Source organism: Penicillium bovifimosum (genome assembly GCF_028826915.1).
Source record: "Penicillium bovifimosum strain IBT 22155 chromosome Unknown utg000005l_segment0_segment0, whole genome shotgun sequence".
Lineage (NCBI taxonomy): Eukaryota > Fungi > Ascomycota > Eurotiomycetes > Eurotiales > Aspergillaceae > Penicillium > Penicillium bovifimosum.
The window spans coordinates 3,061,721-4,127,382 of NW_026622714.1; the positions used below are offsets into that span (position 1 = coordinate 3,061,721).

Consider the following 1,065,662-nt stretch of genomic DNA (forward strand, 5'->3'; position numbering starts at 1 on the left):
AAAGTAGGGAAAAGTGGAAAAGTAAGCAAATGGCGCCCCCTCGGACTGTGGGGGAACTGTCTTGGCATCTGAATCCCACCTCTTCTCATAAACTACGAGATTCCGTTCAATTCGCTCGAGACAGCGGACTGACGGAGTATCCTGGGAATCCGACAATTGTCTTTTTCAAGGTTAAACGGGTTTAATACCGTGATCGGCGGTGCCATTTCTTGACTTGAAGGTTCGTCTCTCCACCTAAAGTAGGAATCTCTGACCGTTTCGTGCAAGGCTAACACATCACCCCTCTTCCGCAGCTCTCCCAAATAGCGGTGTCCAGTGACCTTGTTGGTTGGCGATCAGCATGTCCGAAATTCAGAGATGGACGGTCAACGAGGTGAGTCCATCGTATTGTGCGCATGCAATTGGCCGTCATTTTGTGATTCGCTTGCTTTCTTATTATTTTTGTTTTGTTTTCTTTTCCTTCCCTCGGCGATCTGATTCTCGTGTCGGTCAGACATGAAGAATCTCCTCCCGATCCTCTCACAAAAAAAGAAAAGAAAAATATACACCGCCAATCACAAATTCGCACATGCAAGTAAACAACTAACTCGTCCAATCAGCCGTACCTGGATATCCCGGGTACATTGCTCGAGGGGCCGTATCACGATGTGGCTAACAATGAATTCCGCTTCGTGGATATCTGGGATCACAAACTATACCGTGTTGATCTCGCCAAGGGAGCTGAGTCTCTGAGTGTGGTCGATACCGAAGAAGCTGTTGGGTGGGTTTTTAACCGTTCCCATGGGAGACTTAGCCCATTTCCGTTCTTTCTGCTGACGGGAATTCCACGTGGTTCTTAGCGTGACCGCCAATGTTCAGGGATCTGAGAGTCAGCTGATTGTTGGGGCCAAACAAGGATTCGCTCGGCTGGACCGAACCACCGGAAAACTATCCTACATTCGAAAGGTCTGGGAGGATGAAGGACAAGTGGAGAGGTAAGCATAATCCCAGACCTCAATGTTTGAAATGAATGAAGAAACACAATCAATTGGGGGGAAGTATTTAAAAAATTTAAAAAATAAGATGCTAATGACCAATGAAGAATGCGTTTCAACGACGGCGCCGTCGACAGCCACGGCCGGTTCTGGGCCGGAGCAATGAATGATCCAAAAGTCAAGAAGATCGAAGCAGAAGGCGTCCTCTTCAGACTGGACCCAGACCAAAGCGTGCATCGCATGCTGGCGCCAGTGACAATCCCCAACGGGATAGGATGGAATCTTACCAACGACGTGATGTACTTTACTGACTCGACAACGGGCAAGATCTTTGCCTTTGATTTCGATGCCTCTACCGGTGCAATCAGCAACCAGCGTGTGCACTTTGATATCGGCGATGGGACGGATCCCGATGGCTTCGCTATTGATGTTGAGGGGTGCATCTGGAGTGCTGTCTACGGTGGCGCGAAGGTGGTGCGTATCTCCCCTGCCGGAGAGGTTATCGGTCAGATTGACCTGCCGACGCGGAACGTGACCTGTCCAACTTTTGTTGGTACGGAGTTGTTCATCACCACTGCCAAGGATGATCGTAATGATGAACGGTTGCCGCAGTCGGTGAGGTATGGGGGCCGGGTTTACAGGGTTGACGTTGGGATCCGAGGCATGCCTAAGCATGAGTTTCGGTTTCAGGACTAGGATGTGAGGCTTTGTCTCTTTTGAATGTGCACTATAACTTATAGACAGTCCGGGCATGGATAGATAGTACGGACACCTCTAGAACCGATCTACTCTCGGTACATACTTCTTCGGACATGCTTTGTCCAATTCTAGATCTACTCTTCTGAGCATTTAGACGCATACGTTCATGCAAACAATAGACCGGCACTACAGCGCTAATCAGGATTCCTCAGAAAGATCGACGACGCATCACTATGTTGTACAATCAATGTCCAACAAGCTAGCGTTCTTCCGAAAAGCATCCCAAAAAGCGGTCATCTAATCGCCCCATCCGCGCTCAAAAAAAAGTACCCCGAGGCGCAGACCACAGGTCCGGATATGCAGCCTGTACCTCCGCACTCTCTCCAGCGCTTCATGTGGATCCGATCAGCAAACGGGCGAGCACGACGGCCGACGGTCCGCGCTGTCACAGTCCGGCAACCTGGGTTATGGTGGTCGTCACACTGCAGCCCGCGCAAGGGACGGGTTTAAAAAAGCAAAAGGCGAGGTTATAGATCGAATCAGCACTTGCATATCGATCTCACATTATGTAGACCATACTACGTTCTTCTTGCTTTTTTGCTTTTTTTGTCTGCATCTTTCTTGGTCCGATTGCCAATTCGGCCGTATCTCGGTCCAGGCTAGGCAACGCGTGGGCAGGATCAGCGCTGCTGCCCTTTTTTTTCTTTTGGCTGGCGGATCTGCCCGGCAGGGCGATGCAGGCACGAAGTAAAGTGATACATAGATGTGCGCGGGGGAGTTCGGTGTACTTTTTGTGCTGGTTTTGGCGCTAGAGGTACTATATCGGTGTGCGATGATGTTGTGGGTGTTGTAGTGACGACATGGGGGCAATTGGAGATATGGGATGTGCAATGAGCGATCTATTGACAACTGGTGGAGGCTCTCGGCAGGGAGATCCTTTGCTCCTGATCTTAACAAGGCCATTCTTTTGCCTTTGAAAGGTAAGTGCGGCTGCAGCGGACACGAGATGTTGATCCTTGCGGTGAAGAGCAGTAGATCATGGAAAAGGGGGCAATGTCTCCACTACGGAGAAGACGGAAGCTTGAAGCTGTCAACATGTCCACCTAAGAGAGTAAACGGTATTAAGTGTCAAGTGGAGACTTGTATACGGAGGATTAACATTGAACTCTACTAACATTTGAAAGAGGCCCCCATTCTGCAGCTCCCGAATAGTATGGTGACACGAGAATTCGTGAAAATACTTGGGACCTGCCTAGAATAGAAGCTTGATATTTAATTTTAATTTTATTAATAAAAAGAATTCCGATAGTCTGGGAAAATGGTTTGAGGTTGCACGCCACAAGTGGACCGGTAAGATGACCTGGAGAGGAATCTCTCCCCAGACAACGAAACAATGGTACAATGCACAGTAACATTGGCCTTTAGCCCTTTACTTTGGACCAGTGAAAGCCCCTGGATCTATCAGACCGCAATTGTGTTTCTAGCAAGGGCAATGATTCGTCAATGATGATAAAAAGAACCACATAATAGCGGGTACATTGCATCAAAGGACTGACAGCTCCCTCTCCAAACTCTGTCGGACGCAGCTCTCGGGACTTCATGCAGATTGAAAAACCCAGCGATCTATCGCAAACCCACATAAAAAGTCTCTTAATGGCGAAATTGGCATTGGGATCGCCGATCAATGTCAATAAACACTAGCCTATTGACTGCGTTCCACGATTATTATCTTGGATTTTCCCAATTTTCCCGCGTCACATCCACTTTGACGCAGTGGACACCACTAAATCGATCTCCGCTGCTTATTTGACGATTGCCACGCGGAGTACTACTTGTATCCCGTGATCACAGCAGACTGCCAGACAGCCCGGAAAAGATGCTAGAGTGCTCCACCCTCGTTCATGCATCTCACATCGTGAGGCTAGGGGGATCCCTTTTCCACCGGATCCCTTTCCGCTTGTCCTGATCGTGGAGCATCTACCAGATTGTGATAAGAGTGTCGACTGTCGACTGTCACCTGTTCGATTTCTACGGAGTACTCCGCTGTCTTCTGTTTGTTTACTTTTTCTTTGAGCGGACCTGAATGACATCATGAATCCTGTTACCCTTTCAGTCGTTCCACCACAGCTCGATGTCGTACGAGTGAAGACTTGGGGGTGAACAAAGACCTTTTAACTCGGTCTTGGATACTGCAGCGTCGGGTGTGTTCTCAGTTTCGGTTTGCGTAACCTCGTTCAATGACGTAGGGAGTCATTGACAACCTCTACGTAGATCCTTATAGTACATACTCCTTCGTAACCCAGTTGTAGGTCATCCATAGTTATCATAAAGAAACGACATCATAAGGTCAAAGCCTCGCGACAAGTGTCATCCAAGTTCCAACTCGGGACCTGCTCAAAGCCCCCACTAACTAGTAACTCCTCTGGACCTCGGAAGCCCAATAGCGTTCCGAGGTCCTAGCCCCTAACGGTCAACGGCAACGGCCCCTTTTACCGGGACACGGGGAACTGTGCTGATGCACAACATCCAGGTGGAATTAACTTTGCACCTTGCCAGAGTGGGTTTGACTTGGTCTACTTTTTGAGTTTTTCTCTTTGATTTCGAGTTTCAAATCCTACACACCTTTTCAGGGCTTCTAGTTGCCTTCCGGATTTCAAGGCCTTCCAAGTTCCAAGATTAATGACATACTTCGAGTTTAATCTCTCCAAGCACCAAACTCTCGGAAATTGACATGACAAGGCTAAGCAACTTTCGGAGGATTGCCTCACTTACCCCAAGAAGGTAACTATGGATCGGTTGGGGATTTAAGTTGTTTGGCGTTTCGCTTTGCCAAAACGCATCATCGGCCCTGAAAATCTTGAAAGCGAAGAATGGAAAAGGAGGTTTCAACTGTCATACTATTGCGAGCCATGGAACCTTCTAAGGTTCTCAAGGCCACCAAACCATCCGAGCTTAACGAGCCATTGTCATGGGGAAATAAACCAAAAATAAAATAAATAAATACATGGAAGCAAAGAAATTGAGTCCAATGACAGAACGGGACAGAGAAAAAGGGAAGGTCTCCACCTGTCCCTGTCCATGTCCATGGTGACGGCGCCGCGCACTTGCAGCTCCCGATGATTCGTGCTGTGCATGACGATCGCTTTCCCCGGTTACTCAGGTGGTGATGGGTTCGAAAGTGGTCTCATGAACGATGTATACGATGTGCTGTAGGATTGGCTGCACATGATAGGGGGTTTGATATCAGCATGTCATATATGTTGGACATCTGTCTGCTTCACTTTCGCCCTGAATTATTTTCTTTTTAGTATGTCATGAGAATATTATGACTTATTATCTATCAGGCACAGGGGAAAAAATGGAAAAAGAAAAAAAGAAACCCAAAACGACAATAAACCAAAAATAAAATAAAAAGTCAAAAAAACGAAGCCCAACTGGCACTCCGGGGGTTAGACTAGGGTGTGTGTCTCCATAGGAGATCCTGCCCAACGCTATGTATTCCACCAGACTGGGTCGGACAGAGAGACAACTTACTTGTCTTGGAGCCATCCAGACCAGGTGATGGATCATTCTCTCACCGCTGCTGTTTCGTCGCTTCTTCTTAAGCTTGACCCCGTTTTCCCCGTTTCACTTAACTTTGCCGATTTCCTCTCCTCTTAGCTTCTTTAGCGGCCTCGGATCTTCTTCCATTTATTGCTTATATATCTTTCGATTACCTCAATTGAGAGGTGGTCGTGCTTTTGTTCTAGTTATACCCTACGTTATCTATTCATCGTGGCTGCCTTAGGAATCAGCGTGTTAACCGCGCCGTATTCTGATTTACATTCATCCAACGTTTCACTCTATACAGATCGTTATCCATCTCCTTCACCTTCCCTCTCTCATACTCTTCGAGAACCCAGCGACGAGGAGAGAGGGGGGTCTCGGCCATGCCCTAACACCCATCCCGTCGTGGGAGATTCGGTCTCTATGTCACAGGAGTCTGGACATCCAGGTTCATTGCCCAGAAATGCGCCTCAGCAAGATGACCGTGCACTCGACAATGACCGGAGGCTGACAGGAAGCCGACATCTTACTCGCCGGCCGCCTCAGCGGCCCCGACCTCAGTCATGGCATCCATATGGACCCGTGGAGCCACCACTAGAACGGATGTCATCCCGACCTATTGGTGTCCATGCCATCCTGAACCATCCATCACAGACAACAGCCGACCTGGCCGCACTCAGCGGACGTGAGCCATTGGGTCAACCAGTGTCCTCGTCCTCGCCTCGACCCCAAGTCTCTTCACCCACAACGCGCCCCGGTTACCCATTGCCACAGGCGTTATCTCCGAGATCTCATTCACGCCCTCTGATGAACCCAGCATCGCCTTCGGTCCGGTTTGCTGGTGGGGGCGGCAGGGCTTCTGGTCATTCAAGTGTCGCACAATCACCGCTACTTCCCCATGAATCTCTGGTGGGCCCACGTCTGCCTGCCACGAGTTCGCCTCTGCCACTAGAGACGGGCTTACGTCCAATCGCATCCCTCACAAGCACGCAGCATCCTGCGCTAACGCCACTACATTCACTACATTCTGCACCCAGTGTACACTCTCGACGGACCAGTTCCAACCCAGGGCCTCTGACCAATCCAAGCTCCCAAGAAACGAGCCCCAGCACGCCTCGTCCAACCTTCAGCCCATTCGGTGTATCACCAGCAGTTGCCGATGTCTCCCTCCCGCAAAGTGTGGCGTCGTACCCTACTGCACCTCCATACATGACAATGGACCCTTTGTCCCGTACCATCCCCGCAACGAAAGATCCCCAAGCCCAACCCGAAACAGCCGCTTCACGAGCCGGAACACCCCAGTCCACCCAAACCCCACCAGGAATGATTCCCTGCGTCCTAGACATGCGTTCCGGCTCCTCCAGCCAAGCAGAAAAGCGCAAAGCCAACAGCGACGCCTCACGCCGTTTCCGCAACCGCAAGCGCAACGAAATGCAACTCGAGCAGCGGCTTAGTGCCCAGCAGGAAGAAATCCAACGTAGCATGGAAACAGTCCGTCGCCAAAGCGAAGAGCTCCGAGCCCTTCTCCAACAACGAGACCACTATCGCTCCGAGCGAGACTTCTACCGCAATCAACTCGGCCGCACCATGTCCTTAAGCGCCCTTGGCCCAAGACCTCCTTCCCCACGCCTCACCCAACCAACTCCCCTCCCAGCATCCGATCCAGGCCCCTCGGCGACGTGGTCGGGCGCCGATGCTGCCCGACCTACTTCAGGCACACAACCCCCCGCGACCAGTCCTGCTCCACATAGGACGCACGAACCGGCCCAGTCCCAGCCTGGTTGGCCGGCGAGTCCCCCATATTCCTCAAATCCCGTCGCACCCGTCGGACGTGCGGTTGCTGGGCCCCCTACCGGGTCGCCGGCGCTATCTGGGAACCCGTTGCCGCCAATGCAGGGAGCTTGGTCACGGCCGTGAGACCTGTTGTGGTGGCTTTGAGATAGACAGCAGAGCTGTTTCATTCTGTTCTCTCTTGTTTTCCTACTCTTTTTCCTACACCTTTCCCTATACCCTTAATCTCTCTTGCTCTTGTCTCCACCTCTGCTAGGGGAAAAAAGGTCACTGGCATGGCCTTCCTGCAGGTGGTATTTCTTTAGGAATGCGGTGCACTCAACCTGCCCTTCTCCTTTAGACTGGGCAGGTATAACCATCGATCTGCATGCCTCCCTATTCTCAAAGATCCCGCAAAAGTGAATTCGTCATGTTCTACCCTACTTTCATCCGGGTTATATGGAGATTTACCCTTTTCCTCGACCCCGTCCCTCTCTGTGTTTTTTCTCCCTTTGCCTGTACAAATTGCACAGCGGTGATACCTCCATTGGCGATGTGTTTCAGTTATTTATGTTTGCTTTCGGCGGAAGGATATAAATCATATAATCTGGAAATTTGGTAAAATAATCCAACCCCAAATGCGATTGTCTTCGACCCTCCTAAAGTACTTGAAGTTGAAAGACTACTACCATCCTGAATAGTTACCATGTACCATCCTGCAGCTGTACATACTGCCGAGGTTGTCTAGACCCGTACGGCTAAAACACATGCTTGGACCCGACGTCTCTCAAAAAGCTTAGCATGCGATGTAACTTCCGAGACCAGTCACATTTCTTGCCGGTGATTGGCTGCCTGGTGGAAAGCCGGGGGTTCGAACATGTAGTGTCACTGCGTGATTCGGATGACATCATAGCCAGTAGGCTAAAAGCTAAAGGCTAAGGCTAAACGGGCTATCGTAGCAATAGGCTAATATGTACGTACATCTTGTCTCTGTAGAGATATATCTACATGTAGACTATGCCACAAAGCCACTCTTCTGGATAGACGTATGCTCATGGAATGTACGTGTGGCTCTGGTCAGGGGTGGTAATTATCCAGGCGTGGAAGGGCGGGGGGTTATCAACTCGGTGAGTGGTATGGATTTGTTGTACGGCATTCATAGGAAATACCTACATTAGATCGTCTTCGATGTGAAATTGAAGTCTGCTAAGACATGTCTTCCACAGGTGTCTTGTTCTTCGCGGAGCCACTCCAAGAAAACTAAAGGACTGGGACTACTGAGCTGACTCTCAATGTCTGCTTTGATACCTTCCCAGAAAACGAGGGTCTTGATAAATCAGAATGCCCGGTGTCACACATATTCACCACACATCAGAGCACGGACTAACCTTGGATGGTCTCAGGGGAAATTTAACCACAACCTTGGTACCCAATCCGGGAGTGTACCGGTGGTTACTGTTATGTGGATACACCTTTCTGGGTTTCATCATTGTTTATGTCCGAACATGCATTGATGCTTCCAGCCTTCCTCTTCTTTTTTTCTGAACTATTATGCTCAATTACTGCTGCACAATAGTGACACAATTCGGTATCACTTGGTCCTTCTCGGGATCTTGGCAGAGCACTGGTCGGTGATGGCCGGCTTAACCCCGTGATCCGCACTGATACGCAGTTCTATCCCCGAGATCTAATGTCACGGCGATAGAGGCTTATCTCCGATCTATATCAAATCTCTATGGGGACTGCGTAACGGCGATGGTGAGTAACGTTCAGAGTGAAAAGAAAATACTATATATAGGACTGCAATGTGCCAGGTTGAAGTGATGTCGGCCTTGTTCTCATCCACTCGACTCTATCCCAATTTTTCAACCTCATACTGCCTGGAAGAAGCCAACTGTTTGTAACTGAAAGCAACTACAACGCCATGTCGGAGCAGACAATCATCCTGATCACCGGTAAGTCACCAGCCCAAGCGTAGTCTACAACCGCAGACCTAACTCGTCCCAGGTGCCAATTCCGGCATCGGCTACGCAACAACCCAAATCCTCACCGAGCACCCGAACTACCATGTTATCATGGGCTGCCGTGACCAAGAAAAGGGCGAAAAGGCCCTCTCACAACTGCAATCCACCAATCCCAAGGGCACCATCTCCCTCATCCAACTAGATGTGGAAGACGACACCTCCATCGCGAAAGCAGTCGACACCGTCACGCAGAAGTTCAACCGCCTCGACGTCTTAATCAGCAACGCCGGCACAGGCGCAGTGCACCTCAGTGGCCGCGCAAAGCTGCAACAGATCTTCTCGACCAATGTCATCGGCGCCATGCTCGTCACAGAGGCGTTCATCCCGCTTCTCCTCAAGTCGGAAAAGCCGTACATGATCCAGGTCTCCAGTGGTCTGGGCTCACTGGCTCTGGCAAATGACCCGAGCAATATCTCTTATGCGGTGTCCTATGATGAGTACCGTATGAGCAAGGCGGCTCTCGACATGATGACTATTCAAATGCACAAACGGCTGCAGGGTCAAGTGCGGGTTTTCGCGTTCTGTCCGGGATTGGTGAGGAGCAACCTGAGGGGTACGGATGAGGCGTCCGTTACTGTTAATGGAACTGCTGGGGATCCGTTGGACTCTGGTAGGGGCATTCTGAGGATTGTAGTTGGGGAGAGGGATGAGGAGGCTGGTGGGTTTGTTCGTCATGTCGGCGGTAGCTATCCGTGGTAGATGGTGGCAAAGGGGAGCCGGTATTTAGCGATCACCTCGGGAAGGATTTCCATAGATGTGATATTCGCCACAGAGATAAAACGTTAACTGATGATTTTGAGTACATCGTAAGTTCTGGTAGCTTCAGATCCTTCAAGACAAATTCCGGGGTAGACTCGTAGGGGGAATTTGATTGGTTGGTTAAGTTCCGGTGGAGGTTTCCCCTTCGTCCGGTGGAAGTTAATTGCTCCTTCGCTGCCAATCGAGCTGCCACCCCTCTGCGCCTCTGGGTCTCGATCTCCAGGAAGGAGCTGGAAGGACATCGCAAGCGACCAATTGTCGCCAGATGATCTTCTACTGTACAGTTGTACTGTATGAGATGCGCAGAGATGCGGGGTGTGTGGGGCCCCAAGATTCCCATGATGACTGATGGCTTGGGCTATTCTCGTACCCCCCTGGTTCATATGGCGGGCAATTCCTCTATTTACAAGCGGGCTACCAGCAGACTTGCGCGGAGTTCATTGTGTCATTAGCACGAAAAGAGTGACACAGACAGCATCGCAAGCACCGATCTCAGCTGGGGTGTGAAAGCGGCACAATAACACGTGTTCGTCGCAAGCGTGAATTGACATTCTTAGAAAAGCTGTCCCCCAAAATAGTGAAGGTAAATGCTCCCATGCGGCATTGATGGAACAATTGCCGAAAAGACGCTAAGCAGACGCTAATCCCGGTAGCAGAACGAGGCAGTAAGCAGATTCCGTGCAGATGGACTTCGCATCATCTGTCAGTGGTCTCCTCGAGGCGTTTTCCAATTCCGAGGATATAGATCGGTTGGAAAGGGGTCGAGATGGTCTAGGTATGATTCAAGATCAGTTGCATGCTAAGCAGAACTCCTGGATTTGCATAGTTACTGACATCCCTAGAATGTTTTGCGCATTTTATCACATCGGGCAGCAAGCCGATATCCGATCAACCGCACATGACTTTAACACATAACGTACCCCAAACATATCCCCTAGACAGCTGGCTTACAACAATCAATGAGCTGCTCTCACCGCAGTCCCCTGAACACATCCTAGGGGAGCAGAATCAACTTCTCGATCTGCAAAGGTCTTTCACGACTCGACTCCCCATCTCCGAAGAAACCAAAGAATATCTGAAGTTGAAAGGCACTCTCAAAATTGTTCCGATCAACCTCCGGAATGAGTTGCTTGGGGCATATATCAAATACGTTCACCCTCTCCTGCCGATTATCGATCTACAATGGTTTTTATCAAATGTCATGGTAGGGGACGAATCCCAGTTCGCGAGTCCTCTTCTTCATCAGGCCGTCATGCTAGCTGGAAGTGCGTTCATTGAACAAGAAACAGCTGTCAAAGCTGGGTTCTCATCGCGCAAAGCGTTGCGAAGAACGCTATTCGGGCGAGCCAAGGTGAGACCCTCCGAGCCTAGTGACTGGTAAACACATATCTAATCCCGACGTTGATTTTTAGCTTCTATATGAATTCGAGACCGAACCCGACGCATACATTCAGATCCAAGCACTATTGCTCATGATGCAGTGGCACGGAAGTGGAGTTGGTCACAAAGTCCCGACATACTGGTTCGATCTCGCCTACTCGACAGCAGAGCGCATTGGTCTGCTCGAAAGTCTTGAAACGGGTAGTTTCTCTCACAAACATCGGTTGTGGTGGTGTCTCTATGTGCGCGATCGCATTCTCTCCCTCGGCTTCCGTCGACCCCCCCGAATCCCCCACAGCGATGTCAGGATGTCCCTACTAGAATCCACAAAATACTACTCCTCGGAACCCTACCACGATCTCGTGCTAGCAATGCTCGGAGAAGCATCGGCCATGCTGAACTGGGAAAACCAAGAACGAATGATGCTTCTATTCATCCAAGAGATTAAACTCGCCCATTGCGTGGGAGTCATTCTGGCGCATCTTTACCAAGACGCCTGGTCACCATCGCCATCAGGAGACTGGCAATACTCTTTCGTTCCCAAGTCCGATGTCTCACAAGTTACTATTACTGGATGCGAACAGCTTCTGAAGACTTGGATAAAGGATCTTCCTGCGCCAGCGCATTACTTCTCCCCGTCACTTTTGCATGGCTTCCACAAAGAAGCCCCAGAGACTGTCCTTCTCGTTCATCAAGCGTTCCTGTATCTCCTACATCTCACTGCGATGTCCATCCTCTACCAAGCCGCGTCCAATGGTGGAGATAGTCTTCGCACGACCATTATGCCGGAAATGAGACGCTTGACTTCTCAAGTCAATGAGATTCTCAATGAATTGCACGACTGCAGAATGCTTCATTATCTGCCGGGGACCAGCATTACTATCCTGGCCATTATTCTTGAAGCGAGTCTTCCGGATCTCAAGGTTGCGGATGACATTGTGAGGATGCAGGCCATGTCGAATTTGTACACGTGTGAGGAAGCGGCTGGACACTTATTGCAGACATATCCTGCGGCCGAAATTGTTCTTTCGCAGGCGCAGAATGCCCGTGGGCATCTACTGGGGTTGACGGCTATTTGAGCGGAATTGTAAAATGATCTAGATTTGGCATATACAGAATGGACATGAGACACGATATGAGACCAAGTGATCATTCGGAGTAAAAGAGAAGAGGTAACAGTTACCTACCAAAATGTCTTAAGCTCAAATTTAAGATTGGCGTGGCCGAAGGATTCTGGGGCTCGGGACCGCGGGACTCGGCTATCCTCCCGTCTCCCGAACCACTTTGCGGGGACCCCAGCTTTAGACGGAGACCGAGCAACACCCGTGGGCGATCTCAAACAGGCTGACCCGACTGAGAACCAAGCTTAGGATCGATGGAAGAGTCCTCTGGCCCATCTCGGAAGCAATCTCGCACATCACGAGCATGTGACAGATGCCGTCGCCAAAAGCTCAAGGTTGGGAGATCCCCTGATGACGCTTTTCGAACCAGACAATAAGACAATAGCCCTGATACAACGGATATAGTGTGACAGCTCTCGACCGTGTGTACTCTGTATTCGCGCAGGACACAAATGCGAGACAACTCACCGCGCAGCGACGCGGACTCGCACTCGAAGAACAGACTCCAGAGACCACAAGTATTCTGGTGTTCACAAAGCCATCGCACCGGCCAAACACACAAATACCAGCAACCGTCATGACGAACCGACATCATCCGATGCAACACCGAGCTCAGCATTCTACCCAGAGCGCTCACCAAAAGAACCCCAGTTCGGAGCAAACGCTTCAGCAATAGACTTTGCCAGACGAGTCTTCAACGAAGAAGCCGCCGGCCGGACGCTAACAGGCGCCTCAATCCCCGGTGATACCGGCGCACCAACGCTGGACAATTCACTATGGCAGTTGACAGAAGTCGAACTACCACCCGAAGCCGTGATGCTGGCGCTGATCGACGTCTACTTTGACCGAATGCAATGGTTCATCATAATATTCCACGAACCGTCATTCCGACGAACAGCGCGCCGGATCATTTCCCAGCGGTCGTGGCGCCGGCAAGATCTCAGTCCGATCATGGCTGTTTTGGCGGTTGCGATGATCGGTCTGCATTCTGCGCTACCCGATGAGCGATGGTGTGGCCATGAACTGCTGCGCGAGCACGGTATTGACGGGAAGAAGTTGATGCAAGGGTTGATCAATGAGATCCGACGGAATTTGCTAGATATCTCGATTGATTGTCGGATTGAGGCTGTGCAGGTTTGTTTCTTGGTCTCCTCGTACTATCTCTATCACAGTTCGCCCAGTCTTGCGTGGACGGTTTCCGGTATGGCTGTGAGGTCGGCGTATGCACTGGATCTCCATACGAAGTCTGCGCAATACGAGTCTCCGATTGTGGATGAAATTCGGTCTCGATGTTGGAATCACGCTATCGTTGGCGATACTTTTACTTCTATCATCTACGGCCGTCCTTCCTCCATCGACACCGGACTCGTGGCGCTACATTCGCTCCGCGACATGGACGATCTAGCCATCGATCCGCTCCTACTAAAAAATGAATGGATATCCGGCGACGGAAACCCAACGACAACAGCCGGTTTCTTCACCATGAAATACGACATTTACAATATAATCCGCCACATCCTCTCCCGCTTCCGCCGTCTGCAACTCCGCAGAGAATCCCTAGAATCCGACCTCGTGGCAATCGCCGAAGCAGCCCAAGACTCAGAAGACCAATTGCGATCCTGGCGAAGCCGAGTCCCCCGTCTTTTCGACTTCGAATTCTGGACCACCGAGAACCGTCTCGATCGCTTCCACAACTACCTACAAGAACAAGACCTCCCCCAACGCACAAAAGACCAAGCGGAAACAATCATCCTCCAAGCAGCCACCCTCCAATTAACCTACGACGGAGCCCTCATCCAGGCCCGTCGACCCCTCCTCGAACAAAAAATCACATCCTCCTGTTCCCGTCTAGTCGTCGACGCTATCCGCCTCTCCCTGCGTGTCGCAACGGCAGCCGCACTACGCATATCGCGCATCCCGGTCCTGCGATTTAAGCATCATTTTGCTGAATCCTTTGCATCACTCCACCAATTCACCGCGGGAGTAATCCTCTGCATCACGCCGACGAGTCAACCGTTTACAGCCGCGGCGCACGAGGCTAAAGCGGGGATCATGCGAATTATACATTCCAGCACGGCATTCGGCCCTCATAATCGCATCGCCGCGCAGACGGCGCAGCTGTTGACTGAGTTACTGAAAGTGACGGTTGAGCGGGAGATGTCTGGTGCGTTGCGAGGGGGGCCGGAGATGGGAATTTCCAGGGGTGATGGTGTAGATCCGGCTTTACACAGGAGAGAGACGTTTGCTCGAGATGACCTTGAGAATACAGAGACTGCATATCCATCGCTGCATTTGAGACAGATGGATATACCGCAGACTATGCCTGGACACCCACGGTCGAATGATGGGATGCAGGTGCCGATTCAGACGGAGTATCCGTCTGCGCATATATTTGAACAGCTTGATGATACGTTTGGGGCGTTTGGTGAGCGTAAGTGGGATCGTGTTCTTATTTTGCAATTTGGGAGTTGAAATGACTGTTGAACTGACGGGAATTCCAGTGATGTTCAATTTGATACCCGATGACCAGAGTAGTGCTTGGAACTGGGGGAGGACGGTTCCTTAGATTTAGATTTGGATGAAGGGGCGGAATCGGGTTGAGAGTCCGTGTGTTATGTCCGGGGTGATGAAGAGCAGGAGGCCTAGGATTGGGATGAGGAAGTGGTTTATGAATGCTAGGAAGAGGAGGAGGGTGAGAGCGAGGAAGAGGAGGGAATGGATGGTTTCTTGGTGCATTGGGTGTTGTGGGTTGTTTTGTATGAGTGAGGCCCCGGGGAGGAAACAGCTGGAGATGATACTATAGTAGACTATAGTAGATGTTGGGAAAGTGGTCATTTTGGCAGGGTGTTGCTGTATTATATGAAGCTATTGGTCAAACAGTATGTCGAGTGACGTGTTTGGGCAGCAACTCTGGCTGCTGTGTAAAATGCTTGCATCTGTGAGAACAGATACAATGAAGAGTGTGCATGGTATGAAAACTAACAAAGCATAGGTAACAAGTGAATTGACTCTGCATGTCAGCCCAAAAGTATCGTATATTCCACATGCAGTGTGACCCAATTCTGTACTTCTGAAGGAGTGGGCTCAATTGAAGAGCAAGAGTCTAGACCTGTCTCTATTCATTGGTGGAAGCCGAGTATCTTCGTTGCATAAACTCCCAACCTCTGCTGGAATTGCTAAGAGCTGCTATCAGCTCAAACAAATAGGAATATCTTGACTTATTAGGTCCATACCTACTATACGCCGCCAAAGGTGATCATCGAGGATAGAGAAACCGCAGGCAACCACCATAACCAGACCCTTGCGATTCCAGACAAGAGACCTCTCATCATGTACACTGACGGGAGCGGAATTGATGGAAAGATTGGAGCGGCGGCGGTCGTGGATCTCGAAAACCGACATGCCCACAGCCAAATGGGGGATGATGATACGTCTACCGTATATGCCGCGGAACTCCGAGCCATTGAGATGGCACTCACAATGGCCCAGGAAAGCACAGAACCATGGGCTGAGCAGGCGAAGAATGGAATTGTCATCTTCGCGGACAGTCAGGCAGCGCTGAGGGCGCTGCAACGACCACGCATGCCATCAGGACAGGTTTATCTGTCAGGATGTCTCGACCTGATCCAGCAGTTCGCAGACAAAGGGGTCTGGACAGAACTGAGATGGATCCCTGCGCACGAAGGGGTCATTGGCAATGAGATCGCGGATCAACATGCCAAAGACGCAGCGCAGGGCCCGGAAGGACCACAAAACTCTCTCAACAGAGGGATACGCCTTGCCGCCGCGGCGAAAAGGCGAATACACAGTAAAGCGAAGTTGGAGTGGGAGACGTTGTGGGCAAAGGAAACCACCAGTCGACCGACGAAGCGCCTGATCGAGATACCGACAAAGAAAACGCTCGAGTACTGGCCAGGGCTACGCAAAGCCACGTCGTCGATTCTGATACAACTCAGAACTGGTCGAATTGGCCTAGGCGCCTACCTACACCGCATCAACCGACGCGAATCTGCGCGGTGCGATTGCGATCTTGGCAATCAAACGATTGCACACGTCCTGCTGGAATGTCCCCTGCACCAGGACGAGCGCGACTGGATGAGACGCGCTCTCTCCGACAAAGGAATAACTCTCCATCGGGATGAGCTCCTGACAAGGCCGGAGGCCCGCACGACTGTGGCCGAATTTATGGTCAAGACCGGTCTACTGGGCCAGTTCGAGACGGTCGATCCCGCGGCGCTGGGCGAGGAAATAGGGGATGACGGGAGAGGAAAAACTAGAACACCTTAGTGCAGTGCGATTGGAGAAGAAGAAGAAGGATGACGCCATTTAGGAGTGCAGTGCCAGGTCCACTGTATTCCCTTGATCCAAGCGGGCACACGAGCGGCAGCCGACAAGGATGAGCGGCTGGAACGAAGGGGATACGGGGATGTTACGTGGTGAGATGTGATTCTGGTCCCTAGGCCAGGAGTGCGACACTCATTTTTCTGTTTTTGTTCTTTCCTTTGTCATGGTCTATATTTTTCTATTCTGAGGGCGACTGGTCGGAAATGCGCAAAGCGAGTTTCCAACAGTCGTCCAGTGGGCTGGCGCCCACACTTTCCAGCTGTCGGCAGGCCTGATAGCAACCCCGCATAGCAGCTTATACTTAGACGTCTTAGAGCGAGCTACATCGGGCAAATGAATTTCTCTCTCTCTCTCTCTCTCTCCATACCTACTATTCCGTAGGGTACGCGAAAACACGCGAAGTCACGCGTTGTCACTTGTCAGTTGTCAGGGGTATTGAGTGGGGCGACGTGGGGCAGCCAATCATACGCGTTCAATTTCTTGGCACTTCCATAGACTTCAATGAGACTGACAGTGCACAACTATGTATGTTACAACTTACACCATACACCTACCTGATGCAAGTATTTTCGATTCCACCATGTCTATTCGTTTAGGAGGCTCTCTGCGCTTCCCCTTGGAGATCTGGGATATGATCATCGAGCAGCTAAAACATGAAGAGTCTGCCCAGCACCTAGGCCGACTCGCGCAAACATGCCATGTGCTTCACCAGAGAACTGTACCTCGTCTCTACAGTCTAGTACGCCTTTCCAACTCGGAAAGCGGTGCTCATCTTGCTGTTGCGATAGAACAACGCCCAGAGTTGGCAGAACTCATCCATGAAATTCGACACAAGGAAGACAGTGGCTTAGAAGTGTTCTCTGGTCGTCATCTGAAATTTTACAAAATGGCCGCGGGTTTGCCGAATGTGGAGACGCTGATTTTGAGGGGAAAACTCAGACCTCATAAGGCTACTCAGTACACCTCCTATCAGGCACGAACGCCGTATGGGGCATATCCGGTGGTCAAATTAGCCCGGACTGTCAAAGAATACCGCGACTTAGGGGTTGGACCTCCAGGACAGTCACAGTTCAGTCCTCCAGATACCCCCACGATTCCCTGGGAATTCGATCGTGGCAACGAAACCCTATTCGGGCATGCACTTCTCCAAAACCCGCCAGGAATGCCCGCACTGCGTGTCTGTGAGAGTTTTCTATCTTGAGTACTTCCCAACGTACTGGGGGCTAATGAAATGCAGGTCACATTGGAAGCGACAGGAACCTTTGTGGACCAAGTAACGCCAGGGACTGTCCTTGCATACCGCGATTCAACGAGGCCATTTTCCGTCATCCAGGTCTACGGGTGCTCTGTATCAGAGGGGCTATATTCCAACCGGTTGAGAGTGCATCTTACCCTTTGAGACGCACCGACACGCCGCTTGAAGATTTGACTCTTTTGAAGTGCACCATTCAGGCCTCAGATCTGGAGATATTGCTCGAACATCCGCAAGCCTTGAAGCGGTTTACTTGGAGAGGGGCTTACCCCCTGCCCGCGGAGGATGATCCAGAGATTGAGTATGTTGTGAATGACTATGTTGCAGCGCTGGTCAAGCATCGGGATTCACTGGAGTACATAGATTACGATCTCGAGTGGGGCAGCGAAGATGCCGCAAACTTCTCTATATTCACCAATGTTAAGCATCTCACCGTCGCGCTCAAATCACTGGCAGGCGAAGAATGCACTGAGTTGGACCCTGAGTATGATCTTTTGCCAGAGAATCTTGAGAGTCTCACAATACATTATGACGAGCTGAAATACTGGGTGCCTCAATACATCTTCGGACTTGTGGAGGACAAGCAGCTCCCGAACCTGCGTCTCTTCGCCTGCACGGTAAGGAGTACGAGTCCGGACGCCTGGCAAGAAAAGTACGACAACTTCAGTGTGGAGCCGACCAAGCCCCCGCGTTCCACGCACCTCTGCCGGGATATCGACACCTGGCAACCCCGGTTCGAGGCGTTCAATGTGGAGCTGCGCACGGAAATCTTGCCGTTCGAAGAGTACCCGACCTGGGCACCCAAATACAAGTTGTGTCCCTGCGACCAGCTGTGGCTCTTCCACAGAATTCCCTTGCCTCCCATTGATCTCTAAAGCGAATATGAAGACATTGATCTCGGAAGAGATTACGGACATGGTGATGAACGTCACGAGCAACCCTGGTCGGATGAATATGATTGGGAAGCGGACGACTTCATGAGGCAGGTGCTCGCGGAATATGCAGGTGAAGTCGAGGACTACGAAATATGACGATCAGTCAGCTCAGAGTAGGTCGAGAGCATGGACTAGGCATGTGGCTGTTGTCTTGAAGTCCTGTGACAACAAGTAGGATGAATAGTTAGCTTCTTCGCCGATTCCCTTCTTGTTCTTCTCTCGTCTTCCTCCATAGTTGTTCTCGTTGAATGCGCTCTTTTTCCCAAAAGACCTGGCTCGTAACACGAATGAGATGCCGTTCCATAACTAGTGGCTGTGGATTTGCTGCAACTGCCATACTTCGATAACGACAAATGACAAAATTTTTCATGGCAATGGCTATATCAAATTCCAGCGTGCAAAGCTTTAGGAGTCCGTCCTGTTCTGGGCTTCCTCAGCTAAGTCACTTTTCAGTTGAACCAGACCTACGCAGTAAGAGGATCGCCACCAGCTGATGTCTCATTGGCGGATACAGATGAAGCCTGGACGGTAGGCAGGTACTCGTATGCTCCAGGGCAATTTCTTGAATTGAACTGTTGTTTTGTAAAGATCCATTCCCCAAGACTCGTATTCTAAACAGTGAGATGTACAGCGAGCATGTTATCGTGAAGTCTCAACTATGCCCAGTATCTACAAGTAGACTACGAAGCAGATGGCATAAAGACATGAATCTCACATTACCCAAGCATAGCTGAGAGAAGCAGAAAAGGCAAATGGCATAAAGAAAAACACATGGTATAAGGTGCAGAACTCATTCGACAGAATCAAAATAGTCCCTATCAAAATTTCAGATCAAAAGATTAAGCCACATGAAAAGAACCAAACATTATTTCACGGGTTTAACCAGAAAGAAAGGAAGAAAAAAAAGCCATGAGCACAATTCCATCCGGAAAAGCGCTTAGAGGGCGAAAGCAGCAAGGACACCGACCATGACAGCGCCGAGGCTGATGACGTTGCGGCCAGCAGCACCGGTGTAGGCAGGGGAGGAAGTCGAAGGAGCAGCGGTAGCAACGCCGGTAGCGGCGCTGGTGGTGAGACGGATAGAGCTCCAGGGGCGGCTGGTAGGACCAACGGGGGAGATAGGGGAGACGGGAGTGTGAGGGCCGGGAGTGGGCTTGACGGACTGGGTCTCGGACTCGGGGCAGATGGTGGTGGTGATCTCAGTGCTCTTGGTGATGGTGGTCTGAGGAACGGGAACGGGAGCAAGGGGAGTAGAGGTCACGGCGGGAGCGGTGGTGGACTCAGACTCCGGGCAGTAGGTGGTGCTCTCGGTGACCTCGATGGTGGTGGTGGCGGCAGCGGGGGCGGTAGGAGCGGCGGTGGTCTCGGTCTCCGGGCAGATGGTGGTGGTCTCGGTGGTCTCGATGGTGTGGCTGCCGGCAGGGGCGGAGATACCGAACTGGGTGGAGTACTGGTACTGGCCGGTACCCTCGACAACGAGAAGGAGACCGTAGTGGGTGGTGTCGGCCTCGAGATCGGTGCCGGGGGTCCACTTGAAGGAACCGCTGTTGGGGATGGACTCGGCGAGGGTCTTGAGGGGCTTCACGTTGGTGGAAGGACCGCGGAGGAGGATCAAGGAGACGGGGCCCTGGGTGGTGGGCTCCCACTTGATGGTGTAGGTCTTGCCCTCGGGAACGATCTCGTTCAGACCGGGGGAGACGATGGCATTACCGCTGGGGTCCTTGGTGTAGTCAGGGGTGGTGTAGGCAGTCGCCAAGGCGGCGAGGCCGGTGAAGACAGTGGCGATGGAGAAACGCATGTTGATGGATATGTCTGGATTGACAAAGAGTGACTGAGGGTGGGATATGAGGGGGAAATGAGTGACTATCGTTAAAGAACGAAAAAATTGAAGAAAGATTGACAAAGAGTGAAATGGAGAGGAAGAAGAAGAAAAGGAAGAAGGAGGGGAGATGAACTACATTTTAGGCCCATTGTCCATGGTGGGTCGAGTCTGACCATCCAAGCTCAAAGACCGACCACGTAGGCCAACCACAATCCATTCTCACCTCATTTCCTCGGATACTTTCCACCTCCAAGCGAGATGTGGCTGCAACTTCCCTGTCTAGTGAATACGAATCTAAGTAACTCGGTACATCGGAGCGTTTCCAACCCATCACATACTAGGGCTGTACAGAGGCGACACGAGTCGATGCGACAGTCTCATGCCCTGTTCCGACTGACTTCTCCTCGTGGGGCATGCGGCCCGGCTGTGGCTCAGAGCGTAATTTAACAGGCGATGCAATACAAGTGGTCAAATAGAAAAACATAATCTCAGGCACCGGGTTCTAATTGGTTGACCCCAGAAGTTAATTTTAATTCCTAACGGCAGACCCTCATGGAGAATGTCCCGGTCAAACTTGTAAGAATGGAACTGCCAAGTTTGTTCCAAGGGAGAGACATTAGAAGGAGTCGAAGGAATGTAGACACACATTAATTTTTGATCATGACCCTGTTCAAGTGATGCCACGGTGCATTTCTATGTTTGTTTACTTTTTGTGCTTTCCCCTCAATAAAGTGGAGCTGTGGAGCGCTTGGCCAACAAAGATAGTCCGACATTTACCCATGGTAGCCTCGAGCCTCTTGGAACATCTCGGCTAATAACCCAATTCCTCTATGTCTTATGTTGCACATATTTATAGGACTCCATAGATGACACATAATGAAGGTATCCTTTGAATTTAAATGAACGCCACCAAGGTTCTAGAAAAGAATGAAAGGAAAATACACAGTAGAAAGAAAAAAAAAGCCAAATTGTGAAGGGTTACCATAAAAGTGGCGCAAATTGCGAGGTTGCGCCCTCGAGCCTCCGGGACTTCAACCTGTGACGGAGTGTCTTACAGGTACGGTAAGGAACGAGGCACCATGTGTTCTCCATCCACGGGGGAACCGAACAGTTTTTCCCAACTTCCACCTGCACAGTAGATTCTGATAATCACTGATGTTCAATGATATTCATGAATAGACCAGAACCACCGGGCTCCACACCGGCAGGGCCGTGGGGATGGCCGTATCAGATGCGATCATGTCGCCGATCTCACCGGTTCATCGGGAGGGTTCGATGTCCGTGGGAAAGATCAACGGCTTGATAGTCAGGGGTGGAAGTTTACCAACTTACACGATGTCATCGTACTTACAACTGTTGTGTTGTAGTAATTTATTATTGATCTCCTGGTAACAAACGGGAATGCGACTCTGTCTCACTCGGGCGCTGAGCGGTGATTTGTTGGCGTTATTAATTAACACGTCGGGCTCCGTTCCTGTTCCTGAATTTAGGGTGGGACGAGGCTTCTCTCACTGCGCGACAATCGGAGTTGGTTTAATCCCGACTGTGGGTTGAAAGTTATGCTATTACATAGACTACCGAGTATTTGTACTATATTTATTCCTTCAAGCTCGTTGCCTTGGAAGTATTTTTAGCCTGGTTTAATGATACAGAGTGGACATGTTTCTGGGCAAAATGACAGGCACATGATATTCAGCCTCATGGCGAATACTGAGACGGAGGAGGCTCCGAGAAAAAGAAACAAAGAAAATAAGACAAACACCAAATGATCTAATACCCGGAACTACGCGATCCATGCCAAAATCGAGATGCAACATATCACACACATCGCATAAAATGGTATCCTCGCAGGCTATTCGCTCCGTCCACTCTCATGAAAGCCCGGTATTCAGACCGCATCCGTTTGGAGCACTTCTAGGCGACGGAGAAAATCTCCGTCATTGGCTGCATCAGCTGCAGTGGCTTCGGAGCTTGTAGGAAAGCCCACATAGCGCCGAGTAAGTCCAGAACAAGCCCTTCCAAGCCGACCCATAAAAACAGACGCCGGTGGCGGCCCAATCCGGGGCGCCTAACGGGACCAGACCAAGAAGGCATGTATGCATATACTCGTAGTAAAGACTGTACCTGAGTTTAGCCACGTCTACTCCTGCCAGGTCACAGTCTTAGTCTGGACGAATTCGTCATATCCCGAAATGCCTCCGAAGCGACCGAAGCCGCTGCTCTTCCAGCCGCCGTGGGGGAGAATAGCCTCGTCATGCACGGTCATGGAGTTAATGTGGACGGCACTGGAAACGGAGAATGTTAGAATTGTTCAAATCTCCACACGATGATGTGAGCGTGTTCGGAAAAAAGACTCACCCAGATTCAATTTGCTTGGCCACCCGCAAGCCGCGGAAGAGGTTGCTTGTGTACACAGCCGCAGTGAGGCCGTATTCCGTGTCATTAGCCTGGGCGATCGCATCCTCTTCGGTGTCGACCACGATGAGAGACACAGTCGGGCCGAATGACTCGGTCGCATACATGTCCATCTCCTTGGTAACACCGTCGACGATGATCGGCCGCATACTGGTGTTGATGGACTCATTGGTCTCGGCGTCACCGAAGAGGACCTTGGCTCCGCGGGAGACGGCATCCGCCACGAGCTTCTTGTTCTTTGAGGCAGCTGCAGCGTTGACCAAAACCAGCGCGGGTGCATCCTTGCCGAAAAGCTTCTCGGTGGTAGCGACGAGCTTTTGACGGAACTTGTCTGCGATCGAGCGCTGCACGACAAGTCGCTCGGTCGACATGCAGATTTGACCGGACTGTTTATTGAGAAATCAGTTTAGAACATCGTATCAATCGGGTCGATGTTACATACGTGCATGAAGGATCCAAGAGCACAGTTCATGGCAGCCTTGTCCAAGTCCGCATCATCCAAAATGACTGCGGCAGCTTTTCCGCCTAGCTCGAGCAACACGGGCTTGATGTGCTTTCCAGCAGTAGAGGCAATGATCGAGCCGACCATTGTGCTACCGGTGAAGTTGATCTTGCGCACAGCCTTGTGGGCGATCAGCGCATTGGTGATGACCGGAGCGTCGGAGGGCCGGTGGAAGATGACGTTCAAACATCCTGCCGGAAGACCAGCTTGCCGGAAGACATCACCCAAAGCCCAGAAGCACTTGGGTGAGAGCTCAGAGCCCTTGAGAACGACAGTGTTACCGGCCGCCAGAGGAAGCGCAACGGCGCGTGTGCCTAGGATATAAGGGGCGTTCCTGCAAACGATCAGAACCATTTCCAAGAATGCCAATGCCTTGCATAATATGCCACAAACCGCGATACTCACCAAGGCGCAATTGACAGAATCACTCCATACGGCTCCTTGTATACCATGGCACCCTCACCCTCCCGGTTGATGTTGGGCACGACACCCTCGATTGTAGGAATCCGAGCCGCGAAGTCCTTGATGAATGCAACACCCAGATTGAAGGTGAACTCCGAGAAAGGTCGTCCTGCACCTGTTTCCTCCCGCTGGTACTGGATCAACTCCTCTTTGCGCTCGGCCATGATATCGGCGGCCCGCATCAGGAGGTCGCGGCGGTCGTATGCTGAGGTCTTGCTCCATCCGCGGAAGGCAGCCTGTGCCGAGTCGACTGCCCGGTTGGCCTCGTCGACCGACACACCAGCACAGTAGCCACTCAGCTCACCGGTGGCGGGGGCGTGAACCTCGAATTTGATATCGGTCTCAATTGATTCATTGTCGATAATGAGCGGTGTGACCGGCTTGTTCGATTGCGTCATTGTGGGCGAGTGTGGGAGGTTCGAGGAGGAGAGTATGAGGGATCTGTCCTTAAAGGTCCAAAATTGTCGAATGGCGGGGCTGGGTAACTATTTAATAGATTTTCTGTATCTTAACCCGATACAGTAGAAAAGGGCCGGGGTGGTTGTGGGGTAGACTTCGATAGCCCACACGTCTATTGAAGCACCGTCTGGAGACCGGGACTTAAGTCCGGAGTATTTTATGGCAATACACAAATCAACCAAATAACTCCGGTTTATATTCGGATGTATGACCCAAAGCCAGACCCAACTCCCTTGACCGCGAGCCGAGTGGGGGAGAAAATCCCGGAGGAAACACGCCGGTGGTCCGGATAAACATTGACTAAGCCGGAAATACTCCCGGTCCCGTCCGCCAGCCCGTGATATGACAGGTGGGATTTCTCTAGTTGATGAAACGTCTGGTCTTTCAATTGTAAACACCATCTAACTACGTATACTGAGGTATCAACGACTGCCAAAATCCACTTCAAACGAAACCCCCATCGCTCCAAGCGCCCGAATGATGCAAAATATGACCCGCACAAAATCCAGCGAGGCCCTCAGTTGGCCCAAATCTTTGTCTCCGTCGAGTTGCTCTTCCCCATCTCCGCAAAAGGACAAACCGATCTCATAGACGATGCACCAATGGTAGACTGCGCCGCACTATCCACAGAAGGCGCGGTACTGTTTATAGAAGGCGCGATGCTTTCCGCGTCATCGTCCCTCGTGCTACCCCCAAGAACTCGCTTGTCGCCAAGATACCCCTCTTGACCCACGTTGTAGTCGAAGTCGGACATTTGATCCGTGAACTCCTCGCCATCGCTTGAGTGGTATCGGGCAAAGAGATCATTTTGAATCCAAAGGACTTTATTGACAGCGCGCACGAGGGCGATCTTGCGCCGCAGCGACAGGTGCGGGTGCGACATCATCGCTTCGATCCAGATATCTTGAATATATCCCAAGCAGGCACCGATATGAATATACTCGACATTCAGCGGTGACATGCGTACTTGTCCGCTGTGCATCATGCTGTGTAAGGAACCCCCAAATTAGCACCTTGCTCGAAAGTGTGCCCCGGGAATTTGGAACCAAAAGGATGGGGGTGGCAAAGACTTACCCGACCTTATTCAAGTACCGCCAGAAGTCCATTGTTGTCGGATCCTGGCACAGACGCGTCAGGTACCATCGCAGGAACATCTTGCGCCGCGTGATCTTCGGCGACTCTTCGTTGAGGTAGTCTTCTTCGGGCTCGGTTTCGTCGACTGTTGTCCGTGTGTGGAAGGCGCGTGATGTGATGTCGAATTGGAGAATCTTTTTATATACCAAGTTGACTACAGCAGGGATCAATTGCTTGATATATTTAGTGCCGGTCATCAGTGCTTCGATGTCGCCTGCAGTGACATTAGTGGCTATGGCAAACCCGCGAGAGAGGGTGGTGAGGGCTTACTGGAGTTGAAGTCGAGGAACTGATGGAGGTACTTGATCCGCTCCTCTAGGCTCGTATAGAGCAGTTTTCGGTCGACATGCTTTGGCTCAAAGTCTGCCCCCTTAGTGTACTCCATGGTTGTGAAGTGTCCTAGCGACTTTTGATATGATTTATAGGGCTTTGCAATGAACGAGACGAACGTCTGGGGTTTTCTTCTTGATGAGTATTGAGGAGAAGTATTCAATTCAGAGATATCAGAAATGGAACGTGAAGAAAAGAAGAAATAAAACCGGGGTACCTCGTGGCAGCCCACTGATCCAGTATTTATATGGCTCGATCCAAAGATTCTCCAATACATCGCTTGGGGTCTGGCGCCACCGAACCGTAAACAGACCCCCTATCGGGAATCGGCTCTAGACTGCCTCGGTACCTTTGGACCCAGAGTGCCAGCGTCATGATCCAGAAAGCGGTCTTGCCTAATATCAGGTAGAGACAACGATAGGGCCAAGCCAAGAGGGACCCAAGAGGGGCCCCCAATGGGGCGTCATTCCGATCAATAAGGAGACTGCAAATGGTCAGATCTGAGCATGGGCAGGTGTTCCCAGGTGGTCGGGATGGATTCGTCAAGTTTAACAGGCATATATTAACGACCCCTGTAATCTCCACCAAGCAGAGAATTGATCCCTCGTCTGTACTACGTAGAACTGCCATATTCGGCAATTTGAAACGCCAGCCTAACGTACTGTGTAGAAACTTGGGGTTCTCTCAGCCCGTACGGAGACAATGAGCACTTGGCATTCTAGCAACAAAGCAAAATCATACACGTCAAATCTGTCAACCCTCACCAGTCCATGTCCAGAACAAATTCACTTCGATCTAACTGGGTACAGCTCACTGGTCATACTCCCGCAAGACTCCACCACAAACTCAACGGTTTCATCTAGAACCCACGACGAGCTTCGAAGTGGATTCCCTTCCGTCCGGCCACGTTTGTGGGCCTGATGATCTGATCCTTAGACCATTTTACATGTTGGGAGAAACAAACAATCTATGTGCTTCACCTTGCTAGTAACCTCTAGTGCTTCTTTGGAAGACTGCAGATTCCAATGAATAATCTCAACCAGAGAGCACTACATTGTCCTCGAGAAAGCACTCCCAACACCCCTTAATAAGTTATACTTCTCAAAAACGCCCAGAGGAAGGTTTGAGCCGACAACGTGGTTGACGAAAGTACCACTACCACTAGTGGGAGCCAAGACGCGATAGTGTGGGAATCAGGATACACTTGCATATCAGCAGACCATCGTGGGGCTGATATGGGCTGATGGTCTGACTCGGGTGGATTGTGGATTGTGGATTGTGGATATGGCATGACAGGTGAATGGGTCTGAACCGTCTGATGAATGAATGAACGGAAAGACGCGGAAAACTTCTATTTTTCTCTGAAGCAAACAAATGCGTTCTAACATCAAAAGAAGGGTAGGCAGTCTGCAGACTAAATCACTTGCCCTCGATCCCTGAGTTGCTTTGAATTGACGTGATACCAAGAGAAGTGTTGAATGTGCAGTTTCCTTGCTTTTCTGCGGTTCCGCTAATAGACTAAACAGCCCGCGTCTTTGCACCGCATCTGTCGGATATTTGCCGCCTTAGGTATTTTTCCAAGACTTCGAATTCCTACAGATTTTGTTCTAGAACAGGGCCGCCACACTGCCATTTGCTGGTTCCGAGCTCGTGAGGAGGCCCCCGCGTTCTACAGATTAAGGGGCGGGTACCATGGATACGCCGTAAAAAGTCCCAGCTCATTTGTGTTCGACATCTGCCGAGGCGATGGCTGAATTCTAAATGCTCATTGTGGAACGCGAATGCCATAACTTGAAGTCAAAAGTCGATAGCCCACATTCAATGCGTTGCGGGGTTAGATTGAGCAACGCGGGGTGAGATTGAGCAGGCGCTATCATGGCCATTGGTTTGTTCTGGGAAATGAGATTATATACTCATTCGCACTCATCCAACACTATTGGATGGCGCGGGATATACACTTTGCACTAAATACATTATGAGCGCGCAGCCGCAGCCTCATACAGAGCCTTGATATCCTCCTTCCACTGCTTGACGTCGACTCTCTCCAAGCGCCGGTCGTAGGTCATCAACCCATTGACCTCACCTTCGACATCGGTGGTCTGGGTCCAGACACCACCGCTGCAAGCATACAACCGGATCTGGTCCTCGAGCTCATCGAGCAGACGGTGACTGCGATAATTCCATGCGTCGATGGTCTCATCAATCTCATAGGTTTGGTCGATCGTGTCGATGGCTGCCTGGTTGTTCCAGAGGTGCTCGATGGAAACATTGGTGCCAATGCCGCCGAATTCACCTTGGAACCCGATCCGGCTGGGGTCGTAGGGGCTCGACTGTGTGGAGTAGAAGGGCGTGCCGCATTGTGGGTTAGCGTAGTGGTGGTTGTCCTGTGAGATTTTAGCTATGTGTTCTCCTGTGGCTGTGGGTTTTCACGAGAGGCGTACGCTAAAGTCTCCTGCGCCGTGGTCGAACCAGCCGGTTGTTGAGTCCACGAGGCGAGTGGGGTCCAGCTGTCTCACTCGCTCGGTTAAGGCGAACTCGGGGAAGTAGTCGGTGATTTGGCCCCAGCCTTCGTTGTAAACGACCTGTGATTGGCGATTATTAGATGGGATTCTGCTTCAGGAAACGCTTAAACTTACCCAAGACACGATACTGGGGTAGCTCTTGAACTGGTTAACCAAGAGGTCCATCTGCCGTCCGAACTCGACCTGCTGCTCCTCATTCGGTAGAACATTCTGGAGCGGGCGCAGGGAGGGCATGTCCTGGATCACGAGTAGGCCAATCTCATCGCATGCTCGGTAGAAGAGGTCGGTCTCGACTTTGATCTATAGGTCATCGTGTAAATAGGGGGGAAATATGAGGTGGGATTTCATGCGGCGATACTCACGTGCTTGCGGACCATGTTGAAACCCAATTTCTTGAGGAACTTCAGATCGTACACCATCGCCTCCAGATTCGGGGGTGTGTAGAGTCCGTCGGGCCAATAACCTTGGTCCAGGGTACCGAACATGAAAATGAATTCTCCATTAAGCAAAGGTCGCTCGATTCCGTCAACCTTGCCGCGGGAGATTGTACGGAAGCCGGTATAACTCTCCACCTTGTCGTTGCCTAGTTTGACGGTCACATCGTACAATTCAGGAGAGTCTGGGGACCAAAGCTTAGGTGAGGACACCTTGAACTGGAACGGCTTGTTGGTGGGGCCTTTGTGAGTTGCAACGGTCTTTCCATCCTTGTGGACGGTGACCTCAGCCTGGGCAGATGTATCCTTGGCGGAGCTGTGCACAGTGATGTTGACTATTTGCTGTCAGACAACGTTTCCGCATATTCGAAATTCCACCGCAGACTCACCTTGACCATGCATGTTTGCGTCGATATCCAGGTTGGTAATGTGGTTGGAGGGAGCAGCCTCGAGCCAGACACTTTGCCAGATTCCACTACAAGGAGTATAGAAGATGTGACTTGGCCTCAGGGTCTGCTTTCCAATGGGGATGACATAGTCATCAGAATCTGTGGGGTCATGCGCGAAGACCAGCCTATGCTTATGGTCAGAAAATAGGTCCACTGCTTCCCGAATTAAGGGGACTCACAGCTCATTCTTCTCGCCGAACTTTAGGTGCTCTGTCACATCCAAGGAGAAACGGAAGTATCCACCACGGTGGAAGCCTGCCTCCTTTCCATTGACAAAGACTGTGGCTTCGTAGTCTACAGCTCCGAAGTTCAGCACAACCTGCTCACCCTTCCATGCAGGAGAGACATCGAATGAGGTTGAAAACCAGGAATATAAAGCCGAATCGGCTTGGATCCCTGCACAAATCTGTTAATACTGTCACAAATATGCAGCGAGCAAGGCAACCTACCGGACAATGCACTCTCAAGACAAGATGGAATCAACACCTCCTGTTCAAGCTCTTGCCCAAAAGGCGGGCTCTGAACAGCATCGAGATTTGCTGCACTCTGGTACTTCCAGATTCCATTGAGGTTCTTCCACTGCTTTCGCTGCAGCAACGGCCGGGGATATTCGGGCCAGGGGTTCGTTCCCACCTTGTCGGTCCACGGTGTCGTCAAGGGAGGCACTTTAGGTGCGTACTTCACACTGCGTGCCTCCTTGGTAATATCACTACTAGGCAAAGCAAGACCCGTCGCCACCAGACAGGAGACCACAAAGCTCCGAGCCAAATGCATGTTGATCGAAGATCTTCAGAATGGGATTTCACATTCTGAGCATGATTGGGTCAGTCCCTGGATTTAAATACATCGGGCCCTGCGCACGCGGGACAGACAGATTCATGGCACGGAGCTTCCCTGCATAGGAACAAGAAAGAAAAACACAAGGAGGCCCGACCCTCAGGCCCCCCTTTGACTCGCCAAGCAACATCTTCAAGAGCATTGCCCACTTGGCGGGGACGTCTCCACAAGGGCTTTTACAGTAGACCCCGCAGCAAGAACGCAGGTAGCCCCGAAATGCCGATGTAAGTGCCTGCGAGCGTGTCGGTCGCTGGCTGGTGGCCCGATCACACGGAGTATGAGCCAATGCTTGGCACTATGTGCCATGCAGGAGCCGAGAGCTGGTGAACAGCTATGTCGATGTGCACAGAGTGAATAAAAGAACACATTACGAAACTGAGTTGCGATCAGGGCAGGCTGTGGATACACGAGATAATCCGGAATTATCACAATATCAAGCTAGTAACTCGATACCTGTTGTACCTGTTTTCACGGCCTAACGCCATGTTCGGGCCTGGTCTAGGAAGCGGCAAATCATAGCGCTGCTGGGTGGAGCATTTCTCACCAAGCATAACACAGTCTCTAGCTTCAATGGGATTTACTTTCTCACGCGACGGAATGTTCGGTTCAATGGATGCCGACTGCTCTGCTGCTCTGTCTACTGGTCGTATTCGATATTGCGGAGATCCCAGCGCCGATCGACGATCGCTAACACAGTAAACAGCCGAGCTGTCTTTACCCCGTACTTACAGGACTCGTGCAAGGAAATCCGCGCTGCTGTCTCATCTGCATGTCCGAGCCGAGTCCAGGAATGAAATCATGTTTGCTGAGAATGCACCTACTTGCATTGTTAGTCCGCCTAGCCAGGATCGCGCTCACTGCAATAATCCCTTGCGTCCGATTTGCATGGCACTCCGATCACCGGTGTCCCCGCCCTGAGCGGAATATTTCAGAAGAGGGTCATCATTTGGTCACAAATTGTTCTTTCTTATTCATCCTTCAAATTCTCCAATGACCAGGGTCTCGCCACTGCGCTGTCTGCGCCGATGTGGTAGATCGAGGTTGCATCAGCATCAATATTAAGAGTACACCGCGTATAAAATCCCGCTCTTCCCCCCTCAGGGGCAGGCTTGGCGCGACGATCCCCCCGGCTTTATTGGTGGGTATTCAGGCGATGGGGTGTCTCCGCCCAAGCTTGGGCTTGAGCTGCTTTTTGGGCTTGGCCACCCCCATATACATGGACCTGTACGGACTACGGACTACGGAGTACATACACCAAGTAGCCGTGCGTTTCCCCGCGTGTTATACGCGGGGTGATGATCATCTCTGGAGCTTTGACTTGAGGACCCAATAAGATGTGCTAAGCTTGAACTGAAAACTTGAAAGGGACTAGTGATCAGACAAAGCTTTCGTGCTTGTCTAACTTAGTAAGTGTTCGCGTGCTCCAGCTTCATTCGGCAACACTCCGGCGGATTGAACCGAGTGATGTGTCTACGATGTCCAGGGTTTTACGGAGTACTATTTAGCCGTACCCCGGATTATGATCTTCCCTTTCTGGTTAACGTTTTACCGACCAGTTATGACTTACTTCGGGGGATACCGAATGGAGATCGCCGTTCAGAGATCAAAACCGGGTCAAGCGCAGTGGATAGAGCATCGTTTTAGAGGTCTACTTTCATGGTTTCTGACTGGTGAGGACTACACGGTCATCAGGCTCACAAAAATAAGAAGATTGAGCGCGCTGACTCGATAAGAATGCGGCCGATCACGAATAACCTATTTCACTACCAAGCCGCCCCCCCCCCCCCCAAAACACATAGCTACACAGTAGTCAAAGAAATAAATTACAACACACTATTTCAACAACGGTTAACTGTCTGTATAAGCTTTAGCCTACAGCCTAATGCTTTCTAGTCATAATATTTAGCCTCTCTGGGAAGTTAGAGGAAAACCCACTGCGTATTCGCTTCCGGTTTTAGTTGACACAAGCCACTGGACTTGTGATATTGCTCATACCTCGCCAGTGAAACGTGAGGATGTACACTCCTACTATCCCCTGAGTCCCTGACCTCGGGACCTATTAAAATTCCCGAGTCTTGTGTTCGTAATTCGTATACAACTCTAAGATCGCAAATCTGCAGGGGCCATGTACAACCATGTGCCGCCCCATATTCTACCCGACTCGTCGTCGGTCGACGGGCCGCGAACAACCCATGGAATGGACTTCGGGAGCAATTAACACCTGGGACGGATGTGAGAGTGTAACCTTGGAACAATGGCCGTCGCCGGTCATGCATTGTCTGTTTATCTCCGACACAATGGGCTTATCGCCGGGAACAGGAGTCAAAGTGGATACCCGTCGTCGGTCGAGGCCCGTTTACCTTGTTCATGCATACATACTCACTCGGGCTGTACTGAACAGGTAGCTCTTGGAATCATGCCGGTTTTCTCGAATGGGCTTCCCGAGAATGGAGGTCGTCCTCGTGGCGGCTTCCGTACACGTGAAGCTGTTTGCTTTTCAACGTCCACCGCTAATCCTGCCAAGACACAACAACATACTGCCAACAAGCATAAAACAAGCATAGTTTAATATTATTTAGGCTAAAATAACAAGTTGTGGCACCAGCACTGCACGAGTCTTTAGTTCGAATACAAGTTCGATCGAACTCTAGATGCTACGAAGCTACCAACTTTGGAAGTCCTCACATTCTGGAAGTTCTGGAATGCTGGCCACGTGCCGTGATCACCATCACATCACGGAATGCCAGATGGCAGATTTTTCTGCAAACAGATTTACTTCTTCCCCTTTGAAATTACTTCTCAATAATAAATCATACTGTGTGGAAGTTATCGGGGCAAGCTTAGTAAAAAGAAGAAACTATTCAACTATTCAGTCTATGGAAATGAGTCCTGGTACAGAGTAAGTTGGATGTAGGGCAAAATGTTGATATGTAGTGTAGTTTCCCCGGATTTTCGTCAGGTCGCAGCTTCCCCTGTCGAACAAATAGTGACGACGCTTAAGCCGCTTTCATGTCTTGTCCGTCTCCATGCCTCAACTATCTCCCCCTACTACATTATCGGTCCAGGCAGAGTCTAGACAATATCCATATTCTTTGTGACCTTCAGCCCCGTCGAAGAGGCGTCAGCTTGAGCTCCACTACCCGGAGTCAGCTAGATAGCGTTACTTTCCTTGAGGGAAGAAGGCCTTTGTCTATTTATCAACCCCATACCCCAGAACGCCTCGACCCACCACAACTGTTTTCGGCCACCCCATCTTCCTCTGCGATCAACAACTTGTCTCGGGCTGCTGCGCGAATCTTTGAAAGAACTCACACACAAGTATGTCGCTTCTGATTTGGCTTTTTGAAATCCCCGCAGCTAGCTCTGTGGAGATCCCTGCTCGCGCTCAGGTTACGAGTCGCTTTGCCTGCATGCGGGCATCCAATCAAGCACCCATCGACATCCCTCTTACTTATAGCAGCTGATCTCCATGCCAATTATCACAACTTTCATCATTCCTCATTCCTCATTCCCAGCCTCCTGACTTTTCTTTGAGTCTGACCAAGTCAGGATCCGTCAGTATGCCGTCCATGTCCAAGTTCGCACAGAAGTCGGTCTTCGCGCTGTCTTTGCTGGCAGCCCTAGTCCAGGCCGCACCTTCAGCGTAAGTGATGTCTTATATCGATAGTACTCGACTATAGGCAACATATACTAACACTTCGGTAAATAGAAGCCTCAAATTTGACTACAGTGCCAAGAAGGTTCGGGGCGTCAACCTCGGTGGCTGGCTTGTCACGGAACCCTGGATTACTCCATCAATTTTTGAAGCAGCTGGCGATGCTGCTGTTGATGAGTGGACTCTGTGCGAAACTTTGGGCTCAGACGAATGCCGATTTGTACTTGACCAGCACTGGGGCACTTTCATCACTGCCGATGACTTTAGTCAGATCGCCAGTACGGGTATGAACCATGTCAGAATTCCCATTGGATACTGGGCCGTGAAGCACCTAGATGGTGACCCATATATCGACGGTCAGCTCAAATACCTTGATCAGGCAATCGCCTGGGCTCGTGCTGCCGGTCTTAAGGTCATTGTCGACCTACATGGCGGTAAGTATTCGCAATTCTGATTCTCGCATAAAATGTTTCTGACAAAAGATGCAGCTCCTGGCTCCCAGAACGGCTTCGACAACAGCGGAAGGCGTGGTCCTATCGCATGGCAACAGGGCAACACTGTTGAGAACACCAAGGATGCACTGGACGCTTTGGCTGCGCGCTACAAAGACGATGGAGACGTTGTGACTGCGATCGAGGCCCTGAACGAGCCCAGCATTCCCGGCGGAGTCAACCAGGACGGTCTGAAGCAATACTACTATGACTCATGGGGCCTCCTCCGCAAGTACAGCCAGGACACCACGCTTGTGCTGCACGACGGGTTCGTGGCACCTGAATCATGGAACGGTTTCATGAACCAGAACTCTGGTGTCTGGTATGTGATGATGGATACCCACCACTACGAGGTGTTCGACAGCAGTATTCTTACCCTCGACACCACCGCACACGTCAACAACGTTTGCAGCTTTGCCAATGACCACGTTAAGACAACCGATAAGTGGACTGTCGTTGGCGAGTGGACTGGTGCCATGACCGACTGCGCCAAGTACCTGAACGGCAAGGGCGTTGGGGCCCGCTACGATGGAACTTTCCCCAACAGCCAGGCCATCGGTAGCTGCGCAGGCAAGTCTAGTGGAACGGTGGAGGCTCTGTCGGAGACTGACCGTGCCAACACTCGTCGCTTCATTGAAGGCCAGCTTGACGCTTATGAGAAGGGTAACGGCTGGCTGTACTGGACCTGGAAGACCGAGGGTGCTCCCGAGTGGGATATGCAAGAGCAACTCGCCGCCGGGGTCTTCCCTAACCCTGTGACTGATCGTCAATTCCCCGGACAGTGCTAGGCAATACCGTTCATGTACGCGGTTCTCCTTTTGGGTTTCCTTTCGCTTCATTTTTGGCTTTGTTTCTTGCACAAAACTAGCACATGAATGCTAGTGGTCTATACTTGTTACTCATTATCTTTATAGCCTGTTGCAGTATTTGCTGGGCTTGCATGTGAACAGGTCGGATCCTCGGGGTGTTAAGGCGTCATGGTCTGCTTTCAGTCCTCGGGCTTGCTGGAAGTGCAATTCATTATAATTGCTTCCTTGAACTTTTCCCCTCGTTTTTATATAGCTACTCTTGGTCTCAAGACCGAGCAGACTGAATCGAGCAAGCTTTCGGGTTTTTATATTTCTCGCCGGCATTGTCAAAGCCTGAGCTTGTCAGGTTAGTACTTCATTCTTCGATGCTTCGTAACTTATAGGTCTGTGAATATTGGAGGGACATAGAGAATGAAGATTTGCCTGAGCGTAGGTGAATATTCGCCAATTCGCCAAACTCTTCAAAGTTCAAGAACCGTCGCAAGTGATAGTAATCAGTCCTTATACTTATAAAGCCACTATGACCGAGTACTTTCATCAAATGGGCTTGTGGTTTAGTGGTATAATACTCCCTTAGCATGGGAGTGGTCCGGGGTTCGATTCCCCGCGAGTCCATCTTTTTTTGTTTTTACAGCTTCAGTCGTGACTGCAAAAGCTTGGCTCCAGATGGTAGACAGGTTTTGTTTGATAGTACGATCGCTTCTATTTTGAAATCCCCGTCTTACACCGACATCACTTTTGCGAGCAGCTCCTGCTCACTCCGCACGACTATGTAACCTCATCGGAGCGGGGGCTGCTGCATAACTGTGGAGGCAACAATGCTTATCAGCGACCCCAAGAGACGGGGATAAGCAAACAAGCCAGACCAATTGCGAGCTGTTCTCCCCTCTTTTGTGCATGGAGCTCAATGTCCAAAATCGAGCGATAATCGTCGATCCCGCCGGAATCCGTCGCTCGTCCGGACCGGAGATTTCTGTGCATTGAGGGCCTACATAAACATTGCAGCAACAACCTGCCAATCGTTGATGGATTTTTCCATCTTACAGGTGCAGTTGGAATGAATGTTAGAACTGCAGATTGAGAATGCTTCAGAAGGAGTGGCTTGGCAGGCCATCGTCCGTTTCCGGGGCAAGTGGCCGAAGCCGATGTCAGTGTTTACTGTTTACAGGGTAGGTCCGGAGGCCCGCGCGCTATCAACAGGGGCGGTGGCGCAGAAGAAGCATCGGCTAAGCCTTTTCGCCAATCAATTAGTGGTAATCTCTTTTGGTGAAGAGGGGTCCATTAGACTCGGCCTTTGATTAGGGGTTATTGGTTAGCCAATTCGCTGTCGTACGGGTATATAGGTTTAATATCCCCCGACGGGAGAGAAAGACTCACATCCAGTTCTTCTAGCTTTGGACGATCCAGGATGTTGCTCAAATCAGTCCTCACGTCCGCTCTCCTGGCCCTTTCGCTTGGGTCGGATGTGGTGACAGCTTCCAAGCATGGACGCTTCGCCCAGAAAGCTCGTGCGCCACAGGAGAAGGCGAAACGAGCCATTGAGGCTCGCAACCATAACCATGTAAAGTCGAATAAGGATTACCGCTTCTTGAATAAGAAGACCAAGCGTGAGTGTGGGTGTATGTCATTTAACAGGAGCGAGACTGATGGACCTATAGCTTACCTGGTGGACTCCCTGCCCGATGTCCCATTTGATATCGGCGAGATGTATTCCGGTTTGGTGCCAATCGATGAACACAACAGCTCCAGATCGTTGTTTTTCATCTTTCAGCCTACCATCAATGAGCCTGTCGACGAAGTGACTATCTGGCTTAATGGTGGTCCTGGATGTAGCTCGATGGAGAGTTTCTTGCAGGAAACTGGTCGGTTCATATGGCAACCTGGTACCTTTGCACCGGTGGAGAACCCTTATTCTTGGGTGAATCTGACCAATATGCTGTGGTGGGTATCATAATTACGAGAGAAGTGGACAATGGTTAACATCTCTTAGGGTTGATCAACCGATTGGAACGGGTTATTCTGTCGGCACACCAACTGCTGATTCTGAGGAGGAAACTGCTCAGGATTTTGTCAAGTTCTTCAAGAACTTCCAGAAGACCTTCGGGATTAAGAACTTCAAGATCTATGTCACCGGTGAGAGTTATGCCGGGCGTTATGTGCCCTATATCTCGGCTGCGATGCTAGATGAGGAAGACAAGGAGTACTTTGATTTAGATGGTAAGCCGTGGCACACTTTCAGGACTGATATGTACATATCTGACTGTCGCCAGGTGCGCTGGTATACGATCCATGCATTGGACAATTCGACTACATCCAGGAAGAAGTGCCCGTTGTGCCCTTCGTCCAGCAAAACGCGAACCTCTTCAACTTCAACGAATCCTTCATGGCCGAGCTTGAAAGCAAGCACAAGTCCTGCGGATACGAGGAGTTCATCGACAAGTATCTCACCTTCCCACCACCGGAAGTCCAACCACCCATGATCTTCAATTACACCACCATGGCTGATTGCGATCTATTCGACCTCGTTTACGATGAAGTCTTCCACATCAACCCCTGCTTCGACCTCTACGAGATCAACCTAATGTGCCCACTCCTCTGGGACGTCCTCGCCTTCCCCACCTCCCTCGACTACCAAGCCCCCGGCTCAACCGTCTACTTCGACCGTTCAGACGTCAAGCGCGCCCTCCACGCACCCCACGACACCTGGCACGGATGCTCCGTCGAGCCCGTATTCACCGGCCGCAACGCCGGCCCAGAACAGGAAGGCGATATCTCCGCGAATCCGATCGAGCATGTCTTGCCGCAGGTTATCGAGGCGACCAACCGCGTGCTCATCGGCAACGGCGACTTTGACATGGTCATTATCACCAACGGCACGCTCCTGGCTATTCAGAACATGACCTGGAATGGGCAGCTCGGATTCCAGGAAAAGCCTTCCACGCCTATCGATATCACAATGAAGGATTTGATGTACGCGGATGTCTTTGCCGAGAACCGTGCTTCGGACCTCGATGGGCCTCAGGGTATTATGGGTGTTCAGCACTATGAGCGTGGTCTCATGTGGGCTCAGACTTATCAGTCTGGTCATATGCAGCCGCAGTACCAGCCTCGTGTGGCGTATCGTCACCTTGAGTGGCTGCTTAGACGCACTGAGGAGATTTAGTTCTGTAGTATATATCTTGGATCTCCGGGCTGTGACTGGATATGTCGATTGAATCAACGCATATAATGCATAGAAGAGTCCTTATTCACATTGCATGACTTCAAACTCGGCGATAACCTACTCAGGATCATCTTCGCGCGCACAATATCCATGGATCTAACGTTAGCATATTCATAAAGCGAGACACATCCTGACTCCTGAGGGAGTATTCAGGGATGAACACTACAGTGTAGGTCTATCCACTGGAGTTATGGACCGTCCAATTCCAAATCGAGCTTAGCGAGGTAATTTTACCTGTCTGTACGAAAATACTCGAGGGCACTAAAAGCAAAGCCTGTGATTGGCGCACCGGAAAAGCGCATTCCAACGATCGGTCTGAATGCGGAATAGATATGCGCCCGCCAAGACAGAAGGCCCCTCGACCCGAACGTGGAGTGATTGAAGGTGTCGCAATTCTTTTCTGTTTCCTTGAGTTCTAGAGTTCTTTGAAGGGCTAATATTATCCCCGTGCTGATGCATTTAGTGACATGTTCAAGTGCCTGGGAGAAGGACAAGATACGTGTCGATAAGGCTACTGTGAAAGATGAAATGCCAACTGGAGCACATCGCATGCGGGTATACTCGGTCTCCATTACTCCATATTATGCCCCAAAACAAGATATCGGTTCGGATGGTAAAGTGGTCTTCCGGCGAAAATTTTTTGGTGGAGTGTGGGTCCAATGGGGTAGGGTGTCAGGGTACGTCAGGGAGCGAAATCGCCTTTTCGGCCCTTTCCGACTGTTTTGTTTGTACGGAGTAACATGTGTATTGTATATTGACAATTGCAGATAGTTCTTTGGCAGCTGTGTTGATGTCTGTTCAGGTACGTAAAAAGAATCATGGAGTATGGAATACTAGAATAAAGTGATGCTGTGGCGTCGTGGCGTCCCGAGTCCTCACGGCAAGGGTTCGGGATATTTTCGACCTATTCCCGAACCCGAACATCATTTGCACTATCCATATGCAGCATAACTACCTCACAGCTTAGATATCGAGAACTGTATCAAATGTTTCAAACTATAGACCCATAGGGTCGAGTTGTGACGTTGTCTGCAGCTCGGGACTTTCTGTTTGGATGGTAGGAATGGTATGAATAATGCAAATAGAGATCGTATGATGTATCGCCTGGCGGGCTTCAGGTAATATGTAGTTTTCTGGCGCTGACCCGGCTCATTCCAGCTATTCGATCCTGCAGAAAAGAACGATGAGGGCATACAGAGCGGATATACAAAAGCCTCCACTAGGATTCCCCGACTGAGATCTGTGGACAACTGTAGGCCGAGTGAACCAGAACCGGCATAGCCTGCTGCCTGACAGCTGCATCTCCTCGCCTTGAGAATGATCATACTAATGATGGATGAGAATTGGTATGAAATCAACGAGTCAGAGAATCCTAGTTTCTCCCTTCAGCGACGAGGAAGTCACGATCAAGTTGGACAACCCGAGTCACTGGCAGAGGTAGGTAGTTCACATGTTGATGTAGTCCAGGTGGTGGCGGGTAATTACAATACGCTGGGGCTAACCCCAAACGGGAAGGGTCTAACCTGAAACGGAAGTTCCAAATGTATATCCTGTTGCTTTTGCAGTCCCGCTTTAGGGCTTCAGCCAATTGTATCTCAATCGAATCTCGTTGTACTAGAATTCAACGTAATGAGGAAAAAAAAAGATGAAAAGAAAAGCCGAGAAAACAAAGAGTACCAGACAGACGCCGTGGCGATGTGCCGATGTAGTACTGTATAAAGCGACTTGGCCATCCCATCTCATTTCCTTCCCTTCTCCTTCCTCTTGCGTCAATCCCAAACACTTCCTCTCCTCTCCCTCTCAACCACCCCGAGACGAGGTATAGCTATCTCTAGCTTGCCTCAACTCTTCCTAAATTCTTGCTAGAACTTCATTTCCTAGCGTTTGATCCCATCTCAGAGCCATTTGTGCATACCCGCGCATCGTTTCTATTCACCACTTGAAAAGCAATTTGTTTCGTCGCACGAAAATCACTGCAGCTCCGCCATATACAGTAGCAAGCGATCTTGCATTTTACCAGACCGACATCTACCAACAGCGATTGCGACAAATCCAGCACTTCCTGATAAGCCCAATCGCAAGCCTCGACAGCAGTATACATATACGGCCCCAGCGCATTGCCCGAGATTTTACGACACCCCATTGCAACACCATCCCGACATCTGTAGATTCAACGGACGAAATTCCTTGCGATCAATCCCCTGCGAAAAGCGACAATTGAACAGAAAGCAGCAAATTCCTAGGCGATTGAAATCCACCCGAAAACTTTCCAAAGCGCCAATATAAGCCGTCATTATGGGATTTGCACTATTTAACCCCTTCAAGAAGGACCATCATGATTTCCCCAGTGTTGTCATTCCGCTTGCCGAGGAACCTGCTCACAACCACGACCTTTCCGAGAAGACAGGAACGGAGGACAACAATAGCTTGGATCGCGCGCCTTCCTCGGAGAATGGCGCGGCCGGCATACACAAGCACTCCACTCAGCTGACTCTGAAAGCCCTTCGTGCAGAAATCGAGGCTGATATCGCCACGGCTACTGATGACTCGGCCTATGATCGTATGTTTCCGATTATTTCCTGGGTGGAAGTTTCGTGAGATTGAAAGTTTCCATCTAATTTGATACACAGGCAAGGCAAAGGTGATCAACAGGGCACTGCACGATATTGGAATGGGCAAGTACCAGTGGCAACTGTTCTTCCTTTGTGGATTTGGATGGACCGCAGACAAGTGAGTCTTTCTTTTCTGGTTCCTTACGATCAATTGACTAACAATTCTCAGCCTCTGGCTTCAGGTGAGAAAGACAAAATTTGAGCGGGCTATATCTGCATTGAAACTGATCATGTGTAGGGTGTTGCTCTAACTTTGACCCCCATCTCTTACGAGTTCGGACTCTCCGATACGTGGGTGCGTTTCACCACTTGCTCGTTGTTTGTTGGTCTCTGCGTCGGTGCCTCTTTCTGGGGTGTTGCTTCTGATATCGTTGGTCGTCGTCTCGCATTTAACATGACTCTGTTTTTGGCTGGTGTCTTTGGCCTGGCCGCTGGTGGTGGCCCCACCTGGATTGGGTAAGTCCTTCCAATTGACCTGTGCTCTGCATGGTCACTAACAAATAACCACAGAACATGTGCTCTGTATGCTTGCTTGGGTCTTGGTGTGGGTGGTAACCTGCCTGTTGATGGTGCGCTCTTCCTGGAGTTCCTCCCTGTTGTCTCCGGAAACCTCTTGACCATGTTGAGTATCTGGTGGCCCTTTGGCCAGCTGATCGGAAGTCTGCTCGCCTGGGCCTACATCCCGAACTTCAGCTGCGACGGGTATGAAGGCTGCACCAAGGAGAAGAACATGGGCTGGCGCTACCTGGTGCTCACTCTGGGCGCCATCACATTCGTCATGTTCATTCTGCGTTTCTTCTTCTTCCACCTGTACGAGTCGCCCAAGTACCTGCTCTCCCGCGGTCGCCAGGAAGAAGCCGTCGCCTCCGTCCACGGCATCGCCCACAAGAACGGCACCAAGACCTGGCTGACAAGCGAGATCCTCAACGAAATCGGCGGCTACGCCGAGGCAGCCAATGAGAAGACCGGCCTCACATACACCCAAATCGTGGGCCGCTTCTTCTCTAAATTCTCGCTCGAACGCATCGCGCCCCTGTTCGCAAACAAGCGCATGGGCCTGAACACCGCTCTCCTCTGGTTCTGCTGGGCCACAATCGGCATGGGCTACCCTCTCTTCAACGCTTTCCTCCCCCAATATCTCTCCCAGTCCGGCGGCGTGACAAACTCCAACTACATCACCTACCGCAACTACGCCATCACCTCCATCGTCGGTCTCCCCGGCTCCATCCTGGCCTGCTACACAGTCGAGATCAAGTACATCGGCCGCAAGGGCACAATGGCAATCTCCACTGTCATCACGGGTGTGTTGCTCTTCTGCTTCACCGCCTCCACCAACTCAGACATCCAGCTCCTGTGTAGTTGTCTCGAGGCCTTCTTCCAGAACATCATGTACGGTGTCCTGTACGCCTACACGCCTGAGACCTTCCCTGCACCAAACCGCGGCACTGGTACCGGTATCTCCAGCTGCTTGAATCGCATTACGGGTCTGTGTGCGCCTCTCGTTGCTATTTATGCTGGCAGTGCGAACCCCAATTCGCCCATTTATGCCTCTGGCGCCTTGATCCTCGCTTCGTTTGTCGCAATGTGTCTTCTGCCCATTGAGACTCGCGGCAGACAAACTCTGTGAGGACCGAAAGTTCACCTTGCACATTTCTTGTGTAGCTCTTTGCTGAGCTGTACAGTGTAAGAGGGAGGTACTACCACTCTCCCGCTCCAAAAAGACAGCGTTTTCACATGTCATGCCCCCTTCTCCGTTGCGATTTGAATATACCAAGGTCAACCATTTAGGTTGACAGAGCTTCCGGCTTTTTTATCGGGCAAAGTATAGATCGGACAGACTGCTGTGGCTTATGTACCATAATGATTCTCTTCAACTTCCTGGTTGGAGCGTGAAGAGCGTATATACTTGTATAAAAATCCAAGATACCATTCTGTTTTTAGACGGTACATTCCTGATCAGGTTCTGATTTTGTACAACCGTGGGACTGGGTCTCGCGATAATGACAGAAAATGAAACTACAGAGTACGAGATATTATCAAAGAAAGGTCTATTGAGGTAGAAGATGCTGGATATCCTGGAACACGTATGTAATCCCTGTAATAACCACGAAAAGGGTAAAAAAGAGCAAGGTCCCAGAAGATAAAACTCCATTCCAGTCCAAGCAAGCTGCGTGACAGCTCAACCCACTTCCCCAATTTTCCAAATTTTCCAATCGTGACCATGTAGCATGCATATTCCCCGCCGGGACCGATCAGTAAACAAAAAGCTCGAAAAACAGAAAAGCCAAAAGATAAAAGAGCCATGACCAGAAAGAAAGGTAAAGAACAGAAAGAAGATCCATGGAAAATATCGCTCATCAGCAAGTGCAAAGAAGGTATGAAGACATCATATCATGGCCCTGATGAAAATACATCTCGTCTATGCCACCGGTTGGTTACGGCGGCCGCGCTTCTCGAGCAGAGTCGCACCGTTCAAAGTGAGCTCGAATGGTTGCTGTGGCTTGCGGATAGAGCTCTTGGCAGCACTAGCCACGGTGGCATCGTGCATTCCATATCCTTGTTTGGGCTTCTGGTGCGCTTGCCTTGCCTGTGCGGCACTGCTCTGGGCGCCGAGGTTGGTGTGTCGGAGCTTGGCTTCCATACCGGCCATGTCGCCTGGATTCTTGCCTGCCTTAGTAGGTTGTTGACTACCAAGATCTTGGCTGTATTCCTGCTCCTCGTCGTATCCTTCGTTGAGAGCACCGAGTGCGGACTGGAACCCTGCGGTGCCGCCGCGGTTGGCTTGGCGCACGTTAGCACGGCGCTTTCCTTCCTCTTCTTGTCTGTGCACCGCGTAGCCGACATCGAAGACTTCGCGGAGATTGAATGCGCCTGGAGATCGGAAGTCCATGCGACGCTCAGATGCAACAGACGGCTGGTCGAGGAAGCGAGCACTGGCTGGCTGGTAGGGGCCATGCTCGGCGGAGGCGGAGGCGAGTCCCTGACCCTTCTCAGGGTCTCTGGTCAAAGGTGTTGCCAGAGGAGGTGCGTCAGCAGCGGCGGTAGTCTCTTCATCGGTACCCTTAATCCAGGGATGTGCGAGGAACTCCTGGATGGTGTATCGCTTCTCGGGGTCCACGGTGAGGAGATGCGAGATTAGGTCCTGAGCTGACTTGGAGATATCGTCCCACCAGGGTGACAAGAAGGTGTACTGGCCCCGTGCCACCTTCTCGGTGAGAACCTGAATGCTCTCGTCGTAGAAGGGAGGGAAGCCACAAAGGAGTGTGTAAAGCACGCAGCCCATGGCCCACATGTCCACGCTCTTGGAATAACGCTCATCCTTGACAATTTCTGGGGCTGTGTATCCAACAGTACCACAAGGGGTCATCGTCTGGCTATCCCAGATCACTTTAGATAGACCGAAATCGGCAAGCTTGATCTTTCCAATACCACCAGAGCCCACCCCAGGAATGAATTCGCCCTCGTCTTCCTTGTCTTCGTCGCCTGCTTGTCGAGGTTTGGGAGTCTTGCTGGGAACATGCTCAATTGGATAAAATAGGAGATTTTCTGGTTTAATATCACTTTTCCTGATGTTAGTTTTTGGTTGCAATTTCCGATACTCTTTTGGTGTGACCACTTACCGATGGACGACGCCTGATGTCTCGTGAAGATATTCAATAGAATCCGCAACCTGCCGAATGACATGACGGCTGAGGTCTTCGCTGAAGTATGTCAATCGCACAATTTGGTGGAACAATTCACCTCCGGGGCATAGTTCGAGGACGATGTAGTAGTATTGTCGGGACTCGGAGAAATCGATCAATTTAACGATGTTGGGGTGATCAAGGTTGCGCATAATTTGCACTTCTTTGAGGATATTTGCTCGCTGTAGAACGGAACTGTTAGCAACCACAACATAGAACACGCAGCGCCGCATAAAGGCAGTCGCAAGGGTAGTGTGTAGTTTCCGCCGCATGACGCGTAATAAACATTGCCACGATCGAGCGTCAGGAAAAAATTGTGATGCGCACCTCCGCCGCCTTTGGGACTTTTTTGACCGTTGGATATTGAGGATCGTTCTACGGAAAGGTATTGGCACGGTTTGACAAGTCGCAAAAGCAGGTAACGATAAAAAAACGACGACAGAAAGCGACGCAGGGAGGAAACAAGAAGGGAAACCTTGGGGTTTAACCTACCTGATTGCTGTTCATTTCGAATTTGCGGACAACTTTGATAGCCACCTCACCATACTCCGTTGTAGTATCCTTGGCGCGATAGACGTTGCTGAAGGCGCCGTCGCCCATCTTCTCCACCAAGATCCAGCGCTCTAGCCCGGGATATTTGGGCATTTTTGACCTATTCATGTTCTCTTCCGCGACTAGACGTTCGATTTCGACGGATCGATCGTGTCTCACTTGAGAGTCAGGCTTGTGAATGGCATTGGCTCGGCCTTCGGGCCCAAATGCCTCGAGACCGGGTGTATATTGGCCTGGCGGTTGACGTTGGGGCTCTGCATTGATCGTGGAAACGTCGGTGGTAGGCTCAGAATGAGGGGTGACCAGACGGGCCTGCTTGCCATGACGAATGAAATTCTTGATATTCTGTATCGTACTCATGATGTCGGATATGAATCGTTATTCGTGTCAAAGAGGATGAATTTCAAAGGGGAGAGAAGGAAAGTCGAAGGATGAATGAAGAGAAGGAGAATGTTGCAATCGAATCAGGGATTTTCTCCAAGAAAGCGGGTGTTTCAGGGCAGTAATTGTATAACGAAATTACCCCACAGAAAATCTTGAGAGTGAGAAAAAGGAGAAAGAGAATATTTGGAGAAAAGCAAGACCGAAAAGCCAACAGATCAAGAAAAGGGAAAAGGGGAGAGAAGAGAAAGGAGATGATGGCGGGGGAGAGCTATGACGAAATGTGACAGTCTTCCCTGCGATGTCATCTGCCAAGACTCCCGACTTCACCTATCCTGGTTCAATATCGCAGGACGTCATGGTACGCCACTGATCCACTTGTGCTAATGAGCTCAATTCACTTAGCTTGCTGCTGCTTGTACTGTCTACAATTGTACTGATCTCAGACGTGTATAACTACCTCTGTGTTAGAGTTACTAGCGCGGGTTTTCTTCTCTCCAGGCTTGGACCTCGGAGATCCCTTCAGTCCACATTGAAGAACTGCCCAGGTTAGGTTCTGGGGACTCACCCAAATATTAAATTATCACCGTGCACAACAATCAAGGTACCTGGTAAGCTGTCCTCCCAGCATATGCTGGTTTCCGCACCCTGCTCGCGGGGTGGGGGGTGGATATCGTCATCGCCCGTCGCCACATGCTTGGAATCGTACTGGGAATTCCGGATTGACCATTACCATTCTCCTATCAATTGCGATGACCGTGTCGCATTGCAATCTGAGACCAAGTTTCGAGTCTCCCATTCCTGCGGAGAGCCTCGAGATTGAGGACATGGGCCTCGACCCTTCTCCCAAACTGGGATTGTTGGATTCGAAAAAGGCCTGCATCAAAGGCAAATATTCCAAGGGAGGAGTCATCGCTATATGAGAGCCGTGGAGCTCCAGGGGCGATCTCAACTATCCGAACCCTTTTGCAGATTAAATTTGGCTGCTGGACTCCACATGGCTCGGCTTGGTCTCACGATGTAGATCAGGTTGAACGGAGAGCTTCAAATGAACGCTCGGCCTAGACTATCCCTGGTAAAAATCTAGTCTATTGGAAGACGCCTTGGCTCTAATCACCACTTTCTCTGGCGAATTGACGTTACCGCGATTGACTTGACTTGTCGCATGGGGAGTTTTAGGTCGGACTCCTATGCAGGCTATCCGCATCAAGGGACACTTATACACAGTACATTTTCTTCGCACCTACAATGACGGATACATTCCGTCAATGCACTTCTCCACATAAAGATGTGAAGCTATATGCACCCCAGAAACTTGTTTTGACCTAGAAAATGATAACCAGTAGTTAGATGCTCTATTTGTATCACTATCCTGGATTGAGCTAACTATGTTGTTGATCTCTATCGATGTACGCTGCTCTAGGAGTCAGTCTGGAGTCTAGAACACATCATGAATACAGGGCAAATCCATAAGGTTCTGCTTTTTGGCACCCAGTGCAGCCGTATATACCCCTTTCGGAGGGTCACATGATTCCTGAATGTACCTTCTTTTTTACTGTGGGAGCGCCTCAGTCATTGAGGCGTACTAAACCTGACTTCGGGCGCATTGAATTCGTACCCGGGCAGGCTCGGAGCTTCGCTTCGAAACTGCGAAGTGCAAAGCACTAGGTAACTAACGTTAGTTAACCAGTCACTGTGTATTTCCGGTAGCTGGTGATTGAGTCAACGGCATTGACCCAGTATGCCTCGTCAAGCTCGATGCTAGTATAGTGGAGTGAGGAAATAGAAATCTGTTAGACTGAGCAAGAGAGACTTGCGTACAGGTATCCCCTTCTTGAACCTGGAGGAGCATAAACGTTTGAAGAAAAGAATCACAGGCCCCAGGCCCTGGAAAACAAAATACGCGGCGACTACTTACTGAATATCACTGGCCGCAGTTGCGGTTACTGTTGTCCATAGCGTTCGCTGGGACGCTGCAAGACCGGTGGCTATTGAAGTCGCTGCTGTTGTTGTGTTGGCGCATGAGTCGGATGCACTCATGGTATGATTCAGATAGCCATCAGGGGGCTGTTGATAGCAATATCAGTCTCTGCCCAAGCTCTGCCATGATTCAGCTTCAGGGTGAAGGAAGAATATCAGAGTTACTGCCCTCAAGCAGGCCTCATATCCAATAAAGAAAGGAGCATTCGACAGAGAGAGAGTTGATGTTGGAGTCCCAAGAGAAGAACTGCGGAAGAGTCAGATTTTCAAGGGCACCGACGACACTATCGCAAGTGTCATCAGCCTCTCATGTATGTATACGTGGTACACTGCGAGAGAGACACAGAGTATCTGGTTCACTTTCGCCGCAAAAGTCTTGACAGTAGAGACCCAACTTAACTATTAGCTTGTAGTAAGTAATAGTAGAAACACTCAATGCAGTCGTCTGTCTCTTGTGTCTTGTAATAGCTTTCACAGCTGGACGTCGCGGTGCTAGAGGCTGTCGTACTAGACGAGATGCAGTATTGGAATGTACTCCGTATGTATGTGTAAGACCCGCATCAAGGGCCAAACATGCCAAGTAAGGGTGGTGAGAGAAGAAATGAGATTCTAAGCCATTGTACCAGGCATGTTCGAGCCTTTTGACGTGTCAAAGCTGGAAGCTCCACATAGCCCCAATTTATCTGATAATTTGGCTGCAATGGTGTCAGTAGGTTGTGGGTCGAGTAACTACAGTCACCAGTTGGCAGTGTACATTGCAGAACACACCCACTGCCAGGGCCGGTTTGCTGTCAATAACATAATATATTCGTTGGTATGGACTGATGCGCATAGAATCCCCATACTTCAATGGTGGAAGGACGGGAGTTTAAGAAGGGAAGTAGAACCAAATGTAACTAACTCGGCTGCATGATGAAGTATGAAATCAGGCGACAAGGCATCAACATTTAAGAAGAAACAAAGCGCTAACGTTAGTTAGAACGGGCGCAGTGGCACGAAATATTCCGATCTTCTTTGTTCCTTCTCTCACTCTCATGTTCATTACTGGTTATTCTGTTATTCTGTTAATCTGTTTCTTCTTGTCTCTGCTTTTTGTTTAATTACCTTATTACCTCATGATTTATGATTGACTGCGAGGACAAGACGACTCGAGACTAACTCCCCAGCCACTTGTGGATATTGTCTATCTCCCCACCCTTACGGCTCACATCGCACAGAGACAGAACGAGCCAGCAAGAACCTCTGCTTGACCGTGAAAGTCAAAACCCATATCGAGATTGCTGCATACCCGTTGGAGTTGACTTGGATCCCTCGGACGATCGGCCCCCCTGCATAATCCAGAACCAAAGGCTTTGCGCTTTGAGATCCGCCAACTCGACGATTGGTCGCTTGGTCGCATTTTGGTCGCATTTTGGTCGCAAAGTGGTGCGCGCGATGACACCCTTGCGACCCTTGAACGAGACATTCTAATCAGTGCCATGATACCGAAAGATATCTAAACACTCATCAAATCCCCGAAAGCGACCGTGGGTGCTTATGATAGTTCTCTCTATCTGTCTCCGAGATGCCGAGCTTGGAAGTGATGGGGCCGTCGGAGGATTCGCAAGGACTCGAACGACCACGCCTGAGGTCTCGCAAGACACTCCCACGGCGGGGTGTAATCGTTCCTACCATCGAAGTCATCCAACCGGTCTCTCCGGATCAGAATGCGAAACCTACAGCAACACCCGCGCCTCCCTTGACACCCCCGGGTGCGGGCCCAGATCAAGTCGCGGGTAACGAACGCACGCTCCAAAAGATGGATTCCTCCGTCTCAGATCTTCCAACATCTGGGATGCTGACTCCTCGCCAGCCCTCCAAGCCTCCGACGCCCGACGTGACACCCCCGCGAACGAACTCGAATAAGCGACCTATGTTGAACCAGTTCGGTCATTTGTCCTCGTCGTCTCGGGCAGATTCATTCCAAACGGCTTTGGAGAGTATTTCGTCGGAAGAAGATATGGATACCCCGGTGCGCATGTCTGAGACCGCGACCCAGTCGGCAAGACAAAGAAGGCAACCTCCAAAGCCACATTCTGCAAATATAAAAGGAACTCCACAGGCTAATTCCCAAAAACATACTGACGTCAAAGAGGACACTCCAGTCGCGTCTCTTGATGGGGATTGGGCCGCAACACCGGTCGATGGGTCGCCAACACCGTTAGCTAGAAAGCGAAAGTCTACGCAGAACAACAGTCAATCAGTCCGTCAACTCGAAGGGGATGCGCTAAATATAAAGCGTTTAGATGCATCATTGATGCGGGAGAAGAGTCTGCGAGACCGGATTGATGTTTCGGCGCACGAACTCAAAGCAAGTCCTTCCATGGAGCAGTTTCGTGAGGACATTGGGTGGCCATCATCAGAGGGCCCGGGGAGACACAATGGCCCCGAAGCCCGCCCTTTGTCGGCCGTCTCCTCAACTTCAACTGTCGAGGCCATGATCATTGATTCTCCCAAGCGAGCTCAGCGAATGCTCCGGCACACCGAAAAAAGGAGCTCCCTGCGATCTGCCAGTTCCCCAATAACAAGATCTGAGCGTACATCTTATGGGTCTCTCCCAGGATCACAGCATCGCCTGATTCATAAAGCTGCTCGCATTTCTGATCAGTCATTAAAGGTGTCGCCTTCAGCCAGGACCAGCAACAGTGCAATAATAAATCCCGATATTGAAACCATCAACGTGGTAGTCATACCGGAAAGGAGGTCATCTCTCAACTCGCGCCCGAACAGTTATTCCTCTTCAAAGCCGGAATCTCAACGGTCAGTTCGTCGCCCTCCGACAATATCGACTGTTCACACAGAGGTCTCACGACAAACGAAACGTACCATGTCAGACTCGTTGTCGATCCAATCCCGTGAGACCGACTCTAGGAGTCGTTCAATGAGAAGACCCGCCATTCCACCCCGGAGTTCGTCACTATCTGCACCCACGAGTAGGGACAATTCTCGAGCGCCTTCTCTCACTTCCAATGTCGTGCAATCTCGCCCCATAGAGCGTCCTGTCGTGCCACGTCGAAGCTCTTCGCTTTCGGCACCGACAAATCGGAATACGTCTCGCACGACATCTCTTACCACCGACAGTTTGCGAAGCCACGACTTGGCTATAGATCTTGAGATGCAAAAGCGGCGCGATAATCAGCCGGTATCCCCGCCTCGCCACAATGTTTTAGCTTCGCCTGACCGGCATGGTCTACTCGAGGTTCCCACTATGCACAACGTCTTTGGTGGTTCCGACGATGATTTGGCGACCCTGCATCCTCCATCTTTGCCCTTCACCCAAAGCTCGATTCCCTCATCTTCTCCCGGGCCCATCGAGATACAGGAGGCTACTGCCATCAGTCTGTTCGCGCACAACAATCGATCTCTGCTGCTTGTCGATCCTCGGGGACAGCCTTCCTCGCAACGTCCTCTCCAAGCGCGTAGGATATCTCCGGATCAGGTCCACCCTCGCACACCCGACCGCAAACCATCTCCAATGGGGATAATCAGCGTCTACTCTCCCTTAAAGAATCCTCGCACCCCGCCTAAGCCCCCAATCACTAAGCCTCTCCCTCCTATCCCTTCGCAAGTCGCCCAAAATGAGAACCAAGGTCTCAGCCGACGATGGAGCTCCGTCCGTCGTCCCTGGCGCCCTCGATCAGATTCGTTCAACTCCATCGCGCGGTCATTCTCCATGCACTCAGCCAAGAACCGAACCACAGGAAAAGACCTGGACAGTCGTCTTCACCCATTCTGGCGCCCCCGCGGATTCTGGGAAGATGTCCCCAGCTCCCCGGAGAAGGAACCCTCGCGGCAGCCTGCTCCGGGGCCCGACGAATCCATGGTCATCAGCAACTCGCTCGGCCTACCCCAGCGACGCATCATCTTCGATGGCCCGCCCTCCCTCGCACGCCGCAGTCCGGAACTAAAACGTCTCTTCGACGGGATGACCAGCCACGGAAGCTTGGTTGACCAAGGCATGTTCCGAAGTGGAACTCCACTCCACCCGAGACGATTCCGAGCTCTCTCACGCTGGGGAGTGCGACTGCAGTCGGTTTCATGGCGCAATATGCGCAATCGTCTGCGGCGTGTACGCCAGCGCAGGGATGAGAGGAAACGGGCTGTTCGGAGGGAAACCCTTAAACAGAGTATCGGCGGCCCTGTTTATATAGCCTCCAGTGCGAGTGCTACGACTGGGGTGGCTGCTGGATGATCAAATGATGACCCTTTTGCCTCTTTGGCCTTGTCATGTTCATATTTATGATTGGGTATGTTTCACCCATTTCAAGCACTTGCCCGACGATTTTACGATGCATCTGAAGTCATTTATTTGCTTTTGTTTTTTGTTTTTTCTTTTGGCTTTTTTGACACTTTCACAATGCCCCTGCTATGATCTTTTGATATGACCTCAGATTTTATGATGATTACGATACACGAACCCCATGATGATGATTCTGATGTTTTTGTTCTGTTTGTTCTCTGCTCTTGTTGGCTTCTCAGATGTACCATTAGCTCAGCCTGGTTTGTTTACTTCCAGTATTTGGAACTTTGCCAGCTTGTTTACAGTCCAAACCTGAATCCGAGTTACCCCCTTGCTGTGTTCGCATTGTGCGACGTAAGATGGTCTATGAGGCAATCATCTCTCGGTTGGATGCAGACGAGTTCGTCATTAGCACCCGGGCAGTAAGTAGGGTCCCCGGTAACTTTGGTGAGATCCATGGTCCACTCCACGGATCTATCCGAGCTATGCGTGTTAGCCAATCAGATGGCAGAAGTTGCATCTTCCTTGGCTGCGTCCCAATGTTTGGCCTGTTTTAGATTCCAACTTACTAGTTAAGGTTTTTGTTGAAGGCCCTTAGATACTACCGAAATCTACGAGGATAATAAGGGTATAGATATGAGATTCTGTATTCCCGAACACCTTGTGAAGGAGTTGAGAAAAGCGAGGGAGAAACGTAAGGTCCTAAGAGAAACGGGCTAGAGGAACCCAGAGAAGCTGGCGGTGATCGAAGACAAGGTGAGCCTCGGCGAAGCAAACCTGATGTGATGGTGATAAAACCGAAGAAGGAAGCGTGTTATGCCAGCTTGATCACCCTCGAGAAGGTGTCTGCTGGCGCTTTTTATCCAAAGCATAGAATCCATCGCCGGAATCTCGGCCAGTGGAAGGGTCGCGGCTCTTCCTTTTACTAGCACTTGGGGGCGAGGAAGGCGTGGGTTTTTTCTTGACATGTTCCTCCTGGACCCGGGTGGGAATGGCCGCACCGCGCTTGGGCATAGTAGGAACGGGCTTGTTCAGCTCTTCTCTTTCGTTCCGTAACTCCCCCAGATGCTGCACAATTGCTCCCTCCGTGAATTCTGGACCCAACTCTTCCGCCACTTTTTTCCAGGGAATCTTGGTACCTTTCTCGTTGCAGGCGCAGTGGATTGCAAGCATTAGTTGAATATCAATGTCTGTATCCCAACGGACGAGTTTTCGATTGCTGCGGCTGCTTCTCTGAGCCTTGGGGCGCTGCTCTTGTTGCGTCTTGGTCTCTGCAGCGTTCAGCTGTGCCATTGCGGCTTGCAGTGCTTCGTTCTTCCGCGCAAGCTCCTCTCGGAGGGCCTCCAGTTCATTGCGGGTATCCTCCTCGGCTTTGCGGCTGGTCTGCTCGTCCTTTTTTGTTTTCTTGTCCGAAGGCATGATGTAGCAAGGATTGCTCAGCAACGGAATAAAATGATACTGGTCTTTGACTCGGGGGATTCAGTGGTGGCGATGATAATGATAGAGTAAGAGGGCCACGGTTCAGGCCGAGATAGCGAGGATCGAGGGACGTCAATGAAGATGTAATTGATAGATGGAAGAAATCAAAGTGAGATGCCCATCGAGGCGTTGACGAGATCAGTAAAGATTGTGCATGACATGAGATAAAAAGATGCTAACTAGCTAGTGGTCATACTATATGGAACAGTACTCTCCTCTTTCGGTAGGAACATCAAAAGAACAACTGCAAGAAGCAACAATCTTAATTCGTCGTTGTCGTCAAGGCAGGATGGAAGAGAGATAAATCTAGACACATGGAAGCATTACGATCGTCAATTCTTCACCAAGAAATGAAGACTCGCCCACAAAAACTGTAGGGAATAGAAAAGGGGTGCCAATTCTCAGTTGGGCAGGATTTGTAATTTCTTTCTCGATCACGTCGCAGTTCGGGTTTCCTACCACTTCCCAAGTAGAAGAGGCCTCCATGCAAAGCACGACAAGTGGAGAGAAAAACCCATAAGGGCGAGCATGGACTTCTCTGGGCCGGCCTTGGAATTTTGGTATCCTATGGAGGGTGAGGCGCGGATTTGTATACTCCGCGGGCCATGATCCCAATAGGTGCTGGCTATTGATGCGAGGCGATACCAATAATCCCCGGATCCCGGCTCTTTTCCAGCGCCTCATCACTTCGCTTTTCTGGAGCTGGAGGATGTTGGCATTCTCGACAATCCAAACCAGGCAAACCAGCGCGTATTTCTTCCAGGAAATACTACAGGAACCAACCGATGAAAGCCGTGGTGGACTGATGGTGACCGAGGATCGTGTTGAGCATATCGAAGAGCGAGGAATAGACTTGTGTCCGAGATTCAAAGAATGAATGGATAGGAGAAAACAAGGGGTTCATACACCGGTTCTGAGGCTGATGTGGCTCGGGCTGGGGGGAATCAGCATATTAAGCACAGCCACAGTATGGAAGAAGTCTGAAGGGAGCTGCACAAGAAGCCTTGGCCATGACTATCAATGAAGAGGTGGTGGGAAACAATGCCTTATGCAGTACTCCGTACACACTAAATTGAATGTCACCGCCTCCCTCCCCAATATACATTCCCCGTTCCCCCCTGGGCACCCCTCCCCCTCCTCCCACGGCCACTCACACTCGACCGCCCCCGAATTGCCATAGATCCATACTCCAATTCTTGCTCCAACCGCTGTCTCCGCCTCTCTGCCGATTCGCCGACCCCAGCAGCCGGTATCTCATTCAATGGCCGCTGTGCTAGTCTCTCTCGCGCACGGTTGAGACTAGCTTCCCAGATCGGTGGATCGAGGAAAGGCTGTGGTGGCATCGAGAAGGAGATCTCGAAGCGGGAAGGTTCATAATCTTTTTCCGCTTCGTGTTCGGTTGAACTGGTTTTTCTTCTGTTTTCGGCGATCTCGTCGTGGGACGGTTTGATGCGCGTTTCTGGCGGGCTGGCGCTGGGATTGAGGACTTTGGATACTTTGGGGGATGTTGGTTTGTGCGGTGGTATTAGATGGCGCCTCTTTGATGTTATAGGTCGTAATGTTTCGGATGGGGTTGACGTGGCCATGATGTTGAATTGAATTAAGGTGTCAATGTGAAGAGGAAGAGATGACGTTGAGATGAAGAGAGGAAAGTTGGATAAAGATCTTATCTAACTGATATCTTATCGTGGGGAATTGATACAGACACCACACCATTTTACTAGCGGCACCACACCTTACGTAATTCCGGATCACATAATCAATTTTACGCACAATTGTTACCATACATTACCAGAGCAACTGCATGACTTACTACAGTAGCAACTACATTCTATCTACTACTACATAAACTTCTCTTCCTGCTTGTTGTTTGATTCTTCATCAGGTCATTCTTCATCTGATTCTTCATCCAATTTTTTTTTGATTCTTCGCTGATTCCATCTGATCATGGACGATAGAGCCACCAATGGAACTTCATTATGGAAGAGGACAAGAGGTCTTTGAGACTAGAGACCAGTGGCTTGCTTCTATCCAGGAGCATACTCTATCTCGAAGTGCAACCATCTTAGCTCCCGTATCTCTCGCTAAACGCCGATCTGGCGGAATGAACGGGGGGATCTGGACTAAGACTTGACAACTGTCATGAGTGTCAACTACCACCCACTGGTATCTAACAACCTCTTCTTTAACCCTCGCCATGCTAGTCTGCTTGGCAGTTGATAAGGTAGACGCGGGGATCGCAGTGCACGTCGCCCAAGACACCGACTTGTAAGCTGATAGCAGTCCAGGAAGGATATCTCTCTTGGCTGTGATGGAAGGGGCGTTCAAACTTCAAACTTCACCATGATCAATGATCATATTAATGCCCGGACTGGGCGAAACGCGGGGGGCCTAGCACGAGGTCTCATAAATTGCCCCTTTTGCCATATGCAAAGAAGCTTAACTATTGATTCTGATCAATGGGAACTCTAGGTAAGAAACACTAATCATCACCATGTTGCTACAGTAGTAAGTCATGGAGTGGTGTGGTAATGTATGGTAACAATTTTGGGTAAAATTGATTATGTGATCCGGTGTGGTGCCGCTAGTAAAAACGTGTGGTGTCTGTATCAATTCCCCTTATCGTGTCACAAGCCGTTTACCCTCGCTTCGCTCGGGCGGCTTGAAGGCGAAGTCCGTAGTCAGTAAGCTAATCGCAGGAAGTGGATAAGATATCCTCATTTTCGATATTATTGGTTATAACCATGCATCTAATAACTAATTAACTTGTACAGCTAGCTGACTCCCTTGTATGGAAGCGCTGTACGACCTCTGGAAATACCACATTTTCTGTTGCATCCGAGCCCTCTACGTGTAGGACCGTGGCCCTCGGTCATCTCCAATGGCACATGCGGGATCGTGTGCTCCGCGCCTTTATAGTCGCCTGCGATGATACGGGCGGTGATAGTCCAATCATACAGACCCGTGATGATGAGACGGGTGCCGTTGCAGAGCCGTCCTCTTGACGTAGGTTAGGTTTAGGGTTGCTCTTCATTGGCTCGCAGAGCGCGAAACTAACTCATCCCAGAGCAAGCCTCTTTTTACTCGCTGCTGCAAAAAGGGGGGTGCTCTGGGATGAGTTAGTGTACCGCTCTGCGAGCCAATCAAGAGCCTTGCAGAACCGGTAGGCGTGCTCCATACGCCCAAGATCATGTCTCTGCACGGTGCCAGGGCGGTACTGGGAGCGAAATGGAACGGGCGTGGCCCCTGCAGCAGTATTGACAGGATTGGCATGCACAGGGGCGTCGCTCTGAACATGTCGAGACTGGAGACAACGGCATTCATGGCAGCTTTTGAGCTCGACAGAAATGTCGTTGAGGAATGCACTCAGCGGTCGAATGTTAGGGCACCGGACAGCGCTTGGTCGGCGGACGGGTGTTTGAATCGGCGGCGGAACGCTAACGCAGGAGAGCGACGCCCCTGTGCACACTGCTGAAAATCTCGCCGCGGATGTAAATGCATCGCCGCCGACCAAGCGCTGTAGCCGGTGCCATAACATTCGACCGCTGACTGCGTTCCTCAACGACAGAAATGTCGAGCTCAAAAGCTGCCACGGATGCCGTCATCCCCAATCTAGACAGGTCGAGAGCGACGCCCCTGTGTGTACAGTGACTTTCTAACTAAAGTATCATCATTTGACGGGAAAGGGCATATCAGGCTCCAGCCCCTAAATCAATTGATAATTAGTTATTTCCCGATTCAAAAATATTCCGTCTGACTGGTTAGCTCTCGCTCATGGTGCTGATAATGTCATATCACACGCTCGGATCGAAGCTCAACCTTCACGCGCGGAAACCAGTCAGACGGTTCTTCTCGTGGTATATGTGGCGGTGGAAGTAGGTCCAATATGGTTTGAGCCTGTGTAGAGCCTAGGATGTTTGTTTCTTCATCCATTGACCATTGTGCATAGGTAGATGTAGGGGATTATTGACAAGGGAAAAAAATAGTTAGAAGAAACCAATTTATCATTACCTCAGTGTCTCAGACTATAATGATCACATGATCCAAAAGTTCTGCCGGGTTTTTGGCGCGCTAAACCTAATCGGATTGCTTAGCGCTGAAAGTAGCAGGCGGTGGATAGCCATGTCCACCGCCTTTTGAAAGGGGGACGGCTGAGAAACTACTGAGGTAAATTTATCAGGAAACCAAGCGGTTATCATGGGTTACGTCGGGTCTAATATTTTACCGAGCACCCGGAGGTGGGTCATCTCCACCTGCACGCGAAGTTCAACCCCATGAAGTCGAACTGCGTGCTGGATCCTGGTGGGTGCCGAGTGCCAGAACGGGTATTAGCGAGCTTCCCGTCAACTGGCAAGCCTCCAGTCAACTGGCAAGCCTCCCGTCAACTGGCAAACCTTCCGTCAACTGGCAGACCTTCCGTCAACTGGCAAACCTTCCGCCAACTGGCAAACCTTCCGCCAACTGGCAAACCTTCCGCCAACTGGCAAACCTTCCGCCAACTGGCAAACCTATCTTCCTACCCACGAATTGCCCTATAAAACCACAGCGACAGCATGTAAAGCGAGCTAAATCGGATTAATGAGAAAATCATAATCATCACCCACGGTGACACGTGCAGCATCTGATTTGTTGTTTAATTATGCCTTATAAAATGGCTCAGTTCAAAGATGACAGTCAATGACCAATTGGCCATAGTCCTCCGCGTGATATTGCGAGACTATCGATCACCCAGCCATGGATGTATTGTCGCAGATTTTGAGCTAATAGGAGTTGGATATATTGAATTCGGTACCCTCAGGGCCGGAAAGGAAATGCTGAGAGCCGCCGAACATTCCACTCTTAGAATCGAAGTATATGGACACAGTAGGTAATAACGTTGTTGGATATTGAAACAACATGAATGTCGCTCTTAGGTCGACGGCTCCGACCTTAACCCGAAAATATCGGAGAGTCAAGATGCACGCATACATTGTAGGAAGGAAAACAATGACTTGGGATAATATGAATCTCACTAGCTCAAAATGATCACTATGGCCTTTGTGACGTTCAACAGCCCGCCGACCCTCATTCGCGATGGCGCAAAGTAATCTTCAGCCCGAAGTTAGGTACATAGAATTCCTCGAATGAAAGCGAGCCCGTCAAGGGCCCAGTGGACGAATTGGGCAGCAGTATATCGTAACTACTTAGGATATGAGCGAAGGACAGTTTCATGAGCGCACTGGCCATCCATCGTCCAGGGCTATAAAAACACGAGCGAATGTCAGCCGATGATATGCAGGCCGGCTGGATTTAAAACCGAAGGCCGGGAATTCTAAACTGCGAAATCAATACGCAGGTAAGAAGACTTACCAGGCATGTGCGCCCATCCCGAAGACCAGATAGTCAGGGCTCAGGTCGACCAATCGAGAATCTTTGGCCCCGGCTGCTGCACGCTTTACGAACCTGAACCCGTCGAAAGATTCTGGGTTCACGTAGTGCTCGCTTGATTGTTGGATGATTCCACTTGGAACTGCCACGTGGGATCCCCGCTTCAGTGTGATACCTGTTCGTTACATGTTCTCGGTCAGCTGGATTTTGGCTACCCCTTGGTTTATTGTATGAGAACAAACCATTGGAAAGTGCGAGGTCGCTAATGCAGACCCGGTGGGCAGACACTATATTTGCATTTGGTTCGTTAACCATGCGAACTTCCCAAGGGATCAGAGTGGACATACGTGCTGATGGGGGATGCAGTCGCTGGCACTCCTTCAAGAAGCTATCCATCATAACCATACCATCACAGGCTGCAACGGTGGGTCCCTCTTTGGAGAATACCGTATTGATCTCCTCGCGCAGGGGTTGAATGTACTCAGGCCGTCGGGCAAGCTCAGCTAATGCACCGTAAAGTCCCTAACGATAGTTTGGATTAGCAAATATCCAAGCCTGGCCTCGTGCGTACTCACATAGGAAGTGGTGTAGATGAAGGCAAATTGCAGAAGCAACATTTCACCTATCACCTCTGTATATTTCCATTTTCCTCGAAGCACGCAGCCCTCATACAGCCAGCGGAATATCTCTTCCTATGAAAACCTCAGTAATGGATTTGGGAACTGAACGAATACACACATACCGGGGCTTCCGTTTCCTCCAATTTGCTTTCTCGAGCGGGGTCGTCCTTACTGAATATCTCGGCATGGTATTCTTCTGCGCGTGCATTAAAGTGCTTCAGCAGAATCTTACGCGAGGCATGCATATCCCAACCAGTCCCCAATGTGGCGAGGCGGCCGGTGATTCCTCCAATGTATCTAGGGCTTCAATTAGCCCAAATTATACACAATGAATGCGGCATCAACCCACTGCTTCAACCAATCTGGAAGAAGGAACTGTACACGAGTGGTCACAATCATTCCAAGGATATGATTTTTGATAGCCTCAAGGTACTCGTCGTCCTGGGAAAGTCGCGAGCCAACCATAGAAAAGCTGCCGCTGCGTGCCACAATCGAGTATGCGAGATCGAAGCAGCCGACGTTGCATTCTGAAAGACATTAATACTCTTTCCCGATTAGAAGGCCGCCCAAACATACCTCCATTCTTGAAGTCTAGTGTTTTCAGTTGCGCAAGAATTGCCTGGTTCATAGAAGGCATATACCGATGCAGCTTCTTGTGGACGGTGTTTCGAATCACGCCCGGTGTGGTTTTGGCTATTTTTGGCCATCCCATTTCAGGGGGAAGTATCCAGGCATAACATGCGAGATTTGAAGGAGCTATAGCAATGTTTTCAGATTACCAGTCAGTCGAAATGCGAAGGCCACCACAACTAAGACGAAAAAGAACCATACCTGATCAATCCACGGCTCAGGTGAGACCAGAGTACTTCGTTTATTCTTCAGTTCCTCAATCAAGTCTTGCTGGCATAGAATGACCTGTCCGAAGCGGAACGTTCGTGGGATTTCGAACAAACCGTTGGTAAACTGCTCATAACCCTTCTTGATTATACCCGGCCCATCAACGACGAATTTGTACTGCTGATACAATATCGAGAAATAATCCTTGCGCCCAGGGAAAGGGACGTGATACTGCCGGAAGCCATCTAATCAGCATTTAGGTCTTGTAAACTGGCCACATATCACAGGAGTAGAGAGGAACGGAGTGATGACCAACATTCGCTATACGAGAAGAAGTAAGGACCAAACCGGCCGCAGCCACGAAGCAGAACGTCGTGAGCACTAGGGAGAGTGCAATGACTAGGTCACGAGGGCTCAATTCCCCGGTCCAAGTCATCGGGTATACCAGAGACATCTTGTTTTGACGGTGACAAAAATAGTAGGCACGAAACGGACGAGAGCACCGATGAGCCAATATATAGGGGTCTCATGGAGTAAATAGATGAGGTGTGAGAGAAGCAATAACTGTGATTGAAATGAATGAAATTGCTTCTACGGATTCTACGGAACGAATCTGGACTCGCAAAAAGCCGCTAGCGACAAAGGACTCGGTGTCGGTGTGATAGTACATTGCACAAGGTACCGGACTTTATAATTGCAGGAGACTACTAAACAAGTATATTGGGCCGAATATAGTGAAATGAATAATAACCAAAAGCATCGTACACCATGAGTATAAACAGACACGAATAAAATATCGATTGGAGGTATCAGCGGTCGAATGGGTGGTATAATGATACAAGCACGCAGTCACGCCCGCAAAAAAAAGACCCAGCAATAACTCCACTTAAATAATAGACAAGCTGAAATCTATACGATGGTCTGGGGCTCTATTTCACCCACTGTTGAGTATGAATATGGCAAGTCTACCAGGCCGTCGAGTAACCAGTTCAACGGATCGAATACTTCATAGTTAGGCTCCATGAAGCCGCTTGGAAGACCGTTGGGCTGGTCTGCAGGTGCTTGGATCCCAAGGCTAGCCTGTGACAGTAGCGGTGCTGGTGCAAGGCTTGGATCATTCCCAGAGATTCCGGGAGTGGTTGTAGATGGGTGCACAGGCCCGACAGACGGGGTGGCCGAAGAATCAGCTGCCGAGTCAGGATTTGTCGGGTTTTGCAGATAGGCTATAAGTTCAAAAGTTAGAAGACGGGTTTACTAAATTCGAAATGGGATACTGACCTTCAATATTTCGGCCTTTAGTGCGCGCATCCTCCCGCCAGCGCCACACGGAGTCGAACAGTAGAGACATACTCATCCGGCAGCGCACTTTGAGTCGGAGAGAATCGTCGAGATCGGTACTATTGTTGGATCTTTGAGTGGCGCCTCCTAGTCTCCACATCTGGGCTAACACCTCGGCAAGTCGTTCGGGTAGATCGTTGCTGGACGCAGAAACTCCCCGGATGGCCCAGATTGTGCGGTTGAAAAGGTTCCTGGTATATTCCATGTCGATGTGAGAGGCGAAGAAGCTCTTGCAAAGCTTCAAAAGAGTGCAACCAGCAGCAACCATCATCTGGTAGATATAGTACGGTGTATAGGAGATGGCTGGGCCAACCTCCGTCTCGAGTTTCAAGACAAATTCAAGGAACGATGTCGTCGCAACATACAGAGATAAGACTCGTTCGCGATAATTTTTGGCTGTTGGCTCGTCGAAGAATGCCGAAAGGTGCAGGTGAAGGTTCGCAGCACGCAGAAACAAGTCAGTGATACCTGCTGTCATTAGTACGGTGTCCCGCAAGCTACAAGTCCAGAAAGGCTTACAGTCATTCTGTGATTTCAGCTGTTCCTCTAACTCCTCAAAGTCTCGCGACAAAAAGGAGATCATTGTGGATCGCTCGTGATCACTGGTTAAACCAACGGGATCGCGTCGATTTGTATAAAGCGCTCGGGTAATCCGGTCGCAAAACATTTCGATCTCCAATCTTCGCCTGATATCGGGGGAAGCTTGAAGTTAGGGTCTAGCGAATCGCTTGAAGACAATGTCCAGTCGTAAAGAGTGGATGATGGCTGTCCATAGCCGGTGGAAACCCTGTGACGAGAAAAGATAAGTCTCAGGCTAGTAGCAGGTAAAGATCTTGCTTACCTCTGAGCAACAATATTACAGATGGCCCAAGTTCGAACCTTGTCTCTGAGCTCGTCTTCAATGAGTTCCACTCTGAACTTGCTAAAGTCCTGGGTATGAGAAGGCCGGTGGAGCCCTAGTTGCATAGCAACTTGTATCATCATTCCACACAGCATAAAAGTTGGATCGGTCGAAGTACTGCTTGTGGGGAAAGGCCATGAGCATAGTAAAGCGAGAGCCTTCACGACATGGTAGCTTTGGGGAATATCTGCCAGAGTGCTCCAGACTAGCCGGGTGACGGGACCCGCGAGAGCAGTCAACAAATTCGAATCACCTTGGTAGCGTCGGGCACCGACACTGATAATCGTCCAGAAAAGCAATGAGGAAGCATTGTAGTATTCATCAGGAGACTGCGTCCGATCTAAGAATGGGAGGAACGGGTGGTAATATGTGAAGAATCTGCCGAGCAACACGTTAGATGCAATCTCATAAACACAGAAGACCAGGACTCACAAATTGAACAATTCCGACACCTTCTCAGGAACGACCATGACATCCTCGATGCGTTTGATTTGTACCCCGTTCCTCATAAAGTTGGAACCATCGAAGCCCGAGCGTAGGTCCAGCAGAGATGCAACGGCTTCTTGAGATCCCATATACTGATCTGCGGACATGGCTGACGGGGTTTGATAAACCGCAGGACTGACTTGATTGGACTCTTGTTTCGGAGTCAATTGGTCGGCCAACGCTTGTTGCTTCTGAGACATCCTGGGCACGTTTTGGCCACTAGCAATCTGCTTCCTGAGTTCCATGATTTCCCTCTCCATCTCCGCATTGCGGCTGCGCTTTCCGACACGTTTGAAGTTCGACTCGATTTTACAACTAAGCCTTAATCGACGGCATCGCGAACAATCTGTCCATGGATCTTGAATGACATCGCATCGGAGCTGTCGCAATTCAATCGTTAGCCAAAAGGCGAACCATAAAAACTTTCAGCATTCTCCTTGGCATACCTTTTGCTGCCGACATTCGTTGCATGCGCGCTTCACCGGCTGACGTCTCTTTTCCTCGCGCGACTCATTGTCTTCCATATCATCAATACTCCCCGGGGAACTGTCCATCCCCGCAATGGTCGTATTGCGTTTGCGACCATGCATGCCATCGGCGCCAGCTGAGACAGACATCTGATTTACACCCGCCATTACGGGACTGGTGCCAGCAGAAGCATTATCAATAGCCGCAACTGGTTCAAGAGTTCGGGCCTGGCCCTCTCCAATCCCGTTTGATCGTCCAACAGAAGCCAGGCTGAATGACGTTTTCGCTGCTCAGGATCGTGGTTCCGGAAGGCGAAAAACTTTTAATCGAGCTTGCAGACACCCTTTGTAGAGGTGTACTCGGGCAGTGCGGTTTTGTCCGGCTCGCTTTGTCTCGTATGGTCTCTCGCTCTCACTCTCCAACAAAACCGTTACCACTTTCTCGTTCTATTCGGTGAGGGCACTTCTTTCCGGAATACGATGAGTCAGCGCAGCGGGGCTTGTCACCTGACTGGGGGGCATGTTACATTGAAATTTGATTGGAAGTTTTTACTTGTCACGTGTCTAGCGGTTTGCCATGTGCCACGTGATCCTAATATGGGCGCCAGGGCGACAACGTTGAATGATGTACGATGATGTACCTCAGATGAATATACGCAGTACTGCCTACATCTGGAGACCTTGGATTGACTGTTTCAATAGCCAGAGTTTTGCCAAGTACAGCCATGTGGAAATGCACTATAGACTTACCAAAGCTCCTTCTACAATAGCACTTACCCCTAAATGCACGAGATCATGATCATCAAGCAGTCGGGAGCCATACTACTGCAGGGTTGTATCCCCGCCCTACTGTTGCTGAGGCAGTGCTTCCAATTTCCAATGTCGAGCAGACTGGTACGAAGGGTTCACCGTTCCTGGCCATCGTCTAGCTTGAATCACTAAGGTGTTACTATGCCATTCAACACGAACACGGATGTGTCCACCGGTAACCTACAGATCCCAGGATGTGTCCAAGCAATCCTGTGAACGACCACCTTTTTACTATGCACGATCACCTCTTTATGTTGCCCAGCAAGTCGAGCAGCCATCTCTGGAACTGCAACCACTAGGTTTGAATGCTCTTTCCAACGCGACTCATCCAGGCCGCTGGGGAGGACTTAATAAAGTTCATTCATGGTCGAGTGGAATGGTGTCAAGACATCACTCTACTGAAGGAGAAGCTTGAGGACAAGCTATGAGACAGATAACATTTGTGTAGAGAACATGGACCAAATCAACTGGCTGCATTCGACCAACAACGTTTATATACCCCGTGACTTGTGACCAGAAATGGAAGGCGCGAAATATCCCCCAGGACTCCATCGCTCTTTCTATTTTCAGTATGGCACCACGTGCCCTATTTCAAAGTCCACCGTCGACTGGAGGCTGATCAAAACCTTCCATCAGTTCAGACTCACTGGTCATCTTTCTTTGCGCACCGCTCAGACCAAAGCCTCGACCGGTCGACCCCTCGGGGATCATCATCTTAATCTTATTGCATCAACATCTCTGATCCGGAAATCACTTCCTTCATTCAACTAAAAGCCTCTCTACTACCACCATGCCCCCTCGCGCCGTGTCTTACAGGGTCACAGATACCGATGATGACCCCCATGACCCACCCGAGACGTTTATCTTCATTGCACGGGCTTCAGAATACGCTTCAGATGCTACAAGTACCTACATCCATCTCCAGAGGTGCACATACAGTGCACTCGGGCGGTACGCGATGCAATATGGTATCACGGCCGGCAGCTTGATTAGAGATCTCCACATTGTCCAAGACCCCAGGATGCAGCTCAACGAGCACAATCTCAATGATATGAGAGGGTACATACGCGAATCATCCAGAACAAATGGGAGGATCTGCTTGGTTGTCGTTGGTTGGAGCGGGTTCACCACCCACGCGAGATCTTTTGAGACACTGTTCAACATGGTCTTCTCGCCACGCGAGTGTGTTCGCTTACTGGTGTTCGCTGATGGCCAGTTTTATCCTATTTACGTCGAGACCGTCCTGGATTACCTGTGTGGATTGTCGATGCCGCTGTCTCAGGGTGACCCGACTACCAGGTTCACAGCGCAGTTTTTGGGATCTACGGAAAATGCCTCGAATTGCAGGCCCAGCTCGTCGAGATGATACGACCGACAGTCGTATCAAATAGGGTCCCCGAGTAGGGTGCCAGCAGAGTGCCGTGCTTGCTGTCTCTGTCTCCATCAATCGTCCCCAACTTGCTGAACCAACCGTCATTGAGACGGCTCCCACATTCTTACTTTGCTATCATGGAGACAGAGACACAATTGACAAACTGGAGCTAGCATATATCTTAACTGGGCATAGTTTTACAAGTGGTACTGCATCTCTGCCGGTCTCGATCTTCAAGCATTGTTATTACTACTTACACATACCTATCAGTATCAATACCTTCTTCTTCATGTCTTTACTTTCTGTGCAGTCCGCCGATTTGATACGTCTGATAAACCATCTTTTAGAAATCTACAGGGACCAAAAGACAATACAACACCCACAGCATGGAATCCCATCCATTCACCCTATTGGACAACTCGTATGACGAAACATACTCCGCAAAAATATGAAACCTTTACCCCATAGTGGGTCTTTTCCCCGCTTGTGATGCACACGGATAGCCATGGCCTGTCGATCGATTGATCAGGACGGGTGTATCCGTTCCGAGGTAGGATGATGTGGGTTGTGATGTAGTATCGCTCTATTAGTATGGGTTATTCTATGTGAAGTGCTGACGGTAAGATCGAGCACATTCAGGAGACAATAGATCTACATACGATTCCAAGGACCAGTCGTAGTTTCATGAGTTATATTCATTGTATGCCCCGTCCGAGGGTCAATTGAGTCCACAAGAGGGATCGTAGGCGGAGAGAGAGAGAGAAGAAAGCCGACAAGGAGAGAATAAAGGAACGGACGATATACACATGTGTGAAAAGTAGCGCAGCGGATGGTAGAATTTGTAGGTTTGGTATATATGTGCGATGCGAGCGAAAAGAGTCCAGAAACAGTCCAAAACAGAAGACCAAAAAAGACCAGACAAACGAGACGGCATAGAGGACATGGGGGTGGTATGTCACGTCCCTATGGGATATGAGGAATGACGGGGGGGTGATGAATATGCGCCCGCCATACAGCGTTAGGGCATTTATATAGGTTTCCTGGAAAGTTAAGCAGTGAGGAAGAAAGCAGAGAAACGAAACAACAAAAAGAGCACAAAGCGGGCCAAGGAGACATGATTGATACATGGGATCTCAGACAGTAGGAGAAAAGGTCCCGAGAATTGTGCCACTCCGGTGAGAAAAGAACTTTAATTGTTCAATTTCGGCTCCGAGCTCCACCTGGAGTGGTTATAAACGTGTAAACAAGAAAGTTTCAAAAATTCGCTCAGGCTCGTACATGAGATCGTGAAGGGGGTCGTAGCTCGGCGTGGATAGACCGATTTGACCCAAGAACTGCCTCGGAGGCGCGGGGACGTACTGGCTGCTGGAAGAATTATTCCTCCATGTGACCAAACACACCGTCATCGTCGTCGTCAGCGGGCACTGAGCGGTTGCTGAAGTCCACGTCGGCGTTGCGGCGTTGTCGGGACTTTTGGGCCTCATCGCCACCGCCCGTCCGATCTTCACGCTCATCGGAAACCTTGTAGGACAGCGAGGGGTTGAGCGACCTCGACAGGAAGATGCTGGCCTGGGAGTCTCGGCGAGCGGCCTCGTCGGCAGGGCGTTGCCGAGGGGAGAGCATTCCCCGGTTACTCGGTTGGCTGCTTGAATCCAAGTAGCGCGCCGGCAGCGGAGGCACGGGTGGTACGTCGGGGGTCATGGAGACAGGCCCTGTACGGGGAGTCCCGAAATTGCAGAGACCAATGGCTGCCGCAAGATCCGCCTCATCATCCTCGTGTAGCCGGGTATCCGCGGTCGACGGACGGGTGTCGATGCTCGAGTTGCGGAAGTGGGAGAAGGTAGGCGAGTGCAGCGGCGCGCTGTCATTGTACGAGCTGGAAGGAATGGACTGGTAGGAGTGAGAGAAACCGGAGACGTTGCTAACGCTTGGGCGCTTGGCCCACTGTGCCGGCACACCCGACATCTCAAAGTCATCGTCTTCCTCGGAATCCATCGGGGGTGGAGTGGTCTCGGTAGAGCTGATGCCATCCCGCATTTCTGACAGTGCGTCCGGCGATCCAGACGACAACTCCGACTCCAATTCCAACTCAGCGGACTCATCGGGGGGATCGTCATGGTTCATGGTGACCAAAACAGAGGCAGCCTCCAGCAGTTGAACCTGCTGGTGCTTGGAAATGAGAAGCTTCGATGTAACGGCCCATGCTGGGTCGTGTTCCCACCTAAGACACCAGAAAAAAATACGTCAATCAAATGCTGATGAAAGGGATGGAAGAAAGGGGGTAGTGAAGAGCGGGTGGGAAATGAATGACCACGAGGGCGACCTGCACAGAGCCGGCATGGTGCATATTCCCGATGGAGCTAAAGGAAGACGGCCGAGCGGTAGGGGGGATACACACATATGCTTAGACAAGCAGCTGCCATGCTTATACCCTTTTCCGCAGCGATCGCACCGTATGGCTGCCGCAGCACGCTTCCCTTCGGTCTTCAGTTGAGCACCCTCGCTGGCTCGACGATTTCGGTTCTTGAGCTTGCCATCGGAGTGGTCCGATCCCGGAGAATCCTTTCGGGCGGCCGGCGATTCCTGACTGGCGTCGTTGATGGTGCGCGAAAGGTAGGAACTAAAACCAGACACGTTTCCGATGGAGCCTGATTCTTGTCCCTTGCGTCCTGCTAGGCTGCGGCGGTGCGCGCCCATGGGGAGGGAGGTGGATTCGCCGCCCTCCATAGAGGCGGCAACGGCTGCGGCGGCGGCATTGGCAGCAGCTGTGGTCACACTCTTTCGGCGAGTTACACGGTGGTTAGAGTTGAGGGCACCGAGCGAGATCGAGTGTGTGTGGTGCCGCTGGCTGGGGTTGGGGAGAGGACGCGACATGGACAATTCCTGTAAATGGCCCCAGGGGCCGATACATTAGTATGGGGAATCCAAAAAAAAAAAGGATTCAAACGTGTCAGGAGATATATTTACTTTGAAAGAAGCCATGGTGGTAAGATCTGTGAGGAAGCTTCCAACTGAATTGACAGCCCTCTGGGACACAAGCTGGCCTCAATTCGAAGTATCCGATAGAATAGGGCGGAGTCACGGAACGGGTATGTGTTAATTGAGTGGGAGCAACGAATGCAAGAAGCAGAGGGAATGAAGAGAGAGAGAAAATGAAGGAAGTTAAAAAAAAAGAGTTCAGGGAATCCAGAAAAAAAAAAGAAAGGTGGAAGGGGGAAAAAAGAGGAGAAAGAAGGAGAAAGAGTCAGGGTCGGTATGAGCCAAAATCGCTCAGCTTTGCGGGGGCCCTTTCCCTTTGAGCATGCGGGGGGGGACCGATCACCGGTCACACATACGAAGTTAATATTTCATTTATATCGATATTTGCTTCTACCTTTTGATTATGTATCTATGTATAATAGTCTATGTTAATTCACTGTTCAATTGCACATTCCCTTTGAATTGCCTCTAAATGTGCACAGCTCTCAGGGCTGACCTGAGTGATTACCTAACTCCATCTAGGCCCCCGCCGCCTGGCGGCACCTTCTCGGCTTGGACATGTCTTGGACTTTGCCTTGGTCTTAAGTTGTAGTGAGAGTCAGCCACGATCTCTGTTGCCACAAAACGGTTGCAGGCTACTACTTCGTATGATACTCATCCACGGGAATAATATCCACCGAATGATTCCGTATCAAGGCATCAGGTGATTATATTGACTAAGCCGTGTAAGTGACATCATTCGCTCCACTCGTCCACTCGGGCCACTCCATTCCAAGTGCTAGAACGGTCGATACGATGCAGGTGATCTGGCCGATACGTGGAAACTGGTACTTTCCAAGTCTCACTACGGAGTAGTTCAGGTTCTTTGCCCTCTATCGTCATGGCCGCGGCTATCAATCGAGTGACTTGATTGGTACTTGCTTCTTGGTACAGAGTCCACCTATCCTATCTTGTGACCCTGGCTGATCGTCAGGCAACGGATATTTTTATCCTTTATTATTCTTCTTCTTGTCATTTATCAACATTCTTTGAAGGTAAGTCCTATTATGCAGTACAGTATTTCACAGTATTTCACAGTAATGTGTTATAATTACTATTAATAAATCCAATCCGATAACTAGTTACTGTGAAATTCATGTCTACGGGGTGAGATTTCCTTTATCTAAGCCTGGGCCCTGGACCATGGCACTGCCCTTTCAAACCAGGGCGCATACCCTACTGCCCGTGCGGAACGCGATCCAGACACGGCCATCAAAGGGCATGAAAGGATTATGCCCTAGTGATTCTTGAACATTCGAGCCTGGTATTTCGCCATTCAAAGGGGTGAACAGACATCTGTCTCTCGGATAAGTGTGGAGCCACTGGTATCGCATCACAAGAAGGCTACTTACTGCGCACACACTCCTCCGGATGTCGATACTTTCCCATTTCCATTTTAGTGCTCCTCTCTTGCCGCTTTTTGACTACCGAGTAAAACCGAGCATGCCCTGGCCAACCTTATCACCAAATAGTTAGTCAACGTGATATGCCTAGTTACTGTATTCCACTGGGAATTGCGTGATTCACCTACGAAATATTTGCGATAAGGCAGCCCTAGTATGATTTAGCTTAACCAACTACTGTAACTAGTTGGTTAATCATCGTATTCGTGGGTGGACCAAAGTCCCTGGGCCCTACTCCGTACGCTTGTGCGGCATAAAGATCGGGGCAAGTACATTGTATCAAAGAGCATACATGGAGAGTGTTTCATCAATTGGGCTGTAGGCATTCAAGGCGGTCACTATGGTGCAGTAGTTACCCTGTCTTACTGTCCTTTCTAAGCCTCATACTCAGTCAAATTTGTGTGGAATAAAAAAAATTTGTAAAAAGAAAGGTCCCGCCCGGGATCGAACCGGGATTACTGGTATCAGAAACCAGGGTGATGACCATTACACTACGGAACCTGATTTGTTGAATCACCAAAGCATAATTGACAATATAAATCTATAGATGCTTGACCTTACCAAAACCTCTGCAACTCCAAGGTTACTACTCCCTACTAGGTTAGGGCAGGTCTGACTACTGTACTTATCTAGGTAGTACGTACAGGGGATATGCTTATCTATAGACTATCATACTATGGGCGACACGAGGAGCACAGAGCTAGGAGATCGATGCTAGGAAGGTTGTCTTCTTGAGAGGATACCACTGTGCATTGATACTGCCCTGGTTTGATCTATCACTGCTGTCTACCTTGGCTACGAATCAACCCTTTGACTTCGGTTACAATAAATTCCCAGCAACTACGATTGTTCTACTGTAACAAGTTAGATGGGTACCACTCGATGTGATGCCTACCTTACCTCTTTATGTGCCGCCTTTGTCCGGTTCCTTGTTCGGATATATACCAACACAACACACCAAAGGCCCACATCGTCAATTGCTCTTTGTTCCGGCGACCAAGACATTACAAAAGCAACTAGCTGACTTGGGATGAAAGGAAAGCTAACAGTTCGAGTACCTAGGTCCTACCCATCATGGATGTTCCAAAGAAGGCTCTACCTATTGCTAGGTTGTATTGCACGGCATGATCAATACTCCCCCAAATCTCCTGATGGACCAATCTGCTCATACACAATATCCTAAATGGATACTTTAGTATCGACAAATTCATCAAGTTGGGTTCCGTAGTGTAATGGTCATCACCCTGGTTTCTGATACCAGTAATCCCGGTTCGATCCCGGGCGGGACCTTTTCTTTTTTATATTTTGGTCCGGTTCGATGTGCCCTAACATAATCTTCCATACAGAGGGTAGACTAGACGAAGGCTGCAAGCCAATTAACCGTCTTGCGTGGACCGAAGCAAAAAGCAGAGGAAGAATCAAGAAAGGAGGAGAGAGACAGAACGGATTGCAAACATTGGGGAGTTGATTATTTTTTGCCCGAGGCCACGCCTCAACATCAGATTTCTATGCATGATCGCTGAAAGTCAGTCAGTCCATGGATCGCAGGCTTATAGAACCAACTTTTGCCTCATGGTCCCACAGATTGGGTTCCGTAGTGTAATGGCTATCACCCTGGTTTCTGATACCAGTAATCCCGGTTCGATCCCGGGCGGGACCTATCATTTGCTGTTTCATTTTTAAATTTTTTTGGATACTGTTGGAACTGGTGCAACAAGCAAGCACGGGAGGAGTCATGTGATCTAGCATTCGTTCACGCGTCTAAGGGATATCCCACGACGCTGGCATTCTTAGGAAAAACAACAACGAATACTACACAAGATTACACCGAGCAGGAGCCTCCACGAGAGTAGGCCATCTGCCCAGTAATCGCCGTAGTCTTCGACGTTTCGCACACTAGCAATATTGCAGTGTAAAACCAACACTGATCAGTGCTTGAACCTACTCAACCTACAGATCAACAAGGCTCATCGCGAAACTTTCGTGGACATGGCTTACGCTATTTCCTCCACCTTGAAGATGGTCACTGACCATCTCAACCTACCGCTTATTCCCACTGTTGTCTGTACAGACTCATACTCCCTTTACGAGTGCCTTGTGAAGTTGGGTACTACGAAACAGAAAAGGCTGATGATAGACATCATGGCCTTACGCCAATCATACGAGCGCCGGGAGTTACAGGAGGTTCGCTGGATCCACGGAGACGATAACCTGGCAGACGCCTTCTCCAAGGGCAACCCGAACAAGGCTCTGGAAGGTTTTGTTGACACGAACCAGGCAACCGTGCGTGTAGAGGGCTGGGTCGCCCTTGGTGAAGGCGTCTGCCAGGTTATCGTCTCCGTGGATCCAGCGAACCTCCTGTAACTCCCGGCGCTCGTATGATTGGCGTAAGGCCATGATGTCTATCATCAGCCTTTTCTGTTTCGTAGTACCCAACTTCACAAGGCACTCGTAAAGGGAGTATGAGTCTGTACAGACAACAGTGGGAATAAGCGGTAGGTTGAGATGGTCAGTGACCATCTTCAAGGTGGAGGAAATAGCGTAAGCCATGTCCACGCCGGCCACCATGCCGTAGACTTCCGAGGCGAGTACACTGCGAGTAACCCGCTTGCTCTTGGTGCTACTGAAGTGGATCAGGTTACTTCGGATCTTGAAGGTGCCCTCATCGCTTCGCATCTCCTCATTGGCGAGGATAATGGCAAAGCCGAGCTGCGAGGTGAGGTCTCGGTTGTTGGCGAAGGAGCCGTCCACAAAGACGAAGATACGGGCCGCGGAGAGGTCCAAAGGAAGGAAGTGTAGGCCTCGTTCCTGGTTCTCCATTTGCCACCTTATGCGCTTGTTGAGCGCCTTCGTATCTCCCTCGGTGGGGTCCTGGTGCTGGGCAGCGCTTGACAAGTCGAAGCAGGCTTCGTTCGGGCTGGCAGATTGAGGCGATGTAGGCGCCTCGGGCGCGTTGGTCCACGTACTGTTGCTTCGTGGCAGCAACCTCTAGGCGCTTACCCTGACCCTTTTGCCGGAGGGTCAGGATTTCTCCTTCCAGGGAGACAATGCCGCCGTTGAAAATGAGCGGCTTCCCTTCCTCTAGGGCCTCCTTGGGCTTGGCCTTGAAGGCGGCTTCTGCCAGCTTCTCGTCCTCGCGTTGGGAGAAAGCGAGGGTCGTCAAACCGATCGTGTCATCCGTTTGCATGCCCACCATGGCGAATTCAGCGTTCTCCGAAGACGAGATCAGCAGGCAGGGGCCGTACGAAGAAGTAACCATCTGGAGCTTCTTTATGTGGTGGGAGTGGTACGTCGCCCACCAGTGGGTTCCTACCTCGGCGATCCCATACAGAGGCTTGATCACACGCATGACGGTGCCGGCCGGGTACTGGTCGCGAATCTGGGTGGGTAGGTGCTAGTCTTCGACGTTTCGCATACAAGCAATATTGCAGTGTAAAACCAACAGATACTCATAAAAAAAAGGTTAAAAACATTCAACGAACAAACAGAATTAAGAAAAAGAAAAAGAAGAGGTCCCGCCCGGGATCGAACCGGGATTACTGGTATCAGAAACCAGGGTGATAGCCATTACACTACGGAACCCAGCTTGTTGATGTAGAGAGCAGTAATGTGCATTATAAAACAGGATCATTGGTAGAACGCCGGCAGGAGGGCAGAGAGTGTGGGAAGCTCAAAGGCACAGATAGCGAGCCAGCAGTCATTCCCCCAGTAACAAACCGGTCTATTAACTGAGTAACAGCAAACCCCTATTACATCGTTATGGATCAATCATTTCTTGCTCGTATTCTTGTTAAGCCAAAAATGGGCCGACCTCGAAAATACGCCTCTGTTGAAGAAAGAAAAGCGGCGAGGTCAGCCCGAGCGTGGAAGAAGCGCCAGGCTGCACGCGCTGCAGAACCCCTGAGATTCGTCGAATACCGTCCCCCGGCGGCGCATCGGTCCACTGGCATTACAGAACAACCACCGAGCTACTTTCCTCCGGGAGAAGTCTCTACCACTGAGGTTGAGCAACTTCCACCTCTCAACCCTGGCCTTGAGCCATGGGCACCGTCTACTCTGGAAGTCCTGCCCGTGGAAGTCCTGCCCGTGGATGATATTGATGAGCCTCAGCTAAAATCCACGCCTGATGTGAGCAATGAGCCTGTTACACACAGAGAGACCAGGCAACCTCGGAAGAAGGGAATGATGACTGGTGAGTCACTGCTGTGAGTGACTAGGCTTGATGAAAGGTGATGAAGATGGAACGAACTTGTAACAACAAATGACTCACCGTCGCTGATGGTGGGGAGGGCGGTAACTGTGTCTCATGCTGTTGTGGTCTTAATGGGTAAGGGTATTGAGATGTCCAAGACCCCCTCTAGGTGAGTCGCCATCGCTGGGAACTTGCCGGCCTTATGGCGAGGGCGAGGAAGATGGTGAAGGTGGCATGTGATGAGCTGACCGATATCAGGCTAAACGTCGGCCCGATTGATTCTCACACAGTAACGGAAGGCTGGAAGCTTGTGTAGCAAAGTGCATTATGCGGGCGCACCAAGAGGATCGATAACAGGTCTAAGTTGCTACTGTGTAGAAGCTCCTAGTACTGTAGGAATGGATGCGGAGACTAGCCCCAGTATGTCTCAAGTGGGGACCCATAAATCTGCATGAGGTCGAGACAAGCTTTGTTGATGTTCTCCCAGCAAGTCTCGTTGCGAACCGATTGCTGCCATTCAGAATAGTGTTCGTCCACACCTCTAGCAGGCCGTCAAACCATGATTTCTTCAGACACAGACGTCTCGGTGCAGTCCTGAAATCTCGCAAAGAACTCCCTCCTCACGGCTTCATCTCCGCAGACTACGGCTAACCGGCATTGGGCTTAGTCCCAGCAAATGTGCAAGGTGCGTCAGTTTGGAAACTTCTGGCTTAAGCGAGGCGCACCAGAGTCATGAGGCCAAAGTCAACCCCCTTTTACGCTATTTCCCATTCCCAGAGTGGATTTTCTGTTCCCAACTTCCCACCCTTGGCGAAACCTGCTTCCTGAGGTCAATCGTCCTCCTAAGAATTTTATCACCGTGTTTGAGTCGCCATAGGAACCATGCCCAGCATTTCCATAACCGAAGGATATACCTTCACAAATTGGGGTCCGTTGACAACGACTTTCACGGCACCCGCCAGTTGCGCCACCGCGACGGGAAACTATCAGATTGGACTTAACACGACATTCCCTGTGTTTGACTATGAAGTCCAGTGCTCTACGGCAGGTTATGGCGACTGTATTCCAAGTGGGACAATATCCCCTACAACCACTGCAAATGACGACCCGACGATTATTTACAGTCAGGCGTATCTCTCACCTGGCCTGTACTGCCCTTCTGGATGGGCTACAAAGGGGATTGCAGTACGCGATGCCGACAAGAGTCTTAGCTCATCGGGTATCCTAAGTCCTAGCACCACAGCCACGATGCCTACCTTCGTGCCCCAGTGGCAGAACCCAGCTACGTTGTTGATGGATCTTTTGGACCCGAGCGAGACTCTCGTGATGTGCTGTCCAGAGTAAGTCAAACTTTCCAATACTGGCATATGAGTTCGTCTCCTAATTCATCGTTCTAGCTCGATGACCGCGGATCTCGCGTACGGATGCTACTCTACCGTCTCTGGTTACAAAATCACGGAGGGACACGTGCGTGTGCTCCCTGCGACGGACATAGGCATCTCAACCAAAACCATCATTGTTGGGGGGAGTACTTCCACGCAGCTCAACAATATTATCACCGATGTGCAGCCAATCAGTGTCACGTCGCGGACTTTCAGTCCGTCGGAAGCCTCTCGGCTCGTCGCAGTTTCGATATTGCCTATGTTATCACTTGTGCATCATCAGTCCGACCTACCAACTGCTACATCCAGCAAGACTGCATCACCTACTAGCTCCGCCTCAAGAGTTGCTCCAAATGCAAATGCATGGTTAGGTGGTTTCCTCGCTATGTACTTGGTGGCTCTCAGTGCGAGTGTTATTTTCCAGTATTAGAGTGTGGGCAAGCAGCTAGAATCGCTACAACTCTGTATATGTGCATCTCGGCCTTATAACTGCAAAACTCCCGGGTGGGCAAGCTGAAAGACACAGATATGGAGTACATACTTCGGGAGTAATTCCGATGGTTCGGCTTGGTTCCTGATCCGCACCTCATAAACCTTATCCGCTAATCACTTGGAAGACAGGAACAGCCAATTTGCTATTCTGGCTCAAGAAGACAAAAGTGGATCCATTTTTCAACAAGTTGGGTTCCGTAGTGTAATGGTCATCACCCTGGTTTCTGATACCAGTAATCCCGGTTCGATCCCGGGCGGGACCTTTTCTTTTTTGTGTTTATTTTTTTTTTCGATTCTACAGTAGTTAACGTTAGTACGTAGTACTCCGTAGTTACTTGCTCCATTGTTCACAGTTCACGAGGGATCACCCATTTTCTTCCCGTGCTGACATTTACTCAGGGATCTTCAGCGCTAGGTAAGCTCGAGCGCCAGGGCTCATAAAGCAGCGGCAGTCTAGGCATGAAAAGGCCCGAGTCTAAGCCTCCAATAGTGCCCAAGGTCCCAGGGACTTGGCGATATTAGTTGGTAATTGCTCAGTGTCAGTCTGTGTCACCACATTGCTATGATCAGGTCGCGCCATCTTGCACGCTAATTCTTGCAGGAGAGGATCATTACTCTGAAGATCACTCCCTGGGACCCTGAGTCCCTTCTGCGCACGAGCATCTGTGCGGAATTACTGCGTATTTTTAGCGCCCTCAAGGCCAACAAAGGTCATGGCTCCCTGATCATTTCTCCGAGATTCCTGGCCCGCCTTTGTTGCCCTGCGGCTGAGAAACTGGGGCATTGTTTGTTGTCAGTGTTTATTGGGCGAGAAGTTGGATTGTGTCGATCCAATCCTTACAATAGAGCTATCTGCCGGTGTTGGAGAGTTGGTAATCCAGGTGTTTTTGATGTCTTCGCTTCCATTATTGCCTTCTTTCAGACGAAGCCAATGCAAGTCAACTAACTTTTTTACCCCATTTTCGTGCTCCCCAGGTCCCATCCATGACGTGGTCAGACCTTCAGTGCTGAAAAGCGGAGTAAATATTGCCAAGCCCGCCTGGCGAACACCCAGGGAACAAACAAAGCAAACATGATCCGTGATAAGAAAAATATCCAAAACAGAAGATCCAAGATAGAAGATCAGATCCCAACAGCCACAAACCCTAGGTGAATCGGCGTGTGGATCATACGAATGTCATAAACCAGACCGACCAATCTCACCATACATCCATTTATTCGCCCCCGAAGCTCCCACAACGACGCAACCATGCTCCAATCCCGCCTGCGGCCCCTCCCCCGCCGCCACTATTCCACCAACACACCCAGCGCGCCAGCACCAGACCTGCAAAACGAAGACGCCAACGAGATCGAAGACGAATCCTCCGAAGACCTCTTCGGTGCATTCCTCCCCCACCTATTCCCAGACGACGCACCCTCCTTCCACGGCGACCCAGGCCAACACCTCCTCTACAGCTCCCCCCGCTATGGCGACCTAAACATCATGGTCCCTAGCTACCCAAGCTCAAGCGAGAAGCGCTCGGAGGAGATAGCTGCCGGCCAAGCCAATCCAGATGGCTCCGTGAACCAGGTCGACGAGGGCCGCAAGCTGTTCGCGCACTTCCTGTGGAGCGCGGCGATGGTCGTCGCTGAGGGTGTTGAGGAGGCGGATACACCGACGCCAGAAGGTCAGATTGAGACGGAGGATAAGAAGGAGGCAAGAGAGTTGTGGAGTGTTGCAGGCGAGACTGTGCTTGAGTTAGGCGCTGGTAAGTGCGTTGGTGGGGGTTGTTTGCAGTTCGCTCCTTCCTGGCTTTTGTTTTGATCTGCGCAAAATTTTTAAGGTCCAAAATAAGAAAGGAAAGAGCTATTCTTACTAACATATCTACTACCGCAGGCGCCGCCCTTCCATCCGTCGTCTGCGCCCTAGCGAACGCTTCAACCGTCGTTGCAACAGACCACCCCTCCTCCCCCGCCCTCACCGGCGCAATAACCTTCAACATTGAGTACAACTTGAAAAAGCGCACGCCTTCAGTCACAGGGAATGTCTCAATGCAGCCGCACGAATGGGGCGTACTGAGCGACGACTTCTCGGTCGCGAATAAGGGCGCTTTCTCGCGCATCGTTGCGGCGGATTGTTTCTGGATGCCCTCGCAGCATGAGAACCTTGCGCGCACGATGCAGTGGTTCCTTGCGCCAGGTGGGAAAGTCTGGGTTGTTGCGGGATTCCATACTGGAAGAGCGATTGTTGCTGGGTTTTTCGAGACGGTGCTTGAGAATGGGTTTGTTGTTGAGAGGATTTTTGAGAGGGATTTGGTTTCCAGGAGGGAGGATGGTGGTGAGGTTAGGAGGGAGTGGGCGGCTGTTAGGGAGGGGGAGGGGAGGGAGAATCAGAAGAGGTGGTGTGTTATTGCTGTTTTGAGGAGGGTTGGGGAGTAGAAGGTAGTTGATGGTGGTTAGTGGGTTGCATTTTGAGCGATATCGCATTTGCTTTGCATGACTAGTTGATAAAGTTGATGCATTATGAATGACGTGAGATGAAGATAAGTATCTTCGATTATCTACATACGGCCCTCAATCGCTAGCCTCCTAAGCATTATCCCCAAGCCTCTGGAAACAAACAGTACAGACACCCTGTCCCTCATGTCCCCCAAACCGGAACCGGGGATACTCAACACGACCCCAAACCCCCAACCTATCCCCATCGTTCCGACCCCCAGTAAACCAATGCACAAGCTCCTCTTCCGTCCAGTTGCACGTAGTAACAATCAAGAACCCGCCACGACGCACCAACCGCCTCGCAATATCCGGATACCGCTCGCAGACCCGACTAGTCTTCGCATCATCCGCCAGCGAGACCGCGTCGAACGTGCCCTTATCAAGCACGATATCGAACCCACCCTGCTGATACGGAAACCAGGGGATAGTCTCATCAGTCTCGGAGGGGTGTATCTCAACCCCCGTCTCTGAAAGCAGCGCCTTGGACCCGAGGATATCCCACTCTTCAAACTGGATGGGATTTTCCTTGACATCAGAACCAGCACCTATCCCCGCCTTGTCTTCCCCATCCTCTCCCTCTTCTTCTTCTTCTTCTTCTTCGTCCTCATCCTCAGAATCACTCCGATAAGCAGAATGCCCCCTAACACGCTGCAACTCCCGCGCAAGCTCAACACTCTGCCGCGAGTAATCAACGCCAACAAGTCGTCCGCTGTACCCGCCCTTCTTCCTCAGCAATGCGAGCATACTCCCATTGCCGGTCCCGAGATCGAGGACGCTGGGCTGCGGCTGCTTGCGCGTGTTGCGCGGCGACAGGGGGAAGGACTTGCGCGTTAGGAAATGGAGGACTTTTTGCGGGGCGTTGTGTTCTGAGAACCACGATGTACCCGGGTCGTCTTCGTCGTTTAGGTCGGACGTTGTCGAGGCATCGTCTTTGTCTTGGTCTTGCGCATTGGAGGTGGGTGTGTCGTGAGAGATGTGGGCTAGTGTGCGTGCGTAGTAGGACTCCCAGCTGGGGGGAGAGTTAGTACATTGGGTAACTGGTGGTGTAATTGGGCTGCGAGCGTTTCTATAGATGTATACAATGGTGGTGGAGGGGTAGAAATGTGGGGTGGGGGGAGGATAGATTTGGTTCTTGCGGGGAGAATGTGGTAAAAATGGGGAAGTGTGGTTGACAGGGGACATACTAGTCTTTTGTGCCCAGCTCGCTGGGCGACAGGTATGCTGGATGAGAGTCTTCAGCCATTGTTGCGCGTGTGGAGGAGTTGACAGCGCAAGGGAAAATTTGGGGAGGAGAGATTGCGGGCTTATCGCTATCTCCGTCCTGATCAACCGCCATTATCAACATTGCATTTACTACAACTACACTTGATGACTTTACGAATTGACAAAACAATTGAAGCTTGAGGTCGATCTCTATTAGAGACTGCGCAAAGGGGGTATTTACCATGCCTTCTTCCTCCCGTAAATCAAATATGCCGGAAGGTCCAACCAACCCGCTTTATCAAAGTGCTGAATGCACAGAAAGCCAGGGCAAGAGCCTTGTCTGCACGACAAGACGAAAAGCCAGAAGAGATGTGAAAGAGACAAGCGAGAGGTTGATAGACGAAAGCCAAAAGTGGAAGGGAACCCAGAAAACATGGGGGGGGGGGTTCTCAATAATATTACAGGTACCAGGGCATGTGAATGGAGCCAAAATCGCTCCTGTATTCATGGTCCGGTGATGGTATCAAAATCTCGTCCTTTTGGGACACCCGAGACGCCAATGGTGTAAAGAGGTAGAAAAAGTTGTGTAAAGCGATGGTGACCAGTGGTGCTGGCAGGACCCGTGGGTTCAAAAGACGAAAATATGCAATGAGTATGCAATGAGAAAGAAGAAATTGGCGATGAGTGACAGCCAAAGCCCGCTTTGGTCGTAAGGTTCATCAAGCCAGCCATCTGATACGGATGAGTGGAAGAAATTAGATAGGTCGATACAGAAGCTGCATCGACTCCCCAGGCAAAAGCCGGGCTGAGCAGATGGTCTTCGAATCAGAAGAGATATGGTCGTGGAATCATTTCATGCCTAGTGTCAATGGACGCAAGGCGGAGATCACAAAAATTCATCAATGGATCTCATAATAAGGGGCTCCCCGCCAGAGGGGGGCGAACGAGGATCAACCGGCTCGGCAGCGAACGGGCTGCCTTGAGGGATTGGGGGTGGGGATAAGGCAGCAGAGCGATCTATTCGGTGGAATGACAGTGGTGCTAAAGGAGTTGGCGCGAGGAACTCGCTGGTCCTCGGCGAGAATAGACCATCAAGAGAGTCCCGCGTATCACGCCCGAACGCATTGGCCTGAACAAGCGGTTCGCAACTGCTAACGCTGCGCAACATCCCCCGTGATCGACCCGATGCAGGGCCGAGAGACTGGAACTTCTGTCGGAAGGGAAGAGGTCGGGGGGATAAACTCCGCTTGGGCGAGTTAGACTTGAATTTGGAATAGCATTCGGTGCCACTGGTGGTAGGACGAGTCGAAGTCGTTTCTGGGATAGAAAGGCAGCTCGTCGAAGGTGCCTGGGATAATCCACGGAACGCTGGTCGAGTTGAGTCGTTAGGGGCAGGGCGCTCAGCTCGTGCAACCTGAGGCTCTGAGCTTCGTCTGCCATTTTGCACGAACCACTCCTGTGGCGGGGGCTTCGAGGTGGATCCCCGCATCAGTTTGGACCGGAAGTCTGTGAGCTGATAGATGAGACTCATGTTCGGGCCCACCCATTGACTGCGACTTTTAACCGCTTCGTACATGGAGTTGAAATCCAGGTGTCGGCTTTTGTACAGTCCGTAGGCGATCACTAGCGATGCCGAGCGGCTGGCACCCAGTTGGCAATGCACAAGGACTTTCTTCCCTTGAGCAATCCGGTCGTCAATAAGCTCGCAGAGCGGGAGCAGATCTTCAAGGATTTCAGAATTGTGATCCCAACCGACATGGATGTACTCCGGCGTAGGGGTTACAGGACTCGAGATAGTAGGTGTTGCCGACTCGGAATCCGAGGGCTGGAATTCCCAGGCGGATTTGAAGGACATTTCTGAGACCGCAGTCTGGGGCTCACTGCGAGAAAGGCGTTTCGAGGCCATGGAGGTGTTCCGCCATGTGCTCATCACCGTGTCGTTCCGCTCCTCCTTGTTGGCGCTAAATGGGTTCGCTACTTCTTTGGCAACGTTGATCACCACATCGAATTTCGACGCTTCGTCCGCTGTTGGCTCCAAATACAGATAAACTCCGGAGTCATGAATTCGAATCGGACCATCTGGGTAGCCACGATCCTTCTTGCGAGTTGATTCGCGTGAATCGAGGTGGTCATCTTCTTCTTCCAAGCCGGGGAGTATACGTCGAGACAAAGCAGGCTCATCACTCGGCATCAAGGGCAGCGCAGTGTTGTCGGGGAATCCACCGGATGAATGGCCCACACCATGTTGTGTCATTGGTCGGGGTAACTGCATACCTCCTTGTGGGGCAAACGAGGGCGATGTAATCAGGGCAAGCGAAGGTGAGGATTCTGCATGACGGAGCGATGGAGTCGGGGGCACTCCATCTTGAGCGGTAGTAGAGAAGGATTTGTTGAAATTGTTGAAAGTGGGGGTCTGGATAGTGAGGTTGGCGGGGCGCCGCCGCGTGCTCTTCGAAGGAATGGGGATGGGAGGTGAGGGGCTATCGAAGTGGTGCCTTGACGTGGTCTCAACCACGGATGCAGTAGCGATAGGTGGACGTGCATTGGATGGCGGCGGCATCCGCAATGATAAGTTCTTCAAGTTACGCGCACGGCGGTTCGGGGACTCTGGACGCGTATTATGAGGAGCGGGTTGTGACAGGCGCGGAGCAAGCTCCACGGGCCGTGTAGAGGGTATGAACTTCGGGTAGGAAACGGTCATCGCCGAGGGAGATTCCGGGGATGAGCTCGGAGAGATGTCACCTCCGCCAGGCGAATCAAAGGGCGAGATGGTCGTGGTCGGGGAGGATTCGGTCGAGGCCGTGGTCATGGATGAGACACTTTCACGGTGGGCAGAAGGTGATTGGCGTGTATTGACAGGGACATGGGTTGGGTATTGCAGCGGGTGAATGATAGTTTCTTCTTCTTTGTATCGTGGAAGGGGTCCACCGAATACCGACATGAAGGATGGAAATGAGTCCGGAAAGGACGGCGGGCTGGTTTGCACTGGCATGATTCGGAGTCGATACTACACGATGATCCTTTCACACCGGCTCTCTCCAGACTCGCGTGATCCAGAGAGGCTAGAATGGCATTCGAATTGAATATGCACTTGCTGCCGGCGCAAATGGTCTGGGCGAGGGCATTAGCTTGAATCCAGGGCAATGCAAGGGCTGAGACTAATGATCCGGGCGATCATGCACATCACAAGGGGAAAAGCATCCACACGATCTACGATGTCATGAAGGAGAACCAGTGGGAAGGAGACATCGTAGAGGTCGGTTCGAGAGGGCCACATACCGGATCACACAAGGTGGGGGGGGTATGTTCTTTCTCCCACTGTGAGACAATATGAAAGGAATGACAGGAACGACCAAATATTCCAAATCCAAAGTCCAAAGGAAGTCCAAAGACCAAGATTCAAGATCAAGGTAGAAGAAAGAATAAACAAAACAACAAGTGTATGGATCCAATTGGGGGCGGGGGGATCTCAGCCGCGCATAGAAATCCAAGTTCCTCCGGGGAACTTGGAATGTGGGAAGGAGAGTGAGAGAAGAGTATAAAGAGAAAGGAAGTAGAGGGAAGTGCGAAAGATACGATCTGAGAGTGTGTAGAAGGGAAAGATGAAAGAATAAAAAATCAAAATAAAAGAGATCAGTATATACGGCCAGCCTAATGTTCTTTAGAGATCTCCTCAGTTTCAAAGAATTGAATACAAATTACAATACACGTAATGGACGATCTAACAAGTTTGAGAAACATGAAACCAATCATGCCGTCTGCTCTAATTTTAGCCGCTGGGGAATGTCCCGTCGGCGTCAAACGCACGTAAATGAGAGGCTCGAGTGTGTGCCTCTCCCACCTTAGTTGTATCTTATGGAAACTGTTGGTTACAGGTAGTCAGGTACTTTGCTTGGAAGACTCGCCTGGAATCATGAAAATAACAGATCAAACATCGTCTCATCTTCCCCCCCCGGGCCGAATATCTCCTTCGCACAGCCCAGGTCCCACCGAGTCTCCACTTCAGCTGAGCCTTGTTGATTGTACTGTACACAGTATTAGGAAATGATAAATATCTAACATATAAATGTACACTTATTAGAGAAGGACCCAAGTTCAGAACATTGAAGGACATCGACCACAGTCGCACAATACACAAACGACTCAAACCCGAGATGACAAGGGGGAGACGTTGAGACGGGATGTGGTGGAGATGTGCTGTGCGTAGTAACCCGAAAGGGAGATATTCGATTCGGTCCATTCCAAATCCACTTTCCCGTGTCTCCCATCTTAGAGGAACTCCTTCATCAACGTAAAAATAGACGATACATCGCTACGAGTAGATCGACAGTCAGTCTATAACTGCGTCTTATACAGTCGATATACTTCTAAACAACACCTTAATTGAGATTTCCATGATTCCATCACTTCGGCCGGGTGAACGGTGGGCTGAACCATGGATCAGATATCCATTGGACCATCCAGCATTTTAAGGGGGCAAGCGCTGATTGGACGAGATCAGGAACAGACACAATCCTGAAACCCCATGGATCTGGGTTTGATGCAGGGTGAAACACGCCAAATTCGCACTAGTCGCCCACTAGTCCCTCTCTTACATCTTGATGTCTTTGACATCGTAGATCGTCTGTAATATTCGGTGAATTTAACATGTCAATGAATGTTTCGATAATGATATCACAGAGGAAGATCCATTTCATCACTCTGAGTTGTGTCTTTGGAGGAATTCCTGAAGAAGAGAGCTTACGGTGCGTTATTGAAGCTTGAGCCCCACTCTGGTTTCGATGACCCCGAATGGATGAATGATCGGCTCTTCCCACGTGGGATTCGTAACGATCCTGAAACTGGATCCTCAGTTGGTCATGTTACCGAGTCTGGAGGCGATATTCATGCGGTGCCTACCATATGGCGTACCTAACGTCGGGGTACAGGACATCTCCACTACATGCACCCTGTGTATGATGTACTGTTGTGCTTCGGGGCTGCTACAATGTATGTATCACATTGTCGTGTTGGTGATCTAACCAAGTAATCGATCGACACTTCCAGGAATCAATATTAAATAACCGCAACGTGTACGAATGCCCTCTGATACACACGATACCATCTACAGTATGTACGGTACCTTCTCTACCGTCGGCCAATAAACACCGAATCCTGGGTTGTTCCAGAAAAGTTCCAGATAGATCGGCTCATTCCCCTGGCATTCTTAAACACTCCTAGGGGACATTTAGACGTTTCACTACGAGCTCGCTTCTAAAATTAAATTTTCCAAATTGCAATGTGAAGAGCTTACGTTTGGCCTAACTACTTAGTTGAGTTTCGGACTTCGTGACCTCGTTCCATTGGTCTGTGGGACAATATATACGGAGAATCCCGTATTGCACACGGCTTGTTCTATCGAGGCGGACATGGGGCGACTCGCTACCTGGTCCTGTCTCGAGTTAATATACTTGGGTATATTCTCTGACCGAGCCGACCATGACAGAAGTACAACATCACAATGTTTATTTCCCCCGTACTCCGTACACGTACGGCTGTAGCTACGGGGCCGAGATGGTTCGATATTGCACTGATTACCTGCCATGTGATTGGTATCAGAATATGTGATCGTCATATGGAATATATCCTAGGACTAGGAACATGGCATCGCTCTAGAATGCATGGTTCCCGCTCTATTGTACCTACACAGTACAATTGTTATTTGCAATCAGAAACATATGTTGGAATCTGGAATAATGCTGCTTCTCAATGTCTTCAGGCCGATATAGGTATAGTGCCGACCATCCGATTGAAAGATTGGAGTTTGGTTCATTCCAATATAGCCATGGTTCACCATAAGCCAAACCATGGTTCAGAGCTTTATTTGTTTTTCTTCGGAAATGGCCTCAAAGTTCCATCAACACCAAATTCTTCCTTCCCCCCACTTAGGGCATGGAACAATGTTTCTTTTCTTTCTACACAGTAGAGACGAGAATACCAGTAGCACGGTGCCAATCGGTATCGGATCTAGGAGGATACCTACAGATGCAGCCATAACCCTGAATCACTGGTCATAATACTGCTATCTCGTGCCTTCTACTTCAAGCAGAATCATGCGATGAAGAGAAGTTGCGATAGCCGAAACAGCCGGAAACAAATTGGAAAGAACAGACAGCAATAGGCAATACTCAGTCAATAGATAGAACATGGGGCTCGTCTAGATTGAAATTCTCTTCAGTATATACCCGTAAAATCCATATTTATTTGCTTCTCTTTTGACAGGTCAACTTCAGACATCCTGCAGTTATGACCCTGTTGCATAATCCCAGGGGACTACATGCTCAACTCACTAGATTTTCCCCAGAAACGTCAACCTAATCTAATCCGAGGCGATCCCAAAGATCCTTAAGATCAGCGGAACTATGGCTGCAAGTTCCCGTGATCATTCGGAGCCCAACCAGCTCAGTCAGGAACCTTTCCAACCTTTCCAACATTTTCCTCACTCGCGTTCTTTGTCGCTACACACTCGCTTCGATGGCCCCACTGGTGATGAAACGCCTCTAACAACCAAACGCTCCTTATTGCACCGCGCCCGGCGATCCGTCCTAAGCTTCAGCTCACCCAGCCCCCAAGCTTTTGACCTTCCGGCTTCCAATGCCCCAAAGAGGCCCATTCAGGACGACTCTCATCGCCCTGATGTGAAAAGAACAATGCCATCAAGTCTGGCTTATTCTGGAGCCTCTGCGACCAGAACATTAAATGAAAATGCGCGTTCGCACAACGGCTCTCTGAGTGGCAGTCGAGTAGGATTCGAGGACTTGTCCTCGATGGACGAGGGCCGCCCGAAGAATGAGGATGTATTCCTAAACATCGCGAGAACTGATTATGGTCGTCGCGATTCAATCGGTCGCTCGGATTTTAGACGGGTGAGTGAGAAGAGAACAATCCTGGAAGTCGAAGGCCGATCGCATTCCTGATCGCCCAGCCATGCACCACGGTCGCATTCGCTTCAACTTTGTGAATTGCTGATAGCTAATGTGACGACATGAATTCAGTCACGGCTTGGATATTCTAGTCAAAGTCTCCGGTCACCAACGACAGATCAGACCCCCTCACCCGATCAGCGATACAGCAATGCCGACAACCCCTTGCTTTCTCAAAATGATTCTCCGACTGCCCCCTACAGCTCCATTCACACTCCGGCATCATCCGCCCATCCTCTAGATGATCCAAGTCGCTTCCGCTACAGCAGCCTGGGATCTGGATCGCGATCGGTTTTCGGTGTTCCTCGAAGTCGCTTCAGTCGGACGAGCCCAGAGACTTCGCCGCGCACACCCTCCGTTGCAGAAGATCGCCGATCTTCTTTGCACGATTCACGCAACAATCGCTCATCGCTTTCTACAATCCACAGCAGTCGGCAGCCATCTGCCTCTGAAGCAATCGGGCGACCGCGAGCCGACACCGCACGATCGCGCGCGGGCGCGGATGGAACTGAGTCGACATTGTCTACCACGGCGCCATCAACTGTCTGGGATGAACTAGATGACCTCAAAGATCGGATCAAAAAACTTGAACTGACAGGCAGGCTGCCTCCGTCCTCTTCTGCGGCAATGTACTCCCCTACCAATGAGAGACCTCGAACAGCAAACACCGCCATTACCACCTTGTCCTCCTCACCGAAGAACTACCGCAAAGCTAGCCTGTCACCTGCGGACACCGAAAAAAGTCCGGTGCATCCTATTCTGCAGTCGGCACTGGCCAAAGCAAAAGGCGTTCTAAGTGGTGACGTGTACAGCTCCCTCGAAGCAACGATCACCGATGCTTTGAACCTTTCCACCGCGTTGGGCGTCAATGCCGCCCCGTCGGGCAGCGTCTCCGTTGTGAATGGGGGATACAGCTCACCAGAGCGACATGCTCGCCGCAAAGCGGACAGTGTGTGTCGCAGCCTGACTGAGCTTTGCCTGGCCTTGACTGATGAGCAATTGAGGAACCACCGGCCATCGTCGAGCCGCGGGGCGGGCATGCAGCCTCAATTGGCGAATGGTTCAGATCTTGACTCTCGGATGTCCATGCCAACGTATCAGCGGAATGAGATTCAGGATTCCGAAGGAATCGAGCGGCGCCATAGTACTACTCGCATCTCCAGTCGGCTGGAAGCACGTCGAGCATCCCTCATCAACGCCAGCCCTGGAAATACGATGGATACGAAGCAGAGCCCAACCCAATCTCCCGGAATACCTACCCCGACCAGTCGCCTGAACCGCATGTCGACTTCTCTCCGCACCCGTAGACAGACCATTGGCGAAGACAGCGGAGAGACTGAAAGCCCGCATAGTCGCTCAGTCTCCAGAGCCAACACCGAAATTGGCACACCCATTGCTTCTCAGAGCATCCCCCCTCCCCGGCAACGGTTCTCCCAGGGCCATACCGTGTCCCGCTCAGTCTCCGGCATGCAGCAGGACCACGGATTATCCCCGCGCTCTCCGCAATACCAACAATCCCAAGTCCCGCAGCCGCAGGCGCAGCCGCTACCTCGGTCCCCGACTCTCTCATCCAACCTCTCATTCCGCCGCAGCTACCTGAGTCCTGCTTCATACACACCCGCAACGTCCCGCGCAAACATTCAAGCTGGATCTCGCCGTTACGGCCTAACGTCCAGCTTCTCTACCAACAACGTCCAAAGCTCCGCAGTCGAAGACAGTCCCCGAACGCCCCTCCAAATGGAGCATTCCCAGACCCGAATCTCGACGCCATCAAGCAAAATGGCCACCAGTTACACACCCCTCCAATCCCCACGACTGCGCACGAACAGCCTAGGCGCACGAAGATTCGGTCTTCGAAACCGCGCCCCGGCAACCCCAAACAACAATGTAAACCTCGATGACAGCATCGACTAACGTCTCCCCGCCATAATGCATGCCAACCGCCGACTCGGTTACGCCATTTGTTTTAACGCAGCGACATCCCCGCATCTGATCCTGTTCCTTCGGGATATTGGCGTTCTGTTCTTCACAAAGACCTTGTTATATGCATATTGGGCGGTCTGCAAGTCCACCTCTTGCCGGCTGCGTAAACATCGCACCGCGCATTCTAACGAATCTTTTCTGTGCATTTTCTTCCAGCTTTCATTACGCACATTACACGGGTTTATTCTATCTACATTCTTCTCGAGGGTCATCGTCTATGTAGATGTGTCCTGATATCGGACATCCATCTCATGGACTGTGATCCCGTTTTGCCACAGTGGTGCCTCTCTCATGTACAAAACCTACCATCGGCGGCGTCTCTGTGAATATCACTTTTACTGGGTGGTTTTGTGTCATTGTGCATCTTCACCTGGCCTAGGGGTTTCATTGTCTTTTTTTTTGATCTCGGTTTTCTTTGCTCTTTTGGTTCTCTTCTTGCTGTCACTATTGCTATTGCATTCCTGAGATTCTTAGGGCTTGCGTCTTGCATCTACGTCTGTTGCCCGAGGCTGGGTTATTTTTCTTTGTCTCTTTTGTCTGTTCACACATGGGCATATACATAACGATGGAATGGATTAAATGAGATCTTGCAGTGTTGTCTTCGTACTTTGTAATGATGTACATAACTAGTCATAGTTCTCCGATCCCCTAATACGTCGGTTCGTATGCCAGTAGGTACATCGCCAGAGATGGGTAGACTACGAGCATGAAGATCAAAAGATATTACAGGTCTACTTTGTACACCCGAAAGTTCATTGAAATAGGGGATATAATTCAGGGCCAAAGGGCACGAGGCTTCAAATCCACACAAGATGTCAAGAAAAAAAAAGGCGCCTCGCCTCCTGTCACCAGTAGTGTGTTGTGACGGGCAGGCTTTGAGGGCAGGGGGTCAAGGGCTAGATACAAAGGAAGGGGAGAGCAAAGGGAAGAAAGAGTACCGTTGTGAAGCCACAGTAAGGGACTCGGTACTCTTTCCACCCCAGAAGACATTATTTTTTCCGGCTTTTCTCACTTTTTCTGCTTTTTTTGTGACCTCTGTGAATCAGCTCTCTGGTCTGATGACAGGTTGGCATCGCGAAGATGAACGAGGCACATTAAAAACGGTTTTGGGGGAATTTGTGTGATGGGGTAAGGGTGAGGTGTGCTGCTAAAGATCGTGAAGGGGTGAGGTTGGGGGATGGGATATCAAAGGCGCAGCGCCAACTGACGCGCAGTAATGCAAGAAATGGTGTCAAAGGGGGTTTGTTGTCCCTTGACAGAGAGAAGAGAAGTTATGATGAGGTGATGGGGACAGCAAAATGTATTCTTGAGAAACAAATAAATCAACATGGTTCGCGCTCGCAATGCTAGATGGTTGAATCAAGTGCAACTGGTGACCCAAAACTAAATGGGTATGGGAAGCAAATGGGTATGCAATTTTTGGAACAGGAAGTGAAGGGCTGGTCACAACTCCGGCTCTGTAGAACCGGAGTGGAATGCAAAGCGTAAAAGACGAGAGTAGATGCGGTCGAGTTCGAGGGATATGGCACAGTTAGACAGCTGGTCGGAAGCATTGAGGATCAGCAGACCACATCGAAGTGAATCAACGCTGATGCTGATTTGCTAGATGTCCATGAGGGTGAGAGGCTGAAGTGATCTGATGGAAATATGTGCAAGTATCCAAATGCAAATGGCACTTGGGGTTGCTGTACGTTCCGTCGGGCCTCTTTACATCCCACCCTGATAGGTCTGAGTCATTCCCATGTGGGTGGGTGCCGAAGGGAACTGCTGGGGCACTGCTTGTTGAGCCATGTACATAGCCTCCTGCTGTTGCTGATATGCTTCACTGTTCATGTATCGCATCTCAGCGGATGGGCCCGGGGAAGGGGAGCAACCAAGGTGGCCAACCGACATCTTGTTAGACAGATCGTGGTTCGCCATAGGGACATCGGAATGATGCACATGCAAGAGTCCCAAATTGTCCGGAGTGATGGGAGGCGTTAGGTACCCGTGATGGACCGCTGTCAACTGCTGAGACTTCTGAGGGGTCGCAAGACCGATTTCCCCATTGTACGGCTTGGATTCCATAGGAATGTCCACCGGCGGGGTGCAACGGGCATATGACGCCATCGAAGCCTGGCGGCTGAGGAAGTGTTCCATGATCTTGGAGACACGGGAGTAGTGAGCTGAGGCGTATTTGCGGGAGACAACGGTCGACGGTTGGTGCAACTGTTGGGACAAGGCGACAAGAGTCATCGAGTCATACTGCGACGCCCAATGCGTGTGACGAGGCTGCGGTCGGTTAAGAACGCAGCGAGCCAACGCGAGGGCGGCGCGAGCAAGCTCGGATGACAGCTTGGCCACGAAGTCCCGGTGGAACAAGGCAATCTCAAGGATGTAGAGAGCCATGTGTTCCACCTCAGGATCGTAAGGATCGTCCAAAACAGCGTGCTGCAAAAAGGCATCCACAGTGGGATGGCCGATGGACCAACCAAGAGTCTGAAGAACGTGCCACTCCATCTGAGTGAACATGTCATCATCGTAGAGCGAACAACACATCGACTTCAATTCCTTGATTGTGGGAACGCGATCCTTCTTGTCGTTGTACTTGGCCGCAATGAGCAGAGCCGCACAGCCAACCAGCTGGTAGTGACGCTTGTAGACAACACGCTTGGAGCAGTATCGGTCCAAAAGGTTGATCGCCAGGAACAGAGTGGAGGGCAGCAGCTGGAACGCAGTGTGAGCCTCAATCAAGAAGTCAAGAAGGTACGGTCGCATGAACCACTGAATCTCAGTCTGGATGTCAATCGACTCAACATCAGGCACGGTTTGGCTCTAGACGGCAAACAAGATTAGCACGACATAACATGTATAAACCCTCGAAATGAGCAACGAAGATAAGGCAAAACTTACATCCATCTCCAACATGTGACTGAGGACATCGTCCCGGAGCTGCTCACTAGTGAGAGTCGACAGCTCATCTGCCATAACAAACTGACGCTCACGCGCCAACTGTTTGTCATGGGCCTGCTTCGCCTGCCGCTCTTGTCTCAACCGACTCTCCATGCCATAGTCTTCTTCAACGAAAAAGGTAGGACAGGGACGGTAGTTGCGGTGGTAATCCATGATTGCTCACGTCTTCGGGTCGAAAGATGAAACACAAGTTGATTGTATGAGCTTGATTTTGCTGAAGTTCAATGAAAGGAAGCCTGAACGAGGGTATCAGGCAACGACGGAATTAAGAGAGTGACAGTCGTGAAATTAATATATTGGAATGAATGACGGAAAGGTCGCAACGAATTAATGAATGGACCAGCGTAGGACAGGAGTCAATGCTGGGAAAGTGGCCGGTAGATTCGAGGAAGAAGTCTCAAAGGGCAAAGGCTGAAGCGATATTAAGATTAGTGGATGCCGGCATAAAGCATTAAAAGATAGTAATGATCAAGTGAGCTTCGAGTGACCGGGAAGAGGAAAAGAGTGTGTGGATGAAGCGAGGAAGACAAGGGAAAGCACAACGAGGTAGGGTGTGGAGGAGAGAGACTTGTTAACCATCAAGAAGATGGAAAGGGTAAACACTCCTCGAGAGATACTAACCCAGAAAGAGCCTTCGGCAGAGGGCACAATGCAACCCTTACCGTGACGGCAAGACTGGCATCTAGGCAGGAATGATCCGATGAATTAGGATTCTGTTGGATACCAACAAAGAGATGAAGTACGAGTCAACGTCTTCACCCCTAGGCTGGTGCTGCGGAATGTGGAGTGCAAGAGAACAACCCTATGAAGGGGGCCACGATCATCAGGGGGAAATGTCTTGGTAACGGAACAGTCATCACTCACGGTTCACGAATTAATGAATTGAACGAACAAGCCTCGGTCAAGAGATTGAAAGCGTTTGTTGGAAGAGAACGTGTCTTCAAGATTATGAAAGAGATGAAGCCCACGTCGAATGTGACAAGTGGTATATCATAAAAAAACCAGAGGAGCAAGTCCTATAACAGGGGATGAAGTCAGTCACTGATCTGCAGTCCTTTCACAAGTGTCAACTGTTCAACGACAATGCCAGTCAAAGATTGACGAGAGCCCATGATCGAGTGCTATGAGGTATGTGGTGCCGCGGCCTAAGATCGTCGTCCCGATGTCCGGTATGTTGAACAAGAGCGTATGGTTTTCATTGGCCCAAATTTCCCACACCGGGCGATATAGAAGCAGTTTAAGAGCTGGTTGGACCTTGGCACGACATGGGATGTCAAAGCTAGGATGCATTGTGCAGTTGTGTCTGAAAACATAATTTCCCGTCTGCCTGAACGTCCAACCTTCATCGCTCAAAATCCGGTTTCCCCTATATCTGGCCGTCGGTGTGTATCGTCTGGAAGGGGGAACGAAGCAATATTGGAGGTATATGAGGTTGGGGCCGATGAATGTTTCGATCTAGCCCTGGGGCCACACAATTGAGACACCTCGTGGGCTCATTTTCGATGCACTTATAAACAGATTTCTCTTTTCGTGTGGATATTCATTCAATCTCTTGCAGAATGTCGAGGAGTATAGATCATCGGTAGCTCGTTTATTCGTCGGGACGCTCCGACCTTGACACCATACACACACTGAAAACACCAGAGAAGAAAAAGCCTTTCACTTACCCAACTTATAAAGCTCAATGTCAATCTGATACAGAAAGCTAATTCGTATCGACAAAAAAGCTGAATTGGTTTCCTTCGCTGTCGCTCGTCTAACCGGCAGGAGCTAGAGCAGGAGGGTCCAAGTCGTCAAGGTCCGAGGATCAGGGAGGCACCGGGCGGACAGGAACGGGGGTGGATCGCCGTTTGAGTTAACAAACGTCGAATTGGAAGGGAGGTCAAGATCGAAAATGAATCGACTCGACTTGAGTGCTAGTGCAGCGGGCTGAACGGTATTTACGTCGACTGGAATGTCGATGAACCGTAATTCAGCCAGTAGACCAGACTCTGGGGACTCCGCAGATTGTCAGGGGGAGGAGAGAGAGAAAAGGGGAGAAGAGAAAAGGGTATGAAGAAGAGAAGGAGAGAGGTACAAGGAGGAGGGTTTTGATTTCTCTCTCCAGGCGGGTGTGGGAGAGAAAAGGAAAAGGACGAGGTTAAGAAGCTGAGACAAAAGACACGGAGATACACAGCACGGAGAGCTGTGGTATGGTAATCCCCAAGACGAAAAGAGTGGAGGCTGAAGGTAAAGGTGGAAATTTACAATTGGCGGTATTGTACTGGAGGTATGATTTCCCTTATTCGCGAATGTACCGTCGGTAATTTTTGATAGGTAAACCAGGGCTTCTCTGCAAGGACATAAGACAGGAGTTGAAACCTGCAAAGCTGCTTGAAATCTATTCTACCTAAATTCAATGTTTAAGCACTTGTTCGGAGTGTTTCAAAGACATGTGGGAACAGGCACAGGAACAGAAACAGAAACAGGCACCGGTCGAATACAGGACTCCACAAAATTGCAGGTTGGAGATTGAATCTGAATTTGAATCTGAATATCGAATATTGAGTATTTACCTTGATGCTTCGGCATAGAACATGTCATCTACTCACTTCTAGTGTTATTCATTATCAATTCTATCATATTTCATGAATAACTCTGGAAAAGGGTGATATTTTGGACCTGATACAAGGCTTCAAATATAGGGATTTCTACGTACACTTCACCATTTAACATAGTTACCACTCTGATGTCCTTTCAGCCACTTTGACTAGAAATCCGATGTGTCTACATCGCATAATCTAGGTTGCATATTGACTTTCGAAACTCGAATTGCGTTTTCAACCGTATGCCGCGACCCAGTCATTTTTGTTCCTTGAACTAGTAATTTGAAAGAGGATTCGCGATGGTGGAGAGATCTCCGTCGCTACCGAGACAGATTTCAGTACCTTTCAATAGCCCATCTTTTCCCCTTGATTTAGGTACTTTTCGTCTTCCAGGTTCCTCTTGACTTCTTTTTTTACTCCTTCTTGATTCAATGTATCCTATGCAGTCATCTAGAAACTCTATAGATCATTGACACTCTGATGCATATTATTCCCGATAACCACATGTAGCAGCATACACTGTAAAGACCATACATGGGGCCACGGACACGCGAGTTCCGGCCCCAGAAAGGCTCCTGATCGACCAGTAATCAAGACCAATCCTCCGCCATTGTTGGCTCGTCATCCAACACCTTGGCTACTAGTGCTGCACCGGGCTGGGCTCTCTTACTCTAAAAAGCCTCCGATACGGTCGCGTCCCTGGGTCTCCTGCAGTCGGTGGGCGCTGACTGGTCCAGAAGCCTGGGATGGTCCTGGCGTTGACTTCATCTCGCGTGTTTCTAGGCCCATTCGCGTCCTCAGCTGGGGTGGATGCGCTTGGCTGAGAGCTTCCCTAGATTGCTTCCGCCGATAACCCCGAGCCTCCTTTGTCTTGCAGGGATCTCACCTTGCCAGTCAATGTGGGGGGAATGATTATTTCGCGAAAGCAGGTTCTCCCCCCCAGTAAATTGGGCACATTTCCTGATCCTTTCCATTCTCCTCGGGACTTTGGATGGTTTGGAGTACCTTTAATTCACTTTGATTAATTCCCCTATTTCTACATACAAAAACACTAAACTGCAAAATTTCCAATTGCAATTCAGTGTACCACTTTTACAGTTCGACATCCGTGAGACTCTGGAGATGCACTTGATTTGTCCCCCAGCTTCTCGACCCGAGACAAGGTTTGGAGACGTCTCGTCTCATTGACTGGATTAGCAGTGAGCCGACTTTCTCCAGATCACTTTCTGCAAATCAAGACATTGTAATTGACACATTTGCGTCCCGGAGCTTTTAGCACTGTTTCTCCTTGCTTGTCCCCTTACAAGTTAAATGGTCGTAGGGTCCCTCTCCCCAGTGATTTACTTCAGCCACTCGATTGATCGCCCTCTCCATCATACAGACCTAAAGAATATCGATCATCATGCGACTCGACCGTTTCTCAATGGCATGCACAGGATGTCTCAAGACGTTTCGAAGGAGATAAGTATAATTCATCAGTCACGAACATTGCAGTTCGATATGCCAGGGTGCATAAAGCCCCCTAAAGAGTGGTTCCATTCGGTTCAATTGTTTAACTTCAAGGAATGCACTTCAATCGAGGGTGTCTCCAGGGCTCTTCGTTTGAGTTGCCTAAGCAATGATCGCCCTATCGTCAACGGAGGTTTCCCGCCTCGTGCGAGACCAAGACAGGAAAGGGGAAGAGATAAGCGATGGCGATTGAAGGGTGTTCTCGGGACTGTACAACGTCGTGAAAGCAAGGGACACCCAAATGAGGAAAATGAATGTTAGACACAGCTTATTTGCAGAAGCAGATCACAAACCCACTTGGCCGACAGCTGGAGCGTCTTGTGGGAAATCATAGCTCATAGCATGCCAGGGACACTGGTTGCACCATACCGATGATCGACTTTCATTACTCTTCGCGATCTGGATAACTAAATGTACTTCTTCATTCTTTCGAATCCATCGGCTGCATACAATGTACATCAAGAGGCACACGGCTATCCCTCAAGCCGGAGAGAAGTTCGAATGGCACCTTGCATTACGTCGATCTAGGCTCGATACCCCTATTCAAACACTCTCCTTTAGGCTGAATGCTGGATACCCAAGAGTTCTCTCGATATTACCAGGTTATGAATATCATTGCATAGACCTTAGTTAATACGCTGTTTCCTAGCTATCCAATTATCCCACTCCCAAATGGCGGGGGAACGAGCTGTACAACCCAGCAAAACGGTAATATCAAATACATCCATAGGAACATGTCCCACCACCTGGAATAAACCTGATACAGAGCGCACACCCTCGAAAGTCATCGGAAAGCCATATAAACGCCATTCACCGAACTGTAAGAAACAATTGGTTTGGATGTCATCTTTGCAAAGCGGCCCAGGAAAAAGGGGCTCCGTGGACGGACCAAGCCATGCAGCAAGTACGTGGTCATGACGGGGCACACGCACAGTATCAGTATCAAATTAGCAACTCCTTAATGCGATGTACGATGTACATAAAAGGGACTCCGACAGGGTGTCTACACGAGCTCGCCCAGATGGCTTGGAAACTAGTACCTGACTAGAGTGGTCCCGATGCGTCCAACCGGCGCATACTGGGTACTGTGGGCGCAAAAAGGGGGAAGGGGAAGCCCTGCGAATCTACAGATCAGTCTCTCCATGTTGTATCCTAGATCTTGTCTCGCTCTGAGGTTCCAACTACCGTCAGCCTATATTTAACGTATGTACTGAGTAATTAACTAGAGGATGAGGGCGATTTAGAGCGCGCATAGAGCAATGGGTTTAATTTGGGTCTGGACTGGTCTGTGACATCTATTGGGCCCGGACTCTTTAGCTTCCTTTCCGCGGCGGATACTCAAGTCGCAATTTAATCTATTTTGGGGTGTGCATCTAAACGCCTCGTTTACTTTTACATAGTAGTAACTAGGCATCTGGTTCAACATGCTTCCTGGACAAGGAATGGCCTTGCCTGTAGCGCTTAAGAGTATCCATGGGGGCTTGATCCTTGTTTGTTGAGTGTTTGGTGAGGATGGGGGAGCCGCACACACCCGGCATTGCAAGTGAATCCTTCAAGGATGTAGCCACTTGTCTACCAATGAACCAGCAAACTTAAATGCATCTCCTGTTATCTGTTGTGTCTCCCGGTTGGTGTAAGATCTGGCTTGCTCCGATGGGGCGTCGTTAGATGTGGTTCTCCTTGCTCATGATTCTGCAAATCAGGATACAGTAATCTGCCCCTTCAGGTTTCCCCCACATTGCTTATTTTACTTTTTGTAGGGTGTGTTGTGTACTTAATGAGCAGTAGTATGTATACAGGGAGCTTGGTAGTCTCAGTAGGAGATGTCGAGCCATCCCCTCGGGGTTCTGCTTCCAATGTAGATCAATACTCCCACATCAGAAGATCCTCGACGGCATTACTCGTTTGCCATTCCCCTCGAGATTATTCCAACTGCATGCTCTGCATCGAATATGGAGGCTGGTGGCATATGATGTGCATAGTAGTATGTATTAGGGCAGTCAACTCGAAGTGGATACTGCCTAGGTGGATGCATACACACACAACACAAACACCAACCAACAAATTCACACCTGATAGATATCGATACACTCCATACTGTACAGTCCCCGAGACTTGCAGTAGTCTATACCAAACACATTACTTCGATACAGCCCACAGAAATCAAACCAACCTGACAGAAACGTAAATCTGTGGCCTGTGGGATCCGATCGTTTTGTCGCGTCACATGGATCCGTTCCATGGAAAATATCTCAAAACCTCCGAAGACACCGTAGTCCGTACGAAACGCAAACTCCACCTTCAACAACGGTTATCCCAGGGCCGTGCCGGGCTTTTACCATGGTACTGCGGTGAAAAAAGATCGAATCCCGACTGCTTTCCATCTCTTCGGGACCTGAGAAATGGGCACTTACATGTAGTCAGGCGCCTGCAACGGTCCTAGGATGTATGTACATTGTAAACATATCCCGTACAAACCCTTCTCTTCCGCCTCGCTGTTTGGCAATTTTCAGATCCACCGCCTGGACGTGAGAAATGCATATGGCGGAGCTGTGGCGGATAGCGGATAGCGCGGATACCGTACGCACAAAGACGTCGCAAATTTGATACGAGGTTGAGCTTGTGGCTCTAAATTCCTATTTGATGGAGTGGCGCAGAATACTCAGTGGCTCAAAATGCCTCACATCTACTACTACTCCGTATATAAATTCACTTAAAAGCCCGAGTAGCCATTCACAAAGTCAACTTGTAGATACTATATCGAATGACATATATGAAATGTGAGACTACATACATCGAACCCGTGACTACAGGTGAGCCCTCACCGGATCGAATTCGGAGCCGAGATAGTCACTTTTATCATACAATCAGGTTATCTCGTGTGTATGAGACGAAAAAGCTGTGTCTTTGCCCGGTGAAAAATCGACGTTTCGCGGCCCCTCTGCGGGGAGGTATAAGGAATGACAGGAAGGTTTTTTTGCACTTTCGTAAAAACAGATCCACTGCGCAGGTTTTTTTTTCTTTCTTCCTGATGCTTAAGCTGGAGAAGTTTCAAGGGTAGTGGTCGAGGTGCATGAACTTCATATGGTGTCGCAAACACGGCGACCCGTATATACGGAGTAAAGCTTGCCTCGTGCATATCTCACGTTGTTTAATCGCGTATTTTGTATCAATTATGTCTTGTCCGAAGCTTGAGCTGCCCTCTTTCGAGCCTGACGAAGTAAACGTAGCCAATATCAATCACCTGATTGAAAATATGCCACAGAATCTTCGTGAAGCCCCCACTGCGAATAAGGCCGACTTCAATTCACCACGCGGTTCGGGGTTGAAGGCAGTATGACTGACCCCTTTGGGTATGGTCCGACATACACAGTTTAACTGGGGCCGTGGAGGCTCAAAACCATGGTTGGCTGTTTTTTTCACTCCCCTATTCCCCGCCCCTTTTCTTTAGCTTTCATTCAATTCAAGTTGACACCGCCGCGGCCTATCACTATGCGATCTTCTCATCAGGGGTAACAGTAGTATATATCATTGGAACATTGCGTCAAATAGACCAATTGGTCTTCTCTATCACATAAAATCTGGCAAGACGTCTCCAATTCAGACATCGTAATCGGAGCTGTAAGCCTGTAAGGCTGTTCAGTACATCGCTAAGCCTGTTGGGGTTTAGGGCTTAAAACCGAGTGGGGAATACCCGTAGTGTAAGGAAAGAAAGGTCCACCTGGGTCCTGGAAGCTTCCAAGGTTTACAATGTGCAATTTTAAAAAGCTGTATCGGTAAATGTACACAGTACGATCGTTATGTCCGAAAGAGGATAAATTGGTTTGTATGTACATGATCTGTTGCCCTGAACTGTGCCTGCAAACTCGACACCACAATTTGAAATCAATCTGAAAGAAATTCAGAACAGCCGCAGGCGCAGGAGTAAGCACTTACGCCCCGTGTCTCAGTAAAGCTGAGATTAATGATACCGATCGCCTCGGCATGACTACTAATTAAGACTATGCGGTCATTTCCAGGTCGCGTCCCAAACTTCACGCTCTCCGTATTGCGCGTTCAACCTAAAGTGCAAACTAACACATCAAGCTTTGCAAAACAAAGGCGTACAAGACATCGCTAGCCTGGAAAAACCAAGGTCCTTAGTCAATTGCAATTTCCTGTTAACATACACGGGCTAACTAGTTATCAGAATAAGATTATAAGTTACATTTGATATTCCTTCTCCTGGACCTGGCACATGCAGTCGGCCGCTCGGTTACTCCGCTAAACGGCACAATCTTGCTTTCCATCTTGGCGTAGAACCAGCAAACTCTCGTTCGTGTGAGATTGGCATTGCGTTTATATTGCCGATCCGATATCCTTCCCTGTCTGGCAAACCCCAAAATTGGTATAGATACGCTGGTCTAACTCAGTCGCGCTCGATGACGGACTAAAAGCCAATTGGAGTCTATCGCGAACTATATTCACCAAGTCCTCTCTGAGTCCCTTCAAGGTCGCCATCGCCAGAGTGACAGCACGCGATCCCACGGGCGCGATCAGGGGCCGCCGAATCGACAAATAACATCATTCATGGAAGTTTCTCACAACAAGGAACGAGGGACTATCGGATCTGCGGACGAGTTCCACTGTGGACGGGATGACCTCAAAGATCGCGGTTCGTCTTAGCTGGATACATACGAACATGAATGTGGATCTAGTTGGCTTCAGCCTGTTTGTGAGATTAGAGACGACTGACAAGCACACGAGAAACAATCTATATAATTGACTTCGATGAGCCCGGTTCGCGGCAACTGGTTCCAAGGAACCTCAACTCCAAGCGACAAAGAGATCATCCAAAGCCTATCTTGAACCAACAATCGACTTGAACGTGATTCAGGATTCTCCAGATAAACGAACGCCCGGAGTACTTACTCCGTGTGCTTCCTACTACTAGTACATATCAGGAAGCCCAGGTGAACTATCGGTGCCATGCGCCCGGGATTGGGTCCGAGCCCACCCTGACCGGGGGGATCTGGCATAGTTACCCCCGCAGCTGCTGCCTGTAACCCAGTGAAATCCCGCTGTGCAATTCCCGCGATTGAAGCTATTGTTTCTCAGAATTGGACAGGTCGTGATGACAGGAAAGGTACGCCTGAATTTGCACAAGACTCACGGATGACATGCATTGCTCTGTTAGGCCCACCGCCCGCAATTGACTTCGGGTTGGCCGAGGTCATCTTACCCCCTCATCTCCCACACACTGGATTTAGGCCGTCCAATGACGAATTGCGGATACATCTCAGCCTCCCTTTTCATTTTTTAGCTCGTTCGTGCTCGTCCACTGATACGTTGTGTATGCGATTGAACGTGGACTGTCCGTTGAGATCCATGTACCATCACAGCCTATCACAGAGCTTATCTGCGAGGATCTCTGACATCGGGTACATAGGCAAGTTACTTCCGAATCAGCCACAACGGACCATGGCAAGGTAAACACCTTCTGACGTGGCAGCACATCGATGGACAGTCTGCCTTGTGTCGGGAAGGATCTGGATGGGGCTTTTGCACCCTCTTGCAATTGCATGCCGCCATTGGATGGAAGTTGTGTTGATTGCGGCACACTCCGTCTATTTGCGCCGACTTCTTCAGCTAAGCCTGCTTTTTGGGGAAGTTTCCTTGATAACTCCCTTATATCTGGTATGCCGATTTTCCGCACAATGGCCCTGAGAAGCGCAATGCAGTGTATGCCACGCCACCAGGATCGAACACTGTCAGCCTGAATCTTTAGATTGCCGCGACAAAACTTGCACGGATATCCAATGGTGCCGCCGAATACCCCTGATGCAGACTGCATGGAATGAGCTCAAGTCAGGTTTCTGAATTCTGATTGGGAATCGCACGTTTCTCTATATATGGATGAATGGGTCTCTGGCGGCTCCTTACCGGTTGGTTGGTTTGAGACCTGCTCATCTCTTTCTGTGACTGGGTTTGTAAGAAAGCCTTGGAGGTAACTCTTCGCGCCCTTGAATCAGTTGATGTTGCACGTCCTCGAATTGATCTAGGGCAGTGCTGTAATCTGGACACCTTGTGCATTGGACTTCAAAGTGGCCGCTTGAATGTATTCCGGTCAACCTGCCAACGTTGGCTTTATACAAGCCTGTACTTCGATTATGTCATAGTATTCTGGCACAATCAATTTGTCCTAGATATGACAGCCCAGTAGCTCAATTACCCCATACCTCTGAACCAGAAATATCGGTCACAGTTATTGTTGTCTCCTTTCTTGAACATTGATGTTGTTCGAAATTGTTGATGCCTTGTTTGTCAGGCATTACGATACCTGAGGCTCTACACGTGACTTCGGGAAAACATACCCAAGTAGCTAGGATATTCCGGCCGCTAAAAATTATCTACAGAAAAAAAAGTGGTAGCGCAACAGTCGCAAAGGAAAGCTTCGACACCACGTTATAATCGCCCCTTTTGTGTTGAAGAAATGAATGTCTAAAGGCTGATACCACAGCCCTAGCTGAAGTAATTCTGAATTGATTTCAGCGTCCCCTCATTTCCGATTTGCACACCGTTCAAAACCATCCGAAACGAACTCTCAAGGCTTCAAAGCCCACCTTCTCAATCATGGATATCCACCGCTGCCGTTTCGTTTCCTACAACCCACAGGCGATCAATGCGCTTGCATTTTCACACCCGCCATCAGCAGATCTAGCTGGACGTGGCGTACCCACCCTTCGACTAGCGATCGGTCGTGCGAACGGCGATATCGAAATATGGAACCCGATGCGCGGCGCCTGGTTCCAGGAGACCGTGATGCGTGGAGGCAAGGACCGCAGCATTGAAGGACTTGCATGGACACTCGACCCGCAAGAGGACGGGCCCGATGGCACCAAGTTGCCTGGAAAGCTGCGTCTGTTCAGCATTGGATACTCCACTGCCGTCACTGAATGGGACCTCGAGAATGGCCGCCCGCTCCGCCACTCCAGTGGAAACTACGGGGAGATCTGGTGCCTTGCCGCGCAGCCGCGCTGGCAGGCTACCAAGGGCAAGGATGGAAAGTTGGCTGCTGCCGCCGAGGGCGAGTTTACGGGCCAGCACCTTGCAGCGGGCTGTGCTGATGGGTCAATTGTCATCCTGTCCACTGCCGATAATGAGCTCAAGTTCCTGCGTCTCATGCGTCCTTCGACGAAACGAGCCCGTGTCCTGAGCGTTACCTTCCAGAACCGCCATACCATTGTTGCGGGCTACGCTGATAGTTCTATTCGTCTCTTTGATATTCGCACGGGTCAGATGCTGCGCACAATTTCCCTGGGAAAGGGCCCTACTGGTGGTCCGAAGGAGCTGTTGGTCTGGTCGGTGAAATGCTTGCCGGATGGCACGATAGTCTCCGGTGACTCGGCTGGTGAGATTCGATTCTGGGATGCGAAGAACTACTCTCTCGTTCAACGGATACAAGGCCATCTCGCCGATACACTTGATGTCGCAGTGAGTGCCAATGGAGACACTGTTATCAGTGGAGGTGCCGATCAGAGGACTGTCGTATACCGCAGAAAGGAGGGCGAGAAGGGCGACAAGAAGAGTCGCTGGGCTGAGATTATGCACCGTCGTTACCACACCCATGATGTCAAGACATTCGCTGTCTATGAGACAAAGGACATCAGTATCGCTGTCTCCGGAGGTATGTTAACCACGATCTGCTCCGCATCTGAGAGTTTCCAACCAATGCTAACTTATTTCGTTCAAAGGTCCTGATGCAACTCCGGTCGTTCTCCCTCTTCGTGAATTTGGAAAGGAACACCACCGAAAGCTTTCCAGCCTTCCGCAAATCCCTCAACTTACGTCCTCGCCGGCATCTCGTTTGGTCATGAGTTTCTGGGACAGAGAAGTGAGCCTGTGGCGGGTATCACGGGGCCCTGCGTCTCTGAATGAGAACATTGATGGCCAGCGGCACAGACTCGTCGGTAAGGTCCTGATCAAGGGCGAGGAAAACATTTCGTCAGCGATGCTGTCAGCGGATGGCAAGATCCTTGCTGTTGCAACCATTGCTGAAGTCAAGCTATTCTCCCTCCGTCGCCAAAAGGGCGATGAGAAGGGTGTCCTCGCCATCCAGAAGATTGATGTGCCCAAGACGCTTTCTGGAGAAGGTGCCCGCCTTGTGACTGTTTCCCCCGATGGCAGATGGCTGTCAATTGTGCGCCCCAACAGCGACATCTACATGGCACGCATTCAGCCCGCCTCTCTATCTACCAAGAAACCTCAGGTTCTGCCACAGTTTGCAAAGCTCAAGAGAGCCGCGCGGCATGTACGACACGAAAAGGCATCCCACGGAACATTGGGCGACTATGAAAGGACGATACGATCTGTGGTGTTCTCCGATGACAGCAAAGTTCTGGCGAGTGGTGATATCTCTGGTTGTGTCGATACCTGGATGCTAGACACAGCGACCGCTGCTACGAACGGTGTAGCCAGTCGTGAGTCTGACGATGAATCATCCGATGATGAGGATGAAGACGTTGTGATTGAGGGCGAGCGCTGGACTATCGCTGCCGCAGAATCACCAATTCCCCGCATGAAGGCTGGCATCACTTTGCTGTCCTTCCGCCCCAAAACCGCCCCAACACAGAAACTTCTAGCCAATGGCACTAATCAGTCAAGCGAAAACCGACTGATGGTTCTCACAAGCGAGCACCAGCTCATTGAGTTTGACGCCCGGGATGGCAAATTGTCCGAGTGGTCAAGACGTAACCCCAAGGCATATCTTCCTGCAGAATTCCGAGGTGTGAAAGACCGCGCTATGGGTTGCATGTGGGATCTCTTCGAGGGTCGCGAGCGACTTTGGCTCTACGGAGCCTCTTGGTTGTGGATGTTCGATCTGCTCCAAGACTTCCCCTCCCCGGAAGAGGCAGGCGCTGAAGAGGGCAAGACCGCGGGTCAGCTTGCCAAGGCATCGAAGCGCAAGCGCGAGGCACTCGATGACGACGAAGAAGAGCGCAGAAAGCACAACACCGGTGCCGGCGATCGAATTCCACAGTCACAGATGGACATCCACTTTGGTACCAAGGTCCGCAAGATTGTCGGAAGCGACGAATCGCAGGGAGAGTGGATCACGCTGGATAAGGAACGCCCCCGTGTCGCGGGTGAGGATGATGAGGCCTACGAGTACGACGAGTCTTTCGCTGCCACTAATGAGACAACCCTCGCCCGTCTACGACGCGGAGATGGAGCGAAGACTCAAACACCACAGAAGGAATCACGGAAGCCTCAATTGCCTTCTGGTGCCAACGGCGACACAAACCAACTGGTGGAAGCCAACGGTTCCTCGGCTCAGCCTGCACGTCGCTGGTGGCACACTTATAAATACCGTGATATCCTCGGTATCGTACCTCTCAACACCCTCGATGACGATTCCGACGACCAGAACCCAAGTGGGAATCTGGAAGTTGCGGTGGTGGAGCGACCTATGTGGGATGTTGAGCTGCCTGGTCGTTATGTGAAGGATTACGAATGAAGCAGGGTTGTGAAAGGGCTTCTGTAAAAAAATATATTAGAATGCAGCTGATTCAGACATATTGGTCATTTGAGCATGGAGCGGATGTTATCGGGCGTCTTATGTACAGGGATTCTGAATTGATTACCCTTCTCAAGGTAGCTTACTTATGACGCGTGGACCTCGTACAGTAAATACGTCTCTTATTCACCCGTGAATACCTACATCAAGGCCGAGAGGAAATAGTACGTATAGTTAACTACTACGTAGGACCGTTGACCAGAGGCTCGGGAGAGTGCGGGGGCCTTAGGCAGAGTACTTAAACCTCCGAGCTCAGCTCACTTGACTTCCGCAACGTCTGTTACGTCTGTTACGTCTGTACACCCTGGACTTTCACTCTCCTTTGAGTCCTTTAAATTCGGCAACCCTCAGCTCTAGTCTCTACTTGTCTACGTGAATCCCATTCTCCTTTCAATCCGCTTATCGGCTTATCGTCCAAACGTCAGTTGGCATCCCAACGACACATCTTCTTCTCTCCATAGATCCTTTGCAAGGACCTTGAAATATTGTTGCCATAAACCGAGCATACATATCTTTGGCAGATAAATCTCAGAAATCCACAAGGGGGCCAACAGCAGGACTGGGCCGGGTCCTGTCAGATCGAACCCGCCCAAACAACCCCAGATCGAAGAAACAGCAGACAAACATCCTGCGCGCTTCTAAATAAACGGCTCGCATATTCCCTCTCAAGTGACAGCCCTCTGCCGCTTCGGACTCACCTCCCAGGACCATCGAATACCATCTCAAATCCCCTCCCCCAGAAACACACTCTACGCCCATCCGGCAATAACCGCAGTAACTCCAACCACCATGGGTCTCTCCTACAACGTCTACTTGTCTGCCAACAAGATCTTCGGGTGCAAGAAATGCAAAACCCACCTGGCAGACTTCAACGAAATCATCAGTCGGGTATCTCTAGTCCTTATCTCCCACATGAACAAGCAGCTGCTAACCGACGACTCTTTTTGATTCCAGAACTTCCGAGGCCAGCACGGAAAAGCATACCTCTTCAACACCGTTGTCAACGTCACACCAAGCGAAGCTGTAGAGCGCAGCATGACGACTGGTCGACATATCGTGCGCGATATCTCCTGCAGACAGTGCAAGGAAACGGTAGGATGGACGTACGATAAGGCATACGAGAGCACCGAGAAATACAAGGAGGGCAAGTTTATCCTTGAGGAGGAGCTTATGTGTGTTGTTTGTTAGTGTGAGGGGGACCTCCACTAGTTTAGTCGCGATGGTGCCTTGGGTCGATACCTATCGATCTTCGATCCGGTCACTTGACGACCATCTGAGAAACGATCTGGGTTTCTCTCTCGATACGAGCGGGCTGCATCCTCTGAGGATTCTTATGGTCTTTTTTTCCATTTCGTGCTCTACCAAGACTGATTCTCGTGGCTTGATGATTATTTGCTTTTCTCTTTCTCAGCCCTGGAGTTTGCGATAGGCGTTGCAAGGAGCATTTGACTATTCGATTCGCTTTGAGACTTGGCCTTACATTATAGGTTACTCATGTATCATTGAAATATCAATCTGATGCATGTTCTACTTTGGGTATCCCGCGCTCACTCTCAGTGGGGACAAATGCCTGAGGGCGTTGGTCCAGCCCCACAAGATAACTCGCACAGAAGCCCGAGAAATTAGTCGATATCTTTCCTTTGGCTTCTTTCGGAGTTTGTGATTTGATCGTTTTATATTGAAGGATTGGGCTTTTGAATGTTAACTAAGCGCAACGTACACTCAAGACTTCTTCCTCCTTACCCAAAAAGTAAGTCTTAGCGGGCACTTCCAGATGAAAAAACGGATAGAATTGGCAATGGACTTATCGCCTTCAACAGAATGGCTCCCGCTCCCTCTGGTTCTGGCATGATGCAAGCAGTCGTGTTCCATGAGCCCTACAAGGTTACCGTTGAACAGAGGCCTATTCCCAAGGTGCAGAACCCGGAGGATGTCGTGGTCAAAGTGGGATATACTGCGCTTTGTGGAAGGTGAGATTTCATATATCCATTTCCCGCAAAGGGCTATATAAGTGCTGTGTTTCATAATGCGTTATAGTGAGCTACATGTGTTCCGCGGCATAGAGCCCGCCGGATCGGGTTTTATCATGGGCCATGAGTTTGTGGGTGAGATCGTTGAGCTGGGCAGTGCCGTTAGGAATCTTCAGAAGGGTGACCGTGTGGTCACTGCTTTTACTACTTCATGGTCAGTTGTCTACTCACTGAATGCTCGATCGAAGTGTGATCGAAGTTGTGCTGATATCATGGTTAGCGGTGAATGCTTCTACTGCAAGCAAGGGTGGTCTTCTCGCTGCGATAAGAACGGTCTTTTCGGCTGTGACAGCTTGGACGGTGGACAGGCTGAATATGTGAGTTTGTTGATACTGCTCGCACTTTCCCTTGTATTGATATAAAAGATAGGCCCGCATTCCGAATGCCGAAGGTTCTGTCATGAAGGCCCCCGAGGGCGTTGACGAGAAGTATCTGGTGCTCATGGGAGATATCTTCCCTACTGGCTGGTTTGCAGCCAACAATGCATTCAAAAACTCGACCCCCGAGCAGATTGCTGGGCAGACTGTCGTTCTGATTGGATGTGGACCTGTCGGTCTCTGTGCGCTCATCAATGCGCTCGAGTACAAGCCCAAGCATATCCTGGCGGTTGACTCGGTCCCGTCGCGACTGGAGCTTGCTAAGTCGCTTGGTGCTGAGCCGTGGAACTTCCAGCTCGATCGAGCTGGTCTGGACAAGCGTGTCCTGGAGTTGACGGATGGACGTGGCGCAGATGCTGTCATTGAGGTCGTTGGATTGAGTCCTGCCTTGCGCACTGGCTTTGAGCTGCTGCGACCCTTTGGAACTCTCAGCAGTGTCGGTGTTCATAATGGGGAGGTAAGTATCTCTAGGACTGATGTACATTCTGTGCATTCTGTGCATTCTGTGCATTCGGTGGCTAATGAGGATCATAGATTCCTTGGGATGGCAATGATGCGTATTCGAAGAATCTCACTGTCCAGATGGGTCGATGCCCTGTTCGGTCTGTTGCTCCTCAGGCTCTAGAGGTTCTCAAGAGAAACCAGGATAAGCTTGGGTGAGTGCCCTATCTACCTTTTAGGGTGTAAGTGAGTTGCTAACTGTGGGAATAGCTTCATGGCAGATAAGATCATGCCGCTGTCGCAGGCGGTGGAGGGGTATGAGCTATTCAACGCGATGAAAGTGCAGAAGGTGATTTTCCAAGCAGATCAGTAGAGAATAAATAGATAGTTATGAAGAGGATAAATAGCATAAATGTCAGTGATCATGTCAGTGATCATGTCAGTGATCTCAGAGATAACTTAAATTTCACGGGTGGCCTTGTCTCCGCTTAAGGCAAAAACACGACTGGACTTCCTCAACTTCACCTCTTTCACTTCCATCGCCCTCACCTTTCTTTCTTCCTCCTCCCTCCTATCCTCCATTCCCCTTCTCCCATCTTCCCCTCCTCTTCCCCTCCTCTTCCGCTTCTTCGGTTCCTTTCTTCTTTCCCCCCCTCTTCTCTGACTGATCCGACATTCTGCCGTTTTCCCCTCTCATCGACTTCTCCACTTCTATCTTCTTCTGTGAGTCCTCAACCTCGCGTTTGAATCCTTTCCCAGTGGATTATCTACCGGTTGAGCGTTTGCGCTTTACTGCCTGTCATGCGCAGTTTGACTTGATCCCTCATTTCACGAAACTGACTATCCTCCCCCTCACAGTGAAGTCTCTACCGTCCGCATCCCGCGACCGTATAATCTCAATAACTCCTTCCCCGCTCTCGCATTTCGCTTGACTCTTCTAAACCGAATCTCCTACACCTCTCCTACTTCCACCCTTTTTCAATAAAAAATGGAATCCACCGAGATCCACCAAACCGCTGTTGTGGACGAGTCCATGGCCGACTTCAACGACAACCCTGCCGAGCAGGGTGAGCTGGAGACCCCTCTCAAGTCCGATGAGGAGTACGCCGTCTCTGAGCTTACTCTCCGTGCCATCGTTTCCTCTAAGGAGGCCGGTGTTATCATTGGCAAGGCGGGCAAGAACGTTGCCGACTTGCGCGACGAGACCGCTGTCAAGGCCGGTGTGAGCAAGGTAGTTCCTGGCGTCCATGACCGTGTCCTGACCATCACTGGTCAATTGCGCTCGCTTGCTCGAGCCTATGCGATCGTGGCCAAGGGTCTCCTGGAGGGTGCCCCGCAGATGGGCATGGGCGGCGTTGTCTCTAACAATGGAACCCACCGTAAGTGCTATCTTTTTACTTGTCTTCAATTCCGAGGGTTGGGCTCTCTCTGCATGGGGGTTACAGATATTCTTTCCAGCGATCCCAGACCCCTCGTTCTGTTCTGACATCATGCTAACGTTCTACCAGCTATCCGCCTTCTTATCTCCCACAATCAGATGGGCACCATCATCGGACGACAGGGTCTGAAGATTAAGCACATCCAGGACGCGTCAGGTGTCCGTATGGTCGCACAGAAGGAAATGCTTCCTCAATCTACCGAGCGCATTGTGGAGGTCCAGGGTACACCCGATGGCATCGAGAAGGCTGTTTGGGAAATTGGCAAGTGTCTGCTTGACGACTGGCAACGTGGCACCGGCACCGTCCTTTACAACCCCGCTGTGCGAGCTTCCCTCACTGGCTCGCAGCCCCTCAGCAACAACGCCCCGGCTGGAAATGGTTACCCGAACAACAACAGCAGCCGTCAGTACAACCGCACCGGCAACGGTGCCGACTTCAGCGATGGTAGCTACAACCGCCGATCGAACTCCGATGCTGGCAACCGCGGCTACCCCTTGGTCACGGAAGACGGCGAGGAGATCCAGACCCAGAATATCAGCATTCCTGCGGATATGGTTGGATGCATCATTGGCCGGGGTGGCACTAAGATCACAGAGATCCGCCGCAGCTCCGGAGCTCGGATTTCGATCGCCAAGGCCCCTCATGATGAGACTGGCGAGCGTATGTTCACCATCATGGGAAGTGCTCAGGCCAATGAAAAGGCTCTGTACCTCCTCTACGAGAACCTCGAGGCTGAGAAGACTCGCCGCAGCCAGCTTCCTCAGGAGTGAGTCTTTGATGCTCCCTGGTGAGTTATGGATGAGATGGTCCTAGCGGGATTCCTTTGGGTTCTCTGGCCTTACGACTTCCTTGGAGACTGTCGGTCACGATCAGCGGCGGTCATATGCTAGCGCTTCTTTTTTTTCTCTTTCTATTTTCTTATTTGATTCCAAGTGCTTGCAGTTATCTTTCCTTTCCTCCTTTCTCTCGGCTCTCTAATGGGTATCTGGCCTCATACGTCTGATCTTCAAAAAAAGGCAAAAGTTCACTGCGATGGACGGTTACACATGCGTGTCAATACCAAGTCTCTGTTGACCATTGTGCTTTGGATTGCATCGCTGGGTGCCCTCTCGATCGTCTACTACAACTCCGCCACATTAATCACGACATACCTACACATCCATTGCCCTCTCTCGCTTTCTACGTCTTGACACTCGCGGCAATGTCCCTAATCCGCCTGTACTCTGACCTTCCATCCCAGTCTCTACCCTCTCCTTGTCCGCCGCCATATTTCCTCTACTTTTCTCTCCTCGACTCATGTACCTTCTCTTTCTTGCGATGCTCCATCCCTTGCTCACCCTTTTACCCTGTTCGTTGCCGTGTATCTTGACCTTTACCTAAACGCCGAAACAACAAAAAAACACTTCTCCCTAAATCTCTTACTCCACCGCCGCTTTTATCTGCTTGCTGCGTGCCGTCTTCACTATTCTCTGAACTATGGATATTTAGTATCAAGTTTCTATGGAACATTGCCATAATATGAAGGGATCAATACCTTAGAGAATAAACGGTTCCTTTCTTATTTATCTTCGCATCGGGTGTAGCAATACAGTAGCATCAGAAAATTATGACTTCTGGCATATGTATCGCCTTCATAGTTCGCCTATGCCCCTACGTACTCGATGTCGTGCCACTTCTTACCGGGAGCAACTTTCATGTAGCGAGTAGTAATCGCGAGCGCAACTTCAGGCAACTGTTACATGCCGGGCAGTACTTTGAAGAAAATAGTGCATTCAAACTAGAGCAACAAATCTGAAGAAAAAATAAGAAGAGAAGCAAAAAGGAATTAAACATGAAGCTTTCAACTCTCCTCTCCTCATAGGGCTCAACTACAGTCAGTCATCAACTCCCCAACCACAATGACTAGTTCAACCCCGGCGCTCAACCCTCTTCATACACGTCTGATCGTCACAGGAACAAGCAATCCCAGTGGTGAATCGATCCCGGCCGATAATAGCATTCGACTGAGTCCGAAGTCGCGACAATATCGTCATCATAAGCGCCGCACCATCTTCCAGAAATCCACATAAGATGGCATCCAGCTCACGTTGGGAATGGGCGACGCAGCCGCAGTGGCCCGATCAGTGCGATACGAAAACCCTCGTGTCTGTTACAAGCCAGAAGGGAACCCCGGAACAGAACAGAAGAGATGAACTGTCGCTTAGGGTCATAGCCTTGCAAATGACCAGGGATTGATACGCGCAGAAGATAGGCGAGATATGGTCGCCATTGATCTCCCACTATCGTGGTTGAGAGTCTTCCTAGACGCGTCCCATCTGCGACTCCGTGACAATCTAGCTGGATGCTGGCGCAGCTTCAGGGCATCACGCTTTCGTCCGGCGATACGGCGTGGGAGTTCAGGAAACATTTCTCCTTTGGCCTAGGCAGCTCTCCTTCGACTATATCTGCTGCCGATACTTCTTCCCCAGCTCCCATTGCACCTTCCCGCGAACGAGTGCGGACTCCTTGCTATCTGTTCGCACAGCATCGTCCCATAACTTGATTTTCATTGCACCCCAAACCTAAGAAAAGGTGCATATCCACTCACGAACCGTGAGTTGGCGCATGGGGAACCTCTGAGTGTCGTCGCAGACCGCGAACCCGAAAGTCATTCCTTCATCTCAGGGCTGGAACGGGCCTCACATATCACAGTCTGCCGCTGGTCCAGTCGACAATGCTACCTTTCCGGTACGCGCTGACAACGCCGTGGGAGCAGAGGAGGCCATCCGGGAATTTGAACTGCAAAGGCAGCAGTAATCCTTCCATCCCTCCTATATTCCAAGCACATGACCCGCTTCCCTCCCTTCGCAACTCTCCATCTTCAATTCCCTTTGAGTCCATCATCATCCCGCGCTCAACTTGCGCGTATCATCATCATTCGCAGCACTACCGTCATCATTTATCGTTCGAGGTCGCTGCTTTCCACCAACGACTGCATCTACGACCCCGCTTTAGAGCAGCCAGACCCAGCTGTAGCTTACATACACGCGTCAACAAGCACCACCGAATAGGACGTATCTGGTGATGAGATGCGCCATGCTCGCCCCCAACAGGAACTCAACCAGTAACCAGCATGCGTGGGCTTTGGTCTGCTGCAGCGGCTGCTTCCTCTGGCAAAGCGTCGGCTTCATGCCATGTCCCTTAGACCCCTTCGAGACAAAGACCGATATCTCGCGGAATCGGTCTTGCAAGCCACGCTCATCCCCGACATGCACTCGACCATGTTCGATGATGTGATCGTCGCCGGCGCATATTGGCCGCTGTGTGTTTTCTCGCCCAATTCTGTTCGAATATGCTCCTCGCCCAATTCAGCTTCCTCGGTCCTTGTCGGAGGAATGGCAAGAGACGCGAATAGTGCCAGTCCACAGCATTGCAAATGTATATATCGTACTTGTCACCTGCGTATATGTGGGAACTTGATTGTGTTGGTATGGGTGGTATGGTGAAGTAAGATGTGGTCAGAGATCCAAGCTATACGTATATGTTGGTACAGATAATTTCCGTAAGCCATCTCGGGGAATGGGACCTGACAAGGTTGATAGGCGTGCTTCAGTCCTTGTATTTGGATCCGACCTCATTATGTGATGAGGAAATTTCCAATGAAGGGTATGTGCCCCCCGGTATGGAGGGACCGAAGCCGAAGCTTGGCTTTCTCCGTCCTTGTAGGTGGAATGGTGCGAGACGGACACGGATAGCGCCAGTCCACGGCATTGTAGAAGCACATGTAGTGCTTGTCACCAGCATAGCGTGGGAGCATGGTGGTAGTGTCTTTTGGTTGGTCTTGGTATACCCTTGGGTGGTGTGCGTGTGAAGCGCGGAGTTGACAGAGATCCAAGCTATATGTATATGTTGATGTAGATGGTGTCCGCAGTCATCTTGGGGATCTGACAAGGTTGAGGCGTGCTTCAGTCCTTGTATTTGGATTCATATATATGGAAGTTCCATTATGTGATGGGAAACTTCGAATGAAGGATGTGGATGTATGTGGTGAGGGAGGGAAGAGAGAGAGAAGAAATTGGAAGGTGGAAGAAGTGGAAGGAGATATTTATGCTCTGCACATGACTAGAAGTGGAAGGTGCGCGATGTTTGTCACCACTCATTCAGGAAGGAGCGATCAACCTGAGGCAACTACACAGTAAAAGTGGAAGGCTCGATCTAGAAGTATCCATACCACGCAGTCTTTACCTACAAGTGTACATTTCTATGTGTTATATCATGTGATGCGTGCAAACCTTGTCTGTGCAAAGGTTGAAACCTGGTTCTTGGGGCATGCTGTGTGAACACATACTGCCCGTGATCCATGGATGTTGACCAGCACCAACATATTACTGGACATTGAATGGAAGTTGCAACGACTTCCCAAGGTTAATCATTCGACTATATCCATGTATGTTAGTAGATCTACTTGTATCTAACTAACTAGGTACCTACATAGTAACTAGTTGCCCACATCCATATAACCCTGATACACCAGTAAATTGGAATAGATTGATGAAATGATAATAAAACAATGTATCTTCTCCGAGAATACAATTTCGCTCATTCGCAATAAAACCCCAGCAGATCCAATAATAACCCACGCTATGCATCGCAAACAAATAAAAAGAGATAGGGCGTGTGGCCATATTAGCTCTCAACGCATGGGCTGCAGCTAGCTGCGAAGCAACGATGCCGAGAGGTGCACACGTAATAGTTTCAACAGTAACCAGTAGAGTTGGAAAGGTAGAAGGTAAAAAAATGGGACAAGGGAAAAGGAGTGAGAGAGGAAGAAAGGGAGGAAGGGGTGGAGCACGTAATAGTACTCTGTATAGCCAGGGGATCAGGAGTAGTGAAGCCTAACCAAGAGTGTAACAAGAGAGAGGAGAGTCCGAGAGTGGACAAGTATGCCCAGGGGTGTGTAACCAAAGTAAACAGCAAAAATGCCTCCGGAACTCCAGAATAATGATACAAGGGGAAGTAAGGGCAGTGAAGAGTGGAGACACGAAAATCCGGGGAGACGCAGGGATTCAGGGTTGGCGAGGCAATGGGATCGACAAGTCGAGAAAGCAAAAGGGAAGAACGGCACAGACAAGAATCCAAAGCATCCTCTAGACCAGAAGAAGTCAAGCCTGTCCTGATTTGGTTCAGGGGGTTTGACGCAAAGAGAAAAAGAGAGAGAGAGAGACATGGAAAGCGGTGACAAGAGGCATCCCCTTCGCAAAAAGGGGGCTTATCCCCCAATGGGCCAATGGATTCCACCAAACGCAATTTGGTCGATCACCGCCTCACTTTCTTTTCCTTTCTGGTCTTTTGGTTCTTTTTTTGCCGGTCTGGACCTTCGGCTCCGATTTTGGTGACGCGCGGTAAAGATTGGGTATCCGCGTCTTTTTTGCTTTCCCTTGGCGCAGACCCCAAGCCACCTACGCATTGCTGCACTTGCAGCTGTGTGTTTGCAATGCATATGGCGTAGGTGAATACTTCAAGGTTCAACTATTTCCAGCGTTGTTTGTCCCAGTCCGATGGACGCGTTTCATCGTATATTTGGCCGCCCTTGTTGTGTATGACCACTGGAGGTTTGCGGGCTGGATTGGCTGCTGCACTAGCTGCATTAGCTCAAGCTGAATCTGGAGATCTGGGACAGGGGTGCGGGTGGCCTTGACATACTCAGATTCCGGACTTTGGGGGCTCCGACTTGGTCGGTGCTGCTGCCTCTGCTGGCTAGCGTGGAGTTTGAGTCGTTGACTTTGTGAGGCATTGTGAATGGTAGGTGGTGTGAGGAGTCGTAAGATGAAGGCGAAGAAGAGAGGTATTAAAGGCAGAGAGACAAAGATGTCAGAAGAAGATAGAAAGCGTCAAGCTTGAGGAGGCACACAGTGTTGAACTGTGAGCAGATTATATGAAGACAATAAAGAGGATATATAAACAAGACAAGGGCAAGAAAGGAATATAAAGACGATGATGATATAGTTGGTTGACTGTGTTGTAGATTGGATGATAGTTGATTCAGCATCGAGGGCGACGAGCTTCTTTTTGTATAGCCATTCCGCATTAGAGCTTCACCCGATCTACACTCCGGGGAACATCACGGGAGAGTAAGTTGAGCTCTAACTAGTTCGGAATGGATCACCCCCTGACGTATTTGGTGCCTGGTAATTCTCGATGAGTAGATATCCTGGGGCCACGCTTGAGGCATTGATTGGGCTAGAGAGCAGGTCGAAAGTAGGGCAGCCAGTCAGTGACGAGGAACTCAACGAACGTCAAATACCAGGACAAGTATGCAGCTCAATTACCGTATTATTACCTGTTCAATACCAATAATGATGAGTCAGCCATTCCGGACTTCCAGGCACCTCCCCAGGCCAAGAATAGTATCAGGGGCTATTCTTTGCAGAAATGAGACTGGTCCTAACTACACAGTAAGCCAATTGACACTAATCCAAAAATGACCCTGCTGAATGCGTTGGGATACCTCGCTTCCCCTTCACCGCTAGGATTTATGCGCCAATGGCGGAAGAACTGAACTGTTGTATCTCACACCCAGGGGGGATTTTCACCGCCAGTAGAACTCCACTGTGGTCCAGAATCTGAGGGTCTTGCAGGTCCCTAAGGTCTCCAGGGTCTCAATTATTACGGGGTATTCCCACTTCATCCCATTGATCCTCAATTTTGTGCCAATAGTTAGTCGAGAGGTCTGCCTAATCCTCTTAGGTTCCATCTGAAGATCAGCCCTCCCGATTCATACATACATACTCCGTACATACATGGTCATGCCATAGGCCAAGATTAGAATAATGATTATGGGGAAAATCGTCAGGTACACATCACTGAATGTATGACCGTGTTCTCATAGAACAACACAGAAACCAAGTCACGGTAGGGCATGGAAGTGCGTCATTCCCTACCCCAGACCGAGATTCTGGCCCGGGACACCTCCCTTCCTAGGTCAACCACTTTCCAAGCTAAGTTTGACCCAGGGCGGGCTTCCCCAGCAACGCGTGAATCAGCAATCAGATTGCGAAGCGTGTGGGTTTCTGCCTGTCCCTTCTGACCTGGTCCCGTGAACATAGATTCCGCTCCCGTCAGAAAAGTTTCGACCAGCCTCCCCCGAAATACTTTCAACTGTTCTGTCCACCCTCTCGCTTCATTCTGTCCTGCCACCCATTCATGCTCCGCCGAATTCCCAACGTCCGTCGCGGTGCCTGTTGGATCATAGACATCGTGGTCGTGTGGAACGTCGAGGCTGACTGGAACCCACTGGTGGAACTATTGGGCTTCGACTCATCTGCCCCGGCTGTCTTATCTGCGGAGGGACTGTTGCTGTTCTGTTCCTGCGTCACCGACATCTTGGCGGGTTTCAAGGCTGTGGGGTCTGACGGGGCGGCCATCCACGTGTAGCCGTCGGGGTTTGTGGGCTCCAGTGTTGGCCGAGTTGGGATAAGTGGTCGTGGTTGCACACGGTGTGAGGAGAGAGGAAGGGGGACGGCGCTTCTTGGTCCTGGACGTTGGTTCTGCGATGATAACGCTTCGTATTTGCGGGATGGTGGTGGCTGCTGTCGATTAGGCAGAACTGGTCCCCTTTTCTGGGAAGCCCCTGGGCCTGCAAAGAAATTGGAGATGCTCGCCTGTGCGAGCCCGTCTTTGCTGCCTGGTTTGCTGGGCGATTTCAATTTGTTCGCTCCAGCTGCATCTGCAACTACATCTGCAGGAAGCTTTGAGGCTGACCGTGCGGAAGGTTCAGGGTTGGCTGTAATGTAATCCCGGGCAGATGTAAAGCCTGAGGAGGCTGTCGTAGGGAGCGTAAAACCTGTCGGGTTATTCATGGTATAGCCCGTCATGGACATATAGGTGGTTGATGTTGGCCCCTGGTTCATGTCTGACCGCCGCCGCTTTGGTATCGGTTCGCCAGAGGTATCACGAAAGATCAATATACCCAAAGGTCTGCTGCGATCTTCCTCACCATCTTCCTCACCATCTTCCTCACCCTCGGGTGTCCATCGGTCATCCAGCGTCGATGGCAGGGATTCGAGCCCCTTGTACATGTCTTCCAAAGACGGCCGAGGGCGGTGTAGTATATCCGCAATCGCGTATACTACTTTCTCATCAAGAGACGGTCCCGTTGGTCGAAAGCGTGATTTGGTCAATTTAGGAGGAAGGAATGGTGACAAGGTCGTCGCACCGTCTTCACCCTCTCCTAGCCTGGGCTGACGAATAGGAACGCTGAGGTATAACAGGGCTTGTGCTCTTGTCATCGCGACATACAGCAGCCGCCTCTCTTCTTCTATCACCTCCGCACGCGAGTGAGGAATGCTGCCGTCGTATACTGCGGGAACAAACACGACTGGCCATTCCAGGCCCTTGGCAGCATGGATGGTGGATATTGTGACTTTCTCAGTAGGCTGATCCCCCTCTTGTTCTTCCTCTTTGGTGGTGATCTCTGTAGCCAAAGCCACGTTTGCGAGAAATCGAGTGAGAGCCTCCTCACCGGGATGTGCCTGCTGCTGCTCTACACCTTCGATTTCAGGTAGATCCGTCTCTTTGTCCACTTCCGCCTCTTCGAATGCTGCGACATCAGTGGCCTGGTGCATCAACTCTTTGACATTCGCCCAGCGACTGTCTTCATCAAGAGGATATGTCCTGATCAGATACTCCTGGAATGAAAGACGCTCGGCGATGAACTCAATGAGAACACGTGGAGCCGACGCATCCTCACACTCCTCTAACTTCTGTCGAGCTGCTTCGATCAAATTCACCAATACGCAAAGTCCCTGCTCTGCGGGCTTTTGCAGTTTCTTCTCAGTCGAGCGGCGCCCTTGGATGACATCCTTGATGAAGTTCCACAGTGGAACTTTGGCCTTTTCCGCACCGCCAGTCAATTGCTTGATTGTCTCATCGCCAATCCTGCGTGGCGGGACGTTGACGATATTCACCAATGCGTCCGAATGTCCCGTGTGGCTGACAACTCTCATATAATTGAGCAGAATCTTGACTTCAGTTCGGTCGAAGAATTTTCGTCCTCCGACCATCCTATATGGTATTCCCGCTCTCCCAAACGCCTTCTCAATTTGTGTAGACAGCGAAGCAGACCGAAGCAGAATGGCAAAATCGGACATGCGTAGCAAACCTCCGGTCATTGCCGCACATCGCTTGATCTCAAGCACTATCCAATGCGCTTCTGCGCTGGGATTGGGAAGCCTTCGCAATACCGGCATGGTGCCGAAAGTGTGGGTGGCCTGAAGTGCTTTTGCAGGACGACTCTCATCCTGTTCAATCACGTCCTGGGCGGCTTTCAGAATAGAACCTGCAGAGCGATAATTGTCTTCCAAGAGCACAACCGTCGTGTTCGAATACCGCTGCTGCATTCGATTGAGATTCTGGATCTCCGCAGACCGAAAGCCGTAAATACTCTGATCCGGATCTCCAACGATAGTGATTCGTCGGTGCCGTGCCGCAAAGAGGTTCATGAGCTCATATTGTATAATATTGGTGTCCTGAAACTCATCCACCAAGACTGCTTGCACGTTGGAGACACATTGGGGGTGCTGCCGGAGCAAATCAGCACATCGCAGAAGAAGGTCATCATAATCTAGGAGATTAGACGCCGCGAGTGCCGATTCATATTCACGATAGATATCCAGAAGCTCTTGCTCCGCAGCTTTAGCTTTCTCCGCCAGGGCTTTAGCTCTCTCCGCCAGGGCATCGGGACTGAGTCCATGTGCCTTATGCCGTGAGATCCGGCCCTGGGCCGCCTTGACCTCAATGCCAGATTTCAGTCGTTTGATAGTCCTCTGCGATCAATATTAGAGAAAGAAAGCCAGGTAAAATAATAAAGCATACTCTGATAATCGCGCGAGAGTCATCCGAGTCCGCAATGCCAAACCCCTTCCGCAGACCAATCAGATACCCGTACTTGACCAGGTAGCGGCGACAGATGGAATGGAAGGTGCCGAGAATCAAGCGTGACTCGAGTTTTTCGCCAATGGATTTTGCCAGCCGCTCACGCATCTCGCGGCTGGCCTTGATGGTGAATGTACAGCAGATGACATCTTGTGGTTGGTATCCGTGATGGGTGAGCAGGTATGCGACGCGTGCTGTCAATGTCTTTGTCTTGCCGGATCCTGGTGGTGCGAGGACTTGGATCACTGAGCCAGACGAGGTCACCGCCTGGCACTGGGCGTGATTCAAGCCATCTAAGATCGGATCCATGACATGTGGGGGGTATTTGGATCAATGGGCGCGTGTTTGGGAGGGGGAGACGCGAGAAAACGCGATGTCATGTGACAATTCTGTCATATAGTGGGGAGTCGGTTATCTGGATGATTGAGGGTTTGGAGGTTATTTAACTTTATTTACGTTAGGAAATTGGTCTTCATCCGTGCCTAAACTGCCTATGGTTGCAGAGAGAGGCTTTTTGTGCAATGTGAATTCGGGGAGCTTCAAGCCTTCAATGCTCCCATCCGCAGAGGTGGATGCTTGCCGTACAACGCTTTAGGCAGACTCTGTTAGATATGCCAAGAGATCCGTGACTATTGAGCTCAAGGTCTTTGGTCCATTGGACACTTGAAATGGTCAATCTGATTTATGGTTATGTTTAAAAAAAAAATGCAAAGGGCGACATAATAGTGTTTTGTTTTTCGGGATCACATGGATCCCGCATGTCTAGACTCTAGATAGTGCTCAAGTATGGGTAGTTAGACGGCGGTTCTACTGTGGTATATAGACGGGCACGAGTCTCTCTTCGGTAGAACGCTACAGCAAACCTCCTCCGCGTTCTAATATGTACAAATGGATTGATTATTCGAGAAGCAAATGCCTCCTTGGAACATCAAAGGTAGAGAAAGCGCCGCAGGTAGGTATGAGTCATGACAGTCACCTTAGGGCTAGTTACACACCGGTGACCGTCCAAACTCACTGGCACACCGATATCCATGAAAAGCCATCCCGTTCCCGAGGTCCCAGCAGGACGAACACGATCAATATCCTTTCAGAGACAGCCGCATAGTCAGACCAATGCCTTTTCTCGTGTAAGACTGACCGCCCCCTCTTCCCCCAACCCACCATGTCATTACCGAGAACGGCAGGTGACGGCTCAACTTCGATCGCAATGCAGATAGACAGACGAATAGGAAAAGACTATAACTAACGGATGAAAAGCCACATCATCAAAGGCCCATTAAGGCAGGTCCACAACATCTAGATCAACAAACGTCATCTCAAGCAATGAAAAGGTCCACATAGGTCTTCCTACCCGTCGACGGATGGAACTGTATCCCATAATTATGCCGATTCGTGACGAGGAATTCAAACCGAGAGAATCCTTGGCCAAAGCCTTTTCGAAGAGGAAGCGGCCTAGTTATCCTTTTCTCCATAAATCGATGATACACACGGCACACATATCACTACACAATGTACACGTCGGTGAGCCCAAGTACGAAGCGGAAGTACGTTTTACCAGGGATAACACGGGACAGAACCGTTTAAATCATGCAAGACTACACATCACAATATACACACGGGATGATAGGTGGATTATTTGACCGTGATGTCAGCCACACCAATTTGACTACTGCAATTCCGAGCCCTACTTATGTCGAAATAGTTATGTAGTTAGTCATTATTCAATGGCCTAGAATATGTATGCTATTCGGACTCCGGCTTGACTTTTTTTTGTTGAAATGTTGAAAAGATTAACCTCGGATTTAGAGATCGATCTCCGGAGCCCCGCCGTTATGACTAGCTGGCAAGACCCTTTCCCCGTCTTTCCAATGGTTCTTAGAACCTTCTTTTTCATCGGCAATAGACCCCATAATGTTCTTTTATCGAGTCTGACCTGCCTATCTGACACAAGCGTCGAAAGAAAATGGGCAAGTGGGACAGCGTCGAAGATTAGGAGGCAGGACGCACGGCCGATTTTGGTGTGGCGAAGTTCACTGCCGTGGGGATTGGGACTAGTGGTTGATGAGGGTCTTGGAGTCCCTGGGGTCTTGGGGTCTTCGAGAGTCTTACTATGGGCCAGATGCTGCTTCTGGGGAGATACTGCACTATTCAAGAATATAGCCATTAGACCGAATGGAAAACGGCCCCGTCAACACTTTATCCTCTCTTCATTGGTTGTGAGCCAATATGTCCTCGGCACTTGTCCATTTGATAGGACTTGGCTACGAGTTGGTCCAAGGCAGAACCTAGGCGTCTCTGAGTTAAGAATGAGAGTCAAGAATGAGCTGGTATCGAATTATGTAAAGAATATAATGCTCGCTTGAAAACGCTTCTTCTGCATGCAAATCAATCCCACCAGTATATGTCCAATCGAAATGAAATAATAATCAATATTCTCAGAAGGGTATCCATCACGCCAGCATATGTCCCTTGCAAGAGACATTTTCAAAATGAAGGAAATGACTAAAACATCAAGAGAAAATGCCCAATGGCAGAGTCATCGCCACTTCAAAGTTGGGCACGTTGACCACTTCCGCAATCTGCAAATCACCAGCGACACTGGCAATAATGTAGGCCTCACTGCGAGTGAGACCCTTCGTCTGCACCAGCCACTGAATAAGGTTCCGAGTGGCGCTTCTGGTAGCCTCGTATAGATCAGACGAGATACCCATAGCACCGTAAGTTCCAAGATCAGGAAGAGGGTTCGGTATTTGTGCGCGAGGCGGCGTCTGGAATTGTGGGGCGGTAATCCAGGGCTGGTTCTTGACGAGCTCGAAGCGAAGCGTAGCGCGGATCGGGGTTTCGATAGCGGTACCACAGACCTCGCCATGGCCCTGGGCAGCATGACCATCACCGCAGCTGAAGAGGGCACCGGCAGTCTGGACGGGGAGGTAGACGGTAGAACCAACGCTGAGCTCACGGCAGTCCATGTTGCCACCGGCGTTGGTGGGCGGAACGGTCGATAATTCTTCGTCGCTGGCTGGGGCGAGACCCATGCATCCGAGGAAGGGACGTAGGGGGATGCGCATGTCTTTGAACTGGGCGAAGCCGGCTTCGCGGTTCAGTTTCCAGATATTGATCTGGGGCTCTGTGAATTCGTCTGCCAGCAGACCAAAGCCCGGGATGATAGCGGACCAGCCCCAATCGGCGACCTCCAGGTCGAGCACTTCGACTTTCAGGACGTCGCCCGGTTGGGCGTCGTTCATATAGATCGGGCCGAAGACGGGATTCACTGAGCCGAAGTCCAATGTCTTGATGTCCGAAGCCGTGGATGAAGAGTTGAGTTGGCCATTGCTGCTATCGATAGCATCGAAAGTGACCGTCTCGCCGGAAGAGACGGTTAGTTTTGGGGTATTGCGTCGAGCCCATGTGTGATGACCACATTCTCTTCCCACATGGAAGTTACTCCATTCCTTTGGTGCCATGTCTGATGATTGAGTCGGAAGTGCCCGGGTTTCGACCAAACTCATTGGAGAAGTACGATATTGATATATAGAGAAAAAGGACTCGTAACAAAAGTGGAAGCAAAAAAAATCCCGTAAGTTGGATGATGGGCGATTTTGTATCCAACGACCTCGGGCAGATTGCTCTCTTCAGGACTGACCGTTCTGGAAGGTGACTACACTCGGATCTTATGCTTCTTTTTTTGATCTTCTCCGAGCTCCACTCGGAGAACCAGACGCCTGCCTAAAGTGGTTGACAGAATTCCAGCAGATTGGTCCATCAAGAGACCCCTATTCCTCCCCGGTCGGAGCCTCTAGTCTCCAACAGCAGACCCCGATGGTTGGACCGTTGGTTGAAGAATCTGGTTGGATGGAAAGCGGCAGAGCGGCAGAGTAAGCGACGGTTCTTGCCCGTTTATCCGCGTCTTCAAGATAAACTTGCAGGGGGTATTCCGTAGTATACAACACCATTTTTAGAATACTTCGATCTTCTAGAATACTACTACTTCCATAGCCCTACTGTTTAGTACAACCAGACCAAGCCGGATAATGTGCAAGATTACTAGATTTTCTTCGTATAACTAGAGCGCCACCTTTCGAATGTTTGGATTTACGGGTCTTTTTCAATTTTCCATAAATTTCATTCCTTCCCTGTTTTTTCATCAGGTACATGTGTCAATCGAGACTGAAAAAAAAGAAAACCGTCAAAAAGATTAAAAATACCAATTTGAATGGAAATCGGAAACACCACCTTCTTAATCGGGTAAAGAGCGAACCGTTCCTGGACTAGGAGTGGCCCAACTGCATAACATTTTCTCTTGTGGAACTACTCCGAAACTAAATCTTAAGACTGGAGACTACGGAGTACATCCACACTGTATATATTTTCTACGTCACATTGAAGTATAGACATGTATACACGGGTCTATTGTATATCGACTATCTCAAGATCCTCGTCCGTCCAACATCGCTACTATGCACGATGCATTGTCACCGCGAGGCCTGCTGGCCGTATCCGTGGCGATTACTTGTGCAATTTCACCTGCTGGTTTTCCCCGCATCGACATTTTCATCACGTGCTGCATAAGGTTTGTGTCGTCCACTCGATCGGTAACTCCGTCGGACGCCACCACTAACAGATAACGGCGGTCTGTCTGCAATGTCCGCCGTGTGGTATAAGGATCATTGGATATGAAGTCACCGCGAGATTCTGTTCGGCTTGCTGCAGACTGAGACCCTGCGCGGTCTAAAACGGGGTTGTCCGTATACGTGTTAACCGGGTTCTTGTACTGCAGATCGCCTAATGCTCGAGACATGTTCAAGGACCCTATTGATATGATCAGTCATTTTTTTACTACCTTCGATATTGGATCGTTTCCAACCCACCAAGCCGATGTGTGCCGCGGCGGTTGATAACCATTCCGCCTGCTTCCTCAATTCGGGCCTTTTCGCTGGGGATTTCGGGCTTGTGAGCCTCGGTGAGACGTCGCTAGTGTGTCTTGCTGTTAGCATGATACTCAAATCAGCTCAATTGGGAGGCCATGCGCACAACGTGATACGGGTGTTCTGTTTTCGGGTCCCGCTCCGCCAAGATTACATGCGAGTCGCCCAGATTAGAGACGACCAGCTCGCCATGCGTGAGATTAATGCAACACATGGCGACTGTGGACCCGGAAACGGCGGGTTCGAAAGATTCGTTCTTGAATCTTTCCAGCAGAATGCGGTCCTCCTCAGCGAGTGCTGCCTTGATCGCCGTGGCCCAATCATCTTTTTCAAACTCCGGACGCTGTGCAAGCAGGTTGTGCAGACTGTCCTTCAAGTGATCTGAGACGAGCCCGGAACCACTGGAGATATGGTCAGTTGGAAGGCGGCAAACGACGCATTTCACGGCTTTCCTTACTGTCCATCATATACCGCAAAGAATGCAATGTTGTCCTTCGTATTCATATTCGAAGGAAACTGATTCGGAAAAATGAGTGCGCACCGATCTTCTTGGTATTTCCTACTTCCCTGGGACTATCTTTCTCATCAGCATGGCAAGTATTTGTGCGAAGGCTGTTCCCTTGCTACTTACTTGACCAGACCCAGCATCAAAGAGCGTGATTGCGTCTGAGGTAGACACTGTTTTACGGAACATATTGTCCCTCAGAGCGCGGTGAGCCACGACCATGTTAGGCCAGTCGATGTACGATATCCTTCCACTGTATCACTAGTGGAAAGGCATGTTCGCAGAATATGGGGTGATATCTCTGGACTATGATGAGGCACTGACATCATGAACGCCTTCTCCCTTCACTGATACTGTATTTAGCTAACTAGTCTCATTGGCGGCTAAATCGCCTTCCCCAGAGCCTAGCCCTCACCTAGACTTGCCACTGCTGTGAGCATTGACTTGTCGGCACGTGAACGAACTGATCGTCGGCAGTTGTTTAGAGGATATATGCGTAGTAGATTTCCTTTGACTATCTCACGCTTTTACCACCACGATCTTGACTAGTTTCAAGTTACCCAACCTTTAGTTCAATAAAAGAAATGGTTGGTTGACTTCCATCGAGTAGACTCCCAACTTGTCCAAAGTGCCGCTGCATAGCAGTGATAGTGCACGGACCAACCTGAACGGCGAGTCTGCAAGATCGAGATTCTAGATCAGATCATCAGACACACTCTCGAGTCACTCTTTTAACTCCTCGTGCATTGCTTTCCAGTCATCCAGTCGGCATGGGTTGGGTCGGCGTGGGTGTACTTATCGCAACTACAGGCTACTTTCTCTACCGATACCCTCCTCGCAGCTGGACGGAGCCTCGTTCTTTTGCCCCTTCGGAACCCACCCCCGACGCGCCGCCCGCTGATAAAGCCACAAACGACTCCGTGCAGGAGAAACATGGCTTAGAGCCCTCAACGCCATCAATAGAGACCGAGGAGGAGGATTTACAGGCCACGCCCAAGGCCTCGGCTTCGAGCGCACCGATTTCCGCCCGTGCGGTCCCCACCTTCAACCTCGACAGCGGCGAGAGCGAGCCATCGCAACCCGCCAAGATGCCATTCCTCTCACAAACGACAAAAGGGACAGCAGCGCAGTCACCAGCGACAGACCGCAACGATGAGGCATCAAAGTCTCAGCCATCCCCGCAGCCATCCCTCGCGCCACCTCCAAAGCCACAACAATTGTCTACAGCCCCTACGACAACCACCACCGGCTCCTCCTTAATGCCTCCACCTGCAGTACCTCGTCCTCGACCAACAACCCAAGCCAACCGCCTCTCCCCAACAAGCACACTCCAACCCCCCAGACTCAGCGGCAACTCTCTCGGCCCGCCACCGTCAGCAGCAGCCTCTCAACGCGGCCTGGCCGCGCCGAGCAGCAGCAGCCGTCTCACCAGCAGCACGCTATCCCCGACCCAAGTATCTCTCAAGAAATCCTCGGCTCGGGTGATTCTTGCACCCGGATTTTCCCCCTCGACTGGGCACAGCTAGCAGCAAACCCGAAGAACAACCTCCGCGGCGAAGGTCTGCCCCCAGGCCTGCTGCGAGTCACACCGTCAATGCTGAAAGAGCAACATGGGCGCAAGGGACGGGATGCATGGACCTCGTATCATGGGAAGGTATACAATATATCACCGTATGCCCCTTACCATCCAGGCGGGAAGGGCGAGCTCCTCCGCGGCGCAGGGAAGGATTCTGCACAGCTGTTCCAGGAGATTCACCCGTGGGTTAATTGGGAGGGTATTCTCGGCGAGTGTTTAGTCGGGATTCTAGTTTCGGAACATGATGTTCAGACTGAGAATGCCCTGGACGCGATGGACTGATACTGGTGTTTTGCTTTGTACTTTATCTCGGCTTTGCAAAGCCATGTATATCTTACCACACATAGATGAGATACCCTTGTTACCATAATACAAAAAGACTCTCCAACTCGCATGCGAAACCGGTATATAGTTATTCCTTGACCAAGTATGAAACCGAGTCATCAAAACTTCCCTCCAAGAGAAGCTAAAAGCATCAAATACGACACACTCAGAGCTCATCCTTCACACCATCAATACCAACAAGCTCAGTCTCAAAAATCAACGTCGACCCAGCAGGGATAGGCCCCATACTACGACTGCCGTAACCGAACTCAGGCGGGATAGTCAGCGTGCGCTTCTCGCCAATGCACATATCCAGCAATCCCTGGTCCCATCTGTAACAATTGAGTGAAATTAGCTTCATGTGCGACTCATCAAGTTGCATTTCCATCTGGGAGATAGCCTCTACTCACCCCTTGATGACACGACCAGTACCCAAGGCGAAAGTCAAGGGGGAATTGCGCTTGTAGCTGGAGTCGAATTCGGATCCGTCGGCTTGTAGGGTGCCGCGGTAGTGCATGGAGACTTTGTCGCCGTTGACGGTCTTGCGCTCGCAGTCGACCGGGTGGGTGACCTCGATGCCGAGGTCGGCGGCGGCGGCTAGGGAGCCGAGAGTTGCGACGAGGATGGTGATGAGACGCATTGTGGTGGTGTTTGGTTGGAAGAAAGGGGAGGGGGAGGGGAATTGGAGAGATGGGGTTGTAGGTAAGGTTGGGGATGTGGACAGATGGGCGGGGAATGGGCCGAGGGTTAGCGTCGGTCTGTGCTTTTTGGCTTATGGTACCTTGTGGGTTCCAAGGTTTAACTTAGTTACTTTGTTTATTTCTATGAAGGTCAAGTATGTGCTTGTACGCAGTATTCATTTGCATAGGGCTCCTCGTGTACTAACTACGAGGCCAATTGATGGAGGGATATGGCTTGTAAGTGTCCTCAAATCAGCCAGGTTGTCTTTCATAGAATATCTCAACTTATCACTTTGGACTTGGTGATATTAGACACTATACCTTAGGGTAACACTAACACAGGAAGTTATAACATTAACATCCTCTTCCAGACCCATCGCCACCCACAGCCAAATGTACCTTGCATGAGTACGACTGTACGGACTCAAGCCTTAACCGATTGACTCACAGTCTTATCCTCAAGGCCCGGCGCACTCGCCTGATCAGCCGCAGCCTGCAAGTCACTCTCACCCATCTCACCCACCCAACCATTCTCAACCAGATACGCCCTGAAATTCTCATCCCTTACCCTCAAATTCTCATCCGACAAATCAGGCACGAAAAAGTAAGTAACGAGAATCCCAACAACACCACAGATAGCAGCAACAATAAAAGTCCACTTATTACCCAGCTTCTCCTGAATCGGCAAGAACGCCTGCGTACCCACGGCAGCACCCGCCTTCCCAACAGCCGCAGAAAGACCATAACAGGTGCCGCGCACACCTGTAGCATACGACTCAGACGAGATCAACCCGAGCATATTTCCCGGACCGAAATTGCCGGAGCTCTGCATCAGCCCGTAGAAGACGACGAAGAGAGGAACGATCTTGACGATGCGCTCGTAGGCGCAGCCGATTATCAGGCCGAATATGAGGTATCCGCTGAAACCGATCATCATAATGGGCTTGCGGCCGAGGCGGTCGCAGAGGATGGCGCCTAGGAATACGCCTGGGAGGGCGAGGGCGCCGAGGAGAAGTTGCCATTCGCCGGTTTGGAGTAGTGTGCCGTCTCCTACGACGGAAGATATGATTGTGGCGGAGAAGACGCCGTTGGGGAAGGTGACGAAGTCTTGTGTGGATGTGTTAGATGTGTATGGATGTTATGGATATTGGAGTATTCGCTTACCGTAGAGAAACCAAGCACCACAAGTTCCAATTAGGGCCTTCCAATAGTATCGCAGTACGAGTATGTAGGGTACGTGCTTCTTGATTGCTCCACGTCGATACAGCACTGAGTTCAGCATGCGGATGCGGAAGTAGAACACCGATAGGGGCCAGATACAGCCGATTCCGAAGCACACGCGCCACACGGTGCTGTAGTGGGACTGCTGGCAGGCTGAGAGAACAATCAAGAATATTGATACTGCGAATGGTCCACCGAATGACAATGGGAAATTAGTTACCATGATAAAGGCAGGACCCCGGTGCTTTGGGGTTAGATCATTTGCTGCTTCTGAGGCGGAGGCTGAAGAGGCCGGGTATTCGCCCCCGGCGCCTGGTGATGGCATATGGGTCAGTCTTGCGGATATGCAAGCCATGCGACTGTATACCAGCCGGTGGGATTCACGTACCAAACCCGACGACACCACGGGCGATCGTCATCATCCAGAACATGCCGTCGATTGTGATGCCATGCGAGGCTGTGGCGAGAATGCCACCGATGACAATCATGAGAGTGGTGAAGACGATGGCGGTCTTACGGCCCAGATAGTCGCACGTCAAGCTGGTATTGAATGACTCGTTAGTCGTCGTAACACTGATCGGTCCTAGGATATGTCCATTTCATACCCAATTACAACTTGTCCAATAACCTCGCCGACAAGGAGAGCATTGGAGACACGCGTGCTGACGGTAGTTGTGTACTCCTTCGGATATTCCTTTTTGAGGAGGACATTGGTCATGGTCCTATAGCAATTAGACCTTGTCCAATATACACGGGGACAGCGACCCACATTAGGTTATTTTGATATCCATCGCTGATCAGAGCGAAGCCACTTGCGAACTATCGCGATGGGGAAGTGTCAGATGTATTCGCGAGTATAGTTCGGTAGATAAAGTGATCACTCACAATGGTGAAGAGGTCCGATAGACTCTGTCGCTTCGACGCCACGACTGGGATGTCCGCAGGGTCAACTGGATTGATAGTGTCCCGAGTCACAGCCTTGGACTTATGATCCTCGAGGGGCATGGTCAATTCAGGTTCCGAAGCCATATCCACAGGGCTGAAGACGCTTTCCGCCGAGACTTGAACTGTGGCCCTTGTCCTAGACCAGACGGAAGATGCTGGAGAAAGGAGAGTCCTGGATCCATAGCGGGAAACATGCAGCTACATGTACTTATATAGCTCGGCCTCCTGTTCAAATACGAGCGGGGAGTCCGGGGAAGTTCCGCCCCCCAGGAAGATCAGCAACAAAGACCAATCACCAAATTGGCCAAGCGCAAACTAAAAAAGAAGCTAAGGCTTATCTCCGCATGGCGTCGGGGTAGCTCTTGAAAATGGCTTCCAATAGATATCAGGCACGTGGGGAATACGAACGGGAGATACTGATAATTTGTGCACGTTTTAACGTTGATTAATATTGGTTGGTTGGTTTTGCTGGAACAGATATCTCGTGAAATAAACTCGAGAAACAACTCGCTAAAGTAACGCCGATACATGAATGGCTGAAACTAGCCAAAATGCCATGGGTATCACATACGCAGCATCAATATGTGACTATAAAAAAGAATTGAAAGCAAAAAGCAAAGACATGAAACGTAAGTGGGAAGATGCAAGTTCCCTGATTTTGATCGGCAGAAGCGATGCCTCTAGGCCCATTTGCCCAGCACGGCCATGAGCGCAGCTCCGGCACAGAGGAGGAAAAAGGCAATTAGCACGTGGGAGATTGGGGCCTTGCGCATGGAGTGGCTGAACATGAACTCGTGCGCCATCAGCTCGACAAGGGCCGTGTAAATGAGAATGCCGGCGGAGATGGAGTCGAAAACACCGTTGACGATGAGGGTGGTTCGGCCGGTGGGCGGGTAGCTGTTTCGGACACCCAGTCCAATAGCAATGGCAATGGGGGTGGAGACTCCGAAGGCGAGGCCCAGGAAGTAGGGAGTGTTGCGTTTTGATTTGGGCCAAGGAATCGTGGCCAGGCGGGAACCGAGACCGAGACCCTCAAAGGTTTGATGGAAGACAAGCACAATGTAGAGAGTAATGAACTCCTCGCCCGAGACTGCGAGAGTAAGACCGATGAAGATTGAGTGGAAGATGATACCGAATTCCAGAATGAAGATCGAAGTAAGCTGGGCGGCATAGTCCTCGACCGCATGGATATAATTTGGGGATTCGTCATCGCTGTTGTCGTGGTGCTCACGGGTATGGCCAAGGTGATCCTCCCCTAGAATGTGGTTCTTTGGTTCAGTGGAATCGTTGGAAACGGTGGATTCATCAGGAAGATGAGTGTGGGCGTGACCTTCTTCGTCGTGCACATGGCCTTGGCCAAAGCGTGAGAAGCGCATGACCATCAGTTCGACAAAGAACAGGACAACGATTGTCATGAGGACGATGCCCTCAACCCAGCTGTATTCAGTAATTGGACCAGTCAGACATTCGTTTGTCAGGGCCTCTTCGGCCGGGGCCAAAAGGTGGATGAAAGCAGTGGCAATGATCACACCAGATCCAAAGTACTTGGCGACGAAGAAAGCCCACTGAGGGAATCCACCGCTCTGGCTCCAGCGCCGGGCGAAGACGGGGAACAGAGCACCGAAGAGGGAGCCAACCATGATCACAAAGATGGAGGAGATCCTAAGGCCCAGCCGGCCGTCGAACTCATTGCCGGATTCACAGGCATCCTCCCGCTTGAGAAGAGTAGCGTAGGAGTCCATTGTGGCACGTCGCACAGAATGAGTATGGAAGAACGAGGATATGAAAGATTGTTCGACAATTATCTTGGCGATAAGACTGTCCACAAGCATAAATGATGTGTGCAGGATAAAAGGAAGGTGCCACGAGAGTTTCTCAGTTGAGATAGAAAGAATAGGTCTGACGAGCGACGTGTAGTGGGGGTTTTGTGCAGGAGACTAGTTGACCGCAATCCCCAAGGTCCTTGATAGTAGGCGAGATGCGTGCGTCGTTGGCCCACTATGCATGAAATTACTGGGAGATCCTGACAATGTCGAACTCTGCGAAGGGCCGATATGATTCGACGACGCTTCTTTCCCTGAGACAACAATATCTCAGTTGCACTGTTGAGTCGCACTATGCAGATTGTGGGATGTTGGAGGTTTTCTGAGGTCCTCAATGACGGAATGAGTACCCTGGGAGCAAGGAAAATTCAGCGGAGCGGATTGGAGGAAGCACAATTGTACCAAATCAGAATTCGCAAGATCTTTGGTCGTCATCAATCTCGGTGGGGTAGTCCTGGCCCTCCTGGGGACCTTGGGGACCTTGAGAGCTTTTCAGAGGTCAAGGCAGTTTGCTCATCTTGATAAATTGGTACCAGGTACCTGGTGAACCATAGTGTCATTGCGGGAGACGGAAGTATTCGGTACTCAGCCCTCTAGCGGGTGAGTACCTTGGGGACGGTTCAGTTTCCGTTCACGGTAGCGGAGAGTCACGTGGAACGATATAAATCCATACAATGAATAGACAAAACACTGTATCTAAAACATACTACTGTGTTTGAGTCATATCTGCTAGTACAGATATCTGACATAGTAGAAGTATGAAGGGCATGAAAAAACGTGGTTGGCAGGTCACCCCTGTGGCAGCCCTTTGAGGCGTCTCTGTCGCCAATCAGAAAGTCGGCGGCAAAAGGGCTTGGCACCGCGGGGTCATTGGAATCTGACCACGCCCTTGCAAACCACATTGAACATGGCTCCCATCCGACGATACCTTCGCATCAGCAAATACTCAGTCTTGGAATGTCGCATTTACCTAGAAACCCCATCTGATTCACGATGGCTACTCAACTCTCGCGATCCGGTCCTCCCGCGCATCATCGCTGCTATTCAACCGCTGGTCCTGCCAAAGCTGCGAGAAGAGAACGAGCGGCTATTCCAGCGCAAGAAGGGAAAACCAGTGAAGGATGTCATTTCAGAAGGTTTGAAACATCTGGTCACTATCGTCTGGAGACCTAAGCACGCTAACAGAAGGTTCTCTAGATGACTTCGAGGTGGCCATCTTCCTTCGCGAATCCCGTACCCGTCATTCTCTCCTCACGCGAAACAAGACATTCCACGGAAAAGGAAACCAAAACCAAGACTTGAATTCGGAGCTGAAGCAAGAAGCTGACTCAGGTGACACAATTACCAACCCGGTTAGCTCAGCAAACGGCGGAATTATGATCGAGAGCGACAGTGAGCCTGATCTGGACTTGCATGATATCCCTGAATCTGGCGATGAAGACGCAGTGCAGGATGCGCAACAGTCAGACAGACGGGGTCGGACAGCCAAGACAGGCCGGGTACAGCCGGAGGATGAGACTGGTGAAGACGAAAAGAAGCTTGGTTTCAGTACCCATTATGAGAGCTTCAATATCTGCGGATGGGTGTTGTGTTTGTTGATCACCCGCAAGGGGGCTAGAAGCAAACAACCAAGTGCTGTGAACTCCGAGTCATCTCGACAACCGCTCATGGAAGAATGGATTTCAACTCAAGCTCAGGCATCTGTTGACGAGGATTGAGACGCCGTTTGCTTGAGCTAAGCCACCAGTGATGGTGGAGCTGGGGATACTCAGTAGTGCGATTGACAAGGATCTTATTCTTGCTTACATCCAAGCCTTTCGACCTCGTATTACACTCAGTCATGGAGAGGGAATTGACCACATGGGCCCTGTGACTTACCGTCACTGCTAATACGCATTATCTCATACCCCTGCGAACGCTGCAAGCATGTGCCTCGCGTTTGTCTCATGTCTCTTAGTCCGCCGACGTGGGGATTCATCTCACGCGGTACTTCAATTCCATGATCCAGTGGGCTAAGTGTTACTATCGGGAGCACAGCACCTCCCACCCAACGAGCCGCGACAAAACTGGCACCGTGGAAATGCGTCATCGGCATTTGGTGTTTTCAACCCTCAGGCAGGTTACACAAGTCATGGACCGTCATACCCCGGCTTCTTCAGTCACAGGTTCAGGTTGACGGAACCGCGTGAGACGGAAATGTCAGCCACGGAGCCCGGGCGTCTTCACTACCACCAGTGATATCTTAATGATCTGCACGCCAGAGACATGGCGGAATATTGGCTTTCTACGATGTCCACTTACGGCTACATCGGCTTTCTGTTTGCATGTCTCGGCTGTGTTGATGACGCTTTACGATGATACATACAATATTCTATGGATCATTCAATTCCACTTCCTCAATTACATTTCGATTCCACCCAGTTCAGGAACTAAGGATCCCCATGTGGAATTGATTACCAACCTCGGCCCGCAACTTCCAGAAGACAAGCTAGAAGATTTTCGAGTGGAGCTCGGAATGAAACAGTCCGTCTCTATCGTCCCGTAATACTTGACCTTCTTAGAGACGAACCTGTGCCGGTTTGCTGGTCCGGAGAATCCCCTATTCCCATACCAGTCTGAAACAAATGACATATGAATAGAATCATTGACAGTATTCTTATCCGACGTTGCGTATCTATCTCCGTATCCGATCAAGCATCAGAACTACTAATGTGTATCCTGTAGCCTATCTTGGCCTCCAATCCAACAGCCAATGACCAAGCTTTGCGAATAGTTCAAACCGATCGTGCTACGGACCAGGGGTAAATTCCCGATCTAGCAAGCTGAACTTTCTCAAGTTCAAAAATCTCCGACTCCCAACCGCTCAACCGCCATCGCCTCTTCCAACAGTGCGGAACGGTGGGATGGAGCCCATCTAAGTGGGCCCTCTTTGCCTAACGGGGACGATTTATTGAAGTTTGCGGTCCGCTAGTTTGAAAGTTGAGTTTTCTTCCCATGTGGGTTTTTACTTTTTTTGCCACTCTTTCCCACTTTTCCCTTTCCCCTTTCTTGGTTCCCCCGGCCTTAGTTCAGGAACACCCGTGGAGACGCATGAGGTTCCATATTTTGCCACTCACTGCCACCCCCACTCCGCACACCTCTTTCTTCTGCCGGTAAGTCGGGAAGTCAAAGTTTAAGCGAATCTGGATATCATCTTCGAATTATTGAGGAAGCATTTGTCATTCACCTTACACTCCTATCTAAGTAATATCTGGAGCCTGATTTGCAAATCCCGAGTGGTACCGTTGTACAGTGTGACTGACATCCGGGCTAACAGAAGCATTGACTTGGTATTACTGCATAGGGCAGAGTGCAGTTGTGTGGGGATGCCACATAAAGTACTCTACACAGTATGCAGTAAGTAATGCGCTGACCAGCTAATCTCTCTGCCTTGATGTGTTAAGGGCAGCCAAGAAATTAAATCAAAAAATAGTTAGGGAGCACAGCGGTATGTAACGGGGAGACCCAATGCATTGCTCAGGGGCCACCGGGTAATTTCCGGGGCACTGTAAACGTCCCGAAGCTGGGGATAACCTTTGACTGAGTAATACACTGTAGCTACGAGGTAGTAGTACGTAGAGTCTGTTGCTGTTGACAATTGAGCAGTTTGATACATGCAAGGCTCACACCACACAGACACCACAGAAGTCAGTAACCGTGATCCACGGTGAGCACGCCATCAACGCCACACCAGGGGTGAAGGAGATCACCCATCATGAAACTTGAGGTCCAGTGATGTACACGGCCCAGCCACTGGGGATAGAGACACAAAACAAGAGTTAGGTCACTCTTGAGTCTTAGGTGGACAAACCGTTCATTACCAGCCAATGATCATGCAATGAAGACTGGCATCCTGCAGAGATTATTGCATACAGGGATCCGTCTTTCTCCAGATGTGCTACGACGTTGTTCTGCATGACTTCAAATAATGATGTGCAATGCATAGTGCTCTGCAGTGAGACGATCGTGGCCAGGGACCATCAGCCACAGTTACTATACTTCGCAAGCGGAGGCTAACCGACTCTGTACTCCGTCGGCTGGTAAGTGGAGTGATGCTACGAGCCACATGACCCAAAAATGGGGCTTATTATTCCATGTCATTATGAGAGGGCCTAAGCAGGAGGGAAATCGATAGTTGTAGTTAAAATGTAAGAGATGAGGATCATGTATGATGTTCGGATGTACGCACTAGGGGTGTAGTTATGTACCGGACACATAGTATCCGTGGGATAACTTATCAGTAGAGTAGAGGCACACTCCGTACAAGATACTATACATCAAACGGCCGTTAGAGGTCACCTGAGAACGTTTTGTACCCCAAAGATTTTCTATTCTTCCATGTCTCAACCATACCATTGGTTTGGTAGCACGGGTACGAACCACGGTTCAGGATGGGTCCTCGATGTGAGACTTCCAACCCTTTTTCTCTTTCTTTTTCCTTTTTCTGTTTTCTTTATTATTTTTTTAATCTTTTTGCTTTTTGCTTTGCTTGTCTTGATCGTTTCTTTTGAACAAAAGAAAAAATTGCCCCTGAAACGGTTGTATGCACCACCCTCGTTTCCCTTGATTAGCCTTGATTAGGTCGCATATATTATATGCATACGTGCATATGTACCTAAGTGAAAGTGGGATATGTGCATGATCTGTGTGTGTAGCTTGTAGCCGTAGGATGAACAGGCTTATCCTAATCCTGTCAATCCCGATATTCTGGGAGGTCGGCTGTCACACCCCTTTAGGGTGGGCAATCAATACGAATCGGCCATTTTGTTCTACTTTAATCGATGGAAGGAAAAAGGAACGGGAAATGCCCCATGATCCATTTTATTTTTATTTTTAATTTGTTTGCTTTTTCTTACCCGCTAACACCGCTCTCGGCGATCTGCAAACCTGCACGTGTTGTGACTTGACGTCTTCCAATGGTGATCTGTTATTGAGTTATGGGATGGAGGTGCTTGGGCCTATCAATGTACCTGGGTATCATGTTTCAATAACATCCAACTTAGGCAGGTTGTATGACGGGCAAATGGAAGAATATTATCTTGTTTTCCTCTTTGAAAAGGAAGAAAGTGTCCTCTCACCGCATCCAACAATCTGATGGAGCCTTGGTGGGCCCACGGGAGATTGTCCTTTACCAGTTGTCATCTCGCGTGGTTTCATGATTTACCGTACATATACGGAGTACGTAGACGGGGTTGTGAGACTGGAAGCAGGATTGTCACAGCTGCGTAGTCCATAAACATACACTTTTTAGATCCTGGTCTTCATCTTATAAACTAAACGAGGTTGCACGACAGGCTTTGTTTGATTGCTATGTCTCATTTTCATCCACATTTTTCCTCCAGTGGGTTCACAAGAAACACCAGCCGCAGAAGTAGTGGAGAGCTTCTAGAAAAAATTGAGAAAATTCCATTGGATTACCGCTTGGGGCATTACCATCGAGGTCAATAAAATGAATATTTTGAATTTCTAAAGTCTCCTACGTCAGATCAGGTGGATACTCAGCCTCCTGTTCATGGCAGGGATGTTCGATTGATTTTAGGATTTAATCTGTAATTCTGAGTTTCTGACGGTTGACCGGAAATGTTGGGGAGTTCCATCTCTATAAGAATCCCGTTCCCATAACCTTTTCCTTTCCCCTTCTTTCCTCTATCAACCTTGAACTACCTACATATACTCTACATATTATTACAACCTACAGCCTTTATCTGTATTGTCTATTGACAACCTGAAGAACCTCCGCTCGAATACCAACCTACCAATCTACCAACCCTCACAACCACACCACAATGCCTTCCGTCGGCTCTTCTCAGTTCCCTCCATGCCCGGGCCCTCCTCCCAAGGGCCCTCTGCCGCCGCTGCCGAAATAAAACAGTCCAGTTTCTTCTCTTCAACGAACATGATGACCCTGGCGCATTCTGGTCATACCCAGATCCGCTCACGACCTGGACTCTCGGCATGGATATCACGACTTCTCACTTCGACTTCGATCCGGTTTCGACTCTCAACTGCGATCCTTTGTGTTGGACTCGAACTTTGAATACACTTAATTTTACATCCGTCTGAATGAAACCCTTGTGAACTTGGTCTCGAGACGGGCAAGACAAAGGGCGCTAGCCTTTGCACTGTCAATGCCCGGCTCTTGGCACCCCATTTCAACGACGCGCCGTTAGCCACAGCTCAATGCGCGCGAGGGTGGAAAACTTGTTTCCGATGGGTCTCGAGCGGTTATTTCTCTTCACATTTCCGACTTTTCTTCACTTGGGGTTTTGGATTTTCCCCCCTTTCTTCTCAACAACCTTGCTCGCTATGGGACCCAGCGCCGGCGCTACCGTTCCTTTCGACCGTGCTTTAATAGTCCTTTCTATTTCTCGCTACTTGTCTCACTTCAACTCTCGACCGATGGATCGTACCCCAGTCTTGAGCGGGGCTGTCCTTTCAACGATTCGATCTTTGAATCATCTGTGACGCACAGATGCGGAGTTTTATGCATGTTCTCCGCTGCACATCAATTGGACAATGTGGATTCGTCGACCACCCCCCTGTCTTGGGATCTGTGATCAACTGGCTTGCGATCGTCCCGTTGTCTTTGTGTCATCGATCGGGTACACTGAGTCTTTTATCTTTCTTTTTCTAATCCTGTCGATCGTTATGACATGTCTTTTTAATTCTCTTGGTTGTTTTCTTTTGTTTTCTTATCTGCATCTGGCCGAACCTGAAACAGCATGTACCATAGACTTAATATACCCAACAGAGCAATTTGTCTTTTCTTCTACAATTTGACCAATCCCGGTAGTCTTCGGATGTCGTGCATAATCTAAACCTGGAATGTGGGTGAAACATCCACCCGCCTCGTTTCAGTAATCAGCCGGGTAGCCAAGTTTCCCGGATAACATCACTAGCAACCAAGCTAGCAGGAATTCCGATATGGCGGGTGTCGCGGTAATTGAATTGACGCTCTATCTCTCACTTCCCTCGTAACGCATACCAGGTACGATTCCTCATGGAGGCCGCTCTGTATCTACGCACTAGGGAGTACTCCGTACAGCCGTATTATTTCTATCTCTGTAAGATCCGCAGTGGCACCGATCTAACGCGATCCTTATCTAGCTTCCCGTTATGATTAACGGCGCCTTGGCCGCCATTAGTACGCTGCAGATGCGTGTATTGTTGCAACTGGAAATGATTGGGTATCGCGTCTTTTTAAGATTGCAGATACGCATCTGACTCACTAGTCCACTCCGTACTCTTCGCACGAGCTAACATGATATGCTTCATCCCACAATGATCGGCAATCGCCGAGGCAACATAGTAAGATGTCATAAGCACACAGGCTAAACGCCAAATTTCAACAAGATATGAGCTTTTCGCCCCATCCGAGCGTCTCGGCATTTGCGATTTAGAATTGCCCCTATTGTTGTGATCATTGTGTAGAATATTCAAACCTGTGCCTGGTTCATGGTCGGTCTTAGAATACTTCCTGGTCGGATTTCGCATTCTCCAATTATTCTATTCGCTGCAAGTCAATATATCATCGTCATTGAAGAAAATCATCATCCAATCAATGCCGCCGAATCCCCGCTTTCTACCCCTCGGAGTCGGGCCTCTCATGGATTGTAATCAGATTTTCCCCGGGTAATTCCATGAGATCAAGTGACCAAATTAAGCTTTGGGCTCTCGGATATTTTTCCTGCCAAATCTCATCTAATCGATGATTCATTCGAGGTCTCAGCCTCTCAGGCCCCATGTCCGTGCTCGAGCTGAAAATAATCTGGATGGCCAAGGGCCCAAGAGGCTTGGAAACCCCTGGTACAGCCACGTGTTGTCATGTTGCGCAAGATGAGGTCATTTCTTGTCTTGCCGTGTTAGGATATATTTTTTGCTCGTACTTTGACAGGAAGACAGGAACAGGTTCGTGTCTCAGGCAGAGACAACCCCCTGCTTGGCGGACATCTGAGTATGTTATACTCCGTATAACTATACAATGTACTACTGTGCATAAATGCCGGCCAACTACTGCATATCCGGGCTATGCTTGAGGCAGTTGTGACTTGTGAAGAATGAGGCTCTCCTGAGGCGTTCGAGGCTTTAATTGATCTCGTATGACTGGGCCTCAGACTTTGGTATCTCGATACATCTTACCTGGGCTGAGTGAGATCTCGGCCTGGACGAATTTGTCAGGTCGAGCACGGAGTACGCCGTACTAAGGCTACTTCGATCAAAGTAGGAAATGACCCTTTGTGGAAGATACATCCGATTCGCTAGGCTTCTGTGAGATAGCTATTTCTTTGCATTTGGCTATTTGCTCAGGATGAGATATCGTGAGCCAATTATTCTGGAATGTGATGTCCGAAAGAAACGGCGATGCCTAGCTCGTAACTCAAGCCACATGGCTTACTGCTTACTTCCAGGAAGCTTGAGATCCATCGTCGTATTTTTTTAGTTATTTTATTTTATTTTTTCGTGATTGAATTCCCTTTCTAAAGGGCATACTGTGTATGTGCTTATCTGGAAGTTCGGCTGGACGAGAACAAACTGAGATAGTGACGATAAATTTCATTGTCTTGTAACAGTCTTTCGTTTGGAAGAGACCATGATCTCGATACTCTAGTCACTAACAAGATATTGTACATTGCCCAGATGTAGTCGACGTTACCTCCCAGTAAAAGCCGAATATCAGATCGCGGGTAAACACACGTGATTCGCCCGTCCAAATCAACCAATGCCGTACACACCCGTCTTTCTCCTCCTAGCGCAAAGCAATCATGGTACTGCAATTGCATGTATGGGGCCCGGCCTTTTCTCTGCCTTCAATCGATGCACAATGCCTCGCTGCAATTGCATACTGTTCCGAGGTCCTTCCTAAAGACTCCTGGGAGCTGATCGCGAGCAGCGATCCCTCTGTGTCTCCAACAGGTCAGTGACGTGATGCCGACGAACGAAGAAATCAGCAGCAAGTGACTAACACCTTCATGGACAGGCGAGCTCCCAGCTCTTCAAAATGACTCGGTGTGGGTGAGCAGGTTCCGCAACATCGTTGACTACCTTCGCCAATACTCGGAGGGAGACTGGGACCTGGATCAGAACCTCGACGAGGTGCAAAAAGCCGATAGTGTTGCGTACGAAAACCCGGCCCCTACCTTGCTGCCAGAATCAAGCTAACCAATCCCAACCAGCTTCTCCTCCTTCGTCGAATCCCGCGGCCAACCCCTCCTCGACCTGTCCCTCTACGTAACCAGCCAAAACTACTACACCAACACCTCCCCAGCCTACGGCGCCCTCCTCCAATGGCCAAACCAATGGATCCTCCCTCCAAAGCTCCACGCAGCCGCCAAAACCCGCACCGAACACCTCGGCCTCTCCTCCCTAGACCTACAAGCAATGGAAGACCAACGCCAACGCGAGCACAACGCCGCCGTCGCCTCCGGCCAAATCCCCAAGAACCTCCTTCCCTCCCAACCCAGCACAGTCTCCAAACTTCTCGGCCGAACAGCCCAAACAAATCAATTCCGCCTGGTCGCCCTAACAGCCGATTTCTTCGAGCCCCTCGAAGCAATGCTCGCCCGCACAAAGACCTACCTCCTCCCCGCAGACAAGGACAACGAAACCCCCTCTTCACTAGACTGTCTCGCGCTAGCATACCTGTCTCTCGCGCTAGTCCCGGATCTCGCCTTTCCCTGGCTGCGCGATGCTATGCGCTCCAAGGCCCCGCTGCTGGCTGCGTATACGGAGCGCATGCGCGATCGCTGTCTAGGTGAGGATTCTACCCCTGCGCAAGCATTCAAGCCTGAGGAGCCGTCGAAGCTCCCGTGGCGCGCGCCGGAGCGGATCTCTGTGTCGACTGTTGGGAAGACACTGCTCGGTACGTTGGCCGATAACACGCCGTTTCTGAGTGAGGTGCGGCAGAATAGACGGTTGAAGAGGGCTGTGGAGGAGGATGAGAGTTTTAGCTCGGTTGAGAAGCAGGCTCTGTCTTCGTATGCGGATGCCAGTACCAAGGATATGTTCGTTTCTATTGCGGCTGTTGTTGCGGGGACGGCGGCTTTAGTTGGGTACATGGTGCAAGTGGGGTTGCTTTCTTTCGAACGTCGTGGTGCCGACGAGGAGGAATTTGAAGAAGATGTGGGTATGTCTCATTTTGAGCCTGAGTCTGTCAATGACATACTGGGAATTTGAGGCAGGCATGAATCTGCCCATATCGTGGGTTCAACATCTTTTTCGGTCTCGTGAATGTCATGGGACCGGTATTTTAAGTCACTGTTCTTACCGGTGTGAAGGCTGTACGATAGCATTGCGCTCTGTTCTTTGTTCTTGATCTCGTGGTGAGGATGTTCCCACGGTTCCTCTCTACATCAAAATTGCAGGGTCTTTGATCTGCCCTATGTACCGCAGTACTTGGAGCCATCTCCTTTGTTCCAACATTGAACTTGAACTTCTAGCAATTCAAAGAAAGTCAAAGTATACCTATGTTTGCTGGTGTCTTTGATGGAAACCTTGAATTGACAGCATTCCTGCATTCCTCTGAAGCCCTAACTGTGGACTTCATCTTAGATGTTTTAGCTCGGCCTCATGCAAGACATCACGGTCAAGGATCATATGCATGGTTGACTCCACCTATGTAGGGTATGCTAGGTAGTATCCCCTCGCAGGATCATTAGTGTCAATACCTGTTTGCCAGGTACAAAGTCAGAGTCAGCCACAAAGTGAGATGAACTGCAATCCTGTAAACTTCGCCAAGTCTCACTAGCAGGGGATACCGGCAGGGGGCTTAGGGATACTAAGGGAGATGAGATGCATACCCACTCAAGGGTTGACCTAGCTCAATGTCCATGGTAATCGTTCCTAGATGACTGTTACCTATTCTTAAGTATAAGGGAACATAAAGTGACTATGTATAGCTTAGATGGAAGGAAAAAGAAAATGATATCAACACTCAAATCAAATGGTATATGTACAGAGAATCAGACAAAATTGACGCAAATCATGACCACAGAGATATGTATGGACTCCTCGACAGAAAAAAAAAGTATCTGTCGAAGAGCAGCTCGAAGATGCAAAGATACAAAATCATCTCCAGCATTTAAACCATGTGCGCAAGAAAGACGAAGTCTCGGTAGATAGGAAAATGTTGCGTGAAATGGGCAGATATTCGAAGAAAAAAAAAAAGGTGGCGTGGCCATTTAAGCGTTCCAGCCCAGGTTGACGACCAGGCGGACAGGACCAGGGCCCTGGGCGACGGCAAGGTCGGGCTTGCCCTGGTCGGCAGCGGTGTAGGCCTTGACGACCTTGCTGGCACCCTTGCTAATGGAAGAGCACTTCTCACCAGCGTGGTCGCAAATCTGCATACCATCGATCTCCATTTTGGCAAGCTCAGCGATGATGCAGGAGACGTCCCATCCAGAGAAGCCACCGTTCTGCTCGTTGCTCATGTCGAACTCACCCCAGGTGGAGGCGTACTCGCCGACGTAGTTAGTGGGGAGACCCTCGCCCTCGGCGGCACCCCAACCACCCTGAGAGTTGTCGTCGATGGCGACGTAAGTGCTGTGGCCGGGCTCGACGGTGAAGCTGAGAGCCTTGTTGGGGGACCAGAAACCGTTCAGACCACCGCTGGGGCCGTACGAGTTCCACATGACGACGGTCCAGGCCTTGTCGTTATCATTCTCGAAGCGCAGGACGTGTTTGTACTGGCTGGCGGTGTCTTCCTCGACACGGATCATGTTGCTACCCCAGGGGCTGCCGACGTTGCCGATGTAGTCCCAGTCGAGGGAGCCGACGCGCTTGCTGGAGGTGGAGGCACCGAAGCCATCGCGGGAGAACTTGCCGTCGGAGGGGAAGTCGGCCCAGTTGCTGGAGCCGGAGGAACCGGAGGACACGGGGGTTGGGCTGACGCTGGAGACGGCCTCAGTAGCGCTGGGGGCGGTGGTGGTGGCGGCAGCGGCGGTAGTGGTGGTGGCGGGGGCAGCAGTAGGCTCGGCAGCGGCCTCGGAGGTCGAGGTCTGCTCGCCGAACCAGTTGTTGATCCAGGAGACGAGCTTGCCGTCGATGGTAGCGAAGACCTGCTCACCACGCTTCTCGACGTCGTCGACCTGGCCGGCAACGGCAACATTGGGCTCGATATCGAGGTCGACAAGATCACGTTGGGCGTGAGTGTGGCGGCGTTCGTGGCCGTGAAGACGAGCGACAGCCGACCCAGCGGTCAGCGCCGTCATCAACAGCATGGACTTAGAGAAATGCATTTTGGGGGAATTGAATGGACTTGTAAAGGAGTGACTTGAGCGAAAACACGCTCTAGAAGAAGAGAATTCAATTCAAATGAGTGTGTGGGAGAGGAAGTGAGAAAAGGAATTGAGAAAGCAAGTGGACTAGGGGGAAGTAGTATTAGTACAATACCGAGTTACACACCAACGGGGCTCAGGTCTGGGTCTGAACCCAAAAGTGAACCAAGGCTCCAAAATCAGGGGTGCTTGATTGTTATTGGCTGGTTCCTGGCGGTTTTTAGCCGTGCGCGCTTGCCTTTTGTTTGATTGGTTGTCCATCGGGGGTCCAGACTTCGGTCTTTGGGTACCAAGGATGTACTATGTACTTGGCCATATTATGGCTTTTCTCGCGGCTGTGCAAGTACTGGTTACCTGGGATAAGGGGTGTCTCCTGCCATGGTAATTTCGCGTTCTATTCTTCATTGTCTGTCTATTCTTACTCTCTAGTATTCTTGTGATCAATTTTGATAGGGTTGACATTGTCCATTCTTCTATCTAACCGCCCAATGTCAAACACGTGTACGATCGGAATGCTGGATACCTAAGAACTGCCAACACTCCATCAGAGCCTAACATTGACATGAGCATTCATGAGCATTCATGAGCATTGTAAGAGAAGTAAAGATAGCCAAGATTAAGAAATTTCAAACTTACACACATGCAGTTCAAGGCACTCCATCTCCCCGTCATCCGAACATCCCCACATAGGCCAATCGGTGAACCGCGCAGCAAGGATCGTAACCTGTCTTACGACTCAAGCCAATCTTAACAATACAGAAGCCAACTCATCACCTACGTGGACAAATTTCCCTCGACGTGTATAAAGGTCAATGAACTATTCGATATACCAAGTCATTTGCGCCCAACCCATTCTCTATCACAATATACTGTTTGATACAATTAATTAAGATATTCCAACTCACCCTGTCAATCGTATCCACGGATGTGCACGTAACAAGGCCTGGCCGCAGATCAACGGCACATATTCGCCCCTACGATACTAAGTACATAAGTCGTAAATCGTCGGTGGATCCATCTAACGCCCTCGATGATTTCTTCGGTCTCCAGTACGGAGTACAGAGTAAGGCACACACTTTTGCCCCCCTGTCCACAGATAGCGTCTCAGCCATTCCCCACTCGTATGACGAGTCTCCCTTAAGCATCGTGTCTCCATCGGATGAATGGCCCCTCTTCAATCCAGACCTTCCATTAGGCACACCGAAAGAATAGCCCAGAATGTTTCATGTGTCCAGCCTCACTGAAACCTTCACGGCGCCTGGCTGGCTGAATAACTCCGTGTCTTGGATACGGTGTGTGTATGTGCGTACAACATTGTATTGTGCGTATTGTTGTTGCCGCCGGTTTTTGAAACTTTAGGGTTAGAAGTGCAGGTACCCGCCTTGTCCCTGGCAGATTCTTACACTTGTTATGCAGACACGCGCCCTTGGATACACGGCGGCTCCAACCTCGTTAAATTCACATGAAACTGATACTCCGTATTTATTTAACTGTTTACTGTGTGGGTAAATAAACAGAACCAAGGTCTGCACGGGAGTGGTCCTCGGTCCGGTCGATCGGTGATGGATATTACTGGCTGTAAGAAATTTAGGAAATTAGACAATTTTCAACGCCATGGAAATTGTCACATGGCATTTTGGACCACCCATCCCGGTAGTTTGATGTTATCTAATGAGACCGAATTATTTCCAGCAGAGGCTACAGCGCATTTTTTTGGAATGTTGAGAGAACAGTTCAAGTGACTGATCTCCTGTCTGGTGTCTATCAAGGTAATCAGGGGAGAAGGTAATATTTACAGACTGAGTTTCCCCCTCTTCCTCCCGAAGGGAAGTTTCCAGGGCCAACAATTCAGCCAACATTTCAGATGAAGCATTTGTCCCATTAGGTATCTGGTGTATACGATGTACTCCCTATCTCGTCCACGGGATACCCGGAGAGCGCTCACGATGTCTGTACGCGAAACGACATAGCAATCCTCGAAACGTTCACTTCTGTCCTAGATCCACGCCACCCTCGAACGCGCTGCCACCAGCAGCAGCATCCACTTTGAGACTCTCATCCAGCCCGCAGACTCTAAACAACATCTGAGGCGTGACCTCCTTGTCCAAACCAGGCAACCCATCACGCTTCAACTTCTCCAGACCCTCCCGCATAGCCAAAAGCGCCGGTCCCAAAGTGGCAAAAGGGTAAATGATAATGCGGAACCCAATCTCTTTGGCCTCCTGCGCCGAAATCGAAGGCGTAGACCCATGCTCAACCATATTCAACAACAAAGGCCACGGCGCAAGATCTTTCACAGCCTGTCTCGCCATCTCCCGCGACGAGATCCCCTCCAAGAACCCCACGTCCGCACCCGCATCCCTTGCCGCACGCAACCGCGCCAAACCCTCCTCATAGCCATGCTGCTGCAGCGAGTCCGTCCGCGCAATAACCACAATGTCGCTGCCAATCCGTTCGCGCGCCTGCACGGCCGCCCGGATGCGGCTGACGAAGGTCGCTGTGTCGACCAGCTGCTTGCCGAAGAGGTGTCCGCACCGCTTGGTCTGCACTTGGTCCTCGATGTGGAAGCCGGCTACGCCGGAACGTGCGTATTGTTCTGTCGTGCGGGCGACCATGATCGGCCCACCGTAGCCGGTGTCGGCATCGGCGATTAGTGGGGTGCTTGGGGAGAGGTTCGCTAGCATCTCGGCGTTTGCGCGCATGTCGTTCAGAGTGCAAATTGCTAGGTCGGCTTGGCCGTGTACTGAGGCTGCTGTTCCGGCACCTGTCTGGACTTTTGTGTTAGCTCGGTTGGCTTTTTTCTTTGCGTCGGCTTCACCTGTCGCTCACCATGTATAGCGCTTCGAAGCCTGCGGCCAGCGCGAGTCGTGCTGACATTCCATCGTAGACACCCGGGGCTGTGATGAATGTATTGGGGTCTTCCAGCGATCGTCGCAGAGTGGTTGCTGCCGATTTAAGGGCCATGATTGCTGTGTGCTAATCGGGATAGTAGGGACTGGGAACGATGTCGAGTGAAGCCCTGTGGTCGAGGAAGAATCAAGAGCTACCTTTTTTTCGCGGGTAGGACATCGGACAATATTTCGAGGCATTGTCAGCCATTTGTAGGACAAGCTTTTTCCACATCGCTTCCCCACTTATCAGTCGTTCAGGCAATCTCATCGTATGCTCGAATGAAATGTTCTCTCCACTTGCTCAACGCCGATACCGGTGCCCCCCGCTGACGTCATGACTCCTTTCACTACTAGCAACAGAGCTAACAATGATTCATGGTGATGGTCCGAAACCGTCCGATGGATTCGGCATTTACTCGGAGATCAGACAGGCGAGTTACGATGTCCTGTGTAAACATGGATGTAGATGTGGTTGTACGATGGGTGTTCACGGCAAATTCGATATGCAGACCTCGGGATTGCTGAGCTTCCGCGGCAACCAAGCGGGGAATTCTTACATTTAGGTAGTTCTAGTGCTTCATGTACAATGATTCTGAGAGATGCTCAACTTCTGGACAGTGACTAAAGAAAAAAAAAACAATTGAAATGGCATCTACCATATAGTTACTGTGTACGGAGTACGGAAGAACCTTTCAGTTTGATACCCGGCCCTGTGAGGGCGGTGAAGCGGCAGATCTGCTTAGTCAACAAGTGGGACCCTTCGGTCCATCTTCAACATCTTCAATTCCATTCATCGCATCTGATGTACATTAAGAAATGATCATTACACTCCTATTTCTTTGACCACCGTTTGTTTCCCAAAAATAGCCTCCATGGCACGCTCCTCCGTGGTTCAGGAGTACGCACCACCCTCCGCGCCAACCATCTCCGTCGACCAAAAGACCACATCCGAACTCCAGAACGTACAGATACCTCGACCAAAAGGCTACCGAGTATCATGGCACGCCAATCCCGCCGTTGAGCCCCATCACTTTGGCGTCTCACATCCCATGAAGCCATGGCGCCTCACACTCACCAAACAACTCGTCATGGCGTACGGCATGCACCACGCGATGGACCTGTATCTGGCGCGCGCCGCGACATATGAGGAAATGGCCGAATTCCACGACTCAGACTACCTCGACTTCCTACAGCAAATCATGCCCAGCAACATCAACAAGCCCGAGAACGCAGACAACGTAGCCCGATTCAACTTCGGCGACGACTGCCCCGTCTTCGACGGGCTGTATAGCTACTGCTCGCTGTACGCCGGCGGCAGCGTCGACGCCGCGCGCAAGCTCTGCAACAACCAATCCGAAATCGCCATCAACTGGTCCGGTGGCCTCCACCACGCCAAAAAAGCAGAAGCCAGCGGCTTCTGCTACGTCAACGACATCGTCCTCGGCACCCTCCAGCTCCTCCGCCACCACCCGCGCGTCATGTACATCGACATCGACGTGCACCACGGCGACGGCGTCGAGCAAGCCTTCTGGTCAACCGACCGTGTCCTCACCGTCTCCTTCCACAAATACGACAAAGAAGGCTTCTTCCCGGGCACCGGCTCACGCGATGAGACCGGCCCCGCACACCCGCTCAACCCAGGCGCACACCATGCCGTCAACGTCCCACTCAACGACGGCATCGACGACGAATCCTACATCGCCCTCTACAAGGAGATCATCGGCGCCTGCGTCAAGACCTACCAACCCGGCGCAATCGTGCTCCAATGCGGCGCCGACAGTCTGGGCTGTGATCGACTTGGCTGCTTCAATTTGAACGTGCGCGCCCACGGCGCCTGCGTCGCTTTCACAAAGACCTTCAACCTCCCCATGCTCGTCGTCGGCGGCGGCGGATATACCCCACGCAATGTCTCTCGCGCCTGGGCGCACGAGACCTCCATCCTGGTCGAGGCAGACAACATCCTCAATCCCACTATCCCGGACACGGTCGCCTTCCGCAATCACTTCGGCCCCGATTATTCGCTCTTCCCGCCGCTGTCCGAGATGCGCAAACTAGAGAATAAGAATTCCCGCGCCTACCTCGAGGGCCTCGTCGAGGCCGTCCATGAACAGCTACGCTACATCAAGGGCGCGCCCAGTGTGCAGATGAGTTTCATCCCACCGGATATACTGGGTTTGCGCGAGGATATGGAAAAGGAAATCGAGGAGCAGATGGTTCACCGTGAGGAGGCGAGAGAGGAATATCACGGTGCCGGGTCAATGGCTGCTGCGGCTGCCGCCGCCGCTGGGTCTGGTCTGGCCCATACTGGCTCTGCTGGTGCTATTCCGCGGTCGAATCGCCGGCGGGATGCAGAACGGGGGGCTGGTTCGAGGGGGGAGTTGTATTCATGAAGTGTGGACTGGGTTTGTTTCCATGGCGCAAAACGATGGTTGAGGCGTTTCTTTCGTATTTTTGCATGCGGATACGGGAAAGGAGTTTCGGTTTACCTTTTATCTTTGTGGCATCGGTGGATTGCCATGTGTCGTTGTGATATCCCTCCTTTTAGGAGATGTACAGTAATGGAGAATCGAACTTAGACAACATTCAAATGATCCCATCGTCGGTAAACTGGTTGTTCTTTCGATGTAGTCAGAGATTTGAATATTGTGGAATAGAATGTATTAGAAGACTCCAACCCAAACATCGCACCAGAGAACTAATTACAGAGTAATGCCCCAACCCTCCCCATCTCAAGTTACACCGTTATGTATGAACCATTGCTACAGCTATCCCCATCTCCGCATCCACAGTTGAATTGCTCGAGAAAATATGAGAGAATATCCTTTTTGAGTTTTGCGAAAGTTTTTAGAGATATCAAGGGTATCCAGCAATGGGAGCGGCATGATGACCAGGGGTGAAAACGCTGTGTTGAAACATCAGAGGGGTAGAGATGGGGGAGGGGAACTATCACAATGGCCGTGGTCACGGCTGCCTCTTGTGGTTGTGCCGGGGGTTTCTGCGCAGGTTGACTACGTCGTGGCAGAATGAGAGGAGAGGGAGGAGGATACTCCGGACCATTAAGACATGGAGGTGAGAGTCGAGAGTTGGCTCTTGAGAGACCGACATTGTTTGGGTCGGTGAGAGCATACAGGGGGATGTCGGAGGTGGACGCAATGGGTGCTTTTCGCTTTTCATGGACTATGAAGTCTCGGGGGCATCTACGAACTCGTCCACGTCTGATGTTTCGGTGTCTTTGCGTTCCACGACGGGTTGGGTGACGTCGCTTTTTAGATCCGAGGCTGCGTGGGGGGAGGAGGTATTAGCTGGTTATTGCTGGGAGGTGGTTGGGTCTTGGCTCGCGGGTGCGGTAGGATGAGGGTGATGCGGCGGGATTTGAAACTGGGAGGAATCCTTCTGACCTGGGAGAATGGGTGCGATGGAGAGGATTTGCTTGGTGGCTGTGTTGGGATCGGCCATATCGCTAGGACTGTCAGTTAGCATGTCTTGGGCGTAGAGATAACTGTAATGGTTCTTACACTGGAGCATTGATGATCCAGTCGAGATCTTCCTCGCCTTCGTCTGGGCCACCAGGGCCACCTTGGATGGCCCGGAAGAGACGAGGATGCCACTCGACTCCGTCCTCGACGCGCTTCGCAGCCTCCTCCCGTTGGCGGTCTTCGATCTTGGTCTTCTCGTCCGTTGCAGCTTCATGATTCCGGGCCACAATTGCATCAACCGTAGGTTTCCATAAACGCTGTGATTCCCGCTCTCCTTGCTCCTCAATGGGGCGGGCGATCGGAGGCGTATGCTTTGCGTGCGTCGCATCGAACAGGAGGTCCTTTTTGTGGGTCTGGTCGCACGTCAGTATTGAATGGGGTCATCCTGCGGGTGGAGCATACGTGAACATCCTTGAGGTGCATCTCCCCGTTCCATAATCCGGACAATTCGTACAGCACCTCTCCGGTCTCTTCGTTCTTGATCGTTCCCCCAATTGCGTTATAAGTACCGGAGAAATAACCCTTTGTCTTGAACTCGATATCGGCCACGAGGTTGTTCTCGGGACAGCGCACGTAGCTGTGGTCACCGAGCTCATACTTCATCTTTCCGAAGAGGATGCCGCGCGCATACATGTTGGGTTGGGTCACGATACTGGCTATTGTCAGCAAGAAGATCCACCACAAGATCGGCGCCACATACTATCGTTCGCCCTTTTCCTTATCCCGGCCGTGGTTCATCAAGCGCAAAATGGCGATGCCTTCCATCATGCTGGCTGCGGAGTTGCCCAAAAACTTGCTACGCGGCTTGAGTGTTCCATCGATGCGAATATGATGCTCCGGCGCAGCAAAGAAATAGCTCGACTTCGGCGGGTGGTGGGAGGTTTGTTCGGAGATGTAGTAGCCACGGGTGCCGTCGGGATAATCCCAGTGGCAGGTGAAGGTTTCACCGAGAACGGGATTAAGCGGCTTCTTCACTCCTCTATGCAAGCCGTCAGAATTTGTTCGCAAACATCCACGCAGACAACATACGGTGGTTTGATATGCCATCCACTCAGATAGAATTTGACCACAGATACAAAGCGCTCGACCGGGTCTTCGATCGTCGACATGGGAAGGAGAGTTTCAGGGTGGGCCATGAAGCTGTAGGCAAAACATTTGGGTTAGCTGCTATACCCATAGACTGGCAGACAGCTCCAAGCTGCCGGGGTTGTGGCGTACTTGGTGATCCGCTCCAGCATAGAGCGAGGCTCCAGAATGAAGGTCGGCAGGACTACCCGACTCAAGTCGGCGCCTGGCCGCAGCTGAGAAATAATATGCGAGAGGACTACAGTCGCATCATGTCAGTGTGTGTGCGCCCCGCGCCAGCTGCAAATATGCACGCACCATTTCCCTGGTCGGGCTCAACAACCTCATCCTCCCCACTTGGCGGGGAATCCTCCATGGATGATCTACCTGGATCTGCGTTAGTGGCCATGGTTCAGGTTGTCGCAACAGAGAGGTGGTGGGATCGAAGGTAAGAGGGGCGGGGACAAACTCACTGGCCTGGGAAGCCCGACGGAGGTGCGGAACCGGCATGTTTTCGGAAATATGTAAATGCCAAACAGGAGGGAGGATTTGGTCTAATACCTAGGCATGTATAGGACGAGGAATATAATGCAGGGTCGAGGGAGGTGAAAATAATAAATAGGTGTAGATGTCTGAAAACGAAACAGCTGACTTATGTGGCGGAGAATCCGGAAATGGGGCTTGTAATAGAAAGAGACCGAGGGAGAGGGAACAACAGAGGGAGAAAATATAAGAAATGAAAAATGATCAGACTCTTGACTTAGAAAAATGCTTAGCTGCTGAGAGCGGGCTAGTGACGTCTGTTGGTACTTTCTTGTTCTTCTCTCTCATCTCTTCATCTGAGAGCTATCACCTCGTGACCTCCCCTCCGTCTTCCTCTTACCACCTACCACCTACCTCCTACCTCCTACCTCCTCGGTATTCCACAACCTCACCTCCGTGATCCAATGGACCAACAAACCTTGCCCAAAGCCTAAAGATCGTCGATGAGGGGCATGGCTTGGCGGGGATCTCATACTGTGTCCAGCTGTACCGTCTGTACCGTACAGCTGCATACATCATGCACCCCGGTTGAACCACCCTCGAGGGTATGACACACTCGCCTCGTGCATACTACTACATACCTACGAAGTACGACAGAGCCAAAAACACACCGATTTACAGCTATACTGTTCCTTCTATACTACTCCACCACGTCACAATCGTTCGATCAGCGGTACATCTCCCCGCGTGATCTCCCCGACAAATTCCATATCGGGCCGATGGAGCATGACGTGGAAATGTTCAACCCCAGGCACTGATTTCAGCGACTTCCAGTTCTTAAACCAGACAACCTGTACGGTCAGCTTCGTTTATCTCATGTTCAAAGACATCTTACCTGCTCTGGTGGCACCCGAGTGCAAAATGTGTCCTGCACATAGCTCTCGATAGCTGCTTGCGCACCCGTCGTTAGGTAACCTGTGGCCGGGTCGTCTTCCAACTCGAACTTGGTCCAAACGACCAGATGGATGATATCCTTGTCGACTCCATATGGCCAGTCGTTATAAATGATCTTGATATCGTCTATGCAGTACTGATCAGTGTCCACCTTCCAACGTGTCCGAACCCCGATAACTACCAGAACGTGCCATACCTTCGAATTCAAAAGGACCACCTCGAGGCTTGACGGCTTTCCCATTGCCATCGTCCCAGCCCAGCCTTTCCTTGACCATGAATCTCAAAACGGATCCATACTCTGCTTTAATGTGTGCCATATATTCCAGATATTTGCGCAGCTCACTCGGGACACGCTGGAACCGATCGATCCGGTTGGTTCCTATCGTTCATAGGTGCTGTCAGCGGTCTGATGGAATACATCGATATACAAAGCCGCTGCACTCACTGACGATCTCCTTCACCAGCTCCCAGTCCTGTCGGGTATAATGATGATCGGGGGTCGAAAGACCTCGAACATTTTTCGGGGATTGGTCGCGTAGGAAGCTAGGACATTCGGCAGTCCATTGCGACCGCGGTATATTGACCAGCCAGTACGGGAGGGATTCGGTAGTTCGGCTGTGCTCGCGGAAAATGGGTACCGAATCGGCATCGACCTCAGTCAATGTGTTGAATGTGGCGATCGTGGGTCGTGATGGACTGCCATGGTGAAGCATTGTGACTAGATCGACTTCCGAGCTGGTCTGCTCCGTATTGAGATGTGATCTCTAGGCTCGAGTTCCCCCTTGGGACGACGTCACTTTGCAGCAGTGCCGAAAGGGGTGTGAAGGGTGAGGCGTTTCCGGCCGTTGCTTGTCGATCGCGGATCCACTCGGTGGCGATTTGTTATTACCAAGGACCAACGTACTGGAGTAGCATGCTGCACAGTGTGTGTAGTTTTATGTTGTATAAATAGTCCATTGACAGTAGAACCGACCGATTGCTTCAAGTCATTGTACATAAGTTAGTTGGTCAAAACCTAGCTTGCATGGCTTCATTCTTTCTGATACCGAAACTACCGAAATCGGCAACTCCGCCACGTGCTCAACACAATACTAATCCTACTTTCCAAGTCCCTCGATCAAAGGGTCACCCATGCTAATGACAGACACCCCAGAATCCTTCAGTTCCCTCTTAATATCCTCCCAGTTAGCCGGCACAACACACTTCGTCCCCTCCTCAACAACCCAGCTCTTGAACCCAACCCTAGCAGCATCAATCGCCGTAGCCTTGACACAATAATCTCCAGCAAGCCCCACAACAACCACATCAGTAACACCCTGAGCCCTAAGAGCCGCAGCAACATCCAAGCTAACCGAATGTGTATGTGCCCCGGGATCACAGTTTCCAAAAGCATCCGCGAAGACAGAGTACATCTCGACTTCGGGACGCATGCCCTTTCGAACCACTAAATCGACATTAGAGGAATCGATCTCCGGAATGATTTCCGCGCCCGCAGTATCCGCCACACAGTGGACTGGCCATAGCTGCTGTAATTTCGATTCTGATTCTTTGCCCGGCGCCGGGTTGTTCATAGTGACGTATGAAGAGAAGGGCTGGTTTTCTGGACCTGGGTGGTTACTGGCGAAGGAGATATGGTCTTTTGGGTGGTAGTCTTTTGTTAGGATGCGCATGGTGAATCCTGGCTTGGAGAGTAGGGTGTTGATTATTGGGGCGATGGTGCGGCCTTCTGGTACGGCGAGGGACCCATTCTAGTCTTAGGGTTAGTGTGGCTGGGCTTTTACGGTGTGCGTCGGACTCACTGGGGGGCAGAAGTCCTCTTGCATGTCCACCACTATCAAGGCTGACTTGAAAGGTCTATTTGCTGCCATTCTCGATGTAGAGAGGTGCCAAGGAAGTTGTTGGCAGAGATTGTTGTTTGGACGGTGTGGGGATCTGAATCGGTGTAGTGTTTACTTATTGCTATATCTTGGGTGAGAGGATTAGCATGGAGGTTTATATCGTGTACACCAGTAAGATAGAGGAGAATGAAGAGGAAAGAGAGCGACAAATGGTACTTCCGTATTTGTCAGGCAGAATACAAGCTTCATCTGCAGGTCCTCCTTATATAGAAGGCGGAGAATGAACCGGTGAGAACTGGCCATGACTAAGCCAGGCACTAAAAACGAACCTTCCGGCGAAACTTGCTTCTTCTCTTCTTCAAGGCTACGGCCTTCTTTAACTTCTCGATGGTTTGAAGATAATGAGAGATAATTGCAAGGTATGTCTACAGTCTCACCTTCCTCCCTTTTCCAACATGATGAATATATTATTGGAGCTATCTGAGCTTTTGCTATGCGGATAAACTCATATTACGCTTTTGTCTGAATCTGTCGTTCTTCACACCCATCTTTGACCTCAATGTCACCAAATCAGTCGCTAATACTCTGATAGTCAACAGGATATTGTAAACTCAAGAAACCCCCATGATCTGCTTGACGCCAACTACCTAGAACCTCTTAGTCTCCCTCTATTACCCTCCATAGTCTCAAAAAAATGGCATATGATCCCCGCCGAACAAATTCGGGAACTTCAACTCCCCAACCTCCACCTCCCCCTCCACCACCAGAGCAATCCACAGCCATGGCAACGACACAGGTCCTAGAATCCGCCAGCCAACCGCCAGACTCGTACAAGCTGAAGTTTTGCACCGTCTGCGCCTCCAACAACAACCGCTCAATGGAAGCCCACCTCCAACTCTCCGGAGCACCAGCCGCCTTCCCCGTCATCTCCTTCGGCACAGGCTCCCTCGTCCGCCTCCCCGGCCCATCAATCACCCAGCCAAACGTCTACAGCTTCAACACAACCTCCTACAACCAGATGTACGAAGAGCTACACAGCAAAGACGAGCGTCTATACCGCAGCAACGGCATCCTGAACATGCTCGACCGCAACCGCCAGCTGAAATGGGGCCCAGAGCGCTTCCAGGACTGGGTGCCCGGTGTGCCGCGCGTCGAGCATCTCTCAAAGGGCGACAAGGGCGCAACCGGCACGGAAGGCGGTGTCGTCGATGTCATCATTACTTGCGAAGAGCGCTGCTGGGATGCGGTCGTCGATGACTTGATGAATAAGGGCTCGACTCTCAATTATCCCGTTCATGTCTTCAATGTCGATATCAAGGATAATCATGAGGAGGCGTTGACGGGTGGAAAGGCGATTCTGGATCTGGCCAATCGCTTGAATGAAGCTGCCGTTGCTGAACATCGCATTCATGGTTCGCAGGGCTGGGAGAATGGGACTGGTCCCGCGCGTCAGAGCTTCGATGAGAAGGTCCCTGAGATTTTGGCTGGGTGGCAGGAGAAATACCCTAATTTGCCGGCCTTGTGGACTTTGGCTTGGCTTTAGTTGTTTGGGATGTGGGTCATGCAGTCTATCTGCCTACGGTCGTCGTCCCTAGAGGATATAATTCCAATGATACCGGTTTTATGGACGCCAGAATATTGTTTTAGCCAGTGTTGGGAATCATGAATTAGCAAATGATATCCTGTTGGGTTCCCTTCCCTGACCTTCCGCATCGTCATTACCATTGTTCGACAATTTTACGCAACTTACAGACTAGTCAGGACCGTGGAATAGCTCAAGATACGCAAAGTGTGATCCGGGAGGCTTCCGTTCGTTGTCTTCCTCAACTTTGTGTGTATGGTACCACCGTACCTGAAGGCAGCGCCTATTTCAAAGCCCAACGGGTTTGTCTTGATAGGGACCGATATTGAGGATTTGTCTTTCGCCATTCACGAGTCATTATATCCTCCAAGCTCATCCGAGGTTGCGTCAAACTCTGTGTTTATCGGTGGAATTTGGGAAAGATGAGTCTATCCTTCGTTCCTCCTGCATTACTTTCTCTACCAAACGGGCATACCTATGCATATCTCATGTGACGAAAACCTTGATCCAGCTTGAACCATTGGAATAATTGCCCTTATACAGCTAGCCCCGGGAGGTTCCTTCCTCCCCTCCTACTCATGTTTAACATACACCTTAATGTCCTCCTTGATATCCTCCTTGCTATCCTCCTTAATGTCCTTCTTAATATCCATCTCCTCCTTAGGCACTTCATCCTTAACCACACCAACAGAGAGCACCTTCTCCCTCCTCTCCCGGTACCACCTCTCAAGATAAGCCCTCCTTTGCGCCTGCGTCATACCCTCAACAACGAGCGCAAACTCCGTAGCATTAGGAAACCCAAACCAACGCGCCATACTACAGAACTGCCTCCGCATAACATCCTCCGGCGGATGATACCTAAACTGCACCTGTGACTCGGCCGTCTGAGAGACAGGCTGCGACGACATGAAAACCTGCCTGTCACCCGCCGTATCATTGGGAGCCAGTTCCGCGCGCCGACTGAGATCCTCCTCGACACGCGAGGACCCAATAACCTCATTGTTGAGATGAGTGTATTCCACGCCGGCGCCGGCGAGAATCGCCTGCACGGGATCGTGTTTGTGTGGCGTGGGGAGGGTAGCTGCAGGTTTGTGGTTGTCGTCGTCGCCGCAGATCATGGCGGCGAGTTGGCTTATGGCCTCGTCTTCGGATTTCATGGGTCGGTCTGTGTAGTCGTGGGTTTCGTCTTCTGGGTTGAGGTCTATGTCGGCGACTTGGACGCCTGCGCGGCTTTCGGCGACGTTGGTTCTGTTGACGATGTCGCGGAGGACGGTGTTGGTGTTTTGGTAGCCGAAGAAATTCTTCAGACCGAAGATCTCGCCCTTTTGGTCTTTCTTTTCTTGGACGCCTTTGAAGTAGCGGCGTTCGGAGCTGGCGTTGTAGCCGATGTTGGCTTGTTGTTGTTTGTAGATTTGGCGGGCGTAGACGATTTCTTCGATTGTGCCGGCGGAGATTAGTCGGAAGACTTCCACGTCGCGGTGTTGGCCGATGCGGTAGGCTCGGTCTTGGGCTTGGAGGTCGTAGGATGGGTTCCAGTTGGGGTCTACTACTACCACCTTGTTTGCTGAGGTGATGTTCAGCCCGACACCGCCCGCCTTGGTCGATATGAGGAAGACGAACTGTCGTGGATCGGCGTTGAACTCGTCGACGGCTTTGGCGCGGTCTTCGTAACTCATGGATCCGTCTAGGTAGCTGACGTTGTAGCTGGTGTGATGGAACAACATTTGCAGCATCTTCAGAAGCCGCACGCTGTGCGAGAAGACAAGTACTTTGTCTCCATTCGAGTGCCACCACTTGAGTAGCTTGCGCAGTACTTTCCACTTACCACAGAACTCAGGATTCGCGTAGTTGACGATCGAGTCACGCGAGCGGTATAGATCTTCCCACTTGTCAGGTAGCGCAAGCTCCAGCCAATCCTTGTTTTTCTCCTGCTTCTCTTTGGGGTCTACCCCCTGTGGAATCAAGATTGCGAGGTGATTACTGAGCTTCTGGAGCACAGTGATAGCAGGGAACACATAGGCTTGCCAATTTGCAGGGTCTCGACCGGGGATGAGACGACGACAACACCATCCGGCTTTCTTCCCCGATCCACAGTCACAGAGATCCGTGGAACCCTTGATGTATTCAACGATATCACTATCGAGAAAGTTCTCGTAGGCCTCGGCCTGTGTCTCGGTCAGAGGGCAGAAGACAACACGGTCGCTCTTTTTGGGCAGTTGATCTGCGATCAGAGACTTCATCCTCCTGATGAAGAATTGTGGAAGGAGGTTCTCGACCAGCTTCTTGGCTGTTCTGCGTGCTCTGCTCAGCTCGCTCAGCGTAGCATCGTGGGATTGTCCAATCTTCAAAGGCTCCGATATTTGCGCCTTCCAGGTGGTTACCGGGCCCAGGACACCCGGGTTTGTCCAGTTAAGAAGAGTCCATAGCTCTTCATATTTGTTCTGGATGGCTGTGCCAGTAAGCCCGATTCGACATAATGCATTAATCTCGTTCATGGACTGGGTGGTTCCCGATTTGCGTTCCTTGATTTTGTGGCACTCATCGGCTATCACGCAGTCCCATTCAATCATATTGACGGCGTCTTTGTTGTTCATGTATGTGGTATAGGTCGTGATCAAGATCTCCACCCTCCCTGACTTTGCCGCATCGAGAGCGAGATCCTTGTTGTCGCCGTGGTAGCTATCGACATGCCACCATCCCCAGCGCGCAAACTCGGCCTTCCAGTTTGCGATAAGGGTACCTGGACACACGATGAGCGTGCGTGGGTACCAAGCATTCTCATCCGATCTGCGCATCTTTCGCATGCGCTTTGCGTCCCGTTCGTCGCCTGTCTTTCCATAGGCGGCAGTCAAAAATGCAATCACCTGAATGGTCTTGCCGAGACCCATGTCATCTCCAAGGACACCGCCCTTTTGATATACAAACAGCTCGTGCAGGAACGCGACTCCCTCCACTTGATACTGCCGTAGCCACTGGGCGATCGGCGCAGGAATGATGCCCAAAGAATATGGAAGCTGGATGTCCTTGTACTCCTGCTGTCGGGGAGCATCCGGAAAGACAGGCCGTTCTTGAAGCTTTTCCAATCGTTCGTCATCGGAAACGTCCACATCCTCGTAAGTCGGTGGGAGTTTCAGCCCATGTTCTTTCAGCTGCTCATGCTTCCGATCAAACTGTGTCCGACGAGTCTTGAGATATGCGGGGAGAGTGTGTTCCATCAACTCATCCTCCGAAGAAAGTTCACCCCATTGTTTCAACGGTCGTTTGGGGTGAGGCGTTGGCCGCTCTAGCTTAATTCGACCAACGATCGCATCTCCCCTGGGCATTTTTACCTTGCGAGTAGCCGCTGCAGTCTGTTTGCGCTTGAGCGTTTTGCGTTCTTTGAACTTCTTATACGCTAGCTCGCCAGCATTGACGTCGTCCTCATCGCTGTCCACTGGTTGGACTTTTACAGCGCTAGATGAACCGGAAAGCAAAGTACGCGTCGGTTCAGATTTGACCGGCGTAGCATTTTCATGTTTGATGCTGGAAAGCCTGTCTAGAGAGAATGTGAGTAGTCTATCAAACGCGTCGGAGAGGGTGTCATACTTCTCGCGACTGGCGTTGAATAGTGCGTCACCTCCAAGTCATCATTATCTGAATCGATGGTGATAACCTCGTCCGTGTTATCATTATCGGCCATATTCTCTGCATGATCCAGACCAGCTCCAACGGCTGAGAGAGGCAACTTGAAGTGGGAGCACCAGACTGCCGCGACAAAACGCCATTAACGGTAGTCAATAACGGCCACTAAGGGAAGTCAAAATGCCAGCTCAATATACTAGCTTCAAAGATATTTATTGAATACTTCTGCTTCACATGCGGGTAAGTTGAAGGGTGACATGCCCCTTTTATTTGAGGCCTGGGTCTCAACGTGTATTCATATACAAACTGTCGAAGTTGTCTTTGCCGCCTGATAGAAGTCAGATTGTTAGAACCATGGTAGATCACGTGACATTAAAGGCCGGAAAAAAGATGTTGAACGGTTTGGCATACAATTCTTTACACAAGCAATAAAGCCAACGTAAGTTGAGGACATGTCTCTACCTTCCTATACGCAATAAAGATACACAGAGCTAACCTCGACCAACACAGACCAACAAGACAAAACCACAATTACCGAGTTAAACCCAATTATTCCGCTCAAGACATCTCCCAATAACCAGAAGCTCAATTCGCAAAGATGCCGCTAGATACATCTACCACATATCCTCTTACAAAGCTGCGCCTGGACGGCCGTCGGTGGAATGAGCTCCGTTTACTCCAAGCCCAGATCTCGACCAACCCTGCCAGCTCCGGCTCTTCATACCTATCCATGGGCAACACGTCAATCATGTGTTCCGTCCACGGACCCGCCGAGGGCCGTCGCGGAGACGGCGGTAGTGCAGGAAGCGGCCATGCCGTTGTTGAAGTCGACGTCAACGTCGCCGGTTTCGCTGGTGTGGAGCGCAAGCGCAGAGCTGGTGGAAGTGACAGGTACATTCAACCCTCCCTCTTCCCTACGTTCCCCAATTGCATTTTTACCGTCACGCGGGAGAGAGAATAGAGAGATAGAGAGAGAGAGAGAGAGAGAGAGAGAGTCTTGCTGGAATATACCATATAGTAAATTCAGAGCCAATGCTAATCTCCGGACTACAGACAATCAACGCGGATTGCCACAACTCTCCGCTCGACCTTCCAGTCCCACCTGCACACATACCTCTACCCCCACAGCACAATCAGCATTCACATCTCCGTTCTGTCCGCGGATGGCTCTCTACTCGCCGCCGCGATCAACGCTTGCACTCTAGCCCTCGTCGATGCGGGTATCCCAATGCCGGGTCTGTTGTGCGGTTGTACGGCCGGTATGAGTGGTAGCGCGTCGACGCCGCGTGACCCACGGCACGACGAGCTTGATCCTCTTTTGGACTTGTCGCTTCCAGAAGAACAGGAACTGCCTTCGCTTACGGTTGCAACGACGACCGTTGTGCCGGTTGGCGAGAACAATATGGATGAGGACGAGGAGACGATGAAGGTTTCTGTGCTCTCTATGGAGTCTAAGGTTCACGCTACGTATCTTGAGACAATGTTGGCTGTGGGTATTGATGGGTGCAGTCAGATCCGCGAATTGTTAGCGGATGTTATCAAAGGGTCTCGGAGATGAAAAATAGGTGACAGAACCAGCAAAAGCAAAAGAATTAGAGACATGTTGATACCCTCCAGTCATGATCAATGAAATTATCCGGTACCAGGTACCCGTCCGGAGTTAAGTTCGAGAATCTGCTCAAACTGCCTCAGTCGTATCAGAGTTCGGAGATTTAGCTCTCCGCACGTCTATAGGCTCGCAAAATCTGCTCAAGGCAGGAGCAATGGATCATACGATTACCACTTCTTTGGACTCGACCGCCTTTTTTCGCTCATTTTTAATCGCTATGCTAGCACCTCATGTTCTCTCTTGATCAACGCCGCGGTGAACCACCTTCATCTCCATCGTCGAAGTCGTTTATCATACCCAGCGACGTTGACGACGACCACGATAACTCCAACCCGCAGCAATCATGGACATGGACATGGGCAACGGGCATGGGACCGCTGGTCCCAGCTGCAAGATTTCAGTCCGTTATCCCAGACACCCCTAAACCACAGTACAAACCCAACTAACATACAATGAAACAGATGCTTTGGAACTGGAACACAATCGATGCATGTACGTTACCGCACAGCCTCATCTCCCCACATGTATCATCAAGTACAAGACCCTAACCAATCGCAGGCTTCCTAGCCAGGTCCTGGCACATCACCAGTCGTAGCATGTTCGCTGGCTCTTGCATCGGCGTTATCTTGCTAGTCGTTATGCTGGAGTTCCTTCGTCGCGTCGCCAGAGAGTACGATGCCTTCATCGTACGCAACGCTCGTCTCAGAGCCAAGTATCTCCGTGACTCCGTCAATATTCTCACGTCTGCCAACGGAGCAAAGGACGATACTACGACTGCGCAGTCTGGAGGCGAGAACGAATGTGAGAGTCAGAAATGCGACGCTGCCCTCCCGCCGTACCGCCCTTCGCTGAAGGAACACATCGTCCGCTCATTGCTGCACTTGTTCCAGTTTGCAGTCGCCTATTTCGTCATGTTGCTGGCGATGTACTTCAACGGGTACATCATTATCTGCATCTTCATTGGTGCCTTCCTAGGCGCACTCATCTTCTCATGGGAGCCGATGAACTTGGGCAAAGAGTGAGTTTTTCATCCTGTTGTGTTCATTGGGGATACTTCAATGTAACTGCGCTAACATTCAATGTTCTTGTTAGATCGAATGATGCGTTGTCGGTGACAAAGTGCTGCGGTTAGTCGCTCGGTATCCGAAATCTCGGACTATCAGCTTGGTGGTTCTATTCCTGCATCTAGCGAACTCGGCATTGATATCCATACTCCCGACTAATTTCAATACTTGCTCTGAGTCCCAAGGTCTTTTGTAAGGTCAAACAATCGGGATGATGTGCACTGCGCTAAGATCTGGCTTTCCACTTTTCGTGATGTGCCTTGTTTTCTGTGTGTGTACCCCGTATATTTGACCGGCGTACCTGGACGATGATATGAATTTATTTTTAATCAATTCCACTCTGATAATAGTGTTAAGACTTAAGAGCGTAGATGTAGAGTCATAGTCAAATAGATACTTGTTGTAGCAAATAACCCTGGTGATAGGTAAATGATGTAGCCAAGTTCACCTTTGTGGAAACCTTTTCCACCTCAAAAGAATTCAACGCGGGGTAGTCCGGGATGGAAATCCTCGAGTCGCCACTCAATCTACTAGTAGCAAAGAACTCAATACGCTGTTTCGTATGATCGTGCGAGTTTACAATTTACTTATTGGACACTGAAAACAATGGTTCCCCCACAACAGGTGGCATGTATGAGCTAGCTTCGTAGAAACTTCTAGATTACAAGGCAAACGGGAAAGTCACCTTTGCTAGTCCCACGCCATACTGCAGCCAAGGGAATCCGGAATATAAACTCTTTTGAGAGACGTTCATCCTTAACACTCAACTAAAAACTCCAAATGGAGCTGTTTAGTTGCCACCGCAGTTGACAATGGTGGGCTTGACGTTGGAGCGGATGGAGCCGGAGGAGGAGCCGAGAGCCTCGATCTCCTTCACGACCTGCATGGACTCGGCATCAGCGACCTCGCCGAAGACGACGTGCTTGCCATCGAGCCAAGAGGTGACAACGGTGGTGATGAAGAACTGGGAGCCGTTGCTATAAAAATTGATGGTTAGTATGAGCTAAGAGCTAGCTGGGATATGAAATTGACTTACGTGTTGGGGCCAGCGTTGGCCATGGACAGGAGACCAGGGCGGGTGTGCTTGTGAATGAAGTTCTCATCGGCGAACTTCTCGCCGTAGATGGAGCGACCACCGGTACCCTATTCCGGTAGAAAAAAAAGTCAGCCATCGAGCTCTCATGAGACTCATGGAAGTACGGAAAAACTCACGTTGCCACGGGTGAAGTCACCACCCTGGAGCATGAACTGGGGGATCACACGGTGGAAGGAAGAGCCCTTGTAGCCCTCACCCTCCTTGGCGTTGCAAAGCTCAGCGAAGTTCTTGGCAGTCTTGGGGACATCGCTGGCGTAGAGCTTGAAGTTGATACGGCCAGTCTTGGCTAACGGGAGAGTCAGTATCAATTTCAATTTCAATTACTGTGGCACGATGCAGTGGTCCCAAGCTACATCCTTGAGATTGAGGATGCTGGAGCTCAGACAGTAAGGTGAGACAAGAGGTGGAGGAGGCGAAAACTCTCTGCCCCGCCAGAAGGGAATCAAAGAGCTGAGAGAAAACTTACGGGTAGAGGAGCCAGCAGGGGCGTACTGGACCTCGAAGAAAGCGGAAGTGTTGGACATAGCGGCGGCAGATGATGCGAAAGTTCGGGCAGCGGGATGAATAGAAGTGCAATTGAAGAGAGAAGAAGAGAAGAGGGAGGAAGGTGGGGTTATTGACCTCAGTCGGCAGAACATGGTGAGGGGCAGGGCGGAGCGGGTGAACTCGGATGCCGGGCTGCTTTGGGGTTAGCTTGTTGGGATTCACGTAACGACCACTTATGCACTTCCTGCCTGAGGCTCCACATTAGAGCTTCTCCAGACTCTCCAGGGGGGATGCGTCGCTCCTTTTCTTGCCCAAGGCCGTCGCTGGAAGAGTCCGGAGTAACGTGGAAAAGCACCCCGACAATCAGATGACAAGGAATCGAGCTCACTTACAAATGGTATTGATTGATGAGAATTGGGTAGTAAAGGAAGTAAAGGGAAGAGATCGAAGCTCAATGCCGAAAAAAGCGTCTAGAGCTCCGGTGATTAGTAAGGATTTTCGGGATATCCGTTCCGACATAGCCATCGCTTTAAAGAACTACGCAGTGTTTTCTACGCTATACAACATCGAAGGGGCAAACTTATCTCGCTTATTGCCAGTCATTGTCAAGGGATAGATGCTTTCATTTCACCTGTACGCATCCAAAATGCAATAGAATGACCGACACCAGCGTCGGGTGATAAACAGAACCAACAGATTTGGCCATGAAACCTAAATGGACAATGGAAAGAGGCTAAATAAGGTACAAGAAAGAAGAGAAATACAAGTCACCAAAAGGAGAGGAAGAGAAGGATGCATGCCACACGCGTCGGGATATCGTTTCGACGTTGTCCACTCGTTGCCATGCTGATAGTCGCTGAAAAGCAAGGGGCGAAGAGGAAAAGAAATAAGGCAAAGTTGGGAGACAAAGAGATGCGCAGCCCCGAAGTTCATAACATAGTAAACAATGCTTCCTATACAGGTCATCACCGGAAGTCGTCTTCCTCGCTAGCAGCAGCCATGGTATACTCAAGGCGCTGGACGAGATCTTTGGTCTGCCGGGCAATTTCAAATGCAATGGGAGGTAGCTTGTTGGTGAGCTCTCGCAATTGCTCGGGGTTGGTGACATCTTCACCCTCACCAGCTGTGGTCGCCAATCGGCTACGGCACTGGTCTAATGCGGCAATGACCGGCTCGGAAGCTTGTCGCAAACTGACGTCCGCACTGCGTTCGCGCATCAGGTGCTCTGTAGCGGTAACCACATTCGCGACGACGTCCGAAATAGCAGTGACGTGCGTCTGGACGCTTTGCAGGTTGTCTTCGGCCCGAATACTGGCCACCAATGCCTGGATTTGCTGTACCATGCCATCTGTCTGATCCTCAACGTAGAGCTACAATCACGTCAGTAAATTGAGTTCGTTGTGATAAAATCCATTCGGTTCGACTCACCTTGAGCTCCAAGACCTCGTGATCTTCCTGTACATGTCCCCAGCCATGATTGAGACCATTAGCCAGATCATGCTGGGCAGGGTACTGAGAGTCATCCGGGCGACTTATAGCACTGTAGACCGAGTGATTGCTCAACCTCTTTTGGCTAGCAGAGGTATCAAAGTAGTCGGGGTACTGCTCCTGAGACACATCCGCCTCGTCATAATCATCCTCCAGATCATCCGCAGGTGAAGCCTGGATCTTCACCACCCGGATCAAGTCCACAATGGCAGTGCAGACATGGGAAGCAGCAGCGTCAAGAAGCGATACTGGAGACAACCCATTTGAGCTGGCGAAGTTGCGAGCAGCAGTGATCAAGTTGTTTGCTGTCGTAGACACCTGGCCCTTGGCCTTTGCGCGCAAAGCAGCAGAGCCATCTACCGGGACCTGGGAATGTTCCACGTCCTGGATAATATGGCGAACCGCAAGAACCACCAGCTTGATCTGGCTGAGTACCACAGGCGATTCCTCGAACCGCGCAGCCCGCAGGAGTTCGTCGATAGACATCTGGAACTTGGTAACGTGGATATCCTTGACCAGCCCGTCGGCCTGCACCAGCTCGTGATCCTTGGTAAGAACGCTTGCGTCAGGCCGCGAGTCGGCGAATCCACCGGACGATGTGCGAAGCTGTCGCAGTTGCGCCTTGACCTTCGCGTAGCGATGCTTCCATTCATTAGCTTCTGCCTGAAGTCTGTTGACCTCATTAGAGAGCCGTTCTTCTCGCTCCCAGTTGGAGTGACTCTCGGCTGAAAGAGCCTTCATTTCCGTAAGGAAGACCGATGCCTCGCGACGGACTTCGTCAGTCACTTGTCGTTGTTGCTCCAACTCTGCTTGCAAGCTCTGGTGCTTGTTCTCCAAATCAACATAGCGGGCTTGCAGACCCGCATCGTCAACACCCCGAGAGGCGTCATTGAGCTGGCTGCGAAGATCCTGTTCCATGGTCTCATGCTCGGTTCGTACCCGCTCGAGTTCGAGCTGGAGCGAGCTGTTGAGATCCTCGGCTTTGTACACCTTGCTCTCAAGCTCCTGTCGCAATTCATCCCACTCTTGCCGTTCGTTGTGGCTAATTCCAGACGAATCTGCATCCTGTGATGAATGGGCCAACTCCTCGTCCTTGGTTCGGACCAATTCTTCCAACTTTTCGATCTTACTTTGGAGAACAGACACCTGCATCTGACTCTCCACCAGAAGCTTCCGTTCACTATCACCCAATGTCGTCGTGGTGCCGCGACGACTCAGAACAGCATCTAGACCGAATGCGTCGCTCCGAGCATCGTCCTCATCGTCAGGCCCCATATCATCGCTATCCTCAACCATTGTGCTCTTATTCGGAACCATAGTATTGCTCTGGAAAGCCCGTGGAAACGGCCCGTCTCCGTTCATACTCGGCGGGCCTCCAAGAGAGTTGCCGCGGGGAGGGAATGGACTGCCCGGCGGACCGCCAGATGGGTATCCACGCCCCATGCGCGAAGGAGGGCCCCGGGAGGAGTGTGATGTGCGAGCGCTGGGAGGTCCCATACTGGGAGGCGGGCGGCCGCGGTATTCCCGACTGGTGAAATGTGGGAACCGGCGCTCCAATTCACAAAAGACGTCGGTCGCCAGATCTCGGAAACGTGGGTGGTGGAGGGCAGCCAGCTTTTGACGGGCATGATTGCGCTTTTCGTGGAAATCGTCGCGAGGAGGGAGGTAGGGAGGTACATCTGGACGGGGTGGTCGTCCCGGGGGCGGCGAGGCCTGCTGCCGCCGGATCAATTCATCGTAGACATCGGTGGAGAGTTCGTGGAACTGGGTTGGCGACAGGCGCAGCAGTTTGTCCCGGGCTTTATTTGACTTGGCCCGGTCGTCGCGATTTGTGCCATTCAAGAATCGTTTGAGGACGACGTAGTGTTGGCCCAGAATCTCCTCCATCTGACGGTAGCGTCTTCCATCGCGCTGGCCGTCGCCCAATGTCCCAGAACTGGACCTTGCTGCGACCGAACTGGGTGGGGATGGGTTGCCGCTCAGGTTGGAGGGTGAGAGTGAGGGAGGTGGCCCGTTGGGACTCAAGGGTGCGCTTGGGATGCCGGAGGTTGGAGGTGTGGCTAGATTGGCTCGTGATGACGGGAATGTCGGGGAGAATGTTGAGTCCGATTTTCCATACTGATTCAGTCCAGACCAGTCGCTACCATCGACAGAGACAGGCGACATGGCTCCCGATGCGCCATTCATATCAGGGTCAAAATAGGGGATGTCGCTCCAACTGTCTCCACCAGTGGTGACTATTCGCCTCGCTATACAAGGGGCCAGTTATGACGAAGAGTCGATAAGCATTCACGTCGTTACCAAAAAAAATGATAAGTCCCCCGTAAGATCCACCAGGATTCCAACGATCTGAGACAATGCGGGTGAAATGTAAGGAAGAACTCGTAAGCCGGCACGAGGCAATAGGTGGAAAGGTGAAAAGACTAGTTCAACCGAATCCGAAGGAGTGAAGGACTGGGCTGAAGAAGTAGAACAGGGAGAAATCAAAAGTGTGAGGGAGACTTAGTGTCGTCGTGAACTCCGGAGATTCCCTTACGGACGATACCCAGTATTGTACGGAGTACTTCCTTACAGGATTGTGCAGATAACTCGTTATGCATGCATTGACAGGGGTCTGGGGTTCAGACGATATATGATCTCTGCACTATTGGAATTTTTATTGCTTGACTCTACATATCTTTAGCATCCTATATCCTACTGTCCTACAGTTCCTCAGCAATAAATGTATCGAGGTACATTGATGTACGAAGTAGAAGAAATGCCATACGATACTTTGTATTTAATACCCCTGCCAAGGGCCACGAGCCACACAGGGGGGCAGGTCAAATTGAAGGATGCAGGGATGGCGCATAAGTGAATTAGAGAAGAGGCATAACATAACTAATGGCATAATTAAAATAATTGTAGAGTAATGAATATTCATAGACATCTTTCCAATCTGCCATGTGCTTCTTTTAGAGAATCGGAGGTGAGAAGAAAAATAGAAGAAACCCCCATACTGTATATTGGGCGCTCAGGAGTCGAGGATTCTAGGCCCTGGGCCCCATATTTTCTGTACACCGTACCTGTCCCACTTGTATTGTGCCTAACCGGTAGAAGAGGGAAACAAATGGATTGTTTCCATATCTATTGAATATGAAAAGAAAACGAAAAACACCTAAGTACACAATGTAAAACAACAGCTTCAATACCCGCTTGAATGCTTTTTGAAGCGTTGATTTTTGGGGGCTCCAACAAATGTCCCTTGGGCCTCATGCAGAAAGGTCAATTACCGAGGCTATCCTCTTTTCGGATATACCGGTATAGACTGCTCATTCCTGGCCAGACGAGAGGAAGTCTCCCGTGATAATGCAGGGCCAAAGACCGGGCGATGTGTTCGCCGGAAGGTCTGCATCAGAACAAGTGAATGAATGAGATGGGGAGGAAAACAAGTGGCCACAAATATAGCCACACATATACATTAACCCACAACGGTGGGCCAGGAGCTGGTCATGTCATCATTTACTTGGAGGTCATGGAAAGGCCACGGGCGGCACCGACGGCAGAAGACACCGGGGTCGAAGACCGCGTGGGGGCGGCGCTACGGTTGTGAGCCATGTGTGCCTTGACCAGATGACCGGCGGCAAGCGCAGCGCACAGGCTGAGTTCACCGGCGAGGACGGAGGCAGCAATGATACGAGACAACTGGCGCGCGTTTTCACCGGGCGAGGTCGCGTGAGCGCCTCGGACACCCAGGAGATCCAACATGGCACCTTGGGCTTCCAGAATGGTACCACCGCCAATGGTGCCTACCTCGATAGAAGGCATAGACACAGCGATTTGGAGGTTGCCGTTGTTGCTGTGGGGAATATGGTTAGTATCATTGCAGAAAAGCCGGGGTGAATGATAAAAGGGAAAGCTTACTTCTTCATGGTGGTGATACAACTGCTGCTCTCAACGTTCTGGGCAGGATCCTGACCAGTGGCCAAGAAAATGGCAGACACAATGTTAGAGGCGTGGGCATTGAAGCCACCCAAGCTGCCAGCCATTGCGCTACCAATCAAGTTCTTGCTGACATTCAGCTCAACCAGGGCGTCGACATCGCTCTTGAGAACACTCTTGACAACATCGCCGGGAATGATAGCCTCAGCCACGACGGACTTACCACGACCATCGGTCCAATTGATTGCCGCGGACTTCTTGTCCGTGCAGAAGTTACCGGACAGCGAGATAATGGACATGTCATCGAAGCCACACTCCTTGTGCATGACGTCTAGCGCCTTTTCGCAGCCCTTGGAAATCATGTTCATACCCATAGCGTCACCAGTGGTGGTCTTGAAACGAATGTACAAGTAGGTTCCAGCAAGAGCAGTCTTAAGGCTCTGGAGACGAGCAAACCGACTGGTCGAGTTGAAAGCGGCGGTGATGATATTCCGACCTTCCTCGGAATCGATCCAAACCTTAGCAGCGGCAGCCCGAGCCAGAGTGGGGAAAGTGACACAGGGGCCACGAGTCATACCATCACCCGTCAGGACAGTGACTGCACCGCCACCAGCGTTGATAGCCTTGGAGCCACGACTCGTGCTAGCTACCAACACACCTTCGGTAGTGGCCATAGGGATGAAGTAGTTTCGCCCATCGATGTTGATAGGACCAGCGACACCGAGAGGAAGGGGCAAATATCCAATAACGTTCTCACAGCAAGCACCGTGGACAAGGCCATAGTTGTAATCCTTGTATGGGAGCTTGGAGGTCTCCAAAGCGGAAGTGATATCAGAGGTAGCAGGAGTACGGGAGACCACGGCTCTCCGAATCTTCACGGCACGAGTAAAGGCATCGACCCGACTCATCAGCGTCTCGTCCTCCATAGACTTCTCCAGCGCGTAACCAGGCAGCTTTCCGCGGAGGGAAAGATCGATCAGTTCTTCATCAGTAAGAATGGGGGCACGCTTTTGCTTGAGCAGTGCCTCGCATTCCTCGGGGGTTCGGTTTGACTTCTGCTCATTTGCTTCAAACTTAGGGTAAACCTTCGGCTCGGCCACAGGCTCGGCGGGAGAGGCCTGAGTGGCTTCGGAATCCTTGATACTCCAACGGGCAGCGTTGAAGAGATAGCCGTTGAGAATGATGCTGAGAGTCAACGCGGCGATAATCCACTTGCTGATGATAGGGTCCTCTACACTCTTCAGCAGGCTATCGAGGACCTTGCCGCCAACGGCATCCAAGAATTGATCGGTGTATTCGATGTCGAACGAGCCTGAATCGGTAGGAGCTGCGTAGTGAATGGAAGGGTACTCCAGTTTGTACTTGATCGGGGAGAGAATAGTAACAACGGTCTCCTGCTTCTGGCTCTTGGCAGCCACATACACGGTGTCCAGGCCATTCTCTGCCACTTTGAAAGGATCGATGGGAGTAGGAGACATGACACTGGAGAAGCGGGAAAGCAGGCCACCGTTGCCGGTGTTGCGGAAAGGAATAGCCGACATATTCACGACGTTGATCAGGATCAAACCACCAACCATAAGGATCTTGAACCGGCGCACGTTGCTAGACTTGATCTTGCGTCCAAAGATGCTGGTATCTGCCTCGTTGGTGCCCGAACCGGCGCTGGGCCAATCGTTGCTGGAAGCGACATTCTCGGCAACACTGTGGGTGATGCCATCCTCTTCCAAAGCCTTGCGCAATGCCACGTGACGCTTGATCCGAGTGATCTCAAGCTTGATGCAGAGAATAGTAGTATAGAAGGTGAAGAGAAGCACGCAGTCGAAAAACAAGATCAAGGCAGCGAGGAAGCAGAACTGTTGGAGCCCACCTTGGACACCAGAAGCCGCACCCAGAGCCAACAGACCAATCTCAATGCAGTAGTGCTGGATGATCTCGAAACCTTGCTCCTTGATGGCAGCAGCGATGGATTCCTGAATGGATCTCGGGGTGCTCGAGGTCAACGGGCCAGGAGCAGCACCGGGACGGGGTCGTCGATTATCCACGGAAGCCTTCAGAACGGCGCGAGTGAACATGATCGGCTTCTCGAAACCAATGGTGACAACCAAGAATGGGAGACCCTCAGAAAGCAGGACAAGGTTGATAGGAACACCGAGCTTAGTAGTCACATGCAGACCAAAGAGGAAAGCGAATGAGCCAGAAAGAAGCACGGTAGCCGCGAGCCAAAAGTTGGAACCCAGTCGTCGCATCGAGAAGAAAAGCGAGACGAAGCTCAAATGCATCGAGATGTAGCCCAGAGCCATGATGACAATATCAATGGTCTCTGCGTGCTTGATCAAATCAACAAAAGAGTTCCAAGCATCCGCAATCCAGAGCTTCACAGCCCTGCGAGATCCATATGCCGGACCACGAGCAGCTCTCATGATCCACTTCTTGGATTCCTCCTCATCCTCATCCGTGGACGGATTAGGGATCTCCTGCACGGCCCTCAACAGGTCCGAAACTTGGTCGAAAGGCACAGTGTAAACCAAAGACGCATCATGTGTGAATTGCGAGAAGAGATTCGGGGTGTAGGGCACGGAGCTAGCGGAGATATTGGCGGGGATCGGGACATCCTCAGCTGCGGGGGCAGTTGAAACAGAGTTGGAGGTGGAATCGGGGAAGATGAGGGTGGTCAGGGCCAGGTGCTGAGCACCGGGCTTCTCGATCTAAAGGATTACACCGGATGAGTACTGCAATTGCAACGGCTAGGACCGCAAGGCAATATCGAAAAATAATAAAAATCTTCAGCGTACCTGAGAGTCTGTCCAGGCATCCTCCGCCTGCCACTTCCACGAAGTTGATTCTCCGAGCCGCAGATTGCGGCTTCCCTGGAGAAGTGCATCGGTATCGACATGTCCAGCGACGCTGCGCGGGTCTTTGGTTGTATCCAAAAGGCTACCCTCGAGAAGCCCCACATAGGTGGTGCTGGCGAGGATGGCAATCACCACGAGAGTGTGTATGGGGTGCACACAGGCACGGCGGGAGATCGACTGAAGGCCCGATACAATCTGACGCCGAATCCAACTAGGCTGAGTGTCGCGGTCTTCCTCTGTTGAGCGAAGGCGCTTGGAGATAAACGAGGTGGCCATATTGACGGGGAGGCGCGGAGGGAGCGGTGAGAACGTCTGTTGAAGGCGTGGGTTTGTTTTAAGACGGTCCGCAGGGACCAGAACCTGCGAGGAAAGCCGTCGTGGTTTGATGTTCTACACCAAAACCAACCCGGAGAAGTGTACTTGAATTGTCACCTAATTGTAGGACCGCATGTGGGCCGCACGAGTCGGTGTTCAAGGACTAGCAGATCCACGAGAGTCTATTTGTTCGTCTTCTGGGTTAGTGAAACCACTCACAAGTCCCTCAGTTGGAAAAGAGAGAACATACCGGGAAGAAGGGAAATTCAAGGCACGGCCCTTTTGGAATTGGAGGTCGTAGAGGGAAAAGCCAGCAAGCCCCCTGAGATAAAATAATAGTAGCCCGAAATCGCGACTGGAATTAAGTATCGCCGGATTGCCAAGCCACCACCAGTGGGGAATTTTGCGTGGGCTTTTCCAACAACATGTACGAGAGAGAATAATTTATTCGTCTACAGAGAGGATAAGATGGTATTTTATATAAAAGCAATATTCACAATTGATACATAGGTACATCGAAACAAAGGGAAGAACAATATTAGGACGAGTCATGGAGTCACGGTCTTTCAAGGGAATCGATAAGGCTTACGACGTTCAATGGTCCAGCCCTGGAGAGAGCCGGCTTTGGGGGGGGCGCAGGGCATTATGGATATTCTCCATATAACTAGTCCGGAGTACTAACTAGGTAACTGTACGGAGTAGGACTGCATAGGAGGAAGCAGCAAAGAGATAAGAACTATTTTCTAGGGTCATTGCCGCCAAGATAGAATTTTTCCCATAGTTAAACACTAAAGCTTGTCGTTCTGACCATTTGCAAGACGTCGATCATCCAGATCACGAGACACGTAGGACTATCAAGGAATCAAGGCATTGAGTATCACTGGAATTACCCTACTCTTTTTACCTATATGTTACACACTGCCGTCACTGTACATAATGTTGTACAACCTGGACAGGAATGTGGGAAACGATCAACAGACTCCACATCCTTAACCTTGTACAGCATCCCTGCCCAGATGGAAAACGTGAGGCGATCCGTCCCGCTCACGTCAGACACAGCCTGCATTGCCCTAGTCAAATAGTACTACGTACTAAGAAAAATGTGTCGAAGGCAATTCGCAATCGTCGTGCAAATGTCTGCGAATACGAATGCGAATGCGAATGCGAATATTAGTTGGCTTGGTCACGTGTAGATTTTATGTATCAATACCGTAGAGAGCAGTCAGACTCACAGCCCAAGTGACAAGACTAGGTACTAGGTTGATGTTCCGTGCCTTTCGAACAATGATCCGCAGACCTCAGGCTTATGCTAGGTACCAGATCTTTCGAATCAAGGCTGAAGGCAGCGGCTGGTTGGAGAATACCGGTAAGACGCTAGGTCTATCACTGGGTGTTCTCCAGACTATATATCTCTCAACAGCATCACTTTTCGCACCGTCTCACGGTTCATATTTTAGAGAATGTCAACGTATTGGGCACTAACAGACCCCTACCACGGCTAAACAATCTCACTACTGCGCCTTCAGCCAACTCTGCACTCTATTACCATCATCGAAACACGTCGACACATGTTCTTGAAATAAAGTTGTCAGATTCATCATTCAAACGCGGCTTGTCACTTGCATAACAAACTGCACGTGATAAACTTTCTCTTATTGGGTGGGAGTTGGTCTTGGCGACTGCGCAATATTGATCTTGCGAATACAGATGTTCATAGATGTCTATTGTCTGTGAACAACGAATGCGAAAGCGAAAGCGAATATCTCGAGATGGTACGTGTATTTGTGCCGACCCCTAAAAATGAGCAGACATCCAATGCCACAATGTGGACAGTGGGAGGCGTCGGAAATGAGTCCAACGGATGGCATCCTGCTACAAGCGAGATAGAATCCACCCAGTGGAGCATCGGAGAAATCTGATAAAAATCTGATAACTCGGACCAAATCATATCCACCGATCCGGTGCAGACTCCATTATTTGAGCTTGCCAAGCGAAAAAAGGGGGGAAAGATAAGATCGTGTCCTCGAGAAATACCGCGTGGAGAATGTAGAGAATCCTCGGTCCGGGTGAGTATGAAACCACTGACTGAAGTGGATGGATTCAAGTATTCGTTGATGGTGTACCCAATTCTGGTAGTGTCGGAATGCTAAACTTTTGTTCCTAACATATGGCCTCTTAGGTGAGACGAATGGCATGATTCAAGGTGGAAGAGTTGCCTAATGTGAGATGGATCATGGAACCAGGTGGTCAGGTGAACACAGAATGCAAACAAAACAATCCCAAAACCAACGCTCAACATACTTGCAAGAAAGGAGAGAGACCCCTTCATGTCAGAGATTTAAAGGCACTCGTTTGGTTTGGGTCTCAGAGACCGAGGGCTAAGCGCCAGGGGGGCCCGACTCAGCCAATGACCATGCTCTGTTGGCCAGTTGACTTGCAAACTTGCAATATACCTACAAGCTCAAATATCATGCAGATGCCAGACGGCTAAGCGCCAGGAGCGGGACTGAGCATGTCTCAAATCATCCATTCCAAACATCTCGCGAGAGTCAAGCCCCTTTCCACCTATCATTCCTGGTCATGTCTCTATTTCGAAATGGGGGTGGGCACAAATCTCGTCTATTAACAGACACTTTCAGTTCTGAAGATGGCCATGTCGGCGTCAGGCCTAGAGCTTCTTCAATGAGCGTGACGGGTCGAGGTCAGACAGCTCGAAGCCAGGCAACCAATTGCTTGGTTCTTTATGTGTGACAGATGCCCTTCAAACCATCCAGGTTACCATTCTTGTTCCTCCACTCTCATTGTGGCCTTGGGTGGGTGTTCTGTGAAAGACCGACAATCAACCCTTTGTCTATTCACACCAGCCATTGCCTCAGATCAATCACCTCTATTGCCCTATTTACATTGACAAAGCGCATTGTTGCAGCCTTCGACCTAACGTCTCCTACTACTTTCTGCACCCAATAAATACGGCCTGTCCCGCTTAGGCAAGCTCTTTTTGTTCCACTTCTCTATATTCAAAGAACCAACACTGCAACACCTACTCGACCTGACGCCGCTGGCCGCCGTCTTCTTCCCAAGTTAACAAAGTCCCCATCCTTACAGTCTTCGACTCGAACAGAAAACCACCGTCACGATGTTGATCATCCTCCTTCCGGTGCTGCTCGCTCTATACACCCCAATCGACGCTCATTCTTGGGTGGAACAGCTCACAGTCATTGCCCCAAATGGAACTTTCGTCGGCGAACCAGGCTACGCCCGTGGGAATTACGAACGATTAGCAGGCCGCAGCATCGACCAACAGATGACCAATTTGATCCCGCCCCTCGGACGAGCCGTCGTGACCCAGGCCTCACCCACCGACTATCTATGCAAGGAAAGCCAGCGGACCCCAACCCAGCTAGAGGGGGCCCGTCTCAAAGCAAGCCCCGGTGCGGCAATTGCCCTGCGCTACCAAGAGAACGGCCATGTGACCCTGCCCGCGAACCAAGCCGGCAAGCCCGCGAATCGAGGAACTGTCTATGTGTACGGCACCACCGACCCCAAGAAAGACGAGAAGCTGCTTGATGTCCACAAGGTCTGGACCGCCGATGGCAAAGGCGGCGATGGACGGGGTGTGCTGCTAGCCGTGCAGAATTTCGACGACGGTCGTTGCTACCAGATCAACAGCGGGAAAATATCCGAGGACCGACAAGCCAAATTCCCGCACACCGCCATCGAGCTGATGGGAGCGGATCTCTGGTGTCAGTCGGATATCAAGCTGCCCGCTAATGTCCCCGTTGGGAAGCCATACACGCTCTATTGGGTGTGGGACTGGCCCACCCTTCCCGGTGCCGACCCTACCTATCCAAAGGGAAAAGCTGAGATCTACACCACGTGTATGGATGTGGATGTGGTGGCCAAGTCCAACAGCAAACTGGCGATCAAGGATGGATTCGTCAATGGCCAGGATCTCAATAAGGCTGCTATTCCCGGAGTGTTCAATACGCTTGGCAAGGCACAGTCTTTGCCACCTCCAACCACTTTTCTCACGTCGATTGCTCCGGCTGCTGAGGCTTCTGCGACAGGGGTGGAACGTCAAACGCTCACTGTGACAGACTGGGTGACCAGCACGAGCACGATATTTATGGAGAGAAGTCAGCCCACGTCAATGGGTTGAAAGACTGAGACATTTAGGTTCCGATACGTTAACTAAGGCAAGAGAAGTTTATGTAAGAAAGATTGTTCTTTTGGTTCCGTTGTAAACCAGATGTGTTTTAGACACTGTTCCGTGTAAGAAGAAAGAAGCCAACATAAGGCATTGCCCAATGTAGAACACATGTGTGTGCTATGTAGAGAAGGTACATCCAGTGGTAAGGCCACACTCCATTCTAATGCTCATCTTGGTAACTATCATGACAGAAAACGGAAGATTCGATCCATGTACCCGTTGACAAAGAATCTGCTAGTAAATTAACAACTCAATGGAACCATACAGCCTTTCTCGTAACATATTGCGTTCCATGGAATCTACTGTGATCAGGCGAGTACATGAATCAAATGGTGTAAGCTCGTAGTAGTTGAGAAATCTCCATGAATCTTGAATCGTTATCGCTTAATTATGAATCATAGGCTATTGTATTGTACAAATGAAGAGGTATGGTAGTCTACTTAGACTCCTTGGTATCCTTGGTTTCCTGCTTGCCTTCCTCGGCGAGCTTCTCGACTTGCTCCTTGCGCTTCTTCAGCACCTGCTGCAGTTCCTCAAGAGTCTCCTTGAGAACACCCTGTGCTTCGTCGCCCTTCGCCTGTGCAATAGTCTGCAATGCCTGCAGCTGGGGGATTACTTGGGAACCACCGGGGACCATGTTGAGCCACTTGTCAAGGTTGCCCAAGTCGGAGTTCTTGGCCTGGCCGACCTTATCCTTGACGTACTTCTCGACTTCCTCAGTCTTGCCTGAAGAAGCACTGTCCTTGACAAGGCCCCACAGCTCTTGGAAGTTGCCCTTTTTCAATGCATCGGCGTTGTTCTCGACCAGTTCCTTGAGCTTGGGGTTCTTCTCTAGATATTGTTGAGACTGCTCAAGTCCCTTCTGCCAGGCCTCATCGCCGTATTTCTGAAGCTTCTCCTTCTTATCTTCGATCAATTTCTTGATCTCAGCGACCGTGTCCACACTCACGCCACGCTGCACAATGCTGGAGATCTGCTCCCAAGTCTTATTGAACTCCTCCTTTGCCTGGGGTCCGTAGGATTCACCCATCTGCTTCAGCTGGTCGTAGCTGTCTCCGAACTTCTCCTTCAACTGGGGGTGGTTGTCAAGGATGTTGCCGGCAGCATCGCCAGCCAGATCGAAGAGGCTCTTGGAGTATTTTTGTAGGATTTGCAGTGCCTTGCCTGCCGAAGCGGTAGTGACACCCTCGCTCTTTGTAAGATCATGTAGTTCCTTATATGCGTCACTGATGACTTGATCGAATTCCTTTCCGTGGTCTTTGCGAATCTTCTCCAAGTCGTCGAATGCGGTGTCAACGTAGGCACGGGCCCCGGGGATGAAGACGGCGTAGCTCTTGACGGTATCTCTCAACCAATCGAAGGCCTCGTTGGGTTCGGGAGTCTTCTCGGCAATCTTTTGTTTGGCTTGGTCGAAGTAGGCTTGTGTTTGTTTGCTGGTGTTCACGACTGTCTTGACTCCGGAGAAGTGGTACCAGGTGTATCCAGTAACGACTGCGGCAGCTGCACCGGCAGCACCACCGACTAAAGCAGGGTTGGCACCACTTGAGCCGGCATTGGATGTAGTAGATTGGAAGCGGGCATTGGGAACACGGGCTTTTGTTCGTAGCTGTTGTCTAGCAGTGCGGGCAGCGGGTCCTGAAGTTCGTCCGAGCATATTGAGAGGATGTGTAGTTGATGCGGGAAGTGAGAGAGTAAGTATAAAGTATTAAGAGTAGGAATGTGTTGAGGAAGAGGAAGAGTGTCGGGACTCGGGAAGGAGAAGGTTTGATGTGAAGTAAGTTTGAATGACTGGAAGAAGGTAGGGATATGAGCTTTAATATAGCTTTCTCATATGATGTCTACGATCCCCTGCCCATCTACAAACAAGAATAAAATCAATGGCGTGGACGGCTACCAACATCGTCAAGATGACGTCGGTCATCGCTTCCAGGCCGGTTCTTTCCAAGCTTGGAACCTCGGGATCTTGGCACTCTCCCAGCAATGTCAGTGGCTGAGACCAACCGGATTTTGACTTCCGTCATACTACAGAGTAGAAACTACACTGTAGAAGCAATCGAAGTACGGAGTACACTCAAAGCGTTTGGTAGTTCTTGATCCTTTCAACTGTTAACTTAAATGCTTCTAAACTTGTTCACTCTTAGGTTATGCATATATTTATCTGATTCTCTTAACCTACGTAATTCAGTGTCCATCTAGTTAGCTGCCGAGAGATAACTACTCAATGTGCCACCAATTTTATTGATACCTCTTATATTCCTATCTAAAATTCTAAGTTACACCTCAGGCTTCAGCCAGAAGGTTCCAGAGATCTACTGGAGTTCAACTTGAGGATTCACCAACCTCGGGCCCGCCCGCGCACTAAGTCCCCGCCTTTAGGCGAACGCCTGTTCATTTGACAATAAGTTAGACCAGCATAGGCGGTAGTTATCTACTCCTTCATACGCTGCTCTTGGTAAAGGATAGGGATGACCGTTAAGCAGGACTGGGTAACTATAGGACAATACATGAATGATGACTCTTAGAAGTCAGTGGCACTTGTAAGTTGTCAATGGCTTGGGCAAGAATGCTTCATGTATTTTTGACTCCATATAGGGCTTGGAATTGATATCAGGACTTTCATAGAATAGTTAAGTTAGACAAGTAAACCGCAGTACTCCGTAGTACGATTGATAAGATGACCCAAACAGGAATAGACGAAACCACACTGAAACACGCTAAGACCGGACAGCACGTGATTCTCGAGGGTTTCAAGCTTCACCCTTCACACACGCCCAACTCTGTGACTCTTGAGCGGCTGTCGTGCATATTGGCTGAATCTGGCTGCTTTGTTTACCTTTGTCTGGCTCGGCAAATCCTCCTATCCTAAAATTACCAGCCCCCGATCCAAACCCCATCTACGTGCTGATCTTTGCTTCGCTTCAGCCTCCAAGGTATGGCCGACTTCGTTCACTTGCACGCCGAATCCTCCCCTCTATCTCATTATTCCCATGCGGTCTCGGCCTAATCCCTGTCACTGTGCTGTCTGCACAATCTTTTCCCGCATAAGCGCTGTGCCTCCGTTACATTTGTATCTGACATTGGCCCTTTCTGCAGTTTCTGCTATATTTAGTAATTCCCTATCCTCGAGATCGCGGGACAAACGGTTCGAATACCGGTTCTTGGTTTCGCCAATCCCGCCTTGATATTCACTCTTGCGCGCCGAACCTTGCAAGTTCACTGGCATCCTCGTTGAGACCGTTTTCTCATCGTGAGATCTTCCCCGTCGCGGTTCGGCGTTCCACTCGGGCCACACTTGCCCCCCCTCTCGTGTCGTTTGCCGATTACCTACCCACCCATTCGCCGCTCAACCCGGGACCCCTTGAGAGAACATCCTTCCCCAAGCAGATAGACCTTCAAGGACTGGTTCGGAAAACCGCAAACCCAATTTTGGTATTTGACTCCTTACGACTTGGCGCTTGTTGCAGCGTACCTGAACCCAGTATCCCTACGATATCCGAACGCAAGATATACCCACATCGTCAAAACCTAAGGGCCACTTGCTACATACGACTACAACTACAAAGCGGAATTGACCGGGTTGCGTCAATCGCAATGCGAAACTAAGGCGCCAACCACGCGACCGAATGAACTACCCCACATTTTCTTGAGATCCAACCTATTCTTTCTCATCTCGAACCTAATCTTGCGCCTCTCTTCGTCATGATGTCCTCTCCGACATCATCGCCAAATGCGCTGTCTACAAACAATCTTTCGGTTCTACCACCCATTCTCACCGATGGGACGGTGAAGCGGTCATCCACACTCCCAAAGGATCGGCTATCTACATATTCGAATGTCTCGTTCGTATCACAAAATCGCTCCCGCCCAGGCTCCCATGTCTTTCCGATCTTCCATACCAGCCTTCCCTATGCCCTAGTTCGAGATTTCGCCTACCCGTCCAGCCAACCACTCCATTATGGACCTCCTCCCCCGCGAGCATCCGGGGTCTCCACACCGGCAAGCGAGCATCGGCGCCTCTCCGACCCCCCGCCATCGTGGGATACAATGCGGGGATGGTCAACAGGGCACTCGGGTGCGGAGTCTCATACTGGCTTTGTTCCCCAACAGTTGCCAGCCATGTCCTTTGGGGATGGGCCACCATATAGCGAGGATGAAGATTTGCATAGCCCGGTCGTGACGTCGCGTCATCGCAAGAAGACTTCCGAGCATAACGGTCATGTTGACGAGAGGGTTATGCATGGAACTGGCCAGGCAGGGAACAATGATCGCGGAACGCTCGTTGGCATTAACCCTGATGGCAGTGAGACTTACTACGTGAATGATGGAGATTCATCAGAAGATGGACCCGGTGGGGAGTACGTGACATATCCGCCAAATGAAGGACGGTATTCAATCATGGGATATAACGCTCCTCACCAAGGCTATGAGCATGACCCGGGCTTTGAGTCTGAAGATGAAATTCCTGGTGAGAACCGGTACTCGAGAGACTATCAATTCGCCGTTGGCTGCCCGGATGAAGAGATGCATGGAAAGGCCGTTGCTCTCTTCGACTTCACGAGAGAACATGAGAACGAACTTCCTCTTACCGAAGGCCAAGTGATTTATGTTTCGTACCGACATGGCCAGGGTTGGCTGGTTGCCGAGGATCCTAAGACAGGCGAAAATGGTCTCGTTCCGGAGGATTTTGTGCGTCTTTTGCGAGAAATCGAAGGGGGTCTAACGTCGCTGAACGGGGACCCAACCCTAGACGTAACCGGAACCGTCGACACCAGTCAAGACACTGATCACTTATCTACTCCCACCCAGACTGAGCTGCCACCATTTGACGTGAACACTCACTCTGGAACGAAGGCCACCAGCGACAATGCCCCAGCTGCGACCTCGACTGAAAACACAGGTGCATCTCAAGAGTCGAACACTGCCGAGGGCTCCGGGAAGCGCTCAAGTACACTGAAGAAGCCGTGAGACAGCGCAACACCAACCATAAATGGCTTTGTTCGATCCATGCCCAGCCTCGGTGCTCCGTGCACGAGTCACCGGGAGTGGCCTGTCCGTTTCAGATTGCGCCACGAAGCCACGACAGCCGATCGACAGACCCATGCACTATCAACCTCCTTGCCACCTTATGATTGGGAGAGCCTCAATCATGAAACACACACATCTAGCATGGCTATGTACGCTGTCATTTATCATTGAACACTCAATGGCACCTCCTAGGTGGATCACCCGCCCAAACCGATCGAACTGAGACCTCCATACCATCCGAGATTTCTTATTTTCCTCTGAAACAAACGCCTTTTCAGACACGGTCTGATCCGCCACCTCCTTCCAACCTCATTTCTCAACACCGCAAGCTCATCCTTCATATTAACGCATATCACCCTTCACGATTCCAGTTCATGTCATCTAATTATACACGGGGAGATCTAGGGAGTGAAGAGGATTGAGAATTCTTTTCTTCTACTACATACCCTTCCAAAGACTTTGACCATCATATCACCTCGCTTGTTTCTTGTTTTCCCCTCGCCTCTTACTAGCCCCCCTATTTTCTTCCTTCTCCTGTATCTAGCCCTCTTCAGCGCAGGCGTTATACCAGCATCAATGATCAATGAGCATCAGAATAATGCCTTTATAAATCTATCAAATTATTACAATTTACAACTCACTGAGTGTATCCCCAACATTATATTGCGGTATGCCAGAAACATGTACACTGCCGAACTAGTCAGGTGTTTTTAGGTCTACCACATGAAACAAGATATACGGAAGCTTCGGTCATGTCGGTATATCATGGATTCTTTGGAGATGTACGATGTGTATAGACTGTTCTGTTTTTTCACCGTCACTGGCAAGATATCAGATCTAGTCCCGAGGACCCGAGATTTCGTGGACTGGGCACCTGGAAAGCAAGGCATAGACAGTATCGCGGAGAATTTTACGTGAGGATAGGGATATACCCTGCTCTGCTATAATGCAGATATATCTAGGAACAGAACCAAAAGAAAGGCGATCGAATGATCAAATGGGGAAAATAGAATGGAGTATCCAACAAAGCAGAAGAAAAGTAGAACAAAAAGGCGAGAGTCAAATCTGGAATTCTGAATGCTAAAAGTCATGGCCTCAGATCGCAAATGTTAAGGAGTTTTGAACTCGACAGGGTAGAAAGGGAAAGGGGGGAAAGGTAATTAGCAAGTTACAAGTGCTGGCAAATCAACCTAGCAAATCATCAAAGGCCGAGCTGGACTGTTGCTTGTGCTGGGGCTGGCTTGGTGTCGAAGCGCTGCTGGATGGGGCTGGGGCGCCCCAGATGCCGGCGCTGGCTTTTTCCTTGGCCATGCTGGCAAGGTTGGGACCCTTCTGGTTGCCTGTGTTGGTCTTCTGGATGCCGGCGCTGGCGCTGGCGGTCGACCACAGCGAGCCGAAGGCGTCGCCGGAGGGCTTCTTGGCTGCTGCTGAGGCTGGCTTGGTCGCTGTGCTGGATGGGCTGGCCATGGAGGACACGGAGGAAGTGGCAGCGTGGGAGGATCCGGAATGTTGGGGCACGTGGATGGAGGTGAAATAGTTTGGCGTGGCTGCTTGGTATCCGGAGGGCTTCTGCTGTTGCATTGGGGCCATCTGCGAAAGGGGAGTGGCCATCCCGCTGGAAGAGGGGGTGGGTGTGGCTGAGGTGAATCCAACCAGGCCGTTGATGTTGGCGCCCTGCGAGGCCGAGATTGGCTGAGGCGCGACGAACTGGGTGTTGGAGGTTGTGCTGGCGGTGGATGCTGGAGGAGGAATGTTGAACTGGTTTGACGACTGAGTGGGCTGGGTAGCCGGGGTTGCGGACTGGAAATCGTCGAATTCGTCGTCATCGTCGGCTGGGGTGGGGTCTAGAATGTTGAGGGCACTGCCGGCGGGTTGCTTGCCAGCCGCATTGGAAGTTGTGGTGACAGGCTCGTCGTCGCCAAAGTCGAAAAGGTCCGCTACAGGCTCAGGAGCTGGCTCGGGCTTCTTCGCCTGGGGCTTCGCTCGGGCAGAAGGCGTACGTGCGGGGGCATCGCCCTCATCATACTCATCATATTCTTCGAAGCGGTTGGACCGGCGTCCGGCGTCTTGGAAGTCGCCGCTAGATTGTCCACCAAACCCGCCGCCGTCACCGAAGACACCTCCGCTGTATCCGCCGTACCCCATACTGTCGCTGCCAAAGCCCCCATAACGACCGGAGCTGGACATGCCACCTCCAGTACCACTGCCGCCCTCGAAACCGCTGAACTTGTTGCGGTTGTTCTTGGCCTTTTTCCTTTCGGTGCGAATCTGGTCCACATCACCCAACAATTTCACCAACTCAGATGATCGATTGCGCACATTGATACCCTGATCCTTGCCATTCATATCAATATAGTGGAACTGTCGGAGCATCCGTATAAGCGACATATGAGATCGTGCATCATCGACAACTCGTTCGGAACCATTCTTCACAAGGAATTCGAGAAGCTGGAGACTCTATAAAAGGGAAAGAATTAGCTTTGGTCATAGCATGTCTAATTGACAGTCATGCTGCTCGTACCTTATAGATTTGTCTCCATTCCTCTGCGGCCTTATCGGTAAATCGCTTGTAGATCAGGGGCATGATCTCATTGAGCAATTGGCTGCAATAGAGAAAGGTCAGCGCTTGCGCATTGGATGGGTAATGCCAGGCAACATGGACTGACTAGCTGTGTGTTCCATTGGCAATCTCCTGCATCAACGTGGTCGAGGCACCCCAGGGTTCATTGTTTGTAGCTTCCCGGACCTAACCTGTGTAAGCATTGTGTCGCGAGATTTCTCAAATCCCACGCCCGGACTGATCGGATTCTGTTGCGCCGAGGCGGGCGGACGCGTACGAACCTTGGATTCCATCTCGGTATAGTTCATGACGGCTATGACGGGATCGAGTCAGCCTCCATAATGTGCAAGATTCATACAAGCCGATTCGCTTTTAGGATGCACCCGGGCCAGACGGGATTGGGACTTACCATTCTGGACCTTGCGGACACCAGCCTTCAGGTCATACAAGGTCATGTTGCTGACCTGGTCTTTGAGGTTGGAGAAATCCATCGCGAGGGGTGACTATCGGTCGTCAGGACAAGTAGGGGTAAATGGTAGCCCAAGATAGAAATAAGATCAGATATGCACAGGCAATTGGAAGCCAAGCATAGAACGATCGGAGCTCCCTGAGGATAGTGAACAATAGTGGAGGGGAAGGATGCCCGGCTTCAAGCTGGCCCGATTGAATGCCACGTCACGTGGTGACCCCTGACTCGAGCATACTTCCAGCTACCTACGGAGTACATGGAATCAATTATCTACTCCCGAGGTGCTTTGTAGTCTATCCGACTCTACTATAGACAGTCACGAAGGAAATTAAGAAACTAATATGTTCTACATGTAACAGTGCATGGTATCTCATACTGTGTACATGCCCCATCCACCTTGAGCCGAATGCTATCGCTATCAAACAAAATACCCATGGTATCTAACAAAGAAAGAGTAAAGAAAAAAGAACGATACCAGTAAAGATGTGCACCTGTCATCCCTCATCAAAAGTCCATAAGCCACTCATTCGTTATAGAATTTCTTCATGATCAAGTGCAAGAAAAGGTTGACATTGACTCGCATCTGTCCCTCGAACAAGTCCATGAACTGTGTGTTATTGAACTGGGCCTGCAGCAGATCGTCCAGCGGTACCTGTGCGTTGGCACCAGGGATCATCATGACACCGCTGCTGCCGTCGATGGTGAATACACCAACCTCATTACTTGAGATGGTCAAGTCGACCCGGTCCCATTGCCGCTCAGCGTAGCCCTTCCAGGAAACCAGGACGCCTCGGTCGGCCAGGGTGCGCGCAGAGTATTTGAAGGATCCAAATTTGAACACTTTGCCTGTCTTTTGCAGCTCTCGTTGATGGTCCCACTGCTTGGTAAATGGCATCAGGAATCGCTTCTTGCCCTTCTTGTTCTGTAACGTGATCATGGCCTGCTCAATGTAGTCGTTGTAGGTCTTGAGCTGCTGATCCAGGTAGACAGCTTGGTCGCTGAGACGCTGAGACGTCAGCCGAGCACCCTCTAGCTCGCGTTCTCGCTGGATTCTCCGACGATGCTTGGTGCGGATATCGATGGCGATGGCGTTCAGCAGATCCTGATAATGGTTGTGTCGGCTGATCTTGCCACTGTGTTCAAGTCGAAGAATGTTTTCGAGTGCAATGCCCTTGAGCTCGGAATAGCTCATAGCGCTGATGTCAATCAAGCTATTCGCTTCGGAGTAGGCACCACGGCGAGGGGCGTTAGTGCTCAATTCTTCACGGACTAGGTTGTGCCAGCGTTCCTCGTCCTCTACTGTCGGTTGCTTGAGCATAATGTCCATCAGGTTGGCGCCGGTTTGAACTCGGATGATGTAGAGTATACAACGCTTGGTCTCCATAAAGAGCGTCTTCACATCTGCTTCGGGGTCTGAAATTTCGGAGTCAGCAAATAAAGAAGAGACTGCCACTCGATTGCGATTCTTACCTTCAACCTGAGCCAACTTGGGATTCAACGTGAGGTTGATCTCGGTAGAGCTTACGCCCATCAACTCGTTCTCATTGCTCTTGACGTTGCCAAGTTCTCGAACAAGATCCTTGAGGAAGTCATCGGGGTGGGGGCACATATGGGTAATCTCTGAAGCCACAAGTTGGTGGATCGAGAAGATGTCAGACATCTTGATATACAATGTGGGTTTGGCCTTGGCATAAAGATCATTGAATTCATCAATGTCGAAATAGGACTCTGCATCCTGGACTGAGATCATCTCTCCCCAAATACGGCCTAATCGCTGGATCGAGTCGGCGATATAGCTATTGAGCGGCTGAAGATAGACGTTCTCCGCCCCGAAGAGTCTTCCAGAGGCGATTTGAGCAACGACCTTGGAAATTTCTCCAAGATTGCGCTTTTGTTCGTGGGTGAGGCCTCGATCAATGACACCATACTTCTCGGGCTCCAGCACAGCAGGCTGGAAATAATTCTTCCATACCCAGTGGCCGACAGTCTGAAGAATGAATCCGTGGTCTTCACCAGAGAATCTCTCAAGGAGATTTTGATACATCTGCTGGGCAAGATATCTGATCCCGAACGGCATGCGGTACAAGTGGTCCTCGAAGCCTGAGAACAACTGATCGACGATGTCACGAAGATCTTGCAGGTGTTTGATGAATGTCTCTCTGGTCTCAGGGTCTCTGATGGCTTCTTCTCGGGGAAGGTCCGGTTGTCGGCGGCTTCGTTGGCCGGTTTGGAGCTCCTCGTTGTTGATTGCGGAACGGTAGATCTGAATTGGGTCACTCTCCAAGTCAAGGTCTGGGTTATCGATAACTGACTCTTTGATCAGAGTTCCCAAGATGTCGCGCATGAATTTTCGATCGCGTGGTGATTTTGCATATGAGGCGAAGAGCTTGTTCCAGAAGGAGGTGCAGCGTAGGTACTCAGGGAGAGAAGTGAAGCTTTCAATGTCTTCTTTGGCAGATCGTGCTAGAAGCTTGATGAGATAGTACTCCTCGCGTCGTTTCTGGGAGTATCCAAAGAGACCCATCATCAAGTGCCGGATCCGCTCATATTCCTTGTCCGAAGTGTTCACTTCGCGCAATCGCCGGAACAAACGAGCAAGATACTGTGATTGGGTTTGAAGAAGGAAGAAAAACACCTGATATTGGTCAAGCTTTCGCCTTGAGGTCTTGTTGAGGGCTTTGAGATCGTAGGGGTCCTTGGAGGAAATCTCAGTGTTGGATAGTAGGTTACCAATGTGGCCACCAAAGTGCTTTTGATGCTTGACAACTTCATCCAGAGTGATCTTGTTCTTGACAAGAAGGGCAATTTTGATGTCAAGTTGGCTGATGTATTGCTCAGCAAGCTCATTCTGTCGTACTTGCTGGATAACCACCTTCCGCAGACGTTCAAACTCGATTTCTTCATCGAAGTCGAAATCGCTGTCATTGAGAAGATGCACGAAACCTTTGACAGTTCCGACAGGGGGATTTTTTCCGCTTGTCAGGCTCTTGTAGGCTTGTCCCTGGATTCGTCCTCGGATAACACTCTGGGCCTTAATGACCTTCTCCATGTTCTCGTTATAATGTTGGCGTCTTTCCTCAAAGCGGTTGCGGATGATGAGTCCTCTGATACGGGCTTGGAAGTCCACGATGACATCTTCCTCTGCTTCCAGATCAGTGAGGGTTCCGCCAACTTCGAGTCGTGCAAGCATGGCCCGAGCTAATGACTGAAGCTGAACAACTTCATCCTCATTCTCCTCAAGGCGAGCCAACACGCCGCCCACCTCCATTCGTGAGATAGCAGCCCTGGCGAGGGCCTGCAAGTCAATAACTGCATGTGTTTCCTGCTCCAATTCAGTTCGCTGTGCAAGGAGTTGTCGCCTGTGGATAACACCTCGAACGCGGGACTGGAGTAGCAAGATGGAAGGTTCTTCATTAGACAACGCAATCTTCTGCGCTTCCAAAGTGGCTCTCAGAGCCTGCCCCCTGAGAATACCCTGGAGGTTAAGCACCGGCAAAAGATGTTCGGCAAGCTCGGTACGGATGGCGGAGGTGTTTTTCCTCACAGCAGCGGCCCGCGCTATCGCTTGCAGTGCAGCGCATTCATTCTCGGTTTCTTCCAACGCCTGCAGCACCAGCGTTTGACGCTCTCTGGCAATTAGAGCCCTAATGTTCGATTGAATGCGAGTGATTTGAGATGCTTCGTTATTCAGCAAAACCTTCATCTGAGACAAATCCTGACGGGCAAGCGATCCCCGAATAGCAGCCTGGAGCGACTTGACAGGAGTGTCAATCTGCTTCACCTCATGCGAGTGAGCACTCATCCTTCTCCGCTGCAAGGTGCCGCGGATTGCTGCTTGGAGAGTCTTGATAGAGCTGCCAACTTGTCTGACCTCTTGAGAATGTGCTTCCATACGTTTCCGTTGTAAAGCACCACGAATCACTGCTTGGAGTGACGTGACGTCGTTTTTGGCTTGCCGAGACCGTTCGTATTGGTCTGCAACTTTCATCCGTTGCAATGCACCTCTGATAACTGCTTGAAACGATGTGACATCGTTCTCAGCTTGACGAGTCTGTTCGTATTGGTCTCCGACATTCATCCGCTGCAATGCACCTCTGATCGCAGCCTGGATCTGCTTTATGCCAGACTCTTCTCGACGTGCGCGGGTTTGCAAGAGAGTGGCCTGGCTGCGCGCCTTGGAACCTCGAACCAGGCTCTGGAACTGCAAGATCTCAGTTTCCTGAGCTTGTCGCCATTGCTTGTCGCCTTGTTGACGGCGACGGACAATGAACCCACGACTGATGGCCTGCAAGCCAACTGCAAATTGGAGCATGCTAAGGCGGTAGTCACTGATCTGACGCGCCCAGTCTCCACGTAGACGTGACTGTAGCTCAATGAGAAGAGGTTCGAAGTCCCACAAGTCGTTCATCGTATTGCCGAGTCGTAAACGCGTCATAGCACCTCTCACTTGAGCCTGGAAATCGCATATTGAGTCTTCGTTTGCGTGGAGTTCTCGGTCAATGCGATCCTCCTCTGATTCAACAGGCTCGGGCTCAGGTTCAGGTTCCGCGCCAAAGTTTGCAGCCATGCCCGCAAAGCTGGGCATACTAACACCGGCCTTGTCAAGCCCCTTTTGGGTCTTCTCAAGTTCATGGTGTTCAAACTCAAGCTGGCCAACCAAGTTACCCATACGGAAATCCAGCATGCCATTTTTGAAGAGTAGCCATGACAGCGCGTGGATACAGTGGATGACCTTGGGGAGGTTTTTCTTCTCATACAGGTCGATGAGTTCGAATCGAAACAATTCTGGCAGCTCAACTTCATCGAGGAATCGGAAAAACAGGGCAATGTTGTCCGAATGGCGATACTGTAACTTAGGGTGCCGGAAGATACGAAGTGTTTTGCCTGCGTACATTGCTTGCACCACTTCTGCGAGAGTGACACCGTCTCGCAGTGCCTCCTCTAGCTCAACGATTGGCGGAATTTGCTTTTGGATAACATCCTCGATCCACTGTTTGGCTTCTCCGATATGACACAGGTACTCGTAGGCTTGGATGAACTGTCGCTGCTGGTCCATCCAATTCCCGGCTGCCCATGAAGACGCCTTCGGCTTTTCGGGAGATATTGCCCCATTTCTTGCGGCAATGGAGTCTGCTCGTTTGAGACGTCTTCGGCCTTGTAGACCGACTACAGAGGCGGCGGCTGCGCTAAATTCGTTCTCGCCAGACTGTGCGAATTTCGAAAGAGTCCTGAGATGGCGGGTCGAAGATTTCTGGAATGTCCGAAGCTCTGGGGCAGTAAGCGCTGCTGTGAGCTGCGGGGGATGAGTGCTGTGAGACGTGGTCTTTTGTGGGGACGAGGAACGCGACCCGCCGGGCACAGGAGACCACTGACGGGGGGAGGTGGGTGCTGGAGGACTCTGAGGTTCGTAGGCGGGGCTTTTGTGACACGGAGGTTGGTTTTCCTGGGGGTATAGTTGACGCGATTCGGGGGTGCTAGGTCGGTTCTCTTTCCAATGGTGTGATTGATCAATTGTTTGGCTTCGTGAATGTCGGTAGCCCCCAGTATTTGCGGTTGAGGGTGGGACATTGGAGGTTTGTTGAAGTGGTCGTAGAGATCGGCGGATGTTGTCGTACGCTGTGCCAGCATTTGACCAACTCCCATGCTCCATTGCGTCCGTAACAGTGCTTGCTGAATTTATGCTGCTCGCCTCACTCTTCCCTCGGAAGTGTCCCAAACTGATGGGTATCGACGCATTAGAGGAGACTGTGCTAGTCCGGCTAGGCGTGAATGAGCTGGACGCGACCGAGTATGCAGACGAGTTTGTGGATGCTGTCGAATCGTGTCGTAATGGACTCGTGGATTGCGCAGGAAGGTCCGTCTGGGCCCGCTTGAGAGATGGAAATTGACTTGCCATCATTAATCTCGGAACAGGTATGCGATAATAAATTGAAAAATGTCGCGCTCCTTTGACCGCATCCCTGCTCTGGTGGCAGAAGTGGAATGTGCGGAATAAACAACGCCTCGAAAACCTTTATTCGGCAGGACGTCTGGAATCGGTCAAAAGTCAAGGGCGACTTCCCATAATTCTCCTTCCAGGAAATCAAAAGTAAACCACTACGTAAGTGAATCGATACGTCGTGAGTTCGTGAGTTCCCGATGGAATTGTTGACGGTGGGGGTACAAGTGCAACCAAGATCCCCCGAAGTGGGCGCAGGGGGCACAACAAATCTCCATATCGGGTATAGCGCAATCAGGTGACTGTGGCTCCCCGATCTAAAATTCACGTGATATTGTGGACACAGATTGCGTTACTCGACAAGCCACACCTCACCTTTCTACTGTAGTCTGTGTACCAGTAGCTACCTACAGTCTACAGATATATATACTGCTACGGCTCGCTCGAATTTGAATCTTAGAAACAAGGTGTTTTACAATAGCATGATTAATGCTGAGCATTCCTTTCATTCCCTATATTTGGATTCTGGCCTATCAAACCCGTCAATTGATCGCAGTCGTGGTAAAAGCGGCTGGTGTGACCTAGGTATTAGGCAGGTCTTAAGTAACGTTATACGCGACCGAGCTTCAAGGGGAAGGGTACTCATACTGCTAGATCTTAAACTAGGTAGTCTAGAGAAAGTGGCTTTTTATCTCTGTGACGTTAGAATATGTAAGATGTCTGCCAAATACTGATGTTGGTCCTACGGCCCCGACGCCGAATGTAGAATTCATGACGGCGCTATGTACCTACTATTTTAGATACTATCTTGTATGCTTTTCTCCTCACCCACCATTTCTCCATCTCTCTATCCGGCTCACGCTCAAAGTCCACAGTGGAAGCTGAACCATGACTCCGCAATCCACGGATAACGGGACAAGATGCACAAGAGCAAGACTATGGAAGCAAAACGCGATAGGCGGATCACCCAGCCCTGTCAAGTGTCAATCATTGTCCATGTATCCGAAGACCCAGCTCAAGATCCGGATATCTTCACGAGGGTTGGCTCTCGGCGAAAAGCGTCCCCAAAATAAAAGATCCAGCCAAAATTCTGCACAGGTTGGGTTGCGGCCCTTTCCCGTGAGAAGCGTTGAATGAATTTGGTCACTATAGCTGTTAGCACTGCTCCTAGTGCCGGCCCCAGTACTGATCCTACCAACTGCAAGCCGCCCTGGATCCAGGCTGCGGTGATGGTGTCCGACATGATCGTGCTCTTAACAATATCGGAGCGGAAGAAAGAAAAAGGGTTAGATCAAGAGAAAATATAACGTTAACGTACCTTTGGATTTCTAGATTCGCGCAGTGAAGAGGAGAGAAAAGGAGAACAGAGGGGCAGACGGCATTTGACCTGGGAGGTTCACAACTTGAGGAAGCTGCTGCTGTGGAAACTACAATTTTGCTTGAGCCTTCCTTGATGGCTCAACGTTATATTTTCTCTTGATCTAACCCTTTTTCTTTCTTCCGCTCCGATATTGTTAAGAGCACGATCATGTCGGACACCATCACCGCAGCCTGGATCCAGGGCGGCTTGCAGTTGGTAGGATCAGTACCGGGGCCGGTACTAGGAGCAATGCTAACGGCTATAGTGACCAAGTTCATTCAACGCTTCTCACGGGAAAGGGCCGCAACCCAACCTGTGCAGAATCTTGGCTGGATCTTTTACTTTTGGGGACGCTTTTCGCCGAGAGCCAACCCTCGTGGAGATCCGGATCTTGAGCTGGGTCTTCGGATACATGGACAATGATTGACACTTGGCAGGGCTGGGTGATCCGCCTATCGCGTTTTGCTTCCATAGTCTTGCTCTTGTGCATCTTGTTCCGTTATCCGTGGATTGCGGAGTCATGGTTCAGCTTCCACTGTGGACTTTGAGCGCCGTTAGGCGTCGAGAGCCAAACTCTCGAATCATCAAGCTCCTTGAGGGCTTGGTATCCACAGTGTGGCTTAGCCATGATCCTAGCTATGACGGAAACAAGATGTGATTGCTATCAGACTTGATTTGGTCAGTCGTCGCAGCGTTGCTTGATACTTGCTATACTCCCATGTTTCGGCGCGGCTGACTCTGATGGATGTGGAGTGCAAGCCACCAGCACCGAGCTCGCACTTCTTCGCAGTGCTGGTGACTAGTAACCTTCGGGTGAAGCTAAGTCGAGCTCATTTGTACATAGAACCTTTCTCATGAATTGACCTACTATCATTTTGATTAACGCCTTTTGCTTCTGTGCAGTTTCTGTAATCTCATAGTACCGTCAATGCAATTTAATGAACACTCCTCTCTGCTGAAACAGTGAAAGTAGTATCTAGTGTGTTGGAAGAAGAAATGGTGTGTATGAGTTGGTGAATGGCGTCACTCCCGAATAGGCCGAAAGAGCTCTTTGCAGCTGAGGGATAGACAAGCTTGATCGACTGGTAGTGAAAGCCAACTGAAAGGTGATGGTGACGTACTGATTGCAAGTTCTATTCCAAAATAACGAGATGATTGTTGTTCCGTTACTGTTAACCGTATATAGTTCTTCAGGGACCTCCCGCAGTAAATTCGGTTTATTCAATTTGAAACCCCAGGAACACGCCACGAAGTTAGAGGTTAATACCTAAATTTACGTAGATAACTTTAGGGTTCAAAAGCCAAGCCTAGGCCAGGGGTGAATCCAAATATCCAATAGCGCAATGATCCCAGTACATTCAAAAAGCAGGTTGCCGGTTGAACCGACCCCGCCAACAAAACCACCGGACAAAACTTTGTCCCTCTTCTGGTCACCAACCTTGAGCATCAAACCGGTGAATTATCTTACTCCTTTTCATCGAATCATCAGGGCTTTACCATGGAATCGCTACTATCTCAACCTCGCTACATCTACAAGATTGTGCCTTCCACCACACCGGTCCGCGAGCCCATTCCTGAACGACTGGAAGTAAGCGATCTTGACAAAAAAGATGGCTATATCCACCTCTCGATGGCGCACCAAGTGGGAAACACTCTGAAAACATTCTTCACCGAAGAACCGCTTGTCTATGTGTTGCGGATCGAGTATCATCGCGTGATTCAAGACATCAAATGGGAGTCACCAGATCTTAAAACTTGCGGACCTCGACCTGGAGAGGGTCTCTTCCCCGTAAGTTACATGATTTACTTTCCAATTGTGACTTGCTGAACAGAAATATAGCACCTTTACAATGGGCTTAAACTGGGCAAAGAAGAGATTGAAAGTGTCGCCATCTGGCAGAACGATGAGGGATGGGACAAGGCTCTGACCGCAGCGAAACCGTGGCTTTTGTACTGAGGTCGGATACTGTTACATTCCATCCAATTCGATACCAATGATAACTTTGGAAGCATATGTTCAAAGTATCTAATGCCCGACAATGTTTCCATCGTTATTTATTGCTGCCCCTGGATGGAGTGGATGGATCATGGGTGCACTTAGTATTCACCAAGTGGGTGGTAGTGCAGCACTTGATCGTCTTTTTACGCTATGTTACCCCTCTAAGAGGGAAATATAATGGGTTGAAGTAATTAGGCATGGTCCACTCACAGTACAAAGAAGGATCCGCGCTAGCCAAGACCATGAAGCTTGTCGCAACCTCACTTGGTTCACCTGGCCTATTATAGGAATCATGTTTGGTTCAACGAATGGTATGGATGATGCTTAGTGGACGCGACTGCATTGGCCTGCTTTCGTGCTCAAAAGACATTCCAGTAGCCTCTGCATCAGGCTGTTCCGTATACAAAGTTATAAATGACGGCGCGATAAGCACCCTCCCTGGCCATCAAAATATTCATTAATTCTTTGTACGGCCAACACTGTAAACAAATACATTCTACTGTTACCTCTAGTACCCGCAGGTTCCGGGGGAGTGATAGGTAACCTTTTGCTTTGGCATTTGTGTTCTGCGGGATAGTTGATACTCAGCTAATAACTAATGAGGACTTCGGACAAGAGCGAGGCTGTTAGGTTCTAGGGACTGCCTGTTTAATGCTTTTGTCCAACAACTTCAGACATGACGCTTCCAATATGAGATGAATTATGGAAACCTTGTAAGCCTACTGATCGTGATCTATATCGGTATCACCACAAGTACTGGAAGGCCACAGTAACGATTCATCGATGTGCGACGAAGACTTGCCATCATGCCATGCAGCAAATGAGAAGCTAAAGAAACATGTAGACTCGGCCTGATAACGGTACTAGCATCTCACATTTCCTTGGCGGAACTGGTTCAAGTTTTCTTTGTGTTAAGCACATCTCTGCATATTCTTCGTGTCCATTTCGTCATCCCCGATCTTCGATCAAAGGATACTCAATTACTTATTAGTTATTACAGCATCTAGAAGACTAGAGAATGTTTATTGGCGGAGCGACTGTCTAATTGTCAATTAGGCGTAACTGCATATATCAATGCACATCATACATTCGAGGTAGCACGCAGATCCATCAAGATTGACACCGTCGATTTAGGCTAAGGATAGATCAGCTTACCGCCTTTCAGGTTCTCGTTTACTGGCCAATCAACAGAGCCAACCGTGAAAAAGCCGGTGCGCTATACCGGATGTAGACAAGCGTCCTGTCTGGGTTGGCCGTGCACGGAAAAGAAAAGGGACCAATTTTTCGCTCGAACTTTTTCTTCTTCTTTCTTTTCTTTGGGAAAGCTCGACTTTCTCCATCAGCAGAACGTTTCTTTCTGTTGATTAAGATTTTACTTCAAAGTCGTGTCTCCATCTTTATTCTGACTTCTCTCTCTTTCTTTTAATCATGCCTATCACCGCTGGCGATGCAGCTCCTGGTGCTGCCATGAAGGCTGAGATCACTGACTACACCAAGGCCCTGGAGGTCGTGGAGACCTACTCTACTCGTGATGGTCTTGATGTTGATACCCTGCTTGACTCCGATAAGCACGGTGCATTGACTTACAACGATTTCCTGATCCTTCCCGGTTACATCGGTAAGTTGGATGAACCCCGCAGACAGATTTTTTTTTTCAACTCGTCCTAACTTGCATAGGCTTCCCCGCTTCCGATGTCTCCCTGGACACCCCTGTTACCAAGCGTATCTCCCTGAAGGCCCCTCTTCTATCCTCTCCCATGGACACCGTCACCGAGCACAACATGGCTATCCACATGGCTCTGCTCGGTGGCCTGGGAGTTATTCACCACAACTGCTCTCCCGAGGATCAGGCGGAGATGGTCCGCAAGGTTAAGAGATATGAGAATGGTTTCATTCTGGACCCCGTTGTCCTTTCTCCTACCGCCACCGTTGGTGAGGCCAAGGAGCTGAAGGCCAAGTGGGGTTTCGGTGGATTCCCTGTTACTGGTAAGATACACCCATCTATTTCCCCTAACACCCACCCGCCAATCTTGCATGATGAACAACCTTCTTTAATTATAACTTTCGTTCCACTGTAGCAACGAAAGTTGCCCTGTAGAGAACCAGATCTTGTCTGATCAATTTTTGCCCATCCCAAAAATTTTCTTCACATCAGCTTTTTGCAGCATTTGCTAATGTTTGAACGCAGAGAACGGAACCCTGAAGTCCAAGCTTATTGGAATGGTTACCTCCCGTGACATTCAGTTCCACCGTGATCTTGATGAGCCTGTCACTGCCATCATGGCCACTGACCTCGTTACTGCCCCGGCCGGTACCACCTTGGCCGAGGCCAATGAGGTTCTCCGTCAGTCCAAGAAGGGCAAGCTTCCCATCGTCGATGCTAATGGCAACATTGTGTCTTTGCTCTCTCGGTCTGATCTGATGAAGAACCTCCACTATCCCCTGGCCTCCAAGCTTCCCGACTCCAAGCAGCTGATCTGTGCCGCTGCTATTGGTACCCGTGAGGAGGACAAGGCCCGTCTCAACCTTCTTGTTGAGGCTGGCTTGGATATCGTTATCCTGGATTCCAGCCAGGGTAACTCTATGTACCAGATCGATATGATCAAGTATATTAAGAAGAACCTGCCCCAGATCGACGTTATCGGTGGTAACGTCGTCACCCGCGAGCAGGCCGCAGCTTTGATTGCTGCCGGTGTCGATGGCCTGAGAATTGGCATGGGCAGCGGTAGTGCCTGTATTACCCAGGAAGTCATGGCTGTCGGTCGCCCCCAGGCTGCCTCCGTGCGCAGCGTTGCATCCTTCGCCGCTCGCTTCGGAGTTCCCTGTATCGCCGACGGTGGTGTCCAGAACGTTGGGCACATCGTTAAGGGCCTGGCCATGGGTGCCAGCACCGTCATGATGGGCGGTCTCCTTGCGGGTACCACCGAGTCTCCCGGCGAGTACTTCGTCAGCAACGAGGGCCAGCTCGTCAAGGCCTACCGTGGCATGGGCAGTATCGCCGCCATGGAGGACAAGAAGGCTGGTGGTGGCGGAAAGGACAGCAAGGCCAGCAACGCTGGTACTGCTCGCTACTTCTCCGAGAAGGACCGCGTCCTTGTCGCACAGGGTGTTGCTGGCTCCGTTCTGGACCGTGGCTCCGTCACTAAATTTATTCCTTATCTCGTCGCTGGTGTCCAGCACTCGCTGCAGGACATCGGTGTTCAGAGCCTTTCCGCTCTGCACGATGGCGTTGACAATGGCACCGTGCGCTTCGAGATGAGAAGTGCCAGCGCTATGACCGAGGGCAACGTTCACGGTTTGCACAGCTATGACAAGAAGCTTTACTCGTAAGATCCAGGCTTTCCTTGTTAAGACGACTGGACTTTTCTTCTCTTGTGAATATGTCACCGGGGCCACCCCGATGATGTGGCCCCCAAAAAATATAAAATAGGGGCAAAGGATAGGAGTTTACGATTTGAAGATTTACGCCATTTCTGTTAATGAGCAAATGTTAATTTTTTCTCTTCACTATTCATATTTCAATAGTAAAATAATGTACTGTGCACTGCGCAAAGACATGGTGCGGCGTTCGGCTAAGCTGGATGAGGTTTAGCTGCACGCGGGGTACCTAGGCAACTTGGAACTGCCCAGGATCTCCCGAGGTCTGGTCTTCGGGTCTTCGCTCTTTACTATAAACATCAAGTAGCCGTTCCTCGGGTTGGAAATTGTATCATGCCCCTTCTTCAACAATATTTCTGTCGCCAAATAATACAACGATTTACTGTTGGCCTTGGGTTTCAGACATCTTGCTCCTCTCGCATTTCTTCCGTTCTGTCATCTCGGCATCCAAGTGATCAATCTGCTTTCAGGCTATACACATCTACGAACAATCCAACGTCCCAGAAAATGGCTGGCGCAAAACGAAACGCTGGGCCTGCAGTGCCCAGTCCTAGTTCCAGGTGAGCGAGTAGCAAGGGATCACATAACCAATATCCGCGGACCCAAATTATCCAGATAGGATCATAGGACGGTCTCAAATGAACAAGACTGACTATTCAATAGCGTGCTTCTCGTATCCTCAAAGAACGAGATTCTTCTTCTCCATCGTGTGAAGACCTCTTCCTCTTTTGCATCTGCGCATGTCTTCCCGGGTGGCAATTTATCCAGCCAAGATGGGGAATGCCCACCACCCGAAGACCTCACTCGACATGAAGATTCCCCTAGTTACCGACGTGCAGCCATCAGAGAGCTCTTCGAAGAAAGTGGAATTCTTCTCGCGAAAGACCGGAAAACCGGGAAGATGCTTGCCGTCGATGAGCCAATCCGTGAAGCAGGCAGACGGCTCATCCACCAGAACAAGACCACTTTTGATGAGTGGCTGAGACAGCAGAACCCCGATGCTGAGCCTGACCTAGGTTAGTTCCTAGGTGATTTGGTATTTCATATGCAGCATGCTGACTATACAGACCCGTTGATTCCGTTCAGTCGGTGGATCACGCCAACTAACGTGCCCAAACGATTCACCACGCAGATGTATCTCTACTTCTTGCCATTGCCAATCAATGTCGACAAGAATGTTCTCGCTCAGCTCCCTGCAGAGGGCGAACACGACCAGCTCGAGGTCCCAACCAGCGATGGTGGAATTGAGGTCACGGAAGCACAGTTCCTTCCGGCCTCAGAGTGGATTAAACGTGCACAAAGAGCAGAGGTCATTCTGTTCCCACCTCAGTTCCTTCTTCTGCACTTGGTATCGCAGTTCCTGGACAAGGAGCCTCGTGCAGGTGCCTCCATTGAAGAGATGGAGAAGCGTCGCCAGGCGCTTGTTGATTTCACCAAGTCAGGTTCTCCCCCATGGACAGATAAGTGCATCTCTCCCACAGTTGTTCAGATGACCAGTGACGGGCAATCTATTTTGAATTTGAATAATCCTGGACCTGAGTTGAAAGGGTCGACTAGGCGGGGAGAGCCTAACATCGTTGTTCTCGTGCGGTTCAAGAAGGGCAGTGCAAGGGAGGTCTCTGTGAGATGGAAGAAGGATGTTTTGCAGGAAGAGAGAGAGAAGAGTAATCTATAGAATAGTAGTTATAGTACATCTGCTGAATACAAGTCATGGCATGCATCCATATACGCAGTACCGAACAGCCAAGACTCAATTGATAAGAGGTGGATATTGCCACGGCCTCTAGTATGGTAACCAACCAAAACCAGCTAAACGCACGACTTCCCCACTTTCGAGACACCAGCCCTCGACAAGGGGTCACATGACCCACACAAATCATTTGAGTCTTCAATTTAATGTGCGGCAGAAAAACCCTCCACCTCCAACCTCACCGTCGCCGTCAAAACCTCAACACCAAGCCCGCCAAAATGGAGAACGACAAGGGAGAGATCGTCGATCTGTACGTGTCATGGATTTTACACCCGTTCCTGCAGTCCCAATATACCCTGTGCCCTGTGTCTGCGTGACCGCATACAATCAGCAATTTCCACCTCGATCCCAAGTCAAAGAGTCGGAGCAAAGTGTGATCGGAGATTATGGGACGCAGAAGATCGCTCGCGCAGCGGAATTGCGATCGTTGCAAGTCACTAGAAAGATCAGGGCACACTAGGGCTTGAGGGGAAACATCTACAAATTCCACCAAGAATGACCACAGACAACTAACATGGCCTTCCTCTCAACAGCTACGTGCCCCGCAAGTGCAGCGCCACCAACCGCATCATCAAGGCCAACGACCACGCCTCCGTCCAGCTCTCCGTCGGCAAGGTTGACGAGAACGGTCGCTACACTGGCGAGAACCAGACCTACGCTCTTTGCGGCTTCATCCGTGCCCGCGGTGAGAGTGATGACTCCTTCAACCGCCTCGCCCAGCGTGACGGTTACCTGAAGAACGTTTGGTCCGCCTCCAGCCAGCGTTAAATCATCCACAGCGATGTGGTCTTTTTTCACCGGGTGGTGTTGACGGGTTGATTTGATGGTGCGTTATCGGCTCTACACTACATCGACATGATTCAATGAGGCTAATACCTGCATAGGAACCGTGGCTCGATGGTCCGTGTTCGGGGAGTTGGTTTTAAGACCAAAAAAAGGACGCAAGGGATATAGCTAAATATGTTCCCAAGTTCATTTTTTTCTTTTTCTCCTCAGAGAAACGCCTGTTTTCCTACTGTCCTATCTATCGAAATGAATGGAATATCGACGACTTAATGGGTCAGGTCCTTTTTCTCTACGAATCCCACCTGTTCCTCTTTATGCGATAGACTCCCAGCCAACCTCATGAAGCACAAGAAAAAAAGCAATGCCAAAAATCAAGACAATATGCCTTTCATACATGTATTACACCTTAGTCTCTTTCCTGCCATCTTTCTTCACCCCCTTCACCTCGCCCTGTTTTGGCATATCAAGGCCTCCTCATTCAATGTGGACTCAACCAGACCGGTTCGTTGGTCTTGGTCTTTGATGTCTTCATTCCCATGAGTGGGGAGGTAGAGAATTTCATCGCCGAAAATCATGCTTACGAGCTTCGCCTGCTGAAGAGCCACTGTCGCAGAGATCCATGCGCTGGGGCACAGATACGGGCGGGACATCCATCACCTGTCAAGTTATACATCCTGCCTGCTGCACGTGTAGGACTCTCTACGTTTTATCTACAACCGGAGATAGTTGAATGAAGTAGTTTATTCACATCCTGTCCATCATTGATATGCAATACATTTCCTTCTACGTAAACTCGTGATTGCAAGCGGAGAGCTCGCAAACAAAACACAGCTAAGCACGATCTTTTTTGCTTTTCTATTGGCGTTTCCCTTTTAATCTTTCTCGAGACGCACGGCCGGGTTGGTCTCGATGAAGTTCAGGTCGACCTTGTGGCCGAGGAGTTCACGGATGTTGCTGACGCCGTACCTGAAACTCATTAGTAAATGGAAAGAAACAATACCAGCTCTTGGAACTTACTTGATCATTGTGGGTCTCTCCAGACTCAATCCCCATCCGTAGACTCTCATGTCCTTGGGAAGACCCATAGACTCCAGCATCTCTGGTCGGAACATGCCACTGTTACCGATTTCAACCCACTTGCCCAGACCCTCGTGGTGACCGAAGATCTCCATACTGGGCTCGGTGTAAGGGTTGTAGGCGGGCTTGAAGCGCAGCTTGTGGATGCCCATCTTGGCGAAGAAGACCTCCATGAAGCCGATCAGACCACCCAGGGTCAGACCGAAGTCGGCAATAACACCCTCAACCTGGTGGAACTCGGCCAAATGGGTGGCGTCGACAGCCTCATTACGGAAAACACGATCGATACTGAAGAAGCGAGCAGGCCGGGGGTTGGCGGCCAGCTTGTGCAGCATGTAGGTCGAGATGGAAGTGGTGTGAGTGCGGAGCACCAAACGGAGCGACTCGTCTGCGCTCCAGGGGTAGCGGTAGCCAATGGAACCGAACTTGCCGTGCTCGTGGACCTCACGGACATTGTCCCAGTACTTTTGGTAATCGAGGGGCTTATCGTTCTTGGTTCGGACGGGGACATGAGGGTCGTTGGGAGAATCCTCTCGAGGACCATCTGCCTTGGCAGGGTCGGAGATGTAGAAGGTGTCCTGGAGATCACGGGCAGGATGTTGCTGGGGCACGAACAGAGCGTCGAAGTTCCAGAAGCCGGTCTCGACGAAGCGGTTGGTGGGCATCTCCTCGAAACCCATATCGAAGAAGATGTTGCGGAACTCTTGTCGCACCTTGTTCAGCGGGTGTAGCGTACCAGCTGGGGTCGGGGCACCCTTGGCATTGAAGTTATAAGGCTTGAAGTTTGCCGTCTTCCATGAGCCGTTGGTGAGCATCTCGGGGGTCAGGTCGGTCTCCTCCTTGACCAATTCTCGGGCGTACTTGGGGCCCTTGGTAACCTTGAAGTTGAACTCCTTTGCCAGGGCAATCAACTTCCTGCGCTTGAGATCCTGCAGGGCCTTTTGATCCTCCAGAGTCTTTGTTTTCTGAACCGCAAGCAACTGCTGTTGTGTCTCGTCGACAATCGATTCTTGGGATGCCCGCAACAAGTCCTTGTCCTTCTTAATCCAGCCACGCTTGAAGGCGTTTCCCTGACCAACTTTGGCATTGTCTTTGCCAACGATTACTGGCAATTCGGAGATCTTCAATCCGTCCATGGCAGCAGCGACGGCGGCGAAGACCTTGGCTTCGTGACTACCATTGGCGGCAATTTCTTGGCCTTCGGCAGTCAGAGTAACGACGTCCCTCTCCAAAGTCTCATATTGGACCATCTGCCGGGCATCAAGGCGGTCGAGCGCACTCTTGACATTCAATGAGGGGGTGGAGGGGAAGGCTTCGCTGGAGAGAATGGGCGCATCGGACGCGGACAGGGCGTCCAAAATCTGGGTTGTCAAGTCGGACGCCATGGATGCAGCCGTCTCCTGCAGAGTTGATTTTGTGGGCGGTATGAAGGGCGTTCTTTTGATCGAGATATTCGCAGAATTATGACTCTGCGGGATTCAAAAGATAATACGGCGGGGCACTCCGACCACTTCTGCCGTTCCACCCCGCCATTGACACACCGCCCGCCAGTTGTCTCTCTTGCCCTAAACCACGAACACATTCAACCTCGACGAGGAAGCATTTGTATGTTTCACTTCATCCATACCTCACCATGTCTCCTATCGTCTGTAGAGGCAACCTGTGAATCCTCAATATATCGGAAACACACGTAGTTATAGATCGGCAAGACTAAATTAGGTACCGTCAAAGTCAAACACGTTCATGTTCTGATTCTTCGTACTGGCGGATGCTTGGCCAACAGCCACTACCACTCCATAGCCGTGAAGGGCGCCTAAGACGCTAAGCCCGATAACCCAGTGTCCCAGACTCCCAGTCACCAAAGAGACACATGTTCCGGTGGGGTCAAAACGATCTGTTGCAGGCCCTAAAAGAGAGACATTCTCGTGAATTTCTCATAGGCTCTGACTAACTTATACTGGACCCCGGATGGATCCCATCCAATTGTTTGAAAACTCTGTCTCGCCTATCCTTTCCTCTCTCTGGTGGTTTGAGCATTTGAATGGTAGAGATTACCTTGTAGACTAGTTATCGAGCGGCCGAAACAACGAACCCCGAACCCTCGTGTGATCGGCGCTAGTTCCTGAGTCGAGTGATTGTTTGGTTGTGACTAGTGACTACAGTAGTTCGGCCATATGAAACACACGATCTCGATTTTTTTTTGCGCCTGTACACAGTATGTACTGGGTGATACATCGTAGATTATGAGATCGAGACCTTTGATACTACAGAGTATTATATGATACACAAAATATGTCCTTGAAAAGTTTAATAAATAACCAGTCCGTGCACATGCAGTCATGTTTCTGTACGGAGTAGAGGTGCATTGTACATGTACGATGTAGGGAGACATCCTTTCTCATTTCTTTCGTTCTCATTTCACCGTCAACGCAGTATGTACTCATCGTAAAAGTGGCTTCTCCGCATAGATTCGACCGACAAACATAAGGAGGAAAAAAAGAAAACAACCGCATCGCAGCCTCTTTCGAAACTCCTTCCCTTCTTTCCTCCTCCTCCAAGAGATTCATTTCTTCTTTCATCCCATACTCGAATCTCTCCTCTTCTTTTTTTGTTTTATCGTCGATTTATCGTACTATTTTCTATCTCCCCGCATAACTGGCCCGGGCAAAGTGGTGGCTTAGTAACCGGGCGGTCTTTCCCAAGTTTCCCCCTTCAATCTCTCTTTTGATTCCCTTTCAGAAAGTACCATCCCCGATTCTTATCGTGGGACCTATTTTATTCTATTCCTCTTATTTTTCTCTTTTTTTTGCCTCATGTCGCCCTAATTAGAGTACTATCTCTTATCCTGTCAGGATTCCCGACTTTCCAGTGAGTATTCCCTAAAATCTGGGACTGGCAGCCCGACGAACCCCCCGTGTTTCCGGTATTCGATCTGGACGATAAAATGTCCTTGAAATTAGTTCACTGAACTAACGTCATGTAGGGCACAATGGCTGGCGCGGACGAGACATTCATAGCCGCGACTGCCTTGCTGCAGAATCTGGCAAGGGACGACCCTACCCCCGGTTCCTCTTCGCCCCCGTTCGACTTCCAGTTGCAAGCCAACGGTGCCAAACCGACCACACTTCCTGGAGAACCCAGTCCCGCCAAGGCAGCCTTCGAAGCCGAGCTTGAGGCCTTAGTGCGCCGCGTGCACCATCTGGAATATCAAGCTGTCAGTCACCACAATTTCCAACAGCAGGCGGATCCCCACCCGACCACTCCGTCTGCTGGAGAGACCAACGAGAGGAATTTCTTGGGGACATTTGGGCTCTCTCGCTTGTCGTCCGGTCAAGATTCTGACTCTCTGTCACAGCAGCAAAGAACGATCCAACCGACCCCCGCGGGCGACGACCCACCTATGGGTGAAATTGACGACGAAACAGACGATGAAGATGATAGCGGTACCCGCGTCGTGCGAGAGGAGGATATCAGCTTTCTCCGCAACCACGTACAAAAGCAGGCTGAGGAGATAAGCAGCCAGAAGGATATCATCGCCCAGGTTCGCGACGAATTACAAAAACAAGAAGAGCACACCCGCCGTGCTCTCACTAAAGTCGAAAATGAGGATGTCGTTCTCCTCGAGCGCGAGTTGCGAAAGCACCAACAGGCCAACGAGGCCTTCCAGAAAGCTTTGCGTGAAATTGGGGGCATCATCACTCAAGTCGCTAACGGTGACCTCTCCATGAAGGTCCAAATTCACCCCCTGGAAATGGACCCCGAAATCGCCACATTCAAACGTACAATCAATACTATGATGGACCAACTGCAGGTCTTCGGTAGCGAAGTGTCTCGTGTTGCACGTGAAGTCGGTACTGAAGGAATACTCGGTGGACAAGCCCAGATCACTGGCGTCCATGGAATTTGGAAAGAACTTACAGAGAACGTCAACATTATGGCCAAGAATTTGACAGATCAAGTGCGAGAAATCGCGGCTGTTACTACTGCTGTCGCCCACGGAGATCTGAGCCAAAAGATTGAGAGCCGAGCTCAAGGTGAAATTTTGGAACTACAACAGACTATCAATACCATGGTGGACCAACTTCGAACATTCGCCACGGAAGTTACTCGAGTCGCGCGTGATGTCGGTACGGAAGGTGTTCTTGGAGGACAAGCTCAGATCGAGGGCGTCCAAGGCATGTGGAATGAACTCACGGTCAATGTCAACGCCATGGCCAACAATCTTACAACACAAGTGCGAGATATCGCCACTGTTACAAAGGCTGTCGCCAAGGGTGACCTCACGCAGAAGGTTCAGGCCAACTGCAAGGGGGAAATCGCAGAGCTAAAGAACATCATCAACTCCATGGTGGACCAACTCCGGCAATTCGCTCAAGAAGTCACCAAGATCGCAAAGGAAGTCGGCACAGACGGTGTTCTCGGCGGCCAAGCCACCGTTAACGACGTCGAGGGAACATGGAAAGATTTGACAGAAAATGTCAACCGCATGGCCAACAATCTCACCACTCAGGTGCGTGAGATTGCGGACGTCACCACCGCTGTCGCTAAGGGCGACCTTACCAAAAAGGTCACTGCCAACGTACAAGGAGAAATCCTTGATCTCAAGAGCACTATCAATGGCATGGTGGACCGGCTCAACACTTTCGCGTTCGAGGTTAGCAAAGTGGCCCGTGAGGTCGGCACCGACGGTACCCTTGGTGGTCAAGCCAAGGTGGACAATGTGGAAGGAAAATGGAAAGACCTCACTGATAACGTGAACACCATGGCGCAAAATCTCACGTCCCAAGTGCGAAGTATTTCTGATGTCACGCAAGCTATTGCCAAGGGAGACCTAAGCAAGAAGATTGAAGTGCATGCCCAGGGAGAGATCCTCACCCTGAAGGTGACCATCAATCACATGGTGGGTCGACTTGCCAAATTCGCCACTGAGCTGAAAAAGGTCGCTCGAGATGTCGGTGTCGACGGCAAGATGGGTGGACAGGCCAACGTGGAGGGCATTGCGGGTACTTGGAAAGAAATCACCGAGGACGTGAACACCATGGCCGAGAACCTGACATCGCAAGTGCGCGCTTTCGGCGAAATTACAGATGCTGCTACTGATGGTGACTTCACCAAGTTGATTACGGTCAATGCATCTGGTGAAATGGATGAGCTGAAGCGCAAGATCAACAAGATGGTTTCCAACCTGCGTGATAGTATTCAGCGAAACACTGCAGCCAGGGAGGCTGCCGAACTCGCCAATCGCACCAAATCAGAGTTCTTGGCCAACATGTCTCACGAGATCCGAACGCCCATGAACGGTATCATTGGAATGACCCAGTTGACGCTGGACACGGATGATCTCAAGCCTTACACCCGAGAAATGTTGAATGTTGTGCACAACTTGGCCAACAGTTTGTTGACTATTATCGATGACATTCTGGATATTTCTAAGATTGAAGCCAACCGCATGGTCATTGAGAGCATTCCATTCACCGTGAGGGGTACTGTCTTCAACGCTCTCAAAACCTTGGCTGTCAAGGCCAATGAGAAGTTCTTGAGTCTGACATACCAAGTCGACAACACCGTCCCCGATTATGTCATTGGTGATCCATTCCGTTTACGCCAGATTATTCTTAACCTTGTTGGCAATGCTATCAAGTTCACTGAGCATGGTGAGGTCAAGCTCACCATCCGCAAGTCGGACAGAGAGCAGTGCACGACCAATGAATACGCTTTCGAGTTCTCAGTGTCCGACACCGGTATTGGAATTGAGGAGGATAAGCTTGACCTCATTTTCGACACCTTCCAACAAGCTGACGGCTCAACCACCCGCAGATTTGGCGGTACAGGTCTGGGATTGTCGATCTCCAAGCGCCTCGTGAATCTGATGGGCGGTGACGTTTGGGTTACCTCCGAATACGGACACGGAAGTACCTTCCACTTCACCTGCGTCGTGAAACTGGCGGATCAGTCTTTGAGCGTCATTGCCAATCAGCTCCTGCCGTACAGGAACCACCGCGTGTTGTTCATCGACAAGGGTCAGAATGGCGTTCAGGCTTCCAACGTTATGAAAATGTTGAAGAAGATTGAATTGGAGCCGTTGGTCGTACGCAACGAGGAACATGTTCCGCCCCCCGAGATCCAAGACCCTTCGGGCAAGGAGTCTGGTCACGCCTACGATGTCATTATTGTTGACTCCGTAGACACGGCTCGAATTCTGCGGACGTTCGACGAGTTCAAGTACATTCCCATCGTCTTGGTTTGTCCTCTGGTGTGCGTGAGCTTGAAGTCCGCTTTGGACCTCGGTATCAGCTCATATATGACTACCCCGTGTCAGCCAATTGATCTGGGCAATGGTATGCTACCAGCCCTGGAAGGCCGGTCGACGCCAATCACCACAGACAATTCACGCTCATTCGACATTCTTTTGGCGGAGGATAATGATGTGAACCAGCAGCTTGCGATGAAGATACTACAGAAGCACAACCACAACGTGTTCGTTGTTGGCAATGGCTTGGAAGCTGTCGAGGCCGTCAAGAAACGTCGATACGATGTCATTCTGATGGATGTTCAAATGCCAGTCATGGGTGGCTTTGAGGCCACCGGCAAGATCCGTGAATACGAAAGGGAGAGTGGACTTCAACGAACCCCAATCATCGCCCTTACTGCCCACGCCATGTTGGGTGACCGCGAGAAGTGTATCCAGGCTCAAATGGATGAATATCTGTCCAAGCCTCTCAAACAAAACCAGATGATGCAAACTATTCTCAAATGTGCCACGCTTGGTGGGTCGTTACTGGAGAAGAGCAAAGAATCCAGGATTTCGAGTAGCGGGGAAATGCATCCGAACTACTCAATGTCTGAGAATCAACAGCAGCAACAACCTCCTCAGCAGCGGTCAAAACAGCAACCCTTGCCATCCCCTCGCCCTCTGGTGGAATCCCGGTCTATCACAACCTCCGGTCCCATCGCCCGAGGGAGTGTGGTGAGTCCACATGAAGAGAAAGAACAGATGATCGATGAGCGGGTACGTTAGCTGTATGTTCGAGGTCGAATCTTCAAACCAGCCTGGCTAATGACTTTCTAGGCATTGCTGCGATCGAACAGTACATGAGTTTATCACATTTATTTCCACGCAGATGATTTTGATGCGACTATACCCTGTCTATATGAGTCCCATCTACCTTGTTCCACTTCATACCCACCTTCGTCTTTCCCGCTTCTGCTACGCTCCTCATCAACATCCCCACCCGCATTCGCTTTATCTCTCATATCGATTTCCCCTCTTAGGGGATGGTGTTTGGCGCATACGATGCTAGGACCTGGTTTTATTCTATATGGAAGAATGACCTAGTAGGGGAGTTTTCGCTTACCAGAGGGGCGCTTTGTTCTTTTCTTTTCCTTACCTCTTCTTCCATCCTTCTCTTTTCCGTTTTCATCACCTCTTGCTTTTCCTTTCACTCTCAACCTTAGCATTTTCGTGCTATTCACTCTTGTATTGTATTTAGTTATTTCGCTACTGGTCATAACAAGTGCGGCACAAGAATCCCGCTCAATTTCCGTGAGGCTTGTGTGTATTTCGGCCATGATTCTCCCCCAGTGGGTCTAGACGTGATTGTACCTGGATAGTGATCTCTTTCTTATATGTAGGTACCTAGAGAACAACATTCATTCAATTGAGAAAGCCCGAGTGGCAAAGATCAATACGTGCGCAGTCAAGAGTCCTGGAGTAGAGACTCATAGACCTGTGTGGCGTTTGATTTGCTACCTATAAGTTGTGAACTCGAGTTGAACCACTTCGTCACTGTGCTTAAAACATTGGCACCTCCGGGCTCGGTTGGTGGGTTGCCTTGGGTTGACCAATTGAATGACTCAATACCTATGTGCGAGAGAGATGTCACAATGACTTGAAGGGAATATCTGTTGGGGTCGTTTTCCAAGAATCTCATTATGGTCGCTGACCACTCTGGTCACTATATTGGCAACCTATGTAACATTTTGGGTCATTTCAAAGACATTTTTAGTAGCCCAAACAGCAGGGCTAACAGCCCACTGGATATGAGATATGATGAAAAAACATTGATTTGCTTTTTAAAACACCCAAGCATGCCCAACTCCGAAAATCTGCTTGTTGCAAGAACCGTGTCGTATCTGACGAAGCATTGAAAACAAAAGAAAGAAAAACAGATGCCCAGGGAAGATTTAGTCGATATCCATTTCCTCCTCGACTCCACCATCCACCAAAAGCTTGCTCTTCTGCTTTTGGCGGATCTTCTCCTGGCCGTGGACTCTGTTGGCGGCCTTGTTCTGCTCGAGCACCATGGGTTGACCCTCCTCGCGCTCGCGGAGTTCCTTGCGAATGAGGTGCTCGCCCTCGTTGACGACCTTGCGGTCTGCCTCGCGCTGGCGATCGCGGGCCAGTTTTCCGGCCAGGCGGCGTTTCGTGAAGACACGCTCGCGGCGGGCTCTGATCTCCTCGACTCTCTCCATGGCAGTGAGGGTGGCAGCGACCAAGTTGCGGTCGTACTTGACGGGGACGTTTCTCTTCTTGGCGAACTGGGACAGCAGAAGGGAGGAGTCCACAATCATCTCCTTTCCGTGAGCGGCACGGTGAGTCTTGGTCCACTTCAACTTGCGGGGCTGACGCTTCATCTTGAAGTTCTTGTGGCACTTTGACCGACAGAAGCGGAATTGTCGGGCATCGTTGCGGACGAATGTGATGCCCTTACTAGGGAAGGCCGGGCGGGAACAAAAGTGACAGGTTTCAACACTGCCAGAACGTTAGTATTGGAAGTTGTCGATAGAAAATATCAAAACTTACCGCATGGCTGTGGATTGGTGTTGGTTATGTCTTCGTTGTGTCGCAAGAAACTTTTTCTGTAGCTTCGGGCCTGAATGGTGGAGCAGACTACGCTAAACCCTTTCGGGACCACCCGCGCTGACTTTTCTATCCCGGCGCCTCCTCGTTCATTCCCCGGTCTAACTAACATCACCACTTATCAACAATATGGCTTCTCCTCTGGTTATTGGACTTGGTATTGCCACGACTGCCTTCCTGGTGAGTGGGGAAAGCCGTTGTGTCTGCGATATGAGACTAACTCTGTAACAGGGCCGCGCTGGTCTGGTCGCCTACCGTCGCTCCAAGGGAGGGTTGAGTGCCGCCGGAAAGGCATTTTACAAAGGGTTCGTCAAACACTCTGGTTCTTGATTGCTATATTGTGGGATATTGAAGACTAACGGTTGTGCTACAGAGGATTTGAACCCCGCATGAACCGCCGGGAAGCCTCCCTGATTCTGCAACTCTCGTATGTGCCGGTGATCAATTCCCGATGTGCCAAAACTGACAAAAACCTCTCAGTGAACGAACCTTGACCAAGGATAAGATCCGCAAGAATCACCGCCAGCTCATGCTGCTCAACCACCCCGATCGCGGTGGCAGTCCATACTTGGCCACCAAAATCAACGAAGCGAAGGAATTCCTCGACAAACATGTTTAAGACCGGTGCAATGCGATTTCGACTTCATTCATTCCCAGCTATCGCAGTCCGGCGATGAGGGGAATGTGAAACTTATCTCGACATTGAGCATCTGGTCATCATATTTTGGGCAACATAGCGTGGCGTTGGTTTGGCATTTTACCAGGTCGGAGGAACAGAACTGCTCCTACCCACCTTGTTGTATTATATGCACTGTTTTTACATATCCCTGAGATCGCCGCTCTTCTTTGAATGTACTTCTACTGTACTTCTACTGTACTTCTACTCCTTCCATTCTACGTCTCCAGTTGTACTCTAGAACCGGTCATCACCGATATCGTTCTCATGTTGGGACTTCTCTTGAAGCATCCATCTGCTTAACTTGTGTAAAACCGAGCACAGCGAGGCCCTGGACAACCTTATGTACTGCGTAGACTTGCTGAGGTCAAGTGGGGTTATAATGCCCTGTGACAACATTGAAGGCACAGACGCTGTCCTACCCCACCACGTAGCATACCAACAAGTTTGCAACTATAAAGAGGAAAATGCGGTGAATAACTAGGAGTAGAACGATATTTCCTTCGCCAAGGCCTAGAAAATCAGGGGAACAGAGGGAAGGTCAAGTGGTCAACCCCCCTGTTTCTCCGGATCGGACGAGTTCGACCGATTGAATTTTGGCTCGGCGGTCGGGTATCGGGGGTTCCGTCATGCCACTAAATAATCTTCAAGGCAGCAAAGACTCATACATAGCTTTCACTGTTCACATATTCTCGATATCATACGCCCATCTACGTCCTTCTTTCTACCTTACGTACTAGGAGTCTCCGACCTTTGAATGATCCTCATGATCCACTAAATCTTGAGAGAGAGAGCCGATCCTTTCATGCGTCAATCATTCCCATAATCTTCGGAGCCCTCACGGACCTCTCTTCTTTCACAGCGGGAAAAGTACTGTTTGCCGAGGACGCATATCCCCCGCATCGTCCACTACTTGATATCACCGTTACTTCCAATCCGCTCAGTATCCGTTGCCCCTCAGACGAGCAATGGACGGCTTGGGGGACGGCGACGGCTTAGGCTTTGATCCGCCCACGATGATGAACCAAACCCCACAACTCTACGGCTATGATAACCCTCAAATGCAAGCGGGATCTATGTACGATGATTCGTCAATGGGCGCCGGGGACGAGACCAACGATGCGAAGCGGCGGAGGATCGCAAGGGTAATCGTTATTTCCCCATATATGTTGAGAGTGCATCTAACCAAGAGCTAGGCGTGCGATATGTGCCGGAAGAAGAAGATCAAATGCGATGGTAAAATGCCGAAATGTTCACATTGCATCAACTACAAGACGGAATGCATCTTTACCCAAGTGGAGAAGAAGCGGAATCCCCCCAAAGGGTACGTGCTATGTGTATACTTGATTGCATACTGAGTCCTTGATCTGACCCTGAAGTTTCTGTACAGAGCGAAATATATCGAAGGCCTCGAAAACCGCCTAGGGCGCATGGAGTCGCTGTTGCGTTTGTCGGGTCTGTTGTCAGAGGATGATGGCGGCAAGACAGATCTTGGGACATTAGAGAAACGGCTCGCCGATCGTTCAAATGCCTTGAATGCAGCGAAAACCCCGAATAGATCCGTGGCTCAAGTAGCCCAACAAGCCCCCAGCTCTCATCAAACCACGCCTCGTATGGACTCCATCTCCAGCCCTCAAACGGCCGCTACATCACCGGAATCACAAAAGTCGGAGACTGAGGTTGAGGCACTGTCGGATATGATGTGCTCTCTAGTGACAAATAACTGCGGCGAGACCCGGTATATTGGTATGTCATTATAGCAATCGTTCGGGGGGCACGTATATTGATTCATCGCAGGATCATCATCGGGATTCTCCATATTCTCTCCAAAGGGTATCCAATGGGTCAATGAGAAAACCGGCGATACTTCCTTCCAGGATATGATCTCGTCAGCCTACGTGGATGACAATAAATGGATGTACTGGAAGCCCGAGATCTTCAGCGATATCTTCGCAAGGCGCGTGTTCAAGCCTCTTCCGCCGAAGGAGGAAGCTCTTTCTCTCTTCAAGGACTTCTTCGAGAACTTCAATTGCGTGTTTCCACTTTTCCACGAAGCGACGTTTATGCACTTGGTGGAGCGGCAATACTCGCGTGATCCATATGAGGGCTCGGGCTGGTGGGCAAGTATCAATGTTGCCTTGGCCATTTCCCACAGACTTCGGGTCATGAGCAACTTGGTGCCACACGAAGAAGACAAAAAAGCATGGCTTTATCTGAAGAATGCCATGGGTGTTCTAACCGAACTCACCATGCGTAATACTGATCTCTTGAGCGTGCAAGCGCTATTGGGCATGGTAATGTGGTCTTCCTCTATATTCGAGGGCATACTTCTTACCTACACTTCTAGTCTCTTTTCCTTCAAGGAACCCCTAACCCACAACCTGCTTTCTTCCTAGTCGCTGCCGCCATTCGACTCTCCCACAGTATTGGGTTACATAAACGTGGTTCTGGCTTTGGTCTTAACCCTGCAGAAGTTGAGCAACGGAAGAGAGTCTTCTGGATCGCCTATCTTCTTGACAAAGAGTATGATACGCGCCCAAACGTCTACGTACCCCTCTTTCACTGATACTGACCAAATTCTTAGCATCTGTCTACGTTCTGGTCGACCACCAGTACAAGATGATGATGATATGAACGTCGAGTTACCAAGCGAGGACCCGCCAGATAACGTTGGAAATGTGCCCCTATCCGACGGTAAAAGCCAGTTCAACCTCTTCCGCTCGTTGTGTGAGTTCGCTACCATCGAAAGCCGGGTATATAAGCGACTCTACTCCGCCAAAGCATCGAAACAATCTGATGGTGAACTGCTCAATACCATTGGCGAGCTCGATAAGGAGTTGGAAGACTGGAAAGACAGCATTCCTATTGACTTCCGGCCCGAACATGAAATTCAAGCTACCCACACCCCCTCATCATCCACGTTGTTGTCCTACATTTCGCCTACTACAATTGCTTAACCACCATTCATCGCATGTCAGTTCACCATGGTTATTGGACCAGTCGATTGTCCAACTATGCCATTCAGGGATTGAATGCGCGGCCGTTGAACCCAAGGGTTTTCTTGTCGGCAGTCCTGTGCGTCACCGCCGCCAGAGCATCGATTAATTTGATCAAGTATATCCCGCAAGGTGACTTTGCTTGTGTTTGGTACGTCTGAGAAAATCGTAAGAATGAGTGGTTGCTGACTTTAGCAGGCTGATCCTATACTACCCGGTGTCTGCCCTTGTCACTCTGTTCGCCAATATCCTTCAGAACCCGAACGATGCTCGTGCTCGGTCCGATGTCAAATTAATGAACGTGGTGGTCAACTTCCTGTCTACCTTAGTTTCGGATGAATCCAATGGCAGCATCAAGCGCATGCTAGGCCTCTGTGGCGAGTTCGAGAGAATCGCCAAAGTGGTCTTGGACAAAGCCGAAAAAGAGTCCCATTCGCGAAAGAAACGCAAGAATGCCGACGACTCTACAGCCGCGGCCGATGAACAATCGACAGCCTCGCCCTCCGCAAAACGTACACAAGTACCGCCCACCTCCGCATCCTTCTCCTCCTCCATCTTCACAGACCCTACGACCACAGCCCCTCCGCCCGACACGGAAACACCATATCCGGCAACTGCAATGCCTCCAACCAGCGGCATTTCTGCTGATCTTCCAAGCAATATTCATGCTATGTCTGGCATCGGGCAGGAGTTCTCAGACATGCTGAGTCCTGATCAAATGGCTAATGTTGGTTTCCCCGACCAACCTCCATTCAGCACTGCTAGTCCCGGCATGGTGCCATTCCAGCAGCCATTTGTTCCACAGGATCTTTGGCAGATGCCAATGACGATTGAATGGGATTGGGCGGACATGTCCACGAACTTCCCTCCTTTTGAAGGAGCTGGTCCTGGTGGCCTGCAGTGATCATAACCGTGCTAAGGGCCAGGATCACGTTTCTAATCTTTTATGCGGCTCATTGAAAGAGACCACTTGCCCACGGTCTTAATGTCCTTCTAATGAACCATCTCTACACATGTATATTAAACGCTGTTGTTTTGAAACTCGTCCTGAGGTCTCTAGTATGATGGCCGGGATGATTATGAGTTCCATGCAGCGAATGGCGCAAAGGCGGGGCCTTTTCTAGGCATATGTACAGACCAGTCTCCAACTGAATCCAATCCACTCTGAAAATAATCAGTCAATTAGTTATCGGAGTAAACCACGGCGTTAAGATTCAAGAGCACTCTCGGCTTTAAGCCCATTTTCCACTTGGCGCAGGCTTCTGATGACTCAGCCGGATCGGCGAAAATTTGGAACCGACTGGAACCACAAGGCGTCACCACCGGGCTGGGACGCATTGGAGCCTCTCACTTCACAGCTCAATTCCGCTCCTCCCCCCTCACGTTTAATTTTGATGGATTGAGGATTCATCCGTCAATTTTAAACTCGATTGATCACCCTTTAGCCCCCGCCCTCGCAGCCCTCGGGGCTTCCATTCCCCGACTATGGCTACATTACTCCGACGGCCAGGCAATCTTGCTCGCTACTCGAAGAAGGCCGCAGAATGCACCGGTCGCACGGGACTGGCTCCCCTGCGTGTGCAACCGTCCAGGCTTTCATACTTGGTACTATCACACCGCGCGAGAACCTACTCCACGCAGGGTCCGACACCACCCGACAATAACAATCGGAACAACTCGTCAGACGGCGGCAACAATGACAAGCAAACGAAGCACACTAAGTCGGCTCTGACCGAGTCTGAACTGAGAAGGGTGGATGAATGGCTAGAGGGTATGGACGTGGTGCGGCGTACCCAGATTCGGGAGTACCTCATGACCAACGGGCTTCCACCAGAGGTCAGGCTGCACCTCGATCCGGACCACCCACCGACCCTGATGGACCGGATCAGGATGATGCGATTCTTGTGGACGGTCACAACTTCCGACGCTGCATTGGAGGCGCTTCGAAAGCATGACGAAGAGCAGGCAAGCGCAAAGCGCGGCTTCTCGGACACGCGGACTCCCGAAGAGAAACGCCGTGACGAAGAAGCCAGCGTTCATTTCAATAAGGAGTCGGAGCAGAAGCCGCAGGGCCAGCAATCGCCGAAGGAGGGCCAGCAACAACCCAGCACAGAACCACCACGGGATCCCAAACAAGGCAAGGATCCTAAAGATGAAAAGGATTCCTCGCAAAAGCAAGATCCTAATAAGGACAAGAATAAGAAGCAACAGGACGGCAAGAAGGGCGGCAAGGTTCCCCCGAACATGGGCAAAGTCTTGGAGTTCCGCTTCGACCCCATCTCGTTCGCCATAACCTCCCTCGTTACATACTACGTCTACCGCAGCGTCTTCCCCGGCGAAACTGGGGGCAGGGAAATCACTTGGCAAGAATTCCGGGCTAACTACCTGGAGAAGGGCCTCGTGGAGAGATTGACTGTAATCAACAGCAACAGGGTTCGGGTTGATCTTAACCGCGAAGCTGCAGCCCAAGTGTACCCTGACTCAAATGGCCAGCCTGCCTCATATGTCTACTTCAGTATCGGTTCCGTCGATAGCTTCGAGATGAAGCTCGAGGCCGCTCAGTATGAACTGGAGATTCCATCGCATGAACGTATTCCTGTCGCCTACCACGATGAAACCCCATGGGGTAGCGTTTTGATGTCATTGGCTCCTACCCTCCTCTTCCTTGGTGGTGTTTTCTGGATGTCGCGGCGTGCCGGTGGCGGCGCCGGTGGCCAGAGCGGAATCTTTGGTATTGGAAAGAGTCGTGCCAAGCGCTTCAACCACGAGACCGATATCAAGACCAAGTTCGCTGACGTTGCGGGCATGGACGAAGCCAAGGTCGAGATCATGGAATTCGTCAGCTTCCTCAAGCAGCCCGAGCGCTTCGAGAAGCTGGGTGCAAAGATCCCCCGTGGTGCTATTCTCTCAGGACCCCCAGGCACCGGTAAGACACTGCTTGCCAAGGCCACTGCCGGTGAATCCGGCGTGCCCTTCTACAGTGTCAGTGGTTCCGAGTTCGTCGAAATGTTTGTTGGTGTTGGTCCCTCTCGTGTCCGTGATCTGTTCGCCAATGCCCGGAAGAACACTCCCTGCATTATCTTCATTGATGAAATTGATGCAATTGGAAAATCCCGTTCGAAGTCAAACGTCGGTGGGGGAAACGATGAGCGTGAAAGCACTCTCAACCAGATTCTCACCGAAATGGATGGCTTCAACACTTCTGACCAGGTGGTTGTCCTCGCCGGTACCAACCGACCGGATGTTCTCGACAAGGCCCTCATGCGTCCCGGACGTTTTGATCGACACATCTCCATTGACCGACCTACCATGGACGGTCGCAAGCAGATTTTCCGTGTTTACTTGAAGAAGATCGTCACAGACGAGAACCTTGAGTACATGGAGGGCCGACTCGCCGCTCTGACTCCTGGTTTTGCTGGTGCTGATATTGCCAACTGTGTCAACGAGGCAGCTCTTGTTGGTAAGTTCTCACACATAACCTCCCTATGATCGTATGAATGCTAACGCTCCTGCCTCTAGCTGCCCGTGGCAACGCAGACAAGGTCGTGATGAAACACTTCGAGCAGGCTATTGAACGAGTGATTGGTGGATTGGAGAAGAAGTCCCTTGTTCTCTCCCCCGAGGAGAAGCGGACCGTTGCCTACCACGAGGCTGGCCACGCTATCTGCGGATGGTACTTCAAGTGGGCTGACCCATTGCTGAAGGTGTCCATCATCCCCCGCGGACAAGGTGCATTGGGTTATGCGCAATACCTCCCCGCCGGTGGTGACACCTACCTGATGAACGTCAACCAGATGATGGACCGCATGGCTATGACTCTTGGTGGTCGTGTCAGCGAGGAATTGCACTTCGACACTGTGACCAGCGGTGCCAGTGACGATTTTAACAAGGTCACTCGCATGGCTACTGCCATGGTCACGAAGTTCGGCATGTCCTCCAAACTCGGCTACATCTACTACGAGGACGACTCTCAGCAGCAGCTCCACAAGCCCTTCTCCGAGGCTACTGCCCACTCCATTGACATGGAGGTGCGCCGTATCATCGACGAAGCCCACAAGCAGTGCCGTGATCTCCTGACCGAGAAGAAGAAGGAGCTTGGTATCGTCGCCGAGGAACTCTTGTCTAAGGAGGTCCTGGGACGTGATGATCTTATCCGTCTCCTTGGCCCGCGTCCTTACCCCGAGTCTGGCGAGTTCGCCAAGTACTTCGACGGTAAGGGCGGCAAGACCATTGCGCCCCCCGACACCCAGAGCCCCGAAGAAACCACTGGCAAGGATGGCCGGGACGAGACACCTATTCCCCCTTCATAGATTCGGGGGTCTGGTGTTCTCCTCTGCTTTTGTCCATTTGGTTGTTTCAGCTTTGGGTAACATGATATCACTGTACCCTCTCTTCTGTTTGTATTTATCGATTGCATCTCCCTTTTTCTCTCCTCTCTCATCTTCTCTTTTCCCCTACCCTCGTCTACAGCACCTTTCTACCTTCCCGCCTGTCGTGCAATAAGAAGACTGTTTCTTTTTATTTCTTCTTTTTCTCTTCTATTTGTCCCCTCTGTCCATCTCCATGGCCCGTCGGGTATGCACAACTTGTACTAGATGTATAATAGGGAGTTATCTCGAAATGTGTCCTGGATCAGAAGGACTTCCAAGTATCTACCTTGTAATATGTAAGAGCCGTCTATTGGCATAGCTTTGAGTGAAGAAACGAGAGAATATCCGCAATCGCTAGCCGTTTGATTCACCACTAGGTATAGCCGGCAAGCGATCTTTGTGGTCTACATGTACGTAGCAAGCAAACATCCATGTCACTCACGGGCTCTAGCGCGTCTGCTAGTGAGCGACAGCCAAGGTACCCATCACCCAAGGGCGTCGACGCGTCTGCTAGTGAGCGACAGTCGATGTACTCAGCACCGCAGCAAGTTGGACCCGATGCTGACTCCCCATACACCGATGCCGACAAGTACATCGATTGTCGCTCACTAGCAGACGCGTCGACCCCCTTGGGTGAGCATGTGACTCTCAATTCAAAACGGTCAAAGGGCACTTCGTTGGGAATAATGCGAAATGGTCAGAGTAAGGCTCATTAAAATAGTATAAAAAATAGCGAAAAAGAATCCACCCATCTGATATAGCTTCTAGCTCTTTTCTTCAGCTTCGACATCAACCCACACCTTAATTGCTCTTCTTGCTAGCCTTTGTCTTCTTAGCCTTGACAGACAGGCGAGGGATAAACCTGCCAACACGAGCCTGGTAGTCGCTGTACTCAGGATACTTGGCAGCACTGATACTCTCAGTCAGACGGGTGCTTCCCTGGAAGATAGCGAGATATCCCAAAGCGCCAAGGCCGGCCCAGTTGTAGTAAGTCTGGGTGCGGTAGCAGGACCACAGGTACAGGGTCACCCAAACGGCCTGCTCGGCGACAAAGTTGGGGTGGCGGGACCAGGACCAGAGGCCACTGACAACGAAGCCACGGTCGAGATCTTCGGCGGAATATTGGTCCTTGTGGGCCTCGGAAATGCGCGCGTTGTTCAGGTATTCCTTCTTAGCATTCTGGAAGTTCCACTGTTGTCCGTCGGCGAAGAACTCAATGATAATGAAGAAGATGATAGCGCGGGAGAAAGCCAAGTCCGGAAGGCCGAATGTCTCTGCTCCCTGGTTGTATGCGGTGACCAGGAAAATGTAGGTCGGGGCAGTGATGAGAAGAAGCAGCAGCGACTGAGCCACTGCAATGAAGCCAAGATTGAAGATCATGAAGACGAAGCCATTGTTCACTTTGGAGCGAACAATCTCCCAGCGGTAATCTTCTGAGCCAATCGAATATCCTCCTTTGCGCCAGTAGTTGAAAGTCAAGCGAACCTATTGCGACATTCCACTTAGCGCATGCACAGGGTCGCACGGTGAATCTAACTTACACTCCAAATAACACTGACAACAGCGATTGTATCCAAAGTATGGGTTTGAATGCCGGATAAACGAGCCCAGACGGCAAAATGAACGTTGTACACTGCGGGCAGAATGCTCCAAAAGCGGTCCACTTGCGAGTAGTTTCGGTTGATCTCAGCGGCGATGAAGAATAAACCGGCCAGAACACTAGCGAAGGCAAGCGCAAGGACGAAGGGGTTGGTGGCAAGATAAACAGCTCGCAAGCTATAAACATCAAGACCAGCTTCGCGCAAGCTGTCGGGCAGCCATCGCAGCTGGGATAAGTAGGGAAGAACGGTAAGATGGAAGGAGGTCGCGTCCACAAGGGACTCGACGCGGGGAAGAGGTAAGTATGCCATCTGTAAAATACGACACAAGCCACCGGAGAAAAAGAGCGAGATTAAGAGTGGCTGCTAGTTAAGGTGGAGGTCGAAGCTTTGTGATGTTGTGTCGATTACCTCATCGGGAATAGTTTACCCGCTGGGTGCCTCAGGCGTCACTGCGCGTCTCAAGCATCTCGTTCGCGTCTGAATTATCCAGAAGAAGATGTGATCGACATATCAGGACATCCCCATCACCATGAATCCCATGTGATTCGAGGAGCTCATCATGGCTCGCAAGATCCTGTGTGTGGCTGAGAAGCCTGCCATTGCTCGCGCAGTGGCCACTCACCTGTCCGGCGGTTCTTTTCAGACAGTACGTTTCTTATAGAGGACCAGGTACTCATGAAAAGCTAACGAAAATCCATAGCATGCAATCCGTGGGAATCAGTATGTGAAGAACTATGAATTTGATTTCAATTTCGGTGGTGCCTGGGGCAATTGCTCGGTCACCATGACCAGCGTAGTGGGCCATCTCACTGGCCTGGACTTTGACCGCCAGTACAGAGGATGGATGTCCTGTCCGCCGGGAATGCTCTTCGAGGCCCCTGTGCAGGAAACAGTTGACCAGGTAGGGAGACTGACGAGCTGTTTCGACTACATACTAATACTCTTAATAGGACAAGCTACCAATCGCCGATAATATTCGGAACCAAGCAAAATACGCCAAAGCTTTGTTTATCTGGACTGATTGTGATCGTGAAGGCGAGCACATTGGTTCCGAGGTCCGCAATCAGGCAAAAGCAGGGAATGCGCGAATCGAAGTCAAGCGAGCTAAGTTCAGTAACACGGAAAGCGCGTAGGTCATGTTGATATTCTGTGTGTGATCGGAACTAACGAGAGGTAGACATGTCCGTCGGGCTGCTTTGGAACCAGTGAACCTCGACGAGTATCAGGCCAATGCTGTAGCTGCAAGAATCGAGCTGGATCTTCGGATCGGTGCTGCATTCACTCGCCTTCAGACCCTACAGCTACAAACAGTGGTGGCAGCCTTGAAAGAGAAAGTCATCAGCTATGGTAAGTCCATCGGGTCATAGCCATACCAAGAAGTGAACAAGCTAAAAACTTAGGATCCTGCCAATTCCCCACCTTGGGATTTGTTGTTGACCGATACTTGAGAGTCAAGAATTTCAAACCAGAAACATTTTGGGGCATCAAGGTTATATTGAACCGTGAGGGCAAGAAAGTCAACTTTCTTTGGAGACGGGTACATCTCTTCGATCGAGCAGTTGTGACGATGATGTTAGAGCGATGTTTGACTGCAAAACAAGCCAAAGTCACAAAAGTGAATCAGAAGCCTACAAGCAAATGGCGGCCGCTGCCTTTGACCACGGTAGATTTACAGATGATGGGCAGTCGATTCCTTCGTTTGGACAGTCAGACCATCATGAAAGTAAGAAAAATTACTGTCTGGTCAGACACTAGCTGACAAGCTCAAAGGTAGCAGAAGGACTCTATACCAAAGGATTCATCAGTTATCCTAGAACAGAGACAGATCAGTTTGACAAAGCAATCGACCTCAAGAAACTGATCGAAAAACAATATCCCGACAATGCATGGGGTCAATACGCCCGAGAGTGAGCTTATCAGACCGGCCTGTCATTGTCCTATATGCTGACGAAGGTCCAGACTCATTGACGGTAAATTCCGGACTCCTCGATCCGGCCGCCACAACGACAAGGCCCATCCACCCATTCATCCAGTCAGCTGGGTTTCACCTAATCAATTGAATTCCAATGAAAAAAAAGTCTACGAATTCGTTGTCCGCCGATTCCTCGCCTGCTGTTCTGAAGATGCGAAGGGCAAGAGTACAGAGATTGAGATCCAATATGGCGAGGAGTTCTTCCACGCCAATGGTCTCATCGTGCTGGAGAGAAACTATTTGGATGTATACGTCTACGACAAGTGGGAAAGCAGCCAGCAACTTCCAAACTTCGAACTAGGGGAGTCATTCGAGCCCACAGAGGCTAATATCTTTGAAGGCAAGACAACCGCTCCAAACTATCTGACCGAGCCCGAGCTGATCGGTCTGATGGACGCCAACGGGATTGGTACGGATGCCACAATGGCAGAACATATTGCCAAGATCAAAGAACGTGAATACGTCGCCACAAACCAACGGGGCAGTGGCCGCACCTCGGTGCAAGAACTCATCCCGACTCGCTTGGGCGTTGCCCTTGTGGAGGGATATGACAACGTCGTTACCGGTCTACCTAATAGTGTGTCCCTCAGCAAGCCGTTCCTCCGCAAAGAAATGGAATTGCGAATGCTTGAGATCTGCTCGGGCACGAAGACACGACAGGAGGTCGTTCAGCAGAGTCTGGATATGTACCGAGAAGTCTTCATTCATACACAAAGACGCATCAATATGCTGAAAGATGCCTGTCGCAAATATCTAGTTGAAAGCGCCACGTCATGAACTCGAAAATTTTATCCAGGTACTCTCTACAGACACAAATCAAATCTTCAACTGATGATACATTATACTTGAATCGCTAAAAGTAACTGAAAGCACATCTCGAAGCCTATATGCAGAGGAAAAACAGAATGAACATTTTCAAAGCCCGGGCAGTGTGACCATTGCCCCAAGCTGGACCTCCTTCTCCACCTCATCATATGCCTCGACCCGAACGCTCAAGGCTGCGGATGCTTCCCCTTCCACCTGTGGCTGATGCTGACCCTCCTGTCGGTATTGGGGGTTTGAGGCCCAGAGGACCGGCCGTTGGAGTTGGGCCGGCCGTTGGAGCTGGGCCCGCCGCTGGAGTTGGGCCGGCCGTTGGAGCTGGGCTCGCCGCTGGAGTTGGGCCGGCTGTTGGAGCTGGGCCCGCCGTTGGAGCTGGGCTCGCCGCTGGAGTTGGGCCGGCTGTTGAAGCTGGGCCGGCCGTTGGAGCTGGGCCCGCCGCTGGAGTTGGGCCGGCCGTTGGAGCTGGGCCCGCCGTTGGGGTTGGCTTCGGATGCAGCGTCATCCATGGTCTTTGCGATTAAAAGGTTTAGCCAGGCCAGTTGCTTTGGAATCTGATCGATTTTCTCAGTATTTTTCATCAAGCGCTCATGCGTTTCACTAACCTCGTCGAGTTTGCTTCTTAAGCTCTCCTGTGTTTCACTGACCTGGTCGAGTTTGCTCTCGATCACAACCATGCTCGAGTTGTACTTCTCTTCCATCACGCCCATTACATGGACCAGGCACCGTTGCATATCGGTCGTACATGACCGAATGGTGTGCTCCAGCCAAATGATGACGGGGCGAAACTCGTCGATCTGTCTTTGCAAGTCTCCAAGCCCGAGCCCGATGTTCATCATCTGCTTGTGAATCCCGAAGTGCAGGTCTTCGACGTATTGGTTGGTGCTCTTCGCTGTCGCGTAGTTGAAGAACTGCATCATCAGATTGAAGACGAGAAGAGCCATCAGCATGACGAAAAAGAACATGTTTGTCAAGGATTCTTGGTACGATTCGACCTGCGGATAACGCTCCATGGTGGAGTGTTCGTCCACGTAGATGTACGTGGGTTCTGCGGTGGGACTGGGTGAGAGGGTTGCGGAAGTGACCCCTGGGATGTTGCTGTACTCCGAACCTGCCTCGATCGATCTCTCCAGGGCTAGCCTGGCGTTCTCGTATTCTTCGAGGCTGGTGGAGTACTGCAGGAACACGTCTCTGTTGGAGACGGCATCATCCTCGGGGAAGACGTATGGGTGGACCTTGCGGAGGCTGTGGATGGACCACACGATCTCGAGAGAGCTGAGACTGCGCCACCATACCTTGTTGGTGGGAGTGATCCCAGTGAGAGGGATGGATTGGTAAAGGCCAATCCCGTTGAGGGTGGCAAAGAAAGCTCCAAGGACAAACTTGTCCAACATCTTGGAAGTAGAGATGTAAGAGTGAGTAATGTTGTGAGTAAAGGTCTTAAAGATGAAAGATAAGGTGAAAAAGGTTCTGAGGAGATCTCCATCGTTCTCGATGGACGTGAGGACTTTATATGGAATACCTTGAAGTTGACAATATTTGAAACAATGAAGACAAGGCAGGTCTTTGTTCGAATTGCCTCCATTGGCAAATAGACCCATCTACCCAAACTTGAATAACATAGATGGGCCTCCATTGTCTATTTGTTTCATCGTGGATGCCGACATTGATCGTTTGTCATTGCATAAAGAGCTTAGAGGAAAGATCCTTGCCTGCTTCCATTAGGTTTCTAACTTTAGATAACTTTAGATAAGCCTCGCTTCAGCTTATTCTCCCTTCGGATTATTGACATCAACAGGAGCTCAGACGGGGAGACCATATTGGTATAGATTATAGAAATTCGGATGTCTACCTATAGTCTCAATCAGACCCAATAGGGTATCTCCGAAATATGACAAAGAGCAACACGCAAACCACATCAGACAAAGGGAACAAAGAGATGTAGACAAATAGCATAATTTAGTACTCTCTGATACTAGTTAACGGGTTGGTGCAGGAGATAGCCATCTACAACGCTCACCTGAGTCAACCCATGGGGAACTTACATCGTAGGTTCAAGAACAGAAGACCCAAACTGGGCCGCAGCAGGCCCGGCGAGAGATAGGTAGCACCCAACACTTCGAGCATGTATATACCTGTAATGTTTAAATTATATACAAAGAGTGAACAGGACACGTCCACAGTACCTTTCTAAATAAGATATCTACAAAAATCTTCTGTCCTGTTATCAGTATCCTTCCCGCCAACTGGCAAGCCTCCAGCCAACTGGCATGGAAGACTAAGGTATCCCGGCGGCAGAAGTACTCGTAGGTAAGCGGTGAAAGGGAGCCGAATGAGCGGAAACTGAGCCGAGCCATCCACGAGAGAATACAACAAAGTCCAAATACTATTGTCAGTAACGTATTGAGGTTCTAGTAGATGCTCTATTTTTCTCATATGCTGGAATAGCAGTAGCAACTCATAGAGAGCTCAAAGCTGAGAGATATGATTACAGAATACTTGGCTATGTGTAGCTACATAAAGTTCTAAGGCAGAACGGGAGGCGTTAGCTTAACTAGTGGAGGCTGTGGAGCAAGCCACTTCATTGACATTCTAGTATCTGGTGTCTACGCTGGTGGTGTACTTTAGCTTATTCCAAGCACACCAATACCCCTGGTCTCTTGTAAGTTGTCTCTATTTGACAGATGAGTCAATGACAATATCCTACAAGCATTCGCATGAAGGTCCACTCATTACTCATGAGTCATGACCCACCAGGTTATGCCCTCCCCCCATGGGGTATCCCCGCGTTAGGATTAGCCGATCATACCTAATGGAAGGATGCGGCTTTCCACCGTGCGCCTCTACCCTGCTCCCTTCGGTTCATTCGGCAATTCTCCAGCCAATGGTTCAAAGGGCTTTCGAGTCCAATATTGCCCTAGTTCCCCTTTTGGATCGATGGCGCGCTGCTGCTGTCGATCATGTTACGTGAGTGGCACCCCCTATACCTCTAAGCGGCTGAAACCGCTTAGTGCTTCCCGGGTTTCTTGCTGGTTGGACCACTTTAGCGTGTCGCCTGGTTGGGACCGAGAGGCTCTCTCAATTTACAAAAGCGAGCCATGCCCCCTCAGTCGGAGTCAATCCCCAGAGAGCTTTGAAGATCTTCACTATCGCCCTAAACAACCGTGCAGTGCTCACTCCCCGACGAAATCTTCTTTCTATTTAGAAACGCATATATCAAAGCAAGATGAGGGAGAAAGAATCCACGGAAAAGGTCGAGCAGGATGACGGCGCGCTTCCAACCGCTGTTCATAAGGAAGTTAAGACAGACATTGAGGACCATTCTCGTGGCAAGCTCAGTGCCGTCTTTGAGAACCCTCTCGCGGGGATTCCTCGTCAGCAACTCTTTAAAGATGTTGAAGCTTTCTGCAGCAAACATGATTTAATGGAGCACGTCGAGACCTTTAAAAAAGGTGCTCTCATTTCGCAAAACCCGGCTTCGGCAACCAGCCTCCCAGAGTTGTCGGGTGACGAGAAAGAGGCGCTTGAGCGTGAACACACGCACAAATGGTCCCAGCCATGGCAGCTATATTTCTTAGCATGTATGTCCCATTAGAAGGAACCACTAGTCCATGCTAACTTTGTTCGAGCAATGTGCTCTGTCGCTGCGGCTGTTCAGGGTATGGATGAAACTGTCAATAACGGTGCCCAGGCTATCTACTTTGCTGAAGATGTATGTTTCCTATTTCCCCTGTACAGTTTCTGGCGACTCATAGTTTTAGCAACTTAACATTACATCCAAAAATATTCAAGGTCTCGTTGTTGGTGCCCCATACTTGGCTTGCGCGATTATTGGCTGCTGGCTCACTGAGCCTTTGAACCGTCTCTGTGCTCGCCGTGGTACTATCTTCATCTCATGCCTGATTGCAGCTGTTGCCTCCGTATGGGAAGGTGTTGCGAATACCTGGGTCAACCTTTTCATCGCGCGCTTTGTCCTTGGCCTTGGCATTGGCGCAAAATCTAGCACAGTCTCTGTATACGTTGCGGGTAAGTGACATGGCTTGCTTGATCAGTCTTATCGCTAATTTGATAGAGTGCTCCCCCGCTCCAATCCGCGGTGCTCTAGTCATGATGTGGCAGATGTGGACGGCATTTGGTATCATGCTCGGCAACATAATGGGTGTGGCTTTCATGAGCCTAGACCGCGACCTCAGCTGGCGTCTCATGCTAGGATCCACCGTCGTACTACCCCTTGTGGTCTGCGCTCAAGTCTACTTCTGCCCTGAATCTCCAAGGTGGCTGATCCAGCACGGCAAGGTCAAACAGGCCTATACCAACTTCCGCCTCCTACGTCCCACGGACATCCAAGCTGCAAGGGATCTGTATTATGCACATGTGGGCGTGGAGCTTGAACGAAAGGTCAATAAGGGCAAGAACTTCTTTACAATGTTCCTCGAGCTCTTTACCGTCCCCCGCAATCGACGTGCCACACTCGCCAGTTGGATCGTGATGTTCATGCAGCAATTCTGTGGAGTCAATGTCATCGCGTACTACTCTACCTCCGTCTTCACCGAAGCCAGCTACAGCCTGACCAGTGCGCTACTGGCATCCATGGGCACCGGTATTCTGAACTGGGTCTTTGCCCTCCCAGCTTTCTTCACAATCGATACCTGGGGTCGTCGGAACCTGCTACTGTTCACTTTCCCCTTCCTCGCGATCACTTTGCTCTGGACTGGCTTTTCCTTCTGGATCGAAGAAGGTAATGAGACCAGCATAAAAAGGGTTGCAATGGTTACGACGGGCATGTACCTGTTCGAGATATTCTACTCTCCTGGAGAAGGACCCGTCCCATTTGCGTACTCTGCCGAATGTTTCCCACTCCAAGTCCGTGATGTTGGCATGTCGTGGGCTACGGCAACTACTTGGTGCTTCAACTTCATTTTATCTTTTACTTGGCCTTCCCTGGTCGAGTCTTTTAAACCACAAGGTGCTTTCGCTTGGTATGCGGCTTGGTGTGTCATCGGCTGGTTCTTGGTGCTGTTGTTCGTACCTGAAACTAAGTGTAAGCTTCTTCATTCCATCTGAGATTGATAGTGCTGAGTCTGACTGGCTGTCTTTAGCTCTTACTTTGGAGGAGCTGGATCAGATATTTTCCGTCTCGACCCGCAAGCATGCCTCATACCAGATTAAAAATGCTGCGTGGCACTTCCGCGTCTGGGTACTCCGTCAGAAGCTGGAGCCGCTGCCAGAGTTCTATCAGGGCGTCGAGCGACTTGCGGAAGTAGGCAATGCAGCTTTTACCACAGCGGGGAAAGGAGAAAAGGTACATGATAAGGCCAGTGACTGATGTAGGAGACAAGATAAGCTCTTGTTCCCTCAAGTACAGAGCGGGGTATTTCGTACAATTAGGGCCCATGGGTGTGACTACCAGTCCTTCGGCTAGTCGCTTTGGAAAACACTTCCGCCGCGAGATGAAGTTATGTGACGATTGGAGTGTCATATGTTCATATGTATCATGTTGTTTCAGTCTTGATATCGAAGAGAAGAGAGAAACCTATAAACTATGTGCAAAATGGCTATATAGGTTTGTACACCGCACCTTTTATCGAGTATTGCCGTTGACTCTCGATGCCACATTACTCAAGTCTCTTGCTCAGCACAGCACCGTACCAGACAGTAGCAACCAAGCTGACCAGATTGACCAAGCTTGAGATACCATGCACACGGCCGAACTTCTTGTTCAAGGCGAGCATCTCCTTGGAATGAGGCGCCGGGTCATAGCTCCTCTTTCCATCACGGGTTTCTGCAAGAGTTAGAATAAATAAGATAATGTCTTACAAAGAGATCAACTGTTATCTCACGCACCTTGGTGCTTGCGCTCGCGCATCACATTAGCGGTGATAGGAAGCAGCACGAACATATTCACCAGTCCCGTCACTGCCACAGTTGCCAGGGGCAGGAGGGTGTTCATGCGGTTCTCCGGTGCAATGAGCCCAGACAGTCCCAGGGTCTCTCCACCACGGGAAGCAGTCAAAGCGACCACTACCGGCAGCGCACTCTGCAGGGAGAAGTAGATAGGGAAGATAGCGGTCTGCAGACTGGAGAACTGGGGCCGCGGAAGAGCACGGAAAGCGACGAAGCCTCCAACAAAGGACTTTGGATATATTAGATGATGCTATTGAGGAGGAGGATCCAAAGAGCGTCTTCATTTCAGATCTCACTCACCTGGTAGAACTGTGTCCCCAAGAGGGTGCCATAGCTGCCTCGTTCATCAGCTCATGAGCCGTGAAATTCATTTAAAGCAACCTACCTCAGGATGTGATAAGGGCGAGGATCCATGTTTGCTGTGTTATGAGACGGAAGTTCAATGTTGACGATAGAGATGAGAGCCGAGGTTTCCCGGACTTTGAAGGGAAGACGTGATGGTTATTTCTACGGCCCGGCACTTAGTGAGGGCTTTATTGCCACCGCAAGGCTCAATACAGTTGGCATGTATCCACGCACTAGCCACCAATAACCAATACGCAGTAAATACGTGCGCGGCGGTGCGCCGGGTGATGTCATGTGCCTTCGCGTCTCGTTCTAAACCGCAAGTGGAAATATCACGCGTCTGCCTGATGTCCCACGGTTGTCTTGAGCTCTGAAGCAACTTTGACCTGCCATTTCCCAACAACATCATCATGGCAGAAAAAGAGGCTACAGTATACATTGTGGACATGGGACGGTCTATGGGTGAGTGCCACCACGGCCGTCCTATGACCGATCTTGATTGGGCCATGCAGTATGTCTGGGATAGGATTACCACTACCGTATGCGACCTCAAATCCATTCAAGGCCAGTGGAGTGGACTGACAGTTCCAGGTGGCCACCGGTCGCAAAACGGCTCTAGTTGGTGTCGTGGGTCTCAGGACAGATGGTGAGCGATACCAAGCCAGCCCTGGACTGCCCATCGGGAGCTTTATCTCATACTTCGAACAGGAACTCGCAACGACTTGGATGAAGAGAACTTTTCTAATATCTCAGTGCTTTTCGGGATTGGCCAGTATGTGTGGCTTGATGTATTGTGTATTACCTGTCAAAGCACATGGCTAAATTTTCTCTTAGGGTCCTTATGCCTGATATCCGAAAACTGCGAGAGACGATCAAACCAAGCAAAACTAACAAGGGCGATGGTATGTGATAGGCGAGAACCTTTTCAATGACCTATTCTGACTATACCCAAGCGATCTCTTCAATTGTTATTGCCATGCAGATGATCATTGAATATACCAGGAAACTCAAATACAAGCGGAAGATCATTCTAGTGACCAATGGCACTGGTATGATGAACGATGACGGTATCGAAGACATCGTCGAAAAGATGAAAGAAGACAACATTGAGCTGGTAGTCATGTATGTCTCTCGCCAGTGAGATTTGCATTGATGCTAATTGGATACCCAGCGGAGCTGATTTCGACGATGCCGAGTACGGTGTGAAAGAAGAGGAGAAAGACAGTCAAAAGGTACTTGATCGTCATTAAGATGTACAAGATATCCATATTGACCATGTTTTTGCAGGCTGAAAACGAAAAGCTCCTCCGAAACCTTACTGAGGAATGCGACGGTGTCTTTGGAACACTGGAGCAGGCTGTCGCTGAATTGGATACTCCCCGCATCAAAGTGGTCAAGAGCATGCCAACCTTCAAGGGAAATCTCATGCTTGGCAATCCCGAAGAATATGACACAGCGATCACCATACCCGTGGAGCGATACTTCCGAACCTATGTCGCCAGACCGATCACTGCGAGTTCATTCGTGCCATCCTCTGGCACCGAACCCGGTAGCCAACCCCCAGGTAAAGCTGGTGGAGGCGAAGCTCTCACATCTGTACGCACAATGAGGACATATCAGATCACAGACGAGAGTGCACCTGGGGGTAAAGTTGATGTTGAGCGTGACGATCTTGCTAAAGGATACGAGTATGGACGTACGGCGGTTGCTATCGCTCAAGCTGATGAAAGCATCACGAATCTGCAGACATTCGCCGGGATGGCGATTATCGGATTCATCCAGATGGATAAGGTACGTTTCTCCACGCTGATGTCGAATTCCACAAGCTGATTTCGATAGTATGACCGATACATGCATATGTCAAACACAAATGTCATCATTCCCCAGCGAGGAAATGATAATGCGGCTCTTGCATTATCCTCTCTCATCCATTCACTCTACGAATTGGAATCTTACGCGGTTGCTCGATTGGTGACCAAAGAAAACAAGCCACCGATGGTCATATTGCTAGCTCCGTCCATCGAGGCAGACTACGAGTGTCTGATCGAAGTTCAGCTTCCATTCGCAGAGGACGTGCGGTCATATCGATTCCCACCTCTGGATAAGATAATCACCGTCTCTGGCAAAGTAGTAACTGAACATCGCAATCTGCCAAATGCTAGCTTGAAAGACGCAATGAGTGATTACGTGGATAGTATGGAACTGATCACCACAGATGACGAAGGGTAAGTACAAAACCCCCAGTCTACCATCCAGCCAGCCATACTCACCAACAAAACCAGGGTACCCACTGACAGACTCCCGATTGACGAGTCATTCTCACCATTACTCCACCGCATCGAGTCAGCCGTTCGATACCGCGCCGTGCATCCCGATGATCCAATCCTCGACCCCTCAGACCGACTCACCGAATTCGCCCATCCAGCGGAAGAGCTAATCCAAAGTTCCAAACCCCATCTCGAAAAATTGATATCAGCAGCAGATGTCAAGAAAGGTAACTCCATCCCTCTTCTAACCCTCTCCTAACATCCATCACAAATAAATAGTGAAAGCCCATACTAAGCAAATTCACAGTCCCACCCAAGACAAAAGGCCGCAAACGCCAACGCGAAACCGAAAAACCATTATCAGGCCTCGACGTCGACGCACTCCTCAGCGTCGAACCCAAGCGCACGAAAATCTCCACCGAGAACGCAATCCCAGAGTTCAAGCAAACGCTCTCCCGTGCCGAGAACGTGGACGCCATCCACGACGCCGTGCAGCAAATGGCCCGGATTATCGAGAGCCAGATCACGCACAGTCTTGGCCATTCCAACTACGACCGCGTTATCGAGGGTCTGGGTACTATGCGCGAGGAGCTTGTGGATTACGAGGAGCCGTCGGTGTACAATGACTTTGTGCGTCAGTTGAAGGGGAAGTTGTTAAACGAAGAGCTTGGTGGGGATCGCAGGGAGTTGTGGTGGTTTGTTAGGAAGGGGAAGCTTGGGCTTATTGAGAAGAAGGAGGTTGATAGCTCGGTTGTTGAGGAGGGGGAGGCACGGGAGGTAAGTTTTTCGGTTTCTTTGTGAGAATTGGGTGCGAATGCTAATGTTGGGTTATAGTTCCTGGCTGCTAGTTGAAAAGTGGGAGTGCTAGACCTTCCCTCTGGTATGATCGTCGAGATGAAAGCGAATTCGTGCTCTTCATCCCTGTTTCAGATGTATTTGTTTAGAGACTGGTGCGTAAATGAAGCCGTGGATGCTGGAATGTAGTATGCCGCAGTATGCTCGACACAATACCAATGTTCCTTGGGGGCTAGTGGCCACTTATAAGGCGAAGTTATGCGGCACAAGTCAATCAGATAGAGCCATGTGTCACTGGACACGATTTGACAATATCAGCTAGAGGCCAATAGTCTCTAGGCCTTTCAAAATGAATTACAGAGAAAAGGAATGTCGAGTGAGCTCATCAATTGTCATATCGACGTAAAATGGACACATACAGAAGCGAAACTCGCAGACGAAGCACGAGTCGAGGCTCATTTGCAGGAAGTCTGAAGATGCGTAGATCAACAACAGAGTGAACGCCGTACACAGAATGCCCAAAAACCAGTATTTGCTCCAAGAAAAGAAACCAGACCGAAAGCATTTGCAAACTCAAACATTAAAAAGCATCCAGATGCATCACGGAAAAGGGGTATGCAGAAGTGGTGTCCCTGTTGGACGGTGAGAATGGAAGAAGAGAGGCTTCAAAAACAGTGCAGTGTTTTTCGAAACGGAAGAAGAAAGGACGTGAGATTTAGTGGACGGTCTTGGTTGCCCGCACAGGGCTGATGTTGTTGCTACCAATACGACCACTTGGCTTACGGACGCCGCGAGTCTCGCTCCGGGTGCTGTCGGTTGCCCGACGAGGGCTGGACCGGACTTTGCTGACCGAGATGGGAGCAGCACCGCTCTTCCGGCTGACAGGAGTCTTGGGGGCTGAGTGGTCTACCCAGTTCTCTTGGTCCTGGTGACCGTCTTCTGTGACGGTATAGCTGGCTGTGACGGTGGCCGAATAACTGATAGAGCGTGAGGTAGGCGATGCAACAGGAGATCGGGACGATCGTTGGGCTAGACGGCGAAGCTGGATCTCCTCCTCACTCTCACTGCCCTCATTGCTCTTCCTGTGGCTGCGATGGCCACGCTGCTCATTGTCGACGGCAAGGGACCCAGACGTGGTCCGGGAATAAGGGTGATGACGTGAGTCCTTTCGGTGGGACTTGCGAGGTTGGCCAGGGGTGGGTGCGGGGAGATCCTGGTCTGGGTATGCTGCAGCTTCATTGTGATCGATCTCTCCAAGTGCCGCACGCTTGGAGTGGCTATTGTTTGGTGGTGTTGACACCACACCATTGCTGCTGCGCTTCTTGGTTGAAACTCGGGGAGTGGCTGGCGCAGCCTGTGCTAGCCTCTCACGCATGCTATCTTCGAACCACCATTCACGGAAGGCGCCTTGGTTCAGGTGAAGCCAATGTTGTTGAGGTCCAACGACCATACCCGGTCGCATGAATCTCATAAAAGCAATCACCTCGTTGGCGGTAAACCCGTACTTGTAGATCAAGTACGCTCCAATCAAACATCCTGTGCGGCCTAGGCCTGCTTTGCAATGAACTGCGATACCCTTTTTCTTGATGGTGATCATTTCGTGGGCCATTTTAATAAACCGTCTGACCAGCTGCAGTGGAGGGCACGTGCCATCCTCGAAGATCATGTCAATGTGAGCGATTCCCATTGCGGTAAAGTATGACGGACAATACAGCTCAGAGTTGAGTCGTACTACCAGACCAACGTTGCGCTGATGGAAGTGTGCCAGCACATTCTTGAAAGGCATGGGAAGCTTCGAGGCGGAAATTTCTGAGATCGTTGTGGGCAATGCATTGTATTCAGGGGTGTTCGCAGGGATTGGGGCCACGGGTTGCTGCTGGGGGGACGCAAAGGCAAGGAAATCAGGCGAAATCCAGTTGAAGTCACCCATATCGACTCGCTCGAACTTCTCATATCTGGACAAAGTGATCAGCATACGGTCATCCACGTGTAGACAGTGAACACTTACTCTTCGAGATTGAAGTCACGCAGTCCGCAGAGAGATTGCTCCTTGGCCTTCCAGACTCCGTAAACTACATCTTGAATGTTCAAGATGAAATCAGCCTGACTGTATCCGGCATCACGGAAAGGCATGTAAGGCGGATCTGCCTGTGCGATGGGCGCCAGAGCCAAGTGCGGGGGCCACGATTGAATCATGACCATGTAGCATGCAACAAGACATGCCGCATTGGCGCGACTGCGCGCATCTGTCTTGCTGTAGAACACCACAGGGCGGTCACTGTTGGCTGGGTCACCGAGGATCTCGTGGAAAAGCACGGCGAATCGGTAGAGGTGACCAATGTGCAGTGGGCCGAAATCAGCATGGAACGCGTTGTAAAGAAGAGTGTCGTCAATCGTGAAGTACACAGGAGAGCGGCGCTTGCTTGGAGTGGCGGGCTGCGCACGAGCGCGCTTGCTCGGGGATTTGGGTGCGTCCAGATGAAAGGGGAATGGGGTCCTGGAGCTGGGAGCAGAATCATAAGATGCAAGGTAGAGGCGGTCTAAATGAAGTTTTGTCTTAGCTGTTGTACCTCGGTGGAAGACGTCCCAGTCGTCGAAACACATTGTACCAACCTTGGATGTACTCAATCATCTGGCCGCCGTGGCTCAAGTCGTTAGACATATTTGTCATTGCTGTTTGTTGAGGTGGTTCCTTGAGAGATGGGATAAGGCTAATAAACAGCGAGATGGATTGATTGATATGGTACCGCTGCAGGCACTGTTGTCGGTGTGACTCGGAGAATTGCGAAGCCAGTGGTAGAAAAATAGTCGCGATAAGTGTGATATCTAGCGTCCCATGATCAAACTGACGAGGATCTGCGATTGTAGTATGGTAAGGATAAAGAGAAAGAGACAGCCGGAAATGAGAAAATGCTGTACAGGTGAGGGGTTATGAAGAAGAAGAAATCAACACAAAGTCCGAGTTGACGATGTTTGGGCCAGCTGCCATGCCACTGTTATGTTGTGCTTTCCCTGTTTGGGACTAGTCGCCGCCGTTGGCGTGACAACCCGGTAGCCTCAGGCATCAAAAACGGGTGCCTTCCACATTCCAAACAAAACATCACAACACCAAACATCACATACAAACATGCAAACATAGCAAACGTAGGTCCTCCATCTCATACCTCACATCTCATACATCTCACACTTCTCCCGGGTTGAGGTTCAGCTGCCCTGAGTGCCTCGCAGTCTGCTCCTGTCGCATTCCAATGGTGCCAACTATCCACAGGCAAATCTCTTCAGAATGGGAGCATGATCCTAGATGATTATTGAGGATACGTTCCCTTTGATAACCGTAACTGCCCAGTCGCGGGCAATGATGATCAAGCGTTCAGTTCAGGTCCATAGCAAGGTGTACAATATATAGTCATCATGTGCCCCCAGATCTGAAGACGCAACACTGTGACTGGGAGCCTTGGGCGCCTACTGTCTCTTTTACTACACCTTGAGCAAGTGGATCACTTTCAACCTAAGTACCTATGGGGTACAGTGGTCACTGCAAATATCTCACTAGGTAGACTACCTACTACCGGACCTTTGGGTAATAGTGTATCAGGGAAAGCGGAATGGAATCGACTGCTTGGTTGAAATTAGGTGCTGAATGACTGAGCTTTATCTAAATCCTGGCAACCTGTGCGAGGCTATTGTGGCCATTCTCCGTCCGACTAGTCAGTTCGTGCCACTTTTCCCAAGAAAGTGACTATGGCAAGTGGCAACATTATCTGCCTCGTGATTCTCCCGGCGAAAAAAGGGCCGAACTGAATTCTCGAGAAAGACGAAAGACAACATAAACAGTCATCAGTGTGCACCCAATGGGGTTTGACCCGATGGATTACAGTGAAGCCAAGGCGTAGAGAGGCTTGCAACCTTCTCGGGAGAGGCTGGAACCTCCGCACTCCGCACAGTCAAAGCAAGGGTGCGTGTAGCCGAGAATGATTCGTTTCTAAATCGAATGTTCCACTTGCTCAAACTCACGTTCAGCTCTTTTCCCCTGCAAAGCCGTGATCGACACATGTCCGAGTCCCCGCATACATCGAAATAGCCCTTGCCTGAAGTTATCGGACGGTCAATGCGTTGACCTACATCCCTCACTTGCCGTTTGAGATAGGTCCAATCTTGAGAAGATGATCTTATCATTGGTATCGAAGAAAGTATTTGCTTCAGTGGCACACGGTCCGATTCCACCTACAAACAAATGCACTAGGATTCAAGCTGGGCGGCTGAGTATCCATAACCTCGTCTATACGAGGCATTCATCGGCTCTAACAAGCGACCAAGACTCTTCGACTTACTGCTGTGCTGTTTGGGCTAATTCTTGCTAAGGGACTATCTTAACTACAGATCACACCGCTTCAGACCTGTCATATTATTCGGAGCCCAAGTGGGCACATCCCTTCTTTCGTGCAATTTCCTGGGATGAAACTACCTGCGCGGCTTGATGGCTTATAACCCGTTAGCGTCGATCATGATAGTTCACTGCGCAAATGAACGATAACAAGCACGATCAAAACATCACCCCCTGATGATCTCGAATGCGAGGGAGCTCTCATGGCCGTGTGGAGCACAGTCAAAACAAAGCCGAAGAAATGTATATAATCCTGTCTCCAGTGCCAGCGACTCTGGATCCTATTCTCCATCCAAGTCACTCATTCACTTCTAGTCATTCTTTTCTACCTTTGCACTTCTCCCTCACCAAGTCACTCTTTTATAACCTTTCGAGTCTTTGCAAAACATATTGCCACAATGAAGTTCACAGGATTCACCATTTCGCTCGCCCTTGCTGGCTCCGCCTACTCCGCCGCCCTGCCCACCCTTGGCAACGTCCAGGGTACCGTTGCAGGCGTTGAGGGTGCCGTTGGTGGCGCTGTTGACGTCGCAGCCCACGTCGTTGCCCCCATGGCCTCCACCGCTGGTGGCCTGACTCACGCTATCAAGCGTGATAACACTGAAGCCGTCGGTCAAACTATCCAGGCGGTTCCAGGCATTGTCAACGGCCCAATCGACATCATCGGCAGTGCCGTTGGTACCGGCGAGAGCCTCGCATCTGGCGCTGCTTATACCGCCGAGAATGCGATTGGCGGTGCCAGTGGTGCTGCCAAGCGTGACAACGTTGAAGCCATCGGTCAAACCCTCCAGGCCGTTCCCGGGACTGTTAACAGCCCAATCGCCATTGTTGGTAGCGCTGTCGGTACCGGCGAGAGCCTTGTGTCTGGTGCCGCTTACACTGCAGAGAACGCTATCGGCGGGGCTGGCCCAGCTGCTAAGCGTGACGTGAACAACCTTGTCGACAGCACTGTTGGCCGTAAGTTCTATCTTCAATCATATTATTTTCTTCATACTAACATAATGGCAGAGGCTGAAGCCGTTGTTGGTAGTGTCGTCAAGCGTCAGGGTGTCGCTGGCAACCTCGAGGCTGCCATTCTCGGCGCCATCTTCGATCTCACCAACAACCCCCTTGACCTCCTCTCCGCTCTCGGCAGCCTCAAGCAGGCTGTCAACGTTGGCGAGATTACCCAGGGCCAGCTTGCTGCTCTTCCTGCTCTCCAGAACATTCTCGCTCTGACCAACCTCTAAGTCAGCCCGGCTGTGTGATTTATACCTTCAGAATGACCTGAGATGCGCTTCAAGATGTCATGATTACATCCACTACCTTTGCGATATAGGTATCACCATGTTTGTTCTTCTCTACCTATGTACCTATGGGCGGTACTTTGATTTTTGTGACTCGTGTTTTCGTGTACCATACTTCATGACTTCTTTTCTAGGTATACGTACCTTACGATTTTTGTATAAGTAACCTACCTGCTTGAGAGAAACCCTTCTACCATAAGGTGCGGTTTATAGTTTTATCTTTCCAGATGCCCCCATTGGCTGTAACTACTGTAGTAAGAGACAGACAGAATCCATCTGATTGAGCTTATTCTTCAACATATCTCCACCCTTTCCCGTAGGTAGTGTAGTGGGAGAACTGCGCCATCGTGGTGAAATGAGCGGTGTACGGATGACTCAGCATTTGTGATATAAAAGGCTTCATCGCGCAGATAGGACAGACAGAGACACAGACACACTTCTCCTCTTCTAGACCACCCCTGTGTTCTCCTCTCCTGTAGTCCCACTACTCCCAGTGGCGGACCTGGTTCGCAGACAGGTTCGCGTTTCTCGCTCTTCAGTAGGTACACCCAAGTAAGTGCATAGCCACGGTATGTAGACTTATACAGTCTACTACAAGCATTACGCAGTAATTAGCATATTTTGGCTCTCGTCGCCAGTCCATCCATAGCAGAGGCTTGGAGTATTCCAAATCATTAGGCCCCAGTTAACTATTCTTAGTCCATTTAGAGTGTCCAGAGAGCCCCGTTTATTAATCAAATGATTTGGAATTGTTATCACGACCCCTGTATACCCCACTACTTTATATACGCGTTGGCAGTTATGAAGCCACCCGTGGGCATTATCATAAGTTCATAAGGATTAATTCAGGATGTACCAATCAAAAGGCCAGGAAATAAAGAAAAGACCTAATCGATTGGCTCGGGCGTATTGCAACTCCGTCGGCATGTCTCGTGCCCGCGTCCAGCCCGGGGCCAATTGGTAAGATCAAAGTTCTCGACCTCGGTTGAGCTTAACTATTAAAAGATACAAGAAACGGCCATGTTCTCGTATCCGCACGTTTCTAGATTATCTCTGTCGCATTCTGCCAAGTATCTCCGATCTTCAACGACGTCATACATAATTCCTAACGTCCCTCACACCACAAACAAACACCTCGCTTTTCCACGTCAAGCAACAACCATGGCCTCCGCAACATCTTTCTTCGACTTCGAGCCCGTTGACAGTACGTATCTACTTACCCCCTCAGCAAAACCAGTTAATAAAAACCCCGCTAACCCAATCCCCGCGCGAAAATAGAAAAGGGCGCACCTTTCCCCCTCTCCTCCCTCAACGGCAAAGTCGTGCTGGTCGTGAACACAGCCTCGAAATGCGGCTTCACACCCCAGTTTGAAGGAATCGAGAAGCTCTACAAGAAGTTGTCGGCCGAGTACCCGGAAGATTTCACCGTCCTCGGATTCCCCTGCAACCAGTTCGGGAACCAGGACCCCGGCACCGACGACGACATCCAGTCTTTCTGCCAGGTCAACTACGGCGTTTCGTTCCCCGTGCTCGGAAAAACCAATGTGAACGGCGATGATGCCGCCCCCGTCTGGACTTTCTTGAAGGAGCAGCAGCCTGGACTTCTGGGCTTGAAGCGCGTGAAGTGGAACTTTGAGAAGTTCCTCGTCTCTGCTGATGGCAAGGTTGTCGGTCGCTGGTCTTCTGTTAGCAAGCCCGAGGGTCTGGAGAGTGAGATTGTTAAGCAGATTGAGAAGGCGAAGGCTGAGGGTAAGCTAGCTTCTCAGAAGCCTCAGGCTGCTAAGCTGTCCTAAACCTGCTCCGGGTTTGTCTTGAATGATTGTGATACCTTGTTGTCTTTCCTTTGTATTCATATACCAGTTCTTCTGCTTTTGATACATATTCCTTCTCACCTGTGATATCCTGATTGGTTTGCGCTGAGATTGTATTCAGTGGGAACGATAGTATGTAATTAATTCTATGCCTCAATAGTACCGATTCCCTAAATTCGCTGGATTGTTCTGACTACCAATTGTCTCTTACTGTTCCACTTGAACTAGTCGAGGTCTTGGGATATCCTAATCTAAGCAGAGGCGCCCCCCTTAGGAACTAGGTTCCGTAGCGATAGGTCGTAGACAACATCTTCGACCTTCTTGACCTGCACCGAACATTAGACATTAGAGACTGGTCAAACGCTGAAAAGGGTCAACCTACGCTGTACTTGATTCCATCGCTGCGCTTGCGCAGGATATCATTCTTCAAGTTTAAGAGCTGGAATCCGGCGAACAGTTCCTTGATGAAGTTACTGATCTCCATGGGGCGGTTATAGTCACCCAGGGTGACCGAGTTAACAGCCAAGCGAGACTGAAAACAGGGTCAGCTATGAACAGAAAAGCTCGATAAAGAAAGGGAAACGAACCAGTTCCTCGACCATGGCGATCAATGCGAGCAGATACTCCTCGATAGTAAGGTGGAAGGCGTCTTCCTCCTTGAGGTTGACAGGGACTACATAAGAGAAGTCAAGGTTAGAATATAGTTTCCCTAGGTGAATCCATCACCTGGAGCACTGAGCACGATAGAAAAGATAGACAAAACGTACTTTCCAGGAACTTGCCCACATCCTCGATAGTCATGAACGATGTCGAGCTGGGTCCCTTGTGCTCTTGCAGACCGCCCAGCCACGCGCAAAGCTCAATGGATGCGACCTGATAGATTGAATTAGCAGATGTCTCGGAGCATTGAGTCCCGGAAGACGAACCAAGTTCTGGAGCTCACGAGTCCACAACCCATTGTACTTGTAAAATGGATGTTTATCTGCCACAGCCCTCAGGCGAGCGACCTCCTGCTTCTGTGCAAGGATCTCTTTGGTGGCATCGCCCAGGACAGGCTTCACTATCGCGAATGTCAGCATGACTGTTTATGAAGCGAAGTACTGTCCCGGAGCAAAGAGCGGCAACGAAATCAACTTGGTTCAATCACCAGCTGAGCGAAATACTTACACTGATCGGCAGGCGTGGAATGAGCCCGTGACAGAATAGCCTGCGTGGAACGGCCTGCATAATCTACGGTCAGTTCCTGACTCCAAGCCGCGACGTCAACCCGGAAGTGCCGTCCCAGCTGGAACAGATATCCTGGACAACCGGTAGACGCGATAGACTGGAAGACGTACCTCTCCTGGCAAGCGACTGGATAATCTCGTGTAGTTCCTATGGGAGTTATTAGCTATCTGCCTGTGCCCAGATCTCCAGGGTCTTTTTCCGGTGTAGGCTTGGCGCGGAAAGAATTCCACCAAGCCCAGCTCGCGCTGGTGAGACTCACATCACGAACGGTAGACTCCTCGTCAATTTTCGTCTGGAGATTCTCAAAAATAAGTTGGTCAATCATTTTGTCGGTTGTGGTTGTAGGAAGAAATCTGAGAAATTGAAGGCGGGTGTGGTGCCGGAGGTGAGTTACGTCAAAAGGTCTTGGTGAAAAGACGATAGTTTGCGCAACGCGCCAAAATTACGAATCATACAATGAGAATGGGACAGTGAGCTTTTATGTAGCTCTTCATGTTACATTCCGTTCTTTCAAGGTGAAGATTTCTCTCAGGTGGCGGCCCTGGCGAGTATACGGTGCTCTGACAGGGATCTACATGAGCAAGCCTACAGCTTACAACGTACACTCCCTTGTACGCAAGATATCTACGCATTATTCAACAATAAGCTCCAGGCTGTCTAGTATCCTGCTGGCCTCGTATCTCGAAAAGCGAGCGATACTCTTTTTGATCTCACCTCCAATTAACATTGCAAAAACACCTCAACTCCCCGAACATAATAACTCCAGAATTATGTGCATATTTTCAGGTTTTATTATCGCTAGATCAAGTCTATCGATCGTCATAAAGGTCGTAAGGAGGCACTGACAGGTGCCAGGGCGATCACGCGCCAAGGGAGACCGGGCTCAGTATCGGTATCTGGTCGAATAATCTGGAGGAGAAGGTTGTCAGCAAAGGATAACTCCATATTGAACCCATGAGCAACTTTACCTTTAGGACTGACGACTAGACCACGACCCTTCTTTGCGCCCTTGTATATCGTCTCGATGATGTCGATCAACTCTTGCTTGTCTTCCAGCACCCAGTTCAACTTGTTGTTGTTTCCCGTACCGAAATCACACATCATGTGCTTATTGCGGTAGAAGAACATGATCGTCATCCGGTCGTATAGCTCGTACATCTGGTTGAAGTCGGGGACCTGGTCGACGTCGCAAAGATAGATCACGGCGAAGTCTGCAGGCAAACCTGTTAGCTACTGCTCGGGACGTTTTGGGGAGGGGTGTCACAGTCACTCACTCTTTACCCGCTCGGCAATCTTGTAGAGGACTTCATCTTGGCGGATACCTATGAGGATGGGTCAGTTTGAGCCGCTGGGAATGGTTGCGACTAGCACTCACAGTCAGGATCGTGGTCTCGCCCGAACCGGATCACCACTAGGCGTTCTTCCTCGGAGAGGATAGCCTGGTCAACATGCCAGGCTGTTTGCAAGTGAGGTAGAACGATAGAACCCATTGCTATGGCCGATATGTATAGACACAGGGAGTATGGGGAATGGATAAAAGTTGTAGAGCTTATCGGTTCGTCCCGCGGTTGAAGCTATTGGGTCACGTGCCCGTGCTACTCGAACAGTCTCGAAGGTTGCTGGTGACGACAGGGTGTCTGCGATGTCACGGTATAGTTAACGGATCAACGAGGAGAGCTAAAGGATATCGTAGGTAAAGCTAGAGTCATAGTACTGTTTTCAGGCGTTAGAGGGCGACGTAGGCTCTGCCTCAAGCTTCGTGGTGGCGTCAAAGCTTGCTCATGAAGCTGGGAATAATAACCTCAAAATTGCAATATCTGAGCGTACACGATCCATAGCCTCGCAGTAGACGAAATTTTATGGAGCTACGGGTTACAGGGGTGGACCAAAAGGGTGTACGTTCGAGGAGCATGTCAAGTTGGTCAACACTTGGTGTCTACACAGTACTGTGTACTCCGTAGACACAGGACAATGTCAAGCATAAAAACGAAAGCAGAACAAGATAATTTGAAGAGGAATAAATGGCTACCAAAAAAATCAAAATCACATCTTCTCCAAGCGCCCGGACAAGCCGAACAGTTGATGAAAAAATGGTCGCGTCGATCGGGGGCAGTGTAAGCCCGATGACACTGTGCAACGAGGCATGCGCAAGCACAGAGGCCAAGTCGCGGGGTCCAAAAATAGGAATAATCAAAGTGTTTCCAAGACGGAAACTTTCAGAGATTAAACTGAAAAGAACAGATACTACACTTGATCTAAGCCAATAGGCAAAGAGAGCTGAAGAAGAAAGAAAAGAAGAGGAAGAAGTCATGGAGGGAGGACATATTTATACCCCTGGGGACGCCTGGAAGAAAGTTCCTCCGCCACCACAAGCGATGCAATGACTCATCCTTTCGGTCGCCAAGCGCTAAACCAGACTGGGACAGTGCCCTACCCTAAGCACCCAAATTAGGCCTAGCGCAGCACACCTCTGGCTCGTGAATTTTCGACAATCCAAATCGGCTCCACCGCGAAATTTAGGAAGTTGTCTTGACCACTCTCTCGCCGGCGCAGGATATTCACCTCTTTGCGACCTCTTCCCAACTTCCCAACTTCCCAAATACCACTCCCCCCCTCAATCCATTAACAATGGCTCCCGCTGCTGTACGTTGAAGTCCAAATCGCTTTGCTGTTCCCCCCACCGGTGTCTCTGCGGGCTGTTCTCGAGACTGGGAATATTCGATATTGAAAAATCTATCGAGTATGCACCATGTCGTCGAAAACAGTTCGCAAGACTACCACCGGGGCTCGACATTATGGAGCAGTAGGCTAATTAGATTCTACCCGGAAATAGGCTCGTGGTCGCAAGGCCCAGAAGGTTACCCAGAAGTTCGTTATCAACGCTTCGCAGCCCGCTAGCGACAAGATCTTCGATGTCTCTGCCTTCGAGAAGTTCCTCCACGACCGCATCAAGGTCGAGGGCCGTGTCGGCAACCTCGGTGACAACGTCGTCATCTCCCAGGTTGGCGATGGCAAGATCGAGGTCGTTGCCCACATCCCCTTCTCCGGCCGCTACCTGAAGTACCTGTGAGTTTCCCCTGTCTAACCCGCGGATATGAGCCCAATCGCCCGGTTACAGTCTGCTGACCGTTGTCTTTCTCGCGACTTAGCACCAAGAAGTACCTCAAGAAGCAGCAGCTCCGTGACTGGCTCCGTGTCGTCTCCACCTCCAAGGGTGTCTACGAGCTCCGCTTCTACAACGTCGTCAACGACGAGGCTGAGGAGGATGAGGAATAAGCGTGTCGCTCTCGGCATGTCTTGTGTGCATCGTTGATCAATCGGTCTAGTCCGTGTATCGCGCTTGGAACGTCTAGATGGATTGAGCGAGAGCCATGGGGGGATAGATTGGTTTATGAGGCCATAAATAAAACTAAAAAGTTTATACCCTCATACGTTTACGACTGTAATGTAATCATGTAAGTCAATAGAATCTCGTAACTAATGGATAACAATCAACCTGGCTCAATGGACAATGATAGACTGGAGCCAGATAGGCAATGAAGTGCACAAGATCGCTGAGAAGCAGTACTCCGTATGCAGGGTATCAAATACATCGTCAAGAAAGAGGCAGGGGAAAGAGATATTGTTCCTCCGTCATTTCCCAGATTTTCTCTTCTGGCCAGGGTCAGGGACCGTTGTCCATGAAGCTGGAGGAGTTGTCGCTTCTTTGCCCTCCGGATCGATCAACTTATCCTCATGGAAGGAATATCCGAGCTCTTCCAGGTTGTTCCATCTACTACCGACCTTGACTCTCAGCAGATCACCGGTAGTGATTGAATCCTCCCTCGAATCGTGTCCATTGGATCCCGTCTGGATCTCGCGACCAAGATACTTTAGCGCAAGGGACTTGAGACCCCAACGGACGGGGAGACCCTTCGGGTGGGGATACAAGAGTGCGGTATCGATGACCGTGGGATGAATGATGCGGCAGACGTTGAGATCGTTCTCGATCGAGTGGCCGATGAGAAGTGTCTCTGGCTGAAGGAGGTTCAGGAGCAGATCGCGTGCCTCGGCGGGCGACTGGACAAGTTGCAATGGGAGATTGACCTTCCCTTCCTCATTCGAGGATGAGGAACTTGTGGCCGGCATTGGAGTGCCATGGGGTTTCGCAGAAGCATAGTGTTCCGCCGTAATGCCGGAATATCGAGTGTTGAGATCTAGGACTTCGCCCATCGGTCGGACCAGGATATCGAGCAGGTCATGGCCTTCGGGCCAGCTGACGGCAGTGAGGCGAATCAATTCCATACCCAGAGTGGTATACCCCATCTCACAGTCAAAAGCGACGGGTGGCATGGGTCCTTTCTCGGGCTGTGCCGGGGTTGTCTTGAACTGAAGGATGGATGCAAGACGCTTGGCCTCCGAGACTCTGAAGACATGCGATTCGGCCTTAGTGCAGCCACTAGATTTGTCCAATGCTTCGCTGCAGCAGGAAAAGTACGGGTGCGAGGGACCAGTGACGCGATCTGTTTTTTTGCGCTGGGGATGGACTGGCCTTCCTGGATGGTGGATACAGGGACCACCACTGGTCAAAGCACCATCCTCCCGACGACCTGGGAAGACTTGGAATCGTTGCTTACACCGACAGCATTGCTCCCAACCCTTGGCCTGTTCGAGGCCTTGCTTGGCAGTCTCAATCTCGGCATCGGTGGCTGGCTTTGTGACATACCCATGCTCTTCGAGATTAACAAGTGATGTGACCAGCAGAGATGCGACTGCAACTTCTTGGGCGGGGGCGAGACCTGTGTCGACGGGTATGGGCTGGACCAGAGGCTGAGGCTTTTGGATGGGGTTGAGTTTGTAGTAACGCGCATTCAGATGAGATGTCACCTCCTTGACCCATTCGTCAATGCCCATCTTCGTGACTTTCACGATGCGAAGTTTGATAACATTCACATAAACGCTCGCGTTTTGCTTTGCAAACTTTTCTTCCTCGTCGAGAGCCATTGTGATGACTTCATCGGCAGTGAGGACGAAGCATTTATTCGCGCTGTCCTCGTCCTTGCTCAACCTCTCGTTGAGAGAAGCCATGGCAGCGTGCAGCTTCACAAGAATAGCAGTTCGACTTTGATGAGTTGCTGGTGCATTGGCGAGCATACGAGGATTGAGCGTTTCTTTTGGGGCGTTGCGAGGAGGCAATTGTGTTGGAAGTCCAGCCGAAGCGGAGGAGGAACCAGTATCCTTTGGAGGTTCGCTCCCCGAAGGCACCGGCGGACCATGACTCGGAGCCGGTTGACTGACCTCTTTTTCGGTCGAGGACCGAGTCGTCGAGGCATCTTGGCCGGGCCTTTCTTTGAGAAAACCTGGCTTTTCCGCGCGGCGTGCCGTCTCCGATGGCAATTCGTTTGGGGTTTCAGGGCCAATCGGAGGTTCCGGTAACTGGGAGCCGTCCAATTTGGCCCTTTTGGCAGGCGGACTATTGTCGGCCGACATTGCAATCGTGGAAGGGTGAGGTTGAGATGGAGTCGGCTCAGGAGCGGAATGAGAGAAGAGACATCGCAGAAGCGTGCAACGTTTGCCCTTTGGGCACGGAAGGTCCGCAAAATAACCAAGAGGTGTGAACATGATCACTTGACCAGATGTCGCCGTCGCCGTCGCCAACGCCAATGCGTGGACGTCGTTGACGGTATGGTCCAAAGGTGCGGATGTGGAAATATGAGAGCTAGCGATCACGGTCGATCCAATTGCCTAGAGATACATAGCAAGCTGATGGATACGCTGCTGCTCGGCGACGCTTATTGTTTATGTACGAGATGTACTGAGGCAAAATACTGCGGCAGCGGCGCAGCGCTATGGCATAAGTTCAACGTTTCTCCCGGCGAAAGACCTCTAGAACCGATCGGCTTGCGCTATTCTAGAGCTAGGGTTCGGAATAGAAAGGCAGCAGGTTCGTAGTAATGTAGGTATGTTCATCCGCCTGCCGCAGAAGATAACATTAAAACCGCCTCCCGAGATGTTAGAACTGTCCGACACTGCAGTTCACGGGAGAATCTTCCAAGGTTGGGATAAGTCATGTCCGATGCAAAGCAGACAAACAGTGCCTGACATAACAGGCATGAACCCGTCATGAACCTGGGCAACTGTTAGCATTGTATCAACGTAGGTATCATGTATGTTTTCTAGAATACTCAATACTATCCAATAATCCACTTTGAGTCTAGCATAATAGCATATTCACTCTGTATCGATTTCTCGGAAAGAATGTGCAGAAGAAAAGACAACGTAGTTAGGATTCGCGCTACATCCGACGTTTTCTTATCGCCTTTCCTTATCGCCGATAGCTCCATGACCCTGCGCGGGCTTCGGACGAATAGGACACCCGAACGGACGATGATAAAGACTTCTCCCTTTCTCATTTCGGTTTTCTCTCATTTTTGACAATGAAACCAACTACTCGAACAATGTCGGATACCTCCAAAGCCCATCATCTTTGTGTGTTAGTCCATGGGTATGCTGTTCTCCCCTTTACCGATGACGTATTGATCAACCTGCTAACGCGACACATCTGAACAAACAGACTATGGGGAAACCCTTCACACCTTGATTATATCGCATCTGCGCTGAAAGACAGATATAGCGACGATGATCTCTACATCCTCTGCCCGAAAGCAAATAGCGGCAATTATACCTATGATGGAATCGAGCTAGGTGGAGAACGACTAGTGCATGAGATTGAGGAAACGCTCGAGTCTCTCGCTGAGAAAGGACAGAAGATTACAAAGATCAGCATGGTTGGATACTCACTCGGTGGTCTGCTCGCACGCTATGCGATTGGCTTGCTCAACGCCCAGGGTTGGCTGGATAAGCTGGAACCGATCAATTTTACGACATTTGCTACACCACATGTTGGAGTGAGAGCGCCCCTCAAAGGATACAAGGACCAGATTCTCAATGTTCTCGGACCAAAGACGCTCTCGGCCTCTGGACGCCAAATGTGGCTGGTCGATTCGTTCCGAGATACCGGGCGACCGCTTCTCAGTGTTATGGCTGATCCCGATAGCATCTTTATAACGGGACTGAAGAAGTTCCGACAGCGGTGTGCCTATGCGAATATTGTGAATGACCAGTCGGTCCCTTTCTATACCTCTGCTCTTTCCAAAGTGGACCCATTTCGAAATTTGGAAGACTTGAACATCAATTACGTCGAGGGTTATGAAGATGTCATTGTCGATCCTGATCTTCATGTACTCCCTCCTTTGGAAAGAGAACACGGGAACACAGCAGCACGAATTTGGAAAAAGCTGAGATCACTAGGCATCTGGATACCACTGTCCCTCCTCTTGGTTGTTCTAGTACCAGTGGCTTCGTCAGTCTTCCTTATCAACGCGGGGATCCAAACGATCCGCAGCTCAAAGCGGATCCGTCTGCATGAACTCGGCGATAATCTCGAGCGCTTCGGCAGATACAGAGTGCCTGTTGTGGCCAATTCTGTAGAGCACGCCGTGGAGCAGGCTATCGAGAACGTCACCTCTACACAAGACCCCGCATATCTGTCCAACAGTGATACCGAAGTTTCCGATACGGCCCCTGAAAAGTCTCGTCGATCTTCCTGCTCCAATAGAATAGAAAATATCGTCGACGCCGAGTCTGCATCGGCTAGACGTTCATCTATAAACGCGGATTCCACACATGGGCATACACTTGCACTGACGAATGATCAGTTCAGCATCATCGAATCCCTGAACTCAGTGGGGTTCCGGAAATACCCTGTTCATATTCAGAAGATCCGACATAGCCATGCCGCTATCATTGTCCGAGCTGATAAGGCTGGGCTTAGAGAGGGCAAGATGGTGGTGAAGCACTGGTTGGATAATGAATTTGTGGTATGATCCCTTGGTTCCATGCACATAGATCAGTTTAGAGCGTTGAAGCATGTACTTAATACTGTGTAATCCCACCTCACGTCTCCTATCTCACATTTTACATCTATTTCCTTGGCCACAATAGCTGAGACATCCGACTAATCTTCTGAATACTACACAGTATTACTCACCATTTCGGGTATAACTGGGCATAGCTTGGAAGACGGTCTGCCAGTGACTGCGCGAGTCTACGGTACTTAAGCGCCTGGCATCTATTTCATGATTCATATTTTTTAACTATATTCTATCTCATTGAAATTGAGTGTGTGTGTACAAAAGACCCACGTCATGAAGCAACAAAAATGCAGACCAACAGAACGGGGAATCACATCAAGACATGTAAAGAAAAAGGTAGAACTGAAACGTAGGGAGATATAAACGAGACCAGCGAGACCAACTTAAGAGCCTCTTTAGTCAGAACCCAGCTCACCCTTGGAATTCTTCCGGTGCTCGCGTTCAATGGCAAACTTGACCGCATCAAAGACAGTATTGCAAGTCATCCTGGGCTTATAACGCGGGGTAGCACCATCCTGGTAGACACCAGTCTTGACCAAGATCGAAAACCAGTCATTGTCCGTGATCTCATTGAACTCGTTCGTGCCACGGATATCAGACTCAGGTGTATCGCCGATAAAGTAGACAGTAGACGGGGAGCGGTCGATGCCGCAGGATTCCTTCCGCCACTCTTGCAAAAGTCGGGTGGCGAATTGATACGTTCCGATCTGGGGCTTGCCAAAGGCCATGGTGTTGAGTTTCTTGCCGGTCAAAGCCTGGTAAACAGCCTCGAGGGAAGCGCGCAGCGCTCCCATTCCGAGACGCGAGTGCTCATGTGATGTTGACCAGACGACGTCGGTGTGCGAGAAGAAGACTGGCGGTCCTTGGTTGAAGGTTTTCGAGCGTGTGTTCAACCAGCCGTCTTCGGTCATGAGGCAGTCCAGGATGATTTGTTGGTCGCCGGCCCAATCGCGGCTGTCTGCGAAGACGAAGACGGCCTCGATTCTGATCTTGTCGAGGTCGAGCAGGCGGGAGCTCTCGTACTCTTCGTCTGTCAATGTTCGGAAGGGCGTGGTGTCGTGTCTTGTCTTGATGATATCTCCGGGCGTGATGACATCTTTGAATCCGTATCCTTCAGCCACGATTCGGCATTTTTCACCCTCGCCACCGACGACTAGAACGGTGTGGTACCGCTCTGCCATGTCGCGCATTGGCGTGTGGCCGCAGATGAACTGGCCTGGGTCAACATCCAGGTCGAGTTGGCGACTGAGATCGAGGCATCGCTCTTTCTCTGTTTTGCCGCCTCCGTTGGTCAAGAAAATGTAGGGACTATTAAGTTATGGTCAGATTTGGCTCTGCTTTTCAGTATATTGTCACCCTCATAATGGGTAAAGGAAACAAGAAGATAAAGAAATTCCTTTTTCATGATAAAGGGCAAAGGCTTACACTTTGACTCCGTATGGGTTTTCACCATTGATATACTTCATGGCATCAACAGCTTCAGGGATGGGTTGCCCGCCCTTGATGAGAACGCCATCGATATCAAAAGCGAGTGCAAAATCATCACTGGTGACCGTAGGAGGGTTTGGCATAGGCGTATTGATTGGTGAATTGTCCTCTTCAGACGAGACTTCCTCTTGATGTTGGTTCATATCGGATAGTTTGGGGATATGGTCAGAAGTAGAGGCCATCAAATGCTTGGGAGGAATGACCATATTTGGGCCACGATAAAATTCGGCCCGAGCGGCATTCATACCATCACGTTGGTAGGGGATACCGGTTCTCTCATCGGCTGTGGCCATTGTGAATAGAGTATGAGAGGTGTGGGGGCAGACTGCGGGTACAATGACGATGGGTGTCGGCGCGGTGGGGACACGCGATATGATGGATTTAAGATCGTCCAACGTGCGAAGTATGTTGACGATCACTTATAGAGCTAAGGGGCGTTGATTAAAATCTGCTGGTGATCTTCTGTGTGTGTTGGTCTGCAGTCTGTAGGGAATCAAATAGGCTATATGGAGTAAGTAGAGGGGTATAGGAAAAAGGGATATGAATCGCATGTGGGTTGCGCCTATGGCGGGGGATATGAAGGGCCATTAATATAGCACCCTCAGACCCTATGGAACCGGACGCTGCATCATCGACAGTTGTCACAGTTCGACCAAAATATGGGGTTCCTCGCTTTGCTGAGACCCAGCGTCATTGCGACTGATCTGGATCAGAAGAAGGCCCAAAGCATTTGAAGTCGTAAATGAGGATGCTAATCCACAATCCACAGTCCACTTGGCGCACGACAATCGGGGCATCACGGGTGGGGCTAGATAACAGTGATTGGCCAAGGAATGAGCGTAACTTTATCGGGCTTAGCGAAGTGGAGATTGTGGCTGTTCCAAGAGGCTTGACGTAAGGCGATCGGTAGAACTTCCTTCCAGGGTTGAGGCACTTATGAAGACCAATGATGATGGTGGCAGATATGAGAACATCCCGAGGTTCGAATCAACAATATAACTCAAGTACCTTTTTTGTTTGCGGCTGTTGGTGGCTGTTGGCGTACATCATAGCCTCTATGTAGGCTAATTACACAGTAGACTGTAGAAGGCGTCGGTGTATCCCGTAGTTCAGACCAGCACATTATTGAGAGAGTCGGCCCGAGGGTGCATCGCAGTACTCCGTAGAGGCTCCCAGCTCAACACGATCGAATCCATACGTTTCGAAATACTGTAGGTAGTATGAAGTTATGGACTGGAAGGTATCAGACCCCTGACGTCATAATATGAATCGGACTATCAAGCCTGCATTGACCCGCCAAGGTACGTAAGACATGGGTCGAGGATCACAGGCCAGAAAGTTATGCACAACATATGCACTAGTGTCTCTCATGCAGCAATGAGGAATGGCACGATGGAATAAAGCCTTTCTGTCTGACGTCTTCAACTCCACCATTCGATGCAATTCCGGTAAAACACGGCACACCTACCACACTCGGACACATGCACAAAATGAACCCTGTTCAAGGCTTTATCCAATCCCATTATCCCGGCGGGCCGCAACCCTACCGCCCGGACAGCCTCTTTGAGTGATGACGAGGGTCAACCATAGTCTCCCTCGCCATACGCGGCTACATGGAATCTCAGCCCCCAGAGAGATTGCATCCGAGCGTAATATGACAGAAAACGGACTGTGGAGTTAAGCCGTGGCGGTTTTACCTTTGGCCCAAGCACGTAGATATCTGACTTCGACGTCCATGGCTGCAACCGTAGATGGGGGCGATTTTGTCAAGTTGTTTCCGGGCCCGCTTGGATCTCTATGCACAGTCGAAGAAGGCGGGTGTTTCGATGGTTATTAGTCCCTGTTTGAACACGATATCGGACATCAGGCTCTCGACAAGAGCTGAGGAGCCTCGTAGGCGTGAAATAGACGAATGAGGTCTTTCAAGGCTGTTTTAAAGATGTAGTACGGAGGTACACAGTAATTGCCGATACGTGGGGATCATGATCGCCAGGGGGAGATCCCCTGTTGGGTCTCCACCGTTGGTTAGTTCTTACTGTGTAGTAGTAGTCTGTTGCTTGATCCATTCGGATTTCGACGGGGTCCTACAGTAGGAGCATATTCACAAACGCAATGTAGAGACGGACAAACGTGCAGACTTCCATTGAGATGAAGTGCTGTGAAGAGCGTGGGAGAGCTTTCCGGACATCCGACCGGAAAGCCGTCTACAGTTTCCAATGCGTGGAGTGAAAATGAGGCCTTGCCCTACTTGTATAACTCTTAGGTCTGATTGGACTGCAAAATGACTAGCGATACAGCCCATAACAGGACTCCTAAAGTTCTGCACGCTGAAATTTGATATTGTCGTTATCGAAGTATGGCACTTGCATAAACTCCGCTCCCACTAGTTATTCAACGACATCTCAGCCCGAGATGTCAGATCCAAATCCTTCCGAGACAAGATCTTCAATCTCGTCGTCCAGGTCATGCTCATCGTCGATGTCGGCCCAGTCATCATAGAACACGTCCTCTTGTTCATTCCCTTCCCAAGGCACTGGTAATTCGACTCTGGGATGGAAGAACATGCGGTGGAAGAACGGCAAGCATTCGCAGACACACACCTCGTATTTGGGGACATCGAGCGGATACGGCACAATTTCCGCGCGCAGCTCCACATTGAACTCCTCGAACTGGCTTTGCCAGGTGTTGATCACCTGGCAGATTTCCGTGGCAGGCAGATTGAACTTGTCTATATTGGCTGAGGGAAGATGTTCAATGATATTCGCTACCTCGCAGGTGAGGAGACGCAGGTTCGGGAGCCAGCCGCCCTGCACACATTCGTGGACATATGAAGGCACCCAGGATTTCACCTCGTCATAACGTATTGTGAGACTCTCAAGACTCGGTGGCAGAAGTTCATCCTCGGGGGTCAACTGAAGGCAATTTACGCCTGCCAGTGAGCTGAGCGTGACGGTGAGATGCTTGAGTTTGGTGAATATACTGAAGTATGTCAAGTCATCACTGCCCCAGTAGAGATCGTAATCTATGTACTCCAATGAATCCTGATGCTTGAGCAGCGCTTGCGTATAGTCATTTTCTGGTTGGTATCCGTCCGAATCCGGGATTCTAGTCGCCCTAAAAGTAAACCGCTTCAAGGCTCGTGGACATTCGAGCAAATACATCAGATCTCTATCCTCTATGACGCAGTTCAAGAGGGTCAAGTCTTCAAGCTGTGTGTTGGTGTGTCTCAACAGGTGAGAGGGATCTAAAACCAATTGGAATGTAGCCCCAGTGATGCAGAGCACCCGTAGACCTGGATGACGGAAAATGGCCTCGTTGAATTGCGGTAAGTTAGCACAGTCCATGTTGAGATTGTGTTTGTCATGGTTAAAGTCGCTCCCAATATGACCTGCATTTCATTAGCCCCGATACCTGGGGATTACTCAAGATAGAAAAACTTACAGACACGCAGTGCGGGCAGTCCTGGTGGGTGTTGGAGCAGTGCATGCCAGAATAAGGTTTCGTCGCCACGGTCGTAGTCGAAAGGAATGGTTCGGATATCTGGAGGACTGAATTGTGACTGTCCAAGAGGTCCAAACCCCATGTCGCGGTATTCTCCGACAGTCTGGGCTTCTCTGGCCGCTTCCCGTGCCTCCACGGTTTGTATATTATGGACGGTCCACTTATCAAACTTATGAGGTCTGGGGTTTCTTCTCAAACTCAGCGTCTCCAAATTCGGCAAACCCGCGGCCATTTTGTAAAATTTTAGATGACGTCCGGAGGACAACTCTGAGCCACTGTCTTCCTTGTGTCGAATTTCACGGATGAGTTCAGCCAACTCTGGGCGTTGTTCTATCGCAACAGCAAGACGAGCCCCGCTTTCCGAGTTGGCAAGGCATACTGGACTGTAGAGAAGAGGTAAAGTCCTCTGATAAAGCATCTGACATGTTTGCGCAAGTCGGCTTAGGTGCTGGGGAGACTCTTCATGTTTTAGCTGCTCGATGATCATATCCCAAATCTCCAGAGGGAAGTGCAGAAAACTGGATTTGTCCGAGCCAATAGACATCTCGTTTGTCGGTGTGTCCATTGTGATGGCACATGTGAATAATGTATGAAAGTGGCGGACAAGGGAGATGACGAAGGAAAGTGTTGGGTGGAGAGATGAAAGCTGGGAAGGGTTGAGGTCGTGATCTCGGGAATTTTCTAACCGTGCCTGGGGAACCCGCGTTCAATCCCCCAACGCGGTTTCCTATGTTCCCACTTTTTCTTCAGACTGACTTCTGATTTATGACTTATGTTTTCGACTTTTAGTCTTCATCTGGCACTTCATGAAATACCTATTTGAAAAGTTTAGCGAACACTAAAGTTTACGCTGAGATGATCGTGTATATGACATTGGAATATCCCCGTTGAATCTCGATCTGTACAGACGGATGCTGTCAAACCATGCAATGCATGCAGTGATAACGTGCCATCCGTATCAGGGGAACGACATAATATACAAGAAAGAGAGATCAGGATCTCTGAAGGCAGGACCCCCGAGGCCATGCACTTCTTAATCGACACGAAGGATCAAGTCCTCGCCCCTTCTCGACGGAGTTAAGTTGCGACTAGTTGGAGAAACCCGATTTGAGACAGTGGCAGCCTGTTTCTTCGGGCTATCGGGGTAATGCACAGCCCCAGGACACAGGTCTGAAGGATATGGTAGTTCTCCTGAAGGCTCTCGGGATCTTGGTGGTGCAAGGGCGCGGTTGCGCTCTAACCACAAGTCATCTGGACAGTACGGTACGACGACTTCGCTGGGTTGTCGTGGACTGCCGCGGATCTGGACACGTTTGATGTCGTTGCCGTGGACAATGCGAGGCCTGGACACTATCTCTGAGCCTGGGGGCAGCGTCGATGATGAGGCAAGGGGAGGTTGGGGTGCTGGTCTTTCTGGTGACAATCTGCGGTTCTGGTTCTGATCTTGATTGGTCATGATGGGAGCCGTGAGGAGTGTTGAAGTTGAGGAGGGATGGGTAGTTTGTGGTGACTCGGAAGGTTGGCTGTTTACCGAGGTATTGTTGGGTGGCGAGGCTCTAACGGCTGCATTGGGGTTGAAAGGTGACGCTAAAGTACTCGGATGCTCAGACTCTTGTTTGTAGTACCTTGCGTTGAATCCCTTTTTGAATGCACGAGGGTTCGCAGGCAGTCCTGCGAATTTGGGTTGGTCCGCTGGCTTTGGGGAGTTGTTCTGCGTCGTTCCTGTCGCTAGTGCTGCTACCGCTGCTGCTACTGCTGCCGCTTGTTGACCTTCGTCTTCTTCGAAAAGTGTCTCTCCACTGGGTGGTCGGTGTGTCCACTTCAGCGGTTTTGGATATAGCCCAGCGTTCGAGTCTGGTAGCAGTCGTGATACGCTGCGCTGGGAAGATTGTGTCCGAGGCGAAGTTTCCCAGTCAGACTCGGAGCTTACGGCACACCCAATCCGTTCTTGGTCGTCCGGCTCCCTGTCTTGCCCTGGATGTGATACTGTGGCGAAATGGGGCGAGTATCGTGATGCTGATTCGACAGTGTTCATTGTTTGATAGGTTTGCGGCCGCTGTGACATTTCCCCATTGCCCCTGGCGAGGCTATGTGAAGACCCTAAGCCTAGGCCATCTGTTGGCGGTCGTGGCATAGGGTTCGAAAAGTCGGAGGGCTCAGACATCGCGCCTCCGATCTCGAAACTGTGCGGTGCTGTCTCTTCCCGATGCTTGCGTCGCCACCTCTTGCAACAGAAAAACACAGCTACGCCAATAATGAACGACCCTGCCAAGCCCGATGCCACTGACATACCAATGATCGCTGCTGGCGAAATATGATTATCATGCTTCTTTTCTGTATCTTCAGAAGAATCAACGGGAGGGGGGTCACTCTCCCCGGTGGGGGTCGGTTCCACTCGAGACTCCGAGGATGAAGGGTCATAAGTAGTGATTTCAGAAGTTTGACTGGAAGTAGTCGGCGTCGTGTATTTACTTGACGAGGTAGTGCTAGCTGATGTTGTGAAATCAGTCGCCTTTGCGTCATTAGTCTTCGTCGTCCTAGTATCCGAAAAGACGGTAGCGGTGATCGTTTGGTGTGTTTTCGGGAGGGCTTCAGACACCAAGTCACATATATGATAAGCTTCTGACTTCCTGATGATCGCTTGTGGACATATAGACATAACACAGCTCAGAGCCGCCTCCCCCAGTGTCAAGCTACTCGTTGTCTTGGAGCGGCAGAGGCACATGATATCGGACGATGATGTGCATTCCGTGGGGCTGTACTCGGATCTGATAAAATTGTCCACGCAGTCCTTGGCACAATCTGGGACCATCTCATATAGAGCTTCGTTTGATACATTGCTGGGGATCTCGTCTGCCGCAGAGCAAAGCGCGAGTGAAAGAAGGATCGCGATGATTATCCGGTGAACAGGATGGACGAGCATGCTGCGGTAACCCTGATTTTCCCCATGAGCGATGATCCGTCAGATACACTTGGGACTTTGACTCACCTTACAGACTCTTACATGGGTAATGTTACCCGCGAGATCTTGTGCATATGGTTACCATTGTAGGAGATGTGTGCCCGTAGATTGAATAACAACTGGCACAGAAGTTGCAAAGAAGTACACAATGCCAGGAAAAAGAAGTCAATGTCAGCCAAAGTATCCGCAAGAGGGAGTCCAGTCTAATTAAGCACGAAGCCAAAGCGCAACGCCAGTGTACGCGCGAGGCGAAACTGTCCATGACGGTGGCCATGGACCTTGGGCTCAATAAGCTGGGTTTCGACATCATTCTGAAACATAGTACATGAGGCTGTGCCTGCGCAGGCGCTAGAGTAAAACTGCCTGACATATTAGACTGTCGGACTTCCTCGAATGACGAATCGCTGCAGTGATGTAGCGCCCTGTCTGGATTCGGTCTAGTCAGCGGCTACCATACGCGCCGGGCCATCGAAAGCGCTTAGGCTGCAGAATGTGTTACTCGTGGGGCCAGGATTGGCCCGGGATAGGTTTCAGATCTCGAAAACTAAGTGGATGCGCAACTAGGATCTGTTGGGTTGGTGAAATGTGCAACCTGCAACCTCGTGATTGGTCCTTTGTTAGGACCTAGCCGCCTGCGCAGCAGCAGCGCAGGGCTGGCCGGGATACCCAGGAGGGTCATGTGAGGGTTTCTGGAAAAGTTCGACTCGCGCAGGAATCGAGATGAGTCAAGTAATGAGAGCAGGCTTTATTCTCCTGTTGTGTTACCTATTTACTCTGCTTTAATCTGCTCTCGTGCGCTGCATATGGGGCAACTCGCCCACAGGTTGCACCTATCATTTTGGACCAGGCTAACAGAGGCATGACTGGGGCCCACAATACTCATACTAATGTAGAGCTCATTGGTGCTTGGTGCAGAAATCGGCTTTTCGGGTCATGCAAGTCTTTCTTCCTGTCGCATCCGAGTAAACCGTAACCGTGTACGCAGTACGGAGGTAAATTGCCGCCATGCTGGACTTTGGTTTTATTGACGTAAACGCATGGAGAACACATATGAGGCAAAAGATGAAGCGGGTAGATTATCAACAAGAGCGACAACTACCTCACGGTATACTGCCATGGATGCGACATGCACACTGATCATACCCACGGGTCTCCCCGTACAATGCGCGCCTACACATTACACCTCAGGAAGAACTCGATAGTAGTTTTGAATAAACCATGCATGGATCATAAGCTAGCCAACAGCGTGCATTAATACGAAACGAAGCCCCGGGGGTCGTATGAGCTGGTATCATTCATAACGAAATAGCAGAAACACGCAGTATCGAGCAAGACAAAGGAAAGTGTTTGAAAACAAAACGCGTCACCATGCAACCACAGGAAATATTAAGGAATTATGGACATCACATCGGACCCGATGCCAAGTGTGGAAGCTGCATTAGGCTAGTCTCAACCGGACCTCGACGGAACCACGCCGACACCGATGTTCAGGACATACAACCGCACCGTCCCTTACTAAAAGGTAAGGCAAGTGCAGGGGTTGTTGTAGAGATACCCGCATTATCGGATTTTCAGCGGATATTGATTTTGAAAAGCGTCGGCCGAAAGTGTGGAGAAGGTGGTATCTCTAGTACTTGAAGATGATGTAGCTGTGATAAAGTCAGCGGTTGTCGCGAAAGATCCAGTGTCAGAACAGTAAACACATACATGGCGTGGATGATACCAGGGATCCATCCGAGAATAGTCAAACAGATGTTGATCAGGAGATCAGCACCACATCCTCGCTCCAGGAAAACACCCAGGGGAGGCAGGATGATGGCGAAGATGATCTTGCAGATGTCTCTATTGAGGTTGTTAGTACACTGAATACCCGGACATGGTCTTTGTGGCGGGGGAACAGCGCGATTTGGCGGCCTGAGCGACGGGGGGTTGGACGTCGGCTCTGAGAAAAAGACTGGGGAGCTCGACAAGAGGATGACAAGCCGTAACTCGGAAAGATGCCAGAAAAGCAAAAGGTAGTAACTTACGAAGCGGTGAAAGCCATTTTGAATCAAATTTATGGTTGATGGGGAAAGTAAGCAGGAGGTTGAGATAGAAGGTTGGAGGGAGGGAAGTGTTTAAAAAGGAGACTGAGAAACTCGCAGGAGCTTGGGTCATTACATCATGGGTAAAGTGTGGCTCGTGTCCTACTTTTACGCAGATCAAGGCACCAAAACGTGGCTTGATTATGACCAAACGGCGTTTTATATTTCCACACTCTTAAATTACCTGGTTTAATTGTTGATCATCTACTAGTTACATGGTACAATTGCGATGTTGTGATTACGATCGTTTTGACTATCCAAGGAAGGTTGAGCTTTTGTCCAGGGGGTGATGTCCCTTGTAAAATGATCTGCTGTGCTGGCGGCTGCGTCCCCATCCACCGCTGCCCTATCCCATCAATCCTTTTGCTCGCTGCCTGGAGGAACCTTGGCGCTTGGAAATGAACTACGTTTTCTTCTTGTTTTATCGCATTCTGTTCTATATTTATTTTGTGCTGTGATGAATCATGATACTATATTACCTAGAGTGCACTTTGAGTTTCATGGCGACGATCCCTACGAATGCTTGTACTTTTTTACATTTACCGAGGATCTTTACGCAGTACTTGGTGAGTATCCTGGGTCTGTCTGCCAAGTACTCTCGGTGGTACAGTCTGTGGTGTCAAAACTCCCAGGGTCGTGCCCAGACCACGACGATGTACGCAGTACGCAGCGTACTCGCCAGCCCTACTGATGGGCCGTTGCCCCCACCTGCCAAGCCGCCTATCATCATGTGGCCGGCCTATGACTTCACTACAAATTACGCAGAAAAGTGGGAAGAGTGGCTGGGCCGGTAACTTACGGGGGTGAACAGGGCTGAGTAAAGAATCCATTTAAGCATCGAAGCAGCTGAGGAGCAGCGGAGCTGCCTAAATCCATGCGCCGCTCATGGAATGTACAAGGCCCGTGTTACAAGCACGTCCATCGGCGTAGGTAGAATGATTAGTACGGGCTGCGCATGAGAGGCACCAAGCCGTATTTACATTTCGTTCTTCAACCAGCCAAAATCAACATCCTCCGACAAAGGAGTTGACGTCTAGGTCGAGCACGACAGCCACTAGCTCTGAACAAAGCTGCTGCATTCCCCAAAGTCAGCAGTTGAGTTCCCCTTGCAATCCGGCACGCTGCACACTGAGTACGTCCAAATGACTGCCAGCCTCATCGACCACGAACGGTTTGCCGTGTCCACCAGCCAATAAGCCTTTTAGCCCTGTTCCGTGAGGTGCAGCGGTGCTACAAGTGGTTCCTTGCTTTCGGTAAGTGCAACAGCCTGCGCGCTTGGTATAGATACGTACCGGATTTCCATGGCATGATAAAGACAGACTCGTATTCAAACAACTATGTTTCACTGCTTTCATAGCCGAGAATTTGAAAGCTCGTTCAATTGTACTGCGCACTGTTCAGAGGAGCACTTATCTAGTGATGGATACGGTGGAAACAGATGATCCGCTCCGCGACCGACCCACTATCCTCCGCAATGACTTTGGCGTTTTCCTGATTAGAGCTTGATCCATCCTGATGTATCAATGTCGATGCGATTCGAACAGATGAGGTTGGCCCTCAATGCAGGGCGTCGGCATTTCTTGAGCTCATATCAAGTCCCCAGAAGCCTCGGCCGCGCCAATAGATGGTATGCGACACAGAACCCGGCCAAGCGTGGGCCACCTTTGGCGTACACTTGGCTCACCGAGGCAGCAGAAGAGACAGTGAGTGCTCAGTATGGCAGAAATTTTGGTTTGATGCTGAACAATGACAGACTCCGGATGATATCTTGTCCAGCCTGCCTTCGGGCCCTATGAGCCTTACCGCCGCGCCCGCCTCCGTGCCTATCCTCCTCGTTACCCCAAGCTTTGCCCCCTGGCTTGATCCTGCTAGTCCGTTCTTGTCACGTTTTCTCAATCGCCTTTATGGAAACTCCACAGGGAATGAATCTCTCTGCGCCGTCGCAGCCGTGGTGGACGCACTCCCCAACACGGGACCCGAAAGCTCCATTTCAAGCGAGTCGGAAGGACTGGCTGTTTTAGTCGTCGAAGAATCAGCTGTTCGAGCAAAGGGCACACCGCCTCGTCTGATCAGAAGCTCTGCCAGCGAGGAGACCAATCTCTTGTTCTCAGTCCAGCCTCAAGAGATTGGTCAAACCAGCAAAGGACCCTCGCACGAGATCGGATTACGCCTTGCCAATACTATATTTGTCAATGGGAGAGATACAACTCTTCTCGGTACACGCTGGCTTTGGAATCAAACCATCAACGGCTATGAATTGGACGAGTCCCATGACCTTACAAGCTGCATGGTCACGGCGACTTCTCAGGCGGTGGATACCGCACTGGAGTTGCCATTGCACCCAGTGACTGAACGACGAAGGGTCATGACTAGTATGGGAAACATTCTACGGCAGCTGGCAAAATCTACGGATGCGACATCGACAGAAACAATCCCTGCCTCGTCAGAACTTGAGAAAGAGCTCCCTCGCTATATCGCAGAACATAATATCATGGACCAGCGTGTCTCTGTATGGGCGCTGGTCGAGAGCCCTGATTCGGAAGTAGCTGATCCAGGCTCATCTACCCATGACCGCCTACTCCAATCCTTGCAACAAGGTGGGAAACTGCACCGCGTCATGAGCGGTGGAGGTGGATGGGGAAAGAAGCAGGGTCTTCTTTCATTGGATCCCGAGATCAGCTTCTCAGGGACAGCCAATGCAAATGAACTGGTTGCATTCACCCAGGTTTTCGATCCTGATACTGCACACGTGGATACACTTCCTCACATTGACAATGGGATCACTGTAGATGACCTGTCTCTTCTTTCACAGGTGGCTGCCGCGGGCGACTATATCCAGTTCTTTGTGTCGGTAGAACCGAGTGTCACGGAGACCAAAGTCTCGGGCGAACTTGACTCACAGGAGGACGCTGTCAGCTATCACTTTGGAATGGTTGCGGACTCCATGAGCCATGTAACACACAACTCGGATGAGGACGGCAATTCAATCGTGTCTCTACCTCGCACCTTTGGAGCATTGTCCGAGAAGGCCATTGCCTACTCACAACCGATGAAAAGAAAAATGGCGTCAAATTCCTGCACGAAACTGGATATACCAGGATGCCGAGTCGTTCTCAAGACTATGTAATATAAAGAGCACCATGTACAATACTACAATAAGTAAAGCAAGAGTAAAATGATCATCACCGAATCTCTACTGCGTACATATCACATCCAACCTGTCGATGTGGATATGCCAAGACCATCCACGTGACTCAGAGAGGCCAGCATGTTTGCCGTCGACCTCCACGCCTCTGGACCTCCATCCACCCCGACCGCATCCAAGTGAGCTTGCCGACCTAGGGTCTTTTTACATCTTTTCAAAGCTCGAACAACCTCATAGAAGCCTTCTTGGATAACTCTCCATCAAAATGGCTACCGAACTTTGGTATGTCGTCAACCAGACCTCCAGCCCCCTGGGTGCTTAGCAACTTCCGATCGACAGCTTGCTATCATGCCCGTCATTCCCGAGGAATTATGGATCAGTAATGCTAACGTGTGAACTCTTACAGCCCCGTCTATGCGGTGAGTCTTTCAATATGCTAGATGCCGATACCCGAACATGATCAAACCAATTGCCCGTGTCTCGGCCACTCCGCGTCATCCATATCCGCTCAAAATGCTTCGAACCGATAACTAATTGAATCCTCTAGCCCTTCTTTGGCGCGCTGGGCTGCACCTCTGCTATCGTCTTCACCTGCTTCGGTGCCGCATATGGAACCGCTAAGGCCGGTGTCGGGGTTTGCTCCATGGCCGTCCTCCGCCCCGACCTGATCGTTAAGAGTATGTGGACCTCAACACGATGAGATAATTGCCAATATGGCAACACGATACCTCTAAAGCCCACACGGGTACGAATGATATCGGTTTGCTGACTCGGTTTCCAGACATTGTCCCCATTGTCATGGCAGGTATTATTGGTATTTACGGTCTCGTTGTGTCGGTCTTGGTCGCCAACGACCTGACCCAGCAGCTCCCTCTCTACACTGGTTTTATTCAGCTCGGCGCTGGTCTGTCTGTCGGTCTGGCTGGTCTTGCTGCGGGGTAAGTTTGCGACACAAGATGTCTCCAATGGTCCGTCAATAGTTTTGTTTCTAACTGAGGTTGCAGTTTCGCTATTGGTATTGTCGGTGATGCAGGTGTTCGTGGAACGGCTCAGCAGCCTAGGTTGTACGTCGGAATGATTCTTATTCTCATTTTCGCCGAAGTCTTGGGTAAGTCGTCGCTTCTCCCCACATCATATATAACGTGACATCTGATCACTTCTCCCACTCGCAGGTCTGTATGGGTTGATTGTTGCTCTTCTCATGAACTCCCGCTCGAAAGCAACATGCTAAACAAATGACTCCCCGCCGCATTTCGGGAATCGGCCCTCGAATCGCCCGATGGACCGCACCCACGCGGTTCGTGGTTGGTTCCCGTGTGTGCATTCTCGATGTTTTCCCGACGCAACTCAATATGCCTCCTTGGCCGGGAAAGTTGATGTGACAAAGATGGTGCGGGTGCAGGATCGGATGCTTTTGGGGGTGACAAGTCGGTTTCATCCCATCTTAGAGAGAAGATTCGATGGAAGAGCGGGTGTAGAATGGGAGAATCTTTTCAACATTCGTGCCTGACCCGGAGCACAGAAGTGGTAGATATTGGATTTTTGGCTTTACATTGCATGACACCGCGCTGGACTGTACTTTATATGAAATTCGCTGATCCTGGACTGAGTTCTTCATCCTCTTCCACTATGGTAGTAAGGAAGGATCTACTGTAAGGTGTTTTATTTGATTTTGATTTCGGTCTTTCCTGTGGCCATCCTTTATCTCTATCCGGTATTTGCTTGTACCTGAAGGAGTCGGTTGTAATTTCCTCAATATTCGAATACCGCGCTTACGTCTAGTAATGCAGTCTACAGCAAAAGGAACCAAATTAGAAAGGGAGTAGAGGTATGTGTAATTTGGTCGAGTATAGGTTAGAGAGGAAGGAAACGAGAAAGGAAAAGAAAAATGTATGAAAACAAGGGATATATGCCCTGAACTCTCACGAGACTAGCCTCGACCCAAAATGCACAGGCCGTAATATGCAACTGAACAGAAAGAACAAAAAAGCAAGCCGGAGAAAACAGCCTCAGACGCTCTACCTCTCGAGTTTCCGTCTCAGAGTACGCGTCCTCTTCATCAGCTTCTTGAACTTATGCTTCTTCATCTTGACCTTACGACGTCTCTTCGTGCTGATGGCATGCATGGTTCGGTTATTACGCACCCGCTCCATGTATGTCATGCCAGCGGTAGAATCAGCCGGCGCCTCGATGGAGATTTCAGATGAATCCCCCATCTCCCCGTTACGCACGAACGGCCCCGTGTGTGCCTCGTAGGTCTTGCGGCCATCGGCGTGGCGGGCCTCGCGGATCGTCAGGACAGTCGAATATGTCTGATATTCGTTGTCGATCTGGGCGTCGGTGGACTCCTCGGCCTCGAAGGCGGAGGTGTCCATGGGCACGGGCGCGGGAGGAGGCTGGAATGGACGGAGACGACGGGCGTAGTCTTCCACGGACATTGTTGCGTCGTGGCCGTCCAGCATGCGGAGTTCGCCGTCCTGTTCGCTGAAGGTTCGGAACTGGTCTTCGGACTCGGTCATGGACTGGGTGCCGGCTTCCATTGACTGTACGGCTGAGGAGAGAGTGAAGATTACGTCTTCGGGCTCGTTCCGTGCCGGTCGCTTGGAGGAGAAGATGGCTTCGAAGGCATCAGTGCTGGAAATAGGGGGCACAGTGGTTGTCACCGAGATTGGACGGTGGATGGAGAAGAATGATGCTACATGGACATCTGATAGCAGAGAGAACAGTTAGCTTCCGTCACTTCACCGCGCAGACAGCCATAGGAGAAAGACCGTAGATAAGGCTGGGGGTTGGATCACTAACCATGTGGCTGTCGGTGCTGTGTCGAAGGGACACTCGGTAGGTTGGAAAATGCCGAATACTGGCTAGATTTTGAAGATCCGTTGCGGGCGGCGCTATCCTTCCCCCGACGGCGGCTGGTCTTGCTCTTCTCCCCAGTGGAGTTCACTCCCTTAGCTGGGGTGGAAGTGTCCAGTCGTCGGGAGCCATCGCTGGGCGGGACAGGCGGTTTGGAGGATGAGGAGTACCGGCGTTGGTGCAGAGGACGAGTTGCGCCAAGCAGGCTGTTGGTAAGATTTTGTCCAGCGCGAGATACCCCCGGTAGCGGCATGGGAGTCCATGCCGCCCGGCGTAACGAGGAGGACAACATGGTTGGTAGATGACCGAGATACTGAGGAGGGTGAATGAGTCTGATTCGGAGGCGAAATCAGTCGGGCCGGAACTCGGGGTCACCTGATCATGTGGAAATTATGTAATTTTAGTGCCTGAGGCGTCAACAATATACGCAGTCAACCGCAGACCTAGGTTGCGGAAACTTGACTCGTGTTAGTCGTGTAAGTCGAGTTTGATGGAAACTGAAAATTCGCTTCATAAACATGCCCGCTTTCTGATCGAGTTTGGAGTCACGGGCTTTGTATCTTCCCAAAGTTGGATTACAGGGGGCCTTGGCGCAATATAGCCTGCAGAAGTGACCCATGACGTGGGATCTACAGCAAGGAATCCGATTGTAAGCGAGTGCAGGTCTAAAGTGAACACTGAACGTACACTTGACAGTTACCTGCTCATACTACATGGACTTATAGATTCAAAGACCTTAATCAGAGCTCAAGGGTTGGAACTTTGCCCATGAAAGGGCAGGAGATCGAGTTCATTCAAAGATGAGATAGTAAATAAAACCCAGAATGATTGCGATAATACAGAGCAGTCGTTGGTGAACAGCTGCGGAGACAAACAAATGGTATCATCCTGCAGTAAAACAAAAAAAGGAAAGCAGACAATAAGTGGAATAAACGACACTGTCGCTAGAACTGAAGCGGGGGCATTAGTTGGCGGAATCGGATGGGCTTTTGGAATGCAACGTGATAGACCCAGAGATGCGAGCAAAGAGCCGACAACAACCTCTCCAATCAAGACGCCTCGTAAAAATAGAAGGGGAAGAAGATGAGTGACAACAGTCACAAAGACAAAAAATAGCCGCCCTGGAATGCAACCGGAAAATAAGTAGGCTGAAGAGCTTGAGAAATAGAAATGAAGAGATGAAAAGTATGTCATCGTCACAGACAGACGTGGGAGATTGAGGAAATGCGAGGGCTCGGTCTTATAAAATCAAGGTATGCAAATTCTTCTGGATGATCATGTCCTGCACTGAATCCATGGTCGCCTTAAGCAGCGTTGTATCAGTTGCGTTGGTGTAATGAATATAAATCTCGCGGTCTGGAATTCGGTTGATGCCTCGGAACCGATCTGCAAAGTATTGTGCTGCGGAATCATAATCGGTGCTGGAGCCAGCATAATCGGGGAAGTGTTTCGAGATAGGGGAGATGGCAAGTTTCCCCTTGAAGAGATCGATCTTGTTGAGGAAGAGGATGATTGGTTTACGTTTGAACCATTCACCGTTGACTAGTGATTCGAATAACATCATGGCCTCGTGCATTTGATTCTGTGAAAGTCGGGATTAGCGCAGGGAAGAATATTGGGGAAGAGCGTACTCACAGCGTTCTGATCTTCAACCAGACATTGATCATATCCAGACAAGGCAACCATGAACAACAGGCATTGGACACCTTCAAAGCAATGGATCCATTTTTTCCGCTCTGATCGCTGTCCTCCAACATCCATCATGCGGAAGTTCATTTGTCCGAGTTCAAACAGAGTTTCCGTAATACCTGTCGTCCGAAGTCGAGCCTGCAGCATGTCCTGGTTGTCAGGGAGCCAACCCGGAGCGAAAATGCGGTCGAGAGATTCGTAGAAACTGGGGATTGTCAGCTTGGTGTCCGCGAAATGGATCGATTCGACTGACTAGTACAAGTTGTCATGAAGAGCAAATTCATGACCTCGTGCAACCGCCTTCTTAACGCCTTCATCGTTCCACATGACTCTCATCGCATCGCGAACCTCGAGATTTGAGAAAGCTTCGTCAGACCCTACATCTGGGTCGGTCTTGTCTAATAGTTCCGCACATGGCTATCGAACCCGTTAGCGGATATCGCTCTTAGAAGAGGCGGGAATCGTACTCTGGTCTTTTCTTCATTCTCAAAATCAATCTCTTCGGCATTCATGATATCCAACAAGACTTTGAAGGCAATGAGAAGGTTCGAGTAAATAATCGCACGGGTTTGGTGACGCTCTTCCTCGGGAAAGCCCCGGCTATGAATGATTCGCATCTGCTTGATAATGGTGGACTTGCCCGACTCTCCCGCTCCTAAGAAATCGTTAGCATCGTGATAACCCCAACTTTGTTAACAGCGACAGAAGATTCACTCACCTAATAGCAGAATTTTGATCGTCCGGTCCAGTGTCTTCTTGTCATTCTTAAGACCCCGGTCTATGCGTGCGCTACGCTGAATGGCTCCCTTATCCACCTCCTCAGGCGTCGAAACTAAACAACCCATGATGGTCTAATAACGATAGACCTAACGCGACGGTCAGTAACGGTTCGTTGCAAGCTCGACTGGCCCAGTGCAGGACTCGAGCGGTAGTCGATATTCCGTCGATCTGAATCAGGGATGGCGGTTCAATTGCGCCACTCGGGAGTCCAGACGAAGCTCAGAGACAAAAGACACGGCTAGACTCCCGGCAACCTTAACAGGATCACTTGAGCTTTCCGCGGTAGATGTGCCTACCTGTTCTTTGAGTGTCTTTCCCCGACGAAACAACAGTTATCCCCCTTCTATTCTCCAAGATCCAGCCGAGCTCGAATGGTGTGCGACGTGATAGGCAGAAGCTTTGAGGTTCTTCGGTCCGTTGATTCCCCACAAGTATCGACCACGTTCCGTTGTAAATTGGACCGGTTATGTTTCCAATTGGACCAGAATATCCTCCGAGACAGGCGAATTCGTTCGACACCACAAGGCGCAAAGTGGAAAGGGTTAAAAAAGAAGGTTGGCGGCTGACGGGGGGGGAGGAGAGCTCGTTCGTAAGGTTTTTGGAATTCAAGGTCAAGCCGAGTCGGGGAAGAGGGGTTAAAGAGAGAACAGAAAGGGAAATTTCACAGTAAAAGAGTAAGATAAAAATAAAAAAAAAATAATTAAAGGAATCGGATCGTTCACAGACTAAGCGGGGAGGAAATGGAGAAGAAGAAGAGGGAGATCGTTTAGGTACTTTTTTCTTGAAGAGGAGAGTCGTCAACTCGTAATACATTCTGGAAGTACTTTATTTGCCCCTGGAATGGAACAAGATATACTCCGTAGCTAGTAGTTTTCTACCTTTTCTTCTCTACTCCGTAGTTATCTGACTATTCTTTGTGTTCTTTTTGTATTGTTGCCAAATACAAAGCCTACAATGCCTTTCACTCCTAAATCTTCACTTCCAGGGGCGCGAGATCCACTGGGGTGGACCCCCTGTCTGCAACATCTGTGATATTTTACTGCGTCAACAGTGTTTATTTTTACTATGTTCTATTGCACTACTTTTTATCTTTCCTTGGCTAATTGAGGAAACATAGATACAAAGAGACTAAAATAGAAAAGAAGCAACATAATCCGACATAAAACATGAATGCAATAACTAAGGAAAAGAAGAATCCCGGAATGCAAGCTGCAGCGATCGACACGAAAAGTGTTGAAACCCGCATGGCCGTGTAATGCAAGGTCCTTTCTGAAACGCTGGCGGATTCCTGTCCCGGGACTAATGCTTGGATCCCCATGGGCATCTTGCTCTCATGCCCCAGTCCATTACTAGTACAACATAGGCCGTGTTTCGCTAGAGCTCCGAGCTTCGGTCTTTCATGGAGAGACGACATACTGAAGAGAGTACTAAACTTCTCTCACCGTACTGTGTATGCCGAGGCTCACACATATCGAAGGCGCAATACCGGATTCCAGCGCTTAAGGGGTTCCGCGCAAACCAATCAGAAGAGCTCGAGTTCCACCTTCACTTGCTTCCATGCCAGCCACTGAGCCTTCTACGAAGACAGAGCTCCATTCCAGGAAAAAAGCAGTTCGGTGGACCACGGCTGTCAGTTACTCCGTACCTGCAACCCCCACACACAGCGCACGAATTCTGCCCCGATTGAGCCGCAGGTGAGCCCTAACTGTCTTCTATCTCGTTTGTCGGAAGTCCTCCGTAAAGAGTGAATGGCCTCTACCACATCCGCCTACTAGTACTCTACCCCGAAGGATTCCTAGTCTAGTGCACCAACCCCGCAGTACTACTCCCAAGCCAAGTCGGACGGTTCGCATTCCCCAATTCCTAAGATGACTTTTGATTAATTGCGGGCAATCTCACGCGCCGTCGGAGTACTAAGGCAGGGGCTTGGTCATTTTCGGACTGGTCAACTGCATGTGTGGAGATCCGGCCTCACAAATCCCCTATCTCGAGCTACGGAATCTTGGCAGGAAATTAGTACAGTAGTAATCCGCAGTAGACTACATCCGGATCAGCCTGGTCGTATGACCGATCTTGGGACGAAAAATCTCCGTCCGATCCCGCTACGCAGAAGATTCATCGAGACCTGCCGGCTGCCAGGCTGCCAGGGCCTCCGTGCTCCATATCTGGTGGGTCGATCATCCACCGTTCGTAAACAAAGACTTTCCAGTTTCCAAGTTTTACTGGAAGTCTGGAACCCCCTGAAACCTAACGTTGACTTTGCCTCCACGTGTGATTAACTTCGAAGCAAAATTTCCACGTGGTGGAGTAATATTATGGTTCTCGTGGCAGTGGGTGGGCGATAAATTATATACGGAGATATGTACTGTGTACTCGTCTTGTGCCATACACAGTACTACTTCCATGTTTGCAGGGCTATTTATGCAGAAGCCGATCTCCACTACGGAGTAGTAGCTAGATTTATGACGAGAACGACGACAGGGGAGTCTTGACGAGAGTTTCACACTAAAAAATAAGGCTAGCACATAAGTGCCTTCCCCCAATGGCGAATCAAAATGCGAGTTCACAACTATACCACATGTATTATGCTTCATGCACGGCAAATCGCTCTTATCTTAAGACCTATCTCCGTCGTAGTTAGCACTGCAGTGGACAACATAGCTAATGACAGGTCACAGGCCAAGACAACATTGACCACACGTACAACATCCAAATACGAAAATTAGCAACTCCGCTCCAACGTCCAGAAACCAGTAATGGAAGTGCTTCGCACGAGTTCGGCATCCCCCACTCCACACATCATATCAATCTCAGGATTCAGGAAGGAAACCGTCACTACCGTGAAACAGCCAAACGGCAATTGTTCAGGGGGCGTTGAGCCGGTGGATCTCCAGCAAATTAAACGTTTGTCGATCAACCTTTGACAGCTGGTCCAGACCCTGGTTTTTCAAACCCCGGGCGTGCCTTGACAGGAAATAGCCCCGGACTGGTATACCCAGTTCGGCGTAGACTGAAAACACAAGTCTGAGAAGGGCATCTGGTCGGGTTCTTCGGGTTAAAAGGGGGGAATACCATCAATGCCGATTGTCTCCGTGCAAGGTATCTCAAAGGATGGAGAAGTAATACCCGTAACCCGTTTTTAGTGGCCGTTTCGATGGGTCTATTTCTCCAGATCCCGGCCTAGGGTTTTGGCAGGATCGTTTCAGGGCTGGAGCCGTTCCGGGGAGGAACCGTTGGGAAGATATCCCTGCTTTTCGGTATTAGTTTACTGTGCAAGTGCCTACGAGTGCGGAGAATTTGTTTCGGGATGTTTGGTGCAGGTGCTTTTTGCTAAGGGGTTGGTGACTAGTACGGATACTGTGTAGGTACATACAACGCAGGCAGATCGAGGCCGAGGGATCCTTGGAGGTTTTCCGTAGATTAGTATGGCGATTACAAATCTAACAAGCTCCCCAGGGCTCCATCGCCGCAGAATAGGTAAGTGTAGGTACTAGGTTCCATGTCAAGCCTCTATTGAAGATATCGAGACCGAATATGTACCTTACTCCGTACACTGTTATTCCATGCAAGAGCACCTCATGAGGCCATTGAGGATCGAGGATCGCATATGACTTCAATGGATGATTCATCTATACGCTGACATTCCTACGAGTTAAGCTGAGCTCAGGTTGAATTGAATTTTGAATATTCTAATCTATGGAGTTGCTCGACACTTACTGTGTACTCCTACAGACATCGGCCCCACCTCTCCCAGGGGGGTATTTCTCCCCTTTGCCCAATCAGACCTCACCTCGGGTGAAGTTCCCGCCCTACCGACTCTGGTGTGATGAAGGAACAACTTGCTAAGATGAACTTCGATGAATTGGATCGAAAAGAGATGTTTCTGTCTGTCTGACGCCAAAACAGAGAAGAGCAGAAATCTGATAATGGAAATGTTTCCCACCTCACATGACCTCAAAATTCACAGGGCTTCATAATAATGACGTCACTGCCGAAACACAAGCATCAGAGCATCCTGGGAGTGGGAGACCCTTGCACCTCGCCGATCATCAGCCTTATCATCCAGTGCCTTCCAACCCTTCCAAATGAGTCCCGTTCAAAAGAAAGCGCTAGTGGTTATCTTTCCGGGATTCAACATCCTCGACGTGAGCGGCCCAGTCTCCGTCCTCTTCAACTCAGATTTCGCCGTGAGCTACGCCGCGAAAGATGAGCTCACAACCTCCCAAGAAAACATGATCGTCCGAAGGAACATATCCTTTGCCGAAGCCAAGCTTCGGATGGACGACTATGAAATATTAATTGTCCCCGGTTCACGACCGACGAGCACCCTACCACTGTTACAGACCGACGAGAATGACCGGTCATCAGAGATAATCGATTTCATCTCCGGCTTTGCCTCGGACTTGGGTCACAATGGCGTGCGACAACGCACTGTCCTGTCTGTTTGCATTGGGGCCTATTTCTTGGCTGCTGCCGGTGTGCTTGATGGCCTTGTTGCGACTACGCACCGTCTTGCGGTGCCGGGGTTACGGATTGCCGTTGCAAACTATGTGGAGCGGCATCCCGGGGCAAAGGGAACGAAGATTGTTCCTGAGAGTCCTTCGGATTTGGTTCCTTATATGGATGCTGGGCGTAATCCATCTGGGGTGAGAGTCATCACGAGTGGTCCGATGGTTCATGGCATTGATGCTGCGCTGCACTTTGTCAGTCTTTCTGCTGGTCGATCGGTTTCGGTGGAGATTGCGGAGCTTATCGGGCATCACTGGAGAGAGATGTAGGTCGGAGGTTGTGGGATGTACTTGCCAGAAGGAACGCGCCGGGTTTGTGGGTTAAAGCTGGTCTTCTCTATAGATTTTCCTTTCTTATGGCCAGGGATGCATTGATAGACTGTGAGCACAAAAGTACTGTCTAGTTATAACAGATTCGGGATATTTACAAGCACAGCTGAAATGATGTTGGGGGCAAATAATGGGTACCTATGGGTCCAGGGTGGCTATCCCAGGCCGCAAATACTCGAATTGATCTCTATTCGTCTAACATCTAAGATCTAACATTGATACTTCATAATCAAAGACCGTAATACCATCACTTCGTACTCAAAGAGTGTAATACCAGTTGGACATACCCTCAATCTGGCCATTGGTCTCCTTGGCCTTCTTGTTGGTTTTCCAAAAGTAGTAATCCATAAAAACGGTCAAGAAGATACTGACCATTGTGATACCGAATGTCACCCAAATGCCTGTGTTATAATACGGGCTTTCATCAGACTTGAAACTGACACTGGCAATGATGCCTCCAAGGCCACCGCCAATCAGGCAGGTTGCCGATGCGACTCCACGCTTGGAACGGGAAGTAATGTTGTTGGCTTGGAATGCAAGCACACCGGGGATACAAAATTGTAGGAAGCCCACACCTACAGCGTCCATGGGTTAGTTCAAACATACAAGCGACATAGAAGGAGAAAATAGAAAAGGAGCTCTTACCCAGGAAAATTCCAAAGTATCTCACCCCCATGTGACCACCATAGGCTGTGATCAACATCCCGATTGCCGTCAGCAGTTGGTGAAGAGCAATGACTGGCCCGCGGATTTGATATTTATCAGTGATCCACCCACCCATGAAGGTGAACCCTGCAGCTACGATGTAAGGCGGGGCACTGAGAAGCTGACTCTGTGTGCTCGAGAATCCCATGCCCATGATGATAACGGTCTTGAAGTAGCTGTACGCATATCCAGGCAGAGTGGAAGCCATGAGCTGGAACGCCCAGACGTACAGCTTCCAGTCCTTGAGATGATGAAGGGCACGTTCCCAGGTGACTGGATCTTCATGCGCGTCTCCACTGTCGTTGTTGATCCGGTCGATGATAAACGCTTGTTCCTCTGGCTTCAGGAACTTACCAGCGCGAGTCGGGAAGTCGATAATAATGAACCATCCAAGCAAACAGATACCGACAGTGATGGCTCCCTCGACGATGAAGATCCCTAAAATTCGACCCAGTCAGAAGTTGCTTTTTTGTATATGGCCCGGAAATTGATAACTCACAGCGCCATCCTGTTAGGCCGTATCTCCCATCAAGGAGGGTCAAGGCATATGCGAAGATTGCAGCGAAGGCATTCAGGATAACAGACACCAACCAAAATGCGGCCAGTCGCTTGCCTACTTCGAATCGCGTGTACCAGCATGTAATCAGATATGTGCAGCCTGGGTTTTGTCAGTACTGTTGAACTTGAGAACACGGCGGAATTGGTATGCATACCTGGTAAGAATCCAGCTTCCATGGCTCCTGTAACGGAAAAACACCGGTCAGCAGGACAAAATGCATGAGGAAGAACACGTCTTACCTAACAGGACTCTGCAGACAGCCATTGTACCCCAATTATTGACAAATCCCATACCGATCAAGATCGCTCCAAATCCAACGCCAAGGAATGCCAACCAGTTTGCTGCACCAGCTTTGGGAAGAACGAGATTCTAAATATCCGTTTGTCAGCAATGATCCTCAGGGCTCCAGAGAGGGGGCCGAGGGGCTATCCATCGAAGAGGGCGGACATACGCTGGGAATCTCGAAAAGACTAAGACAAGAGATTAGTACTGGGTTTGCATTCAAGGGCTGTCGGGCAATATAAAGACTCACATATATGCCACAAAGAACACCATGACGATGACGGTATATCTAGTTCCAACGTCAAGTCCAAGCTCCTCCTCCATCCCTGCCACGAATGCCAGCCCAAGGTTGGTCCGATCAATAAGGGATATGGAATACATGATCCCAAGGATTGGAAGGAGGCGGAGATCGACGCGGCGACTGATTGGAAGATCAGTCAGTATTTCGGTCTCTCTACAGCATTGGGATGCAGGAGGAATTGGGAACACACATCACTCTCTTCTGATGAGCCTCATCAATGCCATATACCGGTGCTGCGGTGCCGGGCGTACCCTTTTCTAGCTCTTGTTCTTCATGGTGGATCGACTCTCGCTCTTCTTTCGTCCTGAATTCATTATCCGGGGGATTTGCCAGAGTCGTTGCCATATTTGCGCTTAATCGTTCTTCTACTTCAACGGAAGGTGAAAAGGAGACGAGAAGTGCAAACTGTGCAATTGAGAACTGATTTACAGGCCAGGACTCAGTGGCACCGTGGCACTATAAGAGCCCTCCTTACCAGAGCTTTAGCCGAGCTACTCCAGCATAGAAGAGGCAAAAGCCTCGGATGATATTGAGAACTATCAAGATCTAGGGCAATCCCAAGATTTACCCCTCGTCTCCGCGATTGATGCCAAGGAGCCAAGTAAAGTATCGAATGCTCCGTACTCTTGGCTATCTTGGCCCTGACGGTAGCAACCTATCATGTCCGGAGCTACTTCAGAAATGGTGTGAAATTGTTGAGAGAGAAGCTAGGGGTATGGGGACCCCGCGCAATTCCCCCGCGCAATACTCCAGAAGTATACCCTTAATAGGCTGTGTTGGGAAAGTAGCCTATATCTCGACTCTCGGGCAGCTTGGCAAGCCGCACAACGGATGGCAAACTGGGCAAACTTAGACGGCAGTCAAGTTTTAATATATTTGTCTTGTTATTCTGGTGGTGAAGCTTAGCGCCGGCTGCAGATGCCAATTGTGCTGTCAACGTGTAGCCATGCACCTAGGTAGAAATCAACAGACCAAGACGGTCAAGGAGTACAGACATCCCAAAACACTCATTCAGCAGATAAGATGGACAAGGAGACATACGCAGAGGGCCAATGAAGAGCAATAATATTGGTCGGGGTTTTACCGATGTAGTGGAGCATAGACCTTTCGTTCGCGCCATACTGCTGGTTTTGGGATAGACCTTTCGAGCGGACCTGGGACCCTAACCTGCTCTGTAGCGTTCTAACTGGCTGGGATGTCCCTCCAGGATCCAAACATCGCATCCCCACACTGCATCCCACCAGCCCCATTGCAGGCCATGGCTCACCCAGCCTCCGGAGGGTGAGCTAGCCACAAGCCGAGAGTGTGCCACAATGGGACTCAACCTGGGTGTCTCTTCCTACGCCAATCACCCCGTGAAGGAAATCACAGACGGACCGTCTCATGATGTTATGCAGCTCTACTCAATGAGCGACAAGCCTAAGCAGGAGCGGATGCTTCGTCCGGCAGAGGCTGCGGGCGAAAGGCTATTATTCTGACTGCTGACAGTCATATCCTTGGGGTACGGTGGAATGAATTAAAGGTGTTCTCGCTGCGGAGGATGTGGAGATGCTATTGATTTTGGTTGTGGTAGTTTCTTCATCAGCAACCATGGTGGTCCGGTGGACGGCAGTTGGATGAGGCACCGGCCACTATCGATGTACTTCCAAGGTTCCTGCGGCCTGCCTGTGTTAAGGCCGCGCGGGGCAGTTCGGAATCCATGGATGTGGACGGTGGAATTCGATCTGGTGTGACGGGTGACCTGTGACGCTCTTGGTGCTGAGTGCTGCTAAGGTTGTGGTGTGGTTCGGAGGGTTACGGAGGTTTTACGAAGGTGCCTTCTACTGACTAGGTCGTAACTCGTTTTGTGGTGCAACGGCCAACCAGGAGTCGAGCTAGAGGTAATGGTAATGGGGCTCTGGCTAGACTTCCATATATATTGTATGGGAAGGCATATATTTGCCGAGGGTGTCTTCAAATTAGCCCAAACTGGGTGGTGCAGGTGGGCACTGAATACGTACTGATGAGGCCATACAGAGGCCGACAATGCTAGGTGGGTCAGGCCGCATCCATGCGGGGCCCCGGGGATGCGACCCGCTGAGTCATCGTCAATGGGACCGCGAACGTGACGCCATTCCCGACTGTTTCTCGTCACTTTCATCCGTTCCAGAGCCCAGACACTGGCAACTACTACCTAGCCAGTATACTAAGCTCTGTTATCTTATAATATAGGTCTGTCTCCATGAACATCGTGATTGGCAGACACGGAAGGTGCTAATACTGAGTAGCCTATCAGTGGTCATAGCAAATACGAGGATAGGACGCCAACTACTCATTGAGTCACTGCACAGTATGCAGTCTGAGAAGGGCCCGCTCGTGGGTGTAGACGAAGTCTACAATTCCGAGGACAATGACTTTGTTTCTAGCCACGCCTGGCACAATAAGCGACAAAGAACTCGCCCCTGTTGGGCAAGAGCCCTGAGAAAAGGGCTGAGCGTCCTGGTGTTTACCGGCTTGATTACCTACTATTTAGTTCTTCCGAATGGTAAGACCATAAGAGCCAACCTTTCTACCAGAGTGCATCACTGACGTTGCCTTTTTTCCATCAGTCTCTCCGTCAACCGAGAAGAACCCGTCCCAACACACCGACGCTTCCCCGCTTTGCCAGACACCAGAGTGTGTTCATGCTGCATCGGAGATTTTGTACAATCTGGATCCCAATTATAAGGACGTAGACCCCTGCACCAACTTTGACCAATATGTCTGCGGCGGATGGAGGGAACTCCATGACATGCGCCCCGACCAGGGGTCTATTTTTGCAGGCACAATCATGGAAGAGAACGCCCAGTCCAAGCTGCGTCATATCCTGGAGCGTACAGAGCCGCCGCAACCATCCGACGCCGATAACTTCAAGAAAATCAAGTCCGCATACGATGCTTGCTTGGATGAAGCTACGGTCAGCAAGCGGGGACGCAAGCCTCTGACCGATATTCTGCATGAGCTGAAAAGTATTTACCCCGAGAACGCAGGTCTTGTGAAAGGATCTCAGGATAATCTCACCAAAGCAATTCTGTATCTGATGAACGCTGGTGTCAACGCTCTGGCCTCTTCTGGTGTTACTGTAAGCCCATGTTGGCAATCCATTCTGCCAGACCTTTACTAATAAGCGATAGCCTGATGATCGAGACCCTGATAATGTTGTCATTATGATCTCCCCTCCTCGGCGAATTGGCCTTCCCGCACGAGAATACTACAATAACACGAAGGTCGTGGCTGACTACACAAACGCACTGAAGCAGGTTGTTGGAGGACTTGTCGGCGATGGACTCGACAAACTTGCCGAGGATGTTGTGGCTTTCGAGAAGAAGCTCGCGGATGTCACACCAGACACTCAAACACAGGAAGATGTCACCAAGTATTATAACCCTTTGAGCGTCAAGGAGACCGAAGCACTGATTCCTGAGATCTCTTTTGGTGATATTACCTCATCTCTGGCGCCTCCGGATTACAAAGGAGACCGTCTTATTGTTGGATCACCTTCCTATATGCAGGCCTTGTCTGGTATCTTGAAAGACACGAACAGAGAGACCGTTCAGCTCTTCTTGCAGTGGAAGCTCATCCAAGCATTTGCGGACGTTATTGAAGATCCCGCCGTTGAACCACTTCGACGGTTCAAGAATGAGCTCGCGGGCAAGGAACCGCAAGCTAAAGAAGAGCGATGGCGTAAATGTCTTGGGCGCTTGGATGACGGGCTTCCATGGAGTGTCAGCCGTTTCTATGTGCTCGATGCATTCTCCGAGGCCTCGAAAAAGCTTGGTGACCAGATTGTGTCTGATATCAAGGAGCGATTCATTTTCACTCTGGATCAGACAAGCTGGATGTCCCCGGATGTGCGGAAACTCGGAATCGAGAAGGTGGAGAACATCGTCCAGAAGATCGGATATCCCACAAAGAGCCCCAACTTGTTGGATCCCGACGATGTGAAGGAGTACTATCGGGATCTTGAAGTCTCGAAGGATACTTTCTTTGAGAACGAGGTGGCTGTGGCGAGATTCCAGCTTCGCGAGGAATGGTCTAAGCTCGGGAAGCCCACCGATCGTGACGAATGGGGCATGAGTGCACCAACTGTCAACGCTTATTACAACCCACCTGGTAATGAGATCGTATTCCCTGCTGGCATCATGCAGCCGCCAGCATTCTACGGACCCACCGCTCCGTTGTACCTAGCATATGGTGCGTTTGGTGCCGTCAGCGGCCACGAGCTTTCGCATGGTATGTTGGATGTTCTTTTGCGACCCTACCACCTTTTTGTTAACTCAATGACGTGATATAGCTTTCGATTCCACCGGTCGACACTACGATGAGAGTGGAAACTACACCAACTGGTGGGACGACAAGACTGTCGAAGCATTCGAAGACCGCGCCCAATGCTTCGTTGACCAATACTCGAAGTTTACCGTCACTGGGCCTGATGACAAGATCCTCCACGTGAACGGACGACTCACACTGGGCGAGAATATCGCGGATGCCGGAGGTCTGACGGCCTCCTATCATGCATGGAAGAAGCGCAATGACGCTAAACCTGATCTCCATCTCCCGGGCTTGGAAGCGTTCAGCAAAGAGCAGCTGTTCTTCATCGCGTATGGCAATTGGTGGTGTGGGAAGACTACAAAGGAGGCGGCCGAGCAGGCAATCTACAACGATCCCCATGCGCCTAAATCAGCTCGTATTATTGTAAGTCCCATCAGTGCATTTCATTAACGTGCTACCACTGACCACTTCTGCAGGAAACAATGGCCAACTCGAGGGAGTTTAAGGATGCCTTTAGTTGCCCAGAGAAGGAGCCAACCTGCAAGCTCTGGTAGCTATGAATTGTTTAATGTTTATCTGAATTCAAATTTGCTTTTATGGACGCCCGATATTGCAATGCATTACTAGATTATCTTGCCAGAGCCCTCTGGAAAGAGATATTGATGGGAGGCCATATGTTCATTCCCACCCCTAACTAAGCCAAATTGTAGTTAGTGGGGCAGTGGGAAGGAACATAAGGTCAATATCTGTACACCCGACAGTATCTTCCAAGGTTGCTCAATGCTTAAGCTTGGTGCCAGACTGCCAGCACGGGGCAGCACCTCAGTCATGAGTCATGTCCAAAATGGGAGGAAGCGGCCGAGTTGCATTGTGAAAACAGCTAGCTAGCGGATCTACCTAGTTACCAAGCTCAGCAAGATACATACCAGCCCCTCACCTCTTCAGATTTAGTTTGATGTCTTATTGCTTATGTTGACCTGTCAGTTTGATCTACGTCTGACATGTGATATCTCACCGGCGGCTACTCCGTAGATGTCAACACACGGAGAGGAATCAAAAGCCAGTGTGAATTGAAGAGTATAAGCTGCTTGGTGGCTAATTGAGGACTGATCAGGTCATATATTTATGAGACTGGCAATCTAGGCTTCCAAGGAAGAGCCCGAATACGGAGAAAATACGGAGGAAATATTTCCGATCTTCCTAACGCCCTGCTTGATCATCGTGGGACCTCAGATCCTGTGTCAGGTGAGACTTTCATATTATCGCTAGTGTAGCGTCTCAGGTGATTCTAGGGCAGCCAATGATCTAAATTAGGACGTTGCTGCACGGTAATTTGTTTTGCAGCAAGAGAGGTCACACAGCGCACAATCAACATTATTGTCAAATCTCACCTAAGGGACTTTGGAAAACACCGGTCACTTGAAACATGCCTAATTTTGAGCAGAACATGAGGGTTTGAGCAGTCAATGTAGCCTCAGACCGGAGGTATGTCAGTATGGTGTCAGACAGGTCCTGTAGGTAGCTCCGTTCGCCAATTCTCTATGGCTGATTTTTCCCAATTTCCCGTCACTTCTGCCGAGTGGAGATGGAAATAACGGGCTCTCTAGCCAACCAGAATCCTTGTCTGCACTGCCAATCCTACCAATCCTAGACAGTTTCTCGCTATTCGCCTTCGCCAACGACGTAAGTACGGAGTACGGAGTAGTGACCTATCACCTCCTTCCAACTTCGAGGCCTTCAGCTCTGTACATAACTAGTATGTGGAAGAGCTTAGAGAAATGTTTTGAGAAGAAGTGAAGATGAGACTGGGTTGTATACTAGCTGTAGACGTTAAGAGAAGAGGTAAGAACCGATCAGGGGAATTTAATAAAGGGGAATTTGGATGAACCGTGGATGAGCCTTACCGTTAGTTTGGTAGACCCAGAAGTTCGAACGGTACCGTTCGAACTTCCCGCCGCGTCGGTACCTCCACAAAAACAGAGCTGTTCCATTTCTTTTCTTTTTCCCCTCCCTCTCATGCTTGGACTTCATAGGCCATGCCGTGACTTTTGTATGATTTTGCTTTGACTACTTCCCAGTGGTACAAACCCTGGCCCCGTCGCGACGGGTTTCGCGCCGCTCAGATAGATTTCGCGTCATGGAACCATCTCCTCCACCCGTCGAACCGCCGCAGTTCAAAGATGCCTTTCTGGGCCCACAAGTCCAAATTAATGAACTGCCGGCCTCAAATCGAATACTCAATGGACAGAATACATCACTTCGACGGGCTAACACCGTAGCCCAGGGTGGCAACATCAAGCGCAACTTGGAGCTGAAGGCAGCACGCGAGAGAACAGAAGCAGGGATATACGCCAAGAATAGCCATGAGCCTTTACGACAGTACGACCTACAGCGGTCCCAAACACATCGCGGCCCGCTAGAGGCGCGTCCACCTGGGAGGAAGGTCGGCCACTTCACCGTGAGAAGTGTCGGCCAAAATGGCAAAATATTTCTCAGGTACACCAATCAGTTTGAAATATTCCGTGCTGTGTCACATATGGACAGCCTGCTAATAGTATGACTGTTCCAAATACCTAGGCCAATTGCCAATCCGCCGCAGAAAGGCCCGCAGCCGGCATACTTCTCTCCCGTTGAGACCGCAAAAGCCAATTTCCTTCAGCCGCAGCGTCATGCAAATGTCCGCGAAGACTCGTCCAGGTGGTCGAGCTCACAGCTCTCCGAGCTACGCCCACGCGAAAAACCCGAAGATCCCGAGCCCATCTTTTTTGAATTTCCTCACGACCTCTCGAGCCAGCACCGCGCAAGGCCGGTTTCGTTCTCGACAATATCGGAGCAGCAGTCGACAGCCGGTGCTGGGAAACGCGGGGAGCTGCGCATCGTGATCGACCGTTCTGACGACCGGCCTAAGTCTGCTCATGATTCTTCAACACCAGCGTTGGAGGTTCCAATCCCTCGTTATCGGCTCGGGTCGCCGCGTTTCAACGCCGACGGCAGTGTAATGATGCAGAGTTCGGTGTATACGCAAACCTCGATGTCAGACCAATTTAGGAATTCAACTCTGCTGGGGAACATGGCGGACCCTCTACAAAGTCTTCACAGCCCATATCCCCGAGACACTCTCTCACGGCATCGGCCGTCTTTCGCAATTTCGATGTTTTCGGGGCCCGCGGCGGGCATTGATATGAGTCGAGCTTCAACGGCCCCGAGGAATTCCATGGTTCATGAACTGAAAGAGCCGGTTGAACCATCTATATACGAAACGTTGGTGTACGATATGGATGATGGGTCCGTTGTTCGATATGTTCCGGGGACAAAGGATGTCAGTGCTGCTACACCTGCCAGAATTGTTGCGCAAATCTCCTCCGAGTCGTTCCTGGACTATGAGCTAGTATCGGACTTTTTTCTTACCTTCCGGTCCTATCTATCCACATCACATCTGTTGGCGCTTCTTCTCGCGCGACTAAAGTGGGCAATCAACCGGTTGCAAGATGATGGACGTATCATCAGAATCCGCACTTTCGCAGCTTTACGGCATTGGATTCTAAATTATTTCCTCGATGACTTTGTTACGAATTATGAACTTCGGGCTCACTTCTGCGACACCGTCAACGAGTTATATGAAGAGGTCAGATCTAGAAGCCATGGCGGAACGAGTGATCGAAAGATTCTCATTGACTTGAAACGGTGTTGGAATGGCAAATGCTCGATGTATTGGTCTTCCCCTGATCTGTCTTGCGCCTATAATGACCCCGAAATCCCCATCCTTCCCGGAGATGCTCAGATTGAGCTACCCAGAGTCGAGGATTTGCGTCAAGTTGCTCCTCCCTCTACTACGACCCCCCACGCAGACACCACCTTCCGCGAAAGTATTCCTTTCTCAACTCAGCATGATCGAAGTGATTCTGCTGCAACGGCACAAAGTATCCCGTTCTCCACCAAGAGCGAACAAAGTCTGATGGCGTTGTCGTGTTCATTACCTCCCAAATCCCCCAAGCGCTTCTCCATATCTGCTTCTAAAGGCAAGGCGCCACGCCCCGTCGTGCTAGGTCACGCCAAGTCCAAGTCGCCGTCTAGAACCCACGAGCCACCCACCTCACCTGTGTCTCCTAAGGCCCGGCACCCATATGGTCACAGTCACAAAAGAAGTGGAAGTTTCTCTGACTCGGTGCGTGATGATCGACTGCCCATGTTTACGACAGAAACAGAAATGGGATCCGCACCGCAGGAGGTCCTTGATCCGGTTAGCCTGATACGCGGAGAGATGTACCCTCCCGCAGAGTCTTACATGACAATGATGGCACCCGAATCGCCTCCTCTTCCTCCACCATCAAAGAACGCAGGGCCGGACCGCCGGAGCATACCAGATGCCCCTAAGCCGACACCTAATTCAGGCATGAGAACCATCATTGGCTCGATCAAACGGGCTTTGCACACGAGAAATGGTGGACAGAGCGTGTCTGCTCGTATTGTGAATGCTCACGACGCTGTCTCATTCCCTTCCCGCGGGAAGACATCTGCTATGCCAATCGGCATGGCATTTGGCTCTGAGCTCTACCGAGAGAGGAAGATGGCAGCTGTCCCGAAGAATCCAGCTCGGATAGACGTACTGTGTGATGAGGTACTCAGACAATATCGTCAGGCTATGATTAAAGAAGAGACGAAAGACCAAGAGCAGCCACCAGTTGCATCTGACATTCACGAAATGTCCCCACAAGACCCTCCACCAAACAATGGTAGTCATCTGCCCATACAAAGTCCCAATGCTGCCAAATTGAGGAGTGGTATCACAATGCCGAGTGAATCCATCGTAATTGTTGATGATACTGGCTTCGAGATGACCTCAATGTCTGGCGCAGCACCGGACTCAATACCAAAGACCGGCGATATAACTCATCGAACGTCTGGACATGATGTCCCCCATGACGCCTCAACGCAATCAGTACTATCAGTACCCGTGGAAGGGGAATGCCTCCGAGCAGTCTGGTATAATGCCGATGAACCAGAAGCAGTTACCCAGCCGGACCTGTCCCACCCGCCTGGCCCTTTCATACCTCAGAGATCGTCCTCTATCGAACGTGGTTCCACGTCCACAAATCGGAAGAGAAAATCTCTTTCTCTCCGACTCCGAAAGTACGCATCCTTCCAAAGCGGGATCTCGAGGCAGCGGTACTCGATGAGCAGCGAGGCGGCCCAATCCACCGTCGGCTCCAATGCGATGCAAGATCAGAATGATAAACGACCAGGGCCAATCCTTCGCAGGCGCCGAGGAGGAAATCTGCGTCAGATGCAGACTGGAGATGAGCCCGACGCTCTTGCGGGTCGGCACTCGTTTGCGTCCTGGGATGACTCGGTTGCGGATGAAACGGCCACATCTGATGGCAGTGGCTCGCGACCCCCTTCAACTTTGATTCCTCCCAACCCTCGGTACTCACTTATTCAGCCGCACGCTTCCCCCAACTCAGACGTTCGTTTGAGTCGGTCCTTGCGAAGTTTGCACAGCTCCCCGATGACGACGATGGCGGTATTGAATCCACGCTGCTGAAGCTGGAAGGAAAGTGGGATGGACCAGCTAGCGGCAATCGAGCCTCTGCGCCTGCCCAGGCAGAAACATCTCATTACAATCGAGAGCAGCCTTTGATGGGGCACGGGATCGAAACGGTTAGGCCTGGGTGGGGTGTTATTTCTCGCAGGCGACAGACGGACAAGTCCATGTATTCCACTGTTGGAGGGCGATTGGCACCACCAAGACCGTATTCGGATTCTGTGACCGAGTCCGAAGAGTCCTACAACTCTACCCCACTTCTCGAAAGAGGATTGACCGATGACTCCATGAAATGGCAGGCAGCAAGCCACCCAATCCCCTACGAACCGCACGGCGCTCCGCTCACCCTCATATCCAGTCGCGATACTTCTGAAATTCCCTCCTCACACCCTTCGATTCAGATCGTGCATGAGACCGACAGCATGCGTCGTATTCCTCGTGGCTCTACCACTCCTGTCTCGCTTCATTACGACGCCGGCCAGATGACTCCGAAGCGTTTCTCGGCTCTTTCCTCAGAAATGTCGGTTGACATGATTGATCGGCATGAAGCCTTGGGCGCGAGACTGTCGACCGACACCCGCAGTCTCAATTCTTCCACCGTTGAGATCCCACCCCATCCTTTGGCGCAGCCTCCTTCTCCGCCGATGACCATCCAACATCCGAAATCTTTCACTTCGTATCCTTCGCCGCTGGATAATAAGGTCTTGTATCAGGCCAAGCCTCTCACGCCCGACACATCCCCCCGACACAAAACGATGGGCAATATTGCTTCGCGTCCAATGAATATCCAGCAGGTTTCGAGCGATGTCTTACTCAATTCAGAAATCGACCGTCCGGACCAGGACGCTATCATAAATCCTGTCCCAGACCATGTCCCCTTTATCCTATCTTGCGAATCCCATGTCCTCGCACAACAATTGACAATAGTCGAAATGGCCGCTCTCAGTGAAGTCGACTGGCGAGATCTAGTCGAAATGAAATGGAGCAGTGCCTGTCCCTTGGTCACAAATTGGGTTCAGTTCCTGACGTATGGCGAACGCAAGGGCATCGACCTGGTCGTCGGTCGCTTCAACCTCATGGTCAAATGGATTCTGTCGGAGATTATCTTGACCCGCGACATCAATGAGCGGGCTCGTACTATCATCAAGTACATCCACACAGCCGCGCATGCACGCCGCCTTTGCAATTACGCTACAATGCTCCAGATCGCCATTGCCTTGTCCTCGTCTGATTGCTCTCGGCTGCAGAGTACGTGGCAGATGATTTCCACAGAAGACAAACGACTGTTCAAGGATATGGAGTGTCTGATTCAGCCGGTGCGCAATTTCAACGACTTGCGCGTCGAGATGGAGACGGCAAACTTGCAGGAAGGCTGTATTCCCTTTATCGGTAAGTTACAATGTCGCCTAAAATGTCCGCTGGTTATTGTTTATTGATATTCTTCTTCCTAGGTCTTTATATTCACGACCTCACTTATAATGCCCAAAAGCCCGCACAAGTGAATAGCAGCACTGGCGGGTTACTCGTCAACTTTGAGCGCTATCGCACAGCAGCGCGGATCGTCAAGAGCCTCCTTCGTCTTATTGACGCCAGCACGAAATACAGGTTCGAACCTGTGCCTGGCATCATTGAACGGTGCTTGTGGATTGCTTGTCTTCCTGATGAGGAGGTCCAGGCTCGCAGCAAAGCATTGGAGTAATTTCCTCATCCGTTCTCCTTCTTCCTTTGGTCATCTTCATCTTGGAATTTTTGCGTCCATTCTTGTACTATTACTGTCTTTACACCCGTCATCGGATGTCTAATACCCCCTTTCCAAGCTGTGAATCCCCTGCTATATACGTTGTACCGATACCTGCATCTGAGCGCTGGGGTTATCATGCCCCTTGGACTTTCTTTGGAGACCTTCGAGACTAGTGATCTATTAGAATATGCAGAATCATTCCAGATATGAGATATTCTTTGATTCAGTACTCTGCCAATGTTCTCTTTGAACTCATCTTTCCTGTGGATGTTAGTCCATACAATTGGTTCAAATATAACGATATCTAACGGACTAGCTAGGATGCCAAGCTCGAAAGGAGAGGACGACTTGGTGTTTGGACTCATGATCTTCCTGCCTACGGCAACTCGTGTTTAACATAGAAATGCAAGCCCACAAAATAAATTGATAAATTGATGATTGATAGGTAGTTGATATAGTTGATACAGAGCTTTGAAGCCCTACTGGCTACTGCATACCTTGAGCTTTTTGTTATCGTTATCGGCCTAGGTCAAACCCCTTAACACCGCCTTAGGCGCGAAAGTGCGTCATCTCTCAACGCGGTCCAGGAACGGAACACCAAACTTCACCTTTTAACATCTCTCACTCTCCTTCGATTTCCAGAGCCTGCCCTACACAACGTATCCCCCAGAGAGGGCTTCGAAACCTCATCTCCAAGCCAACCTTCCATGTTCAGCCGCAGGTCTATCGGACAGCCAGCCCGCATCAATGGACACAACCGAACCGCGGCGCGGGGCTTCAGAGGATCCCGACGCCAGTGATCACAGCAACCACAGCCCCGTGGAATTTCATGAAGCTAAACAGGAACTCCCGGATGATTTGCCCAAGTCCTTAGACGATCGTCGCTCTGTTCCCGTCTTTCAGCCTGAGACTGAAATGTACGATGCTTGGCAAGGTGAGTGCTTGACCGGAACTCTTTCCCCGACGTTGAAATTTATCCATATTCCCTGGGTATTCACTTTTTGGGATACTTACTGGCTTCCTTTCACATTGAGAATTAATCTGACCGTTGGATTTATTGCAGGTCAATCTCAATTCCTGACTGCACCGGTCGCCGCAAAACCCTTATCCTTCAGCCTAGCGCTTGACGATCATTCACATGACAATGAGCATGAGATGCGTGCTCATTATGGACGCGACATCGAAGATAGTGATGCCAGATTAATGGAAATGCTGGCCGCCCAGGCTGCTCATCGGGAGGTGGATTCATTGACTGCGGACGAGGACACGATCGCTGCCGACGAGAAGTTAACCGACGATGAGAAGCGCGACATACTCCAGAAGCGCTTAAATATGGCAGCCAGTAATGGCGACGTGGAGCGCGTGCAGAAACTGGTACAGGGCCAAGCGAGAACTTTCGTCGACGTTAATATGGCTGATGATGAGGGGATTGTACCGTTGATATATGCTAGTTGCTTTGTGGGTTATTCACCGGATGTAGAACCGTTTATCTGAGGCTGACAGTCTATGATAGGGTCACCTGGACGTCGTTTGTGCGCTCATTGACGCCGGCGCCGTTGTCGATAGACAGGATCGCAACCGGTGGAGCGCTTTGATGTGGGCCATGACCAACAGACACAAGGTGATAGCAAAGACGCTTCTTGACCATGGGGCATCGCCAGATATTAAGTCATCTTCTGGGGGAACGGCTTTCGATTTCGCGCAGCCTGGAAGTGAGATTTCTGAGTATCTGCATGAGAACGGTTACAGCTTTGGCGCTGCTGCAATTGCCAACGACTTTTATGATGCCGGACTGGCACATGGTCGTTTCGAGCAAGAACTAGCCGAGAGTGAACAGAAAAGGCGAATGATGATGGAAGAGAGTGCTTACAATCTGGAGGTTGATTTGTCCAGCTTGGGCCTTAACGAGAAATTTGAGGTAGGTTCGCATAGCGGAGTCTATTTGTGTCATTCTACTGACTAGAACATTCATAGCCCTCTGATGAAGATCTCGAGGAAGATCAGCAGGAATTTGCCTGGGACAAATGTTTGAATGATCAGATGTTCGTCTTCCAGGATCATGAGCTGGAGCGTATTCTGGACATGATCATCACCGACATGACACCCCAACGGTCTCCTTCCCAGAAACCAGTGCCCGCAAATCTCATCTTCCTCAGCGCCCGTTATGCGCACTATCACGCCAGCCCTGAGCTGCTCCATGCTCTGTTCGCGTCTGCAATGGAGAAGATCAACCTCGTTGTCGCACACTATCAGTGGGACATGACAATGCAAGCTTTCTGGCTGTCGAATGTCACGCTTCTGCTCCATTACTTGAAGAAGGATGGTGGCCTGGTTGAATCTACCGTTCAGTTCCAGCTCCAGCTAGCGGAGCTGATCAATGATATCTTCGTTTTTATCATCCGTGACGCCGAGCGTCGAATGAACAAAGTCCTGGATGCGGCAATGCTGGACCATGAGACCATCCCTGGACTGGAAGACATCGCTTTCCAAAATGAGTGGAAGCTGTTCCGCAAAAATAAAAGCAAAATCGCCGAGTCCGACGAGAAGCGATTTCGGCCTCCATCGCCGCGGCGACGGGCCCAAGTCTCACCACGGAACATCACTTCATTACTGTCATCAACCCTTTTCGTTCTCGAGCTCTACGATGTTCACTCAGTGATCGCGACCCAGATCATCTCCCAACTTTTCTATTGGCTCAGCGCCGAAATCTTTAACCGGATCATGAGCACGAAACGGTATCTGGCGCGCACGAAGGCGATGCAAATTCGCATGAATGTTTCTGCCTTAGAGGATTGGGCGCGCACGAATAATCGCGTGCCAGAGCATTACGAAAATGGATCTACCAACACTACCGGGGAGTCTACAATGGACGCCGCTCGTCGACATTTAGCCCCGGTCATTCAACTCCTTCAATGGCTGCAATGCTTCTCGTCCCTCGGCGATGACCACGAATCTCTTGTCACGACCCTTCTCCAACTACAACAACTCACCCCCACCCAGCTCCTCCATGCGGTCAAGTCGTACCGCCCCGAAGTAGGCGAGAAAGGTCTGACCAAGCAGGCAATGAAATTCCTCCTCGGTATGCAGCAGGACCCTGAAATGCTATTCCGTCGACAGCAGGAGATCCAAGAAGAGAAGTCCAAGGCAGCAGCCGGACCTGGACCCGAAGCAGCAGCAGATGGTCGTCCGAAGACACCAGTGAAGGAGCAGCCCTCCGAAGCGGCCACATCTCCCGACGGTGGATTATCCCCCGGCCCAGCTGTACCATCCCGACTTACGAGCATGATCGCTAGTAGGAACGACGAGCGCCCCGGTGGCAGCAAAAGCGTCTTCCTAGATCCTACCCTCTTCCTCCCCTTCTCTCTCCCCACCAGTACAGACATGCTGATCAGCTACGGTGCCGGCTTCGGTGGCACAAACCGCGAACGAGCCCGCAAGTACATTCCGACGGTTCCACCTGAGGTCTTGAGCCGATTTGATCGTGGCGACTAAGTCAAACATGTTCATAGCTTGTTTCTTCGCTTTTCCTCTAGCCTACATTCCTGATGGGATATGCCATGTTGGTTGAGACAGTGCCGTTTCGGGGCCCGCGAGTGTGATTTGGGGGAACTACCAGATAAAAGCGTCAAACTAAGCAATATGATACCCTCATTTACATTTTCCTGGTACCGTAGATGGGGCTTGCATGTTAGTATCCGATGCGCTGACCATATACTGACAATGAAGCTCTTGTATAGCATTGTATCCGACCACTGTAGAAGCTCATTGATAGGTCCCCCGTGAGCCCTAACCATGCTGGTCCAGGGTTACAGCTGCGCTGATGGAATTGTCTTAGTCTGCAGGTGCTCCGGATGTACTTGCATGATGTAGGTGAAGTATCTCCATGTTACCTTCCCCGTCTGGACACGAACATTCGGTTTCCTATTGAGATTCTTCTTTCTCCCTACATGATCTTAGCTAGGTACCTGACCTTCCCGTGTACTTCCTGAACCCTTTGGTGTTGTGAAGTCATTACTGCCTTCCTCGCAACACAAAATAGCTCGCTGTGAGGTTATATACTGACCAAAAAGATGTCTACCGACGCCGTAACGCCACCGTGTCTGCCTTCAATGAAGACATTCTCGTATATGGCGCAGATACCCAGCGATGTGACACGCTCACTCAATGACCTCAATCCGCCATCCGGCCTCAGCCGTCATCTACCACCTCCGCCCCCGATGCCGACTCCCATCCCCCCACTGCCACACACGTGGGACGGCACAGAAGACATGAAGGTGTGGTTGAATGCCAAAATGGAAGAGGATCGACGCAAACAGGAAGAAGCGAGAACGCAGCAGGAGCAGATGAAACTCGAGCGACGCCGCTGGGAGTGTTCATTATTGAGCAAGTCCATAAGTGCGGGTGTCGCGCCAAATCTGATCCCACAAATCTTCAGTAGCGCCTATAGCCGTGGTACCAATCCTCCATTTGCTGCTAAATTGCAGAGGCTGTACGCTCAACTTCACAGAAATGCTGTTGCCAATAGGAGTGCCCCGGTTCCCGCGAACGTTCAGCCTCCTGCGGTGCCCCAACAACATGCCCATCCGGGCACTGCAGTGCATGCAAGGCTACCAGTTCGAGTTGTGCCTTATGGGCCAACTGCTCGGCTTCCTGGAATGCCTCAGCAACACACTGATTTGGGAGCTCCAATGCCGACGAGACCCCGGGCGCTGGTTGAGCCTCGACTGCGTGCTCAGCTTCCTGGAATGCCTCCGCAGCAAGCTTATACGGGCACTGAAATGCGTGCAAGACCCCCGGCTCCAGTTGAGCCTCCTATGCAACATGCAGGTCATCCGGAAAATGCAGTTCCCGCAAGGCCTCATTTCTCAGCTGTGCCTCCTCAACGGCCTGTTCAACAGCTTTCTCTACAATCACAGCAGGTACCGCGTAGTCAGTCACCGCCCACTGCTATATCGAACCCACCGGGAATGACCCAGAGCGTATCATCGGGAGCAAAATTAGATGGACATCAACCTCGATCATGCTCTGTCAATAGGCAGCCGAGGGAACAGCCGGAAACCGAGAAAGACGAGTTGGCTGACAAGAACACTGTGGATTCAGATTCCGCACAGAATCATGCAGCCACGGGTCCCACGTTGAGCCCGGTCCAATTGCCTCTATATTCGCCTAGTGCTTTTCCACGTGCCAGTTGGAAGGAGTGGAAACCAACGCTAGCACCTTTGGAAATCCATTACCATACTCCACTTGAGTTGAAGCAGTACCAATCCCAATCGGAATCACCAATGACGATAAGTAGTCATGGCCCTAGTTCGGCTGGCTCAGCAACCCAGCGTGTGGAACGATGGAGCACTGGCTCAAAGCGAAAAAACAATGAGTCGCAAGAGCGAGTGCCTCCACCATCAGCTCGTCTCAATGAACCGGTCTTCGTCCGACGGGACCTCGATAAACCACCACATGATCAGAATGAGCAGCAAGATGATATCTCCAGCTCGTATGATTCATGTGTCTATGATGCTGAGTCTTCTAAACAGCCATCAATCTCGTCCAGATCGTCGGTAGACATACCCAGCCAGACTCTGGGTCAAGATACTCAAAATCGACCATTGCACATTGTGATATCATCTGATTCCAGCTATATTTCAATACTCGGGGAAATGGCTTCGCCAATGGAACGCGAGTAAATTACAATGACAATATGCATGGCCTCGAATGTTGACAGACGGTGCTTTCTTTTCCCGTTTTCCATGCGGATTATTATTACTGATCTTGAGTGATGGTCTGCTCTTGATGTTCTTCTGAATCTTTGCTTGTGCATACGGGGGCCGAACAGGTGTTTATGGGCGTTCAATGCGATTTTGAGCTTTCGGCGGGCAGGTTCTGAATATACATCAGGGGGTTTGCGTCAATTGCAAGGAGACTAAATGCTGCTATTGTTACTTTTTGGACAGGTTAGCCACCCATTGACCGAGGTTTATGCTTATCCTTTTCTCTGCTGTCAAAAGATATCGTTATATCACCAAAAGCGCATAGTACTAGTAGTTACTATGTGCAACAGGCTCCACATAAAAATAGAAATAGAGTTATCTCAAACTCTTGGCATATGACATGACCCTACGTCATCACTACCGATAACCATCACCGCCCCTGCCAATCTCCCGAAACCTGATTTAACACAATCCCGAGGTCGGAACCAGGACGTATTTAAGTCTCTAACTATCCTATTTGCCTTCCGCCAAACAAACCCTCTACCACAACCCTCCTCCAACGAAACCAAGCCAACCAAAAACCAAAAACCAATCTAACACCACCAAAATGACCTCCATCATGCGCTTAAGAACAACCCTCCAAGCTCGAAGCCAACTCCCAATCCTATCATCCACGCGCATCCAACAACCCCCAGCTATCCTTACCAGAAGCTACGCGAACAAATCCTCCAACGACCCCGAACAGCCACCTACCGCAACACCGGGCGAAAAAGGCTCAAAAGGCTCAAAAGGTGCCCCAATTCCCTCCAACAAGGCCAAGCCCACTCTCAGTGAGGGAGCGCAGTCACCGAAGGATTACCCGCAAGACGTGAAGCAGCATAATAAGGAGATGGAGGAGAGGTATGATCGGCCTTATAACGGTATTACGGATGAGGGGACTGTTGAGCCTACTTTCAAGAGGTAGATGCTGAAGTACGCAGTCGCTGAAGGCTGTTTTGATGTTTTGGATGGTGCTGGTTCATCATCTTGTTTCTGTTGGTCTCTTGTCTGTGAGCGAATGTATTTCTAGATTCTTGGATCTTTTGGTTTTCCAGGTTTTTGCTGTATGAGCATGGTACTGAATGTACTCCGTACTAGTTACTGCGTACATCAAAATGGAGGATTTATGTCGAGCTGTCTACGAAAAAGCTTCAAGTACTTAGATGGATTGTATTTGTCGCAATCAATGTTCAGCTAGTTAAGCTCGGGATAAATACATACCGAGAGCCCTTTGGGGGTTTCTTAAGCAAGCATAAAATCCATGGGAATATCGCAGTGTGGTATTACGAAACTCGGACATCCGAGGGTCCGGAAAAAGCAAAAGTTGTTGGTTACTTTTCTTCTTTTTTTTGTATTTGAAGGTGGCATTGCCATGTCCTTGGTGGACCGAACTGCCACAGAGGTAGCAGTTGACGAGTTGTTCAGCTCACGGGCAGCCTGTTCATATCACCCTTACCGCCCTTGATCCACTCAGGGTCAACCAGGCGCTCGCGCTCATGGTACAATTGCTTGTAGGCACCACGAATGGTTCCATCGCTGACGTGTGCAACTTGAGAAATCTCCTTGGCAGTCTTGCCGTGACCCATGAGGTACGAGGCCATGTAGATGCAGGCTGCGACGATAGAGAGAGGAGAACGTCCGGCCAGGTCGCCCATGACAGTAACGCGGTCCGAAAGAGAGACAGAGACGCTGGTGACCTGGTAGGGAAGTTCGAGAAGGTTGCAGAAACGATTGCAAAGATCGCTGGGCTTGGTCGAAGTAGTGGCATTGTAATCGCCAGTAGTGTCGTGAGTCTCGCCATTCTCCAAGGCGGCGTTGTGGCGCTCGACGTTTTGAGTGGTGAAAAACTTCTCCAGGGCCTTGTAGATGCGTCCAATCTCCTTTCGAGTAACCTTGGTCACGGCAAAGATCTCAGTGAAGGTACGCGGGACCTTGCACTGGCGGCAGGCGATGAAAATGCATCCGGCAATGATGACTTCCTGCGACTTGCCCTTGAACGCCTTGGCGTCATCAACCATCTTGAAGAGATACTTAGCGGTATCCGCAACAGTCTTCTGGATGTTGAAACCGTCGCACAGAGCACCGATCTCCTTGTAAGCTGCCAAAAGCGCCTTGTTTGCCTTTTCGCCTGACTGCTTGTTTTGCGCGCGGTACAAGTCACGAGCACGGCCGGAACCTCCACTTGCGATGGAGGTCTCCAGTTGAGCGCCGTTGAGAAGAGGGTTCGAGGCGTCTCCAACACGGGAGGGGTCATCATTGTTCTGATCGTCGTTGGAAAAGGTACGCCATTCAGAGTGCACATCAATCTCGCGGTCGGCAAGCACCAGTCCGCAGGAGCCGCAGACGGTCTCATGAGAATCAGGGAACTCCAGATTCGGGGGGTCCTCCTTGCACTCGGGGCAGACGAGGTGAGCGGACAGGTTCTTCTTCCAAGGAACCGTGCTCTCGGGTTTGGAAATAGCAGAAGCCATTTTGAGCGGTTTCGCTGGTCTCAGGGATTTCAGGTAACTTTCGTTTCTTTGGTGGCACCGTTTGGAGAGTAGCTTCGGAGCTATGCGAGGCAAATTGTACTTGCGTTTATAGACTGCAAGTAAAAGTGGCGAATACAGCTTGGCGGCTGCAGTGATGGGAGAAAACGAAAGCGAGAGGGAAAAGAGAGCAAGCCACGTGCAGAGGAATTCTCAGCAGGGGAGAGGTCGAAATTTTCGAAAACGAAGAAGTGATCTGCTCAAGGCCACTACCGCGCAGTCATGTTAGCCCAGCCCAGAGTAGAATCCTTGTCTCCCCCACATTGTCTGGTCCTTGACCTCGATTTTCACACCAGAATGGACAGAAAACAAAGAAGTCTCCATTACCTTTCAGAGCCGGCGAGATTCAAGGAGTAACCCCCAGTCTTAGAAGAGCTTTCACCAGTCTGCGCTTTCTGATCAGAAAGTGGAACAGCGTCCTAGCCTCAGCTTGCCCAGCCGTGTGGAACCAGTCAAGGTCTCCGTAAGAAGTCTCTCACGAAAAGGGGACAGGCCGAGGAGCAGAGAAAGAAGAAGTCAAGGACCGGGGGAGGGTGAGGGAGGGTGAGGGAGGGTGAGGGAGACGATAGGAGTGAAGTGAGACGACAATAAAGCGGCTGGAACAAAGACGGATGCCCGAATTAGGCTTGGTAAGCTATCACGTGATAGCGATAAATTGGATAGACTGATCTAATTGGTCAGTGAAGTATAGCGAAACTTCTATTCTGTTCCTTTGTTGCAGTTCTTTGTTCCATTTCTTTCATGAATTACAAACAAACGTCAAACAGTGCTATTACCTAGTACCAGGCAGATTACCGTTTAATGCACTTGCATGTCTGAATACACAAAAGCCAGGAGATATGGACGTTCTCGACGGATGGTCTCGGAGTACGTAGGGGTCTTTGATCCAAGGTGTTATAGTCCCCGTATTTTCCCCTAAGACAAAAGATCCTCATTGTAACCATTCGTGTGCACTGTGTTTTGACTTTTGACATTTTTCTATATAACATGAATTCAACAGCGATATCTTTCCTTATGTCGGTAGGTAGTTCCAGTCCAGGAGAGGTTCGGGTTGGAACTTGACCCGGCTGAGTGCTGAGTCATCTGCCAAGAAATCCTTTCCGAACAGAAGTCGTTTGAACCTCCAACTTCACGGAAAGACGGATCAGACCTATTCTATTGAGAACCACCCCTCATCCCTCATCTACACCGTCGATCAAGATGATGTCTCAGTCTCTCCGGGCCTCGGTGAGTATTGTCCCGTCTCCATTCATCTATTCTGGCCTTCGACTAACGCGAAACACAGCGCACCCTCTTCTCCCGTGCCTCTCGGGCTCAGGTCTCGGTCGCTCGCCGCACTTTCCTGACCTCCGCCGTCCGCCAGGGTATGTACCTCACCCGGAAAAATCTTTGATATTATCATGATCAAGATTCCCGTCTATACTCGATCAAACAACCGCTAAACCCCGCTGCAGCCGACCCCGTCCAGGACCTGTACCTCCGCGAGCTCAAGGCCTACAAGCCTACCCCCATCAAGGCCGGTGACGCCGAGCAGCACGTCCAGAAGTTCTCCGCCCCCAAGGCCCCCAAGTCTCCCGAGGAGGCCAACCTCGCCAGTGAATTGTCCGCCTACGAGAGCCAGGAGGTTGAGGTCGAGGGCCAGGCCGCCGCTGGCGAGGCCGCCCCCGTCGAGGAGAGCTGGTTCGAGGAGGAGGAGGAGGCCCCCGCCGCTCACTAAGTTCTCTTTCCTTTTTCTTTAGCAAGGTCTGGGGTGATACGAGGGCTTGGCTGGCTTTATATGCCAGTGGCGCAACTAATGTGGCCGCCTGTCAGGTTCCGAAGCATGTAAATTAGACCACATTTTTGAACGTTGAGACTACTTTTTCCTTTGGTTTTTATCTGTCCATGCAGCTGTGCAGAGTAAATGTTCTGGATTTGGGAGAGAAGCGGGGTGCAGATATCGCAGACTGGCTTGGGTGGGTGCAATAGATACCAGACTCCATGTGCTCGCATCGTATCTTGCTAGTCTCTATGCCTCCTGAATGTCCAGAGTGGGGTCCGTAGTATTCGAAGGTAGCATCTCAATGGAAAGCGTCGATATCAACAGGATGTTGATGTTATTCTCTTACATGGATCGCCACGTGACGCTGTAAACTGACAGACAGGCCATGAGGCATAGGGTCCCGGGGGAGAATTGAACCACAAGTCACAACCATGAGCCGTATGAAGAGGTGCATGTGGGCAACCTAGGCACGGCGTTCTGTCGGGCTGCATCCCGGGATCGTTTCACCGTCTGACTTGTATTGAATGTCGCGCATACGCAGATGGACATAGCTCCGATGGAACATGGGACTGCCCGGTTGAGTAATCTGCTGTAGGATAGGTATCGATTCCCCGTTCCAGGTATATGAAGGTCCATAAGGAACTATTGATACTCACTATTGGATCCACTACTGCAATCGATAGATCCACAAACAAACAGACCAGAAGATCATAGAAGCATTGCAATTGATCTGGTGTATCAAACTTTCACCTATCAGACGCGCCTCCTTGATCGATATTCCGGAAGGGAACAACCGAATCCCCCGGAAAAGAAGACTATCGAAGACTATTGCGAGATTGCATATTCCTCCACTTCTAGTCGTTCAACATCAACTTGGGTCCTGATTTTCCCAGCAGGGGACGCAACGGAAGGCCGCCAAGGCCTTGTGCAATGTGATCCATGGTGTGTCAACACTCAACAGGGCTTACCCAGTTGGATACATCGAGATGGAAAATAATGAAAGAAGCATCCGAAGACCTACAACAATTTGCTTATCAAGGCCTATTATGATATTAAAGCGTCTTATGGCTCATATACCCCTGCTGCCCTGCACAGACGAGGTATCCCGAAAGGGAACCTGATCTCTACCCAGCTCCGGATGCTGTGGAAGGCAGTTTCGTATGATGAATGGCACACAAGTCAAGAATGCACAAATGCACAAATGATCGGGGCATTAATAAGGCTGATATACGATGCCGAGTCAGACCGAGCACATTCCAACATTCCATAGCCAAAGAATGGGGGAATACGAGGACTAGATCTGTACCTGAGATGTACAGCTGTCATCCACTCGGTGAAATGCCCTTGAAGTTCCGGACATCATGCGATTGGTTCTATCGGCTATAGCGGTCTTGCAATTGGGGCTGAACACAGAAGGCTGTCCTATTCACCAGAGTGTATGCAAAGACGCAAGCTGAGTAGCTGACAGAGAATAGTATTACGCGATCATGATGGCTACTGTAGGAGGTAGAAGAAGTAGGTTTGGACTCCTTGGAGTATATTGTTAGGGTCGAGAGAAGAGGAAGATGAGAACCGTGGGAAAGAAAGTGGAGTAAAAGTAAAAAAAAAGTCAACAGTCTCACTTGAATGTCTCAAATTCCTTTTTAAAGAAGGCAGTGTAGATGTATCTATGCGCATGAGAATAGTATGAGAATACATAAGAGTCAAATATAAGCAGAGATGGATGTCTCGTCTCGAGTTGATTATCTTCATCTCTCAGCTAAACAACAACTTCTTCCCCTTTCGGGAATTATTCATTTGGTTCTCCCTTTTTTGTTTATTTTCTTGTTTTGATTTTTGATTTTTGATTTTTTTCCTTTTCATTTCCTTTTCTCATCACTTTTCTTCTTCCTCCCTCACTTCTCTTGAGCCACACCTCCCCACCCTTTACCCTTGTGCAGGCGCTTGGGGGAAGAATCCCCGTCGATCATTCGCTCAGAGTGGCGCCCTTTAAGCATAGATCTATCCACCCCAGCTCCTATTGTTTTTCTCTTGGTGCTTCTCTCGCTCTTAGTTAACACGGGCATTTTCTCATTCGTGATCGTTGTTTGTCGTTCCCAGATGCAGCGCGCCTGACCACTTCGACCTGGAAACACACTGGTGCACAGAGGAGCTGGTCTCTTCTACGCTCAGAATTACTTTAAGGGGAAATGACCAGATAAAAAGGCCCCCGGAATATCTTCAGCTGCCTCCTGAATAAAAAAGAGATAATGTCTTCGCCCTCTCCCGGGACACCGGCCAGCTACCCGAATGATGACCAGACCCCCGAGCTCTCTCGTGCCGCCAGCTACACCGAGCTTCCCAGCCAAGCAGCAACAGAACCTCCGACATTAAGACGTACCTTTTCCGACTATGCTGTTCCAAATGTGGCAGAATCACCGACAAAGGAAAGTGTGGCTGCGGGGAAGGACATCCTCCGACGAACCTCGTTACGCTCCAAGGACAAGCCAAAGTCAACCCCCGTGTCCCGTTTCACACTGTCATCATCGGAGGATTTGACGGACGCAGAATCAAATATACCAGAAACTAGGGCTCCGGAGCCGGCGGTGCGGCCATCCAAAAGCCTGTCAATGTCAGGGCGGATAGTCAGCTTGGCGAGAAAACCCTGGGGCTCATCCTCCCGATCCCCCTCACCTTCAGCGAAAAGATCCAGACAGCAAGATTCCCCAGACCCAACTCGGACCACCGGTAGAACCACAGACGATGATCAGATGCCGCCCTCCCGCCGACGGACGATCCTTTACAAACGCCCGCGTCGCCCAATGCTAGCTGTCGTGGCCAAGGGACCTGAAGACAGTCCGAGTTCACCGAGCAGTCCGACGACCAATCCACTACGGCACCGAACCTCATTCGAGAAGTTTACAGCGTCGCTTTCGGTCACAACCCCGGTGTTACCACCTATGCCAAGAGGAGCCGTAGAAACTGCAGCGGCGTATGCGAATAGCGGTGTCGATCGTGCACGCCAGAAGGATGAGCTTTGGAGCATCTTTCGCGGTTTGGAAGCCGACTTTCAAAAGTAGGTACAGTTCGCCTTGAGCATTCGCATCACGAGTGTTGACCCGAGACCAGGTTCCAAGCCAAATCTAGCTCGCTCAAAGCCAATGTCATCCGCACCTCCCTCCTCCCTTTCCTCAGTCGCCCTCAGATGCACGCTTCGTGCAAGAACCTCAGGCCGGAGGATCTCGATCGTCGGGTCAATATTCTCAATAAATGGTGGATTGGGATGTCGGAGATGCTCAATGGCAAGAATAACCAATCGATCTCGGGAACCGACCGACCAGTGTATCTGGAAGCTGTGGTGGGGATCATGGCTCGACCAGAATGGCGCATCCCCTTTCCCATGGCCCAAGGCAGTGGACCTACAGATTCGTTGAACTATGCATCGACTTCGGTGTCGGAAACATCGGATGTGTCAGGTTCCTCGGGCTCGGATTTCTTGGTTGAGTCGATTCATCACAACATTCGGAACATCTTCATTCAAAATTTGCTATCTCAGATGGCATTCGTGGTGGAGCGAATGTCTATGAGACATGCACCAGCTAGTTTGGTCGCTTTTTGTGGGAAGGTCTGCGCGTATGCCTTTTTCTTCTGTCCCGGGGTGCCTGAAATCCTGGTCCGCCTGTGGTGCACACCTCCCAAGATGTTCCGGCGTATTTTATCGGAATCTGGAGGTTTACGCGCTGGAGACCGTGCATACACACAGGAGCTCGCCCTGTCCTTTCCACCGGCTCTCCGCCCTCTCGCATACCACTCTCAAGCGCCTCTGTTGCGCTACCTGCGCCAGAGCCCTGAGCTACCCTTGAATACCACCCCTATCGATTGGAATCGACCTTGGGTCACGCGATGGGCTGGACGCGACACAGACCTGTTCTTTGTCTTTGTGAAATACATCCATATCCTGTATGCGGAGTATATTCCCTCGGAAACCGAGAAGGCAAAGCGGATATTGGCACCTGGACTATTGATGGTTCATGCCCAGCTCCTTTCCATTATAGAGGACACGATCTACAAGCAGTCAGCGCAGCCACTAAACGAAAACCCTTACACAGTTGCTGCAATTACTTTCGACGATTTCATAGAGTCACCGGATACTTCTGCTGCGCCTCACCATCTCCGAAACGGCAGCAACAGCCATCGATCGATGGCAGAGAACCGTTTGGTTGTCCTCCTACGAGATTTACTCTCCGAATCGTCGGTTGAACCAAACCGTGCTCGTTTACTGTTTGCCGAATCATTCTGTGGCATCATCAAAGCTGCTGCGCAGAACATATCCCTCTATGATCATCCTGCATGTTTCTTGCTGTGTGACTTGCTGGAAGAGATCATTCCAATTGTCACCCGCTACGCTCAGTCGATTGAAACGGAGCTGTTCGATTGGAACTTTTGGCTTGCCGTTTGTCGTCAAATGATGCAGAGTCACAACTCGCTCACCGAAATCCGCGTATTCTCTTTCCTGTTCAGTGTCTGGGGCATCTGGACTGCCACAGACGAAAGGAAGGCAACTCTCTGCCTGGACTTTTTGTTGCATGAACCGGTATTCTACTACTATTTCAATCACTGGAGTCCAATGGTGCGAGCGTATTTCCATCGTTTGTTGTGTTGGAGAGTCGGGCGATTCAACCCGGATCCCTCTTCTCTTGACTCGAACATCTATGAAGTACTTTCAGATCGACTCCTGCGAGTCTGGGAGTATTACATTGCGTTCCAATCCAAGGCCGAAGAGGACATGACAGCCCCACTGTCCTCTGCTCCCTGCACACCAGCTCCCGGGCGAAGAATCATCATTATCCGATGCGACAACCACCTGTCTCCAGTCAATCTTTTTGTCAGCTTCGACCGGGTCGTTCCCCCCGTGCCTTCAGACCAACTTGTGTCACAACACCGACGAACGGGATCTTCCGACTCCAATAACTCCGATAGTCAACCACCTAAAAAGCGATGGGGGCTCTTCAAGGCCATGTTCGGCAGTTCTTCCAGCACACGTTCCGCCGAGGGCGTCAGCAGCAGTCCTGATGACTCTGATGGCGTATCCGATCTTACAGTGACGCCCGATAGCAAGTGTAAGGATGACCATGAGAAAACTCCGAGCAACAGTACGGACGAACTCAGCCGCCCCAAAACTCCGCACCAGCCATTCTTCTTCAAATTCTCCCTCGAATGGACGGACCGCCCACTTGGCCCGACCAAAAACAAGCGTCTTTTCCCCCCTTGTCTCCCTGTCGCATCCCAGTTGCACGTCGAGAATCGACGATCTCCTGACCGATCGGAGTATGACACAGCCTCGGAGGATCCAGTCCAGTCCGAGATTGAGGCTGATCAGGAATCCCAACCCCCCGCCGACCAAGATACCCCTACACAACTTACTTCAGATACATGGCCGCGAACACCCACAAACAAAAACTCTCCCCTTCCCGATCTCCCCCTCAACCTTCCTACGACCATCTTGTGCCTAGCAAATATGCAGGCCGTGCCCTCGCGGAATGGGCACATGTTGTCTCCGAATGCGACAGCTTTTTCGCCCGTCGGCGTGACGAGGGCGTCCCAAATGATGGCATGGTGGAGACGCCAGCTTTGGGAGCTGATAGCTTCCGCAAATAAGCGTCGCAAAAGTGCATTCCGGCAGACACATTATAGACTCTTGACATGTTCAGGCTGATGTCTGTTTTAAAATGTTTCGGGTCATTCTTCTAGTTTCGTTTCTAGTTCCATCGTGTGCATGGCGAATATCGAGCATAGGGAATCGGCGTTTAATTAGCCTTTTGTTTCTTCTCAGGGTTTCTTATGTGTATTAGGACACACAATAATCATAGTAAGACACCATTTTACTGCGATCAAGTTTATTCAATGCATTATCTATTGCAGTAGAATCATTTCGCCTCAGCCTCCTCCTTTTCCTGCGCCAGCTGTTTATTCAACAGATACAGCAAAGCCCCCTGTACATCCTCCCTATCCATAAACACCTCAACAAGCCTAACCCCCTCCCCATTCCGAATCTTCCCATTATCCAAAACCTCCCTCAACTCCCCACAAGTCCTAGCCGTAAACGTATTCTGTTTGGCATGCTCCTCATCAGCACCGAAATAGTTCAGCGCCTGCGCATGTCTCCAGAACGGCACATCATTGTAAACCTGCTTGCGACCATGAATAACCCGCTCGATAGTGTACCCATCATTATTAATGATGAAGATAACGATATTCAGCTTCTCGCGAATCATCACGCTGATCTCCTGCGCCGTCATCTGCAGACTGCCGTCGCCGATGAACAGCACAGTCTGCGCCTTGCTGGCTGTGTCTTTGTTTAGCTCGCGCTGAGCCAGAGCGGTGCCCAGCGTTGCGGGCAGCATGAAGCCAATGGAGAGCCAGGTTACGGCGCCGAAAAAGGCGGCTTTTGGTGGGGAGTTTGAAGTGCCGACCGCCGTGGGCGGCGGTGCCGGTTTCTGTGAGGATTATGTCGCCTTCGCGGAAGAGGGGGTTGACGAGGCGGTAGAAGTTGGTTTGGGCCAGGGCGTCGGTGTCCTGGATGTCGGATAGGGTTGTTTCTTGTTTTGGGGGTGCGGGGGCGTTGACGAGACGGGTGGTGTCGAGGTCATTGAGGAGGGTTGAGAGGATCTTGTGGGCGGATAGATCGCGGTAGGTGTCGTTGTCGATTTGGACGGTGCTGCCGGAGAAAGTAATTGCCACTGCAGTCTTGGGGACCGTTGTGTAGAAGTAGGTGTTGGTGTCGCTGTTGTGTGGGCCGAAGGATAGGACCAGGTCTGCTTCAGCGAAGTACTCCTGTGCGGGCTTGTCGCCGAAGGCGGCCGCGTATAGTCCGTAGGCATTCGGTAGCTGTTCGTCGACCAGGCCCTTGCCGTAGACAGTAGTCCAGGTTGGCCAGTTGGTTGCTTTGATTAGGGAATCAAGCTGCTCGACGATGCCGAGAGCTGTACTTTCCCCATCGACCAGGATGAATGGACGCTTGGCGCTGTACAATCGCTCCAAGATGCGGGCCAGCACCTGCGGCTCGAGGGTGGAGCTTGGTGGCTCGGGGATGCGGATCTCAGTCTTCAGGTTTGCCGCCGAGACAAGCACATCGGGCATATCGTCTGGGACCTCGAGATAGACTGGACGGCTGTGAATCAATGCCTGGCGGAGGACATGGTCGATTCTTTCCGGTGCGGTGGTGGCATCTTCCAGTCGAGCCTGAGCTGCGGTAATATGTATCGACATGTTTGCAAAGCGACGGTAATCGCCGTCGGAGAATGTGTGGTGCATGAATGCCCGCGAGCTCTGGAGCGGCCGTGGGGGTGTCCCGACAATGTGCACCACGGGCGTGTTCTCGGCATACGCGCCGGCAATACCGTTGAGGGCGGACAGCTCGCCAACACCGTATGTGGTAATCAGTGCGGAGAGGCCTTTGATTCGACCATATCCGTCTGCTGCGTAGGCAGCATTGAGTTCATTGCAGTTGCCAACCCAATGGAGGCCGGCAGGGCCGACAAAGTCCAGTAATCGGAGGTTGTAGTCACCAGGAACGCCGAACATGGAATCGACGCCCAGCTGGCGCAGCCGGGTGAACAGATAATCTGCAAGCTTTATGTCTTGAGTCATGATGTAGAATGTGGTTGGTGTTGGACGAGAAGAAAGACCGGGCGTATTTATAGTTCTAGATCGGGGTAGATGGGGGGTGTTCGGTGTTTCCCCCGCAGCTTATCGATACGCCGATTACTCCGATCTCTCCGTGGTTAGCCGTTGGCTTAACTTCATTCTTTTTTCTCCACTGGCGGGTCAAACTCCGCCAGTTCCAGTCATGTCGGCGCGTCTGGCTGCCTGCGAAGCCTGTAGAAAGGCTAAATTGGCTTGTGACCATAAGCAGCCTGTTTGTACGCGGTGCAGTGCAAACAAAGGCATCTGTATCTACAGGACCACGCCTTTCAAGCGGAGAAGAGTCGAGAAGCAGAAGTCGGTTCTATACTTGCCCTGGACTTGTATTTCAAATTGGCTAACGCTTTTGTTAGCAGCATCGGTTCACCAGATGAACCACCGTCATTCAATCCAAGACGCAATCCATACCCAAACCCAGGGTATCTAGGGTCGTCTAGCCATGCAGCTATATTCAAGCACATCACTCCGGAAGGAGACCATGGCCTCGGTAGTCACCAAGCAGCACCAGAAGCTCTCCACTCAGACTTATTCGGAGACAATCATCTGGTCCTACAAGGCGCAGACATCCTCAAGCATCTATTGACAACATACAAGCTGTCAGCTATGAAAGACCTCGTCATGTTCTGGCTAGCGAAAGGCGCCAATCTAGCCCTAGCGGAGCCATTTGTTAATGAATGCGCCCAAAGTGTGTCCCAACTGTTCTCCTACAACGATGACAACTGGCATCTCGTCTACGCAAGATGTCTCATGCAGAACTCAGCCCAGCCACTGCAGTTCAACGATACCACCGACCTGGCCGACTTCTCGGCTCAGTTCTTGGACCACAATGCTCGCTGGGAGACGTTGGGGATATTCTTTGCTGCTGTCACTCGAGCAACGATTGACATCGCTTTCTTCCCGTCGTTATACACCACCGAGCAAGAACAATACACACTCCGCAGACTGTGCACGAAACTTTGTGACTTCGCATTGGAGATCTCTCTTTCCCTCGATTGTCTCAATGATCTCCAACTAATCATGCAATACGAGAACTTCATCGTCCACTCCTACGTAGACGGAGATCAAAGTAAGCCATCAGCACCCATACGAACCCACATACTAATACTAATCCCATTGCAGGCTACCATTCCTGGCGCAAACTAGGTGACGCAATATCCTCCACCTTCGCCCTAGGCTACCACGAGAACATCGAAACAAAACCCAACATCCCGCCCTTCCTCCAAGAACTCCGCAAAACCGCCTTCGCCCGCATCTACTCCGCAGACAAAAACATAGCAATATTCCTCGGCCGCCCACCGCGAATGAACAAGCGCTTCTGCCACTTTCAGATCCCATCCTGCCACAACGCGCCGCACTCCAGAGCCTGGTCCTCAGACGCCCAGGCCGGGTACCGGGCCGACACGCGGTGGTCTGCGCTGTGCGCCTCGCTGAAAGAGGAGATCTGGGAACTTCTTCAAGATAAACATGATCCACAATGTGCGTCGCGAGCAAGGTAGGCAAAAAATACTGGAACCAACCCCAAAAGAGCCCGTAACTGATGTACATCAAACACAAATAGTGCAATCCAGCGCCAAGCAGAAACACAATGGCAACGCCTGCCACCGCATTTCCGTCTCGAGAGTAGTCTGAAGGAATGCACGCAGGGACCGTTCGAGCGAGATTTCGTTGCTGGCGTCCGACTCCACCACTTGCACGTACTCTTCCTGATTCGTCTTCTACTTCTCAAGTCGCCGACTGAGCCGGATGCGCCGATCATCGAGACGGCGGGTCAGATGCTTACGCTCGTTGTGGAGATTATTCTGCTACGGGATCAGCTCACCAATTCTGGGACCGGGCTTATCTGGAAGGTATGGCTTAACCTACCTTTTTTTTTGGTCTTGTTCTTCTTCAAAAAGAAAAACGAAAGCAGTCAAACTAACGAATTCTCTCCCAGGTCGCATATTACGGCCTACCAGCAGCAGGAATCCTGCTCCTAGCAATGCTAAAACAACACATGCCACGAATGCAGCGAACGCGCTCATTACAGGATCTCAGTGTTTTCGTCGCAGAGGTGCAGATCGGGACGATAGTGAGAGCCGGGGATCCGAATTATGCGTTGCTATCCAAGGCTACGCGGACTATACAGCGGTTTCTGGACTCGACTCATTCGGACACGGCGCAGCCTGTTGCTGAGGTGGCGGGACAGGAGGGAACTGACGAGTGGGCGACGTTGTTGAGTTTGGATTTATGGGATTTCGAGGCTGGGTTTTGGCAGAGTTTGGCGGATCATCCGTCTTTGCTGGCTATTGAGCCTTCTTTACCTCCTCTTTAGGTTGAGTAGTGATGAATTTATGATACCCGGATATATGTGAAGGATTTAGGTATGGTGGATCGGAGTTAAGGTTGAGAGTAGCAAATATCATGGATTGGCTGGCAGCTTCCATTGAAATCCTCTAGGAGGGTAAGGTTAGATACGAAATGTGATATATCCCCATATGAACGCCGGTCCCTCGGGACTAGGAAATGAGAAGCTAGATACATTGAAAAGGGATGAAGATAGACGCAACTGGAGGAGGCGACGAGATATTCCGTCGACTCCCGTATGAGCACAAGAGATATGCATGGTTGGTATATGACGAGCTGAAAAATATCCCAAGATGCAGTTAGAAAGCTTTCCCGACTGCCACATGGCGTCAGGCTGTACAGTGCTTGTTTAAAACATGCCAAGAATCAATCCAGTATGTGTGGAAGGCGGAAAAGTAAAATACATTAGTGGAGCAGCTTGTCGCTGGCGTGGTGGATAATATTGGCGACGCGGTCGATCCAATATTGAGTCAAGGTCCAGTTCCCTGTGTTGATGCTATCCCGAATTGCAGGGAAGAGTGAGGCGTCATAGCCAGACCACAACTCTGGACCGAAGACGACGTGTCGGAATTGTGTGCGATTGGGAATCTGTACACGTTTGTTAGCTATGATTCAGCAAAGAAGCCGCAAGGCCAACTTACACCTCCGCCTTTTTCCAGATCAAGTAGATTCGTATCGAAAGCAGCCATTCGAGCATTGTGGTTCACGCGCTGAACTGCCATGACATTGCTTTCATACCCACCCATACCCCAAACAGTATCATGCCAGATCTTGTTCCAGGATTCGAATTGAATAGCGTTGGCTGTCATCTCAGCCGCAGCTTTGAACATAGGTTCCATGTTCACTGCGGCCTTCTTCGATTTGGCGAATTTGTCCAAATCCTGGACCCATCTGCTCATGGAGTTGCCATAAGCTTCAAGGTCGAAAGGAAGCATGGCATTCTCAGAAAGGTCAAGCAGGAGCAGGCCCCAAAACTGAGCTAAGATCTTGTGATATTGAAAGTCAGGATCGACATGTTTGACCATCCAATCATAGGTTTCGTAGCAGCTGTGGTAGGGATAGGGCTCGCCGTCAAATCCAAAGTCAATGCTCGAGGTGCCAGCGATATCCTGGAACGCAACATAATCACTCCCGGCGCCCAGCGGGGCGATCTTGGAGCCTTTTTGATCCCAGAGGTCTTTCAACGTCGCGTTGGCATAGGGGTCTGAGATACGGCTCAAAATCTGTAGCACAGTACGCTCAAAAACCGGTGATGCCGAAACACGGAAATTCGGCCCGGCGACGCCCACATCGACATTCAGGTAGGCAAAGGCATTGGCGCGGAGCTCATCGATCTCGTTCTCGACATGTTCGGTTGAGCCGATGAGATTGTACTCCTCTCCATCCCAGCTGACAAATTCGATGGTGCGAAGCGGACGCCACCCGTAGGTGAGCAACTCGCCGAAGGCTCGTACGACCTCCAGGAAAGCAGCAGTGCCACTACCAGGATCGACACTACCCATGCACCACGAATCCCGGTGGTTGCCAACAACGATCTTCTTGTCACGCTCTTCCATTCCCTCGATCCTGCCGTGGATGTTGTAGATAGGTTGTCGCTCGACTTCGTCCTGCAAGTTCATCAGATGAACGACCGGGGATTTCTCGTCACCGGTCCACCACTCTTGAATCTTGGGAACACCGCCCACCCATTCCTTTGGGACCTTGGAGCCATGTCCTTTGAGGGCCTGCAAAAGTGGCTGTGCATCGCGCCAGGCGAGAGGAAGACTAGGAATCTTGGGCAGTCCAGGACTTTCCTCCGGGGATAAACGATGCTTTTCTCCCGGGGTGGATGCCCATCCGGGGCTAAGAACATCGCCGACAACCTGCGACATCATACTGACACCGCCCCTTTGTACGCCATCCTTTGGCATGTAACGACCTTCGGGATAGGTCGGGCCTTGAACGAATCCATCCTGGGCAGGATCGGAATAGATGATACAGCCAACCGCTCCAGCTAATTCAGCGGCCTTGATCTTCAAGGCACGATCGGTCTCGGTGCCATAGTAGCGGACTAAAGCAATCGATCCCTTGAGCGAAATTCCTTTATTTGCAAGCAGCTTGAAATCATCCCGGGATCCGAAATTCGCATATACCAAAGGTCCAGTAACATTGCCTGACTTCGAATGTCCATGGAAAATGAGATCCTGGGCGTTGTCCTCTTCGAGTTTGGCTTCCCAAGCTAGACTGGGTGGATCGATGATTGCCACTCTCCTACCATCCTTGCGTGGATAGTTGAGGTACACTTGAAATTCTTCCCGCGTGACTTTATCAAACCCTGCATTGTGGAACTCCTGTTCAATCCACTGTGACAGGGCAAAGCTGCCTTCCGTGCCAGCGACGTGGGTGTAATTGGTAACTCGTCGCAAGTTTTCGGCGATGTTTGTCTCGTTGATATGACCTTGTATGAAATTCTCGACGGAGGCGGCGCTATACGACTGGCCCATGGACATGCGACTGTTGATATTGAAGACGTCGGCGATGAAGAAGACGTATACTAGAGTGACTACGAGTAAAAGAGCGAACACTCGTAGTAGCAGAATGCACCCCTGATCTTTGAAATGTGCCCTCGTGTCGTTGAGGTTTATCGTAAAGCGAAAGTTGGGCATATATCGTTGGAAGGGTCGTTGAATAGCGGACAACGTACGGCTCAGACTCGATAGCTGTTTAGAGAAACGATGTCGTAGCGCGGAGTGTCTACCGGTTAAGGATGTCGACGAGTCATCCACGTCCATCTGGTCTAATTCCCGTCGCAGTTCCTCCACGGATTCCCGGTCAGAGCGTGAGGCAGCCGATTCCAGTTCATCGAGACTGGTGCGCGCCGACTCCACGGTTGGTGGGTGGTAACCGCGGGTCTCAGCATGATCGCGACCGAGTAACTCTTGTCGTTCCAGGTCATTTCCGTCGCCGAGATCGGATCGAGAGGAGGAAGGCTGACCGGTTGCTTCTGCGTAAGAGGGGATGGGGACCGCCTGATAATCAAACTTCTCGTCGCCCATTGTGAGAGATACGGGGCTCCGGGGAGCCGTAGCAAGGGTGTGCGAGTGCGGCGATCCGGAAGATCATGATCTGTTACGAGGATATGAAATGAGCGATCGACATCCTATGCCGACGAGAAGACTCCAGGAGTTGATGAAGTTGCAATAGGAGAAGGAGAAGGCAGACGTGGGCGCCTCCCCGGACCCACGGTCTCGGCAAGTTCCTTACACAATCAGCATTGGCACATTCTGTAACTATGCCTGAAAAATCGTCTTATGGAAACTCATTCATTTCCTTTACTTCTGATCCCTGGAGATGTGATGCTACCATGGCTATGCTAGGAAATAATACTGCGTATATGGACGGAGTACTGAATAGCGCAATGTTACGGAGTACATACCTTCTGTCCAGGTGTCCACGCCAAGGACAATCAGTACACTCGTGACTCGTGAGCCTGAGGCACATGGCATACCTTTGACACGGATATCAGGTGCTTTGGAGAGACAATCAAAAGAACCGATGGAATACCTACGGAGTACATATCCATTGTAACCTACAACTGTACAAATGGGTATAGTGAGACAAGGGAGATAAAACCTAGCAACAAGACAAGCCATACACTGGCCCATCCTATCTGAAGGAGTTATGAGAGGTCCAAGGGACAAAGAACATTGAAGTAGGAACTAGTTAGCTACGGAGTACAAAACCAGCTCGATGTACGATGCCAACATTGAGGGTATGGGAAGCAAATGGTAGAGCATGTTGGCTGCCTGAGTGCCTGGATGCCTGGATCTCTGAGTCTGGATCTGGCCTGGCGGAAAATAGAAACACCGAAAGTATGGGACTCTTTTTTTGCTTTGTCGCCAGCGGCCAGCTCGTCCTTTATGTATGGCTTTTTATCTACAGTCCCCTTCATGTACTCCGAGTATATTCCCTGCTGTAGTTACATCTTCGGAGTCCAGCGGAAGTTACTCCACTACACTAAAAACAGCTAAGCCAACGTTATAAGACCTTGGAATGGTCCCAGGGGAGACAGAGGAAGCGTGGAGACCGGCGGATGAGGTGGATACAGATCGATAAGATGGCAGACTCAGTTCTACACCGTACACATGGAAGTGAGGAATTTTTTGGGCAACGCCACGTAGCAAGGAGAAGAAGCATAGACGGACTGATAAGTTGTATCGTCTTACTGTAGTATCTTAGTACTTTCATTCACGAGTACAGAGTAGTTATGAGGAGAGTGTGGTAGTTATGCTGTTGATATACCTCGTTATGGAATAGCTTCCCGTTCACACACCACACAAACTACACACATTCAACAACATTACAATAGTTACACAGTAGTAATAGCTAGGCATTTATCCGGCCCAAAGGAAAGACAAAGCCATGCAGGTAGATCTCCCCACTTAAGGAGAGAGGGAAATGAAAAAATGAAAAATAAAATAAAATCGGCTGGTGACAGATCGTACACTGTAGATCCGAGTACACAGAACTCCTTTTTCATTCTTATATCAATTGCCCTCTGCCTGACTTCTTTTGTGGTGTACTCTCTTCCTCTATTCCAACCCTCCATACTTCCACCTTCAGCTTCCTTGTGCTTTTCTTTCTCGCTACAAAAAAAAAAGTTGCTAGCCCCTCCATACCCCCACCATGGCTGCTCGTCCCCAAAACATTGGCATCAAGGCCATTGAAGTCTATTTCCCTACTCAGGTGAGTGCTCTCGGAGTCTTCCCCGTGTTTTTCATCGCCAGGGCTCTTTTACTGACATGTCAATCACAGTGTGTTGACCAGGCTGAGCTGGAGAAGTACGATGGCGTCGCTACCGGAAAATACACCATTGGTCTCGGCCAGACCAAGATGAGCTTCTGTGATGACCGTGAGGGTATGTTTTCTTGGATCGCCTTCAAATTGGAATCCAACTAACTGAATGCCTAGACATCTACTCCATGTCCCTCACCGTCCTCTCCTCCCTCATGAACAAGTACAGCATCGACCCCATGTCCATCGGAAGACTCGAGGTTGGCACTGAGACCCTGTTGGACAAGTCCAAATCTGTGAAGTCGGTCCTCATGCAGCTCTTCGCTCCCCATGGAAACACCAACATTGAGGGTGTTGACAACGTCAATGCCTGCTACGGTGGTACCAATGCCGTCTTCAACAGCATCAACTGGCTCGAGTCCTCCGCCTGGGACGGCCGTGATGCCATTGTGGTTTGCGGTGATATTGCCCTCTACGCCGCTGGTGCCGCCCGCCCCACTGGTGGTGCTGGTGTTGTGGCTATGGTCATCGGCCCCGATGCCCCCATTGTCTTTGAGCCTGGTCTCCGTGCCTCCTACCTCACTCACGCCTACGACTTCTACAAGCCTGACCTCACCAGCGAGTACCCCGTTGTAGATGGTCACTACTCTCTCCGCTGCTACACCGAGGCTGTCGATGCCTGCTACAAGGCCTACGGTACCCGCGAGAAGACCCTGAAGGCCCAGACCAACGGCGTCAACGGCGTCAACGGTGTCAATGGCACCACCGAGGAGTCCACCTCCCCCTTGGACCGCTTCGACTACATTCTGTTCCACGCTCCTACCTGCAAACTTGTCCAGAAATCCTACGCCCGCATGCTCTACAACGACTACTTGGCCAACCCCTCCAACCCCGCCTTCGCAGAGGTCGCACCCGAATTGCGCGACTTGGATTACGAGAAGTCTTTGACTGACAAGGTCGTTGAGAAGACCTTCATGGGTCTCACCAAGAAGCGCTTCGCCGAGCGTGTCAACCCCGGTCTCCAGGTCGCCACTCAGTGCGGTAACATGTACACCGCCACAGTCTACGGCGGCCTCGCCAGTCTGCTCAGCAACGTCGCTTTCGATCCCAAGGAGGTCAAGCGCATCGGCCTGTTCAGCTACGGTTCCGGCCTTGCAAGCTCCATGTTCAGCGCCAAGATTGTCGGCGATGTCTCTAACATGGTTGAGAAGCTTGACCTCCAGAAGCGTCTCGATGCCCGCACTGTCCTTGAGCCCGCTGCATATGATGCCATGTGCAAGCTCCGTGAGCATGCCCACTTGAAGAAGAACTTCAAGCCCGCCGGTGATGTCGAGACCATTGGATCCGGTGTCTACTACCTGACCGAGGTGGATGACATGTTCCGCCGCAAATACGAGATCAAGGCTTAAATCTAAGCTTTGATGATGATGTTATATTGCCTTTACCGTTCATATTTTGCCTAGACGGTTCAGAGAGATTCCCCCGAGCGTTTTGTGTGTTTTACCAAGGTGTATAGACCATGGCAAGGTCATTGGGACCTTGCTTCCACTTTTTTTTACTCTTTCGGTTGGGTGTTTTTGAATCAGTTCGACCCACTTGAAATGAATGTCATGAAATAATCAAAGATAATAATGATACAATTCAAATGCATAGCTTTTCGTTAGAACATACATTGACTGTTATGAAACGTTGCCAGGGGTCAATGCGCGGTTGCGTGTTGATCACCCAGATCTGACCTCACTTCCTCTTACACTCTGCACTACTCTCCACATTGGCACGAACTCATCGATCAACTGCATTAATTGATGCTAATTATGGGACATTTCTGTCTCAAGCTCATCCAATCACTGAACGTGACGCCCGTCGTCGTTCGGCGCGTACTTCAAACTCATCCCACGCCTGTAGCCGCCGACTTCGATATCACACTCGACCCTGGCGCCTCTGGAGCAGAGACCCTCCTTTCAAACACCTTCCCACCCTCTTCTGAGGAGTCGGTGTGGATTCCATAACCCTGATGCCTATTATTATCCCCCTACTGTCCTGGAACCCTTAACCGCTGCCTTGGCAAGTCTTGAAGCAGGGAGAGTCACCAACAAGTCTGCTAATTAACTCGAAAATGCGACCTAATTGTTTCCCAATTTAGATCATCTCGAGCAACCTGCAGCAAACTAACCCTAACGGGGAATCTGAAGAATGCTAATGAAGAAGATGCGAAATATAGTAACACCTTAACGCGCGACAGTCCGATGAAACCGCACTATACCGAACTTGACCTCTCGGAGGTATAGTTTCAAGTGCTTCTGTCGCGCGACATGCCTGTCTGCCAGGCACAATGTCGGCAGTTTCGCGTTTCATCGCGTGGATGCTCCTCTGATCGGAGACTAGGATCCCAAAAAAAGATCCTGAAGCTCCGTGGGCGTCACAATGGGGCTCTTCTCCATGTTTCAAGTCTTATAGATCCACCAGGGTTCGTCAGTCGAGCCTTTTATATGCATCGAGCTTGGCTGTTTGAGACTTTGTCAGTGTCCATTTAATATCCAAATATCCTCCCTGGATCATGCCTTCTTGAACGACTTGGTCAACAAGACATCGGTTCCTTCGTTCATACTCCCGTGATAGATTGTCATTGTTGACATTGATCAACACGTTCACCATCATGTCTACTGTCGAACACGCTCGCTACCGGCCGACGACGCCGCCGCGTCTCTCACTTGAGGAATACCTCAGCTGTGGACATGCTCGTCATCCCTCCAATTCCTCTGTTTATTCAAGCGAGTCATCTCCTTGGTCAACTGTGACTGGCAATACTAGCCCTACCTCATCACCAACCAGATATTATCATGGCCCAAAGATATTGCCTAAGATTAGGCCTCAAGATGTGGTGGTTGAGCCAATGTCTGCCGGCGGGCCTCTCCGTCACCGCAGGGTTCTGTCCAATACACGGAATCCGCCTGGCTTCATCCCTTACCCACCACCACGGCCGTCGACTGGCCGTCATACACGCGGTGTCGTGGACCACCTAACATTGTCCATGCCTATCTCGCCATTGCCAATGGCTGTACAGGGCAGCGTCTCTGCCTTGTCATCGCCTGTAACGCTCACGCCTTCATATAAGCGCAAGGCAGGCGGCGGCCACGCACGTTCAGTGTCAGCATCTATCATTGATGCCGGTCCTTGGAGTCGATTTGGTTATCCCACCTGCCCTGAGCTGCCCAAAGATGCATCTCCAATGCAGGCCCCGGCAGCTCCGGCTACACCGACGACTCCTATATCTCCCGTCACTCCCATCATGGTCAACTCGACATACTCTCGAAGACTCGGAGACCAAAGAGCTCCTGTATGCACCCAACTTCCATTAACAGTGCCAACACCCCAATATGATTACCGCCAGGCATCAGTGGCCCAGCAATCCCCCGTCGTGCTCAGTCCCCAGGAAGACCTCACGCCCAGATTCACGACTCTATTATCATATTTGACCCTGCCAATCCAACCAATTAACCTGGTCCGCAATGTCAGCGTGGTTCCCACCCGCGGCATGCACGATTATTTTTGGTGGGATATCCGCAACCTGCGCAGCTGGACCTCTTTCTCACTCGCTGCATTTGGTTCCCTGGACAGCCAACTGATCAAGCTTCTAACGGTCCCGGTTCAAGCAGAGTGCACGCCCCATGTGGCAGTCTCTCCCGCAGCCCTAGCACCTGAGTCAGAACCAGCCCTCGTCAGCCTAATTCGTGATCTCTATGCACCACGAGTAAACGCCGCCCTGGCCGTCTCCCAGGGCACAAACCCTCTCCAACTCTACGCAGCCCCAGATGTCCGCAGCACAGGCCACAAAAACCACGGCCATCCCCATTTCCTAGCAAACTACAGCTCAGACACCGAATCCACAAGCTCCGGCCTCCCTCGCGGCCGACTAGTCGGCATCGTGAAAAGCTTCGACCGGTGGAACACCGGCATGCGAAACGAGGCACCCCACCGACGCGTCGAGTACCTCAACGGCCTTGCCCATCTTCAGCGCTGCATGCGCGAACACTCCTGCCGCTACGGCTTCATAATAACGGAAATCGAACTCGTATGCGTACGCGCCGGCTGCGATCCCGGCGACGACGTCCCGTACTTCGGATTCCTCGAGATCGCCGCCTCAATCCCACTCAAGACGTCAGCGAGCAGTGGTATCAACTCGCAAGCACCAGCTCCAGCGCCGCTAGCAACACCCATCAGCGCGCGGTCTTTCTCCTCCTCGTCGAACTCGTCGTTCCCCTCACACCACGACTCCCCGGAGCCGGAGGATATAGAGGAGGCCACTGCCATGCCCATGACAGCCGGCCTGGCGTTGTATTTCCTTTTGTTGCTTTCGAAGGCTGTGCCGCTTCCAGATCAGCCCTCGGCTCATCTCAACGTCGGCGGGCCCGGGGCGCTTACACGCCAGCGTATCCTGTCGGAGCCCAAGGATAAATGGATTCCCGAGCCGCAGATTGGAGAGAGGCGAGATGCGAAGAGGGTTCGGGGATGGGTTTGGCCTCAGGATGCTTGGCATCGGAGGGAGGGGGGGTGGTGCGCCCAGGGCGAAGTCTGGGGAGACGAAGAAAAAGAAATGGCATAAATAAGTATATGTTCTGGCGCTGGGGTGGGCACTTTCTGGGGTCGAGGATTTGGAGCTTTGCTTTCATATTTGTCATTTTATTGTTTTCTAATATTTTTGGTTCGGTGCTGGTGGTTTCGTCTTGCTATTAGGTCCCCCTTTCAAACATAATAATCATTTCTTTTTGAACAGATACCTATAACAGTCCCAAGGTCCTCATGGATCGACAATATCCAATATTCTAATCGTTTATCGGAGAGTATGGAGCTTTCCCTGATCCAGTCTTGTGTCAAGTCCTAAGGACCTTGGGGGAAGAGTACCTCGATAGCCAACTGAGGACATTGCGATAGCACCATCCATTAGACTATAAAAGATCGACTCTGGGGTATTTCTCTCCTGATTGTCTCCTAGAATCCTGGTTTATCCTATAGCCCTACACCGTTAATCCACCGTACTACGTTCCCTATACCTACACACCCGCTCACCCTGACGGTTAACCCTAAGTTACCACCCCCAAGATGTCCTCCCCCGAACCACCACCAGACTCAATCCACGACGTAATAATCATCGGCGCAGGACCCTGCGGCCTCGCCGTCGCCGCCCGCCTAAGCGAAGAAACCCCCTCAGCAGTCTTCACAGACGAAGAACACCAACGCTACCACTGGATCAAGAAACACAGCGGGCGAATGAATCTCGTCCAGGCCCGCCACAGCAAGATCAACGGCGTACGCGCAGCAAAATGGGACTCCGAGCACGGTTGTCCCTGTCACCAAAAGAAGGATCGACGAGCCTCAACGGACTCGTCATCATCAGTCCCGTCTCTGTCATCGGCATCATCTACATCATCGATTAGGACTTCGTCGTCTCTTTCGACGCTTGTCCTGGATGGCTCGGGCAATAAATGGATGCAGAGGTGGGACAATGCGTTCCGCACGCTGGAAATCAAGCAGCTTCGCAGCCCGATGTTCTTCCATGTTGACCCCGGGGATCGGGATGGGATGCTGGCTTATACGAATGAGACGGGACGGGATGAGGATTTGTGGGAGATTTCGGGGTGTGTTGGGAAGGAGATGAGCAAGCATAAGAAGAAGAAGAGGAGGCAGATGGGGAAGGTTCAGTGAGTCTACTATCTGACTTGTTTTCTATTTGTATAGATATAGAGGTCACTAACCCCTTTTGCAGGACTATCGGATCAGAGATCGACGAACGAGATCGAAAAGACTACTTCTCACCCTCTACAGAGCTCTTTTCCGATTATTGTTCCTCGATCATCCAGCGGTATGCCTTGGATGAACCGGGACAGATATTGAAGCGTGAAGCCACGCATCTTTCCTACGATTATCTCTCTGCTAGCTCCGACTCGAAGGTGTTTACGATCGTCACTTCCAGTGGAGAGAAGTTCTATAGTCGGGCTGTTGTCCTGGCTGTCGGTCCTGGTGGAGCTGGGGTATCCAAGATTTATCCATGGAGGCCCTCGAGCGAACAAGAAGGGGCAGCTGGCTGTTGTCACAGTATGGAGATCAAGATCTTCCCCAGTCCCAATGTACAGAGCAAGATCCAGCGTCGACAGGAGACTAATGTTGTCGTCGTTGGTGGTGGACTTTCGTCTGCACAGATTGTCGATATGGCTGTTCGAAAGGGTGTGACGAAGGTGTGGTTTTTGATGAGATCAGGCTTGAAGGGTATGTATAAATCACCTTATACCCGCCTGCAAGCAGACACTGGCTAATGTCTAATACGAACAGTAAAACACTTCGACATCAGTCTACCATGGATGGGCAAGTACAAGAACTGGGAAAAAGCAGCATTCTGGTCTGCCGACACAGACGAAGGCAAGTTCATAGGGAAACCAACACTAAACTCCTAAGCTAACGTCTCCAGAACGCCTCTCAATGCTCCAAACCGCCCGCAACGGAGGTAGCATAACACCCCGCTACACGAAAATCATCAAGCACCACGCATCCCAAAACCGCGCCTCCATCCACCCCTACACGAAGATAAAAGCCCACGAATACAACCCAGACACACAAACCTGGTCTCTAACAACCGACCCACCAATCCCAGATCTCCCGGAAATTGACTACATCTACTTCGCGACGGGGGCACGGGCCGACGTGCGTGAGATGCCGTTGCTACGCCAGATGAACGAGCAGTACCCGATCGATGTCAAGGGTGGCTTTCCCTGTTTGACGAACGATCTGGCGTGGAGGGATGACGTACCTTTGTTCGTGACGGGGCGCATGGCGGCTCTCCGATTGGGGCCTGGGGCGCCGAATTTGGAGGGCGCGAGGGTGGGTGCTGAGCGGGTTGCGTGGGGTATGGAGGAGGTGTTGGGGAAGGGGAGGGAGGTTGGTGGGCAGTGTGAGGGGTTTTGTGGGCTTGGGAATCGGTATGCTTCGTTGCTTGGGGAGTGTGATTGAGACATGGTGTCTATTCGTGATATCTGTGAGCGTTTTGTATAATTCTTGTTTGGCCGGCAGATCGTTGGCTCTGCGCTGGTTCGATAACTCCAACTGAGCTCGTGGGACTGTTGGGTTGGATAAATTACTCTCTTCGGATGATTAGATCTTGCATTCCATGATTCCTCCCTTCATTCCGTCTGCTTCAACCACCAGAGTTCCCTGATGAGGTCTGAACGTCACCCGTGCAAGGCTGGAGATTTGCTGAGTCCGAAGAATGTGCACGATCCCTTGCTCTCACGGAATATAAGCTAGTCGATGTAATATTGCTGGAAGCTCAAGTCCTCGGCATATAATTCGACCTCACCTTCTCTAGCAAGCCCATGTGGCGAGAGAGTATACATCATGGCGACAGAACCGGTACTGAATAAGGAGCCGATGGAGGCATTCAAGCTCCTACCGAACAACACAAACCCCAACTGGATCAAAGACAGGGGCCTCCGGAAGCTCAATCTGGCGATTGTGTTTATGTTCTCGACTGCCTCGTCAGCGGGGTATATTGGAAGTCTCGTTAATAGCTTGCTTGTGCTGCCAGAGTGTAAGGATCTCGATTTCCAATTTTATACGAGAAATTCCAAATTAACAATGGCACAGTTGGTTCTGTCATCGGTGGTCTAGACCCGAATATAGTTGGTCTGATCATTGCAGCCACTTCACTAGGCGCCTTACTATCTTTCGCACCAGCCTCTTATATCGCCGATATATTCGGACGCAAGACATGCGTGAGTATCGGAGCTAGCATCATCATCGTGGCAGCCATCATCCAAACATCCATCCATAACCACTGGGCCTTCTTCGGCACAAGGATTCTGTCGGGCATAGGAATGGGGATTACCCAGACTGCAGCACCACTGTTAGCCACCGAGATCGCCCACCCACGACAACGACAGACCGCCACAGCCCTGTACAATGCATCCTGGTGTCTGGGCGCAATTAGCTCCGCGGCCGTCACGTATGCAACCATCGGCATAGAGAACAGTTGGTCTTGGCGGGTTCCTTGTCTGCTGCAGATATCATATCCGTTATTCCAGATGCTGGGGTTACTCGTTTTTGTGCCCGAAAGCCCGAGATGGCTTGTATCCAAGGGCCGCAAAGACGAGGCTCTGGCTATTCTGGGGAAGTACCATGCGAACGGAGATACGGACGACGAGTTGGTGCAGTATGAGTATCGCTTGATTTGCAGCACGATCACCGCCGAGATCACCAATGCGACAAACTGGGCCACGTTCTTCTCGTCCAAGGGCAATATGCATCGACTGGCGATCTGTGTGTTGGTGGGATTGATGCAGGAATGGGCAGGAAATGGTATGTTAAGCAGAATTTGCAAAAAAAGAGCTCTCGCTAATACCTGTAACCGACCGCAGGTCTCCTATCCTACTACCTCGCACCTATCCTCTCATCAGTCGGAATAACCAAAGCAGCCGACCAAGCAGCCGTGAACGTAAGCCTGAACATTTGGAATTTCCTACTCTCAGTCGGTGGCGCACTTGCCTCAGAGCGATACGGCCGCCGCGTCCTCTGGCTCATTTCCACCGAGGCCATGATTGTCTTCTTGTCCGTGTCCACGCTAGCCGCTGGTCTATTCGCCGAACGGCACCTTCCTGCAGCTGGCGTTGCAGTTGTTCCGCTGCTGTTCCTCTTTCTCGGCGCATACGATATCGCGTATGCGCCTCTGTTCCTCTCGTATCCGGCGGAGATTTTACCCTTCCAGCTGCGGGCTAAGGGGATTGCTGTCACGCTGTCGGTGGATGCTGTAGCATGTTTCTTCAATCAATATGTTAACCCCGTGGCGTTTACGGCGATTGCTTGGAGGTATTATTGTGTTTTTGTTGGGTGTCTGGTTGTGTTTTTGGGACTTATTTATTTCCTTTTCCCTGAGACGAAGGGGCGGTCTTTGGAGGAGGTTGCGGTGATATTTGATGAGAATGATGTAAATGAGAAAAAGACGCGAGGTAGATAGAATTCGATCTATAAGTCTCGTGATTGTGTTTGCCCTGATAGTTTGAGGTTGTGACGACGTTGCATTCCCCCGCACTTCCCCGCTGGAAAGCGATCTCGCCACTCACGGACTTCGCATTACGAACTAGTTATATACTGCGTACTCATCTACTTGGAAAAGGCCGAAATCTGAGAGTGAGACTGAGATCTTAACTCCCTAAGATCCTGGATCCAAAAGTCTGAATATTCACCTGGTCCCGACTCCCCACCCTGACCAAACCGACCATGAAGGAACCAATCCCATCCGATACCACCACCATCACCGGCTCCAGTTCGACTCAGCAAATGCGCTTCCTGGTGATAGGCGCCGGCTCCCGAGGAAACGCCTACGCCCGCGGCGTCTCAGCCACAACATCAGGCATAGTCCACGCCATCGCCGAGCCACACGCCTTCAAACGGCGCGACTTCGGACAGAAGTACATCTGGGGCTCCTCAGGAAGCCCAGCCGAGGGCCAAGAATTCACCGACTGGCGCGAATGGGTCAAATGGGAACTCTCACGTCGCAAGCTCGTCCAGAACCCCGACCCAAACTCAACCCAAACTCGAATCCCACCAGGTGTCAACGGCGTCTTCATCTGCACACTCGACGAAACCCACGTCGAAATCCTACAAGCCCTCGCCCCACTACATCTTCACATCCTCTGCGAAAAACCCCTAGCCCTCTCCCTAAACGACTGCCTAACAGTCTACCGCACCCTCCAGCCACCCTCCCCGGACTCCACCCCGCAACCACCCAAGAACATCTTCTCAATCGGCCACGTCCTCCGCTACAGTCCACACAACATCCTCCTCCGCAAACTCCTCCTAACCAACCGCGTGATAGGCGACGTCGTCTCCCTAGAACACTGCGAGCCAGTAGGCTGGTGGCACTTCTCGCACAGTTACGTGCGCGGCAACTGGCGGCGTCAAACAGCCGCCGGCGACGGCTCCCTACTCACAAAATCCTGCCACGATATCGACTTCATCCTCTGGCTGCTGTGCTCGCCGACAGACGCAGAGACAGCAGCACGCACAGGCCAAACGCCGCATTTCCCGCGCAGTATCTCGTCGGCGGGATCGCTGACGCAGTTCCGACGCAGTCGGAAACCGGCTGCTGCTGGGAATGCGACGAATTGTGTATCTTGTCCGGCTGAGAGGGACTGTGCTTATAGTGCGGTGAGGATTTACAATGAGCGGCATCTGGCGAAGGGACATACCGGGTGGCCGGTTGATATTGTGTGTCCGGATATTGAGGATGTGGTCCGCGTTCAGGGAAGAGATGCTGCGGAGAGAGTGCTGATGGATCGGCTAAGTGAAGACTATGATGAGACGGTTCAGGATAAGACTGTGGCTGAGAGGCCGTGGTATGGGCGGTGCGTGTGGGAGGCTGATAATGAGGTTTGTGATGATCAGGTTGTGACGATTAGTTGGGATGAGGAGGGGCCGCATCGGATGGCGAAGACGGCGAGCTTTCATATGATTGCGCCGACGGAGAAACAGTGTGAGCGCCGGGGCAGGGTTTATGGAACTACGGGGGAGATTGAGTATGATAGTAGTAGGATCTCAGTTTATGATTTTGCTACTGGGGAGACTACGGTCTTTGATGTGCCGAAGCCGCCGCCGGAACATCAGGAGTCCCATGGTGGTGGGGACTTTGGGCTTGCGAGGCAGTTTGTTAGTGCTGTTGAGGCAGTTGAGAGTGGGAAGTTGGATGTTGAGACGGCGCAGGCGAGGTTTGTGGGGTGTTCGCTTGAGGAGGCGGTGCGCAGTCATGCTGTTGTGTTTGCGGCTGAGGAGGCCAGGAGGGAGGAGAAGGTTGTTAAATGGGGGAGTTGGTGGGATGAGAAGTTGAGGGCGTCTGCTGCTGCGTGGAAGGCGTAAATGTTGAGAGCGAGGAATAAAGAATCTACGAGTGCATCTAGGGTGCTTTGAGAGATAATGTAGTTCTAATCCACTTCAAAAAGGTCCGGTAAAGACAAGCCAGGCTCGTATTATGCTAAAGGCACAGATTATATCATGCCAACGTATCGAATATCTGAATTTCATCCTGCTTTTCGCTCATCAGTCTTCTCACATTCAAATCATACTGCGTAGACCTGCAAATAAAAGGTGATCCCCATCCAGCAGGTTCCACATTAACCCTAACATAACCAAACTTAGGTCTTAACATCCGGCTCCTCACGGCCAACGTACTCCTTGAACTTGAGCAACGACAGAGCGAGCGCAATGTTATCAGCCAAGTACTCCTGAGCAGAGAGACCGAACTTGGACTTGTCGGCCTCGTAGCGCTCAACGTACAGACGGATGGTAGCACCGCTGCTGCCGGTACCGGATAGACGAACGACGATGCGGCTGCCGTCATCAAATTTGGCGAACAGGCCCTGGTTCTTGGCGACACTGCCGTCGAGATCGGTGTAGGAGAAGTTTCCGGCGTCAACGACCTTACGGCCGGCGACTTCGGAGCCAACGAAGGTGTCGCGGTTGGCGACCAGGTCAGACAGAGTGCCAACGACCTTGTTAGCGCCCTCGCTGTCGACGTTCTCGTAGTCGTAGCGGGTGAAGAAGGTGCGGCCATAGGTCTGCCAGAACTCGTTCTGGATGGAGCCAATGCTGGGGGTCTCGTTGGGCTTTTGCTTGGCAACACCGGCAATGATGTTCAACCAGGCAACGATAGCCCACACACCGTCCTTCTCGCGAATGTGGTTGCTGCCCGTGCCGAAGCTCTCCTCACCACAGATCGACATCTTCTTCTCGTCGAAGAGGTTACAGAAGAACTTCCAGCCCGTGGGCACCTCGTAGCTCTGCAGACCCTGGGCTTTAGCCACGCGGTCCACGGCACCGGAGGTGGGCATCGAGCGGGCGAGACCGTAGACGCCCTGCTTTTGGAAGTAGGGAATGAGCTTGGCATGGTGGGCGATGATAGCCAAGCTGTCACCGGGGGAGACAAAGCTGTTGGCGCCGTAGATCATGTTACGGTCACCGTCACCATCACTGGCGGCACCGAAGTGCACGCCGTTCTTATCCACAGCCTCGACGAGCTCGTGGGCATACACAAGGTTGGGGTCAGGGTGACCGCCACCAAAGTCTGGCTTGGGCTGGCAGTTCATGGTGCTGCTGGTGGGCAAGCCGAGCTCCTTGACAAAGATATCCACGCCGTAGGGTCCGGTCACACCGTGCATGCCGTCGAACAGGACCTTGAAGTCCTTGTGGGAGCTGAGGAACTCCTTGATGAGATCGAAATCGAAGATCTCCTTCATCATCGTAACGTAGTCGGCGGTAGAGTGCACGATCTCAACCTCGAGAGGCCCGTAGGTCTTGGTGCCGATGGTGGTGGTGTCGATGTCGGGGATGTCGACGTATTTGTATGAAGTCAGGGTCTTGGAGGTTTGGTAGATCTTGTTGGTAACACCCTCGGGGGCGGGGGCACCATTGGCCAGGTTGTACTTGATACCGAAATCGTTATCGGGACCTGAATTGGTTGAGGTTAGCTCAACCATCTTCCTCTTTACTCCGCATCACTACGTACCACCGGGGTTGTGACTGGCAGTCAAGAGAATACCACCAGTTGCCTTCCTCACACGGATGAGGTTGCTAGCAGCGGGAGTGCTCATAATGCCATTCTGTCCAATCAAGATTCTCTTGACACCATAGGCGGCACTGATCTTGGCAATCTTAGAGATAACTTCGGGGTTGTAGTAACGGCCATCGCCTCCAATGACGAGGAAGGCACCTTCAGCACCTTCGGGAATCGACAAGAGAATGCTAGTAATGAAGGCTTCGGAGTAATTGGCCTGCTGGAAGACCTTAACCTTCTTGCGGAGGCCGGAGCTGCAAGCAAGTTAGCTTGGTCAATTGCGGGGCAACAAGCATAACATACGTTCCAGGCTTCTGGTCAGCGAAGGGCTGGATGGATACTGTCTGAACAGACATTATGAAGATGATGGAATGTAGAGAGAGTTAAGGAAGAGAAGAAGAGAAGGGGGGGGGGTGGGGGAGGAAATCTTGGAAGTTGACCGACTTGTTAAGCTCCACGGGCCAAGCCTGATTTGGCGTCATGTGTTTATCATCCCGCCTGGACTGTTGTACTCCGTACACTTCAAATCTCTTCAGGTCACTTTGCCACTGCGACCAAGTTTTAAATATATCTGTACAGCTTCAGAGATTGTGTCATTGGCTCTACTCAGGCTAATCTGGAAGTTATCTGGCCAGTTTTATCTTTCCAACGGTCGAGCACTTCCAAATTGGCCGCAGATTATCCGGTGGGGAATCAAAATACTGCAGTGACTCGTACCACGACTTTTTTTCCAAAGTACTGTACAGTGAACAGTCTATACAGTCTATGCAGAGTCATGGGATGATCCTCTCTCACCTTCCAAGTTAGCAAAATGACAACCAATTCCCGTCACTTTAGTACTATTCCCCACTCCCCAATGCGGCCCCATAACCCTATGCAAGGAATCATGTCCATCACTCAAACAGCTTCTCCTTGTAGAACCGAATCTCCTCAATGCTCTCAAGAATATCATCCCTAGCAAGATGCACAGTCCTCTTGGACGGAACCTCCTCCAGCAACCGATCACTCCCCCACCTCCGCGCAGCCTCCTTCAACGAACTAACATCCAGAATGCGATAATGCAAATGCTCCAGCACCTTCGAGTACGGCTCACAAGCAAGGAAGGCCTTATCAGCATGCACACTATTACCCGCCAACAGTGCAGTGCGCGGAACCGGGACGTGCTGGCGGATGTAGGCGAGAAGCGAGTCTGCAGCGGTGGAGGGGGAGACGGTCGAGGCGCGCACGGCGGCGGTGAGGCCCGTGCGGCCGTGGGTGTCGATGCACCACTGCGACATCGCGTCGAGGGCGGAGTCCGGGACGTGGACGATGGTTTCGAAGCCGTTGGGTTCGAGGAGGTTCAACTGGGCGTCTGTGATGAAGCAGCAGATTTGGATAATTTTGTCGGTTTCTGGGTCCAGGCCTGTCATCTGCGGATGGGGTTAGTTGGTGGTGGCGGTGGTGGAAATTGGTGATGGGGGGAAGCTTCCGAATATACCTCGCAGTCGATCCAGACCAGCGGGTCTGTGGAGCGTTCGAGTGGCATGGTGGATTTGTGGCGGATGGAGATTATTCTGGGCTGTTGGAGCTGTTAGCTCTGACGTTCAATTGGGGGGTGGCAGAATCACTTGGTGGAGAAAGCCGGGCTGGGCGAAAACACTGCGGAATGCAGACGATGCAGGTAAGAAGATATTTCTGAGCATGGATTCATGGGCAGATATGTATACAGATATGTAGTTCTACTGCGTAGAGTTGCCCTAGTTCAAGTTGACAAACGTGGTTGGGTAATGTTGAGCTAACCTTCATGCCGGGAAGCTTCTCGGCTTTAAGTCAACACGGCCAGACTGGAATGTACAGCCTACAATACGTTATGACTACGCTGATGAAGATTATTATCAAGCTGTCCTGGCCGGCGCAGCAAAAGTTCTCTCCTTTAACTTATTCTCTGTAGTGTACTGGAGGGGAGTGGACGTAACGGCGTAATTGTAGAAAGGAAGCAACATGGAAAGCACTATGACCATCCACACCACTCGGTATTGCAATAGACATTCCGCCAACCTGCACAATCCTGATTGATCCACATGATAACAGCAAGAATGACTAGTGTTTCCCAGAGTGAAGAGCGGCATGTTAAGTCTCATGACGCAGACGAGATCTTGAGGTCAAACCACCCAGAGAAAAGAAACCCTATTTTCAATGATTCGGCAGCTCACAACTCCTCTTCAGTGGGTTTGGGTCCGACAGAAAGCTCGGGTGTCAGACTGAACGTATCCGCGATTGTGTTAGAATTGGTCGAGGCGGACTCAGCAGGGGCGGAAGAGCCCAAGACTTCGCTGATTCTACCAGAAGATTCGGCAATGCGGCGTCGAAGAGCGTTCTCATCGGCGGTCGAGACGCTTGCACGCTGTTTCTTCAGTGGGCTTCCGAAAAGCCCATCTGAAATTTCGACTGGCTGAGTAGGTTCGGGAAGGCCAGGCTCAGCGGTCGCAGTTTTCGGCGGTGTTGCCGAGCGCTCGTTTGCAGGCGGCGTCGATCCAGAAGCAGGGGAATCCATAGAATCGCCGACGCTGCCTCCAGGGGGTTCTGCGGAGTGCTGACGCTTAAGCTGTGGCGTGATTGTCAGTAAAGAATCGATAGAATCTGCGAATTGTACTTACTCGAATCTTCCGCAAGCTCTCTGCCAGCTCTCCCTGACGTTGAATATCATCCGGAGACAAAAACCGGTCGTCATCCCTGGCCTCTTCATCGTCTGCCTTGCCAAGTATGGGGTTGTCGTTCTCGTCGTCATCACTATCCATATCATCCTGGCTCTTCTTGCCCTTGCGCGATTTGGCGTCGGTTTCGCGGAAATTAAGGAATCCGACAGAGCCACCAGGCTTGATCGGACCAAGGCTGGCTAGATCAACCTGTAGTGATTTTCGCTTGGCGGCAGCAGGCGTTTCTTGCGCCTTGGAATCTTTCAAGATGCCCATCTTCTGTAGTTGACCTGTTTTGCAGTTAGACTTGAAGAGAATCACAAGTAAGGCACAAAATACGTACGTTCACCGCGATACATGAAAGTAAAGATCGCATATGGCTGATCAGTTGGGTCAATACCAGTGACAGTCTGCGTACTAATGGTCTTCGGGTCAAGCGTTTTGGGCTTTGCGAAACTCGTGGTGTGATCAATATCGGCGTCTCCGGCGCTATTATCCTGCGTACCCTCTTCATCATCGTGCGCATCGAATTGCGGGGAGTATTCGCCCCGCTTGATTTCCCCGGACGCCAATACTCGGAACAAAGCGATCTTGATTTGACCCGCTGTCTCGGGAATTGGATCATCGTCGTCTGAGTCTGAGGAGAGCTCGGCATCTGAGACATCCTCGAGGGGCGACTTCTCGTCATTGCCATATCGCATAATCGTCTTCGACTTGACAGGGTGGTTGTCCTCCATTTCCATAGCGGTCATGTCTTTTTCCATAGCGGTCAGGTCTTGCTCGGTCGCGCGCTTTGCCCGCCGTTTTTCCATCTTCTGTCGCCGACGCTCAATTTTGGCTGCCGCGTCCTTGCCTTCCAGGTCCAGTCCGTTGAGCCAGCGCTCAAGACCGACCTCGCGAAACAAGAATTCACGCTCGGCAATGCCCCCGCCTTCCGAGTCTGGCACGCTGACCCAGCGTGAGTTCACCCATGTCTCTTCTCCGCGCCGCAGCAGTGTGGCTACTTCCTCCTTCTGTCTTCCATCGAAGTAAATGTATGCAGCCACGGTCTCATTTGGCGAGTTTGTCAAGCCTTGATATGGTGCGACCGCTCCAGCGATTTGGCCTGGCTGCCCGGGCAGTTTACCCACAACCTTCGGTTTGGGCGAGGGGCAATCGGCTGTCGGCTTCGGAGCTGAGTACGGAACATCTTGATCCGGATTGAGGAGGGTGATGGAAATTGCAAAGGTTGATTGCTCCGCTTTACCAGTCCCTGACTCGGGAATTTTAGGCGGTGGCACAGGAATAAAGCAGCCTATCCGTGAAGCTCGGGATTGGCGTTGAATGGAGTATTCGGGAATTGGGCCATCAGGGGTGTGAATGCTCACGGCGAGCCCTTTGAAGCAGGGCATCGTGGAGAAGAGTTAAGGGAGGGTTCGAGTGTTGATTGAGATACAGATGTTGTTGCACTGCGGGGAGGAAAGTTGAGCGAGGCACAGCGCCAAATGTGCCCCACAAGGTAAGAAATACTTCGATCGGCGAGGAAAGAAAAGGAGATGTGACGGCAGATCGAGTACAGACGAATGACTTCTTTATTTTTTCCCCGCGGGTGTGTGTGTTCGATAGAGAATAAGCTATGTGGGAGGCGGTCAAGGTAGTGGATTTCGACTCGCCCAGCAGCCCACAGCAGTTCCTTAAGCTCCACTGCAGCTGCTGGTGAATGTATCGAGGTTTCGAGCCGTAGGGTCACAATGACGAGGAAATGGAGTGGGGTTGTCGAGTCGTGAGATATCAAACAAGAGAAAATGCGGGTTCCTCGGTCCAAGGCCTGGCACAAAGTAGAATCTAATAGAGCAGCGAAATGAAATGACCTGGTTAACCCCCTTGTGAAGCTCTTGAGGAAAAAGATGAGGGGCGGGTGGACCAAAACATGAGTGCCATCATGCCCCCAAACCCCCACGTGATACGTTACCATAACATTACCATAGTTAAGAGTTCTATTGCACGTGTGGTTTTTAGGGCTTTAACAGATATCAACAGCTTTAAACTGGTCTTGTGACCTTATACTCTGTATTTATGACCTCCAATATAGTGAATAACATTTATTTACTTCCTTATAAGTGCATATATGTTGTCAACTGTCCTCATCATACTCCCCAAACTCCACATCAGCTGATCCCCCAGCAACCATGCAACCATGGATGGGCTCAAACCTTGTGGAGCATTTTTCCTTTGAACTTTCCTAAGGCCATCTTCAATGCTTCATTCTTCAGATGACTATATCTCATCACTGTACATCACAATGATCACATAGAATTCTAAGAATTGATATCTTGTGACTGACTCTTGGTTCATCGCGGTCTATCGAGTCCTGTCTAATGTGTCGACAGGCACTCTCCTCTTTTGAAGTCATCTCTTTAAAAGCTTCCAATTTCATTCACTACGGAAATATGTCCGGGTCTCACCCATTACTCGATATCGTAAGTAAAAAAATGAAAGGACAGAAAAGGCAAAGTCAATCGATCCATAGTTCACGACAATACGGCAGGGGAATAAGAAAACTAAAACCATTCAACCAGTCAATGTGAGACCCTCCTTCTGTGGCGTGAATGTGATTTCAGCCTCACCCCCACCAGTGATGGTGTGAAACTGGTACAGAGGCTCCAACACCACATTCTGGCGGAAGATATAGCGCCTGAACCAATATGGCAGTGCCTTGGTGACCTGGTACTTCATATGAACGCGAGTTGGAACTGCGAAGATGTAATCCAGTTCTTCAAGGGTGCGCTGTTTGGTCTCAGGAACCCAGAGGAAGATCATGACTAGGGCAGTCACGTTCAGGCCACTGGATTTCGATGGTTAGATACTTGATGGATAGGTATGGAGTACCTGGAATATGACTTACGCATAGAAACCAAAGGCTCCGGTAGGAGTCATTGCGCTCAACATCTTCGGGAAAGTAATGGAAAGCACCGCAGCCCACCCTAGGCAGGTTGCCACCGCCCAGGACATGCCAACCTCTTGAAGTGAATGTTAGTCATTGCAAGACTAGATCAAAAGGAGGAGGAAGGGTAGACATACCTCGATGAGAAAGTGGGAATACTTCGGCCGAGTAAGTAAACGGCACGGGGCCTTCACCAGGCGAGTAGAATGCAGCAAACAAGAAAATAAAGAAAGCAATCGAGGCCAAATGGCCCGTGCCTTCCGGGGTCCAGAAGCAGAATGCAGCACCAAGCAAAGTCCATGCCATCTGCGGGAAAGTAAACAACAAGAGGGTTCGACGGCCGTATGTATCGATAGTCCAAATAGCAGGGAAAGCGAAAATGAAGTTGACCAAGCCAAAGCCCCAGGAAGCGAACAGAGCCTCTGTGTCATTTGCACCGGCATTCTTGAACACGGTTGACGAGTAGAAAGCGACGATATTAATACCACACATCTGCTGTGCGATCATGACAACGAACGAAGCAAGAGTAGCCCGGCGAACGCGAGGAATAGTGAAGAGCTCGACAAAGCGGGTGACATAGTTACCCTGACCAATCAGGCTAGACTCGATCTTAATCTGAGCGTGAATGTAGTACAGATCGCGAGCAGCCTGCAGAGGGGTGTTGCGGAGACGGCAGAGAGATTGGTAGGCCTTGCTCATCTCTCCGCGGCGGATGTACCAGCGAGGTGACTCTGGGCAGTAGTAAATACCAAAGAGCAGGGGAATAGCAGGAATGAAGGCAGATCCAAGTTGCAGCCTCCAGGAGATTGCGCCAGTGTCCTTAACAGCGAGGTTGGCGCTGAAACCGAGGAAAATGCCAAAAGCGGTCCAGAGCTGCCAGGACATGACCAGGCCACCGCGGATCACAGCAGGAGTATTCTCAGCGCAAAATATGGGAATCGTCGAGGCCTTCAGGCCCATTCCAATACCGAGGAGGAGACGAACCACGAAGAGCTGAACCCAGGTCTGAGCCACTGCAGAGCCAATGGGGGTCAAAACGCAAAAGATGGACGAGGCGAAGATTGTGCCGCGGCGACCAAGGAACCGGTTGCAGGGGTCCGACAGCCAGCAGCCGAGGAGGGCACTGGCAATATAAGGGGCAGCGTTGACGATGCCGACGAGCCACAGGTTTCGATCAGCCTGATCACTCTTCGCTGGGTCATCTGAAATACCAAAAGCATCGGGGAATGACAAATTAGCACCATTGGAGCCGGTTTGATCCCATCCTCTGTATTGGTGTTAGCACTATTTTCCTCGATGAGTGCTGGGGAATATCACTTACTGCACAGCTGCACCAATGGAGCAAAGGATGATAGTGAAGTAGAGTGCTTTGGGCTGGCGCCATTTGTGATCCACTTCATCGCGCAGCGCAGTGCGCTCAGCCTCGGTCAAGTCTGAGACGGTCTCGAACTCGGTAGGATCACGGGCAACCAGTGCTCCCTTCTTCAACTCGGGCAGGATAGCAGTTACGTTGTATTCTTGGGCAAACTCCTCGACGCCTCGAAGCAACTGGCTCTTTGTCAAGTCGGCCAATGGGTTCTTGATTCTAGGTAATTGTTAGTGTTGATCTTCGGGGCAACGATGCAGGTAACGAAAAGATATTGGAATGTATCACTGCGCGAGAGATACGAGAGGGAGTCTTACTTGGCGGAAACATTGTTGTGCAAGTCAACCTGTTCAAAGCAACCCTTCTCGGCACTGTTGTAATCATCGCTGGATCTTGGAATTAGAATGGTGCATAGCAAAGTGTTTAGGGAGGAGGGAAAACCTACCGTTGATCAACGCCCACCTCAGTGATGGTCTCCTTATTCATGGTGAATATGGTCGCCGCAATTTCTAATAGGTTTGATAGAAAGTGTCACAGATGAAGAAAGCCACGTGATGGTAGCAAGTCGATTCAGAAGGGAGAGGGGAATGGGAGGGGAATATCCACCCTTTTATGTCGTGTCCTGTCTACCCGTTTCTCAGTCCCCCAAGCCTCATGGCCAAGTCCAGGAAGGTACTAGTTTGAGTGATTCCATTGACATGACCCGTTGCCAAGTCAGATCTACTTCCCGAAACGGAAACCTCCAAATCTGGGGATGCGACCTCGTGTCAACTCTGCCCATGGGGAAGCCGCGTGAAACTGGAAAGTGGGACCACCAGCCTTCGGTTCGAGTGGAAGCTCCATCAATGTTGGTCTCGGCAAAATGTTACATAGATCTCTGCTCTGCTACATTGCCTCGAGCCAAGAACCAAAAGCAACAGTGAATGAGGTTCCCGGCCTACTTGGACCTTGCATGGCTTTGCCTGTCGGGCGTGCCTAGGAAAAGCATGCTTCTAGAGAGCCAAAGGAAATCTCGCGCCTTTTTCTTACCCTTGGCCGGGATCCCAGTCAAGCTGGGCTTGTCCAAGTCCTTCATGGAAGAAAGGTCCTGAACAGCGAGAGCTATTGAGACTCAATTCGTTCACCAATTTGATCGCAAGAGCAATTCCAATGCACAGCCCCATGCCATAAGTCAGTCAGATAATACACCATCTTCCATGTCACCCGGGAGTTCTGAGATGCGAAAAGGGCAGTCAAATCGCTCTCGGGATGACGTTCCCCAAGTTCCAACGCCACAATTGAAAGGGACCGGTTTCGGTGTAGTCACCTCTGGGCAGGGGTAGCCACTCTGATTGGCGAGAAACAGTTTAAGCGTATTACTAGAAACCAGATGATATGTTTCCTAGCGCTAACTTGGCTTAATCAAGCTAAGTTTCTGTATTGGAAATCGCATTGGCTTCATCCGGCTTTAATAGCTCGGACATTCCCTTGGCTCATAGCCTCATTCTTGCCATTTGACGCTAAATTCGCAGTGTCCTGAACCGTTCAAATAGAAACGAAGAGCATTTAGAACAAGCGCCTTCGAATTGAATACCCTCGAAACTTTTTTTTTGCTGTGGCATATTGTGGAGAACTATCAAAAGTTGAAATCCGGGGTGCAATGCGTAGGTGTCGGCACTGTCGGGTGAAAATCCCGCGATCCACTTTCTCTCGGGAAAACTTTGCTCCAGGAGCCGGTCCGACTTGGATGAGAGTCGGACAGGTAATACTCAGTTAGACATGGCTTGCCGCTTTCCAGGCACCGTATCACCGTGGACCGCTGTGCTCCTGAAACCCCTCCAGTGTTACAAGCCATAAGAAAAAAAGAGCAGAAGAGATAACTTGTTCCTGTGCTGAGAATTAAGGTAACAGAATTGGAGAAGGGAAGAGGAGAGAAGAGCTGCGCTGAACTCCTTCTTATGTTCTTCTGCCATTGTCTGCTCCTTCTCTTAGCTGTCGTTTGCTCATCACATGATCATCACATTCAGATCCCAAGAGCTTACCTGTATGCAGGTTGCATCTAGGCCGCAGACAAAGAAAGCCCCAACCGAATGTTCATGCTAGTCGCACCCCCAGAAAAAGAATACAACCTGATCTCCTCGCCAAGTCGAGCTTCTCTCTAATACTGAAGATATCCAAAGCAAGTCATCGCCAAGTCCAAGATCCCTAGAAGTACAAAGCGGCAAAGCCACAAAACAATGATCGCATCATCTACGATTCCAGAAGTCGGGTTGTGACTGCCGTCTCCGGCGATGTGCCAATGTGCTTTTCTCTGAGGCTTAAGCGAAGCGGGCCTGTCTGCGGTTTATCTGGGGGTTACAATGCCAAGGAACTCGTGGCTGAAGCCATGTGGGGATCGACTGCTTGCGTATCCCGATCCGGTCATCCCTTGGAGGGGAGTATCTGGGGTATCTCCAGGGGAGATGGAGTCGTAATCTTCTCAGCCTCTTATGCAAGTCATGACATCTTTATCAGATGATGCTTCCAGGCTTCATTCCGTGTCGAGCCAAGAGAAGATCAGGGTACTGCTGTTCCGCTTGCGGATTGAGTTCATCGCGCTTAGGTTCAAGCACGCCTGCCCAGGTGCCCAGGAATCAGGGTATGCTTGACATGTCAGGCACAGCGAGCCCTAGTCTGGCGGGTTATTCTCAAATATTGCGAGTCCCACATGTTCTGGCTGGAAGTTGCTCCATGGCAATAGCTGGAGCGGATTTGATCAGCCGTTGAGTGGCACGCAAAGCCTCACTGAGAGATTGTCACTGTTCGTGGCGAGGATTTATCTGCTGCCCGTTTGTTTGCGGACTGGGGAATAGAGGACCTGGGCCCTCTGTGAGTTGGATCGGAGATCTTTCTCTGTAGTGCGGTCGACGTGGACGATGGCATTCCAACCTTGGTTCCAACTTCCAAGTACATACGCAGTAATTACTAATCGATCCAAGAATGTGGAGTGGGTAAATGAGCCGCCGAATGCCCTAACGGCGTTAAGAACGGCGGATATCTGATGCTGACGCGCTGACACGGAGCTAACTTGATTAGGAAATATGGAGATTATTCGGACTTAACGAACTATACCACTTCTTCCATGGCTTCGCAGATTTGATGATCTGTTAAATACCTCTTTGCGCCCTGCGTCCTGGTCTTCGTGTATTCGATCCCTCTTTACTTCTATAGCTTCAGTCACTCTTCACACCACAACACCTTACACATCAATATGCCTCGCATCTGGTTCATCACCGGCTGCTCTTCCGGCTTCGGCCGTGAACTGGCCATTACAGCCGCAAAGAACGGAGACACCGTGGTCGCCACTTCGCGCGATCCCTCAAAATTGGAGGCCTTGGCATCTCTCGGCGTCATCGCGAAGAAGCTGAATGTACAGGGCAGCGATGCCGAGGTCAAGGCAGTCATCGATGATGTTCTTTCAACCATCGGCCCAATTGACATCCTAGTCAACAGCGTTGGATACATCCTAGAGGGAGGCATTGAAGAATGCAGGTAAAGCGCACCCACTTCCAAAAAAAAAACAAGTCCAGTCCAAGTCCCTAAGACCTAACATATTCCAGCCACGAAGAAATCATCGACCATTTCGACGTGAACGTCTTTTCGCAGATGCGCGTCCTGCGAGCAGCCCTCCCCTCAATGCGCGCTCGCAAAACAGGCGCCGTCGCCACCTTTGGTTCTATCGCTGGCTGGAGCGGTCATCCGGGTGCTGGAATGTACTGCGCCACGAAGGCGGCGGTCGCTCTCTTCACAGAGGCTTTACATCATGAGCTCGCTCCATTCAACATTGATGTGACATGTATCGAGCCAGGATATTTCCGCACGAACTTCCTCACTGCGGGCCACAAGGTCATCGCGAAGAACCACATCGCCGAGCTGGACGTAGGCACCAAAGCCACTCGCGATGCCATGGTTGCATACAATCTCAATCAGCCTGGTGATCCCGCCAAGGGTGCGCAGGTTATCTTTGAGGCTTTGACTAAGACTGGTCGCTGCGAGGGACGGAGTCTTCCCGCGCGACTTGCTCTTGGCCGGGACGCCCAGGGCGTTATAAAAGAGAGTATCGACCGCGAGCAGGAGATGTTGGATGGGTGGAAGGATATCATTGGATCTACAGACCACCAGGATGTGGGAAACTAAGGCATTGGTGCCTGCACTAAACTAGAAGAAGCTAGTTAATCCCGACTCTAATCCCCTCAAATATGAATGACCAGTATTCGCGAGCTCCTCGTGTTGACCTGCCGATCTTATAGTCCCTTTAAATCCGTGGCGCAGCAAATGCGCAAGGTCAATCTGCTTAAATTTGGCACTAGTACTAGCCATATACCGACCTGAACACGGGCCCGCCCTTGTGGCTGCCGGGGGCTCGCTCGGGCCCGAGCCCGCCGAAGACACCCCCATGCCCCAGGTGAGGCCGAAGCGGCAGCTGCCGCCGAACGTTAACATACCATACCAACGGTCAACCTGAACAGGCGGTTACCTATTGGCCCCGCATAGTTAGCACAACTGTGTACTGGAATGAAGTTCGAATAGGTAGGCCTTCGATTAACATCCAGCTAGTCAAGATGAGGTGAGATGACATCATCTCCCTCTGCGTATTCCTCCGGGGCTCCGGGCTGCGGGCATTTTGCGGGGAGCTGACAAATTGAGCATACAAACACCGAGACCCCGAGCTCGTGCTCGTGACGACGCGCTCGTATATATTCAGTCTGATTGTGCCATTAGAGATGTTCTCTCGCTCCTTAAAGGCTTCCTCTAGGCTAAATAGACTGTCATCAAGACGTTTCGCACCATACTCAACCATGTCCTCGGATATTACTCTCTATACCTGGACGACAGGGAACGGCTTTAAAGTCTCCATCACACTCGAGGAGCTTGGTCTACCCTATAAGACCGAGGCAATTAATATCAGCACGAATCGTCAGAAGGAAGAGTACATATCCCTTCATTATCACAGAAAACGTATAACATGCTGATAAAGGGTATGAAACAGATGGTTCTTGAATATCAATCCTAACGGCCGCATTCCGGCCATCCTCGACGGTGGTCAGCGCGTTTTTGAGAGCGGAGCAATCATGACATACCTGGTGGACAAGTACGACACTGAGCGCAAGATTAGCTACGCTCCTGGGACACCCGAGCATGTTGAGCAAACATGCTGGCTGATGTTCCAGATGAGTGGAATTGGACCAATGCAAGGTACGTACTACGTGTTGTCTGAAAGTTCCCGAGTTTGTATTGGGTGGTCTTTCTAATATCCAAACAGGCCAAGCTAATCATTTCCGTTTCTTTGCTGGCGCGCGCTCTGACTATGGTATCAAGCGTTATATCGAGGAGACAAAGCGTCTCTACTCGGTGCTTGAGTCACGATTACAGGAGAGCACCTACCTTGCGGGTGAGAAGTTCACTATTGCTGATATTGCGAGCTATCCTTGGGTTTCCGGTGCTCCGGTTTCGCTGCAGATTGATTTGTCTGAGTTCCCTGCTTTGAACAAGTGGGTTGAGGAGATTGGGAAGCGTCCTGCGGTGCAGAAAGGTGTAGCTGTTCCGCATTTCTGGCCGCAGGAGGATATGGCTGAGCTGTTCAAGAAGTGTCGCGCGAATATTGATGCCATGACAAATTCTGATCAGCATTGATTGATAGGATATTTGGATTTCTGGTGTTTTCCATGGTTGACAGAAATCATCTGGACTTTGAAAGTTCAGCAGACAGGTCAAATAAATCGAGCAGGGACGGGTGTTAGATAGTATTGGAGAGAAAGATAGCATTCTCGAAACCATGCATTCAATCTAGGAAAAGCCGCGCATAGTAATGACCCGAAAGACCTGAATCTGGGCCGCTGGTGATTGGAGATACAGGTAATCATAAGGAATAACTTGAAACAATAGAGATGAGACGCTCACAGCTCCCCGGGCCTGTAGCTCCGCCAGGTCTCAAAGCCAACTTGTTCGTACCATCCATCCAATGCAACCCAGTCCACAAATACGCCTTCAATGCCGCGTTGCTTCATGTTCTCGATGGCGTGGCAAATCATGGCCAGCCCAATGCCGTGCTTGCGGTGGGCCTCGTCAATTCCTACCGCACCAATCAGTCCTGTGTTTGGACCACAGGTTTGTGGGAAAGCCCAGCCCTCATTCAGTGCATCCGAGGGACCAAGCATCAGCGTCCACCCGACTTGTTGACCTTGAGAGTCGAACGCTGTCATCACGCAGTCTGGATACTTATCGGGATGCAGCGTGACGTAGGCTTCCACCCAGCCCTTCGAAGGGAATTAGCATGTAATTTTTGATGAACATGAACATTGCACTGCGGGTACTTACACCTTTATCTGAAAAGTTTCTCCTTTGGCCAACCAGGCAGGCCTCATAATCCTCCGACTTCAAGGGCGCGAAGCGGAAGCCGCGTTCTCGGGCACGAGTGACGTACTTTTCTGGGGAATGGAAATCACGAATATCTTGGTACAGATCAACTGATCGGGCACTGGGAGGATTGAGTCGGAAGCCCCGATGGGTGAAGAAATGTTGGACTGTTTCTGGGAGATCCCGAGGAATCCCAGGCCAGAAGCGAGGGAACGAACTACCCAGCTTCACCGTATTGAGGGAAAACTTTGCGCGGAAACATGCTCTCGTTTCCTCTAGCAAGGAAATCCCAACACCTTGGCGTTGGTAATCTGGCGATACAGCAAGAACAGCGATGTATGCGGTGTTTGGTGCACCGTGGGCATTCGTATAGGCGAGACAGAAGCCTACTAGCTTCGATCCCATGCGCGCAACGAAGTGATGGCCGTGCGGACGCACTATCAAAGACCGCAGGCTTACAGTAGGAATAGGGTAGGACGGGAGAGACACGGCCCAGACGCCGATTATCTCATCCAAATCTCTTTGTGCGTCGAATGGCGTCACTACTGCAGAGGTCATGGTCAAAGCATTCGGTCCCACTGGAAGAGCACCTGTCGGAATAAGTGCTCCGAACATAATATCTGCAGCCACTGAAAATGCCTCGACAGTCGGCTCGTATGTGGTGATATATGTCTTGATGCTGGGTGCATCGAGGAAGTCATAAGGATTACAGATAGCAATATGTACCACTGATTTCACACGCTGAGCAAGCTCGAGGCCAAGCGATTCTTGGTATGACGACTCCCTCGCATTGAGTGAAGTGAATATCACAACATCGGCGACTTCAATGGCCCGCCATTGCTCCGATGTCAGACCAGACTCCCCATACTTGATCTCAGCAATGGAATTGTTGTGTTGCCGAAGGACATCCAGATATCTTTTGGACTGATAAAAACCTTGCCTACCTGTTCCTTCGCCATCGACAGCACCGCCAACCGGAGTCTTATCTCCAGGAAACAAAAAGATGATGATTGAAGTCTTTGACAGTGGGAGGACGTTATTTTTGTCACGAACAAGCGTGGTCGATCGAGAGTATATGTCCATTGTGGTCTCGGCAATGCTGTTGTTGAGTGAGCTTAGGTCTGCGAGATTGGATCGCCGTAGGGCAGCATCCCAGTTCAGAAACTTGTCTTTCACGGTAGCAACATGGCGACAAGCGTCCGCCAGCCGTGACTGATCAATAGTGCCGGATTTGATTGCTTCACAGACCCTCTTGATTGAAGCCACCTGCACATCAAAGGTATGGCATATCATGATACTATCGCTACCAGCGCACAATGCCAGCACCGAGCCTTCTTCAGTGCCGAACGTGGAACGAACCCCATCCATCTCCAGACAGTCTGTGATGATCATACCATCATAAGCCATGTCAGTGCGCAGTATACCCATAGCAGATGGGGATAGCGTTGCAGGCCGCTTAGGATCGATACACGGCAGCGAGATATGGGCAGTCATGACGGCCTCAATGCCTTCAGCGACCGCCCTTCTGAATGGAATTAGCTCACAACGTTCCAGCTGATCTCTTGTCTTTGAAATAACAGGCAGTCCATAATGTGAGTCAACCGCTGTATCTCCATGTCCAGGAAAGTGCTTTACACTCGGGACAACGTTGTGTTCCCGTAGACCCCGCGCGGCCGCACTCGCAAACCGGCCAACAAATTCCGGGTCATCACCAGGACTGCGGACGCCAACGACAGGATTTAAAGGCTCTGAATTGATATCGCAGACTGGCGCATAGTTCATGTTGACGCCGAAGAAACTCAAAGTTTCCCCTGTGGCTTTCCCCGCACTGTATGCACACTCTGGGTCATGCGTAGCACCCAGTGCCATAGGCCCCGGTACCTGGGCAGCCATCGGGGGAGGGATTCGAGTGACAATACCATTCTCCTGATCAAGTCCGATCAACAATGGCCGCTGGTGTCCAGCAAGTTTGGCTTCATGTTGTAAAGCTGACGTTAATGCCTGGAGAAGACGGGTCAGGCCAATAAATGACGATATGGCCTCGAACATCGCACCTGTAGCTGTTCTGCATCTTGAAAATTGCGCCTGAAGAGAACAATGCCTCCGACATGGTAGTCATGGATCAATGTTTTGATTTCAGGACTTGGAGTGCAGCCATGGAACCCCACCGCGAAGAGCTGCGATCGCTTGTGAGATAACAGGAAGAAGGGGGTCGGACGGCTCGCTTACCTGGCCCACCTGCTTTTGAAGATCCGAATCCATGTGATGGTTTGGGGGGATTTTGAATGCAAGTCAGTGATTCAATGGTTCAGACGTTGACGTTGACGTTGGAAACGGGAGGTGTGTTGGTACGATACGACGATGATCGGGGTTGATCCGGGATCCACTTGGATGCAACATCGCTTACTGGGGTAAAGGACTGAAAGCCGCCTCTCCCTCAAGAGCTAAGCTGTTTAGCTCTTTCCTGTGATTGGAAATGTAACAACAAAAGATAAGAGGCAAATTACCACCCTAAAGGAATGCGGGGTAACCTAATTATTATGAAGTAAGGATGATATCCACCTGAGACCTCATCCTGCTTCTTCAACGGTTCGACTTAACATCTCCAATATGGCGGACACGGACATTGATCATGCCCCAGAAAGAGATGACCCACCAAAGAACGCGGTTCATGTGACTGCGACAGCACAGCCACCTTCCACCTTGGAGGAGTATGAACGGCTTTTTGGTGTTGACGAAGACGCCTATGAACAGCCAACCACCACCAGGAGAGAACTGTGGTCGTATTACCTCTATTACAATGGTGATAACGGTGTTGGTCCTGGATCGTACAGTCAAGCGCTGTAGGTACACCAAAAAGAAAACACTTCATGACTCCAAGTCTCCAACTGACTTAAACAGCTTCCAATGGGCCTTGAATGGTGCTGGCCATCAACCTGGCTCGAATCCTCCCAAAGCCTGCACGGGCTCCTCGGCATGTGTAGTCCCGTGGGCTGGAGGCACAAGATCAGTAGCATCGGTTGTTCTCATCGCTAACGGTCTTTGCTTCACTTTCATGACAGTTATATTTGTCTGGCTAGGAAGTGCTGCGGACTATGGCTCATTCGGCCGATGGCTCCTTCTGGTCTTGACGGTGGTCTGTTGGGCATTGCAGTATGGGATGATCTCCATCAGACATCCGAGTCAGTGGCCTGCAGCGATGGGAATGTATGTTGTGGCATACGTTGCCTATGGTGCAACTTTGGTGTTCTATGCCGCTGTGTTTCCCCGTCTGGCACGTTATACGCCGCATGTGCGTAAGGCAAGAGAAGAAGATCTCAGAGAAGGAAAGATCAGCCAGGAGGAATACGATGTCATTGAGTCCTTAGAGAGGAATCATATCAGGTGCGCTGATCCCCTCTGCATTCGTTATGATATTTTCACTAACGATATTAGCAATATCTCCACTGCACACAGCAATATCGGATACCTATTGACGCTGGTGCTCAATCTGAGCGTTCTACTTCCGCTCCAGAACAACAGTTTCTCAAACAATCTGGCTCTTTGTCTCACCAATTCATGTAGGTTAATCCCCAGTCATATCAGGGATCGGATTGTTTATCTGACTTTTGCAGATTGGGTCATTCTTGGTATCTGGTGGTTCATTTTCCAGCAGAAAAGACCGGGCCCAAAAGTACCCAAAGGATCAACTTACACCAGCATTGGCTTCAAGCAAATTTGGCTGGCTATTCGAGAGATTAGGGCTCTGCCTCAAACGTTCTTGTACTTTTTTGCCTACTTTCTGCTTGCCGATGGCCTCAACACTACTGGTAGGCTTTCCCTGCGCTTGGATGAGTCCCAGCAAGGCTGAATACTATATGAGGACCGACTGACCCTACCAGGTACACTTGTCTCCATTATTCAGAATGACTCTGTCTCATTCTCCTTCTTACAACTCACGTATCTCGGTATTGTTCAAGCCGCTTGTTCAATAACCTCGACAATCGGCTTTTGGTACATACAGCGGTACTTCAAGTTCAGCACCAAGACCATGTTCCTATTCACCAATTTCTTCAGTGTGTTCATACCCTTTTGGGGGATGCTGGGACTGTGGACGAACCGCATCGGCTATCATAACAGAGTATGTATGAGGTCCCAGGTATGGAAATATCACTGACAACCTGCAGTGGGAGTTCTATTTCTACAATGTCATCTTCGGTCTCTTCCAGGCCCCATACTATGCGGTAGGTGGAAGTTCGAATGATCTTCATTACACAATTTCTGTGGTTTCTAACATTTACCAGTACGCACAAACGATGATTAGTGAACTAATGCCTCGTGGCTACGATAACATGTTCTTCGCACTCTTTGGAATAACAAATCGTGCAGTAAGTCGATTTACTTGCTGGCTTTGCTGGTAGCCATCTCTAACCGACTCATTAGTCTTCAATCATTGGCCCCAATGTGATTCAGGCAATCATCAACAGCACCCTGAACAACTGGATGGGCTTCCCATTCTTGTTCGCCATTTGCGCCGGAGCCATGATCACCATTTGCTTTGTAGACATTGAAAAGGGCCGTAATGATTGTCGGAAATTCGCAGAGCAGCGCAAGTTAGACCGAGTTCTGGCAGAGAGTAGCTTAGCTGCCGATGATATTGCAAAGGGGAAGCCATATGGTGGCAATGGAGGTGTAGACACTGCAGATGCGAGCACTTCGGCGAGAGAGTAAGGGCGTGTATTGCGGAACTACTTGTTCGTTTCGGGGCTCTAAGATCATGATTCATGAACATTGAATCATCCTTTCATAATTTCATTGAGTTCTAGTTCTAGAGACTAGATATCTTTAGGGCTAGGGCTGTGATCCCGAGACACCACCCGTGGCCGTCCCATGTGCTAAATTCTAATCCCTTGGCGAATGGGACGCCCTACAGATATTTTGTGGCACCCCCGCCGCGTGGAGAGAAACTATCAGTGGGGAAACTCAAACATCCGGGTACGGTCACGTGAGGAAGGCAGAAGGCGGAAGGCCGGAAGCAGCATATAGATCACGTGACTATACACCGGTTTAAACTTTAAGCTTATGTTTAACCTCCAGTTTGCAGTTGAATAGTGGAACCACTTCGGGAATCCATCAGCAATGCTATTAGGACAAGAATCTATCTACGCTAGTCAAGCTAGGTTGTTTTACCTAATTTTCCAAAGGTTGCGACGTTGCGTGTCAATCAGCTTTAGCAGTTAGCACACAGCTGTGCCTTGACAGATCCATCCTCAAGAAGCACTCCCAACATTTGTTTTTTTCCGTCTTTGTTCGTCTTTTTCTCGAGTTTTCCTTGGAAAGTGGATGCACAAATAAAAAATTAAAAAAATAAGGAATGTACGCAGTATGCAGGGTAACGGAGACTAAAGAAGAACCATGCCAAGTACACAGTAAATGGTTCGTCGTTCAAGTAGGTTGAAGAGCTCTCTCTCCTGAAATCATGTTGTCTTCACGGATCGACGTTTTGGGGGACCACTTGTTCTGACAGTCGTCAAGTAGTGAATTCACAAGGAACTTGCCGTAGACATTAGATTGGTTTGCTTGTTTGCATCTGACGCTCACCTTAAATACCCGACCTCGATATAGATCCTAAGGTCTTGTCCTCGCTTTTGACTATACCAGGTCTCCAAGCTTCTTTGAGTCAGGCATCCAAAACGTGCTGGAAGCGCCTTGATTCGTACCTGTATTTTGGTGAGTGGTGTTTTCTCATATCGTGGCATTTCGTTTTCTCGTTTTCGTGTCCTCAGGTTCTCGTGTGGTATTGTCATCGTGTTTCGTTTGTTCATGAACGGTCGTCGTTGTCGTCTCTGGCGGGGCAGGGACTCGGCGACTATATAGTCTTTCTCTTCACTTGTGGTGTTCATTCCTCTTCAACCATCTCCAACTTCCTCCTCGTCCATCTTCCTCTTTGGCCATCTCCAACTTCTCTCTCTTCCATCACTGCTCCGTTCTCACAACTTGCTTCCTTGCCTCTGCCTGTTTTGGCGGCTAACGTGTTGTTTTCAGCACCATCTGACCAGCCAGCTGCTTCTCGGTCCTCAGTCCGTTTTCGAATATCGTGCCTCGTCCACGACACCTGTTCTGGCTCTCACTTTCCCCGGCCGTCACATCTCATCCAACTTTCAACAACTTAGGTAAGTTGAAGCGCCCATACATTCATCACCACCCTCGTGCCTCGTAGCAGCACTCTCTAATAATAACGTCTCTCACAGTGCTTTGCTGCCTCTAAACACTGCATCATGGCGATGAAGGCCAACTTGACTGCTTCTGAGATGGAGGAACTGAGGAGTAACGAAACGGTCGACTTCCTGGCATCTCGCCTGTCGCGGGGTGGCACAATTATGAAGAGGACTCAACTGACCTTGCACCTTCGTCGATGGATGAGTGCGGTTGAACGGTATGGCGAAGTCCCGTCTAGGGCTCCTGCATTTCTGTTCCGTATCTTAATCCATTTTACCACCGCCGAGAAGGCGGCAGAGATAAGAAGGATCCAAACACCAGAAACATTCACGGAGTCGGAAAGATTGCTGGTCATGCTTCGAGCCTTAATCGACGAAAAAGCAGATGAGAGGGTGCTGCGGCACTTAGAAATGCTTCCCGAGAAAAAAATCACCTGTCAGGAGCTCTTATCACCAGACTTGGGTAAGTACACTGTTCAACTCGATCATCAGTGAGCGACGTTGACCATACGAAACTCGGTAGAGAGCCTTTATCACCCACCGGCGAACCCCACCGCATCCGAACAATCTGGACGTGAGATTCGAGACATAATGAGATCCGGTGACCAAAAACGGATGAAAGAGAACCGTGAGGTTTTCTATATCACTGGCAACATCGCCTGGACAGTTAGAGCGCCTTATTGGCATGTTGCCTTGGCTACTGACTCTCAAGGCGATCGGTTTTTGTCGGATGATGTTCTTGACCGTGCACTGCCAAAGTGGAGACTGATTCTCACTGGTGAAGTAACTCCAACCCCAAGGTACCCGAGGACTGTTGAGTCTTTCCCTGCGTGGCTGGACGCCGAGGAGCGGAAGGCCCGTCTTCTCGGCAAGCCTTGGCCCCAAATTCAACCACCTACCACTGTTGCGCGCCCTCCGTCAACTCCGAAGACAGCAGACTCAGACAAAAGATCATCGCCCGTCCTCTCTCGCCTTCGCTCTGGTGGTCGTGGCTGCACGTCTTCGTTTGAAATAGAGGATCCGCAGGAGGTTGAACAAACTCGTCTGCTTCGAGAAATACTCACAGAAACCAGAGAGACAAAGAAGCTGGTTCAAGATTCTCTTCAGAGAAACACGGTTCATCCCATGACACAATATCCCCAGCTCACGGATGTTGCCATGTCTTCAGAGCATATGACCAGACCCGCTTTCCAAAGCAATCAGGGAGCGCAGCCCTACTACCTGCTGCCATACCCTACGGAGGTTCCGCAACCTGCCCCGACCGCTGATGCCGATTGCCCCGTAGCGCCAGAGCTCATGGAACAAAACCAGGTGGACCCGCTCCAGCACATCACACCCACACCTGCCCCTGCGGAAGAAGCCTGGGCTGCCTGCCAGCGTTGGCTGGGTCAGAACTCTCAGAAGGGCAATTGAGCTTGTTTCGCCGTCAGTCATTCTATTTGAGGTTAAGGACGAAAACACCAGGAGAAAACAACTAAAAAAAGTTCAAAAAACAAAACACAAAAAAACCCCCAAGTGACAAGTTTACATTCAATTCGGATTCCAAGAACGAAAAGCGAAAATCAAACAAAAAAAACGGAGGCAATGGCATCATACGTTGGAATTTTTTGCTATCTTCCTTTTGGTTTTGATTTGCTTCGATATGAAAGGAGAAGAGGAAACTGAAAAGAAAAAAAAGCCAACTGCTGGATGAGTGCTTCTTGAGGATGTGTCGAGGCGCCGCACAGCTGTCAAAGTTCTATCCCTTGTAGATAGAGTGCGGGTTATGTCACATGTGAATGTCGAATGAGTTATTAAGAACCTTGGTTGTTTGAGTATGTAACACACTACTTTTCGTAAGTAACTAGTCACTTCATAAAGTGATCCATGGAGCACAGGCATCGGCATCCCGCATCACCATGGGCGTGCCGCGTATGACTGGTCCTTTTGATAATTGTACACATCTTCATGCGCACATCCGCGCCAACGGTCATCAAGTATTTTACCGCACTGTTGCTTTTACCTCAGCATGCTCAGGCGGAACATGATTTCGCTGGGTCATGTTCACATGACCTGTCAGACTGAGTTCGGTTCAGCTCAGAAGTTCCAATGAAGCTTCCCAATCAGGTTAGCGTGGCAGAATTTCATAAATTCGGCAAAATCATAAGCGGTGGTCTGAGGAAATTGAGGCAAGGACGGACTTTTGGCTTGACCAATCATACCGCTCCTTTCTATATGTTTTCATGCTTCAATTCCAACCTATCTTTTTAAGGATCCTAGAAGATATCCATGAGTTGACACTCGAGTCTAAGCTTTTTCCGATCCCTGTGGTTCTGAGGCCTCTTCCTCAACCTGCGTCCCAGCCTTGCGCTGATTCTTTTCCTCTACCTTCTCACGCCATTGTTCGCCGAAAATAGTCGTGAGCCACACACATATTCCAGAGACAACCAAAAATGCCGCACTGATCGTGCTAAACCACCCCACTCCCATAGCCTCGATTGCCGGAAGAACGAGTCCAGATCCCAGAGCACCAAACACGTACCGGAACAAATAGCTTCCGGCAACGACTTCGGCACTCCTACCACTTGACTGCATAACATCCAGACTATAAGTATTGAGACTGGGAAAGCAGAATAGCTGCCCAACTCCCTGGAAGAACATCGCCAGAACAGGGACAGGGATTCCCCCCACAGCCTTGTCAACCGTCCAACCGTAGATCAACATACAGCCGGGAATAACAATACCCAAAAATATCAGACAAGACTTCAATCTGTCCTCGGGTACGCGGACACCACCGCGCTTCTGAATCCATTGTTTCACAGTGCGATCTGCCCACCTGCCACCCATAAACGTACCAAGAAGATACCCGCAACCGGGCGCGATGTAGAACAGTCCCGTCTGGATAGGACTTGTCAAGTGGAAGCGGGGGTTGAGCACATATCGAATTGGCGTCAGGAGGGAATACTGGTTCCACACGAGAGCGCCAGCCGCGAGACCAGTGCAGAACAGGTTGGGGTATTTGAAGAGCATGATTGCTACCTGCAGAGGCGAGATCCGGTGCCAAAGGATTACCGCTTTCTGCCATAGTGGCATGTCATGCGTGTCGTTTTTGGTCAGGTTCGGGTAGGTCTCTGGGAAGAAGAAGAAGACGAGCAAAGTGCCGCAGCCCCCGAGTGCTGTCTGGAGCCAGAAGATTGCGCGCCAGGAGTGAAATGTGACAATAACACCCTGTATTGAGTGAATTAGCAGGTTTGTTGTTGTGTATAGTGTAGGTGTCAACGTACGCCGATGAATGGCCCAAAGGCAGGTCCAATCAGCGTTCCTGATAAGAACCATCCTAGGGCTGTTGCGCGAGCTCGAGGCTCGTATACATCTCCTAATGCCGAGCTCCCGACGACCAGGAAAGACGTTCCTTGGAACGCAGTCAACACGCGGAAAATATAGTAGGCTGGGAGGTTGGGTGCCAACGCGGTGCCGACGCTGAATACAAAGAACAAGAAAGCGCTAATAAGGAAGATCTAATCCCGGATTTAGCTCGCCATACCTTAACTCTGTTTTTTTGGTCATTACATACCGGCCGTCGGCCCCAGACTTGGCTACAGGGACCCCAAAAAGGAGCCGCAATTCCCATGAACGCCATGTACAATGCATTGCTTGCGTTGATGACACTCCCGGTAGTGGTATATTCCTTCGCAACTTCCGGTATACCAGCTAAGATAGACGTCGACGAGATCGGTGCGAGAAATGAGCAGAAGGACAGAACGCCAACAATGATCATTTTGCGAGCTGGTGAAAAGCGTAGATACTGTTCTGCGTTGACTTCGTGGAAGTCTTCATTGGCAACCATGTCATGATGCGATACATGGCTCCTTACATGGTCGAGGCTATTTGCCAGCTGTGAACGTTGCGACCCGGATCTCTGAATTTGACCTTTATTTGCCGGGGACTGGGAGTGCCTGTCCTCGCTGGATGCTCTTGAAGCAATTGACGCACTTGATGCAGATGCAGGCATGGTGGAAACCTGTTAACAACTACTTCCTGCCCGCTTGTGATATATAGGAATCAGACTTGAATTGCTCGTAGTGCATATGAAATATAAGAGGAAAATTTTTATTCGGCAATGGTCTTTCGGAGTCTGCCCGAGGTCGTGCAAGGTTGTCGGGTATGGCGTAGACGCGCGGGAAATAGGAAATAGTCTTCAATGGATTAGCAGACAGCTGACAGTGTCGGAGGAGAAGCGATTGAAGTGAATTGAGACAATTCGATGAGCCAACTTGGATCGCGACTTGAGGGAATATGCGCTTTTCGCTTCCTCGCTATCATCCTGGGGGTCGATCGGCGGGTTGTCCGCGACGTGGCATTGGAGGAGGGCCCTCTCCAAACAAAGGGCTTGCCATCTCTCTTGTTGGGGTCGTTCTCGCTCCAATTCAGAGGGCCAGAGGCGATGGATCACTGTGATTGGAGACAGGGCGACGTGCCGGACTAGAGGGGGGGCGGAAAAGAATCCGAGCCCGGCGAGCCGGAACTACGTTCGAGCGGGGAGCCTTGGAGGTGAAGTCGATGAGATATGTGTACTGTGTACTGCTTTCGACACTTTCAATGCTATTGCGGACATGAGTATCTAGTACACGGGTACACAGAAATAGTTGTATCCTTGGCCTACTAATAGATCATTGCCCGATATTTTATCTCTTGATTTATGCCATCCCCCGCAACAACGGTCAACAGTCCAGACTCCCTGATAGCCTCACTGGGCCTAGCAACACGATCCACTAAACGATGGACCGGGGACCGATGGTTGAATGACATTTGACTTAACACTCGAATCAGACGAATCTCGATTTCAGAAGTCTTTTAAATGAGCGTCTAAAACACTAGCCGATGTGGCTGTGGACCCTTGTTCACTGCCCCCCCTGACAGCAATGACGTTATCCGCTTCTGACCGCCAACATCCAATGATCCAACTTTAATCTTCCACCTCCCCACCTTGTCGCTTTGTCAATTTGAAGCGCTCTCGAATTTCTATCATGTCTCAAAGTCAAGTTCCCGCCCACAGCAAGGGCTCATGGACAAGTTTCCTCAAGGTACGCAGCAACCGCGACTTAAAGGTGTACTAGGGCTAACAAAGTTCTAGTCCATCGCCTCCTTCAACGGTGATCTATCTTCACTGACTGCTCCTCCTTTCATCCTATCTACCACCTCCCTGACCGAATACTCCGCCTACTGGGCCGAACACCCTGCCGTCTTTGTGGCACCAGCGAAGGAAGCCGACCCCGCGAAGCGTGCTCTCCTAGTGCTCAAGTGGTTCCTCAGTACTCTGCACCAGCAATACTGCAGTCGTAGCGAAAAGCTCGGCAGTGAGAAGAAGCCCTTGAACCCGTTCCTGGGTGAGCTGTTTATCGGCAAATGGGAGGGTGATGCGGAAGTGGGAGAGACCAGCTTGATCAGTGAACAAGTCAGGTATGTGAAGCTCGTGTTATATGGTACCATGGTTTAGCCGCTAAATTAGAATAAAGCCACCATCCTCCGGCTACTGCCTACGCGATCCGCAATGAGAAGAACGGCGTTGAGGTGAGTTCACGAACGAGCATACCAGGTCATTTTGAGATACATTCGCTGACAATATATTGTAGCTGCAAGGATACAACGCGCAGAAGGCCTCGTTTTCGAGCACTATCCTCGTGAAGCAGATCGGCCATGCTTTGTACACACTCACCCCGCCCGGATCCACCGAGAAGGAGCAATACCTGATCACGCTACCCAACCTCCACATCGAATCGCTCATTTACGGCTCCCCCTTCGTCGAACTGGAGAAGTCAACCAAGATCGTCAGCAGCAGCGGCTACGTTGCCAAGATTGACTATTCCGGCAAGGGCTGGCTGAGCGGCAAGAAGAACACCTTCATCGCGAGTCTATTCAAGGAGAGCGAGGGCGAAAAGAAGCCCCTATACACCGTAGAGGGCCAGTGGTCAGATAAGTTCACCATCAAGGACGCCCACACCAAGCAGGTGGTCGATTCCTGGAACTCCAAGGAGAACCCCGTTACTCCACTCAGCCTGGCTCCACTCGAACAACAGGATCTATATGAGAGCCGACGGGCCTGGAAGGACGTGGCCACCAACATTCAGAAGGGTGACATGGATGCCGTTTCTGGCTTTAAGTCACGTATTGAAAATGCCCAGCGTGAGCTGCGCCGCCTCGAAAAGGAAGAGGGCCGCGAATGGGAGCGCCGGTTCTTCAGTCGTCTTGAGCAGAGTGACGACGACGCCCAGACACAGCGTCTTGCCCAGGTGGCTGATCTTGCTCTTGAAACTGATAAGACAGGGGGCATCTGGCGTTTCGATGCTAAGAAGGCTGCTGGTGCTCAGCCGCCTTATCACAAGGTCGGCGGTGAGGGGCTCGGTCTCACTGAGTAGATTGTCCTGGGGCTTGGACCTTTGCCCATAGTTATATGGGGTTTCTAATCTTTGGTTGTTTCTGTATCTTGCATTCCGATTGTACATATTGGGGCGCGTGGTTAAAGTTGCTTATAAGCTTGGACTTGGCGGTTTGACCTTTTCAAATTTAGAGATGTTGGTTTCTACACGGCAATATTGCTGGTATGCGAAACGTCGAAGACGAAGACTACGGCGATTACTGGGCAGAGGGCCTACTCTCGAGTCTCGACTCAGTCTCGAGGAGGCTCCTGCGCGGTGTAATCTGTGTAGTATTCGTAGTTGTTAAAGCTAAGAATGCAGGCATCGCGAACTACCTCTTAATACACACAGACGCACGCTAGGTCACATGACTCCTTGTTGCCAGTTCCAGCAGATGTTCCCGATACGATATCGGCAGAATTTCGAGTCTCCCGATAATTTCGAGTCTCCCCTCCCGATATTATCGCCAGGATTTCCGATATTATCGCCAGTTAGCCGAACTTACCACACAGTAAGCAAATGATTTAAAATTCTTAAATACCTCCCTCCCCCTCTGATTCCCCTCTCCTTCCATCCACTTCACTCCTAATTTCACTTCCAACCTCCATAATGCCTGACAGCAATCCCGCATCGCAGCTTATACTTAGAGCGAGCTACATCGAGCAAATGAATCTCTCTTTCTCTCTCTCTTTCCAACCTCCATAATGGATTTCAACGAAAGGACTATGCGGAGTGTGCCATTGACTATGAATTGCTCATTGGTGGCCCTGGTTCGCCTACTTAATGGAGCGCTGCCATCAGACCAATTGACTGAATCTGATATACCTCAGTTTGTGCAACTCGACGCTGATCATACCTCTATAGATCACTACTCTCTTCTGTTTTCAGATATCTTACCTCAAGAATTTGCCTCACAGACCCAGTCTTTTCCTCGGACGATCAAGAAGCCTCGCACAGCACCTACCATTCAATGGGTTTGGAATCACTTCTCCACGGAAGTATCCCGTGAGTGGACGGAAAAGCGGACAGGGAAAAAGATGACTAGACATCGAGTTATCCGCTGCACAGTCGTCTATGACAAGACTGGTATACAATGTGAGTGGGAAACCATGGATTGGCAGCACCTGGCAAAGTACTTAGCACTCCATTTTCCCATCTCAAGCTCAACATTCGACGCCAAATAGTCGGGATATCCGCAAGGTATTCAAGAAACAAGAGAACCTGTCGATTCAGGAATGTCTTGAGTGGAACCTCCTGCGTCGAAGTTTGGGATTGCGGTGGGGAAATGGAGTGCTTTGCCGGGTGCCGCCTCATATTTGACGTTGAGTGGGCCTTTGGGAATCCAAGGTTTGCCAGTCGCATTGTTTTCCGGTCTTGCCATCGATGACTGTGCAGCTGATATCCTGATCTCTGGTCATCTTTTTCACTGTCCGCTTTTCCGTCCACTCACGGGATACTTCCGTGGAGAAGTGATTCCAGACCCATCGAATGGTAGGTGCTGGGCGAGGCTTCTTGGTCGTCCGAGGAAAAGACTGGGTCTGTGAGGCAGATTCTTGAGGTAAGATATCTGAAAACAGAAGAGAGTAGTGATCTATAGGTATGATCAGCATAGAGTTGCAAAGACTGAGGTATATCGTATTCAGTCAATTGGTCTGATGGCAGCCCTCCATTAGGCGAATCAGGGCCACAGGTAGGCCAAATATAAGTGGAGTGGAGCCGAGTGAGCCCATGACTTCTACATTACATACTACGAGCGTGCTACAACGTACCAATGCTAGGCAAATCTCCATATTCAGGTGGCCATACTTGATCATACAGAACACACCATAATTCATGACACTTTTAGCCCAGAATGCAACCGAGCTTTGGATCTACCTCTACCAGACCCCTTGAGCCAGCCATCATAATCATCAGCCCATCAGTGGGGTCATAGGACATCAGAGGGTGAAATAGGCAAAAAAACGTGACGGGGAAACCGTAGAAACAAGTGACATACCGAACCCAAGAGACACCGACTAGGTTGGAAGCGAGAACAAGAAAAACAAAAAGCAGAAGGAAACCTAGAGAGGAATTGGTGAATTTAATACAGAAACTGCATCTGTTGGGAGCAGTCGTGTCAAAGAAGAGCAAGGTGGAGAGGATAAGAGAGTAAAGCAAAAGACAATAAAAGCAGATAAGTAAAAAGCAAAATATCAAATGGACAATTCCCCGTAAGAAAAACCAGCCAAAGCTCCCCGAGAGGTAGAGATTACACAGGGTGAGAGAAAGATGAAGAGAAAATTCTGGGTTCTGCCTGCCTGCGACAAGACGAGTGTTTCCTTTTCTCTTGTGTAAAGTGAACAAAAAACCATACCCCCTTTCAAATCACTCGCAAATGCAACGCCTTATGTGTTTGGTGGGTCATTATGTCTCCCTGTCGTTCCATCTTTCCCCTTAGTGACCGTAGTTGCCACCCCAGCCGCCGCGGCCGGAGTTTCCATAGTAGTTACCAAAGCCACCGCCGTAGTTGTTGTAGCCAGAAGCCTGGTGAGACTGAGTGGCCGCACCCTGGTGACCAAGACCGCCGAGTCCACCGTACTGGGGGTTCAGCTGGGGGTAGCTTCCAAAGGCCTGCTGGCCCTGCTGACCCTGGAGCGGGGGAAGCCCGGTCTGTCCCTGAGGCTGACCGGGGACGCTGCTGGTAGCGGATCCCGGACGGTTCTGAGCAAGCGAGGGGCTGGGGCCACCGGCCTTGGGTGCTTCAAAGCCCTTGGTCTCGTCGTTGGTGACAGGGGGCTGTCCGGCGATGGGAGGGTTTTGGCCGAAGCTGCCCTGGGAGCGGCTGAAGACATCAGACATTCCAGTGCCGAAGGCATTGGCGCCAGTGGCAGACTGGTTGTCGGTCTGCTGAGTAGAGCCGCTGCGGCCGTAGACGGAGTCACGGCTGGGCACGGACTGACCGAAGCTGCCAGTGGTGGCGGGGGAAGACGAGTGTTGTTCGTAGGAGAAGGCACCGTGGGGCTGACCGTACATGCCACCCTTGCCACCATAGGGACCGTACTGGCTACCATAGCCGTACTGCTGGTTGTGCTGCTGCTGTTGCTGCTGCATGTAGTGGTCCTCGTAGCGGCGAGCATCATCGTATCGCGGGCGATTACCGCCAACACCGTACTGCTGCTGCTGACCCATCTGGTTCATGTAAGTAGCGTAATGGGGGTTGTTGTAGTAGTTGGGGTACTGGTAGCCATAAGCTTGGTGCTGCGCACTCTGGCCAGGCATGTGCTGGGCAGTGGGGGTCTGCTGGGTGGCGCCAGGAATAGTGGGGTTCGGGGTGTTGTGTCCGCTGTTGGTCGCATCAACGGGTCCATAGCGGTTAGGAGGCTGCGTAGTGGGGATTTGAGCCTGGGCTTCAGCACCAGTGGCACCGAATCCAGCTCCAGCGCGGGGTCCAGTAGGGATATCCTGGGTCTGACCGTAAGAGCCGTATGAACCGTAGTAAGGGAAGCGCTGTTGGTCGGCGGTGTAGAAAGGAGAATATTCGCTGCCAGTGGTGGCAGTGGGCTGAGCAGGAGCCTGATTGGCAAAAGGCTCGGGAATCTGCGGCTGCGGCTGGCTCACCTGTTGAGTGAAGGGATCAAAAGGCTTCTGCTGAGGCTCAGAGTAGCGAGCAAAGTCGGTGAAAGAGTCTGCGGCAGATGCTTGGGGAACCGGGGGCAGACCGGGAGCAGGACGTCCAGCGGCGCCGGACTCCATCGAGGGAGGTGCTTGGTTGGCGGGAGGAAGCGAGGCACGGGGCGCAACGGGGGAGGGCTGCGGGGGCTGAGCGCGGGTCTCTGGCTCTTCGCGGTTCTCATCGATATCGATAGCGTCACCGTTCAGTCCCAGGCTACCGAACTGAACAGCAGCACGGTCCACTGCGTGGTTGCCGGGCATAACCACGGCTTGCTGCTGCTCCATCACACGACGCTGAAGACCAGGGGTGCGCTTGCTAGCGCTGGGAGGGTAGGCGGATGAGGGGATGCGGGAGGGAGTTGCAGCTGCCGCTGCGCCCGCGGGGTCGACGCCACTGCCGACGGTGCTCGCGGCGGTGTCAGTAGGAGTAGGACCGGACGCATCGGGAATATTTTCGAGGTTTGTCTTGGTCAAATCGACCTTGTGTGGGTTGACAGCGGCGGTCGGAACGGCGGGAATGACGGGGTGGGTAGGTTTGGCAATGGGAGTCTTCTGGGGAGCAGTAGGCGCAGTCACAGGCTCCGGGGCGGGAGGAGATGGCTCCGCCACAGGCTCAGCGGGCGTCTCGGCGACAGGGGCAGGAGGAGCAGGTTCAGGCTTCTTCTGAACGGGGGGAGGGGGCGGCGGTTTGGCGAAAAGGCTAGCCCACCCCTTCTTCGAGCCCTCAGGAATCACACTGCTCTTCTGTTCGGTCGACTCCGATTCGGCGCCTTCAGCTGCTGGCTCTGCAGCAGTCTCTTCCACATTGGAGGCTGGCCACCCCGAAGTCGAAGTCTCGGTTGGCCATCCCGAAGTCGAAGTCTCAGTCGGCCACCCCGAAGCCTCTGCAGCGGGAGCTACGGCCCGAGTTCCATTTGTAGTGGCTCCTGCGCGGCCACCGCGGCCACCACGGCCTCGGTCTGCGCGAGCACGTCCACGAGTCTCTAATCCACCACGGCCACGGGTTCCACGAGCGGGGGCTGCAGTCGTCTCGGCGGAGGTGCTCTGAGCATCCTTGGGCTTTGGAGTCTTTTTCTTGACCTCTCCCCACTGGGATACATTGCCTAGAAAACGAGTCAGTGACAGCCCTCGATTTAAGATGTTTCGTTGTTATGCAGTCAGGAAATGGGGTTGAGGGGTTGCTCGACCTTCACTGATGCGCTCGATTGCTTCCAAGAGTTCGCCGTTCGAATCTTCTAGTGCGAACACCAGATCTTCGTCCTTCCAGTTTGGGAACATTTCCTTAAGAGTAGGGAGATCGTCGGAGTACTTCTTCTTCATCTGTCCAATTTCGCCTTCCTCGAAGGATGAGACTTCTGAGTTGTCATTCGCAGATCTGTTCCCACCACGACCACCTCTGGAGCTGAAGCCGCCACGACCGCCACGGGCGGATACCCTGCCCCGCGAGGCGGAGGATCGATTCTGAGTATCGGACATATTTATTGATGATGTGTGTGATGGAGAAGTATTGGGGGGAAGGAGGTCACGATGGAGGCGCAACTGGAAGGGAGGAAAGGTTATCGAAATGGAGCACCCTCGCAAAAGAGGAACAGCACCAAAACCACAGGCACGGGGGCCAGAAGAGACAGAAAAAGAGGTAAAATCAAAGTGATTAATTGGGGGGAGGAGAATGAGTAGGAGATGACTGAAGAAAGGATCAAAAGCTAACGGGATCTGAGTTGCTTCCCTCAAGTCTTGGCACTGCTCTGGCTTTTAGCGAGTGGCGCTTATTGGTGCTGCCTTATTTAACTAACAAAGAGACGACTTTAGGTGGCTAAGAGGCTAAGAGGCTATAGAGTAGAATACAATTATCTATCATTTATCAATTGTATTGGAATTACAATCATGTTAAAGTAAGATAAACACATTCATACGAAAATCTCGGCAATCGTTCTTTCTCTTCTTTAGTGTGGTTTCTTCTACTCGTCATTCACCTTGGCTTTACACAGTAGGGGTCACTTCTCACCGCCCTGGTCGATCATCGCCTTGGAGTCCCCTCTTCAGTGCTTCACCCCCATGCATTCAACATACCACTTCAGCACTCACCGACATCATGAAGGGCACCTCAATTTTTCAATTCAAGTCCTGGCCAAAGATTCATCAACCCTTACCTCGTACTCCACGAGAGTCGCAGCAACTACTGAATGCTCTCACATCTTCCTTTCGTCGTCAGTTAGACGGGGCTTATCCCGCGTCCGGCAACAATCATGGCAGACCCCTCTCGAACCCCGAATCGTCAGCACATGCCACCGACCAGCATTTACAGAACATCCTTGATAATCCTCTTTTCCGCATAATTCCGGCTGTGCCTCACTCACAAGTGCCTACATCATTGCAAAGCGTGGAGGGTCAGCGACGGCTTGCTGAAGAACCCATGGCAGTTTTTGATCAAATGGCCGCAGCTGGCTCAGTCACTGCAAGCACAATTACTGAGTGCTTGAAGGCCCAACTTCTTCTTTCAAGGTCCCCAGCCGATATGAAATCATCTCGGGCAGCATCGCGGATCGTCAATTGGTATTGGGCATCTGATGGCACATCAAGGCAAACGTTATTGCGCTTGCGACCAGCTACTACGTCGTTAACCAAGTTCATGGTTGCAGAGGGATTGCATGACACTGTCATGCAGTGGTTGCAAATGCTCATCAATCAAGACTTGGGCAGTCAAAACGGCCGGCTCACCGAAGGGCTCGCTCGGCAGACATTCAGTCATCTCCTCGTTGATTTCATAGACGCGGAAACTTGCTTTGGGGATGGCTTTGGGTCAGCAATGGCATATTATTTACGTGTATGCCAGATGCACTTCCACAGTGCATCATCTCATAAGTCAAGGAAGCCGATGCTTCTGGCCGCAGGAGCTCACCTGAGTCGCACGGCTATGGAGTACAAACCGTCAGGCGAGGAGGTATCGGTATCAGTATATGATGAATTCAGGGACACGGTTTCCCTGTTGACTCCTCGATCTCTATTGGCAGCATCTGTGGCCATCTGTCACCCAACTAATCCTGACCCACGTCCATTCGTTCAATTTGTGGGGAACCTATCACCAATTAAGTTCCAGGCCTGGAATGGAGCCAGGCGAGATGCCTTTTTTGAAATTGGATCCGAGGCCCTTCGAGTGCTGGTTGAACGCAAACGATTCCGCGATATATCCAGGCTGGAGCACCATATTTCCGAATTGCTGCCAGAAGAGCCAGCAGCCCAGGTTGCTGAGAAATCACAGGCATCGCCCGAAGTTGTGGACATCAGTCGTTTGAACTGGAGCTTCACATGATGCTTTGGTTCAATTTTGCTGAACAATCCATTCTCGCCCAACGCGGGGACCCTCGAACAACATTCAGATCAACCCCACCACCCAGAAGGCACACACAGCATGCCTCTCTCATAAGACCTCAACATGTACAGACACCATGTTGACGTGTCGATACGCCAGTCGGGTACAATCCCCACCCGCGTTCATTTGTGTACTGTTGCACAATTTATTCAACTCCACTACAGGGCGTTCGATCAGCCTTTGGGTTGTCAAACGCCATTCAAAGGCAATTTACTGCTGCTACTCCACTCTCGCTAGACTATCTGAGTCAGAGCCTCATCTTCTGAGCCCTTTTACATGTTCTTTCTTGGCGAAGCTTCAAGGGCGTGAATTGCCAAGAAGACGTGGCTGAACAAGCTTCGGAAGTTGTTATACAACTCAAATCAATCAAACATCACAGCAATTTTGTGCGGACTTGACTTGCGGTCCCAAATACATCAGTGATGTCCCCTCTTATGTTCGCATTGTTTCTGCTATAGCATACCCCTGTTAGAATAGTGGTGCGCCCAACCTTCTAGACCAGCCCTTCCAGTCCAGAAGAGAATAGTCATAAACAGTTGTGATAATAACATCGACCTTCTGTAAAGAACATTGGGTGGCGACTGAGATATGGAACTAATGGAGGCTGTGTGACAGAATGCCGTGGAGATTTAGAGGGCTGGAGCGAATCAGCCCTGGGGGAGCATCTCCAAAGCTATTAAATCAACTACGTCACCGCGCGACCTCACGCTCACGCTCCCCCCAAATAGCCCCATATAAGCTAACTGCTCTTTACTTCTCTTTCCCTCGCAAAACCTCGCCCTAACAAGAATCGCAGTCGCATCATCCTTGCGATAACCCTGCCACATAGTTTGAATCGGTATATGAGAAAGCGGGCAGTCCAAGTATCTGACATCATCGATCCACAATGGCTACTGAAGGGACCTCCATGCAGGCCAATGCAAATTCAGGTATGTTCGTTGATTGGCATGCAAATTATCTTTAGTCAAAAGAGCAATTGATCCCAGAGACATGGTGTTCCTTTACTCTATGGTCAAGTTCCTCCTGGTGGAACGGCCTCCTAGCTCCTTTCAAAACTATATGCTGACTAAGGGATGTAGCAGACACTGCGGAAATAGTCAAGGAACACTCGCATGCATTCCAGAACAGATTGAATACGACACAAACAGACAGTGACCCTGCTATCGACACAGCAAAGCCCAAGCTGGACGGACAAGAACGTAAGGCAGCTACTGAGGTTGAACCAGCTACTGAGGTTAAGCCAGCTACCGCGGTTGAGCCAGCTACTGAGGTTGAGCCACGTAAGTCCGCTGCAGACACCGAGCCGCCTGTTGCAGAGCAAACTACGGAGGAGTCGACTGCAGCGGATAATGTGGAATCTTCTGTCGGCAGTGTTCCCATTGCCGCCAAGTCGCAGGAGACACTAGGGCCGATGAATGAAACAAAGGTCGGCGAAAAGCGTGACCTCGATTCAACTGTGACGCCTGTCCCGGCTGGAACTGCGACGAACGGGCCTGAACCATTGGAGGGACCTGGTAGCAAAAAGGCTAAGACAGACAAAGAACTTGTCCCGGGTCACAATGGCACTACCGCTGCTCCTTCTAAAGCAGAAGACGAAAAACCGAAGAAGGATAGCCGATCGAAGACAGAGAAGATCAAGGACGCTGTGAAGAAGGTTGTTCATCCAGGAGATGGCGTTGGCAGCCGGACCCGCAGCCGGACCAAGGATACTTGAATGAATGAGAACTTTCAGGTTGTAACGTTGGAGGTTTTCTGTGGTAGTTTATTCCTGTCATGGTCGCTCCAATCTTGAATTGAGTTCGTTCATCTCCGGAGGTTCTCCCATTTGCAGCTGTACTTAATCGTGGGAAGAAACTTCACAAATCAAAGAACACCCGGAATTCAATATCATGTTGGTCTTGTCAAGGGCTCATACGACATACTCCAATAAGAGCTATTCGAGGTAGACACCAAGTGGACGTCAGCGAGACCTTCACCTTCTAGGTAGATGTCTGCATGCATTGCTTTCATCACTCTTTGTAGTGCTTTCGCAAGTAGTTTCAGTGCCGTAGGGACATGTACCTGTGAAAGCCCATACAGTAGTCAAATAACGACGGGAGTAACAGGTAACTAAAGCCAATGCTCTTGACACAGTACAATCTAGTTACATGTACTCTGTAACTAAAGTAAGAGTTTAGAGGGCGCCGATTATCGGGACTGAGTCATTCCTCGGACCGGGACAACACTTTACCGGTCCCGCTATCACCAGTGTGGAAGGCTGTGTCATTGCTGGCGGTAGAGTAACTTTTCAATATCTGTTGAACTCTTTTTTCTATTCCTTATACTATATTCATTAACCTTCAAGATGGCTGGACAAAAGATCTGGCTGCGCGCCGAGACCAAGCCCGCCGAGGCGCGGTCTGCCTGTGAGTAGCCTTATCCCACCGAATGGCGGGGGGGCAATTGGCTAAAGATTGCGGTCACTAGTGACTCCTACTACTTGCAAGGCATTGATTGATGCTGGATATGATGTGACCGTTGAGCGGTCCACCCAGCGCATTTTCGAAGGTATGTCCCAAACTAATCATGTCCCTGTCACCCTTCGCAATTGGACTCGATTGCTAATGACGCCCGCTAGATGAGGAATTCGCCAAGGTATGTTTCACTCGACAGTTCAGCTCGGATTCGCCCTAAATACCGTCAATTGCTATAGATCGGAGCTCCTCTGGTCGAGGAGGGATCCTGGGTCAAGGACGCGCCGAAGGATGCCGTCATTCTAGGCCTCAAGGAGTTGCCCGAAGATGACTTCCCTCTGGAGCACGTTCACGTCACTTTCGCCCACTGCTTCAAGCAGCAAGGTGGTTGGGAGAAGGTCCTTAGCCGCTGGCCTCGCGGAAAGGGCACATTGCTCGATCTGGAGTTCTTGACCGATGATTCAGGCCGCCGAGTCGCTGGTAAGACTCCTTCCTGTCTTCGAACATTCTTCTTCTGACTCAATTGACTGACCTCCCTCTTTCTTCTAGCCTTCGGATGGTCCGCCGGCTACGCAGGTATCTTTACCGTGAGATGTTTGCTCGAGATAATCTTTACTAAGACATGGAATAGGAGCTGCTTTGGCCGTGAAGAACTGGGCTTGGCAATTGACACACCCCGACGAGGCCCTGCCCGGTGAGGTCCCGTATGCCAACCAAGGTCGCCTGGTTGAGTCTGTGAAGGAGTCGCTTGAGGCTGGCAAGAAGGTTGCTGGCAAGGCACCCAAGATTCTTGTCATCGGAGCTGTGAGTCTTGCCCAAGTCGAGAAACAGCCACGTGAATACACGGAATACTAACGATGTTATAGCTGGGACGCTGTGGCAGCGGTGCCGTGCAGCTGGCCAAGGATGTCGGTATCCCCTCCTCCAACATTGTTGAGTGGGATATGGCAGAGACCAAGCGAGGTGAGTCAATTGATGTCTACCAGCTGTTTCTCTTGGGCCAGAACTAAAACATCCGCAGGTGGTCCTTTCAGGGAAATTTCACATGATGCGGATATCTTCGTGAACTGCATCTACCTCTCAGCCAAGATCCCCCGTAAGTTTTGCAATAATGAATCCCCAACTCGGAACAAATCGCTGATATCTCGATTAGACTTCGTGAACTTGGAGTCCCTTTCCGCTCCCAACCGAACTCTGTCCGTCATTTGCGACGTTAGCGCCGACACGTGAGTCATCAGATTTGAACTATGCAAGCGCACGGCTAATTCTCCCAAGTTCCAACCCCTTGAACCCCATTCCTTTGTACGACATCACGACCACCTTTGATAAGCCGACGGTTCCCGTGACTGGACTGCCGGCTGGGGGTCCTCCCCTGAGCGTGATCAGCATTGACCACCTTCCTTCCTTGCTTCCCCGCGAGAGCTCGGAGATGTTCAGCGAGGCCCTCCTGCCCAGTCTCCTTACGCTCAATGACCGGGCCAACTCCCGGGTCTGGAAGCAGGCCGAACAACTCTTCGATGAAAAGGTTGCTACACTGCCCAAGTCGCTTTAGGCTTAAGCCTGTCGCGCTGGTATGTGGTAGGTCTAGGAGATTTTCATTTACATGCATTTCACGGTCCATATGACTCAAGACAAAAGTTGCAAATTCGAGAATACCATATGATTAGAATTACAATTTTCCGGGGTCCTCAGAGATACCTATCACGTATATGTCTTGGCTGCGTAGAGCGGTCGTACCTAGAAGCCAGGTTGTGGCATCCCGTCTTTGTTGTCAGGGCGGGAGTTTGGCCCCTAATACCCGAACATGCCCATATATAATTTCATACCTTCCATTGGAAGAATCTTGTGCTACCTATGGAAGATACGTATGGCTTTACCCCAGATATTTCAGTGTTTAACCCACGGCCGACCCCTGCGGGGATGTAAGACGGATACCCGGAGAATCCGTCCGTGGGGGTCTAACCCACTGCCACGACGCCTGGACCAAGAGGAATGTTCCAGCCATTGGATAAAACGAGAGTTCCACGCAAAAATATCGAAGACAGGAATGCTCACAGCTCATGTGTACTGAGAGGAAGCTTCGTATCGTGATGATCATCGTGATCGGAGTTTGACCCGTTTGATAGGCCTAAGTGGCCAACTTGATTTCGGAGAACATCACTGAAATGCCCTGGATCGTCTCGATCTCCGCATAAAACACATCGATCCGCTCTTGTTCTCCCCTCTTCCCCGGTTGAACTCATTCACCTCTGCATTCCCTCGAACGTTCGTCCTCCAGCTCCCTTCTAGCTCTCCGCACTCGGCGAAAACTCCGACCCACATTGATACTCTCCTGTTATCTGTGAATTACCGGTCGTTCAACGTCTTCGCCACGATCAGGGTCAGACCGAGGATGGGACAATGAGATAAGACGTCTGCCCTGCTTCGACAACCTACAACAACCGCCGAACCTCCCTTTATACCACTGTGCTTCATGCAAGAAAGGCCGACAACGGTCGCCGCCTATGCGGCCGGCGCCTCGCTGGCAGCCGTTGCTCTTTTCTACGTATTCGGTCCGAACTACACAATTGACGGGGACGAGTCGAATGACAGCAATCGCAAGAAGAGCATCGTAGGCCTGTCCAATCTGGCCAATGACTGTTTCATCAATTCGGTGCTGCAGGCTCTAGCCGGGTTGGGTGATCTGCGAGTCTACCTGATCCACGAGCTACACCGGCGCCAGCTGGACGGACCGGAAACATACAATGCGCTGCCGAGTGACGAGGAACTCACGCCGGCACGGTCCGACAAGTTGCGGGAGTTACAGCAGGGGATCACCACCCGCGCATTGAAGGAAATGCTGGACCGGCTGAACGAGCGGCCGATTTTCAAAAAGACCATCTCGGCGCGCAACTTCATCCAGGCTTTGGAATATGCGTTCCGCACGCGCATCAGTCGTAATCAGCAGGATGCGCAAGAGTTCTTGCAGATCGTGCTTGAGCGACTCTGCGATGAATATCATGCTGGTGCACGCGCACGTCAACGAGCACTGGGCGCCATTGGCGTGGCTGGTCCCACGACGGAAGAAGAGGGCAGCGCACAGGAGAGTTCGTCCGAAGTGGAGGTGCGCATAGATGACGGGTCGACCCATGGACTGCCCGCCATCATCGATACGAAACTCAAGGAAATTGTCCAGGAGTCTGGTTTTCCATTCGAAGGCAAGATGGAGTCGCAGATCGAGTGCCAGTTTTGTCATTACCAATACAAGCCGAATCAGACGGCATTCGTCAATTTGACGCTACAGGTTCCGCAGAAGAGCTCGACTACGCTGAACGCATGCTTCGACGGTCTCCTCAAGACCGAGTATATCGAAGATTTTCGCTGCGATCGATGCCGTCTGCAGCATACTGTGGATGTCAAGACCGCCGAGTTAGCTCGTGCTCGAACCCAAGCTGACCGAGACCGATTGGAGCAAGAAATTCCGCGTCTCCGCGAAGCTCTAGAGACCGACCCTGAGGCCGAAGTAGAGGGAGTCGTATTTCCTCCCGCAGAGACTATACCGAAGCGCAGGATTGCGCGCCATATGCGCATTACGGAGTTCCCCAAGGTCATCGCCATTCACCTTTCGCGATCCATCTTTGACCAGAGCAGCTCAAGCAAGAACGCAGCGAAAGTCTCTTTCCCCGAGCGGCTCCCTCTAGGTAGCATCTTGAGCCAAAAGTGGTACAAGCTCCTCGCCATTGTCTGTCACAAAGGTAGTCATCACAGCGGACACTACGAGTCCTTCCGCCGAAACCACATCTACCCGCCCTTTTCCACCCCGGAGCCCTTCAGCTCCTATGCGCAGAGTCGCACTGCCAGTCAGAGCCCCTCTGCAGCGCCCAGTCCGCGGATTGTACCACGCAGTAGCCCGGATCCCGATGGCCTTGGAAGCATTTCGAGAGCAGACTCATCGACCTCGCTATCCGGCGCCTCAGCCTCTGCTTCAGCGACCCAACTCACTCCTCCTCTCCCGCGGCCCACAACCTCCGGCTCGCGTCGTTCTTTCCAGAGCACCACCTCCCGCTCTTCTAAACACACGTTGTCCCCTGCCTCGGATAGCCACAGTCCGACGACGGACCAGGGTCGCTGGAGTACGTCTGCCCCGCGTTCTGGCCCCGTACCCCGCTCTTCCCAGGATAGCCCCACGGTTAGTTCCCGACTTCGACGGCGTCGGAAGCCGAACGATCGCTGGTGGCGCATTTCCGACGAAAAGATTAAGGAATGCAAGACCTCCGATGTGCTGGGTATGCAGCGGGAGGTCTATTTACTGTTCTACGAATTGGAGAAACCTGAGCCGGTTCAGTAGATGATACATAGTATACATATGGCATAGAACTAGGGAACAATATAAAGATTAAATGATTCAGATGGTAACTACACAGTGTGTACATGGGATGTGAATTCCTTCCACTCCCGGAAATGTAGAAATGAAGTTCCGATGAACGGCAACCCGTGACCCCGCTAAGATGATGTCACCAGACTTTCTGCAGATCCAAGCTCTCTCTCTCTCTGGTGTCATTATGTGGACCCTGAGGCAACAAGAAAGTAATAAGGACAGCTTGATTGAAGGAATTGGTAGAGTTGACAGAGTTGATAGAATTGATCCGGTTTCTGTAATGATATTACGTTCTCACGTTCTCCAATGTACGAGGGTGGAAATGCAGCGAATGGCTTCGAATTCCTCGGCTCTCCCCCGCCACGAACAAAATACGGGAACATTTGCAGCTCCTCTGGGAATTGGTTTACTGAGTGTATAGTATGTAGCTGTAAATGGCTGGTATAGCTATTGATCTAGCTATTATAGCTATTATATACTGTAGCTACTGTGTATCATAGGCTCATAGCTATTATAGGTATCGTGAAGGTATTCAAGTACAGAATGCTAAACCTCATGTAGTTACACAATGTATACTGTAGTTCCGCCATAGTCGGGCTATCACGGAGCAGTCCGGGACAGGGGAAGAAGACGAAACGACATAAAACCAAACCAAAACCTTCTTTTCCTTCCTTTTCTTCTTTTTTTCCACTCTGAAATCACGCTGACCTCACTGTTCCATCGAAAAGCTCCACCGGTGAGTCCTGTCCTCTGTCCTCGTTCACCGATGACGCTGTGCCCCTCCAACCCCACCCCTCCTATTTAATTCTGCTGTCCAGCTCTTGAAGAAGCTTACTCTTTTCCACATATCTAACATTTCATCCTTTTCTTCTTAACAGATCTCGAACTATTTCCAAAAACTATTTCCTGTACAAACTTCATAATGGGTGTCCTCGAACAACTTTCCCGCAAGTCCGGCGTCATTGTCGGTGATGATGTCCTCCGTCTCTTCGAGTACGCTAAGCAGAACAACTTCGCCATTCCCGCCATTGTGAGTTGCTCTCCCGGAAATCTTTTCCTTGAACATGCTCTAACCTAAATAGAACGTCACCTCCTCTTCCACCGTCGTTGCCTCCCTCGAGGCTGCCCGTGACCAGAAGTGCCCCGTCATCCTGCAGATCTCTCAGGGTGGTGCCGCCTTCTTCGCTGGTAAGGGTGTGAGCAACGATGGCCAGAAGGCGTCCATTGCTGGCTCCATTGCCGCCGCCCACTACATCCGTAGCGTGTCTCCCGCCTACGACATCCCCGTCATCCTTCACACCGACCACTGCGCCAAGAAGCTCCTCCCTTGGCTCGATGGCATGCTCGATGCCGACGAGGCTTACTTCAAGCTGCACAACGAGCCCCTCTTCTCCTCTCACATGATTGATCTGTCCGAGGAGCCCGTCGACTACAACATCAACACCACCGCCGCTTACCTCAAGCGTGCCGCTCCTATGAAGCAGTGGCTCGAGATGGTAAGTCGTTTTCTACTTATCATAAAGCCGACCTCGTACTAACCCAATCATAGGAGATCGGTATCACCGGTGGTGAGGAGGACGGTGTCAACAACGAGGACGTTGACAACAACTCCCTCTACACCCAGCCCGAGGACATCCTGGCCATCCAGAACGCCCTCTCCGCCATCAGCCCCTACTTCTCCATTGCCGCTGGTTTCGGCAACGTCCACGGTGTCTACAAGCCCGGCAACGTCAAGCTCCACCCCGAGCTGCTCTCCAAGCACCAGAAGTACGTCAAGGAGCAGACCGGCTCCAAGTCCGACAAGCCCGTCTTCTTCGTCTTCCACGGTGGCTCCGGCTCCTCCAAGGCCGAGTTCAAGGAGGCCATCAGCTACGGTGTCGTCAAGGTCAACGTCGACACCGATATGCAGTACGCCTACCTGACCGGTGTCCGTGACTTCGTCCTCAACAAGAAGGACTACCTCCTCCAGCAGGTCGGTAACCCCGAGGGTGCCGATAAGCCCAACAAGAAGTTCTTCGACCCCCGCGTCTGGGTGCGTGAGGGTGAGAAGACCATGAGCAAGCGTGTCCAGGAGGCCCTCGAGGACTTCAACACTGCTGGTCAGCTGTAAATGTCGATATCCGTGTGATATCGCATGTTTTGATTCCCTTTTCCTTTTCTTACCCGCCTTTTTGATTACCCTCATATCCTCTCTTCATGCGGCCGAAAAAGCGATGGGCGTGCCTTGGACGTCCCGGTTGTATGTAGCGTTGTATTCTGACACGCTGTAATGAATGTCCATACCGGTCCTTATGGCCGCTACTTTGGAATATGAACTGTGAACGTCCTGCTGGTCATTTCACTTCCCAATGTTTAATAGAATGTAAGCCGTAAAATACTTATATCTTCCATTCCTCGATCCTCAAGCCCGCTCAACCCTTATCTACCGGAAAACCCTCGTTGGCCTAAGGTACAAACGCACAGAACAAAGCATCCCCAACCATAATCGCAGACGCAGTAATATATCATCGAGGATCCTAGGGATTCACAATTTTCTCCAAAGAGCGAAACCCCTCCATGGTGCAGGAATAAGAATAACATAACAGCATTTTAGTCGTAAGCCATAGCTCAATGAATACCGCTAACCTCTATGATCAAAGCAAGACCGCAACAATGCATATTCTCCCCTCGACCTAAGTATAGCTTCCTTTCCTTCTCTCGCCCATACGCAGTCAACGTTTGAAACCCTCACTGCGACGCACCAGCATACTTCCTCGTCCACTCCCGCGCAACCTCCTCATACCGCCCATTATCATTCTTGTACTGCTCAGCAATCCTCCCCTCAACCGCATCATCCGGCATCGGCTCAGCGAGCAGCTGGCGCGCGAATTCCAGAACAGCAGCGATCTTGGAACTGGGTTTCCATTCGTCGGCGCGGAGCATGCCGAGACACATACTGCCCTTGTCGTCGTTTGTGATGTTCGGGTGGTAGATCTTTGTCACGAAGGAGACGGTGGGTGGTTTGAAGGGATATTCGGTTGGGAGGGAGAGCTTTACGTGGAATATTCCATTCTGGTTTGTGTTAGATACTTGCGTTGCAAGGAGATTGTATTGGGGGGGGGGGGGGGGATGCTTTAGGTATTCGGTGGAGGATGAAGAAGAGTTGTGAGCAGCATGTGTGTTGTTTGTAACGTACATGGTATGGTGATCTTTCGGGTCCTTCCATGCTAATCTTCCATTCGTACAGGTTTGACTCATCGGCCAGCTCGACTGTGATTCCATCCGGAGGGGACTCGGTGAGCTCGCTCAGCTCCTGGGGATTTATGTTAGTGGATTGATATAGAGTGTATAATCGGTGACATCGGTATGTACCTTTGATATGCGCTTGATGCTGCCCATTGTGGTTGTGTTGGAGTTGGGGGATTTGGTGGGGGGCGATAAGAGCGGGGAGGTGAAGGGGATGCAGAGAACGCGATGATGCGATGCAGAATTTGCTAGGTCGCTCAGGGAATTGGAGCAATGGCGAAACGATGATGCTATGTTCGTGAGATGAAAAGATGATATGCGACAGGGCGGTAGGTGGATGGGCGTTTTGGCTTCGGAGCTATCAGAGTGGGGTGCGCGGCAAAAGGCATCGACGTCAGTGGAGATAGTCGGGATGTCTGTGGGCTGCTACTAGTATATGAGAATATCCTACACTTTTGATCTTTGTCTTTACAACCAGACAGAGGTTCTGCTACTGGAAATGTCATGCAACTGACTGCATTTATGCATATGCACGCCTTCCACACGATCTATTTTCGTACACCTACTCGCGCTGAAGCATCACCATCAAGCCCATGATTCCCAGCATCACCGTCTTGAGCCAGGGATGCTCGCTGAGCATGATAGTCACGTAACCAACCATAGGTATGTAGCCACGCACACTGCCCACAATGTCCTCCGCCCGGTTGAGATGATCTTGATCTGAAAGGTCCGTCAGCAATCAGTGGAAAATTGTCGCATCTTCACATCACTCACCTTGGGCATATAGCTCGGTATCATCGGCCAAATTGTTATCACCCTGTTTCGGACTCATTAACAAGTAGTCCAAGTCGACTAAATCGTGAGGATCACCTACCTTGGTGAGTAGCATACGAGAACCAGACGCATCCCTAGATCCCCTATTAGCACAACAAGCCAGTAGAAGCAAAATGCCGAGTAATGGCAGTAACATACACTGTGACCTCCTTCACCTTCTTCGCGGATGCACGTCCTTCCACCTCGGGGAAAGTGCGAACGACCCTATGGACAATCGGAATGTCTTTCCCCCGGACATTGTAAACCACCACCTCCCCAAGTTCCACGGGGCTTCGGTTCCATAGAAAGAGTAAGTCGCCACGCTGAAATGCGGGTTCCATTGACCCTGTAACGAGAAGCATGAGTTAGAGATTCAGATTGCCGGGAGGAAGCTGTGTGTGTGTGTTTACCGGATAGGACCACGACTATTGGTGAGCTTGATGCGGATAAGACTGAGAGGCCCTTCCATAGCATGAATGCCGTTGATAGGACGAGCGCGAAGTTTAGCACTTGCGCGATTGATTGTCGGGCATTTGTGATGCTGGCGGAGAGGGAGGATAGCATGGTGGGTGGACGGGTTAGGATAGCTCCTGATGAGAGTGTTGGTTAGCGAAGATATTCAGCCTGTCCAGTATGAAGCAGAAACATTACCTATTGTCCTATTGTGTCCTGGTTGAGGTGTGTTTTGATCGAGGTACGCAGTAGATTTGGCGTGCGGAGAGGTGGCCTCGTCGGAGATCGGTCTTGGCGCAGATCTCACGGTATCTCACGGGCTTCCGCCTTGTCCTGTACGGTCCTGTCAACATACCCTTTGACCTATGACACTGGAAATTTCTTCATGAAACGACATGATATTCTTCCTCAATTTATATGTCTGGCAATATGTTCGTGGACCCAGCCAGCTTGCAAAGCTGGCTCATGGTGAGCAAGACGATGAATGTTTACAGTTTACACCAACTGGCGTGTTTACACCTTCCAGCTCTTGTGCGAGCATACGCGCTATTCAAGTATCCCGGGATATGAGAGATCAACATTCAACACCTGCATGGAACTACTAATACAGTACTACTCGCATTGAACACGACCAGAACAAGTGTGGCACCTGTGCCTTGCTTATAAGCCAACCATAGGTTGATGAAGGTGAATAAGGTGATCTCGATCGCCGTAGATCACCCGAAACCCTTGCAAAGCCGATGTTATTTCGCAGGTGCCTGGTCCTATCTATGCTGTTGAATTACCGATCCGGCGATCTTTCCTTGCTTCCACTTCAAGCTATCTCACTTCTCTGTGGAGTGTCTGGAGTGTCTCTTTCAATATATCGGGCTGTCTTCCAATGGAGGTTCGTACCAACCTAAGTAGCCATCCAGTTTTGTCTCTTTATGCTGCTCACCTACTCAATGACCTCGTTGGGCGCATAGGTATCTTGACACCCAAGGCTGTTATGTCCGTATTTCGAGACATTGCACACCCATCTGGCCAGTCCTAGGTTTACATACGCTAAGTACAAGGAAGTAGGTTACAGGCACTTGACATCACCAGTAGATCTTTTCTCAAAAGGATTACGATCTATGATTCTCCTAAAGGTGTCAGTGCCGAGGTGCACGGAGTATTTACGAAGAATGCTGGAAATACGTAGCTATCCCTAGAAATTAGGTCATAGCTTGCGTCTCGTGGTCTTATAGAATGGGGTTTCTTGACTCAACGACCATAAACGTAACAGCGCTGCATGCTGTACACATGGCTCAGAGACATGCAAGCCAAGCAAGCTTCAGCTGGCATCGGCAGATGGGGGACTAGCAGGTTCTAGCAAAGTCCTGACATAGTGAAAGATGGCGCGTGTTCATCGATCTCCAGGACTCCACGTATTTTGCAAGGGGCTCCATTCCTCGGGCAACAGAGAAATGTCCGAGTAGAAATATCTGCGAGGTCAAAAGCTCGAATCCCGAGGTCTCTTCCAGGTGTGACTTAATCAAGTGTTGCAGGTAAAGGTTGGTTATTTTCGCTACACTCCCAAGTCCCATGTTTTGCTCCAAGGTTGCCCACCATGCAGCCTGTCTCATCGGAGTCGTCCATATCAACAGAGCCTAAAGCTTCCATCCTCGAGCTCCTGCATGAGCACTACCTTGAGCTTACCCCGGATGGAAGATACGTGCGATGGTTGCGTGATCATCCCAGACATCCTCGGAATTGGTCAGGCCTGAGAAAGGGCTATGATATTATTCTGATATGTCTCTTGGACCTTATTATGTATGATTATCCTGATACTCCTTGGGATGTTCATAAGCTAACGATGTCTATAGAACAGCATCTAGCACCGCAGGTGTGAGTGAACATACCCTAATTGGGCGAAACAGACGAGCTAACAGACGGTCAGTCGGCGGCAGCTGCACGAGCGAAATATGAGTACGACATGAGTGCGACGCTTTCTACTTTTATATTCGTGACAATGTGAGCATCTTCGCTTTGGTTCACTTGCAAGTTTGAAGTCTGACGAAAAACAGATTTCTTCTTGGTCAGGTGGCAGGCACCATCTTATTCCCCCCATGGTCGGAGGCATTTGGGCGCAAGAACATGTATATTGTCAGCAGTGGGCTCAGTGCAATTTGCTGTATGGTAATCGGGTTTGCGCGCTCTATGCCACTGATCATTATCATGCGCATCGTTGCCGGGGCTCTTTCGGCAATCCCTTACACGATCATCGGTGGCAGTATCGAAGACATGTTCAACGCCCATGCTCGCATCTGGGCCATGTTCTATTGGACAATTGCCTCCAACATCGGTCTTATACTTGGCCCCATCATGAGCAGCTATATCATTGCAGGACTCGATTGGTATGAAGCACTCAACCCCCTATGACCCTATGTACACATCTCTGACCAAATATAGGCGATGGAACTTCTTCATTTTTGCCATCATCATTGCTGGAGTCACAGGTGGTCTCTGCTTCATTCGAGAATCTCGACCTTCCATGTTGCTGGCATACGAGGTACAACGACTCACGGATGCAACTATGCTGTCAATTCCACCACCTCTCAACCACGACCATATTCCGGATCTCAATACATTCGCTAAAGAAGCCCTTTTCCGGCCGGCTCAGCTGTTCTTCCAAGAACCCATCATTCTAGTCATTGCAATAATCATTTCCGTGGCTATGTCTCTCATTTACATGTTCACAGAAGCCCTTCAGCCCATCTACGAGTTGATGGGATTTTCAGAAACGACCGGTTCGTTGATCTTCATCGCAATCGGCCTGGGAACCGTACTCAGCACATTCACCCGCGTGCTTGACAGCTATATCCTCAATCATATCCGCAGCCAAGGACGCCCTATCAAGCCAGAACATAAATTGTTCGGGCTAGGCATAGGTGGTCCATTTCTGGCCGCGGGTTTGTGGTGGTTCGCCTGGACTATTCCACCCGAGACGCCATCTCCGTGGATTGTGCCCACTATATCTCTTGTTCTCGTGGGTTATGCGCTGACGGAAATCGATACCGTGCTCTATGGGTATATTTCGGACGCCTATTTGAGTTACTCGGCCAGTGCTACGGCTGCCGTTGCTCTTTTGCGTGCACTGCTCTCAGGTGCTTTCCCGCTCTTCACAAGGCAGATGTTCGATGGACTGGGGAATAATGTCGCGATGTCTGTACTTGCTGCTATTGCAACTGCGTTCTGTATAGTGCCACCTGTGTTTATTTTTTATGGAGAGCGCATCCGTCGCGCGAGCAAGTTTGCTCGGTACAGCTGGGAGATTCAGGAGGAGTTGGGTAAAGATGAAGGGGATTGGTGATGGAAATCTGTGTAATACATAGTGTGTGATTGAAAAGTTGATTCTACCTATACAGCACATTGGCAAATGAATTAGATGGACAAACATATGAAATCAGGGATAACTCCACAGCCAACAGGGAAATGGAAACCAGGGCTCATACCTCCCGATCAGTACGGGCAGTGGTATCTTCTTGAGGCACTCCTGCTTCCCAATACTTATTTTGTTTGCCCCTGTTAGCAAACAGTCCATAAATATCAAACGGATCAACAACAGTCTGCAACCAATGACGGGGATCATCGTAACCCGGACCTTCAATCTCCGTAACACCGTCTTCAGCAAGATATATCTTGTTCGATCGCGGAAGTGAGCGCATCGGATGAAAGACATTAAGCAAAGTGGTGTTTGTATACATAAACACAACTTCGAATACCCAGAAAAACCACTCCTGCTTCAGAACAGGACTGATATGCTCGAGGTCAGAGAACGTATTCAGACTCGCAGCAGTGAAGTACTCCACCGTGCGATAGATAGTGCGAATCGTGATGAGCGTACAGCTGCAGTACAGCACTAGCAGTGCACGTTTAATCTTGTAATTCAGAACACCGCCCTTCGAGCAATTGAAGTGAAATCGGCCGGCCAAAGTCACGAACCCGGTCATTAGGAAAATCTGCATGATGAGCGCTGCTTTTAACAGTGCTTTGCCGGTCTCCTGTGCGGAGACGCTGGAGTCTGCACTTGCCACGCGGGCTGCCCCATTCGCGGTGATGGCTTCGATGACTGCGCCTAGGGCGATGAACGTTGTGAAGACCCGGCCTGGGTGGATTGGTGAGTGATACGGGATGTAGTAGAGTATGCGGCCCAGGATGAAGAAGTTGGCGCCTTCGTATACCGGGCTAAGGATTGTTAGTAGTGCGTCTTGTAACTTGTAGGATGGATGGGGGGTGCTTACGGTCCGGCGAGAAGGAGGACTGTGCTTGCGATGTATATGCCTATGTTTCCCCACTGCCCGAATGCTCCGATGGTTCTTGTGATGAAACCTGCTGTGAACAAGAGAGCGGACCATGGGAGAAGGCCGGTGACTTTCCAGGACTTGTACTTGCTGGGGAAATGGTTAGTCTGGAGATTGCACATATAAGTGGTCGGAATATGTACAAGCATTGGTATCCATGAATGCCACCGGAAACAGCGAAGAGAATCGCAAAGGCAATTGCTGCACCTTTATTTGGTGCATAGAACCATAGGCTGCCCTCCTCTTGGTCGTGTCAGGTAAGTTTTTGCAGTTGGGGAGGGGGTATATTTCTTCCACTTACGGAACCCGTCGATCATAGTTCAAGTGTCCACAATATATATTGGTTATACGGACGTTTTGACCTCGTACTGAGTACTGAGTAGTAGAAAAGAGAGTATCTTCATTTGGTTCAAAGCTATCTTCAGCAGTAGGGTATTGGGCGGATATATAACTACTCCAAGACCAGTCTAACTGTCTAAGTCGCCTGAGCCCCAAGCAAGCGAAAACGAGGTACATACTACATTGGGTTAGCGCGATGAGAGCACTGGCCAATCACAGATAAGATCAGAAGGAAAAAAGAAGGTTCGGGTGGAGTCTCCGTATCAAAAGTGGCTTGGCATTTCAACAGGGCTCAGCCGCTCAGAGGCAATACGAGCTCACTTGATTAGGGCTAGTTCCTGTTGTCGGGCGGATGATGAGTACAAAGTAACAAAGTACTTGTACTTATCAGATGTATGTATAATGTGGGCCGTGGCAGTGCATAGATACATACACAGTACCTAATGTAGGCTTTGTGGTTTCCTCCAAAGTTGCAAGGTTGCTCCTACTTCAAAGCGGCTGTGACTGTGAGCAATGAGCATATCTTCACGTGACTACCCGTTGTCAGGGTAACCCACTCCCCAAAACGGCAACCGCAATGTTTATCTGTGGATGTTCTGGACTTTCGAAGTTTGATTGCCCGCAGGTGTTTCGACTTGGATTGCATCCTCCCCAGCTTTCGAAGCTTGAACGTCCGCCACCTCGTGTTATCAAAGAGATATTCACGAATCGCCCAAGATGGCACCCAAACAGCCCCAAGCATCGCTGTTCCAAGTTTACCTCCGTCTGCGCCCGCCCATGACCCTGAAGCACAATGAGTCCGACCGTTTCTTGAACGTGGAGCCCCCAGAGGCTTCACAAGAAGAAACAGAAATTGTCACGCCGGCTACCACACACATTACTTTGCAACCACCAAATGATCTGCGAAAGCGCGCCGTCGAAAGGTTCGGGTTCACAAAGGTCTTCGAGGAAACTGCCTCACAATTGGATGTCTTCCATGATACTGGGATGGAGCCCATAATACGGGGCGTTTTGAAGGAAAACAGAGACGGGCTCGTTGCTACGCTGGGAGTAACGGGTAGCGGAAAGGTCTGGTCCAGACCGTGGTCGTATCGCAATTAACTAAGCTAATGTATTCATCACAGAGTCATACCATTCTAGGATCCAAGATAGAACGCGGAATGACCCAAATGGCACTCGACGTTATATTCCGCTCCCTGGAACCGACTATCAAAAACGAGGATGGCAGTATTACCCCCGTGATGCTTGCCTCGCTGGCCGCGGCGGATGCTTCTGAAGCTCAATTGTTCTCCGCCCAGACATTTTTGGAAGCCGTGTATGGCGAACCAACCGGACGGACGTCGAGAGCCCAAACTCCCATGAGCCCATCTCGTGCCAATACACCAATGACGGTACGAAGCCCCCATACCCTAGATACTCCCCAAGGATCGCCGATTCGGCAACCACGCACCCCTGGATCATCTCTCCCCATACCGAGGTCTCGACCTGGAAGTCCCCGCAAGGTGGACTTACCTACCAGTCCCACTGCTCATCGAGCTGGCCTTGGCCAGATCTCGACAGAGTACTCTGAATGGATCACCCCCGGATTTTCCACTCCCATCCCCTACACCCACTCAAATTTTGTCGAGTCCCAATCAGCTAAACCTCGACTTTATGTATTGAAGGAACCGGCACCTGCGTTGAATTTCCCCCGCCGCCACGTACGGGACCGGCCGAGCGCTCTTCCCCGACTCCCTGACATGGGCCATCTCACTGTAGACATGGATGCAAATGCCGATTGCGTCGTCTTAGTGTCTATGTATGAGGTATACAACGACCGAATTTTTGACCTCCTGTCTCCCGCCATCGCCTCTGGTCAAGGCACCATGTCCCGTGGGAACAATCAAAAGGAGCGACGTCGTCCATTGCTTTTCAAGCCGACCGAGGGCTCACCAGATCGCAAATTGGTTGCCGGGCTACGCAAGATTGCCTGCAGCAGCTATGAAGATGCACTCGCCATTTTGGACGTCGGCTTGACTGAGCGCAAGGTAACCGGCACCGGATCAAACAGCGTTAGCTCCCGGAGCCATGGCTTCTTTTCTTTGGAAGTGAAGAAGCGCACATACTCGAAACGGACGGGCGAACACAGCTGGACCGGAAACGCTCTCACTGTTGTGGATCTTGCTGGTAAGTATTGTATTCGTAGATATCATGGTGCTATTACTAACGAATATAGGTTCTGAACGCGCACGAACAGCTAAGACGGCCGGTGCCACCCTTGCTGAGGCTGGCAAGATCAATGAAAGTTTGATGTACCTCGGCCAATGCCTGCAGATGCAAAGCAATATTCAGGATGGAATGAAGGTATGTACTGTACTCATCGCCCATGAGTTTAGCAGCTAACAGATGAAGACTGCTCTCGTTCCTTACCGGCAATGCAAATTGACCGAACTGTTGTTTTCGAATTCCTTCCCATCTCCCCATCAGATGTCCCGGGGTCAATATCCCCAGAAGGCAATCATGATCGTCACCGCCGACCCTCTGGGTGACTTCAACGCAACCTCCCAGATCTTGCGTTACTCCGCCTTGGCCCGCGAGGTCACAGTTCCTAGAATACCGTCGATCTCTGAATCTATCTTGTCTGCTAGTAGTCACCGCTCAGTCAGTGGCTGCACATCACCCAACATGGATTTGACTGAAGAGCTCGAGAGAGCCACTGCCGAGATCAAACGCCTCACACGAGACTGCCATGGTCTGGCTGTCAAGCTCGCCGAAGAGGAGATTGCACGCGCTGATGTCGAAACGAGGCTACGAGCTGCTGAAGAAAGATGTCTTACGATTGAACAAGATGTCCGAGAAGAGTGCTGGGCAGAGATGGATGAGAAGACGGAAGAAGAAAGACGTCGCTGGCAGAAGGCTTGGGATGAGCAGGTGCGTGGTCTCAGATCGGCTTGAAACTTGTTCAATGCTAACATTCACTAGCTTGGTCGCAACGACGAGCACATCGACAAGAAGGTCGAGCTTGTATCTCGTGGATTCCAAAGTAAGTGGACATCCAGGACCAATATCAAAGAAAACGTTGAACTAACCTTTACCAGTCTTCGAGGATTCGGGGTCCAGTGAAAGAATCGAAGAATTGGAGCAAGAGAATGACCAGCTTCGCCGCAAGCTCGCCGCACTTGAGCGTGAGATGCACTGTCAATCTCCGACAAGAAAGCAGAGGCCCAAGAACGCTACCCCGACTCAATCTGATTTCCTCAATCGCGAGCGTGTTACTGAGAATGCGCCGCAACAAATGGAGCAGTTGAAGCCCATGTTTGCGCCCAAGAACGCTACGCCGGCCCGATCTAATTTACTCAGCCGCGAAAGCGATATCGAGAATGCGCTGCAACGTATGGATCAGTTGAAGCTCACAGACACCATGTTTGCTCCCCCGTCACCTAAAACCTCGCCTGTCAAGAAGACGAGGAAAATGGGGACTCGGAAATGGGATCTTGGACCAGAGGACCAGATCTAGGTCCTTTGTTTGCGCTTGCTGTCACGACTGTTACGAATTGCTCTTCTTTCGCTGCTTGAGATACTGATACTGGCACTTTTAATACCTGGATTTGTTTTGGTTGTTATGGAATGATATCCCCTGGCCGAGGCGTTGGTGATCAATTCTCTGTTGATAATTGTTGATAGTTCATTTCCCAATTGATCCAGATTTGGACTCGTGAATATTGTACATGTCAGCTCGTAAGCCTGATCTCTCGACGCCAGCCTGTACTCCTAAAAAGTTCAGTCTTGATAACGCCGCATGCTCCATAAAGAAAAGAAGTGAAAAAAAGAAGAACGAAATCAATCATCCACCCGTGTGGATATGAACCGAATCCCTCACGACTCAAGGTGTGATATCCATAACATCATCTTGCTTGCCGGTCACAACCTCAGTTTCCGTATCCTTAGCAGACTGATCAGCAGTCGCAACATCCTTCTCCTCTTTATCATCCTCCTCCAAGCTCGGTTCCTCATCTTGCATCTCCTCATCCTCATCTTCATTCCCCTCATCCTCGCCCTCAACATCACCTTCACCCTCACCGTTATCATCGCCCTCATTCTCATTCTCATCCCCGTCCTCGCCCTCACCCTCATTCTGACCATCCTCCTCCTCATCACCATCCCCACCATCCCCTTCATCCCCTTCATCCCCTTCATCCACACCCTCCTCAGCATCAGTAACAGCCGGGAAAAGCACCGAAGCCCCCTCATCCCCAATCTTAGTCTCGTCTATCTCACTCATCTCCTCCTCATCCCCAGTCTGCTCACCACTACCACCCTCCTTATCCTCACCCCGAAGCGCAGAAACCGGGCCCGGAGCAGCAGCAGCCACATCACCCAACCCAGCCTGCGTCGGCGTAGACGGGTCCGTCTCCGCAGCAGGAGCTTTACTCGCCACAGCACGAGGCGCCAGCTTCATGTTGACGATAGTATCAGCGCGCTTCTGGATATCGCGACGAGCGATGCCCTTTGTACGCCCGCGGGGCGCGGGGGTGTCAGTCGCCGGGGGTGTATTTGTAGTTTCGGCTTCGCCGGTCATGAGGAGATTGTCTAGTTTCATTTTTTCTTTGTTTTCGTCTGTTGCTTGTTCGACTAGGGCGGGGGTGTTGATTTCGTAGAGACGGGCGTAGAGGTCGGCGATTAGGTCTTCGAACATTGTTATTTTCATGAGGTTGTTGTTGAGTTTTTTGAGTTCGAGGGCGTCGTGGAGGAGTTCTAGGATGGATTGGCTGTCTGGGGCTAGTTGGGGGAGGCTTTCTAGACGGGCTGTTTTCGTGGAGAATTCTTCCCAGCCGATTGGTTTGAAGATGCTTTCTTCGTGGCCTTCGGTTATGTTGGCGGCGCGGCGGATTAACTGAAGGGTGATGTGAGTTTGGATTTGTGAGGGTTGATCAATTTGATAATGAAGTTTGCTCACCTTGGCATAGGTAAGACAGATGTCTTCCCATAGCTTGGTGTGATTGAGGAAATCGCCTTGCTTCTTTCTTACACGGCGTAGCAATTGATCCAGGCTTGCACGATCGTCCAGCTGGTCAAGTAGGTTAACGAAGAAGTATACGTAGCGGGTCGTGTAAACGAAGTGTCGTCCCGGACGTTCAAATTCAGGACGCCACACTTGGATTGTCAGTGTTTTGGTGAATATCTGGGAGAGTTCTTGCTTGGCAGCGAGGGCAGTGGTTGCGTTTTGCTGGTCGTCGTAAATGATATGAGCAGCCTAGGAATCGTAAGTATTGTGACCGATCATATAAGGACATATTGTGGGGACAATACCTTCACGCCCATGCGATGGTGCCAGTTAGACTTGTCAGCACTCTTGAACTTCCGAATAACTTCCAGTATGTATGAATTCCACCCCTCGATGCTTTCGGGAGCATCGATCTTGCGGGCCCAGGGTGTTGCGAGGAGTGTCTTGCTTCCCTCGGCAGGCTGATGTCACTGTTAGAAATGCTTTTTCTTCCAAGAGAGGCGTGGCTTACAGTCATTTTCCCTCGGGAAACTAGTTTGTGCACAACAGACAAGAGTTTGAAATGGGGCTCGAAGATTGGTTCAGAGCGCGAGTCTCTTCGTTGCGGAAGCGCAGCAATAGCATCAAGAAGAGCATTTATGATCTCTTGCACTTCCACTGCTTTAGATGTCGTTCTCAAGGCATCCTTGCTGCTGTACATTTTCCAAAGACACTTGCCTAGCGTATAGTGGGCCCTGTTCAGGTGTCAGTACCAGATCAGACGCTAAACCTACAAATTCACATGGCAATAACTCACATCCAGCGCTTGGATTTGTCCGCCGTCGCGCGCTTGAGAAGGTTGCTGGCGAAATTCCACGCCGAATACAAAGACATCTCCTTGAAGGGCATTCCCTTGTACATCTGTTGGCTCTCCTCACTGCTGAAATGACGAGGGAAGTCCGCAACACTGAAGGCTCCCATAGATAGTGGCTCGCGGGAAGATGAGTACAGGCGAAGTCCAAAGTCGGAGTACAGGTCAGCCATCAGTCCACTGGTCTCTGCCGTTGGTTCTGCAGTCCTGGTTGCCGTCGAAACAGCCATGGCATAGCAGTGGATCGCGTTTCGCTGCAAAGCGGCCAAATCTGAACGATTGTTATTGATTTTATCAGCCGTCCATGTGATGTCTTCGTCCAGCTTTGAATCGTAGGCCTGCGCGAGCCGATACCAGGTTTCCCATCTGCCTGTTCCATGATCTAAGTCTTGCCGGAAGAATCCGATGGCATCATCAAGCTCGGTCGTTGGGCCAGGGCTGAGGCGTTTCTGAGATCGGAACTTGGTGAGTGCGGCGTGGCCGAGAAGGAAGAACCAGCCTTTTGCAGCGATCTTCCCATTCTCAGTGGGAACTACCGTCGTCGAGAGCTCCGTAATGCCCTGGATAGCACGAAGAAGATTAGATGGGTTGAGTGCAGCTTTGAGATATGCGTTTACAAGACGGCGATTGAAGGTGAACTGTGGTGTCTGCGAAGAAGCCTTGGCGGGGCCAATTGCTTGTTGCATCTTCTCGATGGTAGTCTTCAGTTCTGACTTGGACAAGTCCTTCATATTCATCTTGTTTGCCTGCTGCAGGACAAAATCGATCATCATGATGGCCGTGGGGCGATCTAATTTCTCGGAGGGACATCCATGATCCACAGTCCCATCGAATGCAGAGAATTTGATACCATGAAGGTCGAGAAGTAGCTGACACATATCAAATTCATAGTCTCCCTTGCTTTCGAGACCAAACAACTCCGCTTTGAGAAGCCTCAAGAACTTCTTCTGCGAGTATCTGCACATCGTTCTAACGCCCAAAGCGTTATGAACGGAACGAAGGAAATGGATACGGTCTTCATTTGGATCAACAAAGAGCTCCTTGTTCTGAGCAACCGCGTCCACAAAAGGAAGTATTGTAAAATCCAGCAGCGAACGTAAAGCTCTCGCATTCTGTCTTTCAGGTTTTCCAGTGATTTGGCAAGGGGGCCCCGGAAGTCACGTCCGGACACTTGGCCTACTCGAACCGAGTCCTCGTAGAGGATAAAGCTGTGTAGAAGTCTGGTCAGGCGGGCAATAGCCGACATTGAGGTTCGTATATGTTCCATATCTAGGCAGTCGAATGCTTGGTCCGACTCCTCAAGAACAAGAGGTATGGATTTGGCCACGATGCCATCAAGGGCTTTGAGCCAGCCCAGCAAAGCGACCTGACGAGTGTTGCTTGTTTCTTCGTTATGTTTCAATGCCTCGAGTTCTGTCATTACCACTTCAATGCTTCGCAAATAGCAAGATAGAACTTTGGGCGGGTAGTCAATAGCTTGGTAAGCCTCCTGGAGTCTGCGCCAGAGGAAGAGTCGCAGTGTAGCATCCCCTCGGTCTAGGAAGGCAGCCATCTCAGCGAGATGTGATGTGGGGTGGTTCATGTCATTCCCCGTTGGCGTTTCAGCGTGCTCAACCGATGCGGGTTCAAGAATTGGCTCTATGGCTTCGATGAGAGACACGGGATCCTCGGAGTCTGAGTTGAAGACCTTGGCGAAGAAATCCATGCACTTGAGCTTCAAAACTTCTTGGTCTATCACAGCAGCTGACAGTTCGGACATTGTAGCATTGTTGACGAGATTGACATTTGGGTCTCCCAGTGACTTGAGGATTCTCTTCAGGTCTTGGAGACAGAGCAACACGTGTTCACGCTGCGCGTCCCCGGCGAGATTGATATGGAATGCCGATGCCCACAAATGGCGGAGCGTGAGGTTGGTTTGGCATTCGCCAGATGGACCGTGATCGAGGAAATGATCTATGGATGAGCGAGCTAGCATACCCCAGCGAGCCAACCGATCTCGCTGCGCGAGTACTGTACCCTGGGCTGCCTCACTGCCAAGGCTGTCAACCGAAGCAAAGATATCCAAATGAAGCTCGTAGATGTTTTGTATCATCTCAAACTCGTAGAGATCATTGGCCATATATTCAAAGCCAGCCTCATTGCCGAAACTCAGGACTCGAGCCTCAAGACTTGCGATCGATTTCTTGCAGGTCTGGTAGATGAATTCGTCCTCCCGAACTAGAATTCCAACTACAGTCTTCTTGAGCTCTCTGGGCCACAAGTAAGTGACGTAACTAGATTTTGCCGTCGTCCAATCTGGAGTCTCCTGGCCAAATTCCGGCATAAGAAGACACTTGAGCCACTCGAAGGATGTTTGATGGGGATGTAGCCAGCTAGAGTTGATTGCATTGGAGAAATTATAGAGCTGCTCCCCACAGGGAAGCTCTTCCTCGACGCTTGGCTTCCTAGCTCCTTTCCTTGAGTGCTCAAGAAAGACAGCTAACCCAGACTTGCTTGTGCCGCGGATGTCCTTGAGGGGAGAAATTTCGTCTTTCTGTTGCATCGACCGTGATTTTTCATCATCCCACGTCTTGATGAGACCTCGAAGATCCTGAAAGAGTCGCAACTCAATATCTTGGGGTCTCTCCGTTGAGTCGATTTGAGAGCACTTTTCCCTCAGACCTTCAATACTACCCAGTGCATCAATACCGACCTTCGAGAAGAGAGAGTCGACAGTGCTGAACATCCAATCATCGGCATTGATAAACACCTCAAGACGGTCTCCGTAGTACTTTTCTTGATCAAACGCAACTTCCTCGAGCGGCGCCAGACCATCAGCATTGGACTCTCGGGCTCGCGTCCGTCTGCTCTTCATGCGCCCTCCTTCTGGCTCGTCGTTTACCGCTGAAGCCGACGATCTCTTCCGGGCGTCTGTTGCAGAGTTGGTGTCCACTTCTTCTGTCTGGGTACCATCTTGTTCGGTCTGCTTATCCTGTGGTTGCGTTGATTGACGTTCCAGTGATTCTATGAGTTGCTTTTCAGCACTCTGGTCGCAGGTTGATTCTTCTTCGCCTGGTTCAGAGGGCTCTTTCGTTGGCTCAGGTGCACCTTGGTCCGACTTAGCATCGTTCTCAGTTGTCTCAACCATGGCCACGTTGCCATCCTCGTTGTCGTCCTTGCTTCCCAGCTCCACGGCATCCATGACCATTTCTGTGTCCTCTTCATTTTGGATTGGCGTGATTGGAGCCTGAGAGCTCCTTGCAGGTAAGATGATTCCAATTGGTTTAGTGGGAACAGCAGCGAGCGAGGCATTATCTTCTTCATCAAGCGCCTGAAGGAGTGCCTTACCGACTGCCTCCCAGGTGGGGGCGGATGGTGCTATTTCTCGACGGGATGTGCATAGAGCAAGAGGGTGCTTGGACAAATCTAAATCACACAAGTCGGCTGGGAGGGCGGGTAGATTGGGATATGGGTCCTCATGCTGCTTGAGGTATTTCAGAAGAGCTCTTTTGGGCCTTTGATCGGGCATTTGACACGCAGACATTTGGTCGAAAAGGGACTGCAGCGTGCTGCGCAGGCGTTGCTCCGCAAATATTTCCTCTATGCCAAGTTGCTCTGACCGCAATTCCAAGCGATTATTATCGTCCGCCAGTACGCTTTCTAAGCAATACCGCGACAAACGATAGCTGTTCAAAGCACTGCTGAGTCTTGCGCTTTGTCTCCAGAGATTGAGATCCGAGTCATCTCGTTCGAGCGCATCCCCGAATGACCTCAGAGCTGTCGTAGATGCCTCCTTCAGCTTTGTTTGTGCTTCCTGCTCGGTTTCGGGAGACGGTAGCGTTCGTTGCATGGAGTTCAGTACTGAGTCGAGGACAAATTTGCCATGATTCTTGTAGGACAGATATAGCACTTGGAATAAACTGGAGGCGGAGTCGGTGCCATTGTATTCGGCGATCGATTCGGGAGCAACTTCATCGGAAATCTGCTGGGCTTGCGCATCGTCGAATGCGCTCCTTTGGAATTCGGAGACAGACTCTGGGTATTTGAAGATCTCCGAATTGAGAAGCGCGTCGTATGCATCCGCAGCCTGAGCATAGTATTCTGGTCCTTGGGAATGAAGCTTCAGAGCACCGTGGTAAAGCTTCAAGGCTTCTTCAATCTGAAGCTCCTTGGTGTCGTCAACCTCTTCTTCAACAGCCTCATCGGGCTCAACATTCAGTGCGACCCAGCTCGACATTGTGTGAGCTCCAGGGTTCCTCAAGAAATAAAGAGAAGGAAGGAATTAGATGACAACATCTAGATGCCAGTTCCTAGAAACGGACAGCAATGAGCGAATCAATCATTGCCCTCGTTATCGCGGATAGACACGCTACCTATCACGTTATATCACGCGTCTGATCGGTGTGGGGCTCGAGTGCCTGGGCGCCTGGGCACCTGGGCGCCTTGGCGCCTTGTTGCCTGAAGCCCTTTCTTTGGAGGGAGAGAGTAACTCCGGACAATTGGAGATTCTGTTACTCTTCATTCCCCCTCATCACAGCCCCTGAACGTCTTACGATTGACGCTTTCTTTAATCCAAATACTCCCATCTTTGATTTCGTTGCGCTTGTGCAGGCGCCATGGTTGCGCCAGCTGTCCCTGAGTATGTTGTTCCTGTTCCCCGTTTACGTGTTCCCCGGGTTGTGTACGCCCGATTGTTCGGGATCGAGCCATTGCGGAATTAACATGACATTGTGGCTGACGTCGCATCATCTAGGATCCATGAGGAGGAGGATATCTATGTTGCCGTTGATGCGCGAACAGAGTCCTTGCAGAGCTTGCGTGAACTAGGCCCTCCGGACCTGGTCTATTTGGTCAAGCAGCCCAAGGCCAATTCAACTCGTCAGGTACGCCGACCTCTTACACTGGCCCGATGTGTACAGACCATTGATCTTATCTATCGCAGACCGGCGTTTACCATCATGTCACTGGAATCGACGCCTCCTCGTCCGCTAGTTTAGCTGCCTATGTCAACACTCTCACATTTTCTCCTCTCGACAAGACACATAAAGTGGTATCGGGCATCTATTGGTGAGAACTTATTCTGAACGACGGTTGTCCATGTGCTGATATCTGCTCAGTTGCTACAATGCATTCTCCCACCTCGATATGCGCGTCGAGGTCAAAATCCCCGGAAGCCTAGAGAGCTACTGCATCGATGAACGGGGCGACAAGCGAGTTGCTACTGAGGCTCTCTGGTTGGAAACATTCCTCTGCGCCGTCCTGAGAGCATACCTCTATGCGGACGATGGAAGTGGGGATGCCATCAAGAAGATCGTCGGGGTCCGTCGCTTCAACCCAGTGACAAACACTGAGATGGAGCACAAGTTCTTGGATGCTGCTGAGAAGCTTTTCTTCCTGGGTATGCCGGTTGGCAATATTTCTGCGTGTATCTCGCTAACGACACTTTGTAGGACGCCAATTAAGCTCCGACCCCGAAACCCAAGTGCCCAACACTGTGACCAACCACCTCACATCCGGCATCCTCAAATATATACACACTACTGGCCGCTATACATCTGGTATCAACTTGTTTGAGAAGCTTCGTACAAAGGATGTGGAGGTTTCGTCCCTTCTGGCTCGTGTACAGATCATGGCAGACGAAGAGGTGCAAGCTGTACGTCTTATGTACGACGCTTTGCAAGACGTTCCGATGGACTATGCCCTGCTTGACTGCCAAGCGAGCTTTTGCCAGAGCAAGGGCGAAAGCGAGATGGCACTTGAATGCGCCAAGCGGGCAGTCACTGCCGCTCCCAGCGAATTCAGCACATGGGCTCGCCTAGCAGAGGTATATGTTGGTATGGAACGCTGGGATTTGGCGCTTCTGACTCTCAACTCTTGCCCTATGTTCACCTATCAAGATAAAGATACCCCTCGCATGCCACAGCCATCTCGTATCATGCTTCCCATTCTTGCTGAAAGCATCCTCGATGAAATCGACGAGGGCCAGCCAAAACAGGGAGACCCTCACGACTATGTTCACCCTTCGCTTCGAAAGATTCACGCTGCTAGTTATCAAGGTACCTTTTTGAAGGCCTACAACCTTCTGACGAAGATTGCTGCTGCCATTGGATGGGACCAGCTCCTCAAGGCTCGTAGCGAAGTTTTTGTTATGGAAGAAGAATATCGCGTTGAGCGGCAGCATGTTCCTAAACCCGCGCACCCGTCGGGGACAGAGACTAACGGGAACAGCTCCGACACAGGAGACGACTCCGGTTCCGTCGCTGGTCCTGACTCGACCGAGTCGTCTTCAGAAGAGGCTACCAATGGAGATCTGCGAGACAACCATTCTCAGAGCCCTCTCGAACGACCGGAGCAAACCGTTGCCTCCGAGGTTGTCAAGTCTGGCAACGAAGATGTATGTTTTATCACTTCTACGTGCAGTGTCTACGTCTTCATATACTAATTCTTTACTTCACAGCCTGACCCATCTCACACCTCATACACGCAATTCAGAAATAAGCGACTTTGCGAAAGGTGGCTGGATAACTTGTTCATGGTCCTCTACGAGGATCTCCGCATCTACACCATCTGGCGGACAGAAATGGCCCAGTTCCGCCAACAAGCAATTGAGTACAAGAAGTCAGCTACCGAGTGGGAAATCCTCGGCGAGCTTGCGGAACGTCTGCACCATTTCGACGAGAGCATTGAAGCGTATCAAAACTGCCTGGCCGTTCGCTTCTCACCCAAGGCCATGCGTGGAGTCTTGAGGTTATATGAACAACGAAACGACACCAGGGGTATGCTCGGCGCATTGATCCGCTTGATCGCCTGGCAATATCGCTGGTACTCTGAGGTATGTTCTCTATCCGGTAGCTCACCTAATAATGATCCCATAACTAATCAAACTCCAAGTTCTCTCCCGAGCTCTTGTTCTTAGTCCGCAAACTCATCGAGGATGAAGGCGCTGTCAAAGTCCGCAGCATCGTCCAGGCGACAAATCTGCCCCAGCCGGTCCTCGACCTCACGCACCAATACTGCCAACTGTGTGCTACTTTCCGCAGCAGTGGGAGCGACACCTGAATGCGTTGACGAGGATTGAACAGAAGGCGAGGTCGTGTCGATAGGGCTGTAGTTGATTTTTATTGTCTGGATATGAGGATAGAAAAGCGAGGGGGCGCAAGGGCTAATGACCTTCCTTGATTCATGACCTATTTTCTTTCCATATCTTATTGTCACTCAATTGTTTATTAGGTAGTCCACTTAAATGGTATATACTTCTCCCATCTTCAGTGCGGAGTATCTGATCGTGTGTTCCCGACCAGATACGTGAATACGTGAGGTGGATCCGCGCATCTAAATTAGGGCTTTGGCTTTGTATCCATTTGGGCCTCAATTTCTCCAATCACTGCCCAACATCAGTTGCATTCGGGATCCGCAATCCACTGCAGTGGGGAGAACTATTAGACTTGACCAGTCAGAGAAGCAGTGTCAACAAATTATATGCACGTCATCTCCATATCCCCAAGTACACAGCGTGGATTGGCTACTTTTGTGAACTAGCTGATGTTCCACGCATTTGTATCAGCAGAACCTACCAAGCCCTACAACATACATCGTACATCTATCTTCATGGAACTCTGATCAAGACCTAGGTGATGGTCGTATACAGAAGATCATCACAGTGGAGCAATGCAAGCAATCACACGTCGACTTCCATTTTATTTCGGCGGAGTATTCTCGCGGAGGAAAAGATCGCAGAATTACTCTTCCTTAGCAGCCTCCTGAACTTCAGGAACATCCGACTCCTTAGGAACGACATCGCCCTTTTCCGAAGCAGCAGCAGCAGGAGCACTCTTGTCAGCAGTCTCGGCATCCTCCTCCTTGCCGTTCTCTTCGGGCACTTCATCTTTCGCGCCGTTCTCCCCGCCCTCAGCAACCTCGACATCCTTATCGTCAGCGGGCGCAGTCTTCTGCTTCTTAGCAACCGGGGCGCCTGGAAAAGCAAGTTAGCGAGACCGTCCCTGGGAACGAGTGCGCCAACACCGCGGGAGAATAAGAAGATAAGGAAACATACCTTCATCTTTAGCTTCAGCTTTAGGCTTAGTCTCGGCTGTTGTCTCTTCCTCCTCATCTTCATCTGACTCAGACTCGCCCTCGACCTCTTCCTCATCCTCTTCACCCTCGCTTCCCTCGCCTTCAACCTCGGAGTCTTCATACCTATCCCGCCGCGCGCGGTTAGTAAAAGATCCAATGGGGTGTTTGGGAGCTTGCGCGTGGTGATAATCCGGTGCGTGATGGCATTGCGGTTGTGGTGCGATCGGTATGTAGGTGCATAATTGCGGTGGAATGATGCGCTGGGTGTCGGCGCAAGCATGTGGGAGGGGAATTGATGGGGATTGAAGGGCCGACTTACTCCTCCTCCTCTTCACTTTCTTCGCTAGGAAGGGCCTGGAGTTCCTCCTCGGTCTCTTGCTTTCTCTTGCGGGTGGTCATGGTGGCGGATTGGAGAATATAATTAAATTAGGTTGTTTAGGGTAAGTGGGAGGTATGGGAGGGTGTATGGAAGAGAAGAAGAGAAAGGTTGCGACAAAAGTACTGGAGGGGGAGGACGGGGGAATTAAATAGGACAGTAAGAAGAGAAGGGGGAAAGCGGAAGTGACGGTGACGACATGCGAATGACCAAGACTTTTGGGTTAACTTCGCTCCTTGAAAGGTCCACGGGTGATATACAAGTGCGTGTTCAATGCTGAAGTGCGTGTCGGTATGTATGAGGGGAAAAGGCCTGGATTCTTCTGTGATTATTTACATTCCACCATATATTCACGCTCATCTAGGGATTCAATGTCGTCTCTCTTAATATCCTGAGATCCTTTTACGATCTCAGTCATTGCGTCAGGAAGTCAAAGTCTGCCATGCTCGGATCAAGCAGATTCTCGTCAAGGCCGAATCCATATGTGCCGACCATGCCATATATAAGATCCGGCGGAGGGAATCCCTGAGCCATGGCGTTGGCTCCCCCAGGGACTTCGCGGCCGTCAAGTGCAGCCTCGGTGCTCCCTCGGAACTGCCAAGTAGCCTCCCAAGTGTCAAAGCGCTCAAGCATCTTGCCTAATCCGCGGGCAATATGACGTGTAAGATGTCGCTCGCCTGCAGAGACACAATTCATCAACTCAATTACACGCTCAACTAGTCGGCGCACTTGGCGTGCATTGATGCTGAGGTAAGCTGTGTTCCAGTTGATAGCGACCTTGAGCAGGAAGACTGCGGAGAATGTGACCATAGTGTGGGTGAAGATAGGGACACCGACGATCGCATCCCGGATATCGGGCTCCTCGAGAACCATGTTCAAACATGCCATCGCCGAGGAAATGGCGACGTTTGCTGATTCCTTGCGGTCTAGAGAGAAGACAGGTGTGTTGGATGGGGAGAGCCCACGAAGGGAAAGCGAGTTCAGCTGAAACTTCGCGAAATGGTAGTGCAGAACCACTCCTTTGGATGGATAAGTCCGCACCCAGGCGCTATCGGCTGTAATGCATTCCAAGTTATGTTAATACCGAGACTTGCAGCAATTTAGGGGGGAACGCATCACTCACCAGATCGAGGTTGCCAGAGCAGTCGCCATTGGTCTACTGCGACGTTGTATACGCGCAACTGTCCGAAATCCTCCTCGGTCAATGCCTGTTCGGTGTCGCTACCGAACATTCGATATGCCTCGGTCAAAATCATGAAAAGCGCAACTTGGGCTAAAAGTCGAATGTCTCCGGGGACAATCATCGATAGCCCAAGGAAGGTCTCGCAGTTACGGATTGCCACATCCTCATGGATGACCGGCGGTCGTCCATAAGCAATGCTGAAATGATGATCGCACACATAAAGCAGATACCAGAGCTGGGCGCGTTCGTACTGATCCGTATGGCCACGCGTCAGGCGTTGGTAACTTTGATGGAGACCCATCTCGGTCGCAATCCGCACTGCATGCCCGGACAATTTCCAGCTCAACTCTGACAGCCAGAATGCCCCGACGCAGAGGCCCCGGATATCATCAAGAGTGTGGGCGCGCGTCAGGGCCATGTTGGAGACGAGCGATACATACTCGTTGTAACACCGATTTAGGGTCTCGGTGCGGTTTGGGATATGGAGCGCTGCAACGGTCAAAACTGCAGCAGAGAGAACCGTCGATGCGCGACGGACAGAAGTTAGATCCCGGTGTACAAGGATGATTCCGCCCCACAATAGCTGGTTCATGGTGCGACTGAAGTACGCAAATAATTCCTCTGCTTCGTGGAGTGAGATCAGTCTTTGCGAAATAAAATCTTCCTCTAGTAGCGTCTGTTTCGGCGCCTCGATATGATTATTTCTCAGGTTCCGTAACTTGGTGACCTCGTATAAACTGCGCATAGGCGCAGGCACTAGATCCGGGTCTTGGAGATCCTGCTCCGGTGACGGCTCCCGGGTAACATCCATCACAACTCCTGGTCCATCGGTATGACTGGTTTGTGTCTGTGATCGATCGATGGAGGGACGGTGAGCATGGTACGATGCGGCAGGACTGGGACCATTGAGAGCGTCGCCGGAGGAATAGGTTGAGAGCTCAGGAAGCCCGCCTTGTCGCAATAGATGCGAAACAGCCGCCTGCAGCTGATGCATAGTCGCAGATGCTTGGGACTTCCATCTACACCAACATTGGTTAACATAGCTCATGGTAGCTCCAAAGTTGGACGACCGAGGCGGGGTCAGAAGCACACATACATGCCATCATCATCGACGAATTTCTGTGAGAAGTCGTTCACGACACATTTGATACCGCTGCGCGTACATTTTGTACACGTTGATTCCCCTGCTCGAAACTCGCAACGAATTTTATGGCGCTTGCATTCTGCGCCTGCTGCCATGTTAGTGCGGTACCGAACAAGGTGTGGTGTGGGGAATGACTTACAGGCACGAGCTTTAGAGATCTTGGGGGCAGATCTTGTCTTATTGTCGCGGGGTGACTCCAGCCCATCATCTAGAGACCGCTTTCGTGGAGCAGTGGTGTCCATGATGTGACTTGGAAAATGGGAAGTCGGTGATACTCCGGGGCATGCGGGTTAGGGGGCGAAGTTCTCCCGAGTGGAGGCTAATTGATCGGAGAAGAGCGAGATGAGATGAGCCAAGGCCAAGATGCGATCAAGTGTGGATTTTACCAGGTGACTTGGGACACTTGGTCACTAACGGGGGATTAACAAGAGAAAGAAGTGGCCCTGGGAAATTGAATGTTGATTTTGGCCCCCGGCCGACTCGATTTCCCGTTCCATGTGTCACCGACCCTCTTGGTTATGCTATGTTTATGCCTTTATGCAGTTATTCCTTACTTCTACTGGTTATCAATCAATTGAATTGGATATATTGCAGGCTTTTTGACTCTAAGCATGATTGCGACTTCATTCACGGCACATTCCCCAGGATTCCAAAGTCCAGCCCCAGAGAGAAAAAGAGGGGCCTAAGGATCAGACCCAAGATCCGCGATTCGCGCAAAGCAGATCCACTTCGACTGCTGTTGAGCCGGTCCAAGTCCGGTGCGGAGGGACAGCCAAACTGATCGTCTCGGACTTGATGCGAATGCGGAGAGAAATGCGCCCAGTCACCATGAGATATAACTTCTTCCCATTCCCATCGCTGTAGTGCGTATATCACAATCAATTGACAATTCTATTCCAAAATGCATATTCTCATTACCGGCGCTGCTGGTTTTATCGGCCAATTGCTTGCAAAGGAGCTACTGAGTGACCCTACCTACCACGTCACATTGACCGACATCAATGAGCCTCCGATTCCCGCGGGCGTCCGTCACCCTGAAAATGCAAAGGCAATCAAGGCCGATCTTCTCTCGGGAGCAAAGGATATCGTCGATTCAACCCTGGACGCCGTCTACGCCTTCCACGGCATCATGTCGTCCGGCTCCGAAGCCAACTTCGATCTGGGCATGACTGTCAACATCGATGCAACCCGCAACCTGCTCGAGGCCCTCAGACACACCTGTCCCGGTGTGCGAGTTATTTACTCGTCCAGCCAGGCCGTCTACGGCCAACCCTTGCCCGAGATCGTGACCGACAGCGTCATCCCCACCCCGGAGTCCTCGTATGGAGCCGAGAAGCTCGTATGCGAGACCCTGGTCAACGAATACACTCGCCGCAAGTTCATCAATGGCTTTACCTTGCGCTTCCCCACTATATCTGTCCGCCCCGGTGCACCTACCGCTGCGGCTTCGTCCTTCCTTTCGGGTATGATCCGTGAGCCCCTCGACGGCAAGAGTTGTGTGATTCCTATTGAGGACCGAGGGTTCAAGTCGTGGCTCTGTTCGCCCAAGACCCTTGTGGAGAATCTTCTGGTTACTCTCCGTCTACCTGCCGACTCCCTGCCCCCGCACATTCGTCAGATCAATGTGCCTGGGATCTGCGTGACAGTCCAGGATATGATGAATGCATTGGAGGCTGTGGGTGGTGCGGACAAGTTGTCTCTCCTCACAGAGAAGGAAGATCCTTCCTTGATTCCTATTTTGAAGTCGTGGCCGACGCAGTTCGACAACAGTCAGGCCATCTCCCTGGGCTTTAAACGCGACGAGTCTTTTGAGCAGACTGTGCGGGATTACAAGCAGTCATTGACTCAATGATGTATCTAGATTGTGTATAAAATAATATAATGAGTGAACCTCGGGTTTCTCATTCCTTCCTCTGCCATCTCTATAGGTATATTCACGGGCACCGTAGACCACGCTGTCGACAACACCCTACCTACAGTGGTAGATAGGGAATACCTGGTGTGATGAAATACTATAGTGAATACCGTAGTGGATACCGTGTTTGTTCGTATACCAACAAGAGTCGTATATACCGTGATTTCTGAAATACTTGTGCGCAATGGAATACTGCATTTGAAACGGTATATGACCTAAAATACCGCAACAGCAATAGCATTCAAGCAAAAGTACGGTATTCGATTTCTGGTGCTGCCAACAAGGTATCGACACTGCTCCAAATTTTGATCCAACATCAGAAACCCATCAGACATACCTCCCATGGCGTACTGCGAAACAAAAAGAAAAACAAAGGCATACGTCTTTCTGATATAGACCAGGGTTGTGCCAGTCCGACACAGTTGTCAGCCCAACTTCCCAAGTCGTTACAACCTCCCACCATCCCACCAGCCGAGCTCCATCACCAACCCAAACACCATACCCTAATCCCCGTAACCACCAAAATGACCACCCAAATCTCCATCCTCGTATACAAAGGAGTACCAGTAGACTTCACCAAATACCGCCACACAGCCCTGCACGCACAGTACCCAACAGGCGAATCCGACTGGCTCCACGTTGTCGGCGCCCATCCATTCTTCAAATTCCAAAAGGACTCCCAGAATCCTAGTTCAGAGCCTCCAATTGCATCGATCCCCGTGTCCACGGCACCGGAGTCCGTTTCCAAGTTCGTGATCCATATGGCGTGTGCGAGCACCCCGGTGCGAAATAGAAATCGCGACCGGGACTGGAATTGCCAGAATTGGGTTGGGGAGGCTTTGGCGGAGTTGGTTAAGGTCGGCTGTTTGACGGAGGAAGAGCGTAGACTGGCTATTGGGGAAATGGTTGAGATTATCTTGGAGGCTGAGTTGGAAGATGATGTGAGTTTTGTTTCTTGTTATACCTACCTCCAGTACCTTATCTGTATGTGACTTGAGAAGGGAATATACTGATGTGGACTTTGGTTTCGTACGAATAGGACTCCATGTTTTAACACGACTTTCTTCTTGTTCTGGGCAGTTGTACTTGTGCAAGGAGGTTCTTCTTGTTAGAGCCTAAGATATTCGGGTTATAGGATTTGGCAATGACGGAGTTATTTTCGGGATTCGAGTATTGATCATCCATGGCCTCCGGATATTCCATAATTTCATATTATATCATGGTCCAACGACATAACCCCCAAGGGCAGATTGTACAGAGGCCATCTGACACATGAAAAGGGACATGGACATTGAACCGGATATCTCATTTCCAAACCTGGGATTGTCTTAGCAAGCATTCCGAATCGAATCAACAGGTCATCCAAACCTGTCCGTCGATTGCAACAAGCCGATTGAATAGTTGGTTCCTGGTCCCCATAGCCGTGAGGTGGTAGGACTGCGCAGGCTTCGTGCCAGTGATGAGCAGCCCATCAACAACCACCTTACTACCAAGAGCCCAACCGACAACCAGTTTGCCTTTCCATCCCAGACCGCCCAGCTTTCTCATCTCCTGGATCTCATTGACCGGCATGGTAAACAGGACCGATCCAGCCTTGCGAGTCTCCACTCGCACCTCTCCATCTGTCGGTATGTCGGTGGTGAAGTACAGCAGTGCAGGCTCTTTGGTAGAATCGATAATGACAGTGCCGCGCTTTCCTTTCCATCGCGCGTCAAATGCCACAGGACCATTTGGCGTACTCACCTTGCCCTTGTCGCGTAGGACGCCGACGCGCTCCTTGGCATGACGTGAGCCGATTGCTGCTCGGAAGCGATCAAGGCCTCTCTTGCTTTCCACGCCGGTGGCAGTGGTCCCTCGGAAGAAGCCCACCACGCTAGATGCCCATGTCTTTTTGTGGCTCTTCTCTGATGGGACCTCGGCCTCCTGAGTGGGCTCGGCAGGTTTGACGAGGGCTGCCTCGTTTATTTCCTCACCCGAGGCATCTAAAGTCAGCTGCTCATGATCCAAAGAGGCTGGCCGTTCAGGCACCTTCTCCTGCGAGGTTGGAGGCGGCGGAAGTGGGGATGCATTGGCCTCGCCGATGCGGAGAAGAGTAACGGTCAGCTGAGCGTTTGTCGGAATACCCTTGAGGATGGAACTAGCCAAGGGTCAGTATTGTGAAAGTAAATGGGGGTTTGGAGCATACTTTTGCAATTCAATGAGCTTCTGCCAATTAGGGAAGCGGCGATTCAGGTATGAGACCCCACGGCTGATGATAGGATCTCCGAAGAAGGCAAAGCCAATGAAAAATGTGCTGAGCTTCATAAAAGCGTAGCTAGATGTAACAAGTGAAAGAAGGCACGCTGGGCCCAGGACGGCCACCAGGCGAAGGCGAGGTTGCAATCGAGGAAACGGTGCAGTCGCAGATAGAGCGCTAGAGGAGGTCAATGGTAACCATAGACAGGGAACCACAAGCTGATTACTTACTTGCCCATCTTCTCATAAGTATCAGTGATATCCCCTACAACCTGCATCGCAAGGTTCGCACCATCCATCACGCTTTGCTTCATAGGCTGTCGAGTCTTATCATGGGAATCCGATGGCACATTTCCATGGGCGGCGCGTTGCGCATCTGCTGTATTGGTAACGATGTCCATCGCATCTGGCACATCGTCTTCGAAGGGTGCATCTTCAGGCACAGCTTGTTCATGCTTCCCCGCAGCGCCACCCACAGCAACGCTGGCAACACTGGTTACCCAATTACTAGCCTCTTGTTCGGCTGCCTCCCCCTTAAATTTCTCTGGTGCACCGGTGATGCTGTCATGGGATCCAAGAATGCCGGCCTTTGGCTTTTGTACACCACCCGTATCTTTGTCGACCAGAGCAATTGGGGCTGGGGGAAATAAGAGTGGCCGAGAGGGTGGGTATATCACCAGGACAATTGCAGTCGCCAGCATAGTTGGTACAAGCAGATCTAGAGCCCATGATAGGAGATAGACCTGCACAGGATTAGTGATATTCAAGTAGAAAGATGGTCTTTCTCGGATCGGGACATGCCGTGCAAAAGGCAGCAGTACGTCGTGGCTCCCTCCAAGATCGTAGCCGCGCAATATGCTTGACGCAATTGGTCACGCCGACAATAACAGTGATGTAAAAGCGTTCAAGCGTAGCTCTGAGTTTATCCGGTGAGAATTCATCGTCGTCTGTTCGCGAGAGATCTAGCCGCTGTAACGGAGCATCGGGGACTGCTTTGACTCGATAGACTTGCTGAAATACAGTATCTCAAGGTCAGGTCCAGGAACTATACAAATTCACAGGAGGTTCAGGGCAGACCTTATCAAATCGTCTAATGAGCATCCACAAGTCATCATTTGATATCCCGGCCACCAGAGGTTTCGCAATGAAATCGTGAGGTTCGTTCCATCCGAGGTCGGTGATTTCTCTAGTCTCGCCAGCTTTCTGTGAGAGTCCTTTTTCGTCCTGTTCAACCTGGGACAGCACATGGCTATCTGTTGGCCCTTCTGGGAGTTCAGGTTCCGCTCTAAGATCGTCGGCCCTATTTATCGCATCGTCGGCTGAAGCGGATGGCACCACCATCTCACCGGTTGTAGAAGGCGTGTCTTTAGTATTTTTGAATCAAAACTGTAGCTTGAAGGAGTAAAGCAATCCATGGGTGATGAAATCTCTCTCGTGGTTAGATCCAGATCGTCGACGTCATCATCCTATGAATCCGGGGCCAAGGTGTCAAGGCAAACAAGGCACACGAAAAAGCCAAGATGATGAGATCCCTGCCTATGTCAATGTGGACGCCACAATTATTTCAGTAGCAGCTACAAAGTACAATATGAGAAGAGGGTATTTGGTGAATATCACTAGGATATTCCTCTTTCCTGGAATCTGGATTGTTCAAATAGTGACTGTAGGATGCCTTGTCACGCTGCCGCGCACTAATTGCCGCATGACAGGTATTTATCAATTGGTGGTAGACAAGCTATAACTATCCAGCTGTCTACGGTATCTTATGAGACCATAGTTATCGAATATGAGTGTCAGGCAGTGGATGTAGAGAGAAAGACGGAGTGACGGACCTCGGGATCAACAACTTCTCGACTGCGTTATCGCTCATCGTCAGATAAGGCGTTTGCTGCTTATCAGCACGTGCCAGTCGCGTTCCCGAACAGGAAACATCGCTTCGGCATTCGCGTTCAACCTCTCGCTGATAGTCCACTCCTACTATCTGCCACTCAGCTCCTGTAGGTAACACCCCATTCACCATGAGCGAGGAGTGTGCAAATCCACTTCTCCTGGGGTGGATCAAGGAGTGGCTGGACCAGGCCAGAGAACGAAACAGCAAAGGCGTGACCGTGTACGTATGTCTTGGCGCTTCCCGAAGGGACTGTACCTGACGATGTTGCTTAGTTACAAAAAGGCATATGATTCAATGAAAGCCTGTCCGTTAGAGTTCCAACACCCATCCCAAGCACAGCAATTGAATGGACTGGGACCTAAACTATGTGACCGCTTGACTGATAAATTAAAGGCTCACTGTCAAGAACATGGGCTCCCCATGCCAGCACCGCCTGACAAAGGTTTGTGGCCTTCATAGCTCGTCAGCGCCAAATGATAGTCACTCATTTTGGTTGAATAGGTGGCAAGAGAACCTCTGAAGGTGGTGCCGATGATCAACCGGCGAAGAAGGCTCGGAAAGCCAAGCCGTATGTGCCAACCCTACGGTCTGGACCATATGCATTGATCCTGGGCTTGGGGACTCAAAGCGAGAATGCATCACAGGGGATGACGAAGGCTGAATTGATAGAGGTGGCCCAGCCATACAGCGACAGTTCGTTTACGGCACCCCCAGACCCGACAAAGTTCTACACTGCGTGGAATTCCATGAAAACTCTTATCCAGAAAGACCTGGTATACGAGCATGGACGCCCACTGCGGAGGTATCTTCTTTCCGAAGAAGGCTGGGAAGTAGCCAAGCGTCTCCAAAAGACATTGCCGGGTGCTGCCCGAACCGACTCCCAAGCTACCGCAGCAGCCGAGTCCCAGCAAAGTGCGGCAGCATTTGATGCCGATTTACTTCAAGAGGAAGAACCTCTCACGGAAATTGTGGACAACCTAACGGAACAAGACATAGCGAACATTGAGCCCATTTTCTTCCCACCCAAGAGCTTCACAATCGAGCTCGTATTAGACACCCGGGAAGTCCGCACCTCCACCGACCGAGACTACATCTCCGGCGAATTGATGAAACAAGGAATCACACCACAAGTCCGCGCGCTGGAAGTCGGGGATGCAATGTGGGTAGCGAAATGCCGCGACCCAACTTTCCTCGCCAGACACGGCGAAGAGGGCGACGAAGTGATGCTGGACTGGATTGTCGAGCGCAAGCGTCTGGACGATCTAGTCGGGTCTATTAAAGACGGCCGCTTCCACGAACAAAAGTTCCGACTTCGTCGGTCCGGCATCAAGAACGTCATCTACCTCGTTGAAGAGTTCACAGTCGTCCATGCAGACTCAAGTAGCGGGAATGCAGCGACATACCAGGAAATGATTGCGTCGGCCATCGCCTCGACGCAGGTTGTCAATCAACACTTTCTCAAGAAGACCAAACACCTCGACGAGTCAATTCGGTACCTGGCGCGCATGACTCTGCTCCTGCGGAAGATGTTCGGTGTCGAGGATTCGCCGTCGAATGGCGACCCAGCCAGCGTTCCTAGCCGTAGCACGGTACCCCCAACTCCGGTATCCAAGATCGCCCTCATCCCCGGCCGCCGCCTGTCCACCGATTCCTACCTTACCATCCTTGACAACCTCCGCTCTCGAGACCCGTCTGTTACATACGGAGTGTCATTCACTACTTTCTCCGCACTGACATCAAAGTCTGACGTCCTTACACTTCGTGACGTTTATTTGAAAATGCTCATGTGTACCCGCGGCGTGACAGGCGAGAAGGCCCTGCAGATACAGGAGATCTGGCCAACGCCGCGGCACTTGGTCGAGGCGTACATGGGTCTGGAGCCTAAGGAGCGAGATATGATGATAGCAAATCGGATTTCGGAGGTTGTTGGACGGAAGAAAATTGCAAAAGACCTTAGCAAGCGGATTGCAGAAGTTTGGGGTGAGCCAAGCTGATATTGAATAAGTTCTATTTCCATCACCTAACTCTGCATACAAACTTGGTGCAGCGTTCAGTCGCAACATGCATAAGATAGCGCTAAAAATAATGGAACTAACTAAGTATAAACATAATGACTACTTTCTTCTCACGAGCTTCATAATGCCCTCCTTGTTAACCCTCAAGGCCAGGCTGCTCAGCACAACGGAGATGCTGCTCAATGCCATAGCCAATGCCGCCCATACCGGACTAAGTCTCCAATGCTCATTGACCATCGCCATCTCACCACCCACATTCTTCTCATGATGGCCGGTGACAATGGGATATAAGACACCAGCGGCAACGGGAACCAGACAGAGGTTATAGACGACTGCCCAGCCGAAGTTCATACGAACGCGATTGAACACTCGGCGACTAAGCACGACTAACTGCAGAATAGTGCTGAGATCTGAGTTCAGAAGGATGAAGCTGGCGGAGTTGATAGCGACGTCCGAGCCAGATGCCATAGCAATGCTTACGTCCGCCGCTGCCAATGCCGGGGAGTCGTTCACCCCGTCGCCGACGAAGGCGACAATCCGACGTGCTGCGTTTGATGCCGATGTAGCCTCGTTACCGGCGGGTACTGTATTGGGGCTACCAGCCTGGACCTGACGAACGAAGCTGGCTTTCTCCGCTGGCAGGACGTTGGCCATTACCGCAGAGCGTGGGATGCCAAGCATGTCGGCGACGGCATGGGCGGTGGTTTGATTATCACCGGTACACATGAAGACGCCGACTTTGCGCTTCTGGAGCTGGGAAATCACATTGATAGCCTCGGGGCGAATTGTGTCGGAAGTGGCGAAGACAATGGCGGGAATGAATGTGGATGTCTGAGCAGACTGGGGATGTATTTGACGCAGTGAGAGTACTGCGGTTGACTTGCCTGCCGACTGGTATTTCGACAGTAGGTTGGAAACGAAATATGTGTCTGCCTCGGGGGACATGACACTGTTCAGTAGTCGCTCATTTCCAATTGCAGCTTCATACCGTGCATCGCCCTGGGGACCAGAGACAGTAAAAGTCCCTTTCATGCCTTGCCCGGAAACCTCGTGGACATCGGCCGATTTGACAGAGTAAGAGGATCGAGACTTGCAGAATTCTGTGATTGCCTGAGCAATTGGATGGTTACTGGTCTCTTCCATCTTCCGGGCCAAAGCCCATGCGACTTTCGCAACTTCCGCGTCACGGGTCACAACTTCGTGTTCAGAAACCCTCAGGCTTCCACCCTCAGTCAGAGTTCCTGTCTTATCAAAGACAATCGCGTCCAGTCTGCTGGCTTCTTGAAAGGCTTCGCCGCCTCCTTTGACCAGGATGCCATGCTTCGCTGCTAAGCCACCGCCCACAAAGAGCGCCGTGGGCGCGGCAAGGGCAAGACCGCAGGGACAAGCCACCACGAACACAGAAATTGCAAACTCCAAAGCCCAGAAAGTCCAACCGCCATGTGCGACATCGAGGTAGTCTGCGGGGAGTACGCCTGAATGGCCAAGGGCCAGCCAGATCACAAAGGTGGAAATGGCGATCAGAGTGATGAGGGGGACAAAGTGAGAAGTGAGGAGATCGGCAACTCTTTCCAGAGGTGCGCGCTTGCTTTGTCCCTCACGAACCACGGCGATGATTCGGTCGAGCATCGACGAACCACCAAGCTCAGTGATGCGGATCCTCACCGGCTGCCCGACGTTCACTGAGCCGGTATAAACTATTTCGTCGGCTGTTTTCTTGACTGGTCGCGACTCTCCAGTCAGCGAGCTTTCATCAAACTGATATGAGGCACTGTCGACTATGGCTCCATCTGCCGGAGGCGAGGCGCCGTGAGGGATGCTGACTATGTCACCAATCTCCAGGAGGTCAACCCTCGTACGCGTCATTCCATCCTCGGCAGAATCATCAGCCAAAAGTGCCTCGGAAGGACGAAGCTTGCCCAAAGACGTGACAGCATCGCCAGTTTTGGCTTTACTGTACGCTTCCAAGAACCGACCAGCAAGGATGAATAAAGTCAAGAACACAACCGAGTCGAAATACGTTGTGCTGTGCGGACTGAACTTGGTCCCCACGACAGCATCGACTATAAGCACCGCCAGAGATGAGATATAGGCAACCGATGTACCAGCAGAGATCAAAAGATTCATACTTCCGAAACGGTAGAGTCTCCGAAGGATCGGTACCCGACTTCCAGGCCGCCATAGAGCCCAGACTTCCTTGATGGCTCGAGTGTGAAACACATCAGTGCCGTAGAACATAACAGGAGTCGACATGATAAGAAGCGACCATTCGATGCGGGTCACACTCCCAGACCACATTGGCTGCTCGAGATACACCCGAACTCGATTTTCAGACGAAACGAGAGACATGAACACAATGCCAATAAAGAAAGTCGGTATAGCACACACGAAGACAAAGAGTAATCGTGCCAACAGCCGGCTCCTTTCATGATGCTGAATGGCTCGAGATCGGTCTTCAATGCTGGGAGGGTGATAGACGGTCGCATGGAAATTCTCATTTACCGCGTTGATAGCCGATATTATGGAACGAATGGTGAGCGTAGGCGGCTGCGGCGTGTAGGTGACCTTGAGGATGGGGTTCTTCTGAGACAGTACCTCCTCGATGGTAACACCCGAAAGCGGTTTCACTGCAGCCAGGACATTTGGTGGGCAATGATGACAAAACATTCCGTCTACTCGTATAGAGACTGTTCTGGCCTGCGCAGTGGTGAGAGCTTTTGGGCCACTTTGCACTAGTGAGACGTTGTTGACAGTAGCGTCGTATCCCAGGTCTTCGATCTTCTCTATTATTTTGTCGAGATTTTCTCTGCCTTCAAACACCACTCTCCCGCTGTGAGAAAGCAAGTTAACGGACACGGAATGTATAAAGGGGAGCTCTTCGAGTCCTCGGGTGACCCCCCCAACACAAGATCCACAGGTCATGCCGGTGATTGCAATCTCGCTGACATACTGTGCTGCTGATTCGACAGAGACCGGAGCTTTGGGGACCTGGGTCAACTCATTGAGTGATGCTTCGAACCCAATGTCATTTATTTGCTCAACGATGTCGTCGGCCTTTCCACGAGGCCCAACGAATATTACTGTTGCGCTGTTGGTGAGAAGGTTCACGTTGATATCTTTCACAATCTCAAGCTGTTGGATTTGTGTGGTGATACTGTTGGCACATGACGCACAACTCATTCCCCCAATGCTGATCTTGGCAGTGAACTCATCCGCCAAGTCAGTGGAAGGGCTGAGGGGTTCTGCTATCTCTGCGGAGGTTGTTAGATCAGACAAAACAGACGGAACGTTCGCTTTATACGTACCATATGAGTGTCGACTCTCTCGCACAGCATGCTCTGGCGTTGTCTCAAGCCTTGCAGTGAGATCCTTCTCGTAGTTACTGCTCAGGGTCCGGTAGACTGTCTGTGAAGACTTTTCGGCTAAAGATCCCACATCTGTCTGAGAATATGGATAACGAGAGAAACTCTCAAGTTCCTCCTTCCTGCATGCATCGCAATTGGCTATGTGTCGCTTTTCTCTGCTGGCCTGAAGTCGTTCTTTGATGTTGGACGAGATGCTAGAGACAGAGGTTCGCGGGGTGCCGAAGAAGGCAGAGCCACGGTGGTTCCAAGAAGAGGTATCGAGCTCCGATATGAGCTCGCCTTGTTGATTGAAGGTAGTGACATACTGCACTTCAAATGCAGCGTTGATCAACGCGTTGACAAGATCGGCGGGCTGAACGGTGATGGCATGGTTGACCCGCACTTCATGTGTCAGGATTGTGACTTCGATGTCTTTGACTGTAGGGATCTCAGAGAGCACTTCCGTGATGTACGCAATACATGATGCGCAATGCACATTGGTCACGAAGAAGAGACTCTTCCGCGCATCGAGGTCTTGCTCGGTTGCCCCCGGTTTGGGAGACTGGTTCACGTGAGACGGAGGCATGATTGATGTAGATCTCTGGGGTCTCAAAAGAAGTGTGGTATGAAGGCGAGGTCCCTTCAGAGAAGCTAGAAGCTTAACAGAAGATACTTCGGGAACTTGCTCAGGGAACTGTTGGAATACGTTGTTCAGAGAGAGTGGTCCCGTATCGAGATGGCTAGAATGGAAGCAACCAGCGAGGTTTTACCATGTAAACTGGAAGGAAGAGAGATGACTCGATTTGACATGCGTAGTATGCATCATTATATAGAGAGAAAAAGAAAACCCTAGAAGTGAACAGTCAAATCAAACATCGCGACCGAAGGTGCGCCATTTGTGCGTGATTCGGAACCACGCACAAATGCCGCATTCCAGACATCTCAAGTCATGCCCCTTGTGATCTCACATGCATTCAGTATATGGAGGATCCAAGTTCAGTCACCCAATAATGAGGCCCTCGTGTTTGACATTGAAAGGACAACCACGTGTATCAAGTTTGATGATGCAGGTAGAGGCAGCAGAGCTCATGGATCATCCAGGTACTCTCAGGCAGTAAGGCGTGACAAAGATATGCCACTAAGCCTCTTTGGACTAGCGTGTCATGAATCAATTAAGGTCACATGACTGCCAAACAAAGTAGTATGAATGAACTGAGACAATCAATACCCCAATAGACATCAGACAATAGAGAAAGACCAGGAACCCTACTGGCTTATCTCTGACTGATTTCATACTTCTTCACCCCTGTCTCTGAGAGCTCTCTGCAGTAATCTTCCCAAGGTCCGAGGTCGCGACGACGCTTACATAAGCTGGTTGAATACTTTTTTTTTCTCTGGGCACTTCCACTTTCATCCTTATCGCGACTTTCGTGACGATTGATAACCTCGACGACCAAAAAAAACGGCGTGACGCTCAGACAAAACACAACACTGAGGCTGTGAGGACCTCGGTTCCTCCACCGAGCGCTCCTGTTTTGATTACGACCTCTCTATCATCTACCACTCTGCGCTTCACTCACAATGTCGGCGCCCCGATCCGGCGTGCGCCCAATCCCTCCTCCCCGCGGCCCCCGGGCTCCCGTGGGACGGCTGGCCAGTCTCAAACCTCCTAGCTCGACTCCTATTAATCGTCCAACGTCCATTGGGCGTATCCAACCACCCCGCCCGACAACACACCCGAAAACCTCAAACTGTCCTAACCCAGGGTGCCCTGCCCCGCATATCGTCGAAGATGCAGGCGTGAAGGTCTGCTCGGGCTGTGGTACAGTCATCAGTGAATCCAACATCGTGTCTGAAGTCACGTTCGGCGAATCCTCATCCGGTGCAGCTGTTGTGCAGGGATCCTTCGTCGGAGAAGATCAGACGCACGTGCGCAGCTATGGCCCCGGTTTTCAGCGTGGTGGCGCCATGGAGAGCCGAGAAATGACTGAGCAAACCGGAAATCGCTACATGACTCAACTTTCCCGAGCTCTCACTATCCCTGAAAGCGCAACCAAGGCTGCTGGTCAGGTGTTCAAACTTGCCGTTGGGCTGAACTTTATCCAAGGTCGCCGCACCAAGACTGTGGCTGCGGTCTGCTTGTACATCGCCTGCCGTCGTCAAAACGGCAACACTGTCATGTTGATTGACTTCGCTGATGTGTTAATGATCAACGTGTTCAAGCTCGGTCGTACCTACAAGGCTCTTCTCGAGGAGCTTCGCCTGGGTGGCAATGTCTTCCTCATGAACCCCATCGACCCCGAGAGCCTAATTTATCGTTTTGCCAAGCAGTTGGAGTTCGGTCCATCTCTCATGGCAGTGGCCGGCGAGGCAGTTCGCATCGTGCAACGAATGAACCGCGATTGGATGACCACCGGTCGACGACCAGCTGGTCTCTGTGGTGCGGCACTGATTCTTGCCGCGCGCATGAACAACTTCCGCCGGACCGTTCGTGAAGTCGTCTACATCGTCAAAGTTACTGAAACTACTATCAGCCAGCGTTTGACCGAGTTTGGTTCTACCGAGAGTGGTGAACTGACCGTTGATCAGTTCCGTTCAGTTCAACTAGAGAACGCTCACGACCCTCCATCCTTCAGTCGCGGGCGAGAAGGTAGAAAAAGACAGAGCAAGCATCTACCCGAAACTGCTGCAGAACTCGAAGAAGATGACTCACCGACCGAGAATGAAGTAGAATCATCGCAGCCGCACCGCGTGGATGCTGATGGCTTTGCGATCCCTGATCTTCCGATCGACCCGGCTTTGACAGCTAATGGTCACGGCAGACGTTCATCCGTGGTCTCCAAAGCAGTGGATGAGGTTCTCCAAGATATCCAGAACGAGCCAGTCCACCACAAAGGCAAGGGCAAGAGACGACCCACCCCGGAGCCGTCTGCCGCGCAGATCGCATCCGAGGCCGAATTGGAGGATGAAATGCGCTCAATGCTCGCTCAAGGATCCGAATTGATTGAGAGCGTCGGTACCAGAAACCCACCGCGACCGGCAGTTTCTGACAGCACCGAAATCGATGCTGCTGAATTCGAAGATGATCCCGAAGTCATGCATTGTCTACTCTCACCTGCGGAGGTCGAAATCAAGGAATCAATCTGGGTCACCGAAAACAAGGAATATCTCCGTACACAGCAAGCGAAGATGCTGAAGCGGGAGCTCGAAGAGTCCACCGACGGAGGTGCACCTCGCAAACCACGCAAACGCCGCCGTGGCCGCCTCGGCGATGTCACCTATCTGGAGGGTGACGGCGAGGATGGCCGCAGCTCTCGTGCCACGACACCCGCTGAAGCGACACGTCGCATGCTGGAGCACCGTGGATTCAGCAAAAAGATCAACTACGGTCTCCTGGACTCACTTTACGGCGGCGAACCGACAGACACAAAGTCACAGAGCATGAGCCGCAGCACGAGCCGCAGCCAAAGTGTTGCTTCACGACGCAGCGCCAGTGTCGAGCCACAGGCAGCTTCACGATCCCAACGGGCAACTCCCTTGAGTGCCAAATTGGTCCGGCCTACTTCTACTGCCCCACTTCCGACCCCACCTTCCACTGCTCCGGTTGTCGTCCACGGCGCACAGCCCGCCGTGATCGAGGGCGGCCCCGTCGGAGGTGCCAGTCTGTATCCTGAAGAGGATGATGACGAGGAGGATGATTATGACGATGACGAGAAGGACGATGGCGTCGAGGACGCATTTGCAGGAAACTACGAGAGTGACTATGAGTACGGCGACGACGATGACTGAGCATTTTGATCTTAGCAGCTCCGTCGAGCTCATATCATGTCAATTCGGGCGAATACAGGGCGTTACTGGAATACGGTCACCATACCCTTGGTTTCTTGGTTTTTTGGTTTTTTTTTCCTCTTTTTTGGTCTTATGACTTTTCAAATGATACCACCATGTGCTGAATGAATCCCTGCTAGCATCGGGATTCGAGAATTGAATTTTAACATTAATACTGCAATTGCGCTATGTTCAGTCGCATCGATTTACTCTAAACAAGCATCTTGCTGTTCCGGGCGACTAGAAGCCCCTGATATCGATACTGATCATTGTTCATTCCACTCAATAGCAAGTCCTACCCCCGATTCAAGTCCATATTCAAGTACCGAGTCTGCAGTAGAGGAAAAATCTCATAAAAGCATGGAAAACCCAGCATCAGCCCACTTTCCACGGAAAAAGTCCCCACAATTCAAGCATAATAAAGCCGACACAGCTTGTTATACCTCATTTTGTCAAATTTTTCACAGCCCCTCCACGACCGAATGAGGTCATCACAAACCTCGAGCATCTCCGAGCGACCAGAACCCCAACCATAAAGAACATGGGCCCGGATGTTAAACACACGATCCATCTCCCTCGAAACGAAAAAGGCAACACCATTCCTTCTAGAATAATCCCAGTAGTCTTGTTCCCAAGTAAGGCCATACCGGTCGAAAATGGCAGTCTTCCATCGCTCGGCGGTAGCCGGGTCAGTCTTTGCCTTGGCTACGATTGCCTGAATATCAGCGTGGATGTCGCCTTCATAAATTGGAACTTCGCATTTGCCACCCCGCGACGGGGGAAAAGGACACTTGGACCATGCCTCAAGGACTGCTTCGCGACTGATGGGGGTTCCTCGCCACTGATCGGGGGGTCCTCGCGCTTTGTAGAGCTTTCTTGTACTGACTCTAGGGCTTCGACGCGGTGCTGAAGGGCCCTGACGGTTGTTTCGAGTTCTTTGATTCTTTTGATAGTGTACTTGGCTGGGGAGTCGTCCACTTCTATGTCTTTAGACATATTGTAATCAGGAGTCGACGGTGTAGCAGATATCTTTAGGTCGTCCAGGCTGTCTTCAATGTCGGACCAGGAGCCGCTCTCCAGGTCGGACGTCATGGTGGTTCTGTTTCTGGTGTCCCGCTTGAAGTACAGTCAACAGTGTAGGTAGGTTGAGTATTGGATTACCTATGGAGGTCGAGAGAAGGGTAGATAGAAGCTGAAAGATAGTGATATTGGTAGGTTAAGGTAGGAAGGCTCACTTTATACTTACAACTTCATTTTTAACCTTCCAGAAGCTTTAAGGCATGTGTGGGAGTAGTAAGATAGTCTGGTAGAAGACGAAGAGATGATGCTTTCATATAGAAGTGCTTGGGTGAACCGTAGTTTCCTTGCGCACCAACCAAACATTGGATACCTATGACGGAATTTCTTTGGTAAAGGGCAATCAAGCCACATACAAAGTAATATGCTGCACTACCAGTGGTGATTAACAATTGTCATGGGTTTGTTATGAAGCTTCCTGTTTCTTTTATTTATATCACGTGACATCGGTTCTTCAACGCCTGGAGAACACACTCAATTACAAGCTACATAAAGCACCGAAGCAGTTTGAATTTCTTTATCTGATTGAATGCGGAGATAGTCGTAAATAAATAAAGTTCGTCCAAAACATGCAGCAAATACTTGAAGACCCAGATTACGCCAGCATTTTTCCCCAGCAGAAACGTAAATAGGCGAGATACCCAACCCATCAACCGGCTGATGAGAAAGAACCGAATTGTGTCGGACTGGGTCAGTCAGGCGTGTGAGTGGCATAACTAAATAGGCGATAGTGAAAAAAACCAAAAAATAATTCCAAAAAGAGAATCGAAAGAAAGTGACGGCCGAAAAATGTCCGAATGCGACATGCGGATTGGTCGGAAGTCAGGGTTCGATGGCGGATCGGCTCGATGTCGGATCACACAGGGATGAACGGAATCGAATGCATGCTTTGGAGAAATCAGGAGTCAATCTCCATTCCCGTTTCTACGCCTCCGCTCAGTCCATCAAAGCTCGAAGTCTGCGGATTGCTGGCAAGGGCTTGTTGGAGAAGTGGTACGCTAGTGTCCGTGGTGTTGAACGAGGCTGGTTGCGCGTCAGGTCGGTCGGTGGCTGCGAGTGGGACGGCGCCCTCGAAGACAATTGGAGAGCTGCGTAAATTTTGGAGGCATTGCTCCCAGGAAGAAGCCACAAGCTGACCTTGCGTAAGGTCTTCGGTAAAGAGGTAGAAGGCAGGCGAAACCCCAGAGTGCGGAGTGGCAGCCACAAGATAGGCGTTCAGAGCACGGCTTTTGATGAGTATTTGCGAGTCACGCAGGTGGGCTGAATACTGATTGTCGATGTACTTGGCCCAACCGCGAATAGCAGGAGCCATGTCATCATCGGCGTTAATGCGCTGCCAGCCAATACCCAGGAGACGGGTAGCATCGTCGATTAACGGCTCGGCAGGCGGAGCGGGCCCAGTGTTGAGACCACGATGCTGGTCACTGGCGCCGGAACCGTTCAGACGCTGGCGGATCGAGGAGAGCGCAATATCATCTAGACCTGGTGCAGATTGATCGAGGCGTTGAGACTTGCGGCTAACTTCCCCAATGTCGGAGCGCAGTGCATTCGAACGCGACGCAACAGGCGCAGCAGCAGCCTGTCTCAGCTCGGATTCTTGTTCATACCATGTACCGGTCTGGCTCTCGGCAGACAGTGCCAAGCCAGTCTGTGGGTTCAGAAGAATCATGCCTTCTCCATATATGGGCTCGACTTTAGGTTTGGGCGCCTGGGGGGCTGGAAGTGTACTAGGCGCAACAACCTCTTCACAATGGGCTTCATCACGAGACCTCTTGCGGGAGGGCCTGGGAGGCACGGGTGTAGATGAGGCGTCGAAGCTTGATGGAGAAGGCTGCGCAGAGCTGTTGCTGCCAAAGACGACGTTTGAACTTGCGGGGTAGCCGTTGAAGGTCCCTGGAGAGTCAATGGATGACTGAGACGGGAACTGAGCGAAGGCGTGTTCCTGGGAAGGGGAGAGGACCGTTGCCGGGCCGTCGGAGAGGCGATTGAGAATCATTGGACACATCGTGCACTCGATATTGTCTTAAATCCAAGACAAAGGGAACTGTTCTGTTAGGTTAGGTGAGTAAGACACGAGAAGCTTCAACCACCTGTGGAGAAACAGCGGAAGTAGGGCTGAAGATGGGATATAGAAAGATAAAGGAAAAAGGAAGATATATAAATGAAAGGAGAAAGAACTGGTGAGGAGAGGGAGGAGAGAAAGAATTGTGAGAAGAGAGAGAGAGAGAGAGAGCAAAGAGGGAAGAACAAAGTCAAGTAGGAGAGTTGAGAGGGTAAGAGAGTGAGACAGGAAAGAGCGATCTGAAGAAGTGAATGGATCGATGCGCGAAATGCGGAGGTACCGAGCTAAACGGTACGTTACCAGCTAAATGCAGCTATCCGATCGGCCATAACGGTATTAATACAGATACGGTGAAAGAGCATCATTGGCCCCTGCAGCCAAAACGCCTCAGGTGGAGTCAAAGTGGATGGGTCCAGCCCCGAAGCCATTGGCCTATGCCTGACGCGGATATGTGGTCCGTCGAAGTGGGCGTAGTGCCCCTTCACTGAATAAGAGAATCACGTGCTGTGGTCGCTCTCATCCAATCACAGTTAAATTTGTCACCAGATCACGTGAAACCTAAGCAAGAGGGAATCACGTGGTATCCGTGATATCCTTTCACTGTTCACATTCGCAGTATGGGATGCATCATGCGGCCACAGGGTCACAGGTAAACTTTGATTCTTTCAAGTCTATTGGGGTACTATAAAAACAAGAATGGTAGAAAAAAAAAGGCCAAGACATAAAGCCAAGTCCGAAGTAAACCGACACCAGGGCTCGTGCAAATCTAACGTCAAATCACGTTCGCAGAAAACAGGGGGAAAAGGGTACACCGCCTGCAACACCAAATTCATGTCACTGTATACATCACGGAATGGGGCTGGAAAAAAGCATGGGTGATGGGACAACCAAAAAAAGCCATACCCATCGCACCGCAGGGACTTGGAGGAAGAACAAAGCACAAGCAGCGGTCTCTGCGTGGTTCCGAGAGAGGGAAAGACTGGACGCCGCAAATGTGCCTGCACTTAACCACTTGCACTCTGATCTCGACCCACAATATTCAAAATTGAAATTGTATCTCCTAGCGATGGGTCGAAGGCCCAGTATCCTAGTTTATAGGATGTGCGAAGACTCAGGGCTGTGGTGGATATATTTAAGCATTACCAGCGGTGGCACCACCGAGGTAGCCTTTGACACGGTCAACGGAGTCATTGGCATAGCTGGGAGCCATAGATCCAACAAAGAGGAAGAACATGAGAGCTGCGGCACCAAAGACAACAAACTTGCGCTGAGCAGGGCGAGTGTTACCATACTCGGCCCAGGCACGCCCAGCGGAAGAGGTGTACTCGCGCATCTTGTCACCGCCGAGCTTGTACCAGACAAGACCTATTAAGGCGATGGAGTAACCGAAGAACTGAAGGCCGGTGACAGGAGTCTGCCACAAAAACATAGAGGCAGCAACCAGCAGAATATCCTTGAGGACACCGCAGAGGGTCATGACCAAGGAGGAAGTTTTCCCAATCTGTGTGGAGTATTAGCGATATCTCTTTTGAGGTGAAGTTTGAAGTTCCGGAGACACATACCAAGAAAACGACGGAGACGTTGAGAAGGAAGGCCACAACCGCGTTGAGAACGAGAATCCCGACACCAACGGAGTACACGTGGTCCATGGTGACACGGGGGAATTCCAGGAACAAAGCAACAGCACCATTCATGACAGCACAGATGGGAGCGAAGTAGTACAAGGAAACCATAGGGTCCATCTTGAAGTCGGCGGAGCTGAGCAGGCCCTGAACCATGACCAGACGGGTGGCCTCGAAGACAATACCACCAAGCTGGAACAAGAAACCGACCATGTTGAATTTGATTTCACCAAAGGAGGCGATGACCACACCAACCACAATGATAGAGACGTTGGCCAAAACCTTCATATTGGCCGGAGCCATACCCATACCCCAGGTAGCGAGCAGGACGGCCACCGGTGTGGTGGCCTTGAGCATTTGGATGAAAGCAACACTGAGGTAAAGGTAGGTCATGTTCCCGCAAATCAAGCTCAAACTGAACATGACACCGATAGGGACGATTGCGCGGAGGTAAACACGGCCGGTCATCTTGACCTTCTTGCGGCCATCGAGGAGGTTGGTAGTGCGAGCGAGGATTTGGGTCATAATGGTAGCGAAGGTCAAGTGCCATGTTGTAAGAATGATAGGGAAGCCTATTTGCAAACGGTTAGTGTTCGTTTCCTCGTGTTGCATCTCTGGTCAAACGTACGGAAGTTGGCGTAGTCGAGGAGGTACTTGTTAAACAAAATAACGGTGGAACTCAAAGAGATCCAGGCACTGTCGAGATTATCAGTGATGCGGTCAAATCAAGACCCTTCTTGATGCTACTCACGTCACATAAACCGCGGGGTGGAATGCAGAACTGGGCTGCTCTCCCTTCTCCGCAGCGGGGTTCACAGTAGGCAAAGACTGCTCCCGGGGAGTCTCGCCAGAGGCGCGGACCTTCTCGCCTTCACTCATTGTAAAGTTTCGAGATTGATCAGATAAGAAGCGCTTGAATTCGAAAGGTTGTGGCCGGGACAGGCTTCCTTGATTAAATGCGGAGGAAGCCACGGGGGAAGTTGGCGATATCAGCGAAATTAGGGATAGCGATCACTAAATTGCTCCTGAGGTTAAAGAGGGCGACAAGAGTTGGACCATAAAATCAATAGAAACGAGTGTGTAGATGAAGAAATGATGATGAAGGTTGAAGGGATGGAATGGGGTACGTACTTCGGATGTAATTTTTTTTTATCGGCACCAAAGGTGGTTAAGTTCAGTTCAGGATGGAGTTAAGGGAAATTACTGCATAAAGAGAGAAGAGAACCGTCTCATGAAAACAGACAGGACAGACAGGACCAGACACGACAGGAACAGCACAACAAATCTTGGACAGATCCACTCGCCGCAAACAGAAAAGTAAGATTGGGGGAAGAGGCGGGTATGAACATTGGTATTGAAAATTACTGTTACATCTTCTGCTAAGGCCACCTGTACTCTTTTCGTACACTGGGGACGGATTCAGCGCCGGCCATTTGTCAATTCTCTGACGTAGTGGGTAACTTTCGGTATGCTCGTTATACCCAAACCCGTATGTATTGTAATCTCCAACACTGCAGTACTGCAGTAGACTCAGACTCATTCCCCAAACAGCCTCTCTTCCTTCCTTTTTTTAAACTTGACAGTGCCCTTTGGCCAAACGGCCATGGCCCATGGGTTGCTCGGGGCGAATCTCCTCTCTCTGGCCTGATAGACTCACCAATCACATATCCCCAGATGTGGATCCACATGATCTTAATTGCACTCTTATTCTTAATTTCAACCATGCAATGTTCCAATTCCCACACACAAGTGCAATCTCAACATCCATCAGATGAACGTGAACACTGACAGACTCGGAATGTCCTACGCCATTGGCTTGAAATAATACTACACCCAAAACAGCGCAGATCCAAATTAAGAGCATTACGCAAGCAGCTGTGAGCCAAGACCCACCAAGACCCGCGTTCAGTGACCCTCTGGTCCTTCTGGTCCCTTACGGGTGGAGAATGCGGCGATCCGCTTTGCTGAGGCTGTGTGTGATGCCATCAGGGACTACTTCTCGGTAGTCGGTAGTGATATCCCCCCCACACGTACAAGTACAACATACATTGTGCTTGGACCAGTGGGGGGATAGGGCCCCCAAGCTTTGGGTATTAACGCGAGTTTAGAGACTGGTGTTCCAAAGAGGTAACTGCCACGGTTTCCTGGTTGTTCGAGAAGATTTTCCTTCCAAGGGCCGATCAATGGCAAGATCTGTTGCTTTGAAAAAGGATCCTCGCTGCATTACTCTCTTGGGAGTGACAATCAGTGGGACCGGACGCTTGTCCCATGAAGTTTCGCAATCCCCGTTCTCTCCTCGAGACCGCCAGATGGGATGATCAACTGCGGATATTGATCCGGGAGGGTTCAGTGTCATCTCTCATATGAATTTTTCCCCCATTGAGATGGATCTCTTGTATCGGCTTCGATGCATCGAAGTACTGTGTATACGTTACACATACTGTATCTACTCCGTAGGCTGCCTGTACTTGAGACGTACTCATGGTAAAGTTGATGCTATGTACTGTGCCACAGTAGTACTAATGCTAACGTGCGATCTCGAACCTCGAGGTAGGAGACACTAGCTCCATGTTCCATCATCACTTTCGAGGGAGATCCATACAAACCAATCCTAGTCATCGTGCGCAGTAATCTAACCATAACCAACAGCTTGTCGGTACCTACATCGGTGGCGTTTTTAGTCCAACCGCATTGGATCGAGATACAATGTTTGCCCCTATCCATATCGCCGCCTTTTCTATTTTTTCCTCTTCCAAAGTATCGAATGTTCCGAGATGGGGATTGATATGATAGAAGCATTCCAAACGGGGGCGCTGTTTATTGCCAAATGCCCGCCAAGGAAATTCCAATCTCGACTCACCCGCATGCGAAGATTCAATGCACTCCAAGTCCCTGCTTTTGGAGGTTTCATGATAAGCTTCAGGCCAATAACGGCTGTACATCCAATGTGATATGTTCAATTGTTGGGTTTCTCAGACGGTGTGATGACCTTACGCGTTCTTATTCACTTACCAGCAGAACTTGGCACTCCCCCTGAGTAAATTGTGTTGCTGTGCTCTACTATGTACTCCGTACAACATTGAATATCCATGGAGGGCCTCGATTGAGCGGAAATCTAGATTCGCCTTAGAAATTAGGAAGACCATGGGAAATTAACTCCATAAAAAGAAGAAAAAAGAAAAAAAAAAGAATCTACTGTAAAATCGAATCGTTATCTGCCGCATCAATACAAACAGTACGAATCGGTAAAGCTGAAACAGGCACGCCGACTCCACCGGGTCCGTCAACCCACAGAACCAGGTGCGTCCAGGTACCTTAGCTTGGCTCGTCACGTTGTCCTCCCACTTTATTATTCTTCTTGGGTTTCTCCGCTTCTTTACCCTTTATTATCCCTCCATTCCCTTTGATTTATCTGCAGACTCCTGCAGCCGTGCTTCTATGCTGAACGTCGCCCGTAAGACATTCAAACGAGTTCCCAGCTTCCAGGATCTCCTACAAGGCAGAATGACCCACCCCGACATGTAAGGATTCAACAACTCGTCGGTGTCAACACCACCTCTAACAAGTCCTTCCACAGTTCTGTTGACGTTCTCGTCATTGGTGCTGGACCTACTGGTTTGGGTGCCGCCAAGCGTTTGAATCAGATTGTGAGTTCTTTCCATCATCGAATGTTGCTCTGGGAGGGGCACAGAAAAAAAAAGGGGGAGGGGTATACGAGTGAACTCAAGAAAAACTAATTGATGATACAGAACGGCCCTTCATGGTTGATTGTCGACGAGAACGAGGTCCCCGGTGGTCTGGCTTCCACTGATGTTACCCCCGAAGGTTTCGTAAGTTGCGCCTGGTCTGGTCGTTGATGACCACACCGCTGACCTGGTTCACAGCTGTACGATGTCGGCGGTCACGTTATTTTCTCCCACTATAAGTACTTCGACGACTGCATCGACGAGGCCCTTCCTAAGGAGGATGACTGGTACACCCACGAGCGTATTTCCTACGTTCGCTGCCAGGAGCAATGGGTCCCCTACCCCTTCCAGAACAACATCTCCATGTTGCCCAAGGAAGAGCAGGTGAAATGCATTGACGGCATGATCGATGCTGCCCTCGAGGCGCGCGTTGCCAACACCAAGCCCAAGAATTTCGACGAGTGGATTGTCCGCATGATGGGTACTGGTATCGCCGATCTCTTCATGAGACCCTACAACTACAAGGTCTGGGCTGTTCCCACCACCAAGGTAAATTTGACCACTTCCCCGAAAAAAAATGAACCAAAAGCTTATACCTATTTATAGATGCAATGCGCTTGGCTCGGTGAGCGTGTCGCTGCCCCCAACGTCAAGGCCGTGACCACCAACGTCATCCTCAACAAGACCGCCGGTAACTGGGGTCCCAACGCTACCTTCCGTTTCCCCGCCCGCGATGGTACCGGTGGTATCTGGATTGCCGTTGCCAACACCCTCCCCAAGGAGAACACTCGCTACGGCCCCAACAACCGCGTCCAGAAGGTCAACGCCTACAACAAGACCGTCACCCTTGCCGATGGCACCACCATTGGTTACAAGAAGCTGGTCTCCACCATGGCCGTCGACTACCTCGCTGAGGCTATGAACGACGCTGAGCTCATGCCCCTCACCAAGCAGCTCTTCTACTCCTCCACTCACGTCATTGGTGTTGGTATCCGTGGTGCCCGCCCCGAGCGCATTGGTGACAAGTGCTGGCTGTACTTCCCCGAGGATGACTGTCCCTTCTACCGTGCCACCATCTTCTCCAACTACTCTCCTCACAACCAGCCTGAAGCCTCCAAGAAGCTGCCCACTCTCCAGCTCGCCGATGGCTCCAAGCCCAAGAGCACCGAGGCCAAGGAGGGTCCCTACTGGTCCGTCATGCTGGAGGTTTCCGAGTCTTCCATGAAGCCCGTCAACCACGAGACCCTCCTTGCCGACTCCATCCAAGGTCTCGTCAACACCGAGATGCTCCAGCCCGGTGATGAGATCGTCTCCACCTACCACCGTCGCTTCGACCACGGTTACCCCACCCCCAGCTTGGAGCGCGAGGGTGCCCTCACCCAGATCCTGCCCAAGCTTCAGGAGAAGGGTATCTGGTCCCGTGGCCGTTTCGGCAGCTGGCGCTACGAGGTCGGCAACCAGGATCACTCCTTCATGCTCGGTGTCGAGGCTGTTGACAACATTGTCAACGGTGCTGTTGAGTTGACCCTCAACTACCCCGACTTCGTCAACGGTCGCCAGAACACCGAGCGCCGCCTCGTCGACGGTGCCCAAATTTTCGCCAAGAAGCAGTAGATAATCCCATTTTCTCTCTAATTTGTTTAACTTGTGTCCCATCACTATTTACGAAGTGAAGGACTCTTTCCTTTTTTGTTCCTTTTCCACTTTTTTGATACAACTGAACGAGCTCATACCGTTATGGAAAAAATTTATACAACGAGGGAGCATTTGAAGCGGCATTTGGAAGACTATCGATCGATCTTTGGCGTTTCATCTTGTTACTTAACCACATCTAACCCTCACCATCTTTGTTCTTCCCAGCTTCGATGAGGAGCCGGGACTTGCTCTTGATATACTATATTAGACTGCCTTGACTTGCGCAATTGCTCAATATGAACTGACTCAATTGACGGATGAACATCTTCATATTCCCATTGTAAACGGTAGAGTATATATCAGTCTCCATACATCCATGGATGTATCGTATTCTTCTGGAAAGTAAGAGGCGTTCCTCGGAATCTTCCGTTGGTACCATGGAAGGCGTTGTCAACAATCAGCACGTGACTTGTTCCCTAGTACTCAACAGAAGCCCTGAAAAGTGAAAATCCAGTCAAGCCACTGTGTAAAGGGCTTGGAAAATATCTGACTACGCCGTATGGCAATTCTCACCCAGAAGTATTTCATGGGCACTGTCAATCCCATCCCATCCATCTCACATCCCCACCCCTCCCTCGCCCCCTCAAGTTACACTCGCCACAAACGCAGATCCCTACTCAGGCCGATCACAAACCCACACCGCAAGAGGCTCTCCAAGCGATGTGAAGCCCATCCTAAACACTTAAGTCCATCTAAACGAGAAGCAAACGCCCCTGTACCGTCCCTGAAATCTGAAAAGGCTAATACACCGGTAACTCCCGAGTTCGACGCCATTAACCACGGAAGAAACCCGGGAGATGCAGTTCGAGGCTAGTTCGAGGCTACTTCATGCGGTGGCGTAGCGGTAGTGGATCCCCGGGCCAAAAACACGCGAGAGAAACCGTGAACCAGTCTTTTCGGTAATCGGGATGGGCAATTGTACAACGTGGAATGCGGATGGATGTCTTGCAGGCCTTGGGGGAAACTATATTTGTTCCAGGGAGAGATGGTATTTGATGCACGGTGACGTACATGTAGAGATTGAATATACGGCCGATAGGTTGTCCGATGTCAGATGTGTTCGGCCCCCAGACGCGTCAGATCTGGAGGTGGGCTGGTGTGTGGTTTTGATCCACTGAGCTATTGATAGATTTTGGTCGTCATTTCAGTTGTTTCAGTTGGGGATGTCTATGGGCATTCTAGATTGCTTCTTTTGCACTTTAACGTGAGACATTGTGGACCGGACCGCGAGTTTGGGGTTATTTTCGTTGTCTTTGTGTGGCCTGGAACTGCTTTGGCGAGAGGCGCAATGAGACAGGTTGGGGTATTAGAATATTATACCTGAGCATCATGCTAGTTATCTATACAGAAGTAAGGCCATCCGGGGCTAATACAAAGGCACAAGATCGATAGGAGCTCCGTCGGAAACAGCCTGTGGCGAAGTCAAGCCGGAGACTGCAAGGATAAAGGTACTAATTTCAAGCTTCGATCCACGATCCCTCAATCCAGCTCCGTGACGAGTTTAGCGTGAGATCCGCGGTCCCCGCCGATGCTAGCTGGTGAGACCGTCCGCTCGGCCACCATTGCCTCGTCAGTTGCCGGCGCTAAGGTTAGGTCCCGGTGTGGGAGTGGGAGTGGCAGTTTTGCGGTAGACGGACTCGACGACACAGCACATGACAAGAATGAGATCTGTGGCGTGGAAGATGAAGAGTCAATGGCCACGGGTGGTGGCCCGATAGCGTCAATGTGGCCAGCCTGGTCGTTGTTTCCACGAGGATCTGAGCAGGAATGGTCTGTTAGATGGAACCGAGGTTCCGTCCTAGCTTGACATACCTGTTTCTCCTTCGGGTGAGTGAGAAGACCCTTTATGTTGGAACGCTTGCGATGATAAGGCGAATTTCACCTTTAGTCGTGCTGGGTCAACAAACCGATCTGGTCGACATGGGTATACCTCGGAGGAAACTGCGTTTTGCGAGGACGAGGACTGTTGCTGGCGCATATCGGGGGATCTGAGGCATGACTTGATCACGGAAGTAGGTGGATTTCCATCGATGGAAGCACAGCTTTTATATTTAGATGAAGATGCATCTTCGTAACGGGAGCATCCTCCCTGGCCCAGGCCTGATTCCTCGATATCCTCTGATGGGTCTGACGAAACACCCGAGCTCATGGGGAGATGGGCTAGTAGATCGAAGCCCTCATTCTCATTTAGACGTAACTGTTCGAAGCTGGTGGTCAAGCTATCACGGAGATAGATCCGCTCAAGATGAGAATCAACATCATTTTGGTCCAGGACAATGATTGTTGGAGCTCGTCTGATCATGTTTTCCCTCAAGTATAGTGAGCGTGTTATGAAGAGTTACGAGAAGGATAGCTCTGGCGGCCTGGCCATAGACGTCATATTCTAACAGAGGCAAGGGCGTGTTTAAGAAAGCTCGACTGGGATGAGCCGTGGTATCACATCCTTGAGATGGTTAGAAATGTTTGTCTCCATATGCTGTATGATTATGCCAATCCCCTAAGGATCTCGAAACTGGACAAATCAGAGATCTTCATGACCGACATCTCCAATATATCTGCCTTCTCTGCAATATTCCTCGCGTGGGAAATATTAATAGTTGTCACTTGTCAGACTCAGCCCCTCGACACTAGACCCAAATTCTACGGAGCCTCCTGTTGATCCCTTCTCCCCCCTCTCTCTCCGACTCTTACAACTCTGCTTCCTCTCACCTTCCCTCGGATCATGCATCCGCAGTGTTTTCTATCGTCATAGCCTGTGTTTTGTGGTTTGTTCCATTCGACACTACTTTCCCCTGAAGCCGAATCAACGACACTTCATCTCCGCTCACTGCCACATCTCCCCCTCCAACAACCCCCCTCGAAAACACTGCCATGAACGGCGACCTCAGTTTATCCCAATCTCTGGGGGGGCTTCGGATAGCCAATCCAGACGATTCACCTCTGCCGCCAGATGATGCGACCGTTGTGCCGTCACCAGGCTCCAGCCCGTTCGGATTCCCGAACGGTTCGGTATCAACACAAAATTCCACATCCTACGACGATCCATCTGCCTTTCCTCCTGCACCCTACGAAGCCCCTGCACCAGACGATCGCCAAGCTTCGTTTAATCAATCCTCTTTTGAGTCACAAGCACAGCAATCAGGCTCCTACCAGGCATACTCAGCTCCCCTCTCAACGCCTCCGAATCCCAACCGACCCCTTTCCTCCATATACGCGAACGGTTCGGCAAATTCAGTCCTCCCTCGTGACAATACATACCGCATTCGAACCGATTCCGGTGCTTCGTCTACATCTACCTCCCAGGCACGATTAGATACGCGAGGAGGTGCGTCGGCATTGCATGCCGGTGTTCCGGCGCGCGACAACTCCCACAGCGACCGGTCTTACCGGACAGCGCACATCTCAGGGAATGCTCCGGCGCCGATGCGTCAATCGTCTCGAGCACAAGCAAGAGCTGGCGGGACATCGCAGATGCCGCGCACATCTTACATGGCGGAAAACGGCCCACTGGCGAGTAGTGAAGAATGGCAAGAACGGGGTGCCGCGGTCTCTGTGAGACAGGAGGTGGATGCTAACGGCCAGACTGTGTCTCGCTATATCAAGAAGGGAGTCCGGGATTTTTCGTTCGGGAATACACTCGGTGAAGGCTCTTACAGTACGGTTGTCTTCGCAACGGACCGACAGACTCTGAAGGAATACGCAATTAAGATCCTTGATAAACGACACATCATCAAAGAACGGAAAGTGAAATACGTGAACATCGAGAAGGATACCCTCAACCGCCTGACTGAGCACCCTGGCATTGTCCGACTATATTATACTTTCCAGGATGAACAGTCACTTTATTTCGTACTGGACTTGTGCAAAGGGGGAGAACTACTGGGTGTTCTGAAACGGATGACCACCTTCGACGAGGAGTGTACGAAGTTCTACGGCGCCCAGATTCTTGACACAATAGATTACATGCACAAGCGCGGCGTTATACATCGAGATCTCAAGCCGGAAAATGTGTTGCTCGACAGCAGTATGCATGTCAAGATCACCGATTTCGGCACGGCGAAGATCCTCAAGACTCCACGAATGGATCCCAGTTCAAATGGCATTCTTCCCCTGGACTCGGCCGAGCTTACGAAGGAAGAGCGGGCTAGCTCTTTTGTCGGCACAGCGGAGTACGTCAGCCCGGAGCTGTTGACAGATAAGAATGCTTGCAAAGCTAGTGATCTCTGGGCTTTTGGTTGCATCATCTACCAGCTTTTGGCCGGTCGTCCCCCGTTCAAAGCTGGAAATGAGTACATGACATTCCAGAAAATCGTGGCATTGGACTACGAGTTCCCCATTGGCTTCCCTGCCGTCGCCCGTGACCTTGTCGAGCGTCTTCTCGTTCTAGATCCCACTCGGCGTCTCCCGATTGAACACATCAAAAACCACGAGTTCTTTGACGGCATCACATGGGGTCCAGATCTCTGGAATCAGAAGGCCCCCCGTTTGAAGGCCTATGTTCCCCCCGCACGCGAGCCCATCAAACTCAACGATAACGGAAATGGGGAGAGCGCACCTCCGGTCGTCTCGACTGCTCCCTCTAACGCACCAAATGCCAGTTCGCGTCACCTTCCCCGGGTGGTGACTGAGCTACCACCGCCGAGTCAACTGGATATCGAATGGTCGCCAGTCCTGAGCAAATCTAACGAGCGGATCTTGAAATTGGGTAATTTGGTTGTATTGTCTTCTGCTGCCACACACAGCCCGACGTCGAAGAATAGCAGCGGCGAATTCGAAGCTCCTCGGAAATTCTCTCGGTTCTTCTCAGGAAGCGCTACAAAGAAACGGCAACGGTTGGTGATGGTCACATCATCTGCACGTGTCATCCTAGCCGCGTCAGGTGGTGACGATAAAAAGATTAAGCTCGAGATCCCTCTACTCGCTCCAGGAACGACCTACCGGAGTACGACTGATTCCAAAGGGATGTCATCTTGGATTATTGATACGGTATGTCTTTCACGCTTCATCAGTAAAGATACCACATCTAATGCAATTCACAGAGAGAAAAACACTTCGTTTTCGAGGACCCCAAGCCGTCGTCTAGCAACATTGGGGCTACGGCGGTTCAGGTTCAAGAATGGCTGGACGCATTAGACAGGTCCCGGGAGATGGCAGCACAGCAGCAAAGTGCAGGGTTCTCCGACGATGCTTTCCATTCTTCTGGCTTCCCTAGTCCCGCCAATACACTGGACCGCACCTCCGAGATGCAGAAAGACGACAAAGGGCCCCCACCATCGGGTCGAAACCACTTAGTGAAACAGCAGGGTGACAACGAGTCAACAAAAGGAAGGAAACGATTCAGCAAGCGTCATTCAAAGAATGGTCTCGCTGCGGTGTTCTAGTGACACCAACAAACCGACTTGCAACTCGCATTCCATCCGTTCAACCATGCTAAACCTGTCCTTTCAACTGTCATCGGCATCATCTCGACTACCATTTACTGTACTACACTGTCCTGCCTTACCTCGCATCTCGCCATCTCATCGCATATGCACCACCGCCACCATCAGCCATCCCATCATCCCCCAGCTCTCTACCCTCCCCTTTCTCTCTTCCATGCACGGTCATTCGCAAAAGGCTGGCATTTCATCCCAGCACATTGGTCATTCACCTTTTGCATATTTCAGAGACGAGCGTATTCTTCAATTTGTTCATGTTCTTCGTTGGGAAGCATGTTTCTTGCATTTAGAATTTGGAAAGGAAAGCATGCGTATACTCTTTTGACTCTTTCTATTGCCTCATTGTCTCATCGCCTGTTTTCCAGAGATCCTCTTTCCCTGTCCCTTTTCTATGTCGTCCGGTGTTATATATCCCTGATTTGGCCTGAAGCATCACAACATTGAGACTTTTTCGCTTGAATTCTTCTCTTCTCCTTCCTGTTCTGCTTCTAGGGTTTCCCTTTCAAGACTGACTATTGATTGTGTTAGGTAAATACTAAAGTCAAGTCAAGTCAAGGCGTATAATGCGTCTGTTTTCTTGTGTTCATTCTGTCTGTCGTGTCTACATCCGGGTCCTTTGGGTATTCCTGGTCAAAACTACCTACCTTCCTTATATCAGCGTTTCTCGGGTCTTTTCAATCAGGTGGCATCTTGAATGGATCTGTCATCACTTTCATTGCGACTTTCCCTCTGCACATTGTACGGCATTTTCATCTCATCTCTTGCCATACACTTCCCGCCCCATTGTCTCTGGTGTTCTCTCTTGCTGCCCTAGGCCGAGAAATGATATATACCCGATCTGAATGCGCATCAACCTCGATCTCGACAACTCTCCATACATGTTTTGGAATCAATCGAATCAACAAGAGTCAGATACCTCTGCGAGTTAAGTCAAGTAATCACATTTATAAACGTAGACATAGGTAATTGTATGATACAAACATCATTCGTAAAAAGGCACATGTGCATCTCCATTACATCCATTCGACTCAAATAAACAACCAGTCAAGCCGCGAATGATCCAACTCCTCAATCCAATCGAACTCAACATCATAATCATCATTATCACAGCCCCTTTTAGTCTGTTCATTAGGAACTTCTCCACGTTCACTTCGTTTCAAATCCTGCTTCTTCCACATCAAGCGCAGAACCCAGGCAGCATTACGCACATTGACACTAGTCAGAGCCTCATAGAGCTCACCAAGCTTCTCAAGAATCAAAGCGCGCTGCGAGGGACGACACTCCGCACCAGCGATGAAAGTAGGCCAAATAAGACACTTGAAGTGCGGGTCTGAGGGCGGGATGAGACAGATCTGGGCGATGAGGTTTGTCGCGATGAGTCTGTGGTCGGGGGGAAGGCCGACGTCTGTCCAGGGGGGTGAGAAGCCCTTTCTTGGACGGGAGAGGACGCGGCTTGTGTAGAGGTAGACGGCGTCTTGGTAGGAGGTTGCTAGGGCGAGGCGGTATTCGAGGGTTGGAATGAAGTAGACCTTTTGCATTTCTTGGCTCCAGGATATTGGGTCGAAGTTGCGGATTCCTTGCAGGAGGCTGCTGAAGGAGTGGAGGGTCAGGGATTGGCCTGGGTGGATTGGGGTTGGGTTGATGGTCGGTTGGGGGATGGTGGGTAAGACTTCGGAGTCTGGATACCAGAGGGCGTGGACGTAGAAGATTACTTCGAGGAGATAGGCGGGACAGCCGACCCAGGAGTTTTCTTCGAGGCGTTTTAGGATCGATGGGTCCATGGATGTGGAGTAGAAGGGCTTGGAGAGCGCGCCTGGACGTGCTAGTGTTGAGCCCATGATTTCCATTCTGTATGGTTAGCAGAGGATATTTTTGATCAGGGGAAATCCAACTTACATTATACATCCGTCGAGGGCAAAGGCATCCAGATCGTCGAGTATTCCTGAACCCATGGTCTTTTCAGGTCGGCTTTTGAGGAGCTTCTTCGCGCCCTCGATATGATAACTCCAGGCGCCGCTGCCGGATTCAATCAGGTCTAGGAATGCAAGCAAGACTATAGCGGCTAGAGTCCTGCCATCGTTCTGCATGGCAGGATTTTGAAGATCGACAGACAATTGGCGAAGGGCACGCTGCTTGAACTCCAAAAAATGCTGATATGCCTGCGAGGTGGGATTCCGATTACTTGCCGGCGCAACAATGCCTTCGATCTCCTCTGCCGACAAGTTTGAATCCTCCAAGGCTAGGTTGCCGGATGACCATGGAAGGACGGACGAGTCTGAGTCAGATAAAAGGGAGCAATGAAGAGCTCCAAGCGCGGTGATGCCATTGGCGAGAACCGGAGCCTGGTTGACCAGTGCGGTAAGATCTCGAAAGGGATTCTTGTGTTGAGAGTACAGTGCAAAGTCGTTGACCATATATTGGTTATCTTTACCAGCTATTGTCAGCGTAATCTCATGTAATACATAGCGGGATTCTTACAGTGATGTATGTAGTACCTCGAGAATTGGCTGAGATCTTTAAGAAGTGGATCAACCAGTCCCCATGGTGTTGGAGTATAGTCGGTGTGTTGAGCGGGAGTGGCTCGAGGAATGTGAATAACTGCGGTGTCCTGTTCCTCGGGTGGGTTGAATTCCATCTGCGCAGATACCGTCTCCATCAATGGCGTTTCCGCTTCGAAGGCCCAGGCATCGGTCTCTGGACTAAGCTGGTTCCCTGAACTGTGCCATTCGGTATCGGAGGAGGATTCAGCGACAAGGCCGAATCCACCGCTCGCCGCAGTAGAATCGTGCATCACAGTAGCTTCCTGGCTTGTTGGCTTGCTTGAAGGTTTTCCCACATCCTCAAAGCTGCGCCCCATCATCTTTCCTCGACTAGCCACACCACCCTTGACCCAAACCAGCGGTTTTTGGTACCCCAAGCATTCTTTCCCCGCATCTCGACATTTCCGACAGGTGGGCTGGCCATTGTCGCAAATGATGCGACGTCGTCGACAAGTATAACAACCTTTTGTCATTCTCCGGGCGTTGAAAATCGTAGTTTCAGAACTGGATAGCAAAGAACCGAGCCACTAGTTGATCGGTGCCACTCGCCATCGTCAGCTATGGTCAAGTCTCAAGGGATGTTGACAAAGCCACACGACCATCGCTAGTCGTTTAGGAGCTCTGTCGAAATCAAATGACTTAGAAGTCGTCATGGGAGGCTCCGCGATTTAGAAGCCGCGGAAAGCTTCTAACGCGGGGGAGGGCTGACTAAGAAAATCTTGTCGATCGAGACCTTCCTCCAGACTCCACGGAAGCCCAGGCTACTCCAACTCTCCATCTGCGAATTCTATCTAACCAGTTGCTGCTGGAATTCATCGAGGATACTGAACAAACGCCAAGATGGTCTTGAATATCTTATTCCGGAGTGTGGAGGTAAGTGTTTCCGCTTCGCCACTGCCGTTCTTCTCTAATGCTTTTCCCAGGTCTGGCTCACCTATCGAGTACGTTGCCCCGACACTTGCCGACATAGATAAAGTTCGTATCCTAACCTTGATGCAGCTCCTTCGAAGTCCGATCTTTCATCGCATGGTGGGTCGAGTTCACCAGAAAGTTCAACATATCAGGCACGGAGTGCCTCCGGAAGAGCAAGGAGGCACTAAACTCGAAGGCCAAGGTATGCTTGCGGCAACCATCTCGGCGGAATAGCATGACTGATTTGTTTTGTTCAGACTTCGAGTACAAAAAGTTCCTCAGCCATTTCACGGAAGAGTTGAGGGACCAGATAAAGGGAAATACTCGGAAAAAGTATTGATACATATGGCGCTTGTTTGATAAGGAGACCGATGATACCCCCATGAAATATGAAATTTGGAGTTTTTGCTTTCGATCTATGACTTTGGAATTCCTCTGCGTGCTTATGTCGATGCCGGGTACACAGCGAGATGCATTTTCGCGCTCCATGAGCTGCATCTCCTGTTTCATCCGCAGAATGAACATGATTTCAGGACTTGCCTTTTCTACTATTCTCAGCTGTATTCTCATGCAATCGGGCTGGGAGATTATCACTGTGGCATATATATGGATCCAGTCGGACAGGGGAATATCTTCAGACTGAAAGTGGCCTGGTCTCTAGTCCCGACCTATCCCCTCGTCTGTCCCGAGGGAAGGACAATTTGCGCGGTATTATTAGTGTGTTCTATAGACTCCCGTCGGCATAAGGTAGGTATTGTGATATTATTGTATTTTTCTATCTTATGATAGCTTATATTAAGATATAGGTTCGCGCTATGATACTGGCAACTAGAAACTGCCGTAGGAAGCGTGGCGGCCAAGCAAGGAAAGCTTGCAACCCCAGCCAACTCAATTGGACATACCCCAACGAGGCGCGTTCACGATGATTCCTGTCAGACAACCAGCAATGATACCGGCGCAGGGAAGCGTGATGATCCAACCCATGTAAATCCAGGAAACCATGCGCCAGTTGATCGTTCGCCAAGTGCCGTTGCAAAGTCCAACACCGACGGTAGCGCCAGTGATACACTGGGTAGTGGAGACGGGGAGCTCTGCAAGTATGACATGTCAGCGAGTGGTCTTATAAGTTTGGGGTTGAGGGTTTCTAGGTGATAATTCGGGAACAGATAGAAGGCAACGTACTCAACCTGGTGGCAATAATAACAGCAATGGCAGCACCGAGCTCCATCGTGAATCCACGAGAGGGAGAGTGCAGGGTAAGGCGGTTGCCCAGGTTGCGCATGATGTGATAACCGTATGTCCAGATACCGATGGCGATAGCGGCACCACCGAAGACACTAGAGAATGTGATTAGCACCAGCGCATCCTTATGAAGAAAATGAGACTTACAGAATCCACATAGGGACCTCGGTCTTAGCGCCTTCAAGGGCACCAGTTCTCCAGATAGCATAGATAGTTGCGTAAGGGCCGACAGCACTGGGGATAGTCAGTGTGTGGGTCAATAGTAAGTAGGTGAGATGGGAAAACTCACTTGGCAACATCGTTCGCACCATGGGTGAAGGAAGCAGTACAGGCTGTCAGAATCTGAAGGAAAGAAAACATGTACTCCGCTTCGTTATCATAGTGGGCAGCATGGGCATGGGTTTTTTCAAGATCACCGCCGAGTTTGCTGTCGCCCTTCTGGGCGCTAACAATGTCTTGCTCGATACCATTGAAGAAGGACTTCTTCAGCAGCCAGAACAGGACGGGGGAGCTGTACCATGCTCCCTCGGGTCGGGGACCACAGAAGTTGATGACATCAGGATCCATGGATTGTGTCTCGTTATCCGAGTTGGCAGTGATCTCGCTCTGTGCCTTTAGATCGGGTGACACAGGCTCACTGTTGGTGCCGTGGCTTTGTTCGAGATCTGTGGAACGCTCGGCTTCCAGTTCCTCTAGGGTTTTGTGACCGCGATAATAGTCACGGACGGTCTTCACATGAGAAGGGCGGGGAGGGACTTCACCACGGCGGAGGAGAAGAGGACCGTAGACCAGATGCCAAGGCTTGAGTTCCCAGTCACTCTTGATGACTCTGCGGTAGATCCAGGGGCAAAGGAACACGGCAGAGAGAAGAGCCATGCCAACGCCTACACCGATAACAGTTCCAGCTATCTCACCCCCATTGAGGTCAATCCTGCTTTTGCCACCCTTCCAGACAATAAGCACTGGATCTCATTAGCAGGTGATACGGAGGGGACAGAGTCTTGAGGGTTGGAACATACTAGTAAGGAGGGCGCTAGTCAGGAGGAAATAGAATGGAACGGTGAACAACGCCTTGAGGGCGGGATTCTTCCGCAGCAGGATACCATACTTGGTGACCAAGAAGACAAGTGCAGCAGCGACACCAGATAAGAGTGGTGCAATGACCCAGGCAAGGAACACCTGGACGACGCCGGAGTTGATATCACCTCCCCACCAGATAATATCATCAGCACCGACAAGCGCGATACCCATTCCAAGAATACCACCCAGAATAGAGTGGGTTGTAGAAACAGGAAGGCCGATCTTGGTACAGATGGTGAGATAGATAGCGGAGGCAACCACGGCGCAGCACATTCCAAGCATGAGGAGAGGGGCGTTGTTGGCGAAGGCATCGATCTCAACAATCTTGGTACGGATAGTATCGGAAACGCTGTTTCCCACACCAACACTGGGAGCACAACATTGTGAGTATGAGGCCGGGAAGCGGAAATCAGGTCATGAACTTACGCTCCAGCAAACTCCATGATAGATCCCAGAACCATGGCCTGCCAGTGCTTTAGGGATCGCGACGAAACAGACGTCGACCAGGAGTTGGCGCAGTCATTGGCACCAATGTTCCAGGCATCCAGGAATGCGAATATCGTGCCAACAGCAAAAATGTAGTCGTACTGATGAAGAACCATCTTGACGGTTGGCAGAAAGCAGCAGCGCGCTGGCTTGTCCTTTCTAGAAGAGCCTTGAAGGGTTCTGGAGAGCTGACTGGTTCGAAACAGAAATCATCAGGATAATCTTGGCTTTTAATATGTGCCAGCTCCGTCGCTGCTCCGATCCTGGCCGGTGGCATGACAGCCGTTGTGCTGTTGATACAGCAGCCCAGCGATCTAGATCCTAGCGTGCCAAGCTTCCCCGGCCCGCCGCGACGCCAAGCAATCTCTCCGGTGTCTGTGCACTAGCCGAGATGGACCTCCGCCGACGAATGCTGTCATCGCAAACAAGAACGTGGTCCACCCCATGAAAACCCTCCGGACCACATGCTCATGACAACGCTACAAGGCCGGACGATTTCCCACGAGGCAGAAACCCTAAATTCACTCCGCGAATGTCTTTTCCCGACCCACACACCTGCATCCTCCTCTTGGACAGAAACGTGAAGCCCTCAATTGGACCTCAGCTCTACTGCGTATAGCAATAATTTCCACTGGTCTTGGCAAGACGGATGAGGCCGAGTCGGTGCGCCAAGTAGGCATCTTACACAATCCTCGGAGCTTGGTATTCACCACATCGTGCTTGACTTCAACTTTCTTATTGGCTGGGTCAATTAGTTTACTGACATTGAGCTCTGGGTCTGATTCTGATATCCGGCGTACAGCTAGACATTCACCTTTGATATCGCGTGCACACCGTGATCCAACCCTCGGTTCCTCGACCTATATCTGGAGGTGTTAGATATACTCTACCGCTGTCTCGACTCCCGACCAGTTCTGCCTAGCCGAGCTAGTTCCAAGTAAGCACATTTGTTTGTCATGCCACCTGAGGGGATCGGCTATTCCAGTTACCTCCATGCCTTGGTGCCACTGGTCCCTTCATTTCCCGCATCTCCTATCCCCATCATCCGCTCTATATCGCCCAGCGCTTGCTTTGATTCGGACTCGTTAACTCTGCTAGATGCCACCGTGTCACCTCCTCTAAGCCTCCGTTGAATATTGAGTTTGAGACCCATGCTAACTCTTCATTCACCCACAAAGAAGCCCGAGTCAAATTTGCCAAAATGGCACTGCATCTTACCAAAGATTACAGTGTACGGACTACGGAGTAAACTGCAAGAATAAGCGAGATCACGTGGATAACGGCCAGGAATTACCATACCACAGTACTAACGATCTGCAGTACAAAACACCGAGTAATTAACAAAAATGCGCTTACTATATTAGGGCTAGCCGGGGTGCCAGCAGTCCCTTCCGCATGAAGTTCAAAGGTGGAGCCATTATCGTCTATCACTCATGACATCATCGAGAGAGGTTGACGGAACGAAGTGAGAAATGAGAAGAGGAATTAAAGAGAATACGAGCAAGTACTGTGAAGTAGCTGCGATGTAGCTGCTAAGTAGTCAGTCACCTACTACGAAGTATGCCGTTACTGTAGTTCCTCATTCTCAACCAAGGATCGACTTCAGGTGATCCTTCCTCCCCGCATTCTCCCTTCAACATCTCCACTCTGTTTCTCTACTTTCATAACTTCTTACAACTCTCTGTACATTCGTTACATCTTATTAGCTCCTATTGTTATACATCCCCAATCCTATTCTGGTCCGTTTGTGTTACATTAGTGACCATGCGGGTGTCACTCGTGGCCCTGGCCTTCCAGGCAGCGGTTAGCACTGCATCTACGCTCACTCCACCCGTAATCCCCTTGATCGTACGCAATCCATATCTCAGCACTTGGCTTGCAAATGCTCGTGACGAACCTTGGTCAAAATGGCCCATGTTTTATACCGGAGAGGAGATTGGACTCTCTTTAATGGCTCATGTCCCCAGTCTGAATGCGGTATATCCTCTTGTCGGCAAGCCGCATGATTCTTTGGATAAAAAGGCACGGTATGTATCAGAAATCAGAAGATACCGTCATTGGGGAATTAGATGCTGAAACATCACAGCTACAAGATCAGCTTCCCTGATTACCAAGGTCTTAACTATGATGCCTCAACGACCAATCTGACCTACCATCTTGAAATGGGCTCTGCAGACCCTATCGATATCACTGTTTCATTCCTTTCCCCTATTACTCCGACTTCGACTCTGCGGCAGTCGATCCCGGCCTCTTACATCACAATTGATGTCCAAGGCGATGTCGATGTCAATATCTATATGGATGTCGATGGTCGCTGGGTCAGTGGAGATACTGGTAGCAAGATCAAGTGGAAACAAGATAGCCTGAAGACCCCGAACGACACGCTGGTTCTCCGCCATTGGCAGGTGCAGAGAGAAACTGAACTACTGCTAACAGAGACTCGTGACCGCGCGGAATGGGGAACTCTGCATTTCACTGGCCCATCTGTAAGTCTTACCCAACAAAAGGAAGTGGACCAGTAGCTCATCACAACACAGGATGCTACATTCCAGTCTGGAGACGCAAATGGAGTACGCCGAGCGTTTGCTAGCTCTGGGACCCTGCCAAATACCAATGATAACAAGTTCCGTGCTATTGGAGACCGATCCCCGGTGTTTGCGTTCTCCAAGTCTTTCCACCTTGGCCATTCATCTAAAAATTACGCCGACAGCGTCACTTTCACCCTCGCTTTTGTCCAAGTCCCTGTTGTTCAGTATGCAGCATCTCGTGGGCTTACATTGATGCGACCTTTATGGGAAGCCTGGTGGCCAACAACCGAGGCGCTCCTGAGTTTCCACTACAGCGATTACAATGCAGCTAGCTCTCTAGCGTCCAATTACTCGCAGCAGTTGGAAGAGGATGCGTACCTGTCGGGAGCCGATGACTATGTCGATATCGTTGCTCTTAGTGCGCGGCAAGTCATGGGGGCAACTACCTTTTCAGGCACCCCGGACGACCCTATCCTGTTCTTAAAGGAGATATCTTCAAATGGTAACTTCCAAACTATCGATGTCATCTTCCCAGCGTTCCCATTCTTCATGTACACCAACCCCCGGTGGTTGGCATACCTTTTGGAGCCGCTGATTGAGCATATGCTCAGCGGGCAATACCCCAATAAGTATGCGATGCACGATTTGGGTACGCATTTCCCTAATGCCACCGGCCATCCCGACGGGAAGGACGAGTACATGCCAGTTGAGGAGTGTGGCAACATTCTGATCATGGGGTTGGCCATTGTGAACTCGCTTCGCTATGAAGATTCTACCACGGCCTCCTCCATCTGGTCAACCCAGGGCTTGCCCTCGCCCAATCTCGGAAACGAGACCTCCGGACTCTTCCCCCTCACTGATCTGCAGGTTCTTTCCGGCATCGACTACCAAGATAGCAAATGGGGCGGCAGTAATATTGGACAGCACTTGGCCGAGAAATGGGTGAAGCGAAGCTATCGTCTCTGGAAGCAGTGGACCGGATATCTGGTCGAGTTCTCTCTGGAACCTGCCAACCAGCGTACGTGGAATCCTTATTTGTACTCTGGAAGTGCCCCAAGCTAACCTTAAGAGCAGTCTCTACCGATGACTTTGCAGGCTGGCTTGCACTCCAGACAAACTTGGCTCTCAAGGGAATTGTGGGCATCAACGCCATGAGCAAGATCGCCGAGGTAGCAGGCGAGGAGGCTGATGCTGTTCGCTTCAAGGTATGGACAGGGCTCAAGTTTATGTACTCCGACAGCTTGACTGATGATACGTACAGAAAATCGCGAGCAAATACATCGCCAAGTGGGAAGAATTTGGCATGTCCCGGGACGGCTCCCATGCCAAGCTTGCCTACGATTGGTATGGCTCTTGGACAACAATCTACAATCTCTACGCGGATGCCCAGCTCTGCTTCCACCTAGAGGGAACCGACACCGATTCGCCGGGCTTTGTTCCGCGCCACATCTACCAGAAGCAGTCTGTTTGGTATCACTACGTGCGTCAGACGTACGGCCTTCCTCTCGACAGCCGTCACCTCTACACCAAAACAGATTGGGAATTCTTCTCAATGGCTGTGGCGTCCAAGCCTGTGCGTACCGAGATTCTCGATTCTGTCGCTCGCTGGGTCAATGAGACTGTCACTGATCGTCCATTCACGGACTTGCACAAGACGGAGGGTGACGGAGGATTCCCGGGTCCGAATTTCTTTGCTCGGCCTGTCATTGGTGGCCATTTTGCTTTCTTAGCGTTGGAGCGTGCCTGTGGTGGAAAGGCCATGCCTGGTCTGTCTTTCCTTGACGATGTGGATGACGAGACCATGGCACTTTGGGTCGAGAGTGCTGAGTCTGCTGCGAAAGAGTTCACTATGCCGGAATTGGTCCGCCATGCCGAGGGAGAGCTGTAGAAGTCTTCCTTCCATCAGGAGGCGTAGACGGAGAAGTTGCTGGCAGTGGATTTGCTGTCGTCCTTCATTCCGCATCCATATCCCCCTAGACCAGACTCCTACACGGTATGGCTTGGGCATCTTATCATTACCTTACACAGTACATAGGGCTCCGCAGCACCTTGGGTTGATGGCCCCGGTGCTATGTACACAGTACAAATACATTCATCCTCACACATGGTTGTAGAAACATACTATTGCTAAGAACATACGTAGAGACTAGGCTACTAAGAAATAAAGAAGCAGACATGTCCCGTAATTCAATTGAAGATTCTTTGCGTTCCTATTTTTTTTGATGACTTCTGGATCGATTCAAATTACATGGGCCCATCGAATTCATTCATCCAATTCGCGTTTGCTCACCGAAGGCAAATGTAAAACACACACATATCAGACCAACCCGGAATAAACTGGGCAGTTTTTGCATCCAGCAGAGTACGGAGAAACCTTCAGCATCCGCAAACTCCCTTCAAAAACCCATTCCCCATGGAAAAGAGAAAATAAAAACCATCACAGATGAAGCGACATAATAGATACCACCTCCGGGTGAACTTGCACACCTAGTAGATGGAGAAAGGGCATTGAAAGAGTCGAGAAAGAAAAAAGTTCAACCACCGTTCCTGGGGAGCACGAGATTTCCCGACTAAGTCAGGCAATTTAGTTGCCGCCGAGGCTGGGGAAGTTCTTCTCGTCGACGGTAGGGCCGGCGGGGCCACGGGCGTTGCCACGGGGAGCGGCAGCACCGCCGCGGGCGGGGCGGTCACCACCACGGGGGCCACCGCGGCCGCGCTCGGAGCGCTCACCACCACGGGCAGGGCGGTCACCACGGGCAGGGCGGTCACCACGGGGGGCACGGTCGCCACGGCCGCGGGGGCGGGGCCGCTGCGGGGAGGCTCGACGTAGCGGAGGTCAACGTCGAGGAAGTTCTTCTCCTTGCGCTGCTTCTCGCGCTTGGCCTTCTCGTGGGAGGGGGCGATGTAAGCGGCTTCCTCCTCCTTGGAGAGCTCCTTGGCGGACTCCCACTTCTTGTCGAGCTTGGTGCCCTCGTTGGCAGCGCGCACGGGCTTGGCGGCCAGGGTCTCGCGCTGGGCCTTCTCGGCAAGGTAGTCGGCGAAGGACTTGGAGTTATCGGGCTCCTCCTGCTCCTCGGCCTCGGCGGGGGTCTGGGGCTCGTTCTCCTCCTTCTTGGCGATGTTCTCGCCCTGGCGCTCGTCGTCCCAGGCCTTCTCGCCGCTCTCGGCACCCCAGCCCTGCTCGACCTGCTTGCGGGTGTCGCTGTATTATCGAATATCAACGTTAGTTCTCCATTCATCTGATTTGTGTGTTCCACGAAAGTACTCATGGTTTTTCGTGATTTTTCGAAGACTAGAACGTTTCATATGGATTCGTTCATTCGGAGGGTCGCTTACGTCTGGCCAGTGCGGGACTGGCGGTCACCGCGGGGGCCACGGCCACCACGGCGGGCGGGAGCAGCAGCCTCGTCAGTGGGCTTCTCGCGGTTGTTGTTGCGGCCGGCGTTGCGGTCACGGTAAGCTACCCGTTGGTGTTAGTCCGATTGTCTTCCGGGCAGGAGTCGGGTGATTTCGGTCACATACCAGCCTCGTTGCCAGCGGTCACACGGCCACCACGGCGGGCGTTAGCCTCGGTGTGACGGGCTGAGGGCTCCTTGGGGGCATCACGCTTTCCGGAGCGGTCCACGGGGCGGTCGACAGCCTTCGTGGGGGGAGGAGCGGGTCTGCTGGGGTCGAGCTCTGGGTCGTTACCTGATCAAAGGCAAAATTAGCGATCAATTGGACCGATAGACGAATGCGATCGAATTTGTTTTGTTTCGTCGGAAAAATAAGACCACAATCTCGTCGGAAAAGATAGCCGAATTTTTGTATTCAAGGGAGGGGAAATTTACCCAGAAGCTCGTAGAGGTTCTATAAAACAAACAATTCAAATTAGTTATTGATCTTCATGATACAAATCACGCCCAATGTCCCGAATCACTTCCAGATCGCGATTGCATTCAACATTGCGGCGCCAGCAGCGCGCGAGAGAGCTCCAAATCTGCGTACCTTGGACCGGACGTCCGCCATGACGCCTGTTGTGTTTCGGAGACCTTCCGGAGGGAGGCGCTCAACTTTAGACAATCGGTCTAGAGGAGTTAACGGGGCACAAGGCAGAACCCAAGGGAATCCGGCCTGTCAGAATTGATGATGATGAATGAGCAGGGTGAAGAAGGGCCCACGGTTTGTGGTTGCAGGGTGCAAAGGTGACTAATCAGGAAAGGCGGCATCTGTTTTTAAGCGAATTTGTTCACCAATGCTGATTGGCTGCCCGCATACTAGGGCTTAGGGTACCTTACATAATGATGGCGTCAAGAAATGGAATGGGTGTATACTTCTTTCTATCTTGCTGAATGCTGGGCATTGCTGGGCTGGGCATTGCTGGGCTGGGCATTGCTGGGCTGGGCATTGCTGGGTATTCATTGATCTGAACATTTCTACTGTGTACAGCAGATTATATGAATACCTTCTAACGAACTTCGAAGCACATTTCCCAGCTTGTCCGAAAATGACACGCCCTGGTGGAGCTCGTCGATCTGATTGTGGCTACGTGTGCTACGCACTCTATGGAGGCCTTGCAGAAGCTATGTATGTAATCATGGGGCTATCGAGGTCTATGGCACAAACGTGATGCATATGTTTGGATTAATCAACAGGTGAGTGGATCTTCTGCATCACCGAGCTCCCGAGGTCATCAACCGCATTTGTCCTGCTCTGCCCGTTCCGGGCGTGAGGCGAGCACCAACTGTTTGCTCACCGCCAGGAATACATGATGTACGGGAAAGGACAATCTGAATCCCGGGACAATACAAAAGCCCATGAAGTCTTCCGTTACTTCTGGGAATAAAGTCCGGCCTTGATATCGTCCAAGAGCTTTCGGCCAACCGGCTCCCAGCCAAGGAGCTCCCGAGTCTTTTTGCTGGAAACCGGGTTATCGGCGCTCATGATAAAAGACATGAAAGTATTAAGTCTCTGGACTTCCTCGAGCTTCTTTGATACAACAGGAAGACCCAGACTTTGACCAATGGCCTCTGCAATGTCCTTCATGGGGACGCCCTCCTCGTCCACCGCGTGGTATTTGCTTCCAGCAACACCCTTCTCCAAGACAAGGCGATAGAGCTTCGCAGCGTCGAAGCGATTTACCGCAGACCAGCGATTCAATCCTTCGTCGATGTAGATAGCATTGTCCTGTGAGCGAGCCAAAGCAGCGCACATGTGAATAAATCCGTGGTCCTCTTCACCGTGAACGGTGGGCGGCAGGCGAACAACACAAGCACGCACGTTTTTCTCAGCGAACTCAGCAACAAGAATCTCGGTTGTGGCTCGATTGCTCATCGGCGCTTCGTAATCCACTACTTCATCTTCGGTGCTGAGCTTTCCTTTGGTGAGCATAAGGGTGCCGGACGTGCTGATCAGAGGCTTGTTGGTTCCGATCATAGCTGTGCCTAGGACTTCGATAGCATTGCGCTCAGCTAGACAGCTCTCTTCATATTTGCTGAAGTCATGGTCCATGGCAAGGTTGATCACGCCGTCAGCCTCGGTTGCTCCTTGTTTGAGGATATCCCAGTCGTGGAGGGTCCCGCGGAGCACATTGACACCCCTCGCTTTCAGGGCGGCAGCGGATTCTTCGGAGCGGGCGAGACCTGTGACTGTGTGACCAGCAGAGATGAGCTCGTTGATGACGGCTCTACCGACAAAACCGGTGGCCCCAGTGACGAAGACGTGCATGGTGGATGCTGGCGGAGTAATCTGGGGATCTTGACAAAGCGATGAAGCTAATTGGAGATCACTGAAGTGCGGGAATGAGGAATGGCTTGCTTAAAGCTAGCAATCAGATACGTGCTGGTAGATGTGGGCTGTTGCGATCCCTTATAACTTGCGCCATCGTCAAGTGATGTTGTAACCAACGGACATAATCCTCTTCTTAACTCCGTTACATTCATTCCTCCTAACTCCGCTACACCAGTTCGTCCCGGCGTTCCTGTTAACCCCTATGGTTTCACACTCTGCCAGTTATCATCTTGTCAATGTCCGATGACATTCCAGTTTTACAACGAGTTAACTCCATCGTTCCTACAACATTCATATGTACAGCGTACAGCGTAGCTGCCTGGCTGAAGTGTCGGCCCCACACTATCAACCAATCACATGATGTCAGACCATCCATTGATGATTGAACCCTAACCCGGCAGATTTCAAAGCACAGCAACCAATGTTGAAGATGTACTTGACCTGCAGACTTCTAATTTATCTAGACAGCTACCGACAGTACCGAGTACCGAAAGCCTTGGTAGAGGTCCCCTACCACAAACATTAAACAATTATCCTAGTTGGGTTGTTGGAATACTAGAAGGGAAGGAGGAATGATCAAAGCCCAAAGGTGCCAGGCCGAAAGTTCTTGTCGGCTTTGGGCATAGGGAGAATAGCAAGACCCCAACCAACAACTACATAGCGAATGGCCGATATCTTCTGATATACAGCAAGTGCAGTTATGTGTAGTTGTTGTTGAATAATTGAATAACACTCGATCGAACCTTCAAAGGTTGGAGGACAACAACAAAGACAGCGAGGAAGGAACGTATGCATCGAAGAACTAGGAAGGAAGGAGCAGGGAGTACATTCGTTTTTATAGCCGCTGGAAATCATCAGACAAGGAGCCAGGAAGCAGAGGGAGATCTGTCTCCATTTCCCTTGGAGCAGAGAAAAGGGACCGATCCATACATAAGAAGGGACTCTATCTGTTTCTAGAGAATGATACTCAAAGTCCGTCTTTGCCTTTGGCATCAATCTCATTTCTAGTTAATTAGTTAATAGTTTAGTTTCCTTTTGGCGTCATGTGTAAAGCCTCCGCTAGACTTGATATCCACGCATGCTGTCATAGTCTGGTCTGATAAGGTGTAGCCCGTTCACTGTGTTACCCAAGAGCCGGGCTCTTTGTCCTCGGTGGCTCTTGGCACTTGCTCACTCCATAGACTAAGCCCTATTGCCCGCTACATTGGCGTTTGAGGAGCGAGGCAACCAAAAACGCCATGACTCACGCATTCTGAGCCACCGGGGCAGGATGCAATGTTACCTAGGCATCGAAAAGCAGCCAGAGACCAGACAAAGGAAGAAAACGTCCACGGAGAGTGTCCGCAGTGGGACGAGGTGTATGCAATAGCTCGTGGGCCGTAACATAATATTGTGCAACCGCCTCCACTATTATGAATAATGTTAGCAAGATGATGATCGGTCAACTGAAAATACGGCAAGCGCTGTTGCAGAGCAAAATTCCAGAACAGACCGGAGACCCAGATCACCCGAGCCCCGAGGTATCCGCCTGGATTTATTGAATCCCATTAGGACTAGTTTAGGCAGACTCCGGCTGTGCCGGCTTTCAGTTTAGTTGAAAGGGTGGGGATTCAGGTACCCGAGTACGGCGTAGTGTAACTTGACACAAAGAATAATACCCCTGGAGACCAACAGCATGTTGTACTGCGTAGAGAGATGCCATACCAATAGTTTAGGAAGCATTTCCATGTCCATCGGCTCTGGAGCAGTCCCAATCATATGGGCGATCAGAGGCAGATCACGGGAGATGTGTTGCTAATTATGGCACGGACAGCGAGGGGCCCTCGTCACACATGTCCACACCTTGCAGATTGTTTTCTTTCCGATTTTGTGATGAATCGAATGTGATTTATTCTACTGTTCCTTTTGTATGTTAAGTTAACTATGGAGTACATCTCTGCTAAATTCAACTGTTCTACTCTACACAGTAGTCAGTTACACAGTACTGTTCAAACCGTTGAAAGAATATTCAACAGGAAAGTCCAAACTTGGAATGAGCGAACAGGCGACCCAATCTAACGTGTTCTATTGACACCACAGCCAATAAAATTGCTAAGAACAGTGGAGCTGGACCAGAATCTGAGACTAGCGTAGCCTAATCAGGACTAGTGCATTGGGGACAAACAACTCAAGTCCCGCTGGCCCATGGCTCACAAATCACAATCTCACTCTTCTCAGGAACTCCTTTTTCATCTTTTCGTGGTTTTCATCCTTTTATCATCTCTGGACTGGACTCTTGGTAATTTCCTTCGTTATTTCACATTCGTTTACGAGCCATGCGTCTATCCAGCCTCTCGTTCTTCATCCAGGCTCTGCTGTTGACTGCGGTCGCAGCCCAGTCTGGGATCCCGAACATAGGGAAGGATATGACAACTTCAACAACAACTACTTCCGACCCGCCTGAATCCACGCCGCCTGCTGACCCGTCCTCCTCGAGCTCTACAACTTCGAACGAGTCATCCACCACCCCTGAACCTGATCCCAGCTCCTCGAGTTCGTCCACTTCCGCCACACCCACCGACCCTACCACCCCGGCAGAGCCCTCTAGCACCCCAGAGCCCACCCTTCCTCCATCCACCACCCCCAAGGAGCCCAGCCCCTCCACGTCAAGTACCGATAGCACCACTACATCCAAGAGCAGCACCACCCAGACCCCTGTCGTTAAGACCATCACCTCTTACGCGACCGGCGTCGATGGATCCACCTCCGCCAACGTCATGACCACCACCTCCACCCCCGCTCCCGATGCCAGCTCCCCCTCTCTCAATGGCGACAAGGGCTCCGGCGCCAGCGGCGTGTCTTCTTCCGACAAGAAGATCATCATCGGTGTCGTCGTGGGTGTCGGCGGTGCTATTCTGATCGGTGCCGTCGGCTTGGTCTTCTGGAGACTTCACAAGAAGCGCAGCGAGCAGTACGGTGATGAGGATGATCTGATGGGCGGCACCGCTGTGGGTTCTGGTCCTCGCGAGAAGGCTCCCAGCCCGGCCGGCAACACCCCCTTCAAGAACACACTGGATCAGTATCACAATCCTGGCCCTGTCAACGCGGCATCCAATTTCTAAGTGACCCGCACTGGCTCGACACTTGTCGAAGTGTAAAATTGTACGATCATCATGCTTTTCGCCAGGCGCTATGGACAGGATATGCGAGGATACCGTTGCGTTTTGCTTCCGTTCTGAAACTGCTTTTTTTCTCTTTTCCGTTCTCTTTAGGGCGTTTTCACACCCAGCCTCTCATTGCACTAGATTGGACACCGCATTCATTATGAGCCTTCTGATTTTGGCGACCATCACATTCATTTTTTTTCGCGATCGGAACTCTCAATCCTTATTCTACCGACAAAATACGGCATCACTTATCTGTTCTGTTTGTTATTTACTCTTATTCCCCGTGTCGAAGCGCTTGCTTTCATCCTGTTGCAAACACATCTTGCCTCATCCAATCTTCCCTTCTCTTGCAGCAGTAGACGTCAAAGAATGTATAGTGTTGATAGTCATCGGCTGCCAAGGTCTCTTCCTGTTGATCTTTGATCTGTATGTATGTAATTTCGAGGCAAATGGATATCATCAGTGAGACTGTGCTCAATGACACATGCAGCTAAATCGTAGCAGATCAGAGAAGAGAAAGATCGACTGGACAATGGACATCCATCAGATCGACGTCTATCAATCTTGGCGTATGCACCTCCGATCAATTCACGTGATTGCCTCCCAGCACGCGTCCGACACGCGAGATCGATGCATAGACAATTCTAATTTCTACGACTACCTCCATCTTCATCTAAAACCACTTTACCAACTCCTCAGACCCTAACCTTCCAATCAATCCAATACCAATTACCAATGATCCCAGAATAATACCGATAAACCCACCAATCTCAAAATCTCCGCAACCGACCATCCGCATCCGACCCACCATCTACCATCACTCAACCATCACCAAACCCTCACCATGTTCGCAACCCACACAACCCCCAAACCCCCTTCCGCCAAACCCGCTACACCCCGCGCCCCTCACCACTAAGCCAACACACCACAACCCCAACCTGGAACATGTCACCGACGCCAACACCTTCCCAAAGACCCCAAACCCAAACCCACCACTCAACCCCCCTCGCGCAATTCATCCAAACCGAGCCCATAACCCGCCACACCCAGCCCTGGAACCCCTCCCCAATCCCCATGAACTTCACCGCAGCCTCCGCATCAACAACGCCCACGGGAACCAACCCCTTCCAGCCCCGAGCGCAACCGACATCGCCATGCACGCCAACTCGCGCGCAAGCGCAAGCGCAAAAGCCGAAATACGAAGCGCGCTATGCGAACATCGCGAATCCGATGAAGAATACTTCTGCGTTGGCGCGCGCGAAGACGCGCAAGATGTTCCTTAATCGGGTGCGTGGGGAGAGGGAGGAGGGGAGGTTTGAGGCGCGTGGGGAACAGATGATGCTTATGGAACATCTTGCTGATCGGCGGAGGTGGGAGGAGTGTATGGCGAGGGAGGGGGGGGGGTTGTTGTTGAGGGGGAGGAGGGGGAGGATGATATGCTTCCTGGTATGTTTACTCTCTGAAAGGAGGGAAATGGAATTGGAATTAAGGAATTGGAATTTCTGACGTTGGTTTCTAGATGATGCGGATGTGCTGGATGAGATTATTGCGCAGGAGGAGGAGGCTATGCAGAGGGCGTTTATGGAGACGCAGAATGGGGTGCATGGGAGGGTTGAGCTTTTGCGGGGGGATGGGCCGAATGTGTCGTTTAGTGATGATGAGTATGAGGATATATTTATGGGGTTGTCGGATCCTCAGGGGCAGCAGTTTCAGTCTCAGTCTCAGTCTCAGGATATGGATATGTCGTGAGCTGGGGGGGTTGACTGGTGGTTTATTTTTCTTTTGTGTATTGCATTGGGCGGCAGTTTTTCATTCTCATGTGGGCTCGGTGGAAGTCCCGGTACATAATGTAAGTCAATAAGGGTATCGAGATGTGTATATGTACAGTGCAGAGACGGACGATTGTAGGTATGACCAGGGAAAACAAGCAAGCCTTGGCCTTCGGGCGATATCTTTCAGACCTCATACACATTTCAACTTCTTACTGTTGCGGGCAGTCAGGCACACCACCTGCAGCTGCCGCCGCTGCACCTCCCAGGTCGTCCATGAGGGGATTCGCAACTAATTCCTCAGGCGGGCTTCCAGCTGCTTGCATCTGTAGACGTTGTTAATATAACAAGATTCGATCCCCAATGTAGATTTGTAGATTCCACTCACCTCTTGCATCCTCTCCCAGATATACTCCCGACATTTAGGATCATCATCAGAGAAGTTCTTCTCCTCAAACTTCTGCACAATCTGCTTAACGAGTCGCGCCTGGGTCTCAAACCGCTCCATATCCTCAGCATTCACCTTCCCACTCTCCTTGTTCTTCTCAATCCAAGGCCCAAACTTCCCATCCAACTCCTTCATAGGCTCATACAGCATCTCCTTATTAGAAAGCTGCTCCATCATCCCCATAAACATCTTCGACAAATCCCCATCATCGCCCGCACCAGCCGCACCAGCCTCAACAGCCTTCAACAGCTGCGCCAGCATATCGTCCGAGAGATCCTCCTCCGTACTCGCCGCAGTAGCCTTATCGCCACTCTCCTTCATCCGGCCCATCGTGCGTTTAATAGCTTCATTGAACGAGTCAGCCGGTCCTTCTGCGCCGGCGCTCGCGCCGGCCTTCTCGTTCGTGCCGGCCGCTGCCGCTGCCGCTGCTGCGAGACCGTCTGCCGCGGCTCCGGGGTTGGAGCCGTTTTCTTCGGCCATGACGTCGGCGAGAAGCTGTTTCAGGAAGTCGCCGGGCGGGATGCCGCTCTCTTCGAGCTGTTTGGCGAAGACGTCGGCGCCTTGGTCGATGGTTGCTTGGAAGGCAGGGTCTGAGGTGTCTCCGGCGCCGGGGACCATCATCTTTGCCATGTCTTGTTCAAGTTGCTTTAGGAAGGCATCTTCGTCGAAGTCGGCGGGGGTTATGCCTTTTGAGGGGTCGGGGTTGGTGGCGGAGGCAGGAGCTGGGGCTGGTGTTGTGGCTGCGGGTGCGCGTTTGGGTTTGGAGAAGTCGTCCAGGACGTCTGTATAGGTGTGAGTATCGATGTTGATTTCGTTCGGCGGGGAGGGGTCGATGAGGCGATGGTGAGGGGGGAAAATGGAAGGGATCTATATTTACCGTCTAGCTCATCAAACTCTGAGTCTTCGTCTTCATCGTTTACAGCTGCCTTTTGAGGTGGTTGTGCTGGTTCAGGTGCGTTGTTTGGTTCTTGGGCTTCTTGGGCTTCTTGGGCTTCTTGGGCGGTTGGTGCTGGAGCCGATGCTGGAGCCGGTGCGGCGGGGGCCTCTTTGGGGCTGTCGGCGGGCAATGTGGAAGCCATGGGGATGCGCCAGAGAATGGGAATTGGAATTAATGTTCCAATGCTAGTCCGAGATATGGAGAGGACGGTGTGTGGCTCAATCTCCAAGTGAGGTTGTAAAAAGAAAGTCTGGAGAAGTTGGCATGTGATGGCTTTGGCGGGGGTACCGAATGCCGATCGCCGAGGGTGTGCATTTGTACTGTTTGTTTTACTTTTGACGACTGACTATCCAATTATGTCCACGGGTGTCCAACATTGAGGCTCAAGCGAGGTAATGCAATTTTATTGATTCACGTTGAGATTTAAGTTGTAACAGAGTTCTTTGCCGTTTAGTTCCAGGAAGCTGTCCCCGGCTCCCCGCTAGAGGCCGAGTCAGCCGATGTCGATGCTCGGCAATGATGTGCCTTCCCCTGTCAGATGAGATCCTGCAAGTCTCATCACATCCACTACGAGATCTAGACTATGCGTCCAGTAGGAAAAGTCTACCAGGTGCATCACAGTGTTGCCGCTGTTGCGTACATACTCCGTCTAAGCTATGAGATCATAGTCCAGACCAGACAAATCTCCCCTCCCCTGAAAGTCTTGGCAGATTCACCCCCGCATAAGTGCATCAACGTGACTCGACCAGGTAGTTGCATGCGAGGAAATGTTCTTTATTACGAACATAACTGCGTATGCAAGCATTCTAAGTCCGGGGTAGGAGTGATGAGTGGCGACGCGTGATTCGCTTCCCGGCGCCCCGATGGGGGTTCAGGACCACAAATTGGAGGTCATGTGGTTTTGGAGAAGCTGAGGCGGGGGACTCCGATGCCAGTGTGATCTTGTTATACGAGCCGATGTCGGCTTTTGAGTATTCAGAATGTTCTCCGCGGACAATTATCATGAGTTTGTAGGTGAGCACCGTGAGTTATAGCAAGTATCTTGTCTTGTCTTGACTATGGTTCCAAGCAGAATACACAAGCCCCCACAAGTCCTTTGTGGATCTCCACTCATAAGGCCATTCAGCAATTCAAACGTGGTTAAGGAGAGAATAATAAGTGAAGAAGAGAAAATAAATACTGAAAAAAACGAAAAAATGAAAAAAAAAAGAAAAAAGTGAAAAAGTCAAAAGACCCAGACAGCTAAATACTAGCGAAGAGGCCCCTCCTGACCGAGCAGACTTTTTAGTCAAAGGTTTTACACCAGTTTTTTTTCTTCTTTCCCCATCAATTTCGTTTATCTTCGATTCTCTGACTCTTCCTTTCTCATAATTCAGTTTCCTTTATGTCACAGCATCCTCTCTGATTCTCGCACGTCCCCATTAGCCGCGCGTCTACGCCTCCCGGTTTATCCTATTTATCCATTTTCCTTTTTTATCTTTTTTTCCACTCTATTTTTGCCGGCCTGGTCCCGGCAAACGCGGGGAAAAGCTGGCTGTGTCTGTCGGTCCGTGTGCGGAGGGCCGCTTGCAGGCTTGAATTTCCATAGATATTATAAGATCATGGTCTCAATGGTCGAGGAGATGACTATGGACCCTATCGTCCCTAAACATGAACCTGGTCCTGATGGCTCTATGAGCTCGGCTGTGTCGACGCCAGACCCGGAAGCCGAACCTTTGCAGGATGCAGCACAGACGCAGAAGAGGAAGGGAGGCAGAAAACCTGTACGTAACATCTTCCACAATTTCTGGGGCCCCGCATTCATTGAATTTGACTCCGTCACTTGTCCTACCAATTGTCTGGATCTTATATGGCATTGAACTAACGCAAGAACAGATCTACGCCACCTCGGAAGAGCGCAAGCAGCGCAACAGACAGGCCCAGGCGGCCTTCCGTGAACGCAGGACGGAGTATATCCGTCAGCTAGAGACGACTATCAAGCGCAATGAGGAATCCCTCCAGAGCCTGCAGCAGAGTCACCGCAGTGCCGCTGACGAATGTCTTATGCTGCGGTACAAGAACTCTCTGCTAGAGCGGATCTTGCTCGAAAAAGGTAACACCTACTCTAGCCATTGGTGTTCATTACTTGGTTATCCTTTCAAGTTTCAACATCAAGGACTAACAGTTCCCAGGCATCGATGTACAGGCTGAGCTACGTCTGAAGACCGGGGCGCCGGGCGCTCCGCCCAAGGCAAACCCAGTGCCCCCAAAGGCAGCGCCTAGCGCGGCAGGGCCTCGCGCAAACCAGCGACACCCCGCAGGCATCGCCTCCAAGTCCGAGGCATTCGGCATGTCGCAGCGGGAAGGTGCATACGGGATGCCGTCACCGCAGTTCCAAGCAACCCCTACCTCACACGTCTCCTCACCCTCGCACGCCAAGTCCCCAGGCTTCGGCTTCCAGGGCGGCATGTCGCCCGTCGGTGTCGACTCCCAGGCCGGACGGCCACAGCTTCTCCCCCAACCTCGGACCTTCAATCAGACCTCGCCGCCGGCAATCAGCATGCCGCAGACCGAGCCGTCAGATCCCAAGTCCCAATCCCGGGGGGCCATGGGTCCTCGCGGTGCGCGGGTCGCAGCGGCAGCTTATTATCCTTCTCCCTTTCAAAAACACTATGATCAACTCGGTAAGCTGGCCTTCGCCTTGCTGATATAATGTCCCCCCAGCTGACCTCTCAAGCAGAACAAGAGTACGACGCTCAGGCCGACATGGCTGACGATGACCACGACGGTTCGGCATCATACGTCCCGGGCTTTACACCCCAGTCCATTGCCTCGGGCCCTCACAGCATCTCTGGCTTCAATCAACCGCCAGGCGAGGGCACGTCCGGCGATTTCGGACATGCAAACTCCTTGCTCGGCTCGTATGAGCCGATGCTGGATACAGATCCATTTGGGTTAAGTGCTAGCATGCATTTCCCGACGCCATTCAACTACGAGCACAACAACTCGCGGCAATGAGCGGCTCACTAAAAGAAGTGCTCTATCCTTATCCTCCATATTTTCTCTCTTGTTTTATATCATATCTGTCCATCTTATATGGTCAATGATCATCACTCCCGAAAAGTTTGATTTGAGCATTGCCCGGCGTTATTGCAAGGGTCTCGATACCAATACCCATGTGGTTTTCTTCAGAGGTATATTTTATATTACATTCTGGATATGAATTATGTGAATTGAATCTTCACAACTCCTTTTTTGAGGCACGGCATCTTTATAGTCTAGATGGTGAACTGCCAGGTGACTGTGTATCCCAAGTAGGTGAGACGCATGGATCGAACTAGATCTGCAGCCTATAACCAGTCCAAGAGACACGGAGCATTATGTGAAACGCGAGTCGCGACCTTGCACGATACATTGATCTTCCAAAGCATTCCTTTACCCACGTGAGACCACAAATGTGCCCCCTTGATTCAACCACCCTCGTGGGGTCTTGGCCATTGTGGATCCAGGCGAAAGTCCCAGACGCGCCCTGGGGTTTGAGCGCTCATGCATGTAATTGACCTTTGTGAGAGACGTGAAAAAGAGAACTGGGAACCTGAAGCCAAGATCAAAAGGCGTTGCATCCAATACCCAGAGTCAAATCACGAAGGAGTCAATTGTCAATTAGTTCAGATCACGAACAATGGCAATGTTCGGAAGCAAACAAAGCCAAGCAAGCAAACAAGTCAAACCACAACGCGTGCTGAGTGGAGTCGGAGTTCTATACAAAGCTAGTAAGGTATCGGGGACTATACGCGACCTACGCGACCTCACTTTCTCTTTCTACTTCTTGTTTCTCAACTACTTTCTACTTTCAACCTTTGTCTCTCCATCTTCTACTGTTCACTTTGTGGGTGTAACTGTCTCTAGTCCAATTGCCCCGTTCTCATCACGAGACACCCCCGCATCACCGGCACTCCCCAGCTTGCTATTCCATTCTCCTACTCTTGATTCTCCCTGAAGCTCGAACACGACTTCCATTTTCTCCCAACAATGACTTCGACTGTACAATTCAATCCCGTCAAGGATGGCCGACGAATTCTCGGAGAGAAAGACTCAAACGCGTGTCTCTCGCCCGCCAGACACGCCAAACATTCATTCCCAGCAATAGAGACCCCGGAGAAGCGGGTGTCAGTTGCTGCTTCACCCAAGAAGCTCCTCCCATCCCCCGTATTTGCAGGCCAAAAGCGGACACGGGAGCAAGTGGACGAGACAGAAGAAAACCTCGGACACGTGCAGAAGCGGGAATCCTCTCCGCACACCGGCGTCCAATCGACAAACAATGATGATATGCAAAGCCAGGTACGCCAATGCGAGACAAACAAAAGATACAATCTTCATGAGACAGAAGCTAACCCATGTGACGATGTATAGCTCGTTCAGACACCCACACCACAGAACTCACAACCTGAACGCGAAGTACACGACCAGATGGACATGACCCAATCCTCCAACGCGCCCAATACCTCAGACCAAGAAACGCGTAGTGTCATCCCCTCAGACACCAACGCGCGCAAAGTATTCATCCAACAAGTAAGCAAACCCCCCTGACCACAGATCACGGTTAGTTCTAACAACCAAACCAGAAAGCAAGCCTCCTCCGATCCAGACTCCAAAGCGCAATGCACAATGTCACAGACCACCAATTCGACCGCCGAGTCTCCGAGCTAGAAGCACACAGTCGCAAATGTCCACGACTCTCCCTCTCCGTCCTCGCCACCCCTCCCCTACCATCCCGCCACCACTTCACATCCTTCCCATCCTCGCAGATGAAGACACCCAGAATCGGCTGCTCGGCCTTTATCCCCACCCCCTCCCACAGCACCCCAGATCTCCCGCAACCTTCCCCATTGTCTTCTAGAGTCGTCCAGCAGCGCACAAAGTCACAACGGACACCGCCGCGCGGGCTTGGCTCTCCGATGCAACTGAGCAGTCCTCCGGCTACGGTCGTCCGTCGGGAGCCTGGGAGGGAGATGGATCTGGGTCCAAGGGCTGAGATGGGTATGCATCATGTGCATACTGTGTCGCCGTCACACAGAGGTGATGCGGTTGATGGGTTGCTGAAACTTATGAGCACGACGGGGCATCAGAGCTCGGACGCGTGGACTGGATGAGTTGGCGTTGTGGTGTCTTCCGTGTTGGCTTCTTGTTCGGACTGTTTGCTTGTCGCGGGCATGTCTGAGTGGACGAAGGTGCATTATACTTTAGTAGCCATTTCAAAAAGATGTGCGGCATGAGGATGTATAGGGTTGACCAAGTATATCATCTTTCCACATGTTCTGGTCCTGACCGGACGATTGGAAGAGCGTTATTGGATTAATTAGTCTGCCCTACGATCAATGATACCTGTGTATTTGAACCGTAGTAGTTGATAATACACCGGTTTTATTAGTAGCGTTGCTCGGCTTAGGGCAAGACATGCAAATGCCACGCGGTGTCCCACCCAAGAATGCTACAACCACGTGCTACATCCCTTCTCGCTCACTAAGATCCTCTGGATTGCAACCGCTAAAAATATCAATTGATTCAATGTGGTATCCAGCATCTGCCTAAGTAATACATCCACCTAATAATAACAAGTCGGCAGTTCACCCCTCAACGGACCTTCTTCAACTTATTCCTCTTCCTTCCAAGAATATCCCGACCCTCCTCAATCTCCCCAACAGCCTCCCTCTTCGCCTCCCCAACCTCCTTAAGCAGCGAAGTCCTAACAACCCGACTCTCAATATTAACACCCTCCTGCATAAACTCCTCCATCTGCCTCCCAACCCTCTGCTCAATAGCCAACACAAGCTCAACATCCCTCTGCCCAACCAGCGTCGTAGCCTCACCACTCCTTCCCGCACGCGCCGTACGACCAACACGGTGCACATAGTCATCCGGGTTACGCGGCACATCGAAATTAACAACCAGCTCCACGGAAGGAATATCCAGACCACGCGACGCCACATCCGTCGCAATCAGGATGCGGGCCGCAGTCGCCCGGAACCGGGCCAGGTTCGCCGTGCGCTCGGACTGCGGCAGGAGACTGTGAAGCGATGTGATGCGGTGACCGAGACGACGGAGAGTTCGTTCCAGGACATCGCAGGTCTTGGTGTGATTGCAGAAGACGATGGCGGGCTTGGAGACGTTTTCTTCGGTGGAGAGTAGCGCGTGTAGGAAGGCTTCGCGGTGTGTCATGGGGACCTTGAGGTATGTTTGTTTTAGTGTTGGTGGGATTTTTCCTTGGTGCTCGGTGCCGATTTCGGTCATGAAGATGGGTGGCTTGGTGCCGGCGGATGGCATGGATTTGAGCGCGCGCACTTCGGCTGTCATTGTTGCGGTGAAGAGGAGGGTTTGCCGCTCGGAGGAGGGCGGGAGGGCGCCGAGACAGGTTTCGACCGCTGGGAGCATGCTGCCGGCACCGCTGGCGAGGAGGCGGTCGGCTTCGTCGAGGACGACCATTTTCACGCGCCGGAGGCCGGCCACGGTGTCTTCGCCGGAGGTCTTGATGTGGTCGGCTAGTCGGCCGGGTGTGGCGATGACGACGTGGGGTCGACTGGAGAGCTCAATGGCTTGCTGGCGCATGTCCATGCCTCCGACGACGAGGATGGGTTTCATGCTTTGGGGTGCGGAGACGGACTTGAATTGTTCGTGGATTTGGAGGGCAAGTTCACTAGAAATAGTAGAAAACATTAGTCCAAATTGTCCACCTTCGAATTCGTCTAAGACGTTCAAACATACCGAGTTGGAGTTAAAACCAAAGCGTAGATACCGAATGGATTGCGCGCCCATTGCTGCATAATGGGAACCGCAAAAGCCATAGTCTTTCCCGAACCAGTCCTACTTCCACCAATACAATCCTTCCCCTTCAAGATCTCAGGAATACAAGCCGCTTGAATAGCCGTTGGTCTTTTGATTGCCATAGTCGACAACGACGAACAAAGCCAAGGCGCAACACCCAAGCCCGCAAAAGTCGACAGTCCACTCTGTTTCCCCAGCTCAATTGCCTCACTGATGAGCACCGGTGCCTCGTCCTTGAATTCGGGCTCCTCTGTTACCTCGCCCTTCTTCTTGATGCGGGAGAGGGTGGGGAGCGGTGCAGGTGCAACGTAGGAGTCGGTTGAAGACACGGAGAGACGGCGACGCTTCGCGGCGGGAGCATCGACATCGTGCTGTTCATCGTCGGAATGGTCTGTTACGTCGGACATCTCGATATCCGGGTTCTTTTTGATCGGGGGTGCCATCTTGTTTGCGATGCTATCGAGATGAAATAATTTTGTGGCAGAAAAGTTATCTCCGAGCGGTGGGATTTTGGTCGCCTGGTTTATCGGGCAGAAATGGTTGACAGCTTCAAGATTTGGCGCATCAGAAAATCGAATAAGCAGATTGAAATATTGATCAATCATGTGATATCATGATATGTTGTTCCTCAATGTCCCTACTGTGTTACGTCTGTGTAGACTACTTGTCACATGGTTGTTGTCAGAAAATAAGGTAGAATCATATTAACAGACCACTGCCCACAGTCTAGAGAGTGGCAGTATGCGGCGTTGAGACGAATGTCTCTTTTTTTTACCTGCTATCGCATCATCTATTCCATCCCGCTAACTGTGCTCCTTCTGTGCGAGACCCGAGACGGAAGTTCATACGCTTCACCCCGCTCCAGATCATCTTCGACCGCCGATTCCGGGGACGTCGATGTTCGATTCCTCATTACCCCGTCATTTCCACTCAAAGACTCATCCTGAGCCCCTCTAGCCATAACTTCATTGTACTCCTCCAATCCATGAGTGCCACCGACACTCTCCATGGTGAGCGGACTAGCAGTAGGCCCATCAAGTGCAGCAAGTTCCTCACGGGTGAACCACTTCGGCAGCAGGAACGAGCGAACGGGGATCAGAAAGAGAATGATAACCGGGAACCCGATGGCAGCGATGGTTTGAGTGATGGCGAAAGTGGCGCCAAAGCCAACTAATTCAAGAAGGACAAAGACCCAGATGGCAGCACGGCGCTCGAGTCTCTTGAGAGGGTTGGATGCGGGGGTGAAGCCCTTGTCTTGGGCGAGGAAGATCAGTTTCTGTGTGATCCCATTGCCCTGTAAGGCCTGGACACCCATGACGAAGAAGAGACCGGCCATGACACCCTGTGGAATGAGATGGAGCACGATGAGTAGGGGCCCGGTCATCGTTCCCAAGGTTAACAAGCCCTGTGCGAGGTTGCTGACTCGCTGCTCTACGACGTGGTCGGTTACCCGGATGGCTTTGCCCTTGTTTGTGTCGTCCTCATCCGCGACTTGACGAGTGACACAGAGAGCGGCGGTGTGGAAGGGGGCCTGGGGGATCAGACCGTTGGGGAATGGTATGCCCAGAATACCAGCTACAAAGGTCGTGAGGCCGAGGAGCCAAAGGTCCCAGTGGAAGCCAGCTGGCTTCCGAAGGGGAAATTCTGTTCCCTGGGCAATGAGTGATGACACTAACGTGGTGCATTAGCCAATTATTCGTCTTGATGTCCTCGGCGGTCTGTTATAGTACTTACCGTTGTGATCAAAGTAAAAGAGAATCGTGAGAAGGACAGCGAATGGGATGGCCAGGAAGACATCTCCAACGTCAATATCCCAGAAGCGGACCAACCAAGACCGGTCTGGCGTAGGGAAGAAAGCCTTGCTTGTCGGCAGCGTAGCCACATCAACATCCCTCATATGGCCGATATGGACGAATCCGGTAAAGAAAATAATGGTCAAAGGCGTGCCATAGTCCTCGAGGAATTTCCGAATCCAACGCTTGAAGAGATTGCTATTGCCCAATTCTCCGCAGATCCACGCACACATCAAAACAAGTAGCGCCACCATGATACTCAAGTAAGCAGAGGTTTCTCCCACGGAGCCCCATTGCCTAGTGAGGACTTGGATGCCCTTCTGGAGATAGATGCAAGCAACATAGAACCCGAAGATATCACACGAGAAACGAGTGACATATGTCAAAGCGTTGCAGGAGTTAGTGATGGCCAGGATCCAATGCATGACCAAAGACCAACTACAATCGATATCAGTGGTGCCAATCATCAAAAAAGGGAGGGAAAAGAACTCACATTCCAATCCAACACATGAAAGCAAGAAACGGCGTCCCTCGGGGGGCGATAATATCGAAAACAGTGTAGTTGAACACAGTGATAGGACCTATAACCATCAGTCTGAAGCCATCATGATCACTCATACAGTCTCCTTACCGGTAACACCGACAATGACCAATGGCTGAGCTGAAAAGAACGAAAACACCACGGCCCCAAGAACAGACGCAAGTAGAACTTCATTGACGCCATATGTATGATCTGTTTTCTCAAACATATCTAACGAGAAGGCCAGAGCGGGCAAGATACTACAATGATGGTGAGCAAAAGTAACGATGTGCCAGAAAGGCAGATATTGATTAATTTCCAAGCAGAGCGAACATACTTTGCAAAATACATATAAACCGTCGCAGGCACAACACGGTAATCCCAAGCGTCGGTCCAGTCGCTCCAGTAGTAAGGTGCTCTGCGCTTAATGTCATTGACCATCCCGCGGAATAAGTGGATATGCCACCATTTCGATGGAGCTGAGTGCGCCGACGCATTCAACGAAGCACGGCGCTCCGAGTATTCTGGAGTGCCATCTCGTTGGCCTTCGGACCGGCCTTGACGCGTCGTGTTATGGCCTATTTTACTTGAATGCGCTGAGCGGGCTGATGATGGCCGTTGCGACTGCCTAGAAGGTTTGCGCTGAGCTGACGTCGAAGCTTGCATGTTGGCAGGAAGTCGTGCGACGGCCCTTGCATATGCAGCGGTAGAAAGGATGCAACCCTTCAGGGAAAAGTAGCCAACATGAGATTAAGAAGAGCCAGGTGCTTATGTAGATACTGCAAAAGAATTACAGGAGAGCAAGAGTTCAGACGTAATTGAAGAAGCTTTTGCGGAGAAATGGATGAAGCTACGAAGTGCGCCAAGACCTAATGTGGGGCCTGAGGCCACTGCACTATGACAGTAGTACGGAGTACTGCCAGTCAGGATCAGGATACAGAGGCCAAATGAACAGTCAAATCGACATTGAGAAGTGAACTGGAAAATTAGAAAGAATTACTGAACATGGCCTAAAAGGTAATCACTAGTAGTGCTTTTGGAGTCGAATGTTAGCAAAGAACTGTGCGCTGTCCAGGTTAATGCTGAGGTCGGTTTTACGGAATCCCAATAGACAATTCGCCAATTCCTTCACGCATCAGCAACTTTTTACGTCATGGCGTCCCTGTTCACTGAGGCGGAGGTGGGGGAGGGATGTCGCTCGGAGGGGGCGGGGGCGGCGCATCACCAGGTGGAGGTGGTGGCGGAGGAGGACTGCCAGCAGCACCGGGGTACATCGGAGGCATACCAGGCGGGGGAGGAGGTGCGCCCATACCGGGAGGTGTAATACCGGGAGCTGCCATACCAGGTGCTGCCATGCCAGGAGGATAAGCCGCATATCCACCATAAGCACCATATCCTCCGTAAGCAGGCTGTGCGGCAGCAGCGGCCGGTTGTTGCCAAGGGGCAGCACCGGGGACAGCGCCAGGAGCAGTATATCCACCTGGAGCTCCATAGCCGTAGTCGCGGCCTTGAGCTTGGCTCTGCGCGGCCCAAGGGGCGGGGCCACCAGGAGCAGCCTGATTGCGTGATCCATAGTCGTCACGGGATCCGTAGTTGTCACGGGGCGCATAATCATCGCGACGGTTGTCACGGCGTTGTTGCCAGGGGGCCACGTCACTTGGAGGCGGCGGCCCACGTTGCTGCCAGGGCTTCGCGTCACGATCGTCGGGGTACGCATTGTCACCACCGGGGCCGGCTTCAATGCGACGGGGCTCATGTTCGCCAGGAGCACCACCAGACAATTCGTTCATCAGTTGCTAAGTAGAATGTTAGTTGATTCATGCTCAATAAGCCTGCCGTGTGTAAAAATAAACTTACCTGCATCTCACGATCAACAGCATCCCCGGTATCACGGATACCACGTCTATCCGGACCGTTGCGCCAGTCACTGCCGCGCTGGCGATCGGGACAATCGCGAGCCATATGACCAGCATTGCCACAGACGCGACAGATGATATTGGCAGTGAAGTTACGCTGCTCGGGGCAGTCATACTTGCGGTGTCCAATTTGACCACCTAGAATACACCCAGATTAGCATAAATGATACAACTGAGGGTGATTAAGGGGATTCAACTTACAGTTCTGGCAAGCCTGGTTCTCGTCGTCGCGAAGCGTACCGTTGAGAGCAGCCAGCTCACGGAGTTGGTTGCGCTTGAGCTCGTTCTGGCCTTCAGGGATGGATGCGGCCTGATGATTGTTAGTATCAAGTAAGCACCTAGCGGGTCGGGCTCGGGAACGGACCGTTTCGATAACGTTGTGAACAAGCTTCTTGGCCTTGTTGACTTTTTCTTCGGTATCTGCCATAATGAGACAGTGAAGATCTTCTTCCTGGTTGCTACCGTGAGCGGCATCGGAGCGACCCTTTCCTTCCTTGACGGAGCCTTTACCACGAATGGCGATCTTTGCACCAGACTCAGTCTCCATCTTTTTCAAAGTGTTTCCACGGGGTCCTATAAGTAAGCCAACTGTAAAAAGTAGCAAGAACTAAGTGTTAGTAATCCTGTTGTTTTTGAAAAGCATGGGCAGCATCAAGCGCCAAGGTTTAGCAAGAAACGAGCTGAGGACATCCAATGAGGTATGACTTGTCAGCCCGAGTCGAGCAGGGACGCATGACAGATATAATGGAAGAATGGTTAGGAGTTAGAGGGTTAGTTATCATACTGAAGTTAATCTCTGGATAGTCATTCACGGGGACGTAGACCTTCTCTTGGGTCTTGGTCGGGCGTCTGTAGTCAGAAGGCGGGTGGTAGTTAGGAATGGTCTTCATGGCTTTCTCGACCAGTTTATGACGCTCTTCCTCGAGGCGTTTGCGGTAACGGTATTCGCGAGTGTTGACACGTCTACCGAAGTTGTCATACTGAGGGGCCGGCGAGGGAGATCTGTGGCGAAAGTCAGTACAGAAAAAAAATCGAGGATGAAAGAAGGGAAGCACGTACCTGTCACCATCGCCTGGGACCACATCGTTAATCCGAAGCTTCTGGCTGATCTCCTCGATACGAAGGTGAAGTGTGTAAGCTTCAAGCTGCTCGCTAGTGAAGTTTGCCATGATCATGGTAGGCAAGCCCATGAGGCCGGCAGCCTTGTTCTCCTGCTGGTCGCCCCAGCGGTTGCGCTTCTTGCGCCTTTTGGAGCCATCGGCTTCGAGTACTGGTTCGGCTTTGAGAGAAAGAACGGTCAGTTTTGGGCAACGCGGGATATCTTGATCTGGCAAAAACTTACCTCGGACAGGGCTGCGACCACGCTTGGGGCCGTCGGGGCCCATGGACGAGGGCACGGATGAAGGGGTCGCAGTGCGACTTTCCTCATCTCCTTCCTCTCCGCCCATACGGCGACGCCCTAGCGGGATGTTGTTGGAGCCGGTGACACCTTGACTTTGATTGCGCCACGACATAACTGCTGTTTTAGGTAATGAAAGTAAATCTGGTTAGTGATACACAGATGGATGAAAGAGAGATGAAAAGAAGCTTCTTCTATCTTGCCGAAGAGTGGCCACCCATCACGTGGAAGTGGCAGAACATATAGGCGGTGAGAATGGGCTTACACTGCACGGGATAATCACTGCGTAGGATGACGACGAAGGCTACCTTTTGGAGGGAGAATATTAAGTACGTGTATATTTACAACCCGATAATGAGTATTGACTATTGAGTAACAGTGCTACGACACTACACACCTTTCCCGGCGTAAGTGTCTCCTAGATGATAATTCCGAGTGATTAGGTACCTTTTATATGCTGACCCCATATAAAAGGTACAACGACATTGTAGGTACCTAACCGGGACTAGCCCCTATAGACTACTCCACTTTATAAAGCTTGGCGCTCCACTCGCGTGAAATAGGCACGCAGTACATACTCAAAACCTCGATGAATTCATACTTAACAGAAATACTGCATTGCGGTGCAAAATCGCAAGAGTCTAGAATTTCGAGGATCATCAGGGCCAATTATCGGTCCACTGGCAATGTGTACGCCAATGGTTCTATATATGGGGAATATTTACTAATGAGTTCAGTCCCGAGGATTAAATGGGAGTTATGGTAGGTTGCTATCTAGGTAGAAATTCCATGAGGGACCCGGGGAGCTTCACAGAATCTTTTGAAGTCACAATGTATCACCTGCTATTCGCTTGCTAACAATGTTTTAACGTATCTCCATACACATATGATTTAAGCCTTGCTCTGCTTGGCATCGCTCTGCATCCCCTGCTGAATCCAAGCCCTATTCTCAGCAGCCCGTTTGTCCGCGAAAGCCTTATCCTTAAGCGTATCCTTGATAGTATGAGGAGAAGGTACATGGCGACCCTTCTCGACACCGGGTCGCTGAGCCATGCGCTCTTCCCACGCCTTAACATGCGGGAACTCATCAATATCAAGACCAGCCCACCCAGCAGCAGCGACCCATCCCCAGTGTGTAATATCAGCGATAGAGACGTGGTCGCCAACGATGTAGCCAGACTTAGATTCGGCGAGGTGCTTGTCCAAAACACCATACAGTCGGCGCGACTCATTGACGTATCGGTTCACACCGTACTCGATACGCTCAGGCGCATACCGCCCGAAGTGGTTCGCCTGACCTTGCATGGGACCCAGACCTGCGTTCTGGAAGAAGAGCCAGTTCTTCATCTCGTAGTACTCCCGCGTGCCCTTTGGAAAGGAGATTTTGTAGTCTGGGTCGTACCGCTCTGCCAAGTACTCCAGGATGCTACCGGACTCAAATAGACGGATCTGCTGGCCATCGTCGAAGGTATCTGTCAAAGCGGGAATGCGGCCATTGGGGTTGATCTTGAGGAACCAGCTGTACAACATTTAGATATGTTCATGTGGGGTCCTTTGTACAGGTGGGGGCGCATACTCTTCCTTTTGTGTGTTCTTTGAGATGTCAATCTTCTCGACCTTATATGGCAGACTGCGACCTGTCAGTACTGATCTTCAATTGGTTAGGGTAGCTACCATACCCCAGCTCTTCGAGGGCAATGGAGATCTTGATCCCATTAGGAGTCTGGGTCGTGTAGAGTGTGATGTTTGGTTGACTCATGTTGGAGTAATAGAGAGGACAGGTATTCTAGGAGATAGTATGAGAGAATATCGAAGTATGTTAACGCTCAAGTCGACAGAGGGTTTAAGTATGCGATGGCTGATGTCACGTCAACGTTTCCCCACTTCGCGGATTTATAAGCTCGTGGAAGGTTCTCCGCAGATCAATCGCCCCGGTTCGCCCGGTTGAATAATCGCACGCGGAAGGGAGATCGACTATATATTCTAGACCCTTTCCTGAATAATAGGAGACTTGATAGTTAGAGCCGTCAGCGACTAGGATGGCATCGAGAAACTAACGGTGAAGATGACCTTACATACGGAAACCGCCTATCAATATTGCGAATGCTATACACAACCATGTTCTCATTAGAGAAGCTTCCAGGAATGGAGACAGAGGATACCGCAGTATAACCTCACGTATAACAGAAACGATGAGCACGCTAGTTAAAACGCTCAAACGCCAAAGGAGCACCCGCTTATACCAAACCCCCAATCTACCAAGAGAAGCTCTCTTCCACATAATCAACATTGGAATGAGCCTGTCTCCTCCGACAAACTCGGCGAACATCATCACTCAATCCACCGTTTCCACAGACAAGCACGCCCATAGCGCCGATCTGGTTCTCGACTTCCATGCCGATTAACGTATCAATATTGGGTCGACCAGGGAACATCTGCACAGTAGCAGACGGACTCTGTATCTCCTTTGTGTTGCGCGGCCGCGTAACAAACAGCATAATGCGCAGAACTTCGCGACGGCGATCCATGGCCAGGATACTGGTCATCCAGGGCCGGATCCACTCCAGGTGTTCCGGCGATTGGATGATCCAGACGAGTGTGACGCGACGGGCGGCGACGGTGCCGTTCGCGAACCCGTCGACGAGGTGCCGTACGAAAGGTACGTGGTGGGTGATGCCGACTCCGCCGGCGAAGAGCATTACAGTGCCGTATGAGTCCATGGTGTGGATGTTGCCGTATGGGCCCTCGGCGAAGGCGCGGAGGGTGATTTGTGAATCCGTGGCGTTCGCTGCGCGCTTGTAGAGCTTGTCGGTCATTCCGGTGCGGCGACGGACCAAGAGGGAGATTGTTTCCTTTTGTGGCACATTGAGGAGGTCTTCCTTGGTGAGTGGGAGGGATTTCTCGTCGAGGCTATCTTCAGTTTCGCTCCAGGCGACGGAGAAGGGGTGTGATGTCCACAGGCCCACGGCTGGGATATAGAGGTAGATGTGCTGACCCGGACGGAAGGTCCAGGGTCGGGCAATACGTATGGTGATCCGCATTGCATCGCCGGCCAAGGCCTCGATGGTTGCGGTGGTGGATTCACGGCCCACATTGCGGTACATGATGATGAAAAAGCGAGTGGCCCGCTCGAGGCCCCAGAGGACGATGGCGGCAAGTAGGTAGGTCTGGGCAACGAGTCCGTTGAGGTGGACCCACAGGAAGCCCATGGATACCGCTGCGATGGCGATATGCAGATGGAGGAAAGTCTCATAGAATGCATGACGAATAGGCGAGGGCGAGTGCAACAAGAGGGTGGTGAATGCACAGGCAGCCACCAGGCCGGTCATCAAGAAGCTGCTGTGGCTCAGAGCAATACCAACAACTTTCCAGCCACTTTCTTGGCCTTTGGGAATAGCCCATGCAAGCACATGTGCAAGACTCTCCAGCACCACAATGCGTCCTAGCCACCGGTGAAGCAGGTTCCACGTATCAAAGGGCACATGGAGCATAGCAATCAGAGGATTGTTACGACCAGCCATGATAACCAATGGGATCAAGTTCACGGTAGCCATTGTGCCAGTACGGTTACGAACAATACCAGCAAGTGTGTCTTCCTTGGTTCCATAGGGAGTTGTCACACAGCAAAGGGTGACGTTCATGGCGATGACACCAGTGATAAGGAAAGCATGGAAGCGGCTGGGCAACGTACCCATGTTGAGAGCCGACGAGAGCTGGAGCTCACGGTTGTGTCGGCTGCGGAACAAAGCCGCATAAATGATATGCTCCTTGATCCAGGCAAACGTATCATGTGTGGAGACGAAGTAATTCTGTCGGTCATCACCGAAGCTTGCCAGTCGCCGAAGATGGCGGGAGAAACCGAAAGCAAGCTGCCATATGTAATAAGCGGCGGCAGCACAACCAAGAGCGAGAATTGCATAGCGTGCCAATTTATCATTGACAGCTTCGTGGAACATTTCTTCGACACCGCCACCCCCGGATCGTTTTTCGATATGTTCGATGTTCGTCGCGCTAGTCAGTCCGGCCAGGGACATAGCCAGAAGAAAGGGCTGCATGATACCCCACGAAAGACGTTATACGTCAATACTCTATATCGGAAATTGTTCGCGATTTAGCGAGACCAGCTCGCTAAGAGAAGTAAGGATGAAAAGAGAATTTTGGTCTCAAAACCGACGCCACAGAAGGCGCGGATGATATCGTCGAGAAGCAAGACCGCAGAGGAAACAACCCCAGGTTGTTTGTGTACAATTGATGGAAAGAAGGATCGTAGGATGATATGTCGTTGGGTGACTGGTATCGAGTACAGGACCTGCCTAGATCTAACGTAGAGAAATCACTGGGAAAGCATGGAAAAGCTGGTTGTTGCAAGTTTCTCGACCCAATTGGTTTCAGCAAGGAGCAAAAAGGTCCAGATAATAGCGGGGATGGTCGTTAAAGACTGTTCGTGTCGGTGGGCAACGAGAGGAATGCTGACTGCAACAATGGGCTAAAGATGGAAGATTGTCGCGTGGAACAACGGGGATTATGTCTCACAAAGAAAGACGAAAGACATGAGACAATGTGGATTGTAGAGTTTCAAAAACAAACGACAATGGCACAATGAAGATGCCGAATTAGATAGAGAAAGGACCGTTTGCCCTTGTCCAGGTCAGTACGGAGAGAGAGTGTGTGAGAGTCAGACCCAACCGAATATGTAGAATTCACAAGGCACATAGGCACGGCCCGCACGATGTCATGTTATGTAACTGATCAATTTGATGAATTTTGCTTTTCATTTCCCGGACTTTTCTCAATCTTTCTTTATTCGCTATGAGAGGGGTTTGGCGCGAAGACAGATCGGCTCGAGGGACTACCATCTGGAGACAGGGGAAGCCGATCCCTGCAAATCATAGAGTTTAACGAATGAAATATTCATTCCAGATCGCTTGAAGAATCTTCATCGGAAGATTGGGACTTTGAACACGCGACAGGTCGAGTTAATCTGTAACAAAAGTGGAGGGTATACCGATCAAGGCTATGACTGGTCAGCGATGAAACAGCCACTGTGCAGACAGTGTTTGACGAGCGTCAACGAGCGCCACAGGAGTCCGTCGTCGATCCATCTCGAGCCTTGGCCTACGACTGGCTGTTTGAGAAAGAACCCCTGCTTCGTCGATGAGCCAATCATCTGCAGTGAACGTGGTAGCGTTGTGGGGTAGGGGAAAAGGAGGTTGTGCAGTAATTCTTGACACTCGAGGGTCTCTTGTGTCCATTAGCGCTCATATCAGCGTATCAGCTCCGTCATAACCATTGGAATGACCGGAGATCACACCCAAATGCAGGTTGATGAGACAGTCCGGTCATAGGCTATTGCCATTTCAAGCCGCATTGTAAAGCATAAATCGAGGGTCTCTGGCTTCAGGGGTCATTTCTTGGCGCAGATTTCATTTATATCAAACCTGGACATTCCACGAGGCATTCTGTCCGAGACACGGCGTGTCATATCCCCTCATAGTGTAGATGTTGTTTCTCGGTGGTGCGGTGGTTTCGGCCCGTCGGGGCGAAGAGCTGATCACGGGATGGCTACATCGTAGGGACCATATGCTCCATAAGTGCTGGGATCCTGCCGATCTACTACAATAAGCTACACGCCATATCTTCCGTATCAAATAGAGTAATTGTAAAAAAAAAACTTCATTGTCCGGTGAATGCCCGTCCAAGTGACGTCTTTGCATCAATGCATAGGCACCGCATATTGAGATTCAGGTCCGAGGTCTCGAACACGGGGAACTGGGATGAACGCAGGTATTCGACACAGTATTTGCACATGAGAAGCAAAGAGAAAAGAAAAGAAAACACCAATCCACGACCAAGGGTATCAAAACAAAATTCCAAAACACCGATCCCCAAAACAAGGCGGACCTCCCATATCCACCGTTTCTTCAAATGAGATGCTTCAAAAACTCTAACATTCGGTCAAGCTGGACCACAGGGACAGTCAGGATATCCAATGCTCAAGAACGAGACCTGTCCGTGTTGTGATGTAACAGACGCCAGAAGAGGAAAACCTGCGGGAAAAATGGCCCGCGTCCGAAGTAAGAGCAGCCAGGGAAAAGATCAGGTGACCCGCTTAGAGGAAGCTAAGCTCGTCATCACTGTCGTCATCCTGGGGATAGGGAATGATTGTCTGTCGGCGAACAAGTGGCTCGACAATCGGGCGCATAGTTGAAATTGGATGGCGCGTAAACCTTGACCGCTCCACTGTACGATGAACCTGCTTTGCGACACGCTCCGGAGTAGGTCGGACGATAGGCAGGCCCGGGCTGCTTTCTTTATCGTTGATGATGACGACTTCGACTTTGCTCGACTGCTTTGCTGCAGTAGCCGTTCGTCTAGTGATATTGATGCTGCGTTCTCGCAGGACGTCACGGCGAGCGACTGGCTGAACAGTAGAATTCAATCGAGTTGGGGTAAGAGACTGTCTTGAGTCGCGCCGTTCACCACTGTCAACTATGATCACGGGAGTGGGTCGTCGTCGTTTCCGGGGCTGCGTAGATAAGGAATCAACGTTCTCGAACGTTCGCTTAATCGCCATCGGCGGAGGTGATGAGGTGAGGCTTGAGGCAGAGTCCGAGACCCAACCAGGTTCCGATGAACCGCTCTCCGTATCTGTAGAACATGCGCTAGATGGCATTGGGCTTGATAGCATGCGCATGGGTCTTTGGGCCACTTGCGCTATTATTATCGGCTTTCTCTTCGATACTGGTGTACGTGCCACCCACTCGCCTATGCTATCTTCCCAGCGGAACAGACCCATGCTCTGACTAGACTGCTCCGGCTGCTCTGCAGAGTCTTCCGGGGTTTCTTTCTGCCTTTGCCTTGCGACGACCGCCTCTTGGACATCGACAGCCCACACGTGGTCATCCGGATCACCTGTAGCTTCTGCAAAGATCATGGCCGCCTCTGCAGCGCTTCGTCCAAGGAAAGCAGACAAGCCTGGGGTGTCGGCTAGGCAGGTGAGTCGCGAAACCATGTCCCGTATGTCTTCACCAGTGTGTTCGGGCTCATCTGGTGCGGTTGCTCTAACCCTAAGGCAGCGGAATGCTTGTTGCACAAATAACGCTAACTCTTTGATCATGTCTGGGCGAGATGCTATGATCTCTGCACATTCATCAACACTGGCAATCGGCGTTATCATATGCTGATCGTCATCCAATAAAATGGTGTCGTTGCACTGTACAAGGCAGGCGGCCATCAAGACGCAGCCACGCCGCAATAACTGGTGAGGGGTAATAGAGGGCCGCTGCCCTACAGACTCTGATGCCAAATGTCGTTGTAAAGCAATATGGATATAGCTGATGAGATGGGTCGCCTTCGTTCCATCCGCGCGACAAATGTCATCACTGGCACGAGACCGTGAAATATGCATACCGCAGAGCGCTCCCATGAGACTGATGACATGATTGCTAAGTGCATCTTCCACCTGCAAGGGGCACGGCCGCACGAGGTTCGACATTTCCGGTTCAGTGGAGGTTGCCCGAGTCGCACGGGCACAATCACGAGCAGTCTTTCGCTTAACTGGCAGCTTCGAGGGAGAAGACTGGGCAGGCAAATCAAGGCGAACATCGCTAGCCGAGAGCAGCACTGCTTCAATCAATCGTGAGGCCGCCGGGAAGTCCTCATCCTCTTTCGAAACGGATATGGTAGCTCTGGTCATCCAGCTTGTCCATAATTTGGTTCCCATCCACTCTGGGGGCAGCACACCCCGTAACAGAAGCTTTGCCAGTTCATCAAAAATGTAAGAGCGACTGGCAGCGCCATGTTGGGCATATTTGCGCAATAACCGGATAGGGTCCGAAGGGTCATGGTCAACTATTGGTCTTACCCCCTGGGGGTATGAATAACTGTTGCGGGTGGAAAGCAATGTGGAGAGCAATAAATCACTTTCTTCGGGTGCAAATGAACGACATTTTTCAATCAGCGCGCAGGCAATTGCGTCTGTTATCCAATGATTCTGAATCATAGTAGAAACCAAGTAGATGCCCTGGGCGCGGACCGCCTCCCGGAGTGGCTTCCAACCATTCCCGTAAGGCGCATAGTATGCTTCCAACTCTGTAAAGTATGCATCGCACATATCTTCGTCCCCATCCTCGTCCAACTCATCCTGCTCTTCTTGTTCCTTCGCAATAAAGTCAGGTAAGCTTCGCGCCACCATCGACAGCAACGAGCGTGCACCACGCCTTGGGGTTTCGGGTGAGAGCTTTCCTTCACGTCTCGAGGTGGCTGTATTGTAAAGGAAGTTCTGGAAGACACGATCAAGATTGCGGGCGATGTGGGCGAAGCCCGGGTCACCAGACTGGTCCAAAAGTTCTTGCCAGGGACTTTTGTGAAATGAGTATCGATTGCGGAAGGCTTGCGGTTGCGGTGACTGGGCGTTCGGGTCGATCCGGCCTACAGAGCGTTGTGACTGCGCACTCGAGGGCATCTCCCATCTCCTTCCCGTGATGAGCGGTGTCGCGACCTGAATGGCACCAGGCAGGGTGCGCGGAGACTCCGGACTTCTTATCGACAGTCTAGTGCGCTTCTTGCCGCCGTTTTCCTCTGTTTTGGACGAATACTTATGTCTGGCTTTGCGTCGCTCGGACTTTCTCCCTGGAATCCATGCTGGGTCGGTCTCGTCCGGGTCCAAATCCGAGTCTGGGCAGTTTCGTCCGCTTGCAGCGTTCAGTCGGGATTCTAGAGCAGACGCGTCTGTTTCTTGTGCCTTCTCTTGTAGTTTCGACTCGGTCGCGATCATCAACAACGTTTCTTTGTGCTTCGCGATTCGACGGCAGATGGAGGTCAAGGGGCGCAGGACACGGTTTGCCCATTTCGCAGTGCATTGGGCGTCCTCCATGGATAAATAGAATAGCGATATCTACCAATATCATACAACTGGCGAAAGTATCAGCACCGTCACAGGTCGTCTGGGTTTTGGAGTTCGCACTGCACCAACCTCGCCGTACTGACCACCTCCTCAACAATGCATGATAAGAACAATAGTGGCACTCTACCTACAAGGTGTTGCCAATAATGCAGCAATAATCCAATGTAGTTAAGATATGCCGAGGAAGTCAAGGACGCGTTAAGTGGGAGCTGGGTGACAACATTTGGGACACCCGGAAAACAAATAAAACAAACATGGACCAATGCGGTAAAGCGTCTCCGGTGTCAACATATTGCCATTTATGGCGTAGCTCTAGCCCTGTAAGTACTGTGAACTCCGTACTGTGATAACTACTGTCCAGATCCTGAATTAACATATGCATGGGACTCCAAATATTGACATGTAAACGTAAATGAATTCTACCCAGAAATAGAAAATGACCCAAGTCGCAGATGCAAAATCCAGATGCAAAGCCGTAGAATGCACCAGATATGAACCCATGTAAGACAACCGAGTCCTTTCCATGCGATGCCCAAGAGACAACCCAACCTGGCAGACGAAAACCAATGATAATAAGAGAGAGGAGAGAGATCTAATATACAACAGTTCTTTTCGCTCATCAAGCCTGCCCACTGATCCCCAAACGACAATGGATATAATGGGATTTGACTGTTAACACAAGTGACAACCAAGAAATTTAATACGGAACCCAACTCATGCCTTAGACTGCTTGGAACCACGGAGCTTAGGATTGGCGGCACGCTTCTTCTGCTTGGAGCGAGAAGACGTGGCGTCGCTGCCTTCAATGAACTTCAGAAGCTCATCAATGCTGCGGGAGTCAAGACCCGAGGGATCGGCAGGGGCTGTGATTTCGGGCGCGGTCTGGCCAACCTGGGGCTGAACGCGAGTGCCCATAGAAGACACACGAGGGTTGATGGGGTTGCGGCGCAGACGACGGGCCTGGATGTCCTTAGCGTGCTTGGCGATAGAGACAGCGTTCTGGGTGAGCTGCTCGAGCCAGTTCTCGGCCTCCTTGGTGTTGCGGTCCTCAGCTCCGAGCTGAGCAAGGAAGATGTTGTACGCCTCGCGCATTTTGCCGACTGCAGCCTTGGAGTCCTGGTCCAAGGCGAGAGCCTGGGCGAGCTGGAAGAGAATGGTGGCGGTGTTGATGGAGTCCCTGCCAAACAGGTTCTCGCAAACGGCAAGAGAGGCCTCGAACCACTTGCGGGAATCGGTGTACTGCTTGAGGTGTTGCAGCATCACGGCGGCGTTGTTCATGGTGGTGATGGAGTCGGGGTGGTTAGGACCGTAGATGATCTTCCAGACATCCATGGCGTGCTTGATGTACACCAAGGCGGTCTTGGTGTTACCAGAAGCATGCTCAAACAGACTCAGGTTAAGGTAGCTCAGAATAGTGTCAGCGGAATCGACACCCAAGGTGCGCTCGGTAACGATGACAGCCTTGCGGGCCAATTCAACGGCAGCCTCCTTTTCATCAGTCTGGTAGTACAGCATGGAAAGCTGGTGGTAGAGCTTAGCAACCTCGGGGTGCAAGATACCGTAGATCTGCTCGTGCAGGGACAAGGACTCCAGGATGAGCTCCTGGCCCAACTGCTTCTGGTTCTGCATGAGAGAGATACGACCGGCTTCCAGGGCCTCCTCCGCCAATGCGCTGCGGGGAGAGGCATCACGGACCAAGGGAACGACATTCAGGATGTCATCCGCGGTGAAAGTGACCGCGGCCTTAGCCGGCGCCGGGGCGGCGCGGGCTGGGGACTTGTTATCACCGCCCTTCTTCTTGCCCTTCCGCTTAGGCTGCTGCTCTTCGTGAGCAGAGCCGTTAGTGACAGGAAGAACGATCTGTTCCTTGACCTGGGCCTTAGTGAAGGCAAAGTCGCGGGCTCCGAGCTGGAGACCCAGCTTGATCGAGATATCACGCAGAAGCTGCAAGTGCTTCAAAGAGTTGGCCCAGTCCTTCTCGAGGGAGAAGCGGAAGCGAATTGTGACCTGCTTCTCGATATCGGCGCGGAGAGATTCCGGAGTGACCTTCTCGAAGGAGAAGTCACCCTCCGGGAAGATTGCACGCAGAGATTCGTCAATCTCCGCCTTGGGAGTGGCGTTGACATCGGCACCGAGAAGACAGTTCAGCAGGTGAGCAAGGCAGGGAGCGACAAAGGGTGCGGGGAGGTTGCTAAGGTAACGGTTGGCAATGTGCTTGAAGGCACGAGTAACCATCTCCTGGACCAAAAGGGTAGACAGGGCCTGCAGGCGAGGACCCTTCTCGGTGGACTGCTGAGCCAACTTTCCGAGGTAACGAATGTTGATACCACGCTTGTGCAGCAGCTGGGTCAGCGATTGGCCGTCCATGGGGAAGCCGACGTCGCCATCGTGCAGGTCCTTGAGCAAATCGGGGATAACCTTGGAACGCAGGTGATCGCAGGCATCACGGACTTCCTGCTCATCCTTTGCCCATTGTTCCTTCTCCTCCTCGGTTTGGGGAACCTGGCCGCTGAAGACATCGGGGTTCAGAGCCAGCTGGAATCCGGAAATGTCAACTCGCTCCTGCTCGGCGTTCTCTTCCTCGGACTTGCCGTCCTTGGCGGCCTCAGCGCTAGCAGCCTTGCGACGCTCCACCTCAGCCTTCACGTACTGGCTCATCTTGTGGCGCCAGTAGGACTCGACCAACTCAAGTCTCAGGACGGACATACGGTGGGGGTAGACATCGCTGCCATCCTCTTCCTGCCACTCGGCATCCAAAGGAGCCACGCGGTAGAGATCCAGGACGTATTTTCGGCCATCGGTACCCAGAAGACCCTTGGTCTCCACGCTACCTTCCAGGTCGTGGCGCTTGTTGTCCTTATCCCAGACAGGGTGCTGCTTGACACGCAGCGCCTTGGAGAGCTTCTCAAAGACGGGGACAAAGTCGGGGTGGGTAGCCACGACCTCCTTGCCCTCAACACCACCGTAGTCAATTTGGTGCTCGCCGGGCTCGCGCTGCTTGAAGATACCTGGAACAATGCTCTGGCCAACAATACGCTTGCCCAAGTAGTCAACTACAACGGTTCCGGGGGTGAACAATCCATCGATATCGAGCTGGTTAACAGCCTTGATTCCAAGGACGTCCTTGCCTACGGCCACACGAGCGGCTTCGTCGCCACCCTCAGATGTGAAAGTGCCAACGCCATCAGCACCGAAGGAGTAGAAGATGTTGTTGTAGACAAAGATCTGGGCGTCCCGCGCCTCAGTGGGGTTCAAGGGAGCAACCTCGCCCCGAGCAACCAGGACTGCACCGCGAGCAGCAGCCTCGTTGTAATCGGCGAACAGCTTGGAGGTCAAGCGCTCCCGGAACACACGATCCTGGACGGTCTCGCGGGGCAGCTCACGGGTTGTCTGGAACTCCTCGTTCCAATCACGCAGAGTCTCAGCGTTATCAACACCAGAGATCAGGTAGTTCTCCTGCGAACGGGTGATATCGGGCTGGTGGGCATTCAAGCTCGAAACACTGGGGGCGATGAGCCATGGGCTGTTGGGAATGGCATTCTGGAAGGGGAAGGTGGTCAAAAGATCCTTCTCATTGTTGTACTCCTGCAGTGCCTCGAAGGAGGCATCGAACGAGGGGGAGAGCTGGGAGATCAGGGTGAGCAGAGAGTGGGCGCTGCCCTTCTTCGGGTGTGTGGGTTTAGGGAACGGGTCGAATCTGGCGCTGGAGCACTTGTTCACGAAGAACCCAGACACATGAGCGGTGATTTGGAACTGTTCACCCTCATTGGTGGCCACCACGAGGTAGAGCAAGTGACCCTTCTGGCGGAGGTTGTACGGAACAGGGTTCCATGAAGACAACGAGATAGATCTCACTGTCTTTGGCAGAGGGGCCTGTGTGGTGGGCAGGATAGTCTGCAACGAGGATTCTCCATTCAGGTCATATTTGGAGAGCGAGTGTTCCTTCTCCGACTCGCTGGCCTTGGTAGCGTCCGCCGAAATAGCATCGTGCAGGGACAGGCCAGCAGAGATACCGTGAAGGTTGTCAACACGGTCACCAGAAGCGCCAAGCAGCTCCCTGATGCGCACAACGTGCATGCGAGCCTCCTTCTCGGTGTAGGGATCCTCGACCAGGACAATCTCGGAGTCGGCCTGAAGGCCTGGCACCTCGGACAGCTCGACAAAGTCGTTGATACGGTTGCCGTTGAATTCGAGATGGAAGCAGGTATATTGGAATGTTCCCGGTAGCTCGACGATCGATTGGCGGACATCCTGGACCTGCTCTTGATTGGACACCTGAGGAAGATAACAAGTCAGATGAATTTTTCCTCTCCATGACCTTTCAGAACATCAAACCTACCATGACGGAAATCTTATGCGGCGCATGAGGCAACTTCACGGTGATCTGGAAAAGACCTAGAACTGAGTCAGAATGTAGTTATACATTTCTACGGCCAGTGGACAACATACCACCGGCGTTGTCCTCCTCCGTGCCCTCGGGGGCATTGCCATTGGCAATCTCTTGGGAAGCTTGGGGAACCTCTGTTCCTCCGTTAGCATGCGTACCCTTCAACTTATAGTACCTGATATTTCCATGCTGTGCTCCAATGGACGTTGACCAGCATCGAGTCTTCAATTGAACCAAGACACACCTTTCGAGTGCTCCAACTCCCCATTGGTCTCTGCCATTATGTCGATACAGTTATGAAAGAAGCTTCAACAAAGTAATGATAGCAACCTCTATCTCGCAACCGTTGTACCGGTGAGAGACGAAAGTTCGGGGAAATGGGAGGGAAAGAGAGGTAGAGGACCTGCGGGGATAGGGCAGGTAGAGCAGAATTTTAGTAGAGTATACAATTGAAGAAATGAAGCAAGAAACAGAACCCCGTACCCCAGGAAGTTTGATAAAGGAAGGATGAATGGATCGGTGAAACTGGGAAACCGGAGAGAAAATTTCACGGATGCGGCATTCCCTCGGAAGTGCTCGGGCGGTGGGTTCGGGGAAGGGCGCGGAGGTTCTCCACAAAGTCGAAAGTTGACATCTTGGAAAAAGAGGGTTTCCGGTTTACTGAGTTCTGGATCGGGGTCTATATAAGAGTTGTATTTGTATGTATTTTGAAGCTCTCTGAAACCTTGATTAGCTTCATCTCGAGGCCCTTGCAGAGATCAATGAGAAGATTTGGGTGCCTCAGGAATCAACTTATACTGCGATGCGTCAATGTACACCGTGGCATCTCAGCTCATAGGTTCCATTGTCGGCCTTGTAGGTTTCCAAGATAGAACCTTGCAAGGTCCTCCCGCGGGCAGAGTATGTCCGTTGTATCCAACATCCCATCTAGGCAGTTTGAAATGGCGTGGGCTGCCCGGGTACAGCGGGAGTATTATATATCCCGCACTTATTGTGATGCTAGTGTAGCAGGTTTAGGTCCTTGGCTCCTCGATCTAGAGCTCAATTCCAACAAGATGCTTCCCCTTGACCAACACTCAACAGGATCAAATTCGTTCCGTGCTGATAGCAATCCACCACCAAGCAAGTATAGACTTTGTATTAGTTAGTCGTTGGTAGTCCAAGTAAACAACAAACATGATCACATGATCTAAAATAACGTGATTTTAAGGGCACAAGAAAAGTGGCAGTGCACAGGAGAGGTGGCAGTGCACAGGAACTGGCCAATATGATTCCTGCTTGGCGACTGCTTTCCTCTCGATATCTGGTTGGAATCCCCTTTAGATTGGCTCTTATCCGAAGGGGGAGGGGTGTCTGTATCAATCCTCCTAAATAGACTTTTCCTTGTGTTTTCTTTGGCTTCTTTGCTCAGAACACTCTTTTGTCTCTTTTTCATTCAACATCGTCTCCAGACACGACACGTCATCCCCTGAAGGCGTGGCTTTACGGAATCCATAAAGCTAGAATTCTAGCAGTACTCTCCTTCATTGTGTTTGTTCAAACAGACCCCACACAGATTATCTGTTGGATTGCGCTTGACAAACCATACCAATTTTCACTCCTTCTCAACAACCTTTGCTAAAGTAATCTACATCCCTGCTTTGCAACCCCGGCGTACATTCGCCAAGAAGTCAAACCAGGATGCTATGGAGCCGACTTGCGCAGCCCGCAAGGTCCTATGCCCGACATGGCCTGCCGAGGCCACTCAGATTTAACAATCGCGTTGTGGTGCATACACCCAAGCGGTTCAACTCTTCCCCCCAAGGCACTGGGCAAATGACGCCAGACCCCACCGACCAGAATGACTCGGATGAGGGCAGCGGAAAAGGTGGCCGTAATGGCGATTCAGACCCCAACTTGAAGTCTACGATTCTCAAGATGCTTGAAACTGCTGCAACAACAGCAGCATCAATTGCTGTCCTAGGGTAAGGTATACCCATCGGATTCGAGCTATGCCTTACCGTGGCTGATTTCTCCGAAGTGCGGCTGGATACTGGTACCACCAGTACTACAAGTATTTGATCTTGGACAAGATGGACAATGCGTTTTCCCCAGGTGACCCTGCGCTCGAAATTGCCGGTGTTGAATATGGAAAGCATCAATATAACCATGAGGAACACTGGGTCGTTCGCAGCGAGCAGTCCAAGGTTGATGATATCATAGCTGGGCGACAGAAGGGTCACTACTATTTAATGATTGGCGAAAAAGGCACGGGGAAGACCTCAATGTTGCTGGAGGCCATGCGAAAGATCAATGGAAACAGCTGTGCCATGTTTGAAGCGCACGCCGACCTTGAGATCTTCCGGATTCGACTGGGCAAAGCTTTGGACTTCGAGTTCCATGAAGAGTAAGCCCTTATTGCCATTATCATACAGCTTCCATGCTAATGAGGGGTTTCTAGCTATATTGGCAGCCTTTTCAGCATTCGAGGACCAAGGGACACCACGGCGCTCTTGGACATTGAGCGCGCTTTCAACAAGCTTGAGAAAGTGGCGCTCACCAGAAGGCGCAATGGCTCCGGTCCTTTGGTCTTGATCATCAATAGCACGCATCTGGTTAGAGATGATCATGATGGACAGGATTTACTTGAGATGATTCAGCAGCGCGCCGAGCAATGGGCAGCCAGTGGGCTTGTCACAACAAGTAAGTGAACCGGCGAACGCTTATTCTGGCATAACTAACCTTGGTGGTTTTAAAGTTCTTAACAGTGATGATTATTGGGTATACGAGCGCTTGAAGCGTTACGCCACCCGCATGGAGGTCATTCCTGTGACGGATTTACCCAAGGACATGGCGATGTCTGCTTTGAAGAAATATCGGCAGCAGTTCCACGACGAGGTACTCCCACCTCCGATTCTCGAGCAAGTCTACGACAAAGTTGGTGGTCGACTATCTTTCTTGAACCGCGTGGCCAAGTCCCAGGATCTCATGAAAACGTGCGACGAGATTTGCCAAGCCGAGAAAACGTGGTTCCTGAACAAGTGCTGGATTCTCGGAAAGGAGATGGACGACGATGTGATGGACGAACAGAAGTATTCTGTAAGTACCTACCTCGGACACACCTTGTTCTTCGTTCCTGCCATCTAACATAACTCACACAGTCTGCCGCTATGGTTCTGGCCAAAGCGTTGGTCGATCTGGAAAAGGAGATGGGCTCAAACTACGACCCAGAACGGGGCCATATTCTACCGGAGATCCCGCTCCACAAGGCGCGTCAGATCATGACCCGTGCTGATTTCATCCAATCTTACGACCATGAAAATATCTTCACGATTGATTCGCGAGCTTCGGTGCGTGCTGATTCGGTACCTATGCAGCGTGCTTTCCGAGAAATCTGCTCTATCGAGAACTTCGATGAGTACTTGGAGGGCACTCTGGAGCGCATTGGAGATATTGAGAGTCTTGGCCGCACTCGCGAGTTGACTATCAAGGATCTTTGGGACAGTGGTAAATATCGCGTCGTCGTGCGCGATAACCGCGGACGAGAGAGTGGGACAGTCGAGTTCGCTGTGGCCCAACGTGAAGGCGAAGATGAAGATTAGTGGTTCAACTTTTGTATAAATATGCAGCTATATACCGAGTATTGCACGCAGGGAGATTATCACAGCTTTACGCCCATTCGATTTCTAAGTTAGGTTCCACACCTGGAACGAGATGTTGAAATTATCGCGAATTGATTCATCAAACGCTCGTATTGTAGGGCAAGAGTTCTTCTAGCTTAAGCTCAATGGATGTTACTTCCATAATTCAGAAACTCACTTGAAAGGAACTTGAAGGATTCATATAGTTACTGCCCGTGTAAATCCAGAAAGTATGTCTTCCACGTATATGACGCCCATTGGCTTGAGATCTTCAGCTGCCGCTTTGATGGCCGCGTTGCCTGGCGGACCTTATCATTCAGCTGCGGAGTGCCAGTCTGAGTCTCGACTCTCGAGTCGAGTGCCATGGTACCTCTTCGTATCCAGATTCTACACAGTAAGAGCTCCAACTTTAAATTAGCTAGAACAGGTATTGAGCTGGGCAAATCATGACATCATCGTATCTTCACCGCCCACCAAACATTCCACCCGCGCGTTTTCTCTTTCAAACCTCAGTCAATAGCAGCAATCGCAGATAATTTTCGCTTCAATCTTCCCCGCTGGAATATCATCAGACATGTCATCAGGAAGCTCCAGGAAGCGAACTGTGTCGTGGAGCGAGAGCTCCCTGGCGCGCGAGTCGCACGCGACCCCCTCCAGACTGGCGAGCATCCCCTCCCCCGCCCGCTTCGTCCTAGTTGTCCTGAGCAGCCTTACTGTGAGCTCTGTTCTGTTTACATTTACCTCCTCATTGACGGCGGGCGATCTCGGGCCTATCAGCAAACACCTCGAGGAATGGTGGGAGGTCGCGGGTTTGATCGGCTGGAGGGCCATAGAGGTCGGCCTAGCTTGGATTCTTGGTTATGATGGTGAGTACTGCGTACCCCCCGCAGCTTCCACGACCCCTTACATGTTGTGTCCGAGCTTCCTGGAGCTATGTAGATGTACGAAAGAAGCTAATCTTGTGTGATCATTCAAAACAGGCCGCGATGTGGCATCGTTCCTATTCTTGACCCACATGCCAACATACTCTCTCTTGACTTTCTTCTATGGCATCCGCCCGACCTCAGCACTGATCACAATTGGCGTCACGATTGCCTCGACAGCACTTCCGTTCGCGCTCCTGCGCCGGCCCTCGCGTGTCCACGATCTTTCGCATACGCCTGCCGATGCAATCGCCAATCGCAACATTCTGCAGGACAAAACTACCACGGTCTTGACTACGATTCTCGCAGCCTCAATTTTCACCGTTGTGCTCTACACCAGCTATGCGACTTGGCTTCCTGCACGGTTGGTCGTTCACTTCGAGGGTCTGCCGGATATCAGTGCTGCGCATGCAGGCCCTGCCGGCTTCCCAGCGCTCTTTCTGACGCTGATCCCTGCTGGTTGGGCGGCGCGCGACTTTTTGTTCGTCAGCTCCACTGGCTATTCGACTCGTGCCACGCAATCCGCCAGCTGCCAGGGCTTGACTGGCAGTATTTGTCGCAATACCTGGGGCAAACTGTCTACCAAGACTAGAATTTTGATCTCGCGGTCCATTGTTCTTGCCCTTGGCATCCAGTTGAATACCATTGTTCAGGTGGCGGGCACAGTCAGAGATGTCTCTGTTGAGGGCGCGGCTACTTGGGGAGCAGTCTGGGCTTTTGCGTCTGTCGTTACAGGAGCAGCATTTGCCTGGATCGAAGCTGTCGATGGTGTATAATCTCGTGCACCTCGATAACGTGAGAGGACGGGTACTCAGGTGTTGCTTTTTTCATTTCAGCTGCGCCTGGTGCGTGAGGGGGTAGAATGCTGTGATACGCATTCTGCATTTCCCGAATTTTTATGATGCTGTTGGTCTCAATGACAACGTCATTGCCATTGCATTGATCGGCCGTGGGGCGATTGGTGTGGATCACTTCTCCGGTATCTACTGCAGCTGTCAAAGTGGTTAATTTGCTTCAGGGCGTTTCGATTACCCTTTTGTTCTTGTTTTGATGTACTACTGTGTACTTCTAAGTTATTGAGAATTCAGGCCTAATTGTATGAACGCTGATATTGTACTGTATGCTGCATGCAACTAATACTACATTCTAGGGCCATCAACAAAACAATTCCAAGTCATATACACATTTCCCATAATCATGAAACCACCCATCACCAATTAGTCAACGGCCCCTGATATCTCTCTCTCTCCATCCTCTCCACCCCCAATCCCTCCCCTACCCCCTCCTCTTTCTCCTCATCCCTCTCACTAATCTTCTCAGGCAACAACCACCCAGGATGCAAAACATTAAAAACCCCAACCGAAACAACCATCATAGCCCCATCCAACGCAATAAAATACGCCTCATGCGTAATCAAATACCCCTCCCAGCCCTGCGAAAGCTCAATCGTACGATAAATACTCCTCACATAGATACAAATAATCGACAGTATCATCGCACCAAACAGCGGAATCGTCGCTCCGACCAGTAATCGTCTCCGCATCGTCCGGCGCACGAAATCGATTGCGCATGCGACGAAGATCGTTATCGAGAATAGTTGGAATACGATTCCGGCAACCATTATGTGTGTGCCTGGTGCTGTGTTGCCGTTGATCTTGTCGGCTTCGCCGGAGGCCATGCCGCCGCCGATGGCTTGCACGACTAGCGAGATTACGTCGCAGGTGCAGAAGATCCAGAGGTAGAGGGTTGGCTTTAGGATTGAGGTTGATGGTCCGAGGAGTTGGATGAAGCGGCCTAGAAGGACGTAGATTCCGGCTGTGAAGAAGGTTGGGGCTGGAGAGGTGTTAGTCTACTAGTGTATTGGGTGTGTTTTGGATGTTCGTGAGGGGCTTTACCGATGATGAGGGTGGAGATTTGCATTAGGAAGGCGGTTGAGTTGTAGGGACATTGGGCTGACCAGGTTCGACCGGCCCAGCCTATTACTTCGACTGTTGGGTTTGTTTTAGTATGGTGGTTGCGGTAGGGTTGGGTTTGAACTTGATATGGGCTTAGGGCTTCACTTACCCAAACAGCCGATGCTGAATACACTTGCCCACCATTGTCGTTTCCAGGTAAATTGGATTGTGTGGAGGATCATCGAGAGACCGAAGAGGACGCAGAAGGCGATTCCGGCTCCTAGTGAGGGGACATATCCGTATGGGGCTGGGATGCCCTCAATATAGGCGGGACATCCAATGCCCAGTCGTATCCTTTCGGGCATCGTGAAGAGAGGGGTGTTTCGCAGTGTATATCCAAAAGTCGATGATAAAGCTAATGAATAGGATATAGTAGGGTATTGCTGATCAGGTTGGAAGAATAGAGGAGATTCCAGAGACCTTTGTAGAACGGAGATTTATAGACAATCCCACCGTTTGTCCCCAATATGAACGCATAGGATAAGGAGAGAAAAAGACAATCAGGCTACAATAGGCAGGAGTGCGCCATGGAACTTAAGTCAGAGTAAGCAGTGAACCTTGCCCAGCAAAAGCCTCTTCATGTCCAGTATCAGACCCGCATCGGAGCCGGGAAGAACCAGGCCCGCTCGCGTGGCTCTTACCAGAGCGGGTTGATAAATGGGCCGGCCCCGGTTTGAAGAGAAAGAGCATAGAAGAGAGAGAGATTCTTCTAACCATTACATCCATGTCCATTGTGTCCATTTGAACTAACTATAGACCTCTAGCCTCTCCCCCTCCATGACATCAAAAGCTATGATGAAAGAGAAAAATCTCCCATCGATCTCGATTCGGGCCGAACTGCCGAAGTATAGAAATCGACCGGCGCACGCTCGCAAGACCAGCCCGTTTAAGTTTAGCGTCTTGTCTCAGCCCTAGATTGACCTTTTTCCTTTTTTATCTCCGCACCTTACATCACAGTAACTAGAGACTCGTACAATTAATATAGAGTAGACATTCTGTGAATGGTATGAGTCAAAAACAAATCGGGCAGGAGGGCTGAAGGGAATCCGACAGTTTACGTGCGGCTCAACTGTGTAATTGGAGGATCCCTCGGAAGATCGGAAATAAGAGAACTTGGTCCGCGGTCTCGGATCTCAGCGGATGTGGACCGTGCCTTGGTGACAGGGAAGACTAAGAGGTAAGAAAAAAAAAGAAAAGAAATTTAGTGGGATTCCACGTGTTTCGTTGCTTGTTCATGGACATTGATAATCTGAGCCTCTCTACTCTGTACCTTGTGGTCTCGCGAGTAGAGAGTATGTTGTAGCATTAACCTGTGATCCATGCCCATACTGCCTGTTGTAGTGGGGAGCTGTGAGTGTGACGTTCGAGCGTTCCCCTCGTCACTATGTATTGTGTTTATGCAAATACCCTTATGTACACAATTGTTCGATGGTGATTTGATACTCACCTGCCTACGAAGTGAATAGCCAAGTTCAATCAATCAATCAAAGTTCTATTAAGCTGTTGGAGGCTGAGCATAACTAGTAACGTAATAGCTATGCAGACGCTTCTTTCCAGATGAAGCAAGAGCTTGTGTCCCAAAATGAGGCTGATTCTCAAAGTACAGAAAGTGAGGCTGAGTGGGAGTATGATGAGTATCAGCCTATTACATGTAAGTAAACCCATAAAGCCCATAGCCAACTTCCGTACCCAAGATAGTAAGGTCGTCAACATGAACTTCCATCATATACAAGGTACGGAGCATACTCCGTACGCCGTATATATACTGCGTTCTGCCTACTCCCACCATGGCCCGAGAGCCAAATCGCTGAACCTCATAGACGCCATAATCTCACCAACAGTGGAAAACCAACAGAAGGATTTTACTGCGTTCACATCCCAAATTAAGGTCGATGCACGAATATTGTCCTGTCTATTTACATTGACCACCAGATAACAATTTCACCCGAGACCAATTTCCAAACTTCCCAGTCAACTATTCAAGATTCAAACAGAGATCTCAACTACATCGTCCAACTGAAAGGAGATTAACTCGTCTTGGCGGGCTGGATGTCAACGTCGCGGAGCTTTCTGGTTGGATAGATACTTGTGCTCGGCTAGAAAGATGTCATCAATCGGATGATTCCCGGGTGGCGGAGCACGGGGGCTGGATTTAGGTAGGATCTGAAACGTGATACGGTGTCTGCCTCGACATGTGGCTATAGCCTAGGCCCAATGTCCTCGTGGTCTGTAGCAAAACATTCGATATGACTATTATGAGATTTAAAGATACTTCGCTGCTTAGAGGACACTCGAGTTGTTGATCATGAATTGGCATTGAGATACTGAGGACTACGCAGATGAACACGTAACACCTATGCTCAACTAGGCAGTCTTCGTACAATTGATATAGCCATATCTCTAACCAAACTTGGGCATATCATAGACGCCCTCGGGATCTAAGAACAGTCAGTAAGCACGTCACAGACGAAGAAGGAAAGGTAAGCTGCTTACCATTATGATTCTGCTTGATATACTTCCTCGTATCCACGATCCGCTGCTCAAGCTGAGCATTGAGCTCCTGCTGACGAACCCGCACCTTCTCATTCCTCGTTGCGGCACCACGAAGAGCTTGCTGCGCAACGTGGTAACGCGAGACATGGTTGACAAGCATCATGTCGAAAGGCGTGGTAGTGCTCCCCTCCTCAATGTACCCCGCAACGGTGACACGATCCATATTTGGACGTCCAAACAGTAAGCCCTGCAGCTCGGTCGGGTAGCCGTGGTAATTGAAGTGAACAGGCTTGTCGGCGGTGAAAATGTTGTTGAAGGCCTCATCGGACAGGGCATGCGGATGTAGACCCTCGTTCTCGAGAATCATCAGGTCGGTCACGTTAACGACACAGACACGCAGCTCCGGGATGAGTTCGTTCAGCAGCTTGGCTGCCGCAATCACTTCGAACATCACCTCGACGCCAATGCCGGCGAGCACGACGTCTGGGTTTGCTCCGTCATCTGTGCTGCAGAACTTCCAGATCGATGCGCCGGCGCGGCAGTGGGCCTCGGCTTCTTCGGGGCTTAGGTATACTGGCGTTGGTTGTTTCGAGCCAACCATCAGGTTAATGTAGTTCTTGGATTTCAGACAGTGATGGACAGTCGTCAGGAAGGTGTTCGCGTCGGGTGGTAGGTACACGCGGGCTGCGGTGGGCTTCAGTTTGAGGACGGAGCCGATGAAGGATGGGTTCTGGTGGGAGAAGCCATTGTGTTCCTGGCGGGTCCAGGTGCTTGACTCGATGTAGTTCATGCTGCTGACTCCGGAGTGCCAGGTTGTTTCTAGTGCCTACAAATGATCTGATGAGCACGGAATGGATCTAAAGAGTAGAGGCACCTTACCATCTTCATAAACTTGGAGTATTGCACCATCATAGTGTGAATGATACCAAGGAAGCTCTCATAGGAAGGGAAAATTCCAGTGCGGCCGGTCAGGGTATAGCCTTGCATGAATCCCTGACACATGTGTTCGCTAAGGACTTCGATGACACGGCCGCCGCGAGCGTTGGCGAATTCGTCCCATTGGAAATTGCGGTTCGTGTCCTCAAACACGGCATCGAGCTTGTTGCTTTCTAGCTCGTCAGGCGAGAACAGCCGCACTGAAGTCGGGTTGTCCTTGAATGTCTGGTTGATGAATTTGCCAACCACTTTCATCGCGCTCTCCTCGGAGCCTTTTTCCGCGCAGAAAGCTTTCCATTCCGGCATCTTTGGTGGTGTATAGCCATTGTAGACTTCGACCCGCTGGCCAAGCTTCTTTTTGTCGTTGGTGGGAATCACAGATTTGATCTCGTCAATGATGTCGCCGTTCGAAGTGAACAGCTCGTTGGGCTTGTAGCCAGAAAGCCACTTCTGCAGCAAATCCAGCTCTTCCTTGTCTTTCTTTGCTTTCGGCAAAGGAACCTGGTGTGAGTGGAACGAGCCTTCGATGAACTTGCCATGCAGCTGCTTCGGCCCAGACCAGCCCTTTGGAGTCCGCAGAATCAGCATCGGCCATCTTGGTTTGAGGATAGGGTTCCCAGAACGGGCAGCCTTTTGGATCTTGTGGATCTCCTTCACGGCCCACACCATGGAGAAGTGCAAATCCGTATCAATGTCGTTGATGTCCTCCACAAAGCGGACTTGATATCCATATCCACTGAAGAGAGACACAAGCTCCTTGTGGTCCATGCATCCGAAGATGGTCCGCTCACTGATTTTGAACCCATTTACATGCAAGATGGGCAACACTGCACCTGACTCCTTGGGGTCAATGTATTTGATTGCATGCCAGGACCTGTCAGCGGTTAGCGTTGTACAGCGCAACGGGGAAAGTGATCGACGAACGCAGCGGTGGGACCTGATTCAGCTTCTCCATCACCCACGACACAAGGGACAATCAGGTCAGGCCTATCCATGACAGCGCCAAAAGAGACTGCCAGAGCGTAGCCCAGCTCTCCACCTTCGTGGATGGCGCCGGGAGTTTCGGCGTTGATGTGACTGCACATAGGAATTAGTCAATGCATCAAGCAGCAGGGCAAAAGAGGCTCACCTGGGGAAGCCGGAGGTTGTGCTAAAGTTCGAGATCAGATTGTGCAGGCCTTTGCCGTCTCGCGAATACTCGGGGTAGAATTTCTCCAGCGAGCCTTCTAGCCAGAGTGCGGCTAGGATTGCCGGTGCGCCATGTCCTGGCCCGACGACATACAGCATGTCCAGATCCATAGTCCGGATCAAGTAGTTTAGGTGAGAGTATACCAGGATTAAGCCCGGGCATGTTCCCCAGTGACCTGCGGCACGGTATCAGTCTGCTTGATCTTGTTCAATAATTTTGGATCGCTACTCACCCAGTAATCGAGGCTTGACATGGTCAAATGTGAGTTCCGACTTCAGAAGAGTGTTCTCTTGCAGGAATATCATTGCTATATTTTGGGTCAGCCGCGCTAAGCACCTCTATGATTCCCATCGCACTCACCTGCAGCAATGTAGCAAGCCGCTTGACGAAACTTAAACAAGGCATCGCAGGCCTTCTGGTCTAGGTGCCCAGGAGGCACTTCCACGCATAAGTTCTCAAGGTAGTCTGGTAGATGGGATGGCAGTGGTTGCGGATTCGGCTCGCTTATAACTTCGCCAGGCATGATGGATGTGTTTAGTTCGGATCTTGGCGCGGATGATCGACACTGGACCCAAGATGGGGAGGAATGTGAGATGCGATCTAAAATTCTAGAATTCTAAAGTTGATAAAATCTTGTGTAGGAGATGTTGAAAGAAGATCATAAAGAAGATCATAAGAAAATCATAAGTATCGGTGCCACTGAAGATGTTCTGCCTTGTTCTCCGTGGGCGACGTCATTCCACATCCTTAGTCTGACATCATTGCGACAACCCAACATGAGACATTGGAGCCAACAAATCAAACAAATTATTATTTCCAAAGTCTCAAGCAATTCTAGCAATTCCCTACATTACCAACTGTCAGGCTGTCAGCTTCAAAATGCCTAAATCTATCCTCGCTGTCAACGCCGGATCTTCCTCGGTCAAAATCACCTTCTATACTTCGGAGAAGCCGCCAAGAGCTATCGCAGACGCGTCGATCTCAGGAATTACTGCACCCCCACCTACGCTCAAGTATCAACTGGGCGACAAAAAGCACAAAGAAGAAGTCAACGAAAAACTCACCACGCCTCAAGATGCATTCAAATACCTGCTGAAGCGCTGTCTCAGCGACCCTGGCCTGTCCGAAGTCGCCAGCACCGACGACTTGGAGTACGTCTGTCACCGAGTCGTCCACGGAGGTGACCACCGTGAGGCCGTGGAAATCAATGAAGAGACACTGAGCCAGTTGGAAGGATTGGAAGACCTCGCGCCGCTGTAGGCCTACCTTTTCCCCGAATATATATATGGGTCTGAGATTGCCTCGGTATCGCTAACATATCTCCGAAAGCCACAATTTCTCAGCACTTGAGATAGTCCGCCTCTGCAGAAAAGAGCTCCCCAATGTCAAGAGCATTACATTCTTTGACTCCGCGTTTCACCAGACAATCCCCGAAGCGGTGCGCACGTACCCTATCAACCAGAAGATTGCCAAGGCAAATGGTCTGCGCAAGTATGGGTTCCATGGGATCAGCTATTCGTTCATCCTGCGGTCTGTAGCACAATTCCTCAACAAGCCGATCGACAAAACGAACCTTATCGTGATGCATATCGGGAGTGGGGCATCGATATGTGCGATCAAGAATGGGGAGTCGGTGGATACCTCGTGAGTACCCCGTAGTGGATGCAGCCTATTACCGTATTACGTCTACAACTATGCATGAGTTGGAGATGTGCTAACGTAGCGACTAGAATGGGGCTCACCCCTTTGGCGGGATTACCCGGCGCGACACGAAGTGGAAGTATTGATCCCTCGTAAGTTGCTACTAAATGGAACCCCGACAATGCGGCCATGGGAACTGATGATGATGTAGATTGGTGTTCCACTACACCAACCAAGCTGGCACGTTAAGCCAATCCAGCACGAGCGAAATGCATATCAGCACAGTATGAATACCCAACTTACAGAGTACGGAGTGAATGGCAGACTGACAGATGCTGCCAGGCCGAAGAAATTCTCAACAAACAATCGGGCTGGAAAGCCCTGACGGGAACCACTGACTTCGCTGAGATCGCCGTGCCGAATCCACCTAGTAAAGCACATAAACTCGCCTTCGACATATTCGTCGACCGCATTCAGGGTTACATCGGCAGCTACTATGTCAAGCTCGACGGCCAAGTAGACGGTGTAGTCTTTGCTGGCGGGATCGGTGAGAAAAGCTCCCTACTGAGGCGGACGCTGGTGGACAAATGCCAGTGTCTAGGTTTGGCAATCGATAATGCGGCCAATGACAAGGGGCCTGGAGATGAGGAGACGGTCAAAGATATCTCCAAGGGTTCCGGCAAGGGGCCCCGGGTTTTGGTTTGTCAGACCAATGAACAGGTATGTTGTCTCAATTGTTGAGGAATAGTTGACCGTAACATTAACCTTGACCTCTCGTGGAGGTTATGGTTATTGTTATGGTTATGCGTTGTTTCTGGAGACCTCTATGTCCTGATTTACTGACTTGTCTTCTTGCAGTTTGAAATGGCATATCACTGCGTAGCCATAGGTGCTCGCGGTGCTGGTAAATCATGATGCACTGTATCGCTTTCTTCTCGGTGTCATATCTAGTATTTGTCATTGATACTCACATTGGTACTACTACCTTTAATGAAGCAGGCTGGAGAGCCGAACATGCGCGGGTTAAGACAGATTATATTGACTAATGCCTACATACATCCGCACAAGGTTATCTACATTGCCTACACCCCGTACATACTCAATCGAAGTAAGTATTTCAAATAATATCCTCAAATCGAGGCCAAATGTGACATAGTCTCGCCCCGTCCTTTTGACACTCGCCACTGAGCAAAAAGGGGCCGCTAGTGGCTGGGGTGACAGGTACATCTCCGATGCGTCAGGTCTCGATCGCCAGGACCCGGCGATGGGGAAATCGGGGAACCCAGAGCCTTGGTCATAATATGCGCCTCATTTCATTTCAATGCAATGCAATGCAATGTGGTCATTACGCAGTATCATTCCTGGTACATCAATTGCAACAGCATACAGTATTTACGGGTGTACATCGATGTACACCGCAGGTAGGGGGAAACTGCAAGAAACCTGAGGACACAAACAGTCCCTGCATACCAGCGCTCCATTGGGGTTAATTCGCTGTGGATCTGTACCCCGTACTCCTGTACAATGGGGGGCAAACCGGAAAGATAAAAATAAAAAGACAAATAAAGGCCGAATTGCAAGATGCAGGAATGTGACACGTCCAGGTTGTCGGATTTGATAGCTTCGGGGGAAGGCCGTTCCCCGGGTCGGTCCCAGGTTAGTGTTTGATTATATGCAAGACACCGGGGAAATCAAAGGGTTGCGATCGGTAGATGATCTCCTCGGGGAAGATGATCAGATTGAAGAATTAAACCATTTCCTGACGATCTGCAGGCTAGCGGTTTCGGGGGAGACAATGGGCTGACTAGTGAGGAGGAGACGCTAACTATTTCGTGCTTAAAGTCAACTATCACTCTTTGGCTTGTTTATTTGTATCCGGGGGATCAGACAGCCCTTTCTGCATCGCAATCAGCTCATCAGATCAAGCAATGGCGCTTTCAAGGGTAGATTTTGCAGTGATCGACACTGCAGAAATTTGAGAATGTACGCACGCAGTAGTACATCTAACATAGGCTCGTCCTCAGCAGCGTGTCATACCTACAGACATGCACCTGTACTCCGTACATCGTACATAATATGCTCCATGTATATTGTATGCAGTACTTCTTCCCAGGGGGTTGGGGTGATTCCCCGTGCAGGAGTACGGAGTACCTCGGGGAACAGTAGCCGTTCATGCGCCAAGTGGTCGCGGATCCCTCGATGAGAAGCCGAAGACCCTACTCGATGGATTTGTGTGGCTCGATCAGTCGAATTTGCCCTTCCTGTCCGGTGTCCACTTCATCATGTCGGTACTGAAATAGGTACCCGAAGTCAGGGGGGAGCCCGGATGGAAAGGAAAGAAAAAGAAAGGAGATGATCGAACCCGACACGCTGGTGCTGGAGCCGTGGAGCTGGCGATCCTCATCTTTTTGCTTTCGCCTGCGAGTTAATCAGGTTATCCGGGTGACCGGGTCATGATGTGGACTTGGGCCTGTCACTTGAGATCCAGACTCTACGACGTGGAGAGGTCGAAATGGTCAGTCCACTTTTTATTTATTTCAGTGTTTGGCTCGGCTGTGAGCCGTCGGTATCGGGCATACCCAGTCGGATCAAGTCGAACTTGTGATGGAGTGTAGATCTAAAGAAATAGGAAAAGCTAAGAATTGAGGCGGCTCAAAAAGCGTTTCGCATCTTTTGGTTCGGGACGGGGAAAGCGGTTCCAGTTCCAATTGTTTGCATCGAGCTATGTTTTCTTTGTTTTGTTTACTCTGCTTCTTTCTGTTTACCTCGTGCACCGAATCGACTTCAACAACCTGAGTACCTGACTTGCGGAGCAGGACACACCAAGTACTCCGTACAGTCGTACCTATCAACAGTGTCAACAGTGGACACTACCTTCTACTATTGGTAAGCCGTCGCGACCATGAAACTGGAGCACATAGTGCTTCCAGAATTTTCCAAATATGGAGCCTTCTTTTTGAGGGAATCGGAAATGAACTAAGATCGCCCGGCTTCACATCCGCGGAGACTTAGTGCGCCATCCTCCTGTGCCTAGTGATATTTAGATTGCAAAGCGAGAAACCACCCAATCCAATTTCGCCATAGCATAGAACAAACCGAGAGAGGAGAAAAAAGAAAAAAGAAAAAAAGTCGCCGACATCCACCCGATTTTAAGACTGTCAACACATCCACATTAGCCTGTCAGATGAACAAAGAGCTGGATGATCGATGCATCGTGAGTCGTGACCAGGCACCCCCCTTGCCATGCGCTGCACAGGCAAACCCCAAAGTCAATGTGGTTGTTAATCCGCGACCGTTATTTCCATTCGACGGCACACGGAGTCCGTCTTATGCGAGTAGGCAGTCAACAGTTCCCAAACAAAGAGAGGAGGTTCATGTAACGAAGAGGAGTCTCGATGGTCTCGGGAAGACTAAGACGTTCCGGAAGCGATGGAAGGCGGTTCATGCAATCGCGCAACCTTGTTTGGTCCACTAATGCATCCAGCCGCACTCTCCAGAAATCCCGAGTTACGAGGTACTGTACCTGAGTCTCCGTACGTTTACCTCCAGTCTCGGACCTTGGACCGCCACTCTGGGTCTCGGGTTATTGTACATCGATGGAAGATCCTGAAACCGTTGGGCCCAGAGATTGCCAATGGGGAAAAGGGGCAGAGAAATCCGACTGGGGCCATTAAGGTTGACTACTGTGATGGAATTGGAGCTATGGAGACTCGAATGGGGATTTAACTGGGGGTTCCTGGTTTTCCTCCCGTTTCTAGTGCCGTTCTAGCTGTAATGTAAACGGCCCGTACAGTTTCTGTGGACACTATGGAAGAATAGGAAGCTGCTTTTATCCTTGAGATCATCGGCTTTTACGTTCTCTCCGGTAGATCAGGGAATCAATACAAATCTTGTATAGTTATTGCGTACCGGCTTGATGACTTAATTCCCTAATATGGAAGCTGGATCCATGTGATATGATCGCCATCTTCCCCTATTTCACACAGGAATGAGAAGGAACAGTCTCCTTTGGCGAACGACAGACAGCGTCTTTCTTCACTCAACTGTGTCAAAAGTGTCAAAAAGTAAGCTCAGGTCTTAGGATGAATGTTAGTAGTATTGACCCGAGATCTCGAATGGGCGCGTTCGAAACGGGTCCCGAATCTCACGGTAAGCTGCAACCTAACGACATACGGTAGATCACCCAGCCCCGATTTCCACGAGGAGACCCATTTTTTTGGGCGCGATGGAAGAGGAGCTTCCTGTTCCTGGCATGGGCTGAAACCCGCCTACGAGTCTCCGTTTGACGGATCGTAAAGCTGGGACAGGCCATCACTGGAGGGCAAATTGCGGCTTCCCCTGGAGCGGGTAAGATGTCTCCAGTGTGGCAAATATGAGGAGAGAGCTGACGCAGAAAGGCAGAAAGGTACGGAGTACGGATACATTATTACTCGTTAGGTACTTTAGGATGTCCCGGATCACGGGGGTGGATCCCCCCCCTTCAGAATGTTTCCAGATGTACTGTACCTTTGGTATTACAGTTCTATCTGGACCCAAGTCCTCGGGAAGGAAAGGGAAGGCTAGAAGGCCAAAAGAATGTTCATACGTAACCGAGACGGGATTTTGCTTTTGTTGGGGGCTCCGTAATGATGCCCTTTTCGTGTTTTAGCGTATCTCCACCCCCTATGATGGAGCCGAGGATCGTAAAGATGGGCATGATTATTCTTTTTTTCCTCTGGGTCTCTCTCGCCGTTGATCGATCGGCCAGACCGCGGCGCGTCGAAAAGCATGAGACAAAGAAGATGGGAATGAAGTGAAGCGATGGAATTGCGATATGTTTAACGATTGGCTGATGTGTCTTGTAGTTTGTGAATTGTAGGCGAATCGCGACGGTTTGATCCAGGTCTTCCGAGACCCAATTCGAAGTTTGCGACTGGTCTCTCAAAGTGAGTAGTATTGCACGGGGAACCGCGTGCAAGCCCGAATGTCCTTGATTGAATTTTTCCCAAGGGTGTTTTGGCTGGGTTGGCTGGGGGATTATTTGACCTAGGCATCATATGTCGACTTTTGGCTATTAGGGTTATCTTATTACTTCCCCTTGGTCTAACACAAGTTATCTAAACCCGATAGAGCCCGACCACGCGGGAAAAGAAAATACATCAAAAATAAGAGCTGTCGTTCGGAGGGATCCGTTCTGTGTTCCTGCGGCTGTTTTTCCGTCATTTTTCTCCACTTATGCACTCAGGCTGCCCGGAGATTTGGTTCCTAGCTTCAAAGTGGAGAGCTCTAGTTGATACATACTGCGTAACTTTACAGAGAGTTTCAACTTTGAGTGATGACATGGGATGTATCTCAGATAGTGATTGTGATGAATCAGAGATCTTTCTTTCTTTGTTCCAGATATCTCAAAAAAGTACAAGCCTAAAGATCAGAGTTGGAATAGAAAGGGGGTACCTTTTTCTTGTTCCCCGGAACCAGGGACGGGAGAGCCGCCGACTAAACAAAGGAAAAATCACTGATTTAGGGTCTGATTTATTCGATTTGGTCGATTTATTCGATTTTATTGGGTCTGACTGGCTAGTATCCTCCTTATTTTATGTTATTTATTTTATTTTGTCCATTTATTGATTTTCTAGAATAGAAAAGGAATAAAAAAAGGATTACAGTAAAGACTTAAAAGATAAAATCAAACCATAAGAACCTTGGAATACACTCTCTATATCAACGTAATCCCCCCTTCTTGTTCTCTTCGACATACCTGATAACTATCTTCTACATCACCCCCCTACCGCTCTCCTTCGCTCTCCCTTCTCCCTTGCGATACGTCGATTTGAACTTTGTCCGGATCGACCGGAGCCAGTTCCGGAGCACTTCTCCTTTGCTCCTTGCCGTCTACACTTCATATCCCTTCTCGCCCCCCCCCGGGGCCGTTTTCTTGGTTCAGATCGAGATTTGATGGATTAGCTGCTGCAGCCACCCTCGCGCTTATCATCTTGCGTCCAATTTATTCTTTTTGATTTGTCTGAATAAAAAGCAACGAGCTGCGACCTGTCCATCATCTTGCTTTCCATAAGAAGACTCCACCAACTTCTTATTTGTTGGGCCCATTTCACATTCCTGCCCTACGATTCTGCTGGCTCCCGCATTGTCCCAGTGGTTATCCTTCAAAAGGACCGTCTTTTCCGATCTCGACTGCTTCTTGCATCTATCGCCTGCACCGTCGGTTTTTGTCTAGACCTTCTTTTATTTTAATTTGCATTTTCACGGGGGGTGGATTGGGACTTCGTTTGCCTCTTGTTTCCCCGAAGATCTATATAAATCCTGGCGTCAACGTCGTGTTTACTTGGTGAGTCCTTCTATCATCTCATTCCTCGCCCTGTCGCATTCGCAGAATTCTTGTTTCTTCGATCACCCCAACAAAATCTCTTGCCTTCAAGTCATTTCTAACGATGACTATCTCCGCAGACCTGAACATGATACTTCGAGATCTATCTGCCTTCAACATGGGACGAGGAGCTTACGACACGACCGGCGTGAAAAAGCCCGGGGTACCTCCACCACCACCAAAATAAATGGGTTGGGAAACTCGTCATACTCAACATTGCTTTCTACACCACTCGGTCATGTTTCGGATGGTCTGGCGCCCAACAGTGGCTGGAGTTTTTGACGCATATGCGTTTTGGAGTTTTAACTGATTTTGGTAAGACATGCCAACTCCGAAGCCACGTCCCTTTGGGCATCAAAACTAACCGGTCAACTAGATATCTGTAACACTATCTTTTTTCCTTCTTTGTGGCTCCGGCCACAGCTCTTTCTTTTTCCTGCCTATTCGCTATGGGCTTTGCGCGACATTATACCCTTTTTAATTCGGCTCGACTTTCGCCTTCTGCATCTTCTTTTTCGGATACCAAGCGCGGACACCTCTTTTTCGACATTTCATCGTCTTCACACATTCACCTTTTCACTTTCGGGCCCCTCAAACCTGATTCCGCCTCGCATTACGCTTTCTACTTCTTTGATACGACTCGATACCATGGTCCAACCTCAAAAGTGCCTTTGTTTTCTTGTTTTTGTTCGATTTCTTTTGTTTATGTTCTCTGTTTACGGCGTTTCGGTATAGACGGGATGGATTATTGAATGGGATGCATGGGTTGATACCAGAACCTAGAGCCTCGACCTCGCGGTCAATAGCACGCTTTGATTGCTTTTCTTGTTTTACTATTGGATGGGCACTGCTCCCGGGTGTCTTTATTTGTATGAGTATCTGTACCATTTGATGTTGATGCCTGTGTATCATATACCGCGCGAAGGCCATAATTGTCCGCGGCAATCCAACCTTTTTTTGTCTTCATTCTCCATACAGCTAGTCTAGACCACCATTGCCGACTTCTTGTACATTGTCTATATGCAGTTTGTACCCACGAGTTTGCAACTCCACCTCCACCTCACGTTGTACTCCGCTTGTACCTGACCGACCGCGGGTGCGCTAGCATCGGGCAGATTTGCTCGCCGACCAATACCGAGACAGGCACGACAGTTAGAATGTTGATGCGGGCCTGGTGCATCGGCCGGTATATGCCGAGCCTGGCCCAGGGTCCATCCTAACTGGCAGCCGACATCATCTTGCAGGCCAGTTGGGCACTAGCCTGATCTGCGTTGACAACTGTCAAGGTGCCAGGAACATGTTTATCCCCGTTTAGGTTATCCTTCATCAAGTCATAGTACGTGGCCTGGGTGTTCATGTTTCCCAAATGTTCATGTCCCGACAGCCATGTCCATGTTGTTGGCATGTCATTGTCGGTGCACCATGTCCAAAGTTAGACATCGTTATGCTGGCAATGGTCTAACATCAAGTTTAGATCTTATGTCAATTCCTTCAGAATATATGACAAGAGAATTAAGCTTCAGGAGATCCTTGGGAGTATAAACAAATCAAATCTATGCTTTGAAGTTGTTTTGGAAGTATGCAACTTGTATACTTCCATGGCGAACACCCCTCCCGTGACTGATGAGTCGATGACCACGCTAAGCCCAATCCAGGCACCCCATCATCATCGACCTCCGCTTCACTCTTGACCCCATCAATCACTTTTGTCTCAGTAACGTCTATACCAGGCTTTACATATCTCGTTCCTTGCCCAGGATTAAATAACTCTACCAATACGATCGCGTCAGCAGCGACTCGTACCTCTACCCCCTGTCTTACTTCCAGGCAGCCCCCATTTCCGAATTGCGACCAGCTGAATCAACCTGCCAACCCATCCGCCTGATCGCTGATCGATCGAAGGCGAATATCCTACGGAAGGCCTGACTGTGGTTACTCCACTCGGATTCGATTTGATTACTTGTTTCAGCCATGTCCGACTCAGCGAGCGCAAATGCCCCGAAGCCCAGCAGCAGTGTCAAGCTCGTGTTGCTGGGAGAGGCCGCAGTAGGCAAGGTACTGCCCATTAGTTCCCCGTGCTACACGATCATCAATGGCTAACATCTCAACCACTCATAGTCATCGCTTGTCCTCCGCTTCGTCAACGATGATTTTCAGGAGAACAAGGAACCAACCATTGGCGGTGAGACTTCCCCACGGCCTTAGCCCCCGCAAGATACGAGATGCCGTCCCTTGAAAACGACGGATTGTCCAAAAGCCTAGGGGCAGTGCGTTGTATCACATATTGGGTTGTTCCCCGCAACGGCCTCGAGCCCCCCAAACAACAACTTTGAAACTTTTAACAAGAATGATCAGCTAACGTCATCGTTCCAGCCGCATTCTTGACGCAAAAATGTTCCCTCCCTACACGCACGATTAAGTTCGAGATCTGGGATACCGCTGGCCAGGAGCGATTCGCATCACTTGCCCCGATGTACTACCGCAATGCGCAAGCGGCGCTAGTCGTCTATGATGTTACAAAGCCTTCGTCACTAACGAAAGCCAAGCACTGGGTTGCTGAGCTGCAGCGCCAGGCGAGCCCGGGAATCGTTATTGCCCTCGTCGGTAACAAGCTGGACTTGACTAATGACGGCGGAGATGCTTCCGAGGCCGCTTCCGGTTCACCAGGCGATTCTGACTCCGCTCAGGATGGCGACGAAGGCGCCGCTGAGGAGGACGAGGCCCCGGATGCTGTTCCCGGTGACGCTCGCAAGGTGTCGACACGAGAGGCCAGCGGTTATGCGGAGGAAGAGGGTCTTTTGTTCTTCGAGACCAGTGCCAAGACCGGAACCAATGTCGTGGATGTGTTCACGGCAATTGCCAATGCCATTCCAGAAAGCAGTCTGAAAACCGGTCGCGGCGGCGGCGCGGGAGCAGGCCAGACCTCGCTGGGTGGTCGGTCGGCGGAAGATTCGCGGGTCAACTTGGGCGATCGCAACGTCGCGACAGCCAAGGAAGGTTGCGCTTGTTGAAATGTTTTCTCAGAGTTGTGTATTGCAATTATTTCCATGGATACAGGCGTCTGTGCTTTTCTCTCTCTGATTTTTTTGCTTGTTCGGCCATGGAAGACTGCCTCTCACGGTCTACAGTTATTCCCCGGGAGGCACCTTGCCCCGACGTTGTCATTAGAGTGTAAATTCTTGAAATTGGTATTGGCAATTGAATTTAACCCGTACATAACAGTTAATTGTAGATATAAGCAATGAACTGACAGTGAACTGACAGTAAACTGACAGCAAGCTGAATCCAAAGTGAAGGACAGTTTCAATAGTGGGTCTCTTCATCAAAAGCCAAGCCAATCAGCAACGAGCCCTAAGACGGCCACGCTAAACCCAAACAAGTAATCGTGCACCCTAAGCGAAGCCGCCGATCCCACAGCAAATTCCCATTCGATTCAAACTGCGAACCTCCCCTCCGTCGACATCACCACCAGCACTTCCCGCAGCACCCCGTCGCTCGCAATAATGGCTGCCATCAACAAGATCGCCTCCAACTCGCCGTCCCGGCAAAGCCCCTCCGAGCTGGAGACCGCGATCGCCGGCGCTCTCTACGACCTCGAGAGCAACACACAGGACCTGAAGGCCTCCCTTCGTCCCCTGCAGTTCGTCTCTGCCCGTGAGGTAAGAACTGCCTACAACTTTCGACACGCGAATTGAATCATTCTGGAATGGCGTCTGCGAATTTTTGAAATTTTGGGGGAATTTTCGATGCTCCGGGGTATTTTTTACGATTTGTGGATTAGTCCCGATTCACCTCCACCAACGACAAAAGAACATCAACAACATGGAGAAGGATCATCGATGGAAGGGAAACATTTGGATATGAGAAATTCGCAGAGCAAGACGCCGTTCCAGGAGGATTTTTCGATTCTGTGTACACGACACCTTTTCCGGACATCGCTCTGACATTATCGCTATTTAGGTTGAGGTCGGCCACGGCAAGAAGGCCATCATTGTCTTCGTCCCCGTCCCCCTCCTGGCCAACTTCCACAAGATCCAGCAGCGGTAAGCACCAATCGGAACCTTTCGAAAATATACGCAAAAAGAACGAAACTAACAACAACAGTCTGACCCGCGAGCTCGAGAAGAAGTTCTCCGACCGCCACGTTCTCTTCGTTGCTCAGCGCCGCATCCTGCCCCGCCCCAAGCGCTCCGTCAACTCGCGCTCCAACCAGACCCAGAAGCGCCCCCGCTCGCGCACTCTGACCGCTGTCCACGATTCCATCCTCGCCGATCTCGTCTACCCCGTCGAGATCGTCGGTAAGCGCACCCGCACCAAGGAGGACGGCTCCAAGACCCTCAAGGTCATCCTCGACGAGAAGGAGCGTGGTGGTGTCGACCACCGCCTCGATGCCTACGGCGAGGTCTACCGCCGTCTCACCGGCCGCTCCGTTGCCTTCGAGTTCCCCCAGAGCGGCGCTGAGTTCTAGATGCAAATCTTAGAATTCCTTGTTCACTTTGACACATTTTTTTCATGGGGATGGGGCTGGAATGTGCTCGGTTGATGCGTGGGGAGAGAAATTGGCATTTGTGTCTAGTTTTTTTATTGAATTGTTGCTAGATTCAAGGCCACTGATGGGTTCCAAAGAGATGATCTCCATAAAAATGCATTAACGGTTTTTTCTCTTTTCCCTTTTTTTATGCCCCCGGCCACTGGTTGGTGGTTTGGGTGAGGCGATGGAGTGGAGGTCTCTCTCTCTCGATCTAATGAGGATGGGATGGAATGTCTTATAGTCCAATCAACAATTCTGATTCATTACTTTTTATTGTAGATATAGCTGCAGTAGATTTCTGAATTGGATTCTATGAACAGTAACTGGGGTATGAACAATCTACAACGAAGGCTGAATCCTCCCAACACCAAGGACCATCCAATAAGCCAACTCCCTGGTAACCTTCTCCTCAGCCTTAGACCCCTTCCCGACATTCTGATCGAGCTGCGCCTCGGCATCCCAATCCATATGAACAAAAACCGGAATCTCCAGCACATCCAGATCCTGTCTAGACTTCGCAACAGCCACAACATGCTCATCAGCAGCTTCAGCAGCTTCAGCAGCCGCCTCAGTACCAGTACCTGAGGAATCACCCTTTCCACCCTCCGCACTACTCCCGGGCAAAGTACTAGGAACAACCTCCAAAACAACAGTAGTCCAATTCCTTCCCTTATCCCACACCTTGCCAGCTTCAGGGACACCGCGGAGCGCAGCCGAGCGCGACTCGCTGCTTAAAGGCGTCGAGGTACCCTGCAACGCCTCGTCCCAGACATCGCTGTTGGCGCCGATTTCGAACTGCGGGGGAGAGCACAGTCACCTTTGTGGCGACGTCGCCGGGCGTTACGGGGGGTGTGGCGAGGGTGATGCGGACGGGGTCGAACATGTGGTTTTTCAGGGTGAGGAGGACGTGGATGGGGCGGAGGGGTGGGAGGGCGTTGAGGTCTGGGGTTGGGGATGCGGCTGGGAGGGCCGAGGAGGATGATAGGGCTAGAGGGCGGAGGGTGGGAAGGGGGATGTAGCTGAGGGCTATGAGACGGATGCGGAAGCGGGTGGACTGCGGCTTGCTTTCGGGCTTCACGAGTATGTGTTTGCAGGACTTGCAGCGCTTGGCTCGTTTGGTGCGGAGGAGGACGGGGAGGGGGAGGAGGTCGGAGGTGAAGCGGGCGTCTGGTGATTGGGTTGCGCGCTGCTCGATTGAAGCGACTCCGTCCCAGCCGCATTCTGGTGAGTGTAGTCGGGAGATTGTTTCTGCTTCGCTGGTCTCTTGGGCGAGTTGGAGGCCCTCGCTGGCTGTTAGGGCTTCGCGCATCACTGGTGGCTTGGACTTGGGCTTCTTGCTGCCGCCGTATAGCCCGCTCAGACGCGCTGAGGAGGTGTAGAGAGACATGAGCCGGTTTAGGGCGCCAGGCGAAGAAAACCCGAATTCTGAGCTTAGATGATCGCTCGGTGAGTTTGACGTCTCGGAGATCTGTGTACGGTAGAAGTTTTTCAGAGCTGCAAACCGGGCATCGGCACCCATTGGAGGCGCAGCGGGGTCTTCTTGCGGTGCTGATGCTTCCTCACGCTCCCGCGCATTGGATTGCTCGTCCACCGAAGCAAAGCTTGACAGGGGATGCTTCAAATCCCCAAAAGTGCGAGAAGCTTGCCTGGACCGATCAAATGCAGGTGGGGGAGTGGAATCGGTCATCTTCTGCAGTTGACTGCGGACATTAGTATATTTGTCGAATTTGATGCCAATGTCCAGGGATGTCCAAAGACAGTATCCGCAAGACAAGACCCATGGACCCTTCGCGTTCCCGGTGGTATCAACGCTGCTGACGGACAGCGGAGCTGTACAAATAGGACAGTTAAAGCAGTTTCGACCGCATCTAGGTACGTGTGAGCCAGTACTCGAAACATAGATATTGACCTCAAGTGTCCCTAGAAAATGTACATACCGATTACCATCACTCCGCACCATGCTGCTCGGTGTTTCAAACAGACAGCTGGGACAGTACCAGCTCACAATTTCCTCGGTGATACATCGCGGACATTTGATCTGATGGCACTCCTCGCAGTAGAGAAGCTGTTCGGGCGGGTACAGCGAAAAGTTGGACCGTGGGGAGCGGGGATCAAAAGTCTGCTCTTCGTCCTCGTCCTCTCCTTGGTATTCTTCTTTTGTTGAGTCCTTCTCATCTATGTTCGCACGCTCCGGTGGTGGTTTCTGCGGTGACTTTTGCGACGATTCCCTAGACCTTCGCTTCCTGGCCGGGTCGGGGACCGGGGTATCGGCGCAGGGGCAGGAAATGTAGGTGTAGGGAAAAGGGCGCGACATTGTGATATCGATGTGAGGCGCGAATTATGTGGTCGGTGTTACGTATCGGGTCAGATTACGTCTCGTCTCCGCGGTTCGGTAGTGTATACAGTGGGCCAGCTGATATAACTGGTAATTGAGTTGGAGGAGACGAGATAATGTTTCGTGTCTGGAGGAACAGTATGCGTAGATCGCTGTTCTCAACCTTGCGCCAATCGGAGACCCTGAAGAGGAGAGCTTGGCGAGTCGCTCGAACGCGGTCGCAATGGGTTTTGCGTGGTCAATGTACTATGCACGATATGTACATTGCAGGATAGGACCAATTCACCCCAAGGGTCTCAAAAAAGAGGCGACTTGCAGCAAATCCACTGAGTCGGCACTGACCGCGGAGTAGGGAGCAGTTCCGCATCAACAAATCGACGTCAGATCCCGTCATTTTCTGCCCGTCGTCCCCGCTAGTGAACCTTTCCCCATGCTTGGAATTTGGATGGCATAGATTCCTACCAATTCAACAGCCACAATGATTCCCTTACAGACATTACGTGCCAGCCTTTCAAGGCGATGTATCGCCCCAATTACCATCCGGACATATGCCAGCCAAACGCCAGACAAACCGATGCTCGAGGTCTTCAATCGCAAAGTCAAGCACCTCCAGAAAGACCGGGCAGCCCGAAATGTCGAAGAGTCTCGAAAAACCGACTACCTCAAGGATGAAGTAGCAAGGCGGTTAGCCGAGCGGTTACTGGTGAGCCACTCAGCGAACCCCAGACACAGAAGTAGAAAGCCATAAAAGAAAGCACCTACTAACAGCTTCGAACAGGACATTAAACGCGATCTACCGCATGTCCTCGATCTAGGCGCAAACAGCTGCAACATCGCCCGAGCCCTCACATCCCCCGATCTCGACTCCAGCATGCCGGAAGGAACCATCACACCACCACTCTCCAAGAAGATCTCCAAACTGACCTGCGTGGAGACATCCCGGGCCCTCCTGCACCGCGACGAAAACGAGCCCTTCAACCAAGACCTCGACATCCAGCGCGATATAATTCCCGACCTGGAGACGCTGCCGTATGCGCCGAACAGCTTCGACGCCGTGCTCTCGTCGCTCTCAATCCACTGGATCAACGACCTGCCCGCGCTGCTGGAACAAGTGAACACAATCCTCAAGCCGGATGCGCCGTTCATTGCTGCCATGTTTGGCGGTGATACGCTGTACGAGCTGCGCGGGTCGTTGCAGCTGGCTGATATGGAGCGGCGCGGCGGTGTCAGTCCGCATGTGTCGCCGTTGGCGGATGTCAAGGATGTGGGGAGCTTGTTGACTCGGGCGGGATTCAAGATGCTTACGGTTGATGTTGAGGATATTGTTGTGGAGTTCCCGGATACGTTTGCGCTTATGCAGGATTTGCAGGCGATGGGGGAGGGGAATGCTATTATGAATCGGGATTCGGCGCCGTTGTCGAGGGATGTCTTGTTGGCTAATGAGGCTATTTATCGGGCTTTGCATATGGAAGAGGGGGATCGTGGTATCCCTGCGACGTTCCGGTTGATTTATATGATCGGCTGGAAGGAAGGGGAGGGACAGCCACAACCGTTGAAGCGCGGTAGTGGTGATGTTAATCTGAAAGATATTCTGGGTGGAGGTGACTTCGAGAGGCCATGAACAAAAAGGCATACAAGAGTCTAACAAACCACGATATAATAATCCAAGACTAGGCTTTACAGCAAAACTCGAGAGATATCATCCACGGATATGTATGGAATTGCGCACGCCTCCACCATGAAGACCACGGTGAAGAAAAAAAGGCAGACAAAAGTAAATCATAAGAAAAAGAACCACTCCATGCTAAACTCACCCCTCAAACCGTCCTACGATCAGTCATAACCCGAACAATAGACCCAGTCCCAGCAATCTCCACCAACCGCTCATGCCAGCTCAACAAAACACTCATCTGCTGACCACCACCACCCTCACCCAGATTCCGAGCCTGAATCTGCGAAAAGCCCGTATCCTGCGGCGAAACCGACTTCTTCGGCGTCTGAGCACCACTCCCAGGAGCAGCAGACGACATGCCCTTGTACCTATTTCAAAAAATCAGCCTCCAACCCTTCCTTACACCACACAAGTAATCCCCCATCTCCGAAGTGAAGTCAACTTACAAGTATTTCATCAAACAATCCGCCCGTTCCGCACCACCCTCCCCACTACAAACACCCTCCAGAATCCTTGTCATCTCCCCCTGCCGGATCCCCTGCAACACATCAATGACAGTCGCCAGATGCACCTCCTTAGCGCGGTCGTCGCCGCCCAGCGGCGCGGTGTCGAGAACGGTCCGCAGTGCGCCCTCGGGGTCGCCGCCGCGCAGCATCTGGCGCACTTGTGTGGCGGCGTTGGCGGCGTCGCTGGCGCTGGCGGGCTGCGGGAGTGTGGCGGGGAGGAGGGATTCCAGGGGGAAGTTGGCTGGGGACTCTGGGTCCAGGGCGTCGATGTTGATTGTGCGGTAGTTGATTTGGGACATTTTGTGGTGTTTGTATTGTTGGAATGGAGGAGAATTGGGTTGGTGGGTTGGTTGTGGTTGGTATACGGAGGGGAGAGCTTCGTGGAGCTAGCTGGGGATCTCTATGGTTTATTTCGTTCGATGGAGGTCCAAGGGTGGGGAATTGGTGTGGATGTTGGTTTAGGCCGAGTAGGATGGAAGAGATGATTTGAGTGAGTGAGATAGAGACCAGGTTAATTGACCACAGTAAGATGGGTTGACTGGGTGGGCTATGCGGAGTCAATTGGGGGGGAGGTCGACCGGGGGGCTGTGTGGCCTTAGGCAGAAAAGCAGGTTTAAATACAGTTGCCTTCTATTTCTGACATCTACAACTATAGCGGTATACAGTCCACTAGGTAGATGCTATTGAAGTATTCCTAGGAGGAAGCAGTGATCAATTGCAATGTGTTTCCATTGTCGTGGTGGTACATACGCACTTTCTATTAATCCCATGTTTTATGTACAAAAACCGCAAAAGCGTAGTAAATCCGTAGTAAATCTCCACCCAAATAAATAACGCCGACGCTAAAATGACTATAATCAAGGAGAAGTCGTGATCGTAATAGGCGGCACCACAAGCGTAGGCGTAGCAGGACGCTCTACAACCTGACCAGGCGCTTCAGGATCGTCAGCCTTCGCAGCCTGCGAATCGAGTCTAACATCATCCTCCACAGGCTTCTGCTTGCGGACAACACGACGAGTAAATCTCTTCACAGGCCTGAAAAAAGCCTTAAATCCATGACCGATGGCCTTGCACGCGCGCGAAAGCGGACGCACAATAACAGCTATACTGCCAACAGCGGCATTGAAAACAATCCCAAAGTGACGGTCGGGGATGAGACGGAGAACAACAGCCCATGGCAGACAGGCGATAGAGCAGACAATGCAGATGCCCCAGAGGGAGGCGGATAGACGGGTCACCTCGAAGGCTTGGCCGCCGACGTAGATTATCATGACCTGGCCGCCGACCATGATGGCGTTGATGCCGAGGAACCAGTAGTTTTTGAACATGCCTTCGAAGATATTGAATTTGTTGTCTAGACGGCGGTTGTTGAATTCGTTGAAGATTTGCATCCAGACGAAGGTGTTGAAGACGACGGTACCGAGTTCCTTTGCGCGGTGCTCGGGGTCGCTGCTGAGGAGGCCGTCGAGGAGTTTGTTGCCGGCGAAATAGAGCATGAAGGTGACGGCGAGTTGGTAGACTGCTTGGCCGAGGATCATTTTCCACATGGTCAGGGTGAAGAGGGAGGCGTGTTTGGGGACGGGTTTGCGGTCGAGGATTTTCTCGGTTGGTGCATCTGTGGCTCTGTTGAGCGTTAGCGACGATGTGCAGGGTCGGGTGGGTTGAGTGAGGTTACTTACAAGGCAAGAGCAGCGAAGGTGTCCATGATCAGATTGACCCAAAGGAGCTGCACAGCGGTGAGAACACTGGCGTTATCACTGCTATACACAGACGACACGAAGGTGAGGATCACGGCTGTGATATTGACCGTAATCTGGAATTGCAGGAACTTGGCGACAGCGTCGTTGACGGCGCGGCCCCAAGAGATGGCGGTGACAATGGACTTGAAGTTATCGTCGAGAAGGATGATCGAGCTGGCCTCCTTGGCGACTTCCGTACCGGCGATACCCATAGAGAAGCCAACGTCGGCAGTCCGCAGAGCGGGTCCATCATTGGTACCGTCACCTGTGACAGCGACAGTCTCACCAAGGGCCTTGAGCCGTTCGACCAAGATCCTCTTATCCTCGGGCGAGGACCGTGCCAGCACCTGCAGACGGGGAATGATCTCGTCCATTTCCGCGTCAGTCAGTTGTCGGAACTTGGGCCCTTCCATGACCAAGCCATCTTCCGTCTTGATTCCACATGAGGTCGCAATAGCGGTGGCCGTGGCGACATTGTCGCCAGTGACCATCTTGACCTGGACGCCAGCCAAGTGACATTTGCGGATGGCCGCGGGGACTTCAGGGCGAAGAGGGTCTTGGATACCTACAACACCGGCCCAGGTCATACCGTGGAAGTAATCTTCAAAGTTCAAGGAAGCATCATCGGAGTGAGTCGCCTCTGCCGGTGGCCAGGCAGTGAAGTCCTTGTAGATTATGCCGATTGTGCGAAGGGACTTGTGGGCGTAACTGTCGATCAGCTCGAGGATGTGCTGCTTCTGTGTCTCAGAGAGGTCCTCCACATCGAGCCTCTCCTTCGAAGTGTCGACGTTGGTGATTTGGGAGGTACAGACCCGGACCATCAACTCGGATGCTCCCTTAACAAGCAGTCGGTAGCCAATACCAGGAACACGGTAAACGACACCCATGCACTTTCTTCCGGAGTCGAATGGAATGAGTTGGACGATATCAGCAGACCCGCGCTCTGATGCAACGTCCATGCCCATGTAATCCCGGGCCAATTGGAGCAGTGCGACCTCAGTCTTACTACCGACAAAATCCTTGGAGCCGTCTTTGTCCTGCTCGAATGCGGTCGAGTTTAGAGCGATGCTCTTTACTATCAGATCTTTGACAGGAGCCGCCATTTGCTGGAAAGCTGCTGAAGTAGTCCTTGAACTCTCCACGGCTTCGTCTGCGATTCCCTGGCTGAAGCTCTGATCCGAGCCCCAGGTTCCAGCGACGACAGTCATTTTGTTCTGTGTCAATGTACCTGTTTTATCCGAGCAGATGACTGTGGCATTGCCCATGGTTTCGCAGGCCCGAAGGACGCGGACAAGGTTGTTTTCCTTGACCATCCGGGTGGTAGCAAAGGCCAAAGCCAGTGTTACTGCGAGTGGCAGGCCCTCTAGAAGATCAGAGTGTCAGTAGAGCATCAAATGGTTCCGTAAGATAGAACCAACTTACCTGGAATGGCAACAACGATAACCGTAACAGCAACAATCAAGATATCCACAAACTCTTTGCCTCTCATCGCACCATTTCTCTCTGGATGATTAGGGATATCGGCTACAAATCGGAACAATAGGACGAAGAACAGGATAGCAGCAGCTCTGTTCGAGAAGTATCAGCAAACTGATATGAGAAAAAGGGAATAGACGACAAACTTACGCGGTGCCCAGATATCCAATCCAATTCGCCAACCGACCCAGCTTCACCTGAAGCGGCGTCGGGTCATTAGGAGTCTGCAGCGACAGCATAATCCGGCCATAGGTGGAATACGGTCCAACACTGGTGACCATGTAAGTGCCCACGCCTTCGAGGACCTTGCTGCCGGAGATCAAGAACGGGTCGAGTTTCTTTGTTGCCTTGCCGCTGGCGATTTTCTCCCAAACCTCTTGGCCCGGTGTCTTCTTCATTTGATCCGATTCACCGGTGGCGGAAGATTCATCGCATTTGATGCCATGACCCGTGACCAAGACTCCGTCTGCAGGGATGGAATCGCCTGCCTCGAGATGGAGAATGTCGCCGACAAGGATATCGTAGACTGAAATCATAGAGGTCTTGCCCGAGCGGGTGACCTTGACTTCACGATCATCATTCTGTTGGACCTGTTAGTTCACATCTCATTTCCTCTTTCTGGGAGGAAAAAGTACCCGTTTGTTAAGTTTAGTAAACTGTCTCTCTTTCTGCCAGTCGTTGACAGCCGTGACGACAGTGACAATCAAAATCGCCACACAAATGGCAACGCCCTCCACCCATTCGACACCCGTGCCTTCTGACAATGTCTCGTATATCCCAAGGGAAAGTGAGACCACAGCAGCAATGGTCAATAGAATAATAATCTTGTCGTTGTATGCATCCCAGAACAACTTGAGAAAACTGGTCGATTTGCGAGCAGGAAGCCTGTTCTGGCTGAAGACTCGAATGCGATCTTCAAAGGGTGAACCATCACCAGACGACACGGGTGCCGTCTCCTGTAAGGCTTTGGGTTTCCCAGTAGACGTATGTTGCGTCACATCCTCGAAACTGACAGTACCCTCCAGCCGGCCCTCGTCGATTGACAATCCGGCATTCAGATCAGTCCGCAAGCCCCGTCCCAAGCCCGCCAAGCCACCAAGAGCCTGAAAAGCAGCTAGGGACTTTGGGTTGAGTAACTTATTGAGCTCACCAGGGGAAAATGCAAACCGATTGTCTTGAACCTGAAAATCGGCCTCGTTGCGAGGATCCGGCTTTAAGGCATCGGCAAGCGAGACATCGTCGTAGGCAGCGGCTTTGGCTACCTGGGATGAATCTACATAAGAGCCTGATCGTGAGCGGACAACTGTGTCGGCAGAAGACGCAAATGAATCTGCTCGGGTGCGTAACGTATCGCCATCAATGGATTGAGATGGTCGATGTGATGATTGAACCATCAAATGTGTTGGGTCAAGATTGCCCGCCATATCTGGTGAGATAGGTGAAATGGGACTGTGGTTTAGATCTGTAGGACCTGACCAGGCGGATGAAGCTGTTGATGTAGATCGCTGTGGAAAAAAAAAGAAAAAAATTGGAATATCAGCGCAAAAGTTCAAACATTGGGTATATGGGGTCTTGACCTACCTCTCTGCCTGAAAAGTCCGTAACTATAACGGGGTTCAATAATGAGCCCTGACGGGATGAGTCGTTCAACGACTCATTGTTTGAAGACATGGGGTGCCACACTAATTTTCGGAATATCTGCGAATAATGAAACGGCCCTCGAGTGAGTTATTTAATATGAACGTTTCTCTCTTGTCTCGACTACCGCCGGGCTTGCGGTCCCCTTGTTGATTTTGCCGTCTTGGGATGGGGCTGTGTAGACTGCCCAGACGCCGAGAAATCAATGCTTCAAGGCAATTCGCGACGAAAATTGTTAATAAGATTTCAGTAAGTAGTAGAGAGAAATAGAGAGAAATAGTCTATCGACCCCTGTTTTTGAGGAGAAATAGCCATTTGAAAGCCAAATGGAATATAAATCGTTAAATCGTGGAGGAGAAAGGTTCCAAGATGTTGAGGGCGCTCGGGTCCAGACACAGCCCCCTTTAGCTGCCCTTGGTGGAACCCCAAGAGATCGCGACTGGTGACATCGACTTGATTATTCTATGACAGTTGACATAGAATAAAGTATACAAATGAATAGCTGACTGCGAATGACAAAAGTATCAGATGTGAGGGATATACAAGTACGTACTGTGTATGTACGTACCTCATTGTGAAGCCAAGCAAATCAACAGGAAATATTATTCCCTCACAATAACATTCAATACGATCAAAGCCACCGACGATAACTACCACGCCAAGTCCCCAACCCCATTCCCCGGGAGTATCACTTTGTAGAAGGCAGCACCCACCGTGATAGGTACGCACCTTAACCTTGGGGAGAACTGACTGTAAGCGCCGAGTCATCTCTCCTCATTTCTTCAACTAGATGACCCATCAGAGATCCGCAGTCGAATCTAGAATCGATGTGCAAGGTACAATAGAGCGTTACGCCACGAGAAGCCGTCCAATACCAGAGCTCCAGGAGCACTTGATGATTGTGGATCAGCAAATGTATCAAAGTTGCTGCGCCTCGACTTTTGACTTCTGGTCCAGTGATGATGAATTCATCTTCAGGGTAATGGGCGTCAACAAAGGGTGTTTGCGTCATGAGACTGCTTGACAGGCGGTTAGACGTGTCGGCATCATTGGCATTTGCTAGACACCTATCATAAAGACAGCCTGGATGTCCTGCGATAAATGGAAACAAGGATCCTAGCTTCTCAGATAAGCCAATCATATTTCTGTTCTTCTCTTTTTTTCATTATTATTTCTTTTTTTCTTGTCTTTTCCGGATGAAAGGGAAAATGTGAAGAGGCGGGCTGTCAAGATCGCCATCTGTGGCGTACTGTGGCGGTGCATTGAGTATGTGGCAAGTGAATTGAGTATGTGGCGGTGCATTGAATATGTGGCGAGTGCGATTGCAGCTTGACAGTCTTGTTCTCAACTGAGGCGAAGAACATCCATATTCCATAATGATGATACCGAGGTCCTCCTCCCACAGTCGTCAGTCACCCCTTCTTCAAAGCTCAAGTTCTGAATCTTACTGCATGATTGTATGGCTTGCTTTAAGGAATTGCCAGGATCACGGTTTGAAGTGTCATCAGGAAGTCCTGATTTCTTACGTCTCAAATGGCCGAAGGAGCCCAATGCAGCAAGCCAAAACATACGTTTTGCCATACACTTGATCTCACGTGAGACATAGATCTCGCGTGGGAACCATACCCGGATAGCAGTGTCATGCATCACGTGATCTGAATCTTGCGCATACCGGTCCCAAAATCACAGATGTTAATCGGTGAAAACCGGCAGAATTACATTCTTGACCAATCAGATCCCGAGAATCCATATTTCGACAGTATACGGATACGGAGTCTTTCTTTACTTCTACACACCAAATTTATCTTTCCCTGCTCGTAATGTCTTCCAAGGTCTGCACTCGGTGAAAGCGCTTGCAAGTGCCTTCCAATAGACTGGTTTTGATCGAAGACTGAGAGCGAGAAGTGAAGCAGTGCCAGCATCACTCTTGGAAAGGTAAAGAAATGGCTCAAACTGACAGAAGTCAAGACCAAATGAGCACAGAGTAAGAGAAATTATATTCTGGATAGATGAAAGTAGAAAGAAGAATATGTAAAGATAAGAGACATGACCGGGAAAGGGGGTATCAATAGTCACGAATAATAGAACAAGAAATGAAATGTAAGACAGAAAAGGCGCTTGGGAAAGCAGAACAAAAAAATAAGAGACGAAAAGATGTAAAAGATAAAAGATAGTAGAAAGGCATGCTCAGAACGAACCCTGAAGGCTTGCGTCCACCCATCGCTCATTTCCTCGTTTCACGTATTCCATTCGCGGCCGTGGCTGATTACAGATCAAGGCTCTCGGTGAAGCGACTGCCTCGACTCCCATCGTAGCTGTGCAGGCTACGACCGAGTCCATCTGGCCGCGGTGGCACGAAAGGTGCCGCACTCTGCGGCTGCGCAACGGGCTGCGCTGGCGTAACGGTGATCGGCACGCCCGCATTGACCGCGCTGGACATGGGGAGGTGCACGGGGTTGGGCCGCGTGGACGGCGTGTGCTCCTCGAATTCACGCGTGTAGGCCGAGTCCAAGGGGCTGCCGAATGGGGAGGTCGGGGGCGCAGCATGGGAGGTCGGTGAGCCCATTGGTCCGGTCGGTGGTGACATAGGAGGAAAACCGGGTACGGTGGGAGAATCGCCATCCAGGCCCCCGCCATAGCCGTCACCACCGTGCGTGAAAACAGGAGGAATCTTGCGACCGGCGATCTTCTGGAAGCCACGTTCGCTGGGGGCTGAGTCGAAGGTACTTCCGGAGCGTGATGTTGCGGTTGACTGGCGCCAGCGTCTCATCAGTGCTGGGGCTAAGTTCGAGGCTGTGAAAAGAGGAGTATTGCTCTCCCGCCGCTCAGTGATTTCTCTAGCGCCACCTCCAGCTGCGACACCAGCCGCTGCGTCATCCAACAGAGCGGGACGTCCGTTCTTCCCCATCAGGTATCCTCGTCGACGGAGGAAGTATAGAAGAAGGAGAAGGATCAGAGCCATACCGGCGACTGATCCTACTACACCGCCAACAATTTTAGGTGTGTCGGGGTGTGTGGTCGTGCCAGAGCCCGCCGCGTGTGTCACGCTCGCAGTTGGCGCAGATTCGGTTGCTATGGCAGTACCGGTCGACTCAGAACTTGTGAACAGGCTTGAAGTGAGGACATCGTAAGTAGAATAAGTAGAGGAGTCAAAGGTCGAAGTCGCGGTGGTACTAGGACCAGAATATGACCAGAAGTGAGCCTGTGGTGAGGTTACAGCACCAGACGTAGAGCTCGCAGGACCGACGAGGGGAGTAGAGGTCCATCCAGGCGAGTGGATGACAGTGGCCGTGGCAGATCGCAAAGCCGATGGGACCTGATTCGCGGAGGTCAAGGAAGGTTGAGTGGGGATCACGGAGCTGTTAGAGGATGACGTATCGGGCAGTAGCGATGTTGTCAATTCAGCAGGGGGAATCGAAGTTTGGGCCGGCGGCGCAGGTGTCTCCGTGGGGGAAGCAAGCGTTGGTGACACCAATGTTGGAATATCTGTCGAGCCAGATGCAGATGCAGTTGTAGATGCAGTTGCAGTTCCCGTTGCAGTCAGGCTCTCTGAGCTCGGTAGAGTGTAGGTCCCATGGATTGAATCAGAGATCGTCATAGGGAAATGAGTAGCGGTAGATTGAAAGAGGATGTGTGAGCTAGCATCGACGATTTTCAACACAGTCTCGACCGCAACCTTTTCCGAAGACGTCACAGTCGTCTCTTCGCGCTTCTTGTGAGAAGAATTGGGTTCATTCAAGTCATGTTGAAGGCATGAAAGGGAGTCCTTGGACATGTCACAAGGTCCGTCCGGGAGTATATCAGACGGTGGGATGGTGGGATCTTGAGATGGCTCCTCCTTCTTAAATAGCTCAGTGTCTGCATAATCGTCCAGGAGCTCAGCTTGCAGGCGGCGCTTGGCGTTAATGAGCCTGCCGATGCGGGAGTGACGGTAATGAGTATGAGCCATGTTGACGTGTTATGGTCAATGTTGACCCGCTTCGGCGTGCTTTGAGGGAGGATGCACACAATTTCCGGGTTGTGTGGTGGGATTGATAGACAGAAGAGAAGAAAAGGAAAGAACAATCACCAATCCTCAGAGGTTGAGTTCAGAGGATTGCGAGAACGAGAAGAGTAGCGTTAGGGTTGTTGAGAGAAAAGAAAGGCAGAGTATTGGCAATTGTTGCCAGTAGGTGGAATGGCAAAAGATCAATCGTGGGTTGCGACAGAGATTGAGTTTGTAGCGCGCAAGAGATGGGAATAGCTGTCGTCGTTGTTGTTGTTGTTGTTGTTGTTGACGTCGTCGCCGTCGCCGTCGACACGAAAGAGAAGCACGACCTAGCGTGCGCAGAAGTTGAGTAAAAAGAATAAGATAGTATGGTGCTGAGAGCCGAATGACCCAGTGAAAAGAGAGAATGAGTGGATGTCGACGAATTGGATTGTCAAGTATGCGATGAATAGGAAAAGACAGAAGCCTCTTAAGAGGATTATGGCGTATGGTGCACACCTGGGCAGTTATGGGAAGGAATGGAAATCGTGCGACGACTAAGCAGAGTTAGGATGATGCGATGAGGGGTTCCAAACGATGTAAGCAGGCTCAATTGAACCACCAATTGTGCTTAACATAGGCATACCTGTAGTAATAAAAGAGCGACAAAAGAAGCGAAATAAGAAAGAAAGCCCAGCCTCACGACCTAATCCATCCTGTTCTTTTGGATATCTCACCAGAAAGAGGGATATAGAGTGGGCAAAGTCGTTGACCAAGAATGTAAGCGGGTCAGACGTTTTATGAGGTTAAATTGACCGTCCTGAGCGCAATGTGCGCAGTTCACACTCAATGGTACTGGGCACAATGACTCGCTCCAAACTCCCAGGCTTTAGGGGGGCAATAGAAGCACAGAAAGGCCAAACAGAGAAAAGAAGAGGTCAGGAACACACGGAAGAAGAGAAGCAAAACGAAAAACGGTGGATACGAGGACCCAGACCGGACCAACAATCCCCTATCGAAGCCAAGTCTAGGCGACCCGCCTTAAATGACGAACTAGGCTCGGGGTCCGACAGATCCTGGTCGGGGTCTGGATGATGGCTGGTATTTTATGTGAGACTACCCTTTGTATTGGGGATATCGAATATAAGACTGTCTTCTCAGGGCAAAGAGGTCAACAAGAGAAAGCAAAACAAAGAGCAAGACTCAACGCAGGTACGGGAATCAACGAATAGAAAATGACAGGGCCCAGATCAGGTTCTGGCCAAGAATACTAGTCTGATTTCGGGTTAGTGTTCCATGCAGGTTTAATTAATCTAGAAGTACGGAGTACGGAGTACGGAGTAACGGAGTAACGCTGTAAATTAATCTGAAAAGTACAGTAAAAAATACAACCCTCCTGAGTTTCCCTCCAATCATCGCCCGTCTACACTTCCTCGTCCAATCAGTTCTCACGACACCTTCACTGTACATTTGAGACACTTTACCGTCTCCATTCTTCTGCCACTCCATGGACACTTCCATTCCTTCCATCTTTACTGTCCTCTATTCCGTCATTTTCTACTATATAAATGTTCATCCCTCTACAACCTTCGTTGTCGCCGTGGTGCTCTCTATAAGTATGTCATGTTCATATTTGCGGATAATCGTTGTGAAGCCATGGGTCCTGCAGTAGCTCCTTCGCCGTACTTCGCTCTTCTGGTCTCCATTTGATCATCCGTTTGACGAAGTTGATGAACATCCTCTTCTCTTCCCCATCAAACTTGGAAAGTGTGCTTTCAAAGTTAAAGCTACTAGGGACAAGATCTTCCCTTTTGAGTATTCCTGAAATGCAGTGTCAGTGAGATACGCATAAAATAGGGGATATAAAATATTCAATGGAAACAACATACCAGCAGCCGTATAGAACATCGATGTCCTCTTGCCCTGGCCAACAAAGTCTTTAGGGGCAGGTCCCAAAAGCGACGTAATATACGCAAGATGCGTTTCGCCATCATAGTCTTCAATGATGCGTGGATCAACTGCTTCAAACAGGGTTCGTCCTTCTAGGAAATCCCATAGCTTTGTTCAACGGTTAGTTGTCTGCCTTAGTATAAGTGGAGGGAGGACAACTGTGTACCATAACACCCAGGCTCCATATATCAGCACTATACGTGTACCCTTTGTCAAGGATGACCTCTGGCGCACGATATACCTCTGCCTGTATACAGCCATCCTGGGGAATATCACCTTGGACTGCTAGATCAAAGTCGATGACTTCAATCAGTCCGATGATGTCCTTCAGCCGTCCATAGCCCTTACGAGACAGATAGATGATGCGTCCATCATTGCAATGTTTCTGCGGGAGTGGGTTTTCAAACTCATCTAGAGCATCCTGGGATAAGAGCCCACGATCCTCTAGTCGTATCATGATATTATCCGGCTTTAAGTCTGTTGCTTTGGATGAGAATCATCTCGTTAACTAACAATGATAAGGATTCTTACCGGTATGAATTATATGACATTCAGTGTGAAGATAATCAATCGCTTGAAGTATTTCTTGGAGGATTATTTTGAAAATCTCCGGTGGCATCACACCACCTTGCCATCGTTGGCAATATTTTGCTAGTGACTCACGTAAAGGTTCAGAGACGAGACATACATGACTCCCTGAGATTCCCTGGACAGAAAACGAGTCGAGTAATTTTCGAACGAACTGCCAGCCCTCATGTTGACGTTTAGCTCTCGTTATATGTCGCAGAACCTCCAGCTCAATGCTACCAGCAACTTTCCGTGCATGGGTATTATTGGAGTTGATTTTAAGAGCCACATATCGCTCGTTCGACCAGCGCCACCTAAACCGTCAATTATGTACCTTAAAATGTGCATTAGGCCGATACGAACTGGTGAAGGTCCCTTGCAAGCCATACAGTCGATCTGCTTCCGTGGCCAAGCTTGGTCGCAATTTGATACCGGTCATTAAGGACTTCACCAATTCGCGCTGGATAAAAATAGGCTGGTTCGTAGTAGGGAGAATTCTCCTCTTCAATTGACAAAGATGGGTCGATTCGGGGTGGAAGGGCGGACGATAATGCCCAGGGCGTTTGACGCAACACCTTCAAGGGATGCGTGAAGATATTGGGAAGATTCCGCATCATTATCATGCACGAATTCAAAAACACTGGTATTGCTCCAGGTTCATGTGGCCTTTATGGGGAGAAAGGGGTAGTCCGAACTTCGAGATCCAAATACTATGGCTTCAGGCTTGTTTAGACCCCATAGGCGGTGACGCGGTGTAGTCCGAGCTTCTAGCTCCCCAAATGCACGGGCACGGAAGATATGCATGGCCCCACCTAGAGGATCGAGAGTCTCTAAAAATATGTGGAAAGTTGCCAGCGAATGGGATCAGGAGGCTAGGAGCGACAACCCTAACATGCAAGTTAAGAGCGGGGCCGTGCTAGCAGGAGCGGTGAACAGCTGCCCTCAATCCCCTTTGCCCCTTCGACTGTGAATAAAGTCACAAACCACGATGTCCGAAGAATCATCTAAAGGCTGTATCGCATGTGGTTGGACACTCGAACAGCAGGAGCAATGCTTTTACTCGAGCCATGTCAAACTCTTCTACGGTGCAAGCAGACGGGGAGCGTGGTCAATCGGGACTGATGTTATTCTGAAAGAACGCCCTGACGAAGGCCCGAAAACCGAAGTGACCACCCTGAATTACCTTACAACCCACTCTGATATCCCCGTTCCAAAGGTCCTACGTGACTGGGTTGACGGTGACAGGCGATACTTTGTACTTTCAGAGCGGATAAAAGGCCAAACTCTCGAGCAGGCCTGGTCTTCGTTATCAGAGTCCCAGAAAGTGGATATCGCAGATGAGGTCGTTGGGATTAGAAAGAAGCTTCGATCTTTGCAGTCGACATCTATACAAAGCGTTGATCAAAGTCCTTGTTTTCCCGGTCTACTCTTTCTCGACCGCGAGCCACACGGACCTTTCCATTCCGATCGCGAACTCTGGGATGCTTTGAGTCTTACTCTACATGATCCACCTACGAGATCATTCCCTCAACAAGCTTTGGATAATCTAAAGAGGCGACTGCCTAAATGTGAACCCTATGTTCTCACTCATTGTGATCTTAATTTAGGCAATATCATGGTGAAAGACGGAAGGTTAGCTGGGGTCCTTGATTGGGAATTTGCTGCATATTATCCTATCTGGTATGAATATGTCTCGGCCTCTTGGGGGTGGACAGAGGAGGACGCCGAGTGGAAGAAGCTTCTACGAGAGCGTATGGGTGTACATGGCGAAGGATATGAGGATGCGAAGGAATTTTGGACTGATCTGCGTCATCTGAGAAAATATCCGAATCTGGATGGAAAGGGTCGAGAAGTCTTAGACGGGTTATTAGAACGTGGAAAGTAGAGACCGCAATAGCCTCTCTATTGTGAGCCTGGATGACTACCTCGTGGAAGATATGGTGTACGAGTGTATGCATTCCCTCCATATCTACGTGCCCACCTCGTCTTATTCGACACTACGGAACAGCAGATAAGAAAAGGACATTGGGGTATTTAGTAGTCTCCTCCTCTCAAGCCCAGAATTCAATTCGCTCAGAAAGTCTCCAGCTCGTCAGCCACACCCTCGTCTCCCTCGGCGGGAATCTCGAAGCCATCCTAAGGGGATCATGTCAGTTGGTAATATTTTCGAGGAATAGCCAAGAGAACAAACCTCAGTGGAGTACAGAATGCCTTGGATGTGCTTGACAAGCGTATCCTCCTCCTTCTCAAGCTCGGGATCCGCCTCAATGGCACTCTGCAGCAGCAACTCAATGTCGCGCAGCTTGGCAAAGTAGAAGTCCCGTTCCTTCTCCAGACCGGCGATGGCCTCCTTCTGTGTGGCAATTTCCTGCTGCAGAGCAGCGGTAGCGGCTCCACCGGCTGCTGTGGCAACCCGGGGACGGGCAGCACCAGTTGTCGGGGTTACTCCACGGCGTGCGCTGCCGGCAGAGGGAGCGCGTGAAGCGGGGGCGGCGCTAGGGGCACCGGAAGCCTTGCGTCGACCGAGAGCATCATACTCGCCGCCGGGGTAGTGCTGGTCCCAGTATTTCTTGACCCACTGGAGGAACTCAAGGTTGTCCTGCATGCGACATTTTGTGAGGGATTGGACGGGAACGGGCTTGTTGACCTGGTGACGGGCGAAGACGTCTGCACGATGGAATAGGTTAGAAGATGCGAATTGGCCTCCAATTCAGAATTTCACATACTCTGGAGAACCTTGAAGTTCTGAAGGTAGGCATATTCTGTGTTCACGTTGAATTTGACCCGAGACATGGGGACATCCACTGAAAGAAGACCGCTCGGTCAGTAATATGTTCCACAACACAGTGCCAAACCGCCTGTGTTTCTTTGTTTCTTGACTCCGTCGCAAGTCATGCTTGATACATACTGAAAATCGAATCGAAAATCTGACAGAGAGCAGCGCTGCGGAGAAACACCATCAACCGTTAGCCTATCTGATATGAGAAGATCGACCACTCCCGCGGAGTTTATGAGGCCGGAGAAGAGAAGGTTGATCAAGCATACCCAGTTCCGCACTGCTCAATTTTCGTAAGGTTCAGCTGTAGCAGGTTGTTAAGCCATGCCAGCAATTCCTGTCTAGAAAGGAAAACCGATCGGCGTCAGTATGGCCCTTTTGATCGCGCGATGGCGGGGAATAGGAGAAAAGCCGAACCGGGATTCACCCATTTTGGTGGGGTAGATAGTATATGAATCGAATCGCTGAAGCGGAAGATGAAGTATGCAAGAGCGCTAAGCGAGAAATGAGGTTGAGAGATATTACACGGCAAGTTCAGGACTTCTTGTCAGTCTCTGCTTGTGTGGTCGATGGTAAGAGCAGAGGGATTGTTTTGATGCTAAATCCCACGGATCACTCTGGCACTAGCCCACTCTTACTGGCGAATCAGGTGTCGATTAGTTAATCAGTGTCTCTTTTCGATGTTAGCCTGAGGTGTCGATCATTCAACTGATCTGTCATATTACGATCTAATATATTGCCTCAGTGCATGGGATTATTGAATTTCTGGAAAAACCAGGACGTTATTGTAGAAGCTCAATTCTAATACACCAGATTCCTCACTTCTCCTTCACTTCGGATAATCGTTGATTCAACTTGTGCTGTACACAGTAGATTGACCGCGGCTCCAGGGCTCCCACCGCCCGATCCACCGCAACCTTCGCCCGGCAGATATGGCCGATCATCGCTGCCTCGTCGCCTAAAGTGGCGACCGAACTCGCTGCAGAGGCAACATTGAGCAACTACATGTAGCTACTACTATCTCGGTCCAGGAAGTTGGTGGTGTGATCGCGTAATATGCCAGACATGTAATTCCGAAATGATGCAACTGCAGACTATAAACAGCAAGACGCAACGAGACTCTAACTATTCCGCCAATGTTCCAGTCAAATAAAACTGCACCCCAGACGAGTAACGTCCACTGTAACAAACTCCTTTTGATCCCACGATGTATAAGAATGGCAAGCGGCCAACAAACGTCAAACAAAAACAACGCTAGAGAAAGATCAAACGGTATATAAGAAAGATGCAAATAGATCACTCCTCCAAGAGGTCGATCCCGTCTAGACCATATCCAAAGTCTATAATGACAGCCCGAGAGTCCTGGCTGGTCGCAACAATACGTCTGTAATCGGACTGTACACTCAACATCCAGCTTGTGGTCCAGCCAGGGAAGTTGAGAGAGAGGTTACCGGTATCACGGTCAAACACCTTGACGCTCATGTCGTAGCTGCCGCTGACGATGCGCTTGTTCGCGCTGTCCAAATGCAAGGATCTGATCAGGCCAGTGTGTCCGCGAAGCTCGTTGACCAACTCCCCCGTGTTGGCATCGAACTGATAGATTATGCGGTCGTTGCCGCCAGTGAGGATGGTCCGGCCATCATCACTGAACTCGACACAGGCGAGGCCACGGTCTTTGCTGGTGAACTCCTTGATACACTGGCCAGTAGTCACGTTCCACATCTTGGCAACGCCATCGCCGCTGGCCGACACTATGAGGTCGCCGCGTAGTTGGACGGCATTCACTGGCCCTTCGTGGCCGTGGAGCTGCCTCAGAAGTTCACCGGTGCTGCGGTCCCACACACAGATAGTGGTGTCCTTGGAGCATGAGACGATGTATCGGTCATCGAAGCATACATCGAGCACACCGGCGTGGTGACCTTCAAGACGGCGGATAGGTCGATAGTCGTCCTTAATGTCGTACACGATACAGGTGAAGTCCGAAGACCCAGTAACCATAATCTCCTCGTCAAACTGCAGACACAGGATTGACGCGCTGTGGTATATCGATTCTTGCTCCAATGGCGCCGAGATGTTACTCGTTTGATCCGCCGTAGGCCACGGGGGAGTAATAGTCATGAAGGGGGAGCTCCCCGTGGCCTGAGAAGTTGGGCTATTAATTGGACCACGCCGGAAGGTCCGCGCCGCCGGAGGCCCAATAATCTTCTGGCATGACCACGGATAGTGGGCATCCCACACACGAATTGTCCGGTCACGGGAGCCAGTGATAATTTTGTTTCTACAAAGGTGTTAGCAGTGCACAGCATTAAACCATCGACGTCCGAACATACTCGTCAAACTGAGAGCAATAGACACTGTCTTCGTGACCCTGAAGATAGATGGCCGCGGCCTTGCCCTCCTTCCAGCGCCGATCGAGAGCGCGGCGGACGAGAAGCTTCTGCTTCCAATTCTGATTGGGAATTGATTTTCCCAAGCCGGATGACTGCTTTACCTTGGAGGTTGTCTCGCTTGTCGGTCGTCGGCCGTAAGTGTTTCGGAAGACGTGCTTCCAGACATGAGGAGAAGCAGCCCGCAGCCAGTCACGAGACACCAACTCTGCGTTCATAAGAGAGTCAGGGTCCAGATACGACAAAACGTGTGCTGAGATTTCGGCCGGAAACATTGACATGGGATCTGAGAATTAGAGATTAGCAAACCGCACGCCTTTCTGCGAGGTAGTCCATCCTTACCAATCCGCGTAACGCCAGGCAAATCACAGTCCGAAACATCAGAATGATCACGCAGATCGATGCAAATCCCACTCTCCGAGTCCAATGGAATCTTCATATCACGAAGCTTGTCCTCCTGTTCCGCCTGAGCTCTACGGGCGGCCTCCATCTGCTCGTTCTGTGCTGCGGCCGCGGCGCGTGCCGCCGCGCCAGCGTTTTTGTGATTCGGCACAACGGGGGGTTCCTGCCCGCGACCTGGAATGGGAGTAGAAATCGAGACTGTGGGTGCGTAGAACACTTGCAAAGCAGACACGCTATTAAGAGAAGGGCGTCGATTGACGCTGTAGCCCTGAGGCCATTGTTCTTTCGTCGACTGAGCATCCCAGCTCTCGGAGGCCAGACGCTTGTGGGTTGGGAAGCTCGGGGCATGTTCTTCGCTGTCCACCACATGAATATCCTCGGTGACAGGAATAGTCTGCTTGGAAGGCTTGTGACGAAGACTGACAGACAAGCGGCGACCCAGGGCTACTAAGCCATCCACGGGGTGCTTCAGGTTCGAGAAGCTTTTAGCACCCCGACGTCGGGGGGCTGCGTTCGGAAACGGGTCCATCTCCTCCGCGGCCGATGTGTGGTCATTCTGGTATGCTTCGAAGTATGGCTTCTCCCATGTCTCTAAGGCGAATTCCTTTGTCGGGGCCGCATGGCCCATTGTACGTGCGCGCGAACGAAACGACAATGACGGACGGCGCCGTGTCGAGGTGGCGTTATGCTCGCGTGGCGACATGATTGATTGCTGATCTCGTCGTCAAGGTAATATGAATAGCAAATTGAATGAATCTGATCGCCGCAGATGATAGTGGGCGATTTTTCGGTATAGCAGAAGCCTGTCTCTGGTCTCTATCGTGTGTCGATTGCTGTGATGGCCCTTGGGGGTTCTGTAAGTCTAATGAAAATGTATAGATCAACGACCGTCTGCAACTCCAAAAACCCAGGAAAACGAAAGAGAGAGAAAGGCACAAAGAGAGAAGTAATGAATGCAATAGATGAGAGAGTAATAACCAAAAAAAAAAGAAACTGAAAACGAAGGCGCAAGGGGAAGATAAAAAGGGCGGAAGATTTCCAGAAGCAGAACGAACCGAACCGGTCTGAGAGTCGGGCGGTGAATTGAGGAGGAGTGATTGGTTCGATGGTCAAGTACCGAGAAGTTCCCTGGTACAAATATGCAATAACAAATCACATTTGGAACAAAGTATCTTGTACTTCTTTGTTACTTGTCCCTGTAGGAATTAGAATTTTGGGGGAGTTGGGGGCAAACCACGGGGGAGCCGCGGAAGTGCGGAGTACCACTACCTGGATCGCCGTGGTGATCTCTGCGAATCAGAGGTACCAACTACACCGAAACACCCCGGGTGGCGATCAGGCTTTTCTTTGGACATTATTCAAAAGAAAATTATCGGAGGCGTTAGTGACAGTTAGGGCTACCAATATTGGAAAGTTGAAGCTAAATTGGGCAATATCTTTGTATGACTTTTCTACCCAAAGTCCAAACCACTGGGGAAAATGTTGCACGACATGGGTCATCTTAGCGGGTAAATTGAGCTAAAATTAACCTACAAATCTAACCGTTCAAAGACCTCAAGGAACATCCCCATTGGATAGTACGTATCGAAGATAACAACCTTGAAAATGTTTATTTTTGTATTGCCGAATGCCGATTAACCAGAACATTCTATGCTATGATGCTATCAACCGAAGACCTTCTCATAGCCAGTCAGAGTGAATCGGTAGCGAACGTCTCCCTTCTTCATGCGTTGGATGGCGTCTTTAAGACCCTCCTCGCCAATGGGGATCTCCTCCACCCAACCCTTGAGTCCCTTATCCGCAGCCAGCTGCAACATCTGAAGCATCTCCCGACGGCTACCCAGGTGACTGGCACCGATGAGGACACCGTTAGAAATCAGGTTCTGAGCCTTAATGACCTGGCCCTCTTCTTCGGGAAGACCAACGCTGATCCAGCGGCCATGGACATCCATCATGGAAAGGTAGCGAGCAAGGTCGAATCCCTTAGAAGAGTTGGCGCAGTTGATGATCAAGTCAAACGAGCAGAGGTGGGGCTTCTCCCACCCCTCCTCAGCGGTAGCAATGTAACCATCAGCACCGAGCTTGAGGGCATCCGCCTCCTTTGCGCGTGACCGCGAGATGGCCCACGTCTCCGCACCCAGCGCCTTGGCAAACATGATTCCGAAATGTCCAATCCCACCCAGTCCGACGATTCCAACCTTCTTGCCTGGACCGGCACCGTTGCGCACCAACGGCGAGAACGCTGTCAGTCCAGCGCACAGCATGGGAGCCACGGCGTTGGTCTCGAGCGCGTCGGGAATCGGGAACACCCAGTGCTCGTGTGTCCGCACATGCGATGAGTATCCACCCTGGCTGACGATGCCGGAGTCCGCCCACTTTGAGCCGTAGGTATCCATTTGCTCCACTGGGCAGTATGTCTCGTTGTCGTTAAGACACTGCTTGCACTTGCCGCAGGAGTAAGATTGCGCGCCAACGCCAACGCGCTCGCCTTCCTTGATCAGGGTGACCTTAGGGCCGACACGGATTGCGCGACCAATGATTTCTAGGGCAGTTATCAGCATCAGAGTAGCCCACCCCGGTTTCTTGGAAGTACGTACCGTGACCCACACACAGAGGGAAGTTCTGGGCACCCCATCCTCCTGGAAAGGGTATTAGTTTGTGCTCTTATTTGATGATCTGACGGGATGCTCATACCGCTGATGGTGTGTACATCACTACCACAGATGCCACAGGCTTCGATCTTAACGTCGACATCTATATTAAATCAGAGTCAGTCGGGAATAAGGACAGGAGATATCCAGTGACCATTGGTACTCACCGTAATCGCCAAAAGGCTTCAGCTTAAACTATATCCCAATCAATCCAGGTTAGCGCATACCCCAACCAGTATGCAATGATGAATACGTACGTGGCGCTTGTGGAACTCGGTAAAGTTTTCAGGGCCATCGACCTGGAAACCCTCAGCTTCTTCGGGGTAAGGCATTGTGATACAGTGAGTTGTGAATTTGGGGTATAGCAAAGCCGTGCAAATGATACAATTGAATGAGAGGAAGAATAAAGAAAAGGAGTCCAGGAGCTAATAGTGGGGTGGAGGGGTATATCAATTGAGATAGGAGTGGAGATCGCGAAACATTCCCTGTTCATCCTGATCCTGGGCAGGTTATATAGGCTCAATTGATTGCACCTACGCTGTACTATCGTACCCCAACCGCGTCTACTCCGTACCTGGCTTCCCCGCAGTCAGACATTTTTCCGTAAACTTGCCCCACGGCCCCCACCCACGAATTTACCCAGTCCGCCAAAAAGTTTACTGTGTTACAGAGCAATTGGCGCAAACTATGACATCCACTGAAACAAGCCAGGTCGTGTGCAGCATCACGGGTGGGGGTCTGTTTGGTGGCGTTGGGGCCATTGCTCTACCTACTGTACATCAGAAGCATACTGCAGGGGTTGCCGTTCTTAGCTGCCGCCGCTTTTATGACCGCGCTCGGAATTAAGTCACTGGGTACATTCCAGTCTGACCCCAGACTCAAATGCTGTCTAACGTTATGCCTACCTACGGAGTAGTGTTATCCTGTTGTGATTCCATGGAGAGCTTGCTGCGACGGAACCCTGGAAGGGCAGGCTGCCTCGCGGAGATGGCCAGACACAGGCACTCGACGTTGAGATTGGACTTGCGCCAATCAATCTTACCAAGGCGTCCGTTTTGAAAAGCCTTTGGCCATCTATAAAAGTTGTTTGTTCATATCATCTTGTGGTGATAATACATACTTCGAGAACTGGTGGTGACATATGGGCACTCTTGTAAACGAAACAGAAACCACTCCTCTCCTGCGACATGACGATTCGAATCCAATGATGTCTCCAAGACGATGAGGGAGGATGAAGGAAAAAAAGAATCGACAGCTGCATGATTCGAACATGCGCCTCCGAAGAGAATTGATTTCGAGTCAATCGCCTTAGACCACTCGGCCAAACTGCCTTGAATAGGAAACTGGCCCATATTGCTGTACACGACGACACATGTAAAAAGCCCTCTACGGAAACGGCTCGCCTTCATGATTTCCACACTGCGGTACACCAAAACAGGGTCTATAAAAATAGCAGCAGTTAATGAGAATTGACTGGATTAAGGATTTAGGACATATAGTTATCCATCAAACTGCCATAATTATTATAGTTAGTTAAGCACTGGTTTCATAAACATGAAACAAAAAAAACAACCGACGGCTGCATGATTCGAACATGCGCCTCCGAAGAGAATTGATTTCGAGTCAATCGCCTTAGACCACTCGGCCAAACCGCCTTAGATGGTGGATAATGACATATTTGGCTTTATATTGATACTCATCTGATTTTTACAAGCACATATCAATCTCCAGGTACTATCGAGAGCAGCAATTCAGTCTACCGTTCCCTACATATTAGATCTTCAAATTTTCAGCCGTTCAACACTGGGCAAGTAGTGACAACATTGGGTGACAACATATAAGTATCGTTGACTGCACACATATCCAATCTTTACAGTCTCCTCTTGTTTTCAAGACGCATCCATCTCCGTTGCTGCCTTGTATTCATTCCATGCCGTTCATAGTTCAAGGCACTATATTGCACAATACAATGTCAGCATACTGTGGTAGACAGCCAAGATCCGACCAGACCAGCGACGTGCTCAGTTCTACTCGGTGGCCACAAAGCAGCAGTCCTTGAGTACTAAAGCGGGAAAGGAACGTCAAGAAGTGTCAGAGTAGGATCCACCCGGGTAGTACATCGGTCTCCGTATGTTGAACCAGGTTTGAATCAGAAGTTTTTCCACCTATGAGCGGGCGAGGAGAATCACATTCCGGCCGGGGCCTGCGTGGCTTATCGGCAACCCGGAGTGGGGGTGCCCAGGTGGGATAGGGCTTTGAATTAGGGCTTGAGCTTACAACCATCTTGTCTTGTTCAATGAATCTATTTTCAAGCTGGGAAACGCGAAGATACGAGCTAAGTACAGGTAAATGGCAATGCGGTAGCCTTTTAAGGATACCTCCAGGTAACATTGTCTAACACAGGTAACACGCCTCTCAAGGCTGGATGTATATTCAGATCACTCGCAGGAGTGTTGCATATAGAAGACTGGAGTATATTTGGTTGCTAGTACCTAGAGAGCAGCCCGGGAGTCCGTGAGTACAACTTATTCGTGAAAGGACGGCTATCCCGTGGTTAAGAGAATGCAGGTGTGGTGAATGTTTGTAACATATTGAGTTAGGTCCAGTGTTGTCTGTAGGTGTACCCTTCAATGGAAGGAACGGAGTAAACATTGAAACTTTATCTATCTGGAAAGTGCGTTCCACCTTCCCAAGGTTGGGGAGCCGTCGATGGCCTGAAGGACGAAGTTGTTGACTCATGCTACTACTCCCGACGAGGCGAAGTCCAATTTGAAAAAGAAGCAAAGATCTTGACACTTGCAAGGTCATCATATTGATCATAACTATTAATACACTAAGTTTATGCCACATCGGGTAAGGTTGCCTCCACATCCATCGCAGACTTGATCTTATCAGCAACGGCCTGGTACTCAGCAGCAGAAAGACGGCTGAGGGGTCGGCGAGGATACCCGCCATAACCGTAGTATGACTGAATAGCACCCTTGGTGCCAGGAATCGAAGCCTTTGTGAGAACCCAATCGGCAGCACTGAGCTGCTGCTGGGCCTCGATGGCCTCCGCGAGACGGCCCTCGGACCAAAGAGTGAAGACACGAACACACAGGCGGGGAATAACATTCGCACCACCGGCGAGGATGGCGGAGCCACCAGAGACAAGGGTTTGCAGAGCGAAGTCGGCAATACCGCCGAAGGCGACATATGGGTGCTTGGCGTTGGGCTTGGAGACAGTTGCGGTACGTTGGGCAGGAGCCAAGGGAGAGGAGGGGGTGATAGCTCCGAGGGCAGTAGCGACGCGGGTCAGCTTGCCAGTGTTGGCGCAAGTGAACTTAGTGCCCACAATGTTTGGGTGTTCGGAGATGCGGATGATAAGGTCAGAGTCCATGTCGATGCCAGCGACAGCGCCGGGGTAGTTGTACAGAATCAGAGGGATGGGTGAGCCATCGGCAACGGCTGTGAAGTACTCGTAAAGGGTTTCGTCATTGCCGACGGCGGCACGGTAATAGCTGGGGGGCACGATCAAAGCGTACTCGCCGCCAGAAGCCGCGACCTCCTTGCAGAGCTCGATAGTTCCGCGGATGCTGTTCTCGCTGGCACCGGCAATGACGGCCACATTGGAGAAACCAGCTTCATCGAGAGCAGATCGCGTTTCCCGAGTGACAGTCATGCGCTCTTCGCGGCTGAGGTGCACTGCCTCTCCGTTGGAGCCCATAGTCACCAGACCGACGAGGCCGGCCTTGGCTAGGCGCACGGCATGGCGGCGGATAGATGCGATATCTAGTTCTTCCGTCTCGGCATCAAAGAAGGTCATCGTCGGCGCGTAAACACCGGGGCGGAGCGGAGTGAGAGGCATGATTCTGGATCTTTGTGAGCTGAAAAGTGGCTGAAATTCGACGGAATCAGACCTACATGAATTTGGGTATATGGTGTTGGGTATATGGTGTCAACCCATCTTTGGCATTTGACGTCCTTATGAACATTTTCGGGGCGTACCTTCCCCCACCATTCTACCCCACGTCGGGCAATGCTCCGAGCTTGTTTGTATGGCGGAAAATCGTCTTCCACCAATCAATTCCAGGCACAGAGATGTGGGGGACCATGAGGGGTAACGGGGCGGATAAAGAAGAAATTCAACCGATGGAGCTCGAGGGCGCCATATCTGAGTCTACGGAGTACATAGATCAACAATAGAGGCGAGTATGTAGAAAGCACAATAGTACGTGCTGTATTTGGAATGTCCTAGAAATGAAGTTGGTGAGGAGAAAGAGACCCTGCAGGCCATGGCGCCAGAGGCCAGGTCGATAAGATACGACGGTTATTGAGGAACTGGAAATTTCAAACGCCGGAAGAATTATGTCCAGCGATTCAATACCCCAAGTTCTTGTACATTGTCCTGTTAAATTCACTTATTCCCCCAGACACCTCCTGGAAAACTAGACTCAAACTCCTCGCAATTGAACATCATGGCTCCCCCTAGTGTTTTGATGGTACGAGGAGAGACACCCCGCAGTATGTCTCCAGCTAACAGACTCGCAGGTCGGCACCGGTGAATACACCACTGGCTTTGTCGGCGGTGGTGCATCCAACTCAGACAAGAAGGTCGGCGTGGTGGGCCTCACTCTATTCGACCTGCGCCGGCGAGGCAAGGTGGGCGACTTGAGCATGGTAGGCGTCTCGGGCAAGAAGTTCCCCGGCATCCGTAAGTTGAGCGCAAGAAGATCAATGCAAGCAACAAGTATTCTAATCAGAGATAGGCGATCACTTGCACCGTAACATCTCCCAAGTCTACAATAACCTCGATACCTCCTTCACTTCGTTCCCAGCGGACGACCAGACGGACCCCGACGCATACAAGACCGCCATTGATGCCCTCCCCAAAGGCTCCGCCATCACCATCTTTACCCCGGACTCCACCCACTACCCCATTGCCCTCTATGCCATTGAGCGCGGTCACCACGTGCTTATCACCAAGCCAGCAACCCAACGACTAGAACACCACCTGTCCCTGGTTGAGGCTGCGCGCAAGCATGGTGTCTTCGTCTTCATCGAGCACCACAAGCGCTTTGACCCCGCATACTCTGATGCGCGGGCCAAGGCGAAGACTCTTGGTGATTTCAACTACTTCTACAGCTACATGAGTCAGCCCAAGAGCCAACTCGAGACCTTCAAGGCCTGGGCTGGTCGCGATTCGGATATTTCCTACTATCTCAACTCGCACCACATTGATATCTGCGAGAGTATGGTCCCCGAATACAAGCCTGTGCGGGTCACAGCAACTGCATCCCAAGGTACCGCCGCTGCGCTTGGATGTGTCCCTGAGACGGAGGATACCATCACACTCTTGGTGGAATGGCGCCGCCGTGACAACCCAGCGAAGATCGCCACTGGTGTTTACACTGCTAGCTGGACGGCGCCTCTAAATGCAGGTGTCCACTCGAACCAGTACTTCCACTGTATGTCTTTCCTCATTCTGTTGCAAAATATTATAACCGAACTCTCCTAACGCGTTGGAACAGATATGGCTGCCAACGGTGAAATCCGTGTCAACCAGGCTAAGCGCGGCTATGAAGTGACCGGTGATGACCAGGGCCTCATTCATTACAACCCGTGAGTTGCTAGTATGCCATGGTCACTTTTTCCATGCTAACTCATGATGTCCCAGATTTTACATGCGCTACGCGCCAGACGAAGAAGGAAACTTCAGCGGGCAGACTGGATACGGCTACATCAGCTTCGAAAAGTTCATCGATGCTGTCACGGCCGTGAACGAGGGTCGGGTAACTCTTGACCAGCTGGATGCCCGCCCACTGCCTACTCTGCGCAATACGATCGCCACAACTGCAATCCTTGATGCAGGCCGCAAGTCGCTGGACGAGAGACGGCCCGTGGAGATTGTCTCTGAGGGAGATAAGTGGGAGATGAAGTAGATCAGAGGACAAATATAGATCGTGTTACAACTTGCGACATACCGCTCAGAAGTATAGGTATATCTCCTCTGCTGGGCTATGCAGCCCCAACCTGCCCAAATATACCTATCAGCAAGGCCTCCCAAACCTTACCTTATCTCAATAAACTGGAGCCTGAAGGGTACGAGCGCGGGAGCGCAAACTTTGCAATAGTAAGCAGAAAATACGAGGCTCCCGAGGTCCCAGAACCCGGGAGACTCATAGAGTCATAGTTCTGTCCAACCTCCCAACTTCCGAACTTACCCCCCCCCCCCCCCCCCCCCCAACCCTTCAATAAAACCCATCCAGATCTACCTGGAAAACCAAATGATCCCAAAATGATGCGAAGAAAAGAAATCTACACAATGATCACCCCGCTCCCCACCTGCGTCCCGCACCAACTAGCCCTCGACATCCTCCACAGCCACAGCGAAATAATAACCCTGAACCCGCTGGTCCTCTCCCACCGCCCCATCCGGGCGCCTCGCGACGCAATCGCAGACGAATACTACTCAACCTGGTACGAGATAACCGAACAAGTCCAATACATACCCGGCCTCGGCAAGCTGGGCGCCGGCAAAATAAGCTTCAAGGGCTGTTTCCAGAACGTCGAGTGGGGGCTACGGACACACATGTATGCGCCGCTGGGGATAGACCTACAGAGCAAATGGCGCATAGGCGGGGACGCCGAGGAACGGGATCGGGCCGATGGCGCGCCGCAGAGCGGACTTTATCTGCATGAGGAGGTGCAGATCGATTGTAATCGGGCGCTGGTTTCGTTTGTTAAGGGTCAGTTGAAGGCTGCGTCGAAGGTGTTGGTTGATCGGTTGATTAGGAAGGCGGAGTTGCTTGATGCGGGCGTTTTGCAGGGGGTTGTTGAGGATGGGAAATTGATGACGTTTAATCCGGCGGACTTGTCGGATAAGGGTGCTTTGCAGAGGGGTTATTCTATGCGGGGTTCGCAGTCAGGGGGGAGGAGGAGGTCATCCGGGCAGGGGTTGGGATCGCCGATTGAAGCCGGGTCGGTGTCGAATGCTTATGCGCCGCAGTACGGGAGAGAACGGGGGAAGAGCTTTCCTGTGGAATTGGCGGGTGATTTTTATCATATGCCAGCTGAGGCTGTCAGTCCCCGGACTGAGGTGTACCAGGAGTTGCCGGCTAATGATCAACTTGCGAACTCGTCGAGGCTAGGGACAGGTTATGGTGTGGAACTTGATGGCACGAGCCCGAGATCACAGGAATACAGAGATGAAGGATTGCCCTATCGACCTTACAGCTACAGGTCACCTGAAAAGGGCTGAGGCTTGGATATCAGAACAATACAATAATTGTCATGAATGCTGCTTTATTCCCTTTTTTTTCTGGCAATTCCACTTGGTGGCAATTCTTGGGATTCTTCCATGCTTGGGCTTCGGGCATAATGCGGATCGAAATAGACCAAGCTGTACATACATTGGCAGTGAATATGCGTCCCAGAACACCGATAAATCGGCAGAAATATCCGATATCGTTCATAAGTTACATGTACAGACTTGAAATGGATAATCTCAATGGTAATGATATGATTTGTGTGAAAGAGAAGACAACCCCAAAAGCCAGCATACATCAGTACTCCGTTCACAACTCCTGCAATAAACGCATCTCGTGGTATCATGCAAGAAATATTCAATCCAACCGCTAACGCCGCGAACTACCCTTGATGATACCGTCTTCGCCCTTGTGCAGCTTGACACGGCACTCAGGGCAGTACCACTTAGCTGTGCGGGAGGGCACTTCTTCCAAGCCCACGCAGGCGAGGTGGAACCATTCACGGTCACACTGTAGCATATTAGTAGGAGTTCTTTCAGGACGAGTCTCGATAGACAGGGGATAACGTACATCTTGATTTTCGCAGCAGATCATTGTTCCAAAACTAACGTCGCCACAAAGACAGTATCGAGGCTCGTTGGCATCGATCTGCTCCAGGACGCCATCTTCGTCGACACGAACATCCTGGGAATCCCGGATACTGAGACGCTTCTTTCCTGGCTTGGCTTTGCGGCGTCCGTAACTTACGGCCGCGCCTCCATCTTGACCATTGGAGATGGGACCTGGTGCGGGACGTTTGCGCCGCCTGGCCGGGCCGGGGACACTTGGCGCATTGGACGCTTCGCGGACAGGGGCATTGTGAGCGGGTGTCGCGCTTTTGATGCGACGATCACGACCACTTGCTGCTATTATTGGGAGGGCGCCGGTGATTCCTTCTATTGATGCGGCAGCTGCAGACCGTCGCGATGAAGGCCGAGTGACCGGCGGAGTGGGCGTAGTGACGGTATGGACTAAGGAGCGGTTGGATCGTCGGGAACCGGATGGGCTGGGCTGAGGAGGGGAGAGTCTGGCTTCAGTGGTAGGGGACGTGCGGGTCTTGATTGGGGCAATGAGATCGTCGGTGGATTCCGTGACCTGAGCACCGCGACCAGATCTGCGCCGAGAAGCATCAGCCCTCGCAGGGGCAGGGGCGGAAGGTGCAACTGGAGCTGCAGTCGGCGCAGCTTTTGCCGTCTCGAGAACATGGAGTCCTTTATCTTCTAGAGTAACTTCTTCGAGTTTCCTTTTTCGTGATGACCGGTTCGCGGCTGGAGTGGGTTGGGCTGGACTTGGCAAAGCGTTGGTGGAGATGCCTTCGCCTTCCATCAATGCTTGTTCACGCGCCAACTGCTCGCGTTTCAACTTCTTTGCTTCGTTCAGTTTCATTCCACGATTGCTGAGCTTTGTCTCCTCTAGATCTTTCGCAATCTCCCCGCGCCGGGTTTCCTCAATGTTATCACAATCAACAAACTCCGCACCAGTCTCTTCTGCCAGAGCCTTCGCTGCACGATATGCTTCCCATCCACGATTTGCCAGGGCCAGTTCGCGGTGAATCATAACCTCGCTGGGTTGCCACACGGCATTCTTCTTCATCTTCTTTCGCAACCGGGTCATCTCCCATTCCGTCAAGCGCAGCCACGGCAGATCCTCGCTGCCCAGTTTCGCATCTGCCGGTGGCGGTTTCAACTGAGCAAGAGCTTGGGCGGTCGATGGCCCGATCCCAGAGCTGAGGCGACGCGCCTTTTCCTTCTTTGGAGGACGAGCCGGCTTGGGGATGGATCTGGTAAGTTCGCCCTCCAAGTCCGATTGCTCGGTACTCGCAAGCGGGGAGTCTGGGTCAAAAGCTCCGTCGACTGCTGGTATGCGGCTCCTAGTACTATCTCGCTTGTTGCGATTGTCCAACCGAAGAGTGATACGCGTCGGGACATCCTTGTTGCTCTTTCTGCCTCCACGCGCACGCTTCTGTGTAGGTCCTGGCGGGGGTGTTGGCTCCGCCGAGGCAGGCTTCGGCAGTGCCTCGAGCTTTTGACGAATGCAGCCCAGCCGGTCGAAGTGGCGATCGACGACATCGTAGAGGCGACAGGCCTCGGCGTATGCCGACTCACGCGCGTTGATGGCGCGATCCACCTGAGCGGAGATGTCTTTGCGCAATGCAATTGCGCCCGGTCGGCTCTCCGAGGGAAGGCTTGGGAGCTGGCCGTAGACCCGTGTCAGCTGGTGGACAGCTTGCGCGGAGTCGAGGTATCGATCGTCGAGGTCACGGATGAGGGTCAAGGAGCGGATTAGGTCTGCGGGGAGGTATTCTGTATAGTCAATGAAGTCGGTGACTGTAGCCTGGGCATCTGGATCGAAGGGGCCATCCAGGATGACCCCTCCGCTGTCGTCTGTGTCGTCTGTCATCGGCATGCTATTGCACGACGATGTTGAATGGTTGCTAGGGCTGAGGGAAGGGGTTCGTGAAGGTCTCAAAGATGCAGCTAGCGTTGGGGGGATATTAGAGCCACTGCAATCTTGCGATGAGCAAAGCGAATGCTGCGGGGTCTAGGCATCAGATAACCGATGCGCATTCAGTGGATGCCTTGCTCCATGAGGTTCCTAAACAGCGGATTAGGGTTACTCCGGAGCTATCCGGGGATAGTCACGTGTAATCCACTTATCTGTGGGGCCACGAAATCAAGGCGTCCGCTTCTGCAGGTCCGTTTTGCTTCATGACTACGTACTTGGATTCAACTCCTCAGATCTAAGAAAAAGAAGGAGAGATTCTGTAAAACGATCTCATACAAAGCCGAATGCAAAGGCACTGTGGCACACGAGGCAGCGATTCGTCCATGATTCTTGCTCGCCATTGAATCTTCATAGAGAGCCCCAATTACCTGATTTACCTCAAGGTACGTCCATTAAAGGCGCATACATCTATGCAGTACGACTTCACCAACCCCAGAGTGTATATCTAACGCTTTGGAGTTTGGTCAACAACAGTCATCTCTATACACTTAACATAACTATCACTTCCGGCTCCCATTCGGTGGGTGCAAGGCATATTATCTCTGCCGCCTGCTTGGAGCGTCATATTTCACCTCACACGAACTTAGGACGGGCTGATTCAATCAAGCCAAGGGGTTGAGGATCTTGAGATGGTCTTTAGGACAATCTAAGCGGGTGTATGAATGTACAAATAAGTACCTTGCTCGCACAAACTCACCCCAAGATACATCCATGTACACTCCACAGAGCCTGGGAGATATCAGAGCCGATGTGCAGGCACTTCCCAAGCCCTCGGAGATATAAGGGCCGATGCGAAGGCACTTCCCAAGCCATTGGAGATATAAGGGGCGGTGTATACTCCCAAAACCCTCGGAGATATCCGAGCCGATATATCAACTTGGAAGTCACGGCACAGCTCTTGAAGTTAGGTTGTCGCGTGATTAGTCTGCGCACCGCCCTAGTATTCACTTAGTTCCATTACTTGCTCATCGATGGCCTCTTCTCAACTGCAGTTTCGCCGCCGTTTCATATCATATTCCCGTTGACTTTGCTTTGTGATCATCCGAGTTTGTACCTAAAATGAATCCCCTCAACACACCGCAGCACCTCATGGAGATGGATGGGGTTTTGCCTGTCGACCCTGTTGCTGGCCTTCTTGCTGATGAGCCACAGGCCAATGTCAAAGACCCTGTAAGTAAACATCATTCCTGCTTTCGAGATCCAATTGGTCTGGTCACCATCCAGCGAAATCACGTATTCGCTGTTTGATGTAAGATTGGAGATAATACAGACAATCATTGACAGAAACCAGGATGTCGATTGCTCCCACGAACCCCGGAAGACTCACCTCGAGTGCCCGAGCGCCGACCAAGACAAGCATGATGGTGCTCACTCTGACAAGATTTCTGAGGGCCAGCTCACTGCGGTCCCGACTTCGTTCACTCCGGCCACCATAATGGCTCGTTTTTATCTCAAATATGTCCCAGAATCTGCATCTGATGAAGTCAATGCAAAGTTTTATGAAGGTGAAAAGTTCTGGAATCGTGGCTGGGATCTGTAAGTGAAGTCTAGTATCTGTTGTCAAAAATATCACCGCTAATCCTCATCCAGGTACCACTTGCCTGTCCCAAGGGAGATCTTCCCCGGGCCTCTCCTGTTGATCCCTACTCTGCAAGCGCAAGGCTTGCTCGATGAAATCAACTCGGCTTTGGACCTCCAGCTGACCTTGACGGGTCAGGGCAAGGAAGGCCTTGTGATTGAATTCAACGAGACCATGGTGCAGCCGACGTTCCTTGGCCGATGCAGCACCCCTGAGCAGAAGCAGCGCTATGAGGGAAAGGTCTCTGGCTGTGGCTGGGGACTGGAGACCGTAGCCGATGAGGCCTTGGAAGACCAAATCAAGCAGTCCGCGGCTGCAATAAATCTTGTGCGCAAAAAGAAAAAGATCAACCATGCCCATGAAGCCCGACGGAAGCAGTGGGAAGAGGGCTTGGGCCGTGTGCAAGCCCACTTTGGCCTGCGTCCTCCGTTGCAGCCAGGTCATGAACAGCCGTCGTTTGCCAATGGTCAAATCGGACCGGTTGATGTTCTGAGTGTGACTAAATGGGACTTCCACGATGCACCTATTTTCATCAGCATTGACCTTGAGTGGAAAGAGACCAGCATGGATGTGCTGACTGAGGTTGGGATTTCAACCCTGGATATGATGGACCTGCAGGGTGTGCCTCCTGGCGTTGGCGGCGAGACCTGGATAAAGCAAATTCGCTCCCGCCACCTGCGTGTGAGCGAGTACCGCGACTGGGTCAATCACAAATACTCTCACGGTTGTCCTGATCGGTTCGGATTTGGCGAGAGCGAGATGATCCCCGCTGCAGACATCGCAGAAGCCGTGGACGCTGCATTCCAGCCCCCATACATGGCTTTCAAGGAGAACGAAATCGTCTGCGGATACAAGGATCAGAAACGCACGGTAATCCTCGTTGGTATCGACCTTCATAACGACTTAAAAGTCCTCAAGAAACACAACAGCGAAGTGTTCACTGAACTCGACACCCTGGATAGTTCGTCGTCCGTAATTCGTGAGGTCGTGGATGTGGCACAGCTGTACTGTGTAGAGCACGGCATCAGGGACAAACCAGGTCTTGCAACGATGCTTCGAAGCCTGAATCTGCCGACGTCTGACCTGCACAATGCGGGCAATGATGCAAACTGCGCCCTGCGGGTTCTCGTGCGACTCATGCTGCAAGTTGCTGGCGAGAAACTGGATGTGGAGCCGAAGGACAAAGATGAGTCCGCAACGCCAAAGGATGTTGACGCCAATCAGGCCAAGTAAGGTTGACGAGCCGCAAACGCCATGTCGGGAATTGTTGACCAGCCTTTCCTCTTTGAGATGAATGAAATCTCCGCTTGACCCAAACATATCTCAATAGCCTATAGATACATGCCGAGTGTAGAAATATCTGCCTACATTGTATTCCGTGGGTGGCAACGTCCTTACAATTAATGTTGTTATGTCTCACTGACGACATACTTCAATCTCTATCCCCACCATCGCCCCCACCTTAACCCACCTTAACTCTAAAATCTCCCGAGATCTTCCCCCAACCTCAATTCATAGTCCCTATCTTACTTCCCTCCTCAACAGAAGACCACCCAAACCCAAAAATGTCAAGCCAAGGCCCCCTAACCACCTACCTGCTATCCAGCACCCCAGACGCCCTAATCCGCGCAACAACCCACCCCTTCCTCGCGGCCGCCGGCCACGGCACCCTCCCAAAAACCCAACTAAGCCAATGGCTCTCCCAAGACCGACTCTACGCGCAATCCTACATCCGCTTCGTCAGCCTCCTCCTCTCCAAAATCCGCCTCCCAAGACGAAACCCAACAACCCAATCCCCATCCCTCCCCACCCCAGAAGAAAAAGCCATTTCCGTCCTCATCGACGCCCTAGTCAACATCCGCACCGAACTCGCCTTCTTCGAACAAGTCGCCACCGACTATGACCTAGATTTAACCGCCATCTCCCCGGAGGAAGGTGGCTACGCCGTCGACGTCCGCGGCTCGGCTTCCTACATCACCACCTCCGCGGGCATTTCTACTACCGGCTCCGGTAGCTGTCCTGGCTTCACGGGCGGCGAGGGAAAACCGCCTCGTTCTAAAACCTGTACGGACCCGCTCTCTTCGGATGATGCCGATGGATCCTCGGGGTCGAAACACGGGCTTTGTCTTGCTCAGGGCGAGTGTCAGGTTCCCTCCGGCGGTGGGGAGAATTGTCTCCCTGACCCCTTGGGAAATGGATCTGGACGCTGCGGGGCGGTTAGTGGTGAGAAGCTGCCAGTGGGTGCTGTGAATGCAGATGCGGGGAAGTCTGGGATGAGGGGGATGGAGGAGGCTGAGAGGGGTGCGACTGTATTCTTCTGTGCGAATCGTACGACGAGGGCGTATATTGATATGTTTATGTCGGCTGCTAGTGGCGGGGTTACGGTTACGGAGGGGTTGGCGGTGCTTTGGGCGACGGAGGTTTGTTATTTGAGGTCTTGGAGGTTTGCGGCCAGGTGTATGCGTGAGGATGGGGTGAGGGATTATAAGAATGATGCTGATGGGGGTGCTTTGAGGGAGAAGTTTATTGATAATTGGTCGAGTTCGGAGTTTGAGGAATTTGTTAATCGGATTGGGGATGTGCTTGATGCGATGTCGGGGCAGACTAAGGGGGTCGAGGAGTCGGAGATTATGAGGGGAAGGTGTTTGGAGTGGTGGAGGCAGATTGTTTGGTTGGAGGAGAACTTTTGGCCGAATGTTGATCAATGTTGAGCTGTTATGGGACAGTTCAGTTACTGTGTCACAGTGTGTATAATGGATGTTGTTCGAGGCGAGGTTGGCATAGATCTAAATAAACTTATCAGATCAACTCTAAATTGGATCTACGATCTACGATCACATGTGGTTAGGAAGTTTATTGTATGTTTCATTTATCATACATCTGACCTAAAACAAAAACTTATACTTACAAGGCCAACAATAACCGATGACAAGCCAAGCAGAAAAGCAAACAACCTGAAAAGAACAAAAAGCAATTAAAACGCCGTGTCCACATATCCAACAAAAATGGTAAAAACGCAAACTCCAAACTGCCAAAAACCGGAACAATGTCAAAAAAACATAAACAGTATAGGAATGACCATACCACCAACACCATTCATAAATGCGGAAGTATGAAGCAACGGAACAAACGATAAGATAAAATCGAAATCCAGAAAAGTGGACATGTTGTACACGGACCAAATAGTACCAACAAGTCAAGAATCAAGTAGCAGTCGCACGGGCAGCGTTGCTAAGTTGTCGATGGTATGACCCAATAGGTTCGAATCCTCTATAAGAGATATTAGTACCTTCCGCGCAAAACGCCCAACTTCGATATCACATACCTAGCAAGATCAAAGCCTGATCCATTATCATCCTCATCTTCATCACGACCTTCACCCCTCACATGTGAAAGCCCGTTGGCAGCCAATTCCTTTGAATCGGACTGAAGCGGGGGCAAGGTGCGGCCCGAGCCTAGACCGTTCGATGTACCTGGTTTGCTAGGACTAATCAGGTTCGGCGGCGGGGGAGAGCTACTCGGGAATCCACCGATGATGCGGTCCTCGACTTCGCCCTTGAGCGGGCTCATGTCCGGCGGCGGACGGGCAGGGGTACTCCCGATATCGGCAAATTTCCAGAACTGCGCGGGGGAGCTCATGGGCATGAACTTTGAGGGGATCTGGGCTGTGCTTGGGGGCGGGAGACGGGGTTGTTGGCGTTGAGGGGCGGGGGTGATCATTGAGGATGGTTCTTCGTTGTAGTAGGATGAAGAGAGCACGGGCGGTGATCCGGCTATATTATCGGACATCCCGTATGCTCGAGCCAGGTTGTTGCTGCTATTTTGCACCTGTGTGGAGATGCTGGAGCTATGATTGTGGGTGCGTGCTGGGAGTGGCGACGGTTCGTCGTAGTCCCTAGGGTTCATGTGTCGCAGCGGGTGGTCGGAGCCGAGGCCACGACCGACTCGGGATCCGCGCTCGGGTGTGTAGGCTTCTACCGGGGCCACGGGAAATGAGCTAAAACCGGGTGATGAGACGGGTGGAGACTTCTTCGCCGTCGCGGAGAACGAGGTGTCGAGCTTGGCGACGTGGTTTCCGCGCGCGGAGGACGGGGGCTCTTTCGTTGCGGGCGAAGATGGGGCTGATGATTGAGTGCCTCCCTTTCGCATCTGCTTCTTGCGGTATTCCTCGCGATACTCGACGGCGATCTGCCACTTCATACCCTTGCCCGGTTCATCTGTCCGGCGGGGGACCTTCTGGAAAGCCTTGTTCAGCGAAAGATTGTGACGAATCGAATTTTGCCACCCGCTCTGAGAGTGCCGGTAGAAAGCGTATTTGTCCATGATCCAGTTGTAAATGCTGTTCAAGGTGAGCTTCTCCTCCTCGCTGGAGAAGATCGCCTGAGCAATCAGCGTCGCATAGCTGTACGGCGGCTTCAAGTCCTTAGCAGAATCCTTGCTGTAGTCAATCTCCTCCGTGCTCTCCATCATCATGCCGCGGTTGTAGAGCGGCGACTGCTTAGCCGTGCGCTGGCCAGCGGTATCGGGCGACCGCGGCGGCGGCGTGACCTGGCGCTTGAGGAACGGCGGAGCCGGCGCCAATGAAGGGCCACTAGACGAGGAAGGGGGCGCCCCTCGGTGTTCGGAGCTGGAAGAGGGTGTGAATGTTGCGAAGCATCCCAGGAAACCGAAGCCGGATCGGGCTCCTGTCCGCTCGCAATGCGCTGGGCGCGCTCGATAAAGCTGGGCTGGATAATGGCTTCGTCGCCGGGTGTGACGAACATCATTTGTGTATTGGCCACTTCGATGATGTCGCCACAGGAGAGAACCGCATCGGTGCCGCGCTTGATAATGGCATTGTTCAAACGAACGCCGTTCCGGCCATTGACACGGATATGCCAAGCGGGCGTCTCCTCGCCATCGTAGAAAATCTCCGCATGCAGTCTCGACACGAATTTGCTGGGACCCAGGTCGACATGCACTTCCGGTAGCGCACGGGCTGCGATTGTGACGGGACTAGATTGTTCAACGGCCCGCGGTTCGCGGTCCGGCTCGCGGCCGATATTGACATGCAAGGTTTTGACGTAATAGGTCCAGTTGCGGCCGGCGATCTTCGCGTAAGCCTGGATGCTCTTTGTGTTCTCGGTCTTGATATTGGCGTGGTCGCGCGACACGCGCAATTCCTCGCGGGGTGTATTGAGGTATGAAATCACAAGGTCGACGAGGTCCTGATTGGTGGCGGGTTCGTGATCGCCCGCTGAGTCTTCGGCTTCGTCGCCGGATTCATGCTTGACAGTTGGAAGAGAGGGGCGTCGGTCAACCTGCGGATCAAAAAGCAAATCGGGTTTTAGCTCCTGTTTGCGCCGGGGATATCTTTCGTCTCAGTCTGAACATCCTGGTGTCTTGACTTACCTTGCGCTTCTTTGCGGACGGCCGGCTGGGTGATGAATCCGGTGCCTCTGCATCGGACGTTTCTTGCAGTTGAATTTCCTTGCGTCGCGCGCGGCGACGGTTCGTGAGCGGCATATCTTATGAGCAGCGCTCTGAATAATATCTTCGTAATCAAGTCGCCAGTGCCAAACGGTATAAAAGTTTTTTTTCCTCCGATCAGGTAAAGACCAGTCCGACTTGAAAGAGTACTCCACCAACAAGCGCGCGGGGCAGAGAGATGGAGATATGAGGCAAGTTCGAAGGCGAAAAACAAGAGTAGAGAAAAAATAACAAAGTCCACTCTGGACCCGGATTTCAGCGGTCGCCCCAGAATCGGAAAACCGTTCAGAGGTAGAACCAGAGAATGTGAGAACGTCAGAGCCAACCGATTGGGGTTTTGCCACCACGGAAGAATGGAAGGGCAGGAGATCGAAGAGAAGAAGATGATCAAGTAGAAGAAGCCAAAGGTTTCAAACAGTAAACAAGACCAATATTGAAGGCTGGAGGTTCATCTAGAATCGAACATCAATTGTGTGGCTGGATGTTATTATCGATAATCCCTAGGCCGATCGACACGCGCGATGGCGTCTGTTTGGGGTGACCGCCTTGTCGCGTGGGGAGTGTGTTGATATAGCTCTTCTACACAACCCTCTCTGTGCAACCAAAAAAAAGAGATGAATTAGCCAGAGGAGTTGAGTAGGACAGAGGAAAATAGAAGAACAAAAGAAAGAAGAAAGAAGAAAAACAAGTAGAAGTACAAGGAAAGAAAAATAAAATAAAATAAACGGGCGATGGGTGATGACCGTAAACAGTTTGGTCATAACGGTGTATACATACGGGATAACTCCACCGATAAGCGTGGATGAACCTGAAATACCCATACCATCATTACGTGCTCAACGTGGGATTTGAGGATGTTTCCGAGTGCAGAAAGTGGGACTGCCAGATGCAGAAAAGACTTTACATGGGAGAGAAGTTGGTCGAATGCCTTGATTTTAGTATAGAGATAGCTACATAGTATGTTCATCTCTCTACACTATGATCCCATCTCTATGAAAGCCATTAACCAGGTAGACAATCAACAATTCAACACACATACATGATACTCTTAATCTTATCTTCAATCCCTGCACAATCCCCGGATTTCACTTTCATAAATTCACTTCGCAGATCCGTTTTCATTTCCCGGATGTGGTTTAGCCTTATCTGTTGGAATGTGACTTACCCCCTTTGAGTTTGACATCTCGTGGATCTCAGGTAACATCCGATTAGGGTGTTTCGATTTGGGACTACACACTACCTCAAAGACGCAAACAACGATTCCCGTAAACAAACAGTTGAGATGGTTCATTGTTGGGTTACCCCTAATCATACAAATGAAAATAGAACAAAGGACACATTGAATAGTACCGGATGTAACCGGACCAGTAGACAAACAAACAGACCGATGAAAGTACTGGGTTGAGACCGCAGTCAGATAACAAAGAAATTCCTAAGGGAATGTAGAAGGGAAGAGAACACATGGAGAGATAGAGGCGATAAACAAAGGTCGTCACGGGCATAATTCAGGCTACAGCCTAGCACAGATCAAAGAGAAAGCAATCTACGCATCACCAGGCATTTTGGAATCTCCATCATCATCCTCATCCACACGTAACGTGGGATAGAAAACATCCTCGTTTCCAGACTTGATGTGCTCTTCCTTAGGCTGCGCGACATGTGCATCACCAGACTCGACTCCCTCCATAGCATCCGGGCCCGGAGTGGGTGAAGCAGAGGTGCTCTGGGCTTCGTACTCGGCATTCAGACCGGGAGCCTCCAGCATCTCAGAGACAATGCGGCGCAGGTTCTCGAGCAGGCGAACCTTCTCGACCCAGGCGACGTTGACGTCCCGCTCGGCGACCTCGGAGGCAGCTTGCGCAGTACGCTTGACGTCGTGATCGGGATCGGACGCGGTACCAGACAAAGCAGGGTCGATCAGATTCTCCGAGATGTGGACAGCTTGGCGTCCCTTAGGGGTGCGGTCGCCGTCCTTGTTATCCTGGGACATATCCATACGGTCCTCGGCAGGCTCGGCAGGACGAGCGCGCTGCAAGGTGCCACCAGTGTAGCGACGACGGCCATCGTGATCGTACGCGCCGCTAAGAGTAGAGGGCGGTGCGGCGCCCGAAGTGGTCGGGTAGCCTGCGGTCATGCTGTCGGCGACAGTGGTCGACGGCAGACGGGGGTACATGCCTGGCCCGCTTTCATGCGGAGGCGACACGCGGTGGGCCTGGTGCATGGAGATGGGAGAGCGGTTGGAGGTGTATGACTGCGCGCTGGAAGGCGGGGTCAGAGCCGGGGTGCCGACCGACGGGGAGTGAGCCGAATTGGCCATCATCGGGGCGGAGGTGGTTGCAGTAACGTGGCTGGGCGGAAGCTGGGTTGGAGGGGAGTGTGTGGCGCGATAGTTCATGCCACCGTGCACGTAATGAGCGCCCGGCTGGGCAACGCCAGCAGCAGCCACATTCTCATCGCTTTCGTAGATAGTGTTCTGCATTTGCTCGAGGAATTGATCAATGTTGATCAGGTCATTCTTGGTCCGGACGTTGGACATAGGGGGGAGATGGTAGCCAGGGGGCTGCGAACCAACGGGGCTGTAACCACCGCCGCCGCCGACCGCGACAGAGGCAGGCATTTGCTGATATTCAGCAACGGGGGCGTTGAGAATAGGAAGCTGGAGGGCTTGGAGGCCCAGAAGACGCTGTCCGACCGCAGCATAAGAGTTAGGATCGAACTGGCGACGCTTCAAGTCGCCAAAAAACTCGTTCAGTGCATCGTATCCGCGCTTACGGTCGTAGGCGTGGCCTCCATCTTGTCCCTGGCTAAGGGCATAGTAAACGTTGCCGTAGGAGTGAGGGTTGGGAGCCTGTGGCGGGGGGTGTGGCTGGTAATATTGAGGAGGCGGTGCGTGGGAATATTGCCCGTTGATTCCGTTGATAGGGTTTTCGAAATAGTGCGTGGCGGCAGCGTATCCCTTGGGATTTTGAGGGAACATCATATCAGGGTGCTTCATACCGGGTTCGGGAGATCGGATCTCGGAGTCGTCGGCATGAGTCTTGACATGTTTCTTCAGATCCTGGGGGCGCTTGAAGGCCTTGCCGCAGAAATCACACTTGTGAGGCTTGAGTGGCACATGCACACGTATGTGCGACGTGATATGATCACGCTTGACTGTTGTCGTGTTGCAGGTACCCCACTGACACGTCAAGTTGAGGTTGTTAGTGCTCTTACGTCCGACGTGACGCTCACAAACATGCTCCTATAAGGGACGTTAGCAAATTCCTCAATCGCCGGAAATTACTCAATAAGCATACATAAAGAGACTCGGCCGTGGGCGATTTCTCAGTACATCCGACCCATTGGCAGGACAGCTGCTCGCCACCACCGTTCAAGGAGGGGCTGTTCACTGCCGCGGCGGCAGCAGCAGCAGTTGCAGTAACAGAGGCGGATGGGGTCGGAGTTGACTGGATCGGCGCGGTTTCAGTAACAGGCGCAGGCAGCGTCGACTGCGAAGTAGAAGGGGGGTGATTATCCGTCATGGCGCCAAGAAATTGATCTTGAATTGGCGGAAAGCCGGCAGACTGGTAAAAGGAACAAAAGAAAAGAGAGAATTGGTTTGAGATGATAAACTATAAGGTGAGAACACCTGTATATGTATAGAATATGCCTAGAAAGTGCCGGAAAGAAAGGGGGAGGAAAGAGGTGTGAAAGAAAATGGGGGGTTCTCCGCAGAAGAGGAAAAGGAGCCGAGCCTTGCCCAGAAAAGACCTGGCGGAAGACAGGGAGAGAAGCGAAGAGACCAAGACCGGGCCAAGAAGTCGGTGCGGGCCCCAAGACCCGAGAGGCGTTGGCGTTAGAGCTTGTGACTGGTGGACCAGGGGGAACGAGGGGCTGTGCGTGAACATTCCAGGGCTAACACGTAGCACAGTAGTCTCCAGTCCGTATTTAATAGATTAACACGTGCGCGTGTATTTGGTGTATCCCAAGTCGTAGAGTGAGCTGACCTCGGGGATATTACAGTGAAGAACTGTAGGTGGCCTGATTATTAGGCGTAAAATACTCGGTACGTCGGTCGGCATAGCCAAAATCAGATTAGCGCCCAACATCCTGTAAATTTGAGGTAATTTCAAAATCATCACCAGTCAAGGTATTTTACATCTGACAGTTTCGGGGCTGTTTGGAATTCGAAGCAAAGAAGCAAAGAAGCAAAAGGGGATCAGCACATTGTAACTGGGAAGCGACATATCGAGGGCTTGTTCATATCGCCAAGCCAACCTCCCAAGACATAGCCCATGCCCGGCCATGGGCAGTGCTTTCTTGGCAGCCAAGTGATTCCTCTTGCCAATAATTCCCGCTCCGAGGACCAAGACTCGAGTCCTGGGTCTTGGTATGATCCAACGTCACTACCCCGTTCTCAATTATCCCTTTCGGCCGTTAGAAAATGTTCAAATGTCGCTTGACTAATGCGGCTGCCTGGTGTCCCTGTTTTGACCGGCCTGCATGAGTCGGATGGCTTCTGGATTCCGGGGTTCCTTGAGATGGAAGGGTCTGGGTCTAGCCCCAGATACATGCTCTACTGTGTAGTTATATGTGATCTTCTACTGCGTTTAACTAGTCTATTATCTGTTCAATTCATTTGTACACAGTACATCGGCTTACATCTCAGTCGGACATGTCAGACCAACCTTGAACCCCTTGATATACTCACCAAGCATTCAACGATGTCATCTTACAAGGGCTTAATCCACCCGGGCAAGCATTCCAGATACTCGTAGGGACGTGGCTTGGCCAGCCAAGCCCAATACACTCACACATGCTCTCCAACTCCCCCTTCTCTTAGCCGTAAACCATCTCATCTCCCCCGATTCCTCCGCTTCGGCTGATACCAACTCCAAATATTCAACCCAACCTTCTTTCCCCTCGTAACCGGAAACGCAGCGTGCCAAGTCTCCGGATACCCCGTCCCATCCGGACGAAGATTCTCCCAAAACACAGCATTCCCCTTAATCGGCTTAAACGTGATACCCATCTCCTTCCCCTTCCCGGACCGCTCACACTCCAAAAACCGACACCACTCCTTCCCAGCCGGCATCTTCAACCGCGGGAAATTCGTTCCACCGCCCTCACAATCTGCTTCAAGATACACCATAAATGTGCTGAAGCGGTCCCCGCCCCGAGCCAGTGATCCGGCCCAGTCGTAGTGGTGCCGGTAGTGGCCGGAGGCATTGTAGCGCTGCGCCCACATGCGCTCGATGTACAGGTCCGGATGCCAGCCCTGGAAGGCGCGCGCGCGGTCTTCCAGGCAGCGGATTGTGTCGTCGCGGTCGAGAAGGGCGCGGTCGGAGAGGCGTTTGCTTGGGTCTATCCGTTCGGTTTGGCCGTCATAGACTATTGAGGGTGTGTATTTGTTCACGCTGGGGGTGAGAGAAGAGGGTTCCGGGTTAGCCTCATGGGTTCTTTGGTATGTTTGTGTCTCTCCGGTTACACGGTTGATAGGGTTTACCTCTTGTCCAGTATGTGGTTTGCTTCGGCTTCTGATACAAAATTCTCGATGTACATGACCAGCGGCTCGCGCGAGAGCAGATGCACTTGATAGCCCTCTGACCCCGGGCAGGTGAACGGCACGCCATCTTCTGGGCTGATGAAGCTGTCGTCGGTGAGGTTGATTCCTGGTCCTGGGGCGTCGGACGAGTCGAAGAGCGAGGTGCTGTCGGGGTAGCCTGCCTGCAGGCCCGGGAAGGAGTCGCGTAGCAGCGGCTCTAGAATGAAGATATATACCGGGATGAAGTATAAAGTCCAGGTGAGGATGGTCGAGAACTTTGGAAGTGACGCCATTGGGGTGACTATAAATAGGCACGGCAATATGCAGGCCAAGTCAATGTGCAGGATCCTTCCTGGTGATCACGGCCTTGGCTCTTGATCCGACCGAGGAAAAAGCTGGGAAAGCTAAGGTTATGGATGCGACAATTGGCCCGGAGGATAACGATCAAGCCTCATAGGCGGCAGAAGGTGAATATGTGCAAAAGGGGTGCCGTGGAGCCTGGCCATCTTGCGAAACAGCGAAAGGGACAGACATCGTCGAAGATCAGGAGTCTATGTGGGTCTGCTAATTGATCCCTGTTCCCGACAATCATGGGCTAAGCATTGTTAGCGCCATAACTTAAAGGTGAGTGTGGATTTGTTAGATAGTTATTGGAGATCTAAGTAGATTGCCTGAATTTTCGGATCATCAATTGAAGAATTAACCTGACGTTGCGGGCTCAGAGCTAGCAGGGGTTGAAGATGGTGCCTCCCAAGAAGGGCAATATACTCCGAGGTACCCCGTACAGCTAAGTGAAGATCCAGTTACCAAGTACGTACTGGGTATATCATATTCAAACATGCCAAATGAAATATAGAGCACAGCAGGACACATAATCCGATATGTAGATTTCGTATATACGTAAGTCATTCGGATAGAAAGAAAAAAAGCGACTCGCCTAACCCCCAAACGCCAACCACCAGGCATCAACGGTTTTTACATAGGTAGCATATACTCGTAAAAAGAAAAGAAGGATAAAATAGATGGTAAAGCAGCCCAGATCAAGGGTTGTTAACATTCATCCACTGCGGCCATTCTTCAGCAGAGGCCCCGTTGTTGGGTCGATAGGCGGCGTTGTTGCCAAAGAGGTCGTCGAAGGAGATGCCCAGGTCCAGGTTCATGCCGTTCATGCCCATGTTGTCATCCATGCCCATGCTCAAATCAGGTAATCCGTTACCGGACATCTCAGGTTGTTGTGAGACGGATTCGGTGGCCATGGGACTCGGGTTGTTGGGTTGGAAGTTATATCCCTGCCAGGCGAAGTTCTGGTTGGGGATTGAGACCAGGTCTGGACTGCTGAGCACCTCCGCTGGGGGTTGTGCGATTGGAGAGTGGATGCGGGATGAGCTCCGAGAATGGGAGGGGCGGAGGTGGCTTGGCACCGAAGTTTTCATTCCAGCGGCGTTTGGGAGAGGGAAATTCGACATGTTTGTGAAGTCGAAGTTTGGGGTAGAAACTCCTGCACTGGAGTGATCGCCCGGTGTGGCTGGGCCCATGCCAGGCACCGAGTCGAAGGGATACTGCGATGGCAGTCCTGAGGGCAGTCCTGCCTGGTCATGCCGGAAGTGGTCATCTTCCAAGGTAGACATGGGCTGTGTTGGGTATGCGAAGGGGTCGTCAGAGGGGAACATCATTGGCATGAGATCTGGGAGGTTGGCGGGGTTGGTGAACTGCTGGGCCCATGCTAGGTTCGCGGGCTCTTGGTTGGGCATCGATATATGTTCTGGTGTAGTCATAGATTCTGTCAAGAGCTCGGGTGTGTTTGAAACCCATGTGGCCTGGTGACTGGTATCAGCAGAGCGATCGCTGACAGGCTGGACACTGTCGAAGCTCTGCTGTCGCCGGGGTTGCTTATCATTTGTAGCCGGCTGGGACAGCATTTGCGCGGGGAAAGTACTTGATCGGTGTGGTAGAGTCTTCTCGAACGAAGTCTTCAGCTCAGGCTCGACAGAATTGACAACCGTGTTAGATGGCGCAGGTCGCTTGAGGTTGGCCTGGGTCTTAGAGCTCTGGCGTTTCTTCAACATTTCAGGCAATGTCTTGAAAAGGCACTGCAAGAGAATTAGCCAAGGTGATGGGAAGCAGGTAGGATTGGGTAGCATACGTTTAAGCTTTGGGAGCATCGATCAGCGGCAAGACTTTTCTTAGCCAAACCAGCTAGAGTGTTCTTGCCCTCCATGGCATCCTTCAAAACACCGTCCTTGGCTGTGGGTGAATCTGGGTTCTCCAGGACAAAGAAGATCAAGGAGAGGATGGCGAAATAGGTCGTGTACATCGTAAACCAGAAAGATCCATTGAGCAGCCCCCTTTTTTGCATCCCGGTCGTGATATGGACGATGTTTCGGGCAACACTAATGCAGGCCGCTGCGCAGGCATAGGACCGCTTGTCCACACCGCGCGCTTGGGAGCCACCAGAAACGTAGTGGAGGAATGGACGGTACATCACCATCTGCACATGAGCGTAGCTTATACGTAGCAATTGGCGGATACTAGAAGATGATGTTAGTGATGTTTTCAACATGCCGGCACTATATGCTTCAGACTTACCGTTCAAGCTGCGGCGACACTTCTGTGCCCGGTCGCAGAGCAGGAGGCAGTTCCTCCATCCATTTCTGCAGATCCCGCTCGATCTCACGAATCTTGGAGTGGCTGACCATGTATCGTTGGTCTGACTTGGATCGGTAGCGAGCGTTCTTAACTGGATAGATGTATTTTACCACCTTCAAGATAATATTTGAAAGACGAGTGTGTGCGTTGCATCCCGCCATCAATGGGGTATAGTTGGATGGTGGTTTGGTGATTCCTTCCGACGTGATGAACTCCCCGTCGATTTCCATTGGGTATTCTTGATCGATATCGTCGTCGCTCAGCATCTGAGGGAGACCGAGGAGCGTGCTCACGTACACGTCCATCTTGCGAACAACCCAGAAGATGCGCTTTCGCAGTTCTCGTTCGATGGGGTTGAAATCTGCTGCGACAGAGCGATGAAGGCCTAACCGCAACGCCGAGCGAAGCGCAATTCCCACATATGAATAGCATGTGCTCAACTTTGCCGATGATTGAAGGAACAGGACCATGAAACAGATTGCTTGGAGAGAGGTTAGATCGCGGCAGTCAGTGATCTCGAGCAGTTGCCGTCCAGCCTTGAAAAATTGGAATCTGGGGGGATACATCAGTCGGTGTCCTCGAATCACACGGAGGTCTCAGTGTGACTTACCCTTGACCGATTGCGCCCTCATAACCAGATACATCTAGCGTACCATGCCCTGATCCATCATCGGAGAACAAACATCCGACGGCGATAACGATGTACAAAAGCGGCAGGAAGGAATTCTCCTCGTTGGTGAACTGTTCTGGGGGAGTATCGTAGATGCGCTCCAGGCTTGCGAAGAATGAGGGTTCATGCACAAAGCGCATCAAGGAGCAGGCATGGTCGATTGCATTGTGGCACAAGCGGCGCGCAACCACCCGCGGAGGCAGCTCGTGGGTCGGAGGTAAGCTTGTGTCTTGAGGCGACTCGGATGTAGATTTTGGACTAATCATATGCGCGGTGATTGAGGAGCGAGTTCGTGCCATTGGGGCCGGCATCTCTGCAGCACCCAACTGCTTGCGCAATCGGCGAACAAAAAGAACACCCGAGGTGTGTCCGTGGTAATCCCAATGGCCCTGGTCATCCCGATCTAAACAACCTGAATTATCAACCATGGTCTCCAGTAATCCTTCATCGCCTCCATCCGGCACCGGGTCTGCTGGCCCCAGCGGTTTGGCATTGTCGGTTGTTTTATTCTCCTTCCGGGCGACAGGGAATCGCTGTTCGGGCGCTTCAACATCTAATTGCGGATCATCCAAGTTGACATTGGGGAGCACGGTACGGAGAAGGGCTTCCGCCTTTTGGAGACGATTCTCAAGACCCTCGACATATTGCGGGGTGGGGTTTCGACGGCGGTTGGAAGGTTGGTCGTACGAGCACTCTACAGAATGCACTTGTTAGGCGACGGAAACTTCTCTTTCTCGAAGATGCATCACAGTGATCAGCGTACCATAACTATAGACTGTGCAATGGGTGCATGGCTGCTTGCCGTCGCACTTGATCTTTTTCCTGCGGCACTCATCACATGCACGGCCAACGCGCCGCCTCTTCTGCATAGGTAATGCTTTAGAGTCTGCGGGGGAGGTATTTTGGGTGTCGTGCTGATCCTCATCAAGCGAATACCTGAAATCATTCATGGATGAATGATCCTCCTCATTCTGGTGAGAATGAGGGCTGGCCCTAGTCGCCATGACTGGAGGTCTGAAGTCCGTGAGGTGCACGGATTCATGTAAAGAGAAATGGGGGAGATCTTGGCTTGGGGCGGGCGATCCGACGTGATAGTCACTATCGCGGAAGTATCATGGATCGCCCCTCAGTTTGAGTCACGGGATCAAGATAGGTGAGAGTCCACGGGCCAAGAAGACTATTTAGGAGTCTGATAAGAGATTTGAAGATGAAAAGGCTTTTCTTTTTGTTTTCTTTCTTTTCTTATGAGGGGAAGAGATAGATGGGCTTGGGAGTCAGCGATGATGAAATAATGAGAGTTCGGGGAAAGCGGTGTGGGAAGCATCAAAATCTCCGAAGAGTTTTCTTTCTCCATATGAAAAGGTCAAGCTTCAACGGGTCTGACTTAGTCCGTTATATGTCTCCACCTAAGACTACAGCCGATGAGCCGAGTCTGCCTGCCAGAAATTTTCATTTTCCCTGGCGTTTAAAGTGCCCAACAGTTGGGATAGACAAGGCTTCTCCACTGTCTTTTGTTTAGACTCGATTTGTACTCCGTAAGTCGACGTTAATTGGACGTTGCATATTGTTTCTCTGACTGCATAGTCACCCAGTGACCCAACTATTGAAGGGTTCCAGTTTGAAATCGAGCTGACCCACCTTTTAACATGAGTTCTCCTTGTTCCCCTCTAAATGTAGGGGAATTAGGGCTGTATCTCTACAATGCGTACCAAATCCCTTCATCTTTCCTACTTACCGCATACCATAGGTTCATATTCTGTACCTCGTTCCATCCACCAAGGGTTGCGAAACAGCTTAAGTGATCAGAAAATGGCCATTCACAACGAGCTAGTTATTATCCATGATAATGTGACTAGTACACCAAAATGTTGGAGACCATCACTAGCGCTCACTCCACTTTCCTTATTGCAGTTTGTATTTAGCCTATGATCAGATAAAATTGCACCAACCTCATCCCTTGCGACAGATGTGCTCATTAAGGGATCAACCATGCAGAAGGAGATTCGAAACAAGGCACCATGTGTCAAAATGCTTTTGACGCCCTGTGACGCGAGACACGATTCGGAATGCAAACAGTCAAAAACTTCGTGATCCAAGGGTCTGGAATAGCCCTAAACCCCTGAGATTTCAATGGCTAAGTCTTCGAAGTTCACCTCGTCCTATGATACATCAACCTCATATTCACAAGCGCTGGATGCTACATCTTGTGCTTGTGACTTATCAAGTATTGCCCCATAGTTCGCACTATGCCGACGATAATTCTGAAACGACGCGGGCCGACAATCCCTCGCATCCCGCATGGCATTCCATTCGCGATGCAAGGTGGATCACAACGAACATCAACGCGACAGAACTTTAAGATATGAATCGCCTCGTCCGCAAAACTTTCCACGGCAGACCATGTAGTCGCGCTACACACAACCATGTCATTTTTCCTCGTCACCTTCTGCTGCGCCTTCGCCGCGCTAGGCTCGTTCCTGCTCGGCTATGAATCGGGCATGATCTCGTCCAGTATCGAGCAAGAGGCGTTTCTGCGCCGATTCGGGTCTCCCGGGCTGGTCCTGTCCGAGTCCGCCATGGCGGGGATCGTTTCTTCATATATCGGTGAGAACTACTTTATCCGTTGGATCTTTGCCCGGATTGGGATTCTCATATTCATGATCAGGCGGCGCAATTGTGGGTTCGATTCTCACACCATATATCGCGGATTATTATGGCCGTCGGATGGTCCTTTTCGTCGGTAGTCTGCTTGCTACACTGGGCACAGCCCTTCAGGGAGGTGCGATTAACATGGCGATGCTTATTGCCGGTCGATGCATCGCAGGTCTGGCTGTCGGGCAGATGTCAGCCACCATTCCGGTATATTGCGTACGTTTTCCACATGGTCCACCACATGTCCTGGTATCTAACATGAGCCTAGAGCGAGATGGCGCCGCCCCAGATTCGTGGAATGTTAGCAAGCATGCAAAACTGGATGATTGGTTTAGGGATCCTAGTTGCTGTGAGCTGTCTTCCTTCCACTGAGATATCACCGGACTCCAAACTAACCGATCCCAAGCAATGGGTGGGATACGGTTCCTCCCTCCGAGACGGACCTTTCTCCTGGCGCTTCCCCCTCTCCCTCCAAGTCGCCCCAGCAATACTCCTCACTCTTGGCATCTGGTTCCTCCCCGAATCACCAAGATGGCTCGCCGAACAAGGCCAAAACCTCAAAGCCCGCTCCGTCCTCGCCCGCCTCGACAAAACCGCAAACATCACCCAGCTCGACCACGAACTCTCCCAAATCCACCCACCCCAAAAGCAACCCCCAACACCATCCTGGCGCACCCTCTTCTCCGCCCGCTATCGCCGTAGACTCCTTCTAGCCTGCAGCCTCCAACTCTTCACCCAATCCACCGGAACAGCCCTCATCCAAACCTACACCCCATCCCTCACCAAAACCCTCCCCCAATCCCCGCAAACAACCCTCCTGATAATCGGCCTCTGGACCGCCCTCTCCCAACTCTGGAACACCCTCTTCATGCCCCTAATCGACAAACTCAACCGTCGCACCCTCCTCATCCCCTCCCTCCTCGGCACAGGCGCAACAATCTGCATCGAAGCAACACTCCTCCGCACCCTCAATACCAACAATTCCAATACAAACACCCCCACCCTCCACACCGCAATCGCAATGTTCTTCCTCTTCTCCCTCTTCTCCACACCACTAAACATGATCTCCTGGATCTACCAATGCGAGCTCTTCCCGACCCCACTTCGCGCCCGCAGCTCAGCACTAGCAACAGCAGCGAACTGGATCGTCAAGCTCGTGCTGGCACATTGCTCGCCTGTGGCATTCGCGCATATCGGATACAACTATCTGTACTGCTTTGCCGGTTTTACTTGGGTGGCTTTTATCGTTGTTTGGGTGTTTTTCCCCGAGACGAACGGGAGGACGCTGGAAGAGGTGCAGGGGGTTTTTGAGGAGGTGGATGATGTGAGGTCGGTCAGGTCTTTGGAGGGTGTTGTTCAGGTTGATGCGGATGATGTGCGGAGATCGCAGATTAGGGCTAGAGGGTTGCATCCGCTTTCTATGCATCCTACGTCGACGGGGAGTTTGGGTAGTGATGGGGGGAGTCGGGATGGGTTTGTTGAGGGGAAGGAGGTTTAGATTAGATGGTATAGAGTTTATGAATCATGAATCGAAGTTCAAGGGCAAGACTAAGCCCTGGTCTATACAATCTGGCTATCTTAAGGCGCATGTTGGAGGAAATTGGGGGTTTCCTGCTGTTCCGCTTATGGATCGTTTCAATGTAGTAACTGCATATGGGTATGATTTGCATGGGCAGAGTGCGTGTGGGAATCCAATATTCAATACTCTGTACAATCTATCCGTCTACCTCTATCCATATCTATGTGGTCGTCTATTTTCGTGTGAAACAAATGAAACCCTAGATCACAATAACAGGTACGTGGCAGCAAATCATAGAAAACTCCAACGAAGGGACAACATATCACATGAAACATCGCTTAAATCGGCTCGTCACGGGGCTCAACCAAGATCTCATTGACAGAGACATGCTCGGGCTGAGTCAAGGCGTAAACAATGGAATTGGCAACATCTGAGGGATCGAGGATCTTCGCGCCAGATGGTTCTCCGAATTTCTTGACGGCTTCGGCATCCGTGGACATACCAAGCAAATCAGTGGAGGTGTTGCCGGGCTGAATGCTCGTCACGCGCAAACCGGTGCCGGCAGTTTCGAGGCGTAGAGCTTGGAGCGTGGCTTCGACGAAGAACTTACTGGCTGAGTACACACCCAAGCCAGGGAAGACCTTGCGTCCAGCGTCGGAGGATATGGCGACGACATGGCCACGGCCACGCGAAAGCATGCCTGGGACTGTCGAGGAGAGAGCATACAAAAGACCCTTGCAGTTGACGTCGACTGTGCGCTCCCACTCGTCCATCTGTGTATTGGCCATCATTGTGAAGTACATGACACCAGCGCATGCGACCAAAATGTCCACGGGACCGAGCTCCTCGCTTGCCGCTTTGACAAGAACTTCAACCTGAGCCTTGTCTGTGACATCCGTTGACCGGAGAATACACTTGACGCCGTAAGCTTCCACCTTGCGCTTGGTGCTCTCCAGGGCATCCAATCGTCGAGCAGCAAGAGCCAAAGCACAGCCCTGCTTGGCTAGAGCGACTGCCACCGCAGCACCAATGCCTGAAGATGCACCAGTCACAACGGCAACTTGGCCGCTCAGTGGACCCTTGGCTGTGACCTCAGTAGGTCGGTTGAAAGCATGCTGACGTGAAGGGCCCCGGGGCAGCCATCCTCGAGCAAACCAGTGGCGGGTGTAAGTCTCCAGCAATAGGCTGTCAACCTTGGGGCGCTCGACCTCGGCCCTGAAAGGCCTGGTCAAAGCATTATCGAGTACCACGATATCTCGAAGGAAGTCAACGGTCGGCATACCACTGCGGAGAATGTCGACGGTAAATGACCCATCACCACCCTTGGCCGCGCCTCTCTTCTCGAACCACAGGGCCACCCACTCATCCCACGGGAGAGGTTTTGTCTCATATCCAAGCTCTTTGAGATCCTCGAAGACTGATCGAGTATCAACTGGCTTAGGATCACCGAGATGGAACAGGGTTTGGTCTGTCTGTGTCTGGGTGGCAAGGTGAACAATGGCTTTGCTGACAAAGTTCACAGGAGTCATCTCGGCACGCCATCCTTCCACGTCTGGGGCATATCCAAGCTGGATGGATTCCACGATCAATGCAGTCAGCAGATCCCAGGCATTCGCGGAGCCCGTTTCACTGTGACCACTGATGGTGCCACATCGGTGAATCTTGACGGGCAATCCGCGGTGCCCGGCCTTGAGAACGAGCTGCTCTGCAACCCACTTCGTCTGACCATAACCGTCGAGCAGTTTCTTGGGAACATCTTCCACATCCAGCAGTGTATTTTCAGACCAACCATTCTCGCCTGATGGTGGCAAGACACCGTTGGTAGATACGTACTGCACGGTCGCGCCGCCCTTGGCGGCCAGGCGAAGAATCTCTCTTGTTCCGCCAACATTTGCTCCACGGAGTGCAGCGTAGGGGTAGACAAGGTTGACCGTAGCTGCGGCATGCACAATGACTTGAACTCGGGCTGCGATGTCTTCAAATTCATCTGGGCTCAAGCCCAGTCGAGGGCGGGACAAATTTCCTGGGAGGACCTCAATACGGTCCAGAATTGAATCGCGCCAGAGCCCCATGTCCAGGAGATTCCTACGGATTCTAGCCACACCTCCAGCTTGATCATCCTGCTCAGGGTCGCTGAAACGCACAAGACAGATAATCTTAGCTGTGGTATTCTCAATCAAATCGTTCAGCAGGAAAGCTCCCAAAAAACCAGTTACACCTGTCAGCAGTACCGTGTCAGCCGAGGTGATTGACGTGAACGCAGTGTTTGTGGACTTGATATCCTCATCCAGCGTAGCGTCAGAAAGCAAGACTGCAGGCAGGTTTGCTTGCACCTCTGCAGTGTGGCCATCTCTGACAGCACGCACAGTCTCCAGGTGGCCGGAAAGGGTGGTATTTTCAGCGAGACGAGGAATGGGAACACGGAAGCCGAAACGTCTCGAAAGTTTTGCGGACAGATCTGCCAGGGACAAGGAATGTCCGCCCAAATCGAAGAAGTTGTCTTCAGGCTTGATCAAGTTCTTGGAAACCTTCAGTACAGCCTCCCAGATCGTCGCAATGTCATTGAGACCAATCGGGTCCTTCCCCGCGCTCTGCTCACTGCCATTCGGGCTGGAGCTGCGAGGTGAAGGAAGGCTCTTCATATCGACTTTTCCGGAGACCCCATTAGTAGGCAACTGGTCCAGTGCAACCCAGAGAGCTGGGATCATGTATTGCGCCAGGTGGGTTTCGAGGGCACGACGAGCGGAGGGACTGTGGCCCGACTCATTTATCACGACCTGCGGACGATCAGACGAGGCCTCCTTGTCGGCAACAACATAGGCAACGAGTTGTCGTTCGAGACCCTCGCCATACGCAGTAACAACGCACTGCTCAACCGCCAAGTATTGGCAGATGTCACTTTCGACCTTCGCGGGCACAACGGAGTACCCACGCAGCTTGATCATTGCGCCAACTCGGCCGGTGATCTCGAGAAGTCCAGAGGGAAGCTTGCGGGCCAGATCGCCGGTCCTGTACATGCGAGCACCGGGGTGGAATCAAAGGGGTCCGAAACGAAAGCTTTGGCAGTAGCCTCTGGAAGATTGATATATTCCCGTGCCAGCAGAGGACCTCCGATAAAGAGCTCTCCCGAATTTCCCTCCTCTACCTGCTGACCGTCCTCGTTCAGAACGTAGGTATGTTTGGGGTCGAGCGACGGACCGACTGGACAATAGATAGAACTGTCATCTACTATCTCGCGGATATCTCCGCAAGCAATTTCATGCGTTTCACACGCACTATAGCAATTGAGCAAACGAGTATTTGGGAGGATTTTGATAGCCTTGCGGGCAAGATCGGTAGTCACAACCTCGCCGTTCAGCCACACGATGCGCAAATCAGGCACGCGAGTACCGAAGCGGGGGTAGCGGGAAAGAACAGTTGCTAGCAGAGTAGGGGTCATGAGCGTCTCAGTGATCTTCTTGGTCGCGAGCAGATCAACGAGAGCCGCGGGGTCATAACTCGATTCATCGGGCACAACCACGACCGTAGCTCCACGCAGTAGCGGCCGCAGCATCTCCCAGATGAAAAAGACATTGCAAGCCACCCGATCACCCGGTTGTACATCCTGCACGGCGAATCTCAAATCGTACGACAGTACCGGGGCACGATGTGGGTTGGCAATTCCCTTCGGTTTGCCAGTGGTTCCTGACGAATAGGACACAAACGCCAAGCGGTCCAAATCATCATCTGCCGGCAGTGGAGTTGGTTCCTTGGCGTATCCATTGGTTTCAGCAACCGGCGCATCCAGGGCGATCACTGGAATGGGGGCTTTGATCTTTTCGGTCTCCGACTTGTGAGTGAGTATCACCGCGGGGTTAGCGTCCTCGATGACATCCGCCAAGAGATCCGCGGGGTAAGCCAATTCCAGAACAAGGAAGGCACCACCCGCACGGAGAGCTGCGAGACAGGCAATCACGTAATGTGCGCTGCGAGGCAGGAGCACACCAACGAGGGTGTCACGGCTCACTCCATAGGTTCGTAAACGATTGGAAAGAACCTCAACTTCTTGGTCTAGCTGGGTATATGTATATGTCGTGGTCTCATCCTCCAGGGCAATGGCGTCTGGGGTTGTCTGCACCTGTCGTTTAAAGAGTGTGGGCAGGTCTTTGGTGATGTCGAGAATAGCCATGATGGCTTAGGGCGCAAATTCACGATAAGAAAAGAATTGTAGAGAGAAAGTCATACGCTGACGTTCCAGAAGATTAAAGAATGTAGGAGGTTCAAGGTTGTGTGACTTGTGTCATTAAGATCACGACACTTTTGGAGGAAGAAGGAAAAGAAAATACTGTGGATGGGGTCCTCAACATTCTGTTGAGATTCTAAGAGCTTCGAACACTTTTAACGGAAAACTAAACTTGAAGTTACCTAGCACTGGCCGGGTTGACGTGGGGAATCGCCTTATCGCGTCTCGCCGGGTTATCCCCGGTCAGTGCTTGGCATTGAGGATCATGCCTTTTAGGACGACAAGATGGCACTCAGTACTCACATTCCGGCCATTTTATTATTGGATTGCACTGCGTGAATCTACACAGTATCTGCTCCCAATGCTAGTCCCTGCCATATTCAACAATTGCTCCTTCGCAATGAATCACATGCAAATTGCTGCGCTTGGCCCCCCACTCCCACCCCTGATTAGCATGTGAAAGGTTCCTGAATTTCCCAACAGTTTGGTTTTCCTGCTTGAGGCGTCATCCTGTGGCAATTCAGAGTCATCATGGTCACTGTGGATATATGTACCATACTTTATCACTTTACACTAAAATTGGCTTTCGTTTAGACCAATTGCTTATCGACATAGGGACCAGGACACAATTCAAAGTGTGTGGGGAACCCCATCAAAGTTGACACCTCATATATCAGGCGGACTACGCACGGACCATATGATCCGGATACAGTAGGTTAGGGCTATCGCCACATCTACTTCTTCGAGTGGAAGGTACAATATGAGGAGCTGTCTTTGATATGGGTTAGAGGAGCGATGGTAAATGAAAAGGGGTCAGCCAGTATCGTAACAGATAGAAACATGGGAATATGAGAACATGAAACATCAAAATATGTAGACGAAAGGTAAAGAGCATCAAATCCTCCTCCATGCAGACAAAACTCAAACCGTGCACCCAGCGCACAGCTATGCGATGAAACATATACAGCGACAAAGGCCGAAAGTCGAAGATAAAACAAAAGAAATTCACTCAATCAATGAGCATAAATCATAGCCATTCAACAGGCGCATCGAGAATCTCCTTGCGAACATCCGCTTCCCAAAGCGCCGTCGAAGAACCCTGCACCTGCAGAGTCAAACACGAGAACAAAAGCTCACTGACGCGGTACCACGACCAAGCACTCAGCCGATGGGCAATTTTCATCATGCGGCCGGCGAACCACGGACGCGCAGCCGGCGAGGTAGCTGTTGGGAAGTATTGTGAGAAGTCCGGAAGGTCCTCAATCACAGCAGCAGAGGCAATGGCGTCTGGACTGGTGGATGACCAGCTCTCGAGAGAGCCGTCGTTGCGTTCTAACAGAATCTGAAGGAGGGCTTCAACTGAGCCGGTTATGCCAACGTTGCTGTCGACCATGATTTTCTCGAGGTTGGCGAGGAAGAGTGCCGCGCGGGCTGGGGTGTACCGGTAATCCCATAGCGCAGCATTGAGAATCATCAGAGTTGTTAAGCGGCTGGCCTCATGTTTCCGGTCCTCTAATGAGGCGAAGCGAGTATCAGGGGGTGCAGCGAGGATTTGGTGGAGGATGGATGTTTCTTGGACTGCTGTGTGTCGGGTTATGTATGATGATTGGGGGTTCTCGCGTTGGTAGAGGGCGACCTGTTCACAGCGCCGAAGGAAGTCGAGGAACTCTTCGCATTGAAGTTTGGATTCATCTCTCGGCGATGATGTTGGGGGTGTTGGGAGTACTGTTTGAGATTCAGGGGCGGGCGAAACCTCAGAGAAGGTTGATGTGGAGTACGGGGGAGACGGCACCGAGTGCAAGGATTGAGTAGGGGAGGAAGCTAAAGCCTCTGACGTGACGGGTGATGGTTGCTGGTATTCAGAACAGAGACCCAGTTCCTGACTCTCATATCCAGTTAAGACATAGTCTGGCCAATTGGCCAGCTTATGAGTGTGTGCAGACGCGGCGGGCCCGCCGCGCGCTCGAATCATCTGCCATGCAGCTTGCATGTGTGCTTGGCTGAGTTCTTTGTGCCCTGGTCGTGAATTCAAGTCTTCTAGGGTTGCAGCACTCAACCAAGAGACGATTGCAACATCAGAAATGTCACTGTGGCTGTTTGAAAGGTGCTCCCGGAGCATGGGGGCACGATATTGGGGTAGAAGGGTGTTTTGGACTTTGCCTTCATTTGGAACAGAGCCCTAGAGTCAGCTGCATGTATAAACATGGTGTTCTAGAAGGGACATTACCTTTCGTTCCTTCTGGTGCATGGGCAACGGTATACCAATCGTGGGCCGCAGCTGACGGGCCATGAGGCTCGTAGGAGCAGGTCGTCACATTATCCACGTGGTAGTCAGATAGTATTGATCCATCTCGGTCCGGCCCGCTAGAAAGGGTGTTGAATGGGCAATTCTGCGCGGTATTTATCGCAGCATCTGGTGATTGAATGAGCTGATATGATGTTGTGGGCAACGATGGCCACGAAACATCGTGCAGATCCAGACCATGGCTCTGAGGAATGTGTAAAGGTGTACTGGCAAAGCTACCCATCAGGGAAGGATGGGGTTGGGATTGGGTAGAAGATGGTCGGAACAAGACTGATGCGGACATATCATGAGATTCGGCCAACAGGGGACTAGATGAGATGACATCCTTCGCAAGAACATCGCGCCTAGCCTCGACATTGGAGCAATCTTGTGTTGGCGCAGCGTGCTGCTTTCCGTTTGATACCCTTCCTCGAGGCTCATTGTGAATGCTACCCTTGTCCGACCTTGCTTGCTTCGGAGCTCTTCGTTTGGTGACCCGATTGTTCTTGGGTCTCCCACGTCTTGCTTGTGGCCGCTCTTCTTCGCTGTCGCTTTGGCGAGAGACCCCTTTCTTCTGGCGCATATACTCCTGCATAACATGGCGTTTCACTTGCGTCAAGTTGGCTCGACTGTTGTTGGAAGAATCGATGAATTGCCAGCGCACGTTGGATGCAACCGAGACATTGCTGGAGCTAGCCATATCAAAGCAACTGACCGTGTAAAAGAACAGGCATCAAACAGGCGCAGTGACAACGCAGGGGCAAATCCAGCAATTTGAGCCTAGGGGATAACAATCTGAAAGGATGAATAATTGATGGGCGCGTCAACGTCTGTACTTAAAAGACGGATGGCCTGGTAAATACGGAGTACGGAGTATAAGTAGCGATGAAGATAACAAAAATCAGACTATCCAGCAAGTATTATTTGCCTCCACACTTGCGCTTCGCTTTTTGACGAACTAGGCAGAACTAGAGTAGTGGTCTTCCAGGGACCAGCACCCTGGTCGACGTGCGTGGGTCAACTTTGCAGCGAGTCAGGGCGCAGATAGGCGTACAAGCAATGCACATCCCAATAGCCTGGGGGCCAAACACGCCGGCATAAAGAGTTCAGACCCTAAACTAGCCCTGGTGGGTCTCAGCGATGATCTTATCAGCCCTGAGTCCAGGGGCCCGTGACGAAAGCAACTCCTCGACAGCCTCCATATTGGTCTAATCGCGATCGATCAAGTCCACAATTGAAAGCCGTTTAGCCAGCTTCAGTCTCCACTGCATGGAGTCGGTGCTGCGGCTGCGTGTAGTCAGTGGTTTACCAGGAGGGATCTGCCCGTCCGCCGCTCCTCGACTTCGCAGATTGGGAAAGGTCACCATGTTGGTGCTTTCCGTTTTATGCGTTTGCCACATGGTGCAGTATTTCTGTGTTTTTGCGCCCCGTGAAGGAAGGCTCGCCCCTGACATTCATAGGGAGGTGCGAGGCATGTGTGGAGTCTTTGGACCTCGGGGTAGTTCCGTAAACTAAGTTAACTGTATTATCAATGGAAGCATGGCTCATGGCACACCCATTGTGATTCGCGAGATGTAGGGACTAGTCCGAATCTGGATCGAGGTCGATCTTGGAAATGCTGGAGATTATGGAGAACCATACAGAGTAGAGGGTGGCTTGAGCAGGTACGGTGACTTGTCGGGGTCGAAGGGAGATCTCTGCGGGGGGCAAGGGACAACGTTCAGTGATCCACGGTTGCCTATGTGGCTTGCTATTAATACCCAGCCTTACCAATCGCGGTCTATCTTACCTGAGAATAAGCTCAATGAAATTACGGAAATCATGTAATTACCACTTGCCAACCCTACAGTATGCCTTCGAAAGACCCATCACACGGTGATAGACCTGTTCTGTACAGGCTCACAATGTAGTTGAGCAGAAGAGGTATCTTATTACTTACTACAATAGCTGAGTCAATTCCGGAGTACTACTAGACTCTGTTCCTGGTTCATGAACATCCCTGCCATGCATGCAAGTGTGGAACTATGAAACTATCCACCCAAATCCTTCGCCCCCACGCCATTATATACCCAATCCACTGCGACATACCTTCTTGAGCTTAGCTTTGGCTGATTACCGTCACCGGCATATCTTCACCATTGCCGGGATATGCAGTTGGCCCACATTTATTCCATCCCGTCATAACAGATCTCGGGCGATCCTGTGGGTGATATACTAAGGCAATTTACAGAGCATTGACCGTGAGGAACATTCTCCAGGCATTCGGTGTGCTTCAGAGAGCGACCTGTGGCTTCAAAAATGCTGTACTGATCAAGACACGCCTTGCCTAGTCGAATTTATTGAAGCCACCATTCTGTAAGCTCTTCAGCGTAAGCGATGACTGCATGGATTCGTACTCTCCTTGGCGATGTCTTGCACCAGCAACGAGAGACAATTACCGCCTAGAAAATGCGGGGCGCTGTCGGTAATGCCGACTTGGCCAATCTGGATCTTGCAAAGTACCAGGTTCATGATCTCTTCGTCGGTCTGGCCGCCACGCGACATATCGCCGGGTAAATGAGCAGTAACCCTGCAATACTCCTGCATGTCGTCGTGGGGATCTGCGATATTCCCCCTGCCGTTCATAAAAACGCTCGCTTGTGGAACCTAAAATTGTATCATCTGGTTAATTAGTAGATCAACTGTTGACTAACGTTAGTGAAGACTGATCTTGGTCTGTGAGGAGAACAGTGCGTACGGCTCGAAAGATACCCTTCTTTTTAGTACTCTTTAGATTTCCTTGTATGAGTTGAGAATAACTCAAGGGCATAGAGGCATCTTATAAAGTGTTGCCACATTGTGTTAGATGCGAAGACATTATTCGCTTTGAGCTTCATGAGAAACAAAGGTCTTTCATTGTTACAATGGATATCTTATTGTCTCTATTCTTTGACTAAGAACTCCACAATAACGGGGCCTTCAGGATCCTGTGGACTGTGTCTGTGTGTACCGATCTCCCAGGTAGTACTTTGACAGGGACCTTGATTTTTGTTACAAATACACTCATCTGTGGATAGTCACAAGTCTCGGAATTCCCGGGCTCTCTTACCAGAGGCAATCAGGCAATCATTGTATCCATCAATCGATCACCTGATTGGAAGAGCTGTGCTCTGATAATAGCGTAGCCCCAGATCTCAGTACATCATTGTGTATTGTGATTATTCTACGTAAAATGTCACCATTGTCTGGTATCAGGACTCTCCCCGGAATTTCAACTTTTGATGTTCGGGAGGGTCCCAGGATCCGAATACGACAGGGTACGATTATCCTCCATATGAACAGGGCATGGGTGATCCCATCCTGATCGCCCACGACTATCGAAATGTTAAGAAGTGATATGGCTAGATGGCAGGATGTTCAACCTGAGGTTGTTGAGCAGGAACTCTAACCTTTGATCTAGCAAGTTTCAAATAACCAAGAGCAATGTAAAGAAGGTTTCATCGTATGATGATCGGGTACATGCTTTTTCTAAGTTAAGGCATGATCAACCTGGAAGTTATCAGGCTCCGTGTCCCGTTGTCAATGCGGCAGCAGAGCTACTAAGACACCCAGTAAAAGAACAGCACCTGGATGGCCGGTAGTAGGTACCTGCAGATCCTCTATTCTAAGAAGAGGCTAGGCAGCTTGCCATGTATGGATTGGTGGCTCTAGCCGATGGAATGTTCTATGCAGGGTGCCAAATATTCTGACTCCAGCCTGCAGGGCACATTAGCGTGAGAGATATATGCATGACGAGACATAGGAAGTCTTGATGAGCCGTCAGCGAACTGACCAAAACCCGAAGGATTTCGGAATACGCGAAGTAGAAAACCGTTTGATTCAATCAATATGCGGCGACTCCGGCAACCTAGAAGCCGGGACTTCCGATCCTGAGAGGAATCAGAGGATGCAACCTATATGCTATCTCCTAGCGATAGCCTGGGCCGCTTCTCTGTCGTACTTCATTCGATGACTTCAGCTCTTCGATCGCAATTAGGCAAAAACATTGGAACGTACTTTTCAACGTCTGCCTATGCATACATCTCCCGTAGATATGTCCTTTCCAGAGCGAGGAGGATAGCATAAGCCCTGTGGCGTAAGTGAAGTTGTATGGACTGTATGCTGACAAAATATGCCAAGTGCTCAGAAATTGTTTGAGATTAGATAGGGTTCTGGCCTATCCGTGGATCGACAGTAAAAGAGTGCCAAGCTGTACGGAGTACCAATCTTCCATTCTCAGGCTTTACGGCAAGACTTTCGGATAACGCGACTTCTCCATCCAGAAAGCTACATGTAAGTATACAAAAAGATCCTTGGATCACGAGCAGATGAGATATAGAAGGCCTCTCCCTCCTAGAGCTGGTTAGGTTGCCGAGGAACACCGAACACTGACGATGAGATTCAAAAGTATGTCTCGTAGTTCACATCCATTGCCAATGTTCTTTTGAAAAAGGGTGTGGTGCTGGAGCGGCAGTACTATGAGTGGCTTCGGCAGAAGCCAACTGGATTAGTTTAGGTGTCAAAGCCTATCGTCGAGCACCTCGCTGCTCAGAGGAGCTACGAGAGGATGATGCAAGCGTTCTCTCAGACGTGGCAACACCAAGGACACGTGAACGACGCGTTTTATGATCTCGACACGAAGAACTCCGGTTTGTCGTCCGAAAAAGGTGTGGAGAGGCAATCCACGGGCGGCTTGAAATCTCCCGCTTTCGACGTAGAGAAGGCCTTTGGACGCATGGAATTGCTCCTCCATAATTCCATGCGTTCAAGGCTTTATCCACGTGGAAAGACGTAGAGTAAGGAGCGCGGGTGAGGGTAGGTTGAATACTGTGTATGAGATGCGGTGAAGGAGGGCGCGTAACTTCCAAAAGGGGTAACTAACCTAACGTAAACAGAAATGATTGTCAATCGCATTGCGTGACCCACCTGACTAATTTGGGACTAGTTACTTTAGTTATTAGTTTATTTTGGGAAAACCCCGATGACTAATTGAATCACGTGGTTTCACTTTTTCTCGAGGTCACCATACCGACATATTTGTACCAGGGCATTACGCCACATGCCTCCCGACGTCGCGTCTCACCGCCTTGGTAAGTCCGCAACTCCGATAAGATTCACTCCAGACAAGAGGCACAGAACACTGGACCAAACCAGACTCAAGGGGATTTGCATATTCAAACACAAGCTTCGGTCTCTTAATATCTATTTCCACATCCAAAGCGCCCCTCACCGAACTCATCGAATCAAATCGTGTCGCACCGATCAGCAGTGGGATCGCGCCAAATCCCAACCCTGTGGAGAATTCAGCAGTCAACGCAAGACCACCAAAACACCCCCGGAATTGCAGACTGGGGAACATTTCCATTACTTGAAACTATTGATGCACTCCGCATGATGTATCCGAGAGTCTCGGTACAATCCATATCGCTTTAGCTCTGGCCGCGCAACCTTCGCGTATCTGAACCTCGCAGGTTTCCCCACCAAACGCTGTTCCTCACAGATATCCTAGGGAAACAAGGAAGAGAAAAAGCTGTACTCAGAAACAAAGGACAACTATACCTTCTCCAGTTGTGTCAGCCATGGCGGAGATGGAGGAGGCTGGCGCAAACCATGCGAACGACTCCACGGCTACGAAACCCAAAGCCAATCCCTATGAAACCAGCCTCGAGCACATTCCCAGCGATGACCCATTCATCTCCCAAAGTGTACATTACGGCCGATACACGCCGCGCGCCGACGATTTCACACCTCGCTTCATGCACTGGTACCGGCCTGACCCAGCCGTCAATGCTTTCTGGGAGCAGGTTGCACAGAAATACTGTACTTCAGAGTACTCACTCAACATCTCCGGGCCTCGGGAGGCTTTTGCGGTGGGAAGTATAATAATTCGGGTGGATCGCGAATTGGTGGACGGACTCGCGGCTGAGGGATATTCATATGCAAATGAAAATGAGCTGTTAGCGGCGCAAAAGGCAGAGGATTCGCTCAGAGATATCGGCGTGGCAGTGCCAGTCATATATTTCTACGGGACGATCGAGGGCAGAAATGTCACAATCGAGTCGCGCATTGCGGGCGTCTCCCTGGAAGTTGCATGGAAATATCTCGACCGAGAGCAGATCGAAGGTCTCAAAAATCAGTCTCGTCAGATTATACAACGTCTCGGGAAAATTGGCTCCACTACAGATGAACCGTCCTATGTCTGCCGTGACCTTAATGCGCACAACGTGCCCTCCGTCGAATCCCGCGAACGAGATATCCTATTTACCACAAAAGACAAGGAGGACGACTTCTGTCTAGCACACAACAATCTGGTCCCGAGCAATATCATAGTCCGGGACGATCGGGTAGTGGGGATCGCGGGATGGCGACAATGCGGATATTTTGGCACGGCCAGGGCGAAGAAGGTTCATCAGCTCTTCAGGGATCTTGATCCTGCACCTCAAAATGGCGTAGCCAGTTCCGAGAAAATTGCGACTTGGACTGACCTCTACGATGGCGCCTACGACCCAAGCAATGGTACTCCGCTGGTCGCCAACCAAGATACGCCCCTTCCATCAGTGAAAACTGAACCGACAAGCAATGATCTCGACAAAATCTCACCAAGCAATGACGTGGAGACGGGTTTCGATGGTACGGGCGACTATGCAACGTCGAAGACAGTGACCAACCTCAAGAACGGTATTACCTCGAGAGCACCATCGTCCGACCGATCATCCCCCGCAAATTCCGTCAAGCCGGCAAACAAAAAGCCCGCGGCCAAAAAGGGCACCGCGAAGAAGCCTGCTCCCAAAAAGCGCAAGGGTAATGACCCAGACACAGAGAGCATCGATGGGCGACGTTCCAATACACCCGCACCCCGGGCCAGCAAAACACCTGGCAAGAAGCAAGGCTCTGTCTCGATAGCGGGATCGCCACCTCCCGAGGAGAAGAAAAAGCCAACGAAGAAGAAGAAGAAAAAAGGGACCCAAGGCAGCTGCTACTCAGGACAATGACGACTCCGACAGCTTCGACGAGAATGCGATTTTTTGTATATGTCGCCGGCCTGACAATCACACGTGGATGATTGGTTGCGACGCCGACTGCGATGATTGGTACCATGGAAAATGCGTCAATATCGATCCCCGAGATGCAGACCTGATCGATCGGTATATATGTAAGTTTCCACGAGACATGGATTCATATCATTAAGCCCTAGATCTGACCTCTAGATCACAGGTCCGAACTGCGCAAGTTTAGGCAAAGGATGTACAACATGGAAACCGATGTGTCGCCTGTTGGAGTGCCGGAAACCAGCGCGCGTGAAAACGAAACCTCCGAGTAAATATTGCTGCGACGATCACGGCCGGGAATTCATGCGCCGACAAACCCAAGAACTTAAAAAACGTGCGGGTCAGAAGAATGGTCTGTTTGAAGATCTGGGTAGTATGGGAGGAATCCTCACAGCTGCGGACCTGAAAGCCGCCATCATAGGTGTAACATCCACACACGAATTCCGAACACTTGGGAATCGCATCGTCTCCCCCGCCACCAGAAGCAGTCGATAATGCTGATTCTGATGTCAAGGCCGAATCCAAGCCGCAGAGCGGTGGATGGTTGGGAGTCGACGTCCATGAAAACGGCATGGAATATTCGCCCGACGAGATTGCGAAGATCGAAAAGCTGCGCGCACAACGGGAGGACCTTCTCCACCGCAAGGAGATGCTTGCCGCACGCACGAAATTTGTCTCGCTACTCAAGCCACGGGCTAAAGGCCTAGTGGAGAAACTGAAGCAGCATGAACCCAAGGGCGGATGGAAAGATATCTGTGGCTTTGACTCACGGCTCTCGTGGTCTGACGAGGAATTCGATGAATGGCGACTCTCTGAGGCTGGGATGAAAGCTCTCGCTGAGGGCACAGCAGAGGCGTTGGCTCTGAGCTCTGCATCGAATAACGATGCAGACGGGGACTCAATGATGACTGGTGACAGCGATGATGATATCACGTTTTGGACGCGCGGTGTCTGCACCAAAAAGCGCTGCGAGAGACATAAGCAATGGGTCAAGGTGCAACAGCAGGATATCCTCTTCGAGGAGGAGACGACAGAGCAGGACCTCGCTAAGTGTGAGGAGGAAGCTCGGGCTGTGGTGGAACGGAGTGTGATGAGGCGATGGGCTGAGAAGGATAATCAGACGTGAATACCGAATGGTGGTTCCCTGAGTATTTCGTCACGGCCAGAGCCAATATTCCACAGAACAATAGCTTGATACCCCGTTGTTGCAGAAGGCAGACCAAATGGCTCATCTTTCATTACTCATTCCATATCCCCCACTTGCCTAGACCCGTACCAACTCGATCTTTGATCACTTCGACTATCTGAGCTCCTCTCAGATCAGAAATCAATAGATGAGTATCAATCCCTTGGTCTAAAGCCTTCATGAGCAAAGTAGGGAACAGGGAGGGAATGTCCGAGTGAAAGATAGAGTGGATCCCATCCTCCAGCGGCTGCCTCGTAGCACCATCTCCATGACTAGCAGTGTTTCCAGTCGATTGTTTATTCTTCTCCCACTCCGAATTTATAGAACCTACTCCATTAGTATTGACCAGGATGATTGAAAGATAAGAGGCGTGCACGCGAGACAATCTCGTCAAGGTGCGGAGCGTCGCCGTCAAAACGGCAGCACCCCTAGCCGGATTAGACACCCGAATTACTCCTTCCGTTAGGGTATCGAGACCGGCAACAATCAACAAGATGGGGTTATTGCTAGATGTGTTCGGCTCGGTCGGTTCTTCTCGCCGCTCTCGCTTATCTTGGATCTTGTGCAGAACATCCGAGACTTGGCCTATGGCCTGTGCGGCATTGGGAAAGTTGTGCACAGGAAGCAGCTGCACAGAGTCTAGTCTCTGGATCGCCTCGTCCCGGGTGAGGCTGGGCTGGTCATGGGAAGAAGCTTGCAGCTCGTTGAGCAGAGTCCTTGGAGCAAAGGCTTCGAAACTCCCTGGATGGATGATGAATGCAGTAGGATCAGACGATGGATTAACGGCCCGCAGATGAGACGTAAGTATATGTCGAGGAACCTTGCGCAAGATCAGTCACTCGAAATTAATACCCACGTAAGCTACCTAGAGTCATACCTGTCCGATATACTCGTTGCTTTCCTTGCTTCTCATTCTCAGCCTGGAGAAGCCGAGGACAACTCCGCACCGAAAGATGGATTCTTTGGAAGATTGGATACCCCGAACCCAATCATTTTTGAGACTCCAGTCACTCTTTGAGGCTTGACCTGGGGAGGATGCTGCTTTTTCCATTGGGATTGGCGGTGGGAGTAGTGAATCGGCAAGAATAGGGAATGCAGGCTCTGCAGAGTACACGTTTGTGGTACAAGCCATACTTCCTCGTAGGGAACCTCTGATTAGATTGCTACGGAGCTGATATGATGATATCGGGTGAGCGAGTGTAGACGATGGAGTAGTTCGAATAGCTGGGTAGTTGACAGAGACAAAAGAAAAGTGGATATCGCCTCGGTCTGGCTTCCGCCCCACAGAAGCCGTAGAAACTCAATTTCTTGGCTCATGAGCTTACTCACATTATGTGTGTCGAATCTTTTTGGTTGGATTTTGTTACTATCTTAATAGGTATACGTCTTACTCAGGAGGTCTGAGTGCCATCCCGGCCCATAAACAGCCACAAGAGGCCAAATTGAAGAGGGTAAGATATAGAAAAACTCGTCAGGCGCGCCTCCAAAATCCGCGCCCATCATGTACCCAGCCTCCATCACCGATGACATCGTCCAAAGCTGCAATTATATCCTGCCGCATAGCCTCAACGTGTAGATCGCCGCACCTGAACTCCTTCAGAGAAGGCATGTTACTGACAGTATATGCAATCAACGAATACGAAGTTGCGAGCTCCATCCATGGATCATTAGGATCCATAGACCCTCGTTGTTCGAGCTCGGTGATATGATTGCCCCGACAGGGAGCTAGCTGCACATCGAGGCGACGCAATTGATCCATTCTTGAGACGGCATCGAGTACGAGTTGCGAGTGATTGTAAAAAGGAAACACGGCCGTATAGGAAAAGGACGTGAGACCGTGTAGGAGTATCGATAGGTCGTTTGGACGTTCGGCCACATGTGTTCCAAGCCTCACATTCATTCCCCACGCCGTAAGGAAGGATGGGACACGAGTAAGGAAGTACTCGTAATGGTTGTATGCTTTCAGGGACGATGATTCATTGAAAGTCATCGATGTCCATGGGCGTGATGCGAGGAGACAGGTACAGGTCTCCAGGTCAGGCAGCCGGGGTGAATCACGAGACATGCATTCTCGTCCCAGAGCCAGGATTTGCAAAGGCATATCGAATGCCCAGGTATGATCGTCATTGATGGTGGTAGCTAGGGTTTTGCCAATGAAGACTGGCGGGGCGACCACTATCACATGGCGAGGATCCAGATAGCGGAGGACGCGGCGCCACCAGAATGGGTCGACCCTGCGATCAGAATTGTCGCTTGCAATCGCTACAAGAGAGTTGACATATGGAGCGAGATTCGAGTTGGTCATAAAGGAGTGGAAGTCGGCTTCGTCATAGAGGTCCAGGCAGACATGACTGAATAGCCGAGGTCGCACAAGTTCAAGTAGACGCTGTGAGCACTGTGAGAGATGCTTGAGATCATTCGTTGGAGACTGGGTAAGCTGTAGATTGGGTGGATGATGTAGTTGGCCCAAGGACGGCGGCTCCGTGGTTAAGTGGGAGATGATCTGATCTAGGAGCTCATTGGGGAGGAGCTCCAAATGAGAATAGGCTGGCGTCGACATGGCAAAGTGCTCATGCCAAGAGCCCTGTCCCACATGACATTGATTGGATTGCGGAAACTGTCCAATGCGACAGTAGACAGTAGTGGTTACCCTAACTAGAGCCTGTACAGATGTACACAGGTCACAGATGTACAAAGTGGTGGTAGGCCGTCGGCTGAGAGATTGAAGTGAAGTGCCGGCTTCTCCACTCGAATCGCCTCGGGGTTCTCCACTGCTCCACTTTGACTCTTTGTCATCTGTGACTCGGCTAGTTTTGGAACGATCTAGTTATTCGACATTTTTTGTTAGGATAATGAGTGTTCGTAGTGTAGAACTGGGAAGTCGAATTGACAACCCGACTTGATGAATAAGTCATCGGAAGTTGAGAAGAAAATAATTGGGAGAGAGGCCTAAATCGTGGGGTCACTGATGGTAAGGTCTAATGAAGCAGATCAAGGGTCAAATCATCAATGCGTGTACTAGCAGGCTAACCTTCTTAAGTTCTTACCATGGGCCATGGCAGAATAAAGAAGCATACATGTGGCCCGTGCACTGTAGTAGACAGGTTCAAGACCTCACTTTCAGAGCCATGGACATATGAGATCTCGGACAGCCCAATTTATTATCTCCCCAAATACCTTCCGACAATGAATTGAAGCTCTACTCCGTACCATGGCCTCGAATTACAGCCTGCCTAAACCAAACAATAAACCACGAGCCAAGAGATCGGCACCCGCAGCCACGAATTCGGAATGGGAGAAATCTCATACGTGGGGAGCCTCAGTGTTTGTGGGGCAACGCCTATCACGGCAATTGGAGAGCGCCGGTTGAATTTTGAAATGGCAATGGCAATTTCATCGGTGCCCCTCTTTTGCAGTTCTGGTTGATCTTGACTTCCCCCCCGAACTTGCTTCCTCTCTCTCCATATCTCCGTAATTCAATCCAGGTATGTACGAGGGCATCACGACTTTGTATCAATGTAAACATAACGCTCACCATTCCGCGCAGTCCATCTCCCTTCACAATGGCTCCTCAACTACACCAGCGTCCCCCCTTCCGTGCGGAGCACTTGGGTTCTCTCCTGCGCCCACACCAGCTCCTGGATACTAAGCTTGCTTTTGAAGCCGGCAAAGTCCCCGAGTCAGAGTTGACCGCTTGCGAGGACAAGGAGATCAAGGCCATTGTCGAGACCCAGCAGAAGCTCGGATATGCTGCCATGTCTGACGGCGAGTACCGTCGTCACAGTAAGATACCCCGTTGACATGGACTCCGAACATTGCTGACGTTATTTAGTGTTCTGGGGAACTTTCTTCCCCGGTTTGGACGGTTTCGAGGAGGTCAACAACATTGATGTCGATGACTTCCGTCCCTATGCCCCCGACATTGCCGCATTCCTGGAGGCCGGCCACAAGCCTGGCGAGAGTGTCATCTGTACCGGCAAGATTAAGCACGTCGGAAGCACTTATGTCGACCAGTTCAAGTACCTTGCCAGTCAGGTTCCCGCCAACGAGGTCGGAAACCTGAAGATTACTCTGGCCGCACCTAACTGGTATCACCTGCGCTACCGTGAGGGCAAGGCTTACCCCAAGTCTGTATACAGCAATGATGAGGACTACTTCGGTGACATCGCCAAGGCCTACCAGGCCGAACTTCAGATTCTATATGATGCTGGCTGCCGTAACGTTCAATTCGATGACCCTAACCTGGCTTGTAAGGCAATTCCCATCCAGACATGTTGAACCAACGAAGCTGACCATTGATCCAGACTTCTGCTCTGAGAAGTTCCTTACTGGTTTCAAGGAGGACCCCTTGAACGTGTACTCCGCCGACGACATGTTCGAGAAGTACATCAAGCAATACAACGACTGCTTCGCTAACCTCCCCGCTGACATGCACGTCGGTGTACACTTGTGCCGCGGCAATTTCGTCGGCAGCCGCCACTTCTCCGAGGGTGGCTACGACCGCATCGCTATCAAGCTCTTCCAGGAGCTGAACGTTCACACCTACTACCTCGAGTACGACACTCCCCGCGCCGGCGGTTTCGAGCCCCTGAAGTTCTTGCCCACCCACAAGAACGTCATTCTGGGCGTTGTCACCAGCAAGTTTGCCAAGCTTGAGGACAAGGAGGAGATGAAGAAGCGGGTTATTGACGCTGCGAAGTTCATTGCTGAGGGAAACAATATCTCTCTGGATGCTGCTCTAAACCAAGTCGGTGTGAGCCCGCAGTGTGGTTTCGCTTCTCACCGCGAGGGAAATGCTATTGACTGGGATGGTATGATCAATAAGCTCCAGCTTGTTCGGGATATTGCCAACGATATCTGGCCCAACCAGGCTTGAAGCTGGACATTAGAATGAGAAAATGAATATCCTCTGTTTTTTGGTTTCACCATGTTCATCTTATATACTGTGAAAGTTCTCAAGAGAACATCGAGTCTCGTATCAGAAACAGGCATCTCTCACACAACATCAGGTGGAACAGAGGAGTTACCTACCAACGGGAAACACTATCCGACCATCTAGGCCACCTGCATCAAAGACCTTGCCAATTCCAGTTTCTGAGGCATGACAATCTTCTCCTTAACCAGCCTAGCAATAACACGCAGCAGCCATCCCTGACAATTCTCCGTAACGGACTTCCTCTTCTCCGCCCGTGGCGGGGGCTCTTCCTCCGCAGCCTGCTTGACCACCTGCGCCGCCCTAGCCTGCCCCTCCGACACAACAGCCAGTGTATATACATGGGACATGATGCCCGCATCAACGATATTCATCTTCTCAGCCGAAGGCTCGTATCTGATGTGCTCCGCATCCCCCGTGACTTGGTAGACGTATCCGTATTCGGGCTCGTTCTCGTCGGCAAGGAAAAGCGCCCATTGTTGGGGTTCTCCGGGCTCTTGTTCGCCTTCGACAAGGTAGAGATATAGCTTGGGGTTCTCTTCGGGTGGCTTCAGTTCTTCTGGGTTCGACAACCTCGTGTCCTCGGTCCATTCCTGTACTCCTTTCTTTCTGAAGTATGTGCGGCCGTCGACTTCGCATACTTCTCTGAAGCCTCTTGTCTTGATCGTAGTCCCCGGGGGTGGAAAGTCGCTCATTTTCTGGAGAATTGGGGTTTCAGTATACTGGTTTCATGTGGATGGTCTTATTTGCCCCTGCCGTTGAATCTGTGGTGGTCGAAGTGAAGAGACCTGAGATTCCTGGAGCGTTCTTAGCTTTCGTTTGACCGCAGTCTGGATATATTGTCATGTTGTAACGGATAGTTAGCAGTGTGACTGGAAGACGTCAGTATGATAGAACTCCAGATAACATGCTGTTTCGAGTTGTACGTCTGTTACGGGTCATCATCATATAATCAAGGTGCCCAGAAGTCCCCCGGCTCTTGATTCTGACAAGAATCGATCTTGGAACAACAGACAACACAATCTGTTTTCCAATCTCTACGTGATTATCTTATATCTAGTGTTCACTTCGTTTCATCCAAGCCTTGACGTACCTGCCGTCGCGTCTCTATGAAGGCGAGATGAACGACTACTATATCCAACCCTAATGCGCGACTGCCCTCATATAGAATGTATCGCTAGGCTACTTAAAGTGTATAGACGAAGCAATGCAATTCAAATTGTCTATGCTAAGCCAATATACATTTTCTCGTGGGGGTACGACGCAACGCCTTACTCCGCAGGTCCCTCAATGTTGCTTTCCTTGATGTTCGAGCTCTTGTGAGTATGCAAGTTCTCGATTTTGTAGCGTTGCTCGTCGTCAGATGCGCTACGGCCGCCTCCAGCCATGGTTTCCCGGATGACTCCGACACTTGAGCTGGTCCTGGAATTTGGGCCTGTACATCGTTATCCGATATCCGGGTTATGCTCTGAATAAGCGTATCTTACCTCCGACGGGTTTGTAGTTGACCTTGTCTCCTTCCTTGTACTGAGGCATTGCTCTTTCAAGGTTGACGCTGGTGACGGTGGGATTGGTAGAAGGACCTAAGAGTCGTGTTGGGAGCAGAGCAGTGTTTTGATCTTTGTGTTATAAGGCGTTCGGGAATACCAGGATTCAGTAGACATTAAGCTCAGAAAGCGTAAGATATCTTTGTATTTATACAGTGTGTGTGATCTCGGATTGAATCTTGTAGCAGTTGCCACGGCCCACGGGTCTGACCTCCGTGTTCGGTCCCAATGCTCCTAAAGCCCTGGATCAATTCCAATCCAGTCGGTTCATATCCCAGCTACCTCAACGTGACGATAGCGGAACATTTTCCCTGAATTGTGGCGTCATGAAAGCACCTAGTTAGCTATATCTATGGACTTGATTTCCTCTGCCACTTCCTGGCGTTCCGTTTCGGCTTTAATGCCCAGTCCTTGCCGCATTTTGCTCACTGAGTACAAGGTATCCCGGCGCCCAATGGTCTTGGGATTATAACCGCGGCTCTCAGCTTCCCCTAGCCATTCTATTCGTGCGTAATTCAGTAAGCATGGCCTCGTAAACGGACCAATCATTAATGCCATCCACTGTGGTCCTCTGACTCATTGTCCTCGTCGGCCGGCTCCTAGCCTCCTAGGATATCGTCGGTCATTTCTCTGATGGACTGCCTCGGGTCCAAATACAGCCGTCATCTCCGATGTGGTTGGAACATCCCCGTTACAAGACTCGATCCATTCGAAGTCTATGACAGACACAGAAGGACGGGCGGCATGCTGGTGGTAAAGCACGTTGTGCGGACCGGCGTCTGCCCAGAGAATCCCGACGGTCCGAAGAGCCTTGACGGCGGCTAAAACCTGCTGATAGATAAATCCTTTCTGACGGGCAGGTTTACCTGCCCATCTGCTATCAAGGGGCTCTCCCTTCGCCCTCGTCAGAACGAGTATGTGGCCGTAGGGGAACAATGACGAACAGCGGATCAATCCTGTGGCGTAAGGGGAGGGGAAAAAACCTACCCGCCAGGGTACTTCTCGAGGAGACGCTCATAGGTGATCCTCTAGCTTTCAACTATTCAATAGTAGATTTGGGTCAATCCGAACCTTTGGTAGGCAGGCGGCGCCCAACCCTTGGCCACTGCAGGCTGCCCATGCCAGAGGACCCTTGAACTTCTGAACCGCTCGGAATATTCGCTGGATAAAAGGGATCTTGTGTCGACGAGGATTAGCCCACTCATGGGCTGCGCACGCCGCAATGATCTGGGCTGTTCGTTGACTACTGCTGCTGCCCCGCGTGGCAGCACCCGAATAGCAACAGTCCAGGACCGCGACGACATCCATCTTCTTCAGGTCGGGGTCATGGAAAAGCTCCTGCTTGATTGCGGGCCATGGCACAGATGCTGTGCCGGGCTTCCCAGACACGGAATTCAGCACGTCGTCAATTATGGCCCCGTGTCCCGCATAGTAGAACACTATCACGTAGTGCTGGTTGGTAGCCTGGCATTCACTGATAGTGTACTCTACACGTTCGCGGAGTCTCCACTTTGGCATCTTATCTGTTCCTCGGGACATACGTCTCGTGCTGGATACCGAAGCCTTGCATCAGGCTAGCCACGGTATTAACGTACGTCGTTCTGGGCATTTGTGTCCTCGAAGACGGCCTTATCTTTGGCAAGTGGCAACACGGATGGACTTCGTGACCTCGACAGACTCTATCGCAACGGGGGACTCGTGGCCGCCAAAAAGTATTGTCTGCGTGGTTACAGGGAATGTCCGGGGAGGAATTGAACTATCCGCGGCGGAAGGGTTAGAAGCGAGGTAGTCTCGCAAGCCGGACTCGCGGATCGACGCTTGGAGGCCCTCGTCGGTTCGTAACTGCCCATAAAGGATTTGTCAGTATACGTTCTAAGCGCGAAGAATGCTTCCTACCGTACCGATCTTGGATTAAATCCGGGGGACTCCTGGTACACCGGGGCCTCAGAGGCGAGGATAACAACCGCCATAAAGCACTGCCTGACGGATGGTTGTGTGGCAGTGTGTCGGATAGGGTTCGTCATCTCGAACCGGCAATCCTGGACCCGCTTGACAAAAACGGTGTGGGCATACGTAGACAACACACCATAGATGGTTTGGTTGTCTCTCATTTGCTCAACGAGCTGGCCTAGATATCTTTGCAGTTGGGGAACGTTGTAAAAGCCAGCGCTGATCGGGTACGCATTGAGGCGGGCAGTCCAGAACGTTTTCAGCTCGATGGGTAGGATGGTCCTCCGAAGTGGCTCAGGCTCACCATAGTGAAGGCAAACGACGTCAGGAATGACGTTGGACACAGGAAGCACGGCTTGGCGATCGCCGAATTGCAAAGGGAGCCCGGCAGACCTGCATGCTAGGGAGACGGCATCGCAGACATACTTGCTGAACCGGCCGGTGAGACCAAGTTCGCTCCCAACCACGTAGGCGTCGTCGGTGACGTCCGTGCACGGGACAAGCCCATTCAGCTCAGTCCTTTGCATCACTTGACGAACATCTTCCTCAAAAGACGCCCATTCATGGAAGAATCTCATTTCGATAAACGCGCGAGAGTTTGATTAGGGTTCGTCATCTCGAACCGGCAATCCTGGACCCGCTTGACAAAAACGGTGTCGGCATACGTAGACAACACACCGTAGACTGTTTGGTTGTCTCTCATTTGCTCAACGAGCTGGCCTAGATATCTGTTAGTCGTGTGCCTTCGACAAAACATTCAGCCGTCTTACCGAGATGGCTTTGCAGTTGGGGAACGTTGTGCAAGCCAGCGCTGATTGGGTACGCATCGAGGTTGACAACCCAGAACGTTTTCAGCTCGATGGGTAGAATGGTCTTCCGATATTGACCAGGTTGAAGAAGCTGGAAAGAATCCACATTTGTTACAAGCCAGAAGGAAAAAGAGCAGAAGAGATGACTTGATCCTGTGCTGAGATGGGGAAGGGAAGAGGAAAGAAAGAGCTGCGCAGAAGAACTCCTTTTTATGTTCTTCTGCCGTGTTTGCTCCTTCCCTTAGCTAGGTATCGTTCGCTCCTTCCCTTAGCTATCGTTCGCTCCTTCCCTTAGCTATCGTTTGCTCCTCACATGATCATCACACACAGGAAGACTTTTCTCCTACTCCGTACGCCGCCCCGTGATAGATAAATTCCGTGCCTTCCAATTTACGTCATCGTGCTCTAGTGCGTTATAATTTTAGAGGAGAACGAGATCGGAAGATCGTACACCTCAAAAGTGGGCTTACGGTGAGAAATGGATGGCCATAAAAAAGTACACTACGTACGGAGTAGTTCATGAATAAACAGAATGTAGTGCAAAGGGCTTCTTTGGGTATGGACTGAGCGTGGAGTCGTGGACTGAGTGCTCAATAGATGGCTCTGAGCCGTTCGCTGGGTCTGAGCCCAGACTGAATGGAAGTTACTCAGAGAGCCTGGCTCTGGGCGCCTTATAAAAGTGGCGGCCGCTAAGATAGGAAAGCCCACCCGGCAGAGGAAATATAGTACGTATATAACTACCAGCCTACCTAGGTACCTTCATGACGCCACAATCAAGGGAAAATGTTCCGCTATCGTCACGTTGAGGTAGCAGGGATATGAACCGACTCGGTTGGAATTGATCCAGGGCTTCAGAGCATTGGGGCCGAACACGGAGGTCAGGTCCGTGGCAACTGCTACAAGATTCAAGCAGAGATCACACACTGTATACGAAGTATGTCATTCGTTTGTCGATCTATCGAATAAAAGCCGCGTAGGTTGCGGCCAAATTTATGCAAAGGATGGCGCATTCAGAAGACTGAAAAGGGATCTTAGGAAAACAACGCCGAGTAAAGAACACAATGAGATTAAAGTATTAAAATGGACCCAGCAAGCCCATATAAGAACAGAGGGGATATCATAGAAGTGAAGATAAACAGCGAATAAAGCAAGATAACAAAAGCCAGACAGAATGAAAAGAGCAGAAAACAAAAGTCCAAATGCTGCGTCATCTTGTCATCACACGCGGACATGAAGGGAAAAGAGAAAACACTTGTCGGATAATGCAAGATGTTGTACATGAAGCTGCTCTAGAAGCGCCTCTCGAGACCACAGCGGTGCATCTTATTTCTGAGCCGGTGTCTTGACATTGTTCGAAAGCCAGGCCTAGCAGAGAATGACAAAGTTAGCCTATGGTTCTACAGCATATACCAGAGTTAAGTATTCAACTTACCAAACCTTCAAAGATACCGGTGCCATCGGTTGCGACACTGGGTGCAACGTACCACAGCTTATCCTTGAGCTTGGTCAATTGAAGCTGCTGGGTGATTTCTTCCGGAGTCAAGTCTAAAATAGGTCAGCGGACAGGTCATCGGATTCAGGTACCGAAGATACGCACGGCCTGGGATATCTTGCTTATTGGCAAACACTAGCAGCAAAGCATCCTTCATTTCACGATCGTTGATGATCTTGTGCAATTCCGAGCGAGCCTCCTCTACACGCGCCGTATCGCTGGAATCGACGACGAAAATCAATCCTTGGGTGCCAGAGTAGTAGTGTCTCCAAAGGGGTCGGATCTTGTCCTGACCACCAACATCCCATACGTTGAACTTCACGTTCTTGTAGGTCACGCTCTCGACGTTGAATCCGACAGTGGGGATGGTAGTCACATCCTGGTTGCTGAGTTTAAGTTTGTAAAGAATAGCTGGAAGGTGTATTAGCTTATTTGAGCCGCGATCTCAATTGAGATATAGAAACAGGGTAACATACTCGTCTTTCCAGCAGCATCTAAACCCAACATAAGGATGCGCATTTCCTTCGTTCCGAAGATCTTCCCCATCATCTTAGAAACTTGTACACCCATTGTTGCGGTGTTTGACGCGGTGTCGGAGCTGGACTCAGGAGTTGTTTGGTGGAATATCAACAATTGCTCCCCAGGTATGAATCGCGGGGCTGGATGAAAGTACAGAAGTCGGCTTTTCCGTACAGTTGGACTCCAGAGAGAATGACAGCTCGTCAAGGAAAGAACAAGAAAGAAAAAGGGTGTGGTGCGTGAAGATCTTCAATTCAATTTCCCTGAGGGCGGGGGAAAAGGGGCTTGGGGCTTGCTTACTCATCAGTTGAACCCACGCGGGATACGATGGCAGTTTGCAGTTTGATCGTGTTTGGCTTCTCATCTTCAAGTTATCTCCCTCATAACGTCGCGACTTCAAGCTCTAGAGGTCGCAATGTCTCTCAAACACTTCACCCAAACAATTGCATCGAAGGGCCAACCGTGGTTATGTTCTACGTCATCGCCAAATGATATTATGAGGTCATACGCGCATAGTGCGATTCTCTACTCCGTACAGATAAAATCATACAATCTTGACTTTTCCTTTTGATTCCTTTCTAAATCGACTATCTTAACTTTCCTAAACACGATGTCCGAGGAAACACATCATAAGTTCGAACGCCGTTGCTCAACCACACAGCAGCGTCGACTTAACTTACAGTTCGAGCGCAATGCGTGGTTAGGGCCTCCGTCAGATGTATGAACGTTTCACAGGTGCACGGTAACAGATCTTGTATAACTGACAACGGTATTAGAATATCTACGCAGGGGTTTCGGTCAACTTTGAGTCGCCCCATTCGTCAACTATAGCAATCGCAATCCGCGACGTCACATACCTCCTGGACTTTATCGAAAGGGAATTTCGGGGCGAGCAAGCGTGTCCAGAAAATGTGGCCAACTTCATCATTGCAGAACTCAAATCTTACTCCGATAATCACTTGGAGAAATTCATTGGGATATCAATGCCACAATACGTTGCAGATGAATGCCCTCGGCTCTGTCCTCGCCTCTGGGCGGAGCTAGATATTGTTCCACTGGTCATGTCGAACACCTCGCTGGTAGACAGGATAAGTGTTGCACAGACTAACGAGGGTGATGACCTGGAGCCTGAGCAATGGGACATAAAGACCATCGATGAACAGGCAGAGTCCATGGCACGGAAAGGTGTCAGGTTCGTTGGTCCCATTCAATCTCACAAGGGAGCCATCGGACTTATAGTGTATACAGGCTTTTTGGACCGGACAACACCCCCTGCTACAAGTCGGCTTCCTTGGTCTTGTGGAGGTCGACACAGCTTATCATGTCCGGACTGCAGATTTGCAGGATTTCAGGGACACAGTTTCAGACAGAACTTGGTCCGCTGTTCAACACTATGCCAACGACCTGAAAGAGCGCAAGGTCAAGGTTGCATTCTTCAGTTCCACGCCTCAGGGAGGTGGTGTGGCTTTGATGCGTCACGCTCTGTTGCGATTTTCGCACTGTTTAGGCACTGACTTCAAATGGTGTGGCTGCACCTGTCTTGTGCAGTGAAAGTAATGGTCAACACTAACTTGATGTCTATAGGTACGTTCCAAAACCACGACCGGGCGTTTTCCGAGTTACCAAAACAAATCACAACATCCTGCAAGGTATTGCTTCCAAGGGCGAACGCTTGACATATGACAACAAGAAAATCTTGCAAGAATGGATTGAGGAAAACGCCAGGCGATATTGGACCCGAGCAGGCGGGCCTTTACTTCCACCGTCAGAGGGCGGCGCAGATGTGATAATGATCGACGATCCTCAGATGCCGGGCATCATCCCGATTGCCAAATTGTTGGCTCCAGACCGTCCAATTGTATTCCGGAGCCATATTCAGATACGAAGTGACTTGGTCGCAATACCCGGCTCTCCACAGGCAGAGGCGTGGGACTTTCTGTGGAGTACCATAAAATACGCAGACTGCTTTATCAGTCATCCCGTGAGCTCGTTCGTGCCGCACAACGTGCCTCCTGAGAGAGTAGGCTATATGCCTGCATCAACTGACTGGTAAAGCTTAAATGACTGAAACTCTGATTCCATCTCGCTGACAACGGCATAGGTTGGATGGGCTGAACAAGACAATGCGGGACTGGGATATTGCTCACTATGGTCGAATATTCAATGCAGCCTGTCGTAATGCGGACATGCCTCCCATCCAATACCCCGAGGGTGAGTTGTCGGAGCAGCACTTGTGATATCTGAAGATTAACACGGTCTAGATAAATTCATCGTTCAGATTGCCCGGTTCGACCCGTCAAAGGGCATCATGGATGTGATAGTCTCATACGAAAAGTTCTACAACAAACTAATGGCCAAATCGCCTAAGACACCCCCTCCCAAATTACTAATTTGCGGACATGGATCTGTGGATGACCCGGATGGAGCCCAGGTCTACGATGAGATAATCAATTATATGGATGAGAAGACCGAAGATATCCGCCACCTGATCTGCGTGATGCGGCTGCGCCCAGTTGATCAAGTCCTGAATGCCCTTCTTTCCAAGGCGACTATATCACTGCAACTCTCCACATTCGAAGGCTTCGAGATCAAAGTCTCCGAGGCAATCCACAAAGGCAAACCAGTCATTGCCACGCGAGCTGGTGGCATCCCGCTGCAGGTTGAGAATGGGAAGAATGGCTTCCTGGTTGATGTTGGCGATACCGATGCTGTGGCGCAGCATTTGTTCGAGCTTTGGACGGATGAGAAGTTGTACCACAACATGTCAAACTACGCCATCAGCCATACCAGTGATGAGGTGAGCACTGTGGGCAATGCTATCGACTGGCTCTACCTAGCTGCCAAGTTGTCGCGTGGCGAGACTGTCCGGCCCAATGGACAATGGATCGATGATATGGCGTTTGAGGATGCCGGAATTACCCCCAACAGTGAGGATCTGCGGCTGACACGCGCAGTGAAGGTAGAGCATATGGGCTAGTGGTGTTCGACTTTGCTACATTTTGTCGTTCATCTTTCCTAGGTGCCAAGGTTTGTCCAATGGCCAAAGTCAGTCATGATTGGCAATTCTTCTTCTGTACGAATGACAATAGACAATCATCTACCACCGGAGATACCAAATTCAGGAGTAGATCAATATCCACACACGAAGCAGCAATAAAAGGTACATGTAGCAGGGGTATCATAAAAAGCACCTTAAACCAAAAGAAAAGCAACCGCCCACTAAACCCTCAGGGCCGTCCAACAACCCGATACATCTCCCTCATCATACCCCCCTCAGCACCCTCAACACCATACCCCTCCCCAACCTCACCAACAATCCTCGCCGGTCTCCCCCCAACAACACACCAACTCGGCACAACCATTCCAGCCGGCACAACTGCATCATCAAGCACCCAAGCATAATCCTTAATGATAACCAAACTGCCTATAACAGCCCCCTTCCCAATATGCACATGACTCCCCACAGACCCAGCCTCAACAATAGCCCCCTCGCCAACAAAACAATGTTCCCCGATCCGCAGCTGAGTAAACACATGCATGCCGCCCATCACCTTGCTCGGCGGCCGCAGGATCGCGCTCTTGGAGATATACGTGTATCGGCCAACATTCACTGCGACGCTGGGCGTGTTGGGGTTTTGTGCCTGTGTTGGTGTGCTTGGGTTGTTCGCGTCATTGGATGTGGTGGCGGGCCGAGATAGGGATAGGTCGCCGCGGATGACGGCTTCGGCTTGGATTACGGTTTTGCCGCCGAGAACTATGTGCTGTGTGCCGTGGATTTGTGATCGACGGGAGATTTTGTTTCCGGTGTCCTGTTCAGGTTGTTAGTTTGATCTTGTGTTTGTGTTGGATAGAGAGGGAGGTGGATGTGGGTAGATTGGGAGATGAGGGTTTTGGTTTGCTTACGGTCTCAATGTATTCGCCCTTGGCTGCCTTTGATGGAGGCATTTCTGGGAAGAGACGACGAGATTTGTCGTGGAATGCTGCAAGTTTGGAATTGTAAAAAGCAGCTTCACCCCGGGGATTGTACTCCGTAAACACGGCAGTATAGCCCTAAGGCGGTGGGAGGAAACGAACTAGTATGACGATTTTGATGTCCGTGATACTTCCTCTACTCCGTAGTTATTGTCAATTGACTACTGGTTCTGATGCAAGGAAGGCGTTGTTTTATAACAAATGGACAATCGACGAAATATACACTACACAGATACAAAGCTTCAACAATTTCTGGATATCCTGGGGACCGGACGAGTCCCCGAAAACAAAACAGTCAACAACAGGCGTAAAATCATGGCCAATCCCCCAATAATTACCTCCGCATAACATGGCACATCCGCAGTTTCCATACCAACAGATCCCAAATCCCCAGTTACGCCTTCGAAACACTGATACTTAAGAAGAGGGAACCTTCTTCTTCGCAAAAGGGCCGTCCCAGTGTAGCTTGAGCGACATAGGGAAAGGCGAGTAAGCAGTTCCGTCACCACGGAGGTAGACGTGGTAGCCGCCCTCCTGGGGAATCTTTTTGAGCTGGCCTTGGGCACCAGCAGCACGACGAAGACCCGGCAGACGACCGACAACACGCAGCATAGCAACGAGAGCGACCTTGCTAATCTGCTCGCCAAAGCCGGTGGCAGGGCCCTGACCTTGGTTGAGATAGGACTCGAGGGGTCGGTCGAGACGGACCTCATTGGGCTCGGGGAAGACGCTGGAGTCATGGTTGGCCTCGTGGAAGGCGGCGAAAACCTGCTGACCGGGCTGGATGACGTGGGTCTTGCCGTTCTCCTCGACCGTGACGACCTGGGTGGCCTCGCGGAAGGCACCGAAGGTGCCGTTCAGGCGGATGGCCTCCAGGCAGTAGCGGTTCAGCAACTCGTCTGAATCGGCAGAGTCGATGTGGGCCAGACGGTTGATCTCGGCCAGGTGGGCCTTGTTCTCGGGCGAGGTGTAGAACTCGATGATCTGGGTGAAGACCTGGCCCTGGCTGGGGACCATGTTGACGATGGTGGGGATGATGGCGGACCAGGTGATGTCGGAGGCGCTGGAGCCGGCCTCCTTCATGCGGCGGACGGCTTCGGTGCCGAACTCGCGGAGGGCGCTGTCGTGCGGGCGGAAGCTGTTCATGAGGCCAGAGAAGAGACTACTGTTCGTGTCGGCCTTGACAGTGGACTCGATGACTGAGCCGAGCTGGCTGGAGACGGCGGAAGCGGCGTTGTTGAGGGCGTATGAGCGGGGGGCGTCGACGTCGAAGAAGAGTGCGGCGAAGATGGTGGAGAGGATCATGTACATCTCATGCTCGGTGAACAGGCCTTGTGGGTTCTGTTCGGTCTTCAGAGGGAGACCGAAGATGGTGGAGGCGAAGTGGACGTGGGCCAAGTTGCCAACATCGCGGGTGATGTCAATCTGGTTGACCTTGCCAAGCTGGCCGCCCTTCTCGGCAATCAGACGCTGAGTGATGTCCTCGTAGAACGTCTTGACGAGCTTGGGGAACTCCGGAGTGTTGAGAGCCCTGCCGATAGCTTCACGCTGCTTGATGTCGAACTCGCCCTTGCCGAACAGCTTGGACATGCTGCGGGCCCAGCTGGGACGGAAGTCCGTCTGGTTCGCCAGGACCATCTTAGCATTCTGGTGGGAAACCAGGTTGACACGGGGCTCGATGAATGCAGGCTTGTCATAGGAGTAGTCCTGTTCGCGGCCCAGATCCTTCATGATCTTTTGGTTCTCGCTCGGAATAGTCATGGGGTAGTGGGCGTAGATAGAGTCAGGCTTGTAGTAGTTGGGGAAAGCCCGTGTGGCCAGCTTGTAGAAGACACAGCCCTGGTTGATGTTCAAGTCGTAGCGGCACTCATTGTAACCCCAGTTGGTCAGGTTACGGGGGTTGTAATCAACGGTGTAGTGACGGTCACCACGGACGAGGGCAACGGCATCCGATAGAACAGCGCGTGAGATGGTATAAGTGGGAGCGATACCAACACCAGGAATCATAGGCTCCTTAGCCTCCTCGCTAACGATACCGGGGTACAGCTCGATGAAATCGGGGTGTTCGTAGAGGTGGCGGAGGGTGTCAGCAATCTCGGGGTTGGAGTTGACTTCTTCGAAGGTCTCGTAAGGCTTCAGACCGAAGTGCTTACGGAATTCGTTGAGGGAACCGACGTGCCACCTGCGGGAAGCCTCGATACCGAGGATCTCAATGGAGCGCATGGCCTTGGGCACGTTGCGGGGGCCGAAAGAACTGGCCACATCCTCGGTGGCGTGAGTAAGGATATTGACAAGTTCTCCGTCATCGAAGAAACCGTCCTCGTTACGCTTCAGGCGGGCAAATGTACGCTTGGCGGGATCAGCCTCGAGACTTCCCTCGACCTTCTTCAGGCCCATAAGCAGCTCAGGCATGGTGACCTCCTCGGCAGGCTTGCCCATGAGGTCGTAGTAGATCTGCTCAATCCACTTCTCATCGCCCTGACTGATGGTCGAGTGCCAGCGGTAAGCCAAGTTGAACTCGACGGAGCACTGGTTACCAAGACCAGCGGGAGTGGATCCGGCCTTCTCCATCTGGGCACGGGGATCCAAGCACCAAGTGGAGTTGGTGCGGTTCAAGTTGACAATGGTGCGCAAGTAATCGTACAAAGTAATGTTGATGTACAGACCGCAAGTAATGAGACGACCGGTCTGGAACAGGTCCTCATCACGCTTAGCCCAGGCGGCCTTGGTTTCCTCCTCGGACAGGCCAGGGCGAGGTTTGCTGAAGCGGCCGTTCTCGTTGATCTCGGCCAGCTGAGTAACAATGTGGTTGTGGAAACGGTTCAGCATAACCAGCAAAACACCGCAGGCAGCGGGAAGGGCCTGCAGACGGCCCTCAGAGAAGCAATCGGGCTTCAGCTTTCCATCCTGGTGAGAACGGATGAGATCCTGTTGCTCCTTGACGTCGCCGTACAAAATGGAGAGGTCGAGATAAGCAGAAGTCTTGTTCAGGTGTTGTTGGCGATAGTCGGTCTGGAAGATATCTGGACAGGCACATCGACATTAGCGCCAAAGTCGCCTGCTTGGAGAAGATCTACTTACCATGAATAATCAAAGAGGCCCAGTCGAAGAAGACACTGGAGACCTTGTTGGGGTGGGGAGTAAACTCCTGACGAGCAAATAGGGTATCAAAAATCAGACCGGCGTCGGGCAATCCGCTGGGCTGGATGGTCAGGGGAGCAATAGTGCGACAGTATGGGGTATTAGCAGCTCCCAGCCAGGGGAGAGTAGGGTTGTTATTTGAGCCATCGGCTGAACGGTACTTGTACTCGTCTCCCATGTAACTATTCACGGTGTCAGTGTGCAATCAGAGAACGGTCTCAAATGGGCGGGAGTTCTCACGAGAGAGGGGGGTGAGGAATTGAGTTCCACAACTCATCCAGGAATACATTGGTAAGCTCAGTACGGTTCTTTGAGTGCCCCGGAAGATCAGCGACCATCTGGATCACGCGCTCCATCAAGTAGGTCTTGTCATCAACGAGCTCGCCAGAAGCCTTGCTCGCGACCAGATCCTTAACAGTGCTAATATCCCGGAAACCCAGGGACTTGATATCACTGATGAGACCGGACGACTTGTCATGCTTCAGGAAGGTGCCATCACCAGTCTGGTTGGGCAAAGGCTCCTTCGATGCGTGAATTGCTTGCGCAAACTTCTCAAATGTAGCTACAACCTCGGCACGCTTCACGACATGGTTGTCCTCCTGGTTCGAAGTAGACTTTCGTCCTGGCGAGACCTTGGAGAAACGCTTGCTGCTCTTGTCTGCGCTCTTGTCCACGCTCTTGTCCACGCTCTTGGGCTCTGTGTCCCCATTGGTGTCCTTGGAGTCTTTGGAGTCCTTGGACCGCTTGAACTGGGTAGAGAATCGCCTCAACATTGTGAATGATTATGACACGAACAAGTCCAGAAAAAGGATCAAACTAAGTAAAACAAAATCAGGTGGCTACCAAGGGCCAGATCAAGGAGAGAATAAACGAGAAGCTTGCGACACGCTGCTCTTTAAACCGAGCTGTGCAAGCAACGCAAGTCAGCTGCAGGACTGTGGAGCATCCAAAAAGTGGTGGATTCGTTATCACCAATAGTTGATCGACTGCATGACCGGACAACTGTGATTTGATGGAGAGCACCAAGTAGCTCGATCGTTTCGGAAACATACTCTCTTGAGCAGACATCACAGCCCCGCATGGTACAAGCTCAGTTCCCAAGCCCAGTGGAGTCTACAGTGGACCCTCGATGCCAAATCGTCTCAATATGGTAACTGATCATCTCCTATGACAGCCAATGGACAAACTTTGCATGGTTCCTGAGAAAGGGGGTGGGACAGACGGTCTGTGTACAGCCCTAGTCCTGTCCTTCGATACAATGTATGATGATCTTGCCATGGCATGATGGCATGCATGGCATACTCGGACCATTGAAGGCGAAACGAGAGCAAATGTCACAAGCTTCCCAGGAATAGAAGCTCCATGATAGGCCTGAGAAATAATCAGCGGTGTACAATTACTGTACGGGGTACAACCGTACAGGATACATACATGTAGGCGTGAGGAAAATAATCAAAACAAACAGAATATTGCAAGGAAGTGATAGATCCACACTGGGGATCTCAAGATCGAGCTAAATCGGCACCATGTGGGGAGGAATATTTTCCCGAGCATTTTACTGTGGTTCTTCCGGCTGAAGACCTAAAAGAGATGATTTTTTTCCTACTTCGTATTACCATCCTTGGTGGCTGGCTGGAAACAAAGAACCGGTTCGAGATCTGCTGTCCTCCCCCAAATCATTTGCCCAGTATGTATTCATCCAAATGAGGGGCTTGTTGTGTGGAAGATGGTGTCATAGAACTTGGGTCCTTCATTGACGCAAGGAAGGTCCAAATGTGATATGGAGGCAAAAGCATGTTATTGTAAGGAAAAAGATGCCTTTGTACAGTACTTTCTGTTTTTCTTTTCCCTCTTTTTGTTTTTTTAATTTCTATTTTTCTTTCTTTTACGATCGTCGCAGCCCACTCTTTGCCCACAGACTATGGATTCTAAGTGGAGGACGGGCCGACCAACTGCACGAACCACAATGTGTCTTTTGTCATCGGCAGCTGTGTCTGCCAGTCATCGTCGTGGATTGCATCTGGAATCTGAATTACAGCTCACGTCGAAGCACCCACCTTCAGGGTCTTATTTTTGTGTAACCATTCCACTTGCCTCGTGGCGCTTCCCTCGGTAAGACAGGGGTTGTCAAGAAATTGCCTGACGTCGGAACACGACGATCGAGATACGAAGGATTCTTTCTCGAATCACAGATCTCGGGATTTCATCATTGGTATGTACTCCGTACAACATACAACAGCATACTCCGTACCTCACACGGATATAGTAGTTCTGATATAACAATGACGAACCACGGGTCAGCCATTCGCCTCTCCGTCTGGACACGGCCCCTCCCGAAGCATAATTCGGGTATGCATAATCCTTCCCAAGGTTCGCTGAATCTTTTCCAACCAGCTTGGCAATGCCAATTGACAGCCCCCGAGCTAAAAGCCCTTCTTCGGCCGTATCATCGAGCTCTGGAAATCCGGCAATTAACCTCTCTCTCCTCGAAACTTACAGGCTGGCAGTGCGGCCCACCCATCCCGATACTTCGGGTCAAAAGAGTCCCACGCGGCACGATCTCTGATTGTCGTACGGAGTTACTCCGTAGATATTCTACCTACGATGTATGTCTGGATATTACTCCGTATTGCCATGACACACCATATAATGGCACATGTGACGGAGCATGTGATATCCATCCCCATCACAGTGGCACAGGCCCCGGGAATGCCAACCTCTTCTCGACTGGAGTTTTGAAGAAACTGACGGCGGCGCAAACAGATCCACAGGTGGGTCTCTGCCCGTCTGGGCGCTTTGAAAGGACGAGCAGTTTGATTCGTCGACGCGCTATGGATCGATGCATGGTAACACTAACAGAGCTCCGTGCCAATGGTGATCACTAGCGTCAGACTTAGGCTCGATCGCTCCCCAAGACCAAACCACCGCGGCGGAACGGTACACGAACACCAGTTTCTCTGTATCACCCCTTACGACACCTCCAAATTAATTGGCGGTCAGAAGCTCCCAGAGGCGGCTCCGTAGGAAAGGATCGACGGTCATGTCCCGAACACCAGCGAGATCGCCTCATTTGAGATCCTTCATAGGTTAAACTCGATCATGGCCAGATCCTGTTGTTGTAGCCAGTCGCGTAGGAACGGATATTTGCCAAAATCTGCACATCTCTGTTTTCGTTCCTTTCTCGGCCGTAACACAGAATTCCAAATCCACCCTCATGCGCGCTGGTCCGGGCCGCGCATGCCTCGTGCATAATCGTTCTCGAGTCAGGTTCAGCCCTGTTTTCAACGGAGTTGCACTTCCAGCAATGATACCCGGCCCTGTCTATTGGATGGGGTATGCCCCCAGGCCCCAACTACGCAGTAAAACCTTGAGTTAATCTTTTGTGTAACTTACTCAAAACGCACGCTGAGGGAGAGGGCCCTGTTTATGTACACATAGGGCGCTGGCCACGTACAACGTGGTTGTAAAACGGATCCTACCAGAAAGAATCTTGCAGTGGGGAAAGAGTTCATTGTGTGATTGAAATGTGTCAAGTCCGGGGGCCCGCCCGTCTGTCCGCTCCGGAGGCTTGACGTATTATTTTTCTGAAAGCTGCAGTGATCGACTAGTGGGTTGAACAATCTTATCCTGCCGACCCCCCTTTTTGAATGGGTCTTATGTTGGACACTGATTCGTGTAAGGTCAAATGTAAGCAGCCGCATCGAGGCATCATCACAAGCTTTATTTTGTCCCTTTTGCGTATAACTATAGCCCCCTTGGGGCCTTATCAGACGTGCCTGAAGTTTCAACCAATATCCCTCTCACTGACTCTGTTTATTTTGATGCCATAATGGCTCAAGGGAATGAACATCAAGGCCCATCGGCCATGCCGAAACAATTCGTGCTCTGCTTCGATGGCACGGGAAACAAATTTGCCGGCGATGAGTCGGATAGTAATGTGCTCAAGATCTTTCGTGTGAGTGGAAATTTATAGAGCCAAGCCTCGGAATTGGGGTTGACAACTTGCAGATGCTCGACCGCAGCAAAAGCCACCAGTACCACTACTATCAACCCGGTATTGGCACATATGTGACGTCGAAGTCACTGTCTAGTCATGGCCGAATCCAGCGCATCAAGTCCGCGTATCAAAAGGCCAAGGACTCGGCGGTCGGTTCCTCTTTTGACGAGCATGTCATGGGCGGGTACAAGTTCCTGATGCGGTACTATTCGCCCGGTGATGAGATCTTCTTTATCGGCTTCAGTCGCGGCTCGTACATCGCGCGATTCCTGGCAGAGATGTTGGACTATATCGGTCTGCTCGAAGCCGGAAATGAGGAGCTCGTACGCTTTGCATGGAAGACATTTGCCAAGTGGCAGCAGCGCTCCGGTGACACGGAAGAAGACCGAGAAGAAAAGAAAAGGCTTTTCACATATATGAAAGCTTTCCGTGAGACCTTCAGTCGTCCCATCTCACGTATCCGCTTCATGGGTCTTTTCGACACTGTAAACAGTGTGCCGCGCTTTGAGTCCGCATGGATGCAGCGCACGAAATTCCCTTACACAGCTCGGAGTTCAGCCAAGATAATTCGCCACGCTGTGGGAATTGATGAGCGCCGCGCAAAGTTCCGTCAAGATCTTATCTCTGGGCCGCGTCCAAACGAAATGAAACACCACCGTCACCGCCACCATTTGCCTAAGAATCCTCTGGAGCACCACATGGACCGTCATCGCGATGCCAATCACCATCTGCATATCTTCCATCAGGACCAGATAAAGCAGAAGCCTCAGGAGGAGCAACCAGACAACGTTGATAACGTTGACAACGTCCCGTCCTTCCGTCTCAATGATGGACCGGAGGAAGAACCGCAGGGGGGTGAGACTTCGGCGCCAGATTCCCAGGTTCCTGGATGGGGACCCGGTACCGGAGAGACGTACTACCACAGTGGGCGACCAGCTTCGCGTCCGGGTTCACGTCAAGGCTCACGCTCTGGGAGCGATGCCGGCTCATTTCAGTCCCACAAATACCGCGCGCCCTCTCCACGAAAAAGCCTCGCAGTGCCCGACCTGACAGGTGATGGTGCGCGCTCAGTGAGCTCAGTAAAGAGCAAAGACTCATTCCAGAGCATCCACTCCAACACGCTCTCGGTGCAGGTCCCCGCCATCGTAGACGCCGAGTCAAACGAGGACGAAGAAGAGCAAGATATCCACGAGGTCTGGTTCCCAGGGTGTCATGCAGACATCGGCGGCGGATGGAAGCTCTCTGACGGCGAATCGTGGGCTCTCAGTCACTCCCCACTTGTATGGATGACGCAGGAAGCACAAAAGGCTGGGCTGGAGCTGGATGAGCGCAAAATGAAGCAGTTCCAGTGTCTTGAGGAGTTCAGTGGCGACTACTCGCCCGTCCAGGCGGAGATCGGCGCACATCGGTCGAGTCGATGTGTTGAGCCTCATGCTAATGACCCGGATGCTTACCGCTCCATGCCTGAGGACAAACAGCGCTCTGCTGCGAGTCGCGACTTCTGGCATGCGCTGCACATGTCCAGTACTAAGGGTCTGCTGCACGATTGCTTGATGTTCAACCAGGGTATTCCTGCCATGTCAGTTATCACATGGCGCATCATGGAGTGGCTGCCGTTCCGTCGTATGGATTTGCAACCTGATGGGTCGTGGAAACCAATCAGCTGGCCGCTGCCTCGTGGTGAGGTGCGGGATATTCCAGAGGATGCCGAAATTCACGTATCCGCTATCCGACGTATGCAGGCAGATCCCAAATATCGACCTGGCAATCTGATTGTCGGTGGCGGTGGTCGTGGTATTCGAGTTGCGCCGCCGGAGTACGGTATGGGCGAATGGGTGGCGTTCAAGAATGAAGGCGATGCGGTGCGGGAGACTTACGTCCGCAAGGCTGTCTCTAAGTGCAAGGAGAACAAGGAGAGGACTAAATCTTAGAGGTTCTTCTCTTTTTCTGTCTCTTGATCTCTTCTTTTACATATTGTCTCTCTGTCCCTTGTACTTGTCATGTTCCATACTGTCGAAATAGTTAATACATCTTCAACCACATCGGATGCCTGGCGCGTTGTGTATACCTACGTGTAGCCCCAGATGAAGAAAAAGAAGAGGTATAGAACCCCGGTCAGGATCAAACTAGGTCGCCCGTGTATCTCGATGACAAGTCTACTTCCAAGGTTAGCACTTATCTCACTAGCCAAATAAGCGTGCATGCTCCTAAAAGAGATGTAGCAAAGATTAGAAAGACCGGATGATCGGCCCTGATCGAAGTCAAACTTTGGAAGTGACTCTCGGGATCTGTCTTCAATGACCTAGTCACTAGTGAAGCAAATAAGAAGTGAAAATGTGGAGACAGGAACCATAGCGGCAGTGTGTACTCCGCAGTCCGCACCGTGTCATCCATGGATAACTTGTGGATACAGTCCCAGGATGTCTTAGTCTCGGTATAGGGCCGAAAAGTCTACTTCCAAGGTTCCAAGGTTGTAACCATCTTAACGGGTAAATAGCTCCACGATTGGTTATTGTAGGGCTGACCTAAAAGTGTAAGCACGGCATCGATAAGGACTCATCACCCTCATAGTACTATGTAGGCAGATCAAGTCCTCCGTTGAATACGAGAGAGAAACCAAGGTTCCAATCGTTTTACTATGTTCAGTCGGTCATTCATGGGCAGTGAAGTTCTCGAATGTTTATATGTCAATGACCCATATATCCCAACGGTAACTCCGTGCAGCAAAGTCTAAATAGATCGTGGGTACTATTTGTGGAGCAAATAAGGATGCAAGTGACATGTAAAAGATGCAGCTAAATACCTGAGGATGATCTACGAGGTAAGTCAGGTTGCAAATACAGATAGAATGTACGCAGTAAGGCATTTGGTAGTCCAGTAAGGGAAGACAACAAGTGAATAAGTTGCAACAGAATATGAAGTAGAGATAAGCATGGAAAGAATAGCGATAAGCAAATAAGAAACCAAGACAGGAGGCTCTAAGAGATCATCAGGGTGAAGGTTGGGGGGCGATCTGGGCCCTTTGGCTTTCGGCCTTCAACCTTCTTTTTTTCCTTTCCACATCTGTGGTCTCACCATTTCCTCCCCTCCCACGAACTTCCCATTACTTTTTCTCCCACTTGGCAGGTCCAAGAGTTGTCACTTAACTGTCTATGCCATGATGCGAGACTGAATTTCATTTACCCCTTTTCCCTTTCATTTTCCCTCGACATGGAGTCACGACCAGATGTCGTGGCTGCGCGTAACCCCGGACCCAACTCCGGGGCAGACCCCGAGGAAAAGGAGGACGTCACCACATTTTACCTCGCTGAACCACCGGCACCACCCCGGACCAGATCCCCTTTGGCCCGGTCGCATCTTCGCTCACGATCACTGGCTGGAATCCCGGGCATGCCGTCTATGACGCGCGCCTATTCTTCTCCCGGGCTGGACTCCCAGGGTCGATATATCTTCGTCAATGGCCGCGGATCACCGGTCGACGCAAAACGATACGGTCCCCTGCAGATGCGCTCTGACGATCACATCGAATCTCGCATGGGTTCTCTGAACATCTCAGAAACTATCTCAGAGACCGCCGAGCTCGAAACGGTGCCCAAGTCGCCCTCTCAATCAGGGTCCCCCGTCCTGATGGCGCAGAGTTTTCCCCGCATCGGTCGCCTGCGGCCGACTACACCCCTTTCTTTCCAGCCCCCCGCCAGCCCCTCCTTGCATTCCTCCCCCGTGCTTGGCTCTAGATACAACGAATCCTACCCCGGCCACTCGGGCTCCTCCGTTTCCTCCATGTCGATTCCGTCGACCCCAACCAGCCTACGATCTCGCAGCCCTAGTATCTCCTCCCTGGAAACAATCCCCGATATTCCTGATGCCGAGAATGAAGCACTTGAAGAGGAACGAATCGCCGAGCTGAAAGCTGCCGCTGATGCTGCCGACGCGGCAAGCAATGCCAATCGACGACGCGGGGCCTCCGATGCGCCCAATTCATTTAGCACAATGCGTGGAGGAATGGGATACGCTGCTCGGAGCGATAAGCGCAAACGATGGAGTGTCTGTGGTGCCGAACGACGTCAAGACCTCGACCTAGAGACTATCTGGGAAGACTGAAGGGCATTTTCTCAATCCTATACGTCTCCTCCAGTATTCATCACGTCGCCGTCTCTTACGATCCGACACCCTTCCGCTTCTCACATGATCGACTTCGGTGGAGTTGAACTTCACTGCTCTTTTCTCAGCTTTCCTTTACTCCATGGAGCTCTGCATCATTCTCTGAACTTCCTTGATACCCTTCATTTATCACCGATCCGTACATACCCGCGATCGCTCTTATTCATCATTTTCGAAATGGCTTTTTCCTCGGATTTCCACGGCGGTGACTGCGGTTTGCATATTCCCGCTTCTTATGGCTCACGAAGTTCGACCAGGCGCATGGCTTCTCTTTTCACATATTATGCTGGTCATAACTGAGTCCGTCCTTTTGCTTATCTTGCTGTGCATCTATCTCAGGCACTTGCGTTGCGATGCCTCTCAAAATCGGTTTACCAATCCAATCGGCCTTGAGCCAACAGTGATCCAGATTGCATCTATCGTAGTAGTAAATGTGCTCTCGGCACTTGTAAATTGGTGTTCACGTCAGTAAATAATTTTGGCTGATAAGAGCATGTGGTTCTGAAAGCGGGATCCAATCATCTGAGCCCGCCGCGGGCCCTATGACAACTTAAACGTCAAACTTTTAACATTTATCTTGTCCACTTGCGACTTATCCCTCCTTAGTCTTCGGTGCATGCACGCTATGACTCCGAATCCACACGTCGGCATCATCGGCGCAGGTATTTCAGGTCTCCGCTGCGCCGACATCCTCATCCAAAATGGAGCTCGAGTAACAATTCTCGAAGCAAGAGATCGAATTGGAGGCAGAGTAAGTCTTTTCCGGATGCCCGAACAATCCAGCCAGGTCAATTTTTTGACTTTTTTTGACTTTTTGATATGCATAGGTGCACCAATCAACGGTTGGAGACCATGTGGTGGATCTGTACGTGCCCCTACCTTATTCATGGTCCATAATAGTCATGGCTGTCATGACTGTTTACAAATAAACACCAGCTAACATATCTGATATCATCCAGCGGTCCCAACTGGATCCATGGCTCGGGAGAAAACCCCATCATGACCATAGCGGAAGAAACGGGATCTGCTATGTATGATGCCGAGTGTGGAGGCAATATCGCTTTCTCGCGCGATGGCGACCTCATCAACGAAGAAACAAGCGCTAAAGTCCAAGACTTTGTTTGGACTACTATAGCGGAAGCTTTCCAGTACAGCAATCAGCATGGAGAAACCATTCCTGTGGAGAAAAGTCTGTTCGATTTCTTCTGCGAGCGAATTGAGCACACATCCTTCTCGGACGAAGAGAAACAGCTCTGTCTCGATTCCTGTAGATTGTGGGGTGCATACGTCGGCGACCAAATTGACAAGCAAAGTCTGAAGTTCTTCCGTCTGGAAGAGTGCGTCGACGGAAGTAAGTACATGTGTCCATTTCGAAGTAGAAGTCGAAGTCCTAACATCTCCCATCAGGTAACTTTGTCGTGGCATCCACATACAAAGCTATTCTCAACCACATCTCCAAAACCGCCCTTGAAAAAGCCGACATTCATCTCAACGAGCCCGTGACAAACATCACTGCTCCTCCCCGCAACAAATCCCCATGCACCCAGGTAACCGTAACAACTCGTCACGGAAAAAGCTACGCCTTCGACGAAGTCGTCGTAACCTGTCCACTGGGCTGGCTGAAGCAAAACACCACCGCATTCACACCACCCCTCCCACCCCGCCTCCAGCAAGCAATCGCCAACATCTCCTACGGCAGACTGGAAAAAGTCTACGTGACCTTTCCCCGCGCCTTCTGGCACACCGAACAAGACCAGAAAGACAACACCAGTACCAGCACTGGCATTACTACGCAAACCAAACCCCAAAACAAGCACACAAACCCCGTCTTCGTCCAATTCCTCGAACCATCCTACGCCCCTCACCCAGCAAACATAGAATGGAACCAAGAATGTCTCTCCTTCGCCGCTCTCCCCTCCCCACACGCCCACCCAACCCTCCTCTTCTACACTTACGGCTCAAGCGGCACTGAGATAGTAAATAGCATCTCGCATCTCCACCCTTCATCGCCGGAATACAAGGCTAAATTGGTCGAAACACTGCATCCCTACTACTCACGGCTGCCGGGGTATGATGCCGAGGATGCCGGGTGCGTGCCGACGGCTGTGCTGGCTACACAATGGCAGAAGGACGAGTATGCGGGTCATGGGTCGTATTGTAATTTCCAGGTTGGGGTGAAGGAGGCGGATAAGGATATCGAGGTTATGAGGTGTGGGGATGGGATTGGGAGGGAGAGGGGTTTGTGGTTTGCTGGGGAGCATACGGCGCCGTTTGTTGCGTTGGGGACTACGACGGGGGCGTTTTGGAGTGGTGAGAGGGTTGCGAAGGCGGTTTGTGAGAGGCTTGGGTTGAGGGGGGTTGGGGGGTTGGGGGTTAGGGATGATTCTTTGCCTTCTATTGGGGGGTGGTCTGCGAGGGGGTGAGTTGGAGTGGTGGTCCTGGATAAGGTGTAAATAAGTTGGTTTCAATGCATTGCGATTGGAATTAGAGTCATAGAAAAGTTGAATATAGACTTGTGGGCACTTTGCGTATCGAAAGCACCTTCTGAAAGGGAACAACAATATCAAACCTTGTTCTTGCTTTCCAAATGTAGCAGCCAGCGTCATCTTCTAGCCGTTCGAGTCTACAATGAAGCCAGCAAGTCGAACGTTGTCATTCATACTTAAATAAGGTACAGGTCGTTGGAATCATTCCGATTAGTTATCTTCCTCGGGAGTTTTCGCCCTCACTTTGTTCAAACAAACTCCCAGCAATAGACCGGGAGAAACCAGCCAGATCCACGTCTCACACAATTGACGAGACGACAGAGAAAGTAGACCTGGCGCATGAAATGCAGTAAAAATAGAACAGGCCCGAAGAGAAGATAGATCATGGACAGGTTCACGTGACAGTGGCGAAGACCGCTTGCGCAATAGAAACAGGATAAGGAAAAAAAAGATACATCAGGGCTCCGAACAAAGGAAAATCGAATTCACAAAGGAAATGAAAAATGAGGAAGATTCAAGGCCATAGGCCCTCGAGCATAGGCAGCAGCGCGGAAGGGGAATGTCAATGTATGGGATTGGCCATCCCTTTCCTTCCTTATCGCCAGGCCCCCTGGCTCAACGACAAGAGACCCTGCACACAGTCCAGGTCATCTTCTTGATTCTCCCCTGAGCCACCGGCCATGAAGGCCGAGACCTCTGCACTAAGCTCTGGCGGGGCTTTGCCCTGTGAGCCGGCGTGGAGAGATCGGTTGCGTTTACCGTTGGTCGAGATGCCAAGACCGCGGTTGCGGTTGGCATCACGGAGGACTGGTCGTGGGGTATGTGAAGTATTGCGACGACGAAGATTTGCCGCCCGTGTACCTGGAACCCAGTTCTCCTTATCGGAGTCGCCGGGATCCTGCTCCAGGCCTGGCTTGTCAGACTTGGAAAACACAGGCTTCGACAGCTTTGATGGGTTCATGTTCGCCTTGTTCCGGCCCGTCTCCAGACGTCCAAGAGAAGAGACAGTCCGGGCTAGTTTCCGTCGCTTCTCTCCCATTGACTGGGAGATGGGTGTGTTGGTCAGGTCCGCATGGACGGCGAGGCTGTGCCGCCCGGAGGCACTACGGGGTAATGAACGCTGACTGCGAGATTGGAAAAGACCCGGGGAACCATTCGGCCCACTGGTTGGTGTTGACAGGGCGCTTCGTGCGTCCGTGTCGCAGAATGATTCCCAGTTACGTGGATCGCGAGACCGTCCGAAGGCTCGATCTTTATCGGCCATGCCCGCACGCGGCGTCGCTGGGAAGATGGCGCTGCTGCTCCGGCGCAGGCTTGACATTCTAGTCCGGCGAACTGAGAACATCGCCACGCGGTTTTTCGACGGCGACGGTTCGTTCTCGCCGCGAATGACTGCCTTTCCATCCGACGACATCGCGATGCGGAGTGCATTGCGACCTTTGGGTGGAGACGGGGTGAGTTCACCTTCTTTGCGAACCAAGGCTTCTCCGTCAAATGACATGGACAATCGCAGCGATGGCGGTGACTTGGTCGGTGTGGTATGTATGATTGCTGACTGTTGCTCATCTTCTCGCTCGCCCCGGATATCCGATACCGAACGCTTCCTCTTCGGTATCTGCAGAGATGGGTCTTCTGAGTGACCGATCACATTTTGGGAAAACTCTTCCTGGGTGGTGGGCGGAGTTTCGTTAGCGACATCTGTCGCCACGCTTGTTTGGGTACTCGAGGGTAGCTCAGGTTCATCTTTCTCTCCAGTTACTGGGTCGGAATCATCTGTAAACTGCAAGAGTCCCCCGTGCCATGACTTCGATGCCATTTCTTGGTGGTCGTGCATGTCAAACTGCTCTGCCCCACTTGAAGACCCCGGCTCCGCCAACGCGTTATCATCACTCGAAGGCTGACCGGATGAATCGACCATGCCCGACCGCGGGCCGAGTAATTCGTGAGGCTGGAGAGGTTTGGATTTTCGACGATCGTTCTGGCGACGGTTCTGGAACCAAATCTGTGCGGAGCCAGTTAGAAATGGTTTTCGTGTCTGAGTTCTTGGCATCACATACTTGAACCTCTTTCTCGCCGAGTGAGACGCGGTTCACGATACTCGTGCGGGCTGCCTTGTCGGGTTTGGGGTTTCGTCGATACTCGGATTCGAGAACTGCGTGATCCTCCGGACTGCAAAAAAAAATAGGTCATGAGTCAATTGACGCGTTCATGGTCGGATGCAACTAAACCATAACGTACCTAGTTCGACGTCGCTTTTGACGTGCTAGTAGTTTGTTGTCGACACGAGGAGGGAGGTTCTGAGTGAGGGTCTTTTGGGAATGGACGAGGAAAGCGTAATTGAGAGGATTGGAGTCGGTGGCCGGGAGAGAGGGCGAGGATGAGATCGCCACCGAAGGCTCCGGGTCAGACATGATAGGGTTATGAGTGCATGGAGGGGTTGGAGGAAAAGTAAAGAGGAAATAAGACACAAACACAAAAGCACCAAAATCACCAGACCAGAAAGAATTGAGAAAGATGGGAAAAGCCGTGAGGCTGGTGCAGAAGTATGCAGAAAACGGTCAGTGTATCGAAATCGCGTCGCGGTGTGGACGCGGAGTAGAAAGAACGTGGCCCGCGCTAGTCACAAAGTGCACCTTCAAAGTATCTGGTACTTGTCCACACGGGTCTCTTTTCTTTTCTTTTGGATCTGATGATTCTTATTTGACCCGAATTACCATTTACTATCTCCTCGCGTCCTTGGAAATCCTGAATTTACAATGGTTGGAGTTTTGACGCGTTGATCACAATGCGCTTGAAGGCCCACTTTGTATGAGGTTGCAGTAGTCTAGACAAGTTTCTCGTATGAAGCGTGAAGCGTGTTCTCGCGTCTCATACAGCCAGGTTTGGAATCTCCCGACGTTTTCTGGGTTAATCACCGAGAGTGATTTTCATGCAAACTCCTTTGTCCACCTTCTTTGCTTTCAGCACCTGATCTGCCCGTGGCCACCAAACGCGTGGTGACGCGCTCTCACGTGACCCCACGAGGAAGACCTGCACGTGGTGGAATGTGATCTTTCGGATTTTTTTTATTGTCAGGAATGTTGAATTCAAGATCAAGAATGGTCGCTTAAATCCCCTTCTTTTGGTCATGTTAGCGATGAGAAGACAGGTTTTCCTTTCGGACTCGCCGTCTACAGTAGTGCACTGTGGGTCACTACTCGCTGGTGAATCAGAGCCTGGTCCAAAGAAACGATCAAACGAAGAGCTTCAGATGGATTAACCAATGACATGCATGATGCAATTAAAGACCAGAACCAACATATTTGAGCAACCTTGCGCCTCTTTTGATTTAGATCCGAGCCCGTTTGTTTCGATGGGAGATCACAACAATGGTGCTGAGGCCCAATCGGGGCCCGGGGGACTTAAACTCCAAGTCCATCCATGGGTTGGCCGGCACAGTCCCTTGGGTCACTTTTTCTTAATTTTCCTTAAATCTGTATGTGCCATTCTTCTCTATGAATTTTGCCTGTGAGTTCACCAGATAGAAGCCTAAGCTTTCCTCTAATGGCTTGTAGTCATTTCCCCCAAACAACCTACGTACTGTGTACATAGTTTCTGAGGGCTCCGACTTCTCGTTATGGTAGGTTGTCTCCATTTCTGAGCCCTTCCAAACAGCTAGGTCGTGGCTTGTTCGACACCCTAGTAGATCTGTTATTATCCGTGAGACCAATATCATCATAGCTGGGTGAGCGCCCAATATATCCACCCAGAATCGGAAGGCTTACACCGAAGCTTCGTTTCGGTCCGATTTTAGGTATTCCATGCTTGACTGACTTTCACATACCTGGGCATCGGGCCATGTTACTGTAGCTAGCCGAGAGGCACAAGTAGCATCTATCAATTCTTCGATATGGACCCTTTGCTCCCGCTGTCCTGGCTATTCAGCCACAAACACCTTCCATCTCTGGTCTAGATCGAAGGAATTCGGTGCTGCGTCATTGGGCCTGAGTTACGTCGGTTCCCGGTTCCCTCCAGGGCTGAATCGGGACACAGCACACCTAGTAATCAAATAGTACTCCCTTCACAGATCGAATAATATGCGGTCCAGACCACAAAGCCCCAAATCACCAGAAAAGATCCAGAAGCTTCGAAGAATGCCATAACCATCAGGTATACTGCAATACCACCCTTGCAACGATAAAGTAGGGGAGTGGAGCAAGTGATGCGCATTGCAGCCTTGGCCGAGTTTAAATCGGTCATCTGATTCTGGCGCATATACGGAGTACACACATTGCCAAGCAAAAGCTTTTCGGCAGCTGAATGTCTCAAATACAAGAACACGACGGAGGGAAATTAACTAGGTTCCGTCCAGTATATCCGTACGATCGTAGGCAATAAGAAGCCATCCTGAAAATCCCATGATCCTCGTGCCACACAAAAGGTCAATCCAGCCGATCAACATTCCTCCACCCAACCCTAGGGCCTTATCCCTTTCATTTCATTTTGCTGATTGGCTCGATGATGCATGGGAGAGATGCTATTGTATGTGATTGAATAAGATCCAGGACCGAGATACCGCTGTATCCACTATAGCTGTCTCTTCCCCGCTTTGACGGGTCGATCATCCCCAGATGTTATCTCTCCTCTCGTTACTACACTTCTCCTTCTTTAGTTTTTCTGACTGATATATGGGACCGTTACCTTTGAGTTCGGTTGGGTTTACTATTTATCTCAGCTCTGTCCACTTGCGCGACTTGTTTTCTGTTTGTCAAGTCCTGCTGATGAAGCCTAACGCGATACTCTCGACCGGCGCGGCAGCCGGCTTGTGACACTCCGAATTCTGATTTTCTCTCGTGCTCGACTTGTGAAAGCGTCTCGCGATCAAATCATCATCAAAGCCTTGGATTTCGGTTTTATTCTTTCAACCTTGGCCTCCATCCTACACACCTTAGCTACGCCAACTTTGGCCCCCGTTCGTGCAACAAAGACATCCTGAACCCGGCGAGATGGGAGAAAATGATAAATTGAAGAAGAATCATATGGCCATCGTCCTCGGTATCGGACTTGGGGTGGTGCTACTCATTGTGCTGAGTTTGATGTGAGATTCCATCTTTCCCTCAGTTCTACTTCCAAGTTTTCCTTCATGTTTCCCCTTTCCCATTCTTCGCATTCTCACCGATACATTCCCTCCGCTCGCGTTACATGAAAAGCATGCCAGTCACTTTCTAACGAGATCTTCCAGTCTTACTATACTCATCAACCGTCGGGACAGGCGGTCATTCCTGAGGTCGAGGAAGAATCCCAGTGAGCGGTTAAGCAAGTTGGATAAGGTCGCGCCAATTTGCACGCTCGAGAAATGGTGGATCACGACGAAAGGGAACCTCGGGCTGTCGGAGGGTGTTGATAATCAATTTGTCTGGTATGTTTGTCTTGATTTTCTGGGAAGACTGGAAATAGCTGACTGTGTCAAGTGCGGTTTGCCTGGAACAAGTAGGCCGAACCCAAGAAATGCGCGAATTGCGGTGCTTGCATGTTTTCCACAGAGAATGTTTAGAGAAGTGGTTCTTGGGCGACCATTTCAATTGTCCGCTATGTCATCGAGCCTATTATGAGGCCGATACACCTCCTCGCAGCGATTATGTGTGGATGGTATGACCAGATACCAGCCATCGATCAGCGGAGAGAGTGGGATATGTATAACGATCTTATGAATGAACTATTAGTCTACTGATACTCACTGCGATATATTGACCAACGCTCAAGGTGCGAAGCCCTCGGCGAGCGGCAAAGAATCGGTATTAAAGTCCCAGATCGTATTATAGTTCGACCAGTTGAGGAAGTTGTCAAGACCAGTCGTAACATCATCCACAACGTGCTGCTGCACAGGCTGAGGGTCAAGTATCTGGTCAAGAATGTGCGATAGCTTTTTCTCGGCTTGTTTGCAGGTATGGTAGTTGCCGTGACCGGGGGCTGCGACCCATGACAGGAACGAGATGAACACGCTCAAGTTGCGCACCAGCTCGGCGCGCGGAAGAGGAACCGCGTGTGGACCCGGCTCGTGCGACTGGCGCAGAAGCTCAAGGAGAAGAACGCTGGCGGAAGGAACGCCGTACGTGAGGACCTGCCTTTGTTAGTGAATGGTTCTTTCTCAAGGGAAACAAGACATACGATCCACGAGAAGTGCCGACCTAGATCGATCATTGGAGCCCGGAAAGTATTCATATGAATGACAATGGCCAACAGCCGACGAGATACGTCACAAAGTTCTGCTTGCCCGGTGTCTGTATGCTTGATGACTGCTCGATGCAGCAAAAAGCAAGTGTAGAGATAATCCAAATAATAATAGGCGATACTAAGGCTCCCGTCGTGGAATTCATCGTTCGCTTGGCGGTCGTATCGAAGACGATCTGGCGCCGATTCCCAAATGGCGCGAGATTTCGCTTGAATTTCTCTATCCGAGGGAGAGCCTGTCAGCACTGAAATCAATGTGTGGACGGGAACTCATACTCAGATTTTTGCACTAAATTGTGTTGTTCCCGGGTGCCCAGTACCACCTCGAGAGTTTCCTCCCGAATGACGGACAGTTGATAGCGCAGGCGGATTGGGCTTACTGGGTGCAAGATCCCTTCCCTATTCCACCCTGCGCTGTCGAGCTCCGAGATAGCCTTGCTAAGGACATCGCCGCCCGCAACTAAAACTTCGTCGCTCAGATCTAATGGAGCATCGAGTGTGCAGAATCGGCCATTCATGAGTGGGGGTCGCCCAACGAAGGTCGCTATCATTTTGTCCATGTAAAAGGCACCGGTAAAGCAACGCCTCCGCCACTGGCGCAGGAAGAACGGGCAATTTTCAGCACCATTGTTCTCCAAGTGCAGACCAGCTGCATAAATGGTGGATACCAGATCACCCAATCGGCGCCATGCCTGGTAACCTGGAAGGTAGTCAGTAGATAGTTATATAGAGGTTGTTTCAAATGAGAAAGGACAGCCGTACTGGAATCGCCATATTGCTGTGTTCGTAGCATTGTATCACTGAATTGCAAGATAGCCAGTAGTTCGTTGGCCGACGATGTCTGATCGCAGAAACCAAGACATACGGCACTAATCACAGTTAATTGTTCCAGTAAGCGATCCTTCGCTCCGGGGTCATTCAATGCCTGAGTAACGTCGGGGTCCCTATCAGGTGTAATGATCAATTGCATCCCACAGAGAGTAAAGATAGACCCGAGGGCCTCCCAGCGAAGGTTGCGACCGGTGAAAGAAGTACAATACTCCTCAATCGACATAGATTTATGCGTCTGCATTGGGCGGGAAGTATTTTGGAAAATTTGGTTCGCCAACTCTTCTAGCTGTGCTGTTGGGTCATCGGAGAACCCGGTGAAGATGTGGCGAACCGATCGTAGAATCTCGTCCATAACCATTTTAGGCACGACAATGTTCCATGTCCGAACATAGAACCGTGCAATTAGCATGTCGCGCACGGTAAGATTGTATAAAAATCGCAGGACATCAACCCCAGATTGGAGTCGATCGGGCTCCACTACCAACCCCGCAGAGGAATCTGTGCTCTCTTGAGTTTCTTCCGGCTCAAACGGGATCTCATTGCGATGCTCCGTCAGAATCGCAGAGTAACTTGTTGAGCCAAGATAGCCAGGAAGAGCCGAAGGTGGCTCTAGTGGAACGAAGAGACGCCCGTTCCCCATTGAGCCTGCGCCTGGGCTGGACGCACTATCTCTAAATATTAGTACAACATCGCTACCGGCTGCAAAGAAATGCTTACTTTGAGGTTGGCTGATTGGATAATCGAGTAGGGACAAGTGTAGAGCCAGCTGGATCGGAGGGTCTCCGTCTAGTCATCGGAGCTGGATGATAAAAGCATTTGTCGCTGATACGTTTCGCAGCGCATCGGCGACATATTGGCCGGTCATGGTCACATCGCTGTTTGGATCTCCGGCAGGGCTCGCAGGATTGTAAAGTGCCGTTTTTACGCGTTGCTGGCGATTGAGAACGCCGATCACCGTTTCTCATGGCTCAAGGAGGACTGCATGAGGGTATGGGTTTACGGATAAAGAAAGGAGAAAATAAGAAATGTGCCCGTGATGTTCTCTTCTTCCAGATTAGGCTTAGCGTGTGTTATCTATGAGGCCTCTATCCTACGCAATATCCTTCCTCATGAAAACCGCCTTTATATCCCAGACGACCTCCCCATTCTTATCCAAGATCGGGTAATAGTTCGGCACAGTTTTGATCAGTCGATAATCCCGACGGGCATACCATTCTTGGTTCGTCATCTGCAAGGTGATAAGTTACTTGACTCGAGAGTCGAGACTGTACCGAGTAAGCTTACCTTCGGAACACCACCACCTGTTGCCCTCGCAAATTCCTCGTTCATCTGGTCATCCTTATGGACTGTATCTAACATCAAGGTCTTGGCTAGCAGTGGCTCTCGAGCAGCCATAGCCTCGACCTCATCCATTGCAGCTCGTCCAATTCCTTTGCCTTGGATGGTGTGCCTGACGTAGAATGTCTTGATCCAGAAGACATTGTCTGATGGCAGGTCCAGATCAATATGCTCTGCATCCGGATTTTTAGAGTCCAAGGAAATGTGCCCAATTGGGATGAAGGCCTTTCCCGTCGGTTGGCGTGGCACAGCATTAATTGATGTGGCTGTATCTTGAAGAATTGCATGCTCCTAGAAATCAATCTTTAGTGAATATTTATCTTGACTCATAGTACGGACTTCCTTACCAGTGGTTGCTTGCCGATATCAGAGGTCAGGTGTGACTCATCCGATGGTATTCGGACCTAGGGTTCACGCTGTAAGCATGCTTGTTGTCATTGAGACTGAGCATAAACGCAGCATAGGATAAAGCTCACAATCCAATAAATACACTTGTCACCTCTGACCTGCCGGTCTCTCCATTCTGTTTCAACTTTTTCCTGGTGCCAGGAGCACTCGACTCGTTGTTCCACCAGTGTTTTCCGATGAATATCAGACTCTGGATCCCAGGGGAACAATGCCACTTTGGAATTCACGCTCATTGTGCAAGGGACACACGAGTAACTTAGGAACTTAGAATGTAGAATGACAATAGGGCACCTCTTCAATTGGGCATACGAGGCTGAAGCGAAGTACTTGGAAACATAGCGTGAGATCGAGGTCCCGGGCAGGTAGGGCTCACAGTCGGGAGCGGTGGATATATTTTCCTGCTCTATAGGTAAGCTTATCGGGAGTGAGTCATGACATGTGCCTACTAACTGGTTGAGCCAAGATAGCCAGGAAGAGCCGAAGGTGGCTCCAATGGAACGAAGAGACGCCCGTTCCCCATTGAGCCTGCGCCTGGGCTGGACACACTATTTCTAGATATGAGTACATGGAACATCGCTAGTTCGCTACCGGCTGCAAAGAAATGCTTACTTTGGGGTTGGCTGATTTGTCAATCGAGTAGGGACAAGTGTAGAGCCCTGAGCCCACTGGATCGGAGGGTCTCCCACCGTCTCCGTCTAGTCATCGGAGCTGGATGATAAAAGCATTCCAGTCGCTGATACGTTTCGCTGCGCATCGGCGACATATCGGCCGATCATGGTCATTGGTCACATCGCTGTTTGGATCTCCCACAGGGCTCGCAAGACTGTAAAGAGCCGTTTTAACGCGTTGCTGGCGATTGAGAACGCCGATCACCGTTTCTCATGGCTCAGGAACGACCGCATGAGGGTATAGGATTAGGGATAAAGAAAGGAGAAAATAACAAAATGTGCCCGTGATGTTCTCCTCTTCCAGGTTAGGTTTGGCGCGTGTTATGTCTATGCCTATGCAATATCTTTCCTCATGAAAACCGTCCTTATATGCCAAACCTCCCCCTTCGAATCCAAGACATCGTAATAACCCGGTACAGTTTTGATCAGTCGATAACCCCGACGGGCATACCATTCTTGGTTCGTCATCTGCAAGGTTATAAGTTACTTAACTCGAGACTGTACCGACTACCGAGTAAGCTTACCTTCGGAGCACCACCTGTTGCCCTCGCAAATTCCTCGTTCTTCTGATCATCCTGATGGACTGTATCTAGCATCAAGGTCTTGGCTAGCAATGGCTCTCGAACAGCCATAGCCTCAACCTCATCCATTGCAGCTCGTCCAATACCTTTACCTTGGATGGTACGACTGACGTAGAATGTCTTGATCCAGAAGACATTGTCTGATGGCAGGTCCAGATCAATATGCTCTGCATCCGGATTTTTAGAGTCCAAGGAAATGTGCCCAATTGGGATGAAGGCCTTTCCCGTCGGTTGGCGTGGCACAGCATTAAGTGATGTGGCTGTATCTTGAAGAATTGCATGCTCCTAGAAATCAATACTTAGTGAATATCTATCTTGACTCATATTACGGACTTCCTTACCAGTTGTTGATTGCCAATGTCAGAGCTCAGGTTTGACTCATCCGATGGTATTTGGACCTATGGTTCACGAACTGTAAGCATGCTGGTTGTCATTGAGACTGAGCATAAACGCAGAGGATAAAGCTCACAATCCAATAAATACACTTGTCACCTCTGACCTGCTGGTCTCTCCATTCTTTTTCAACTTTTTCCCGGTGCCAAGAGCACTCGACTCGTTGTTCCACCAGTCTTTTCCGATGAATATCAGACTCTGGATCCCAGGGGAACAATACCACTTTGGTGTTCACGCTCATTGTGCAATGGAGACACGAGTAACTTAGTAATGTAGAATGACAATAAGCCCCTTCAATTAGGCATATGAGGCTGAAGAATATTTACGAAGTACTAGGTTGGAAACATAGCGTGAGATCGAGGTCCCTAGGGCTCACGGTCGGGAGCGGTGGATATATTTTCCAGCAATAAGCTTATCTGGACGGCAGTCATGACATGTGTCCACATCCATACCTAGGTGCAAATGGGTTGCCCGAGCCCGACAATCAATGATCATGCGTCATGCCCGACAGGCTTCCAGCCCTTGCCCAGGAGATAACTGATAACTCGAAGTATCGTTAAAATAGACTTCGGGAGAGGCCATGGTTGTCAAATTGATGTCGTAACCTAGTGGAGGTCAAGTTTATATTGAGAGAGCCAAAGCGCGCATAATTCCATGCCTCTCATTAGCACGCATCTTCTGTCTCCTTGACGCACTCTGAAGTCTCCCAACCTAGGTTCTCTATAACGTCTTGTGACTTTCATATTCGTATCGCAGGCAGAAGTACAAAGTAGTAAAAGCAACAAACCAAAAGGATCAACGTCCTGAAACCATGTTGTCGTGATGGCCCCAAGAACTTGCCGCAGACACAGAATGGCGGGGATTTCCCCCATTATTAATTAAGCAGAAAGCCATTCTGTCCAAGCTAGTCCAAGAAGCAGAGTATCCCTTTATTCTGCCTTGGGCTCGTTCTTCCCGGCCTCAACCGGTGACGACGGCTCAGTCTCTTCTGAGCTTATCGCCGATGGAGCATTCTCGCCCGTGACGAGCTGGCGGTCAACACGAGCTTTTTCTTCGTCCGTGGCGCCAGTAAGTTGAATGGCAACCTCCTCGCCGAAGTTCTGGGCAATTTCCTCCAAGGTGAGACCGGCAGTCTCGGGGAAGAAAAAGTAGATAACTGCAGCTGTGTTAGTTGAAAGAGTCTTGATGTGCGATATAGACGTGACTGGAGATGAAGCTTACCTGGAATGAAGAATGCAGACCAGCAAATAATGACAAGATAGTACTTCCAGCCAACGTTGCCGAAACCCATGGGAGCGGTTTGTAGGAGGATCAAGGTGGCTTGTCATGTCAGTCAGAATTCACAGAGAAATACAACGCCTGAACTCACCAGCAAATTGGCCGAAGAGGGAGAAGCCCATTCCAATCGGACGGATCTCGGTCGGGAAGATCTCCGAGACATAAAGATACATCGTGGTGTCACAGAAGGTACTGCAGGATTATTAGTTCATTGGTCTGGTTAACATGATAGCCAGGAACTTAGAACTCACCCTTGACAGGCCAGATACAAGTACATGAAGAATATGCCGAATCCATTCCCGACCTTGTTAGTCGTTCCAGCGTACTCGGCAGTCATGGCCGCCAGACAGGACGTAGACACAACGATTCCCACAAAGCCGGTCATATACATGCCACGCCGAGAGTTGACTTTATCATGAAGCCAGGCGCCCAGTGGGTTGTAAATCAGACCTAGTATAGGTTAGCAGCCGAGGCAGATAATACAATGCTCGGCGTTTGTACTTACCAGCTGTTGTCAACCAGACGGCACTCAAGAGCAGAGGCATACCACCCTCCATGCCCAGGTTGGTGTACAGAAGCACCGCATAGTTGTTCTAGACTCTGTCAGAATGGATTCCATTTATTATTGACACTTTGAACTTACGATGATCAAAGGTCCGCCAAATTCAGCACCCCACTGGGTAAGGAAACCGATAGCCATTCGCTTTCGGTATGACTTCTTCATGAAGATAGCCTTCCATACACTGCCATGAGTAGCCAATCTCTCTGCCTCAAGTGCAATTTGCTCCTTGGTCTGGAAGAACTCCTCCTTGGCGACCAAGTTGTCAGGGTCATCGGGGGATTCACGAAGTCGTTCAAGAACATGCTGCGCCTCATCCAACTTGCCCTTCGAGATTAGCCAACGAGGTGAGCGCGGGAGCCAAGGTGAACCCAGAAGCAGCGCCAACGCGGGGAGACACTGCAGAGCCAGCGGGAACCTCCAACCGAAATCGGACAGGGACCCTGTGGCATAGTAGCAGGCATATCCAACCCATGCGGACAGCATGTATCCAAAGACCAGGAAAATGGCGTGGTGACCGACCAGCCAGCCGCGACGCAAGGCACTTGCCATTTCGGACAGGTACATAGGGCAGACGGTTACGAGGATACCAATGCCAAGTCCGCAAATAAAGCGGCCTGCTTGGAACATGCTGAGAGAGGTTAGCGCCAGCCCAACAACGTCCCAGAGGAATAACATACGCCAGCGAGTTAGAGCCAGCCTGGAGGGCTCCTCCAAATAGTGAAAAGAAAGCACCGAACTGGATATTCGCCTTTCGTCCAAAGAAATCGCATGACCACATTATAAAGAGTGTTCCGACAGCACCACCGGCACTGAAGACGCCGTTGGCCGTCGAGATTGCAGGGGTGGTGATACTGGCGTAACCCGGTTCACCCTCGGCCGGGAGGTTGAAGTATGCGTACCATCCTGGCTGGCCAATTGTACTGGAAATGATTGAAGAGCAGTATCCATATGTCTATATTTGGGTAATGTTGGTAAGTAGCTGTGGTGTCGATTTGGGTGTGCTTGAGAGCTCACCATAGACCCGATAGCAACAAAAACAATCACCAGCCTGTTATAGGTACTGGTCTGAGACCCGAACGTCCCCATACTGTTGTAGATTAGCTGTAGTTCTTTACAGCCTGTATTAACAAACTAAGGATATATGAAAAAGCAACGCCGGCATCAAGAGCGAACGCGTGGGTAATGTGAGAGAGGATTTGAACCCTTCAAATTCTTTGCAGCCGATCCGAGCAGGGGGGTGCTGCCCATTTGACATGCAGTGGAGTTGGTCCACTGAGCTGCATTGAGTTCATCAGGAGAGTCCGAATGGCTCGCCGATCCCTAAGGCTAGAGCAGTGATGGTGTTAGAGCTAGTACACCATAGGTCAAACTAGACTGACACGTTATTGTGTGTTATGAATCATGATCTTTCAAGATCCACCAAACTTACTGAATAGACCGTAAGGGATGATGATCTGCAGAGGGGATGAATCTACAGACATTAATCATCTGAAGTCTGCGGAACAAGTCCGAGCTAGGTCCGAGGCTATGGACGTCGGAAAAAGGGTTCTTCGGTTTATGCAAGCTCATGTACTCATCATGATCATCATGCATGCATAAAGGCTTTGGATCAAAAATCCCGCACCATAATTAACTACCCCTCTACGGAGTATACGAAATAGTTATCACATCCCTGTTACTCACAACTCCAGCAGTGACGACAATTATACTACGACATGGCTCAATCGCCCTTCGATACACCATTCGACCAACTTCCCAACCCTAGACAGGTCTGGCTGGGAAAGCCCGGTAGCTATGAAGAGGGATTGGGAAAATTAGCTATTCTTACCCCTGAGGTTGTCGCCGCAGCGGCCGCTAGCGAGATCAAATGTGGTCGACGAGTGACGATGGGATGGGAAATGACAAAATTGGATTATCCCAACCTCAACCGCCAGCCATGTCACCATCAGATTGTGCCTCTTCTGCGTGGCGTGGCGTTCGATGATATCTATACTATGAACCCACGTGAGTTGAGAAAGACCTGGTGGTTACTCTTCCCTCGGCGTTCGGGATCTCATTGACGATTCAACAGAGCAAAGTAGCCAGTGGGATGGCCTTCGTCATTTCTCCCAGACAGTGCCTGGTCAAACCGAACGGGTGTTCTACGGCGGTACAACTAGCGAGGAAATAACCGATCGAAAGAATGATCGGATTGGCCTCCAGCATTGGGCCCGAGAGGGCATTGCAGGTAATCATACCCTTTGGAGGCGTGTCGCTGGATCTTTTCTGACGCAGCTTGAACAGGACGTGGAGTCTTAATTGACTACGCATCATGGGCCGAGAAAAAGGGAATCAACTATACCACTTTTTCCACCCACCAAGTGAAGCTGACCGACATCCTCGAAATCGCAAAGGAGAACAACATCACCTTCAAAAAGGGTGATATTCTTTTCGTCCGCGTCGGTGTCACCAAGGAGTGGGATACGTCTATGACAGACGCCCAAAAACAAGCTTACTCCGATAATCCCAGCCCAGAGCATGCTGGAGTCGAAGCGACCACGGAGGTTCTCCGTTTCTTGTGGGACACCGGTTTCTCTGCCATCGCCGGTGATGCTATCAGTTGGGAGGTAAGCGACAAATTAATGACCCCAATTATCATATCATATGGCACGTGGATATCAGAGAATGTTGACAGACCCGCAGGTTTACCCACCCCAATCTCCTGATATCTTCCTCCACGAATATGTGCTTGCTGGATGGGGAATGCCGATCGGTGAGTTATGAAGACCCTGTATTTGTCGATATTTTTTTGGAGACCCAGCGATTAACGAACCGCAGGGGAACTTTTCGACCTGGAGGCGTTGGCCCGCACTTGTCAGGAACTCCAACGGTGGAGCTTTTTCGTGGCGTCTGTACCTTTGAACATGCCCGGTGGAGTTTCTTCGCCCCCGAATGTGATGGCTATCTTCTGATCAGCATGTTCTACATACGTGTACCACGTATTTTTGCATAATCAACAACGAACATGCAGACCCAACGCGGCGATATTCTCGCGTACGGTTCAGAAATATACCCCAATAGTCATTTCCCGAAGGCTTCTGTCGTCGGCACCATTGAATGGCTATCATTGTAGATTTGGGGTACCTCCTCCCATCAAGTATCTGGATGACATACTAGTCCCCGAAAAAGCTCCACAAGGGTAATCCCGGGGACAATTCGCCTGTCACAAATACAAACGAGCCCGAGACGAGCCTTGGCGGGAGATAGGCGGCAAATCGGAATGGGAATAGATTCCGGTTGGCTATCCACTGCCCTCAATAATACTTGACCAAATGATACGCAAATCACTTACCCAGCAAAGACAAACTATCCAGGTGTGGATTTCGCCTCGTATTTTGACATCGGGGTCTGCATCGGGGATTCGGGGGCGCTGCCACAGAAAGTTTCCTGTTCCCCACCGCAAGCCTAGGCTGAACCCTGTGGCCCACAGCCTATTTATTAGATCCCACTTAAACTGACTCGCGACGAATCTGTACCGGCGAAATAAGGCTGCTGGCGCAGCTAACCTTATGCTCTGACCAACCATGGTTGGGGGCGCCGTTGGGCTCCACTATTGACTCCACTTCCCGCGTGTCCAAGTCGGCCCCTAGTTAACTCAGTTCTAAGTGATCGTCCCGTGAATGACCAGTGAATTCTGCAGGGTAAGTTGATGTCACCACATTTTGTCCAATCAATATGTCAGACTTGAATGCAGGTGTACGGATACATCTGCCCACATTCAATGCAATAACGGGCCAATTGATATGATATCCTGAGCCTGTTTTGTTTTGTTTTCTTTTTCTCACTGGGAAAATAACTTACCCACATTGGTCCTTTTGTACGAATTGTACGGAGTACGGAGTACATTGTACTGTGTACGTAAAAACAATGGCTTTGTATACAATAGTTAAATACAGTAGCTCAAGATAGCGTGGAAGCGTGGTCCTGAAGCGTGAGTATCTAGCACAATACACTTTCTATAGAGCTCAGTCAGTGCGTACCTAAACCTTGCGTTGCTTGAGATACAGATGGATGTATGTTGTATGCAAAGATCTCGAACTAACGCTGGACCCCTGAGATAGATCAGAATAGTCACCCCATGTATATCTAGATCTCATTCAACGCAGCCCTTTGAATATCCTATCATCGATAGAAGCTCCTTGTTCGCTGTAGTCTCCCGCGCTGTGCCTAATGCGGTTCGCATCGACAGGGTTAGCGTTCCTTTGGTTTCAGGAGATCATCATGGGTGATCGATCACCTAATTCTGACACTACAGCTCGGGAAAATTCTCCAAACTCCACTAAACAAGTACTGCGTAATGCCGAAATAAACTGTGCTGGCCTTGTTAATCTCGGCGATTTCTCGACTCGTAATTATGGCCTGATCCCTTAGCTGCGAAGCTCTTCACATTGCCATTGACTCAAATCAACAGATATAGACAGTTGGCTCGGTCTGTGGCATCCCAGACATCGTCGATAGTCATGTCGTCGTTAGAACCGAGCTCTGCGGGTGCGCCCATCGATAAAAGTGTGCAAACGATCAACTATGTCTGCCAGTCGCTATGCATTATATTCATGACGCTCTTCTTCGGACTCCGTGTCTATACTCGCACGTTCATTCTGAGTGGTTTTGGGAAAGAGGATTGTGAGTGACACCATGGCATGGAGGTTATCGGAAGCAAATGAATGCTAACAGTCTCTATAGGGATATGCGCAGTTAGCTGGGTAGGTTGACCTGATGGAAAGGTTGATGTGGTAAAATCGACTGACAGTATGTTTCACACAGTTCCTCGGTGTCGGCTACTCCATCATCGCAATCATCAGTATGTCTCTCGTACCGCAAGTCACAAATTTTGTCTAACGCAACCACAGTGGGCCATTATGGAGGAGGTTTACACTGGTGGGACGTTCGAGAGGAAAACAAGATTCCTTACCAAAAGGTGAGCATGAGATTGGAAACGTTCGCAACCTCTAGTTCTGACTGTCCAGACAATATACGCCACAATGGTGATGTACGGACCAACTGCCTTTCTCACGAAAGTGTGCCTCCTCTGGATCATGGCTCGTGTGTTCAGTCCCTTCCGGAAATACGTCATCTTCATCAAGGTCTTCACGGGTCTCATGCTGGCCTACTATATTCCGGCGGTGATTGTCAAGATTCGAATCTGCAGCCCAATCTCCAAGTTCTGGGACAGTAGTATCGAGGGCACATGTCTAGACCAGACGGCGATTATTCTGGCTGATGCTGTCGTCAGTAGCGTCAGTGACTTGATCATTCTCGTCTTGCCATTGCCATTGACCTGGTCTCTGCAAATGACGACAAAGCGCAAAGTACGCGTTATGGGTATTCTGGGTGCGGGTGGTCTGGCGGTTGCAGCCAGTATCATCCGACTGGCACTCATTGTCGCTACCGGGCAGTCAAAGGATGGCTCTCTTGCGTTCATGCGTATCAATATGCTAGGGTATGTCCCATCCCATACTGTTATCTTGGAATCATTATGCTAATTGATATCGTTCTAGTAATGCGGAAGTCTCCATCGGTGTTATCTGCACTTGTCTCCCTTCGCTTTCGGCCCTCATCGTCCGCGTTTATCACGAATATTCCAGCAACAAAGCAACCCTAGAGACCAATTACAAAATGAGCACAATAAAAAATCAGGGCACGACCAACCGAAGCAAGAATCAAATCAGTGTCAGGGCGACAGACTCCGATGAGGACATGCTCATGTACCACGCACAAGGAAATCCGAAGATTGAAACGATTATCCACGGTGCTAGTGAGCAGCGGCAAGGCACCCAAGCACTGAACTTCAATGGCATAGGTGTTACGCGGTCAGTTGATGTGTCGACATCCGTGGAGCCTCGATGATACAAAAGAGAGGGAGATTTGTCTCTGAGAGAAGGATATGAACTGGGAAAGTTGGACCACATGGATCATAGAACTAGACGGAGAGAATGTTTCACGCTGTATATATTATACTATTCTATTAATTTTGACTTGCTTATAGCCTTATACCATCTGACCTTGAATATGATTCGCCTATGGCGATGCTTTGAATCAAGTGATATAGGCTACCTAACATATGAGAGCCCGGTACCCTCTACCCGCGGGACTATTGGACAAAAACGGAGTATTTAGTGCAAGTAGAAGGAAATGATTGATGAGATCAGTCGCTGCAGACAAATTGCTTGAGGAACACCGAAGAACACGCTTGAAAATATGGACAGAGAACTACGCTTGTTGGAAAATGCTCAGCCAAAATCAAGAGAATCAAGAGATCTTTCCGATCCTCTTTCTTCCAATATCGATCTTGGATTTCAATCTAGACATATAGTTAGCGAGACATATCAATAAAATCAAAAGAAAGGGATAGACGAACATATCAGCCTCCTCATCCGCCATCCTGAGCAGCTCATTCTGCACCTCGAGCTCTTCGTTAATTTGCGTACCGAGCTCCTTCTGCCGAAGGATGACCTTCCTCAACTCATCTAAATTATCATCCTGACTCTTCATCATCTGCCTCTGCAACTGCAGCACACCCTCATTGTCAAGCTCTCGCGTGCGCTCCGTCTCTTTGCCTAGGACCCTCCCCGCCCGCGCCGTTGACCTACGCCCACTACCATCACCAGTATTCCCGGCATTCATCAGTGCTTCTTTCTCTTGTATCGACGCGACGGTATGATCGAGCCGGCTCTTAGTCGCCATGGCATGCAAGAGACCTTCTAGACCATCTTTTTCCTTGCGCGCATTGATGAGGAGATCCTTGCGTCGTCGGATCTCGCCTCCGCCCAGACTGGACGATGCCTGGGACTCGGAGCCCTTATCCCCGCGTCCTAGGTTCTTCAATCCTTCCTCCAGAGTGGCGATCATTGCCCCTGCACGGACGAGACTACCTTTCGCATGTGCAGAGCTCTCATGTTGCTTCTGTGGCGTTGTCTCCTGGTCTCTGCGAGATAGTTGTAGTCGTGCCTCGTGAAGGTGGTTCTTCATATCCCTGTAGTAGTCGAGCCATAGTGTCGGGTCTGTGATGGGTGCGTTTGTAGAGGCTGGGTCTGTGATGGCAGCATGGAGTCTGTTGGAGGTGTTTGTTGATCCATTGCCGGTGGACGCGACTGCGGTGGGGAGGTTGAGGAATGCTCGCCATGCGGGGGAGGTGCGCCAGCGGCCATCTTCAGACTCGTTAATCGCGCGGAGGTACTGCTCTAGACCGCGACGGCGGTCTTCGCGCAATCGTTCATTCGAGACTGTTTTCGAGAACCATGTTTTTGAAGGTAGAGAGACTGGCGGTGCGGCGTCAGTTTGGGAAATGAGTGTGCTGTGGAAGGTTGAGAAGTCCGAGTAGCGTTTGGGGACCGTGAAAGAGCGGAGCGGAAGGCGGAGGGTGATGTGGTAGATGGTGTACGGCGGGGAGGTGTTGGAGAGGCTGGTAGTTGGGATCGATATCTCGACGGTTGGCGCCATTTTGTTCAGAGTTGAGTGTTGTCATTCGAGAGTTGGAGGTGACTAGGTGACTACCAAGAGGTGGGAAGGTCGGGTGTGGTTACTCTCCCCAAGGCCGCATGACGCAAAAGCTTAGACCAGCCCGATAAGACCTCGGGATCATCAGGCACTAGTACTCCGTACATAACAACAAGACATCGGCATGTCGTAATACAGATTCAATTAGAATTAAAAAATTAACAATGGGCAATGGGTATCTCATGCAAATTCTAATACCAAATCTTTTCAAAGCCAGACCTCCCGTCTTTCCAACAGGTCGCGTTGGCCAAAGAACTCGCCCACCACGGTGATGATCATATCGAGTAGGACGTGGATATGTTTTATCAGTTCTCTTGTGTCCTCATGGCCCTCGTCGGGATCAGAGTTGGCAGGCGTCTCGACAGTGTCGTGGCCCTCGTCGGGGTCAGAGTTGGCAGGCGTCTCGACAGTGTCGGCGTCTCCCCGAAGCCGAGCTCGCAAGCGTGTCCTGGCTGCCTCCAACTTAGATTGTTCCGAGGATGCACCTGACATGCTAGAATAGTGTGCTTCCATGGCCTCTGGCGCTTCTTGCATAGTCTCCTTTTCATCTTGGCTTGTGGATTCTGGCTGAGCCTGAGCACTGGTATCTTTCTTCTCCTGCTCTGTCACAGACCACTTGGCAACGACCCATGATGGTACCTTGCTCTCTATCTCTTGAACCTTCTGCAGGATAGTCGCAGCTCGTTTGCCCACATTTCGAATGATCCCCACCTCCTGGCTAGAGAGTTGCCCGACTTCCAAGCACTTCCCCAACAAACCCCACGCCCAGGCTCCAATGCGCCGCACAAGTTGGACGTCTTCGCTCCGTATCACATCAGACACCATCCGTGCTAGTATTTCCAGGACTTCTAACACACTTGCCATGTCCATGCATGCCAGTTGGACCATTTGTGGATCGACAGTGACCAACAACCGGCGCCAAGCTTTATGCGCAGCTACGGCGTTTCGAGGGAGACTGATGGGATGATCATGGTCGAGGGCATTGATAGCTTCGACAGGGGGACTGCATCGCAAGGTTGACCGCAAGAGAAGAAATCGGTGGTGAAGAATGTTATAGTAGGATGCTTGCGTATCCGGGTAGACGTTCGGCTTTGCAGAGGAAGGCCCGGCCTTGTGTGTGTTCAAGTCATCTCTGGGAGCGACGTAGGCTTCGTCCACGAAGAAGACTCCTGGCGTAGGAGAGTCAGACGATTCATGTGATTCCGGTTCCAGTGGTGTACTTGAAACGTCTTCCGGGAGATGTACAGCTTGGACTGGTCCGTGAAATAACCCAGGCAGTGAGTTGGCTTCGGATCTATCAAGCAAAAATTAGTTCGGACAACAAATCATAAGGCGCGCGGGACTGCAAAGGCCTGAGCAGTTCCCGGTGAACAAACAACAGGTTCAAAAAGTAGAGCGACACATACCGGACCATGCGAAGATATTCCAATCCATCTTCCGGGTCACCGTACAACAACTCATCGCCTCCATCATCAAGACCTGGGAACGCGCTCTGCTGGCCAAAGAATGGATCGTTGTTGGGGCGCTCCTGAGGCATTGGCGAACGATCGCCATCTTCTTCCTCGGCATAAGATACACGGCGGCGTTTGAAAGAGGGGCCCGGCATAGCTCCTTTTCTTTTGTCGCCCATGTTCGAGGAGTTGAAGGTGGTAGGATGGCAGGAGCTTGGGCCATCTGTAGCTCTGGAGCGGCTTTAAGGGTCCCGCACGTGGGCGTGGCCAACAACCAAGGACCTATCACAATCTAGTCACGAAGAGACAAGTCAAGATATTCGTGGAGAATATTATCTGAACCTCATACATATCACTATCAGTGATCACTGTCTCCATCATAAGCGTCACATTACTCTTGTATTCTCAGTTTACACTCACTTCTCCCGCTCTGTCATTGGCCCATTCCTTCTCACCGCTTTTATTGCAAGCAACATCAAGGCGGTGAGGGTTTTTTTCGAGGGCGGGGACCTACATCTGCCGGACAAAAAGATAAGGATCGTCATCGGCCGACATCGCGATTGTTGCCTCGGATCCCCTCGTGCCTTTTCGTTAATTGCTCTCCCTGGTACTTCTCAGTCGGAGTCAGACTGTTCCAAATCGACTGACACCTGTTGTCTTACTCTTACAGTCTTCCCATCTATTGCCAACCCATCAACTGGGAAGTGCCGATTGAGTTTTGCATGAGATGACCTAAAGTCCTCGCCTCTTCAGGAAGCGATTGGGCTCTTCTGTTGATTCTCCGTTCCTCTTCTCTCGTGCATCCATTTATCTGAAAAATCTCAACCGAGGGCTTCTACACTGAGACACTGACTGGAGAAAGTTCAATTGTGATGGCCTCTCCAGAAGTCATGCCTTCCACCACCCGATATATTCACCTTCCCACGGAGGTCTTAAGTATTATTGCCAAATTCATATTCAACCGATACCGGGTCTCGCCTGATTACCAAAGCAGACTTTACACCTTTTGTCTGGTGTCTCGTCAATGGTACTCTGCCGGTATTGGATTTCTCTACCGCCGACCTGGACTGTATGAAGGAAATAGATTCTCGCTGTTCACCAGAACTGTGTGCCCATCAGTTCGGTCTCGAGAACGAAGAGTGGATCTGGGCTCATTAGTTCAGAAGTTAGACCTCTCGCAATTGGTACATCACAGCTCCAATAGCCTAACGGCACGGCTTTTGGGTCGAGTGAAACAGAAATTAAGGATTTTTGTTGCTCCGAGGGTCTCTTTTGCGTAAGATTCGAGTTGTGATAACAATCCATTTGAAACCAGTCTGACGTCTCTCTTCAGAATCAATAGCCTTGCGCCTTTATCTAAGTGCAGGGAGCTTTTATATCTCGACCTTGCCTTGGTGAATGACACAATCGCCTTTTCTGCTCTTAAGAAAGCCATCAGCGGTCTCAACAAATTATGGGGACTCAAGCTCCCATCTTCAATGTGCATCACGGACGATGGATCTGGTGAAGATTGGCCAATCAGTCTCCAATACCTCCAGGTCGGCGGGAGGCCTGATATACAAAAGATGCCTTCTTTTAGGTGGCCTCAGAATATACGCAGATTAGATTTGTGTGGTTTGTCTCTCACAGCTGAAGTCTTGGAGAACATCCTCATCAATGAGCAGCTCCACGCCACAATAACACGTTTGTGCATCCACAGTTCCAATCGCGTCGCGGAACTTTGGGATTCTGCAATTCTGGGAGAACTATTTATGTTGGATGCCCTTGAAATACCCGTTGATCTGTTTTACCGACTACTGCTTCATCCTGCATTTGACACCAGCGTTCTGCCTATCCCAATTCGTCAACTGGATCTCCTTGCACCGTGCGACATGGAATTCGCGATGATCATGGGGACGGAGATTGTTCCTGAGGGCATATGCGGCGCTCTTGAACTGACCCTCTCTCTAGTGTGCAGTCTCGGTATCAGCCGTGATTGTCTTGGGATTATTCCCAAGTCAAAACATGCCGAAATCGACAAGTTGGTGTGGAAGAATATTGATCGATGCCCTGAGATTGAACTTGAGACCATTTTCGAATTGGGCGTCTATGTCATTAATCCGCCAGCATGCTGAGCGATAATGTATTTTTGACACATGACATAGATTCTGCTGCGCTTGTAAGAGCTGCTTCGGAAGAAGAGGGTCATCATATCCTCCTTGGAATAGGCCAAGTTGCATCGCACTATCGGTGCGAGATATCTTTGGTACGTCTAATGTTCACCATGGAGTAATCTTTACTGGACTGTCCAAAACCCAGTCCGGGAATGTCATCTGAGCCTTCGTCCATTCACATGTCTAGATCGTGCTTTCTTTTGAACCTTGCGCAACAGATGAATCGACTGTTTGGTGCTACCGTCGTTTCCAACCACATCCTAATTCTCCTTGCCGACTTTCCCCTGCATAATCTCCCCGACTTCGCGTGTATTTCGCGCTCGACAAGGTCATATTGAGCTAGGCTACCACGGTACCACCATCCAGAACCTGCGCCTCCCCTAATGAGGAGCTCATAACAAGCAGTAAACGAGGGCTTTGCCCTTGTCACAGTCATATTCGCAATGGCCGTCCAGGCCATACAGTACTTAGCTAGAGCTGGCTCAATAAGTCAAGTATATTCCTGATAGTTGCTGGCGCATTCATTGCGGCGCGAAACGTCGCGTATAACTGCCGAATATCTCACTCTGTGATTTTATTCTTTGTGCCAATCCTTCTAACATCTGGCCATGGGGTATAAGCATACATTGGTCTTTGATTCTATGGTCAGACTCCAGCTTCTGTTTTACCTTCCAGTGTCTAGTTTTCCGATACACGAAGGCTTTACCCTTCATTTTTGCTTGGCTCATGGTACACTTGAAATTGATACGAATTGCCCTGGACCAATACCAATTAATTATTGATTAGAAAGAGAATTTCTTCTTTGAGCTATGTTTGGTGGTTCGGTTGATTCGAACTTCGGAGGGAAGTTGGAGATTTGTGGGGCACATCGAAGGCACGACATGCCGCCCGGGAATGACGTATCTTTTCTTTCGTGCCTGCGTATACATCTCCAAAACAACTTCCACCATGAGACCACAAACCGTCTGGCGATCAATTGGCCTGTTGCAACGCCCGACTATCTCTCGCCGATTCATTCCTCACCGAGCCATTCAAACAGCTACCTCACGACCGGTTCCCAACTTCGCTTTCGCTTTCGAGTGAGTCGTATCTGCCAAACACAATCCAGTTACTCCCGTGGCTCGATCTAACCAGACGAACAGCATCGATGGTGTACTCCTTCGTTCCTCCAAGCCTTTGCCCGGTGCCGCCGACTCACTAGCTCTCTTGAAGGAGCAGGGTATCCCCTTCATTTTGCTCACCAATGGTGGCGGTAAACACGAGACAGAGCGCGTCGCAGAAATCAGCGAAAAGCTAGGGGTTCCTTTGGATGCTACGGACATTGTACAAAGCCACTCGCCCTTTGCTGAGCTTGTCAAAGGGTCGGAGGAGACCAGCGCTTTAGAGCACAAATGTGTCTTGGTGGCCGGCGGTGATGGAGATAACTGTCGTCGCGTGGCAGAACAGTACGCTAAGGTCCCCTTCCTATCATTCAATGACATGATCTAAAGAGTGAGAATAGGTATGGTTTCAAGAATGTCGTCACTCCGGCAGATATTCTCATGGCCAACCCCGCTATCTGGCCGTTCTCGAACAACTTCAGCGCGTACTACAAGACATTTGCCCGACCGCTTCCCAGGCCCATTGATTTTAACGATCCCTCGAAGACCTTGAAGATCGACGCCATCTTCGTGTTCAATGACCCTCGCGATTGGGCATTGGACACGCAGGTTATTATGGACCTCCTCCTCTCGTCACAAGGCCGTTTGGGCACTTTGTCCGAACTGAACGGCCGAGTTGAGCTTCCCAATCACGGATACCAGCAAGACGGGCAACCGCATCTGTACTTCTCTAACCCTGATCTGTGGTGGGCTGCTGCCCATCCTTTGCCGCGTCTTGGCCAGGGCGGCTTCCGAGAAGCGCTCGAGGGCGTTTGGGCTGCAACTACAGGTGGTCCCAGCAAGGGCATCGAGTTGAAGAAAACCGTGATTGGGAAGCCTTATCACCCGACCTATGAGTTCGCAGAGCGTCAGATGCTTCGAAATCGTCTGAACACCTTCGGTAGCTCTGCAGTAAATCTTACACCCTTGGAAAGAGTCTATATGGTCGGTGATAATCCGGAATCGGATATTCGAGGAGCCAATTCCTACCGCAGTACATTTGGCAGTAACTGGCAATCTATCCTTGTCCGCACTGGGGTTTACAGTGGCGGAGAACCTGCCTGGATCCCTAAGACAATTGCCGACAATGTATACAAGGGTGTACAATGGGCGCTGAAGAGCTCGAACTGGCCTGCTGCTTAGCTGCTGGTGAGCCTTAGCCTCGCTATCCCATTGATATGAACCTTGGGAGGATCAGTATGAACGCAGTGCCAATTGTGTGTTTATATGTATAGTTACTAGCGTCAACTTTCACATAAACAGTCAATACATTGGATCAATATCTAGTTAGCTATCGGAAACCAATTGATACCTCAGGCATCAATATCAACAAAGTCACGATCAGAGATTGGAACGATATAACCAATGAAGTCAATATCTTAGAGCCTCATGAATATAAGCAGCTGTGAGCTATTAGATATTATAGCTCTTTTAACTTTCCAATTCAAATACGATTAAAGGCAGATGAAGGTGAAAAGCTGCTATGAAGAACATAGCAGAGAAGAGGCCCACACCGCCTACCCCTCTTAGGGCTTGGTGTCCGGCGGGGTGAGTCAATCTTGGAACACTTTTCTCTTGCTCTACTTACGATCAGCCTGCTGGAATAAGTCCTTCAAATCTCTTGGCATAGAGTATCATTGCGGTAGGTTCTGCCATGCTCTAACATACCTCTTATTCCCTCTAATTGCCCTCACAGCACCATGGCCGACTCCCAATTGCCCCACCATCCCAAACCCGAGACGCCGGCTGCCTCCGCTCCCGCCGAAGGTGAGACCAAGAACGCCAGCAAGAATGCCCTGAAGAAGGCCGCAAAGGATAAGGCCAAGGCAGAGAAGGCTGCCGCGCGTGCTGCGCAAGAAAAGGCCCAAGCTGCCGCCCAGGACGCCAACGACACAGCCAAGCATCTATACGGTCCTATCCCCGAAAAAGAGGATGTCATCCCAGCCACCCGATTCAGCGATCTCTCAGAGGAACACTACGAGAAGGAGGTGACGGTTGTGGCGCGCGTGGACAATGCGCGTGTGCAGAGTGCCAAGCTGGCATTCTTGATGCTGCGCCAGCAGGGACAGAAGGTGCAGGCCGTCATTGCGGCCGCGGAGCCCATCTCCCGACAGATGATCAAGTTCACTGGTGGATTGAACGTCAACTCGATTGTGCAGGTCACTGGTACGGTGAAGAAGCCCGAGATCCCCATCTCGTCTGCTTCTATCAGCCACCTCGAGATCCACATCAGCAAGGTCTACATGATCTCCGAGGCTATGCAGATGCTTCCCATGCAAGTCAAGGATGCTGAGCGCCCGCCCCCAGAGAGTACCGAAGAAGGTGTTGACGCCGAGGGTGCTCCCATCGTTACCCTCAAGACCCGTCTGGACAACCGTGTCCTCGATCTGCAGACCGAGACCAGCCAGGCTATCACCTGGATCTCCAGCGGTGTTTCCCAGCTCTTCGCTGAGTACATGATCAAGAGCGGCTCCCGCTGGATCTCCACACCCAAGCTCGTCGGTGCCGCTACGGAAGGTGGCAGCGGTGTCTTCGAGGTCAAGTACTTCAAGCGCAATGCCTACCTCGCCCAGAGCCCTCAGCTTTACAAGCAGATGTGTATCGCCGGTGATATGGAAAGCGTCTTCGAGATTGCTCCCGTGTTCCGCGCAGAGGAAAGTAACACCCACCGTCACTTGACCGAGGTATGTTATATTTCCTAACTTCCCAATATCCGTCCAACAGAAACAGTCATCCCCTAACACTCCCACCTCGCAGTTCTCCGGTCTCGATTTCGAGAAAACTTTCCGCGGCCACTACCACGAAGTCCTAGAATTCGCCGAAGACCTCCTCGTCTTCATCCTCACCCAGCTAAAGGAGCGCTACGCCTCCCAAATCGCCACCATCCAAAAGTCCTACCCCAAGGCCGGCGACTTTAAGCTGCCCAAGGACGGCAAAGCCCTGCGCATGAACTACATGGACGGCGTAGCTCTGCTGAAGGAAGCCGGCGTCGACGTCACAGAGCAAGAAAACTTCGAAAACGACTTCACCACCGCAATGGAGAAGCAGCTTGGCCAAATCATCCGGGAAAAGTACGATACCGACTTCTACGTCCTGGATAAATTCCCCATGTCCGTCCGTCCTTTCTATACCAAGGCCGATCCCACCGATAAGCGCTTCTCCAACTCGTATGATTTCTTCATGCGCGGCGAGGAGATCATGTCCGGTGCTCAGCGTATTCACGATATCAAGGAGCTGGAGGAGTCCATGCGCGCTAAGGGGCTGGAGCCTAATCAGGAGGGCTTCGAGGATTATCTTAATGCCTTCCGTCAGGGTTGTCCGCCTCATGCTGGTGGTGGTCTTGGTCTTAACCGCATTGTTATGTTCTTCCTTGGGTTGCCGAATGTTCGTCTCGCTACGCTGTTCCCCCGTGACCCCCAGCGTCTGCGTCCTTGATTTGGCAATCCCAATGTATGGGAGGATTTCATAGCATTACGAGAAGAATGTAAAAAGAACAAAAATAAATCATTTTTCTGTCAAATGTGTGCTCATTCATGATGGTTCCAAGGTCCTATTGCTTATATGCGCGAGTTGCTGCAACATGAATCTTGAGAAATCACTAGATACCCACAGTAGGTGTAAATATGATATGATATTCAGGAGGAAAGTTGCATTGACAAGTTTTGAAGGGGGTGGACGGCGCAATCTAACGAACCCAGACACATGAAAAACACACACGCTCTTGCCCCCCTATCCAGGATTAAGCAGGTAACGACCAAAAAAAAAGAAGTAGAGAGATTAAGACACAGAAGCAATCACAGCAGCGGCAACGCCCTCTTCCTCGGCTCGGACGGTGATCTTGGTAGTTACACCGCTCTTGCTTGAGTAGGCCATCTTGATCAGAGATGCAACACGACCACCGAACACGGTCTTGCCGAACAGCTTGAGCGTGTGCGTGCTGCTGTTGAGGGCGACGTCGGTGCCCTCGAGGGGTTGCAGAGATAGCGCTGAGATCAGTTGTTCCGTGGCATCTGGTGATAAATTGTCAGTTTTTGTTTTGTAGAAAGGTATTAGAGTATAGATGCGACTTGAACATACCGTTGATACCCTTCATGTTGCTGAGCTGCAGGGTTTCGCTCTCCTCTTCGCCGTTCGCGCCGGTCTGCTCCCAGATGTGGTCGAAGCTGCCAGCAAATGTCGGGATGACATAGTCGCTGCCGTTCAGCTCGAGGTCTTCCACCTGGTACTCGTCATCGTAACCGCTGTCCTCCGGCTCGCCGGTCGTAGGGTCGATTTCTTTGCTGGTGAACTTGAGGATGTTTGTGAGGGAAGTAACGGCTACGCTGTTCTCGCCGGAGAGCTTCTTGAAGGCAACGTAGACAACGCCAGGCTCGTCTGTGGGGACCTTGGGGGCGGGGATGATGAAGTCGTCCTCCAATACATCCTCTTCCTCTGGCGTGGCAGCCACAGTGACATTCTCCAGAATGGTATCTGGAAGTGTGTTCTTAATGTCGTATTGCACGACAATGTGTTCCTTGAAGATGTGCTTGACAGCTGTGACAACGTATTCGGTCTCGCTCTCGGAAAGTTCGACAGGTGCGGATGACTTGAGCAAAGTACCATATGCCCGGATGTCGGGGAACTGTAGAAGTTGCTCGGCGTATTTCTGAGTGGCAGAGGCGCTGGCTGCTTCGGCCATACCACCGGCCGCTTTGCTCTTGGGAGGACCGGCCGATGGGGCCTTGAGAGTGGGGGTGGCGGAAGTGAGCTTCTTAGTCCTCTCTTCAGCGAGAGCCTGCTCGTGTGAGACAACCGGAATAGTGGCAACATCGAACGCAGCAGCGAAGGTCTCCTTATCACCCGACGTCACGTACATGACAAGCTGGTGTTCAAAGGTAGAAAGAGAGTACATCGAGTCTAATATAATTAGTAAAGTGAAGATTGCCAGTCATGGACAAGTACGTACCGTTCTTAATGAAAGCACTAGCAGCCTCGTCCTCTTGGCTCATCAAGCGCAGGTTAAGCGCAGCACGGTCTCGTACCTCGTCGTCGGTGTCATCAAGACAACGAGTGAGAAGAACATGAACACTTGACTTGACTTCAGGGTCCTTTTGGCCAACACCGAACTTGGCTAATGCGGTGACAGCAGCGGCGCGTACGATGGCGTTCTCCAGCACGACACGGTTGTAGATGTAGCGGATATACTTGGTGGGGTGGGAAGTCTTGGGGCCCTCGGCACCGAGCAGGTGCAAGATTCTGACCGAGAGCTTGGTGAACTCGCAGTCTTCGATGAACTCGCAGAGGTGGGCAAGGGCGTCTTCCTTGCTCTCGGGAACAAACTTGATCAGATCGAACATGCTCTCAACAACAGTGCGTTTGAATTCGTATCCGCCCTCGTCCCGCAGGATGCCGCTCAGGAAGACAAGCATACCGGCCTGCTTACTGGGGAACTTTAGGCACAAGGTACGGATAGCCTCGACAATAGTAACCTTGAACTCGTCGGTGATATCGGCCATGAAGCCAGAGATCTGCTTCATCAGACGGTCGACGCTAGCTTCATTGCCGGTCTTGAGCAGAGTGGTGATGGCGAAGGTGGCAATAGAACGGTTCGAGTTGGAAATAAGGGACTCCATATCGGGATTGCAGACGTTGACGACATGTGGCTTGAAAGAAGCGAAGTTGTGGAGGATACGAATGGCAGCGAACTTCGTGATGGATCGGGGGGAAGACAGGAAGAGCTGAAGAACGTGAACTGCCTGGGTTGCCTCGGCGTCGGTGACATCGCGCATGTCACAAATAGACTTGGCCGCCTCGAAGTTGACCATCTCATGCTTGTGGCGGAGCCAGCCATCCAACATCTGCATCATGGGTTTCCGAAGGCCTTGGTCCTCTTCCGCCAATTTGGCCGCCAGACGCACCAACAAGACCAGAGCAGCAGGGCTCTTCACCACTCCTGCAGCACCGTATTGCTGTACCATCTTAACCAAAGACATGCGGTCGTGCGAGCGCATCTGGTACAAAAGACCGATGGCATGGTACTGGGTCATGAAATTTGAGTTGGAGATTGCGTGGGTCTGGGAGCTGGAGGCGAAGCCAAGGAATCCAGTTGACGATTTCGATGACGAGGCAGCTTCCTGTGTCTCGCTCTGCCATCTCCGGACGACGTCGCGTGCAATAGGGAGGAGGTGATAGGAAGATACCAAGGCGGCGGAGGACACCGAAGGGGTCTTGTCGACAATAGCGGTCTTAATCAGTCGTTCGATACCCTGTACTGTGGAGCCCTATTCAAATTGTCAGCATATCCCTCGTCCACGGAACTTATGGCGACCTGTTTCATACATCAATAATGCGGCAGAGCGCTCTGATAGCATTGGCCCGGTACAAAACATCACTTCCCACCGCAGTGTCCTTCATGATGATACTCGTCGACATGATCACATCTTCGGCGGTGCCAGCAAGCTCCTTCAAGATCAAATAGACCATCTGCCGCAATGACGGGTCCTTGTTCTGGAAGAGCTTGGAGATTCCGAAGAACAGAGTTGTGGCTTCATTTGTAGGGAACTGCTCCCCTGTGAACATGAGCACAGCAATCTTTGTAAGTAAAGTCCGACATGTTCGCGGCGAGATAGGAGAGGAATTGAATAGGCGTGCTAGGAGAATTGAGTCGTCAGCATTGAATCAACGAAGCGCAATGGCGGCGCCAGGGGTTATTTGTTGATTGCACACCATCTTGGAATACGGAGGTCCGATCAAGCTTAATCATGACCTGGTCCGCATCTTCGTCTTTCTTCATGTAACTCATATTGCCCAGCAGCTGGGATGGCGCCAGCAATGAGTGGTTGCTGTATTAGAAAGGTGGAGTGGATGCAATTGGGACACGGGTCGAGTACACAGAGGCAGGATAGGGCGGTGTAAGCGACTTGAGCATCTGGGATAACCCAGGAATTGACGGGTTGAGAGTAAAAGCGAAGAGTGAAGAAGCAAATAAATAGAGAAACAAAGCGGTAGTGAATCTCGAACCCTCTCAAGCTCAGAACTGTCTATTGGGGACAAGTTGAAGGTGGCCTTCCGTGGTGTTTGGTCCGAATCAAACACTGCAAACAGGTGGCATCATGATCGAAGGCAGCGCATTTATCTCTCGGACTCTCTTCATTTCTTCCATATTTGGTGGGAATCTGGATTGATTTCAAATTTGATCGCAATTTACCATGCAGGTTGAAGTTAACCCTAACGAGGACACGGAGTGGTGAGTATAGTCACCTACTACTGCATCCCCCGCTGCGGTAGATATAGACTGCATGCAGTGTGCTCACCATTTCTCGAATACAATACAGGAACGACATCCTCCGACAACATGGCATTATTCCCGAGAAGCCTAAAGATCCCGAACCTCTCATCCAGGAAGCCCTGATCGCCGCACAGCACAGAGCGCACGAGAACCGACTTGAGGACAAGGACCTTGACGAGCTGGACGCACTGGAAGAAGAGGAGGACGAGGAATTCCTCAACAGCTATCGGTGAGCTTGCGATCTACATAAATAGCCACAACGGTGCTCTGTTTCTTACAGTCCGCTTAAACAGACAAAAACGATTCGCTGAGCTATCCACTCTCCAACAAACCAGTGTCTTCAATCAAGTCTACCCACTTCAGAAAGTCGACTATGCCCGTGAGGTGACCGAGGCATCAAACAATGCTTTTGTGTTAGTCAATTTGACGTCAATGGGTGGGAATGTCGAATCCCGCGTGTTGACAGAGCTCTGGCGACAACTTGCTGCCAAGTTTGGCGACATCAAGTTCTGTGAGATTCGTGCCGACATGTGTATCGAGGGATATCCCGAGAAGAACACGCCCACGATTTTGGTATACAAGGATACCGAGATCAAGAGACAGCTTATTACGCTGCAGCAGTTGAAGGGTCCGCGGACCAAGATTGAAGGTATGTTCCTTTTCAAGCATGGTCCGAGCAAGTACCTGTATACTGATTGAATCCATAGATATCGAGCGTCTGCTTATTGAGATTGGTGCTTTGAAGGAAGGCGATATGCGTCTGAAGAAACGTGATGACGAGGACGACTACAAGAAAGCTGATGACCTGGACGTTGAAGATTATGATGATGACTGGGATTGATTCCTATGCTGTGAAATGTGATGCAAATATTATGATTGTGTATATTACGACAATATTCAAAACAAGTTACCCTATTTGGCGATTCCAGGGTGTTGTCGATACCGTCTTCGGACATCCGTACTCTCGAAGTCGTGTTGACGACCTCATGAGTCAATGACGGCTATCTATAGAGTCTACCTAATATTGAAGGTGTCAAGATCTCAGAGGATTCAATGCGCAAACAACATGAACATGAATTCCAGGGAACAAGATATGGAAAGAGGGCTATAATCCACATGAAACCAGCCCAAACACGCCAAAATCACAAAGAAATCAAGATATACGAGGGTCATATCGATAGACCACTCGCTTGAACCCATTAATCCCACCAATCCCAGCGCTAAACCAAACCATCAATCATAATCATACCGAGAGTACGGAGTAAATCATCAAATCAACTCATCACGACCCAAAGCCGCACTCTCCTCAATAACCTGACGAACATCACTCTCTCTGAAAGCCGGACCCTGCCCATCGCACTGCGCCCTCCCCTTAAGCCGCTCGACAATATCCGCAATATCAAGCTGCCCGCGCTTAAACAGTTCATGACCCTGAAGCACATCCCACAAGGCCTGCGCATCTAAAAGCTTATCACCCGTTATCGGACACACAGTGATACGATGCTGCGGGCTGTGAGGCGTCGGCGGCCCATCGGGCATCAGGGTAGAATAGAAGTCCGTCGGGGAGTACCTCATGGGTCCCGTAGCCGTTGGCTCAGGGTTCTGGTTCTGTGGTACATGTCCGCGATTAGGGGTATGGGATGTCGCCTTCAGGATCTCGTTTTCGGTTGCGTATCTGGCCAGCTCGCGTTTTAGGCGCTCGTTGTCGGCTTGTAATGTGTCGGAGGCTTGTTCCAGGGCTGATACTTTGTCTTCGAGCTCGCGCACGTGGCGCTCTTTGCGCTCCCGGAATGCTCGTTGGCTGTGTTACAACCGGGGTATGTTAGCTTTTTTGGTCGCTTTGAGGACATGGGGTTGCATGTTCAAGCCACGTGGGGCTGAGATATCACATACGCTGCGCGGTTCTGTGCCTTGCGCTTGCTTTGCGCGGGCTCTGAATCTTTCTCCTCGCTGCTACTCCGCACCATGGACGGGTCTCCATATTGAAGTTCGTCCCCGTCGATAGATGTGGGGTCTGTGTGCTGATTGTGGGCATCGCTGCTCGAGGTGGACTGCTTGGAGAACGAATCTGGCGGTGAATATGGCGGGGGGTGGGACGAGGGGTCGAGGGGGAACGTGGGGTCAAAGCCAGGGAAGTTCTTGTCGTAGTCGTTCTAGCAATTGAATTAGGGCAACGCCTCAAAGGGCTGGGGGAACAAAGGACTAACCACCGGGGCGAAGGTGTCATCGAGTGGCGCATTGACTGGCACGCCCGGGGTGGGCAATCCGTACAGTGGAAAGGGTTGCGCTGGGCGCCCGGTATAGTAAGAGTAATCCATTGCAAAATCCAGGACTCACAAAGGTCTGCCGGAAAGTTAGGATGTAGGAGAGGTGGAAGTGGGAGAAACTTGAGACCCCAGAACAGCCCGCTCTGGTTGAACCGGAGAGAGACGTTACTTCCTTCCCGCTCTGTGGTAAGGCCAACGCTTATGATAGGCTGATTTCGCAGTGCATATGAGCGTGCTTACAATTGAGCTTCTTCGAATTAATTGATTCCTAATCCAAATTGCACTCCTAGGGTGGAGCGTTTGGTCCGTGCATGGAACGGCCAGCCCTGGAGACTGCCTGCGCAGGTGAACTCCCCCGGGCCGACGTCGTTGATGACCTCACCAACATTTCCCTCTCTAAGTTTGGGCCATTAAAGTCAAATGAGAAATACGACGGGCATAGTCGGGATGCCCAGGTCTAGAATATTACTAAACACGGAGAAACGTGAGAGAAGTAAGCAAATTGAGTGTAGAGAGCTAAAAAAAAGATAATTTGATGCATCGACGCATACCACCCCGGAAGCGACCCTAACCATTGTCCTTCGCCGACCACACGAGATGCGCCTCCCCCAGACGGGATCACATCAAAGACCATCTGTCACAGTGGCTTCTGCAATGTAGGAGCAGAAACACAGAAAGCCTGTAAAGCAATGTCCCCAAAGAAAGCCGTCTCTGTCGCCAGAATCTCCTCCATTTGGCCTCATTTTGGCCACCCCTCGTCCCCATTGAGCGTCGATGTAAACAAACTAAGAATCGCCAAACAAACACGGGAAAGTCAGGAAAAGAGCACGGGCATAGGAAAGAAAAAGAAAAGGGGGAAAGAAAATGATGGGCAGCACATCCAAGGATGCAGTCAAGGATCTCCAGTAACAGCAATGGGCTGACGCCGTCATTTGCACCTCCCTCAGTCTTGCCCTTGGTCGATCTGGCCGAAGATGTCAGGTCATCAAGAGGAACCAAAGGGACAAAGACGAAAGAATAGCCACAATATCAAAAACGGTTCGACACCGTGTGATCAGTTGCCCCGCAGGACGGGTGCAAGATTCCGAAAATACAGAAATTTGTCGACACGGGTTGTCGCAAGCTCAAGTGGAAGATTTGACCACGACGTTGAACAAAAGCGAGTCGAAACGGCTGGGATCAAAATTTGATCGAAAACGGGATAAGAGGGCTGTCCGGGAGTGCAAAATGAATAGAGATCCAAGAAGGAGAGAAAGAAAAGCAAGATCCGAGAAGGCTGAATGCGACATGGTCCGCTTCAAGGCCACATGAACGGGTCCCCGAGTTCCTTAGTAGATAGACAAGTGTCGGCAGACAGGAGGACATGCGAGCCTCACTGTCATATCAACACAATTAATACCACTGGGCACCCGCTCCATCGTCCCGCTTCGAACGGCCACCAGAAGGTCCATAACCCAAAGCAGCACCTTTCGAGGCAGAACGCAGCCTAACGCCGAAGACTATGCGATTAGTCAGATTCAGAACATAAGGAAGGGTCCTCCAAGCCAGCGTCACGAAAAGCAAACCACTCAACGTCGGAGTTAAGAAAGAAGGGGTTCCCTACTCGGAACCAGGTTTCATGTACTCACATCCTATCACTTCCTCCCACGGCACGGTTGGTGTCCGGAGTGTCGAGAGCACTGCGTTCGACGACCTTACGGCGCTGGTTGGAGATGCCACCGGGCTTGGCAGTCCCGCTGGTTGCCATAGCAGCAGAAGGCAAAACCTGGCGACGCTGCTGGTCCTCGGCATCCTTGTCCTTCTTGGAAGCATCCACGATCATGGCGGCATTCTTCTGGTATTTGTAGACGGTCCAGTCGAAGACGTAATCGTACTGGAAGGACTCGCGGACGAAGAGGTCACGGAAGATCTTGCGAAGGTAAGAGTAATCGGGCTTGTCATCGAAGCGGAGCGAACGAGTGTAGTTCAGGTAAATGGCGAATTCGTTGGGGAAACCACGGCACAGGACTTCAGTGGGGGTGGTCATCTTCTTCTCCATGATCCGGTCGTACTTCTGCTTCTTGGTAGCAGCCTTCAGACCCTGCCAGGGGAGAGAACCACGGCAGAAGTAGAGCATAACATAGCCCAAAGATTCCATATCGTCACGACGCGACTGCTCGACACCCAGATGAGTGTTGATACTGGCGTAACGGGCAGTTCCAGTGAGGTTCTTGTTCTCACGGTAAGGAATGTGGAAGTGAGTCTTGGGGTCACGGTATTTCTTCGCGAGACCAAAATCAATCACGTTGACCTGGTTACCACGCTTGCCAATACCCATCAAGAAGTTGTCGGGCTTGATATCACGGTGAATGAAGGACTTGGCGTGGATGTATTCAATGCGGGAAATGAGCTGATCGGCGAGAAGCAGCACCGTCTTCAGCGAGAACTTGCGGTTGCAGAAGTTGAAAAGGTCCTCCAGACTGGGACCCAGCAGATCGATGACCATGGCATTGTAGTCACATTCGGTACCGAACCAGCGAACGAAAGGAATGCCGACGCCACCCGCGAGCGACTTATAGACACGGGCTTCATATTCGAGCTGGGGGTGCTTGGCCTTGACGCTCTCAAGCTTGATGGCAATCTCCTCACCAGAAATGATGTTTGTTCCTACAAGTTATGAGTTCAGTGTTCAATGTAGGCTCAAAACGTGTACTTACCGAGGTAGATGTCACCGAAACTGCCGCTGCCAATCTTGCGGCCAATGCGGTACTTGTTGCCGACTCGTAAATCCTAGCCAGAATGTCAGTAAAATGCATAATCAAGGTGTTCGCTGACCGCCAAGTTGCTACGCCAATATTAGAGCGTCATGACGGATTCACTAGAAGTATGGCTCCGAGTAGAGGACGAATCTGGCGATTTGGGGGGCTAACACTGACCATGGTCGTCATCCTGGATAGATGGGGGCACAGCGCTTAGCTGTGAGAAGAACTTGAAACTGAGATCGATTTTCGTCAGTACGCGTACGAACTGTTAACCGAGGAAGAATGGAAGTCCCAAGCTGAGATAGACGAGAAGATGGAGGAGGGAGAAGGAAAGAAGCAAGACGCGTGTGGTAAAGAGCAGGTTCAGTAAGAGAGGCGGGAAGTGACGAACTGAGCCTCAGGCAAATTGGAAGGCTGGGGCCAGATCAACCTGAAGGACAACAACAGGAAAACAGAAACCACGACCAGATGAAACGAATGAAGCGATTCAGAGGTACCAAAGGAAAATGTAATATAAAAATCATCAAAGGGAGAGGTCCCCAGGACTGGACAAATCACCAATCTAGACATACCTGGAGATAACGGGATCAAAGAGGCCGACCGTACTCAACTGAGACAAGCGAAAAGAAGAGTAGCCGGATAAATCCGGAATGTCGAATCGAAACTGAAAAACGACAAAATCAAGGGCACAAGAGCCTTTGATTTTAAGAAGAAGCTGATGTTGGAGAAGGGGGGGAAAGGAAGAGGATAAGAGGGGGCCAGTCGGTGAGAAGGGTCAAACGGTATTTTTTTTAGGCGAACTTGTCGTTACCGCGACAGTCACGCCCGACCTCGGGAGCTCCCTGGTGTCATTGGGCGTGGTATGGTAAAATTGGTATTGGGCTGCGAAAAATACATACTTCGTACTGGTAGTAGGGCGCGTATAGGGATATTTACTTCCAATTATTGCTCAATTTTACTATTGTACTAATATAATCCTCTATATGTGCCCTTTGTATAGTCTCTCATTCTGACTTGAGTACATGATTCAACCAGTTTCACGGGTGGCAAACCTCAGCTGACTACATCCAATGTAGCCCTGTACTGATCAATAGAGCTACGCCTCGGCATCACTTTAGCCACCACATTATTACAACTTACTACGAGTAATTAGAGTATACCCAAGTCCTTATAGCAGAAAACTACAAGTCACATTCCTATACAATCATATCCTCCCGAGAAATTGTATTCCTGTCCCAGCTGAGCGATAGTCTTTCAAAACACCAGATCCTATCTATGCGCGATTTTCCTCAATTGTCTCAGCCGACTTAGACTTGGATCAAACATGCAACACCATGCTTACATCAACTACCATGATAGAAATCACAATTCCTCCTACCTAAAACGGTTCCATCGTAACATGGCATCGCTGCTGCGGGAGTTCATACCTGTCAAATCGGGCTGGTGACAGGTCATACTCAACCCCGTGTATCAGAATTACAGAATTTCAAAACGTCGTAAGTATGCATTGTGATGAATAAGAGCTTCCACGTGGCAACTAGGTCGATTTTGAAGTATAAAGAGAATAAACAAGAGATTCGCGGTGAACATGCTAGTGGTACAGCCAGAGTCCAATGAACATCGGAAAACCGGGGTATAAAAAGTGCAAGCCGGGGGAAAGCGTCAACATCAAGGCAAACAAAGGAGAATGAGAGATGGAAAAAGAAAGAAAAAGACAAGACAAGAGTAGACGAAGCAGAACTAAGAAAACAGCACCGCCAGTGAGTGGGAACAGACCGGACAGATAAGACCCCATCAGACGTAATGAAGTGGACAAAGAAGCAGAAAAGAGACGAAAACAAATAAAAAGGGTTGGAATTACACGTGCAAAACGCTCAGACGGTGCAAATCAACATATCTCAGGGCACATAGTCGTAGACAATAATGGATGGTAAGATCCTTAGATCACGTTGGACGAGCGCTCAGGTCCACCTTCGGTGTTCAGCGGCTTGGTTTGCACATCGAAACCAGCCCGTTCATCATCTTCCAGTCTCTTCCTCCACTCTGCCAGGCTGTCGCTCATTAGTGCGGGGCCGTCGCTATTATCCTTGGTGGGAGTCCGCTCCAGATCCAGCTGGGTGCTCAAACGGTAGTTGCGGTTAGTGCTTTCCCAGTGAGAGCGCAGAGCATCCAACTCATTGGCAAGGGAGTCGAGAGCCATGGACCCACGGTTGTCGGGGAAGTTAGAATCTTGCGACACACTGCTATCGGCTCGGGCCCGCCCATTGCCTGCACCAATTGTGTTATCAGAGGCGTCGCTGTGGGAGCGTGAGATTCCGTTGGTAGGCCCATGCTGGGACTGTCGGCGATATTGACCCACCGACGTTTGGACCTGCTCCAACAGCATGTTGACCTTATGCTCTGCATCTGAAGCACGAGTTTCAAGGTGGGTATTTTCTTGCTTAAGTTGGTCCAGTTCGGCACGACTTTGCTCAGCGGCAGCAAGTAGGTCTTGCTTGAGGCGCTCGTGCTCTGCTTGCGACATTTGCTTCTCGGCCGTAGCCTTGTCAAGAGCGTCCTTGAGCTCAGTGATCTGGCCTTCGAGACTAGTGATAGAGGATGAAGTTCGGTCTTGGAGTTCCGAGATTGATTGCTGAAGGCGGGAGCGTTCGGCATCCCATTCAGCCGAAGATGCAGCATCCTGGCTGCCGGAATTCTCGAGGCCTTTCTGAGCGGCGTCTAGCTCAGATTGCAACTTAGCGTTGCTGGTCTTGTATCGACTTAGCTCATCCTTCATGCGCTTCAACATTTTCTCGGTACCCTTCACGTAGTGAACGGCCGATTGGTAATCATTCTCGAGCTGCTCGAGTTTCTCCCGGAAGTTTTTATCAGCTTCCTGCTCCCGAGTCTCGAAGCTGTTCTTCAACTCTTCGTGGGCCTTCAGGCTAGCTGAGAGTTGTTGCTCGAGCTCGCGGAGTCGGCCTTGCTCCGGAGTGCCGAATCGTGATCCGGGTGAGTCAAGACGCGGAGACCGACCGGAGTCACTGTTGATGCCGCGTTCACCAAGGAGATCCTTCAAGGCGGCGTGTTGAGTGGCCAGAGCTCCAGCTTCACGTTGGTGAGTCTCTAACTGGGTCTTTAGATCCCGGTTCTCCGCGGCCGCTGCTTGGCTTTCTTTCATGGCAGTCTGAAGCTGTCTGCGCAATTGTAAACCTTCGCGGCTAGCCTGTTCCTGGTATGCTTCAAGGCCAGCGATACGTTCCTCTGCGCGTCGCAACTTGTCTGCGGCTGCATTGGCGGCAGCCTGATTTGCCTTTGCCAAAGTAGAGGATCTTTCGACTTGGGCTTCCAAGGCAGCAACTCGCTGGTCGGCACGAGACCGGAATGAATCGTCCAGGTCCGTGGAGGCTGCGCGCTCTAGACCAGAGACAAAGGCAAACTTGTGAGTCAGCGCTTCTTTGGCGTGGATTTCTGCCAACTCCTCTGCATCTCGAAGACGACGAGCGACATTTTCCAGTTCGGTGGTGCGTTCTTCGTGCTCCGATCGGAGTTGCAAAAGCTTTCGCTCCAACCCTTCACGGCGTTCTCGCTCTTCGACAAGTTGTTTCTCGACTAGGGCTGTCTTCTCCGCAGATACAGAAACTGCCTCCCGGAGCCCATCAAAGTTGGAGCCATAGTCCTTCAGTCGGGAAGCTGAATCTTCAATCTGGGCCAACAACTCCTCCTTGTCTAGGCTGAGCTGTTTCAGAGCGGCTTCTGCTTCTGCACGTAACATAGCCTCCTCTCTGGAGAGAGCCTCCGCCCGGTGAAGCTCGGCGCGCAAGGTTTCGGCTTCTAGAGTATTGCTCTGCATCTCGAGTTCTGCCAGGTGTTTCCGAGTAGCCTCATTTGTCTCTTCAGCGAGTTCCTTCGCTTGGCGCTCCTGCAAGAGCTCGGTTGTCAGCGTCTCCAACTTGGCCTTCAACTCGGCCTGGGAGGCTAAAGCAAGTGCCAGGCGACGGCCCATGTCTGTGGGCCGTTCCTCGTCTGCATCCTGAGGACCTTCAGGCTGGGGAGTCCCTCGCTGGCTACCACCGTGGGCCGCGAGCTTGGCACGGGAATATGCAGCTTCGTTGATGGCCATGTCACGTTGATGTTCCACTTCTGCGACACGTTTAGACGCGATGGCCGCCTGTCGGTCAACGGTGGCCTGCATCTTGTTTAGGTCTGCTCTCATAGCCAAGAATGCCTCGATTAGTGGGCGATCCTCATCATTCAATGTTTCATTGGCTCGGTCGTCAAGCGCAGGGCTACTGGTCACATTGGGAACATAACCACATTTCCTTGCAAGAGCGAGTTCTGAGGCGTACCAGGCGTTGCGAGCCTTGATGGCCTCTAGCTCCTTGATCAGGGCTTCTTGATGGGGATTCAGTCGAGGAGAACGCGGTTCGTCGCTGAGAGTCTTGGAGTTGCGGAAGCTCCTGGATTCAACTGAGCCATCAAGATTGGCCTGCCGACCGAGGATTGATTCTTCGCCACTGTCTACAGATGCACGCTGTCGCTGAGAGCGAAGCGACCGTTGACGGCCGGGCGTACTGATCAGAGGAGCTGCCTCGCCTGCTTCCATGGCCTTCGCCGATGGCTTTTGATGTTGGGTAGGAGTACGACGGCCAGCCGACGGTGGGCCTTGGGGGTCCTGGGGGATGTCTTTCGCCACTGGTGATTCAGCGCCGCGCTCATTGTTGGCGGCACGTACATCAATAGTGGGTGTGTACCCACGGTCGTTCTTGGTGGGAGTTTTGCTTCGAGGGTTCGCACCGGGTGGGGGACCGTTCCCGCGAGGACCAGGAGACGGTGCTTGCCCAGGCGGCGGTGGACCGGCAGGAGCTTGGGCAATCGATGCTCGGGGCAGCCTAGATCCCGGTCCCAAGGTTGCGGTAGGGACCCAATCTCCTTGCTTCCCGGCAGCTGCAGCCTTCATCAAGCTTTCACGCGATTGGCCTGGTCCCCGTCGCATTTGCTGTTCGGGGCCTGCGTTCTGTGCCTCGCGAGAAGTGCGCCCAGATGAAAGTCCGATCTTTTCTATACTTGTCTTTCTGGAACCCTGCTCGGGAACTCGTGGGCCGTTCTGGTCGTTGGGGTACCGGATTTTGCTGGTATCAAGGATGTAGGACATACTAAGCTCGTTGGGATCTCTCGGAGCCGAGCTTGGTTCTCCCGCTAGGACAATGATCTGCTTGCCAAAAGCGGTCATGCTGTGGCCAGAACGAGGGGATGGTGCAGGGCCCATATTTTGGAAAGAGTACCAGCGTCGGGTTGAGATGCGGAAGGCTGAGAGATCTCCTAGGTCCACACCTTCATCCGTGCGACCTCCAAATACATACATAACATCATTGACCAGAGCAGATGCATGTCCCTCCCTAGGAGCAGGGATGAAGCCCACGCAGTCAATTTCAGTCCAGCTGTTAGCGATGTGATCATAAGACCAAACGTCGTTGAACCACTGAACCCCATTTGTGCCTCCAAACAAGAACAACTTGTCATTGTAACTAACGATCGTGTGGTTGGTTCTCGCTGGGGGAATTTGGCCTGGCGGAGGGCCACCCTCGTGACTGTTCGCAATGAGCACCTCCCATTTGTTCGCCGGGCTTTGGAGCTGGTTCAGATCGAATGCAATTAGATCATTGAAGAAAAAGCCCTCTACTTGTCCTCCGAAGACGTAAAGTTTAGACCCCAAGATGTTCAGGGTGTGTCCATACCGCCCAGAAGGGCGAGAACCGGGAGGAATAGCACGGGACCATTGGCGAGATGCTAAATGACCCAAAGTCAGAATCGGTGTATCAAGAACGGATAGATAGTTTGCTCACATGTGTTCAAAAGATACAGAGTGTCATCAAGGGAATCATTCTCGTCAATTTTCGTGTCACCGCCGAACACAATGAATGCGTTTCCGACAAGCAAACTGGCATGGCCCACTCGGGGGCCAGGGCCTTCGGATACTGTCGCAACCTGGAGGCAGTTCAAACCACCGCCACTGCTTTCAACCATCCATAGATCTCCCTTGACAGTCGATCCATCAATTAGACCACCCATCATGTAGATGTCGCCCTCCTTGGAGGCTACCGCATTGATTGCTGCTCCATAACGAGGGAACGGGTTTGTTTGGGGAGAGGTGAAGTTCAAACGGCGTTGCGACCAAGGATAGAGAGACGAATTCGGGCTTGGAGGGGGATTCCGTTCGTAGGCGGCTGCGCTCGTTGTACCTGACGTAGTCATTAGAGCTATGTCCGCGCAAGACCAAGGATAGCACGAACGCCTACCTGGGATTCTGATTCGGCTCGCTGTCGCGGCCGTATTGCGTCCGGACTCTTGGGGCTTGTGGCTGAATGCAAAGAGTTGCTAAAGCTACCACTTGGGGTTGGTGTCTGCGAAGTCATGGCATCCCCTTTGGCGCCATTCGCCGTGGGCGACCCAGTGGACGGAGCACCCTCGGAAGTGTGGACATTTCTGGTCGCCGGAGGTAGTCCCTGGCTCTGGGCCTTCTTCGATTTAAACAAAAAGGCCATCGTTATTTGGTCGTAGTCGGTCGTATCAGGGGATCTGGCGCAGAGTCAAGCTGCGCCGGCGGAGTGGGATCTCCGACCCTGGAAAATCTAAAGAAAGGCGTCTATCCGAGAGTTGAATGATAAAGGGGGGTTGTTGGTTGGAGTCGTCTTTTCGGATGGGAAGTGGGAACCAGGAACCACTAAGAACCATAAAAACGTTTCCATACGCTCAGCGTTCCCCGAAAAAAAAAAATTTTGATGGGCAGGGGAAGGGTCGTAAATAACATTCACACTGAGATCCAATCAAAGTGGTCGACTATATCAAGAAAGGGGGAGGAGATGGAGGCAGGAAACATAAAGGAAAAAGTCCTGGAGAGCGTTTCAATTTCCCTTGGAGATGCTCTAAGTCAATTCGGTCTTAGTTCATGCATACTCAGGGGCACGTCCTACTACACATTTAAAGATGGCTTTCATCTATTTCAATGATTCAAGCATTTTACTATGTTCTTCTCTCCCATCTCGTTCTTTCTGTTTTTATGTATTTTTATGTATTTTTGTTTTTATTTTCTTTTTGGTCTCTCCAGCCTCCAGGAACGCCTCCAGGAACCAGGGGGAGCGGCATTCCCATCACGGGCATATCCACAAACATCTTGTATGTACGGAGTACCACGGTTCACAAGTATTCTAATGTGTAAGGTTTGGTCAACAATGTTACAACAAAGTGATTCAACTATTCGACTAAGAATGGGTCAGAGGGAATATCACTGGTTAACCCTAATCATCATGCAATTTCTATATGGAGTCACGGACTCGGACACGGTGTGATCACTGTGAACATTTCCCAGGTGGCTGCAGGTCCAATGATAATTCACCCGGACACTGCATTCCCCAATTCCACACGACGATCCATACCCCACAATGTGCAGTGCAAGAAACCTCTCAACGATGCCTTGTACACAGCAGACTACTTCACGACAGTCGAAGATAGTCGACGGTAAGTAAATGTCAAGATTCATATCACAATGACCAGAGGCGTTCAATTTGATATTCTGAGGAAGGGGGGTTGGAGTTCATTTTTCTGCCTTCCAGAAGAATTTGGCAGATCTCTCTCATGTGCCGATTGTCGGTTATCGTCTATGCTGTAGCTTATGTAGGGATGGATTTGACACCGGGAATTGCTAAGGACACCCCAACTTGCTAACGGCACCCACCCTCGATCGAGGTACTTTTGCCTGTATATATAGGTAGCCATTGGTGATGATTATAGATTTCAACATATCTTTGACTGCCTGAGGGATTGAATGCTAGATAGATTGTAGATAACCACTACGTTGCGTTGTTCGTTTGCTTTGACCTTCTTCCAGTGAGACTTCTCCAGTCCCTTGTTGCTATTCTTGGCCTGAGATTGCTGTCTTAGGTAGTGATATCATATATGATATCCCATGCAGTATGTCGACTTCTTCCAATGTTTTAAGACAGAAGCTCAGAAATATTGTACATATTTGTGAGGTTCAGCCGGCTGTACCTATGGAGAAGGTGAACTACTGTGTAGGCCCTGTAGGCTGTAACCAATGCCGGTGCCCGGGCTCACCTAGGCAGACACAATATCTCGGTTTTATATCCAAAAGAAGTGAGCGATAATACATCTGCTATATGACTGTCGACTGAAGTAATAATTGCCTACTTCCAATCGTATGCACCTGCAGCGTATGCACATGGCTGGGCAACGCAGTTCTGTACCTAACAGTCAGTGGCATAGGTTTGACACCCGTCACCCTTGACCCCACACCGCCTTGCATGTAGCATTCTGCTGCATCTTTCTTTAGCGTGGTCTCCCATTACCCTTATGGGTAGGCGGTGTATAAAAGGCGGTGAAACAGACGAGGGTATTCGAACTTATCCAGCCACTGTATGCAGTAGTTACTCCTCAGACGCCAAGACCTCATCCTGAGTAATCGGCGGATTATCTCTCTTTCCGGATAGCAACCCTCGCCTTGCCGAACCACATTCGCTCTAGACTCAGAAGACTGAGCTCTTTGGACAAGCATCGAACAGGCTGTGCGCTGAGCTCTCTCTGCGCTCCTGGGATATCTCCAGGACAGTCGCAAATCGGCACCAGCCCGTTCACACCAGATCCGATCCAAGCTCTGCCAGACTATCTCATCATCTGGCTCCTCCTCCAGCTCGACAACATCCAGATACCTGCGAGCGAACAGACGGAGGAAAATCACTCATTGTGACCGGTGACTCGCCGGGAATTGCAGCTTGCCTCGCCACTCGTTCCAACGCTTCTTTCATCCCTCATACTCGCGTAACACAATGAACGATCATACAACATGAGGGATCCCACTACCGATATGGAACAAAACTCGCAACAAACTAGCAATGGGCCAACTGCCTCGCGTCGCAACCCGCACAAATCGGCACGCGTCGCGTTTGGTCCTGACCTAGAGACTACTATTCCCACCCGCGAAATATCTCCAGCCCCGATAAGTGGCCACCAGCGTTCACTCACAACCGTTGACCAGAAGCCCAATTTAGCACCACCCGGTCGCCCAACTAGCTCGTCGGGCGACACAGCTGTCATCGGGGAGCTCCCATCTGGCCGTCCATCGCTTCGGAGATCGGAGAGTAGCCGACCGGCTACGCTGAAGAGAGCCAAGAGTGACTATGGACCGAGTCGGATAACATTTGATAAAGTGGCGGGTGACGATGACGAAGATTTCGCTATGCGACATGGATGGCAAGAGGAATATACTTCCAGCGAATATCTCAAGATCTTACATTCCGTGAGTACAACTACCGTGTTCCTGAAGTTCCAGAAGCTAACCTGTGTACTCGCTCCATATAGAACTTCTATATGTATTTCACCGAAAAACGTCATGAAAGTAACGGCATTCCGAGGGATCCAGTCGGAAGTTGGCCTAGTCAGGACTGGCGCATGAAAGATCGCCTGAAAACTGTGTCTGCGGCTTTAGCTATCTGTCTGAACATCGGAGTCGATCCTCCCGACGTTGTCAAGACGAACCCAACATCGAAGCTAGAGTGCTGGGTCGACCCTACTTCAACCACTGGTGGTGGTCAAAACAAAATAATGGAGCAGATCGGCAAAAAGCTCCAGGAGCAATATGAAACCCTGAGTTTACGGACAAGGTACAAACAATATCTGGATCCATCCGTTGACGAGACCAAGAAGTTCTGCATCTCACTTCGTCGAAACGCCAAGGACGAGCGAGTACTTCTGCATTACAATGGACATGGAGTTCCGTTGCCAACTCAATCGGGTGAGATTTGGGTCTTCAACAAGAATTACACCCAGTATATCCCTGTCCCACTCTATGACTTGCAGTCTTGGTTAGCCGGGCCTAGTCTTTTCGTCTTTGATGTCTCACATGCAGGCAATATTGTCCAGAATTTTCACACGTTTGTGGAGAAGCATGAGAAAGAAAATATCGAAGCTAAGAAACGAGACCCAAATGCCGTCGTCCAAAACTACGGTGACTGCATCTTGCTCGCCGCATGCCAGAAGACGGAGTCCCTACCCACTAATCCCGATTTGCCTGCAGACTTATTCAGCTGCTGCTTGACAACACCGATTGAAATCGCACTACGATTTTTTATCTTGCAGAATCCACTACGCACAAACATCTCTATTGACGACTTCCGAGTCCCGGGTCGACTTCAAGATCGTCGAAGCCCTCTTGGAGAACTGAATTGGATCTTCACCGCCATCACCGATACAATTGCGTGGAACACCTTGCCTCGGTCTTTGTTCAAGAAGCTCTTCCGGCAAGATTTGATGGTCGCTGCTCTATTCCGCAACTTCTTGCTCAGCGAACGCATCATGCGCACATACAAATGCCATCCCATCTCTTCGCCGGAATTACCGGACACGCATCATCACCCTCTATGGAAGAGTTGGGATCTTGCAGTTGAGATGGTGTTATCTCAACTACCTGCGCTCATTGACCAGGAAGAAGGGCGTCGGCAGTACGAGTACCAGCACTCAACATTCTTTGCCGAGCAACTCACAGCTTTTGAGGTCTATCTCTCATCCGGTCCTACGGAGAAGAACCCGCCGGACCAGCTTCCTATTGTTCTGCAAGTCCTTCTGAGTCAAGCACACCGTTTGCGGGCCTTAATCCTCTTGAGCAAATTCTTGGATCTCGGGCCGTGGGCTGTGCACCTTGCACTAAGCATTGGCATCTTTCCCTATGTCGTCAAGCTGCTGCAATCAGCAGCTCAGGAATTGAAACCCGTGATGGTCTTCATCTGGGCAAGGATCATGGCAGTTGATCACACTGTACAGAACGATCTGCTCAAAGACAATGGTATTCATTACTTCATCTCAATTCTGAATCCCTCATCGCCCATACCTGTGGGAAATGCCAGCGAACACCGTGCTATGTGTGCCTTCATAGTCTCGATATTCTGCAAGAACTACCCTCAGGGCCAGAATGTCTGCCTCTCTGGCGAATTGTTCGACTCATGTCTCAGACATCTTAATGATGTGGAAAATCCATTGCTGCGGCAGTGGTCCTGTCTGTGCCTTAGTATGCTCTGGTGCGATTTCCCTGAAGCGAAATGGATGGGAATTCGGTGTGCAGCCCCCGCCAGACTCTGCGAATTGAACTTCGATCCAGTGCCCGAAGTTCGTGCAGCCATGTTGCACGCTGTGACTACCTTCTTGGGTATTCCGGACCTGACAGACCAGGTGGCACAAATAGAGGAGACTCTAGCCTTGGCAGTCTTGCCCATGTCTGCCGATGGTAGTGTGATTGTGAGGAAGGAGCTGCTGGTATTCTTCTCAACATTTGTCAAACGCCACCAAAACAAATTTTTGGTTGCAGCATTCGAGGAACTACAGGAAGAAAACCAGTCGATCCGTCACCGTTTAGAGAGTGAAACCTCAACCACTCGATATGGGGCACAACCCTCTCCGAAGCCGCCCCAGCTATCTCGCAACACCACTTTCGGGGCTATCTGGAAGCAGCTGTTGGCTATGTCGGTTGATCCTCATCCTGATATTGCCCAGGATGCAGAGGTTATCGTTGATTACATCCACCTAGCCCTGCTGGAGTCTCCAATGGCAGCACTCACCAACCAGATTCAGAACGAGGTTCTGGAAACCACAGGCTTGTGGAAATCTCAACCCCGCGAGCGAGCTGAAACAAAGAAGACTGCGCCTCCGACAACACCCCCCGTGGCTGGAACCGCAGCCGCGAAGCAAGAAGGCTATCTTTCATTGGGTTTCAGGCGGACTGCCAGCGTCGCTGCTTCCCTCAAGAATCTTGCCTTTGGCGGTTCAGCAACAGACGCTTCCTCTGGCAACCCGAATGGCAGCGCACTTTCAGTCGGTCGTATGCCAATCACCCCACGCGGCCGGGCCCCTGCTGAATGGACCCGACCTCCGGAAGTAAATGATCATGTTGTTCCCGCCACGGCGTACCACCAGGCTCCTATTCCCATGTCACGGGGTTTTGAGCCCAAAGCCCTGAATGTCGCGCCAACCATTCCCTTGAAGAGCAGGTTCCTAGACTGGTCTACTGAGGTAAGTTCGACTTCTCAATGCATCCCACACCTGTGAGGTTTACCTTTGCTCACCTTTCTCAAGTATTTCCGGGAGCCTCAGATGAAACCCAACGAGCCAGATGAGCCCGGTAGCTCAGACTATAACCAGCGCTTATGGAGGCGCGGACGGAATGAGAAGATCATCGCGGAAACCCAACCTCTCAAAGGGAAGGCTGGAGCGAGCCGGTGGGATAATTCTGTGGCCTTGTTATCGAATGGTAGCCAGCCCCACAAGATGTGCTTCCACCAATTCGAGGACCACATTGCCGTCGCTGATGACCGTGATACAATTTCGTGAGTAGGAACAAATCTTTGGAGCTCGAATCTATCTGACTCTCGGCTTTCTATAGTATTTGGGACTGGCAAAGTCACAAACGCCTAAATCAGTTCTCAAATGGCAACCCGGCTGGGTCAAAGATCAATGAAGTCCGGTATATCAACGAGGATGACCAGGCACTCCTCATGACTGGGTCTTCTGATGGTGTGATAAAACTTTTCCGCCACTATGAGACCAACAAGAGCATCGAAATTGTCACAGCTTTCAGAGCTCTTCCGGAGCTGATTCCAAGCAACCGGAATGCAGGGCTTGTGCTTGATTGGCAGCAAGGCCAGGGCAAAGCTCTGGTTGCAGGCGATGTGAAGGTAATTCGTGTCTGGAATGCCGCCACTGAAGTGTGCACGAACGTAAGTTTCCAACACCCGGTCTATATTCATACTCGTGACTGACCGGTATCAAATGACAGGATATCCCAGCACGATCTGGCTCTTGCATCACATCCCTGACATCGGACCAAGTAGCGGGCAATATCTTCGTCGCCGGTTTCGGTGACGGAGCGGTCCGAGTCTTCGACCAACGCTTGAAGCCAACCACATCCATGGTCAAAGTCTGGCGCGAGCATAAGCAATGGATTACGAATGTCCATATGCAACGAGGTGGTTTACGAGAACTGATATCGGGTGGCCGTAACGGCGAGGTCCGACTCTGGGATCTTCGCATGGATAACCCAGTTTCCACCATCTATGCCACCAAAGACACCCTGCGAACCTTGAGTGTTCATGAGCACGCTCCAGTGTTCAGCGTGTAAGTTTAACCGCCACAAGTTAGTAGTTTTGTCCAAAGCTAACATGACACAGGGGTACAAACCGCCACGAAGTCAAGACTTTCAACGTCGATGGCACCTATCTTTCTACCTTCGAGCCCTACTCGAGCTTCCTTCACCACAACCGATCCTCACCCATTGCCACCACTGCCTTCCATCCTCATCGGACCGTGCTTGCTTGTGCCGCCCTCAACGACCATCATGTGAACCTCGTATCCTGCTAATACTCCAACTTCGGAACCCATTATTCTCAGTGGTTTTCAAGGTCTTCTCTTCTCTGTCCCAATATTACCCTTTCCTGTAATATGCATACGCATACCCAAGCAATATCACATGGTGTCTTGGCGCTTAACTCAATTAACCATACATGGAATCATGACTCTGTTTTGCCTGGCTTGCGAAATCATCCATTGGCCCTAGGCCCTAGGCCCTTGATATTCCTTGTGAACCATTTTGCTTTTTACGTGAGATAGTGCACCCGTTTTCGGGCCTAATGAACCCTTCTCCGCTGTTCTTTTATTTCCATTCTATCTATTCTAAGCTCCACTTTCTGTGGTAGAGTAGCGCCAGTCTGGGTTGTCGGATAGACGAGTGTAACCTAATTGTAAGTCTGCACTGGTCCCGGCGTTTCCTTTTCGTGCTATAATTTCCGAATTTTCATCTGCGAAGTATTCATCGGCACCTTCCGTCGCATGGTACATATTTTTGGAACATTATATCGAGCGTTCCTGCCTAATCTGGCCTCATCAAAGATTGACCATAAATTTTTCCAATAATGCGAAAGTCAAGCGTTGATGACAACCGTAAATGTGCCAGTTGGGACATGCGCAGGAGGAAAAGCACAGACGTCGATTGATAGACGTCCACGATCCCAACGCGGAACTGCCCAGGCAAAGACGCGATCACATCTTTGAACTCCTCCAGGATCTGCGCGGGAGTCCCAGCGATCGAGAGTTCCACCAGAATACTTTGTGTGGTGGTTTCCGGGCTCAGCAGGCTCAGATTCCGTAGTGCTCGCTGCACAGACGCAGAGGAAGTTCCCTTGAACGGGATTGCAATGGGGCGGGTTCCTCCATCGTAGGTGAGCACGGCATCCGGCCTGCCGCTGGTTTTCTCCCGATTTATCTCCACGACGAGGTCTTCAACGGTAGCAAATGGTCCCCCGTTCGCCTTCAGATTCCGGGCTGCACGGTGGAAACGCCGTGAAAACGAAGCGACGCCGCCAGATCGCGCACGAGTAGTCTCCTCTGCCCCGCATGCAGAAAAGAACCTGACAGGCCCTTTCGGACCTCTCGCGGGTGGCCCCAGAGTAGTAGCAACAATCTAAGATGCCGAGGGTATCGACATTTGTGGTGGCGTAAGTGGGGGCGAAGAAGGAATTGTGGATCAGGGGCCACTGGATGTTCTGTCTGGTTGCGCCAGCAACCAGCTTTAGTTTGCCGGTAGTGGCGTCAATCGTGCCATGCCCGACGTATGCGAGCACCAGCAGGCACGGTAGCGCTTTCCCGTGGGGCTCCATATTTTCTATAGTGGAATGAATGGTCCTCATGAGACTCAACCCGGGCATTCTGTCGGATGCCGCGAGTTCCATAACAGTTGGCTGCATTGCAAAGACATCCTTAAAGCAATTCGACAGAGTTACCACATCATCCTTCGCCCCGGTGTCGTCAATTTCGAAGTAGAAGAAGACGGCAGCCTTGCTGTGGTACGCAGCACCACGAGCATTCACAGCGGTCTCCAGGGCGGCTCTCACTTCCGGGAGACGAGGACGGTCGGGGGGCCCCATCATGAAGGTACGTTCGACCATGATGACCGTATGACGATATGAAAGAGAGCCAAAGCCGCCTGCCGCGCCTTCTTGACGGCTATACTCTCTGCTTGGAGCCATCAGGTACCTCTGTGTCTCATGGTATTCGGGAGAGACCTTTGGTTCAGAAGTGCGTGAGATGCGTACGGATATTGACTTGATGGAGACAACGGGGGGATTTGTCGCGTGCCTGGCGTATGTGGTAGATTGGACCACGGGAGAATATTCGACCCTCCATATGCCTTTGTTATCGACGAGCTGGCTCAGGAAGATCATCTCGTTGTAGTTGCTGATAAATCCATACACACAGCCTAGCTTTTGCATGTACTCAATTGGCTGGGCGAGTATTTTTCTCTTAGCTCGTGCTCAACCTGACCCTCCAGGATGTGATCGTCAACCCACGGTACCTTGAGCTCCCCAACGACGGAAGTTGGACAACCGATCATATGGACTCCCTTATGCTCAAGTCGGCTATGGTAGGCGATCTGGCTGTGACTATAGTAAGGCGAATTAGTCGAATGTTTAAAGCAAAGAGAGATGCAAAATGAATAGAGACATGCGGACGTACTACTTCCTCGATTCCTCGAAGCGTGAGCGGTCAGTCAGAGCACGGTCCTGACGAGTCTTCAGGTTGTTCCAGCGCATGTTATTGCTTCTTGCGCTTTCGGACGGTCGTGGTCGATTACAGCCTCACATCGGCGGGATAATTTAATCCCCACTGTGAGGGGGACGAAGGATATGACATGGCTGTTTCGGCGATGTTCGCCAAGGATCCGAGATGTACCTGCAGCGCATGTCTAATGGTATCCCGGAACAAGTGGTTTATCGAGGTAATCGGCGACGATTCGCGTGGATGCTCATCAGCTCCCAGGACGAACACATGCACCGTTCTGACGCTGAACTGCTTTGTTGTTGTTGATGATTCGTATAGAGGTTATACAGGCGAACGATGGATAACCGAAAGGAAAATATAAATATATGAAGAAGAGAGAAACAGATCAAGGAAAGAGGAGAAGAGTCAATACTTATAGGAAAGGCCACATGATACCAGCTGGGTTGCAAGAGGGATGTGGAGTTCGGGTTTGACATCTTACGCAGTCCTATGACATCTGCATCAAAGACTCATAATCACATGATATCATACACAAAGGCTGTCTAGTATGCTCTCGTCAATTTGAATCAACTTCCTCATACGGCTCAGGAGAAAACACCTTTGCCAGGCGGAAATGCAACAAGTCACGGATCTTGCGGGGGACTATGAGATGTTAAGGTTAGTGAATACAGGGAAAGGAGTGCTTGGGTACGTACCACACTCCGCGACATAGACAGGAACGGTACCACCCTCCAAACCGACACCGGCGCCGAGAATGAATCGACCAGTGAAGATCATTCCAAAGTTGATGGCGCCTGCCTCCAGGGCGGCACCAATAGTGTACAAAATGCAAGAGACAATGATCGCCATACGACGACCGAGATACTCATTCGCCGGAGAAAGGAGAAGAGCACCGGCAACGGCACCGAGCGGCATGCCGGCGTTGACTAGACTGTTGTTCGCTGAGGTCAAGTGCAGATCGACAAGTAGGTATAAATTTGCACCACTGATGAGCGACTGGTCAAGTCCAGACAGCATACCACCCATGGAAGCAAAAGCAACGAGGATCCAGGTGAATTTCGCCGGGTCGGTCAAGGTCATCTCGAAGCGGGACTTGCGGAGAACATGCACCTGCTCTTCGAGCTGCTGCAGTTCGAAGTCCATGGCAGCTTCGCGCTCGTTCTGTAGCTTTTGGTCTGCCACATCGTCCATCTCGAAGGCCACGGCGTCCTTCTCTTCATTGTGAAGGTTTTGCGGCGCCTCCACGTCTTTGAGGTCGGCCATTATAAGCAAGACTCCTTCTGAAGGGATATATGTGAAAGGGTTTACTAATGTGTATGAAGTAGTTATACCGGTGGGGTCGAAGTGTCACTGTGTCACTTCACCCTCTGCCAGGATAGGAGAAAAAAGACGATACAGGAGATGGCACGACCTGTATAGGAGGGGAAATGCAGGGCTATTTGAGGCTACTCCCGATGCCGATCAGAACGATTTCTCGCCATGACGCCCAAGCTCGGCGTGAGGTCTTCATCTGGAACTAGGTAGCAAGTGCCCGTGTTTAACATAAAAGAGCATTGATATAGTTGAAACTTAATTCATTCTCATAAGACGATCTCAATAACTAGCTAGAAACACAAATTGGAGAGATTTCATCATCACATCACTCATTAAATCGCCTAGTACTGGCGCTGATAACCAGAAGGCTCATTCTGGTCAACCCGGGGGTCAAGCTTGTTCAAAAGGTCAGAACCGTGGGGACCAGCTGTCTTTCCAGTCTTGGAAGTTTGTTCATCGTAGGTGCTGGTAGTGTTGCTGGAGCCGAAGCCAGGCTGGCCGGCAGAATGTCCGGTAGAGCTACCGTAGTTGTCACTGCCAGACAGAGGGTTGCTGGATCCGTGGCCAGAGTGGCCGGTGGTGCCACCGAGGTTGCTACCGCCAAGGGCGCCGCTCGAGACAGGGTTGCCGGATCCATAGCCGGATTGGCCGGTGGAGTGACCAGTAGTGCTGCCGAAGTTGTCACTGCCGGACAGCGGGTTGCTGGAGCCATGGCCAGAGTGGCCGGTGGTGTTGCCGCCTAGGGCGCTACCACCAGTGACGGGGTTGTTGGATCCATAGCCGGAGTGGCCGGTGGAGTGGCCGGTGGAGTGGCCGGTGGAGTGACCAGTAGTGCTGCCGAAGTTGTCACTACCGGACAGCGGGTTGCTGGAGCCATGGCCAGAGTGGCCGGTGGTGCTGCCGCCGAGAGCGCTACCGCCTGAGAGAGGGTTGCTGGCGCCATGGCCAGAGAGACCGGTGGTGTTGCCGCCTAGGGCGCTACCACCAGTGACGGGGTTGTTGGATCCATAGCCGGAGTGGCCGGTGGAGTGGCCGGTGGAGTGACCAGTAGTGCTGCCGAAGTTGTCACTACCGGACAGCGGGTTGCTGGAGCCATGGCCAGAGTGGCCGGTGGTGCTGCCGCCGAGAGCGCTACCGCCTGAGAGAGGGTTGCTGGCGCCATGGCCAGAGAGACCGGTGGACTGGCCGGTAGAGTATCCAGAGCTACCGTAGTTGTCGCTTCCGGACAGCGGGTTGCTGGAACCGTGACCAGAGTGGCCCGTGGTGGTGCCGCCTAGGGTGCTACCGCCAAGGGCGCCGCTGCCCGAGACAGGGTTGCTGGAGCCGTAGCCAGATTGGCCGGTGGAGTGGCCGGTGGCGAGGTTATCACTGCCGGACAGCGGGTTGCTAGAGCCATGGCCAGAGTGGCCGATGGTGCTGCCGCCCGTGACAGGGTTGCTGGAGCCGTAGCCGGTCTGGCCAGTGGTGTTGCTGGAGAGGGGGTTGCCAGAGGCATAGCCAGATTGGCCAGCGGAGTGACCAGTGGTGCTGCCATAGTTGTCACTGCCGGACAAGGGGTTGCTAGAGCCGACTGCAGATTGTCCAGTGGAGTGACCGGTGGTACTGGTGTGCTTGGATCGGTTATCTGCCAAAGAATGTTAGTTCAATAATTCTGCTGGAACTTTTCCAAAGTCATATGCTTACCAAGGTCACTATCGACACGGGGGTCAAGCTTGTTGGCGAGCTTAGAGTTGTGAGGGCCGGCATTGACAGTGTTCGAGCCGGTGTTAGATGAGCCATATCCACTAGCAGCGTTCGATCCACTGCGGCTGTCCAAGGCCTTTGCTTCGCTCACATCCATGGGACCCTTCTTGGCATCATGGACAATTTCACCGCTTTCGCCAACATGGCGATGGGTGTCAGCGCCGGTACCAAAGGCTCCAGATCCAGTGGCGACAGAGCCATGGCGGGTACCTGTACTGCTGCCGGTACCGTAGCCACCAGCTCCTGTGGAAGAGCCATGAGTGTTGGAGCCTGCACCGGTGGAAGTGTATTGGTTGGAGCTGTTATCTGTGGTGGTGTTTGAGGATCCGTAGGTATTTGAGGAGTCTAACATTGGTAGAAGTTAGTGTCACGATACAATGTCTGCTCAGCAAGTATAACGAACCATTAGAAGCTCTGGAGTCATCGTTGTCATGGTGGTGGCCGGTCACGGCATCCTTGACTTTGTGGATAATGTTTGACATGATGGGTGATGGTATGTTAGGAAGATGAAGATAGAGAAGTGTTTTTTTAAAGAAGTTGTGTTGATATTTGCGTGGAAAGGTTGTTTGGTTTGGTTTTGATATTATGGAGAGAAGAGAAGGAAGGGTTCTAGCAGCTGCTTTATATGTGTTTCTGTTGAAGCTTGTCCCTGATCCGATCACGATAGATCGCTCTACCCACTAAGAGGCCCAGTGACGCCATAACGCGGGGTGGCATACGAGGATAACCTATGAAACATGAATCAAAGACTTTTCAATGTCCACTTTACCGCTGTCATGACGTTCCAATTGACCTCGTGCATATCAAAAACGAGCTTGGGTGTAAATGAAAAGAGCTACCCTGTCATCTGTCGTCATTTTCTGGGCAAAGACCAAATACGCCACTAAGCTAGATCAATCAGGGATTAGTCTCCACGGCCAGCCACAGTTGTATGAGCCTGGCCAGCGCTGGGTGGATGTCCACGGTTTCATCTTAAGTGGTTCAAGTGGGCTTCCACATACATGGCGCCAATTATACAGGTTTTGCACAACCACATGGGGAAAGCTCCTCAATCCCTTTCAGCTTCGTAACTAGTTATAGTGTGATGCTTCATGATATAATCATTGTATTCCTTATAAAAGGCTCTTCGGCAGGACAATAACCACGAAAGTAATAGACAAAGAGATTCTAGAATAATCCTGCGCTAAACCCTCTCGGGCTTAGTAGGCGATGGACGGAGTACGTCATGTGGGGTAAGATATGTTTACAGCGCTAAGCCTTATTTGGTAAGCCCTATCGATCGTCCTATCGATCGTCAAGTCCAAAAATATCCCATGTTGATCCAACTTGATATCTGCATTGAATGACACAATTCCCAATGTTGTACCGTTGGAACCTTCTACCAGGTACAGTGCGGACCAGGAAAGACCTTAGAGATGGGATCCTAGCAGCGATGACATAGTTGGCAGTGGCAGCTCTTCAGCAAGTACTAGGTACGAAGCAAAAAACATACGTACCATGATTCTGATGCATATTGCTACATGTACGCAAGCGCCGGGCGGCAGTACCTATGCTGAGAAGTAAAGGCCTCGGCAGAGGTAGCTAAGGTGGTTCTCAATCAATTCTCAATCACCACTGGCATGCGGCATGCCTTAGTGAGTCTTACTGTCTGTCAAAATCTTCCTTTTATTATATTGGGAGAGAAACCTCACATAGCTGGACAAATCACAAAACTGTATCAAAATGTCATGTCACTGCCATTTGTCTGATAAATACCCCACCCAAAGTCCAGTATGTTTGTGCGTAGTGGTCATGTGATTCAGGCATCAAGGCCGAAATTATGCCTCAGGCAATAAACACATGACACCGCGGCCATGCCGTCACCTGGGCACCTGCACTGACCCGGGGTTTAGTCAATCCACATCATGAGTTCACTTCCCCTTCTCCACCCGACTTGACCCCCACGTATCCCCAAATCTTGTCCTTTTTCTTCAGGTTGATTCTGCTGTTGCGTTGACCGGCATCCGTGCGCTTTTGTTTCCATCAGCCGTAGTGCTGCTCAGTACTCGATGAGTGGCCGCCTGCTCGCCTGCCGCCAACCGTTGGATTGGTCAGAGAGTCCACCCAAAGTACCCGCGGGCTGTGGTACAGCGGAGCCGTTGCCATCGTCAATCAGTCACTCGATCCACCTCGTCTTTACTCGACGTTAGATATCTTCGACCCAGCCAGTCTGCAAATTAAAGTGGTTTACCCCATCTGCCACAGATATGCGACCGCCACGCTTGCTCATTGTTCTCTTCTGCCTAATCTTCTTTCCGATCCTCCTCACTATCTTTTCCGCGCTTACATCGCCTGAGGTAGCAACGCCACATTCGCTCGCTGGTCGGACAACTGGGTTGCGCGCTTTCTTCTCCTTCAATATACCATCCTCCCTTTTCCCCCGTCGGCTATCATAAGTCTGACTGATGATAACTCGACCTTCTTTCTCGCTCGACCAGCGGCATTTGGTCCGCTTCTACCGACCAAAGGCCTCAGCGGTCAGCTATGGGTAGGAAGTGGGTTTAGTGAGGGGGGATTAGCTGGTGGCGTTGAAGGGGAACTTGGGTGCTCCGATATCCCAGGCTGGGGCGAGGGCACCAATCATAAAAAACAAGACAAGGTCTTCAGGAGTACGGAGCAGAGTTCCGGCATCTCCGGAGGTAGTACAGTGAAGGATCAATCACCAAACCATCCGCGGTCAGTGTCGCAGGCCGATACCACCGCACAAAATGATCGAGATGATACAGCCACTCCGCTGCTGGCGGACGATGGCACTGACGATCACCTGCACCATCCGCTGCTTGAGACCGGTGCTTCTAATCTGGGAATGAGTCAGAAGCATGAGGATTATGTCCCAAATAAGCCACCTGCGCATGCCGATATTCAATCGCTACAGGAAACCGCCGAAATACAGGGGAAGGTAGTGCTGTTGAGTCGAGGTGGCTGTGGATTCTTAGAGAAGGTCAAATGGGCGCAACGGCGAGGAGGGATTGCTTTGATTGTCGGTGACGATACTCGAGGTGGCAATTTAGTCACTATGTATGCACGAGGCGATACATCGAACGTTACCATTCCAGCCTTGTTCACATCGCATACTACCGCCCATCTTCTATCATCGTTGATGCCTGGACACTCAGGGGGGACGGCTAGCTTGGGGAATGTGCTCAAATCCTCTCAAGCGAAGCAGGCTGACCAGGCTGACGGTAGCAAAGAACGTGTCGCAACTACCACGACCACTTTGGCTACTCCGAGTCCAACAGTGAGCAGCCATTCTCCGGCTAAGGAGGGACCTGCGCGCACGTCTCATTCCGCAGGCGGATTTTTACGTTCCATTGGGTCATTTTTGGGTCTCTGCGATACGAACAGGGGCCCACGGCATTTGGAAGACAGCAGACGTCCGCCGAGCAGCGGGAATATCGATTGGATCGACCTCGGTTCATGGGATGAGAAAGAGGGATTGTCCAGCGCGTGGAAAAGATCGACGGGTCTCAACCATCGCAGTAAGCCCAAGGTGGACTCTACGCTTGACAGCCGCAAGGCCGACATGTTCCCTGAAAGTTTTGACGATGACGACTTCGTAATTGGGGTTCAGGACTGGAGAGATCCGGATCTGATGCCTCCCAAGATCAGCACAGCTTCAACCGGAAATGATGCCAAGACTACCAGTGCAAATAAGGATCCTGCAGCTTCTTCTAATGGTCTCCAGGGTGGTAGCATCACACCGGGGAGTGGAGAATACCAAAGCATTGACAAGTCCAGTGCTAGTTCTCATGGCGCGCGCCTCAAAGGGTCTGAGAAAGAATCTACTGCGGCTCATGGAAAGACTGGGGATACTGCCAAGGGGTGGTTTTCGAGTCACTTTAGCTGGGGAGGGGGCCCTCAGAAAGGGCCCCAGCCTTCCTTGTCGCCCTCGGTGCAGGGAAGCTCTGAAGCAACCCAGAAAACGCAAAATAGCGCTCATGCATCCGACCTTCTCAGTGCGCAGTCTCCTGAGCATGAAGGACTTTGGGTCACCATGACACCTACGAGCATGTCCACCAGCCCCTTCTTCGATACTCTTTTAGTACTTGTCGTCAGTCCACTGCTCACGCTGACAGTCGTGTACGCGCTTTTGCTGCTGCGGTCACGAATTCGCCGTCGCCGCTGGCGTGCACCTAAGTCGGTTATCGAGCGGCTCCCTGTCCGGACATACCACACAATCACTACCACTTCATCCTCTTCATCTTCCAACTCAACACGACCACCTAGCCCTGGTATTATCTCCCCGACGTCTCCGCTTCTTGGCAACGGAAGCAGACCAAGCGCATCACGACCAAACAGACCCCGCTCAGAGACAGTTCCGGGTACTATGCTAGACCCATCTTCCCTACCCAAGGAGAAGTGTAACTTGCAGGGCGGATCTACTTTGTGGCGACGCAAATATACAGGAAGGCAAGTAGAGTGTGTCGTATGTCTTGAGGAATATATCGACGGACAGAGCCGTGTCATGAGCTTGCCATGTGGCCATGAATTCCATGTGGAATGCATGTAAGTGAACCAAAATGATTTCCTCCTGCTGGTTTTTAACTCACCTTCTTAGCACCCCCTGGTTAACTACCCGTCGGCGAACCTGCCCGATCTGCAAAGGCGATGTCGTTCGTTCTATGGCTCACTGTCAGTCCGGTGACTCACGAGTTCGTCGGGGGCAGTCCGATGACGATGCTCATTCTTCTCAACCACTCTCCCGAGACAGCGCATCTTCCGCTCCGGTGTTTATCGAAGGTGTCACCAATGATGCTTTAGATGCGGAAGAAACCGCAAGCCTACTTGGTGACCATGCCAGTTCGGCCCCACAGTCAAGCTGGAGAAATTTGGCTACTCTTAGTTTTTCTGCTTTGAGCGGTGATACCATATGGCACCAGGCGCGTGCTGATCGCAATCGCTGATCCTTATACTTCGACCGCTCTTTTGTTTATTTTCTCAATCATATCTCACTCTGAGATTTGCTCTCCTTGTATTGACGCATGCTGTTTAGCGATTTTGATTCTTTTTCGACTTGAATCTGCTCGGCGTTGGGTGAGAGCACCTTGGCGTGGGCGGTTGCAAGTGACTACAAATTATCTACGGGTCAATCGCTCAGAGATGGTTCTTTTGGCGTGATGGATATTGATGGATACTTTCAAGTCGATTAACAGTTGGCTACCATTAAGTATTGCTATGCCACCAACATTCTTACATTATCATACCACTACCTAAAATTCACGCTGTGCAAATGTACATTTACCCTACGTGGGACAGTAGATGCGAACAAGTGAGTCAAATTCAGGAAAAAGGGCCTTCATAATGTCTACAACGACCAATAATAAAGGCCACAAACTATGTATACAATCACAATCCTATCAACATGCAATCAAAACAATAGATACAACCCGAACATGAAATCTCAAAGCCCAATACCAGAACCAAACCATCCTCAAACCGACGGCACACAAGATAAACTACACCCAAACCGTCGGAACGGCAAAGGCCTTAACAACATCCCATTACACCTCCGCAACTGTACACCACTTTCATGCGGGCTGATATCCCACCACTCCATCCACTCAGTGCGCGGAAGCACATACTCCCTTCCGCACACAGAACAGGTCTGTCCGCCAGCGAGACGTACTTCGCGTGCACGCTGAAGCAGGGGGACAATCAGGGGAGGAAAGTCCGCTAGCTCTTGATCGGTGGTTTGATCTAAGTAGGGGAGTTTGGACACAGCGCGGAGAGCGAGTTCGCGCAAGGAAGGGGCGTTGCTGATCTTTGATGTTGTTTCGGATGGTCGGTTGTAAGGGGTGGGTTGTACGGGCTTGCCATCCATGTCCATGGTGTTGGTTGGACCTGTGGCCACGAGGATAGGGGCCCAGACTGGGTTGGGTTCGGTGTCTGGACCGAGTTGCAATGACGGTGGTGGTGTCAGTTGCAGGTGGATTCGGAGTGGCAGTTGCATTTTGGGAAGAGTGGAGTTGGTGGTTGGTTGTGGTTCTGGTTCTGGTTCTTCTTCGGGTTCGCTGTCTGGTTCTGGCTTGCAGTGCCAGGTTTCGATCTGCGCTTCTTCGATTGGGTGGAATGGGTTTGGGCGTGAGATTACGTGGTTCAGTTTGCCTTGTTGGATCAGTTTGAGGAGTTCCCAGGGGAGGTAGGTGAGACGGTTGACGGAGAGGTTGAGGACTTCCAGGTCTGTTAGTCTGCCGATTGCGGGTGGGATTTCGGTGAATTTGTTGCTCCGCAGACTGAGGACTCTGAGATTGTTGAGCTCGAAGACATCATTGGGCAGCGCTGATAGGGAGTTGTTGGGAAGGTAGATGCGGAGGAATGGCTGTAGAGACGTGAAAGCATTCTCCGTGGCCGGCGGCTCCGTAAAAGATGGAAGCTTTGTAAGATGTTTCAAAGGCTGCAGCAGACCCGGTGGTAGAGATCCCAATTGGAATCCACTGTGTGTATAATTAGCAGAGGGGCATAAAAGACATAAGACGAATCAGTCCCATCATTGCATACCCGAGATCAATATGCTCCTGTCCCTTCTCAAGACACTGCCCAACAACCACACGCGCAAATCGCTGCGCCTCCGACTCCTCCGTACGCTGAAACGCAGCAGCGGGATTCAGCAGCACAGAGCCACTGTCCATAGAAGGAGGCGCCGCCAGTCCAGTCGGCCGAGGATCAAGTACCGTCTTGCGCAGGTCCTCCCCCCAATTGGATCCATCTTCCGACGTCAAGAGCGACTCAGAACCAGGCTCATCACTCCCCATCCACACTCCACTATCAAAGTTTCTCTTCTCTCTAAACTCCGCCCGTTTGCGCTTCGGATCAGCCACCTGCTCCCCCCACCAGGTCCCGCGATACCGTCGTTTGCGCCCCGCGCCCGACACCGTCGCATGGTAGTTCTCCAGGCCGGATGCTGGGATGTCGTCGCTGGAGAAGAGCGCTGGGTCACTGGATGGCTGGCTGGAGCGATCATCGAAGCGGGAGAGTCGTCCCGCGCGGTAGAATGAGGAGACAGCTGTGCTTGGGTTGGTGGATTTTGCGGGCGAGCGGTGTCGGATTCGCCGTGGCGGGGGAAGGGGAATCTCGTTGTCCATTTTCGGAGATGATTGATTTGACTTGATGAGTCGCGACAGGATTCTCAGTCTTCAGACCATTGGAGTTCCAATTGGGAACGGGAGGGGATGGGGTGGGCGCGCGTGACGCGTTATGGAGAACCCGCGATGGCGGAGCGTCAACAAACGCGCTAATGGCGCGATTGGAAGTCGGAAACAGCTGCCGATGTACTCGGTTGGACTTAATTGAGAAGTCCTTCCAAGATTTTGTCGAGAATGGATGTCTCAAAAGAAAGAAATGGAAAAGCAAGATCAGAGCATAGATAAGATCAGATCAAACACGCGTGGGTGCACGGGCATCAACCCCGGGACTGACTTCCCGCTCCTCGGGAATGTCGCCCAGGTGGTGGATCGACATGATCTTCTCTACATTCTTCACACTACACATCGATCTACAAGTCTATTATTGTACACAGTATATTGTTGGAATTGGTATCAGATGGGGGAAAATAAAATGGTGCCTATATTCTGTGAATGACTAGCCGACACATAAGCATAGCAGATATCAGCCAGACCAGTCCGACGACGGCCAAGTCATTCACGCAAGCAAATATGGACAGACGAATTGAATGAAACAGGTGTTGAAGAAGAGAAGAATAGAAGCATAAGCTCATGTCGGTCCACAAAGTCGTAAAGTATAAAGAATCAAAAAAGGGGGTATTTGAACAGGCGTTAAACCGTTTCCTCTCCAAAGATGGGCTCTTCAGCAAACCGAGAGGAATAGAAATTGAAGGGTATAAGAAGGTTCCAAAAAGGTATAATGAAGTATAATGAAGAAAGATCCCCGCTCTGCTGAAGACGAACGGTAATCGACAAGGCGGCAGTCAGGCAGGTATGGGGTGGATGGATATCAACACCCCAATACATGGTCAATGTCGGCATGAATTACTCTCTCAATGAGTTTTGAGTGGCAACTCGGCGGTGATCATAGGGCCTGGCCCACCATCACCACGATATAGCCAGCGGCAGCCAAGGCAGCTGGCATGCCAGCACCAATGTGGGCTGCGGCGCCGGACGAAGTTGTGGCTGGAGCGGAGGAAGTAGAGTCCGCGCGCGACAGAGGAGTCGATGTCGTCGCAGTCATGGTGGTCATGCTAGACATGCTGGGAGTTGGGGTTGCGGAGTTGACACGGACCAGGGTCTTGGTGATGGTCGTGGTTGCGGTTGAGGTGGTGGTTTCCTCTGCGACGGCGAAGGGTGCCGCGACCAGGCAGAGGGATGCAATGATGGCAGTGAACTTCATTTTGGAGTTGATTGGTGAAGATCAGGGACGAATAGAGGGAGCGAGGTGATTTGGCTGTAGTTCCAATGCGATATAATGTATACTTCGAGTATAAGATTGTAGTTGAGGCAAGGCGAGAAGTTGGATATGGTAACGATCGTGGGGAGGAGCGCTGCTCAGACTAAATGAATGACTGCAGGTATAACGAATGGATACGAGAAAGAATCTCTAAAGTGCCTGTAAGAAAGGGAAAAAAAGAAAGAGAAAAAGAGGAAAAATTGGCGCCATGGCCGGTAAATAAGACGAAGCCTGGGGAAACGGGGAACTGTCGTGACTGGTTATTTCTTTATTTTTTTTTATTTTTCATTTTTTGGTTTAATTACTTTTCCTTTTTTTATTGATTTTTACTCCCTAATTCAGTCCTCTGATTGGTCCAAATATCACACTAGGCCCTGGAACTATTCAAGATTGGGCTTCTAAACCCTCAGGGTCTTCTCTGACGCTAGGGGGACTTCAATTGTCTTATTACTATGGCAATGGCGATTACAATCTACATCTGTAGTTAACTATATCACTACTGTGTTACTAATTAGTTAGGTATTCGTTGTACTAGTTAGTCTGTTCATTTGTTGTGATCCCAACAATAACATGTAGTCTCGTGACTAGAGATGATCATACACTACATTTGATCGACAGGGACTCGATGTCTAGACACATCGATTGTAGATTAAACAGGTCTAAATGAACTCGTGTTCAAAGCGGGTACTCCGTACGGAGTACATACTCAGGATTAATTAGGGCTTGCCCAATGCCGACCCAATTCCCGGGGCCGGGTTTTCCCTGACACGTTGGAGCCAGCACAGAAGAAACGTGTTCACCGTTGAAGAGAACAAGACAGCACATTGTTCACAGGAAATCATGCAACATCATTTACTCTACTACATAGTACTCCGTACATTGCACGAGTCAACGTTCTCGGCCCTGTTTGGATTCTCTCTCATTAAACTGCGTACGCTAGGGATTCCTAACAAAGTAGGCCCGAGCGAAGATCGAATGCTAAATGGTTCATTTCATCTCTCGTACCTGGGAACTACGATCCACAGAGAAGCTGCATGAGAAAGTCTTTTTATTTTATTTTTTTCATTTTTCCACGCTTTCCCCCTTCTATTCTCTCTTCTTCTCTCTTGTGGCCAGGCCAGGGTAAATTCGCACCAACCCTCGGCCTTGGCTGGGGAACAAAATCGTTCCTGTACTCCGTATGCTGTACGCAATACACTGGTCGGTACGGCGAGAGATCAAGTTTCTCGGACTTGTCTGACGATCTACCAGACTACCACAGACCAAGTCATAACAAAGAAGTTCCCGTTCCTGACGCCAGGGGTACCGGAACCGACGGAGACACCCGAGAGGCGAACACCTGCAGTAGTGTGATGGCCCAAGCCCTCTGGCCGCTCTGGGCAGGGCAGAAAGACAGCACACGCTATTGTCAGCACTTAGGGAAACATACACCGAGCCCATTCTCGTCTCGTATTGTTAAACTGAGCCAGATTGGGACGGGGCCGAAATTACAATAGTAGTAGTTATGTAACTACTCCGTAACTGTACTCCGTACGTATCTTTACATAGTGTTTTTCCTCTGCTGGGTGGGGATTTTCTATCTTGCCCGGCTGCCGCCGCTTTTATATAAGGGCGCTCAGAGTCCGACTCAGTAAGTAAATCTCAGTCCGGGCTCACTATATACTTGCTGTGTACAGAGGAAACAACTAAGTTAAACGAAGAATAGTCTCAATACCGCCCACGTAGAGCAATGGGGGAGGTAACATTAAAGAGTGCTCTGAGAAGAAGAGGGAGCATAGTCATATCTCATAAAGGGGCGTCAGACGTGAGATCAACTTATGAGAACCAAGCGCAAATCAGTACTCCGTATCAAAAGCAAATTAAGAGAAAACCCAGGAAACTCGCAAAAAAGCAGGAAAATCGTCCGGAAGATACAGAACCACGAACGCAGAACAAAGACAGCAATATCCCGGCATTGTTCGAGGCATTCCTTGAATTAAAGTAACTTGTCTGTAATCTCCTCGAAATCTTGTTGCCCTACCACGATGTCCCTCTCCCCTGGACCTGGGGGGCGATCCTGGATTGCAATGAAGGGGAGAATCATGGGAGCCCCATCAACAACATTGGGCATTCCGGCAACAGAGTTTCTGGTGACATCAACGTGGTGGGCACAGTAGACTTGCTGAAGCTGTGCTGGCTGTCCGGTTAATGGTGGGATGTTGGGGGTTTGTGCGCGGAGGGTATCGATGTATCTCTTGGTTAACGGGCGGGGTGCAGTACTAGGGGCCAACTGCCACTGCTCGAAGCACACAACGTTCTCCCTCACATTGATAAGGATGACGATCCGGACGTCACCTGCGGAATCTGCGAACCATTTCCGTGCATCCTGACGCAGCCGACCAAGCGACTCAGAGACACCTGTTTCAATCACAAGTGATGGATAGCCTGCGTTTTTAATGGGTCGTGCATGGCGAGAGGGGGGCAAGTACGAGTTGTCAGCTTCTTTGCCTTTGTTCGTACCGAAATGGTACGTTGTAGATCCTAACCAAAACACCTCCCTACGAGGGAGGCCCATAGCTTTAAGCTCATCGTGGATTACCATGGAGAACTGTGATGTAGCGCCCTCGTGTTCTCCTCTGGGGACAACCTTGATAAGGCCAGTCGTTCCCTCCCATTGGAAGCGATACGGGACACCGTGAAGGGCGTTGCGTTTGGTCGTAAGGGTTTCAATTATTGTTGATGATAGACCAAGAACCACAATCCACTGATTGCCGCTGGTATGGTCTTCAAACCATTCAAGGATCCAGCGTGCCTCATGGCGCAGTGACCTTAGTGAAAACGAAATCACGTAGCCTTGCGGCAGATCAGACATGAGTGTGGGCGCCGGATCTGACATTACGTTCCGAGACGGATTAGACATGATTAAGGGAATAGGTAGGCTGAAGATAAGACGTCGTTGGTTCGAAGGTATTCGAGGCGGTATCGGGCTAATCTATCGAACAACCCCACAACCGTCGCCCTTTCCCCAAAATGGATGTGGGAATAGCCTCATTTTCCATTGCTAATTTCCATAGCAAATTGCTATGGAAGGCCCGTGGCGTGTCACGTGACTGACTTCACCGTGAGTCCGTGACCGAAGGACAAGGGTCATGTGATAGAGGAGGTGATTGTTTGTTCGTGCCTGAGGCACGTACCTGATGAGCATAAAAGCTCCTCTCAGATAGTTGCTTTCTTTCTTTCTCTTTCTCTCTTCACCTTTAGTTTTCTGAATAACAGCACTCTTTCCACAAAAGATTTGGCTCATAAGAACTACTGGCAAATTGAAGCTGGTTGCTGGCGCAACCAGACAGAACATCCAGTGGCCCCTGATTCACAATTCCATCTTCTACGCCACCACCAATGTCGATACCCTCGGAATCTTAGATTGTTGCTACTCAGGGGCAACCCGCGAGAGGTCCGAAAGGGCATGTCAGATTCTTTCCGCATGCGGCGCAGAGGAGACAACTCGTGCGCGATCTGGCGGTGTGGCATCATTTTCGCGGCGTTTCCACCGTGCAGCCCGGAAGCTGAAGGCGAACGGGAGACCATTTGCTACCGTTGAAGACCTCGTCGTGGAAATAAACAGGGAGAAAATCAGCGGCAGGCCGGACGCCGTGCTCACCTACCATGGAGGAAGCCGACCAATTGCAATCCCATTTAAGGGTACCTCCTATGCGTCTGTGCAGCGAGCACTAGGGAATCTGAGCCTGCTGAGCCCGGAAGCCACAACGCAAAGTATTCTGGTAGAACTCTCCATCGCTGGAACTCCTGCACAAATCCTCGAGGAGTTCAAGGATATCGTCGCATCTTTGCCTGCACAGTTCCGCGTCGAGATCGTGGACGCGTATGAATCCACGTCAGTGCTTTTCCTCCTGCGCATGTCCCAACCGGCACATTTACGGTTGTCGTCAACGCTTGACTTTCGCACTATTGAAAAAATTTATGGTGCATCTTTGATGAGGCCAGGTAAGTCCACTTAAAGCCTGACTGAGAATGGACTTCACTCAGACTAAGAAATTTGTAGCTTCTCTGCCTGTTCTGGTGGCCAAAGAGAATGTTCGGCCTAGCCCCCAGATGTGAGGACCCGGGTCTACAGGACTGTCGCCATTCTTCGTGGAAAGACCTTACTGTTGAGGCCTTGGTGCTTCAGACATACGATTATGCACTTCCCTCTGAGGGGATAACTAGTTAACTAGGGAGTGTACCTGCCTCCAGTTTGCAATGTAAGACAGCGAATTACATGGGATCCACTCGTCCCCATCTCCATGCCTCTTCACTTGGGAGTTAAGACTGACATATCCAGACCGATCCCGGAATATGAGTACCACATCGATGCTCACACGATCTTCCTGCTCCGCGCTGAGTTCAAGCCCTTCTGCCGGCTTCCTACTGAACTGCGCGTCATGATGTGGGAATATGCCTTGCCCATAGTCGACCCACCAGCAATGACGCCTTACAGACCTGGCTGCTGGCAACCCAGTCCACCAGAGAGCTTGGCTCAGGAAAAGACCATACCCGAGCGTCCTTGGCTTTCCACCACGAGCGGCTCGACCGTGGGTAACGCGCACCATCAGTATGATAGCGGATCTCCTTGATGCCAATGCTGATGGACGTGTGCTGAGGTTTTAACAACGGCCTATCCATGCCGAATGAATGTCGGTCTCGGAGATCCCAGGCTGAGCCGGGCCAAGATCTGCCATCAAGCGATGCCATTGAGACCAGAATGGTGACAAGATCCTTCTCGGGCCTTTCGCCACGTCGCCCGTTATTGCAGACCCCGAATCTACTGGTTCGTCTCGGAACGTAATGTCAGATCCGGCGCCCACACTCATGTCTGATTTGCCGCAAGGCTACGTGATTTCGTTTTCACTAAGGTCACTGCGCCACGAGGCACGCCGGATCCTTGAATGGTTTAAAGACCATACCAGTGGCAGTCAGTGGATTGTGGTTCTTGGTCTGTCGTCAACCATGATTGAAACCCTTACGACCGAACGCAACGCCCTTCACGATGTACCGTATCGCTTCCAATGGGAGGGCACGACTGGCCTGATCGAGGTTGTCCCCAGAGGAGAACATGAGGGCGCTACATCACAGTTCTCTATGGTAATCCACGATGAGCTTAAAGCTATGGGCCTCCCTCGTGAGGTGGTTTGGGAGGTGGTTTGGGTTGGATCTAAAAGATACCGCTCCGAGACAACAAGTTCAGTCCGGAGACGATTGTTGATTGGTCAGAGGGAGATCTACTGTAAACAATGACTGTTCTCTGGTCAATTGCATAATAGCATGGCCTAGGTATGTTCCAGGTATGGCGACAACTTCACCATACGACCGGATATCTTCCATGACCTTTTTGCCATGGGAGGATCTCGCCGGCCGCGAGTTCCTCACGCACTGTCCGCCGGATGTACCCCCTCGTCATCGAATTGTGGCTCTTTTAGGCACGACAGATCTCAACAATGCAAGCCGGCCCGGTGGCGACGGGTGGTTTGTATCAGATTGCTACCTTTTCCATTATCTCCTTGCCCAGCAATTCTAACGTCGTATGAAGCATGAAGATAGGTATATATCGGAATTAAACTGATTCATGTTGCAATCCATACCCTCAATTTGGCGATTAAAACTGTGAATATGATCTGAGTTATGTGGTGCGCCTCCATCGTTGGGGCTGTACCTCCATATATATATCTCCCCGGGGATGTCTGTTGCCAGGACTACCTCAGGTAAGTGCCACCGGGCTGCCATCCAATCCCACTAACTCTGTCAATGGATGTTCCATCCAGCCTAGGTAACTAGTAGGCAGCAATCCGACTAGAGGAGAGTCCGTGTAACACCGAGTGGATGACAAGGTTTCAAGGATTTAAGCTTGTTGACCTCATGAATGGTATCAAAAAGTTAAGTAGCACATAAATCAAGCATTAATATCACATTGTCAATCTAATTAATAACGTCGCTTTTTAAGTATCCACTAGGTCCTTCCTTTCAATCATTCCCAACCATCTAAAGCGAAGGCTTTTCATTTTTGAGACCCCCGAACTGATTCCTCCATAGGTTTTGATACTTCCCACCCTCCTTCTTCAGCAGCTCTGTATGTGACCCACTCTCCACAATCTGACCCCCATGCATAACAAGAATCCGATCCGCATTGGAGATAGTAGAAAGTCGATGCGCAATGACAAAGGTAGTGCGCTGGGCTCTCAGTCGGTCCAACGCAGTCTGAATATCCGACTCCGTGCTCGAGTCCACCGCACTTGTCGCTTCATCCAGCAAGAGAATCGGCGATTTTTTCAAGAAAACTCGAGCAATGGCTATCCGCTGTAGCTCACCACCAGATAACTTAACACCCTGCTCACCCACGGTGGTGTCGTATCCGTCGACGAAAGTCAGGATCTTCTCGTGAATAGCCGCGGCTCGGCAAGCTTCGTGGACCTCTTCGTCCGTGGCTGATGGCCGGGCATACCGCAGATTCTCGATTATCGAGGCGTTGAACAGGACCGGATCTTGTGGTACGACGCCGATGGCCTGGCGTAACGAGCTGAGAGTGACATCACGAATATCCTGGCCGTCGATCTCGATATGGCCTGAAGTCACATCGTAAAGCCGGAGGAGAAGTCTGAGCATTGTTGTCTTTCCTGAACCAGTCATTCCCACTAGTGCGACCGTAGTACCGGGATCAATGGAGATATCCACGTCCTTTAGAGTCTGTAAGCGAGCATCGTATGCGAAATTCACATGATGGAATGTAACACGCCCGTCGCAGGCTTTCAATGGCACGGCATTCTCCCTGTCTGTGACGCTGGGCTTCGATTGGAATAGGAAGAGTAAACGCTCTGCGTCAACTAGATCCGAGACGAGCCAGCGATACCGCGCGGAGAGATAAGCCAATGGCGAGATCAGCGAGGACCAGTACTGGATAAAGAAAACGAAGTCTCCCGTTGAGGCGCGCCCTAGGGAGATCTCATGCACAATTAGCGACGAGAGGCCAACGAAGCAAATCGGCTTAAGCATATCCATGAACGACCTGCCAACTGCGCGGCGTCGGTTAAACCGGGCACTGGCATCTAGACATAGGTCAACTGCTTCGCCGAAGCGGGATCGCTCATACGCGAACTGGTTGAAGTATGTGACTGTCTGCCAGCCTTGTACGGCCTGATGCATTATGCGGGCTTCGGTTCGTTGCGCTTGCGTGAGTTCCCGTCTAGACTCCATGCTCCAGTTAGAGGTATAGACCTCCACTGACACATATAGAATGGCAACCACCACGACCAACAGGGAGGCGTAGGCGTTGAACTTCAAGTAGAAAACAACACAAGCGATGCATAAATCGGCTAGTGTCGGGGCGATGTCTAGAATAGCAGCTTCCAGCAGATTATTCAGTGCTGCACCTTGGTCGATGGATTTCATAACTTCTGCCGAGTCATTTTCGATATGAAAGTCCATTGATAAGCCCATGACATGGCTGAAGGCAGCGTTGGTGATCTGCCGGTAGGAGAATTGTCGGATTGGAATCTTGACGAGGGATTCGATCAGGCCCAGCCCAGCTCCGCCGCGGATGAGCTGTAACAGCGCCCACTTTCCTAGCGAGGTATACGGGGTCTTGTGCGCGAAGATGCTGTCAGTGACATCCGCCAGTTGCTGAGGGATGAGGATGTTCAGCACTCGGTGACATGATAAACAGAAGATGCTGACAGCAATGCAAAACTGGACTTTGCGATTATTCCTCGGTACCAAGTAGGGTAAAAAGATCGCAAACCCTTTCAGATACTCCCACCAACCACCCAGTGTTTGCAGTTGCTCATTGCGGAGCCGTTTCTTGCGCGCGGCTGCATCGTTTTTCTTTGTGCCGGTGTCCGACTCGCTCCCACTCTCGGAATCCAAGCTGCTGTTGTCCGAGTGGTTGCCGTCCAGTGCACCGTATCCCGTCCGGTTGCCGTTGAGGAAGGGGCGAGCCTCGTCCGAGGTCTTCTTCGTCGTCTGTCTGTTTTGAAGGAGAATCACACTCACCACGCAGACAAGCAAGGCTAGTCGAACTGCAGAAATGGAAATCTGCGTGATTGGTGCCCATCGTGTTGGTTTGAGACACAAGGAGAGCGCAAGGAGTGGTGCCTCGAAACCAGCGGTGACGAGCGAGGCTCCAGCCACTTCGTACTTGTACGGTCTCTGTTGTCGCAGCCACAACGCAGACCAGACAACGACCTGAGAGGTCGTATGTACCAGAAATGGTTGGGAACGGTCGAAGTCATCGGTGGCGATGTCCAAGACGGTTTGACTGACATAGGTGAAAACAATCAGGGCAATCAAGATAGCCCGGGGTCGGATTCGGCGCTTGAAGCGAGCACTCTTTCTTTTCTTGACCGGGGGACGATTGAATAAAACACATGTCACAAGGTAAAGACTGGCAACTAGAGTACAGCTGTAATGAAGGACCCGAGACGCCAGCTGTGTCTCCATGATGGGAGGTGGGACGAACGAGGCTCTACTAAGCCCACCCTAGCAATGGGTGGTTCTTATAGAGATTTCAATGTTGAGCCTCATAGCTATATCTAGAACCTTGGTATCTGCCTAAGCGGTTCCTTATTGGACGCCCCGGGCACCGGTGTTCATGCGCGATTGTCATCCAACGAAGTGCTGCGCCAGGGGGGCTGGAGAATGAAGGGAGTCCAAGCGGGCGTCAAACCAAAAACTGGGCTGTGGCTGTCGGCTTTTCAAAAAGAACTTATTGGACAACCTGCAGATCGAAATGGAATGTAGCCTACTATGTACACCGTTGATGCTCCTGCAATGCTTTGATTGAAGGGCCATATAATTTATAACGTTGAGACCATACAGACTACAGTGGCTGGGTTGGCCCGTGAGGGCCGTGACTCATTTTTAAGGAATATCAGGGGGAAAATATTTGATATCTTTTCATTCTTTTATCTTCTGACGGCTAACTTGAAGATATCCAGTCAATAGCTTGCCACAGAATGTCCCTGACTCCCTTATACGAACTCATCCCAACAATTTGACTCACGTTTAGGTACTTGGCGGTTGAGTAGCCTATGAAATACCTACATACTCATAGGGCCTGCCTATATCAGAGAGTGTTAACACCTTCAACCCAGCTGGGATTGCCGCTTTGAGTCCCCCTTGGTGGCTGGAACAGAAATCCAGCGAAGACCATTGCAACTGGTTTCGGGATTCGCCAGAAACGGGATCTGGCAGATATGATACATTGCAGAGTGCAACAGTTGCAAATACACTGAGTGTTTGGGAGCCGTCTTCATTGTCTGTTGCCACTTCCACTGGGAAGAGTCAAGAGTCAAGACAAGCTGTGATCAGGTCGGCTCAGCCGTAACGACCTGTTAGCGAGAATCACTGACATTGCAAGGCTGACACAAATATCGAAAAGCACATTAGCGTGTTGGAATTTGGCGTTAACCCCGGGTTTACGCCACCGCGAGTTCTAATTGAGTCAGGTCTGAAACGAAACGGCGGGAGTTGGTCAGTCCCATTCCCCCATAGGGCAATTGGCTGTGGCTTGATTAGACCCAACAGAGGGCTTGAACATTCAACGTGGCCCTGCAAGCAATATATGGAGATATATGGCGCATCGGAATCCGTGTCACAATGCGCCTAGGTAGAACTAACTGGTCTTGCGCCCTGAAGTTGTACCATTCCGTGTCTCAGACCACTGTTTAAGAAACGTTATCTAGGTAGTCAGCCTGGGCTGCATGGATATGCATAATCAAGGGCATTCGGCCTGATACTCCACTGATCTATTTTTGACCTCAATGCAGTTCCCTGAGATGGCCTACCTGGTTGGCTTTGGTCCCTCACACCCGAAGGTTTGCTTGTAGACAAGATACTCGATCTGGAGTCAAAAAAATAGCATAATTCCATGAGAACGCCTAACTAACATGGCTGGGAGACCTGACAAGTGAATTGAACTTCAGCGTGATCCGGGTACTGCTGTATTATGTACATAGCAATGTTGAAGTAGCAAGTACCCATGAGCCCATCCGTCAAAACCATCTTGAGGTAGTATTCCTGTCTCTTGAGACCACCAGAAGGAAAGATCTCTCAGTCATACGGATTATAGGTATATCGTACAAGGGGACGTCGCCAGGGTTTGGTCATGTCGCATGTTTCCCAAGTGCAATCTGAGACTGCGGGAAACGGTGTTTACTGGCCCATCGGCCGGAGGGGGTTCTGCCGGGGGAGCATCATGGGAGGTCCGCGGGCGCGGAGCCAGGCATCGTTGACGGGACCCTCGTTGCGAATGACGCTACCGACGGACATGAAGAGGCTATTTGGAGATGGCTTGGTTAGCGGTCGATTCTCGAAAAAAAACGCAGCATATGTCCCAAGACTAGAGATCCAATCTTACCCGAACATTCCACCTGAGCCCAACATGTACTTGCCCAGAGTCCGCATGACACCGTTGGGACCAGCGCCGTACTGGAAAATCGTCACCGTACCTACTCCGGTCAGCTTTCCAGGCCCTCTTGTCTCTTGGCCAGGTTTACGAGCACAACGAACCGATAATGAAGCCCATGATACCGCCGACAGCTGTGGTGAAGCTAGGTTAGCAACCTCCCGATAAACAAGGCTCGGTCGTTTTGCGATCACATACTGGAACCCATCAAGGCGCCCATTTTCACTAGACTCCCGTTAACTCATCGCCCTAAGACCAATGTTGCGCTCTGAACAATAGGATCACCAAGGTGATCTATACTGCTCAAGAGCTGGGTTATAGATGACATACTCTTGTCGAAAGTCGAGGGACCGTGTGGGCCCCCTTGGGCGGGAGGACCAGCTACCACAGGCATTATGAAAGGCAGAAAGTAAACGTCTTAAAGAAAGAAATACAGCTAGCGGTAGCCGAGCTGAACGAAGCAACTGTTGTAAGAGTCGAAGAATGAGCTCTTTTTCCGTCCCCAGCTTGATGCTTCTCCGCCTTGATCAGGTGACTTATAACGGGGTTGATGAGCACACGTGCCGAATGCACACGTGACCAATTTTGCCTGGCGGCGTCAAGGGAGTAGGAACGAGTGGCCGTTCTTGCGCTTCTGCCCAGGTTTCCTCATGGCAACTATCTCCGACTTCTGATTCCTTTCTCGTTACATCCTCTAAAGGGCTGCCTGACGCCTGTGCCGAGGCGGCAGTCCCGTCTTGTGCTTCTATCAACGTCCTGGCGTGTGAGACCGGTCGCTCACGATTCTCCGTTCACACACCTCCTGGAACCTGGGGCACTCAATTATTACGGCTCCTGAGATCTCTTGGTTCACTTCAAAGAAGTAAGCTTATTGTCCAACCCCCTACAATCGTCTATTGTGGGGTCGAGGTAAGACCTCGACACTAGGGGTCGAATTATTTGTCTCTCATCCAAACAGCCACTAACGCGACCGTTCTGATTTTAGTTGGCCGACTGAGGCTCCAATCACCCTTGCGCGCATTCAATATTCCTATCTCTCGGACATACATCGAACTTTCTTAGACGTTGTTCTCTCTACCTTTTCACATCCCCACGGAACTCGGCCCCTTTTTTACAAACTCGCGACTGTGAACGCGCTTCGTGCTCCGTCTAGATATATCGTTCTCTCCAATTATTCGCATCCTTCTCCATGACTGCTGTGGCATCTCCGCCTAGTGTCGAATCGGGGTCTCGCTTGGGATGGTACAGCTCTGCTAACGGCGGACAAGGAGCTTTGTCTTCAGTAAATGCGGACGACGGGTCACGGATGTTTATGCCACGGAAACAGGTTCAACGTTCGAACTCCTCTTCCTCCCTAGGGTCGAACTCTTCGACATCCTCTACGTCTACCGTGACCACTACTCCACAAGACACCCATGCCGCGCAGAGTGCCGCCAGTGACTCAGGAACTTGGTCCGCAGCCAAAAAGAAGCCCTCGAAAAATCTCTGGCCCAGCTCGAAGTCCGAGCCGGTATCAGGGGTAACGAACGCGCGATCGCAGGCAGTGCCGGCTTTTTCCTCGGGTCCAAGCGCATCGTCTACAATGTCCGCAATGCATCAACCTCAAAACATCGTCCCTTCGCAGCAGATGCAACCTCCCTCGCAGCAAAATGGCATCCGTACGCCAAATGGACAGCCTTCCGACAATCCAGCGGTCTTGATATTGTCGCCAATGAACGGCACCTTTGACAGGAAGCAGATCAACGTGCCATGTTATCCCGAAGTCCTGCGAATCGGGCGGCAGACAAATGCCAAGACAATGCCCACGCCTGCCAATGGCTTCTTCGACTCAAAAGTTCTTTCTCGCCAGCATGCTGAAGTATGGGCCGACAGGTCTGGAAAAGTCTGGATTCGAGACGTCAAATCGTCAAATGGCACATTTGTGAACGGTCATCGACTCTCCCAGGAGAATCGAGAGTCGGAACCACACGAACTGCGAGAGGGTGATACCTTAGAGCTGGGTATCGATATTGTCAGCGAGGACCAATCCACCATTGTTCATCACAAGGTTTCGTCTAAGGTTGAGCATGCCGGGACTGCTTATGCCGCTGCACCTAGTATCCTTGATCTCAACTTCGGGGACCTCGATCCCGCCTCCGGAGGCGGTCTTCTCCCTTCCCCATTGAGCCAACCGCTTCCTCATATACGCGGACGGGCTGGTAGCAACGCGAGCAGCAGGAGCTCCCAGAGCGTTGCCAGCACTCAGCTGAATGCTTTACATCAACAACGGCAAATGAACTACTGGAACTCGCCAATCTCTATTGAGCAAGTTGTCAAGCGGCTTACGGTACGGATCATGGGCTATCATCATACTACCGTCTTGCTAATGTTTCATAGAGCGAAATGAAAGCCGCAAAGCAACAGACAATGGACCTTCACCGAACCGATGAATATTTGACGACAATCATGAAACCAGGCTATGCAGAGAAAGAGAAACATGCCAAGCCGTCTCCCTTAGAGAGCAATGCTCATCGCCAGATAAATGGCCGACCCAAAATGCCTCGGATCGACTCGTTTTCCAGATTTTCTGATCCACCCGCCCCTCCTCCTCAACAGCCTCTGCCGGAGAAACCTGATGCTTTGTCACGAAGTGCTTCTGAATCTTTCTCGTCTCTGAAGCGCAGCGACACGGAGAAGGCGAAGAGTGGCACAGGTTCACCTGTCTCCCGTGATTCCAGCCAAATCTTGAATCTCATTGAGGCGCTATCGTCCGCCAAGCGAGAGATTGAAACACAAGGAAGACGTGTCAAAGAACTAGAGACCGTATTGACTGAGGAGCGAACTGCTCGCAAATTGGCCGAAGATAAACTTACTGAATTGGAGATGCGCTCCGCATTGGGTGCTGGAGGAGTCCACACTGAGAAAGGCATTGTTCCACCTACAGAGAACGGTGTCCTTGAAACAAAGGAGGAGGCCGATGGAGATGTAACTGTGCAAGTTAACGGCGTCCACCCATTGGAGACTCCCGTTGATAGTGACATCCAGACGAGCGCACCTGTGGAAGACAAGTCCGCTGAACTTCAGGCCCGTTTGGAAATCTTGATGGAGGAAATGGCAGAGATGAGAAAGCAGATGACGTCTTTCAAAGACCGTGCCGAGAAGGCTGAAGATGAGAATGCCCATTCTCGCAAGTCATTGGCCGAAATGGTCGAGGCATTACGACAGGAACGCGCTCACAAGGCATCGGTGAAGGTGCTTGACAAGAAAATCGATACGCATGACGGCGAGCAAAGCACTGACTCGGCGGTATTCTCGCTTGCGAGCGATGAAATCTTGACGGAGTCCAAGCCGGAGGCTCTTCCATCACATAGCCTCGACGTTATTACCTCGCACAAGGCCATAGATGCTGCAGCCGCCGGCTTTGCAACACAACGCCGTCAGCACAGCTATGTTGGAGAAGCAAGTCCTTATGCGTCCATGTTTGGCGTGGTATTACTAGGAGTGGGTTTGATGGCCTATCTCAACGGTTGGCAAAAGATGGACAAATGAACCAGCTTGGCCTCATGTGCTACTTATGGGGTTTGGTGTTTTCTGGTTATTCCTATTGCATAGGCATTTGCATTGCCTGAATTTCCCTCTTACCTTTCTCATCGGCTTTCACTTTCCGCCAGTCATGATTCTCTGGCGATGAACGTGCTGGTCGTCCTTCTCTCTATTGAAGATAACCCTCTTCTTGTCTTCATACACCGAGCCCTGCTCGTTTAACTCACACTGTCTCTCTTATCTCACGAATTTTTGATGACTTTCTTAAGATCCCGCCCAGGGACTTTCTTCTCGGTCGTTTGTTCCGACGTCCTATCATCCCCCTCTTTCCTACTATCTCATTTCTCATTGTTTTCTTCTTCTACCTACTATGTCACTATTAGCCCGTCGCCTTCTTTTGGAAATCGACATCTCTCTTTCTCTTTTGTCTGTACATGATGGGGAAAACAAGGATACTTTCATGACTTGAGCCCTCTTTTCGAACATCTCCTTTAATTGGGTGGTTTTCAGGCCTTGTCATGCACAGGACATTGAGCGTATTAAGGAGTTTCATTAGTGCTATTTCATATTATTCATGCCACATTTTATTCATGCCATTTGGTTCCGCTGGCAGATGTGAATATCCATATTCTCTTTTAAACTTGTTCATTGGAGCAGTACTGTTACCCTATGGCCTCATCTCCGTCTCTTTCCTTTCATGCTAGTCTTTCCAGCATCTAGTCAGCGCCTCGGTTTATGTCCAAAACTGTGATGGGGCGTCTGCTGTGGCTGAACCAGCCTTTTGATTCTTAGGGACAATCTTGATGTACATGACTTCCCGCTAGGTGATACTCTAGCAATAAATGAATAGTCCATTCTGTGATTCTGCTCGGGTCCTTTATGGGCCTGCGTGATGTGGGTATCGCATTGGTGGAGAATTATACACTGGGTATTTGCAGTAGATGCAGGCTGGTAAGACGAAGCATCAGATTGTGGTCTGGTTTTGAGTGTCCTCGCCAGTACTCGGGATATGTATTCGAGCGAGAAGGCATCTTGGATGGGTAGCTGGGTTGGCGTATGGCCACCATGAGCGTGCCGTTGGATCGTGATCACTCGGCGGGATGTGGGTGAAATCGGTATGCTCGTTGGCAATCCCCGAGCTTAGCCACAGTCGTGTGACAGTGCGGGATATCCAGCCGCAGATGTGGATTAGAGCAGCTCAGCTGCATCAGAGCAATGAGTGGTGGTCCAGCAATCAGCTCTCCAATTTCGTGGGAATAAACGTCGGAACCATCATAGACGTTTTCACTTGAGGCGGACAGCAACCTCAACCATCTTGATCCACCTCGTCCGGCTCTCAGGCAGCTCACCATCATCTGCAGCAGCAGCAGCAGCAGTCTGACGTTTTCTCTTCTTCGCAACAGACTTGGACTCCGGCTTGGAGTCCTGATTTCCCCCTCCAGTCTCTCCACTCGCATTAAGCTCCTGCTCTTGCTGCCGCTGTCGTTTCTGCTCCTCTTTCTGTTTCTTCTCCTCATCCTCAACAATATCATCAACAACAAGCACACTTCCCGTCTCCACACGAACCGAATACTCAGCCTCCTTCTCCTCAAACCATTTAGCAATATTCAGCGTCTTCTCAATAGCCCTCCCCGTCGCCTTGACAAGCACCTCCTCCCGCTTCTCCGAAACCTTAGCCAGCTCGTCGAGTATCTGTTTCTCCGTCTTGCGCGAGTCCTCCAGGTTGATGTTCGCAGTAGCGCGCTTCTCGGCTTGGAGAAGGAGTTTCTGGGTGCGCTTGACTGCGCTCATGAACGGCGTTTTCGTCGATACGTAGACAATCTTCGGCACTGAGGCGCCGGCGTATGGCGAGGCAATTGGCGCATGGGGTATGGGGCGCTTTTCGACTTTGGCGTCTGTTTGGGTAGTGGTTAGCGATTGGGATCTTTTTGGTTCTTTGCTTCTGGTGGGGGACCTGATTACGTTTTGGGAGTGCGATGAGGTTTTCGTTCTTTTTCTCGAACTTGTAATTCTTCTCCAGTGGCCCTTTCATGGCTGAGTGCTTTGCTCGAATGGGTAAATTTGCGGAGTTAGGGCGAGCTTGGGGAAGTATTCGAGCTGCGCGTCTTATCGTCTGTCTTTTTCTGCCAGGCGGAAGGCGGAGATATGATCTGGTTATGTCATCGCCGTCCTAATTGGGAAGTTGTGTACACACAGTATTTCGTGCTGGACTTTAGACGAGTCACGAGACTTCCCATTTCACCTGATTGGGTGGCTTATTTAGGAATAGGCGTTTACTTTCTCGATCAGAAACAAACAGCAAGCCAGCCGACAAACATACTGAGTACTTAGCTCCTTGATTCTCCAACAAACTGCAAACAAAGAAAAATCCCACTGATCAGAAATGCAATGACAAATAAACTATCGTTGGCTTCTAGTTACTAACTACGGAGTAACTAGTTACCTACTCCGTAGGTGACCCTAACATTTGGACAAGCTCCCTATGGCTGTTGCCGTTGGGATCTCATCCTCTAGCGCCCAGCCATCAGCCCCTCACGTGGCACTACGCCCCCATGATCACTAGTAGGACTGTAGGACTAGGACCAATTTTCCGGCCAGCGTGAGGTGCGCAGATGCACGCTAGCTCTGTTGTGATCTTCTTCGACTCAAATGCTTAGAACCGACGACCCGTAGCCGAGAAATTGGACAGGTAAATAAGTACGGGAATGATACCGAGGTTCATATCACACGACATCATCGAGTGGTGCTTTGTGTTTGACACAGTGGGCCCGGATGTAAACATGGTCATCCCCGGATAGGCTAGATCGGATAGGGTCCCGAGGTCCAGGACTCCAGGTGTGTTCTTTGTCACCTATCGGGTTGGCCGGTTTGCTGCATGTCGGGAAGAAAGGAAGGTCATTCGGAGATCAGAAAGCTGCAGCTTCTGTGGATATATGAATTGCGATGCGATCTGTAGGAGGGTGTATCGTTGTTATGATGGTGAAATGAAATTCTGGGAGGCGGTTACCCGATCTGTGTGACTGTACCTGAGCGTAGTAGTACACAGTACAGTATGTATGTACACACTCGGGCTTGCTAGATGAAGGTTCTTCGGTTAAGGAGGCCGATAAGGTGTAAAAGGGGTTCTTTGTATCAAGTGGAGAATAGAGCTAGGCCTGAATAGGAGCTTCTCCAGAAGGCTCAAAGCTCCTGTCTTGTACGGAGTACCCCATAGGTACCTAAAGGGGGTTTGCTTGGGCATCTCTTTCAAGATCTTGCTTTTTTCCACTTTCCTTTTTGACCACGGTGCTATGCCGATATAGTTAGTCAGGGGCAAACACAAAATGAAAACGAATGTGGAATTGGTCCGTTGGATAAAACAGCTGGTGACGGTCTGAATTTTGTGGCAACATAATCATCTCATCTCGCTACCGAGACCGTCACGCGGCGGGCGAGACGAAGGATAAGGTCAAAGTGCCTGTTTCAAGGCCTAGCCTAGTGTTCACCCGACTGACCGGTAACTGGGAGCCAGAGGATCGCGTGTTATGCGAGGATCTACTCCGCAAGTCCGCAAATGAAGAGATGATGAAATGATCATCGTGAGGACGTCCTGAAGAGGTTTCTCCGATTTTCCTCGAAGCCGTTGACGGAAACCAATAGTACAGACGACGTACTCCCACAGAGCAAACAAAACGTCTTGACGATCATGGCGTCTGGACTGCAGGATCGACATACGCCTCGAGCTGGAATCTGATCAGGTGATACCCGCCAAACTTGTTTGGGAAGGTCGAGGATTCCCAGAGCTGGGGGTCATGTCGATCAATGTCGGGCCTTTTGTTATGCCGTTCTGACATGGGAGTGTCGGGCTATGAACAAGCTTGATCCTTGTTTTTGTTTTGAGCCTATGGAGGAATTCAAGAATTAGCAGATGTAGCGAATGATCTGGACATTGAGGTACATGGCTCTGGAGTCAGACCGACCTGTCATGTTTGCAAGACAACGAAAACCTGAGGCATAACTGAATTGGCGCCTCAGGCAACTAGGGCTTCTACTGTAAGCCCGCATGGGCAATTTTTCAACCATGGAAAGCACATGTTTGACCCATGGATGACATCTCCAGGCACGGCTATTTGTTGATCTACCAGAGTCTCGCTCATATTTGGTCTCCACGACCTCTGGGGACCTGGGGATTGTCAGGGTCTTTGCCTTTACAGGCATAATGGACGTCGTAGTGCTTGGGACAGAATACGGAGTATATTAAATCCCGGTTTTCTGTTCCGTGTGATTGCTCTGAGTCTGACGGTTTCTTTTCTTTTCGCGTGGACACAACACAACGGGTTGCCGGTGGTCTCATCCGCGGCGGATTGCGTACGCACCACGATGGCCCCACGGGCCCACAGGCAGATCGAAGCGAAGACAATCGTGATCGGATCTAAGAACAACCAGTTCAGTCATCACCTGTAATAGGACAGTCCAAGAGTCCATTGCCAGAAATAATGACGGAATTGAGGATATGGGATAGTCCTGGCTCATGCAGGTGGTCAAATCATCTCGAATTTTTCCAGGGGCGAAACAAAGTACGTTGCCACAACATGAGCCACAAACCGAAGATCCTGTAAATTCTGTTTGTACGACACAAGCTGAGGAGATATGCACGAAGTACTCCGTAGCTGGGGGCGGATCTCCGATATGTTTGTATTGTAAATTGACCAGTCCTGTTTGGCACCAAAAGTACCACGCGTTTTATGTGTCTGACATGACTAAAATGCGTTGCCTGGCTTAACGGCTGCTCAGTTGCAGGCCACGATGATAGTTCTGCGTGCACCCCATCTTCATTTGAATGCAAGGCAACGGGCAACCTTGAGCCGGAATATGACGGGGAATATGACGGGGATTGTGAATCCAGGCCACAGGCTCTTGGCTTAGAACCTCCCTAAAGAGGAATGGTGGTGAGCTACTGTAGCAGCCCAGTGGGGCCCAGAAATAGCACCAACGGCTGTCTCTGAAGCATTCCACGCCAATGGTAATTCATAGGATCGGGGCTAATGACATCTTCCAGCGGGTCGGTGCAGGTGGAGTACCCTTAATAACCAGAACCCATGGAACTGGACTCGGAGAGGAGGGGGGCTATGCCTGAACAGAATTAATTCAAATTGATTGAAATTGATTAAAACGAAAATGATGGAACTTGATTGTTTCGCGCATTTTTGCGTTTAAGCCGAGTCTCCACTGTTCCAAAGGCCTGGCCATCAACGAGTACACACTACACACTACTAATTCTTTTGTATGGGACTCATCCCCCTCAGCATTTTCATCTTCTTATTCTCCTCTCTTTTACCTTCTTGTCTATCAAATATTACATTCGCTTTCTCCATCATTTATCCGATCTTTGTTACATTTCTATCCATCCCTCTCTACTCAACCCTTGGAAGGGTTTTAAGACGTGTCTCACGTTTCAGTACTCGGAAGCTAGCCTTCGAAGCGGCTTTTTGTGTTTTTTGCATACATCAGATCTGGCGTGCAGGGAGATCCGAAAGATCGCATCTTCTGATTGGTCCTGCTATTCAAGGGATACCGCAAAACCAACTACTTGCCAGCCGCGAAACCTCCGCGTAACCTTTTTTTCTTTGTCGCCCTGCTTGGCAACTGAGTCAAAAGTACTGATCCAATCCACCGGGTCTCTACATCAGCCTTCTTATTCCCAATAGAGCATATCAAGTCACAACCCCTTTGACGGTTTCTGAGCTATCCCAGCCGCCAACGACCATAACTACTGCTCTTTAGCCACTGGAACTTGTTCTCCCTCTTTCACGCTCTCCATCCTCCTCACATCTGCAAACTCACATCTTATCCATACTATGTCTGTTGGCCACCGTTATGAGAAGTCGGACACACCCGATGGATCAGGCTTGACGTGGATCTTTGATCATTGCCTTCGTTACGCCGATTGCTACGAGATCTCCCTTCGTGCTGCATACGAACTCAATAGCCAGCCAGTGCATAATGCTATGGGTGGCTCCACTATGCCTCGGACGTCTTCCCTCTTTTCAGCCCGCAATTCCGTCTGGTCTAAGAATTCTCGCAACTCCAAAGCGTCTTGCTCCTCCGACGCTTCCTCACACGACACCAATGCCGAATTCCGAGCCTGTTTGACCCGAACCGTTTCCGAGTTGCCTTCTCAGCCTTGCACTCTCCCGCCGAGCTTCATCATCTCCTTCGTGCGCCGCTGCTTTTGTTTGGATCTGGCCTATGTCGACTTCGCCCAGGCCTTGACGGCTCTTGATTACATTAGGGATCTTCAAAACCGCTGGAAAAAAGAGACTCAAGCCGCCTTTAATAGACTCAATGTCGGTCCTGCCGATGTCCGTGATCCTGAGAGCTCCGAATTGGCTCGCGACTACCCCAATGTACTAGAGTGGTACAAAGAGCTCAGCTCCAAGGCACGCACCATTGATTTCATATACACTCAAATCTATGTCGGCTTGCGCCGTTGGGTAAGTCCAATCTTGAGGTTCAATCTGCGTGGTTCGTGTCTAACAAATGTTCCTGATATAGGTGCTTGTCAATGAGATGATGCTAGAGCCGTTTAACAAGGCCAACTGCCTCGCACTTCTTAACACTTTGTTCCCACCTATTCACCCCGGCAGCACTGCTCCAACACAGCAGTGTTCGATCGCGGCCCTTCAAGCCCATCGCGATACTTTCTTCAGTCTTATCACAAATTTCGAGGCCGATCCCTCGATCCTGGAACCTATCATGGCGCAGGGCGCTCGACCAGGTGAAGAGAACGGATGGCCCGCACTTCATGAGGCCATTGAACGATATATGACTGCCGTCCTCGAGACAATCGACGAGTGCACTTTGGTCACCGAGCCATGCCAGATTGGCAGCTCCGGCGTGCAACGCCGCATCGACTCGGGCATAAGCTTCACATCCCGTCCTAGTGGTCCCTCATTTGAGGAGGCCGAAAAGGAGGACGAAAAGCCCCTTCCCCATTTCCCAGAGTTGAGGCAAAGCGCCAGCAAGTATGGCTCGTTCCTGGATAGATTCGCACTCTCGGGGTGGAACAAGAAGAAGGATCTGGCGAAGGAGCAGGGAAAACAAAACAAGAAGGAGCAAAGCAAACAAGAGAAAGAGCTAGCTCGCAGCCTGAAGAAGATGCAGTCGTGTAAAGAGCTCAGCAGCACCAAGGCCTCAGCTCGCTTCAACAAGAAATTCTCCTTTGAATTGACCGATGAGAAGCGCGCACGTATGATTCATGAAGCCAAATCTCGCAAGGCATCCATCGACTCTGGGGTCGCTGAACCCGTGATTGGCCAGGCCATATAACTCCTGCTTCTTGCAATTTCTCCCTCAGGAAAAACGAAAACAACACCCACCAAAAAAACAACAGCGGCAAAAGAGGAGCCTGTTTTGGCTCCATATCCCCTACATTTTTATCCAAGCGACTGCTTGACAGCCAGCTCATTCGCAGTCAACTCATATTCTTATTCTCGCGGCAGCCGTCCCTCTGCCAGCACAGGTTTCATTCGGAGCTATCGCTCCATGTTTTGCTACGGACAAAAAATGGCGTTCAGATGGAAGCATATGGGGGTGTTCATTAATGATTGATGTCTTCATGATAGCGTCCATCTCACTGGGTTGAGAACTTGAAATTACATATCCTTATCTTATCCTTATATTATCATTATCATTTTTCATTTCTCTCTCTTCGTCTCATTAGATCCTAGTAGACTGGTAGGTACACAGTACATCCATAGTACTAGTTACTCGTGCTATTTGTAGGACCTTGGAGATTGCGCTAGTTGCCGCTTAGTCTGCCGTATAAGCTGCGATAAGAGATAACGACTTCCTCCAAGTGTCCAGATCCAGATCAGTCGGGCCATTGTACTGTCTTTGTTGAGCACTCTGGCTCATTTGGCTCGTCATGTTTCGCATTGAATTGAACTGCAGAATTGCTAATTGAAAATTAACACCCCGAATCGCATAAGAATCACCCGAGAAAGGGCTCTCCCCTATTCCATACAACATAGACATACACAACGCGCCCTCCAACACCACTTTGCGCGACAATGAGGGCCTCTATAGGCTCTCACATCTCCTGGCGGTGGCATGCTGCCCTTGGAGTCTCGTTACTGGGCTGTATTGCTAAAGCTGCCCCGGCTGTGAATGTGGCGCTCCAGGCCTCATTCGACTCGGCCCCATACCTTGTCGAGCTCTTGTATGTTTCCCAACAGTACAGACTGCAAATGCAATAATCTCTCTCATGAGGACAGCTGCTGATGGTTTCAAAGGGAATCTGCTGCTGAAGAAAACTCCACTGCGTATTTCCCCCTACTGGATCGCATTGCCGATGGCACTTTCGAGGACCTCACGACGGAGAAGGAGCTTTACAACCGCTTTTTGACAGTCATCCAGGATGATGGCCACCTCCAGACCCCCGAAAGCCTTTCCTCATTCAAGTTATCACTTTCTCTCCGATCGTCGGCGCCGCGGATTGAGGCACACTTCCAGTTCTATAACACCTCGGTACAACAGTCGTTGATGGTTGCCCAAGATGCGGTGTGTCCGGTTTGGATCCACTCAGAGGGCAAGCAGTACTGCTCGTCAACGATGGAACGTGCACAGCAGGATGTTATGGGAGAATTGTGAGTAGATCCCGGTTCATGGGGTATATACATTGGCAGCTGACATTGGCCATGTGTCCTAGGGATCCCAGAGCACTGCCGTTTGACCGCGTCCTGGGTGACATATCGCTGCCCCCTGCCGTTCTATACGCAGATGTGTCTTCTCCGATGTTCAGGGACTTCCACGACACCCTGAGTGATATGGCAAAACAAGGACAGATCTCGTATCGCGTGCGCTACCGACCTCCTCAGCACTGGAGCTCTCGTCCTTTGTTTGTGTCTGGATACGGCGTGGAGCTTGCTCTGAAGCGAACAGATTATATCGTGATCGATGACCGTGATGCCGAGCAACTTGAACAAAAGGGCTCCAAGAACGCTGCAGCTGATCCGGACGAGATTAAGGAAGATGCTCCCGATGATCTTCAGCCTTTGTCTTCCTCCGAGGTCACTCGTCTGGGTCTCAACGCCGTAAGCTATGTTATGGACAGTGCTGATCCTCTCGATACATTGATCAGAATGTCCCAGAATTTCCCCAAGTACTCATCGATAGTAGCGGCCCACAATGCCTCCGGGGAAATGGCACAAGAGATCCGCCACAACCGCCTTAGAACACTACCGGGTGGCTATAATGTCATGTGGATCAACGGTGTCCAAATGGACAACCAGCAGATTGATGCATTCTCACTTCTGGAGCATCTCCGTCGAGAGCGCAAACTGATTGATAAATTCCGCGGACTCGGTCTCTCTGCATATGATGCCGTGAAACTGTTGTCACACAGCCTTGTCACTGAAGCCCAAGATGGAGGTGAGGAGCAACGGTATGACTACCGGGATGACCTTGAAGGAGGTCAGGTCATTATCTGGCTGAACGATATGGAGAAGGATGATAGATACGAGGCCTGGCCCAGCGACCTTGACTCTGTTTGTATTTCCTTCATGCGTTTATTAGATCTGATGCTAATCTATCTCTAGTACCTTGCCGGCTCATATCCAGGACAACTGCCCGCGGTCAGACGGGATTTGCACAATGTCGTCGTGCCTGTCGACTTGTCCGACCCAGATCAAATGATGCTTGTCGCCGGAAACCTTCAGACCTTCATCAAGCGAGGCATTCCTGTAAGGTTCGGCTTGGTACCCACCAGCTTGTCGCCAGAGTCCGTTGCGCAGCTTAAGGTAGCCCATTACCTGTTTGATGCCTACGGTCTGGAGTCCCTCATGCAGTATTTGCAAGACTCCGCCTCGAAAGGCAAACGAGGTTTCCCCGACAAATCGTGCTTCCAATCTGCGACCAAACAACATGAGATTATTGGAGACCATGAACCTCTATCCCTCGATCAAGTCTTGAAAAGCAATAAGTATAATTCCCTGGCGACTCAAACTGCTACCTACCAGCGTCGGTTGAGCCTTACCGGGAATACACCCCACTTCCTGGTAAATGGTATCCCGGTCTCCCGCGAAAGCAACTGGATGCAAGGCTTGAGTATGCAAGTCAGCAGGGACCTGAAGTTGGTTCAGCAGGGTATTGCACAGGGCGTTTTTGAGGAGGATGCGTGGCTTCCAGAGTTCTTCTTGGCGGGCGCACTTGAGAGACGTAACACTTTCCTTATGCCTGAGGATCCTAAGAGTGTCCGGATTGTGGATATTGCTAGCATCATCGCGTCGGAAGATGTATTAAGCAAGTTCCCTCGTGTTGCCGCAGAAAGAGGAGCTCTGGAGAGCACTCATATGATCGTTGTGGGCGACTTCCAGTCCAAGGAGGGACTGAAGCTACTGGTCGATGCCCTTAATCTCCGAAAGGAGAACGCTGATGTGGAGGTTCTGTTTGTGCACAATGCTGCATCCGATGCAGAGGAGACTTTCCCTAAGAATCTTGCTACGCTCTATTACTCGCTTGCGAAGGGCGAAAGTCTCGACCAAGCAATGATTAACATTGCATCCGATGATGAGTATGAAGTCCCAGAGACTGAAACCCAAAGAATCTCGGCGGCTCAGGCTTTGCACGCACGTCTGGCCTCAGAACTTGGTTTCCAACCTGGCACTGAAGGAGTGGTTGTCAACGGAAGGGCAGTGGGCCCCATCGAGAAGGAATATCCGTTGAGTGTCAACGAGTTGAGCCAACTGATTAGTTATGAATGGTTGAAGCGCCTCGATGCCGTCGCGCGTGCTGTTTCCCAACTCGGATTTGATGCTAAGATCTCTAACACGCTCGATTTCGCCAAATTGACCTCGCTTGTGGCAATTTCCACCATCTCGGATGTCCCCGAAGGGATTTTCGAGAACACTCCTGATTTCAGAATGGACCTATCCGACAAATGGAGGACGGAGCATTCTGTGATCACAGTTTCGAACTCCGATGATCCCCTAATCCATGTAGCCGTCAGCCTTGATCCGGCATCTGAGATCGCCCAGCGATGGTTGCCGATTTTGAAGGTTCTCTCGAAACTCTCCGGTGTTGAGCTGAAGATCTTCTTGAACCCGAAGGAAGAGCTCAAAGAGCTCCCGGTTAAGAGGTTCTATCGCTATGTTTTGCAACCGGAGCCATCTTTCACGGATGATGGAGCTCTGGCTCGGCCTCAGGCCTCCTTTACTGGCGTGCCAGTCGAGGCACTTTTGACGCTCGGCATGGACGTACCGTCATCTTGGCTGGTAGCCCCCAAGGAATCAGTCTATGATCTTGATAATATCAAGCTGAGCTCGGTGAAGTCTGACACCAATGTTGACGCCATCTATGCCCTTGAGCACATTCTGATCGAGGGCCACTCTCGTGACGTCACGACACAGACTCCGCCTAGAGGTGTCCAGCTCATCTTGGGCACAGAAGCCAACCACCATTTCACGGATACCATCATCATGGCGAATCTGGGATACTTCCAGTTCAAGGCACAGCCAGGCCTGTGGCAGATCAACCTGAAGCCCGGCCGTAGCGAAAAAATCTTCAACCTCGACAGCGTTGGTGGTCTAGGTTACCGTCCGCAGGACGGTGATGACAACAACGAAGTCGCTCTGTTATCCTTCCATGGCCTGACACTGTTCCCTCGCCTGTCGCGCAAGCCAGGCCACGATGACGAAGACGTTCTAGAGACAGGCATACAGCCGGGCTCAGGCATGGACTATCTCACCAAGGGACTGAACTTTGCGTCCGGCGTCCTGTCCCGCGTCGGCGTCACCTCCAAAGGAGACGACCAACACGCAGACATCAACATCTTCTCCGTAGCAAGCGGCCACCTCTACGAACGCATGCTAAACATCATGATGGTCTCCGTCATGCGCCACACCAAACACACCGTCAAATTCTGGTTCATCGAACAATTCCTCTCCCCCTCCTTCCGCGCCTTCCTCCCCTCCCTCGCGCGCGAATACAACTTCTCCTACGAAATGGTCACCTACAAATGGCCGCACTGGCTTCGCGCGCAAAAAGAAAAACAGCGCGAAATCTGGGGCTACAAAATGCTCTTCCTGGACGTCCTCTTCCCCCTCTCATTGGATAAAGTCATCTTCGTCGACGCAGACCAAATAGTCCGCACAGACATGCACGAGCTCGTCACGCACGACCTCCAAGACGCACCCTACGGCTTCACGCCGATGGGCGACTCCCGCACCGAGATGGAGGGCTTCCGCTTCTGGAAACAGGGCTACTGGTCCAATTTCCTGCGCGGAAAGCCATACCATATCTCGGCCTTGTACGTCGTTGACTTGAAGCGGTTCCGGGCATTGGCGGCTGGTGATCGGTTAAGGGGTCAGTATCAGATGCTCTCGGCTGATCCGAATAGTCTTAGCAATCTGGATCAGGATCTGCCGAATCATATGCAGCATCAGATCCCGATTCACAGTTTGCCGCAGGAGTGGCTTTGGTGTGAGACTTGGTGTTCGGATGAGGATTTGGAGACGGCTAAGACGATTGATCTTTGTAATAATCCTCTTACTAAGGAGCCTAAGTTGGAGAGGGCTAGGAGGCAGGTTCCGGAGTGGACGGTTTATGATGATGAGATTGCTAAGTTGGCTGCGAGGGTCGCGGGTGAGCATCAGCAGGCTGCTGCTGGTGTTGAGTTTGTGCAGAGTGGTGAAGATGAGAACCGCAAGGATGAGTTATAGGCTTGGAGGTGATTTATTAGAGCGTGTTGCATTTGTATGTTCATTGCATTATGAAACTCATTTTAGTTTCACTGGGATTTCTCACACTGCTGGCTAACATGTAAAGAGTAGTATTAACTCAGCAAAGAAGGGTATTATTGAACAAAATAAAGAGAAGCGCAACAATGGAACCTTCGCTTTACCTGACATGAGGCTCACAGCTCATCAGCATTGCTGGGTGCAACTGGTGATGAGGATGCCGTGACCCTTGCTTCAGAGAGCCGCTTGGGCTTTCCTAAGACTTTTCCTCTTTTTCGCGGGCTCGGGGACTTCAGCATCGCTATCAGATGCATTGTTGGCCTCTGCCGCGGCGACGGTGTTCTCTCGCTCGTCGCGTTTCCTTCTCTTCTCATCTTTTCTCTTCCGCTTGCGATCCTTGCGTCCGGCATTTTCTGCCTCCTCTTGGGCTTCTTGTTCTTGCTGCTGTTGCATCTCCTTCTCCCGTCGCTCCTTCTCGCGCGTTATCTCTTCTATAATCTTTTGGGTAGGAGAGGAGGCGGATGGGATTTCCTCTATGGGGGCAGATGGGGCTTCCTCTATGGCGGCGGATGGGACTTCCTCGGTGTGCTTGCGCTTGGATTTGGACCTGGACTTCTTGGCCTTGCTGGCAGGCTCAGGCGGTCCAGGCTCATTCTCGCCTTGCACTCCATGGTCAGACTCAACATTGACTTCGCGACTGGGCGAAGGCTCTGCCGTATTCTTGGGCTTTGGGCTGGGCTTCGGAGTTGACTTTGGGCTTGAGGTGGCCTTTTTAGCCTCAGCAACTTCACCACCCTCGGAGTCAGAGTCATCAGTCACAAATCGAGTGCTCTTCCTTTCCTCCTCCAGTCTTGTGTTCCAGTTGGCAGTTTTCTTGGAAGCCTGCTTGGGGTCGTATACTGCGCCTGGCTGACCATTGGCCCGCATGATCATGACTTGTCTCACGATTTTGCGCCACTTGTCCGCGCATTGCTGTCGTGATCGAGTGTAGCCCATTGCCTTACTGATATTGCCCCAGAGGATCATACGCTCATTCATCTCGTAGAAGTCCTTGCCTGCTTCGTCGCCTAGCATTGGCTTCATGGTATGCCAGGACGACTCGACGGCGTCAAGGAACAACCTCGACTCTTCTTCTGACCATGCACCTTGATTCATAGTGTCCTGGTGCTCAAGCTTGTTCCTCCAGCGTTGAGTGACGTCGTCATCGCTACGCCCGATGAGCTTACCAATGTAACTCCATTTCGGGCCGTGCTTGGCGTGGAGCTCGATTAACTCCTGATCTTGTTCTTTCGTCCATTCGTGCGCCTTCTGCGCCGAAGCTTGGAAGTGTCGGCGCATGAACCGGTATACAGAGCGTCGGTCACGGTCCGGAAGAAGACCATAGATCTCGTCCCAAAAGTCGTTTTTGCTGATTATTTCCGAGGAGACCGGAAACTCGCCGAATACGCCTCGCTCGGAATGCTGGACCATCTCATCGAACAGAGAACCAGAGATACCATGCATGGTGCAGAAATTCACTTTGAAGGATTCAATTTTTTCCACTTCGTCCTGCGTGTAGAAGCCAATTCTCATATTGTCTTTCTCTCTGGTGCGTGAGCCTCTGACTCCCCTGACCCTGCCGCCTGGCGTGGTGCTACCCTCGGGGTTGGGCGAGTATGGGGTGGGAGTCCGCTTGGCGGCAGCGGTGTGTTCCACCGCGGAAGGTTCATCGGCGACTGCCGTATCGCTGGGATGCGAAGAAACAGGCGCATCTGCATCTTGGTCCTTCTTCTTGCGAGACTTCCGAGGCTTCTTCGCCGGAAGCTCGGACTTTGGCGTCGACTGGCTGGGAGAGGGAGGAGGTTGAACAATCGTTGCAGGAGCAAGCGGTTCAATTTCCTGCGCTGGCTCGATGCGATCTTGATTGTCTGATTTGTGGTGCTTCTTGCTCTTTTGCTTAGACTCAGGTTCGACGTCGCGCTTGCGCTTTGGACGATTCGGCACACTCGAGTCTGTTGTGCCATTGGCTAGTGCAGATTCTCCTGATAAAGCTTTGGGTTTTGAGGAGAGAGATTGCTTCTTCTTGTTTTTCTTTCCAGCATTCTTGGAGGAAATGTTAGGAGTTTCGGGGACTTGCAGATAACAAAAGTTAGTGAATCACGCGACATTAGAGAAGTTTGGAACCAACCAATGTCTCCAAAATCATCCGGAATCACGGGATAAGGCTCGGGTTGGGATGACGTATTCCCCATGGCGACGGTTTTCGACATGTGTCGGGGAAGATCAGAGGAAAATGCGATGAGAAGCAGAGACCGAGGCCGATTAAAATTTACGGCCCGCGAACGGATAATTTGGCAAAATTGCTGACCGCCCTTTGACCGCCTGCGTTTGCGGGGCTGCTGCACTATCACGTGATAAACCCTGAACAGATCCGGCGAGCTTGAGTCAGTCGACAACTCGACATCAAAGCTAGCGTACTCTCGGTTTGCCTCAGCAGCACTAGCAGTTAGGTCATAGTTTATTCATAGGCCATATGGCATATAGGCATATACAGATACTTATTTTGGGAAGCAGAATTCTTATGGTCGAACTATCAAAAAGTTCAAGGAAGAACAGAACTCCAACGTACAGCATTCATCCTATGGTTCAGACCCGCGTTTCAAGTACAGCTATATAGGACGAAGAAAGATGGTCGACTGGGTGTCCATTTGTCTTAGCACCGGAACCTAGAAGTTGCTCTTAGCTCTATATCACAATATAGATGTAGAGGCGGCCTAGAGCCCAACGTGTGACTCCATCTACCGACTTTAAGAATGGACAAAGCATTACAACACTCGAAGACGTGCAGGCAGGATACTCATTAATGCATTAATAGTGTACATGCTGGCATAGAAAGCACAAGAATCATGACTGCAAGTCGTAGCCCAGTAATCTAGATCCACAGACACAATCATGACACAAGCTTCAATTCCCGTAGGACTTTCGTCACCAACTTCTTTTGGTCATGAGCATGAAGATTCTGCTGATCAGTTTCCTGTAGACAGCGCCCAATTGCGATAGTGGCCTTGACAGCGCCTTCTGCAGCGTCGGAGCAATCCACCCACACCTTGCCATTGCGGCCGACAGCAATCTCAAACCCACCCAAGCTCTCCAGCTTCCTCCCAAGCTCAGAGAGAACAACCAACCCTTCGATCGGGTCTGTGTTTTCAACAGGAGCGGAGCTCGCCCGAATCAAGCGGGCCGCCATACCGGTCGAAACATCAAAGACCATTCCACCCGACAAAGGCCCCATACCCCCCTCAGCTTTGCCAGTTGCTGCGCTAACACAGGTGAGTTCAACTTCGGCGCCGGCGCCGACTCCCACGGACTGTACTCGGGCATACACCATTTCGCCTTGCTTCAGCATTGGCCTTGTCTTCTTAGAGGCGCCCTCAAAGGACAGCTGGCCCAGAAGCGCATGTGGAGTGTGTGGAGTGATCACGCAGTGGAAGAAGTCAGCGCTGGAGTGGTGGATTTGTGCAATGACGAAGTCGTTGACAGTAGGGATGTATCGGCGGTTCGGGAAGGTAAGCAGTGAGGCTGCGTTTCGTTTCGCGTCGATTGACAGCATACCAGCTTGTGTTGCTGTCAAGACATGATCGGAGCCTTTGGAAGAGGGCTGTGAAAGGATTCGGAGGCCGGGACCCAGACGCAGAGGGTTGGAGTTATCGGTAGGAAGATTATCGCGAGGTACCTCATCGCTAGGTAAAAGGACGGCTGGGGCGCTCATGTTGCCAGACTGCATATAAGTATGCTGGTAATATCCTGGAGGCAACAAGATCGTGGGATCGAGGTTCAAGGCTGTATCGCTGTGGTTGTTTTGTGGAGGTCGAGTGACAGACTGCATTGATCCTGCAAAAAACGACGCTTCTTATCACACGTGACCATGCATTAAATGTAAATGTCCTGAGGCAATGAATTCCTGCCCTAGCACGTGGCATACGATTATGCTGAGTACTATGAGCCCTTCAAGATCCCCAGATACCAGGCCATCATACCTATCAAGCTGAAAGCCATACTGAACATGGACATCAAGTCTCCATGGGAAAATGTTGACTGTGGCGGTGCGTCAATAAGAGATCGCCACAATCACTATCGATAAGCACCAGCCACATTTGCGGCAGACGAAAATCTTCAAAATCTTTTTCATCCCCGCTCAATCAAGTCTTCCAACCACCTCGAATACCCCCATTCCCTCTTTCACGCCGTGACGTGAGACTCTTATTCACTTAACCCAAAAAGTACATATTCACAAATTCGAGATGGGTGACGCCGCCAACAGTGCCGCTGAGGCGGAGCGCTATGCTATCGGTATCTCGTTTGGTAACTCATGCAGTTCAATTGCCCGTATTTCACCTGTACGTCGTGGTATACATTCTTCGAGGTATTCAACAGTGACTGACAAGTTTATAGGAAGGCAAGGCTGAGGTTATTGCCAACGAGGAAGGAGGTAATGATGTTAGAGCCCCACGCTTCGAGAACTCGAGTTAACAAATCCAGATCGTCAAATTCCTTCCATCCTTTCCTACATCGACGGCGAGGAGTACCACGGCACACAAGCCAAGGCCCAGCTCGTTCGCAACTCCGGCAACACTGTCGCATACTTCCGCGACTTCATCGGCAAGGAATTCAAGTCGATTGACCCTACTCCTTGCCACCAGTCAGCCCACCCCCAGCAGAAGGACTCGACTATCGCTTTCACTATCCGCGACACCGAGAGCGAGACACCCAACACCGTCACTGTCTCTGAGATCACTACTCGTCACTTCAAGCGCTTGAGAAGTTCCGCCACCGACTTCCTCGGTAAGGATGTCAACGCCGCTGTTATCACCGTCCCCACCGATTTCACCGATGCCCAGCGTGAGGCCCTCGTTGCCTCCGCTAAGGCTGCTGGTCTCGACGTTCTGCAGCTGATCCACGAGCCCGTTGCTGCTGTCATGGCTTACGATGCCCGCCCCGAGGCCACCGTTACCGACAAGCTGGTTGTCGTTGCCGACTTCGGTGGTACCCGCTCTGATGTCGCTGTTGTTTCCTGCCGCGGTGGTATGTACACTATCCTGGCCACCGTCCACGACTACGAGCTGGGTGGTGCCTCCCTGGACCAGATCATCATCGACCACTTCGCCAAGGAGTTCATGAAGAAGCACAAGACCGACCCCCGCGAGAACGCTCGTGGTCTTGCCAAGTTGAAGCTCGAGTGCGAGGCCACCCGCAAGGCCCTCAGCCTGAGCACCAACGCCCAGCTCAGCATCGAGTCTCTGGTCGACGGTGTCGACTACGGCTCCACTGTCAACCGCACCCGTTACGAGCTTCTTGCCGGCAAGGTCTTCAGCCAGTTCACTAGCCTGATCCAGCAGGTTGTCAAGAAGGCCGAGCTCGATGTTCTTGACATCGATGAGGTTATCTTCTCCGGCGGTGTTTCCCACACCCCCAAGATCGCCAACTTGACCCGCAACATCTTCTCCGAGAAGACCAAGATCCTTTCTCCCGCCACCTCCACCACTTCCCTTAACCCCTCCGAGCTCTCTGCCCGTGGTGCCGCCTTCCAGGCTTCCCTCGTCCAGGAGTTCGAGCACGAGGACATTGAGCAGTCCATCCACCCCATGGTCACTGTCACCCCTCACCTGACCAAGGCCATCGGTGTCGAGTTCACCTCCGAGACCGAGACCACCTTCCAGCCCCTCCTCGGCGCCGAGACCGCCCTCCCCGCCCGCCGCATCGCCCAGTACTTTGCCCCCAAGGAGGGTGGCGACGTTCTGGTCCGTGTGTGTGAGGGTGCCCGCGAGATCAAGGTCACCAAGCCCGAGCCCAAGGCCGAGGAGAAGCCCGCCAAGGATGAGGATGACTCTGACTTTGACTCCGAGGATGAGGAGGAGGAGGAGATCCGCGAGATTGTCTGGAAGACCGAGAAGCCCGTTGCCGAGCTCGCCGTCAAGGGCGTCAAGGCTGGCAGCAAGATCGAGGTCATGGTTCACGTCAATCCCGATCTTGGTCTGCAGATCGCCGTCCGCGAGGTCGCGTCCCAGAACGCCGTCCGTGGTGCCATCAACGGCTCCGCTTAAGTTTCCTTTTCTCCGGAATTATAAAAAAAGACTTGGATTTCGTTTATGGTGTGATGATGCATGCATGACTGATAGAGGCTGTGATTTGCTTTTTAACCCCACGATTTATACTGCTGTTGATCTTCATGGAGTCTTCTCTTTACTCGTTCTTACATAGACTCATTTGGAGGCGACCAATATACATTGGCTTTTGTTTCCAACTTTGATCTGCCAGTAGACAGATAGTATTTCTCCGTCATTCCATACCTAGGATGGTGTTCTCGCCCTCGGCGATGAATGTGCATTGCCTGGATCCATTCCCCTGCCAAAGTCCATGAGGTTTGTACTCGGTAATGGGAATACATGTACTTGATAGTGTACAATTACGAAGACAAGTAACGGTGATGGAAATTATATTACAACTAGATTAGACAATTCCGCAACAAGGCAACGCAGATTCCTGCATGGTCTTCAAATCAGACAATCATTGAATCATGGGATTCATCAATAAATCACCAAAATGTCGCGCTTTCGCATGCCGAGCTCGAAAAGGGGAAGAGCAAGCATCGAGAGAGCTCAATTCCCACCTCAATCGGAAACGAGGATTTATTAGATTAGTAAAGATCGTGATAATATCGTCACAGCATCAAGGGAGTGTGGTAGTTCGACCTTCCAGGCTGAACCCGGGCCATCCAGGCGCAGCTTAGAGAAATCAAACCAAGACAAGCGGTCTCCTGAAGAAAGTCCAACTCTCAAAGGGGATATCAACGCAGGAAGACAAAGTAGTGTTCGATTGACCCGGAGATCGACGGGTTCGAGTCGAGGGTTTGTATTCTCGGGTCTGGTGCTTGTCAAAGCCAGGAAATGTACCTCTTTGGCAGTGAGGGCGCATCCATTTAAGCGTAGTTTGCGCTCGTCTCCTGCTTCTGGCTTTTGACGCTGCCGTTACGCTGGGAGGAGAAGAAACCACGACGGCGCTCCTTGCGTCCACTGTATCCCCCACTGGTATCTTTCCGGCCGACGGCGCCACCAAGGCAGTACATCAAGCATGACAGGAAGAGGAGGGCGGATGCGGTCCACATAAATGCGAAGGCCTTGACACCCAGCTTTGAGACTTGGCCGTTACGGCTGAATGCACGGCGGCCTTGGACAAAGACAGCGCTGTCATAATAGTTAGCATAGTGTTTATAACACCCAACTGCAGTGGTACATACGTCATGAGACAGGTCGTGATGACCTGGAAAGTCAGAGCGATCCAGGCCAAGAGACCGGAGAGGTAGCTGGCAACGCGGGTGCACATGGCCAGCAGGCCAGTGAACAGGGAGCATACGGCGAAGAACAGGCCGATAATGATGAACGGGAACATGAACCGCGAGGTCAAGAAGTAGTGGTTCGTACTATTACATTGTAATTATGATTAGCGCAGCCCGATGACGCGGAAGGCTATGCACAACTTACCCGATGAATTGGTGAGGGACATTTTCGGTAGTGTCGAAGTTACGGTGGCTCGGGGGGTCGAATGGGAAATCCACATGCGTCGTTCCACAGTCATTCCTGCCATTCGCCGTCACGCCGCAGAGGTTCCAGAAGGTCCAACGCGAGGTTGCGGGTGCACCTGGAATATTCCCCGTGTCCGCCTGGAGGAAGTAAATCTGATTCAGCGGATTGCTATTGCGTGCACCTCCCAACAAAGTAAGGAAGATCAGCAAGATGGCCGAGGCCATGAAAAACAGGCCCAAGAAGCCCAAGGATGCTCCTATAGATTGGTCAGATTGAGATACCACCAAAGTGTTGTCAGGGACCAATTGACGTACTGCTGAGATTCATGGCGCTTTATCCCTATCACAGATCACGATATCTGATTTGGTATTTTCGTTTCTCGAGAGGATGTCTCGTATGTCTGGAGCAATTGGGGTGGTACCGGTGGTGGTCTAGTATTCAAGGAGAGTCGAGGGACGAGGAAGAAGTGTAGAAATTTTCAAGGGAAAGCACGAGCTGGTTTAAAGGGGTTGTATAAAAGTAGCCGGGGTATCCGGAACTTAACCCCAGAGTGATGAAATGACGAGTGAGCATCATTCTCTCTCAGTCGTTCTTTCCAAAATTGAGAACATCAACCTCATAACGTCATAGTTGCACCTGTTCGGCTAGCCGTTCGTGGTTTAGTCTGCACTTTACTATCCACGCTATACTTAATTAGGCTAGCGCCTCGCGGTCCATGACGAAGTGAACCAGCGCGCTGGCCGAGACAACGTTACAGCACACTCACAGCTAATCGCAGCTAATCACATCGAGCTTGGCTTAGGCTTCAAAGAAAGTGACGTGGATCATCCAATCTAAAGTTTCTTCCTTGCCCGGTTTTTGGGCCTTGACCTGCCAAGGTTGACTGCCCAACGATTCTGTGATTCTCTGTCCTTCCCCCAGACCTCCCGAGGGTGTCCGATACGAACCTGCCCCCTGCAATGGCGACCTGGGCATATCCCCCACTTCCCGCAGAGCAGATCAACCGTGAAGCGGATACTGCGCTGGTACGTAAATCATATATGGACCCTTACAGGCGATCACTCTACCACATGGGCCTGGTTGGCTCGTAGCTATCAATCGTGAGAGTGGACCCTCTTTAGTATATTATACCGACATCTTTATCTTAGGCTAAGGAGCTTGAGTGGCTGCTGCATTCGCTGCAGGACTCACTTGCCTCATTGAAGGAAGGTCTCCAAGAATGCGCCGCTCTCCTAGCTCCCCAGGAACCGGGGTCTACCTTGGTGCTGTCCTCGCTCCGGTCGGAAAATGTGAAGGGCTTCGTGACTAGAGTGGGCACCAAGCTGGTGAAGGGCGTATGTATCAAGTCACATGCCCTAAGTGCGAGGAATAGGCAACTAAGTTCTTTGTTTAGGACATCCAACTCCGTCTTGCATCGCTGCCCCCTCCTCGGGGTGCCCCTAGCATCCGACTGAACGTGTCGCAGTCACCCGAAGGCCCGGAGTTTGTGCTGCGGCAGCTCGTGTCCATTCGAGACCTCGTGGCGCAAAGCCTGGATATTGTGGACGTGAGCACATGGACAGGCGACCCTCTCAATGCAGGTTTCATCTTCGGCCAATTACACCTTCTGCACGAGACAATCAGCGAGGCACGACATATGCTTAAGGGTGAAGGAGACGAGACAAGGGGGAACTGGTGCGATACCAGCGCTAGTGAAAATGTATGTTCGAGATCTATGATTCAAGTCTACCGGTGGTATTGTGCTAAAAATAAGACGTTTGCTGCGTGAACAGATATTTGACCCTCCCCTTCCGTCGAATCTTTCTTTCCATCTTTCCATCACAGATTCCGCGTTGATCCTCGTTCTTCGAACGTTAGAGCCTGCGGCGCTCAATCATGCGCCCACCGCTTTTGCCACAGATATCTCCCTGACAGGATTCTCTTTGCGAGACAGAATCTTCGGCTCACGGGTGCCAACCCATGACGAGGCTAACGACCTGTTTCAATGGCACGGAGAGGCAGTACGCGTCAAGGAGAAGGTCCGGGTGGAGAGCCAGGACCCTAGTCTGATGGCGGTTATGGCCAAATTAACGGCCCTGGAGCATGAAGTGCTGCGGTGCGTGGCTGCGTTGCGAGTGCTCATGGGCAATGAAGATACAGAAAGCGAGGTGTAGTGACTCACATAGATACCCTACTGCCGAAGATGGTAGACTTCCTTTTGATATGAGTGGCGGATTTGATACTGTACATAAATTCGAACTAGTGACGAACCATGGCAGTATGGAGCAGTTTGCCACTCGAAGTAATTTTTTCCAAGACGATGTATGAACCGTTGCTCAACATAACTGTCTGGAGACCGCGACTAGGCCTTCTAGTTGTATATTTATGAAGAATATACTCGCAATGCACGACAGTTGAGATGTTAACCATACTCATGAGTCAGTATACTTTCTACTGTGTAGATGCTTAACTCTAACCTTGGAAGGCTAAAACCGGTCCCGATGGATGGGGCACTGGGTTAGCCAATGAGAAGCCCGCAGTTTGTGATGGGCCCAGGGTCTCCTTGGCATCAATTTTCTTAGGCCCGTCCTTAAGTTTCATTTCTCTTTTTCTTTCAGCCTCCAGCTGCAAATTTTCGGCGTCGTCAAGAATGCTGTCTAGGTCTTCAGCGTCAGGGGCCAGTCGGTCACAATCGTGCGAATTGCTTCGCACTTTTGCATGCCCTTCTGGATCGCGACAGCTCCGCGGGCCTGTTAGATCTTTGACAACACAGCGGCGCACCCTTTCCCGAAAAGCGTCGCCTTTGGTGGTGTCTAGCGCTCTTGCGCAACGAAAAAACGCTCCCAGATACGTGGCAGCGCAATGCCAGCCTCAACGGCGGTTTGTGTCAGGCCCGGCCTCCGACGACTCGCGCCCCCAGCCTACCGAATCCAACGAACCGGACGATATCAATGTCTTAATCGATCGAATCAGTGAAAAGGAAGCCGAGATTGTACAATTGCTCGAGGAACTGGAAATCCTGGGCGAGCAGGCCGAGGGGGCCGAGGGAGAAGAGTTCTCCGACCTACTCGACCAGCGAGACGAACACACCGCAGAGTCATGGGTACACATGATCAAACAGCGGTTCAGAGATGAGGTACCAGAAGGATTGCTGAATGATGCCGAACTTCAAATCTACGCGCGCTTGTACGGAGAGCCCATCATCCGGCAGGAAGTCGAAACAATGATCGAGGAGGAGGAAGATCTCAGCCTGCTCCGCGAAGACGGACAAGGAGGTTGGGAGGAAGTCGATATCGAGGGAGAATCTGCCGTGGAAGTTGATATCCCAGTCGCCTATGATATGGATGTCCCTCCGGAAGAACGCGAAACAATCGCGATGCAACGGACGAGGGAAGTGGCAGAACAGTTGGGTGGCGAAATCATGCTTGAAGAATTTGAGAATGAAGCAGTGCCCGACTTTGCACCAAGGACGCATCCGCGTACCCTTGACGGCAAATATGGCACTGATCCTAGCACTATTCATCTGCCAAAGGATACCGTTACAGGTCCTATCTCGGTCATTTTGTCCGAATATTCCAACAAACATATGTCGGAGACTGCTCACCGTCTGTTTGGAGGACCAGGCTTGCCTCATTCGACTACAACAGCGCCTCCACGTGCCCAGTTACCGCAGCTCCCTATTCCTCTCCATGCTTCGCAGCGTCAAATGGGAGAAATGGAGGCCAATACTTACTTGGCAGCCCTGTACCCCGGGATCTATGCTTCCACGCTCAGCGTTATGGTGGAGATTCGCAAGAGACTGGGAGTCGATTGGATCCGTAATTTGATTGCACAGGAGGGTGGTCCAAACGTCCTAGATGCCAGTGGCGGTGGTGCTGGCATTCTGGCCTGGCGAGATGTCATTCGCGCAGAATGGGAGCTCATGGTGCCCGATCATCCCGAGGGAGAGCCCATCCCTTATGGACGATCGACCGTGCTGACGGGCTCCGATGCGCTTCGGCTGCGCGCTGCTGCCATGCTGGACAACACTACCTTCCTCCCACGACTACCTGATTACGTTCATGTACGCGAGAAGCCCACAATCGAGGACTCGCGCAGTGCCCCTAAACGTAAGCAGTACGATGTCATCATCGCACCGCACTCACTTCTCGGCCTCGAGGAAGAATATGAGCGCAAGCAGCACGTGGAGAACCTGTGGGCGCTTCTGAACCCTAACGGGGGTATTCTTATTCTCCTTGAGAAGGGCCGCCAAAAGGGCTTCGAGGCTATCTCCGGTGCTCGTGAAATGCTCCTCAAGCGTCATATTGCGAGCCCCGGGTCGACCGAATACGACAACTTCCTTGAGGACCCCGACCAACGCGAAGTCATCACCAAGGAGCGTGGAATGATTGTCGCTCCCTGTACCAACCACTCAACCTGCCCGATGCACAATTCAGCCGGCCCATCCAAGGGCCGTCGGGACTTCTGTCATTTCGAGCAGCGGTACATTCGCCCGCCGTTCTTGCAGCGCATCATGGGTGCAAAAGACCGCAATCACGAAGATCTCAAATTCAGTTATCTTGCCGTGCAACGTGGCGTAGATCTCCGACAAGATCAATCAATTCGCCAAGATGCCGAGGCGACAGATGCGGCATTTGAGGGCTTCGAGGACGCAGAGGAGTCCGAAATTCCAAACAAGCCAGCCTTCAACTCCCTCGCCCTCCCCCCGCGCCATCTACCCACCCATGAAGCGTCGCGGTCACGTTATTTTCGACCTCTGCACACCCGCCGGCAAGATCGAGCGCTGGACCGTCCCGCGCTCCTACAGCCGTCAGGCCTACCGCGATGCCCGCAAATCCAACTGGGGAGACCTGTGGGCTCTGGGGGCCAAGACTCGCATCCCGCGCAACCTCAACCTTGGCGACAGGCATGGTGAGGGCAAAAAGGAGCGACTGGCTCGTCGTGCGGCGAACAAGGCTCGTGAGGCTGAGGAAGAGGGTGACTATGAGAATGGGGGGGATGAGGAGGATGCGGACTATGTGGTTCATGACTCGGATGTCCTACCTCCTGTCAGGAAGAGGGGTCAGCACATTCCCAGTTGGAAGAAGCATAATGATAAGAAGAAGCTCCGTCAGGCTTCTAAGAAGCTTGTCAACGAATAGTTGGCGTTGCTTTGGCGCTTTTTTGGATATCGAAGGTTCGAATATATGTATACTACTCACTACTGGCAGCATTTGGCGGGATTTGGCACCGGATTTTGTACACTATGACTCTCGCAATTCTACAGATGTAAATATAGCATCCTCACTCTGGTTTGATCTGATATGAATTGTATTCATGAATATTTCAGTATCTAAGTCGTGGCTGAGCCTCATCCTTTCACCCGCTTGGACAGTTGATACAGGCTGTTGAATATCCCTTGGTCCGTCGTGATGGACCTTGGTCTTTCATGGCCCCGAGCGGGACTTCTCCACGCACGCAAACGGCCTGTATCCATCTGATGCTGTTCTGAGAGAGAGCCCTGGGCGTGGTTCTTTCAACTGCTCCGTCCTGGGCAGCATAGAAGTTCTTGGGATCGCAGTCACCGGCTTCAGGCTTGGTAGCTTTTATCACCGTTGAGTTGGCAAGAAGCATGCCCGGTCAAAGGTGTCATAGAAAAAGCCCCGCAAAATTGACTCGTTGCAGCTTAAAGTCCTTGAAGACAATAGTGGGTTTCATCGTAGCAGATATTCTTTCTCGCAAAGTGGCCTTGGCCCATTCACTGCGCGGCCATACTCTTCCGCAACTGCCTTTGCTTCTGCGTACTTTGTAATTCCAATCGATCGACCGCAAACTTGAGTCGTTCTTTCTTCTGCAAGAGTCTTCTCAGCTCCGCTGCCTTGGATGCCGCATTACTGGAGGCAGCGCCAGACCCCGCCATGCGACCCCGCAGAGAGCTGCTCGTTGGTTGATTGCGTGTAGCCGAGGATCGGCTCTCCGGGGTGGATGTTAGTCGGCCTTCTTGCAGCTCACATTTCGCCTTGAGGCCTTGCTCGCGGCGCGCCAGCTTTTCAACGTGGTTTGATGATAGCGTGAGGAGGTGGGTGATGCTAGGGGTAATTTCGTCAAGGAGGGATTGTTGTGCTTCGCGCAATGTTGGCTCGGGGAGGAGCTCAAAGTGCTATTGTGGGATACTTGGTCAGCTTCACACTTCTCGTCTTTGGGGCAGTGGCACAGTGGCATGCTGGTTGAACATACTCTGGTTGTTTGAAGGACTTTACATAGCCGCGGGAGATCGTTCACGCCCGAATCGAGGGTGGTTATGGAATTGTCCAGTATCTGGAGAGACGACTGTAGCGATGTCACTGATGCAGACAATGAACCAGCCATGGTGGGTGATTTGAAGAAACCTGGAGTCGTTTGATGATTGTTTACGGTCGGGATAGATCGGGCGGTAAAAGCAGCATGACACCGCCTTTAAGGCGGCGGGACTTCGGAACCGGGCAAACCTCCCAAACCTCACTTCTCCTCTTCCGTCCTCCTGCCTCACCATCTCCCCCGAACCCTGAATCCAATCCACATTCGATTCACCTGTCACAATGTCTCTCCTCGGAAAGAAGTTCCCCGGCGCTATGGGTATGTGTTCTTTGGACACCGGTTACGACTTGTGCGAACCCGATATAAGGACCCACGACTGACGCATCCGTTCACTTACAGCCAAGCCTCTGACTCCCTTCTTCGCTGCTGGTACGCATATACTCTGCATTCCAAACTTCCCTGATATCTACGGACCCAACGAATTGCCGATTCGGAATACCGCACCCCCGAAGCCATTGTTGGTGGAACACTACTCTGACGATTTTCCTCTCCAGGCCTTATTGTGCTCTACGGCGTCAACTCCCTGCAGAATGCTCTGTCCAACAGTGAGTTTCTCCCGCGCAGCTCTACATGAAATTATCGGCGAGTTTCGCGGTCTTTTGCGACAACAAGATACCCGATACCCCGAAACGAGATCCCGAAGAGCGTCTGCGGACATGTCCCGCTAACTGTCACATCTGTACAGCCGCCGAGTACAAGAACGACCCTCGCAACCCCAATGCCAAGGCCCCCGGCAAGGCTGACCACTAAATTGGGTCGACAATGAATGCATTTTGAGATTCCACTCGTCCGTCGGAGAAGAGCGGGACGAACCGTCGCTATGTGTGGGTGGACAGAGATAGGCTAGGTCGTCAGCGACGGCCAGCATGCATTTTTTTGTGATTACTCTGCGGGCAGTTTGGCCCTCTCCAAGCACATAGATTATACCCACCTCAATGGGGTGGCTTGGATCAATTCACAAACTGTACCAGTACCATTTGGTGCCTTGCTTTACTCGTAGTCTCTATCCAGGACAGGCGATCTGCCCTCTATCAGAGCATATGGACCTTTCTGCGCCGAGTATCCTGCAACATGTGTAGTTTATGTGGAGTTGGAAGTTGCATGGGCTATGTGCTATACTTCACATCCCGCGTAGTCGAGGCGCCGTCTCACTCAGAGGTGGTCTTTTTGCCACTTGCGACCGCATAAGGCGTCAAATTCAAATCCTCATTTGGCGCATGAAACTTGAGTTCTAATTGTAACAGTTATGCTCATCTAAAAGGACTGTCCAGTAGTAAGTAGAATTTTGAGTGCTGCCAAATGTCCGAAGTACGCTAAACCCAATCAGGCCCCCAGTTTTCACCAACTCCGCCTTCGCCGAACATCATTTCACGACCTCAAACTCCGCGCTAACCCCCCAAATCAACGCGAAAATGACGAAAATGGCAGGGCTCTTCCGCCCCAAGAAGCTTGATCTCTCTGGCTTCGTCAACACTCGCTTGATCCGGGACAACAACAAGCGCATGGCCTTTGAGCAGACCGAAGCCGAACGGTATGAATATCACCCTCTGCTCCATCTGGCCCTGACCCACGACGCATAAGCATATACCCGATTACTGGGGAGAAGAGACTGTGAATTGAAGTACAATTGCTGACTCTGCGCTCTGCGCCACAGACAAGCTCTTCGCTACATGGTCCGCAACACCTCTCTGTCCGGCCGAGTCCGCGCGCAGGCCCAGCTCCAATTGGCGCAGATGCACGCCTACACTCGCCCGACACAGATCAAGAACCGCTGTGTGGCTTCAGGAACTGCTCGCAGTGTGTTCCGTGATTTTAGGATCAACAGAGTGAGTGGAAAGCTTGGCGAGAGGCTAGATCTTGCCTAGAGGGTTTTCGTTGGACAGTTGCTGACCTATGTTCTTCTCCTATAGTTCCAATTCCGTATGCAGGCTTTGGCTGGTGAATTGCCCGGTGTCCGGAAGGCCAGTTGGTAGTTTGCGGGATTTTACTCCGGCGCTCTTCTTGGTATCTAGAGCTTCGGTTGGTTTGCACGGCGTTTTCCTCTTTCCTTCCATTGGGTGGAAGCATGTACAGTATACATCCTCATTTGCAAGAGAAATACCATTCTTCTTTGTCATTCTGGTTTTTCGATGGTGTCCTATTGCGGACTTTGGTTTGTTGACAGGTCTAGGCATTGGGCTGGCTTTGGTCCTCGTTTGCTACGTGTGAGATCAGGAGATTGTTTTGTTGGCAGTCCTGAGAGGATATTGGCTGCGAACAGATGTTAATATGAATTGTGTGTCCTTCAATGTTGAGTAGGTGCCATGATCGTCAGGTGTTGAACAATCTATTTGAATCGGGATCTCTCACTATTCAGCTGCATGTTCTATCAAATCATCTCAGCGGTGCGTTTTCATTGCAGGCTATTGCATAGGCTGAAGGATCTCATTTCTTGCTGCTGTGGTCACATGGTCAAGGCTGGTGTCTTCCTGATTTGGTCTTGTCTTCACTTGCTCCTTCCTCTTCTGGGCCTTACCTATAAACCTTCTTTCATTCTCTCCATCTTCTCTCGTCTTCTTCTCTTCTTCACTTCTTCTCTTCTTCAACCATCTTCTCTTTCATCCTTCTTTGCCTTCATCTTCCTCGCTCGTGCTTCGTGGATCCTTCGTGGCTATTGCTTATTTTCATCTCAACCTATCATACTGATTTGATCCTTCATCATGGTGCTTTGCTTCACTGAGGATCTTCTCCCAAAGGATCCGGTTTATCCTGATGATTTAGAGAAGCTCGGGTAAGTCTCTCATGGATCTGAAATGACAACATGGCTTTCAGGGTCTCACAACCATCTGTCCACATAGGTTCTTCCTCACTAAAGATGATAAAGTCCGCTATATTGTCGCTCCCGATCAGGGCCCTCGCTACAAGATCGACCGCAATGATCGCGTGAACAGGGTGCACATTGAGGCGTTGCACGGTCAGTTGACCGACGTCCAGTTTCCTCGCTGGTTCGCATCGAAAATGAATCATTACTAACATCATTACAGGGAGCCTCAGAAAACTCGTCATTCAACGACTTGCCGGGCTCAACATGGATGTCGTGAAGCTCCCTAGTAGCGGCCCGAATGCTCCCATCATCGGGTCGCGCAACTTTAACACTGCCAGTAGGGTTGTTGTCTACTTCGGCGAGGTCATTGAAGACCTTGGCGTCTTCTCGTTCCGTGATATATGCGATGATGGGCTCGATTTTGGATCCGCTGTTGGCCTCGCAAAAGCCATTCTTCACGGGCAGAAAGACTCAGCGACAACAGCTCTCATCCTGGCAAACGCGGGCCAGCACGTCTGGCATAATGGGAGCGATGTTGCAATGACCTCGGCCAGTTTTAATAACAGGGCTCAGTCTTATATTGTCGAGAACCAGCGTCCGGCAAATTCTAGCAACATAGTCGCTAACAATAAGTCCCTCAATGCACATGTCCGCTACATTTTCGAGGACATTTTGATGCCCCATCTTCCAGTTGGGGCCAAGATTGATGTCCTTGGCATGTCTGAAGGTGGGACTGCTGCTATGAGCTACCTGGCTAAGCGCTGTGAGTATTTGGCTGAATACGATGATTAGTTATTTATGACTGACAGTTCCCTAGGGAACATCTGGGCACCTCACGTTTCTTGCATGGCCCTTGTCAACCCCGAAGCTTTGAGCAACGACCTTGACATGGGTGAAGCTACTGACTCGAAGTCCTTTGCTCATTTTTTCCAGACTCGTTGCCGTGCCTGGATCCTCTCCGATTCGCCTATCGGAACACTTGTGGATTTTCGTGATATCTATGGTTGCAACACCTACTCCTGTGGTGAAGACAGGAAGTCTTCCTGTATGATCACTCGTGGCTTAGGTCACATCTGCAGCTGGATGAAGATCATGAACCAGTGTCCACTGGCGAGAGAGGCTTCCAGCGTGGTTCCAGGTAGTGAGTCCAAGTCGAGCCGAGGACACGTTGGTGCAATCCCTAAACCAACCGACACTCGTCCTTCCTTGGTCAAAAGATTCGAGGTCGATGACCGTCTCGTCATTGAGCGCTTCTCTGAGTACATGACTGCCGCGTGGCTCACTGCGGATGTCATTGACATTGTCTCGCGTCTTTCCGAGGTCGATCAGGCCAATGGCGATGAGGCTGCGGTGGCAATTGACGAGGCGACAGAAGTCAGTGACAAGGCCGAAGCCCGAACGGAGTCTGATGGTGGCCCTGTTATGTGAGGCGCCTCGGTGCTTTTGCACTGGGACCTAAAATTTAGTGTTCTCTTTTGAATGGAAACCAGAGCACGGAGTTGATTTTCAAGGCGGCTAACTGCATACCAAGACAACTACCTATGATAAAGAGATGGGTTTTCGGTCTATTCTTTCAGGGCTCCAATTTATGGATACCACTTCGATTTGCTTGCATTTACCTTTCGCGGCGTAGGCACACGTAGGATACGAGGTATATACGAAGTTGGCGAAGTTGGAGTGTGCACTGGAGTGACAACCGATACATTGCCAGCTGTATGAGACTGACTTTTCTGCGTGTACATAACTACATATTGTAGGGGAAGTCACACTTGAACCATTCTCCACCCAATTAATATTCGACGGTTCGATTAAGCATCTATGAGGTGGGTTCGATTGTTGATCATGGACCAGTGGCGCGGGAAGTCCGAGCACGAGTATGGGAAAGATCCCTGGAAGTTGGACATGGATAATGACGGAGGTTACGAAATAAGGGAGTCGATCCCCCGCAAGTTCAAACCTGTCTTCTTCAACCTACGATCACTTCAATTCAGTGAAAATCTCTCATCAGATTATCAGAATATGGAGGATTCCGATGCGATTACTCGATGGAAACTGACTTCATGGCGGAGTCCGAAGAGAAGCCAAATGAACGGTCACGAGCCCGGCTGAATTAGGGCAAAATTAGGTAAAAGTGCAGATGTCAATAAGCCGGGGAGTTTTGATCGAGTAACAGCTGATAAGGATAACGGAAGTTCGCAGGTTGCCATCGGAGGTGGCCGATGGGTGGCCGCATCTTTTGCTTTTGCAGTTCCATGGTTCAACGCGGTTCAACGTGGCTAAACGTGGCAACAGAGATACTCTAAATCTCTGAAGACAGTGAAGAGACATATTGCGAAGGTACCACAGTACATCTCTTATCGCCCCCTGCTTACGGTAATGGCGAGGGCATTCGTGACGGTCCGGACTGTCTGGATCAGTTGCGCGGTGCGCCACCCGTCCATCGAGTAATCGCATCGTTGATCGTACTCCACGTTGACTCGGCAGTGGGACTGTGGACTGGGTCCCTGACTCCCTGCTCATGAAAAGAAAGAAAAAATGTGATTCTGCTACCCCAACAGAGGGGCCGTTCCCCCCCCGAGACCTTTTTCTCGGAGGAGGCGTTATTTATATGCCCCAGACACCCTTATCTTGCATCGATTGCCTTCCCCCTCCCCCTCCTTATCTTTCCAGTCTTTGCTGTTTATACTTATCTGAACAGCTTTTGTCTACTTCGGTCTTTTCTTTACCTCGAGTCCTAGACTGTTTGTATATAGTATGGCGACAACCAACCTCCCCCCATTGCCGTGGTAGCTTCATCCCGCGCCGTTATCTCTGGCCGTTTGACCTCTGCCACGGTAGTTATCTCACGGAGAACGGGCAAGATTACAGCTGTTTTCGATTCCGTGATTCCAGCTTCGGAGTTCCCCGCCGACACTCCGTATACCGACTACTCGCCTCATGTTCTGCTGCCCGGTCTGGTCGATGCGCACGTTCACCTGAACGAGCCCGGCCGCACTGAATGGGAGGGCTTCTACACCGGCACCCAGGCCGCTGCCTTTGGCGGTGTCACTACCGTGATTGATATGCCTTTGAATGCTATCCCGCCTACCACCACCGTAAACGGTCTGAAAGAGAAGATCCAGGCTGCCCAGGGCAAGTGCTGGGTTGATGTTGGCTTCTATGGCGGTATCATCCCTGGTAATGCAGGAGAGCTGAAGGCTCTTGTCCAGGAGGGTGTCCGTGGTTTCAAGGGTTTCCTTATTGACAGTGGTGTAAGTGAAGAATACCATGTGAAGTGCGCCATTTGTATTGACTTGCTGGATAGGTCGATGAATTCCCTGCTGTTGGAACAGAAGATATCAAGAAGGCCATGGCCGAGCTGGCCGATGAGCCAACAACCCTCATGTTCCACGCCGAGATGGTGCCTCCCATCACCGCTTCTGTCGGTGACGAAGTCCAGACCTCTGATGCACCTGCTGCCCCGGCTGGTCCCCTTGAGGCGTATGCTACATTCCTGGCCTCCAGACCGTCGTCATTCGAGACCACTGCCATCGAAAGCATCCTGTCCTTAGCTCATCTGGCTCCTAACCTGCCTCTGCACATCGTCCACCTTTCAGCGATGGAAGCTATCCCGTTGCTGCGGGAAGCCCGCGCCAACGGCGTCAAGATCACAGCCGAGACCTGCTTCCACTACCTCTCCCTGGCGGCCGAGGAAGTTCGCGACGGCGACACCCGCCACAAGTGCTGCCCGCCTATCCGCTCAAAGCTGAACCAAGATGGTCTCTGGGAAGAGCTGGAGAAGCACACCGGCGACGGCGTGATCAAGACCGTCGTCTCCGACCACTCCCCCTGCACACCGAATTTGAAGATTCTTCCCGCTGATATCCCCGGCGCCTGCGCCGGCCCCAAGGACGAGGAGCCTGGCAACTTCTTCTCTGCGTGGGGAGGTATCTCCTCTGTCGGACTGGGTCTGCCTATTCTCTGGACAGATCTCAGCCGTCGCAAGGGTCTGACATCTTCACCGGAAGATGAGAACACCAAGAATGCCCTTCAGGACATCGTTCGCCTATGCTGTGTCAACACTGCGGCCCAGGTTGGTCTGCAGTCGCAGAAGGGTGATCTGGTTGTTGGCTTCGATGCTGATATCTGTGTCTTCGATGACTCGGCTGAGTGGACTGTCGAGCCCAGCACCATGCTCTTCCGCAATAAGTGCTCCCCTTACCAGGGCCGGACCCTGCGCGGTATGGTGCGCGAGACCTGGTTGCGTGGTGAGCGGATTTTCAGCCGTGAAAAGGGCTTTGAGGATGAATCCCCTCATGGCAAATTGCTTCTCGAGAAGCGGGTTTGAGATTCTTCTGTCTTTTCCTCTTCTGTCCACGCTTGGGATGAGTTGACGCCTGGCAGTGCGAGCTCCCTTTCCTATTCCTGTCCTGCATTTCGATCTTAAAAGACCGTACCCTCTGATGAGCACTAATGACTGATCGCACAGCATCCATACCCGTTAGATTAATGACATTGCCTTGTAGCTTTGAGGCATAGAATACAAAAGCATTTGCATAAAATCTTTCTCTTTTCTCGAACAAGGCAGTAATGATCATCAAGTCGTAGCATACAAATACAAAAGTGCATAGAAGACATACCTAATCAACATCCCTCCCCTTCTCCCACTTCTCCCTAACCCTCCTCCTAACCCCCCCATTAACCCCCTTCCCCCAAATCTCCTCCTTTTCCACACCACCAACCTCCACCCCATCACCATCCCCACCCTCCTCACTCTCCCCAACAGGCCCAATAACAACCTTCCTCTCCCTAACCCTCCTCTCCTTATTCCTCGCCCTCTCAACCTTCCCCAGATAACTCCAATACAAAAACGACTCCGCAACCGCAACCCCCACACCCGCAAAAAGCCCCAACAAAACCTTCACCGCCTCGCTGGCCATCATCGCCGGCGCCGGGAACCGCGTCAACGCCGCATAAACACTAAACCCGGAAACCAGCACCGAGATGAATATACTCGTAACCAGTGATATCGTCAGCGTATCTTCTTCCAGTCCGCTGGCTTGTGTGGCGTAGGCGTCATGGATGTTTGGCTGGTAGGTGGGGTTTAGGAGGCGGTTGTAGGATTCTTGTTCTGTTAAGGCGAGGAGACGGGCTTTGGAGGCGAGGTATTCGGGTGTCTGTTTATGTTAGCTTGTGCTCTTTGGATTCAGATATGTATCTAAATGGGGAGGGAGAATCGTGATGTAAGGCAGGGCAGGGAAGTGAACGTACCGGCTCTGGCTTCTTTGGTGGCGGAGGGACGTAGACTTTCGTCCCGCAGAGGAGGGAGCCGAGGACGGTTGGAGTGTGGCTTGTGTCTTTAGATAGTGCTGGGTTTTGTTGAAGGTGGCTGGCGAGTCGAATCAATTGCTCGTGGGATATGGGACCTTGGATTTCCAACGTGGCAGGTAGGTCTAGCTCTTCGCGCTGCTGAAGCGGGATAGCTTCTAGCGCGTCGATGATGCGCTCTGTAGCGATGAGTTGGACCATGGCAGACAATGATCAATTTCCCTCCCACAATCCAGTTCGTGCCGTGGGTTTAGAACGTTGGACGCTCGCGGGTTATGGAGTAGAGTCGAGGAGAGATAAAGCGGAACCCCAAAAAAACAGTTAAGCTCAACCCCACATCGTCATCTTCTCTCTTCCCACTTCCCTCCTCCCAACAATGGCGGACTCAAAAGCTAAGAGGTAAGTCTTTCTGATTCAATTCAAGCAGTACATCGTTTCTGTACTATTCACACTCTTCCCAATCTCCCAATCCCACCCCCCCCCCCCCCCCCCCCCCACCCAATCAAAAACTAACTCCCACCAGCACGGTATCAACACAAACCAACCCGCGCGGAATCCCCGTCGCCCCCTTCATCGATAATGTCAGCGACTACGTCTCCTCCCGCGACGAGGTCGAGCCTACTCTCCGGAACTTCCAAGAAATGATCTCAAAGTACCAGTTCATGGAGGTGAACACCCAGCGCCGCGGACAGGGACTGCGCGAGAAGATCCCCGATATCAGGAAGACGTTGGAGATGGTTCGGTTCTTGCAGATGCGGAAGGAGGTAAGATCTAACCCCCTATATACCCCTATATATACCAGCGGGGGTACGGGATCGATGCGAAAATAAAGAAGCACAACCCCACGGGCGGGAGATTATGCCTGGTACACACAAACTGACACAGTTTCATTCAGTCAAATCCAACCGCAGACCTCGAAACAAATTTCGAACTAAACGACACCCTTTATGCCCGCGCATCCATCTCCCCCGCCGACGCGGAAGAAGTCTACCTCTGGCTCGGCGCGAATGTAATGCTAGCGTATCCGCTCGACGAGGCGGAGACGATGCTGGATGATAAGCTCAATGCTGCGGAGTCGAGTTTGCGGAATTGTGAGGAGGATTTGGAGTTTTTGAGGGAACAGATTACGGTTTGTTTTGCGGTCCTCAGACGGTTGGGATTTACTAATACGTATCACAGACGCTGGAGGTTGCTACGGCGCGCGTTTATAATTGGGATGTTGTGCAAAGAAGGAAAGAGAAGGGAGAGGGGAAGGAAGATGAGGATAAGAAGAGGAGTGGTGGTTGAAGATAGAGTCATTGGTTGAGGTAGGTCTATTAGAATTGGTCTCCTGTATGGAATTCAATCGGATCCAGAAATAGGATTGTATCGGTCTTGGAACACATTTGATATCAGAGACGAGAGAGTAGATATTAGGAGCGTAGGCTCTGAGGCCTGGTGGCATAACAAGCCTTAATGCCTGGCGCTCGTCTCCTGTCAGTTTGCATGTGACTGAACTGAATATGATCACTGATTAGAGTCCGTGTTGACTACTCAGTGAGCCTGAGCCTGAGCACCCTCAAAGAAGCGACGAATCAAATAGAAAGTCCACGCCAGGGAAAACTCGGTACGCAATTATATGGGCATATAGAACGAAACAGGATACAGCAATAAAACACATGTCATGAGTCGTGAAAAACAAAAGCAAGCAAAAGAGAGCAGGCTATCTTCGCCTTGACTCTCGAAACTGCAAATCTGTACAGTATTGATAGTAAACTCGGAAGGCAGTGGTAGAGTAGTGGGCTTGATAGCAAGGCCCTCAGCATTGCGCTTCATCTCGGAATTACTCAAATGCCAATCCCACAAAACCATGGGGAAGAAAGTAAAAAACTGGGGAAATAAACATTAGAACATATCAGCACCCAGCCTGTCAGCATCCGAAGCAGCTCGCTCACGCATGCGCTTAGAGATATCAATGCCGGTTTCATCGCCGATGAATGTCCATTCTTCGATATCATCAAGGTCATCGTCACCTCCATCGGGCGAGGCCTTTGCCATAGGCGTAGGAGAGAACGGTGTAGACGAGGCTAGAGACTTTTGTCTAGCCAAAGTCTTTGCGTATTCCAAATCGCGGTACAGAGCCTGAATTGCTGTGGCCACGCCGTCTTCCTAAATAGAGATATTCGAATCAGTACTCACTCTCTGAGATTTCGGGTTGGACTTGGGATGACTCACATTGCGGATCTGAACGCCCAGATCCCGTGCTTTGACAATCATGCGTTCGCTATGCGTCGCCTCCCAGAGAGCCCGCGAGAAGACGCTGACGTTGAGTTTCTTCAGGCAAATGCCGACACCCAGGTCCTCGACTCGTGAGCCGAAGAAGAACTGATCGCCGAAGAATGGCTTGACGATGGTTGGGACGCCGGCTCGGAGACTCGCGCCGGTGGTGCCTGCTCCGCCGTGGTGGGCTGCTGCATCGATCTGGGAGAACAGCCAGTCGTGTGGTGCGGATTGGATCTGGTGGATTTCTGGTGGAAGGGGGATTTCGGCTTTCGTGCTGGCTGGGTCACCCAGTCTATCCGACCATCCCTTTGAAAGAATACAACGGACATCGGCTTTCAGGACTGATTCGATGACCGTGCGTGTGAGGGCAGACGGATCAGAGACCACAATGGACCCGAATCCGATGTACACAAGCTTCTTGCCATCTTCTCGGGCTTGCGCAATAAAGTTTGATAGCTCAGTCGGTGGAGACCAGTCTGTGCCCTCGTTCAAGAACCAGTAGCCGGTGATCCGGATCCAATCTGGGTAGTCGAGAGGCGGGGGTACGACGGAGGGGGAATAGTTATACAGGAACGGGACTTTGTTTTGCTGCATTTTGTCCAGGGTAGTAGCCTTCAATCCCAGCTCGCTGTTTCGCCAGCGGTTGACTTGTCCTGCAATGGCTTTCCAGAAGATGTTGTCAAACATCACGTACGTTATGTAGTTGTACGCCCCGCCCATTCGATTCTCCGGCACGGCGAAAGCGTGAGGATACGCACGCGTTCTTGTCCATGGCATGGTGAATCCGCGGAAGTAAGGTATGCGTAAGGCTTCCGCAATGTGAATCCCGGCCATGGCGCTGGGCGATTCAATAAGAAGGTCACTACCTTGACAGCCGACCCAAGCCGACGACAAAAGATCATCGATCCAGCCTCTAAATTTCGACGAGGCTTCCCTGAGGAAGGAATATGTGAACATCCCGTTTTCGACGCAGATTCGCATGAGCTCGGCAGGATCACCATCGACGGGGGCAAAGCCGATTCCGTGGCTTCTGATCCAGGGTTCGAACTCCGCATGGGTCGCAATCTTCGGTTTGTGGCCCTCAGCTAGCAGTCCCTTGCAAAGCGCGATATACGGCTGTACATCGCCCCGGGAGCCGATGGTCAAACACGTGATTCTTAGTGACTCGGCGGGTTTGAAGTTGATGATTGAAGCGCGAGGGTCGTCAAAGAATGGATGAATTTCTGTTGAGTCTGTTGAGTCTTCAGTAAAAGTGGGAGGTACCTCGTTTCCTTCGGGGCTGTCAATCCTCGCTTCCTGAAGCATGCGGTGTTCGGCCTTCGCTGCCTCAACCTCATCTGTTTCCTCTTCTGCCAGTAACCCAGATTCCACCAGATATTTCACAGACTCTAGATTCTGGTGCAACGTGACTGCACAGTCGTCTCGAGATCCTGAAGCATTGAACTCGAAGAAAAGTTCTTCATGGCCACGGATGATGACAACAAGCCCATGGTATCCAAAACGGAAGCCTTTCTCCTTCTCGACATTCTCGATATCTTTGAACGGTAAGATCATTTTGGTTCGAGTGCCAGGAATCAAGCTGCGGAAGCATAATTTCCTCTGGCTTATGTAGATCTTCCCGTAAAGTGGGAGCACACGATGCAAGTAGGCATAATATGTCGCCCGAAGTCGCTCAGTAGACGGAAGAGCAAAGTGTGCACGGAAGCGATCCCCGTAATTGAATTCGCCCTCGGTGTCCTCTGGATCAGCGCTCTGATCATCTCGCAATGGACCTTCCCGCTCTCCGTAATGCTTCTGTCCACCGATCCACATGCCAGAGACCTTTTCTATGTACCCCATTGACTCCGTTGCTAGTAAGGAACTCATCTGCTTGGAGCGACTCTTCAGGTACTCTGCAAAACCTGCAGCGCGTTGAAGGGGATATGCGCCAGCTTTGACAAGCTCGTTCAGATTGGTTATCGAGTTTGGTCTTGAAGATCTCATCGAGTCGGATTGGTCGCGGCCTAGTGTTCTTGGTGGAGATGCTGTTGCTGCGCCCAGCTCCAGCTGTGCAGACGCAGATGGAGTCGTATCCTCAGAATGTGGTCGAGTGGCTCTTCCCACATCCGATGGGTGTCTTTGCAGTGTGTGCATAGTGGGTGCTTGAAACACATCGCTTCGGTTCAGTATTTGACTTGCAGACTCAGTAGTGTCTGTCATCGATTGTATGATAGGCGATGATCCAGTGCCTTGTTCCGCAAACGAGTCTGCCGAGTCTTGGTTTTCATTTTCGACACTGAGGCTTCGCTTGCGTGGTGAGCTATCTTGTGTCTGGTCGGGAACTCTAACACTGCTGACTGACTGTCTCTTATGCGTAGTTGATCTAGGAAGTCGTTTGATGCCAGTTTCATCTTGTGGCTCTTTTGCCGCAGTGGTAGGGGAAGTAGCATTGACCAAGCTTTTGATATAGTTGAAGGCATCTTGGCCTGAGTCGAAGAATGAGAAGAAGTACTATAGAGCGATTAGCAATGAACTAGTAAACATTCGTGCCACGGCGTACCTCATCAATTGCATATGTTTCCCCGTTATCGAGAACTCGAATCTTGAATGTCTCCGCAAAGTCGGCCATTGGACTTTGCTCCATATCGATGACGTTCTCTATTCGGAACGATACTTTGACGCTGTCCCCTTCATTGTGCGTGCGGAATATAACTTTCTGAAGAGCCTTCACCCATTCCTTAGCACTGGCTGCGCTATCCGCTCTGAAGTGATAGGTGCGCTGATCAGTAGTGACCTCGAAGTCTTTCGCATCACTGTCTTTGCCGGCAAGGGACGCACAGATTCCGTAGCGAAGATCGACATGGCCACTGGGAAAGTACAGGTTGGAGGGATCTGGGTAGTATGATAGGACATCACCCTTTAAAGTGAACCAATATCGATGATACTTAGGGTTCTTGCGACCGCGTTTGGCCAGATACCCCGACTTTATTGCCACATTGGACTTCTTTGGAAGGTAGGCATAGAAACATATGTGGCCTTCCGTCACATACATGTAGCCTTGAAGTAGCATGCTTTGGAGCAGAGAGCAAGCGTACTCGACCAACACCTTTTCAGGCTTCTCAAAGCCGAACATCTTCATCAGTCGTGTAGAAAGAGCGGATGCGGAGGACTGCGGTCGGCCTTCCATAGCTTTGTCTGAGTCGGGTAGCAAGGGTCCTTTGGCAGACGCCATGTCAAAGTTAGTCTGCGCTTCAACCATGCGACTGAGAACGGGGGCTGCTCGTGGTGTCGCACTGCGGGTTCGCCTCAAGGGAGCCGTAAGGGTCCCACCACTTTGCGTTGGTCCTTGATCCGGCTCGCCTTCCAAATCAAGCCGGGATACTCTCCGTAAAAGCTTATTGTCTGATCTTGCCCTTTGATGGCGACGGCCTCTTTCCTCTAGAGCAAATGGTTTTGATTTCGATACCTCGCTTTCCTGGCGAAAGTCTGACGATGCTACCGGCGGCAAAGCAGACGATGATTTCCCACTATGTGTCAAGGGTTGTGCCCGCTCCTCCGCATCTCCATCACTGTCACTGGATTCCTCAAAGCGGGTGTGGAAATCCGACTTGGATCCAACTGCGGCAATCATAGAGAAGAGGGACTGCTGCATGTAGTGCACGTTGCCATCTCGTGAACCCATGCCTTGCGGCGGAGCTAAGAAATCGAAGTTGGCGTCGTCTCCATCTTTGAATTTATCTGGCACGCGATCTGAAAACGGACGTTTGGACGAAGTTGGCCTCATACTTGCGCTCAACTGCCGGTCTGCCCGGCGTTTGGCGTCGTCCCTTAATGGCCTCATAGTTATATCTGGGGGTACCGATACGATACGATCGATGGAAAATATAGGTTAACGACGAGATCGAACGACGCTAGGTATGGCGTGGTGAATCACCAAGCTGGTCGGGCAGGCAGGATATCGAGGCAGGTGACAGCCCGGCACTGATAGGACGATAGATCGGATGGACCAGTGAAATGAGACCAAGACTCATCAAGCAAGCTCCACCTGCAAGTGACGTTGTCATGTTAGCCCAGTGGTCAGGCGATTACTACCTATGGCAGATCGTGATGAGGGTGAACGCACGGGGTCCCAGGTTCTAGGCCGATACCTAGATAAGCGCTTTGAAGCTCGGATATCAGTTATCTTATAGAGCTGTAACCTGTCAAACCATGCACACTCCAAATCAATAAAACGCCATGATCTAAAAGAGATGGAAATAATGATTATAATGGAATGGAAAAGTCCCAAATCTATTCCAATCCATAAAGTCTGGGAAATGCACAAAGAGCGAAACATCACCTGAGGCTCTCCGCACCCGCATGTGATGGCCCCAATGACAACATCGCCATTATGTCAGCTACATGCCTGAGGCAGAATATGCAGGTCATATCTAAAGTTACTCTAAAGTTAAGCTGGGAAACGACTGACTTTGAATAGGTAGGATAGCATAAGCATTTGCATGCTTCATTTATATTGAACTAGACTATCATTTCTTATACAGTTCCCATCGGGATTGACCTATGTCACTGGCTTGTTTTGAGATCGTCACAAGGCTAAGGATTTAGGCCTCAGCCTGATGGGGTAACCGTCGATCATAGATGCGATTTGCTATTGTATTCCATACTCCACTAGGCAGCATTACGTTGCCTAGACTTGTTCATGTCCATGATTTTTGAAATGTAAATTGTACATAGGATTGGGGACGTCGTTAAACAAAGCTATTTTCAAAGAACCTAACGCCAAATCATGCCTTTTCGGACTTCTTCCGCTTCTTTTCCTCCTTGTCCTTGTGGGACTTCTTGGACTTCTTCCGGCTCTTCTCATCATCATCACCTTTCTCTTCTGAGTGCTTCTTTGACTTCTTCCGAGGAACCGCAGCCGCTTGGGGAGCTTCGCCCTCAGCTTCATCGTGAGAAAGCTTTCTCTTCCGTTCCTCTCCCTTAGGGACCTTGAAGGAAGGCACCTCTGCCTCTGACTCCGAACTAGAACCTAGAGTCTCAGGGGGAGCATTGGCGGTTCCGACCGGTCGGAAGCGCATCTTCAAATTTTTCGGCTGGGGTCTAGCGGGCTTGACGTATTTGCGCATCTCGGCAACCACGGCATCAGTGGTTTCCGATGCGCTTGGGAGACCAATCAATTCCTGAACGTGGTAGCTGGGGATGTTGTGGGCTGCCGTGGAATATGTTTGTGTCTTCTCATCGAAGAGGAGTAGCGATTTTGTAGAGGGATCGACTTCGGTAAAAGACTCGGCTGGGATGCCGTAGTTCACACCATCGTGGGTGATGATCGGTTCACCTTGCAAGATCTTGGACATGCAGACCTCCTTGACCTTGGACAAAGGAAGAGATTCGGGCGCTGTAAGGTGGAGGATATGTTTGCCTTTGAGATTGGAGAAAAGGGAGGGGGCTTTTGAGGAGGGCGGGGCCTGCTTCTTCGCAGACTTGAATCCCGCGGGGGGGTTTGTAGGGCTGGGGACCGGAGATTGCGACCCTTTGGACATGTATTAGTCGTATTTGTGACTGATTGTGTGAAAAGTTCTTACTTGTTGCCTGAACTGGTGCTAGGTTTCATTTCTTTAGAATCATCGGAGTCGCTATCCGAGTCTGTCTCTGAACCAGAGTCTGAACCTGAGTCGGAGGTATCATCGTCGCTTGGTTGCTGCCCTTTGGCGAGTTTTGTCATTTTCTTTTCTTGCTCGGTCACAAGCTCGGGCGAGGTCGATCTGCTCGAGCTGCTATCGCTATCGGATGAAGCCATGGCGGCTGTTCAATGTGTCGAGGAAACTCGACCACGATTAGAGTTGCTTTCGTGAGGATGCGCAATGCCAGTACACGTCAGGTTCAACAAGTCGATTGCAACGGGTGAGCTGAGAGATGCAAGAAATATATATGCGAGCTCACAGCAATGCTAAATTGGCAGAAATAGATTGGTCCGACGTTGAGTGAGAATGTTCAAGTTCAACAATCTTTTTTTCTGCTCCGCGGGAGCACGGACCACCCGCCAACTATTTTTTGCTTATCGCCATTATCGAAACTGCGATCTTTCTTCCTGGCGCAAGTTCAAGGCTCGTGTACTTCGGTTGTACATTATCATGGTGGAGAAGCGAAAGGCTGAAAAGCAACAGCCTGCCGGTAAGTTTGCTGTCTATGCTCCGTGGCACGAATGTGAAGCTTACACACATGTTTCTCTAGGCCCCGTTAGCGCTGTCGCTGCTTTGGCCGCGCGCAGAGCTCGACAGCAGCAAGCTCAGAGCGCGCAGGCACCGAATGATGTGCCGCAAGTTGTTCCTGAGGCTGAGCCGCCTTCAAAAAAACCACGACCATCTCTTGAGGGTTTCGAGTCCACTGAAACAAACGGGAATCGCCGTGATGCGCGAAATAGGGCCACGAAAAAACACGAGCCATTGGCTGCAGTGATGATGGCCAAACGCCCAGTGGGAGCTACCCGGTCCCCAAAATCAGAACCAGAGCCTGAGCTAGATGTTACCCCCGAGCGCGCACAGAACGAAGAGTCTGGACAAGAGCATGCTGAGGATGCCCAAGAGATGAATGAGGACGACGTTGCGTCGGTTGTGGGTGACCCAGACGGCTATGAGTCGCCTGCAGAAACACCAGCGGAGCTCCAGAATTTCCCATTATCGAAGGCTCGGTTGAACAAAAGCAACATAGTGTATAGTGATGAGAATACCCTTTGCATTCGCATCAAGGAACGCACGGTATGGATTGTAATTTCCGGCTATTCGGCGTGGATACTGACTTTGATGTAGAATCTGGCACTGTTGGGCCATTATGATCTCTGGGTCAAAAGGGGTGTTGTCAGTCTTATGGGCGCGAAATTGCACCCATCCTCACAACTTCACAGAGTTTATGCCCCCTCTACTCACTCTTTGCCAGTCATCAAATGTGTAGCTGGCGTTGACGGTGACGCAGAAGTCGAAATTAAGTCGTGCAACAGCGGCATTGCCCGTCTTCGTGACCTTTCGCCTTTATACCAAAAGATCTGGACCGGCGATAACACCGTTGCAGATAAGATTACCCTGAAAGGTGTCGCCAAAGAATCGAAGCGGACTTTCTCGGTGGTATGTTATCACAGTACGCTATATTCCAAGCCGAGCTTAAAGCTGATTTGACTCCACAGTTGTATACTTCGGCAGATGATTCCTTAAACAGACATCTCCGACCACTCCACCTCGATAAGAAATGGAGTGCTTCGATGAAAGCACTCTCGCAACGTGAAGGTCGGCTACGTGTCCTAATTTGTGGTCCTAAGGCTTCTGGAAAGTCCACATTTTGTCGCTACTTGTTGAATCATGTTCTCAGTCCGACACCCGAGACCGAAAATGGATATATCAATGCCGACGGAGTTGCTTTCCTGGATCTAGATCCGGGCCAGCCTGAGTTCGCCCCTATGGGTCAAGTCTATCTTGCGCGTTTGCGCTCACCATTCTTCGGTCCTCCTTTCACTCACCCGTCACTGGACGATTCCCAAGGCGGGGAAATCGTGCGGGCGCATCACATCGGCGCAACGTCGCCGAAAGAAGACCCTGATCACTATGCGCTGGCCGTCATGGATCTCATGGATCAATACCGGTTATTGCTGGAGAAGCACCCTCAATGTCCTCTGATCATCAACTACCCGGGGTGGATCTTTGGACAAGGGTTAGAGGTTGCAACTTGGTTGGTTAGATCTCTCGGTCTCTCGGATGTGGTCTACATGAGTGAGAAGGGCCCGACAGAGGTTGTGGACCCATTAGGCCGGGCAGCTAATGAAGCTCGAGTTCCCTTGACAATCCTGCCATCTCAGCCCACTGATTTTGTGAGCCGATCAAGCGCTCAATTACGCGCGATGCAAATCCAGTCCTACTTCCACATGTCACATCCAGCCGACCTCACTACCTCACTTTGGTCGGATACACCTCTCTCTCGCACAAGACCCCTTACTGTGAACTATGCTGGCGCACGGCAAGGAATTCTGGGCATCATGGTCATGGGTTCCCAGATCGATCCCGATCTACTGCACGAAACACTTGAAGGTTCCATCGTAGGAGTCGTTACGGTGGAATCCTCCAAAGCCATCATGGGAGAAATGGCAACATCACAAACATCGAACCATGAAGACCATGAAGACATTGATATGGATACAGCAAACCCAGGCGCGGACATTGCAGCTGAGCTTGCCATGACGAATTGCATTGCCCGAACACCCGAGAACCTCCCTTACCTCTTCCTTGGATCTGGCAGTTGCACCCCACTGGATCCCAAGGCTTCAAACTGTCTTGGCCTGGCTTTGGTCCGCTCGATCGACACCACTTCGCACAAACTCGAGCTCTCTACCCCCATCCCCCCATCCCACTTACAAAGTGCTCTCGAGAAAGGCCACGGAATTGTGCTGGTCCGCGGCCAGATCGATAACCCGAACTGGGCTATCAGTGAAGAATATTACGCCGCTCGTGCAGCAGAGCGGCGCTATCAGCAGTCGACATCTGGATCGAAGAAAACTGGAGATTCCGGCATTGAGCAGTCTCATGAGCTCGATTCTTCCGAACATAATAGGACACTCGCCTTATTGCGAGAGAGAGTCCGCCGGGCGAGCAATGTGCCTTGGATGACTGTCGTGGAGGACAACAGCCGTGTCCATCGGGAGGCTGCTGCGCGACGAGATAAGTCACTATGGAAATTGAGGAAGAAGGCATATCCTGGCAGTGAGAGCGAGGCAGATTATTAGTCCCTCACATGTCAAATATATATGGAACACATTGCAATAATAGCATGCACAGCAGTGTCACACCTACTGTGTAGTTTTTAGGGCTTTTTAGGACCTTAAATGAGGGCTTATCACCCGCGGCCTGCCCCTCATTAGTCATTAGGGCGGTAACAACTGATATCCAATAAGAAGACGCCAATTGCGGCAGAATGGCGGATGTTCCCCATGTACCACTTTTTTTTCTTCTCTTATCGGGAAGTCTAAAGATTTCTTCTTCCCTTGGAGTCATTGTCATACACTTGGTGGCTCTTGTTTTTCAATTGGTATACCCCGTCGCATACAATCTCAGTAGACCTGTGGTTGTTTTCGACTCAATCCCAACTTTTCCCACCAAGAGCATTGTGTGACTCAACGCAACCATGTCTGAGCCCTCCAACGTGATTCCTCACAACCACTTCGACACCATTCTGGTGCTCGACAATGGATCGCAATAGTATGGCTTCCCTCGCAGTGATCAGACTTATGTCTATGGTCACATTCTTGCATCGATTCGTCGAGTCTAACGAAATCCTCCCTACAGCACCCACCTCATCACCCGCCGTCTACGAGAGATCAATGTCTACTCCGAGATGCTCCCTTGCACCCAGAAGCTCGCCGATCTGACCTGGAAGCCCAAAGGTATCATCCTGTCCGGCGGTCCCTACTCCGTCTACGAGGAGGGAGCCCCCCACATCGACCCCGCCTTCTTCGAATTGGGCGTCCCCATTCTCGGAATCTGCTACGGTCTCCAGGAGATCGCCCACCGTCTCCACGCCGACAACGTTGTCGCCGGTACCGCTCGCGAATACGGCCACGCTGATCTCAAGGCCACTCGCTTCGGTGGTCACGTCGACAAGCTGTTCGAGGGTCTCGAGGATGCCATGACCGTGTGGATGTCCCACGGTGATAAGCTCTGCAACTTGCCCGAGGGATTCCACACTATCGGCGAGACCAAGAACTCCGAATACGCCGCTATTGCTCACAAGTCCGACCCGGTGTACGGCATCCAGTTCCACCCGGAGGTTACTCGTAAGTCTTTTTGCTTGTTTTGAGTGGCATTGTCTTCTTGGTTCTTAGTACTGACGGGGCTCATAGACACTCCCCAGGGTGGCCAGCTTCTTAAGAACTTTGCTGTCGGCATTTGCGGTGCGCAGCAGAGCTGGTCCATGTCTGAATTCATTGGCCAGGAGATTATCCGTATCCGCAGCCTGGTTGGACCCACCGGCCAGGTTCTCGGTGCCGTCAGCGGTGGTGTCGACTCTACCGTTGCTGCCAAGCTCATGACGGAGGCTATCGGTGACCGTTTCCACGCCGTTCTGGTCGATAACGGCTGCATGCGTCTGAACGAGTGCGAACTCGTTAAGGAAGTCCTGCAGGAGCAGCTGGGTATCAACCTTACCGTTGTTGATGCCAGCGAGGAGTTCCTGGCTGGCCTGAAGGGCGAGCACGACCCGGAGAAGAAGCGCAAGTTCATCGGTGGCAAGTTCATCGATGTGTTTGAGGAGGAGGCCCGCAAGATCGAGGCCAAGAGCAACGGCAAGGTCGAGTGGTTCTTGCAGGGCACTCTCTACCCTGGTAAATACCCCTTCCTTTCATCAACATGAATATCACACAAGCTAACAGTCATCCCCAGATGTTATCGAGAGCATCTCATTCAAGGGTCCATCACAGACCATCAAGACCCACCACAACGTCGGCGGAATCGCCGAGCGTCTCATGGCCGGCCACGGCCTGAAGCTTATCGAGCCTCTGCGCGAGCTCTTCAAGGACGAGGTCCGCGAGTTGGGCCGCCAGCTCAAGATCTCCGAGGAACTGGTTGGCCGTCACCCCTTCCCTGGCCCCGGTCTCGCCATTCGTGTCCTCGGTGAGGTCACCAAGGAGAAGGTCGATATGGCCCGCAAGGCCGATAACATCTTCATCAGCATGATCCGTGAAGCCGGTCTCTACGACGATATCGGTCAGGCTTACGCCGCTCTGGACCCCTCGCGTGCCGTCGGCGTCATGGGCGATAAGCGTGTGTACGCTAACATCATCCTCCTCCGCGCTATCTCTACCAAGGACTTCATGACTGCTACCCCTTACCCCTTCGCCTATGACTTCTTGTCTAAGGTTGCTACTCGTATTGTCAACGAGGTCGAGGGTGTTTGCCGTGTTGCATATGACTTCACGAGCAAGCCTCCTGGTACCATTGAGATGGAGTAGATGATGTCTTGGTTTGGGATTGGTCGTATGAGGTTTATAATTAGAAAAGTTTGCGCTGTCAATACAGGTTTAGCTAGAATGATGGGATGCAGGTTACGAATCCATTTGCATAGATAGGAATCAAGTTCATGTTTTCATGTTTATAAGCAACTGTTCGTATAAGAATATGAAGCCAAACCAGCTGCAAGGCGATATCAGAAGTGAGACTTCCTATGCAGGACAAAAGGGTAGTTCAGAGCTCTCTTTCGGTTTCCCCGTGTGATGTCTCGCTGTGTATCTGATCTGTTGGCTTGTGCCACGAGTTGAACATGAGGGTTGCCACGTTCCGGCCCATCAGCGCACTAGTCTCCATTGTCGAGATGAAACTCTCAATGCCACTCGTGTACCACACATTCGGGGCCAGAAGGGTATCCTCAAAGGTCACACGCGGATACAGTAGAGGGTATGGATTCCACAGCTTCTCATGGAACCAGCTAATATCGCCTTTGGAGAGGTCTGCAATCGTTGTATTGCTCCCCACAGACTCACTATCCAGTCCCATGATCCGAGCAATGAATTCAGCCGTGGGGCGCTCTGGCGAGAAGATCTTATAAACATAATGCTGCTGAATCTCACCTTCCGGTTCTACCGAAGGATGATCCACTGTTCGGAGAGTACTGATACTCCAGAAGTCGCTGGGCCCAACGCCGGCCGGGTTTGAACCCAAGTCGAGACCCTCAGGCAGAGTGGTCAGAATAGTTTCAGGCGCGCGAGCGTCTTGGTCCTTTAGACCAAAGTATCGTGGTGAAATGCGGTGTCGAGATGCAAAGAGCGTAACGTGCAAATTAACGTATGGGATCTCGTCTGGGGTGTGCTCCAAGGGAGGAGAGACAGAGATACCAGAGTACTGCAATGGACCAGCAATGACAACGTCGTCGAAAACCTCATCCTCCAGGTTGGAAGCGATGTTTGGCTTTGTGGAGACCCGCACAGTCCCATCATCGTTGCGTTTGATCTCACTGACAGTAGTATTCACTTTGATGTTCGCACCCGAGGCCCTAATTGCGCCATCGAAGATACGCCAGTTGCCGCCCTCGACAGAAACCGCTCCATCGGTCGCCATACAGACAACTGATTCCAAGCCGTGAATCAGCTGCAGATTCTGTCCGTAATTCACCCGGGTGCTTGCTTGAATGATCTCCCTCGCAAACAGCGAGTCAATGCTGTTAGCCTGGAGGAAAACGTCGCCAGCAGACGCAGTAGCATTGATCAAGTCTGCCGCGACAGCAGCCTCCGAAAGCGACCTAAAAGGGAACAAAGGCTCTTCATAAAGCCGCAAGAACTTCCCGACCACGCTCTTCATCAGATTCTGCGTACGCAGCGGCGCCAGTCCGTACCGCCAGAAGAGCCGGCCGATATTCCACCAGTTATACGAGTTCTTCATCGAGAAGACGAACTGGTGTCCATCCCAGATCCCGATACTTTCCGATGACTCTTTGGGCCGCGCATGATCAGCGCTATTCACTGTCAACCCGAGGTCGCGGGTAGCGTTGACTAGGTTGTAGTTGACCTGGACGAAGATGGAAGCGCCCAGTTCAATCGGGTATGCCGGGTCATCAAATACATCGACTGTCGTTGAGCGACCGCCGACATATGACTCCCGCTCGTAGACTGTTATGTCTACGGGGGTATTGGCTTCATCTGCGAGCTTGCGCAGTTGATACGCGGCAAATGAGCCGCCGGCTCCGGCTCCTATTGGGAATATCAGAGGAGAGTGGGAATATGTCTGAATTGATGCCCACCAATGATTGCCACGCGCTTGGGAGCTGCGCTTAGGGGTTCTTTTAGAAGCTCTTGTTCTGCTGCATTGCCAAAGGAAACGAGTAGGGTTGCTAGGATGGAGTATAGGAAGAGAGGGATATGATGAGGCATAAACGCCCGCATGGTAGTGGCAGGACTGGCAGAATTAACTGTCGATAGAGTAGGAGGTCCCAATAAGCTCTTTATGTATAGGTCAGTGTAGATCCGATAAATTCAGACATCCATGGATGAATGGAGGCTGGTTGTCAACGGAGATGGGCGGAGATGGAATGATGACAATGATATCGGTAACGATACTGTTATCACACTGTAAGATATACTACGCTAGACTTGTCAAGGCTAGCGCGTTTCCATATCGCTTATCGGCATTTTTTTGAACGAGGGGCTCTTCACAGATTTGATGTACGCCCAATTTACTCAATACCCAATAATTGCGCCACCATGGATCCCTACGACAGTGACTCCAGTGTCGATGACGACCTCACCGACACCGGCGTGCTTCTAGGCTATGCCGCCGAGGAAGTAATCGAGGACACAATCAGCCATCTTGGAGGCTGGCCGGTATGTCCACCACTACAAACGCAACCACCATACCTAACCCCCCGCAACTAACACCCACAATCCAGAAATGGCTCGACGATAACGCCCCAGCCCCCGGCGACTTCGCCAATTGCAAAGTCTGCAACAGCCCCATGCTCCTCCTCCTCGAACTGCACGGCGACCTCCCAGACCACTTCCCAACCGACGAACGCCGCCTCTACATCTTCGGCTGCCCGCGCAAACCCTGCAACCGCAAACCAGGCAGCATTAGAGCCTACCGCGCAACACGCAAGATCTCACTCGGCAGCGGAAAGCCGCAAGAACAAGAAGAACCGAAGCAAGAGGAACCGCCGAAACCAGCCCAACCAAAGCAGGACCTCGGCGCAAGCCTATTCGGCTCCACCAACCTGACCAGCACCGTCTCCTCAAACCCAAACCCCTTCTCAACATCCTCAGCTCCGACAACGGGAACAAATCCCTTCGCAACGCCCGTGCCGGCAGGCGCGCCAGCCGAGAAGATCACATCCACAGCCGCGCTGGCATCCACCTTCGCGGAAAAAGTGCGTATCTCCTCGCCGCCCCCGTCAGCGCCAACAAAGGCAACCCCCGAATCGGCCACGGCCACACCCTGGCCCGCGCAATCTGCCTTCCCGCCACCGTACAAGAACTTCTACCTAGACGCCGAATACGAGACGCTCTCTCGACCGTCGACGCCCGAAGTCCCTGCAAACGTACAGATCGAGCCAATGGATGAAGACGGCACCGCTGCTGGCGCCGAGCTGAAAGATACGTTCGAGTCGGAACTCGATCGGGATTTCATGAAATTCTCCATGCGTCTCGAACATAACCCGGAGCAGGTACTGCGGTATGAGTTCCGTGGTTCGCCGCTTCTGTACTCGACCGGTGATGCGGTCGGTGCTAGATTGCTGGGGAAGAATATCTCTGGTGGAAAGATTACTACGCTTCCGGCTGGTAGTATCCCGGCTTGTGAGTATTGTGGGAGTCAGCGGGTGTTTGAGTTGCAGCTTGTGCCGCATGCTATTACGATGCTTGAGGAGGGGCGGCCTGGGGTTGGGCTTGGAAAGGATGATGCGGGCATGGAGTGGGGGACTATTATTATGGGGGTTTGTGGGAGGGATTGTGCCCCTGCGGAGTTGGGGGTTACGGGGTGGAGGGAGGAGTGGGCTGGTGTGCAGTGGGAGGAGACGAAGTAGGCGTTCTATGAGAATGCCTGAATTGCATTAGACAAGGCATTGCCTGCCTAGTATATAGTTTCTGCAAAATAGAGTTGTTACTTGATCTACCCAGATTTATATACATGTACCTACCTTATTCATGCACGAAATTTCCAAGTGATATATCCATCCCGCGGGCACTACAACTATAACATGCACAGATATATGCATACTCTCTCGATCAACAACTTATCTGAAACAGTCTCTGTAAGATTTTTAGTTTGGCAGCAAAGCCGGCGATCCAAGGATGCCCAAGTTATGTGATGGTATGGACATGACATCTCTCTCTTCCTCATATCATCCAGTGCAAATAAAGCAGGAGAAGTGAAAAAAAGGGAATCCAATACAGACAAGAGAAATAGAAATAGAAAATAAAACGCCCAGATGCGCCAGGTCCCGACTCATCTCCGAGCCCCTTCTCATGCGAAATCTATCGTCGGTTCGTCGGGGTTGGATTCATGATACTCATGTCATGGAATGGGAATCAAAAGCCCTTTCTTCCCTCGCACCCATTTTTGGTTTCAATGTGAAGTTGGAATACGAAGAAGTTGAAACATTCGATCGATGCGAAAAGTCAAAACAGAAGCCTCCCCAGTATCCCACTTATGCGGGCAATTCGAAGCCACGGCGAATGACACGGCCGAACTGCTCAATACCGACGTGCTCGCTCTTAACCTCAGAGCGGGCCTCGTTCTCCTTGTTGGTAGGCACACGGATGATAGCACCGTCAACCTTCCAGCCGCAGACGTCGATGACGAACTTCTCAAGGGCCTCGCGGCTGCGGATGTCGAGCCAGGACTCGAGGTTCTCGGCGGTGATGGAGCGGAAGGTCTTACCGACCTCGACGGCGATGCGGATGCGGACGAGCTCTTCGAAGCCGGCGACGTCGGCAGTCAGGTCGGCGTACAGGTCATCTGAGTTCAGGGTGGACCAGAACTGGGCGTACTGCGCGGACTCGAGGAGGGTGGAGAGGCGGGTGAGTTTCTGGACGGCCTCGACGAAGTCGGAGGTCTGCGAGGCGGCTTGGGCCTCGGTGGTGGTGGGGAAGGGCTGGGTGCTTGTTGGGAGGAGGGCGAGGCAGAGGGAGAAGGCGGGTGAGGGGAAGACGGTCAGGGCCTTGGCCAGGATGTTGGTCACGGTGTCGGGCTGGAGGAGGTGGGGGTTGAATTGGAAGCTGGATTCGGCGGAAGGGTTATTGTTAGCTTGGCTTCAAGGTATTCAGGACGTCTTGAAAACGCAGAACATGCCAATGATCTTGGGATGAAAGCCATGGCATTAACTCTTCAAATTCAGTATTCTTCATAGGGTTTCTCAACATTCCCAAGTTATTTGGGGTGTCAGGTAATAGGAAACGCTTTAAAGATACTCATCATAGAAGAGCCTCTCAAATGAGATTTTCGCAATGCAATTCTTCCAAGGAGAAAAAGGGTCGAACTCACAGCTTCAGCAGGGCCAAGTTGGCGTAGCAGTCGAATGTTCGGTCCTCGCACTGCATGGTCACATAGTCCTGGAACACGGTGGTGGTCTCGGGGTTGTACCGGTCGAGGCCATTGAGGATAGCCTCAATATGGGCCGGCCGGGTCTCACACTTGTCGAAGGCGACCATTTTGATATTGCTAGAGGTAGGTGGGAGGTGATGCGGGTCTTTGTCTCTGCGGGATGTTCTTTTTGGTGGGATTTTTGATTGTGGCCCGGTGGCCGGATTAACCCGAGCGGGTGAGTTTACCCGAAGTTCTTCCGGACTACTGTGAATAGGATGCAACTTTGACATCTACCTGCTTCCATTGTTGGACGCTTGGTACGATTACTGCGGTTATTGTCACTGATGGTAGATAGATAGTAAATGATACGCTACGTGAAAACTCGATTTTTTCGTGAAGTAGCTGGTGAATTGGTTCCTGATCGAATGATTCATAAAATTACATGTCTCTTGGATGCCTCACGGTCTTGAGATCACAATCATAACCTAACCAGCACCGGTCCCAGATTTGGAACTCGCTAACAGACACGATTGAACGTCGAAATCCGTGAAGATCAAAAGAGGTAGTCAAGAAAAGAAGAAAGGCATACCACCGAAAGGTAAGAAGGATGGAATCAGGGCTGGTAAACAAAAAACTCCTTCCGTATCTGTTAGACGCCATTGTCTATGCCCATACCCATATTGAAAGGAAAAAAAAAAGAAAAGCCGAGGCATTATGCAAAATGAGCATCGTGTCGTGAAAAGCTGTCGTAACGCCCTGGCCCTTTGAAAGCATGGAGAAGAAAGAGGATAATACAAGGTCAAGGTTGAAAGGTGCCTGTAAAACAAAAACAAAGCAGGCGGGTATCTCGGTAGAGGTTCATGCAAATGGTGAAAAAGTAAATTTCATGCCATGACGGGCCGGCGAGGCGCAATAGGAATCGCCTTGGGTCCCGTAGAGATTTCAAGGTTCGACATGTCAATGTCGTTGCCGTCGTACTTCTGATCTTCCTGTGGCTGTCGTGCCTTGGAGACCATAACTGGCTGAGAGGGAGCGGCGGTCTCTTCGTCACCGACGGTGCTGCAGACGTAGGGTTCCTCGTTGAGAGGGATACCACCAAACATTGAGCCCAGCTGCTGCAGGAGTGCGACAAAATGAGCATGTATTTCGGTGAAGATGTACTCGTTGCCAACGATTTCGGCCAAGTTACGGGCGCGAATTTGGCCGGCTGCGCGCCTGCCTGCCGGGTCCATACCGCGGCCGGTGAGGAAGGATGAAACAGGACGGTGCTGGGGGCCAGGCTGTGTTCCCGGGTTGTTCTGCTCGTCACGAGTCTTTTCATCCTCCTGGAATCGTTCCGCGGCGGTAATAATGCCGCTTGCGATGCGACCGAATGCGCGCCAGATGATGGGGCATGCACGGAAGGCTCTTCCGGCGTCTCGACCGGCCAATGCGACCAATGCATAACTGCGTCGCTTGCCGCGGGCCATGGGATCGGGGAGACGGAAAATGTAAGCAACGGTGTAGCCAGCGACTCCATCGCCGAAGCAAATGGGACCGGAGGAAAGTCCCCGGGGCAACAGCTCGCAGCTCAAGGTGCGAATAGATGAGCGTCGGAGAAGCGCATAGTCAGCGGGGTTTGGCGGCCCACGCTGGGAGAGATAGGTGTGAACGTGTGTGTGACAAGAAGAGTCCGAGGCGACTGACGCAGAGCGGAGCGAGTCGGGAGGAGAGGCATGAGTGTGATAATCGGCTTCGTCATCAAATTCCGCCTGGTTATTGCGGCAGGTGTAGACGAGCTCACGCGAGCGGAGTACGGGGCTGGTGGAATTCCCTTTCGCATCGCGGCTCCCAGGCGCACCCTGTGGCAACTGTTTGCTCACATTTTCCGGCAAAGACAAGGTGCAGCTGGCGCATGTGTCGCCATTTGCACCATTTCGATTGGACTTGTCTTCGGGTGAGGCCGAGTGTCCTTTGAGGAAGAATGGATGATCTTCGATTCGGGGCGGATTCGACTCGGTGGATTTCTGAGATCGCTCATGATCAAAGCGAGATTCGTGGGAAGCAGGGGTACCCTGTGGAGAGTGATCGGATTCGGAATGGCATTGCGGGCATGAGAAAGGTAGAACCTGCGAGCAGATGATAGAGGTTGGACCATGCACTTCACAGAAGTGCGTCAAGGAGAGCTTTGAGCGCGTCAGTTTGAATAATTTGAGTGGATGGATCAGAGTCTACTCACAATGAAATCCATGGTGGATCTGATCAAGCGATAACCGGCATCCTCAGTCCATTGTCGCAAGGCATGCTGTGACTGGATGATGACGAAAAAACCGGTATGCGCGGATCCACACAGGACCAGGTTCCCGGGGAAAGGATAAAAGGGGGGAAAAAAAGAATAAAGCAGAAATAGAGGAAAGGGGGATGGGTTAAGAGAATATTAAGAAGAAGGAGATGAGGAGAGAGTGGAGATGTCAAAGTGAGAGAACAAGCAATAATAGAAGGGGGCAGTTCTTCTTTTTACCTGTGGGGATTTGGGGAGAGAGAGGGGGCTCTGGGGGCTCTTAGTTCGGAGAGACCGGGACGTTCGTAAATGGAAGGACGATGGAAGAAAAGAACTTCTCCACCGATATTCTTTAACCCACACTTTCCACACTTTCTCGGGACTTTTCATTAACATACTCCCTCCTTCCTACTCCGTATATTTATTCTATTCTCTATGTAGTTACTGTTCTAATCTCACGACACCGCCTCTATATCTACCTACTTTGTGACCCGAGTTACACACCCTTCCGGATCCTCTTCCGATCACATTCCTTTCAGTCTCCGTCTCCTGGAATGCTGCATGTGAAAAGTATTCTAGAATCGGCCTGGCCATTCCCACTTTCCTCTAGCGTCGACCCGAAGAGCCGTTCACATCTGCCCTTGGTGTTTTAAGTGGGGGGTGGCTGCAACCTGTGGCTCCATTGTTTTAGTCTTTACTCTTTACTCCGTAGACCAGTTGAACTTGTTGTAGTTACTAGTTACAAAGGTACAATATTGAAGCTTCTCTCATCTTGAAATGCAGACTTCGCATACATAAATATGATCTATCAGCTGGCCTGCTTATGAGCCATGTCCCTCTTCCAGTAGCGGACACATTGCTTTTTCTTGTTTCCCTTTCATAGTACGGAGTACACAATATTTTCTTTTTTGCCTCTTCCCGTCTTTAATGTCACTCGAAAATCAGCATGTATCAGATCAGTCGACAGCCGTCTCCAGAGTCCAGTCCCGCCATCCGGTTTTCCTTGGGGTAATCTGGAGATAGCTCCGTGTTAGGGGCACGGCAAGGAGGCGAAAAGGAAGGGAAATCCCTCCGCTTCCGATTTGTTGAAACACGACGGATGCTTTATACGGTGAACATCATCACATTGGATGTGTACAAACGATCTACGGTTGTCGTGAGGCGTTCGGCTATTCCCGTGCTCACTTCAGGCTGTTTGTGTCTAAGACTGATCATGATTCATTCTGAGTGGCACACGAAGCAGTCACGTTAGATAGTGGGCACCGGGGGTAGTTAGCGTCGGCCAGAGTTAGACAGGGATTCTTCATTCTAAACTTTATGGGTAAATCTGACAAGCCGCAGTCGAGCGATCATACACAACTACACATACTAGATCCCATGATGGACTTCACATAGTATTCCATCGTGAATGGTTGATGACTACGGAGATACATATACTGCATACGCATCATGTACGGAGTATGCACGCATCGTACATCGTACTCGGGCCTCGTGTTCCACTCCACTTGATCTTCGACAGCTCCCCGTTCCTCGGGAGAAGATTCTCCCTTGGATCCATTAAAATCTGGATCCTTTCACCCGTTGGTAACGAAGACATGTCCGATCCTACTCCGGACCAGGGATAGTTACAGGTTCTCTAAATGAAATATACCCAATTCTTGCCCAACGGTAGAACCCCGGTAAAGCCCGGGCCTTGCTCCGGCATTGATCCTGATCCCAGATCCTTGCATAATTCTAAGGCTTACCGAGAACTTAGACACAGATGGCACAGCGTTCTTCCATCCACAATGCCATCTAATGGGACACCAAGCATGATAGCCCTGCCATCGACAATATCCTACAACTAGTTACATGCAATGGAATATCTACCTCTTCCTCGGTCATCGTGCCGAGAATATTATGTACGCAATAATCAATATTGAGGGATTTAACGATCGTGAAGCAGAAGCAAAAAGGCTAATTATCAGCAGAATAGGCCCAAAGGCGACCGGACCGGCCAAGACATGAAGCGGATCCCCTTTTTTTTCTTTTTTCCCGGACTTTAAACGGTTCGGGCTTTAATCGATCGCCGATTTCCCATTCTTCATTCCTCTCCCCACTATTCTCAAGATGTTCCACAGGGGAATTGTTCCATTTGCGCCCACCTTATTAATAAACCCCATAGAATTGACTTTCATTGTATCCACTGAGCACAATGAAATCTGGTCTCCCGTTGTCACGGCATTGGATTGGGAAGGTGGTTTCGTGAAGTGTTGTGCAGAAATCAACACCCTATTTGATTAGAAGGAAGTGGATCGGTAATTGGATATACGGATACGGATATACACAGTAACACCCGATTCTTTATTAGGTACACCGGTGATGGCCATGGAATATGTAGTGGCACCCAGATGTACTGGATTGGACCAAGCCTTTGTACCTAGACCTCTACGGAGTAGTTACGCAGATAGAAGGCGGTAGTTCTGCAAAGGTACCGAAACCCGCCCGGTTCTTCAGACGTACGTAGTACCATGGTTCAGTCGTCCCAAGAGTTTTTGACCTCTCCGTACTTCGGCCTAGGATCCACATTTAATATTGCCTGGCAGAAACCAGGGAATTCAATCCGTTTACTGTGATAGGGCGTGCGAGTTCAGATCAACCACTGTAGTAAGCGGTCTAAGTGGCGGTCAGACCTAGCGTGGAGCAGGGCAGGGTCAAATGTTCTGGGAACATGTACATTGTTTAGTGTGTACATTGTTGCACGAAGTATGTCGAGAGTCGAGAGTCGAGACCACCGGCTACATTAAAGCTTCGAGGATCTACCCACGTGGAAATCCCGCGCTTTGATCGAATGGCCAAAGTACCAGATTGATGATCAGCGATCCAGATCCTAGATACAAAGTACTGACTACTGCCCGTACAGCTGCATCATTTAGCATTACTACATCCGTCCTACTTGCATGTTGATATCATACATTTTCAAGCCACAGGGTCCAGACCGCTACATTCCTCTATCTATGGTAACACGCCTCTCTCGGGGCAATTGCCACTGCGGCTAGGTAAAACGACGTGGCTTAGCTTGTTGGATGTCCTCGGTGAGTCGGTACAATATTTTCTGGTTGTCGTGCATCTAGGCAGCCATTTAGATGCCGGTAATAGACCATTACTCCACGATATGGCATATGGCAAGTCTGTTCAACCATTACCTACCTATGGGGCCGTTATCTTTTAGTAAATTTCTGGTTTACTAGAATAGCAGCAAATCAAAGTTCTATATCAGCTTTCAAATATGTTTCCCGCCGGGCGTGGGATGTAGCTGATAATCCAGATACTTAATTGGAGGGGTATGATGTTTTGGAAGGAGGCTACTAAGCGCCATCAGCCGCAGTGGTGGCGGAAGCGATCGCCCAAAGGGAGCTCCTATTAGCATGGACATAGGATGGGTTGACCATCAGAGAGATGGTACCAGCAGCGTAGGTTCCAATGATGACCACCATGTCTCTTCAAGATGCATTTTCAGCCCTGTTATCCCAGTGTGCAGGGACATCACAGGACCATACGGAGCAGCAGACACAGAGACAACGCCCTGCTTTTTATCAATGTGGCGGTTCGTTCAGCAGGAGACAATTCGCCGGTCAATACCACAGGAGTGGTTCAAAATCCCTTGCTTGTTCAGAGGTTTATCTTGCTCTAATAAGTCCTTGCCTAATCTCCGTACTCGCTGATACCCATATCTCGAGTACCATGGGTGTATCGTTTTCTTCAAGGGCGATCGGCTTTCGGCATGCGCATGTTCATCATTGCCAGCATATTCCCCGCCGGACCAGAAGCACCGGCTTGGCTCTGAAGACTCTCCAGTAGATTCTTTGCCAGGTTGATATTGATGTTGTCATCCTCGTAATCTTCATCGTCTTCATCATCTTCGTTGGTCGTCTGGGCAGCCTTCCCTTTGGATGTACCTGCTTTGCCGGTAGACATTTTATGCTGGCGCCCGTTAAGATCTAGCACTCCCGTCCCTTGTAACTCCGCCTCCATCCGGCGGGAAAGCTCCTTGATCTCCTCCGTATCATCTTCGCCATCTGAGTCCAACTCCTGCACGCGTTTACGAATGGAATCAGATGAAGATGGCATTCCCATCATCTCTTCCATCATTCTTGCAAATTCGTCCTCGTTGAATGATGCATCTTTATCTTCGCCATCGCTGTCGACTTCCTCATCGTCATCGTCATCCTCGTCGACATCAGAATCGGAGTTAAAGTCATCGACGAAATCGGCACCATCGAAGCCCGCCGAATTATCATTTAGGAACTCTTCGAAGCGGGCAACGATCCGTTGGAGATTTTCTTGTGCACCAGCGTCACCAAAATCACCAGCTGCTGCTTTTTTCCCTTCGCCTTTTCCTTTGAGCTCTGTCTCCAGATCTTCAAAGTTGATATCAAGCCATTTTTGATCATCATCTGGCTTATCCCAGGTCTCTTGAATATCTTGGTCAGTGGGAAGAATTTCATCTCCTGTCTCCACATCCTCCAGCAGGAGTTTCATTTCCCTGACTGCGGCCTTGTCTTGATTCTGGGGGTCGTAGAGCAGCATCTCCAACCCACACGCAAGTTTCATTCCAGTTTCCGCGCGGTCGTACGCTGTTCGATCGTCGGTTGAGGGCAGCTTTCCCAGCCACGTATTCGGTACAGGGAATTCCTGGCTTTTGAGCTGCGCAAAGCCGACACGCGTGAACCGCACGCTGACGTCTACCAAGTCATCTGGCTTAAAAACGAGGTTGGAGGCATCTTTCGATCGTAAAGGACGCAAGGCGATTGGGTCGCGAACGTAGAACGCCTCTACAGCAGGTGAGACATATGCTGGCTTTTGATGTAGGAGGAACGCAGCCTTCCGGGGGATTGTGATGATGGCGGAGTGCAGATTCTCGCTGATCTGTTGAGGGTATTTGCGCAGACGGAAGAAGGCCTCTTCTTGGATTATTGTTGAGTGAAGAAGGCGACCGGGCTCGTCTCGGAGAATCGTTCGTGCCTCTGGAAGCGATAATTTCTCAGTGACCTGTCCTTGCGTCTCCCGCTTCGGCTTGATTATTCGGAGATCTCCTTGGTGAATCCACACCTGTTCGGTTGATATTGTTGATTAGCACACGAACCTCAGTCCCCGTGATGCACATTGGAAAGGCCAGGCACCACTTACCCTATTGTCTGCGACATCTGGTTCAATCCATGCTGGTATCGTTCCCGAAGCCTCGATGAGAAGAAACTCGCCATCACCGTCCATTACTTTGACCCATATGTCTTTATGACGCTTGGTCAATTCGCGGAGAATGTACACAATGACCCATTCATCTTCGATAGAGTCGCCAAAGTTGGTGCGACCCTGTAAACAGGTGATTCCTAAACCCCGCGGCGGTCAGCATTGATTGCGCTTCGTATAATCATTTTACTTAGATTGTAGAGTTCCATACCATCTTCTTTCTTGATTTCCAATCGAAAAGCCTCACGCTGCCAGATATAGTCCTTGAGCAGATCTTTGGTCAAGTCAGCTGCTGTACGCTGCACCTCCAACAATCGCGCTCGGGTCTCGGCAGCCTCATCGATAACGGTGGGGGCGGGGGAGGGCGAAATATGATAAATTGAGTATTCGACCGCGTCGTCCGGAAGCTCTGGTTTTGGGATAGGACGAAAGGTTGATTGAAACCACGCGAGATCCTCCTCTGAAGTCATGGCGGATCTTTGAACTTGTTAAAGGCCATGACCTCATGCATTCTTCTGATAGAAAAAAAGGCGGCGAAATTCATATCCCGTGATCACGCTAGGCCCAATTAGGCTAGAAATCAACAGAGGTGCTGACGCTAAACCAAAGGCGGCCGGGCATAACTCTCCCAAAACACGTCTATCATTGTCAGGCGTGAACTTCTAGTCCAAACTTCGCTCCTGCCCAAAATTGATGGTGATGGTTGCGCGTTAAATGGTCTTGGCCCACCCCTCCCTATACAACAATGGCCTTCCCCTACATCGACACACCGCGCACCGAATACGACGGCAACGCGACTTACCTCACAACCGGGTTTCGCAGCGCGGGGCGACACCACTTGTCTGCTCTCGATTCACTGGAGAATTCATTTCAGACACCGTCCAAGGACAACGATGTAATTAAAGGGTTTGACAGACGCGTCACGCCGCGCGCCGCCGCTTCGAAGTCAACGAGAAGCGCGTTACGAAACCTTCCAACTACAGCTCCTGGGAAAGGAGAGTTCACCCCGCTAATGAAGAGTGCGACAAAGAGCAACCTGTTAAGAAATATGTCTACGACCCGGGGAACAGATGGTCCAAAAACACCCGGATATCGGCGAGAGGCCTCCCGCAGCAATGCCCACACACCCGGTTTGCCTACAATCGACATGTCCGATATATACGAGGAAGATCGGACTATGGAAGAGGCTACTCCCGTACCACATGCCGCGAGCAGCAGTGCACAAAGTACGCCATTGCCCAGATATGCAGGGCGTGATGGAGGAGTCCTGGGCGACGGGCGCAACAATTTGTCGCTCAAGGACCAGGCCATGGTATGATGCTATTCCACATATTAGGCGGTGCTACACAGTTTTTGCGGCTAACACAAATCTTCACAGGCCATCGATCAGCTGAGCAAAGACAATTTCAATCTGAAGCTGAGGATTCACTTCATGGAAGAGCAGCTGCAAAAGGCTGGCCCAGAATACAACAACGAAGCACTCAATGAGAACCGAGAGCTCAAGGCTCTGCGAGTGATTATGCAACGCGATATCTCCCGGTACAAAAAGAGCCTTCAGCAGGCAGAGAAGGACCTTGAAGACTACCGGCTACAGCTGGTAGAAATGAAGGAGAAGGCATGGAGGGAGCAAGCGGATCAGACGGTACAGCGCGAAATGGACATGATGCGCGAAGAGCTTGAATCGCGTGATGAACAACTTCGAGAAGCCCGTGATGAGCTGAGGCATGTCAAAGACAACCAATCGCAAGAGACCGAGAAGCTTCATGACGATATCGCGGATCTCGAAGCAAGTGTACGCGAGAAGGATCGTCTCCTAGAGGAACGTGACGAAGAGCTCGAGCAACTGCGGCGCAATACCGAGGAGGCTGGAGCGGCTTCAGAACTCCAGCTTGAGCTGGACCGTGCCAGGGAGCAGATGCGAGAGCTTCAGGATAGCCTTGACCAGGCAAAATCTGACATCAGAGAATCCGAGAAAGCTGAAAGGCAGGCCATTACGGAGAAAGATCGTGCTGAGGAGGACTTGAGGGAGTTGCAAGATGAAATGTCAAACAAATCTTTCACCACCAAAGGACTCAGTCGGCAAATGGAGGAAAGAACTGGAAAGCTCGAAGAGGAGCTGCGCGACCTACAACAAGAAAACAATCATCTGAGGAAGGAATTGGAGACCAAGACAACTCTTGCAACTCGCCTAGAGGAGCGATATTCAACCATGCAACATGGCCTGGAAGACAACGCCCAGCATCTGGTTAAGGACCTTGATAAAGCTAGACGCGATCTTGATGAGGCTCGGCAGGACCTCAAGCGCACTTCTACTCAGCTGCAGGAGGCATTAGGTGATGTCCAGCGCGTAACGGATGAGAAGGAGCTTCTACAAACTCGCCACCGCGCGCTAACTGATGAATCGGGAGGGCTGCAGACCGACCTCGACCGGGCACAATCCAGAATCCGCGAACTACAAAAAGCGGTTCAAGTCGCTACTTCTCACGCCCAAGACGAAGGACACAACCTCCGCTGGCAGCACAAGGCGGAGGTTGAACGGTTGCAGGAGGAGATAGAGAACCAACAGAATGAGATCGAGGAGAAGGAGGGGCGTTTCGCACTCGACCAAAGCCGGTGGGAAAGCAGCGTGCGGGCTCTACAATCGGAGAAAGCCTGGGCAGAAGGACAGGTGGCAGAATTGAAGCGCACCATCGACACCCTTCAAGAAGCCGGTCAAAGTTATTCTGGAAAGGAGTCCAGATTACAAGAGGCTCTCGACAGCGAAAAAAAGCGCCACACACAAGAAACATCTATGCTGAATCGCCAGATTCAAGATCTCAAAGATGACCTCGACAAGACAAGGCGCAACCTTGATGGAAAAATGGACGAGCTACTTGCGGCAAAGCAGGATGCTCGGGCATCTCGACGCGAAGAGCAAGCACTTGCAGAGAAGGTGCGGGCTCTAGAAGACGAGGTTACTGTTTTGCAGGAGAGTCTGGCAGAGGAGCAAGAACTTGCCAAACGTCGACAGAATGGCGCCTCGGACATTAACAAGAACTTGGAGGAACTGATCGCCGACAGAAACGCACTCCGTGATAAGCTGGCAAACGCTCATGTCGAGCTTTATGACCTGCGAACTTCGCTGCAAGAGACTGAGGCCGAACGCGATGATCTCCAGGCTCAGCTCGAGCGGTTCCAGGGTGCAGACGACACCACCCGGTTCGACCGCGACAAACTCGAATTACGCAAGACGGTCACACGGCTTGAAACCGAACTCAAAGTGTTGCGAGGCACCAAAGCGACCCTCGAGGAACAGCTTATCTCTGAAAGTGAACGATCTGCGGCAGAGGAAGGTCGTCTTTCTGCTGAGATCGAACGCCTTCAGGACAAATTGCTTGCTGGGTCGAGTAACCGAGATCGGGAACTGACTTCGGCCAAGACCAAAGTCCAGCGGCTAGAGCGTCGCGTTCAAGAACTAGAAGCCGTTCTTGAACAGCAGCCATTGGTGGAGAACGAACAATCTGGACACGGAGATCTTTCCTTACTTCGACAGAGCCTGGAGGAGGCCAGGAAACGCGAAAAAATTCTCCTCCAGCGTGAGCACAAGCAGAAGTCTTCTGCGCAGACCTACAAGTCACGAGTTGAGGAATTGGAGAAGGATCTTCATGATGCTATGATGAACAAATACGAGTCACACTCCCTACAGAATTCTCCATCGAACAAGCTTCATGAAGAGCTGCGCAGTCTACGGAAACAAGTAGCCGACGCACACCGATCCCTTCAAAAAGTCAACACAAAGAACCGAGAGCTGGAACGAGCCGCGATGAAAGAAGAGGACCAGAAGGACTTCCATGAGCTGCTTAGATCCTCAACTCTCGAGGCTGAATCATTAGCCCTGAAACTTTCCGAACGGGAAGGACGCCTGAACGAATTGAAGACCCATATGCGCCGCATTCGCGAAGAACGAGACGCTTACAAGCGCGAAGCCGAAGCAGCAACCAAAAACATCGACCTACTGCAAAGACGCCACGACGAGATCTTAGAGAAGAACTCTCTTTCCAAGTCAACCAACAAAACCAAGCACGACAAAGAGATCCGAGGTCTAGGCAAGGAAATCATCTGGCTTCGTGCCCGTCTGCAGCGCGAGGAGAAGTTCCGCCGAGATCTTGCTTGGAGCAAGGGCTTGATGGAACTCGGTGAACGCGTCCGAGTCGCATGGTACGTCCTCGCCCAATTTCCTTTACTCTTTACACAGCATAGCTAACAGAAATACAGCAACGATGCCGACCTCCGCATAATTAACGAAATGGGCGTACAAGCCCGTGACCGCACCCCTGTCCGCACACCACGCCATAAGTTGAGATCCGCCATATCCCTCGTGAGGGCTGCAGTGCGGATGCAGAAAATGAGCAGCGATTGGAAGCGGACGAGGAAATTGGGCGAGGGGTTGAAGCGGGCTAAGACGGAAATGCTTAAACGTCGTGATAGCTCGAATAAGAGCTTGCTTGGGCAGTAGCTTTGTGTTTTGGTGTGTTATTCGTGATTTTGTCTGTTCTTCCAGCGTCGACCTTCTGTCATGAGAGATTCCCCCGACATGTGTTGCAAGTATCTTGGTTTTTTTTTTTCTTATTGTCGCCTTGTTCTGTCTTTCTGTGTCTCCTATCATTCATTCTTCGGGCGTTTCAGGGCTTGTTGGCTAGTCTATTCGGATCATGTGTGCATAGTCTTTCTGACGAGGAATCTGATAACTTAAGGACTATCATATTTGCCAGCGATGGACGTTGATTGGGCCCTAATTCCCATTAGCCATGCCTAGGGCACAACCTAGGGCACAGTGTAATTCGCGTTGCATTGCAAAGCAGTATGTATCATTATAACCTTGAATATCGGTGGACAATGGAGAAGTCCAAGTTTTCAGCAGGAGCAATAGTTTAAATTCGGCTGCATCTTGGGGTTCGGAGTAGTAGTATCGCATGAAGAGGTCAAACCCCTCTTGGTTCTTCTCCTTGAAATCGAAGATATCTGACGCTCGAACAACCAAAGTACCGTCAATGTTGAATCGGGCAGAGAGAATGCGCCCCTGTCTCGGACCAAACAACGAGATAACAAGAACCTAATAGTGGTATAAGGTTAGCGCTAACTTATGGGGATCACTAGCTCTATACCGGAAAAGTCGAAGTCTGCTTAAACTCGTCCTGGAAGAGACGGCACTGGATTGCATTAACAATCGGCCCAATCTCGCCATGGAGAAGGTTATCAGACTCGGCCACCGCTCCGGTGCATGTCATAAGCATAACATGCGGGCGGATTGTGTCTGGGCTCTCAGGGTCCTCTTGCCATTGTCGCCAACTTAAGGCTCTCCATTTTGGAAGATCGAGAGGTTTCGAATGCCCAATACGTAAACCACAGAGCATTCCTTGTGGTCCATCATTAAAGGAATCCTCAGCCCTAGATAAATAGACCTCATTAATCAACTGGTCAATTTCTCAATAGGTTATAAGTAATAGAAAAAAAGAGGAGGACCGAACTCACATGATCTGATGCCAGTTCGAGTTTTGCTCTATCGAAAAGGTATTATCGGCATCATCTTTCTCAGAGTAGTCTTTGAGGATGCTGATATATCTGGCAATTTGAAACGCCTTCTCATACGTAAGTGCGGTGTCTGATAGTGGCCATGACGAACGCCAATGGAAGAGCGCGTCGAAATCGTCATAGTGAGGGCGTATATGTTTAGGAATCCCGGTGCTGTGACTGCTGTCGATCTTGTAGGTGCTGTATTCTTCCTCAGATAAAGGTTTAAAGTCGAAGGACTGTTGGTCATCTGTAACATTGATATGTTGGAGAAGAACGCCAAGTTCACGGAGTGCATCACAGTCATAAGAGACCTGGCTTTTCGATTCTAACCCATTCAAGATGGAGTCGGCCTTTTCTTCAAACTTTTTTCTCAGGGCATCATGGTCCTGCAGCGCAGGCGGATTGACAGGTCTTGCAGTCATGATGGACGTGGAAACGCGACGAGATTGGTCGATAAAATGATGGAGAGACTGAGGGACTGAGAGGTGTGGAGATGGAGAGACGTGGAGGGCTGGACCAAATCTGGGGAATGTTTGGATGAAGAGGGTAGTGTACTGTCACCTGTGTACGCAGTCCTGTGACTCCTGTCGCTCACTCGCTCCTGTTCGAAAATCCCCTGGGCAGTGTCGGTGGCTGGATGCCTTTTTCAAGGGCAGAAAGAATAAGATAGTTCCATAACTAGGTAACTAGGTAACTAATTACCTGGAATAATAACTAACATAGGGTCCAGGGACCAGGGAGTAGACAGTAGTTATGTATCTTTAATATGGCATGCCCATGTAAAAGGTACTTGGATGCCATTCTGTTACGTCCCTCTACCAAAGAGTGCCTCACAGAGGACTTGGAGGAAGGACTCGAAGCCACGTGACCCTGCTTGGGCTCTCACTGTCCACAGGACCACAACAGAGACTGTCCGTAGCTTAGACTCCTTAGCGATTAGTCTGAATACAGAAATACCCCTTAGGATTTCTTCACTCCGTGACTCTGGTTCTAAACCCCTCATTTGGACCCGCCAGTACGCCGGTCCTAACACATTCGCACTATTTACTGTATTGGAGACACTCGCAGTAATAGAACACATGAAGCTCAGCCAACGCCTCGCCATTGCGAAAAAAAAAGAATAATAATGGATAACGCTTCTAGACAGCAAACCTCTTCGGAAACCCCCACCATAAAACACAGTAAGCCGTATGAGAGGAGGGTAGACTATGGGCAAGGGCATGGATTATTTGCTTTGGTCCTCTTTGGACGAGTCAAAGAGCGAGGGCTTTATGCTGTCGACCACCTAAGATGGGGAAAATGGAAACCTCACACGGAGAACATGATGCGAACTTGAGTCGTGTTCGAACGGATCATGCGCCTTCGCTGCCGAATTCTTGGGTCCATTCGGCGTTCCTCGTCAGATCCTCTCCGCTGACGGTTGGCCGTGAGTTCTTGACTGCCTTGATGAAGTCCTTGAGAAGAAGAGGTGGTTCGAGAAGCTGATCTGCTTCAATGTCAAGCCAGCTCATTTCCATTGCGCCCGCGTCGCCTGGTGAACATGGGGTTAGTTTCTCTGCGCCCTCGACGAGGACCTGTGTAGCAGTGGTTAGTCGCGAATTTGAAGGGTAAGAGCGGAGACTGCATACCTTCTTATAATGTGTTGCTCCTTGGATCTTGCGGATGGGCTGCATCAGAGCATCCTGCACGCAAATAGAGATATCACTGCCGGAGTAACCCTCGCTCAACTCGGCCAATTGACGGTAGTCGGCCTGGGTCATTTGACACGGTGTTGAGCCCACGGCGAGCATGAACATCTTTGCCCGTGCATTAATGTCGGGCAGACTGATGTGTACTCTTCGCTGGAATCGTCGCCGGATGGCAGCATCCAATTGCCAGGGAATATTGGTTGCGCCTAGAATCAGGACGCCCTTGGAATCTTTGCCGACACCATCCATCTGTACAAGTAATTCGGTTTTGATACGCCGCGAAGCCTCGGACTCTCCTTCGCCACGGGGTCCGCACAGTGCATCAACCTCGTCAATGAAGATAATCGCGGGCTTGTTTTCCCGTGCCATATTGAACAGTTGCTTGACAAGTCTGATTGCAAGTTAGTAGGTCTCTCCAAGCCAGCGGGTAGATGCTATTCCCTTACCTTTCACTCTCACCCATCCATTTCGAGACCAGGTCACTACTGCTGACACTGAAGAATGTGCTGTTTGCTTCCGTTGCCACTGCTTTGGCAAGGTATGACTTTCCTGTACCGGGGGGACCGTAAAGCAAGATACCCTTCCAGGGCTGGCGCTTGCCAGTGAACAAGTGCGGGAACTTGATGGGGAGAATGACTGCCTCTTTCAATGCTTCTTTTGCTTGTTCCAGGCCAGCAACATCCTCCCACTTCACGTTTGGCTTGTCCGACAGGATAGCTCCTTGAAGTGCCGAACGAAGCTTCTTCGCGTCCGCATCTTCGCCGTTATCGTCATCTTCCTTCCTATTAGGTCCGTGGTTAGCGACAAACGTAGGAATATGGGTCACTTGGCAAGCTTATCGATCCCAAGGGTTCGACAAGTAGAGCGAGCAAGACCAGAAACACAGCACTTACCCTCCCTTCCCACTGCCTTGCGCCACCTTTCCATTTGCGCCCACCGCACTAGGTTTCTTCCGATCCTCAGCGAGGTGATTCTTAAGCTTCTCCGCGCGATCCATATATTCGCCGGCCTTGGAGCGGATCATCTCCTTCGATTTCGGGTTCTTCTCCCATTTCAAGGCCAGCATGAACAACTCCAGTGCGGAGTAGTACATCTGATAAGCCTTCTCGTACTCGCCATCGTTGTCATTCTCGATCGCCTTCTTCACCGTATCGATCGCTCGCCCCAAGAAGTCCGTGTTACTCATCGTAGGCAATTCCGCTGTGCTTTATTGCTATCGGGGTAGAGGTGGCAAGTCGACCGCGGAGGCAGGTGATAAAGCGGGGAGAGAGGGGAGCAAGGGTTAGGTGCTGGGACCAGGCCGGAGGGATAGTCAAGGCGGTTCCGAAACAAAAGAAGACACGAGTAGTATGGGAATAGAGGAGCAGAGGAGAATAGAAAGTGCAAAGGCCTAGAACAGGGTGGAATTGGGAGGGGATGAAGAGTGGAAGTTGTTTACGGGCGGGATCGATTGATTTTCCCTTCTCCCACTTCTCCTCCAAGTTCAACATGGATCCCCAGAAACAGCTCCAAGCACTTTCGGAAGAGTTCCAGGGACTGCAGACTGGTATGTCTATTCCTCTACATGATATATAACATTCATTGACTTTAATCCAGAGCTCGAGAAGCTGGTCGACGCCCGCCAGAAACTCGAATCGCAGCAGCAGGAGAACGAAGGCGTTCAGGCGGAATTCGCCCAGCTGGACGATGACTCCAACATCTACAAGCTTGTCGGCCCCGTACTGTTGAAGCAGGATAAGACTGAGGCTACCATGGCTGTCAACGGTCGTCTGGAATTCATCGAGAAGGAGATGTCAGTGCCACTTCCTCTTAGCCCCGACCTGACGAAACTGTGTGCTGACTGAGAACGTACAGCAAGCGCATTGAAAGTGAGATTGACGCAACACAAGAAAAGAGCGAGAAAATGCGCTCAGAGGTACGCCCTTTTCGATAAAATCCAACCCCCCCCCACTAGTACATTCTGACCCCTCGCCTAGCTCATCCAACTCCAAAGCCAGGCTCAGCAGGCAACTGCCGCTTCGGCCTCAGCATAAGCTTCAATATCTTAGAGAATAACAGGCGGAGAGGGATATGTCGCCAGCAGGTGCTATATAGGTGGCGCGCGAGCTCCGGCGCTGGCGCCACGTGTGATGGGACCAAACATCCAATGGTTCACTGAGATGCAGAGCCTCCAGCATGCAGCCCTAAGACGTATCTTGGATTACAAGATGTCAAGAAACTCTGGGTATTGAAGGCCCCGGTTGAGCTGGGATACCTTGGAACGTATGATCTGTGCAGGTGCCCGACACCGAAACAGCGCATGGATCGGCTTGAAGATACCTATACCCTCGAGATTCAATGAATTCTATAAGAAACTGTCAATTGCGGCCCGTCTTGGGAAATGCCAGATGAATGTTTCCCGCTGTTCTAGCTCGGTGTAGCATAGGTATCCATCCATGACACTTGACCGAAGCTAGCCCGAATATATAGGTATCGCCCCGGGCAGGACAGGACTCATCCTCACCTCATGGGCTAGGTATAAAAACAAGTCTTTGGACCTTGGAAGAAAAAGAAACCGCGTATATGGATTGACAGAATCTATTCATTGAATCATAAACTAAACAGGTATGTACGGAAGATTTATTTAAGACTTGACCAGCAGGTTGGTGCCAGTCATCTCTTCAGGCTGCTCGACGCCCATCGCAGCCAGAACGGTAGGCGCAACGTCACCCAGGACACCATCCTTCTTGAGGCTCCAGTTTGCAGGGGCGTTGGCCATAATAAAGGGAACCTTGTTAAGGGTGTGGGAGGTCTTAGGGGTGCCCTTCTCGGTGAGCATCTCCTCGGCGTTTCTGAAATGTGTTAGCTAGCTATTCCCTGTATCGAGGTGTTTTTGTTTCTCAGTATGACTTACCCGTGATCAGCAGTGACGAACAAGACGTAATTGTTCTTCTTGCAAGCCTCGTAGATCTCGCCGATGGCCTTGTCAGTGGCAGCAACACCCTGGATAGCGGCCTCGTACACGCCAGTGTGGCCAACCATATCGGGGGAGCGAAGTTGTTCATGACAAAGTCAAACTTGCCCTCGCCAAGGCGCTCGGCCATCTTGGAACCGACGGCAGCGGCACTCATCTTCGGGTCCAGGTCGTATGTAGCCACGCGGGGCGAGGGAATCATGTCGCGCACTTCGTTGGGGAAGTCTTTCTCGATACCACCGTTGAAGAAGAAAGTGACGTGAGCATACTTCTCAGTCTCCGCAATGTGGCACTGGTGCAGGTTCTTCTTGGCGAGCCATTCGGCAAGCACATTGCCCATGTGCTGGGGAGGGAAAGCAACATCAAAGGTGTAGTCAGTCTTGTATTGGGTCATAGTGGTGAGAGCGATGTTCTTGGGGTAGGGGAAGTCGGGACGCGGGGAGCGGTCATAGTCGCCCAGCAGCTGAGTGATCTCACGGACACGATCCGAGCGGTAGTTGAAGAAGAAGACGGTATCATTATCTGTGGCGGCTCAGTTAGCCGTCATGATCTTGTCTTCTGTGTTCAGACCAAACTTACCCTGGACGCGACGCTCCTTGCCGCCAACAATGATAGGCTTCAGGAACTCGTCATTCTCATTCTTCTCGTAGCGCTCCTTGATGGTCTGCAGAGGATCCGAGCTTTCTTCACCCTCGCCAGTGACCAGACCCTTGAGGCCAATTTCAACACGCTCCCAACGCTTATCGCGGTCCATGATGTAGTAGCGGCCGACAACGGTGGCAATTGCGCCAATGCCGATTTCCTTGGTCTTTTGTAGGGTCTGCTCCATGTAGGTGACCGCGCTCTTAGGGTCAGTGTCACGTCCATCGGCGAAGAAGTGAATGAAGACTTGGGGGATCTCCATATCCTTGGCGACCTGGAGCAAGGCGAATAGGTGAGTCATGTTAGAGTGAACACCACCATCCGAAACCAAGCCGCAAAGGTGCAGGCGACCATTGCCCTCCTTAGCGCGGGTGAAGGACTTGAGGATGTTGGGGACCTTGCCCATCTCACCCTTCTTGAGGGTCTGGTCAATGCGAACACTGTCCTGCCAAACGACACGTCCAGCACCAATGTTCAGGTGGCCGACCTCACTGTTGCCCATCAAGCCCTCGGGCAGACCGACGGCGAGAGAGGATGCATCCAATTCAGCGAAACCCTGGGCGGTCTTAGAGTTGGGGTCGGCGAAGCCGGACATGTACGGGGTCTCGGCCGCGGCGATGGCATCTCCCTCAGGTGGGGAGTCGGGGCCTGCAATACCCCAGCCATCAATTACAACTGCAAGGTCTGTATTAGCCGGTGTTTATTTTGAGGACCTGGGTGGAAGATGATCATACTCAAAGCGACTTTCTGGTCGACCGAAGCCATAGTGGGGTTATTATGGTGATAGAATCACACCTAGACCGTACGATACTGATCAATTGCTGAACCAAGGAAGGTTGGATGATACCTAGGTAGATCTACTTACCTTTAGTAGTTGTTTAGAGGTGAAGAGATTGAATAAAGGAGAATCTAAGTAGCAACGCAGAAAAATGGCTCGCCGGTGAAGGAGGGGCATGGACCTCCCGACGTCACCGTCACCGGGTGCCAGGAGCGTATTTTTGCTGACATGAGCAGCTATTCGCGGCCGGGGAAGCTCCATTCTTCCGACTCTTCCCTAAACAACCGACACCAGCCGGGATCTACTCGTCCATCATATTTCTTTCCTCGGCTTCTCCCTGGTCTGGTTCTTTGGAAATGGCTTCTCGATCTCCGACGGTGGGCACCCCACTGCTAAAGTCCTCGGTAGCACCCGAGACGCCCTCGAAAGACGCGACTGCACCAGCACCACAAACAGTACCTTTCCCTTCACCACAGACCTTTGAGATCATCCCACCACTGCATGGAATTCTCTCTCGCTTGTTCTCCCCTAAAGGAGACGAAGCTGGTTCATCGGGAGCTCCCGGGGAGACAACAGAAGCACCAGGGGCTTCCCAGGCACAATCCCAACAAGCACCCTCAAGCGTACCTAGTGGTGCGGTGCCAGGAGTACCAGTTCTCAACCCGAGCGCCAATCCCTCCCTCGATGTGAAAACCCTTCCTACGGCAACCAGCTCTGTCAGGATTCGAATCCAGAAGGCTCGTACAGTTGTTGAAGGGCTGCCAGATGTGCATCGCTCTGTCGAGGACCAACAGATGGAGATTGCAGAGCTGGAAGACCGTTTGAGACGTTTACGCTCTGTCATCTCTGACTTCGGGAACCGAGCAGGGATGCTACATGATGACAATATGAGGACCGTGGAAGCCTGAGCACCACAGAAGCGTCAAGCGTCCCCTGGGATCTATGCATAGCGGGAAATCTAAGCTAGCCAGGTGCTGCAAGATTTCCAGGATGATTTATTTGGCGTTCTTATATGGAGAAAGATACCCTGGTGTTTTTAATGGTCAACCCAGCAACAGCCTCATTGTTCTCGATAAGCTGTGGCAACAGCCCGCAACAGCGCAGCGTCTGTTCTTGCCTCTTTGTACTTTTCTTTTCACTTTCAAAATACTTAAAAACCGAACCAAAATCCACTTTTGATCTTGTCAGGTCCAGCCAATCCCCCACAAAGAAAACGGCGACTTTTTTACAATTTTTCATAACATAATCACCTAATCCGGTCAGCTGTCTCCGATATCGTTCGGCGAGTTAAAAATCAGCTGAGGCGCAGATCCCCGCCCCCACTAACTCGAATTCTTTTTTCTTCTCTTTGCTTTCCCTCTCAACCTATCTTTCTCTGTTTTATCTTCAAGAAAAGACAGAAATTCATCTCTCATCATGGCTACTTACGCTCTGTCCGATTCCCACCGGGATGTAAGTACTCCGTCTGCCCTCATTTCTGGATAGATATTGACTCATCGATTACAGCAAATGCACAACACTCTTGTGGCCAGCGACCCTGAGGTCGCCTCCATCATGGTATGTCGAGTTTCAATCAGTCCGATTTGCAATTGAGTGCATTGACTACATCAAGATCTGATTTGGCTAATTCATATGTTCATTACAGGAGAAGGAGATTCAGCGTCAGCGCGAGTCAATCGTCCTGATTGCCTCCGAGAACTTCACTTCCCGTGCCGTTTTCGATGCCCTTGGTTCGCCCATGTGCAACAAGTACTCCGAGGGTTACCCCGGTGCTCGTTACTACGGTGGCAACCAGCACATCGATGCCATTGAGATCACCTGCCAGCAGCGTGCTCTCAAGGCCTTCAACCTTGACCCCGCCAAGTGGGGCGTCAACGTTCAGTGTCTTTCCGGCAGCCCCGCAAACCTCCAGGTTTACCAGGCTCTCATGCGTCCCCATGACCGCTTGATGGGCTTGGATCTCCCCCACGGTGGTCACTTGAGCCACGGCTACCAGACCCCCGCCAAGAAGATCTCTGCCGTTTCCACCTACTTCGAGACCTTCCCCTACCGTGTCGACCTCGAGACTGGTATCATCGACTATGACACCCTTGAGCGTAACGCCGAGATGTACCGCCCCAAGTGCCTGGTTGCCGGTACCTCCGCTTACTGCCGTCTGATTGACTACAAGCGCATGCGCGAGATCGCCGACAAGGTTGGCGCCTACCTCATTGTCGACATGGCTCACATCTCCGGCTTGATCGCCGCCGGTGTCATCCCCTCTCCCTTCGAGTACGCCGATGTTGTGACCACCACCACCCACAAGTCTCTCCGTGGTCCCCGTGGTGCCATGATCTTCTTCCGCAAGGGTGTCCGCAGCACCGACAAGAACGGCAAGGACGTCCTGTACGATCTTGAGAACCCCATCAACTTCTCCGTCTTCCCTGGCCACCAGGGTGGTCCCCACAACCACACCATCACCGCTTTGGCCGTTGCCCTCAAGCAGGTCGACACCCCTGAGTTCAAGCAGTACCAGGAGCAGGTCATCAAGAACGCCAAGGCTCTTGAGAATGAGTTCAAGGCTCTCGGCCACAAGCTCGTCTCCGACGGCACTGACAGCCACATGGTCCTGGTTGACCTCCGCGCCAAGAGCCTGGATGGTGCTCGTGTTGAGGCCGTTCTCGAGCAGATCAACATTGCTTGCAACAAGAACTCCATCCCCGGCGACAAGTCTGCCCTCACCCCTTGCGGTATCCGCATTGGTGCCCCCGCCATGTCTTCCCGTGGTATGGGCGAGGAGGATTTCAAGCGCATTGCCCGCTACATCGACCAGTCCATCAACCTCTGCAAGAAGATCCAGAGTGAGCTTCCCAAGGAGGCCAACAAGCTTAAGGACTTCAAGGCCAAGGTTGCCGACGAGAGCGTCCCTGAGATCTTGGCTCTCCGCAAGGAGATTTCCGAGTGGGCCAGCTCTTTCCCTCTCCCCGTTTAAATGCACGAGGGATGAGTATGAGCTACGGAGACAGAAATAAGGATTTATCCTACGACTTCAACATCATTTCGTTATACGATAGAAAAATACCTGGGTGCGTTTTTAGGGGTTAGATACCGGACTGTTTTTTCAACCCTGTCGCGGGTCATTGGGATTTGGGATTGTTTTTTATCTTGCATGTGAAACGAGCAATGTTTTTGGCGGTTGAGCCTCGCACTTATTCAACAGCGGGGGCTCCCATGATTTTCAGGAAAAGTTCAACATTATATTGGGCGTCCTATGTACATTCTACAATCTATTCTCAACACAAGGATCTATAGAATCCAAGGACTTTTTTTCCTCAGTTGCTTCTTCCTACACAGACTCACAGTATGGGTCTTCCTAATTGAGCGATGTTATCTAAGGTAGCATCACGTGGTAATCCCCTCTTTCCGTGGTTCAACCGTTCAAGTTTCTGCGTATCACCGTTCTTCACCTTAGATCGCTCTCTGACTTTCAATCACTGCCTGTTTCTCGTTTTACTCCATTGGACCCCCCATCCTCAATCACCCATTCGATCTGTTCTAGGCTCTAGCGATAAGGCAGTATCTTATCGCCCCAGAGTCCGGACCATCACGGAGGCCTCAACTACCTAGATCACCGGTCTCGTGGTTATCAAAGGGATCTGAAGCAGTGCAGTGCACTGGTGGACAGGTGAAAGCAGGACGTTGCCCACCATGGCCAATGCTGCTCAGTGCTACTATTGCTTTGAAACCCTCCTCGCTTCATTCGAGAACCGCGAGCCCGCCAGTCTGGCAGCCGTAGAAGCCCTCTGGGAGCAGCATGAACAAACCAAGAAGTTGTCGAGTCTGAAAGAGCAGATCGATGAGGATGATACAGACCAACAGCTATCCGTAAATGAGCAAGACGAAGACGACGATAGCAGCCAATCGACCCAGTTGAGTAGTCAGCCTCGGACGCTGCAGCTCCCTCACGTCAGTCGTCTACAAGGCGATTTGTCGGCCTCTTCGTCATCACCATCCAATACTTCTTCCAACTCTCTTCAGTCGAGCTCAACAAACATAACCACGCCAAGTACAGTCTCCGAGAGCCCCTCCCGGCTGAGATCACCTGATCAGCGATATCCGCTGTTCGTGACATGGAATATACTGTCACGAACCGGACACAAGACTCTACGCGGATGCATAGGCACATTCGAGGCACAGGAGCTTGCAGCGGGGTTGAAGTCCTACGCTTTGACCTCGTACGTGGTTCCCAAGACATACCTACCTGTCTGGCTGAAAGATACAAACTATATGTCTACATGTATCCACTGTCGACCGATTTGAATGTTAACTCTTTCCTTTAGGGCCTTTGACGATTCCCGCTTCCGACCCATCCCCGAATCTCTCCTCCCCTTGCTATCGTGCTCTCTCACACTCCTGGGGTCCTTCGAGCCATGTACAAATGCAATGGATTGGTCGCTAGGCACTCATGGGCTGCGTATTTCTTTCGTACACCGCGGCCGTCGCTATGGTGCCACATATCTGCCTGACGTCGCTGTTGAGCAGGGCTGGACCAAAGAAGAGACTGTGGAGAGCTTGATGCGCAAGGCGGGCTGGGATGGCGGCAGCGGCAGTACTGCACGGAAGCTACTACGGGGTGCGGCTAATGCGAGCGCAAGTGCCGCTAAGCCTTGGGAGCAAGTCTCGGATTTCCGGACGGTGAGATATCAGGGTCTCAAGGCTAGTGCTAGCTACGCGGAGTGGCAAGAATGGCGAGCCTGGGTTCTCTCGAGAGATGATGGGAAGGAGGTCCTGGAAGGCTTGCGATGATTGCATTTTGCTTTGACTATTGTCATCTCACATGTTGACGCTATGAGTGTGGGATTGAAAGACCGTTATGACCATGATGACATTATATTTAGCAGTGGCCTCGCATAGGCCTCGGTCAATCAAGATATTGGAAAGAATTTCACATGTTCACTGTTCAAAGAACCACAAGATATAAACACTGTCATCACTCGTTGTATGTCATCGAAAGGATAGTCGCAAACGAAAAAAAAGGCCAGCCCGTAATATCCCCATCAACATGGGTCAGGCAAGAGACAAAGGGTACGTATATGTATATACGCACATCCTAACGAGGAGTCCGATTCCACAGACCAGCAACAACCTCCTTAACCCTCCTCTCCTGCGCCTTGATCTGCTCCTCAGTCTGCCCCCGCGCATTACCCCGACTATCAAACTGCACCTGGCCCCCAGCGCCAGCCTCATCCTCCCTCACCGGCGCATGGGTTTTCTCCTCGGTGACCTCATCACCATTAACCCTTTCCGGCTTCGGATCAACACTCATAACCCCATCCATCATAAACCCACCGCCCTCACGCAGCTTATTAATAGCCCGCACGGTATCGATAGCACGGTGCAAAGTGCGACGCGCATTGAAGTTCTTCTTGACAGTCGGCAACAGGTCCTCGCCCGAGCCGACGGTGATCTTGTCGTAGGGCGGGTTGACCCATGGATGCTGGAGGGCTTCGTGAGCTATCATGCGGGACTGGGGGTTGATGGTTAGACAGCGGTTGATGAAGTCGCGTGCTTCCTGTGAGACGCCACGCCAGTACTCTAGTGGAGTGAAGGAGTAGTCGGCTGCGAGGATGGCTTGCATTTCTTCGAGATTGGAGTCTCGGTCGAAGGGGGTGTAGCCGCATAGGAGGAAGTAGGTGATTACGCCTATGGCCCAGATGTCGCTGTGGTGTGTGGTGAATATTGATATCCTGATATCCTGATAGATGGAAAAGAAAGGGTAAATGCTTACACTGGTTTGCCGTGTCCGCTTTTCTTGAAGATCTCTGGTGCCATGTACCCCGGTGTTCCGCAGGTCGTTGTCAGGACGTGGAATTGTTCTTCGTCCATTATTCTCGACAAGCCGAAATCGGCGATTAGGAGATCGGCGTTGTCTTCTGGTGTGCGGAAAAGGAGATTCTCGGGCTTGAGATCGCGGTGTACGATGCCATGGTCGTGGAGGTATGCGACGGCTGAGAGTACTGCGCGTATCAGATCTGCTGCGTCGGACTCGTAGTAGCTGCCTTTGCGACAGATGCGATCGAAGAGTTCTCCTCCCAGTGCAAGATCGGTGACCAGATATACTAAGCCTCGTCAGTGAATTGTCACTGTTATTTCAAAGTGGCCAGGACAAACAGTTGTTCATTGTTTCGAAGTAATCGACCAGCGTGAGGATATTCTGATGGCCCATCGACACTTTCTTCAATACTGCGATCTCATTCCGGACCTATACAATTCGAAGCTGTTAGCCAACTGCTCTCCTCTTCAGCAGATCTACAGCTGTGGCTGTAGCCCTTCCAGTACACACCATATGCTCCCGCCCGGACATTAGCCGCTTGTTGATTACCTTGGCCGCATAGTAGCGACCGGTATCAATGTGCACACATTCTTTGACAACAGAGTACGAGCCAGCGCCCAATGTCTTTCCAGTCTTGTACCGGCATGGCTGGACCTTGGGCTTTTGGCTCGGGGGTGGTGCTGCCATTGCGAATCAAACAGAGAGAGGGCGGGGATGCGCGGCGCGGGGGGGACGGGGGATGGTCGGGAAGTCGTGCGCCAACTGCGAGAAAGATAAAATTGAAGAGCGAGGCGCTGAATGGGCCTCTAGTATATAGTAGGCTGGGTATATAAATGTAGGCCGCTGTGTATGTGTATGCAGGTATTCGAAGTCAGCCTCGGACAGGCTGAGACAGCGCACAGAAGCGCGTACTCGGTCAGCCCCACCTTGAGATCGGCGAAACACTCACACTGGCCAAGAGGCCCAAGACTGGCGATGCGATGTGGTCTTATATGAGCTGATGTTGAGGATACGGAGAGTGCAAGGGGGAGATTGGAGGGGCTTAAATGAAAGAGCTGATGAATCTATAGAAAGTTGAATTAGCGAGAATAATGAAGATCAAGGCAAATGTTAAGCTATGTACAAGTTCAACTCCAGTCCAATGCAGATGTAAAACAATATAAAGCTCAGAATAGCTCTAACACTTCTTCGACAACGCGCTCCAGCAGTTGCAGCTTATGGAATTTAGCCACACTCTCCAGCACACGCAGTTTCTTCTCGATCTCACTCCGATCGACCGTCGGAGCCCAGGTCCCACTACAGGAGCAATGCTCGAGGAAATCACTGATCTTCAAGCCACGACACTTAGAGCATTTCAGATCCTGAGTTTGCCATTCAACAACAAATCCATGCACCTGACCAATGAGGAACTCTTCCGTAGCCAATCGGTCGTACTCAGCCTGACAGAACGGACAGCGCCAAGGCTGTGCAGACTTGCTGACATCTGCACTGGCATCAGGCAGCACATCCTCGTCGCGACAGAGGTCGAGGTCTCGAATAAGACAGCAGGAATTGCAGGACATCTCGGGCAGTTTCAAGCTAGCACTAGGGTTCTCGAATCGGCCCTCTTTGCTGAATTCTCGAACCTCGAAAAGGGCAAGGAGCTCACGTCGCAGCAACCGAGACTCTAGCGTTGTTGTCTTGGACAGACTCAGGACCTGCATTAGCAGCTTCGTCAGCTCCAGAGACGGGTTGCGATTGTCCTTGGCGTCGACCAGGACGCCTGGCAGGACTGGGAAGGCATAGTCAGACGCGAGTTCGGGATGAAGCATTTCGTCACGTTGCCGGCGGATCAAGGCTGAGATCTGCTTCTTCAACGGTTTTGAGAATCGGTCTGCCAGAATGGCGGTGATCTCTTCATCGTCTGCCTCGGCGGTGCGGCCGATGGGGATCTGCGTGGGACGGGGTGTTGAGGACAAATCCCCATCTTGGTCCGGTCGTTTCAAGCCGTGCATCAGCTCGATGTACTCGACGATCCAGTCGTGGAAGATCGTTTGCATAGGTATCGGTAGGAACCGACTGAGTTGCCAGTGCATGGCTGTTTCGAGGTCCTGTTCTTCGGCCTCGGTGACCTCGCGACAGCCCTTGCCACCGTAGTTGTATTCGTCATACCACACGAGATAATCCCAGTATTCCTTGATCTCCAGATCGATGAAGTGGAAGGAAGGGTTGGCGCGGATGGACTTCAGGACATATTGACTGTAGGCGTAGGCATTACCGACCTCGGTTTTGGTCGTTTGGAGAAGAAGACGAGTCGAGCTGGCGAAAATGACGTGTGAGCCGACGCGTCGGAATTCTGCCATCAATCTCTGGAAGGACTTTCGTGACAACAGTCGCACGTAGTTGTGCAATGAACGGTCGTAGAGACAGGACACAGGGCTCTCTACCCATCGGATCAAATGCTGGACCATGATGTCCGCCATGTTGTTGCCGGCGCAGGCTTCTGTCCACCAGTGTTTGACCATCTCTCGGAGGACGACAACACCGGCAGAAGCGAAGGCTTTCTCGGAATAGAAAACACCAGTGTCTTCACCATCTCCCGATGGCGCTAGCAATGTATCACTGCCTTCCATCTCGTTGATGATGGAAGAGGTTAGGATTGTGTTGATCGACAGATTGCGAACCTCTAATTCAATGCATACTGTCGAGTAAGCACCCGGTACATTGACAGATGGCATGTTGACCTTGTCCAAGGCGCCTAGAATATCATCTCTTTCATAGCCTGCATGATCAGGGCGCGGGCCCGGTGACCACCAGAGCACGACATTGTTTTGTTGAAGACGCCTGGCGTATGAGATATCGATGAGGTATCGAGGATCCTCACTCTCCAGGTTGCAGAGTGGGACATCGCCGTACCGAGCGAGCATGGTCAAGTGCTGAATCCAAGAGGACAGATATAGATAGCGCGTGACGATTCGTCTCGCAACGAACGCCTGCCAGCCCAGTGGGGGGAGTTCCATATCCGATGCTTCGGGTTTGACGGAGAGCACTGGATATTCTTTCAGGACTGGAATATCATGACACAGGCGGTCTTTCTGCTGAGATTGAATGACAAGAACCGCAGGTCCACTTTCCTCATTTCGGAGCTTTCTGATCACATCGCCGACCTCAAGGTGAGCCTTTCTCCGTGTCATCACCTGGGTGGTCTTGAAATGAAGCTTATCCTGGTAATCGAATGCGCTCAGAGACTCGTCACCCGCGGCTTGCATCTTACGTGTGAGAAGTTCAGTGTAGATCTTATCAACGTTGGGAAGTCCCTGGGCATCCCTGGTACGGTTGAGGACGATAATGTGTGCCTCATTCTTGGATGTCGAGAATATCGCGAAGACTTGCCTGTCTCCGGAGACGATGTGGTACAGGTAGTGGTATACCAACGACGAGTCCATCAGATAGGGCTGCTCAGAAGTTGTGTGGAGTAAGGTTGAGAGGTCGAAGCCCTTGTCCAAGCCGTCGCCTAGAACACCACGTTGCGATTCGTCAAAGGTGCAATGGCTTCCTAGCTTGAGCACTGCTCGAGTGCTGAGCGGAATGTTCCCCTCGTAAACGCCCTCTATACTAGGGTGCTGGAAAAGGATATCCATCTTGTCGGCTTCTTCAAGGTACTTCTCTTCTGACAGAGACAGCTTGAACAAATGGACTGATGGATGGCCATTCGGTAGAGTGTGATTCACCTTCTCGACCTCACACTCTGGCACCTCGATATCTGGCAGAGATTCCCGCTTCAAGTTCAAGAAGAATTGTCGCGGCACTCTTACGCTGAGGGCGTGGATCTTTTGCTCAATCAGCACGAAGGCTCGCACAACTCCTGGAACGCCCGTCTCGCAAAGCTGTAAGACCTGCCATGTGCTGATGTACAGCATCTGCGCTTGGTTGCGGAAGAAGTTGCTCAAGGAGTCCGAGGCAATAGTACGCTCGCCAAACAGTTGGCGACGGCGAATCCGCGCTTGCTTCTGGATCTTCCATTTCTGCTTTTGATACTTAAGGAAACCTTCGTAGTTTTCAGACATAGATGGCATGACTGCTGGAAGGCTAGCGAAGGGATCGAGGGCTGTTTTCGAAACATTTTCAGGATGTTTTCTCTTTTGAGATACTTTGTTGTTGGGCGATGTCAATTTTTGGGTCGAGCCAATTGCTTCATCTAGATCACCAGCATGCTGGACCCGATGATCCATGATATTGACATTTGCCGTAGAGAGGGGTGTCTTCTCTGATACGGTGAACAGATCGGTCATCTTCTTTTGCTTGAACTTGTCATCCTTTATTCTGATTCGACGTTGCAACCAATCAGGATGGGCAACTCGAGGCACTGGGTTCCGAAGCTTCTGAAGCGCAGCTGGAATAGTAATCAGTTTCTGGATCACAGATCCTAAACGCTCGAGATAATAATCCCAATCGATGACAGTGCGAGGATCCATATCGCCAGGGTCTTCTTTCAGCCATTTGCGCAAGAAGAATCGCTTGACGTTCTCTTCGGCGGAGAAAATAGCCACCGGAATGGCTCTTTCGGTAACAGGCGTGTTCCGTGGACGTGATGAGATGATGTACTTGCAGTTGAGGCCTTTATCCTTGACCATCTGCTCGCCCAAGAACTCTGCTAAACGCCTTGCTGTCGTAATTGACGTTGACTTTTGGGAGCCGTACTCTTCTAGCGTTTTGGACATGCTTCGATTCTCCGAAATGAGATCAATCAACTCTTCGTCGGCCAAGGTCGTTCCGTGCTCGTACAGAACGTCCAGCCACCGATCTGCAACTCGAGCCACAGCGGCGTAGGTCTCGGCAAGATTAGAACCCTCGAGGAAGAACTTGAAGAGCTGTGTTTGGAAAATCTTGATCAGCTTCAGCTCTCCTCTTCGCTTGACCTCGAATCCCTTGAGTTCGGCCAATGAACCATCGTGATTGAAAACTGCATATCGTTTCTTCAGGTTCTTGTCTTCCTCCTTTGACGTTGGCAAGATCATTGCTCGGTACGGTCCATCGACTTCGAAGAAGATGGAGTTTTCACTGTGAGTCTCGTACTTGAAGGTCTTCGGGTCGACAAGAGCCTGGTACTGGTGATTGGTGTACCTGGCGTGGACGAGGTGGTTGAGCATGACACAGGGGTATGAGATACCCAATTTCTTTCCGTTCTTCAGAGTGAAGGAGAAGTTATCGGGGAATCCTCCCGGAAGCATACACCAGATACCGTCGGTGTCCAGTTCCAAGGGACGGCCGATGCGTTCGACAAGCTCTCTCGCCATCTGAATAATATGAGCACCGGTTAAACAGGTGACACCGGCCATTTCCATTGAATACCACCGAGAGCCCTTTCGCATCACGTAACCGTAGAAACTGTTGAGAATGACCTTGTGTGCAAGCTGAAGAGAATCGTACAGAATAATCATTTTCTTCGCTTCCTCGATTTCAGCTGCTGAGCCGCCCGATGATTGTAAACTATCGGCCTTGTTCTTCCAGCCTTTTTGTTTGCCCTTGAAGTCATATCGTCGGTCACGGAAGTCTCGAACAGTATCGACATAGAATGGATTTTCTCTTTGGCAGATGATGGCCTCTCGCTCCATCGTCTTGCTGTCGTGGATCTTGTGGTAAATCTTCTTGCTGTAATCCTGCAGCCGTTTCTTGACCACTCCAGCTTGCTCTTCAATGCTCAAATCACCGAATGATCTCATTGGAGAGTTCGGATATCGACCTGGGAACCGTTCGTTCGCTGTGGCACGTCGAATCATGTTGTATTCATCACGTTTGGCAGGCAGGAATTCACCTCGCCATGCCCAAGGCATGCGTCTGTCACAGGTTTTTCCGGGTCGGTTGAAATCACAAGCTGCACAATTCGACTCATCAATCAATGAGTCCGGTTGCAACCGATTGGTGATCATGATATTGGGGTACATGGAGGCAACGTCCAAGTGATAAATGAAAGGAACCTCGTTCCGAACTGGATTGTTCTTAAGATCGAGCAAGCGCTCCACAATCTGAGCCCGGACCTCATCATAGTTCACCACATCGTCCATAGACTTCTTCTCTTCGACCTCGATACTGAACTTGAGAGCGTGGTCCAAGTCCTTGAGAAGCTCATCAATCGCGGTGGGATCAACGGTAAAGTGAGTAGGGATGTCACTTCGGAAGACACCAGCTTCGATACTCTCGACGTGGCCACCAACATAAGTCTCTGACTCCAGGAGGTGCCCTTCGTAGAAAGACTCGGGTGGGTCTTTGTGTTTGTTAGGCAGAACAATCTCATGCTTGTAGGCCTGAACCATGAGAAGCATTTCGCACAGAGTTCCAGTTCCCTTGCGCAGCGTTTCGTCGGGGTTGAGGGGAATGATTGTGCAGAGTGAGAAGATGAACGGGTGCACATATTTCATGTAGAGGTAATACGTGGCAACGGCATCGGAAACTGAGTACTCAGCCAAGGTCTGTGGCCTTTCACTGGCATACGGTGTCATAAGCTCGGGGTCAAGCTCGTCTGGATCATAACCAAGCTTTGCAACAGTCACAGCTTTCAAGCCACGACTTCCTTGAGGAAGGTAGCTGTCACGGTTGACCCAAGCAAAACAATCCATATGGACACAGTTGTCGGCAATGTAGATATCTTCACTATTTTTTCGGAAGCCGATCTCCATATACATGTCGAGCCCTAGAATACTGGCTCTCGTCTCGACAAAGGGCCAATCGAAGAAGTCACCGTTGTATGTCGCAATAACGGTTGGCTTGGCAATCTTGACATGTTCGAAAAATCGCTCGAGGACTTTCCTTTCATTGGGTTCGTTGAAGATCATGAAAGGCCCATTGTACTCTGGTTTGGGAGTGTACTCGAAGTCGTGGATATCCTCCGAGACGATCTCTCTGTTGGTGATGAGGAACCCTTGACCGTCAATCATGTACGAAATCATCATGATCTGATCAATCGTGGCGTCGGGGAATTTCAGCGGTAATTTCGTACACTCGATATCGAAAGCAAGAACGACAGGATCGGCACGTTGAAGCCGATCTTCCAGACAGGTCAGTGATATCTCGCCGTGATCAGCCTTCACATTATACCATTTCCCGATACGAATGTCTGCGATGTGTTAATTTGGGTTGCATCTCAAGAAGTAGGCAGTACCGACCTTTGTCAATGCAGACTCGGACATGGTATGGCACGTCATATTCTCGAATATCAACAATAAAATCACTCGCTTGTAAGTTGGCATTAGGTCGTTGCTCATTAATTATTTCGTCGTCAAACAAATCGATGCCGGCAGTTGCACTATGAGAACAATCTTAGTCCGAGGTCCAGATCAAATGTAATGCAGAACAAACCTGGTCATCTCAACGTATGCGTCCATCGCAGTCTCATTCTTCTTGTTCTTCTCTGCAAGAGGAAGAAGTGTCCTCCTAACCTCCAAAAGGTTGCTCACATTGGCGAAAGTGAGCTTGAGGTAGGTCTTCCGGTAGCCGAGAAGATGATTCGGTAGATTGAGATCCTCTTTCTCAAGGCGCCTGAACTTCTTGATCAAGCCTTCGAAAGTTCGGCGACACCACTCTTCTACCTCCATCTCGTAGCCCTTTTTGACCGCAATCAAAAAGTAGGGGTCATATTCCACAGTCGCTTTGAAACTACCCCCGTCGTCTTGGAGGAAGTAATAATCCACGCCAGCACGACCGCCAGGCACATCCGGGTCCTCTATCGATGTGCTGTGCATGTTGACCAACCATCCGGCTCGTGCCTCCCCAGACTCAAAGCGCGGGAATCCCAGTGTCTCATCGATGTTGTTAGCCAATCGAATGGCCTCGAATTTCTCATCTTGTGAAGTCGCTTCGGTCGAGCGTAGGGAGCTGAAGTCGACTGTTTTTGCGCGCCGGGGCTTCGATGATGCAGCACTGGACCGGAATTTGTTTCCATACTTGCTGGGCTTTCGTGAAGGCATTGCGACGCTATCGCCCGGCCGGGCTTGTTCAGGTACCTCTGTTCAAAGGGCGGGTTCAGTGTAGAAGTAGAACATGGGATAAGCACTTGTTGTGAATCAGGAAAAACAATGAAATAAGGAAAATGCACGGAGACACACGTCAGACGAGATCTGGTTCGGAAGTCAATGATTGTGTCTCTAGGAGCAACGACCTTCTAATCTGCCCTAATCAAATGTTCCCGACGCGTTCGCGTACCGCTCGCGCGCGTCTCATGACCTTAGTCAGCTTTCCGGAATAACTATCCCTTTCAGGTTTCCCGGAATATCCATCTTCCGATATTGACGATCTTCTTCAATAATAGTGGATGAAGACCGCGGAAGGAAATACAGAAGCTATTCACCCTACACGACCATGACAGAAGGCTCACAAGACCCCAGCTCTCTTCCGGGGGCTGGTAGCAACACACCACCACCCAATGACTCCGCCGATTCGCAGAAATCAAAGTACGAACCATCGCAGTCACAAACCGGAAAGCTGTGGGACGCCTTCGGAAACCCAGAAGAACCCGCGAACGCGCTCGCCCAAGCTACATACAAGCCCCGAGGCAAGAATCCTAAGGATGTGCCGTACTCCGAGATCATCGGATCTGTCTCGCTATCCGAAATGTCTACTATTCACAAACGACCTTGTGCTCGGGAATCATTGTTGACTGGCATCGGTGTCGGATTTGGAGTCGGTGGTTTACGGGGCGTGCTGAAAGGTATAGTCATACTTTTCCGCCAAGATATTGCAAAGGCAAGGCTAACAAGTGGCATACAGGACGGTACTATCTATGGTCTGCCGGAAACTGGGCTGTCGGCATGTTCGCGGTCACTTCATTAGCGTCATACGAATACTGCCGCTGGCGACGAAACAAGGAATTGAGCGGCATGGCAGAAGCACTCGATCTGATGAACCAGTTGAAGGCCAAGAAACAACGCGAGAAGGATGCTGCAGAGGAAGAAGCCGCATTGCGCGCACGCCTTGCTGAGCAGGAAAAGAAGAGCAAGAGTTGGACGGACCTTGCCAATTACAAGTTCTGGTAATGCTGCTGGTTTCTGGAAATGGAGTCGTGGAGTTCATGGGGTGTTGCCAAAACTGTGTATGTATTCCGCTCATCGGATGATTATTGACACCATGTCATAAAGTCATCTCTGTGTATCATAGCTCTGCAAAGTTCATACTGCCCATCAAACAATCGCTGGAGCCTCTGAAATCATCAGAGGAGCTCAAGAAAAAAAAAAGAAAACACCGATATGCTTGCCCTTGGGTAGAAACCTAACGCCGGAGTAAAGATGTCTGATATGTGGCTGCACGTTGCGAGCCATGCTTTGTCCCGCTAGAAGTCGAATTTCACTCGCTTCTGGACTGCGCCTTGATGTATTCCACGCAATTTGTCGGCCTCGGCGCCCTCTCTCCTCCTTTCACGCCTTTTCTCGCGAGCTTCCCGGGCTTCGCGGTTCTTCCATTCTGCGACTTGCTTTTGTCGCTTTTGAGACCTTTCCCATGCAATTGATGCAGTCGGCTTGAAACCTATGCCATTGATCCCATAACCATCGTCAGCTGGATCGGACGGATTGTGCCCTGTTATTTCCGAGTCATGCCACACAAGCGGATCTTCTTCTGGTGTGTGCGCAAGAGGGGGTGATAGCCGTTGCTTGCGCTTTGATGGTGATGGGGAATTCGACTGCTTGCGCGCAAAATTTGCAGTTTTCCTTTTTGCAGGGGAAGTAGGAAAAGAAACCGAAGGTCCCTGGGTCGCGGGCGGTTCGCATCCCATGGCTTGGCGGTCACTGGACTCGCCGCTAGCCGGTAGAGCTTCGGACATATTCTTTGGTCTGTGGGCGTCAGAGTCGCATGTTTCCTGTGCCGGTCGAGTAACAGATCCCCGCTGTGAGTCGCCGCTCGAGGTTGCAAAGTCCGAGAAAAGGTCGCTACGGATGGCTAGCTCTCCGAAACGTCCAACCACTGCAGCGCGAGGACTGGAACTCTCCTGCTCGTCCTCGTCCCGAAGAGGAATATCTTGGAAACTGGAGACAGAGATCGTCGACGTGGGCGATGCCGATGGGCTATAGCAGTCTGATTCTGAAGGCTCTCGCTTGCGCTTAGGAAAAAAGGATGAAGGTAGAAGATCCGTCGGCATCATACTGAAAACGGGTATAGTGGGGGCGTCGCCGAGCAACCCGATGGATCTCATTTGTACGCAGTAAATCGATAGGGTATCCACCAGCACGGTCTCAGGAAATGAGGATATCGAAGCTATTCATACTGAAACTCCCGCGAAGGGCGGAGGTGAGGGCTGAGAGGGGGTTCGTCATGGGATATTCGGCATTGAATCGGATTGTGGGGTACGAACGATCGCCACTAGATTGGTCGTGCATTCAACATCATTCAAGGGAGTATTTTGCGTAGCATCAGTAAGGACTAAGGATGAAAATATAGCTCCTTTGAGCTTGAAATATCATTGCTCTAAACCAAACGATAGGACATTTTGACACTAAAATTGAATGAAAACAAACGCAGCGATAGTCAGAGCTGCTGAGGCAAAAGGCCTGGTAATAATTTACAAATACCTGCAAGCCGTTCCCATCGAGTCATGAAGACAAAAGCAAAACCTAACGCCATGACGAAGACTCCCAAGTCCAAATGAACTGCGCATCTAAGCCTTTTGCTTCTTCTTGGAGGGCTCGGCGTCCGTGTCGTGCTTGCGCTTCTTCTTCTTCTCGGACTCGCCCTCACCACCCACAGACTTGCGCTTCTCCTTCTTCTCTTTTTTCTCCTTCTTCTCCTTCTTTTCTTTCTTCTCCTTCTTCTCCTTCTTGGCATCGACATCCTCCATCTCCTCGTCGCTCTGGTCGGCGTCGACGTCGAGGTCAGCCAGCACGGCATCCATGGCGTTTTTCTGCGAAGGGACTTGTTAGTAATCTATCGATCAATGTAAAAAGATGACGGGTCATAAACATACCATGGCGACCTCGTTCTTGGTAGGGGCAGCGCCGGAGGCGTAGAACTCCAAGCGCTCCTCAACTTGGCTCTTCAGGGCCTCACCGAACTTGGTGTTAGGGGCCTCAGAGAAGTTGTCAATGCGGGACGCAATGGAGCACTTGTTGGCAAGGAAACGGGAGATTCTGCCCTTGTTCTTGGGGCCAGCGCGGCCGATGAAGGAAGAGTGGTACAACAGACCATACTTGGGGGTGTTACCCTTGGTCTTCAAGGCACGGAAAAGAGCCTTCTCAGCACCAAGAATCTGGACGGTAGAGGCGGGGTACTTGGAGAGGTTGGTCAAGCTACCAGCGTGGGAGATCAGACGGGCGCCAACGACTTCACCGATCAGGGCGGCAAGGTTAGGAGCAACGACGCTCATCTTGGCGACTAGGTAGGCGTAGAGAGACTTGCGGTATTTAGCGAGCTTGACAACGCGCTCGGCGAAAGCGATGACATTCTCCATGTCAGACTCGGAAATCTCTTGACCCATACTGGTCTTGGCGGCATCAATGATGCTCTGGGCAACAGCCTCGTCATCTTCGACAAGGGCGGCAATATCGTGCAGGCTTTCGACGGTCAGAGTCTGCTTGTCCTTGATGAACAGAGCGAGCTCGGCGTAACGCTGGTTATCGGAGACGATCTTGACGAGCTCGGGGAAGTGCCACGAGTACCATTCACGGACACGCATGGAGAAGGTGTTGATAGCCTTGTCAAGCTGATCCAAGATGGCAATAGCCTGGATGATGTGGTTGTCGTCACGCTGGACGGAGAACTTTACCTTAGCGCGGGAGTAAGCGTGACCAAGACCGAGCTGAGCAGTGTCCATATCGCCATCGCGCAGCTGCTTGAGGAGCTTGCCAGCGTGGAGACGAATACCACGGAGAAGATCCTGAACGACCTCGCTGGTATCACCGGTCTCGCAGTCCACAAATGAAAAAGCGGACTTGATGCTTCCGGCCAAAGCCTTGTCGGCAAGACCAAGGACCACCTTCTTCTTCTTGTTCGGCTTGGGAAGGTTCAACTCAAGGAAGTTAACCAAAGTCTCGGATGCGACACCTTCGGAGACGTCGTTGATTTCTCCGAGAGCCTGCTTGTTGTTCCTACGTACTGTTAGTGGACCATGAAAAAACCTTTCATATAGGCAGATGAAGCGTACTCGAAGGGCAGGAAACTGGAAAGCTCGACCATCTTGCCGAACTTTGCAAGGTCATTGACACCTTCTTGAACTTCCTTCAAACCATTGCCGACGGTGTCACCCTGGTGGGTGACCTTGAAAAGCGAGTAACCCATAGGGCCCTCGAAAAGTAGGAAGTCGGCCATCGTATTAAGACCAATACCAGGTCAATCGCAAATAGAGTGATAGATATGTAACGCCAACCAGCGAATACACTCGAATTGCAATTTGATGGGTTGCTGGTGCGGGTGTTGGCGACGGGCTGGAAATGGGCAAAGTTCGAGAAATCGGCAGCTTTTTTTTCGCCGCTAGTGCGAATACGTGAATGTGGGCTTTTTGCCAAACACCGCCTTCACCGCCGGGCCTAACGTGGGACCTTGTTCTCAGTATCCCCGACACTCAATAACCATCCCTTAATTTAATACATTTTGGGTACTTCAGACGTGATACCCTGTCATTCATTACCTGGGAGATGTCTGCAACTCAACTACTTAACCCTAAGGCGGAGTCCAGGGTATGGAAAATATTCCCAGATGGCCCCTCAGTGATGTGCCCGCACACTAACATTCTATGCAGCGGAGAGGAGAGGCCTTGAAGGTAAACATCGGCGCCGGTGAAGGTCTTCAAGATGTCCTCAAGTCCAACTTGGGTCCTACGGGAACCCTCAAGATGTGAGTTAGCTGCGAGTACACCCCACATTCAAAGGCAATGGGAGCTGACAAAACCTAGGCTGGTCGATGGTGCAGGCGCAGTATGTCTCCTTTCCCTCGAACGACATGAAACAACCTTTTTCCTAATGCAAACTCGCTACAATAGATCAAATTGACCAAGGATGGAAATGTTTTGTTGCGGGAGATGGTTCGTTATGCCCTCATAACCTCAAATTCTGGAGCTTGCAAAGCTAATTTTTTTTTTGACAGCAAATTCAAAACCCCACGGCTGTAAGACGAACTCACCTTGGAAGACTCCTAACATACCGCTAATGCGTCGGAAAGGTTATGATCGCTCGTGCTGCGACGGCACAAGATGATATCACCGGTGATGGAACAACATCTGTTGTGTTGCTGGTGGGAGAGCTTTTGAAGCAGGCGGAGCGTCACATCTCAGAGGGTTTGCACCCCCGTGTCATCACTGATGGCTACGAGATTGCGAAGACCGAGGCTTTGAAGGTGTGTAATGTGCATCGAACGCCGCAAATTGACGTGGCACTGATATATGGCCCATAGTTCCTCGAAAACTTCAAGCTCGAGCGCCCCATTGACCGAGAGCTGTTGCTTTCTGTCGCCCGTACCTCCCTCTCCACGAAGTTGAACGGCGCCCTTGCCGAGAAGCTCACCCCCGACATCGTCGATGCCGTGCTCGCCATCCACAGAGCCCCTGAGAAGCCCGATTTGCACATGGTTGAGATTATGACAATGCAGCACCGTTCGTCATCGGACACCCAGCTTATTCGTGGTCTCGCCTTGGATCACGGTGCCAGACATCCTGATATGCCCAAGCGGGTTGAGAACGCTTTCATCCTGACATTGAACGTCAGCTTGGAGTACGAGAAGTCGGAAATCAACTCCGGATTCTACTACTCCAACGCCGAGCAGAGGGATAAGCTAGTCGAGAGTGAGCGCAAATTTGTGGATGCGAAGCTGCAGAAGATTGTGGAACTCAAGAAGGAAGTCTGTGGAAACGATCCCAACAAGGGATTCGTGATCATTAACCAGAAGGGTATTGATCCTCTCAGCTTGGATGTCCTTGTCAAGAATGGCATTTTCGCTTTGCGGAGAGCTAAGCGCCGCAACATGGAGCGCCTGCAGCTAGTCTGTGGCGGCACCGCCCAGAACAGTGTTGAAGACTTGACTCCGGAGGTTCTTGGGTGGGCCGGTCTCGTCTACGAGCACCAGCTTGGTGAGGAGAAGTTCACTTTCATTGAAGAGGTCAAGGACCCCAAGTCTGTGACTATTCTCATTAAGGGTCCCAACGGACACACTATCACTCAGGTCAAGGATGCTGTTCGTGATGGTCTGCGCTCTGTTTACAACACCATTGTTGATGGCTGCGTCATTCCCGGTGCAGGAGCCTTCCAAGTTGCCTGTGCCGCACACCTGCAGTCACAGGAGTTCAGGAAAACCGTCAAGGGTAAGGCCAAGTGGGGTGTTGGTGCTTTCGCCGATGCCCTCCTGATCATTCCTAAGACCCTAGCTGCCAACTCTGGCCATGATATCCAGGATTCGCTGGCTGCTCTTCACGATGAGGCGACCGACGGCAACGTTGTCGGTTTGGATCTGGTCACTGGCGAGCCCATGGATCCCGTCCAAGGAGGTGTCTTCGACTCTTTCCGTGTCCTGCGCAACTGTATCGCTTCCAGCACGGGCATTGCATCCAATCTCCTTCTGTGCGATGAGCTACTGAAGGCTCGGCAGATGAGTAGAGCTAGCGGCCCCGGTGGTCCGGAGGAGTAATGTGCTTCCTCTCTAACGAAGTCAGGCGGTTCATGTAAAGATTAAAAGGGTTAAAGACTTGGTTCTCTACAAAGTTGGGGGAACAAGAGCCGATCTATTCAAAAATGCACAAACTTCATGTTGCTTCTCATTACCGTCGTCAATTGGAATTAAAGTAATCAACGCTATCGTACATTAAACAAGCTGCCTCGTTCGGAAAATCAGTCTTCTTCCGAAGTGATGCTTCTTTCATCCTCTTCGGGCACGACAACGGGAGGCCAGAGTCCATCGAACCCTTCTTCGCTGACTGGGTCGTCCAGAGAGAGATGGTGTGTCTTCGCCCACTCCCAGACATCAGACTTGCAAATAGTGACCGTCTGACCTGCTGGACTTGGCATATCATCCACAGATCTTCGGTTGGATTTGCGCTTTTTCGGGGTGGCCTGGAGTTCGAACAGCCCCATGCTCTTGAGAGCCGTGATCACATCTTCGGTCAACATGCCGGTTCCTAAACCGAGTTCCTCGACGGTCATGGTCTCACGTAGAGGTCTCTTGCGGGAACTTTTGGGTGTGGAACCGGGCTTCTGCTGGTCGGATTTAACTGGCGTGTCGGTAGGCTTGCCGCGCAGCAAGAAACGGGCGATCCGTTCGGCCCAGAATCGGACATAGCTCTTCTGACCCAGCTCACTTAATGGCTTCTCCGGCCCGCCAATGCACCCACCATTGGAGTCCCATCCACTAAGCTTGTAGCTGACACCCATCAACAGCTTCCCCAGTTGCTTGTGCTGGTAAGGTGGGAATATCAGTATGCAGGCAAGATTGTTCGCATCCCAGGAAAGTTTCTCTTTTGAGAAGAAACCAAGCACATAGTAGCTTTCGGGGTCGTTGGGGTCGGTGAACGTGAGGATGTAATATAGGAAGGTTGCGACATCGAAGAAGACGGTCTTGTGGCCGAGAAACAATTTTGCGAAGAGAGACAGATTTTGCGCAAACAGTTGGTGATTTTGCCCATCAACTTCCCACACTGCATACCCTCCATGGTCGTAGACTTTGGTGCCGGGCGGAATGGTACGATGCTTGCAGACATATTTATGTTCCTCGAGTATGTCGCCATCGCATGAATATCGAAAGCACCAGCGACAGACGTAAAGTCGATCGGCATCCTTGGGGACCAGGTCTTCGGGGTAGATGGATTGATTCCACGGCTTGAACAGGAGATCGCCCAGGACAACGTTGTGGATATTTCGATCGACTGGAGTATGCAGTCGCGCAGGCTTTGGGCTCGCCATTGCTTGTTGTAAAGATTCGCAAGCGTTGAAATGGTCGCAATGCTAGGTTTCGAGGGCTTTCATGTAGTGAAGCGTCTCCAATGGTCCTGCCATTGGTATGATCGTCGAAATGGAAGCTGCTGACCGCTCGGATAGATGAAAGAGATGAAACAACGGTCGCACAGACCTAAAGTCTCTATGAATATACAACAATAGGCCTCAATTGGTATTATTCATTGCGCATTGCAGATGTCAATGGAGTCAATGAGGATGAAATTTGACGCCTCAAATTCCAGGCAACACGAGAAGTCGAGTCATGTGATCGGAGCGGGGTTTCCCCGGACTCCCGGAGAGCTTGATCATCTGCCTCTGACGTTTATCCTGTTGCCTGAACATGTACTTCGTCTGTGACCTCTTTTTGTTTGAAATCTAAGTATTCTTTCATTTCGAAAGGAAAGTCGAATCTGAAGATGGGAAATGTTGCCACAGGCAGCAACATACGAACCTCGTGATTCTCTCGTTTATACCCCATCCACCTCCGAACTAGCCCTGGAGGCATCATAATCATATTTTATTTCGTCTTTCTATCAACTTTAATTCTCACCTTTGTTTCCATTTCTGTAACGCTCTCCGTGCTCTGGATCTGCGGGGCTACACTCTTCCACGATGTTGAAGCCTTTCCAGATTAGAGACCTTCGGGCCTCACCTTCGCAACACCCCGAGCAACTGGCAGCCTCCCGCTCTACTCCCTCGGGAGTAGTCCAGATATCTGCTGCCGATTACGATGCTCTAGCATCGAACCATCCCCGCGCAAGGCTGACTTATGTGGATGAGGATGACGACGACGAAACAATCACTGTAAGTTCGCGACAGTCTAGTAGGTACCAACAAAGTGCTCACGCTCTCCCTTAGGTTGGATCCGCTCTCGAGCTCTCGCAGCGTCTTGACGAGCCGCTAGACGCCAGCACACGGCTCGAATCCCTTCAACTTTCGGACAATGACGCCACACCGATGCACATATTTGATATTCGTCGATCAAACTCCGTGACTGAGTTGTGGAAGCGTTTCGAAGGCATTGTTTCCGAGCACAACTCAGTTCATGAGAAGAACAATACGCAGACTACTCCTAAGGCGGTTGTCGTCGAACATCAACCTGAAGTCTCGGCACCTAATACTACATCTGCGCCACCGGTCTCCGAGGAGGAGCCTCGGTCTTTTATGGAAGCATTTGAAGCCGATCTAGCAGAAATGCTCAATGCTGCTGAATCCTCAGATAACAGAGCACCTCGAACCGACTCGCCACCTCCTGTGCAGCCTTCAGACAACACAAACTCTGGACAAGCCCGTCATCCCGTTGAGATTTTAGCGGCCCAGGTTCTGACCCAGTTGATCAGCGGGGCTACTATGGTACAATCTGAATGGAGAGCAAAACTCCCGGAGCTACAGCGACAACTGCAGAATGCTCAAAGGCAATTTGAGGCAGCACAGCAATCCTTGCCTGGGAACATGGAAGCGTCATTGCGGTCGCTGCTCGCCACTGTCGACGCTCAACTAAGAGCCGCTTTCAGCAACCTCCCAGATAACGGAAGACAAATGGCTGAAGATGCCTTTCAAGCAGGGAGGCCAGTGGCTGAGAATGCTGCCGATGGGTTGCGCAGTATGGCCGCCGAACTGAATGAGGTAGGAAGAACTTTGTTTGCAGCCTTTGAGAGCGAATTTGGGCAAGCTAGGCCAACCGCGTCTGCTTCGACCTCCAATACGACCTCCGAGACTAGGCCACTCTTTGATACTGCTACTAGCAATCAATCTGCGGCTCCGGGGCCCGTGTATCCTCAGAGTGCGGATACACCTACCTCGGCCACGGCCACGAAAGGGGGATCACCGTCTATCCCAAGTCAATCGGAGCCATCTGATACAGCTCAAGCAGGAGTACTTCCTCGTGGTCCTCGTCGTCAATTCATGAACTATCGCCCAAATCATTGGGCGCCCATGCCATGGCAGGCGCCGGCCTGGAGAACGGAATTCCCACATCAAGCCGGGTCTCCATCTCTATATTACTCTCACCCACCGGTAACGCTGCCGACTTCTCCATACTGGCCGCAATGGACACCTGGGCCTGCTCGTTTCGGGTTCAATGCTCCACGAAATGCTAGGCAGACATCACGAGCCAAGTCTGGAGAACCGAGAAAAGACTCGACGAGTAAATCTTTGTTTATCGGGAATGTCGGATTTCAGGTTACCGACAAGATGATACAGGATGTGTTTGCTTCGAAGGGCTTCCTCGTCAAGGTGGATCTTCCTCTAGATACTGCATCAGGAAGGCATGCAGGCTTTGGCTATGTCCATTTCCCTTCAGAGCATCCTGCTTTCGCTGCGATGGAATCTTTGCATGGTACTATTATCGACGGTCACTCGATAAATTTGGAGCTCATGGATCATACGCCCATCGAAAGTGTTCGACCGGCACATGTCCCTACATCCCGCTCGCAGGCTGAAACAGGTGATTTGAAGACGGCTTCTTCTGCACAAAGCGGTGCAATGCCGAGCCCTGCTCTCTCACCCCGTGTTGCCTTTCCAAGAAGGGGTTCATCCAGACACGGCAACACAGACAATCGCAGAAAGTCCGTCACCTTTGAAGATCATACACAGATCATTGATCCCCAAATTCAGACCGAATCGTCCGCCCTACTTGACTCCCCGAGCGATGACCCTGCGTTCAGCGCACGATTCCCATCTCTATTGCCCGAGATGAGCACACCGCATACCGCTCCATTGGGCGATCAGGAGGTTCCCTCGCATATGCCCACGACTAAATCAATGGACATGTCTCGTTTTCCACCAGTGTCTCAACGGGAGGCCCAGCTTCTTGCAAAGCAGAATTCCGGTGTGACAGAATCATCTCCTACTACATCACTTGGTCAACCACAGACCAACCAAGAAACCCCTGGGGAACTCTATTCTTGGAAACAATCCCCTGGCCAATCTCAGCAGGCTTCGAATCCTGACTTAATTGGCAAGGCATCACCGGCCGCTGATGCTGAACAATCGGCTGATTATAACAAGGCAAAGCTGATACAACTCGACGAACCTTTTTTTGCCACGAAGGCTGTGGATTCGCGCCGAGCGACTGGGCACGGAACTCATGGGTCAGATCATCACCAAGCTGCAGATGCTTTCCGCCACAGTCCCTTGATGCATTCCGCGAGTATGCGTCACCTTGGGGATAGATCACGGCTCCCTTTGCGGACAAGTCCATGGGCGCGGCTTTCTAGAAGAGAACGAAATGGTCCATCTTCTGACCAACAAGTTCTCGGGAGATCACCAGTGGAAGCGACAATGCAGGCCACAACCCCTAGACCACCTGATGCTGGTGCTCATCAGTCTGATGATCCAAACATTCAACGGTGTGTGGCTGCCCTTCTTCACATGGGCTACGGAACTGAACAAGATGGTGGCCGATCCAGGCTGGCCGTATATGCGGCAGCGGCAAATGGAGCCCTTATGGATGCGATTGATATGATTGAAGAAGAAAGGAGGGTCTATGAGCGGCGAGCTTCGCAGTGAGGGAAGGAAATTTGGTTTGCTCTTGTGTTTTAAGGTCCTGTTGGCGGCCCGTCATTCCTTAGGCTCTAGTCAACCTTGCTGAATCCCTTGTGGGAGTCAATGATATTCTCGGTAGTGTTGCAATACTACTTTTCGCTCTTATGATTTAGCACCAAGAATGAGCCACTTCAGGGGCCTGCCGTGCTCTCCGGAATGGGTCGATAATAGGTCTGAGTTGCTTACTAGCCCTGTCCACTCTACCTACTGTATGTTACCTATCCGTACCGTAGGATCCAAATCTGGAAGGTACATCTGGGCATAGTAGGTACCTAGGAAGTTTGGTTCCACAATATATATTCGGACCCGACAGGGCAATGTGTACTTAATTGGTACGGGATTACCTTAGGCATTGCGACCCCCGATAGCTGATTACCTACATGTATGAATCCAGAGGTAGGTACCTAACAGTTCTGACCGGAAGGGAAAAAAGATAGAAAGTCAACATAGAAGCTGGCAGCTTCTGTTTTTATAGATCGATCAATTGTAGTTGCTCGGCCTGAATTGGTATGCCGGACCGACGTCGACGCCGATCAGTTTCTTGGGCCGCAATCTCCGGTCACCGGACTCCGCGAACATTCAACCACCTTCAGCAATGCAGACATGGCGACGAACCTTCGCCACTTCTGTGGGCAGGTTAAGCCATAACCCGGTCAATGCTCGCCCCTCTATTGTGCGGTGCGCGCAGATCCTCCAACCTAGTCAGGCTGGTGGAGTCAGCAGCTTCGAGGACCGCGAAATCAAAGTGAACGGATTCATTCGGTCTGTGCGGAAACAGAAGCGCTTCGCGTTCGCAGAAATATCCGATGGCTCTACCGTGGAGCCAATGCAAGCAATTTTGAGCCCCGCGCAAGCAGCAGAGTACGTTCGATCGTGCTCGTGGCTCGGGATCCCCGAATTATTTGTGAACGAAGACTAACCATCGCTTTGTACCTCTAGCCTGTCCACCGGAACTGCAATTGAGATATCGGGGATATGGAAAGCTTGCCCACCGGGAAAAGAGCAGACTCATGAGCTCCAGGCAACCGATGTCACGGTTGTAGGCGCCTCAGATCCTGAGGTGAGCCCGCGAACAGTTTCCTGAAGATCGCAAGTCCAGGTACTGACTGTGATGTTTTTGACCACAGACATATCCAATTCAGAAGAAATACCACAGCCCCGATTTCCTACGCCAGATTCCCCATCTCCGCATTCGAACCCCCTTCAACTCTCTCCTCTCGCGCTTCCGGTCTGAGTGCATGTTCCAACTTGGCAATGTGTTCCATTCCCATCCGGACGGGGCCTTTACACAAGTGCAGCCTCCCCTTATAACTTCCTCAGATTGTGAAGGGGCGGGCGAAACTTTCACATTGACACCACGCGGTGCCGCCACGCCTAGCACAGAGAACGAGCATTTCTTCCGAGCGCCGAAATACCTGACTGTATCGTCGCAGCTGCATCTCGAAGCCTATGCTGCAGAGCTGGGCAATGTATGGACACTGACGCCCGTGTTCCGGGCAGAGAAGAGTGATACGCCGCGCCACCTCAGCGAATTCTACATGCTCGAAGCCGAAGTCAACTTCACGTCCGATCTTGACTCACTCACTGGCTTAGTAGAATACTTGCTGCGCGATTTGACACGTCGCCTGTATAATACCACCGTTGGCCAGGAGCTCTTGTCAGCAAAGCGATCTGGCGAGGCAGGCCAGGAAAGTGGCGCCGAGGAGGCAGGATCTCTACGGCAAAGATGGACTGATTTAATGGATGGCCCGAAATGGGACCGCGTCACATACACCCAAGCAGTGGAGATGCTCCAGCGCGCTGTCGCCGAGGACGGCGCATCTTTCGAGCACCCCCCAACGTGGACTGGAGGTCTACAGCTCGAGCATGAAAAGTACATTGTCGACGTACTCCACCAAGGGCGCCCCGTCTTTGTCACGGACTACCCGAAATCCGTCAAGCCCTTCTACATGGCTCCTTCGCAGGTCGCCGACGGTACCAACGTACCCGGAGAGACAGTGGCGTGTTTCGACCTACTCCTCCCCGAGGTTAGCGAGGTCGCCGGAGGCTCCCTGCGCGAGCATCGCCTACCTGAACTAATCCAGAATATGCGCGAGCACGGTCTGATCAAAAGTCGACAACTTCAAGAGTCTGGTGACCCAGCTTCGGGCGAGCCGCTGTATCCCCATCTTGCCTCTGACGAGGACCTGAGCCACCTCCAATGGTACGCAGACCTCCGTCGTTGGGGCTCTGCTCCCCATGGAGGCTTCGGGATCGGATTTGACCGATTTCTGGGATACTTGAGTGGCGTCTCCAGTATCCGGGATATCGTAGCCTTCCCGAGATACTTCGGCCGGGCTGATTGTTGAGACTTGTCAGATGTATACCTAGGACATCCAATGTACGATAGACCTGTAATAATATGCATGCAGACTCAATGGTTTGAGAGACAAACTACAGAAACAAAGACACATGAGCTGCTCCGCTTGGCATGTAACCATGTAACAGTTCCATCTTTCTTAGTTGGCACAGGAATTTCAATGGTGCGGTCAACACAATCGCCGACGGAGTCCAGAATAGGACTCGACGCACTCCAGCTTATCCGCAGCTATCCGCAGAATGGAGCCTCCGTTGCGCCACATGCCCGGATTCGACTAGCGGAAATACAAGTCTCTTAACGCTGGAGCTAAGAGAAGAGCTTGCAGGGGCTAACCGGTAGTGCGCGGGTGCACGGCTCAACTTGCATCTCATTTTACAGTGACGGGCACCCAAACTGTAACTAACTATGCTGTAAACAAACATCAAGGGGCTATGTAACTACGGAGTACATACGGGGTACGGAGTACGGAGTAGAGCTTATAGAATTACCCACCTTGCTATGCCCGTTGACTTGTGACCCGTGCTGTTCACTAGCCCGAGTCCAAGATTCTATTTTAAACCGAGGTCAAAGGCTTGGATATGACAGGGAGGCCTAAGATGAAGGGGTCATATCTCTCGAATCCAGGGGAAAAGAGACACCAGAACAAACATTATGCGCTAAGGACTCGAAGCATCCTCGGTTGTAGATCTGATGCCATGATCTCCGATGCTCTCATACCACAGACGGCACAGCCGCACAGGGTTTTGTAAGGTTAGATCAGTATGTGGTGACGAAGCATTTTTCAAGACCAAAGCCCGGATACCGCATGGTAGTATATCGTATGGCCGGATCTGCATGTGCCGACAGACAGATTTCATGCACAGGGCTGAGCGGCGGAGCTAAACACTAGGGGAAAGTGTAAAACTTGGGAAGTACCGCACGGAGCCACGGACGAGAGAGAAAGGAATGGAGGGATGTTTTAAGTTAGCGATGAATTAGAATTCAAGGCACATATGCGGCTGCATTAGCAGGGTTGCTAGGAACAGACGATCGTTTCACGATAATCGTCCGGATGGATATCATGGCGTATTTGTCCCATCGTTCTCGTACTCAGTACGGAGTAGAGTTGATCCTATTCCTAATCTATACGCCGACTTCCGGACCCCAAGCAAAGCCAAGCACTGTAGTCTGGGAAAGAGGCGTTCCACCGGGCGACTAGTAGAAATCGGGGTCATCAGTGGGCACTGACCCTTTAAGGGCGCGGCCCCAGTCAGCACAGTTGAATCTCCTTATTGAGATGAAGATAAGAATTTCCTAATATGGATCAGGAACCGCAGAGACGGGTGTGGACCGAGTGCTCAATAATAAACAGTCCCGAAAAAATGTTGCGTTTCAGCCGAAGGTGACGGAGTACGGAGTACTCCGACAGAAAACGTGGTCCCTGAATAATGTGGCTCGTGACATACCTTCCAAGATCAGTTATGTCGGAAACCGCTTAATAATGCCGAGCATTCCGGTTTCAGGCAAGGTTTATATAGACTTTATAGTTATTGCAATTTGTCTCTTATTATGTACAAGTTATGCAGAGTTTAGGGAAGTCGTAATAGTAATATGGTTTCATCAGAGTGAGATCAACATCGGATCACGATTGTTCGATAAGGTAAAAGATTATGAAGTCTAGCCGCATAGAAAGGTAGCACACACAGCCTTGAAAAATAATCAAATAGACTTCGACCAAGCGAGTACTAATTCCATGCCAATCAGGGGAGCAGGATCAGCAGGTAAGGGGCCCCAACCTTACCAGGGTTAAGCATAAGCAAAAAGAAGTTTCGGGCAGTGCGCGCCTTGTAGTACTTGCGAGTCATGCAGCAAACCATCCCTATTTGACGTATCACATGTGCAGATAGCCTACAGGGTGTAGAAACTGATTTACAACATCCATCGATAGTGTTGCAGTGAGGTTCATACAGTGACATGCGATTATTCTAGTATGCACTGGTGAATTGATCGGTAATCGATGATCCAGGATGTTACTATTTCAAGGTCACACTCAAAGACTAAGACAACTCACAGACCGGTCACAACTTCGTATTCGGGATAATAAAGTCCCCGAAGGAATAATGCATCCTGCCACATGGTTTATGCTCATGGATGTACTCCGTAAGTGAGACTAGACTGCGAACCTTGGAAATAATGGTAAGTTTAAGTAAAGTAAAGTTGAGTGGAACGAAGGTAAGCGTTAACCATAAATTTGAAGCCACCATTTCCACGGTCCACCAGGGGAAAACTGGGTTTTAGACTTTTATGACATTGCCTTCTCCGCAAGGCCAGCCATGGGTCTGGCCACTCAAAGTTGGCGTCTTCTTGGCATTCACGAGTCTCGGTCCCGAGACTTGAGGCTAACGGTGATTACAGGTAACTATGGGAGTAGGCATCAGCATTTGTGGTGCACTGCCTTTTCTTGGAGCCCTATGATATGCAAAATTGTTTATGATTGGTAAGACAAAACCCAAAATTATGCACATCTATTAGACTAAACTAAGATCAGACCCTTGGACCCCATGCAATGGAACATCACCTTGGTATATAAACGAGAGCGAGACAAAAAGATGACTAGTTACGGATAGTTAGTTGCGGAAAGGTAATTCTAATATTTGCCCTTTCAGTACATTTCCCTATTCGTCTAGACATTAGACACCTTCATCAAAATATGTACGCAGTATGCTAGTGGGGATAAGCTCGTGTGACGTTTCACAATTTTGGTTCTTGGCAACCTTTAATTCAGGGTTGCAATGGATGCATGACAGTACAGGGATAATTGATCGCACGTCATCCCCCGCTATGCTTTAATGTTAGTGGTGGCTGTCTTGTATCTTACATTTGGTCTGCCCTCAGACTAGAGGGATTTTGCTGTTCTAACCTAGGAAGACCTTGGCTGACTTGAAGCTTTAAGTCCATCAGGCTGCCTAGGCAGATTATCAATCGGAGATTATCTGTACATGAGTACTCCGTACATCGTACGACAACATGACAAAGATTGCTCTTCCGCAAGATAAGTGTACTGTGTCCACAGAAATTCCGCTCTGTAAGAACCGAAGATAGTCCGAGACCATTAATAATTAGACTAGCAGCTAACGAATACAGTTGCAGAAAGCCTGCGCGAACCATGGTCGGCAACCGTCGGCTTAGCCCGCAATGGCAACTCTACCAACGGGTCAGATAACTATAGTTAGCGAGATGTGGAACTAGACCCACCCAGGGAAAAGGAGCTTTCGGACGAGAATAACATGCACATGCGGCAATTCGCGGCATTGTTCCCTTTTGAGTTGAAATGTCTCTTCGACTGGAAGAAAACCTGAATAAGTATGGATACTGGCGATACCGTTGATACTTTCAAATAGGCAATTCTGAATTCAGAGATGAGGTGTAGTATCTGCCAAGCTGCCCCGGTGGAGATGATTGACCGTCTGGGAAAATGGAAGACATCAAAATATCCTAATAAGGCAAAGCTTGCGGATTCGTAACTAAGTATGCGCCACTATTGGAGACGGATTCAGGCGATCTCCAAAAATATAAACAAAATTGATCGGGGACCCGAGCTTTCAGTTTTCACGCTTACAGTCGAAGCAAGTACCCACCTGCCTGCCTACTTCACTTCTACAGAGGGAATACATGCTGTGATTGGTGTTATGATTTATGCTTATTCCACCGTATTGACTAGACAGTAATGGCTACGGAGTAGAGTCCATCGTGCAGCCGCATAGGCGAAAGAAGAATGATGCTAGTTCCCTCTTTGTTTGATCAGCTGCGCCAGTCTGATTCAAACTTGGGCTCCGGTCAACCACGATTATTATTCTCCGCCTATCATTATGTATTGTGTTAAACATTTTGACTGTGGCGACATAAGAGCACAAGATATCACTTGCACTAGTCCATTGATCCTTGAGGCATTCGAGGTTGTGCACTGTTTATACTCTACTTTGGCCACCCTTGTTCTATGATTCATTGAACACAGAACAAAGAAGCAGTGCGACGTTGTCCACTCCGTAGATCTGGTAGATGGAAGGCCAAGCCCAAGTCACTATGGTGACGTTCAAGTCACACTGGGCAGTACCATGTGAGACATCCAGATGCAGGCGACTATATCCCCAACGTTCTTAAAAGTTAACACGACCAAGGGCCACATCCAGATTAGGACCAAAGCCAAGGAGAATATCAGCTGCCAAGGTTTACCAGCCCCAACGCCCCCTCAAAACCCTATTAGAGTGATCCTTGTGCAAGAAGAGTTTGTTGGCGATACGCTTTCACTGGCTTGAATCATGACCGTGCACATAATATCGAACCATAGTGGAGTATAACTAGCATAAATTCAAACGTTCGGGGACTGCTACAGAGGATGAGAATTATGCATCAAAATGGAGGTCGTTTTTGAATGTCTCTGGTAGCTTTCACGCCCTATGTGATGTAGACCGTACAGGCGGGGTCCAACATTAGATCTAGAAGTGAGGCTTTACGCACCTGCAAGGCTAATGACAAGGCTAGCTCAGCCTAGCTGCACCACAAACATGAACGACAGGGAGCGCAAACTCGGGCCTGCTAACCTTATCGCCGAGTCAAGGCGTTGGCGGGTACCTATGTACATCAATGTAAGCACGAGTCAGGCGAATCAGGTGTTTTGTCGACGGCAAGCTGCTAGTGCGGTGCTAGTTTCAAGCCACTGATTGTTGTTATTCTTGATCGGACACGAGTGCACAAATCAGATGTGGCGCAGTGTACAGAGTATTATTTTATGAATAAATCACCAATAACTGGGAGTTGTAGAATGGTAATTTGTGCTTGCCCATGGTGATCCTTTTACATATTAGCTTCCTGGTTTTGATTTGTCGTGTGTTGATTGATATGCGCAGATGATGCGCACATACGGATCGACCATAAGGCAGAGTATGTCCTTGTCTGATCGACAGGACACTTTTGTTTATCTTCTCACATTGATTAATTGATCTAGACTAGGATCTTGTCAAGCTTTATGATGGGCGCAGTTAAAACCAAAACTTCGCATCACTGGACCCGATACGAGTACGAGTCACGAGGTTATGCCGCCAATGTGGCTTTTAAATCGATTTCAGTCGACCTATGAGACCTGGTATATCGGAGTTAACAGAATTAAAACTCCGGGCGAGATTCGCTAAGACCAACTTTGTTTGAATGTGACTCGTATGGAAATTGCCCACGCCAAGGGATAAGCTGTTGGATAAGGCTTCATTGGAGGGGATGACCAAAACCCTGTTTAGGCTATTATTAATCCGTGGGGGATAACTACCGGTCGCATTGGGTGCTAAATCCCGATGTGTTTGTGTTCACTTGAAGAACATAACTCCGGATGTTGCACACTGCTGTAATTTGCACACACCTTGGGTTAAGCATGGATCACGGGAATTGGCTTTTCCAGTACAAAGTTTGATTCGTAGTCCGAAAGGTAGAAAAGAGCATCTGACTCTGTTCTGCTCAATAATGTACTCCGTAGCATCTGAAGAATAACCCAAGGCCCACTACAATATAGAATTAATGAAAATGCCCCTTTTGCCAAGAAAAAAATAAACCAAGGTGGAGGGGTGGATGTGGCCTCTGTAAGCGAGCATAAAGTTCGGCGCCGGCCTCCTCGTGTTGGATTAAGCTTAAGAGTTCCGCACTAACTTCTTTCTGCGATCGGAGCGCCACTTTTCTAACACAGGGCAGTTTACGTTATGCAGCCTTTCTTCTGTATCGTGGTAATAAAATTACATACTCCATTCATTGCTGATCCTTTATTCCATCCTTCCAAGGTTTATCCCATTTTGGATTCAATCTATTTGGCAGGAATGGGGCATTTGAAGGGGGCCAAATTAACCTTACTGCCTTACCAAGGTTTTTCAAACCCCGTCAAGCCACAGAGCTCCCAAGCAAACAACGTGGATTGAACTTGCCTACCAATTTGACCAATCCGAAGTCCTCTTTCAGTCTCCATAAGAGGAGACATGGGAATCTAACTCTCGATTTGAACGTTTTTAAACTCTCAGTGGTCAGAACATTGGCGTGATCGATCGGGCATAGTTTACACTTTGCATACTGAGTCAAATTACCTAGGCTACACAATAATCATACATGAGAGCTTTGTACGATGCATAGCCGTGCCACTTCAGCCTCGCCACCCCATGTCGAGACTCTTCTCTTGTTCCAAGGTTCCCATGCATAAATAGTCGAGTGGATTTCAAAGAGAGTTCTGTGCATCGTACATTATCTGTCTTCTGTCCATTTTCTTCGTGATCCTTCTTATTCTGTCCACTCGTATAACCTGATGAGATCGTGTAGTCTAGGTAAATCAATAGGGCACTGAATATTTGATGAATAAATTAAAATACCTTCTTTTTCACATTCTTGGAATCTCGGCGTTTACCAAGTTCCGTCCGATCGTTTCGCTTGGATCGCTTGGCCCGCTCTTTGTCTCCCCGCTTCCCTTATTTAACCTTCTTTTTTTATGATTTCTGCATTGTTTCTTATAAGCTTCCGGGATATTTTAGTTGAATAAAAATGACTCTTCCCTTATTCTCTCTCCAACTACCTTTCCCTTTCTCTCTCTCCAACTACCTTTCCCTTTCTCTCCTTTCCTTTTTCCCTCTTTCTCTTCTCTCTTTTCAGTAAAGAAAAAGAAGACTCCTGCAATATAGGCCTAAGCCATACATTCAAAATCGTTGTGGAGTCACGAAGTAGGTCATCCACTCTTTTTCCTCTCTCTGTGTCCTTTCAGCCTTGGCTCTCCCTTGTCTGTTCGGCATTCTTACGCCTCAAGCCCACTTTGATCCACAACAATCTCTGTGGCCCTCTCCCCTTCCCTTTTGGCATAAATGAAAAAACAGAAAAAGAAAAAGAAATAATCTGCCTTTCAGCCAGTCTAACCGTGTTGGGTGACGTAAAAGCTCGGCCTTACCAGAAGTCCTACACAGGCTACCCCATACCCAACTGACTCGGATCCTAGTTCCTTTTATATTTGGACCTGAACCCTATTTCCCTTTCTCTCCACTTATGTCTCTTTCCCTTTCACTCTAGATCTAACGCTTCTCTCCTCCAGGCCTCCCTGGTGTGCACTCACCATCTGAAACCTAATAAAAAGCATCTGTTCAACCTGGCCATCAGAATAAATCAACCGAGGTCGTCGGTTGACTCTCGAGCTTGGATGGAGACGTATCACGGGCACGTCCGCACTCCTGCGGACGCTATCATTCTATTTGAGGCTTGCCGGATTGGTCTCTTACCCCGCGTGCAAAGGCGACTCTCAGAAAAAGAACGACAATCCATACGATCTGGTTCAGTCTTTGTATGGGATGAGCGAGAAGCGGGAATGCGCCGATGGACTGATGGGAAGTCATGGAGTGCTAGCCGTGTCTCTGGTAGTTTCTTGACTTACCGCGAAATGGAAGGCAAGCGTGGAGGTGGCAGTACCACCCAAGCCACTGTATCCCGAGGAGGCAAGACACCAGAGAGTCGGGGCAGTGACGATGACCGCGATGGAACGGACGAGGGACCTGATGGGTACCGCTACAAACCAGATGGCTTGATGAAGCAGTCTTTCAGTATCACGACATCCAACGGTCAACACTTGCACCTGATTAGCTATTACTCACGATCTCATCCTTCTGCCGCCAACCTACAACAACCAACTTCCGATCCTGCGCTGCGCCACGTTCGCCCCCAGAAAGGACTATATCCCGAGTCAACCGTCAATGATCAGCAAAATCTTCCCGTTGTCACCCGCGGTCCCATGGCAGGCGCTGCATATCCCATCACTCCTCACCCCCTCGGCGCTTATCCGCGCGCCACGCATCCGCAGCCATATCCGGGAGCGTATGCTTGGCCGCCCACCCCTCTAGCCACACCACCGACTGTCTCCGTTCAATATGGCCCGGGTCCTTCTTATCTTCCTCCGGTAGCCGCCAACGGACATCATCATTATGGCCCGCCACACCATCAACCGCCACACCATCAGCCACCATCCCACCAACATTCAGGTGGACTCCCTCCCCCTCTCCACACCATGTCAGGCCCATATGACCGCCCCCCTCATATGGAATCAACATTGCCTCCAGCTGGACCACCACCGCACCAGCCAAGCTACATGAACCGTTCCCCGCGATCATTACATGACCACGCCCACGAGCAACGGAGCCCACCCGGTTATGGACACCCTCTGGGCGATCCTCGTATGGCATCACCGCGTGTGCCAGGACAGTCCTTGGCGCAGCCAAATGGACATGCACACAGCCCTCACCTGACAAAACAGGAAAATAACGCCCAGTTCCACTCTCTCAATCCCATCGCTGCCTCACCAAAGCTTTCTGATTCTGCAAGTGCTGGAAATGGTGTCCCCGGCATCAACTCATTGATGAACGGTGCCTCATTAGCTCCTCTGTCTTCCTCGACTGCTTCACCTGGTGCTCCCGCGAGCTCGAACGGAGCGCCTGCACCGGCAGCTGGACCACGGGATATTCCCAATGAGAAGATCGGGTTTGGGGGCGAGGATACCAGAGCATTGCGCCAACTGGATCGCGCATTTATTGCATGAAGCTGTCAAACGAAACAAAATCAGAAACAAACAAAACCCTCCTAGACCTGTCCACATGACTCGACGCCCAGCCCTACCCCCGCAATCTGGGTGTCCATGCTCTTCTACTTGCGATAGCTCCTTCCAGATGGAAGTCCCATTGCTGTTCCGTGATATCCTTATGTTTTTTTTATCTGTATCTTGTCATTATTAGCATTTTGCATGGGCCGGGGCAATTTGAATTCTCTTCATGTGGGCGGTGCGATAGCTATTGGTTGGTTCAATGGAACCTTTTTCATACACTATGCATTGGGATCGGTCTATATGGGTGGGATACGTTATTATTTAAATATGGTGTGTCTCGTCAATCCAAATGATTCTATACTTAGAGACCATACTTCATGCGATTTGTAGATCTCTATACCTGCTACGATAATCAATATGGAAAGAACCACACTTTCACCCCTATACGACCAACTTCTATACTTTATGAATGAACCAGATTTCAGATACGAGGACCTTGGTCGCAGACGTCACCAACTCACCGCACTTTCTTCACGCTATTACTCCCTCACCCTTATGCTGCCGTCTACTCCGTACACTTTCCATTATTTAACTAAGCTTTTCCACCTTCCATACACCCGAGCGTTGTCCCATTATTCCATACCTCTGCTCAACTCTCCGAACTACACTTCTACCCTGCAATTTCCACTTATTCCTCGCTCACCACTTACTCTTCCCTCACGGCTTATCCGTCGTTATCACCAAGAACACCGTCTCTGCTGTGCCTACCATCGAAGCCGTACACCATTCACTCCCCAAACAACAACCTGTTCTACCTCAAACACGATGACACACTCTTCACACTCCTTTACCACTGTTCATACATTTTTGATGGCACAAAGGACATGAGCAGGATAAAAAGGTATGAATAGTGGTAAAGGAGTGTGAAGAGTGTGTCATCGTGTTTGAGGTAGAACAGGTTGTTGTTTGGGGAGTGAATGGTGCGTCGAAGGCCGGGTTCGAGCCATCGACTTGTCTTTTGTTGCCGTGGCTCACCCCAGTCCAGTCGACCATATGGGACTGGGATTGTTAGGGATGTTTGATTTGCCCTCTAAAACGGCAGGATATAGATACCCGTTTGGGATATCTGACAGAATAATGGAGGAGGTGTGCACCATAGATCATGAGATCAGGTCCATCATCCTGCAGCCTGCTACCTACGAGTCACGACTGAGGCTACGACACAGCATACGCGGCCTAATGATCTGCATAATAATGAGCTATACATACCGTTGGTTCGTTAGAAAGAGACAGTATGAGTTTATAGACGCGCAGATAGCTAGAAGCATGACTACCTAAAGTACGGGCCTTCCATCTTCGAGGCCTCTTACTAGCCTTGCTGGGTCATGCCAAATATACGTCGATCAACAGATAATGCTAACGATGAGAGTATGGTGCCGGCCCTAAGACTGAGTATGGACAACGGCACATACTTTTAGAGACCCTATTTCTCAGGACCAAGAAGTTTACCTTCGTGTTTAAAACAACCCGAGGCTCTAGAGTCTGACACGGTGCCACGCTGGTAGTGTTCAGTGTTCACGCAAAACATAGGAAGGTCCCCCAGGGAATGGGCCATGGGCCATAGAAGCTGATAAAACGTCCGAGCTATGGGGGTTTTCCGGGTGATCTCCCCGGAATCCTTCTTGGGGCTGCATTCAATTGCGATTGGCCCTGTGTTAAGAGTCCTCGACTGAATATTAGGAGCAAAGAAGTTGCAGTTACTTGGCGGCATATGATTCAGACTGTCGTAACCATAATCCCAAGCTCTACTCCGTAGTCTGATGTCGATCACACTGTCACTTTGAGTTCAAGAGTTAGCCGGCGTCATCTGAGAACCCAGAACCATCGGCCCATCGCTTGTCTCGGAATGGTGTACGACGCATACTATTGCTGTCTGGAATCGAAATAATGCAGGTACCCAGGTATGTGATCCTTCCATGAATAAGATCGACGAGGTCCTCCTACCATACGCTGCTCGGTTCACTCCGTCCACCGAACAGATCGTAATGTAGCCCTGGTAAACTTGTTTGTCAGACTTGGTGAAGAGTCCGAGCTTTCCTCGGCCAAGTATGTTTTATTCCGCGTACCTACGAATCACAATGCCCGATCATCTGGATATTATTGTCAGACAAGTGGGCATGCAACCAATACTTGCTCCTGCAGACATAGTCTCTTGTTGTACGGAGTAGATAGTTCGCTCTTCCCTTCTCCACGCATCTGAGATCCATCCAGTTAGCACTGTTCTTCCGGTAGAATTGCAGAAACTATCTCTCCTGATATATATGTCATATCATTCCAAGGAAGAAAACCTGATTATTTCAGATCTGTCTTCCACAGTCTCCCATCAAATTCCTAACGTAGCCCAAAGGTTAATCAAGACCTTGTGACCAACGCCCAGAAAATTCCGATTGTTCCTCTTAAGGCAGTTGGGGCTGAAAGAGGACGGAATATGACCGACGCCAAGGAGATTGAGAAGCGAGAACGGGGACAGCTTCTGGTCTGTTGGACATCAAGAGCTTCTTCCGGGAACATCATAGGTAGCTAAGTGGAGAGATCAGTTAGGTGGCTTGAACGGAGCTTGAATGGATCCAATGAGAAAGCCCAAACGCTAAATTGAATTTCAATGATATGATTAGTGTTCTGTTAGTCGAAGACCCCGGCCAGTTGGTTATTCGTGATTGGCGTTCAGCGTCACCAGGGGCCTAGGGAAGGTTGTGCAGCAGTTCGGTGCCTGGCGGGAATTTCCCTTACACAAACAACTCGTGTCCACATATTGTCTTCCAATGGAGCCTCCCATTGAAATAGTAACTGTATTGGACACTGCCATTTAGACAGGAGGTCAAAGAGCCAGCAAAGAGGGAAATGATTACTGTGTAGAGGGCGAGCAGAGCAAAGTGAAAGCCCAGGCCAGAACTCTCGGCTGAGTTACTGTGTTCGTCGATGGTCATGTGGCCCCCCCCTTATTAACCGGAATACCGGATGAGTTCCGGGACTTTTGTCCTCTTTCTCTCCATACGATGTGCCCCATATGTAGGTACGTGAAGCCATCACAAACCCCCCTGTCAGGAAACATACGATATATGAGTCGAAAAGCAAAAGCGTCGACCTAGGAACTGCTTTGTTTGCGGCCCCACTGAGCGGGAAGGACCGTCGACCCGCCGGAGACTTTCCATTGTTTACATTCTGTAGACAGGAGATTCATTGTAGAAAAGACATTCAAATGAAGGAACGGGAAGGACTTACTCCGTACTCCATAACTACATCAGGGCAGAATCATGATGCGACACCTAAAATAAAAGGAAAAAAAAAGAAAGACGTCCAGTACTTCAGAATGTTCCCCATATTTTTTTCCCAAGATCATCCGTCAAAGTTACTTGACTCGTTTAGTGGCACATACCATCATCGTAATCATCGTTGAGCGATTGGCCCATCTTCTTGGTCCATCCCCGTCATATCGATGGACTTGCAGAGTCGATCATAGGCACCGAAATTACGCAATATAGCAATTCTCTCATCGTTCAGTTTAACGACTCTGAACCCAATGTGTGAATCTACAATATTCCCGCACAGCTGAAGGTCGTACCAGGCAACCAGAGCACAGTAGCCTCGTCTCAGCTGAACCAAACGGATAAAAGGGTAATTCAAGGAGGCCCCAACATCCTGTCATCAACGCCAGATAGGTGTATTTCCTTGTTAGTCTCCCGGCAGATCCATGGGGGCCTTGCGCAGCTCAGTACTTTGGTTAAACCTTCGTCACATTCCACCCCTTATGACCGTCTACGGTCACAGGCAGTGAGTAGAAGATGATGAGAAATACCAGAGCTAACCAGAGCATAAAGACTAGTGGGTGATACCTCTAAACAATTCTATTCAGGAATCAGGATCACGGATTCCGAACCTTGTCAATTCCCTGCAGCGGATGTCCGTGCTGGTCGCACCAGAAGATCTGGCCCACACTTTACCCCAGATTTGGCGTGATCAGACGAAAGGAAATAATTCAAAAGAGCTGAAAATTTCAATCTAGACGGGGATCGAGGTGCGCTTAGACCTGAAGGATGGGGAACGGTCTACGAAAATAGAAGATCTTCCCTTTGGAACCGTCTTCCTGGAAGAAATGAAAAAGAGAAAAAAAGACAGTAAACATGCCATGATGGATGAAGAAAGCTTAGTGTGGGGGTCGTGGCTTTTACACCAGCTGAATGGTTCAGAGCTAAATAATATCCCCAATTCGTATTGCTATCAACCTAAAGCTACGCGGACCAGACACATCCGAGAAAGTGATGTGCCTTGGCTCCACGGATCAAGGGGGAGATGTCTTACAGGTTTTAGTTCTGGAGTATTACACATGGACTCGTGACGAATCACCCCATGTCGAGGTGACTATGCTACTTAGGACTAGCATGGATGTAGACAAACATACCTGTAGGGAGGTTTAGTATCTCATGAACCCAAGGATCAGAGATTGGGTCCCAAGGAAACTGGAAACTCGTTGAAATGCACAGTAAATCCGAATAAGCAAATCAAACTCAAACTCCAAAACATCGTCAATTTGCTTTTTTTTTGGGACTTCTTCACTGCAAATCAGATCGAATCCCCAACATGCTTGGCAGCCTCTCCCCCGCATGGGCATAAGTACATAGGCAAAAAAGAAAAAGAAACGTCTAATTTGAGGCTAATGCGTTCATATATAAGCCGAGAAACTAATGTGGCCCGGATTTTCATTACGCATTTGATTCACGCAAGCCATAGACCCCAACTGTACTTAGGTTTATATTCTTAACGTCCTTAATATTCTTCAGATCGGACTAGCTTTTCCCCTCTCTTCGCTCCATTTCGCCATTTTCTTTTCTATTCTCTATTCTTTTCCAGAGAGCGTATAACCTCTCTCTGATCACACGCACCTCGGTGGACCAAGCACATTTTCCCGTTATTTCTCCCCCTCCATTTATACCCGTCAGCCTCCCCCCTCTCTCGTCAGCAGAGCGCATCTGGGCTCTTATCGGATGCCCTTTCTATTTTGTGTTGTCAATGCATACCTCATCCTTTTTCACCTATTCAGACTTAAATGACTCTGAGATTCGAGAGGGGGAAAATCGAGACTTCGAGAACTCCACCATACCTTTTTCAGGAATTCGTGGCTCATTCGTCCGAGCCAGTACATCCAGCGCCAGCACCGGAGCTAGCACCGACGATGCCTCGGCTGATTCAGTAGACTGGAATGACGAAAAGTCACCATCGATCGACCGGGACCAAGGCCAGCAACTACACCTTCAGTCGCAATTGTTGGAAGATATCATGGAGGTACCTAAGGTGGAAGAAATCGAGGACGAGCTATCAAGCATCAAACAGGATGTGGAGTCCGGACCCGCCGTTCCACGAAAACGTGGTCGCCCACGGAAACACCCGCTGCCAGTCCCCGGGGGTCAGGCCAAGGTCACCAAAGGTCGCTCCAAAACTGGTTGTATAACCTGTCGTCGCAGAAAGAAGAAGTGTGACGAGACAAAGCCTGCGTAAGTTGGGATTAATCTCGATCTGGGGACTGTGTCTAAAGGGGATATAGGTGTTTGAACTGTCAGAAGAATGCGGTTGTTTGCGAAGGCTACCCACCTAAGGAGATTTGGAAAAGTGGCAGACAGAGACAGGCTGATGGTACACGTTCTTCGCCTCATTTCCAACTGTTTGTACTAACTTTTCTTCTTGAATAGCTCGAACCCAGTCCCTTGCAGCTATCCCGCGCAGTTTACCCCTCCTCATCGACGGCATCGAAACCGACATCGACCGCCGTTTTTTGGACCATTTCGTATACGGATTCAGCCGCGTGCTGACACTGATCAACGATGACTCAAATCCCTTCAAAGAGATCCTTTTGCCGATGGCGACGCAACACCGGGGGTTGATGCATTCACTAATGTGCTTGTCCGGGTCTCATCTTTCAGGTCTCGATCCTGAACCGAAGCTCAGAGAACGGAAGTATTTCCATTTCCATCGCGCGATTCAGGATCTGAAGGATAATATCGATGCTTCATCGTCCTCGAAGCCTACCGAGGATAAGGATGGACTACTAGTCGAGGACCCGATCATCGCATCCACCATCGCCCTCAGCTTGAACACCATCTGCGAAGGCGAAACCAACGGAGAATACCGACCGCACATGGATGCCGCCCGAATCTTGCTATCATCACGGCCACCCCGGAACGAGAAGTTCCACCAATTCATCGTCGAGTTCTTCCAGTACCACGACGTCTCAAACTCCCTCACATCCCTCGACCGCCGCCCCAAACTTTTACACAAGGAGTTGAATCTCCCAGACTTCGTCCCCGGCGCAGCAGCGGGGATGTTCCTCGGTGTCTTCGATGGGCTGTTCAACTATATTTCCGAGATCACCCAGCTCCGCGACCGGATCCGTGCCCGCTTCGATGAAGGCTATGAGCCGGCAGTAGACTACCAAACCCTGAGCGAGGCCGTCGCAATTGACACGGCAATCCGCACCTGGGAGACCTCGCACCAGGCCGATACGCCGAACTGGTACTTGGCTCAGTTATATCGCCAGTCGACCTGGGTATACCTGTATCGGACGATCCGGCCATCGCGACCGAGCGATAAGATCGCCCAAGTCGTTGATGACGGACTGTGCTACCTCGACCAGCTGCCGCAGGATGCGGGCGCGTTTAGTATCGTGCTGATGCCGCTGTTCCTACTTGGGTGTTCTGCGTTCCTGCCGGAGCAGCGTCAGCGTATCACGCAAGGGTTTGACAATCTCAAGTCCTATTCCAATCTGCGAAACATCGAGCCTGCTTTTAAGGTTGTTTCGCGGGTTTGGGAGATTATGGATACTCATATGGAGGATAGTTGGGATTGGGAGAAGATTATTCGTGATATGAATATGGATTTCTTGATTACTTGAATCTCCTCTTCTTTCATGTACTCTCATGTTCCCTCTCCTCTTTCTTACCCTTCTTATACCCCGTGATTTTCTATTTTACCTTTTGTTCGTCTATTCTTACCGCTGATTCTACATTGGGGCATAATGATCATCGCCCGGGTGGGGTTGTATCATGCGGCGTCTTATGAGTGTGACTCTTCTCGGAGGGTAATGGAGTGTTATGTTTCATGTTCTTTCTCTTCTCTTTGAATAATGCGCGGGATCTCCGTGTGCAGGGCGCATTCTCTACCTGTGCTTTGATTCGATATACGCGTCAAGCACTAAGGAGCCCTGGGGGTTTCTTACAAAACCGACCGGGATGGTGTTTATGGGGATGGATGTCGAGTGGTCGACTGGATGAATTTCATGTGTGACGTGGGCGTTCTATTGTCTGGACTCTGGAGAGGTGTGGCCTGGTCTGGTTTATTGGATTTATAGTGTTGATCGTACATATCGAGAAGTCCTCGAGGGGTGCATGAATAAGAAATTGGGCCTTGATCCTTGTACAGTATTGGATTGTGAGAGTGCAGACCGCAGCAGGCGTGGGATCTTTCATCTCCTTACGTTATTCTTGTATTTTGTATTGTCATTGGATCAGACATCCTTGAACATAAGTCGGTCATACTAACAATCTTTATGCAGAGATATGCTCAAACTTACCGTTGCTGCCAAAAGTGCCGAATGTCCTTTTCTGGCAAATGGCAATGGATTAGATTCTTCCCTCATCATTACATCACGATAGATTTAATCGTATATATCTACTCGGTCTATCTCATATGTCTTGTCATACTACATGTACGTGGAGTACACACCAGGTGGCACCCCGGTCAGTGACAGCTCCTCGCTTAATGCAAGGACCACGTTCTGCGGGGTGACAGGCCAATTGCATCAAAGCCTCGGGCGCTAAGTATAGTCCGGGGTGACGCCCGAGGGAAACGTCTGATATTTTTTATCTTCTTCTTTCTTGGGACAATTACCACTCAAGAGTGGGGGTTACTCTCGTCACTGATCTATAGTCGAGGATTCGATCCTTTAGCAGAAATTGGGGGGCCCATCATCCTGCGGTCATCCTGAGGTCCCATGTCCTGCATAACATCCATGAACAGGGGAACCTGAGACCGACATACACGAGTCACTAGGGGAAATGACCTGGTAGGTGCATGACTCGCAGCCACACAATCTCGCTAAATCGACAAAAACCATCACCATGGAAAAAGACGAGATCATCGCTGAGCTGAGCGTAGCGCAGACAAGTCTGCCGGCCGACGCATACAACCTCACGTTGCGCGCGGTGAATCCGGTAGACATCCAAGTCCGCAATCTCTCACTTGAGGTCAACACCACTCCTCCAATATGGGAGACCTCCCCAACACAGATTTGGCAGCGACTACGGGGCCACCAACCCTCAAAAAACACCAAGACAGTCCTGGATAACGTATCAGCATCCATGCCAAGCGGAAGTCTCACAGCTATCATCGGAAGCAGCGGCTCAGGCAAGACCTCGCTGTTGAACCTAATGGCCAGTCGGATGAGTCTGTCCCGAACAAACACAAGCGGCACAACGACCTTCAACGACAACCCGGACATCACGCGCATTCGTAGCGCCTATGTTATGCAAGAGGACGTTCTCATCCCAACGCTGACTGTCCGCGAGACTCTGCAGTACTCGGCAGACCTGCGTCTGCCGCCCCCAACCACGCCGGCAGAGCGCCATGCAATCGTGGAGCAGGTCATCCTCGAGCTGGGACTGAAAGAGTGCGCCGATACGCGCATCGGTACAACCGCGCACAAGGGCTGCAGTGGCGGGGAGAAAAGGCGCACTAGTATCGGCGTGCAGCTGCTTGCTAATCCGTCGGTGCTGTTCTGCGACGAGCCGACTACCGGCTTGGATGCTACGAGTGCGTATCAGATTATCAGGACTTTGAAGAGGCTTGCGCTGGATGGGAGAACAGTCGTTGTCTCGATACATGCGCCGCGCTCTGAGATCTGGAGCCTTTTTGATAACGTTGTTTTACTGGCCAGGGGGTCGGCTCTGTACAGTGGCTCGGTGGAAGGGTCATTGGCACATTTTCAGGAATGTGGGCATGTTCTTCCGCCGTTTGTCAATCCGGCAGAATTTTTAATAGATCTTGCCGCTGTGGATAATCGGACCGAGGCTCTTGAGGCTGCTTCGTATGCTCGTGTTGAGCGGTTGAGAGAAGTGTGGCGGTCGAAGCAGGCTGTGGCGATGGAGGTGGAAACGAAAGGAGAGAAGGCCTTGAAGGCTGGGGCTGATGACTCCGAGACTGGAGCTGTGAAGAAGGTTTCGTTCCGTCGACAGTTTCGAGTTCTGACTTCCCGTACTTTCAGGACTACCATCCGCGACCCGATGGGGGTTGCTGGTAGTCTTCTGGAAGCCGTGGGAATGGCAGTCATCACTGGCTGGATCTTCCTGCAGCTTGACGAAAGCCAGGCTGGGATTCGCTCGCGCCAAGGTAGTCTCTACACTGCTAGCAGTTTGAATGGCTACCTCATTCTGCTGTATGAGACCTATCGGCTGACAGTCGATATTCGACTGTTTGATCGGGAGCATAACGAGGGCGTGGTCGGTGTGCCGGCTTTCCTTCTCAGTCGCCGGGCAGCTCGGTTACCACTGGAAGATCTCCCTGTGCCGTTGCTCTTTGCTGTCATCTTCTACTTTATGGTGGGATATCGTCTTGATGCGGGACAGTTTTTCATCTTCTTTGTCCTCACTCTGCTCACGCACTACATTGCCGTGACTTTCTCTGCTGTGGCTATTGGCATAGCGCGCAGTTTCCCCGGAGCCAGTCTGGTGGCCAATCTATCCTTCACGCTGCAATCCTTTGCATGCGGATACTTTGTACAGTCGAACCAGATCCCTGTTTATGTGAGGTGGTTGAAATGGTGTGCCTATACCTTCTACACTTTTGGGGCCCTGTGTGCCAATGAGTTCATCGGACCGAATGGCCCAGAGCCCGGGCAGTTCTACGCCTGCCCATACTCTGATGATCCACTAGACCCAGCCTGTAAGCAATACACGGGTCGCTACATCATGCAGAGTCTAGGAATGCCGTCCAATTGGATTTGGCGGCCGATCGTCGTGCTCATAGCGTTTGTCTTTGGACACTATCTCTTGGCTGCTTTGTTGCTGCAATACAACCGCTTTGCCATTGACGTTGCTCAAGCACGCAGAACGGAAGGAGATCCATCGACCAGAAAAGCCAAGCTAGCGATCCGCCCCGCGGAAAAGGCGCGCAAGGTGGCAATATCGCTTGATCAGTATGCGCTGGATATCCGAAAGAAGCAATACCTGTGGCAAGCCGCGAAGACACTGCATATCCTGAGACCCATCACTACTGAGTTCAAATTTGGAGAGCTCAATGTTATCATGGGACCGTCCGGGAGTGGCAAGACATCGTTGCTAAATTCCATAGCACGCAGGCTACACGGGTCCACAGGGACACAATACCGTGTCCATGGTAACATGCTATACAACGGCGCCATACCCTCAGAGAGCGTTGTGCGCTCTGTGACATCCTTTGTAACCCAGGATGACGACGCGCTGATGCCCTCGCTAACGGTCAGGGAGAGTCTACGGTTCGCCGCAGGTCTCCGCCTCCCCGTCTGGATGTCGCGCGAAGAGAAGAACCAACGCGCGGAAGAGATCCTCTATAAAATGGGACTGAAGGAATGCGCCGACAATCTCATCGGCAGCGACCTGATTAAAGGCATCAGCGGCGGCGAAAAGCGCCGCGTATCAATCGCAATCCAGATCCTCACCGACCCTAAGGTCCTCCTCCTGGACGAACCAACCTCAGGCCTCGACGCCTTCACGGCAATGTCTATAATCGAGCTCCTTCACAGCCTCGCCGCTGAAGGCCGCACCCTCATCTTAACCCTCCACCAATCTCGCTCAGACCTCTTCACCCACTTCTCCCAAATCCTCCTCCTAGCTCGCGGTGGGTACCCCGTGTACGCAGGCTCGGGGGCGCAGATGCTAGCACACTTCGCCGAACAGGGCCACGAGTGCCCGCGAACTACCAATCCGGCAGACTTCGTCCTTGATCTGATTACGATAGATCTGCAGCAAGCAGACCGCGAAGCCGTCACGCGCGAGCGTGTGCAGGGTTTAATCTCCCGTTGGCAGTCTAGTCCCCCCGAGCCAGCGTTAGGCCGTCAGACGTCGCAAATTGCTACGCCCGCAGAGCTAGGTAGTCTGAAGCGACATATGTTGCCCTTCCGAATTACATTCCCGCTGGTTCTGCACCGCTCCTTCATGAACTTCTGGCGCCAGCCGCCGCTGGTCATGGCGCGGACGATGCAAATCCCAGGGGTAGCGATTATTATGGCACTTTTCTTCGCGCCCATGAAGAACGACTATGCAGCTGTACAGACGCGCATGGGCTTCATTCAGGAGTTTGCGGCATTGTATTTCGTCGGTGAGTTTGACCCCTTTTCCTAGACTCCATCCAGCTGTGTGTATCCATACTCATCTCTCACTAGGCATGCTCCAAAACATCGCCATCTACCCCAGCGAACGCGACGTCTTCTACCGCGAAGAAGCAGACAACTGCTACACAGTCTCGACGTTCCTCCTCAGCTACACAGCGATCGAAGTCCCCTTCGAGATCATCTCGTCCCTCATCTTCGCCGTACTAGCCGCCTACGCAGACAATATGCAGCGCACAGTAAAGATGTTCCTCATCGCCGCGTACAACTGCTTCTGCATAATCAACTGCGGTGAGTCCGTGGGAATAGTATTCTGCACTCTCTTCTCGCACGTCGGTTTCGCCGTCAACGTCGTCTCCATCCTCCTCTCCATCTCCACGATCCTCGGCGGCGTCATGAGTCTCAACGTCAATGAGGTGCTGCAGGCGCTGAACCATCTCTCGCCGATAAAGTACTCGATTGCTAATCTGGCGCCGTATTCGATTCACGGACAAGTCTTCCATTGTTCTGGTGCGGAGAGGCTTGCTAACGGGAATTGTCTGATTGATTCGGGGGAGCAGGTGCTTCAGCTCTACAATTTGGATAAGGATGGGCCGATGAATATTATGGCTCTGGGGGTCTGTACGATTATTTATCGGCTTGTTGCTTATGCGTTTTTGGAGGTTACGAGGTCGCACGGGGTTATGGAGCGGTGGAGGGAATGGCGGGCTCAGCGGAGTGATACATGAATTTGGGGACTTCAATGTTCTTTCTTTGTTTTTGACCTTGTCTGTTGAGATTCCCCCTTTACATGCAATTTATTCATGCGATTTATTTCCTATGTCCTGGACTCCTGGTTGGATTCGGACCTTTCGCAGATTGGCCTCTGGCTTTCTTCAAATCCTAGACCTTGTCCTAAAGACTTTTTTCCCTACCTACTGTGTAGTGTCCTGAGTAAAATATTGGTGACAATCTGAGAAGCGTTGACGTGGTGTTGATTACCTATGACATGCCAAAATGGATACAGACGGTGTAGCCAGTGACTCACAGATCCCATCCATTCTATGTGCCGGGTGCTCTCGGGCGTCCTCTGGGGCGGGCTCTCGGGCGTGCTCTCGGGCGAGAGCGCCCGCCACATAGAACATCGAGCACCGCCGACAAGAAAACTTCCAAGATGAATCCAACACACAGTTACCAGAACTCCATAGTTGTACGCAGTACAATACATTCGATTGAACCCATTAAAACTTGTTCTAGACTACGCAAGTCCAAGACCAAAAAAATTTAAAATTAAAACAAAAGCCCAAGCCTTACTGAACAAAAGCCGTTGTCTTGGCATCCATCGTAGATGGACTAAACGGCAAAATCGTCGGAACGAATTTAAGCATAACGCCAACCATTGGATGAAACAATTAACCTTAATAATCAATCTCTCGCCCGACAGTTCCTTCCGAGTTTTTGGTTCAGCCGTTCCACGGATGGCTGTCAGCGCGGAGGCGTGGTCGACCCAACTCGCTTCGGCCCTCAATAGGAACAGTTCATGGCAGATTCTGGGTACTGAGTGTGAATGGGTAACTCGGCACTTTGAGTTATGTTCCTGGTGGCTATGAGTTCATAGCACGTGGGGATTCAGGAACATCCGCTCAACTCTTCCTATGCTTCAGATATGACGAGGCTGTGATGTATGAAATGTCTACTTACTTTACATTAGATAACTAGATATTGCAAAACCGTGGCATAACCTACTGCGACGTTGTAGTTACTGCGTAACCACGCTGTCAAGCGCAGATCAGAGAGTGTCTTAGGGAAAAGAAATAGCCAACGAATCAGACTAGAAAGCTGAAAAATCTCAAAAATCAAAATCAAGTCGGAAATCGAAAATTCCTCAAGCCACGAACACCCCTCAGTGGGACTGCTAACGCCAACAGCCCACTTGGTTGGCGGAGGATCGACGCGCTGTGCGATGGACCTGAAGTGTGGAGCCGGATCTGCGAATCGGAGGATTGGTGTGCGTGTGTCTTGGGAGTGGTCCCTGTCTATCGTTTGTTCTAGAATGTTGGAATATACTACTTTGTTCGATGTGTTCCACTCTTTTGTCGAGTAAACCTGAATGTGGTCATTTGTGGGTGAGGGGATTTTTAACATTCCGAATTTTTCTCGCTCTTGGGTCTGTGGCTTCAGGATTGTTCTGATGATTGATTTTTTCAGTCTTCGTTCTCTGTGGCAAATAGTATTCCAAGTAACTCTGTACTCGCATGTCTACGTCTGATACTGGCAAAGATTGTATAGTAGGTAAAGATCGTATATTTCGTGTAATCTTCCAAGGACTGTCTATCGGTCTATTCACAAGTCTATATTTTCCTCCCACGTGTAACTCCCATATTCCCGTTCCCATTGTGGGGGTATTTCCCAAACAAAGCGTAAAAAATCATAGCTCGTGTGACATCCTGCCCCAGCGAGAATCAACCCGCCATGAATGGGGAGAAGACATGTCGATTCAACCGAACATGTTGCGTAAAATCACCAATCTCATCTTTGAATCAAAAGGCTATCACCAACTTGGGCGATATAAGAAGAAGTAAAAGAAAGAAAACGTCAGCTGCCGACTGGGGCTAGACATGACGAGTTTTGAAAGGTATAAAACATCAAAGAAAGGATGCACGGTTCAACCGGCAAGAACGATGGCATAAGACATAAAAAAACGACATCAGTCATTTAAGCAGAGGGCTGACCAAGAGTCAACTCGAGAGCAGTGTCGATGGGGCAGCCGTGGGTAGCGTGATCATCAGTGGGAATGAGATAAGCCGCGGAGCAAGCGGTATCACCAGCCGCGCAGATAGCCTTGGGGCAAGTCGAGCTCTCATCGGAAGGCTGGACAGCGAAGCCGAAGTTGGTGAACTTGTTGCTGGACTGCATGTCGATGCAAGACAGATCCCAGAAGATGGTGTCACCGGCAGGGGTGTACTCGAACTGCAGGACATCGTGCTGCTCCTGGTCGAGGGCGAGCTTGATGGAGATGCCGCCGCCGTTGGGGTTTGTGCGCCAGTTCTCGTTGTAGACGCCGCCGCCGCTCTTGATGGTCTCCATGGGGCCGACGTCGCCGGCGACGGACCAGGCGTAGACGTCTTGCTCGAGGTTGTTGGTGATGGTGACGCCACCGCCGTCACGCTTGATCATGCCTGCGCGGCGGACCATCTTGTCCTGGGGGAGGGCTGAGGCCAGGGTGGCGAAGAGGGCAGCAAGGCTGAGAGTCTTGGTGAACATCATCTTGAATGTGTATGTAGAGAGTGATGTATGTATAGTTGGTATGTTGGATTGAAGTCTTGTCGAAAGATGTAAAAAGAATGCAACGAGAATCGATCTCGAGATTGAAGAGAGTGTGTAAAAGAAGGAATGTACTTTGTACTGAAGAGAATGTGTTGATGAACAGAATCGAAAAGACAGGAGACTTGGAGGGGGTTTATATAACTTTTGAAATGGAGAGATCCCACCCCCGGATACACAGACTGAAAGAAAACGTGCAAATCGGTCCATACTTCGGATCCTCTGATCCATGGATCGCCTTAACGAAAATGTGGGCCATCGAAAGGCAAAAGTCAAAAAGAATAAAAAAAAGACTAAGCCCCCAACGAAGAGTGGAACCAAATCAGAGCGTCTCGCCTGGTTCCGAGTTCCACCATGAAGAGTCCAGACCGGTGGTTCAGAGGCCAAATGGGGATGAGCTCGGTAGATTCGAGTACTGTGTTAATATCAGATAACTCAGGTGGTGTACATTGAACATTCTATTTGTTGACATATATTGAGCTGCCATGGCAAAACAAATTAGGGCATCACCGCTAGTACGCTACTGCATATGCTCAATCTCTGCAGAATAATCAAAAGGATGTCGATAGTAGGTGCTGGCGTGTCAATAGCCCAACTTCCACGTCCCACAGCCGACTTGCCCCGCAACCAGTCTAAGACTGCCCCGCTACCAGCCTAAGAGCCACAGCCGCCGTGGCAACAGCCACAACGCTTGATCCACGTCATGGCCATTCGGCTTATTCGGCTAAGAACATGCCAAGAATCTCGGCAGCGTGGCTGCACTGACCCTTCGCTTACATTTTTGCCAGGAACCGTTCCAATCTACTTTCTGTTTCTCTAACGCGGATTGGCCACCACATTCAAGTCTTCTATCTTATTCTTCAAGTCTTCGGTCGACATTCGGGGATAGTTTGGAAGAAAGAATCCAGAATACAAAGTTTGACAGATTGAGGCGAATAGTCTTGAGGAAGGATCACGATAGTACACTAACATGTGGAACATCATAATGATGGTAGTTATTACCAAGCAGACAACTGTCATATGTATGGCAAATATTATGAGATTAATCTCTAAGCCAATGATTGATAGCCCTACAACATCACGAATGTGACCGGTCACTAATCCCGATGTTCTGACAAGAGTACAAACTTAGAAGGTGTGTTCTGACTTCCCCCACTGACAACGTAGACAGACCATTGTTACAATGAACTTAAGACAAACCCCTCGTAGAGCCCCAGGATCGGGGCCAGTTACCAGTTACCCCTGGACCAATGCTCGTAGTAAGTTGTTCTCCACCAGACGCCTCTGACGTTGAACCGGATCCTGGGAGTGACGGTGCCTGGCGATCGAGTCTGGATTCTCCTGTGGTGGCAATTATCGTGGAAGGGGCCAATTTTAGATTTAAATCCATTTTAAATAATTATTTGCGATCCCAAGTTGGTCGGAGCCTCGGAGGGCTCCGATCGCCCAGATTAAGGTATCTTTAGTCTTGCACCGGCGGCCCTCCTCCGATGCGATTCGACTAAACCCACCTTGGATGAGATGTGGGCCGAAGGGGCAAAGAGAAGGGCTTTAGAAGCATACTAGTAGTAGTAGCTTACCGGTGGTCGTAGGTGGCCCATTTCTTTTGATCTTCTAGATCTCCCAGACCGCCACTTGCCTCCGTTAGGTACCTCTGTGGGTAATGGTGGACATCTAAGATTCCTGACAATAGTTGCAGGTGCAAGGTCAAGCTTGTGACAGAAAAATTTTCAAAAAATAGAATGACTATCCTGGTATAGACTATCCTGGTATACACAAGAAATGAATTCTCCGATGGGTTCCACGAGTATTCCTGTTTCTCCTGGGATTATTCGCTATGCCCCTCGTGAGTGCCTGCTCCACACCCCCGCCCCCATCATTGCATCTGTCAGCCACTGAAGTCAGGGTTACCAGTCACCTTCCCAGTTTGGGGGATCCCGGGTTAGGAAGGACAAACTGGAGCCCCCCCCCCCACTCTCCACTCTCCGTCAGCTGCATCAATCAGGCCGCTCTTTCGCCTTCCCTGCAGCCTACCTGCAGCCTGGATCACCAGGGGAGGGAACCAACCGGTAGAAGACGGTATCAGGCAGGGATTGGACGGAGGCTGCCGGATCAGATATCTACCAATACGGAGCACGCATGGCCGACAAACTAGCCAATGCGCCCTCACCGGAGTCCTCCTTCTTGCGGTGACCAGCCAGCTCAAGGTTAATCTGTCGGTGGATGTGCACCAACCAGTCCACGTAGCTCTGGGCCTCGTTATTCCGATCCTCCAGCAGGAGTCGGGCGAACTCGTATTCCGCCCCGTCCAGGCCTTGCCGGGCCAGTTGAATCGTTACAGACTTGGATCCGCGGACCGTCGACAGGTATTGCAGCAGGTTGCGCACCTGTGCGTTTAGGTGCGTCTCGAGGACAGGCAGAGACGAGGTGTTGGGGTTCAACGCCTGGAGGGAGTCGCAACCCGGTCCGAATAGGTCCTCCAATAGGTTGGGTGAGACCTGTGCGTGTAGCCAGAGTAGAATGGCCTGGCCATTGTCCACGATATAGACACCGCCGTCTTCGATGCGAGAGAAGCTAGCCCGCAGACTCGGCGGGATTTGGAGTTGTCCCTGCTCATTCGCAAATCCATCTTCCGGCTGCATGTTGTGGACAGGAATGATCCGAGGGTAGAGATACAGGGACATTTCCGTGCAGCCCATGGACCTGATCATACGCATATCATGCACCCTTCGGTCTGATGACTCGGGTCCACCTTTGAACGCTCTCGATTTGACCAAGCTGAGCATGTACATTGAGAATTCTTTTAGGTTCTCTGGCAGAACTAACTGGCCGGGCGGATGGGAGCCAGAGAAGATCTTGCGGTATCCGCTGAAGATATCGACTGTCTTCTCTGAAATACTGGCTCGGATGTCCTTCAGCGTCTTATCCAAGGTTTTCGAGGCAGCTATGACGGTGTCAGTATATACTGTGAATGTCTCAAAAGACGTTGTAACTCACCCTCCTTGGCAATGACCGAAACAACGGCATCTTGGTCGACGAACTTCATTGTTTCCAGGCCTCCTTCGTTTACCGCCGCCACAACGTTGATACACCGAACACGCCGTTGCCCGTCAGCAGAAGTGTAGAGCAATGCGGCCTGGAAGTGGGCGTCCAGCTTGGGATCGAGTTTCCCATCGTAGCTGAACAGCACGCTAATGGCCTTGTCGGCGTCGACGCCCGCAATCTCTAGATCGGCTCCCATCGCGTGTTGAACAAAGTTGCCATGGTAGGCGGACACCTGAAGCCCATTGGAGCATCGAACTTTCATGAGGGTCTGGTAACCAGACTCACGAGTCACGGCGTGAGCAATCTCATTCCGCAGCTTGAGAATATCGCGCGGGGCATGGAAATTGGGGTAGAAGAAGGTCTCGCCTCCGGTGAGACTAGAGACATGTCCTGCGAGAATGAGTTAAATGATGTCTATTGTGTAAGGCGGCTTCCAACGCACCAATTGTTGCCACGTCGAGATAGGCGCCACCAGGGGCCGCCATGAACAAGTCCAACCCAACTCCAGCTTCAGCCAACTTGCTTGCTGTTTTCTTCCAGGCTGGGTTTTCCGTAGTAAACAGTTTCTTCTCTGCATCCGTCCCGTGAACCTTGGGGTCCTCTCTCACCGACAGATGCCCCGGACCGTACGTAGGCAAGCTAGCCAAGGCACAGACGATTTTGCCACCTGTGGCTTGCAGTGCGGAGAGCGCCGAGTTCAATGTCGGCAGCAAAGCTGACTCGGGGTATTTGATAGACGAGAAGATGCTTGGTAGCCGGCTAAGAAGAGAAGTAATAACAGACCTTGTGGAAAGGTTAGTCATCTAAAGGAAGCCTGGGGTAGGTGTCTGCATACTTTGATTCATATGGATCCACGAAGAGACCTTCACTCAAGGGCACGAATGGCTCATCCAAGTCAGTCATGACCATCATTTGTGCTTGGCCCAGTGAGGCCTTGAGGGGACGTTAGTGTACGAAATATCAAGGAGCGATAACGCACCACTCAGTGGGAAAACTTACAGTCAGGTTGTAAAAGTGCACTTCCTTATCATAAGTGACGATGCCGACCTTTGCTCCAGGAGGCAATTTTCGCGATGATTCATCACCTTCACCTTCTGATGATTCGGTGCCATCGCCATAGAGAGCATCCCGAATACCCTGACAAACACCCTTCAGGAATCCTCGATGAACTGATTCCCGGCTGACATCGATCAAAAAGAGAGTCTGGAGGCCCACGGGCTCTTTGTTCCAATATTCCTTTGGTACCGTGAACTCGACAGTTCCCATCAACAATTCTGGGCGCTGCATGCGATCTACACGCGCACCGGACGCATCCAGCGGCGCAAAGTATTCGGCGGGGGTATCATTGGGGAAAGTACACATATTGCAGACAAACTTGCTGCCGCCAGATCTGAAAGACATGAACGGGTTGATATATGTTCGGCATCGTCGGCATCGCGGGGGACCAGCATCCCCGAAGTCTAGCACGGGAATTGGCTGCTCGCCAGGATCCAGAGGCGCGAGGGGCTGCAGAACCATGCCCAATGGCAAACCAGTCGAGGTAAGGAAGTCCGAGGCAGAGGGGATGTTGTTGAGGGTCAAGCGAGCGTATTTAGGTGAGGAGTTGCCTTGGTCGTGGGCCACGAACGGGATCGCGGCTGGCGGAGGGAGATGTTGGTCCATTGTCGGATAAACATGGTTGAAGTAGTACTGAGCGGGCAGGTCGCGCGATCGCGGAATGCTGGGGATATGCTCGGGATCAATTCGACCTTGAGTCGGAACAGAACCTGCACCGCTCGGCCTACCTGGTATCTCGGGAGCAGCCTGCCCAGACACCAACCCCACTGCCGGGGAAACTGGCCGTTCCGCGTGTTGATTCAAGCCCGTGTTCAGGAACTGTGATTGCGATTGCGGCAGGGCTCCTTGACCATCGTTGACAGGTTGCGCGGGGGTTGCTGTGGCGCCTCCAATGTCATGGTGGGCATGACGGTGCTTCTTCCGTTGTGTCCTCGCCCCCGCATCTGCTGCAATTCCTAAACCGCTCATCTGGGAGGCTAAGCCTGCCATACCATGAGTTCCCGCCATACCCATTGGAGCTTGCTGTGCTGCATTATATGGAACGCCGGGACTCGCTAGACCCGGTTGTTGTGGTGAGCCGTAGGCGGGCCATTGATTCGGAGCTGGATTGGCGTAAGGCGCACCTGGTTGCGGAGGTACAGCGCCAGGGGAGTAACCGGCCGGGTAATGCTGAGGGGGAGGCTGTTGAGCCATGTAGTGCGGATTGGATGGGTCTTCGCCAGATCCCTGACCCATTGCGTTATACATTGAAGGGTCGGTCATTGTGGATCATGCCGCGGGGTGGTCAAAGGCGAGGTCACACGCAGGGGTGGGCAGCAAGAGAATGTAGCAAAAAGGAGGTGTGCGAAAAGAATCAACAACGAATCATCACGTAACGACAACGTATTAACGAATAACCTGAGTGATATGTTGACGGTATACCCGATTGACCACCTAAACTGACTCGGATTAACCTTGTTCCGAAGTTCTTCACGTGCGCTCCGTTTGTATCCCGAAGAGGGACTTCACTTGTTCGGATAAATGTTCCTTCTTACTTCTCTAGTACTCCTAAGTACTGTTAATCTTCTAAGTGGTCTGGTAGCCTCTTTTAACTGCATTTTGATGTGACACCCAGTATAATAGCCTGTTGTATTGCTCACATGCAGCAACAACAGTCCACTATTCGCCAAGGTCCCCGTGCTTAAGACAGACTAGCACGCGGAAGTCGGAGGTTTCCTGAATCCTTTGATTGTCCAGCACCCACCAAGATCCCTGATGTATCTCTTTGTCGTATCGAGCAATTGGGTGTCCTTTAGTTACATGACGACCCCGGTATTCCTGTTTCGGATCAATCTATGCAAATCGACGCTTATCATGTTCCTCCAATCACGTCTCAGTGTCTACCCTAGTTCCGGCCTAATCTCCTTGGTTTTTGAGGCGTGTTCATCTCACCGTCTCTTTGCCGTTGGTGAGGTGGATCTTGACCCCTCGATTCCTCGAGGCGTGTAGATATAAACACACTGTAGTGATTGCTGTAAGTGACTTCGGGGGTTTCCTTTCTTTTCTCTTCTTATCTTGGGTCCCTAAGCTCCTTGCATAAGCATACACCTCCTTTTACGATGGACCTAACTGTAAAGCCAGATCCAAATCTCAAGAAAGGACCGGAGGATACACCAAGCCTTAGCCAATCCTCGATGGCGACTATCCGCGATGATGACGAGCTTTTGCTGGCTCGTATCGGCTATAAGCAGGTACATTGCTCAAGGCTTCACTTCAAGACCATAGCGGGGCACAATCTGATAACAGCTCTCTACTCAAACTCAGGAACTACGACGAGAGTTCTCTAAATGGTCGACCGTCTCGTATGCCATCTCCATTCTGGGAGTACTCGGCTCCGTGCCGGCAACATTTGGTGCGCCGTTGGCGGCTGGCGGCCCAGCAGCGGCCGTATGGTGTTGGTTGATCGGCTCATGTATGGCGATGTGCATCGGAAGCTCGGTGGCAGAGTTAGTCTCGGCATATCCCACGGCAGGAGGCATGTACTTTGTCACAAAACACGTCGTGCCTCCTGACCAGGTCCCTATCTTTTCCTGGATACAGGGCTGGTGCAATCTCCTTGGCCAGACAGCAGGGGTGTCTAGCGTGGCATACACAGTCAGCCAGATGCTGTTAGCTTGTGTTAGTATGAACTCGGAGCTTGTCGAAGGCAGATATTCATATGCGCCGTAAGACACCATTCTGCCTTTCAAGTGACTATAGGTATCTGATGGCTTCAAGGTCGGCGCTGGAGACCGTTCTAGTGGCCATTGCAGTTCTCATTGTTCTGGGGGTGATCTGCTCATTGACCACAAAATCCTTGCATCGGATCATTCTGTGGTTTGCTCCCATCAACAGTTAGTGTGGACATCGTCATTACTGGTCCGGTACTGACAACTTCAGTTGTTGCGACTATCTGCATCTGCATCGCATTGCTTACCCTCACACCGGATCTGCAGCCAGCATCTTGGGTCTTTGGCCATTTTACCGACGGCTCAGGGTGGAACTCTAAGGTCTTCTCCTTCTTCCTGGGCTTCGTGTCAGTTGCCTGGACAATGACCGACTACGATGGAACGACACAGTATGTTACCCAACTCATTGAGCGACACATCTAACCCTGTTCCAATATAGTATGTCCGAAGAAACCCATGACGCCGCCGTGCGGGGACCAGTTGCTATTCAGACAGCGGTTCTAGTATCTGGAGCTCTAGGATGGATCTTAACAGTTTCAATGTGCTTCTGCCTGTCCGATCTAGATGGAATTCTAAGCTCTCCCACCGGCCTTCCCGCAGCCCAGATCTTCCTGAACGCCGGTGGAAAGCGAGGCGGGACTGTCATGTGGACATTTGCCATTCTGGTTCAATTCTTCACTGGCTGCTCGGCCATGCTGGCAGATACAAGAATGGCCTATGCCTTTGCCCGAGACGATGCACTTCCGTTCTCAAAGTAAGGAATCTTCCTCTTCTGGGTGGCAACAACGTGCTAACACACTACAGGTATCTTTCCAAAGTCAACTCCATCACCCATACTCCTGTTAACGCAGTTTGGTTCGTGGTTATCTTCAGCGTTGGGTTGAACTGCATTGCCATCGGGTCCACGCAAACAGCCACCGCTATCTTCAACATCACTGCCCCGGCACTAGACTTGTCCTATGTATCTGTGATTCTCGCTCGTCAGCTAAACAAGTCGAAGATCAGGTTCATCGAGGGTCCTTTCACGCTCGGCAAATGGGGCACCCCAATCAACTACATTGCTGTTACCTGGGTTATATTCATCAGTACTATTCTCTTCTTCCCACCACAACTTCCCGTGACGCCTGCAAACATGTAAGTGGATTCATTTACTGTTCTGGGGAAGTGATGCTAACACCAACTGTCCAGGAACTACGCCGTCTGTGTCGGTGGCTTTATCGCTGCATTTGCTTTGGTATGGTGGTGGGTTGCTGCGCGAGGGTAAGATACACATTCAAACCGTTTATATGGGAGAGTATTGACCTGTTGCAGGAAGTACACTGGTCCTCAAACCAACGACATCATACAAGAAGTTCCCACCCACGACGATAGCAGTGAGTTTGAAGAGCCAGATGAGCTCACTGCATAGAAACGGACAGATGTCCACTCCGGGGCTCTGCTACAGGAAAATACTTCGGAAAGTTGTCAGGCTAGATATAGATCATGTTAGGTTAAACATTCCAAGGTTGGGACCTGAGGAATTGTGTCGGTTTCAGGTCAAGATTGGGCATTGATAGATACCTAACTATAGGCTGAGGGTCCGGAGGCGCTAAAGTAGGAAATCGGATATTTATTGATCATGAAGTGATGGATTTACCAAGATAGAATTACATGTCATGTGCTGTATCAGTTGCCTGCGACAACAGCCAAGCCCTCATAAATCTTCCTCTTAACAGCCAGGAAGCTCCCTATTCCGCGCCCATTAGGACGACCAAGTGAAGACTGCGCCGTTGCTTCGATCTCAATCTTGCCCGTCCCGGATTTGCGCACAGCCACGGACTTGTCGATAAGAAGCGTTCCCTCGCCTCGGAACTCGGCAGTATGGCCAGCCGATTGCATGAGCTTGCGAAGATCAGCCAATCGCAGATCACCGACATGCAGCGGACGGGCCATGGACCTGGTTCCTGCAGCCATGCTGGCTGGAAGGGTGTCTAGTAAAGGATAGACTTCGATCTTTTCGTCTGATTTGGTATCGGGGGCGACAGCAGAAGTGGCTGCTTCGTCTTTTAACTGCTTCATCTTCTTGCCCGCTGATTCGGCGTCCCCGATCTCGGCAATGGGCTCTGGTCCTCGCAGCTGTGCTGTCAGAGCGACGACGCCGAGGCTGCGCACATGCTGCCAGTTCAGGCGTCTGACAAGGGTGTTGCTCAGCTTGACCATCCAGGCATTTGTGTCGACGCTTGCATCGACGACCTGGCCGTTGGCCGGTGTGAAAATAATGGCAGTCGAGTTAGAAGCACGCTCAGAGGCCATGGCATTCAGTTTGGCATTTAGCAGCTTCTGGCATTCGGCTGCCAATGCTGAGGTCTCTTCTTTCGAACCACCAACTAAGATCAATTTTTGAGGTTGGATGAGTGGGATCAACATCTCCAAGCTGCGTTTGTCATGCAAGCCCATGAAGTCCACAAACGCAATTCTAGCGTTGATAGTGATAGTGTGATTATGGTAGACGGCCTTGGCGGGTCCCTCGAATGACTGCTTTTCGGCTTCATCTTCGGATCCGGCAGCTACATCGGCATCTTCGCCGCCAGAGACCATGCTGAGATCATCATCCTCGGTCATTTTGCCGTCCATGTGGGGACGCTTCCGCCCAGCTGCGCCGGCAGACAATTTGCGTCCATGGGGGCCGGTGGTATCATCCCATCGTCGTTTCTGGCCTAGCTTAGTCTCGGCATCGGTGCGTCTTTGTTGCATGTCGATTTCTTCGCGTTCTTCCGCTCGGAGATACTCCTCTGGGCGGATGAATTCACCATATTCATCACCCTTTTTTCTGGGTGCCACGTAGGGGAACATGCGCTCGCGGCCCTTTTTGCCACGCACATCATAGTCGTAGACGTTCTTTCGGCGGAGAAGGATATTGATACCTAGATCTTCGTCGCTGACGGCGAGTTTGCTTCGAGTAGCGTGGGCAAGTGAGGCCGAGAAATTCAGCGCGCGACCCTGATGCTCGGGATCCGAGTCCTCAGAAGAGGTCGAGCTTGATCCATCGTCGAGCACATCTGCAGCAGCTTCAAGGTTTTCTTGGCCGAGTGTTTGGGAAGTATCTTGAAGTTGACGCTTGGTCGCGAGGTATTGTTGGTATACTAACTGTTCTCCGGCATCGAGTGGGGCTCGCTGCACATCTGCCCAGGACAATTCCCGTCCATTGCTGTGGACTTGCTCGATGTGTTCGCCATCGGATCCTTTCTCTAAAGCGACGCCATCCCTCCGTTCCTCGTACCACTGCCAGATTGTGCTTCCGATCGTTGTTGACTTCTGTAAGGCGCTCGGTTCAGTCGTGCGGAAAGACTCTGTCAGCAATAACAGATTGTTGGGCCCTTCCGCCACTTGTCGGAGAGCCTCCTTCGAGAAGCCCCAATCCATAGATATATCAGATGCAAGGATGACTTTGGGTCCCGGTTCTGCCAGGAGCTTCTCAAGTCGAGTCTTCCGCTCAATGATCTTGAGATGTTTGAAAGTGAATGGCCCTCCACCTTTAGCGGAAGACTTATCCTGCCCACCAGTCTTTTGCCCATTGGCGACATCAGTGCTTTCGGCTGCTTCAAACTCGCGAACGATGTTCTCGTCCATCCATTCTAACATACTTCGGGCAAGCCGGATAGTGTTAGTGGTTTTTTTGCCAGCCAAAAATAATCCAGCTCCTTGAAGAACATCTTCTTTGTCGCCATTCGCGGCATCACGCCATGAATGTTCTAGCGAATAGGCCAGTTCGAGGACCCGTGCGCTTGTGTCTGTCGGGATAAGGACGGTCCCGCCTTTCACAAGGCTACTGCGGATCATGTCCAGGAGAAGATCGTCTCGCTTTTTCCTGCCTCCCGATAGTGCCAGCTTGTCGCCTCCCTTTGAACTGCAAATCAAAGCTGTGGGTTTTCGTAGCTGTTCAATGACCTCTGCTCCACTGGCACCAGAGCCACCGAACCATGCAGCACCCGCGACCACGCTCTCACGAGCCTGGTTCCAATCCACCGCATACACGATAGATTCCAACCCATGCTGAATATGCCATATAGTTCCACCGACAGTGTGACCGGCATTGTAGGCTGTGAGAGTAAGCCCGTTCAAGGGCGGTGAGAATGGCGAAGGAGAAGGTTGATGCGGTTGTGAGTATTTGAGTGGTTGAATGAGGGCAAAATATCGAGCAATTTCTTCTGCTGTTGGTGATTGGAGAAGGATTCGGCTTGCGGTACCAGGGTTTTGAGTGTCACCCGACACGGTCGCAGGGCTTGTTGGCGATGCGCTAGGTTCTGAGACCGAAGCATTTGGTAAAAATGTGGCAGCAAGCGGAGCAGAGGCATAAAGGTCTTGTAGAAGCGTACGGCCGAAAGCGATGACAGGATTCGTCGCGTAGATCGGGATTTGTGTGAAGAGGGGGAATGTTCGGCAGCAGTGGACCAGAGCACCGATATGTGCCGGCGTCGCGTGCGTCAAGAGAATGAGGGAGAGTGTAGGGATGTGTCTGATAGGACGTTAGTGCATGCTGGATTGAGGATTGATCGCATGCTCACTTCTCGAGTTCGGCCAGATCCAGGGTGTCGAATGAATCATCCCAACCAACGTCGACCAGAATCTTGATCCCGCCATCAAGCTCCAGCAAAGACTGCGAAGCCCTCGCAGACGATGACTGCGCGCCAAGGAGGGGAGTGAAAGTGAACATCTTGTGAGTCGCCCGTTGCTCACGGCGGACGTAGCAGCGGCGATTGCCCTAGACCAGCGATGCAGCGACAGATCAGTTAAGATCAATGCAGCTGTATCTAGATATCTCTGCTCAGGTTCAGCATTGATTCATTCTCTCAGTCGTGTCGAATTGATCCGACTTTCGCAGACAGACAAAGAGGCCCCAGGTGAGCTCCGATGGGGATGCGTTTGTTTAGTTTGCATAGTTGATCTTTTGGAGAGGGGCGGTGTGACGTGGCAGTATCGATATATTGGACATCGTTTGCATCGTGTCGAAGGATTCATCATTGAGGCAACCACTAAACACTCCAAGCTCATAGCTTATTGACTATTCATTATTGCTGACAGCCTGACTCATGACTGCTGTGATTGACGAAAACCTTGACGTTGGTAACCGCCTTCCATTGAGACATTATCATTGACTCGGCGAGTCCCTACGGCAATAGCACGAGCGCCCGAGTATCTTGACAAACTTCAACCTATCCTGATCGCTAAAGTTATGCCTCAGCGATATTTTACAACCTATGAGACAGGGTAACAAAGCTTCGCTACGGTGGCATCGGAAGTATAGGTATCCAATCTAAATTTCAAATCAAGTTCAATTGAAACTCCAAAACTTCAAAAAAGGGATCCCAAACACGGCAATACTACCTGAACTCCTCTATGGAACGACATGGATACCCTATCAAAACAATGACCACCATGCTCTAGTTACAGACTGTTCTTCTGCAGTTGCTGGTGCCGACCTTCTCGTGACCCTCCCACTAGATTGCCTTGTGGTTCTCGAGGACGTTGTGCGCTTCGTTGGTGCAGCGACTCTCGGGGTCTATTAGGTCAGCCTGGCTCTCGCAAGATCCCACATGTAGGCACTCACTGTATCCTGCCACGAGCAAAAAGGTCGATGAACTCCAGCCCATGGGAGTAATGCCGCATTGACTCTGCGCTTGACCTTATGTGTGGCCAAATCCTCGCCTGCCCACACTCTGATCCGACGAACAGCAAAGGGATCAGGAAAGTATTTCTGTCGCAGAATTGGATCACTGACTATTGCCTTGGCGCTCTCTAGAAACTCGTCTTGCAGTTGCAGGTGATTCGGGGCCTCGGGAATAGGTGGGCTCGCCTCTGGTGTGTGTTCCGGTTTAGATTGATTCGCGTCAGAGATTCTTTCTGCTGCTGCTGCTCGCATTGCGACCCGTTGTGCTTCGACCGCTTGTGCAAGTACATCGTAGACCTTTGCTCCGTTCTCTGCTACATCATCTTCGGGTGGAGATGATGGTGACTCCTCCGGCTCTTGACCTTCCAAGTTGATCATATTATGGTCTTGCTGTGTGCCCTTCATCGCATCCGTCAACTGCATTTCCAAATTCAAGTTCTCTAAGGGTGGTTCTGGTTGGGTTTGTTCATCCTCGTGTGCAACCCCGTGTGAATTTACCTGCTCAAGAACATGTTAGCCTGATTATACAGCTAGGCCCATGTAAAAGGTGAGATCCCCACAAATCTGTTTCCTGTCGCTGCTACCATGCCTTTCAACTGATCCAGCGCTGCAAAGCCCTTTGCAGGAGTCGGAGTGGGTTCCCCGTTAGGCGCTGTCACTGTCAGCGGCTTCAGCCTTGCTGGACCGGGGTAATTCGCTGACCTCGCTGCCGGAGCCGAAACTGGAGCGAAGATCATCAGGTGATTGTTCTCGAAAATCGTGGGCTGCATTGTCTTCAAGCTGAGAGATATCACCGGAGTCATCACCAACGCTAGAATCAATCACCGAGGATTTTTCTAGAGACAGTCAGTTTTGGAGTCACGGTAAGTGCCAGTTGAGGCGAAAATACTCACTGGCTTGCGCAAACGCTTCGTCATTTCCAAGAGGAAGAGGACCTGCCGGTTCCTTTTGCCTTTGAGACAACACAATCCCAGATAACTGTTCCACAGCTAGAGATGGCCGCCTGGGGCTGTCTGAATCACTCTCTTCTTCACTGCTTTCCTCGCTATCCTCACTGTCCCCTCTGTCGCTATCAGATTGACCCTCCAACTCGGGACTTGGAGAGCGCGGGGCTGTCGGCCATTTTCTCCTAGGCAGGTTGTAAAGTTTGTTGGAGATAACGTGCTCGAATCCCCGTTGAACACCACCAGCTGGGCGGACAGCAACAGGCGGACGCTCATAAGCATCGTAATAGTAAGCCATATTGTTATTGGACCTCAACTTGAGCTTCTCGATGTTCCCAGGCCCAAAGTGTCTTGTGACAGGTTGGCTTGGCAGAGTCGGATGCCATCTTTTCCCCGAGGCCACGGCCTTGGACAATGGACCCTCGGCTAGGGAAGCGTATATTTCACTTCGGAGTGCTGAGTCGGCCATCATGCACTCGAGGCATGCCCAGGCAAGTTCGAAAAGAGCTCTATAATCTAGCCCGCCCCAATATGTGAAATGCCCTTCGTCAAGTCTCCATTGGACCCCTGTGTAAAGGTTGATTGCGGCTTGGGGTAGGCCAGGCTTTGGTATGGTTTCGTCTCGAGTGACCACCCAGCGTGGCCACGGGGCAGAGCCTCCAACATATATTTTTGGCAGATCAAATTTGACACCTTCTACGATCCTTTTGGGGACAGGGAGTTGCTTGGAGTAATCCCATTCCCCTATTTCAACTTGAGGTTTTGATATCGGCGGAGGTGGCACGTCCGTGAAAATAGGAAAACTACGAGCTTCGTGAAAAGTCGTCTTGTGTCTTTTAGGCGATGGCTCACGGTCATCGCCAGAATCCGAGCCCGACTCCGAGGCTTTCGCGCGCTTCGCGGGCTTTTTGATAGTCTTCGGAACCTTTGCAGGCTTCGCGGCCTTGGCTTCATCTTTGGCGGCCTTTGCAGCAGCTCTTGCTGCGATCTTTGCAGCCTTCGCTTCTGCTTTCGCAGCTTTCTCTGCGTCCTTCGCAGCCTTCTCTGCCTGCTTCGCTTCCTTTGCAGCTTTTGCCTTGGCAGCCTTTGCAGCTTTGGAAAGCTTAGGTGCGGGCGGGGGTGTTGGCTTGGTTCTTGTTGTCACCATCTTTTCGGCTTGGCTTAGTCGGGTTCGGTTCTTGTCAGTCACATAAAAGGTGGAATAACCAGAGCAAGATACTTACTCTTAATTGATAGTAAAGGAACTGATCTCGAGAGTGCTTCAAGAAAGTTGTAATGTAGTTGAAAATTTTGGACTTGTTCGTTCCATATTAATAGGTAGGAGACAGGCTCAAACGGCCAAACAAAGCAACAAGCATAGCGAGGTAGTTTGTACATATTCCAGCACAAAGAAGTATAAAAATATCTCTTGCTAAGCCTGCTTCTTTCTTATCCATGGCTAGTCAGTGGATTCATGGAGTGAGCAAGTAGAGGAAAGGTGTCTCAGGTTGGAATTGCATACTGGCCAGCCCATTATCGCGACGAACCACATAGATCGTCGCAGATAGCCCTAGACTATAACCAGATGTGCACCACTAAGCACTTGTCGGCACTCCTCGCAATATGGAAGAGAGACAACATGATGCATGCACTCGCTTTGGGTCCAAGCTTCGAGGGGCTGTTGGGACTACCAGGTCAGCGAATGAATAAAAAGTGAAAGCGGGGTTGGGAAGCTGACGAAATAGGTCAAAGGATCCAAACTTCCAGCAAAACAGGACTGCGAAAGACAAGAAAAGAGGATGGGTTGGGGCTTGATGATGCACGAGGACAATGAAAATGGTGGACAGTACCAGAAATGAGACCTGATTCAAAAGGAATCGCATGAAAGGGAACTTAGAAGCATGCTCATATACGATATCTGGTATAAAACCACAACCAGAGAGAAAGAAGTAATACCCTTGTCTTCCAGCTGATTGTATCCGCTCTGCTCGAGGGATCCACACCCTCATCTTGACTGCGTACATCAATGGTGGACTATCTACAAACACGGGCTGATTGATGTACACAGTAGTCGAGAATACAGACACCAACATACCTAGAACACCCAGAACAACCCTTGGAACGTTGGCATTTTTTATGTGATGAATAATCTCATCATTTGCTCCAATAGCCTAAGTAACCCTATCGAGAAGTGTTTCAAGTTCTTCTTTCCTTGTTGAAAGAACATCAGGCGGGGCGGGCGATGGAAGGCGTAAGACAAAATGTGGCTCACAACATGATTTGTTTCCCTCATGCCGCATGCAATTTCAACTCTCTGTTGTTAATGTCCATAGGACGATCGATGTCTTCAACTAAGTGCCTACATGGAGGCAGTACTACTAGCACTACTTTAAATAGATGCATGCCAGATAAGGTTTTGAGTGGGTCCTATAAGTGGGTCAGGGCATGTGGGAAATTGCGGGGATGTTAAGAACAAAAAGCGATGACCAACAACTACTGTAAGTCACCGAAGTGCTCACGCTTAAAGAGTACGACTTCACTTTCGGGCAGGTATCCTTTTCTACCCGAGTTATGGAAGTGCTGCAACTTCCCAGGGTGGGCGGTAGTGGAATTTTCCTTGTGACCAAAATAGTTCGCGGTCTGTTCTAAAGCCCATGGAAACTGGATCCTAGCGAATTGACATTCAGATATAATACAGTGTAACAAAATTGTAATAGCCAAGAAATCAAGACTTTCATTGAAGTAGCCTATAAAGCAGAAAGATAGTTCGAGTAGAATGTCCGCCAATGGTGTTACAACAGACTCTCACGTTCAATCTCAAAGCAACGTTCAACATATACTCCCCACCGAAACTGTCTACTGCCAGTACCTGGGCTCATCAAAGACGTGGTAACGGTGACCGCGCACTCCCTCGCCGCGGAACAAGGCAGGGAAGCGACGGCCAACTGGGACCATCTCCTCAGGGATACGCATCTCATTCTCGGGCTCGGGCTCGCCGATGACGAATTTGCCAACCTATGCACCGGGTCAGTTATAGAAAAGCATGCGACAGATCAACAGTAGAACTTACCTGGATCTCCGTGTCTGTAATGGTGTCACGGCTGACTCTGGCATAACCCACACGGTGTAGCTTCTTGAAGAGCAGATACTCGCACCATCTATCCCAGTCGGTAGGGTCGATATCCTTCATTTGGCTACGCTCGCTCACGTAGGTGTTGTAGTTACCCTCGAGAGGCTTGGTAACGAGGTAACTCAACAAGATCAGAGGGCGCGGGGAGTCGCCCATCAGCTTCGACAGATACTCACTCTGCAAGCGACGGTCCTCGGGATCTTCTTCCTGGCCAGAGTGGAACACCACAACATCAACCATCTCGCCATACATGTCGAGTGTGGCATGGATGGCAGGTGCCAACTCTCCCACCGGGGAAGGGAGAAGGTGGTGAGTAGAGTTGACAATGGGGAACTTGGACAGCAAAGCGGAGCCCCAAGTGTGCTTGTTGGGACCGGGACCGAAGTCGGTGTAGTAACCAAGATCCTCGGCGATGTACTGCGTGACATCGCGGTTGCCCATGATGATACGCTGGTTGTCGGACTCGAGGAAGCCGATAACGTCCAGTTCGAGTTCACCAATGACATCGCGCATGCGGCGCTCAGAGGACCACATATTGTTGTCAAGACCAAAGTGGACGGTCCAGATACCGGCGGTCACGACCTTGTCCTCCTTGTGATGAGGAGTGTAGTCATTGGTCGGGAAGCGGAGGTAAGCCACAGACACAGAAAGCAGCTGCAGCGCAGCAAGGACATAGATATAGTAAGATCGCTGTCTTCTGCTGTGGGGGTTGACGGGCTTGTGGAGCTTGCGGGGGCGAGCCGAGTTCGAGGTCGCGGCGGAGAAGACACCAGCACCAATGGACAGCATGGTGGTAGTCATGAGCCAGTCGGTGTGCTCACGGAGGAAGGGACCACCCGGCACGAAGGCATAGGCGACAACCCAAACGTGGAAGAGCAAGAGGAGAACATAAACAATGAAACCAAACCCAAATGTGCTCGCAGGAGAGTGACGAACGCTGGAAGTAATCAAAACCGGAGCAACGGCCATGATGTAAAAGGCAAGAATCAGGGCACCATAATAACCGGTCCAATGGTGATAGCAAGTCAAGAGAGCTGCACCAACGGAACCGGCACCATAGGCAGTCCAGCTTCCGGCAACACCAGGATGGAAGATGCCGTACACAAGACCAGCTCCCATTGCGAAGATGGTCAAAGCACCGTGAGGGGCAGCGATGGGTCCACGCACTGGGTATCCGTCCCAGACCCACGAGATCATGGTGCTCGAGTCGGTCAAAAGCGAAACGATGGCAAACATCAGACCACCGAATCCAAGACCAGCCAGAACAGACGAGCCCTTCTTGCCGCCTGCGGGCAGGTAATCACCGCCGCTGATGTTCGAGCCTCTCTGCGACCTCAAGACAGCAAACAAAGCGAAAAAGATGCCGATCTTGTTCCAACCACCGTTCTCGGCGTGCATAATCGGCCAAAGGGGGTTGTTGGTCTTGCAAGCAAACTTTGCAACGACCGACATCACCAGGCCAATGCCCCAAGCCATGATCCGGGCTTCGAGACGAGGACTGTTGGCCCTCTCGGCGAAAAAGCTGGCGGTCCATGCTGCACATGTGGTAGCAAGAGCAAAGCTGGTAACAAAGAGACGATTGGCAGGATTATGGAACTTGTAAGCGAAAAGGCCAACAAGCGAGAGCAGGTGAAGAAGGCGGAGGTTCTTCGCGGCTGCGTAACGCAGGGATGGTATGACATAGAGCAACGGGGATGTGCAGCAGACAATGGCAACTTCATAACCGGAGATACCCATGTGCCAGAGAGGGAAGTCTATCCGGGGTCAGAAAAGCTTGCTTCTTGGGAGCAGTGTCAACTTACACCAGACAAGAACAGGCAGAGCAGTCACGATGGTCCAGAAAACAAACTAACATCAAGTGTCAGTGAGGACCGTAGACATCACATCATGGCTATAGTTACCCCGTTGTAGATGTCGGACGCGGCATCAATGATCTCGGTCCAGAAGAAGCCCTCGCCAAAGGTGTTCGCCACGGGCTTCCCCTTCCTACGTACGTTGGTTAACTTTGCGGATAGTTGGTTATGGGATTGGTACACACTCTTTCTCCAAAACGGAATCGGCAGCCGATTTCAATTGCCTAATGAGTAGAAACTCAGACACTTTCTTTTTTATAACCAATGTAACCTCCAACTATACTTTTGATAGTGTCATTTTGGAAGCCATGGTACGTACCCTCTGCTAGCACCCTTGACATCCCTCACCACAACTTCAAAACTCTCAAAGTCAAGTGCTGTGATAGCATCAAACCCGACATCAAACAGAATCAAAGACCACTCAAAGAAAGCGTATTTGGTGTAGGCTAAAAGATCAGCAGAAACTCTTGTCCAGTGCGGGTGGTTACTCACCTCCAGGAACCTTGTGCACCTTGTGCTGAATGAAGTAGTAAACCAAGGGGACTAATGTTCCAAAGAACAAGCTAGCCATAATCTTCCTATACTTGATAGCACGGCGATTGTTTGGGCTCAGCGCAAGGCAGCCCAGCGTCCAAGGCAAGGTGGCCACCAAGTACGAGATCATGAAAATATCATGCCAATCGTGGTCATCGGTAGATGTCACATAGGTCCAGCCGCCGCATGTCAAGGTGCGGAAGACGCCCACACCAGCAACGAACTTGGGCAAGGTCGTGTTTGGGCGCGCAGTGAGCACGTACCACAAGAAGACAAGGGCGAAGCGCGGACCGGAGGTAATGGCAATGAAGACCTGGAAGAAAGACCGTTCGGGATATCGGTCACCGATGGTAGCGGATACCGAGGGAAACCATTCAATGGGGTAGCCGAAGTGTTCATTTTGGACGATCTTGTGGTAATGCAAAGACATGCCGACAACCAACGCGCTGAAGAAGGCAGCATAAGCGAAAACCGTGTGAGCCCAAGCAACCCATTTCCCATTGATCTACATGAGTGTCCCAGTTAGTGGCGTTCCAGATCCCACATGGAGCCGGTTAAAGCTTACAGCGACCACCGCATCTCCGTCTTTGTATCGGGGAGCCATGGCGGCGCGGAGAGGGGGGAAAGAAAACCAAAAAAGAAAGAAACAATTGTCAATTGGAAAAGAGCGTCAAGAAAAGAAACCGAAAGAGAGACTCAGTTAGATGCCATGAGCAAACGGCCCCTGAGGAAAGGAAAACAACGTCCGGATTCCACGGTGGTTCAGAGTGTCCTTAACGCTAACCGAAAGCGGTTAGGCGAACTCTGGGGCTGATCGGTGTTTTTTCGATGCGGGATGCCGACTTTTTTTTTGACATCTTCAGTGAACAGCAAAAATGTCCGCCGCAACAGATAAGGCTCGATTCTTCCTGGAGAAGTCCGTGCCTGAGCTCAAGGAATATGAGCGTAAGAAGATTTTTACCAAGGTAAGCCGTATCCCGGCCTTATTGAACTCAGAACGACAGCTGATCAAGTCTAGGATGAAATCTCCTCTATCGTCAAGAAACGTTCCGATTTTGAGCACAAGCTCAATGCACGTGGCGCACAACCGGTAGACTTTGTGCGCTATGCTGAATATGAAATGAACCTCGATGCTTTGCGGAAGAAGCGAGTGAAGCGACTTGGGCTTCGGTCGGCAGGATTCAACGGTCAACGACGGATTTTCTTCGTTCTCGAGCGAGCTACTCGCAAATTCCGCGGCGATATCAATCTTTGGGTTCAATATATCGACTATGCTCGGAAACAAAAGGCACACAAGAAGCTCTCCATGATCTTCACCGACGCTCTGCGACTGCACCCTACCAGTGCCGAATTATGGGTCTACGCCGCGAAACACGTCCTCGATGATCACGGAGATATGACACAGGCTCGGAGTTATATGCAGCGCGGTCTACGGTTCTGCAAAAGCGCAAGGACAATCTGGGTCCAATATGCAAAGCTGGAATTGATTTACGTCGCAAAGCTGGTGGCTCGCCAACGGATCTTGGGTCTAGACGAGAATCAAACGAAACCCGTCGAAGGGCCAGGACTCGATGATCATGATGCCGACATGATTGCTCTCCCTACACTCACAGCCGAAGACATCAACCCCAGCACCGATGGACAAGAAGTGGACCAGGTTGCGCTTCAAAATCTGAATTCCACACCTGCTTTGAGCGGTGCTATCCCGCTCACCATCTTTGATACCGCCGCAAAGCATTTCAATCACGACGATCGCTTCGGTCAGGAATTCTTTGATATGGTGTGGGAGTTCCAGGACGCGCCTTGTACTGGTAAGATTTTGGAACATGTGGTCGAGGTGATGCGTGAAAATAAGCCTTCTAGCCCGCGGACACAAATTTGCTATGCCAAGTTGCCAACCGCTGGAGTTTCTGTCCTTTCCGCCGAGTTCCCCCGAGCGCTTGGTAGCTCACTTGCTCGCCTCAGAGAGTACCCCCTGGGCAAGGATCTTGCACGCCAAGTGATCAACTGGCTTCAGCCTGTTCAGACAACGGAAGGCCTGGATCCTTCGTTGCAAAAAGTTATCGCAGCCACTGTCCGCAATGCGGAGCGCGTGGCACAGCAGTAGTACCATATTTTGTACTGAGTACTTTGGCGTTGGGAAAAATTCAGGGTTCATTGGCGTTTGTCCATCAATCATCGTACTTGCTTCCCCGGCGACTGCTTTTCTTGTCACTACGCTGTTTCTTGTCTTTTAGCCGACCCTCGTTCTGAGCGTGTTGTCTGTAACCATGAGTCTCAGCCAATGATCGCAAAAAGTAAAAACGTGAAAGTAAACATACAATTTCTGCACGCGATTCTTTTGCGCTTGGGAGGTTTCCCCGGGGATCACCTCTTTAGCTGAGCTCCGTAACAGCTGATAGAGCTTGTCAAAGCATGATTCCACATTATTAGACTGTTTCCGTTCCTCGTCAGATTGAATGACCAGACATTGGCTTCTTTCGGCGACATATCGCGAAGCACGTAGTGTGGGGTGTACCAGACGGGGCACCAGGGGTAACAACGAGTCCAAGGGGACTTTCAAGGTGGCCTTGGAATTGACCCTACTCCGTAAGCAAATCAGCAATGCAAAAATTGACGAGGGAAAACACTAACTTGTTTACATTTTGTCCACCTGGACCACTGGATCGACTAAAAGAGATCTCGCAGATATTGCGAGGAATAGACTTGGCATTGAGAGTTCTGAGCCAATCCCGCGCGATTTGCACATCTTGCTCGGTCTGGGATGCAAACTTGCGGGGAGATAATATCCACAGGCCATTGAATATGCGCCAAGACCGGGGATACATCACACAGAACTTGCAGGGCAGGGAGAAGCAGTGTTGGGAGTTGATGGAATCATCTGAGCATGAGTGGAAGGAAAGTTGTCTTCTCGCCTGGTCTAGCCCCACTAGCGCCAACTACTAGAAGCCTTAATTTAGATCCAGTTTGATCATTTAAAGGTCATGATGTAGTGGTAAAACGCAGTGGTGAGTGAGATTCCTGTCTCTATCTTGACCTAAACTCATTTAATCAAGTCTCGCTATTTTCCCCTTGATATCCGGGTACACATAACTGTATACAATTGTGGCTGTACCTTTGGCTGTACCTTCCGGTCAAGCAATTTCCTCAACGCCTCCAGCTCTTGCTCAGGTGACTACTTAACTTTTTCTCCAATTCCCACCTCACCTCCGAACCCCCCCACCAACTATTACTTACGCAGTATTTCCTTCACTTTCATCGCATATTCCCTTCACCTGAATTCCCCTCTGCCTGCTTGAAGTCCAAAGAGACTTGCCCCATTTTTTCCTTCCCATCGCCCCACCTTAGCTTGCGAGTCGCGAAAATTCCTACGAGGACACTCTACTTGCTCACTTCTCCCTACCATTTTTTGTAGATGAAACGTCCCCCCCTCCATGGTCTACATGACGCCCAGTCCTCCAGATGAAGCACTTCATTTTCGCGGGAAGACCCTGACTCCGGAGAGTCCTCGGCCGCTACACATCCCGGAGCCCGCCAATATCCCAGTCTTGGAGAATCAAATGGATCCGGTTTTTAACGATACATCCACATACGAGCCCTCGGTGCATAACAAAGATGGAAGGTCACACAAACAAGACTCCGGTCAGGCGGCCGCATCTGCTAGTTTTCCTCTCTCGCAGCCGAGTGCGGTGCCGAATGAAGTAACTGTTCCTGCATCATACTACCCTCCAAACCAAGCGTCGGCGTCCGAAACATCTGGCTATTCAGGGTCATTCTCTGTTCCGGATTCTCATTCCCACCCTGCTCCGGCTCCAATATCCCAAGGCTTTGCCACTGCGAACGAAGTAGAACATGCTCACCCGGAGCAGTCAAAGATACCGGACCGTCTAAATGCTGAGGGTCATGCGGGACATAACACTGGGGTCAATTTTCAGAGTCTACTGGATCACATCTCTCAGCCCAACCCTGGTGCGACCCTTTCCGGTCTTTCCTCGGCCCAAAACTCGTCCTTCTACCAAGCGCCCATCAACGGATCCATCCAAGCCCAGGGCATCCCTGCCCATACTCAAGCCCAATCTTCTTCTACCCAGGCCCATTACACTCCCATTGGCGAGTCATCTACCCAAGCAGCCCAAAACAGTAACCCCTCCGATTCGTCTACTATTGCCCCTGGCGCGCCTGCCCATCCAACCCCGTCTACCGGTGCCGAGTCCCAGGGCTCCGCGCAAGAACATTCTGCAGCCCTTCGGCAAGCCCGGTCTACCAAGGGCAACGATGAAGATTCGTGGTGGGGCCCAGAAGTTCAGAAGAAGTATGACGAGTTCCTGCATGATGAGCGAATCTATGTGACGGAAGGTCTGTGGGATCGGTTCCCCATGGGTTCCAGACTGTTTGTTGGTCAGTATTGTTCCAGACGTGGACAGAAAATTCTATCTAACATTCTTCTCATGTAGGCAATTTACCCACTGAAAGGGTCACTAAACGAGACATGTTTCATTTATTCCACAAGTACGGCAAATTGGCTCAGATATCGATCAAGCAAGCCTATGGCTTCATACAGTTTTTGGAGGCGAGTTCTTGCCGTGCAGCTCTCGACGTCGAGCAGGGAGCGATCGTGCGAGGCAGGAAGATAAGTGAGTGCCTAGAGTAACATACCAAGGAATTCAATGTCTGACCGGTCTCAAGATCTCGAGATCTCGAAGCCACAGCGATCGACCCGACCTGCCCAAGCACCGGAGCCCACTCATGCACCACCTCGTTCGCGATCCCCCGAATTCAGCCGCGCCGGGCCTGGGCGTGCCAATGCCCGGGCCGCGGATCGTTACGACCGGGCCAAGCCATATGAACCAAGTCGCTTGCCTTTTAGCGACTTCCGAGATGAGCCGTCTCATCGCAGTAGGAGGGACGACTATCGCCCACCACGGTCGCCTTCTCCTCGGCCATTTCGAGGACATAGGGATGGGTATCGGTCACGCGAGAGAACTCCCGAAAGATTCGATCGTCGTGAGCGAAGGCGCTCCCGATCACGTTCTCCACGATCCCCTTATGCCAGAGATCGACGGTATCACAGTACCAGCCCGAGACCGCGTAGTTTCTATGAAGGTGAAGCAGATTTGCCAGTGCCCCGACGAGGGCAGCGAGATGTGCCTGATGTTCAGATTCTTGTGCTGGAAGAACTTGATAGGTATGACGGTATGCCATTTCTACTGGAGTAAGCCACTGACATTTACATACAGAAACTTCATCCTTCATGTCGAGAATGCATTTCGTAACCGTGGATTGCGTGTGGATGTCTTGGTGCTTGGTCCCCGGATTCCTCTTGGCGCTGCAGTGCATCGTCAATTCATTGAAGGTGTTCTTGCAGTTGTCCGCCTCGCTCGACCAAACCAAGTCTCGCGGAAGATTCCTCTTCAGCTTTTTGATCGGACCGCTGGATTGGATAATGTCCGCTTCCTCGGTAAGACCATCACTGTCCTCGTTGGTCTAGCATTTTGCTTACTCTTATAGATTACCCTGAGCTCGAGCCTAACATGTCCGCTGAACTCCTGAGTCACCAAGCCCACGCCATGCAGCGAGGAGCTGCCCCAACTGCATTCGCGCCGAATCCAGCGTTTGTTGGCCCGTCCGTGCAACCCGTTCCCCCACCTGGCCTGCTCGGCCTGTCTGGCCTTTCCAATCCTCCGAACATTGCGAATCTCATTGGTTCTTTGGATGGCCCTAGCCTTTCGTCTCTTTTGTCGGCTCTTCAGCGACCTCCCCTTTCGCAGCCCGTATCTGCTGCACAGTCGCCTTTCTCCTCGCCGAACCTACCCTCAACTGACCTCGCCAGTCTTCTAAGCAACGCGCATCGCCCTCCATCCATGCAATCCGCGCCACAGCAGCCTCTGCCCCACCCATCCTTTAATATTCAGCCCTCGAATGCACCTGTTATCACTGATGCAAACCTGCTTTCACTCTTGGCCAAGGGCCTAGGTGGACAACAGCCACAGGGCCAGGCACCTATCGCTCCCCAGGTACAGAACCTGATGCAACACCTGGCGAAATGGAAGCAATGATTATACGACTTTTCTTTACCAACTCATTCGAACTTAAAGTTCAATTTGCAATTGCCCATTTCCGGCGCTCGGCGTTTCATCCTTATCGGTGATGTTGATTCGCTTGTGTCTTTTACTTGATTTCTGGCTGACTGCAATGCACTTATTGCCATACTAGGCGTTACTTTCTGTTTATCTTTGCTTCTTCATGGACCACTCACAGTAAGATATAGAGGCGTCTATTATGGAGTTAACCTTTCTTCAACCGTTTGGCCCCAGCATATGATTCGAGCCTTCCCCTACATAGCCTGATGTATATAATAATGCTTGTCGGCACCTTGTAGATCATTATACGACTTGCTCGTGAGAATCCAACGTGTTGCCATACTTGACCACAGCTTTGCCAGAACCCAGCTCAGAAATTGGTAAGAAGCAAGCCATCCTAGGCTGAAATCGTGCCATTGGTCATCAAGGCCTGTGTAAAGAGTTGATATGCTACATATTGTACAAAAGCTGTCTGCTAGTCCACCGGGCCTCTCATTTGGAGTTCCAGCCTTGCGACTTCAACTCCTGCACCTTGGCCGCATCCTCCTTCTGAATCCGTTCAATCGTCTTATCCCGGTTGTACTCCATCACTCGCTTTTCTTTGAAGTATTTCACCTAAGAGACCAATATCAAGTCAGCAACTCCGCAACGGTGTTCAAGTCCCAAAAAGGCGATCCAGTGCGCCCCAGTAGGTACGTACCCAGCTCTGTGAACATGCCGCCTCAAACTCCGCAACCTCTTTCGCGCACTTCTGTCGTGCCTTTTTGTCTTCTTTGATCCCGTCAAGGATATCATTCTTGTCCAAGCAGGCGAAAAATGCGTCACGGCCCTCCCAACAGCGTGCGCGACTCGTTCGGTCCGGGGCAATGCGGCCGCCGTCGGAGGCTGTGTCCTTTGAATCACCGGAAGACCAAGGTAGCCAGACCATATTGCCGGAGTGGTAGATGAGACGTGAGGAAAGGCGAAGGAATGATTTGTCAAGTCAATGTCGTAGAGATGTTCGTGGTTGCAAGTGAATTTGTTATGCCAAAGTTGGTGACGGCAGATGTCCAGCAGTTGGCGGGTCAGGCCTGTGACCGCCAAGACTGTTTAATCCCCAGGCAGACGATCGACCTCGTCGGACCCTTTTCATTTCCTACACACTGCACATATATTCTCGAACAATTGGACTAGGGCTGCTCGGTTGCTCTCGTTTCGCATATTTAAACGGAATTACCCTCCGACCTAGCATTGCGTGACCCATACGCTTCGCCTCCACTCCAACCCTGTCCTCAGAGCGCCGAGCTCAAATTGACCTTGAACAATTTCACGACAAACCCCCCATAATCTTTAGTTGATGCCCGCGCGACGGCGTCCACCAGCGGGGTCGCGCACCGAGCTTCCTCCGCTGAAAATTCTCCGCAAGATCTTCCTGCTACAGGCCGCCTACTATGTCTGTGCCGCGGTGCTCATCTTATTCACTACTGTCGTCTATGGCGCCCCATTCTCGCTAGACCTGATATTTGGCTGGGATTCACTGCGCGGCGATACGACCATTGGGTGGATGCTGGGGTTGGTGTGGATGTTGAACTGCTTCATCAGGTGAGTTGCCTCCACTGGTCTGGTATTGTGTGCAGTATATCGATCAGCGGCTAATCATATTCTTGGGGACATCCAGCGTCATCTTCCTCCTCCTTTTCGTGTCCCGCTCAAAGCTCATCCCGGATTTTGCTTTGACAATCCACTTCCTCCACCTCATCGCCACTACCCTCTACACACACTCCCTCCCGACCAATTTACTCTGGTGGGGACTCCAATTTGCCAGTGCTGCCATGATGACCTTCCTCGGCATGTGGGCATGCCAGAGACGGGAGCTGGAGCCTATCAAGTTTGGTGGACATGGTGGTAGCACGCAAGCTGGCCCTTCGCAGGCATCCGACGATGGCCAGCAGGAATCGACCTTTGGACGAGGCCGTGGTCGAGAGCGTAGCATGCAAGAGTATGAGATGGATGACATGAAGCATACTGGCGAGCATGCTGTATAGACACCATTCTTCCTTGCCCGCTGGTTCCTTTTTTTACGTTCCCCGTTGGGGCTATGACACGACCTTTTGCAGTTCTCTTGGATTTTTTCTTTTTTCTTCTGGGGCTCGTGTCTACGGGCCGTCGGATGCATTCTTTCCATTTTATATACTATACCCTTGAGGCGGCTGCATCTGTATAGATGGCGTTTATACTGGAGCAATGAATTCTCCATTCCCATCTGTTTACTTTCTTGAATGCCTGTTGGATGCGCACTATACTTCTGAAACTATTTTGATGAGAAAGACCTGGACGGCCAATACATTATTTTTATGCTGGACCTGCAGAGGCAGAGACAAACGTGTGCGGGCATATTTATTTGTCCACTTCTACTGAAGGAACCTTCCATTCGTCTCTTCAACGAGCAAGTCAAACTCGGGCTGGAACTCGGTGTAGAAATTATGCTTAGAACTGTTAGTATACGCTGTCCCACTCACTCATCACAGACCACTTACAGGATTCTGAGCAGCATCGGCAGTATATTTGGCCGCATCGTCCTTGATGATCTTCTTCGGAAGGCCATTTGCAGCAGCTGCCTCTGCAAGAAGTTGGGACTCGCAAGCATTCTCCAACATGGAGTATAGAATTGCTGCTTCATCGACGGTTCGACCAACAGTCAAGAGGCTGTTGTATGAGTCGAGTCAGTTAAGCAAGAGGAAGACTCAAAAGAAGCCATGACTCACCCGTGATTCTGCAAGATACATGCGATATTCTCCTGGCCCAAAGCCCTCGCAATGTTTTTCCCTTCCTCCGCGGACAGAACGACACCGCCATGATCTTCATAAACTCCCAGTCGACCAAAGAAGTTGCACGCATCTGTGTCCATCGCATTAGTATAAAACAAGACCCGGCCAGGATTGGAAACAAGTCACCTTGTGTCAACATCTCAATAGGCTTTCCAAATGCACTCCACGTCTTCCCATGAATACCATGGGTATGTGCCGCAGCAACGACATCGGGACGTGCCTTGTGAATCTCCGAATGAATCAAGAACCCAGCCTCATTAACTGGTAACTGGGCTCCACCCTCTACGACGAATCCATCGGCATCCAGAAGCACAAGATCCGAGGCCTTGATAGTCGAGAAATGCTTGGCGAAGGGGTTCATCCAAAAGTGATCTTTCAAGATCGGGTCTTGCAGGTTGTCAGAATACAGTTCGTTCGCTGTATCAATCATCCATATAGACATGGAAGGAAAAGTACCATACTTACCGCGCATTGAAATGTGCCCAGAGACACCCTCGCCATACCCAAGCTTGCCGAAATACCGGAATGCAGCTGCCATGTGTTCTTTCATCCACTTGCGCTTCTCATTCAAGTCTGTGAAGGTAGGGATACCCCGGAGCTTCAGAGTGCCGTTTCGGCCTCCACGCGCAAGACCTTGGAATGTCGCATCGTTGGCCGCTGGTGGGAGGGGAGGTAGTTGGTCTTCGTTTCTTACGCGAATCGACTCGCCTTGCTGTGTAACTGTTGCAGATGTTGACATGGTGAAATCTGTTTACTGGGTTTGTATACAGTGTCAAAGTATAGGGATGATATACTCGAGTTTATATGCGGAGGCGATACGCGGACATTTCCCCGCTTATCTGTGGGGGAACCCCGCTCTGTCTTTGGAAGGCGCTGCCGCACTGGCAGCAACAGGGTTTGGTGAATACAGTCTGGAATTGAAGTTTTTATTGAATATAAAGGCTTGGAAGTAAATGTGATTCTTGGAGTTGGCTAGCTTCAACATATTACATATCGACCTCTTACTGCAGTCTGCCTATAGCTCTCTACATCCGACTTCGAGAGACTGCGCAGTGGTGTAGATCCGGTCTCACATAGTCCACCAATTCTGATACTCAAAAATGCTAGATCCTACTGTCTTATCATTATACAATCTCCTCTTTCCCCTATAGTGTTCGCCCAAAAGCTGCCCTGCCCTGCTCCAGCGCTAAAGCAATCTATGGAATGACTAAGCATCATGTGACCGTTATCGGCCATGTGGGCTTTATCTGCTGGCCAATGTCGCTCCCTCTTTCTTCATCTGGTTAACGGTCTAGACGCCCGATGCCAATCTGAAAGCGACACACGGAGCATATTGCTTTGAATCTTCAGATCTTAGAGGTTGGCTCTAAGCGGTCTCTACTTCCTCTGCTACACCCGCTGTCACATTCTTCTATGTGGCCCAATTGAGATAAACATTGAACCGTCTAGACCACCATGGCGGAAGGAGAACCGTCATACATAGACTATGAGGCATTCTTAGACCCTGGCTTCTCCCCTGCTTCATTTGCCAATACATTGGTAACAAGCACAAACAATGCAACAGACACCCCGTTGGATCTATCAACGCCATTGTCCCGGGTGCTCTTTGATCTTCAGGAGATCGACACACATATCCATGCCTTGACGACCAGGTCAGCACTACCATTGCTTTCACACACCCAAAGCCAAACTGCTGCTGCTGATCGTATCCTAAAAGAATCGGGTACGCAGATTGCTTCCGTCACCCAAGGATACGAACGCCTGCAAAAAGAGGTGATCCAGAAGTGGGAAGCTGCCAACGAAGCCCGTATTGCCGCCGAAAACTCACTTGCAACTGTTCGCCTAGCAAGGGCTGCTGCGCGCTGTCTAACGCTGGGTAGACAGCTGGAGAGCCAAGTTTCTGAAATCACAGGCCGAGGCGCAACAGGGCCCGCCCTCTCAGCAGGATCGGATGGAGCAACATCGCCATCAACCGGAAAAGAAGGCTTCCGTGCATTGGAACGAGCAGCGTACACAATTCTCAGTCTACGTGAAATGTTCTCCGCTACGGCAGAGGGCGAAGAAGGCTATGGCTTGGACCGGGTGAAGGTCATTCGCACTCTTCGTGGAGAATTCGTCATTCCCGCAGAGAACTTGATCAAGTCGAGAGCGCAGCAGGCTATCAACAAGTTCTCCTTATCGTCAACCTCATCGAGCGCTGGCCAGTCATCCGTGACGTCTGGCTATAAGCAAGCTCGCGATGCCCGTGCACGATTGGCGACGGCCGCCACGACCTTATATCTTCTTTCACCTCCGCCAAAAGCAGACATCACTGCAGCCAATTACAAGCCCGAACTATTGTTGTCAACGCTACAAGGGTTCATGCACACTGCAATCATGACATCCGTCAATACCCTCTCCCGGGCACTTACCCAGCTCCCACTCATGGACCGAACCCTTGCCGACATTTCTGCTCGTTGCCAGGATATCGTCGCCTTAGAGACTATCCTCAGAAATCTGCGCCCACCATCACATCCTCTTTTAATATCGACCACCACAACCGACGGACCTGCCGCCGAGCCTCAGCCCGCCAGTTCAAACAACCTCAATCTCCTTCAACCTCTTTTCCAAGCTTTAGACACATCATCGCTCCCTTCCTATTACTGGCGCTCTCTCGCCTCGTCTCTCAGCCCGCGCGTCCAGGAAATCATCAACCGAGGGGGTGTCTCCGCCCGCTCATTGCGATCCAACCGGGATCGACTGAGAGTCGAGATCAAGGAGTGTGTGCTCCGTGCGTCGCAAATCTCTGCTACTAGTCTACCGGCTGAGAAGGGTCGATCTGGGACCGAGACGGTGGTGGTTGGAAATTGGGAGCGTGAAGCCGCCGTCATGGTGAGCTCGGTTGTTGGCCCTCTGGGACGGTAACGATATGGTTTTCCAAGGTACATAGTTCACAGGTGTCGAATTATCAAGATGCTAGTTTCGGCAATGTCTAGGGAAATAGATGTGTCGTAGGCACAGCCACAACTTTTGGCAAGATTACATGACATTATCTAGAGAAAGGTGAAATAACCTAACCCTCCCAAACCTAGGTAGCTAGAGTACTCTATTCCAGTTAACTACCCAGCGGGATGCTTGCTTTAAGCCGTAGACAGACTTCATAAGTAGTCCGATTTTGTCAGATGTAGGAGATTTAGCTTGTCGAGGTAAAAATTTCCTCGAATCATAAGAAGCCTTTGCGATTTTGGCTGTCTCTTCAGCTATCTTCTCAGCACCACCAGCAAGTTGGTTCTCAGGAAGCTCAATAAAAATTGACTCTTTGATGTCAGCATTCAGGAATGCCGTTTTGATATCAAAATGATGCATCTCCCAGCTGAGAGCGGCGGCAATTGCGCAGAAAACTTTGAAAGACATGGGTTTAGCGACAACAGCATACACTTCATGGAAGTCGACGTCTTTGATTTGATCGAGTGCACTCCCTTCAAAAAGCTCCACGGGTATCAGCCTGTTATCTCGCACCTTCGTGCACTAGGCTGTCAATGTTGGTTTATGATCCCTAGCTGCTTGGATTTCCTAATATGTCATATGCCGTCGGAATGGACCCGGCAGTATACCATGACGTACTGGAGCTGTTGTCGCTAGTCTCCAAGAGATTTAGTCTCGGCTGATCCCCCAACAACCGCCGAAGGCCTCTCTATAGACACGAATAGTGTTCTCGGTAAGTTGCGTCCAAGTCATATTAACCGGCGCACGATCTCTGACATTCAGTATTTGGGGCCGCTCATTAGTTACGGCTTCCAACCTAGGTTGAGGTATTTCCTGGGAGATCTCCCTGTACCCACCTAGGTCCCACATGGCAGGTATGTTGAGGTGTCAAAAATACCTAGGTCCAGGTGCTTACCTCGGTATATAAACCCGCGTAAGCACGGTGTCGATTCCGAGACATCATCAAAAGCCGGCGGATCCAGGACTCTTACTGGAATTACCTAGCAATTTGAATGTCGGCGGGTCCGAGGCTCTATATAGTCCCCCCGCAGGTCGCGACTCAGTCAACATGTAGGTTGTGGTTGGGCCAGAGTGATAGCGGTGGATTGGAAGAGCCGCACAACAGTTCTGGCACCCTGGTTCGTCTCTCTGGGGGGATATATAGAAACGCAAGAGGCGGTGCACCACGTCGGGGCTTGAAGCACACGAAACACGCACGAAACACACAACCTCAGCCGTCTATGGCAGTGTGTTGTGATGGAAGGACGGCCTTTGCAAGTCGCAGCAGCTTCGAGACAGTCATGATCATGTATAGCAGCGAGAAGGTTCTCATCATCGCAAGATGATGATGGGTAGCTAAAGGTTTCATATGATGTTAGTCATATCATGATGATTTCATGTGGTTGAGCCATACCATACCGACAGGTGGATCTTTGGGCAGGTAGAAGTGGACAATGAAGTCCAAGCACGCAATTAGTATAGCCGGGAATGCTCCGGGAAAGCTCGAATTTCCTTGGTGCCTCCTGTATTATATATACCAGGAAGGAGTCCATAGACACCGACACAGAACCCTCAGCAGTTGCGTCACTTCCATTGTGTATATAGGTACGGTAGGATGTAGAGCGGTGATGTGATATGCTTATAGCAAAGAATGAATGCTCTTACGAAGATGGCAGCTATGTAAGCAAACGAGAACGTGATGAAGAGTATATTGGGTACCAGAGTATTGAAGACAGGGATAGAAGAGGAAGAGGAAGAAGGATTGAAGCAAGAGTGGAGATGAGGATTGATATAGAGACGTGAACAAGCAAACATTTAACAGCGGTCCATGGCACATGACATGGGTGATGGGATATGTTCAGCTTGAGTATAATCCACGCCGTGACACTTGGCGCTCAGCCCCCATTTCCCATATTTGCAATGTTCGCCCATTTAGCAGAGCTTCTTCCTGATTCGGGGGTATCTGCCCTTGTTGACATGCTCCAAGACGAAGTTTCCGTGGCAGGATGGATGTCCAGGAATAGGATACCTAAAGTTTCTCATTCGCGTGGAGAGTCCGCTAAGGAGGTGACGGTCACGCCCTCTAGAGATTTTCTAGATCTGTTTGAAACTGAGAATATTCGGTTCCAGTTGGCGATGGGTGGATACGCTTTTCCCACGAGACTCCTCACTAATTCGTGCCAAGATTCGCCATGAATCTGTTGAAGCCCCCGTTCAAGGCACGAACCTTCGGGTCAATATCCCGCACGTCCCCAGCGTCCTTCAAGGACCTCTGCCGACGATGGGTCCGTCGTGATGGACCTGACCTGCAGATCGAAGGTCGGAGCGACATGCAGGCAATTGCGATGCTTGGAAGACATGGTAAGGACGTCGAGAAAGACATGGGATAGGATCGGAGAAGACATCAGGAGAAAGGTCATGATCTCGTGTGTGGGCAAAACGATCATGCTCAACACTAACACAAACTCCAATGACTCTTTGTGTATCGACGAGCTTTCTCAGCTATGCCTCTGCTGACATGAGGCAGGGTCACTAGCAGGGTCTCAATATCGGGGCTCCCATCCGGAAGGGCCAATTTGTCGAAGATGATATAGATAATATCAACGGGCATGACCTGAAGAATGGACTTGTTGCCATTCGACATGATGGGAAGGTCGCCGATGAATGACATAATGACAATGAGATGAATAGATGACTCTTGGTAGATGGAACTGGAGAAATCGAACTTGCGAAAACACTGTTGATGGGTTCTAGCGGAGGCGTTCGTGCCATCCCCGCGGACTCGTGCGTTCCATGGAACCAAGCGCGTGGCGACGGACACAGTTTGCCGGACCAGCCCACGCTTTCTTCCTATTCCGGTGCTCCGGCATATGCTCGGCATACATCGCATATCTTGCGGATAGTGTTGCCGAGCCCCAGAGGCGAGCCTGCTGCGAATGTTGACTGCTGACTTGCCAGTTGCAATTGGTGCTTGCTAGCGGTAGCTCTCGCCCGGTCGTGGTTCTTGCCCAGTCGTGCAGCAGCAGCAGTGCGGTTAAGCGATGAATCAATCAGGTACCTTAGACAAGAGTGTCTAGCTCTCGTGGAGAAGAGGTCCAACCCAAAAGCTCCTCCGTATGGAAATGATGCACGCTGCTGCCGAGGTGAGAGCTCGACAGAGTGCATGGAGGGACAACCCACATCTGTGTATATTCCATGAGGACGAAGCCCTGGAGGGACTTGGTAACCGTCAACCAGAATCAGACCTTTGTCTATAAGTCCTACATAAATGAACCCCCCATGCTAGGCATAACCTTTTGGGTTGAAGGCACTGGTTATAGTAATGCATTGTGTAGATAGATTCTGGGACATTTGATACCTGACATAATTCTGTTGCCTCCGATCCCCGAAAATCATTTCATCATCGCGATAATCACATCAGATGGCGCTTGGAAGATCGTGACCATACCTGGCCAAGCGCTGGTGTAATTGGAAGCCAAACTCCGAAAGAAGGCCGCTATGCCAGTGAGCCATCGGCCTAAGCCATTGAAATCCCAGTCATGAGCGAGGCGAGAGCCTTTGGACCCATAATATCTTCAATGGTCGAAAAGTAACTGTACTTTGGGTCCTTATCATCAGAGGGAATCTCCTCGTAGATTGGCTTCTTGTTTCTGCAGAACACCCTCAGCTCTTTGCATGCCACATCTCCATTCTTCTTCAGATACTCCTGCATGACATCACCACAGCTCTTGACAATTCGACTGACGATTGGACCAGTACCCGCGGAGGTGAGCCCCATTTGACGCGCGCTTTCTGCCGAGCCTCGCGCGACATGAAGAACCAGAAGTACAATGTTTGAGATGAAGGACTCATCGGGCATATAGCTAGCCGTGAAATACTGGACAAACTTGTGGTGCTCTTTCGCTTTGATCAGCCTCAGCAGCTCCAGGGAGCGCTTGTGCATGCCGAAGTAGTTGAACAGGAGTATAGGCTCCTCTTCGAACAACCTGCCCTTCAGAAGGGTGAGAAGTTGCAGGGTGCCGACATTGTGGTTTTTGGTCCACTTCTGTTGAGACAGTTTTTGCAGACTTGAGGGCGTAAGCTCCTGGCCGGTCACATTGAGACACAGTTCCTGCGAGAGTGTATCCAGAATAGCGTGAATGCCTTTGCCACTATCTCCAGGGCCAACGATATACTGAGAGTGGAATAAGTTCGAGACCGTATTTGTTGGCGTCAACACTCTGGGATTCTTTCCGTCGGGGCGATGGAACTCTTTTCTGTTGTGATCGCGAGAGTTGCGGGCAAACCTGGCAGCGGAGGATATACCCGTGGCCAGTTCAAGCCTATTCAAAGACTCGCTAGCATTCTTTGGCCGAGAACCGATAAATATATGAGACTCGCCGTGGATCTTGATGAAAGTCTCCATGTCGGGCCAACTCAAGTTCGAATGGAATTCACTCTTGGTAAGATTGTACAAGAAAGCCAATTGTTGGACATCGTACCATTGCGTGACGAGCTGTTGGCCAGCATCCTGCATCCGGACATTGAGATTAAACAAGGTCAAGCCACAAAGGATGGCATGCTGGGAGAAAAGCGTATGCTTTTCTGGTGTAATCTTGCCTGGCAACGAACGAGAACGCTGCCGTAATTCCAAGAAGGGATCCCCAATGATCCAGGATTCCACGGTAAAACGTATATCTTTGATGTATTCATCGCCCTCCTTGGGCCAGAATTTGGGCGGAGGGTGTGATTTGGAAACCTTCAGGTACTCATCGATAGTTCTTTGAATACGCAGTCCAGACATCCGAAGGTCATCAAATGCACCAAGAGTGCTGTGACGCATGATATGATGGACATCAAGGAGGATCTGAGAAGCGAAGCAAAGCCATGTGTCGACCTTTTTGGTCTTGGTAAACTCATGAAGACCTGTAGTAATCGCATCGGGCGTAATCATGCGAATACCAAACGCCTCGATCATGCAGAACTCTGGCAGTAGCTCGAGAAGAAGGATTTTGTCTTCGTTGAACTTCTGACCCAGAGACATCCCCTCTCTGTTCGCCTTGGGATCGTAAACACCGAAGTGGCCCTTCTTAACGACCGGCAAATGGTCATTCTCCAGGACACGCGAGAACGCATCCAGCAAGGTTAATGTGGGTACATAGCACCACTCCGCCACATCAGACATGCGTTTATTGTATGGCAGACCGACCTCAACAGATGGAGTCATATCGATGCCCCTGCTCATGGCAGCGACACCGAAGGCCACTTTCTGGAGGTTCTCATCGTGCGACATGTTGTAAGGGCTCCAGTCATCCATCACCTCCTGCACAAGTTCTCGCGCAAGTTGCAAAGCGCTATCGGTCACGAGAGCAGCGTTCATAAGATCGATCTTCTTATCTCGGTATTCTGACCAGGTTTGAGAGATAAATGCACGCATATTGTGCAGGTCGTGGAACAAGCAGTATGTCTTGAAGAATAAGAGACCGAGTGTTCTCTCCGCTTCATCCTCGTCATTTTCGACCAGCTCCACCTTCACAATCTTCTGCAATTCGGAGGATTTTCGCTCGCCCTCTTGAGTCTCAAGAGACTCAAGAGGTTCCTCAACAGTGAGTACAGCGAATCTGTTTAGGAACAAGTCGAGGTCGGCATCACTACCCCTGGCCTCCGAGGTTGGAAGGGGTTCCTCGGCATCCGGCCTGGAGGGTTTGTTCGTCTTCCATTCCAGGGTCTCACAGATCTTCTCCAGTGCAGAGATAAAATGGGCATGTCGCTTGTTGTCCTCCGAGTCCCCTTGCCCCCAAAAACCAAGCAGTGACCTGCCTCCTCAATTTGATCGCTCGTTTGACGATGACGATAACTGCTCTGGGCACAGCGAGAGCAGACTTGGCTACAATATCAGCCAACAATTGAAGATCCTTGATCGTCGCGGTATACTGGACTGGATCAGAGTCATTTGACGCCTTCTTTTTGCTTTTGTTTTTGTTCTTTTTTGAGGTGGAAGCGGGAGAAATGAGGTCGTGGCTCTGATAGCCACATTTGCCGGCTGCCTCTAGGAGCCAGGTTGCAAAGCTGTTGGTGTCATCCTTGTAGCGTCTGTAATTGCTTTGCAAGAAATCGGGCAACATGATGTCGACTGGGACTGGAGAAGCCAGGTCCGAGATTGCAGGGGTCACTGTAAGAGTGTTCAAGTCAAGGGGCAGATTTCACCCGAAAGGCAGCTGTGGCCTCATCGCCTGTTGTTTACAGCTATACAGCGCACAGTCCAGCCTGGTCCGAGATCAGCCCCACAATCCCCAGTAGATTGAAGATTCCTTCCTGCCAATCAGCCACAGGGTCTATGCCCAGGAAATAATAAACTCCGCAGTGCGTCCCACTGCCAGCCACGTGACATATGCAAAACAGCCACAGGCTTGAGCCTCACAGCTCATTTTCACATGTTGTCCTTGAGCCCTACGGATTGCATAACCAACTAAAACCCTCATTTTATTTTTCTGGGTTTCCCCTCACTCCTGAGCTCCCCAGGGCCTTGCTGCTTTTATCCCCAGGCTTCTAGCCTGTCAGATCAAACTTGTCATACTCGGAGCTATCATATGAGTCATGACGGATAACCACAGGATAAAACCAAGAGTCAAGACAGTGGTTGAAGGCTTACTGTGTGAGCCTAGTTGAAGTTTCCCACGAGGTGACGAGATATCAATAGTAACAACCGTACCTATCCCTAGTGGAAAACATCAGATAAGAACAACGTGAGTGAAATCGCAACGTTTTCTGGAAACAACCATCTTCAAGTGTTTATACGGTTTACCAACATCCACTAAACGAACATTGGAAACCCCTTCCATGGGCAACTGATTCCTGGAACATCATTCCTCCCATTTAGAACGAATTCAGATGAACCCAGGTGAATTCAACCTTCCTCAGAACCTCGGAATTCCAAGTCCCAGGTACCAAACACCCCTCAAACCAAATGCCAAGGAGTAAAAGAATTAGTGTACCTTGGTACCTGACCAGGGACAAAGCAACCTCACATGTACCCTCCAGGGCTGGAACCCACCACAGTAACACCAGGGTAGGTATCAGATCCAACACCGTCAGATCGCACAGATCCACACAGTTAAATCTCCGAAACCCGGAAAATCGTCTCTGCCATGCATCTCCAACGTACATCGTACACGTCGGCAAGATGTGCCGCAGATAAGCGGGTAGGTCTACATTTGCAAGTACGTTGTACAAGTACCTGAACGCCCCAAGTGTTCCGGAGGAGTCAGATGATCCCCACACCGTGCACTGTGGTGTAAGGGTCTCTGGGCAGCTGTGCAAAGGATTTGGAGCTGGGCGTGTGCACTGCATGGTCACTGCATGTTGATACAATGCCCTGGGCGCAGAGGTACAGATGCAAGTCAGTTGCTGGGTGAGGAGGCTGGGGTCCAATTAGACTGGGGGGTTGGGGGTAGGTATGGATTAGAGAAGGGCCCTGAGGGCGCTTCGTCCGTTTTTACTGGTCTGATTACTCTGATATTCACATGTGAACTGGTGGTTTGACTGTCAGCCTCCTCATCGTGGGTAACTAGGTAGCTCTTTGTCTACATGTACTCCGTACTGTGTAGATGTGGTATATGGGCTGTGCGGGTAGGCTGGCTGATGTGGTTTTTCGGTGTTAGAGTTTGTCGATGTTTAGCCCGAAGGATGTGCTGTCAAGATCTCGCTCGCTAGATCTTGATAATTGTATTATATGCCCGTGCGATACATGTTGTTCTATCTCTTCAATTAATATTCTTGTATTGTATTATTCCTCGGTAATATAGTCCCTTTCCCATAAAAGGCGGCTCCTAGGTACGTGGCCCCCACGCACCGAGACACATAATCAGGTACATTACATGGATGGACCTGGCATGAGATGCAGAACAAGGTGCCTGATTGGACCGATCATAAAAAATGAGCGCCATGCTCGATGACCAGTCAGATAAGCTGACCGCTCCAAAGGCAAACGGATTGTCTCTCCAGGACGGACCTACATAAACAATAAAAACTCCAAAAGAAAAGACAAGAAAAAGTATCTACTCCGCCCAATTCCTGAGAGAATTCCGATGATGCTGAATGGTCAGACGTTGAAACCTTTCCCGTGCTTAGACCCGGGTAATCTTGCAAGTCAAAGACGTCAGCATCCCCCCGCCGATCCGGGCGATTCTGGTTTATCGATAAGCCCTGCAGCCCCCGGTACCTGGCTCTACTTGGCTGTGCGCCTCCCTGCCAGCCCTGGTGGCGTCATGCAGATGTACCTACAGGTACTAGGGATTCCCCTCTTTACGTGATAATGGGGTGGCGATCCTGTTAGTAGTATTACCTATTTGATTTTGACCCCTCTTTTTTGCTTAAATAAGGTATAACGTTACCGGTCTCCGGTTGTCATTCGAGGGGATGTTCTTTTCCCAGCCGGTGGGAGGGGTAGAGAGGGGAAGTTCAACGGTAACTAAAATGTCGATCATATAGTGACTAACGGCAGGAGCCCCATCGTCAGTTTCATAACCCAGTCACACATGCTCGAATCATATCCCGCAAGTTCGATGTACGCCATCCCACACTACATTAAATATGATGCTAAACCCACCCACGTTTGCTCAAAAGGGGCGGGGGATCATGCCTTCTCTCCAGATCGAGTAGTGCATTTGGCCTGTTCTCTCTCTTCCAATCATGTTCGCTGGATCATAACCCAGCAGCCTCCATGCTGCCGATCTCCCATTCGGGTAGCCACGCTACTTGGCTTACCCGTAATACTTATACAGTAAACGTCAAATTCCAGAGAACCAGAACACAGATCATCCACGAGTGGCGTCAGATCTCAAGGGGAGAGATGTTAGGACATTGCATGTTAGAAGAGGACGGGAAGATAGAGTACAATAAAGTACTTGGCAACCAGGGATCGATGGAGGTTGTACAGCATTAACTTTGGACTTGCCGTTTGCAGACATGGACCAAGTTCTCGAGGAGGTGGGGAAACTTTAGCAGCGACGCAGGCACGATGGACCAACGGGCTTAGTCCCAGGGGGTCAAAAGTTTCAGGGAAGTTGCCTGAATGCGGTTTTGGCGGAGCTGTCGGATCCAAGTGACGAGTGCTCTTTTGGTTTTCGCTTAGTGTTCAGTAAGATAAGTATATTATGTGCAACCATAGAGAGAAAATGAGGTTATCTCCGAACTTATAGTTTGTCTAATGAGACTTCAACCTTTCTAGACTTCTACGCAGTCAGATGTACCAATGCAATAAGATGTGAGCTTCTTTCTTATCTACCCCCGCAGATGATCTATAATTACATGTATGGGCTCGGACCATTGAGATCGTACCTCCCATGGTATCAAAGGGCTCGAGCAAAAGTCAAGGAGAATTGTATATGAAGGTGTTCGTATCGGGACCGTCCGGAACTCTTTCTCCCTACCGCGTAACCATTCTAAATCTGTAAGAGTATGACGAAGATGTATCCACGCGATGCAAGGGGGTTAGTATTTTAAGTAGAGAGACTGGGGGTGGAGGAGGGGTTCGAGAGGATCCGATGTATACGAAGTACAAGATGGTTTAAAGATCTCCACTCCGAGTCTCGACCTTCCCCAAGAACCAAACTGTCAAGACTTGGCAGTGCCTATTTCCAGGGTCTCAACGAGATAGTCAACGTCAAGGACTTCAGAGTTTCAACCCCATGTATGATCCGTGGACCGTACCTGTAGCTATAGATCTTAAGTAGTAGACTCCCTCGACTCTAAGATCTACTCCACTTAGGCCTAGACAACTCTTCTCAAGTAACCGAAGTCACTAATGATTCATGGAGGTGCCTGGTGCCTTTTGAATAGTATGGAGACACGCGGCTAATCTGGTGAAACACTTGATGATTCGCATCGGTAGCCCCGGAAGAGAAGCCCATCGTCGAGTTCCTGACTTTTTCTTTTTACTTTTCGACAGCTTTTTCCTTTTGCCCCTCGCTTCCGATAAGCCTCTTGTTATTTCTCATCGTCACCATTCTTGACTTCTTTTTTTCCCCTTAAACCACTATATACGAAAATTATCTCTTTTCTTCGTTTCTTCTTTTCCTTTTTACTACTCTTCCGGCTGGTCGGATTTTACACTCTCCCTTATCTATTTGACTCGAGATACTGTGAATATCTTGATTCTGGAAGTGAGAGAAGAGAGAAAGAGAAATGATTGCGAACAACTAACCTTCTCTTTTCTTTTTTTTCTCTTCTTTCGACATTCTTCCTCAAACCCTTGCATCTTTAGGGATCCTGACATTCCATCTCCCCTCTCTTGCTCCCCTCTTTTCTCGCTCAGCTTTACAGAGCTTAGCACTTTCAAATCGTACGTGTCGAACTTCTCCGAATCTCCTTCATCCTTTTCTTTTTCTTTTGTGTGCTTTTCTGCGCTTCGAGTTCCTCCCCCCTCCCCCCCCCTTTTTACTAGTAGCACCCGGTTCACTGGAGTTGCGCAAATGTTAACGGTCGATCTGATCATCAGACTCCGCGTCTTACTCCCCTCCGACTTCTCTGTAGTGGTGCGGTTTCTACGACTCCATATAGAGATATATAGAACCCCGAGGGGCCCTGGGGTGATTATTCCGGCCGATCGGGTTACTGGCGCTACGACCACCGGTGGCCAGGAACATTCGCATTCAACTCTCCGGAGGCCTGACATCACTCCCGCCTCCCCAACCGTTTTACGTCGTCATGGCCTCCTTTCTCCCTGTCAATAACTCGGCCCCTGAAGATCACACGATGGATGGCGCAGCGACACCTCGAGCGGTTCCAAATGGCAGGCCGGTCACACCGAACGGTTCTTCGACGACGGAGCAAATTCCGGATAGCGCTTCACACCGGAGCCGAGGCAGCGATACTTCATCCCACACAACCTTGACTCATGTCCGAACCCCGTCAATGTCTGACGAACCGATGCACGATTCCGAGGATGAGCAAGACGACTCCGGTCATGAACAGGATCCAGCGAGCAACGCACCACCCACGAAAAAGAAGAAAGGTCAACGCTTCTTCTGCACAAACTTCCCTCCTTGCAATCTGAGCTTCACCCGAAGCGAACATTTGGCTAGACATATCCGCAAACACACGGGCGAACGTCCCTTCCAGTGCCACTGCTCTCGGCGCTTCTCCAGACTCGACAATCTCCGTCAACATGCTCAAACAGTCCATGTCAACGAGGAAATCCCCGGGGATTCGCTGGCGGCCACGGGTACACGGTTCCAACGTCAGGTTCGTACGGATCGAGTACGTCCACCAGGCCGGGCGCGGGCAGGCACCGCGGGCAGTATGGGCGGCCACACCCGCGGTCACAGCAGGAACCTATCGACCTCGAGCATCGCATCAACTACATCGACCTATAGTCAACCCCCGGAACTTCGACGCCGACCTCCGCCTTTGATCATGGCCAACGATCCCGCAGCTCGATCCCGACTGGCCATGGATGCTATGGGAGAACCTCCGAGCACACCTCCAGCTCAGGTTCGCGGCGCTCCCGGTGTCGTGACTGCCGGTTCGCCCTACACCCCGTCCAATATGTTTACCGGTGCCGGTGGAAGTCCCCAGTACGCTTCGCCCATGTCCGGCACGTCACGCGGATTTTGGGAAGGCAAGACGGCCGCCCGTCGTCTGTCGGTGCCAACTAGCAGCAATCCTTTCCTTGCACAGCACGGTACTGCATATCCACCGGCATATCACGCCCCCGCTGGTGCACCTTATGCACCTGCCGCCGGTGTATTCGCAAGCCCCACCAGTACACAGTACTCTGTATCCCGTGACGAGAGCACTCTCAGCGCGGCCGAGGCAGAAATGCGGAGAAGAACATGGCACCCCTCGTCATACACGGGATTCCCCCGCCCTGGAACCAGTGGTTTGAACCAATATCATACGCCAGACACGGTCCCCGCCTCCTTTGGTGCAGACGGGACTGGATCGTCAGATCATCCACCTCGTTTGCCCGGGATTGAGAGTTTCGACAAAGTAGTTTCACAACAGCGGCCGATGACCCCTCCCACCCGGAAAGCCAGTCCCATGCAGCTTGACCATCATCGCCCATCGCAAAATCCTGCCTTCGGGTCTGGGTTCAATTACACACAGCCAAGCCATCGTCCAGCGCCACCTATCTCCGGCCCTGGGCACAGACGAGGCCATGTCTCCTGGGATATGTCTTTGCATCATAACTTGACGGGACTGGATATTCGGGACCGTCGTCCATCCAATGCATCAGCGTCTCAATGGAGTCAACAAACGCTCGCCGAACTCCAAAACGTCTCTTCTCGCCCATCATCCTCCTACCAGCCTGCATTTGGACCAACAGCCGAGAGAAGTCCCGAAGAGTCTCGCGGACACCGCGCGAGCAATTCAGTGGGCAGCCGCACACGGACCTCCCCTGAGGACTCCAGTAGCAGCGAGGGTGTTCACACCCCATCCACCGCATCCCTCGAGTACCACCCGGCGATCGTGCACAGCAGTGGGTACATTGAATCGAATGATTCCTCCCTACCCTCTCATCACCCTCCACCGGTAGGTACTCCTCTCCGAATGCACGGCTATCGGCCCGGTTACTAATGCCGTCATAGATCTGTGGTCGCCAATCCTCGCATTCGGACGGTTACGAAGCCCACACCGAGCGGGATCCCCGCTCCGACCTATTCGCGGGCCATTCGGCCCGCAACTCGGACATGGGCCGGTTGGAGGCTCTAGTCGCCGTTGCCACGAGCGAAAACTCAGGTGCAGCCAAGCTGTTTCTGTAAATCAATTGGACAAAAAGATCTTCCATACTCTACACCATCCTATATATGAGTACATGGCAAACACCTTCGCTTTCCTGCAACTAGCCGGCAAACAAATCATATACTTGGCATACTCCCATTTTCTCTCCCGATCCTCTCGCTCTCCTGGTAGCATTCGCCATTATTCCCGCCTACCGTCTTTCACATTCGCCTTCGTCTGCCTTTCCGAGCTATTTTACTTCCCTTCTTTCCACATATTTCGGGGATTCTTTCAGCTGCCAATCCCACGGCTCTGGAGGGCCCTTGATGACTGATGACTTTGACGACCACTGATACATGACCGGGATCCACGTGCCCATCTTTCCTTACCTGTGTTCGGGGGTCTTATGCTTTCGTTCTATTCCAGACGGTTCTGGACGGATTTCTTCTCTTTCCCTTTCGTTGTTCTTGGATCAGTTCTCACATTCGAGCTGCATATCCGGCGTTTGTGTGGCGGGAGCTTTGTTGGATGGAGTCGTGTGTGCATGACGATACCCTACCTATCGATCGTTTGGTTACTCTTCATCTCTGCTCGGGCACCGCAGTGTGGCAGACTTGCATGTTTATATTTCTGCCTGCTGTTGTGCATCGGCTATCTTACCCTACCCTTATTTATATCTGATGACCTACCTTCCCGCCCTCTCGTTTCGCTTCGTGTCTTACTACTACTACTACTACTTTTTTGGTGAATTGTGTTTGATTCTCATGCGACACGGACTATAAGTATGAGCACTATCGATAACTGTTATGAGCTGAATATGACTGGAATACATTGATACGTCTGGGCTGTTCTCGGGATTTGAACGTAACTTTGTATTGATGTAGCCCGAAAGTGGAAGAAATGATCGTCGTGCACATTACATATACCTGATGAGCTAAAGGGAAAGCAACCCGAACTGGAAACTTCGCGATGTCAGGCATCTATCTCTCTTGACTCGTGGCGTGTGTTGGTGTGTCAACTACCTACGGAGTAGCCACCGCCGCTTTGGCTGAAATTCGAGGCCAATGAAGGGTCCAATGATGGCAAGCAGCGGCTCTATCTAGTTCGACAGTTGGCAGGGACCCGGCATACCCTTCATAGGTCGTTCGGACGGGAGAAGCATGCCTGCTGATGCATTTGTTTCGTATGCATTCGCGGTCTTCACTTGTTCCATAGGTACATAGTGAGAGGTGTTTGTGAGCGGGAAAGATGGAAAGATGGAAAGATGGAAAGATGGAAAGATGGAAAGATGGAAAGATGGAAAGACCGAATCAACATTGGGGGGCAGTCCTTAATCTCCTTATATATCCGTGTCCACTTAAGATAGTACATCCAGTAGGTATGTGGTAACTACACATACCTAAGTTCCTAACCTCAGTACGAACAACCATGGAACGAAGGTGGGAGAATCATGCGATCAGGTGACGCTCAGCGAGCAAAAAGCGGCAAGTCGTGAGCACTAAAACGGAAAGGGAAAGCTAGAAGTGGCATAGAGCACTCCGTATGTAGCTCACAATTGAACAGGAATCGGGAGGAGCTACACGTTCAGCTCCATAATCCCAATAACAATGAAACAATGAAGTAACATAAACTAATTAATTAGGGCAGAAAGAAGAAAAGCTGTTGATAGTCCTGTTCTGTGAAGTAAATGCGACTGGGAAACCGAGCCGTGGACGTCATCGGCTGAGAACACGACGTCATAAGGTGACCCGTTTCCCCGTGCTTGAACATGACCTATAAAACCCGGACTTCCCTGCAACTTGCTGCATCACGACTCTTTAACTCACTACTCCGTGCTCATTTCGATCTAATTCTCCAAATCTCTACCACACCTTCCCTCCATTATCACTCAATATGTCGAAGAGCCGTATGCCAATGTACCTGGGTCTCGCCGCGGCGGGCGCAGGCGGATACTACCTCTACAATGCCGGCGGTGACCCCTCCACAGCAAAGCACCAGATGCGAAGTATGTGCCCTCGGTCCACACATATTCAATCTTTCAATGCCATCGATGGATAGATTGCCTTGGAATATATCAAGCTAACATTATATCTCCCTGCTCCAGTCGATGCCGAAAAGGCGCGCCAGAAGATGCCCGGTTCAGACAACGCCGAATCGACCGGCACGCAAGCCGGCGCTAACGTCGATGATGCTGTAAGTTACTGTACGGGGTTTGGTACCACGTGTGCTCCTGCTTGATCCTCGATGCTCGATGTTTCGAGACATGGCCTACCGCCAAGCCCAATCAGGATGATGTGACATGATGCTAATGATGTTCTTCTAGATTGCCCGTGCCCGTGCTGAAGGCAAGGAGGCTAGGGACAAGCTCGAGGGACTTCGTGACGACGCAAAGACCAAGTTCAATGCCGGTGTCGAGAAGGTCAATGCTGGTGTCGACCAGGTTGACCGTGACGTTGAGAAGAAGGCTGCTGAGGCCAAGGGAGCTGTCTCTGGCTGGTTCGGTGGCAAGAAATAAGCCCTTTTACCATGGAGAGACGCTCGACGATTTCATGTCACTTTTACTTTTTACGGCGCCGGTCGGGTTGAGGACACATAATGAATAATTCAACCTTTATGAAACTTACATAACTCACTTTCATCTGTTGTCTGTCTTTTGTAGGTTGTACGCAGTAGATTGTAGGCTTTCTTTGTAAATTGTCGATGGAGTTGGAGTTCGTGTATCAAACGAGTCTGAGTGATGGACCAATGCGCCCGGCGCTGTCTCTGAAGGCGCGACATGAAACCAGGTATTTCAATGGCTTAGTAGGCTACTTTCAAATCAACGTGTGATGGATGTAGCGTCTGTCAGGCTACTTGTGCTTGAAAGATTGTCTCGGCGCTGAGCTTGGACGCAGTGACATTCCAATGCCGGAGCATTACCGTAGTGACCAGAATGCCCCGCGGTCTTGAGATTTCCTGTAAGAATTCCCTAGAATTTATTATAATAACCTGAGAACCTCAGTTTCTTCTTTCATAGAGTCCAGAGTCTTTTTTATATTTACTTCAATTTCTCTTCAACTTCAGAAGGTCTCCACGGTCTCCACATTAATTTACACTTCCCGTTCACGCGTTGCCATTTAACTTAAAGTGGCTAGCGTGATTTCCACGCGCCCTCGAACGCGTCCGACTCCTTAGTACTTTCTCTGACATCTCCCACTTTCCCACTTTCCACACTTTCCCACTTCTACTTGCGACTCTAAAATCTCGGTATCTCTTACTTTGTATATTCTCATACAGTTATATCGATCGCCCTTGCTTCATTATCCTTCATTGACCAGCCAAAAATTTTCAATCGCAGCCGCGATGCCGCGCATTTCCCGGTCAACCTGCGTTGCTCAGCAGCCAGCCATCCAAGCCTTCACTCGGGCAACCAAGGCCGGCATTACTCCGCAACTGCCTGCCAAAAAGACAACATCGCTGCCAGTATCGCCTTCCAAGAAACGCAAATTACAGGAACTCGAAAACATCGAATCCGGTAACAAGCAGGCACCAATCGAGGAGGAAGGCACGCCCTCAAAAACTTTACGACTCAATGAATTGTCCGTTTCGACACCGCGCAGTGGACACTATGCTTCACCAAAGAAAGCTTCGCCCCAGAAGTCCCCGAGTCGGACCCCGAGTCGACGGGCTCGTGCCCCTGTCAAGAACGCTCCCTCGACACCCGCAACCCCTTCCAAGCAGCGAACCCTGAATTTCGAGAAGGTTATCACAGTGCACGACGAAGTTCCAGTCATTGAGCGGCCCCTGTTCTTCAATGATATCCTGAACCTTCACTCGTCCTTCGTGCAGGCTTTCTCGATTCACATGGCACACAACGGCGCTAGAACCGCTGCTGATCTCCGAGAATTCCTCAACAGTGTTACCCGCCTTTGGAACAAGCGCAAAGTGCAGGTAAAGGACCTACAGCGTCTTGTGTGGATTTGGGATCAGAGCTCGAAAGCGCAATACGTGTCATATCGCTTGGCGAACTATGGACTCGGCAAAATTTGCATGGAGCGCACCGTTCAGATGGAGGTGCAGCCTCCGGCTCTGCAAGACTCTTTCGAGGAGGCCCTTGATTTGCTGTGGGAGAAGGCCCCTGAGGCCCTTCGGACTGCCAGGGAGGAAGATCAAGCAACTCTGTTCATCGAATCTCTCGGTCTTTCCACCATCCACGAGTCTCTCACCCCGTTCACGGTCTTCCAAAAGGGCCAGCAGCGTCTTCAGGATCTGAAGGGCGGTCTGCTGCGCTTGAAGGCCGAGAGACAACTCTCACAGTCCGCAGAAACGACCCCACAAGAACGGACAGCCACACTTAGCCGCAAACAGAGCCTGCTCGATCGCATCAAGAACAAAGAGCTACGCCAGTCCAAGTTGCCTCCGCCGCCTGCCAAGAAGGAGCTGCTGCAACGTGCCGCCGTTGATCGTGTCGAAGAAGTTGCTGGGGTTCTCGCCATGCTGCGTCCTGCTGGGTATGTCGGCAATGGCATCAAAGCTATGTTGGCCTCTCAGCGCAAGCCCTTCAAGCTCGATGCGATGGTTGAACATGTCCGCGACTCCATCCGCAGTGAGATTGCCCGCGACGAGGCGGAGATGTGTCTTGAGATTCTGTCAAACCCTAAGGTTGCCGGTGATTGGGTCAGCATGGTAACTGTTGGCCAGATGAAGTCGGTCGTGTTGAAGTCTTGCAAGGATGTCTCCGCCAAAGACATTGGCCTGAAAGCCGCCCAGCTGAAGGCTGAGTGGGACAGATCTGCAACATGTGTGCAGACCACTCCCTTGTGATCTATGTCTTCCATTTGTTTTCCCTTTCTCTCTTTTCATTTGTTGGATACCAGTCATCCGCGGAGTCAGTTCTGCTCGCGGCTTTGCATCGACGCTCGATACCCCCTGTACTCTACTACTACATGTCTTATTAGCTCCCTCACTACTTGAGGTAGTATTTAGCAATTAGGTCCTTGGACACTCAACCACAATACGATTAATTAATGAACTCGAATGAAAAAGAACCCGCCAAGAACGTAACATGAAGGAGTCGCCCAGTGTAGATCCCACTTAACGCGCGACGCGTGCACGGACCAGTTCCGCCACAGCGCGTCGAATTATTGGACTCGTCCAAATCATCTTGAGTCCTCGACACCAGCCTTTGCGTCCTTTGCTGCATTTCAATTCTTGCAACAACTGACACCATGTCTTCACGACCTGATTTGAAGGTATGATTTTCGTTCCCAGACTCTTCCTCAACCCGTCAACACAGCAAACACTAACTTGGACCTTGTATCATCACAGGTCGACGACGAGGCTGGCTTCATTGGCTTCTATCGCGGTCTCCCGAAACCCGACAATGACGAAACAATCCGCGTGTTTGACCGGGGTGACTGGTACTCCTCGCACGGAGCTGACGCCGAGTTCATCGCACGCACAGTCTACAAAACAACCTCCGTACTCCGCAACCTTGGCCGCAGCGAAACAGGCGGCCTCCCCTCCGTCACCATGAGCGTCACCGTATTCCGAAACTTCCTCCGCGAAGCCCTCTTCCGACTAAACAAGCGCATCGAGATTTTTGCGTCAGCCGGCACAGGCAAGAGCAATTGGAAACTCGTCAAGCAAGCTAGTCCTGGCAACCTCCAAGACGTGGAAGAGGAGCTCGGTAGCATGGGCGCTCTATCCATGGACTCGGCGCCCATAATCCTAGCCGTGAAGATCTCTGCTCGTGCAGCGGAAGCCCGCAATGTCGGCGTGTGCTTTGCAGATGCGAGCGTGCGTGAACTGGGTGTCAGCGAATTCCTTGATAACGATATCTACTCTAATTTCGAGTCGTTGGTCATCCAGCTTGGTGTGAAGGAGTGTCTTGTTACTATGGATGTGGCGCGGAAGGACGTCGAGCTGGCCAAGATCCGGGCTATTGCCGATAGTTGTGGGATCGCGATTTCTGAGCGGCCTGTGGCTGATTTTGGCGTCAAGGATATCGAGCAGGATCTTACGAGGTTGTTGAGAGATGAGAGATCGGCGGGTACGCTGCCTCAGACGGAACTCAAGTTGGCTATGGGCTCTGCATCTGCGCTGATCAAGTACCTCAAGGTCATGACTGATGCTACGAATTTCGGTCAGTATCAGCTCTATCAGCATGATCTGTCGCAGTACATGAAGCTCGATGCTTCTGCTCTCCGGGCGCTGAATCTTATGCCTGGTCCTCGGGATGGAGCTAAGAGTATGAGTTTGTTCGGACTGCTGAATCACTGCAAGACTCCTGTGGGGAGTCGGCTGCTGGCCCAGTGGTTGAAGCAGCCGCTGATGGACCTGGCGGCGATTGAGCAGCGCCAACAGTTGGTCGAGGCGTTTGTTGTTAACACTGAGCTGCGTCAGACTATGCAGGAGGAGCATTTACGCTCAATCCCGGATCTTTACCGATTGGCCAAACGATTTCAGCGGAAGCAGGCCAACTTGGAAGATGTTGTGCGAGCGTACCAGGTTTCCATTCGTCTGCCTGGGTTTATCAGTGCACTGAGCGATGTGATGGATGAACAATACCAAACACCTTTAGAGACCGAATATACCTCTAAGCTTCGCGGTTATTCGAACAGCTTGGCCATGCTTGAAGAGATGGTTGAGACGACTGTGGATCTTGCTGCCCTGGAAAATCACGAATTCATCATCAAGCCTGAGTTTGATGATAGCTTGCGAGTCATCAGAAAGAAGCTGGATAAGCTCCGGTACGACATGGATATGGAACATCGCCGAGTGTCCCAGGATCTAAAGCAAGACATGGAGAAGAAGCTCTTCATGGAAAATCACCGTGTGCACGGCTGGTGTTTCCGTCTCACTCGAAACGAAGCGGGTTGCATCCGTAACAGGAGGGAGTACCAGGAGTGCTCAACACAGAAAAATGGTGTATACTTCACCACATCTACCATGCAATCCCTTCGCCGAGAGCATGACCAGCTGTCCTCGAACTACAACCGAACCCAGACCGGTTTGGTCAACGAAGTCGTCAACGTCGCCGCTTCGTATTGCCCGGTGTTGGAGCAGCTCGCTGGTGTACTCGCCCACCTCGACGTCATCGTGAGCTTTGCCCATGCTTCGATGCATGCACCTTCCGGATACGTCCGCCCAAAGATGCATCCACGAGGCACTGGAAACACTGTTCTGAAGGAAGCCCGACACCCTTGCATGGAGATGCAGGATGATATTTCCTTCATCACCAACGATGTGTCGTTGATTCGTGACGAATCATCTTTCCTTATCATCACTGGCCCCAATATGGGCGGTAAATCAACGTACATCCGACAGATCGGCGTGATCGCGCTCATGGCTCAGACCGGCTGTTTTGTCCCTTGCACCGAGGCCGAGCTGACCATTTTCGACTGCATTCTTGCCCGCGTCGGTGCTAGCGACTCGCAGCTCAAGGGTGTGTCGACATTCATGGCAGAAATGCTGGAGACATCCAACATTCTCAAGTCCGCCACGTCTGAGTCGTTGATCATCATCGACGAACTCGGCCGTGGAACTAGCACATACGACGGTTTCGGCCTCGCCTGGGCTATCTCCGAACATATCGTCACTGAAATCCGTTGCTTCGGCTTGTTCGCCACTCACTTCCACGAGCTCACTGCCCTGGCGGACCGGTATCCGAAAGCTGTCAAGAACCTGCATGTCGTTGCCTTCATCGGTGATGGCGATGAAGGTAAGGCTGAGGCTGAAGCCGAGGAAAAGAAGAAGCGCCAAGTCACTCTTCTCTACCGCGTGGAGCCAGGCATCTGTGATCAATCTTTCGGTATCCATGTCGCCGAGCTCGTGCGGTTCCCGGAGAAGGTTGTCAATATGGCCCGTCAGAAGGCCGAGGAGCTTGAGGATTTCACCTCTGCAACAAATGAGGATGGCAATGCACAGACTTCTGCGCCCTCGCTCGATAAGTACTCGCAAGAGGAGGTTGAAGAGGGCAGTGCCCTCCTCAAGGCGATGCTGCTGAAGTGGAAGGCAGCAACTGAGGGCAAAGATATGACAGCGGAGGAGAAGCGCCAAGTCATGCGTGATCTGGCGCAGGCTGATGATAAACTACAGGCCAATAAGGTGTTCCAAGGTATCAAGGCTCTTTAATGATGTGGGCTATTCATGGGATCAGGCGTCCAGGCAAGGCAGGGGTTGAAACTTGAAAGGCATTACCTACATGTATTTTATACACATTGTTTCATACAACATTTCAGATGGATTGACTATCTATAATCTATTTTTGCTATGAGCTCTTTTACCTTCTCCTATTGACCTACGAAAGAAAAAGTTGAAGTTGTAGTCATCGATGGGTATAGATCGATCCATAGAGGTCAGTCACGTGTAGACGGGTCTAGACGATCACCGCGGGATTGTGACGAAGCAAATAATTCAGTCAACGCTCTTCTGATTTCTCTAATTCCTTCTTTCGAGGCCCAATCGTACAGCGGAGATTCTCTTCTCGGATCCTTGCTATCGCTGTTGCCTCTGAAACCCTCTCGACCGCCCTATCGAGCTATGCGCGTAACCTAAACACGGACGGCCTGAACCACCTCGATTCATGCACCCCTTTTCCGTCCTCACCCTTGGGATCTTCGTCGCGGGCTATATCACCGCTAGGTGGGACCTTGTTACCCGTCTGTACGAATTGGCCATCTTCGCCTGGGATCACGGTGTCGTGGTATGTTTCTCCATCCGTCATCGGCCATCGGTCCTTGGCCCTCCGCTTGCGACTTTATCAGCTTGGGTTCTAGCGCACATCATCTCGACCAGTTCCTAACGGTGTTACTTCTAGACGCGAACTGCGAAGGGCTTCATTTTGCTCTCCGTCTTCTTTTTTCTCCTCGTCCTGCCGATAAATCATCTTGCGGCCAAGGAGGGTCAATTGGTGAGCAGCCCCGGAGCAACCACAACGTTATGGCAGCGGTCAAAGACATGTCGCTCGGTTACAGGGGTTGGAACTGTATGCTGACCGTGTTGGGGGAAACAGCATCCGCGCCACGTGAATTTCGGCGTCTCCGCGCGCGAACAGTTACGCCGTCGAGGCTCGTTCTGAGACTCAGGTGGAGGATGACAATATGCTCATGAGTGATGGATTGCTGCGAGTATTTTGGCCATATGATCTCCCGCGATCCTCGTCCCCAGGTGTGATTGTCGGCTGGCGGAACTCGGAGCTTGATCTGTTCGTGCTCACGGTGTTAGAAGATGTCGAGGTGAGTGCTTTCAATCGCGTCGGTCTGCTCGTTCGATATAAGCTGACCATTTATGCCGTGGAATAGTCTCGCAATGTCGATAATGCTCTCCGGGCGGGCATCCTCTTTCGGAATAGCCCTCACCCGATCGTGCGCATCTTCACTCTTTGTGGACGCTCGCAAATGCATGTTCTTGGCTCGACTAACTCCCGCGAGCCTTCCACGGCGTTCAACTCTTCCCACCTTGAGGTTAATACAATGCCACCCGCGAAGGCTCCGCGCATCTTCTGCCCGCCGGAGGCAAATCTCTCTGTTCAGGTTGTCATGTACCACCGTCCTCACCCAACGCGCATGGAGTATATGTCGTTAAATCCGATCTCTCTGGCTTTGGGTGACAAAACGTCAAAGACGGAAATATGGGGGCCTTCTTCCGATGATGTTGAAATGGAAGAAGAGGGACACAAGGCTGGGCCAAAGCTGTTGGTCGAGAAGCTTAAGCTGCATACAGTTGTCAAGCATATTCCATCACAGAAGGAGCAAGCCCTCCCGCTAATCGTCAACCAGATCAATTGTGCCTATGAGATGGGGCAGCTCATGCACAAAAACAGCCATCTGATCGGGATTCGTGCAAAGAGAAGCATGAGTGTCGGAGAACGTGTTGTTGAATCGGCTCAAAGCTTGTGGGGATTCATTGTCGTCTGCATCGCCCACGTTTTCTGGCAATGGATCTGGCCCATCGTCACTCGAGTATTCGTCATTGGGCTTGTGGGCCATCGTTCCGTTGCAGAAATCGTCCTGCAGGTTCTCGAGTGGCGTGCTCGACCTGATGCGGCTGCTATCAAGGATATCTCGGCAACAGCCCAGCAGGTCGATATACGGTTGCAGCAATTTTGCTACTGGCCAATTCAATACGTCAAGCTTCGGCAAAGAAAGGATAATTGGGAAAGTGTGACGACCAGTCATCCAGACTATATTCGGTTCTACAACAGTTTGTGGCTTGTTGCCAATGATGTGATCATTGGAATTGCCTTGGGGTCATACATCATTGATAATGCCAATTGGGTCGCTTCACAAATCAACACTGTCTTGACCGGCTGGACGGTGGAAGGATTACAGCGTACCATATCGTGGCTAATGGATTGGCCAGCCGGCTTGAAACTCAACAATGAGCTTGCAGCATTCCTTGGTGACCTCTTCCTGTGGGTCATTGAGAATTGGGCAGCTTGCATTGCCAACATTCAACCTTACCTTCCTGCTGTCATCTACATTGTCGGATGCTCAAGCTTTGCAGGAGCTAGCATGCCGATTGCTCTGTTCTCCGACCTCCTATCGATTCTGACGGTCCACATCTACTCCTTCTATATTGCCTCCGCTCGTATTTTCAACTGGCAACTCACGATTATCATCTCTCTTTTCCATCTGTTCCGTGGAAAGAAGCGCAATGTCCTTCGCAATCGAATCGATTCATGTGACTATGACCTCGATCAACTCCTTCTGGGCACAATCCTTTTCACAGTCCTGTTCTTCTTACTACCAACAGTAGTGGTGTTCTACTTGACCTTTGCCTCGGCCCGGATGTTGATCATTTCAATGAAGGCAGGGCTTGACACCTGCCTTGCATTCTTGAATCATTTCCCACTTTTCGCATTAATGCTCCGCGTGAAAGACTCGCGGCGGCTTCCAGGAGGGATTCAATTTGAGCTGCGGGATGAACCAAACAAAAGCCCTGATAACCCCGACTCATCGGCGCGGGTTTCATATATCCATCTCGAGGTATGTATTCATTTTCCGTACAACAGAAGTCCTCAAAAAGTCCTAACCAAATCTTTAGTCTATACCACTTCCACTGCGTGCAATGTTCGACCAGTATTTCCAGTTGGGCCACCGGCTCCGAAAACACTATCTCGCGCCTCGCGTCATCTTCTGCTTGGTGACAGGCCGCTTCGTGCCGCCCATTCACCGTCGCAACCTCTATAGCATGCAGTATAGCATGTTACCTGCTCGCCGGGCAAGTATGGCAGAGGTATGGGCATTGCTCACGCAGACGAAAAAGGGCAACGGTGGAAGCAGTGGCGCTGGGTCCATGGGTGGAGGGAGTAGTTCCATGAGCACCTCGGTGCCTAAGGTCCCGGCCAACTTCGGTCAAGGTGATCTTCGGAGACGGGGTCATCGCTGAGATTGACCAACAATCCTCCCTGTACATAATACCAATAATGGTTTACTACTGATTTGATATTCTTGGTAACGTCTCGGCAAGCCGAAGTAGAAAGACTAGTAAGATAGAGGATTCAATATACGCGGTCCAGAGATGAGATATGCTATTTACACAGAACAAAATCCAGAAAGCCCAAACCCCTTGAACGCCTGTATAGATCACATAGTATACATGGAAAATGCATGCCATCGCTAAAAAGAGGAATGGCGCCGACTTCAGCCTGCCCATACAGTCCTGTTCAGGACTTCTTCAGGAACTCTGCATCTGTTTCACTGCTGCCACTCTTTCGGGCATCTTCCACCATGACATCAATGCCCCTTTCCTTGAGGACTTTCTACGAACATCAAGATACTCCGGTTAGATGTAATTCTTGAAATGTAGCGCATACCGCACAGGACTCACATTCAAGCAACCCTTATACTTCTTGAACAATTCTTCGCAGTCATTTGATGAGGTGTTGCCACGCAGATATTCTGTTCTGATATTAGCTTATGCTGTATAAGCTGGTATGCTATGCCAAGGCATAGACACATACTTTCACTATACCACTTGAGAAAGCAAGTGTCATATTTCCTGCGTTGTCACATCAGCCTCTGCTTGATTTTGTTGGTAGCTGAGTATATTGACTTGGACTCACTCTTTGATATCGTTGCATTCAGGGGCGATGGAAGCTGCCATATCGAATGTGGCAAATATTGATTGAATTAAAATCCGATGACCTTCTAGACTTCTCACCTGTCAGGCTCTGTCTGCGTCGTTAGAAGGACATGAAGAAGTCACGCCTCGAGAGATCGTCAGAGTACATACAAATTTCGCCACTCTGGGAAGGCGGTCAGGGCGGGCCTACCATTTCTCCATTGTCATTTTCTTGCGACTTTTTTTTCGTTGGACCTGCCATTACATTTCTTCCTATTCGCCCTTTTTTTTCTCTGTATCCAGTGAACTGGAGCTCTGCTAGTCATCATGGACTCTGCAGAATTCAGCCCGTTTCAGGATAAATTAACCTCCGCCCTGGTGCAGGTTTCACGGACCGTCGGACAGCTCTCAGCGGAAGACCTCAGTTTCCATCACACCTCCACCAACGGCTTTTCCGAACAGCTAGACGTACAGACCAAGCGCATTATCGCACTGACGAACGCTGTTATCAAAGCTGCCACCGCTGACACTGATGTCAAGGGTCCGACACTTCAGGATGAGGACTCAATTGAGGATAATTGGCGCGGCGTGGTGGATGTGATTGATTCGCTGTTGGAAAAGGCCGATGCCTGTTTGGACGAGTTCACGGGAGTGATCAAAAAGCTCAGCCCCTCACAAGAAGAGCAGGCGCCGCCCCCCGTGAAGAAGACGCCTAACTTCCCGACTATCTACGACTACGGGCCGTCCAAAATTCCTAAGCCGCAATTGCTGTTCGAGCGCAAAGTTGATAACACCGATCTGGGTCCGTTTAAGCCCCTTTTGAGGTCTAAGCCCCATGCGATTGTGCCGTTGGAGAAGTGCTTGAAGACAAAGAAGCTGGACGGTGGAATTGGCTATCCTCACCCCTACGAGACGGAGATTCTTGCTTCAGAGTACCCGCAGTCGGTTTACCAGGTCTCCCCTCCGGTGGAGTATTTGCCTTTCGAGAGCACCACGGCTACTTTTGTGGATACTGTGGAGGGGGTCAAGGAAATGCTTGAGGAGCTCAAGCAGGCGAAGGAAATTGCTATTGATTTGGAACATCATGACGTGCACTCTTACCATGGTCTTGTCTCTTTGATGCAAATCAGTACCCGGGAAAAAGATTGGGTGGTGGATACTTTGCAACCCTGGAGAGAGGATTTGCAAATGCTGAACGAGGTTTTTGCTGATCCGAAGATCTTGAAGGTCCTGCACGGCGCTACGATGGATATCATCTGGCTGCAACGTGATTTGGGCCTGTATGTAGTCGGAATGTTTGATACGTTCCACGCTGCATCTGCGCTTGGGTTCCCAAAGCGAAGCTTGAAATTCTTGCTTAGCAAGTTCGTCAACTTCGAAGCTGATAAACGGTATCAGACGGCAGATTGGCGAGCTCGCCCCCTTCCGCAAGCCATGTTCGACTACGCACGGTCGGATACGCATTACCTTCTCTACATTTATGACCGCCTACGAAACGACCTCATCGACAGTTCGTCCGAAGAGGCGAGCCATATTGATTACGTCAATGAGCGATCCAAGCATGAAGCTCTGCAACGCTATGAACGCCCTGTTTACGATGCTGTCAATGGATACGGCCCTGGAGGCTGGTATGATCAGTTGTGGCGCAATGCGAGCAATCTCTCCAAGGAGCAATTTTCTGTCTTCAAGGCTGTTCACCAATGGCGCGATGAAGTAGCGCGCGCTGAGGACGAGGGATGGCAATGTGTCTTCCCCAAGCACATGCTCTTCAAGATTGCTACTGTCATGCCGTGTGAGATGGGAACTCTTTTCCGAACCCTATCACCCATGACCCCCATCACCAAGGAACGGTCACACGACCTTTTGGATGTTATCAAGAAAGCCAAGCTTGCCGGTATTGATGGTCCAGAATGGCGCGATGTTGCACCTCCGAAACACATTGCAAAGGCTGTAGAGACCGCCAAAACGGAAGCTGCACCTGCCGATTTCCCCATTGCTGAACGCTTAGAAACGTCTCAATTCTGGGGTAACGTTCTGGAAGCCAATGACACATCCATTCCTGCAGAATATGCGCTTGCCGCCACTGTCGAAGCCTTGCGCCTCTCACTCCCCATGCCACCCATGCCGAAGACCGTCTCAGAGACCCGGGAACATGTCCGTACGGCGACGGAACCTGCTCCCGCTCCCACTCCCACTTCCGCTCCCCAGGAGCCAGAGGAGAAGAAGTATTTCACCGTCAAGGACCTCGGCGGTCCTCGCAAACGCAAAGTCACCCCAGTCAACAACCCGGCGCAAGCCCTCTCCACCCCCGCCGACCTCGATGGCACACCCGACGACCCCTACGTCAATCAAAAGAAAAGCAAAAAGTCTCGCAAACAGAAGAAAGCCAAGAAATCGCAATCCGAGCCCGAGGCTGAGGCGGCTTTCGACTACGCCGCCGCCGATGCCGTTCTCAATGCGCCGTCAGCTGCCCCTTCTACCCAGCCTCGCAAGAAGGCCTTCAACCCATACACCAAAGCGATGGAAGCCCCCTCCGGCGCGCGGAAGATCAAGCGGGAAGTCCCCGGCAAGTCTCTTACGTTCCGTGATTAGACGGCTGGTCCGGAGTCAAAAAAGCATTTTACGAATGGGGTTTTGGTTGGTTTATGGTTTTATCATTTTATGTTAGCATAGCGATACCCGTGCGTCAGTTTGGGCCTCTGGGATTCTACTTTTACCTCTTGTATGTATACATGTGTGAATATCAGGTTCTTCTCGACAATGAGATACAGTGTACTAGGAAGTAAGTCACCTATGGATGCAATGATCCAAGGGATCTGTAACTAAGTAGTTACCAGCAACGTCCATGGAGTGGAGGTACCATTCGTCAGCTCGGAAGCCCCAGCCGGCAGCCGGTCATGGACGAGGGTGTATTTCTACAATAATCGGTTTTTATATGCAGGTAACCGTGAAAATAGACTGTGTAGGACAAGGGTACGTTGTCCCATCAGGGGTTGGCAAAGGATCTACAGAGCTTTGGCGTGTTTCATGCAGACGGGATAGCATGCATATTGGCCCGTGTGAATGATCGGCCGAGTTGATAGAAGGCATCCATGGATCTTGCCAGATTTAGGATTCTCGTTATTTTATTTTATTTTATTTTATGCAATTCCAACATGTGTGCAGTTGCATGTGCATACTTCATGTATCTCATGTGGTTTGTCTTTGATAAGGAGAGGGCAACCTTGTGAGTAAGAGAGAGAGTTAATTTTCTTTCCCCTCTCCCGAGTCCCACTATGACTCCACTTTTTGATTTACCCCTGAAGCATGGACCAGGAATGTATGTACTGTTGCACATGCAACGTCTGTGAGAAGAAAAAGAAAATTGGCAAAAGTGGATTCAGGACAACCCCCGCATAGTTTGCTTTTGATATTCTATTGTAAGGTTCAATCATAGAAAGGTTATGGCGGAAATAGGAAAGATGGCGGAAATAGGAAAGACTCTATGTTTGGTTCTTTGTTCCCATGTCCCAGTCCACTGGGACTAACCAGAACCATGGCTAGCGTTATCAATTAGACACATCCATAAGGAAACGTTCAAGGATTAGGTATGTCGCATGCAGTTGAGGCCGGAGTAGTCTGAGACAATTGCTACTCATGCACACTAGGTATGATAGGGAAGAATGAGGTTAAAATATCTAAACGGGTTGAATAATCATCCGTGTGAATGATTCAAATCCCGAGAGGCCATACTAAGGACATCCTCTTTTCATTGGATTTAATCATCGACCTTGGTCCTTGGATGAGCTGAATCAACCTGAAACTCGGGTACTATATCGAGTACTTCGTAGTCAGTTGCAAACACATTTATACAGGAGGAGAGAATATCAGCGATAGAATAAACATTCCTGAAACTCCCACATGGAGGGTCTCGTGGTCTTAGCTCGAGTGAGTGTCATATGGACGCAGGTACCAATTCGCCTTACCCCTGCAGATATGAGACCCGTATGACTTTGGACTTCCAGTATTGGCTTGGTTGAATTGGTTCATTTTTTGGTAGTTGATCGGCGATTTGCTTTTTACTCTCCCGCCAAAGCCGTTTGAGAAATAAGAGCAGATCTGACGTCAACTTAAACAAATCAGTACTTTGTAACGTGCACAGTCCGAGTAGGATGGAGCTAGTGCGCATGGACCAAATCCTCAGGAGAAGAAACCAGGATGTTTGATCGAGATCTTCCTATCAGAGAGGGTTAGGAAGCTTGGAAGCTTGGAATCTTAAGAATCTCCATATTGTGTTCGTAGTAAGGAGAAATAGAGTGAGCGTTCCACAGTTCCACAGTTCCAAACGGCCAAGTGGCAAAATGCATCATTGGGCCAGGGGTAAAAAGATGTACTTTGGATAGATCACTAGACCCTTTCTCCCCTTGCATAACAAAACACAACCGACGTATCATTCCCACTTTTCTTTTTTCTTTAAACATGTAAAGATGAAGAGAAAATCAGAAGGAATATACTTCAGAGAAGAAGAGTCAGTATAAACGAGTAGAAAAAGAGCTAAAATTAAAAAGTCGGGAAAAAAAAAGTAGGAATCCACATCATTGTTTCCCCAGAACCGCCCTAACAGCGAACTAACGAAATAATAATCTCCCCTCTTTACATGTTCCCTCTCTCTTAACCTTCCCCCTCTCTTCTTCAATCCCTTGATTCTCTAATATCTTTGAACCTTGAATCTTGAATCTTTGAATTTCTTAACTAAATCGTTCCCTTCACTCTGATTCGCCCCGCCATTGCCCCGTACCGTGGTTACCAAGAAACTCTTGAATTTGACCCGAACCCCCTGTCGAACAGATCCTCGGTACGGATCACCCTTCACATCCGTTTCCTTCTTTTCCCTTCGGTACACTCCTACCAGGGGCATCTTCCGCTCTCTGGAACACAGTCCTTCCCGCGAATTTCCCTGTGACGTCCGGCAATTCGATCGCCAGTGCCGCTCGACATCAGGCCTACGACGACCCCTCGTCACCTCCCATCAAACACAATGTCCGTTGCGACGATGCTTCAACCTGCATCTAGACAATCGCGGGCATCCTCCTCCTCTTCCTCCTCGTTTCAGCCCGTCGCACGACAGAACACAATGTCGTCGCACGACACTCGGTCGCTCCGCCAATCCAAGCGGATGTCGGTCACGGCCCTGTACCTGTCTATGTCCGCTAAGGATCGAGACTTGGAGATTTCCGATGATTTGTCACGAGGTAGGTCCTTGTAATTCCCCGTTCAAGGGTGAATGGTCGCGCTAACTCTCCGAAAGCACAAAAGCATCTACGGGACTTGAAGTCAAGGATTTCATCGCAATCGAAAAAGAACTTCGTGTTGGAGAAGGATGTGCGATACTTGGACTCACGAATTGCATTACTTATTCAGAATCGAATGGCGTTGGAAGAGGTATGAATTATGGTGTTGGGCAGAAATAGATCTGTCCCGTTGCTAATTTGTTACCCTCTTCCCCTGCTATAGCAAAACGAAGTCGCCAGCCATCTCGATGATACCGCAGACCCACAGGAAGGATTCTTCCCCAACGATGAACGAACCCAAAAATACGGCAATCTTCTTTTCCTCTTGCAATCCGAACCCCGCCACATCGCTCATCTGTGCCGCCTCGTCTCCATGGCCGAAATCGATTCCCTCCTCCAGACCGTCATGTTCACGATTTACGGAAACCAGTACGAGAGCCGCGAAGAACATCTCCTGCTCACTATGTTCCAGTCCGTTCTTACCTACCAATTCGATAACACACCCGAGTATTCGTCTTTGTTGCGCCAAAACACCCCGGTTTCTCGAATGATGACTACGTACACACGCCGTGGTCCGGGCCAGAGTTACTTGAAGCAGGTTTTGGCAGACCAGATCAACGCTCTGATCGAGTTGCGGGACGTGGATTTGGAGATCAACCCGCTGAAGGTCTATGAGAGTATGATTAAGCAGATCGAAGAAGAGACCGGCTCCCTGCCGGATTACTTGGCCCGATCTGTGACAGCCGAGGATGCTGCCGACAACGCGCAGGTGCAGGCTATTATTGCCCCACGCCTGAAGATGTTGACGGACATTGCGAACGGTTTCATCACAACCATTATTGACTCGGTGGACGAGGCTCCGTATGGTATCCGGTGGATCTGCAAGCAGATTCGCAGTTTGTCACGCAGAAAGTACCCCGATGCTCAGGACCAGACGATCTGTACCTTGATCGGTGGCTTCTTCTTCCTGCGCTTCATCAACCCTGCCATTGTTACTCCTCGGTCATACATGCTGATCGATGCCACGCCCACGGACAAGCCTCGCCGTACCCTGACTCTGATTGCCAAGATGATTCAGAACCTTGCCAATAAACCTTCTTACGCCAAGGAACCTTATATGGCCAGCCTGCAGCCCTTCATCCAGCAGAACAAGGAACGCGTCAACAAGTTCCTGCTTGATTTGTGTGAAGTGCAGGATTTCTATGAGAGTCTTGAGATGGACAACTACGTCGCCCTGTCGAAGCGAGATCTCGAGCTCCAGATCACTCTCAATGAGATGTATGTCATGCACGGACTTTTGGAGAAGCACGCCGCGGCGCTCGCCCAGGATCAGTACTCGCATCTGTCTGTGTTGCTGCAAGAATTGGGCGGCGCTCCTCCTCAGGTTCCTCGTAAGGAGAATCGAACCATCACGGTGCCTTTGTTCAGTAAATGGGAGATTGCTCTCGATGATTTGACAGCCGCTCTTGACATTACCCAGGAAGAAGTATTCTTCATGGAGGCCAAGTCGACCTTTGTCCAGATTCTTCGATCACTTCCTCATAACTCTTCGGTTGCTCGCCGACCCCTACGACTTGACCGCATTGCTGAGGCAGCAGCCACCTTGAAAAATGATGCCGTTATGGTGCGGAAGGGCATCCGAACGATGGAACTTCTCAGCCAGCTCCAAGACATGGGTGTGATTGATCGCTCCGACGAGTTCAGTTTGCTTCGAGACGAAGTCGAGCAAGAGCTTGTGCACCTGGGCTCCCTGAAGGAGAAGGTGTTGGATGAGACCCGGAAGCTTGAGGAAGTTTTCGCGACCATCCGCGACCACAACGCTTACCTGGTTGGCCAGCTGGAGACCTACAAGTCTTACCTGCACAACGTGCGTAGCCAGTCCGAGGGCAAAACCCGCGGCGGCAAGACGCCGAAGAATCAGGAACTCGGGCCATACAAGTTCACCCATCAACAGCTGGAGAAGGAAGGTGTCATTCGACGCAGTAATGTGCCAGAGAATCGACGGGCGAACATCTACTTCATGTTCAAGAGTCCGTTGCCAGGGACTTTCGTCATTAGTCTCCACTACAAAGGACGCGCCCGTGGATTACTCGAGCTTGACCTTAAGCTGGACGATCTCCTGGAGATGCAGAAGGACAGTCTCGAGGATCTCGACCTGGAGTATGTCCAGTTCAATGTCACTAAGGTGCTTACGCTCCTTAACAAACGATTTGCACGAAAGAAGGGCTGGTAAATGCGCCGCCCTTTTTGATGAATTATGAGCTCGATCAAAGAGCTCCCCATGCAACTTACCATGCCCTCGGTTCTGTCCAAGTGGACTCGACGGGGCCCCATCCCTTAATCTCTGATGATCATGGACAGAAACTGTTCAACTCCACTGGACGATGGACCTGATGACTCTATACAACGAATCCGACCTATCCGTCCATGCTCGGGCAAATGCCCTGTGTGAATGTTGCTGAATACACGAACATACCCTGAAGAACGATCGCGTCTCACCCCGCTGGTACGGGGGATTGTCGGATCTGGTGATTCTTTTTCTACGTTCTCATTTCTTTGACCCATTACCCCCGTCCTGTCTCTGATATTGCCCTTTCCTTTCTATCTCTCTCCTCATCCTTTCAGTCTATACCCAGCGCATATTGTTTTCTCCATTTTCCATTTTCCTTGGGACTCCGAGTCCTATAATTCCATCATGTCTTTTTGTTTTGCGTGCTCATCACCGCCTAGGCCACTGGTCTCCATGCGCTGTGTATAATAATGTCTGTTTGCGATGTTGACTTTTGTTCTGAATTGAATACCCGTATGTTTTTGTGGAGTTTTTTTGGTTCTTATTGTACAGTCTATATAGCAGATCACAAATTCATTTCGGAATTTCCCCTTGAGCAACTGTGATCTCCTCTCGTGTCTGTCGGTGTCCACTGTGATGCAGAGTGGATATTCGTCACTGACTTGACACCGCCACGTTTGCCCCTCGTCTGCCCCTTTCTTCCTTGTTTCTTGGTCTCGGTGACTTTGGTGACTGGTGACTCGGTCTGTGAGAGAGTGATTTCTGAAACATCTAACGGACAGTGTCTGGTAGGACAATTCTCACGGAATTGAAGCCGGGAAGTATTTTCTAGATAAGAACGACATAACTTCATCGGTGGCCATTAGACCCCAAATACCAACCCAATAGATAAGACGGTGGTGAATATGTAAGAGAGAATGTCATAGTTGATGCTGCACAGTAATTTCTACTAACCCTAAACCAAATATACTGTGTACCGTGGATTTTGTTGTTCGGTCATAAGTTTGGATCTCCCAGAGAGTTTTTGATCTTAAAGACTAAAGTGGCCACTTGCATCTTCCCCTCCGCCTCCCGCTCTTTTTCCACTCTCCCTTCACTTCCCTTGACCCGATACCTCCTCCCCCATCACAGACTCACAATGGCAGCTACAGAGGCTCAGTTGCCCACCGACCCGAAGTACGACCAGTTCGACTTCCCCACCACCGCTCCCGAGGCCCAGCCTGGCCACCCCGGCCACACCTCCCCCGAACAGGATGCAAAGGTGCACCAGCTCCGCGCTGAGCTCGAAAAGCTCGGCTTCACCGAGCGTTTGGATACTTTGACCCTCCTGCGTTTCCTCCGCGCCCGCAAGTTCGATGTCGAGCTTGCCAAGGCTATGTACGTTGTTTTGAATCCTGCTTTCGGAATCCGGAGAATCTGGATTATTTGTTGTTCTCTCTTTCGAGCCGAGTGAAGAGCGTCGAGCCCCGGCTCTTTTGCTCAAGATTTCCATGAGTCTGGTATACTGATCTGATGTTACAGGTTCACCGCGAGTGAGGAGTGGCGCAAGAAGTTCGGCACCGATGACCTAGCCCGCACCTTCAACTACACCGAAAAGGAGGAGGTCTTCAAATTCTACCCCCAGTACTACCACAAGACCGACAAGGTTGGTTCGCTACCACATAAATATCACCACAAACTCGTTACTGACACCGCAATCCCTCCCAGGATGGCCGCCCCGTCTACATCGAGAAATTGGGCAAGATCGACCTGAACCAGATGTACAAGATCACCACCGCCGATCGCATGCTGCAGAACCTGGTGACCGAATACGAGAAGCTGGCCGACCCCCGCCTGCCCGCCTGCTCACGCAAGGCCGGCAAGCTCCTCGAGACCTGCTGCACAATCATGGACCTGAAGGGCGTCGGCATCACCAGCGTTCCCTCCGTGTACGGATACGTCAAGCAAGCCTCCGACATCTCGCAGAACCACTACCCGGAGCGCCTGGGCAAGCTGTACCTCATCAACGCACCCTGGGGCTTCAGCAGCGTTTTCAGCGCCGTCAAGGGCTTCCTCGACCCCGTCACCGTTAACAAGATCCACGTCCTCGGCAGCGGATACCAGAAGGAGCTGCTCTCCCAGGTTCCGGCTGAGAACCTGCCCGTCGAGTTTGGCGGCACCTGCCAGTGTGCTGGTGGCTGTGAGCTGTCCGATATGGGACCGTGGCAAGAGGCTGAGTGGGCTCGACCCCCTAAGTGGGCTGCTCCTAAGGCAGAGGCCACCAAGGAGGTTGCTGAGCCTGTTGTGCAGAATGAGGATCCTGGATACGAGAAGAAGGATGCTGAGGGTCAGGAAGGTGCTCAGGCTAGCGCCTAAGTTGGCTTTCTTTTTTTGTTTCGTTCGATCTAGATATCACCGAGGGCTTGCTGCTTGTTTTGTTTGTTTTTTGCCTGCTGCTCTCCACTATAGAAGGGACAGGATGTGATGGAATTTAAAAAGCGAGTTGATGTTGGTGTTTAGCATGTTGCTTGTTGCTTGCAGGTGTATACACGAATGAGCACATATCGAAATAGCTGCCATGTTGAGGATTTGTGTTTCCCGGTTAAAGCAGCAATTCATGAAGCATAGAAGACGGACCAAGAGTACGAAAGACATTCCCTCTAGGTATGGACATGGCAGACTGGAACTGGCATAGAATTGGACAGGATCTCGACTTTAAAGCCGAATAAACAAGACATGGTATCATGATTCCCCAGGACAAGTCCCCCAAACGCCTTTGCAAAAGCAAAACATAAGAAAAGCAGAAAAAAAAAACCGCTACTCCAAAGCCCTCCCTTACTTCGTCATATTTTCCACCACTTCCGCAGCACGCCCAGCCCTCTCAGCCTTACCAACAGTACTCGCCAACGCATTACCTTCATCACCAACCTCACTAGCATCCCCCTCACCCTGCAACCTTAACAGCATCCGCAAAGCATCCTCATAAACCCCCGCAACATCGCCACTCTTCCACCTCTCCTGTTCCGCCTCCGTCCCAAGCTCAACCTGCAAAGTCCACGCCGGGTCGTACTTAGCGGGTCGAGACTGCGCCGACCCGGCCTCTGCACCCGTAGAATCACCACCGCTGGGAATTGTGCCCTCCGATTGACCCGGCAAATTTCCCCCAGCCCCATCCATCTCCTCGTCTTCCTCTTGAATAATCTTGTTCAACTGCGCAGCATATTCCTTCGCCGCCCGTCTCGGCGCGTCCCGTCTCTGCTGCGCGACTGTCGTATTAAGCGATTCCAGCTGTGCATACAGCGCTGCCACGCGCGCTGCGAGTTCTGTGTCGAAGGGCTCGTACTCGATTTGTTCGGTTGGCGCGGTGAAGGCTGCCGGGAAGGGGAATTGGGGGGATGAGGAGTCTAGGCCGTTGATGCTGATTGATGAGGATGCTGATTCGAAGGTTTCGTTTATGTACTGTTTTTTTGGTGAGTTTAGATATAGGTCCTGGTGGGATTGGTGGTTCTCACCTCGTCGACTAGCTCCCGGACGCGTTCGCGCATCGGATCTGGGGCTTCATTGTCTGTTGCGGAAGGGGGGAGGTGGAGGTCGAGTTTTTGGCGGGAGAGCGCGACTGTGTTGGCGTAGAGATAGGTGAAGTCTGCTGGAGACTGAAGCTCGATTTTTCGGTAGTGTGGTGCTGCCATTGTTTACTTGGAGAGGTTTGTGTTTGGTTTGGGCTTTTCCGCGATTGTTGCTGGGAGTCTTGGCGCGAGATCCCCGCAAACGATGTCATCGATGTTGCAGCCGGACTGGTCTTGCAGCTCTTTATTGCTTCTTTTCCTCCTACTACTTCTCTATTCCTTTTGTTCGGATACATCATTCTGCCTTTTTTATTTTTATTTGATCCGAGTCATACCACCCTCTCTTGAGATAATGCCAGCGCAGTATACTCAGTGATAATCCATAGGGCTCGGCAGTCCCTGGGAATGGGTCAACACTCTTTGTATGCTTAACGATACACCTGCCCACAGAGAATATGGAGAACGAAGCGTCTATCTCCCTCGTGGATAATACTGTCCCACAGCAACCTGCCAGCGAAGGACCCAGACCCACATCCACACTTGATCGACAAGTGAGCCTGTCGAAACACCTGAGTCGCGCATCTGTCCACAGCCAACTTGCAAAGCGGAAGTACGCAAAGTGGCAGCCGGATAGACTCGGCATCGCCACAGATACGAGTGGTTCAGCTAGCCGCGAACCGTCCCAGGTGCGTGGGGAGCCGTTATCAGCAAGCTCCACCGGAGAAGGCAGCGGAGCCAGAGATGTCGACACAGCCGACTTTGCACCGTCCCGAGTCTCGACTAATACCGGGGATGATAGCGGAAATGGTCAAGTGAACGGGCCCGGAGAGCAGACCAACGGGCGCGAGGATACAAAACCGCGCTCGGAATTGGACATCTTATATGAGAACCAGCGGGGCTGGTTCTTCTTCGGTGTACCACGCTACTCTCATAGCTCGCTGCTGAACTTGGATCCCAGCGCCTGGATGACCCAGGACCGCAGAGCCAGTCCTGTCAATATCACGAATGCCCAACTGCCCGATCCGAGCTGGGAATGGGCTTGGAAGACATGGTATGTCGACATGTCCGGTGATACCGATGAGCAAGGCTGGCAATACTCGTTCTCCTTTGCGTCCTCTTCGTGGCATGGTACACAGCCGTGGTTTCATTCTTTTGTTCGGAGGAGGCGATGGGTGAGACTACGGATTAAGGTTGCTGAGCGGCGGCACCGCGGTCGTTCAGACTTTGAGAAGTCGCATTTGCTTACTGAGGACTACTTTACGATTCATTCATCTAAGGACAAAAGCCGGGAGCAGAGCATTGAGGCACTGTCCCGGGTGGAGTCTGGGTTTTTGAGCCGTGCGAATGTGATTGTTGAGGAGGAACCGCATGTCGATGAGATTGGGGATATACCCAGTTTGATGCATGCTTTGAAACTAGCTTCTATTGACCGGGAGAGGATTCGTGTCTTGAAGAAGTTTGTCGAGGATGGAGGCGAGGAGCTATATTACTTGAATGACAAGGTGAGTTCAGATATTCCGACCCATTTACTCTGGTCGAAATGGTCTAATTCTGGTGAAACAGATACCGGCAATCATGTCCATGTTCCTGTTCCAGACGTCTCGCTGGCAATTCGTGACGTATCTTTCTAATGTCATCAGCGAGTTGTCCAAAGCTCCCACCGATTCGGACAAAGACGCAGATGCAATCCAACGCAAAAGGGATAATCTCGCTCGTGCTGCCGAATCTTGCAAGCGGCACATTACCGGACCAGATATCTTTAAAGATGACCATGGAGAATCAGCAACAGAATTGTTAGATTTGTCGTCGGTAGCCAAGCATGACACACTCAAGGCCCAGCGGCCTGTCTCGGAAGAGCGCTCAAGACCGAGGCGGAGTTTCAGGGGGATTCCCAAGGCTGCTGAGGTTGGCCGTGAAGGTCACATATATTGAATTATTGATGTATGAAGCAACCCTGTACAGACGAAATAGATTATCATTATGCTCCTATCAGTGTGGGAGAATGGCGAAGTACGCAGTAGACTCCGTAGCCGTCGGCGATCCGGCAGAGCCAAGCTCCACCACCGCCTTCCCGTTTAGCGGCAGCCAATTTTCGGGGCAAAAAAGGTCTCTCGTAGAAAAACACCTCAACAGCAACGCGCCCCAATCCTCATCTCCTGTTCATTCATGTCTCCGGTGCCATCAGAGCATCGATCCTTATGCTCTCGTCTGGTGGCCCGTGTCTAAGGAGGCGTCTGTCTGCCGTCTTGGACACCGTCGCGACTGGCCCGGATGAACCTCTTCTCTTCCTCTATCCCCGCTGGGCTGCGCCTACCTTACAGCAACGTCGGGTGTCTTCCTTGAAGCCGGTCAAAGCTTCAGGGGGGGGAGGCAATAATAATTCCGGTGCCCCATTTCGCCCAGCAGCCCGCCCCTGTCCCTCGCTTTCTCGGCACTCGCGCCAATGGATCTCTGGGTCTGCATCCCGATTATCTCAAGCCTCGAGCCCGCAATTGTCTGAAACGAGCAAGGATATTGAACATAATCTGGGTGAGAGACATGGAGGACAGGTCTCGGCAGAGCGGGAAGCCTCTGCCAGCTCACCCGCGGATGCCAAAAGCGCGACTGCCAGACCACTACGTGGATTCGCTCTTGTTAGAGCGAAGAGAATACAGAAGAGTCGAGCGCACAACAAAACGCCGAGTGCCAAAACGCCGAATGCCAAACCTTCAACTCCCACCAAGAACCAACTGGCTCTACGCAACACGTCGATTCGAGATCGGAAGAAGTTACGGTTTCGTGCATATATGAAGAAACAATATCAAAAGCGTTCGACGACGCTCATTGACAAGGCTTGGTTCGATACGAAGGACGTGTTGGACGAAGTGTACCTCGGGAACCCAAAATACGCCAAGAAGGTATCACAGAACAAGAAGGAGATATATGTCCCAGAAGAGACCCTTGCTCTGTTTGCAGGTGTGACTCGGTATACCCTGAAAGAGAATATTTGGTACATCCCGCTGCATAATGGGTGCCGTGTGCACATCCTGCCTGCGAGCCAGAGCAAGGGATTACTTCGTCGAGTCGTTCTGAGTGCGACGGATCATATCATGGAGCTAGTGGAAGGGCATTTTACCCGCGCGCAGAGCTTACAGGCTATGGGAGACCCCCTCGTTGACATCCACAAACCACCAGTTCCGATGTGCATCTCTCGGGGCGCGATGGAACGTTCGAAACTCCCTGTGCCATTGATCCGGGGACACTGGCATTTCGGTGAACCGTCGGGTGGCAACTCGAATTTGGATGAGATTCTGCTGCATCGTCCGAACATCGCCACTGTGAAAGAGTTCACCGAGTACGTCGAGGATCTCACCTCTGCGAGGGCCCCGACCCTCGATGAAAAAGCCATGTCTCGATCAAAGCTTCCGCACGTGGTTCGGATTAAGCAACAGCTGAAGGCACTATTCTTGCACGAAGCGAATTATAATTATATCTCGACTGCAGCTTTGAATGCTGCATTGGATTACCTGTGTCGACATGAGTTCCTGGATACTGCCCGAGATTTGTGTTCATTCACAGAACATGTGGCCACAACTGATACATACAACATACTCTTGCGGGCCGCTGCGCGGCGTCAGGATGTGGCTGTCTTCCGTCACTTCCTGCGGACGATGCCCCGATTACACATGCGTCCAAACCCGGAGACATGGCTTGCATTACTCAGCGCCCTGGTCAACCCCAGTGAGAAAGCTCAGCTCATCGAACATATGGTACAGGGTGGTCACATGTCCAGTATCTCGACCATCCATAGCGCGCTCCAGGAGACTATACAAGATTCGCTTTTGGTGCACTTGGACAGCGGAAAAGATATTGACTCTTTTGTTGACCTCATGACGAGTACATGGGGAGCCAACTGGTTCAGCTCTTCGGTGATCGGCCAGATGTTCAGCGTGGTTGCTCGATTGAAGGATTTCTCTTCCGTTGACCGGCTTATGGAAATCTGCATCGACAACAATCTCGCCGTTGACAGTTATGCGCTCACCCACATCGTGCAAGCGCTGGGTTCAAATATCCATCTCGCTTTGCAATATACTCTCCGCTTCTTCGAAATCCCATTTTTCAATGTGTCTTCAAGGAATTGGGAGGATTTGTTCTTGGCTGCATTCCGGAATCGCCACTACAACCTCTGTCTCGTGATATGGCGGTATGCATGCATGAAAAAGACCGTCACGTACAAGATGCAGCAGGCTGTCTTGACTTCACTGTGTCGCAATGCGTCCCGTGGCCACTCCAAGGATCTCAGCAGGAACCTGTGGGATTCCGACGCGGGTAAAGTCATTATCGGTATTGACTTGCATCATGAAAGTTACTCGCTTCCCGATTCCATTCTGAACGATCTTCCCTCCGAATACCGGCACAATCCAGTCCAATATCTTATTGGATGGAAGCCCAGCGGCGAAAAGCGGAATCTCCAAGTGCGGCTCGCCAATGCCCTCGTCAAGCGTGACATTGCGCTCGGTGCAAGCCGCTATCTGCCACAATATCCTTCTCCAATCATGTTGGATGCAGCGTCAATCTTGGATAAGGAATGGCGTGGTATCCCGCGTCCTTTAGCTTGGAAGATGCAGAACGCCATCCACATTCCCATCGTGCGCAAAAACCAGGACCGCGACTAAGACCAAGGTCGAGGCTTTGGTCGTCTCTTTTGCATTTGTGCATTTTGCGCATCTCTTTTCATTTTCTCCCATCTGTTTGAAGCTAGCGTGTTGCATCATATCCCATCTGGCGGACCTATCTTGGCTGTTCGTTTCTTGTACTCTATCTAGTCCGAGATTCCGCCACCACCTGTATATTATACCTGTACATCATCTGAAAATATAGAATCATAGAGCTGTGTTGTGCAGAAGTCTCTCAAATCTATTATACATCCTACATCCCATTGTAACCCAGACCATTCCCCATCCAACACCATCAAAACCTAAGCAAAGCATCCAAATCATTCATAAACACATCATGTCCAACCCCAATACCAATACCAACACCAACACCACTACCACAATGAGCTTCCTCTAAAGCAAAATCCCTACACAAAAGTCTCGGATCACAAGCAGCTGTCCTCTCCAATCCAACCCTTTTATCCAAAGACACTAATGACTCGTCCCAAGGAGAAGTCATAGATACACCACTCCCCTCCAAACAATCCATATTCCCACAATCACCAGACTTAGACCTCTCTTCCACAACCTCCTCCTTCTCTGCCCTCACAGTCCCCTCCCCCTCCGAAGGACACAGAGAAGATGGCAACAACCGACTTATCTCCGAGTATGCCGAATACAAAGCACTCCAACGTGGTACCACGTGATCAATTCCCAGCGGCAGCGGCAGCACATCTGCCTTTTTTTGCGTGATATCTTGGTTTTCGTTGTGATTCTTGGACTTGGACTGTTGGTAGTGATATCGGCTGGGTCTATAGTTCAACTGAAGTTTAGTTCCGGGGTTATCCGTACAGGTATGAAAATTATGATTCATAGCTGTTTCCATCCACGTTCATGTCTGTACGAACCTTTCACTCGGTATGCGTATACATGGACGCGCTTCTTTCCGACAATGCGTGCATTGGGAAGATGGTGGTGATATCTCGCAGCGCTTCTTGCGCGCGTGGCAGGCTGTACAGGCTGTTTTGCTTCGGCGTTTGGTTATCCCTGCTGGATGGAGGGTTTGGAGGGAGGGTGGATTCATTGCTTGTGAGTTTGGGACTTTTTCAATGCCAATGGGGTAGGTATGTGATAAACTGATAATGTAGCTCGTTCCATGGCTCTTCAAGGTCAGAAAAAAGTGACTATCACATGTCAGTGCGTGCTGATGCATGTGATAGTGCATTGTGAGGCCTTGGTGCCTGATTTGGGTATACACAGTAATTTAGTTCCGGTTTCTTTTTTTCTTTCTGGATGGAAGTGTATAAGACAAGACGTCCCGCACTGCGGCACTGGTAAGTTAGGTAGACTTGATTACCTAGTTTGATTCCATTTGGACGCGAGATATGTACACATATTTCTGCAGTCACTGGAGTTTGTCACTTTGTGCTCTCCGGGTGGGAGATGGAATCTCATAGGGAAGAAATTAGGGCTACAGACTAGACAGACAAGCCCTACTTACCTAACTATTCCAAGTCTGATAGTAGATTGACAGTCAATCCAACCATGCTATTCGCATAATACGAACAAACCATCCACCTGATCTATACCCCGCCACAATAAAGTGCCAAGACAACAATTCCCAGTCTCACCCATACGCATTGGAAACAATCACGCCTTCGAACCACTTCCAAGTCTTCAGAAATACCTATTTCCTACAGGCATGGCATCAGAAACCACCAAATTATTCCCCTACACCGGCAGCTGCCATTGCGAACAAGTCACCTACACAGCAAAGCTCTCATCGCCCATAGAAGAGCAAGTCGTCAATACATGCAACTGTACAAAGCCCCAACTCCCCAAGTACCTAGCAAGACCGAGCAATCCAACAAAAGCAAGCCAACACTAACACATTCAGGCTCGATCTGTAGTATCAATGGCTATATTTTAGTCTACGTTCAAAAGGACAATGTGACATTCAATGCTGCGGATGGAGTTATCAAGGTCTGTACATCTATATTGGTCTCGTTCATGGATTACGCTGAGATAGGTATATGGAACTACAGGAGTACAGGTTCGGAACCATGAAGTTTCCACACGGTTTCTGTTCAAACTGCGGGACTAGTGTTTATGCTCGGGCTGACGGGGGAGAATATGAGGGGATTGTGGCTGTTAATGTAAGTCTTACTGTCTTGTAGGGGAAGGTTGTGACTGGGTTTGTTGGCTTATGGTGAACAGGGACGGACTTTGAGGAATGTTGATATCAGTACGCTGAGGATTGAGGAACTTGATGGGAAGAAGATCAATGTTGGCTAGGAATGGATCTATGTGTTGATGCTACAGGTAGGTGGAGGATTCAGGATATGTATCTGGTGCATTGGATGAATCAAACCTAGGTAGAAGCTCGAAGCAGTCAGGGGCTGGAGCGGGTGTATGCCGTAGCCCACAACACAACCTACACTATGCCCGGAACTTCGTTATATCTACTTGGCTCACTACATAAGAGAATTGGATGGAAGAACCGCCATATAACCAAGTCATCGTGAAAATCATGAGGTAGTCGGAATTACTCTAATGGTCGTGTATGAGAGGATCAGAGATCTAACTAAAGGGGTATGTCGCAAACCAACCGGGTAAAATGCAAATAGAAAAACATCGCTCAAACGCCCATATCAGTCATCTTGAAAACCCCGATCAGACCACTTATCCAAGATCTTCGAGACATTCTTGAGCGTGACAGGCTTGGTCAGGAACATGTCCATCCCTGAACTAAGAGCTTCCAGCTCGTCGTTAGAACCGCTTAGTCCGGTCAGCGCGATGATAACGGCGGGCTGCGAGTATGGGCCGCGCTGCCTTTCCAGAGTGCGGATTGATCGCGCAGCATTGAAGCCGTCCATAACTGGCATGGAGATATCTATGGTCTACGTTAGTCATTTGCTGGAAGATGGCGATGAGAGACTAGCTTACCCATGAAAATGATATCGTAGCCTTGTGGCGCTTGCTTCACCGCATCGACGGCGAGCTGGCCGTTCTCGGCGGAGTCAAGGGTGTCAAGTTTTCGCTTTTTGAGGAATGCGAGCATGAGGTTGAGGTTGATTTTGTTGTCTTCGACTACAAGCACCCGAGGTGTACAGGATCTCGGGGGCATTTCGGCGGCCTCAGTAGATGAGGGGACTGGAGCGGATTCGGGGGGTTCGGTTCCGATGGAGGGAGGTGGAGTAGGTGAATTGAGTGAAATGGAAGGGACGTCATCCAAGTGTGATGTTTCGGCATTTTCCTTCGGGGCCATATCTCCATCAGACGAGACTTCGACAGACTCCGATGAAACCTCCGTATCTTGTTCAGACGTGATCGTTCGGTCCGGGAGACACAAGGAAGAACCTTGCTCAAAGCATTTCCGAATGAATCGAGCTAGTTTGTGCGGGCCACATGGACGACTGACGATGCTCACGACCTTGGCGAGCGAGGACCATTTCGCCCGAAGGGAATTGTGGCCGACATACCTGCAGCTCAGAACGAGCACGGCTTGCTGCTTATCCGAGAAGCCCCAGTTCTTATCCTTTTCCACCGGCAACTCTTCGACCAGGATGATGTCGATGGGCGCTCGTGACGACGACGAAACAAGCTCGAGACCATACCAGCAGGTCAAGTAACGAGACACAGGGCCCCATAATGGATGGTTGGGGGCGTCATCGGGTTCCACGCCCAGGATGGCGACTTTGCGACCGGCGTTATTGTCCCGCAACAGTCGTACGTCGTTCGTGATCGAGTCGGTTTCCTCCTGCGGAGGCGATGGTATGCCGTCAGAAACCTCACTGTAATCCTCATGCTCTTCGCGGGTCAGTGGTAGAACCACCTTGACAGTTGTCCCCTCGCCCGGACGACTGTCGACATTGACACTTCCGCCTAGCGTTTTGACGAGGCTGCGGACGATAGAGAGGCCTAGACCGGTTCCGACAGACAGACTGTTCTCTTGTGCGAATGGAACAAACAGCCTTCCTCGCAGGAAGTCTGCGGACATGCCCCTGCCTGTGTCGGTGACAGTCAAAGCAATCAGATCTTCTTTCATCCCTTGCGGTTGAGACCAGTTCTCCGGTGCTTTTTTGGCCTCCAAATGCAGCGAAACGTGACCAGAATCGGTGTATTTGACCGCGTTGCTGAAGATATTCATAATTATGCGCCGGAGAGCACCAGGGGGCGTGTAGTAGACCCAGTCATTTGGCTCGATGTCAATGATCACGTCGACATGCAGCTGGGGGATATTGAGGCCCTCTGGGTTCTTCGTTTTAGTCAAGGCGGCCCCCGACGGGTCAGCGGGAGCCACGGGCCGCTGGCTGTAGGAATGTCCCAGACTAACACCCTCCACAACCTCTTCAGTCAGGAGGGAGATGTCCGTTGTCATGTACGTATCCAGATGACCGGCAGAGCGCTGCATACTCTGGATATCCATGTGTGGTGCAAGGTTCTTCTTTAGATGGCGTAGGTCCTTTTCCAACGAGACGAGCTTAGTATAATCCAAGACCTGGTTCATCGTGTCAAGTAGTGTTCGACCACATGCATTGATGGTTTCCAGAAGGGAGCCCTGGAAATCATCAAATAGAGTGCTCTGTAGCAACTCCGCTGCCGCCATCACTCCATGTAGTGGGCTGCGCAGTTCATGCCTGAAAAGCAAAGTTAGTCATTGCAACCGGGCAGAGCTAGTGTTCCAGCCATGAAAAGACTTACGATACGCTGCCAAGGAAGTCTGCCTTTTGCCGATCAGATATATGTGCTTCGATTCGATTACACTCAGCCATGATTGAGGATCCAAAGCCCAGTACCGAACTCAGCTCCACAGAGGTATCGAAAACAATGCTTTCGACATTGTTCCAGCAGAAGCAACCACCAAACCATTGAGAGTTGGCCGCGTTCCACAAAGGCACGAACATAACCTGAGTCGCACCAGGGAAAAAGCGATTCAATAATGTGTTTTCGGTGGTTTTCCATTTCTGCGGTCGTTTCGATCTCCTGTGCTCTTTCCGTATCCGGGAACGGCTTTCGCGGGGCGAGTCTTCGCTATCCGAGCTAGAAAGCAGGCCGTCTCGATGGAAAGACCATATCTTACCCTGAGCATAACGATTGAGCAGACCATGCATAAAGACCTGGTCTATCCCGGACACCGGGAACTGCGCCATTGAGCCCGTTGCAGGGCCCAAGGCGTTATCACCAGTGGAGATACTCAAGACAGAGGCAGCTCTGCTACCTTCCAGGGCATTATCACTGTTCGCCTCGTAGTCGAGGGCGGTATCGCTGCCGCCTTCCACGAAGACAACACCGCTGTCGCCGTCTAACTCTAAACTCTCTCGGATCAAGTTTGCCGCTCGTTGGAAAGTATAGGTGTTGTCTATGTGCTCGTCTCTCGATTTGTGCCTGTTACCGGTTCGCAAGCCGGGGAATCGAGAATCAACGCTAGAGCACAAGGAGCGATCGCCTCTGCTTTCTCCCATCGAACTAGTAGAGCCGGCGTCGCTGGCGGGGGAGCCGGATCGCCGAGAAGACTGGTTCTGACTGGTAACGGATAGACGACTAGCCCTTGATCTGGAGGTGGGAGGCGTGGTATATTGCAGGTCGATGGTATTTGAAGCTGAATCCTCGAATGTATCCAGGAAGCTGGATCCTCCCTCGACAAAGCAGCTGAGGCCCCGAGACAACCGGGTTGCGCGGCGGCCTTCGGAAGCCTGGCGACTCACTTTCAGGAAGTCCATGATGAGTGTGCTCATGGTGGTCATGATTTCTTTTTCGGATTCGTCGAAATCGGCGTGAGGTTTGGTGTCGAGGACAAAGAAACAACCTATATTGATATTGCGTTCTGTGGTGAGAGGTGTGCCTGCGTAAAATCGGAAATTCGGTTTACCCTGCACGAAAGGCAGGTCTTTGTATCTTGCATCTTGGCTCAAATCGTTGGACACTATGAAGTTGTCTGTTCCTTTTCCTCGCTTTCGATTGGGTAGAGAAATGGTATCCTACCGCCTGATCAGTTCTGTGCGCCGGACAAGCTGAGAAGACCGACTTACCTGACAAGGTGTCCAGGAGCCGACATCGAGGGTGACACATCCCGAATATAGTGTTTGGCCGGCAGAATCATGATCACAGTTCTCTTTCGCGGTTTGAAGGGACTGCGCAATAATGTATTGAGATTGGCGATCCGACACGCTGTCGGGACAAGATGGTCAGCCCCGGGAAAGGCTACTTCTTAAGGTAGGCGGTGTTCTCGTCTTACCTGACAAATACTCGGTCCATATTTAGTCGCAGCGCAGCCAACTGTGCAAACGAGTTCAGAGTAGCATTCGCACTGCCTAAGGACAAGGCTTCAGACGTGCGTCCCCCAGGAGCACTTGCGAACTGCGAAAGACCTTTTGATATTGGGGACAAGGATAGGGATGGTGAACGGTTATGTGTGGAAGCAGAAGCGAGATCGCGGCCAGTAGAGCAATCAGCGCTCCGACGTCCATCGCTCGCCAGTGACCGATTTTCATCTATTGGCGCGAGTCGATCCGGTTGAAAATAACGATACACCTCGCGGGCCCGACGACCAGCGTGATGGTCGTCGTCCGTGGACGACTTCATAGTGAATATACAGACAAGGTGTAGGGAAGACTAGTAGTCTGTCGAGTGAGGGAAGTGTCGAAATCTTGGTATGAGCGGGGAAGATTAAAACAAATTTAACGTCGTCATCGTCTTTAGTCAGAGGGGTAAAGGTAAATACAGTACTCCGTAGGGCTTAAAGACAGGAGATTCGAAACAGAAAGAGTTTGTACGCAGCATATGAAAAGTTGGAATACCCATGGGAGCTTAATCATCTCAACCGTGTCACGAAACCGGTTGTGCCTCGCCGAGATGCACTCTGTATATCAACGCCCTAAATGGAAGAATGTTTCAAACAAATTTGTTAGTCGTGGCGATAGGTAAGTTTTGTAGTCCGCAAATAAGCGTCTGAGTAGTAGATGAAATATGGGCTCAGTGGACTTATTAATGAAAAGGCCCAAGGTACGGAGTCTGCGTACGAGTACATCGAAGGGAGAATTCAAGGCACCGCCACATTGCAGGATCGGGGATAGCGCAGTGGGGTTGGCCATTCTTCAATGTCGTTGGATGCATCTGGGATGCCTGAATCACCTGATTTAGCTCGATTTTTCGTGAGCCGCCAGGGGGCAGGGGCAATCGGTTAGGGCATCCACCAATCAGAGATCACCATCTGTGACTTATTGCCGTGCATAACTACAGGAGTCATTATGCACGTGACTTACCCCGGATATTAATCCATTGTGATTTGTGTACATAACTACTACGCAGTATTGTTCCATCGTCATAATCAGAACAGCCTTTGAGACTGGGTTAAGACGCCAGAAGTTTGCTGATAGTGCTATCAAATTGCTGAAGAACTTGGGCTTTGATGGTATTGATGTAGATTTCGAGGTGGGCATGTTACCATGTTTCTCAAAATTTGATGCTGATATCAGATAGTACCCTGCCGATGATAAAGAAGCGGGTCAATTTGTGGATACCCTACGCCGTCTTCGTGAGGTATGTTTACACGTATCTTTTGCTGACTCCGCTAACTCTTTCAGGACCTTGATTTGTACAGCTCAGCCAATACTGACGGGTATCATTTCTTGCTCACTGCTGCACCCCCTGCTGGTACGTGTCATTCCACTGAAACAACTTAACTAAGCTAGCTAGCTAACCAAGATTAAAGGCCCTACCAATTACCATAAAGAGCATCTCGCTCGGATGGATGAGTACCTTGACTTCTGGAACCTGATGGCCTACGATTACGCGGGAAGCTGGGACACCGTTGCTGGACACGACGCCAACATCCACCCATCTAACGGCAACCCAGGAAGCACACCCTTCAATACGGATCAAGCAATCGATTACTACACCTCGCACGGAGTGGACGCACACAAGATTGTTATGGGTATGCCACTGTATGGGCGGGCCTTCAGCGACACCAATGGTCCTGGCCAACGAGCAGAGTGCTCGCGAGGTTGCGGGATGTACGCTGTGGCGAGGTAGGGTTGATGCAAAGCAGGTAAGGCCGGTGCCTGCGACTGGGCCTTGACTTGCGGTGAGGCGTTTCGGATCCTCCTGGGCAAGTTCAGTGGCTCGTCAGGTTCTATGTTCTCCACGAAGGCAGGATCTTCAAGGTTGCGTCTGAACGCGGTGCTTCTCTCGCTCCATTCCTGGATCTGCGCAGGGTTCCAGAACTGGTACTTGTCTGCAGTAGCAACTCTATGCAGGACCTTAGCAATTCGTAGGCCGGCCTTGCTCTCCACGTAGACGCCATTGTCGGTCAGAAATTGGCGCAGGTATCTCTGTACCTGCGACGTTGTATCACCCCATTGTTCTTCGTCCCACTCATCAAACTGTTGGGCGAAGGCATTCCATAGGTCTCTGCCTACAACTCGTCCCTTTTCCCAAAGGAGAGTGAGGTAAACAATGTAGCCCGTAGTTTGTTCTTCGGTCGGGGAAGAAAGCTTGTCGTACTTAGGGATACTACCCCATGTTTCTGGGTCAACACCATCGACGAAGGCTTCAGGGACTTGTAGGGTCGTGCTCTGGGAAGTACTCCCAGCCACCGACGCTGCCACTGGACTCATGGGGAATCCTCCTGCTATTTCGCCTGGTGCCATTTTCTTGTTCTTGGCCGCGGTAGGTAGTCTTGTCTTTCAGTGGGTAATCTTGGGATCTGGCAAGGGCGCAGAACGCGTAGAAGTGGTGAGATGGAAGATTGAGCGAGAGAATGAAGGTTTCGCGATGAACCTTGTTGATCTGTAGGTTGAGCAGGTTCAACCACTGATCAGTGTTGGTTTTACACAGCAATTGCTTGTATGAGAAAACGTCGAAGACTACGGCGATTACTGGGCAGAGGGCCTACTCTCGTGGAGGCTCCTGCTCGGTGTAATCTTGTGTAGTTAAGTGAGTGATGAATGACCTTTTATGGGTGATAGACTACGTAGGGTCATGATTGAAGAGAGGATGGCCGGTTCGATACGGCTACATCTGCACAGGGGAGGCCTTCGTTTTCCTCCATATTCCAGAGGATGATCCTACCGTTGTTCAATATTTCTTGTGTGTCCCGAAACAAGATGCGCAAGCGGACGATGAATTGTGCCTCCACCGGACAGCCATCGGTCAGGTGCTTGCGTTCACCATCATATCCCTTTTTCCTGGGCGGGAAATCGCCGTCAAATGACCAGAATTGGACGCTAAACTTGGAAGCCGTGCGAGCCTCTATACGATTCGCAATCGCTACGGGCCGACTCGACGCCGCCTAACCACGTCGACCAACACAATGACACCCTCTCTTTCACCAACCTACACCTACCACCTTGTGCCAAAGATGGTGGACGTGCTTCAACTGACGAAGATAGGATGTTGAACACTTCAAGAAGCGCCTTCAAGCCAGTCAACTCACCAAATTACTAACCCACAGCGATACCTATGATATTGACAGCCAAGAGAACATATACGGCAAGGATCCATGTATGGGCTCGAAGAGGGCACAGCATATGTATGTTAGGACCTGCATTGATAGATCAGGTTTAGTTGCCCTTTCGGCTTAGCCGCCGGGCGTTAATGAATTGTGTGTGTGTAGCTAAATCCTGTCACTCAACAGTTCTTGCTACAAATGTTGACGTTTACCATCGATGGACCAAATGTGGCCAGTTGACGGTGGGCATATAAGTTTTGTTGATGTGCCACTACAAACAGACTGGTCAATTCCTTTTACGATAAATTTGGATCTGTTTGCAAACACTGGCCTAAAAGACAAGAAAGGCCGTCAGGCATGGGAGTGTCTGTTTATCATGTAATGCGCACGTTCTGGAGTGGAGAGTATGTTTTTGGCCTAGTTTTTTCGGCGTCAGAGAAGGAATATAAATTGATTATCAATTTATTTTTTCTTTTCAGCTAACTCCTAGTCGGATTTCTGAGACAATCCATTTGTTGAATCGCCGGCTGCAAATATTCTCACGCTCGTTGACCTCTACGCTAAAGCCATTAATCCATTGATTTACGGGTGAATATTGCCCGCATATAATAGGCCACAAGGCTCATATGTCTATCAGTATGTCTGTAAGTAGGTACGAAAAATAATCGGAAAGGCATTTTAGTGCCTGGCTCCATGTACATCTTGAGGTGCATGACTCGGGAAGCAGTTCAGCTCGACTTTCTGCTTGAGACCAATCCAGCAACGTATTGCATCTCAGGAAAATGAGCGGTGTCATTTGAATTCGAAAAATACTAGTATCTTCGAAGAGCATGGTTGGGCTCTCGTGTTCTATAAATTGGTCCATGTCTCCATCATCTCGGTTTCATACCTTGAGAACCTTGAGAACCTTTCGGGTCAAATCCAAAGCATTTCATATTTATAAACCTATACAACTCTTCGTCGTGGGGATTACAGACACAAGTACAACGGCACCTCCCACAGCAAGACCAATACACCATTCTGGGTTCCGCGAAAAGGTATGGCGCCGAACGTGTCAAACGTCCACACAAATGGAGCAAAAAAGAGGTGGAATAATGGCGATTCAAAACCAGCTAGCAGAAGGACTACTCGATCGGGAAGTCGAGTTTCACAATTGACACTGCTAAAGGATCTCCAGAAAGAGATCAATGCGACCAAAGCACTTATGGATAAGGAAAAGGATAAAGAAAAACAGGGTGAACTTGAAGTATCTTTGAAACAGTTACTCTCGAGCTACGAGCAGGTCGCAAGAAATTTGGCGGCCACTGAATCGGATATCATGGAGATTGACACGGACCTCAATAACATTGGCCAAGGCGTGCCAATGGATGTCGATGACACCGATGAAAACAGCGGGGAAGGACCAGATAAAGATCAGCAAAATGAAATTGCAGACCAACCAGAGCCAGAAGCAAATTCATATGGTTCGAGCTTGTCTAGTACCGCAAATCCCGAACGCAAGGACCTCAATGACACCACTATCAGCCACGATAGCTCGGCAAGCCAGCAGTTTGTTGACCAGACCGCACGGCCTAGTGAGACCCAAGGTGCAAGCCAACAGGATCACGAAAAACCCAAGGATTATAAAGATTATCCGTTTGTTGACCTAACTTTGGGTGACGACGACGGACCAAGTGAGCGACTCTTTGAGAACGGCACAGTCATTTTGAAGAAGAACGCTCGGAGTGGAGTTGACTACCTTAACTCATATGGGCCCTTGAACTGTGCGATGACCATTTGGAGCTCGAATGCGGCTCCTAATAAAGTGGAAGATTGCACGTACCTTAAAGGTAGTCCTCATAACCAAGCTGAACTGAAAGATGAGACTGGAAAAGCCTTGTACAAGGGCATGATTCGCAATATCAAGAAAGTTGCCTGGCAGCCCAGGCGGGAAGGAAGTACAATGCTGGATTTACTGGAGTCAGTGGAGGAGCTGAATCCTGAAGTCAAGAAGAGAAACACAAGATATATCTTCCCATTCACTACCGTACTTGTTGACTGGAAGCAGGGGGTTAACCTGCCGCCTGTTTGGATCAGCCGCACAAACTACAAGAAACTGAGCAGCACAGCTAAGAAAGAAGGCCTAAAAACAGACCGAAGAATCTACGCGGTAGCTTTAGTTCAAGTGAAGAACTACCGGAATTGGGCAGGAAAGCTACTTGACAACAAGTGGACAGGAATGCAAAGAATAGGCTTAGCGCAAAGCCCTACTCCATTCCCAGAAACATTAGAGACAGAACAGATCTTGCTCCGTGGACAGTACGACCATGTCCAGGACGAAAAAAGCGAGAACAACCAAGACCAGAGAACTCAAGGCCCAAGCTTGGGACTAGGGAACAGCCAGAACCGGGGCACCCGGAGCGAAAGCAACGAAGGCGAGCACAGCCAGGCCCAGAGCAATGCGATTAAAAGTGCCAAAAACCAGGGTAATGCAGCAAGTCCTACAGATTATCAATTTTCGAATGAAAACCCGGTGGCCCACGACAAGAAACCCGAAAGCTCTCCTCAGCAAACCTTCAACCGAAAGAAGTTCTTGAATGACATCTTGAGCATGATTGATGATTTTAATACTCTTCAGCTTGAAAAACAAATGGAGATGCGCACTCTTGCGCTGGCCCAATACGATCTCTATAAGCGAAAAATGGAAGAAGGCGGTGCTAAGGAAGAGCCGGTCTAGCTGACATCGTTATTTGGAAGAAACTGACGGGACCCGCGGGCGGGTTAGCTGCTGAATTCTCAGGAACGAAAAATGCTTCAATCTGACCACTATATGCACATATATATCTTTATTTTCTGTTCCCCTGTTATTGATTTAGGACAACTTTAGTTGGCCAAGTTGTTGAGCCTGGATTTGCCAAAAACGCCAAAGATTTTGTTGAAGTAGATTTCTTTATGCGCTTTGCACTTTCGTTAGCCGTTAGTTAAAAAAGAATGAAATTTCTAAGAATGTAATAGCATGGATGTAATAGCATGGATGTGGCTCCACCGTTTGTAATAGGGAACGTGTAGAGGGTGCAATGGTCGCCACGTCGCCGACAGCTTAAAAATAAATGAAAATAGGATCGGGAATACAGTATATTGAAAGTATAAAGCCAGTTCTGACTTTCATAAGCTCAGTGATATTGTACACAAGCGAAAGGGCACAGTAGCATTTTCTCTGGTGTCAACAAGCCGGTCTATGGTAATATTCACTTGGCCCCGAGAAAAATGCAAAGATCCAGCAGAGTTTCTTTCGCGGACCCATCACAAGGTGTCGAGAATAGTGGGTCACTGGTCATGTACATACACTATTCTAGATATACCTTAGCAGATGTTGAGGTGACCTATGGATCAAGAGTTCAAGACCACCTTGAGACGCGTGAGGCCCGAAGGCTCCAACCATCCATTGCCAGCCTGGTCAATCATCCTCCATCTCCATTATCACGCCGGCACACCATCCATTGTATACATAACGTTCAAGTTGGCACTTGGTTCTACTGGAAGTAAACTTCCAGTCCATTTGCTAGCCTTTATTTGCCATGGATTTCCGGCAACTTCTCCATTATTTCGGTATTTCGGTATTTCAGAGGTTAGCAGTTGAGTTTGGAAATCACGAAATACCAGTGAATATCTAGTAGGTTTACACCAAACACTACGTGACATCACTGGGGAGGTTCGGGTGAATTATCTCTTTTGTCAATTATCCGGTGGGCGACCCCACTGATCCACCGGCACCGAGGCTCGTTCCCCGTAGCCGGGACCAAATCAGGAAGCTCACGCCGAAGGATTTGGTAGACCGGGCGGAAAGACAGAGATCCCCCGATGACCACAATCCCCCAGATGCTCTTTGGGGTGTCCGTGTGGTATCAACCCATGCTGACCACCAAAACCAAGACTCGCACAATCTGTAAGCCCTTCGCGGCAATACAGAAGCAGGCAGCATGCATGATCAGCGGAGCCTTTAGAACGACGGCGACAGAGGCGCTGAACCCCGAACTCCACCTACCGCCTATCTCTGTTCACATGAACCGACTGGTGAAAGAAACGGCCCTGCGACTTAGGACAGGACCAGTATTCGCTGTCCCACCGCTGATGCTACGACGCCGACCGGCCGAAGAGAGAGACTGGGCTGGATGGACACCAATGGAGGCGCAGGCCTGGAAGGCGGGCGGATGCCTCATGGTTCCCCCGGGTACGCTGTCGAAGAGCTGGGAGTCTTTCCTTTGTTATGGTTTACATTTTTCTATTCTGGAGGCGACTGGTCGGAAATGCGCAAAGCGAGTTTCCAACAGTCGTCCAGTGGGCTGGCGCCCACACTTTCCAGCTGTCGGCAGGCCTGATAGCAACCCCGCATAGCAGCTTATACTTAGAGCAAGCTACATCGGGCAAATGAGTACTGTTTTCATTAGAATTCCTAGACTGTCAGATACTAATGTGCACACGTCATTGTGCATGAAGCTCATGTCTGGATCGGTATTGGTATCAGAGAAGAGAGTTTGTTAGAGGTCACGTGACCTCGCCTGCTCCCGCAGTCCGCACAGACTTTGTCTCACTCCTGTAGATATCATCTCCCTCCTTTAGACGTTATATGATATATTTCAGAGCACCTACTATTCCACAGTAGTCCTCCTCTATCAGAGTTTCTCCGTCGTTTTTGTCCTGGAAATTGCCACACACGACCCATCGTGCTTTAAATCCGTAGACTTCATCTTTGGTGTTGGTTTTGACTGTGAATCTCCATTGGCCTGGTAGGATTTTAGCCTTTGGTTGTTTGAGAATCAGGCTCCATGTGCCTTTTGCTGCGAGATCATCAAGCTGTTTCTGCATGGCATCTTCCCACTGGGGCCAGAAAGGGCTCTTCTGTGCCTGTTTGTATGTGGGTGGTAGATCGACGTCCTTCGCATGGAGTGGTTTGCCAGTCGATTATTTACTCATTTTCATTGGATTGCATTGGATATTCGCATTCATATCCACCCTCGTATTGGACAGCTTGTATCTCTGCTGTCCTCCGTATCTGTACACAGCCTTACTCATCGCTGTTTATCCATGCTTTCATTGCCTCATTTCTAGGCTCTTAGAAACTAAGTGCTCGCCGTACCTAGATTTTCCCCCGTAGATGGCTTCATTCAGGTGAGCATTTTCGTTCTAGTTCGTTCCCCTCTGCATCTCTGGCAACAGGAGTGAGCCAGATTGGTATGGGGTCCGTTATGTTAACCCCACGTGCTGGAGTGCGGATCGCTCCGTGGCCTACTTTGTGAACTGGGTATGTGTCATTCATATACGCCATCAATGAATCCCAACAACTAAACGGACATGGCTAGGGCACCTATGCACGAAATTTCCAGCCTCAAGATATACCCGTCGAGCGACTGACTCATATTCTCTACGCGTTTGCCAATGCCCAGGCCTCTGGTGAGGTAATCCTGTCGGATAGTTGGTCTGACACTGACAAGCATTACTCCACTGACTCCTGGGCTGATACTGGAAACAACGTCTATGGCTGTGTGAAGCAGCTATTTCTTTCTTCAGTAAGCCCGGCCCGTCGAGATTGCTCGATTTGTACGGAATACGGAGTACTGAGTACTCTCAGCCACCCTAATACTGTGTTGATCTACATCATGGCTTAAGCCCATGCCATTCCATTTCCGCCAATAGCACTTTGTACTCCATACATCATGCACGAGAATGGGGCTTATGACATCGCTAATGATGCAGAGTAGAGACGCCGAAAATGACCGCTTTTGAGGCTAAAAACGGCTGCCTTTCCACCCTTTGACCGCCCACTGCCCTGTAACGCCCTCCAGGGCTCTATTCTGCACCCACCCAAGCACTTTTAGTCAACCCCCTGTCCTGCATGTGATGTTGACGCTAGACTGCACAGCTGTTCCCCTCGTTTCCACTGGAGAACAAACGATGCCAAAAATGGCTCCCTGAGACTCGAATCTTTCTATGGTCAAACAACATGCTGTTAACGCGATTCAAAATGGCACTCATCAAACAAGACCGGGTACAATTGACGCCTCTGATGATCCCAAAATCTCCCGATTTTGACGTCAAAGATTCCCAAATCTTCAAAAAACTTACGACCTTGCCCACACCGGAAGAAGTACGCTCGCAGGCTAAAGCCCAACATCTAGCAGGAGTCTGCCCGGACGATAGAAAAACCTTCTCGATAACCGTCCCTCATGTGCGACCACCACCTGTGATGTTCAAGGATCTGGGGCTGTTTGTCAAATGGGGAAGCGCTGTGAGTATTTCAGAGGGTCAGTGCCTCTATGCTCTCGGCCAGCTCCTCAAAAACCATGTCCCGGTTCCGGAGATATACGAATGGCGGGAGGATGGCGACCAAACTTTCATTTATATGGAGTATTTGCATGCGCAGACTCTGGAGCAAGTGTGGGACAAGCTGGAACCTGATGACCGCGTTTCGATCTTTTGTGAGCTCCGGACAATCTCCGGCAACCTTCGCCACCTTGAACAGAAGCCGGAAGAGTCATTCATAGGTATGTTGCTCTCAAGTGCCTCTGCATCTTCTGAACTGCACAAATACCTCTTTCTCGTCGTATAGGTAACATTGCACGAGCTCCTCTATATGATAGAGCATTCCACGTCGAGTCCATTGCCCGAAGCAGGGCCGTTCAATACCGTCCAGGAGTTTCATGGCTGGTTCACTTTCCTGTATCGAAAACCAATGCCAGATCCATATTCTGTTCCAATTGAACCTTTCCGCCAGGACCTGCCTGATGATAGTGAAATCAAATCTACGCATGGCGATCTCCACCGGAGCAACGTCTTGATAACGCGCTCTGAGCCTTATCATGTTCTTGCAATCGTCGATTGGGAACAGTCAGGCTGGCTACCTGTGTACTGGGAGGCCAGAAAAGCGCAGTATACTGCTGACAGAAATGACGAATGGTCTACAAAATATTTGCCAATGATTTTGTGTCAGTTTACCAGCACTTGGGATCCATGGGACTACTACACCACGGCCATGGGATGTTGAGATAAGACAGCGTTTTATTGCCCCGGCTTTTATTGGTCTGTTTTCTACATTGTATGGAATAACAACGGCGTCGAAACATGAATAGCAAATAAAAACGGAAAGCGCAATGAAAGCAAAATGAAAGCAAGAGAGCGAGTAATCCCCCCAGCGAATAGGTATCTCCACATTGAATATCTCCACATTCACTAGGTGACAGGACGGGATCCTAGGGCCGCCTAGTCCACAGTAGCTTTGGAGCATCGAATTGAGCAAGAAGTATAATATGGTGCTGGCGTTGGGCAGTGAAGTTGTAGTTGCGCTTGAACTCCCGGGAAAATCCAGTAGCTGTAGTCCCGGTGAACAGGGGTGTCCCATTAGCCGGGGGTGTCTTTGTATCTCAACCATTTATTTAAGTACTTGGAATTCTCCACCGATCCTCCAAGACCCAAATTCCATAATCCATTTCCACCCATCAGAAAAATACCTTGAACTCACCGATCTTTTATCATGGCCCGCAGAAGGCGCAAAAACAAAGCCCCTCTGGTACCCTTGGAAGATCGCCTGATGGAAACAAGACTCAGAGCCACTCTGTACAATAGAGATGACTGCAATGCCGCAATCCGCGGCCAAAAGATTTCTGGTTCGCTCGGACTAAAAGTCCAACGCTTCGCTGTTATCCGTGGCATTCGACACCACGATGGTTTCGCCCACGAGTTACGCGGCGTCTTACCGGAGTTCACTCGTGCACTCAACGCGCGTGCAATTATGAGCGGAGTGATCCCGGAGATCAATGACTCCACTGAGATACCCTATTGCATCTGGTATCCGGAACCCCCATCCCAGGAGACCCTTCGCAACTTGGTGAAGCGTTATCCCAATATGATTTATCACGCTGCTCGCTCCTGTGCCGTGGCGGGATATTTTGATCTTTACTCGGAGCTTCAGGTTCTTCCTGAGGTTCATGTTGCTGCCGAAGCTCGTGACGCTAGCCTAGCAAGGAAGAACAAAGGCAGCGAGGCAATATACGAGCAAATAATGTCGAATCATGTGAAATTTGAAATCATGAATGATTATGATCGATCTGTCAATCTTGAAAACCCTCGTCCGGCACATCTGAATGGAGACACGGCGGTTTTTTCCGATCTCACTGCACGGATGCTTCCTGCGGGAGTGGAAACCCACGACAGCGATACCAGGGGTATTGTTCGTCTTGTTGATCACATCGAGTGGGCTGACAAAGAGTACAATACGTATAACCACTTCAACATCACTGAGGATATGGGAATCGACGATCATAGTTGTGGTGCTGAGCCTTTGGCCAGCTTTTGGCCACTTCTGTATTCGCCTCTGCCGGCAGACCTTCCACCGGTCAATAAAGACAACCTGATTCTATCGGCTGCATATAGTGGTAACGTGGATCGATATGTACGCCTACGACGCCCACAGAGGATCGAACAAGAATTTCACGCTATCATTTTGGGGATATACAAACACCCCCTTTGGGCACGATGGTGGAGCACACAGGTGCCGGACCTCCCCGATAAAAGGGACGAGGTATCCATAAGGCGCGCAATCAATGCTCGACGCATCATCAGCGACGATATCACTTGCATCACACCAAGTACTCCGGAATGGCTGGTACCTCACAGAATTTGGTGGCCCTGTGTTGCTTCTCGAATGACATATGTGCGTCTCGCGCAGAAAAGGCCTGATATGCTCGAGTCTTGTCTACGAGCATGTATTGTCGCCGATTACGAGGATGCGTGGGATGAAGTTCTGATTGGGTCATCCGATGGCCCAAATGATTCCAAAACCACTCGACTTTCCAAAGTCGTCAGCTCGCGGATCTATGCCGAGGCTAAAGATTCATCCAATCCGCACTACCTCAACGACATAAACTCGCTTGGCACAGCCAGGGTGGAGAAGCTGGAAGCCGGTATGTACTACTTGGATGACATGCATACTGCGAGATGGATGTATACACCGCGGTCGACTGCCCAGAGATTTGTAATTAAAGACAAACCCTTCGTGTTGACATCGGGGGAGAGGGGTTCGGATGGGATTCCGGATGAGCCGGGTAATCTGGGATTCACAATTTTTGGCATGGATGCAATTGGCTTGGATAATAAGACATGGGAGCGGTTAAGTCTCATTGAGGTCGGAGACATGTACAACATTCTTGATGCCAGAGACCTCTCAACATAGTACATGGAATATGCAACGGCTTCAGCCAACCCTCCTGGGCAATGCCTTAACATAGGTTAGTTTTAAGTCTACGAAGATACACAGATGCATAGTGGATGAGAAGCCGTTCTTTTCTTCTCTTGCTCGCCATAGACCAGGAATCTGGTGAATTTGTATGGCGGAGACAGACGATGTATGAATACTATGAGGCATTTGTTTCACAATCTAGGTTGAGACTTGAGAGTCTTCTCTTTGATGTGCGAAAGATTTGAATATGGGAGTGAATTCAAACGAGAATTGTAATTGGAGTAGGACTATGTACATTCATCCGTACACCAGGCAGTAAAACAGTAGAAAAGAGACTCGCAGAAGACACAGTTGAGCGAGTTAATCTCAAGGCAACAGGCCAATATGGTGGCCTAAATGTCCAGACAACGTTGCCCAGTGATGTAGAACATCTTCTCTTTCATACGTTCTCTGTTATCGGATCGCATGATATCGCGTATGTCGCGCTCGGATTGTTCACATGCGCTTGACTTCACAATAGGGTAATCAAGGCTCTCGCTTGCAAGAGGGACCTGAGCCGCAGCTATATATACCACGAGTCACGCCTTGTACCTATTGGAACAATCGGCTTGGCACGTTTGTCCCCAAAGACAATGGAGATATGGAGATTCGGTTGTTGACTCCGAGACTCCGAGTCTCCGGCTTCCTCCCATGACACAGAATCCCATTATCCCAGCTCACAGACGTTGCGAATGTCACTTGCGAAGTTGCGATGACCTCAGAGCAGGGGCATGCATGGACCCGCTTTTCAAGGTTATCAGGACGCGCCGGCCTTCTACCAGCAGCCATATCCTACAGAGGTTCAACATCTCCCTCCGACCTCCGATGCAGATTGCCCGATGCCAGAGCTCAGGGGAAAAGACCACAAAACACCCGCTCCAGTCCCCGGCACCGGGAGCACATGCCAACAATCCACTCGTCCCCGAGTCGTTAGGGGTCAACACTAATCAAGTCACGAACCCCCCCGCCCCCGCTCCCCGACCGAAGACCCCTCCCGAAGCATGGATCCGATGAATCTGGAGTTCCACGATCTGCCAAGCCTGCGGAGACTATCCGAGACTAAACGAAGATGCCTGAGCAATAGGAGGCTGCTCAGGCTCAAGAGGCCTTGTGGGATTCCGATGTGAAAGTTACACGCCCGTTTCGACAACTGGGAAGATGTGGCGTGTTTGACTGACGTTCTCGTCCGGGGAAGACGTCTCTCGAGTGAACTCTTCAAAAAAGAGATCGATGATTGCTCGAGATAGTAAAAAAAGCAAAGAGCATCCTGTTTCGGCTCACACAATAAGGCTTTGGCTACCAAATCAGGCAGGTTTCCACTCCTGTCGATATCCTCCCACACCATGGAATGGGCAGTTGTCAGGGCAGTGAACGAATATTCGGCTTCACTGTCCCTTACGCCTGTCAAGGCCAACTTGCCTTCTGGCTCTTTGATGTTCGGTGCGTCGGCAGAGGGGTTACTCTTCTCCGGCCTTTGGCGGCGTGATGTGACCGTGTGCAGCTTGTGTGAGTCTTGGTGGGTCCCGCCTGGCTTATGAACTGGGCTGCGACGTGGAGGGCATATAGTAACGTCCTCCATGGGTAATCGGGATGTCTCCAACGGCGCCATTAGGCTCAATATGCTGACTGGGCTGCAGCGCCTCGATGTTCCCATTCACGGGTGCTTGGCCTGTACCAGTGATGCCTGTGGGATGACTACTTGGGGCTTTGGTAGAAGATCACCACTCAGAGGTGCTCGGAACATGGCGCCTTCCTAGTCATCGTTCGAGCACGGAAGTCATACCACGACCTAATTGTGGCGAGTATGTCTGAGCTCTCCTCACCCGACAGTTATATCTATCGCGGCCTGTCGTGCGAAAGGGCAAACACGTTAGCCATCGAACAGTTCATGTTTTTCCGGTTCAGATGGGTATGGATAACTTACGGAGACGTTCGGTCGAGTCCATGCATCACTTGGTCGACTATCGCAGGGCTTCAGCAACCAGGGCGCCCAGTGGCTTTCCCATCTTGACCCCCTTCAGATATCGGTCGAGCATCTCGATTCCTTCCGTACAACGCCACGAACGGCGAGTATGTGTGAAGCCTACGGGAGACTACCCTGTGAGCAAGGTAAATGAGTGATCAGCTCGGAAACTTCTGGTTCAGACGAGGAAAGGATACGCACTTGTTTGTTGTACCTGCCGACTTCGAGAACTTCGCAGTATTGATGGCAGCGTTGACGATGGCCGAGATGATGGCCACGCCATCGATGCGACCGTGAATCAACGTTGCTCATGAGCAGATACCGGCGTTGAGGAGGGCAACGTCAAGTCGGGTCACCTCCTTGTTGACCCGTTCGGCAAAGTTCTTGACGCTGGTGAAGCTGTTCATCTCAAGCTCCCAAACATGAACGAAGTTGCCTCGGTTGGTAACTTTCTCAGGCTTAAAGATGCTGGATCTCAAAGGCACTGAGACAAGGGGACCGAGGATGCATCACTGTTTCTCCGATGGTCCACGATTGGCTCACGGTTTGGCTAAAGGTGATTGCAGTTGTCAGTATCGACTTTCGTCATGGAGATGGTCCGCAGACTCGGGATGATGCATAAGAGATGGAAAGAGGTGGCGGGATACTTACAGAGTGAGACGAGGGGTCGGGCCCCCCTCGAGGCAGCGAGGCAGCTGAGGGAAGGACGAGCTTGGGGCCCTTGATTTTCGACTCGGGCGTCATGAGGCGCCTCATCCATTGATTCCGCGCATCAGATCAATCGGAAACCTCGTTGTGTCAGGTATATAATTGATTGGGTCTGGGGATGAAGGTTGATGGAGGAGGGATTGAGGAAGGGAAAGATGAAGTGAGAGGAGCCCTTAATATACCAACCTTCGAACGACTAAGCGCTTGCTATACCTTGGATATGAACGGACCGTTTAAGGCGAGCCCATTGGAGGGTTGTGTCACATTGTGCTTTCGTGAGGCTGCGTTGCAGGTCACACTTGACGACGACATCATATCCATTGACCTTAGTGTCTGAACAAGAACCTACGGTAGGTGGAGAATTCATCAGGTTCTTTTTTTCATACGGTTGATCTTCTCCCATTTCACTCCGGTACCTACCTATACGACACATGGGGTGATGGAGCGTCCTGGGTTAACTGGTGGGTTTGCTAATCGATCAGACCAACTACAAGAGCCATGGAAAGGTTTTAGTCAACCATGACTATGAGTCATGACAAAGTGAAATGTGTCCCGATGAGTCTTGGGGTGCACTTCTCGTACTGACCTCCATCTCTAAACCGAAGTAGAAGCTGAATGATGGCTTGGCAGAGCACTGAGAGCAGCCGCAGACCGGAGGGGGAAATGAGTCGTTTGATCGATGGTGAATGCATCAAACAACATTCTGCACGCTGCAGGGGCCAATGGCTAGTATAATTACTCCTTGGTTCCTCGCCGACTGATATATACCCAGTTTGGCCATCTTACCTGGCCATCTTACCCGCCTGGTGGATGCTTTACTTGAAGTAAGTTATAGGTATTCTGCATTCGCGTACTGGTTATAGATATTGTCAGAACGGAGCCCTCGAATTACGAGAGTAATTCAAGCGAAATGCAAATGACAAACGAAGCCAAAACCTGTCACACCAATCTATTTTCCGTCCAACTGCCGTAATCTGCGGTCAATCGCTGGACGCTGTTTCAACGGAGTATTCGCATTACGCCTGGGCAGCGTACTTGAATGTTTTCCCGAACACCTTGGCCGGCTCTTCGTTATCAGCAGGAAAAACCGTACAGTGGGCTTCCTCGTAAATCTTCGTCTTGAAGTCGTCAGATTTTGCGCCTCATCTTTCGTTCTACACAGTTGCATTGGCTAGCCCGACTCCCCGGCTATCAAGGCGGGCCAATCACCCTGTTTGGCAGGTGGGTAGCTGATGACTGGGAACTTTGCTCTACGCGTTTTGAGGGTTTCGGGCAGTTGCATGATTTACTGGATAGTATTTGGTGTTATCAATGTTCCGTTGAAAAAGTAGTAACTAGACTTGGTTACAGGAAATTCAAATGGTGTAGTTAGTTAGTTCGTCACTATTTGAGAGGTAGGTAGTGGGCAGTCGGGTGAAGCGAGCCGCAATCGGCCTTCGTAGGGCGTCAAACCCTCGTTTCGCGTCAACGCGTCTCAGAGTTTGAGTCTTGACTGTCTTGTTGTTTCTAATAATGAGTCACATGTTGATGCAAGATTTGGTAGCTTTGGGTTACAACACTGGAAGAAGTAACAAGGTGGATTTATGACCGGATCGAAGTCTAATTCCCACACTCTATGGTGATGGTCCGATCACCGAGGGAAGACTTGGATGGTGCCAAGCTGGGGTAAAAGAAAATCAACTAAACCCAATTCGGGTTTGACAGGCACGCTTCCCACGCTAGTCTTTCCCATTCCCCACATTCAACAATGGTATTTACTATTTAAGTCTCATTTCTCTCTCGCTCCTCTCTCGCTCCTCTCTCACTCCTCTCTCATTCCTGCCTCCTCCTCTCTCATCCTCTCTCACTCCTCTTGTCCATCGTGTCATCACCTCACAACGGCACTCTGTGTTAATTTGACAATCTCCGTTCATCCTTGGAGCCTTGATGGGCGCTTCCTGTCGCGCTCCGAATCTCCTCCGGACCGTCTCCATGGAGCCGCCGAGCGTGCAAAACATAGGATACTACAAGGTGTGGGATGCCAGCAATGGGCAATGCGTACAGACCCTCGAGGGCCATAGCTACTGGGTCTGGTCGGTCACCTTCTCCCAGGATTCTAAGCTCCGCGCCTCAGCATCAACCTCCAAGGTGAACTTGTCGGAATGTTGAAAGCTGGCGACGAAGCTTACGGCACTGGGACAATGACGCTTATGGTAGATATCTTCGACGACATCCAGAATTTCAGAGGTGCTACTAAAGTGCGCATTGCCCCAGAGCCAGTTCCTTGATTTCTTTGTCTTCGCCTTGGAGCCTTGATGAGTGCTTCCTGTCGCGCTCCGAATCTCCTCTGAGCATCTCCATCGAGCGTGCAAAACACCTCTGCTCACTCCACTTCCAGTATGTTATCCTATTCCTCTGTGATATAGGCTCTACACTCTACATTCCAGGCGTATGCTATTGGGATTAGTAGTGTTAAAGACTTATAACACTTATACGTCAGCTGATCCATACTAACGAATGATTGATTAGATGAGTCCAAAATGCCGTCAATGGTAACAGGCCGTGCCCTTCTGAGAAAGCCTCTGCCACAGCTGCATATTTCCTCCAACCGACCCATCTGCCATCATGCCAGGGCGAGCGCATTGCACAACAAGACATTCCTCGGGCCTGTGAGCGACTGGCCAAACATCTTCCAAGAGGTAAAGCAATTTGAGAAGAATCAAGATTGGTCCCCCAGACTGCTAAGATGGAGCCTCCTGGGTAGACAGGTTGATGCAGAATTTGTCGCCATTGCGACGAGCACGAACTCCAAGGGCGATTCCAGCTACACATCATGGAAGGTGTGGTTCGCGGATTTCAAATCAGCCGACATTGCTGATGTATCCCGGATATACCCTCACCCCCGACGTGGCACTGATCTCAATCGACCCGGCCACCTAGCATTGACCAGCTCAAGGCTGTAGGGGAGCTGAAATCTCCCTGGGTGGAGGCGCACAAGTTCGACAGCTACCCGACTGTCCGACAGCCGAGCTCAAGGCCTTTTTATTTGCCCAAGTCATCCCATATACCTATGTTCGAGCTTCGAGTAATGTATGGGTTCATGTCACCTAACTCCATTAGGATGATTAGGTATGAGAGCACGGTATTTCTGCGACAAGAGTTCAAAGATGGGGAGTGGATCGTGGAGTATTCGCCAGACGTACAAGCGTCGTTCGATGGCTCTAGTACGGAGAATGAGCCGCCATCTTGAGGCAATGCTTCGCATATCTGAGCAGCCTAGCGTCTAAGCAGGCATTTGTTGACAAGAGGACCCCTCGTGCTGATTCAAGAGGGTAGGCATCAACTCTAAGACGAGCATCCACGCCAGAGGGCCACTCAGTTCAAGTTCTAAGATAACCGAAGAAGAATTCCTACTCCTGAAAGCCATATGGCCTAAGGTACCGCCAACCGATAAATGGCAGGTCCACACGCGGCTGGGAATGGACGCAGAGTTTCACATAGCCACTGAGCATCTGGAGGGTCTCCAATCATTCAATGACTACCTAATGTGGATCCGAAACAGTACCTCGCCAAAGGATATTGCAGAAGGGACCTTCTGGCATTCTTACGAGCAGAAATATCGAGTGGGCCAGTTGCTAAAGGCAAAGACACGCCGCATGGATCAGGAGAGGGCTTATGGTAACAATGAGGAACTTGTCAATGCGTCCGTCACTCCTAAGTTTCTTGCAATCAATCTGTGCGAGGCACCCTAATGTGGACAGTGACTGGAACGCGGCTTGAGTGCATCTAAGTTTTGATTTCATGCTCAAAAAGCACAAGCGAATACTAGGAAGTCTCCTCCCAGTCCCAGATGCTTTTAGCATGTCTTGCCAGGTGGACGGCTTCCTGGAGTCGAGGTCCACATTTCGGAACCAGGCCATTGTTGAAGCCAAAGCTCAGGTGCGCTCGAAGCATGAACCGAGAGTCTCCTGCCAGGAGACTATAGAGATGGTCGTGGCATCCCTGTGCGAGCATCCGAATAAAAGGCAGATAATCATGTTTTCGTTCAAGGCTCTTCTAGAAAAGGCATCGAATATGAATGAATCATATCAAATGTAATTGCGTACGTATTGTGTTCTAATGTTGTTCTAGGTTGCATGATATTCATCAACTGTAACAGCAGAATACAGAACGTTATAGGAAAGTTGAGCCATTGAGCTTGTCGATTATCCCAAACATACTATTTAATGGAGCCTCCCATCTAACCATTGTGTCAACGACATAGCAAATAGGCACGTATTGTCTATATCGCCTAGCCTTGCGTCGACCTTGAAGGTCCACATACCGCTCCTCAAAAACACCTATGTGCAGAATCTGAAAATCTACCAAAATGTCACCGTCATCGCTGCTAGGCATATATTCGACCTGAACTCCACGGGAATCGCGAATACCGAGGTGGGCAAGATCACCGAAGGGTGTAGTCTTCAACGGAACTGTATAGGATGTTTCGTCGGCGTAACTACCATCCGCGTAGACGGCAGACAAGCTCACAGTGAGGGTCGCATTGACGAGGCCCTCGTCGGGAAGTGCTAGCTCCTTCTTTTTAGATTCAGGTAGATAACCGCCCAGGTAAACGAAGAAGGCACGGTCACTTCATCAGGATATCAAAACGTTATCAAGCTGCACCTTAAGGAGAGGGAGGACCTTACGCGATAATGGGCGTCGGGGCAATCTCGAGGAACTCGATTTTCCATATCTGGTCTTCCTTGGGCACGATGTCGTATACGGCATCGTTGTGGCCGGAGACTCTATCTTTTCGGACCATACCGTCCTCGCCGACGAGCAGATCTTGCTGTGCGGAGTTGGTCTTGCCAAGGACAGCGAGTGCAGCGCAAAGAGACAGGAATTGCGGGAGTATCGATTTCATCTGGCAGATGTGGATTAGATTTTGAGACAACTTCTGGTGAGTGACTCAATGAGCGAGGGAGAGGAGTAGCCGCATGGCACATCCACTACCAGAATGAATAATTGTTAAGCGCCTCATGACGCAGGTTTATTATAAGTTCCACGAGGACACCAGTTCCTGTGCGATGTATCTATTCGCTCATTTCCATACATTTGTCATGACACATCATGCCAGCGGGATAGCTGCACAGAGCAACGAGAAGGCTTCTGGATGCTGATAAACCAAAAGAATCACCAAAGAAATCACATCAACGACCCCATATTGGCATGAGAGTGTTCCACACACCCGTCGGGTATCCCGAAACCTGACGGAGGACCGTAGGGATCAACCGGAGCCGTTCGAATGGCGCCCACACCTTCTTTAAGATAAAGCACAAGCCGGTAGGCTGAATTGCCATTCAGATAGTATCGGTGGAGCTGTTTGCTACGAAGGAAGCCCAGTCGCTCGTACAACTTCATCGCGCCGGTATTGGTGATTTCAGTTTCCAGGACGATCTACCCAAAGCACACCCAGGTCAGCTAACATATCCCCGCCCCCGGCACTAAACCAGCTGGTCCAAACCTAATAGCCAAAGGCTCACTTCTAGTATATACATACCTCGTCTGCATCACGCTCAATCATAGCATCGATAGCCATGCGCACAAGCTTGGTCGCGATTCCCCGACCCCGGTACTCCTCGCGCACGGCCAGCATGGCGATATACCCCCTCAATGGACCGCCACGGTGTGGTTCCAACTTCGACACCACGACCCCAACCATCTCATCCTTATCGTCCATCGCGAGGAAGCACAGGTCGCCCCATTGGTACAGGAAGTAGCGGTAGACGTAGATGCTGTACGGTTCGGAGAGATCTTTGGAAATCAGCTGGCGCATGGCGGCGACGTATTCATTTTCGCGCGAGGCGTCATATCGCACGTATCGAAGATCGGGAGCATTGCTCATCACAGCGAGGTCATCGAAGTGGGTTGTGGGTAGTGGGAAGGGTAGACGGGGAAAGAAAGTTATCGGCCTGCCATGTGATGCCGATCAGCCCGTGCGCGGACTTTATGCACTTCCAAGGTTCCGTTGTTTTCTGCCTTGCCTTTGTTTTTTCTTCTTGTTTTCTTTTCTACTCTTATATTCTGTTGGTCGTCGATTGAGGCTTAATATTCCAGGCAAATCTGGCCTTTTTACCTTTTTGTCCCTTCCTCGCGGTCGGTCGCTATGCTCCGCCGCCGCACGGGCAAGGACAAGGCCCCGTCCTCCGACAACAAGCTTGACATCGGCTCCAAGGAGGAAAAGGAGCTCCGGGATGAATTCGGTGATGCAAAGGTCAAGCAGTTGGTGATCAAGCCTCGGAGCAAACGTCGCAATGGGTTCATCTTCATGCTGGGCGGCATCTTTGGCATCTTCATCGCCTTGTTCTTCGCGAACCAACATGAGGTCATCAGCTTGGAGTCGCTCATGGATCTGAACCTTGAATCGTTGATTGAGGCAATGCCCCAAGGACTTGTGAGTGACGTGAAGGCATTCTCGGTACGTGCTCTCCCGGAAGGAGGCGTGCGCTTCTCTCTTCATCTTGCATCTTACTAACTAATGATCAGCAGCACGAGCGCGACACGGTCAGCTACGATTCATTTTCTGTCGGACTACACCTGCAATCCCAAGGAATAAAAGCGAAACACCCCGTTGTCATGATCCCCGGAGTTATCTCGACTGGCCTTGAGAGTTGGGGTACCGGGGAGAGTTCACGACAATACTTCCGTCGCCGATTATGGGGAAGCTGGAGCATGATGCGTGCGCTAGTCATGGATAAGGCTGAATGGAAGAACCATGTCATGCTGGATCGGAAGACAGGCCTCGATCCGCCGGGGATTAAGCTCCGTGCGGCGCAGGGATTCGATGCCACGGACTTCTTTATCACCGGATACTGGATCTGGAGCAAGATCTTGGAGAATCTAGCCACCATCGGCTATGATCCGACCAATGCATTCTCGGCCGCATACGATTGGCGACTCTCATATCTTAACCTCGAAGTTCGTGATAGCTACTTCACTCGACTCAAGTCCTACATCGAGATCGCGGTACTAGTCCAGGGTGAGAAAATCACGTTAGCATCGCATAGCATGGGATCTCAGGTGGTACTGTTCTTCTTCAAGTGGGTCGAGAGCGACGAACACGGCAAAGGCGGCAAAGACTGGGTGAACCGCCATATCGACTCATGGGTCAACATCAGCGGCTGCATGCTGGGCGCCGTCAAGGGCCTGACCGCCGTACTGTCCGGAGAAATGCGCGATACCGCACAGCTGAACGCATTCGCCGTATATGGACTCGAAAAGTTCCTCTCGAAGGAAGAACGCGCGGAGATCTTCCGCGCAATGCCCGGCATTTCCAGCATGCTCCCCAAGGGCGGCGAAGCCATCTGGGGAAACTCAACCTGGGCGCCAGACGACCAGCCCGGCCAAACCCTGACATTTGGCAACCTGCTCAACTTCCAGGACCCAAACTCAACCTACACACAACGCAACCTTACCACACCAGAGAGTCTGCAGTACCTCCTGGACCAGAGCGAAGACTGGTACCGCGATTCAGTGCTAAACAGCTACTCGCACGGCGTCGCACACACAAAACGCGAAGTCGAAGCTAACGAGAAGGACCCGCGCAAATGGCTCAACCCTCTAGAGGCGCGTCTCCCATTAGCCCCAGACATGAAAATCTACTGCTTCTACGGCGTCGGCAAACCGACAGAGCGCAGCTACTTCTACCAAGAAGAGCCCGATCCACTGGTCAAGCTCAACGTCAGCATGGACACAACCGTCACCAACGGCGAGGGCGTCGACCGCGGCGTCCTAATGGGCGAGGGTGACGGCACCGTCAACCTGCTCAGCTCCGGCTACATGTGTGCCAAGGGCTGGCGCATGAAGCGGTATAACCCTGCCGGCTCGAAGATCAAGGTCTTTGAAATGCCTCATGAGCCAGATCGCTTCTCGCCCCGTGGTGGACCTAACACTGGTATTGTCTCCCTTCTCCTTTCTTTCCCCTCATTCCCAGCTTCAGAATATAGGGCTAACTTGTTACAGGCGACCACGTCGACATCCTAGGCCGAGCCTCACTAAATGACCTTCTCTTGCGCGTCGCAAGCGGAAAAGGCGACTTGATTGAAGAGACCTTCGTCTCCAATATCCGCGAGTATGCGGATCGTGTACAGATCTTTGACGACTAAAGTTCTCCCTTATGACTATTTTGGATTGTTTGCGATTTTGCTTTCTGCGCGCGTTTGATACACACATACCTTTTGTTTTTAAACGTGGTTTTGATCGAGGACAGGCAGGGTAGGGCGTCTGTTTATAACACAGCGTTTCTCTTTTTTTGTACATCTATAATGAACCTTTTGTACGAATACGAAATCTACTTGCTTCAAAGAGTATGTCAAGGAAGATGCAGTACCTGATTACCTATAGGTTGATCGACATAGGCCAGATAATCGATGGCGGCTAAGGCCAGTGGCTCTTAGCCGGTCAATCAGATCAGATTCGATACTAGACGTAGTTACGAAAGGAAAAATTGGCGGCTAGAGCAAAAAAGGATGTTCAAGCAGCTGTCTGGCCGTCTTGCGTTCCTCCGGCATCCATTTCAACATCGATCTAATGAATGTCAAAAAGAGCTCTTTCTCTTCGCCAGTAAGCCGTACTTCTAGTGTTTCAAGTGAAACAGATGGCACAGGCGCTTCATGATGAGCAATCCAGGTTAAGGGAATGGACTACTACCGTGGTCACGGAAAGAATAACAGCACCCGAGGCCGAGGCGATAGCCTTACCGTCACCAAGATTACAACATAAAAAAAGTGTCCATAATGTACAATGATTCATTAACTCATACGCTAGTGATTATAAGAATAATGCTAGCAATACCCAACAGCTTCCCGTCGTCCCCAAGTAACGATAAGAGTCATGCATACATCCCAGCTCAAGCGGGAAGGCGAACAAAAAACCAAACAAGTCGTGGAGGATTCGACGGGAAGTGTGCATGAATATAGGTGTCGGATCAGCCTCATCTTTGAAGCCAGAAGCGAAGAGAATCGGCGAAGCTCGAGGGTGACAAGGGATGGCCTCCGTCAAAAGTATTAATCCCAGTCACTCTGGCTGCCATGGCCACTCGGTTTCTGGAAAGAGTCCCAGCTTTCGGTGTCCGATTATCCTTTCCTCGGATCCTTCCGTGACAGAAGAAGATCCTCGCAAATACCGTGGCCGATTATGCCACCTGCCAGGCAGCAGAGACACGAACGCGCAAGGGTCATTCGATGTGTCAATGCAAAATGTCGTAAAACAACCGATGTGCAAATGCCTTCCAGTGCACAGCGAGTGTGGTGCAGCACAAAGCGCCAAAACTTTCCATCTCCTCAGAAAACATTTCCAGCTCCCAGGCGCCTGTGATGAGCGACCGACACGAATGATAAAGATATTTGTTCATAGGGATGAGCCGAAAGCGAGAAAAATCAGGTGGCTCGCCCAAGTCATAAAGTCGTAGCGAAAGACATGGGTCAGAAGAATAAAGGGGATCGTCCGCAGACGTCCGAATGTGTACAAGCGAAGGTTGCCAACGGTGGCGGTCGGTTGGCGAGTGCAGGCAGGTAGACACCGCATCCCTTCCACCACCGGTATTAATATTATAGACGGAGTTGCCAGCCCAAAGCGGGATGGCGAGGCATGTACAGCCAGAAGGTGAAGGTTACCTTCAGCTCGAGCGGAAATACCGCGCGGAACCGGAGGTTTCTCAACAGTATTAAAACCTTTTAGGGTGTCGAAAAGTGCTCGATGCAGATAATGTTTCCAAAACATTGTCGTCAAGTAAACGCCGATTCAAAGAAAAACAGTAGATGCAAGAATGGACTGGTGTCGAACGGTATGTGCAAGTGAAGCTCGGGTTCAGCGTCCAGCCTCGAGGTCGTGGTTCGAGGTGAGGTGCTGGTGCTCGCTTTCCCACGTGTAGTGGTCGTCTACAGGGCTCAAAGAACCCGACGAGACAGACGAAGAAGAGCCCACGGTCCACTCATCGCTGTCCAGGTTGAAATCACCATCCAAGCTGGCAAGGTCATACCCGAATTCGCGAGAGTAGTCACCGATCTCGACGTAGTCATAGTCCCAGCGGAACATCTTGTCCGCCTGGACACGCGGCAGAAACCGGGTCTTGGCGAAGTAGAAGGCTATGGTGGCGAGCAGACCACCGCAGACCAGATCGACGGCGTAGTGATGAGAAAGGTACATGGTAGCCCACCACATCCAGAGGGTGTATGTGACCCAGAGGGGCTTCAGTCGCGGGAAGACGTGGCTCATGAACAATGCTGCCAGGGTAGAGTCGGCAGCATGGAGCGAAGGGAAGGCACCGAAAACAACCGGCGATTGTTTGAAGCCTGAGGTGTAAAGGTCGATACCGAGCAGCTTGTCAATGCGCGCAAGACCGGCAGGGTTTCCCTGCATGGAGTAGTCGGCCGGGGCCAGACCATAGAGGTTTTCATACCAGGGTGGCGAGCAAGGGAAAGCCAGCTGGATGAAGACAGCAAGCATGCTGATGTAGCCGAGAGTCCGAGCGTACAGAGGGGTGGTCCCCGGGGGACCGAAGAAGAAAAGGAACAATGAAACAACGAATGGGGCTCCGTAATGGCAGAGTCCGTAGGGAATCCAAGCCAGAACGTCAAGCACCACATTTTGGTGCGCCGAGAGGATGTTGCTAATGTTGGCACCATACAGAATATTCTCCATGGCCGGTAGCACCCGAACCCAAATGGCGGGACGCCAGTCGCTAGGAACGAACCTGAAGAAAAGTCTGGTTAGCCGTATATTCTTTTCACGCGTGTATGGTCTTCATCGCCCCGCAGATCCTATGAGCTCCTGACGAGCGCATCTGCAGAAAGAGACAGACAGTAAAGGGGGTGAAACTTACTGGCATCCATAGAAGAAAATGAGCCAACCTGCAACAGGGAGGAAAGGTAGGAAGAATTGCCGCGTGACCGGCATTAGAAGCGAGCACAAAAGCCCAGTGGCGATCGCCGTTTTGCCCAGCGGACCAGGAGACTGGATGATCGTCAAGGAGAAGATGCCCACGATCAGGAGTAATAGGTATTGGAAGTCATATATGGTCCATCGATGTGACTGCAGTGATCTGAGAGTGTCGATGGGCGAAAAGGAGGTTTGCATTCTCGAGATGGACGAGGCGGGCGAGAGGCGGCTCCGGAGCTTGGACCGGAGCTTGCGACGCATGCGATGCGGCACAAGGAGCTGGAATGAGCGCCATGGCACTTGGATCTGAAGTTTTCCAAACTGGTTCTGTGTTCGATCTTTCCATGACGGATAAGAGGCGCTCATCTTCGCGGGGACTCTCCTCCGGGAGGCTCCAGTTGAGTTCAATGATGAAAAGGGGGATCCGAGGTTTCGAGGAATACCAGGACCAGACGGAAGGAAGTCGCGTAACGGAAAGGGGTTTATCGTTGACAAGATGACAGTCTCATGAAAGTCGAGGAAGGGCTGATAGGAAGGCGAAGAACAGTTAAGGCCGAGGGGCGTGAGTCCCAGGGAACTCAGGAGGTCACGTTGACAAGGGTGTCGGTTGGGATGCAAGGCAACAGCAAGGGCGCAACCGAGTAAACCCAGTAGGAACAGAAGTCGAGAAAACCAACGAGACCACTGGAAGCCCTGAAACGAAGATATTAGGAATTAAAGAGATGGCAGGAAGAAGGGGAAGAAAAGAGCTGGACGTGGATGGATGAAAGTGTAATAGAGGTGTAATGGTATTACGACACCTAAATTTTGGGTTGTAATTTTTCTCAGCTGTTGTATGGATTACCTAACTTTTCTTACCAGCCTTTTGTGACCTTTCGTTTACAAGTTCATGGCGTCACTATTGCTAATAGTTCCTTTTGTTTTCCCAAGGTAGTTGATAGATCTGATAGATATTCTACTTCAATCTCTACCATCTCAACCCATTGGCATTTTGACCGGAGTCCTCGGCAGTATTCAATACCCTCACGGCTGGAGGTCATCCGGACTTAACAGTTTGGGTGTCGGGCGGAAGCGGCGGAAGCCACGGCGGTCGGGGTGCATGAAAAGTCACAACTCTGGGCATATCTCGGACTTTACTGGTCCCGACTCGTTACGAATCTTGCTACAGGCGGCTCCGAGGCTGCCGAGGATATCCCTCGTGAATGCGAATGTAAGTCGTTGTGTGCGAAGTACCTTACAACCCAACAAGAGCCTCAACATGTTCCTCTTGACTTTGTTAGTTGATATATCACTTGTATTCGACTCAAACGAGGCAGTAAATGCTGTAACTATCGATATTCAAGTGAATTTTCACAAATTACTTACACGGCATAGCTCAGACGCAAATTTTCACGTATTCTCCATACATAAGATCCATCGTCGGACACCGATTGGCCCTCATTTTTACTGCCCCATCGTTCAGACCCGGTACGACCACCCGATCTCCAAGCCCAATTTCGCTTATGCATTAATAAATTTAATACCAACTGGGCTCTCTACGGAGCTACCGTCGCCCAGGTGATTTCAAAACAGCACTAGTGGACTAGCTACCTCCTGCTCATCTGAATATCGAAAGCTCATTGGTTAACAACCTGTTCAGGCTGTTAAATAGGCAGTGACATTTTAGAAATGACCCCAGCGCGGCTGAGCCACACGCGCCCAGGTAACATTCTTCTGTTCGGAGAATAAGAAATTGATAGTTTGTCAGGGAATGGGGCTTAGTAGCGGACATTGCAGATGTAAACTCCAGAGCTGACAAGCTAGGCCTGTGAGAAATGGGGCCACGCAGTACAGGGCATGTATTACTTCCTAATAATGCCCAGAACTTTAGGGGGTACCAGCCTCTTGATTTTATTGCCCGTGAAACAGGGTTGAACAATGAATCTACAATTTCTACCCCGTGCCCCTGGATTTGCACATGGGTGACGGGTCTCGAAAGTCACCTCTAGCGCCACCCCCGCCAATCACCATCTTCATTTCCAGTCCAGCGCCAATTTGAAGCTCCTCTACTCCGTAGTTGTTCTCTGTGATATCCATACGGAGTACTGTGAAATATGTGATACGAGATACCATGTAGCGCCCTGAAATCCTTCTCTGCTTACTATATATAGTGCATGATTAACTATCCCATGGTTTATCATCATTTATCATCAGTTTCTGCGCCTAGATCTCAAAGGAATACGAAAATTACACTGCCAGCTCATTATTCACCCCGTATTCGTATCTGCTTGAACGTGATGCAAGGCTTATGGATTTTGACTTTATTACTTTAAGAGCTTCGTTCCAAGGTCGATCGCTGCGCCACACGAGTCATGTTGTCACACAGTGCCAAGCCTCAATCTTAGCCCTCGGGATATGTGAAGCATCAAGAATGTTAGGCCTTCTATAGTATAGTCAGATATTTTTGCATGTACTTGCTCTTTCATTGCTACTCATTGAGCCCAACTTATCGCTTGATCACTACACGATGCATGCATCTAGTGGTTGAGAATCCCAGATTTAACAACACAGAATACTGACATGCAAGACTCCGACCTACGCAGTGCCCAGCCTCACTTTATGCACGAATATTAGTTACACAAGGGCCTGCCTCTACGGCGTGAGGGTAGTAAGTAGTTATTTTTAAGCTTGATGTGCCCGTACTCACTTCATACCATGTACGCAATACCAAGATCGACGTTTCTGCATCGTCGATCCTCCGTCCATCACGTTACATCCCCCGCAACCCAAATGCGGTCAGTGGGGATCATTGACTTGGTAACTTCTAGGTTACAGATTGGAGGTAAGGAACCACGAGGGACTGGACTGACATCATGGTGGGATATGCTTGAGTACTTGTAAGCCAAGTTCGTCAATTCATTGGTCTCTCAAAGTGCGCCCGTCAGTTCTGCTTTTGCCTGTTCGAGCCAGGATTGATACCCCTAGGTACAGGGCCCACGTTACATACAGAAATCCGATCTGGGCTGCTCATTGAAAGCACTTGTCTCGCAGATGGCGGGGATAGACATATTGGTTTTCTGGGAGAGCCCATCACGCTCCCATTATGATAGCACCGCCACAGCTTATCACGGCTAGATTCCAGGCCCTGTAGATTACGCAGTCCCTGTAGATGCATTCCCCGTTTTAGTATATTGTACTAATTAGGGCGTCTAGGCGGTAGTTAAACCTATGATAATTGGTCTTGCATAAGCGACGACTAACTTCATCTCACGCGTCACTGCCTACACGGGTAAATGGACCCCAAGTATCAGAGACATTGACATTAGCTAAGACGACCTTACGAATGGAACCATGCAGAAGACCTTATGGAACCAACCGGCACAATGGAGCTATGCGTCTTGGACAAGATCTGATCGAATCTACCTACCTACAGGCCACCCTCCGCCTCCTTCAATCTTCATCGTCGACCTCATTGTCCTCGTAAACCGCAATAATCCATGATGCGACTATCGAGTGAGCATGCAATTGATCTACTTTCTACTGTTATACTTTGGAGGAACTCAGGCGGGGATATGTAAAGACCCCCGTTCATGTATCTAGTTCTTCGTGCTCAATCTCACATTGTTACTTCCGGTAACCGCAATACAGAAACCAGGTTGGTGACTCTTACCTTGATTATAACTTGACATCGATACGATCAGATCAGTACTTCAATATAGCTCTGGCCGTAGTGATGTCAAGGTATAATCAAGATAAGAGTCACCAAGGTTCCGGGAGACACAAGTAACAATGTGAGATTGAGCGCTCTTCCGTGACGCCATCGCAGTTTTCGTACGTCTGCTCTATTATATGCTGGAGGGATCAATTCAACAAGATGTTGTTGATTCATTGTGCAGAATATCTCATGAAATAAAGAGGGGGATGCTGGTGATAACTGACCGTGGCAAGAATAGATGTAGACTTCGAACGCTATCAATTCCTGACCAAGCTAGATGAATAAGGTCGAGCTGTGTCTCTACTACTTACCATGTGCAGAGTATCTCTCACAAACAAGCCACGTACATCGGCTAGGTAGTCGGTCGAACTATATGAAACCATTGCGAAAGCACACAGATGAAGAGAGAATCTTGAATTGGGTGGCCCAGTAAATCCCCCATGCTATTTTAGGTATTTAGATTGAGGGCGACTAACCGTTAACGCCAGGCAATGTGTTATCTTAGGTCATGATAAAAAAGAACCCCATCCGCGCCAATCCATGAAAAATGATACAGAAAAGAGAAGTGGGTGGCCATTTAGTCATGCTTCTGGTCTTCAGGGCCATCAGCCAGCATCTGGAAGCCTTTCACCAGCCCCATCGCAGAACCCGCGGCGATGCTACCGACCAGTACCATTTGAATACCCCCAACGAGACCCTTGCGAGCATTTCGACGGCCGCGCCAGCCACTGACAAAGCATGTCTTTCCATATCCGAAAATGAATAACGCGATTACCATGGTAGCGATGGACCAGCGTAGGGCGACGAAGGCTTCGTCGGGCCCGACAAAGAAGTATGGGATTAGAGGAACAAATCCACCGAGGAAATACCCCAGGGCGATAGTCAAGGCACAGATGACGGCTCGTGACCCGGAAGGTTCGGGCATAGTGTGGTGGAAGTTCATGAGGAAAGATGGCAGCATTGGAGAGGACGACAGGTGATTCTTGAGTTGTTGGACTAACTCAGCAGGCAATTCATATGGCTCGAAGATATCAGAGATGGTCTCGGATATAGAGTTGGGATCCGTTGTTGTCTGCGCCTGTGTTTCTTTCAATGTAGCTTTGTATGATTCCCTGAGAAATAAAAAAAATCAGCTATCGAGTCCGCGGGAAATTCACCGAGGTGATCGCTTCAAAATCCCAAGACTAAGGCAATCTTACTCTTCGCTTTTGGCACCCAGATATCCACCAAGCCCCATGGAGATGGACCCTGCGATGAGCTCTGCAAGTCCACCGAACACGACAATCTTGGTATCTCCCAACGCAGATAATCCAGCAGTCAGAGCAAAAGGCACAGTCATCCCATCTGAAAGACCGATGATAGCATCTGACACCGTGCGACCGTCAATAAACCGCGATGACTTCCGTTCAGAGTCATCGTGTCGGGTGCGGTTGCCGGCCTCGACATCAGGACGAAGTTGAGAACAAAGGTCCTTTTCATCCTCTGAAGCAGAAGGACTGCGATCAGTGAGGGGCGAGTAGCTAGACATGAGGCCGGTTATGGAGCTGATTGACATGGTAAGAGTTGTCGGGGGGGTTGAGAAATGAGACTGAATGAAATGAAACCTTGCTGCACCCCTTGGGTAGGACCTTTTGGAATGTTTGTTTCAGCGGATGCGAGGGATCGGGAATCAGCCGGCAGAGCAGCGAGCTCTTAAGATAAGAGAAAGAACATGCGGTGCAGTCATGGGCCTTTCCCTCATGCAACCTCAGGTCTCGACGGAGAAGTGATCAGCTATACTTGCACCTCATGGCCTATCGAGTGACCCAGGAAGACAACGTGCTTGGCATTTCCCCTCATGGTCAGGCACGTGCAACTCTGATTTGAGGAGGGCCGTTTAATGGTGGGGCTGTGGGTCCCCAAGGCGGGCTTCCACTGCTTAACTTGTAGCAGGGATCCAATTAGATACTGCTATATCCAATCCAGCTCTTTAACTCACGACCTCCGTCTGGTTCACGTGTTGATATAAACTATACCCTAGCCCTACAGAGTTAGTGTCGGCACTATCCTGATTTATGTCGTTTTTTATTGTGACGGGCAACATCGAGCTAGATGGAACCCCTCTTTTTACCCCTCTCTTTCTCCTTACATACAGTGGCATCGGATAACGACCGCGCTCAAGATAAATCGAAAAGACAAGATGAGGCTGCATTCAAGCCCGGTCGGTGGACTATAAGTGTCGCTTCTGTTTTCAGCAAGTGCTGTGCGAATTAATCATGACTTTCGTCTCGAAGGCTCCCCACGGTAGATGCCTACCTACGGTCCACGGAGTACTCCGTACATGAAGCGGTGTGTGCCTATGTGGAGAATAGAAACTAGAAAGCGCAAGGACAAAGCGTCCTTATCTCCCGATTGCTTGCAAGTTTTCCGCACTTTTCGCTTCAATCCGAAGCACCTGCAGTTATCTTATTGTCCCCGGTGGAACATATCGATATCATGCCAGTGTTCGGACACACAAACGCTGTCGGCTTATGGGTGGCGCAGCTACTGTGGAGAATCGAGATTCAACAATTTCTATCAGTCGGTCTCGGTTTGAGTTACTAACAGCCGAACTATGCCCAGTGCTGGCTCTACTTTGAGCGCGTATTTTGTCGGTCTCTGAGAGTTCAATATGATTGATGGCATCAACCCAGAGCAGAACCTGTCAATGTGTACAACGAACACACTAAACCAAAGAAGATTCAAAAGCACGACCACAGATAAGACTACTCCATGCAACCACCAAAGCAGCAATGCGGAATGTAAGATGCATAGGCGTTGGAATCTTGTGCCAGGGCTCGGCATCACTCATGAAGAATTCAAGAAGACCATAAATCGCGTAAAGAATCGGAGAGAAGAATGAACACAGAAATATCGAAATGCTAAAAACTGGCATCGCGTGAAGGGTAAGTGTTGGCGAATTTTGGGGCCAGCCCTTTGCCCGGGAATCGAAGTATGCAGGGAAACTTGAAGACGAAACCGCAAGAGGTGAAGGTGAAAGATAAAAGTAGATCTGCGGATCTGTGAATGGAACGTGCGTCCGGTGGAAACTTGAGGCACCACGAGCCAGTCCGATCCATCGAAAGAATGCATGCAGGTCCGATATACTACTTGCGCTTCTGGGCGCCAGTCTTCTGGTCCGAGGAGGACGAGCCAGTCATGTCCCACAGACGGCTCTTGTAGGCGGGAAAGGAGGTGTGGTTCCACATGTTGACCAGGACACTATAGTTGAGACATCGAGTTAGGCGACACAAACGAGGATGAGAAAAGCAACGATAAGAAAACACACCTCTGAGTCCTGTCCTTGTAGGCCTCATCTTTCACCTCCTTAACCTGCACCTTCATGCCGTCCTTGGTGAAGGCGATATTTTTGCGCTCCATCTTCTCACGCGTGTTCTTGCTCACATCCTGCATGATGCTATAGACGACGAACCCGACCGCCGCAAGAATGCCAACAAAGACGAGGAGCAGGACGAGGGGAACGAGATTGCGGGCGCCCATGGTGGGGTTTGTTTATCGGTGATATCGGGGAATATCGTGTTCAGTCGAGATGTTTGTGGGAAATCCGAAACGAAGATTCGGATGACTAGAGCTCAAAGGAAAACAGTGCGAGAATGATGGTTCATTTGCAAAGATCAGGGCGTCGCGTGTGCAATTTGTGCTAGGCAACAGTCACAGCACCTGGAATGTATCCGAATTCTTGCACGAGACTTGCTTTGTCGATCTCACCTGGGGGAAAGCTGGATATGAGACTTGGGTTCAGGGGAATTAGACCCATCAAACGGTGTTTCGAGTTGACGTTGATTCGAGGGGAAGCGCGGGATAGGTGGCTGTGGCAAGCGTGGTTATAAGGCTGCCTGGTTGTGGCGCATCCGAATGCTGACTCATGGATTCCACGGGCTCGGGCCGACTTGGAGGTTTATTCGTTCAGAGATACTTAAATTAGACTACTCAGTCAATTGATCTAGGTAGTCCATTCTGTTGCAAGTACAGTTGTTCTGTATCACCTCTGATGCACTACTCTGTAGTACACACTACACACTCATAGTATGAATTGGAGCTTCCCCACTCTCCATACTACTGTACTGTAAACAGGACGATCGGTGGAGCTCGATCTCATCTGCGTCATCATGATAGAATCGCAAACTCAACGTCAAGCTCGACGGTGAGCCTTCATCGCGGGATGGAGATTGTAATAACCTTGTCCTTCCGCATAGTCCAGTTCTTATCCCAGTAGTCCTGCCAAGTACGAAACGATGTGCGATATTCCCTTCTTTCCTATATTCCCTATCTGCTTCCAATGCGGCACCGATCAGAACCCATGTCACTGTAAAGTGGTCGGCCCGACACTCGGTAAGCTAGGCCCCTGTCCAGTGATACAAATCGCCAATGAAAGGGCCAAGTCTGACAAGATAACCAGGATTCTTCTCTACTGTTGTGGCAGGAGTAAGTGAAACTTATCCCTTGGCGGATGTATGCTCCAGTGCTCTAGAGCTCATTGCAATCTCTTCTCTTAGGTCTTCTGCTGGCCGCTTTCAATCTTCTGCGGTTGTGGCTGCACTCAAACTGGAAAGGAGTATGTTTTCCTGTCTCTTTTCTTCGTATCTATGCTAACAGCAGTAGCATGCTGGCGTTCCCCGTCAAACTAAATGGGATGGTCAGCAACACAATTCCGTTTTGATGTTGAGAGCTAGGCGCTTGGAGTAGTTTTAATGGTTAAATCAATTGGGTCTCGTCATTCCATCTAACTGAGTCTTCCCGCCTCTCCCGGCAATTCTCAAGCCAGGTATATACCTATCTCCGTACAAGTTCCCAAACATCCATCTTGGAATGGACCAGCTGTGGTGATAGGGCTACCTACCTACCTGGTAGGTTCCTCTCAAAACTGGAACCTGGAAAACGATGGTTGCCTCCGCCTGCCACTACAAAATTGCTGCATATTTCAAGGAGAATCAGGAAGCCTTGTCTTCATGACACAAAGCTCAATAGGTAGCTATCATTGACATCCATTGCGTTGACCACCTCCAGGGCTAGACATTAGAATTATAGATATTATACTGCAAGAATGAAGACCCAACAGCCTGTGGACATATCCCAAGTCACCTTCAAGCAGATGTCTTTTCAGGCTCAGGCAAATAGCCAGCCGAGAACTCCTCCGGCTCATCATAATCCTTCAAATCCAGTCTCTTCAAGAACCCTCCATCGACCAAAACCGTCACACTGGACGTCGCCAAAAGCTGCGAACCAAATCCAGGCTGCTCAAACCAAGGCGTGATAGGACCCAACAGAACATCAAACTCCTTAGTCACTTCGTACACATGATAGTTATACGGGAAGCTACTGTCCGCCGGAGCGAAAAGATTGGAAGGCGGCAGGGCTCGCTCAATATACGGCGCTCCCAGCGGTGCCAGGAATTTCCCTGTTTCACTTCCGAATCTGTCCAATTTCTGGCCCACGCGAAGGGTGAAGTTGCCCAGAATGGAGACATTCTCGGATGTCGTTGCGAATCCGTCGTAGTCGGGGTAGACCCAGTACGCGGTGGGATCAGAGGCGTTTACGGTCCATTTGTCGAGGAACTCGAAGGGGCATAGGTCGCCGAAGCGGGCGTATGTCTCGAGTTCGTTGGAGAGAGGGAAGAATTTGGGGAGATGTTTGGGACCGAGACGGGGATCACCGCAGACTGCGGTGGAGTTTACATAGGTGACTCCTTTGCATGGGTTGGGGTAGCATCTTTTGGGATAGTCCGGTTCCTAGGAAGGGTTTTAGCATATGATAATAACATTGAGTGTTGTAGGGTGTTACATGGGACTGACCTTGCTTGTCTTGTGTATTTTAGGGGTGACAAAGGACGCGGCATTAACTAGAGCAACGGACAGAAACACGCTCCATGGTGAGAGATGCATGGTGATCGGGGAATGGGCAATTCTCTTTATTTACAGAGGGGCAGAAGAGAAAAGTATAGTCATTTATACTACTAACGCCAAGGAGATCTGACCTTCCAGCCTCGCGATCTACTGCGCTATTCAAATGATGCGCCTCGGCTATGCACACAGATGGAGCTTTGTGCCTTGGGATTATGTCGTATTGGCCAAGGAATGAAGTGAGATGCTCATCACTAAACCCAATCACAGCTCCCCTGGCGGAGTTTTTTGATTCGTATGGGATTCATTGTACCAACTCATTGACCCGAGCAATGTAGGGACATTTGGAGAAGTCAGGGGCTTCAATCCTAAAAATGCAGACGACTTTGCATTATTTAGCCCGCTTATTGGCTGTTTCCGGTTGAGATCGTCTCACTCAGTCGATACTAACGTCTAACGGACATGACTGTCATGAGCACGAACCTTCTCAGCTGTGAAGCCAGCTGCCAGGCGTGCAGGCAGATTCCGATATGCGATTGTCTTTGGATGGTCATGTCTCAGACAAACCAACTCTAGCATCATGTAGAATACAAATAGTCAAATACCTACCAATTTGGAGTTAGCTGCATGTAATCTAAGTACTGTGTAGCTGTGTCGATTGCCAGGTGAAGGCGAGCTGAGATCGAGCACAATAGCCAATGGTGGTTAAGTGGATCCAATAGTCGAGTGACAACACCTACAGTAGTTACATGCACTCCGTAAATAAATGCAAATTCTTCATTTGAGTCTGAGCTAGAAACAATTGTATCTGCATTGACCCAATATTGGGATCAGCCAATACTCGGCCATCTCTCTCCCAAATCGAAGTCGGTCTAGCGTTTTGGCTGCCAGACGAAAGTCACGATCGGTATAATGCACTGTCCGATCGATATTGTGATTTTCTTCGCATAGGTTATGCAGTTGCATAGTCTCACTCTGTCGACTCTGACATTTCGACCTATCTATATGGTTGTAGCTGGACGACCGTTACCTCACGCTCACTCACACAGGCCCCTTCCACTCCACCACGACAATCGACATCATCCCAGACTGCCCCTTAGCTGAATTCCCCTGAGCCCAATCCTTCAACGTGCAAACTTCCTCGAAATTGTTCTTTTCAAACACTCTCGCACTCCCTTTGTTTCCAACATAGAAGCTGCCTTTGAGGCAGGAAAGGTTCATCCGAGGAACAGCCCAGTCACCGATGATAGTCTTATAAGCAAGACTCATGATCCCCCGCCCATGGTGAGTCGACGAGAGGTAATCTACCAACATCATTAGCGAGCTGCATACCAGCATTTGGGATGCCTAGTCCTACTTCCTAATCCCCAAACGATATCCTTATGTCCCGCCGGCAAAGCATTATTTGCCTCTTGCGCCTGCGCAAGTTCCGGGCTATTGCGTGGCAATTCATAGAAAGCATATCGCGCCAGTCCAATGTCTCCAATGAAGACATCTTGAAGCGGAGCGCCGGTCGCTGGATCTCTCTCGGTTACTTCGCGTATGCAATTAAAAGGACATTGGTCGAAGAACACTGGTTTCTCCTTGTCTTTTGGATCATCGCGTTGCGGATGACTTTCCGGTGACTCGAGTTCTTGTCGCAGAATGGAGAGGAGTGCTTCGTTCTCTTTTACTTTGAATCTGACCCAGTCTGCGCCATGCTCGGGCAGGAACGGGAATGGGGGACCTTGTAGCCAGACGTAGACGTTTGGATCATTGAGGATTCCAGTCATTGCGGCAGATACTTCTTCAATTTCATGCTCGCGGTGCGGAGTGATGATGATGTTTTTGCATGGCGCTGGGAGCTGGAGGTAAGGCTCTTTAGTGAGCGGGTTGTAGTGGACACCCATTCTGACGAGACCTGAAGCGATGGACTCTTGGAGTCTCAACTGAATGCTCTTTGCTTTCAAGCATCACCACTATATACTCGATTTCGGTGGGGTGCTCACTGTCAGATTCGTGAGTCACTTCGGAGAAAACTCGGGAAGAGGCCGAAGGGCTAACCAAGTGTAGGCGAGTATAGCCACGCCAATGTCACCTTGGGGCTATTAGCTCCAAATGTGAAAAAGGCGACTCCATATTTGCTCAATAGCGCGTGACTCCTCCCAAATTCGTGACCTTCCCAGGCTGCGAAATCAGACTATCTTGATGGTTGGGGAGTTGGATGCCTGGGACTGGAAACTAGACCACCAGAGCGGGCTCAGCAACAGCCTTAAAGACGAATCCGACACATCGTTCGGATATTGTGCCTGTCACAATACATCCCAAACAGACAGCAACGAACCCATCAATCTGAGCCATGCCATTCTGCATAGGCGGGGAGCCACGGCGTACAATGAGTGTCGCAAGCATCACTAGAACCCTGAGGACAAGTTAGGTACACAAATTTGGTATGAATTTGTATCAAATATTGATTAGACAGCTCGTTAGAACGGTTGGGTGTTTCTGCTATGTACGAACCCGACCAGGGGCCATGGCTATCATGGAAAGGGCAATATGCTCTCACTCTGGGTATATGGATGTTAATTTACAGACACGCGACTGGTCAGCTCTTCGAGACGTCCCGCCAACGCTCGGTGTTTGCGCATGACCTCCTCCCATTCATAGGCCATGTCGTCGGTATCTTCCTCCTCGCTCAGCTCTGTCAAAATCATGCCGAAGTCACCGCCAAGGCGACCAAGACTGGCAGCACAGTACAAAAGCTGGGTGAGAAGACTTTCCCTCGAACTTCGGTCTCGGACGTTGGGAAGATATGTGCGCAGAGTATCCGTAAGCAATTGCACAAGGTGCATCGGAAAAGTAGCCAAAGCCGGCGGGAGGCGTTGCAAAGGGTCATCTGAGTGTGCTGGCTTGGACTTGGACTTGAAGTGGGCGTCTGCACCTCGTAGTCCCGAGGTAGCAATGTCGGATTCGGATTGCTCCTCAAATATATTCTTGTATAGGGAGACAATTGCGAAGCTCTGCTCACGGAAGATCTCGATGTATTTTTTTAGGTAGCGGTCAGTCTGCTGACCATCAGACCACGAGGTCGTGTCTGATTTGTCCTTGCCGCCGAGCCTCCGTTGGGTCTCCTGATCTGCTAGCTCTCGGAGGGGATCCAGAGCTTCAAGGGTGGATACCAAATGCGCCAGTCTGCAGACTAGGAAGATGGCCCCAAGAGCGCCTTCTCCAGTCCCGGCGGCCCCGTCACTCTGAAGCATTTCAAGGTCCGGGGATACTCGCCGCAGCCACCCCACAGTTCGTATTCCAGCTGCAAGTCGTAGGTGCTGGGCCCGGAGCCCGATGATCAGATTGCTCGTCATGTCCTTCATAGCATCCTCAGCCTGAGATGCTACATCTTGAATCAATGGTGATTCGGGGTATAATGTTTGAAGTCGCTTGATATGTGCATGCAAGTCGAGTGCAGAAGAATAGGTCGTAGAGGAGGCGCCAGTGCCGGAGTTGGTTGAGGCGGCGGAGACTGCTTTGGACAGCAGACTCGGTAGTTCCAAGATATCAGACAGTCGATCAACATTACGTGACAGCTGCATGGCCTTTTTCCGTCGTTCCAGGGCGGCATTATCTGTGATCTTACTGTATTTGGTGGAGAACCCAACGGCCTCCTCGTCGAGTTTTGGGACGGCATGGCGGAGCTGTTGCGCCTCGTGGGTCAATTGCGGAATAGATGTACGTAACGTTGACAGATTATCGGCAGATGTGATCAATGCTCGGTGTGAACGGTTCGATAGGGCTTGAAGGGACAGAAGGGTCGAGTGGGCGGATTGGGCGAGGGATGAGGGTTCCGTAGTTTGGAGCGCGTCCAGGGACAAGGTGGATAGGCGATTGAGGTATTTGTCGGTGGTCACATCGTGAGAATGACTTGGATCGAGATGTGGAGCCAGCAGCTCCAGCAAGTCGGCCATGGCGAGTTGATGCTATTCGGAAGTTGCGTAAAAGCGGCGCGCTGAATGGATCACCGGCCGTTGGCCCGTGCGGGTCAGTGGCTAGAATCCCCGACTGGAATGAACTTTTTTTTCGTTGCGTCTTGGACTTCTCTCTTTCCTCTCTCACTTCTAGGCTGACTTGTTTTCTGTATAGACGGGGCTTATTATTACCCCTGCTCTTCTGTTTCTTCAGTTTCATCGTTGGTTTCCTCACAGTCTAGATTCTAATACTGGCCCCTCCCCCGCATCTCGAGTCCACTACTTTGCATTCCCCATGATACTTCCACCATGGGAAAGCCACGGGTAAGACTCTGTTTGGGGGTGTTTGGAATATGTATGGGCTCAAGCTGATCTTATGCCTATCATAGATGATCATTCTGGTGCGCCATGCACAGTCAGAAGGCAACAAAAACCGCGACATCCATCAGACCATTCCAGACCATCGCGTGAAACTCACGCCCGAAGGACATCGACAAGCGCAAGACGCAGGGCGTCGATTACGTGACCTTCTCAATCCTGATGATAAACTTCACTTCTTCACCTCCCCTTACCGGCGGACAAGAGAGACCACCGAGGGTATTCTCGAATCCCTGACCTCCGATACACCTTCGCCTTCGCCCTTCCCGAGACATACAATCAAAGTTTATGAGGAACCTCGGCTTCGGGAACAGGACTTTGGCAACTTCCAGCCATGTTCCACAGAAATGGAGCGCATGTGGATGGAGCGGGCGGACTATGGTCATTTCTTCTACCGAATTCCGAATGGCGAGTCCGCGGCAGATGCTTATGATCGAGTGAGCGGGTTTAACGAGTCCCTCTGGCGTCTGTTCGGCGAAGATGACTTTGCCAATGTCTGTGTGCTCGTCACACATGGGCTCATGGCGCGAGTGTTCCTCATGAAGTGGTATCACTGGAGCGTGGAATACTTTGAGGATCTTCGTAACATCAATCATTGCGAGTTCCTCGTGTTGACGCACAATCCCGAGAATGGCAAATACGTTCTTCAGAACAAGCTTCGTACCTGGTCAGATCTTCGAAAAGAGCGAGAGCGCGAAAGTGCCTCCAAAGAGCAGGCCCCTGCACCCACCACCCCAGCGGGGCAGGTCGATCATGTTCCAATCCGGCGCAAATGGGGTGGTTGCCCCGATGGCTGCACTCACGGCATGACTGTAGACGCCAAGCTAACGTTGCGAGCGAGTTTACTAAATTCCATGCGTCATAGCCATGGCTATCCAAAGCACACCGACGACCATGTAGCCAACTTCGGCTCGAAATTGCAAAGATCTGTATCTATAGACGAGATTGTGTCATCTTCTGAAGAAAGCGCAGCTCAAGATGATACCGTTCGCAAGTCCAATGCTCGACGAAGTTCCAATCCGCAGCACACAATTCGCAACGATGTCCATGGAAACACCACGAAGCATGGCGAGTCCAGTTCAGATGCCCGACCAAGTCTCGGCACATTGCATTCAGAACGAACCAGTCACCACGGACTCAACCGAAACAGCGAAGACCATCATGCACACCACCCCACAGCCTCTTCTTCATCCTCCGCGCACCTAAAGTACGCTCTCCTCCACTTGGGCGGTCGTGACGGCGGAGGTTCCATGAGCGGGGCGAACAGTCTCGCCCCATCCGACGACGAAGGCGACGACCACCATTATGACCACCACCGTGTCCCAACCCCTTCTAGCTCCATCGCTGGCGCATTATCCCATGCGAACCAATCTAATTTCGCCTTCCCGTCCAACTCCCACACCCGACAACAAGGACCCTCGCAGGAACTTGAAGACGATGGCGACGATGAGATGAGCGCCAATCCCACGGAGAAATCAAAGAATCCGCGCCTGCATCACCCTCACCACCATCACCACCACCATCACCACCAGCAGCAGCAACACAATCTTTCATCAGGCAGCCTACCCGAGCACCGAATGGCCAATATCCTAGGTGACGGAGACGAATCCTCAAACCCCTCAGAAACACAGAGCCAAAATGCAGAGACGTTCTCTACGGGTTATCCGTCTCATCTGCACATAGAGGAACTATCATTGGAAGAACAGCAAAAGCAAGACCAGAGTATCCAAGGGAGCGTATATTAATACGGCTGTTTTCTTCATCGATGTGTCGATTGATCATATATCTGCATACTTCTTTCCCTGCGTCTATTTCCATTCTAAGTCATGTCCCCTTCTCGATATTTACACTTACGACCCGCGATGACTGTTTGGATCTCGATTACCCACTAGTGCGCATCTTTACATATTCATAGCATCAATTCATTTTCGGCTTTGGCTCTGGTGTGATCATCCTTAACACCTTTTTTACTTGGCTCTGATAATCTGATTGGCTTCTTTCCATTCTTCCTCCGATCAAGGTTCATCCGAGACTCCGACCCGGCCTATTTCTAGGCCGAGTAAACCCTAACCCGCATCCCCTTGGAACCTTAGCAACAGCCTCAACAACAATATCCGACTGCAATATAAATAGCATAGAATGATACTGCAGATTCCCATTGAGACAGCCTCAGCAATTTAATTTACATCTCTCACCATAACAACAATCAAAAATGATCTCTCTATCAGAAGTCCAAGCCTCAAATGCCCAAATCGCTAAGATCTTCCCTCCAGGCCTCGTTGCCGTCTTCGTAGGCGCAACAAACGGCATCGGCGAAGCAGCTCTGAAAGAATTCGCTCTCTCAGCCCGCTCCCCACGCGCCTACTTCATCGGCCGCTCCGAAGAAGCAGCCGGCCGCATCAAAACCGAATGCCGACAACTGAATCCCGAAGGAGAATTCATCTTCATAAAGGCGGACATCAGTCTAATCCGAAATGTTGACCTTGTCACCCGCGAAATCCAATCTAAAGAAAAGAGTATCAATCTCCTCTTCCTTAGCTGTGGGACTCTGCGTTCTGGTAAAGGTACAAGTTAAACCCCATTGACACACATCATATACATTGGTTGTCCATCACCCAAACGACAAATTCATAAGTTATCGTTGGTAGTCCGATTCTAATGAAAATATACAGACACCACCGAAGGCCTCCACACCATCCTAGCAGCCGCCTACTACGCCCGCACACGGTTCATCCTCAATCTCCTACCAGAACTAAAGTGCGCAACCCACCTACGCCGAGTCGTCACCGTGCTAGCGGGTACACACGAAGGCGCCATCGACGAAACCGACTTCCAAGTCAGGAAGATGTCGATGCTCAAGGGACGAGGGCAGACAGTTTCCATGACCGACTTTGCGCTGGAGACGCTGGCCGAGAAAGCGCCGGAAGTCAGTTTCGTGCACGATTACCCCGGTGTCGTGAAGACGGGGATTACGCGGGAGGTTAGCTCGCCGATTGCGCGGGTTCTGTTCCGAGTCGTGAGCGTTATCGGGCCGCTGGTTTATATACCTATTCGAGAGTCCGGGGAGAGGCATTTGTTCTTTGCCACTAGTGCGGTTTATCCGCCCCGTGCTGGTGATGCGGTTGGTGTGAAGATCGTTGGAGGGGAGGTTGTGAGGGGCACGGATGGGGTTGTTGGGAGTGGGGTTTATAGTGTGGGTGAGAAGGGGGAGGCTGCTGGGAAGGGGGCTGTGAAGGTGTTGGATGGGCTGAGGGGGATGGGGATGAAGGAGAAGGTTTGGGGGCATACTCTTGGGGAGTTTGGGAGGATTGTTGGGTCCAGGGGGAGTAGATTGAGGTTCCAGTTGAGTTGTTGAAGACGAAGTAGGATGCTTGCGTTTTGTGTTGCATAAGTCACGATAATAATCAATTTCTTCGAGATTCTCCAACCTAGTTTGGTCCTGGTTGGAACGTAGAACTGCCAGATTACCGACAGCGCCGTTGCTCCGAGTCCACCTTTTAGGGCTTTTATAGGCACTTGCGTATGTTGTCATCGGCGGTGATTCGGTACACTTAGACGGTTAGATCGCGGGAAACTCCGTCCAACCTTGAGCTGTTGTTGAGATAGACGTCATTTTATCATTGTATGAACATGCACGAAGAAACGCTGAACTAATTTCCGCCTGAACAGTCTCACAGTCTCTCATGGACGTCCGAAATTCCCCCGGCTTTTGAGGTCTATAGATCCGATGACGTCAACTTACCTAGTTACTGTGTACACAGTACACAGTAAGTTACCGAAGCTTGAGTCTAATGCATAACGACGGGAGATATGCAAGTTGTCTGTTTACATGGCTGACAGTTGTACAGTTGGTAGTTGTACAAGCCATGCATGTATAGCCTAGCTAATAGTCGCCTAGGTACCAGCATACATACAGGTAGGGCGGGAGTATCGCAAGCTACGCGGGAACCGACAAGAACATGGCTTCTACAAGCTACACCAGAGATCAAAAGTATTGCAGCCTAGGCAAAGACAATAGTTTGCCACTGATTTATTTATTTAATCATCTCCAAAAGGATCTGCACACCAAATGCCCGCCACTATCTGTTGCCACAGACGTCAAGAACGATAATAGGACATGCCCAATGGGAACCGGGGCGATTCTGCTCGACAGCAGCAGGGGGCGAATGGTGGAGAGGAGCCAAAATGAAGAGAAGGTCGGTCAGGTAGACTACATAAATACAGGTAGGGCGTAGGGACTGACCGGACTCTCGAAATGGAACATTGGACAGGCGAAAATGGGCTTCATCAAGGGCTCCAGTTCGCTCCGTATAGATTCCAAGATGTTAACAGGGCACTCGGGATGAAGAGATCGTGATCCGTATAGCCAGTGAGAGTTGGTAGAGGGGTGATGGATTTTCATCATGCAGCTTAGAATGGTTGAAAAGGATCCTTGAATTTTTGATCGCGTTGATCGAAGAAGTCTCATCGAGAAGGGATAGAGAACAAGTCAAAGAATCTCAAAAAAAAAAAAAAAAAAGGAATGAATAGTTGAATTTGAAATGAAGAAGCGAAGAAAATGATTAACCGCGCATAGCGTGTAGCGCGGCCAATGGGAATAATGTACCGAGATGAAAGAAGAAGTAGAAGAAAGAAGAGACTCTTAAGGGTAATCACCGCAAGACAAAATGTCAGGCATAAAACAGGAGGCCGAAGAAATGGACCGAAGTCATGGGTAATAAACAGAGAAGTCAGATTTTGGGAATTCGTGATAGTCGTGACGGCGGCCCCGGCAGCCTTCAAATGGGAGGAGCGAACATGGGATGAAAGGCCCGAACATCATGAATTCGGGGAACATGATGACATGACGATTCAGGTGGCTCAGAAGTTCGCATCGCAAGCTTGCCGGGGGCATGCCGATGTCCGCCGTGGGAGCTTTTTTTCCTTTTTTTCCGGGTTTTGAGTTTTTATACGCTTTGCCGAACGAGAAGCAGCGGACGCAGAACAAAAGTACTTTTCGGGTGACGCGGCAGGCCTGACAATTGCGCTGAAGCGGGTGAAGGCTAGCGAGGCAAAAAGGCGGAGGGCGCAAGATTGGAAACATTTGAAGAAGAAACGGCATCGAAGTGATTCCCATGCGACTCGCCCAAACAGACGTTGAAAGAAGTCTAAGATTGCAGTAAGAAGTGAAAATCAAGGGGGGACCATTCGACACCGTCTGTTGCATCCGGAGTCGTGGGCAGAACAGAGCAATGACTGGCAACTAGGCTGCAATCATTGGCTGCTGCATGGTAGGGAATGCACTGTTGCACATGTAGTGCTCGAGGTGCTTCGCACAGTAGGTGCAGCCACACGAGGAACCGTGACCCGTCCACATACTCTGTGCGAATGGCAAACCGTAGGCTGGAGTATGATGATAGGATGGGGGCTGGGACCGAGGTGGGTGAGCCATGTACTGTGGGGGTGCGTTCCAGCCCCGCGAGTAGGGCGGGGGAGGAGGCGGGTTGGAGTATCCCCAGGGACCAACCGAGTAGTAGTCAGGGGTAGTGGGACCGCTGGAGCGTGCGGAGGGGGGCGAATATTCGGACGCGGTTGGGTTGAGCCAGGAGTTCTCGATTTGTGAGCTGCGCTGGTACTGCGGCGGAATGGGGCCTTCGGGTGACATGAGGGGCTTGACGACAGTCTGGCCGCGAACGACGTTGGTCTCGAGCGGTGCCAAGGTTTGGCGTGGCTCCTGGGACCGAGCCGTGGCCTTGGCGCGCCAGGTGTCCCAGTGCGCACGCCACGAGTTGAACCCATCCTGCTTGTCGTAAGTGCACTCGTGGATCTTCCAATCGAAAGCGAAAAGCCATTCCAGCTCCATGTGATTCAACTCGGCAACCGGGATGTTGCTGACCTCAGCCCACGATTTGTTCTGGAAAGTGTTGTCATCAAGGAACTTACTGCCCAATAAAAGGGCGACAGTCAGCATGCGATAGACCTGGCTACTGTCTGACTTGGTGACGGAGCGTTGGGTGGACAGCAGGCGCATTCGGCTGGCCATGTAGAAGAGGCCGAGGAGAATAGTAGCACTTGGGAGGCGAGTCGAAGACAAAATTTGGAAGACGTATTTCCGAAACTGGGGGGGAACCGAAGATCCTGGGTGAAGGCTTCGCACGAGGTCAATATCTGCTAGGTTGATGTTGGTCTCGAACAAATCATACATTCCCTGAGCCATCTCTGCCACAAAGTCGGACATGCGATCCATCTCATAATCCAGGTGAGCTGCGACACCTCCAGTAGCCTTTTCCTCCTTGCGGGGTTGTTCGGGCTGCTGCATCGGGGCAGTTTCCTGTCGACGGTACTGAGGCGGAATCGTAGCGTCCATGGGCGGGAGCTGAACGTTGTGGCGCATTGCGGGCAAACCGGAGCCGACCATCGGGTTGAACATAGCAGACTGGTTCATCTTATGATGATCGCGAGCAGCGTTCATCTGTTGGGCGGACTGGTGGTGGGCATTTATCGAAAGGGGCTTGCCGTAGCAGAGCGATTGCGAGTATTGTTCGATGAACTCATTGCCGCTTTGGTGGTAGCGAGGAGGGAATCCTGCATGACCAACCGGGTAGAACGATGGGTCTTCCATACGACCACCGTTGACATGGGGAGGTGTAGGCAGGCCATGATGACCTGGGACGAAGAAGGACGGCATCGTGAGAAAGGGAGGCGGGTTGCCAGTTCAGGACGGGGAGTTAGACGGATTCTGTGGCCGGGGAAGGCAAAGAGTCAGCACACAAGACCTCGGGATAGGCGGGTAAAGCCAGATGAACCGAGAGACGAGAGATTCGTAAGAGAATGGAAACGAACCGTCTACTCCACCAGACCTGATCCTGGGGATGGGGGAGGGGGAGAGGGGAGAAGAGCGGGTGCTCAGCGAGCGGGATCGCTCTGTCGTGTTCCTAATAGGCAATCTCTAGTTGAATGACATGGAGGTGTGTTCACAATAATCCGACAGACGAATGACTGAATACAAGACCGGAAGGAGCGTGGGTGAACGGTGAATCGCACACTGCCTTGAGCCGTGAATGACGACCGCAGACTTGCGTAGGAAAGGCGGTGGAATCACAATCCAGTCAATTCAAAAGGTGCTTTGAATAGCCGAAGCGAAGCGGTGCCTAAAAAGCTACCGCGAAAGGGTGAACCGAACGCGCTGGGAGCACGAAGAGCACCGGTAGATGAAAATTTCCCCACGCGATTAATGCAAACCTCACAGAATGAGGTGAGCAACGACACTTAGTGAAAAGCTCGTTGACACGGGAGAGGTTGGGATACAGAAAAGAGGTTGAGAAGAAGGATGAAGAGGAGGAAAAGTGTACAGGGGCGTTGTGTGGGAAAAGGCCGTTGGGTTGCCCCGGTAATTTTACATGTATTTGGGTTACGGAGTATTTGGTCACTCGGCCCAGGTATGAAAATCCTATTTAAAAAAGCATTCATCTCTCACTCCCATTGGTTCTATTGTGTAGCAAATCATGTAGCAAATATGCTATTAGATGAATCAAAATGTTCGATTATGTCTAAGATATATTCATCCGAGCACGAAGATGACTGATTTCATTGAATTTTCTCAATGACGAAGTTTACATCGTGAATACCCTTTAAAAATATCGATGCGACGTTCATCGCACGAGTTCGGAACGGATCAAGTGGACAGGGCACAGTGCATGTAATTTTGTAATGTCAGTATTGTAACGTGGCAGGCTCCATAGAAAGAGGGCCCTAGACCCCTAAAGGCGAATTCGGTGATGCAACGCCCGTGTCACTGGTTCTTAGTATTTTAAGTACGGATATCAAAGGGAGAAAAAAGAAATTAGAAAAACTAAAAAAAACTAAAAAACATAAAAAAACTAAAAAACTAAAAAAAGTCGCTCCACATTAAACTCCCGACTTTAAGGACTTTTCTTACTAAGCTCATTTTTCTTCGTACTCTGTTCAGTGTATGGAGTACGGAGCATCAGGGGTATTGTGAGGTTGAATTTGAATAGATTTGAATTCTTAGCTATTGAAATATTTACTAATTACTGTGTAGTTAGAAAAATCAAAATCTACTGACACACTAAAAAATCTTCAATAAACATCAACAATTCTCACATTCCCTCCGTTGCTCGGCCTACCCCCTTAGTGGCCCGGGTGCCACTTGGTGACTTGGCAAAAGTTGTCCGAACTCTTCCATCCACAGCCACCAACATGATTACAATTTACACACAGACATACCCTATTTCCGACTTGGGTATAACACAATAACTACAACTACATACAACCTGACATCTATCCTTACAGTAGTCGGGGCCATTCACCATCCTGTAATCACACGCCCCCATTACCCCGTACGACCAAGCAAGGAGAGACCCTCTGACAACCAGTAACCCACACTCACAACACCATCCTACACAGTACAATGTACTCTCTAGATTCCTCTGACATGTCAGACACAGTCTGACTGGCCACCTAGCCAGCAACTTTGACTCGGGCTGTGACTCACTAGACAAATTCCACCCTCAGGAGCCGGATGCTGATCCCTGCAGAGGGAATACTAGTAGCGTCATGCCGCATGGGCGGACATATGCCGGAGGGACTTTACCCTTCAGAGGCAGAGGGCTGAGAGGGGGAAGAATCTTGTCAGATACTTGTTCCAAGCGCCAGCTATTTACATGTACCCCTCTAAGTTGTATGTTGGGGACTGTGCCTATCTGCTTAAAAGGCGCATACACCTTTCACTCTGCATGAGAAAAAGGAAAAAGCCCCGCATATATTGAACTTATTTCTTTGCGTCTAGAATGCATTATTAATTACTTTTCTTTTGGCCAAGGCAATAGAAACGTGCATAATTAGTATGACATCGTTCTAGAAAGTCCCTCGGACCTCGTGTTCTCCTATTTTTGTTGGCGCGGGTTTCCCCCCGATTTCTGCACGCTACAGCCTGTCTTTCTCTAGGGCGTGAGAGCATGTTGGTTCTAGAAAAGATGCAAAATTACGGATCAAAGGATCCATAACCCGACCGGCTACTTCCGGCATTTTAACCTGAAAACACCATCTCCATCTTCTGCTGTGATTCGAGTAGGAAGAACTGCCACAGTACGCAGTAATATTCTCGTGCGTAACCCTATCCAAGTAACGTGGAAGAACTCGGGGAAACGCAACCAACCCCCCTTCCCGTCTCAATGTAGCGGGGGAGGCGAATTCGAAGGAAGTACAGAGCGATCTGGATTCATGCTGCTCATTTGTCCTGATCAGGTCTGACTTGGTGCCTTGTTTCTTGTACTGTTGTTGGCTTGTTCCTATGCCGATATTGCATGTAGTTCGAGGGTAGATGTTCGATCCGTTGAGGTGATTGGTGTTGGTTATGCTGCTTAGTTTCGGGGGTTTATATTTGGGTCAGGCGCCCTGGTCACGTCTCGATAGGTCGGTTTGTCAGAGGTGGTCATCAGTGGGAGGATCATAGGATGCACTGCCTCTGAGGGTGGGCTGTGACAACCCGCAAGCGTACTTGCCAGGTGATGAGCGTAAAGAAGATTAGGTATACTACACAGTAGTAGGTTAGTTCACATAGAGATCTGTTGGCAAATGGAACGTCGGGGGCGCTGTTAAGATAGGTACCAAACCTACCTAGGTCAGGTACATATCATAGAATCAATTGAAAACCCATACAAAGGGGAAATAGTGAATGTATTAAGGTATATGACTAAATACTCGACCCGATGAGATTATTCACAGAAGAGATATCGACTCAAAGGAAAAGCGCCAGAGCGGCGATAGCACCTAGGGCAGACACAGCACCGGACACAGTAAAGGACGAAGCACCGTTAAAGATGGGTGACGTAGTCGCCGGGCTGCTGCTATCGGTGGTGGCGCCAGTTCCAGTGGCGACAGGGGTAGCGGCCGCAACAGAAGAGCTAATGTCTGTGACGCCCGGGAGGTTGGCGCCGACGTCTGCACCATTTCCAGTGGCGACAGGGGAAGCGGCCGCAACAGAAGAGCTAATGTCTGTGACGCCCGGGAGGTTGGCGTCGACGTCTGCACCATTTCCATTTCCACTTCCACCAACATGCGAAACACCAGTCTGGACAGGACCAGCCGGCTGGCCCGCGCCAGGTGCAGTGGTTGCCACGGCAGTTTGAATCGGCACCGAAGTGGTACCGACAACGACGGTCTCGGTCGTGACATGCGTCGTCTGGTCGCGAGCCGGGCAGTCGGTCACTGTTGCCGGGCATTCGGTTAAGGTTACGGTTCTGGTAGAATGGATCGTCGAGATCGTGTAGTCGTTTCCATTTCCAGGTCCACTGCCGTTGCCAGATGGGCCTGTGGGGCTGGGTCCATCGGCGGTGGTGGTTGCATCAACGGGGCAGACGGTGGTCGAGACAACGATGGTCTCGGTCGTTGTGTATGTTGTCTGCTGGTCGGCCGGGCAGTGCGGTACGGTGGTGGGACAGGCTGTGATGGTCGCAGTGCGAGTAGTGTAGATTGTGGATGTTGTCATGGTCTGCGAAGGTGCTCCGGTGGTGGAGGTGCCGGTGGGAACCACGGGAGTAGAGGTTGTGAGGGTGGTGGTTCCCGTGGAACCTGGTGCTCCAGAAGTCGTTGCTGGCAAGTCGGTAGTGCCGCTAGATACAGTGTTTGCAGGCCCGGTAGTGGCGGTTCCCGTGGATCCTGGTGCTCCAGAAGTCGTGGCTGGCAAGTCGGTAGTGCCGCTAGATACAGTGTTTGCAGGCCCGGTAGTGGTGGTTGTCAGAGTGACATGGCCGGGGGTGCTACTCGGCGAAGTCGGGGAGACGTGGACTGACGATGAGTGCGATACTGTTCCAGTGCTGGTGGTGCTCGACGAAGTTCCCGACACGCTGGGGTTTCCAGTAGCGGAGGCAGAAGGGGTCACAGAGGCCGACGGGGTCTTGGTAGGGGTCGTGCTGCTGGGCTCGGGAGACGAGCCACAATTCTTTTCAAGCGAGAAGTTGTTTACATCCACTGTCGTACCCGAGGAAATCGCACCAGGGCAACTGATCACGACGAAGACGTCAACATCATGGGCCTCAGGGCTGCTGGAAGCCGTCCACTGCTGGGAGACGGTTGTCCAGACACCGGCTGTTTGAGGACTGGGACCGGAGTCTTCGCCATCGAGCACGATATTCACGGTGCAAGCGGTGGTGCTGTCATCTGCGCTATCTGTCTGGCGGAAGTCGAAAGAGAAAGTATAAGTCTCTTCCGCGTCGACTCCACTGACTGTCTGGACCAAGAGTGTCTGCGATTCGACAGCTTCAGGGCTCAGATGTCTATTCCCAAGAGAAGAGAGTTAGTCCAATTCCTCCAAGAGATTTGCGCGTCTGTATAGATGCCCAGGGAGGCACGCACAAGTATTCATCGTCAGGAGAACGATCCACGGGCGGTAGAACAGTCCACACACTGTCTCCCTGGTCAACGGTTTGCAGAGACCCATCGCGAACCAAGTTCACAGCGTCACAACCCGAGACTGGGGTGGAAGAGGGAGATGTCTGAGCAGGAGCGGTGATAGTCAGCGCAACAGCGGGGAGGGCGTGGGCGAGCCACAGCAACTGGTTTTGTGCTCTCATATTTTAGAATCCTGTACAGAGTAAGTGAAAACGAATGGACGGGCGAGCAAACACCACGAAGCAACGATCGGCTTAGAATTGGAATTCTAGGTAAGCCAAGTACATAAATCAAAATGAGAAGAGGACGGGCTTTTAGACTGGGACTGTATATAGCCCTAGTGTGTTCTGTACATTAGTACCTTCGTAAAGTGAGACCTTTCCCAGGTGCTCGAACGCTGTTTGCCATCGAATAGCTTGTGGCGTTCTCGCTCCACTGGGACGATTAACTGACAGGAAATCCGAAGCGAGAATTGACATGTTTGAGACAAGACAATTGGTCCCTGCAGGGGTGTGATCGATCGAATTGAACTGTCAGGTACACATCGGAGGAGATTGGAGGCTCGTGTTATTCTTCCCCTTAGGGCTTGTGTGCAACGTGGCATGGCTTAATGTCTCGTTTCCTTGGAGTTGTGCTGATTTATGATTCACACTGTTTTCCAAGAAGTACCCACTGGGAATGGGGCCACTAGGAAGCCTCTCGGTTGATCTGACCGTCTTCTGATCCCCCGACCGGCGCTATCGCCGTGGCCAGTGGCCTGGGCCACCCCGGGCCTGGCTCTTCGCTGACCTTTTTTTTTTCTTGAAGAGATTTCGATAAATTCCCCAGGGCTGGCCTGTTGCCAAGCTCGGAAACCGGCCCATTCCCAAATATTAGGCGATATAAGCATAGGGGTTGTAATTTTCCGACAATCGTACTGTGCAAATGATTTCCATTTAATATATAGGTAGCCCATGCCCGGCTGTTTCTCGGCGTCCAGTCTTTCTGGTTTAACCGACGAGACACGCATCTTCTTCAAATTCACAAATGCATTGCATAACCAAGTCCTCATGAGAGGAATGCCATACCCCAAAGAAAGGGTGAGCTCCTATGTATGACATCTAAGCCCCGAACGCCCAGAGAAAAGTCAGCCCTGTAGAACGGGGCAAAGAATGGGTGAATGCGAACGCCCAATATCCCAATGACCGAAATGTACCCGAATGGCAAAAGAGAAGACAATGCTAGAAAAGAAAAAGGAAATGGAGGTCCAAAGACCATGGTCATCACATCATGAATATCATGACTGCCCTCTTTCAGAATGTGGGCAGCAAAGAAAACGCAAAATAAAGCAGTACATATCCATGGCCACGATTAAACGGTGCCATATCGGACTCGCTCTCTGCCTAACAGAGCTTGTCCCTCAGGCAGAGCCGAAGACCGACTTGACTCCCTTTCAGGCGAGGCAGAGGGGATCCATCCGCGCATCCAGCCGGAAACACGTCTCCAGCGACTGCGACCACGCTTCTGATCATCCCCATCACCACTGATGAAACTCTCGTCATCGCCATGCTCCGGACCGTCGCCATACATAAGGAACTGAATACCCATGAATCCGTCCAATCCGAGGACACCAAAGGCACCCAAAAAGAATGGGAGAGAGCGCCCGATCCATTCCCAGCGTTCGTTACCGTGGGCATCGGCCCATCCGCCTCCGCCGTACGGCGCGAAGTTAGACCAGGCGTTTGGGTTGGTGAGCAGCGAACTGGAGTAGAAGAGGTTCCCGCAGAAAGCAGCGATGAAAAGGAGTGGGGAGAGGCCTTCGGTGCTCTTGCGCTGATAGTTCTTATACAGCTGTGGAGGGCGGGAGCCAAGATACAGGAGCGTCGACATCCACGAGAAGACGCGGCCGATGATCTCGACGATAGCCTCTCGAGGCGCCTCAGAAATGGGTGGATGAGGTTTCTCAGTAGGAGCAGCGTTGGCGAGCACAGCACAGAGGAGGGAAGCCATGAGCATGGTTCGAGGAAGTGCAAAAGGCATGCTATTCACGCTGCTGCCCATTCGCACGGATCGACGCGAGGAGCTGAATTTCTCATTTGAGTATGAGGCAGTTTGCCCGGAGGTTGAGTTGAATACTGACCCGGCTTGCACACCTGTGTCCTTGGTCTCCGAGTGCTTGGGTTTCATGTCGACGGGTCTGGAAGTTTGATAGTCGGATGCATGGCCTGGAGGAGGCACGCCTTCAATTATGTCTCTACGAGCCGAGTCATGTGAGTGTAAAAGGCTGTGATACCCGCCATTTTGGCGAGCTTTGTAATGCGTGTACCAGAAGAACTGGATCACCAGAGCGACGTCAACAAAGACATAATAACTGGCGACCACCACCTGCCACCCTGCTTGCCGGGTGTATAATGCTCCGACGAGGTTGCTTGCATCACCGAGACACCAGATCACCAGGAAGAATATTGACAGTCCCGAAGTCGATTGTGCTTGGAAGTTCTTGTAGATTTGTGGCAGTTGTGCAAAGAGCCACGAGACTATGCTGAGGGTTCCAAGAAGGGAAGAGATCGCCGCGAGCGGAGTGGGGACGCAGATGTGGAGATGGGAGGAGACGGCGGTCAGGAAGGGCGATGTCGGTTCACAATGATCCGGAAGAGTTCCAGAGAGGAAGGTGTATAACAATGGAGGAGGCATAATATATCGATGCTATGCCCTTGTGGGTTGCCCGGTGCCTTCGTTGAGCCACCAAAGAGCGACAGAAAGTGACTTGTGCGCTTTAGGCTTCGGCGGCAGAAGCGGGCGTCGAATTATGGGGTAAGAGCGATAAGCGAAGGCGATGTAAGAGTGAATGAAGCAGGCGAAAACAGAGTGCTTTCTAGGTCTACCCAAGCCGAATGAACAGATCAAACAGAATGGGGAAATAGCAGCATCTAAGTATGTGAACGAAAGGAGATTGGGAGTTCAGCTCGGAGCGACCAGGTCATTCTGAAATGTCACGAGAGCTTATCGAAAAGCCTTTCCAGATTGGGGCCAGCAGATTGGATGACTCATGCGATAAGCCGGGCGATCCTTCCCTATCAGGTCTACACAGGTGGCTTATCAGGTGGCTTATCAGGGCGTCTCACATTTGAAATCGCACGAACCCGGGAATGCGGGGCATTGGGGGTAACACACCCTTCTCGGGTTACTCAGGCCTTGATCTAGGGCTCCTGGGCTGTCATGACCTCATTTCATTAGTCTTATATGCGTAATGCCATCTTATCTTAACTCGGGCTTCATCATCACCCCCCGCACCCCGCATATAAGAACCTTCCAAGTGCAATGGATTCATCTGCCGGCTAGGCGCGTCAGCCATTCAGCTGCCCAGAGAAGGTCTGTTTAAGTACGTCATTAGTAGTACTAACTGCTGCAAACTGCATTAAAACACAGAGATAATCACCCGTCATTAGCTTTGAACGCCCAAGCCAAGCCGAGACAGCAAGTCTCCGCAAATAAGGGTATACAACACGACAGGTAAGGATTGAGTATAAGAAATACATGAGGAACACAATACTATACCTCGCCTTTCGCGGCATGTAGCTACTAGCTAGCCTCGCAGTATGGAAAAGCAAAACAAAGAGCAACGAATATCAGGAGAATCATCACGGTCATAATGCAGTCGTTCCAAGCTATTTCAACTCAGTAATCATCCTCACCACGGTGCCGCGAATGACTGCTATGCCTATGGTGACTGTGACGAGAGTGTCCGCCATGAAAACTGTGAGAATGTCCGTCATGTGAGCCATGAGAGCGTCCATCATGACCACTATGTCTCGAATGGCTACTATGACCTGAGCCATGAGAGTGTCCGCTCTGATCACTATGCCTCGAGTGACTCCGATGACGATGATGATGGTGCTTCCGACGATGGTGATGTCCGCCATCATCGTCACGCTTCTTATGATCCTTCACCTTATCCTCCAGAAAGTTACCCAGCAAAGCACCACCGATCGCACCCAGTAAACCATGTTCCTTCTTATGGCCGAGATAATAACCCGCCACGCCGCCAGCGAGCGAACCCCCGAGTCCGCGGTCCATGCCCCGATCAGTCTCTGTGTCTGTATCAGAGCGGTGCTCGCGCGCTGCATGCTGTGCATCTTCTGGCTCTGATATGTACACGGCTGGCGGATGCGGGCTTGCGGATGGTGTGTACCGTGGTTGGTCGGCCGGGTGGTCGTTGCTAGGCTTGGTGTTATTCTTCATCAAGTGACGACTCGGGTGTATCGCTACTCACTAGTATCCTGCGTTCTCAGGGACTCTGACCTGCCCATGTTCGTAGCCTGTCGGGGTTACCGGGACTGGGTAGTCTGGGTGTCCTGTCGGCGTGTAACTTCTCTCTTGAGCAGGTGCATAGGGTTCGGGTGCGAGGTGGTATGCATTTGGCTGTGGAGCATAAACGTGGTTTGGGTCTGGAGGGGATTGGTATGCTTCTGGACCAGGACTGTATCCCTCTGATCTGGGGTTCTGGTAAGGCTCGGTATTTCCGTGTTGCTGGTTGCCATATGCAGGGTACTGAGAGTGACCGTCCGGGGGGTAGTGACCGACCCCACCTGGAGTAGGCGTTGAGTATGAACTGTAAGGGTTGTATGGATCTGCCATGATGATGCAAATGAGCAAGAAAAACTTTTAGTCACGAAAGGGGCAAGTCAAGGTCTTATATGTCAGACGGTCTTATGATCAGCCCTAACATCATGGTGCGGCTGACCAGCCCGCACGACCCTCGATCTTCACCTCTGGAATGTACTTGACTTCCAATCAAATACTCTTGAAGTTGATTTTGGCTTACGTTGAAAGGGGAGTGTGATGTTTCTTTATTTTAGTTGTACTTGGCAACTGATTTTGTATTGATGTACGCCAGTTTAACCGTGAATGACAAGATGTAAGGAAAGAAGGACAAAAGCTGAAACAGAACAGGGATGACTCGGGGTATTCCGGTGAAAAGTGAGAAAAAAATAGACAAGAGCATGGTATGAGAAGGACTGGCCGTTAAAAGTTTTGGGGTCACACCGCTCACTGGTGCGATGGAATGTAGGACAAGGACTTGCGCCAAGCAGTGGTATCAAATCAACAGGCCAAAAGAGAAGTGAGATGGAACGGAAAAGAAGGGGGCCAGCCAAATGCAATGCGCCCAGCGCATTCACAGGCCTCCTGGCCGTCCTCGCCAACGAAGGCGGGTACATCTATCGACAGGGGGTGTTGAGAAACTCTTTCTAACCCGCTTAGGTCGATGCATTCTGCTATCCACACACTGTGCTAGAGCGCTTAGCCCGCTGTGCCATCCAGTTTACAAGCAAGTCATCAAGCTGATTGTTCATCTCCTTGAGTCTCTTGCTTTCTTCTTTGAACAAACGACCGGTGACCGGATGATCAGGACCAGCAGGGGGTACATTCGACTTGTCATGGACAATGATGAACAAATCCCGAATGTCGTTTTCTTCGTCCAAGTACGATCGTAGACTGGAATCACTCCACGTGGGGGTGTCAACGGAAAGAGTGTCTAGAGATCCAGGAGCCGCTGTGTCACCCTTGGGATAACTTGCGTCATTTCCAGATGATGATGGCGGGGATGGTGGTGAGAGAGAGCGCACATCATTCGTCAAGCCACCTGTACCTGTAGAAGTATAGCCTTCGACAGGAGAAATATTGACAGGGGACTCGGGTTCATTCCCAGCCGCCATAGTAGGAACAAACCTCTGGGGTGGAGATGTAACAGACACAGATCCAGCCGTCGGTCGGTCCGCATTATTAGGTTCTCTCCATCGTGCTTCACTGGATGGTCGATCAACAGGTGATGCCAAGGGGTCCATGGACTCGAGCGGAGTAGCAAAAGGATCCGTTGAGGGACTTGGCTGGCTGATAGGCGATTGCAACACAATCTCGCAGTCTTCGTAGCCACTTTCTTCCTGTTCTTGAATGGGCACCTGTCGGAGGCTCCTCTCAGCTTGCCTCTGGTTGATAGCGTCATTTTCTCTGTGGAACTCGGCCATTGCAGGGTCGAGGACAGGGTCGACCTTCATGATTCCAGGGGGCTGCTTTTGTAGTTTATTGACCGACTGTTTCTGGGGCTTCGAGGGCCGTTGTTGTTCGGGTGACATGGATTTCGATGAGATGGATTCCATCGATGTCTTGGGTTGGGGTGATGTGCGGAGTGCTGATTCTGCGGGAGACCTCTCTGGGTCGTCAAAGTCATCTTTGCTCTTCTTGCGCTTGAACAACCCGCTGAGCATGCCAGGCTTCTTATCCTTCCGTTTCTTCTCATCTTTTTCTTTCACTTTATCCTGCGAGCCGGAACCTTTCTCGATAGATTCTGAACTGAGGCGAGGCTTCATGAAACAGTTAACCGCTTGATTCTTACATTAATCCACGCTAAGTAACGTACCTCTTTCCACTCAGCCAAAGTGTTGCTGCTTTCACCTTCGCGGATATCGCGTAGAAGATTGGGAGTGAGCGAAATCTTCTTGGGCTCGGCAGTATCGTCTTTGAAGAAGGAATCGGTGTTTCGTACAGTGCCATTTCTGGATCTACTGACAGTGGGTTCTGTTTCGTGCGCATGAGTTTCAGATCCGACTGAAGAGAAGTTGGTTGTGATTGATTTACCTTCGGCCTCAAAGAATTCCTCGCTTGACGGCCGTCGTTCGGAGCTGGTACGTTGTGAGTCCTGTTTCTCAGCACCGTTGACATCGACCTGCTCTGCAGAGGGCTCTTTCTGAGCCTTGGTTCTCAAAGGTTCCACGACAATATCTTCAGCTTGCTCTTGCACGTCTTCTTCTTCTCCATCCAGGGTCTCGTCGTCATTGAAGAAGTCACCGTGCTCGGAGTCATCGTCCGTGGAATACTCGACGTCGGAGGCTTCGATGTACGTTGGAGGTCCAAAGTTAACAGTTTTCGCATTTCGACGGCGCATGGCCTTTTTCAAGGGATTCTTCGACTTCTCATTGTTGTCGCCCAACATGGTCGCAGACAGATCCACATTCCTGTGCTTGTTCAATCGTGCGAGTCTTTCGGTCGGCGTTTCGATGTGTTCGGCAGGAAGATAACCAATGCTTCCATCCTTGACCACGCGCACAAGCCACCAGTAGCTGTTGCTATCGTCGAGAAGAACCATGGTATCACCCTTGGCGGCATTTGCTTGTCCATCAACCGTTGCGACGAAGTTGTGAAGCGCGTAGACGAACTCGAAATCAATATCCTCTGTATCACATCAGTCAACGTCCACATTCTGTATACTTCCCGAGCATCCGTACCGTCGTCGATGGAAGGCGAACTAGACAACTTGTCCATATCGTCGTCCATCAGGTCGTCACTTTCACCATCGGCCAAATCGCTGTCCTCATGGTCGTAGTGATTGTCATCGCCGTCATCTTCCTCGTCATCTGGTTCCCGATATACCCGTTTGTCACCGCGGTAGGCATGGTTCTTGTCCGGTCCACTCCTTATCTCCGCATGCGAATCTTGTTCAGCATTGCGAATCGAAAGCTCTTGATGGGGAGCAGGCCGGCCGCCCCCAAGAGGTTCTGGAGATTCAGGTTGTCTAGAATGATCTTTGGCGGAGGGCGCGTCGTGGCTTTGAAGGTCCAAGGTATCTAGAGGTAGACGTCAGCCCTTTACCTTCGAACCAATTGATCTCGCGACCCGGAAACATTGGACTTACCAGCTCTGATCATTTGAGGTCTCGTCATGTTGCGATATAAATGAATGTGGCGTCAAAGCAAATGGGGTTCAAACAAGTCGTGAATATAAGGAGTAGTGGCTAGCGATCCAGAAACATGAAAGTTGGAAGACCAGCGTGGGACAAAAACAAACGTAACGCGCAAGCTCCGTGGAGTTCCAGTACTGCAAGACGCGAGTACTAAGATGTAGAAGAGTCGGCTGGGCCCCTCGAACTTGGCGATTGACCTGAATGAGAGACAGTGCCTTGAAGGAGAATGGTGGGGGGGGGCTGGTCTGCACTTCGTTTTCCAGCACGGAGGTCAAGAAGAAAATTAATTACTGCCAGAGCGACAAGGGAAAAGGATAGAATGAAATGAGAAAATAAAAACAAACAGAAGCAACATCCAAGGCGACGTCGAGTCTGAATGTTCCTTTGACATCTCCAGAGTCAAAAAGGAGACCCCAAAAACAAGCGCCCCTTGCGCGCGGTTAGAACCATGGCTCCGTTGACCCCTGAAACCCCATATGCAGAAAATAGTGGCCAATGCTTATACTTCATGGCTACGGAGTACATACACGTTGAATAATTAACTACATGCATAAGTACTTGTTTTTGATAGGAATATGTATAGAGTATATAGACAGTCATCCCATGAGCAATACGGAACTGTGTAGGTCAAAGTATCCATACTGTGTGGTTATGTGGATAATTCATTCAATGTTGTGGAGAAATAATCAAAGAGACACAATTAACCACGTGATGTCCCTATTCACTGCTGTATTAATTATTATTCTTGGCCAGGGTTGTTCAATTCACCCTAATTGTGCAGACAGTGCAGTCATATGACCTTCCGGTCAGTTTTCGTCCACAATGACTAATCCCGTATTGTGCACCGGAGCTTCCCGCTTTTTTCCGACTTTCCTCCCCTCCCACTGGACTGGACTACTTGACGAATACCTCACTTGTGATTCCTCTTTCACTGCCGTTGCTTGTACCCACCGTGTCTCACCTCGAATAACTTTTTCCGTATTATACGAATCTAAACCTCATTTCAAACTCTCTCTTGACTATAACTTCCTATATACTTCACGACTTCTACAAGCGCGGCGCCCCCGCTTTATCATCACGCCACAATCTCTTTGACTCCGACCATCCAAAACCACACAGAAAACACCAAGCAGGGGGTTGTATAACCCTACTGCAAGCCTGTCACGATCTCGCAATAACGTTACTTTGTTTCGTGCTCCTCCCGGGAGCATGGCACAAAGCGAGAGGGTCGGATTGGCGAGCGGATTGGCAGGCTTAAGGATTGAAACGCAGTTTCATGACCGAAAAAAGAACCCTCGATGGGCAGATCTTAGCAGGAGGGAGGCAACAGCAGTGGGCGATGGTATCGAGAGCGATCACACCAATCAAACTCATGATTATGCGCATCGCCGCGATACTGATGAAGACCACAGTTTGTTGAGTGATCTACACTCAGTGACCCCTCCCATTTCTGTCCCTCGTCACGATGAACAGCCTCATCTTGCGGACGATGCCGACAACTTCCCACACAAGCCCGATGATGTGCAAGGATCTCCACTCGACAGCTATCTACAGGCTCATCGACCCTCGATCTCTTTCAATCCGAAGGTCTCCGTGGAATCCGGAAACCAAATTCCGTTAGAGGAGCCACTGTCAACCGGAGATGTCAAGAAGCTCCCGCTACAAAGATTCGAGTCTCGAAGCTCTGGACTCCGAAATGCTCTCTCGCAGGACGATGACCATCCTGAGCCGAAGCAGGAATCTCCTAGTTGGAGTCCCAAACGGTCTCAGGCTCGGAGTTTCCCGACCGGACAATCCCGAGCCCAGTCTTTCGCGAAGCCTGAGAATGGCTCAACCGTGGGCTCAGAGCACGATCGTCCGACGTCTCTGACGTCTCAATCGACAGTATCCCCAGTCACGGATGGACTACGAACCCCTCCCGACAGTTCTTCCCACTCGATATTCTCGCCATTTTGCGTTTCGTCGCCATCTCAACCTTTTCCATCGCCCGAAGAACGATGTAACTCTTGGTCGGGTGGTATTTCAACTCCCTTTGGAAGCAAGCGCAGCTCTACTCTCGATCGTAGTGGCAGTCTTCGGAACTCGACACAGCACAGCTCCCGCCGATCGACTCTATCGAGTGGCAAGTCGCCCGCCAGCATGTTTCTTTCCATGTGGAGCACCAGCGAGGAGCCTGCTCCACAGCCTGATGACGAAGGGCAGATGGTCGGGGATGATTATGTTCTTGGAAAACAAATCGGCTTTGGCGGCTTTAGTACCGTCAAAGAGGCATACAAGGCCGAAAAACACGGTGAAACCAAAACCCTTGCAGTCAAGATCGTCAAGAAACAGATCACTGGGCGAAGTGAGCAAGAGAACGACGAAGTGCAAGCGGAATTTGATCACGAAGTCCGAGTCTGGCGGTACCTCAGCCACCCGCATGTATTGACGCTTGATGCCGTGTACGAAACAGATTACGCCACGTTTTGCTTCACCAAACTTGCTATTGGTGGCACTCTTTTTGACCTGGTCCGACAAAATCGATCTGGTCTGGAGATACAGCTAGCAAAGAAATATACATACCAACTAGCATCTGCGATTCGTTACTTGCACGAGGATGCCAGGGTGGTCCATCGAGATATCAAACTTGAGAACTGCCTGCTCGATCCCGTCGAGGGTCCTGATGGCACGATATCTTCGAACTTGGTACTGTGTGACTTCGGCATGGCGGAATGGATGTCCATTGACAACGGCGGGGACTCTCCCGATCCGTATGATGACGCTGCTGACCGTCCGCCGCCGCAGCAAATGGGCCCTGCAGGATCCAGTACCAGTGTCGCTGGTAGTCTGGAATATGCGTCCCCTGAATTACTCCAGTCAGTCGGGGGTGTCATTCACCCATCCGTTGACATTTGGGCCTTTGGCGTCATTGTCTATGCTGTCGTCGTCGGCTCCCGGCCATTCCAGGACGCTTTTGCGCCCCGCATCAAGGCCAATATCATTAGCGGTACCTGGGACAGCAATGCCGTATTTGGTGGTATCCAGGAGGACCACCTCCGTCAGGATCGCCAGAATGCCCTCGACTTGATTCGCGGATGCCTTGAAATGGACCCCAACAAACGCTGGACTATCCGGGATGTACTGGCATCGCCCTGGCTACGCGAGGTTCGTGAGACGGCCGAACCAACGTCCCCTGATACTGTGTGGAGACTATGAGCCTGCTCTTCTTCCATCAAAAGTGACTCTAATCTCATATCCTGGACTACCTTTCACCGGCTCCATGGATGACGGGATTCGCATAACGTTCTAACGTCAACATTTCTGCTTACGACGTGGTGGCTCTCAGTTCTCCAGCGCCGACAATTCAAGCGCTGGTGCTTCTGAGAACCTCTACGGTCAAAATGATACCCCTGCGTTCTGATCTGGTTTGTCTTTTGTTCTTGCTTTATTCGGGCCCAAGATTGGCACCATCTGGCTTTTTCCTTTTCGTCCTGTTTTTTTTCTCTCGCGATCTCTACTCAATATCCCCACTCGCAGTGTGTTTTCGGTTTCGGTTTTTCGGTCTGGTTTGGTTCGGCTTTTGGCATCGCGAGACGTTTTACGATTTTTATGGCTACAGCAGGCGCGGCGTTCTCTTATTATTGCCCTTTGGTCTGATTCGGTCGCATGAGCATTCTTTACTTCGGGTTATTGGTCTGATTTTATGCGGTTATGTGGTTTTATGTTGTTATTGGGTTTCCTGGTGTACGTTTATACCCGCGGATCTTTGCTATCTTTTTCTTACTGATCTCGCTATGTCTGTATTCAATTTGTTGAGGTCTATCTGGGGGACAGGGCTTTCCTAAAAATAGGAAGACACAATAAGAACCCATTCCGGTATTCAGTTCATGTCTACGTATCTTTGCCTTTGATATACCTCCGGTTACCTAAGATAACTAGTCGTCAAACTCATGTCTTCAAGGACATTCTATATGTAGAACCTAATAGACTGGGAGAATGTAAAGAAAAAGGCCAAGGGCCATTTAGATAAATGCAAAGCCTAACATATCGAACAAACCATATTTATACAGCAGATCGGCCTAAACCAGCCTCAAATACAAGAAACCAAAAAACCATTCTCAACCCCTTTAGCCACAAATCTACCAAAGCCTATTCTCCGGCAAAACCTTCTCCTTCTTAACACCAGCCGCCGACTTCCTCTCCTCAGGAGACTTAAAGAACAGCGAAGGTCCCTCATCCGGCTTAAGCAAATGTGCCAGATAGCCCCTATGCGCCGGATCACGATAATACTCAATATCGCGTCTTTTCGTCGGATCCGGCAGCCGATACTTCTTCGCATGCATATCAATAACGGTCGACCACTTCGCCGTAGTCTGCACCTTGGCCAGACGGTGCAGATTCTCCGAGCCGCTGGCACGGTCCCACGCCGCAGAGAGGAAAGAGTGCGTTTGGCCGTCGAGAATGCGGCGGATGGACGAGGGCGTGTAGTAGCGGGTTGTGACGGAGCCGCCGGCGGCTTCGATGGCGGCGATGGCAGAGGCGGAGGCGCGTGAGGCGACGACGTGGATGGGTTGTTTTAGGGCTTCGCTGCCGTCGCCGAGGATCTTGAGCCCGTCGATGGGTCGGCTGGTGCATTTGCTGTCGTACAACTCTTTCATTGTTATGGGTCGGTTTGGGTCGATGCGGCCTTGGTCGATCCAGTATTGGATTCGGTCGAGGTTGACGACTGCCATGTCGACGGAGAAGCTGGATTGGAGATTGGGTTAGAGAGGTATACTAGTGTGATTTTTCTCTGCTTTTGTTTCTTTTTTTCTTTTTGATTTTTTTCTTGGTAAAACTTACATATTGACACCGCCGCGTTCACCATGAACGATGATATCTTTCGTCTGTCCACCATTGAAGCCAGCAGGGACCTTTCCGTGCTGGCCCTGACCCTTGTGTCCGCGACCGGAGGTCTTACCCTTCCCCGAGGCAGGACCGCGGCCTCGACGGATGCGCTTGTTGTAGGCTCCTGGGGTGTCGGAGAGCGAGGCTAGAATGGAATTGGTGCGGGTTTGCTGGGATTGGGGGAGGAGGAAGGCGAGAGGGGAGGCCTGGTGAATGGGACGGGCGGCAAAACGTGCCAGCTGCGTAGGCAGCCCCATCAACCGGGGAGTCATGGTGTGTTGTGGTTGTGGCTTTGTGACTCGATGGTGTTGGATTCGCGGGTTTGGTGGTGAGTTCCGAGATCTCTGTCGGAGCGGGTTATGTTTGGTCCGTTCCGGGGCCCCTGTCTAATCCTTCTACTCCGTACTATGCGAGTACACGACCTCACCAAAATCTTGCTTTTCGCTTAGATTATTTGGAAATTGGTTTCAATGTTCCTGTGAAGATGATTAGATGAAATAAGGGTTTTCTCCGTTCATTTCACAAGCAGTTACAATGTGCCTCCAGACTGGCAATAAACAATCTACGTCAACCCTAACCACTGATCTATTCTAAGGTCCTACTAAAATTATAGAGAAATCCAAGAGACTGAGTACTTGTGGTAAATGTAAAATTGATATGCTGCAGAGCTAAAGCTAGTCTGCTAAATAACTCCTTTTGTATGCAAATGCAAGAGCAGCAATACGCCGCCGATGAGCTCAGGGCTCTGGCGGACACGATGAAGCAAACCCATGAATAACGCCGTAAATGCCATCCCCGAGGTAGTTCTCGTCTGCAGGGAGGCCGAAACCCAGTTTCCATCTAGTATGAAGCGCCGAAGGTATGCACGATGCGTGAAAAGGAGTAAATCTGTACATGTAAAAGGGAAGAGGAAAACAGGAAAGAGAAGGGGATAAAAAAAGTGTACAGTGAATGAGAGGGGTTTTTTCTCGTGAAACGGGTCGTAGCGCGGTAAGTCATAAACTTAGGAGATGGAAGTGGCGAAAAGAGAGGAAGTGATTAAGCAGGGTAGTTGTTGGATGGGTAGATGGGGTGGAGGTACGGAGCTTGGGACCACGCGTCGGGTTGGATGTACGGCAACAGGCCGGTCTTGCGGGAGGTGGTACCCTTTGCAAGCGGCTGATAGTGCATTTGATCAAACGGAATGCTGCGCTGTTGCTGCAGGGAACTCGACGGAGGTGGAATGAGGAGAGTGTTGACAGAACGCACGGGCCGGTAGGGCGAGTTGCGGTCGGCAAGGAAGAAAGAAGGAGATAGATGTGTCTGCGGAGTGTGGACGGAGTAGGCCGAGATGGCCGGCGAAGCGGCAGCAGAGGACACGCCGAACGGGCCCTGGTAGTGCCGGCCTAGGTCGGACAGCGGGGCGGTGTTATAGACGCCCGACGACATCGGAGGCACAGAGAGAGGAGGCATCTGTTGCCAGTTCGGGGGCCGATTGTAGATCGGCGGTATGATGGCGGGAAGATGGGAAGCCCCCTGAGAAAGCGTCTGAGGTGTAGAGTAGGAGGTTGGAAGGGGCGGAGCCTGGTGAGGAGGCGGGAGCCGAGAATGATTCATTGCTGCCACCGGGGCAGAAGTGGGGGTCACGACGGGAGGAAGGGTGGGCATCGCATTCATGGCAGTCACCGGGACCGTCATCGGAGCTGGCGGAGTAGACGTGTTGGAAGACAAAGCAAGCCGCTTGGTCGGGTGAAGCTCATCAGTCTCATCGCGACTTCGTTTCCGACCGCCTCCCATGGCGGTCTCGCCACCCATGTGTTGGGGTGGCAGAGAGTACGGCAGCCCATTGAGTGGCATGTAGAAATTGGGTTGTGACTGAGGCCGGAACGAGTCGGTGCCAGGCGAGGGTAACTTGGACGATGGCGAAAGCGATTGCATGCGGGGAGGCGAGACCTGGAGCATGGCGGCTGATTCGACCGGCAGCATGGAGGCCTTATTGAAGTAGTCGCCAAAGAGCCCCAGCTTGGTTTGCCAGCGGGACCATTCCGCCTCGGACGAGAAAAGATCATAGCGAATGTTGCTCAGGAACTCGACCTCCATGATGTGAATCTCGTGCACCGCGATGCCCGATACCTCAGCCCACGTCTTATTGGTGTAGGTGTTATCGTCGAGGACTGTGGATGAGTCAGCAATTCTGTCCAATCAAACCATGTGAGGTGAAGGGCGGTGAAGCTGATAAGGAGTACTCACATTTATTGCCGAGCATCAACGCAACCGTCATCAACCGGAATTCGCTGCCTTTCTTGCCTTTCACCCCCGAGTTGAATTTCTTCAAGCGGTAAATAAAAAGCAGAGCCAGGAGGATAACATTCTGGCTGACTTGTGTGGTTGAAAGAATCGTTGCAACCCATTTCTGGAATCCAACGGTGGGGATCGCCTCGGGCACGAGGGAAGGAACGGTGTATTGGCGATCTTCAATGGCCTGCAGTTTCGAAGTCTTCTCGAACCAGAATAGACACGTCATCTGATACAGAAAGCGTTAGATCATGCTATGGCCTCCCAAATGTCAATCTATAATCTTACCTGAGCTGCAAACTCGGCCAGACTGCCCTTGCTGTTGTTGATGGACGAAGGAACCCGGAGTTGCGATCCTCCTGTCGAACTGGTGGATTTCTTCTGTGCAGTTGGTTCTGTCGCGGGAACCTCCTTAGTCGAAACGACATGTGATTGGGGCTTCATGGCAGCCATCATCGACGAGGAAATTGAATCGAACTGGGGTCGCGAGTGGGCGTAGTGGTGAGATGGCCCATGGAGATTCCCTCCATGTGCAATAGGCGGCATGGCATTGTAGGCGACGCCGGTCATATCGAGAGGAGGGGTAGGCAGACCGTTCCGAATAGGAACGATCTGACAGCCGCCCGAGGTCTCCAAGGCTTTGTATGGGTGATCTGCAGTCAGGTCGATGGTTGAAGCTCCCAGTGTCGAAAAGGAGGAGTGGAAGTCCACAGTTGAAGACATAAGGAAAGAGAGAGTGATGGATGTAGAGGTCGACACATGGATAGTATTTAATATCTTTTTAATAGATTTTTTGAAAGCAAATAAAGGTGTCGGCGGAGAGAACCGAGGAGGTTTCAATGACCCATGTTCCCTATTAAAGGTGAATAGTGCAAATGACAGGCAACGGTCGACAATGGTTGAATGGGTTCCTGCCCAATTGGAATGCAATCAAGGAGGGAAGGGCGTGGAGTTGATGAGGAAAAAGTGAATATAGAACGATTCACCTAGGGAGGTTTGAATGATGTATATAGAGTAGCCACAATAGACCCCATTGAGGAAAGTAGTGATAAACCAGTTGAGATCCTGGTGACTCCACTTTGAGGAGAGGGAAAAAATAGACCCGAAAATGGTTGAATGGAAAATAAAAAAAAATACGAAGTAATAATCAATAATAAAAATGCAAATCACAAAATCAATTTGAAGTCAAGGCATCATCTCCAAGTCCACCCCCCATCCGGAGAAAGCGATAGCGGCCATACACAAAGTTTGACCCGGACGCAGGTCCAGGTTGATCCTCCTTTCTGGGCTCGTTTGGGTTCCGGGTTTAGTCAATTTACGGCATAAAGGTAATTAAAAAATTATGAAAGGGAAATACCAGTTGATGTCAGAGCCACGGGGGAAGACAGTGGATTCAACTAAAAAGGGTAGGTCGTAGAATGTTTACCTGATCTCGGCCTCATGAGGTACGATAAGCCTTGAGTTGATTGGAATAGCGGATTACTAGTCAAAGCGAAAGAGAGAAATAGTTAAAATAAACCAAAACTATGCAGGCAACATATTGAATAGAACTACGGAATAAAGAGCAAATAAAGAACAAAAAAACAACGAAAGCTGAGACCCATATCAGATCCAATAATAAGTTAGGTTTAGCGGCAATAAATTACCGAAAACCGAGTGTACACCGTATGCGAAGTGAAGGGCTGTGAGGGCACAAGGAAAAAGGGCTAAAGGGGGTTGCCGGGAAGCGCGAGGAGTGAGCACGGTGGCTGGTTGTTAGTCGGAGTATTGGGGAAAGGCAAAGGAATGGAAGGGACAGAGGGAAGTGGAAAACCAATCAGCAAAGAAGGAATGGAAGATCAATTACCAGAAACGAGTGCAAAAAGACGGTCTCGGTAAGAATGGTAAGAAATGAAGAATGATGCATTCTTATGTAAGAAGGCAGAATTACCGGCATTCAACCAATCAAGTGGGCAATATTTCACCAGACTTATACGCTTGCAAGGAATGGCCCACTCAAAAGTCTCAGGTGGACCATAATTTCTGGTAATCCTCTCTCTGGGAAAAGTGTGTTAATTTTTCTCCCGTGTACGACCGGACCATGGTTGGCCCATCTGCTATCACACGGTTACGTGATCGGGCATGTACTCCCCGACCTTCTCCCAGCCGGACAGCCATTGGTTCCTCATCAATTATGGAGGCTATGGAAATGGGTTCAGGACTCAATACATCGTTAAATTAGGCATGTTCATTCTGTTCAATGTTGGTATGCTCTGACATGCTGGAGTCAAAAGTCTTGGTCTCATCCCCGCCTCATCCCCTGCAACCACTGTTCCGGACGACTTTCCTGTTTACGATTTAGGGGGGAGGGTCATCTCATCATAATTACAGGATGCCCAGTGATGGACCAATTTGATAGTCTAGGAGCCTCCGGGGAGGCACATCGAAATGCCACTTGCCACTTTGATTCGTCCGGCTTTCCTGCACTCAGTTGCCCAAGGTATTTCATTGCCTCCTACAGGTTGGTGTACATTTACATTGACATCGTACTGCCCCCGTCTAAGCGCCCTGTTGGCGAGTCTAGAGTGCCCTATGCCGGGACTGTAGGCCCCAGCGAAAGAATGAGCCCGTTTCACTCGAGACACTGTTCGACCTAAGTGGGAACAGCCGCACGTAAGGTGGCATGTACAATATGGTGAGTTGCACTTGTGATCTAGTACGCAACACGGCTCGAAAGCCGAGAGTGCGACGGGTCCAGATTGGCTTGTGTGGAATTGGAATCCATCGCCCACTCGTGGCGCCCCAACGGCCATCCCTTGGAGGAAACACCGAGGTTGGATGTGTCTCGAGATGGACTTGCATGGCACGATGAGCATAGTGCGCAAATTACAGAGTGGATTGATATTCCAGTACCATGTCACGGAGGGTAGAGTCCCCTTCGTATGTAGCAAGCACGGAGCACACCCTCTCTGATGCAAAGGGCAAACGTATTTGAGCTATCCACTCGAATCTTCAGAAACATTCCCGATATGGACGAGTGGACTCTTATCCGGGAGAATAAAGGAAGAGAGAGAGACAGTTGGGGGAGTCCACGCCACCAGCTAATGACCGAAACCAGGCAACGGGTTGGATAACGTCCAAAACTTGACTGGGGACGATCCGAGTGGTGGTCAAATCACGGTCAAGCTGAAAAGAACCCGGTGTTCGGGTTATCGGGGATCTCATAGAGAGATTGATCGGGTGAAAAGTGAAATGAAAGGGAAAAAAAGATTAAAATAAAATAAAAAAGACCAATGGCAATCCACTTCTGAGCCACCGCCACGGAAGTTGTTTCGTTTCCAGAACCCCAGACAGATGAACAGGAGGTCCTGTCATTCTGTCTCTTAGATTGCTTTAGACTGGCTGACTGATATCACTTTCTGATTGGTTTCAAGTTGGACCCCTGTCTTTTTGTGTGTCTCGTCACAGTCATACAGAAAAAACAATCAACTCGGCTCAAATATTGGGGTTCAACTGGGTCTTTGCCCGGGATCTTTCCTTTTTGTTTCCCATCGCCGTCTTTCGATCTGCACTTCTAAGCAGATTCGAACTCTCTCTCTGTTCTTCTCTTTGGTGGGTCATTGATTCCCGGTTGCGGCAACAGCCATTTGCCTGCACAATTCCCGACAGCCCACTTTTACCTATCGCCTTTCGCGGGTGAGATTCCTCGGCACAGTGCTACCTGCAGAGTTCACCGTCAATATTGGTGTTTACTGCGTACGGAGTCAGGAGTGGAACAAATTCTAATTTTCTTTGATTTCTTTTTTTTCTTTCTTCCCAAAAGTACGGAGTACTTGAGCTTAAAGAAAGATGATTCGTCTGGGAGTATCACCCCCTATGTTAGCTACCCAAGTCTCCCACCGATGATCCCTTTCAGACGGGTTGCGCCCTCTAACCATTGGCGCATGCAGTTAGCTGCGACCATGATATTCCGGCAAAGTCAAGCTAGAGCTACATCACATTGTCCACTTATGGGAGAGTCATATACGCAGTACATCCGTGTGTCGACTTGATTGCACGCGCAACTCATTTCCATGCCCGGGCAACCAACCGAGCACACATCCATCTCAACTCTCAAGTGCTGTTTCATATCGCCCAAATTCTACGGTCATGGCACTCATGGGGCTCTAAACCCCGTCTCCACAGCGCTTTTGCACTTTGCTATGTAAATCAGATTTCAGTCTTGTCACCTGATTGGTGAAAATACAATAGGCAAAGTTTCCGGGTCATCGTACATAGTGGGGGTGCGCCGGTGCGGACAGAGAGGATGGAGTACGTGAAATCTACTTCGTACTGTGCATCGTATCTCTGTGATCCGTGGACCACGATAAATGGGGAGGTTATCCAACAGAGCAATGCTGTAGTGGATCTCTCACTTAGTCTATTCTCTGCTTTCTTCCAGATAGAAACCAGAAGAACACACCTGAAAACAACTGTTGGCTTGAGCCGGCGTACTCCGTCTCGACTATCACGACCGGGATGCTTTGGTGGCTCTGATCAGATTAATTACGCGGTAACCCTGACGCCTTTCAGCCATTACACAGCGGGCCCGGGGTTCCGGTACACGCGCTCTGCGCCCGGCATCGACTTCCAGTGGATTTTGTAGGATATTGTGCCTTTATGCCTCGCAACTGATGCATTAGACAGGGTACTATGTAAACAACGGAAAAGGACCAATCCTCGCTACGAATAGTCCTTGTCCTGGCGGTTCCAATGCCGTGTTCGCCCACCTTGCTGTCTTCTTACCCAGCACGGCTCCTTGCATGCTCCATCCTTGCGGTAGAGACGCCCTAGAGTCTCCCCAGAAACCCTGCTTATTGCTTCACCATAATCACAGGATTGTGATTCCACTATCCCATACTTCATCCTTTGTACACATTGATCTAGATTCTTTCTCCGTAACCAGGTACATACGTTGGTTCAGAATTCGGTGCATGGGCTCATATGCCATTGCGGATTTCTGCGGTTTGACGCGCCCGAGGCGAGATTCAGTTTTCGACTTCTCTTCCATCGAGGCGCTGCAACTATCTCTTCTGGGGTGAGAAATGGGATCGTCGCTTCAGCTGGTTGAGATGGAAGGATTCTGTTCTATTTTTTGTTTGTTTTTTCCTTTGTTAAAGTATAACCAGTATAACCAGTACGAGTAATGAATGATTCTTGTGAAGAGCCAACATCGATAGTTATCGGAAGTTAATGGGATTAATTGGTCCGCTCGTAATTGCAGATCAGATCTAGTCCTTTGATCGGAGTCAATACTTTCAATGTCAACACGTTGATTGATTTCTAATCCTCTGACGTCGTCCACGGGTAGAAGTTCAACCACGAGATGTAGTACACCAATACAACCATCTTACCAAGTCTCCAACTCTAAGACTACTTGGTCCAGATCCACAGATACCTCACCTGTTCGACTCCGATGATCAGCTAGAGGCAACTGCACGCCACCCATAGAGGGGGGTTGCCTGCTCTAGTCTCAACCTAACAGTCCACTGCTCCGACCTTCACCCAGGGACCCAGCCGCGGAAGTTTGCATCCTACCAGAGTTGCCAGAGTGCAGATTCGAATGCAAAATGCAAATGGGCTCGGGCACACGGGAACCGTGTGCCAGTCAAGAGGCCATCAGTTGGGCCTTTGTGGCTGGTCCCGCGATTCCAGACTCGGTGCATCAGCCCCCCCGCGCGCAGGGGCCAAAGATGAAAGCGTTGAAACCCATGCCGTTGGAAAGGTCTCGAGGGACAGAGTAGGGATCCGTAAAGAGTAAGTTGGAGAGGGGGTCAATTCGTATCTTTCATCTTTTTTAAACCTTTTCAATGCCTTTTTTGCTGGTTTAGGAGTTATCTCGGATCTCGTTCTGGACTCTGCAACGCGCCCCGAGCACATCACAAAGCACTGGGGGGGGGGAGGATCTGGCTTTGGCGCTGGTGCTGACAGGGTGAGGATCCTGCCTTTTGAAATAATTATCAAAGACCTGTTTGCTTAGAGTCGTTTAGGTTCGACTACTAGACTCGGTGAAGTTTGAGGGAATCTACGCGTAAGTTGTATTGCTTTTTCTCCATTTTCGCCCCCGGTTCGGTGGCTTGTAGGGTTCTGACGGTGTACATCGTGGGGGAGATGTAATAAAACAAAAATAAAACCCGAACATAAACGCTAAGAGTGTGTCTATCTTGTGCACAATACAATTCGTTTCAGTGTTGAATGTCTGAGATTTCCCTAGAGCCAAGAGTCCCGAAATTGTAAACGCGTCGCGACTCGACGATCTCCGCATTGACTACCCAAAACAGTTTAATTGATCCCACTGCCTACAGGCCGCGACACATAAAACCGACCCTCGAATATCGGTGGAGCAGTCAACGCGTATTCCGTCATTCACGCCGTCTCTATCTGGGACTGATACTGTTCAGACTTTTCAAAATCGAACTAAAATTAAGTGAATGACCATGTTTCAGCTCGTCCTATGAGGTACTCGTGTCTACGCCTTGCAATGTCAGGTACAGTCCCGAGGCGAGCTGGACTCGTTTCCAACCGACTAGTACGAGGTGGCGTATAAATAATACCATGGCTAATAGTAATACCAGTGGCCAGTGCCACCAGAGGCGGTGGAGCCATGGGATCACGGCAAAACAGCGGATCAGCGGATCAAGTTCATTATTATTAGTTCCAGACGTGAACACTGAACAGTCATCTCATCACCCGAACACGAAAACAGAGGATCATCCCTTTTGAATTTTTCTTACCCATCCACCATGTCCACATCGAAACTAACTCGCCTTGGCTGATGACACCGTCTTTTCTCCATGGCAGTCATGACCAGGGAACACAAGCCGGTGGCGGGTTCGTGCCTTTGGCGTAACCGCCTTCTCACCTTTGCCTGTCTCCATCTTTTTTTCTCCTCTACGGCAATCGCGGGTTCAAAATACGACCTGGTAAGGTTCAAGTGCTTTGTCGCTTTATTAATCTACCTCTGAAACCGACCGGGAGTTGACTGCCCCGAATCCGTTTCTTGGACCATGGCGGTGTCGACGCCGCTGACAGCTTTGCTGTGGGCTTTTGTGTGGATCGGAATATATTGACATGGACGAGATGCACACCATGGCACATTGTGGATTGATGCCTTGGTCGATATGCACGACGGCCAATTAATTCAGACCAGCTGTTCTTGGTGTGAGTTGCATGTTCTTCTAGCCTTGTCTGGTCGGGACTGGATATGCGAGGTGCCTCGTTGACGGGTCTAGACGTTGGTTTCGTCTTTGGGATGCATGTCTCTCGGTCTACAGCACGTGGAGCGCGGCTCTCTTCAAAGTGATTCTGATGATCTTTCTCATCTGCGCTCGCATCAACTTCCTGGACTCATTACCCCAATCACGATGCGCATAATAGGCTCAGCCATTTCATCGACCTAGGAAGCAGTATGTAAATAGACCGATTGATGGGTACAAGCATTCAGCCGATCTTGCTACGCAGTGATCCGGCCATTTCGGACCTGAGAGGTTGACGGGGTTCGTCTCGCTGTGTGGTTCATGCAATTGTCACCGCACCTTGTGTCTGGAATTCCTCTTCTGCCCCTGCTCAGACCCGTTGGTATCAGACCGAACATTGCGGATTACTGACGATACGGAGACACCGTTGCCGATTTTGATCTATACACAGTACTTGTGTCGGTTTTCCAAGGCGACGTTTCTGCAAACCAATGAATGCTGGGTCTATACTTCAATTACTTCCCGTGAAGATGGCACAACCAATGCGTCTCACCGAACTAACCAGTCGACATTGATTAAAACAAGGCGAATCGATGGAACCTCACTAACTGTAGACTGACCCTCCAGCCAGATACGCAACTACAAAGCCACAGCAGCTCCAACGATATCAGAATGTGGCCTTAACAGAGCCATGGAAGGGAACCTCATATTCCCGGACCGGAACTATTCCGACGACTGGCCAAATTCCTATCTCACACTGCGGATATATGTGTATGCCCGTCGTTACACAAACGAACGAACCCCACCAAGACTTCAAGCATAGGCGATACAGAATTTGACCAGGCACAGGCGGTTCAAGAAGGAATAGATACAAGCTCGACATACCCTGAACTATACCGATCCATGCCGGCTCCTGCACATAGACTATCCCCTGGACAAGATACCGGGAGGAACCTGTGTCTCGTCCAACACGGCGACGCCGATACCACCACCCAACCCAGATGCAATCCGGACGGGAATGCGTACACCAAATGCACCAAGCGACATACCTGTCTCGTCCTCTTGTCCGCATGAACCCTTGGAGGCACACGTACACAATTCCAGCCTACGCGAGTCCCATACATATTGTAGCGGGGAGGTATGACCTCCCCCTACAGGCATGCTTCCTCTGTCCGTTCCCTTGATTTTTCACGTGCACGTTCCTTATATCAGCAGTTGTGAGCTGCCCGGAAATAGTCGCGAGGTAACTTTAGTTGATGAACACACTCCTACACATCTCCAATTTGACTGCTTGTGATATGAAGAGGGGAACGCTCGAGGCTGTGTGCTCTGAGGCACACTGGTCTATTCAGCAGATACCACCTAGCATAGACATCAGACCAGAGGTAGCAAAGACCAGTAGACCGGTCCCCAGCCTTGCTTACTTGCATACTCTGGACGGGTGAGCGGGTATCTGTTAACGCCGGTGGACCGTGGATTTGCAATCTGGCTGAGTTGGTGCTCGTAGGTACCTGTTGGATTCGGTATCTGGGCTCTGTCATTGCATGTAGGTTGCATGTAGGTTGCATGTAGGTTGCAGTGCAGCTTTTCAGTGGGTTTGGTATTTGTTCTTTATCTGGATTGGGTTTGTTCGTTGAAGGTATTGGTTTATCGTGAATGTATAAAGGGCTTAGGATCCCCGTTGGTTTATTGTTGCGATAGGTACGAATCGAGTGTGTCTTGGCAGCATCGGGCAGGTAGGTAGGTTGCGATCGTTGATCTTGTATTCGTGCTGGAGCAACTCATGGACAACATATGTTGCTGTGAGGTTGGATATAGTACAGTCGATTACCTCTGCCACGAATAGGTATACATAGCACGTTGGAAGTATCCAAGTGTTCGTCAGATCGGATGATAAAACTTGATTCATACCTACCTATGGCTTTCTTGGCTCAAGGTCATATGGCAGCCCTGAGACAATACTACGGAGTCGAGGAACAGCCTTCCGTTGTCTTCAGCAATACACACATGCAACCTACCTAATAATGAGCATATTTTGTGCTGCAGGCATGTGATTGTCCAAGAAATGGAGAGCTACCAGTGTCCAGTCTTGATTTTGCAACAGGTTGTACCAACTAACATCACCAAGAGGATATCCGATCCTGCATTGTCTAGGTTTGGGGATACCTATGGAAATCTCACCCACACACCCACCTGTAGACACCGGGCTTCCTCGCCATACTGTAGATCTCTCCACCGCAAGGTGTAATCCTGACAGGGCAGAGAACACTGGCCCCGCTGCCCTCGAAGCTGTTGTCATCACCCAAGAGCAGCCACAGGTATTTCAGCGAAAGAAATCGTCCGCGAGATTGTCCAAATCGACATCCTCGTGGGAGCTCGGCCGCCGCCGACCGGGTACGTCACAAGCAGATCAAGCCGTGAAAGACGCCACAGGCCGACTTTGGCCGACGCCTCATGGGATGTGTACTGTGGTGATATGGTCGAGAATGGGTGAAACCGGACAGTGACGAAAGGTTGTGGAGCTTCGGGGCTTTCCCCAGATTCTCAGGACCGTGACGGAGGGTTCTAAGGCGCGTGTCGACGTTCCCTTGGGACTAGAATGAGCGAGCTTGAACAGTGCGTCATAGCTGTGCGGGTGTTTCCGGTTAATAGTCGGAGGAGATCGTAGAGCTGAGGGGGAAGGGTTTCTTGTTGAGGGGAAGTGTTTTGTTAGATATCAGCTTGAGAAAGAGAATTACTAGATACACAGTAGATCAATGATTCATCTCTTTCTTTTTACTCCAACTCCGAGTTTGTGAGTAGGGAAATGTTCTCCTCACCGGTTAATCTCTCCTCACCGGGGATCGTTCTCCCCACCTCAGTTCTCCAATTTTTATTCCTATTTTTTTATTCAATTTTTGTGCAGCTAATTAAGCTTGTAGATCAATAATAACTACACAGTGGCTGTTGCTGGAATTGATAGAGAAACAATTGGAGCAACACATACCATTTTACTACTGTGATTTACTACTGTGAAGCAAATAGATTGTCTGTTGTAAGGTGGAAGTGGCAGAAAAGAAACAGCCTAAGTAGACAGTACCTGTGTTAACCACACAGAGCACGCCATCCACTAAGTACTAGATACAAGGCCACCCCCTTTGGGCCCGGCCACACCGATTCGCCCGAAACAGCAACGCAGCGATGGAGCTTATCAAACTTTTTTTTTTCCCTCTTAAATTAGGACTCACCCTTGTGATTCTTTATCCAACACATTTTCATTACCTCTGGTGTGTCCTTTCACAATGGCTGGCACTAAGCTAGCAATTCGCAAGATGGCCCCGTCCATCATGCAGCTGTTATCGATGTCGCGCAGGTCGATTTCGACATCGCAGCTCGCCCTTCGCGCGAAGCCCCTTCGCTCCACTCAGATCTCCCAGTCTGTGTCGCGCGTCGCTCGTCGCAGTTACGCCGATGCTGCTCCCTCGCCCGCCCCCAAGCCCAAGAAGCGCTTCAGAGCTCTGCGTTGGGCCTGGCGATTGACCTGGCTCTCCGCGATCGGTCTCACCGGTACCGTCGCATACAGCATCTTCGAGCTCCGTCAACCCCCCGAGCAGTCCCCGCCCGACCCATCGAAGAAGACCCTGGTCATTCTTGGTATGTATCGGTCGCGATCACTGGACTTTTTCTCCACAATTGAAGTGGCCCGCTAACGCGATGGTTTTCGTTTAGGAACTGGCTGGGGCTCCGTCTCCCTGTTGAAGAAACTTGATACTGAAAACTACAACGTCATCGTCGTCTCCCCCGTAACTACTTCCTGTTCACTCCCCTGCTGCCCTCATGTACTACCGGTTTGATCGAGCACCGCTCGATCATGGAGCCTATCCGCAACATCCTGCGCCACAAGAAGGCTAGCGTGAAGTTCTACGAGGCCGAGGCTACCAAGATCGATTACGAGAAGCGCATTGTGTACGTCAGTGACGATTCCGAAGTCAAGGGTGATGTCTCGCACACCGAGATTCCCTTCGACATGCTTGTGATCGGTGTTGGCGCCGAGAACGCGACTTTTGGTGGGTTTTTCCTCTCTCGCGTATCAATTGATGTACTGCATGCTAATCTGGATGCGTACAGGTATCCCCGGTGTTCGTGAAAACTCCTGCTTCCTGAAGGAAGTTGGTGACGCCCAGAACATTCGCAAACGTATTATGGACTGTATCGAGACTGCATGTTTCAAGGACCAGACCGACGATGAGGTCAAGCGCCTGCTGCACATGGTTGTGGTTGGCGGTGGCCCCACTGGTGTCGAATTCGCCGGTGAACTTCAGGATTTCTTCAACGACGACTTGAAGAAGTGGATTCCCGAAATTAAGGACAACTTCAAAGTCACCCTCGTCGAGGCTCTCCCCAACGTTCTCCCTATGTTCTCTAAGCAGCTGATTGACTACACCGAATCGACCTTCAAGGAGGAGGAGATCTCCATCCGCACCAAGACCATGGTCAAGAAGGTTACCGACAAGTACATCCAAGCTGAGGTCACCAAGCCCGACGGAACCAAGGAACTCGAAACTATCCCCTACGGTCTCCTCGTCTGGGCCACCGGTAACGCCATCCGCGGCGTCGTCCGCGACCTCATGTCCCAGCTCCCTGCCCAAGCCAACTCCCGCCGCGGCCTCGCCGTCAACGAATACCTCGTTGTGAACGGCACCGACAACGTCTGGGCCGTCGGCGACTGCGCCATCGCCAACTACGCCCCCACCGCCCAGGTCGCCAGCCAGGAGGGTGCCTTCCTCGGCCGCCTCTTCAACACCATGGCCAAGAGCGAGGCTCTCGAGCAGGAACTCAACCACCTTTCCGAGCGCCAGTCCCAGGCCAAGAACGACGAGGAGCGCAACCAGATCTTCGACGAGATCCGCGAGCGCCAGAAGCAGCTCCGCCGTAACAAGCAGATCGGTCCCTTCCAGTACTCCCACCAGGGCTCCCTTGCCTACATCGGCAAGGAGCGCGCCGTGGCCGATATCAGCTGGCTGAGCGGCAACATCGCCAGTGGTGGTACCATGACCTACCTGTTCTGGCGCAGTGCCTACCTGAGCATGTGCTTCAGCAGTAAGTTATAATCCCCACTCAATACTACCACACTACCTAGAAGAAGCACTGATCACTAACTGTTCCTCCCAGCTCGCAACCGTGTCCTCGTCTGCCTCGACTGGGTCAAGGCCCGTCTCTTCGGCCGTGATGTCTCCCGCGAGTAAAAAAAGAAAACACCACATAATCTCTCCGGTGAACGACCGTCTGTAATATTGCCCGCAACCCTGCATTTCCCCTTTCAGGCTACTTTATGCCTCTCCGCAACAACTCGACACATAAGTCTTTCCCTACTGTGTCCCGCTATGTCCCTATGTCCCCCCTTTATGTCCACCTACCATCCTCATTCATACTTCTCGCACCCGTGACCGTGATAGACATACATTTTCTTTCTTACCTGATGACCTTCGTTGGTGCTGTGATGTATTATTCTTCCGGTTTCTTTTTCCCATTGGGTTTGTACGTTGTAGGTACACATGGAATTGTTATTGTATTGAAACCTTCTACTTTCATTTGCAGACTACCTACGTTCTTGAAGTTCATGCTGCATGCTACATATTCTTCCGTAATGCGGCTTCAATTGTCAGGTCTGGATCGTGTGCTTGACTTTGACTGTACCTAGTGTCCACCTATATGTATCGACTAGCCGATTGACTTCGTAGTCTATTCGAAGAGGATATACGTAGTCTTACAATGTGCAGTTCTCTTTTAGGTCTTGAGTAGGTTCTTGCATAGTGAAATGGATCTGATTTATTACGCCAAAGATCAGCTTTCGCACTATGATTGCTCTAGTTAGTTATCACATCCATAGATTCAACAATTCAACAAGTCCACCAAGTCAAGCTCTTACTGGGCCTGCTATCTGCCTACCTAATCAATACTGGTGATCCCCATGTTCTGTACACGTATTTGTGGTCCGCATTGACAAGGGAAGGAACCATCCACGCTCCTTCTCCTCCAAGAAGAACTCGTTTCCAAACAAGGAAGGCACAACACACGCTCCTCCTCGTTCAGGAAGGACTCATCACCTGATTCAACTTCAGCCAAAGGTATAAATATCCCCTCCTCCTTATCTTCCTTCTTTTGCCTCTACTCTTAGGAGATCTGTGCCTACATAACAAACTTTGAGTAGCTCAATCGATTCAGAATTTATTTCATTTTCTATTACAGATTGGCTTTAGACCACTCGATTCCGCTTTAATAACTGCATATCTTGATTTCCAATTTCTCCATGATTGTTCAGCCTCTTAATTGAGAGAAATGACTCAAGCATATGATGAAGGCCTGAGATACCACGAGGTAACACACAAAATGCACACTTAGGTATTTTCTTCGACTCTTCAACAGAAAGAGCTTTATCTATGGCATTCAAAGGTTCTGACCACCCACAGCTTTCGAGAGAAGTCAATGCTATAAACTAGAGTTTTGTGTTAGGGTTATCTGGTACGCGATTCTTTGCCTAAGGCAGTATGTTTGTTTTTCCCGGCGCGTCAGAACACACGTCAGGTCGCTCGAAAGCTCCCAGATGAACCATGGACGATCTAGGGTAGATTATGTACATCTCAACAAGAGCGAGTGAGGATGAGAGAATATGGCTAAACATGATAAGTGGGGGATTAGAGCACAAGCGGAGAAGGTATCGAAAATCCAGACAGGGAAGAGAAACATGAACAACAGGAGCCACTGCAAACAGAACAATCATCCTGGTGCATATCCCTAGAAGAGGTTCCAACGGCTGCGGGTCTCTTTTCCAGGGATTGCACGGCCTGGTTTACGGGCGTGGCCGTCGAGCTGTCGGATGCTCTCGATCTTCTGCAGAGCCATCTCCAACAGCTCCTTCTTGCGGATGATGTCCAGGTGACGGCGGATACGGGGGTCCTCGCGGGCAAAGCGCTCGACCTCGGCGTCGGAAAGGTGACGTCCCAGCCTGGAATCCAGCTCGCGGGGGAAATTGTAGTAGAATTCAGATAAAAGCTCGACGTTGAGGAATAGGACAGCCGTGGAGGTCAACTTGTCGGCGACGACATCCAGGAAGACTTCTGGGCAGTAGTACTTGTTCTTTTGCGTTGCGCATTGCTTGGAACGGACGGCGAGAAGTCGCATCTTGATGATGTCCGCTCGGTCTCGAAGGAAAAGACCCTCTCGTCCTAAGAATTACACATGTCAGTTTTGAGGAATAGAAGAGGAGAGGAGAGAAACTAACCTTTCTCTAGCAAGGCAGCGCTGAAACCGCCCGCACCACCTTCACCGTTACCCTCTAAGACCAGGTCGCCCTTTCGCACTCTATCAATGAACGAAATGACGTCTTTCAGTTTTCGCTTGCCAACGGCATCTTCCACATGCTTCAGGGCTGACTCGCAGGCCTTAAGCTCTTCCTTGAGAACTTTACCGACATTGTCCCTGCCTTTGGCCCATTCGGAATCCTCAACTTCAATCTCATACTTGTAGGGCTTGATGCAATTCTCGACTTGATCGCTGGTGCTGAAGAACCTGTCGTTCAGAATACCCGTGCATGCATCGGTGATCTGTTTGTGAGCACCAGGGTGGGAGGCGAACGTTGAGTTGGCGAGAAGCGAGTCCACATGTTTATGGAGAGCATTGGCGACAACAGTTGTTGCTAAGCGGCCAATTCCAAGCTTGGTCAATGATGAGGTGGAGGCATCAAGCTTCCGGTGCCAATACATCGACTCGGGGTCGGCTTTGGGGAGGTCCTTGAGGGGATCCAACTCCAGCATCGGAGGATCTAAGTCCTCGATTGGCTTGTTCCAGTAACGCTGTGCTAATATGTCCATGACCCGCTGGTCCAATTCTGCTTTGAGCATCTCCCGGACCTGCGGTCGACCAAAGCTTTCAGCAAACGCCTTGAAGGAGTGCTTGAATGCATCAAGGCTCTCAGCCAAGTGGGACTCTGCACTCAGAGGTCTGTCATTATATTGAACTTTGAACTCGTAAGTTGCCTCCTCAAGCTCTTGACTAATCGCGTCCTTGGTACCAGACAGGCTAGATGCCATGGTCTGCTCTAGGACGTGCATTAGCGTCTTCCGTAGTGTCGAAACACCAACGGAGACATCGGACTGAGGACCGAATTCAGCCGGATGTGCAGAGAAGTAGGCCTGTTCATTCTTGAGGATAGCGCTGGTAACATTTCCAGAGCCCCTGGAGAAGAGAGCTGTGGTCTGAGGGATTCGGCTGACAACACCCACGTATCCTAGTCGAAGAGGGTATTTCTTATCGGAAAGGACATCATGACCACGTTCCGGACTGACAAGGTCCATCTTTGTGATCACACCTATGGTCCGTTCGCCCCGAGGATCTACTCGACGACTGGCTCGGAGGGCTGTTGAGTTTGCCAAGTCAACATCAGCGGCTGAGATCGCCAAGATAACATTTGGTGGTTGAATGTATTTATCGCAAAGATCAGCAATCTTTTGCTTGAGCTCTGGGGGCTGATCGTGACCCGCGACCTGGATATACCCTGGCAAGTCGATCAAAGATAGATCGGGGACGTTGGGAGAGTATATCGTGAGTTGAATGGGATCGTCTGAGACGCAGTCTTTCTCAGGAACAGCAAGGTTCAGATCTGTGAGTGTGCGCTGAACTTGAGAGAAGTCTGTGATCTTTCCAAGACCCAATGCAGGGAATTCGCCATACTCGGCCTGAGCATTGGGGGTGTTGACCAATGTGAGCTCGATTGGTCGCCGAGTTACCATATTGGAGCCCTTGGGCAAGAACTCGTGGCCGACGATAGCCTCAAGAACCGAACTTTTGCCCGATGATTGGGACCCGATCACGACGATTGAAGGAAGGGTAAGTGTGTTAGACTGGCCGATGGTCTGGAGGATATTTCGAATTTCGATCATTTTGCGTGTGAGAAGCATCATTTGATCATCCGCAGCAGCATCTCTCTCTGGACGGGAGTCCTCCTCCTTTGACTGATCGTAGCCGAACGCCGCAGTAGTAGCAGCGGCAGCAGTTCCTGCCCGGCTTTGTTTCGGCTCTTTGCCTCCATCACCACCAGATGAATCACCCTTTTTAGACTTGGACTCTTCGTCCAGGCGAAGTACCTTCTGCAACCAATCAGGCATTTCAATATCTTCGGTTGTCTTGTTCCACCCGCGTTGTGTCTGATCCGCCATGTCTTGCAGTCCTTGGAATAGGGTCGATGCCGTGTTGCCCGCGGTCTCCGAGGCCTGCTTGAAGACGTCCATCGCATAGTTACCGGCCTCTGTAATGCCATAATTAGCTCGAACGCCTGTTTGCAGTGAGCACCTCACGAGAGACATACGAGTTGCTTGATATTGGAAATACGCCAGACCGGCGACTGTCGCACCGCCGAACATAGCCGGGACTCTGACAAGTTTGAGCGCTAGCTTCGGAAGCATTCGTGCGAACGAGATGGATCGAACTGCAGGGACATTGTGAATAGAATTCGAGCCCACTGGCCATGCGCGTCCTCTGAGGGCAGCGCCACCATCTGCGCGTAGCAGGCCGCCGGTCCTCGAGCCTGCATTGTGAATATGACGAGCTAGATGACCGTTCCGCAAGAGCGGGGCCAGTCTATGGGAGAGGATCCTCCCACTCATTATTGTTGTGATTGCATTCAATATGGATGGAATAAAAAGTGACGGTCTTGAAGCTTGTCGGATCACTGACATCAAGGCCCCGTGACTTGCGCAAGTAGCCGCATCACCTCCCGTACAAGCTTGAGTCACGTGTGATATGACGTGCTGTGGAAGGGAGGTGACTTGACCTTTTCTGTTGATTCTGATGAAACATTGATTGTTTCTGCTAATACGCGAGATCTTTCTGTCTTAATCAGATTGTCATTGGGCTCCAGGCCTTCTGTGTTGGCGTTTGGGCGTCTGACCGATTCCCAACCAAGTGTCGGTGACTCTTCAATCGCCCCGACTCAAAACCCCACGAAAACAAATATATTGATACCTCCTTTGATCCAGACTACGGCGCTATAGCTCTGTCAATAAATCTGGTATACTCGAATGCGATTGTGGAAAGAAACATCCGTTCTTTCAACCGAGATTCAATATGTGTCGATTCTTGGTAAGGCGGCAGGCCCTTCCCATATAGCAGTCCAAGCTCATCTCATCGATCAGATATACAAAGGGCAAAATGAGATTCGTCTCAGCAAGCTTATCACCGAGCCAAGTCACTCAATCCTTACTCAATCTTATGATTCACGTTTGAGACTTGTACGTCGGTTCCTTCTCGTTGGGTCTATCAGAGCTGGCCCACATAGTCAACATATTGTTTCCCTCTAACATGAAATCTCAAGGACAATCGGCGTCCAGTCAATGGTGATGGATTTGGCGTAGGTTTCTACACAGACCCCAAGCTTGGACCAGAACCTTGCATATTTACTTCCACGCTGCCCGCGTGGAACTGCGAGAACTTGGAGCGGCTCGCTGCAAAGACATGCTCTGATTTGATTTTTGCGCATGTGCGCGCAACGACCGAGGGTGCTCTTGCTGAGAACAATTGTCACCCATTCCAGCACCAGTCCCTGATGTGGATGCACAATGGCGGCATTGGTGGGTGGGGCTACATCAAGCGTACGCTTGGAAGCTCGCTTTCCGACAAGTGGTACCTAGGCGTGAAGGGTGGCACTGACAGTGAGTGGGCATTTGCCCTGTTCCTTGACTTGCTAGAGAAAGAAGGAGTAGATCCAAGCTCTGACCCCGGTCCTGAGGGGTTCGGACAGGCCCTTCTACGACGCGTTCTGATGAAAACAATTGCCAAAATCAACGAGCTGGTCAAGGAAATTCCCGAGAAGTACAACGTCACGGATGTTGAGACCCGAAGCCTGTTGAACTTCGCAGTGACAGATGGCCACACAGTCGTCTGCACTCGGTACATCAGCAGCAAGACTGATGAGCCGGCCAGCTTATATTTCTCTTCTGGAACTAAGTGGAAGGAGGGTGAAACGAAAGGACACTTCAAGATGGAGCGACATGACAAGGGCGCCGATATTGTCCTCGTGGCCAGCGAGCCTATCACCTTTGAACGACGTGAGAGCATTTCCCCCCACAGATGTGTATACACCAGGCGCTGACTTAACCTACAGACAATTGGGTATCAGTCCCATCCAACTCAGTTGTCACAATCCACAAGCAGACTGTGATGCTTCACCCAATTCTTGATGAATTCTATGGCGAGAACCTCAACCACGACCGCTCTTCTTGTTTTGCAGTTTCTAAAGGCCTTGTAAGCACTGCTCCCGGGACAACCATTACCCCGTCGGACGCAACTGAGCCTTGTGTGCCTTGTGCACCTTTGTCAACTGGCAATACGGCTGATAAATCAAGCGGTGGCATGGAGGGCCTGCGGCCTGGTCATGCTACTGAATGTGCCGTGTCACACTGAATTTGTTATCGAGACAATCGAATCCGAGCCTAGTCAAAGACTCAGTCACAGACTCGAAAACATTGTCATATTACGGCGTTGGGGAAGAGACAATACCTATGCAGGGCACCAGGAAGAAATTGGAGTTATCAGTTGGGTTGCAAGCATAATTAGGTAGCAGGAAGCTATGTCAACATATTTTATAGCATTGGCAAAGGTGGAAATCGAAATATAGGATTAAGAATTCGGAGTACGTTCCTTAACCTCTATCTAGGTATGTACTGTAGTACATACGGTAGGTCTATGGAAAGTACCCAGCCTGCCCTTGCAAATGAAGTGATTGTACTGTGTAAACAGTACAATTTCACACATCGCATAGATGATGATAGACCTGACCAGATCATGTGACCTATGACGTAAACAAATCAACAGCTTCTGACATGCTAACTAAGAGACGACCTTCGGCTTTATCCCATCTCTGCTTGGACAAAAGCTCCCTGCAGGTATCCATGAAGTAGCGTCTCGCTGTCTGGACTTTACACAATGAGGAAGACATTGTTGCTTGTCTTCATTCATGGCTTCAAGGTATCGTGATTTTCGCTGAAGAGCTGAATTCCCGCCACAAATTCGAAACCCGGCGCATGGAATTTCGGCTCAGCTAGAAGGGTTCTCTGACTGACTAGGTCTGACTTTAGGGTGGAGATGATACCTTTGGCACGTTTCCCGAACATTTGCGCGTCCTCGCCAGCAGAGCACTGCCTGCAATCGAGGTCGTCACGGCTGTTTATCCGAAGTATGAGACCAAAGGCGACCTAAAGAAATGCGTAGCGAGAGTGCGGGACTGGTGAGCATAGGTCCAATCTGGTATTAATGGAAGCTCTGCTGATCAAGTGTAATATTTCTGTGCAGGCTGCAAGATGTTGTGATCGATCTTGAAGTCGCCAACCAAACTGCATCACCAACTGTCGATCCCTCAGTCCATGTTGTTTTGATTGGTCACTCAATGGGAGGAATAGTTGGAGCGGATGTACTCCGCTTGCTGGCAGATGAGCAGCCCATCCCCCGAAACCCAACCTCAGACATACAGACCCAGTCCACGGGTGCTACGGAAACCATCGTGGAGCCTGGAACTTTTATGTTCCCTCACGTCCAAGGGGTGCTTGCATTTGACACCCCGTTTTTGGGAATAGCGCCTGGAGTGGTGTCATACGGTGCAGAAGGGCACTACCGCAATGCTACAACCGCCTACAATACCATATCCGAGGTTGCAGGATTATTCGGTTATGGCGGGAAGGGCAATGCATCGAAAGAGACTAATCCTGCACCTCCGCAAGCGGAGGTCAAAAGCTTGCCTTCCACACCTGATGCTGCCGCAACTCCTTCTTGGCAACGGTGGGGTAAGTATGCTATGTTTGCCGGCGCGGCTGGCGCTGTTGCCGCTGGCGGTGCAGCCATGTATACGCAGCGTCAGAAGCTCACCGAGGGATTTGGATGGGTATCATCGCATCTTGAGTTTGTCGGTTGCCTCGCGCGCACACCGGAATTGCACCAACGTATTGCACACCTCTCCAATGTGAAGGAGGAACGTGGAATTGGGTGTTTGAATTTCTACACATGCCTTGGGAAAGGTGCGACGAGTCTGGTCCAAAACACATCGACCAGCAAAACATCGTTTAGTCAGAAAATCATCCGGTCGAAGAACAGGACGTTTTGTACGTTGCCAGAGGAAGTGGAAAATGGCCAGGACTCTAGCAATCCAGGCCTTTTGTGGACCAGGGCTGTTAACGACCGGGCTACCGACGAGACCGACGCGCACACCACCATGTTTTTGTCAAAACAGAACCCTGCATTTTTCACAATGCTCAACGAAGCATGCGTGGCCTTGGTCAAAATGATAGACAAGGGTTGGTATGAATCTTCCACAGAACTAGCCAAGGAAGATCCTACCAAGCAATCGAATGCAACCCAGAACACAGAAGGTCGAACCGGAGACTCCACGGATAGTGACGACGTTATTGTCGTTGACTGAGACCGCAGACCTGGTCTCTCCCTACCCCCTTAATTTCGATTATCTCTAGAACTTTCTACAAGAACTCTACCTACCTTGTGGCGCCTCCGTGATCGGCAGAGAACCTACTTAGACTTCGGCGGCGCAGGCTCACGCCAAAACACAGCGAATAGGATGCCCAGAAACCCGACGATGTACCGTGATATCAAGATTTATTTCCCGCAAGCAAGGAACCCCTCAACGGGCGTTGACCAACCCGTAATGCCAAGAACCTGGTGTCGTCAATCTCATCGCTTCCCTCTGTCCTTCGGAGCAGTTGTGTGACTTGTGTCCGATATCGACTTTTGGGCCTCTCGTTTTGTGGGGGAATACGGTATTGTTGATCCTACATGTTTCACACTATCGACGATCATTGTGCTGAGCTTTCACACATTGAATTGGCGTGACGCGGCCTCCAATATATTTGAGATTTTCTCGGATGGACTTACACCTGGGTAACTGACAGGGCAGGATGGATGGCATGATGGTAGTTTATTGAGCCAAGACAATATATCTGTGTTGCCTCATGCGCATTCTGTCTCTAAACTTGGGTCTCGAGCCCCGGCGAGGTTGATGAACCACAACCCATTCATACCGATGTTAGCGCTGGCTTGAGCAGTGGTACGCCAAGTCAACCATATACATACGTTAACGTGGATACGGAGAGAGGATACCCGTTCGTTTCGGAAAAGGGTCGAGCATTCCATGATTGGACCATCAGCAACCCCTGCGGAGCGAGGTCGGAACGAACCTTTTTCTGTATACATCGCCATGGGTAAATGCTGACGTGCAGTCCTCTACCTATATCAGAAGCCCCGGACAAGCGGGAATGGATAAAGCATACATGCACCATGCTCGCCTCGTCATTGGAACTCTTTAAAACTAGTATGTAATGATGTGACGTATCTCTATGCCCAAACGATGCTTAACCCGCTCGAAATGATTGAAATGATTTGAATTTTCACCAAAAGAAAGACAAGCAAGATATCATGAAGTCAATAATCACATATACAGCGCTGAATTAGAAACAGAGAAGGCAGAAACAGAAAGAACAGAAGAATCAGTAGTTGTGGTGACCATATGCCGAAGACCGGTGGTGGTGTACACTGCCCGCATACTCCGAATTATTATCAGGATAGACCGTAGTTCGACGTTCTTCCTCAGGCAGCAGCTCCTTAACCTCCCATGTATTTGGCTTGACGCCAACTGAAAATTCCAGATCTTCTTTGGTAATCGAGTCCCAGAACTTATGAAAGTCAGCAAGTCCCACTCCGCAGGCATGAAGGCTGAACTTACCTTGTAGACCATCATGACCGCCAATAGATTACAGAAGGTAGCAAAGAACAGACCATCCAGGTAGTGCTGCACATTATTGCAAATCACGTCGCTGAACTGATACAGGAGGACCTGACCGATGATAAAAACCAAAACCCCAAAGGTGATATGTCCCAGCGGCCAGCGGTCATCCAGCGTATTTGCAACAAGGAGCAGCTGCATGACCAAGTACACAGCGAGGCAAATGGCGTTCAATAGGTATAACACCACGAACAAGCCCGTCGTGTTCTGTGGTCCCATAGAGCCCCATGACTTGAAAGTCGCCAGCGAGATCACAAACGATAGAGCGAACATCAAAGCGGAGGGAACTCGAATCAGCCAAACAGAGAGAGCTGTGCCATCTTCGTACAGTTGGAAGCCTACGAACCCATTGACGAGGAGGCAGGTACATAGCGCAGATGTCAAGCCATTCTGGACAGCCACGAAATACGGGAACGGGTCGCTTCCGGGAGGGACGACGCCTGCATCAATGAGAAGAGAGAAGAGGGTGAGAGCTAGGTAGATATAGAAGAAAATAATGATCTCTTTGCGGCCTATCAGTTGCGAAAAGCAAAGTTAGCCAGTTTGCGCCAATCGTCAACGGGAAAAGGCAGACGAACCAACAGCGGTAAACTTGGACCGAACATGCAAGATCATGATCACCGTCATGCTGAGTGCCATTATGTGCATGAAGGACGCAGCGCCCTCGAATATGATGGTATTTGCAACCTCGATGTTCCGCGCATAGCAGTTGGATATAATGCCCGTGGAACCGGAGATTGACGATGCCGGCCCTACCAAAGAGCACAAAGGCACCGGCGCTTTCGCGCATATTGCGTCAAACTGGCCGAACCCCATGATGTTTGTTTGTTGGAATGTTGAGCAGTGCGACGACAAACAGTTGAGTTGCGGTTGGAGGTGGGTAGTCACGAAGGTCTGGAAGAGTGGTCTCCACAACAACGGAGTGGGACTGACAGTGGAGGGTAAATGACGATATTGTGGTCCTCAACAAAGGCGTGGCTCTGTTTGCACACCGGCTGTACTGTTGCGCCTGATTGATAGCCTCTGATAGCAATGCCGAAGCTATCGCTGCTGTGTGAATCCTTGGATGCGAGGGGAACTGTCTCACATTTCACTTTGAAGGTCACGGGATCGGGATCGGGTAAAAGGGTGCACTGTTTTTCCGTTGCCTTTTGTGGGTTAGCGTTGTTGCTAGGCTCATAAAGGTTTGTTTTTCTCCCAAGGTTGTTCTAACTTTGGAATTTCCCCAGAGGGCTTAGTCAGTCAGAAGTCAATCGGGAACGCTAGCCTATAATGGAATAGCGTAGGGAGAGATCTCATGTGACATGGACTCGGATCCGAGTTCGGTCTAGGCCGAACTATAAAACAGAGTGCCGCTATGCCGGGCAGCCGGTGCTATGGCTCTATTAGGAGTGATATGGCGTTTAAGCACAATCGCATAACTACAGCTAGCTGTTCTAACTAATTTAGAGTCTGACTAGTTAGGTGCCGGCAAGGATGTACCGGAAATCATTACTCCGTGCATGCGTGATGCCAAGGTTTATCTACCATGGATAAATGTTTCCGGTCTCCACACGGCGACATCTGGACGAACCGGTATTAACCTTGGAACGTCGGAAATTAGGTGGATGCCGTCCCAAGATCTGTAGACGTCAGGACGATCATACAACGCAGATTTAGTACTGTACTGGGTTGACCTCGACACCAATATCGTCGAATAGAGACCTAACTTCTAAGAGTCGCCCCTTCTACCTATTCCTTCACTTCAGCTTTTTATCTTCTTGGTTGCCTCAGCAGTCCCGATAACGTACCGCAAATAACAAACGCAGTTGTACTGGAAACTTGTCTATTGATTGGGATTTGCCCTGTGGATCGACGACCTCAAGGTTATCCCCACTTGAGCTCCGACTGGGGCATTGTCGCACCATCACCTGTTTTGCCACTGGGGTTGTGTCAACCCAGGGTCTCCTGATGGAGCTGTGTTACGTAGATCTGTTCCTTTAAGTTTAGTCAGATCATCTGAATCCTTTGCCGGGCTAGCTACCCAGTTGGGAACACCTTAACTATTAGTACCTAGCACATCAACTACGCCATCCTGCATGAGGGGCTGCCCGGTTTTGGCATATTTATAGAATCCTTCCATGCAGCAAAGACGTATTTTTGCCACTGACAGTACAACAAGCTCGGGGTACTCCCATACAGGCGATTTGATAGTTACAGGTATGTATTCGAATGATTAACAGATGAGCACGAGTACGAGGCGTACGAGGTGTATGGCCTGATGACCGGGAGCCGGCTTCGTGGAAGGAACAGAATGCAAGGATGAACAGAATGCAAATATGCCCAGAGCATCTGGGCTCAATTCCTATGACTTGTGGTATGGATTCAATCCCGGAGTGCCTCAAAGTACGAAGAGACTCTGAACTTCGGCAATTTTCACTTCTTTCGATTTTCGCGAGCATACATAGTATACAACTCGGATCTCACAACCGGTGAAACAAAGGCCGTTTCTGCTAAATCACAATCGGAGATTTTCCAAAGTTGTCTCCGGGCCTTAGTCTTCTGCCACCACCGGGCGCTACTACCTTGAGCGACCCTGATTCGCCCGCTTCGTACCCAGAATAAGTCTATATAACTTAAATCAACTTTTCCGAAGCCTTCCTTTCATGCTCTCATGGCCTGATACTCAGACTTATAGCCTGTTCCGCTCATGATGTAGGATCAGCCACAAATTTCATCTGTTCGATGTCTGAGCTGGGTGGAGATCACCTTATCCACCTAAGCTGACCGTTGAGGATGTACGCAGTAGCACAGGGTCCAGACGCGAAGCTCTCTTCTCCTCTGAAAATTGATTTTCCTGGGAAAATTCCCTCGGCTTGATTGGAGTCTAGATATCGGTCGCTCCGACTGCCTAACGCGTACTTTCTCCGGTTTCGTTCTCGACCCAATCTTGTGTGCATCATCTCACGATCCTTGTCATCGGACTTTCCACCGAGTAAATACTCCAGCCTGACTGGACAAAAAGAAACCAGTAATGCCAATTGCCAATGTTGTGTTTGGCAAAGTGAGCTTATGTCCTCACACGGGATTCAAGAGACTGCCGATGGTAAATTGTCTCATGCATGAAGATCCCGACTAGCGCCACGTGTGAATTGAAGAAGCATCAACGGCTGCGAGGAACCGTGTCGATCTCCCATCTATGTACCCGAAGTGTTTATGCCGGGTTATGGACCCCTCGCAAGCTTTCCGCAAATTAACAAGGATTATATGAAAAAATCGAAACTAGAATAATAGGGGAAAAGAGACTTAAAATTTATACCCTCGGCCTCAACGGTCCCCCGGTTTAAAGTCCTTTATGCAAGACCCGCTTTCTTGACAAGGATTTTTAGGGGAAATCGTGTTAGAGATGGTGGGGAGGAAAAAGATGCCGTGCAGTACTGTCTGTATACTGCATGTTTACCCAGCTCCTTCGAAGTGGAATTATGAAAGTAAAATTTCCCACCTGGGAACATCTGAGTGTCTCCATTGCGCTTTCAATTTATTTTCCGCGTTTTATCTTTTTCCCTATTTCTATCCTATTTGATCTGGTTACCACCTCACTCTTAAGCGTCATCACATCCTCTTCTATTTTCTCGAGCCTCCATCTATACTTCTGTTTACTCAACACGTTCAACATCTTCATGAAATCTCACGTCCCATCCATTGCAGTTCAATCTGTCACACAATCTCGGTCCCATTTCTACCTCTCTCGGCTATAATTCAATATTCCATTCCCATCACAGCTGGCCAACTTCACAACCGCCTCAACCACCACTTCCCCCGGGTGGGATCGCAATGTGCAACTTTTACAAAAACTTCTACATATACTCCACCTGCTCCAATCCCGCTGCCCACTTCCTCCGCACCGAAACGGAGGGAACAAAGGACAATAACACCTGCCGTGATGGTCCACATGACCGCTTCATCGTGGTGGTGGGCAAATGTTTACTATGCGCGGCTCCTCGGTGATTGTCTCCCTACCTTTTCTCTCTCTCCTTCGACACTGTCGGCCCTCGGGGTATTCGATAAGAGAACGAGAAAAAAAAGGGAAAAAGAAAATCACGTCTGAAAATCGGATAAGAACTTTCTCCAAAATTTCTCCCGCTTCCTCCTGCCCGTGGTTCTTGGCGTGGAACCACTCCATCGCAGGAACTATTCGGGTACAGCCGACCCTCCTCAGGGAAACCGCGGTTCTCTGAAGAACATTCCAAATCATTTATGTGACCATGATCGAAAATTCACAATTCCGACTCTCTGGAGTAGGTGAAGGGGGTAGACGGCGCCGATTTAAACTTTGCATCGGAGTTGTGCATTTACCGATACTCTGGAGTATTGGGTTACTTTGTTTTGATTCTATTGGCTTTTGGAAAGCGTCTTTGTTACCCGGTTTCATTGTATTCTGTCAATTGTCTTCTTTGGGGTTTCTTTGTTTCAATATTTGGGTTCCATGGAGTTTTAGATCAGTGAACATTCTGAGTTTGGGGTATTGATTCCCCCAATTCCCGAGATTGTGCCCAGCCCTATGGTTCGCTTGAAATAGCTGGAGCTATGTGTTGTCGATTGTTATCAGAGTCCTGCGGGCCTCTCTCCCTTCAGAAGATAGTGGAGGAAAAATACAATTGCCGCATAACCTTTTTTGAACATACGATGTCATCATCATCATCACATGCTTATTACAATGCTTAATGCATACGGAACGGATATCCTTTCTGCGACTTCTCTAACTGGCTCCCAACAACGTCCGGACCCAATATATAAGGCTAGATAATTGGATTCATTCAGTCTAGGTCTTCAAGGACCATATGCACGACGTGGTTGTTCTATCTTCCACCGTTCCGCCATGCCTAGGCCAGGGGAGAAAGGGGAGGGGGTAGCCCCAACTCAACGCGGAAAAAGGAGATACCTAAAGAAAAAACAACCAATAAATGCAACGGACATCCAAGCGACTTGGCTGATACCTAGATCTCCAAACTCACCATTGAATCCAGTACCTCTTACGTAGTCCTGGAGCTCGAGCACTATCTACCACACCACTCCCTTTGTGCATCTCCGGCAGGTTCGCTCACAACGGCGGACATCCTCCGATCGAGCCCGTGCGTTTGCGCTTTGCGCGACAGACCGACCCAAAAATATGAAGGATAGAATACACGTTTTTGCTATTTGTTGATATCAATCCAATCAATATACAATCTACAGACTACCAGCGCTAGCGAGGAAAGGCCAAGGCGTATTCCTGCAATTCCACGCAATCTCCAAATCTCCGTGCGCTCCGGGATCACCGATCTAAGCACGGAGCAGGGCTTTAGTTAACGGCGTGATTCACTTAGTGTCTTTCTACCCTGCCCGTGCAAATAATATAAACAGCATCTGACCGTTTTAAGTTATTGCTCTCAGAACCGATTTCCTCATTCATATAGTATTTGCAACCATGATATGATCTAATGTCCAACCTCTGTTTAACCGGCTAAACTTAATTGGCTCTTGTGTTGAACCCCGTTGGTCGATCTCGGGCCCAAATACTCCGTAAAATTACAACCGCATGCCACATGTACCCATTGTAGGGACAGCTGGATTCAAACGTCAAGTGAAAGCGCCCGGTACAGCCTCGGACAGGCAATTTAGGGCTTGTCCTCTGATACCCGAGGAACCCGAGGTGGTGGATCCTCGGCAGGTAGATGGTCGGAAACAGGGACCGTGGTCCACCGGGAGTCACGCCCATGGATCCATGGATTGGGAAGTGCGAACATTAACTCTGCCATTGTCTGGAACACTAGTGACTAGTTCCTGATCGTTTCAACCATCTAAGTTGAATTCAAAGAATCCCATTGAAGAACCCGGAGCGGTGCTCAGTCCGCCTCGCACATGCATTCAAACTTTCTCTTCCAGATACGCTAGTTCGAGATTTCCCGAAAATGGCCCGAGAATTTAAGTTTCTGGTTTTGTGAGGGCGGAGCCCGGATTGGTCCTTCATCACGCATCCTGTTCAATTTACGGAGTGGTGAGGGTACTAAAACTATTGTGCGGTTTCCGTATGACAGAGATTATAGATAGAATTTAGCGTAGCCATTAGGCTTGAAAATGAGCTTGTGTGCCGTGTCGAGTACTTATTGGAAACATATTAGGCGACATTAATATGTTTGGAGAACCACAAGTACGTCTGCCGAAAGCCAAGTCTTTCTTATGCCCACCCCTGAAGATTATCGACTCTATGCCGGCGGCTGCATCGGGGAAGTGGCACGGATAATGATCTGTAGAAGCTAAGCCGGGGTATCCCGTACTTGGGCGCTTTTTCCTTTTGCTTCAGTTCTTTTTGAAATGCTGAAGTTAATGCTCTGTCCCTGACAGTAAAATTAAGGCACATGGCCCCTGCAGACCTTATCTTTTCCTGGTCTCATCCTTCAGAGAGATTGCGCATACTTGTTGTCATCCTATTCGTTCTTCAAGCTCTGAGTGTGGCGACGAAAATCCATTAGACCTGGAAATCATGCGATTCGTTGATACGACGGGCCATATGTTGTCGCTGAATCGTCCTTCTGATTGGCACGTTTGTTTTTGAAGAAACATTAATCTACTGCGTAATTTTTTCTCCGGTGGGGACTGACGCTTCTTTTTCTCTTTATTTGATTTTGTCCTCATTGTCGTGCCGTATGATATTGTTTCCTTCCACTATCTCAAGTTAGGTCTGGTGCATGCCCCTAAAGCACAATAGTGGTTTCGGGAAGCGAGTCCAGCACACAGGACGTTTGTTCGCGTCAAGCGGGTAACATTTGGGGTGATTTTGCAGATTGGTGTAGATTGTACTTCTGAAACACCGACATCTATTCCATTACCCACTTAAAACCCTAATTCGGCGCTTGTTCGCTCAAATCTGCGACTCCACGATTCCACTTTACACTTCAGGTGAGAGAGAACTGGTAACGAGCCTATACACAGACATACCCTCCTCGCAATATCAACTGTAGCACGTGCCGAAACGAGGCAAGTATGTGTAACAGTCCCGATAAATCCGAAAAGGAAAAGGTACTATCATCCAGCACAACTTATGGATGCGTCTGGTAAATCTGGTTATCCGGTGGAGTTCCGCAGCCACTGCCGGTGACTATCCACCTTCCGCAAGAGGGTCCTGCCCGAGATACGTGACCTCGACGTCGAGAACAATGATGAATACTAGAGGGGCCCGATCGGCAGTGACATAGCCCGGCATTTTGTCAGTTATACCAGGCTGGGTTAGATAGTTGAAACGTCACGTTTCAGGGTTGTGCGGCTCCGAGTGCTCCGATCACGACCACTTGTCAATTGTATTCTCCAGCACGGAGCACGGAGATGAGCCCGTCTATATGTTCCCTGCATTCAATTTGGAATTCGCAGATCATGGCATCGTTGCCGAGAATGATCGGCTTTGAATCTTGAAATACACTACGTCGTGTGAGAATGAGAGGTTTGCCACTCCGCAATCTATGTGCGCGTGCGCGTCTACCCCGCCTGATACCTACATGTCAAACTAGCTACATAAATGCCTTGCCGGGGCGATATATATCAGTTCTAATAAGAATGCTGGGATCCGATTCGACGCAATCTCACTCACATAGCCAAGTGGAAGATCCGATGACCCAATCCATGCAAAGACCAGGATGCTATTGCTTGGAGATGAGTGCCGACAGTTAACTACAGTAGGTGACTATGCTTCACACCCCGACGATCTGCTCCTACTCTACAAGTTTACTCCGCGATAGTCGGGGAGCGATTTGCATTCTGGGGAGGGGTTCTAAGATGTGGTCTCGTGGATGGGCAGGTCATGGGGGGTCGTTGGGTCAAACAAATTTCAAGTTTGACGACTATAGAGGGACCGATGACACGATCTACATGATGTACTTCCTGCGACTCCAAAGAAAGTCTTTCGATACGAAGCACAGAATAATTATATCCTTCTTCCCGCCACTGGCAAGACCCCAACCTTACTCTCTGAGAATTTGGACTACTGTCAGGATATGGAGGACCAGTGTAACGAATTTTCTCTTTCAAGAATAACCAAGATATGACTGTCCTTGCTTGTCTTGCCAAAAGAAGCTCGTTACAGAGTTCCTCGACATCATGACTGTAGTCTAAACTCTCAGAGTAAGGTTGGGGTCTTTCCCTTCGCATCAGTGGCGAGAACAAGGATATCATTATCCTGTGCATTAGATCGAAAGACTTACTTTCGATTGCAGAAGTAAATCATGTAGATCGCAATCTTCGAACCCAAGGATCATACGAAGCCGGAGAGGATGCCTCACTTTGGTGACCACTTGTAGCTTCTTACCTTTGGACTGGATCCAAAGGAGACACAACCAGATGCTGCCGTGGAGGTGGCTGGGTAAGCCGATCCCTTGTTCTCCGGCGGTGTTGTGATATTGTATGAGCCTTCCCTTGGCCTGCGGTAACAAGTTGCCGTCGACAATGATTGGGTGTATACGACTGCATCGCCTAATAGGCGGATCCATGGATAGAATCCTGCCGACGGTGATTTGTATAACCAGAGAGCCCGGAAGAGGGTGCCTCTGACATTGCACGAGACGGTGGGTATCGACATGGGTGGAATTGCGTAGCGCGCGCCGGGGAGGTTGAGACGTCACTAGATTGGGTCATTAAGGAGTATCGAATAGGCATATTAATGATGTTGATGATGCTGAATAACTGGTTAGAGAGATATAGGTAAAGAAGAAAGATGGCCATTTAGGGTAGGGGAATTCAATTTACCCCTCCCTGAGCCGACGCTAGTCCCTCGCAGCCTCGCTAATGTCGGCATTTCGCACAATAAAATAACTAGGTAAATTACCTGTCTCATAATGCAGTCGAGCCTGGGAGCTGATCCTGGTAACTTCCTCAGGAAACTAGAACGCGCTTTGCTTACGCGTATACGCGCCAAGTGCGGAGTTAGATGGGGTGAGTGTGTCATTTGCGGCAGAAAAAGGACTCTAATCACGGGACTAGACTAGCACTGGCGGGGCATGATCTAGTTATGGGCAGACTGCCGTACACAAATATGCATCTATCCGTTGACAGCACACAAATATCATTTAACCAAAGTCCAAACCTTTTCAATCGCCTGCGATAGAATAACCCGATGCCATGATCTGATCGGACACTTTCCAGCCTCGTCCCAGTCCTTGCTGGCCACCCCCAGTCGAGTAAGGAAGAGATCAGAAGGATCCCATTGGCGTTTGATACTCAGCAGACGGGGGTAATTAGAGCCCCAGAACAGCTGCGCAGTATTGGACTCGGAGGCGAAGGGAACCCCGCCGTAGCTGCCCATATTCCCATCCTCCAACGCCTCAAGAGCTGGACCGACGACTTGTTGTAATTCAGTCTCAACAGCTTGATAGCGACTCCAGTCAGGATCACGCGACATGCCCCTAGCAACAGTGAGGGACATCACCGCAGACTTCCATGATGGATGTAGTGGTGTGTCCGTTTTGTGTGCTTTTGGACTCATCATGCCCTCGAGGCTAATCATATCACCAGGACCGAAGGTCAGCCGCGACAGAGTGTCCACAATTCGATGCGACCCTTCCACGGATCCCAGCAAGCCCTTTGATACCAAGCGTGAGGTGAGCAGGATGCTTACTCCAGCCATTTCGAGCCCGCGAGTGACGTTCAGGTAACTTGAGAGGCGCGGAACCTGTTCCACTTCATCGTGAACTGAGCTCCCAGCGTTGCGTAGACGCTGTGGGAGATCTGTTAGGAGAGTTTCAGTTGTCTGATTGACTCCATACAACTCGATCGACAGCATGGAGCCAGATCCAGGTCCAATTGGAAGTGCAAAGCCCAGGGACGCAATACCCCGGTCCGCCCAATATGGCACCATGGATAATACCTCCTGAACTGCGTTCCAGAAGCCTGCGTCTGGCCCAGATTCGCTTTGTACTATCAGACGCGCAGTGGTGACCGGAGGATCCGGGTGAGTTCGGAAGGTCACACTGGTAACAACACCAAATGACCCGCCACCTCCACCGCGGACGGCCCAGAAGAGGTCCTGGTTTTGATATGGGTTTGCGATCACCAGTTCTCCCTGAAAAGACGTCAATGCTTTGTCGCTTCTGTCTCAACATGTGAGATTCGAGAAAAGACGAGGGCCACTTACTGTTGCAGTGACCATACTGAATTGCAGTACGTTGTCTACACCAAGCCCGTACAGAGGACTAAGAATTCCATATCCTCCGCCTTGCATCCAGCCACCTGCCACACCGACAGTACTGCAGCTGCCTCCCACAACAGTATAGCCCGATGCGGCTCCTGCTGCGTAGAGCTCTCCTGTGAGGACTCCCGCGCCCACAGTAACAGCAGGCCCTTGTGACTCCATATCTGAGCCATCAGGACCTGTGGGATGGAAATCAGCAACGTGCTGAATGCCCTTGAGCCCTGCAGTATGGATCTGCAAGGACTCCGAGGCAGTGGAACGACCGGCCAAATCATGGCCAGTGTTGCGGATAGACAGCCGCAGCCGATGGTCCGTGGCGAATCGCACAACCGACTGAACCTGATCCACCGAACTCACGGTCACCGAATAGAGAGCTACACGCCCCTGATCACAAGAGCCACTGGGATTGATACCTTCAACCGGCACTGGACAGCTTTGCTGTTTTGACCTCGAATGCTCCCAGTCCACTACCTGCATCGTTGCTGTTGCTGGTCAGCCCTTGGCCTAATCGACTACCATGTTTCGTACCTACCAGGATTCAAGACACGCCATGCTGTATCGTGGAAGTTGGCTTGGATTTTCTCACATGCCTCGGACGAGGCGTCCGGTCCAACACAAGAATGGCCAACCGGTCGCAGCGGTTGGAGATGCCCTCCGACGGTTGTGTTCAATTCCCACCACTGCTCCTGTGACGGCCAGCAGGGGTCACCTGGGCCACAGCGACATGCCACCGAGGTGTCAAACACCGTCTTTCGCAGTATAAAAGCAATGACAACCGTGTATAGCGCGTAGGACCACTGCATTTTCCGAATGGGTTGACAACGGCAGAGAGTCAAGTTCCCACGGAGTCCCAAGGCTTGAGACTCGATGCTTGCAGAAACAAGATATAAGCTCACTAGCAGCTCAACGTGAGGGGTGTTATTGGAAGTCCTCTGCCATGTTGTCAATTCGTGCTGCAGCGCCGATCAGTAAGGGCGAAACTGCAGGTTCAGCTTGCCACAATCTCCCGCATTTCTATTCCAAGCATATGACAAATATGCAGTGAGAATGCAGATGGATGGTTAGCCTCCTGCAAGGGACTCCCGATTGGCTTCTGCACATCGCACCATCGATAGTGTTAGTGTTGGAATGCACCATGCATATGGACCCACAATGCTATTCATGCCTCGGAGTGTTATTTATCTGAAGGGTACCTCTTGACTATTGTGTGCGCCTTTGTACTGTCGCTACGCTTGCATCCTTCCTTGTACAATGGGGAAGATACTGGAGCAATTCTCATCTTCGTGGCTCCGTATTGGAGCCCCCAATCCATTCCACCGTCCCTGCAGTTCCGCTGCAACATCCGCGACGTCCAAGAAAACCACGCCCACAGAGGATCTCTCAATCACATTTCCGGATATTCAAGATGAAACTGTTTCTCATATATTCATTCTCAGTTGGGCTATTCTGCTCGCAGAATATCAAGGATCCACCAGCATCGACCTTTGGGCACGGCCGACTGGAGTCCATGCCTCAGTCTCGAAAGACTACCCGTTGCAGATGAACGTCGGCCCAGATAGTCTCATTGCAGACTCACTACAAAATGTCTCTCACATGCAAAGAATAATAAGCAAAGGGGCTTTCGATGACCATAACCCACCAATTCTGCCAGACACTTGGGTGTCGATGCGTGTCCTGTGTGACTTTTCATCTGATATTTTGTCTGGACATAAAGATTCAATCGACGACATTGATGACTTGGCTGAGGGCGAGGTTCTTCGACTTGGGATATTTCAGCGTCTAGGCGCCCAGATAGTCTTTCGGCTACAGTACTCGACAGCTTATGTAGACCCTCAAGCTGCGCGGCGCTTGCTTCATCAGCTTTCGGACCTCTCACGACAAATTTTGATGCAAAGTCCAGGTGAAAGGACAAACAAAGCCATTTCTCATCTCGATACCATCACTGACCTCGACCGGCAAGCCATTATATCCTGGAATACCCCCTCATTCCCCTTGATTGCTGATTGCCTGCACCGGAGGGTGGCCGCTCAAGCACAGGAAACGCCATCAGCTCCAGCTGTATCCGCCTGGGATGGTGACTTCAGCTATGCAGAATTAGACAAACTCTCCCGTCAGGTTGCCCGCCTCCTGCACCAGAATGGCGTCACCAAGGGATCTATGGTCCCTCTGCTCCTCGAGAAGTCCAAGTGGATGGTCGTTGGTGTGCTAGGAGTCTACCATGCCGGTGCTGCCGCCGTGACTGTCTGCACCAGCCATCCCGATGCCTACGTATCCAAGATCCTTGAACAAACGGCAGCGCCTTGCATACTTACGTCGCACTCTCAAGCTTCTCGACTCCATCACCAGTCGGCTCCCGTACTGATCATGCCTGACGCCATTTCTGAGATGGCTTCTACGGGAACTGACAGCCTGCACGCCGTTGAAGTACATCCCGAGGACCTTGCAGCGGTGATATTCACATCTGGTAGCACTGGCACCCCTAAAGGCGTTCTGCTCACCCACCAGGCCATCGCAACTTCGACGACATACCACGGCCGCGCGGTCGGCGCCATTCCACAGACTCGCATTCTACAATTTTCCTCCTATGCCTTCGATATGAGTGTCATCGAGACTTGGTACGCGCTGGCACATGGGGGCTGTCTATGTGTCCCATCAGAGAAACAGCGTCTCGAGTCGTTACCGTCATTCATCCGCCAGCACAAAGCGAGCTGGGCTTTTTTCACCCCCAGTTTGTTGCGTACCTACGAGCCTGGGGAACTACCACTCAAGACTATCGTGCTAGGCGGCGAGAATGTTCCCGCTGATCTCGTTCAGCAATGGCACCCCCATGCCCGCTTGTTCGACCTGTGGGGCCCCGCAGAGACGGCCGGTGCTGGAGGCTGCGCCATTCACCCTGACCACTGGATTCCTGGCACGTTCGGTCGTGGTGCTGGTTGTCGTCTGTGGATCTCGCGCCCGGACGACCCAGATCGACTGGCCGCGCTTGGCACAGTGGGTGAAGTTCTTATCGAAGGCGAGATCGTGGCCCAGGGGTACCTCAATGATCCGGAGCGCACGAGTCAGGCAATGATTGCACCTCCAGCATGGCGCGCGTCATTCCCCTTCCCTGTGTATGGACGTTTCTTCCGCACAGGTGATCTAGTGCAGTATAACCCCGATGGATCAGTGCGGTATGTGGCCCGTCGCGATACCATGGTCAAGGTGCAGGGCCAGCGTGTCGATCTTGATTCAATCGAGGCCACCATCCGCAAGTACCAGGAACAAAAGGCTGTTGCAGTCGAGGCCATCCCTCTGCCTGGTCGGCTTGGACGCTGTGATCCGGTAGTCATTGCCTTTGTGGAGACAGCCCATGGAGCTGAGCTGAAGGCAAACGGAATAGGCCCCATTCAGGACGTCGCAGAGTGCCGTCGAGCCGCTACGGATCTACAGTCTCATCTCAATGACGCTCTCCCCAGATTTATGGTGCCCAGTTTTGTGGTTCCTTTGACAGCTCTTCCGTTGGGGCCAACGGGAAAAGTCGACAAGAAACGCCTTCGAGGCTCTATGGCCCAGCAGTCTCCTGCGGCGATTGTTGCGTGGCTACAGGGGCGCTCCACATTAGCCCCACCAACCACAAGTAACCCCGCTCAATCCACTCGCGGGACATCACCGACAGCCTCAAAGCCCTCTCCACCACAAACAAACGAGGAGAGCCAGTTAGTAGCCCTCATTGCCTCCGTCCTTGGTATTGATGCTTCTCTGGTTGATCGTCATACGCCATTTCGCCAACTGGGAGGAGACTCGGTATCCGCCATACGGCTGATGAGATTGCTGGCCGAGCATGGAAAGACAGTGCCGCGGACAGACCTGCTCAGAGCAAATTGGACAGTCAGCGAACTCATTGATGGACTGCGCCCGACGTCACAGAATAATTCAGACGGACCAGCGCCATTTTCACTATTGCCTTCGTCTGGCCGGGATGTGCTGCTCGACTTTGCGGCGAAGCAATGTCACCTTCAACCGGGAGAGATTGAGGATATCTATCCCTGTACCCCACTGCAAGAAGCGCTGATAGCTATCACTACCGGACGTGCAGATGGCGCGTATGTTGACCGTTTTGTCTTTTCACCCCCATCTCCCGAGTCATTGGATGCCCTTCGCAACAGCTGGGACAGGCTGGTGGAGGAGGTGCCTATCCTACGGACGCGACTGGTACAAAATGACACGGGGCAACTTTTCCAGGTTGTGGTGCGTCCTACCCAACACTTGCTGTGGACCGCAGATGCATCGATGGAGGCCTTCCTCGGCCGAGATGCGAGCTCCGAGATGACGTTCGGACAACCCCTTCTGAGCATGAGTGTAATTGACGGTGCAGGGCCCTCTTGGCTGACTATAGCGCTGCATCATGCTATCTACGATGGCTGGACATGGAGTTTACTTCTTCGACGGCTAGAGCATATGGTACAGGGCTTTTCGCAAGCCGACAAGCTCGCGCCGTTCTCCAGCTTCGTTCATCATCTCCATAATTCCGTCGACCGAACTGAGGTTGAGAGCTTCTGGCGCCAGAAGCTAGCTGATGTCCCGCCTATCACATACCCTGAGTACCCGTCTCTTGACTATACCCCACGCACCACAACCACTGTCAAACTCGAGATTACTGGTCCTCCATCCACTGCTGAGGCGAGTCCCTCTGCACAGATTCAACTTGCATGGGCCCAGCTTCTTGGGGCGTACAGTAATTCTTCAGATGTTGTATTCGGATCCGTTCGCAGTGGACGTGAGAGACAACTTTCAGGAGTGGCCATGACTGCTGGACCTACAATCGCGACAGTCCCGGTCCGCATCGTGGTTGACAATAGACAATCTATCCGCAATGCGTGGTCGCAGATAGAAGAAGAAATGGAAGCTTTGCAGCCCTTTCAGCACACAGGCTTGCAGCATATTGCGCGCTTAGGTCCCGAGGCTGCCGTGGCGGGCAAGCTGCGCAGTCTCCTGGTTGTGCAGGCTGATCCTGAGAACACTATCTCTCCTACCTTTGGGACAATAATGAGTCACCCAGGCACGGCACAAGGGGTCCCAGGTTGGGCGCTGGCTCTCATCGTGACACCTGCGAGGGCCAAATGGACGGTGGAGCTCCTGGTCGATGAGGCGTTGGTCTCACGGAGGCAGGCAGTTAGGCTGACGGAGCAGTTACGCCACTTGCTTCTTCGCGGGTATGATGATCCCGACAAGCTTCTTGGAGAAGTTGACCTTCTGTCTCCATCAGATGTAATGGAGCTTCAATCTTGGCAAATCGGGGCTCCACAATCCGTGGACGCTGACGTGGCAGCCCTCATACAGTACCGTGCTGCCCAGGCACCTGATACCATCGCTGTGGATGCCTGGGATGGTACCTTGACTTATGCTGAGCTCGAGCGCCACGCCGGGGCACTCGCAGTGCAGCTCCCAGTCACAGGCACGTTGGCCCTTTGCTTTGGGCGCTCTCGATGGGTTCCTGTTGCCATGCTCGCGGCTCTGCAGGCGGGGCGGCCATTTGTCATGTTAGACCCTGAACAGCCCTTGTCGAAGCGAGAGCACATGTGTACTCGTGTCAAAGCCGTGGCGGTCTTGACTGATGCCTCCACTCCTAAATTTGCACAAGGACTGGGGCCCAAAGTTATTCTCATGGAGAATGGACGTTTATTGTCAGCTCCAGCCACAGGTAGTCGTTCATCTCTTTGTCGGTCCAACCATAAGAGTGAGATCGCATACATCGTCTTCACCTCCGGCTCCACTGGTAACCCCAAAGCCGTTGTCATCGAGCAACGCCAGTTTGCCGCAGCTGCTATTGCACAACAGGAGAAGTTGGCCATTTCGGCTGAATCCCGCGTCCTCCACCTGTCATCATATGCCTTTGATTCCTTCGCCGTCGAGATCCTGACTACGTTGACAGCAGGCGCATGTGTTTGCATACCTACTGACCATGACAGTCGTCATGAGATTGTGGCAGCCGCGAAACAATTCCGTGCTACCTGGTTGGTACTCACCCCATCGCTGTTACGCCTGCTGGAAGGTGTCTCTTTACCTAGCTTGCGCACGTTGGTGGCCGTTGGTGAGTCCCTCCAGCCATCTCAGGCGTCTTGGTGGGCACAACGCGTGCAGCTACTGTGCGGCTACGGACCAACTGAATGCTGCACGGGAGCGTCTGCCCAGCCCATCAATGCCGAGGCGCCCGACGTCCGCAATATAGGAGCAGGTATGGGGTGTCGTTTCGTGCTCATTGACTGGGTAAAACCCCCGGCGTCTGATGCCTATAGGCAGCGTTGGGGAGATAGTCATCAAGGGTCCCATCGTGGGTCGCTGCTATCTCGATGATCCCGAGCGCAGCAACCCTGTCTTCCTGGACTCCGCCCCATGGGACACATCTGCCGAGTCATCCACGCGCTTGTACCGCACTGGAGACTTGGGCCGCTACAACGATGATGGCACAGTGACTTTCCTCGGTCGACGCGGGCCTGAGACGAAGCTCCGTGGACAGCGGCTGGACCTCAATGCCGTTGAACAGAGACTGCAGCAGGCCTGGCCAGCTCCGGCTACTCTATTAGCGTCGGTGGTCCGCCCCCAAGAACCAAACAGCAATCCCATGCTAGTTGCCTTCGTCGCTCCACAGCGAGATCAATCCACACCGACCTCTGACAATATTTTCTGTGTGCCTGACCCAGAGGTTCAGCAGGTCGCTCGTGTTGTTCAAGCAAATTTACATGCTCAAGGACCCTCCATCATGGTACCTACTTTGTTTTTACAGCTGGCATTCTTCCCATTAACGACCTCGGGCAAGTTCGATCGCTCTGCTGTGCTCGGTGCAGCTGCTTCTCTGAGTAGCAAAGAGCTGCATCGACTTGGGAGCATTGGTGTGAGTGAGCAAGATTGCCCGATATTGGACGCAGGGGAGACCGTGGCTATTGAGCTCAGCCAATGGCTAGAAGACATGTGTGTTCAACATTCCCTGGGTCCTCTCGAACGTTCAATTCGCGGCCGCAATGTCCGACCAACACAACTTGGGGTAGACTCTATCCGCATGATTGCATTCGCTAGTCAGATCTCCCGGAAGTACGGTGTGCGGATCCCTGTGACTGTACTCTTCCAAGCTGCACTCACTGTCCGCCAAATTGCCGCTATGATCGAAGCTGGGGGTACAATACCAGATTCAGGAGACGCTGTGGCTGTGCCAGACTGGCGGAAGGACTATCAGCGGCTAAGCGCCCGTATTGACCAGTTGCCACGCAGCGAGAACCAAAATACCATGGCTTGCCGTCAGAAACCTACACCTGGCCGACGTGTATTCCTCACCGGAGCGACAGGGTTCTTAGGCTCACGTATCCTACAGCAGTTGGTGACAACAGCTGACGTGGAATCGGTGACCGTACTTGTGCGGGCCCCAAGCGCAGGTGAGGCCCTTGCTCGGCTGGTAAGTTCTGCTCGTCGTGGACAATGGTGGCGCGATGAGTACCGCCGAATCATCAAGGTCTGGCGTGGTGACCTCGCCCAGCCGCAGTTAGGCCTTTCGGATGCGCAGTGGGCGCATCTAAGCCACGGCGACTTTGACTCCATCATTCACAACGGCGCCATAGTGCACTGGGTGTATCCCTACTCCTCGCTGCAGCCAGCCAATGTGCAGAGTACCTTTGAGCTATTGACCGCGATAGCTCAGGCGCCGGGACAGCCCATTCAATTCACCTACGTCTCTACACTTCGACCGGGCGAGGCAGTCCTATCCGATGTTGAAACCTTGGCCGCATCCGAGGCCGACGCCTCAGACGAAGACGGCGGCTACGCGCAGACAAAAGCAGTCTCCGAGCTCCTGCTCCACCGGTACTCCCAAGGTCGCGATAGCCGCATCGCTATCGTCCGTCCTGGCCTCATGATCGGGCCCTCAGTAGATGGCGCCCCGAACGCAGATGACGTCCTCTGGCGCACAGTTGCAGCAGCTGTGGCGGTTGGCGGTTTCAATGGCTCAGAGGCAGCAATGAATGGCTGGGTCTACCTAGCGCCTGTGGACTGGGTGGCGACCGTTGTCATCGCCGAGACACTCCATCCTCCGACCGATCGTGCCACGCTAGCTCTGACTACCATCGAAGATGGACTTCTGGCGCACGAATTCTGGCGTGCTATCAGCCAAGCCACTGGCCTGGTCCGGCCGTTGGTCTCATTGTCTGACGCGGAATGGCTGGATCGAGTCAATGCGCAGCTGCAAACTCAGCGTGAGCGACATCCGCTATGGCCTGTCTGGGATTTCGTGCGTGCGACGGGCGGCGCTCTGGGTCATCCGCAAGCGGTCAAGGCGTCTGTTTGGCATGCGGGACGTAGTGTCTTGTGGATGACTTTACTTCGCAATGCGCAGTATCTCTTGTCGCTTGGTATAGGTGACACGGATATGTTAGCGAGCTATGGGAAGGACATCCTATTCTCTCGCACCACTGGGCTGGGGAATATGGCACTGGTCTAGAGATTCAATCTTGAAGCTGTGTATCAGACTGGTGATGGTTCGGGTTTTATGTTTTATTACATAGATTGGTTAGATGTTCCATGAGATGTTCTCTTTACCTATGGTTCGATATACGTTTACAATATAATATGTCTTTGTCGTTTCTGCCTTTCCTTAGGTTTATTTGCTCTTTTTTTCTACCTACCTTACCTAGTAGTTAGTACCTCTGTTTAGACGGGGACTAGATTTGGACACTGAAGGCTTTGACTCGACGAAGATGACTTGCATGTAGGGTTTGTAGAAGTCACATGTTTGATAGCTCTCTCTCCTTTCCTTTTCTTCCTCCTCTCCTTGTGCGAGACAAGTTAATTGGCAGGCCAGAGACAGAAATGCCGTTAGGTATGTTGTCATATTGTATACAAAATCACTATGTACATCATCAACCTCATTTTATGCACTTGCATGAGACTTACATGCATACATTCCTTACACCCCCCCCCCCTTGCCCGCCGAATGATTCACATACATACTGAGGACATGCCGGACGATCCAGATCTATTCTCCGGAAATTATTGATATATAGATTTCCCCTTGCATTTCTTGCCCTGTGAGTGCTCAACATCCGCGGTAGATGGACTACAAAGCTGGAACAAGTCTGGTCATGGACGCCTTCAACGAAAACTACCAGAAGATGAACGACAAAACACCCGACGCCCAACTCGAACATGCGACAACAAACACCCCGGGAAGTCCAACAGAAGATGAAAAGCGCTTCCAGATCGCTCCATGGAAGTTGGGACTCTTGATGCTCGGTAATGCCCTCGCGGTTTTCTGTGTGGCTCTGGTATGCGCCTCTATATCTTCTTCGAGAGACACTCTTCCTAATGCCAACAGGACAATACAATCATCTCCAATGCTATCCCAGAAATCACACGGAACTTCGATTCGCTTCAGGATCTTGGATGGTACTCAAGCATCTACTTCTTCACCAACTGTTCAGTCGTCCTACTCTTCGGCAAGATCTACACGTATTACTCGATGAAATGGACATTCATCGTGGCACTCGGGTTTTTTGAAGTCGGGTCAGTGATTTGCGGTGCCGCGCCCTCCTCAGTCGCCCTCATCGTGGGTAGAGCCATTGCTGGACTAGGTGCTGGAGGAGTCTTGCCTGGTGCTATATTGATAATCAGCGAGAGCGTGCCGCTCCAGCGACGCCCGCTTTTTACTGGCATCCTCGGGGGCATGGGCGGTATTGCATCGGTTGTTGGGCCTTTGTACGTCAAGCACCATTCCAACACGTTGAACGTCACTAATCAAACTGGTTTTAGAATCGGCGGTGCCTTTACGGAGCATCTTACTTGGCGATGGTGTTTTTATATCAATCTACCACTGGGCGCGGTCACGGCTGTCATCATTCTATGTTTCTTCATTACCCCCCAGATGGCCCCCCTGAGAGGTACCAAAGTCGATGGAATAAGATACGTGGACTCGATATCCCCAGCCTGCTCATTTTCTTCCCGGCCATCTTTTGTCTGCTTCTGGGACTTCAGTGGGGCGGAGCCAAGTACAATTGGGGTAACGCGCGCATTATTGTCCTATTCGTTGTTTTCGGCCTGGCGACGGCATCTTGGATAGCTATTCAGTTTTACAAGAAAGAGCAAGCTTCGGTCCCTCCGCGCATAATCGGCAACCGGAATGTTTGGAGCTCTGCTTGGTATATGGTGTGCATCATGGGATCCTTCATTGTAGTCCTCTACTATGTAAGTCCCATGCAATTCTCACTTGAGGACATTGCGCTGACATGCACAGTTCCCTATATGGTTCCAAGCCGTCAAGGGCGCCTCGCCCATGAAGTCAGGCATCATGATTTTACCAATCATCGTTGGACTCATTGTCTGTATGACATTGGGCTCGATATTCGTGAGTGTTATCGGATACTACCATCCGATCATGGTAGCCGGCATGATCGTTTCAACTGTTGGCGCAGGCCTGTGCACTACACTTGAAGTAGAATCCGGCTCCGGCAAATGGATTGGATATCAGGCTATGTGTGGCCTGGGGCTTGGATTGGGATTCCAGTTACCATTCATTGCCGTGCAAACCGCGCTGCCGAGATCTGACATTCCTGTGGCTACGGCTGTCATCACTTTCGCCCAGAATCTGAGCTCGGCGGTGATAGTCGCCATTGGACAGACAGTTTTCCAAAATCGACTGCTTGTTCATGTCGCCCAGTTTGCTCCGACGGTAGATCCGAATGCTGTTGTTCATTCCGGCGCGGCGGGTTTGGACAAACTGTTTCCCTCCAATGTTTTGCCCCAGATCGTCCGTGCGTACAATGCCGCTGTTACAGAGACATTCTATGTAGCAACAGCAATTGCTGCACTGTCGATCTTTGGCTTGATCAGACTGGAACAGTTGTCGGTGAGGAAGAATGGCGGGGATGAGAATGTGGCGGACGCCCTCTCTGAGAACAGCAAGCAAGGGTCTGTGTAGGGGATGCAGCTTGTGCACTTGGCGCGTTAGATATGCTATGTAGGTTGGAGTGCGTGTAATCCTGCTGAAGATGGCATTAAATAGTAATAGGATATTTACTTCATCCCCTCAAATACAATTTGGGCTACAACCGGTGTTTTCGTGATTCTCTACCTGGAAGTCCTTGTTTCTCTTTTCTTCCTCAGCTATCGCGTACCTTACCTCCCCCAAACTCGCTATGGCTACAATAAAAGAAGATGGTATACATGTAATCGTTGTTGGCTTGGGGATTGCTGGTTTAGCCACGGCCATCGAGTGCCGGGAGAAAGGCTACTCGGTCACAGCATATGAAAAGACAGACATCCTGAAGCCTGTTGGTAAAGGGGGCCCTCTTCATCGGTGCATCTCTTGGCCCTACTAACTATCTTCTCTAGGTGACTGCGTTGGAATCGGAAGTAACGGATCACGAATCATCGGACGCTGGGGCAATGGCACCGTTCGCGACGAACTCAGTCCGTGGCGTAACACCGCCAAAGTAATCAATATATACAACGGTCAAGGCAGGAAAATTCTACAACAAGATCTGTCAGAAGTGTGTAAAGAGATCAACTATCTGATCCCTCGCGCTCAGCTGCTCCAGACCATGTACAACCATGCACAGCGGATTGGCGTCAAGCTATATCTCGGCCAGGACGTGACCGACACCTGGGAGACAGATACTCAGGCTGGCGTGGTAGTTGATAATGAGCGGATATCAGCGGATTGTGTCATCTGCTGTGATGGTGTACACAGTAAGCGACGTCTCGCCATCACTGGAGAGAATCTGGCCACCCGACCATCTGGGTATGCGGCGTTTCGTGCTCTGATTGACGGTGAGAAGATAGCGGCAGACCCTGAGGCGCGCTGGATTATTGAGACCAGCGAAGCCGAAGATCGATTTGACGTGTTCTTTGTGAATGGAGCGCAGATAGCCCTGCAAACCTCAAATCGTGGCAAGGAAGTCACTTGGTTCTGTATCCACACCGTGCGTATGACGCTGTCACTTGTGGTTCTGCGCTGATCAAATATGTTAGGACACTCGTCCATTGCTAGACTCCTGGACTTCACCATCCAATCCACAGGAAGTGACTGATCTCATGAAAAAGTGGGCGGTTGGAGATCGTTTATTGTCGGTGATCCGTCACACGCCCGAAAACAAGTTCATCAACTATCCACTCTTCGAGCGTGAGCCCTTACCGACTTGGACCTCCCATGGAGGTCGAATTATCTTAGCTGGTGATGCTGCACATCCACTTTCGCCTGCAGCTGGCCAAGGTGCCTCACAGGGAATCGAGGATGCGGCGGTGATTGCCGTTTGTTTGCGACTCGCTGGCAAAAGCCAAGTTCCACTGGCATTGCGAGTGGCAGAGAAGATCCGGTATAACATCCAGTTCGTAGTGATTTGTTGTGCTGTCTCTGGCTAATCCAGATTATTGTTATAGATATCCACGCGCTGTTGCTATTCAGCTCATGAGCGATCAAAACAACGAGGCCTGGCGCCAGCGGGACTGGGATGCCTTCGAAGAAGACGAGACAAAGATAGCTACTGTGCCCCTTGAGGAATGGGTCTATGGTCATGATGCTGAGGCACATGCCCGCAGTGAGTTTTCGGGACTTGCGGAGGAAATCCGTAAGGTTCCTATGCCCATAGGGCGTGCACCTGAAGTGGGACTCACAGCAGCAGCAAGATGAGGATAACTGGATATGTTGAGATACAGCTTGCTAGGTAAAACAGACAGGAGGCTTTAGGTTGTGAGAGGTGCAAATGGAAGTGAAGATAAGGGGGCTAACTTTGGTATATTTGCAACTATCGATTGCTAATATATTCCCAACCACTCCGTAGGTTTTGATAGACTAGCCCTTACCGGATAGGCAGGAGGAAGCTTTTCGCCTTAGCTACTAGATATTGGCGTACTCAGGACAGCCAGTAGTCAATATCAGAATTCTGAGGTCACCCCAGCTCAGGATTCATACACAATAGCAAGATGTACAATAGCAGGGGAAAGATAACTTGATCAGAAGCCTAGGTTAATGCGCATAGGAATTGACCTATTCTAGTGTCTAGGCTGCAGGTTATAAATAGACCGCTCTGAACAGTGCCTTTCACCTCGAATTCAATCTTATTTATGCCACTTGTCTGACTGATATTCTTCCCATCACCACAATTACCACCTATTTACTGGCAAAGCACAAAAACAATGTCAGTCCAAGGCCCATACCGATCATTAAGTCGATATTTGACATTTTCAGACCGCAATCAGTCCCAATGGTGGCACAACAAAGCTCCAATCCTGGAGCACATGTTGCAGTTCTGCTCCTATAATGAGGCGCAACAGTACCAGTATCTCATATTCTTCTATGCCCTCGTCACACCCGCCCTGGGCGAGTTCGTTGACCCAAAGATTGGCGCCGAGGGAAACACCCTGCTTTCCGGGGCAGGAAAGCTAGAATTGAGCTTGACATTCACTGTGGAAGAGTCGTCAGTGAGACTCGCATTTGAGCCTACTGGTTTTTTGGCTGGCACCCAGCAGGACCCGTTCAATTGCCATGCTATTCGAAAATTGCTCAATACACTGCAAATCGCCGAGGGCGTCCAGCTCAATTCGGATATCTTCAACACATTGGCTGAAGCTCTGATGATTTCCCAACAGGAACAGGTAGTCCTGCAAACATCTAAGCAGTCCGAGGTCCAGGGTCTTTTCTACAAGACTCAGAACATTCTCGCTCTCAATCTTCGTGGCGGTGACGTGCTCCCAGACCTCTACGTCTACCCACAGCTCAAGTCCATCGCCACGGACACGCCGGTGCAGGAGATGTTAGTGGGCACTCTGCACAAGCTCGACACGCAAGGGCGCTTCTCGAGGGGCCTGGAACTTGTGGAGAAATATCTGCAGTCGACGGCAGCCACCACCTCACCGATGTTCCTATCCTATGATCTGCTGCCTCGAGCGCAAGCCACTGGCCGTCTCTTTTTGTCCGAAACCCAGATGACCTGGGATCAAATCTGTGATCTGTGGACGCTAGGGGGAGCTGTGTCAAGTCCTGATGGGCTCAAAGCTCTGAAGGTACTTTGGGACATTCTCTCTCTCACGCCTGGAATGCGCGGCCCGGCTGACTTCCCGCTACTTTTCGGGATGGAGTTGCTCGAGTCTCCACCTTTCATTCGCCCGCAGATTGGGTTCCCCATGACAGGCAAGAGCGAGGTGGAGATTGCTGAGGCTGCTGTGCAATTCTTCACTTGGCTTGGCTTGACGAAGCATGCTTCGGGTTACATGGCTTCGCTGAAAGCGTACTAGTAAGGACTCTCCACTCTCACGGCAGGTTAACTGCGCTAATCCCATCAAGCCCTGATCTAGATCTCCACAAGCCGCTAGGAAAGCAGGCATGGTTGGGACTATCCTATTCGGCGGAAGGGCCCAGTTTCACTATATTCCAATATTAGTTAGTATTAGTAGTAGTATTGCAAATAATTGTGGAGAATGAAAGCTTGGCTTTGTCCCCCTTGCTTTTCCCTGAAGAAGTTATGCACAGACCAGCTGCATATGTCTTCGCATGTCTCATGCTAGCCCGCTGTTGGTTGCTCACACTGCATCAACTGCAGACTTCATGCTTGCCGCATACATGCTTCTCATGCAGCCGCCACCTATGGCAGTCCCCAGTACTCAGCGCCACCCGATCTGGCACGATCAAATCGAGAGATCCCGGCCACTAGCGTAAATTCACCATTTAACTTAGTAGTCACAACATCCTTTCCGCGACAAATCTAGTCCAGAATACCTTGATTTCCTCAATCACCCACAATGGCTCCCCCTACGTCCAGATACATTGACCGACTGAGCGACAAGCGCGTGCTGATTATCGGCGGCAGCTCAGGCATCGGTTATGCCGTCGCCGAAGGCGCCCTCGAACACGACGCCATTGTGACAATCGCCGGCTCGAACCCCTCAAAGCTCAAGCGGGCAATGGCCAGTCTCCAAACGTCGTATCCCACCCAAACAGCCAACAATCGGTTACGTTCTATGTGCTGTAACCTGTCCGATACGTCCATGCTGGACACCAACCTAGTGCAGCTCCTCAAACTGGCCGCCGACGACGGCAAAATCAACCACGTCGTCTACACGGCAGCTGAGATGACTCAGCCACCGTTACTGGCAGACCTGACGGCCGAGGTCGTCCAGAAATTTGGCATGATCCGTTTTGTGGCGCCGCTGATTCTGGCGAAACACCTTCCCGTATACATGGATCGTAAAAAGGAAAACTCGCTGACCTTGACGAGTGGGGCGCACACTCATAAGCCTGACCCTGGCTGGACTGTGGTTACGGGGTACTGTGGAGCTGTTGAGGCTGCGATGAAGGGGCTGGCTGTTGATCTTAAGCCGCTGCGGGTTAATGTCGTCTCTCCCGGGGCGGTGTTGACGACTGTTGTGCGTGACATCTTGGGTGATGCGTTCGAGGAGGGTATCAAAGCTGCTGCGGAAAAATCAACTGTGGGAGCTGTGGGAAATCCAGAGGAAGTGGCTCAGGCTTATTTGTATCTGATGAAGGATTCGTATGTTTCCGGGACGGTGCTAGAGTCGAATGGAGGTATGATGCTTATGTAGGTTACCAAGTTGATTTGGCGTTCAGATGAAAAGGTGCTTCATTCCATTTCATTTCCCTGGCCCGTCATTCCGTATGATGAATCTTAGAAAATAAGCAAGCCAATGGCAGCTACACTGATCTGTCATGGATGATGAACCTTAACCAAGCTGCTAATATTGAAAAGATTCGGTCTGCACACCGCCTCTCGCACGCTATCTGGATCACGTGCGATCACTCATGTTCTGAAAGCCTCAGGGTTCAGGCCAAACAAAATTTGAGTTTAACTAAACCACGGAGCGAACGTATCAGATCTTGGCGACCGGCTTCAGCGCCTTCTCATCTCACCTCCCTTTTACGTGCTGTCAAGGATAGTGACAACCTGGTCCGTAGCCAGTTTGCAAAACATCCATGCATTCTGAATTGCCGACAAGTGACTGCACTATGCTGTTGCCCCACTCGAAGGACGAGCTGCGAGCAAAGTAGAAGAAGGCCAGCACGGCAAGCGAGGACTAATAGTTCGCACCGAGCGGGACACACAGCTGCTTCTCTCAAGGAATCCGGTCCAGCCTGCTCGCTACATCATCGTATTCCATCAGCTCAAACCCAGCCTCCTCGGTGGCCGCAATAGCTTCTGCAGCTGAGTACACGTGGGCAAACACCGCCTCCTCGCTGGATGCTGAAGCGTACCTGTGGATGCGCCGGGGTTCTTGTCGTCATAATTGTCCGTCATCACGACCTCGTACAGTCCAAAGGTCGCGTCGGGCTTGGGGATCTGGAACACCTCCCGCTAGCCATCGACAAGGCTTGGTGAGTAACATTTCGCTTCGATGACATAGCCAACGTCGAAGGTGTTGTGTTCAGATGAGGTATGTGCAAGGAAATATCGTGACACAGTTCACCTGGTAGCCCAGTCCGGCTTCCCGGGTGAACTGAAGGTCCTGATGAATTTGATATTGATCGGTGAACCGGCTATCGCTCGTGGCGGGTCCGCCAATGCCACGGTCGACATCTATCACTTCTTGGCCTTCTTGGATATTGACCCGATGGGCGAGATATTCTCATGGTGAACCATGAATGCCCAATAGGTTCGGTGTGTGATAACCGGCAGAGGTGGCATATATTCGGTCAATTCATTGGAACACATCAGTGATCAAATTGTATTACCTGAAATAGATCAGCATATTGTTCTGGGCTCATGCGGAGTGGTGGAACTCACTGCAGACCCAGCACTGCGTGCCCCTCTTTTCTGCTCTGCGATGGTAATAATTGAAAACTTGCTTACCACCGGGAAACCTGAGAAATGCCTCAATGTTATTCGCAAGATCTTTCTGATCGGTCTGCGTATATTCGGGCTTCCAGAACTTGAAGTAACCTTGCCCATTTTGGTTACAGTGAGAAACTGAAGAATCAGTGATGAAGATTTGTTGAGACCCGAAGAAGCGATATTCTGGAATGAACGGACTCGAAATGCCGGAAAATAAGTACAGTCATGTATCTGCAACCCAAAAGCCACTCTCTAGGAGCATTCTTCGACAAACATCTTCTCACTTCACTCAGCACTTGGATTCCCCCTTGCGAATCAACAAATTCCACTCCTGAAAAAAATATTATTCGATAAGTATGGACTCCCAATATGGATATAATGTCAATAATCTGATAGGACGTATGTATATCGGGGAACCCAAGCTCGCTGACAATCGGGTCCTTCAGCTAAGCCATGCTTTCGCCTTAATTCACAAGGGGGATCATCCTCCGAATCGGTGGCATTGAGCTGTTCCGCATCGATGCCATGCATGTAACCACAGGATGATGCAATTCGTCCCTTGCTATGCTGTACAAGATGTGAACTACTATCATGGAACACTTTCTTCCGACAACCGAAACCCGCCTGTCAAAGTGTGAGAAAAACATCCGGATCATGACGAACGACGAAAAGGGAGGCTGGTTTTCTGTGGCTTTCCGTCGCCGTCTCTCCAAGTGTACTTTGGGCGTTGATTCGCTTTCAACAATACATTTCCCATCGAAGATTTTCCAAAAATGGGAGATCAGTCTTCCGCCCAACTTGTCGCGATTGTCTCTTCGTGCCAGATGGTTAAATCATGTGCAAGCACAGGCGTCCGATAACGTTGTGAGAGCTGAATGGACTCAAATAGAGGCGCCTAAGAAATGCTTAGCCAATCCCTGCAACGCAGGAGGTCAAAACCATCGGGGTGGCTCTGTAGTATGTGGCGATGCTCTTCCACTTCGAATCTGTATCATTGGAGCTGGAGTCTCCGGTCTATACCTGGCCATGATCCTAGATGACCTAGGCATTCCTGGATTGAGTTACGATATCTTGGAGTCTCGAGACCGCATTGGTGGCCGTGTTTATACTCACCATTTTGGTGACAGGAGAGGAAGCTACTACGATGTCGGGGCGATGAGGTTTCCCAACGTGAGCCAACAAACCCCCATAACTCATAAGTTTGGACGCTGAGAGAGTGAAAAGATTCCCCCATTAGCGCGCACATTTGACCTATTCTCCCGTTGTGATGCTACCCTCGTGTCTTATACGTATGACAGCCCCGAATGTCCTCGGTTTTACAACGGACTCACGTTGCAGTCGAATAATATCCCCGAAACCGGCCAGAATTGCTTTCTGCTTGGTGCTTCGCAAGGAGGCATTGTATCTGATGAGTACGTCCATACGAGTTTGTTGTCCCGTCTTCATAATAGTCGGAGTTAACGAATATTCATCGCATAGAGTTGCCTCCCAAAATCCGAATGCTATTCTCCAAAGAGCCTTTGAACCCTTTATCGCTCGGTTGGCGAAGGATTTCTCCGCTGGATTCGAACATCTTATGAAGTTTGACAATCTAACGATGCGGGAGTATCTAACCCAGGAGATGTAGGTTCATATGATGGAAGCCCAAGCTCATAAAGTATCCTCTGTGACACCTCTCACCCAGGAAACTCGATCTCAGCTCCGTGTGGTACTTGGAGACCGTGTGCAGGTAAGTCGTCTACGCCCGGGAATCACTCTCTCTCGCCCTCACATCATCTGACCTCGCAATGGCAGTGCTTCAGGTCTCTATGACAGAGCATTCACGGAGGCTGTCCTTGACGCTATGGACTTCGATTACCCTACCGCAACAGGCTCCTCGCCCGAATGGTACCGTGTCGCCGGAGGGACCTCTCAGGTCATCCATACAATGGCCGCGCGACTGTCGCATCGACCTTTGCTCGAACATCGGGTGAAGTCTATTATGCAGGACCCCAACAATTGCGACTATCCAATGTCCGTCCACGTCGACGGAGAAGACAAGCCACGGCAATATTCAGCCGTGTTCTCGACCGCCACATTACCTTGCCTACGACGTATGCAATTAGGGCCCGAGATCCTCAGTGCTCAACAGCGAGCAGCTGTACAGAGCGTGCACTACGACGACTCGACCAAAATCGCCGTTCGCTTTCGAACTGCCTGGTGGAAAACCGTGTGCGGTATCAAAGGGGGTCAGGCGACGACGGATTTGCCCATACGAACCTGTGTCTACCCCTCTGATGATAGTACCGTTCTCCTATGCTCCTACACCTGGGGGCAAGATGCCCACCAGATGGGCTCGCTTCTCAACTGTGGATCTAAATCGGCACGACGGCATCTAAAGCAGTTAGTGTTGGACAACCTAGCCTCGCTCCATCAACATTGTCTCGATCGGAGCACTGGAATGGCCTGTGGGTATGAACGCACGCGCCGGCTTCTCGATCACGAGTTCGAGGATATTCATGGTCATCACTGGGGCGGAGACCCGGACAGCGCAGGAGCTTTTGCTTACTTTGGACCAGGCCAATTCCGTGCTTTCTACCCGGCATTGGTGCAGCCAGCTGCGGATGGTCGAATGTTTCTGGTGGGGGAGGCGTGCAGTACCCATCATGGATGGATAGCTGGGTCGCTCGAAAGTTCCTACCGGGCTATTCGACAATATATCTCTATCCTCCAATCTTCCGGTCTGATTGATGCTGGGAAGTTGGACAAGCTTCAGCAATCATGGGGTTTAGAAAATGTACACTCGGGGCACAGCTAGTGGAGGACAGACGGGAAGAGGAGGCGTGAATTAAGTTGTGGGATCAACAAGTTATAGCCAACCTTGGAAAATTGATAACTACCTCTTACCTTTCCCATAGGGTTAAACACAAGATCGGACGCTGCACAAGTCGCAGTGTAATTGGTTGGAAAATTCGTAGGGATAGCCTCGCCAGTTGGCTGAGGGCTTGCCAGTTGGCTGGAGAGTGGACTCGCCAGTTTGCTGACTCACTACTATTATTCCAACACAACCTACGCAACGTCCAGATTCCTCTCGATCGAAATATCAAGCATACCTGTCTAGTTTCTGCCATTCTGCCTATTTTCCATTGGTGTCTGTGGGGAAACAAAAGCAGAAGTAGACGTAGTCTCGACAGTACACGACGATACACGACGATACACGACGATGTGTGAGCTGAGAGTAGTGGAGCTGAACCCCACATGTGCACATTAGGGCATGCAGCTGAGATATTTAACGAGCTTGGAAGAATTAGCACGTAGCGGTGTAGACCTGCAGTGAACTATCGATCTAGATGCGATGCAAAATCAAAAATCAATAGTCACCTATATTCCAGCTAATAATCGAAGTGGATGCAGCTGGCTGGACACGTTTTCACCGCTCGATGAAGTTATCCGAATGGCCCAACGTGCCTTGATCTGATATTCTTCACTGGCGACCCTGTCCTTCTCCAAATATAGCCTCTGAAGCCATCACGACTATTTTCATATTCTACAATCTCATTCACCATCATGACGGGATCCTCAGCTCCAAGTGCAACCAAGTACACCGGCCAGCTCCAGGACAAGCGAGTCCTGATCGTCGGCGGCACCTCAGGAATTGGCTATGCCGTTGCCGAAGCCGCCCTCGAACACGGCGCCATAGTAACAATAGTCGGACAGCATGAGCCCAAGTTGGCCAAAGCCCTATCCCAGCTCGCTGCAAGCTATCCAACCCAAGCCCAGGGCGATCGCCTCCAGGGTCTAGCCCGAGACTTGGGTGACTCCACGAAAGCCGATAGCAGCGTGCAGGAAATATTACAACTAGCAGCTGGCCCGGGCAAACTGCATCACCTCGTCATCACTGCAGCCGACATGACAGTTCCGCCACCCTTGTCCAAGGTGACCGCCGAACGCCTCCAACGCACGACGGCTATCCGTCTGATAGCTCCGATGCTTTTCGCCAAGTATCTGCCTTCCTTCATGGATCGGACCACTGCCAGCTCCATGACACTGACTAGTGGGGCTCATGCACGCAAGCCTGATGAGGGCTGGTCTGTTATTGCGGCGCACTGTGGTGCGGTGGAGTCTTTGATGAAGGGCCTGGCTATTGATTTGCGACCTTTGCGGGTCAATGTTGTCGCCCCGGGGGCAATCATGACAGATGTGGTGAAGGACATTCTGGGACCTTTCTACGACCAGGCGATTAAGCTTGCTAAAGAGAAGTCGCTTGTTGACTCGGCGGGTGCTCCGGAACAGGTCGCTCAGGCGTACATCTACCTAATGAAGGATTCGTATGTCACCGGCTCGGTGCTGGAATCAAATGGTGGAATGCTTTTGGCTTAAATTAGCTTAAATTAGAAGTGAGAGTGTCTACTTATCCTTCACGGCTTGAATTTCATGTATCTAGCTAGTACTGGTGGTGACTATCTCTCATTTCTAGACGGTGGCCTTTCAAAATGCATCAAAACTAGACTCGTTGTGTAGCCGCTCGTCGGAACCAATTTTCAAAGCAAGCCAAACCTTTACCATTCAGTCCCCTAGCCTCCATACCAGCTGCTTTGCATTTTTTCGCGTCGGTGTCATCGCTAACATGCTCTGCGAACCACCGCCCACCGCAGAATTGCATGTAAAAGAACATCAGCTGGCATTCATCCCGAAGGTGGCTACCGTCCTGAGGAATGTCTCTCCATGATTCCATAGGCTGGTAACCAACGGGTTTGCCCGTTGCTGTAGAGCGTCAGAGAAACGACACAGCACAAGTAAGGGGGAAACATCGCATGACTTACCCTTGGTAAACGCTTTAGCCAAATCCTCATAGCGAATCATCCCACTAATGGCCTGTACAGGCCGATGATGATACTGAGTAGGATTGAGGAAAATTCCATGGACAATGTCTCCGAAATCATCCTGCAGGCTCACCCAAGGCATGCGCCCATCTCCACCATAAGGAGGGGCTGATAGAACAACTCCGTTCTTGTCATGCCCATCTTCTCCAAACCAGGGAAAGCCGCCCCAGGTCTTGCAGAAAGATTCATCCATCCAGCATTCCATGAAGGAGGCGGGAAGAAGAGGGGTAAATGTTGTGAAGTATCCTCGCTGCTGCGCGTACTCTGCTGCATAGCTTTTGCCTGTATGATAAAAGCGAATTGGTCATCAGGTGCCTTCAAAAGCTTCATGGTCTCTGTCAACTTACAGTCAAAGCCAGGAATGTGAATCCGTCCGTTGGTGGCACGGTTGACATTCGCCCCGGAACTGTACACTACGTGGGCAGTTCCTGCGGCTTGAGCTGCGTCGAGGATTGAGATAGACAGGTCGTAGGAATTGGGACTATCCAGGGCCTCTCTCTCTCCCTGGTACATAGCTCTGTATTAGCATTTGTTGAATGGTTTTCATATATCATGACTCATGTACTCACAGACTCATCTGAGTTGACGTTGATAAATGCGCCCCAGCTCTCCTGAAAGGCGGCTGTAATCTGTTCTTTGTTGAATCCGTCGGCTTTGTATAGCTCTGCTCCCAGCCCAGCCAGCTCCTGTGCTACTGGACCGGTGGGATCCCGAGTTATGACTCGGACATGGAATGCTTTGTCCTTGTGGGCCAGAAGAGATTGCACCACGGCATTGCCTTGGTTGCCTATAAAACTAAGAATCAGAGGAATCAATCACTAATTTGGCCGCGACCAATGTTCAGCCTACCTGTGCCTCCAAAGATAGTAATCGTTTTCTGTTGAATTGTCATCTTGATGTCTGGGACTTAGAAAAGAGGTTGAAGGCGACAAGATGACAGTTCTCACAAGTGGGCCGAGTCTGGCCACTTGTTCTCCGGTTAAATATTCTTTGGTCGCAGGGACTATACTAAACATGCATGCTGGATGAGGAATCTCCAGTTGTGGAGCTGATCACCCCCGCTGCATAGTGTAAGGGTTTCCATGCCAAACATGCGAGATGCGGGACCCGATGCATTCTGCAAGGTATATCTCGCAGTGGGACTGCGCCATCAAGAAAAGAACGGTGTGGCCGCTGCAAATCCCAGGAGCCCAAACGCTAGGTGAGTCTGGGCAAGTCCTTAAATTATCGCATGTAATAGCTCCAACTTCTTTCGATTTGTGCACACGAAAGCAAAGCTATACCTTCTATACCCTAATATTTATCTCAAGATGACCGTTACGACTCAAAAGCCCACCTGGGGCGAAGGAAAAGCGCCGTACACGCTATTGAACCGATTCTGTCTATTTTCCACTCCCCATGGACAAGAATGGTGGAACAAGACCGGTCGACTGCTGTCCAAGATCCTGGAAGCCGCCCACTACAGCCCGGAACGACAGTATGAGGCACTGCTCTTCTACTCGCAGGTTCTTATTCCGCGACTTGGTCCGTATCCCGCGTCATTCCGCAGTGCTATTACTCGCAGTGGACTGCCCCTGGAATTTAGCATCAACTACCAGCAGAACTCAGCCGCCAGTCATGTCGTGCGCATTGGACTCGAGCCCGTGGCTGAGGCGTCCGGTACCCCCGAAGACCCCTACAATCAGAAGCCCATTATTGAGCTACTGGAGACGCTGGATAAGCTAAGTCCGCCTGGCTTCAACTCACGGTTGTTTCATCACTTCTTGAAGGCGCACACCCTGAGTGAGCAGGAAAGCCAGGACCTCGGTGTCGAGGCAAGACCCGGAACCATCCTGACATCCCAGGCGGCGTTTGGTTTTGATCTGCAGCCAGACACTGTCTCTGTCAAGGGTTATACCTTCCCCGGGCTGAAGACGCAGGTGTCAAAGCAAGATTTCGGCAGCATCATCAACAAGTCCCTGGTGCCGCTCAAGGAGTCTCTGGGACCATTCCCTGCCTTTGACCTAGTGAACGAATACATGAAAGTAACAGACGGGTACAGCCAGTTTGCCTTCTGGTCCTTCGACTGTGCTGAAGATTCCAAAGCCCGTCTGAAGCTTTACAGTGCCCACAACAGTGTTGTTTGGTCTAAGATTGAGGAGATTTGGACTCTGGGTGGCCGGGTCAACACGCCCGTGGTGCAAAAGGGACTGAGCTACCTGCGCGAACTCTGGCTTCTGACTGGCATCAGCGAAGGTGACCGGGCATTTACTGGTGGCTTTGATGATGGGAAGGATGCCACGCCAACGCCAATGGTGTGGAACTATGAAATGAGAGTCGGCGAGTCATGGCCCTTGACCAAGTTCTACTTCCCTGTTCATGGTGAGAGCGATGAACGTATCATCCGGGGATTGGCAAAATTCTTGGTTCACATTGGCCTCGTGGATGATGGTAATAATCTGGAGCGTGTTATCCAAGATTTCTTGTATGTCACCCCATCCCTTTTTGTACATGATTGGCTCATTAACTGACTGCTACCAGCCCCAACCTGGAATTGAGTAAGACTTCCCGATTGACCTCGTGGATTTCATTCGCATACACGGAGAGGACAGGAGTGTATCTGAGTGTGTACTACCACTCCTCAGAAGACTATCCGTGGTCGGAGGAGCTGAAGGCATGAATTTCCTGTGAAGACTTATATGTAAAGGTTATGCAAACGTGAGATTTTGTGTTTTTCTTGTCATATTTATCCAGTTTTCCCTGAGGGCACAAGGATCCTCTTACTTACCAGTAGGAGTAGCATGAAAACCTCGAGTGAGCACTAAATCCAAGGGGCTTTGATATATTCTTGCCATCTCGATCGCCTAAGTTGATTCATGTAAGGAACTGTTGAGAATGAGGCTACCTACCATTGATACCTAAAGACAGGACCCGGAGTTTGAATAAAAGAGCGTCTTACAGTTCACCCGTGGACGCCCCTTCGACTCCGTCTTGGCGCCTCTACGCCGCTGTATAAGCGCCTCCCTCTTTAGTGTCTAAGAGGAAGCCGCGACCGCGAGTTGCCCAGCATGTGAAATTCCTCAGTTTGTGAACCAATCTTGAAAAATGATACCTTTTGACATATAGTTAAAAGCCAGAATCAGACCAGACGCAGCACATGTCATGGTGGGATTATTGGGGCAATTCGTAGGGATATGGACTTGCCAGTTGGCGGAGGGCTTGCCAGTTGACTTGGCACTCGCCAGTTGCCGGAATGTTTGCCAGTTGGTGTAAAGGACACCGACAGCTGGACAACGTCTCTCAGAGAGACATCCTACATATCCAATGTATGCCATTAACAGGAAGGAATTGACATGATATTCAATATTCATTCCATTGACATCGTACAGCATTGTCAAATCTTTTGTACTTCGTCACTCTCAAACTGAAAACTCAGCAATTGATACCAGGCAGACAAAGAAGCTAAGCAGATATCATACAGTAGACGAGAGACAGTATTACCATCCTGGATATCACAAACAGAATAGCCTGCCAGACAACATATTTCGAAATTTTGAAACCACAATCCTTTCAATCTCAGCGCCTAGAACCGCACCTCGGGCCGAACAGAAAGGTTTTTCTGCACGAACGGCGGTGGCAGAGGACTATATCTTGGACAAGATCTTTTCGAGACACTGCGCTTTGGGGGAAATGACAAATTTGGCAAATCACCAAGATGTAAACTCAGGATTGAAGATGCCCTGTTACCATCAAACATTTGACTTGTGTGTCTCCCCGATTTGGAGCCCAGTGTTGAGACCGAGAGCGTTGAGACGTGGCCTGATGTGTGCTGTGGTAGACACGAGACTGTTATCAGACTACGAAGATGGTAGAATGATTCTTCTTCCTCTTCTTCTTCCTCTTCGGGTTTTTCATGCTGGGATCTGAGTGTTGCTATCTGGGACTCAGACTTAGGGCCGAAAGTTGAAGATGAAGTGCTTTGGGTGCTGTAGTTGCTTGATGCATGGCTCACACTGGCTGCGAGGGCTGCTAATTGATTGACGATCATTTCTGTCTCATTGTATTGTGGCGTGTGAGTGACAGCAATGTGCGGCCTCTGCGTGTCTTTTTCTGGAGGGTCGAATTCTTCCGAGGTAGTTCTGGACATCGGTGCTCGCTCTGGCTCTGATCTTCGTCGTCGGATCCAGAACTTTCGTAGAACAAGAAGGAGCATATTGCTGATTGAGGTGATGTTCACTATAAAAAAGGTGTCAACTTGCTGGCTATTTGTGACACACAAAGAGAACTAACGTTTAGAATCAGAGTTCTAGTAGGTAGTGAACTTATGTGAATGATTTGCCCAGAGAGTGCGAGCTGTGAAATTTGAAACAAAAACCTGATACTAAAGAGAGAGACCGGCCCTTCCAGACCTCTAATATATCTGTCCCCCATAGGTCAACGCACGGGTCGTGATGAACCGAGATAACCTTCAACAAGCATGAACGAAAGCCTAGTCCGTGTCATCTTCAAATCAGACTGGACCTGAAACAACATCCAGCATCGGGGGCTGTCATATATTCTCCGCGAAACCAGACCGTTAATATTGCGGCAAATCATCATAACAATGGCTGCGGTGAACACAAACGGGCCCGAAGGCTTCTTCCTACCTTGTCCAGATCCAGCAAAAATAGTAGACGAAGATGCAAGCATCCTAAGTGTAAGATCTGATTGTAAGGTTGTTGATAGATCAACAATCGGGTTGGATCGTTGCAAACGGATTGATGGGACTGATGCGTATCCTCCGGCTTAGCACAGCACAGACCCTGTTATACATCCTTCAGTTGACTTGATTGTCCTTCGCCGTTTGTGGATGAGAAGCTGGTTGAATCGGATCGTTGGTGGCTAGTTTCCAATGGGGCGAGGATTGAGATTCCGACGGATTAAGATTGCTGGAAGCTCCCGAGGTCCGGATGTCCAAGTGTGTTCTGTTCTAGCTCGAAGGACTATCCAATGCCCCATAGTAACAACGCTCAGGGCAATACAGGATAATTTCCCCACCATCTAGTCCTCCCTGATATTGTATGGCCCGTATCTATAGATCCGCGATAAATCTGCCGGGTCAAGTGTCGAAGATTGGCTCCTCAGATACCCCAGGCAGGCTGCCGAGCCCCGGAGGGGACTTGTCGGGATTACAGCTTGACTCACTGAAGCCATCTCCATTGATCATGATATGCTACCTTTTTTCCATACATGTACAGGCCTAGCAAATCCCTCCTCATCCCTCTCAAATTGCAGTATCCTCTCAAATCCCAGCGCTTTCAGCTCACCCTCAAACGGCGGCCTGATCTGGATCGTTTTATACGTCTCTCTCAATTCCTTATTCTTTTTCGAAGCTCTCGCATAATTGCTCATAGGCTGTGGCTCCACGACGAGATATCCCCCGTCATTCAATATGCTGTGTATGTGCGCAAAGAGCTTCAACATCCCGGAGTCCCCGTTGTTGAGATGTACCCACTTGGTCACAGAGAGCAGTAGAACAACGTCGAATTTGCCCAGCGCGGTACCCTTGTACGCAGACGCATCCACGAAGTCAAAGTGCTCGAATGTGCATGGCCCATCCGGGTAGGCCGCCTTCGCCTGTTCTATCAGCCACGGGTCAATATCAACGCCGACTGAGGCGGCCGCGCCGCAATGCGCTATCGCCTCATGGGTCAGCTTGCCCGCGTTACAGCCTAGGTCTATGACTCGCGCGCGACGGAGGATATTTGACGGGAGGATGGAAAGGCGCTCGTCCGGAACGATGGGCGACCGAAACTTAGCGTAATATTGGTGGTAATTGCCATGGCGCGCGGCGAGGTGGGTGGCTTTGAAGCGCTCTGCTTTGGAGAGTTCTGTTGTAGGGAAGGAATGGTCATGGCATGCTTCTGGCATACTTGGGGATAGTGCGAGGCGAGGCACGTGTTGGGATTGATATTGGTTATGAAAGAGAAACGAGTAACGATGTGAGTAACGATGTGAGTAACGTTCAATTCTATCACACTAGATAGGCCATATATTAGAACTTCAACGTCTTGAAATTTTGTGCTTGATGCTAAAGTTTTGTTGCGCTCCCGAAAGTGTTTGTATGGTTTGCATGTGCTTTATGCCTGAGGCACCAAATACTTCCACTTCGGGTTACATTGATACCAATGACGTCAGCTTTGCTAATTCGGGTATTTTGTTTTCCACGCATCTTCCCTACTTGTACTACTGTAACATCCATACCGAGGTCATACTCAACATGCCATTCAGACAGGCGTTTCAGGACATCATCCATAAGGCAGACAAGGCTTGGGATGAAATAACCAATCGTGCCCCTCCGCCTATTCCAACCTCTACCAAGCCACCAGCCGCTTATCAGGAACAGCACTCGCAACCGCAGGTCTACTGGCAACCCAATCTACATCCCCAAGTACCGGTGTCCGCAAACTTTTATCACGAACAGGGCCAAAATGGATGGGGCAACAATGAGGCGCAGAATTATGTCGACAGCCCGCAAAATTCATTCCATTCAATCCAGGGCGATGCGGTGATTGTGCGCGCCCTGATCAACCACGGCAATCCCGACCCGGCCCAGAAGTTTACCAGCGCCCGACTGTCGAGTCACCAGACCCTCAGCCGACCACGGGGCTGTCTGTCTGCCAGAATTACAGCACCGGTTGCCCGAGGTATCTGGCCTGCCTTTTGGCTGCTGCCTAAAGACCCCTTCAAGTGGCCCGAGGACGGCGAAGTCGACATAATGGAGACGTGGAACGGCGATGCTATCAACCACACTTGTCTGCACTGGGGTCACTTCAACGGCGAGGACTGGAACAAGCATCGTGTGCTTGAAACCCCCATCCCCAACATTAGCTCGCCGATGGGGGTGAGGTACGATTTTATCTGGGACGAGGACGAGACGACAGGCAGCGGGCGCTTGGTCTGGTTGATTAATGGTACGCCCATCATGAGGGCTGAGAAGCCGTCTGGCACGAGGAGAATGAGTGAGTTCAGAATTCTCATCAACATCGCCGTTGGAGGAAATGTCTGTCAGGGAATTATGCCCAGCGATGGATGCTACGACACAGTGGTTCGTGAATTGGCTATGTGGGATGCGCCGCCTGGGGGCTGGAGCGAGTTTGACAGGGCTTGGGGGTATTCGAAAGATGGCAATACCATGTAACGAAAGGAAGGAGATTTACCTTGCTTTGTCAACTTTACTCACATCCCTCACTTTCTCAGGTAGCGTAGCCCATTCGAGAAATACAGCCAGACTTTCCCCTGTAGACAATGCGCTCTGCCTCTGGCTACTACTAGTACCTTTGGTCTGATATTGGGACTACCATATATGACTAGTAGGATCAATGGTCCGATGCGTACCCATCAACCTGTGCCATCGTCACTCATCTTCCATACCAGCTACTTCCAATGCCACATAAATGAAGGGGATTGTTATTCGCACGTCACCTAATCCCACTCCCATGTAAGGTTCACTCGTTATTCTAGTCCTCTCTTTTCTTTCATCCCATCTCATACATTTTCACCGGCGTCCACTCAGCCCGTCACTTGCCCTACGCAGGACCCGTTTCCTTATGTCTTTTCTCTTTCACTGCCTTTCAGGCTCTTTCATTCATTTTGTTACGTTCACTTCCTGACACATGGCGTCGTTGTCCTTGATCCTCCCTTTCCTCTATTCTTGGGGCTTCGTCTAAACTTGTTTCTTTTTCTTTACTTCCAATTGTGGGTATTCTGAGCGAAGTAAACAGTGGGAGTTGTTTATGACGGGCGTTCAGTTGTATTAGGGCGGCAGCAAGCCGCGCTTGTTTGACAAAACGCCATTGTCCTTCTTTGTATTTGGTTATCCTTCTCTGGGCGGGCGTTCGGCTCGCTCTTGCTTCCACTAGAGGAAGCACCTACATAGCCACTACTCATTAGCTGGGCTGCATTAGGCCAATAGAATTATCATCATCATCCTCATCGTCGTTATGGAATGGTCGTAGAGTATGTTAAGGCGCATGGGCGGGTTGCTTGCAGTGTCATATCCAGTCTACCGTGTGGTCAATCGATCGCTGTAATCATTCTACAAGAGTGTTGTGACGCCAGCTGTCATATGACAGTAGTATAGCTTTGAAGCTTCCTCGATTGGTAGACCTGTGTATGATGCAATGCCGAGCCCTGTGTGCTGTTTATTCCCATGCACGTGCTGTCCAGAAACCCTTTACCCAACTCTTCTCCATCCCATCTCTATCATCACGTCGATTTTCGATCCCTAACGAGCCTTGACTACACCATCGGTGCATTCGTGAATAGCCAGAGGTAAGACAGATCAGATCGGATGTTAAGTCGATTCAGATTCTCACCAGATAGTACTAGGTCTTCTGACGTTGATTCGTCCATCAACAATTCCACAAACCACATCCATACGTGCGCACTCGATACCAAATCCATCGGCGCATTCGTTGATATCACGCAGAGGTAAGCCTGATCAGATCAAGGCACATTCAACGTGTATTGACCTATTGATGCCATTAGTACTAGCTCTTGCCTTCGTCGAAAGCAAGAAGAAACACGCTTGCCGAGTGATCCCATACCGAACCATCCCACCCCGAAAACTTGTGTGTTCGACGCCGGTCTAGTTATCACAATGCAATTCCTCTCGGATCCGGTCACTGTCGCAAAGGCGAAATCTATGGCCAAGAGCATGGATCCTGTCACGCTTCTCCATATCACTGCAACGCCAGAGTACGCGGAGCCTATTGATCGCACGGTTGAGATTGGAAAGCCACTTGACCCAGACATCAGGTTCGAGAATGACTTGGGGAACTTGAACCGCTTCCCGCTCGAGATACTGCTGGAGATAGTCGAGCATCTCGACGTTGCCAGTGCCATGGACTTTTCTATGGCTAATCGAATGGCCCGTCACGTTGTTGCCAGAAGCTCGGTGACATTCATAAAGAAATGGGCCCCCAAATTGCCGAGGGATCTCTGGCTCGCCCGCATCCCCCGGCGTTTTGCGGTCTGGGAGTTGAAAGAGGCAATTCGGAGTAAACACTGCATCTCATGCGGCCAACTGGCCTGTTCGATCTGGCTTGTAGAGATGGTTCGTTGTTGCGTGCAGTGCATGCAACACTTCCCGGCCAATTGGTGCCTAACTAAGGCACAAACAACCGCGGCCTTTGCCCTGCCTTTGGACGAGATAGCTAAGATTGGACCGATCTTCGCCATAGGCATGCGTGAGGAGGATGTCATAGTGAACAGTTCCCGCGGCAAGGACGTGTTAGGCTGCTGGGTTTATCCGATCAGGCGCACACTCGCCAGAGCGATGGAGTTGTACGGTTCCCGCGAAGCCATCAAGACTGCTGCACAGCAGATTCGCACAGGTATTCAGGACCCGAGGTTTGCTGTTGTTCAAAATTCTGTTTCCGTGTCCGAGTTCGATTGTGATAAATTCCGCGCTGCTCGTCTGGAGCCTTTGACCCCGGCTCAATTGTACAGTGGCGAGTTCAGACACGTCTGGGCTCTTTCTTCAATCGCTAATGGCAACGCTATCTGCGCTCCCATCGTCCCTCATGCGCAGAAGCAACTGTTCATTTACGCATGCCGCGGTTGCGTTGCTCTTCTCCGCCATCCCAGCGTAGTACATCCCCATCTTGGGTCGTTTGATGATGAAACAAAACGATGGCTGAACATTGACCAATCCCGTACTGCAAACGAGACATACTTTGAAGTCTGCTGGCGCCCATACCGCATGAGGTCTATAGATGGGATGGTTGAGCATATTCAAACAGAATGCTTGGGCGGCTTGTCCATGATCTACAAAAAGCGTGCAGCGTCGGGGCCGGATGCCACTGGCTTCTAGGTGCCAGTCCACAGATGATTGCGATTTCGGTCGTGAACTGAATTGATTGCCAATAGTGAATAGGCTCTTGATTTCGGTGAAAGACTGAATCAATGGGGCGCAATGTGGAGTTGACTCGTTGAGAAGAATCAGTGAACCTGTGTACAGTGTGTGGAGTTGGAGATTGTCAGAGCTCACGTGACCTTACTGTCACCTGACCACTGTTTCTCCCACTGTCCCACCGATAGCTAGTTGTCCTCTCTCCTTTCCCTTTCTCCTCCTCAGTGTATTTAGCATACTCGCAATCGAATACACATGTTATCTTCCAGTGCCATCCCAATTCCCATAGATATATTCAGATGTGAATGGGACGCAATTTGAAGTTGAGAAGAATCAGTGAACCTGTGCGTGAAGTTGGAGATATTCTCAATCAATCAAAATGAAGAGAGGCAAGGAGAGGAGGGACGGCCCGTCGCCCGCGGGGAATACGGGACAGTCTTTCTTTACGTTTTCTTTTTTCTTTTGTACTGTTTGCAATTTACTCCAGGTTGCGCGGGGGATTTCGAATAAATCGAGTCCTGCAAGAAGGGAAGTGTATCCTGGCGATACACTCCCGCCTTCTTTTCAGTCGTCGAAGGAGCAGGCTCTGGGACCGCCATTCCCGCATAGCAGCATGTATGTAAAGCGAGCTAGATCGGGCTAATGATTTAAATCATCATCATCATCATCATCATCATCATCATCATCATCATCATCATCATCATCATCATTCTCAATCAATCAAATCAATTAACCTGTTGCAGTCTAACTAGTTGCGTATGACTATGCAGGCGCTCCATCCAATTGGAGCAAGAACTTGGCCTAACGCCAGAGCTGGAATTACCTAATCCCAAAGGAAGCAGGGGCTGATTTGAGAAGAGTATGGGATCAGCCCCCCAGAATGACCAAACAACTCTCCGAAGAGAGGGGTTCCTTCGAGATTGTCCCAATCAGCCGTCCAGTTCACTGATACGGGCCCAACACACCATCGGCCCTCTAGACGTCACGCCGTCGAGGAGCATCATTTTCTTGCGAACCCGTACCGCAGTCCTCCGGGGGATCAATGTCCTTTTTGATGGGCAAGGGAGCCAGAGAAAGACGGCCACTGTGCAGCTCCTGCTCCGCCAGATGGGCAGGAAGGTAGACCGGAGCCGAAATTGATAACGGCGTCGAGCTCGAAGACGCTGCGAGAGGTGTACCCTGGGCGGAAGCGGCTGGAACAGTAGGCTTGGGAAGCGCCTGTTCAAGTTCCATCTTGCTCGCCTCGAGTCTCGCTCTGAAGCGACGTCTCTTTGCTTGCGACGGGCGGTTTTTCCTCTTTCTCATCTTGGGGGAACCGCCACCTTCAGACAGACGCTCCCTGAATGACATCTCTGGAACAGTGAACCCCGGAATGGGGAGCCACTGGCTTTAGAAAGCCATGCCCAAGAAGATCCCTAGGAAGGGGATCAACAACATTTTTTTGAATCGATTTTTCTTTCTAAAGAGGGAGGATCAAGGCATTAGTACGTACTTCATACATAGGTCTCAAACGAAGGAGGGTAAATGGAAGGGAGCGGAAGGTAGGGTAAGGTGAGGCAGGGTAAGCCCGGTGAGGCAGGGTGATCTGATGTGGGGGGCATACTTTGAATAGAAAATATTATTAAAGCCGGCGGGACCGGAGAAGTGGATGGAAGCGAGGTAAAAGTAGCAAGTCACAGCTTGATGTGCCGTGACAACTGTAGAATCAAAATGGTTACTTGGGGAGAGTCAAGAAGAAGAACGAAGACGAAGGGAAATCGATGGGGTTATATAGACATTGGGGTCTCCTAAAAGGGAAGGGACCAGAAGGCGGCAACTCAGAACAATAGCAAACATCGCGCTCATTGTTCATATGATGTGGGTTCACTTGCGCCCTTCTTAAGAAGACAGGAGCTAGGGATCTGTCCACATGACGAGTCCTTTCCCAATGTCCCAGAGGGCTCATGGGTATGGCCACGAATCGGGTTCTTTGCCTACAGATACAGCTACCTTCGCCTGAGTTCAACTTGTTATATGGCTTGATTAATCTTGTATCCGCCTATGTACATTGTAGATTATATGAAGCAACATGTGTAGTATGCAGTAGGAGATTCCGAGGTTGTAGTCAATGCGACACAGAGCGCCAAAGCTAGTCAATCAATGAACACCAGTCTAACCTGGTCCCACATGGGCTGTTTACAACTGTTCTCATCTTTTGAGAGACTTGCAAGCGTTTATCTAAGCTCTCTGTGTGTAGGTATCCTCGACCTATCTGTTGCCAACGGCGTCGAAGAATCACCCTAGGTAAATTATTTCGGCCTCTGCTTCATGTACGAACCAAATCCCCTCAGTCGAGGCTCAAGCCCTGCCACCCCCAGCTCACAGTGAGACAAGAGTTCCCAGCTGACCATTTATCATTCGAAGGATCCATCATTAAACCGCATCAACGGGCACCTGGAGGAGCGATTATGGACATCCTGGGCTTGACATTTTGACACGCGTCAGCTGGCCAAACCTGCGCCAGATCGGACCCCGGGACCGTCTTTGAATACGAAGACATATGGGCGGTCGAGAAAAGTGCGAAATGGACAAGGCTGTAGAGAATCTACTTTGAGATATAAAGCCTAGTGTCTCCAGATCATGAGTGCGTTTGACGTCTTGGTCTATACTCCTAGGCGCCTCACTATATCAGCCACGGTGATACGCTACAACCATTGACCCATAGTGGTACCGTTGTGATAGAACTTGGCGCGAGAGAACTGTTGACTTTTCTGGAAGCATCGAACGGCTTCTTTCGGATGCCTGAACATTTGCGCCTAGGGAGAATGGATGGGAGTCGGGACGGCCGAGCTGCATAACCTTATCCAAGGCAATGTTTAAAACTAGATGACCAACGGTTTAAGGAAGTTATTGTATGCTCATTGCCATGGAATGAAAATACCTTTCGGAGTCCTTGAGTCTTTGTCTTCGCATAGCTTGGCCAAGTAGCTATTCGATTTTGACGCACTAGTGTCTCGTTCCAGAGGGGTCTCCTTCGAGTCCTCAATCAATTCATCCTTTCATTTGAGATTGGTTCCCCTTGGCTTCTCTAGATTCCATCACATGTGCATTTCCACTGTAGCTCCACTTTCACAAAAACAAATGCGAATGCTCAAACTAGCGAGGCGAACTGTCAACTGGCGAACTGGCGAACTAATAACCCGTGATCAAGTCAAGTACTGCTCGTAGTACTCTGTAGACCCGTACTAGTATATGGGTTGACTAAAGCCTTGGCGTAATCTCGGGAATTTGTCCACCGGTGCCCGGGTCCAGGGCCGGCCCGTGACATCACGGCATATCCCTCCCACCTCAGGTCCTCAGGTCTACCCTCAGCATAAATTCGCGCCACAATGCCCCCTCATATCTATACAGAGGGGTTGCCTGAAGAACCGACCCCAGTTCCCGCATGGGGGGGCTCTTCCACTCGACCTCTATCTTCTTGTGTGTACCTTCTCTCCTAATGTTCCATGCACTGTCAAGTTGATTAACGTTTTCCAGGAACAAAGGGATACTCCTTATCCAAACTCACTTAACGAACTACCCGACCAGCGTCGCGAACGCCTCATTTGCCAGTGGCTGAGTATTGGGACTAGTTCGCTGCTATTTCCTATCTGCCATCTCTATTGCTTCTTATGCCATTATAGATCCTCTAATCCCAAATCTTAGCCCTACTACAACCGCACTAGAGAGGACTCGCAGACGTACGCGCCCGCCCAGCCCACACAGCAACAAATTGATGCTATTCTCCGCCCACTACGTCCAAACTCCCTCCGCCGCTATGCCGCCGGCTACGAATCATGGACAGGTGCCGAGGGCATGTGGATCCGCACGAACTACGACGCGGAAAATGAAGAAGCCCACCAAACGCTCTGGAACGAATACGTGGATATTTCTCAAGTTATCGGACCCGACTCGCTAGTCCTCGAAGACGAAGGGTTATTTGCGAAAGAGAGAAATTCATTGGCCCGATGTAGCTTGCTCTAAGTATAAGCTGCTATGCGGGGTCGGGTTATTTGCGAATGCAGATATTGCTCGTGTTCTTGAGCGATTCCCAGAGCGCGTGACGAACTATTCGGCGTTAGAGGATGTCGACTGGCGTGAGAATACACTGGCAGATTTCTTACGAATGCGCGAAGAAGCGGAGGGGCAGACCGCAGGCACACGCGAAAATGAATCGTCCTTTAACTCTGATGATTTGTGTAAGACGTACTGGATGTATCACGCTCCTTGTGTGGTGACTCATGCGTTTATTGAGGACGCGAAGGCTCAGTGGGGCGGAGGGGTTTTACATGTGTTTTTAGACGACTGCGGGAATGTGGTTAGGCAGATGAGGGTGGATTCGAATGAGGTTGATAATTTTGATGGGGCTTGGTCTGAAGGGAGTTGGAAGGATGGCTGGGTTTATCCTGGAGAGCTTGGGCCGGCCTATCAGGCAAACGGCTCGTCAGGTTTACGCGGCTTACTAGTCGCGACTAGTCAAAAAATTTACCAGTCATTAATAGCTATAACCATGCGGTATTAGTATTTTACTCCTGTTAGTCTGGAGTCCTTGCCTTGCCTGAGCCTTGTCCATCCTTCCTTGTATTACCAGACCTATTCATAGCCTTGGTACCTTCCTTGGCACATCTTGTCCTTGCAAACGATCCGGCCGCAGCCCGATCTGTCCTAGTCCTCCTCGGCTCCGGATCGTGACACTTTGTTGCGTCTTCCTTACGCCGGTCAAGGTACACCATGGCAGGTCCCTCGTCCTCGTCTTCTTCCCGACAGCTTGCCCGCACGGCAATCTGGGGGGAACTGTTTGCGCATTTCCGAAAACACCCCATTAACCCACCCCAATCCCGCCTGGTCCTCCCGGACGCTACACTGTCACGATCCGGAGCCGAGTGGTATACAGGCGGTGAGGGGATAGCAAAGGAGAACTGGGCTTGCGGCCGGATCGTATACAAGGCAGGAATGCCGAGGAAGGTACCAAGGCTATGAAGAGGACTGGTAGTACAAGGAAGGATGGACAAGGCTCAGGAAAGGCAAGGAGTCCAGACTAAGGAGACAAGAAAGACATAAATTGTTGCGTGAAGAGGAAAACTATGTACACAGGGGATGCAATCCTATATAGCTTTCCTTTTCCCGCTCTGAAGTGTAAGTAAACAAACAATAAGACAAGACCAGTAAGTCCGAAGGGAATTCCGACAGGGGAACTCCGGTAGGGGGATTCCAGGGTTAGCAAGGAGTGGCTCGCATACAGCTGCAGAAGCAGGTTGTAAGGGCGAGAACGAAGGAGGCAAAGCAAGGGAGGAACCCGATGAAGATTCATGACAGCTCGACGGTTAATTCATGGTGGCTTGGCGGCTTGGGTCAAGCAGAAAAGTCTCGATGGAAAGCTTAAGATAGAAAAACACTTTGAATAAACAATAGAAACAGAGCTGTCTATCTATCTAGACAAAGGATATCTCGACAAAAGAAAATCAAAAGAAACATGCGCACATCCAAAACGACCTCAAGACACTCGCTATTAGCACACATCGCTATTAGAACAATGGCAGCTTCGCCGTATTGACGTAGTCAATATTACCCTGGTGCCCCTCCAGCCTCGGGATATCCGTATTGAACAAGCGATCCCACACACGCGTCTGCTTCCCATAATTATGACTATTCTTCCAACCCTTGCGATGATGAAGATCATGATCCTCAATAACAAGCTCCATATCACACAGAGTCAACAACCAAGTCCAAGGATTTTGCGCGGTAGCAATCATCCTCAACCCACTGTGGCCCAATACCTCGGTAAACACCACATACTGCTGGCAAATCCACCACTCGTAGAACCCCATAGGGAATCCCATCAGCTTCAAGGTGCCGTATGTTAGAAGCGGCGCGCCAACAAGATCAAAAAACTCCTGCACTCTATCGGCATACGCTGTCAACAGAGGATTCGGATGTTTCGTGAGGTGGTGTGTGCGGTGGAATTTCCACAGTAAGTCCGTTTCATGGGCAGAGCGATGCATGAGGTAGTACCAGAAATCTAGGACGACCGCGTACATCCCTGTCTCGAAGACTAGCCAGCCCCAGCGGATGGATGTAGGGCCTTCGTCGCGGCGATAGGCGAAAAAGACGGTATACATGGGACGCAGAATAAACACCGCGAGGAGGGATCCCACTGTTTTCTTGACGCCGACATCTGGCACACCGTCCCGGGCGTGCTTGTCGCCATCAAAGAAGCCAATCGTGTGGCCCATCCGGCGGAGGACGTGAGTCTCGTGCACAGCTATGAATTCCAGGGCTTGGCTGTAGAAGATGTAGACGAGGAAGGTAGGAGGTGGGCCGAAAATGGTGATGTAGAGTTGGTGGATGATCAGGGGGATGCTGGCGTGGATGATGATCCAAAGGTGGAATTGGAGTTCTGGAGCATAGGGGACTTTGTCGGTCTTCTGGTGAATCGGGACTTCTTGGTCTAGTTCAACATGGTGTACATTCAGGAATTCTAAAAGCCAGTGGCCGACGGTCCACGCTGAGCGATCCCCGGTGCGCCACGTTGAGGTCATCGAGTCCTTTGGGTTGCGCATTGGGGCGGCCATTGTGAAGAGAATTGAGAGGTATGTGACGACAGCACATAGAACGAGGACTAGGAGGAAGGGACGTATCACGTAATAGGAGGATCTCGGCTGTATTGTTCTTTACCCCTTTTTTCTCCTCTCTTCTTCTCTTTTCTTTCCTCTCTAGTCTTGTTGTCTTAGGTAGAAGGAATTGAACTCTCATTCATACCCTTCGTCATCACAAGGTATACCGTATAGGCAAAACATCGACAGAGAATGCCTTTCCCTTGGGCATGGTGAGTCTTATATACATGCTCCAGTCATATGAAGCAAATTCTGGAAGGTAACAAAAAAGAAAGTCGTTGGGGCCGAAGTGGAGATCAAAAGCATCATGTCATGGGCTCGCTGCTCTTACTGTTTTTGGCGATTATTCATCTCCATTCTCCAGAGAACGGGGATGGTAAATCTGAGATCATAGCAAGGCACCTGACTTGCTTATTGGTGCCCACATAGTATAATTAGGCGAAGTGGGAGGCAAAAAGTGGGTTTTATGGTGGATTTTAAGATGTTATGTCGATCATTGCAAGATTGCATCTGATCCCGAGGTAGTCAATATGCCCGTGAAAATCAGGGGGGGGCCCGGGATTGGCTGCCACGTGTTTCAGATAACTCAAAGTTGAACTCTCTTCCAAAGTTCCTTATGCTTCGACCATAGTCCTCGGAAAATACCAAAATAAATGCAAATTGAAGAAGATCGGAGAGACGCCGGCACCAAGCCGGCGTGACCAAGGCTCCATATCTGCGGAAGCTCCACCGTCTCCAGTGCCAAACATCGTAAAAAAACGAGGCTACTGAGACTTCAGGCCGCGCCTGACATGGCTCCCCATACTCCCGTAATTACAATATGGCATGGAATCGCATTCGTCCCTCTTTAGGGTTATTGTTCCAGTCTACATTATTTTCTAGTGCCAGGTTATTTGCTCTTCTAGATCAAACTACACAAAAACCGAGGTGCCAGAAGTCCGCAGCTTTCATGTCGAACCAAAAGCCGTACCAGCAAAACTACTGTTTCAATGCCACCTAGAAAACAAAGCAATATCGTACATATTCACAGGTAAGTTCTATTCCTCAGATAAACATTACGATAGACAGTTCACAGTTACACCCGAAGGATAGGTATACCAAATTTATCGCCCACCATCCTGAACAATTCAGTGACGAGACTCGATGGGTCCTTGGGGACATATGATACGACAGCGTTTTCAAACCTAATAGCATGCCAAATGCATTGACCTATACACCCGTGATTGCGTTTGGCTCATCAGTTCGAGTCTCACGTGGCAACAACCTTCATCAGACAATCAATCTCTGCCCGCCCGCCTGAAACCTATCGGACGGCATCAACGAGCGGGACAATTCTGAGCCATTCAATGTTGCATACTTGTGATCGGAATGAGAACCATCACCGGATTATCACATGTTATTCTAACAGGGCGATCTTCCACCGAGTTGGCTCCCGACCTCGTACTCCATTGTAGTTATGAGTTATGCGTTTGCCACATCGATTCCGAGTCATTCCGCTGATTTATGAGTATCGTGCCAGATCAAGGAGTGACTACTGCTTTGACTTTCTCCCTCTACCATTGAGCGACGTAATCCAGTTCAAATCTTGTTATTGCCGAGGATAAGAATCCAAGATCGGTGATCACAAAATAGTATAGATACCTTAACGCGCGAAGGCAGTGAATGATGCCTAGGGATACCAGGCTGACTTAAGGTCGAATGGATCCTCAAACTCGATGACTCCCGCCATTGTGCGAAATTCCTACGTAGGTGCGGCAAGAACGTTATTGTGCCATTTAATTGCAGATCGTAGCCCCATCTCTATACGCATGTATGATGCAGATATGTACATTCGATAAGACATACACGGAAGAAGATGTGAATCCTAAAGGCTGTCTGTTGTAGCTACTGGTTGGAGATGAAGTTCATTATTATGGCCCGACGGGAGCCATTTTGGCCTCGTTTTGGTCACCAGCGGAAACGAGGGGAACAGGTGTGCAGTCGAGCTGTCAACATCACATGCAGGACCGGGAAATGACTACTCCGTAAAATTGCTTGGGCAGAAGTCACGCCCAGGAACAGGACATTTCGCGGCTCTGCCATGTCACATCCGAATTGGGCTTAGTTGCTTTCTTTATACTCCAGCTTGGCACCTTCCATCAGTTTACCATCCTTCACGTTTCTTCATCCCTTTTCCATCAGTCTACCATCTTACTTCACGTCTCCTTCATCCCTTTTCCATCACTGTGCCCTACTTTTCGTCCGCCTATCCTTTTCTTTCTTCCAGCCCAGCCACCACTTCATCATCCTGTAACCATGTCGACGCCAGAACAGCCTGCCGAGCCTGTGGTGAGCCCCGCAGCTGTACCATCTCCTATGGCACCTTCCTTCCGCCAAGCGATGCGGACTACCGGCAAAGGTCCGCGAGTGCAACATCCTGCCTCTCGAAAATGTCGGTCGAGTCGACCGCATCCGAAATTCTCGATGCCAACTCGGGGTCATGGAGAGTGAGCTCGAGTACCTGCGATGTGTCCGCGATGGACTTGATGAAGCCAAGGAAAGGGACAGCATTACGCACGAGGATTTCCGGTGGGAAATCCAGCCCCTCTTGAAGTCCTTCCGTTCATCGTCTGCCACAATCAGCGGAATCATTCTTCCTTTAAAATAGGATATCTGGGAGTAAAAGCTTATAGAGCTTGCTATATCGCGCCTTCCATTTTGATTTATCTTTATACCCGAATCCATGACGCCACTCACTACGCCTGTCAAAGATTGTGGGTTTCTCTAACACTCAAGAATAAATTTAAGGGATTTATTGACCTGCCATCACGAAATACTGAGAGTTTGACAGGTTTAGGGAGCTCAACGTCAATGGGGTCCCGGAGTGACAACATCATTTCTCAGAGAAGAGACTGGATTCCCTGCTCAATGGCACGAGGAGAAGCACCCACAACCTCCGTAATTTTCTGGCCACCCTTGAACAGCATGAAAGTAGGCATAGCTCTCACGCCGAGTTCAGCCGAGAGATCGGGAACCTGGTCCACGTCGACTTTGTAGAACTTGACTTGCGGGTATTCCTCACTCCACTGCTCGACCTTGGGCGCGATCGCCTTGCATGGCCCACACCATTCTGCGAAACAGTCCACGATGGCAGGTTCCTCCGATCCAAGGACCTTGTCCATAAACTCGGCCACGCTGATAGAGATTGGTACCTTCTTCAGCAGGTGGGGAATGATTAGCATACCTTGTGAGTGTGATGATAGGCATCTTGATGAGGAGATAGTTGTATGTAATTGGGACTTGGGAGAATTGAGGCAGAGGCTGAAGCAGAGAAATGGTTGTGGATGGAAGAGTGAGTAGCTGTCAGATCGGGGGATTTATAGAGGAAATGTGGGGTGATCCAGATCGGAGGGGCGGAGAAAGATGGCGCCGGTGAGTCGTGACATATGTGACCTCGAAGTACGGGGTACGGGGTAAAAATGTAGACGTACATACCTACCGTGTTGACCTGTACCTTGATACGTTGTGCGAGCTATTCAATATGATACACAGTATATCTTCATGATGATCAATGATCATTAATCAATTGGAAGTAATGTGCAAACATCTATCTACTGGGAGGTCCTATCTAGATTCTAGCCTCTAGGAGCTCGGGACTTGTTCCATTCCAAGTTGACGAATAAAAACATCATGCTTGGCCCTAGTGAGCGTCTTTGTCAGTCCATCGGCGGGCATGTCGTTGGTATTGATCCATTGGACTTGACGTCGCTTACCTCTTGTCGTATCCAGAGTTGGTGAATGTCAACATGGCGAAGTTTGGTCTGAAAGATGGAATTCTCGCTCACGAGAATGTCAACAGTCTGCTTGTTGTCACAGTACAAAATCTCAGGATGGTTCAGATTCAAATGAATAAATCGGAAAAGTCGCTTCATCCAGTAGTACGGTCGAGCAGCATGACTCAGAGCTAACAGCTCTGCTTCAGTGGTGGAGGTTGTGATCGTGCGCTGCTTGCGAGCTCTCCACTCCACTGGTCCTCCAAACAAGGAGAAGATAAATGCCTCTGAACTCTTGCGATCTGGGTTATCAGCAAAGCTCGCATCCGACGCACCAGTGAAGGCCACAGTCTGCTTCCTTCCATCGAAGCAGATAGCAAGGTCCTTTGTCCCATAAAGGTAGGAGATAAGGTGGTCGACGGCTTTGAGGTGAGCCTCAGTGCAACGAGTGGGGGAACGGGCCAGAACTTGGTTTGCAAATGCAGTGTCAGGTCTGGTCCAGATAGCTGGAAAAAGGGTGGATCCGCATTTCTGTTGGTAGAGATGGACCAACTTCGGATCAGAGGGGGACTCTGCAGGGCAAGTAACCTGCGAGAGATCAGATGGCAAGGGAATGTAAGGTGTTCGTCGATCGAGGAGGTTGAATTTCGCAGCGATTTTCTCAATGTAGGCACCCTGGCTGATTCATGTTAATCTGAACATGCCTTTCACATAAGGGATCTCTTGGAGCAACGACATGAAATGAAACGCAGCGGCGAACTTACACAATTCATTGGCATCCGCATCACTCGCGATCGAGGTTGGTTTCGCAGCGATTTTCTCAATGTAGGCACCCTGGCTGATCCATGTTCGTCTGGTTTCGCGGTCGCGAGTGATGCGGATGCCAATGAATTGTGTAAGTTCGCCGCTGCGTTTCATTTCATGTCGTTGCTCCAAGAGATCCCTTATGTGAAAGGCATGTTCAGATTAACATGGATACGTTCACAACCTCCACCACTGAAGCAGAGCTGTTAGCTCTGAGTCATGCTGCTCGACAGTACTACTGGATGAAGCGACTTTTCCGATTTATCCGATTGAATCTGAATGTTGGAACTGGTGCAACAAGTAAGCAGGGGGAGTCATGTGACCTAGCATTCGTTCACGCGTCTAAGGGGTATCCCACAACGCTGGCATTCTTAGCAATAACAACATCGAACACTAACTACACAAGATTACACCGAGCAGGATCAGTGTTGGTTCTACACGGCAATATTGCTAGTGTGCGAAACGTCGAAGACTACGGCGATTACTGGGCAGAGGGCCTACTCTCGTGGAGGCTCCTGCTCGGTGTAATCTTGTGTAGTGTTCGACGTTGTTATTGCTAAGAATGCCAGCGTCGTGGGATACCCCTTAGACGCGTGAACGAATGCTAGGTCACATGACTCCCCCCTGCTTACTGGTTGCACCAGTTCCAGCACTCCTGCTTTCATCAAATAGGATGTCTGCTCACATCCTTTATCCGGTCTACTGATTTGCCTATAAAGCAGCCTGTCATTACATAGCTGTAAAAACACTTGAATACTCTCTTTCAACGTCACATCTACTATTGCAATTGGATACTATCTTTCACTCGCAATATTACCTTTCTCTGTACTATCGGTCGGATACTCGATTCCAACTATAGTACTATTCTATTTTCCTTTGAGAAGTGTGGTGTCCTTGCTTTACCCCGCACACCTCTGTCCAACTCTACTCCTCTCCCGTGTATCCGGTACTGTAGAGTCTGACACATGGTTCTACTGGTCCGAAGTTGCTCTGGCTGTTTACAAACATCACTATCTCATCGACACTCTCAGATTCATCGTCTTTGAAAATATTATCAACAAATCCACTGGACGCTTGATCAAGGAGTCGATCTATCCTAATTGGGGACTTCGGCTGCCGACAGAAGGGCAACTGGGATTGTCAGATACAATACTCTGGCAACGAGGCATGAAGGAGTTTTCAGAGACTATGGGCTCGTCGCTGGGAAAGAGTGTGGCTTGCATTGTTTTGGGTGTTTGGCCGAGAGGTACACATCGCGTTGTCGGTATTTGGAGCTGGTGTGTATCTTCTAGCCTACAAATCCGGTTTGATATCAAGCCTATTCACGTGCTTTCTGGCCCTGTGCTTGCGCCTCCGGCTCCTCCATCACCCGCTGCTATTCCTGCTCTCGTGTCTCCTTCTGCTCCTGTTTCTTCATCTGTGCTTGGTCCTCCTGCTGCCCTTGAGTCTTAAATTGTCACCCAAGTTCCATTTTGATAGATATGCTGAAAACAAAGAATCAGACTAACTGAGAAGTAATGCATAGGTCATTATGCTCGAAGTTTCATAGTAAAAGTATAGGCAATTGATTGAATTCCCAAAATGCCACAATTGACTCGCGAGAATGTTGGTTTGGTCGCGCCACAATCACCAAAGAAAGTAAGCAGAGGAGCAGCGGATGAGACGACAACCACATAGAAGATTTAAGGTGTGGTAGGTACTGTGTCCTTGGCCTGAACCGACCCCGAAGACAACGCTGAATCTCCCTCTGAGCGCTAGTGTTGATGAAATGTTGTCGAAAAAGCTCCTAGTATTGATTCTACTGAATGTAGGCTGGTGACAACATGGTCACGTCGGATCGGAACGGCCCGAGCCCGAGGCCGAGCCGCGGCATTAGGCCTCTGAGATCCCGCCGAGCCGTGGGTAACCGAACCGGTTAGGTGAAGGTCTACTCCGTAGGATCGTCATGTTTAAGGAACGCTATTTATATCCCAGGGCACCCCTCGGGCCCTCCTTCCTTTAGGTAGGTATTCTGCTGCCTATTACTGGATGGGAATTTCCCAATCCCTCCCGTCGCGATCTCCTCTTCTCTTCTTCGGCAGGCTGCAGCGCACCTAGGCACCTGAATTTCATGAACGCTAATGACCAGCGAACACGCAACCAATGAGTCAACAGCATTGCGCCTCTCACCTAATCAGGTGTCGGAGAGTCTGTCGCCCAATGTCTGGGGTACTGTGTAGATAGATGTCCGGTTGTCTCTTAATTTTCTTCCTCTTTTCTTTATTTCTCGACAATAGCAGGTTGTTTTTCTTTTCCTCCGTCTCTGCTTTGTAAATCCGGAGACCAAGCCGCGATCGCTCAGCACATCATGGATGATTTGAACGCATCACGCCTGTCATCAACCAGCACCCCCTCACGCACTGAACTCACCAACCAGCTCTCTGCGAAACTCGATGCACAGCGCAACGAAGACGTCGAACATGAACTGCAACTCGAAAACACAACAGCTCACGATGTCCTCACCAGGGTGTTGTCTCTGACATCGCAGGTCTCAACAATGTCTTCGTTCGCGATGAACAACATGGCACAGCAGACAAATCTCGTTGGATTCCGAACAATCGGCTTTGGGCAGTGCGGAATCATATTCGAGAGACCGGGCCGAGGATATGCCGTGAAGGTTTCGAGACCATCATTCGAAGAGGCCTTGTGGTCAGACCTCAAAGCACACTTCGCCGTCTTCCAAGCGTTTGAACAACAGCCCGATATTGCGGTCAGAGTACCCCAAATCTTCTCATATGTCCACAGGGACAATTCTGAGTGGTGGGAGACGCATTTGCCGCTTTTCCCGGATGCCCATGTGACATTTCCACTTCCCGCGATGTGTCTACTCACCGAACGGATTTTACCGCTGCCCAAGGTAGCTCGCCAGGCGCTCATTGACACATATTGTCCAGTTTCATTCCGCGATGTTGCAAGCTCCCAGGACACCAACCGTGATTGTCTTGCCAGAATTTACCTTGGTCGTCGGCGTCCTACTGGCCACCCGCCCCCGGCAAACTTCACGTTACGAAACTTCAACCTTTGTCTTGATCAGATGATTGAGCTCGGACTTCCAGTCTATGACTATGCGCGAGCAATAGCGGAGGCATTGGCTACTATTCACTGGTCTGCTAATGTGGATGCCTATGACGTGGAATTTGTTCTGGGGAGCGAAGCTGAGACAGGCTACACTCATGATATCTCGCGCTCGCTAGGTCTGACTCGGAAGATCCTAGCGGCAATGCCATCACAAACAGATCTGGAATCCAAAATATCTGTCAACTTCAAGCGTTGCGTGACCCGCATCTGGGTGCTTGACTTCAATTTATGTACTACGTGGGAAGACCGTATTGGCTGGGAGTATCCAGAGCAGTTGGTTTCTCAGCTTGTTTCAGCTTTTTTTGAGAATGATCCATACTATCCACGACCACTGTCGGAGTCTGAAGTGGAGAAAAAGCTTTGGGGTCAATTCAGCTCTGCATATCTGCATACGGCTACCGGAATCTTGTCTACAAAAGACTCGAGATTCTCTGCGCTACCGCAGAAATTCATTGATGGATGTGTATTGAGGCAGAGGGAGATGCTGCAGTAGATAGGTAAGAGGGATTCTTCGTTTCTTGAGAGAAATCTCCCCAGGAAGCAGTACGTACCATGCAATGCTCAGTTCAGGCAGCAGGATAGAGAAATTCCAGTCCGAGTGAGTCTACAGTCCGAGTGAGTCTACTGTTCATTGACGGTAGTTATCTCTAATAATTAGTTAACGTAATTCACAAGCGAGTCGTCAACCCCAAAAACACATAGTAAATGCGATATATCCTACGTTTATAATATCTCAACAACCACGAGTTCATTTCATGTCCTTATTTCACGATAGCCATTGATAAGGGCAACTAGCATTCTATATCAATTTAAACTAGAAAGGTATATCATGGTGATACCAAACATTACGGAAAAATACGTTCCCAAAATCGAGATATCGATATAACACAAGCATTGGACTTTCCTCAAACTCCCTATAGATGCTAGTTATGACCTAAAGGATGACATGCTATAGCAATCGGTCCGTAGAGGCCACCGTTGTTGAGTTACTGTGTTGTAATTTACCTCTTTTACTATGTGGTTTGGAGATTGACTACTCGCTTCGGTTGACGACTCGCTTGTAATTACGTTAACTAGAATTTTACGTTTCCTCTTTCCATGGGAACTGAAGAGACGTCCATTTCCAAGGTTCTTCCGATGGGATGAGTCAACTGGAGTGCCGTCAACAAGAGGAGAGCTTGCATGGTCAGAATGAGGTCATCACGGGCATGTAACAGCCAGGTTATATACTGACTTCTGCTGGCGACTTGTCCAATAGAACTGATCATTTGATTCATTTCTATTCATTTTCCACTCTCTGATATCCTGTGCTCACCCTCCTAATTCCAAATATAAGTCCGCCTACGCTCAACTCATCCACAATGCCTATTCCCGCCAGCAACGCGCGTGTGAGAACAACTCGGTATGTTGTCCGATACTTGCCTAGCCCACCTCACTCAAATTGAGGTGACCAATGTACATTTGTATATATGTGACTTACAAATGGTGAAAACGCTTTTAGGGCCCGTAATCAAGCTATTCTGAGCATCCTTGGTGTTATCGGAGGAGGCTGGCTCCTCTTTCGCGCCCAGTCGCCAAACAAAACTGATATTGTGGTATCCGCACGCGACGAGAAGACGATGGCTGGCAAGACCGGGGAGGACAAAACCGCACGCATGCCATCGAGCGAGGATCGCACAAAGCCTTGAAGCCAGTGTGGTTTGGGGGTTCATGCACTTCTTGTGCAAAAGCGTCCGCATATTTTGATTTCGACATACAACGACCTGTTGTACCCTTACATTGTCTATTGTGTTAGCCGGCATGAAAGATTTTAGGCTGCGAGATCAGTCGAGCCAGTTTACGTAGAAATCACAGCCTGCGTTCATTCTACCCTGGGTTGCCATGAAGAGAAGTGCCCGTGGCCGATGCAATCGACATAGTGGGATCTTCTAGCCTTTTCAATAAAGCGTAGGGTGATTCGTCAACGCCTTTGGCAACAGATCGAGGATATGACACAAGGAGCCATGATAAACGCTTGCGAGCCTCTCAAAGATGAGAACAGTAGTACACAGCCTATGTGGGACCAGCTTGTAGTGATGGTCATGGATTGACTAGCTGGGGCTGTCTGTGTCGCATTGACTATAGCCTCAAAATCTCCTACTAAATACAATGTCTGTAACCACTGTTAATCTACAATGTGCATAGGCAGATATAAGATTAATCAGGCCAGAGGACAACCTAGTTCGACTGAGGCACAAGTAGCTGTATCTGTAGGCGAAGAACCTGATACCCATGAGCCTCTGGAGCAGTGTGAAAGGACTCGTCATGTGGACAGATACCTCGCTACTGCCATTTCAGGAAGTAGGCAAGTGAACCCACATCAAACGAACAATGAGAGAGATGTTTGCTATTGTTCTGAGTTGCTGCCTTCTGGTCCCTTCCCTTTTGGGAGATCCTGATGTCTATATAATCCCCATCCTTTTCCATCTTCTTCCTCTTCTCTTCTTCTTCTTCTCTCTCCTCAAGTTACCACTCTGATTCTACTCACAGCTTTTCCAGCTGTGACTTGCTTCTTCCTCGCTCGCATCTTCTCACCAACTTCCAACCTATCCCTTCAAATTATGTCCCCCACATCAGAGCACCCTCACCTTACCCTACCTCACCTTACCCTACCTCACCTTACCCTACCTCACCTTACCCTACCTCACCTTACCCTACCTCACCTTACCCTACCTCACCTTACCCTACCTCACCTTACCCTACCTCACCTTACCCTACCTCACCTTACCCTACCTCACCTTACGCTTACTCCTTCGTTTGAGGTGTGTGAAGTATATACTAATGTCTTGACCTTCCCTCTCTAGAAAAACAAAAAAAAAAAAAAAAAGCTGTTGATCCCTTTCCTAGGGATCTTCTTGGGTATGACTCTCTGGAGCCAGTGGCGCCCCATTCCGGGGTTCACTGTTCCAGAGATGTCGTTCCGGCAGCGTCTGTCTGGTGCTTTCCAGCTGACATTGGATTCTTGGGTCGTCTGTGGCGCTGGGGACACTCATGTCCCAGCGTTCTCACTCCGGTAATACTCACGCTGGTGATACTGCCGTTGTGAGTGCCGCGGACGATCATGGGTATGCAAACACCACAGATTACTTGGAAATCAGTCTCGAAACGGTTACCATGCCGTCCTGGTTTCCAACTGATTCCATGGTACCCATCCCGGGGTTGGTCTGGTGTAGCGTCGGAGTAACAACTTCTGTTCCCGAAGAAGTTGTCGACATCCACACGCTTGAATCAGGACCCGGGCAAGGTCTGTTTGTTCCCCTGCTGTGTCTCGTTGTCTGGTGTTTTCTCCAAGGTCCCATGGCCTTGATTGCTAACACACGGCGACTTGTTTCCTTTGGTGTCCGGGCCTTGGCTGAGTGGACACTGGCTTATCTTGAGGGCCAACCGCAAATTGCACGTGTGCAGTTTGTAGCCGAGGAAGATCCAACTTTGTACCACGAGTTGGATTTTCTGATCGCCGGCGCGATGGATATCCAGGACGAAACTCTTGCTTGGGTCTTGGCCGCGAACAGTCGTCTCGACTTCGTGTCTCACGTGTCCGTTCTCCCTCACTCTGGGGGGATCTGGGTTCACCGGATCTCTGTGGGGGGTGAGCAGGCACTGGACAGGAAGTCGACCTGCGATACCACCAAGACATACGATGGCACACTGCTCTGTCAGTATCCCTGGAACGCACCTGAGATGGATGATGCACCCGAGCATGAGGAAGCCTCGCCTTCGGGTGGGGCTCTGAGTGCGAACGGTGCGGAAATCGAAGGTGACGGTTCCCCCCAGGTGAGGAAGAGAAGGAACCGACCGTCGCAAGCGAAAAGACGTCGCTACAAAGAGAGATTACTCGAGGCGAGCGCGAAGGAACTTGAACAGGCGGTTCCCAGGCCTACTGTTCCAGCCTCTTCCGCTCGGGGTACACCTCTCGCGGCGTCTTCGAGCTCGACGCCTTTACCGGCTTCGGCTCCGGTCCTTCCTGCTCCTCTGGCAGAGCAGGAACTGCACAGTGGTCCTCTTTCTCCGTCTCCCTTGCCCATGGACGATGGAAGTGGGCATTGATCCCCCTGAAGACTGTGGTACGGGTTCGCAAGATAGCGGCGCTCCTACACAGCGGTCCAACCGCCGTCATCGACGACGTAAAGTCTAGATGCGTTGACGGTGTGTTGGACCTGTGTCAGTGAACTGGATGGCTGGTTGGGACAATCTAGAAGGATCAGTTCTCTTCGGAGCGTTGTTTGGTCCTTCTGGGGCGTCCCACAGTCATCTCAGTTTGCTGATACAAGCTGTGTAGGTAGAGCCCGTCTCATGCGTCCTCGGAAGCTTTCTGATGGTGGCTGAGTTCGGAGATTGAGGTACTGGACAGCACTGACAAGTACACAGTACGCTGCCGGCCCAAGACAACAAAAAAAAAAATCCAAAAACCTCAACATCCAAAAACACCAAAAAACAAAAAAAAACAAAGACAACAACTACAACAACTACAACAACTACAACTACAACCTCCCCGAGGCCGGATGGAAGCGACGAAGAACAACGGCTGATTGGGACAACCTCCAAGTCCCACAGTCGTCTCTGCTGAGTAGAAGCCCATGCTTCTACAAAATGCGTCGAAATCTTTATTGGGATACTGCCCGTGTAAGTCAATTCAATGTTCCCCTTAAGACAACAGCACTGACGAGTCCACAGGCCGGGCTCCCATTCCCCCTTTTAGAAAAAAAAAAGAAGACAAGACAACAACCTCTTTCAGGGCTGGTCTGTGATCAACATCCGTCACTCCCAGTTTGTCGGCGATTCCACCTTCCAAACAACCTCTTGTGGACGACAGTACGACACCCACTCCGCTGGTTTGAGCACACTTCACGGCTCCTTACCCTTGTGGTCATCTTCACCAGCTCGAGTCATCCAGCAAAGACACCTTCGCTTTGTCCAAGCAGCTTCCGGGGGACCTGGTTGGACGAAGCTCTCTCTCTCTCTCTCTTCTCTCTCTTCTCTCTCTTCCTCTCTCTTCCTCTCTCTTCCTCTCTCTCTTCTTCTCTCTTCTTCTCTCTTTTCTCCTCTCTGGGGCTTGAGAATAAAATAATGCTAGTCCTGAATGGAATGATTTTCTCATACCCCTTTGTTTATTTTCAAATATTGTATCATAGGTACCGTACTCCATTCCTCGATGTCACGATGTGAACTGAACGACTCTGGGGTACAGATGTCTGTCCATCCTCCAGACGCGGGTTTGAGACTCATAAACGTGCCTTCCTTGCCTTATGTCATATTATCTCCAGCCCGCTCATGTGTATTAGGAGACGTCCAATGAAAAAGAATGAGCGACGGAGATGAAGATTAATACGAGGGCACTGTCGGAGAGTCGGAGAATTGGTGAATGCCCACGTGATCACTTTCCCCCTAGAGAGCAGCGACCATAGATTACTGCGTAAACAAATTTCGCATGGCGCTTTTCTGCAATGAACTCAATCAATCTAACGAAACTGACAGATTCAGAGACGTTGATCAGAAAGGAACAGTCGCCAAGAGCCCAAGAAGCTAAAATTGGCGGCTGAAAACCTGATTGCCTCGTGTCGAGAGTGGAACCCAACGATGGCCCCCTTTCATTCCCCACTTAGCGACAACTCGAGCGAAGCGCGCGAAACCCCCAGGGCTGTCAGATTGGGACTTCAAACCCCTCTGAAAGCAAGCGCTGGCAGTCGGCCTACACCCCATCCATCATGCTAAGTGGGTATCTGGGATGGATTCCCCTCCTTTTCGAAGGCTTCGCCGACTACTACATCCCACCGATCCAACCGCAAGACCGTCTCCGACCCATCAACCAGCCCTGGGGCTCAATTATCACGGGGCTGTACGGGCGCCCCCTCTCATCAAAATCCATGACCGCCACGGGGTCGTAGACTGGAGTTTCACACGCGCGGATGTCAAGCAGGAATTACCGGCGGATGTGCACAAGTGTCTCTACGCCAAAGCCAACGATGCCACCGAGGTCAAATACATGAACAACGGTACCAGCGTCGGTGCTGTCTACAGCGACCTCGTCGTCGTCATCAACCACACTCCCGAAAACCCCGAAACCGACAAACTCCTCACTTTCACCCTCTGCAGACGGAATGACTTCCTCTGGAACGCGCACACCCTCGAACCCTTGCCCGGCGATCGTCTCGCCGTCGGCACAACCCGCCAACACCCCTGGGACGGTATCCTTGTCTACAATGCCAGCGCCGCCAACCCTCTCATGGCCAATCCGCCAATTTTGCAAAACATCACCGGCCTGCGCGCTATCCACGGCTTGATCTGGGACGAACAGGGCCAGATGCTGTGGGCAGCTGGAACGGATGCCGCCGCGGATGGTACCGACCCGGTCCCTGCATACGGGACGATTATTGGATATCCTTGGAATAACGATACGGGTCTGCTGCAGAAGGATGATCGCTACATCTATAAACTGGACGAATACTACGATATTTTCACCGAATGGGGTGCCGGATATCCCTGGTGGGCTGGGTTGCATGACCTGGTACCTGTCCCTAATGAACGGAAGTTCCTGGTGTCTGAAGATCGCGGGCTTCATGCGTTCGATATCGAAACTGGCACGTTCACGGAGCACTATGAAAACGTCACGGAGAAATACATGAAAGGATTCGAGTGTACGACCGATGATCGTCATGGTTATAATAAAGCCGGGGAGTATGAGGAGCTGCCGCAGTCGGATTTGAAGAGTTTCAATCTTGCTCCCGATGGCAGTTTCATCTACGTGCAGTCCTTGTGGACTAAGTTCCGTGGTTTCCATACCAGTCTGGTTGAAAATGGCAAACGGCGGAAGATCAATATTGGTGATGAAATCTACCGGTCGCGGTGGTTTGGGAATATTGATGGATGGCCTAAGCCATAAGGGTTTGGCGAGGTTTATCGGTGTTTATGAGATATCCATGTGAATTCATACCTAGTCTTGTCTATATATTGTACAGAATGTTATCAATTTGCTCATCTTCATCAAGATCTCTATGTACTGCCCGTGGACCGATCAGACCGGGTAAGTCCAATCTCATTCCGCCCCGATATGCAAGGCTCCGCCACAGCCACGCCAAGCTGCCCAGGAACGCTTAAAAGACTAAGCATCAACGGGCAGCGGTGCTTAGTATGAACTATGAAGGGATGGGCATGGATAGCTGCGCGGGCAATAAGGTTTCCCTGCTATACCCTTGGATGGAACTAATGACTACGGCCGGGGTACTTTCTATGTACAGTACATCAGGCTCCCAGCCTTGCGGTCCATAACCTCCAGACCCAATTCACATCTAGAACCACGAGAGAAAGGAACCCGAGCCTAAGGTATTCATCGCAGTCCAATTTATGTTTATCATACATACTCGTAACCTGCCTAAGCCACGAGCAGAGTAAGGTAACCTCGTACATTCAATGGAACCAGCCATAAAACCGAAGCAAACAGCCCTGGAACAAACAGAAATCACTCCGACCTGGGGTCACGGACCATGCAATACAACTAACAGCAAAAGTTAGCAACGCGCCCAAACAATCATTCCAATCCCGAGACCACAACACATACCATGCAAGCATCTGCCCCATCCCGACACTCCATCTCCTTGCTCATATGGAAGCCCATCTTCTCATAGATGGCAACATTAGGCACACTCTTCGAGCTCTCCAGATAACACTTAACACCCTCCTCATCGGCCCTCTTCGTAACAGCCTCAAACAACAACCTCCCAACCCCCTTACCCTGCGCCTCCGGGCTAACAGCAACAATATTACAGAAATAGTATCCGCGCGGATCATCCCAAATAGCAGCCTGCGCTTCAGCCTGTCGCTGTTTCCAAATCCAGTACCGGTTTGTGCGCAGCCCCCCGCGTCCGAGGTATCGAATGTTGTTGAGCAGCTGGTTGAATGATAGTGTCCACGACTGGAACCAGGAGTACCAGCTTTCTGGTTGCGTGGGTGGATGTGGCGCTAGCCAGCAGGATACGCCAAGGATTGGCGTGGGGGTTTGGGATTGTGTATCTGGGTCTTGGGTTTCTTTTGCGACGTGGAAGAGAGCATTCTTGATGCCCCAGTTGCAGCGTGCTGTGAGTGAATCGGAGTTTCTTTGCTTGTTGAACTATGCGGAATTTAGTTCTCCGGAGACGTAACTGCCAGTCTGGTAGACCGCGTTACGAGGGAGATGTATGTTAGATTTGTTGTAAAATGGTATCTCGGTGGGTTCTTTCTTTTTCTTTTTCGCTGTTTTTCTAGGGAGGTATCGTTTGACATACCTTGGACGCATCAAAGACCCATTTGAAATAGGGATCGTCTGCAAATGCTTGCTGGATTACCTCGATAGCACCGGGAATATCTGCCTCGGTGAGAGGTACGACTTGGATGGCCATGGTGGGAGCTTTCGTAGGATAGGTAGGCTTTATGAAAGATGATGCTCCAGGATCCAGATGCAGGGAGGTTCGAATGCAGACACGGGAAGCCGTGTTACGCCCCGCGATGTTGGAGTGTTTGAGAAAGCTGTTCCCGAAGTTGTGCACGAATATATTCACTGATATAGTCAGAATTCATTCCTTATGTCGGACATGGGCTAATCACCCAGGACTTCTAGAAAATGGCATTATGGGTTCACTCACCTGAAATAATAGGAAATATCTAGACCAATCAGCGTAGCTCGTGTGATGGTGCCGAGGTACGCTAGAGGAAGCTGCAGAATCGACTGGGAGTAGGGCTGTAACTTGACAGGCCTTGGCAAGTTGGGCAAGGTACTGCAGATGCTTCAAAGACGCCACGAAAGGAAGAGGAGAACAAGAGGGAGAGAAAGCAGTTGGAGTCTAAGACAAGTGTGGGGAAGAGCTAAGGCGTTTCAGGCAGTTCGATGCGCTGCTTATCGCTGACACATCGATCCTTATCTGGGCATCCATACGCAGTAGACTGCAGGTGCAGGCTGATCAGATCTTCATTGATACATACGACACTAAGGACATGGATCACGCTACTGAGGAACCTCTCAAAGCCGGTGATCATAGTGCAATGCTACGACATGCATCGATGTACATTATCTGACTAGATGGCCTATTCCGCCTTTTGTCCCCATCAACGCAGGAAATGAAGTATCAACACCAAATGAAAAAGTACACAACGGTCAGTCCTTTGCAAACGATCACAATCAAAGTGCTGGTAAGCAGAATGAAATCCCAATCCAAATATGACTCCCCACGGAGAAAAACAAGAAGACCCGAGCTCAGATTCAAAATCTAGCATCGCTGAAAAACATGTCCCCCGACACCAATTCCGATATGAACAGTTGCGTAAATTCATCAATCAGACATCAGACATCATAGCAGATTCCAATATGCAGGACCCGAACATAATCGGTCTCACTGGAAATAGTCTTCGATTCGCACCCACTCCCGAGGCACATCCATACTGCGATTTATGCGCCCACCCGGAGTTAAGGGTACATCCACGCGGCCGCTACCACGGATGTCGTCCTCATTTTCTTCATAGAATGATAAACGGGAGAAATAATCCTCAAGAACGGCCTCGCGGTCTTCCCCGACGATGGTGTCGTACTCTGGGGGCGGTGTGACCAGAGGCGGCGCGGGGGGACGTCCTCGAAGGCAGGAGGGGCGTATGAGGGTGCGCGGAGAAGATGCATGGGGCGAGGCGGGGTGGGGTTGCGCTCGTCCGGTGGGGTTGCGAGGTGCGCTTGTGGAGGCCGGGCGAGGCCGCCAGAGCCGTTGGTGAAGCTGCGCGAGAAAGCGTGGCCAGTTGAGCCGCGCCGACCTGAACTCGTAAGGGCGGGATTGCTGTCTTCGCGATCGCCTGACGCCAAGGCAATGGCTTGGTCTCGGGGCGCGAGGGGTGCGCCTGGGCATCCGCATTCGAATTCTTGGGCGGGCGGTACTGGTTCTTCGGCGGGGGTGGTGTAGGCTGGGAGATAGATGTTGGCCTGAGTGGCCTTGCAGGATAAGATGTGGAATGGCGAGTCGATGGAGATTTCAAAGTGTCTTCGTTTTGTGGTATCTCGTTCATCGACCTTGGATAGACGGAGAACGATCTGCGGAATTCGGTTAGTATATGCATGACACGAAGGACAAGGGTGTATGACATACTTTAATCCAGTGGTTGATCTGGATATTTTCATATGTGGTGTCGAAGTGTAGCCGCTGACCCTCATCCCGACCCTTCATCTCGTGGCAACTCGGCAGCTGCACATTGAACTCCATCTCAGTTGGACCGACACCAGAATCATTCGACAGGTTGCCAAGTAGATTTGTGCGAGTGCGGTCGACAATTTCCTCCCCTCTTGCGGCGGCAGCGCGGTGGTCCCAGTCAATCCCTCCGCCTGCGGTGACACGCATGGAGCTACCAGGATATGTGCTTACGCTGTTAGAATCGGCCCGTTTCTCGAATAGCAACACCTTTTTCGCTGGTTGCAATCTGTGCACGCTCTTGTCGGCCGTCCAATGCTGAATGTTCTCCGTCACATAGACTTTGATTCGGTGGCACTCCACCTTCGCGAGTGGTGTCAACTTGAATGCGATTGGGATCTGCGAGCCCAGGGGGAATGACTTCCCCGAGATGACGATATCATAATGAAGCTGGTCCTCCCAATTGCGTGAAATGGCGATCGGCTCGACTTGTTCTAGTGAGCCCTCGGCCGGGGTACGAATAACGGGTATCTCCAAAGTGCCGAGAAGGTTGGGACGAAATGCGCCTGCTCGTTCGACCATTGCTTCCAGGTCATACTTCACAGACCCCAGATCGGTCTTGATTGTCTCTGGCAAGGAGCCATCGATCGGGAACTCGAAACTATATAGATAATCGCCAACGGGAAACATGCGGTAGTTGCGTTGGGGCTGGGGTTGGGTGGTCGGGGGTTCATTCTTGCTGAAGCTGCGCGAATGGCCACGATTGGTTTGCAGAGATAGGCGCTTGGTTTCTCGACTGGTGGGCGGGGCGAGTGTAGCGAAATTGCGATTCGAAAAAAGTTCTCGGGTGGTCATCGTGACCCCTTCTTTGCCTGGGACGGATGATATGGGTTTCGCATGCTGGTAATAATGGGCGCCGTAGTCATTCTGCATGAGCGCGGTATCCCCGTGATTAAAGTATACTACACCATGGGTGAATAAATCCTTTTTGTCATGGAAATGAATCTTTTTTGGTGGAATTCCTGGAGGATATCAGCTGATGTTGGGAGGGTAGTCCTATGAGGGCATATTGTCATACCATCAGGCCAGTCGGTCTGGGCATGGCCGCGGAAACAGACCGAGATCTTCTTGATCTTGACACATTTTGTGACTTTCAGATGTATTTGTCCCCGCAGAATGGCTGACTTCTTACTGCTCGGGTCCTGGTGATCGTAGCCCTGCAAGAAAAGAACCGGTTCTGTGAGGGCAATGCCGACAGAAATGCCACTCCCAGTTGCTATGATTTTCTCATTGCGCAACGGAGCAAAGGGGATGGTCGCTTCGGGTGATGGAAGGAGGTGCTCATGTACTGGATGAGCCAGCACCTCGGTAGATGAGGATTCCGATCGCATCTCTTCCTCCAAGTGTACCGATGTCAGCGCAGTCGGCGCAGTCGGCGACAGAATTATTTCCGAAACTGGCCGGACACTACGCGTCGCTGGAGGTTGCAATGGACGTTTCAAAGGCGCCTGGACTCCGGACGACCGCAGTCGAAGGAATCGCTTCGCGTTTTCACGTGGACCCGCCAGCTTTCCTAAGATCGAGTTCCGCCGTCTGGTCGGGAATTGCTCTGGTTGGGGATTCTCTATACACACAGGCTGGCGACGAGCTGCTCGCGTGATAAGATTGGAAATCGATGTGCCCAGCGATTGAGGTCCAGTGAACTCGGAGTGCGGGGCGGGGTTACTAGAGGGCGACCGCGAGGATAACTGCGCCGGAAGAGGGAGGACGTTAGCTCCCATCATGGCAATAGATTCTGTTTGTTCTGATCTCGCATATTGTATTGTCTCCCAATTGTGTCTGTCCAACGGCTCTCTGTCTCTTCTTTCTCCAGATTGGGCAACAATACAACCACTCAAATGGGAAGACAAAAACGGGACAAGGGGACGAGTAGGACGAGTAGCACAGGCTCTTAACATACCTAAGATCGTAGATCTTGTGAGACTCAGTGTTTCTGATCCCTTGAATCCACGCAAGGGAGTACTGATATGTAGGAGAATGGAATTCTTGGGGATGCTGACTTCATAAGTCCTCCACTCGGATCATCGTTGCAGATCTTCGGTTCTGAATATGGGATTGGTTGAATTAGAACGGAAATGTGGTTCCTTCTTTTTCTTTTTTTTTTCTTTTCCTTGATCTGTATATTGTAGACTCTTCGCTGGCAGAGCGTAATGTGGCGTTGATGATTTGAGATTGAGGAGGATACGGAGGTATATACGAGGTGATTTGAAGCCTAAGTATAAATCACCAGATCTAGGAATTCGGATCCACGGGAAATTGTGCCAGAAAAACCCAAAAAGTGAAAAGTTTTGTTCTTAGAACTCCAACTTCGATGATAAGTTGACAGTGGAAACGCCTCCGAGACCTGAGGGATTCATATCCGGCGATCCCGCCTCATCTTTTTTTTTTTATTTCTTCCACCGGTCAACCGGGTTACTTCGGCATTGCCAGTGGAGAAAAATTCCATATACAATTATCTCCTGCGTAAAAGTGAGTAAAAGCCTCGGATCTCACGGCCCCCCCTTTATATCTACTCATCGACTCCCACGGCTTCACGGCTTCACGGCTTCGCGGCATTCTACAACACCCCAATTTACGGGTACGTAGTAGTCGTGCGGATTCCCCGATCTAGAACTAGACTAAGTCTTACCTAAGTTAGCCTGCGCCCTGCGGGGATCAAGGCATCTCATGTGAGGGTCAAGTGTTACGCACTCCTCTACATCGACCATTTCGCAGTCTCACTAGAGTCTCGTGCTGCAACTATGTTTTCTGGTAACTGCCGCTACCTCCAGACCTTGACCGTAAATTCTTCCTACAACGATTCTACTCCAAATCTCATATCACATTGCAATGGATCAGGATGCCTCGTCTCGGGAATCTGCCTAAGGTACGGAGTACTAGGAGAGGGATCTGTACATGGTCGGAAGGGAGACCCCGGCGAGGAGGGCCGTCACCATCATATGAACATCAATCTAATGCTATAGACACGTCAAACTATTCAATACTATTGGCATGACGACAGGTTAACATGTGCAACCCTGCATCTTTCCTCTTCACTGTCAGTGAGAGACTGTACGGAGTAAGGAAAGCGGGTCCGTGCAAATGGCAATGACCTCATTAATCAGCCACTTTCTGGCCAGACTCCGTCGTTCTTTCTCCAGCTCCACAGCGTATCATAGGGCAGAGGCTGAGGCTAGAGCTAATCTCGGAAAGAGCAATCCCCCGTACTGACACTTATTTCCTTTCCGGGGAGATCGCCCTGAGCGTAACTTTGTTGCCCTGATTTCTCCACGAGCTACGCCGATCTAGCTACGTCACTGCGATTCCTTCACACTGTGTAAACTACGTGCGTAGTGTTCTTCGTGCTGGTACCACCTTTTGAGGCTTAAGATAGTTATGCATATCGAGTGGGTAAAAAAATTTGCATAATGAGGTCTGTATGTCACCACTGGAAGGGCTGTGCTCGGTGAAATTTGTCAAGTGGAGCCTTGGTCGCATGTTGTCTTACCGTGGATCGGCTTCAGAGTGCTTCTAAGCTTCGCGGAGTATCAGACTTCAGCCGAGGCTGTTTCAAAGTTCCAAACATTGATCTTCCACCAAGTTTAGACCGTTGAATCAATTTTTTATGCTGATTCAGAGAGCGCTTACTACTTAGAAGGGATGCTACTGCATACTGGGTCTCATCCTGTTCCATAACACATACCCAGTCAAGAGCCTTGAGCTGGAGCAACAAAAGATGAAGTTCCATCTAAGACCGAGATCTATGCTTTAGTCAATCTGATCTGACCCTATGTCATATCCACTTGTGGGCAGAGAGATCTATGCCTAGACGCTAGTGCCGAATGCGAACACATGCAGATCAAAGGATAAGATTTCCCTGCGGGTTCTCCACTGGGGAGGGCCTTTATTTGGACTTCAAGATGTGTATTGCTGCGAATCTGAGTCGCTTTCCTCCATTTTTTATCAGTTGAACCAATTATCATCCAGCTCGTTCACGTTCATCAAGGTATCTCCCTCCAGCTGATTGAAGTCCCCGCCATTCTCCCCAAAATTATCAGTATCCATGAATAAGTCGTCGAAATTGGATTCGGCAGGGCCCATAAAGTCTTCCCCCTGGGTACTCTGTCCCGGGAAAGTCCCATCATCCCCTTCTGCCTTTCCTAACTCCATGTCGAATGCATCACCCCCAGCAGGAACCGCCGTGTTTGTCGTCGGCTGGGCCGTGTTCGGCTTGTCGGCACCTCCAGAAGTGCCAGCAGCGGTAAAATTCGACCCTGATAGGAAAGCTTGATTGCCCATATCATCGTCGTTGAAGTCCAAACTGAGGCCAAAGTCATTTGTTCCGCCAGCGTCGTTGAGGACTGAATCAAATGTGAGATCTTCATGAGTCCCCGGGAATGACTGATCGGGGGCAGCATTGTTGTTGGATACGTTTTTGACTTCTACATCCTCACCCGATTTAGCTTCGGGTTTGACCTGTGTGGGAGTTGGTAGACTCGCAGGCACAGCCTCTTCCGATTTCGGCACGGGGTCCAGCTCTGTGTCCATCTGGACAGGTTCCGCCGGGGTCGGCTGGTTTTCTAGTTTGACCGGATGGCTCACACCGCTCATTTCCGCATCTTTGACGGGCTGCGGTGTGGCGCTAGTAGCCTTAAGAGCCTCATAATCCCTTTCTAGGAAGGCTTTTGCAATGAACTGTAAACCGTCAGAATGATGAGCAAAGTGAAACGAAAAAACGGATAAAAAGTAAAGATTAAAGCCGAGTTGAGATGCCGTTGCAGGGTAGACACTCACAATTTGCTCTGATAGGTTATCCAGGGCATTTTGGAAACTGTCATGATACAAAGGAAGGGATCGCTGCAGGTGAGTTCTCGATGGCATCGAGCCAGATTTCCGGAACAAACGACCCGTATCAATGAGCTAGAAGCTGTTAGAGACGCCAAGAGATCGTATGTTCTAGGGTCAGCGCTTACTGTCCGCTCTATTATGGTTGAGAGCTCGGTGAGCGACTCCGGGTTCGAATAGCTTGAATAGCTAGCCATGATGGAGAATGAGGACTCAAAGAGTAATGAGCTTCCAAATGATTTCCAGACATAGAAAATACGAAACAAGCTATTGGGGGGCAGCTGAGACAGAAGTGGTGGTACTTTGCAAGATTGAATGTTGTACACGCGCGAAGTAGCGAGCGAAGTGGCTAAACCCTTTGGGGTAAGGTGTCTTCCCCCCACCTCTCTAGCGCTTTAACTTCTTCCTCCCTTTACTTTGCTGTTCTGTTGCTTCTTTCTTTTTTTCCTATCCTCAACTTGTTTCTCGTTTCCTTTCCCTTTTTCTTTTTCTTTTTCCTTTTCCTGTTTGGGTTTCCCGTCCCCTAGGGACTTGCATGCTTTGGTTTTCTTTGAGCTTTTAAAGCTTTTGTTGGCTATTCCCCAACCTCGCAACTTCGCAAGCGCTTTGTATCGCCATCTCCGACATCAGCTTTATCAAGTTACAGAAACATCTGTCTAGCTAGCCCATCGGAAACAGCTCGATCGAAAAACCATCCGGTTCCCTTTCGGTGTCTCGTGTTATCAGCACTGTTTACACCTACTCTTTGTTTCCAACACTTTAGGGTCTTGTTTATTGGACTTCTTCCCATCTCGCCCCGCGCCCTTTTATACGTATATTATACCGTCTTATTTGTCGTTGTGGCCTTCAAGCGACGCCCAACATTGTCTCAAATTCCGAATTTGACAGATTTCTCAACACTACTGGACTTCTCCAGTCTGATACTTAACCTCTTCGACGTCCGCATCAATCGCTTCCACTGATCCCCTTACGGCTATATCGTTATCCTCCCGAACAATTATAATGGCTGAAAACGCTCCAGTCTCGACTCCGTCGTCCCTCCCTTCCGCGCCACAGCCCGCGGTCGGAAACCAAAACCAACAGTACGATGCTTCTCAAGGCAACGGCCAGGGCCAGTCCCACATGCCGCCGCCCCCGCGCCCTCCCGTGATTATTCCCCAGAATACCAACCCAATCCCCACCGCCGTGGGCTCTCCTATGTCCGGCGTCGCCATGATGTCCCCTACAAGTGCTGGTGGGTTCGTCCGCCGAGCGGCTCCCGAGCCTAACAAGAGAGCACTGTACGTGGGTGGACTGGATCCGAGGGTCACTGAGGACATCCTCAAGCAAATTTTCGAAACAACCGGCCACGTGGTCAGCGTGAAGATCATTCCCGACAAGAATGTGAGTTCCCCTGACAGGCACCCCTTGCATGTGTATAAGCCTCCCCTTGGGTCGTTGGTAGTGAACTCTAAACCCGCTATGGCGTCCTACCCCGACTTAGGGTTTAGAGGAGGCTATCAGTCTAGATTGAATGTCCATGACTGACAAGTCGTCACAACCCAGGGTCAATTCACCACCAAGGGACACAACTACGGATTTGTCGAGTTTGATGACCCAGGTGCGGCTGAGAGAGCCATGCAGACTCTAAATGGCCGCAGAATCCACCAATCGGTAGGGCTCCTTGCGTTTCTTCATATGGCGACTGTATCTAATTAGCCTAGGAAATTCGTGTCAACTGGGCCTACCAGTCCAACAGCACCAACAAGGAGGATACTTCTAACCACTTCCATATCTTCGTCGGCGATTTGAGCAACGAAGTCAATGACGAGGTGCTAACCCAGGCATTCTCTGCCTTCGGTTCTGTTTCCGAAGCACGTGTGATGTGGGATATGAAGACTGGCCGCTCCCGCGGATACGGCTTTGTTGCCTTCCGTGACCGCGCAGAGGCCGACAAGGCGCTGAACGCAATGGATGGTGAATGGCTCGGCTCTCGTGCGATCCGCTGCAACTGGGCGAACCAGAAGGGTCAGCCTTCGATCTCACAGCAGCAGGCCCTGGTTGCCATGGGTATGACGCCTACCACTCCTTTCGGTCACCACCACTTCCCTACCCACGGCCTTCAGAGCTATGATATGGTCGCCCAGCAGACCCCTCAGTGGCAGACTACTTGCTACGTGGGCAATCTCACTCCTTACACCACTCAGAATGACTTGGTTCCCCTGTTCCAGAACTTTGGTTATGTCCTTGAGACTCGCCTCCAGGCCGATCGTGGTTTTGCATTTGTGAAGATGGACACTCATGAAAATGCTGCTTCCGCGATCTGCCAATTGAATGGGTACAATGTCAACGGTCGTCCTCTGAAGTGTAGCGTAAGTCGTTGCTAGATCTTTTTTGGCATTCCTGGTTTTCACAACATCAACTAACGTCAACAGTGGGGTAAGGATCGCCCTCCAACTGGCCAATTCGACGCCTTCACTCCCCAGGCCAATGCAGCCCCCTTCAACGCCAGCCCTGCTGGTTTCTTCCCCTCAGTATGGTGGTCCCGCGAACCCCATGAACCAAGGTATGTCTAGCATTGATGACTATCCCTCCCTCTGTTCATTCGCTTATTGATCTAATAGGTCCTGCCCCTGCTGGTCGAGGCTGGGATCAACAAGCTAATAACTTCAATGGACCTGCCATGGCTGGCCAGGGCTACGCCCAGGCAGGTAATGGCGGCGGCTACGGCCGTGGCCAGCCCATGTCCCCTGCTGGCAACTGGGACCAGTCCAACTTCAATGGAGGCTACCAGGCGTAGCTCAGTTCCTCGTGACAGTCCCTGGTCGGTTTGGTGCCACGACATTGCCGGCTTCTTGTCTGCCGACTCAAGTTATATTCACATTCCTTCTGTGTTTCTTTCTATAGCACCGTCTACAATTCCCCACCACCGTTGATATTTTCTTTCTTTGATTCCGATTGAGTGGATTTTCAAGCGAGCAGTTGCTTTTGTCTGAAATGGAATTTGTGTGTTGCGCACCCATACCCCAAGTCCACTGTGTTGATTCGGTTAGTTATTTTTGGCTTCTAGCTTCATTGCTTTCATTTTCTTCCCCTTTCTAAGCGTGCCTTGCAATCAAGGGTTCCTTGGACTTTTGCTCTTTCACGCCCCAAATAAAAGCGACCTCCCTACTCTTCGCCTGCTCCATATACGGGCTTTTGGCATCTTGTTTATCTCTCTTCTCTTGCTAGTTGTGTGATTCCTCGAGTACACATGTTGTATCGATCTTGCTTCTTGTCTTCTTAGGCTTTGTTATACCTTGTTTGATACTCATTTCCAGCGACAAGATGCGTTTTCATGGATTTGCCGTGGGTTTCTCGGTTGACTTGGTCATGGGCAGTGTCCCACGAGTATCCGTATATGCTGTGATGACTTTTCCCAAAGCGTGCACTCTCTTTCGAGTATTTACCCTGCTGGCGTTCTAGCCTAGATTCCAATTTCCATTCTTGCTGCCTTGTGTGGTTTCTATTTCGTCGGACTCGGTCATAAATGACCTTTCTCATATTCGTTGTCTTTCCATATGTATGGTGCATGATGTACAAAAGAGACTGTCGCATAGGTATGATTCTATGAAGGCTTGTACCCAGTAATCATATATCCTCGCAGTCTATAGGGGTTCCGATGAGTTATTCCTCCATCCATGGACCTGAGGTCGACCTTATTTACTTCCATTGTACTCCATGTACGCTTCTCGTTTCACCAAATCAAGAGGTAATCCAACTCTGCAGCTGCCTCAACTGTTGTGTTTTTGAAGCAGTGGCTGAATTGTTGATGCCTTATGTTGCAGGCCACAACACACTAGGTCATTTACGGCCACTTCTCCCCATACAAAAGTATACTTTTTACAATGTGAACAAACTCATCCCTTAAAGATCACAGATACACACTGCCACAGCCTACGAGAGTCACTACAGCAAGTGGATCGACCCGCCTGGTGTCCCACTTCCGGTTCCACTCGCGCCAATGGACGATAACGAGAGGACCGCGGACTTCGCAGACCATGAACTGACACCTCGCGCGCGATCCGGCAGCGGAAGCAGCGGCCACCAACGAAGCCTTTCCGGCTCCCTCCTCTCGAGACTTTCTTTCCTCCGCCTAAATCAAGCAGCACACGCCGACCGACACCGTCCAGAGATGGCGCACGACGACGAAGACCGAGACCAACATGCTCGCATTCCGCACAGCACAAGCAAAGGGGGAACAACCAGCAGTCGAGCGATGTCAGCTGCCATTGCACAGCACCGAACCCGGCGTCGCCGCGGCTCTCTCCGCAAAACCGCATTACTAGGTACCAGACTCGAGTCCCGCGACAAGAGAGCCACGGTCAAAGCGGCCGAAGCTCTCGAAGCTCTCCGCGCAGAGCCCCGACTCCCCGCTGCAAACCTACATGACTCTGTCGAATCCGAATATCACCCTCCCTCCGATAATGCCTCCGATGATGGACCTACGCAACATCCAACGCGCGAGTCCGATACATTCTACGACAACAGCGGCCTCGAACAACAACCGACGTGGTTCCATGCGACAACCCAGAAATCCACCCGACCCTCAATTAACCGCCGCCGTCAGGGCGTCGCACAGCACAACCTCCGCACCCAAGACCCAGCCACCGACGATGAAGACCTCGTTTCTTTTCCGCGTCTCCGCTCGGGGTCCAATTCCACAGCTGCCGGCACAGGCTCATCCTTCTACCCGCTGCAGGCGCAGCCCGAGCCGGCGTATATCCCCGTCCACCGACACAAGTCCTCCCCGCTGGTCACACATCCGGTTGAGATGAAAAGTAGTCCCGAGGTGGACGTGGATTACTCAGAGACGGAGTGGTGGGGGTGGATTATACTGATTGTGACGTGGCTGGTGTTTGTTGTGGGGATTGGGAGCTGCTTTGGGGTCTGGAGTTGGGCTTGGGATGTTGGGGAGACGCCTTATGCTCCGCCTGAGCTGGAGGATGATCCGACCTTGCCGATTGTTGGGTATTATCCGGCGCTTATCATTCTCACGGCTGTTATGTCTTGGGTTTGGGTTGTTGTTGCTTGGATTGGGATGAAGTATTTCAAGCATGCGAATATATCCGGGGAGGACATTTGATTGATGTTTTGTTTTAGCGTTGTATTATAATACCCTTGCTCTTATGAGCGCTGTATGACCAATTTCTTCCTAATTGCATATTTTCTTATCTATCATCCATTGGAAGTGCGTTGGAAGTGCGTTGGAAGTGCGTTGGAAGTGCGTTGGAAGTGCGTTGGAAGTGCGAATAGCTTCTTGTTGTAAGAACATCAAGTCTATGAATTATATACAAGGAACCTCTATATCACAACTTCGCCTTCTTCAACCGGAACATACTATCCTGGAAGGAAGTCCCCAACAAAGTCCCATCAGGACTCCAAAGATAACTCTCATGCATCGCCCGATTCTCCGCAGCCCTCGGAGTCCAACCCTCTTGGACAAACCACTTCATAGGCAGATCCCCATCGACCCCAACACCACCATCACGAACACTCTCCCAGTCAATCATCCGCAAAGCCTCAGCATGATGATGAACAACAACCGTAAGCGTAAGACTCGCCATATCAGACCAATGACCGATCCCCAACGCCCGCGGGATCAAAAGCAGCGAATTCTTATCACTGGAATACATATGCGCACACGCATACAAATTATCATATTCCCCCGCCTCCTCCCTCTCCCGAATCTGCTCCAACGTCGCCTTAGGGTCCTCATCCGGCGACCCAAGAAGCCGGTACTGCGTCAGCTGGCGATATTTCTCCGGATGACTCTTAACGTCCTGCGTGCTATTATAACCCATCATATCGGTCTTCCGCACATCCAGACCGGGGAAGGTGTGTTCGGGGATATTCCCCTGACGGATATTCTCAATCCACCATTCCGCATCCACGCTCGGACTGACGGGCTGCTCTTCCGGTCGTCTTGCGGAGAGAATCGAGGCGAAGCGTTTCTGCGCTGATGCAGGCTGGTGCTCGAAGAGACGCTGCTTCTCGTCGCGCTTGAAGGAGCAGATGCATGAGAAGCAGATCTTGCCTGCTTGTCGCGCGTCGACGGACCGCGTGCTGTACATGAATCCGTCGCGGATGTGTCGCACTGTGTACACGTATGGCGTGTAAGGTTTTCCGCCTCGGATGAATGAGCCTGTCATGTCCTGCTTTGTGTCAGCGATTTCCACTTGGGTGGAGGTGGGGGTAATCGTACGTGGATTACGAAGCCTTTGGCGACGGTCTTGGACGCTGCGTATGCGGATTGCGCGTAGACATGTCCGCCGAATGCGCGCGATCCGTGGCCCGGGTTGTATGGTTTTGCTAGTGAGCGGAAGCGCTGGATTTTTTCTGGCTCTGGTGTGTCTGGGTGCGAGAGTGTGGTGTCTTCGAGTCTCTCCAGGGCCATCAGCTCAATGAATGCTCGTGGGGATGTCGGCTCGTCATCGTTTATTACGACTTCGCGATGTGAGGCCATGGTGCAGAAGAGCGGGAGATTGGCTGTTTCCTTTCTTGCTTGAGTATACAGGCTAAAGGCTTTGCAAGGTAGGTTCCTGACTTTGCGCGTGTTTGGGTGGCTTGTGTTGTGGATGACCTCCCCCCGCAAATGTGGTTGACAGGTCGAAGTGGGGGTTTCGACGCCACGGCCTTTGCGCGGAAGCTCTTCTAACACGAAACTTGAACCTGTAAAGACTGAACTGTGTGTAGAGTGAGTTTGACTGCAATGGATCAGAAGTATTGGTGATCGGGGTACCCCGGACTAAGACGGGGCCGGTCGGTACCTCGGCTTGTTGGAGCTCACCCGTGACTAGGGCACTGGGCTATATAGAATGTGTTCAATGACCATATCGTCGGTGGAATCCTTCTGCGTGGATATTCTCATCCATGGATCTAGCGGGAGGATGTCGAAGGAGTTCAGCATTCGACAATGGGCGGGCGAAAGAGATACGTTCCGGTGCATTCCTATCTCTAAGTGCCCTATCTTATACATACATTGGCCGGAGGTGTTCGAATGCTGTAATAGAGCGATATGCCCGAGCAGATCAAGTTGCATATACTGTGTATAACTCTTCCTTATGAGAGGGAGTAGGTGTAGTGAGTACACAGTACACGACACGTACTCGCCCCTACCGTCCATCCTATGAGACCAAGGAATGAACCCTGAAGAGCACGCGAATTGTAGTAACCCTAAGACAAACTTGTAGAACAAACTGGTATTTGTACATTCATGCGCCGATTTTGCTGGCATGTTCGAGTGGCAGTTCCCAATGCCCGTGCCATAATAATACAAACAAAAGAAAAAAAAAGAGAAAAATGCTGAAATGCAAATCCAAGCTCCTAAATTCGATTCCGACTGATCAAATCTCCATCTATTCCCTCACTGATGAAGATTTGATCTGATCGGCAATGGTGGAAACGTTGTTCCACTGGACTTTGCCATCGATATCCTTGATCTCCTCGAGTTTGTCACCGAGTTTGATCACAGCGAAATTGATCATACGGGGATCGAGTCCAAGAGTACGGCGAATAGACGACTGAACAGAGCCGGAAGAATCAAAGCGCATGATGAAATGGTGACCCTCGCTGTATCGGGCTTGATGTTTCGTGGTGACCTTGGGTAGACGGAAAGCGCCCCAGTTGGTGAAGCCGCGGACGACGCCGCCGGAGCGGATGACCTGGGTACCGGCGTTACGGGCGATTCTGAAGCAGAGAGATATATTAGCACTCGACAGATCCGGACGATAGAGACCGTGGCGATGGTATCGATTCAGACGTACTCTCGCACCTCGTTGAGGCTGCCCGGGCGGACCTGTCAGTCGAGCGCGTTAGCAAATTTCAGAGATATTTTTCGAGAACCATTAGGTTCAATCCAACAGAATACATACAATGGCAATCAGCTCATACAACATGGCATCGAGGGGGGGGTGGGCGCGTAAAGACAGAAACGTGATCAAAGTGAAGCCAGCAAAATCCGACGAGGTTAGCGTCCTTCTTATCGCAATCTTGGCATTTCGTTATCGGGGAAATGCGTCGACGAAATCCCGCCGGAGAAGCGCATCACCTTTCTTTCCCTTCTACTTAAACCTCTCCACTCCCCCCATTCCACTTCCCATCCCCAATTCCTCCCATACATACCTCCAAAATGTCCTCCGTCGCTCGCGCTATCCGCCCCCTCGCTTCCCGGGTCCTCGCCCAGAAGCCTATTGCTCCCGTCTGCAAGGCTACACCTGCTTTCCGTTTCCCGCGGGGAACAAGGAGCTTCTCCCAGAGCCCCCTCTGTGAGTGTCATGAAACCCCCAAATGCTCTTCAATGCTGCGCATAGTGCTTTCGAAGTCATTGCGACAGCAATTGAAGCTTCACGTTGTCTCAACCATGCTCCCCGGAGCTCTATGATGTCACAATTTACTGACGGCGCATACAATTCTAGCCCAGCTGAAGAAGTACACCGAGTCACACGAATGGATTGAGTTGGCCGAAGGTGGAAAGACCGGTTAGTGCATCATTACTCCGAAGCATTGCTATAAACCCGCCGTCGACCTGTTGGACCGACGTGCCGGACATGTTACGGTGCTTAGCAAAGTAGTGCCCTGAACTGACGTATATTCCCTGAACCAGCCAAGATCGGCATCACCGATTACGCTGCCCACTCTCTGGGTGATGTTGTCTACGTCGAGCTCCCCGAGGAAGACCTTGAGGTCTCTGCTGGAGAGCCTGTTGGAGCTGTCGAGTCCGTCAAGTCCGCTTCCGATGTCCTCTCGCCTGTCGCTGGCAAGATCATCCGCGGTAACGCCGTTCTCGAGGATAAGGCTAAGACCATCAACGAGAGCCCCGAGGGTGAGGGCTGGATTGCTGAGATTGAGGTTGCCGATGTTGCTGAGCTCGAGCAGCTCCTCGACGAGGCTGCCTACAAGGAGACCATTGATGCTTAGATATATGGTGTGTAGACTGGCGCGAATGAGAGGTAGTACAAATGCCTTCTCGCTCTGGAAGTGGTGGACTTTCCTTTTTCTTTGACTGTCATGTTATATTTATCATTTATGCCCAATGGTGACCGATTTATTCAACTAAAGCGTTTAGACTCGTCAATCCTTGATCGGATTGATATACTGTTCAACATTTTTTATTCCAAGCCTGCAAACAGTCCAATTCTGCGTTCTTCATTGGGATCTGGTGACTGATCTATCTGTGCGAATTTGTATTTCGAACTAAATCACAGGACACTCGACAGTGTAATGCAGTATGTGTACAGGAGCATAAAGTCATGTATGAAAGCATTGCAAGAACCCTATACAGGAGGGATGGAATCACGGCAAATCGGACACTGAAGACGAAGCCTCATCCAGCTTTCCAGACAGGCAGTGTGGAAGATATGTCGGCAAGGAGTAACCATATACAAACGCCGACTCAAGATACTTGATGCCCCATCAGTGACGCTACTTCCTGCAGCGGAGGACGCTGGAAGAACTGGCACCTCGATATCTTGCATGCAAATAGCACAGTCGAACACGGCCTTTTTGCGGTCCTTCCGTTGCTTGTCGTCATCCTTGGAGTCACTGACCAGATCTCGCTCGTCGCCCCGCAACGAAGCAATAGACAAAACACCACCACCTTCGAGGTCCTCGTCCGTTCCAGACAAATCGCGCAACATGGGATGGTAATCGTATGCGTGCGGCGCCCAGCCACGGGGCACAAAGAAGCGTGGTCCAAGCACGTCCTGGCCTACCAGAACCCAGGCTTGGAGCCATACCCATCCAGTCATGATGAATGCACTCGTATAGTCAGGGCGGATGTACAAGACATTGCCACGGGCAGTGAGAAAGTACAAGAACGGGAAGAGCCGGAGAATACTCTGACCAGCAACAAAGTCCCATCGAAGTGCCTTGCGACAATTCCGCATCACGTTGCGGTAGATCTGCGGGATCCAGAAGGAAAGGTAGACTGCTGCCAAAAAGCGGGTGTAGATAGAACCCAGGCGTCTTGGCAGAAGCAGAGCCCAGACCGATAGAATGAGCATGCTGAACAGGGCAAGATAAAATCGTGCATACATTGTTCCCACGTCACTGCGTATTTGCCTTGCAGTTGGTGGAGTGGTCCGGGTGGGTGGAGGCGGTTCATCCATCTCTTCGTCAGGCGCATCTTGGTCAGGTGGTAGGATAATCGGAGTAGCCCCCGAATCTCGCACTGCCGGAGTAGTGGCAGGCAAGGGTAGAGATTCAGGGCGGGGGGTAGGGGTCGATGTATTGGGTGGACGATCCTGCTCGCGCCTTTCTGGTTCTTGCACTGCCCATATTTCCATCATAAATTTCATTCCAATGTAACACACTGACAAGACCGCCAGGAATGATGCCGTAGTCAGAACCAGGAAGGATACTGCCATGTACAGCTCTAAAACAATGAACGATAGAACAAATGCATCGCCAAGCGCCATCAATGCGATGGTATAGAAGCTGATCCGACTTCGGGTAGAAGGAGTCGAAGCTTCTTTGATCTGTCGCAAAAGCAGGGAGATCTGTGCAACGAAGACACCGGAAACCACGAAAATGAGACGAGCTGCGTATTTACTGTACTCCTCATACTTGGGCCCAGTCACGTAGAGTGAATCAGAAGGAGGGAAGTCGGGGGTCCCTTTTGTGTGAAGTATATACCCGCAGTCTGGGGAAAAGACAACGGCGGACATGACCATAAGGGGAGGATCTGGAATTGGCGCTCCCATGGGATATCTGAGCTCTTGCTCCATACGTTCCAGCAACAAGCGGTCGGCAACGGAGTCCCCGATCATGACGGGATGTTGCTGCAAGTAGACAATATGTTCACATTGAGGCGCAGGGGATTCCATATGCTCTTTTCCTGCCAAGGACGACCAGGGAAACAGTGTCGGGGACTCATTCTGCTTTCCTGAGATGGTGTCCGAGAGCGACTTCATAAGAAGCTCATGGGACAGTTCGTAAGTGTCCCCTGATAGCATGAAATGTGGCAATGACAGAAGGCCGCCATATTTCTCACTAGAAGTAGTCAAGACTATACTTCCGGTGTCTGGAAAGTGTATGCCAAACAACGAGAGGTACCAGGTGCTTCCCCAGAAGTCATCGCCGTCGACTGTCAAACTCGCATGTATCTCTCGAGCAAGTCCGTCGCCGATCTGAAGCTCTTCGCCGACTCCCTCCCCAAGATTGAAGTAAAAGGTGCCCCCATTACCAGTGATATTGTTGCTAAATTCATGGGTGAAGTATTCGTGTTCTTCAGCGATCGCCGTTACATTCAAAGGTTCACGGCGATGAGTCCCTTCGGTTTGCCGAACCCAGTCTCCCCGAAGCATTCCAGTCGAGTTACGATATACCGGAAGTAGGAGTTTCGTCAAATTCAGCATAGGCGACAAGGCGGGGTCTTCTAGACCTTCTGGAGTATTCAACCCGGCATTTGAGAGAGCTGATTGTAACTGATGACGGGCCAAGCCTTTGACCTGCGGAAAAAGATCCCAGGCATAGCTATCGTTGCTCCTCAAGCCTTCAAACGGAAGCCATCGTTTAGCGGGCGGGTCGAAGTCGCCATATTTCGACCCGTTCATAAGTCGGAGGACCTGTCGCTCATGGTCCAGCTCACGCTGCCGTGCTCGATCTTCATCGATTAACGGAGGTCGAGACTGAGAGCTAAGGAGAAAGTAGAAAACCAGCAGGAAGAAGAAGAAGGATCCGCGGTTATCCATTATCCCTATATGCCACGGGGTCTCGGCATAAGACTCTTTTTAAACACAGACGGTAAGCATGACGATAAAAAGAAGCGAAAGGCCTAAAGAGAGCCAGCAAAACCCCAATACTAAGTCACACGGAGCGAACTGAAAAGAAGAAATGAATGACGAGCGTAGTAGAGGTACTTGACTCCGGGGGGCGGAGTTGATGATGTACTCGACCCCGGGGGACCTACCCGCCGGGCGCCGACTCCTGAGTCCCCGCTGACTCATGACGCCTCAGGCATGGATGACATCCGGAGCCTCTATTAACCTTGGGAACGATTTACTATGCACCCCGGAACTCATACTCCTTGAGATGAGGAACAAGATAGTCAATTGAAGATTCTATTCCTAGTGGAATTTCGAAGAATTTGTCAAAGAGATAAGAATGCCGATGCATCCATGGCAAGGATTGTCAACTAGACGCTGAGACCCGAATGCTGATATCAAACCGGTTGAATTTTGGTACAAAAATAGAAAAACGCATGCACGCAATGGGCCATCTCAATCATCATAGCTGTTTGCTTTATGATGAAGCAGCCAGAATACCACCCTCAGCCTTCTCATCCCGTCTCCGACGCTTCTCCAGAATGGCCTCGCGGCGCTGTGCCAGCATCTTCAATTGCCTGCTCTCAACTCCCTGCATCCAGTAGCCGAAGCTTCCACCGACACCGGCGAAAAGAGGGTAGACCCAGAGGGACTCCTTGGCGAGGATAGGACGCATCTCGATACCGAGTTGCCAGAGGCGGACGGCAATGCCTGTTTGTATCAACGCATATTAGCTACAATGGCCATGGAAATAAATCAATCAGCCATGCTACTAATGTAGCAGGCTTATGTGAATGAATTGGAGGACAAATATAGATATGTCACGTACCGAAGCCGCTCCAGAAGAGCACTTTGTGAACCATGATTGCGGTCGGGCGCGGGGTTGTGGTCGTGATTCAAGTGCCGGTGGGTGGGGATCCGACAATCGTAATCGAAGAGATAGACGGGTGGAATAGGTAGTTCAACACCACAGCGACTGGAGTGATAAAGGCGGGGTTGAATGTTGCCGTCGCAATAGCCCAGGAGAGACTGAGGTTGAAGCAAATCAACGGGCCGGAGTTCCAAATCACGGAACAACGTTTTCTCCGGTCGCACCTGTTATCGCTTATCAGTCGCGCGACTTAGCCAGAATCTCTCTTGTTCCACGTTCAGTTGTGTCATCATGGCTTCTGATGCGACAATGGATAATCCTCTAGCTACGGAGGATGTCCAGTCCACCGCAAAACTACCGGTCGACATCCAGAGTGTGAAGCAGAAGAAGTACAAGGCCGACGATCTGCCACTGTCTGCCGCACAGCATGCTGTTATCGACAGACTCCTACATGCGTTCAAAAAGAAGGGCGGCTTCGATAGCGTGCGCAAGCAGATATGGGCCGACTTTAACGATGGGGTATGCAGATATCTAAAACAGCGACTGCGAGCTCACTTTGCGTGCTTCCATATACCGATGCTAAATGTTATTCGAACAGGAACCTCGCGCCGATTTTACCAACAAGTTGATCGCACTTGCAGAATCAGAGATCGATCGAGAGCCTGCATTACTCTCCCGTGAGAGGGGAAAAGCTGCCACACTGATTGAGGGTGCCGTCGACCGTGGGGATGTCTACAAAAGTGTGGAGCAATCTATCGACCAGCTAGCATCCAAACACTTGGACTTTATCCTCGAGTCTGTTCGTGATATACGACGCCAGGATGTGGGAGAGGAAGTCGCTGCTCGCGAACTCGAGCTCGGAAACAAAACTGATGCTGATTATGAAGCACACGTTCGCGTTCGGCGGGAGGAGCGAGAGAAAGTGTGGCGCGAAGAGGAGCGCAAGCAAAGGGAGGCCGAGGAAGAGGAAAAGCGTATCAAGGATGAAGAACGCAAAAAGAAGCGCGAGCTTGAGCGCCAGAAGGAAGAGGAAGAGCGAGCCCGGAGAAAGGAAATCGATGAACAGCGACGCGCTGAGCGTGAACGCCAGCGTGAAGAGCAACGGGCCCTTGATGAACAGCGAGAACGAGAACGTGAGGAGAGATACGAACGACGAAGGAGAGAAGATAGGGAGCGATATCGAGGCTGGGATCGTGACCGCAGCCGAACTAGGGATAGAGACCGCTACCGCGATCGCTCTCCGGGCTACCGGTCTGATCGTGGCTTGTCTCCTTGGCCTCGAGATTCCAAACACGACAAATCATCCGCTTCCGATGCCCCCACGCCTGTGCCAGCGCCTCCGGTTGATGAGAAGTCACTGGAGGAGGCTGCTTTACAAATGCTCTTGAAAGAAGGCGAAGAACTTGCAGCCAAAGCTCGGCAGAAGCCTGAGTTTGACTTCGAGGAGGCTGAGGCTATTGAAAACGGAGTGAAACTGCCAGGGTCAACATCAGCGCTAGGCAAGGGCGTGAATGGTTCGAGGTATTCCACTAGGGCAGTCAGCCCCTCCCGCGACTCCGAGGCAAGACGTGGCTCAATTGCAGACCGCCATGATCGGTCGCAATATTCGGCGCGGGATCGAAGCCGCAGTCGCTCACGTCGACGACGCATTTCCCGTAATGCCACAGATCGCCGGCGCGATCGGTCACGGGACACTTCTGTGAGATCTCGCGATCCTGATATGGAGGCACGTCGTGGTTACCGCGACTTCCGGGACGACCGAGGCGGTGGAAGCTATAGACCAGGCCGTCGCAGCCGCAGTATTGGTCGGGACAGGGACAGAGTGCGAGACCGATCGCGGTCGAAAGACCGCAACCGCAGCCGCACCCGAGCATATGAGCAATATCGCCCTCGGCGCACCCGACCCTCTCGCTCACCCATACGCCGGCGTTCACGCAGCCGCTCCCGCTCGCGTCCTCGGGTTAGGGATCGGCCACGATCAGGTTCTCGATCTACGCGAAGGCGATCTAGGTCTCGATCTGTGCGGAGGCGATCTCGGTCTCGGCGTCGGTCGCCTACACCTACACTCGACATTGACCGCTACGTGCCCGCCACTAGTAACCGGAGCAAGTCACCCCGACGCCGGGTGCGATCCCCAGATCGAGACCAGCGACCCCGATTGTCTGATATGCACCGCTACAAACCAGCATCTGAACGGGATAAGGATATGACTCCGGCCAAAGAAGGAGATGTGGAGAGTAAAGCAAAGGAGGGCAAGGAGAAAGAGCGCGAAGGGAAGGATACTGATGATCGTCCGCCTCGTCGACGAAGCCCTAGTCGTCGGAGAAGCCGTACCCGACGAAGGAGTCCTAGTCGACATCGACGACGAAGTCGCAGTCGTAGCCGCATAAGGAACGGGAGCCGATAATGCTCACGCAGGTGTCTTTTCTTATCTGATCCTGTAATACCCCCATGTATGATTAGAGAAATGAGGATCTTTTGACTTTACTTAATATCTACGAGTCTTACTTGATAGTTACTTCCTCCACTAGTAGTATTCAAAACTCCCATGTTGATATCCATGCCAAGATCCCATGCCTTGATAAGGCGATAAGCTTATCCGTTATCAGTAATCCACCCAAAAAAGTTGAAATCGCCCGATCTCGATCCAGACTCGATACATTTTACTCCTCCAAATACACAGACGAAAATCCCAGAACATTACATGTTGGGAGTCTTTCTTGCATCCTTAGACCCACCTTCCATTCTCCAAAGCTCTTCCAACCCCCGATCACCTCAACGTCACTGAAAAGTCTCTGCAACTCCTAGCAACACAGCACCGAACACATAACCATGCCAAAATCAACAACAAGAGCTGCTGCTGCTACCGGTATCTCTCCGAATACCATGGACCTCACAGACCGCACCACGTCTCGCCAACAACGCACAACCTCCGACCAACCCTCCGATTCCGACCCAACCTCCTCTTCAGGCTCCTCTTCAGAGGACGAAAGCGACAGTGAAAGCGAAGACGAAGAGCACTCCGATCAAGAAAGGAGTGGCGTCGAACAATCAAAATTGCACGGTCATGCCGCCGATTCTTCCTCCTCCTCACTACCTCACATCGGCGGCCGCCCGAAACCGCGCATACATCGCATCAATGGCAGTTCGGGGCTGATGTCACGGCTCAACGCTTTCTTGCCGAAGATGAAAGATGCAAACGAGGATTTGGAGAGACAGATTGCTGCTGGGAAGGCCGCAGATCTGGTTCTTGATAATGCGGATGAGAGTGGGGGACAGTATATTGAGATGGTATGCAGTATCGAGTCAATGGTGTCAAGTGGGTGTCGCTAATGAGTTATAGGATCTGGGTCTCGGTGTTCTAGAAGAGAAGCGCGAGGGCGATTCATCCAGCGGGGAAGAAAGTGACGAAGAACCTGACAGTGCCGCTGGCACTGGAGAGAAGTCCCAAGATATGATGGACTCGGATATCATTGGCAAACTTATGGGAGGTAAGGGCAAGAAATCGGAGACGAATAAGCCCTCTATTCAGGAGATGGCTGAGTAGCAATCATGTGTGAGAGTTTGCGGAAGGGCGACTCGATCATGACAATTCACTCTGGCTGACATCACATTCTACTTGCACCTCGTGGGCTGCGCATTGTTATTTAGCGTCTAGTGGTCTATACTTTGCTTCATTACAGAAGTGACTTGAAATCTTTTGCATGCACATCAAACGTTGATACATCCCTATTCCCTAATATGCAGCTCGTCACAGATCAAGTCTAGATAAAAGATATGGCAAAGAAATTGGTAAAACAAAACACAGACATCCGGCCGACCTCTATATGCATGAACCCACCGGACACTATGACAGAATGACAATATTAAAAACCGCTAATTTTGCGTCTCGTCGTCTCGTCGGTTAGACGACTTCCTTGATGCGACATGTCCAGCCAGATTCCTGGCTCAGAAGAGGCAAGCTGTAGCAGGTCAGTGTACTGTTTAGACAAAAGAGACAGAACCGAGTGAACTAACCTTGCACCAAGACACCAACCCAATTCGTTGTTCTTGATTTTCTTGGCAATCTTGACCTCACGGGACAGGGGCATCTCGTAACCAGTGTGTAGCAGACTCATCATGAAGCTGAGATCCATGCACCAATCCGGACGGTCACGGAGCTCCTCCAGCGCCTTACCGACGCCCTCAAAGGGCTTCCATTCGCTCTCACCGGCACAGACAGTGGAAGTAAGCTGGTGAAGCTCATCCAGGGTGAAAGATTCTGGCATGCCAAGAGGAGCTGTGCGGTCGTAGAAGTAAGAGAAGATGTACACGTCTTCCCGGGCAAAGGTCTTCGCAAGAGAAGGCTGGTGGACGCCGTTGAAAGAGCAGGGCGCAAGCTTGCACTCGCCGTTCTTGTTCAAAATCTTCTCCGCGATAGCACGGCACTGAGGGGCCATTGACTTGTCCTTGGGGCCGACCATCAGGACTTTGACAGTAGGTCCCAGAGGGTGATCAGCGGGGAACTTGAGGGTGACTTCCTTCTGCATTCCAGGGCCAATGCAGGGGTTGGAGATGGGCTGCTTGACCCAGGTCAGGTCGTCGGGGCTGCGAGCCAGCATTGCCTCTACGACTGCGGTGTTCATGGCCTCTCGGGCAGACATGAGACCATAGCCGAGATGGGAGTGCTGGTACAAGTCGAACTCACGACCACCGAACTTGAGCTCGTACTTGTGGTCACCGGCGGCAAGATGCTCCGGCATACCACCAGCCTTGCTCTGCTCGAAGGTAGGCTCGAAAACAATCTGCGTGGAACCCCCACCCAAGTCGAAGATAGCGGCTGTGGGAGTCTCATCTGGGCCACCGATCTTGCCCAGCAGGTAGTTGGTCGTAATCCAAGCATAAACACCCTCGTCTGAACCATCCATAATCTGGACGCCACCCTTCTCCTTGGAAACCACAGGGAAGGGATAAACAGTCTCCAGGCGGTGTCGGACGGCTTCCAAAATCTTTTCGCTCTTTTCGGGGCCCAGAAGACGGAGCCCAGCCGTAGCTTTGACGGCAAGCGGAGAGCACGACCTGTACTCCTCGGGTACTGATTTTAACGCAACCTCCATGAGAGGATCGAGACTCTGGGCGGCACCCGTAGCATCCTCCCCGTAAGAGCTGAGGCCGGAGCCTCCCTCCTTTGGCTTCGTTTGTTCGAATACCTCGTTCTCGAGTTCCGGAGTAGAGCCGCAGTTGTTGAATCGATATACATGAATCCGAGACCCGGTGCTGCCGGCATCAATCATGAGAGCATACTGGATAAGAGGCTTGGATGAATCGAATGGCTTCGTGCACTTTGCCGAAGCTGACGTGGCACTGTTTGAAGATGGTTGCTCTGCCAAATAATCAGTTCCGTAAAGCGATAGCGTGGGCTAAAGGACCACAAACGTTTGGTATAACTTGACACACTTGGCTTAGATGGGGAGAGCCATAACACGACCATGAAAATGAGGGCAATGATCACCCCCGTCTTCAAGTACCGCGATCTCTGTGTCTGTGGCATGTTGCCGGTTTGTTTGTTGGTGGCCGGACTGGACTCAATTGACCGCGGGACCCCAGAACTGTCACTACCGGAGACGGAGCGGTGACGAGTGATTGAATATGATTTGCCGTTACTATTTTGGATGTCAACTCCAGACGACATTCGACCAGCAGTCGAAATATGAACTGCAGTGACAAGTGGCGTTTATCGCTGGCGCGTGGATGAACGACCGGACGGGGTTATGATGAAGAAGAATACGAGGAAGCAACCATCGATCCCAAGATCCTCCAAAAACACCAAACCAACAAGAAGAGGAAAGAGAAGTGGATGGGTGTCAAAGAGATAAAATTGACAGGAGAGAAAGGAGACAGGGTTTCCGGAGTGTGGCGTAGATGTGGCGTTCGGATTGTACTGCGACCCTGGGCTACGGCACGCTTTTAGGGCCATTACAATTCACAACGACTCGGTTTTGAGGTACCTTGGTTTTTAGAAATTACTACATAATCTATCGTGTTTGCTTTGTCCTCGACAGTCCTCCCGACTGTTGTTAGAGAAGGAACCACATGAAGAAAATCATGAAAGACGACTTTACAATGTGCATAAAGACTCCGACTGTACGCTTCCATGTTACCGCCCAGGGCTGTTTGCAACCTAAGAATGTTTGTCTTGTTTGTACCGAGTGGCATTTAACCTCTTAACCTCTTCCCCATGTTTAGCCGCGCTTCAGTGCTCAGCTCATACCAAGCTGCAATTCTCATTGTCGAGTACAGTGCACATATAAAAGTTTTCTCCCCTAGAGAGCTTGCCATTTGTATACGGCCTCCGTTGCACTCCGTGCTACCAGCCACCAGCATGAACCACACTCGCACTCTGATTTCCTCAGCACAGGCTCTACGCCGGATCTTCATCGCACCAATTCGCATTTCAAGAGTTGGTCTTCTTTCATTCAACCCTCTCCACAATGGCATCCAGTCTCGCTTCTTCCAACAATCCCGGCCCCGAGCGCTACGAGAATACCGACCGCCTGTTGAAACCCCACCAATAAACGGAGCTATTCGTGGACCATTTATCCAAGTTGTGAACGACGAAGGCAACCTTGACCCTCCAACGAGACTAGAGGATGTCCTTGAATCATTCGACCACGAGACATTTTTCCTTCTCCAGGTGCAAGAAGGGACCCGTGACGAACCGCCAGTCTGCAAGATCTTGAATAAGAAAGAATACCGAGCACATGAGAAGGCCAAAGCAAAGTCAGCCCGCGCAACCAAAGTTATAGTCAAGCAAATGGAGCTGAACTGGGCCATTGATGCCCACGACCTGTCGCATCGCCTGAAACAGCTTTCGACCTTTTTGGACAAAGGCCGGAGGGTCGAAATTCTATTGACCACTAAGAAGCGCAAGCGCAACCCTACGGTAGATGAGATCAAACAGGTCATCCAGAGTGTGTTGGATACGATCAGAGAAGCAGGTGGTACTCAGACCAAGGCAATGGAAGGAGAACCGGGGAAGCAACTCAAGATTACTGCGCAGAAGGCCACCTGATGGAGAGCGGTGGGTATATGTACATTAATTGACGCCAAACTGTACAGAACAGCATAAGTCTGACAGCCTTGTGCAGTAATTTCCTAGGTAGTTTTTTTCAACAATTCAAAAGAACGTATCGGTTCTAATACGCCATATAACTACCTCTTGGTCCGACCTCCAGGTGTTATCACCGCCCAACCCTCCAAGTAGCCTTGGAGAGCTAGGCTACAAGAACTTGCTTTAGATACCAACCGAGACACATGCTAGCAATATAGGCAACGCGTACCATATATGCGGTAAGACGGTAGACAAAGTGTCCGCAAGTTCGAGATTCCTGTCCACCATAAACCTCCGCAATTCAAGGCCTGTGATTGGCTGATGACTAAGCGTCCCTGAATCGGTGCCCCGGAAGCCATGTTAGCAAAAAATTTGGTGTTGATCTGGGCTCCTCCTCTCTCATCCTTACTCCATCTTTCAAGACTTTCTTTTCGTCCTTGTTCCATCGTTTTCGTTTCGATTGAACCAAGATGTCGAGCATCTCCCGTTCATTGAACCTTTTGGCGCGCACCAGCCGGTCCTCCCTGCTGCGTCCGACTGCCGTCAACCCCGTTCACCATGTCTTCAGCAACAAGGTGGCTGGCCGTGGATTGGCTACTGCTTTCGAGCGTAACAAGCCCCACGTCAACATCGGTAAGTCATTGCATAGTATATCTGGCTCTTTATTTGTTCCAAAGCTAACATTTCTTCTCCAGGTACCATTGGTCACGTCGATCACGGCAAGGTGAGCTATTCGCGACTTCTTCCGACATCTCCGCCATCCGAACATTACATCTAACCCACGCTGTAGACCACTTTGACTGCCGCTATTACCAAGTACCAGGCCTCCAAGGGTCTCGCCAACTTCCTTGACTATGCCTCCATTGACAAGGCCCCTGAGGAGCGCAAGCGTGGTATTACCATCTCGACTGCCCACATTGAGTTCGCGACCGAGGACCGTCACTACGCCCACGTCGACTGCCCCGGTCACGCCGATTATATTAAGAACATGATTACTGGTGCCGCCAACATGGACGGTGCCATCGTGGTCGTTGCTGCCTCTGATGGTCAGATGTATGGCTCAAGCTCAGAAAGTCAATCCGGAAGTGTGCTAACGCGAATTACACAATAGGCCCCAGACCCGTGAGCACTTGCTGCTTGCCCGTCAGGTCGGTGTTCAGAAGATCGTTGTCTTCGTCAACAAGGTCGACGCCGTCGAAGACCCCGAGATGCTTGAGCTCGTCGAGCTCGAGATGCGTGAGTTGCTTTCTTCTTACGGTTTCGAGGGCGAGGAGACTCCTATTGTTTTCGGCTCTGCCCTTTGCGCCCTCGAGGACCGCCGTCCCGACATCGGCACTGAGCAGATTGAGAAGCTCATGAAGGCCGTCGACACATGGATTCCCACCCCCGAGCGCGACTTGGACAAGCCTTTCCTCATGTCCGTTGAGGAGGTCTTCTCCATCCCTGGCCGTGGTACTGTCGTCTCTGGCCGTGTCGAGCGTGGTCTCCTGAAGAAGGATACTGAGGTCGAGATTGTCGGTGCCACAGACTCCGGTACCCCCATCAAGACTAAGGTCACCGACATTGAGACCTTCAAGAAGTCATGTGATGAGTCCCGTGCTGGTGATAACTCCGGTCTGCTCCTCCGCGGTGTCCGCCGCGAAGATATTCGCCGCGGTATGGTCGTTGCTGCCCCCAACAGCACCAAGGCCAACAACAAGTTCCTCGTCTCCATGTATGTCCTGACTGAGGCCGAGGGTGGTCGCCGAACTGGCTTTGGCGCCAACTACCGTCCCCAGGTCTACATCCGCACTGCCGGTAAGTTCAATATTTCCCGATCTGCTCTGGTGTCAAACCAATATATGTGATGCTAACTGTGCCCTAGATGAGGCTGGTGATCTCAGCTTCCCCGATGGCGATATGGCCCGCCGCGTCCAGCCCGGTGACAACGTTGAGATGATCCTCAAGACCCACCACCCCGTCGCTGCCGAGCCCGGTCAGCGTTTCAACATCCGTGAGGGTGGCCGCACTGTTGCCACTGGTTTGATCACTCGTGTTGTCGAGTAATTGGACTGCTCTCACCTACGGCCAGGCGGCTAGACTGCCTGGTCCTTGTATTATGAACTCCTTTCCTTTTACATCTTGTTTGTTTTGGCATGTTTTATTCCACAACGCGGGAATCATCGATCAGCACGAGGGTCCGGGGGTTTTACCGGAGTTTTCGCTTGAATCTTTGTCCATGTACCTCTACTGTCTTGGAGATGTAGTTGGATCTTCTTTTATTTCTCCACTCTCGTGAAACGTATTAAAACCAATCTCCTAGGCTCGCATATAATTTCAGTTCAAATTCAAGTCGATGTGCATAACAATAGGCAAGACAGCCAAGTGCTAAACCCACGAGAAGTAGTTACGGAGTACGCCGCCTTCTAGAATAAGGCCACTTAGAGTTTACGTACGGGTGGGCAAATGGTGATACCTGATTGGTTCATTGGCCCGGACGAAATTTCGACCGCGCCATTTCGGCCGAACTTGACGGACGAAGATCTACGAAGTATGAGAACTGACAGTGATTTGACCCTGCACTTCGATCGTGTTCCAAGATTACGTGGGATCTCAAATGCTACACCTAACAGCTGTTGGTTTTCCTTTTCCTTCCTCTATTGTATTGCTCTAGATGAAGATAATTCTCACCCAAGAGCCTTGTCACTTACTGCGCGGCCCACAAGAAACAATCGCCTGTCCGCTTCACTAGAGTAAAACGCAGCAATAGAGGATCTCGACTTGGGATCTTTGCTCTACACGCTATGGACTCCTGGGCCGATCAAGAACCAGCGCGGAAGAGGATGAGGAAAGGGACCAAGAGCTGCACAGAATGTATGAGCGGAACGTCGGCGATTAGTGAAGCTTGTGCTAACTGTGTTCGGTTATAGGTCGGCGACGCAAGATAAGATGTACAGTCAATCCTGATCGTCCTGGATATTGCAATGAATGCCGATCCAGAGGCACGAAATGCGTCGACCAAGAACATATAGTCATTACTCCTCCATTATCCGGCAACCGACAAAGCCCCCAATTGGTGGAGCGGCCATACAGCCTCCGCGAGCGAGTCACCCATTTGGAGAACATAGTGGAGGGATTGATGAAACGATTAGACCGAAGTGACTCCAGCACTTCGTCTCATGAGCGCCGTGAGACAGATCAATGTAGGCAGTATCGTTACTGTATCTGGATGCGTGTTGACTGATATCGTGTGGCTAACATGACCAAGCGGACACTATCAAATCATATCCAAGGTCACTGGCTACCGAGCCAGACGAATTAGGCCCCTCCAGTGAGCAGATTCGAAATGCGCCCGTCCTGCAGCTGTTCGACAACTATCTCATCACTCGCCAAGAGGATCCCTCAGATAATGATAAATTCGCTGGTGTCAAGGACATCTCGCCAAAGGCAGAAGCCGTTCGTGCAGAGCTGATCACTCTCCTGCCTCCAATAGAGGATATGAACAAGATCATCAACTCGTCTGTCAACTGGTTTGTGTGGCAAGACCATTTCCCGGAGCTGTTCGATCGGCATAACGGTAAAATCACTATTGGTGAACGCAATTGCCGAACTTTGGTGGCTCCCGCCGAAGTTGCTAAGGCGCTTTTGTGTCTGTGTATTAGCGCGATTCATGCTAGGTCTGACTTCGATTTCGGCGCTTTGTCTGTGCCCTTTGACACTCAGAAGTTCTACGATCGATGCGTCGATACGGTGGATCGTTTGATTGTCCGTGACGATGACCTTGCAGCTACCTTGCCTGGTATCGAGTGTCAGATGTTACTCCACAAAATCCACTTAGCTGAAGGCCGGCTCCGGAAAGGCTGGCTGGTGATTCGTCGGGCGATCGAGTTCGCCCATTTGGCCGGAATGCATCTGTCCACCAAAGTCCGCCGACCAAGTGACACGCTCTACGAGCGGCGTCTGAAGATCTGGTGTTCCCTAGCAACATCGGATCGGTGTCTGAGTCTGATTCTCGGCCTCCCTTATGGGATTGCCGATTCATTCTTCTTACCACAGATGGAGCAGCGTTTCAACTCAGATCTTTCGGCACCCGATGAGTACTGGATGCGCATTGGTATTATATCGGGGCATATGGTGGATCGAAACCAGGACCCATCCAAGACGACTCTCGCAGCAACGCTACAACTGGACCAAGAGCTGCAAAATGCCTGGAAATCCATGCCAAATCACTTCCGAGCTGCAGAGCCTCATCAAGATGAGAAATGGGAACATTATCTAGAAAGAGTTCCTTTGCAGTTCATGCTCAAAGTACTCCGTGCCCTTCTCCACCTCCCGTTGATGCTGAAATCCGCTCATGAGCCCGAATTGCTCCCCTGTCATGCGATTGCGATTGAGTCGGCAAGAGAGGGTCTTATGCTATACAAGGTCCTTCGGTCCACGGCCAAGCCGTATCTGTGCAAAATGATCGACTTCCTGGCCTTCACGCTGGGCCTTCTCTTGATACTCCACCTACAGGGCTATTCAGACGTAACACCAGATCACAGCAAAGAGCAGGACGAGCAAGACTGGGGTCTTGTAGAGAAGATAGTGGAGACCCTGCGCCGGGCGGCAGCAGAACCAGGAGGCTCCGTTGCCGCCGAGTCTGCAAACATTCTCGGCGCGATCTTCGATTCCAAGGATTCCCAGCGCGACTTCAATTCTGCCGGTAGCTGCACAATCACGATCCCCTACTTTGGTACCATCACGGTGGGTGCCGGCACCAAATTTTCCAAGGTGAAGGGTGGCCCCAAAAACAAGGAATACACAGCAGCAGCACCAGACGCGCCGGGGACGGAAGCTACTTGCTCAGGGCAATGCTCGAGCCAACTCTATACACCGCCCATGTCTGATCCCGAAAGTGCGACTACGAGCACTGCTGCTTTGGATGGCGGTGGCTTCACACCTACCATGGCTGGGTATCCTGACGAATCGTGGCTTCCGAGGAGCGAAGCAGCAACGAATCCGCTGGCCGGGTTAGAGGTGAATGCATTTAGTGGGTTGTTCGATGATTTCGGCCAGTATATGTGGCCGAACGGCTCGAACCCCATTGTCGACCTTGGCCTTGATCAGGGCTGGAATCTGAACTGGTCTGGTTATGTGCCACCGTCATGAATGTATAGCCTTTTGATGTTGACTGCAGACATGCGGGCGCTGTATTCATATTTCCACTGTATATAATTAGAGGCAATAACCAATCTCCCCTACATTCCAAATATGCGATCTACATCCATAGGAGGCTACCTGTTCAACACACACGAACAGATGCATGATTGATTGTTGATCGAAGAGGATTCCCCGACTTCGGTCATATAATCTAAGCTTTCAAGGCTCAAGCATGAGTGCACTGCTATCGAGCACTCCCTTGAGCCAGCACCTGCACCCCTTCTGCCAGCTATGAACGGGCTAGTAGGGTTGTCGGTTGATCTGATCGCATGACTGCGGATGAAGCACTGGATCTGCTGCCAGACAGCGGGAAATGATGGCCAGGATAAAATCATAAACTGGGGAAAATAGCATCAGTTCTCCTGTAATATTACCATCAACTAGAAAAGTGAATGGCTCGTAATATTCTTCGATATCTGATCGTAGCTCGATAAAGGGAAAATCCACAGTGGTCTAGAAGTGACGTTGCCGCAGCTAAGGGGTTTATGTAATGACTTGTTTTCCCCAACATCGACCTCGGACCATCTCAGAACCCCCGTGAAATGACCCTGTGATCCGGATAACTTGCAAAGTCATCATTCGATTGATCTGCTGCTTGTTTCCAACTTCTTCATGGTGCCATAGACTCTTTGTCCTATCTTCCCTCTTTCAACTTGCTCTTGCCACCTCTACATCCCGCCCGCCACCACATACACCTACACAGAGCATACGAACATGGCCGACTCACGCCCCTCAGGGTTAGAAAGGAGCCCAACTGCACCATCAGTCATGTCAAATGGCCACTTTGCTTCGATCGGAGGTGAAGGCGATGCTACCTCCTACGAACACGGAGTGCAGGTGATTGACGAGAACAAGGAGTTCAAGTACGACCATCTTCTTCGCATAGATCTCCCGCATGCGCCCGGCCACTGCGACCTTGGTTATGAGACTCTGGATGCTGATTGTATTGCTATAGTCCCAACCTGTCCAAGTACCTGTCGCTTGAGAATGTCACGCCCGCGGGTTTCAACTACCATCTCATCTCCGTGTTCGGATCGCAATCCACCGGAAAGTCCACTCTGCTTAACCAGCTGTTTGGTACCGAGTTCTCCGTAATGTCGGAGTTGGAGAGGAGACAAACAACCAAAGGTATCTGGTTGTCGAAGAACAAGAGACAGGGTGAGGCTGGTGCAGCGGAGCGCATGGCGGATAACATCTTGGTTATGGATGTGGAGGGAACCGACGGGCGCGAGAGAGGTGAGGACCAGGACTTCGAGCGCAAGAGTGCCCTCTTTGCGCTTGCAACGAGTGAGGTCCTCATTGTCAACATCTGGGAACACCAGGTTGGATTGTACCAGGGAGCCAACATGGGATTGCTGAAGACTGTCTTTGAGGTCAACTTGCAATTGTTCTTGAAAGACAAGCAGTATGTACCATCATCGTCCCTCGTGATATGCGCCTCAAGTATTAACTTCTGTACAGCACTACCCACCGGTCTCTCCTATTCTTCGTCATCCGCGATTTCATCGGTACCACGCCACTCAAGAACTTGCAGAAAACACTACTGGAAGACCTCTCCCGTCTGTGGGATACGATATCGAAGCCTGCTGGCTTGGAGAAGTCAACGATTCACGACTACTTTGATTTCCAATTTTATGGACTTCCCCACAAGGGTTATCAGCCCGAACAGTTCGTGACAGAGGCAAAGAAGCTCGGCCTACGTTTCCGCGAAGGACACCGGGACCCACGGAGAGATGCGCTCAAGGGTGAGTTCTCTGAAGAAGGAGTCTTCCTTCCTGAGTACCATCGCCGCATCCCAGCCGATGGGTTTTCACATTATGCGGAGGGGATTTGGGACCAAATTGTCAATAACAAAGACTTGGATTTGCCCACGCAGCAAGAGTTGCTTGCACAATTCCGTTGTGACGAAATCTTGCGCGAAGTGATGATTGGCTTCGACGAGGCGATCGTCGCATTTGAAGATAAGCAGGCCGAGGCAGTGCGTCTCGGTGCGCCTGAGGTACTTGGAGGACTGGGTGTGGCCATGCGCGCTGCGCGCATGAAGACCTTGAAGAACTTCGAGACCGAGGCCAGCCGATACCACAAAGGTGTCTATCAACGTAAAAGCGCTGAGCTCATGGGCAAGGTCGACACTCGCCTCAAGGCGCTGTTCCACGGCCAGCTGTCAGCAGCCCATAAGTCGGGAATCCGCGAATTCAGCGATGCAGTCAGTGCTGCTGTGAAGGATGGTCAGAAGAGGGGCGGTAACTACGAATTCGCCGAAATCGTAACCAAGGAAGCTCAGTCTTCCTTGGAGAAGTTCGAGGAAGTCGCCCGCTCGACATCAGTGGAAGGAGCTCCCTGGAGCAACTACACGCAGGAGCTTTCTCTTTACCAGAAAGAGTTGGCTGAGGCCAGTGCCCGACTACGCCACGATGAAATGAGACGTTTGGCCACCCGCGTCGAGCGGTGGGTTCATTCTCGCCTTGGGGAATCAGTAGGTCTTGAATTCAATGCCCTTGGCTCGGGTAGAGCTGGTGGTGGCGCTCCCGAGGACGGGGATAAGCCTGCCGAGAAGGAATTCTGGGATCGGATCTGGAACTTGTTTGAAGAAACCGTTCTTGATGCTGAACGGAGGTTCACGGACCGTGCGAGCAGCTTCGACGCTAGTATTGATGAAGTCGATGTTGGCCTTTGGCGCCTGCGCCGCAAGTCTTGGAGCGTTCTCCGCGCCAAGATCGAGGAGGAGATGATCGAGGGCAACTTGCTCCTCAAGCTTCGGGAGAACTTCGAAGACAAGTTCCGCTATGACGAGGCTGGTGTGCCCCGCATCTGGCGCCCCACCGATGATATCGAGGGCATCTATACCCGTGCTCGGGAATCTACCCTGGCTGTTATTCCTCTTTTGTCACGTTTCCGCTTGGAGAGGACCACTGCCCCTCCGCCGCTTGACCGATGGATTGGACACACGCCCAGCACGGCGACCCCTGAAGACGAGGAGGACTTGGCGCCAATCGGCGGTGTGGATGAGCACGAGGGCAAGAGCTTGGAGGAAGAAATGACAATCCTCAGCGATTCCAAGCGCCAAGAGCTCACCGTACGATTCAAGAAGGCCGCCGACGGCGTCTACGTCGAGGCTAAGCGGAGTGCCATTGGTGGTATCACCCAGGTTCCCTTGTATTTCTACGGTCTGTTGCTGGCCCTGGGCTGGAACGAGATTTGGGCCGGTAAGTGTCTACCTCTTTTATACTGTTCTTTGCATCCCTGCTAACATGTTTCCCAGTTCTGCGCAACCCCGCTTACTTCTTCCTCCTCTTTGTGTGTGCCATTGGCGCATATATCACCTATCAGCTCAACCTGTGGGGTCCAATGCTCAAGATGACCGAGGCTGCCTCTCAGCAAGCCCTTCATGAAGGCAAGCGCCGCTTGCGCGAGTTCCTTGAGGCATCGGACACTGGCCGCCAAGCCATTGCTATGTCGGCTGGAGAGCGGGCTGGCTCGAGCCGAAAGGAGGAGTATGAGATGTCGGATATGAAGAAGGGTGGCTCAAGTGCTGATGATGACTTGGACGATATGTAAATGGTTGCTTTCTGTGCTTTGCGATCGCCCTGTACTTTACTTTGTACCGTTCTATATGCATACTTCATGAGCTTTACTGTTTACATGACTTCATGAACACGTAGTGGGATGGCATTGAGGCAGGAAATGAGGATGCTCCAGGCTTTTATCTATTTTTTCCGAATCTGGTTTATAGTTGAGCGCTGGCTATACAATTCTATCGACTTGATTTGGAGTAATCGGATATGAGCTCCCCGCCGGGTCATTGCCACGTCAGGAACCCCCGGACTTGCTCCGAGCGGGGTGGATCCATAGCTGTCCAAGTATTTATAGGTTGAGGTGCTTCAGCTATCTCTCTAACACCCACACTACGTTCCCTAACCATGTCTGGCATCCCCAATCTTCCAGAAACATTCGATGATCTCCCAGACAAGCAGCGGTTCTGGCCTGGAGCCGCCGGGAGCGAAGAAGAAGGACTAGGAATGCTCCGTCTCTTAACGCCAGAGGTAGTAGCACAAGCCGCACGAACAGAAATCCAGACCGGCGACCGAGTCTGCCTGAACTGGGATATGGAGAAACTAAGCCCACCAGGTAAGACAGAAGAGACAGGTACTCGATACAAGAGCGTACATAGCTTACGCTCCGCACTTAGGCTTCAACCGCAAACCATTCGAGCACAAAGTCAAATGGGTCGCTGAGGGCGTCGCCTTCGACGACGAATACCACTTCAACCCCCAACAATCCTCGCAATGGGACGGCTTCCGCCACCACAACGCGCCAGCCCCAGGTGCAGACCAATCCCTCCGCCTCTTCTACGGCGGCACCACATCCGCCGAGATCCTCGACGAGACCTCCCCACGCATCGGCATCGGCTTCTGGGCTAAGAAAGGCATCGCCGGCCGCGGCGTGCTAATCGACTACGTCTCGTACGCAGCAAAGAAAGGTATTAGCATCAACGCGCTAAGCCGACAGATGATCTCGCTCGACGAGGTGCTGGAGATCGCACGCGAATGCAACATCACTTTCCAAAAGGGCGATATCTTTTTCCTGCGCGTTGGCTTACCTGCGACTTGGGAGGGGATGTCAGAGCAGCAACGTGTGGCGTATAGTCAGCAGTCGACGCCGATGCATGCGGGGATTGAGCAGAGTGAGCGAGTGCTAAGGTTCATTTGGGATAATCATTTTGCGGCTGTTGCCTCTGATGCGGTTAGCTTTGAGGTTTATCCGGCGTTGCAGCCGGAGTTTGATTTGCATCATTATTTGCTGGCTGGGTGGGGAGTGCCGATTGGGGAGATGTTTGATTTGGATGAGTTGGCGGATACTTGTCGGAGGTTGGGGCGTTGGAGCTTCTTTGTTTCGAGTAGTCCGTTGAATTGTAAGAGGGGAGTGTCGAGTCCGCCTAATTGTATGGCGATATTTTGATGTTGAACTTGATGGAGGTTTATGGTATAGGAGAGGAGAATATAGGCATTAGGCAGATCTGTATCATCTTTATACAACAGCCGAGGATTCTCTCTCCATCAATGAACATGGATGACAGGTTATCTGAGCTGTTGAGCCAAGCCCAATGCCAAGATATAAATCTCGTGAGCCTCTTTTCCCACTACGCTTGGCGCCTTGAAGATCTCCTCATTTCTGTCCTGAAGAGATGCCCACAATTAAAGGGCTGGGCTATTTTGGCACATTGCGGATAGCAGTGTTACAGTGTTCGCATGTTTTGTGAAAGATCCTACTCCTGCTGCGGTGTGCTACTGGTTCTGATCTTGAGTCTGAGTTCTTCAAGTTGGTGGATGGGAGGGAATGGAGAGACACATCGGAGAATTTCTTGTGGTGGAGGTCGAGTATGATCGTTGAAAGGGTCGAGCTCATATATGGATTGGACACTGGAAATGATATACGCAGTATTGAAGTCTTCACTTCAATCCTATCCCTTAGACTGACCTGGGAGGCTTTGGTCAACCACCAGAGAGTATGCCAGGGCGCATCAAAGCTTTGAGCAGAAAAGGTCCTTTGGGCGAAAGAAATGCCCTTGATTGCTCCATTCTTCGGAGGGATCAACATTTACCAGCCAAAACGGTTTCTCTCCACAACATTCCAACCACACTTCACTCTTGATAAATACCCAATCCTACATTCCACAAACCCAAAAGGGTAATGTTTTGGCAAGGAGACTATGTTTACCCGCCCCCCAGGGAGCTCCTACATAAATGGCAGACTGCGCACTTCGCTCGACTATTCCAAATCACCCGGTACACTCTTTAATTCTACCCAGTCCACTCGTTACTTGACCCCATAACCCACAATCCTTAGCCAAGATGCATTTCTCCAAGGTAATATCACCCACCAACCCATCATGTTACCATAGTCCAGACCACTGACCATAAACCCAGACCCTTGCCACAGCAGCAACCTTCGCCATGACCGCCTACGCCGGTCTCCCCGTCGCCAGCGTCGACTTCCTCTCCTGGGAGAAGTGCGACGTCGGCCTCCCAGCCACCGGCCAGCCCAAGTTCTCCGCCAGCGTGACCGCCACCCCGGTGACCTGCGACAAGACCACCGTCAACCGCGACTGGAGCATCGACAACTACTCCTTCCGCGCGCGCCTGGACACCAAGGACGCTTTCTTCTGCTCCGGCGTGACTATCTGGAACAACGATGGCTGCTCTGGACAGCCCGTGCACTTCCAGTCGTTCGATCACAGCCCTCTCACTGACGGAGAGTGCTTGCCGGATATCCTTGAGCCGGGTTATATTTCTTTCAAGCTTGAGTGTGAGGGTTACCCTTAGACTGTAAATTAGATGTTGCGGTGGGATTTTGGGGGCATTGGTTGGCAAGGTTGAAGGGTGGGGATGGATACATACGTTCGTTTAATGTTTGGAATTTCTTTTGTCGCATTTACTTTTTAATGAACGGTTAAACGGTGTTATTGTGTATCTCTTGGGTTGTAATCGGATGTTATACAAGAGCGATTGCAATATGTCAAGTAGTACTCTCTTGACTCTTCCTAATATTCTTAGAAATGGCCATTTGATGGCTAGGTTGTATAGGTTGGAGTGGACGTATTCCCAATGGAAGATCTATTCTACCTTACACGGCCCCCTTATCACTCTTTTCTTTCAAGTCACCTAAGGTAGGATTTGTTTATATATGATTCCATGAGTTAGGGCTGCCGTCGGTCACATGTGGAGGGCCTACCGATGAGAGAAAGTATATTCTCATGAATGTCCTCGAGTAGACATTTCGAGGGCAATCAATCAGCCTCGCCCCCGTTTATGCAAAGTGTCAGAAAAGAAGAAACATGGGCAGACAAGTCACAACTATGAAATTTCCCTGTCGAATTAGCTGCATCCCTCCTTGGTAGACTCCGCCTCCTTTTGTTGCTTGTAGCAGCTAGCGCTGGCCCCCGGCCCGGATACTCCAATAAACAAAGCCCTAACCCGAGCCACCCCTGTCAGTTTGGCCCCAATTTACAGCTCAACCATGCACCTAGGTGTCGATCTAAGGCTATGTTCCCTAGGCTGTGAGTCAAGGTCACAGAGCACAATGCAGGATATGTAGTACCTCTCACCCCTGAGGACTTGGTTGTCCCAGCACTTTCTTTTTTCTTTCGCAACATCCCCAACGCCTCAAACAAGCCAGTCTTGCATAATGCAGTTCATAACAGCAGGCCTCCGAGTCTTCCAAGTAAGTAAACCATACTCTCAAACCATTTACCCACCTCATCTAACCAACCACCCAGCTCATCTTCACCATTATCGTCCTCGCCCTCTCAGTAAAGCTAGCCAAAGGACAAGAAGTCGGCTCCGTGCCCGCAGAAACAGGCTATGCAGCCTTCACAGGCGGATTCGGCATCCTAGCAGCGATAGTCGGTATCGCAGCTCTATTCGTCGATTCTTTAGACGGGCTCGTCACGATGGTTCTTGATGGTGTTTCGGGTCTCGCCTTGTTGGCTGGTGGTATTGTACGTTTTGACACAGTATTCCTACATTGACAGATATTGAGTTGTTACTGACGGACCGGTGGCTTCAGGTTTATGCTGTTCGCCTACGCGGCACGAGCTGTTCGGATTACTATACCACTTGGGATAATGTCTTGCTCAATGGTGGGTGCATCAAGCTCAATAGTGAGGACTTTGTTCGTTGCGCGTATACGAAGGGTCAGTTGAAGCCCAGGTGTACTTCTGCTACTGCGGATGCTGCTTTCATGTTTTTGGGTTTTGTCATGTGTGTTGCGGTGGTTGGGGCTTCTTTTGTGTTCCGGGGTCGACGCTGAGGGTCTACTGGCGTGCTCGGTTTCTTTGTATGGATATGGATATGTTGTGGGGAATGTATGGAGCAAGTATATGGATGAGGCTTGCGTTTCGTTAATGTCTGCCCATTAGGTTCGTGTCAGTCTTGGAAGCAGCTGGATTGAAAGCTATGGACAATCATAATGTACAGAGGGTATCCAGGAAAAGAGATAAGACATGTGCAAAACTGAGTCAACTAGACATCAGCCATTCAAAGAATAAATTCATAGAAATCATGTACGCTCAATCGTGAATTGAAGAGATACCTCCCATCTTTGGCCGCCTGTGCCATATCCACCACCCAACCTGTTACGAATCAGGCTGGATATCTTCTCCCGCAGCCGGATGAGATTCTCGTCTGACCCAGTCACTCGGAGCTTCAGATTGGCCATGCAAAGCCCATAGTGTACCTGCCAGAATCGAGCGTCATCAATGCCAAACACAGCAGGATCGGCTTCGATGTCCTTGATGACATCGGACACTCCCTGGCCGGAGTAGGACATGAGAAGCATGGAGCCCAGAGTCTTCACCAATCGCGTCCCCAGGAAGCACATGGAGAATGCAATGGTCCCCGACAAAAGCTTATCAAGCCAGTCATAGATGCGGATTGAAACCAGAGGCAAAAGCAACAGCAGCGTAGAGCAGGAGAGCGTGAGGAAGTGAGACGGGTTGCTCAACACCGATGGAAGGGATTGAATATATCCAAAGCGCATAGCCTTCCCAATGCGAGCATGGTTCTTGAGCCCAATTGCCGACACAAGCGTCGACGAAATAGCAAGGACGGCAGTCACATCCACTTCACCCAGGGAAACCCGGCCATGATCATGCGAGTGATGGGGCTCGTGGCCAGCCTTCTCCAGGAAGTGTTGCAGGTTGTGAGAGATAAGGTCCATTCCCATGAACAAGAGGAGGACGGCCATCGCAAACCCAGCTAGAACTTCTGCGCGTTCAAGGCCGAAGGGGTGGCGGATACTGGATCTTTTCCAGACTTCGAAATTCCCCAGTACATCAACTGCAACACATAGCAGAGCACCGAGTGAGTCGAATAGAATCAAATGTGATAATGCTGTCATAGCCAGAGACCCATGTGCGGTCCAGAGTGTATATGCCGCAACGAACATGTGGCAAAGACTCCACCAAAAGCGAGTCTTTTGATCCTTCGACATGCTAGATCTATACTCTTTGAATGTCGGTATCGGCAGGGAATTTGGAAGTGCAAGCGGTGCGCGCGGAGGAGGCTCGAGGAAGATCTGGTGCGAGATACTACTGTGCTTGTACTTGTGGCCCCGACGTTGTCCCATATTCTGAAATTGCGATAGATTAGCACTACAGCCAACGATAATCCTCCACCTTTTCGCTTGTCCAACTCACCGACTTGACTACTGGGCTCTTCGCCATCACGGTGGTACTGAAATTGAACGGCCCTGGGGCCTTGTCGCCCGTGGCATTATCAATTGGTGTCTCTGCATCTTCCGGTGAGGTTGCTAGGTTGAAAGATGATTTTGTGGGGCTAAGCGTGTCTCTGCTTTCGGCATCCATGACACCCTTTGGAAAGGCAGATCTCAATGGCGATAGGGCATCGCGATCGATGGGTATCCCTGAGCTGATATGGGCATGTTGATCATCCAGTGGCGGAGTGGGGGTGCGCGGCGGAATAGGGAGGGGAAGGTTCGAAGCCATCCTGGCTTTGCGAACAGCCTGTCAAATTAATTGACTATGTACACAGAAGTAGGATCTCGAGGGTGGCTATCAACCCCCCGGACGACCGGTGATTCTGCCGATCATCACGTGGGCGGCCTAGAACTTAAAAACCTTAGCGCATTCTTCTTATCTATGACCCGAATAGGAGGGGAGAAGGGGACCTTGTTCATGACCTACGGAGTGTGTACTGTGTATACCTTCACAACCCACGATCATGCTGGGGGGCTCAGAACTTTGCCCTTAGCAAATCTAATCTTTGGCTTTAGTGGCCTTGGCGTAGACATCCTTAGTATAACAAGGCAAACACCCCGGGACAAACACGTCCGGACTCAGAATTTCCCTTCCTCACACCCTCCTCCTTCGCGAAACCACCAAATCCGTTTGAAAACACTTGCATGGACTACACTCTATCCTAAACCAGTTGCGAATATGGAAGAACTCCATGGCAGACTTTCTATTTATCCAGACTGGGGATATGTCATCTATCGCACGACCTACTCTGCCGAATCAGATGCTTTTTTCCCGGACAGTATCAGGTTCATCGAGGCCTGTATTAAAGAGCAATTTGTAGACGTTGGCGCTGATCGTCCTCAAAACTATGTATCCGAAGATTGGCCTAAGTATCGATCGACAATTATGGAAGACCCTGCACAATTCCAAGGAGCATCTCTGGACAAAATTCGCACTCATTTTGAGACATGGGTGGATGCGCAAGGTAAGCGAGATAAATGGACCAAGTTTCGAATGTGCATTGTCATTGATGAAGAATCTCTACAAACGCTGAAAGGTGCAACTGTGGCGGAAATTGAAACAGAGAATTTCCATGAGCCCCTACGATATGTGAAGGTTCTTGAAGCATTCCCGGATATCGATCAGTATGATACTTTCCCCGGGTGGATGAAATGCTGGACATATGCGCTATGGACTCTCTGGGCGAATATGCAGGATGGCGACGACATGAAGATCCAACATGCATTCATCGAAGAGGATAACCCGTGGCCGGATGTTTATATGGGGTGAATTGAGAGTGCTGATCGGTCACTTTGAAAATGATCCTTACGGACGATCGTATGCTTCCGAGGAGCAGATGAAATGGAAGGCCCAAGCGAAACTGCATTAAATTGCTATGGAGCGAGCACTGTTAATACACAACTTCGTTACACAATCTCAATGTATCGTTTCAACTCCCTATAATCAGGTTAGCCATGTTGTCATAGACTTGATGACCATCAGACTCACCAATCGGTGACAGCCTCCCTCCAAAGACCCAATTCATGCTGTCGCGTCGCGGTGAAGAAGTCCACAAATTCAGAACTGAGGACTTCCCGCGCAATACTGCCAGGCGCCGAGAACCGATCCAAAGCCTTGTCCAGGGTATTCGGCAGAAGCTCCGGACGGTCTCCAGGCTTGCGTGCTGACATCGGCGGAACTTTGATCTCAAGCTTTTTCTGCACTCCCCTCCAGCCAGCGGCAAGAATGACACTCAAGGCATAGTGCGGATGAAGATCAGCTCCGGGGATGCGAACCTCGAATCTCGTGGCCCCAGCCTTGCAGACTGGCGGCGTGATAAGACGAATGGAAGCAATCCGGTCCTCGAGACCCCAGCTGATATGCACCGGTGCCCAGTAATTCTCAACGAGACGCTTATATGAGTTCACGGTGGGAGCAAATAAGGGCATGATATCTGGCAGAGCTTCAAGAAGCCCCGCAAGGAACTGACGGCCTGTATCTGAGAGATGGGCGATGTCTGACCATTGAGGGTTTGCCTCTGCTGTCTCTCTGGCAAATAGGTTATTCCCATCCTTGTCAGCCAGTGAGATGTGAATGTGTCCGGAGCTGCCTGGCATGCCTTGCATGGGCTTGGCCATAAAGCATGGTGTGATGCCGTGGTCAACTCCCAGTGATTTGGTCAAGAGTCTGTCGTCTTGTTAGCTGCGGGTAGCGATGGTGGCGTGTGAGACTCACTTGAACATTGCTACTTTGTCTGCCATCTCGCTAATTTCTGAAACTTTGAGAGCCTGTATAAGACATTAGAAGCGCTCTCAGTGACCAGAGGAAAGTGACATACTGCTTCATACACACCGGGCCCGCCCTCAGTATGCCATCCTTCGATGCCGCAGTTGATCTGAGCACTGGTATTGAAAATATCATAGAAATACTTCTTGTTGGCAACCGGTCGTGTTGAGCTATAGCAGAACATGCCAGCAGTGATTGGCCGTAGTGCACTGGGAGCATTCTTCTCCAAGAAGGTAGCAAGGTTGGGATGCTGGGATCCTGTACTGCCGTAACCATCTTCTGATGGAGTTTGGAAATTCATGAATTCGAGTTCAACTGTCTAACGTTATCGACGGCTCTTCATTTTTTGTTAGTGAGACTTACCTCCAGCTAAAGCATGAATTCCCTCCCCCTCAAGCTTATCACACAGACTCCTCAACATACTCCTCCCATCGGCTGAAACCGCACGTGTGTTGTCAAGGAATCGCACTAGGAAGAATGGGATATTCTCTTCCCATGGCAAACGGCGAAATGAGTTCAGATCGGGAATAGCCAGGAAGTCTGCGTATCCTGACTCTGGGGGAGCAACCCGTGCGTCCGTTGTCCATAGCATGTCGTGCATATCCCAGCCGAAGAGGGCAGAGCTGAACCCAAATCCTTTCTCGGCAATTCCAAGGAACTTCTCCTTTGCCATGACTTTTCCTCGAAGTACGCCATCGCTGTCGATACCGGCGACTTTGACCTTGATGTCCTCAGCGAGAAGCTTGGGGAGTGATTCAACAGTGATCATAGTGGTTATCATTCTCTCAGAAGCGTCGGTTGCAGTAGTATGGGTTGGCCTTCAAAAAACAAATAAACTTGCGCCCAATACTGTCCTACTGGCTGCAGCAGCTTTATACGATCGTGTGGATAGGGGCCCGTTCTGGATGCGGATTTAGCTTGTGGTCAACGTTAATCCCCAGGCCCCCAGTGGGAGATATTCCCGCGCGGTACAGAGGATAGCGCGCAGTCTGTTTCAGTTTACCTGCTGGATATGTCAAAAGTATGGCGCTTATCGACCGTCGGATATTCGCGCGGCGGAGTTGCTCCGCGGTCCGCGCTGTGGGGCCCTGCTTGGGGGTACAACAATGTCTGATGTATACAGCGCGCCTGGCCGCGCATGTTAATTGAGCAATTGGCACAAAATATGACAATTGAACTTGGTCGCATCGTTGAATTTATTTGATCATCTTGGTCAACGTGGATCTGAAGCGCAAGTAGTCCTCGAAATGACCGATATTCGCCTTCACATCGCCATCCTCGTGTGTGACACGCCTATTCAACCCGTTCTTCAAAATTATGGCGATTACTTTACGATGTTCCAAGACCTTCTGCGTCAAGGCTTCGAAGACCTGGATTTAACGGAGAAGAAGTCCGGGCGAATTGTGGTGGAGTTCAGTGAACACAACGCGGTAGACCGTGAATTTCCTGATTTGACAGAAGTTGACGCCTTGCTGTTAACTGGAAGCAGTATGTTATATACACTTCAGCTTCTCAAGCATACAACTAAATCTGCTTTCTAGAGCACGACGCCTGGGCCGATGATCAATGGATCCGCGATCTCACCAACAAAGTCCGGGAGACCGTCGTAACATACAAGAAACCGGTGGTTGGAGTCTGCTTCGGACACCAGATTCTGGCGCGGGCGCTTGGAGCACGAGTAGGCAGAAACGAGCTTGGATGGGAGGTCTCTGTCGAAAAGCTCACTCTGACCGAGGCCGGAAAGGAATTGTTTGGGAAGGATACACTGGTGAGTCAAGAGATTTCCATATAGACTCATTGAGGAGATTCTGACAGACTACAGAGCATCCAACAAATGCACCGAGATATTGTCTTCGATACTCCCCCAGATGGTTGCGTGAATCTCGCTGAAAGTCCGAGATGCGGAATTCAGGGCCTTTACTTGCCAAAGCGACTTCTGTCAGTGCAGGGGCACCCAGAGTACAATGAGGGAATTATGTCATGTTTGTTAAAAGCCAGACATGAGATTGGGATCTTTTCCGATGAGCTGTACAATGACGGTTCATCTCGAGTCGGTGATTCTCATGATGGGCGGTTGATAGCGAGGGTGATGGCGAGATTCATACTAGATGCGAAGAATTAGAGACTCATCCTAAGTATGGAATTAAAGTAGCATTCCAAGATATCCAAGAAAAAAATAGTAAATAAAGTCTAGCACCCGATAATGAACGGAGATATGAGTCGGATCTGCAACCGCGGCACCGGCTCCGCGCTATAAAACCCACCTCTCCCACCCTGGAGTAACCCACTCACACCCTCATCCGCACTGGTATACTAACGCACACCATGTCAAACCAAATTCGCACTATCTGCCCTTCAACGCACGCGGTCATCTTTGACCAGCCCGGAACTTCGCTCGAAGAAGCTGTCAAAGTCGCTGCGGCCTCAAAGCAAGCCTTTGAGTCCTACAGAACAACCTCCCTAGAGGATAGAAAAAGCATTGTGAAGCGAGCACTTGACATCATTGAGCATCGCCGCGATGAGCTAGCTAAGGAGCTCACGGCCCAAATGGGTCGACCCATCCGGTACTGCGCATCCGAAATCAACACCATGCGTGTTCGCGCCGAGTACCTGATGGACATCGCCGAAGAGAGCTTGTCCGATCTCCCTGGTAGACCCGAATCCGGATTCCGACGAATGGTCAAGCGAGTTCCCGTGGGACCGGTGCTTATTGCAGGTGCTTGGAACGTGAGTCAAGCAATTGTTCAAGATCTCTCCAGTTTGTCGCTTATTTACACTCTAACTAGTATCCTTACCTCACGACTGTCAATGCTCTTGTCCCAGCGCTTCTTGCTGGTAACAGTGTTATCCTGCGACCTTCGCCGCAAACACCACTGTTTGGAAATAGATTGCTCGATATATTCACCGAGGCAGGACTTCCACCCCAGGTTCTCCAGGTTATCCACATTGGAAATCTGGATGTTCTGGACCAAGTGGCACAGATTCCCGAGATCCAGTCCGTGTCATTTACAGGATCGACCGCAGGAGGTATTAGGCTCAGAGAGGCAACGGCCCGTCATATCAAGCCCGTTCACCTCGAGCTCGGCGGGAATGATCCCGCATATGTGCGTGCAGACGCGGACGTGAAACATGTCGCAGAGCAGCTTGTGGACGGAGCTGTTTTCAACTCGGGACAAAGTTGCTGCTCCGTTGAGCGGGTTTACGTGCATGAACGGATTTATGAGGACTTCGTTCGCGCTGTGCAGGAAGAGCTGAAATCGTGAGTTCCCAATTGGATATGCTCAAAATTAAAGATGGGCTTGTTAACGTTGAGACAGGTATAAACTCGGTGATCCGCTTGATCAAAACACAACAACCGGTCCTGTCATCTCATCGCAGGCTGTGGAGAAGATCAGCTCGCATGTCAAGGATGCACTTGCTAAAGGAGCTGTTGATGCTACGCCCTCAAATCCCACCTTCGATGTGGCTAGCAACCCTCAGACACAGAAAGGCAACTTTGTCGCTCCTGTCGTTTTGATCAATGTGAACCACACCATGGCTACCATGAAAGAGGAGACATTTGGTCCCGTGATGCCAATCATGAAGGTTTCTGGTGACGATGAAGCAGTTACGCTGATGAACGACAGTGACTACGGTCTGACTGCAAGCGTTTGGACAAAGGACATCACTCGCGGGGAAGAGTTGATTGATCGCATTGAAGCCGGTACTGTGTTTATCAATCGCTGCGACTATCCCAGCCCGGTAAGTTATTGCTCTTTCTCTAATAGAAATCGTTGTTGATACGAGGCTAACGAACATCAGGACCTTGCATGGACGGGCTGGAAGACATCGGGCTTGGGATGCACTCTTGGCCCACGGGGCTACGATGGATTCGTCAAGCTGAAGAGTTACCACATCAAGGATGGCTCATCGTGAGCACGTAGGTACAGACCTTTCTATAAGTAACTAGAGGGAATATACTATCTTGTTGTATGGCTTTAAACCACCACGTATCTTTCCCTCCAACTACGGGCTTATGTATTGATCATTTCTCCTTTAACTTTATGACCATGTTCCAGTCATAAACGTCAATAAAGAATCTTTGCATGTCTTCATACTGCCAATTGATCGTTCACCTCAAGATATCCCAAACTTTAGGTCATGGTATCCAACAGCCCCGTAACTAAGCCCCACCGGAGCGCGGTCCCGGACCGCGCTGTCTTAACCCCGAGACCCCGCCCAAGATGCCCCGTTCAGGCACTGTGGATTGGCTGGAGATTCCATCTGCTGATTTACCTAACAGCTACCCCTCATGCCCCGCAGCGACTTGAGCTCACCGTCGGATGGCGGCGTTGGAGCGCGATAGAGCTCAGAACTGAGACCGCGGGTGGATCGAGATAGACTAGGGAAAAAAAGGAGTCTGGCTCGTTGGCGTGTTTGATTCGGTCTATTTCATCATGTGAGGATAATGTGGGTTCGAAAATGGGGATTGGGAACTGCGTTATAAATTGACCATCAGGAGACTATCCGCTACAGATTTTGTTCCTCGTCATATTCAAACCCAAGTGTTGTAGTAAACAACTCGCTTCATCCTATCAATATCTCCCAAGGCTATTCTATCAAAGTATCGACAACATCACAATGGTCGGCCGTCTGGAAGGCAAGAACGCCATCGTCACCGGCGCAGCTGGGTAGCTATCTCCATCCCATCTATCATGGCAACACAACTAACAAATCCCAGCGGCATTGGCCTCGAAACCACAATTCTCATGCTCCGCGAAGGCGCCTCGGTCCTCATGGCCGACATCAGCGACGAAGGTCTCAGCAAAGCCCTATCCAAAGTGAACAGCATTGTCCCCGCTTCAGCCCGCACAGGGAAAGTCGAAACAAAAGCCGTCGACGTATCAAACGAATCCCAGGTCGAAGCAGCAGTGGCTCAC

The 1,065,662-nt window shown here is 50.8% G+C and overlaps 407 protein-coding genes across 407 annotated transcripts in view; 205 read left to right on the plus strand and 202 right to left on the minus strand.

Annotated features, from left to right (window-relative positions):
• Positions 1-340: 340 nt before the first annotated feature.
• On the plus strand, positions 341-1,670 carry N7515_006362 (SMP-30/gluconolactonase/LRE family protein; the record flags this gene model as incomplete). The annotated part of the gene is made up of 4 exons (XM_056667106.1): positions 341-373; positions 600-760; positions 840-974; positions 1,082-1,670. The coding sequence occupies 4 exons, from the start codon at positions 341-343 to the stop codon at positions 1,668-1,670; spliced, it is 918 nt and encodes a 305-aa protein (XP_056520702.1).
• Positions 1,671-5,642: 3,972 nt separating this feature from the next.
• Positions 5,643-7,136, plus strand: N7515_006363 (uncharacterized protein; the record flags this gene model as incomplete). Its single annotated transcript, XM_056667107.1, has 1 exon — positions 5,643-7,136. One exon carries the CDS (start codon positions 5,643-5,645, stop codon positions 7,134-7,136), a length of 1,494 nt encoding a protein of 497 aa, XP_056520703.1.
• Positions 7,137-8,913: 1,777 nt separating this feature from the next.
• Positions 8,914-9,712, plus strand: N7515_006364 (uncharacterized protein; the record flags this gene model as incomplete). The annotated part of the gene is made up of 2 exons (XM_056667108.1): positions 8,914-8,944; positions 8,997-9,712. The coding sequence occupies 2 exons, from the start codon at positions 8,914-8,916 to the stop codon at positions 9,710-9,712; spliced, it is 747 nt and encodes a 248-aa protein (XP_056520704.1).
• A 958-nt stretch (positions 9,713-10,670) lies between these two features.
• N7515_006365 (fungal specific transcription factor domain-containing protein) lies at positions 10,671-12,231 on the plus strand (the record flags this gene model as incomplete). The annotated part of the gene is made up of 2 exons (XM_056667109.1): positions 10,671-11,123; positions 11,185-12,231. 2 exons carry the CDS (start codon positions 10,671-10,673, stop codon positions 12,229-12,231), a joined length of 1,500 nt encoding a protein of 499 aa, XP_056520705.1.
• Positions 12,232-12,586: 355 nt separating this feature from the next.
• On the plus strand, positions 12,587-14,745 carry N7515_006366 (fungal specific transcription factor domain-containing protein; the record flags this gene model as incomplete). The annotated part of the gene is made up of 2 exons (XM_056667110.1): positions 12,587-12,591; positions 12,687-14,745. 2 exons carry the CDS (start codon positions 12,587-12,589, stop codon positions 14,743-14,745), a joined length of 2,064 nt encoding a protein of 687 aa, XP_056520706.1.
• Positions 14,746-17,197: 2,452 nt separating this feature from the next.
• Positions 17,198-18,744, plus strand: N7515_006367 (uncharacterized protein; the record flags this gene model as incomplete). The annotated part of the gene is made up of 2 exons (XM_056667111.1): positions 17,198-17,798; positions 17,855-18,744. 2 exons carry the CDS (start codon positions 17,198-17,200, stop codon positions 18,742-18,744), a joined length of 1,491 nt encoding a protein of 496 aa, XP_056520707.1.
• A 997-nt stretch (positions 18,745-19,741) lies between these two features.
• N7515_006368 (GPI anchored serine-threonine rich family protein) lies at positions 19,742-20,602 on the minus strand (the record flags this gene model as incomplete). The annotated part of the gene is made up of 1 exon (XM_056667112.1): positions 19,742-20,602. The coding sequence occupies one exon, from the start codon at positions 20,600-20,602 to the stop codon at positions 19,742-19,744; it is 861 nt and encodes a 286-aa protein (XP_056520708.1).
• A 2,164-nt stretch (positions 20,603-22,766) lies between these two features.
• Positions 22,767-24,403, minus strand: N7515_006369 (aldehyde dehydrogenase; the record flags this gene model as incomplete). The annotated part of the gene is made up of 4 exons (XM_056667113.1): positions 22,767-22,911; positions 22,985-23,427; positions 23,484-23,877; positions 23,949-24,403. The coding sequence occupies 4 exons, from the start codon at positions 24,401-24,403 to the stop codon at positions 22,767-22,769; spliced, it is 1,437 nt and encodes a 478-aa protein (XP_056520709.1).
• Positions 24,404-24,981: 578 nt separating this feature from the next.
• N7515_006370 (protoglobin family protein) lies at positions 24,982-25,983 on the minus strand (the record flags this gene model as incomplete). Its single annotated transcript, XM_056667114.1, has 3 exons — positions 24,982-25,450; positions 25,539-25,812; positions 25,869-25,983. The coding sequence occupies 3 exons, from the start codon at positions 25,981-25,983 to the stop codon at positions 24,982-24,984; spliced, it is 858 nt and encodes a 285-aa protein (XP_056520710.1).
• Positions 25,984-27,901: 1,918 nt separating this feature from the next.
• N7515_006371 (putative hydrolase) lies at positions 27,902-30,107 on the minus strand (the record flags this gene model as incomplete). Its single annotated transcript, XM_056667115.1, has 7 exons — positions 27,902-28,312; positions 28,370-28,510; positions 28,565-28,750; positions 28,813-29,219; positions 29,274-29,458; positions 29,513-29,729; positions 29,783-30,107. 7 exons carry the CDS (start codon positions 30,105-30,107, stop codon positions 27,902-27,904), a joined length of 1,872 nt encoding a protein of 623 aa, XP_056520711.1.
• Positions 30,108-33,730: 3,623 nt separating this feature from the next.
• Positions 33,731-35,104, plus strand: exg1 (glucan 1,3-beta-glucosidase; the record flags this gene model as incomplete). Its single annotated transcript, XM_056667116.1, has 3 exons — positions 33,731-33,813; positions 33,880-34,259; positions 34,314-35,104. The coding sequence occupies 3 exons, from the start codon at positions 33,731-33,733 to the stop codon at positions 35,102-35,104; spliced, it is 1,254 nt and encodes a 417-aa protein (XP_056520712.1).
• A 1,429-nt stretch (positions 35,105-36,533) lies between these two features.
• Positions 36,534-38,288, plus strand: sxa2 (putative pheromone processing carboxypeptidase (Sxa2); the record flags this gene model as incomplete). The annotated part of the gene is made up of 4 exons (XM_056667117.1): positions 36,534-36,732; positions 36,784-37,066; positions 37,116-37,342; positions 37,396-38,288. 4 exons carry the CDS (start codon positions 36,534-36,536, stop codon positions 38,286-38,288), a joined length of 1,602 nt encoding a protein of 533 aa, XP_056520713.1.
• Positions 38,289-40,643: 2,355 nt separating this feature from the next.
• Positions 40,644-42,587, plus strand: N7515_006374 (Major facilitator superfamily domain general substrate transporter; the record flags this gene model as incomplete). The annotated part of the gene is made up of 5 exons (XM_056667118.1): positions 40,644-40,908; positions 40,979-41,078; positions 41,130-41,142; positions 41,199-41,416; positions 41,471-42,587. 5 exons carry the CDS (start codon positions 40,644-40,646, stop codon positions 42,585-42,587), a joined length of 1,713 nt encoding a protein of 570 aa, XP_056520714.1.
• Positions 42,588-43,379: 792 nt separating this feature from the next.
• Positions 43,380-45,555, minus strand: N7515_006375 (serine/threonine-protein kinase; the record flags this gene model as incomplete). The annotated part of the gene is made up of 3 exons (XM_056667119.1): positions 43,380-44,520; positions 44,581-44,825; positions 45,136-45,555. 3 exons carry the CDS (start codon positions 45,553-45,555, stop codon positions 43,380-43,382), a joined length of 1,806 nt encoding a protein of 601 aa, XP_056520715.1.
• Positions 45,556-47,258: 1,703 nt separating this feature from the next.
• On the minus strand, positions 47,259-47,616 carry N7515_006376 (uncharacterized protein; the record flags this gene model as incomplete). Its single annotated transcript, XM_056667120.1, has 2 exons — positions 47,259-47,337; positions 47,495-47,616. The coding sequence occupies 2 exons, from the start codon at positions 47,614-47,616 to the stop codon at positions 47,259-47,261; spliced, it is 201 nt and encodes a 66-aa protein (XP_056520716.1).
• A 1,504-nt stretch (positions 47,617-49,120) lies between these two features.
• Positions 49,121-51,787, plus strand: N7515_006377 (uncharacterized protein; the record flags this gene model as incomplete). Its single annotated transcript, XM_056667121.1, has 1 exon — positions 49,121-51,787. The coding sequence occupies one exon, from the start codon at positions 49,121-49,123 to the stop codon at positions 51,785-51,787; it is 2,667 nt and encodes an 888-aa protein (XP_056520717.1).
• An 876-nt stretch (positions 51,788-52,663) lies between these two features.
• Positions 52,664-53,254, minus strand: N7515_006378 (uncharacterized protein; the record flags this gene model as incomplete). Its single annotated transcript, XM_056667122.1, has 1 exon — positions 52,664-53,254. The coding sequence occupies one exon, from the start codon at positions 53,252-53,254 to the stop codon at positions 52,664-52,666; it is 591 nt and encodes a 196-aa protein (XP_056520718.1).
• Positions 53,255-54,393: 1,139 nt separating this feature from the next.
• Positions 54,394-54,900, minus strand: N7515_006379 (uncharacterized protein; the record flags this gene model as incomplete). Its single annotated transcript, XM_056667123.1, has 1 exon — positions 54,394-54,900. One exon carries the CDS (start codon positions 54,898-54,900, stop codon positions 54,394-54,396), a length of 507 nt encoding a protein of 168 aa, XP_056520719.1.
• A 908-nt stretch (positions 54,901-55,808) lies between these two features.
• Positions 55,809-56,319, plus strand: N7515_006380 (uncharacterized protein; the record flags this gene model as incomplete). The annotated part of the gene is made up of 3 exons (XM_056667124.1): positions 55,809-55,822; positions 55,949-55,994; positions 56,089-56,319. The coding sequence occupies 3 exons, from the start codon at positions 55,809-55,811 to the stop codon at positions 56,317-56,319; spliced, it is 291 nt and encodes a 96-aa protein (XP_056520720.1).
• Positions 56,320-58,378: 2,059 nt separating this feature from the next.
• Positions 58,379-60,592, minus strand: N7515_006381 (cytochrome P450; the record flags this gene model as incomplete). The annotated part of the gene is made up of 10 exons (XM_056667125.1): positions 58,379-58,553; positions 58,664-58,856; positions 58,924-58,968; positions 59,029-59,203; positions 59,257-59,373; positions 59,424-59,598; positions 59,651-59,828; positions 59,878-60,057; positions 60,168-60,383; positions 60,487-60,592. The coding sequence occupies 10 exons, from the start codon at positions 60,590-60,592 to the stop codon at positions 58,379-58,381; spliced, it is 1,560 nt and encodes a 519-aa protein (XP_056520721.1).
• A 455-nt stretch (positions 60,593-61,047) lies between these two features.
• Positions 61,048-63,498, minus strand: N7515_006382 (putative C6 transcription factor (Leu3); the record flags this gene model as incomplete). The annotated part of the gene is made up of 6 exons (XM_056667126.1): positions 61,048-61,361; positions 61,417-61,944; positions 61,996-62,162; positions 62,318-62,755; positions 62,810-63,243; positions 63,310-63,498. 6 exons carry the CDS (start codon positions 63,496-63,498, stop codon positions 61,048-61,050), a joined length of 2,070 nt encoding a protein of 689 aa, XP_056520722.1.
• Positions 63,499-64,930: 1,432 nt separating this feature from the next.
• Positions 64,931-65,506, plus strand: N7515_006383 (uncharacterized protein; the record flags this gene model as incomplete). The annotated part of the gene is made up of 1 exon (XM_056667127.1): positions 64,931-65,506. The coding sequence occupies one exon, from the start codon at positions 64,931-64,933 to the stop codon at positions 65,504-65,506; it is 576 nt and encodes a 191-aa protein (XP_056520723.1).
• A 1,380-nt stretch (positions 65,507-66,886) lies between these two features.
• On the minus strand, positions 66,887-68,386 carry N7515_006384 (putative C2H2 finger domain protein; the record flags this gene model as incomplete). The annotated part of the gene is made up of 2 exons (XM_056667128.1): positions 66,887-67,733; positions 67,965-68,386. 2 exons carry the CDS (start codon positions 68,384-68,386, stop codon positions 66,887-66,889), a joined length of 1,269 nt encoding a protein of 422 aa, XP_056520724.1.
• Positions 68,387-72,108: 3,722 nt separating this feature from the next.
• Positions 72,109-73,282, minus strand: N7515_006385 (uncharacterized protein; the record flags this gene model as incomplete). The annotated part of the gene is made up of 2 exons (XM_056667129.1): positions 72,109-72,850; positions 72,900-73,282. 2 exons carry the CDS (start codon positions 73,280-73,282, stop codon positions 72,109-72,111), a joined length of 1,125 nt encoding a protein of 374 aa, XP_056520725.1.
• Positions 73,283-73,734: 452 nt separating this feature from the next.
• On the plus strand, positions 73,735-74,142 carry N7515_006386 (uncharacterized protein; the record flags this gene model as incomplete). The annotated part of the gene is made up of 1 exon (XM_056667130.1): positions 73,735-74,142. The coding sequence occupies one exon, from the start codon at positions 73,735-73,737 to the stop codon at positions 74,140-74,142; it is 408 nt and encodes a 135-aa protein (XP_056520726.1).
• Positions 74,143-75,007: 865 nt separating this feature from the next.
• On the plus strand, positions 75,008-75,937 carry N7515_006387 (uncharacterized protein; the record flags this gene model as incomplete). Its single annotated transcript, XM_056667131.1, has 2 exons — positions 75,008-75,465; positions 75,523-75,937. 2 exons carry the CDS (start codon positions 75,008-75,010, stop codon positions 75,935-75,937), a joined length of 873 nt encoding a protein of 290 aa, XP_056520727.1.
• A 1,311-nt stretch (positions 75,938-77,248) lies between these two features.
• On the plus strand, positions 77,249-78,417 carry N7515_006388 (putative nicotinamide N-methyltransferase; the record flags this gene model as incomplete). Its single annotated transcript, XM_056667132.1, has 2 exons — positions 77,249-77,747; positions 77,876-78,417. The coding sequence occupies 2 exons, from the start codon at positions 77,249-77,251 to the stop codon at positions 78,415-78,417; spliced, it is 1,041 nt and encodes a 346-aa protein (XP_056520728.1).
• A 150-nt stretch (positions 78,418-78,567) lies between these two features.
• Positions 78,568-79,720, minus strand: N7515_006389 (putative S-adenosylmethionine-dependent methyltransferase; the record flags this gene model as incomplete). The annotated part of the gene is made up of 2 exons (XM_056667133.1): positions 78,568-79,486; positions 79,662-79,720. The coding sequence occupies 2 exons, from the start codon at positions 79,718-79,720 to the stop codon at positions 78,568-78,570; spliced, it is 978 nt and encodes a 325-aa protein (XP_056520729.1).
• An 846-nt stretch (positions 79,721-80,566) lies between these two features.
• dspD (putative protein-tyrosine phosphatase) lies at positions 80,567-82,672 on the minus strand (the record flags this gene model as incomplete). The annotated part of the gene is made up of 1 exon (XM_056667134.1): positions 80,567-82,672. The coding sequence occupies one exon, from the start codon at positions 82,670-82,672 to the stop codon at positions 80,567-80,569; it is 2,106 nt and encodes a 701-aa protein (XP_056520730.1).
• A 3,409-nt stretch (positions 82,673-86,081) lies between these two features.
• Positions 86,082-88,556, plus strand: N7515_006391 (putative LPXTG-motif cell wall anchor domain protein; the record flags this gene model as incomplete). Its single annotated transcript, XM_056667135.1, has 2 exons — positions 86,082-86,585; positions 86,715-88,556. 2 exons carry the CDS (start codon positions 86,082-86,084, stop codon positions 88,554-88,556), a joined length of 2,346 nt encoding a protein of 781 aa, XP_056520731.1.
• Positions 88,557-90,332: 1,776 nt separating this feature from the next.
• N7515_006392 (G1/S-specific cyclin) lies at positions 90,333-91,730 on the minus strand (the record flags this gene model as incomplete). The annotated part of the gene is made up of 2 exons (XM_056667136.1): positions 90,333-91,439; positions 91,518-91,730. The coding sequence occupies 2 exons, from the start codon at positions 91,728-91,730 to the stop codon at positions 90,333-90,335; spliced, it is 1,320 nt and encodes a 439-aa protein (XP_056520732.1).
• A 10,553-nt stretch (positions 91,731-102,283) lies between these two features.
• On the plus strand, positions 102,284-105,167 carry ura7 (small subunit rRNA maturation protein UTP4; the record flags this gene model as incomplete). Its single annotated transcript, XM_056667137.1, has 2 exons — positions 102,284-103,337; positions 103,405-105,167. The coding sequence occupies 2 exons, from the start codon at positions 102,284-102,286 to the stop codon at positions 105,165-105,167; spliced, it is 2,817 nt and encodes a 938-aa protein (XP_056520733.1).
• Positions 105,168-106,016: 849 nt separating this feature from the next.
• On the plus strand, positions 106,017-108,448 carry N7515_006394 (Alcohol dehydrogenase superfamily zinc-type; the record flags this gene model as incomplete). Its single annotated transcript, XM_056667138.1, has 8 exons — positions 106,017-106,115; positions 106,182-106,399; positions 107,048-107,197; positions 107,265-107,411; positions 107,478-107,574; positions 107,627-108,091; positions 108,169-108,290; positions 108,346-108,448. The coding sequence occupies 8 exons, from the start codon at positions 106,017-106,019 to the stop codon at positions 108,446-108,448; spliced, it is 1,401 nt and encodes a 466-aa protein (XP_056520734.1).
• Positions 108,449-109,063: 615 nt separating this feature from the next.
• On the plus strand, positions 109,064-110,284 carry N7515_006395 (KH domain-containing protein; the record flags this gene model as incomplete). Its single annotated transcript, XM_056667139.1, has 2 exons — positions 109,064-109,454; positions 109,584-110,284. The coding sequence occupies 2 exons, from the start codon at positions 109,064-109,066 to the stop codon at positions 110,282-110,284; spliced, it is 1,092 nt and encodes a 363-aa protein (XP_056520735.1).
• A 1,668-nt stretch (positions 110,285-111,952) lies between these two features.
• N7515_006396 (uncharacterized protein) lies at positions 111,953-112,165 on the minus strand (the record flags this gene model as incomplete). The annotated part of the gene is made up of 2 exons (XM_056667140.1): positions 111,953-112,075; positions 112,106-112,165. 2 exons carry the CDS (start codon positions 112,163-112,165, stop codon positions 111,953-111,955), a joined length of 183 nt encoding a protein of 60 aa, XP_056520736.1.
• A 174-nt stretch (positions 112,166-112,339) lies between these two features.
• Positions 112,340-112,564, plus strand: N7515_006397 (uncharacterized protein; the record flags this gene model as incomplete). Its single annotated transcript, XM_056667141.1, has 1 exon — positions 112,340-112,564. The coding sequence occupies one exon, from the start codon at positions 112,340-112,342 to the stop codon at positions 112,562-112,564; it is 225 nt and encodes a 74-aa protein (XP_056520737.1).
• Positions 112,565-114,472: 1,908 nt separating this feature from the next.
• On the plus strand, positions 114,473-114,670 carry N7515_006398 (uncharacterized protein; the record flags this gene model as incomplete). The annotated part of the gene is made up of 1 exon (XM_056667142.1): positions 114,473-114,670. The coding sequence occupies one exon, from the start codon at positions 114,473-114,475 to the stop codon at positions 114,668-114,670; it is 198 nt and encodes a 65-aa protein (XP_056520738.1).
• Positions 114,671-115,022: 352 nt separating this feature from the next.
• Positions 115,023-115,287, minus strand: N7515_006399 (uncharacterized protein; the record flags this gene model as incomplete). The annotated part of the gene is made up of 2 exons (XM_056667143.1): positions 115,023-115,135; positions 115,197-115,287. The coding sequence occupies 2 exons, from the start codon at positions 115,285-115,287 to the stop codon at positions 115,023-115,025; spliced, it is 204 nt and encodes a 67-aa protein (XP_056520739.1).
• Positions 115,288-116,647: 1,360 nt separating this feature from the next.
• N7515_006400 (ATP-dependent helicase) lies at positions 116,648-119,735 on the minus strand (the record flags this gene model as incomplete). Its single annotated transcript, XM_056667144.1, has 2 exons — positions 116,648-119,317; positions 119,367-119,735. The coding sequence occupies 2 exons, from the start codon at positions 119,733-119,735 to the stop codon at positions 116,648-116,650; spliced, it is 3,039 nt and encodes a 1,012-aa protein (XP_056520740.1).
• A 2,201-nt stretch (positions 119,736-121,936) lies between these two features.
• Positions 121,937-122,890, minus strand: N7515_006401 (acetamidase/formamidase family protein; the record flags this gene model as incomplete). The annotated part of the gene is made up of 1 exon (XM_056667145.1): positions 121,937-122,890. The coding sequence occupies one exon, from the start codon at positions 122,888-122,890 to the stop codon at positions 121,937-121,939; it is 954 nt and encodes a 317-aa protein (XP_056520741.1).
• Positions 122,891-123,852: 962 nt separating this feature from the next.
• Positions 123,853-125,078, minus strand: N7515_006402 (PP2C family serine/threonine-protein phosphatase; the record flags this gene model as incomplete). The annotated part of the gene is made up of 5 exons (XM_056667146.1): positions 123,853-124,235; positions 124,295-124,397; positions 124,458-124,752; positions 124,809-124,924; positions 124,983-125,078. 5 exons carry the CDS (start codon positions 125,076-125,078, stop codon positions 123,853-123,855), a joined length of 993 nt encoding a protein of 330 aa, XP_056520742.1.
• A 548-nt stretch (positions 125,079-125,626) lies between these two features.
• N7515_006403 (cytochrome b5-like heme/steroid binding domain-containing protein) lies at positions 125,627-126,714 on the plus strand (the record flags this gene model as incomplete). The annotated part of the gene is made up of 2 exons (XM_056667147.1): positions 125,627-126,075; positions 126,132-126,714. The coding sequence occupies 2 exons, from the start codon at positions 125,627-125,629 to the stop codon at positions 126,712-126,714; spliced, it is 1,032 nt and encodes a 343-aa protein (XP_056520743.1).
• Positions 126,715-126,922: 208 nt separating this feature from the next.
• On the minus strand, positions 126,923-127,396 carry fkbp3 (peptidylprolyl isomerase family protein FPR2; the record flags this gene model as incomplete). The annotated part of the gene is made up of 2 exons (XM_056667148.1): positions 126,923-127,088; positions 127,167-127,396. The coding sequence occupies 2 exons, from the start codon at positions 127,394-127,396 to the stop codon at positions 126,923-126,925; spliced, it is 396 nt and encodes a 131-aa protein (XP_056520744.1).
• Positions 127,397-127,860: 464 nt separating this feature from the next.
• On the minus strand, positions 127,861-129,686 carry N7515_006405 (uncharacterized protein; the record flags this gene model as incomplete). The annotated part of the gene is made up of 6 exons (XM_056667149.1): positions 127,861-128,543; positions 128,601-128,969; positions 129,046-129,197; positions 129,263-129,379; positions 129,427-129,476; positions 129,543-129,686. The coding sequence occupies 6 exons, from the start codon at positions 129,684-129,686 to the stop codon at positions 127,861-127,863; spliced, it is 1,515 nt and encodes a 504-aa protein (XP_056520745.1).
• Positions 129,687-130,282: 596 nt separating this feature from the next.
• Positions 130,283-131,344, minus strand: zrfB (low-affinity Zn(2+) transporter ZRT2; the record flags this gene model as incomplete). The annotated part of the gene is made up of 1 exon (XM_056667150.1): positions 130,283-131,344. The coding sequence occupies one exon, from the start codon at positions 131,342-131,344 to the stop codon at positions 130,283-130,285; it is 1,062 nt and encodes a 353-aa protein (XP_056520746.1).
• A 988-nt stretch (positions 131,345-132,332) lies between these two features.
• N7515_006407 (uncharacterized protein) lies at positions 132,333-133,143 on the plus strand (the record flags this gene model as incomplete). Its single annotated transcript, XM_056667151.1, has 2 exons — positions 132,333-132,561; positions 132,623-133,143. The coding sequence occupies 2 exons, from the start codon at positions 132,333-132,335 to the stop codon at positions 133,141-133,143; spliced, it is 750 nt and encodes a 249-aa protein (XP_056520747.1).
• A 7,083-nt stretch (positions 133,144-140,226) lies between these two features.
• Positions 140,227-141,637, plus strand: N7515_006408 (uncharacterized protein; the record flags this gene model as incomplete). The annotated part of the gene is made up of 3 exons (XM_056667152.1): positions 140,227-140,377; positions 140,442-140,580; positions 140,638-141,637. 3 exons carry the CDS (start codon positions 140,227-140,229, stop codon positions 141,635-141,637), a joined length of 1,290 nt encoding a protein of 429 aa, XP_056520748.1.
• A 1,004-nt stretch (positions 141,638-142,641) lies between these two features.
• aspf4 (allergen Asp F4) lies at positions 142,642-143,697 on the minus strand (the record flags this gene model as incomplete). The annotated part of the gene is made up of 1 exon (XM_056667153.1): positions 142,642-143,697. One exon carries the CDS (start codon positions 143,695-143,697, stop codon positions 142,642-142,644), a length of 1,056 nt encoding a protein of 351 aa, XP_056520749.1.
• Positions 143,698-145,721: 2,024 nt separating this feature from the next.
• N7515_006410 (isocitrate lyase/PEP mutase family protein) lies at positions 145,722-146,700 on the minus strand (the record flags this gene model as incomplete). Its single annotated transcript, XM_056667154.1, has 2 exons — positions 145,722-146,504; positions 146,566-146,700. The coding sequence occupies 2 exons, from the start codon at positions 146,698-146,700 to the stop codon at positions 145,722-145,724; spliced, it is 918 nt and encodes a 305-aa protein (XP_056520750.1).
• Positions 146,701-147,499: 799 nt separating this feature from the next.
• On the plus strand, positions 147,500-149,017 carry hosA (histone deacetylase HOS2; the record flags this gene model as incomplete). The annotated part of the gene is made up of 1 exon (XM_056667155.1): positions 147,500-149,017. The coding sequence occupies one exon, from the start codon at positions 147,500-147,502 to the stop codon at positions 149,015-149,017; it is 1,518 nt and encodes a 505-aa protein (XP_056520751.1).
• A 916-nt stretch (positions 149,018-149,933) lies between these two features.
• Positions 149,934-151,577, minus strand: N7515_006412 (OSBP family protein; the record flags this gene model as incomplete). Its single annotated transcript, XM_056667156.1, has 7 exons — positions 149,934-150,087; positions 150,143-150,456; positions 150,506-150,755; positions 150,804-151,082; positions 151,133-151,243; positions 151,322-151,427; positions 151,487-151,577. 7 exons carry the CDS (start codon positions 151,575-151,577, stop codon positions 149,934-149,936), a joined length of 1,305 nt encoding a protein of 434 aa, XP_056520752.1.
• Positions 151,578-152,364: 787 nt separating this feature from the next.
• Positions 152,365-153,318, minus strand: N7515_006413 (GIG1 family protein; the record flags this gene model as incomplete). Its single annotated transcript, XM_056667157.1, has 4 exons — positions 152,365-152,502; positions 152,547-152,731; positions 152,802-152,984; positions 153,051-153,318. The coding sequence occupies 4 exons, from the start codon at positions 153,316-153,318 to the stop codon at positions 152,365-152,367; spliced, it is 774 nt and encodes a 257-aa protein (XP_056520753.1).
• A 384-nt stretch (positions 153,319-153,702) lies between these two features.
• Positions 153,703-154,473, minus strand: N7515_006414 (nicotinamidase; the record flags this gene model as incomplete). Its single annotated transcript, XM_056667158.1, has 2 exons — positions 153,703-154,353; positions 154,405-154,473. The coding sequence occupies 2 exons, from the start codon at positions 154,471-154,473 to the stop codon at positions 153,703-153,705; spliced, it is 720 nt and encodes a 239-aa protein (XP_056520754.1).
• Positions 154,474-155,137: 664 nt separating this feature from the next.
• On the plus strand, positions 155,138-155,986 carry ssuA (RNA polymerase II subunit A C-terminal domain phosphatase; the record flags this gene model as incomplete). The annotated part of the gene is made up of 1 exon (XM_056667159.1): positions 155,138-155,986. The coding sequence occupies one exon, from the start codon at positions 155,138-155,140 to the stop codon at positions 155,984-155,986; it is 849 nt and encodes a 282-aa protein (XP_056520755.1).
• A 632-nt stretch (positions 155,987-156,618) lies between these two features.
• Positions 156,619-159,704, minus strand: N7515_006416 (putative DNA excision repair protein (Rad26L); the record flags this gene model as incomplete). The annotated part of the gene is made up of 2 exons (XM_056667160.1): positions 156,619-159,560; positions 159,611-159,704. Coding segments are annotated over 2 exons (3,036 nt in total), but the record flags the coding sequence as incomplete, so codon positions are not given.
• A 540-nt stretch (positions 159,705-160,244) lies between these two features.
• On the plus strand, positions 160,245-161,204 carry N7515_006417 (exosome non-catalytic core subunit SKI6; the record flags this gene model as incomplete). Its single annotated transcript, XM_056667161.1, has 2 exons — positions 160,245-160,537; positions 160,700-161,204. 2 exons carry the CDS (start codon positions 160,245-160,247, stop codon positions 161,202-161,204), a joined length of 798 nt encoding a protein of 265 aa, XP_056520757.1.
• A 281-nt stretch (positions 161,205-161,485) lies between these two features.
• Positions 161,486-162,277, plus strand: N7515_006418 (high-affinity Cu transporter CTR3; the record flags this gene model as incomplete). The annotated part of the gene is made up of 2 exons (XM_056667162.1): positions 161,486-161,655; positions 161,827-162,277. The coding sequence occupies 2 exons, from the start codon at positions 161,486-161,488 to the stop codon at positions 162,275-162,277; spliced, it is 621 nt and encodes a 206-aa protein (XP_056520758.1).
• An 832-nt stretch (positions 162,278-163,109) lies between these two features.
• cyp4 (peptidyl-prolyl cis-trans isomerase) lies at positions 163,110-163,939 on the minus strand (the record flags this gene model as incomplete). Its single annotated transcript, XM_056667163.1, has 4 exons — positions 163,110-163,296; positions 163,356-163,462; positions 163,532-163,701; positions 163,882-163,939. The coding sequence occupies 4 exons, from the start codon at positions 163,937-163,939 to the stop codon at positions 163,110-163,112; spliced, it is 522 nt and encodes a 173-aa protein (XP_056520759.1).
• A 927-nt stretch (positions 163,940-164,866) lies between these two features.
• On the minus strand, positions 164,867-167,576 carry N7515_006420 (putative cell polarity protein; the record flags this gene model as incomplete). The annotated part of the gene is made up of 2 exons (XM_056667164.1): positions 164,867-165,271; positions 165,330-167,576. The coding sequence occupies 2 exons, from the start codon at positions 167,574-167,576 to the stop codon at positions 164,867-164,869; spliced, it is 2,652 nt and encodes an 883-aa protein (XP_056520760.1).
• A 1,314-nt stretch (positions 167,577-168,890) lies between these two features.
• Positions 168,891-172,438, minus strand: hmg1 (HMG-CoA reductase; the record flags this gene model as incomplete). Its single annotated transcript, XM_056667165.1, has 3 exons — positions 168,891-169,227; positions 169,293-172,015; positions 172,103-172,438. The coding sequence occupies 3 exons, from the start codon at positions 172,436-172,438 to the stop codon at positions 168,891-168,893; spliced, it is 3,396 nt and encodes a 1,131-aa protein (XP_056520761.1).
• Positions 172,439-175,613: 3,175 nt separating this feature from the next.
• On the plus strand, positions 175,614-176,636 carry N7515_006422 (uncharacterized protein; the record flags this gene model as incomplete). The annotated part of the gene is made up of 1 exon (XM_056667166.1): positions 175,614-176,636. The coding sequence occupies one exon, from the start codon at positions 175,614-175,616 to the stop codon at positions 176,634-176,636; it is 1,023 nt and encodes a 340-aa protein (XP_056520762.1).
• Positions 176,637-177,123: 487 nt separating this feature from the next.
• N7515_006423 (uncharacterized protein) lies at positions 177,124-178,341 on the minus strand (the record flags this gene model as incomplete). The annotated part of the gene is made up of 1 exon (XM_056667167.1): positions 177,124-178,341. The coding sequence occupies one exon, from the start codon at positions 178,339-178,341 to the stop codon at positions 177,124-177,126; it is 1,218 nt and encodes a 405-aa protein (XP_056520763.1).
• A 2,048-nt stretch (positions 178,342-180,389) lies between these two features.
• Positions 180,390-181,652, plus strand: N7515_006424 (adaptor protein NBP2; the record flags this gene model as incomplete). Its single annotated transcript, XM_056667168.1, has 1 exon — positions 180,390-181,652. The coding sequence occupies one exon, from the start codon at positions 180,390-180,392 to the stop codon at positions 181,650-181,652; it is 1,263 nt and encodes a 420-aa protein (XP_056520764.1).
• Positions 181,653-182,897: 1,245 nt separating this feature from the next.
• Positions 182,898-184,763, minus strand: N7515_006425 (ENTH domain-containing protein; the record flags this gene model as incomplete). The annotated part of the gene is made up of 5 exons (XM_056667169.1): positions 182,898-184,169; positions 184,234-184,315; positions 184,379-184,458; positions 184,554-184,585; positions 184,682-184,763. The coding sequence occupies 5 exons, from the start codon at positions 184,761-184,763 to the stop codon at positions 182,898-182,900; spliced, it is 1,548 nt and encodes a 515-aa protein (XP_056520765.1).
• A 501-nt stretch (positions 184,764-185,264) lies between these two features.
• Positions 185,265-190,637, minus strand: N7515_006426 (putative Ras GTPase activating protein; the record flags this gene model as incomplete). Its single annotated transcript, XM_056667170.1, has 1 exon — positions 185,265-190,637. The coding sequence occupies one exon, from the start codon at positions 190,635-190,637 to the stop codon at positions 185,265-185,267; it is 5,373 nt and encodes a 1,790-aa protein (XP_056520766.1).
• A 2,900-nt stretch (positions 190,638-193,537) lies between these two features.
• N7515_006427 (DUF952 domain-containing protein) lies at positions 193,538-193,996 on the plus strand (the record flags this gene model as incomplete). The annotated part of the gene is made up of 2 exons (XM_056667171.1): positions 193,538-193,828; positions 193,880-193,996. The coding sequence occupies 2 exons, from the start codon at positions 193,538-193,540 to the stop codon at positions 193,994-193,996; spliced, it is 408 nt and encodes a 135-aa protein (XP_056520767.1).
• A 1,470-nt stretch (positions 193,997-195,466) lies between these two features.
• Positions 195,467-199,091, plus strand: N7515_006428 (Cystathionine beta-synthase core; the record flags this gene model as incomplete). Its single annotated transcript, XM_056667172.1, has 5 exons — positions 195,467-195,656; positions 195,716-196,024; positions 196,227-197,364; positions 198,080-198,432; positions 198,484-199,091. The coding sequence occupies 5 exons, from the start codon at positions 195,467-195,469 to the stop codon at positions 199,089-199,091; spliced, it is 2,598 nt and encodes an 865-aa protein (XP_056520768.1).
• Positions 199,092-199,312: 221 nt separating this feature from the next.
• rps21 (40S ribosomal eS21 domain-containing protein) lies at positions 199,313-199,934 on the plus strand (the record flags this gene model as incomplete). Its single annotated transcript, XM_056667173.1, has 2 exons — positions 199,313-199,416; positions 199,700-199,934. 2 exons carry the CDS (start codon positions 199,313-199,315, stop codon positions 199,932-199,934), a joined length of 339 nt encoding a protein of 112 aa, XP_056520769.1.
• An 890-nt stretch (positions 199,935-200,824) lies between these two features.
• N7515_006430 (phenylalanine--tRNA ligase subunit alpha) lies at positions 200,825-202,414 on the minus strand (the record flags this gene model as incomplete). Its single annotated transcript, XM_056667174.1, has 2 exons — positions 200,825-200,918; positions 200,970-202,414. 2 exons carry the CDS (start codon positions 202,412-202,414, stop codon positions 200,825-200,827), a joined length of 1,539 nt encoding a protein of 512 aa, XP_056520770.1.
• Positions 202,415-204,018: 1,604 nt separating this feature from the next.
• Positions 204,019-208,125, plus strand: tcsC (putative two-component osmosensing histidine kinase (Bos1); the record flags this gene model as incomplete). The annotated part of the gene is made up of 2 exons (XM_056667175.1): positions 204,019-208,038; positions 208,099-208,125. The coding sequence occupies 2 exons, from the start codon at positions 204,019-204,021 to the stop codon at positions 208,123-208,125; spliced, it is 4,047 nt and encodes a 1,348-aa protein (XP_056520771.1).
• Positions 208,126-209,213: 1,088 nt separating this feature from the next.
• On the minus strand, positions 209,214-209,837 carry N7515_006432 (uncharacterized protein; the record flags this gene model as incomplete). The annotated part of the gene is made up of 2 exons (XM_056667176.1): positions 209,214-209,781; positions 209,833-209,837. 2 exons carry the CDS (start codon positions 209,835-209,837, stop codon positions 209,214-209,216), a joined length of 573 nt encoding a protein of 190 aa, XP_056520772.1.
• Positions 209,838-210,018: 181 nt separating this feature from the next.
• Positions 210,019-210,508, plus strand: pam18 (putative mitochondrial DnaJ chaperone (Tim14); the record flags this gene model as incomplete). The annotated part of the gene is made up of 4 exons (XM_056667177.1): positions 210,019-210,069; positions 210,121-210,194; positions 210,263-210,316; positions 210,370-210,508. 4 exons carry the CDS (start codon positions 210,019-210,021, stop codon positions 210,506-210,508), a joined length of 318 nt encoding a protein of 105 aa, XP_056520773.1.
• Positions 210,509-211,533: 1,025 nt separating this feature from the next.
• Positions 211,534-214,465, plus strand: atrR (transcription factor atrR; the record flags this gene model as incomplete). The annotated part of the gene is made up of 8 exons (XM_056667178.1): positions 211,534-211,710; positions 211,762-211,889; positions 211,956-212,311; positions 212,363-212,859; positions 212,913-213,088; positions 213,150-213,491; positions 213,566-213,712; positions 213,760-214,465. 8 exons carry the CDS (start codon positions 211,534-211,536, stop codon positions 214,463-214,465), a joined length of 2,529 nt encoding a protein of 842 aa, XP_056520774.1.
• A 581-nt stretch (positions 214,466-215,046) lies between these two features.
• N7515_006435 (ATP-dependent metallopeptidase FtsH/Yme1/Tma family protein) lies at positions 215,047-217,871 on the plus strand (the record flags this gene model as incomplete). Its single annotated transcript, XM_056667179.1, has 2 exons — positions 215,047-217,021; positions 217,081-217,871. 2 exons carry the CDS (start codon positions 215,047-215,049, stop codon positions 217,869-217,871), a joined length of 2,766 nt encoding a protein of 921 aa, XP_056520775.1.
• Positions 217,872-218,732: 861 nt separating this feature from the next.
• On the minus strand, positions 218,733-219,841 carry N7515_006436 (DUF1295 domain protein; the record flags this gene model as incomplete). Its single annotated transcript, XM_056667180.1, has 2 exons — positions 218,733-219,416; positions 219,473-219,841. The coding sequence occupies 2 exons, from the start codon at positions 219,839-219,841 to the stop codon at positions 218,733-218,735; spliced, it is 1,053 nt and encodes a 350-aa protein (XP_056520776.1).
• Positions 219,842-220,091: 250 nt separating this feature from the next.
• N7515_006437 (DNA topoisomerase 3) lies at positions 220,092-222,281 on the plus strand (the record flags this gene model as incomplete). The annotated part of the gene is made up of 7 exons (XM_056667181.1): positions 220,092-220,178; positions 220,233-220,433; positions 220,483-220,661; positions 220,710-220,879; positions 220,933-221,255; positions 221,303-221,439; positions 221,492-222,281. 7 exons carry the CDS (start codon positions 220,092-220,094, stop codon positions 222,279-222,281), a joined length of 1,887 nt encoding a protein of 628 aa, XP_056520777.1.
• Positions 222,282-222,496: 215 nt separating this feature from the next.
• Positions 222,497-223,717, minus strand: N7515_006438 (uncharacterized protein; the record flags this gene model as incomplete). Its single annotated transcript, XM_056667182.1, has 1 exon — positions 222,497-223,717. One exon carries the CDS (start codon positions 223,715-223,717, stop codon positions 222,497-222,499), a length of 1,221 nt encoding a protein of 406 aa, XP_056520778.1.
• Positions 223,718-225,549: 1,832 nt separating this feature from the next.
• N7515_006439 (sugar porter family MFS transporter) lies at positions 225,550-227,649 on the plus strand (the record flags this gene model as incomplete). Its single annotated transcript, XM_056667183.1, has 5 exons — positions 225,550-225,904; positions 225,953-226,035; positions 226,085-226,349; positions 226,396-227,364; positions 227,423-227,649. 5 exons carry the CDS (start codon positions 225,550-225,552, stop codon positions 227,647-227,649), a joined length of 1,899 nt encoding a protein of 632 aa, XP_056520779.1.
• Positions 227,650-227,938: 289 nt separating this feature from the next.
• N7515_006440 (DUF4149 domain-containing protein) lies at positions 227,939-228,641 on the minus strand (the record flags this gene model as incomplete). The annotated part of the gene is made up of 4 exons (XM_056667184.1): positions 227,939-228,105; positions 228,168-228,456; positions 228,528-228,561; positions 228,613-228,641. The coding sequence occupies 4 exons, from the start codon at positions 228,639-228,641 to the stop codon at positions 227,939-227,941; spliced, it is 519 nt and encodes a 172-aa protein (XP_056520780.1).
• Positions 228,642-228,982: 341 nt separating this feature from the next.
• On the plus strand, positions 228,983-231,691 carry N7515_006441 (ATP-dependent DNA helicase 2 subunit KU80; the record flags this gene model as incomplete). The annotated part of the gene is made up of 11 exons (XM_056667185.1): positions 228,983-229,111; positions 229,164-229,218; positions 229,281-229,344; positions 229,407-229,474; positions 229,526-229,694; positions 229,744-229,804; positions 229,860-230,363; positions 230,412-230,797; positions 230,855-231,066; positions 231,147-231,616; positions 231,674-231,691. 11 exons carry the CDS (start codon positions 228,983-228,985, stop codon positions 231,689-231,691), a joined length of 2,136 nt encoding a protein of 711 aa, XP_056520781.1.
• Positions 231,692-232,349: 658 nt separating this feature from the next.
• On the minus strand, positions 232,350-234,305 carry cdcA (phosphoprotein phosphatase CDC14; the record flags this gene model as incomplete). The annotated part of the gene is made up of 3 exons (XM_056667186.1): positions 232,350-233,589; positions 233,643-234,174; positions 234,248-234,305. The coding sequence occupies 3 exons, from the start codon at positions 234,303-234,305 to the stop codon at positions 232,350-232,352; spliced, it is 1,830 nt and encodes a 609-aa protein (XP_056520782.1).
• Positions 234,306-236,416: 2,111 nt separating this feature from the next.
• N7515_006443 (uncharacterized protein) lies at positions 236,417-237,247 on the plus strand (the record flags this gene model as incomplete). The annotated part of the gene is made up of 2 exons (XM_056667187.1): positions 236,417-236,975; positions 237,027-237,247. The coding sequence occupies 2 exons, from the start codon at positions 236,417-236,419 to the stop codon at positions 237,245-237,247; spliced, it is 780 nt and encodes a 259-aa protein (XP_056520783.1).
• Positions 237,248-238,324: 1,077 nt separating this feature from the next.
• Positions 238,325-239,097, plus strand: N7515_006444 (glutathione peroxidase; the record flags this gene model as incomplete). The annotated part of the gene is made up of 2 exons (XM_056667188.1): positions 238,325-238,508; positions 238,583-239,097. The coding sequence occupies 2 exons, from the start codon at positions 238,325-238,327 to the stop codon at positions 239,095-239,097; spliced, it is 699 nt and encodes a 232-aa protein (XP_056520784.1).
• Positions 239,098-239,366: 269 nt separating this feature from the next.
• On the minus strand, positions 239,367-240,667 carry N7515_006445 (translin; the record flags this gene model as incomplete). Its single annotated transcript, XM_056667189.1, has 8 exons — positions 239,367-239,441; positions 239,498-239,647; positions 239,703-239,788; positions 239,883-239,988; positions 240,042-240,175; positions 240,283-240,414; positions 240,453-240,489; positions 240,602-240,667. 8 exons carry the CDS (start codon positions 240,665-240,667, stop codon positions 239,367-239,369), a joined length of 786 nt encoding a protein of 261 aa, XP_056520785.1.
• Positions 240,668-241,161: 494 nt separating this feature from the next.
• Positions 241,162-241,832, minus strand: N7515_006446 (DIM1 family thioredoxin-like protein; the record flags this gene model as incomplete). Its single annotated transcript, XM_056667190.1, has 4 exons — positions 241,162-241,251; positions 241,324-241,553; positions 241,617-241,664; positions 241,718-241,832. 4 exons carry the CDS (start codon positions 241,830-241,832, stop codon positions 241,162-241,164), a joined length of 483 nt encoding a protein of 160 aa, XP_056520786.1.
• A 1,138-nt stretch (positions 241,833-242,970) lies between these two features.
• Positions 242,971-243,618, plus strand: N7515_006447 (60S ribosomal protein eL22; the record flags this gene model as incomplete). The annotated part of the gene is made up of 3 exons (XM_056667191.1): positions 242,971-242,985; positions 243,176-243,408; positions 243,492-243,618. The coding sequence occupies 3 exons, from the start codon at positions 242,971-242,973 to the stop codon at positions 243,616-243,618; spliced, it is 375 nt and encodes a 124-aa protein (XP_056520787.1).
• Positions 243,619-243,975: 357 nt separating this feature from the next.
• Positions 243,976-245,811, minus strand: rex3 (putative RNA exonuclease Rex3; the record flags this gene model as incomplete). Its single annotated transcript, XM_056667192.1, has 1 exon — positions 243,976-245,811. One exon carries the CDS (start codon positions 245,809-245,811, stop codon positions 243,976-243,978), a length of 1,836 nt encoding a protein of 611 aa, XP_056520788.1.
• Positions 245,812-246,779: 968 nt separating this feature from the next.
• On the plus strand, positions 246,780-248,207 carry N7515_006449 (lipase ROG1 family protein; the record flags this gene model as incomplete). Its single annotated transcript, XM_056667193.1, has 2 exons — positions 246,780-246,826; positions 246,896-248,207. The coding sequence occupies 2 exons, from the start codon at positions 246,780-246,782 to the stop codon at positions 248,205-248,207; spliced, it is 1,359 nt and encodes a 452-aa protein (XP_056520789.1).
• Positions 248,208-248,650: 443 nt separating this feature from the next.
• N7515_006450 (phosphatidyl synthase) lies at positions 248,651-250,036 on the minus strand (the record flags this gene model as incomplete). Its single annotated transcript, XM_056667194.1, has 2 exons — positions 248,651-249,563; positions 249,681-250,036. The coding sequence occupies 2 exons, from the start codon at positions 250,034-250,036 to the stop codon at positions 248,651-248,653; spliced, it is 1,269 nt and encodes a 422-aa protein (XP_056520790.1).
• Positions 250,037-252,145: 2,109 nt separating this feature from the next.
• On the minus strand, positions 252,146-253,809 carry N7515_006451 (uncharacterized protein; the record flags this gene model as incomplete). The annotated part of the gene is made up of 2 exons (XM_056667195.1): positions 252,146-253,131; positions 253,185-253,809. The coding sequence occupies 2 exons, from the start codon at positions 253,807-253,809 to the stop codon at positions 252,146-252,148; spliced, it is 1,611 nt and encodes a 536-aa protein (XP_056520791.1).
• A 468-nt stretch (positions 253,810-254,277) lies between these two features.
• Positions 254,278-256,167, minus strand: N7515_006452 (uncharacterized protein; the record flags this gene model as incomplete). Its single annotated transcript, XM_056667196.1, has 1 exon — positions 254,278-256,167. The coding sequence occupies one exon, from the start codon at positions 256,165-256,167 to the stop codon at positions 254,278-254,280; it is 1,890 nt and encodes a 629-aa protein (XP_056520792.1).
• A 1,666-nt stretch (positions 256,168-257,833) lies between these two features.
• On the minus strand, positions 257,834-258,250 carry N7515_006453 (YqaE/Pmp3 family membrane protein; the record flags this gene model as incomplete). Its single annotated transcript, XM_056667197.1, has 4 exons — positions 257,834-257,855; positions 257,914-258,048; positions 258,077-258,148; positions 258,234-258,250. The coding sequence occupies 4 exons, from the start codon at positions 258,248-258,250 to the stop codon at positions 257,834-257,836; spliced, it is 246 nt and encodes an 81-aa protein (XP_056520793.1).
• Positions 258,251-259,813: 1,563 nt separating this feature from the next.
• On the plus strand, positions 259,814-261,417 carry N7515_006454 (uncharacterized protein; the record flags this gene model as incomplete). Its single annotated transcript, XM_056667198.1, has 2 exons — positions 259,814-259,993; positions 260,044-261,417. 2 exons carry the CDS (start codon positions 259,814-259,816, stop codon positions 261,415-261,417), a joined length of 1,554 nt encoding a protein of 517 aa, XP_056520794.1.
• Positions 261,418-261,700: 283 nt separating this feature from the next.
• Positions 261,701-262,666, plus strand: N7515_006455 (H(+)-transporting V0 sector ATPase subunit c; the record flags this gene model as incomplete). The annotated part of the gene is made up of 6 exons (XM_056667199.1): positions 261,701-261,717; positions 261,842-261,854; positions 261,983-262,112; positions 262,217-262,373; positions 262,440-262,543; positions 262,608-262,666. The coding sequence occupies 6 exons, from the start codon at positions 261,701-261,703 to the stop codon at positions 262,664-262,666; spliced, it is 480 nt and encodes a 159-aa protein (XP_056520795.1).
• A 787-nt stretch (positions 262,667-263,453) lies between these two features.
• On the minus strand, positions 263,454-264,583 carry N7515_006456 (mitochondrial 37S ribosomal protein mS38; the record flags this gene model as incomplete). The annotated part of the gene is made up of 2 exons (XM_056667200.1): positions 263,454-264,142; positions 264,238-264,583. 2 exons carry the CDS (start codon positions 264,581-264,583, stop codon positions 263,454-263,456), a joined length of 1,035 nt encoding a protein of 344 aa, XP_056520796.1.
• A 948-nt stretch (positions 264,584-265,531) lies between these two features.
• On the minus strand, positions 265,532-266,825 carry N7515_006457 (guanine nucleotide-binding protein subunit alpha; the record flags this gene model as incomplete). The annotated part of the gene is made up of 5 exons (XM_056667201.1): positions 265,532-265,873; positions 265,927-266,185; positions 266,234-266,397; positions 266,448-266,635; positions 266,699-266,825. The coding sequence occupies 5 exons, from the start codon at positions 266,823-266,825 to the stop codon at positions 265,532-265,534; spliced, it is 1,080 nt and encodes a 359-aa protein (XP_056520797.1).
• A 4,020-nt stretch (positions 266,826-270,845) lies between these two features.
• N7515_006458 (DJ-1 domain InhA-type) lies at positions 270,846-271,538 on the plus strand (the record flags this gene model as incomplete). Its single annotated transcript, XM_056667202.1, has 1 exon — positions 270,846-271,538. One exon carries the CDS (start codon positions 270,846-270,848, stop codon positions 271,536-271,538), a length of 693 nt encoding a protein of 230 aa, XP_056520798.1.
• Positions 271,539-271,856: 318 nt separating this feature from the next.
• N7515_006459 (uncharacterized protein) lies at positions 271,857-273,790 on the minus strand (the record flags this gene model as incomplete). The annotated part of the gene is made up of 8 exons (XM_056667203.1): positions 271,857-272,173; positions 272,244-272,741; positions 272,803-272,961; positions 273,017-273,043; positions 273,102-273,231; positions 273,314-273,332; positions 273,395-273,565; positions 273,636-273,790. 8 exons carry the CDS (start codon positions 273,788-273,790, stop codon positions 271,857-271,859), a joined length of 1,476 nt encoding a protein of 491 aa, XP_056520799.1.
• Positions 273,791-274,758: 968 nt separating this feature from the next.
• Positions 274,759-274,965, plus strand: N7515_006460 (Aldolase-type TIM barrel; the record flags this gene model as incomplete). The annotated part of the gene is made up of 2 exons (XM_056667204.1): positions 274,759-274,885; positions 274,934-274,965. 2 exons carry the CDS (start codon positions 274,759-274,761, stop codon positions 274,963-274,965), a joined length of 159 nt encoding a protein of 52 aa, XP_056520800.1.
• Positions 274,966-274,993: 28 nt separating this feature from the next.
• N7515_006461 (Aldolase-type TIM barrel) lies at positions 274,994-275,192 on the plus strand (the record flags this gene model as incomplete). The annotated part of the gene is given in 2 exon segments (XM_056667205.1): positions 274,994-275,014; positions 275,031-275,192. The coding sequence occupies 2 exon segments, from the start codon at positions 274,994-274,996 to the stop codon at positions 275,190-275,192; spliced, it is 183 nt and encodes a 60-aa protein (XP_056520801.1).
• Positions 275,193-275,776: 584 nt separating this feature from the next.
• Positions 275,777-278,289, plus strand: N7515_006462 (M13 family metallopeptidase; the record flags this gene model as incomplete). Its single annotated transcript, XM_056667206.1, has 5 exons — positions 275,777-275,969; positions 276,034-276,545; positions 276,598-277,696; positions 277,758-278,158; positions 278,212-278,289. 5 exons carry the CDS (start codon positions 275,777-275,779, stop codon positions 278,287-278,289), a joined length of 2,283 nt encoding a protein of 760 aa, XP_056520802.1.
• A 1,583-nt stretch (positions 278,290-279,872) lies between these two features.
• On the plus strand, positions 279,873-284,976 carry N7515_006463 (mitotic regulator LTE1; the record flags this gene model as incomplete). The annotated part of the gene is made up of 4 exons (XM_056667207.1): positions 279,873-280,231; positions 280,313-283,159; positions 283,198-284,666; positions 284,729-284,976. 4 exons carry the CDS (start codon positions 279,873-279,875, stop codon positions 284,974-284,976), a joined length of 4,923 nt encoding a protein of 1,640 aa, XP_056520803.1.
• Positions 284,977-285,765: 789 nt separating this feature from the next.
• N7515_006464 (uncharacterized protein) lies at positions 285,766-288,510 on the plus strand (the record flags this gene model as incomplete). Its single annotated transcript, XM_056667208.1, has 4 exons — positions 285,766-285,952; positions 286,082-286,476; positions 286,532-286,936; positions 286,993-288,510. The coding sequence occupies 4 exons, from the start codon at positions 285,766-285,768 to the stop codon at positions 288,508-288,510; spliced, it is 2,505 nt and encodes an 834-aa protein (XP_056520804.1).
• A 617-nt stretch (positions 288,511-289,127) lies between these two features.
• Positions 289,128-290,699, plus strand: N7515_006465 (uncharacterized protein; the record flags this gene model as incomplete). The annotated part of the gene is made up of 1 exon (XM_056667209.1): positions 289,128-290,699. The coding sequence occupies one exon, from the start codon at positions 289,128-289,130 to the stop codon at positions 290,697-290,699; it is 1,572 nt and encodes a 523-aa protein (XP_056520805.1).
• A 631-nt stretch (positions 290,700-291,330) lies between these two features.
• N7515_006466 (uncharacterized protein) lies at positions 291,331-291,687 on the plus strand (the record flags this gene model as incomplete). The annotated part of the gene is made up of 1 exon (XM_056667210.1): positions 291,331-291,687. The coding sequence occupies one exon, from the start codon at positions 291,331-291,333 to the stop codon at positions 291,685-291,687; it is 357 nt and encodes a 118-aa protein (XP_056520806.1).
• A 496-nt stretch (positions 291,688-292,183) lies between these two features.
• N7515_006467 (transcription factor SUA7) lies at positions 292,184-293,233 on the minus strand (the record flags this gene model as incomplete). Its single annotated transcript, XM_056667211.1, has 1 exon — positions 292,184-293,233. The coding sequence occupies one exon, from the start codon at positions 293,231-293,233 to the stop codon at positions 292,184-292,186; it is 1,050 nt and encodes a 349-aa protein (XP_056520807.1).
• Positions 293,234-294,490: 1,257 nt separating this feature from the next.
• Positions 294,491-295,007, plus strand: N7515_006468 (ATP synthase subunit H; the record flags this gene model as incomplete). The annotated part of the gene is made up of 3 exons (XM_056667212.1): positions 294,491-294,517; positions 294,576-294,654; positions 294,745-295,007. The coding sequence occupies 3 exons, from the start codon at positions 294,491-294,493 to the stop codon at positions 295,005-295,007; spliced, it is 369 nt and encodes a 122-aa protein (XP_056520808.1).
• A 2,294-nt stretch (positions 295,008-297,301) lies between these two features.
• On the plus strand, positions 297,302-300,747 carry N7515_006469 (DUF1765 domain-containing protein; the record flags this gene model as incomplete). The annotated part of the gene is made up of 2 exons (XM_056667213.1): positions 297,302-298,107; positions 298,161-300,747. 2 exons carry the CDS (start codon positions 297,302-297,304, stop codon positions 300,745-300,747), a joined length of 3,393 nt encoding a protein of 1,130 aa, XP_056520809.1.
• Positions 300,748-300,958: 211 nt separating this feature from the next.
• Positions 300,959-302,681, minus strand: N7515_006470 (alpha-keto acid decarboxylase family protein; the record flags this gene model as incomplete). Its single annotated transcript, XM_056667214.1, has 2 exons — positions 300,959-301,476; positions 301,505-302,681. The coding sequence occupies 2 exons, from the start codon at positions 302,679-302,681 to the stop codon at positions 300,959-300,961; spliced, it is 1,695 nt and encodes a 564-aa protein (XP_056520810.1).
• A 199-nt stretch (positions 302,682-302,880) lies between these two features.
• On the plus strand, positions 302,881-305,046 carry N7515_006471 (fungal specific transcription factor domain-containing protein; the record flags this gene model as incomplete). The annotated part of the gene is made up of 5 exons (XM_056667215.1): positions 302,881-302,949; positions 302,994-303,801; positions 303,855-304,227; positions 304,294-304,582; positions 304,669-305,046. The coding sequence occupies 5 exons, from the start codon at positions 302,881-302,883 to the stop codon at positions 305,044-305,046; spliced, it is 1,917 nt and encodes a 638-aa protein (XP_056520811.1).
• Positions 305,047-305,483: 437 nt separating this feature from the next.
• On the minus strand, positions 305,484-308,113 carry N7515_006472 (M28 family metallopeptidase; the record flags this gene model as incomplete). Its single annotated transcript, XM_056667216.1, has 2 exons — positions 305,484-305,666; positions 305,720-308,113. The coding sequence occupies 2 exons, from the start codon at positions 308,111-308,113 to the stop codon at positions 305,484-305,486; spliced, it is 2,577 nt and encodes an 858-aa protein (XP_056520812.1).
• A 1,630-nt stretch (positions 308,114-309,743) lies between these two features.
• erg13 (hydroxymethylglutaryl-CoA synthase) lies at positions 309,744-311,260 on the plus strand (the record flags this gene model as incomplete). Its single annotated transcript, XM_056667217.1, has 3 exons — positions 309,744-309,803; positions 309,873-309,975; positions 310,029-311,260. 3 exons carry the CDS (start codon positions 309,744-309,746, stop codon positions 311,258-311,260), a joined length of 1,395 nt encoding a protein of 464 aa, XP_056520813.1.
• Positions 311,261-311,665: 405 nt separating this feature from the next.
• Positions 311,666-311,860, plus strand: N7515_006474 (uncharacterized protein; the record flags this gene model as incomplete). The annotated part of the gene is made up of 1 exon (XM_056667218.1): positions 311,666-311,860. One exon carries the CDS (start codon positions 311,666-311,668, stop codon positions 311,858-311,860), a length of 195 nt encoding a protein of 64 aa, XP_056520814.1.
• A 647-nt stretch (positions 311,861-312,507) lies between these two features.
• N7515_006475 (uncharacterized protein) lies at positions 312,508-314,454 on the plus strand (the record flags this gene model as incomplete). The annotated part of the gene is made up of 1 exon (XM_056667219.1): positions 312,508-314,454. The coding sequence occupies one exon, from the start codon at positions 312,508-312,510 to the stop codon at positions 314,452-314,454; it is 1,947 nt and encodes a 648-aa protein (XP_056520815.1).
• A 497-nt stretch (positions 314,455-314,951) lies between these two features.
• Positions 314,952-316,300, plus strand: N7515_006476 (FAD binding domain protein; the record flags this gene model as incomplete). The annotated part of the gene is made up of 3 exons (XM_056667220.1): positions 314,952-315,550; positions 315,616-316,115; positions 316,179-316,300. The coding sequence occupies 3 exons, from the start codon at positions 314,952-314,954 to the stop codon at positions 316,298-316,300; spliced, it is 1,221 nt and encodes a 406-aa protein (XP_056520816.1).
• Positions 316,301-316,325: 25 nt separating this feature from the next.
• On the plus strand, positions 316,326-316,853 carry N7515_006477 (uncharacterized protein; the record flags this gene model as incomplete). Its single annotated transcript, XM_056667221.1, has 1 exon — positions 316,326-316,853. One exon carries the CDS (start codon positions 316,326-316,328, stop codon positions 316,851-316,853), a length of 528 nt encoding a protein of 175 aa, XP_056520817.1.
• Positions 316,854-317,610: 757 nt separating this feature from the next.
• Positions 317,611-318,852, plus strand: N7515_006478 (uncharacterized protein; the record flags this gene model as incomplete). The annotated part of the gene is made up of 3 exons (XM_056667222.1): positions 317,611-317,614; positions 317,751-318,197; positions 318,257-318,852. The coding sequence occupies 3 exons, from the start codon at positions 317,611-317,613 to the stop codon at positions 318,850-318,852; spliced, it is 1,047 nt and encodes a 348-aa protein (XP_056520818.1).
• A 263-nt stretch (positions 318,853-319,115) lies between these two features.
• Positions 319,116-320,750, plus strand: N7515_006479 (Gfo/Idh/MocA family protein; the record flags this gene model as incomplete). Its single annotated transcript, XM_056667223.1, has 1 exon — positions 319,116-320,750. One exon carries the CDS (start codon positions 319,116-319,118, stop codon positions 320,748-320,750), a length of 1,635 nt encoding a protein of 544 aa, XP_056520819.1.
• A 275-nt stretch (positions 320,751-321,025) lies between these two features.
• On the minus strand, positions 321,026-322,799 carry pgmA (phosphoglucomutase PGM2; the record flags this gene model as incomplete). Its single annotated transcript, XM_056667224.1, has 3 exons — positions 321,026-322,338; positions 322,396-322,697; positions 322,747-322,799. The coding sequence occupies 3 exons, from the start codon at positions 322,797-322,799 to the stop codon at positions 321,026-321,028; spliced, it is 1,668 nt and encodes a 555-aa protein (XP_056520820.1).
• A 537-nt stretch (positions 322,800-323,336) lies between these two features.
• On the minus strand, positions 323,337-323,968 carry N7515_006481 (oligoribonuclease; the record flags this gene model as incomplete). The annotated part of the gene is made up of 2 exons (XM_056667225.1): positions 323,337-323,852; positions 323,921-323,968. The coding sequence occupies 2 exons, from the start codon at positions 323,966-323,968 to the stop codon at positions 323,337-323,339; spliced, it is 564 nt and encodes a 187-aa protein (XP_056520821.1).
• A 663-nt stretch (positions 323,969-324,631) lies between these two features.
• Positions 324,632-326,509, minus strand: N7515_006482 (uncharacterized protein; the record flags this gene model as incomplete). The annotated part of the gene is made up of 3 exons (XM_056667226.1): positions 324,632-325,027; positions 325,080-325,408; positions 325,462-326,509. 3 exons carry the CDS (start codon positions 326,507-326,509, stop codon positions 324,632-324,634), a joined length of 1,773 nt encoding a protein of 590 aa, XP_056520822.1.
• Positions 326,510-327,668: 1,159 nt separating this feature from the next.
• Positions 327,669-329,893, minus strand: N7515_006483 (Major facilitator superfamily domain general substrate transporter; the record flags this gene model as incomplete). The annotated part of the gene is made up of 6 exons (XM_056667227.1): positions 327,669-327,942; positions 328,003-328,117; positions 328,179-329,308; positions 329,363-329,626; positions 329,725-329,799; positions 329,853-329,893. 6 exons carry the CDS (start codon positions 329,891-329,893, stop codon positions 327,669-327,671), a joined length of 1,899 nt encoding a protein of 632 aa, XP_056520823.1.
• Positions 329,894-332,636: 2,743 nt separating this feature from the next.
• Positions 332,637-333,562, plus strand: N7515_006484 (SDR family oxidoreductase; the record flags this gene model as incomplete). Its single annotated transcript, XM_056667228.1, has 2 exons — positions 332,637-332,917; positions 332,986-333,562. The coding sequence occupies 2 exons, from the start codon at positions 332,637-332,639 to the stop codon at positions 333,560-333,562; spliced, it is 858 nt and encodes a 285-aa protein (XP_056520824.1).
• A 662-nt stretch (positions 333,563-334,224) lies between these two features.
• N7515_006485 (glutathione S-transferase family protein) lies at positions 334,225-335,059 on the plus strand (the record flags this gene model as incomplete). The annotated part of the gene is made up of 3 exons (XM_056667229.1): positions 334,225-334,355; positions 334,416-334,621; positions 334,689-335,059. 3 exons carry the CDS (start codon positions 334,225-334,227, stop codon positions 335,057-335,059), a joined length of 708 nt encoding a protein of 235 aa, XP_056520825.1.
• A 263-nt stretch (positions 335,060-335,322) lies between these two features.
• On the minus strand, positions 335,323-338,044 carry N7515_006486 (uncharacterized protein; the record flags this gene model as incomplete). Its single annotated transcript, XM_056667230.1, has 4 exons — positions 335,323-335,682; positions 335,744-337,783; positions 337,837-337,959; positions 338,012-338,044. The coding sequence occupies 4 exons, from the start codon at positions 338,042-338,044 to the stop codon at positions 335,323-335,325; spliced, it is 2,556 nt and encodes an 851-aa protein (XP_056520826.1).
• A 348-nt stretch (positions 338,045-338,392) lies between these two features.
• On the plus strand, positions 338,393-340,492 carry N7515_006487 (uncharacterized protein; the record flags this gene model as incomplete). Its single annotated transcript, XM_056667231.1, has 7 exons — positions 338,393-338,625; positions 338,684-339,342; positions 339,397-339,591; positions 339,664-339,902; positions 339,949-340,005; positions 340,066-340,149; positions 340,205-340,492. The coding sequence occupies 7 exons, from the start codon at positions 338,393-338,395 to the stop codon at positions 340,490-340,492; spliced, it is 1,755 nt and encodes a 584-aa protein (XP_056520827.1).
• Positions 340,493-344,265: 3,773 nt separating this feature from the next.
• N7515_006488 (putative MFS transporter) lies at positions 344,266-345,970 on the minus strand (the record flags this gene model as incomplete). The annotated part of the gene is made up of 3 exons (XM_056667232.1): positions 344,266-345,186; positions 345,243-345,476; positions 345,533-345,970. The coding sequence occupies 3 exons, from the start codon at positions 345,968-345,970 to the stop codon at positions 344,266-344,268; spliced, it is 1,593 nt and encodes a 530-aa protein (XP_056520828.1).
• Positions 345,971-346,985: 1,015 nt separating this feature from the next.
• N7515_006489 (OSBP family protein) lies at positions 346,986-348,374 on the plus strand (the record flags this gene model as incomplete). Its single annotated transcript, XM_056667233.1, has 4 exons — positions 346,986-347,042; positions 347,093-347,418; positions 347,475-347,529; positions 347,592-348,374. 4 exons carry the CDS (start codon positions 346,986-346,988, stop codon positions 348,372-348,374), a joined length of 1,221 nt encoding a protein of 406 aa, XP_056520829.1.
• Positions 348,375-350,807: 2,433 nt separating this feature from the next.
• N7515_006490 (putative RNAPII degradation factor Def1) lies at positions 350,808-353,501 on the minus strand (the record flags this gene model as incomplete). The annotated part of the gene is made up of 2 exons (XM_056667234.1): positions 350,808-353,128; positions 353,213-353,501. 2 exons carry the CDS (start codon positions 353,499-353,501, stop codon positions 350,808-350,810), a joined length of 2,610 nt encoding a protein of 869 aa, XP_056520830.1.
• A 616-nt stretch (positions 353,502-354,117) lies between these two features.
• Positions 354,118-355,335, plus strand: N7515_006491 (uncharacterized protein; the record flags this gene model as incomplete). Its single annotated transcript, XM_056667235.1, has 1 exon — positions 354,118-355,335. The coding sequence occupies one exon, from the start codon at positions 354,118-354,120 to the stop codon at positions 355,333-355,335; it is 1,218 nt and encodes a 405-aa protein (XP_056520831.1).
• A 946-nt stretch (positions 355,336-356,281) lies between these two features.
• On the plus strand, positions 356,282-357,109 carry N7515_006492 (uncharacterized protein; the record flags this gene model as incomplete). Its single annotated transcript, XM_056667236.1, has 2 exons — positions 356,282-356,324; positions 356,475-357,109. 2 exons carry the CDS (start codon positions 356,282-356,284, stop codon positions 357,107-357,109), a joined length of 678 nt encoding a protein of 225 aa, XP_056520832.1.
• A 630-nt stretch (positions 357,110-357,739) lies between these two features.
• lys1 (saccharopine dehydrogenase (NAD+, L-lysine-forming)) lies at positions 357,740-359,400 on the plus strand (the record flags this gene model as incomplete). Its single annotated transcript, XM_056667237.1, has 10 exons — positions 357,740-357,800; positions 357,862-357,942; positions 358,013-358,029; positions 358,088-358,328; positions 358,398-358,424; positions 358,480-358,652; positions 358,715-358,811; positions 358,870-358,944; positions 359,002-359,074; positions 359,124-359,400. The coding sequence occupies 10 exons, from the start codon at positions 357,740-357,742 to the stop codon at positions 359,398-359,400; spliced, it is 1,122 nt and encodes a 373-aa protein (XP_056520833.1).
• A 921-nt stretch (positions 359,401-360,321) lies between these two features.
• Positions 360,322-362,175, plus strand: N7515_006494 (putative ubiquitin C-terminal hydrolase; the record flags this gene model as incomplete). The annotated part of the gene is made up of 1 exon (XM_056667238.1): positions 360,322-362,175. The coding sequence occupies one exon, from the start codon at positions 360,322-360,324 to the stop codon at positions 362,173-362,175; it is 1,854 nt and encodes a 617-aa protein (XP_056520834.1).
• Positions 362,176-363,127: 952 nt separating this feature from the next.
• On the plus strand, positions 363,128-364,315 carry N7515_006495 (fructose-bisphosphate aldolase FBA1; the record flags this gene model as incomplete). The annotated part of the gene is made up of 3 exons (XM_056667239.1): positions 363,128-363,235; positions 363,288-363,701; positions 363,755-364,315. The coding sequence occupies 3 exons, from the start codon at positions 363,128-363,130 to the stop codon at positions 364,313-364,315; spliced, it is 1,083 nt and encodes a 360-aa protein (XP_056520835.1).
• Positions 364,316-364,932: 617 nt separating this feature from the next.
• Positions 364,933-365,583, minus strand: N7515_006496 (putative ubiquitin conjugating enzyme (UbcB); the record flags this gene model as incomplete). Its single annotated transcript, XM_056667240.1, has 3 exons — positions 364,933-365,256; positions 365,381-365,497; positions 365,557-365,583. The coding sequence occupies 3 exons, from the start codon at positions 365,581-365,583 to the stop codon at positions 364,933-364,935; spliced, it is 468 nt and encodes a 155-aa protein (XP_056520836.1).
• Positions 365,584-365,992: 409 nt separating this feature from the next.
• On the minus strand, positions 365,993-366,807 carry sec11 (signal peptidase complex catalytic subunit SEC11; the record flags this gene model as incomplete). The annotated part of the gene is made up of 5 exons (XM_056667241.1): positions 365,993-366,150; positions 366,205-366,247; positions 366,305-366,347; positions 366,403-366,589; positions 366,654-366,807. The coding sequence occupies 5 exons, from the start codon at positions 366,805-366,807 to the stop codon at positions 365,993-365,995; spliced, it is 585 nt and encodes a 194-aa protein (XP_056520837.1).
• A 1,480-nt stretch (positions 366,808-368,287) lies between these two features.
• N7515_006498 (uncharacterized protein) lies at positions 368,288-370,030 on the plus strand (the record flags this gene model as incomplete). Its single annotated transcript, XM_056667242.1, has 5 exons — positions 368,288-368,490; positions 368,544-368,565; positions 368,618-368,691; positions 368,745-369,074; positions 369,130-370,030. 5 exons carry the CDS (start codon positions 368,288-368,290, stop codon positions 370,028-370,030), a joined length of 1,530 nt encoding a protein of 509 aa, XP_056520838.1.
• A 136-nt stretch (positions 370,031-370,166) lies between these two features.
• On the minus strand, positions 370,167-371,338 carry N7515_006499 (putative RTA1 domain protein; the record flags this gene model as incomplete). The annotated part of the gene is made up of 4 exons (XM_056667243.1): positions 370,167-370,905; positions 370,962-371,111; positions 371,165-371,264; positions 371,323-371,338. The coding sequence occupies 4 exons, from the start codon at positions 371,336-371,338 to the stop codon at positions 370,167-370,169; spliced, it is 1,005 nt and encodes a 334-aa protein (XP_056520839.1).
• Positions 371,339-372,077: 739 nt separating this feature from the next.
• On the plus strand, positions 372,078-374,856 carry N7515_006500 (uncharacterized protein; the record flags this gene model as incomplete). The annotated part of the gene is made up of 6 exons (XM_056667244.1): positions 372,078-372,428; positions 372,485-373,526; positions 373,576-373,703; positions 373,752-374,270; positions 374,322-374,382; positions 374,438-374,856. 6 exons carry the CDS (start codon positions 372,078-372,080, stop codon positions 374,854-374,856), a joined length of 2,520 nt encoding a protein of 839 aa, XP_056520840.1.
• Positions 374,857-375,222: 366 nt separating this feature from the next.
• hir3 (putative transcriptional corepressor of histone genes (Hir3)) lies at positions 375,223-381,410 on the minus strand (the record flags this gene model as incomplete). The annotated part of the gene is made up of 5 exons (XM_056667245.1): positions 375,223-376,593; positions 376,650-376,805; positions 376,856-377,078; positions 377,141-378,306; positions 378,375-381,410. The coding sequence occupies 5 exons, from the start codon at positions 381,408-381,410 to the stop codon at positions 375,223-375,225; spliced, it is 5,952 nt and encodes a 1,983-aa protein (XP_056520841.1).
• A 379-nt stretch (positions 381,411-381,789) lies between these two features.
• Positions 381,790-384,232, plus strand: N7515_006502 (ChAPs family protein; the record flags this gene model as incomplete). The annotated part of the gene is made up of 7 exons (XM_056667246.1): positions 381,790-381,854; positions 381,927-382,056; positions 382,116-382,240; positions 382,291-382,571; positions 382,624-383,567; positions 383,631-384,005; positions 384,065-384,232. The coding sequence occupies 7 exons, from the start codon at positions 381,790-381,792 to the stop codon at positions 384,230-384,232; spliced, it is 2,088 nt and encodes a 695-aa protein (XP_056520842.1).
• A 680-nt stretch (positions 384,233-384,912) lies between these two features.
• On the minus strand, positions 384,913-385,645 carry N7515_006503 (uncharacterized protein; the record flags this gene model as incomplete). The annotated part of the gene is made up of 3 exons (XM_056667247.1): positions 384,913-385,145; positions 385,227-385,369; positions 385,566-385,645. The coding sequence occupies 3 exons, from the start codon at positions 385,643-385,645 to the stop codon at positions 384,913-384,915; spliced, it is 456 nt and encodes a 151-aa protein (XP_056520843.1).
• A 391-nt stretch (positions 385,646-386,036) lies between these two features.
• On the minus strand, positions 386,037-388,191 carry N7515_006504 (putative C6 transcription factor; the record flags this gene model as incomplete). The annotated part of the gene is made up of 4 exons (XM_056667248.1): positions 386,037-386,677; positions 386,746-387,824; positions 387,902-388,034; positions 388,089-388,191. 4 exons carry the CDS (start codon positions 388,189-388,191, stop codon positions 386,037-386,039), a joined length of 1,956 nt encoding a protein of 651 aa, XP_056520844.1.
• A 659-nt stretch (positions 388,192-388,850) lies between these two features.
• Positions 388,851-389,801, plus strand: N7515_006505 (SDR family oxidoreductase; the record flags this gene model as incomplete). The annotated part of the gene is made up of 1 exon (XM_056667249.1): positions 388,851-389,801. The coding sequence occupies one exon, from the start codon at positions 388,851-388,853 to the stop codon at positions 389,799-389,801; it is 951 nt and encodes a 316-aa protein (XP_056520845.1).
• Positions 389,802-390,388: 587 nt separating this feature from the next.
• N7515_006506 (uncharacterized protein) lies at positions 390,389-390,856 on the plus strand (the record flags this gene model as incomplete). Its single annotated transcript, XM_056667250.1, has 2 exons — positions 390,389-390,805; positions 390,839-390,856. 2 exons carry the CDS (start codon positions 390,389-390,391, stop codon positions 390,854-390,856), a joined length of 435 nt encoding a protein of 144 aa, XP_056520846.1.
• A 358-nt stretch (positions 390,857-391,214) lies between these two features.
• N7515_006507 (DUF3292 domain-containing protein) lies at positions 391,215-393,440 on the minus strand (the record flags this gene model as incomplete). The annotated part of the gene is made up of 5 exons (XM_056667251.1): positions 391,215-392,001; positions 392,050-392,277; positions 392,331-392,842; positions 392,901-393,110; positions 393,159-393,440. The coding sequence occupies 5 exons, from the start codon at positions 393,438-393,440 to the stop codon at positions 391,215-391,217; spliced, it is 2,019 nt and encodes a 672-aa protein (XP_056520847.1).
• A 677-nt stretch (positions 393,441-394,117) lies between these two features.
• Positions 394,118-395,984, plus strand: N7515_006508 (crossover junction endonuclease MUS81; the record flags this gene model as incomplete). Its single annotated transcript, XM_056667252.1, has 3 exons — positions 394,118-394,209; positions 394,263-394,432; positions 394,492-395,984. 3 exons carry the CDS (start codon positions 394,118-394,120, stop codon positions 395,982-395,984), a joined length of 1,755 nt encoding a protein of 584 aa, XP_056520848.1.
• A 120-nt stretch (positions 395,985-396,104) lies between these two features.
• On the minus strand, positions 396,105-399,935 carry N7515_006509 (putative copper resistance-associated P-type ATPase; the record flags this gene model as incomplete). Its single annotated transcript, XM_056667253.1, has 1 exon — positions 396,105-399,935. One exon carries the CDS (start codon positions 399,933-399,935, stop codon positions 396,105-396,107), a length of 3,831 nt encoding a protein of 1,276 aa, XP_056520849.1.
• A 995-nt stretch (positions 399,936-400,930) lies between these two features.
• N7515_006510 (transcription factor TFIIIB subunit BRF1) lies at positions 400,931-403,138 on the plus strand (the record flags this gene model as incomplete). The annotated part of the gene is made up of 1 exon (XM_056667254.1): positions 400,931-403,138. The coding sequence occupies one exon, from the start codon at positions 400,931-400,933 to the stop codon at positions 403,136-403,138; it is 2,208 nt and encodes a 735-aa protein (XP_056520850.1).
• Positions 403,139-403,882: 744 nt separating this feature from the next.
• Positions 403,883-404,269, minus strand: N7515_006511 (uncharacterized protein; the record flags this gene model as incomplete). Its single annotated transcript, XM_056667255.1, has 1 exon — positions 403,883-404,269. The coding sequence occupies one exon, from the start codon at positions 404,267-404,269 to the stop codon at positions 403,883-403,885; it is 387 nt and encodes a 128-aa protein (XP_056520851.1).
• Positions 404,270-405,152: 883 nt separating this feature from the next.
• Positions 405,153-406,259, minus strand: N7515_006512 (uncharacterized protein; the record flags this gene model as incomplete). Its single annotated transcript, XM_056667256.1, has 1 exon — positions 405,153-406,259. One exon carries the CDS (start codon positions 406,257-406,259, stop codon positions 405,153-405,155), a length of 1,107 nt encoding a protein of 368 aa, XP_056520852.1.
• A 1,189-nt stretch (positions 406,260-407,448) lies between these two features.
• On the minus strand, positions 407,449-408,817 carry glfB (uncharacterized protein; the record flags this gene model as incomplete). The annotated part of the gene is made up of 4 exons (XM_056667257.1): positions 407,449-407,817; positions 407,879-408,510; positions 408,567-408,634; positions 408,690-408,817. The coding sequence occupies 4 exons, from the start codon at positions 408,815-408,817 to the stop codon at positions 407,449-407,451; spliced, it is 1,197 nt and encodes a 398-aa protein (XP_056520853.1).
• Positions 408,818-411,376: 2,559 nt separating this feature from the next.
• Positions 411,377-413,238, plus strand: N7515_006514 (protoporphyrinogen/coproporphyrinogen oxidase; the record flags this gene model as incomplete). Its single annotated transcript, XM_056667258.1, has 5 exons — positions 411,377-411,459; positions 411,516-411,585; positions 411,688-411,768; positions 411,823-412,173; positions 412,231-413,238. 5 exons carry the CDS (start codon positions 411,377-411,379, stop codon positions 413,236-413,238), a joined length of 1,593 nt encoding a protein of 530 aa, XP_056520854.1.
• Positions 413,239-414,798: 1,560 nt separating this feature from the next.
• N7515_006515 (uncharacterized protein) lies at positions 414,799-415,621 on the minus strand (the record flags this gene model as incomplete). Its single annotated transcript, XM_056667259.1, has 2 exons — positions 414,799-415,076; positions 415,132-415,621. The coding sequence occupies 2 exons, from the start codon at positions 415,619-415,621 to the stop codon at positions 414,799-414,801; spliced, it is 768 nt and encodes a 255-aa protein (XP_056520855.1).
• Positions 415,622-416,190: 569 nt separating this feature from the next.
• N7515_006516 (PDPK1 family serine/threonine-protein kinase) lies at positions 416,191-418,700 on the plus strand (the record flags this gene model as incomplete). Its single annotated transcript, XM_056667260.1, has 2 exons — positions 416,191-418,305; positions 418,359-418,700. The coding sequence occupies 2 exons, from the start codon at positions 416,191-416,193 to the stop codon at positions 418,698-418,700; spliced, it is 2,457 nt and encodes an 818-aa protein (XP_056520856.1).
• A 1,085-nt stretch (positions 418,701-419,785) lies between these two features.
• Positions 419,786-421,770, minus strand: N7515_006517 (Zn(II)2Cys6 transcription factor; the record flags this gene model as incomplete). The annotated part of the gene is made up of 3 exons (XM_056667261.1): positions 419,786-420,605; positions 420,654-421,191; positions 421,236-421,770. The coding sequence occupies 3 exons, from the start codon at positions 421,768-421,770 to the stop codon at positions 419,786-419,788; spliced, it is 1,893 nt and encodes a 630-aa protein (XP_056520857.1).
• Positions 421,771-422,137: 367 nt separating this feature from the next.
• Positions 422,138-422,443, plus strand: N7515_006518 (uncharacterized protein; the record flags this gene model as incomplete). The annotated part of the gene is made up of 2 exons (XM_056667262.1): positions 422,138-422,170; positions 422,297-422,443. 2 exons carry the CDS (start codon positions 422,138-422,140, stop codon positions 422,441-422,443), a joined length of 180 nt encoding a protein of 59 aa, XP_056520858.1.
• Positions 422,444-423,097: 654 nt separating this feature from the next.
• On the minus strand, positions 423,098-425,133 carry N7515_006519 (inorganic phosphate transporter; the record flags this gene model as incomplete). Its single annotated transcript, XM_056667263.1, has 6 exons — positions 423,098-423,300; positions 423,392-423,546; positions 423,599-423,685; positions 423,741-424,413; positions 424,471-424,898; positions 424,958-425,133. The coding sequence occupies 6 exons, from the start codon at positions 425,131-425,133 to the stop codon at positions 423,098-423,100; spliced, it is 1,722 nt and encodes a 573-aa protein (XP_056520859.1).
• A 1,648-nt stretch (positions 425,134-426,781) lies between these two features.
• On the plus strand, positions 426,782-429,433 carry N7515_006520 (putative glutaminase; the record flags this gene model as incomplete). Its single annotated transcript, XM_056667264.1, has 5 exons — positions 426,782-427,044; positions 427,104-427,503; positions 427,555-428,563; positions 428,620-428,750; positions 428,807-429,433. 5 exons carry the CDS (start codon positions 426,782-426,784, stop codon positions 429,431-429,433), a joined length of 2,430 nt encoding a protein of 809 aa, XP_056520860.1.
• Positions 429,434-430,129: 696 nt separating this feature from the next.
• Positions 430,130-431,553, minus strand: stm1 (uncharacterized protein; the record flags this gene model as incomplete). The annotated part of the gene is made up of 6 exons (XM_056667265.1): positions 430,130-430,270; positions 430,315-430,747; positions 430,882-431,005; positions 431,068-431,235; positions 431,376-431,394; positions 431,533-431,553. The coding sequence occupies 6 exons, from the start codon at positions 431,551-431,553 to the stop codon at positions 430,130-430,132; spliced, it is 906 nt and encodes a 301-aa protein (XP_056520861.1).
• An 801-nt stretch (positions 431,554-432,354) lies between these two features.
• N7515_006522 (SDR family oxidoreductase) lies at positions 432,355-433,251 on the minus strand (the record flags this gene model as incomplete). Its single annotated transcript, XM_056667266.1, has 1 exon — positions 432,355-433,251. One exon carries the CDS (start codon positions 433,249-433,251, stop codon positions 432,355-432,357), a length of 897 nt encoding a protein of 298 aa, XP_056520862.1.
• Positions 433,252-435,629: 2,378 nt separating this feature from the next.
• Positions 435,630-436,415, plus strand: midA (putative cell wall protein; the record flags this gene model as incomplete). The annotated part of the gene is made up of 1 exon (XM_056667267.1): positions 435,630-436,415. The coding sequence occupies one exon, from the start codon at positions 435,630-435,632 to the stop codon at positions 436,413-436,415; it is 786 nt and encodes a 261-aa protein (XP_056520863.1).
• Positions 436,416-437,405: 990 nt separating this feature from the next.
• Positions 437,406-438,209, plus strand: N7515_006524 (uncharacterized protein; the record flags this gene model as incomplete). The annotated part of the gene is made up of 2 exons (XM_056667268.1): positions 437,406-437,841; positions 437,980-438,209. 2 exons carry the CDS (start codon positions 437,406-437,408, stop codon positions 438,207-438,209), a joined length of 666 nt encoding a protein of 221 aa, XP_056520864.1.
• Positions 438,210-438,441: 232 nt separating this feature from the next.
• pex19 (putative peroxisomal membrane protein receptor Pex19) lies at positions 438,442-439,756 on the minus strand (the record flags this gene model as incomplete). The annotated part of the gene is made up of 3 exons (XM_056667269.1): positions 438,442-438,555; positions 438,618-439,459; positions 439,555-439,756. 3 exons carry the CDS (start codon positions 439,754-439,756, stop codon positions 438,442-438,444), a joined length of 1,158 nt encoding a protein of 385 aa, XP_056520865.1.
• A 1,459-nt stretch (positions 439,757-441,215) lies between these two features.
• On the plus strand, positions 441,216-442,611 carry N7515_006526 (bZIP transcription factor; the record flags this gene model as incomplete). The annotated part of the gene is made up of 4 exons (XM_056667270.1): positions 441,216-441,377; positions 441,490-441,706; positions 441,786-442,277; positions 442,334-442,611. The coding sequence occupies 4 exons, from the start codon at positions 441,216-441,218 to the stop codon at positions 442,609-442,611; spliced, it is 1,149 nt and encodes a 382-aa protein (XP_056520866.1).
• Positions 442,612-443,625: 1,014 nt separating this feature from the next.
• Positions 443,626-444,746, plus strand: N7515_006527 (uncharacterized protein; the record flags this gene model as incomplete). Its single annotated transcript, XM_056667271.1, has 3 exons — positions 443,626-443,934; positions 444,007-444,165; positions 444,219-444,746. The coding sequence occupies 3 exons, from the start codon at positions 443,626-443,628 to the stop codon at positions 444,744-444,746; spliced, it is 996 nt and encodes a 331-aa protein (XP_056520867.1).
• Positions 444,747-445,227: 481 nt separating this feature from the next.
• On the minus strand, positions 445,228-446,858 carry dbp8 (ATP-dependent RNA helicase DBP8; the record flags this gene model as incomplete). The annotated part of the gene is made up of 2 exons (XM_056667272.1): positions 445,228-446,287; positions 446,356-446,858. The coding sequence occupies 2 exons, from the start codon at positions 446,856-446,858 to the stop codon at positions 445,228-445,230; spliced, it is 1,563 nt and encodes a 520-aa protein (XP_056520868.1).
• Positions 446,859-447,205: 347 nt separating this feature from the next.
• N7515_006529 (anion exchange family protein) lies at positions 447,206-449,394 on the minus strand (the record flags this gene model as incomplete). Its single annotated transcript, XM_056667273.1, has 5 exons — positions 447,206-448,086; positions 448,150-448,646; positions 448,702-448,789; positions 448,840-448,988; positions 449,066-449,394. 5 exons carry the CDS (start codon positions 449,392-449,394, stop codon positions 447,206-447,208), a joined length of 1,944 nt encoding a protein of 647 aa, XP_056520869.1.
• Positions 449,395-449,894: 500 nt separating this feature from the next.
• On the minus strand, positions 449,895-452,158 carry bbp (putative zinc knuckle transcription factor/splicing factor MSL5/ZFM1; the record flags this gene model as incomplete). The annotated part of the gene is made up of 6 exons (XM_056667274.1): positions 449,895-450,524; positions 450,586-450,782; positions 450,846-451,232; positions 451,429-451,646; positions 451,704-451,923; positions 451,987-452,158. The coding sequence occupies 6 exons, from the start codon at positions 452,156-452,158 to the stop codon at positions 449,895-449,897; spliced, it is 1,824 nt and encodes a 607-aa protein (XP_056520870.1).
• A 776-nt stretch (positions 452,159-452,934) lies between these two features.
• On the minus strand, positions 452,935-453,802 carry N7515_006531 (glutathione S-transferase family protein; the record flags this gene model as incomplete). Its single annotated transcript, XM_056667275.1, has 3 exons — positions 452,935-453,562; positions 453,620-453,673; positions 453,723-453,802. 3 exons carry the CDS (start codon positions 453,800-453,802, stop codon positions 452,935-452,937), a joined length of 762 nt encoding a protein of 253 aa, XP_056520871.1.
• Positions 453,803-454,298: 496 nt separating this feature from the next.
• On the minus strand, positions 454,299-456,098 carry N7515_006532 (ferric reductase family protein; the record flags this gene model as incomplete). The annotated part of the gene is made up of 1 exon (XM_056667276.1): positions 454,299-456,098. The coding sequence occupies one exon, from the start codon at positions 456,096-456,098 to the stop codon at positions 454,299-454,301; it is 1,800 nt and encodes a 599-aa protein (XP_056520872.1).
• Positions 456,099-458,152: 2,054 nt separating this feature from the next.
• N7515_006533 (uncharacterized protein) lies at positions 458,153-460,918 on the minus strand (the record flags this gene model as incomplete). The annotated part of the gene is made up of 1 exon (XM_056667277.1): positions 458,153-460,918. The coding sequence occupies one exon, from the start codon at positions 460,916-460,918 to the stop codon at positions 458,153-458,155; it is 2,766 nt and encodes a 921-aa protein (XP_056520873.1).
• Positions 460,919-461,662: 744 nt separating this feature from the next.
• On the minus strand, positions 461,663-465,616 carry N7515_006534 (translation initiation factor 3 subunit CLU1; the record flags this gene model as incomplete). The annotated part of the gene is made up of 4 exons (XM_056667278.1): positions 461,663-465,223; positions 465,288-465,343; positions 465,398-465,469; positions 465,580-465,616. The coding sequence occupies 4 exons, from the start codon at positions 465,614-465,616 to the stop codon at positions 461,663-461,665; spliced, it is 3,726 nt and encodes a 1,241-aa protein (XP_056520874.1).
• Positions 465,617-467,015: 1,399 nt separating this feature from the next.
• N7515_006535 (ATP-binding protein) lies at positions 467,016-468,916 on the plus strand (the record flags this gene model as incomplete). Its single annotated transcript, XM_056667279.1, has 5 exons — positions 467,016-467,299; positions 467,356-467,721; positions 467,776-468,017; positions 468,073-468,413; positions 468,476-468,916. 5 exons carry the CDS (start codon positions 467,016-467,018, stop codon positions 468,914-468,916), a joined length of 1,674 nt encoding a protein of 557 aa, XP_056520875.1.
• Positions 468,917-469,529: 613 nt separating this feature from the next.
• N7515_006536 (uncharacterized protein) lies at positions 469,530-470,654 on the plus strand (the record flags this gene model as incomplete). Its single annotated transcript, XM_056667280.1, has 2 exons — positions 469,530-469,821; positions 469,936-470,654. The coding sequence occupies 2 exons, from the start codon at positions 469,530-469,532 to the stop codon at positions 470,652-470,654; spliced, it is 1,011 nt and encodes a 336-aa protein (XP_056520876.1).
• Positions 470,655-471,088: 434 nt separating this feature from the next.
• Positions 471,089-472,138, minus strand: N7515_006537 (RTA1 domain-containing protein; the record flags this gene model as incomplete). The annotated part of the gene is made up of 3 exons (XM_056667281.1): positions 471,089-471,711; positions 471,774-471,866; positions 471,943-472,138. The coding sequence occupies 3 exons, from the start codon at positions 472,136-472,138 to the stop codon at positions 471,089-471,091; spliced, it is 912 nt and encodes a 303-aa protein (XP_056520877.1).
• A 2,095-nt stretch (positions 472,139-474,233) lies between these two features.
• N7515_006538 (putative phosphoketolase) lies at positions 474,234-476,974 on the minus strand (the record flags this gene model as incomplete). The annotated part of the gene is made up of 7 exons (XM_056667282.1): positions 474,234-474,271; positions 474,327-475,152; positions 475,206-476,136; positions 476,187-476,339; positions 476,392-476,626; positions 476,684-476,758; positions 476,812-476,974. The coding sequence occupies 7 exons, from the start codon at positions 476,972-476,974 to the stop codon at positions 474,234-474,236; spliced, it is 2,421 nt and encodes an 806-aa protein (XP_056520878.1).
• Positions 476,975-477,330: 356 nt separating this feature from the next.
• On the plus strand, positions 477,331-479,007 carry N7515_006539 (uncharacterized protein; the record flags this gene model as incomplete). The annotated part of the gene is made up of 6 exons (XM_056667283.1): positions 477,331-477,707; positions 477,781-478,095; positions 478,182-478,244; positions 478,304-478,376; positions 478,435-478,812; positions 478,951-479,007. The coding sequence occupies 6 exons, from the start codon at positions 477,331-477,333 to the stop codon at positions 479,005-479,007; spliced, it is 1,263 nt and encodes a 420-aa protein (XP_056520879.1).
• Positions 479,008-486,548: 7,541 nt separating this feature from the next.
• On the plus strand, positions 486,549-487,467 carry N7515_006540 (uncharacterized protein; the record flags this gene model as incomplete). The annotated part of the gene is made up of 2 exons (XM_056667284.1): positions 486,549-486,573; positions 486,830-487,467. The coding sequence occupies 2 exons, from the start codon at positions 486,549-486,551 to the stop codon at positions 487,465-487,467; spliced, it is 663 nt and encodes a 220-aa protein (XP_056520880.1).
• A 492-nt stretch (positions 487,468-487,959) lies between these two features.
• Positions 487,960-488,924, plus strand: N7515_006541 (40S ribosomal protein eS7; the record flags this gene model as incomplete). Its single annotated transcript, XM_056667285.1, has 3 exons — positions 487,960-488,115; positions 488,417-488,499; positions 488,561-488,924. 3 exons carry the CDS (start codon positions 487,960-487,962, stop codon positions 488,922-488,924), a joined length of 603 nt encoding a protein of 200 aa, XP_056520881.1.
• A 402-nt stretch (positions 488,925-489,326) lies between these two features.
• N7515_006542 (putative dynactin Arp1 p62 subunit RO2) lies at positions 489,327-491,301 on the minus strand (the record flags this gene model as incomplete). The annotated part of the gene is made up of 3 exons (XM_056667286.1): positions 489,327-489,782; positions 489,805-490,855; positions 490,925-491,301. The coding sequence occupies 3 exons, from the start codon at positions 491,299-491,301 to the stop codon at positions 489,327-489,329; spliced, it is 1,884 nt and encodes a 627-aa protein (XP_056520882.1).
• Positions 491,302-491,800: 499 nt separating this feature from the next.
• On the plus strand, positions 491,801-492,943 carry N7515_006543 (uncharacterized protein; the record flags this gene model as incomplete). The annotated part of the gene is made up of 2 exons (XM_056667287.1): positions 491,801-492,025; positions 492,101-492,943. The coding sequence occupies 2 exons, from the start codon at positions 491,801-491,803 to the stop codon at positions 492,941-492,943; spliced, it is 1,068 nt and encodes a 355-aa protein (XP_056520883.1).
• A 196-nt stretch (positions 492,944-493,139) lies between these two features.
• Positions 493,140-493,799, minus strand: N7515_006544 (actin-related protein 2/3 complex subunit 5 family protein; the record flags this gene model as incomplete). The annotated part of the gene is made up of 2 exons (XM_056667288.1): positions 493,140-493,362; positions 493,441-493,799. 2 exons carry the CDS (start codon positions 493,797-493,799, stop codon positions 493,140-493,142), a joined length of 582 nt encoding a protein of 193 aa, XP_056520884.1.
• Positions 493,800-494,357: 558 nt separating this feature from the next.
• Positions 494,358-498,139, minus strand: pmcB (putative calcium-translocating P-type ATPase(PMCA-type); the record flags this gene model as incomplete). Its single annotated transcript, XM_056667289.1, has 5 exons — positions 494,358-495,123; positions 495,180-496,602; positions 496,662-496,807; positions 496,866-497,296; positions 497,351-498,139. 5 exons carry the CDS (start codon positions 498,137-498,139, stop codon positions 494,358-494,360), a joined length of 3,555 nt encoding a protein of 1,184 aa, XP_056520885.1.
• Positions 498,140-500,619: 2,480 nt separating this feature from the next.
• N7515_006546 (uncharacterized protein) lies at positions 500,620-502,302 on the minus strand (the record flags this gene model as incomplete). The annotated part of the gene is made up of 1 exon (XM_056667290.1): positions 500,620-502,302. One exon carries the CDS (start codon positions 502,300-502,302, stop codon positions 500,620-500,622), a length of 1,683 nt encoding a protein of 560 aa, XP_056520886.1.
• Positions 502,303-503,947: 1,645 nt separating this feature from the next.
• On the minus strand, positions 503,948-505,454 carry N7515_006547 (uncharacterized protein; the record flags this gene model as incomplete). The annotated part of the gene is made up of 5 exons (XM_056667291.1): positions 503,948-504,141; positions 504,210-504,378; positions 504,437-504,747; positions 504,802-505,151; positions 505,201-505,454. The coding sequence occupies 5 exons, from the start codon at positions 505,452-505,454 to the stop codon at positions 503,948-503,950; spliced, it is 1,278 nt and encodes a 425-aa protein (XP_056520887.1).
• Positions 505,455-505,825: 371 nt separating this feature from the next.
• On the plus strand, positions 505,826-506,722 carry N7515_006548 (aminoglycoside phosphotransferase family protein; the record flags this gene model as incomplete). The annotated part of the gene is made up of 1 exon (XM_056667292.1): positions 505,826-506,722. The coding sequence occupies one exon, from the start codon at positions 505,826-505,828 to the stop codon at positions 506,720-506,722; it is 897 nt and encodes a 298-aa protein (XP_056520888.1).
• Positions 506,723-506,910: 188 nt separating this feature from the next.
• Positions 506,911-507,630, minus strand: eb1 (microtubule-binding protein BIM1; the record flags this gene model as incomplete). Its single annotated transcript, XM_056667293.1, has 3 exons — positions 506,911-506,973; positions 507,029-507,504; positions 507,564-507,630. The coding sequence occupies 3 exons, from the start codon at positions 507,628-507,630 to the stop codon at positions 506,911-506,913; spliced, it is 606 nt and encodes a 201-aa protein (XP_056520889.1).
• Positions 507,631-508,909: 1,279 nt separating this feature from the next.
• N7515_006550 (F-box/WD repeat-containing protein) lies at positions 508,910-511,105 on the minus strand (the record flags this gene model as incomplete). The annotated part of the gene is made up of 3 exons (XM_056667294.1): positions 508,910-509,891; positions 509,944-510,286; positions 510,343-511,105. The coding sequence occupies 3 exons, from the start codon at positions 511,103-511,105 to the stop codon at positions 508,910-508,912; spliced, it is 2,088 nt and encodes a 695-aa protein (XP_056520890.1).
• Positions 511,106-512,066: 961 nt separating this feature from the next.
• On the minus strand, positions 512,067-513,385 carry N7515_006551 (NAD(P)-dependent alcohol dehydrogenase; the record flags this gene model as incomplete). The annotated part of the gene is made up of 5 exons (XM_056667295.1): positions 512,067-512,944; positions 513,000-513,041; positions 513,097-513,156; positions 513,221-513,248; positions 513,311-513,385. The coding sequence occupies 5 exons, from the start codon at positions 513,383-513,385 to the stop codon at positions 512,067-512,069; spliced, it is 1,083 nt and encodes a 360-aa protein (XP_056520891.1).
• Positions 513,386-514,095: 710 nt separating this feature from the next.
• Positions 514,096-514,405, minus strand: N7515_006552 (uncharacterized protein; the record flags this gene model as incomplete). The annotated part of the gene is made up of 2 exons (XM_056667296.1): positions 514,096-514,127; positions 514,174-514,405. Coding segments are annotated over 2 exons (264 nt in total), but the record flags the coding sequence as incomplete, so codon positions are not given.
• Positions 514,406-515,892: 1,487 nt separating this feature from the next.
• Positions 515,893-516,900, minus strand: N7515_006553 (dihydrodipicolinate synthase family protein; the record flags this gene model as incomplete). The annotated part of the gene is made up of 1 exon (XM_056667297.1): positions 515,893-516,900. One exon carries the CDS (start codon positions 516,898-516,900, stop codon positions 515,893-515,895), a length of 1,008 nt encoding a protein of 335 aa, XP_056520893.1.
• Positions 516,901-517,510: 610 nt separating this feature from the next.
• N7515_006554 (Gfo/Idh/MocA family protein) lies at positions 517,511-518,974 on the plus strand (the record flags this gene model as incomplete). The annotated part of the gene is made up of 5 exons (XM_056667298.1): positions 517,511-517,534; positions 517,584-517,746; positions 517,802-518,500; positions 518,564-518,654; positions 518,710-518,974. The coding sequence occupies 5 exons, from the start codon at positions 517,511-517,513 to the stop codon at positions 518,972-518,974; spliced, it is 1,242 nt and encodes a 413-aa protein (XP_056520894.1).
• Positions 518,975-519,357: 383 nt separating this feature from the next.
• On the plus strand, positions 519,358-520,293 carry N7515_006555 (uncharacterized protein; the record flags this gene model as incomplete). The annotated part of the gene is made up of 1 exon (XM_056667299.1): positions 519,358-520,293. The coding sequence occupies one exon, from the start codon at positions 519,358-519,360 to the stop codon at positions 520,291-520,293; it is 936 nt and encodes a 311-aa protein (XP_056520895.1).
• A 376-nt stretch (positions 520,294-520,669) lies between these two features.
• Positions 520,670-522,745, minus strand: N7515_006556 (putative PHD finger domain protein; the record flags this gene model as incomplete). Its single annotated transcript, XM_056667300.1, has 2 exons — positions 520,670-520,810; positions 520,871-522,745. The coding sequence occupies 2 exons, from the start codon at positions 522,743-522,745 to the stop codon at positions 520,670-520,672; spliced, it is 2,016 nt and encodes a 671-aa protein (XP_056520896.1).
• A 1,188-nt stretch (positions 522,746-523,933) lies between these two features.
• Positions 523,934-525,656, plus strand: N7515_006557 (uncharacterized protein; the record flags this gene model as incomplete). Its single annotated transcript, XM_056667301.1, has 3 exons — positions 523,934-524,014; positions 524,136-524,380; positions 524,435-525,656. 3 exons carry the CDS (start codon positions 523,934-523,936, stop codon positions 525,654-525,656), a joined length of 1,548 nt encoding a protein of 515 aa, XP_056520897.1.
• Positions 525,657-525,988: 332 nt separating this feature from the next.
• N7515_006558 (putative transcription regulator PAB1642) lies at positions 525,989-527,134 on the plus strand (the record flags this gene model as incomplete). Its single annotated transcript, XM_056667302.1, has 1 exon — positions 525,989-527,134. One exon carries the CDS (start codon positions 525,989-525,991, stop codon positions 527,132-527,134), a length of 1,146 nt encoding a protein of 381 aa, XP_056520898.1.
• A 492-nt stretch (positions 527,135-527,626) lies between these two features.
• Positions 527,627-529,928, minus strand: N7515_006559 (putative forkhead transcription factor Fkh1/2; the record flags this gene model as incomplete). The annotated part of the gene is made up of 4 exons (XM_056667303.1): positions 527,627-527,693; positions 527,749-529,050; positions 529,107-529,723; positions 529,815-529,928. 4 exons carry the CDS (start codon positions 529,926-529,928, stop codon positions 527,627-527,629), a joined length of 2,100 nt encoding a protein of 699 aa, XP_056520899.1.
• A 1,507-nt stretch (positions 529,929-531,435) lies between these two features.
• On the minus strand, positions 531,436-533,413 carry pacC (putative C2H2 transcription factor PacC; the record flags this gene model as incomplete). The annotated part of the gene is made up of 2 exons (XM_056667304.1): positions 531,436-533,133; positions 533,189-533,413. 2 exons carry the CDS (start codon positions 533,411-533,413, stop codon positions 531,436-531,438), a joined length of 1,923 nt encoding a protein of 640 aa, XP_056520900.1.
• Positions 533,414-534,726: 1,313 nt separating this feature from the next.
• Positions 534,727-535,709, minus strand: N7515_006561 (oxidoreductase, 2OG-Fe(II) oxygenase family; the record flags this gene model as incomplete). The annotated part of the gene is made up of 2 exons (XM_056667305.1): positions 534,727-535,288; positions 535,378-535,709. 2 exons carry the CDS (start codon positions 535,707-535,709, stop codon positions 534,727-534,729), a joined length of 894 nt encoding a protein of 297 aa, XP_056520901.1.
• Positions 535,710-536,456: 747 nt separating this feature from the next.
• Positions 536,457-539,736, minus strand: N7515_006562 (putative C6 transcription factor (Mut3); the record flags this gene model as incomplete). The annotated part of the gene is made up of 5 exons (XM_056667306.1): positions 536,457-537,506; positions 537,560-537,944; positions 538,003-538,614; positions 538,673-539,426; positions 539,496-539,736. The coding sequence occupies 5 exons, from the start codon at positions 539,734-539,736 to the stop codon at positions 536,457-536,459; spliced, it is 3,042 nt and encodes a 1,013-aa protein (XP_056520902.1).
• A 1,419-nt stretch (positions 539,737-541,155) lies between these two features.
• On the plus strand, positions 541,156-542,882 carry N7515_006563 (sugar porter family MFS transporter; the record flags this gene model as incomplete). The annotated part of the gene is made up of 3 exons (XM_056667307.1): positions 541,156-541,336; positions 541,398-541,600; positions 541,653-542,882. 3 exons carry the CDS (start codon positions 541,156-541,158, stop codon positions 542,880-542,882), a joined length of 1,614 nt encoding a protein of 537 aa, XP_056520903.1.
• A 359-nt stretch (positions 542,883-543,241) lies between these two features.
• N7515_006564 (uncharacterized protein) lies at positions 543,242-547,071 on the minus strand (the record flags this gene model as incomplete). Its single annotated transcript, XM_056667308.1, has 2 exons — positions 543,242-545,869; positions 545,929-547,071. 2 exons carry the CDS (start codon positions 547,069-547,071, stop codon positions 543,242-543,244), a joined length of 3,771 nt encoding a protein of 1,256 aa, XP_056520904.1.
• A 1,081-nt stretch (positions 547,072-548,152) lies between these two features.
• On the minus strand, positions 548,153-550,109 carry N7515_006565 (sigma-70 region 2 family protein; the record flags this gene model as incomplete). The annotated part of the gene is made up of 2 exons (XM_056667309.1): positions 548,153-549,285; positions 549,353-550,109. The coding sequence occupies 2 exons, from the start codon at positions 550,107-550,109 to the stop codon at positions 548,153-548,155; spliced, it is 1,890 nt and encodes a 629-aa protein (XP_056520905.1).
• Positions 550,110-550,617: 508 nt separating this feature from the next.
• N7515_006566 (uncharacterized protein) lies at positions 550,618-550,809 on the minus strand (the record flags this gene model as incomplete). The annotated part of the gene is made up of 1 exon (XM_056667310.1): positions 550,618-550,809. One exon carries the CDS (start codon positions 550,807-550,809, stop codon positions 550,618-550,620), a length of 192 nt encoding a protein of 63 aa, XP_056520906.1.
• A 4,197-nt stretch (positions 550,810-555,006) lies between these two features.
• N7515_006567 (Zinc finger PHD-type) lies at positions 555,007-556,419 on the plus strand (the record flags this gene model as incomplete). The annotated part of the gene is made up of 1 exon (XM_056667311.1): positions 555,007-556,419. One exon carries the CDS (start codon positions 555,007-555,009, stop codon positions 556,417-556,419), a length of 1,413 nt encoding a protein of 470 aa, XP_056520907.1.
• Positions 556,420-556,486: 67 nt separating this feature from the next.
• N7515_006568 (uncharacterized protein) lies at positions 556,487-557,602 on the plus strand (the record flags this gene model as incomplete). The annotated part of the gene is made up of 3 exons (XM_056667312.1): positions 556,487-556,580; positions 556,643-556,897; positions 556,959-557,602. 3 exons carry the CDS (start codon positions 556,487-556,489, stop codon positions 557,600-557,602), a joined length of 993 nt encoding a protein of 330 aa, XP_056520908.1.
• A 112-nt stretch (positions 557,603-557,714) lies between these two features.
• Positions 557,715-560,222, minus strand: N7515_006569 (F-box domain protein; the record flags this gene model as incomplete). The annotated part of the gene is made up of 3 exons (XM_056667313.1): positions 557,715-558,482; positions 558,540-558,761; positions 559,170-560,222. The coding sequence occupies 3 exons, from the start codon at positions 560,220-560,222 to the stop codon at positions 557,715-557,717; spliced, it is 2,043 nt and encodes a 680-aa protein (XP_056520909.1).
• A 1,003-nt stretch (positions 560,223-561,225) lies between these two features.
• On the plus strand, positions 561,226-562,538 carry N7515_006570 (cobalamin-independent methionine synthase II family protein; the record flags this gene model as incomplete). Its single annotated transcript, XM_056667314.1, has 3 exons — positions 561,226-561,445; positions 561,495-561,911; positions 561,967-562,538. The coding sequence occupies 3 exons, from the start codon at positions 561,226-561,228 to the stop codon at positions 562,536-562,538; spliced, it is 1,209 nt and encodes a 402-aa protein (XP_056520910.1).
• A 179-nt stretch (positions 562,539-562,717) lies between these two features.
• On the minus strand, positions 562,718-563,290 carry N7515_006571 (uncharacterized protein; the record flags this gene model as incomplete). The annotated part of the gene is made up of 1 exon (XM_056667315.1): positions 562,718-563,290. The coding sequence occupies one exon, from the start codon at positions 563,288-563,290 to the stop codon at positions 562,718-562,720; it is 573 nt and encodes a 190-aa protein (XP_056520911.1).
• A 576-nt stretch (positions 563,291-563,866) lies between these two features.
• On the minus strand, positions 563,867-564,131 carry N7515_006572 (uncharacterized protein; the record flags this gene model as incomplete). Its single annotated transcript, XM_056667316.1, has 2 exons — positions 563,867-564,030; positions 564,083-564,131. The coding sequence occupies 2 exons, from the start codon at positions 564,129-564,131 to the stop codon at positions 563,867-563,869; spliced, it is 213 nt and encodes a 70-aa protein (XP_056520912.1).
• A 1,046-nt stretch (positions 564,132-565,177) lies between these two features.
• Positions 565,178-565,681, minus strand: N7515_006573 (uncharacterized protein; the record flags this gene model as incomplete). Its single annotated transcript, XM_056667317.1, has 1 exon — positions 565,178-565,681. The coding sequence occupies one exon, from the start codon at positions 565,679-565,681 to the stop codon at positions 565,178-565,180; it is 504 nt and encodes a 167-aa protein (XP_056520913.1).
• A 90-nt stretch (positions 565,682-565,771) lies between these two features.
• N7515_006574 (uncharacterized protein) lies at positions 565,772-566,670 on the minus strand (the record flags this gene model as incomplete). The annotated part of the gene is made up of 2 exons (XM_056667318.1): positions 565,772-565,984; positions 566,044-566,670. 2 exons carry the CDS (start codon positions 566,668-566,670, stop codon positions 565,772-565,774), a joined length of 840 nt encoding a protein of 279 aa, XP_056520914.1.
• A 1,554-nt stretch (positions 566,671-568,224) lies between these two features.
• Positions 568,225-568,963, minus strand: N7515_006575 (ADP-ribosylation factor family protein; the record flags this gene model as incomplete). The annotated part of the gene is made up of 4 exons (XM_056667319.1): positions 568,225-568,266; positions 568,334-568,446; positions 568,499-568,804; positions 568,870-568,963. 4 exons carry the CDS (start codon positions 568,961-568,963, stop codon positions 568,225-568,227), a joined length of 555 nt encoding a protein of 184 aa, XP_056520915.1.
• Positions 568,964-569,522: 559 nt separating this feature from the next.
• Positions 569,523-571,889, plus strand: ccg9 (putative trehalose synthase (Ccg-9); the record flags this gene model as incomplete). The annotated part of the gene is made up of 6 exons (XM_056667320.1): positions 569,523-569,630; positions 569,689-570,108; positions 570,161-570,435; positions 570,497-570,961; positions 571,014-571,123; positions 571,174-571,889. 6 exons carry the CDS (start codon positions 569,523-569,525, stop codon positions 571,887-571,889), a joined length of 2,094 nt encoding a protein of 697 aa, XP_056520916.1.
• A 250-nt stretch (positions 571,890-572,139) lies between these two features.
• Positions 572,140-572,857, minus strand: N7515_006577 (dynactin subunit 5; the record flags this gene model as incomplete). The annotated part of the gene is made up of 2 exons (XM_056667321.1): positions 572,140-572,721; positions 572,816-572,857. The coding sequence occupies 2 exons, from the start codon at positions 572,855-572,857 to the stop codon at positions 572,140-572,142; spliced, it is 624 nt and encodes a 207-aa protein (XP_056520917.1).
• A 444-nt stretch (positions 572,858-573,301) lies between these two features.
• Positions 573,302-576,798, minus strand: N7515_006578 (peroxidase/cytochrome P450 family protein; the record flags this gene model as incomplete). Its single annotated transcript, XM_056667322.1, has 3 exons — positions 573,302-575,907; positions 575,966-576,207; positions 576,266-576,798. The coding sequence occupies 3 exons, from the start codon at positions 576,796-576,798 to the stop codon at positions 573,302-573,304; spliced, it is 3,381 nt and encodes a 1,126-aa protein (XP_056520918.1).
• A 3,056-nt stretch (positions 576,799-579,854) lies between these two features.
• On the plus strand, positions 579,855-581,953 carry N7515_006579 (T6SS phospholipase effector Tle1-like catalytic domain-containing protein; the record flags this gene model as incomplete). Its single annotated transcript, XM_056667323.1, has 2 exons — positions 579,855-579,980; positions 580,034-581,953. 2 exons carry the CDS (start codon positions 579,855-579,857, stop codon positions 581,951-581,953), a joined length of 2,046 nt encoding a protein of 681 aa, XP_056520919.1.
• Positions 581,954-583,232: 1,279 nt separating this feature from the next.
• On the plus strand, positions 583,233-584,123 carry N7515_006580 (uncharacterized protein; the record flags this gene model as incomplete). Its single annotated transcript, XM_056667324.1, has 1 exon — positions 583,233-584,123. The coding sequence occupies one exon, from the start codon at positions 583,233-583,235 to the stop codon at positions 584,121-584,123; it is 891 nt and encodes a 296-aa protein (XP_056520920.1).
• Positions 584,124-584,808: 685 nt separating this feature from the next.
• Positions 584,809-586,606, plus strand: N7515_006581 (flavin monoamine oxidase family protein; the record flags this gene model as incomplete). Its single annotated transcript, XM_056667325.1, has 4 exons — positions 584,809-584,934; positions 585,011-585,048; positions 585,143-585,534; positions 585,591-586,606. The coding sequence occupies 4 exons, from the start codon at positions 584,809-584,811 to the stop codon at positions 586,604-586,606; spliced, it is 1,572 nt and encodes a 523-aa protein (XP_056520921.1).
• Positions 586,607-587,264: 658 nt separating this feature from the next.
• Positions 587,265-589,080, minus strand: N7515_006582 (homeobox domain-containing protein; the record flags this gene model as incomplete). The annotated part of the gene is made up of 3 exons (XM_056667326.1): positions 587,265-588,671; positions 588,727-588,838; positions 588,908-589,080. The coding sequence occupies 3 exons, from the start codon at positions 589,078-589,080 to the stop codon at positions 587,265-587,267; spliced, it is 1,692 nt and encodes a 563-aa protein (XP_056520922.1).
• Positions 589,081-592,406: 3,326 nt separating this feature from the next.
• N7515_006583 (putative C6 transcription factor) lies at positions 592,407-595,689 on the minus strand (the record flags this gene model as incomplete). The annotated part of the gene is made up of 8 exons (XM_056667327.1): positions 592,407-592,769; positions 592,817-593,099; positions 593,156-593,579; positions 593,642-594,375; positions 594,805-594,938; positions 594,995-595,339; positions 595,396-595,452; positions 595,525-595,689. The coding sequence occupies 8 exons, from the start codon at positions 595,687-595,689 to the stop codon at positions 592,407-592,409; spliced, it is 2,505 nt and encodes an 834-aa protein (XP_056520923.1).
• Positions 595,690-596,457: 768 nt separating this feature from the next.
• Positions 596,458-597,339, minus strand: N7515_006584 (GNAT family N-acetyltransferase; the record flags this gene model as incomplete). The annotated part of the gene is made up of 3 exons (XM_056667328.1): positions 596,458-596,592; positions 596,649-596,990; positions 597,175-597,339. 3 exons carry the CDS (start codon positions 597,337-597,339, stop codon positions 596,458-596,460), a joined length of 642 nt encoding a protein of 213 aa, XP_056520924.1.
• Positions 597,340-598,027: 688 nt separating this feature from the next.
• N7515_006585 (putative MFS sugar transporter) lies at positions 598,028-599,613 on the minus strand (the record flags this gene model as incomplete). The annotated part of the gene is made up of 6 exons (XM_056667329.1): positions 598,028-598,254; positions 598,320-598,418; positions 598,468-598,568; positions 598,628-598,826; positions 598,882-598,969; positions 599,020-599,613. 6 exons carry the CDS (start codon positions 599,611-599,613, stop codon positions 598,028-598,030), a joined length of 1,308 nt encoding a protein of 435 aa, XP_056520925.1.
• A 1,040-nt stretch (positions 599,614-600,653) lies between these two features.
• Positions 600,654-601,889, plus strand: N7515_006586 (uncharacterized protein; the record flags this gene model as incomplete). Its single annotated transcript, XM_056667330.1, has 5 exons — positions 600,654-600,942; positions 601,010-601,165; positions 601,222-601,544; positions 601,621-601,690; positions 601,756-601,889. 5 exons carry the CDS (start codon positions 600,654-600,656, stop codon positions 601,887-601,889), a joined length of 972 nt encoding a protein of 323 aa, XP_056520926.1.
• A 1,548-nt stretch (positions 601,890-603,437) lies between these two features.
• Positions 603,438-605,012, plus strand: N7515_006587 (putative integral membrane protein; the record flags this gene model as incomplete). The annotated part of the gene is made up of 7 exons (XM_056667331.1): positions 603,438-603,600; positions 603,661-603,680; positions 603,742-603,778; positions 603,828-603,895; positions 603,945-604,417; positions 604,476-604,787; positions 604,964-605,012. 7 exons carry the CDS (start codon positions 603,438-603,440, stop codon positions 605,010-605,012), a joined length of 1,122 nt encoding a protein of 373 aa, XP_056520927.1.
• Positions 605,013-605,226: 214 nt separating this feature from the next.
• N7515_006588 (Qc-SNARE protein) lies at positions 605,227-606,417 on the minus strand (the record flags this gene model as incomplete). The annotated part of the gene is made up of 2 exons (XM_056667332.1): positions 605,227-605,278; positions 605,336-606,417. The coding sequence occupies 2 exons, from the start codon at positions 606,415-606,417 to the stop codon at positions 605,227-605,229; spliced, it is 1,134 nt and encodes a 377-aa protein (XP_056520928.1).
• A 264-nt stretch (positions 606,418-606,681) lies between these two features.
• Positions 606,682-608,104, minus strand: N7515_006589 (SIP1 domain-containing protein; the record flags this gene model as incomplete). The annotated part of the gene is made up of 2 exons (XM_056667333.1): positions 606,682-607,768; positions 607,881-608,104. The coding sequence occupies 2 exons, from the start codon at positions 608,102-608,104 to the stop codon at positions 606,682-606,684; spliced, it is 1,311 nt and encodes a 436-aa protein (XP_056520929.1).
• Positions 608,105-609,403: 1,299 nt separating this feature from the next.
• Positions 609,404-610,039, plus strand: N7515_006590 (uncharacterized protein; the record flags this gene model as incomplete). Its single annotated transcript, XM_056667334.1, has 1 exon — positions 609,404-610,039. One exon carries the CDS (start codon positions 609,404-609,406, stop codon positions 610,037-610,039), a length of 636 nt encoding a protein of 211 aa, XP_056520930.1.
• A 987-nt stretch (positions 610,040-611,026) lies between these two features.
• On the plus strand, positions 611,027-612,360 carry N7515_006591 (putative HAD superfamily hydrolase; the record flags this gene model as incomplete). Its single annotated transcript, XM_056667335.1, has 3 exons — positions 611,027-611,157; positions 611,221-611,523; positions 611,580-612,360. The coding sequence occupies 3 exons, from the start codon at positions 611,027-611,029 to the stop codon at positions 612,358-612,360; spliced, it is 1,215 nt and encodes a 404-aa protein (XP_056520931.1).
• A 557-nt stretch (positions 612,361-612,917) lies between these two features.
• Positions 612,918-614,652, plus strand: dps1 (putative aspartyl-tRNA synthetase Dps1; the record flags this gene model as incomplete). The annotated part of the gene is made up of 2 exons (XM_056667336.1): positions 612,918-613,901; positions 613,975-614,652. 2 exons carry the CDS (start codon positions 612,918-612,920, stop codon positions 614,650-614,652), a joined length of 1,662 nt encoding a protein of 553 aa, XP_056520932.1.
• A 342-nt stretch (positions 614,653-614,994) lies between these two features.
• On the minus strand, positions 614,995-617,998 carry N7515_006593 (coatomer subunit gamma; the record flags this gene model as incomplete). The annotated part of the gene is made up of 5 exons (XM_056667337.1): positions 614,995-615,227; positions 615,295-616,113; positions 616,163-617,477; positions 617,536-617,846; positions 617,923-617,998. The coding sequence occupies 5 exons, from the start codon at positions 617,996-617,998 to the stop codon at positions 614,995-614,997; spliced, it is 2,754 nt and encodes a 917-aa protein (XP_056520933.1).
• A 406-nt stretch (positions 617,999-618,404) lies between these two features.
• N7515_006594 (uncharacterized protein) lies at positions 618,405-619,325 on the plus strand (the record flags this gene model as incomplete). Its single annotated transcript, XM_056667338.1, has 4 exons — positions 618,405-618,442; positions 618,531-618,713; positions 618,778-619,133; positions 619,192-619,325. 4 exons carry the CDS (start codon positions 618,405-618,407, stop codon positions 619,323-619,325), a joined length of 711 nt encoding a protein of 236 aa, XP_056520934.1.
• A 428-nt stretch (positions 619,326-619,753) lies between these two features.
• rsmA (putative bZIP transcription factor (Fcr3)) lies at positions 619,754-620,802 on the minus strand (the record flags this gene model as incomplete). The annotated part of the gene is made up of 3 exons (XM_056667339.1): positions 619,754-620,285; positions 620,378-620,622; positions 620,692-620,802. 3 exons carry the CDS (start codon positions 620,800-620,802, stop codon positions 619,754-619,756), a joined length of 888 nt encoding a protein of 295 aa, XP_056520935.1.
• Positions 620,803-622,143: 1,341 nt separating this feature from the next.
• Positions 622,144-623,678, minus strand: N7515_006596 (casein kinase 1 family protein; the record flags this gene model as incomplete). Its single annotated transcript, XM_056667340.1, has 4 exons — positions 622,144-622,250; positions 622,390-623,397; positions 623,448-623,520; positions 623,667-623,678. 4 exons carry the CDS (start codon positions 623,676-623,678, stop codon positions 622,144-622,146), a joined length of 1,200 nt encoding a protein of 399 aa, XP_056520936.1.
• Positions 623,679-625,431: 1,753 nt separating this feature from the next.
• Positions 625,432-630,016, minus strand: N7515_006597 (putative cell polarity protein (Tea1); the record flags this gene model as incomplete). Its single annotated transcript, XM_056667341.1, has 3 exons — positions 625,432-629,261; positions 629,318-629,713; positions 629,761-630,016. 3 exons carry the CDS (start codon positions 630,014-630,016, stop codon positions 625,432-625,434), a joined length of 4,482 nt encoding a protein of 1,493 aa, XP_056520937.1.
• A 2,315-nt stretch (positions 630,017-632,331) lies between these two features.
• Positions 632,332-636,890, plus strand: N7515_006598 (ubiquitin-binding TORC1 subunit KOG1; the record flags this gene model as incomplete). Its single annotated transcript, XM_056667342.1, has 6 exons — positions 632,332-632,784; positions 632,847-635,546; positions 635,610-635,860; positions 635,917-636,250; positions 636,310-636,647; positions 636,701-636,890. The coding sequence occupies 6 exons, from the start codon at positions 632,332-632,334 to the stop codon at positions 636,888-636,890; spliced, it is 4,266 nt and encodes a 1,421-aa protein (XP_056520938.1).
• A 508-nt stretch (positions 636,891-637,398) lies between these two features.
• N7515_006599 (uncharacterized protein) lies at positions 637,399-639,118 on the minus strand (the record flags this gene model as incomplete). The annotated part of the gene is made up of 4 exons (XM_056667343.1): positions 637,399-637,850; positions 637,942-638,762; positions 638,876-638,968; positions 639,042-639,118. The coding sequence occupies 4 exons, from the start codon at positions 639,116-639,118 to the stop codon at positions 637,399-637,401; spliced, it is 1,443 nt and encodes a 480-aa protein (XP_056520939.1).
• A 524-nt stretch (positions 639,119-639,642) lies between these two features.
• On the minus strand, positions 639,643-640,349 carry N7515_006600 (uncharacterized protein; the record flags this gene model as incomplete). Its single annotated transcript, XM_056667344.1, has 2 exons — positions 639,643-639,728; positions 639,782-640,349. 2 exons carry the CDS (start codon positions 640,347-640,349, stop codon positions 639,643-639,645), a joined length of 654 nt encoding a protein of 217 aa, XP_056520940.1.
• Positions 640,350-640,741: 392 nt separating this feature from the next.
• N7515_006601 (uncharacterized protein) lies at positions 640,742-642,625 on the minus strand (the record flags this gene model as incomplete). The annotated part of the gene is made up of 3 exons (XM_056667345.1): positions 640,742-642,024; positions 642,084-642,488; positions 642,547-642,625. The coding sequence occupies 3 exons, from the start codon at positions 642,623-642,625 to the stop codon at positions 640,742-640,744; spliced, it is 1,767 nt and encodes a 588-aa protein (XP_056520941.1).
• A 1,859-nt stretch (positions 642,626-644,484) lies between these two features.
• On the plus strand, positions 644,485-647,086 carry N7515_006602 (PA and RING finger domain protein; the record flags this gene model as incomplete). The annotated part of the gene is made up of 2 exons (XM_056667346.1): positions 644,485-646,688; positions 646,741-647,086. Coding segments are annotated over 2 exons (2,550 nt in total), but the record flags the coding sequence as incomplete, so codon positions are not given.
• Positions 647,087-647,613: 527 nt separating this feature from the next.
• On the minus strand, positions 647,614-649,264 carry N7515_006603 (leucine-rich repeat domain-containing protein; the record flags this gene model as incomplete). Its single annotated transcript, XM_056667347.1, has 2 exons — positions 647,614-648,616; positions 648,681-649,264. 2 exons carry the CDS (start codon positions 649,262-649,264, stop codon positions 647,614-647,616), a joined length of 1,587 nt encoding a protein of 528 aa, XP_056520943.1.
• A 943-nt stretch (positions 649,265-650,207) lies between these two features.
• Positions 650,208-650,525, minus strand: N7515_006604 (uncharacterized protein; the record flags this gene model as incomplete). Its single annotated transcript, XM_056667348.1, has 1 exon — positions 650,208-650,525. One exon carries the CDS (start codon positions 650,523-650,525, stop codon positions 650,208-650,210), a length of 318 nt encoding a protein of 105 aa, XP_056520944.1.
• Positions 650,526-652,557: 2,032 nt separating this feature from the next.
• N7515_006605 (uncharacterized protein) lies at positions 652,558-653,481 on the minus strand (the record flags this gene model as incomplete). Its single annotated transcript, XM_056667349.1, has 1 exon — positions 652,558-653,481. The coding sequence occupies one exon, from the start codon at positions 653,479-653,481 to the stop codon at positions 652,558-652,560; it is 924 nt and encodes a 307-aa protein (XP_056520945.1).
• Positions 653,482-654,227: 746 nt separating this feature from the next.
• N7515_006606 (uncharacterized protein) lies at positions 654,228-654,680 on the plus strand (the record flags this gene model as incomplete). Its single annotated transcript, XM_056667350.1, has 3 exons — positions 654,228-654,263; positions 654,287-654,566; positions 654,625-654,680. 3 exons carry the CDS (start codon positions 654,228-654,230, stop codon positions 654,678-654,680), a joined length of 372 nt encoding a protein of 123 aa, XP_056520946.1.
• Positions 654,681-655,406: 726 nt separating this feature from the next.
• On the plus strand, positions 655,407-656,136 carry N7515_006607 (uncharacterized protein; the record flags this gene model as incomplete). Its single annotated transcript, XM_056667351.1, has 2 exons — positions 655,407-655,845; positions 655,904-656,136. 2 exons carry the CDS (start codon positions 655,407-655,409, stop codon positions 656,134-656,136), a joined length of 672 nt encoding a protein of 223 aa, XP_056520947.1.
• Positions 656,137-656,597: 461 nt separating this feature from the next.
• On the minus strand, positions 656,598-659,048 carry N7515_006608 (ABC transporter ATP-binding protein; the record flags this gene model as incomplete). The annotated part of the gene is made up of 1 exon (XM_056667352.1): positions 656,598-659,048. One exon carries the CDS (start codon positions 659,046-659,048, stop codon positions 656,598-656,600), a length of 2,451 nt encoding a protein of 816 aa, XP_056520948.1.
• A 1,713-nt stretch (positions 659,049-660,761) lies between these two features.
• Positions 660,762-661,408, minus strand: N7515_006609 (MGR2/ROMO1 family protein; the record flags this gene model as incomplete). The annotated part of the gene is made up of 5 exons (XM_056667353.1): positions 660,762-660,885; positions 660,967-661,057; positions 661,119-661,148; positions 661,213-661,239; positions 661,345-661,408. The coding sequence occupies 5 exons, from the start codon at positions 661,406-661,408 to the stop codon at positions 660,762-660,764; spliced, it is 336 nt and encodes a 111-aa protein (XP_056520949.1).
• A 795-nt stretch (positions 661,409-662,203) lies between these two features.
• On the plus strand, positions 662,204-664,542 carry N7515_006610 (uncharacterized protein; the record flags this gene model as incomplete). The annotated part of the gene is made up of 2 exons (XM_056667354.1): positions 662,204-663,340; positions 663,391-664,542. 2 exons carry the CDS (start codon positions 662,204-662,206, stop codon positions 664,540-664,542), a joined length of 2,289 nt encoding a protein of 762 aa, XP_056520950.1.
• Positions 664,543-665,820: 1,278 nt separating this feature from the next.
• Positions 665,821-666,568, minus strand: N7515_006611 (ribonuclease P subunit p20 family protein; the record flags this gene model as incomplete). Its single annotated transcript, XM_056667355.1, has 2 exons — positions 665,821-666,431; positions 666,499-666,568. The coding sequence occupies 2 exons, from the start codon at positions 666,566-666,568 to the stop codon at positions 665,821-665,823; spliced, it is 681 nt and encodes a 226-aa protein (XP_056520951.1).
• Positions 666,569-670,373: 3,805 nt separating this feature from the next.
• Positions 670,374-671,844, plus strand: N7515_006612 (uncharacterized protein; the record flags this gene model as incomplete). The annotated part of the gene is made up of 2 exons (XM_056667356.1): positions 670,374-671,009; positions 671,071-671,844. The coding sequence occupies 2 exons, from the start codon at positions 670,374-670,376 to the stop codon at positions 671,842-671,844; spliced, it is 1,410 nt and encodes a 469-aa protein (XP_056520952.1).
• Positions 671,845-672,587: 743 nt separating this feature from the next.
• Positions 672,588-677,234, plus strand: N7515_006613 (putative UDP-glucose:glycoprotein glucosyltransferase; the record flags this gene model as incomplete). The annotated part of the gene is made up of 4 exons (XM_056667357.1): positions 672,588-672,736; positions 672,810-673,163; positions 673,226-674,063; positions 674,115-677,234. 4 exons carry the CDS (start codon positions 672,588-672,590, stop codon positions 677,232-677,234), a joined length of 4,461 nt encoding a protein of 1,486 aa, XP_056520953.1.
• A 252-nt stretch (positions 677,235-677,486) lies between these two features.
• Positions 677,487-679,501, minus strand: N7515_006614 (MYB DNA-binding domain protein; the record flags this gene model as incomplete). The annotated part of the gene is made up of 2 exons (XM_056667358.1): positions 677,487-679,363; positions 679,420-679,501. 2 exons carry the CDS (start codon positions 679,499-679,501, stop codon positions 677,487-677,489), a joined length of 1,959 nt encoding a protein of 652 aa, XP_056520954.1.
• A 680-nt stretch (positions 679,502-680,181) lies between these two features.
• N7515_006615 (exosome non-catalytic core subunit RRP40) lies at positions 680,182-681,117 on the minus strand (the record flags this gene model as incomplete). The annotated part of the gene is made up of 1 exon (XM_056667359.1): positions 680,182-681,117. The coding sequence occupies one exon, from the start codon at positions 681,115-681,117 to the stop codon at positions 680,182-680,184; it is 936 nt and encodes a 311-aa protein (XP_056520955.1).
• Positions 681,118-681,532: 415 nt separating this feature from the next.
• Positions 681,533-683,332, plus strand: N7515_006616 (ribosome-associated complex protein SSZ1; the record flags this gene model as incomplete). Its single annotated transcript, XM_056667360.1, has 3 exons — positions 681,533-681,628; positions 681,684-681,720; positions 681,771-683,332. The coding sequence occupies 3 exons, from the start codon at positions 681,533-681,535 to the stop codon at positions 683,330-683,332; spliced, it is 1,695 nt and encodes a 564-aa protein (XP_056520956.1).
• An 875-nt stretch (positions 683,333-684,207) lies between these two features.
• N7515_006617 (SUR7/PalI family protein) lies at positions 684,208-685,138 on the minus strand (the record flags this gene model as incomplete). The annotated part of the gene is made up of 4 exons (XM_056667361.1): positions 684,208-684,472; positions 684,526-684,708; positions 684,770-685,067; positions 685,126-685,138. 4 exons carry the CDS (start codon positions 685,136-685,138, stop codon positions 684,208-684,210), a joined length of 759 nt encoding a protein of 252 aa, XP_056520957.1.
• A 632-nt stretch (positions 685,139-685,770) lies between these two features.
• Positions 685,771-686,964, plus strand: N7515_006618 (uncharacterized protein; the record flags this gene model as incomplete). The annotated part of the gene is made up of 4 exons (XM_056667362.1): positions 685,771-685,836; positions 685,960-686,145; positions 686,205-686,510; positions 686,584-686,964. 4 exons carry the CDS (start codon positions 685,771-685,773, stop codon positions 686,962-686,964), a joined length of 939 nt encoding a protein of 312 aa, XP_056520958.1.
• Positions 686,965-687,440: 476 nt separating this feature from the next.
• On the plus strand, positions 687,441-689,931 carry N7515_006619 (tRNA methyltransferase RSM22; the record flags this gene model as incomplete). The annotated part of the gene is given in 2 exon segments (XM_056667363.1): positions 687,441-689,449; positions 689,469-689,931. The coding sequence occupies 2 exon segments, from the start codon at positions 687,441-687,443 to the stop codon at positions 689,929-689,931; spliced, it is 2,472 nt and encodes an 823-aa protein (XP_056520959.1).
• Positions 689,932-690,527: 596 nt separating this feature from the next.
• N7515_006620 (DASH complex subunit SPC19) lies at positions 690,528-691,138 on the minus strand (the record flags this gene model as incomplete). Its single annotated transcript, XM_056667364.1, has 2 exons — positions 690,528-690,929; positions 691,007-691,138. The coding sequence occupies 2 exons, from the start codon at positions 691,136-691,138 to the stop codon at positions 690,528-690,530; spliced, it is 534 nt and encodes a 177-aa protein (XP_056520960.1).
• Positions 691,139-692,538: 1,400 nt separating this feature from the next.
• N7515_006621 (mitochondrial 37S ribosomal protein uS14m) lies at positions 692,539-693,099 on the plus strand (the record flags this gene model as incomplete). Its single annotated transcript, XM_056667365.1, has 3 exons — positions 692,539-692,657; positions 692,781-692,952; positions 693,037-693,099. 3 exons carry the CDS (start codon positions 692,539-692,541, stop codon positions 693,097-693,099), a joined length of 354 nt encoding a protein of 117 aa, XP_056520961.1.
• A 726-nt stretch (positions 693,100-693,825) lies between these two features.
• N7515_006622 (uncharacterized protein) lies at positions 693,826-695,357 on the plus strand (the record flags this gene model as incomplete). The annotated part of the gene is made up of 4 exons (XM_056667366.1): positions 693,826-693,896; positions 693,964-694,079; positions 694,150-694,692; positions 694,747-695,357. 4 exons carry the CDS (start codon positions 693,826-693,828, stop codon positions 695,355-695,357), a joined length of 1,341 nt encoding a protein of 446 aa, XP_056520962.1.
• A 414-nt stretch (positions 695,358-695,771) lies between these two features.
• On the plus strand, positions 695,772-696,038 carry N7515_006623 (uncharacterized protein; the record flags this gene model as incomplete). The annotated part of the gene is made up of 1 exon (XM_056667367.1): positions 695,772-696,038. The coding sequence occupies one exon, from the start codon at positions 695,772-695,774 to the stop codon at positions 696,036-696,038; it is 267 nt and encodes an 88-aa protein (XP_056520963.1).
• A 644-nt stretch (positions 696,039-696,682) lies between these two features.
• On the plus strand, positions 696,683-698,256 carry N7515_006624 (allantoinase alX; the record flags this gene model as incomplete). The annotated part of the gene is made up of 2 exons (XM_056667368.1): positions 696,683-697,180; positions 697,234-698,256. Coding segments are annotated over 2 exons (1,521 nt in total), but the record flags the coding sequence as incomplete, so codon positions are not given.
• A 292-nt stretch (positions 698,257-698,548) lies between these two features.
• Positions 698,549-699,437, minus strand: N7515_006625 (TMEM199/VMA12 family protein; the record flags this gene model as incomplete). Its single annotated transcript, XM_056667369.1, has 2 exons — positions 698,549-699,085; positions 699,180-699,437. The coding sequence occupies 2 exons, from the start codon at positions 699,435-699,437 to the stop codon at positions 698,549-698,551; spliced, it is 795 nt and encodes a 264-aa protein (XP_056520965.1).
• Positions 699,438-699,612: 175 nt separating this feature from the next.
• Positions 699,613-700,523, plus strand: N7515_006626 (tubulin-binding prefolding complex subunit PAC10; the record flags this gene model as incomplete). Its single annotated transcript, XM_056667370.1, has 4 exons — positions 699,613-699,635; positions 699,760-700,000; positions 700,132-700,365; positions 700,416-700,523. 4 exons carry the CDS (start codon positions 699,613-699,615, stop codon positions 700,521-700,523), a joined length of 606 nt encoding a protein of 201 aa, XP_056520966.1.
• Positions 700,524-701,120: 597 nt separating this feature from the next.
• On the minus strand, positions 701,121-705,318 carry atg26 (uncharacterized protein; the record flags this gene model as incomplete). The annotated part of the gene is made up of 3 exons (XM_056667371.1): positions 701,121-701,384; positions 701,451-703,988; positions 704,038-705,318. The coding sequence occupies 3 exons, from the start codon at positions 705,316-705,318 to the stop codon at positions 701,121-701,123; spliced, it is 4,083 nt and encodes a 1,360-aa protein (XP_056520967.1).
• A 943-nt stretch (positions 705,319-706,261) lies between these two features.
• On the minus strand, positions 706,262-707,274 carry N7515_006628 (DNA-directed RNA polymerase I subunit RPA34; the record flags this gene model as incomplete). Its single annotated transcript, XM_056667372.1, has 2 exons — positions 706,262-706,985; positions 707,060-707,274. 2 exons carry the CDS (start codon positions 707,272-707,274, stop codon positions 706,262-706,264), a joined length of 939 nt encoding a protein of 312 aa, XP_056520968.1.
• Positions 707,275-707,608: 334 nt separating this feature from the next.
• grc3 (uncharacterized protein) lies at positions 707,609-710,241 on the plus strand (the record flags this gene model as incomplete). The annotated part of the gene is made up of 4 exons (XM_056667373.1): positions 707,609-707,648; positions 707,709-708,232; positions 708,284-708,595; positions 708,655-710,241. The coding sequence occupies 4 exons, from the start codon at positions 707,609-707,611 to the stop codon at positions 710,239-710,241; spliced, it is 2,463 nt and encodes an 820-aa protein (XP_056520969.1).
• A 398-nt stretch (positions 710,242-710,639) lies between these two features.
• Positions 710,640-712,461, plus strand: gua1 (GMP synthase (glutamine-hydrolyzing); the record flags this gene model as incomplete). The annotated part of the gene is made up of 4 exons (XM_056667374.1): positions 710,640-710,713; positions 710,801-711,288; positions 711,355-711,834; positions 711,893-712,461. 4 exons carry the CDS (start codon positions 710,640-710,642, stop codon positions 712,459-712,461), a joined length of 1,611 nt encoding a protein of 536 aa, XP_056520970.1.
• A 232-nt stretch (positions 712,462-712,693) lies between these two features.
• N7515_006631 (putative prenylcysteine lyase) lies at positions 712,694-714,384 on the minus strand (the record flags this gene model as incomplete). The annotated part of the gene is made up of 2 exons (XM_056667375.1): positions 712,694-714,192; positions 714,243-714,384. The coding sequence occupies 2 exons, from the start codon at positions 714,382-714,384 to the stop codon at positions 712,694-712,696; spliced, it is 1,641 nt and encodes a 546-aa protein (XP_056520971.1).
• A 318-nt stretch (positions 714,385-714,702) lies between these two features.
• Positions 714,703-716,015, plus strand: N7515_006632 (small subunit rRNA maturation protein TSR4; the record flags this gene model as incomplete). Its single annotated transcript, XM_056667376.1, has 2 exons — positions 714,703-714,822; positions 714,888-716,015. 2 exons carry the CDS (start codon positions 714,703-714,705, stop codon positions 716,013-716,015), a joined length of 1,248 nt encoding a protein of 415 aa, XP_056520972.1.
• Positions 716,016-716,639: 624 nt separating this feature from the next.
• On the minus strand, positions 716,640-717,642 carry N7515_006633 (CSN8/PSMD8/EIF3K family protein; the record flags this gene model as incomplete). The annotated part of the gene is made up of 2 exons (XM_056667377.1): positions 716,640-717,210; positions 717,476-717,642. 2 exons carry the CDS (start codon positions 717,640-717,642, stop codon positions 716,640-716,642), a joined length of 738 nt encoding a protein of 245 aa, XP_056520973.1.
• A 759-nt stretch (positions 717,643-718,401) lies between these two features.
• Positions 718,402-719,747, minus strand: N7515_006634 (folliculin domain-containing protein; the record flags this gene model as incomplete). The annotated part of the gene is made up of 2 exons (XM_056667378.1): positions 718,402-719,682; positions 719,736-719,747. The coding sequence occupies 2 exons, from the start codon at positions 719,745-719,747 to the stop codon at positions 718,402-718,404; spliced, it is 1,293 nt and encodes a 430-aa protein (XP_056520974.1).
• Positions 719,748-723,518: 3,771 nt separating this feature from the next.
• N7515_006635 (putative regulatory factor Sgt1) lies at positions 723,519-725,476 on the minus strand (the record flags this gene model as incomplete). Its single annotated transcript, XM_056667379.1, has 3 exons — positions 723,519-724,868; positions 724,947-725,146; positions 725,218-725,476. 3 exons carry the CDS (start codon positions 725,474-725,476, stop codon positions 723,519-723,521), a joined length of 1,809 nt encoding a protein of 602 aa, XP_056520975.1.
• A 275-nt stretch (positions 725,477-725,751) lies between these two features.
• On the plus strand, positions 725,752-729,501 carry N7515_006636 (putative spindle-pole body protein (Pcp1); the record flags this gene model as incomplete). The annotated part of the gene is made up of 3 exons (XM_056667380.1): positions 725,752-726,318; positions 726,385-729,203; positions 729,261-729,501. 3 exons carry the CDS (start codon positions 725,752-725,754, stop codon positions 729,499-729,501), a joined length of 3,627 nt encoding a protein of 1,208 aa, XP_056520976.1.
• Positions 729,502-729,777: 276 nt separating this feature from the next.
• On the minus strand, positions 729,778-730,981 carry N7515_006637 (uncharacterized protein; the record flags this gene model as incomplete). Its single annotated transcript, XM_056667381.1, has 3 exons — positions 729,778-730,098; positions 730,151-730,433; positions 730,518-730,981. The coding sequence occupies 3 exons, from the start codon at positions 730,979-730,981 to the stop codon at positions 729,778-729,780; spliced, it is 1,068 nt and encodes a 355-aa protein (XP_056520977.1).
• Positions 730,982-731,911: 930 nt separating this feature from the next.
• N7515_006638 (AAA family ATPase VPS4) lies at positions 731,912-733,433 on the minus strand (the record flags this gene model as incomplete). Its single annotated transcript, XM_056667382.1, has 4 exons — positions 731,912-732,133; positions 732,188-732,638; positions 732,694-733,029; positions 733,141-733,433. 4 exons carry the CDS (start codon positions 733,431-733,433, stop codon positions 731,912-731,914), a joined length of 1,302 nt encoding a protein of 433 aa, XP_056520978.1.
• A 215-nt stretch (positions 733,434-733,648) lies between these two features.
• Positions 733,649-734,280, plus strand: N7515_006639 (tubulin-binding prefolding complex subunit YKE2; the record flags this gene model as incomplete). Its single annotated transcript, XM_056667383.1, has 4 exons — positions 733,649-733,793; positions 733,844-734,039; positions 734,102-734,162; positions 734,224-734,280. Coding segments are annotated over 4 exons (459 nt in total), but the record flags the coding sequence as incomplete, so codon positions are not given.
• A 590-nt stretch (positions 734,281-734,870) lies between these two features.
• On the minus strand, positions 734,871-736,607 carry N7515_006640 (phosphoglycerate mutase, 2,3-bisphosphoglycerate-independent; the record flags this gene model as incomplete). Its single annotated transcript, XM_056667384.1, has 5 exons — positions 734,871-735,078; positions 735,141-735,229; positions 735,295-735,722; positions 735,780-736,517; positions 736,577-736,607. 5 exons carry the CDS (start codon positions 736,605-736,607, stop codon positions 734,871-734,873), a joined length of 1,494 nt encoding a protein of 497 aa, XP_056520980.1.
• A 49-nt stretch (positions 736,608-736,656) lies between these two features.
• N7515_006641 (Alkaline phosphatase-like alpha/beta/alpha) lies at positions 736,657-736,881 on the minus strand (the record flags this gene model as incomplete). Its single annotated transcript, XM_056667385.1, is given in 2 exon segments — positions 736,657-736,689; positions 736,708-736,881. 2 exon segments carry the CDS (start codon positions 736,879-736,881, stop codon positions 736,657-736,659), a joined length of 207 nt encoding a protein of 68 aa, XP_056520981.1.
• Positions 736,882-736,976: 95 nt separating this feature from the next.
• On the plus strand, positions 736,977-737,528 carry N7515_006642 (mediator of RNA polymerase II transcription subunit 9; the record flags this gene model as incomplete). The annotated part of the gene is made up of 1 exon (XM_056667386.1): positions 736,977-737,528. One exon carries the CDS (start codon positions 736,977-736,979, stop codon positions 737,526-737,528), a length of 552 nt encoding a protein of 183 aa, XP_056520982.1.
• A 508-nt stretch (positions 737,529-738,036) lies between these two features.
• N7515_006643 (glycine hydroxymethyltransferase SHM2) lies at positions 738,037-739,591 on the plus strand (the record flags this gene model as incomplete). The annotated part of the gene is made up of 3 exons (XM_056667387.1): positions 738,037-738,072; positions 738,127-738,177; positions 738,266-739,591. 3 exons carry the CDS (start codon positions 738,037-738,039, stop codon positions 739,589-739,591), a joined length of 1,413 nt encoding a protein of 470 aa, XP_056520983.1.
• Positions 739,592-740,307: 716 nt separating this feature from the next.
• N7515_006644 (AMMECR1 domain-containing protein) lies at positions 740,308-741,405 on the plus strand (the record flags this gene model as incomplete). The annotated part of the gene is made up of 2 exons (XM_056667388.1): positions 740,308-740,834; positions 740,940-741,405. 2 exons carry the CDS (start codon positions 740,308-740,310, stop codon positions 741,403-741,405), a joined length of 993 nt encoding a protein of 330 aa, XP_056520984.1.
• Positions 741,406-741,709: 304 nt separating this feature from the next.
• Positions 741,710-743,119, minus strand: N7515_006645 (serine/threonine-protein kinase; the record flags this gene model as incomplete). The annotated part of the gene is made up of 4 exons (XM_056667389.1): positions 741,710-742,319; positions 742,388-742,718; positions 742,771-742,861; positions 742,943-743,119. 4 exons carry the CDS (start codon positions 743,117-743,119, stop codon positions 741,710-741,712), a joined length of 1,209 nt encoding a protein of 402 aa, XP_056520985.1.
• A 479-nt stretch (positions 743,120-743,598) lies between these two features.
• Positions 743,599-750,375, minus strand: N7515_006646 (DNA polymerase epsilon catalytic subunit POL2; the record flags this gene model as incomplete). The annotated part of the gene is made up of 3 exons (XM_056667390.1): positions 743,599-749,525; positions 749,575-749,714; positions 749,768-750,375. The coding sequence occupies 3 exons, from the start codon at positions 750,373-750,375 to the stop codon at positions 743,599-743,601; spliced, it is 6,675 nt and encodes a 2,224-aa protein (XP_056520986.1).
• A 391-nt stretch (positions 750,376-750,766) lies between these two features.
• On the plus strand, positions 750,767-751,440 carry N7515_006647 (Cytochrome oxidase biogenesis protein Cox20 subunit; the record flags this gene model as incomplete). Its single annotated transcript, XM_056667391.1, has 2 exons — positions 750,767-751,115; positions 751,175-751,440. The coding sequence occupies 2 exons, from the start codon at positions 750,767-750,769 to the stop codon at positions 751,438-751,440; spliced, it is 615 nt and encodes a 204-aa protein (XP_056520987.1).
• Positions 751,441-751,733: 293 nt separating this feature from the next.
• N7515_006648 (uncharacterized protein) lies at positions 751,734-752,591 on the minus strand (the record flags this gene model as incomplete). The annotated part of the gene is made up of 1 exon (XM_056667392.1): positions 751,734-752,591. The coding sequence occupies one exon, from the start codon at positions 752,589-752,591 to the stop codon at positions 751,734-751,736; it is 858 nt and encodes a 285-aa protein (XP_056520988.1).
• A 462-nt stretch (positions 752,592-753,053) lies between these two features.
• On the minus strand, positions 753,054-754,699 carry sik1 (snoRNP complex protein NOP56; the record flags this gene model as incomplete). The annotated part of the gene is made up of 3 exons (XM_056667393.1): positions 753,054-753,296; positions 753,360-754,479; positions 754,536-754,699. The coding sequence occupies 3 exons, from the start codon at positions 754,697-754,699 to the stop codon at positions 753,054-753,056; spliced, it is 1,527 nt and encodes a 508-aa protein (XP_056520989.1).
• A 326-nt stretch (positions 754,700-755,025) lies between these two features.
• On the plus strand, positions 755,026-757,006 carry N7515_006650 (chaperonin-containing T-complex subunit CCT6; the record flags this gene model as incomplete). The annotated part of the gene is made up of 7 exons (XM_056667394.1): positions 755,026-755,067; positions 755,130-755,224; positions 755,283-755,304; positions 755,370-755,411; positions 755,474-755,494; positions 755,549-755,722; positions 755,780-757,006. 7 exons carry the CDS (start codon positions 755,026-755,028, stop codon positions 757,004-757,006), a joined length of 1,623 nt encoding a protein of 540 aa, XP_056520990.1.
• Positions 757,007-757,206: 200 nt separating this feature from the next.
• Positions 757,207-758,274, minus strand: N7515_006651 (putative histone acetyltransferase (MysT1); the record flags this gene model as incomplete). Its single annotated transcript, XM_056667395.1, has 1 exon — positions 757,207-758,274. One exon carries the CDS (start codon positions 758,272-758,274, stop codon positions 757,207-757,209), a length of 1,068 nt encoding a protein of 355 aa, XP_056520991.1.
• A 645-nt stretch (positions 758,275-758,919) lies between these two features.
• Positions 758,920-761,817, plus strand: N7515_006652 (RNA recognition motif domain-containing protein; the record flags this gene model as incomplete). Its single annotated transcript, XM_056667396.1, has 2 exons — positions 758,920-759,111; positions 759,166-761,817. The coding sequence occupies 2 exons, from the start codon at positions 758,920-758,922 to the stop codon at positions 761,815-761,817; spliced, it is 2,844 nt and encodes a 947-aa protein (XP_056520992.1).
• Positions 761,818-762,448: 631 nt separating this feature from the next.
• N7515_006653 (asparagine--tRNA ligase SLM5) lies at positions 762,449-764,201 on the plus strand (the record flags this gene model as incomplete). Its single annotated transcript, XM_056667397.1, has 3 exons — positions 762,449-762,714; positions 762,793-762,913; positions 762,981-764,201. The coding sequence occupies 3 exons, from the start codon at positions 762,449-762,451 to the stop codon at positions 764,199-764,201; spliced, it is 1,608 nt and encodes a 535-aa protein (XP_056520993.1).
• A 7,200-nt stretch (positions 764,202-771,401) lies between these two features.
• On the plus strand, positions 771,402-772,787 carry N7515_006654 (camp independent regulatory protein; the record flags this gene model as incomplete). The annotated part of the gene is made up of 1 exon (XM_056667398.1): positions 771,402-772,787. One exon carries the CDS (start codon positions 771,402-771,404, stop codon positions 772,785-772,787), a length of 1,386 nt encoding a protein of 461 aa, XP_056520994.1.
• Positions 772,788-777,857: 5,070 nt separating this feature from the next.
• On the plus strand, positions 777,858-779,733 carry N7515_006655 (Zn(II)2Cys6 transcription factor; the record flags this gene model as incomplete). The annotated part of the gene is made up of 3 exons (XM_056667399.1): positions 777,858-778,339; positions 778,390-778,478; positions 778,535-779,733. 3 exons carry the CDS (start codon positions 777,858-777,860, stop codon positions 779,731-779,733), a joined length of 1,770 nt encoding a protein of 589 aa, XP_056520995.1.
• A 1,225-nt stretch (positions 779,734-780,958) lies between these two features.
• On the plus strand, positions 780,959-784,928 carry N7515_006656 (putative ABC efflux transporter; the record flags this gene model as incomplete). The annotated part of the gene is made up of 2 exons (XM_056667400.1): positions 780,959-784,190; positions 784,255-784,928. The coding sequence occupies 2 exons, from the start codon at positions 780,959-780,961 to the stop codon at positions 784,926-784,928; spliced, it is 3,906 nt and encodes a 1,301-aa protein (XP_056520996.1).
• A 1,966-nt stretch (positions 784,929-786,894) lies between these two features.
• N7515_006657 (putative extracellular thaumatin domain protein) lies at positions 786,895-787,446 on the minus strand (the record flags this gene model as incomplete). Its single annotated transcript, XM_056667401.1, has 1 exon — positions 786,895-787,446. The coding sequence occupies one exon, from the start codon at positions 787,444-787,446 to the stop codon at positions 786,895-786,897; it is 552 nt and encodes a 183-aa protein (XP_056520997.1).
• Positions 787,447-789,623: 2,177 nt separating this feature from the next.
• On the minus strand, positions 789,624-792,867 carry N7515_006658 (Sec23/Sec24 family protein; the record flags this gene model as incomplete). The annotated part of the gene is made up of 5 exons (XM_056667402.1): positions 789,624-790,447; positions 790,501-790,938; positions 790,991-791,331; positions 791,384-791,481; positions 791,548-792,867. The coding sequence occupies 5 exons, from the start codon at positions 792,865-792,867 to the stop codon at positions 789,624-789,626; spliced, it is 3,021 nt and encodes a 1,006-aa protein (XP_056520998.1).
• Positions 792,868-793,727: 860 nt separating this feature from the next.
• N7515_006659 (uncharacterized protein) lies at positions 793,728-795,720 on the plus strand (the record flags this gene model as incomplete). Its single annotated transcript, XM_056667403.1, has 8 exons — positions 793,728-793,835; positions 793,909-794,309; positions 794,362-794,477; positions 794,524-794,701; positions 794,752-795,066; positions 795,117-795,446; positions 795,501-795,572; positions 795,624-795,720. Coding segments are annotated over 8 exons (1,617 nt in total), but the record flags the coding sequence as incomplete, so codon positions are not given.
• A 257-nt stretch (positions 795,721-795,977) lies between these two features.
• N7515_006660 (cleavage polyadenylation factor subunit CFT2) lies at positions 795,978-799,005 on the minus strand (the record flags this gene model as incomplete). The annotated part of the gene is made up of 2 exons (XM_056667404.1): positions 795,978-798,807; positions 798,857-799,005. The coding sequence occupies 2 exons, from the start codon at positions 799,003-799,005 to the stop codon at positions 795,978-795,980; spliced, it is 2,979 nt and encodes a 992-aa protein (XP_056521000.1).
• Positions 799,006-799,854: 849 nt separating this feature from the next.
• On the minus strand, positions 799,855-800,382 carry N7515_006661 (uncharacterized protein; the record flags this gene model as incomplete). Its single annotated transcript, XM_056667405.1, has 1 exon — positions 799,855-800,382. The coding sequence occupies one exon, from the start codon at positions 800,380-800,382 to the stop codon at positions 799,855-799,857; it is 528 nt and encodes a 175-aa protein (XP_056521001.1).
• A 222-nt stretch (positions 800,383-800,604) lies between these two features.
• Positions 800,605-802,050, minus strand: N7515_006662 (uncharacterized protein; the record flags this gene model as incomplete). The annotated part of the gene is made up of 2 exons (XM_056667406.1): positions 800,605-800,795; positions 800,853-802,050. 2 exons carry the CDS (start codon positions 802,048-802,050, stop codon positions 800,605-800,607), a joined length of 1,389 nt encoding a protein of 462 aa, XP_056521002.1.
• A 1,688-nt stretch (positions 802,051-803,738) lies between these two features.
• On the minus strand, positions 803,739-807,003 carry N7515_006663 (uncharacterized protein; the record flags this gene model as incomplete). The annotated part of the gene is made up of 8 exons (XM_056667407.1): positions 803,739-803,897; positions 803,953-805,766; positions 805,815-805,860; positions 805,914-805,998; positions 806,051-806,089; positions 806,185-806,311; positions 806,358-806,904; positions 806,965-807,003. 8 exons carry the CDS (start codon positions 807,001-807,003, stop codon positions 803,739-803,741), a joined length of 2,856 nt encoding a protein of 951 aa, XP_056521003.1.
• A 271-nt stretch (positions 807,004-807,274) lies between these two features.
• N7515_006664 (snoRNA-binding rRNA-processing protein UTP6) lies at positions 807,275-808,506 on the plus strand (the record flags this gene model as incomplete). Its single annotated transcript, XM_056667408.1, has 2 exons — positions 807,275-807,364; positions 807,418-808,506. The coding sequence occupies 2 exons, from the start codon at positions 807,275-807,277 to the stop codon at positions 808,504-808,506; spliced, it is 1,179 nt and encodes a 392-aa protein (XP_056521004.1).
• Positions 808,507-808,570: 64 nt separating this feature from the next.
• On the minus strand, positions 808,571-809,227 carry N7515_006665 (peptidyl-tRNA hydrolase domain protein; the record flags this gene model as incomplete). Its single annotated transcript, XM_056667409.1, has 3 exons — positions 808,571-808,661; positions 808,721-808,981; positions 809,034-809,227. The coding sequence occupies 3 exons, from the start codon at positions 809,225-809,227 to the stop codon at positions 808,571-808,573; spliced, it is 546 nt and encodes a 181-aa protein (XP_056521005.1).
• Positions 809,228-809,842: 615 nt separating this feature from the next.
• On the plus strand, positions 809,843-812,455 carry N7515_006666 (putative RNA-binding protein (Nab3); the record flags this gene model as incomplete). The annotated part of the gene is made up of 6 exons (XM_056667410.1): positions 809,843-810,797; positions 810,854-811,014; positions 811,086-811,461; positions 811,521-811,584; positions 811,637-811,857; positions 811,908-812,455. The coding sequence occupies 6 exons, from the start codon at positions 809,843-809,845 to the stop codon at positions 812,453-812,455; spliced, it is 2,325 nt and encodes a 774-aa protein (XP_056521006.1).
• Positions 812,456-812,971: 516 nt separating this feature from the next.
• On the minus strand, positions 812,972-813,407 carry N7515_006667 (cytochrome c oxidase subunit 6B family protein; the record flags this gene model as incomplete). Its single annotated transcript, XM_056667411.1, has 2 exons — positions 812,972-813,094; positions 813,180-813,407. 2 exons carry the CDS (start codon positions 813,405-813,407, stop codon positions 812,972-812,974), a joined length of 351 nt encoding a protein of 116 aa, XP_056521007.1.
• Positions 813,408-813,815: 408 nt separating this feature from the next.
• N7515_006668 (protein SYS1) lies at positions 813,816-814,503 on the plus strand (the record flags this gene model as incomplete). The annotated part of the gene is made up of 2 exons (XM_056667412.1): positions 813,816-814,060; positions 814,137-814,503. The coding sequence occupies 2 exons, from the start codon at positions 813,816-813,818 to the stop codon at positions 814,501-814,503; spliced, it is 612 nt and encodes a 203-aa protein (XP_056521008.1).
• Positions 814,504-814,869: 366 nt separating this feature from the next.
• N7515_006669 (class II aldolase/adducin domain protein) lies at positions 814,870-816,025 on the minus strand (the record flags this gene model as incomplete). Its single annotated transcript, XM_056667413.1, has 5 exons — positions 814,870-814,944; positions 814,996-815,164; positions 815,224-815,356; positions 815,413-815,703; positions 815,752-816,025. The coding sequence occupies 5 exons, from the start codon at positions 816,023-816,025 to the stop codon at positions 814,870-814,872; spliced, it is 942 nt and encodes a 313-aa protein (XP_056521009.1).
• A 716-nt stretch (positions 816,026-816,741) lies between these two features.
• On the plus strand, positions 816,742-818,190 carry N7515_006670 (putative Golgi transport complex component Cog5; the record flags this gene model as incomplete). The annotated part of the gene is made up of 1 exon (XM_056667414.1): positions 816,742-818,190. The coding sequence occupies one exon, from the start codon at positions 816,742-816,744 to the stop codon at positions 818,188-818,190; it is 1,449 nt and encodes a 482-aa protein (XP_056521010.1).
• Positions 818,191-820,442: 2,252 nt separating this feature from the next.
• Positions 820,443-820,640, plus strand: N7515_006671 (uncharacterized protein; the record flags this gene model as incomplete). The annotated part of the gene is made up of 1 exon (XM_056667415.1): positions 820,443-820,640. One exon carries the CDS (start codon positions 820,443-820,445, stop codon positions 820,638-820,640), a length of 198 nt encoding a protein of 65 aa, XP_056521011.1.
• Positions 820,641-820,705: 65 nt separating this feature from the next.
• On the minus strand, positions 820,706-820,894 carry N7515_006672 (uncharacterized protein; the record flags this gene model as incomplete). Its single annotated transcript, XM_056667416.1, has 1 exon — positions 820,706-820,894. The coding sequence occupies one exon, from the start codon at positions 820,892-820,894 to the stop codon at positions 820,706-820,708; it is 189 nt and encodes a 62-aa protein (XP_056521012.1).
• A 206-nt stretch (positions 820,895-821,100) lies between these two features.
• N7515_006673 (uncharacterized protein) lies at positions 821,101-821,415 on the minus strand (the record flags this gene model as incomplete). Its single annotated transcript, XM_056667417.1, has 1 exon — positions 821,101-821,415. One exon carries the CDS (start codon positions 821,413-821,415, stop codon positions 821,101-821,103), a length of 315 nt encoding a protein of 104 aa, XP_056521013.1.
• Positions 821,416-821,767: 352 nt separating this feature from the next.
• N7515_006674 (uncharacterized protein) lies at positions 821,768-824,354 on the minus strand (the record flags this gene model as incomplete). Its single annotated transcript, XM_056667418.1, has 2 exons — positions 821,768-823,925; positions 823,963-824,354. The coding sequence occupies 2 exons, from the start codon at positions 824,352-824,354 to the stop codon at positions 821,768-821,770; spliced, it is 2,550 nt and encodes an 849-aa protein (XP_056521014.1).
• A 4,582-nt stretch (positions 824,355-828,936) lies between these two features.
• On the plus strand, positions 828,937-830,993 carry N7515_006675 (C2H2-type zinc finger protein; the record flags this gene model as incomplete). The annotated part of the gene is made up of 2 exons (XM_056667419.1): positions 828,937-830,763; positions 830,820-830,993. The coding sequence occupies 2 exons, from the start codon at positions 828,937-828,939 to the stop codon at positions 830,991-830,993; spliced, it is 2,001 nt and encodes a 666-aa protein (XP_056521015.1).
• A 1,852-nt stretch (positions 830,994-832,845) lies between these two features.
• Positions 832,846-833,467, plus strand: N7515_006676 (uncharacterized protein; the record flags this gene model as incomplete). The annotated part of the gene is made up of 3 exons (XM_056667420.1): positions 832,846-832,957; positions 833,057-833,145; positions 833,276-833,467. 3 exons carry the CDS (start codon positions 832,846-832,848, stop codon positions 833,465-833,467), a joined length of 393 nt encoding a protein of 130 aa, XP_056521016.1.
• Positions 833,468-834,294: 827 nt separating this feature from the next.
• Positions 834,295-835,755, plus strand: N7515_006677 (DNA replication factor Cdt1 C-terminal domain-containing protein; the record flags this gene model as incomplete). The annotated part of the gene is made up of 1 exon (XM_056667421.1): positions 834,295-835,755. One exon carries the CDS (start codon positions 834,295-834,297, stop codon positions 835,753-835,755), a length of 1,461 nt encoding a protein of 486 aa, XP_056521017.1.
• Positions 835,756-836,159: 404 nt separating this feature from the next.
• N7515_006678 (mismatch repair ATPase MSH2) lies at positions 836,160-839,067 on the plus strand (the record flags this gene model as incomplete). Its single annotated transcript, XM_056667422.1, has 2 exons — positions 836,160-836,183; positions 836,260-839,067. The coding sequence occupies 2 exons, from the start codon at positions 836,160-836,162 to the stop codon at positions 839,065-839,067; spliced, it is 2,832 nt and encodes a 943-aa protein (XP_056521018.1).
• Positions 839,068-839,518: 451 nt separating this feature from the next.
• On the plus strand, positions 839,519-842,325 carry N7515_006679 (phosphatidylinositol N-acetylglucosaminyltransferase; the record flags this gene model as incomplete). The annotated part of the gene is made up of 6 exons (XM_056667423.1): positions 839,519-839,638; positions 839,753-839,845; positions 839,910-839,920; positions 839,990-840,170; positions 840,237-841,922; positions 841,981-842,325. 6 exons carry the CDS (start codon positions 839,519-839,521, stop codon positions 842,323-842,325), a joined length of 2,436 nt encoding a protein of 811 aa, XP_056521019.1.
• Positions 842,326-842,602: 277 nt separating this feature from the next.
• On the minus strand, positions 842,603-843,042 carry N7515_006680 (uncharacterized protein; the record flags this gene model as incomplete). The annotated part of the gene is made up of 4 exons (XM_056667424.1): positions 842,603-842,698; positions 842,767-842,837; positions 842,900-842,937; positions 843,002-843,042. The coding sequence occupies 4 exons, from the start codon at positions 843,040-843,042 to the stop codon at positions 842,603-842,605; spliced, it is 246 nt and encodes an 81-aa protein (XP_056521020.1).
• Positions 843,043-843,327: 285 nt separating this feature from the next.
• N7515_006681 (exosome nuclease subunit RRP6) lies at positions 843,328-845,592 on the plus strand (the record flags this gene model as incomplete). Its single annotated transcript, XM_056667425.1, has 1 exon — positions 843,328-845,592. One exon carries the CDS (start codon positions 843,328-843,330, stop codon positions 845,590-845,592), a length of 2,265 nt encoding a protein of 754 aa, XP_056521021.1.
• A 2,425-nt stretch (positions 845,593-848,017) lies between these two features.
• Positions 848,018-850,503, plus strand: N7515_006682 (Ras GTPase activating protein IRA2; the record flags this gene model as incomplete). Its single annotated transcript, XM_056667426.1, has 3 exons — positions 848,018-848,231; positions 848,288-848,421; positions 848,494-850,503. 3 exons carry the CDS (start codon positions 848,018-848,020, stop codon positions 850,501-850,503), a joined length of 2,358 nt encoding a protein of 785 aa, XP_056521022.1.
• A 1,195-nt stretch (positions 850,504-851,698) lies between these two features.
• Positions 851,699-852,915, plus strand: N7515_006683 (SEC14 family lipid-binding protein; the record flags this gene model as incomplete). The annotated part of the gene is made up of 3 exons (XM_056667427.1): positions 851,699-851,937; positions 852,082-852,205; positions 852,268-852,915. The coding sequence occupies 3 exons, from the start codon at positions 851,699-851,701 to the stop codon at positions 852,913-852,915; spliced, it is 1,011 nt and encodes a 336-aa protein (XP_056521023.1).
• Positions 852,916-853,374: 459 nt separating this feature from the next.
• N7515_006684 (uncharacterized protein) lies at positions 853,375-854,228 on the minus strand (the record flags this gene model as incomplete). The annotated part of the gene is made up of 2 exons (XM_056667428.1): positions 853,375-853,998; positions 854,052-854,228. The coding sequence occupies 2 exons, from the start codon at positions 854,226-854,228 to the stop codon at positions 853,375-853,377; spliced, it is 801 nt and encodes a 266-aa protein (XP_056521024.1).
• A 332-nt stretch (positions 854,229-854,560) lies between these two features.
• Positions 854,561-858,760, plus strand: N7515_006685 (uncharacterized protein; the record flags this gene model as incomplete). The annotated part of the gene is made up of 3 exons (XM_056667429.1): positions 854,561-855,607; positions 855,669-856,010; positions 856,223-858,760. 3 exons carry the CDS (start codon positions 854,561-854,563, stop codon positions 858,758-858,760), a joined length of 3,927 nt encoding a protein of 1,308 aa, XP_056521025.1.
• A 2,630-nt stretch (positions 858,761-861,390) lies between these two features.
• On the minus strand, positions 861,391-865,324 carry N7515_006686 (GAF domain-containing hybrid sensor histidine kinase/response regulator; the record flags this gene model as incomplete). Its single annotated transcript, XM_056667430.1, has 5 exons — positions 861,391-861,632; positions 861,686-863,379; positions 863,444-864,720; positions 864,772-864,910; positions 864,978-865,324. The coding sequence occupies 5 exons, from the start codon at positions 865,322-865,324 to the stop codon at positions 861,391-861,393; spliced, it is 3,699 nt and encodes a 1,232-aa protein (XP_056521026.1).
• Positions 865,325-865,989: 665 nt separating this feature from the next.
• Positions 865,990-866,773, plus strand: N7515_006687 (uncharacterized protein; the record flags this gene model as incomplete). Its single annotated transcript, XM_056667431.1, has 5 exons — positions 865,990-865,995; positions 866,051-866,173; positions 866,222-866,281; positions 866,326-866,395; positions 866,454-866,773. 5 exons carry the CDS (start codon positions 865,990-865,992, stop codon positions 866,771-866,773), a joined length of 579 nt encoding a protein of 192 aa, XP_056521027.1.
• A 2,621-nt stretch (positions 866,774-869,394) lies between these two features.
• Positions 869,395-870,906, plus strand: N7515_006688 (uncharacterized protein; the record flags this gene model as incomplete). The annotated part of the gene is made up of 1 exon (XM_056667432.1): positions 869,395-870,906. One exon carries the CDS (start codon positions 869,395-869,397, stop codon positions 870,904-870,906), a length of 1,512 nt encoding a protein of 503 aa, XP_056521028.1.
• Positions 870,907-874,191: 3,285 nt separating this feature from the next.
• Positions 874,192-875,211, plus strand: N7515_006689 (Aminoglycoside phosphotransferase; the record flags this gene model as incomplete). The annotated part of the gene is made up of 2 exons (XM_056667433.1): positions 874,192-874,711; positions 874,808-875,211. 2 exons carry the CDS (start codon positions 874,192-874,194, stop codon positions 875,209-875,211), a joined length of 924 nt encoding a protein of 307 aa, XP_056521029.1.
• A 543-nt stretch (positions 875,212-875,754) lies between these two features.
• N7515_006690 (uncharacterized protein) lies at positions 875,755-877,395 on the plus strand (the record flags this gene model as incomplete). The annotated part of the gene is made up of 1 exon (XM_056667434.1): positions 875,755-877,395. One exon carries the CDS (start codon positions 875,755-875,757, stop codon positions 877,393-877,395), a length of 1,641 nt encoding a protein of 546 aa, XP_056521030.1.
• A 1,388-nt stretch (positions 877,396-878,783) lies between these two features.
• Positions 878,784-879,891, plus strand: N7515_006691 (uncharacterized protein; the record flags this gene model as incomplete). The annotated part of the gene is made up of 5 exons (XM_056667435.1): positions 878,784-878,880; positions 878,942-878,946; positions 879,155-879,349; positions 879,411-879,510; positions 879,722-879,891. The coding sequence occupies 5 exons, from the start codon at positions 878,784-878,786 to the stop codon at positions 879,889-879,891; spliced, it is 567 nt and encodes a 188-aa protein (XP_056521031.1).
• A 2,191-nt stretch (positions 879,892-882,082) lies between these two features.
• N7515_006692 (uncharacterized protein) lies at positions 882,083-882,378 on the plus strand (the record flags this gene model as incomplete). The annotated part of the gene is made up of 2 exons (XM_056667436.1): positions 882,083-882,183; positions 882,225-882,378. The coding sequence occupies 2 exons, from the start codon at positions 882,083-882,085 to the stop codon at positions 882,376-882,378; spliced, it is 255 nt and encodes an 84-aa protein (XP_056521032.1).
• A 252-nt stretch (positions 882,379-882,630) lies between these two features.
• N7515_006693 (uncharacterized protein) lies at positions 882,631-883,053 on the plus strand (the record flags this gene model as incomplete). Its single annotated transcript, XM_056667437.1, has 1 exon — positions 882,631-883,053. The coding sequence occupies one exon, from the start codon at positions 882,631-882,633 to the stop codon at positions 883,051-883,053; it is 423 nt and encodes a 140-aa protein (XP_056521033.1).
• Positions 883,054-884,217: 1,164 nt separating this feature from the next.
• Positions 884,218-884,996, minus strand: N7515_006694 (uncharacterized protein; the record flags this gene model as incomplete). Its single annotated transcript, XM_056667438.1, has 4 exons — positions 884,218-884,240; positions 884,311-884,330; positions 884,415-884,720; positions 884,779-884,996. The coding sequence occupies 4 exons, from the start codon at positions 884,994-884,996 to the stop codon at positions 884,218-884,220; spliced, it is 567 nt and encodes a 188-aa protein (XP_056521034.1).
• Positions 884,997-885,277: 281 nt separating this feature from the next.
• On the minus strand, positions 885,278-885,977 carry N7515_006695 (peptide alpha-N-acetyltransferase MAK3; the record flags this gene model as incomplete). The annotated part of the gene is made up of 2 exons (XM_056667439.1): positions 885,278-885,529; positions 885,633-885,977. 2 exons carry the CDS (start codon positions 885,975-885,977, stop codon positions 885,278-885,280), a joined length of 597 nt encoding a protein of 198 aa, XP_056521035.1.
• Positions 885,978-886,238: 261 nt separating this feature from the next.
• On the plus strand, positions 886,239-888,237 carry N7515_006696 (phospholipid:diacylglycerol acyltransferase; the record flags this gene model as incomplete). Its single annotated transcript, XM_056667440.1, has 3 exons — positions 886,239-886,550; positions 886,619-888,026; positions 888,095-888,237. 3 exons carry the CDS (start codon positions 886,239-886,241, stop codon positions 888,235-888,237), a joined length of 1,863 nt encoding a protein of 620 aa, XP_056521036.1.
• A 1,702-nt stretch (positions 888,238-889,939) lies between these two features.
• On the minus strand, positions 889,940-891,376 carry N7515_006697 (phosphatase PAP2 family protein; the record flags this gene model as incomplete). Its single annotated transcript, XM_056667441.1, has 2 exons — positions 889,940-890,825; positions 890,955-891,376. 2 exons carry the CDS (start codon positions 891,374-891,376, stop codon positions 889,940-889,942), a joined length of 1,308 nt encoding a protein of 435 aa, XP_056521037.1.
• A 3,905-nt stretch (positions 891,377-895,281) lies between these two features.
• Positions 895,282-896,259, minus strand: N7515_006698 (VIT1/CCC1 transporter family protein; the record flags this gene model as incomplete). Its single annotated transcript, XM_056667442.1, has 2 exons — positions 895,282-895,816; positions 895,904-896,259. The coding sequence occupies 2 exons, from the start codon at positions 896,257-896,259 to the stop codon at positions 895,282-895,284; spliced, it is 891 nt and encodes a 296-aa protein (XP_056521038.1).
• Positions 896,260-897,829: 1,570 nt separating this feature from the next.
• N7515_006699 (uncharacterized protein) lies at positions 897,830-898,223 on the minus strand (the record flags this gene model as incomplete). Its single annotated transcript, XM_056667443.1, has 2 exons — positions 897,830-897,944; positions 898,012-898,223. 2 exons carry the CDS (start codon positions 898,221-898,223, stop codon positions 897,830-897,832), a joined length of 327 nt encoding a protein of 108 aa, XP_056521039.1.
• Positions 898,224-899,827: 1,604 nt separating this feature from the next.
• On the minus strand, positions 899,828-900,625 carry N7515_006700 (TNT domain-containing protein; the record flags this gene model as incomplete). The annotated part of the gene is made up of 2 exons (XM_056667444.1): positions 899,828-900,472; positions 900,536-900,625. The coding sequence occupies 2 exons, from the start codon at positions 900,623-900,625 to the stop codon at positions 899,828-899,830; spliced, it is 735 nt and encodes a 244-aa protein (XP_056521040.1).
• A 1,005-nt stretch (positions 900,626-901,630) lies between these two features.
• On the minus strand, positions 901,631-902,472 carry N7515_006701 (GNAT family N-acetyltransferase; the record flags this gene model as incomplete). The annotated part of the gene is made up of 2 exons (XM_056667445.1): positions 901,631-901,887; positions 901,941-902,472. Coding segments are annotated over 2 exons (789 nt in total), but the record flags the coding sequence as incomplete, so codon positions are not given.
• A 672-nt stretch (positions 902,473-903,144) lies between these two features.
• On the minus strand, positions 903,145-904,524 carry N7515_006702 (Dor1-like family protein; the record flags this gene model as incomplete). The annotated part of the gene is made up of 1 exon (XM_056667446.1): positions 903,145-904,524. The coding sequence occupies one exon, from the start codon at positions 904,522-904,524 to the stop codon at positions 903,145-903,147; it is 1,380 nt and encodes a 459-aa protein (XP_056521042.1).
• A 389-nt stretch (positions 904,525-904,913) lies between these two features.
• N7515_006703 (acid phosphatase DET1) lies at positions 904,914-906,647 on the plus strand (the record flags this gene model as incomplete). The annotated part of the gene is made up of 1 exon (XM_056667447.1): positions 904,914-906,647. One exon carries the CDS (start codon positions 904,914-904,916, stop codon positions 906,645-906,647), a length of 1,734 nt encoding a protein of 577 aa, XP_056521043.1.
• Positions 906,648-907,114: 467 nt separating this feature from the next.
• N7515_006704 (uncharacterized protein) lies at positions 907,115-908,257 on the plus strand (the record flags this gene model as incomplete). Its single annotated transcript, XM_056667448.1, has 2 exons — positions 907,115-907,466; positions 907,575-908,257. 2 exons carry the CDS (start codon positions 907,115-907,117, stop codon positions 908,255-908,257), a joined length of 1,035 nt encoding a protein of 344 aa, XP_056521044.1.
• A 1,887-nt stretch (positions 908,258-910,144) lies between these two features.
• N7515_006705 (uncharacterized protein) lies at positions 910,145-911,569 on the minus strand (the record flags this gene model as incomplete). The annotated part of the gene is made up of 1 exon (XM_056667449.1): positions 910,145-911,569. The coding sequence occupies one exon, from the start codon at positions 911,567-911,569 to the stop codon at positions 910,145-910,147; it is 1,425 nt and encodes a 474-aa protein (XP_056521045.1).
• A 3,072-nt stretch (positions 911,570-914,641) lies between these two features.
• N7515_006706 (uncharacterized protein) lies at positions 914,642-916,475 on the minus strand (the record flags this gene model as incomplete). Its single annotated transcript, XM_056667450.1, has 2 exons — positions 914,642-916,178; positions 916,258-916,475. 2 exons carry the CDS (start codon positions 916,473-916,475, stop codon positions 914,642-914,644), a joined length of 1,755 nt encoding a protein of 584 aa, XP_056521046.1.
• A 1,168-nt stretch (positions 916,476-917,643) lies between these two features.
• Positions 917,644-918,966, minus strand: N7515_006707 (PQ-loop repeat-containing protein; the record flags this gene model as incomplete). Its single annotated transcript, XM_056667451.1, has 1 exon — positions 917,644-918,966. One exon carries the CDS (start codon positions 918,964-918,966, stop codon positions 917,644-917,646), a length of 1,323 nt encoding a protein of 440 aa, XP_056521047.1.
• A 974-nt stretch (positions 918,967-919,940) lies between these two features.
• On the minus strand, positions 919,941-920,910 carry N7515_006708 (uncharacterized protein; the record flags this gene model as incomplete). Its single annotated transcript, XM_056667452.1, has 3 exons — positions 919,941-920,077; positions 920,103-920,491; positions 920,546-920,910. 3 exons carry the CDS (start codon positions 920,908-920,910, stop codon positions 919,941-919,943), a joined length of 891 nt encoding a protein of 296 aa, XP_056521048.1.
• A 638-nt stretch (positions 920,911-921,548) lies between these two features.
• N7515_006709 (SH3 domain-containing protein) lies at positions 921,549-923,990 on the minus strand (the record flags this gene model as incomplete). The annotated part of the gene is made up of 4 exons (XM_056667453.1): positions 921,549-922,634; positions 922,691-923,502; positions 923,556-923,894; positions 923,963-923,990. The coding sequence occupies 4 exons, from the start codon at positions 923,988-923,990 to the stop codon at positions 921,549-921,551; spliced, it is 2,265 nt and encodes a 754-aa protein (XP_056521049.1).
• A 1,229-nt stretch (positions 923,991-925,219) lies between these two features.
• On the plus strand, positions 925,220-927,205 carry N7515_006710 (serine/threonine-protein kinase; the record flags this gene model as incomplete). The annotated part of the gene is made up of 1 exon (XM_056667454.1): positions 925,220-927,205. The coding sequence occupies one exon, from the start codon at positions 925,220-925,222 to the stop codon at positions 927,203-927,205; it is 1,986 nt and encodes a 661-aa protein (XP_056521050.1).
• Positions 927,206-928,128: 923 nt separating this feature from the next.
• N7515_006711 (mitochondrial 54S ribosomal protein uL15m) lies at positions 928,129-929,148 on the minus strand (the record flags this gene model as incomplete). The annotated part of the gene is made up of 2 exons (XM_056667455.1): positions 928,129-928,735; positions 928,832-929,148. The coding sequence occupies 2 exons, from the start codon at positions 929,146-929,148 to the stop codon at positions 928,129-928,131; spliced, it is 924 nt and encodes a 307-aa protein (XP_056521051.1).
• A 766-nt stretch (positions 929,149-929,914) lies between these two features.
• Positions 929,915-931,873, minus strand: N7515_006712 (uncharacterized protein; the record flags this gene model as incomplete). The annotated part of the gene is made up of 3 exons (XM_056667456.1): positions 929,915-931,029; positions 931,106-931,379; positions 931,439-931,873. 3 exons carry the CDS (start codon positions 931,871-931,873, stop codon positions 929,915-929,917), a joined length of 1,824 nt encoding a protein of 607 aa, XP_056521052.1.
• Positions 931,874-941,645: 9,772 nt separating this feature from the next.
• Positions 941,646-943,589, plus strand: N7515_006713 (uncharacterized protein; the record flags this gene model as incomplete). Its single annotated transcript, XM_056667457.1, has 5 exons — positions 941,646-941,997; positions 942,073-942,146; positions 942,203-942,410; positions 942,472-943,443; positions 943,516-943,589. 5 exons carry the CDS (start codon positions 941,646-941,648, stop codon positions 943,587-943,589), a joined length of 1,680 nt encoding a protein of 559 aa, XP_056521053.1.
• Positions 943,590-945,138: 1,549 nt separating this feature from the next.
• Positions 945,139-948,005, minus strand: N7515_006714 (dynamin-related GTPase MGM1; the record flags this gene model as incomplete). Its single annotated transcript, XM_056667458.1, has 3 exons — positions 945,139-945,569; positions 945,626-947,647; positions 947,708-948,005. The coding sequence occupies 3 exons, from the start codon at positions 948,003-948,005 to the stop codon at positions 945,139-945,141; spliced, it is 2,751 nt and encodes a 916-aa protein (XP_056521054.1).
• A 460-nt stretch (positions 948,006-948,465) lies between these two features.
• N7515_006715 (glutamine amidotransferase subunit DUG3) lies at positions 948,466-949,800 on the plus strand (the record flags this gene model as incomplete). Its single annotated transcript, XM_056667459.1, has 4 exons — positions 948,466-948,480; positions 948,534-948,629; positions 948,713-949,445; positions 949,502-949,800. 4 exons carry the CDS (start codon positions 948,466-948,468, stop codon positions 949,798-949,800), a joined length of 1,143 nt encoding a protein of 380 aa, XP_056521055.1.
• A 522-nt stretch (positions 949,801-950,322) lies between these two features.
• Positions 950,323-951,808, plus strand: N7515_006716 (esterase/lipase family protein; the record flags this gene model as incomplete). Its single annotated transcript, XM_056667460.1, has 3 exons — positions 950,323-950,364; positions 950,475-950,623; positions 950,689-951,808. 3 exons carry the CDS (start codon positions 950,323-950,325, stop codon positions 951,806-951,808), a joined length of 1,311 nt encoding a protein of 436 aa, XP_056521056.1.
• A 1,078-nt stretch (positions 951,809-952,886) lies between these two features.
• N7515_006717 (chitin synthase export chaperone) lies at positions 952,887-953,998 on the minus strand (the record flags this gene model as incomplete). The annotated part of the gene is made up of 3 exons (XM_056667461.1): positions 952,887-953,072; positions 953,123-953,694; positions 953,761-953,998. The coding sequence occupies 3 exons, from the start codon at positions 953,996-953,998 to the stop codon at positions 952,887-952,889; spliced, it is 996 nt and encodes a 331-aa protein (XP_056521057.1).
• A 7,312-nt stretch (positions 953,999-961,310) lies between these two features.
• On the minus strand, positions 961,311-961,769 carry N7515_006718 (uncharacterized protein; the record flags this gene model as incomplete). The annotated part of the gene is made up of 2 exons (XM_056667462.1): positions 961,311-961,370; positions 961,500-961,769. 2 exons carry the CDS (start codon positions 961,767-961,769, stop codon positions 961,311-961,313), a joined length of 330 nt encoding a protein of 109 aa, XP_056521058.1.
• Positions 961,770-962,252: 483 nt separating this feature from the next.
• On the minus strand, positions 962,253-964,180 carry N7515_006719 (FAD-binding oxidoreductase; the record flags this gene model as incomplete). Its single annotated transcript, XM_056667463.1, has 3 exons — positions 962,253-963,248; positions 963,321-963,859; positions 963,910-964,180. The coding sequence occupies 3 exons, from the start codon at positions 964,178-964,180 to the stop codon at positions 962,253-962,255; spliced, it is 1,806 nt and encodes a 601-aa protein (XP_056521059.1).
• A 448-nt stretch (positions 964,181-964,628) lies between these two features.
• N7515_006720 (uncharacterized protein) lies at positions 964,629-971,841 on the plus strand (the record flags this gene model as incomplete). Its single annotated transcript, XM_056667464.1, has 2 exons — positions 964,629-969,591; positions 969,653-971,841. 2 exons carry the CDS (start codon positions 964,629-964,631, stop codon positions 971,839-971,841), a joined length of 7,152 nt encoding a protein of 2,383 aa, XP_056521060.1.
• A 610-nt stretch (positions 971,842-972,451) lies between these two features.
• N7515_006721 (MDR family MFS transporter) lies at positions 972,452-974,313 on the plus strand (the record flags this gene model as incomplete). Its single annotated transcript, XM_056667465.1, has 4 exons — positions 972,452-972,664; positions 972,715-973,094; positions 973,322-973,580; positions 973,630-974,313. The coding sequence occupies 4 exons, from the start codon at positions 972,452-972,454 to the stop codon at positions 974,311-974,313; spliced, it is 1,536 nt and encodes a 511-aa protein (XP_056521061.1).
• A 217-nt stretch (positions 974,314-974,530) lies between these two features.
• Positions 974,531-976,023, plus strand: N7515_006722 (FAD/NAD(P)-binding domain-containing protein; the record flags this gene model as incomplete). Its single annotated transcript, XM_056667466.1, has 4 exons — positions 974,531-974,669; positions 974,727-975,316; positions 975,366-975,728; positions 975,799-976,023. 4 exons carry the CDS (start codon positions 974,531-974,533, stop codon positions 976,021-976,023), a joined length of 1,317 nt encoding a protein of 438 aa, XP_056521062.1.
• A 506-nt stretch (positions 976,024-976,529) lies between these two features.
• N7515_006723 (aromatic prenyltransferase) lies at positions 976,530-977,627 on the plus strand (the record flags this gene model as incomplete). Its single annotated transcript, XM_056667467.1, has 1 exon — positions 976,530-977,627. One exon carries the CDS (start codon positions 976,530-976,532, stop codon positions 977,625-977,627), a length of 1,098 nt encoding a protein of 365 aa, XP_056521063.1.
• Positions 977,628-978,131: 504 nt separating this feature from the next.
• N7515_006724 (uncharacterized protein) lies at positions 978,132-978,932 on the plus strand (the record flags this gene model as incomplete). The annotated part of the gene is made up of 1 exon (XM_056667468.1): positions 978,132-978,932. One exon carries the CDS (start codon positions 978,132-978,134, stop codon positions 978,930-978,932), a length of 801 nt encoding a protein of 266 aa, XP_056521064.1.
• Positions 978,933-980,830: 1,898 nt separating this feature from the next.
• On the plus strand, positions 980,831-982,973 carry N7515_006725 (flavin monoamine oxidase family protein; the record flags this gene model as incomplete). Its single annotated transcript, XM_056667469.1, has 5 exons — positions 980,831-981,346; positions 981,401-981,588; positions 981,656-981,799; positions 981,861-981,905; positions 981,971-982,973. 5 exons carry the CDS (start codon positions 980,831-980,833, stop codon positions 982,971-982,973), a joined length of 1,896 nt encoding a protein of 631 aa, XP_056521065.1.
• Positions 982,974-983,722: 749 nt separating this feature from the next.
• N7515_006726 (SDR family NAD(P)-dependent oxidoreductase) lies at positions 983,723-984,535 on the plus strand (the record flags this gene model as incomplete). Its single annotated transcript, XM_056667470.1, has 1 exon — positions 983,723-984,535. One exon carries the CDS (start codon positions 983,723-983,725, stop codon positions 984,533-984,535), a length of 813 nt encoding a protein of 270 aa, XP_056521066.1.
• A 124-nt stretch (positions 984,536-984,659) lies between these two features.
• N7515_006727 (NmrA/HSCARG family protein) lies at positions 984,660-985,930 on the minus strand (the record flags this gene model as incomplete). The annotated part of the gene is made up of 5 exons (XM_056667471.1): positions 984,660-984,919; positions 984,979-985,320; positions 985,386-985,542; positions 985,608-985,825; positions 985,888-985,930. The coding sequence occupies 5 exons, from the start codon at positions 985,928-985,930 to the stop codon at positions 984,660-984,662; spliced, it is 1,020 nt and encodes a 339-aa protein (XP_056521067.1).
• Positions 985,931-986,348: 418 nt separating this feature from the next.
• N7515_006728 (uncharacterized protein) lies at positions 986,349-987,697 on the plus strand (the record flags this gene model as incomplete). The annotated part of the gene is made up of 2 exons (XM_056667472.1): positions 986,349-987,502; positions 987,559-987,697. The coding sequence occupies 2 exons, from the start codon at positions 986,349-986,351 to the stop codon at positions 987,695-987,697; spliced, it is 1,293 nt and encodes a 430-aa protein (XP_056521068.1).
• A 2,522-nt stretch (positions 987,698-990,219) lies between these two features.
• On the minus strand, positions 990,220-990,927 carry N7515_006729 (class I SAM-dependent methyltransferase; the record flags this gene model as incomplete). The annotated part of the gene is made up of 1 exon (XM_056667473.1): positions 990,220-990,927. One exon carries the CDS (start codon positions 990,925-990,927, stop codon positions 990,220-990,222), a length of 708 nt encoding a protein of 235 aa, XP_056521069.1.
• Positions 990,928-991,276: 349 nt separating this feature from the next.
• N7515_006730 (glycoside hydrolase family 16 protein) lies at positions 991,277-992,197 on the plus strand (the record flags this gene model as incomplete). Its single annotated transcript, XM_056667474.1, has 1 exon — positions 991,277-992,197. The coding sequence occupies one exon, from the start codon at positions 991,277-991,279 to the stop codon at positions 992,195-992,197; it is 921 nt and encodes a 306-aa protein (XP_056521070.1).
• Positions 992,198-993,658: 1,461 nt separating this feature from the next.
• On the plus strand, positions 993,659-994,873 carry N7515_006731 (uncharacterized protein; the record flags this gene model as incomplete). The annotated part of the gene is made up of 1 exon (XM_056667475.1): positions 993,659-994,873. One exon carries the CDS (start codon positions 993,659-993,661, stop codon positions 994,871-994,873), a length of 1,215 nt encoding a protein of 404 aa, XP_056521071.1.
• Positions 994,874-995,887: 1,014 nt separating this feature from the next.
• N7515_006732 (uncharacterized protein) lies at positions 995,888-996,262 on the minus strand (the record flags this gene model as incomplete). The annotated part of the gene is made up of 1 exon (XM_056667476.1): positions 995,888-996,262. The coding sequence occupies one exon, from the start codon at positions 996,260-996,262 to the stop codon at positions 995,888-995,890; it is 375 nt and encodes a 124-aa protein (XP_056521072.1).
• Positions 996,263-998,280: 2,018 nt separating this feature from the next.
• On the plus strand, positions 998,281-999,452 carry N7515_006733 (uncharacterized protein; the record flags this gene model as incomplete). The annotated part of the gene is made up of 3 exons (XM_056667477.1): positions 998,281-998,328; positions 998,597-998,900; positions 998,956-999,452. The coding sequence occupies 3 exons, from the start codon at positions 998,281-998,283 to the stop codon at positions 999,450-999,452; spliced, it is 849 nt and encodes a 282-aa protein (XP_056521073.1).
• Positions 999,453-999,661: 209 nt separating this feature from the next.
• On the plus strand, positions 999,662-999,910 carry N7515_006734 (uncharacterized protein; the record flags this gene model as incomplete). The annotated part of the gene is made up of 1 exon (XM_056667478.1): positions 999,662-999,910. The coding sequence occupies one exon, from the start codon at positions 999,662-999,664 to the stop codon at positions 999,908-999,910; it is 249 nt and encodes an 82-aa protein (XP_056521074.1).
• A 545-nt stretch (positions 999,911-1,000,455) lies between these two features.
• N7515_006735 (sterol desaturase family protein) lies at positions 1,000,456-1,001,502 on the minus strand (the record flags this gene model as incomplete). Its single annotated transcript, XM_056667479.1, has 1 exon — positions 1,000,456-1,001,502. The coding sequence occupies one exon, from the start codon at positions 1,001,500-1,001,502 to the stop codon at positions 1,000,456-1,000,458; it is 1,047 nt and encodes a 348-aa protein (XP_056521075.1).
• A 2,337-nt stretch (positions 1,001,503-1,003,839) lies between these two features.
• On the plus strand, positions 1,003,840-1,004,191 carry N7515_006736 (uncharacterized protein; the record flags this gene model as incomplete). Its single annotated transcript, XM_056667480.1, has 2 exons — positions 1,003,840-1,003,872; positions 1,003,943-1,004,191. The coding sequence occupies 2 exons, from the start codon at positions 1,003,840-1,003,842 to the stop codon at positions 1,004,189-1,004,191; spliced, it is 282 nt and encodes a 93-aa protein (XP_056521076.1).
• A 232-nt stretch (positions 1,004,192-1,004,423) lies between these two features.
• N7515_006737 (thioredoxin family protein) lies at positions 1,004,424-1,004,790 on the minus strand (the record flags this gene model as incomplete). Its single annotated transcript, XM_056667481.1, has 2 exons — positions 1,004,424-1,004,718; positions 1,004,768-1,004,790. The coding sequence occupies 2 exons, from the start codon at positions 1,004,788-1,004,790 to the stop codon at positions 1,004,424-1,004,426; spliced, it is 318 nt and encodes a 105-aa protein (XP_056521077.1).
• A 421-nt stretch (positions 1,004,791-1,005,211) lies between these two features.
• Positions 1,005,212-1,006,214, minus strand: N7515_006738 (Ty1/Copia family ribonuclease HI; the record flags this gene model as incomplete). The annotated part of the gene is made up of 3 exons (XM_056667482.1): positions 1,005,212-1,005,223; positions 1,005,297-1,005,975; positions 1,006,030-1,006,214. The coding sequence occupies 3 exons, from the start codon at positions 1,006,212-1,006,214 to the stop codon at positions 1,005,212-1,005,214; spliced, it is 876 nt and encodes a 291-aa protein (XP_056521078.1).
• Positions 1,006,215-1,008,447: 2,233 nt separating this feature from the next.
• On the plus strand, positions 1,008,448-1,009,710 carry N7515_006739 (zinc finger protein; the record flags this gene model as incomplete). The annotated part of the gene is made up of 1 exon (XM_056667483.1): positions 1,008,448-1,009,710. The coding sequence occupies one exon, from the start codon at positions 1,008,448-1,008,450 to the stop codon at positions 1,009,708-1,009,710; it is 1,263 nt and encodes a 420-aa protein (XP_056521079.1).
• Positions 1,009,711-1,010,578: 868 nt separating this feature from the next.
• Positions 1,010,579-1,010,905, plus strand: N7515_006740 (uncharacterized protein; the record flags this gene model as incomplete). The annotated part of the gene is made up of 2 exons (XM_056667484.1): positions 1,010,579-1,010,619; positions 1,010,719-1,010,905. 2 exons carry the CDS (start codon positions 1,010,579-1,010,581, stop codon positions 1,010,903-1,010,905), a joined length of 228 nt encoding a protein of 75 aa, XP_056521080.1.
• A 1,342-nt stretch (positions 1,010,906-1,012,247) lies between these two features.
• Positions 1,012,248-1,013,303, plus strand: N7515_006741 (uncharacterized protein; the record flags this gene model as incomplete). The annotated part of the gene is made up of 1 exon (XM_056667485.1): positions 1,012,248-1,013,303. One exon carries the CDS (start codon positions 1,012,248-1,012,250, stop codon positions 1,013,301-1,013,303), a length of 1,056 nt encoding a protein of 351 aa, XP_056521081.1.
• A 1,658-nt stretch (positions 1,013,304-1,014,961) lies between these two features.
• N7515_006742 (uncharacterized protein) lies at positions 1,014,962-1,016,136 on the plus strand (the record flags this gene model as incomplete). Its single annotated transcript, XM_056667486.1, has 2 exons — positions 1,014,962-1,015,092; positions 1,015,149-1,016,136. 2 exons carry the CDS (start codon positions 1,014,962-1,014,964, stop codon positions 1,016,134-1,016,136), a joined length of 1,119 nt encoding a protein of 372 aa, XP_056521082.1.
• A 576-nt stretch (positions 1,016,137-1,016,712) lies between these two features.
• N7515_006743 (GNAT family N-acetyltransferase) lies at positions 1,016,713-1,017,628 on the minus strand (the record flags this gene model as incomplete). Its single annotated transcript, XM_056667487.1, has 3 exons — positions 1,016,713-1,016,748; positions 1,016,812-1,017,360; positions 1,017,515-1,017,628. The coding sequence occupies 3 exons, from the start codon at positions 1,017,626-1,017,628 to the stop codon at positions 1,016,713-1,016,715; spliced, it is 699 nt and encodes a 232-aa protein (XP_056521083.1).
• Positions 1,017,629-1,018,615: 987 nt separating this feature from the next.
• On the minus strand, positions 1,018,616-1,021,173 carry N7515_006744 (uncharacterized protein; the record flags this gene model as incomplete). The annotated part of the gene is made up of 4 exons (XM_056667488.1): positions 1,018,616-1,018,788; positions 1,018,812-1,019,298; positions 1,019,354-1,020,414; positions 1,020,471-1,021,173. 4 exons carry the CDS (start codon positions 1,021,171-1,021,173, stop codon positions 1,018,616-1,018,618), a joined length of 2,424 nt encoding a protein of 807 aa, XP_056521084.1.
• Positions 1,021,174-1,023,394: 2,221 nt separating this feature from the next.
• On the minus strand, positions 1,023,395-1,024,473 carry N7515_006745 (uncharacterized protein; the record flags this gene model as incomplete). The annotated part of the gene is made up of 3 exons (XM_056667489.1): positions 1,023,395-1,024,126; positions 1,024,226-1,024,351; positions 1,024,405-1,024,473. The coding sequence occupies 3 exons, from the start codon at positions 1,024,471-1,024,473 to the stop codon at positions 1,023,395-1,023,397; spliced, it is 927 nt and encodes a 308-aa protein (XP_056521085.1).
• An 805-nt stretch (positions 1,024,474-1,025,278) lies between these two features.
• On the plus strand, positions 1,025,279-1,027,055 carry N7515_006746 (uncharacterized protein; the record flags this gene model as incomplete). The annotated part of the gene is made up of 5 exons (XM_056667490.1): positions 1,025,279-1,025,659; positions 1,025,822-1,025,929; positions 1,025,980-1,026,627; positions 1,026,691-1,026,775; positions 1,026,832-1,027,055. The coding sequence occupies 5 exons, from the start codon at positions 1,025,279-1,025,281 to the stop codon at positions 1,027,053-1,027,055; spliced, it is 1,446 nt and encodes a 481-aa protein (XP_056521086.1).
• Positions 1,027,056-1,028,258: 1,203 nt separating this feature from the next.
• Positions 1,028,259-1,029,380, plus strand: N7515_006747 (PIG-Y family protein; the record flags this gene model as incomplete). The annotated part of the gene is made up of 1 exon (XM_056667491.1): positions 1,028,259-1,029,380. The coding sequence occupies one exon, from the start codon at positions 1,028,259-1,028,261 to the stop codon at positions 1,029,378-1,029,380; it is 1,122 nt and encodes a 373-aa protein (XP_056521087.1).
• Positions 1,029,381-1,029,603: 223 nt separating this feature from the next.
• N7515_006748 (acyl-CoA thioesterase) lies at positions 1,029,604-1,030,760 on the minus strand (the record flags this gene model as incomplete). The annotated part of the gene is made up of 2 exons (XM_056667492.1): positions 1,029,604-1,030,449; positions 1,030,500-1,030,760. The coding sequence occupies 2 exons, from the start codon at positions 1,030,758-1,030,760 to the stop codon at positions 1,029,604-1,029,606; spliced, it is 1,107 nt and encodes a 368-aa protein (XP_056521088.1).
• Positions 1,030,761-1,031,652: 892 nt separating this feature from the next.
• Positions 1,031,653-1,032,192, minus strand: N7515_006749 (mitochondrial 37S ribosomal protein bS6m; the record flags this gene model as incomplete). The annotated part of the gene is made up of 3 exons (XM_056667493.1): positions 1,031,653-1,031,983; positions 1,032,061-1,032,092; positions 1,032,169-1,032,192. The coding sequence occupies 3 exons, from the start codon at positions 1,032,190-1,032,192 to the stop codon at positions 1,031,653-1,031,655; spliced, it is 387 nt and encodes a 128-aa protein (XP_056521089.1).
• A 233-nt stretch (positions 1,032,193-1,032,425) lies between these two features.
• N7515_006750 (glycine decarboxylase subunit H) lies at positions 1,032,426-1,033,213 on the plus strand (the record flags this gene model as incomplete). The annotated part of the gene is made up of 3 exons (XM_056667494.1): positions 1,032,426-1,032,561; positions 1,032,712-1,032,774; positions 1,032,900-1,033,213. 3 exons carry the CDS (start codon positions 1,032,426-1,032,428, stop codon positions 1,033,211-1,033,213), a joined length of 513 nt encoding a protein of 170 aa, XP_056521090.1.
• Positions 1,033,214-1,033,569: 356 nt separating this feature from the next.
• On the minus strand, positions 1,033,570-1,035,987 carry dscA (ubiquitin-protein ligase dscA; the record flags this gene model as incomplete). Its single annotated transcript, XM_056667495.1, has 1 exon — positions 1,033,570-1,035,987. One exon carries the CDS (start codon positions 1,035,985-1,035,987, stop codon positions 1,033,570-1,033,572), a length of 2,418 nt encoding a protein of 805 aa, XP_056521091.1.
• A 550-nt stretch (positions 1,035,988-1,036,537) lies between these two features.
• On the minus strand, positions 1,036,538-1,036,922 carry N7515_006752 (putative NADH-ubiquinone oxidoreductase 14 kDa subunit; the record flags this gene model as incomplete). The annotated part of the gene is made up of 2 exons (XM_056667496.1): positions 1,036,538-1,036,770; positions 1,036,889-1,036,922. 2 exons carry the CDS (start codon positions 1,036,920-1,036,922, stop codon positions 1,036,538-1,036,540), a joined length of 267 nt encoding a protein of 88 aa, XP_056521092.1.
• A 299-nt stretch (positions 1,036,923-1,037,221) lies between these two features.
• Positions 1,037,222-1,039,140, plus strand: N7515_006753 (BOD1/SHG1 domain-containing protein; the record flags this gene model as incomplete). The annotated part of the gene is made up of 3 exons (XM_056667497.1): positions 1,037,222-1,037,449; positions 1,037,529-1,038,696; positions 1,038,752-1,039,140. 3 exons carry the CDS (start codon positions 1,037,222-1,037,224, stop codon positions 1,039,138-1,039,140), a joined length of 1,785 nt encoding a protein of 594 aa, XP_056521093.1.
• Positions 1,039,141-1,039,762: 622 nt separating this feature from the next.
• Positions 1,039,763-1,040,477, plus strand: N7515_006754 (NOPCHAP1/New4 family protein; the record flags this gene model as incomplete). Its single annotated transcript, XM_056667498.1, has 2 exons — positions 1,039,763-1,040,221; positions 1,040,274-1,040,477. The coding sequence occupies 2 exons, from the start codon at positions 1,039,763-1,039,765 to the stop codon at positions 1,040,475-1,040,477; spliced, it is 663 nt and encodes a 220-aa protein (XP_056521094.1).
• A 357-nt stretch (positions 1,040,478-1,040,834) lies between these two features.
• N7515_006755 (guanosine diphosphatase) lies at positions 1,040,835-1,042,601 on the minus strand (the record flags this gene model as incomplete). Its single annotated transcript, XM_056667499.1, has 3 exons — positions 1,040,835-1,040,892; positions 1,040,948-1,042,292; positions 1,042,346-1,042,601. The coding sequence occupies 3 exons, from the start codon at positions 1,042,599-1,042,601 to the stop codon at positions 1,040,835-1,040,837; spliced, it is 1,659 nt and encodes a 552-aa protein (XP_056521095.1).
• Positions 1,042,602-1,043,291: 690 nt separating this feature from the next.
• N7515_006756 (putative translation initiation factor IF3) lies at positions 1,043,292-1,043,981 on the plus strand (the record flags this gene model as incomplete). The annotated part of the gene is made up of 1 exon (XM_056667500.1): positions 1,043,292-1,043,981. One exon carries the CDS (start codon positions 1,043,292-1,043,294, stop codon positions 1,043,979-1,043,981), a length of 690 nt encoding a protein of 229 aa, XP_056521096.1.
• Positions 1,043,982-1,044,490: 509 nt separating this feature from the next.
• Positions 1,044,491-1,046,066, plus strand: N7515_006757 (translation elongation factor Tu; the record flags this gene model as incomplete). Its single annotated transcript, XM_056667501.1, has 5 exons — positions 1,044,491-1,044,653; positions 1,044,716-1,044,744; positions 1,044,811-1,045,073; positions 1,045,132-1,045,817; positions 1,045,885-1,046,066. The coding sequence occupies 5 exons, from the start codon at positions 1,044,491-1,044,493 to the stop codon at positions 1,046,064-1,046,066; spliced, it is 1,323 nt and encodes a 440-aa protein (XP_056521097.1).
• Positions 1,046,067-1,046,803: 737 nt separating this feature from the next.
• Positions 1,046,804-1,049,150, plus strand: N7515_006758 (uncharacterized protein; the record flags this gene model as incomplete). The annotated part of the gene is made up of 3 exons (XM_056667502.1): positions 1,046,804-1,046,873; positions 1,046,930-1,047,202; positions 1,047,268-1,049,150. 3 exons carry the CDS (start codon positions 1,046,804-1,046,806, stop codon positions 1,049,148-1,049,150), a joined length of 2,226 nt encoding a protein of 741 aa, XP_056521098.1.
• Positions 1,049,151-1,049,915: 765 nt separating this feature from the next.
• Positions 1,049,916-1,052,759, plus strand: sey1 (dynamin-like GTPase SEY1; the record flags this gene model as incomplete). Its single annotated transcript, XM_056667503.1, has 4 exons — positions 1,049,916-1,050,064; positions 1,050,157-1,050,606; positions 1,050,663-1,052,407; positions 1,052,464-1,052,759. The coding sequence occupies 4 exons, from the start codon at positions 1,049,916-1,049,918 to the stop codon at positions 1,052,757-1,052,759; spliced, it is 2,640 nt and encodes an 879-aa protein (XP_056521099.1).
• Positions 1,052,760-1,053,121: 362 nt separating this feature from the next.
• On the plus strand, positions 1,053,122-1,054,160 carry N7515_006760 (uncharacterized protein; the record flags this gene model as incomplete). Its single annotated transcript, XM_056667504.1, has 2 exons — positions 1,053,122-1,053,329; positions 1,053,373-1,054,160. The coding sequence occupies 2 exons, from the start codon at positions 1,053,122-1,053,124 to the stop codon at positions 1,054,158-1,054,160; spliced, it is 996 nt and encodes a 331-aa protein (XP_056521100.1).
• A 995-nt stretch (positions 1,054,161-1,055,155) lies between these two features.
• Positions 1,055,156-1,055,524, plus strand: N7515_006761 (uncharacterized protein; the record flags this gene model as incomplete). Its single annotated transcript, XM_056667505.1, has 1 exon — positions 1,055,156-1,055,524. One exon carries the CDS (start codon positions 1,055,156-1,055,158, stop codon positions 1,055,522-1,055,524), a length of 369 nt encoding a protein of 122 aa, XP_056521101.1.
• An 862-nt stretch (positions 1,055,525-1,056,386) lies between these two features.
• On the plus strand, positions 1,056,387-1,057,010 carry N7515_006762 (MARVEL domain-containing protein; the record flags this gene model as incomplete). Its single annotated transcript, XM_056667506.1, has 3 exons — positions 1,056,387-1,056,422; positions 1,056,478-1,056,699; positions 1,056,768-1,057,010. The coding sequence occupies 3 exons, from the start codon at positions 1,056,387-1,056,389 to the stop codon at positions 1,057,008-1,057,010; spliced, it is 501 nt and encodes a 166-aa protein (XP_056521102.1).
• A 249-nt stretch (positions 1,057,011-1,057,259) lies between these two features.
• Positions 1,057,260-1,058,706, minus strand: N7515_006763 (cation efflux family protein family; the record flags this gene model as incomplete). The annotated part of the gene is made up of 2 exons (XM_056667507.1): positions 1,057,260-1,058,330; positions 1,058,398-1,058,706. 2 exons carry the CDS (start codon positions 1,058,704-1,058,706, stop codon positions 1,057,260-1,057,262), a joined length of 1,380 nt encoding a protein of 459 aa, XP_056521103.1.
• A 450-nt stretch (positions 1,058,707-1,059,156) lies between these two features.
• Positions 1,059,157-1,059,747, plus strand: N7515_006764 (uncharacterized protein; the record flags this gene model as incomplete). The annotated part of the gene is made up of 1 exon (XM_056667508.1): positions 1,059,157-1,059,747. One exon carries the CDS (start codon positions 1,059,157-1,059,159, stop codon positions 1,059,745-1,059,747), a length of 591 nt encoding a protein of 196 aa, XP_056521104.1.
• Positions 1,059,748-1,059,884: 137 nt separating this feature from the next.
• N7515_006765 (glutamine synthetase family protein) lies at positions 1,059,885-1,061,524 on the minus strand (the record flags this gene model as incomplete). Its single annotated transcript, XM_056667509.1, has 5 exons — positions 1,059,885-1,059,915; positions 1,059,967-1,060,644; positions 1,060,693-1,060,745; positions 1,060,796-1,061,058; positions 1,061,107-1,061,524. 5 exons carry the CDS (start codon positions 1,061,522-1,061,524, stop codon positions 1,059,885-1,059,887), a joined length of 1,443 nt encoding a protein of 480 aa, XP_056521105.1.
• A 466-nt stretch (positions 1,061,525-1,061,990) lies between these two features.
• Positions 1,061,991-1,062,865, plus strand: N7515_006766 (type 1 glutamine amidotransferase; the record flags this gene model as incomplete). The annotated part of the gene is made up of 3 exons (XM_056667510.1): positions 1,061,991-1,062,231; positions 1,062,285-1,062,511; positions 1,062,566-1,062,865. 3 exons carry the CDS (start codon positions 1,061,991-1,061,993, stop codon positions 1,062,863-1,062,865), a joined length of 768 nt encoding a protein of 255 aa, XP_056521106.1.
• Positions 1,062,866-1,063,068: 203 nt separating this feature from the next.
• On the plus strand, positions 1,063,069-1,064,658 carry N7515_006767 (aldehyde dehydrogenase family protein; the record flags this gene model as incomplete). The annotated part of the gene is made up of 4 exons (XM_056667511.1): positions 1,063,069-1,063,470; positions 1,063,530-1,064,002; positions 1,064,061-1,064,484; positions 1,064,545-1,064,658. The coding sequence occupies 4 exons, from the start codon at positions 1,063,069-1,063,071 to the stop codon at positions 1,064,656-1,064,658; spliced, it is 1,413 nt and encodes a 470-aa protein (XP_056521107.1).
• Positions 1,064,659-1,065,363: 705 nt separating this feature from the next.
• The window catches only part of N7515_006768 (oxidoreductase, short-chain dehydrogenase/reductase family), a gene marked incomplete at both ends in the record, with an annotated part of 957 nt that continues 658 nt past the window's right edge, over positions 1,065,364-1,065,662 (plus strand). Inside the window, 2 exons of the mRNA XM_056667512.1 lie at positions 1,065,364-1,065,413; positions 1,065,464-1,065,662. The exon at positions 1,065,464-1,065,662 is cut by the window's right edge and continues 350 nt beyond it. Coding sequence (XP_056521108.1) covers positions 1,065,364-1,065,413; positions 1,065,464-1,065,662 — 249 coding nt within the window. The remainder of the gene's footprint in view (positions 1,065,414-1,065,463) is intronic.